The 1,092,446-nt window shown below is 42.4% G+C and overlaps 1 protein-coding gene and 1 long non-coding RNA gene across 5 annotated transcripts; both read right to left on the bottom strand.

Moving 5' to 3' along the window:
• Nucleotides 1–63,392: 63,392 nt before the first annotated feature.
• Nucleotides 63,393–80,558, bottom strand: LOC115462904. Of its 2 annotated transcripts, XR_003940967.1 has the most exons (3): nucleotides 80,277–80,558; nucleotides 67,682–67,771; nucleotides 63,393–63,789 (listed from the first exon to the last, which is right to left on the bottom strand). It is a non-coding gene; the product is annotated as an uncharacterized LOC115462904 (long non-coding RNA). The 2 variants fall into 2 exon arrangements; XR_003940968.1 differs by lacking the exon at nucleotides 67,682–67,771 and having other exon boundaries at nucleotides 80,277–80,544.
• Nucleotides 80,559–219,507: 138,949 nt separating this feature from the next.
• On the bottom strand, nucleotides 219,508–977,377 carry NEDD4L (NEDD4 like E3 ubiquitin protein ligase). 3 transcript variants are annotated; one of them, XM_030192990.1, is made up of 35 exons: nucleotides 976,558–977,377; nucleotides 753,140–753,213; nucleotides 644,277–644,358; nucleotides 626,237–626,275; nucleotides 602,233–602,286; nucleotides 459,659–459,709; nucleotides 437,126–437,187; nucleotides 436,897–436,999; nucleotides 430,677–430,840; nucleotides 415,697–415,826; nucleotides 410,637–410,810; nucleotides 408,681–408,743; nucleotides 405,925–405,984; nucleotides 398,716–398,775; nucleotides 397,228–397,287; nucleotides 358,534–358,605; nucleotides 350,042–350,101; nucleotides 343,098–343,229; nucleotides 340,092–340,208; nucleotides 335,085–335,282; nucleotides 325,649–325,726; nucleotides 315,240–315,294; nucleotides 301,545–301,603; nucleotides 299,143–299,208; nucleotides 298,486–298,715; nucleotides 294,903–295,024; nucleotides 288,378–288,448; nucleotides 275,738–275,833; nucleotides 257,572–257,645; nucleotides 253,104–253,164; nucleotides 246,179–246,238; nucleotides 244,179–244,286; nucleotides 236,385–236,481; nucleotides 226,576–226,648; nucleotides 219,508–225,698 (listed from the first exon to the last, which is right to left on the bottom strand). In XM_030192990.1, exons 1-35 carry the CDS (start codon nucleotides 976,600–976,602, stop codon nucleotides 225,596–225,598), a joined length of 3,153 nt encoding a protein of 1,050 aa, XP_030048850.1. In that variant the 5' UTR covers nucleotides 976,603–977,377; the 3' UTR covers nucleotides 219,508–225,595. The 3 variants fall into 3 exon arrangements, with proteins under 3 accessions (XP_030048850.1, XP_030048851.1, XP_030048849.1); XM_030192991.1 differs by lacking the exon at nucleotides 350,042–350,101 and having other exon boundaries at nucleotides 976,558–977,376; XM_030192989.1 differs by lacking the exons at nucleotides 405,925–405,984; nucleotides 602,233–602,286; nucleotides 626,237–626,275; ... (1 more) ...; nucleotides 753,140–753,213; nucleotides 976,558–977,377 and adding an exon at nucleotides 588,052–589,185 and having other exon boundaries at nucleotides 408,681–408,740.
• Between the last annotated feature and the right edge of the window lie 115,069 nt (nucleotides 977,378–1,092,446).

Genomic DNA, 1,092,446 nt, shown 5'->3' with positions numbered 1-1,092,446 from the left:
TTATGTGTCAACAAGGTCTCTACGATCAACCTTTCTATATAGATCAATTGTTCCAGCATTGACAGATGCCCATTGGCTTCAACATGTGCTAGGGCTTTTTGGGAGGTTGTACCCACGCATTGGAATCAGCTTCCTAATGATTTGCAGGATATTGGATCTTTATCTTGTTTTTAAAACCAATTGAAAACCTATTCTTTTTGTTTTAGCATTTGGGTATTCAGGCTCTTCGGGGGTTGGGCGAGACAGAGTTTAAGGCACCTGTAAGATAATGTGCAGTGTAATTCCACAATGTGTATATTCTTATGTTTGATGTTGTTTTATTGTGTTTTGATTGCTGGTGCAAATGTTATATTCTTGGTGTGAACGTATAGATCTATTCTATCATTTTATGGAGTTTTTGTTTTCCTTCTTCTTAGGTTTTAGCTTTGTAAACCACTGTAGTGGTGGTCTAGAAAACTTTTAATAAATGATGAATAATAAATGTATATAAATGTGAACCACAGCCATGCTCTGTCCAGATGTCACCTATCTATATGCCCATATATAGAATATGCGCTATGTAAGATATACACATATTTATGGAATAGTACATAGGAGGTCTTTTACTAAGCTGTGCGAATGTTTTTAGCTCTTGGTAGAAATCAGCTGGCAGTAAATGCCAAGATGCCCATTATATTCCCATGGGTGTCTTGGTGTTTACCGCCAGCTGATTTCTTCCATGAGCTAAAAGCCTTAATGTGGCTTAGTAAAAGACCCCCACAGGCATTTATTTGACATGTATGTGCGTAGATGCTATTCTTCAGAACATTTATGCATGTGACTGGCACATAAATGTTAAAACCAACTTTATAGAATTACCTCCCTTATGGCTAAGTCATATCCTAAAAGGAAATTACCAGCATAGTCATACTTGGTCAGGTGGTTCAAGGTTCAAATGTATTTGACATACCACATATTCTACTAAAGATCCTAGCAGTTATAAAGAAATCAAAATAAGGGAAGGAGCATTTCAACAAAACAAAAGACCAAAACAGATATATAAGGATTACAAAAGTATTTTGAATTGACTATGTCATAACCACACTCTGTAAGCCACATTGAGCCTGCAAATAGGTGGGATAATGTGGGATACAAATGCAATAAATAATATTTTATAAACATCTATCTAAACTAGTTCTAATAAAATGTAAAAAGAAAAAAAAAGAGTAAAACAATAAAACACAAATTAATAATTACTTGGAAAATAAAAGGATGGCACAAAGGAAGTAGCAAGACTGTACAACTAATCCATGAATCCCTCCCCTAGACCGAGTACAGAGTATTTTGTTTGCAGACAGTTCCGTTTGGGGAACCTGGGTCACCGGTAATTTATTACCCGTGGTAAATAACCTACAGTTCATTCAGAATAACTTCTACAATGCAGAGTTCTGGACATATCACAGAATCAGATGCATTTTTGCTATAAATTTAAGGAAATCAAATCAAAATGACCCATAATTTGAATGCAGCTGTATCAAACTCAGACTCACTACTAATGCGGCTTATAGGGTTCTGCATTTGCTGGCGCCTTAGAAGCTTTAGTGGACACAAAATCACTCATATGCTGATAGTCCTAAGTATGAATGCATGTACAATCTATCTGCATATGTTAAAAAAAGGTTAATACACATACAAAAAAATGATATTAAAACTAATGTTTGAAATGAATGAAAAAATGCCCCCAAATTGGAGAAAATTTCTGAAAAAACCAAAAATGAACCCAAAATTCTTTGGCCATGTCCAACTCTAATGGTGTAGAGTGCAATTCTTTAAGTGGGTGCATCCATTTAGGTATCCCAGTGCCACACAGTGAAAGCCTATTCTATAACAGAATCTTGGAACTCAGAATCCATTATAGAATATTAATTTATCCTGGAATCAACGTGCCTTATACTTATATACCTGCTGTTATGCCAGCCATAGACCTGGTATAATTGCTGCAATCCTGTGCAATTCTGGTTGCTGTATCTTAAAAAAAGATATTGCAGAATTCGAAAAGGTTCAAAGGTAATCAATAGAAATCAAACAAAATAAAACATGGAAAAGAAAATAAGATGATACATTTTTTATTGGACATAACTTAATGCATTTCTTGATGAGCTTTCGAAGGTTGCCCTTCTTCGTCAGATCGGAAATAAGCAAATGTGGTAGATGACAGTATATATAAGTGAAACATCCAAGCATTTCATTGACAGTCTAACAGGGTGGGAGTGGGTAGGAGGTATGCATGGGAACATCAAAGCATTTCAGAGATAGTCTAACAGGATGGGGGTGGATATGTGAGAGGAGGATGATAAACAGAGCAATACAACTTTATGGTTTATAATGGCCTAGAAAACCCAGATCTTTGTTAAGTCCTGTCTGTTGGGTGTCAAAATATTCAATCATTCTGACTTCAAAGAAGGACAACCAAAATGATTGAGGGGGAAGAATGCCTCTCATATGAAGAAAGGCTTAAGAGGTTAGGACTCTAGCTTGGAAAAGACACGGCTGAGGGGGGATATGATTGAGGTCTATAAAATACGTAATGGTGTAAAACGGGTAAATGTAAATTGATTTAAGTACAAAGACTAGGGGGCACTCAAGAAAGTTACATGGTACTATTTTAAAACAAACAGGAGGAAATATTTTTGTTCACTCAGCAAACAGTTAAGCTCTGGAACTCACTGCCAGAGGATGTGGAATCAACAGTTAATATACCTGGGTCGAAAAAAGGTTTGTACAAGTTCCTGGAGGAAAAGTCCATAGTCTGCTATTGAGATAGACTGTCAAGTGTTTGTGACCTGAATTGACCACTACTGAAAGCTAGATATTGGGCTAGATGGCCCTTTGGTCTGACACACTATGGCTATTCTTATGTTCTTATGTTCTAACTTACTGTACAGTATTCTGTAAGTTGCCTGTATAAGTGACAGCCCTGCCCATGCCCTCCCATGCTCCGCCCATTTGAACAATCCCCTTGCATTTACGTACTATACTACTTAAGCCTACCCTTACAAAACAGCACTCAGTCACTTTGCTGCCACTTACACACATAAGTGCTGGTTTTCTGTACATGTATGCATGCAAGTGGCATGTAACTCTAAGCACCTTTTAATAGAATTGTCTTTTCAATGACTGACACAGTTTGAATGCCACCAAACTAGCACCAGACCCTATACTAAATGTATTGTGCATGTCTATGATCAAGCAAAAGAAAAGCAATAGGGAAACCAGTTGGCTCATCCAAATATTATTATACATACAGATATTTTTAAAAAGGTGGTTTCCAAATGTGTACATGTCCAACCTTCTCTCAACAATTGTTCATTATCCCAACATTTTTCAGCATGCAACTGCCTCTATCAGAGGTAATTTTATCATAACAATAAAGTTGGACAACATATATACTGCTATCAGACATGTTTGTTACAAAACGTTTCATGATAGTTCTTTCAATTATCAATCAAGTAAAATTTGGAATTTAATACTACTTCAGATTCGAAGGTTAATTAATTATTTGATGTTTTGAAAAGCTCTGAAAGCTTATCTTTTTAATAAATATTTTGGGTTCGGTTAGTATGATTGTTGATTTTAACTAAGGGCCTCTTTTGTCAAGCCACACTAGCAGTTCCCACGTGGCAATGCCGATGCAGCCTATACAAAGTGAATGGGCTTTGTCGGCATTACCACACCAGGAGCTGCTAGTGCAGCTTGATAAAAGAGGCCCTAAGTCTTGTAACCCGCTTTGATTCCATGTTGATATAAGCAAGTTATAAATGCTGAGAATAGAATAGAATAAACTTCTAGAAATAAAAAGGAAACAACATCAATAGAAATGAGAAATAAAAGTAAGAAGACAATCAGGCTCACTTTCGAAAGAGATGGATGTCCTAAAAGTTACATAAATCAGCACTTGGACGTCCATCTCACAGAGACGTCCAAATCGGTATAATCAAAACCCGATTTTCGACGTCTTTCTCAGAAGTCCGCCGCAAAGACATCCAAATCTCAAGGGGGTGTATCGGAGGTGTGTTCGAGGCGGGACTTGGGTGTTCCTAAGACTTGGACGTCTTTGAGTCATAATAGAAAAAAGCAAAGACATCCAGGACTAAAACTTTGACGTTTTCACCCAGACCTGTTTTTATTATGAATAAGGCACAAAAAGGTGCCAAAAATGACCAGATGACCACTGGAGGGAATTGGGGGTTACCTCTCGTTACTCCCCAAGTGGTCAGTAACCTCATCCCACCCTCAAAAAACATGATTAAAAATATTACTTGCCAGCCTTAGATGTCATACTCAGCTCCATCACAGCGCATGCAGGTCCCTGGAGTAGTTTGGTAGTAGGTGCACTCCCTACCTGTTACATTTGTGGAGGAAATAGCAAGCCCTCCAAAACCCACCAGAAACCCTCTGTACCCACATATAGGTGCCCCCCTTCACCCGTAAGGGCTATGGCAGTGGTGTACAGTTGGGGGTAGTGGGTTTTGTGGGGCTCAACAGACAAGGTAAGGGAGCTGTGTAGCTGGGAGCAGTTTATGAAGTCCACTGCAGTGCCCCCTAGGGTGCCCGACTGCTGTCCTGGCATGTCAGGGGAACCAGTGTACTAAAAATGCTGGCTCCTCCCATGTCCAAATGGCTTGAATTTGGACATTTTAGACTTGGACGTCTTTGGTTTCGAAAACAGCTGAAAATCAAAGATGTCCACATCCAAGGACATCCAAATCTAAGGACGTCCAAGGTATTTTCGAACACAAAGATGGACGTCCATCTTTTTTTGTAAATGACCTTTTCCCCACCTTCGAATTTGGACGTTCTACAAAGATGTCCAAATTCCAACTTAGACAAATTCCCAGACATGTTCTCTCAGCTAAAAAATAAATATTTTTTATCATGTGGGTAGTGTGGGCACATTTGAAACTTCCTTCGGGACACCTCAGCGTACCTCACGGTAACCCTTTTAAGCTGCAGTAAGCAACTGTTAGTGCTTACCGCAGCTTAGTAAAAGGACCCTTAGGATTTCCATCTTGTTATGAGTGAATTGGAATAATGCACAAGGTAATGTCACAATTTTGTATTTCTCCATTTCTACTGATGTTGTGTATCTGATCTACTTGTTTGTCTTCTATATTTTTAACTGGGAGAAGGTACCATGCATTAATCTGAATGTTAATAAAAAATAGTGGGATGCCCCTTCTTGATGCAGCGTTTGTTTTTGGCTTGCCGCACATTAAAATTCTGCATTACAGAGTGTTAAGCCCAAAACTTAACACATTTTAGTAGAATGGTCCCATAGACTGAAAAATAGAATGTGAGCACATTGGGGGTCTTTTAGAAAGCGGCAGTAAGCCCAATGTGAGCTTGCCACTCGCCAATCTGGAACTACCACCGGGCTACCACAGCAGCCCGGCAGTAGTTCCCGCCCCCAGCGCACGCCACTTCCAGTGTTCATCTGGTGGTAATCGGGTAGTGCCGTGCGCTGCCCAATTGCTGCTAGATTAGTGTGAGAGCCCTTACCGCCACCTCAGTGGTTCAGTGGTAAGTGCTCCCTCCTGAAATGGCCACTTAGCAAGTGGTTCACGGCAATTTCTTAAAAAAAAAAAAAAAAAAACAGCCTTTTACCCACTGCAGTAAAAGGGGGCCTCAGCATGCGTCAAAACTACACACTGACGCCAGTGCAGGCCCGCTTTTACCACAGATTGATAAAAGAACCCCATTATTTTATTGATCCTGTTCAAAACAAACACAGAAAATAGTCTTCCCTAAACTTGTTGAGAAGTACACCTATTGTGCAATATTTCATGCACTTTGAGCTTTACTAAGGGTCCCTTTTAATAAGTGGTGCCAAAAAGACTCGCTGAGGCGTCCCATGGCAGTTTTCCGATCACTGCGTGCCAATCCCATGCTAAAAAATAGGTTTACCGCCACCTACTGACTAAGTGGTAAGGTCTCACGCGTTAACAGGGCGGTAATCGTCAGCTCACGTACAATGCCGATTACTGCCTGGTTAGTGCCATGCACCAGAAATTTTCCAGCGCGTGTAGTAGGTGCATGTAAAAAATGAAATTACTGCCCAGGACACGCTGTAGCAGGACAATAGTTCCAAATTGGCATACATTGGGTGTGTGTAGGTGCCTATGCGGCTTAGTAAAAGGACCCCAAAGTATTTTTTTTTTCAAATGAGAATATACTCCGTTCTTGTTGATGCACTGAGGAGCCCTTTTACTAAACGGTTGCTACGCATGGCCATTTCTTTTTGAGAAAAAAATACAGCCTTTCTCAGCGTACATCAAAAACATGCACTGACGCTAGTGTAGGCCCCTTTTACTGATGCTTAGTAAAATGACCCTTAATGTGTGTAGGAAATGTGTGTAGGAAAACCCTTAATGTGTGTAGGAAAACCTGCATTGAGTTTTAGCTGGAAGGAATCTGCCCAGGAGTGCATGATTCGGAGGCTTTGGTTGATCTTGTTGGTGATTTCATTTAGATCATGTTTGAACGGGATGTAGATTGTGACATTGTCTGCATATATGTACGGGTTAAGATTTTGATTAGCTAAGAGTTTGGCTAATGGTATCATCATTAGGTTGAAAAGAGTTGGTGAGAGGGGGGATCCTTCTGCTTAATATTGATTGTATCTAGATCCTGTCATGACGATGTCATAACAACACTCTGTAAGCCACATTGAGCCTGCAAATAGGTGGGAAAATGTGGGGTACAAATGCAATAAATAATAAATAATAATAATATAAGATACAAGGTACCATAGTGATGCTGATTGAAACACTTCATACTGTAGATTCCTCACAAAGATGATATTGTGTATACAGTAATGGCATAACTCCAATGTTGCCAGTGTCTATCTTGCATGACCTTTTCTGTGAAAACAGTCTCTGTTATACAAGGGAGATACAAAGGAATAATAAAACATTTGACTCAAACCATTAATACTGTATTTGCAATTCTATATTCACATCATTTATATAATTTATATTAGCCTGGTTTGCTATATGAAATCTGACTTTAATAAGATCATGTCTGTGTGTCTGCCCTCTCCTTTCCCACCACTGCCCCCTAAGCATATCTGCTTGTTTCACCCACACCCCCACTTTTATCCAATTTCATTCTAAATTGTGTCACAGTATACCACCTGGTGACCCCTGATTCACACATTTTATGTGCCCTTAACACCTCAGACGTTTTGAATCCTTTCTTATTTTTTATTTCCTCCTACAGGGAACATAAGAACATAAGAGTTGCCAGACTGGGGCAGAGCAAAGGTCCTTCAAGCCCAGTATCCTGTTTCTAACAGTGGCCAATCCAGGTCACAAGTACCTGGCAAGCTCCCAAAACAGTAGAACAGTTTTAATGACACTTATCCTAGAAATAAGCAGTGGATTTTCCAAAGTCCATCTTAATAACAGCGTAGTGATTTTTCTTTTAGGAAATTATCCAGACCTTTTATAACCCTGTGTAACCCAGGTCTCACATTCCCAACACAGCATCCTTGGGCACCAACTAGCTCTCAAGGTCGAGCACCCCTCAACATGGGCCACAAAAACATAACAATCTCTCAGTTACACACAGTTAAGACTGTCTTACTCGAGCTTGTACGTAAGCCGGGGCCAGACTTGCTCTGGTAGGCTGTAGGATGTTAAACTGACCTTACTGGGGTACTCTTTGATAGTTTGAGAGTAAATACTTCACTCTCACTTCAAAGAACTACTCTCCACTCCAAGGATTGTATTTTATGCAACAACAACATTATTGAACTTCTGCAATGGGCAGTTCAACACCTAGTCAATTTGTAATCCAACTTGATATCAGATGCAAACTATGAGTCCAGATCAAACTTAGGGATATGGTGTATCTTCTTAAATGCAATTTATATTCCTATAGTATGTACACATTTACAGCTCCTCCTGCCCATACCCATCTCTTCTGGGTGAAACAACCTACAGCAGCACTTGTACAGCAAGCAGATCTTCCTTTTGGACCAGACCTCCCTATCTGTCCACACTCTTCTCCATAGGAGTACCTCTCCGAGCTACTACCTTTGGCTCTGAACAGGCTCTTTCATGTTCCTGCTCCCAGGATGGGATCCCGTTTCCTACCTGGAGCAGTCCTCCACTTTACAGTTTCTTCTTTACTGACAGAAATCTCCTTCCTGGTCAGCCTTAGTTTTTTGAACCCATCCAGTACACTTTCTCTTCTCAAGGGTCCCAGCGGGGGGTAGAGGCAACCAAAGACATTGTGTAAACTCCAACACTAACATTTATTAACTCCTAACTCCTACCATTCTGTCATTCAACAACCAGAAACATTTCCCTCTGCAATTTACCCAGGATCCCACCTCCTCCTTGGGCTAGATCCTTTACCACCCACAGTCTCAGAACCCTCCCATAAGTAACTCTAGAGAGTTCTCTCATAATCTTTTAGTAATTCTCTTTATAATGGGGGATTACACATGCTAAGCTAACTGGTTTTACCACATTTTCTGGCAATGAATTCCAGAGTTTAATTACACGTTGAATGAAGAAATAGTTTCTCTGATTTGTTTTAAATTTACTACTTAGTAGATTCATTGTGTGCCTCCTAGTCCTAGTATTTTTGAAAAGAGTAAACAAGCAATTCACCTCTTGCATTCCACTTAATATTTTATAGACCTCTATCATATCTCCCCTCAGCCGTCTTTTCTAATTCTGCTATATCTATCTATATCTATAGCTATTTCTTATTTTTATTTCTCTACAGGGAGAATAAGCATGGCCCACATGGCCCACACTGCCCTTTGCTCTAGCAGTGCTGCTGCTCTACCGTCTTATCCCAGTCTCCAAACCCCCTCCCCCTGTCACCCAGCAGCAAACACCCCCCCCCCCCCTTTTACAAAGCTGTGATAGCAGCTGCCGTGCTGTAATGCCGACAGCCCATTCACAGAATGGGCTAAGTCGGCATTACCGCACTGGCAGTCACTTTGTAAAAGGGGCGGGGGGAGAAGTGTTTAAGTGCTGCATAAGAATATAATTGCCACACTGGATCAGACCAAAGGTCCATCTAGCCCAGCCAGTTCAGATCTGTTGAAATCTCAAGGAGGTCCAAACACAATAGGATGTTATCAAGCATTTTTAAAGCTGCTTCCAATTATTTGACATCAAGGATTTTTTTGAGATGTCTTTCTATTATGGTCATCAGCTGACTCTATTTATTGACTTTAGGCAAAATATTTGTAATGATACAATTATTATATTTTATAACAATTATTATGGTAATTGCTAACCATGTGGAAAGTATTGTACCAAAGAAGGGAGAGTTTTAGCCATCATGAAATACTCATATATCTCTGCTCATATATATGATTTCTGTTTAATGATCACTTCATGTAATAGTTGGGTAAAGTGCAGATTGTACTCTTGCCAAAGCTGTTACTTGTTAACAAAAGCATAATTTTCTGTTTGGATACAGAAAGTGAAAGTGCCTTGTTGCTTTGTAGCTTTTACTATATGAGACGTGGAAAAAGGAATAATATATTGTAGAGGAATATATTCGAGTTATTCCCCAAGTTTTCCATGTCATCACTGTGACCCCTGACGCAGGTGCTAGTCATCGAAACACGGCCCGTGTCGGGTCTTTTTGTCAAGGCTCATTCATTAAAGAACTGTGTTCCATTTTTAAAGGCCCATGGTGCTGTTTTTTTTGTTTAAACAAGAATCTGACCACTAGTGGATTTTAGAAAACCGCTGCTTATACACATAAAAGCCACAGCATCCACAATTTGAAAGGGAGCATCTTTCAACATCAGTACACATTTACTTTAAAAACTAAGGACATCAGCATTTATACCTAGTCCAAGGCAGGCCTAAGAGTCAGCTAACTGCTTGTTTAAATCGTGAGGTCAGGAATAGCCTAATGGGAGAGGGGACAGGAAAATAACTACAATACCTGAATGTGACTTGCATTCAGTTACTACTGAAAAGACATGAACTAAACCCAAACCTCCCCCCCCCCTCACAGTGTTTAAACCCACCTCAAAAATTCCCTAAAAAAGATAATTTTATTCAACTCTTCCTTGATTAGCTAATTCTGGACATCCAGGAGTCCTTTTACCAAGCTGCAGGAAAAAGGGCCCTGCGTTAGTAGCGGGGGTTGTTTTTCATGCGCACCAGGGCCCTTGTTACCGTAGCGGGTAAAAAAGCCCCCAGACAGACATGGCCATGCAGTAAGAGAACTCTTACTGAGTGGCCATGTGGCGGGGGGAGCCCTTACCGCCACCCATTGAGGTGGTGAAAGGGGCTCCTGCGCTAACCTGGCAGTAACCGGACATCACGCAGTGATACCCAGTTACCGCTGCACAAGCCATCTCCAGGGGTTTTTTTTTCTCTAGAAATGGCGCATGCTCAGGGCGGTTGTCCCCAAAGAGTGAGCAGTAAGCCCACGTTGGGCTTACCGCCGCTCTGTGAAAGGGCCCCTCGGTTTTGTAAAATCTGTCACGTGTCATTCAAATGTAAGTTGCAAAATCTGCACTTAGACAGACAAGACCCTAAGTGGTGCTGCTCCTTTTTAAACATGTTTATTTGTAAAATGGCTGTTGCCCTCAGACAAGCTGTGCAATGTGTACATACTCCTATACATCTTATACATTTTTCACAAAAGGCTCTACATCCAGCTAGGAAATTTTGAACATCCTTGTCCTCACCTAAACGTGGCTTAAATAACTAATATAATTCCATTGTGAAAGTGATAAAAATACTACTACTACTACTACTACTACTACTTAACATTTCTAGAGCGCTACTAGGGTTACGCAGCGCTGTACAAATTAACGAATAAGGACAGTCCCTGCTCAAAGGAGCTTACAATCTAAAGGACGAAATGTCAAGTTGGGGTAGTTGAGATTTCCTGAGAAGAGGTGTAGTGATTAGGTGTCGAAGGCGACATTGAAGAGGTGGGCTTTGAGCAATGATTTGAAGGTGGGTAGGGAGGGGGCCCGGCGTATGGGCTCAGGGAGTTTGTTCCAAGCATGGGGTGAGGCGAGGCAGAAAGGGCGAAGCCTAGAGTTGGCGGTGGTGGAGAAGGGTACTGAAAGGAGGGATTTGTCTTGAGAGCGGAGGTTACGGGTAGGGACGTAAGGGGAGATGAGGGTAGAGAGGTAAGGAGGGGCTGCAAATCAAGTGCATTTGTAGGTGAGTAGGAGAAGCTTGAACTGTATGTGGTATCTGATCGGAAGCCAGTGAAGTGACTTGAGGAGAGGGGTGATATGAGTGTATCGGTTAAGGCGGAAGATAAGACGTGCGGCAGAGTTCTGAATGGACTTCTGAATGGACTGAATGGACTGAATTCACTGTATAATATCCTTCCTAATCACTTCAGCACTTCATGTTACTGAAATTCATGGGTGTGCTGTCTCAAAAAAGAGGCTAGATGCAGTGTGTGATATATTTTGTGCCAGAGTGAAAAATATGTATAGGACATGCAAAAAAGCATATATTAGATAGACCGCTGAGATTGAGATTGAAACATCCAGGTTGGAATGTACCAAATTCCCCCCTGTGTTTTGTAAAATCTGTTTGTAAAATACATGTAAGGATGTATTTGCTAGCATGTACAATAGAAGCGGCTATTTTTAAAGTATACATGTGAAGAGTATCCTTGGGTGCTCCCAGCAGTAAGACATTGGCTGTTCCAGTGGAAAATGAGCAACTCGTAAATCGATCCATAGGACCCGAAGCAGGGGGAGCCAGTTGGGCAGCAGTAATCCCTCGACTGCTGCCTTTCCTCTTCTTCCCCCATTTCAGGTAAGCAAAAGCAGAAGGATAGTGGCTGCCATCTTGTTCCCCCTCCCCCACCCCCCACAAGCTCTAAGACTAATGTCAACTTGATGACATATTTGTGTTTTTCAGTAACATAATGAGGCAATTTTTCAGTGATCAGGGCATCTGGTAAGGGACAATCCCCTAGGGAACCTTGAGCATAGCACTCACATCTAAGATGCAGGTTATCATCACTCAGCTTCTTTGTTATCTAAAGTTAGATTATGTACTGATTATTTATAAATACTGTTTATTGTAACTGGGGGGGGGGGGGGTTAGATGTAAATATGTATACAAAACTGTTATGTGAGTTCAACCTCTGAAAGTGTTTCCTCTTAGGAAATTGGAAAAATAGTAGACCTACCCTAAGGAGCCCCCAACATTAAAATTTGCATTTTTTTCAAAGGTGGATGGTGCAGGAAACAGCCTTCAAACAGAAGTGGTAAATGCAAAAAGAAACAAAAACACAGTATCACAATTTTAAAAAGCATGGTTTAGTTTGAGAGACTCATTGATAAAGTCAGTGATTAAGTGAAGTCTGTGGTACTTTAGCAGAAATGAAAAATGAGCGGATTTGATGGACATGGTGACATTACCTACTCTCTCAATCTTTTTTTCTCTTTATTGCAATCCGAAAATAAGGCCTCAAAGAGAGTGGTACATTCAGTAACCACTCAAGAATTTCATCAGCATTCAGAGGTATCTCCTTTTAATGCTCCAGTCTAGACAAACGATTTCAGGTTCAATCCACTTTGTTAGATTATCTTTATTGCTTCTGGCATTCTCATTTTCTCTCAAGTGAGTACAACTCCTCTCGTGCACAAAATCTGCCTCAACGTTTATGCTTAGTAACTCGAAAATACAATAGTAAAAAAAAAAAAGGAAAGCAAAAACAGATACTGCATCTGGTTATTCCTAATACAAATTGCTGTTATTCTTGCAGGTGAAATTTTGTCAGTAGTTGATACTTTTATTAGACTTTCCTGCTCTTTTCTTTCATAAATAAATGGTTTACAGACATGGCAGAAGGGTTTTTTTTTAAATCAAAATTACATCAAAACATGCCACCGTCAATAATTTAAAATAATTTTCTAGGAGAAAGAAAATACAAAGAGGTCCTTTTCTCAGGCATGCTGAAAAATGGGCTGTGCTAGTGTAGGCGCATTTTGCCAAAAATGAAAGTGCAGCAAAATAAAAATTGGTTCACATTCATTTTGGGTCTTAGACCTTACAGCCACCCATTGACTTAGTGGTAAGGTCTCATGCGATATTCGTGTGGTAATCATCTACGCATGTAGAATGATGTTTACTGCCCGGTTTCCGCCGCATGCCATAAAATAAAAATTATTTTCCGACGCACGCAGCGGACATGCGTAAAAAATGAAATTACTGCCCAGGCCATGCGGTAGCCGGGTGGTAACTCCAAATTGACACGCATTGGGCATGCATAGGCACCTACGCGGCTTAGTAAAAGGGCCTCAAAGGCTTCTGTTTCTGCGAGGAGATGAATCTGGTGACCAAGAAGGAATGCGATGCAAAATTAAAGGAAGGTAATTGTGCACTAAAATCATCAACATTTCATATTGGGGACAGCAAAAAATTGTTTGCTTGGGGTGGCCAGAAAGCTTAGAGTTGGCCCTGGTTATTAATGCTGAGTTCTGGAGACCTTGCATCCAGAAGGATGTAGATAGAATAGTCCTATGTTCAATTTACTTATCCATTAATCCCATTAATATTGCGTTTACTACATATTGCTTACTCTTTTTACGACTTTGTAATTCTTTATACTGTTACTATGTAAGCCGTATTGAGCCTGCCATGTGTGGGAAAGCGTGGGGTACAAATGTAATAAATAATAATAATAATAATTAACAGTAATGATGGCACTCTGGGACTAGCCGTATTGTGAATGCCACTAAGTTGTGATGCATCGCAAGAGATCTTGGTTTGGATCCACTCTTCATCGGAGCCAGTCAGGCATAAGCACATCATGGAGGGGGTGCACTTGGGACCAGAGAGGGTACTGTGATGGCACCAGTCAGCCAAAGAGCAGTTTTAGCCTTCACTATCTACAGGAAAGGCATTCCACATACTTATCACTCTATCTAGGAGAATTATTTCTTGGTATTGGCTCCTTAGTCTTCTACCATCTCTCTATGACCCCTTGTTCTAGAAATGTCTTTCCCTTGACATAGGTTTTCTTCTTGTGCATTTATTAATACCTTTCAAGAATCTGCAGTCTCTCTTGTGTGTCCTCTGTCTCTCTTCTCCTCTAGGGTAAACACGTTTGCATTTCTAATTCTCTGGGTTGAGAATTAGAAATGGGGCTTCTGATGCAGACCCTGCACTCTCTTTTCTAGAGCTCCTGCATTCTATCTATATCCTTCTGGATGCAAGGTCTCCAGAACTGAGCATTAATAACCAGGGCCAACTCTAAGCTTTCTGGCCACCCCAAGCAAACAATTTTTTGCTGTCCCCAATATGAAATGTTTCTGTTTGTTTTGGGGTTTTTTTTTTATGTGATGTATTTGTTGAATTTTTTAAATATACATTAGAACCTTTTAACCACACACAGATCTAATGTATGCATGTTCATTCATTGGTTAACACACATTAAATTGATTTTTGTGCATTCAAATTTTTAAGATGCATTAACAAACCAAACACCTGCAAACGAATGCATATGCTTCATTTTACTAGCTATAGCTCACCTTATACAGCCTGACATTCCTCCAGCTCTAGGATACAGGAAAAGAGGGCAGAACAGAGACCCAGCTGCTATAGTAACGGAAGGAATTATGCTTAGCTGAGATCTGTCCATGCAAGAGAGTTAAGGGCAGAACAGAAGGAGAAAGTGGAAGGAATAGGTCAACAGGAGAGAGAAAAGATGCAGGAGACAGACACCACTATTTTATACCAGATAGTGGTGACCAGCAGCTTACAAAATACCAAGGCTTGATAGGTTTGCCAGCTGGTTCCAGATTTTCAGGACAAGATAATCCAACTCTGGTCTTACCCCATTGCCTTCATGGGTTTGTAGTCTTGCTTTTCTTTAATGAGGACATCAGAACTAACGGTCTATGCAGGCAATGGGGTAAAACCAGGATTGGATGAGTCTGCCCTGCAATTCAATGCCCAAATACATGCACACAGTCATCAAAATAAAGCCTATTGTAAGTACTGACAGTCAGCGGAATCCTGAAAGCAGCATATGTGATATTTTTATTAAAAAGCACTGGGCCCGATATTTAAAAGGGATTTAACAGGAAAGGAAGGCATCTACCCACTTAAATCTCACCGCGTACTCACTTAACCAGACAGTGCCTCTGAACATGTTCTCTGACTGCTGCCACACTGTTCGGTTAGTGCCATGGCGTCCTGGGTGCGGATTCAGGTTTTTCAGTCCATTAAGGAGTAAATTCTATAAATGGCACTGAAGTGTAGGCATCTGAGTAATGTGTGGTGAGCATGAATTCTATAATGGCACGGAACTGCTGTTATACTAAGTTCACAGTTTTGCATATAAATTTAGGCGCAAACGCTAATGCCATGTCAAAGGCTGGTGTAAATATTCATTGCTAGCTATGGGTAGTTAGGCACATAGGACTAGATTCTATATATAACGCTGAAAAAAAATTAGCTTAGTGCTATTCTAAATGACCCCTTAGTGAGCTGTGTGCGTAAATCCTAATTAGTGCCAATTAGTACCGATAATTGCGTGTTAGCAATCAATTATTGGCGTTGATTGGCTTGTTACTTAATTAAGTTCCACACACAAGCTGTGGTAAAAAGGGTCCTTCGCTAGCGGAGGGGGCCGGTGCTGAAGGTCCTTTTACCTCAGCGGATAAAAAGGCCAAAACAAGAAATGGTCTTGCAGTAAGATTTCGCTTAGCACACAGCCATGCGGGGGGGGGGGGGGGTACTTACCGTCACCCATTGAGGTAGCGGTGAGGGGTTCCCGTGAAAACCGAGTGGTAACTGGGTAGCACGCAGTGCTGCCCAATTACTGCTAGCACCAGAAATGCCACATGCTGGGGATGGAACTAGCGCCGGCACCCGCGTTGGACCGGTGGTAGCTCCAGATGGGCAATGTGGTAAGCCTGCATTGGGCTTTACCCTGTTGCATGCCTGAACTTGTAGATCATGGTAAACCCAGGACTGGATCAACCCTGTCCTGGAAATCTGGATCCAGTTGGCAACCTTATCCTAGCCTGCAATCCCCCACCCACAAAATGTTGATAATTAAACTTGACAATTATGACCTTCACAAAAAATCTCTATACTGATGGTTCTTTGAATTTGTGTATCAGTCAAGATCTCTTGTTTTGCTTTAACTGCTGATATTCTTTACTGCCCCCCAAAAGTTGCTGCACTATTATTATTATTATTATTATTATTATTTGTAGCATTTGCATCCCACATTTTCTCACCTATTTGCAGGCTAGGGGACCTTTTTACAAAAGCATGAGAGAGCTAATGCGTGGGTTGCTCACGCCTAATCAGCACTACCGCCGGGGTAGTATGTGAGCCTGGCGGTAATTCCGATTTTGTCATGCGCTGAATCACACAGTAGAAAATAATTTTCTACCGTGGGGGTATTTCCGGCGGTAACTGGCAGCACACCCATGTTGGCGCGTGCTGCATGTTTACTGCATGGGTACAGCATGAGCCCTTACTGCTATGTCAATGGGTGGCAGTAAGGGCTCAGGCCATAAATAGACGCGTGCTAGTTTTAAATTCAGTGCACGCCCATTTCCCAGCCCATTACAAAATAGCCTTTTTGCCAGCCATGGTAAAAAATGGCCCAGCACGTGACTAAAAGATGCATCCATACTACTGCAGACCACTTTTTATCGCAGTTTTGTGAAAGGACCCATGAAGAATAGCTAGTCTTATCTAATGGTAGGGCCAGACCTGTTACCGGTATCGAATATGTCTTTTTGGGCAAGGTTGCTGCAAAACAAAAGTGGGGTATGGGCAATCATCATAACACATTGAACAATGTGAGATTTTTGTATTATGTACAGTCGGGCTTTCAGCCACACTATATCACAGAAACAGTATTGGTAGCAGTAATGGATAACCTTCATGTACAGGCTATTCGGGGCTGAGATGCTTTAATTATACAATTAGATCTTGCTTTAGCCTTTGACATTGCAAACCACATATAATTGTAACCCTTGTAAGCTAAAGGCTTGGTTGTTTACAAAGGAGGCGGCTGAGGTCAGAGGCTGCAATGTGTCTGTCAATTCAGAATGTAACTGCAACACATTATGCTGAAATTAGATCTGCAGCCTTTTTGGAGGCTGGTCTACTTTTGTGAAGTGCTTTGCCAGGTCAGCTGTGTTTATGTACAGGCAATATGCAGTTTAAGAAGTTACTGAAAACTCACTTTTTTGTGGAAACATTTTGAAATGCACGAATACTCTCATTTGTTGAGAATGTGGAGTTAATAGTGGTCATGGTATATTTTTATGTGGACATGTTTGTGTTTTTATTGTACTATTTTTGTTGAATGTATTCTGTAATCCACCTAGGTTCTAGGTGGACTATAAATATGTAGCATACATAAATAATTTTATAGGGAGTTTACTGTTTTTTGGACTGCCAATTTGTTGTTTTCAGAGTTTTTATGTTTATATAAATCTCTTGTTCTTTTTAGTAAACTGTTCTACAGCCAAATGGACCAGACAACATATAAATACTTTTTTTTATCATTATTATTATTTCTTGCCTGGATTAGCCTTAGGCAGTTTACTTTACTAAAAATGAATTAATGGCTAGGTCAGGACCAATAATCAACAATCCACATACTCCTCGGGCCACTGGCACACAATAACTTAAAATTCTCACAGAAACCAAAAATAAGTTGACTTTAAAAAACAAACTACATGTGCAAAAAAATGTGTATCGTATAAATAAAAATTCAAATTGTGCTCAGTTTTTTTGGTGTTTTACTGTGACTCGAAGGCTCGAGATATGTAAAACCACCTATGCCACCATCATAGCACTCCCTACCTCCACACCGCTATGTAGTCGAAACAGCTAAAACAATCTGTGCATATAGCATTTCAAAAATAATGAATATAATAAACAGGTAACAACTTAGCTTGTGTTAATTGTAGCTGGTGTGTTGTTGTTCATTAGTCAGTGGGATGTTGCTATGCTGGAACTGTGCGAGCCTCCAGCTGGAGTGAAACTTTTTTTACTTCATAATCGTGAAAATAAATGTCCATTGTTCACTATTCATGGTTCTCGACATGGACCATGTTTCACCAAGGTATTGGCGTCTTCAGGTGAACTAATGGATTAGTAACCGTAGGGAGGAACCTCTCCTATCTGAGTTAAAGCTTGCAAGCTAGGGCAAAAGCTTCAAAGGAAATCGTTTATTTAAGTGGGAAGTTGGATGAAGAAGGAGAGCCTGTGATTTTCACAGAGTGTACCTGAATGGCCAAAGGAAACTGTTCCATGTACCATTTCCACTGTAATTCTTGGTGAGAAGCCCAAGATACAGTATCCTGACCAGAGAATTTGTGGAGAGAAGATTTTCCCACCAGCACTGATAACCCAGTGTTGCAACAAGATCTGGAGTCCAATTAGACCTGTTACTTGTTTCCGGTGCGGGCAACATGGACATAAAAGTTGGCATTGTAACACTTTTCTATTTCCGGGAGAAGTGAAAGGACAGAAGATAGAACAGGCATATTCACAAAATCCAAGGCTGCTGAATCAGGATCATCCTAAGAAGGTATGGCAAGAATTTGCAGAAACCTCATGGAGAAGTGAATGGAATCTTGAAGAGAATGAGGTGCAAAGATATTCTCAGGAATCAGAGTTGCAGAGCAGTTGCGCAAAATCATCTTCCTGTCAAGAATATTTGTTGTTGCAGTATCAGACTATCATAGAAACAAGTTCTGATAGTGTGAACAAGTGTGAAAAGCCTAACTGGGACATCTCTTCTGGGATGGAATCTATTGGACAACAGTGGGAATTAGTTTCAGGAAACCCACAAGAAATCCTGGGCCAAGGGTTGGAGTTGGCTAAAGAAATGGAGACTCTGATTCCGGCTGAGGAAACAGTTTTAGAGAATTTCTCTATGCCCAGTTTGAAGAGAAAATGCAAATATCGATGGTGTGGATCAGGCTGAAGAGTTGCAGGAAGTACTATATGTACCAGATGTGGAACAGAATGAGATTAATCCGGATTTCCAAAAAACAAAAGAAGCATGAAAGGTCAGACTGAAATGTGTTTTTAGAAGACTTCTAAAAGTTAGGTCATCTTCTGTAAACTTGATAGATTTAGGAAGAGAATTCCAAATTTCTTGGATACATCATCTATCCTTTTAAACCAATTTATTCATTTATTTGTTACATTTGTACCCCACATTTCCCCACCTATTTGCAGGCTCAATGTGGCTTACATAGTACCGGAGAGGTGTTTGTGGACTCCGGCGTAAACAAATACAAGGTTATGTTGTGGTAGGATAAGGTTCATGTGGCAGGACCACATAAAGGAAGACAAGAACGGAAGAGTTGTTTGATGACCATTACGAAGTGTAGTGTTGTAGAGTTCAGGCATTTATGTTGGGTGGGGAGGATATGCTTTTTTAAACAGGTGCGTTTTTAGTTTTTTCCTGAAGTGTAGGTGATCGTACGTAGTTTTCAAGGCTTTTGGTAGTGCATTCCACAGTTGTGTGCTGATGTAGGAAAAACTTGATGCGTAAGTTGAATTGTATTTTAGTCCTTTGCAGCTTGGGTAGTGCAGATTTAGGTATTTTCGTGTTGATGCGGATGTGTTTCTGGTTGGTAGGTCGATCAAGTCTGTCATGTATCCCGGTGCTTCGCCAATGTAGTTTACAATTAAAAAGATGGGGATAAAAACAAAAGGCCCGATATTCAAAAGGTTTTAAATGGCCAGGGGAGCCTCCTGACTGTTTAAATCACTTGTCCAGGGCAAACTGGGTATTCTGAGCAGCATTTAACTGGATAGTAATGTTAAAAATGCCCTGTTAGCACCTAAACTAAAAACAGCTATTTTGGAGGTGTTTCAGCAGCGGACTCAGCACTTAATCAGTTCAGATCACCACATAAAATGCAATGCTAGTTTTATGCATTTCTTCATAGCTGGTTAAGTGATCAGCAGTGTTTTCACCAGCTCCGTAACCCCAGAAATTCAATGCTGTCTGTCTGTCCTAATTAGATTGTAAGCTCTGTCGAGCAGGGATTGTCTCTTCATGTTCAAGTGTACAGCACTGCGTACATCTAGTAGCGCTTTAGAAATGATAAGTAGTAGTAGTAGTAGTATGTTCCTCTGAAGTAATTGAGGAGAAAATTGGCTTGTTTGCAGCTGTAAGTGAAGTAATTACAGGGGAGGTGAAAGAAGAGAAAGTGGATGTGATACAAATGACGAGTTCCAGTGGGAGAAAAGTATTGGAAGTTGAAGAAAGTGATATCAATTGTATGGCAGAGAATAAAATATGTGACGTGAAGTTTGAAAAAGGTGGTGAAGATGTAGCAGGGTCTGAAAAACTGGTAAAGTTGGTAAAAGTGCTGAATACTAAGGTACTAAGGAAGAAACTTCCTTGGAGCAAAGGGAAAAAACAAAACGGAAATGACTACAGGTCAAAAGCAAGGCCGGAAGTAATGTATGACCAGATAAGAGGAGTGAATGCATTTTCTCTGAAGGGAACTTCTATAAGAAGGATAATGAAGTTGCTGAGAAGAGAATTGGATTGTTGTGGTTGGAATTTTAAGAAAAGAAAGAAGGAATTAGCAGATGAAACAGAAGCCAGTTGCCAAAAACATATATCACAATTGGCTGAAAATGAGATGAAGATCTCAACTGAAAAAAATAAAAACGAGACTGACGTTCACTAAGGAAAATAAATAATTCATTCCGGATGGGTAGTGATTCATCTGGAGGTGTTTGATTTTCTTTTCTTTTCCTCGAGATGAATATAAAGAGAGTTGGGAAAACGGGATAAAGTAAAATTGGTGGCATGTTAAAAAAGAAATGTTGTTGTGCACAAAGTTGAATTGGGATGGCATGAAGTTGGTGGGGTGATAAAAAAAAAATGTTTACTGCATACATTTGTTTTACTTAGCTGGCGCGAATGTAACCCTAAGGGGTTAAAATAATCTTACCTGGGCTCCTCCAGAGGAAAAAAATAACTGTTCTAAAGTGACATCACTATGGGACACCAGCTGAGCAAGCTGAGTCCTGGTTGCCTTGGCAACAGCTTGCTGTTGGGTTGAGAGCAGTGTTGCCAGGTGGGCGGTTTTACCGCCCAATTGGGCGGTTTTCCGCGACCCGCCGCGGGAAATTTTTGCCCGCGGCGGGTTGCGGTTTTTTGGGCGGTTTTTTAGGCTTCCGGGCGGCTTTTTGGGCGGCTTTTTGATTTTTTTCGGCCGCGGGGGGCGGGGTTAGTGACGTTTTTGGGCGGGGTTAGTGATGTTTTGGGCGGGGCCGATGACGTGGGAGGCGGGGCCGATGACGTGGGAGGCGGGGCCGATGACGGGGAGGCGGGGCTGATGACGGGGAGGCGGGCCCGATGACGTGGGAGGCGGGGCTGATGACGGGGAGGCGGGCCCGATGACGTGGGAGGCGGGGCCGGTGATGGCGGGGGCGGGGCCGGTGACGCGGGGGTGGGGGTGTCAGGGGCGGGGTTTGTGTTTGGGCGGGTTTTGGGCTGGTTTCTGGCCCGGATTGGGCTGGAAAAAAAATTTCTACCTGGCAACCCTGGTTGAGAGTTGAGCAGGAGAAGCAGTTGAAGCAGAAGAGAGAGAGGTTGTGTGCTGCAGTGTGGCTGAGACTGACTGGCCCTGGTAGGAGTGTTTAAGTCACTAATTGACAGTAAGAGAAATTTGGAGTGAGCAAAAGGGGTTGTGGTGAGAGTGTGAGTTCCAGTTCTCTGAGGGTTTGGGGTTATTATTTTTGTTTGGATTAAGAATTAGTAATATTAAATTCTGCATGTCTGAGGGGTGACAGAATAAGAATAATTGGAGGGATTGAATGTAAATTGGTGGGGAATTAACTGTATAGACCTAAAACTGGTCTCAGGTGTATTTAAAGGTTACACCAGGGCTGCTGTGTCTGTGCATGGGAAAAGTAGTGGGGACTGTTATAGAATGTTATGGGAGCAGGAATGTAGAGAGTGAATGCTGCAGCAGAAAAAGTGTGAATGCGCTTCAGACCTGCTTCTGTGAGAACAGGGCCACTAAGAGGGGCATAATCGAACGCAAACGCCTATCTCTATGGGCGTTTATCCCTGAGAATGGGTCCGTGAAGGGGCGGGCCGAACCGTATTTTCGAAAAAATGGACGTTTTTGAGCTGGGTGTTTGTTTGTTTTTAGCGATAATGGAAACTAAAAACGCCCAGCTCAAAAACGTTCTAATCCGATCCATTTGGTCGTGGGAGGGGCCAGGATTCGTAGTACACTGGCCCCCCCTGATATGCCAGGACACCAACTGGGCACTCTAGGTCAGTGCGGTGGACTTCAGAAAAAGCTCCCACATGCATAGCTCCCTTACCACGGGTGCTGAGCTCCCAACCCCCCCCCCCAAAACCGACAACCCACAAATGTACAACACTACCATAGCTCTTAGGGGTGAAGGGGGCACCTACATGTGGGTACCGTGGGTTTTGGAGGCCTCCCATTTACCAGCACAAGTGTTACAGGTGGGGGGGATGGGCCTGGGGCCACCTGGCTGAAGTGCACTGCGGTACCCACTAAAAGTGCTCCAGGGACCTGCATACACACAGGCCTCTAGGACTTGTTGCTGCTGTATAACATTGGCACACCAGTTGACACCTGAAGACTAATCTCTCCGAAAACGTCCTTTATTGGAATAACCGCGTTTACTCACAGTTAACTGCAGCTCAGAGGTTGTGCCCCACTGGCAACGAGTCTCCCTGGTACTGAGATTAGCAGTAGGTCAGAGCTGGCAGAATGCTGTACAATGCCCTCTTTCAGCCACATTCAAGGTAAGAACTAAGTTCTGTAACGTGGCTAACACAGGAAAGGGAACTAAATCTGGCTTACAAAAATGGCCACAACAACTTGGACTACAACAGGAAACACAACAGGGCACACTCTGACCCAGTAGACAGGGGGAAAAGCACCATGGGAGAAGAGCCTACCAACTACCAACATTGTGAGACTGTAACACAAGCTAATGAAATCACAGAGCCCAATACCCTACACCCACCACAATGCAATGCTGATGTGACCCTTAACTGCACCCGAGAGCCACATCTGACCCAGGGAAAGGCTGTGACAGGATCAAACACATTCTGCTGTCATGGAGGTGGGTATGGCATTTGAGGCTGGCATACAGGCTGGAAAAAAAGTTTTTAAAGTGGGGTTTTTTTTGGTGGGAGGGGGTTAGTGACCACTGGGGGAGTCCGGGGAGGTTATCCCCGATTCCCTCCAGTGGTCATCTGGGCAGTTGGGGCACTTTTTTGGGACTTGTTCGTGAGAAAAAAGGGTCCAAAAAAAAGTGACCCAAAATCGCGGTCAAAATGCCTTTTTTTTTTCGATTATCAGCTAAAGACGCCCATCTCAGCCCCAGTCCTGCCTCCACCACGCCTCCGACACGCCCCATCAACTTTATTGGTTTCTGTGACGGAGTGCAGTTGAAAACGCCCAGAATCGGCTTTCGATTATACCGATTTGGGCTCCTTTGTGAGAAAAACGCATTTGGGTCGAAATATAGGCGTTTTTCTTTTTCGATTATAAGCTGGTTAGTGAGATTAGGATTTGCTAGCAAGGGTGCTTAATTGAATTTCATTTTGTTATTAGCAAATGGCCACTGTCTTGATAGAATAAAATTTAAAGTCACGCAAAGAAGGACATCAGCAAAAGGTTAGGGAGAGAGGGTATTGCCTCCCATTTATTTTATTAAGGGAAGGTTTAGGGAGAAGAAAAGCATCCTAAGGAGCTGGCGGTTCAAGAGGTTCTGGGCCCCCACGCAAGAAAGACTTACCTACACCGAGAAAGAGACTAAGTTCTTCACAGCTAAGTGACATCTGCCTCACCATTAAAGAGGAAAGAAAAAGAAGAAATACTTAGCTGATATTTAACTGATATGTTAATAGTCACAGTGTTTATTCTGGAAAAGGTTAAGAGTTGTTAATAGAAACAAAATTGCATTGAGAAATGGAAACATAGTAGCTTAAATGACTTTTACAATTTTAAGCATAGAGAACAAGTAGTGAAATACCATTTAGTGTATATGTTATAAATTATTGAAATGTTGGGTTAATAATTGTCCTAAATAATAAAAAAAAAAACCTTAAAATCAGCTCCATTTTTCTAGTTTTATTTGTATCTGCTCTCCCCTTCTGGGTAAGGTGTTCGTGGTACTCGGTCCCGACTACTTCAAACAAACAACCACAACACATTGGTACACCTAGCCAGTGGTGTAGGAAGGGGGGGGGGGCGGTCTGCCCCGGGTGCACGCGCGGGGGGGGGGGGGGTGTCAGCTCGCTGGTTCCCTGCTCTTTCTGCCCTGGAACAGATTACTTCCTGTTCCGGGGCAGAGAAAGCAGGGAAGCAGCAGAGCCGACGCAGCTCCCAGTGATGTGCACTGGGGGCGGATCGGCCGTCCCGCCTGCCCCCCGCTGAAAGGTAGGGTGCGTTTCGGGGGGGAGCGGTCCGGAGGGGGGGCGCCGTGCCCTGCACCCGGGGGGGGGGGTGCGCAGCGGCGACCCGCCCCGGGTGTCAGGCACCCTCGCTACGGCACTGCACCTAGCTTAACCCAGGAATGGGGACAATTGTTTCCCAGCAGATCCAACACAGTTACCTCTCGTACCATGCCCTGCATTCCACTAAGGACTAGATCTAACATAGCTTCCCCTCTTGTCAGTTCTTGGACCAGTTGCTCCAAAAAGCAGTCATTTATTGCATCTAAGAAGTTTACCTCCATAACACTATCTGATGTAGCATTTATCCAGTCAATATTGGGGTAATTGAAATCACTCATTATTATAATGTTGCCCAATTTGTCAGCTTTCCTAATTTCTGTTAACATTTCTTCATCTGTCTGTTTGTTCTGTCCTGACGGATGGTAGTACAGGCCTACCAGTATACTCTTTCCCTTCACACATAAGTAGAGAGGTGTGGTAGCCATGTTAGTCCACTCTTAAACGTTATCAATAGAAATCAAAGAAAATAAAACATGGAAAAGAAAATAAGATGATACCTTTTTTATTGGACATAACTTAATACATTTCTTGATTAGCTTTCGAAGGTTGCCCTTCTTCCTCAGATCGGAAATAAGCAAATGTGGTAGCTGATAGTTTATATAAGTGAAACATCCAAGCATTACAATGACAGTCTAGCAGGGTGGGGGGTGGGTAGGAGGTATGCATGGGGACATCAAAGCATTTCATTGATAGTCTAACAGGATGGGTGTGGATAGATGAGAGGAGGGTGATAAACAGAGAAATACAACTTCTATTTCTATTGCTATTCTATTGACTTCTATTTCTTCTGATTTCTATTGATAACCTTCACACATAGAATTTCTATCCACAAGGATTCCACGCTACTATCTGTTGCAGGTTGAATATTTATTTTGTTTGACTCAATTCCCTATTTAACATGTGGAGGGGCATAACTGAACGAAAATGTCTATCTCCATGGGCGTTTATCTGCGAGAACGGGTCTGTGAAGGGGCAGACCGAACCGTATTGTCAAAAAAAATAGACGTCCATGTTTTATTCGACAATTTGTGAGCTGGGCGTTTTTGTTTTTCAGTGATAATGGAAAATGAAAGCGCCCAGCTCAAAAACGAATAAATCCAAGGCATTTGTTCGTGGGAGGGGCCAGGAGTCGTAGTGCACTGGTCCCCCTCACATGCCAGGACACCAACCGGGCACCCTAGGGGGCACTTTTACAAAACAAAAAAAAAGGCAAAAGAGCTCCCAGGTGCATAGCACCCTTCCCTTGTGTGTTGAGCCCCCCAAATCCCCCTCAAACCCCACTGCCCACAAGTCTACACCATTACTATAGCCCTAAGGGGTGAAGGGGGGCACCTACATGTGGGTACAGTGGGTTTGGGGGGGTTGGACGACTAAGCATTAAGCAGCACAATTGTAACAGGTAGGGGGGATGGGCCTGGGTCCACCTGCCTGAAGTCCACTGCACCCCCTAACAACTGCTCCAGGGACCTGCATACTGCTGCCAGGGAGGTGGGTATGACATTTGAGGGTGAAAATAAAAAGTTGTGAAACATCATTTTTTGTGGTGGGAGGGGGTTAGTGACCACTGGGGGAGTCAGGGGAGGTCATCCCCGATTCCCTCCGATGGTCATCTGGTCATTTAGAGCACTTTTTTGGGACCTGTTCGTGTGAAAAAAGGGTCCAACAAAAGTGTCCTAAATGTTTGCTAAAAACGCCTTTATTTTTTCGATTATCGCCCTAACGCGTACATCTCTCCTCGGCTGATAACCACGCCCCAGTTCCACCTTCGCCACACCTCTGACACGCCCCCATCAACTTTGTCCGCATCTGCGACGGAGTGCAGTTGAAAACGTCCAAAATCGGCTTTCGATTATACCGATTTATTTGTTTTTGTGAGATAAACGTCTATCTCCCGATTTGGGTCAAAATCTAGGCGTTTTTCTCTTTCAATTATAAGGTGGATAGTGTACCCCCCCCCCTCCACTTTGATCCACTCTATCATTGCAATATAATTTGTTCCCTAATAACAATGTCCCATTGATTGTCCTCCTTCTACCAGGTCTCTGAGATGCCTAACATAACTACCTCTTCATTTAGTGCTATATGCTCCAACTCTCCCATCTTATTTTTTTAGGATTCTAGCATTTGTATATAGACACATCAAACTGTGTTTTTTCCTAGCATCTACAAGATGCTTTGAAGCTGACAGGGATAATTTGCATCCTTTACTCTGTTCTCCCCTTAGGTGCACGCACATGTAACCTTCACATTGTTGGATTGCCACAAACCACCATAGCACATTCAATAAGTAATTTATCTTTCCACCTGTGACTCATTCCTGACCCACTCCCCAGGTCATACAAACGTTTGTTATGTCACAATTTAAATTATACATATAGCATCAATCACCAGATGGTGTAGTTTTTGAGCATTCAGTAACAGTTCGCCAGCCCACTGCTGACAGATGGTAATGAGATTTTGGGTGGGCGACTCTGCCTCCTTCACTGATCCTCAGTGGCAGCAAACAATGCTTCCACAAGTACAACAATGCATAGGAGTATTCCCTACACATGTTCAAATAACACACACAGCACCAGCTTTTTAGAGCTCTGTAAGAATTAAATCATTTGACAGTTGCTGTTGCTAAGGCTTTTCTGATATTGACCCTGCCATCTTCCTGTTTATACCCAATAAATGACTGATTTCATCAACAGAATTTCAAAGGATCCCAAAATCACAAAAATGTTATTCTCATAGGTATCCAGTAATTCTTCAATAGACATATTAGATATATATTATATTTATTGCATTTGTATCCCACATTCCCCCACCTATTTGCAGGCTCAATGTGGCAATGATAACATTGTCATAACAGGATATCGGATACAGTTAGTGATGTGTAGCGAATTCAAACAACAAAATCATTTATCTTCTTCAATATGATGCTTTCACACTATATTGGTGACCTCAGCGGTGATCATCGCTAAAGTTTTGAATAGAGCAATGTACCCAGCACCCACCTCTTCATTGGTTCACCCGATAACTACTGTTAAATTATTTATACTTTATCAATTATTTTACTTATCTTTTTATATCAAACCCAGGGGTTCTGTTGTCCAACATGCATAGTTCACTCAGAAGCGCGCTGTCTCAAGGACAATCCCCTATAAAAAGAAAACAATGATTTTATCTCATACCATCACCTGAGAGCCCAACATTAACTAGTTCCCAAGCAATGACACATTTAAAGTTCTATTCAATCAGTTTCTTATCCCAAGTTTCCATTAGCGCCAGCTCTGCTATTACTCCTTGGGACCAACCCCCTTGCAAAGATGGCGGCGGTGTTCCTTCAGCTTGTTTAAATGCCCGCACTCCTTGTGTCGTAATAATCCCTCCCCTTGACTCATATAGGACAGATCTTACCTAAACTTCTACTTCCTCAAATCAGCGACGCTCATTCCAACTCGGTATTTAATCCATCAGGGGTGACCATCTGTAAAGTGTAAATATGCCATTGTTCTCTATAATTCAGTAACTTCTCAACTGAACCACCTTCTTTTCCTGGCCCAACGTGTTCTACTATTCTCCATTTAATATCCTCAACGGTATGCTGTTGCTGCAGCCAATGTTCCACCAAGGGTGCCTGGATATTTTGAGTAGTAATACGAGACTTATGCTCAGTAAGGCACACCTTAATGGGTTGTGCACTCCTCCCTACATACATTAATTGACAGGGGCATATTATGATATAAACTACATTACTAGTATCACAGGTAGTCACATCTCTAGTCTTCAAAAATCCTCCCCCTCCCTGGGACTGACCAAGTATAGCCTGTAATCGCTGATCTACACCACTGACAATGCCCGCACATGAGCTGTCTCCCCCTACTGTCATTGGATTGAGGGTCAAAAAATATTTTAGATCCTAACCGTTCCCCCAATGTTTTACCCCCTCGTATAAGATATCCTCGGAAACTCATAAAAACAAGGGTACAATTGAAGTATATGCCAATGCGTCTTTATAATCTGCACTACCTTCTGACTCACTTCGGTAAAAGGAAGAACACATGTTAAGCAGTCTGATTCCTCTAGCACACCTTCTTTTAATAACAGGGGGCATTGAGCATACCAGGCTCGTAAATATGCTTTTCTAATGGCCGATTTTGGATAGCCTCTTGCAGTAAACTGCTGTCTTAGTTCTTTTGCTTGAATTTTAAATTCCTGTAGAGAAGAGCAAACACGTCTCGCCCTTAAAAATTGGCTAACCGAGAGATTATATTTTAGATGGTAAGTGTGAAAGCTGCCAAATTGTAGAAGCTTATTACGGCTCATAGGCTTACGGTAAAGAGATGTAGATAAGCCGGTACCATCCTTATATATCCATAAGTCCAAAACTTCAATAGCAGTCTTATTTGCTGACATGGTGAATGATATATTGGCATCTATTGTATTAAGTCACCCAATAAATTCAGATAAAGATTGTTCTGAGTCAGCCCAGAGAAAAAATACATCACCCAGAAGCGCATCCACATGCGAAGAGCTCTAAATTTCTCTGAAGGATAGATCAACATAGATTCCATACGAGCAATATATAGAGTTGCTACTGATAGGGCTACCGTGGCCCCCATCGCCACACCCTGAGTCTGAAGATAGAACTTATCATCAAACCAGAAATAGTTATTAAGGATAACCAATTCTTCCATTTAGAAGATGAGATCAGATGATATCCACTGGGGATCCGGCAGTGCTTCCACTATTTCTCGAATGATCTCCAAGGCCCCTGTCTGCAGGATCCGTGTATATAGGGATACAATATCCAATGTAACCAACCAGGTATTTTCAGTCACATTTTCAATCAGTTCCATCTCCCTCAAAAAATGAGACGAATCCTTAATATAAGATGTCATTTCTAACATATGTTTCTTCAAGAACAGACCTATAAACTGAGGAGTAGCCTAGTGGTAAGTGCAGTGCAATGCAGTAAACTTTGATCCTGGGGAACTGAGTTCAATTCCCACTGCAGCTCCTTGTGACTCTGGGCATGTCACTTAACCCTCCATTGCCCCTGATACAAAATAAGTACTTGAACATATGTAAACCGCTTTGAATGTAGTTGCAAAAACTCCAGAAAGGCAGTATATCAAGTCCCATTTCCCTTTCCCTCCTTTCCTAATATTAATGATTTAGTGGAGACAATCGGCCGTCCAGGTGGATAATCCACCCGTTTGTGTATTTTCGGCAGGAAATAGATTTTTGGGGCCTGTGGATTCTCTTCCATCAAACATCTTCCTGTTTATGCCATCTGGGGGAACCTAGTAAAAGTAGGGGGATGGGTAGGGCTGCAATAAGAATATTTCAAATTATTTTGTATGTGTTTTACTATGCTGTATTGATGTATTTTATGTTATGGAGGGTTAAGTAACTGCTCAAGGTCACAAGCAAGAGCAGTGGGATTTAAACCAGGAACATTTGGACATCAAGCCAGTGCTCTAACCATTAGGCAAGTTACTCTTCCACTCCTAGCTGCGGTCTCATTCATTCCTAGAGAGTAGGTGGCAGATTCTGTGGGACAGAATGGCACTAGAAATCTACTGTAAAAGTAGAAACCAGCAAATTTAAAACCAAGGAACTGAAAAAGAGTTGGTAACCAGGAGAAAGTTTGGAAGTTGAGACGGTCTTTTACGAAGCGATGGGAAGCCCAACGTGGGCTTACTGCTCGCTAATGCAGAACTGCCGTGGGCTACCGCAGCAGCCCGGCGGTAGTTCCCACCCTAACATGTGCCACTTCCAGCACTACAAAAATATGTTTAATTCTGTAGCACCAGTATTTATCCAGCAGTAATCGAGCTGTGCCATGCGCTGCCCGGTTACCCCCAGGTTAGTGCAGGAGCCCTTACCGCCACCTCAATGGGTGGCAGTAAGTGCGCCCATCCCCACCCTGAAATGGCCAATAAGTGGTTCACTTGCCGCATGGCCATTTCTTAAAAAAAAAAGACAGTCTTTTACCCGCTGCAGTAAAAGGGGGCCTCTGTGAGTATTAAAAACATGTCTTTTACTGCAGCTTGGTAAAAGGACCCCTAAAACTGGTACTAGTACTTTCAGAATGAACTTCAGCAGAAGCAAATACGAAAATTCAAGGGGGATAGAATCTCAGTTTTCCCCATTAAAACACAGATAAAATTATTCCAATGACCCTGGTTTGCAGCTTCCAGATTAACTATTTTAATCAAGGCTGCAACTAAGTTGGGGTTTCAGTTTTAATAATTTGCAGACTCCAGGAATGTTTTCCTACTGGTCTGGTTGCAGGATCGAGAGGATAAACCCCTCTACATGCTGGCTGCTTCTATATCTAGTTGAAGCTACTGATCCACAAAACAGGTACTGTAGAGCACTTTTCATCTGGAGTGGTGAAAACCAAGGCCATTCAAGATAATGTTTTGGTTTTTTCCCCCTATGATGAGAGTTATTTCCATACATTAAAAATGAAACAGAGGAACAATGATTTTAAAGTGCAACTATTTATAGAGAACCAAACAATGAAGAGGGAGTCAACTTGCATATAATATAAATCAGTATATAACCCTAGGGCCCACCCTTTCAAACTTGAGACTGCTAATGCCCTGCAGGTTTCTGGAATTTAGCTTTGTGAGACTCAATTTTCCAGTACCTGGGATCAAGGTTCTGGGACTTGTACCTGGTAAAGTGTGCATGGTTGGTATCAAAAGAGACAGTAGCTCCCTAAGCTCTGTGACTAACCCCTTTGCACTCCAGAATTTACCAGAGAACAGACAGTGTTTAATAACAAACAAATTTACTGGCATATGCTTTAAATGTACTGTACAGTGTAGAACAGACAGGTATTTACAAGTTTATAAGCAATCGGGTTGATCACTAAGCAGACATTACATAAAGCATTCAGATTAATTCTAACATAAACAAACAGCAGCCTTGCTGCATTTGTTTTAGTTCAAACATTTTATTTATTTTATATAATTGACAAAGTAAAAAATAACATAATCTGGATTGTACATTATGAATCAGTATACATGGTTCACAGATATAACAAAGAACAATCCCCCAAATTACTACTATTACTACTATTTAGCATTTCTATAGTGCTACAAGGCGTACGCAGCGCTGCACAAACATAGAAGAAAGACAGTCCCTGCTCAAAGAGCTTACAATCTAATAAATTCTATAAAGGGCGCCTTAAGTTTATCCACGCTAATTAACAAGTTAATGAGCACTGATAACAGCACTTAACAAGCAATAATGAGCACTAATTAGAATTTATGCGCACAACTCGCTAAGTGTATTCTGTAACGAAGTGCACCAAACTTCTAACTCATGCAGGGAAAAAGGGGCATGGTTATGGGTGGGGAAATGGGCATTTTGTGGGCATTCTGAAATTTATTTGCATAGTTATAGAATATGGCCCAGTGCGCGTAAATCTACATGCCACATTTTCATTGGTGTAAATACATACATGTAGTTTTAGGCACTGAAATATCAACTAAGCATATTCTATAATCAGCGCCTGCTTAGTTGGCACTGATTTCAGCGACAATATTTTAGGCACCATATAAAGAATCTCCCCTGATATGTCCTTCCAATTGCTTATAATTTGTTGAATGGCAATTGATACTAAAATATGAAATAAAGTATCTTGGTATTTCAGGAAGTTTAAATGGGATTTAGAGATCTGAGAAAGATAACATCAAGTGAGGGTTTTATCTTAGTTGGAATGATACCGTTAATATAAGTCCAGATGTTCTTCCAGAAGGAAAAAAGTAGAGGAGTGTGGTAGATGTGTTAGTCCACTCTTATGGTTATCAATAGAAATCAAACAAAATAAAACATGGAAAAGAAAATAAGATGATACCTTTTTTAGAAGGAAAAAGAATTTCACATTCAAAAAACATATGAGAAAGGGTATCCTGTGCTTTACTACAGTGCCACAACAAGAATTATCCATACTCACACCAGCCTTCCACTACATTCATAGTGTCCACAGTGTGCAATGAGCCACAAAAAACAGTGCTTGCTGGAGACTGCTAAGCCACGATCAGATCAAGAGAGAGGTAAACAATTTTCTCAATGCTTTCTCTGTCAAAGCACAGCCCTTGAAAAAGCCTACAAGCGAAACGGATGGGGCCACCGTCGGGCAACAGATAAGTGCTCGACTTTACTTTATCTTTGTAAAGCTGCTTTGTAGCGCTTCATGAGAATCAGTGAAGGTTTTTATGAACTAAATAGATTTTGAAGTTAGCATTGATATTGTCAATATATTAAAAAAAACTTTTTTGTAAAAAAGAGCAAAATTGCTAAAATCTTTTTGGAAATAAATTTGGAAATAAATTAAAAGTTAAAATAATTCTTTCCAAGCAAGGTTTTTATGACCAGTGATGAACACCATGCCCCCAGTTAAAGTCGCCGAAAACTGAAAGTCAGCGGTCGGGCGTTTTGAGGTCTTTTCCTTGCTTTATAGAAATATTTTGTTAAAGTCAAACATCATATTTACATATAAATTTTATTGGATTCCTCTTTATATGTTTGGTGACAGTATATATGAGCAAAGCATTTCAGTGACAGTCTACCAGGATGGGGGTGGATAGGTGGATAGTTTCAACTGTAAATCATTTTCCCATAATTTGATTAAACCTTCTTTTGGTACTTTCCTATTACTGTAACTCCGTAATTTGTAGGTCATGGATACAGCTTTACCCATGTTTGTAACAGCATCACTCCAGATGTCCAACTTTGAAGTTTTGTTTAGATCTTTACAGTTTATGGAGCTTCTTAAAATAGAATGCAATAATTACATCCAATTAAAATATTGATTAGGTTGTAAGGAGAATTTCTGCTGTATTTCTCCAAACACGAGTAACTTGCCATCTTTAATTACTTGATTCAAAGACCAAATGCCAGAGTTCTGCCATACTAGCCAAGTGATTGTTTTATAGTAATTTTAAATTTGGGATTTGCCCATAAAGAGGTAGGATCTGATTGTCAATAGAAGATATAGGAAGGCTTATCTAGTTCCAGAGATAGTATGGCATTCAGTCAAAGCAGATTCAGTCAATGGACACTCGGTTCTACATCTATGCGGAAGACCGGCAGCTACTCATGCCCATTGAGCCTGACTGACTACCTGTTTAACAGCAATTCAAGAATGGGCTTAAAACAACAAACGTTGCCTGAACCCAAGTAAAGTCAAGCTTGATTCATTCTTTCTTACTTTCTGATATCTGTATCCCACAATTATCCCAAACAAGTTTGGGTTCAATGTGGCTCACATTAAAAGTAGAACATTTGATAACAAATCCAAGTTACAATATAGTTATAAAGACAGAAACTTCTATTGTTGTTATTACATTATATTCATATAAGTTTTGAATATTATGTAATAACAACAATAGAATACAAAAATCAACAGGAATATTACATCTTTGGGTCCCTAACACAAGGCAGCTCATATATGATGTCAAAATCTCTTTTAGGAACTTTCCTCTCCAAATTCTTACTGCAATTAGCCATGGCTCAGGAGTTACTTAATAGAAAGCTACATAATATACACATGTGTTACTACTACTAATCATTGCTATAGCGCTACTAGAGGTACTCAGTACTGTACACATTATATTGCATGCTTTGCTTGTAAGGTATGAGGAGGTTTTCCTTTTTTTCTCTTTTGTTCTGTATTCCTCTCTAAGGGGGTATTTCACTAAGGTGCACTAGTGTTTTTAGCTCATGCTAAAAATCATCTAGCATTAAACACTGAGACGTTCATAGAACTATAATGGGCCTCTCAGCATTTAGGAGGAGATTCTATATATGGCATCTAAAAAAAATCAGTGCTAAAATCAGTGCCGACTAAGCGTATTCTATTTAGGCAACGATTATAGAATACGCTTAGTTGATATTTCAGTGCCTAAATCTACGCGCATCTATTTACACCAACAAAAACTTGATATACATCCCTGCGCACGGATTTAGGAGCACTAGGCCATATTTTATAACTAGGCACCTAAATTTTAGAATGCCCACGAATCGCCCATTTGCACACCCATAGCCATGTCCCTTTTTGCCTGTGCGCATTAGAAGTTCGTGCAGATAATTACAGAATATGATTAGCGAGTTGTGCGCCTAAATTCTAATCAGTGTCAATTAGTGCTCATTATTGCTCGTTAAGCGCTGATATCAGCGCTCATTAGCTTGTTAAGCCAATTAAGTTACGCACGGTGTTATAGAAGCTGCACCGATTTTGGTGTCTAAATCTAAGCGCACTATATAGAATCCTAGGGCTAGCACCAGCTGATTTTTAAAGCAAGCTAAAAACACTAGTGCACCTTAGTAAAAGACCTCCTAAATTTCTGGGGTCCTTTGCTATTGGGGCTATGGGGCATAGATCTGGACTGTATAAATTCTTTCAATCTGATATTTCTTTTGAGAATGTTTTGTTTTCTTATACATTAATCACTCTGTTTTCTGTGAAAAGTTGTTGCTTAGAACTGTACTTTTAAAAGTTTGATAAATTAAACCATTTTTTTTTTAGGAAGGCAAACTTCCCTCAAATCACAAGGCAGCTAGACTCAATACTTACACTGATCCCCAAAATCCAAGCAATTTTCAAGAGCTGATTCTATAATTTGCAACAACAACTACACTGCCTCTCCTTACACTGAGAAAATAAGTCTTGGCACAGCAGTGCATGTCAAGATATTATCAAGACTGGATTACTGTAATGCAGTCTACGCTGGTCTGACTACAAAGAGTTTGCACCAGCTCCAATTGATTCAGAATGCTGAGGCATGACTAATAGAAGGTTGTAAGCAACGTGACCACATCACATCATACCGGCTACCAGTACAACACAGGGCTAAATTTAAAACTCTATATCAGATCTTTAAGGCCCTTAAAGGAAATGGCCCAGAGTACTTAAAGAACAGGATCTCCCTCTACACACCTCTAAGAGTTCAAGGTCCTCCCAAAGAGTATCCCTACCCCCTTCTCCAAAGGACATCACATGATGTGATACCTGCCAGCGAGACTTCCAGAGTGGCTCCAGCACGCTGGAATGCATAACCCTGAAAGGCTTCGCTTAACACAAGACTATCTCTACTTCAGGAAGCAGGTGAAAACCTGCTAGAGTCTATCTGTTAATGCTGTGGTACAAAGTTTTTAAAACTAAGTGGAAAAGACTATGGAGATTAGTTGATAAAATTTGCTTGTTATATTTTTATTTTGCCTATCACTAACCTACAATTCCTCCTTTAAACCCCAATCTTTAAGTTCCCAAAGCACAAAACAAAATAGCATTCACTGTCTCCTCCTCCCTCCCCCCTCCCCCACCCCCCAGTGCTTCCAGCAAAGCCTGTAGGAGCATAAAAAGCTCCTGTTAAGGATGGAAGAGAGACTTAAGATACTTGAAGAACTTTAGATACTTTCTTGATCATATCAATAGCAGAAAGCATAAAAGCCTTAGGATAGTTGATAAATCTTATATTCAAATGGCGATTAAAATTGTCAGTCACTCAACTTCTGATTAATCAAAAAGCTCTTGTTAATGAAGGAAGAGAGTCTTTAGATATTTGAAGAACTTTTACTAAATATTTTATGCTCTTATTAATAGTAGAAAGCATAGATGCATTAGGAAAGTTGATCAATCTTACTTCAAATGACAATTAAAATTATCAATGCTATAAATCACCAGCAGCTTGCACATAAAGGTCCACCCATCCTGTGAACCCACCCAAATTTGCATATGAAAAACCTTTACAAAATCACCTCCTTTGTCACAGAAGTTACAATGCAAACATTTGTATTAGAGGTGGAAAAAGCTATAAACTGGAGGTTAGTAAAAAAAAAAAAACAAAAACTCCTATCTATCCTGTGTTCCTCTAAGGCAGGCTTTGGAAGGCAGATGGTTTACCAGATTGACTATGCTGAGTGATTGCAGTTACAGGAACAGAATCAAAGCACTGTTAGCATTCTGCCAATACATACACTGTGAATCACCATCGTAAGATGTAGGCCAAGTTTCCAGAATAAATCGCTTCTTGACATTGTTTAGAAATGAATTGTTTGAAGTTTAGCTTCCACTGTGTAAACTGAATTATAATTTTATTATGTCTGCTATTATTTGATGTATTTCTTGTATTTTATATATTGTTTATGTTATAACTGTACGCCTGCTGAGAATATGTATATTTGTAAAATACAAGTGATTTTTAAATAAATAAAATAAAAGTCCTACATAGCCCATAGTAATCATTGTCCTTTCCAAGTTCCTGCCCAGCAGTATTCACCCTCCCAGTCACTGGTATGTAATAAATGGTAGGTGACAGACTGAAGCACTTGCCTTCTTTCACTCTTCCCAAGATCAGTTGAATGACCACCATACCTCCGCTGGCTAGCATCAAGATTTCTTAAATGTTCTACTCATATATGAAAGGGGTTATAAATGGTCTGTGTAGGTCTTTTGTCCCTTGATCCTTCCCTGGGCATGCCCTGTTCCCTATGGGAAGATAGAACTCCAGTCTCTTCCACTCCCTATGGCTTTCGTGATCTCTCTTCAGGGTCCAAAAGCCAAAATAAATAAATAAATAGACAACAATCCTTAGGCTACTCCCAATTAAATATGCCCCCCCCCCCCCCAAAAAAAAAAAAAATCAGGCTTCCTAGCCTGCCTGTTACCCTCCTATCTCCTGAAATCTATCTTCTTGTTTTGGGATGCACTATATCAGTGCATTTTTTCTTGCAAAAAAGGTCCCAGTACTCAAATGCTAGGCCACCCTTCAGGGGTGGGGTGATCAGTAAGGGATCCACCCCACAATAGCCAGGTCCCCTGCAACCAGTCACAGAATCTATGACAAGGCAGAATTGGTGTGTAGAGCCTGAGCTCTTTCATTAAAACTTGGGGTCCATGGGTCAATTTTAGCAGACAATGGAAAAGGTACCAATACTCAGTACCCCCCAAGTAACCCCTCAAAAAAGAGCCCTGCACTATATCCTCCTGCTATCAGGGTAATGAACAGCACATCAAAATTCCAGCTGGACAAAATGTACTTACCACCAATGTAGAGGGGCATATTCAAAAGGATGTCTAACTTCAAAAAACAAAAATGTCCAGCACATAACAACCAAAAACCCGCTCATCTTACAGCCACTTTCAAACTGGAAAGTGTTTGCTCTTTAGGGGGGGGGGGGGTGCTTTGATTGCCTGTAGGTCTTTGGTTGCCTGATTGTCCCATGTCACTGATCTGGAGGAGTAAGGAGAATCTCAAGTAGGAGAAATAAAAAAAAAACACTGACTGTGAAGAAGGAGTTTGGGTTCATCAAAGCAACAACTGGAGGAAGAAAAGTGAGGAGAGCAATGGGTGGCAAGTAGGTGAGTGTAGGATAGGAGCCAGGGAGTGCCCATCCCAGGATAAGGGTGAGTCAACGCAAAGGTCACCTTGGAAGGAGGTCAGGTTTGCAAAAGTGAGAGGAGCACAGTCATTGGGACTATTCTCTGGAGATAGGCATAGACAGGAGTCTGAGTGTAAATAGTCCTGCTGAAAAGACTCCATACATGAATACAAGCAGGGGCATAGCCAGACCTCGTGGTGTGAAGGGGCCAGAGCCTGAGGTGGGGGTCACATTTTGGTCTGCCGCCCTGCCACCACCTCGCCGCCCTGCCACTCCCCACCCACTGCTGCAGTAAATACCTTGACTGGCGGAGGTCCCCAACCCCCGCCAACTGAAGCCTTGTCCAGTGCCGGTCTGCGGTGCCACCGTGTTACCTGCCTTACTCTCTCTTCCCCCTCAGGCAACGCGGCAGCGCTAGAGACCGGTGCTGGGCAAGGCTCCAGCTGGCGGGGGTTGGGGTCCCCTGGCAGCAAAACCAGGGGCCCAGAGGATATTTTGGGGGCTCAGGCCCTTGTGGCCCCATGTAGCTACACCACTGAATACAAGGAAGGAGAATACAGGAGTTTCAATTTAGAAATACCAGAAGGATTGAAGTTTTTAAAAGACTTGCCTTAAATGTTGAAGAGTTGATCCTGGTTGATGTTCCTGAATGTTTCAAGAGTTGGAGAACAAACAGTTTGAGTTTGCATAACTGCTGACTCCCAAATGGTTTGTGGACTTGAGAGAATACAAAGGTTGTCCAAGCCTATTTTAACCTAACAGCCAGTTTCATCATCCCATAGTGTTATTTGGACTTGATTTTGAGTTTCCTGGGGGGGGGGGGGGGGGCACTGAGCGCCAAGAGTCAAGGGTCCGACAGAGACTGCCTTCGGGAGGCTCCTGCAGGGTTGGATCCCGAACCCAGAAGTGCCCAGCTACAGGGGCATTACATATGCATTGAATGGGTCATCACCACTGAATAAATCTGCTAATTCTATGTTGTGCCCTGTCAAAAACAGGAAAGACCAGGGACTTTGTAGATCTTGTCACGACTGTGGTCGTGATCCCTCTCTGACTCACCTTATTTCTGATGGTCAGCTGCTGTGCTGGCTACTGTCTGCATGGTTGTTTCTTTCCTGTGTGTTTCAAGCCTCACTTTGGGTTCTCTGTATTTCCTGCCTCTGTCCTGTAGGGTTTCTTTCCTGTGTATTTCAAGCCTCACTTTGGGTTCTGCGTATTTCCTGCCTCTGTCCTGTTTATAAGGAAGTGGTTCACTTTCATTCAGGGCCTTTGCAAAGCCAAAGGTCTCCAGGTTAGTCTGTGTGCAGTGAAGCACTTCTGCCTTGTTCATAGTCTGTGTGCCTGTGGGCACTTCTGCCTTGATTTCTTGTTGCTTTGTTCATAGCCTGTGTGCCTGTGGGCACTTCTGTCTTGATTCCTTGTTTAGGGTGCCTGTGTGCACTTCTGCTTCTGTTCTTCTCGGTCTGTTCGAGTGCTAGGTTCTGCCTTCTGCCATTGTTCTGTTGTTTGTCTGTGTGGGTCAGCTTTGAATCCTGCCTAGTCTGCCTTGCTTGTTCTAGTCCCCTGTACCTTAGCTTCAGCCCTAGTTCTGTTGTTTGTCTGTGTGGGTCAGCTTTATATCCTGCTTCTGCCTGCCCTGTTTGTCTTCAGCTCCAGTCCCTTCCCTGCCCTGTTTGCTTTCAGCTTCTGTTCCTGCCAAGCTTGTTTGAGTATCCTGAATCCTGCTTGAGTATCCTGAATCCTGTTTCTGCCAAGCTTGTTTGAAAATCCTGAATCCTGCTTGAGTATCCCGAATCCTGTTTCTGCCATGCTTGTTTGAAAATCCTGAATCCTGCTTGAGTATCCCGAATCCTGTTTCTGCCAAGCTTGTTTGAAACTCCTGAATCTTGCTTGAGTATCCTGAATCCTGTTCCTGCCAAGCTTGTTTTGAAAATCCTGAATCCTGCTTGAGTATCCTGAATCCTGTTTCTGCCAAGCTTGTTTGAAACTCCTGAATCTTGCTTGAGTATCCTGAATCCTGTTCCTGCCAAGCTTGTTTTGAAAATCCTGAATCCTGCTTGAGTATCCTGAATCCTGTTTCTGCCAAGCTTGTTTGAAAATCCTGAATCCTGCTTGACTATCCTGAATCCTGTTTCTGCCAAGCTTGTTTGAAAATCCTGAATCCTGCTTGAGTAGCCTGAATCCTGTTTCTACCAAGTTTGTTTGAAACTCCTGAATCCTGTTCCTGCCAAGCTTGTTTGAAAATCCTGAATCCTGCTTGAGTATCCTGAAACCTGTTCCTGCCAAGCTTGTTTGAAAATCCTGAATCCTGCTTGAGTAGCCTGAATCCTGTTTCTGCCAAGCTTGTTTGAAACTCCCGAATCTTGCTTGAGTATCCTGAATCCTGTTCCTGCCAAGCTTGTTTGAAAATCCTGAATCCTGCTTGAGTATCCTGAATGCAGTTCCAGCCAAGCGAAGTCCGTGCCAGCATTTGGTTCCAGTCCAGCCAAGCCAAGTCCGTTCCTGAATCCGATTCCAGCCAAGCCAAGTGCAACCTGAATCCTGTCCAGTCCTGCTTGGGGGGTTTTGCCTCTGCAGCCGCTTGACGACAATAGGCCAAGAGCTCACGTTGTTCCAGAATCCGTGCCTGTTTGTTTAAAGTCTGGGATCATGACAGATCTGTGGGATTTCCCTTTATAAAATAGAGAGTTTCATTTTTTTTCAGTCTATTTCAATTTATTCCTTCTAATATAAGAATTATTATTTCAGAGACTTTTATCAAATTCCTTTAATCCCATGTAGTCGGCTACGCACCTTATCATTAACTTGTGACAAGGACACAATGAGAGAAATAGTGCCCTCGAACCAAAAAGCTTTCAAATAAATTACATCCAAATAAAATGAGCTCCTGCCCCATGCATTTACATCTAAGTGGATACCTGAGGCAATGAGAGAAAATATGACAAGACTAAATTCATAATGGGTTAGATGTACAAAGCAATTTTCTGTATTCATAGCTGGATCAATTTTTAAAGAACCACTGAATAAGAAAGATACCTATATTATTGTAGCTGAAACCACCTAGGTTTTCAGTGAGAATTCCCCTAAATCTGGCAGGTCAAAATTTGAACAGCCAAATTTAGAACTATTTATAGGGCTGAGTTATCCACCAAAGCTTGGTCAAATAACTGTATTTAGGGGCCAATGCTAAAAAAAACCTAATGCTGGAACTGAAAGGGAGGGAGTTAGTGCCAGATTTGCGCGCATGTTATTGTGCACTGAGGGGCCTTTTACTAAGCCGCATAAGCGTCTACATGCGCCCAACATGCTTGCTGGGATTTAGCTTCTCTCTTCTCTCTCCATCAAGTGAAAGAATCTATCTGCAGCATGCTTCTCTGTGATCATTAGGCTAACACTGTATGCTTGCTGCATGAGCCTTTCAAACAGCTTTGAAACATCATCAAATTTTATCCAGTTTAAAAAGTATTTACAGCAGGGGCGTAGCCAGACACCCAATTTTGGGTGGGCATGGGCCCAAGATGGGTGGGCAGAAGAACTCTGCCCTGTCCCACAAGTGATTTGGTCTCTCCCTCTCTCGCCTGCATGCCATATGGTCTCTCAAACATCCCCCTCCCCCCATACCTTTTAAATAGCAAATTGTCACTGGCAGCAAGCAGCAAATAATACACACTGCTCATATTGGCTCCACAGCCTTCCCTCTAATGCAACTTCTTGTTTCCACATAGGCAGGAATACATCAGAGGGAAGGCTGGTATGCAGGAAGGACAGGAATTTTCGGCTGGTGGGGCTTGGGAATCCCTACCAAACACTTCATAGGTGTGCTGCTACTGGGTGGGCCTGAGCCCTAAGTAGGTGGGCCTGGGCCCACCCAGGCCCACCCTTGGCTACGCCACTGATTTACAGCATCTACTCTCTTGTTTGGTGTTGAAATCTCCTGGCTTCTCTTTATATAATGTGAGAGAGTTGAAAACAGATTACTGTCCAGTCTGCTGGGCAGAAACTCTTATTCAACAGTTCCAAACTGTAAGTCATTTCCTTTGATTTTGCATTAAAGAAGATTTTGGTTCAAGAGTTCTGAGTCTTCACAGTGTTGTTATATATTCTGGTTTAACTGACAGTCTAGCTTAGTGTTTGCTGACAGCACTTTTGCCAGGACTGTAACAGTAACAATTTGATAGGAAAATACAAAGGTCCAGTGAAAATGTGATGGAGTGAAAACTACAAAAAGTGCAAGTTGCAGAATATTACAAGCATTATACTGCCTCAGAGTTGTTTTGCCATAAGAATATTGTAAAATAGAAATTTGTGGGACTGGTACTGGTCATCTTTGCAAGCAGAAGCAGACAGCAAGCAGCTATTGTGCAAACCTGTGTAATTAAGTAGCTGACACTGAGCTTGCTGCACAAACCCCACCCACCATTGCTATAGTGATAAATCAAGTATCCATTTGGGCACAGACCTCAGACACACTCACTGGCAGCAGAGAGATTCAAGAAAGAAAAAAAGTATCACCATATAAAGGCTTCCTAGTTAATCTTCAGTCTCCAAGCAAAATTAACAATTTTGGATAGAGAGGATATTCTAAGGAAAAAAAAAAGATTTATTTTACCAGTGCAAGGCAGTGGCAGATTCTGTTTTTTCACAGGCTAAAGTAACTGAGCAAACTGAAGAAAATGTAGCACAAGCCTTCCGTGGTAATTAGAAAAGCTCTGAAAAATCCAAAAGAACTTACAAATTCACACAGAAAGACAGAGAAATTATTGAATCAGAAATGTTTTTCTTTTGAACAAGCTCTGGTTTAAGAGAAAAAAATGTTTCAAATAACAAAGAGTGATAAACCTGCCGAAAACCCTCATATAGAGCAATTGCGAGCTGGAGGGAGAGAGCGGCTGGTTAAAAAAAAAAAGGATGCTATGGATGGGAGGGGGGCTATAAAAAAAAGGGGATGCTGTGGGTGGGAAGGAGGTGGCTGCAAAAAAAAATCTGAAAATTTTGTGAGCAGAATTTTATTTTTTTTTGGCGCAGAATTAAGCAGTGGAGAAGGTGGAGTGAACTGTCACTGGCCCCTTTGGGTTGGTTCTTAAATCTAAACACAATTTGTCAAGGTCTGTTCTAGAACTAGTCACCCCCAAGTAACACTTCTACTTAACCAACTCTGCTAACTGTTTCAGCAAATGGTGCCCCTGTAAGCTGCATCTAAAGCAATAAAATATTCAAACCTTTCTCCGATGTCCATACAGAGAGGGCAAAGCACAGTTCTGTTTCCTCACCATGCAACCCAGTAACCGCTCCTCACTGAGGGGGGATCTCTCAGTCCAACAAGCATCAACAAGCTCCCTGCATAGGTGTCGCAGCTCAGGGCATTTGTTTAAATTTTGTTTTAATTTTTTTGCTTTTTAAAACCCATAGGTGAATCTTAAGGGTAGTTGGTTAGGTATAAATTGTGTTGTTTCTGACTTTACTTGTTTTGGCCTGCTTTGGCTTCTACTGATTTATACATCTGATGTCTAAAAGGGCCCTGTTTACTAAGCCGCACTGTAGGCATGCTAACTTTTTAGGGCGTGCTAAAAATTAGGGCACGCTAATGATAGAGACACCAAAAGGAATATAATAGGTATCTCTATCTTTAGCGCACACTAAATTTTAGCACACCTACAGCGCGGCTTAGTAAACAGGGCCCTAAGTTTTGGATGTACTCTATAGAAGTTGTTTACTTTTGCAGTGTGTGTATAGATACCTGTTCTGGTGTGCGCATGTGATAATATTTTAATAATTGCCTATACTTATGGCTATGATTTCTGAACATGCAGATCATTAAAAGACAGACTTTTAAATGCCTAGTTGGCCATATATGCTAATCTCAACTTTGTTAAATGTTTCAGACATATTCATCTACTTGCTCCCATCATATAACTGAATTCTATTGTTTTGTCTCACTGTATTTTCAGATGTAAGCCACATTGAACCAGAGTTTGCTTGGTATATAAATGTTTTAAAATTTTTCTTTATCCTCCACCTTTTAAGAAACTGCCTATCCAGTTGGGTGAAGCCTAACTCAAAATAACCTATTTCTTAGCTGGGCCCTAGTATTACCATATTGAAAATGCAACCATACTATGCCTCTGTGGTTATGCTCCACTAATAAGTTAAATGATTAACTGGCTCCTTATTCCGCTCCTCCATCCCAGTGGGTCATCCCCTAAATCCCCACTGCTCTTTCCATTCTTCTACTGGAACATTCCTGGTCTCCTGTCACCAATCCTCTGGTGTCTTTTTCTTCCAGGATCCTCTGATCTTTACTTCCCCTCCTTTTCGCAAGAAAGGCTTGTAAGCCTTGCCATGATTGCTATTGAGAATGATATATGTGCTCAGTTAGATATCAAAGATTTAATTACTAATTTCGTGAACATGAAAGCACGAAAAGCTAAGTGGTTGTAAACCCTCTATTTGTTCAGCAATCCCACAAAGATGCACTCCATCTTTCAGTTCCTATTTCCTTTGCATCTTGTGCTCCCTCTGCCTGCTGTTCTTCAACTTGTCATTCACCTTTTATGGTAATGGGCTGAAAAAGGGGGCAGGGTGGGAGAAGAGAGAAAGGAGATGCCATGGGAGGGGGGGCAGGGCGCCAACTGATAGTCTTCAGCCTGATAGGCATGGCCCTGCACCTGAGGTAGGAGAAGTAGGAGCTGCAGCGGGAGTAATCTTCTGGGGGCAGGAAAGAACCCCACTCTTTCCTGCCCTGCTGCCGCCGCCGCCGCTCTCTTGCTGGTGCTGTGCTTTTTCAAATGGCCATTGAGACAAAGTGGGTGGTGCCAAAGAGCCGAGCGCTGCACGCTGGGAAGGCAGCAGCAGCGCATGCGCATAGGCGCCGATGCAGCGACACGCCAACACGGTAAGGTTTTTTTTTTTTTTTTTAAATACTACTGGACAGCAGCGCCGCAGCGGCGCCCTTGAAGGCAGGCACCCCCCTGCGGTGCTTACCCCGCTTACCGGGTTGTCATGGCCCTGCCAGCAGACTCCCTCCAAGAGGTGTCTCATTCCACCATTGTCAATCGCAGCTAGGATAACTAGCCCCTTGTTCCTGAAGCTGTGGGAGTATGAAAAAGTCAAATTCCAGTTCTCAGGTAGAGCCTTAAAGGAGCAGAACCCCAGGGTCTCTAAATACTGTATGTTTTAAAACATACAAATAACAAAAGGGTTCAGCAAATCTCTTATATATTGTGACAAAAGCTGCTTTAGACTCACAGGATTTACCACCACCAGAGACCATTGCTGGATATGGCATACATCACTGAAAATCACATTGGATTATCTGTATGATTATTATTTATGCATACTTAGGCACTTTCCATTAGGAGGGTCAAGCACAGATGAAATAGTGATATCCAAGGCCAGAGCTTGTGATGCAATGAGCCCTTCAGAGCAATGAGCTAAAACAGTTCATTTCAAACAGTTCAGCTACAAGAGAAGGCAACATTTTTAAAGCTAATAATAAGTGACTTGATTTATGGTGGGCTTAAACTTCCAAGCAAATGGTCAGTCATGAGAGCAGTGAAGTGTAACAGGTTCAGGCAAACAGTTCATCTTCTCATTTGCACTGTAATTTTGACACATAGGAAAGTTCTATTTTAAGTGTTGCTGCCCCCAGTAGAAGTGCAGGTTCATCGTTTTTCCTTTGGCTGACAAATAGCTGTAGCTCTGAAATCTGAAGAACCATTTTCAAATCACATATGTAGAGAAAGATCTATTGCACATGCAGCTTAGCAGTTAATAATGTTCAGGAAAATATATCCGAAGATTCAAATCTTGCTTCTTCCAATGGGAAATGTGATTTGTGGTTGGAACTTTCTGAGCTCAAAGAGAGCTGCATACAAGTACAGTTGGTATTTCCCTGTCTCTGAAGGGTTCACAATCCTAGGGGGCCCTTTTACTAAAGCTTAGTGCATGCTTAATGCTAAGAAACCCACTGTTTATTATCTATGGGCTTCTTAACATTCAGTGCACATTCATTTCATTAGCACATGCTAAGCGTTAGCAAAAGAGCTCCTAAGTTTTGTACCTGAGGCAATAGAAGGTTAAATGAATTGCCCAAGGTTACAAGGAGTGTCTGTGAGAGAAGTAGACTTTGAACCCCAGCTTCAGGTAATAAAATGTGAAACTGTAACCTAAGTGCATACTTTGCAGTGTCCTAAATATTATTATTTACATTACACAGAGCAAGGCATTCTAGTGATATATATATGAAGCCCCATTTTGCATAGGAAATCTAGGTAGGAAGTGGGACATCCAAGTTGGGACATTCCCAATTCCCTGACTGCCTCATATTTAAAACCATTTAACCATCGAGGAATGGTTCCTGGCTGGTTAAATGACACTTAAACGTCTACCCAGCAATATTTATCAGGAGATAGCCAGTTATCTCCTGCTGAATATTGGCAGTTAGCACTTACTCCCAGATACTATATAGTGCACTTAGATTTAGGCACCGAAATCGGCATGGATTCTATAACACCATGGGTAACTTAATTGGCTTAACAAGCTAATGAGCGCCAATAACAGCACTTAACAAGCAATAATGAGCACTAATTGGCACTTAGAATTTAGGTGCACAACCTGCTAAGTGTATTCTGTAACGATGTGTGCTGAACTTCTAACACAAAAAGGCAAAAGGGGGGGTGGTTATAGGCAAGGAAATGGGTGTTTCATGGGCGTTCCAAAATTTAGGCGCCTAGTTATAGAATATGGCCCAGTGCGCCTAAATCTACGTGCTAAGATTTACGCCAGGTTTTCGTTGGCGTAAATGAATGTGTGCAGATGTCAGCATTGAAATATCGACTAAATCTAGGTGCCAATTATAGAATATACTTATTTTTTAGGCACCATAAATAGAATCTCTTGTTTAGCAGATAACCAGTTATATTGCACGATATAACCGGCTAAGCAACGATATTCAGCATCACTGGCTAAGTTTGGCAGCCAAATTAGGCCACTGTAATAAAAATGAATTTTAAAGATTGTTTTTCAACTCCGCCTTGACCGACCAGTGCACTTGGGGTCTGTATTTTTGAAAATGATTGTTTAACTTTGTGTAAAAATAAGTTGGAATGTAGAAGATAAAACACAGCTCTAATTAATTTGGTATGTGAAGGAAGAGGTGGAGCCTGTTTTTGAGTTCAGACTGGCCACCCGGACCGGGAAACATGTGACCACATTCCCACAGTATGCCTTGTTTACCTAAAACAGAGAAATTCTCAAGCATTCTGTAATTTTCCTTAGCTCTGTCAGTGAAATGGAGAAGCTCATCAATGGGTGGACGCACCGCATAGAACCATATTTCCTGGTCAAAGAAACTCCTGGCTTTCGCTGTGAACAGGGCCCCCCAGCTGATGATAAGAGCCTAGATGATGTAATGATCAGTGATGGACGTATGTATAGTAAAACTCCTAGCATTGCTTGAATGTAGGGACCAGTGATGTAATGATTGTTTATAGGTATTGTTTCTTTTCAGTTATATAACTAATCATTCTATATATCTTAATCATTGTGTATTTAGAACCTCTAATAAAAGTCTCATTTACCTAATACAAATCCAAAAGAATCCACAGTAATTACTGAGTGGTCTGTGTCAGTAAAGCAGGCTGTAAAACCATAGCAGGACAGCCACCAAAATAACTGGATTATCTTTGGCCGGTTTAAACTTAACCAGGCCATGCTGAATATTGGCTTGGCCTGTTAAATTTAAACTGGCCAAAAAACACCAGGATATTCAATGCCGGTCACCAGAAATGGCCCATCATTGAATACCCAGGCATAACGCTGACCAGTGGAGGCTGCCTAGCTATCTCCCATGGTCTGTATATCAGCCCTTGAGTATTTTACAGAAGAATCTGTTTAGCCTTTTGTTAAATACATATGAGGACAAATGCATGTTTATTTGCTGGCTTCTCTGGGTATCTGTAGTTTTATTAAATTCGGCACTTACATATGTACGTGCCAGCAAATTCCTGTATATGTTACAAGATCAGCACTCATGTGTAAAACCCCAAATGATGCAGCTCTTTTTTTTTTACTTTTTTTTTTTTGTAAAACAGCTATTGCCTCTGGATGTTTATTTGCTGGTACATCCAGAGGCAATAGCTATTTTACAAAAAAATGATCTTGTAACATACACAGGGATTTGCTGGCACGCACATATGTAAGTGCAGGGGTTTATTAAAACTACACATAACCAGAGAAGCCAATTATTGTACTTTTTCAGGTGGTGTTAAATACCACTGAGCTAAGCACTATTGCTCCCTCAGTTGCTGGTGGAGAGCCCAGGTCCAAATGAGCTGGTAGCTGACACTTAGTCACACCTTGAAACAGGTATAAAGGCTGATGAGAAAATTCTGTTAAAAATATACATGCATTTTTTATTGTAAAGTGGGAAACGTATATATTTTCTTGAATGACCCAAACTACGCCCTATTTAAGCTTTCCAATCCTTACTGCATGGCCATTTTTTTGGGAGGGGCCGGGGGGGGTTACCCGCTGAGGCAAAAAGTATCCTGGCCCTTGGGAAAAATGGCCCCCACTACTACCACAGGGCCATTTTTCCTGCAGCTTAGTAAAAGGACCCCTTAATTAGGTAATTAAATCTATCATATACTGTTGAAGCCTTGTTTGCATACCTGATAATATCACAATAACTTTTCTCAAATATTTATGAATATTTCAACAAAAATTAAAAGTTATACAGGCACTGAAGATGTGATGTCAGTTCTAGTAACATAGTAACATAGTAGATGACGGCAGAAAAAGACCTGCATGGTCCATCCAGTCTGCCCAACAAGATAAACTCATATGTGCTACTTTTTGTGTATACCTTACCTTGATTTGTATCTGTCATTTTCAGGGCACAGACCGTAGAAGTCTGCCCAGCACTAGCCCCGCCTCCCACCACCGATTCCACTACCCAATCTCGGCTAAGCTTCTGAGGATCCATTCCTTCTGAACAGGATTCCTTTATGTTTATCCCACGCATGTTTGAATTCAGTTACCGTTTTCATCTCCACCAACTCTCGCGGGAGGGCATTCCAAGCATCCACCACTCTCTCCGTGAAAAAATACTTCCTGACATTTTTCTTGAGTCTGCCCCCCTTCAATCTCATTTCATGTCCTCTAGTTCTACCACCTTCCCATCTCCGGAAAAGGTTCATTTGCGGATTAATATCTTTCAAATATTTGAACGTCTGTATCATATCACCCCTGTTTCTCCTTTCCTCCAGGGTATACATGTTCAGGTCAGCAAGTCTCTCCTCATACGTCTTGTAACGCAAATCCCATACCATTCTCGTAGCTTTTCTTTGCACCGCTTCAATTCTTTTTACATCCTTAGCAAGATACGGCCTCCAAAACTGAACACAATACTCCATTTGGGGCCTCACCAACGACTTGTACAGGGGCATCAACACCTCCTTTCTTCTGCTGGTCACACCTCTCTCTATACAGCCTAGCAACCTTCTAGCTACAGCCACCGCCTTGTCACACTGTTTCGTCGCCTTCAGATCCTCAGATACTATCACCCCAAGATCCCTCTCCCCGTCCGTACATATCAGACTCTCACCACCTAACACATACGTTTCTCGTGGATTTCTACTCCCTAAGTGCATCACTTTGCTTTTCTTCACATTGAATTTTAATTGCCAAACCTTAGACCATTCTTCTAGCTTCCTCAGATCCTTTTTCATGTTTTCCACTCCCTCCCAGGTGTCCACTCTGTTACAAATCTTAGTATCGTCCGCAAAAAGGCAAACTTTACCTTCTAACCCTTCGGCAATGTCACTCACAAATATATTGAACAGAATCGGCCCCAGCACCGATCCCTGAGGCACTCCACTACTCACCTTTCCCTCATCCGAGCGAACTCCATTAACCACCACCCTCTGCCATCTGTCCGTCAACCAGTTCTTAATCCAGTTCACCACTCCGGGTCCTATCTTTAACCCGTCCAGTTTATTTAAGAGCCTCCTGTGGGGAACCGTGTCAAAAGCTTTGCTGAAATCTAAGTAGATTACGTCTATAGCACATCCATGATTCAATTCTCCAGTCACCCAATCAAAGAATTCAATGAGATTCGTTTGGCACAATTTACCTGTGGTAAAACCATGTTGTCTCGGATCTTGCAACTTATTGGCTTCCAGGAAATTCACAATCCTTTCCTTCAGCATCACTTCCATTACTTTTCCAATAACCGAAGTGAGGCTTACCGGCCTGTAGTTTCCAGCTTCTTCCCTATCACCACTTTTGTGAAGAGGGACCACATCTGCCGTTCTCCAATCCCTCGGAACCTCTCCCATCGCCAAGGATTTATTAAGCAAATCTTTAAGAGGACCCGCCAGAACCTCTCTGAGCTCCCTCAATATCCTGCGGTGGATCCCGCCTGGTCCCATGGCTTTGTCCACCTTTAGATTTTCAAGTAGTTCATACACACTCTCTTCCGTGAACAGTGCTATATCCACTCCATTCTCAAATGCACTTTTGCCAGTCCATCGCGGTCCTTCTCCAGGATTTTCTTCTGTGAAAACAGAACAAAAATATCTATTTAGCAAATTTGCTTTTTCTTCATCATTATCTACATAGCAGTTCGCAGGATCTTTTAGTGTTAACAGTTTTCCTGGAGTCAAAGCATGAGTTCACTGTTAAAATGATATATCAGTCTTAACAGAGGTGGAGGAGAGGCCTAGTAGTTAAAGCAGCAGGCTGAAGATCAAGGAGGTCAAGATGTAAATGCTGCTTATATTTCTTGTGACATAACTAATCCAGCTGAATAAAACTCACCCTGAATGACCAATGAAAAGGTGTGATCTAAATTTAAATAAATATATAAATCCTGAGAAGTAGACACTGATCAGGGATGTCAAACCATTTGATTATTCCATATAATACACACGTCATTCCATAGTGTTTCAGTGTTCAAAGCACACTTCTGCCAATGACACTCCTTCCCCATAATTCTATAAATTTGCATCCTCAAATTTCCGACTAGCATGCAAATTTGTGCGTGCAAGTTATAGAACAAGATCAATTGTGTGTGTAACTTAATTCAAATATTGGGTTAACAGACAATTATTGGCTTTAATTGCTGCAAGCTGAAAATAGCTAAGCTGGTGTTAAGGAGACGGTGCTTGATACAATTCTAGGCGAAACATGATCATGTCAGATAGTTAGTCCCCTATCACAACTGCAGATAAGTACATATTTATACATTTTTTAAAGAAGCAATGAATGACAAATGATTTATAAATAAAGTTTAAAGAAGTTAATAATATTTTGAAAAGCTTATCTGATAGACCAATGAGGAGGTGAGTGTGTAATTCTCGCAGCTTAGAAAAAGTATAATAGCCAGCGAGGGTCACCTTTAAGGTCTACAGATTAAAATTGGATCTAAATAAGATCGTGGGAGAGTTACTTTAGGGTGTTTGATATCTGGACAAACCACAGTGGAATTATTAGCCAACATAAGAGGGGTTATAGAATACTAACACTTACATGCCTAATTGCTTACAGTTAGGTGCAAACATTTATAGCATAAGTGGACATGCCTAAGTTTAGGCACGTGAATGTGAACTTACTATATGCTACGTCTGCAATTATAGACTTTGTGCTTAGCGTGAATCATCCCTGCACCTAAATTCCAGTGACCTTTTGAGAATGTATCCTCTTGTGGCCTTAGGCAAGTCACTTTGGGCTAGATTCTATATATCGTGCCAAGATTTCCACGGAATTCAAAGTAAACGGAAGTCTCTATCCATCAGATCTGAATGTTGCTTCGACCACTCCATGGATTCTTTCGTGGTCCAAGGAGCTAGAACAGCTTCGATGAGCACTTGAGCTGGGGGTTGCCCTTTGACGGGGAGTCAGTTAACTGCCCATGAAAATGTCATACTGTCTCCGGAAGAAAGGAGTGCCCCAGTGCAGCTGCTACTGCCAGCATCCATGGAAGGTGACATTCAGGTGCATGAGCAGGAGCTGACACGGAGCCAAGAAGAAGCTGAGCTGCCTGCTATCGGAGCCTCGCAGGGAGATCTTCCGACTCCACTAGGAGACGTGCCCAAGAAAGCTGAGGTGTTAACTTCTGAGTCTCTGCCTGGAACTTTACGAATTACAGAGGATGGAATTGTGATAAGAGGTTTGGGTGGAGCTGGAATGGAGGTGACTACCTTGCTGCAGTCCCAGGTATTCAACTTAAAATCTATATGGGAAATGATTCTTGCTCTTCAAACAAGTTTGCAAACACAAGCAGGAAGCATGCAGAAGTATACTTTTAAATCTTATTGACTGGGCTCTGATTGGCCCAAGAGCTCATTTCCTTTAGAGTATACTGATTTTGCCTTCAGTCTTAGCCCAGGAGAAAAGAGAGACAGATCTCTTTGCTGATGCTCAGTGAATTATATGTCCTGATCTTCCCACATACTTTTCAGAAAGTTAGCAAATATATAGTTAGTGTTATAATTGATCCATAATTCAGTTACCCGTTATTGTTTGCTGATTGCACATTTTATTTGTTCATTGTTCAAGTGTGACAATAAACCTGTTTAGTTTGTTGACACTGCCTCTCTGGACTGATAAAGAATCCTGGTGGTTTGTGTGTTGGTTCTGTGAGTGATTTCGGGGAACTGTGGGACCAATGTATAGTGAATAAAAATACTGTAATGATATTGTGCTTAAATAGTCTTTCATTACTTGCTAGTTGGGAAAAAAGTAAACTTATCTTAAATCCTCATTAAAATACTTCGCTGGAATCAATATTCCAGAGTCAAACGCATTACTAGTGTAAAACAGTTTGTTTTATGAAAGCTAATGAAGATAAACAATGTGGGCACCTCCATGTAGGTGTCCTGATATTATGTGGCAAGATTCTATTCTATAACTGCATTTGGGCACCCAAATTCCATTATAGAATACTAGCATAACCTGTCATCTGCACACCGTATACATACACACCCAGCCACAGAACTAGTGCAACTGCTGGCACCTAAATGTGGGAGGTACATGTGTAAATTGCAATATTCTATAAGCTGTGCCTATACCTCTGCCATGCTTCACTCATATGAATGACCTCTTGCATTTAGGTGTTATGCCACTTAAGCACACCCTTAATCACTTTACACCACATACACACATAAGTATATACGTACCTGCAAATGGTTGTTGGATGCCCTTCCCTTTTAGAAAACAATTGAAAGCTGACCTTTTCCAGCAAGCTTTTCTCAGAACTCCTAGACCACAGTCTTGTTTATAACCCTGAGTGGAGATTTTATTAATCAGGCTTGTTAATTTATGGTCTGTAAGATGATTAATATATTGGGGAGGGGGGTTGTTTGTTTTTATTTATGCTGATTCTGTTATCCGCCTAGATTTGGAGATAGCATAGGTTATATAAAATTGTAAATAAATACCATTAAAAGATGCTGGCATTCTGTACATGTACGTAGGCAAGTGGCACATGAGTGGAGGAGTGGCCTAGTGGTTAGAGTGGTGGACTTTGGTCCTGGGGAACTGGGTTCGATTCCCACTGCAGGCACAGGCAGCTCCTTGTGACTCTGGGCAAGTCACTTAACCCTCCATTGCCCCAGGAACAAATAAGTACCTGTATATAATATGTAAGCCGCATTGAACCTGCTATGAGTGGGAAAGCGTGGGGTACAAATGTAAGAAAAATAAATAAAATAAAATAACTGAAGGCATCCAATTACAGAATTGCCTTTCACTTCTATAAATAGTAGTATACAGATTAGAAAAACAATTGTAATATAACACTATAAGAATCCCTGATATCAATATGAAGGAATAATAGTGAGGTATAAGAAAACTGCTTCTTCCAAAAGTAGCATGTAAGGCAAAGTACTACTTTAGTCACGATGAGATTACAGTAACCTTAAAGGGGGGGGGGGACCTTATATGAAATGGGATAATAAGGTTCCCTAGGTCAGGCTATTAGGGAATAGGGAACAAGTATGTGAGATGGGAGAGCATGAGAACAAGTAAATTGCTTAGGATCACATATGGGGATTTAGGTTTCAGGGTCCTCTTGGATAACCTTTAGTATCAAGGATCAAAATGAAACATTAACCAACAGCGCAATCATTCATGATAGTCCTGTAAGTTCATGGGCAGGAACCCAATTTCCTTGTCTTTCCAAAGTTCATCAGTCCACATTCATCGTTCCTGGGATATACTTGGAAAAACATGGATTAAAAGTGCATATCAACAACATACAGCTTTAATCTCGGACTTGGAAATAAGAGTATGAGAAGCGTCTGTAAGATTAGAGCTTTTGCTAGTTTCTTAGAAAATATGGGATGAAGTCTTAACTTCTTTCACATGGCAAAAGAATCCACTTTATGAGGGCAGTTCTACAACTTAGGTGCTAAATATGAGCGCATTATTTTATCTATTTATGTTATTTATTTATTAGGATTTATTTGCCACCTTTTTGCGGCAGGAATAAGTCAAACATAAGCAACAGCCAGTTACAGCAGTAAAAATATTCAAACAACGGTACATAGTACATTCCAACATGAACACAATACACAATAAAACATTTTAATAGATAGCATAGTTTCATATCTTCACTGAATGTGTAGTTCTTTTACATAATAACATAATCAGGGTCCTGTTTACTACGCAATATTATAGGTGCAGTAGCGTTTTTAATGCATGTTAACCATATACGCACGCTAACCATATATGTGCCTACAATATCCCTATAGGCGCCTACATGGTTAGCACATGCGCTAAGTGTAGGCTTGCTAAAAAACCACTAACGCACCTTAGTAAACAGGGCCCTAAATGTCAGCAGATAAAGACCTGCACGGTGCATCTAGTCTGCCCAACAAGGTGGCTAGAGTTATTCATTTTATTTATTTATTTTCCAAAATTTACACCCCGCCTATAACCTAAGCAGCTTATAAATAAAACATACATAACGTTCAATAAGAACAATCACATCAACGTACAAATTAAAAGCATAAAAAGAAAAAACGTAAGGGTTACAATAAAGCTTTCAATCTGCTAAAAAGCAAGCTTCCACACATCTACAAAAAAAAAAAGGTATATCTTCAAGATTTTCTTAAATTGTTGTATCTGGCACTCTGCACAGGTTCACTTCTTCATGATTAAACACTAGCATACTTACCCCCCCCCCCCCCCCTGTTTACTAAGCCACGCTAGCGGCTACCGTATGCTAATGCCAACACAGCCCATTTACTTTGAATGGGCTGTGTCGGCATTGCCACGCAGCTTAGTAAACAGGGAGGTTAATCTCTGTTTCTCCTTGCCAATTTTGGAGTACAGATTATAGAAGTCTGTCTGGCACTGGTCCTACTTCCCAATTACTGGAGTTGCCATCAAAGTCTACTCCAGCCTTGATCCTGATATATCATTGCCATTTACAGGACCCAGACCAGAGAAATCTGCCCAGCATTTGTCTTACTTCCCATTTGGACAGCCTATTCCTTAACATCCTAATCTAGTGGTTTCCAAACCTGGTCCTGGAGGCACCCCAGCCAGGTTTATAAGATATCTACAATGAATATTCATGAGAGAGATTTACATGCAGTGTGCGTGTCCTGAAAACCTGACTGGCTGGGGTGCCTCCAGGACCAGGTTTGGGACCATTGTCCTAATTCATTCTGCCTCCCTTTATATAAATATGGGAGAACATTGTCTTCCCCCTCTCCTGTTGTGTCCTGTTTGTATATTAGCTATCTAATCACATATTGTATAGTGGATTTTTATTGTCATGCTGTGCACCCCTCTTTCCTTTTGTTTATGCATGGCTATGCTCTTGTATTTCTTCTTTTTCCTTTTTTTTTTCAGTTAGTACAACTGGCAGCTTTAAGCAAGTTTTGTATACAACAGTCCAGGGGCAGAGGGAGCAGGGAACCAGCGGGGCCGGCACCCCCCGAGCGCGTGCACCCAAGGCAGACCGCCCCTCCCGCCCCCCCTTCCTACGCCACTGCCCAGAAGTCATCCTCAACATGCCTCAACCCTTCCCCCACATATCTTCCTCTTATCCTTCTCTGTACAATTGTACTATCTTTGTACTACTTTTACCCATACATTGTGTTATTTCTGTGATACTTTGTACCCATACCTTGTAAGCCGCACTGAACCTGCTATTGAGCGGGAAAGAGTGGGGTATAAATGCTATAAATAAATAAATAAATCCAGGGGTCTTTAGGGAATCTCCAGTATCTGCAATGTCCTAGGGCCTTTCTTTTTTTTTCAGAATAAAGATACCAAAATGTATACTTTGCTCCCATTAAAATACGTTTCTTTTGCTTTGAGTCTGCAGTGTTTGTAATCCAAACTTTTCTTTTGCTCTGGGGAAAGGTAAATAACTGTGCACGTATTAGAACATAAACTAGAAAGGAGAAAATGGGTTCTGTAATACCCTTCCAAAATTAAAACTTGTTGAAAGAAAATCAAGAATGCAGTTGGGTAGAGAGGGCATGTTTATTAGGCTAACAAATATTTTATGATGCAAGAACATTGCCTGAGGAAGAGACCTGAAAGTGCATATTGAAGTAGGAGAGATAAGAGAGACAGGAAAACCTCACTCATCCTCAAAACAGCAATGTTTTCATCCCTTTTTTACTAGCCTGTTGCCTTTGGGCAATACTCCCCCATTTGAACCATTACATAATTGTTCTTCCTGCTTCCCGTTTCCTCCAGTAGTAGTAGTAATAATAATAAACAGTAATTTTGTATATCATCACAGCCAGGAGTTCAGACAGTTTACAACATAACAAGGAACAATATTTAATTCCTTGTACACAAATGAAGAATTTCTTATTAACAGAATAAACAAACACTGCAGCATCAGTTAAGGTTCTGTGCATAAATAAAAACAAACAAATTAGCAAATATATCTACTGAATAACCAAGTTTTCAGTAAATTATAACATTTCATATAATTTTTCTCCAATCTTGTTTTTAAAGGTGAGGAATCCCATAGCCCTGGAATAACTTCCTAAGGGCAGATGGCAAATGCACAGACGTCTATGGCCCTGCTTCTCTGTCTGCTTGTACTAAAATGCTAATTTTTGCTCTTTACTCCTTACTTGTTTAGAGTCCAGTAATGGTCCCTTCATTCTCTTCCTGTGCTAACATGCCTGGTACAATGATGTGTTGCTATTTCAATGCTCATTTTTAATGCTGTTTACAATTCTTCTCTATGTCTTTGATGCATTGCTCCAGTCACAGCTTCCTTCACATGTTCATTTTCTTAAAGTCATCCCTTCTGAAATCTAGAATACTTGTTTAGCTTCTATCCTGATCCCCTACTCTCTCCCCCCACCCCGAATGCTGTGCTGTTCCCAGCAATATCTCCTGGTCACCCCCCCCCCCCCTATCCACCTATCCATGCAACTATACGACATTCCATTTTCTCTGTGACGGACCCTTCCCTCTGGAATGCACTCCCTCTCAATTTATGACAGCTTGACTCACTTCAGACTTATAAGACTCTGCTCAAAATGTACTTCTTCACTGGGACATTTCCCTAGGCTACCCAGGGCCACCGAGAGGGGGGTGGGAGGCAAAATTTGCCAGGCCAGCCTCCAAGGGGGGCCCGGCGCCGAGGTCTGTCTCTCTCCTGCTTCTGTTGGGACCTGGGTGATTGCGTTAACACGATAACCCAGTCCTGGCACACAGGAGCAGGAGAGAGACAGACTCTGATGCCAGGCCCCCCTTGAAGATCGGGGAGGAGCAGATGCACGGACAGAGGGGCGGGGGCGAGGGCGGTGGTGGTGGCTGCGTCCTGAGCAAGGGGAGCGGTGGTTGCATCTTGAGTTGGGGGGTGGTGGCTGCGTCCCGAGTAGGGGGGGGGGGCAGCAGCCGCAGTGGCCATCCCCGGGCCCAGCACTGTCTCTCGGTGGCCCTGAGGCTACCACTGGTTCTTCCTTGGCTGAGCGTGCAGGATACAGCTCTTACCTTCTTTCCCTCAGCTCTGCTTTCTTCCCTGCTTTCCTACCATACAATGTAGTTCCTCTCTCATGCCTTTCCCATCTCCCTCCTCTGTTTACTAATAGTGTGCTTTTTTTTTTTTTGCTGCTGCTGTTTATTTGATTGTGCACAACTGAGATGGTTGCCGATCTGCATTATATCAAGTTCTGAATAAACTTGAAACTTGATAGTTTATTTTTTTTACCCAGTATATATATTGTCCCTTATCACAACTTCAGCATAGTAGTGTGTCCGTTTGCAACACAGTAACAGACAGCAGATTAACAACCAGCATGGTCCAACTTAGTCTGCTCCTTTCACTCTGAGGCCCTTTTACTAAAGGGTTGCTGCGTGGCAACTTGGAAATACCGCCGACCCAAAGCAGCCACCAGCGGTAGTTCTGCCCCAAGTACTAACGGCATTAACCCAGCGGTAATTGGCGCTGCCTGCTTACCACCACCTGAATGGGTGACGGTAACTACTCCCCCCCCCCCCCCCCCCACACACATGTCTTTTTTAGGGGGGATTTTACCCGCTGCGATAAAAAGGGCCCCCACTGTTACCGCAGGGCCCTTTTTACAGCAGCTTGGTAAAAGGAACCCTCTGTGCAGAACATGCAGGTTAACTCCTCTATGCCTTTGTTTATGATTGCATCTGCCACTCTGTGTAAGTTATACCCCCCTTTTTATGTCATTTGTTTTGCTCTGATCCCATCCTCTTGCTACATAGGAATCCTCTACTTATCCCTGAGATTAGTAGCATGGAATCTGCTACTCTTTGGGTTTCTGCCAGGTATTTATGACCTGAATTGGCTGCTGTTGGAAACAGGATACTGGGCTAGATGTGCCATTGGTCTGACGCAGTATGGCTATTCTTATGTTTTCTGTATTTATCCCACACCTTTTTGAATTCTGTCACTGTGTTTATCCCAACCACCTCCACCAGGAGGGTGTTCCAGGTATCTACTACCATTTCAATGAAAACATATTTCCTGAAGTTACTTTGAAGCTTAACTCCTGTTGTCTATGTCACCTTGCCTTAACTAGTTTCTTGAAGATATTTCTTACAAAGATTCTAATATCCCCCATGTCTTCTTGGATTATCTAATAAACATGTTAAACTTGGATCCCATTTAACAGCTATCTTGTGAATGCCTTCTATCATAACTACATTTACCTTGAGTGATTGCAGCGTTCTGATTGTACCTACATAGATATTAGACCCCCCCCCCCCCCCCCCCAGGTCTCCTTCAAGACAACCCCTTACTTGGTTAGTGTTTCAATGACTTTTAAAAAAAATTATACCATTTAAAGCTACTGATATCTCTCACACGCACACATATAAATATCCTCTTTCACCGTGGTCAATGATCATGTTGGGTAGGCTATCACGTGCACTTCTACACAAGACTTTCCAGGCTGTTTCCCACCTCCACTTTGTGTTGTTTCCTATTTCTTCCTTCCTAGAAATTGCACCAGTACTCCCACTGTCACTTGGTAGTCCCCTTGCTTTCCCCAATTCAGTCTTTCATTCTAGTATTTCAAGTACTTTCCAAATTACTACTGCTTCAGTGCATCTACATGATAACATAGAATTTATTTATTTGTTACATTTGTATCCCACATTTTCCCACCTATTTGTAGGCTCAATGTGGCTTACATAGTTCCGGAGAGGTGATTGCCTACTCCGGTGAGAACGAATACATAGTGATGTTGTGATAAGATAGAGTTCATGTAGCACAGCCATATTAGGGAATCTTCTAACGGGAGAGTTGAGTTTTGTCCATTACGTACTCTCGTTATGTTGTGTTGCTGGGGTCAGTCATTTAAGTTGGATCAATGGGGTATGCCTTTTTGAACAGGTTAGTTTTTAGTGATTTCCAGAATAGGCGGTCAGTGGCCCAACTGTTTGGGGAAGCTAAAGGGGGCGGGGTTTAGCAAGGATGTGCTCCCGGCAGGGCAGCCACTTCCGCCCCTCATTCGTCTCCACTCCGAGGTCGCAATCTCCCTCCTTGCAGTCCCTATAATTAGCATCGCATCTCTATTCCTCTCACTCCCTCCAATGTGCTTTAGATTGCCCATCGCTACCGGTAGTGGCACACTAACCTTATTACAGCTTGCTTCGGGGCTTCTCAGCCTGACGGAACGACGTACCCCACCTCCTCTGACCAGCCTTCCTTATGATATGTCCAGCTCTAGCGGAAGGCTAATTATAGGGACTGCAGGGAGGGAGATTGCGACTGATAAACAGTGCATCGGGGGCGTGGGGCCGGGTGGATGAGAGAGAGAGATCAGCTGGGGAGGCTTAGCCTCCCCAAGCTTCTTATACCGGGAACCTATGATTTCCGGAACTTTAGGTAGTCGAATGTCGCTTTTAAGGCTTTTGGTAATGCATTCCACAGTTGTGTGCTTATGTAGGAAAAGCTGGAAGTGTAAGTTGTTTTGTATTTGAGTCCTTTGCAGCTTGGGTAATGGAGATTTAGATCGTGTTGATTCTGATGTGTTTCTAGTTGGTAAATCGATCAGGTCTGTCATGTATCCCAGGGCTTCACCATAGATAATTTTGTGAACCAGGGTACAGATTTTGAAGGCGATACATTCCTTGATTGGGAGCCAATGTAGTTTTTCACGAAGGGGTCTTGTGCTTTCAAATCGCGTTTTTCCAAATATCAGCCTAGCTGCCGTGTTTTGAGCGGTCTGGAGTTTCTTTAGGGTTTGTTCTTTGCATCCTGCATAGATTCTGTTGCAGTGGTCTACGTGGCTTAGTACCATTGATTGTATTAGGCTGCGGAATGTTTCCCTTGGGAAGAATTGTTTCAAGCGTTTGAGTTTCCACATTGAGTGGAACATTTTCTTTGTTGTGGATGCCACTTGGCTCTCAAGTGTTAGGTTGCAGTCTATTGTAATGCCTAGGATTTTCAAGCTGTCTGAGATAGGGAGGGTATGTTCTGGTGTGTTGATACTTGTAGGTTTGTCATCTTTATGTTGGGATGAAAGGATGAGACAATGAGTTTTTTCTTTATTGAGTTTTAGTTGAAATGCGTTTGCCCAAGAGTCCATGATGTTCAAGCTGAGCTTGATTTCATTAGTGATTTCTGTTAGTTTGGTATTGTACGGAATGTATATTATGACATCGTCTGCATATAGGGAAGGGTTAAGGCCTTGGTTGGAAAGGGACTTGGCTAGTGGGGTCATCATAAGATTGAAGAGTATTGGTGATAGCGGTGATCTTTGTGGTACTCCACAGTCTGCCTTCCACGGTGGTGATATGTTTGAGTTAGATTTTACTTGGTATGTTCTTGTGGTTAGGAAGCCTTTAATCCACTTAATTATGTTTCCACCAATCCCGAACTTGTCTAATAGTCTTATTAATATATTATGGTTTACCATGTCGAATGCACTAGACATATTGAATTGGAGGAGGAGAATGTTTTTGCCTGTTGCTATTTCCTGCTTGAATTTGGCTAAGAGAGTGATGAGGGGGCGGAAACCTGACTATGATTCATGTAGTATTGAGAATTTGTTTATGTAATTCATAAGTTTTTGGTTACCATGCTTTCTATCAGTTTGACTGCCAGCAGGATCGATGCTACTGATCGGTAGTTAGTGATTTCGTTTGTTTTCTTCTTGGTATCTTTTGGTATCAGGGTGAGTAGGATATTGCCTTTTTCTGTAGGAAAGAGTCCTTGCTGAAGCATGTAGTTTAGGTGGGATGTGAGGTCTGCTATGAAGCAGTTAGGGGCAGACTTCATTAGGTAACTAGGACAGGTATCTAGTTTGCAGTGAGTGTTGGATAATCTGCTTATCGCCTGGGTAACTTTTTTGACGGTAAGGAGGTCGAAGTTTGACCAGGTCCGGTCAGCCGGGTATTCTCCATTGGTGGGGTCTAGTTCATTGAGGAAGTTTTCGATGTCAGCGGTGTCCTGAGGTAGTGTGTTGCGTAGGTTTAGAATTTTTTCATTGAAATATTTATCCAGTTTGTCTGCATGTGGGATGTCTGTACTCGTTGTCGTAACTGAGTTGGTGTCTAGGAGTTTGAATCCTCTGTGCACCTCCCTATTTCCATGGCTTCATTATGGATAGAGAATGACATGGGGACAAAATTTGTCCCTCTCCCGTTCCCACAGGTTCTGACTCCGTCTCTGTCCCATTGCTGCAGGCCCTGTCTCTAACCCCATCCCGTCCCTGCAGGTTCTGTCCCCGTCCCATCCCAAGAGCTCTGTCCTCATCTGCAGAAGACTCGAACACTTATGATTTTATATTTAAATCTTTTTATTTAAGTGTAAAAAGGAACAATATGCGGTGCAACTATTGTTTATAAATCACAAATAGAAACAATAATAACAACGAGCAACTATAATAAGTTAACCACCACCACCTTCTAACCTTCCAACCCCAACAATAGCTGACTTCTACTACCCCAAGGAATCCTAATCCACCCTGTTAAAATGTCCAGGGGTACAAAATACAACTCGTTCTGTATGTCCTATGAAGCACTATTATGATTTTTTAAATCTGTGGATGAATTAGTCATCAACAATCTCAGGATTCAGTCTAGCTCTCCTGTCTTCCACAGCACTTGCTGCAATAGAAAATGTCTTCTCAGAAGATGGTAGCAGGAATGTACAAGATCCCCCGTGCACATTTTGCTAGTTGTGGTCAGCATGTTTGCTTGTTTTTCCAAAAAAAAATCAAAATAACATTGTCTGCTTCACTCAAACAGAAGCAACAGTCCAGTTTATTAACAGGTTTCAAATTATAAAATTTCACAGGGACAAAGTTTTTCCCTGTCCACACGGGCTCCGTCCCCATCCTCGCAGGATCTGTCCACGTCCCCATGGGCTCTGTCCCCATCCCTGTCCCCGTGGTTACCGCGGGTCTCTGTCCCCGTGTCATTCTCTAATTATGGATATCGCATTCCCTTCTTATTCTGTCTGTGGCTTTTGTCATCATCCCCTTAAGGTTTATAAGTTTCACTTTGCTAGTACTACTTTGAGTGTTCATTTTATTTTCTTCCAGAGTTGGTTGTTTATTTGGCTCGAGGAATATGTAGTGAGACTTCTTTACCTTGAATACATATAATGAAAGTACACTGAGCTTCCAAGCTACATTTATAAACATAAAATTGTATTATTTTTATTCTACAAAGTCACTAAATAACTGCTGGAAATTTTTCTAAGCCCCAAGTTTCACTGCGTCAAGGCCTAATTAACTGATAAACTCCTAGGAGATAGCTTTCAGATGGTAATATGCAGTACTGTGTTTAAGAGGGAAAAGTATTAGTTTTTATCATCTAGTACAATTAGAATTAACTACTGTTATTAACTGTCAACAGATAACTGTTACAGACTTTTCTCTATAGATTAAACATCATCCGTTGTTAAAAGGAGACCTGCAGGGCATGCGGGGGAATGAAATAATTGTCCAACATGCAGAATCTAATTACACCCACTGCGTTGGTGTAGAAAGAAATCAGTACACGGTATAAACACAATATTTATTCATACATTGAAGCCACATCCAAAAAGAGGCATTACAATTCAACCAGAAAACTACTGGTCTTAGAGATAGTAAACATGCATTAATGAAGGAAGGCTTCTGAACACACAGGGTCAGGGACACGTCACATGAACAAGTATTTTTTTTTTCCCAGTTGAGGAAGATATCTATTGCTTAATGCATTCTTTCGGAAGAGACGGATTGTCTAACAGTAGCTATTTAGTGTGATAATGGCGTTTGATAATTGGACACAAACACCATTGTCACACTCCACAGCTCTGGCAGTAAGGAAGACTGTGGTATAAACTGCATATAAATATTAAGCACAAATTATTGCTTCAGGATTAAGGCTGACAGCATCCTCCAGATATTTAACCTGTAATAAACAAAAGAGAGCAGAAAATAAGCAGTTAGCAAATACACTAGATAACATGGATACCAATATTTGGTGGCTAAAAGAGCCAATGTATTCATTGTCCATTGTGACACTGTTCCTCTGCACTCTGACATAAAAGCCTTTACATTGCTACATATCTGATAAGAAACATCAAAGGGACTGATTATGATGACAGGTAATTAATGGGTATGAAACAGAAAGTAGGCACATGAGGGATAATGGATAAGAGAATAAATCAATGCATGAGCTGATAGAGAATGTGGGGGAATTTTAATTTCTTTACAAGGAAAAAAAAATCATTTCTCTGCATTTTTTTAGAACTAGCAACAGATTTTCAGAATATCCTTAATGAATATGAATCAATATTACCAATAAATGTGCTCATCAAAACTTATTCTAAATCAACAAATATTTATGACTTTTGCTATTTTTTGTTGAATAATGCCACCTGTCCTGTTAGTTCCAAAGAAATTATTTTTAAAAAAAAAACTAATATCCAAAGAATAAAATGTGTTATTTTTTTATTTATTAGGATTTATTTATCACCTTCTTGAAGGAATTCACTCAAGGCGGTGAACAGTAAGAATAGATCAAACGTGAGCAATAGGCAATTACAACAGTAAAAATACTCAAATAACAATACAAAGTATGGCATAGTATACTACTTACAATGTCAACACAATATGTAATAGAGCATTATAATTGATAGTGAAGGGTAAAGCAAAGTTGGAACATATAGATAGGTAAGAGAGTAAGAAGAGTTAGAGAGATGGTTAAATATTATCTCAGGGGTCCTTTTACTAAGGTGCACTGAAAATGGCATGAGGTGGTGTAGACACATGTTTTGGGCGCGCGCAGAATTATTTTTTAGCGCACCTACAAGAAATGCCTTTTTTCCCCGAAAATGGACATGCAGCAAAATGAAAATTTCTGCACGTCTATTTTGGGTCTGAGACCTTGCCGCAAGCCATTGACCTAGTGGTAAGGTCTCACACGGTAACCGGACTTAATGGTCTACACGCGTCAAATTCCACTTGATGCGCGTAGCTGCCATGCATCAGAAAATCAAAAATATTTTTCAGACATGCGTAGCAGACGCGTGCCACATGGTAACTGGGCAGTAACTCCAATTTGGTGCACGTTGGGTGCACATAGGTGCCTATGCAGCTTAGTAAAAGGGCCCTTCAGGATAGGAGTGGGTAAACATGTCTTGCTGCAGTATGTGCAGCCCGAGTCACTCCTTGTGTGTGTGAGTGAGACTAACACGTTAGTTACTTCTTCCATTAAAGGCCTGGTTGAACAGCCAAGCTTTCACCTACTTCCTAAAGCAGAGATAGTCTTGTGTTAAGCCTAGCCTTTCAGGCAGTGCATTCCAGAGTGTGGGGGCTACTCCGGAGAAGGCTCGCTTGCGGGTATCATATTGTGTAATGTCTTTTGGAGAGGGTGTGGTTAGTGATAGTCATTGACAGGACCTTAGTGTCCTTGGCGGTGTGTGGAAGATCATCCTATTCTTCAGATACTCAGGGCCATTTCCTTTGAGGGCCTTGAAGATCAGACATAGATTTTCAAATTTAGCCCTGTTTTGTACTAGTAGCCAATGAAGGTTTTGCAAAAATGGTGTGATGTGGTTACGTCGCTTGCAACCTTCTATGAGTCTTGCTGCTGCATTCTGAATCAACTGGAGCTTGTGCAGGCCTTTTGTAGTCAGACCATTGTATAGTGCATTGCAGTAATCCAGTCTTGATATTATCATGGCATGCACAACTGGGAGAAGATTTCCTTTCTCAATGTAAGGAGAGAGGCAGCATAGCTGTCACAAATAGCAGGAGCAGCTCTTGAAGGTTGCTTGGATTTGGGGAGTCAGAGTAAGTGTTGAGTCTAACTGTATTCCAAGGTTCCTGTCTTGTAATTTCAGGGGGAGTTCATACTTCCCAAAAGGGATTTTGATGTCAAGTATGTAGCCACTTGTGAAGCTCGATTTTACTTGGGTTCAGGCAAAGTTTGTTGTGTTAAACCCATTCTTGAATACATACATACAATACATAATAGAACATTTTAATTGACAGTGAAGGGTATAAGCAAAGATGAGAATGGTGCTTTTAATTCCTAACTTGTCACCTGCTCGTAACCTTTATCTTGTCTTCCTCTCTTCAATAGTCCCTTTCCCCATATGTCCTATCTGTCTGTCCTACCCTTTCCCTTATTTGTCCTGTCTGTCTGTCTTGATTTAGATTGTAAGCTCTTTTGAGCAGGGACTGTCTTTTCTTCATGTTAAATTGTGAAGTGCTGCATATGACTGGTAGTGCTATAAAAATGATTTATAGTAGTAGTTCTTAGATTAAAATCATAGCACCCACAGCATCTATATTTCAAAAAAAGAAAAGATTTCACTTATCTTTTTTGCTAATGATAAATCATTTGCTGTGAGTACACTCGTTGTTCTTTGCATACACTTGTTCCAGAAAAAATATGTCACACCCTCATGAAAGCAGAAAACTCCTCGCTGGCTGGTCCGGATTCTATAAATACCTCAAGAGAAAATTCACTGTCCATCAAATCCATATGTGGTAAAAAAAAGCAGTCTCTGTCTATACAAAATCCTGATGTGACAATATCCAAGCAGAAGATTCATCAAAAACTGTTCACTAAATCTTGAAAAAGATTTTGAATCCTCTGGATGTCGCTTCCGCCACCAGAAGAATTCCAATCCAGCTCATGCGGGGAATACTCTTGTAAAATTATAACAACTATAAGCACTGTCGCACAATCTACAATATCACTTCCTGTGTCTCAGTCTCTCTCGGTCTTGACATAGGCCATGTTTCACGAAATGCTTCCTCAGGAGACCAAATGCTCTTTCCAAATGAGATGCCAAACTTCTCAGAATATGGCGCCTTCTCACTGAAAGACGCCAGAGCGCCAGATAAGTGAAATCTTTTTTTTTTTAATTAGTTACAGGTGCTGTTGGTGCTATAATTTTCATCTAAGAACCATCTTTTTTCCAGGTTTGGGATAATTGGAATGCACTGAGTACCATTCTAACACATTTAGAAAATTCACATTTTATTGTGATATTAGCTTTTTTAATAATTGTATTGGAACTTATAGGATAGTTGGCATTAATCAACAAAAAATAGTATAACAAATATGCATGAGAGATATTTGCATGCAATGGAAGTATCCATTGTATGCAAATCTGTATGAATATACATGCAAATCTGTATCATACATATTTGTAGAAGTATACAGCATGGCAGTGATCTCTACTGTCTCTACTTGTGTGAAATTTTGATTTGGAAAGCTCTTGCAGTTTCTACAAACCAGGACTGATTTTTCTACCTAATAGCAGCAGTAGGAGGAGACCCCAGTGGAGGGAAACTGAGAGACTAGAAATGCCATGTCCAGAAGAGAGGCCTTCTTTTTGGATTCTACTGTCTAGCCATTGCACTATTAAGCAAGAGGAGCATATGACTGACTAATGCAGCCAGTGATGGAAACAGGGATAGAACATGTCAAGTGGCTGCACTGATTCCCAGGTGCGTCTTAGACAGGGACCAGACCAGACACATTGCCTCCACAGGAGAAAATAAGAAATGGAGCAGTGGGAACCATCTAGCCAGAAGAAGTACCAGGACAGAGAACCCTAGTAATGAATCCCAGTAAGGACCAGTTACCAAGACTATGTACCTGGAGGTTCAAAGAGCCCAACTCCCATCTACCTCAATTCAGCCATCTCTGGATATCAGGTCCAGAGTGAGAAACACTGTACTGGACTTCTGTATAGAATCTGTTTCTATGGCAGAGGATTTGCAAGAGATATTACTATTACATCTAAAAGAGACTGTAAATGTGAAATATACCTTTTACTTACTTATTTGTGAGTGTAAATAGTTATTTGGAGAAGTGTCCCAAATTTTATTGACCTCTTCCAAGTGACGTAAATGTTGTTTGGAGTTTGCAGCTATGATATTGGATGAGAGGAGAGTGTGGAGTGAGTCCTAAAAAAAATATTCAGAGTAACCCACCCCTGATGCTCCTTGGGCAACCAGGATTTACATATTCATTAGGCATATCCTGAGTACCTGACCTTTGGCAGCCTTTGAGAACGTATAGTGAATATTACTTCTCTAACTCATTAGTTCAACAGAAATTACAGTCCAATAAAATACAGCAACCCTTGGATTCTATATATGGTCCCCAGATTTGGGCGTGTTGCCAAGATGTGCATTCATCTTAATTGACTAACAACCCGTTAACGAGCAATAGATGCTAACAACCAATTATTGACATTAACTGGCATCAAATGGAATTTGCACACACATCTGGCTGCATGCTATTCTATAACTGGTGCCCATTTAGCATAGCGTGCCAATCAAAAGGGGGCATAGGAGGAGCAAGGGTGTGTCAGTGGCATTCTGAAAAGCTACATGTGTTGTTACTGAATAATGGGTCAGCACACCCAACTTGGGTGTCATCCTTTACACCAGGTTTCAGCAGGCATAGGTCTGATACCCAAAGTTAGGTTGCGGAAATCGGCACTTAGCGAGATTCTATAAAAGGCATACACCCTTTACAGAATCACACTTAGCACTGATCTTTTTCAACACCCATTTTTGAACTTCATTTATCGAATCCGTCACTAAATTACCACATAAATAGCCTCTAAAATCCAATTGCACTGGAAGACTCATGCAGTCCTCAGTTTTCCACCTAACTTTACTGTTTATCCTGACTCTGTGCCTTCCCATAGGGCACTTTTTCTAGAATAATCTTTTTTGAAATGTGTCAAAAGGCATTGGTGTGTAAAGGTCTTCCACTGTTTTTCAATTATTCCTTTCACTGGATACAAAGAAATAGAGAAGAGCCATTTGAACCTCTGAAGGAGAGCCCACTTCTTTTAAATACAAAATATTGACAGTGTCTAAGTCCTCCCTTGTCAGCCCAGTCCTCAGGGCACAACAAACCTATCTGATTTTCAGGATATCCACAATGAATATGCACAAGGTAGTCTTGCATATCGAGGAAGCAGTGCATGCAAATCTATATTCATTATTATTCATTTTGGATATCTTGAGCCTGACCGAGGACTGGGTTGGATGCACTGGATTAAGATAAACCCCTCATTTCCCTCAACAAAGTCCTTAAACTAGACTTTTAAGTATTGGCACCTCTGATATTAAGCTGCCAAAGATATAAGAATAGAAACATACAAACTGCACTAGGATACATAACTGGCCAGATCTGGCTATAAATCTGTGCAGCTCAATAATTTCAACTAGATTGAACCCTTAAGGCTTTACACCATGTGTTTTGAGAATTATAGTCTTATTTGTAGTTGATGACAGAATCTCTTTGTTATCTTCCAAGAAGTGGCTTCACTGTGCAGTGATTGCCCAAATGATAAATGGCTACAAACTTTATGTCCCTGGCTCTGTGGTGCTATGGGATTTAATTCAGACTAAGGAATCTACTGCTAATATTTTGGTATGGTTCTCCAGTATGCTATAGTTGTATCCTGGGCATTGTTCGCATGGTTTCTTGATGCTCATTGTTCCTTTATTCAAATAATTGCTGAAATATTTCACCTCTCCTATTGACTGTTTACAAAATCTCATTAACCGTAATGAAAAATGTGTTATACTTTTAAATCAGAACCTTTCTTGTTTCAAAATTACAATTAGGGGAGCTGAATTTTCATCTGCACTTACCAGTCAAAACACAAACCATTGCTATCTAATGAAAATATGCAAACTTTATTTCTATATACATCTATCTATAATTAAAAAGAAATGCCATTTGTATTTCAAGTGATGAATTAATGGATGGCAAGCTTGGCAAGATTGGGAAATATCACTAGAAGTGCAGATAAACCCAGCTGTGTCCTTATAAATAACATTCACAGATGGGGAATCCAAGGATCAGGACCATATTTAGAGAATGTGGGTGCCAAGTTGGCACCAGACCAGTGGCGTAGCAGAAAAATTGAGATGAGCTCCCCTATAACACCATCCACTCCCAAGATAGTGGGGACCATGGGGGAGGGAAGGAGGATGCACATTTTCCAAAGCTGATATATTACAATAAATACATTCAGAAAAAATACTTTTTTCCCTACCTTTGCTGTCTGAGCATTTTGTTGGTCCTAGTGTCTCTCATCTGCTTTTCTATTTTTTTTTCTTAACTCTCTCCAGGGTCTCCTGTCCTTTTGACATTTCTTCCCTATGTCCACTATCTATCTTTCATGTGTATCTATCCATCCTGTCCAGTATCTCCCCTCTGTGTCCCTCTTCCTATGTTCCTTCCAGAGCTTGCATCTCTTTTGTGTCCTTGTCCCTCCTCATGGCCAGCTTCTCTTCTCTCTATTCCCTTCCTCCTGTGCCCCTTGAACTCTCTCCCATCTTCTGTAGTCTGGCATCTCTTTCTTTCTCTCTCCACTGTGCCAGCATTTTCCCCCTAGTCCAGTCTCTCTCAGTCTCTCTCTCTCTCTCTCTCTTTCATCTGTTTCCCCACAGTCCAGCATTTGCCTCTCTTCCCCCTCCCCTTATGCTCTCTCTCTCTCTCTCTCTCTCTCTCTCTCTCTCTCTCTCTCTCTCTCTCTCTCTCTCCCCCTTCCTTCCCTCAGATTATTCTGGGAGGGGTGGTGTCAGGGTGATCTTAATTGTTGGGCAGGTCAAAGGATCTAAAAGTCAATGGGGAGTGCAAGGCTGAAAGTTTGCTAGGGCACATAATACCCTTGAACTGGCAAGAACATTAACACAATAGCCCCCTGTTTACTAAGCCAAGCTAGCAGCTGCCATGCAGCAATTCCGATACAGCCCATTCAAAGTGAATGGGCTGTGTCAGCACTAGTGCGGCTTCGTAAAGAGAGAGGCAGATTTAACACTACTAAATGAATGCAAAACTCATTTATGTGCCATGGGTCATTTCACTTAATTAAAATTGGTGTTAAAAAAGAAAGGGAAGGAACCAATTTAAAAGCAGGTTTCTATTGTTCTTAAGGTCTCTCTCCCTCAAGCCTTTTCCTTGACCTTCACTTTTTTTAAATAACTATACAGGGTACAACTGGAAATGAATGAAAAGTAGTGTGCCACCTTGTGCATGCTGTCCTTCCATTTTCATTCTGTCTAGATCTTTTATTAAAATTAGTTGCTGCCTGGCAGTACATTTTAACTCTGTACTGCTGAAGTGCTTTGGAAAACTCTAGATATGAAAGGTTCCATGAAAAGTACTGTTGGAATCCATGACAAGCAGCATGTCAAAAATATACTTTTAAAAAGGGAGGACTCTCTGTTTTTAAGGGGGGGGAGTTACCAATCTAGTTTCCACAGCCTTTCAAAGATTATGGTTGGTTCAAAGCCCACTGGCAAAATGAATGGCGCTTTAATGGAGTCTGAGATGAGGAGGAAGTTTAGTTTAATAGGTTATTTTAGATATATGGTGTAACCTGTATTTTGCATATCTCTGTTTACACTGCAGATGATGCCTTCTTTTGTATACCGCATTGGACCTGCAGAGGAAATAGCCGTTAATAAATGCCAGATTAGAGACTCATGTCCTGAGGTGGAGGCTTTGGGAGGTGAGTTGTGGTAAGCCCTGATAAGCTAGGAGCAGCTGTATGAGGACAGAAAATATAATACTAGGGCCCAAAATGGCCAAACAAAAGTAGAAATAAAAATAATTTTATTTTTTTTTTCTTCAATGATTTCGAAGTGTCAATTTTGGAAATGTGAATGTGCTGCATCTCTGATATTCTTGTATCTTGCATAGTGGAAGAGGAAATGCATACCTGTTTCTATTTCTCCAGTCAGGGCCGGTCTTAGAAAGTGCGGGGCCCTATGCAGACCAATTTGGTGGGGCCCCATCCTAGCCCCGCCCCACCCTAGCTCCACCCCATTGATAAGATTATTCCATTTTTAGAAATTTTTTTTATTTATGAAATTTCAAATAAAGACAAATGAACCTAAACTTGTACAAAAAAACTGATTGAAATAATAAGCACAATGCTATCATGAAACCTCCCCTCCCCAGAAATTATTCAGTTCAAGTCCACTACAATTAGTAGTTCCAATTCTCATAACAAAGGAGAATAAAGGAAAAATATTAAGAAAAGATCCAGTACTTTCAAATTCCCCTATTACTCTGTAACCCATCAAACCAGAGAGGCAAGTAGCCACATCAATTACTAAAATAGTTTGAACTGATTGTACCTACTTTATATCAGATTTTGCTACTTCATGATTTCCATTCTCAGATTTTAGCTTAGTAATCTTTTCTTCCTGTGATTGCAGTCTAGCTTCCAAATGATTAATTCGAGGTGTCATATCATTAATTAGTGGAAGCAGTGTTTTAGCTAAATCTGCTATTGTCATCAAATTTTATCAGGAGAAATATCTGCAGATCTATGTGAAAATAACCCAGATACGTTAGAAACAGCCTCTTCCAAGCCAGAAGATCTTACTTGCTCAGCTTCTCCAGCAACTAATGTTGTTGAGCCAAATTCCTCTCAGGGAGGCAGACATTTCCAATCCTTGACCGTCCGCAAGCGTCGTTAGATGAGAGAGACACTTCTGATCTCCTGCCTGCATGGAATCCGATTTCGATTTGGCATAAGTGCACAACTGTTGGCATCAGCAACGATGGCTCACCTCACGTCCTCACCACCTCTGACCAAGCTCCAGCTTTTCCCGTTCAGTGACTCCCACCTTTGCGTCCGGAAACAGGAAATACATCAGAAGGCGAGACACTGAGCGGGAAGCTGGAGCCTGGAGATGAGCCGTCACGCTGCAACTGTCTGTCGTCGCCATCGGGGTCGGGGCCTTCGCTGCCTGGGCTGGCTCGCTGGCATCACTCAGTTAGTCGCCGGGGTCTGGGGACTCGGGAGCTGACAGTGGGCTCAGCGAGCCCAAGCCGGGGGTGGGCGCTGCACCGGTGGTGGCGGGAGTGGAGCGGCTGAGCCGCGGGAATGGGGATCATCTTAGGCAACTAAGGCGAGCAGTGGCAGAGGTCAGAGCAGAGGCACGAGCGAGGCAGAGTTGAGGCACGCTGCGCGGGGCCCTATGCGGCCGCCTCGGTCGCCTCTGCCTAAGACCAGCCCTGTTCCAGTGTTGCATGGCATGAAGAGTTTGACTTCTATTTCTGGTTCAGTTTTGTGTACATTTCTACTTTCAATGTCCACTCATTTATTCTATATTTGATGAGGGTCTGTGTGTGTTCTCTATGAAACTACAGTGTGTAGTTTTTATGTAGGGATCTCCTTTTCCAGTAAGAGGTATATTGGTATTCTAGGGCTTGGTATAATAATTGCAATCTTGTCTTTTCACAGGCTTTTTAGGAGTTGGGCTGCCTTGAGAGACAAACCTATTAATGGCCAAAGAGTAGATTCAGGCTGAAACCAGGAAAGCCTGGGTTCAAATCCCACTGATGATCCTTGAGATCTTAGACAAGTCATTTCACCCTCCAGTACCTCAGATACCAATGCAGGGCTCTGTTTATTACACTGCAGTGGTGGCCCTACCATTAGTCCACCTGAAGCAGGGGCCTCAGGCGGCACTCTTCTCAGGCGGCATCTGCCCCCTTCCATTCATTCCCCAACTCCCTTCCTCGAACTTACTATTTTGTTTGTTTTTTAAAAGGCGGTGGCGAAAGCAGCAGCAGCTATTCCCATTGGCTGCCCTGCCGCTGGTCCCAGCCCCCTTCTTTCTACTACAGCCCACCTCTGAGGAAACAGGAAGTTACTTCAGACAGGCGGGCCGCAGTAGAGAGAAGGAGCTGGGATTGGCGGCAGGGCGGCCTATGAAAATTGCTGCTGTCGACGACGCCTTTAAAAAAAAAACAAAAAAAAGGCAAGTTTGAGGAAAGGGGATTGGGGAAGGAACAGAAGGGCAGAGATATCAGATCATGGCAAGAGGCAGCATAGGAGGAGCAGCTCATTCCTCACCTCAGACGGTATATTGTCTTGGGCCACCCTGTTACACTGTATTAACAACTTAATTCAAGTTAAACACGTGAAAAGCAATTCTATTGAATAGTAATGCTTATGAGTGATCGCCGCCCATAATAATGGCAGTTATCTGTGTAAGCGCTAGGTGCTATTCAAGAAAGAGTGTGCAACTGTTGTGGGGCTGTACATGTGGGCAGAGCATGGGTGTGTTGTCAAGTGATGTGTGCAAGTTATAGAATACTATCTGTTGCGTGCATTGCATTGCGCACTAAGGCACACCCACTTTCCCCCTAATTCTATAAAAGACGCCAAAAATTAATTAGTGCCAATAATTGGCTTTTTAACAAGCAATTATTGGCATTAATTAAATTTAATTGGACTTTATGCGTGTAAATTTAGGTACCTAAATTTTATGCGTGATCTGAAAAAGGGGGCATGGAAATGGGGGGGGGGGGCAAGGGTAGAACGGGACATTCCTAGCATTTATACACCTTATTAAGTGATGAAAAAAATGGTATTCTATAAGCCATGCTTAAAGTTAGGCACGGTTTATAGAATACTGTTAAGCACAGGGTTCACACCTAAATCTAGGTGTGTCCATTTGCACCCATAAAAATGTGGTGCAAATGCCTGCACCTAAATCATGTTGCCCCAATTGCATGCATAACTTGAATCCATGCCCATGCTCTACTCTGAACCACCCATGACCCCCCCATTGTCGTGCCCCCTTTTCCGGAACGTGCACAGATCACATGCCTAAATTTACATGCATACATCTTAACTGATTTCAATTAGTGCCAATAATTTCTTGCTAAAAAATCAATTATTAGCGCTGCTTGACTTGTTTGGCAATTAAGTTGTGCACGCAAATCAGCTACGGGCGGTACTTTAGTCACCATTTATAGAATCAGGGGGTATGTGCCTAAAATTAAGGCAGGGGTCCTTTTACTAAGATGTGCCAAATAATGGCCTGCACTGGTGTAGACGCGTGTATTGGACGTGCGCAGGTCCATTTTTTAGCATGCCTGCAAAAAGGCCTTTTTTGGGGTCAAAAATGGATGGGCGGCAAAATAAAAATTGGCGTGCATCCATTTTGGGCCTGAGACTTTACCGCCACCCGTTGACCTAGCAGTAAAGTCTCACGCATTAACCGAGCTATAACGGTCTAAGTGCGTACAATGAAATTACCGCCCGGGCCACGTGGTAGCCGGGCGGTAGTTCAAAATTGACACGCATAGGACGCTCATGTGCGGCTCAGTAAAAGGGCCCCTCAAATCAGACACTCAACTTATTTCCACAATCACAGTTTCTAATGTGTCTTTTTAACCAGGCTGCAAGTTCTACAGAGCACGGACTGTCTCTTATGTGTACCTGCACAGTACTGGTATATAGCACAATAGAAATGAGAAGTCACGGTAGTTGTAGTTTTAAAAATATCCAGTATGAATACATATGAGCAGTTCATGCAGAATCTCTCTTGTGTGCTCATTCTGGATATCCTGAAACCCAGACCTGTTTGTCCAAAACAAGAGAGAGAAATATCACAAGGAGGCTGGGCTGCATTTAAAGGCAAATGGAAAGAATAAACCACGCAAAAGTACCAAAACTGCACGTATTTTGCATGATAATAACATTTTCTGTTTATGCCTAATTTAAAGCTTCCACAGAAAAATCACTCATTAAAATGAATATACTCTGAAATACTGTAAAAACAAAGTCTGCAAATGTTTGAGCTGGCACGGTTTTGAAATAGCAGATGTTTTCTGTAAGGCATTAATTTGATCCTAGACATAAGCTTACACAAAATGTGCCCATGCTGTAAGGTGCACAGAGAGAAAGCTTCCAGACTGTTACTTGCCTTTTAAATCTGGCCCACCACTACGTATAAGCATAGTAATCAAGTGGCCTAGTAGTTAGGGTGGTGGACTTTGGTCCTGAGGAACTGAGTTTGATTCCCAGCACAGGTAGCTCCTTGTGACTCTGGGCAAGTCACTTAACTCTCCATTGCCTGCCATGAGTGGGGAAAGTGTGGGGTACAAATGTAACAAAAAAAAAATTAATTAAGACGTATCATTTTTCCACTAACTTCTGCTATCATATCACAGGTCCCATTTTATGCAATGACACCTAGTTACTCATAACTGAAGTTAACAGTAAAACAACACATCTTAACGGACGTCCTTGTTGATAACTTCCCCCCCTTAGGCATTTCAGCAAATGCGTGTCCTGCCTGAAAAAAGGGCATTGAAACGAAACAGCTTCTAATTTACATTTTTTAATTTCCATATTAGCCAATGTCGCCCTGATAACCAGCAACCTGTACTACTAACCTTGCATACACTGTGATTCAAGTAGCTTGGATGTATACAGCTTGTTTGGTTTGAGCTATAAATGTCTGAGGTGCCATAACCTAAGTAGAACCCCCCCCCCCCCCCCCCCTTTCCCATCTTCATTCAGCTTTGGAAGCGCACATCCTTAGTTAAGATCACGGATCATGGTTCCCTTTGGAACCTGATACAAACGTGTCACACAGCCAGCATATATATATGCACAACTCCACTACGTAGGGGCCCCCTCCGATCCCTAATCCTATGAGTAGGCAAGGGATAGCTCTGGGTTCAAGCTTAGGAGGGAGGAGTGGCCTAATGGTTAGTGCAGCAGGCTTTGATCCTGGCAACCTGGGTTCAAGCTCCTTATCAGCTTGGGCAAGTCACTTAACCCTCCATTGTCCCAGGTACAAAACTTAGATTGTGAGCCCTCTAGGGACAGAGAAAGTACCTGCATATAATGTGTACAGTGCTGTGTACATCTAGTAGCACCCTAGAAATGATTAGTAATAGTAGTAGGTCTCCCTCACAGCAATATACTTCACTGGGCCATCATCTCCCAAAATCTCTCTGACTTCTTCCTGTCGGGGGCTTGTATGTCTGGTGTAAGACACAGACTACAGAAAAATACAGCTTTTGGAAAGTAGTTTTATAACAGGTAGCTAGGTCCATTTTATGAAGCTGCATCGGTGCCTTTGAGTCTTTACAAAATAGTATCACAAAACACACAAACGCAGCCAAAATGCGCCAGTGTATGTTTGCATCTGCCCAGGTGCAGGTATAAGTGTTCGTGGGTGTGAACTACATGTGTAAGTGCGCACCGTATACACTATCCCCCAAATTCTATAAAAGTCACTAAAAATTGCACGTGCAAATGTGGACATGCGCCCGATTTACATGCGCACTTTAACTGAATAATGAGCCAATTAGCACAGACAATTGGCTTCTTAACAAGCAAATATTGGTGCTAATTGCATTTAATTTAAATTTTACTTGCATGAATTTTATGTGCAGGTCCAAAAAGGGGGTAGGTCCTGGGCGTATCAGTGGTGTTCGCACAATTTATCCACGCTGTTATAGATTCACGGGGATCCGCACCTAATTTAGGCACAGGGATTTACACCAAGGTTTTGTGGGTGTAAATGGTTGTGGCTAAATGTAATTGCAGTTCCCGGCACTAAGCGCTGTTCTATAAATAGCACCTAACTGTAAGCACCGTTTATAGAATAACGCTAAGAACTTTTTTGGTGCCATTTATAGAATTTAGTCCTATGTGCCCTACTTTGTGACTCTGCCAACACGTTTCACCCAGGTTACACTATCAACCATGCCTTCATGCAGTTTGGGTAAAGGTACATGCCTTATTGTCATTTTTAGCAATCAATTATTGCAGCTAATTGGCATTATTAAATACTAGTAAAAAAAAGGCCCGTTTCTGACACAAATGAAACGGGCGCTAGCAAGGTTTTCCTTGGCTCCCCTGCAGCCACCCATGTCCAGCGACTCTCCTCTCTCCCGTGCCCCCCCTCCAGCCACCCATGTCCAGTGACCCCTTGCCCCCCCTGCAGCCACCCAGGTCCAGCGACCCTCCTCTCTCCCCTGCCTCCCTCCAGCCACCCATGTCCAGCAACCCTCCTCTCTCCCCTGCCCCCCTCCAGCCACCCATGTCCAGCGACCCTCCTCTCTCCCCTGCCGCCCCTCCAGCCACCCATGTCCAGCAACTCTCCAGCCACCCATGTCCAGTGACCCTCCTCTCTCCCCTGCCCCCCCTCCAGCCACCCATGTCCAGCGACCCTCCTCTGGACATGGATCAGCTGTAAAGCATGTTTTTTTCCCCGGGGTTCTGAAGTTGATGTCATAATGGCTACGGTGATGTCAGCCTGATTTACAGAGCCTCGCAGACCAACTCGGAATGAGCCACGGTCCCAGGCAAGTCAGAACGTTGGAGGTGAGAATTATTATATAGGATTTGCATGCACATCTTCCTGGATGCTGTTCTATAACCATATGCACCTACATTTCATATCGCTCAACTCAAAACTACTACTATTACTTATCATTTCTGTAGTGCTACTAGATATATGCAGTGCTGTACACATTATCTTGCTGGATTCAATATAGTGTGCCTAGCATTCCGAGCCAGGTGTATTCTATGACATGTGGAACTTAATTGTCTTAACAAGGTAATTAGCATTGATAACAGCACTTAACAAGCAATAATGAGCACTAATTGGCAAAAATTAGAATTTACACGCACAACTCGCTAAGGAATTCTGTAATGCTGTGTGCCTAACTTCTAATGCATATGTGCGAAAGAGGCATGGTTATGGGCAGTGAAATGGGCATTTGGTGGGCATTCCAAAATTTACATGTGTAGTTATAGAATATGGTCCTCTTGTGCCTAAATTTATGCACCAGGATTTACACCACGTTTTCGTTGGTGTAAATGGAGGCACATAGTTTTAGATGCTGGGATATCAACTAAGTGTATTCTATATACCACACCTAAATCTAGGTGCAGCTTATAGAATACGATTAGGTGGAAATGTTTCTCAAGTGTTTCGCTGCTTCTTCAGGGTCCCGGGCCAAAAATGGAACACACGCACAGCTCTCCAGCCCAAGCTGCACTGAAGAGTTGTGCGTGTGTCCCATTTTTGGCCCGGGACCTTGAAGAAGCAGCGAAATGCTGGCCATCGTCGGCTCAGAGCGGGAAGTGAAGGACCACACAGCTTAGAGCAGCAATCCATTGGCCACCACTTCAAAAAGATAAGTGTGATTGTGTATAATGGATATTGCTTAGTGATTTAGCAGTGATCTATGTCCACAACATCACTTACAATAACTTTTGACCATAGATACTAGAAGATGACCTAGATCTGTGGCACTATAAGGTTTTTTGGCCAATGATGATGAGAAGCCGTTAGGTCTGTTTAAGCTCCGTGAAGATTGTTTCTGATCTTGGAGCTCTTTGAGGCCATTTTCCTTTAAACATAGTCATTTTTCAATTAGTGGATTTTTCTGGAAATTTTTTGATTGTTTTGTGATTCCAATCCACCTTTATTTTTTAGTGAGAACATATATGCACATATATTACATTATTCAAAACATTTATATATGTAATCTATTTTATGAACTACCCCCTAAAGGTTTAGGTATGGAAACATGGAAAAAGCATTGAAAAATATACACAGGGTCTTCCATCAACCTAGCCCCATTCCTAAATTTAGAGGGACTTCTGACCATTATTATTCACAATGCACTGACATGTGTACAGTAGACAGCTGGTTAATGAGTCTTCAAGATGCCACTTATTAAGGGGCCCTTTTACTAAGGTGCGTAGGGACCTATCGCGTACAATGTGCATCGAATTAGAGCTACCGCATGCCCCGGGCAGTAATTCAAATTTTTACGTGCATCCGACATGATTGGCAGAAAATATTTTTTATTTTCTTCCATGTGGCGCTAACCAGGTGGTAATCAGCAGTGTAAGTGCGCTGACGTTTACTGACCGATTAACGCGTGAGACCTTACTGCTAAGTCAATGGGTGACAGTAAGGTCTCAGGCCCAAAATGGACACCCTCCAATTTTTATTTTGCCACACGTCCATTTTCTGCCCCAAAAAAGGCATTTTTTGCAGAAGTGCTGAAAAATGGTCCTTTGCGCATCCAATACATGCGCCTACGCCAGCGCAGGCCATTTTTCAGCGCACCTTAGTAAACGGTCCCCTAAATAATAATTAGGAAAACAAAGCGCACTTCAAACTAAAGCCGCTCGATAAGAAATTGACATTACAACAAAGTGTTATATAGAAACTGCCTCTCGTAATAGGGTATTTTTCATTGGTTTTATTTTAATAAACACACAAAAAAATCATTAATAAGGATTTACATAATGTTAATGCTTTTCTGGTTTGACATGTTCGCTTAATGTTTGGATTTGTCTGGTGATCACTTTTCATTCTTGATATACAGTTCCTACCTTCCTCCCTTGTATAAAAGGAAAAAAAATCCCTTAATTTATCTTACTAAAGATAGGGCTCAAAGCATGAGCAGTAAATGTGAAACACTGAGGTTATCCCCAGCATACCGTGGCACAGGAACGAGGTTCATTTTTTCATGCTATGTGCAAAGCTAATCCATGTGGAGATATTACCCCATGGACAGAGATGCAGCCACAAAAAAAAAACAAAAACACTTACCGTCAAAGCAATAGTCACCCGCTCTTTTCCTCACTATGAATATTCTTGTCAAGCTCCCTAAAGCACACTGGTGCTAAGATTTTTATATAAAAGCTTCCATTCGACAAACTTGCTACAGCAACAGGAGGATGTCCAGTGTCTCTGATTCGACACAATCTTCTTCCTCTCCCTTTATGGGATCCTGAGGTTTTAAGTAAACATGCTCTTCCTGATAAGTCACATTAAAATATTGATTTGTGGAGGTGAGTCTCCATCCAGCTAGCCAGGACCACCTCCATTCAAACAACATGCCAAATGTAAAGTGAATTCTGTGCTTCTTGAGCTGGAACTGACAGGGGGGGGAGTGAATTATTTCATGCCTTTGGATTTTAGATTTAAATAGACACCCCTTTCCTAATCCAAGCTCAAGGGAAGTTACAATCGGGTTCATATAGTAGTTTCCTCCCCAGCTAAGGACCCTGTTAAAAATGCATTTTCCCCACAGATACAAAATGGAAAAACTTCAGTACATAGGCCCCTAAGTTTTTACCTGAGGCCACGAATGGTTAATTGAGTTGTTCAAGGCCAAAATGAGTTGGTGGGACTCCCCACCGTGGGAGAAGTAGAACTTGAACCCTAACTTAACTGGTTCTTAGCCTGCTGCTGTAACCATTAAACCCCCTAATTCTGTAACCTCAGTGTCTAAATGTGAGCTCTATTTGCATGCTGGATTATAGGGGGAAAGGGAATGGGACTTATATACTGCCTTTCTGTGGTTTTTCCAACTACATTCAAAGCGGTTTACATATTACTTATTTGTACCTGGGACAATGGAGGGTTAGGTGACTTGCCCAGTCACAAGGAGCTGCAGTGGGAATCGAACCCAGTTCCCCAGGATCAGAGTCCGCTACACTAAACACTAGGCTACTCCTCCACTCCACTTGCATGTGTAAATGTCACATTGATGCAAGTTACACACAATCCCCCGGATTCTATATAACATGCCTAGAGATCTGCGCCAAAATCCAAGCGTATTCTATAACAACGCACATAACTTAATTGGCTTAACAAACCAATCAGCATTGTTAACAGCACTTAAGCAATAATGAGCACTAATTGGCAATAATTAGAATTTACATGCACAACTCACTAGGCGTGTTCTGTAATGCACTGCGCCTAACTTCTAATGTGTGCAGGCAAAAAGGGCATGGTTATGGGCGGGGAAATGGGCGTTATGTAGGCATTCTGAAAGTTACGTGCGTAGTTATAGAATATGACCCAGTGCACGCAGGGCCGCCGAGAGACTGGGCCGGGCCCAGGGCAAGGCCGCCCCCGGGGCCCCGCCCCTGCTGCCCCATCCCCCCTTAGGTCGCCGCCGCCGCCGCCACTCCCGTCCACCCCCCCCCCCCGAGATCTCCACAGCCACTGCTCCCCCCTCCACCCCCCCCAGGTCGCCGCCGCTCCCCCCCTCCATCCGCCACCGGGCTGGGCCCCCTGCATTGAAATTGCAGTCTTACCTCCGTGAAAGCAGTGCTGCAGGCAGCAGAACTCCTCCCTTCGGCCCTCCTTCCCTCCTTGTGTCCCGCCCTCATGGAAGTTACGTCAAATGAGGGCAGGACACAGGGAGGGAAGGAGGGCCGAAGGGAGGTGTTCTGCTTCCTGCAGCGCTGCTTTCACGGAGGTGAGACTACGAATTCAATGCAGGGGCAGACGGTCAACGACGGAGGGCGGGTGGGACTGCGGCACCGGGCCCCCTTGGAGGCCCAGGCCCAGGGAATTTTGTCCCCCCTGCCCCCCCTCTCGGCGGCTATGAGTGCACGTAAATCTATGTGCTGGGATTTATGCCATGTTTTTGTTGGTGTAAATGGATGTTCGGAGTTTTAGGTGCTGGGATATCAATTAAGCATATTCTATATAATGCACCTAAATCTAGGCACCGCTTATAGAATACGCTTAGTCAAAAACGTTTTCCATATGGATTTTTTAGGCACCATGTATAGAATCTCCCCCTATGTGCATGCACAGTGGTAGTCTGTAATGTAAGCAAAAAGCACGCAAGTCACACTCAAAAATCGGCACCAAAAAATCAGCATTAAGCACAATTCTGTAAAGGGTGTGCACCCTTTATAGAATCGCACTTAGCAATGATTCCTGTGACTAACATTTGGTGCCAGTCTTATGCCTGCTGAAACCTGGTGAAAATTCTGGCACCAGAGATATGCATGCTGAAGCAGTATTTGATAAGAATGCATGTAACTTTTAAGAATGCCCTTGAAATGCCCATGGCCCGCCCATGGCCACGTTCCCTTTTGAGTTACATGCTATTAAATTTAGGCTTCATGCCTTAAAGAATAATGCGCAGTCAGATGCACATGCAAATTTTAACAAGGGCCAATTAACATCAATAATTGGTTGTCTCATTTGCCAATTAATTTCCACGCATATCTCAGGAATGTGCACAAAGTTTTCCTGCGCTGTTCAAGTGGACCTCAAACGTTGTCGTGTCTGTTTGCTCAGATCTCTAGTGCTGGCGGCTTGTACTACACTTTATCCTTTTATCCTTTTTGCAAAAAAAACGGTCATTGCTTCACACAGATACTCTGACTCCTGAAGCAGGCAGAGCACTGCCGAAACACAGGACCATGCCGGGTCCATTGTATCTGGTCTTCTAAATAAACACATATCTTTTTGATCTACCTCTGGAGCCCTGTTTGGTTTGGTTGCCCTACGTCCCTTCATTGGTAAACAAATCTAGGCTTCCACAAAAAAGAGAAGACACTAGAAGTAAAGGCACCAATGAAGTTTTAATAAAAACCAACAAAGAAAGTCAACTCCATTAAATGATAGACAATATCAGTCCAATTGATAATACAAACAACCACCGAGGACCCAACACAGATCCATGTTTCGACACGAATGCCTGCTTCATGGGTCTCTGAATCCGAGCATTGTATTACTGGGCTGGTGCCTTCTAGATGTGAGTTTTAACTTGTTCTCACTGATTCAATTACTGGACTTGCGGCATGTGTGACTGGACTCTGTTACGCATGGGTTCCAGTTCAGTCTTTCAGCCCATATGAGAGTTTTACCTATTCCTTCTGTGTCCTGCTTTCTGGTCCTATTGTGCATGCTGGACCTTGGGACCTTTGTCCAGGGGCTCACTCCCAATCATAACAGTACATAAAGTTTTCTGTATAGCCAGATTAATTGGAGACATACAGAGGGGATGGAGGATTTGCATTTATGTGTACACCTTTGAAAATGTTCACATGATCATGCAAAATAGCACAGAAAATATTTGCACACCGAAGAGCAGGAGTAAATGTACACAAATAAATTCCCTGTGGTAATTTTCAAAACACATGTATATACATACTTTCATCCTGATAATTTGCCAGTACACACATAGGAAAAGTATGCAAATTGTATCTACCCAAATGCTCTGTTATAAGATTGCCTACCCTCTAAATACGTCTAGCCCCGTCTTTGGCTGTTTTCAAGTCCAAGCTAAAAGCCCACCTTTTTGACGCCGCTTTTGAGTCCTAACCACTGCTCACTTGCCTGTACCTTTTATCCCTTCCTCTTTAATTCCCCTTACCCCTTAGTTGTTCTGTCTGTTACCTGTCTTATTTAGATTGTGAGCTCTTTGAGCAGGGACTGTCTTTATGTGTATGGTGTACAGCGCTGCATATGCCTTGTAGCGCTATAGAATGTGTTAAGTAGTAGTAGTAGTAGTAAATTCATAGGGGCATGTCTAAATGCATAGCGTGCATGAAAATGCTTACTGCAAAATATATTAAAGCATTTTGCGGTAAGTAAAGCACTAACGCCCAGGTTTTGTATAGTGTGCCTAGAGATCCACTCCAAAATCCAGGTGGATTCTATAACAATGCACGTAACTTAATTGGCTTAACAAGCTAATTAGCATTGATAACAGCACTTAAGAAGCAATAATGAGCACTAATTGGTAATAATTATAATTTATATGCACAACACACTAAGCATATTCTGTAACATACTGCGTGCCTAACTTCTAACGCATGCAGTCAAAAAGAGGCGTGGTTATGGGCAGGGAAATGGGCATTTTGTGGATGTTCCAAAATTTACAGGCATTGTTATAGAATATAGCCCTCTGCTCCTAAATCTACGTACAAGGATTTATGCCATGTTTTCATTGGAGTAAACGACCGTGCACAATTTTAGGCGCTGGGGATATCAACTAAGCGTATTCTATATACTGCACCTAAATCTAGGCGCCGATTATAGAATACGCTGAGGTGGAAATGTTTCCTATGTGGATTTTTTTGATGCCATATATAGGATCCTTCTCCCCCAAGCATGTGATATTTATTTATTTAATTTTCTGGAGGCAGGGTGTCAGAACAGAGAATGGGCAAGGGCACGCTATCCAACTAGTGTGATCCGATTACTGCGCATCAACTGGTTAGCACGTCCATAACATGGGAGCTCCTAAGAGGCAGTAAGTGCTGCCCCATCAAATGTTTTCAGGTTATGCATGCTAATGCAAACGTTATTGCATGACCTAAAAGAGAAATATTGGAAATTGCCATATTTCCTGGGCGCACTAGAAATGGGTTTAGCATGCAGAAAAGTCCTTTTACTAGTGCCCTTTAGTAGACATACCCCATGGAACAAGTAAGGACTAGATGAGTCTTTCAGGCTGCAGTACTGACTAGGGCAAATGTTGTCCTATCAGTGTCCATCGGGTATTCATCAAATGTTGTGTAAGTTAGAAAACAATGTTTGCAGATTACAGGTGAATCTGAAGTTTTTGGTTACAATGTGAAACAAAACTCACATCAATGTTTGTTCAGGTTTCAGCAGGGTTTATTTTTTTTAGCCATGTCAGTATTTTTCTAGGTCAAAGTTTGTCAGGCTGATGGTGACCTGAGAGGAATTTCACATATAGTTCATCACACACAAAACTTCATGTATTTGTACAGTAACTTGCATTTGAAGTAGGAAAATGTGAAACTTGTTCCTGTCAATTTGAAACACATTGCATTTCCTGTCATTTGCTGTTATTCTCTTTCTGTAAGGGAGAAAACAATCAAACTTTAATCACACCATTTCCATATCTAAGGATGCAATAAGAGCCTTCTTCTATTTTATGCTGGTAGGAAAGATGCCTCCTAACTAATTCCAGCAGATTTTGTCTAAATGTAATATGTTGTTCTTTTCATAAATCAAATATTTTAGATCACTTTTTTTTTATGCTTCTCCACCAAAGTCAGTGTACAGAAAAGCCTTGCAAAGACAAGAACAGACAGCAACAAATAAAATTAAAGTGGCCAAAAAGAGTACGAAGTTCCTCCAATCACACTCCCCTGGATTCTGTATATGTCACCCAGCCTATATATGCGTCGTTGTCGGTGACTCAAGGATGGTGCTGCACACTGCAGAGCTTGGTAGAAGGGAGTTCTGGCTGCCTTTGGAGGAGGTCCTCAGTCAGCCATGCTTGCAGATCCCCACCATCTACAGCAAGGGTCAGAGCTGGTGATAGACATGCTGGGACCTAGGTCAGAAAATAAAAGAGGGGAGCCTCCCGATTCTTGTCTCCCTTCAATCTCTCCACCTGCCATTACTAATACACCAACAGACCCTCACCAAATATAGAACAAAGAATCACAAAAATTGAACTGGGAACCCCATGAAGTTAAATTTGGCATGTACTGCAACACTAGAGAAATAAAAATAGATTTGCATTTCCTCTACTACAAAACACAATACGAAGACATCTGCTATGCACATTTCCCAAAGCTAACATATTCCATTTAATACATTCAGAATAAAATGCTTTCTCTCTACCTTTGTTGTCTGGACATTTTACTTTTCCATCATGTTGGTTCCAGGTTCTCTTTTCTGCTTTCCTCTCTGTCTTCTGCTAATTCGCCTTCAAGTGGCTTCTGCCCATTTGTCTTTTCTCTTCTCTCCTGTCTTGTTCTGCTCTCTCACTACACCTACCTTTGACATATTAATTTCCTTTTTAGTTCTTTCCTCTCTTTTTTTTTTTACTGCTTCTCTGCTCACTCAAATTTCACCCGCTTTATCATCCTTTACCTTTTTACTTTTCAGCTACCTATCAAATTCCATCTTCTTCTCTCACCCATTAGCTGTCCCATTCCTCATCTCAATCCTTCCCTCAGCATTCCATTCCCTTTCATCTTTAATCAACTCTCCATTACCATACTTCTACACCCCACCCATAATCACTATCCCTCTCTGATTTGTTTCATTGTCACTCACCCCCCCCCCCCCCCCACCCCCGGCCTCTCCCAAATAGTTCCACCATTTGCAGCATCTTCCTCCCTCTAGCCTTCTAGCCCAGCACCTGCTTCCTCTTTCTCCCCTCCCCACTCTTGTAGCCTGATATCTCCCTGTCCCTTCCACTCCCCCCAGCATTTTCCTGCCCCCTCCCCTGTAGTCCAACATTTCTTCCTCTCTCTTCCCTCCCTCCAATTGTCTAGCATCTCTTCCTCTCTCCTTTCTGTCCCTGGATCCAACATCTCTCTTTCCCTTCCTCCTCCTGTGCATCTCTCCCTCTCACTCCTCCACCCCATGTCCAACTTCTCTTCCCTCCTCCCTCAATGTCCACATCTCTCTCTCTCTCCGTTCCTTGCATCCTGGGTCCATCATCTATCCCTTTCTTCGACCTCCTTCCCTATATAGCACCTCTGTCTCCCACTTCTATGCCCAACATCTCTCCCTCCCCCTTCATGTTCAACATCCTTCTCTCCTAACCTCCCTCACCAACATTTCTCCCTCTCTACCCATGCATCTCTCCCTCCCCCTCCATCTACATCCCCATAGCAAATATTTCTCCCTCTCTTGCCCCTATCCCTCCGTGTGCAGCATCTCTCCCTCCCACCCCTCCTCCAGTAATTCTCCCTCTCCCTTCAACCCATGCAGCAGCTCTCCATCCCACCCCTCCTCCAACAATTCACAACCCCAACCCATGTAACATTTCTCCCTTTCTCCCAACCCCCTGTGCAGCATCTCTCCCACCCCACCTCCAAAATTCTCCCTCTCCTTCCAACCCATGCAGCAGCTCTCCCTATTACCCCACCTTCAACAATTCTCTATCCCTCCCCAACCCATGTAGTATCTCTCCCTCCCATCGCATCCTATATCTAGAAATTTTCTCTTCCCCTACACCCCATGTAGCATCTCTCCCTCCCCCCCCTCCAAAAATTAACCTTCTCTATTCCCTCCACCATGTGCAGCACCTCTTTCCTTATCTCCTTCCCTCCACCCCATGCATTTCTTTGCCCATGTAATCATCACTCTGAATTTCACCTCTCTCCCTCTCCCTTCACAAACATTTCTCATATCAAGGGGTTGCCAGCAGTGGCAGCGATTCCCACATGCTTCCTGCAGCTAACTCGGAAACCTCCCCTCTGCCACATACTGCCCAGTGAAAAACAGGAAGTTGCTTTGAGTGCAGATGGTACACAGCAGAGGGGAGGTTTCTGGGTTAGCCAAGGGTAGCATGTGGGAATCGCTGCTGCTGCCAGCAACCATATGATGTGAGAAATATTTGTGAACGGAAAGAGAAGCAGGACCATTGGAGCCACCAGAGCCCAGCTTGCTCCCTCACATGTCGGTGCTGTCAAAGTTGCAGAGCTTTTGGGTGGACCTGCGCCCAAATTGGGGGGGCCCAGGCCCAGGCGTGGCTATGCTCCTGAGGGGGAGAAACTCAGGGTAAATAAAAGAGAAATGACTTGGAGAGATGGTGAAAAATCTGGATGGAATTACAGTAGATTAAAGAGGGATCAGCCCTAAAATGCCTCCATAGCATGTTTTGCCTTAGGCTTGCTTCTTTCAAGTGAATTAGACTCTGGGGTAGAGGAACGTGCTTGCTCAGAATCTGATGACTCTTCTGAGTCATACTGTGACTGTATGCTTTTGTGAGCATGGTATGAAACTTCACATATTCTACTGCTTGCTGGGTGGAATCTTTGGCAATGGTGTGGCTGAGCTGACTCTCCCTACCATCCTGCCTTCTGACTTCTTCAAGTGCTTTTACTTGGGCCTCAAGGACAGCTGCTTCTTTCTCTTACTGGAGCAACTTCAAGGTGATGTCTAATTCACCCTTCTTATATTCAGAGGTGGCAATAATGGTGGCAGCATTAGCCTCAGCAGTGGTAGCAGCAGCAGCATTGACCTTGGTGATTACAGCAGTAGCAACAGCATTGGAATTGGTGGTGGCAACAGTAGCAGTAGCCTCAGCCGCTGCTTTCTTTCCCTGCTTGTTGTTTACTATAAAGAACTTTTGATTTAGCAGCCACAGCATTCATTTGCAGTTTAACAGCAATAGAGCCCATAATGAACCTGCTGGGATGGCTTGTCCTGTGTGATTTTAGAGACCTGGAAACTCTAGAATTTCTAAAACTGAGTCTGGAGTTGTCTGAATGTTGAGATTGATTTCGCCTTGCAGGGGCAGTATGTGCCTCTGTGCCTTTCATTTCTACTTCAGTTTCATACATTTCTCTGGCTTTCATAGGCATATGTGTTTTTCTAGACCTTTCTAACCCCTTCTCACTGCCCTTACTGGTTTGTGCTGTACCCTCTGTGCCAGGCTGCTCAACTACTTAAGAATCTGCCATAGCCTTAAACTAGCCTTACACCTCCTGCCAACTGCTGACTAAATGCAAAACATGAGTCATGTCGGACAACATACCTCCAAGCTGACAAAGACAAGTGACTATATTATTTAAATAGTTTTCTGGTGTGGAATGAGCAAAACACTATATGAAAGTGATACATATAGTAGTCTATGAAAAGACCGATGATGATGCTAGTGCAAAAGACTTGATGGCATGAGTTTAGTCTATTGAGTGGCACAGCTGAGGTCTTTTTCAGTCCACAAATTCATTTGGCAAACATAATTTTTCATGTGAAGTCTTTTGTCAACTAAAAACTTTGTCAGAAGAATCCACCGAGTGACCAGGATTCTTCACTCCCCCTGAGATTTGTACTGTAGGATCCAAGATTTTTGACTGTACTGTTCTAGGCAACGCATAGAGTAGCTTCAACAGCCATCTTAAACCATCACCAAGTAGAAGCTTTACCAGTTGGCTCTCATTTCATAAGCAAATCTTCTTTATAAATACTCAGAATAAATAAAGAAAATCCAATTTATAGTTCAGTTGCTTAGAAGAAAATTGTTGCCTTCTGCAATAGAGTCTGCATCTAGTCACTCCAGAGGAAAGCAGTTGACCAGAACATCAGCCCAGCTGAGAGGAAAAGCTGTAACTCTGAAAGGAGAATAAAGGGGAGAAAAGGGTAAATAAAATGGGAATAACATGAGAAGATGGTGAAAACTCTTGATGGAATTACAGTACATTAAGGAGGGACAGCCCTAGAACAGCTGCTGATCACAAAGCATGCTAGCAAGACTGGGTTCTCTCACAGAGCCTGGAGGGGCAGAGAAGGAAGGCTGGCCCTAGGCTCAGAGCTACGATCTGCCTCTAGTGCTGTGCTCTCTGTTCATCTTCTTTCCTGCTCTCGCCTGGAGTCCACCCGACGGGCTTCATTCTCCTTTTACGGCCCATCTCTCTAGAATTTTCTTTCCCCCTGAACTTAGGGCTGAGATTTCCCATCCTCATTTTAAGATGGCCCTCAAGACCTTTTTGTTTCATGCAGCCTTTGGGGGTGGTTGATCCGGATCTCTGGGGCCAGATGGCCAGTGCATAAGGTGCTCTGCCTCTCTCCTTCCCTCTGCTTCTTCCCTCTCCCCTGGTTTCCTTCGCTTGCTTTCCTTTCCTGTGATTTGTTGGAGTTACTTTTCTGATTAAGTGTGTGGAATTAGTTGTAAACAGCTTTGGTTCCTGTTGTTGAAAGGTGGTATACTGTTATGGCACTTCAAAAATTTGACATGCCAACTTATGTTATGTCAATGTCTGGATATGTTGGCCTGTTTATGTGTGCCAGGCATCGTGCACAACTGATAGCATTCTATAAATTGTGTGTTTCACTTGATGACATACCCATGCTCCATCCACATGTATGCTCCCTGGCAGTTGTGCATTATGAGGGTAAATCTATATAGATCAACAAACGTTAGGTGCTGGGATGATGCTTGCTAAGTGCAAATTCTATAATGTCAGCTGTACATGCAATTTCCATTATAGACTACTAGCATGTCTGCATTTACACACCTATCTTTAGGCACAAGTACTTACACCAGCAGGCAGGTGTGTAAATAATAGTATTCTTTAACCCACATGCATAACTGCCTGACATGCCCCCAAACTGCCCATGCCAAGCTCCACACCTACCTTGAAGTTGAACGCTCTGAAATTTGAATGCACAACTTATAAAATAACGACTAAGGGCTTAACTATTAATTAGTGGCAATTAGTGCCTATTAAAGCCAATTACAGCCTATTACTGCTTGCTTACAGCAATTAGCAGCTCATTATTAAGTTACCCCTCTAAGTGAACTTTGCAGCAAACAGAGGGCTTAATTAAGCACCAACAAAGAAACAAAGAAAAAGACAGCAGATAAAGGTTATGAGGGTAAATATATACCTGGGCACCACAATTTAGGCACCACAAGACTACATGATAGAAGCTTATTTTATTAATGATGCCTAGGTTCAATTACAGAAAACTAGTGTATCAGAGTATCAGTGTGACTAACTTATAGGCATCGGCACTTACATCAGCCATACAGCTAAGCTAGCATAAATGCAGCCACTTAAATGCAACAGGGATGTATGTAACTTATATTTTTCTGTAAGTTTTGTACATAAGTGGGAGCCCCTCAAAGGATCTACCCATCCTTCGCCCATATATATGTCCTCTTACAAGTACACACTATGTACACGTACTATGTGTCATACAAGACACAATTTCCACTAGCTTTCCAATCACGCGTGGTGTACCATCAGGTTCAGCCCTCTCGGCAGTACTGTTTAACATATTTATGGCGTCCCTAGGTGATATTTTCCAAGATTTACACATATCACATAGAATATATGCAGATGATGTACAATTCATTATCCTTGTTAACAAACAGTACCAGGATCTATGTGTACAACTAAAGAATGTGTTTGACAAAATTGTTGAGTTGATGGGACAGGCCAAAATGTCATTAAATGTTGCAAAGACAGAAATAATGTATGTAGGTAAGACTATGGACTCGTCTCTACCAGCAATGTTTGAATATCAGGGTGAAAAAGTAATTATGAAGCCCTTTATCTATAGTTTGGGCGTTTTCCTAGATACCAATCTGACAATGCAAAAAAATATAGACCATGTGATTTCTGCCTCTTTCTTTCAACTTCACGTGTTGAGCAAGATGAAAGATATGGTAACACCACATGATTTTCGGACGATTACACAGAGCTTGATATAGACAAAGATTGATTATTGCAACTCCCTATTTCTGGGAATATCATCATCCCGAATACAAGCCCTGCAGGTCATCCAAAATGCAGCTGCACAATTGATCGCTGGAATCTCAAGGTTGGAACACATTACTCCAACATTTAAAAAATTACACTGACTTCCAGTGACATACAGAGTTCAATTCAAGACCCTTGTTTTGATTCATCAACTTATATTTGGGAGTATTCCAGCCTATTTTCGAAATACCTTGCATTCATACAAGCCAAAACGAGCACTAAGATTGGAGACGTCCCATCAACTCTATTTATCTTCTGCTAAATCATATAATTATGTAGAGACAAAACTGCGAGCCTTCTCTATCGCTGCCCCATCTTTGTGGAATGTCCTACCTGGATACCTGAGATCATGTAAAGACATTCATCAATTCAAGCAGCTGCTAAAAACGTATCTATATATCAAAACCTTTTTGACTACATAAAGACTGATCTGATTGACTCTTACAAGTGTGTATACATATACAGTGCAATCCACTCAAGTGCAAGGGTCTGGGACCAAAGAAATGCATGCACTTAACCAGAGCGTGCACTTAACCGTTGTGACTCAAAGAAGTTTGACATCTGATAAACATATGTACAGTACTGTTTATTATTATATGTACAGTATACAGTCTCAGTTAACTGACATTAGGCTTTACTTGAAGTAATCAGTTATAGTCCTCTGTACACTCTTGGGTCTGTGAGTTCCAGAGACTGTATCTGCCAGATGGTAAAAACTGTCATAGCACTGACATCCAGTGACCTCCAGATAGGCCCGCACGGTGTTGAGACTCTCCAGCGCTCTTGCAAAAGTGACAGGAGGAGGTTGTTGAATTTCATCAGCATATGCCTCACTGCTCATTTCTTCATCTGTTCCATCATCAGCCCTTGTTGCCTGCGTGTAGGCACATATCTCAACATCAGTGCTGTCTTCAGCTGTTTGTAGATCGTAATCAACAGCTATGTAGTGATGGAACTCTTCTTCAGTAACACCGGCTGGTATGTCAATAACCTCTTCATCTGACACGTTTGCAACAGCTGCATCCCCTTCCACATCCTTAACAAAGCTTGTCCACTTGTAGCAGTTCACAATGGTTGCCTGTGTAACATGATTCCAGGCATCTGCATATGTGGGAAATCTAACAGTGATAGGTTACGAGCCAGTTCAACAGCACGTTTATCGTGGTCATCCATATCGCTCATCAGACGACATAGCACAAGAGCCCGATAATGTTCTTTGAAATTGGCTATTATGCCCTGATCCATAGGTTGGATGACAAAGGTAGTGTTTGGTGGCAGGAAGACCACCTTGACATTAGACAGCCTGACATCATCCCTGTGTGCAGCACAATTATCACAAAGCAGCAAAATCTGACGCTTTTGTGCCCGCATTCTAGTGTCTAACTTCTTTAGCCACTGCTTCCAAATTTCCCCAGTCATCCATGAATTTGCGTTAGCCTCGTATGACACAGGAAGTCGCTTAACTTTCTTGAAGCAATGGGGCTGTTTGCTCTTTCCAATGACGAGGGGTTCCAACTTCTCACTCCCATCCATATTGCAGCAAAGGAGGATTGTCAGTCGGTCCTTCGATGTTTTACCTCCAGTAGTTTTGGCTTGTTTGAATGCAAGTGTTCCATCAGGAATCGCTCGCCAGTAGAGACCATTTTCGTCAGCACTGAAAATGTCACAAGGTGCAAACTCGTTCAAGATGGTAGGAAGAACTGAAACAACCCAACTTTCAACACCAAAGTCATCAGCGTCTTGTTTTTCACCATGCTGTTTCTTGAATTTTATGCTGTTCCTCTCCTTCCATCTTTCCAACCATCCAACAGTGGCTTTGAATTCAGTCAGTCCAAGACTTTCTGCTACCTGGTTAGCTTTCTCCATAAGCAGTGGACCACTGACAGGAAACTGTCTGCTCCTGACTCGAGTAAACCACTAAGGGAGAGCATCTTCTACCTCCTCAGCTTTTCCCGCCCGTTTTCGTTTCCGTTGTGGATTTGTATTGTTTTGCCAGTATTCCAGAAGCTGATCTTTCTGCTTCAAGACACGTGAAATTTGACTGGGATTGACACCGTATTCTTTAGCAATAGATGCTTGACTTTGTTTTCTAATTTTTTAAGAGCTTCTATTCGTTCAGCCAGTGTTAAAGTCTTACAGTTCTGCCACGACGACAACCCCGGTGTACTCTCTAACAACATTCTTTCGCTTATTCTGCCTATGGCAGTTAAAGAGGCAGTAAATTTGAAATCTCGTTGGTTTTCATGCGCCAATCGGCTTCCATATTCCATATGCGCGCTTATGCAAAGTCTTTCCTACAGAGGAGCGGTCTTGAACCATGCATATAAGCGAATCTTGCACTTATCAGTGGTGCGCTAAACCAGTTTGTCCCCATAGAAATTGATGGTGCCAAAAGCGGGACCAAAGTACGACATGCAGTTAAACAGAGCATGCTCTTATCCGATGTGCACTTAAATGGAGTGCACTGTATATGCTTATATACATCATTATTATACATATTTCTGAATGTTACATGTACTTAAATGTGAATGCGTAGTTCACAGAGCTGCACTTTATCCCCCGGATTCTATATATGGCATCCAAAATTGTGCACGCACATCAATTGAGTAATGAGCCTATTACTAGCAATAATTAGGCGCTAACAACCAATTATTGCAGTTAATTGGCTACGATTAGGATTTACATGCAAGAACTGTTCTATAAAGATGTACGCGTATACCTTTTAATGAACAACTGGAAAGAGGCTTGACCATGGGAGGGACATGAGCGGGGGATCACTCTTTCACTGAAGAGGTCACTAGACCACCAGTTAACTTAAAGGTAGGCCAAAAGAGGGCTTTTGTGTGGTCAGGAAGCCTGGGGGGGGGGGGCATAGAGTGATCGTGGGGGAGAGCTTTGTTTACAGCCCAAAAATGCACTGGCATTTTCAGCTGAAGCCCAAACCTGAATTTTGGGCCAGTTTTGGTGCATAATCTGAAACTGAAATTCAGTCAGCTTCTACCTGGGAGGTGCATGGGTGGTCAGGAGCATGCCTAGCTTTTGTGCACGCAGGTTATAGAATATTATCAGCTATGCGCTGAACTGACAGTAGTCCATTGACCTAGCATATGTGCTCGTGCCTAAAGCTAGATGAATAATGGGAGGCTTACAGTAGTATAATAGGAATTACGCAGGTAATTGCTAATATATAATTTGCACTTAGTTTGCATCAAGTTTCAAGTTTATTTTGCGTTTGATATACCACCCTGTGATGTACCATCTGAGCAGTTAATAATTTAAAATTAAAGAAAAGAACTACAATTAAATGCCAGGAAAGAACAGGCAGAAGCAAGGGAAGATAAGAGTTAGGGACAGAAGAATGCAAACAAATAGACTACTGGCAATTGATGCCCAACCTCAAGGAGGGTGGAAGGAGGGATTCTAGTTTTAACAGGAGGCAGATATCTTTATCAGGTGTAATGGGAAAAGTATCCCTGAATAGGAATGTTTTTAGGGCTGTTTTAAATAGAGTGTGGGATGACTCAGATCGTAAGGATTGAGGCAGGGAGTTCCAGAGAGTTGGAGCAGATATGCTAAATATATAGGAGAGGAGATCTGATGAAATTAGGATTACCATATGGCTCCAGAAAAAGGAGGACAGATTGACCCAGTCTGGGTTTTGCTTCCAGTGCTTTCAATGGAAACAAAACCTGGACTGGATCAATGTGTCCTCCTTTTTCTGGAGCCATATGGTAACCCTAGATGAAATGAGAGGATGGAATCACTAAGCGATTGTCCTGTGATGACTGAAGACTATTGGCAGGAATATAGGGAGTCAGGAGTCAGGAGCCATGAGAGATAGGATAGCTGTTTGGAATTATAAATCTTATGGGTAAGGACTAAAATTTTGTAAGTAACGCGGTGAGCGACTGACAACCAGCACTCCTGTTATAGAAATGGGGTCACATGATCATGTTTGCAAGAACTGGTAATAATCTTGACCATCATGTTCTGTACTAGCTGTAGACATCATATGTCTAATAGACGGGTGCAATGTAGAAGTGCATTGCAGTAATCTAACTTGCATGTGTGTATTTTTAAGTGCTTCTTGTGAAAAAAAAGGTGTATAACGGAATACAGCATGTGTAGCTTAAAAAAGCATCATTCCAGTGCCTAACATTAGGTGACCTGTAAGGAATGACCTGTTAGAATGAAGGATTATATGTATATTCAAGCAACAGAAATTCTGAAGCAGCCCAACTGGATAGGCCAATCCCAATACTTCAGTTTATTTTTTGATGCTGCGCCCATATTGCAAATACATTTAGTCATTTTAAAGTTAATATTTTCCAACCTTGGCATTATCTCTTTCAATAAAATACAAAATCCCTACTGACTTTAAACCAGAATGGCTCATGCTGATTTTTAAGTGCTTTTTCATAATTGTGTTAAAATTATGGAATAATTTGCATCTGAATCATGCCTGACAGTGATTTGAAACAAACACTTTAATGTAGAACAAAACTTATGCCTACTTTCTCCCAGCTAATTGAAAATGTCACCTCAATGTCAGGAGAACCTCTTGCAAACCATTTGCAGCCGCCCTGCTCTCATACTGACTGTGCCAGAGGAGAGGAGTCTTTTGTCACATCCAGAACATGAATATCAAAATTTTCAGCTAGATTAATAAATTCCTTTTTGGAAAAGGTAATGTGTACTATCTTTGCCTGTCAGGTTTTCTTAAAATTTGAATTTGAATAGAAGCAATCCATCAGTATAGTAAACTTATGAACATGCATAGTAATGTGGAATAACCATACCAAACATCTGGTGTTTCAGAAATAAAACTGTCTTGTTATCTTTGGTTGATAGCTGTATCTATAAACCACCTTCCCTCCCGCAGGCTCAAAAATTTACTTGTTCAGTCTCTCTGTAATTGCATAATTATTTGTCATTAGATATGGCTTTTGATTTTATTTAATACCAAATAAATAGGTCCCAGCTTTGCACTTCTTTCTTTTAAATCCAACACATCTATTTTCATTCTTTCCTATGCCTTCCTAAGTCAACCAAAAAGGAAGGAGGGGATGAGCCCCTCCAGTTCAGCAAAATTTCCCTTCTTTAAGTCAAAGGAAGATTTTGAATCAGTGTCCCATGCATCCCGCTATAACATTATCTTGGGTACAAATCCCCAAATCATCAAACTAGGACTTCTTCTATCGGGTGAATGAGATTTTAACTTCTAGATTAATCAACTTGAGGTAGATTCGTGAAAAGGTTGCTAAACGTTAGGTGCCGGGATATAGCATACTAAGCATGGATTGTATAATTGCAATTGCTGTTATAGAAAAAGAATAACAATAACAAAGCTTATAACCTGTTCGGGCCTTAAAGTTCAAAGTGATTAACAGAACAAGAAGCTGGTCAACTCCAGGAATTACAAAATCGTAGCAAATAATCAGAAATTATGAGGAACTTAAAACATACTTCCTAAATAACAATGTTTTAACATTTCATCACAGAACCAGAAGACCTGATTAATTAAACTCTGGAATTCGTTGCCAGAGAATATAGTAAAAGCGGTTAGCTTAGCTGGGGGTTTAAAAAAGGATTGGATGGCTTCCTAAAGGAAATGTCCATAGACCATTATTAAAATGGACTTGGGGAAAATCCACTGTTTATTTCTAAAATAAGCAGTATAAAATGTATTGTACTGTTTTGGGATCTTGCCAGGTACTTGTGACCTGGATTGGCCACTGTTGGAAACAGGATGCTGGGCTTGATGGACCTTCAGTCTATCCCAGTATGGCAATACTTAAATAGTTATGTACTTATGATTATAATCATAATGTACTTATGATTATAATTCTTGCTGACCTCCTTCCAGTCTGCTCTTTTACTTGCCAAACAGGACTATTACATCCAGTTGACAAATTCTCTTGGCTCAAACCCTCGACGTCTCTTTGCCACACTGAATTCTCTCCTCAAAGTGCCTTCACCTCCAACTCCCCCTTCACTTCCCCCCCCCCCCCCCCCCCCCCAGGCTCTGGCTCAGTACTTTCATGATAAGGTTCACAAGATTAAACTTGAATTCTGAACCAGGTCACCTCTACCTCTCCTTCCCTTAGTCCATTCTCTCAACCCTCAAACCCCTGCTTCCTTTTCTTCATTTTCTGAAATCACTGAAGAGGAAACTACACATCTTCTTTCCTCCTCGAAACTAACTACCTGTTCCTCTGATCCTATTCCCACCCGTCTACTTAACACTATCTCTCCTACTGTCATCCCTTTTATCTGTCATATCCTCAATCTTTCACTGTCCACTGCGACTGTTCCTGATGCCTTCAAACATGCCGTAGTCATACCACTCCTTAAAAAACCTTCATTGGACCCTACCTGTCCTTTCAACTATTACCCCATCTCCCTCCTCCCTTTCCTATCCAAGATACTTGAACGTGATGTTCACCGCCGTTGCCTTGACTTTCTTTCATCTCAAGCTATTCTTGATCCGCTTCAATCTGGCTTTCGCCCTCTTCATTCAACTGAAACAACGCTTGCTAAAGTCTCCAATGATCTGTTCCTGGCCAGATCCAAAGGTCTCTATTCTATCCTCATCCTTCTTGAGCTATCTGCTGCTTTTGACACTGTTGATCACAGCATACTTCTTGATACGCTGTCCTCACTTGGATTTCAGGGTTCTGTTCTTTCTTGGTTTTCTTCTTATCTATCCCAGCGTACCTTTAGTGTATACTCTAGTGGATCCTCCTCTACTTTAATCCCACTGTCAGCTGGTGTACCCCAGGGATCTGCTTTTAACTCATAACCCTTATTCACTTGTTCAGAACCCTTATTTTATCATCCTCATTATAATATTCCCTTATCTCTTGTTTGTCCTGTTTGTCCTAATTAGATTGTAAGCTCTGTCGAGCAGGGACTGTCTCTTCATGTTCAAGTGTACAGCGCTGCGTACATCTAGTAGCGTTATAGAAATGATAAGTTGTAGTAGTATAATTGAAATGTCTTCCCCAAGCTTTGTGGCCTGATAACCCAAAAGATACTGAAAAAGTTTCAGCCTTTTACTACCCTTTGGGGATGGAAAACTGAGGAAATTATCATTTCCTTTCCTGTATTTCTTTTTAGCCTCAACTACCTTAAAATGAGCATAGAAATAAGATGGAATCTGACCAAATAAAACTTTATATTTCAAAAATGACAATTTAAATAAAATCCTTATCTCAACAGGTAATCAAGTTACCATAATATAATAGGAGGAAAGACTATTCAACTTATTTCAAAGAAAAATAAATCAAACGAAGCACTGTGTTTTGAATAGTGTTTGAATAGTTTCAAATGGTTTGAATCCTTTTTGAAGGTGCTTCAAACAGCCTAAGTAAGCATTATTGCAGTAATATAGACCTGACAAGATAATAGACTACAGTAGTATCTTACCCCCCTGTTTACTAAGCCGCATAGCAATGCCGACATAGCCCATTCAAAATGAATGGGCTGTGTTGGCACTAGCGTACTGTAGCTGCTAGCGAGGCTTAGTAAACAGAGGGGTTAAACTGATCAACTTTAAAATATTTGCAGATCTGCCTAAATTTTCTAATAAGCAGAAAAGATTTCCTTGTTAAAAATGTTTTTGCTCTACCAGGGTTAGTCTGCAATCTAAATAGGACCCCATTATTTTAATAGAGGAAGAAAGCCCATAATCTTTCTGATTAATAGAAATCTTAGATGGCAGCACATAAGGGGAATTACTAAAGTATATAAACTTTGTTTTCTCTGTATTAAGCTTCAGTTAATGTTTAAGTATCCACTCCTCGATTAAAACTAAACTCTCTGAACCTTAAACAGTTCTGACTCCAAATTACTAATAGAAATTAAAATTGAAATGTCATCCACATAGATATGTTATAAAACCATTTTTCTCAAATTCAAACCCCAAGGAGTATAAAAACATCACCTGATCACATTCACACTTCTTCACCCCCCCCCCCCCCCTCCACCCCGTCCAACTTTAACCACCACCTCCAGGAACCTCCAGGCTATTGACCCCTCCACCTTATCATCTACTATCTCTAATCTCCTCCCCTCCATCATGTCCTCCGAAACTGTCGACAAAGCGGTCTCCGCCTACAATACCGCTCTCTCCTCTGCTTTGAACACCCTTGCGCCATCCATCTCCCGTCCCACAAAGCGCACCAATCCCCAGCCCTGGCTGACTCCTTGCATCCGTTACCTTCGCTCCTGCACCCGATCCGCTGAGCGCCTCTGGAGGAAATCTCGTACCCTTCCAGACTTCCTCCACTACAAATTCATGCTATCCTCCCTCCACTCCTCCCTATTCCGTGCAAAACAGGACTATTACACCCAATTGACCAATTCTCTCAGCTCCAACCCTCGTCGTCTCTTCACCACCCTTAACTCCCTCCTAAAAGTGCCCCCCGCTCCCACTCCCCCTTCTCTCTCTCCTCAATCACTGGCCGACTATTTCCGCGACAAAGTGCAAAAAATCAACCTTGAGTTCACGACCAAGCCACCACCTCCTCTTCACCCTTTAACCCTCTCCATCAACCAACCTACCCAGGTCTCTTTCTCCTCTTTTCCTGAGATCACCGAGGATGAAACTTCCCGCCTTCTTTCCTCCTCGAAATGCACCACCTGTTCCTCTGATCCCATCCCCACCAACCTACTCAACACCATCTCCCATACTGTCACCCCCGCCATCTGTCGCATCCTCAACCTCTCTTTCTCCACTGCAACTGTCCCTGACACCTTCAAGCACGCCGTTGTCACACCTCTCCTCAAAAAACCTTCACTTGACCCTACCTGCCCCTCCAACTACCGCCCCATCTCTCTTTTACCCTTCCTTTCCAAAATACTTGAGCGCGCTGTTCACAGCCGCTGCCTTGACTTTCTCGCCTCTCATGCCATCCTCGATCCACTTCAATCCGGCTTTCGCCCTCTGCACTCGACAGAAACAGCACTCTCTAAAGTTTGCAACGACCTGCTCCTGGCCAAATCCAGAGGTCACTACTCCATCCTCATCCTCCTCGATCTTTCCGCCGCATTTGACACTGTCAACCATGATTTACTTCTTGCCATGCTGTCCTCTTTTGGGTTCCAAGGCCCTGTCCTCTCCTGGTTCTCCTCTTATCTCTCCCACCGCACCTTCAGGGTACACTCCCATGGATCTTCCTCCACTCCCATCCCACTATCTGTTGGAGTTCCCCAGGGATCTGTCCTTGGACCCCTTCTCTTCTCAATCTACACCTCTTCCCTGGGCTCGCTGATCTCGTCTCATGGTTTTCAGTATCATCTTTATGCTGATGACACCCAGCTATACCTCTCCACACCTGACATCACCGTGGAGACCCAGGCCAAGGTATCGGCCTGTTTATCCGACATTGCGGCATGGATGTCCAACCGCCACCTGAAGCTGAACATGTCCAAGACCGAGCTCCTCGTCTTTCCTCCTAAACCCACTTCTCCTCTTCCTCCACTCTCTATCTCTGTTGATAACACCCTTATCCTCCCTGTCCCATCTGCCCGCAACCTCGGAGTCATTTTCGACTCCTCCCTCTCCTTCTCTGCGCATATCCAACAGACTGCCAAGACCTGTCGCTTCTTCCTCTTCAACATCAGCAAAATTCGCCCTTTCCTCTCTGAGCACACCACCAGAACTCTCGTCCACGCTCTCATTACCTCTCGCCTTGATTACTGCAACTTACTCCTCACCGGCCTCCCACTCAGCCATCTATCCCCCCTTCATTCAGTTCAGAACGCTGCTGCACGTCTTATATTCCGCCAAAACCGATATACTCATATCACCCCTCTCCTCAAATCACTTCACTGGCTTCCGATCAGTTATCGCATACAATTCAAGCTCCTCCTCCTTACCTACAAATGCACTCAGTCTGCGGCTCCTCACTACCTCTCCACCCTCATCTCCCCCTATGTTCCCGCCCGTAACCTCCGCTCACAGGACAAGGCCCTTCTCTCAGTACCCTTCTCCACCACTGCCAACTCCAGACTCCGCCCATTCTGCCTTGCCTCACCCCATGCCTGGAACAATCTTCCTTTACCCATACGCCATGCCCCCTCCCTACCCATCTTCAAATCTCTGCTTAAAACTCACCTCTTCAATGCTGCCTTCGGCGCCTAACCACTCGAGATATATAAAATACCCCAATCTATCCACCCTATCAGACTAACTGTTCACTCGTCCTCTAGATTGTTCACTTGTCTTTAGATTGTTTTCTTGTCTTTTAGATTGTAAGCTCTTTGAGCAGGGACTGTCCTTCTATGTTTAAATTGTACAGCGCTGCGTAACCCTAGTAGCGCTTTAGAAATGCTAGTTAGTAGTAGTAGTAGTAGTAGTAATTGAGGATAATGGGGATTCTTGGAATGCTCCACATGGATTTTCCCACCCATCAGAAAAATTAGCACACATCTTTATATGATCTTTTAGGGGGTCTTTTACAAAGGCATGCTAGCAGTTTTCATGCATACTAATGATTAGCATGTGCTAAATGCTAGAGGCACCCATAGAAATATATGGGTGTCTCTAACATTTAGTGCGTGCTTATTTTTAGCAAACGCTAAAAACTCTAGCAGGCCTATATAAAAGGACACCTTAGTTAGCAAACATTGAAACCAAGTGTACACTCTACCAGTAATTCCAACATCTGCTAGTGTCCACAACAAAATATCATGATCTACGAAGACAAAGGCACTTGAAAGGTTGAATTATAAAAGTAGTGCTTGTTTAACTTCATTGAATAAAAAACGGATATTGTTGATCAATGACTCCACAACTGTCTCAGTAATAAACATTGACCAAAACCCAGACTAAGAGAAATGTAGAATATTATGTAATTCTAAATAATCTTTCAATTGATTAGCTACTAGATCTCCCATTAATTTAGGGGTCCTTTTATAAAGCTGCAGCAAAAGGGGGCCATTTTTGATGAGTGCTAAGGCTCCCTTTTACCACAGAGGATAAAAAGCAGATCTTTCTTTTTTTTTTTTTTTTAAAGAAATGACCATGCGGCAACTTTTTTTTTTTTTAAGAGATGACCATGCGGCAAGTCTGAGCCAGGGCCAGCCCTCCCTCTCTGCCCCTACAGGCTGTGTGAGACAACACAGTCATGCTAGCATGCTTTGTGATCAGCAGCTTTTCTAGGGCTGTCCCTCCTTAATCTACTGTAATTCCATCAAGATTTTTCACCATCTCCCCATGTTATTCCCCTTTTATTTACCCTGAGTTTCTCTCCCTTATTCTCCTTTCAGAGGTACAGCTTTTGTTCTAGCCAACTGCTTTCCTCTGGAGTGGCTAGATGCAGACTCTATTGCAGAAGGCAACAATTCTCTTCTAAGCAATTTAACTGTAAATTGGATTTTTCTTTGTTTATTCTGAGTACTACAATAAAGAAGATTTTCTTAAAAATTGAGAGTCCACTGGTAAAGCTTTTACTTGGGGATGGGTTAAGGTGGCTGTTGAAGGTACTCTATACTTTGCCTAGAACAGTACAGTGGGAATAATCCTAAATTGAGCTGGGATTGAATCCAGTTCAAGTCTAATACCCTATGGAGTCAATTTCATAACAGAAGGTGGGCAGACATTCAAACAACATTAAGATCGTATGTAGCTTAAAAAAAAAAGTTAAATTGTTTTCCCAAGTAATTAGCTTGATTCGTTAAAAAGAAACCATCTGTTTGCTTCAAAAAAGGAGATATAACTTCCTCAGACCTATCAGGCAGATTATCAAAATGATCTAACGTTATCTCATCTCTATAATACTACACCAGCTGTGAGGCTGTCGGAGGTTTATTGGAGATCTGATCCTGTATTGACTGAATATAAAAAAATGAGTTCAGTATAGAAAACAAAACTTTCATATCTGGGACTGTAGCACCTATTCAATTTGTATAATCTATTCTTTTAGTCTTCAACAACCCTTTATAACAATGAAAAGCATTTCTCCAATTGGTCTTATTCCCAATTGATCTATTCTTCTGCCAAAATGGAAGCAAATCTGCAGAAAATTAGAAGCGTTCTAATTTTCTTCAGATTTGCTTCCATTTTAATAATTCACTATCAAGCCACTTATGATTTCTCCTTTCAATTCTATATAGAATTGAAAGGAGAAATCATAAGTGGCTTGATATATTTTATTTTTTAGATAAATGGAAGTATTACATTTATCTAAAAAAATAATGCACATCATCAATCCATTCCGAATTAAATTGTTCCCAAAATATATCAGCCTCTATCAATCCCCTACTCTCATAGTTACTTCTAGGCTTAAGCTGGGTTTTTTTTATTTATTTTATTTTTATTTTATTTGTTACATTTGTATCCAGTGGTGTGCTGGTAAATTTTTAACAACAGGCTCTCTCCCCGGTCCACCTCGGCGCCCCCCCCCCAAAAAAAAAAATTGCAGAGCTGGCTATACCCGGGGGGGGGGGGCAGCGGCCAACACATTACTCTCTCCAGGAAAAAAAAATTAAATGATCCCAGGTTCCAATCTAATTCATGTTTAATATGGGATAAAATGCCATAAATAAGTAAATAAACATAAACGTTTAACGTTCAGCACCTGGTTCTCAAAGTGGACATATTCCAAACACTATAATGAAAATAAAATTATTTTTTTTCTACCTTTGTTGTCTGGTGACTTTGTTTCTCTGATCATGCTGGTCCAGTATCTGATTCTGCTGCTCTCTATCTGTTCCCTTGACTCCGTTTCCAGGGCTTCCTTTCCATTTATTTCTTTTCTTTCCTCCTTTCTTCTTCATTTCTGGTCCTCCGCATACTTGACTGTACAGTGGATCCAGCTTCTGCCTATTTTCTCCATCCATGTGCAGTTTCTCTCCTCACTTCCTTTTTCCTCATCTAATCTCCTTCCTCTATCTTCCCTCCATGTCCAGCATGCCTTCGCGAAAAAAGGAAATGACGTCAGAATGAAGGCGGGACTAAGGCACGAACATCATCCGAATCAAGCAGGGGAAGCCTGGAGACGGCAGGCCAGCACACAGCAGGGCTTTAAATGGCGGCGCTTCGACGGAGGTAATTAAAAAAAGACGGAGGGGGGCGAAGGACATGGTTGTACATGCTTCGGAGTGGCAGGGGAGGTAAGCATGGCCAGTGATGGCGCCCTCCTGCCATGCTTACCTCCCGCAATGGAGCCGGCTCGCCCCCAACAACAACTGGCTCGCAAGAGCTGTCAAAATTTAACAAGCGGCTCTTGCGAGCCGATGCGAGCCGGCTCCAGCACACCACTGTTTGTATCCCACATTTTCCCACCTATTTGTAGGCTCAATGTGGCTTACATAGTACCAGAGAGGCGTCTGCAGACTCCGGTGTAAACAAATACAAAGTGATATTGAGATTCTGCACCTGGATCTTTGCCAAAAAGAGGAAGATGAGCTAATGGAATAACAATTTGGGAAGGGAGACACTGCAACAACAAGCATGGAGAAGGACAACTCTGTGTTTACTCCCACAGTATGCCCCGTGCAATGTACTGCAGACTAGAACACCCAGAATGCCAAGCACATCCTGCTGGGTCAGCAGGTATCCACAGTGATTTCTGCTGAGGAAGAAATCCATCCCGTCCAGGAGGGAAAAAGAGGGATGTGATTGTTATAGTATGTTACCCTCCCATCCCCCCACCACCACCCCCCATCACTTACATCAACAAAGAAAACTAATGCGGTAAAATAGGCATTTGCCAGCAAAAAGCTCCAAAAGCTGTTCCCTATCCCCTGTACTGCAGGAAAAGATTGATATCCATACTCCATACATAGCTTGCTACCCCACCCCCGCTCCCCAAGGGGCTCAGATTCTGCATATGCACAACCATGCATACCCCTTCAATCACAGTGATGCTCAGTTAGTGAATACAACAATGTATTTTGTGCCTAATTGATTCCAATTCAAATTGAATTGAAGTGGGAAATAATCTAACCATATGTTCCCTGACCAAACCCAGTCAGAAGTAGAAATATTATTAATAATTGATGTAATCAACCATTATATGGGGATTACTGAGTAGTGTCAGCTTTCCCTGGAGTCACTGGGGGAGAGAGCATGGGTTGTCCCTGGGTGGGAAGGAAGCCCAGCCCAAGGGGGTGGGTTTATTTATTTATTTATTAGGATTTATTTACCGCCTTTTTGAAGGAGTTCACTCAAGGCGGTGTACAGTAAGAATAGATCAAACATGAGCAATAGGCAATTACAGCAGTAAAAATATTTGAAAACAATACAAAGTATGGCATGGTATACTAGCAATGTCAACACAATACGTAATATAGAACATTATAATTGGTAGAGAAGGGTAAGGCAAAGTTGTAACATACAGATGGGTAAGAAAGTAGGAAGAATTGGAACTGGAATAAACTGCAGAAAGAAAGTGGGTTTGTTAGTTGATTGACAAGGGAGGTGGAGCTGGAAGTAATAAAGGCTCCTGCTTGGGGGGAAAAGTGGTATTTGGTTGCCTGTACCCTGCTGGGACCCTTGGTAGAGAGGGGGATCCCAAAGCATCTACGTAAACTCAGGCTTTATTGAGGAGTAGTTGCTGCCTCACTAAGTGGCAGCTGTGAAGGTGTCAGAGCTGAGGGTGGGTAAGATGAACCCAGCCCGAAGCAGGAACCTGAACAGAGGAAGCCTATTCAAGACCTTGGTGCATCTCCAGAAGTGCATCGCTGGAAGGACAGCCTAAAGGATCTGTGCCTGAGGGAAGTGGATTGTGATCAAGGAAAAACAGGAGCAGCCTTGGATTATTACCAGCCTCTGGGAAGGGTAAAGGACAGGAGTATCTGTAAATGTGTAAATACTGAAATTATTAAGAAGATCAAGTTTGGGAAAAGAGGCTTGAGGTTGTAATACATAACCTTAAATGGATAAGAGGAGTTCTACATGTTCAGATGGAGTTATAACATTATTTGCCTGTCATTTGTAGAAAGTTCAGTAACGTTGAGTTTGCATCAAAAGACACCATTGGAACGCTGTGGGATTTCTTTGAAGCGGAAGTGAGGTCGCTTGCTCACAAACTGGTGAGACACCATAAAGAAGCCCCACTTAATTCCGGATCATTTAACCCCACCCAAGCTCAAACTGGAAGGACTATCTTGAACAGAGAGAGTGAATGAGTGGGAAAGAGCGGGGTACAAATGTAGCAAAACAAAAAAAAAGTGAGCAAGAGTGAGGTGAAGGAAGAGTAATAGTATCCCTATGACTCAGATTGGATGTAGAAGGAACTGAGCTGAGCTGTATTGAAGGGCAGAAACAGGTTACCTTGATTTAGATTGAGACCACAAAAAAGAATCAATTGATGTCCCTACAAAATTAATAAGCAGCCTCTGTTGTAAAACATATAGGGACAGGCTTAGGAACCTCAACATGTATACGCTGGAAGAGAGGCGAGATAGAGGTGATATGATAGAGACATTTAAATACCTCAGTGGCATCAAAATATAGGAGGCGAGCCTTTTTCAAATGAAGGAAAACTCTGGAATGAGGGGGCACATGATAAAGTTAAGAGGAAACAAACTTAGGAGGAATCACCAAAAGGGTAGTAGATGCATGAAATGACCTCCCGGTGGAAGTTGTGGAGACAAGAACTGTGTCAGAAGTTAAGAAAGTGTGGGACAGGCATATGGGATCCCTTAGGAAAGGAAGAGATAATGGGTACTGAGGATAGGCAGACTGGATGGGCCATTTGGCCCTTATCTGCCGTTATGTTTCTATGTTTCTACGTGGGCACAGATGAGAGCCATGAAAAATCAGGACGTCTTGAACAGTTAGTGAAACAACAGAATATAAAGCTGAGATAGGTTTGTTCCTATCTGCTTTTGGAAATACTGGTGCTGTTATTTTCTTTAGTGTATGGACATATATTTATATTTTTGACAACTTTTTTCAGTCAACAGATATAGTGTTATTTTGTTTATACAGATTCCTAGTGAACTTTTTTTACAATCTTTGATGAAAAATGTAAAATATAAAATATATGTTTGGTATAAAAAAAAAGAAATAAAATTAAGGGAAACAAAAATTAGGAGTATTAATGATGTATAGAGCTTTTTAAGTGAGCCGAATCTTCGGCTAAACTCACTGAGATTAAGCGCAGCTGTGGTTACAAACTATACTGAAATCTCCTTTGTTCCCTTTTAAAACAAAGTATTTTTCAGTTTGTTGTCTGAATAATACATTCTGATATGATCATACAGTTCCCTAGGCATCTGAGATAGATAGATAGATAGATAGATAGATAGATAGATAGATAGATAGATAGATAGATAGATAGATAGATAGATAGATAGATAGATAGATAGATAGATAGATAGATAGACTGTGTTTTTTTGCATCTATTTTTTGTCTCTGTCCTGGGGGCTCTTACTTTTGTTAGTGATTTGTTTAGAGCAGCATATAGGACTGTACTTGCATAGGACCATTTTTTTTAGTAACTAGGACTTTTTGAGTTTTATTTTGACAGATTTTTATAATTACTGTATATTCTTTTGTTTTGTTTTGTATTTTTTAAATTATGTATGTTTTATTGTGCCCCTCTTTGGATAAAGGTGAGATACAAGTAATAACCGTATAAACCTAAAATAATGGTGGCTTGTGGCAGGGAGCAGGGAATAAGCTCTCGCCACTATTGAAAATTAATGAGCCATGGAAGAGAATAGCACCGCATTAGGAGATCTAAAAGGAAGATGGCAAAATCCAGGAGCACTTTCACATGATTTCGGCAGTTTTATGTTGGGGGGAGAGTGCTGGGGAAACCTTGTGGGACAGTTTTGATCAGGCTGGTGCTTCTCAGCAGGGCTCCTGTCCATGGGGCCTAAAAAGTTGTGAGTGGGGACATATGGGTCCTGGTGTGAATCAAGTTACTAAGAGAGTGGAGGAGTAGCCTATTGGTTAGAGCAGAAGTTCAAATCCCAGTGCAGCTCATTTTCAGAAGAGAAAACATCCAAAAAGTGGCATAAATCTGCATTTGGGCATTTTTGTTTCTCTCACAAAAATGTTCAAATTGGTATTTTGAAAACCAGTTTTTAGATGTTTTTCTATAAAGTCCATCAGAAGTGCATTCAAATTACAAGAGGGTGTGTGTCAGGGGCGTGTTAAGGGCGGGCTCTAATCATTCCTAACCCTTGGACATTTTTTTGTCTTAATGGAACAAAACAAAAACATCCAGGGCTATAAGTTGGACATTTTGGTGTAGAGCTATAAGCCAGAAAAAAGTGCCCTAATGACCACATGACCACTGCAGGAATAAAGGAATGACATCCTCCTTACTCCTTCAGTGGTCACTGACAACCCCCCCCCCCCCCCCCCAATCCCACAAAGATGTAAATGAAATAGTATATACCAGCCTCTATGAGAGCTTCAGATGTTATGGCCATTCCTATTATAACAACAAGCAGGTTCCTGGAATAGCCTAGTGGTGGGTGCAGTGCACTGCAGAGAAGGTGACCCAGGTCCATAATCCACTCTAATTATTACACTTGTGGTCGAAAGTGTCAGCCCACCAAAAAAACACCCAGAACCTACTATACGCACATATAAGTGACACCTGCAGTCATATATTGTAGTAGTGTATAATTGGGTACAGTAGGTTTTTTGGGGTTTTGAAGGGCTCACCATACAATATAAGGGGGTAATGATGAGATGTGTACCTAGAACCTTTTATTTGAAATCCACTGCAGTATCCCCTAGGGTGCCCCACTGCTCTGCTGGGATGCTTATGTGGCCAGTCTATGAGGAAAGCTGGCTCGTCCTACATCCCAATGGCTTGATTCTGTGCGTTTTTCACTTGGCCTTTTTTTGGGGGGGGGGAGGGGAAATGATCCAAAAAGACAGATGTACTAAGCACAAGAACATCTAGGAAATGGTCATTTTCAAAGAAAAAAGATAGATGTGTTTCTGGTTTGAAAACGGTCATTTTCACTACTTAGTTTTTGGACGTTTTCATAAAATGTCCAAAGTCAGATTTAGACACCATATCGAAAATGCTCCTTCTTGTCACTTAACCCGCCATTGCCCCAGGTATAAACATAGATTGTGAGAACTCCAGGGATAAGAAAATAGCTACTGTACCCAAATATAACTTTTCTTGAGCTACTAATGAAAAAAAGGTGTGAGCTAAATCCAAAAATCCCTTCCCTCACGGATTTTGTGTATTGTCTGTTTTAATTGTGTTATTATGACTTTAAGAATTGTACACTGCCTAGATGTGTTGCAACATGGAGTCCATAAATTTAATAAATTGAAAATGAAATTTAAATCATTACTAATCACCAAGGGGCCCTTTCACCAAACAGCGGCAAAAAGTGGCCTTAGTGCACCCTTATGTGGGTCTTTCCCACATACTAAGGCCATGTTTACTGCTGGGGTAAAATGGCTGAATTTTCTGTCTTTCATATTGATTAGCACGTGGCCATTAGTGCATGAGCCCCTACTGCCACCGCAGAACACGCTCACTAACCGCTCCCAGAACTAAAAAAATAAAATTTCTTTTTTTTTTAGCATGTGGATAGCGCACACACATCCCAAAATTACTATGGGATGCCTTAGCATGCCCCGTGGTAAGCCATTTGTTGCTGCTGTAAACACACGTTAGTGCCTACCGCAACTTTGTAAAAATGCCCCCTAGCTTGAACGTGAGGAGAAACAACCATTAGGCTGTTGCAGTTGAGAAGCAGTGTCTTGTGTGTTTATGAGGTGAATTTAACAGAAAAGGTACACAGAAGAACACTATGAGGCCCTTTTACTAAAGGGTTGGCACGGCAACAGGCTTGCTGCACGCCAATCTGGAACTACTGCAGGAGCCCGGCAGTAGTTCCCAACTCCAGCGTGCACCATTTCTGGTGCTACTAAAATATTTCTATTTTTGTAGCACCGGTGCCTACCTGGCAGAATTGCTGCCCAGTTACCGCACGGTTAGAGCAGGAGCCCTTACTGCCACCTCAATGGGTGGTGGTAAGTGCTCCTCCCCTGAAATGGCCACACAGCAAATGGTTCACTTATGGCATAGCCATTTCTTTTCCAGCACAAAAGACAGCTTTTTACCCCTTATGGTAAAAGAGGGCCTCAGCATGCATCAAAAACACGTGCTGACGCTAGTGCAGGCCCCATTTACCGCAGCATGGTAAAAGGACCCTATATTTGGTATACTTAAGGGAACTTTTAAAAAAACGTAGCACAGCTAAAATGTGGTGACTGTAGTCTTGAAGTGAACTGACATATATCTTGAAAGTAAGAAGAGTGAGAGATTTCCTAAATGTGAAGGGGGATGTACCTGAACGCACCAAGCTGTGCAGATTTAAGAGAAAAAGACAGATAGGGAGAGACAGTTTTAAAACCAACTTTGAAAACTGTGAGATATACCTTTCAAATGAAGTGACTTAAAAAAAAACTATGTTGTGGTTTAAATGACTGCTGCAGAGCACAAGGATGTGTGACATTACAAAATCTCTTTTCAAGCAATTATAAGCAGGCAAGCAATCTGTATCAGACACAGATGAAGCACTTAGGTCCTGAAATCTGGCACTACTTCAAGTCTTAAACTCTGTGTGAAATCTAATCCCAGCTATCATCCACACAATTGCAGAGTTCTAGGAATTTGGAGTTTTTCTAAAGCACTTTTGAGATTTTAAATCAGACGAACTTGTCAGAAAAGGGAGAGAGAGACGAAGATTGAGCACAGCATGCAATTTATAAAAAAATAAAACTACAAAAAAAAAAAATCTTTGCCTCTTGCTCTGTCACAAGGGTTGAATGAAGTCCTGGAAGACAAAGGAAACAAGAAAAATCTAAGTCATGAAAATAAGGGATTTTGTTCAGCCCTTTCCAGCTGTAGCTCAAGGCAAGTTGCATACAGGTGTAGCAGCTACTTTCCCGTGCCAGGACTGCTTATAATCTAAGGGGCCCTTTTACTGAGCTGTAGTAAAAAATAGCTAGTGCTATCCGCAGCACTGGGCTTTCCTGTATGCTGAAGCCACTTTTAGTGCTGTGGTAAAATAGCCCCATTTTCCCTATTAATGGCCATGTGCTAATTTCCCCATTAGAATGTGAGCACATACTGATACCTATTTTCTAGGTGGTAAGGACTTCCGCGCTAATCCTATGCTAATCGGTTATTGTGCGGCAATATAGCTGCACTAACCAATTAGCGCAGAATACACCTTCTCTCCACCCCCAAACATGGCCCCAGCGCTAAAAAATGAAATCTATTTTTTAGCGTGTTGGGAAGCATGCACCAATCCTGAAACTGCATGGGGCACCTGAGCACACACCAGCGGTAGTGGTTTTTAACCTGCGGTAAAGCATGCATTAGTGCTTACTGCAGCTTAGTAAAAGTGCCCCCTTAGGCAATGGAGGGTTAAGTGGTCCTTTTACTCAGGGCCACTGAGAGACAAAGCCAGGCCTGGGGCAAACAATCTTAAGGGCCCGCCACTGCTGCCCCCACCCCTGTGGTCTGTCATTTCTTTCCCTCTCCTCCTTGCCTGCTTTCTAGCATCTCTCTCCTTCCCTTCCTTTGCACACAGACTGGCATCTCTTTACCCTTTCCCCCCCACACACCCCGTGATCCAGCATCACTCTCATCCTTCCCTCCACCCCCTCGGCGGTCCTCCAGTGTTTGTGTGCTGCCGACAGCGTCAATAAGGAGAGCAAGCTGCCTCTGGCTGAACCCCGAAAGCGTTTCCTCTTCTGTGTCCCACCTCTGCGGACAAAGGAAATTGTGTCAGAGGAGGCAAGACACAGAAGAGGGAACACTTACAAGGTCAGCCAGAGGCAGCTTTCTCTCCTTGTTGACGCTCCTGGCAACCTGCAGAAACACTGGAGTACCGAAGGGAAGAACAAGAGCAATACCAGACCATAAGGGGCAGGAGGAAGATGTTGATAAAATGCCAGTCACACCTACCGAAACCGGGGTGGCAAGCTATTTGTTTGAGGTGGCACTTGCTACCCCGCGAGACTGCCACCGAAAGCCTCAGCAGCCATTTTGAAAATGCGGCAGTGGTGCCCGCAGCACAGAAGAGCAAATTGGAGACAGAGGAGCGGCAGAGGGCAGGAAAGAGTGGGATTCTTTCCTTCCCCCGCAGCCGCAGAGTCCACTACACCATCAGGGTGGCCTTCAAGGATCAAGGTAGGTCTTCTTGGGAGGGTTGTAATATGCCGGAGGGGGACGGGCTGTGGCGACGGCAGGCGGGCAGGGGGTTGGCACAATGGCGACATTACTACGGCAGCGGTGGGGGAGGGGGTTGGCACAGAATAAGTCATCACACAAGGACAAAATATAACAAAAACCAATGGACTGCATTATAGCCCATTTAGTTATGTTTAAGCAAATGAGAGATCTGTATGATAGAAAATATTTATTTTTATTATTTTGACTTCTAAAAACCACTAGTCCCTTAAACATGATCAAAACAGAATAATCTATTTGTAAAAAAAAAAAAACCCAGAATAATCTATTTGTGGCTGTGGCGACGGCAGGCGGGCAGGGGGTTGGCACAATGGCGACATTACTACGGCAGCGGTGGGGGAGGGGGTTGGCACAGAATAAGTCATCACACAAGGACAAAATATAACAAAAACCAATGGACTGCATTATAGCCCATTTAGTTATGTTTAAGCAAATGAGAGATCTGTATGATAGAAAATATTTATTTTTATTATTTTGACTTCTAAAAACCACTAGTCCCTTAAACATGATCAAAACAGAATAATCTATTTGTAAAAAAAAACAACCCAGAATAATCTATTTGTACAAAAGAGATGAGGTGAAGATGTGATTTCATGTGCTCCAATGAAAGGAGAGATTAATTTTACTTCCAATCTTTATAACACTAGGCTTTCCAAGGCAGATTACAACAGTTAAGATGAACCCATCAGTAAAGAGGATATCCTCACTGAAATTTGGCCATATATTACTGTATTGTATAAAACAGTGTAGAAAAAGGAGCACAAAATACAGCTACAATAATTTTGAAGCAGTTTTAGTGATATTCAATTTTATTTCATGATATTTATATCTACATATGGGAATCTTTCAAGTAAATTAAAGAGCTGTTGAGTAAAAAAAAAAAACTTTTCTTCTTCACTTTTTAAAGCACTGGGCTGAAAAAGAGGGCGGGGTGGGAGAAGGGGGAGGAAGAAGAGAGAAAGGAGATGCTGGACGGGGGGGGCCAACTGATAGTTTGCAGGGGGGTGCCAGAGACCCTAGCACTGGCCCTGACAATGGGCTTCACTAGCCATGTTCTCAGGGGCTAGCCATGGTCACCAGGGGCGTAGCCAGATCTCAGCAGGAGGGGGTCCAGAGCCCGAGGTGGGGGGGGGCACAGTTTAGCCCGCCTCCTCCAACCACTGTCTCCCTGCCACTTTTGACCCCCTGCCGCAGCCAACCCCCCGCCACTTTCGAACCCCCTCCCGCCATTGACCCTCCCCTGCCACTTTCGATCCCCACTCCCACTGCTGTCGACCCTACCCCGCCGCTGCCTGGTACCTTTGCGCTGGAGACCGGCACTGAAGAAGACTTTGGCTGGCGGGGGTTGGGGACTCCTGCCAGCAAAGGTACCAGGCAGCGGCGGGGGAGGGGCAACAGCTGCGGTGGTGGGAGGGGGGATCGAAAGTGGCGGGGGAGGGTCAGCGTCGGGGGGGTCAAAAGTAGAGGGGGCAATGGCTAAATCTGTGGGGGGGACATGCCCCTGTGGCCCCTCCTAGCTACGCCTCTGATGGTCACTAGGGTTGCCAACTGAATCCTGACTTGCCTGACAAGATTCATCTAGCCCTGGGCCTACCCCATTGCATGTAGGGACTTGTACTTCTGATTTCCCATTTGTATTCCCTAAGAAAAGCAAGGCTATAAGTCTCTACGTGCAATGGGGTCAGCTCAGGACTGGATCAACCCTGTCAGGCAACTCTGAATCCAGTTGGCAACCCTATCAGGGAAGCCACAGTCAAGGCACGTCCCCTCCAAGTACTGACCTCAATATCTGCCTGCAGCTGCCCACAGGTATACTTGATGGGGGTTCTCTGTACATACACTGGCTATCTGTGAGGTCCATAAACTGTATCCTAGACCTATATATCTGCTGCACCAGACCTCTCCCTCTCCCCTTCGTGTGTGCCTGTGCAGATTGTGAACTGCAGCAGCAATAATATAGACAGCACTCCTGCCTTCTCCAGCAGCCACATCACACAGACATAGATTGCAGGCAAACAGTAGCTGTAGAGACAGCCAGACAACCAAAAACATACCCACACTGTCACAGCTCTATTGTGCCTCCCGTCCCAAAGCACCTTTTTCTTGTCCTCTGGGCGGGTCCCACAGTGTTCAGGGACCCCATTGGGTAGTGTGGCCACCTCTGGCATCCTGCAGCGTGGTGCTTCTAGGTGTCAATCCTCCTAGGCATGCAGGAGTCCCTTCTGTTATAGGGCCAGTGGCGCGTACCCTGAGGACCACCTCCCCATGATGTCAGAGAGTTATTTCCCTGATAAGGGTGCCTGGGACACTGTTTCTTCACCTTCACAAGAGGTCTTCTGGTCTCCTCATTTGTGTTCCTCCTTGTTCCAATTCCTGCCTTGCCAAGCTCCAGTCTTGCCTTGTTTCTGAGTTCCTGCCAAGTTCCAGGTCTGCCTTGTCTCTGAGTTCCTGCTAAGCTCCAGTCCTGGCTTGTCTCCGAGTTCCTGCCAAGCTCCAGTTCTAGCCTTGTTTGCCTTGTCAGGTCTAGTCTTGTCTGCCTTGTCTAGTTTAAGTCCTGCCTCCTTGTCTTTTGCCAAGCCTTGCCTAGTACTTTGCCTAGTGCTGTGCCTAGCCCAAGTGACTCGCCTGCTGTAGTTGGACCCAGTTTGGTCCAAGGACTCACCTTTTCCTTGAACTGTGACACACACAAAGACACTTTTATACAAGAGGGTCAGGGAGAAAAAATGGACCAAGTAAAGTCGGCCAAATGTTCATCAGGGACGCCCTTCTTTTTTCCATTATCGGCCGAGGACGCCCATGTGTTAAGCATGCCCCAGTCCCGCCTTCGCTACACTTCCGACACGCCCCCGGGAACTTTGGTCATCCCCGCGAAGGAAAGCAGTTGAGGACATCCAAAATCAGCTTTCGATTATGCCGATTTGGGCGACCCTGAGAGAAGGACGCCCATCTTCCGATTTGTGTCAAAAGATGGGCGTCCTTCTCTTTCGAAAATAAGCCTGATAATAATAACTGGAGATTCATTGCCTTCTTACTAGATAACCTTGATTTTAACCCTATAATAGAAAAAGCAATTAATGAATATTTTCAATTCATTTCTCCCAAACACACAAATTAGATTACATTATGGGATTCCTTAAAGTCTATAGTAGAGGGAAACTTATCTCTTATACAGCCTCCTTGAATAAAAGAATTAATAAAGAAATTACCTCCTTTGAAAACTGTATAAAATCAATGGAAACACTACATCAATCTAACCCCTCTGATATGAACATTCTAAATCAGTTAAATAAAGTTAGGTTTCAATACAATTCAGAACTAAGTAAGAAAGCTAGTAACTCAATGCTCATGCAATCAGCACAATACTATTCAGAAAATAAAAAAGTGGGCACCTATTAGCTCACTATCAAAGCTAGAACAGAAAATAAAAATATATCAGCTATTCTTGACATTAATAATAAACAGCAGACGAACCCTGAGTGTTGATATTGTGTATCTGGATTTTCAAAAGGCGTTTGACAAAGTACCTCATAAAAGACTCCAGAGGAAATTGAAGAGTCATGGGATAGGAGGTTGTGTTCTATTGTGGATTAAAAACTGGTTAAAAGATAGAAAACAGAGAGTAGGGTTAAATGGTCAGTATTCTTAATGGAGAAGGGTAGATAGTGGGGTTCCCCAGGGGTCTGTGCTGGAATCGCTGCTTTTTAACATATTTATAAATGATCTAGAGATAGTAGATGACGGCAGATAAAGACCTGCACAGTCCATCCAGTCTGCCCAACAAGATAAACTCATATGTGTATCCTTACCTTGATTTGTACCTGCCTTTTTCAGGGCATAGACCGTACAAGTCTGCCCAGCAGTATTTCCCGCCTCCCAACCACCAGTCCCGCCTCCCATCACCGGCTCTGGCACAGACCGTATAAGTCTGCCCTCCTCTATCCTCACCTCCCAACCACCAACCCCTCTTCCCCCACCTGCTCCACCACCCAATTTCGGCTAAGCTGCTGAGGATCCAATCCTACTGCACAGGATTCCTTTATGCATATCCCACGCATGTTTGAATTCCGTTACCGTTTTCATCTCCACCACCTCCCGCGGGAGGGCATTCCAAGCGTCCACCACCCTCTTTGTGTAAAAATGGGAGTAACTAGTGAGATAATTAAATTTGCTGACGACACAAAGTTATTCAAAGTTGTTAAAACACAAGAGGATTGTGAAAAATTACAAGAGGACCTTACAAGACTGGGTGTCTAAATGGCAGATGACGTTTAATTGTGAGCAAGTGCAAAGTGATGCATGTGGGAAAGAGGAACCCAAACTATAGCTACATAATGCAAGGTTCCACGTTAGGAGTCACCAACCAAGAAAGGGATATAAGGCATCATTGTTGATGATATGTTGAAACCCTCTGCTCAGTGTGCTGCAGCGGCTAAGAAAGCAAACAGAATGTTAGGTATTATTAGGAAAGGAGTGGAAAATAAAAATGAGGACGCTATAATGCTTTTGTATTGATCCATGGTGCAACCGCACCTCAAATGTGTTCAATTCTGGTCACCGCATCTAAAAAAAGATATAGTGGAATTAGAAAAGGTACAGAGAAGGGCAACGAAAATGATAAAGGGGATGGGACGACTTCCCTATGAGGAAAGGCTGAAGCTGCTAGGGCTCTTCAGCTTGGAGAAAAGACTGCTGAGGGGAGATATGATAGAGGTCTATAAAATAATGAGTGGAGTTGAACGGGTAGACGTGAATTGTTTGTTTACTCTTTCCAAAAATACTAGGACTAGGGGGCACGCAATGAAGCTACAAAGTAGTAAATTTAAAATGATTCGGAGAAAATCTTTCTTCACTCAACGTGTAATTAAACTCTGGAATTCATTGCAAGAGAATGTGGTAAAAAGGTGATTAGCTTAGCAGGGTTTACAAAAGGTTTGGATGGCTTCCTAAAGGAAAAGTCCATAGACCATTATTAGAATGACTTGGGGAAAATCCGCTGCTTATTTCTGGGATAAGAAGCATAAAATGTATTGACCTTTTTTGGGATCTTGCCAGGTATTTATGACCTGGATTGGCCACTGCTGGAAACAGGATGCTGGGCTTGATGAACCTTTGATCTATCCCAGTGTGGCAATACTTACATACTTATGTACTTATATAATCCAAAATAGATGACAAACCTAAAGCCTCCTGTTTTCTTGAAGCCATAAACAACCACACTCTAGATCGTAATGATAACTTGCTATTATTCAAACCAATCACTGAAAGTGAAATTGAGCTCATTTTAAAGAATATGGCACAGAAAAAGGCCCCAGGGCCGGATGGACTTACAGTGGAGTTTTATTCTGCTTTCATATACAAATTATCCTGTTTTAAACTCTTCTCATAACTTATTGAGTCAGGTGATGTCCATGGGTCTGTCACCGAGGCCAATATAATAGAACATCCCAAACCTGGTAACGATACTCTGATGGTACAAAACTATAGACCCCGCTCATTGATCAATACAGATGCCAAACTATATGCCAAGTTTTTAGCTGAAAGACTTCAATATGTACTCCCCTAAGGGGTCCTTTTGCTAAGGTGTTCCGAAATATGGCCTGCACAGTTGTAGATGCATGTATTTGATGCGCACAGGTCCATTTTTCAGTGTGCCTGCCAAAAAGGCCTTTTTTGGCTGAAAATAGACATGCGGCAAAATGAAAATTGGTGCACATCCATTTTGGACCTGAGACCTTAATCGCTACCCATTCACTTAGTGGTAAGGTCTCACGCATTAACCGGGCGCTAATCGTCAGTGCCCGTACAATACCGATTATCACCCAGTTAGTGCCGCATGCCGGAAAATAAAATATATCTTCTGGCGTGTGTACTGGACGCGCATAACAATCTGTACTGACAACCAAAAATATAATTTAAAAAAATGAAATTATCACCCGGGTCATGTGGTAGCCAGGCGGTAGTTCTGAATAGACACACATTGGGCACACATAGGTGCCTACAAGGCTTAGTAAAAGGGCCCCTAAATTAATCGATCCAGACCAATCAGGTTTTATTCATTGGCACCATTTATAAGTACATAAGTATCGCCATGCTGGGACAGACCAAGGGTCCATCGAGACCAGCACCCTGTCACCGACAGCGGCCAAAAGAACAAGCAATTTGTCCCGTCCATCCTAGAAATACTGTATTCCCTCATCCATTCAATAACAATCTATGGCTTTTTCCTCCAGGAAACCGTCCAACCCTTTTTTGAAGTCCGCTAAGTTAACCGCCTTAACCACCTTTTCCGGCAGCGAATTCCAGAGTTTAACTACGCATTGAGTGAAGAAAAATTTCCTCCAATTCATTTTAAATTTATCACACAGCAGCTTCATCGCATGCCCCCTTGTCCTAGTATTTTTGGAAAGCGTAAACAGACGCTCCACATCGACCCGTTCCATTCCACTCATCTTATAGACCTCTATCATATCATGTCTATGATAATACTAGATTGTTTACCAATATAGTAGCGGCTAGTCTCTTGCACCAGCTATTGCAATAGGGTTAGATGCAGAAAAGGCGTTTGACTGTGTTGAATGGCTCTTTCTGTTCTTGGTGTTACAATGGTTTGTTTTTCAGAAGAAATTATCCATATGATTAAAGTTCTCTACTCCAAACCAACCACTAGATTACAGATAAATAGTATTATCTCTTCCCTATTTTATCCAACCAGAGGAACTCGACAGGGTTGCCCACTATCCCCTTTATTATTTAACTTGGCTCTAGAACTGCTATTATGTGCTATAAGGTCATCTCCCCAAATTGTGGGTATTACTGTAGGTAGTGTTGCAGCTGAAGTCTCGGCATACACTGATGATATTCTTTTATATACTTCCCCATCGTCAGTTCCCACTATTTTGGAAGTCATTAATGTCTGTTCAGCAATATCTAGCTATAAACTGAACACATCTAAAACAGAAATTCTACCCTCAGATTTAAATATGTATTAAAATAGAACCCTATTTCAATAAAATATTTAGGTATTCTATTTGGCACAACCATTGAGAATACCATTAAGCTTAATGCTGACCAACTTATCGAAAACACTACAGAATTAACTAAGTGGTCTCCTCTATGCCTGTCATGGTGGGGGAGACTAGACACGATAAGAATGATGATCGTTCCTAAAATAAATTGCTCACTGAGCATGCTCCTCATAACCCTTCCACCCAACATTTATAAAACTATAGAGCAAATATTAGTTAAATTTTTATGGTCCAACAAGTCAGCCCACATTGCTCTTAAGAAACTAAAAGCTGCTAGAGCTTATGGAGGTGTAATTTTCCCAGTTTTCAAGACTATCACTATGCTTTTATATTAAGAATATACCTTCTTTTCACATCCCCACAACTCATACTCCTATACTGATTTCGACGCAGTCCTGCTTTTCGGCTCGCAGTGCACCTGCTTCAGGAGTCTCAACTTCAATTGGACTTGTAAATCCCTTGTACTGTTTAAAAACTGAGACTCCTGAGGCAGGTGCTCTGCACGCCAAAACACAGGACTGCGTCAAGACTTCATATTACATTTTTATGGATTTTATAGATCTTTATGGACTGTATGTTTTGTTTTTTATGTGATTGTTAATAAATATCCCTTGGTTGGTACTTCTCTGGTCGTTCCCCCTTTTTATTCTGTTGTTTCTCCTTGTATAAGGAGAGAGCAAGTTTGTGCGCTCCTGGTTACAAGGGATTGAATAACCTAATAAAAAAATAGACTGATTGCTTTGGAAACTGCCACAAACAATAATGGTGGGATTTTACTTTAGCTAGAGATACTCACCTCCTGTGCATTTTCTATGTAATTAGTTTCCTCTGTGCCCTTGGGGAGGGGTAATTTTAAAAAGGATTGTACTCACAAAAAGTCCTTTGTGCGAATAAAGAGCCTTTCTAAAATTATCCCGTTGTTACACACATAAAAGTAGGTGTGATGATAAGAAGGCATATACTTTTACATGACCCATGTGTAGGTGTGTTCAGGGGTGGAGTTTGGACTGAATGCGGAAAGCTTATTTATAAACATACATGTATTTGTGCATATTTTATATGCTAACATTTATACATGTGCCCAATCAGACGTAAATGTCTATTGCTTCAATCTAGCCAGGATTTCTGCCATTTTGCCCCTAGGTGCCTTGTGACTGACTGACTTATTTATTTATTTATGCATTGTTTATTTATTTACAATGTCTTCTAACCCACCCCACCACCCAAAAGGATTATCAAAAGGGCCCTTTTACTAAGCTGCATTAAGCGCTTATTAAGCGCTAATGCACACCTAATTCAGCTAAAAATGGAGGATCGCATGACACGCTCAGGCGTCCTGTGGTAACTCTGAAATGTGTGCGTGCTGTGGGCTGTAAAATATTTTGAATCTTTTTTGAGAGGGATGTCATGAGTGGATAGTGGGCTTTCTTGACCTAATGCCACATGAGCCCTTACAGACTACATAATGGGTATCCATAAGTGCTCACAAGGTAATTTTTAAAAATGGTCACGCACTAATGGCAACACAGCACAGCACAGATAAGTGGCTGGTTCTCTTCCACATAAGAAAGTGTATTTGCCATTCTGAAGAAGTTTTTCTGATGTTTTCTTCAATTTTTTGTATCCTAATTGAAACAAGGTTACATTGATTTGGTAATTTTTGTCTATACAGTGTCTCCAAGCACGGTTTTTGAAGCAGTGGTTTTTTCCAGGTTTTTTTCCAGTTTTTACACTGTTGTTTTTCTCGGCTTAGGGGCAAGCCTGTGATGAGACGTCCAATAAGACAATTGAGACTTGCTTTATTTAATTATGTTCTTTATCTGTAGCAACGTAATCAGGTTCCAATGGGACTGTGGTAAACACTTTATTTATTTTTATTAGTATACTAGTGTTTTACCTTCCAAATATTTTTGAATTCTTAGTAAAAAAAAAAAAAACCATTTGCACATGGCCATTAATACAAAAATAGAAAATCAGTCATTTTATGTGCTCAGATCACTTTTTGCTGCAACTTAGTAAAAGGGCCCCAAAGTGTTTAACAAAAGACAATAAAACCATACAAATTCCAAAGCATTAAAACGTTTAAAATAAGACAGCGACCACTCTCCCAAAACTATATCACTGCACAAGAATCCAGAATTAAAATCCTACAGTAAAACAAGCCAGTAATGGGTGTCTACTGAGGCAACTTGTTGCAAAATAACCCTCTTGACATATCCAGAGAATGAGGCTCACGCTGACAGAGCATTGCACAAGATAAACCCCCTTAAAAATTTGTGCACACAGATTTAGACGCGTTCCTGAGTTGTGTGTGCAATTTAATAGAATGACGAGCCAATTAGTGCCAATAATTCACTTTTTAACAAGCAATTGTTGATCCGTGCCTAAAATTTACGTGCGGTCCAAAAAAGGAGCAAAGAAATGGGAAGGTCATGGGTGTTTTGGGGTGGAACGGGGGTGTGGTTTTTAGTTACACGTGTAATTACAGAATATGGGTGCCCTGCACGTAAATTAAGGTGCAGGCATTTGCACCACGTTTTCATTGGTACAAATGGCCGTACCTAAATTTATACGTGACTCTCTGTTTAAGCATTTATTCTGTAAACTGTAGTGAACTTTAGGCGTAGCTTATAGAATACCATTTAAGCAGGTACTTTTCGACAACCATTTTTTTAGGTGCCATATACAGAATCTAGCCCAAAATGCTCATTTATCAATAGGCTCCAGTATTGTTTTGTTTATGCAGGATGGATCAAAAAGCAGTAGCGAGACGCATACAGAATAATCAAGATAAGTTTGCCACCTTTAGCTTTGTATATCTGGTGCCCTTATTTCAACTGATTTGGGATTGGCTCCTAATTTAAGAGCTTTTTGCAGAAGACTAAATTGTGTGCACTTATACAGCTTTCTGGGAATCGATTTAGTAAAAAAGTATTATTGCACTAAAGGCCCTGTTTACTAAGGTGCGTTAGTGTTTTTAGCGCGCCTACACTTAGCGCATGCGCTAACCATGTAGGCGCCTATAGGGATATTGTAGGCACGTACATGGTTAACGCGCATTAAAAATGTTAACACGCCTATAACGCTGCTTAGTAAACAGGGCCTTAAGTTTTGTGTGCTTAAAAATCCCTATTTAACACAATGGTGTTGGAAAATATTGAGAGGCATTAAGCTGTATAGAGCATTTAAGTGAGCCAAAATTTGGCTCGGCTGTTGGAATCAGCCTATACTGAAAGTTTCTCATTCCTTCACGTTAATAATATATTTAGGACTTGTATTTCTTTCCCCAAGACAGCTGTTAAGTGATTTACAATATAAATAAAATATATACATATTTGTACTTGGGATTGATTTTTATTTTGGATCTTGGTTATATACAGAGAGTAGAAAGAAGATCTGAAATGTCTCAGAGTACAAAAGGCAGCATCAGTATGAATTTCTGAGGATACTCAGCACACCTTAGCACAAAACTGGTATCTCTGCTGAAGCATTTTCAGGTTTCTATTCAACAGTCAGCTTTTCAATTCATACCCAAGAACTGTTTAAAGTCAAACACAAGGTTTAACTCAGAATACAGATTCTTCTACTAGAAGAGAAGAATGCTTACCTGGAAATCATCTTGCTTTTCTTGAAAGAGCATGTTAAAAAATACAGAAGATTTAAGAAAAGAATTGTATCCATAAATGAGGTCTTAAATAAAAGAGCTTAATGCACTGAATGGTACTTATCTAATTAAGTTTGTTATACTTACTTATTGCTCTATTGTATTTTGTTCAGTCTGTCAAGAAAGAGAATAGAGAGTTGTCAGCATATTCATCTGCAGTTACTGCCGGAAAAACAAAAGGATGGAAAGTTTAATCAGGGAAAACTTGTCTTCATACTTGAGTGATCAATAAATTAGATGTAACCCCTGATGTACCAGTAGGTGTAAGCACTGCCATTTTAATAAATAGTTCTACGAAGGCAAGAATGACAAGGGGTTTTTCCACTCCCAACTACCCATAAGAGAACTACAGTATGCTTATGGGGGAGGGGGTCAGAGGTCAGAGTGCAGGGGAAATTTATGTAATGAGTGGGCCAGGGGAAGAGCTGAGGCTTCAAATGTTCTTAGTTCTATGATTGCTTTGTGGGGGGGGGGGGAGAGCTCCTAGGGGGATCTGGGAATTGCTGCCCTTGCTTGGGGGGGAGGGGCAAGGAAGTTCATTAATCCAACAGACTGTTAGGAATCATTGGCTCATAGTTAAGAGGGGGCTTTTTTTTTTCTTTTACCAGTTTGAACCCTTTATAAATATACAATGTTCCTGCCCATATAAAGTCTGCACTAGTACTGCGGGATTTCCTAAGCTGAGGTACTCAAGTATCACAAGTTAGTAAATACCTAGGAATTCCATAATACTTTCACTGGCACTGAAGTTGTGCTATTTTAGCTCATTTTAAGCATACAGACCCCTTAGTCTATAAGGTACCACCAGCCTCTGGAATTCTGCAATATTGTTGCTATCACACACTAACATGGCTACCCCTATGGAAATGTGTAATAAATATTGTAATTGTCTCCCCTACCAAACATAAAGAAAGATACACATTGAATGAGAAATAGGGACATTTAAGAACTGTGCGGTATGCCAATCCCATCTCTAGCTCATGTTCTTCAATATCACCAGAGAGACTTTGGGGTATAGTTATCGATGTGTTAAGACGTGTTATTTTACCACTAACTCATGCTATTTTAGGTCCTATTTTGGGGCCCTTTAACTAAGCTGCAGTAGGCCTACCACAGGTCTACTGTCCTGTCAAAGAGCACTACCGTTGGATGCACTGAGGCGTCCTGTGGTAGGGTTCTGCTTAGCACTAATCCCGTGCTAGAAAATATTTTTTATTTTCCAGCATGGGAGGCAAGTCTGGGGGCATGCCTGAGCTAATCGGGTGGTGCAGGCACATTACTGTGCGCTACCCAATTAGCGTAGGAGTAGCATGGGAGCTCACCACCACCCAAATAGATGGCAGTAAGGGATCTTGGCAGAAATGGCCACTCGCTATTGGGCCAAAAAACAAAACAAAAAATACCAGGGGCCTTCAAAAAAAGGGGTAACACCTTTAATCATATATTTTGTTGAAAACAATCCTTGAATGGACCCGACACGGTCTGTGTTTTGGCGCGAAGCGCCTGCATCAGGGGTCACAAAGCAGATAACGTGCAACTGTGTTGTAGAATTCTATACATTTGCTGGAAATGATGTGCTGCACCGCCGTGTTATCCCTTCGCACACGATTTAAACAGAGAAACTCTCATAAACGAACGGTGCAGCACATCATTTCCAGCAAATGTATAGAATTCTACAACACAGTTGCACGTTATCTGCTTTGTGACCCCTGACGCAGGTGCTTCACGCCGAAACACGGACCGTCTCGGGTCCATTCAAGGATTGTTTTCAACAAAATATATGATTAAAGGTGTTACCCCTTTTTTTGAAGGCCCCTGGTACTTTTTGTTTTGTTTTTTGGACCTTGGTTTGTACTTTGCTCCCTCTCTTTGCTATACTTCACTCGCTAATGGGGAAATTAGCATGTGACCATTTTTCAGCCACACTAGAAAGTGGCCGAAGCACGTGGCAAACCCACACACTACTCACAGCGCCAGCCACTTTCTAGCGTTCCTTAGTAAAGGATCCCTTTATGCAATGACACCTAGTTATAAATAACTGGGGTTAACAGTAAAATAACACATCTTAACAGTAACTAGTGATGATAATGTCCCCCTCCCTACCCCGTGTCATAATATTACAATGTAGTTCTATATATATATATATATATACTAGGAAAAAATGCCCGTTTCTGAGTGCAATGAAACGGGCGCTAGCAAGGGGCCCCCTCCCTCCGTCCCTCGGAGCTACTTGCGTTACTTGTTCGGGGTTCGCATTCGCCTCGTGTTTCGGCCCTCGAGTGTTATAGCTCCACCCTCGACATCATGACGTTTTGACGCGAGGGTGGTGCAGACACTCCAGGGCACACCAGATATCTCGGGCGCCTCAACGTCCGTGGAGGCTTCAGAACGTTGGGGTTGCCTTTTATATAGAGAGATATCATCACAACCTAGATCTCAGAATGTCTCACAAACAATAAAAAGATTGAAACTACAAAATAACAGGTCTTAAATTTTAGCTTCACATTAAATTGATAAATGTCATGTTCTATCTATCTAAATACTTTTAAAAAACAGATCTTCTCTAAACTATGACACTTCATATCATCTTGTTCTTGTCTGATCAAAATGAATAAGAGCCTTTAGCTGATATACCAAAGACAGGGCAGATACTGATTTTAGGCTACCAGCGTCAAAATGCCAAAATATTTTTTTCTTTCTTTTACATATCATTGCACAATGAATCAGAGTCTGCTGCTGATTCTTGGTTTTTACAGGGATGAAGAAAGTTTTCTGTTTGCTTGGTTTCATGTCCACCATTTGATATCGAAAATGAAGGCCATAACCGTTTCCCTTATGCTTCAAAGGATAACTAATCGGCAGGTCATCAACCTCTAACCTCATGTCCTTTAGCAAATGTGCAGTGGTTCTTAAACAAACTATTTAAACAGATGAAACCCTGTGCAGATTAACAAAAAAAGTTCAGAGATAGCATAAATGTGCTGTGTACTTTACCCTCCAGAGTAAGCAGATATGATTTTATCACAGCTTCCAGTTTTTATTTTAACCCCTTTCCTTACTTCCATATGTCTCAAATATCTCTTGCTAGTTTAGAAAAAGAAATCAAGGCTTCCATGAGATCTGATGGATTTTTAAAAGTGTTTCGTTGGTAGAGAGGCATGACAGCCATATTTAGTACAAGCTGCAGGCATGCTGGAAATAGGTGAAGCATCAGGCAAACAGTAAATTTGTGTGAAAAAAAAATCTTCAAATTAAGGGCCCTGTTTATTAAGCAGTGCTAAAGGCACATTAGCATTTTTAGCGCATGCTAATGATTAGCACATGCTAAATGCTAATTCGTCCACAGGAACATATGGGCGACTCAAGTTTAGCACGTGCTAATTTTAGCGTACGCTAAACACACTAGCATGGCTTAGTAAACAGGGCCCTAAGCATAAAGAGGCCCATTTACTAAAGCTTAACACATGCTAATGGACATTGGTTTTCTGAGCATCCTATTTTATACCTATGGGCCACATGGCACTTAGCGTACAATAATGTCTGTTATCGCAAACTAAGCTTTGGTAAAAGGTCTCCAATATGAATACAACAGTCCACTGATATATTCTTGTTAACATTCTGCCAAAAAAGCAAACAGGATGCTAGAAATTATTAGGAAAGGGATGTTAAATAAGACCAAGAATACTATAATGCCTTTGTATCACTCCATGGTGTGACCTCACCTTGAGTATTGTGTTCAGTTCTGGTCGCTGTATCAAATTAGAAAAAGGTTCAAAGAAGAGCGCCCAAAATGATAAAGGGGATGGAACTCCTTTCATATGAGGAAAGGCTAAAGAGTTTAGGGCTCTTCAGCTTGGAAAAGAGATGACTGAGGGGAGATATGGTTGAGGTCTACAAAATCTTGAGTGGTGTAGAATAATTAGAAATGAATTGATTTTTTTACTGTTTCAAAAAGTACAAAGACTAAGGAACACTCAATGAAGAAGCATGGAAATTCTTTGAAAACAAATAGGAAGAAATATTTTTTCACTCAAAGAATAGCTAAGCTCTGGAACTCACTGCCGGAGGATATAGTAACATCAGTTAGCATATCTGGGTTTAAAAAAGGTTTGGACAAGTTCCTGGAGGAAAAGTCCATAGTCTACTATTGAGATAGACATGAGGAAGCAACTGCTTGCATTGCTTGCCCTGGGATTGGTAGTACGTACTGTTGCTACTATTTGGGTTTCTGCCACATACTCGTGACTTGGATTGGCTACTGTTGGAAACAGGATATTGGGCTAGCTGGACCATTCGTCTGACTGGCTATTCTTATGTTCTTAGAAGTAGAAAATATATTTACAGTGAAGGAAAATTCCTAGTGAAGAGTTGTACGGGATACTTTGCAAGTTCTAATATCATTTCTGGTCCAGCTTAAGGAATACCCAATATCCGACATGAGTTTGTCAAACTACATAAACTCCCTTTCTTCTGATACCTGAAATGAAATTCTGTGCAGATGTTTAGGCAAGAATAGATGATCGCCTAGGGTGGCAATTTCCAGGGGGAAGGAGGCAGCAAAGTACACCTGCAGTCAACACAAAACAATAAATCCTAACAGCCACACAAAGCCAAGAACCTAATATGTACATATAGAGAGATAAAAATATAACTATACATACAAACACATAGACAGACAGAAACCCCCTATATTTAATATATTAAAGCATAATCTCCAAATATACATTTTTACAGAATTGTGGTATTGGGAAGATGATGATTGTTGTTGAGTTCAATTATCAGTCTTGGTTGGATGAAAGTTATTTCAGGTGGCGTGTAAAGCTGAAGTTTTGCCTAGGGCAATGGTTCTCAAACCCTTTTCTAGGTGACTGTTAGCTAGCTTGGATTTCAGGATATCCCTAATGAATATGTATGAGAAAGATTTGCATATAATGGATGTGCATCCAAACCTGCAACTTACCAGTTTTCTCCAGAACCTGCTTGCCCAGCTATTAGAAGATTACAAATATCCCAGGCTCTCTCACTCACCTACAACATAAACGTGTATGTGCTGGGTTTCAACCCATTGAAATTTTGGATTTTTTTTTCTAAAATAAATATTTATGCCGCCCACACTTGGTGCATGCATGTCCATTTCTCCTGTATTTTGGAACGACCTCTATGTCAGCAGATTCTGTTCTAAAATACTACTGATACTTGAGCCATCCTGACCTGGATGTCTCACTTCCAACTTCTACATGCTTTCTACAACGGGGCTGCAAAAGTAAAGCGTGAGTCATGGGCTGAGGATGGTCTCTTTGTGGTTTTATGGCTCAGATTGATAATCTATAGAATATAGGCAAATCCTGCTGTCTAACCCCAATGTAGACCCCATTTTTAGACATTTCTTTCCTAAGGTCTTACTTCAATTGTCTTCAAATACACTGAGGCATCAGCATGACGCTGTTACTTGGTTTCTGCGCTGGCCAGCACAATGAGCCTTCCCTTACCCTCCAAAATATTTACATCTGGAAAACTAGGAATGGCTTAAGTAGAAGGAGCTTTGAAACCTGTTTATCACTTTAATTTACTGTTCCTTGCAAAAACAAAATTAGACATAAACCCATCTAAACAAATTAGAGCCAGTTTTATCACTGCTCGCATTGTCAAAAATACACAGGTACATTTCACTATGAGGATTCTGATGGGCTTTGAAAGTGAAAGTAAGTGCAGGAAACCTGAGAAATGCACACACTTTGAAAATCAAAATGTTCTGAAACCTAAGTGCAAATTCTTCTCCAATCAGAGCAGATAGGAACATAAGAATAGCCATACTGGGTCAGACCTAATGGTCCATCTAGCCCAGTCTCCTGTTTCCAACAGTGGTCAATCCAGGTCACAAGTACCTGGCAGAAACCCAAATAGTGGCAGCATTCCAAGCTACCAATCACAGTGCAAGCAGTGACTTCCCTCATGTTTATCTTAATAGCAGACTATAGACTTTTCCTCCAAGAATTTGTCCAAACCTTTTTTAAACCCAGATACACTAACCGCTGTTACCACATCCTCTGGCAGCGAGTTCCAGAGCTTAGCTATTCTTTGAGTGAAAAAATATTTCCTTCTATTTGTTTTAAAAGTACCATGGAATTTAGTTGAGTGTCTCCTGGTGTTTGTATTTTTTGAAAGCGAGGAACACCTCTGCTTGCTGTCATAATGAGCATGCATTCATACATTCCATGTGTACTTTTACTTGAATGTATAAAAATCTATTTCTGTAAAAAAAGAGAAAGAAAAAAGCACCGTTTAATTGTTCATAGGAGGTTCAGTGTAACAGTGACATCCTGTTTTATACAGGGTTTGTTAATGATACTTGTTTTCATGCACTGTACCTTTAATTGAAAATACAAAAAAAAAAAGAAAGAAAGAAATCACACCTTTAATGTGCTTTTACTATACTCGTTTTAATTTATTGAGGAACTGTATGAGGAGAAATGTAATTATTAAATAACACCAGAATAATACTTCCCTTTCTCTTGGAAAAATACTAGGTTGTTGTGGCTACTAATGATGAAGCAATTGTTAATTACACAATTCTAGTCAGATATATAGTTTGCTTCTAATCTAGGAGCAGAGAGGTCTGCATGTGGCTGATACAGAAAAGTTCTAGGAAGGAAAAAGCAAGTCCATGCTAACAAAATCAGATGGGGAACAAGCCATAGAACTTTCAACATTGCATGTGGTTAGAGTGGAGGAAAAAAATATATATCTGTCTCTGTATCTATCTACACACCTATGTTTCTACCATGTGTGTCTCCTCTGTTGGGTACACATTTCTAGGTCAAATATTGATCAGACCTGTGTCTGTTAATTTTTAATCTCAGCTCCAGGTTCAAAGTTTGATCTTCTGTTTAAAATGTGACTTTGTTGCTGGGGAATGTCCTCTAGCTCATCAAATGATAGGAGATAAGAATTAAAGTTGTCCAAACCTTCAGATTAAAAAAATATACCTGTACATTGATTTTACATTTTCTGACATAGTTAATTTATGTTATCATCATATTAGCTCACCTTATTTATTCATCAAAGATGAAGACCCTCAGGGCCCTGTTTACTAAGGTGCGCTAGCGTTTTAAGCATGCGCTAACGCTAGAGACACCCATAGGAATATATGGGAGTCTCTGGCGTTAGTGCGCCTACAGCGCAGCTTAGTAAACAGGGACCTCAATTTACAAGCCCTATCCACATTTGAGACATGCATAAAACAGCTTCTAAGTCCCCATTTTGCAAAGTCAGGATATGTATGTCTTAAAGCCACGTGCATGCAAATAGCAAGGGGGCATGTGATAGAGGTTTAGGGGGAAATTCTATAAATCGTGCTCATAAACGGGCACCAGAAAAGATCGGCACCAAGCACAATTCTATAAAGGGCGCGTACTGTAAATGATTACAATACTATGAGCCTTATTCTCTTGTCAAAGAATTACAAATGAAATGCATCAAATATCTTTACATGATGAGACCTTGACCTCAGATAACTGTCTAAGCATATTTTTAAATCTCTGCCAATAAGTATGCAAATATTTTGGTATTATCTAAGAGTATAGTAGGTCAAGATAACCTACTCTCTTTCCAGCTTGAACAAAAGTATAATAATTATGGTTTTGATACATTCAGGCAAAACACCTTTAGTACAACGCCTCTGCTTCTGAGTCCCATTACGTTCTTATTTAATTACCAAATTCTTCTCAGTTTCTCTGACCTGGGTATCACTTCTTTTTCATTGTACTATACATTTTCTGTTTCCCTGGGTGTTCTCTTATTAACCATCTTCAAGAGAAGTTCGCTTTTCTTCCTATCCAGTCTATTGTGCCCCCTAAAAAATCTGGAGTAGGGTAGGGGGAAGGGTAAGGAAGGCAGGGGGCAAGTCAGCACCTGCAACATTTATGGAGCATCATTCCCCCACGCCCATCACATTTAAAAATCATAACAGCCCATTTTTTTATATCAAACATGTTGTGCTGTCTTTCTTGGACTTGTTTTAGATTTTTTTCAATGTGATGTCCAAGTTTTTTTTTTTTTTTAACTCCTATCTACAAACAACCGGAAATGCACAGCTTTAACGGATTGCCAAGAAAGATGATTTTCAATGTTTGAATATACACCCTAAAACTTTCCACAAATAAGATAGAGCACAAATTGACATAGATGTCATCAGAAAGCCATGTCCGCCAATGGAAAATAACCCTTGGAAAACATCTACATGTGGAAGTGGTCCCACGACGATAGGATGTCCCCTGTGTGACTGGAGGACATCCCTTTCCATGTGCAAAGCCAACATATATAATGCTGTACGTGGGAGGGCATCCATCGGTGTGGAGAATAGCAGCCCAGTGAGAGCCAAATTTCTCTCCAGAGGAGAGTCACCTCCTGGTGCTCCTGTGCCTCAGGTACAAGAAGGACTTATTTATATGCCACCACATACTGCCTCTTTTTAATGTGGCCAGGAGGCTCATCAGGAGGGCCCTGCCATGGTGAGTTTTCTGCAGTGCTGCTAGGACTTCAGCATCAGTCATGTGCAAGCACCATACCTTGCTAGGCTCACATGCAGTGACTTGGTGGGAAGGCCATAATGCCCCCTCTCCTGTCCCCATAGGCTATAAATGCTGAAAAGGCCAGAGCATGTCCCTCATGCCCATGGGTGTAGTTTGACTGTTTCATTTGGGAGGGCAAAGGATGGGGCGGGGCATATTAGCATCTTAATTTGCATATATATATATATATATATATATATATATATCTGCCCTGGATGGTGAAAGGATAGGACTTGGAGTTCAACCTACTCAGTTTTAAGTTAGCAATGTAAGACAGCAGGGCCTTCTATGCATAAAGAAATCATCCCCTTCCAGCTAGTTTCAGCTATCAGGTAAAACCAACATTATAACTGATAGCATCATTCAACAAATTCTTTCGTGTGGGACTCCAGAGTGAAGTCTGGATTATCAACAAGATAGAACATAATCTCAGCAAACCTCTGCACCTTCTATTCTGTATTACAAACTCCATATCCCCCCCTAAAATAGAGTGAAGTAGAGATGACAACAAGTCATACAAATGTATTCAAATTCTGATTTTGTAGATGATGCCTACACATCCATAGAGGCCTGCTGTCAGTCTACCTCTCTTCTCTCTCACACATCCTACTTGCCCTCAGCCAACACGCCTATGGAACAATTAAACTATTTAAAGATCCTTCAAGACGTAGTGTCTCATAATTTAGGCTCTAAAACCTTTTCTCATGTTTTGGTGCCACCTCAGTAAGGCCAACACACAATCTCTCCACTCTAAAACATTATACACAAACTTGTGCAAAAACACACTGAGAACCTTACCAAACTATAACAGCACTAATTCCAAGGACAGGACGAGCTACAACCTTATGCGTGAAAAGGCAGCACTGTAAATATTATACCGGGCTCCAATACACCAATACACTACCTAGTGAAAAAAACAAAAAGCAAAAAGGACTGCAAATACTACATGCTAGCAGAATACTGCACCTTGATCACACATGAAAAACAAATGACACAACAGATATGACAGAAGGAACTGGAATTGAAACTTAAATGCAAAATATCACAGATACACATTTCCAAAAGCTGACATATTCCAATTAATAAATTCTGAATAAAATACTTTTCCCTACCTTTGTTGTCTGAGCATTTAGTTATTCTATTCACTTTGGTCCCAGTGTCTTCTGTTTTATTTATTTATTACATTTGTACCCCGCGCTTTCCCACTCAAGGCAGGTTCAATGCGGCTTACATAGTAATTGGGATTACAAAATATTGGTGGAGAGAAATAAGTTGAGTATTAAAAGAATTTAGAATGAAGAAATGCAGGGATGAGGGGAGTAGGAGAAGTATGAGCAAGGGTAAGTGAGCAATTGGAGGGGTAGATGAGGCGGAGGGGGTGGGCAAGAGTGAAGGGAGTAGGAGAGGTGTGAGTAAGGGTAGGTGAATACTTCAGTATCTTCTTTCCATTTGATATTTTTTTTCTCTCACCATGTCCACCATCCTCCTGTGTCCTTATGTGTCCTGTCTACCACCAGTAGCCCTGTCCCTATCCTTCCTCCAGTTTCAGCATCTGCCCTTAAAATGTTCCGATCCAGCCCTTAAATTCAGCAGTTTCCCATCTATGTCTTTGTTTTGCCTTGGCCTGCATTTCCCTCTCTTTTTCCCTATCCCCTGCTGTGATCAGTATTGCCCCTCTGTGTCACTAACCCCCCCCCCCCCCCCCCCCCCGTCCAGTGGTGCCCCTTTGTGTTCTTATCCCTTTTCCTCCATATCTCACATCTCTTGTTTCCCTGTCACTCTCATCTCTCTTCCCTTCTTCCCCCACCCTTGGGCCTGGATGTCTCCCTCTTTCATCCCACTCCCCTTACTCTCCCCCACAGTTCAGTATGTCTCCCTCCTAAGTCTCCAGGGTCTTTCCCCCCCCCCTTTCTTTACCTAGTCAGTCAGCCAATCAGTCTTTCCCTTGCCCCCACCCTCCAAGGTCATCTAGCATCTATGTATCCCTCTCGGCCTCTCCCTCTCCCTCCAGCACCTTTTCCTGTCTGTCTCTCCCTCTCCCCTCCCATTCTAGCAGAAGAGCACTTAGTTCTCCCTCCCTTTCGCCTGCATTTTCTCTCTTTATCTCCTCCCCCCGTCATTCCAGAGTCTCTCCCTCCCTCCTACTCCCCGTGGTCCGATGGTGCTTGCTAAGCTGCCTCAATTGCTTCTGGCAGGGGCACTGCAGCCTTGAAAGATGCTGCCTGTGTGCCTCGATCTTCCCTGTGATGTGTTCTGCCTTCTCTGATTAAATTTCCTGTTCCGCGTGGGCAGGACATGTCACAAGGAAGATCGAGGCACCCAGGAAGCTCCTTTCAATCGCTCCGGTGCCTCTGCCGGTAGCAATTGAGATAGGTTAGCAAGCGCTGTCAAACTGCAGGGAGCTGGAGGGATAGCAGGAAAGTAGATGGAGGTCATTCTTGCCGTTGGGGAGGCAGGAAGGGGCGGCTATGACAACAGACAGCGGAGCCGCATCGTAGGTCATGCACTGCCACTGACGGTCCTCTCTCTGATGCACACACTTCACGCTAGAGGGGGTGGGACTAAGGCCGGCAGGCGGTGGCAGAGAGAGTCGGAGCCTTTCAGCCTTGCAAAGTGCATGAGTGCAAGGCTCCGCGGGTGAACTGGTGCACACTGCTTTTCCATGGGCAGGAATTTATCCCGATGATGCAGATAAGAGTAGCACACATTTGAGGGGGCAATGGCCACTTCACCCCCCCCAAACTACGCCCATGCTCATACCCATGCCCATATGCACCCTTCTCCTAGCATGCAAGCTAAAACAAAGGGCTGCACATCTGTGACATTCCCCCATGCCTACATACATATATGAATGGTGCCAGCACTCACTAATGTAGATCCTACAACCCTAGTCCCACCTGCCATACCTGACTGGCCATTAGCACCTCCCTGCCAAAGTGCATATGTCACCAAAAAAAGTAACCCCAATCCATCTACTATTGTGCTGGCCACCTAATGCCAGGCAGCACACTTCTGGCCATGCAGGGTTTGCAACCCCCCCCCCCCCCCCACACCAAGTCTCCAATCTGGTTGCCCTCAACTGTCACAGGCTAGCTGAGGAGCATAGCAAAGAATGCCTTATGGGAACCTGCTCTGTCAATCTACAAAGGGCCACTGCCTGAACCCTGTCTCCATCAACTTGTGTTTTGCAGGTGCTCTGGCATCCACCAGGACCTGTAGGTGCTCTGGCGCCAGTACTGGCAGATGAGAAGGGAGAACCCACCGCTAATCTGGTGCATGAAGAAGCACCTCAGAGTGAGGCATGAGTAGCAACAACAGAGCACCACCACAACAGCCATCTCCTGCAGCAATCCTCAATACATTGGTCCAGACATAGGCGCCCCGTATAAGAGGCTTGGGGAGGTTAAGCCTCCCCAGCCAGGTGGGGCGCAGGGGGAGCAGTTGCTCCCCCAAAGATCTTTAAAAGAGATGGCATCATGGCGCCTAAGCACCAAATGCTGACAGGCGGTCTCTGCCTCCCAGGCTCCCCCCCCCCCCCCGCTCTCACCCATCCGCGTTCTCCCTCCGACGCCACGCCGTGGATTCACATAGGCAGCCTTAATCTGCCTGCATCGGAGCCTCTCCCTCAAATGCGTCCCGCCTCCTCTAATACAACTTCCTGTGTTACGCAGAGGTGGAACGCGTCTGAGGGAGAGGCTCCGATGCAGGCAGATTAAGGCTGCCTATGTGAATCCACGGCGCGGCGTCGGAGGGAGAAGCCTCAGGCTTTAAAATTGAGCGGATGGGTAAGAGCGGGCGGAACGGAATAAACAGGACCCCCGGGGGGGGGGGGAGCGAAAGCTACAGACGGATGGATTGCACTTGTTGGTATCTTTGGAGGCTAGGGATTCTAGGCTTTTGCAGAGGAAGAGAACCACTTTTCTGGCGATTTGGGGTCCTTATCTACAAATGTTAAACCCCAGAGGACGTAGTGTACTACGTAATGAAGGATGAGCTTCCTATTCAATTCAGCTAAATTCTAGTTCCCTAAAGTTCCTGGGGGGGGGGGGGGGGTAGTTGGGTAAGGGATATATAGGTCTGCAATGTCAATACATTGCTAATTGTCAAGAATTTGGGGTGTGAGGTTAGCCGTCGAGCAAGATAGCATGCCATGAATAGTTTAAATACCATCAGTGGTGGGTGGATTTTATCTTAGTCTTGTAAGTTGATCACAATTTGCCGTTAATGTCTGTTTTTAGTTTTCCTTGGTATGACTTTAAAAAAGGGTACAGATTGATGTTCTTTGGAACTGGGGAAAGGGAAGAAAAGGTTGAATAATTGGAAAACGAATTTAGAAAATTGGATTGTTGTAGAATATAGTTTAACTGATGTGTATCTCATTGTGAATTTGTTTTATTTTGCTATGTCTTCAATAAAAATGTTGAAACATGAATTCCAAACAGAACGGCTTGCCCACATTGCTTTTGACTTGTAACCACTTGTACCTCTCACTTCTACCTACCCTCCTCTCCTTTTTCCTCTACACATTAATTGATTTGCTTACTTTATTATTTTTGTCTATTAGATTGTAAGCTCTTTGAGCAGGGACTGTCTTTCTTCTATGTTTGTGCAGTGCTGCATACGCTTTGTAGCACTATATAAATGCTAAATAGTAGTAGTAGTAGTAATAGCTGGCTGGGGGAGGGGAGAGGAGAGTCGCTGGTGGGCAGGGAGGGAAGGGGGAGAGGAGGGCTTCTGGACATGGGTGGATGGAGGGGAAAGCAGGGTTGCTGGACATAATGGATGGAGGGGAGGGCAGGGGTTGCTGGACATGGGTGGATGGAGGGGAGGGGAGAGGAGGGTTGCTGGACATTGGTGGATGGAGGGGGCAGGGGCGAGAATCGCTGGGTATGGATGGATGGAGGGAGGGGAGAGGAGAGTTGCTGGATAAGCGTGGATGGAGGGGAGAGGAGGGTTGCTGGACATGGGTGGATGGAGGGGGAGGGCAGGGGGAGAGGAGGGTTGCTGGACATGGATGGAGGGAAGGGGAGGGTTGCTGGGTGGATGGAGGGGGAGGGCAGGGGGAGAGGAGGGTTGCTGGATATGGATGGAGGGAAGGGGAGGGTTGCTGGGTGGATGGAGGGGAGGGCAGGGGAGAGAAGAGTTGCTGGACATGGGTGGGTGGATGGAGAGGAGGGTTGCTGGACATGAATGTAGGAGAGGGAAGGGAGAGAGAAGAAATGCTGGACATGGATGGAGGGGAGGGAGGAGTGAGGAAGCAGATGAGATGAGGGAAAAGGAAGAGAGTAGAAAAACTGCACAAGGATGAAGAAAATAGGCAGAAGCTGAATCCATTGGACAGTCAAGTCTGCGGAGGACCCAGCTTTTACTTACGGATGTAGGACAAGAAATGAAGAAGAAAGGCGGAAAGTAAAGAAATAAATGGAAAGGAAGCCCTGGAAATGGAGTTAAGAGGACAGATAGCAGCAGAATCGGATACTGGGCCAGCATGATCAGAAAAACAAAGTCACCAGACAACAAAGGTAGAAAAGATCATTTTATTTTCATTATAGTGTTTGGATTATGTCCACTTTGAGAATCAGGTGCACAACATTAAAAGTTTATATTTATTTACTTACTTATCCCACATTAAACATGAATTAGGGTGTTTTGTGGCTCTACATGAGAATTGTGATATTATGATCCCTTGTTTCATATTGTTGACAGTCTGCATTTTCCGTATGGGTGGTATATTGGTGTATTAGGTTCTGCCCAGTGTAATATTTATGGTACAGTAAGGTTCTGAGTGTGGTTTTGCACAAAGTTGTGCATAGTGTTTTGCAGCTGAGCGATTGTGGTTAGTATATACTTTGAGCAACCACTTTATTCTTTGACATATGATACATATCTAATATCTAAATTTAATAAAAGGTATTAATTGTGACTTTTATTTTTATTTATTTATTTTTTCTGTGTGTTATCAGACAATTATGGATTTAAGCTCCACCCATAGCCCCACCCCTAACCCCGCCCCCTTTAGCCTCCCCAAACAATTGGGCCACCGACCGCCTATGGGCCCAGAATCCCCATATACACAACACATTGTTGTAGGCAACCCCAAAACAATGAGATGACATGGCAAGGAAGGTGGTGGGGGGGGGGGGGGGGATGGTTGTGGAACAGCACCCTTCTGTGAGCAAAAACAAAGTGTCCATCATGCCACATACAGCCACCTAGCACATTGCAGCAGCAAAAAGAAACAGCAAGCATAAGGAGCTACAGTGGGAATCAAACCCTCATCCCCTGTATACAGAGCCCACAGCCTCAGCCACTACACTACACCTCACACACCTGACAAGAGAATGTCAAGGACACCAGCACAGTGGCTACACAAGGCACTCACAGCACAAGATGCCACCCACAAAGCAGGCCCTCAGGCCCCATATCCTATACAGAATGTACATGCCATTGTGAAGTCCAAAATAATGTATGTCACTCTGTGAAACATCCAACTACACCACATCTGGGACCATGAAACCTCCACCCTGAGAAATTGGTCCCCCTCTCAGGTCACCTTGGCATTCCAAAACACAAGCACATGAGTCATGGGATTGCGTGCTAGCACTGGCAGCAGTGAGGACCCCACATAATTACTGATTATCAAAGCATTATCCACCCCAAAAGAAACATATATCTCCTACCTCCTAGGCAGTACAGTGAATATGGTGCTCATTTTCAAAAGAGAAAAACATCTAAAAGTGACATAAAGCAGCATCTGGGTGTTTTTCTCTCAAAAACGTCCAAATCAATATTTTCAAAATCAATTTTTAGACGTTTTTCTATGAAGTCCGTCAGGAATGCATTCAAAACACAAGGGGGAGTGTCCGGGATGTTAAGGGTGTGATTTGGGCGTTCCTAAGACTTGGACATTTTACAGCCATAACGAAACAAAACAAAACCATCCAGTTCTAAAACGAAGATGTTTTGAGTTAGTCCTGTTTCTATAACGAATAAGGCACAAAAGGGTGCCCTAAATGACCAGATGACCACTTTAAAATCATGCTCCCGGATACATATCTCACTGTTGCTCCCTTATTTTGCCTGCTGAGCCCCCAAAACCCACTGTACCCACATATAGGTGTCCCCTTCACCCATAAGGGCTACTGTAGTGGTGTACAGCTGGGGGTAGTGGGTTTTGGGGGGTTCAGCAGACAAAATAAGGGAGCAACGGTGAGATATGTAACTGGGAGCATGTTTTTGAAGTCAACTGCAGTACCCTCTAGGGTGTCCCATTATCTTCTGCGATATCTGGGATACTAGTCTACTAAAAACGCTGGCTCCTCCTACATCCCAATGGCTTGATTTTGTGCATTTTGCACTTGGACATTTTTTTTTAATGGACCAAAAAACAAAACATCCAAATTGCAAAACCTTGTTCAAAACAGTATTTTTGAGAAAAAAAAAAGACATTTTCCTTTTTTGAAAATGGCCTTTTCTATTCAGAGTTTGGACGTTTTTTGCAAAATGTCCAAAGTCGGACTTAGACATCATATCGAAAATGCCTCTCCACATCATGGAGGGTTCTGCAGAGGTGGCTAGAAGACAAAGAAGGTAACACAGGGTCTCCTGTCACTTCCCAGTCAGCTGTGAATTTCATAGCCATAGAGAACCAACCACACACAGATCCATAGCAGTACCTGTAACCATGTCATCATCCCTGGAAGTACATAATTGTCATTCAACATCAGAGCAATGACGGATCACCCAGGTCCTCCAAAAGCCCCAAGCCTCATCCTGCATGCCTCTATGGATGTGAACCTCTCATGAGACAAATATGCATCACATCTCTGGCTCTCAGTTTCCTTGTTTTCTGAGCATGTGTGTGATTATGGTGATTAGAGCAGATTTGGCAAAAAAAATCCCATCTATCTGGCCATTTTGAGACGTCCATCTGTTTTGAAAATGAGCTCCATAGGGGTCATAAGAACATAAGTGTTGCCATACTGGGACAGTCCAAAGGTTCCTCAAGCCCAGCATCCTGTTTCCAACAGTAGCCAATTCAGATCACAAGTACCTGGAAGATCCCAAAAGAGTAAAATAGATTTTATGCTACTTATCCTAGAAATTAGCAGTGGACTTTGACAAATCCATCTTAATATTGGCTTATGGACTGTTCTTTTAGGAAACTGCCCAAATCTTTTTTAAACTGTGCCTTTTGCACATTCTCTGGCAATAACTTCCAGAGTTTAATTTAGTGCTTTTTTTGTAGGAAAAAGTTACCGGTACTCATATAGGGCAACCTTAGGGGCGGGGTCACTGTGGATCTGTCCTCACAGTAGCCACACCCACAGTAGCCACACCCCTTTTACCAGCCCATGGACCATATAACAAGGCATCACTGAAAATATTACCCCAGTATAGGAGATGAAAAATAACTTGTAATGTTTCTTATTATAAATAATTTCAGTTACAGCTCCAGTACTCCCAAAATGACACAAACCCAATCAGCACACAGACAAGGAATTAGGAGAACAGTCTTTTCAACCTGTGTTATCAAAATCTCAGAACCTGACAAAAATAATCCCTATTCAAATACTTGGCTTTGCAGTCACACATACAGAGCACAGATAGCACCTCTTCAAATACAGGCAAAAATTAACCTGAAATCCCAAGAAGCCAGACTCTGAGTGCAGAACAATACCAGTAAATCAGAAAGAAACACGTATTCTCCTGTGCAGTGCAAAATAAGACAGCAGATGTTAATTCTCAAATTGGACATATTCCAAACATTAAAATGAAAATAACATTATTTTTTCTTAGTTTTCTGGTGACTGTTTTTCTGATCATGTCGATCCTGGCCTCTGGTTCTGCTGCTCTACCTGGTCCCTTCACTCCATTTCCAGGGCCTCCTATCGATTGTTTTCTTTACTTTCCTCCTTTCTTCTTCACTTCCTGCCCTACGTCCATAAGTAAAAGCTGGGTGCTCCGCGGACTTGACTGGAAGAAATATAGAGTGGATCCAGCTTTTACCTATTTTCTCCTTCACATGCAGTTTTTCTCCTCTTTCCCTTTACCTCCTCCATCTATCCCCTCCTCTCCATCCATGTCCAGCATTTCTCCTCTCTCCCCCTACATCCATATCCAGTAATTCTCCTCTCTACCCTGCCCTCCCAACATCTATGTCCAGCAATTCTCCTCTCCCCTCCATCCATGCCCAGTGACTCTCCTCTCTCCCCTGCCCTCCCTTTCATCCATGTCCATCAATTCTCCTCTCTTCCCTCCCTTCCATCCATCCATGTCCAGCAATTCTCTTCTCTCTCCTGCCCTCCCCTCCACCCATGTTCAGCGATTCTTCTCTCCCCTGCCCGCCCCTCACATCTATATCCCCTGCCCTCCCCTCCCATCCATGTCCAGAGATTCTCCTCTCACCCTTGTCCTCCCTTCCCATCCATGTCCAGCTATTCTCCTCAAGCCTTCTTCCTTTTCCCATTGCCTGCTGCTGAGTCTGGCCCCGGCAGTAATCAGCCAGTACAAGACCTGACACCAGTGCTGAGGAGCCTTCACACTAACCTCTTGTTCTCACTCATACATTTGGGAAGGCCCTGTTAGTTCCACCCTCTCTAATAATCAAAAACAGCGAAGATGACACAATTGAACAAAAGGATGAAAAAAAAGGGGGGGAAAAGGCAAAAAAAATGAAGAACAACAAAAAATATATATATATAAAACGGGAAACGAGGAAATAAAGAAAAAGAAATGCAAAAATATGCAGAAAAGTGGAAAACAAAAACAAAAAATAAGGAAATAACAAAAATCAAAAATGAGAAAAAGACGACACAAGTAAGATAAAAAATGTGAATTTATTAAGGTGATATGACTCGACACAGCTGTGTTTCGGCCCAACCGGCCTGCGTCAGGAGTCTAAATAAAGCAAATTAAATTTAATGTAAAACATGTCAATTTTGTAATAATAAAAAACAAAGAAATAAATGTACTACAATCAATGGTCTATTGTTTTTTAGTTAGGTTTTAAAAAAAAGGAGGTATAGCTAAATATTATATAAAAAAAACAACAATAAATACGCAAATAGAATACATACTCTTAATAAACTGGTAGAGAATATCAATGACTCAATATTAATTTTATATGTAAATGAATCTCATGTTATTAGTAAAAAAAAATTTTATTTTTTTTTATTTTTTTAAAAAATTTTTCATATATTTAAATTAGTAGAACTACTACTGTGCTAAGCTTTCTATATACATATATAAACTGATGCAAATTATTCATTATTATGCAGTTAAAAATATTATATAGGATCTTAGTATACAGTGCATATACAGAAGAAGAAAATGTATTTAGTTTTTAATTTTAAAATTTACCTGTTACACCATATATGTATTCTCTGGCAATATGAGTTCTTGTAAGATATTCAATAAAATTCAATTCAATAACACTCTGCCTTTAAAAAGGCTGTGTGCGTGATTTAGCAACAATCTGTGTAATAAAAAGGAAGAAAATATGTAAACTATGAAGATAAATATTCTAAATCATATTGTGGGTCTATTTATTTCCTGTTAAAGATCATATGTCTCATATCGATTATGTGCTATTTTATAAATGGTTCTATCGATAGAGAGATGTTTGTGATGAAATCGGGAATCAATGTTTCTATGACTAAAGTCTGAAAAGACAAAATAGTATATCTATAGAGAATAGTCTAGTATACATCGCTTATATCATTTTTCAGCTAAGTGTATCTATCACAAATTTATCGGCAGGCAAAGATTGTGAATAGTGCAAATTCTTTCTATATTTACCTGCAAAGTATATATTATATGAAAGTTTCGTAAGGTCAAATCAATGGAATTATATTAGGTATAAAAATGAACTTCTTCAAAGCTTGTCTTTTTTTTTTTTTTTTAATATATATTTATCTGTATTTCTATAAATTTGTATGGTGTTTATGTGATATGTACTCTAAGTTTAGTTTTAGTTCCTTACCGTTATAGAGAATACTGGTGCGGAAAATGTATCTTAATCTCGTTGAACAAAGTACCGAAGCTACTAGCGTTCGCTGGCAATCAACTGCATTGGCGTTTGTATTTTGCTTTATAGAGATGTAAAAATTACTGGCCACGTCATTGTGCGCGTCATGTCCGCATTTTTTGAAATGACTATTCCCGCCAAGAGTAAACTGTAGCTAATACTCGTCACTTCCTATGTCTTAACACACTTAGATAATAATTTCTATTAATTCAATCAAGTTCACAAATAATTGCATATATGAAATATATGTATTCCCTTGTGTAGCCAAAATGAAACGAAAAAATGAATAATAAAGCAGTGTCATTAAAGCATTATATATTGTTTCTATTAAAACAAGGCTTGTGTTGTATAATGAATTTAGGTTATAAAATTGATAATTGGACAAAATAATTAGACTCACAATTGAAAATACAATAGTGATTTTGAAAATTAAACCTCGTTGCATTGATACCAATTGATCGCTAATTGTCTATGATTAAATGACTGATTTATTGAACAAACTAGAACGTTGAACAATAATATATGACTGTTTGAATGAAGAGAAAATTAACCGACTGGATCAAAAAAAATTGAATTGCATTATATATATTTAACTGGTCTAATGTTTGTATCTATTCTTTTTTAATATAATTCACAGAGATTTACCACAGTATGTCATGTAGAGATTCAATGTCGTCAAAGCTATTCGGTTAACAATGAAATGTTATTTAAATGCTTAATACGTGTATAAGGTTGATATAGATGCCAATTATTTTTAATCTCAGGAAATTAATATAAATACTGGATGCAAGATAACTACTCATTGAATTTGATTATGGAGAACTTATGTGATTTTCGAAAATTTTATCAAACAAAGATATGTGTGCAGATGTTATATATTATCAGACGTAGAGACTTCAAAATATTGCTAAAATGGTTATGTATTAATAATCATTTTGAAATCAAATTTATTTTTTAACACTATTAAAAATACTTTATGTTGTTCTTATAAAGACTTCAAATAATAATCATTTATAAATTAAAATTATAAAATTCTAATTAAATATTAGATATTGCAATTTTGTATTGATGTAAATAAAATTTGAAGAAAAAATTTTTTGAAGAAAAAACTGTAGAGAGCATATTATATTATAAACAAAACTGATGCAGAAGGTGAAATTATAAGAGGAAAATATATAATACTAAATGTTTGTGGACAGTGTATTTGTAATTCCTATTTAGGAAATAGTATCTTGAAGTAAATACATGTCTACATATGGCTACTCTAAAATAACAACAACCTAAAAAAAGGGGGACAAGGAAAACTGACAGTGTGTGATAATATGTGACAATGTATTAAAAATCACACAAAGGGAATTAAATCTAGTTCCATATTCAGACCATATGGTGAAACGGTATTGAGTGTATAAATGAGGCGTTGTTCTTCTTTCAATAAAATGTTGTCTATGTTACCACCTCTCCATTTCTTCTGAATATGTTTAATGATAAAAAAAATTTTAAATCATCTATTGTATGTTCTGCCTCATACCAGTGATTAACCAACGGAGCTGTCGTGATGTTCCTACTAATGCAGGACCTATGCTCTATAATCCTTGTTTTAATCATTCTTTTTGTTTTGCCTACATATAGACGTTCACATGGACACTGAATGACATATATTGCATGGGTAGTTGTACAGTTTGTTGAATGTTTCAATGAAAAAATCTTTTTAGTAACTGGGTGTGTGAAATTTTGTAAAGTAATACAATGTTTGCACACTGTACATTTCCCACATGGATAGTGTCCAAAGAATACTGTGTCACCAAGGATTTCTTCTGGAAGTGTTGAAGGGACTAAGTATTCTTTTAAATTTTTATTTCTTGCATATGCTATGGTAGGACGGGACTCTTGAAAACATGTATGGGTTTCTAAAATATGCCAATTCCTATGAATAATTTTTCTTATTTGATTTGAAATTGTTGAATATTTTAAAGTGCAAATTAATTCTGGAGTCTTCTTCTCCTTTTTGTGAATGAGTAATTGCTCTCTCTCTTGTATCCTAGCTTTATTTTTGCATTGTTCTACTACTTTGATAGGGTATCCTCTCTGGATAAAGCGTTGAGACATCTCTTGTGCATGAAACTCAAAATCTTCAAGGGTTGTGCAAAGTCTTCTTAGTCTTAAGAATTGTGAATAAGGCAGATTAGTTTTAAGACTTCGATTATGGAAACTTTGAAAGTGTAAGTAAGTATTGCGATCTGTCGGTTTTTTGAAAACTTGTGTAATTAGTCTATAAGGAGTTTTAATGATCTGAATGTCTAGATATGAGATTTGGCGCCTGTTATATTGTATCTTAAACTGTAAATGTTTATCTAGACCATTAATCCAATCAAAGAACTCTAGTAGTTGATTTTCTTCACCTTCCCATAGGATCAAAATGTCATCTATATACCGCTTGTAAAAAATTATCTGAGATGTGTAAGGATGATTAACTAGAAATTTGTTTTCAAAATCTGCTACATATAAGTTTGCAACATCTGGAGCCATAGCTGTGCCTCGTATCTGTTGGTAAATATTTTGTTGAAATTCAAAATAATTCTTGGTTAAGGCATATGTTGCAAAATCCATAATAAGGAAATTAGGTATTCTTCTTAAGATGGTTCTGTTCTGTAACGTTTTTTCTATAATTGCTAAACTCTCAAGTTGAGGTATGTTAGTATACAGTGCATCTATGTCAAGGGTTACTAATATAACGTTCGTTAGATCTTTATCAAAGTCTTCTAACATATTGAGAATATGTGTAGAATCTCTCACATATGATGTTATCTGAGGTACATATGGGCGCAAAAAGTAATCTACAAACTGTGATAGAGGTTCTAAAACAGAACCATTCCCTGAGACTATAGGTCGTCCTGGTGGATCTGACGTTGATTTATGGATCTTAGGTAAAATATAAAATGTGGGTATAACTGGGGCCGGAACTAAAAGAAAATCTTTTTCTTTGCTTGTAAGATAACCTGCGTCACATGCTAAAACAGTTATTTCTTCAATTTCTTTCTGTATTTGATGTGTAGGATCTTCATCTAATGAAATATAGTAATTCTTGTCAGTAATCTGTCTATTGACCTCTTGTATATATTTAGATCTATCCATGATCACTATGCCTCCTCCTTTATCTGCCGGTTTAATAACGATTTGTGTATTTCTGGACAAATCTTGTAGAGCAGAGTGTTCAGCTTGTGTCAAATTATAAAAACTTTTGTGATGATGATTTTTCTCTATCTTTTCTAACTCTTTCAAAGTACATTGATAGAATGTGCTGATAATAGGATCAGGAGGACCAGGAGGGAACCATCTTGTATTGCGTTTAAGGATAGAAGTGTCTGATGTAGCTGGAGAATCTCTGAAAAAATGTGTGATTTGTAATTTCCTAAAAAATCTAAAAAGATCTATTCTAGTCTGAAATGGATCATATTTGGACGTAGGCACAAATGAAAGACCTTTATGCAGAACATGTAGATGTGATTCTGACAATTGAAACTGTGATAAATTAAAAATAGGGATTTCTTCTTCACATCTGTTATGGCAATTATTTAAGTCCATTTGTAAGTGTTGTATGGTCTTCGCATTCTTCCTCGGCTTCTTCCTCTGCTTCTGTTGTATGTGTAAGGTTTGTTGTACTGATAATCTTGTGGATGATCGTAAGGTTGAGAGGGGAGTCTGTCTCTCTCTATATTTCTCTGGCGCTGATCTGGTAGAATCCGATCTAAAAAAGCTTCTGCTGTTTCTTCTCTATGGTTGACCATAGGGCTGCTTGGAGGTGAAGTAAACAAATCTCCAGAGTCACTACGGATACGTTTCCGGGAATGTGATGCTGTGGTGGGAACATGTAGATTGTTAATAGGTGGTCCTGTAGGTTCTCTTGGTCGGGATCTTGATTGAATTTGTTTCCTATTTTTATGAAAGTATACTTTCGATTTCGACCAGGGGTAAATGGATCCCTTCTTGTAGTCATTTGCATCTCTATGTAATTTATTGATTTTGACCTTTTTAATATCTTTTTTGAAGGTCTCAAGTCTCTGGTTAACACCTACAATGACGGTGTCAAATTTGCTATCTTCTCTTTTGAGGACATTAAGTTTTTCTTCGACCAATGGTCGCAGTACATCATTCTTCTTTTTAGATGTTTCAACTATTAAAATCATTAAATCTAGTGCGCATTTATTTAGAATAGCGCACCATTGATTTAAAAAGTCTTGGTCGTCTAGAAAAAGTCTTGGTTCTTTCATAATACGTAAGCCCCTGGGGATGTGTTGAATTCGTAAATACTGTAAAATAGTAAGGTAATGTAATTCATTCTGTATTATGTTTTTATTGAGTTGGATAGTTTCCATCCATTTCTCTTCTAAACTTAATGTGTTTAATACATCACCATCCTCTAAAAAATTCTTTTCTTGTAAAAGTCTCTGTAATCTTTCCTCATCAAAACTCAACACATTTCCCCATGGGTCAAAAGACATGGTCGTTCTTCAAAAAACAGTGTAGTAAATACAGAAGAAACCTGTCTTCGCAAACAACAACAATAATCAAAAACAGCGAAGATGACACAATTGAACAAAAGGATGAAAAAAAAGGGGGGGAAAAGGCAAAAAAAATGAAGAACAACAAAAAAAATATATATATAAAACGATAATCAAAAACAGCGAAGATGACACAATTGAACAAAAGGATGAAAAAAAAGGGGGGGAAAAGGCAAAAAAAAATGAAGAACAACAAAAAATATATATATATAAAAAGTTCCACCCTCTCTGACATGTATGTGTCAGAGGGTCGTTACCAACAAGGCCTTCACGAGCGGATAAGCTCAAAGGCTTAGTGCTGAAGTTTGTGCTGTTGCCGGGCCTTGTACTGAGTGATTACTGCTGAGGGCCTGGACTCTCATGCAGGCAGTGAGAGGAAATGAGATCAGCATGTAAAAAAATGTGCCATTATGCAGTACTGGCATGTACCGGCACAAAAAAAGCCCTGGTTTAATTACATTTTGAGTAAAAAATATTTTCTACGACTTGTTTTAAATTTACTACTTAGTAGCTTCATTGTTTACCCCCATAATCCTAGCATTTTTGGAAACAGTACCCTTTCCACTCTACTCAGTATTTTATAGACCTGTGTCATATGTCCCCTCAGCCATCTCCTCTCCAAGTTGAAGAGCCCTAGCTTCTTTAGTCTTTCCTCACAGGGAAATTGTCCCTTTCCCTTTCTCATTTTCATCACTCTTCTCTGTACCTTTTCTAATTCTGCTGTGGAAAAATTAACTAATTACCTGATAATTTTCTTTCTTTTAGTCCCAATGGATCAGTTCAGACTAATGGATTGCAACCATCCACCAGGAGAGGGAGATAGTGAACTCTAATGAGTTGTGCCTCATAAGCTCCTGTGATTAGCAACCAAGCCAGTATTCAATAACAAAGCAGTGAAAGAGAGTAACTTCAAGAGAAAAGACTCCAGCCTCTAGATAGAAAAAGAAATGTGAAATAAAAGGCAAAATGTGCACCTTAGAAATAACGGAACCAAAACAATACAAACACTCGAAATTACATAGAAACTGGAAAAACCGAAACCATCACAGAAGGACGGGCTCTGGAGTGATCCTTTGGAACTAAAGGAAAGAAAATTATCATGTAATTAACTAATTTTTCCTTCCATTACGTCCCAAGGATCAGTACAGACAAAGGAGAATCCCTAAAGAGGGGGAGGACTGTCATATCCCATGGCCCAGAAGGAAGCATTTGCTAGAGCAGACACATCCAAATGGTAATGCTTAACTAAGGAATGAGAAGAAGACCACATTGCTGATAGACAGATCTCTGCCAACGAAATTGCCCTAGACTCTGCCAAAGAAGTCGCCAAAGACCTGGTAGAATGAGCCTTGACGTGCTTGGGAGCAGATCTACCACTCAGAATGTAAGCCGAAGAAATAGCCTCCTTAAGCCATTGAGCCACTGTTGCTTTGGAGGCTGGCAAACACTTCCAGGGTCCCACAAAGAAGACAAAAAGATGATCAGACCATCTGAAAACATTGCTAGCATTAAGATAGCGCATAAGGACGTGCTTCACATCCAACAATCGCAGGGAAGCGTATTCTGCAGAATAGTCCTCCCTGGAAAAAGAAGGAAGCAACACAGTCTGATTGATATGAAAAGGAAATACAAGCTTTGGCAAAAAGGACAAAACTGTCCATATGGAAACTCCCGAGTCAGAAAAGTGGAGAATGGGATCCCTGCAAGAGAGAGCTTGAAGCTCTGAAACTCTCTGTGCCGACAAAATGGCAACTAGAAATACTGCCTTTAAAGTAAGATCTTTGATAGTTGCCGAACGAAGGGGTTCAACCAACTGAAGAGCCTTAAGAACCACTTGAAGACTCCACTAAGGACAAATATTGAGGAGAGGGGGACACAGATGAGTGATTCCCTTGAGGAGTCACTCATCCGTGTCTTGCCTCTATGACATGCCAATACTGCCACCTGAACCTTGAGCAAATTGAGAGCCAAGCCTTTTTTGAATCCCTCCTGAAGGAAGGATAACATTTAAGACAAGGAAGCACAAAATGGAGAAACACCGTTCTGTGCAGACCAGTTCTCAAAAGTTCTCCACACTCTAGCATAAGAAGAAGAAGTGGACCGCTTTTGGGCTTTCAGCAAGGTAGTAATAACATCATCCGCATAACCCTTCTTCCTCAATCGAGCTGTCTCAAGAGGCAGGCCGTAAGACCAAAGCAAGAGGGATCCTCCATAAGTACTGGACTTTGGTGCAATAAGCTCATCTGTGGAGGAAGAGTCAACAGAGAATAGCGATTTGAAGACAGATGAGGTCCACATACCAAGGACATCTGGGCAACATATCACCATTCTGGATCATTTAGAGGCAAACATCACAAATGCCATGGGTGTAAGACTTGCACAATTCAGTTAGGGGTGGGTGAACATAAAATTTGTCTTAAACACATGAGAAGAGAAGCTCCCTTAGTAGAACATTGCTTAATTTGAACACCAATTTACTTCTTTACAAACACGTATCATTTAACAAGTCAGAGAAAGAATGAGTAATCACTGTAGATGTCTGTTACAAAGAGAGTTATTTTGGATTTTTAAATTACAGACAAAGAACCAAATGGACTTAATGCCAAGACTGACTGAAAGAGTTTGCTGTGACAATAGTTATAACCTCAGTAAAATTAAAGAAGGAAGACGTAATGCCAAGATCAACTGAAAGGATTTGTCATAATAATAGCTACGACCGTTACAATAAAGTTGTTTTATTGCATTCAGTCTGTCGGAAGATGTCACTTCTGGATAAGATTAAAAGAAAGCGTTCCATGGCCATGTTTTGGGGTCCGGTGACGCTACAAGCTGATATTGCAACTACAAGCTGGCAAGTACTTATTTTAATCTGTATATTAAGGAACTAGTCTATCATGGTGTAAATCACATTTCATGAAGTTTACACTAGTTGATGACACTTTTTATGACTTTGTACCAGTTCATGACACTCGTTATATTATGTTATTTTGTAGAAGCACTGTTAGCACCTGGACACAGCCTGCTCAGTAAAACTGGCCACAGTCAGTGCAAGAGGAATTTGAGAGATGCATGATTACTTAAGTTTCATATTTCTGAAGATTTTATTGCATCACATAGTATGTAGGATCCATGAAAGTTTATTGATTTCACTGACGCTTTAACAAATTTATACTCTGGGGGATTTTTATGCCTATGGAGTAACTTTACCCTGGCAATCCTACCATAGTTTCTTCCGTTGCTCAGAAGTGGAGGAAGGGTTCTGAGACTTTTTCCCCCCCAAGAGTTTTTTTGTACTTCAGTGAATATATATATATAGACATATAACGTTCTGCGAGCTACAATATAAGAGAAAGAGTTTTGTAAAGAGTGTGTGTATATAATATCTCTTTCGTCCTCTATGAGCATTTGAATACCTTGGCCACTTTTGGAAACAGGATCTGGGCTAGATGGACCATTGGTCTGATCCAGTATGGTTATTCTTATATTCTTATTTTCTTATGACTGGCATGGAGCCCTGGTCCCACCTCCTCAAAAGGGGGAGAGGCAGGGACAACATGGAGAAGCCTTTGTGGTACACATAGCAGAGAGGCCAGGCCCCTCCAGCTATATGAGAGATAACACAGTTGAGACCAAGTGGAACCATATAAAGGCCCCACCAGTTGTGGCGGTTTTGTATCATCAGAGGTGCAAATGTAATTGAGGAAGAGTGGAAGGACAAAGAAAATGAGGGAAGATAAAGACCATACTGCCTATCCAATCTGCACATCTATACGAATTAATAAGCTCTACAATCCTTTCCTCTCCCTTACAGATCCTCTCTGTTCATCTTATACTTTCTTTGAATTCAGATACAGTTCTGGTCTCCACCCAAGGAGGCTATTCTATGCATCCACCTCCCTTTCTGTAAAACATTTTTCCTTAGATTACTTGAGTCTTCCCCCTTTCACCTTCATCCTATACCTCCTTGTCCCAGAGCTTCTTTCAATTAAAAGAGACTTGTCTCCTGTGCATTTATGCCCAGGAAAAGAGATGGCTAAGGGGAGATATGATAGGGGTAGGAGATTCCTACAATCTATTACAATATCAGTTTCTACAACCTCAGGTCTTTTTCATCTTCCTCTAGGATTCTTACAAATTGAACACTAAGAGGGCAATGTAAGGGAAGGGAATGGGACTTGATATACCTCCTTTCTGTGGTTTATGCAACTACATTCAAAGTGGTTTACGTGGAGGGGCATAATTGAATGGGGACGACCATCTCTAAGGGCGTCAATCTCTAAGGACGTTCCAGCGAAGGGGCGGGGAAACCTGTATTATCGAAACAAGATGGACGTCCATCTTTCATTTCGATAATACAGTCAGGAATGCCCAAATCTCAACATTTAGGTCGACCTTAGAGATGGTCGTCCCTGGTTTTCGGCCATAATGGAAACTAAGAACGCCCATCTGAAAAATGACCAAATCCAAGCCCTTTGGTGGTGGGAGGAGCCAGCATTCATAGTGCACTGGTCCTCCTCACATGCCAGGACACCAACCAGGCACCCTAGGGGGCATTGCAGTGGACTTCACAAATTGCTTCCAGGTACATAGCTCCCTTACATTGGGTGCTGAGCCCCCCAAACCCCCCTACAACCCACTCCCCACAACTGTACACCACTACTATAGCCCTTAGGGATGAAGGGGGGCACCTATATGTGGGTACAGTGGGTTTCTGGTGGGTTTTGGAGGGCTCACATTTACTACCACAAGTGTAACAGGTGGGGGGTGGGATTGGGTACGCCTGCCTGGAGTGCACTGCACCCACTAAAAACTGCTCCAGGGACCTGCATACTGCTGTGATGGAGCTGGGTATGACATTTGAGGCTGGCATAGAGGCTGGAAAAATGTTTTTTTAATTTTTTTAGGGTGGGAGGGGGTTAGTGACCACTGGGGGAGTAAGGGGAGGTCATCCCCGATTCCCTCTGGTTGGTCATCTGGTCAGGTCAGGCACCTTTTCGAGGCTTGGTCATGAAAAAAAAGGGACCAAGTCGACCAAATGCTCGTAAAGGACGCCCTTCTTTTTTCCATTATCGGCCGAGGACACCCATCTTTTAACCAAGCCCTGTCCCGCCTTTAGTACACTGCTGACATGTCCCGTGAACTTTGCTCATCCCCGCGATGGAAAGCAGTTGAGGATGCAAAAAATCAGCTTTCGATTATGCCAATTTGGGCAACCTCGGGAGAAGGACGCCCATCTCCTGATTTGTGTCTGAAGATGGGCTTCCTTCCCCTTTTGAAAATAAGCTAGATAGCATATACAGGCACTTATTTGTACCTGAGGCAATGGAGGGTTAAATGACTTGCCCAGAGTCACAAGGAACTGCAGTGGAAATCGAACCCAGTTCCCCAAAATCAAAGTCCAATGCACTAACTACTAGGCTACTCCTCCACTAACCTTTACACATGCAAATATTCAGAATACTAATTAGCACATACAAGTATACATGCTGGCTATGCGCCTATGCACTATTATGTCAATACATGGATATCTGCAATAGCATATATTTTACAGTTGGATATGTACATAGGGGTACTCCAAGCAAGGTGCACATTTGCACATGTAACTTATACAAGTTACGTTTGTATCACCAGCATTAAGGTATACACACTTATGCAAGATCTATGTGCTCACATATCTGGTATATGCTAACATTCAATAAAGGAGAGAAGTGCCTACTTTTCTTCCTGGGATATGTACTACACAGATACACTGTTATAGAATTACCTCCTAAATTTAATACCCAGGATCCCTACCATGTCTTATTACTATGTGTTCTAAAAATCCCCCAAATCACTGAAACTAGTAAAGTCATTGTCCAAAACATCTGGCTTCACTATATTCAGTCTCAAAATATATATCCCATATAGTTATATTATATCAAAAACCATTACCAAATTATCCAAAAACTTAAAGAAAGAAAATTTTTTGAAAATGTACTCATTTGTTCTCAGATGGACTGTCACGGGCTTGCTGGCCTTAAGCTATGTCCTCAGGCATCTGATCATCGCATAATTCATTTTTTAATAAATGTGCCAACGCTTACAAGGTGCTGGGTTTTTTTTAATTAAAATGAGAGGAATTTAGCTTGCTGAAGTGTAGAAATTTGTGTCCCAACACAGATCACATTTCAGAATTGCTGTTTCAAGGAACCCAACTAACATTTCATTTCAATTATGGACACTGTTCTTTGAAAATCTTTAAAATATTGTAAGAAACTTCAGTTCTAACAAATACACTAAAAAAAGGGATAGAAGGTGAGGACAACCTTATCACTTGAACCCTAACTGAAAAAGACACCTTGGTAAACCAGAAGACAGGACACCTACATTTAAACCTGCAGATGTTGCTCCTCTGGAAGTAGCGAATAATCTCACTAGTGAGATCTATATTTCTCCAATTATTTTGTGTTGCTTTCTCACTATTTTCAGTGCATATTGTATTTAAATCAAGGTCCCTCCATGCAAGTTACTCCAGTGCATTTTTGCTATCTGTTTTTTTGCAAATAAGAATCTTCTGAGTTGACAGTTCTGTTCTGCTGCCTACTTGTAAAATTGCAGCACACTGCAGTAACAAAGAGCTTTCTTCAGGACTGTCTTATATATACACAATGTATTGATAGCCAGATGGGCATTTTCACCAGATTAGACAATGAATTTTGAGAATGAGTGCTCCCATTCAATCTGCTACTGAATGGATATGAATACATCTTTTGCCTCTAAAAATATCTATCACACAAAAAAAGCTTTTGATCCAATCTTTCTTTAAAGATAAAACAGTCTCCTGTACACACTTTGCAAGATATGAATGATTTATGGCCACTTCCAGTTTCGTGATGGTTTTCTTGGCAGACTGTTAGTGGGGTGGTTTCCTATTGCCTTCCCCAGTTATTTTTACCCCTTGGCTAAGACTGGGTACTCATTTACCCACCAAAACTGGATGGATGGCTGAGTTGGCCAGAGCACATCTTTTAAAAAAATGTTAGGACCATCAGAAGGTAACACTATGAACTTCTGGAAAAATAATCCTAAAATGGATCAAATATTATGCTTCCTCATCGGTCTTTTTTTTTTTTATAAAACCATTTCAAAAAGTACCAGATGGGGCTAGATTCTATATGGCACCAAATAAATCAGAACTGAAAAGCACCATTCTATAAGCTGGTCTTAAAGTTAGGCATGGTTTATAGAATAGCTCTTATACGCAGGAATCACGCCTAACTTCAGGCGTGGCCATTTGCTCCAACTGAAATACACATTCATTTTAGGAATGCCCCCGTTCTGTCAATGATCCGCCCATTTCCATGCCTCCTTTTCAAATCGTGAGTAAATTTTAGGTGCAGGATACACATGTAAAGTTCAATTAAATGTAATTAGTGCCAACAATTGCTTGTTAAAAAGCCAATTATTGGTGCTAATTAGCTTGTTATTCAATTAAGTTGTTTGCACAAAATGGGCACACACAAGTTTTAGCAACTTTTATAGAATTAAGGGGATAATGTCCAATAGTATTATGTGAATTTAATCAAAACTTTTCTCCCATTTAGTCATTCATTCTGTCTCTTCAATTCTTCATAAGCGTTAATAGTAACAATAACTTATCTGTAACATTTCTCAGGGAACAGGTTCTAGTATGGATCCATGTTTCATTTTCTGCATCAAGGAAGATGGTTACCTGGAGGACAGAAATAATGTTCATAACGTTTAATTCTTAAAATAGTCAAATCTGATGTTCTGAAACAATACCTTAACTCATTCTTACATGATCTTCACTCCATAATATTAGAATCAAAATGGCACTGGCATTTTGCTGCTTATCAAATAATCAGCTGACTTGACAACTAAGACTTTCACAATGACATCATCCATTCAAGCTCTGCATTTAACTCATATAGTGGAAACAGTATTCAAAAAATAAATCTACTGTTGTTTTTCGGAATATAATCAATAATCTGTATTACTTCCCACCCACCCATCTAACACGGAGTCCAAAACTCTCTAGAATAAATTGTGAACTAAAGGTCATGAAACATATTGTTAGCTATCCATGATTTATGCTCAGTCAGTCTCACTCATACTGGTCTGGATGTTCTACCTATATAAACTAAAGAACATGATCAAACAATCAATAAATTACAGAAGTATCACAGGAAGTTAGTTCTCATGAATATATCTTCCTTTGGGTCTGATTATCTTTTCATACTAGACATTCCTAAGTTGTCTCACACCACTGACAATTACCACATTTCTAATGACATCCAGAAGTAGAGTTCTTTTCAGTACAGAGGCATTTATGAGTTAATATTTCTCCAACTGTTTTCACCCACTGGACGCTATAATTAGGGGCTCCGAGAATATCAAGGGCCTCTTCTACTAAACCGCACTAGTGATTCCTAGGAATCGCTAGCACGGTTTCGTAAGAGAGACCCCTAATGTAGTAATACATACCAATATTAGGAGCCAGTATACAGTAGAATAAGGAAAAATACATGTTAATCTGTCATTCAATGATTTGGTTCTCTAGCTCAACAATAGTTTCTTTCCACTGTGCATATTTAGCTCATAAATATGCCTTATGTAAAATTGAAACCGAATAACTTTTCTGCTGGAAATGCTCAAATAATTGTCTAGCCTAAATTCATCCATAGAAGAATATATCTTACATAATCTCAAAAATTGACTAATGAGAAGGCTAGTTCTCAATTTATAAAGATGAAAACTGTAAAACTGAAGATTATTATTATATTTCACTTCCTTTTTAAAAAGCATGATAAATAGCTTACTCTGAGCCTTCCAAAAATGTATGTCCAGATAATCGATCTTCATCTTGTGACATGTCTTAGTATATTGTAAAAAAGGATCCAATGAATTGGCCCACATCAAAAATCTATCAAACTCTTCAATGGTATTATTTCAAATAGTCATCAAAAAATCTCTTCCAGATCAGCATAGATAAATGTTTTTTTTTTTTTTTACTGGGTACAGATATTTCTTCTGTAATTGAGCTACTTATAACATGGCTACTGAAGGGGCTACTGAAGCACCCATGGCAACTCCATGATTTTGTAAATAAAAATTGATACTAAACCAAAAATAATTTTGCCTCTAGGGGATCTTTTACTAAGAGGCGGTAAGCCCAACACGGGCTTACCGCTCGCTAAACCAGAAGTACTGCCAGGCTACCTCAGCAGCCTGGTGATAGTTCCCACCCACAGCACTCGCCATTTCCATCGCTAAAAAAATATTTTTATTTTTCTAGCACCGGTGTTTACCCGACAGTAATTGGGCAGTGCCGTGAGCTACCCAGTTGCCACTAGGTTAGCTTGGGAGCCCTTATCGCCACCTCAATGGGTGTTGGTAATTGCTCCCCCCTGAAATGGTCATGCAACAAGTGCTTCATTTGCTGCATGACCATTTCTTTTTTTTTAAAAAAAACAGCTTTTCTTACTTGCTGAGGTAAAAGGGGGCCTCAGCGCACGTCAAAAACACTTTTTGGTACAGCTTAGTAAAAGGACCCCCCCTAGTGATTAATTGTATTGCTGCATCTTCAACAATGCAAGTTTATAACAACACAACATCCAATGTGACCAACCTAGTATCTGCAAATAGCAAATCGAACGCTCTAGAACCCATAGCACATAGACTGTATCCTCTAAATAAGAAATTACATTCAATGCAGCTGGTTTAAGAAGAACATGAGTTGGCTAGAGACCAACTACATGACAGAAATCCTAATGTGGGATTTGAACTCAAATCATGGATATCGTAGGCAAGCGACCTACCAATTGCACCATGAGGCCTCATATTCTTTCTTTAAACATCAATTAAGACTCATACAAAGAGTATTTTATCCCTCATTCTATGTTTATTACCCATTAGTGCCCGATGTTCCCATAATAAGCCATATGGGAACATTGGGCACTAATTTAATCACATTATCTCACATTATGAAATAGATCCTATAGACCTCTGTTTACTAAGGTGCGCTAGCATTTTTAGCATGTGCAAACCATGTAGACACCCTTAGGAATATTATGGGCATCTACACGGTTAGCACGGCTTAGTAAACAGGGCCCATAATGTTAATATTTAAGAAACCTAATATACTGCTTTTCAGGGGATACCAAGCAAAACAGTTTAAAATCCAAAATACAAGGAAAAAAGAAAGGAACATCATCACTGTTCCTTCTAAACTGAGCAGCAGTCCTCCAAGTGCATTGCTTCCAGTGGGGGTGGTGTTTTCAATCACTAGAGGCAGGTAGGTTTCCCTGTAGTCCTGCAGAGGTTGACTGTCCCTCACTCTTGAAAATGTGATAGTGAAACAGCTCCCCCCACTGGCAGGACGGTAGGTGGAGGACTCCTGCTCAGCTTAGAGGGAACAGAGACACCATCATTTCAGACAGGAAAGAAGATGAAACCCCAAGAAAAGGCAGAACAGGCACAGAACCCCATGGGTACAGGATAAAAGGTGGCCCACTGCCGCCCAAGTGCTCTTCAGGGAAAACAAAAATGTCTTAAGGGCAGACAAATTTGACAAGGGAAGGACATTCCAGAGAACAGGAGTGACAATAAAGAAGGCACCACAGCATGTGAAGCTGAACTGTGCCTTCAAAACGGGAGGAATAGCCAGGCGGTTTCGTGAATGTGCCACAACAAGTGTCCTAGATTATGCAGTGTGATTAACATTAACATTAGTAGATCAAATATAACTGTTAATAATTTATTTTGCCTGGCATGTGCAATTTTGACTAAAAATTTGCAGTCAAAGCAGTCAGTATGATGAAATGCACTTGTTACCACATAAGTGGTCACCAAAGATATATATTATATTATTAGTCTTGGGCTTGGGGATGCCGAGGCCCCACCAGCCAAATAAATACAGTGCCGCCTCACCCCTCCTCCTCTTGCTGATTCCTCCTGCTCTTACTATGCATGAGAAGTCCCGGCATGCTCAGACAGCATGAGGAGGAGGGAAGCGGTGGCATTGTGTTTATTTGGCTGGCCTTGGCATCCCTGCCAGCAAAGGTAAAGGAGTGCAGCAGTTCTGGAGGGGGCCCAAGCCCCCAATGCCCCCCCCCCCCCCCTTGGCTATGCCACTGATTCTTCACCATTATACAGCAATATATGTTTATGTATAAACAGAGGGTTGGTTTCATTCCCTAAGTTAAGATATAATTTGTTCATGAATAGACAGCAAAGCAGGGCCAGCATTAGGGGTGGGCAAACAGTGCATTACCCTGGCCCCCATGACACTGGGGGGGGGGGGTCTCAAACCTGCCTGAAGTTGAAAGAGGAACAATCTGCAAACATGCTTTGGGGCTCCCTTCCAAGCATCTGCCCTGGGCCCCATCATGTCTAGCACCAGTCCTGCAGCAGGGGAATTTGTTGTTTCTTCTTTTTTGCTCTAATTAAAGAATTAACATTGCATGCTATGGTGACTGCTGTAGCTCACAAATTAACAGCAAAAACATTGTAATGACTGTTACCTGTACTAGAAAAGGTTCATGTCCAAATCCTCCTCTCCACTGCCTTGTGGCATTACATTGATCATTTTATCCTTATGTGCTTGGTTTGCCCAACTGTGGTTGAGCAATAGTTTTAACAGGAGAAACCCTGTTATTTATCCTTTTAAATAGCTGCCATGGCAATTATTTATTTTACATGTGTTGATAATTGGGAAAGCCAGATAGAGACAAAGCCTTGATTGCAACTGAACCTAGAGGGGAGGAGAGGGCTAGCAAAGTGCAGGCAATATATTAAAGGGAAACAGCCAAACAATTACATCATATTAATCACATAAATAGCTACTCGATGCATGTTAAAAAAAAATACATTTAGAAGTCTTTTTACTGAAGTGTGGTAAAGTTTTGCAGTTACTGTACAGTAAGTGCTCATATTACTGACAGTAATTGCAAAAGCCTCTGAGGTAATTTCTGGGAACATTCCATGCAGTTATCACAAAGGAAAAATCCTTGTTAGCAGCAATAGCATGGGTGCACTTACCACCTTCTATTTAGGGGCAGGCTTGGCCTAACCATTAGCAGAACTAGGTGGTCACCTAGGGCAGCAGCTTCTGGGATGTGCCAAAGAGCAGTTGCTTTCAAAGCAAAACAGTAGATTTTAGCAATCGCACAAACTGAAAGAAACTACAGAAGGTGCTTTTAGCAGCAGGGAGGGTGGGCAGTATTCAATCAGCCCATTTGCACAGATTATTCTGGTAGGGGTGGGCCAAAGAGCCTATAGGTTAACTGGGGGGTAGAGGCACAAAGCAGAAGGTTTGCCTAGGGTATAGGTCGCCAACACGTGGTGCGCATACCCTAAGGGGTACATGGCACCTGGTGCCCAACCAATGCCTTTCCTTCCCTGCTGCCACTTGCTCACCCACTAGGTTTCTGCCTTCCTATATCTGCGGTGGCGACAGGAAATCGAAACTTCATCCTTCCTTCCCTCCCTACCGCCTACCCTTTCTTTCACCCACTGTTTCCTGGACTCCTCGCTGCAAACAAACCAAAAACAGGTGCGAGGCCATAGCCCTGTGTGTGCCAGTGGTTGCTCTTGCCGTTCTGCCCCTCCAAAACAGAAAGCTATATCTTAGGTGCAGGACTGGCAAGAGTCACCAGGAGTGTACACAAGGCTATGGCCCTGTAACTGTCAATGCTCTTTTACTGTTAATCCCAGTTATTAATAACTGGATCTCATTGTATAAAATGAGACCTGTGGTGAAATAGCATGAGCTATCGGAGGACAGTGATAGCCAGATTGAGGGAGGAAATTTTCAGCCAATTTACCCAAGAAAAGAGGACCAAATATCGCCCATGTATCAAGCCTCTTCTCATACATCGTTTGGCACAAACCCCATACTAATTTTGTCACTTTTCTCTGGCCCGCTTCAAGTCTTTTCATGTGCTTAGCTAGATATGACCTCCAAAACTGAACACAATACTCCAAGTGGGGCCTCATCAATGACTTGCACAAGAGCATTAACTCCTCCTTTCTTCTGCTGGTTATACCTCTCTTGATGCAGCCTACTATCCTACTGGCTACAGCCACCACCATGTCATATTGTTTTGTCACCTTGAAATCCTCAGACAGTAGCATCACTAGGTCTCTCCTGAACTGTGTTTCCTTTCTATTTTTCTGTTTTATTTTTATTAATTACCTTTAAAAGAGGACTAAAACAGCTACCACAACTAGGTGGCAGGAGGTGGGGATAGTGCTGGGTAGACTTATACGGTCTGTGCCAGAGCCGGTGGTGGGAGGCGGGACTGGTGGTTGGGAAGCGGGGATAGTGCTGGGCAGACTTATACGGTCTGTGCCAGAACCGGTGGTGGGAAGCGGGACTGATGGTTGAGAGGCGGGGATAGTGCTAGGCAGACTTACATGGTCTGTGCCCTGAAAAGGACAGGTACAAATCAAGGTAAGGTATACACAAAAAGTAGCACATATGAGTTTATCTTGTTGGGCAGACTGGATGGACCATATTATGGAAACAAGATGGGCGTCCATCTTTCGTTTTGATAGTACAGTCGGGGACGCCCAAATCGCGAAATTTAGGTCGACCTTAGAGATGGTCGTCCCCAATTTTCAGCCATAATGGAAACCGAGGACGCCCGTCTCAGAAATGACCAAATCCAAGCCCTTTGGTCATGGGAGGAGCAAGCATTCGTAGTGCACTGGTCCCCCTGACATGCCAAGACACCAACCAGGCACCCTAGGGGGCACTGGAGTGGACTTCAGAAAAAGCTCCCAGGTGCATATCTCCCTTACCTTGTATGCTGAGCCCCCCAAAAACCACTCCCCACAACTGTACACCTCTACCATAGCCCTTATGGGTAAAAGGTGGCACCTACATGTGGGTACAGTGAGTTTGTGGTGGGTTTTGAAGGGCTCACATTTACCACCACAAGTGTAACAGGTAGGGGGGGATGGCTTGAAGTGCACTGCACCCACTAAAACTGCTCCAGGGACCTGCATACTGCTGTCATGGAGCTGGGTATGATATTTGAGGCTTGCATAGAGGCTGGAAAAAATATTTTTAAAAAATTGTGAGGGTGGGAGGGGGGTTAGTGACCACTGGGGGAGTAAGAGGAGGTCATCCCTGATTCCCTTCGGTGGTCATCTGGTCATTTAGGGCACATTTTTGTGGCTTGGTCGTAAGAAAAAAAGGACCAGGTAAAGTCATCCAAGTGTTCGTCAGGGACGCCCTTCTTTTTTCCATTATTGGTCGAGGACGCCCCTGTGTGTTAGGCACGCCCAAGTCCCGCCTTTGCTATGCCTCCAACATGCCCCCGTGAACTTTGGTCGTCCCCGCGACAGAAAGCAGTTGAGGATGCCCAAAATCGGGTTTCGATTATGCCGATTTGGGTGGCCCTGTGAGAAGGACGCCCATCTTGCGATTTGTGTCGAAAGATGGGCTCCCTTCACTTTCGAAAATAAGCCTGCTGATGGACAAAATTCTAAAAATGGTGCCTAAAAAATTGGTGCCGAAAATATGCGCTCTTCTATAAACGACTTAAATTAGATGCCATTTATAGAATAGTGTTTAACGCTAGAAATGGCGACTACTTTTAAGCGTGGCCATTTACACCAATAAAACCCTGATGTAAATCCCCAGACCTAAATCCCCCAAATCCTATAACAATGTGCATAAATTAAAGGAACATCCCTGATCTGCCCATGACCCTCCCATAGCCGTGCCCCATTTTGGACCCGCACCTAAATTTAGGTGTGTAAAAATAATTAAAGCCAATTAGCACTAATAATTGCTTGTTAAAATTCCAATTATTGGTGCTAATTGGCTCATTATTTAATTAAATTGCACATCCAAATTGGGTGTGAGATCAAATTTGCATGCACAATTTAAAGTGCCATTTATAGGATCTGGGGGCATATACAGGTACTTTCTCTGTCCCTAATGGGCTCACAGTCTAAGGTATTTTCTGTACCTTGGGCAATGGAGTGTTAAGTGACTTGCCCAGGGTCACAAGGAGCTGCAGTGGGAATTGAACCCAGTTTCCCAGGATCTCAGCTCACTGCACTACTCCTCCTTCCTTTCTGATCTTTTTGGCCTTCAGATCAATGACAATTTGCATTATAAATCTTCATTTGCAGCCATATGAAGGTTGTCCCCATTTTATAACCTCCTGTTAAGGAGTATACCCTTAAGGACAGCATATGGATAGAGAAGGTCAGTCTACTCAACTATGCAAACCACCTGCAGAGCAGATGATTAACAGGCACAGCCAGACAATACTGCTGAGTCACCAAACTTATCTTTGCAGAAAAAGAGGAAATCAAGAGGTTGAGTCCTACTACAGAAGGACTTTTAAACTTTAGATAAGATAATTTTGGAAAAAGGCCTGTGCAGCAACTCACAACCAGAACTACAAATGCTGCCAATAACAATGCAGAACTTGAGGGCTTGAAAACTTCTGTTTATCCTACTCAGGGAAAGGGTTCAGGACCAGGTTAGGTCTCCTGAAGAGTCTGAGACAGAGCGCACCCAGTAGACATTTGTGCTCAGTGAGAGTTAGGTCTTTTGTTTTCTTTCTCCACTCGATGTTTCCTGGCTCAGAGGGAAGCATGAGAACCTAATACCTGAATTTATAGTGTTGCAGATGGCATTTGTGTTGGGGTGGTCTCCCAATGCTCTAGAGCAGTGGTTCCCAACCCAGTCCTCAGTCCACACTGTGAAGAATAAGGGGCTATCCTATCCTGGGTAGGCCACTAGGTGGTGCTGTTCCCATAGGAATGGGGGGAAATGCTTATACTTAGGATGAGTCACTAGAGGGAGCCAGTAGGGGAAGGTCCAGATGGAGGTCGCTAGGACCTGGGAGAGTCCTGGGTGGAAAACAGGTGAAGGTTGTTATGGGCTGGGTCCTGCCTGGAATTAGGGGGAAGAGCCTAAAGGGCTGTAGAAGCTAGGCACCCATTTTATAACTGCCTGAGGTTAAAAAGGAGAAGAGAAAGGAACTGGAGAACTGGCAACTGAGGAAAGAGGATTCCCTGAAGGTACTGGCTGGGCTCTAGAGAGACTGTTGTGCTAATCTGTTGTATATAGAACTGTGTAAGAAGACCAAGGAACTAGCAGCCAGGGGTTGGAGGACAGAAGGCTGTTAGCACTGAGCCCAGGTGTCTATGGGTGTGAGGCTCAGTGGGAAGATCTGTGAAAGAGTTTTAAGCTTGAAGTAATGTTTTAAAGCTGGAAGAAGTGTGCCCCAGGGGGCTTGAATAAAGAGGTACTTGGTGAATATGCTGTGTTGGACTTGAGTAATTTGCATCTAATCTGCATAATTCTTGCAAGATCACCCTGAGTGAAAAAAGGGCCCAGGATCTTGAGGTTGGAGTGTTCAGGATGCTGGGAAAAGCCCGGCTAAAGTCCTGCTCGGGAGGCAGAAGCCAGTGAGGCCTGCTGGAGAGCGGGAGGAGAAGCCTCATCTTCACAACACCCAACAAGTCAGGTTTTCAGTAATCCACAATAACTATGCATGAGATTGATTTGCATGCATTGCTTTCTTGGCATATAAATCAATCTCATGCATATTCATTGTGGATATCCTGAAACCCTGACTGTCTGTGTGTGCTCCAAAGTCTGAGTTGAGAACCCCTGCTCTAGAGAGATATGGTGGCCGAGCTGTGCTATGTCACACCCCCTTTCCCATTAAATTCATCATTACAATATTCATTTGCCAGTGGTTGTAGAAACAAAGCTCCGTTCTAATGGATGCAAGGCACTGAAATGGAGTAAAAATGGCAGATCTGAGTGAAAGCATACTTACATGCCCATTTATAGAATAGCACCCCTAAGAGTTTCTGCACAGATCAGCAAATAGGGTGTGGCCTTGGGAAGGCCATGGGTGGGCCTGGGATGTTCTCTTGAAATGCACACAGTGTTATAGAATTTGGGGTATCTGCGCCCATCTTGCGCACCTGAGATTTGCACCTGGTTTCAGTTGCTGTAACTCCTCACGCACAAAGTTGAGTGTGAATTCCTGGTGCTACGCACTATTTTATAAAGGGCACCAATCCCAGAATGCCATTCAGCATTGATTTTCTTTGGTGCTATATTTTGAGTGCCATTTATAAAATTTCCCCCTTAACCCTCCAGTACATCAGATACAAACTTAGGGGTCTTTTTACTAAGCGGCAGTAAGCAGTAATGCGTGCTTCCCACGTGCCAAAATGCACTACCACAAGGCACACTCAGGCATCCTGCAGTAGTTCTGGCATCTGCACACACTTCCTCGGAGCCAAAAAAAAATGTATTTTTTAGCACTAGGGGCGTGTTTGGTGGGTGGAGAGTAGGCATGCCCAGCACTAATCAATTAGCATAGATACATTGCTACGCGCCTACCAATTAGAGCATGGTTACCACTTCAGCCCTTAAATAGGTGTCAGTAAGGGCTCACGCATTAATGGCCACATGCTAATTGGGAAATTAGTGCATGGCCATTAATTGAGGAAATGAGAACTCAACCATTTTATAGCTGCTGCAAAGGTGGCCTCAGAGTATTGGGAAAACCTGCAACTATAAGGGCTATTGTAGTGGAGTATAGTTGGGCAGAGTTCGGTTTTGGTGGTTTTTATAGAGCTCATCATGCAATATAAGGGGGTAATGGTGAGATGTGTACCTGGGACCTTTTATGTGAAGTCCACTACAGCACCCCCCCCCCCCCCCCCCCCACTGCTATGCTAGGATGTTTGTGTGGTCAGTCTACTAAGACCGCTAGCCCCCATACATCCCAATGGCTTGATTTTGTGCATTTTTCCCTTGGATGATGCCCATAGGAATTGAATGGGCTTAGTCGCGTTTGCCACGCCAGAAATCACTACTGTGGCTCAGTAAAAAGAACCCTGTATTTCATCAATGTTATCAATTGCCAATTTAAAGCCAAAACTAATATCTTAGTCAGCCATCTCCATCATTTGCTCCTCTATTACCCGACATCTCTCAGCCAAGCACAGAGCTTCTTGGAGTTCAAATCAATGTCATTCATTCTAACCCTGCATTCAATCCAAATAGAAGACTGAATTCAATTGAAAAATCCATCTTTGCTCCTTAAAATGTAATCTATAATCATAGTTACCACTCTCCTACCCTTCTTTTATCTGATCTATAATCCTCCTTTGAATATCCTGCACATTTCTTATCTAACCAATGTTGCGCCAAATGCACTTGTATATTTCCTATGGCAATTCTTGATTTGTGTTCATTTAATCTTAACCTTATCTGTCTACTAGACCACCCTCTCTATATATGAAATTACATGGACATATGATAATATACACTATATTAGAACTAACGAAGCAAATGCCTTGTTAAAAAAAACTTTACCCTGTTTGAGGGTCGGTCCATGATGGCCCTGGTATAGTTCATAAACACCACTGGCAGTGACCACAAGATGTATGAGCATATATCTTCTCTTGAGAATCTTTCAACTCATATTGTAGCTAAATACTCCCCTATTGTCCTTCCTTTCCTAAAACCTATTGTATGGAAATCTTTAAAAATAAGGCTTAGTTGCATAATATGCCAATGTTGTTATATTGTGGAAACAAACCTATTACTTATCTCAAAGAATGTGCAATAAACAAACCAAAATATCTAGTTCTTTCGCTTATCAATAGCTCCCTTTGGGCAAACCTTGCTCTTAAATATATTCATTTAATAGTTCTATTAGGAGATCCATGATTCTTAAATCATTCACTAAGAATTTCTGATTGTCTTCTAAGTTCATCTATATCTGTACAAATTCTCCACAATCTAAGAAATTGACTTATTGGAAGATTATATTTCATATAATAAGGATGAAAACTTGCAAAATGTAATCAATTACATAGAAAACCAGTGGAGAGAAATAAAGTTGTAACTAACCTTCCCTGATTTTTAACCACCCACAGGTCCAAAACTTCAATCTTTACATGATGAAACATCACAAGAGACAAATGTGGATCCAGCATATTTAACAGATGTGTATAAAATCTTTTGTTCAAACTCATCCACATAGAGGGTGGCAACTGATGGGGCCGAAGTCGCCCCATCATCACTCCCTGTATTTGTTGATTTAAAAACTCCTTGACACCAAAAATACTTTCTTGTAACAACTAATTCCATTAGATCCAACAAAAGCTTGCTTTAGACTGTCCCAATCTGACATTATCTAAAACAGAAAATATAACTCTCTCAGTGCTCCATCTTGTGGGTTTCTTGTATACAGAGATGTCACATCTAATGTCACTAATAAAGCTGAATCTGTTATTTCTTCAATCATTGGACAAATTCATAGCAAAGGAGAAAAATCTCTTAAATATGATGCTACTTTTTAAACTTCAGCCTGCAAAAAAATAAAAAATCCACAAATTTTGACAAAGGTTCTAAAATGGAATTCCTTGTGGACACAATCGGACATCCTGGTGGATTTGTAAATCTTTATACAGGATGAGTTTCCATTAAAAGATTGGCTTCCTGCCCTGTCAGCAAAGCTGACTCAAGTAGAATTTTAATCTCTATTTTCAACTCACTCGTAGGATCATTCTCAAGTCTTCTATATGAAGTCTCATCAGCCAGCTGTTGAATAGCTTCTTGTTCATAAGCAACTCTTCTATGTATCACCGTGGCCCCACCTTTATCTGCTCTGAATATCATTGGATCCTTAGAGTATAACAGTTCTTTCAAAGACAAAAAAATCATTTTTGTTAGATTATATTTACTTCTCATATGTATAAAGCAATTCTCCAATTTTCAGATCCTTTAATACCAGCTAAAGTGGACATTAGTGGATTCATGGCACGTAGAGGGTACTATCTTGAGATAGGCTTACAAATAGAAATATCTGGATCGGGGAAGACAACATGGCATCCTGAAGAGAACGCTGTAAAGCGGCTCTCCACCCGATTTCCCTTAAACTCAAAATAATTACCTGAACTCATGCCGAAACAGAGGGGCAAGCAGCGAGTGATTCCCTCCACAGCTGCGAGATCTTTGGGTTCAATGGACTGCTTTACTATGCCTGGAGGAAGTTTGGGGTCAAGCTCCTTGCTGCTGGTAGGGGCGACAGGAGGCAGAGGCAGAGACCACCTTTAGCCTCGAAGAACAGAGGCCTCCAACAATGCCGGCGTGGGGACGGCAGCAGGGGCAGGAAACACCCAGTGTCTTTGACCTAGGAGTACTTCCTGCAGAGGGGTCATTTGCCATCCTAGAATCACCGAATATTGTGATTGGAGAGAAGATAATGGAGAAAGCCAGCGTTTTGGCAGACCCAACTGCAATAGGAGGGGAACAACCACTTGAAGGGTACTTATCTGAATTAACAGTGACTAGTAAGTCTTTTTTGCCTGTAAAACCTGCAATAATAACTCATGATTCAATGTGGGAGGCCCTTGAGGGGCTAGAAAATTCTTTTTCCCAGAAATTGCTTTTGGTGTCCCAAGCTACTAAACTATCTTTGGAAAAGATTGCAAACTTAGAAATAAGAACAAGTAATATTGAGAAACCTATATTGTCAAATAATGAAACTATAAAATCTTGTCAGCAGACACAATATAATTTGATAAAAGAAATTTTTTTTATTACATCAAAAGATTGAAAACTTGGAAAATCAACTAAGAGCAAAGACTCTTAGGTTGATTAATTTTCCTAAAATTTCATCGTTGGCTCCACTAATAATGTTTAAGAAATATATGTCAGAAATTTTTAAAATTCCTGTACAAGCCTATCCACCTGTGTCAAAAATGTACTATTTACCACCATATAAGAAGGAGAAACAAAAAGAAAGAGTGGACCAAAACGAACAAGGTGCAGAAGTTTCATTTGACATACTGAATTTAACACAAATAATTCAAGAAGATGAGAAGGGGACACCAGCTACACTAATTGTCTCTTTTGTTTTGGAACCTGACCGGGATTGGGTCCTTAAACAATTTTTTCATCATAGAGATGAACTCTTTATGAACAGAAAAATTAGAATATTTCCTGATATTGCTAGAGCAACACAAAAGAGACGTCAAGCATTTCTAAAGCTCCGTCCTAGGGTCCTATAGTTGGGAGGTTTATTTTGGTTAAATTTTCCATGCAAATGTGTGTTAAAAATTAATTCAGTCAAATATATTTTCTATGATACAAATCAATTGAGTACTTTTCTAGATTCCAATTTGGATGCCACTCCTAATCAACAACTGGCAGCTTTATCTACATCTACTCCGTAATGGGAAAGTCAGGCATATCACGTGTCTCTTCTATTACCTAAGCTAATTTAGTGAAAAATCATTTCATGAAATTGTACCTTGTCTCCTCTCCATAATTGTGGACTTGAAATGGATGAGATAGAAACCTATTACCTTATATTTGAATTGAATGAAAATGATGTTTAATCTGCTCCATTTTTGCATGTTAAGAGATTTCTTGTAACTATTATTAATACTTATAAATAAATAATAATAATAAAAGAAATATCTGGGTTAGGAGGATTTTCCATGAAATAAGAATTTCAATGTTAACTTCCATTAAAAAACTGAAAAAAATCTGTTCTCATCCAAAACGGATCATAAGCCTTAGTTGGTACATATCCTGATCCCAAATTTAAAACACTTTCTTGGGTACTTGATAGCCTAGTACCTGCAATATTAACCAATGCCGGTGTTGATTCATCTGAGTCTTGACATTTGGTCCTGACGTCCCAAAACCTTTACAATCCTCTCCCCCAACCTCTTATTGGTACTTGTTTATCTATGGAGGACCCTGAAGTTTGTTTCATAGATGACTCTCCCCCTGCATTTCTCCCTTCATCCGAATCTCCCGATGAGCTCTCAAAGGCTAACTTCTTTCACAAAGGATTTTTTTCTTTCTTTGTCCACACTTAAACTCTATCCAGTCGGTAGTCTCGCTCATCATGTCTAAATTTCTTAACTTTCAACTGACAAAGGGAATCATGAAATTGCAAAATGGATTGTCATAATTTACCTATCTGTTTATCATACTCTTCTTGATTAGGCCTTTGTTGCAAATCAATTTCCATTTCAGCAGTTTTCGCTTTTAAATCTATTTCAACTGAAGTCGTGGTTTCCACCATTAGATCTCTACTGCAGTGATTAAGAATAGCAATCCTTTTACCCAAAAAATATTTTATCCATTGTAAGCATCTGAGGTTCTTTAATAACTAGCCAACCTCTTGGTATCATCGATTTTTAAAGATATTGTACCAAAGTGCACTCAGCTCGAACCAATATTTTATGGATATTTTGTAACTTAGTCCAAGAGTTCTGTGGGGCTGCTCCTCCTATATCATCCATCAGACCAGGTCTCTGCAAAATTTGTTGTACCTGCTCCTCCAAATATCCAGTCATCCCTCTCACTGAGGGAAAATCAAGTAATAATGTTTTCGAACATCTTAAGCCAGCTCTATGTTTTAAAAATAGAAGTACACTTCCAATTATACCTGAATTTAATCCATAAAAGCATTTATAAATCATACAGACAATTTTAAAATGAACACAAGATTCTATTCTCAACCAATGTAATTCTTTAAAAAGAGGAGTAACCTCACTATAGTTACATTTTCTAAAAATCAGTCTGGCAGTAGTATTTGGTAGAAGCTGTAATCTCTTCTGTTGTTGCTTACTTATAGTGCAGTATAATGAATTACAATAATTCAAAAAAGGTAAGAGAAATGCCTGAGAAATAACCCTAGAACTTTCTGGATTTAATGATGCTCTAATTACCTTTAATTTGTGCAAACTAAAAAAGAACTTTTTTACAAAGTTATCAATATGATGTTCATAAAATAGCTTAGAATCCAATAATATCCCCAGTACTCTTTGTTTTTCATACATTATAAAAGTGAAATTTTTGTTTAAAAACGATAAGAATATATGTTCTTTGTGCGATACTAAGGTAAGCCATTGTTGAAGTAGCAAGGAAGTTGGTTATTTCGGTGGCTAAAGTAATGAGGAGGGGGGTATGGTTTTCAAAGAATAAACAATGGTAACTCTACGCTATGTCTGATCCAGTGGCATAGTTACTTGGGGCCAGGGGTCCTGGGCCCCCATAGATTTGGCCCTGCACCCCTGCCGACGACCCTCTCGACCCCCATCCCACCGCCAACCCTCCCCCACCTTCGCCATGGGCTACCTTTCCTGGCGGGGGTCCCCAATCCCCGCCAGCCAAGGAGGTCCTCTTCTTCCTCCGAAGACTTCGTTCTGTTTCTGAAGTCTTGTCAGACTCACAGAAACAGAACGAAGCCTTGCAGATCAGCTGATCTGCAAGACTACGTTCTGTTTCTGTGAGACTGACGTACAACGTGCAGGACGTCAGAAACAGAACAAAGCCTTAGGAGGAAGAAGAGGACCTCCTCGGCTGGCGGGGATTGGGGTCCCCCGCCAGCAAAGATAGCCCACGGCGACGGCGGGAGGGGGGTCGAGAGGGTCATCGGCAGGGGTCAGTAATGGCGGGGGGGTTCGGAAATGGTGGGGGGGTCAGCGGCACCGGGGGGGGCTAAAATGTGCCCCCTCACCTCGGGCTCTGGCCCCCCCTCCCGCCGAAGTCTAGCTACGCCCCTGGTCTGATCCACCGCAAAAAAGTCTGCAACTTCATTTAAAAAACACAATGATATCGGGCAAGCTGTTATTGGAAACAGGAGTGACATCGGCCAAGTGGGTGCACTCATATGACATGGCAATTGATGTTGCAGCAAAGAAACCTGGGAAGATTTCACATCATAAAAATGTGCTGTGCAGCAAGCCCACACCATAAAAACTAGAGTGCGCTACTTGTGTGTGTGTCTCGCTTCAACCTGAGAAATGGATGGTGGATTCTACCTGGCACTGCTGGACTCATCTGCCTGCAGCCTCGGAGTTATCTTCGACTCCTCCCTTTCCTTCTCCGCGCATATCCAGTAGATAGCCAAGATCTGTCTCTTCTTTCTCTATAACATCAGCAAAATTCGCCCTTTCCTCTCTGAGCACACCACCCGAGCTCTCGTCCACTCTCTCATTACCTCTCACCTTGACTATTGCAACCTACTCCTCACTGACCTCCCACTTAGCCATCTATCCCCCCCCTTCAATCCATTCAGAATTCTGCTGCACGTCTTATCTTCCGCCTGGACCGATATGCTCATATCACCCCTCTCCTCAAGTCACTTCACTGGCTTCCGATCAGGTACCACATACAGTTCAAGCTTCTCCTACTAACCTACAAATGCACTCAAGCTGCAGCCCCTCAATACCTCTCTACCCTTATCTCCCCGTACGCTCCTACCCGAAACCTCCGCTCACAGGACAAATCCCTCCTCTCTGTCCCCTTCTCCACCATCGCCAACTCCAGGCTCCACACTTTCTGCCTTGCCTTTCCCTATGCTTGGAACAAACTTCCTGAGCCCATATGCCAAGCCCCCTCCCTGCCCATCTTCAAATCCTTGCTCAAAGCCCATCTCTTCAATGCCACCTTCGGCACCTAACCATTTCACCTCTATCCAGGAAATCTGGACTGCCCCAATTTGACTGTCTGCACATGTTGTCCATTAGATTGTAAGTTGACTGCACATGTTGTCCATTAGATTGTAAGCTCCTTTGAGCAGTGACCGTCCTTCTTTGTTAAACTGTACAGCGCTGCGTAACCCTAGTAGCGCTTTAGAAATGTTAAGTAGAAGTAGTAAGATAAGGCAGGCTGACAAGCCAAGACGGGAACCAAGGTGACCTTTGCTCTCAACCCTCCCGGCCCTGCCCCTGTATGTTCCGTCCTCAGGTAGCCTTGCAAGACATGTCAGACAGGATAGTCGTGGATGAATACTGCCTGACCTGAATGCTATATATGAGCTGTATGAGGAGATCCGAACGGATATAGACCCATCCATGGCATGATTCCATGTAGTACCTGGCCTGGTGAAGCTGCTAATTATCCTAAAGCTCCTTTCCATAGGGACATTCCAGCATGTGCTAGGGGGTAACAACGGTGTGGACCAGTCTACTGTTTCAAGACATCTGACATAGGTAGAAGTAATCTTATCTAAATCCCTCATATTCTCTATCTCCTCCCCCCTTGCCTTCTCACTCCACAATGTTCCCCAACCCCTTTCCCTTTGCCCCCCTTTTCTATCCCATTTCCATCATTGTTCTATGCCTTTATATTTTTATGGTAGTAATAACCTCTTTGACCAGTCCCCGTGCAGTATATCAAGCATGTGAAATACCACTCATGCACAATCTATCACATAACGTCACATGTCATATCTGTCATATAGTAGTGCCACCTGAGGTGGACATCACCCCCCCTCCCACCGGAACAGAGGATCTGATGTTACCAGGGGAAATGTGGTGCGAGGGAAGCTGATCCAGGAGTACTTTGCCAGAATGGCACAGCCTGTGCACTTTGCTACCTCTTGTGCACAGTCTTTGGTTCAATGAGCATCTATTCAGGTCAAGGCCTGCCAGAAGGCTACAAATGCTGTTCTGATAGTTTTTGTATTAGTGGGAGGGGGTGTGAGGAGAGGGACAGAATACAATCATTTTGAATATATAAAGCTTTGTTGTGGCCTGGCAACGCTGTTCTATGCAAACATATTTCTAATACAATAATAGTTCTTCAAAAATCAAGCATTCTTTGTGAAATTTATTGGGGGGACAGGGAGGGGGTGAACAGGGAAAGAATACATTAATATAGAATAAATACATTTTTGTTGTGGCCTAGCAATGCTGTTCTTTGACATTGCTGACATTGCTGTCATTTGTCCTGTATGTCTGTCTGTCCTGATTTAGATTGTAAGCTCTTTTGAGCAGGGACTGTCTTTTCTTCATGTTCAATTGTGAAGCGCTGCGTACAACTGATAGCGCCGTAGAAATGATTTGTAGTAGTTTTGTAGTCTTTGCAAAATTATTTCAATTACAATTATAGTTCTCCTACAACTTTCTACTTTCCAAAACGTACTATCACAACAGTTGACCTCTAACCATAACGAGCAAATTATTTGTGGGGAAAACCTCAAGCAAACAGTAAATCTTCAACATGTCCCACAGGACTGTTTGATCGGGCTGTTACCCTGCACCAAGAAAGAAAGAAAGAAAGAAAGAAAGAAAGAAAGAAAGAACCATTAGGAGTTCATGTTGCAAAGCAGTGAATTGAACAGTATAGGGTGAGGGGGGCATTATTGAATATTGCGGGAGACACATAAGTAAATTACCCTACCTGCTGTACTACCCTGTTTCACACACAACAAACGCAACCATCCATTTCATCGATGGCCTTCTCCGACATGTCAGTACCCTTATTGCCAGCTGGGAGACAAGCCTTGAGGCATATTTTCAAAGCACTTTGGGAGGCTAAGTTCCATAGGTTTCTATGGAACTTTGGGAGGCTAAGTGCTTTGAAAATGAGCTTGAAGGCAGGAGTCTTTTTTTAATGTTAGGAGTATGGGACAGCCCCATGAGGAGGTGGAGTGAATAATTTTATGCATATTAAGTTGTAACAGAAGGAAGAAAAGGGGTCTGATCGCCACAGTGAGTGAACTTTAGAAATATGCAGAACAAGTAATCTTTGTCAGATGGAAGGTTGGCAGGGAGGTGCCCATAACCCTTAATGTTCTGGAACCCAGATCACTCTCTCTCCACCCCCCCCCCCCCCCCCCCCCCCCCGTAGCCGGGTAATAATTAACTGATGTTTATTTGAATATGGCAGTGGCTCCCAAACCTGGTTCTGGAGGCACCCAGGCACTCAGGTTTTCAGTATATCCACAACAAATATTTATGAGAGAGATTTGCATGCAGTTCCTCAGATAGACTTTATTATCTGAAGATAATCACTTTCTGTCCAGATAATTTATAAATGGATACCACTGAAAATTGAAGCACCTGTAACTGTATAAACATTCCTATCCTTTTACATGGCCCTGTATATTAGAACTGTTTCAGGAGTGTTCTGCTCCAGCCCTTCCATTCTAGGTAGCTTTCAGGAAAGAAGGGAGATGGTGAGCCTGAAACTGAGCAAGGAACAGTCCCTAACCCACTCCCTAATCCAGCCCCATTTTCCAGTACTCCTACCCCTGGTCTGCCCATCCCCTCCCTCAGCAAAACAGTTCCATTTTCTTCTTGTCAACAAATTAAGCCCAGGTAAAAATACACCTGAAATGGCAGCACACATGTATATTTGCAATATTATAAAAGTCCATTTCCCTGAGTAAAGTTTGTAATGGCTTTGTCAATTATCCTCCAAGTGTAAGCAGTTTATCTGCTTTATTGCCTTCATCATAAGACTGTTGCTTAATCCTCAAAGAGCACTTTTCATTTTTTGGTAATTATATCATTCAGTTTACTCTGTTATTCAGGATTAGAGTTTGTTATAATAATCTAAGCTATATCCCCTATTATCCTCTTCTAACCTCATTAATTCACTGAGTGACCCTTTTTCAAAGAAGTAGCCAGTGCAGTAAATTTAGCTCTGACAAAAGTATTACTGGTTCCATGGTATACTATTAGCTACCAATATGGTTTCATTTAAGGAACAATAATCCTTTAAAAGCTGGCTGCAATTGATCGTTCTAATATCTTAACTGTCCTTCATTTAAGCACTTGCACCATTGCAAAACATAATTGGGCCATCCAGGGAATTTAATAGAAACCGGGCCAAGTAACATCATCTATGTAGGCTGTCTGAAAGTTACACCGCACCCTAGCAGAGTAGAGAACCAAGTTATGAGGGGGTAAGTAAAAACTATAATAACTATAATCAAAGGCAACTAGGTTGACAAATCTTCATCCATCCACTAGGTTTACTTTATTCGGAAGAACTATCTGCACATTTATCACTCCCTGTTATTGCAAAGAGGTTAAATAAAAGAAGAAGTAGTCCTGGGAAACAGCACATAACAGCAGAAGAAAAGGCCACAATACATGACTCAACTATTACCTGCCATTCTGTCTGCACAGTGCCCAGGTCTACACATTTGGGTTATACTGTGTTCTTAAGTGTTTGAGTGTCTTAATTGTCCCTGTTTGCATGTGGCCTGCGATCTTTGATTCAACAGGGCAGGAATGAGCTTACGGTTATCCCTCCCCCCCCCCCAACACACACACTGGTGCCTAATAATATCCAGTTCCTGACTCAGGAGGATGCAGTCTTTCTCCCAGATGGTTACTCTAGAAACTGGGCATGCTAGCTAAGCTGTTCGTTCACAGAACCAGGTTCTGTTGAACACATGGGCTTGAACTGTCTTTGCAGGAGGCATCTTGCTGGAACCCTAGGAACATATCTCCATTTCACACTGAATTTCAACCAATCTAGCTTTCAAAAGAAAGTCTCAGTACAGTTCTATGAACACCAGCTCTGCAAGACTATCCTTAATTTTACTTCATTTTACAGTAAAAGTTCCTGTTTGTTCAGTTAATCTTGGGCCAATATTTAAAAAAGAAACTATGCATTTAACATCGAACAATGAATGCACAACTTCAGTATTCATTAAATTGTGAGCCCTCCTGGGACAGAGAAATATCCAGTGGTACCTGAGTATAACTCGCCTTGAGCTACTGCTGAAAAAGGTGTGAGCAAAATCTAAATAAATAATAATAATAATAATAATGTATTTTTAAAACCTGTACACCTATGGAGCCATTCTGTAAATTGGCAACTCAGCTTAGGCTTATTGTCAATTCTATAATGGCATCTCGACACCAAAATTCCATTTTGGAATACTAGTATATGTCGGCATTGGCGCACCTATGTTTAGATGCGCCTCCTTATGCCATGTGAATGGCAGGTGTGAGCTGGTGTGCCTAATAGTATTCTATAAATTATGCGCATAACTGGGAGCCACACCTATGGCCCGTCCATGCCTCATCCACGAGTATATTCCCCTTCTATTTAAGTGCTATGGCCACTGTCAATCAATTGTGCTTTTGACATGCCCAAATGGCACTTACCTCTAGGTGCCAGCTAATAGAATTGCTCTGTTTGTATCAAGCCAAATATTGGCTTCATAGGGTTTAGTGTTTCTGAATCAGAGTCTATGTGTGCTTATTTTTCTGCAGACTTTGCTCCAATTTTTAAAGCATTGAAACTGTCTTTGGGTACAAAGTACCTATGGACATTTGCGCTTTTTTTTTCCCTGCAAATACTTTTTCATGCAAAATAATGCTCATAGATCTGAAAATGCAATCTACATACTTTTTCTTCCTGTGACCAAAATACACTACTAAATTCACCTCCTCTTAAAAATGTTTACATTGCTTCATATTAAGAGAGGACAATTTTCAAGGCCAATTAATGCACATATCCCTGGATTCTTTATAGTGCGATCAAAGTTGTATTCTGTATTTGCGCGCACAACTTAATTAGTTAACAAGCCAATCAGCGCTAATTGCCACTTAACAAGCAAATTACACTAATTGGCATTAAGTAGAATTTACATGCAAAACTGTCTAAGCGTTTTCCGTACCGTGATGCACCTAAATTCTAAGTTGCATAATTGAAAAGGGGGATTAGTTAATTTGGCCATGGGTATGTCACGGATATTTCTAAAAACTATACACATTGTTATAGAATTTGCCTGATCTGCCCATAATTTAGGCATCGGCATTTAGAACCTAAATGTAGGTTGACAAAGCCTCCCGGGCCCTGGAAACTCCAGTAAAATGTTCACCTTCCAAGTGCGATCTAGAGATGGGAGTAACTATTGAGGTAATTAAATTTGCTGATGACACAAAGTTATTCAAAGTTGTTAAATCATAAGAGGATTGTGAAAAATTACAAGAGGACCTTACAAGATTGGGTATCCAAATGGCAGAAGACATTTAATGAAAGCAAGAGTAAAGTGATGGATGCATGTGGGAAACAGGAACCCAAACTATAGTTACATGATGCAAGGTTCCACATTAGGAGTCACCAACCTGGAAAGGGATCTAAGCTGATGATAAGTTGAAACCCTCTGGTCAGTGTGTGGTGGCAGCAGCGGCAGCTAAGAAAGCAAATAGAATGTTAGGTATTATTAGGAAAGGAATGAAAAACATAAATGAGGACATTATGCCTTTGTATTGCTCTCTGGTGCGACTGCACCTCGAATACGGTGTGCAATTCTGGTCACTGCAACTCAAAAAAGATATAGTGGAATTAGAAAAGGTACAGAGAAGGGTGACAAAAACGATAAAGGGGATGGGACTGTCTCTTGTTCCAACTACTGTAGCTGCTGTCAATGCTCTCTTCAGACTATCACCAATCTATCTTGTCATATACGGGACACAGACCGTAGAAGTCTACCTGGCAATGTCTTTACGTTCCAGCTCCAAGTTGCTGTCAAAGTCCTCCCCAGCCTATCCTAAACTGTCTTGCCATATATGGGACACAGACTGTAGAAGTCTGCCTGGCACTGGCCTTAGTTCTTTTTTGCTGGAGTCACCATCTATGCACCACTTAAAACATCTGCAGTCAACACACATGCAATCATTCAAGCTTTGTTTTTTTATATCATCCATTTCCCAATTACTCTGTGTTCATCCAATGCCTTTTAGAATTCTGTCACCATTTTTGTCTCTCCACCTCCCTTGGGAGGGAATTCCAGGCATCAACCACACTCTCTGTAAAAAAGAATTTCCTGATGTTACTTGTGAGGGTAAGACCCTTACATAGGTAACCATTACCAGAGCTGGTAACAACCTCAGCATTAATTGCTTCAAATCAAGCGTCAATACATCATAAACTGTGCCCTGATCCTTACCAAGTTTCTGTATTAACAGGGAGGGATTACTTAATAACTAATTACCTAATGCAGTCACCTGACAAACATTCTTGCACAGTCATGTACCCCAGGTCAGGCTAATCCAGCCACTTTGGTGCCTGGACATGAAATGAAGGCCACAGAATCCACATCACTAGATTGGTCAGAGCCCAGTTTCTGGAACTGCAACTTAGCTGATGCAAATTGGACATTCTAGTTCTTTCCCAAGTCAGAGAGTCCGGAACAAGGGGTAATGTTTATGTTAACTCCAGGACCACACGCTACAGCCAGAAATAGTATATAAGGAGAACTCCAGTCCAAAAATGGAGTCTGGTGACCTCATCAGCTCTTAGCTAATATTCTCATGTTTCCTAGCTCCTCTACTCTTCCTACACTACTGGGACTCTTCTGTACCTATAGACCCTTCAGAGCTCCTTCCTACCTCCTGCTGCATCACTCCAGGAGAAGCCATCATCAGTCTTGTACTGCTATTGGGTAATAAGTAGGTATCCCTTGATTCCGGGCCTAGGGCCTTTGCATGTGTTTGCTTTAAACCCTTTTTATGTGAAATCTATTTTATTGATGGCAATTAATAAAACCATCTACAGACAACAAAAGACATCACTTACAGAACTAACAGTCGTCTTAATTTCTATATTTCCCCCATCCCCCTTTAATCTACCCCGACCCCCGCCCCTAAACATCCTTTATCCTAACTTCCCATACTGTATGGGACATAGCACGTTACATCCTCCCGCCCAACCCCACCTCACCAACCCGATATATTCCACAAGCTAACAAGAAACAAAGGACAAAATAAAAGACCACCTTCCCATGGCTCAAAAGCAAAATGGAGAGTGCAATGAAATAAAAATAAAGATAAACAGCTTGGGAGAAATCATGTGGATGTAGATCTCTCCAAATGTCTACCACTTTCAATCTAGAGGAGAGGAAATTTACACCCTTAGCACCCCATCCCTTATCTTTAGGTTTAGGGGGTTTACAGTCAATCGACGAGTCTGCCAGTGTGTTGAGATCTTAAACTTAGTGCTGTCAGAGGAAATTAGGTGCACAAATACAGTCACTTGTAACTTAGCCATAGTGAGCTGTACCCAGAGAGAGGTAAAGGCTGATCTGTCCTTCTGTCAGCAGGAAGTACATGATACACGATTATTTTTAGAGCAAATCCAGAACAGCTGTAATAGTGTTAAAAACAACTGCCAGGAGATGTACCAAAAGTGGAAGAAGTAGAGGTAGTGTGGTTTGAGGCCTTAATGCAATTATATGGGCAGATGTCAATTTAACTTGCAGGACTAAGTAAAAGTGCTCCCCACACTGAAAGTCATCGCACTAGTCAGAATTCCTCTCTTACATTGCTAAAAGCAAGCTTGGCCTCATGTTGACCATCCTCAGAGTAAAATTAGGCTTGATAATGTAGCCTGGTTAACTAGGTTTTGAAATCTAAAAACATAGTTTTGTGAGGAAAGATACGTATGAGGCGCAGGGATTTTGGTTCCGTTTGGTTGTGATTTATTGGTAAAATTTTGGAAAAATGTAATTTTCCATTATTTTCTATGGGGTTTTTATCAAACAAAATGGAGATTGGAATCTTAGGTAAGAGTTCCATGACTGACAGGTGAAGAGAACCTAAGTTATTTAAATGTTGTGATTAGTTGTTGTGAACCAGGTGACCCAGCCGAGTGGGGGGGGTTTCCATAGTTACGCTCAAAGAGACGGTTCCTCAGAGGAACCCTGGCAGCTGAGGAGAGTGGAAGTGTGGAAGAGATGCTGAGTGATTAAAAGTTTAGAAGGGCCTGGTGTGATTGTGGGGTGAATAATTTTGATTGAGAGTTTGAATAATTAGATAGCATAAATGACTGAGTGAGAATAATTAGAGTGGTGGAGAGAAATATTTCAGTACATGTATTGTGTGAGTGAGGTGAAAGAAATCCATACATGTGTGAAGCTGTGACTGCACAACAGAGGCAGATGAACATGATTAGGAACTGGTGAATTGGTTTAGTGAGAATACAGGCTGTAATTGGTAAGACAAGGAAAGAGTGTGAAACGTCTGAAAGTAGTTACAGCGGCCTAGAAGAAGTGAGAGAACAAAGGGTCCTCATTAGTGATAGGGAAAGTGTCTCAGTTAGGATTTGAAAAGCTAGGGTAAATTTTTATATTTTATTTGATTAAAGCTAGTAGCCCACAGTATTTGTTTAAAATCTGATAATTCCCTTGGAGGTATCCTGGTCCCAGGAGAGATAGGGGTTTCCTTCCAATTATTTTGAATAAGGTCAGAGGAAGGTAAAGTTCCTGCTCTACAAAGGAAGACATCTGAGCTACGTTGCCACATCGCAGACTATGGGCCCCAAAGTCCAAGAAAGACCAAATAACCAGTCAAGAGAGTTTCAGCTAAGTGTTTTCCATCACAACACAAGACACAGATACAAGTAAAAAGAGACACATTAGCAATACTTACCAGTTTAGACTGGGAAGGTATAGACAGAGAGATACTGGTATCTGGAAACTAAGGGAATGAAATAACAGAAAAAGAATCAATTCTTATTTTGAAAGTGGGTTGAAAATTAAAGAATAGAGTTAAATTTTAAAGAGCTTTGAAAAGTTTAAAAGTTATACTTATCTGATGTAAAACACAGATCGGCATGTTCTTGTGAATTTGTATTAATTTGGGATGAAACTGAAAGTTAAAGGTTAAGAGGAAAAGTTTTAGATTATTTCTGGTCCAGTTTTTAGTGTAAAGTTAATATATTCCTTAAAATTTATTAATATATTTATTCCATTTAGTACATGCAATATTTCTAATTATTGTCTGTGCTTAAGAAAAATAAACTTACCTTAATCCTTTCCTGAACTTTCCTCATCCTTTAACCCAGTCTCCTTCCTTAGTTTCCTTATATTTTATGTGAGTCTGTTCTCCAGGAGAGAGCCCTATCTGAGGCAAGGTCACTGACTACAGAAAGCAAAATTAAGATCAGGTGTAGTTGGCTACTGGGGGCGGGGCTTACACTAGTTGCAGTATTTTGGGCAGTTTGTATCCTGTTTAGGACACCCTCCTTACATCCAGCATAGATGGAATTGCAGTAATCGAACTAAGTTAAAACCAAGGATTGAACCAGCAAAAAATAGGTAAATTGTCCTGTGGATGATAACTTCCATACTGCATTAGAGTGTTACGATCTGTCAGCTTTGAATAGACCTGACAAACCCATTTTTTCTCAGTGACTTCCAAAAAATTATCTCAGAGCTGTAAAGTATATCCAACTTTCTCAAAGGCTGCCATGTATAAAATTGCCTCTCAAAGGCTGCCACAGATGTCTCGTCCAGAAGGGAGGAGAGAGGGAGTATGATTGCTCTACAGAATACTACTGATTACATTGCTGAAATCACAAGGCAACTATTGGACCCTCTGCTTCCATTTTATTGTGGATGTGACATCTGAAGCAGTGATTCAAGGTTGGTTTTTTTTAACCTGGAAAGAATATGAATATCTGAATCCTAAACACCTGAAAATAGAGGTACATGCTTCATAAGATATTAGTTGTGGTAAACCAAATCGCAAGATATTGCTCCCAAAATAACCTCTGGTGGTAAAAAACTAAAACCTATCGCGAACCAGGGTATAATCAGGAGAGAGCAAATGAGAGAACCAATTGGAGAGAGACAAGCTTTTTTCAGCTGTTGAAAGATCACCTTTGAAGTTCCTGAAGAAGTGAAAACGAAACTCTGCAGTGTTGATAGCGGCTAATAATTACAAGCAGAAGATCACAAGGGATACTTTATAGCAGAGCGTGGGAACGCCTTATGAACATTAAAAAGCCCACAGAGAGGGCACGTCACTGCTTGGGAATAGGAGCAAGCAGCTTTGCTACATTGGAGACCATGAACAGCGGTCATTACAAGCAGTGAGGCGATATGGAGGCGGACCACTGACTCTTAAGCTAAGTACCTGCATTGTAGTAGTTACAACTTACTGTCTCATCAAATAGACATTGTATTGTCTCATTACATAGCGCTATGGATATATAGTACATCATAGTGATTGAGAACACATAACATTGACATTCGCACATCAGCCAGCCTTAATAAATGCTTAATTATAAATAATACCAAACAACATTTTCTTTTTGGAATAAAATTTGGCTGCAGCTTTATTTCCAAATAATCATAAATAACTCAATTCACTTAACAACCACTTAGTAACATGTCAATCAATATCTCGGTTAAATTCATATAGCGGTTTAATACTGTTAAGCCATTCGGTCACGAAACTGGCTCGGTTAAATTCATATAGCGGTTTAATACTGTTAAGCCATTCGGTCACGAAACTGGCTTACCTTCCCCAACTTACCCCCATCCCCCCATGTGACTTACGGTGCCGTCAAGCCACATCTCACTCATGGCGGTTCCGCCCCTGAGTTCTTTTCCATTTCATAACTTTCCCAATATTCATTTTAACCGCTTCTGGTGCCTGTAGCACCCTTCATCCAGGCACCCCCTTTTATTAAAAGCTGCTACCGATCCTCCCAAATACTACCCCCCACTCCCCCATGCCCCTCCTAAACTTCTCCAAAATTCAACCCCCAAAATCCCCATCTCCCACCAAAAACAGGGTGGGCCGGGACGGGTCCTTCAACTACCTTTCAACCACCCTCCCCCTCTCCTACCTAACTAACTATCCTTTTCAGCGCCAAATTCCTCCTATCCTGTCCTTTCCTTCCTAACCAATCCAATTCCTTTTCCTTCAACCAATCCCCTTTTCTTTCCCTTTGTTGCTGCCCTGCCAGCCTCCAATTAATTCACCCCACTACCCTCTCTTTTCCCTCCCCCCCACCCTTCATCAATCTAACTTGGCTGCTTCTGTCTCAGCCAATGTTATCACCCTCACTGATTAACAGTGAGGGTTTCCTAACATTGACATTCGCACATCAGCCAGCCTTAATAAATGCTTAATTATAAATAATACCAAACAACATTTTCTTTTTGGAATAAAATTTGGCTGCAGCTTTATTTCCAAATAATCATAAATAACTCAATTCACTTAACAACCACTTAGTAACATGTCAATCAATATCTCGGTTAAATTCATATAGCGGTTTAATACTGTTAAGCCATTCGGTCACGAAACTGGCTTACCTTCCCCAACTTACCCCCATCCCCCCATGTGACTTACGGTGCCGTCAAGCCACATCTCACTCATGGCGGTTCCGCCCCTGAGTTCTTTTCCATTTCATAACTTTCCCAATATTCATTTTAACCGCTTCTGGTGCCTGTAGCACCCTTCATCCAGGCCACAAGCGGTGACAGACTATATCTTGTCACCGCTCCCCACCAAACAAGCTGCAGCCAAATTCTTCACTAAACAATCCTCCAACAAATCTTGGATTGTACTTAAAAAGATATCAATCCCAATATCGGACAGATGAACTCCATCCGACCTATAAAGACCTGCACAATCCGAAGAAATCAACTCATGCCCTAAAACCAAACCCCCTATTCTCCCCATAAATTTAGACACTTCCCCATTCACCCTACGCCTCAAGCGCTCAATACCTTTTGGATTAATTGCCCCTTTCCACACTCTTCTTGGAATAATGTGTGACCACACAATTATAGCCTCTGGAAAATAACCCATCACCTCCAATAATTCTATTTTCATTAAATGGATTAAATCCACTCCTTTAACATGACATAGATCATTACCCCCCAAATGAATACATATCAAAACTGGTGACGAAAATCTCCGAGCTTGCAGTAAGGCCGGTAGAAGTTGCTTCCATGTCATTCCTCGAATGGCCAACCAACGGATTCGAATACCATATTCCACCAGTCCCAGGTTGGCTCCCCACTTGGATTCTCGAGCATGCTTGTGTGCCCAAAAGACAAATGAATGGCCACAAATCCACACACATATGTCCGGAGGCAATAAATCTGCAAAAGAAACTAAAACAATTTAATGTGACATATTCAATTCCTTTCCCGAATATATCCTTTATATCTGTTCGAACGCCATCTCCCCACACGCTGAATTAACTCTACTGAACCCCCTTCCTGGGCTGCATTTGAAGCCGCACCAATTCGAAAAGAATGTGTGCCATAATCCTTAGGCTCCAAACCCATCAACTTTAAGCCTTTTTTCAGCACCGCTGCAAATTGGTACCTAGTCAAAGGCATTCCGTTCTTATGCACCAACCACACTTCCCCACCAGCCGGCCTTACCTCATCATAAACCACTGCACATTGAACTGGACAAAATTCCAAACTCTTAACCGCACGCAGAGTAATCCACGTGCCTTTTCCCTCCTGATCAGTTTTTGATTTGCGCAAATATAAACGCAAAACCCCCTTTTCCACCATCACCTCCCCTCTCTTCAAACCTTCATCCTCCAGCGCTCGCTTCGAGGAAACTACCAATTCCCCAATCCTGCAAGCTGCAAAGAATGCCACCACAAAAGCCACCTGAAATAGCAGTGTCTCATAGGCCGTAAAACAAATCTTTGGTAACACCTGACACAACTGCACAACTTGTGCATAAAATAGAGGCCTTCTCACCTTTTCTATCCGTGATTTTCCTTGATCTCTAGAAAAACCACACAATAACTTACGAATCAAATAAGTGCCAGCTGGATCTGCCCAACCCATCAATTTTGACACAAATGCTATTGCAGCCATCATCTGGGACACCATCCCAAACGACCATTTTTTCTCCACTGCAAAAGCGATAAGTCGGACCACTCTCTCCTCACCAATCGGAAAGACCAAGTCCCAATCTTTATCTTCAAGAAAAGCTAAGAATCGCCGCCATCCAACTCCATAAGCCTTCCAAGTATTCTGAGCTAATGCTCTCATCAACAGCGCCTCACAATCTCCTGAAAATTGACCCACAAATCTTCGGATATCCTTGTAGGCTCCCAATCTGCTGATGGGGCCAAAGCTCTGAAACGATGAAACTGCAAACGAGACAAGGCATCAGCAATCTCATTACAAACTCCAGGCACATGTCTAGCTGTTAGCCATACATTTAACTGCAAACATTTTAGCACAATTAATCGCAACAGCTCTACTAACATTGGACACCGCGAATACTGTTTATTGATTGCCCAAACAACTGACATATTATCAGAATAAAATGCAATCCTCCTATTACACAACCTCCTTTCCCATAGGAACAAAGCCACCCAAATTGGAAATAATTCCAACAAAGCTATGTTCCTACACAAACCCATCTCTTTCCACCATTGAGGCCACTCCTCTGCACACCATGCACCTCCAAAATAAATACCAAAACCAATCTCTCCTGACGCATCGGTGAATAATTGCAAATCCACATTGGACACCAATACCTCCTGCCACACACAAATGCCATTAAACAGTGACAAAAATGTCCTCCAGACCTGCAAATCTGCTCGTACTGCCTCTGTTAAACGCACTCGAAAGTGCCTCCTCCGCAAACCTACCGTTAGCAATGCTAACCGTCTTGAAAAGACTCTTCCCATAGGGATCACCCGCGTTGCAAAATTAAAATGACCCAGCAACGACTGAATTTCTTTCAACGTCACCTTTTTCTTGGTGCACACTCTATCAATCTCCTGACGCAAAGCCTCAATCTTCACTCTAGGCAGTCTAGACTCCATCTTCACAGAATCTAACTCTATCCCCAAAAACACCAATGCTGTAACAGGTCCTTCACTTTTTTCCAAAGCCAAAGGAACACCTAACTCCATTGCCACAGTTCGAAACGCCGACATCAAAGCAGCACACTGTAACGAATTCTCTGGACCTCCAAACAGAAAATCGTCCAAATAATGCACTATAGAATCCCAACCACTAACTTGTTCAACTACCCAATGTAAAAATGTCGCAAATGCTTCAAAATAAGTACAAGAAATAGAACACCCCATCGGCATACATTTATCAAAATAAAATTTTCCTTCAAATTGGAATCCTAACAACCTAAATGCTGAAGGGTGCACCGGTAATAAACGGAATGCTGCCTCAATATCAGCTTTTCCCATTAATGCACCTTTTCCCAATTTCCTCAACAGATCCACAGCCTGCTCAAAACTTGCATATCCCACAGAACACAACTCTGGATCAATAAAACTATTCACACCACCACCTTCCGGGTACGACAAATTATGAATCAACCGATATGTACCCGGTTCTTTTTTCGGTATCACACCCAATGGAGATACAACTAAGTTTTCAATTGGTGGGTCAACAAACGGACCAGCTATCCGCCCAAGCCTCAATTCCTTCCTCAACTTCTTCCTAACCACCTCCTCATGCTGAATCACAGATACAGCATTCTTACACTTATGATCCAACACTGGTCCTTCAAATGGGATCGGAAAACCCTCTGCAAAACCGATCCACAACAAATACGCATCCCCACCACACGGATACCGACCCAACCAATTTTGTAAAGCAGATATGTTAATAGGAGAAGGGGCCTTGCCAGCCCAAACCGGGGCCACTTGAAGTTCCTCCACGCCCCGACCTTCCCCGACTGCCCAACCCTCCTCTTGGGCATTTAAATACCGGATGGAATCCTTGACAGACACTGCAACAGTGCCTGAATCTGCAAGCCGGCCTATTACATCGACCTGCATTAAATTGGAAACACACATTCCCGGGGGAACTTCCTTTTCCCACCAATCCACTTGTCCCCAAAGTTCCTCCTCCTCCCATCCAGACACCTCCTGTTCGACCCATGCCAACCCCCCCGGTATTTCCGATTGAGCCACTACCATACCCGGGCAATCCAGCAGAGGCTCCCACACGAAAGGGGGGGTTAACAGCAGGTGTAAAATTAGCAATCCACAAATCAACATCTCGGACACCCCAATTCTCAGATTTATCCTTTGCCAAACTCCGCCTAAACTGCTCATCATAATTCACCCAGGCCCAACCGCCATACATTTTATACGCTCTCAAAATTAAATCACAATAACTCCATAAGCCCGGGTAAAGAGCAGGTTTTTGAGCTCCCAAAACACTGGCAAGTACATGAAAGCTTAACATCCAATTCATAATTGTCTTTGGTACTCTCCCTCTTTTCTTCTTTCCATCCTCTTTACCCCCATCCTTCCCCGCACTACCCTCCCTATCTCGTGCTAACAGAGCAAATAAATCTATATATTTCCCTTTTAAAATTCTCTGCTTCCACTTTAACGTTATATAACAGTCTAAAGGTGCAATATTACATACTGTATGCCCCAGCCGGGAAGCCATAACTGTACCTACCATAGGATTATCCCCCATCCCCATGACCACATTCCCCCCAACCACTTCTCCTTCATCCGAAGAAGATGACCAAGACCCTGATGAATCCCAAGAATCTGAAGACTCCCAAACCTGCATCGGGTCTCCTTTCTCACCCCTCTTCCGCCTTTTTTCACTATCCAACCTCCTTACCACATGACACAAATTACGCAAAAATTTTTTATTCCTCAACCTCTTCCTCAAACCTTTTCCTGTCATCTCTTTACCACGACTACTCCGCTCTCTCGCCCCCTCCCGCACTTCTCTCCCCTCCCTCACCCTGTTACCTTCCATTACACCCATTCCCATCAACTCACCCGTTGCTCTCCCACAGGAAGGCCCCTCTAATGGATCTTCCACAGCAACATTCTGCACCGGAACATCAACTCGCCTCTGCATGCCACGTGCCATGTCACCAGTTGTAGCACCAACTTCCATCCTCTGACCCCTTTCCTGCTCCATGTGCCATCCCACCTGACACCCCATTTCAACACCATGTCCACTGCTCACACCCTCTGCCCCATACACAGAGCTCCCCATATCTACCACCCCCCTCCCTGTTGTCCCCCCTTCAGACGTACTCATACCATGTTTTTTCTTGGCACTCACTTTTCCCCCACCTTTCCCACTCTTCTTTGGCCCCATCTACACTGTTGTTTTTTTTTTTTTTTTAATAAATATAATTTCCCACGCCACTCACTCCCCAAACACCCCCAGTCAAAATCACCAACCAAACACCCTCTATAAGTAACTTAATATATCCCCTACTTCCTTTACACAACAACACAACCCACCACTACAACCATTCCTCTGATATCTCCCAAATCACTCCAAGTTTATACTGTTATAACACACTGTAAAAACACCTCAGTGACAGATCAAAAACTCTCCAGCCCCTCCGATATCACAGTCCCCACAAACCCAAACACTCCCACACTTGTCCTCACCCACCCTCTCTATAAAAAACCCGCCACCCCTCCGATATCAAATCCCCCAATTTCCCACCACTTAAACAAACCGCCAACCTAAAAAACTGCTCCTTCCAATTCTTCCGATATCCCCAGCACCTCCCCGAAACCGGAAGTGCCTCTCACCAACCCACAGCGCTCCTCCGCCTCCCCCCCTAACGGTAACACACTTCCAAGCCGCTTTCCCCCACACAAAATCACCGCCAAATTTCAATTACCCCCCCTTACTATTTTCCGTTTTCCTTCCCCCCTCACCTCCGCGAAACCGGAAGTGACGCGTAGTCGCCACTACACGCTCACGCAGCCGCTCCCCCCCACTTTTAAAACACACTTCTGCCCCCCGTTTCGCCGCCCCCACACACAAAAAAAAAAAAAAAAAAAAAAAACACCACCAACCCAATCTTTTCTACACACCTCCTCCCCAATTCCTCCGTTTACTTCACCTCAGCGAAAACCGGAAGTGGCATCGCAAATCACTCCTCTACTGCAACACCAAGCCCCTCACTTTCCCACCTCAGGTAAGAACCAATTTCTTCCAATTTTCTTTAAAAAACCTTCAAAATTCCTTCAACTACCTTTCAACCACCCTCCCCCTCTCCTACCTAACTAACTATCCTTTTCAGCGCCAAATTCCTCCTATCCTGTCCTTTCCTTCCTAACCAATCCAATTCCTTTTCCTTCAACCAATCCCCTTTTCTTTCCCTTTGTTGCTGCCCTGCCAGCCTCCAATTAATTCACCCCACTACCCTCTCTTTTCCCTCCCCCCCACCCTTCATCAATCTAACTTGGCTGCTTCTGTCTCAGCCAATGTTATCACCCTCACTGATTAACAGTGAGGGTTTCCTTATAGTGGCAAATTAAGTAAATGCAAAAATGATATTTTTTACAGAAGATAAGTAGCGCTTGTTTAGGTGCAAGACACCGGATAGAGTGAATGAGAGAACATATTCAAACATTTTAAGCATGGCATATTGTTTATTTTAGAGCACATGAGGGTTACGGCTCACAAGAAATAAAAATTGAGAAAACATAGTGGAGATATTCTATGATTGAGAAGCTTGTCCACCCTCTGGGGCATAAAACACTTTGTGTAGTCCTGTTTGGGTGACTTTACACTCTGAGATTTCTCCATTTTCTCATAAAAATAATTGCACAGCAGCTGATTGGATACTAGATTGTTTGTTCTCTAACTTCTCTCATTTGCTCTCTCCTGATTATACCCTGGTTTGCGATAGGTCATAAGATATTAGGCCATCCACTGAATAGGCCGTTTATTACTGGAGGAGACTGGGATTTAAGTAGATTAAAGTTTGAGAAAAAAAACAAATAAAAGAAGTGGAGTATAATATTCACTCAACCCCACTGAAAATAGCAGCAACCATAAACTACCAGAGCTTCAAAAATGGAAACATTAAAACTCAACAATCTGGTAACTCTGATGAGTCACATTATGTGTTATTATGAAGAGTTCGAAACAAGGGAGAACCTTGTCGAGGATGCTGGACCCTGTGCTTCAGTGATTGGACAGTGGATATTCTTTGGAGTTATTAGCTGAGCAGTTTTTGTAGCTACAGCATGGTGAATTTTCGTCCAAATCTAAGTGACTATCGGGCTCATTTTCGAAAGTGGACATCCATCTTTTGACATAAAACGGAAGATGGACATCCTTCTCACAGAGACGTTCAAATCGGTATAATCAAAACCCGATTTTGGACGTCTCCAACTGCAGTCCGTCGCAACAATGTCCCAATTTCAAGGGAGCGTGTCGGAGGCGTAGCGAAGGCAGGACTTGGGCGTGCCTAACACTTGATGTCTTTGACCCATAATCGAAAAAAACAAGGACGTCCCTGACGAACACTTGGTCATTTTCACCCGGACATGTTTTTATTACGAATAAGGCACAAAAAGGTGCCCGAAATGACCAGATGACCTCCCCTTACTCCCCCAGTGGTCACTAACCCCCTCCCACAGAGCCTTCTTACATCAGTGGACTGGTCAGAGCTGAGTTCCTGGAATTGCAACTTTGCTGATGGAAATTGGACATTCTAGTATTTTCCCATGTCAAAGAGTCTGTAACAAGGGGTGATGTGTATGATATAAGAAACAGCCCTGCAGTCCAAAATTGAGTCTGGTGGCCTTACCAGCTCCAAGCTAATATTATCATGTTCCCTAGCTCATAAAGCTCCACCCAACTCCTCTACTCCTCCTGCACTGCTGAGACTCTTCTGCACTGATGGACCCTTCAGAGCTCCTGCCTGCCTGCCTCCTGCTGCATCTCAGGAGAAGACATCATCATCAGGTTGTATAAACCAACTCTGTACTGCTATTGGGTAAAAAGCAGGTGGCCCCTAGATTCTGGGCCTAGGGCCTAAGCCTATGTTTGTTTTAAACCCTTTTTAATAAGGTTAGGTCATTTGTGTATAGCTCTTCTATTATTTCCTCATTTATTCTAATTTATGTACTGCTACAATAAATCTATTTCTATTTTTATAATATTTGAGCCTTGTGTCAACTACTTGTCTGTATAATGGGGGCTATGGACTTGGATCCATAAGGGAATATAAGATTGGTTTTCTTAACATCCCAGAGTGCTAATTATAGTTATAAAGTGTTCATGTTCCTAATTGTCCCGTCCCCTTTATGGAGACGGGGTGATCTGTTTTGCCTCCACATCCTCCTAAGTCTGCCACCTCGCAACCTCAATTAATGTTTCCTCAACTGTTAATTGTATCTATATTAATACCTTTCAAGTATTTAAATGTCTGTATCATATCTTCCATATTCCTCCTGTCCTCTAGGATATACATATTCAGGTCTTCCAATCTCTTTTCATGCTAGTTATGCCTCTCTCTATGCAACCTAGCATCCTTCTGCCTACAGCCACTGCCTTGACACATTGTTTCATCACCTTGAGATCCTCAGACACTATCACCCCAAGGTCCCTCTCCCTGTTATACATATCAGTCTCTCACCATCTAGCATATGCAGCTTCCTTGGATTTCTACTCCCCAAGTGCATCACTCTGCTCTTTTTTTCATTACATTTTAACTACCAAACTTTATTTATTTATTTGTTACATTTGTACCCCAGATTTTCCCACCTATTTGCAGGCTCAATGTGGCTTACATAGTACCGTCAAAGGCGTTCGCCAAGTAGGTTGATAACAAATACAATGCAAATACAAGGTTATATAGTGATCGAGTGAGGTAGTTGTGAAGGGTCGAAAGGAATGAAGATTGTGTGTTGTCCAGTACGATCATTGGTCATGCTGTGTTGCTTGGTGTAGGGGTTTACGTTGGATTGTTGAGGTAGGCCTTTTTGAAGAGGTTGGTTTTTAGTGATTTCCTGAAGTTCAGGTGGTCATGGATTGTTTTCACAGCTTTTGGGAGTCCATTCCATAGTTGTGCGCTTATGTAGGAGAAGCCGGATACATAAGTTGTTTTGTATTTTAGTCCTTTACAGTTTGGGTAATGTAGGTTTAGGTAGGATCATGATGATCTGATTCTGTTTCTTATTGATAGATCTATAAGGTCTATCATGTATCCTGGGACTACTCCATGTATAATTTTGTGGACCAGAGTGCAGATTTTGAAGATGATCCGTTCTTTGATTGGAAGCCAATGCAGCGTTTCTCGGAGGTGACACTTTCAAATTGGGTTTTACTATATATCAGCCTGGCTGCTGTGTTTTGGGCGGTCTGGAGTATTTTTGCGAGTTGTTCTTTATACATCCCGCATAGATTCCATTGCAATAATCTGCATGACTTAGGGCCATTGATTGTATTAGGTTTCGAAAAGTTTCCCTTTGGAAGAAAGGTTTTACTCTTTTGAGTTTCCACATTGAGTAGAACATTTTCTTTATTACAGAGTTTATTTGGCTCTCGAGAGTAAGGTTGCAGTAGAGTGTGACACCAAGTATTTTAGGCTGTCTGAGGTATGGAGGGTGTGTCCTGGGGTTTTTATGGTTGTGGGTTTGTACTTGTTATGTTGAGAGGAGAGGATGAGGCAGTGTGTGTGTTCAATGTTCAATTTCAGTTGGAATGAGTTTGCCCAGGAGTCCATGATGTTCAGGCCATCATTGATTTCATTGGTTATTTCTGTCAAGTTATTTCTGAAGGGAATGTAGATTGTAACATCATCTGCGTAGATGGACGGGTTGAGGCCTCGATTAGATAAGGACTTTGCCAGTGGGATCATCATCATGTTGAAGAGTATTGGTGATAGTGGTGATCCTTGAGGTACTCTGCAGGTTGCTTTCCACGGTGGTGATATGTTTGAGTTTGATTTTACTTGATATGTTCTGGTGGTTAGAAAACCTTTGAACCAGTTAAGTATATTTCCATCAATTCCGTAGTGGCCAAGGAGCCTTAGTAATATGTTGTGGTTTAGATCAGTCTTCTAAATTTTGCAGATAACGTTTCAGTGAAGTGAAGGAGTAGCCTAATGCAGTGGCCTGAGAACTAGGAGATTCAGGTTCAATTCCCACTGCAGCTCCTTGTAGCTCTGGGCAAGTCAATTAACCCTCCATTATCCCAAGTATAAAATAAGTATCTGTATATATAATATGTAAACAGCTTTGATTATAACTACAGAAATCCCCTTTCTCTTTCATGTTGTCCACACCCTCCAGGGTTTCTGCTGTGTTGCAAATCTTGGTATCATCTGCAAAAAGGCAAACTTTACTGTCTAACCTTTTGGTAACATCGCTTATAAGTATATTAAATAGAATTGACCCAACAGTAATCCTTGAGGTACTCTACTACTCATCTTTCCCTCTTCCAAGTGAATTTACATTAACCAACATCCACTGACATCTGTGTCAACCAGTTTCTAATCCAGTTCACCACTTTGAGTCATAACTTCAGCCTGTCAAGTTTATTCAAGAGCCTCCTATTAGGAACTGTGTCAAAGGTTATGTTGAAATCCAAGTAGATTACCATCTAGCATGTCCTCAATCCAAGTCTCAGTCGCCCAGTCAAAGAAATCAATCAGATTTTTTTGGCATGATTGAGCTTTGGTAAAACCTTGTCTTGAATCTTGTAAGCCACTGGATTCCAGGAAATTCACTATCCTTTCCTTCAGCAGAGCTTCCATTACTTTTCCAATGACCAAAGTGAGGTTTACCAGCCTGTGGTTTCCCACTTCTTCTCTGTCATCACTTTTGTGAAGACGGATCACATCCACTCTTCTCCAATCCTATGGAACCTCTCACATATCCAAAGATTTATTAAATGAATCATTAAGAGGACCTTCCAGAACCTCTCTGAGCTCCCTCAATATCCTGGGATGGGTCCCGTTTGGTTCCATGGCTTTGTCCACCTTCAGTTTTTCAAGTTGTTCATAATAGAAATCAAACAAAATAACACATGGAAAAGAAAATAAGATGATACCTTTTTTATTGGACATAACTTAATACATTTCTTGATTAGCTTTCGAAGGTTGCCCTTCTTCATCAGACGTCTGACGAAGAAGGGCAACCTTCGAAAGCTAATCAAGAAATGTATTAAGTTATGTCCAATAACAAGGTATCATCTTATTTTCTTTTCCATGTTTTATTTTGTTTGATTTCTATTGATAACCTTTAAGAGTGGACTAACACGGCTACCACACCTCTACTCAAGTTGTTCATAAATATTTTCTTCCATGAACAGTGGGATATCAACTCCATTCTCATATGTACCTTTGTCACCCAACCATGGTCGTTCTCCAATATGCTCTTCCATAAACACTGATGTATTTGTTTAACACATTTACTTTTTCCTCATCTCTCTCCATATAGTGGCTCACAGCATCTTTCAATCTTACAAAGTTCCATTTTTATCCTTCCTCTTTTCACTGATATACCTGAAGTCTTGTCATCCATCCTTATATTTCTTGTAATTTGTTGACCATATATCTCTCTTCACCTCCTTCAGTTTCATTTGCTATTCTTTTGTGTGTTCACCTTCTGTATTTCTTACTAAAATGAAAAACAGCCAATTTGAAAACCTGGTATGTCTTAGAAAAAAATATGTGCATTTGTAACCATGCTGAACAACATATGTTGATAATCCTGAGAAATTAATTTATGTTTTAATATCAATGATTGCTTAGCATGATCCTCTTGTAAAGAACAAAAATGCAAAAAATAGGTAAATTGTCCTGTGGATGATAACTTCCATACTGCATTAGAGTGTTACGATCTGTCAGCTTTGAATAGACCTGACGTGACAAACCCATTTTTTCTCAGTGACTTCCAAAACATTATCTCAGAGCTGTAAAGCATATCCAACTCTCTCAAAGGCTGCCATGTATAAAATTGCCTCTCAAAGGCTGCCACAGATGTCTCATCCAGAAGGGAGGAGAGAGGGAGTATGATTGCTCTACAGAATACTACTGATTACATTGCTGAAATCACAAGGCAACTATTGGACCCTCTGCTTCCATTTTATTGTGGATGTGACATCTGAAGCAGTGATTCAAGGTTTTCTTTTTAACCTGGAAAGAATATGAATATTTGAATCCTAAACATCTGAAAATAGAGGTACATGCTTGATAAGATATTAGACCAACCGCTGGATAGGGCAATTGTTTATTACTGGAGGAGACTGCGATTTAAGTAGATTAATGTTTGAGAAAAAAAAAACAAATAAAAGAAGTGGAGTATAGTATTCACTCAATCCCACTGAAAATAGCAGCAACCATAAAATACCAGTGCTTCAAAAATGGAAACATTAAAACAACAATCTGGTAACTCTGATGAGTCACATTATGTGTTATTATGAAGTGTTTGAAACAAGGGAGACCCTTGTCGAGGATGCTGGACCCTGAGCTACAGTGATTGGACAGTGGATATTCTTTGGAATTATTAGCCAAGCAATTTTTGTAGCTACAGCATGGTGAATTTTCGTCCAAATCTGAGTGACTATCGGGCTCATATTCGAAAGAGAAGGACGTCCATCTTTCGACATAAAATGGAAGATGGATGTCCTTCTCACAGAGACGTTCAAATCGGTATAATCGAAACCCGATTTTGGACGTCTCCAACTGCAGTCTGTCGCAACAACATCCAAATTTTAAGGGGGCGTGTCGGAGGCATAGCGAAGCTAGGACTGGGGCGTGCCTAACACTTGGATATCTTTGACCCATAATCGAAAAAAAACAAGGACGTCCCTGACGAACACTTGGAAGTTTTCACCCGGACGTGTTTTTATTACAAATAAGGCACAAAAATATGCCCAAAATGACCAGATGACCATCGGAGGAAATCAGGGATGACCTCCCTTTACTCCCCCAGTGGTCACTAACCCCCGCCCACCCTCAAAAAACATCTTTAAAAAAACTTCGTGCCAGCCTCAGATGTCATACTCAGGTCCATCACAGCGCATGAAGGTCCCTGGAGCAGTTTCAGTGGGTAGTGTAGTGCACTTCAGACAGGCAGACCCAGGTCCATACACCCCCCTACCTGTTACATTTGTGGAGGAAACAGTGAGCTCTCCAAAACCCACCACAAACCCACTGTACCCATATCTAGGTGCCCCCCTTCACCTGTAAGGGCTATGGTAGTGGTGTACAGTTGTGGGTAGTGGGTTTTGGTGGTGGGGGGTTTGGGGGGCTCAGCATACAAGGTAAGGGAGCTAATTCAGCAATAGCAATTGAGAAACAAAAACTCATTTAATATAATGCTGGTGGGGAGGATTAAGACTTGCTCACCCCCTTTTTAAGGGAAGGAAAGGGGAAGGGATTTGGGGTCTAGCCAGTGGTGTGCTGGAGCAGGCTCTCACAGGCTCGCAAGAGCCGGTTGTTAAGTTTTTAAGAATTTTGGGAGCCGGTTGTTAAAGTAGGGCCCTCCATGGCTACTTTAAGAACTGGCTCTCAAAATGTGGGCTTGGGCCCACAGCTGAATTCTCTTTTACTTTGCTGGTGGGGATGCTGAGCCCTGCCAGCCAAGTAAATAGACTGCTGCTGCTCCCCGCTCCTTGTTTCCAGCTCTGAGCAGCAGGCTGGGACTTCTCCAGCATGTGTGAGAAGTTTCAGCATGCTGCTCAGAGCAAGACATTGGGAGTGATGGCAGTCCATTTATTGGCTGCCAGCAAAGGTATGCCTAGTGTGCCCGCATGAAGGGAGGGAGGAGAGAGAGGCAAGTGTTGCTCCCCCCCCCCCCCCCCCGGCCACCCTTGGCCCTTCCAACTGCAGAGCTGGCTACATCTGAAGAAAGAGCCTGTTGTTAAAAATTTACCAGCACACCCCTGGTGAATTATCAGGTATTGTAGGGCATTCCGTGTTCCTGGGGGATTTACAGTCGATGTCTGTACCCTTCCCCCTACTTGACTGATGGGAGACTGGAGCATCTAACTCATCCCCATCAGGTTTGCTGCTCCCTGTCCTCTTGCATAGCTGCTTTTGTAGACCCATGATCCTTGGTTGTTTCAGATTGTACAGTGCATTTTTCCCATACTCATGGTGCAGTCCATTTATTTTATTTAGATTTTGCTCACACCTTTTTCAGTAGTAGCTCAAGGTGAGTTACAGTCAGGTACACTGGATAGTTCTCTGTCCCAGGAGGGCTCACAATCTAAGTTTATACCTGAGGCAATGGAGGGTTAAGTGACTTGCCCAAGATCATAAGAAGCAGCAGTGGGATTTGAACTGGCCACCTCTGGACTGCAAGACCGGTGCTCTAAACACTTGACCACTCCTCCACTCCAAATAATGGCAACACTCCATGCTACCAATCCGGGGCAAGCAGTGGCTTCCCCATGTCTGTCTCAATAGCAGACTATCCACTTTTTCCTCCAAGAAATTGTCCAATCCTTTTTTAAACCCAGATACTCTAACCGCTATTACTACATCCTTCATCAAGAGTTCCAGAGCTTAACTATTCACTGAGTGAAATAACATTCCTCCTACCCATTTTAAAAGTATTTCCATGTAACTTCCTTGAGTGTCCTCTAATCTGTGTACTTTTGGAATGAGTAAAAAATTGATTTACTTCTACTTGTTCTACACTACTCAGGATTTGTAGACCTCATAATCTAGGCGAGAGCCTTTATGCTAGCTCAGTAGCTGGTGTAAATGCTTGCACCTAACTACTGTCAGGCAGTAGCGTAGCCAGAGTTTAATTTTTAGATGGGCCTGGAGGTGGACTGGGTGGGCACAGGCCTCGCATTTCCTCTCCACCCGCTTACCCCCCCCCCCCCCCCCCCCCCGTGACAGCCCCCTGCACAAGGTCAGTTCTGGTCATTTTTACTGACCTGAAGCGCCATTCTCCCTCCAGCACCGGTGATTCCCTTGTCCAGCCTTCTGCCAGCACGTGCCGTCGGAGCCTCTTCTCAGGCGTGTCCCGCCTACTCTGCAACTTCCTGTTTTCCGCAAAGGTGGGATGCAGGAAGTTGCAGAGTATGCAGGACGTGCCTGAGAAGAGGCCCCGACGATGCGCGCTGGCAGAAGGTTGGCTATGGGAATCGCCGGTGCTGGAGGGAGAATGGCGCTTCAGGGCAGTAAAAGTGAGCAGACCACACAGACGGGGAGAGCGGGCAGAAGAGGCTGGGCGGGCCTGGAGCAAAAGTGGCTGGGCCTGGGCCCATCCAGGCCCACCCGTGGCTACGCCCCTGCTGTCAGGCATGTAACTGACAGTATTCTAACACTGTAGCACATAAATGCTAGGAACCTCCCACATCCAACACCCCCCTAGCAGTTGCACACTAATAAAATTACTCGCTAAGGTTATAGAATGCTAAATGCAGATATGTAATTGCAAATTAGTGCCAATTAAGCCCATTTATAACTAATTAGCACCAAAAAGGTTGTCAGATCCAAAATGTCACTGGTAGATCCCTTCGTCCATCCCATCAGCAGTCTCCCCATTCTGAGTTGATATCTGTACATAGACACACTTAGGGCTCTATTTACTAAGGTTCGCTAGCATTTTAGCGCATGCACAAAATTAGCTTGCACTGTGTAGGCACCCATAGGAATATTGTGGATGCCTACACAGCGCACGCTAATGGTTAGCACATGCTAAAAACTGTAACACACCTCTAGTGCAGTTTAGTAAAAAGGGCCCTTAATGTTCAAAATATTCGCATTAGGAGGCATCAAAACCTCCTCAAAATATTTTCCAAATACTTCTGCTGAAAGAAAAGCAATTTTAGGAAAACTAAAGAGCCTAAGAGTACCTAAGGCTATTAATTTTAAAAGTATTTTGAAAAGATTATATTTTATAATGTAGGCTGAGACTGGCCTTGATACTAGACACTCCCACTGCCTGCGCAGTATTTACCTATGGGCCTATCCCAACTAATTGCATTGCCCAAAATCTGCAGCTTAGAGCCAATATCCCAGAACTTTATTACCACCTCTTTGGTTAAAGCACACAGCTGAGAACTCATGCATTCAGTGTGTTTTTTCTAGCAAAAAAGGTGCTGGTACTCAAATGCTAAGCCACTCTTCAGAGGTGGGGTGATCGCTGATGGACCCACCCCACAATAGCCAGCCCCCCTGCAAGCAGTCACAGAATCTATGACAAGGCAGAATTGGTGTGTAGAGCCTGAGCTCTTTCAGGGGTCCATGGGTCAATTTTAGCAGACAATGGAAAAGGTGCCGGTACTCAGTACCCCCAAGTACCCCTTCAAAAAAAGCCCTGCATACATTGGGATAAATTCATGTTGACCATCCTGTACTGTTGCTTGCATTAATACCACCTGAGGCAAAGGAGGAGTGATTTGGTCAGTGGAAGCTTCAAGGGGGTTACTAGAGGATAGCCCTCAGTCTGGTGAAAAGTACCTGAGAGGAGCTAAATTTCCTCAATTGAAGAAAGAGATAACTGGTCTTCCCTTCTTTGTGATCACACCCTGTGGAATTATGTGTTTGTCTACTAGAATAGAAACAGTGGGAGAATTCCTTTTAGTTTCCTATTGCCCATATTATCCAAAAGAGGGGAAGTAACTCAAAGTCCCAAGCTCACTGGTCAACATCTTGCCAGCCACCAAAGAGGGGCTCCACTTTGGGCACACCTTTTCAGGCATGCACCTGTGGATCCGAACCATACCACAAACTTTTTCTATACTGAGGGAAACCTGCTGATGACATCAGCACCTTGCTTCCACTTGGCCCAGCACCTTACGACAGCTGTTCTGATTCTTCTCCCTCCACTATTTACAGACCACTAATCTCCACCTCTCACTCAAAGTTCAAATGCAAGTTTAACTATTTTTATTCAACTGAATGTGTGAAAGAACTAAAAAAAACTCAAATCAAAGCATTTTCCAAAGATTTCCAAAACTGAAGATTTGTTTTCTCTTCCTTAATGAACAGTGGTAATTTCCTAAGAGAAGATACAAGATCTGAGCCAGGAGTGGGCAGCACCATTCTCTCCAGCTGCAATGACAAAAAAAGCAAATTCAAAAGGTTCCATGTCCATGATAACCTGGAAGAAACTCAGATTGAATATGAAGCTGCTTAAGCTGAAAGTTTTAATAAACAAAAACTTTGAGGAAATCTGGAAACCCATATTAGGAAAGGGATGGTAAATAAGACAGAGAATGCTATAATGCCTATGTATCCTCCATGGTACAACCTCACCTTGAGTACTGCATTCAGTTCTGGTCACCGTATCTCAAAAAAGATATAGCAGAATTAGAAAAGGTTCAAAGAAGAGCGACCAAAATGATAAAGGGGATGGAACTCCTCTCATATGAGGAAAGGCTGAAGAGGTTAGGGCTCTTCAGTTTGGAAAAGAAATGGCTGTGGGGAGATATGATCGAGGTCTACAAAATCCTGAGTTGTGTAGAATGAGTAGAAGTGAATCAATTTTTTACTCTTTCAAAAAGTACAAATAGGGGACAGTCAATGAAGTTACATGGAAACACTTTTAAAACAAATAGGAGGAAATATTTTTTTACTCAGTTAATAGTTAAAGCTCTGGAACTCATTGCCTGAGAATGTAGTAACAGTAGTTAGCATATCTGGGTTTTAAAAAGGTTCGGACAAGTTCCTGGAGGAAAACTCCACAGTCTGCTATTAAGACAGACATGGGAAAGCCACTGCTTGCCCTGGGATTGGTAGCATGGAATGTTGCTGCTATTTGGGTTTCTGCCAGGTACTTGTGACCTGGATTGGCCACTGTTGGAAACAGGATACTGGGTTAGATGGACCATTGGTCTGACCCAGTTTGGCTATTTTTATGTTCTCAAGTACTACTATTCAATGCTTTTTATCATTGAATGGAGTATCAATCTAATAGTTACTGCAGTGGCCTGAGAACAGTGGTGTGCTGGAGCGGGCTCTCACGGGCTCGCGAGAGCCGTTTGTTAAGTTTTTAAGAATTTTGGGAGCCGGTTGTTAAAGTAGGCCTCCCCATGGCTACTTTAACAACTGACTGCCAAAATGTGGGCTTGGGCCCCCTCCTGAATTCTCTTTTACTTTGCTGGCAGTGATGCTGGCCCCACTAGCCAAGTAAATAGACTGCTGCTGCTGCTCCCTGCTCCTTGTTTCTGACTTTGAGCATCAGGCTGGGACTTTTCATGCAAGCGCAAGGAGGTTCCATCATGCTGCTCAGAGCCAGAAACAAGCAGCAGAGAATGGTGGCAGTCCATTTATTGGCTGGTGGGGCTCGGCAAAGGTATGCCTAGCGTGCCCGCACAAGGGAGGGGAGAGAGAGGCATGTATTCCCCCCACCCCCCAAATTTCAGGGCCGGTTATGCCCGGAGACAGAGCCCGTTGTTAAAATTTTACCAGCACACCCCTGCCTGAGAACCAAAGGAACTTGGTTCGATTCCCACTGCAACTCCTTGCGACTGTGAGCAAGTCACTTAACCCTCTATTGCCTTTTTATAAGGGCAGAAAAGCAGTATTTCAAGTCCCATCCCCTTTGCCTTTCCACCTTCGCCCATTGAGAGAAACGGCCATTTAACCCTACCCTCTGAAAATAAACTATGCTATACAATTAGTAGAATCGTCCCTGACAAAATCATGTAATGTTCACAAAATATTTTATATAAACATTGTTACATATTCAATAAAATATAAAATTGACTTTTTTGTTTTGTCACTGTCATTTCCAAACTCACAGCTGTAATGGTTCATTTAAGGTAAACTTTTTCACAAAGAATATTTGCAATGTGCTTTCTTTTTCAACTCTGCTCTGTAATTCCTTGGATCTCCCTTGTTCTTATTTTTTTTTTCAAAAGATAAACACTGTCTTTGCCATTTCCCAGTCCTCTGGGATGCCAGCCTTCCACGAGTTCTCATCTGTAATTGCTAATGGCTGTCTGGCAGCTTCTGCCAATTCTTTAAGTACTCTAGGATGGGTGCCATTGGGACCTGCTGGTTTGAAAATGTCAAAAGTACTTTTAAGCTTACCGTTTGCAATAACAGTGAATGAATTGCAATAAAATATCTTCACACTACTAGCTTTTCCTGTTTTTATTCCCAGAAAACAGACATGACATTAGTGTCTCTCTTAAAGGCCAACTGTGCCCTAATGGCCAATTGTACTTAGCCCAGTCATATAACAGGGAAGGGACTTTGATTTAGCTCACGCTTTAAGCAGTAGCTTAAGGCAAATTACATTCAGGTACAGTAGATTATTTCCCTATTAATTTGGAGACATACATTGCTTATGTTGTCCACAATGCAGAAACTCCACCTGGTTTTTAGACCTAAAATCATTTAAAACTCTATTACATGCACATATTGTGTCTCAGTCTGGAGTGGCCTAGTGGTTAATGCAGTGGACTTAGATCCTGGGGAACTGAGTTCGATTCCCACTGCAGCTCCTTGTGACTCTGGGCAAGTCATTTAACCCTCCATTGCCCCTAGTACAAAATAAGTACCTGAATATATGTAAACCGCTTTGAATGTAGTTGTATTTCCGATCTGACGAAGAAGGGCAACCTTCGAAAGCTAATCAAGAAATGTATTAAGTTATGTCCAATAAAAAAAGGTATCATCTTATTTTCTTTTCCATGTTTTATTTTGTTTGATTTCTATTGATAACCTTAAATGTAGTTGCAAAAACTTCAGAAAGGTGGTATATCAAGTCCCATTTCCCTTTCCCCCTTATAATGATCAGTGCGTTTGTCTCCTTAAAGTATCACGAACTTGCAGTCCAGAAACTGGCAGCAGGAATAGTGGCTTAACTGTCTTAAACATACTTCAGTAACTCTTCTTCTTTCTTTACACTGACTCCCAAATGGCTTTATGAGTGCAATTGAAGAGCCCGTCATTATGAGGCACTAACATTTATGTGCTGATTACATAAATATTTAGAATAATGGCATTTGTGCATGTATATGCACACGTAGGATTGTAACTGATAAAATTCCACCTAAGCACTGTTCCGCAAATGGTTTATGGGTTGTTTCATTTGATATACTGCTCTAACTTGAAGCAATAACAGAGCGGTATACAATAAAAGTTAAAAGGTACATATAGCACATAATTGTAAGGGGGACATGGGGTAGCCCCAAGGCAATCTGCCGCCTGAGGTGAGGGCTGAGATGCCGCACCATATCCCCGGCCATGGTCTGGCATCTCCCCCCTTCCTTCTTCAAGCCTACCTTTGTTTCCCAAAAGGTGATGGTGACAGCGATTTTCATAGGCTGCCCTGCAGCTGGCACCAGCCTCTTCTCTCTACTACAGCCCACCTCTGAGGAAACAGGAAGCTACATCAGAGAAGTGGGCCACACTAGAGAGAAGAGGCTGGTGCTGGTGGCAGGGCAGCCTATGGGAATCGCTGTCGATGGCGACTTTTAGCAAACAAAGGTATGCTCGGGGAAGGGGACTGAAGAAGGAAGGGAGAAGAAGTCAGATTGCAGCCAGTGTGGGGAGATATACCACTCCCTGAAGAGTGCTGCCTGAGGCTCCGGCCTCAGTGGCCTAATGATAGGGCCACCAATGGGTCATTCAGACTTTAGAGAATAGGCTCCTACTAGGCATCTTGTTATAGAACTGCCCACCACCTGTTTTACATTTTACAAGCTCATGGTCCCATCCTCATCTGAGCTGTGTAGCTAGAAGCAGTCTCTCTCTGTAGTCTGCCTTAACCCTTTACCTGCTGTATCTGTTGCGTGGTTCTTGTGAGCTCTGCTCCTCATCTCAGCTGTGTTGCTAGAAGCAGTATCTCTCTCTGTCTCTCTCTCTCTCTCTCTCTCTCTCTCTCTGTAGTCTTTCTTAACCCTTTACCTGCTGTATCTGTTTCTTGGTTCTTGTGAGCACTGCTCCTTGTCTGAGCTGTGTAGCTAGAAGCTGCCTCTCTTTGTAGCCTGCCCCAACCCTTTTCATGCTGTTTTCTTATACTGAGGACTGCCCCTTATCTAGCTGTGTTGCTCTTATTGTCTTTTATGTGGTTTCCCTTTTACTCTATTCTTGCTGTAGCTCTTCTTTGGATCCTGTGTAGGCTGCTCCTTCGTTTAGCTGTGTGGCACAGCTTGGGTTGCCTCTCTGCATGAGTTCCCTTATTCTGGTTATTATCTGTGTGTTTGGTCTGGTGATCTTTCGTTGGTGTCTGTGTGTGGACCAAGTGCCATTCCCTTCTGGGATTTCTTTCTGTTCTTGTTCCCTTCCCTTTTGCGGGTTTGGGTTGCAGTCCAGCCTTGCGGCCCTTATGCTTCAACTCTGTATGTGTGGGTTCCAGTTTGGCCTTGTGGTCCCTATGAATGGTCTATTTCCCTTTCTGGTGGTGCTTGCTGGTCTTCCTCAGTGTACTGGGCTTTGTAGCAAATTGTTTCTGTATAGAGCAAGCTTGGTCTGCCTTAGGCCTTGGCCTAGGTCTGTCCTAGGACTCAGCCTAGGCCCAAGGGCTCATGAACAGTGAGGCAATTCAACTAAGAGTTCAGTTTTAGTATTTTTTTTATTATATGTGACTGATTTTATTTTTATTTCTTAGTTATGACTGTGTACCATGTTGCAACTCACAACTTTGGAGGCCATTTTTAAGCTCCTGAAAGCAGTTTAGAAATCTTAGAAAACATAAGTGTTGCCATACTGGGACAGATCGAAGGTCCATCAACCCCAGTATACTCCTTTCCAACAGTGGCTAGCCCAGATCACAATATTCCAAACAGTAAAACAGATTTTATGCTGCTTATCCTAGAAAAAGCAGTGGATTTTCTCAAGTTCATCTTAATAAAGGCTTATGGTCTTTTCTTTTAGGAAATTATCCAAACTTTTTTAAACCCTGCTAAGCAAACTGCTTTTACCACATTCTGCCTATATAATTTTAGCTATAACCTATAAAGTTCTACCTTCAGGTATACTGCATTATTTCCCATCCCCCATCTCTCTTTTCCTATCAGCCACATGAAGGAATTTCTGACTGGTCACATGCTCTGATGGTGAAAATGTTGCTAAGGCAACTGGCAACTAAGATACGTGGTATATCCTGTTACAAAAGTAATTTACTGAGAAGAGGAATGGCAAGGACACCAATTGCAAGCTTCCAGCACATATGAAAGTCCCAATTACAAGTCTCCAGCATATATGCAGCACCTATGATTCGTCCAGGGTAGAGGAGGAGGTGGATGCTCACCACAGCCTATAAAACCATGCTACAGACAAAGGAACTCTGAAAAAAACTAGGCATGCTTGGAGAGAGAGTTTCAGATCCAGTGCATTTTTTCTAATGAAAAAGGCGCCAGTACTCAAACGCTAGACCATCCTTCAGGGGTGGGGTGATCAATGAGGGACACACCCCACAATAGCCAGGTCCTCTGCAATCAGTCACGGAATCTATAACAAGGCCTAATTTGTATGTGGAACAGGAGCTCTTTCATTTCATATAGTGTATACAGTCTTTCAAAATTTAATTTAAAACACCTACAGATGATACAAGACACAGCAGCTCGTATCAACTGGAGAGCGTCAAAATAAGATAGGATTACTCCACTATTATATCAATTGCACTGGCTACCAATGGAAGCAAGGTTAAAATTTAAAGTTTTAACACTAACACACAAAGCGTTTTATTCACTTAGTCCATCATATTTGTCTAACCTTATTATCCCCTATACCCCAACTCGGACACTTCGGTCGTTGATAGATAATAGACTTGTAATTCCTTCTCCATCTAAAGCTAGATGGGAATCAACGCGGACATCGGCATTTTTCTTTCTAGCTCTGTCTCTTGGAATTGTCTTCCTAAAGAACTTAGGCTTGAGGATTCTTATACTCATTTTCGTAAAATTTTAAAAACATATCTTTTTCGAGAGTCAGTTGAAACAAACATTTAAAATAGAAATAAAGGATAAACTGAGAAAAAAAAATTAATTTGCTTTGTATTTTTACTAATGTTTTTATTACTACAGTCTGTGAAACCTGCATGTGTATTGTCTTTTTGTAGTGCTTTCCTATCACAAATGGATTTCAGAGTATGTTTATCTACTGTTTTAATATTATTTTTATGTTATTTTATATTGTAAACCGTTCTGATTTACCTTTGTAATAAGTGACGGTCTGGGGGCGGAGCAAGATGGCGGCAGCAACATCGCACCGCGGGTGAGCCTTCGGTAGTGCTGTTTTAAACCAATTCCTCCGGGCTGATTTTTCTTGTTAAAGACTCTTACCTTACTGTTTCAACGATGCTGCATACCAAGAGGAAGGGGGTTTTGAGAACCGGAGGTACTAACTTCGACTCCAACACAGCCTACTATTGAAGGTTTCCTCACGAGAACCCCTGTTTTGACGCAGGGAAGCCCTGCTGAGCTCGTTGCCCAAGAAGAGGCTGAGTTCCAGGGGCAGGATGTTTCATTGTCCCCCCGGTGCCTTTACCACCACCGCAACCGGCTGAGGTCGATGATGGAGGTATAGCCCCAATCCGTGATGACAGGAGAGGAGAGCTACAACTGGGTCCCCACTTCGACGCTACAGCCGAGGCCTTTACAACAGCAAAGGCTGAGAGTATCAAGATGGCACAGAGACCAGAAAAATCTCAAGTCTCCTCGCTGGCGGTGACCCTTGAGGTGATATGGGAGACTCTACAGACGGTGATGACATCAACCAGCAAAATTGAACCGTTAGTGGGTAATGTAAAGGAATTAACTATTGCATTTACTTCTATGGAAAATGAAGTAACTGAAAAGATTAAAAATTTATCAATTGAAAACTCTAAATTGAAGGAAACCTCAGTTAAATTACTACAAGATAATATGTTGATACACAATAAGCTGGAATACTTTGAGAATTATAACAGGAGTTTAAATTTACGATTTTTGAATTTTCCACGGACTTCCATATATACCCCATTAGAAATTTTTTAAAGGTATTTGGTAGAAAATTTAAAATTTACCTTAGAAAATATACCTCCAGTGAATAAAATTTATTACCTGCCCACAAAGAAAGAAGTACAAAGGTTGGCGCAACCGGATTTAAATGTATCAGAATTACTGGAAACCTCGATGTCTGATATAACTGAGCAGCAAACTTTGTTAGTTTCATTCATATTTAAGCAAGATTTGGAATCTGTTAGGAAGATGGCCTTGAAGAACCTACAAACCCCATTTTATGGGGGGGAAATCTGGGTTTTTCCAGACATTACCAAACAAACTCAAATTAAGAGAAAGGACTTCTTAGCACTTCGCTCTGAAACTTTGTCTTGAGGAGCCTCATTTAATTTGAATTATCCTTGCAAATGCAACATAAAATATTTGGGGGTTAAATATGTTTTCTTTTCACCTGAACATTTAAAACAATTTATTTCTCAGAAAAAATTATTATAATGCCTGTTGAGTCTAAACTGTTATGTTTCGCCTTAAGATTAGGATGTTGGGAACTGTAATAATGTTTTTTGGGGGGTGGGATGGGGTTATAATCTGCTATTGCTTTATTTCAATCATGTCATATGTTGACTGAATCTCTTTCTCCTGAGTTTATAACGGCTCCTAGCCCCCTGTTTTAGGTGGTCTAATACAAGTTTGTAAAATTTTCTTGATTTGTCTTTGAGTAAAATATGTGATATTTCCTAACTGTTTTTCCTATTCAAGTAGTAAATGCTTGTAAAATGTGAAAATGATAAATAAAAGTAAAAAAAAAATGTAATAAGTGACGGTCTAGTAAATGAATAAATGATAAATATGAAGACCAGGGGTCAATTTTAGTAGACAATGGAAAAGGTACCGGTACTCAGTACCCCCAAGTACCCCCTCAAAAAAAGCCCTTTTCAGATCTGTCCAATGGCCTATGGTTTTTCCCGAAGGGGTTTGCTCTCCCCGCTTCGTAGAAACTAATTCTCTGTATCTAAGAATCTTTCTTTCATTCATTCATTCTTTCTTTCTTTCTCTGTGCTCTGTGACCTTTGTATGAGGAACAAACTCTCCTTCCTTCTTTTTCTCTTCTTTATATAGTCTAATTACATATAATTACCAGAGGTACTGATGTTAGATTTTGTAAGTTTTGTTATAACTTTGCAACTGATGTCTGTTGCTGTGCTGGTGGGTAATTAAAGACTTTTAATTCTCTCTAATTCCTGTACCATTGTTTCTATAATATTTTATAATATTTCATAAGTTGTTTAGAGAATAGCAAACCTTCTCTTGCAACAAATTCCAAAGTTTAATGGCACATTGAGTGAAAAAATATATTTTATCCTATTTGTTTTAAATCTGCTACTTAAGAGCTTCATTGTGTGCACCCTAGTCCTTGTATTTTTGGTAAGATTAAACAAGTGATTCATGTCTACTCATTCCACTCCACTCAGTATTTTATAGATCTCTATCATATCTCCCTTCAGCCGTCTCTTCTCCAAGCTGAAGAAGAGCCCTAGCCTTTTTAGTCTTTTCTCATAAGGAAATATTCCCATCCCCTTTATCATTTGTTACCCTTCTCTGTACCTTTTCTAATTCTCTCTCGTCGGCCCCCAGAGGATGCAATATGCTGTCTTTCACCAAGGATGTCTCTGCAGGGGCTTCTATCCAGAAAGGAAGGGTGTCCAATCATTAGTCTTGTAGCTAGTTGGGTGGTTGGTGGGCATCAAGTGCAGTTGTACCATGGAGTGATACAAAGGCATTATAATAATGTTACTATGAAAGCAGCATTGAGCCTGCTATGTGTGGGAAAGTGCGGGGTACAAATGTAATAAATAAATAAATAAATAATATTCTCATTTTTGTTTTCCATTCTTTTCCTAATAATTCCTAACATTCTATTTGCTTTCTTAGCAGCTGCTGTACACTGAGCAGAGGATTTCAATGTATCAATAACACCTAGATTCTTTTCCTGGGTGATGACTCCTAATGTGGAACCTTGCATCACATACATAGATACAGTGTGGGTTCCTCTTTCCTACATGCATCACTTTGCACTTGCTCACAATAAGGCCCACTTTTACAAAGCTGCACAACAATGCCAGCACAGCCCATTCAAAGTGAATGGGCTGTGTCAGCATTACCGCACCGACAGCCACTAGCATGGCTTTGTGAAAGGGGACCTAAATGTCTTCTGTCATTTGGATGCCCAATCTCACAGTATTAAAAGATCCTCTTGCAATTTTTCACAATCCTCTTGTGATTTAACAACTTTGTGTTGTTAACAAATTTAATTACCTCACTAGTTATTCTCATCTCTAGATCATTTATAAATATGTTAAAAAGCAGCGGTCACAGCACAGAGCCATGGGGAACCCCACTATGTACCTTTCTCCATTGAGAATAGTGACCATTTAACCATAATCTGTTTTCTTTTAACCAGTTCTTAATCGATAATAGGACACTACCTCTTAGCCCGTGACTTTCTAATTTCCTTAGGCGTCACTGTCAAATGCCTTTTAAAAAAATCCAGATTCAAAATATTGACTGGCTCACTTTTATTCACATGTTTTTTTCACCCCTTCAAAGAAATGTAGTACACTGGTGAGGCAAGATTTCCCTTAACTAAATCAATGTTGGCTTTGCCTCATTAATCCATGCCTTTGTATATGTTCAATACTTTTGTCCTTTATTATAGTCTCTACAATTTTTCCCACCACTGACATCAGGCTCATCAGTCTATAATTTCTTGGATTACTTCTGGTCCCTTTTTTAAAAATTGGTGTTACATTGGCCACCCTCCAATCCTCTGGTACCATGCTTGATTTAAAAGTTAAATTACATATTATTACCAATAGCTCTGCAGGTTCAGTTTTCTATTCTATCAGTATTTTGGAATGTATACTATCCAGTCCAGGTGATTTGCTACTCTTTAATATATTAAATTACCCCATTAAAGTGATGTTTCCTGTCACTATTAGCTATGCTTTATGCTAGTACTATGAAGCTTTAAAATAGGCCTTTTAAATGCTAGCCCATGGAAATGTAATGAGACTTTAAATTGTAAAAAGGTATTCTTTAAACTGCCTTTGCTAAGTAAACAGAGTAACTTAAAATAAAGTCACTGAGGTTACCTATTTAACTCTAAGTCTACTACCTTTCCCCAAGTTTAAAATCAATTTCCCAGCAAATACTTATCAATAAAGTTATCTCCCTCTCTGGAAGTCCTCTCACAGCAACTCTTCTGCACAGAGAAAATCTCAGCCCTGGCTGGCTTATGTGCTTGTGCTTCCTTGATGATTCAGACTTCAATCAGTGTGCCAGTAGGGCCATTTTGAACTTTTTTTCTTTAATCAGTCACAGTGGCTTGATTGACAGATAACTGAACACAGTGTTTATCTTACTTCCTAAAAGGAAAACGCTTACAAAAGGTTGTCTGTAAAGGTTACTTTCTCTATTAAATAATTTAAATTAAATATTCACAAGTATGACCCTACTTTGCTTTCTGTTTTTACTGATTGAGATATATAAACAAGAGCAAACACAAACAATGTATACAAATAATTTTCTAAAACACATCATCCTAATAACAGGACAGCAATATTTAGTGATGGAAAAAAGGTTTTAAAAAAACCCTGATCATATAGGAAAATAAAAAGTAAACATCTAAAAATTATTGCATTACATAGTATAGGATGTATTATATTTAGCAAGGCCCAATATCAAATATACTTAGGTTTCAAAAAGCAATGTATATAAGTCTTTGAGTAATGCTTACCTTGCCTCTATAAAAAAAGATCATAACCAGGAAAGAATACAACCTAGTAAAAGTTGTTACCATAAAAAGGTATGGTTTATTGTGTAAAATTTAACTGCCTTTTGTTAATTGAACAAGACAAGACCAGCACAATGCATGCCATTCAGCTCTATTTATTTTGGAAAGGAATATGAAATATCACAGACAGGGAATGGAACGCGCAGTTAAAAGTTATTTTGCAAATAAGGTTTCACCATGAATTATAGTTTTGAGGTAAGTGCAGACGTAAGAATGATTCAAATGCACTCATTGGTGTTTTGCTGAGCGGAAATACTCTATACTTTGTCTTTATCAAGACAGATCTTTGCAGGAGGTCTCTCTTTAATCATAAAACATTGCAGTATCAGAAGAGGCCAGGTATGAAACTTAACAAAACAATAGTGAACATGTAAAATATGGCGTCAGTATTCAGTCACTGTGGAGACTATTATTTTAAGCTCCTGCTATTTAGCTGGCCTACATGGATAACTTATCCAGATAGCATCAGAAAATTGCCACTGTCTAGATAGGGGTCAATATTGAACTGGCAGCAGTCAATGATTTTTTTCACCGCTGCCTTTATGCCTGGATAGTCAATGCTCAGCCATGACCAGGGACTGGCATTGAATATTCAGTTGTTGAGGGTGCCTGGTATTTAACCAGTTACATGCCAATATTCAGCCTTAATTGGTTAAGTTATTGACTCTATAAATGTTTTGCTCTGCCCTTACTCCACCCATTTCTTACATGCATAGCATGGGTCATTCATTCAGGTTTGCAATCTGATACTATCCATATAAGGACCAAAAATCCATGGATAGGCGAGTTGTGGTGCACTCACCAGCCATCATTGAACTCATAACTGGCTTTGAATATTGGGTGGTATGCATTCTACTGTAACAGAAATAATGGATTATCAACAGAAGGGATGCTGAGTGCCACATAGTTTAATAGCCCATCCTCCCAAGCATCAATATCTGGAGGAAACGTGAAGAGAATTGCACGCTGGGAGTATTCGCTTACGCTTCCATGTTTGGTTTTATAATTTGTTGTTCTTTGTATATGCTCTACTCAGCACGAGGATGAGGTGAGCAACTCTTTCTGAACACTTCTGTTGGCTCATTCACAAGAGGTGACATGGAGAAGTAATTTTGATATAACGTCTTAATCCAATTTTGAACATTTCACGGAAAATGTTCAAGAATCCAGTAGCGAACATGGCCATTTTTGAACCTAAAGAGTCTCTCTTTTTCAAAAATGGCCATTTGCTAGATGTTGTTGTGCTCAGTGTGTCTATCTTTTTGGACATTTTTGAAAAAAAAAACCACCCCAAAATCAAGCCATTGGGATGTAGGAGGAGCCAGCATTCTTTACCAGCCACACAGACATCCTAGCAGAGCTGTATAGCACCCTAGGGGGCACTGCAATGGACTTCCCATAAAAGGTCCCAGGTATACATCTCACTGTTACCCCCATATATTGTATGGTGAGCCCTCCAAACCCCACCAAAAACCTACTGTACCTAGCTGTGCACCACTACAATAGCCCTTATGTCTGCAAGTGTCATTCATATGTAGGTACAATAGGTTTTTGGTGGGTTTTGGAGGGTTCACACTTTCCACCACAAGTGTAACAGAGTGGGTTATATAGGCCTGGGTCCCCTTCTCTACCGTGCACTGCATCAACCACAAAGCTACTCCAGGGACTTGCTTGCTGCTCTAATATGCCTGGCCATGACATCTGAAGCTGTCATAGAGCCTGGTATGTACTGCTTCTTTTACATCTTTGGGGGATGGGAGGGGGTCAGTGAAGTAAGGGGTGGTTATGCCTTAATTCCTCCAGTGGTCATTTGTGGCACTTTTTTGTGACTTAGTCATTATTAAGACAGGTTTAGCCAATAACATCTAGGTTTTAGCCCTGGACGTTTTTACTTTATTCTATATTCATATCCTTCCTCTAACATGCCCCCTTGTGATTTAGACAAACTGTAGACAAACTGCAAAGAAAAAAGTCTTTAAAATGGGGACATGTTGGTAAAAAAAACCCATTCACATGCCACTTTGTGGAGGAGTAGTCTAGTGGTTAGTGCAACTGACTTTGATCCTGCGGAAGTGGGTTTAATTCTCACTGCAGCTCCTTGAGACACTGGGCAAGTCACTTAACCCTCCATTGCCCCAGGTACAAAATAAGTACCTGTATATAATATGTAAACTGCTTTGAATGTAGTTGCAAAAACCACAGAAAGGTGGTATATCAAATCCCATTCCCTTCCCTTTTTGGATATTTTTCTGTTTTGGAAATGAGTCAAGGAAAATAGGTCTAGCATCCCATTATAATCCAAGAAAGGTGTTTAAAGTTGTGATAGTTATGTTTTTTTAAATATTGTTTAATGAAGGCTAAACCAGTATCTGTGCAGAACTAGGCTGGAACCCTCAGCAAGTTGGGTAGTTTGAAGAGTGGTTGACCTCGATATTTATTTGAAAACAGCAGCATGTTATGTAGTTAAGAAAGGGTCAATAATGAAGACAGGCACATTGCCATTACCTTTGCTGTTGCTCAAAGTTTTTCTGTGACCATAAATTTAAATCAGTTCAAGATCAAGTTTAATGAAGGCTACTTTGTGAGAAATCATGCAAGGTGCTGGTGCTGTTCCTGTCACATAATTTTTACAGATGTTCTCATAGGATAGCAGAACAAGCAGACATACATGTAGGTGAAGTCATCTGATGGCACCCATATGGATAGCATTCCTGAAACTCCAAGGAAAAGCTTAGAAGATGTTTCGGTGCCTTCATAAAAATAAATTTTTTAAATGTCAAGCTCATTTGCCTCTGTGCAGGGCCCCCTTGGTCATACATAAGATTTGAGTAGAACTTCTTAAGGAAGAACTTCATGAAAAAGGAAGTCTTAATGAATCACAGCAGCCAAAGAGAGAGAGAGGAAATCTACAAGCTAGAGGCAGGTGTGGGAGAAAACTGAGATGTTCTGGACCCACCCTGGAGAGGAAGAATAGTGTAGAAATTGAATTAATTCTTTGATTCGGTCTTTACAGAAGAAGATATAAGAGATCTACCTGCACCAGAAATAGTTTTCAAGGGTGACGATGTGGAGGAACTGAAAGAAAGTGAACCTGGAAGACGTACTGAGCCAAATCAACAAGTTAAAGAGCGATAAATCACCTGGACCAGATGGTATACAACCCAAGGTACTGGAAGGCTCAAACATGAAATTGCTGATCTGCTGCTAGTGTGGCCATTGTTATGCTGATCTTTAAAAAGGGTTCTGGGGTGATCCGGGAAATTACAGACTGGTAAGCCTGACTTCAGTGCCAGGCAAAATAGTGGAAACTATTATAAAGAATAAAATTATGGAACACGTAGACAAACATGGTTTCATGGGACAGAGTCAGCATGGATTCAGCCTAGGGAAGTCTTGCCTCACCAATTTGACTCATTTCTTTGAAGGCGTGATCAGGGAGCACTTACTGAAATTACATGGAAATACTTTTAAAAACAAATAAGAGGAAATATTTTTTCACTCAAAGAATAGTTAAGCTCTGGAACTCATCGCCGGAGGATGTGGCAACAGCAGTTAGCATATCTGGGTTTAAAAAAGGTTTGGACAAGTTCCTGAAGGAAAAGTTCATAGTCTGTTATTGAGACGGACATGGGGAAGTCACTCCTTGCCCAGAGATATGGTAGCATGGAATGTTGTTACTAATTGGGCTTCTGCCAGCTACTTGTGACCTGGATTGGACATTATTAGAAGCAGGATACTGGGCTAGATGGACCATTGGTCTGACCCAGTATGGCTATTCTTATTTTTTTAAGAATGTCTGGCAGGAGAAAGGAACCTTGTAAGAAAGAGGGTTTTCCCCAAGTTCCACAGAAGAGGGCTCAAGATTAGATTCCCTTTAAGGGGGGAGGAACAAACTCTTTTTTAGGGTGTTACACTGAAAACAGAGAACAAAAAAGAAGCGAGATTGTGCACTTGTCATACTAAAATAGAAAGACAGACAGCTAGGAGGGGTAAAGAAATGACAGGGGTTTTTTGTTGTTGTTGACTGCTAAGGGCTATTTAGACTTTAGGCATCGGATGAAGACCTACCTTTGTCAGAAATTTGTGTGTCAGGGTTAGTGGATTGATTATGTCAGAGGGTGAATATTTTATATTGTATTTGTAATGATTATATTTGAATTGTGATCTGCATCCAACTGTTAGGTTTTGCGGAATATACAGTGGGGGAAATAAGTATTTGATCCCTTGCTGATTTTGTAAGTTTGCCCACTGACAAAGACATGAGCAGCCCATAATTGAAGGGTAGGTTATTGGTAACAGTGAGAGATAGCACATCACAAATTAAATCCGGAAAATCACATTGTGGAAAGTATATGAATTTATTTGCATTCTGCAGAGGGAAATAAGTATTTGATCCCCCACCAACCAGTAAGAGATCTGGCCCCTACAGACCAGGTAGATGCTCCAAATCAACTCGTTACCTGCATGACAGACAGCTGTCGGCAATGGTCACCTGTATGAAAGACACCTGTCCACAGACTCAGTGAATCAGTCAGACTCTAACCTCTACAAAATGGCCAAGAGCAAGGAGCTGTCTAAGGATGTCAGGGACAAGATCATACACCTGCACAAGGCTGGAATGGGCTACAAAACCATCAGTAAGACGCTGGGCGAGAAGGAGACAACTGTTGGTGCCATAGTAAGAAAATGGAAGAAGTACAAAATGACTGTCAATCGACAAAGATCTGGGGCTCCACGCAAAATCTCACCTCGTGGGGTATCCTTGATCATGAGGAAGGTTAGAAATCAGCCTACAACTACAAGGGGGGAACTTGTCAATGATCTCAAGGCAGCTGGGACCACTGTCACCACGAAAACCATTGGTAACACATTACGACATAACGGATTGCAATCCTGCAGTGCCCGCAAGGTCCCCCTGCTCCAGAAGGCACATGTGACGGCCCGTCTGAAGTTTGCCAGTGAACACCTGGATGATGCCGAGAGTGATTGGAAGAAGGTGCTGTGGTCAGATGAGACAAAAATTGAGCTCTTTGGCATGAACTCAACTCGCTGTGTTTGGAGGAAGAGAAATGCTGCCTATGACCCAAAGAACACCGTCCCCACTGTCAAGCATGGAGGTGGAAATGTTATGTTTTGGGGGTGTTTCTCTGCTAAGGGCTCAGGACTACTTCACCGCATCAATGGGAGAATGGATGGGGCCATGTACCGTACAATTCTGAGTGACAACCTCCTTCCCTCCGCCAGGGCCTTAAAAATGGGTCGTGGCTGGGTCTTCCAGCACGACAATGACCCAAAACATACAGCCAAGGCAACAAAGGAGTGGCTCAGGAAGAAGCACATTAGGGTCATGGAGTGGCCTAGCCAGTCACCAGACCTTAATCCCATTGAAAACTTATGGAGGGAGCTGAAGCTGCGAGTTGCCAAGCGACAGCCCAGAACTCTTAATGATTTAGAGATGATCTGCAAAGAGGAGTGGACCAAAATTCCTCCTGACATGTGTGCAAACCTCATCATCAACTACAGAAGACCTCTGACCGCTGTGCTTGCCAACAAGGGTTTTGCCACCAAGTATTAGGTCTTGTTTGCCAGAGGGATTAAATACTTATTTCCCTCTGCAGAATGCAAATAAATTCATATACTTTCCACAATGTGATTTTCCGGATTTAATTTGTGATGTGCTATCTCTCACTGTTACCAATAACCTACCCTTCAATTATGGGCTGCTCATGTCTTTGTCAGTGGGCAAACTTACAAAATCAGCAAGGGATCAAATACTTATTTCCCCCACTGTAAGAATAAACTGTTATGTTACAAGGAGCTGCAGAGGAGCCCATCTGCGCAGGGGAGACATGAGGCAGCAGGAGGTTGTGTGATCTTATTAAAGGAGGTGACCAAAACCAGCTAAGAAAGGGATGCTGAAGAACAGAGTTCAGAGAAAGATGCTGTGGAAGGAATGACCAGACGAGAGCCCCACTGTAGAGGTGAGTTGACCAGAACCCAGCTAAAAGTAAGTGCAATAGAGGTGAGAAAGTGAACCCAATGACAGAACAAAATGCTGGAGAGACATACACTGTGCGAAACGGTGACAAGAGCAGAGCCCAGCTAAAGAAATAACTTCAATCCAGCACAGAGCCAGAGGTGAAAGAGACAGTCTGTACAGCTGCAAGGAACCCGAGTGAACAAGTCTTGAAGATGCAGCTAGAACGAGTACCTAGCTCAGAGATGTACTCAGAGCAGCTGGACCTAAGAGAGACCAGGCTGGATGGCCAGTCTGAGTTCAGCCTGAGCAAAACTATGGATATCACTACCCTAGTGACTACTGGTGGGGAGAGATGATGTCGATATGGACTCAGAAGAGTGGTCCCCATCTAAGATATCTCGGGCTCTAGGGGCCCTCAAACAGGTTTTTTAATTTTTATTTTTTTGTAGTTACATCCTCTGGTGTCACCAATGCACTACATATAGAGCAAATACTCCTTTAGGAGAGTTTTCTTCTCATTTTATTTCATTAAGGTTCAAGAGGAAAGACACTCATGGAGAGTTGCAGTCCAGAAGCAAAACCACACGGCCTGTTCAACATTACCAACAATTTGGGCAGACTTTCTCTTGCATACACCATCTTTACTGACACTACAGAAATTTCTCCAGAGCTCTGAGTCAATCTTACAGATCTGCAATCTTAATACCCTTAATGAAGGGTAATTTAATGTTCAACTGTTAAAATTTTCCTTCTTGAAAAAAGATAAAGAGATTTTAGTACAAGGATCTTGATTTTGAAAGCATTACAACAAACTGTAAAATAGCAACTGAAAAGAAACGTATATGGTCTTACAGCTTGTTGCTGGAAACCCTCTTTAAGAAATCTATTTAAGAAATAAAAAAAGGAAAAACGGTTAGATTCACAGTAGTAACATTCTACAGGAAGGGTTATTAAATGCTACATATGCTGCATAGTTTATGAAACAAGCTAGGTTTAACTGTTGCTTAACTAAGGGAAATTACTTCATGGTTGAGTATTGTTTTTTCTGAAGCATGTTGCCAACTTATCTGATATCTTGCTACCTGATTTTGCATCAGAATACAATCCTTCAACTGTTTGGAAAGAGAAATACATTTCATTCTTCCTTTTGTGTGACTCTTGGCATGGGTTCGTAAATACCATCCAGCTCTGCGACCGACTGCAGAACTATTTTTTTTCTTCCCTAATATCCTTTTTCTCTCCAGGAGACACCCTATTTCAAATCTGCTCTAAAACTTATAACAGAAAGCTCAGCATGAAGAATGAAGGGTATTAAGTTCCATTGGGTAGGGGCAACCACAGAAAAACTGGTTGAACAGGTACAGTGTGAATGGCTCTGCAGGTGAGAAGGAATGATAAGATGTTGATTAGAAGATTGCACAGTGAATCAGTACATAAGAAAGAAGCGATTGGAACAGGAACTGTGGCATTCTTAGGCACACTTTTGGTATATATGAGCATGAGCACATATATGCCATTATTCTAATCATTTATGGGTGCAATCAGTGTGTACATGTTAGGACCTACTTTATACAGTTACCCCATAGTGGCCGAATACTGCTGCTTATATGGCTAAATTATACATCTCAGTTGTCCCACCACCACAATGCTCCCAATCCTGTCAACCTTTTGGATGGATAACTTGAGTCATGTTGGGGGGGGGGGGTGTCTTTTACTAAGGTACGCTAGCATTTTTACCACATGCTAAAAATAGGAGTGTGCTAAATGCTAGAAACGCCAATGTATTCCTATGGGCATCTCTAGCATTTAGTGCATTCCTATTTTTAGCACATGCTAAAAATGCTAGCGCACCTTAGTAAAAGACCACCAAAGAGTGCAGTTCTATAAAGGGCACTAAAAGTTGGTTTTATACAATAGGGAGGGGGGTCACTAGACCACCAGGGAGATTTTTGCTTGGGGAGGGCAGGAGGGAGTGGGTCAGGGGCCACCAGGGATTTTTTGAGTGTGGGGGCTGGGAGGAGAAGCAGGGTCCACTGTGGTTATTTTACCCTGCTTGGAGCATCGGCACTGAAAACCATGGCCTGATGCTCCCAGCAGGAGCTTAGAGGGACTGCAGTACAGATCCCCCCCAATGCAAGTCCCCAACCTCCGTAATCCCTCCCACCCACCCCCATACCTTCTCTGGCCTGGTGATCCCAGGGCAGCAGTGATCTCCAATCGCTCCTGCCCTCCTGGTGCCACCTGACAAAACAGTGTCCCCTAGTGATAGCTCCCACTATGGGGTTATGTTTCCTTATTCAAGAACATGACCTCCTACCAGTAGTAATGCAAGACTACTGCTAGGGGTGTAATTTTTGACAAGCAGCACTGGGAGGGCAGGAATGACTGGGGATTGCTCCTGCCATGGGACCACGGGGGAGGGGGGGGGGGGGACAGATCTTACATAGCTCTGTCTCCGGCCCGGGAGCATCATGCACAGCTGATGCTCTTGGGCTGCTGGAACAACGCTCCTTGTGAGGTGGATTGCAAGCAGTGTTACACTTTTACTACTGGATTCAGCAACTTGTGGTACTGAGATCCTGCAGGTTATTAAATCCAGCAATAATTCAAGGTGTGGTAAAAGGTGATTTTTAACGTCCCTTGATGAATTCCCCGTATATTAGAAAGCTAAGAATTGTGAGCAAAATAACTCAAAAGAATATCCGATAAAATATATTGCAGAGTAAGAAGCAGAAACAAAACAGTATTTCTTACTTCAGATTTCTTTTTCTTTTTTTTATTAAATAGTCATCAAGTTGCATCATTTAATTACAACAGTTTCATTATGTCACATTTATAGCTTTTTGCCATCAGGAAAGACGAGAATGTCTCTTCTCTTAGGAAAACAAATTAAAAATAGAACAAGGGAGTAGACCCTAAGAAATACATTCTCAGTTGTGTATCAAATCCAATTCTATTACAAACCTACTCAGATTTTTTTTTTAAACGAGCATTTTATATTTAAGCAGTCATGATCAATTTCAAGGTACAGTACAGTAACTGGGTATTTAGCACTGTATCGCCTACATTATATGTTCACAATAAAGCAAGGTTTTGCGACATATAGTTCATGAGGTGCTGTGAATTTTATTTGGAATGTTTAAATATTTTTTCATCTACAGAAATCGTCATCTTTGCATGCTTAATCTGCTTTAGGATGGGGTGGGGGTGGGGTTGCAGATTCAAGAATGCTCAGCATCATCGGAAGCAGCTTTCAGACAATAGATACTGTACCACTCTGCTACAGGCAAACCTTGTCAAAAGTACAGTGAGGACAGGCTTCTTACAGTACATGCACCCTCACCAAAATCAAAGTTACTATAAAACCCAGACAGCTGCTTAAGATAGGAATCTAAAATGAGCAGGATGAACAGCAGTTGAAAATGAAGCGATAAAAAAAATAGAAGACATGTCTAAAGAATGAGACAGGATACCAGAAGACTATGACAAAGAAAGCCTGTCTTCATGACTAACAATGCAAGAATCAAAGGGTAGTGTGGTTAATATTCTTGTCACAAATATTAATACTGTATTTTCCGTGCAACTGCAACATGCACCACTTGTGTAATATGGTTTTCCAAACAAGGTCTGCCAATATTTCATACAGCTCTGACCTTCTATAAAATGCTTCTAAATGATACTCAAACTTAGCATTTTTTGAATTTGCATGATGCACAATACTAATTTGTCTCTCTTATATCTAAATTCAAATCAATAACATCTGCTGCTCATATGGCATGTGCAAAAGTGAGTGGTCTTGGAAAGAAAGTGGTCCAATCCTTTAAAATATATAATGCAAGTCTTACCCCCTTCCTTATGTTTACGACACAGATTTCCTAAACCTCCAAAGGAAGGGCTACAAAGTGTGAGATGAGGCTTAATGCACTGACTGATCACTTATCAGTAAAAGTTGAAAACGTGAGAGGTAGCACAAGTACGTTTAATTTTTGGCTGGTGGGTCAGGGTAATGGAAGGGGGGTAGCAGTTTGCCCTGTACAGCAGCACCCTCTGCTGGCTATGTTAAAAAAAACACATTAGAAGGTTATACGCTATGGGCCAAGTATACCAAGCATTTTCCCCATAGACACAAGGGGAACATAACTTCAAGTAGTTCAGGCCTCATGTATCCTTCCACTGTTAAAGTTACACAACATGCTATCTGGAAGGACAAAGGTATACAAAGTACATAAAGATGCCAAAATATGGTTGTCAATATCAGCTCAACAGAATTTGGCCAAGAGGCCAGTGTACGCTTGTGTATGAACCACATGCACACAGACAGAAACCTGCATTTATGTGGGTTACAGTTACTTGCTTTAAAACACAACCATTAATGGTTACAGAAGCTATGATTACAAAAAATGATATGTAGAAAGACTATGCTTTCACAGTTAGGTACCAGAATCTGATTTTGTGACTAAATGTCCAATTAATATTCTACATGCCATTTTATTCATTAGGCATCGTCTAATCATATGAGATGTAATTATTTTTACCATGCACAACTCCTTCATGCATATACCAAATTGACAAACATATCCATACAGTGTGGTTTGCAATGGCACGGCAGCTGTAAAGCAAAGCCACTGACCCTGAATACTGTTATTTAAAAAGAAATAACACCATCGAGAATGCAAAACTGGGAATCTGAAAACTGTTAACAGTAAACATTTTACTACCCCAATGCCAAATATTTAGTCCTGCTTTCCATTTATCTTACCCTTCTGGCTGTATTTAATTTAGGGGTCCTAAGCCTACCTTAATGGGTGATGGTAAGTGCTCCCCGCCGCATGGCCACGCAATAAGGATTATCTTACCACGTGGCCATTTTTGATTTTGGGCATTTTACCCGCTCCGGTAAAAAAGGCCCCCACTGTTACCACAGGACCCCTTTTCCCCACAAAGGACCCCTTAACATTTTTACACAGGAGTTGAACATTTTCGGGACATGGTGTGCAACACCACAACTTAAAATCAGGGTAGAACAAGAAAGTGCAAAAGACTGAGCATGAGCTCAGCAGCAACAAGTCCAAGAAGATGGGTCAATACTGCTGCCACAATTTGCATATTGTTGATGCTGTAACGTGTTACAAACAAATGTCGATGATTTTCAAATTCCCATTTCTCAATCACTGAAAGTGTCTCTTTCATTAAGGAAAGGCACTGTAAGGAGTTGAGTTAGGACATCAAACCCTGTATTCATCAGTGAATGTAAAATAAAAGTGCAAAGCAAAAATAAAAATAGAGGTTAGTCATTATGTAACCTATACCGGAGTGAGAAGTATATCAAAAGCAGTAGATACTATCAAGAGGGTAGAAACTTCAGAAGACACAGAAGAAGCATGTGACTAAAAACAACACATGCATTCTTTATATGCACTTTTGAACAATATTTTTTACAAAAGTACTAAAAACCTTGGTCCAAGGTAGGCATTGTCTCCTTAACAGTCTATTAAGTTGAAATCCTTCCATACACGAGGCTCTCTCGTTTTGCCAGAATCTTCCGGCAATCCAAATGCAATATAAATTATTCATCCCAAAGGGTGATCATGTATACTTCAATGTATTAGAAAATGCACTGGTAAGTCTTATTTTAAATATTTTCAATATTGCTTTATAATATAAGCCTGTGTGTGTGTCTCAGACAGATGGGGGTGAAATTATTTGGTAATCTCAATTCTTATATAAAGTAGCATCCTAAAGAGAAAGCTAACACAATTTCTTAAGTTAAACACTAGTAAAACCAAAATGGATTTTATATTAGGCTTTTAACCATCTTCAATGTATGGAACAGTTTTACAGTTTTATATACAAAATATATGTAAAAAATAACTAACTGATAAACTAGTAGGAAGTCAAACTGATTGTAAGACACAGATGCACAAGATTTTTGGAGTTCTTGGAATACAAGAAGGTGATGAAGTAATCCTGACTGGAAACAAATGTTTCCAATTAAGGCCCTGTTGTGTTTTTAAAGAGACTTTTCATGTTTGAATATGGCAGAATTGTTCATGTGGGCTTTCCATATGTCAATTAAAAAAAAAAAAAAAGACTGATATGCAAATTCACAGCAAATTCTTGAGTACTTTCCCAGCCTCCAAAACTGGGAAATACCCAACAATCTATAACTATGTTGCCTTTCACAAGCCAGACTTACCATCATTTATTTTTGGAGATTAAAAAAAGGAATGTAAAATAATGCAGTTCACAAGACAGGGATTCATTGCTTTTCTGAAATTATTTCATACTCAGTAAGAAAGCGCAAATGTCCCCCAAGTCACCCAATTCCCCTTCCTCACAAAAACTCTGAAAGTGATAGCAGGGTTGACCAATGCCAGAATAAATGTGTGACTGAGTGAATTGCTGTTAGCATTAAAAGGAGAGCTGTCGATTACTTGTGCAGCAATCATGTGCATTGTGAAAGGCAATCAAATGAGGAAAAAACACTTTTCATTTTTCAAATGCTATGCTGCACCTTAATGTACAACCAAATGAAATGAGAATAACCATTTTGTTTATTAGCAGTGGCATTTAGTGTATCTTAATTTATCATAAAAATAGTTTATTTTCAATTTAACTCTTGTGTATTTACAGCCCAGAGGAAGCACTGAGAAATGCTAATTTTAAATATATGTACTAAAGAAAGTAAAAGGCCCCAGTTTACTAAGGCTTTTCTCCCATTCTGTATCTACAAGAAAAAGACTTTGATGAATACCATAATATTAAATCACCTATCTTATCCAACATGTTTTTCCCACTACAAGTTGTTTGAGCAATGAATGGTATTATAAAATAAAAGAAATGAAGAAAATATCTAGCCTTATTGTGATTCCTGCTTTATATCACACATATGGTTATGGGAAAAGGAGAAATAAGCGTTATTGTAAATGAATACCCCGCCCTGGTTAGAATTAATAGCGATGTGTGAATGTTTTCATGCTAAAATGAAACCAGGTAGGCTTCAGTTGCGAAAGTCAGAGGTTTCCTGTAAAAATCCATCTGAGTTTCCCTCTGGATCTTCGGGTGATCCCTGTTTCAGCTTTGGATTTTGATATATTTGTGATAGATTTCAACAGTAGTGGGATTCTCCCTTTAGAAGGCAGTTTAGTTTGACAAACCGGTTCAACCTCTTCAACCCTCTTCGGTTCATCAAAATTATTCACGAACCTCTTTTAAGGAAGTTTGGACATTCCTATAAATAAACACTGGTGAACCTTTTCAGAGCCACTATTTGTTACAATATTGATAGGAAGCACTAGAATTTGTGCCAGAATTAAAAAATAAATAGCACTTGACGTTAAAGGGTCATGCTTAAATCCTATTGATCTTCTCATGCATTCTCCCTGTGAATGGCAGCTATGGCCATCTTAAAAACCTAAAGGTCAAAAGGAGCAGGCAAAAAAAAAATCACAAAATTGTGTATAATCAAAGGCTTTGATACTAGTTAATGTACAACTTCCTTAAATATTCTAACTCCAGCTCATTGAAGCAAAACATTCCCTCAATATTTTAGCAATCACAAAACAGACAACTACACCTCAAGCATGCAATAGGTCATAGAGACAGCAAGTATAAATGTTTAACACATTTTTTGTGATTAAAAATACCACAAAAAGGGTGAGAAAACATGTTGGCAAGACTTAGTTCCAGCAGCAGCAGCCAAATGCACAAATGATAGTATCACAACAGAATGATGTGTGGTGAAAAGGAATATAGATGGATCCATGTCCTTAACTCTTTTTTTCCCCCCAGGTGTTATATATAAAGTGCCTTTAGATTTGGTGCAGTTAGAAGAGACACAGTTCAAGGATATTATCAGGAAATGTATACAAACAAGAGACAAAACACTTTGGGCTTCCACTGTATAAACTTCAGCAGGGTTAAGTATCACTGTTGTCATCTCTGTAAAGAGAAGGGTGCTAAAAGCTAGAATAATTTTACAGAGCTAATGCCAGGTAACCTATATTTTCATACCCCAAGAGATACCATAGCCTTCCTTTCTAAAGTACATTACAGTACATATAACTCTTACTGTGGAATAATGGTGGAAGTTTATCTATCGTGTTGCATTTGACCATGCTACGAATCTTTTCTTGCCTTGCAACAAAACTAATATATGAATTCATTACAAAAAAATAGTTCTATCAGTTCACAGTCTTCCCCTGTTTAGAAGTGAGAAATATTAAACACACTATACATAACATATTTGGGAGTTGCCGCAATAGATGCTCACGGGTATGTCCAAATGTTTGACCCATCCTGTAACATGTGAAGGGGGCGGGGATGAGAAACATGGCTCAAATGCAAATTTTATACTAAAAGTGCCACTGGCATTACGTCTGGTATGAAATTTAGACCAGAGAAAAGGTTTGCATTTCCAAGCATATGACATCTTTAATTGTAATGAAATAAAATCTAAAAAAAAAAAACTGTCTAAATCATTTAAAAAGTAAACACGAGTTGTAATACTATACCTGCAGAGTGATTAATTCTATTCATTCTCATTAGAAAGTATGCAAAATATTCATTAAGGGATTTGCCTACAGAGCACACCATAAACAGAATAAGTCCTCCTGAAATGTCAGCATATACGTCAACCAGCAGGCAATTTTATATGGAAATCTTAGAAATAACATCCACTGTTCAACCTTCTGAACTTGAGCAACTGCACTGCAGAAGAAAGAGTTTGTTCCATGAACCAGATCATAATGCACAACTGTCCTTTTACTGTCCCTGTTAATGTCCATTGCGTGGATTCAAAAGGGCAAGCAGAAACTTGCTCGTTAAGAAAAGCAGGGGTCCTCCATCTTTAATCCACACCTTCAAATCCTTGAGCATTTTCTACTGCCATGAGAAGTTTCTCTCTGAGTTCTTCAAAAGAGTCATATGGAGGCAAGTCAAGGCGATTAAAACTGAAATGAGAAACATAGGCAGGTGTGTTACGCTTTGAAGGAAAAATTAAGAAAATTACAGGGCCCTTCTACTAAAGTACATTAAGCACTTCACACACAGTTAATGTGTGGAAACAGGCTACCCACTGTTCCCTCTATGACAATGAATATGCATGAAATGGATTTGCACACCAAGGAGGCAGTGCATGCAAATATATCTCGTGCATATTCATGGTGAGTATCCTGAAAACCTGACTGGTTGGATGTTCCCTGAGGACTGGGTTGAGAAACACTGGTTTAGTGGATGGAATAGGTGCTGTCCCCCCCTCCACTCCTACCCTGTCTTTGTCCCACATTTCAAAATGACCTTCATGAACCCCACTGCAGTAGTCTTGTGGTGCTCTGCAGCCATACAACTGACAGTCATGACAGCGGCAGTACTGACTGGTGTAGTAGATGTCACAGCTGGTCACTGCTCTGTTCTTGTCATGCCTCTGAATCTCTCTATCCACATTAAGAGGATAGTATAAATTTTTTACCATGAGGGCTGGTTTTAAAGCACAGTAGCTGTTAACATGGACCTCACGCTAATGCTTACTGCGCAGTAAAACCCCCATTTAGCCTTATTAAAGGCTCCCTAAAAGCTGAAGCTGTCCAGCAAAAGAATCAAGATTTCTAGTTAACCTAACCAGGTGATGACATATGCAGTACTATCCTAAAGGAATAAAACAGCTGGCACTGGTTCATCTATTGTTTGTAACAAATTTTCACAAACCTATTAGTTGAAATCAGTCCATAGCGGTTAGGCTAATGCAGAATCATCTTATTCATTGTTATGCCATATTTACCTACTTCACTCTTCTTTGTATTAAAAAAAAAATAATAATTTATTACTTACCATGTGTGAGCTCTGGGCAACTTCTCTGGACTCCCCCACTGCTCTATTGTAAACAACTGAGGACCATTTGAACCTAGTGAACAAAATGATCTGTAGAGTCATTTGGACTATCTCAGACACACATAAATTGAAAAAGACAATAAAAAGTCCTAGAAAATAAGGACAGTTTCTTAAAACTACACATTTGTACACAGAGACCACGGGAGCTTTTGTCAGTGGATTTTTGAATCTTTCCAAAAGGGAAAGAACACTCATGCTAACCTGGCAAAAGTGACTAAAGAGATTTTCACCTACTTTTTTTTTCCAAGCAAAATTATTACCTCCTCTAAATTAACCTCACTTAGGGAATGCCTTCACCAATATGTTCCTAAATATATGCGTGTTCTTCCGCAACTCGTGTTCTTTTGTTTACATACAAGGTAGGCAACTTTTAGATAGCCCTTTTACTCATATAGTAGCCATTTTGTAAATGGTTTATGAAAATTGCCATCATCAACTATACTATTATTCATTAAAAAAAGTGGTCTACTTCAAAATGATATTTGATTGAATTAATTTCTCATTCTTTTATTTATAGATGTTATTGATTGCATCAATTGATGCTTGAATTACAGTTAACTTTTTTTGATAACTACGCATATTCATGGTTGTAGTAATTTCAACAGGCTTTTCTTCTAATGCATTTTAAATACCATAGAATGAATTTATAAGTTAGAGGATAATGTTCAAAGTCATTCCCGCGAATAAAGTAGAAAATGGCACAAGAAGCAGCTGCCTGTGTGAGTGGTCAGAAGCCCCATCAATTGCATCACATCTTTGGTCTTTTTCAAGCATGATAGATGAGAACAAGCACTCATCTGAGAGGGAGAGCAGAAGGGCAAGGAGTTTTCTGTTGGAGTAGTAACCTACCATGACCTAGAGACTTGCTCATGACCATTGAGCTGTCCAACCACTTTAGCCTACCGTTGATGCAATGTCAGATGTCCCACTTACTCCACATCACCCAGGGTTTCACACACACCCTAGACACAGCCAAGTGGTTCCCCAAAGAGGTGAACACAAGGAGACTGGCCCTTGTGGGAGCCCCTTGGTAACTTAAGTGTGTGATTTCATTTTATTCTTCTTATTTTGGTACAGGAAAATTGTTATGTGTTGGAAGGGGAAAATAGGGATGTCCAAAGGTAAACAAAATTTGGTTATTTTTGTTCCCCCCCCCCCCAAAATAAAAATATTTATTGATTTGTTTTTTTTGTTTTGTTTTGTTTCATTAGAAAATTCTCTAATGTGTGCTATACAGATTCTCCAAAAATTACTGCAAGAATGTTGTTGGGAAGATCATGAGTGTCTAGAGCAACACTGTTACTTCAAGATTTGCATTGGCTTCAAGTTACTAAAGTTAACGTGCAGTAATTTAGATAAAGTAACTGGTTAGCACAGGAACGTTCACTCTCCACCCATGACAGGCCCCTCAAATACTAAATTAACTTGTAATTAGCTCACACACATGTCAAAACTAACAAGGAATGCTTTAGCACGTCCCACATTAGGCTTTTTTTTCTGCTGCATTAAGGGGCTTCTTTTACAAAGCTGTGCTAGCGATTCCTGTGTGGAAATGAAAGAAATCCCATAGGAACTACTACTACTTATCATTTCTATAGCGCTACAAGGCATACGCAGCGCTGCACACCATACACAAAAAGACAGTCCCTGCTCAAAGAGCTTACAATCTAGATAAGACATGAGACAGACAGAACAATTAAGGGTAGGGGAATAAAGAGGTGAGGATAAAGGACAGGGCAAGTGAGCAGTGGTTAGGAGTCAAAAGCAGTGGTAAAGAGGTGGGCTTTAATTTTGGGCTTGAAAACGGCCAAAGAGGGGGCTAGACGTACAGGCTCAGGAAGTTTATTCCAGACGTGAAGTGCAGCAAGATAAAAGGAACGGAGTCTGGAATTAGCAGTAGAGGAGGAACTGAATGGACTTCCTCTCATTTGCCGCTCTTGGAATCAGAAGCATGGCTTTGTAAAAGAGGCCCTAAGGTAGTTATGTATATCATGTAAAAACGATATAAGGCAGCAGTATTTTATGATTACTGTGACTGGACAGACATGAAACTAGGGTCTGTCAGTTGGGGGTTGGTGTGGTGCTGGTTCTTCTTATCTTGAGATAGGAGTGCTTTACTTTTAAGCGCAATGTGGACTAAATTCTGAATATGGCACTGAAAAAAAGAAATGAGCACCAAGCACTATTCTCTAAATGGCGCTCCAAGTTGGGCGCCATTTAGAGAATGAAGTCTGGCGACAAGGTCCACACCCAAAAGGATTTACACCAGCTGAAATCTGGTGTAAATTCTTGTGCCTAAATTAGACGCATATCTGCCTAATTCTGTAACACTGACTTGCCCATGACTCTCCCGTGGCCTTGCCCACTTTTTGGATCAGTGCGTAAAAATCTACAGGTGCATCTTTATAAGAATAGCAAATACAAGATGCATGCATAAATTCGTTATTGACAATTAGCACTGATAATTATTAGTGCTCAATTACTGGTGCTAATTGGCTTGTTATGCAATTAACGTGAATACAAATTGGGCACATGCCCAAATTTGCACGCACAATTTTTAGGAAAATATATAGAATTAGAGGGCATATTTTGATCAAGGGTAAGTCACTATGGGGTCCTTTTAGTTTTCAACATTTTTATTGATGACAATCAGAGTTAGACATATTCCACATCTGGCCTTAATAACATGGCCACAACATAACATACTTAACAAAAGGCTAGTGCTTAAGTCTGTCATCAATTTTTTTCTTTTTCCCTTTTCATCCCCCCCCCCCCCCACACCCTCCCCCCTCCCCCCGCCCCTCCCTCTCATGCCCCAGGGCTTGGACTCTGATAGTCCTAGGGCACCCCCCCCTCCCCCCCTAGTGAAGCCATATATATATCGTTTGGACGCTCTCTGGGATTCCTTATATTATCCTCTTACCCTTTATTCAGAAGCAAGCTTCGCCCCTTAGAACTCAATGTCTGTAAATAGGGGCCCCAAATCTGTGTAAACCGTGCTAAGCTCTTCGGGGACCCCTTAGCCCCCCTGGCTTCCCAAGTAGCCAACAAATGTACTTGATTTCTCCAATGCCAGTAGGCTGGCACCTCCGGTACCGTCCAGTATTGTAAAATGCTTTTCTGGGCCACCAAGCACATTTTACGGCTCAGGATCCGAGCTGTCTTGGAGCACCTACCAAATGCCCCTTGCGTGTTCAGCACAAAGTGTTCCCAGGATCCTATCACAGGGGTCCCCAATATTTGAGTTAAGAATTTAGTAATCTCCCCCCAGAAAGCCTTCACTCCGGGGCATGCCCAGAAGGCATGATATAATGTGTGTGGGTAATGGCCGCACTTAACACATGTGGCCCCTTGCAGAAAATCTACATGAGCCAGTTGTTGACCCGACATATAGGCCCGTAGAACAACTCTATACCCACTTTCCCGGAGTCTCTCGTCCTGGGTGATGGCTGGGATTCCCTGCAATGTGAGCCCCACATTCCATCCCGTTAATGTTGTCCCCGATTCCTGTTCCCATTTTTGCTTGATTTCTGTAAAGTTTTTAGGGGGCTTGCGCCTAATCAAAGCTCTATAGAGCGCTGACACTGACAGTCCCGTGGCTTCCATTTCCCCGAAAAAATCTTGTAGTTTGCTTCCCAATCGTTGCCGTAGCAGGTCTGGATCTAATGCTGAAATGTAATGCTTAACTTGGACATACGCAAACCTAGCCCCCCAAGCCACCCCGATCCGAGACTGTAGTTCCTTGTACCCTATTAAATTCCCCTCTTCACTTAATAGGTGTTCAATCTTGGTTATTCCCATCCGCTCCCACTCCAAGAACGTTGGGTTATCTAGGCCTGGTAGGAAAGCTGGATTCCCCCTGAGAGTCAGCTGATCTGAAGTCGAGGGACTCCCCCCCACTGCCTGTGTTAGTCCCTTCCATGCCTCTCGAATGGACTGTAGCATCACACTTTTCCTCAGGCAAAGTGGGAGTTGCTTACGTGTAAGATGTAATAACGAAAAAAGTTCATATGGAGCAAAGAATTCCCTTTCCATTTTTATGGGGGTGTAAATGCAAGTTTGTGTGAACCAGTCCCCTAAGTGTCGGGCCAGGTAAGCCTGATTATATAAAGACAAATCCGGTATCCCCATACCACCCCGTCTCCATCCTCCTATCATGTATTTATATCGCAGTTTAGGTTTCTTCCCCGCCCAGCAGAATTTACTGAAAGACTTATGTATATTTTTCAAGTCTTTGCTTGTCAGTCGAATTGGTAATGTCTGTAACAGATACAGCCATTGTGGGAAGAGGACCATCTGTATCAGATTCACCCTTCCCCTCAGCGATAGGGGAAGAGGGCCCCACTGCTCCAGCTGTTTCTTAGTACCCTCCATAAAAGCCGTATAATTTATAACATGCAACTTCCTCAAGTCCAGGGTCAGCCTAATTCCCAGATATTTAAACGCTTCCTCCGCCCAACTCAAGGGAAAGTCTCCACCCATCTTGCGCTTCACTTCCGCGGATGATGCTAGTGCCTCTGATTTAGTTAGATTTAAACGTAGGCCTGCAAAATCACCATATTCCTTTATAATTTCCATTAAGGCCGCAAAAGAGGCCTGTGGATCTGTTAACAGTACCAGTAGATCATCCGCAAAAGCCGCTATTTTAAATTGAGACGACCCTACCTCTATCCCCTTTACCGATGGTATATCTATAATATCCCGAATCAATGGGTCTAGAGTCAGTACAAATAAAAGGGGGGACAGCGGACATCCTTGTCTCGTTCCCCTGAATATCGGAAAGGTTCTTGATTCCATCCCATTTACCAAAATCCTGGCCTGAGGGGAATGGTATAGGGCCCGTATCGCTGACATAAACCGCCCGGTAAAGCCATATGCCTCAAGTGTGGCAAACAGGAAATCCCAATGGACCCTGTCGAACGCCTTTTCAGCGTCGAAGCTTATAAGTAAGGACGGTGTCCCTTTCCTACCCCTTGTCTCCAATGCTGTTAAGATTTTCCTTAGGTTTTTTGCCACTGTTCGCCCCTCCACGAAACCCACCTGCGTCTCATGTACCAGCTCCGGCAACACCCTTGCCATACGGTTAGCCATGAGCTTAGCCAGTATTTTCGCCTCTACATTTAGCAGAGAGATTGGCCGGTACGATCCTGGTTGCTCTGGGTCTTTACCTGTTTTTGGCAGCACTACAATCTGCGCCAACGCCAAATGAGGCGGCAGTTCCTCCTTGTCGATTATTCTGTTAAAATACTGAGTCAGGGTTGGTATTATGTCCTCCCCCATCATCTTATAAAATTCTATCCGTAATCCGTCCGGACCGGGCGCTTTGAGTAATTGGCTCCTCGCTATTACCACCGCTACCTCTTCCTCCTGCACAGGACGATTTAACTCCTGCACATCTTGCTGTCTCAGGGAGGGCAAATTAAGATTGTTCAGATAATTAATCCCTTGGAGCCCCTGGTCCAAAGGGCGATCATACAGCTGCCTATAAAACCCAAGGAAAACCTCACAAATAGCCTCATCTGTCCGCACTTTCCCTCCTTGACCATCCTTTAACTGGAGCACCCTACCTCCCCCCCCTTTTGGGCGCGCCAATCTGGCCAATAAGCGACCTGTCTTATTTCCATACTTGTACAGCTGGTATTTATAATAGGTTAAGGATTTGGTGGCTCTTTGGTGTAACAGCTCATTGAGTGCCACTTGTAATTCCAGTAGTCGCATTCTATGCTCCCTCTTATGCGTTCGACCAAACAGTTGCCTGGCCCTACACATCTGGGTACTTAATCTCAGTATTTCCCTGTTCCGCGCTGAGCGCGCGTAATGTGTGTAGCTAATTACTTCCCCACGGAGCACCGCTTTCGCGGCATCCCAGAACAATACCGGACTATCCCTATGTTCCCTATTTGATGACTCATATGCTCGCCAGCACTCCCTAAGCTTCTCTCTCAACCCCACATCTCTATACATCTCCACTGGGAATCTCCACGAACCATGTCTATGAGCCCTGGGTCCCATCTCCCAGTCCATGCTCACCCAGGCATGATCTGAGATTGTATAAGGTCCAATTTCCGTTTTAGTTATTTTGCCAAATAAATCTTGTGAAGTTAGGATGTAATCGATTCGTGCCTGGGTGTCATGTGCACGGGAGAGGTGCGTATAGTCCCGTTCCATGGGGTGCAGAGTTCGCCAGATATCAATCAAATCTAATAGGTTCCCCAATCTTTTTAAGCCTTTGTTTGATGCCCCCAAGTCGCTGCGAGCCCCTTGAGAACAATCAAGCTGGGGGTCCCACACCGTATTAAAGTCTCCGCCCACTACTACCGGTACTCCTGGGTGATCCGCTAGGTGTCCCAGTACCTCTTGATAAAACTTCTTATCGTATTGGTTGGGGGCATAAATATTCCCGAGTAAGATTTTTTGACCCTTGCTCTCCATTTCCACCACTACATATCTCCCCCCCTGATCCACATATATGGGTTTGATCGCTGCTGCTACCCCCTTACGAATTAACACCGCCACCCCCCTTTTCTTCCCTTGGGCTGCCGCTGCCACGCATTCCCCCACCCACCACGTTTTTAATTTAGCATGTTCCGCCTGACTGAGATGGGTTTCTTGTAATAGAGCTATATCAACCTTATGCCTCTGTAAATGCTGTAAAATTTTTGTTCTTTTTATTGGGGAGTTAATGCCTCCCACATTCCATGTTACCAACTTTACCATATGTGTGATGTTTTGAGACACTCAAATATATCATCCCTATAACGAGACTCGAGCAGGCGTCCCAGCCTCCGCCCCCCCAAGCCCACGTTCGTCTTCCCAAATATAGTCCACTTGCCTCTTAGCCTTCTGCAGATTTGTTTGCCCCTTAAACGTCCGTCTTCATATCGTGTTAAATCTTGATAAACTCCACTATTCCCCGGACTCCCCTTCCCCCTCCCTCCCCCCCTCCCCCCACCCCCTTTCTGTACCCTACCCCCCAGTTCCCTTGCTCCCTGTGTGGGAACCATCACGTGTAGACGCCCCCTCCCCCCTTCCCATTTTCTCAGATTCCCCCATAGGCTCCTAACTTCCCCCTCCAATTTTATATCCCTATTCCTCATCACATCCCCCAACCGTAATCAGTTTTTATCCCTCTTATACAACAAAACATTGTCAACTGATCAACACTTAAACATTAATGCTTCCAAACCCATCTTTAACTCATTGTCCCCATTTCGTAGCTTACACTTCCCAAACCTATGCATTCAGGTCACTGTCCTCCATTTTGATTGTAGTTCCTGCCAGCACGTGTTCCACCCTCCATTCAGGTCTCCGCGCCTTCTTCTGCTTTATCCGCAAGCTCTGTTTCCAGTTGGGTCACAAAGTCCTTCGCCTCCTCAGCTGACCCAAATGACCTTGTTGTCCCCTTATATGTTACCCTCAGAGTAGCCGGATACGTTAAAGTAAACCGCACCTTCATGGCATACAGTTTAGTACACAGGCTTGAAAACGCTCTCCTCTTCCCTGAGACTCCAGCTGAATAGTCTTGAAAACACAGGACTTTTTTATTTTCATATGTTAGGGCACCCTCGGATCTTGAGGCCTGAAGGATATATTGCTTGTGTGCAAAGTTCAACACTTTCATTATAATCACTCGCGATCTGGAGCCCTCTGCCTGGCGGGGACCTATGCGATGTGCTCTCTCTATTCTGAGGGGGCCCATACTGGCAGGAAAATCAATTTTGTCTGTCAGCCATTGTTCCATCGTCTTTGCCAGATCTTTTCCCCCCAGGGCCTCTGGGATCCCCACCAAGCGCAAGTTATTTCTCCTGGATCGATTCTCCAGGTCTTCTACTTTTTGCTCCAGGTCCAACAGCCTTTTCTTGAGGCTTTTCTGCTCTCCCTCCACTTCCGTTACTCTGTCCTCCACCTGGCTGGTTCTGGTCTGAAATGCCACACATTCTCGGGTCAAGTCATCCATGTGCGCCTGCAGCCTCTCCAGTTTTGTATCTAGCGGTGTCAGCCGCCTCTCCAACATCTCCTCCAACACCGCGGTCATCTCCGAGGTTATCTCCGCGACCCACGCGGAGGCAACAGAAGAACCGGCGCTTTGCATCGGAGACGCCATCTTGGCTTCCGCCGGTTTATTTCTGAGCTTCTCTTTTTGCGCCGCTTTCGATGCCATTTCGTGGCTCCCGCTTCTCCCGCTTGACTGCACGGCGTTCCGCCCGTTGCCCGCTTTCAAATTATTGGTTTTGGGATTTTTATGTTCGGTTCGATGCGCATGGGGAGAGTTCAGGGGCCGGAGAGTTCTTTACATGCGACCTCTCTCCGGCATGGCGTCACGTGATCTCTATGGGGTCCTTTTAATTAAGCTACATTGTGCTAATAGGCGCCTAATGCAGCAAAAAAAAAAAAAAAAAAAAGACCAATGTGGGATGCATTAATGCATTCCATGTTAGTTTTGGGATGATCGTGCTAATTGCATGCTAATTATTCTTTTTTTCTTTTTTCTTCAAGGGGCATGTCAGGGGCACAGAGTGGGCATTCTGTATAATGCAGGAGCCCTTAACTGCCTGCAGAACAGGTGTCAATAAGTGCTCCTGTGATAATTTTTCAAAATGGCCGTGCTAATGGCAACACTAGTGCACGGCCATTAATGAAATAAATGGAAAATTGGAGTTTTACAGCTGAAATAAAAACAGCCTTGACTCGTGAGAATGACCTGTGTAAGGGTGTGTGTTAAGGGCATTTCTTACCGCAGCTTAGTAAAAAGGACCCCTTTGGGAGCTGAGGTTCAGGATTTTCCTGACATTCGAGAACTGGAATCATACTTTGCCTCAGCAAGTAGTTTCAAAATGATTTTATAAGTCTGTTTTTATTATTTTAATATTTCCTTGTGCTGCTTTCACAAATAAGTACATAAGTAATGCCACAATGGGAAAAGACCAAGGGTCCATCGAGCCCAGCATCCTGTCCATGACAGCGGCCAATCCAGGCCAAGGGCACCTGGCAAGCTTCCCAAACGTACAAACATTCTATACATGTTATTCCCGGAATTGTGGATTTTTCCCAAGTCCATTTAGTAGCGGTTTATGGACTTGTCCTTTAGGAAATCGTCTGACCCCTTTTTAAACTCTGCCAAGCTAACCGCCTTCACCACGTTCTCTGGCAACGAATTCCAGTTTAATTATGCATTGGGTGAAGAAACATTTTCTCCGATTTGTTTTAAATTTACTACACTGTAGTTTCATCGCATGCCCCTTAGTCCTAGTATTTTTGGAAAGTGTGAACAGATGTTTCACATCCACCTGTTCCACTCCACTCATTATTTTATATAACTCTATCATATCTATCTATCATGTTTAACCATTTTTGTTATACAATTTTATTGTATGCTAGGGAAGCATTCTATAAATTGGCAAATATATATGTGGAAACAAGTGTGACCTAATCCTGTTTGAATGCGCTTTTACCCACAGCAAGCAGCAGCATTCCTAAGGGAGAGGTTGGTCTTGTATTTATGTGCAATCTTATGGATTTTCAAGAAGTATGTGCACAATTTTTCCCGAAAAAAACAATAAAACAAAAACCGTGTGCACCACATAGCAGATATAAACTTGTGCATATAGTTTCTCTTGGCTAATTCTCAAAGTGAAAATACACTTATACTTTACTTTGAAAATCCAACCATGTCTGCACACAGGTAATTATAAAATTACCTCCTTAATATTTAGTTTAAGAGATATTTCTGCAATTTTCTTGTTGCTTACCATAAAGTTCAGCAAATCCATTCATAGGCACTCGTGATGTCCCAGTCACAAACTGCAGCAACCGAATACGTTTCTCAGCATCCATCAGTAACACAGCCTATGAATACATGGACAAGGTTCAATATGCAGTCTATACAATACTAGAGTGTGTTATCTGCTTATTTTCATGTTTAAAATACATTTTGATTTATAGTCTAATGTAAGGGATAAACCAGGTAAAAGATAATAAGAGCAATATATTACTTGCCATCCTGAAACCAGATCTTGTAATATTGCATCAAAGGGAAATATTTATCTATTAAACCATGGCTAGAAAGGCAGTATACAGCTCATAACCTGGTGCTCCTATTCCTGAAATAAATACTAGGCATACTGATTGCAACTAGAATATGCACAGAGAGATAGTAGTTTCAGATAAATCTTTGTAAATAACCCACATACATATGAGGATATTATAAAGAGATAGAAAACAACGCTTGAATATCATTCAAACCTGGAGACAATTTGAGAAACACAAAACCATGTCCTACAGCAACTTAATTTAAGTGATAGCATAAAAAGAGAGTAGGGTTTCCCTCACAATCAAGGGTTATCAAAACTTCAATTAACGGGGAGTTTGAACAAAAAAAACTAATGGGCCTTTTTACTAAGCTGTGCTAGGTGTTAAAATGTGCGTAATGCAGCTAAAAATGAAGTACCATAAGGACACACTTAAGTATTCTGTGGTAACTCTGAAACAGAACTTTTTTTTTTTGAGATGGCAAATCATAGGCGCTCCTGCACTAACCAATTAGTGCAGCTACATTACCATGTGCTAACTAATTAGCATAGGAATACCACGTGAGCCTGTACCACCTACAAAATGGGTGGCAGTAAGTGCTCACGGGGTAATTTTTAAAAATAGCCACTACGCACTAACAATAACATTAGCACATGGTCACTAACACAAAAAATTTAAAATTGTCCATTTTACAGCTGCATTTAAAATGGCCTTAACATGCGGCAAAAACTCACATAAGGACACACTAAGGCCACTTTTTGCTGCAGCTTAGTATAAGGACCCCTTAAAGTAATATCAGAGCCTTTAAGATGATGAGAAGGCCAATAAACAACTTTCTAAACATATTATCACTTAAAATATAAGCCATTTTGACTCCAAGAAACATGAAAATACTGAAAAAGTGTACAAACAAAAAATATTTCAGCCCCAATCACCCTAGGAAAGAGCTGAAGGCTCAAGACAAGTATAGGAAGGTCCCATTTTTCAAAGAAAAATTAATTCAAGGATATTAGTGAGAAGGTGGAAACTGAGAGGATGGATTAAAATAAAAAAACATGGGGTCAGAGAAAGCAGGCCCCAAATGTTTTAAATACGGGAATTTTTTATATGTTTTCTACCTAAAATAGCAAAAGACAAAGGAGGGAAGACAACAAAACTGGTTAGAACAAGGTGCAATATCCTGCAGGTGATAAGATTATATGGTCGAAGGCTGCGAAATACCTTAGCTAGAACAACTGGACAGACTAATAGGGTCAACTGGTCCTTACTGGGGTAGTTTTATAGGGAACAGCATTTTAAATGCTCAGGTAGACTCTAATTTGCAGTTATGTGCATAACTGCACTTGGCCCAGTTACACACACAAATTCAATTTCCTGTTTTCTATAATCATAGCACACAATTTCTTTAGCGCATAACTGCTAGGGGGCTATGGATATGGGAGGGGCATGGGTGGGTCAGGGGAGTGTTAAGGTTACAGAATTTTGACAGTTACACACTTAACTGACAGCAGTTAGGCACAAGCATTTATACCAGCCATTGAGCTAGTGTAAGTTGTAGGGGTAACAATCATGTCACAAGTGTTGGTGTATTACAGAGCTTGAGTACATCTAGAATGATGTCAAAAGACATTTCTGTGGTTTTTCAAGACATAACATAAAGGCACAGCCAATCACCTGTCACAATCTTATAAAACCATCTGAGACAGTACTGATAATGAAATGATATAAAAAGATATCGACTCAGCTCATCTGGTCTTATGTTTCCTGAAACATCCACAGCTACAACTTCCTTCTGACAATAGCTACTCTCATTTCATGAGCTGATAGACTCATCTGATATCTCATCAGCTTATTGACTAATCAGCATTGAAGCACCCCAAGCACTGTCCACAGTCATAAGAATAGCCACACTGGGCCAGACCAATGGTGCATCTAGCCAGCTTAAACCCATTGTCCTGCCCAGGGAGGAAGTGAGACAGGAAAGGTAGAGCAGAGGGTACAGGAAAGAGAAAGTATAAATGGTATGGCCAGACTGGGCAAGATGGACCATTGATCTGACCCAGTATGGATGTTTTTATGTTATGTCACCCTTGAAAACCACTTTTGGTACAGGTAGATCTGTTATATCTTATTCTCCAAGACCAAAGCAAAGAATGAAGAATTCATTCATTCTCTCTGCTATGGCCTTGTCCTTTCTGAGTGCCCCTTTTGCTGCTTCATGATCTAATGGTCCCATGGATTCCCTTACAGGCTTTCTTCTTCTGATGTACCTGAAAAAGGTGTTACTATGAGTTTTTATCTCCATGGCAAGTTTTTCTTCACATTCTCTTTTAGCCTTTTTTATCAATACTTTGCATCTGGCTTGACAGTGCTTATGTTGCTTCTTATTTTCTTCATTCAGATCCTTTTTCCATTCTTTGAAGGATGTTCTTTTGGCTTTAATAGCCTCTTTCACTTCACCTTTTAACCATGCTAGCTGTCAATTACTCTTCTTTCCGCCTTTGTTAACACATGAAATATATATCTGGTCTGGGCTTCAACAATGGTATTTTTAAACAATGTCCATCCATGCCTGATTTAAAGTCCCTGCTATTCCTGAGAGAAGAGGCTAGCTCCTTGATCCTGGTCATAAGCCAAGCTCTTTAGTCACTTTTGAGTAACAACAGGCAAATCTTATTTTTGTACCTCAGGGAGGTGTGTTTGTTCCAACAAATATCTGATTAGTGTCAATTCTAGCATTTTATAAAACTGACATTTTACTTTTATTCTGCAATATTCTAAACATTCATATGTAACTTCTATAATCTAATAATTTCTGTCTTCACCTAACTGCCATTATAGAATTCATTAGTAAAAAAGGCCCGTTTCTGACACTAATGAAATGGGCGCTAGCAAGGGTTTCCTCGGAATGTATGTGAGAGTGACTGTGTGTGAGAGAGAGAGTGTGTGCAAGTGCGTATGTGAGACACAGTGTGAGAGAAAGAGTGTGTTTCACACAGATACAGTGTGTGCGAGAGAGAGAGTGTGTGTGGACACAGACTCTCTGTGAGACTGAGTGTATGAGACCAAGAGAGTGTGTGAGTGACTGTGTGACACATAGAGAGTGAATGTGATACAGTGTGAGACACAGTGTGTGAGAGAGTGAAAAAGAGAAAGACATTGACTGTGAGAGAGAGTGTGTGAGAGAGAGAGAGTGTGTGTGTGACAGAGTGTGTGAGAGTGAAAGAGAAAGACATCGACTGTGAGAGAGTGTGTGAGAGACAGTGTGTGTGTGACAGAGATACCCCCTCTCTGGTGTCAGGCCCCCCCCTCCCTCTCTCTGGTGTCAGGCTCCCCTCTCTCTCTCTGGTGTCTGAGCATTACTGTGCAGGACGCTGAGCTCTGGCTGTGCTTCAAGGTACTGACCAATCCTATTTAATAGAATGCACCTCCAACATTCTGCAGACGAGAAACCTCGTATGGTTGGTCACTTCTGCTTGTGACGAACCCGGAAGTATGTGATGTCAATTCAGGAGATGGATACAGAAAGCAGGAATGCCTCAGCCATGCAGTCAGCTTCAGAATGTTGGAGGTACGTTTTATTATATAGGATACTTAGCACATAACTTTAGATGACATTTTGAGAATTAACTCGTTTTGTGTTATGCTGCTGCACCTAAGTACCCCTCCACCCCAGTGACTGGCACTCTTCAATAAAATCCCTCCCCACCAGCATCTCCAACAACCCCTTGGTTGGTACCTAGTGGCTAATGAGGGTGCCAAAGTTCAAAATGGAACCTCTGACCCTTAAGCTGTGAAATAACAGTTCAAATCCCTTATTTGGCAGCTTGAATTTTTGCAGAACTACCATATGACTATTGCTAGAGCTCAGAGATGCCATGCTGAATCTAAGTGTCAGTAGAGCAGCTGTGTCCAGGGATCATTCCTGTCCCCCCCCCCCCCCCCACCACCACCACTAGCCACTAGGGACCCTAGGTAAGAGCTGGAGAGTTCAAGGATGGGGAGGAGTTTTATTAGAGATGTTAAATTATATTGGGTTAGGGAGAGGTTTTACTGGAGATGTCCAGGAGGTTTTGAGAGGGTATGGAGTTCCATTTGGAGGAACAGATGTGCTTATTGTATCATTTTCAGGAAATAGTAAGCCCATCCGTGTTTTCTGTAGTAATAACAATGCATGGTAACTTTCTGTTCATGAACCACTATATGTTGCTTGTACTTATAACCTGCTAATTCTCCATCCATTTCCTGGTCTCTTCCAGATTATGAGCATGAAGGACAATTCTATAATCTGGAGCCCACATTTACGTGTCCCTTGTGCACATAATTTGTCTAGAAAATTGGCATTTAGGTTCATATGTGTTCACATACCTGCAAAAATGCCAGCAGGGTGACTAAGTATTATTCTTCAAATAATAGTGCAGTGGCCTGAGAACCAGGGGAACTGGGTTTGATTCACTTGATTCACACTGCAGCTCTTTGTGACTCTGGCAAGTCACTTAACTCTCTATTGCCCCAGATGCAAAATAAGTAACTGTATATATTATATAAACCATCTTGATTGTAACAACACAATGAAGGTATATCAAATCCCATCCCTTTCCTTTTCATAGCACATATTTGCAACGGGGTGTACACATGGCTCGGACTATTACTTATGTTTTATATCTGGTGCTTAAATGTTAGGCATGCCAATGCCGGATTATGCTAGTATTCTCTAATAGAACCTGGGTGCCTAGGTTCCATTGGGCTTCAATGTGTGGCCTCAAGACACCTAAATCAAGGCACAGTTATAGAATTGACTCCTTAGCATGTAAATTAGCACCCACTAAGTGTTGCAGCCATGCGCCAACTGATACTGCAGTTGTGCACTAACAGTTTCCGCATGCCAAAGTATGCACATTAGTAAACAGGTTTCTAAGATGAATTAGGAAAAAACACTTATCTATGGAAGAAAATCACAAACCCAAGTCCATAAAGGTTTTTTTGCATTTTTGTGTTTCCCAATCCAATCTTTAGAAAACATCACTGTACTTATTAAGGGTGTGCAGCCCAAAAATGTTGCTATGTCATTTAGAGAATTTTTTTTTTGGAGGGGGGAAGCATTTTTTTCATTATGGGAACAAAGTTGTTAAGTATGTGTGCACTTTCGGAGAAAGCATGGAATCTCCCCAAAGAGTGCACACTAGGCAGGCACCCAAAACTGATGTTTCAGATATCATGCATGGCACCATACCATTTATTTATCCTGTACTTCAGAACCAACGATCTAAAATTTTATGAAAATCAGACAATGTTTAGAGGATGCTCATGACACCTGTACTTCCTAGAAAACAGTACTGATAGCGGTCAGTCACTAGGTGTTTACAATCTACCATATGATGAGTTATAAGCAGCTGCCTTCACTGTTCAAAGTATTTGCAACTCAAATAGTTCCTAATAATGTTTATAGTAATAATATTTATTGATGGTGAATGAAATGTATTGGTTGGTTATTGTCACTGCCTGGTGTGTCTGGCATTTATCCAGTCTGCAATGACTTTTTTGCATCTGGAATCTTTTTCTGGTGTTCCGATACAACCGGAAGGAGAAACTGTTTTTGTCCCCTGCTTTTATTGAAGTCCTAGATTAGTTTAATGCTTCTCTCAGCTGTGTAATTGATGACTGAGACTTGCCACAATTCTAATCTGCTGCTGGGTCTTCATCTATTGCGATTCTTTTTTTAACTTCTGCCACCTAGCTTCTCAATTGCATTTTGCTCTATAGTTGTAGGAATCTAAACCATAGTCCACAATACAGATCATATTATTCTTTACTTGCCTACCTTATGTTGGTAGAAGAAAACTGAAAGGACTAATCGCAATGTCATTTTATTTAATAACTCTGAGGCTGCTATTATACTTAAAAACTATCCGGCTTAATAGAAATAATTGTTAAAGAAGAATTCAAAAAAATTACATTAAGGGTAAATGTTCAGGTTATGTCCAAATCCAAGTTTAACATTAGAACCTATGAAATTACAGCATCAAAGAATAACAAGGGCTAATACTGTATGTGAGTAAATAAGTAAATCTCACAATAGCCTTTTCTGCAACTGGAAGTTAAGAAAGCTATCATTATTTATAAGCATGAGACACAATGATAGCCATGGCTCTGATTTTTAACTAACTGTTGTAGATAGCTGAACTTCGATGACTTTGAGCGGCCTCTAAATATTGTCCAAATTTATTCAAACTTGACAGCAACAATTACTTCACCATGTATAACAAATCTAAGGCGTATCACATCAAGAAGTTGAAAATTTTCAATACATATACCCCAGATTCTATATATGCTGCCAAAATTTGGGTGTCGACAGAAGATGTGCACACAAATGAATTGGCTTATAAGCAAACTGCTATAAATTGATGTTACTCACTTAATGCAGTAATTGGAATTATTATAAATTTGCAAACGCACCTTCCTGGGCACTAATTCTATAACCACTCATGCCTAAATTCTCTAGCATGCAACTCAAAATGTGGTGCGGCAGGTGTGTTCCAATTTGTGTACAGATTTATAGAATAGCACCATTCCTACGCCCAAATACTGGGAGATGGGAATTGGTATTTACACTAGGTTTCAGCTGGTGTAAATACTGGGGCACAAATCTGGGTGTGGGAATGGGCACCCAAATTTAGGCACCGCTCACTGAATACAGTCCTTAGGACCCCTGCCCCCATGCAAATTCTTTCTAAAAATTTGTGCACACTTTTCCTCTTTGTAAATAGTGCACATACTTTGTGAAAAGTGAACACTATTAATGAAACATAAACCTCATGAAAATGGAAAACTATGAAAGAAGAGCAAAGAAATGGTTTTCTGTACAAAATGGATTATTTGCTGGAGGTCAATGGTTTAATTTCTAAATATAGCAGCATTTCCATAGATTGTTTTAAACTAATTAAAATAGTCTTAAGAAGACCTTTATGACCTAGTTTTTAAATTTAATTCCTAAGCGTGTTTCAATAATAAAGTATTCTCCCTTGTAACAAATGTATGTTATTATGAATAGGTTGGTTATAGTTATAATTTGCCAATCAAAACACTATATAAGAAATGTTTTGAGAGATACGAATATCTCTCTCTTTTTTTTTTAGTCATGCTAGCACAGTGGTTCCCAAATCAGTGCATGCAAATCTCTCTCATGAATATTCATTGTAGGTATCCTGAAAACCTGACTTGCTGGGGTGAGTCTGCAACTGGACATGTGGATCATAGATGAGAAGAGCCAACATGGCACTTTCTGTGGTCTTAACACTAATACCTTGCCCATGCACTACGTTCTATGTTACAGGCTTCATTTTATTTTCCAGACCAATCATCCATGCATCTTTTTGTATTAAGAAAACAGCTTTTCCTGGTAATGTAGGCATTAATGAAAAGTGGGGAGGTTACATGCATAACATAACATACACCATTGTGCTAGAGGTAAGCATGAATTAGTTCATTACTACTGACAGGGTGTTGCATATTACCTTCCAGTACCACTGGATGACAGGATGATTCGGACAATACCCATTTTTGTAGATCGTGTGTTGTCTCCAGTCATTGACATCAACATCTCCAAGGCCACACATCAGTAACTAACATTGTCATGAATAATATGTTAACATACAAACCAGCATGGAATACATACACTCTTCACATTAAAAAATAATGCAATTTTTTCATATAAGAAGAAACTATGAAGTCACAGTGGGCAAAAACCAAGGAACTTAACTGGCTACCTGTGATAAGCTCATAACAATAATATATAGCCAACATATGCAATGTCCAGTATATGCAATCTATTTGCTCATGTTATACATATAAGCATTTTTCAGCTTTACAACAAAGTTATGATTCGTTAGCCCATTGAATGTCTCAGTTCACTATATTGTTACTACTTGAGATTTACTGTCTGTCCTATATGCATTGCAGTTCCTTTCTTTTAAGTTTTTTTTTTTTAGCTATTGTAAACCACTATGATGGAATTTTCCCTTGGCGGTATATTACTTAAAAGAGAAACTTGAAACTACTTATATACTGCCAGAGTGGAGGAGTAGACTAATGGTTAATACAGTGGGTTTGATTCCCACGGCAGCTCCTTGTGATATAGAGCAAGTTACTTAGCCTTCTATTGTCCCAGGTATAAAAACTTAGATTGTGAGCCTTCTAGGGACAGAGTAAGTACCTGCATATGTGTACAGTGCTTCGTATGTCTAGTAGCACTATAGAAACGATTAGTAGTGGCAGTACTATACCATTTAGGTGGGTATTTATTAAGGTGCGGTAAAAGCTGGGCTTAGGTTAGTCGCCCCTGTGGTATATGAATAACACTACTTGTAATGAATCCCCAAGCCAAACTTATGACCCTAACCATCATAATCTATCTTCCCAATTCCCTCTACCCCAAAGATCACCCTGCCTAAACATCTCCCTTGCTCGTGAGACAATTGCTAGTGGTTGTCGGCAGCATTTTGAACCCAGCGCAAGGGTCAGAAGCACAAAGAGATCAATGCCTACGGGAGGGTGGATGAGGTGCTTTGGGGATGGGAGGAGTCTCCGGGGGGAAGGGCATCAGGAGAGGAGCCTTGTATTTGGGGGGGGGGGGGGGGGGAAGCATCAGGAGGGAGTTTTCAGGGCAGGGGTATGTGATAGGGGGGGGCCTTTAGGGGCAGGAGTGGCAGCTCCTTGCTAATAACAAGGCCCCTCTAAGAGGCTCCTGGGAAGACTGGACTACATTTACCTTCTGGTTTCTAAATTGAAAAGAAAATTTGCCAAGCCCTGGTTTAAAGACTACCACTGTGATGACTGCATTGAATTCGGAGGGGGATATAAAAATGGGACTAAAACCTTAGGTAGTTGTGAACCAAGCCCATCACCAATGCTGGCTAGTTCTGATTCAACTGAAAGCCCAAAAGACAGGAGGAAACTGCCAGGGGAAAAAAAAACATTTTAAAAAGTCTAAAAACAAAAATGCATTAGTTCCTTGAGCTCTGGTGACACAGGACTCGCCTCCCCCAGTAGCAGTATTTTACATCTCTGCCATATACCACAAACAAAAGTGGTAAGAGAAGATTGTAAGCTCTTTTGAGCAGGGACTGTCTCTTTGTATCAGGTGTTCAAGTGCTGCGTGCGTCTGGTAGCGCTATACAAATGCTAATAATAATAATAATTTGGTTTTGTGTTATAAATTCTAGCAAACCAGGAGGCCTATTTACTGAAAATTTTCTCCCAATTTGTAAATGTTGGAAAATACGTAATAAAATAGAAGCCCCAAGGTGTGAAGGAAAAAAAAACCTCATTTCAACGTTCTGTTTGAAAAACAATCTGCTTATAGCTATTCATAATAGACAGGTTGTGTTCCCTCAGCTAAACTAAAGCACGGTTGAAAAATTGGTACTTTCAAAGTTAGTGAGAAAATCACGTTTATACTAGAAGGAAAGAGGAGAGTACACAACTGGGTAACAAAATAATTTTAATATTGACAAACCTCCAGTTCATTTTCATCAAAAATTTTTATCAAATCAATAGGAATGAGTTCTGTAAATCCCTAAAAAAAAAAAAAATTCACATTTTAATTGTTACAGATTTAAAAGAACCACATTAAATTGGCAGTTGATATATTTAAGCTCCATGAAGAATTGTTCATCAGGACTAATAAAACCTGACTTCATGGTGAAAAGGCAAAGAAAATTAAGCATTCCAGGAAACAAATACAGCGCTTAATATATACACATTAAACTATATATTTTTTTGTCTAAAGTGCTTAGGTTTTGGGGCCCTTTTATTAAAGTGCGTTAGATGCTGCAGTTACCGTAGCCCAAAGCACAAAATTACTGTGTGGTAGCTGCTAAACTAAAAGGAGATTTTATAGCATTTTTACAAGTCCTGCATTTAAATGCCAAGTGGCGCATAAAACCAGCTCACAGTTAACATGGGAGCCCTTAGTGTCTTCTATTTAGGAGGCGGTAAGTGGGCCTGCACTAACCTACCCTGCACTACCCAACTGCAGAAACATAACTTACAAAACTATCTATGTGGTTGAGCTAAGTTACCTGGGTTCCAATTGGTGGAACTCAAAACCAAAGGCCACAAGAAGCATCACCAACTATCTCCAGTTCAGGAAAGAACTGAAAAAACTTACCTCTTTAAAAAAAGTTTTGCAATAAGTAAATAAGTCATCGTAGACCTTTTTGCTTCCTAATTGCAAGCCATTACTAATAGCAGATTCCTGTTAGTAGCTTCCTACTTGTAAATCATTACTGTAATTTCTAACATAAAGCAAACAAACAATCATTGCAAAGTTTCAACCAGAATGCAAACTGTAAGCCACTTTGAACCGAAACTTGGTTTTGAATAACAGAATGCATAAATAAATAAATATTTGAAATCATTTGACGCAGCCTCCAATTGTAAAAGACTAAATAAGAAAATCAGATGGCTCAATCTAAACATTTAAGGCAAATTTCAGAAACAAGTATTTAACTGTCTTCTGCAAATTTCCCCATGTGAGAAAGTGGCCGAGTCAGAGTAGCACTGAGGTTGTGCCACCAAACTATACATGGGGGAGCCCAATTTTAAACTTCTGCATATAACTTATCATGTGGTGTGTGTACCTGCAAACTCTGCAAATATTAAAGCACATGGCAGGAAAACTTCCAAAGGGAAACTTTGTAGGGTGTTCCACTTAGAGAATGAGTTTGAAGGCCTGTAGCTATGAAGCACCCTTTATTGATGATTTCACAACTGCACCGAGGTAGGAAAAAAAAAAGCCATGCACACAGATTTCATTTTGCAAACTAACAGGATTTTCAAAGAGAAAGCATCCCTTTCACCCCCGAATAAAGTGCAGGTGTTCTCCGAGGCCAGCAGGCTTTATATTCTCACAAGTGGGTGACGCCGACCTGTGTTGCCCGGTCCAGAATTTACCAAAGTCTAATGAGAGCTTTGTGGAGCGTGAGACACTCCACTGCGCATGCGCGAGTGCCTTCCTGCTCGCCGTGAGAACGCGGTCTCCTCAGTTTAATACTACAGCAAAAAATAAAGCAAAAAACTATGAAGGAGTCAACTCTAAGGGGAGGTGGAAGGGATTGTGAGAATATAAAGCCTCCTGTCCTCGGAGAACATCTTGTACAGGTAAATATCTGCGCTTTCTCCGAGGACAAACAGCCTTATAATTCTCACAAGTGGGGAATCCCTAGCATCCAGGCTCACCAAAAACAACATAGGTCAACTGGGCCTTGCAATGGCAAGGACATAACACAGATTAACCTGAAACTATATACAATCTGAATGAGAGAGCAGCCTGGAACAAAATAAAACGGACCTAGGACGGTGGAGTTGGATTCTAGACTCCAAATAAATTCTGCAATACTGTCTGCCTGAACCGAATGTTACATCAAGTATCCTGCTCTAGGCAGCAGTGTGATGTGAATGTGTGGACTGAAGACCACGTCACAGCCTTGCAAATTTCTTCAATGGAGGCTAACCTCAAGTGGGCTTCCATCACAACTATGGCTTTGACATGTCCCTCTAGCGCCAGCCCAGCCTTGGCACAAGTAAAGGAAATGCAATTTTTTATTTTATTTTTATTACATTTGTACTCCGCGCTTTTCCACTCATGGCAGGCTCAATGCAGTGGCAATGGAGGGTTAAGTGACTTGCCCAGAGTCACAAGGAGCTGCCTGTGCCGGGAATCGAACTCAGTTCCTCAGTTCCCCAGGACCAAAGTCCACCACCCTAACCACTAGGCCACTCCTTCAGCCACTTAGAAATGATGCATTTCTCGATGGTGACCCCAATCCTGTTGGGATCAAAAGGAACAAAAAGTTGGACAGACTGTCTTTGGGGCCTTGTCCGCTGTATTTAGTAGGCCAGTGCTCTCTTGCAATCCAAGGTGGGCAAGGTGGTTTCACCAGGATGGGAATGAGGTCAGGGAAAAATGTTGGCAAGACAGATGGAACTCCAGCACCACTTTTGGCAGGAACTTAGGGTGCGTGCGGAGGACTACTCTGTTCCAATGAAACTTAGTATAAGGTGCATCCACTACTAAGGCCTGAAGCTCACTGACTCTATGAGCTGAAGTAACAGCCACCAAGAAAATGATCTTCCAGGTCAAGTACTTCATATGGCAGGAATTCAGTGGCTTAAAAGGAGCTTTCATCAGCTGGGTGAGAACGACGTTGGGATCCCATGACACTGGTAAAGGTCTGACAGGGGGCTTTGAGAAAAGCAAACCTCTCATGAAGTGAACTAGAGGCTGTCCAGAGATGGGCTTACCTTCTACATGCTGATGATAAGTACTAATTGCACTAAGGTGAACCCTTATGGAGTTGGTCTTGAGACCAGACACTGATAAGTGTAGAAGGTATTCAAGCAGAGTCTGTGTACGGCAAGCAAGGGGATCTAGAGCCTTGCTCTCACACCAGATGGCAAACTTCCTCCATTTGAAAGAACAGCACCTCTTAGTGCACCCTAATAGCACCCTTTGAAAGACTCAATGAAGCGAATTCTAGGCTCTCAACATCCAATCTGTAAGAGCCAGAGACTGGAGTTTGGGATGAAGAAGGTATCCCTTGTTCTACGTGATGAGGGTCGGAAAACACTCCCCCACAGTTCTTTGGAGATTAACTCCAGAAGTAGAGGGAACCATATCTGCTGCAGTCAGCATGGCTTGATCAGAATCATGGTTCCATGGTCTTGCTTGAGTTTCAGCAAAGTCCTTCCCACTAGAGGTATGGGAAGCCCACATGAGTCCCCATTGCAAAGCAGCCATTTTTACTAAAGAGACTGCACGGGCAGGACCGTAGGAGGATCACTCAGGGGCGTAGCTACTATGGAGCCACGGGGGCCTGGGCCCCCGCAGATTTGGCTCTGGACCCTCCTGCTGACGACACTCTCAATCCCCCCTCCCGCCGCCAACCCGCCGTCTGCTACCTTTGCTGGCGGGGTACCCCAACCCCCACCAGCCGAAGTCTTCTTCCTTTGTTTGGTTTCTGAGTCTGACGTCCTGCACATACAACTTGCAGGATGTCAGACTCACAGAAACAGAACGAAGCCCTGCAGATTGCAAGGATTCGTTCTGTTTCTGCGAGTCTGACGTCCTGCATGTTGTACGTGCAGGACGTCAGACTCAGAAACCAAACGAAGGAAGACGACTTCGGCTGGTGGGGGTTGGGGTCCCCCCGCCAGCAAAGGTAAGTGACGGCAACAGCGGGCGGGGTGGGTCGAGAGGGTTGTCGGCGGGGGGGGGGGGGGGGGGGGGGTCAAAGTTGTTGGTGGTGGTGCTGGCGGTGGCGGGGGGTGTTGGCAATGCAGGGGGGTGGGGGGGGCTAATATTTGCCCCCTCACCTTGGGCTCTGGACCCCCCTCCCGCCGAAGTCTGGCTACGCCTCTGGGATCACTCCTGACCCATTTCACTACTGGACCACCAGAGCTGTAATGTAGGCCCTGGGAGGGGGCCTATGGTGGGTCCGCGAAGAGGAGGTGTTCTCTTTACAAGGAAAAAAAGGAGTGTTTCCAATATGGGAGGGCTGGGGGCAGAGCCAGCGAGAGTTCCCGGTTGGGTGGAAGGCTGGGTGCAGAGGAAGAGAGATAACAGTAGTGCTGGTTATCAGGTAGAGGCTCGAATATAAACAGAGACCCCCATTTTTGGGCCAGTTTTTTGGCCCAAAAATCTTGGGTTATGTTTCAGTATATATGGCAACTCTACAATGCAGGCACTAATATTCAAATACTTGCTACGCACAAACAAACCTACATGCCGAATATGCACCTAGGCACTATTCTATAATTAAATGCATACTTTGCAAGTGGGCATACAGATGGGTGGACTCTGAGTGGGGCACAGTTATGTGGGTAACTCTGGCTGGGGTAAGTGCCTGTGTCTAAGTGCATAGGCACGTTTAGACCAGATTATGTTAGTATATGTGTAAAAGCAAACCTCTCCCAGAATCTGCTCCAGGAAAGCCTTCACGTAGTCAAGGGAAATGTACACACAGAGGCTGTACACGCAACATGTTGGAACCGCAACTAACCTATTTCAAATTATTTGGCGCAGCATATATCCCTAAAATTGTAAAAGGATACATCACAAAATCAGATCGCTCCATTTAAATAGCTGGGAAATTTTCAGAAACAGCTAATTTCCCCTCTTTCTCTGTAGGGAAAACTGCACTTTCTCTGTAGGGAAAACTGCACATGCTGTCCACAGTACGCACACTTTTCCCTGTGTGGGAAAAGGTCCAGGCCAGGGTAGCACAGAGACTGTGCTACCAAAATACGTGTGGGTATATAACGGGAAAAGGTCCAGGCCAGGGTAGCACAGAGACTGTGCTACCAAAATACTTGTGGGTATATAACAGGCACTATTTTCCTTTAGAGAGTATATTTATTTATAGCATTTATATCCCACAATTTCCCACCCATGGGCAGGCTCAATGTGGCTTACAACACTCTGTAAGAACATACATCAAGTCAGCAAACAATCAATTTCATAGAAGTGTAAGAGAGAAAGGGTAAAAGCAAAGAAGGGAAAAAGAGAAAGAGTTGTGGTGATCAATATGAAGTTGTGACAGAGAGAGGTCAGAAGTTATGCTAATGGAATGCCCTCTAGGTGCCTATATACAGTCACACAGTTTTAAACTTATCCACTATAGATGCTGTTGCCTTACTAAAAACAGGTGGATTTTTGCAATACTTTAGGCTCCCTGTTAAGAAATTATCCCATTTGTGTCTGTAATCCTTCTATGCAAGGATATTACATTAGACGTAACATGTTTGAACTGGGCTAGTTCTGGATTAAATGGGAATTCATATTATGCAATTTCAATTATGAATCATCACTAATTGATAAGAAATCAGGGTTGTAAGAAAACAGAAACAGAAAGGATTTCAACTGCTTATGCCAATTTCTATGAAGAACTCTTAAAAACGGAGTAGTTAAATAATAAATGATTGCATTGTGTGTTGCCAAAATTTGGGGAAAGAAACAAACATTAAACAATTTTGCTGAACGCCGACTTGAAAATCTCAAGAACTTTGTCAAACACACACAAATGAACGAGCATTTCTTTTCTTGCTTTACAATGATTGTAAGCATAGTCTAACATCTGCAAAACGTTCCATGGAGCAGAACAGAACTGTCTCGAACCCCTCAACAAAGCTGAGACAAATAATTAGTTTCCAGCTTCTTTGTTGAGCTGTCTTTTACAATTCATGTAGATAAAGCAGAACAGACAGAAGCTGAAAGGTCGGACTTGCGGAGGAGGGATTCACAAAAGAGTGTGGTAAACTACTCTTATCAATACCAATATTAAAATACTGCCTCCCTCTCCAGCAATCCAAACACAACAGGCTTCCAGATGGTCAGGGAGAACACGGGTAGCAGATCCTGGATACCCCTTTTCTAGGAACAGTGGAGACAAATTACAGATTGCCATTGTCTCTAAGAGAGCTCACAGAAAGTGAAATTACTCCACTGAAAGTGATCTCTCATGCCAACAAAGAGAAACAAACCACAGTGCTAGAAGCATAGCCAGGTTTTGATGTCAGGAGAGCACACCTTTTGTAAAACAGGTGTCGGTACGAGGCTGAAGAACTGAGCTGTATAGGCGCTGTTTCATTCAAAATCTGTATGGGGGAGCAGCTGCTCCCCTTGCACCCCCCACCTAGCTATGCCTCTTATTTAACAAATGAGGAGTGCTCCCCATGAATTTGTTTAATTACCTAAAACAAAAGTACACCTGCAAGCCCTTTACAATTAATTTGTAATGCATCGATGGCATGCTATGACATGAGACCACACGCAGCTACAAGTAAGCTAAGCTGCAGTTACACAGTCCTGTGAGCCAACAGGTATTACATGCCTTCTGTAACATCAAGAGCATACCCAGATTTTTTTTTTTTTTACAGTGGGTTCTCACTGTCATCTTTTTTTTTTATACAAACTATTCTTTGTGCATGCACCAATGCCCATAATGATGAGTGACCCAGTGGTGTTCCTAGGGGGGCTGACACCCGGGGCGGATCGCCGATGCGCCCCGCCCCCTGGGTGCAGCGCCCCCCCGGGTGCATGCTGCTGGGAGGAGGGTGCCGCGCGCCTGCCGGCTCTTCGTTTTCATGCTCCCTCTGCCCCGGAACAGGAAGTACCCTGTTCCGGGGCAAAGGGAGCATAAAACGAAGAGCCGACAGGCGCGCGGCACCCCCCCAGTGGCGGGCACCTGGGGCGAACCGCCCCACCTTGGTACGCCACTGGAGTGACCCCCCCCCCCCCCAAACATAGAAAGATGTCTGTTGGGATGAAAGGGTGGTGATGGTGACTGAAGGTGAGAAGCTTTGGGAATGAGGTGGGCAAACACATGACAAGAACAGCTTTAAAAAAAATAAAATTCAAACTACAATTTAAAAAGGCTTACCTCTAAAAAGGCATTCATTTGTTTCTGAACCCGGTTTACAAATCTCCACTGGATGACTAAGCTTTAAAGAGAGAACACATTTTTATTTGCAGATACAGTGTATGCTGTGAGAGGACTACAGTCTTTTCAGCTTTTTATTTTGCTGCTTCGCTAACTTATCAAGCATGTCAGATGAGGTCTGGGGAGAATCGAGATGTATACACTTAACCATCAGCACCTTTTCAAACAATTCCCATCTCTTTGCAGGGTGCAGTGGGGATGCACACACACACACACTGCAAAAAATCAATTAGGAAGAATCTCTTGCATCTCATGCTTATGATTAAGTGTCATTAGGTCAGTCAACTTCATCAAGATATTGTTCTTCTGACATTAGACATTAATATTTAAAAAACACACAGTTCAAGTTGATTGCTACTTAGCTTTTTGTTACTAAAATTGACTGACTGATCATTGCGAAAGCATTTTTTCCAGGTATTGAAATAAGGGGACCATGATTTTTTTTCATAAATGATAAAGTATCATTCTGGATAAACAGTCATAATAAGAATCTTGTATGGGGTGACAGTAATAGAGAAGATTTATTGAAATGTTACCATTGATTTGCCTACTGTAATTCCTTGAGATTGTCCCAGTTTCTCTTGCTTGTTACCCACATAAAACCTAAATAGGTAATTACGGTCTACAAGAACTGAAATGTAATGTATTTAAATTCTACATTCAAATACTGTGGGAGGCCTATTATGCACAATTCAGATAGCATTTCTGCAGTGGGAACAAATCTATCACTGTTGCTACAGAAATGCATTTTTACAGATTCAGGCCTTCATTTAGGAAAATGTCTGTGGTGCCAGATTTTCGCAGAAGCTGAAAGCACCATCCCTCCCATATCTCTACTAGAGCATGTCAATGTAAGAAAAGATATCACATGTCCTGTGATCCAGTGTACATGCACCTATAAGTCCTGTGGCGGCTCCATCCATCATGCGTTTCCTTGGTAACAAGAAGCCTGTGTGGGAGGAGGGGGTAGGCATGGCTTAGGACTATGTATGTAAATGCACATTAGATAGTAGTCCTATGGTGCATGCTGCTTTTTTCAATCCCCCCCCCCCCCCTTTTTTTTAGGCTTTTGCTGCTGCTGTTCACTCGAAATGAAGATCTCCCATAATGAGCCAGGGGAGGATCTAGACAGGGCTGATGGTAATCTCCATGGTTAATGATTTTAGTGGGGAATGGTTGTCCCCAACACTACTACATACTCCCCCTGTTCCCCACTGTCCAAGAGCACAAATTTTTAAAATATGAAACTACTGTGATGTCACTGCTGGAATGTAATGCCTTAATTTTACAGTACTTACTTTAGAATTTAAAATGTATCTTAACCTATTTTATATTACGCACAGTTTATAAAATTAGTGCTCTTCCTTAAATCTGGGCAGTCTTCCTTTAAATATATGCAGCACAGAACTTGGAACTGGACGTTGTATTCTGCTTTCTCCTGTTTATTCTTCAGGCTCAACTGGAATCACCATGAGCAGTCATTCACAAATACCTGGTGATTTTTCTCCTAGTTTTAATAGACCCCACTTCCACTACTCTGAGTCTATGCATTGCAATAATGCCTTAAGTACAGGACCTATACCCCTGCCTCTTTCTGAAGAACTGTGAATACAGAGGTTGACTCTGCAGCATCCCCAGCGTCAGTCAACCAGGGTGTGAAAGACCAGATCTGGGAACTGAACCAGGGATCTCTTGCAGACACAGCCTCTGGGCCACAGAATTATTTTACTGAGCCAATAACTTACTGAATTGAAAGAAGTCCAGAAGAAAAATACCATAGTAATGCAGAATGTTCTACACAAGTCCTACTAAGACCCCCCCAAAATAAAATAGGAATCATAATATACAAATTTCAAAAGAAATCAGAGGGGAAGAAAAATATAATAGAAAATTTTGAATTGGGGTATAAATAATGCCAAAGAAGGGCCAGCCTGATGGCTATGCAGAGAATCTGGCTGTGATTCTTGAGTCAGATCTTCCATTCTCCAAGCCAGTCAGTACATAATCAAACACTGGTGACTGAATTTGAGGTCCAACCAGAGGAACAGCTGGGCATGGCTCATGTCTAATAATTGTCGCTAACATCGCTGGGCAAGATGATAAGATGAGCTGGGTCAGACCTTTGACCCAGTATGGCAATTCTTATGCCACCTTGATTTTCCTTCTGGCTGAAACTAAATGGAGCAGTGGGATCCCAGCCTGGGCTGCTGCTTCTCCTCTTCCCAGCACACCTTACTTAATTTTCTGTTCTACAAGAAGGGTGAACTCATAAGTGGTCCTCCTTCCTTCACAATATGAACAGTAATTCACACTGTCTCTAGCTCCAGTGAAATTTTTTTACCTGCTGTTTCATTCAGTTTGGGCAGGAGGAGAGAAGCATTGATGATAGAACATCTTCCCCCTCCTTCCAGAAAAAGGGGGCAGGGGTATGGGAATGGGTAGCTTCTTTGTCTTCTTTGAGATTACTGTTCTCAATTTTAGTGAAACCTTCTGTGGATCGTCATCAATGGATGTGATTTTTTTTCCATGGTACAGGAAAAAAGTATGCATCCATTGATGACAGAAATGCAAACAGTGTGAGCTGCCTAAGGGGAATCTCACACAATTTAGCCCTGTCATTTGGTCCTCAAATTTCACAGATTGTTAAAAACAGGTTTTTTTTTCTTTGTAAACTGAAGTAAATTTGTAATCTATGGGACTTTGATGCATTCTGTTCACTAATTTATGCCTTCCTTCATTCCAGATATGATTACTGTAATATCTATGCTGGGATTGCTAACCATAATCTTAAGAGATTGCAGTCCTTACAGAATATGACAGCACGTATATTGTGTGAGCATCTCGCTTTGACCATGCTTCACCTCTCCTCTGACAGCTTCACTAGTTACCTATTGACTTCAGGGTTAAATTTAAAATCCTAACCTTAACCCACAAAGTTCTGCACAGTGGTTTCCCTGCTTATCTTATTTCCTTGGTAATTCGTTATACTCCCTCTTGTACTTTACCTTCAATACAAGCCAGATGGGAATCCACTAGATCTAGTGCATTTTACTTTATTTCACCAGCATTATGGAATTCACTACCACATCATCTTTGGTTGGAAACATATGTATCTTTCTAGGCATTATTAAAAACTCAACTTTTTCAAAAAAACTTTTTTGCCATAAGGCTTGAGGTAGCTCTGAGCAGAAGAAGACCGAGGTTGATAAATGGTAGTTGTGAGAATTACTGATTTTATTTTTTGGTATAGGTTTCTTACTCTGTATATTTTCTTTGACTATATTTCTTGTATGACTGTTGTACAGTTTGAATGGCTTAGGTAGTTAGCTCTTTCCTATGTACAACTGGCGTTCTTTTCTGCCTCCTTGTTTTTATTGTAACCGCTTTAATTTAACTGCAACGAAGCGGTATAGCAAATTTAATAAACGATAAATGATCAGGACAAGTTCCTTTATGGTATCTAGAATTCTTCTGTTTGCTTTAATTGCTATCCATATTGTGAGGAAAGAGGACCACTTATGATTTCACCCTTCTTCGAGAAAATTATGCAAGGCTTAGTGGGAAGAGGATGAGCAGCAGCCCAGGCTGGGATACCACTGTTCCATTTAGGAGTCGACTGTCTTCCAACAGTGGCCAGTCAACTCCTATTTTAAGAATTCATATCAATCAAATAGAACATAAGAGTAGCCATACTAGGTCAGACCAATGGTCCATCTAGCCCAGTATCCTGTTTTCCAAAATGTGGCCAAGCCAGGTCACAAATACCTGATAGAAACCCAAATTGTGGCAACACTCCATACTAAAAATCCCAGGGAAAGCAGTTGTATCTCATGTCTGTCTCAAAAGCAGACTATGGACTTTTCCTCCAGGAATTTGTCCAAACCTGTTTTAAACCCAGATACGCTAACTACTGTTACCACTTCCTCCAGCAAAGAGTTCCAGAGCTTAACTATTCGTTGAGTGAATATTTCCTCTTTTTTGTTTGAAAAGTATTTCCATATAACTTCCTCGAGTGTCCCCTAGTCTTTGTACTTTTGGTACGAGTAAAAAATCAATTTACTTCTACTTGTTCTACACCACTCAGGATTTTGTAGACCTCAATTATATCTCCCCAAATCTGTCTCTTTTCCAAGCTGAAGCGCCCTAACCTCTTTAGCCTTTCCTCATACGAAAGGAGTTCCACCCCCTTTATCATTTTAATCGCTCTTCTTTGAACCTTTTCTAATTCCGCTATATCTTTTTTGAGATACAGTGACCAGAACTGAACGCAATACTAAGTACTATATTAACAAACTGCCACTTCATAGGCATGGTACCTCAGACCTGGCCTGGTAAAGTCACAAATATATAATGTATAATTCTATGTTAGAAATATATATTATGTAAGTTGCATAATAATAATACATACTCAATATATTCCCTTTTGTTTTCATTTGTGACCACCATTTCTGACCCATTTGGCTTCAAGTCAACTTGGTAAGTCTGTAGGGAGAAAATAAAGTGTTTTATTACTTCATACAATTTACTACTCAACAACTACAGGTCTTCAGGTTTCACTGAAAAAAATATCTACGTAGTAATGTATAATACATGAGGTCTGCATACACTTACAGACTTCAATAAAAACTGAGATATTTTTATCCTCCATCTCCAAACCAGTTTATGGCTGAATGTCATAAATGACATCACACACCCTAATGAGCAAAGGCACTGACTATTGATAGTTGAAGACTAAATTAAAATAGTTTATATTATCTTCTACTTTAAATAGATTGTCTAATATACCTGCTTTTCTTCTCTCTCTCTGAATTTCTCATTGAGTCTATAAATTTTCCTAAATATTTTCTATAAACTCTCCCACTGCAAGGACTCAGGGCTTACCATGCTGAGAACATTTGCTTTAGACTGGTTATCGCCAGTCTACAGCAAATTTTTCCATCATAATGGCATGTTCTTCAATGTCTGTAGCAAAACGACCAGACCTTAATGCAAAAATATCCACATAAACCTCAAATCACACTATACATGTATGCATACCAAATTTTCACAATTTCCAACATGCATGCAAGTTTTAAGGTCCACTCAGTTTGCTCACAAATAATAAAGTGAACAATTTCATTGTTAGCAGTAGTAGTAGCCCCTAGTTTCCAGTAATTCTGCAGATTGGAAAATTGGGTTCTTGCAGAATTATGGGAGACCAGGGAGCCAATTCAGGAGGAGGGCCAGGCTGAACATGCACCCATTACGTTATTTTAACTCATGCCTTTTCCGTAGTAGCTCAAGAGGAGTTACATTCAAGACAGTACATTATTTCCCTATCCCTGAGAAGCTTACAGTCTAAGAGAATACTTGACGTAATGGAGGCTTAAGTGACTTGCCCAAGGTCACAAGGAGTATCAGAGAAATTGAAACCCGACTTTCCAGGTTTTCTCCTCACAGGCTAATCCCGCACTCCATGCATCAAACTCCATGGATAAACTATGTCTCACTTTCTCCTCTCTACCGCCTTCTTGCTGTGCTTCACTTTGCCATGCTGATTCTCCTACTGACTAGTGGTGTAGCTAGGAATGACTGAGTTCTGGGTAGAAAAATTACGATGGGTCCCCTATAACACCATCCTCTCTCCCAAAGAAGTGGGGATAGGGGGATGGGGGGGGGGGGGGGGGGGGGGAAACTCTTTCAGAGTGCCAGTGAAAAAAGACCTGCAAAAAACAAACATTCCAGACCTACATAGAAAACCTATCATAGGAAAAGAAATAGAAAATGAAATGCAAGATACCTGAGCTGACATATTACAATAAATAAATTCAGAAAAAAATACATTTGTCTACATTTGTTGTCTAAGCATTGGTTTTGGTCTCAATGTCTCTTTTCTGCTCTTCCTTAACTCTCTTTCTAAAGTTTACTGTCGTTTTGACATTTCTTTTCTCTCTACATCCATCATGAATCTTCTCTCTGTGTCCTTTATCTGTGTCCATGTCCCTTATTCTCCTCATATGTCTGAGCACTGCCCCTTCGTGTCCCTGTGCTCCCTCTGTGCCTCTAGTCTCCCTTTTCCCATGCAGGCCCAAGATTTTTCCATCTCCCCATCTTCACCCCCCCCCCAGGTCCAGCAACTCTCTTCGCCCTCCTTTCCAAACTCATGGTGGGTGGTCAGCAGAGGCAACAATGAAAACGGATTGCCTTCACCCACCACAGCCTTTCTTCCATGTCCCGCCTCTTCCTAACTAACTTCCAGTGGAAGGAATGTGGCAGGGAAAAGGCCCTTGCAGAGCTGGCCAGAGACAGCCTGTTTTCACTGATACCTCTTCTGGCTGCCCACTGAAAAGTTGGAGGACAATGTGGGGGAGGGGGGAATTGCACTAGAGATTGATTCTGGACCCATGGGAGGAGGGGAGAAGGCACCTCGGTTCCACAGCAGGCAGCCCTATAATTGTATGCCCCTGTGATTATGCTGGGCTTGCTCAACTTTGTTTATGCCCCCTCCCTCTAGCATGGGTAAAAGTTGTGAGGAGGGAGGAAGAGGTTCTGTAAGGAAACTGTGACCTCCAGCTCAATACTCTTCTACTACTTTAAAGAATAAAGATAGCCTGAGAAAAACAGTTGTAAACAAACCTGCTTTCAGGAAAAGTCTTGGGAACCCAGACATGTGGGGAGGAAGTCCCTGAAAAGGAAAGGGCTTTAAAAAAACTCCTAGAACTTGGGAATAGGAGGGGGAGAAGGAGAGGCATTTTCAGAACTCAGTTCCTATACTATCTGGGGAACCTGTGGAAATGGAAATAGAAAACTGACATTTGAAAAGCTTGTGCAAAAGTGGGTAGTTAATCCAGCAGTTACCCTGTAAGTACAGTTTTTTTTTCTACTGGCAAATGTGTTGGGGGGCATAATGGAGGTCAGCCCTCTATTATGAGTGATTATGCATGGGTTCTGCTAGCTGTTTGAGCCCTAGGCTTGTGAGGGGGGCCAAACATAAGGCATGAAAGAGATATTTTTGGTGCTGGGTAGTTTTGTTACCACCATTACTTTTATTGAAATGAGACTGTTTGATAAGCAGAGAATGTGGGGACTCTCCTTTGTGCCTAAAGACTGAATCAAACTGTTCCTGGATAAACTTTGTTTTAAGGAGAAGAAAGAGGCACTTGACAAGCAGTAATAGGAAATGCTACAGAGGAGCTCATTTGCATATTGCTTCCATAGTCCTTGGTTGGATCTATTTTTCTTTTCTTTTGAGGGTAATACTAGGCAATTTAAACTGAAACCCTCTAGATTGCCAAAGGGGTGCAGGTAGCCACCAAGTTATGTGTTTATTTTTTTCAAGTTGTAATGCCTGTACTGTGTGCATCTATTTCACCATGAATTAAAGGGGAATCAAAAATACTGACCCTGAGAAGACGACACTATCTCATACTGTGGGTTCTCTACTTCCTGCCTGTTGTGGAGCGTTCTTTTTACCTGTGTAACATCCTGCTGGGGGGAGATGGTGAATACAAAAAAAAAAAAAAGGAAGGCAAGTCAAGGGAATAAATCTAAACAAAGAGACTGCATTTTCAAAGCTCTGAGTACATTCTACTGTCTGTGCCTACTGCCATACAGGTGCAAAGTATGGAGATACTTTTTCTTGTTTATGTGTGTCATCTGGATTTTCAAATGAGCTTGCAGTCAAGCTCCCAGTGGAATTTCAAAAAGCACACAATTTCAAGGTAGACTGAACAAAAGAGGAAACAGGAATAGAAAACTAAGATACAGAAACAATGTAAAAGATAAAAATGTGACTATATTAGTCAATGTCAAATTAATAACTGGAAAAGTACATAGATAGAGAATAAAGATATGCTTCAAATTATTGGGAATAATATTCAAATACTTGTCTGTATTGGTGCAAACAGTATATCTTAGACTAGCAAGTGTCCTGCACATGAAATTAATTTAAAATATTACTTTGAAATTAAAAATATTCTTAAATCCTTTTCTTAATAAACAATGTCAAAAACTTATTTAGATTTATTGCATTTTTGAAACCTAAATGCATGGGTAATCATTTTTATTTTGGTGGCCACTGAATAATGTTGCATCACTAGCTTCATGACATTGGATAGTTTTTTTCCCCACTCAAATTTAGTGACTGCTTTTAAAATCTAGCTTTCCCTCAATTGGGGAGGGGGAAGGTAAGTACCAGGAAGGATGGACATATAAGAGTGAAGTTGTGTGAGGGTAGAATCTTATAGTCAATAAATCTACTTGTTTTTTTCCTGCTTCCCCCCACCTTTACTAGATACCATGGAATCACTATGGAATCTCTGGTAAGAGTCTGTTGGGGGTGGGGGTGGGTGTGAGTTCTCCCAATGCTGTGAAAGGAAGCTGTTTCTAGCTACAGGGGCTATGGCAAATGCATAGTCAATAGCACAAATGCATCTGTATTATCAGCGATGCACTTACTGTGTGGTCAATTTATATCCCTCAACAGCTACTGCATTGGCTTTGCAGTTACCATGAATTAAGTTTTGCAACTCACCCATGGTATCTGCAAAAAATTACCAAACAGGTCCTTTTGAGACATTACTAAGGGACTTAACACAGACAACAAAAAGACAGCGAGGACCATCAAATAAAGAGGATGTGACCAAAGAGTCCAATCCAAATACATCATTTATTTATTTATTAGTTGCATTTGTATCCCACATTTTCCCACCTATTTGCGGGCTCAATGTGGCTTACATAGTACCGTGAGGCGATCGTCTTCCGGTATGACAAATACAGAGTGATATTATGGTATAATAAGGTGCATGTGTGACAGACACATAAGGAGGAAGCGTTATGTCCAGTTCAAGTATTAGTATCGTTGTGTTGCAGGATAAGGCATTTAAGTTGGATCATTACGGTATGCCTTTTTGAAGACGATAGTATTTAGTGATTTCCGGAAGTTTGGTAGGTCAGACGTTGTTTACTGAAAAGAAATGACCCTACAAGGCCATGTTTCGGTATGTGCTGCCTGTGTCAGGGGTCTATGATTTTGGACAATATGTTGATATATCAATGGGTGGTCACTGTAAATACAAAGCTTTGTAACCTTTGGGAAAAGCATACTATTGCTGCCGCTAACGACAGCTTTTCAATAAATGATGTATAAATGATTGGACTCTTTGGTTGCATCACCTCTTCAATGGATGGTCCTTGCCGTCTTTTTGCTGTTGATGCTTTCCACAGAGACCCTTCTCTTGTTTCCTTTTACACAGATAGATGACAAGGGCAGATATTTACATAGTAACATAGTAGATGACGGCAGAAAAAGACCTGCACGGTCCATCCAGTCTGCCCAACAAGATAACTCATATGTGCTACTTTTTGTGTATACCCTACTTTGATTTGTACCTGTGCTCTTCAGGGCACAGACCGTATAAGTCTGCCCAGCACTATCCCCGCCTCCCAAAAACCAGCCCCGCCTCCCACCACCGGCTCTGGCACAGACTGTATGTCTGCCCAGCACTATCCCCACCTCCCAACCACCAGCCCCGCCTCCCGATCTTGACTAAGCTCCTGAGGATCCATTCCTTCTGCACAGGATTCCTTTATGCTTATCCCACGCATGTTTGAATTCCGTTACCGTTTTCATCTCCACCACCTCCCGCGGGAGGGCATTCCAAGCATCCACCACTCTCTCCGTGAAAAAAATACTTCCTGACATTTTTCTTGAGTCTGCCCCCCTTCAATCTCATTTCATGTCCTCTTGTTCTACCGCCTTCCCATCTCCGGAAAAGGTTTGTTTGCGGATTAATACCTTTCAAATATTTGAATGTTTGTATCATATCACCCCTGTTTCTCCTTTCCTCCAGAGTATACATGTTTAGTTCAGCAAGTCTCTCCTCATATGTCTTGTAACGCAAATCCCATACCATTCTCGTAGCTTTTCTTTGCACTGCTTCAATTATTTTTACATGCTTAACAAGATACGGCCTCCAAAACTGAACACAATACTCTAGGTCGGGCCTCACCAACGACTTATAAAGGGGCATCAACACCCCCTTTCTTCTGCTGGTCACACCTCTCTCTATACAGCCTAACAACCTTCTAGCTACGGCCACCGCCTTGTCACACTGTTTCATCGCTTCAAATCCTCAGATACTATCACCCCAAGATTCCTCTCTCCGTCCGTATCTATCAGACTCTGCCCGCCTAGCACATACGTCTCCCGTGGATTTCTATTCCCTAAGTGCACCACTTTGCATTTCTTCGCATTGAATTTTAATTGCCAAACCTTAGTCCATTCTTCTAGCTTCCTCAGATCCTTTTTCATGTTTTCCACTCCCTCCCGGGTGTCCACTCTGTTACAGATCTTAGTATCATCCGCAAATAGGCAAACTTTACCTTCTAACTCTTCGGCAATGTCACTCACAAATATATTGAACAGAATCGGCCCCAGCACCGATCCCTGAGGCACTCCACTACTCACCTTTCTCTACTCCGAGCGAATTCCATTCACCACCACCCTCTGGCGTCTGTCTGTCAACCAGTTCCTAATCCAGTTCACCACTTCAGGTCCTATCTTCAGCCCATCCAGTTTATTTAAGAGCCTCCTGTGGGGAACCGTGTCAAAAGCTTTGCTGAAATCTAAGTAGATTACGTCCATAGCTCGTCCCTGATTCAATTCTCCTGTCACCCAATCAAAGAACTCAATGAGATTAGTTTGGCATGATTTCCCTTTGGTAAAACCATGTTGTCTCGGATCTTGCAACTTATTGGCTTCCAGGAAATTCACTATCCTTTCCTTCAGCATCGCTTCCATTACTTTTCCAATAACCGAAGTGAGGCTTACCGGCCTGTAGTTTTCAGCTTCTTTCCTATCACCACTTTTGTGAAGAGGGACCACCTCCGCCGTTCTCCAATCCCTCGGAACCTCTCCCGTCTGCAAGGATATATTAAACAAATCTTTAAGAGGACCCGCCAAAACCTCTCTGAGCTCCCTCAATATCCTGGGGTGGATCCCGTCCAGTCCCATGGCTTTGTCCACCTTTAGCTTTTCAAGTTGTTGATACACACTTTCTTCCGTGAACGGTGCTCTATCCACTTCATTCTCATTTGTACTATTTCCAGTCCATCGCGGTGCTTCTCCAGGATTTTCTTCCGAGAAAACAGAACAAAAGTATCTATTTAGCAAATTTGCTTTTTCTTCATCATTATCCACATAGCGGTTCGCAGTATCTTTTAGTCTCACAATTCCCTTTTTAGTCATTTTCCTTTCACTAATATATCTGAAGAAATTTTTGTCACCCCTTCTTACATTTCTAGCCATTTGTTCTTCCGCTTGCGCTTTTGCCAGTCGTATCTCTCTCTTGGCTTCTTTCAGTTTCATCCGGTATTCCTCCATGTGTTCCTTTTCTTGAGTTTTTCTGTATTTCTGGAACGCCAACTCTTTAGCCTTTATTTTCTCAACCACTTGCTTGGAGAACCATATCAGTTTCTTTTTTCTCTTGCTTTTATTTACTTTCCTTACATAAAGGTTCGTGGCCCTATTTATAGCTTCTTTCAGCCTGGACCACTGTCCTTCCACTTCTCGTACTTCCTCCCAGCCCATCATCTCCTTCCTCAGGTATTCCCCCATTTTACTAAAGTCAGCAAGCTTGAAATCCAGCACTTTGAGTTCTGAGTGGCCGCTCTCCACTTTAGCTGTTATATCAAACCAAACCGTTTGATGGTCACTGCTGCCCAAGTGGGCACCCACTAGGATATTTGACACGCTATCCCCATTTGAGAGCACCAGATCCAGTGTCGCTCCCTCCCTCGTGGGTTCCATCACCATTTGTCTTAGCTGGCTGCGATCAGTGTTTTGCTGACCGCTGCCAGCATTAAACCTGCAAATTCAATGTCGGGCCATGTCTGGGCACGGACACTGAATTTCCAGGTTTCCGGAGCCAGCTAGCACATAGCTAGTTAAATGCAATATTCAGCACTTAACCAGCTATGGGTTACCACATAAGAACAGGACTGACTTTTATGCTGGTAACCTGGCCTGTTAAATGCTGAATATTAGTACTTAACTGGCCAAGTGCCAACTCCGTCCCTGGAACGCCCTCATAATAGCCGGTTTTCAGTTCGGCCCTCACCAGTTATTTTTAGCAGCACTAAGGAGGAGATTCTATATATAGCACCTAAAAAAACCCCCAAATTGGCGCTGAAATCAGTGCCAACCAAGCGTATTCTATAATCGGAGCCTACATTTAGGCTTAGTTGATATCTCAACGCCTAAATCTACATGCATTCATTTATACCAATGAAAACATGGCATAAATCCCAGCACATAGATTTATGCACTCTGGGCCATAATCTATAACTACGTGCATAAATTTCAGAACGCCCACGAAATGCTCATTTCCCTGCCCATAATCACACCCCTTTTTGCTTGCACGTGTTAGAAGTTCGGCACATTTCCTTTACAGAATATGCTTAGTGAGCTGTGCGCCTAAATTTCAATTAGTGCTCATTATTGCTTATTAAGTGCTGCTATCATTGCTCATTAGCTTAAGCCAATTAATTTGCAAGCGTGGTTATATTTCTAGGCGCGCTATACAGAATCCAGGAGTAACCAGTTAAGTACTGCTAAAACTTTGTGGTTAGCCCTGATTGGGCAATATAACCAGTCAGGAGCTGTTTCTGGCCGGTTAAATCACTTTGAATATTGTCTTCAAAATGTAAAGCTTTACAAAAATCAAAGGAAATTTAGTTAGCATAAAAGAAGCTAGAACAGAAGAAAAGTAAACAAACAAGTAAATTAATCAGCACAGATGGTTTAAAAAGAACTGTGTAACATTTCAACACAATTGGGCAGAGGCAGAATAGGCTGAAAACAATGAGACAGCAAAATCGAGAAACAAAGATTTCAGCAAAAAGTACCTTGAAAAGCTCAAAAGATGCAAAGACAATTTAATTTTAAGCTAAACAATGCAGTAAATTTCAGTCTGTAACCATGTGCACTATACTTATGCCACAGCAAAAGCTAGACGACAAAAGATTAAGAAGAACATGAGAAGTAAATCAAGTTTTGGAAAAATCCTAATGATTGTACAGATTTAAAATTAGCAAACCAAGTAGGAACACTATCAAGACACAGCGAGATAGTACATTTGGCAAATTCAAATAGAAACACAGAAACATGACGGCAGATAAAGGTCAAATTGCCCATCCTCTGAAACCCCTAACTCTTCCTTTTCCTAAGCGATCCCACGTGCTTATCCCATGCCTTCTTAAATTCTGACACAGTGCTTGACTCCACAACCTCCACCGGGAGGCCATTCCACGCTTCCACCACCCTTTCTGTGAAATAATACTTTCTTAGATTACTCCTAAGCCTATTCCCTCTTAACATCATCGTATGCCCCCTCATTCCAGTTTTTCTTCAGTTGAAAAAGGCTTACTTCCTGTACATTAATGCCCTTGAGATATTTAAACGTCTCTATCATATCTCCTCTCTTCCTGCGTAAACATGTTGAGGTTCCTGTTGGTGTTCAAGACCGCTTACTAATTTTGTAGCCACCCTCTGGACAGACTCCATCCTGTTTACATCTTTCTGTAGGTGTGGTCTCCAGAACTGTACACAGTACTCTAAAATGGGGCCTCACTAGAGACTTATACAAGGGCACTATCACCTACTTTTTCGTGCTGGTCATCCTTCTTTTTATGCACCCAAGCATCCTTCTGGTTTTCACTGTCGCTTTTTCTACCTGTTTGGAAGCTTTAAGGTTATTAGACACAATCACCCCCAAGTCCCGCTCTTCATTCGTACACTGAAGCAGTTCACCCCCTATATTGAATTCTTGTGACCCAAGTGCAATCTACGACAGGTGGAATCACCATGAGGTTTGCATGATCGTGTTGCAAGACAAATGCACATGATCTTAACTGATCAGACTAGATGGCCTAACTGCTCTTTATTTGAATATGCTACTCTAGTCTTGTGCGTCATATTCTACAGGGGTATGCATTTAGTAATTTCTACTTGTGTTATTTAAAGGTACTAAAGAATGCCTCTTCTCTAAATGGACAGGTCTCTCTAGCTGTGCCATGAAAGCATTTTATAGTGTGAGAAATTGGAAGACAGTGTATCCAAATTGCAGATAAAATTTAACATGAAGGGCAAAATGATGCACATTGTGAAGAAAAACCCAAATTACAATTACGTGATGCTAGGTTCTACATTAGGAGTCACCACTGCTGAAAAGGGTTTAGGTGTCGTGGATAATATATTGAAATCTGTTCAGTGTGTGGTGACGGCTAGAAAAGCGAACAAGTGTACATGATAAAACACAGAATATCATAATCCCTCTATTCACATAACAGAACACCTCAGCTTCAATATTGTGTGCAATTCTGGTTGTCACATCTTAAAAAAGACATAATAGATTTAGAAAAGGTACAGAGAAAGATATGAGGAAAGTCTAAAGCGGCTAGGGCTCTTCTGCATGGATAAGAGATAGCTGAGGGGAGATATGACAGAGGTCTACAAAATCCTGAGTGGAATGGAACAGGTAAACAAAAATTGATTGTTTACTCTTTTTTAAAGTACAAAGAGTAGGGGCCACTCCATGAAGTTACAAACAGGAGAAAATATTTTTTCACTCAATGCATAGTTAAGCTGTAGAACTCAATTGCTGGAGCAAGTGGTAAAGGAGTTAATATAGCCATATTCAAATAAGGTTTTCACAAATTCCTGGAGTAAAAGTTCATAAACAGTTAAGACAGACCCATGGAAAGCCACTGCTTATCCCTATGGATAAGTAGCATTGAATCTTGTTACTTGTTGAGATTCTGCTTGGAATTGGCCACTGTTGGAAACTGGATCCTATGTCTTTATGCTTGCTTTTTGGTCAATGAAACTAAAGCAAACACTAGAGCCTGATTTTCTAAACGTTTCCCCACAGGAACAGAATGAAAATACACTAAAATTAATTGCACAGAAACATAGAAGATGAAATCAAATGAATACATTATGGCCACTCTCACCCACAAAATTACATAATTGGTAAGAAAGTATATACACAGTGAAATAATCTGAAGTGCCCAATAGCTAGATTGGGGGGGGGGGGGGGGGGGTGGCAACTTTAAACAACATTTACATGTATAAAACAGATGCATGGCTTACAATGCTTCTTATAACATTTCACAGGCTATAAACGTGTAATTTTTATGCACATATAGCCTGTATTTGCATACATTTGTCCAAATTGAGAAGGGATGACATTGGGGAGGGGTTGGTGTTTGCACGCATATTTTAAATAAAATACAAAAAGATGTAGATCACATATAGAGGGGCATTTTCGATAGCGCATCTATGTCAGAAATTTGGACATTTTACGTTAAACGTCCAAAATCCAAATTGCAAATTTTTAAAAAAGTTAAATGTCTTTTTTTTTTTAAAATACCATTTGTAACAAGGCTTTGTACTCTGTGCATTAATTTTTTTTAGCCATTTTCGACCCCACCCCCCTCCCCGCACAAGTGAAAAACGTAGAAACTCAAGCCATTAGGATGTAGAAGGGGCCAACATTTTTAGCAGCTTGGTTCCCCAGACATCCCAGGAGAGCAATGGGACACTCTAGGGGCTACTGCTGCGACTTCATATAAATGCTCCCAGGTAATCATCACACCATTGCTCCCTTATCTTGTCTGCCTAGCCCTCCAAAACCTACTACCCCCAACTGTACACCACTACAATAGACTTTATGGGTGAAGGGGTGGTGAGTTTAGGAGGGCTCTCAGTTTCAACCACAAGTGTAATAGGTAGGGGAAGATATGGGCCTGGGTCCATCTGTCTACAAAGCCCTGCACCCACCACTACACTGCTCCGGGGACCTACATGCTGCTTTAATGGACCTGACTATAACATCTGAGGCTGTCATAGAGGCTGGTGATTACTATTTTTATTCACATTTTTTGGAGGTAGGAAGGACCCAGTGACCACTGGGGGAGTAAGGGGGGTCCATTCCTGAATTCCTCCAGTAGGCATCTGGTCATTTCGGGCACCTTTTGTGGTCTTATTCATTAGAAAAACAGGTCTAGACCAAAACGTTGGTTTTTGCCCTAGACATTTTGGTTTTGTTCCATTATGGCAGTAAAACATCCAAGTGTTAAGCATGCCCTAAGCCTGCCTTTGAAACGCCCCCAACATGCCCCCCTTGTGATTTGGATGCATTCCAGATATGCAGACAAAATGCATAGGTAAACATCTGCAAAACAGGTTTTGAAAATACCAATTTGGATGTTTGAGAAGAAATGGTGCTTTATGACACTTTTTGGACGTTTTTCCCTTTCGCAAATGAGCCACATAGTAATCTTTAAATCTCAAACAGTCCTTTTAATATAAAATGCAGGACCCCCGACAAAGCTCAGAACTGGGCAAAACATCCCACACGATAGGTATTTTATATTAAAATGACTGTTTTAAAATTAAAAGATTACTTCCGTGTGATCTATATCTTTTTGCATTTTATAAAACATGCATGCAAACACTAACCCCTCCCCAACTTCATCCCTTCTCAATTTGGACAAATTTATGCACATACAGGCTATATGTGCATAAAGTTACATGTGTACAACCTGTGAAGGAGTGCAGAGTGATGTGCTTGGGGAGTAAAAATCACGTGGGATTGTTGGTGGGTGACCTTAGATTGGATATTTCAGCTGTGGGGTGCTGTGTAGAGCAAGAAATGTGACAGCCGCATATTTGCAGGTGGACTTTAAAAGGTATCTGTGTCCATTGTTCATGTTGCACTGTTGCAGTTCAGATATGCATATGACTCCTGAGGCAGTCACTTTGTGTCGAAATATGGTGCCATGTCAGGTATCATATGTTACTGTAAGTATAAGCAATAACGTGTTTTTGCCATTGATCATCATCCAGCGTCCTTGGGTTTTCTCAAGCCTTCTCCACCTTCCCACTGTCATTTGCCTACATAGGACTACACTGCAGAAATATTACACCAGCTTTCAGACACCACTTTTTATATACCTTTAGATCAGGATCTTGCAGAAGAGATTAAGAAACAAATTGAATTTGGGGTCCAGTTTGGTTTTGATTCTGGTTTTCTGACACAAAAGGAAAGAGATTATGTCTGTCCTTCCTAAGATTCACAAAACATAATTCAACCCCCTGGGCAGACCGATCGTTTCAGCAAAAGGTTCTCTACTGGAACCTTTATCTGTTTTCGTTGATGCATTTTTGAGGCCCTTCATCAGCCAAGTCCAATCATATGTGTGGGACTCCTCACATATCATCAATCTTCTTAACGATTTTGATGGTGATCTGGAAGATTTACTTTTGGTGACTTTGATATCGAGGCCCTGTGTACTAACATTCCCCAAGAACAAGCTTTAGAAATTCTGGTGGAAGTATTGAATGACAGACCCAGACCACATTGAGTACCCACAGCTTTCATTATCCAGCTAGCCACTTTGGCCTTGAAAGAAAACTTTTTTTTGTTTTCAAGATAAGTTTTACAAGCAGGTCAAAGGGACTGTGATGGGGGCCACTATAGCGCCAAATATTGCAATTTTGTATGTTGCTCATTTTGAATTTTTATTTTTCACTGAACATCCATTTTTAGATGACGTTCGTTTTTGGAAGAGATATATCAATGACATCTTGATGCTGTGGAGACACAGTGAAATCAGGTTACAAGAATTTCACACTTGGTTAAATTCATTGGATCTCAATCTCAAGTTCACCATGCATTATAACAACAAACAGATTTCTTTTTTGGATCTCCTGATTATTAAGGATAAATACGGTTTCAATACTACTATCTTCAGGAAACCCACAGATAAAAATCATTTTTGCACTTTATAGGTTCCCACAACAGAAATCTGAAGGAGAATCATCCTTTTTCACAGTTTCTTAGACCGCGAACATTAGAGTAGCCATACTGGATCAGACCAATGGTCCATCTAGCCCAGTATGCTGTTTCTAACCAAATCATGTCAACATCCCTTGCTACAAATCACAGGGAAAGCAGTTGCTTCCCCATGTCTAGCTCAATAGCAGACTATGGACTTTTCCTCCAGGAACTTGTCCACCCCTTTTTTAAACCCAGATACTAACTGTTCCTACATCCTCGGCAAAGAGTTCCAGAGCTTAACTATTCGTTGAGTGAAAAATATTGCTTCTTATTTGTTTTAAAAGTATTCCCAAGTAACTTCCTTGAGTGTTCCCCTAGTCTCTGTACTTTTGGAATGAGTAAAATATCGATTTAATTCTACTCGTTCTACACCACTCAGGATTTTGTAGACCTCAGTCATATCTTCCCTCATCCATCTCTCTTCTAAGCTGAAAAACCCTAACCTCTTTAGCCTTTCCTCATACTTAGAGGAGTTCCATCTCCTTTATAATTTTGGTCGCTGTTCTTTGAACCTTTTCTAATTCCGCTGTATCATTTTCGAGATATGGCAACCAGAACTGAATGCAATTCTCAAGGTGTAGTCGCACCAAAGAATGATACAAAGGCATTATAGTATTTTCAGTCTTACCATCTCTTCCCTAATAATTCCTTGGATCTTGTTTGCTTTTTTGGCCACCGCAGCACACTGAGCAGAACACTTCAGTGTATCATCTGCAATGACACCTAGATATTTTTCTTGAGTGCTGACCCCCAAGGTGGACCCTTGGGGTCATCTTCATCTTCGACTCCTCCCTCTCCTTCTCTGCACATATTCAGCAGACTGCTAAAACCTGTCGTTTCTTTCTCTATAATATCACCAAAATTCACCCTTTCCTTTCTGAGCACACTACCAGAACCCTCATCCACACTCTTATCACCTCTCGCTTAGACAATTGCAACTTGCTTCTCACAGGTCTCCCACTTAGCCATCTCTCTCCTCGTCAATCTGTTCAAAATTCTGTTGCACGACTAATATTCCGCCAGTGTCGTTATGCTCAAGTCATTTCACTGGCTTCCTATTCGTTTCCGCATACAGTTCAAACTCCTTCTATTGACCTATAAGTGCATTCACTCGGCAGCTCCTCAGTACCTCTCCACTCTCATCTCTTCCTACATTCCTCCCCGGGAACTCCATTCACTGGGTAAATCTCTCTTATCTGCACCCTTCTCCTCCACTGATAACTCCAGACTCCATTCCTTTTATCTTGCAGCACCATATGCCTGGAATAAACTTCCTGAGCCGGTACGTCAAGCTCCATCTCTGGCAATCTTCAAATCTAAGCTAAAAGCCCACCTTTTGATGCTGCTTTTAACTCCTAATCCTTAGTCACTTGTTCAGAACCCTTATTTTATCATCCTCACTTTAATATTCCCTTATATCTTGTTAGCCTTGTTTGTCTGTCCTAATTAGATTGTAAGCTGTGTCGAGCTGAGACTGTCTCTTAATGTTCAAGTGTACAGCGCTGCATATGTCTCGTAGCACTTTAGAAATGATAAGTAGTAGTAGTAGTAGCAGCATCACCTTGCATTTGCTGACATTAAATTTCATCTGCCATTTGGATGACCAGTTTTCCAACTTCCTAAGGTCTTCATGAAATATTTCACAGTCCGTTCTTGTTTTAACAACTTTGAATAGTTTTGTGCCATCTGCATTTAATCACCTCACTCGTCATTTCGATTTCCATATCATTTATAAATATGTTAAATAGGACAAGTCCCAGTACTGTTCCCTGTGGCACTCCACTGTTCACCCTCCTACATTGAGAGAAATGACCATTTAACCCTACCCTCTGTTTTCTGTCCAATAACCAATTCCTAATCTACACCAGAACATTGCCTCCTATCCCATGACACTTTCATTTTCTCAGGAGTCTCTCATGACGAACTTTCTACAAATCTAGATACACTACATCAATCGGCTCACCTTTATCCACATGTTTATTCATGCCTTCAAAGAAATGAAGCAAATTGGTGAGGCAAGACTTCCCTCGGCTGTGCCAATGCTGACTCTGTCCCATTAAATGTTTGTCTATGTGTTCCATAATTTTATTCTTCATAAAAAGTTTCCACTATTTTGCCCGGCACTGAAGTCAGGCTTACTGGTCTGTAATTTCCAGGATCACTCCTGGAACTCTTTTAAAAATCAGTGTCACATTGGCCACCCTCAATCTTCAGGTACTGCGGATAATTTTAATGACAGGTTACATATTACTAACAGCAGATCAAAAATTTCATGCGTAAGTTCTTTGAGTACCCTTGGATGTAGGCCATCCGGTCCAGGTGATTTACCACTCTTTAATATGTCCATCTTTCAGGTTCACCGATATTTCTTTCCATTCCTCTGCATCATCACCCTTGAAAAAGATTTCCGGTACAGGCAGATCTCTTACATCTTGTTCCGTAAAGACAGGTGCAAAGAATTTGTTCAGTTTCTCCGATATGGCTTTGTCCTCCCTGAGTGCCCCTTTTGCTCCATTATGATCTAACAGTCCCATGGATTCCATCGCAGGCTTTCTGCTTCTGATGTACCTAAAAAAGTTTTTACTGTGAGTTTTAGGCTCTGCGGCAATCTTCTCTTCATATTCCCTTTTAGCCTTCTTTATGAACGCTTTGCATCTGACTTGCCAGTGCTTATGTTGCTTCTTATTTTCTTCATTTGGGTCCCTTTTCCATTCTTTGAAGGACAATCTTTTGGCTATAATAGCTTCTTTCAATTCACCTTTTAACCTCAGTTATTTTGGTAGTAGATTACTGGAAGATTTGGTGGTAAGATGGGTGTAGGTGAGTTGAAGCCAGAAGCCAGAATGAGAATGGGAACATTTCATACTTATCTACTCAAGATGATGGAGAACTAGTCAGAAGACAACAAAATCTGATCTATATTAGGACTAATATCCTACATGCAGTCAAACTTGTACAGCCTATAGATATACTGTAAGCACAACACACTGAAGTCCACAGAGGCAAACCACAAGGAAACCTCCATGGCTGCTTGAACAATTGCTCCCTGTTCACTAACAGTTCCCCCTTTTTTTTACACAGTAACAAGCTGTCTTTTCTCCTCTCCACCTCTCCACATCCTTGTGGTTCTGATATATGACAATGTCTATAGGTTAATGATTTCATGCTTTCCATTTCCCCTCCATTTGTTGTCTTGTTTTATTGATTTTTGTTTTAAGCATTTGTTTTCTGTTGTGTTACCAGCATTATGAGTTTTGTAAATGCTAGGATGTTGTTCCTTTTGTTTTGAATGGCGATATATTAAATAATATAATAAACCAACACTGACACGGAGAGCTAGACAGAACAAACAATTTAGAACAGACACAGAAACATATGATGAAAGATCAATATCATCCACTTTGCCCATTCACACTTCTTACTCTGCACTATAATCCCTTCCTCTGCCTCAAAGATTCCCTTTGCATGACCCATGCTTTCTTAAATTCTGTCCTTATCTCTGTACCTCCATTGAGAGGCTGCACCATGTGTCCAAACCCATTCTATAAATATTTCCTAAGGTTACTCCTGAGTCTACCCTTTTAATCCTCATCTCATGATTTCCATTCCAAAGCCTCCTTTTGTAGAATGTTAAGACTTTCTATTAGTTTGTATTTTCACAAACTACTACCATACAAATCTACACATTGACGTAATATTATCGAGGCAGATGCACTAAAATGTGAATAGTTTCTGAGACAGGGGATTATGCAGAGAAAAAAAAAATGTGAATTACAGCCCAATATGCCCCAAAATGCTGGTGCTTTGGGCTTAGGCTTTGTCATATGGGGGCACGTGTGAAAATTTGCTAAATCACCACTTGCAAATAAAAAACATTTGAAGATAGTCCACTACAGAGGCCGAACAAATTTCAGTTTCAGCACCAAAACTGTCTCAAAAACCAGATTCGGCCATGCTTTGAAATTTATTCCTCCCCCAGACATGACCACTTTCTGCCCCCTCGACCGACCACAAGCACTGCTCTTCCACTATCCGTAGACCCTCCCTGGGCCTACCTTAGAAGCCCTAGTAGTATAGTAGCTTTGCTGGGGCAGAAACAATCCCCAGTTGCTCCTGCTCATACTGCCTTTGTAGTCAAAATGGCTGCTGCGACTTCCTGTCGCAGCCTAGGAAGACTGCCATGGAGCCAATACGGGCAGGTGTGATTGGGGATTACTCCCACCCATACTGGTTTTTGGTTTTGGTCACCCTATAGTCTGCTACGTGAAAAATCTTGGCAAAAGTCCGAGTTAACAAGCCTTTGTGATACTATATTATGCAAATTAGCGCATTAACTCAGAATTTGATGAAAATTAGCACATGAAGGTATCTTTGAAAGACAGATTTTGCAAATGAAGTACATGTCATTAAGATGCAGTTTTCATAAGGCCTTATTTGCATGTGTAGCATACCTTTGCTGAAACAGGTTCCAAGTAATTTCATGAGTTAATCCTTAAACTCCATTAGAAGTTAGTCAGACAAATGAATTTTTTTGCATTAACAACAACAAAAAGTAAAATGCTAATTTCAGGAAGTAGTAATTAGTTTTTTTGAAAAATGTCTACGCGGACTTTTCTCATGTACAAAAGAAAAAAATAATAAAACTACTGAGAAAAAGGAACATTCTTTTTATCCCATGTGTAAAGCACAAACCTGTCCAAAATTTTCTTCATCGATACAGAACATGAGATCCAGTTCTGTTGGGTCATTTTCCAGGATCCATTTTAAAGAATTGTAGTATTCGCTATCCTGCAACAGGAGCAGAGGCTCTAATAAAATGCTTATATCAATACAGTATGATGAAGATTGTACAGTCCAAATTAAAAACAAATAAAATCATTTCAATAATTTGTTATCCTTCTGTTACAAGGTCAGATTAAACCAACAATAACTAAAAGCTGGAAGTAATAGTAGTAAACGTAGCAATCAGAAAAATGCTTATGCATCATTATACATGTAAAAAGCCGATTTAACATGTATAATCATGATACATGTACACTAGAGGCTGACCAAATTTTAGTTTAGGCACACCGGCCCAAAATTGGTATTTGGCTGAAAATGCCTCTGCATTTTCGGCTGAAACCAATACCTTTGTGTTGTGTCCCTATAACTTGCACCCCCCCAAAGGGCAGCCTTCCCTCTCACATTCCCCAAACAGAAGTATCCCCCCCACCCAAGGCTCACCTACAAGACCTGGTAGTCTAGCTGGTACAAAAGGAATCCCTGGTCGCTGTTCCCAATGCTGTCTCCACTGTCAAAATGGCTGCCGTGACCTCAAGTGGCAGTCTCATAAGCCATTTTGACAGTGGAGACAGCATTGGCAACAGCGACCGTGAATTCCTTCTGTACTAACTAGGCCACTAGGACTTGTTAGACAGGTCTTGGGGGAGGGCCTATGTGTAGAGGTGAGGGGTCTTAGGGAAGGGCCACTTCTGTATGAGGGTCGGGACAGGTCGGGCCATGCCTTAGTGGCCAGTTTTGGTTTCAGCTCAAACTAGGTGACGAATTTCAGCCTCAGATTTGGTTTTGGCTGAAACCGAAAAAAAATATTTTTTGTGGCCCTCTAATGTACACAGATAGTTTCACCAAATTTAAAGGGGACATTTTGGGCATGCCTTTGGCATACCTTGAAAATATACACATATCCTATATTTGTACGACAATAGATACAAACTTCAAAAATATTCCCTGTTGGCATTTATACCTGTTCAGTGTCACATACAAATGCTAGGTAAATGCAGTTTGGAGGAGATGTGTTCAAAACCAAGTAAATTAGCAGAGAAAATTTCTGTGTGCTAAAGAATGGTTGTTAAAGTTGTGAATAGTTGTGGCATTCCCAGAGATAATTTGCAAAGCAAAAGTACATATATTCTTTTGTTTTGAAAAATCAGCAGAGAATTTATAGTACCTTTTAAGAGCAATTTCATAAAAAATTGTCTACATCATGCCTGCATGCAGCTTTTCTATAAAGAAGAGTATACGAGTACTTTTCTTTATAGAATACCAACTAACATATCAAGTGCACCTTGACAAATATACTCCCCCCCCCCCCAAAAAAAAAAAAAAAAAAAGAATAATTACCTGAAGAAATGGACATTTCCAAAATTAACCATCTGAGACACGGGTAAAAAGCGTGTATGTAGGGTCTACAGTAAGCAGAGATATTCTCAACAGTGGTGTTGAGACAGGGATTAGAAATACATGCTTACTTTTGCATTTCCAAAAGTATATACATTTTCTTCCTCCAAAAGATCTATGCACACCAAATAGTAAATGTAAATGGATGTACATAGATATTTTTCATTTGCTTTGAAGATCCCAGAGTCTGCATTGTGATATGAGCACTAAAGCGTGCTCATAGAGGAGTGGCCTAGTGGTTAGGGTGGTGGACTTTGGTCCTGGGGAACTGAGGAACTGAGTTCGATTCCCACTTCAGGCACAGGCAGCTCCTTGTGACTCTGGGCAAGTCACTTAACCCTCCATTGCCCCATGTAAGCCACATTGAGCCTGCCATGAGTGGGAAAGCGCGGGGTACAAATGTAACAAAAAAAAAAAAGATGCAATTTCATGATTGGGCACCTCCATGTAGGCACCACAGTGGGAGTCTATTGCATAACGGCATCTGGGTACCCAAATTCCATTACACAATACTAGCATAACCCAGGAACGGCACACCTTACATTTACGCATCCACAGTTACATCAGCCATAGAGCTGGGGTAACTGTGGTTGCATAACTGTGACAAAAGCGCACATAACTTACTGTATTTGATAAGGTATGTGCATTAGTGGGAGCCCTGCCCATGCTCTCTCCATGTGAACGCCCCTTGCAGTTATATACTATTCCCCGGATTGTATATAGAGTGACTTAAGTTGCGTGCGCAAATCCAGTCATATTCTGGATTTGCAAATGCAACTTAACAAGCAAATTGGCACCAATAATTGCCACTTAACAAGAAATTACACTAATTGGCATTAATTAGAATGTACACAAAGAACTAAGTGCATTCTATAACGTGACGTGCGTAAATTCAAAGTCACATAGTTGAAAGGGGGCATGGCCATGGGAATAGAATGGGCGGGTACTGTGCATTTCTAAAATCTATGCATGTTATAGAATACACCCGGTCCATGTGTAATTTAGGTGTTGGCATTTACACTAAGTTTTACTTGGCGTAACTGCCCACATCTAAATTTAGTCGTGCAGATGGGTGCTTGGCATATTCGATAAACCATTTGGAAATTTAGGCCTAGGCATATTTTGTTTCGATGCTGATTTTTTAGGTGTGATATATAAGCCCCCAAATTCTATAAATAGCCCAAAGTTAGAGTGAATTACACACGTAACTTAACTTGCTAATTAATGCTAAATTGGCATTTAATTGGTGATAAGTATTAATAACTGGCCTTAAAAAACACTCACTGACAATAATTTGCAGTTATGCGTGCAAATGAATTCTGAATTATCATAGTCTAGTCCTACCGAGTCCAAGACAAGCTTATTGGGAGGTAACACGAAAGAGCGCCTTCTGTTTTATGGCACTTTTCCTTTGGAACAGTCTTCCCTTGAACATTGTCTGAGCCTTTGTTAAAGGTTTCAGGTTAATTTAAAACTTACCTCTTTACTAAAGCATTTTCTTATTGTATTACTAGGGGATGGTAGGTGGCCGGTGCAGTTGATACTCAGTATTATGTCTGCTTTCTGGTATGTTCGTGTTTTTTCCTTTACAATTTTTGGCATTCCTTTTCTATTATGGTTTGGATTTTTCAAATATTGTACATCACTTCAATTTATGTGCTTAAAAAAGTGATTAATCAAATTTTAATAAACATAAACCGAGTGCTAACTTTTATAGCACAAAACTCCAAACAGGGATTTGGATGTGGGAGGCACGTGGGCGGGTCAGAGGTGTGCCAAGCAATTAGGCGCAATGTTATAAAATACTATCATTTATGTGCCTAACTGCCAGTACTTAGGCATGAGCCTTTGGCTGTCATAAATGCTGATGCCTAACATTAAGCGTGAAAATTCAAACTTACGTTAGCAATCTGTAACAGCAGTTTTGCGTAGAACTATCATTATAAAATTTGTCATTCTGGTGCCTGAATTTTACCACCATTTCCTGAATTCATCCTATCTCACTTATGCTCATCCTTACAGAATAGCGCTTATTCACGGTGCTGCCTCTTATACACGTATGTGTATGCTTAGCAAGAACGTACTGATATTCTGTACATTTACTTACTCGAGTGACGTATAAATGTAAGTGCCCTGTTACAGAACTGCGATTTATATGGTTAAACTTTTTCCTGCCGAAATCTTCCTATTTTTAATTAATTCACTTTTTCACAGTCATCAGGCTCAATTTTGAAATTCAGCAATCTGTCCAACTAATTCCAGATGTTGAAAATGATTTGCATACGTTTAAAAACGCATACGTAATTGTAAATATGCTTTCTCTATAATAAAATTAAAACAACAAAATGCAGAAGTATGCAGGTAGCTTAAAATTTATCTCCTATCCTGCCCATAGAACGAGGGCTGCCAGAAGCAAATTTTTGCTTTTGCGCCCCCATCTCTGGCCAGTCTTGTGGTATGACCTGCCTAGATGACAGGGCTTATCATGAGAAAGGCCCCACATTAGAAAGTACTTGTGTAGTCTATAGGCTGATCATTTTATTTTTTTCAGTTGTGCTGGTCCTGATCTCTCTACCACTCCTTCTTGTTGGTTTTCTCTTAAGTACTTTTCCAGGATCTCATTTCCGTTTTCTGCTTCTTTCTACTCCCTGTCTTCTTCCCTTCCTCCCTTTTGTTTCATCTATTTCCTCTATTTCTCTCATTTGCCTTTTTATGTACATGAAGACGGGGGGAGGGGGGGAAGGAAGATTTTATTCTTCCTTGGCCCCCCCCTCCAGTCTTCAGTCTCCCTTCTTCTCACCTTTTTATCTACTTAACGGTTTCCACTGCCCACCTCTACTTCCCAAGTTCTCCTATTCTCTATCTCTCTCTCTCATTCCTTCCCCAGCCTCCTATTCCCCTTCATCTTTTATCTACTTTCTAGTCCCCCAATTGCCACCCTTAGAACTTATTCCTTCCCCTCACCAGCTCATTCCTTCCCTGTCAGTGAACCCCACTCCCCCTTAAGTCCCTTTCTTATGTTTTCCCCCATCCAGACTCCCATTCTCCCCCTTTACATCCCCCATTTCTACCCTCTCACACTTTCTTCCAAGACCAGTCCCCTTCTTCTCTCACTCTTTTCGCAGCCTTCTGCCCTGTTCAAATGCCTCCCAATCCTTCCACATCCTTTAAAATGTCTACTCTCCTCATTTTTTGTACTCATTCTCACAGCCATATTCAAAACCTCACACAATCACCTAGTCTCCACTTATCTCCTTAATCCTCACCTTCCATCCCTCTCAATCCTTGAGTCTCCATTTACACTTCCAATACGCAGCCAATTCTACAGGCTGATGCTCAAAGCCTGGGCACTAAAGCCCACAACGTAAACCTCACATTGCAACAGCAGGGCAGAAAAACAGCTAACCAATGTGCAAAGCAAATGACATTCAAATTTTATGCGTGGATAATTCATGCTATTAAACCGAAAACAAGGGGAAGAACGAGCCTGATGCATGTCTGGTTAGCGCCCAAAGAGAAACTGGCCATTTTGATGGCGTTCCAGGGGTGGAGTCAACACTTGGCCAGTTAAGTGCCGATATTTAGCACTTAACCAGCCAAGATAACTGCATAAATAGGCTTGTGTAAAAGTCCGTCCTATCTTTATGCAGTTCACCATAGCCAGTTAAGTGCTGAATATCGCACTTAACCAGGCTATGTTTTTGCTTGCTCCATATACCTAGAAATTCAATGCTGGAGCCCAGAATTGGCTCCGAATTGAATGTCCGGGGATAACACTGGTGGCGGTTAGCAAAACACTGATTACCACTGGCTGAATATTGGGCCCTTAAACAGCAGAGAGAGGAAGATGATGGTAGATCAAGACAGACCTGTGAGAGCATAGTAAGCACACAGGCAAAACTGGATGGACAAAGTCATTCCTGTCTGCCAAGACTGCTCTTTAGTTTCTAAGTAGTGGCAACTTTGCAATGGCTTTTATATTCTATCCTCAATGTTGGGCAATCTGAGCACTTTTTCACTGTGGCTAAATGCATTAAACCAGTGGCGTACCAAGGGGGGGGGGGGGCGGTGGGGGCGGTCCGCCACGGGTGCACGCCACTGGGGGGGGGGGGGTGCCGTGCGCCTGTCGGCTCTTCGTTTTCATGCTCCCTTTGCCACGGAACAGGTTACTTCCTGTTCCGGGGCAGAAGGAGCATGAAAACGAGGAGCCGGCAGGTGCGCGGCACCCCCCCCCCCCCAGTGGCGTGCACCCGGGGGGGGGTGGTTCTTTGCTGGTGGGGGGGGGGGTGCCGCGCGCCTGCCGGCTCTTCGTTTTCATGCTCCCTCTGCCCCGGAACAGGAAGTAACCTGTTCCGGGGCAAAGGGAGCATGAAAACGAAGAGCTGACAGGCGCATGGCACCCCCCCCAGTGGCGTGCACCCGGGGCGGACCGCCCCCACCCCCTTGGTACGCCACTGGTTTAATGCATTTAGCCACAGTGAAAAAGTGCTCAGATTGCCCAACTTTGAGGATAGAATATAAAAGCCATTGCGGTGTGCACCTGGGGGGGGGGGGGTGGTTCTTTGCTGGTGGGGGGGGGGGGTATCGCGCTGTTCTGGGGGGCGCTGCACCCGGGGGGGGGGGCGGAACGCATCGGCGATCCGCCCCAGGTGTCAGCCCCCCTAGGAACGCCACTGCATTAAACAACTGGATATCTGTCATGCAACTTTGTGAATGCTACCACTGGATGGTTGTGATTTAGTGTGATCAGAAGCCTTTTCTATAAGCCCAGTTTAATGTCAGGGAAAATGCTTGACAATATGGGACGCAACCAATACGCCGTGGATGTAAAAGAACATAGGGGCTCCTTTTACTAACTACCAGTGGCCCAACGCAGCCTCTGGCAGTAGTTCCACCTTGAGTGTGCACCATTTTTGGGGCAATGAAAAATATTTTTGTAATTTTTACTATGACGCTAACCCGGCAGTACGGCACACTACCCGGTTACCACCGGCCTACTGTGGGAGCCTTTACCACCATTTCAACTGGTGGTGGTAAGTGCTCCCCGCCGCATGGCCACATGGTAAGAGTAATCTTATCACATGACCATTTTTTAGGAGTTTTTTTTACCCGCTGCGATAAAAAGGATCCCAGTGCATGGAAAAAATGGCCCCCATAGCTACCGCAGGGCCCTTTTTACCGCAGCATGTTAAAAGGACCCCATAATTTAAAAAAATAACAATATCCAAAATTGTACAAAAGGAGGGGCATAATCGAATAGGGCGCCCAAGTTTTCCTGGGGCCGCCCTCGCAGGACGGCTCCGTAAAGGGGAGATGGGCGTCCATCTTTCGTTTCAATAATATGGTCGGGGACGCCCAAATCTCAATATTTAGGTCGACCTTAGAGATGGTCGTCCCCGGTTTTCGGCAATAATGGAAACCGAGGACGCCCATCTCAAAAACGACCAAATCCAAGCCCTTTGGTTGTGGGAGGAGCCAGCATTCATAGTGCACTAGTCCCCCTGACATGCCAGGACACCAACCGGGCACCCTAGGGGGCACTGCAGTGGACTAACTGATGCACTAACTGAACGGAAAAAGCCCTTTCCTTACCGATCCCTTAGCGATTCAGAAAGGAACGGGCATACATGAAGGAAATCGCATGCAAATGAGCATTATGCGTGGCTGCTCTGCGCATGCCAAAGACGGCTTCAAACATGCAGACAAGCTGCATGTATAATAGCCGCCTACAACCTTAAAAAAAACACAAGTCCAGGTGAAAACGTCCAAGTACTCATCAGGGATGTCTTCTTTTTTTTTTTTTAGTATGGGTGGACGTCCAAGTGTTAGGCGCCGTCACAATGCCTGCGTCCCTGCGATAGGTAGTTGAGGACGTCCAAAATGTGGATGTTTCTGTGAGAAGGACGTCCATGCCTTTGCTATGTCTCTGACTCCCCCTTTATTTATTTATTTGAATTTTGGATCAAAGTAGCAGCAGTGGGATTTGAACCGGCCACCTTTGGATTGCAAGACCAGTGCTCTAACCACTATGCCACTTCTCCACTCCACTCCTTTGCAATTTGGCCATCCCTGTGGGGGGGCAGTTCAGGATGTCCAAAATGTTTGAAAGAAGGACATCCACGCCTTCGCTATGCCTCCGCTGACACACATACATACCTGCCCCCCCCCCCGGGACCTGCATACTGCGGCGATGGTCCTGAGTATGATATTTGAGGCTGGCAAAAAAAGTTTATAAAGTTATTTTTTTTAGGGTGGGAGGGGGTTAGTCACCACTGGGGGAGTCAGGGGAGGTCATCCCCGATTCCCTCTGGTGGTCATCTGGTCAGTTCGGGCACCTTTTTGAGGCTTGGTCGTAACAAAAAATGGACCAAGTTGGCCAAGTGCTCGTCAGGGATGCCCTTCTTTTTTCCATTATCGCTCGAGGACGCCCATCTGTTAGGCACGCCCCAGTCCCGCCCTCGCTACGCTTCTGACATGCCCCCCTGGAACTTTGGTTGTCCCCATGATGGGAAGCAGTTGGGGACGCGCAAAATCAGCTTTCAATTATGCCGATTTGGGCGACCTGAGAGGACGCCCATCTCCTGATTTGTGACGAAAGATGGGCGCCCTTCTCTTTCGAAAATAAGCCTGAAGATATAAACATTTGCTTTTGGACTGTAAAAACAAACAAATGAGAATCCTGAATGATTACAACAGTATGTACTAATTACCCATAGAGTGGATAGCTCTACTTCAATAATTATCAGCTGTGTGATGCCTTAGGCATTCAGCTTCAGCAGGCAATCAGCTACTGTACTGCCCTCTGTGCCATTAATGCAAACTCTTATCATTATAATTTGCTAGTAGATTTCCATCTTCCATTTATTCACAGACAAGGTGATCAGTAGCACTGCCTTACGCTGTGCTTCTGCTCTCTTCTGAAGAGACCATTTCTATGGACAGCTCTGTAGGTATTTTTGCAGATGTGGATCAAATGCTCACAGTAGGGATCAGAACAAGGACTCTATAAATCAACTGGGGGTAATTTTATAACAGATTCCCCTGTATGAAGGCCACGTGGCGAGGCATAATCGAACGGGGCGCCCAAGTTTTCCTGACAGCCATTTGGTCGTGGGAGGAGAAAGCATTCGTAGTGCACTGGTCCCCCTCACATGCCAGGACACCAACCGGGCACCCTAGGGGGCACTGCAGTGGACTTCAGAAAAAGCTCCCAGGTGCATAGCTCCCTTACCTTGTGTGCTGAGCCCCCCAAAACCCACTCCCCACAACTGTACACCACTACCATAGCCCTTAGGGATGAAAGGGGGCACCTACATGTGGGCACAGTGGGTTTGTGGTGGGTTTTGGAGGGCTCACATTTACCACCACAAGTTTAACAGGTGGGGGGGGGGGGGGGGCGGGATGGGCCTGGGTCCGCCTGCCTGAAGTGCACTGCAGTAGCCACTAAAACTGCTCCAGGGACCTGCATACTGCTGTCATGGATATGGGTATGATATTTGAGGCTTGCATACAGGCTGGAAAAAATATTTTAAAACATTTTTTTTAGGGTGGGAGTGGGATAGTGACCACTGGGTGAGTCCCGATTCCCTCCGGTGGTCATCTGGTCATTTAGGGCACATTTTTGTGGCTTGGTCATAAAAAAAAAAAAAGGACCAAGTAAAGTCGGCCAAGTGTTCGTCAGGGACGCCCTTCTTTTTTCCATTATCAGCCGAGGACGCCCATGTGTTAAGCATGCCCCAGTCCCGCCTTCGCTATGCTTCTGACACGCCCCCATAAACTTTGGTCGTCCCCGCGACAGAAAGCAGTTGAGGACGTCCAAAGCCAGCTTTCGATTATGCCGATTTGGGCGACCCTGGGAGAAGGAAGCCCATCTCCCGATTTGTGTTGAAAGATGGGCGCCCTTCTCTTTCGAAAATAAGCCTGTTGGCCACCTATTTTATAAGGCAGATAGACATCTATGCTGGTTTTTTTTTTTTAAATAAAATACTAGGAGCAAGCAAAGCAGCAGAAACGGTGTCTAGATTGAAGCTGTGGACATTTATGTTTGCTTGAGAGCAGATATAAATATCTGTGCTTAATTTATAAATTATCCCCCCAATATTCAGCCAGTGGCGGGCAGCGCTTTGACTGTCTGCTGCCGACGTTCAACCTGGATATTTAATGCTGGGCCATTCCTGGCGTTCAACACAAGTGCATGACCGGTTAAGCTGATATTCAGACTTAACCGGCCATGGCTTAGCGGGCAAAGATAGGCCTGCTTTATATGTGGCTTTATTGGGTGCTAAGCCATAGCCTGTTAAGTTCTGAATATTGAGATTTAACCACTCAAGCTCCTGGAACGCCTCCAACATCGCCGGCACTAATCGGGCATTTTCAGGGGTGATAACTGGTTAAATGCTGCTGAAAATAACCAGTTATCCACCGAGTCTCGAGTTAACTCGCAATGAATATTGGGCCCTGTGTGCAAATCTTGACCTCATCTGCACTCTGACCCTGAATACATCTACATGCAGGATGTATGCACTTCTTGGCACTGTGTGTACTGTTTAACATAATTCATGGGGAAATTTCAAAATGCCTATGGGGGAGATTCTATATATGGCACCAAAAAATATGCGCTGAAATCAGTGCTGACTAAGCATATTCTATAATCAGTGCCTAGATTTAGGTGCAGTATATAGAATATATTTAGTTCATATATCAGCGCCTAAATCTACACGCATCCATTTACACCAATGAAAAATTGGTATAAATCCCTGTGCATACATTTAGGCACACTGGGCCACATTCTATAACTACTATGCCCATTTCCCCACCCCTTATTGCCTGAGTTAGAAGTTTGGCGCACTTCGTTACAGAACACTTAGCGAGTTGCACCTAAATTCTAATCAGTGCCAATTAGTGCTCATTATTGCTTGTTAAGTGATGTTACCAGTGCTCATTAGCTTGATAAGCTTGTTAAGCTATGTGCATTGTTACAGAATCAGTGCCGATTTTTGCGCGGATCTCTAGGCGTGCTATATAGAATCCGGGGGTTAATGCACAAAGAATCATTTATAAAAGGGCCCACGCTTCACCTTCTCCTAATGTGGACCATTTAGCACATCTGGTTTTATTTATTTTTTTTGTTAAGATTATTATTCTTTTAATTCACCAGCCTGCGTTATCTCCTTTTCAAAGTTATTACTTTGATGTATCACAATTGAAAGGGTAATTAATCTTTTTTTTTTTTTAATAAAGTTTCTGAAACCACCCTTCATCAATTCATCAAGATAAACATACAAGTCTAGTCAAGAAGGTGCACACTTTGCCAGTAGGCATTAATGGAGGCATGGTCTTGGCAAAGCGGAGTTCACACATACACAGGTTGAATAAAAATATGTTAACCAAGCTGTAATCTTGCACACTTTTATGTAAGAATTTTCACATCAGCTATCAAGCAAATGTACGTGCTCATACCTGCATTAAAGGTGCAATTTCTGCCAGGAACACTAGTATTTTATAAAGAAACAAATGCCTATAGAAGGAAGTTATCAACATGGGCTACTGTTAACTTGGCTTAGTTTAGCACACGGTCCAATTTTATGCTGTGATAAAATAACCCACCTTGTGGTAAAATAGCTCGCCTTATCAATAGCCGTTGTTGATATTTTCCCCTCATCCCTCGGATTCTGTATAGATTACCAAACTTGGATGCAGATTCCAGATCTGCATAAAAACTAATTATGTGCTAACAATCAATTATTGGAGTTAACAAGCACTTAACTGGTCATTAATTAGGACTTAGAAGTGGATTTGCCCTACTCCCTATTCTATAACCCATGGGCATAAATTTCATACCACGCAACCCCAAAGGGGGTTTAGCCATGGGAGGAGACATGGCCAGGTCAGGAGTGATCCCAGAAATTAAGCACGATGTAATACAATACTGTGATTTGTGCACCTGCCAAAGTGCACAATTAGTACAGCCTTTGGCAAATGGACATGCCCAAAGTTGGGTGCAAAATGCACACAAAGCTAGTATTCTATATAGGATGCTCTGCGCAGAACACCCTTTACAGAATACTTGCTTAGCACAGATCATCCCTGCACCTAACTTTGGGTACCATTTATTCAAACTAGCCCTGTGTGTTTTTATAAAATAGCACCTCAGTACATGCCTACTTAGCCTCTTAACTTATGCATCCCGTTATAAAATTACCCTCTGCATGTACATTAGATAATACTTTTCACTATTCATCTGGGCTGGGATCAAGGGAGGCCCAAGACGTTCTGCTGCCTGAGGCAGAAAATGAGCTGCTGCCATGGCTCCTCCACCACCCTTCGCTTCCCTCCCAAACCCCCCTTCCCTGTCCGCAGTAGAGAGAAGGGTCTGGGACCGGTGGCAGGGCAGCCTAAGGGAGTTGCTGCTGCTGCTGCTGCCTTCTTTCGAAAAACAAGAAAAGAAAGATAATTTCAGGGAAAGAGATTGGGGAGGGAAGAATGAGGGGCAATGCCGCCTCACAAGAGTGGCCTCAGGCGGCCTAATGGTAGGGTCGCCACTGGCTGGGATTTGCAATGACATATAGATTATTATTTCTGAAATCCCCCAGCATCAATTCACTAAGGGGCCCTTTTAACAAACAGTGGTAAAAAGAGGCCTTAGCACCCTTAGGCCGGTCAATGCTGTATGCTTAGGCCATTTTTTTTAATGCTGGGGTAAAATGGCCAATTTTCCCATTAATGCGTGGCCATTAGTGTGTGAGCCCCTACTGCCACCTATTTTGTAGGTGTTAGGGACTCATGTGCTAAACCTGTGCGAATTGGTTAGCGCACGGAAATGCCCACGTGCTAATCGATTAGCACAGAATACATGCACTCTTAGCCCCAGCCCATTCTCAGCACTAAAAAATAAATTTTCTTTTTTAGCGCATGGGCACTGAGTGCATATTCCCAAATTACTGCGGGAGGCCTCAGCGCACTCTGTGGTAAGCCATTTTTTGTTGTAGTAAGCATGCATTAGTGCTTACCGCACCTTTGTAAAAGGGACCCTAAGATAGTTAAATTTTTATATATATGTTTATGTCCTTGAAACTTTCATAATGTAAGTGCCACCTTCAGACGTTCCCAACTGAAAAGACTTAAAATATCATTAACACGTAAAGTGAATACCTACCACTGACTCCATATCTTTTAGAGTTATTTGCTTCCCTAACATCATCTTGTAAAAGGGTCGGATGAAGAAACCTACAAAAAGAAGGGCAGAAGAAAAATTAGATTTTCTTGCAGCACAATTTTATCATGGGCAACATAGATTTCCAACTGGAAAAGGCTAAAGTAACCCTCTTCCATGAATGTCGTCTATAGCATGGGGTGGGAGAAGCAGTAGAACAGGCTCTGAGCCTTCAGTGTTTTAACTAACGATGATTGTCAAAACGTTTGGCAAAGAAGTTTAATCAGATCAGAAAGCGAGTCCTATTACTCTTGGATTTGAAGAGACAAAAACATCTTACGAAGCTGACAGGCAGAGAGATTATGATTAGCAATCACTCTTTTTGATGCCCTCTTCTAGACTCTTAGGCAGTTTTTTAAATTTATTTATGCATGAGGACTTCTTAAATGTTTCTGGGCACCATCTGTGGACATGAGGTGGAAAGAATAGCAGAACTGTGGATAAAATTGGAAAACCACAATCAGCTACTCGGGTTTAAAGCAACCTATGCCCTGTTGTTATTCAATGCACGATCAATTTGCAATAAAGCTTTAATTTTAACAGAGTTGCTTGAGGAATTGGATGTAGAGCTCGTATTAATAACAGAACCTTGGTTGGTAGATATGTTATTAAGTTTATGTCCGCAGGGATTTAAGATAATATACAGCCCTAGAACCCCCAAAAAGGGGGGAGGGTAGGAATTGTATAAAAAAGTTTTTTTAGATTTGAAATTAGTGGACTCTGTTGAAGTTCAGGGGTTGGAAGTAATGGTTTGTCAACTTAGGGATGATGAATTTGAAGATTCAGTTGGGATTATATTGGTGTATACGCCCCCAATTAGCGGATTGTATAGCTCAATTTTCTTTTCCTTTCTCTCATGTTCTTTTTGTTGGAGATTTCAACTTGCATTTAGAGGAAAGGATGGGAATTATCTGTACAAATTTTGGGGGCTTTTTGAATTCTTTACAATTCAAGTTTGATGTCACTACCCTTCACATGAAAATAGCCATACACTGGATTTAATTGCTTACCTAGGGCCCTATTTATTAAGCCACGCTGTAGCAGCACAAACTTTTTAGCACACGCTAATGCTAGAGACATCCATAGGTATCATTAGCATGCACTAATTTTTAGACTGCGCTACAAAGTTAGCATGCCTACAGCATGGCTTAGTAAACATGGTCCGTAGCTGCAGTTAATGAATGGCATTTCATGTCTAACATTAACTGGTCTAGGATTTTATGGTCGGGCCATTATTTGGCAATTTAGTTGCTTACTACAAATTTTAATTGGATAAGTTTTGGTCATCAATGGATCTGAATTTAACTGAATATTCTGGATCTTCTGTTAAATGAATCAAATGGTCAGGCCGATAGAGCTATAGATCAATTCCACGAAGAAAAGAACTATCCAAGGATTAAAAGATCACCTTGGTATACTGATTTGCTCAGAGATATGAAAAGATCTTGTAGAAAATTGGAAAGGGCATGGAGAAAATCAGCTGACCCACAATTAAAAAAGGATTGGTGTTCTATGATAAAATCTTACAAGATCACTGTTTCTGAAGCTAAAAAAGTGTTTCCTCAAAAATTAATGGTGAAGATAGAATGAATCGGAAGAAATTTAGAACTTACATCAATTCAGCAGTTACTCAACTATCTGAAGAGCTGTAGTCTTCACATGAAGGATTATCTAAACATTTTATTGGCAAAGTTGAAAATATTAGATCTCTTTTATTGATATCTGGCTTTGATTCTTCTAAGGGAATGGGTGAAACATATCATAATGGTATTGTTGTTATTGTAATCTGGTCCTCCTTCAGTAAGTCAGGCGAGCAAAGTGTATTTAAAGTTAAAAAAGCTGACTGAAAAATTCTGTTAGATCACTGTCCTTATTTATTAAAAAATATTCCGGGAGCGATGGTCAGTTGGCTCATTGAAGGTCATTTTCCATCAGAAATAGGGAATAATTTTTATTTTTGTTACATTTGTACCCCGCGCTTTCCCACTCATGGCAGGCTCAATGCGGCTATGACCCCTATTCCAAAACTGTCTGAGGTCACCACTTTTTGTCCTTAGGCTAGTATGCCATGGCTAGGCAAGTTAGTAGAATCTTTGGTAGCGTCTCCAATGATGTCTCATTACTTAGATCTGCACCAGTGTTTGAATAGCTCCCAATATGGTTTCCGTCCTTTCAGAATCATTACTTGTAACATCAGTAACAAAGGCCAAGAAACATTTAAATCATGTTCCTTCTTTCTTGTTACCGTTTGAAGTTTCTGGAACTTTTAAAACAGTGGATCATACTCTTAATCAATTGATTGAATGAGACAGATTTGTCCGGAGTTGTTTTTGTTTTGAATTGGTTTACAAGTTTCTTTAAGAACATACAGTAGTGTGTTAAGAAAAAAAGAATATTCTAAGAAAAGGAGTCCGGCTTATGGAGTCCCTCAAGGCTCGTCACTGTCACCCACATTGTTTAATATCTTTATGAGCTCGCTGTGGGACTTCTTAAAATCTACCTTACATTATGTCTCATCCTATGCTGATATATTTATTTTGGTTCCCTCAATGCTGTGGGCAGTGTTGCTGAGAGCTTGTAGATTGTATTGAAAAAACATAATTGTGGGCTTCACAAAATCTGCTAAAAATACTGCTAAAAACAAATTATTGCATTTTGGCACTTTGTCAACTTTTATTTCTACTAGTATTACTTTGACTATAAGGTTGAAAGTTTATACTGGATTCACAGCTTACTATGGAACATCAAATTAAGAACTTAAGCAAAAAGATGTTTTTCAAATTGTATCAGTTTAGGGTGATAAGATCATCTGTTTTCCAGAACAGTTTAGGCTACTTGTTCAGGCGATTGTTCTACCTCAACTTGATTAATGTAGTGCCTTATATACTGGCATTCACCAGGCTTTCCAAGTAAAATTGCAATTTTGGCAAAATTGTGCAGTTAGATTAATTTTTAATTGTAGGAAGTTCAATCACGTTACTCCACTGTTGAAAGATCTTCCCTGGTTGCCTGTCAGGGCCTGCATAGAATTTAAACTGGCATGTTTAATGTTTAAAATTTGTTATGGTAATTGTCCTTTAGATCATGTATCATCAGTAACCTATCCAACAATTTGTACATCCACCCATTCCAATTAATTACTAAATTTGGGCTTTCTGGCTGTTAAGATTAGTTTTAAGCGTTTTAATGATAGTTCTTTTAGCTATCTTGCAGTTAAATCATGGAATTCCATTCTTGTTTACATACACAATATAGATATATACTTGAAGTATCGTCAGACACTAAAACGTATTTGTTTGACAGATTTTTCTGATTGTTGTTTAATGTTCAGTTCTGATGTAACCCACTTTGACTCTTTTTTGGAAATAAGTGGGATATAAATACCAGGAATGGAATATTTTATCTATATTTGCAGGTTCCTTTTTCCTTTTCTAAAACAGAAACCATAGATTCTAAGACAGAAATCTATCTCCCCCCCCCCTTAAAAAAATTCAATGTGATAGCCAAGACCTTCAACGGAACAAAGTGGCAGACACCTCATCAACCTCCAGCATCCTGCCTCCATTCCCATCACAGTGGAGTAGCCACAGGTGGGCCTGAATGAGCCTGGGCCCACCCACTTTGGGCTCAGGCCCACTCAAAATTCTCATGCCCTTGTTAGAGGCTGATGGGGTGGCTGCAGGGGTCCTCTGGTGGCAAGAGCAGCTCCTTTTCCTACTTGATGCAGCTGGTGGCACTGTCTACATGCTGCCGTTAAGCTGGCCTACCCCTGCTGCACACACTATTTCAAGCATGCATAAAAACTGAGCATGCACAGGGTGCGGGGCACCGGCAGTGAATGGACAGTGCTGGCGGCTAAAGCACGGAGAGGGAGCTGTTCTTGCCATTGGAGAACCCCTGCAGCTGGTGGGGCTTTGGGATCCCCACCAGCTGTAGTGTTTTGAGTTGGGGGGATGTGAAGACCACATGTGCTCACCAAATTTGTCCAGTGGCACATCCAAAATTTGAGGTCTGGCTATGCCTCTTCCCCATCAAGCCGACCCCTATCCTCTCCCCCTTCAGGTTTTAATCTCTCCTTATAATTTTCACTGGGGACTTGATTGCGGTATCACTGTTTGAACACCTACTCTTGTTTTTTTTTCCAGTACCACACAACGCACAGTAACTGCATAGTGCTCTCAGTCTTGTGAGAACAGAATGGGATTTTGGACAGCATATAGCTCAAGCTCACTCAGAGCTTTCAGGGGTCCAAACTTAACACAGTAGATTACAGCAGATAAAGAACTGCATGATCTATCCAGTCTGCTCATCATGATAAACTCACAGCATATAGTAAGATGTGATATAACATATGCATACTTGATCTTGATCTGTCTTTGCCATTTTCAAGGCACAAATTGTAGTAGTCTTCCCTTCCCTATATGTGACTCTCAAAAATCCATATCATCTTCCAAAACCTTTTTCCAAATGTCTCCCCTTTCGAAAAACCATCAGTCCTCTTCCCAAACATGGATCCAGGTATTGCAGAATTCTCGACTTACTCCGGGGGATAGATGTTATAATAATGCATGCAATGAAGCTTCAGGCACCCAAATCTAATTTCAATGGTTATTGAGCTTGAATATATATATTTTTGAGGAAACGATAGAAATTTAATTATTACAGATATAACCAGATAAATTGTCTACAATTCTGAAGATGCCAAGTGGCATGTTTGTTCTCGACTGCCCCTCAGTCACTTTTGATGGAGTAAGATGAAGGAGGAGGACTTCTGGGCCAGGAAGCCCTGGCAGGTGGGCTCTGATGAGTAGGTGGAGCGTTGGGGCATGTGTCAGCCCTCTCCACTCCTTTACGCTGTCACTGGGAAAGAGGGGACTCAAACTTCCCCTGCCAAATGACCCTTTCATTTGGCACTGGACAACATGGGAAATTTCATGGCAGCGAGTGTTAATGCTTTTTTACTTTTTGGGGTTTCACTATTGAAGGAATATTTTAGTATACCCTTAGTAAAATATATTCAGTAGCAGGGTAAGAGGAGTTATTTATTTTAATATATTATTTATTCTTCATCATCTGCTTTTCACTTGGAAGATTATAAGCATGCTATTAAACAAAACAGAGAAAGTGTAAACAGTGTAGTTGTTAAACACAAAAAACAATGCACTCAATCAAAACACAAAATGGCATTATAGCTACTCTTTGTTAGAATGAGTTTAATTGTAGAGACCCCATTACCTCTGCTAATGTACTCTGATCTAGGTACATCACTATGAGACATCCAAAAAACAACAGACATTTAATCTAGACTCTGGTGTAAAATGTATAGACATGTTAACCGGTTGACCATGGGCAGAAGGGCTGCAATGAATGATGCCTCAGGTTTGTTTGTTGGTTTTTTTTTTTTTTTTTTTTAATTTGGAGATATGCAATTATACACAAAAGCAAGTCACCTGAAGTGATGACCATACATACCCTGAGTGAGCCTGAATATTTTTTTTAATCGGAGGAGATAAAAATGGCAGAAGATGAACCTATCCAGATAATTTACCACATACAGATGAAACAATCGACGATACAACTACCTTTCGCAAATTTCTGAAGACATATTTCTTCAGCAAGGCCTACAAAGAGAACCTACAGCCCCACTAACCCACTTCACCAACCCATTCAGTTATGAAAGCCCACCTTCTATAAATACCCTAATAAATCCCTTCCTTCTTCCTTCCCTTAACTAATCTCTACACAATACTAACTATACTTGATTCACTGGAATAACTATGTTATCAATACTATGTAAGCCACTTTGAGCCTGCAAATAGGTGGGATAAGGTGGGATACAAATGTAATAAATAAATAAACAAACAAACAATTTTGCTGAAATTTTGTGAACGGGGTCAAAAATGGTTCTTTTTTTTAAAGCAGTTTTTCACAGTTCTTTGGAAATAAACATAACTGAAAAGAAAAGTGAAGTATAGAATGGGATACAGTTGACGTAATTACATGAGATTATTTTCAAAAGTGAGGAGGTGGGAGGTTTCACAGGTTTGTGAGTTTGGAGGGGCAAGTACATGGCTATGGAAACAATTTTTATTATCTGTGATTTGTTTTGTTTTTGATCTGAGGTTTGTGATTTATTTTATTATTGTGTATGTAAATTTGTAATCTGCCAAGAACGCAAGACTGTGTGGAATAGAAATTCGAAATGAATGATGAATAACTAAATAAGGGTCCTATTTATTAAGGCACACTAGCGTTTTTAGCGCATACTAAAATTTAGTGTGCACTAATGCTAGAGACACCCATATATTCCTCTGGTTACGTGAAAGTGAGTTACAGAATAGCAAGCATCCAGACACATGCGCACTAAAAACAGGGCCCTAAATAATCTATCATTTATTTGGTTTTGTGTTATAAGAGTATACCTTCTGTATAAAGGCATTGCAAAGGTTAACAGTTTTAATAACTTACCATCCAATAATTTGCCATGAAAAACTGCTAGACCAGCAATCCTTCCAATGAACGTGAAATAGGAAAGGTGGTCTTCATTGCAAAGACCTGAATTGGGATTAATCTGCAAGGTATAGTTGTCCCTTTTTCCAAAAGAGAAAAAACAAATATGAATGAGCATCCGATATCAAGGAAAAGCCCTGTGCTGAAATTTTAAGGTGTCTTTACTTTCCAGCTGAAGAACATGGATCAGGCCCAAGGATGCCATGTTCTATCACAGACCATCTCGGAAAAGAGCGATGGGTTCTTGTTATCATCAGGGGAGTCAGCGGCCTGGGATCATCCAGCACTTATCATAGAAGTCAGAATGTGTCAGCATTATTGCTTGGCTGCTCTGATGCAGAATGGATGCTGCACTATATTGCCACTTTTCACAGTAAACCTGTATAGGATTTACTTGTGTATAAAAAGAAAATTGCTTTATTAGGTGGGCACTTGCACTCAGGCTGGAAAATAAACAAACCATTGATCCAGACACAGAAACTGTCCATTAACATTCACTTTAACGTCAACTTTTGCTTCCTTTTTTTTGCTGCAGTCTCTCTTCTCAGAATGTAAAACATCCTTCAAAACAAAACCAAGGGATTGACTTACTAAGTAAGACATGCAAAAAAATTGTGATGCTGCAATGCAATATATTATATATATTATATTGAATGGGGCAGTGTGTTAATGAAATGTTATCAAGGCAGTAGTACACTTTGGCAAGTCAGCCCCGTAATTTTGAATGCACTTGTGCAGAGTGGTAATAACGCAGAGATCTCATTTGCTCTTACAAGAATCTTCGCATGAAATGGAAAAAAAGATGAACAAAACTGAAGGATCAAATTTTCATCTTTAAAATAACAATGGAAAGTATTTTGACGGTAATCCAGAAAAGCAGTAACAGATCACAGCTACGATACGTCAGAACCATAATTATAGCTAGTTCTTAAGATAATACAGTCCAGTAACCAGTTCCAGGAAGTTTCCAAAGGACAACCCATAGTTTCCAAAGATGAGATTTCTCTCTCCTTCTCACTAATAATTTTCAAAAAGCAATTTACCTGGTAAAAGGGCTGTCAGAAAACTGCCCACCTTTAAACCTGGCTAAATGGAAGAACAGCATTCCATACGTTTTGTACAGAATTCAGAAAGAAAGAAACAAAACAAAACATGTGCACACTTCCTTTTCAAATGTATGTGTACTGTTCTGACCATCGCTCTTGGAATGTATTGGCAAAGTATTCCCCCTCTACCCCCAGAAAAAAGCACTCTGTGAGCACCCATGGATTGATAAAAGAGAGGACTTTAGATGGTCTGGCTGCATTTTAACAGTTGGAGACTAAACCACAAAAAATGGCGGAAGATGAACCAAAACAAACCAGAAACAAAGGGAGTAAGATCACCAGAAAAGTTTAATGGGACCCTACACGGTCCGTGTTTCGGCCAGCAGGCCTTCCTCAGGGGTCCTGAATCTGACGTTTACAGGTGTACTTCCAAGATATTCATGAAACAAAAAAACAAAATACCCTTGCAGGCTTCACACAGTATAACAGAAGGCTCATACACAAAGGTGAGAGCACACTCTAAGGGCCTTCCTTCTCCTCATCTGGGGTTTTGGTTCATCTTCCGCCATTTTTTGTGGTTTGTTCCGTTTTTACGGGAGATTTGGACCCCCTTTTTTTGTGTTTAACAGTTGGAGACTGGCACAGCAATGGGAGAATGAGACAGAAAAGGCTAGAGTCACTAAAGTGTGCTACCACATTAGTTTTTTTTATTTTATTGCAGGTCTACCTAGTTCCTTATAATGTGTGTTAAAGACATTAACGCTCACTAATGCTGTAGTGCATGTCAGTAACTCGAGCTGTTAGCACTGGTGTATACTGCCTTAAAAATGCCCTGGTTGTTATAAACTTTGATGTTAAAAGGTATTTGCTGCTATATCAGTCTGAGTTTTTGTTTTCAGTCTTGATACAGATTTTTTCGCTGCTGTTTCTACTATATTACATGTAAATCTGATTTTTTTTCATTTGCACTTCTACCTGGCAGTTTATTTCTAATTTCAGGCCTCGATGATCAATTCCCCACGATGTTCCAAAACAGCGTCTTAAAAATGGCACTGTAACAGCATGGGGAATTAACTCCCCAATGATCAACGCTAATAATATGCAAATTTAAGAGTATCATTAGTGTTGATTATCTGAGGAAAGTGAGGGAGGATTGTACCTGAACACATCCCGCACTTGTTTGACAAGTCCAGGTTGTCAAAATACCGGACCTGTCAAATACAGGAGATGGAGGTCTGTGGAACCCCTGGACCCCGCCCAACGCTGAGGCCCTAGTGGCCTACTGCTCCCCAAGCCCCCGCCCAAAACAAATCCCTGGTGGCCACTTGGCTATAAATCTAACCTCCCTACCTGCCCTGGTGGCCTATTGGGTCCTCCTCCTCCCCCCATATCTCTGTGATGGAGAAGGGAGTAGCACTCTCTCCTCTTCCAGGGCCACCTCCAAAATGGCGGCGCCCTGCCCAGTACATCCTGGTGGCCCAGTGGGCTACAAGTCCAACCCCTCACCTGCCCTGGTGGCCTAGCAGGCCCACCTAGCCCCGTACCTCTGTGATGGAGAAGAGAGTAGCAGACCCTCCTCTTCCAGGGCCACCTTCAAAATGGTAGTGCCCTGCCCAGCTTTTTGCTTATATGGTAGGGAGTCCCCGCCCAGCACATCCCAGGATATACTGGGCAGGGCACCACCATTTTGGATATGGCCCTTGAAGCAGAGGGAGTGCTACTCCCTCCTCCATCACAGAGGTATTGGGGGAGGAGGTGGGCCCAATAGACCACCAGGGCAGGTGTGGGGGGGGGGGGGGGGGGGGTTGGATTTGTAGTGCCAGACCTCTCTGATCATAGGTGAAGGTAAATGTAGGTGCTAGTCCGGCGCTAGTGGCCTCTAGTACCTGCATTTACCTTTGATCATCAGGGCATCAGAGACCAGGATTTTACATCATATCATTCCTCTTGATCTGACATCTCTATAATCACTCTCTTGTACTCAGGGCTTTTTTTGAGAGGGTACTTGGGGGTCCTGAGTACCGGCACCTTTTCCATTGTCTGCTAAAATTGACCCATGGAACCCAAGTTTTAATGAAAGAGCTCAGGCTCTACACACCAATTCTGCCTTGTCATAGGTTCTGTGACTGGTTGCAGGGGGCCTGGCTATTGTGGGGAGGGTCCCTCAGTGATTACCCCCACCCCTGAAGGGTGGCCTAGCATTTGAGTACTGGCACCTTTTTCACTAGAAAAAGTGCCTCCTTGTACTTCTATTATGAGGTGGCAAAAGGCACTTTTTTTTTAAACAGAATTAAGATGTTCAGAGAACAAAAGCAAAATACAAGAGAAAAAATGTACTTTTTAAAAAACTTATTAAAATGACATCAAGATTAATAAAGACTGAAGAAAATGTATCAAAGACGTTAAAAAGCCACCAAGGCCTGTGAGCACAAACTCACTCATGGCTTTATTTCAATCGCTCATGTCTTTATCTGTTAGATAAATGGAACACTCACGTTGCTGAATATTCAAACAAGCCGTAGTAAGGGTTGAACATTTCCTTGGATAGAAGGAAGAACCATTCCCTGGCCACACCCCCATAGTCAAGTCCTTTCTCCGACTCAAATTCAATCCACAGTCTGGCTTTCAGGACGTCTGGTTTCTTCACAGACATGATCCTCCTGTACGACTCCTCAAATATATTATTTCTGTGAAGCTTCATTTCAAATCGATTTGGTATATCAGCCTGGCAGGGGGGAAGGAAAAAAAAAAAGATTACACAATGTTTTAAATTTATTAAATGTTCCCTTCCACTAATAATATTGATGTCGATGAGAGCTCTGCAGCAGCAGGGCTTCTGGAGAGCCTGCAATAAATAGCAATTAGTGTTCCCAGTTCAATAATGCAAAAATTGCTCAAATTGCTTCCTTCCAGACCTTCTCTATGCCCGGGGCAATCACTCCATATGACTCCAAGTCTGGCAACTTCATTGCTCATTAGTCAGGTCAGGAGGTCAAGCAGCCCATGTTTCACAAAAAAACAAGATGTGAAGACTCAAACATGATCTTCAAAAGCAAGTGCATTTTCATTTTTGATTTACTTAAACCGCAAACCCACAGTCTTCGTACAGTCTCATCTGCAAATATGAGCGCTAGGCATATAAAATTACTCACAGGTTTCTTTAATTTCTTCCTAAAGTAGTCGTATTTCTGTTTAAATTCTCTTGAATAGGGAACAGCCTGAAAGAGAGAAGGCATGCAAATAAATATCTTAGAACTAACACAGAAACGCAGAACATATGGCTTATCTAGTCTGTCTAATACATATCAGCAATATCCGATATATTCCAGTATATCAGGCTGAAACACATGAACACAAGGAAGTCATTATTTGCAATTATTTTTGGTTTTCCACCATGATAAAATTACCACTTTATCATGATGACAGGCAACAGACTTAGAGGAAATATTTCTCTACTGTGAAGGTGGTAGACAACTGGAACAGTCTACCCATATTTGGTGGAACGAGAACACCAACAGAGTTCAAAAGTGCTTGGGGCAGATACAAAGGAGAAAGAAGGAAGATGATCAGACATCTAGAAGGATCTGTGGTGATGGAAGACAGAGGAACCTTGAAAAACTGGGTCAGCTTAGGATAGTACCAAGCTATAACTGCTCTCTGTGTGTCTTGTCCATTGGCGCTTCCCATCCTGCCTGCTTCTCAAACACTAGTGAGAGAGGGTAGGCTGGGGGCATTTTTTTGCAACCCTCCATATTTGCACCTTCTTTGGTCACAGCACATGCACAGGTTTGGTATGCCACTGGGTCAGCAAATTGATCTTTATCCCCTAACACCCACTATATTACAGCATATTGGATAACAATGTTGTAGAAATGTCTGCAGAGTGGAGTTCTGAAAGATGACTAGGCAAATTATATCATATTTCAGAATAAGAAAATCAATTAAAGAAGGAATTGCGAAACTTGGACTTTCATACATCGTCACTGTGTTTTTCTTAAAAATTCATTGTCCAAGAGACCCTCAAAAAAGATTTGAGAAGCCCCGACTTAGAGCCTTGTTTTGTCTTAGAGAACCTTGACCTGCTAGCCAGATTAGGTGGTATATCAAATATTTAATATTTATTTATTTATTAGGATTTATTTACCGCCTTTTTGAAGTTCACTCAAGGTGGTGTACAGTACGAATAAATCAAACATAAGCAACAATTACAGCAGTAAAAAATATTAAAATAACAGAACAAAGTATGGCATAGTATACTACTTACAAATGTCAACACAATACGTAATAAAACATTTTAATAGACAGTGTAGGGTATAAGCAAAGATGAAACATATAGATAGGTAAGAGAGTAAGAGGAGTTAGAAAATAAGGGGACTAATTTAAAGAAAGTTGCAATGAGATTAGAGAGGTGATTAAATAATATCTCAGCTAGGGTAGAAGTGGATAAACATGTTCTGCTACAGTATGTGATTACTGATATGTACTTGTTATTTGCATTTCTGGAGCAGGCTATGCTTTTGCAAACTTTGCTAACAGCTGATATAGAACAGAATAACTTTTGACATACGAGTACATAAGTACTGCCATACTGGGACCGACCGAAGGTCCATCAAGCCCAGCATCCTGTTTCCAACAGTGGACAAACCAGGTCACAAGTACCTGGCAAGATCCCAAAACAGTACAATACATTTCATGCTGCTTGTTATGACAGATAAGTCAGTAATAAACTATTATAATGCCATACATTTCTATTGTGGTCATCACATCTGCAATCAGTTCCTCACTATACATACTGTCACCAATTCTGGATGCAGCTATACACAGCCTCTGCCCATTTCACGCCCTCTAATACATATTTCCACATTAAAGACCAGATTCGGTAAACGCTACTCAAATGATTACTAAAAAAAATAATCGTTTACTTTAATTATATAATTTCTTAAAAATGTATATGTCTGATTTTTCTTGTTCAAGTTGTAAAGCTTGTAAAATTTATAAATTTATAAATAAAGAATTAAAAAAAAATAATAATAATTGTCACTAAGAAAGGGTGCAAGCCCTTTATAGAACTGCGCTGAGTAGCAATTCCTACGCCTAACTTTAGGCATCAGACTTGCCGAAAATTGGCGTGAATGCTGGTATGCTGAGGCCGTGTTCTATACATGCGCAAGTTTTCTGAACACCCGACGTGCCCATGGCTACATCCTCTTGAGTTACGTGAAAGTGAGTTACAGAATAGCAAGCATCCAGACACATGCGCAAATACTGAGTGCCAATTAACTTCAGTAATTGGTTGTTAGCACCCAATTACTGATAGTTAAGGGCTCATTACTCAATTAAATTGGAGCGCACAAATCTGGGCACCAGATACAGAACCCAGGGGTAAGTGTTTAACGTGGCAATTAGCGCACACTAACAGTTAATACCCAATAAAACCATGTTAAACAATTTTCATGAATTAGTAAAACCTTGCATTAAAAGTTTCATTAACATGGATTCTAAAGTGCTTTTAAAAGTTTTCAAATGATCAGAAATCAAAACCCTTACTACTTACTGGACCAGTGATAGCTGGGTTCTGCAGTCGAGGATCTTCCCACTGGGTAATTTTAGTATCTGTATTATAAAACATAACATTTTGTGGTTATATTTTATTTATGTCTCTGAAATTTCAAAATTAATATTTAAGGGTTAGAAAACAACCAGGCAAGCTTTCATCAAGGCGTCAAAACCCCAGCATGTCATTTAGTTACAAACAGCCATTCAAGAAAATGCAAACCAGCATCTGACCTGGAAGTGTTTTATTTCTTTTATCATATTATTGTGGAATAACTGGTCCTTACCTCGATAACCAAGCTATCAGTATTGACTGATCAAATTTTCATTTGATCAGTTTTCTAGAAACTGGAGAGATCCAAAAGCAATTCAACTTCCCTTGAATAATTTACAAATTTTCATTCAATCCTTTCTTGTTTTGTAATCACTTGCTATTGCAAATCTGGATGCTTTAAAACTGCTCAAACCTTTATGAACTTCCATGAAACATACTCAACAAGACAAACAGATAAATTGTATTTTGCAGCAAGCGCAGCATTTAGATGGTCATTAAATTTGCTTAGAGAAATATTGTTTTACTGCAAGTTTCATCCAGACTAAATAAATAGAGCCATTTAAGAAACTGCAAATAACTGGACAATTATTGGTTGGAGATTATTTTATTTATTTTTATTTTAGTTACATTTGTACCCCGCGCTTTCTCACTCATGGCAGGCTCAATGCGGCGGGCAATGGAGGGTTAAGTGACTTGCCCAGAGTCACAAGGAGCTGCCTGTGCCAGGAATCGAACTCAGTTCCTCAGTTCTCCAGGACCAAAGTCCACCACCCTAACCACTAAAATGTTCTTATTCCAGAATTAATTAGAATGTGCCTGAATCTAGTTTTAAGAGAGGACATGGCTACAGATAAACACTATGGGCCTGATATTCAAAACTATTTAACCACTGGCTGGTTATATAGAATTTTAGCATCTTACTGGTTATCTCACTGAATATCTGTGGTTAGCGGCTAGCCATTAACCGGCTATGGGGCACTGCATAAAGACAGGATTGACTTTTATGCAGTTACCCTGGCCAGTTAAGTGCAAAATATCAGCACCTGACTGGCCAAGTGCCGACTCCAGCCCTGGTACACCCCCAAAACAGCTGGTTTTGACATAGGTGCTAACTGGACATTTTCAGCAGTACTAACCGGTTAAGTGCCACTGAAAATGACCGGTTAGCTCCAAACATGCGATTTGACAAGCCAGGAGCCATTTCTGGGTTGTTAAATCATAGTAACATAGTAAATGACGACAGATAAAGACCTGTACGGCCCATCCAGTCTGCCCAACAAGATAAACTCATTTACATGGTGTGTGATACTTTATATGTATACCAGATTTGTCCTTGCCTTTCTCAGGGCACAGACCTTAGACGTCTACCCAGCACTGTTCTTGTACTAAGTTCTGAAGCTAACATTAAAGCCCCTTAAAATTTACACTCCAGCCCATCCCTATCTATTCAGTCACAATCAGGGCATAGACTGTAGAAGTCTGCCCAGCTCCCATTTTGTTTCCCAATTAACAGCGTTGCCACTCAATCTCCGCTAAGATTCCACGGAACCATTCCTTCTAAACAGGATTCCTTTGTGTTTATCTCACGCACTTTTGAATTCCATTAAGAAAGAAGTTATACTGGCTACCACTTAAAGAACGTACCACATTCAAGATTTGCACGATTGCTCATAAAATCATTTACGGAGATGCCCGACCTACATGCTAGACCTCATTGACCTACCACCAAGAAATGCTAAGAAATTATCCCGCACCTTTCTCAACCTAAACTTCCCCAGCTGCAAAGGTCTAAAATACAAATTAACTCACTCGACCAGCTTCTCCTATATGAGTATGCAGCTATGGAATTCACTCCCAATTCACCTGAGAAAGATCAACAAATTAACTAACTTCCGCAAAGCCTTGATGGCTTACCTCTTTAACAGAGCCTACCACGAGAACCCTTAACTAGCTATAATACAACACCTATCCAACTATAATACAACACCTTTCCAACTTTACTCAGAATGTACTTTCCTACAAAGGCTTGAACAAATCCTCTTGTCTTCTTTAACTTCTTTGTAACACCAATTGTATGATGTAACCTGACATGGCTATGCCATGACAGTTCTCTGTAAGCCACATTGAGCCTGCAAATAGGTGGGAAAATGTGGGATACAAGTGCAATAAATAAAAATAAATAAAAATTATCGTTTTCATCTCCACCACCTCCCACGGGAGGGCATTCCACATATCCACCACCCTCTCCGTGAAAACTACTTCCTGACATTAGTCCTGAGTCTGCCCCCCTGCAACCTCAATTCATGTCTTCTAGTTCTACCGCCTACCCATGTCCGAAAAAGGTTCATTTGCGGATTAGTACCTTTCAAATATTTGAACATCTGCATCATGTCACCCCTGTGTCTCCTTTCCTCCAAGGTATTTATTACATTTGTACCCTGCGCTTTCCCACAAACGGCAGGCTCAATGCGGCTTACATAGTAAAAAAAACATTACAAAGGATATGTAAGAAGAACATTATAAACTGTGATAAAACATAGTGGCAACAGTGCCCAATAATATATGAATTGGAATATGGGGAGGTAGACAAGGATAGGATAGGTAAAAGGGGAAGGAAATTGGGAGGGGACAAGGATAGGATAGGTAAAAGGGGAGGGAGATGGTATAAATGGATGGAGAAGAAAAGATTGGAGGTATAGTATAAGGAGAATGGAAAATAAGGTCAAAGGTATAATTGGTGTCAGAGTCAGTGTCATCGTCACAGCAGGAGTGGGGAGAAACTGGATGCATAGTAGGTTTTGTATTTGATACCTCTGCAGTTGGGAAGGTGTAAATTGAGATACGTTCGTGATGGCATTGATCTGTTTCTAATTGGAAGGTCTATCAAGTTGTTCATATAGCTAGAGGATTCTCCGGATATGATCTTATGGATCATTGTATGGACCTTGAAGTATATTCTCTCTTTGATGGGGAGCCAGTGAAGCTTCTCTCGAAGGGGTGATGCGTTCTCAAATCTTGACTTGCCAAAGGTAAGTCTGGCTGCTGTGTTCTGGGCAGTATGAAGACTTTTCAGGACTTGGGTCTTACAACCTAGGAAAACACTGTTGCAATAATCGACATGGGTAATCACTGTAGATTGAACCAGGTTCCAGAAAGTGTTCAAGGGAAGATATGATTTCACTCATTTCAGAATCTACATCCTATTAAACATTTTTACATGGTGAGCTTAGCGTGGTTATCGAAGGATAAGTGGCTATCTAGCGTAGCTCCAAGGATCTTTAGGCTGTTGGAAATGGAGAGAGTAACATCTGGAGTATTGAGAGTAGCCAGGATGAGTGGGGAGTATTGAGATGAAAGCACTAGGCATTGAATTTTTTCTTTATTAGGGTGAACATGCCAGTAGTGATTTTATCGGAAATTTCTGATAAATTTGATTTAAAGGGGATAAATATGGTAACGTCATCAGCATATATAAAGGGATTAACGCCATGTTTGGCTAATAACCTGGCCAAGGAGATCATCATGAGGTTGAAGAGTATCGGGGAAAGAGCAGATCCCTGTGGTACCCCGCATTCTGACGACCATGGGGATGATATATTTGTGGTTTCTTTAACTTGAAAGGATCTTGTGGTGATGAAGTTTTTTAACCAATTGATAATATTGCCGCCAATTCCAAGTTTGTCTAAAAGCTTAGTAAGAATGTTATGATCAACCATGTCAAAAGCGCTTGATAGATCAAATTGCAAAAGGAGGATGTTGTTTCCGGTTGCTATTTCCTGTTTGAATTTGGTTATTAAGGTAAGAAGGACCATTTCAGTACTGTGGGCAGAGCGGAAGCCCGACTGTGACTCATGAAGGATGGAAAATGTCTGAATATATTCATTGAGTTGCGAGGTCACTCTGTTCTCCATCAATTTAGTAATTAGAGGGATGGAGGCAGTTGGTAATGTCATTATACATGTTCAGGTCAGCAAGTCCCTCCTCGTACGGTTTGCAACGCAAATCCCATACCATTTTTGTAGCTTTTCTTTGCACCGCTTCCAGTCTTTTTACACCTTTAGCAAGATACGACCTCTAAAACTGAACACAATACTCTAAGTGGGGCCTCACCAACGACTTGTAGAGGGGCATCAACACCTCCTTTCTTCTCTTGGTTATGTCACTCTCTACGCAGCCTAGCATCCTTCTGGCCACGGCCATCGCCATGTCACATTGTTTCTTCACCTTTAGATCCTCAGACACCAACACCCCAAGTTCTCTCTCTCCTGAGTCGAGCTTATTAATCTCTTTAAAGCACTTTGAATACAGACCCAGAACTTTAAAAAAATTAATGCCTATGTATGTAAAGTAAGCTGTGCATACTAACAGGTGTAAATGCCTGCCTCTACTTTCTGTGAAGTAATTTTCAAAGGGAGGTATGTATATACTTGTACACAGGTTAGGTGACCTCAAAAGGGTCTGCCTGGTTGCCAACCTTAAGATCTTGTTAGTATAAAAGCAACCCAAACCTAATTGGTTAAAATTTGGCTATTCTACAGGGTGGTATTTACTCCATGGCCCTTAGTCACCTACTGTAAGTTGTTTATTTATTTGTGACATTTATATACCACATTATCCCAAACAAGTTTGAGTTCAATGTGGCTTACAATAAACAGTATAGGATACATAGAGGGGCATTTTCGACTGGGGGCGCCCATCTCCGAGGACGGCGCCGCGAAAGGGCGGGCCAACTGTATTTTCAAACGAGATGGGCATTCATCTTTCGTTTCGATAATACGGCTGGGGCCAGCCAAATGTCAGAGATGGCCGGGTTTGAGATGGCCGGCTTCGGTTTTCGCCGATAATGGAAATTGAGGCCGGCCATCTCAAACTCGGCCAAATCCAAGGCATTTTGTCATGGGAGGAGCCAGCATTTGTAGTGCACTGGTCCCCCTCACATGCCAGGACACCAACCGGGCACCCTAGGGGGCACTTCTATAAAAAAAAAAAAAAAAAAAAAAGCTCCCAGGTGCATAGCTCCCTCACCTTGGGTGCTGAGCCCCACAAACACCCCCAAAACCCAGTCCCCACAACTATACACCACTACCATAGCCCTAAGGGGTGAAGGGGGGCACCTACATGTGGGTACAGCGGGTTTTGGGTGGGTTTTGAAGGGCTCCCATTTTCCACCACAAGTGTAACAGGTGTGGGGGGGGGGGGGGGGCCTGGGTCCGCCTGCCTGAAGTCCACTGCACCCACTAAAACTGCTCCAGGGACCTGTATACTGCTGCGATGGACTTGAGTATGACATTTGAGGCTGGCAAAAGAAGTTTTTTAAGTTTCTATTTTGAGGGTGGGAGGGGGTTTAGTGACCACTGAGGGAGTCAGGGGAGGTCATCCCCGATTCCCTCTGTTGGTCATCTGGTCAGTTCAGGCACCTTTTCGTGACTTGGTCATAACAAAAAAAGGACCAAGTAAAGTTGTCCAAGTGCTCGTCAGGGACGCCCTTCTTTATTTGATTATGGGTCGAGGATGCCCATGTGTTAGGCATGCCCATGTCCCGCCTTTGCTATGCCCCCGGAACTTTGGTTGTCCCCGTGACGGAAAGCAGGTGGGGATGCCCAAAATCGGCTTTCGATTATGCTGATTTCACTGGCCTCGAGAGATAGCTGGCCATCTCCCGATTTGTGTCGGAAGATGGCCGGCCTTCTCTTTTGAAAATAAGCTGGATGATGCATAAGAAAGTAATTTGTTGTAAGAATCCAATTTTACAATATAATATCATAAACATACTGGGATAGTTATGGATGTTTAACATTTAGAAAATCTATTAGGAATGAGAAATTGTACATGAAGCAAAGAGAAAGTTAATGGTAAATAGAGTAATAACCAATTCAGGTAATAATTAATTGTTACTTAGCTGACTAGATCTCATGTACAACCATTTCAAGTATACGAGAATCATTTACAATTTTTGGGACCCTGTTTACTAAGCCACGTTATAGGCATGCGTTTTTAGCACACACTAATACTCAAGACACCCATATCCTAAATGCTAAAAATGCTAGTGCACCTTAGTAAACAGAACCCTTGGTGTTTTATTTCATTTCTTTCTTCTCTTACTATGGATTTAAACACTCCAGTAAAAGCCTGTCTTGGGCATGGTAAGAAAGGCTCCTACTGAAATACGTAGGAGCTGAAGCGCCTACAGAACCCTTGTCAAGCACTCCAATACACAAGGAACTGTGAAGCCATTATGCTAACAGGTCCAGATATTACCAGAAAGTGAAGGCAGAATCTCTCTTACCATTAGGACAGTTCTGCTCAATCTTTTTGTGGTTGCAACCCCATGTTCATAGTTACGACCCAATGTCCGTGGCCACAGTGACGCCCGCAACCTTGCTGAGGTGCATCAAAATGTTGTGCCTGCCGAGGTCGCGATCCGGAAAGCAGTGTGCACAAACCTCCAGTTTGGGAAGCACTTCAAGGGGTTGAGCATTATTTCTAACAGTGTGCATGGTTCAGAGGTGTAGTCCTGGGTCTTCAGCTTCTAGTGCTATGCTATGAACCAGTCCAACATTTTGTTGACCATTTTGTTCCCCATTAACAGGGCCCTCTAGGACTATTCAAGCAAATTCTCCATGCATTAGCCACTTAAAAAGTAGGTGCTTACACTTAATTTAACTCATAACTTCTAGCCTTCTTCTATCAAACAATTGGCTCAAAGCAGGATTATAGATAGCAACTCAAACAAAGTACAAAACATTTAAAATCATCTTACTAATATTTCGAACTAATCTATGAAAACAGTCACATCTTGAATTCCTTCCAAATGATGATGAGGGTAATTCTATTACAAGTGTGCCTATTCAGTAAAGGAAAGCAGATAGCTACCTTCCTTTATAGAACACCAGCACAACAGGCAAAAACATAAGCCGATGATATAGTCATGAGCACTTTTGCCTAGAGCCGCTCACCTTTATCCACGTTTGTTCACCCCTTCAAAGAAATGTAATAGATTGGTGAGGCAAGATTTCCCTTCACTAAATCCATGTATGCTTTGTCTCATTAATCAATGCTTTTGAATTTGCTTTGTAATTTTGTTCTTTATAATAGTCTCTACCATTTTGCCAGGCACCGTCGTCAGGCTCACCCGTCTACACTCCTAATCACTATCCTTTTCCCCTTTACACATGGAACTTCAATCCACAGGGATTCCAAGATGTGTTTTGTTTCCTTTACTTAACTTTGATTTGCAAGAAAGTCCACAAACCAACTGAAGGCTACCCCTGATATTCCTGCAGACGTATCAAGTTGAAGTAATTTCTCTCACAACAGCCTCAACTTTCCCAAAAACTGCTACTACCACTGATTCTATAGTGTAATTTGGCCTATGCCCTGACTATACTATAGCCAAAAAGTCAAAAGTATTCATAAAATGCTGTAACTGATTAGCAGCTATAGCTTCTGATATTTTCTATAATACAATAAGTTCACACTAGTCTGTAATTTGCAAAGTTTGATAATCAGGCTTATTTTCGAAAGAGAAGGACGCCCATCTTTCGACACAAATCGCAAGATGGGCATCCTTCTCACAGGGTTGCCCAAATCAGCATAATCGAAATCCGATTTTGGGTGTCCTCAACTGCTTTACGTCGCGGGGACGACCAAAGTTCATGGGGGCATGTCGGAGGCGTAGTGAAGGCGGGACTGGGGTGTGCTTAACACATGGGCGTCCTCGGATGATAATGGAAAAAAGAAGGGCGCCCTGACGAACACTTGGACGAATTTACTTGGTCCTTTTTTTTTTTACGACCAAGCCACAAAAATGTGCCCTAAATGACCAGATGACTACCGGAGGGAATTGGGGATGACCTCCCCTTACTCCTCCAGTGGTCACTAAACCCCTCCTACCCTAAAAAAAATTTTGTTTAAATATTTTTCCAGCCTCTATGCCAGCCTCAAATATCATACCTAGCTCCATGACAGCAGTATGCAGGTCCCTGGATCAGTTTTAGCGGGTACTGCAGTGCACTTCAGGCAGGCAGACCCAGGCCTATCCCCCCCCCCCCCCCCCACCTGTTAAACTTGTGGTGGTAAATGTGAGCCCTCCAAAACCCACCACAAACTCACTGTACCCACATGTAGGTGCCCCCCTTCATCCCTAAGGGCTACGGTAGTGGTGTACAGTTGTGGGGAGTTGGTTTGGGGGGGTTGGGGGGCTCAGCACACAAAGTAAGGGAGCTATGCACCTGGGAGCTTTTTCTTAAGTCCACTGCAGTGCCCCCTAGGGTGCCCAGTTGGTGTCCTGGCATGTGAGGGGGACCGGTGCACTACGAATGCTGGCTCCTTCCACAACCAAATGGCTTGGATTTGGTGGTTTCTGAGATGGGCATCCTCGGTTTCCATTATCGCTGAAAACCGGGGACGACCATCTCTAAGGTCGACCTAAATGTTGGGCATCCCTGACCGTATTATCGAAACGAAAGATGGTTGCCCATCTTGTTTCGATAATACGGGTTTCCCCACCCCATCGTGGGGAGGACGTCCTCAGGAAAACTTGGGCGCCCCTTTCGATTATGCCCCTCAATGTCTCCCATACTATCCCTTAGGGAAAGGCGTAATCAAAACATTTTTAAGGTCCCTGGGGTAAACACCCTGATCCAAGGCCATACTGAAAAGGACCATCAACTACTGAATCACATGTTCTAGCAATTATTTTAATAACCAAGTTAGACATAGGTCACGATCACAATTTCCATCAGCAAACATTAGAATGAACACATTCACATTCTCATACGTTACTGGGGCAAAGCTTAACCATGCATTATCAGCCTGGATTGAACTTTCCTAACCTTCTTCTCTTGCATAGACACAGGAGATTTGAGTCTTCTTTCTCCCTATCCAGACATGGTGACACTGCTTCCTTTCTGACACCTCCTTTCCATTATAATTTTCTGCCTGAGGGTCACAATTTTTGACTCAAAAAAGCTACCACAAATGGGGTCAAATCACCCCCCTCCCTTACACCATTGGCCTACTTAACAACCTTTTTGCCACCCTAAACAATTTTCTAGTATAGTTTTGCCCTGACAATCTGAAGAGAATATAAACTTTTTAATTGAACTACCATCTGCTTGTACAATTTCATTTGCAATTTCTATTCGCTTTCCCCACAATATCACCAGATGCTCTCAAGCTTGTTTCCAATTTCCTGTAATGCCTCTTGTTTTAAAACTATAGTTGTAAGCCATGGCTTTATCTTTGTTCATTCATCCATTTAAAAAAGAGGCTATAAAATCCAGTTCAGACCTTAACACTCACTGACTTCCACCGCACTAACCACTCCATTTTCTAATAATTCTGGAATTTTATCTATACTATTCATAAATAACTGTAAATCTATCTATCTTCAAGTAAAAAAAATTATTTCACAGTTTTATTTTATCCCACCCAGATGTAAGTACAGAATAAACTGTATTAAGAAATGATAATGCCAAATCTCAATGGAGAAGTCACACAACTGATAACCTTGACGAATGTATTCCTCCAAGAGGGTTCAAAGATAACATCTAAAAGTTGCCTCGCTTGATGTGTAGGTTTAGTGTTTACCAAATCATTCCCAAGCAATCAAAACTCCAAATAAAATTAAATGCTTGATCATCATCCAAATGAATCTAGAAATTCCTGATATGGAAATCAGAGACACATAACAGCATTCAAAAAAAATCATTTAACAGTGCCATAACTTCTCCTTGGGGCATGGCCAATCCACACTGATGACCCAGTACTATTAACATTCTATATACTCCTTTCAGTGTTATATATTTATAGAAAATGATTGGCAGATACTCTCTGTACATAATTGCTAACCCCTCCCTTCAATCTAAAATCTATTCTGTAATCTTCAGGACACTAATGATTCAGTATATGAACCTTCTTAGTAGCTACGTTTCAGTTATAAGCATATCTAATGCTTGACCCAATATCAGATCCATAATTAGTTCCGCTTTATTATCAACCAGTAATCAATTATGCTTTAGTGAATGATCTAAGCCACAATTAGTTGTTACATTTAGACCCTTAATTACTTCCAGATAGCTCAATGTCCTTTCAACCCTATACTGACACAAATTAATGCACTTAAAATAGGACAAATCATGATGAATTTCCCTCCCTTTACTTCATGACTAGAATAGATTCAGATTATGTCACTCCTCCAAATCAACTACCCAACAATCCCTATACGCTGCCCATTGTGTAAAGGTTAAACAACCATTGTCTTCAAGTTACTGGTGTAAAATTCACCATATTAGTACATTCCATTAAAAACTCCACCCTCACAAACAACAAAATATACTTTATTATTATTTTATTTTGATAGTTAAAATAATTTTTATCAAAATAAAAACAAATTATTAGTAATCTTTAAAAAAAAACACCAAAGAAGAGAGTCACTTAACTTGGGAGGGCAACTATACACCTATTCATATTTATAGAACACTAGTTCTAACCCTGCGAAAATGGCACCTACAATGTGGACACATATATTTATGACTCTTCTGGAGCTATGCAAATATGTGTGGATGATGTATGTGTTTAGATGCATATTTTATAACCTACAGGTATACTTTTGACTCCATCCACGTTCTATCAAAACAACTCCTCCAAACATACCTACTCCAAAGTCACACACAAGCATGCACCTACTTGCATTAGTTAGTACTTGCATGTGTGGGGTGCTTTTATGAGGTCTTTTATGCAAGCATAAAGGAAAATACATCCGAAAAAGGATTTATATACTATCCAAAAATGTTTGTACACTTTAAACTACAACCATGACTGTTGAAAAGCAATCTTCATTGAGGATATGTGACAGCTATCTATCTATACATACACGCATCTATACCTATACACACACACATCAGTTGTGTGTATATATGTGCATGCACTCACAGCCTTAAGTTTGTACACAAACACTTTTAAATGGAAAAATCTGAGACTGAATAACAGGGGCGTAGCCAGACAACAGATTTTGGGTGGGCCTAGGGAAGAAGTGGGTGGGCACCAATTGTTCTCCCCCTCCCCTCCCCACCACCCAAAAAAATATCTCAGCTGGTGGGAAAACGCTTCTTTTCACCTTGGCAGTCTGCAGCAGGCATGTACTGAAAACTGAACATGTGCAGGTGCCGGTATCATGGAGAGTAGCGTTTTCATTACCGTCTGGAGGAAGTCTTCAGCTGACCGAGCTTGTGATCCCACAGCTACCACTAAACATGTGCTACTGTTGGGTGGGCCTGAGCCCTAAGTGGGTGGGCCCCAGCCCACCCGTGGCTACGCCACTGTTGAATAAACATTTACAAAATAAAACATTCCACTGGAATCCAATTAGGGTTTCATCAGTGTACTATATCTAATCTATAATTAGAGCTAGAGGTCTCATTCAGCACAGCAGCCACAGAGGTCATCTCATTGTCTGGCTTGTTATATCTATATCTCTGTATTAATATCAGAGGGGCACAGTCTTTGTTCTCAAAGGATTTATATGCCTGTTTTTCTAGGCAATTAAGTTGTGCAAATCAACTTGGCTCTCAGACCAAACTTATGCAAAAACACTTGATGAATATTTGCTGTAAAAAAAAAAAAAACCCCAGAGCAAAAGGAAACTTACAATAAGTTCAAAAACAGAAATTATGAACTGACAGTATAAAATATGGCATAGACAACAATCTCCATAATACCACCAGAGCTCACTAAGAGGTATAAGAAGAGGTTTGCCCCTTTGGTGGTACTAAGTCAGCAATATCTTGCCTCCTTGCTGTGGGTTCTTCTAGTTTGGGTAGTGACAGCATCCTGAAAACAAGGCTTCCTGCAGTCATCAAGAATTATCCTCTGATATCTTTCAGGACTCCAGAATCCCTACCCTTTAAACTCATAGTCTGTGGTTTCTTTCAAATCATTTGTTATAAATATTTAAAAGATATTTGCATAAACTGATTAAGCATCCTAATTTGCATATTTAGCTTATCCTGAAGACTAGAGGCCAATCAAATTTTGGTTTCAGCATTGGAACTAGCCAAAATACAAGTTTGGCCAGGAACCAAAACTTTATGCTGGGTCCCCTTGCACTCCCTCCCTTCCTCCCCCTGCGTGCAGAATGAGACTCCTTCCCCTCCATCCTGTGCAAAGAACAAGCCTCTCCCTGGGTCTACTGTCCATCTCCTGCTGGTCTGGTGGGTAATTAGAGCAGGAGCAATCCCAGTTACTTCTACCATACTGGATCCAATAACCTCCAGTTGCAGTCTCATGAGACTGTCACTAGAGATCATGGCAGCCATTCTGGCAGCAGAATGGAATGGACAAGAGTGACTGGGGATTGCTCCTACCCCGACTACCCACTAGACCACCAGGGGATGTGAGATGGAAGCTCATTCCTTGCATGGAAGGGAGGGAGAGGACTCATTCCATGCAGGGACCGGGCTGGGCCAGGCCTAAGCAGCCAGATTCAGCTTCGGTCAAAACTTAGCAACAAATTTCAGTTAAAGATTCGGTTTTGGCCGAAATCAAACAAACTGGTTTTGGTCACCCTCTACTGAAGGCTTGGCCTACTTGTGGGCTCAAGGGTGAGAATTATGCGTCTCTGAAGAATTTATATTTATCTAGCTATGAAGCATGGATGCCTGTTACAACAACAAAGCCCCTTTTCATAAAAGATCTGAGAAACTCCAAGGAGGTGGGGCAGGGGTTAGACACACTTAAATGCTGATCTCACTTTATCCGTAAGAGAGCAACAAGAGAAATAGGGTCATTAAGAGGGTCATTTTAATATTTTGTATCTGTTATACTTGAAGACTAAATTTAAGAAACACACTTCCTGGCAGTACTACTGCTACAAAAAACAAGGACTCTAGAGTAATTCTAATTCCATAAAGTTCTGTTTCAGCATGAGTAGAAAGTGCTCAGAATTGTAAGTTTAACAGTGTATGCTCCCTGAGCAATGATACCTTGCGATCAATGCATACAAATAGTTCAATTAGTTATTTTTCTTCCAATGAAAACTCCCTAAAGAAAACAAAATACCAATCAAACATGTCATGTTACACACTTGGATAGGGAACAAGGCAAACCTACAAACAAATGCCACATGATTTTAGCAACAAAATAGGATATGTATTAATGTGTTTGGTGCATTTCAACATGCTACAGGCAGAAAATAAGATCAGAACTGTCATTTTACCCCAAGACCCACATCAACCAGCCCCCGGAATCAGACTGCCTATTCTTTCCACTCTGTCCATTTAAAAGCGGCCTTGTGGTTTACATCATTCAGATCTAGTCTTATTTTGATTAACAAGAGTGAGCTTTAATTCTTTCAGTGCAAGTCAGTTATTGGGTTCACAAAATGATCCAGATGATCCACAAAAACTCCACAGGAAAAATGTTAATGCTTCACAAGATCAAATATTAATACAGGGATAAAACTGGATGAGCAAACTTCTGGTGATTATACAATACCGTAAGGGGGAACTAAAGCTCTGGTAGCAGCGTCTTCACTTAACACTTGGCATCCTAAATAAGGAGTAAAATCATACTTTTGCTTAAATATTCAGATTCCTCATTTCTCCAGTTATCTCTTCACATATAAACTTGGTGCTTACTTACTGTGATCTATATAGAATGTCCGTCCATCCAAATGTATTCTTTCCTCCCAACCAGGCTGGCAAACAAAAGAGAAAATATAGCCAATGTCACACCTAATTTTGTTGAAAAGGGCTTGGGTGCGGGGGTGGGAATGGACAAACCACATTTCAACTGTTGCTTTTTCCACACTAAAACACTGTTGTGAAAAGAAGCAGTTCAGATGCCACTTGTGCCCCCTTCCCTAGAAAATTGAGGAAGAAGCCAATGGCACACACTGCTTCAAAGACAACCTGCCATCCATCCTCCATGCCGTTGCAGTTAAAAGGTGAAATGAACCTTGAGGAAGGCGGTAAGGAACTTGCTGACCTTAAAGGACCCTTTCATCTATAGAAATATGTTAGTGCCTTAAGTATGCAGCGTCCATCTGCAGAATGTGGTATATATGGTGAATTTGTGAACATCTGTAGGGATGGGAGTCCAAAAGTCTTAACACATAGACCCACACCTAACCAGGCTATATGTCTAGCATCTGACCTAAAAAAGTTACTCCTGGGGTATTCTGCCCAACTGCACACTGCAGAATTTGTACTGAATTCCCCACCTGCACAGAATTCCGCACTTGCTATGCAGAATTCTATGTAGGCTCAGGCACCAGTGGCTCACCTCCATTTCCCTTCTCCTTCTCTGCCCTAATTGCACAGGAAGAGGAGGTAGCATATGGTGCATACTGGGCCATGTCCTGCTCTTGTGTGTCATAGGCCCAACTGCTGACTTCAACCGTGTGGGCTGGAGTACAGTCATGTGGTTCAAATGAGCAGCTGGACATAGAATGGCAAAAGAGGAGGATGTAGTCTTATTTGCACTGTGTACCGCCTCTTCTTAAGGTAATATCAGTGCAGGGTGGGAAGACTAAACGTCCAGACTGGGTGAGAGCTTGGGGTGGGAGGGGGATGCCTAGTGATGTACTGTGTGGGTGGGGAGCATAACAAGCTTGGGAGTATGGGATGTTAGGTGAGGACACCTTTGGAGTGTGAGGATGGATATGAGTGAAGCTTTGGGGTGTGCCATGCAGGTGTGGGAGCACAGCAAACTTGATGGTATGCCATGGGTGGGGAGGGGGGCACAGAAAGTCTGATGATGCATCCTTGAGGGGAGGACAGAAAGATCAGGTGGCTTATGTGACTAACAAGGAAGGCAAGATGAGGGTTTGTGGTTACGGGCAGGGACAGAGAATGTGGGATGGTAGTATGTGCCGGGGGGGAGAAAGATGGAGAAGTGGGGGGAAACTTTGGGGACAGAGAAAATTAAGGGTATTACTAGGAGAAAATGGAATAGATGGGGGAGGGGGGCAAGGAAGGCTGCAGTGGCGTGGAGATAGAACCATGGGTGGAGAAAGACAGAGCTCAGAAGGTTGGAATCTGAGGATAGAAAAGGTGGGGGAGGGGGATTGAAGGCCTGGGGGAGGAGTCAGGCATTATAACAGGAAATCACTGTTGATAAAACCCAATAAAAAGAATAAGTTTCCAAAAAATATATAAAATATGCAGAATTTTACAATATAAGTGCTTTCCTCCCTCCATTGTATTACTACAGAACACAAAATATTAACACAGCAAGCATCTAGTTTTTCAGTATTACTAGCATGATTGCTTGAAAGTCACTATACTGACTTAAGTGACTGACCAATACAATAATTCTTTACAATAACTAGCAAGATTGAATTGCGAATGTGGGGGAAAATTCAACACATAACTGTTATCAACTGCGTATAGGAAAATATGTTTACAGCTGATATTCTGTGTTCCACACCAGTGACTTTCAACCTGATCCTCAAGGACCATCCCCAGGCAGTTGGGTTTTCAGAACAGCCACAATGAATATGAGGGGATCCATGTGCCTATAATGGAAGTTGTGTATACAAATAGGTCTATTTTCAATGTGGATACCCTGAAAACTAGACTGGTCAGTTGGTCTTTGAGGACCAGACTGAGAAGCACTGTTCCAGACCCTACATATCTGTACTAAAATCATAAGGCACTATATAGAAAGGAACTTATACATGTAGCAGCTATCATTAAACATGTTAAGTCCCATTTTCCATGAACTTTCAGTGGCACTAAAAAATTCCCTCTAATGCTCCAGCATCATAGTGCATTTTGCCTAACTCTACTCAAAGTGGTAATATTCAGACCCTACTGGGGAAATTCTATAAATGGCGGCTAAAGTTTGGCATTAATTCCGCACCTGAGTTCTGGCGCGGAAACGTGTTTTAATGGATGTAAGGTGCCAAAATGGGGCCAGAATGGCAAATCAGCACGGAAATACACTTGCATGCCCAGTTATAGGATAGCACCTAAGTGTATCGGCACACAAGTGCAAAAAGGGTGATCCCATGGGTGGGTCAAGGGTGTTCTGGAAAACTTGTGTGCAGTATTACAGAATACCATGGATGTGCGCCCAACTTGAGCGCCGGGATTTACACCTGGTTTCAGTTGAGTCCAGCTTTGGCCGTGGAATTCAGAGACTAACACTATTCTACAGAGAGCTCACATCCCGAAGCACCCTTTATAAAAGAGGGCCAAGTGCTGATTTTTTTTGGCGCTTATATTTGGGTGTCATTTACTGAATCTGACACTATCCATATTAAGTGATTTAATTCAGGCCAACAAAAAAGTTGATATAAATTAAATTGCTATGCATGAAACGTCTGAATATCACTGCTATACATATAGCTGCCAACAGCAAGATGTATAGTAAAGCTAAATATATGTATTTTTAAAATGTCACAGCTGGTGGGATGTGCGTGCACACCACCAGAATTGAATACTGAGCCCATATTATTTTGCAGTTAACTTTTTAGGTATTGCACAGTAGATGTAATTACTGAATTTCTATTAATTATAACTAAGGATCACATGTTGTTTTTGTCAAAACTATGCAGACACTGGTAACAATTATTAACAGCTATTATTCTTACAGATAAAGATAAGAGTGTCCCTGCTTGCTGGAGCTTACATTCTACTCGAAACACAGAGGCGGCTCTTAAAACCTACTTATTCAGGCAAGTATTTGAGTCTACTAGCAGAATCTTCCCTTGGTGTTCCCTCCCTATTTCCTCGGGCCTTTGCAGATCCGTGTTGGAGCATTGAGCCTGCTGGATCTGATCTTCCTCTATCCCCAAGCTACTCCTTTGTGGAGCATTGCAATTCTCCAGCCTCCATTTCTGCTTTCCTATCTAATTTATAGTACTTTTCTGTGTTTTCTCCTGTTATTAATACATTGCTGAAATCGGTAAGGTTAAAACTGGGAAAGGATTTAAGAATTAAAAATAATATTCAAAAGATGGGTGAGGGGGGGAGGGGGGGGAGAGCCTGATGCACTGTGAAAGGCAATGGAACGGTGATCTGCTTTTCTATCTATTTCACTTCTGTTTGCGGATTCTTGTCTATTATCCATCCTCTGTTGGAAAGCATGGAATTGGAAGCTGAAAATGGATGGGAATAGCACAGATAAAAGCTGCTTGCCTGATGAACAAAGGTCTCAAGGAGATGTGTACAGGAAGATATTTTGGGCTAAATTTAGTAAATGACGCTCAAAAATCAGCACAAAAAAGAAATTGGCGCTCAATTCTATTCTATAATGGGCACTCGCTGTAGAATATCATAGAGTGCCGATTTCACTGCCCAAATTTGAGTGCCAGGACATACGCCTGCTGAACCAAGATGTAATTCCCGGCACCCAATTTGGATGCACATCCTCGGTATTCTATAACACTGAGTGCAAGTTTTAGCCTAGGCACATCCTACAGCCACACCCCCTTTTGGGTTGCATACAGGGTATGATACATACCTGTAGCAGTTGTTCTCCGAGGACAGCAGGCTGATTGTTCTCACGACTGGGTTGACGTCCGCGGCAGCCCCCACCAACCGGAAGAAGCTTCGCGGGACGGTCGGCACGCAGGCCACGCCCACCGCGCATGCGCGGCCGCCTTCCCGCCCGTGCGCGGCCGCTCCCGCCAGTTGAATGACAAGCAATAAAATATGAAACACACAACTCCAAAGGGGAGGAGGGAGGGTAGGTGAGAACAATCAGCCTGCTGTCCTCGGAGAACAACTGCTACAGGTATGTATCATACCCTTTCTCCGAGGACAAGCAGGCTGCTTGTTCTCACGACTGGGGTATCCCTAGCTCTCAGGCTCACTCAAAACAATAACCCAGGTCAATTGAACCTCGCAACGGCGAGGGTACAACAAAAATTGACCTACGAAGAACAACTAACTGAGAGTGCAGCCTGACCAGAATAAATTCGGGTCCTGGAGGGTGGAGTTGGATTTACACCCCAAACAGATTCTGCAGCACCGACTGCCCGAACCAACTGTCGCGTCGGGTATCCTGCTGGAGGCAGTAATGAGATGTGAATGTGTGGACAGATGACCACGTCGCAGCCTTGCAAATCTCTTCAATAGTGGCTGACTTCAAGTGGGCCACTGACGCTGCCATGGCTCTAACACTATGAGCCGTGACATGACCCTCAAGAGCCAGCCCAGCCTGGGCGTAAGTGAAGGAAATGCAATCTGCTAGCCAATTGGAGATGGTGCGTTTCCCGACAGCGACCCCTAGCCTGTTAGGGTCGAAAGAAATAAACAATTGGGCGGACTGTCTGTGGGGCTGTGTCCGCTCCAAGTAGAAGGCCAATGCTCTCTTGCAGTCCAATGTGTGCAACTGACGTTCAGCAGGGCGGGTATGCGGCCTGGGGAAGAATGTTGGCAAGACAATTGACTGGTTAAGATGGAACTCCGACACCACCTTCGGCAGGGAACTTTGGGTGAGTGCGGAGCACTACTCTGTTGTGATGAAATTTAGTATATGGAGCATGAGCTACTAGGGCTTGAAGCTCACTGACCCTACGAGCTGAAGTAACTGCCACCAAGAAAATGACCTTCCAGGTCAAGTACTTCAGATGGCAGGTATTCAGTGGCTCAAAAGGAGGTTTCATCAGCTGGGTGAGGACGACGTTGAGATCCCATGACACTGTAGGAGGCTTGATAGGGGGCTTTGACAAAAGCAAGCCTCGCATGAATCGAACGACTAAAGGCTCTCCAGAGATGGCTTTACCTTCCACACGATAATGGTAAGCACTAATCGCACTAAGGTGATTCCTTACTGAGTTGGTCTTGAGGCCAGACTCTGATAAGTGCAGAAGGTATTCAAGCAGGTTCTGTGCAGGGCAAGAACGAGGTTCTAGGGCCTTGCTCTCACACCAAACGACAAACCTCCTCCACTTGAAAAAGTAACTCTTTTTAGTGGAATCCTTCCTAGAGGCAAGCAAGACCCGGGAGACACCCTCAGACAGACCCAACGCAGCGAAGTCTACGCCCTCAACATCCAGGCCGTGAGAGCCAGGGATTGAAGGTTGGGGTGCAGCAACGCTCCGTCGTTCTGCGAAATGAGAGTCGGAAAACACTCCAATCTCCACGGTTCTTCGGAGGACAACTCCAGAAGAAGAGGGAACCAGATCTGACGGGGCCAAAAGGGCGCTATCAGAATCATGGTGCCGCGGTCTTGCTTGAGCTTCAGTAAGGTCTTCCCCACCAAAGGTATGGGAGGATAAGCATACAGGAGGCCGGTCCCCCAATGAAGGAGAAAGGCATCTGACGCTAGCCTGCCGTGTGTCTGAAGTCTGGAACAGAACAGAGGCAGCTTGTGGTTGGTCTGAGAGGCGAAAAGATCCATCGAGGGGGTGCCCCACTCTCGGAAGATCTTGCGTACCACTCTGGAATGGAGCGACCACTCGTGCGGTTGCATGACTCTGCTCAGTCTGTCGGCCAGACTGTTGTTTACCGCCTGCCAGGTACGTGGCTTGGAGAAGCATGCCGAACCGACACGCCCAACGCCACATACCGACGGCTTCCTGACACAGGGGGCGAGATCCGGTGCCCCCCTGCTTGTTGACGTAATACATTGCAACCTGATTGTCTGTCCGAATTTGGATAATTTGGCAGGACAGCCGATCTCTGAAAGCCTTCAGTGCGTTCCAGATCGCTCGGAGCTCCAGGAGGTTGATCTGCAGATCCTTTTCCTGGAGGGACCACAGACCCTGGGTGTGAAGCCCATCGACATGGGCTCCCCACCCCAGGCGAGATGCATCCGTCGTCAGCACTTTCGTGGGCTGCGGAATTTGGAATGGACGTCCCAGGGTCAAATTGGTCCGTATGGTCCACCAGAGCAGTGAAGTGCGGCAACTGGTGGAGAGGCGGATGACATCCTCTAGATTCCCGGTGGCTTGGAACCACTGGGAAGCTAGGGTCCATTGAGCAGATCTCATGTGAAGACGAGCCATGGGAGTCACATGAACTGTGGAGGCCATATGACCCAGAAGTCTCAACATCTGCCGAGCTGTGATCTGCTGAGACGCTCTGGTCTGCGAAGCCAGGGCCAAGAGATTGGTGGCCCTCGCTTCGGGAAGGTAGGCCTGAGCCGTCTGAGAATTCAGCAGCGCTCCTATGAATTCCAGAGACTGAGTTGGCTGGAGATGGGACTTTGGGTAATTTATCACAAACCCCAGCAGCTCCAGAAGTTGAATAGTGCACTGCATGGACCGGAGGGCTCCGGCCTCCGAGGTGTTCTTGACCAGCCAATCGTCGAGATATGGAAACACGTGCACTCCCAGCTTGCGTAGGTAGGCCGCTACCACCACGGGGCACTTTGTAAACACTCGTGGGGCAGAGGCGAGCCCAAAGGGCAGCACACAATACTGAAAGTGCCGTGCGCCCAGGCGGAATCTGAGATACTGTCTGTGAGCTGGCAGTATCGGGATGTGAGTGTATGCGTCCTTTAAATCCAGGGAACATAGCCAATCGTTTTTCTGAATCATTGGCAGAAGGGTGCCCAAGGAAAGCATCCTGAACTTTTCTTTGACCAGGAATTTGTTCAGGCCTCTCAGGTCTAGGATGGGACGCATCCCCCCTGTTTTCTTTTCCACAAGGAAGTACCTGGAATAGAATCCCTGCCCTTCCTGCCCGGGTGGTACGGGCTCGACCGCATTGGCGCTGAGAAGGGCGGAGAGTTCCTCTGCAAGTACCTGCTTGTGATGGGAGCTGAAAGACTGAGCTCCCGGAGGACAATTTGGAGGCAGGGAGGCCAAATTCAGGGCGTATCCGTACCGCACTATTTGGAGAACCCACTGGTCGGAGGTTATGAGAGGCCACCTTTGGTGAAAGAATTTTAACCTCCCTCCGACCGGCAGGTCGTCCGGTACGGACACTTGTAGGGCGGCTATGTTCCCATGGATCCAGTCAAAAGCCCGTCCCCGGCTTTTGCTGTGGAGGCGCAGGGGGCTGCTTAGGCGCACGCTGTTGACGGGAACGAGCGCGCTGGGGCTGTCCCTGTGCCTGACGAGGCCTTCGGGCCGGCTGGTTGTACCTACGCTTCGCAAAAGAATAGGGTGCAGCCTGCCGAGCCCGGGAAAAACGTCCGCCCGCGGGGGCGGGTGCTGAAGGCTCCCGGTGGGAGAGCTTGTCGAGAGCGGTTTCCCGCTGATGCAGTTGGTCAACCATCTGCTCGACCTTCTCGCCAAAAATATTATCCCCCCGGCAAGGGACGTCGGCCAGTCTCTGCTGGGTGCGGTTGTCCAGGTCAGAGGCGCGCAGCCATGAGAGCCTGCGCATCACTATACCTTGGGCCGCAGCACGAGATGCCACGTCACAGGTGTCAAAAATCCCCCTGGACAGGAACTTTCTGCACGCCTTCAGCTGCCTGACCACCTCCTGATAAGGCCTGGACTGCTCCGGCGGGAGCTTATCGACCAGGTCCGCCAGCTGTTGCACATTGGTCCGCATGTGGATGCTCATATAGAGCAGGTAAGATTGGATGCGGGTCACGAGCATGGAGGATTGGTAGGCCTTCCTCCCAAATGAGTCCAGAGTGCGAGACTCCCGCCCCGGGGGCGCCAAGGCGGTATCCCTCGAACTCCGTGCCCTCTTGAGAGCAGAATCCACGACCGCTGAGTCATGGGGCAACTGGGGCCGCATGAGCTCTGGGTCAGAGTGGATCCTGTACTGGGACTCTGCTTTCTTGGGAATGGTGGGGTTAGTTAGTGGTCTCACCCAGTTCCGAAGCAGCGTCTCCTTCAGGATATTGTGCAGCGGTACCGTGGAGGACTCTCTAGGTGGTGATGGATAGTCGAGGACCTCGAGCATCTCGGCCCTCGGCTCTTCCACAGAGACCACGGGAAAGGGAATGCTTATAGACATATCCCGCACAAAGGAGGCAAAGGAGAGACTCTCAGGAGGTGAGAGCTTCCTCTCCGGTGACGGCGTGGGGTCCGAGGGAAGGCCCGTAGACTCCTCTGAGGAGAAATATCTCGGGTCCTCCTCTTCCCCCCACGAGTCCTCATCCTCGGTATCGGACATTAGCTCATGTAGCTGAGTCCGGTACCGGGCCCGGCTCGACGTCGAGGCGCCAAGGTCTCGGTGTCGTCGAGCGGTGGACTCCCGCGCCGGCGGGGACGGAGCTCCCTCCATCGACGTCGACGGGGACTCCACCTGCGTGGCGGTCGAGACCGGCACCGCAAGCGGCGGCGGTGTCGACAGCCCCGGCGCCGGGCTAGAGCTCGCCGGCGCCACAGTCATCGGCGCCGGGGGCGCCGGCACAGCCTGGCGCATCAGCCCTTCCAGGATCCCCGGAAGGATGGCTCTGAGGCACTCGTCCAGGCCCGCTGCCGGGAAAGGCGGTGGGGCCGGTAAGGGTGTCGGTGCCAGAAGCTGCTGGGGGCCAGGAGACGGCACCGAGGTGCCGGAACCCCGACGCGTCGGTACCTCCACCACCGACGGAGATCTCTCCTCTCTGCGATGACGCTTCGGCGTCGACTCCTCTTCAGGATGCACCGAGGGCTCCCGGTGACGGCGCTTCTTATCTTTTTTCCGGTGCACGTCACCGGCGCCGGAGGGCATGGAGGAGGAGGAGGTCGATCCCCCTCGGTCTCGAGGTACCGGGTCCGACAGGGTTCGGTCCCGTGGCTCACGAGTTGAGGGAGTGACCGGGGCCGACTGCCCACGCGGCCTCTCAACCCCACTCTCACCGGCGGACCGGCGGGCCAACGGGACCTGTTCTCCTGGGGTCGCTGCCATCGGTGCCGATGTCTCGGGCATCGATACCGGTACCGAAGAACCGGCCTTCGATACCGATGCCGTCGAGGTCAACGTCGAGGGGCCGGCGCAAGTTCCAAAAAGACGGTCCCGCAGAACTTGCCTCGCAACCTGAGTCCGTTTCCGGAGACCGAGACACAAAGCGCACGACTTGAGATTGTGCTCCGGCCCGAGGCACTGGAGGCACCAAGCGTGGGTGTCGGTCTGCGAGATCGGCCGGCCGCAGCGACCACACTTCTTAAATCCACTCGGGACCTTCGAGGACATCGACGGAAAAATCGCGTCGGCGAAGTCAAAGTCGGCAATGGTGGCTAAAATCACACCACGAAAAAATCAACCGACCGAGCGGCCACTAGGCCGCAACGTGGCGTCCCCGCTAGAAAGCGAGGGAAAAAGGGGAGCGCGTGCTCCACACGCGCAAAAAAAAATTTCTTCTTTTTTTTTTTTTTAAAACAATACAAACAAAAACAGAAGGAACCGAACGGTCCAAGCGACGATCCGCGTAAACGCGGTCGAAAATCCGGCGGCTGAACAGAGAGAGAGGCAAACGCACCACTCTCTCAGTCGCGGAAAAAAAGTAACTGGCGGGAGCGGCCGCGCACGGGCGGGAAGGCGGCCGCGCATGCGCGGTGGGCGTGGCCTGCGTGCCGACCGTCCCGCGAAGCTTCTTCCGGTTGGTGGGGGCTGCCGCGGACGTCAACCCAGTCGTGAGAACAAGCAGCCTGCTTGTCCTCGGAGAATATGGGATTTGGGCATACACTGTTACAGAATAGCACATAGCAAGATGTGCTCGCAAATTCAAATTGGTGTCAATTAGTGTCAATTAGCACCTGATTATTGGCACTAATTAGCGTGTTAGTCAATTTAGTTGGGTGCCCATCTTGGATCGGTGCCCAATTTTGGGCATTATATATAGAATCCAGGGGTTTGTGCTTGACCAGGAGAAACCTGAATTGTATATCAAAGTGGATGGGGAGCTAATATGGTGACTTGAGAAGCTGGTGTTACACAGTTGTCATGGCATGAAAAGCGTTGCACAGCTGAAATTTAAATAGACTTTAGTGGAGACAAATGATGCAGTGTGAAAACTAAAAGGAGCAGTTTGTAAAGGGGAGGTAATGGGAAAGAGGATAATGAATTTGCCAGTGTGTACTTATGGAAAGCCTTAAACAGGAAGAGTATTTGTGGAACACCATGAAGTTAAGATAAATAACTGTATTTGGTCCTTGCAGACGTGTCTGAACAATGTAACATAGCATATAAAAATATAATGCTGATGCTTACTGGAAGAGGACCCAAGTCATTAGGATTTAAGGTGGCTTTTGTTCTCAAGTGTACTGGAAATTTGAGCCGAGGATCTTCCTAAAATACAAATAGCCAAAAAAAAAAAAAAAGCATTAGTGGGTAAAAATATAGTTTAAAAATTCTAAACATAACATATGCTTCAAAAATCATATACACTAGCTTTTAGTGGTTATTTTCAGAAGCTCTACTCTTGTTTTTCAAGACTATAAACTGGCATTTAGACAGCCATATTGCATGAACGTCCAGATCCCAGTTTTATAAAGGCAGGATGTCTAACATTGCAGTACATACATATGGAGAGGGGGGCATGGCCTGGGCGGGAGTAGGGAGGGCCCAATACTACTACTACTACTACTTAACATTTCTAGAGCGCTACTAGGGTTACGCAGCGCTGTACAATTTAACAAAGAGAGACAGTCCCTGCTCAAAGAGCTTACAATCTAATAGACAAGTGAATGGTCGGTCCGATAGGGGCAGTCAAATTGGGGCAGTTTGGATTCACTGAACGGTAAGGGTTAGGTGCCGAACGCAGCATTGAAGAGGTGGGCTTTAAGCAAAGACTTGAAGACGGGCAGGGAGGGGGCTTGGCGTAAGGGTTCAGGATATAGATGTTCAACTATGATTACAGAAGGGGAAGGGACGTCCAAGTTTGAAAGATGGACGTCGTTATTTAGACCTGGTACTTGTCACATCCAGGTTACAGAAAGGTGCTCTGACTGATCAGCTCTCCACTAGAGGGATTAAGGAACAACACCTCCTTACTCCTTTCTGCTCCCCTGTATGTAAAACCAGCAGGAGAAAACAGGCTCCATGACATCTTCAGGGACTATAGACATTCTTAAGAGAATAGCTTTCAGATCTGAGATGGACGTCCGTGAACATCCACCATGAACATCTATTTTACAAACTAAAATGTCCGAATTATGAATGGGGAGAACAAGGGACATGGATGTCTGTGTAGATATTTTATAAGATAGACATCCCTATGCTGCCATACAGAAGTCCATGTCTCTTGTTCTCCCCGTTCATAATTCAGACATTTCAGTTTGTAAAATAGATGTTCATGCTGGACGCTAACGGACATCCATCTCACATGTATTTTAGAACAGGCTCTATCTATCCTCTTCTAAAATACCTAAGAGATAAATGTCCATTTGTGACATTCTGAATTGGACATCCTTTCTAAAATGTTCCTCTTTCTGTGTTTGGGGAAAATTAAAAAAAATAAATAAATAAGCAGACAGTGCTTCTTCATCCTCATATTTATTTATTTATTTTGGTGCATTTTTACCCAACATTTTCCCACAAGAGCAGGCACAACGTGGCTTACATTAATTCATGAGGATACAATACAATACGGATTGTGACAGGAGGGAATGGAACTTGGGATTACATGGGGTGACTGTATATATGTATAGGTGCCCATCTATCCATGAACCACAACATGGGACAGAAGGAGAAGCACATATGACTGTATTAACTATCATGGTGGGACCAAGGAGTATGTGAGTCACCAAGAATGTATCTAGAACATCCATGTATGTTTTTATTTTATTACAAAGATACACACACAGAAATCATTTTCTTTAAGAAAACAATCATGAGGATTGTCAAAAACAAGGAAGAAAAGTCAAACACAACAGGCAAATTACTCCTCACTCTATATCCCTAGACCACAAAGAGAGGACCCCCAAGATCTCAAACAGTTTGAGAAAAATGATTATAACAATCAAAAAGGCAATAAACCTAAAGAGAGAGGAATCTATAAAATAATTCTATTCTACAGGTAGACCTTCATCCTGTGTAACTAGGCTAAATCCTGTAGTAATATATCACAAAAGAGAAAGAGAGCAATACTACCACCATTTTGCCCATTAGATTTTGTCCATTAGATTGAAAGCTCCTTTGAGCAGGGACTGTTCTTCTTCGCTAAACTGTACAGCGCTGGGTAACCCTAGTAGCGCTTTAGAAATGTTAAGTAGTAGTAGTAGTAAGTAATCAAAAAAAGAAAAAAGCTCTCACAATAGCTGTGGCACAGAAAAAAGTACTTGAATCTATCCCACTAAAGATTCTGTGGAGTGTATCTGTTCTAATTTTGAAAATACAACAAGGGAAAAGCCTCAGAATTCCCCAACCTCCAGCCTATATATATATATATATATATATATATATATATATATATATATATATATATATATATATATATATATATATATATATATATATATATATATATATATAAGGCTTCACATTGAGAACCGTAGTGCTCTTCCAACATCGGAGGGGGTTCTCATCACAGACAGAAAAACCCTTGTGTCACCATGTACCTTTTTAAACTCAGGCTCAGAAAACAAACAGAACATGGAAGATAGCCATAAATACAATTTAATATGTTTATTTATTTTATTTGTTGCATTTGTATCCCACATTTTCCCACCTCTTTGCAGGCTCAATGTGGCTTACAATACATCATGAATAGTGGAAATACATGAGAAAGTATACATTTAGTATACAGAAGAATTTTGGATAACATGATAATGATAAAACATGATAGTATTTTAACAAGCAAACATAGTAAGAAATATTTAAGAAATATATAAGAATTATATAAGAAAATATACATTTAGTAATTGCAGAAGGATCTTGGGTAACATAATAGCGAAAAACATGATAATAGTTTGGCAAGCAAATATTGTAGAGGCAGTTCTGGATATGTGCACAGGAGTTCATATTTGTTGATCATTGTTGTATGCCTTGTTAAAGAGATGGGTCTTCAGTAGAATTCAGAAGTTAACTAGTTCATAGATCGTTTTTAAGTTGCGCGGCAGCGTATTCCAGAATTGTGTGCTCAGGTAGGAAAAGGTTGACGCATGCGTTAGCTTGTATTTCAGACCTTTACAATTTGGGAAGTGAAGATTAAGGAATGTACGGGATGATTTTTTAGCATTCCTGGGTGGTAGATCTACCAGGTCTGACAAGTAGGCTGGTGCGTCTCCGTGAATAATTTTGTGAACTAAGGTGCATATTTTGAACGTGATACGTTCTTTGAGTGGTAGCCAGTGCAGCTTTTCTCATAGGGGTTTAGTGCTTTCGTATTTTGTTTTACTGAATATGAGTCTAGCAGCAGTGTTCTGAGCTGTTTGAAGTTTCTTGATTATTTGCTCTTTGCAGCCAGCGTAGAGTGCATTGCAGTAATCAAGATGACTGAGTACCATTGATTGTACCAGGTTGTGGAAGACGGTTCTCGGGAAGAAAGGTCTTACTCTTTTTAATTTCCATTTTATTAATTCTATTTCTAGGTATTTATTTACTGGAAATTTAGAGACTAGCTATTAATTTGCATTAAGGGAATAATGCATTTTTCTGTCAAATAATGCATGTTAAATGGCAAAAATAATGCATTATTAGCTCTTAACTGCACGGTGTTCAAACACACTTTAAACAATAAGATGATGTCAAACATGCACATGCATACAAAGCAGGCCATTATTATACAAAATGAATAATACAGCTTGCCTTTGACCTTCACCAGTTGTATTATTCATGAAAAGATAATGCCAGCTTCGAGCTGGTGCCATCTTTCTTCTGCAGGAGCATCAGCTGTTAATGCATGGCCCGATTCTCCCAGGAAGCTCTTTAAAGGGGCTGATGTTGGGAGACTTGTAACCATTTATCTACATCCCAACCCCCCAATCAAATTGCTAACATGATCCAACTTTTCTCACCTTTCCCTCATCGTGCACCAGATGTTGACCTGCTGGCTAGTGTTTGGAAGGTGGGGAGGAGCTATCCTTGATTGTTTTTGCCCTCTCAGCACCCAGGTTCAAAATGGTGCTGAAACCCACTAGTGGTAGTCTCATGGTACTACCATTTGGCAGTTGGCAGCTTGATCCCTAGCGATAGTTTTGTGTGTTATCCCTATGCGGTCTTCGGTGCCATTTTGACTCAGGCACTGATGAGGCAGAAGAGAACAAAGTTCATTCCTGACCCTGCCCATTAGCTACCAGATACAAATCTTGAAAATAAAAATGTTAATTCATCCGGAAAAAAGCTTTTCACATTTAACAGGTTTTGGAAATAAGCTCTTCAATTTCTTTGTGATGCAGAATCCAGGATGCTACAGCAGGACTTATGTAGCTTACAAAAGGAAAGAAAAAACCCGTAACATAAACAAGGGCTGTTAAATGTAGCTGCCACTTGGACTATGCAGGCCTGTAACTGTTAATTGTAAATTAGCATATGGCTAACTGATACAGAGGACTAATTTTGTTGGGGGTGAAGGAGTGGTGATACAGCTGTACTAAAATTAGAAGTTTCTTCCTAGTAATGCAATCAGCACCAACACAGCACCTTTTGGTAAACAAAACATGTTATTTCAGACTGACTGTAATCAAAGGCAATTATACCGTGGGGGAGATGAGAATGAGACTCAAGTACTGGATTACTAAGCTTTCTCAAATGACTAAACTCGGGGCTAGCACAGGCAGGCATGATGACTCCACACACTAATCCATCCATATACACATTAGAAGCCTATTCCCAGTGTTACAAATTTTAAGGGAGATTAGAATGGACAATAACACTATTGCTAAAGCCAGTGTTAAGAGAAAGTGAGACTGATGGCTGGAAAATTCCACAAGCATCATACAGAATCTGCAATAATGATAGAAGGCTGCCAGACTACATGCCATAAATAGATCTCTCCGCACCCTTAAAATAGTCCCGATTGAAGATTTTGGGTCTGCTGTTCATTTGAATACTATAGAATCCTGAAATGAGGCCCATCAGTATTCCGAGAGTATATTAAGTCAGGGTTGGCTCAAGGGGTTGTGGTGCTCTAAGCCAGCTTTTGCTTTGCTGCCCCCTATCATGGGACCAATTGTGCAGTACGAACCATGTAGATATTATAAGGAATGGCCCCTGGCAGCAAGTGTTGGAGCTCCATGAGATCCCAGAGGCTTGTTCCATGGTCAAATGGAAATCGAAGGTGGGTGCTCTGGTGGAGCTCAGAGAGTCTGTTGCCATGGCTGAGATGATCAATGCCTTCTTGGTGCATGGTTTTGGTCTGGGTACCTTGGAGGTTTCTTCAGCTGGGGTGCTATTTGGCAGAGACACAGCCTGCCTCTCTCAAAGAGGTCGGCTTCTTGCTCACTGCCACTCCCCTCTAAGGTCAGATTCTGAAACAGGGGAGAGTGGAGACAGACGTACAGCTTCATAGAGCTGCTGGTGGTGTGATGGCTGCAGGAGTTCCTTGTGAATCATCTGCAGTGCCAGCTTCTAGAGGTTCTGTGCAAGCTGAATCACACGTTTGGAGACTGAAGGTTAGTCTGCTGGCTCAGCAGATACTGGGAATGCAGGAGGACTTTCCCCATGGAGCAAGATTAAGTACATAAGTATTGCTACTCTGGGACAGACCGAAGGTTCATCAAGCCCCCAGCATCCTGTTTCCAACAGTGGCCAATACAGGTCACAGGTCTTTAATTTGGAAGCTATTTGGGACATTACCTCTGGCCTTCCCAAGTACCCAGTTGTGGAAATTATCTTCACAATTGGAGCTAGTTGTTAGAGTTTGTAACAGGAATATAATACAGTTTTCTTCACAAGCAACCAGACATGTCAGTGGGCCATTATAGCTGCCACTTACTATATTATAGTGTACTATTATATTATAGTACAGTATTTATAGTTTACTATAAACATCAGCATTATATGCCCAATCAACCCTTCCAATCTGCCAAGTTATCCTGTCCACACAGCTGAGGAAACATTCCAGCTCACAGCCAGAGTGACCACATGCAAGACTACTCTTTATCTAAGACAGTCTATCTTACAGAACAGTGGGATCGATGCAGAAAGGCATGGGATAGAGCTGATGACTACACAGCTTCTACAGCAAACTTTCTGCAAACAATTGCCCAAGGGATGCACTGTTCAATGAGCATGCAAGTTACCACTGCAAAATGTCACACACTGACAGGTAGGGTAACATTTAAAAATAAGCAGCTGGCATATTTTCTGCAATGGCCTTGGTACTCCAGTCCCCTCCTCTGAACTAACGTCTCCAGTGGCACCCACCACATCCTGGCCCAACCCAATCCAAGCCCCTCCCAGAAGAACAGCCAGGTTTTTACATCAGGGGGAGCACATATTTTTTAAAACAGGCACCGGTGTGAGGCTGACGGGCCAATCCGCATAGGCGCCGTTTTATTCAAAAACAGTTTGGGGGAGCGGCCACTCCCCCTGCCCCTGTCACTTTTTGTGAAATTCCCTGGTGTCACGAAAGTACTGCTCCACTCCCCCAACCTGACCACCATGACGTTCTCTAGTGTCTAGTGGCACCCTCTAATCATTTGATCCCTCTCCCAGGCCCCCCCATACCTTGATGCCCACTCACTCCTGCTTCGGCATCATCATCTTTCAAAATGATGGAGCCGACATGGTGCATCCAGGGATTCATCGAGCAGAGTCAGTCTTATGAGGGAATTTTTCCTTATTGTGCAGACTTTCCCCACTTGATGTATCCAGGATGTACCGAGTGAGTTCAGGCACCGCCATTTTGAAAGACAGCAGCATCAAGAGAGGGTCGAGTGAACATTGCTCTTGCCTCTTTCAAGGTACAGGAGTTTGAGACGCCTGGGAAGGGACTGGGGTTGGGAGGTGCCACTATGCACCAGGAAGGGTTTTTTTTTTTGAGAGGGGTTGAGTTGCAGGGGGGAAGGGCGTCACTCAACACTAGGGCTTTTTTTAAAGTCAGGAAAGGGGAGGATTGGTCATGTCAGGGAGGGGTGCACTAGACATCAGGTCATTTTTATTGTCAGGGGCAGGGCAATCAGGTTGGGGAAGGAAGAGGGTGCCACTAGGCACCAGGGACCAAAGCAGGTAGCCATCAAGGGCAGGCTGATCAAGGAGAGGGAGGAAAGGGGGAATGCTAGATACCCACTCTTCTTAACCAACCCTTCTACGCTGCCCTGGACCTCACAAAAAATTTCACTTGTTGTGCATGTGTCAAAAGCTATGTTTTTTTTTCCTTTGCATTACAGTGGAATAGGTAATGGCCTCATTAATGCAGAATGTGGCCATGTTTACCCAAGTTTAACACCTATGCTCAACCAATAACCATGTGGATTGGCTCACGGTAGCTTTCTACAATGGCCTCTGTGTTATAGTTATCATGCTTAAAACGTGTCACTCTGTGCCCTCCTAAAGAGAACAGTAGAAATGAAACAACAAAAAACAGATGTTACTATACTGATCAAACTTATTAAACTGGTCTTCTCCTATAAAAATAAAGGAATCATCTTCTTTCAAATCCATGCTAGTTTGTGATACATTATCTACAAAATGTCCCACTTATCAAAACTCCTTTGTGCATTTTGACCTTTTTATTTTAAATAGTGCAGTCAGCTCTGGCTTTTAATCTCTCATTAAACAAAAGACCTTCCTCCAACAATCATAATGAAGATGCAAAATCAGTCAAGGATTTTTGATAACATCAATTTATATAATGCAAGCAGAATACCAGAGATGGAAGCTGAAGCATACCATTATTTTATCTGAATAGTACTTTTATCCAAAGCATTTCACAGGAAATTAAAACGACACATATGTACAATAAATGTGGCGTAGGATTACTAAATCTAAACGGATTCTTCCCACAGGGAGAACTTTGGCAGGTAAAACTATACAGTGAAGTCAGCAATAGATGAAACAACAGAGTGGAGCCAATCATGGAGGAAGCAATATTTACTGAAGGATCCAACAGAGCCCGTGTTTCAGTAAAAGCCTTTATCAGGGGGGTTATCAGATGAAATCCCAACAGTGTGTATTATCTCTTAAAAATCTTCACTCATCAATGAATAAATGAAGATACCAATGGTAAAAAATTAGAATGATGGTGGAGAGGAGAGAAAGGTCTGAGGGGTGGGAGGAGGAACGCAGGAAAAGATATTGGACCCACAGAGGAAACGGGGTGGGAAGGAGGAGAGGCAACACCTTGGAGGAAAATGTGTGATATATTGCACATATAGGGAAGGGAAGAGGGGAGGACAGGGTGCACATGAAGGGAATGAAAGAGGGGAGACTTGCTGCACATGAAGGGAATGAAAGAGGGGAGACTTGCTGCACATGAAGGGAAGGGAAAAGGGGAGACATGCTGCACATGAAGGGAAGGGAAGCGAAGAGGGAAGACAGGGTGCACAAGAAGGGATGGGAAGAGGGGAGACAGGCTGTACACATAAAGGGAAGAGAGAGGGAAAACAAGATAGATTTGAAAAGGAGGCAGAGAAATTGAAGAAAGATGAACATGCAGCAGGCTTTGGTCCTGGCAACCTGGGTTCAACTCCCACTGCAGCTCCATGTGACCTTGGGCAAGTCACTTAACCCTCCATTGCCCCAGGTAAAAAAACAAAACACAAAACTTAGACTGTGAGCCCTCTAGGGACAGAAAAAGAACCTGTGTACATCTAGTAGAGCTATAGCAATGATTAGTAGTAGTAATAGTATCTTACTAAGGATTAGTATGCTTTTTTTTGTGTGGCATAGGTATTTATTTATGTATTTATATACCGGCTAGACCTAAGCATTTTACAATTGCTTACAGGTATTGGCATTCCCAAATGGGCTCACAAGGGCTCTGTTTACTAAGGTGTGCTAAACATTAGACATACCTATATATTCCTATGGGTGTCTCTAGCATTAGAGCACGCTAATTTTTAGAGCATGCTAGAAACACTAATGCAGCTATAGCACAGCTTAGTAAACAAGGCCCTATGTATTTTATTTATTTTAAAATTTTATATACCACAGAATCCAAATGTTCTCAGCGGTTCACAAAATATACATACATAAAATCAAAACTTATTTCATCACACCACCATAACATTAATACTAACTAAAATATAATCATGAATAAACAACAAAATCCTGGCTTCAATCTCATTCCTCAACCTGATCTCCTCCAGCTTCTCAAATCATATTTTCATCAGACCCATATACTTGTATAAAGAGATAGGTCTTCAATTCTCTTTTGAACTGTTTAATCTGTTGTATTTTCCTAAGTCAAACTGTTCCATAAGGTAGGACCTACTACATAAAAAATAGCTGCTCTATATTCATTCAACCTTATAACTCAAACTAGTATAATGTACCTGGGGCAATGGAGGACAATCACATGGAGCTGTAGAGGGAATTGAACCCAGTTCCTCAGGATCTCAACCCACTGCTGACTGTTAGGCAGCAGCAGGAATAGAACCCAGTTCCCCAGGTCCACAACCCGCTAAACTAATCAAACCATCATCCTGGCCTAGTATTTTACCTTTATCCTGCAGGACCCAAAAAGTAGCGGCCTTTTTTTTCCTTTGGAAACACATTAACCACCACAAGCAGTGCTTTGATATTTGAATAAAAGTTAACTTACCCATGTGGTAGTTTTGCTATTATGATCAATAAAGAAGGGCCTGCCATTTGGAGCTATTCGCATCTCCCAGCCAGGCGGCAGGAAGCTCTGTGCCACTCTGTGTTGTGGTTTTGGGGAATTGTAAGGCGATGGTTGTGGTGACTGTGGATTTGATAAGGTGTCCTTCACCGCTCTGCGCACTGGGAAGTCTTTAGCACCCTGTGTTTTTAAACATAATGTAGACTCAACATTACTTCACAACAGCATCAACATCCACTTTTTATGAAAACCAGCTGATTTTTCAATGGTCACAAAATCCAAGTGAAATGCCTCAAAACTACCCTAAATTTAAGTAGTACTATGAGAGCTGGCTGTTTTTCATTACATCAATCTCAATGTAAAGGAGTGTGAACTGTATGAGGAATTGTATTATTTAACACCATATTTTTAAGAGCCCATCCAGAATACAATAATTTTCTATTATACTATGCCCTTGAAGCACTGGTGTGGAAAAACTGTATTTTAATGAGAAATGCATATTTTATGACAAATTTTCATATTTTATGCCATCATTATATAGGATTAAAAAAAAATCATACAGCTTCATACATTGTCAAATTAAACTTGTTTCCTCAAACTAGCTTTGCTTAAAATGAGCATACAGCACCTATGCAATTTCTTGAAATAAAGTTACATTTATTCTATGAGCAGGGCTTAATTTCTGGGGGAACGGCCTGAAATGTAGTTCTACCACTTCGTTTCAGACTCCAGAGCGGCAGGGGTGTTCTGCTCTAACACCTTCCTTCTAGACAGCCTGCAGAGAAGTGGAGAAGGTAGGATGAACCTGGGGTGGAGCAGAGAACAGTCATTCTGGTGCCTAATCTAGCTCCATCTTCTGCTATTGCTCCTGTCCCTCCCCTGGTTCCACAGTTCCACTTCCTTTTTGTCTATAAATTAAGCCCTATCAGTGACATTCCAGCATATCAGCGTTTCCCAAACTGTGTGCCGCAGTGATCTCTCTGGGGTGCTGCGGCAAATCCTGACCTCCCTCCAGCCCAATCCGCTACTGCACACAGCAGCGGCAGAAAAAAAAGCGCAGGACTGCACCTGTCTTCAAGCATGTGCTGTCAGTTCTGCCAGTCCTCTACCCCCAGAACCAGAAGTTGATGTCAGCGGGGGCAGAGGACCAACAGAGCCGACAGCACATGCCTGAAGGTTGCTGCAGCCCTACACTTATTTTTTTTTTTGTCACGGCCAATGGGGACAGGGAGTAGACGGCATTCAGGACTCAGAGGTGACTGCTAAGGAGGTTGGATGAAAACAGGAGATGGGATGAAATCAAAAAATTGAAGCCAATAGGTCAGTAGTCTCTGTTTCCATTCCCATTCAAAAAAAAAGCAAGCAAACCTAAGGGCCGCTGCATCCGAGCTGTCATTCTTTATTGTTGGTAGCATTTTTTATTTTATCTCACTTATATTTTTAAACATGCTGGCTTGTGCGGCATACAGATGTACAAATAGGAAGTATAATAATACTTCTTCCATAGGTAGAATAGTAATTTGTTATAAATCGTAATCAGTGTGTTACTTGGAGGGGCTGGTTATAGGGACACCCTAGCACTGATATATTTGTGCAGATAAAAAGGCGGAGACCTGTGTGACTGGGGGGGGGGGGGGGGGGGGGGGGGGGGGGGGCGGAGGTTGGGGGGTGCCGCAAAAAAGTTGCTTGGACACAAAGGGTGCCGTGAACTGAAAAGGTTTGGGAACCACTGCAGCGTATATTTTAGAAGCACTACTCAGGTTTTAGACATGCATACACCTGCATTTAAACACGTATATTGCATACACTTCATTTTAGAAAGCCAGAATTGCACACATCTAAAACGGAAAAACACGCATATAGTAAGGGTGTATGGTGTGGGCATGTTTTAGCAGGACTAGGGCAGGAAGAAAGATACACATGCCTTCCCCATCAGAGCAGGACTGCACGTTTATGTCCTCCAACATGAACATCAGGATTTACACCTGCCCCTGGGGGACATATAAGTTTTACAAGTTGTTTGTTTTGTGTAGCTGCTCACTGCAGGAGTAGGAGTGGCCGCACCTTTAATCATCCACTGTTTTTTGCCCTCTCTCTTCCCTCCCAAAAGCAACACTGGGTAAGGGATATCAGACTCTTGTGATGGCTTTGGAAAAACTACACTTGTGTTTCTAAAATGGTTGACACTGTTCTGGCACATACATATGTATGTTGGTATTTCAGAACATATATATATTTACTTGGTCTTGTTGACCCTGCTGATATTTTAGAGTTCATGGTTCTCAAATGGTTGCTCCCAATGCACATAACTTCTTCATTGGGCCCTATGTCAGCAGATCCTGATCTAAAATACTAGCAAAACTTGAGACGTCCCAACCTGGACATCTCAATTCCGATTTGTATATCTTTTCTAGAACGCATTTCTCCATCACATCTAAAACATGTAACGCACAGGGGCCCTTAATGTCCCTTACATCTGTCATTCTGTCTTGTAGCGCTATAGAAATGATAAGTAGTAGTAGTAGTGGTACCTACTCCAAAGCTAGTCAACAGGCAAGGACGTATTGCACTACTACTATTAATTATTTCTACAGCGCTACCAGACATATGCAGTGCTGTACACATTATATACAGGTACTTTTCTCTGTCTCTAGTGGAGTCACAATCTAAGTTTTTGTACCCGGGGCAATGGAGGGTTATATGACTTGCCCAGGGTCACAAGGAGCTGCAATGGGACATGAACCCAGTTTCCCAGGATCTCAGGCTACTGCACTAATGATTAGGCTACTTCACTCTCACTACATATATGGTCTAGAAAGCTTTCATGATCGAAAAACAGTTAAACACAACAGAAGCTTCTGAGAGGTCAGTGCTCCAGTCAAACATCTTTCTCCCAAAACATTTGCTGTAATTAAATTCTGCTATTTCCATCTCTAACATTGTTACAAAAACTGAGAAAATGTTAGCAATCACAGCTGTAATTTTATTGGGCTTGGATTGCTATAATGGTCTTTAAATTGAACAACCTTTCTTTGTTGATAAAATCTAAACCAAAGAATTCAAGGTTAGGAGTGTTTGTGGGGATGTATAAATGCATTTGTAGGGCTGAAGTGGAGGTAGTAGGGGGGGGGGGCAGCCTCAATTCATTTTCTTACCCAATTAATTTAGAAACCAGTTTCGAACTGCAAATTAAAGCTATGTGCAAAGGGGGGAGGGGAAGTTGTTTCATTTTGGTATTTTCCTGAGTTTTTTCTCTGTTCCTTACATTTATGTTAAGAATTTTTTTTCAACATGTGAGATGTGTTAACTTTAGGGCTGCACTTCAATTAAAATTTTTAATTATGATTAATCGCACAATTAAAGGTATTTAATTAATTTATTTTACGCTGCAGCTCCTTGTGACTCACTTACAAAGCTGCACTAGCAATTCCTATGTGGCAAATGCGACAAAGCCCATAGGAATTGAATTGACTTCATCTCATTTGCCACACTATAATCACTAGCGCAGCTTTCTAAAAGGAGCCCTTAACCCTTCATTGCCCCAGGTACAAAATAAGTACTTGTATATAATACGCAAATCGCTTTCATTGTAACCACAGAAAGGCAGTATATCAAATCCTACCCCCCTTCTTTTCCCTAAAGGGCTGATAAGCTCCCTCCTTCCCACCCCCCAGATCCAACATATCTCCCTCCCTCTCCTCTTCCCCTAGTTCCATTATTTCTCTTTATTTCCTGGGGTCCATTATCTCTCTCTTCTGCTGGTCCTGGGAGTGGCAATGTTGCACATATGCTGTCTGTGCCTACTCTGAAGCTTTCTCTCTGGCCTATCCCCACCTCCTCTGACATCACTTTCTGTTTCTGCCTGGGTGGGACAGGTCAGAGGGAAAGCTTTGGACCATGCAGCAGGAAACATATGTGCAACGCTGCCACTGGTGAGGATCAACAGAAGACCATCTTTAAGGTTGACTGGTGTGGGGGTGATGAATCGTAGATGGGGAAAAGATGTTGAATTGCACCAAGGACAAGAGTTGGGAGTGTAAGAGAGCACAAGAGATGATTAGAGGAGACAGGAGACAGTGCAATATGATTAATTTTTTAAAATCGTGATTAATGATTTAGGGCTAGGTTTACTAAGCAGCACTAGAGGAGCGTTAGCGTTTTCAACGTGCGTAAATAGTGTACGCGCGTTAAACGCTAATGCGCCCATAGAAATGCATAGGCACGTTAGCGTTTAACGCTCCTTAAATTTACAGGCGCGTTAAAAATGCTAACGCACCTTAGTAAACTTACCTCTTAATGCATTAATCGTAGAGTTAACTGCGATTAAAGTGCAGACCTAGTTCATTTGCAAGTTAATGCACATGAAATCAATTGTGAGCGTTCCACATTTTTTAACGCGCACTAATGAATGTACATCACTAGATCAGATCGGTGATAATCTCAATTATCAGTAATTTCATTTTAACTACTTTTTAAAACCAGATGTTCATAGTGTTTTTCTGGTTTTTTTTTTTGTTTTGCATTAAGTACAGTAATTGCCCATAATATCTAGTCTCACCATATTTTATTGGAAAAATGTTTTATACCTTTAAAACATATTTATGCCATGTCTCAAAGAACAGTATAGCAAGAGAATAGAAGAATAAGAAACAGTGTGTTCTTAAGTACTATATATGTCCAGACACAGACCACACAAACATAACTAAAGCATCCTGTGTGAAGGAAAGAAAGAGATGAACAGTAGTAAAACTGGCTGAGAAAGAAGACCTGGGTTTCAGCATAATATTACAAAAAAAATGGTATTAGTAAGTCTATAGAAGAGTGGTGGGAAAGAACATTTTTACAGAATGAGCCAAAAGGAAAAAAAAATTGAGAAGAATTATGAGAGTGCAAAAATCTGAAACAGAACTGAGAGTTAGAGAAGGCTAGTCAAGAAAAGAGAGGTCGGAAGGGCAGAAGAGATCCAGGTTAGTGAAGCCAAAGTCTCACCTCGAGTGGAGCTGATAAAGTTACTGTGGGAGAACTGAGACTGCGAGGCCGTCTGATCTGAGGCTCACTGAGGTGATTGCTACTGTTGGACGACCCCGCTGCACCATCTTCAGCATGCTATTTTGGAGGCAAAAATAAGTTAATTTGTGGTTCAGGAGTATGTGCACCCACACAGAGGTAGAACCACCACTTATTGTCACTAGGGTTGTTTAACATTAAATGAACAACTAAAGAACCTAAGCATCTGATGTCTGACAGAACTGACACTTCCATTTGAACTTCTAGTTAAAAAGTATGGCTAAAATAATGAAGAAAAAAAGACAATAAAATATCACTATTCATTATATTTAAACTCCCTTTTGAACTAACTACAAGACTTTGAAATAATTAATGGCGCTATACTATTCTTCTGTCCAAACAGCTACACACTGTTTAGTAAGGAATGTATCAGTAAAGCAGGAAGTCTCTGTGATAAGCATAAATTGGCCTGTGTTGGAACTAGGCTATCACACCAAGATTAACATTCTTATTCTTGAAATCTGACACTGGATATTTAAAATCTGCATGCTATACAAGAGCTTGGTTTACTCTACCCTCCTGAGGTTCTACCCTGACTCAGAGGAAACACTGGCCCCTAAGGATCCAGCATCATGACAACTAACCAACTGTACCTGCATTTGTTTCTAAGATCAAGTTCATAGTAGTAAGGCTGCAGGTGAAATGATGGAAGTGCTTTTGCAGCTTCTAAAGAATTCAGAATGGCTTTAATCAGGTTTCTACGTTACAAGAAATACATTGGAAAAAAGTGAGCCCCTAAAGATTTCACAATAGCAACCTCGAACCTGCACCGAATGAATTAAAATTTTATGTGCAGAAAATGACATCTATTTGCGTCACCGACGCCAAATTGCACAGGAATCCCTCATCCCATTTAAGAGATTTTTAATTTTTCATAAATCTCGGTTTCCGACATGACTTAATTACTTACTTCCTCGTGACATCATCCATGATGTTATTGCGCGTTGGTAAACAAAATGTTGTCAAAAGATGATCAAGTTTTAATTAAAATACTATGGGGCTGATATTCAGACTGTGAGAGTTAGCCAGGCTAACTCCCGTGGTCAGCGCTAAACTCGGGTGTTTGATGCCAAGCCGTTTCCGGTGACCGGCATTTAAAATCCGGTTTATTTTTGGCCAGTTTGAACATAACCGGCTAAGTTGTTATTCAGGCTTAGCCGCTAATGTTCAAACTGGAGTGGCCTAGTGGTTAGGGTGGTGGACTTTGGTCCTGGGGAACTGAGGAACTGAGTTTGATTCCCATTTCTAGAAAAAAAAATGTTGTTTGAAAGAGATATCACTTTGTGCACATAAAATTTTAATTAATTCAGTGCAGGTTTCAGATTGTTATTGCTAAATGTTTACAGGGCTCACTTTTTTCCGGTCGCAGTGTAGATTAATGTTGTTATGAACTCTTTCTGATCAATTTCTGTATCAAAATAAAACACAAAGGGGGTAATACTCAGTAGGCAGCTGTCGGTACTTTTTTTTTTTTAACATTGACTGTTGCTGCTGAAAATGTACCCATATATTCAATGCCTGGCTGTGTCTGGTAACAGCATAAGATATCTGGATATGGGCTGCTGGCTGGTACGTAACCACATAAGTCCTGATATTCAGCCCTTCACTAGATAAGTTAATCTGGACAAAGATAGGACTGTTATTTATGAGGTCCTATTTGACTAGTTAATTTAACTGGTTAAGAGCAGAATACTAGCATTTAACCAGTTAGGGGAAAAGTTATCAACATGGGGTCTGTCACGAAACACCTAGCCACCCGCCTGGGGTTACCCTGCAGTCACTTAGAGGGTATATCCTCACACAGCTCAGGTCTGCCTGCACCTGCCGCTTGTGCTCTACACTAGCACCCACCGACTGGGTCCTAACCGCCTCTGGGCAAGTCTCCCACTCTCAAATTATCCTAGTGGTTTCTAGGTTACTGGAGGCCACAATCCCATTGGTCCCAAAGTTCCCAGAAAGCACTCACAGACCCACATAGGATTCTTATCATTCCAGACAAGCAGAATCTACAAACTAATAGTGTTTATTGTCACACAACTTGGAACAGTGAAACAGAAAAAGTGCAATCAGCAAAACAATAACACGTAACTGAAATATGGATTAATTATAAAACACTATCTAAACATTTGTATACTATCTAAGTAGTGCCTGTGAAGATCAGGACATATAGCTACTCACAAGTTATCAAATATAACTTTTCACAGGGCCTCTGCAAAGAGATCCTACTCTCTTTTCTTTCTGGCTAAGACTGGAGCAAAAGCCAGTAGGCTCCTGGGTACTTCAAACTCCAGGCCAATCAGATCTCAGAACAAGAACATTTGAAAATAGCTGGCTACATCAATGTGTTAACTAAAGAAGGAAAGGTCAGTTCTCTGTAACAGCTTTAAGCATAAACATGTACCACCTGCTGGCCAAACTAGAGAAATACATTGCAGGAAAACATCAAAACAATTGTCACAGGCTTAAAACACACTGTTGTCACAGGCTACCATTGAGAAGGGTTACTTTACCACAAACATGCTATTTTAGCACAGATTCCATTTTATGCAAAGAGACCCAGTTACTAATAACATGGATTTCAACACTTAAATAACCTCTCTTAACTGTAGCCCATTTTGATTATTTGCCCCTAAGTGTCATCCCAGACTCCAAACTGCCCACATAATAGCCACTTTTGGCTTTACCAATTAGTGGGGATATTCAGCGACACTATCCAGGTCAGTGCTGCTGAGTGTTCCCTCAGGGCCCAGTCAGTGTGAGTTAACCAGATACAGCCTCTCTTAACAGGTTAACTCACTTTGATATCAATTCCAAACATTTTAACATATGCAAGTACATTGAAGTAATTTCTAGGGCATAATCGCCCCTCCCTCCGTCCAACTTAGTTTAATCTGTTAGACTATTGAGGCTGGACAGTCATCTCCATACCTGTATAATTGGTCGAGTCCAGGTTGTGCTTCGATTGTTATGATTGACATAGTAAGTACGTCCTTTGGCATCTTTTCTCTCCTCCCAGCCTGATGGTAAGCCTGGTGTGGTATGTACATAGGCCACTGATGGCTGTTTACGCAAGAAATCATCATCATTTTGTATTCTCTACCTACATCTTCTCTGAGAGTTTACAAAAAAGTAATGATCTTTAGAACACATACAATATGACTTATTTCTGTGGCTCACCAGCTGTTCCTATTAGGGATCCATTCAAGACAAAAGTACTTCATATGACTCATCACTATTAAAGCATCATAACAACATTTTTTTTAATGTGTGTCCACCAATTTTTTTTGTTGTGAATGTTGCACAAATAAAACTCCAATGTTCCAAATCATGAAACAGAGCTGTCAGATAATCCAGTTCCAAGATGATTTTAGGCCAGTCCTGGATTTTTAACATCCCGACATCACCTATAGTTCATAATTCTGCAGCAAATACTACCATATATTGAGATGGAAGTTCAAACCAGGCTAATAAATCTCCCTCCCGGACCTGAGTAAATTTTGGAAGCTTTGCAAGGGGTACATAGCCCTGATCCTCAAAGGCTGCCTAATGTTTGGCTTTCTAGGTAACCAAGCTCTGATTACATCTGGAAGCATGACTGATATTCATCGTACATATCTTGGAAGCCAGGCTGAGCACTTCTATGGTACATACCACCATTATGAATCTGACAATTTAAGTATCGGCACACTAAGGTGTGACTTTCTTTCTTCTTAGCTTAACCAGCAATGGAAAAAGAGGAGGGCTATTGTGATACTGTGAGCAAGGGTTGAGGATGGGTCTTCACAATAACACAGCCGGACAAGGCTGTAAACATAAAGTAAGCGCTTTATGAAACTTCATCTAAGGCCTGTTACTTCACAGGCCCAGGAACAAAGATAAAGTTTCTTGACGTCAAAGTCTTAACCAGGGCCATAGCTAACAGGGCCCAAAACAGTCTGTAGCACGTGACTACCATGCCCCAAAAACATTCTGTAAGTTTCTGCGCTCTCTCTCTCTCTGGGGTTCCAGGTCTGTCCCCTGACAAACCTCAGAACATGGCTTACAAATCTTCAAATCAACAGTTGGCTTACCTCAGCCATCTCATAGCAGTTAGACATACATTGTAAAGGCATATGCTGGGGCTTCAGTTCTCCATTCCCTGGGCCTCCTTAACCCCACTCTGGCCCTGCTTTTTATACTTCCTGGTTCCTGTCCTTTCGGCTCCATCCCTCCTGCCTCACTTCCTCCCTGGGTGGGACTAGTGGTTTTATGGTGGCTCAAAGAACCTGAGGGACTATCCTTAAGGGTGAGGAGCAGTGTTCTATAAACCCCCCTCACAGCAATACATCAAATTATTTTAAGGAACTGACTCAGGGTTGCAGGTGGTGAGACATCCTTGCCAACAGCAATGATGGTACTACAAATTACATTTCCTAATTGCTTTGATGGATCTCAAGTCTTTTATGATCAGCTTTTGAATCTGTCACTTAACAGGTTAAGAGCTACCAATTTATCTAGTTAAAATAAAATTTAACAAAGTCATGGACACAGACAAGATCTTTCTACAATTTAACTGGATGATGATAATAAGAATAAAGAAATTAATTGCTATGATATTGTATTATTACAGTATGGGCAGGGCTCCCTTTCATACTAAGCAAGCAACACAATTTGAGAAGTCATTAGTTTAGGGAATGGCAACTTGAAATATGGTATGAAAAACACAGGATGTGCCTTACTAGGTCAGAAGAAAAATCCATGAAGCCCATAATCCTGTCCCTGGCAATGGCCAATCTAAGTTACAACTTCCTGGCAGGATCCCACAAAGCAAATCCAATCATTATTGCTCACACCCAGAGTGGTGGCACTCGCAAGACTAAATCATTACTAAAGGCTTAAGAACTTTTCCTTTCAAAAACTTATCTAACCCTTTTTTAAAAACAACTGTGCTGCCTTGACTACATCTTCTGATAACAAAGTCTCCAGCTTAATTGTATGGTAAGTGAAAAAAATTGAGAAATATTTGAAATAAGCAGCAGTATTTCTTTCATACAGTGTTTCCCTTTGTCTTTATACCATTTGAAAGGGTAAATAACTGCTCATCCCACTCATGATTTCATAGCCATCAAGCATATTTCCTTTCAGTCCTCTCTTTTCCTAGTCCTAACTTTTTGTTGTAATGTTTGATGATAAGGAAACTGTTCTATCGCATTTATTATTTTAGTTGCCCTTGTCCAGTTTTGCTGTATCTTTTTTGAAATGGGGGAACCAGCACTGTACATAATTATTCACAGTGTGGTTGCACCATGGATTGACAGTGAAGTGTTGTGTTTTACTGCACTTTCATTTTCCATTCCTTTCTGAATGTTTCGCAACATCCTATTTGCATTTTTGACCATGACACCCTATGAGCTGAGAATTTCAATGTATGATCCACGATGATGCCAAGATTCTTTTCCTGGTTGGCGAGTCCTATGAGCACCAGGGGCGTAGCAAGACAATAGATTTTGGGTGGGCCTTGCCAAGAAGTGGGTGGGCACCAAATGTTCTCTACCCACCACCACCACAAAAAAAAATATCTCAGCTGGCAGGAAAATGTTTCTTTCCACTTTGGCAGTCTGCAGCAGGGATGCGCTGAAAACTGATCATGCGCAAGTGCCAGTATCGTGGAGGGTAGCATTTTCGTTATCATCAAGGGGAATTCTTCAGCTGGCGGAGTTTGGGATCCCCACCAGCTACCACTAAACGTGTGCTACTCTTGGGTGGGTCTGAGCCTTAAGTGGGTGGGCTCTGGCCAACCCAGGCCCACCTGTGGCTATGCCACTGATGAGCACATAAGGATCCACCAGTAGCTTCCATGTGGATGCAATTGTTGGGGAATCTCAACATTTTCTGCCACTGGGGTCAATGATTGGAAGCTCACTTAGGGCCCTGTTTACTAAGCCGCGTTGTAGGTAGGCTAACTTTTTAGTGCTCGCTAATGCTAAAGACACCCAAAGGAATATATGGGTGTCTCCAGCATTAGCGCGCTAATTTTTAGTGCACGCTAAGAAGTTAGCACACCTACAGCGTGGCTTAGTAAACAGGGCCCTTAATTTGATCTTCATAGGTAGCATATTAAATAAAAAGACAGCCATGTCAGTTAAGCAGGAAATATGCATAAAACCACATCACACATAAGAGTAAGAAGAACAAGTTAAATTCTATGGGAAACACTAAGAATATTCTGTGAAAGAAGAACAAAAAAACACACAAGTTACTTTGTTGGTAAAAGAAAACACAAAGCTGCTAAAGAAATTCATTCAGAGTTTACAGAAACAGTTTTTCCAAATGCAAGTCTCAAATTCAGTCAGCAATAGAAACAAGCAAGTAAAAAAAAAAGATATTTTTTAATTAATGGGAGGTAAAGCCTTAACCAAAGTGTATATCATTTTTTTATAAATATGTGAAAAATAAAATGAAAAATTGTGTGCTAGGAATAAGATCAGGACAAAACAGTGAGACATGCCAAGGACCAAAGCCAATGCAGAAACTTTTGACAAGAAATATGATTGCAAGATATGGATACCTTGTGAGGGTAATTCTATAAAGGGGTGTCTATATTTAGGTGCTTAAAATGTGACTACTTCTCTTTATCGAATACCAGCCTAACATGTCAAAAACATGCCTAAAATTAAAGTGTGGTCATTAACACCAGTCATACAGCTGGTGTAAAATATTACACCTATATCAAAAAGAACGTGTACATAGTTTTTATAATCTATGCACATAGATGTGCATCCCCCGTACAGCTACATTCAGACTCCAACAAGATGTACACCGACCTTAAAACTACACGCCTTTGCTGTAGAAAGCCATTTCATATAACGTGTAGTCAGAACGTTGGCATTCACACACCTATGTGTACACATATGCATGTATATGCTGGGATTCTGGTCATTTATGCAAGTTTTTGCCACCTTAATATTGGGGCCTTCCTTATAGAATTACCCTCTGTACGTCTGAGTCAGAAAAACCCTTTTTGCCTCAGTTGTGTCCACTTGTTCTTCAAGCTTCCAGCTCAATCAGATCTTCTCTATTAGGCCTACAGTGCCATGAGTATTCATTTGGAGATTTTCCTCTATTGCTATATTCTCCTTCCAACTCAGCTGAGCCATCATGTCAATGAGTCCTTGCCCAGAGCCACAAACTGTAACTTCCTCTGGAGCCTGGTTAACATGAAGAAGTCTTGCCACAAGATGTTAATGCTGAGAAATGGCTGGAACGCACCCCCCCCCCCAACCCCGTATCTGGACTTCATACCAAACCCAGGTCTTCTGCATAGTGTTTGACAGAACTGCTACTTGATCTTGCAAGCCTGCCCCAGATTTAAATACTTTTAAGTGAAAAATTTATATTTCACTCTTTAAATCTGTATTTCACTCTTTAATGCATATTTCACTCTTAATACTGTGTGCAATTCTTGTAACCGCATCTCAAAAAAGATATAGTGTAATTATAAAAGGTCCAGAGAAGGGCAACGAAAATGATAAAGGGGATGAGACGACTTCCCTATGAGGAAAGGCTGAAACGGCTTGGGCTCTTCAGCTTGGAGAAAAGACGGCTGAGGGCAGTGGCGTACCAAGGGGGGGGGGGGGGGGGCGATGGAGGCGGTCCACCCCGGGTGCATGCCGCTGGGGGGGTGCTGCGCGCCTGTCGGCTCTTCGTTTTCATGGTCCCTTTGCCCCGGAACAGTTCCTGTTCCGGGGCAGAGGGAGCATGAAAACGAAGAGCCGGCAGGCGCGCGGCACCCCCCCCCCCAGCGGCGTGCACCTGGGGGTGGTTCTTTTGCCGGGGGGGGTGTGTCACGCTGTTCCAGGGGCGGGCGCTGCACCCGGGGGGGGGGGGCGGGGCGCATCGGCGATCCACCCCGGGTGTCAGCCCCCCTAGGAACACCACTGGCTGAGGGTAGATATGATAGGTATACAAAATACTAAGTGGAGTGGAATGGGTAAACGTGAATCACTTGTTTACTCTTTTCAAAAATACTAGGACTAGGGGGCACACAATGAAGCAACAAAGTAGTAAACTTAAAACGAATCAGAGAAAACATTTCTTCACTCAATGTGTAATTGAACTCTGAACTTTTCCTTTAGGGAGCCGTCCAAACCTTTTTTTAAAACCCTGCTAAGCTAACTGCCGTTACCACATTCTCTAGCAATGAATTCCAGAGTTTAATTACACATTGAGTGAAGAAAAGTTTTCTCTGATTCATTTTAAATTTACTACTTTGTAGCTTCATCGCATGCCGCCTAGTCCTAGTATTTTTGGAAAGAGTAAACAAATGATTCACATCTACCCATTCCACTCCACTCATTATTTTATAGACCTCTATCATATCTCCCATCAGCTGTTTTTTCTCCAAGCTGATGAGTCCTAGCCGCTTCAGCCTTTCCTCATAGGGAAGTCGTCCCATCTCCTTTATCATTTTCGTCGCCCTTCTCTGTAGCTTTTCTAATTCCACTATATCTTTTTTGAGATGCGGTGACCAGAATTGAGCACAATATTCAAGGTGCGGTCGCACCATAGAGCGATACAAGGACATTATAAAGTCCTCATTTTTGTTTTCCATTCCTTTCCTAATAATACCTAACAGTCTATTTGCTTTCTTAGCTGCCGCCACACACTGAGCAAAGGGTTTCAACGTATAATCAACTATGATGAAACCCTCTGCTCAGGGTGGCAGATCTTCACATCAACCTGACAGTGTTTTTTTTTTGTTACATTTGTACCCCATGCTTTTCCCACTCATGGCAGGCTCAATGCAGCTTACAGGTACTTATTTGTACCTGGTCCCTTGATAATATTCAAACACAACTGAAATTCTCTTATAACCTTCTCTCGATCTGCTCCTTTGAATAACTTTCTCATGGTGTTCTTTTGGCAACTCCATGCTCAGCATGTTTACATCTATGTTGCAAATACACTTCATACTACTGAAACAGCTTAATTCTTAATTCAGGAGTATTTGACTTGGCTCAACTACTAGGATTAGACCCAGGTGGCATACATTTAACTTATGGGCCTTGTTAACGCAATTTTGGGTTTTATTTGATAAAAGGTGGGAAGACATGCAATCTTTTGTAGTTTTATGCTTAATTACTTTAATACCATACAATTGTTCTTTCAAGTTGACAGCGTAGATTCTATAGTATAGAACAGACTCCTACTTTAATGAATTTTGAAATGTATTTTTCAGATAGCATAGAAAATTGTGAAGACTTTTGCAAGGCACTGTTATCCACCTATTAAAAAGAACTTCACAGAGTGCAAATAATATTTTTCCAGAGGACTTTATTTCTGTATGGTAACGTCTGCTGCAGATTTACTGAAACAATTCTGGCCCAAACAATTAAAGGATGTAACATTAATGATCCGATGGCCCAGGGCTGTGCTGTACAATGCCATGCAGGAGATTTAGGTTAGATTCCTGAGCTTTGATTCTCTGTCAGGTCTGGGGATGTTCTGGAAGCAGCATTCACAGCCCACAGAAAGAGGAAGCCCAAGTCATTGTACAACAGTGACACATAGTGGCCAGGACTCAGGGGCACATACTAGAGAAAGCCATGCCCTTTGTTCCCTAGCTGAGTCAGATAGGGAGGTGGGAAAAAGGTTAAAAACAAAGAAAACCCCAGAAATTTGCAAATTAAGACGCACAATGCCATAGCCACATTCAGCCAAAAGCTCAAAGAAGTAGGAGGAAGAAAATTGCCAGTCAAAAATTAAGCACACACTTATTTCAACAGGATCATTTTAACCAAATCAACCAGGATGCACTTAAGCTGGAGAAAACCACTAACATTTTTAGATCACCCACATCTTTACTTCTGATAGCACGTGAGAAAGAATATTACCGTGGGTTCTTCACCACCTGTGACAGTTGAAGAACGAGGTCTCCTATGTGGGGCACTAGGCTGTTAAATGATAATTAATGTTACAATTAAATATACTTACAAATAAGGCAACACAGTCTTAACATCTTTACATCAAGTGACCAGACTGCAACTCAGTGGTCTGATTGCAAAACGACTGTGTTCTGTTAGTATCGCGGGAAGGGGCAGCATTAAGTCAAAGTTAGTGGAGGTAAAATCAAAACAGGTCACCACTGTCAATCAAGATGAGGATGGTAAAAAAAGAATATTTAAAACTTAACAAGTCAACTGTTCAAAGCATTTCTCAAAGTCGCTTAATAGGCAGCAAAAGAGAGGACCCAAAAGTACACAAACAAAAGCAACAAAAAAAGAAGCACAAATGGGCCTTCAAAACTGGAACAACATGGAAACACGGCCCATGTCAGGTCTATTGAATTAAAGGACTCTCTATTGTTCCAGTCTTGAAGGCACATTTGTGCTTCTTTTTTTTTGTTTGTTTGTTTGTTGTCAAAATTGCTTAAGTCAGATCTGTATTAAAATATGTGCAGTCAACAGGCACAGTGTTCCTGACCAACCTACTCTTTGTTAGTTGGCTTTCTAACTTTATCCTGGAACTGTTTGTTGAATAGTTTGCATTTTTAAGTTCATAGATCTCATGATGAGTAAAGAGCAGGTCCAGACAGGTGCGTGAAATGTGAAAGATACATGGTGAGAGATACTGTTTTCCAGAGTTAGGAATTTTGGTGACTCAGCCACACTCCAAGTCACGTTTGTGTGTGTGTCTAGGGCACAGTGACCTGCAGAGAACTTCATGCCTTTTCATTGAAGGACCATAAAATGATTGCTGCTGGAGGTCATTATGTCTTTCTGAAGGAGTCAACATATTCTAATATCAAACAGGTGGCAGCTTACTATTTGTTTTAGGATCCCCTCCCAACACTACAATTTCTTTTTCAGTAGTGTTGTCATGTTCATTTTTGCCTTCCTAAGAGACAACAGTTCAGTTCATTAATTTCAGTGTCTCATTCTCTTTCCAGACATATTTTGTTTTTGGATCTAATTAGAAATCTTTCTATAAATAACTGTTTTGCTGTCCTCCAGATAACATACAATCAAAGAACAGATCTCAATCAATGTTCAGAAACCATACATTATTAAAAATAATCTTTTGTAAAATTTAATTCAGAAATGATAAAACTTTATTAAAAAATAACCCAATGTGGCCACATTTTGCCTCCCAAAAGGCTGTGTCAGGAGATTTACTTTACAATGAAAGACATACATAAAATTAAAAATGACTATTACAAATCAGAAAAAATTCTCTCTCACATTTATATCACAAATTATACTAATTTGTGATATCAATATGAGAGAGAAAGTTTTATGATTTGTAACAGTCATTTTTAATTTTATGTTGTCTTTCAGTGACACAGCCTCTTGGGAGATGAAACATGGTCTCTTTGGGTTATTTTTAAGAAAGATTTATGCTTTATGAATTACATTTAAAAAAAAGGTTATTTTTAGTAAAGTTTTATGGCTTCTGAACATTGACTGAGATCCATTCTGTTCTTTGATTGCTGTGATCTACAGACCTCTATTGCCTCTCCTTTTCTGGATTAGACTCCAGATAACATATACATAAATGCATTCTGATAGATATGTGTACATTCACATAGACACACAGACACAAACTAGACACACACATACAAACTATATGAATACTATATATTTAGTGAGAGATACATATATACGCAAGACTTGGAGACAATTGACCATCAGTGATTATAAATTCCACATGAAGATTCTCCATACAAGAAGTCAGTTCACTTTAAACTACAGTTGGTTGAAGTAGCTTAGCCAGAAGAGAAAGCATCATTGGCAGGGCCAAGGGGGGGGGGGGGGGGGGGGGGGGGATAAAACTGCTCACACCTCCAAGGGGGGCTTGGCACCACAGTTCCCACCCACCCCCCTCTTGGCCCTGGAAATCATCACAACACCTCACCTGTCACCTCCGTGACTGAAAGCCCAGCAGCGACAGATCGGATTCGCCTCCCTTCAGGCCTTCCCTCCCTGTGTCCCACCCTCGTCTGATGTAACTTCTACGAGGACGGGACACAGGGAGGGAAGGCTCGAAGGGAGGTGAATCCAATCTGCCGTTGCTGTGCTCAGTCACAGAGCGAGGTGACAGGTGAGGCGCTGTGATGATTTCAATGCAGGGGGCCCGGCCCGGTGGCGGACGGAAGGGGGCAGGTGGGGACTGTGATGCGGCGGCGGCGACTTCGGGGGGAGAGGGCAGGTGCGGGGCCCCAGGGGTGGCCTTGTCCCAGGCCCGGCCCAGTTTCTCGACAGCCCTCATCATTGGTGATAGAGGGTGAGGCTTGTGCAAAATCGAAGTATGAAGAACTTTACAATTTTAAGTGGAATAGCCTCCTAAACCTGTGCCCTATTTTCAGGCAAACTCAGTTGCATAACATTTCAACTGAAAATTCTTCTTAATTTAGGAGCTTAAAAATTATGCTCAAAGTTATGCCTACCACTTATTTGCCTAGATTTATGAGAGTAATTTATGAGTCTAGTGCTGAAAATCAGTGCTAAGCTGCTAATTTCTTTTCCCTGCCCCAAATCCACCTCTGTTACCATCCACCTTTTATGCTCTTAAATTTAATTCTTCCTCTTTCATCCCCTTAAACATCTCCAGTTAGTCCAATCTACAGCTGATAAAATACTCCACAATACCAGTCGATTTGATCATGTAACCCCCCTTCTCCGATCTGAACACTGGTTACCTTTCTACAAGGCTAGTTCTCCACTTGCACCTGCCCGTCTCAACAAGCACCCGATTCCTTATGCAGCTCTGTTTTCTGTGCTCTGCTGACATTAACTTCTTGGTTCTTCCCTCCCCTAATCAATTTTGATTCGCCACCTCCTGCTACATAGGACCAAAACTGTGGAATGATCTCCTGCACATCAGGAACCAACCCTCCTATCCAGTCTTTAAACAAGCCCTCAAGACCCCCGTTTTCACTCTTAATTTTCCCCCTTCCCGTTGAGGACTGTATCTGCTACTCTGCTCCTTAACTGCCTATGGGGCTCATTTTCAAAGAACTTGGACTTACAAAGTTCCATAAGCTACTATGTAACTTTGTAAGTCTAAGCACTTAAAAAAAAATATATGTCTCTATGTGTCTGGAAATAAATAAAATAAATCCCACCGATATTCAGTCGCCAGCGGTGTTATTCCTGGATATTCAATGCCGGGCCCTGTCCAGACTTTGGTACTTAATATCTGTGGGGGTTTTTTAGCTAACACTTAGCCAGCTAGGCCAATATTCAGTCCTTGCCTGCATAGGCCAAACCACTTAAAGATAGGACTGCTATTTATGTGGCCAGAAGTGGTTTACTTATGCGGTGAGGGGCCAAATAATGGCGCTTAACCTGACCCCGCCTCTGGAACGCCCACAATTTAGCTGCTTTTCGGTTCAGCACTAACCAATCACTTTCTGCGAAAATAACTGGATAAGTGCCATTGAAAATGACTGAATAGCCACAAAGAACTGATTTAACTGGTCAGCAGCTGTTTTCAGCTGGTTAAATCATTTTGAATATCGGCCGGAATAAGTTTAGTGAACTATTGAGTAAAAATTTATGCACTCAGCCCTAGTAAATTTTTAAAGAGGTCAATTTATAAGCATAACTCTCAAAGTTAGGAGCATAAATCCTTTGAATATTGAGTTCTCAGTTTTATGTCCACTTCCTAATACATTTGATTATGTTAATGATTTACAATTAAAATATTCCACAGAAGAGAGCGAGAAAGCTGAAAAGCACCTGGCTAATGGCATGCCACCACACCTGTTCTACAGCCTAAGCCTGGAATTTCTAAATGTATCACTAAATGCAAATTATGCCACTTACAGGCTGCAGAGGAGAAGGGAAGGGGCAGTGCCATAGCGAGGGTGCCTGACACCCGGGGCGGGTCGCCGCTGCGCACCCCCCCCCCCGAAACGCACCCTTACCTTGCAGCGGAGGGCAGGCGGGAGGGCCGATCCGCCCTCAGTGCATGTCACTGGGAGCTGCGTCGGCTCTGCTGCTTCCCTGCTTTCTCTGCCCCGGAACAGGAAGTAACCTATTCCGGGGCAGAAAGAGCAGGGAACCAGCGAGCCGACACTCCCCCAGCGGCGTGCACCCGGGGCGGACCACCCCACCGCCCCCCTCTTCCTACGCCACTGAGCGGAGTATGCCTTTTTTTTTGTCAGGAACAATACCATTACTAGTTGGGTAGAAAGTATTCAGAACTTTAAAAACATTATAGAAGAATTAATGGAACATATGCTTTACTCATACTACCCCTCTCCTCAAGACCCTTCACTGGCTCCCTATCCGTTTTCACATCCTGTTCAAACTTCTTCTACTAACCTATAAATGTATTCACTCTGCTGCTCCCCAGTATCTCTCCACCCCTTCCCGTGCACTCCGCTCCATGGATAAATCCTTCTTATCTGTTCCCTTCTCCACTACTGCCAACTCCAGACTTCGCGCCTTCTGTCTCGCTGCACCCTACGCCTGGAATAAACTTCCTGAGCCCCTACGTCTTGCCCCATCCTTGGCCACCTTTAAATCTAGACTGAAAGCCCACCTCTTTAACATTGCTTTTGACTCGTAACCACTTGTAACCACTTGCCTCCACCTACCCTCCTCTCTTCCTTCCCGTTCACATTAATTGATTTGATTACTTTATTTATTTTTTGTCTATTAGATTGTAAGCTCTTTGAGCAGGGACTGTCTTTCTTCTATGTTTGTGCAGCGCTGCGTATGCCTTGTAGCGCTATAGAAATGCTAAATAGTAGTAGTAGTAGTAGTAGAAATAAACCAACTTCACAATACTAAATATGTCACACAAATCAAAACTGTGGCAAACATCTCAGCACTTCCAACTCTTTTCCAGAAAAGATGTTTACTAATATGGCTTACATTGCTACATGTTTAACAGGAGGCTTCATCCTCTGGATTTGGCTAGCAATCATACAGTTCTACATCCCTGGCACAAAGGTTCTGGGGCATTACTTCTTCCAGTATTATACAGTTTCTTCATCTCAACACCAAAAACTAAGAAGAAACTGTCCTCGACTCATGTCTCAGTCATTTCATTTAGTATTAGTCAAAACAACAGCCAGCACGAACTTTCTCTACAAAACCAAGATGTATGCTGAAAATGAACTGGCATCTTTTTTTAGTCATACCCTTTATAAACAGAAAGGTTCTTTACAAAAAATCCAGAGTACCTGAATGTAACTCACCTTGAGCTACTACTGAAAAAGGTGTGAGCAAAATCTAAATAAATAAATAATGTTCATTACTTGGCCTTAGAGACCATTCTTGTACAAATATGCTTCATACTTCAAGCAATAACACTAACAATTAAAAACAAACTTTATATAGTAATATATCATTACTACTACTACTACTATTTAGCATTTCTATAGCGCTACAAGGCATACGCAGCGCTGCACAAACACAGAAGAAAGACAGTCCCTGCTCAAAGAGCTTACAATCTAATAGACAAAAAATAAATAAAGTAAGCAAATCAAATCAATTAATGTGAACGGGAAGGAAGAGAGGAGGGTAGGTGGAGACGAGTGGTTACAAGTGGTTACGAGTCAAAAGCAATGTCCATCACAGCAGTATGCAAGTCCCTGGCGCAGTTTTAGTGGGTGCAGTGCACTTCCGACAGGCGGACCCAGGCCCATCCCCCCCTACCTGTTACACTTGTGGTGGTAAATGTGAGCCATCCAAAACCCACCAGAAACCCACTGTACCCACATCTAGGTGCCCCCATTCATCCATACGGGCTATGGTAGTGGTGTACAGTTGTGGGTAGTGGGGTTTTTGGGTGGGGGGTGCTCAGCACACATGGTAAGGGAGGTATGCACCTGGGAGCAATTTCTGAAGTCCACTAAAGTGCCCCCTAGGGTGCCCGGTTGCTGTCCTGGCATGTGAGGGGGACCAGTGCACTACAAATGCTGGCTCCTCCCAAAACCAAAAGGCTTGCATTTGGTCGTTTCTGAGATGGTCATCTTCTGTTTCCATTATTGCCAAAAATCGGGGACGACCATCTCTAAGGTCAACCTAAATTTCGCGATTTGGGCGTCCCCGACCATATTATCGAAATGAAAGATGGGTGTCCATCTTGTTTTGATAATACGGGTTTCACAACCCCTTCACGGGGACGTCCTGCGAGGACGTCCTCAGAAAAACTTGCGCGTCCCTTTCGATTATGCCCCTCCACGTTTCCCAATTATTGGGGTTTCCATCTAAGTACCACTAAATTTGTTTCCATTCTCTTTCCATACAGGATTGCTTTGTGTTTATCTCAAGCATTTTTGAATTCTGAAACCGTTTTAGGTATCTACCATCCTGTCTGTGAAAAGTACATCTTGACGTTAATCCTGAGTTGGCCCCCCTGCAACCTCAATTCATGTCCTCTAATTCTATCACTTTCCTGTATCTGGAAAAGGTTTGTTTGTTTATTAATATATTTAATGTCTGTATTATATCACCGCTATCTCTTATTTCTCCAGGGTACACATCTTCAGGTCATCTTCTCATATAACTTGAGGGGCAAACCCCATACCACTTTTTCTGAACCACTTCAAGTCTTTTTAACTTCTATAGTGAGATATGGCCTCCAAAACTGAATACACTACTCCAAGTGGGGCCTCACCAACAACTTTGTGAAGCTTCTTCTGTTTTAATCAGATTGTTTGTATTCTGTGGAGATAACTGTGGAGAACTGCTTCCATATCAAGAACCTCTAGAAAACTTTATCAGCACCGTTTGAATGTGCCATGATGCTACATGTCGAACACACAGAGGCAATATTTTAAAATAGGGCTATAAAAAAAAGTGGTGCTTACTTTTAATTCCAAAACAAGTTCTACATGAGTAAAATTATATTCGGACTAAAAAGAGTAAGACTAGGAATAGAGGAAATAAAGCCAAGAGCCAGACCTTTGGATATGCTAGACAGCCATGCTTCTGCTTTAACGAGTCCCTGAACAATAGGCTACAACTCTGCAATAATCACAACTGATCACACATTTATTAAGGGCTCGTACCTAACCAATGCCTTTCTGTTCTGCCTTGCCCTGTGAATGTCCCCTTGCATTTACACTCTATGCCACTTGTGTGCCCTTACAGAATATTGCTCAGTTGATTTGCTGCAATTAACACACATAACCGTACACCTATGAAAGTTCCAGTATTCTGGACATTCATGCATACAACACAAGTGTTGCAGAGATGCATGCACCCAGACAGTATAAAATTTGACAATATGCAGTTAATACAGACAGACTAAGTAAACATAAAAAGAACATAAAAAAGGGTCAAGGATTCTTCATTAAATTGCTGTTGCCAAGCAGCAGGAATGGCAGCGTGCTGACAAGTGAACAGAACCAAAAAGGAGAAAATTTACATAAATGAGACTTTTTTTCTGTCACAAAGTATTCCATGATTTTTCACTGTGCTTCGGAGTTGATCCAAGACAACATTTAAAATAGTGGCACTCGGCCAGATGGCTGGGACCCATGTATGGCTCTTTCGTGTCCTTAGTGCAACTCTTTAACATGGCTGAATCAATTCCCCCTCCCCCTCACTTCAAAGAAGAAAATAAAATAGAACCAACTTTTGAACTCTTGATGGCCAAGGTGAATGCTGGGATATGCCTGGGAAAGGCTCAGCAATACTGATTTTATAGTTTTACATAATGTTTATCAGCTATGATTAGGGGCCTCACATGTGCCTTCAGATGTATTCTTCCATGAAAATTTTTATTTTAATAAAAAATAAAATGTTAAGAATCTGTACTTATATTTGACAATTTCTACTTTTCTATTAGGAACATTTAGGGAAAAATATAACTAAACAAGTGGCTTTTGGAAAAGCAAGCAACATGATTAAAGAAAAAGTCAGTCAGCACTACTTTTCAGCTCCTGTACTGATACAGCACAAAATTTCATCTGGCATTAATCTGGAGAAGCAAAGTAGCCTAGAGCCCAGCAGTTCGTAAATTAAGGCTTTAAGACCAGGGATTCTCAACCCAGTCCTCCCGGAACCCCAAGCCAGTCTGGTTTTCAAGATATCCACAATAAATTTGCATGAGATACATTTGCGTGACCTGCCTCCATTGGAAGTAAGTGTATCTTATGCATTTTCATTGTTTCTCTGTTTCTATATTTTGTGGGTATCCTGAAAACCTGTCTGGCTTGGGGGTTCCCCAAGGACTGAGTTGAGACCCCCACCTAAATGTAACTTGCCTTGTGCTTGGGTTTGGAAGGGTGATTATTCAAATTCAAAATCCACCTTTAACCTAAATGGTGATTCCCAATAGCAATTGAAGGAAATGCCAGAGGAAAAAGTGACTCTTGGAACATGAGGTAAAGAAAAACGTATACAAATAAAAAAAGTTAGTTTACCAGTGATAAGTGAGAGTGCTCAGCAACACCATCTGTTACGCTGCAGGACCTTAATCTTGAAGGCGGTTCTCTCTGTTAAAATAAAACCAGTCCAGAAGTTACTTTATTTTACAGATGATCGGTCATTAACACAAATGATCCATCATTAACACAAAATTAGAGTTTAGCATAGTCTAAGATATTCATGAGAATAATTATTGTAGCAACTAAATCATGAAATGGGTGTCATCTCTGTAGAAACTTGTGCTTGCTATCTTCTTCATTTTCTTTATTTCTTCCACTGGAGCAAGAACACAATTGGTGAAAAAGGAGGCAACCTAGCAGATATTAATACCATTATCATCAAGGTCAAAACAAGAATATCCATTGGAAAAGATATGATTATTTAACCATTAAATGTTTGTGAGTGAGGGGCTGAAAAGGCAGCATCGTTTCCAAATAAAGTATAACCCAATTGTATAGTCTGGATATCTCCAAATGCCAGATGACCTCGGGAGTTCAATATTGTATAGTTCCCAACCACGTTTATAGAGGCAAATAAATTGTTTCCGTTTCTTATTTTGGATTGCTCTATACAAACTACATCTTATGTTTTTCATTTACACAACTAATACTCAAGTACAGGTACAGATCATCTAAAAACCAAGTGCATCTGACATCTTGTTCCTTTCTAAATTAAACCCTTTCCAAGATGGAAGATAAGCATACAGCTCAGACCTGGAAAGCATGGGTCCCTCAACACAACAGTTGCAACAAAATCAATTCAAAAGCAAAGTATCACAGCTTGTTTGTATGAAAAGGCACTCATAACCCATTTGAAACTGTGGGCCATGGTCTATAATTCATGGATATGAACTACTTCTTACTCAGTGTCCCTTTGTGTTGCAGTTTAACATTCAGACATGAATGAGTTTTAAAGTGGCCTGAGGAATAAATTTTCTAAAACAGGAAAGTAAGTTACAGAAGGGATCATATTAACTTGCCAAAATAACTTTACAATAAAGTTATGGCCTAACTAGATAAAAAAAAATATAGGGCTCAATACTTAGCGGTACTTACCAGAGTAAGAGCTCCTACATATAGGTAATACCTGGATTTTTGGTGGCATCTAAATAACACCACTGAATATCATCACTAATCACCTCAGCACTATCTGGATGGTATCAGTGAGAGGCAGAGTCAAGATAGTACAGTGCCATTACCCAGAAAACTATCCAGACAAGTTAGGACAGCTAAGAAAGATTAAAACCATTCTTTTCAAGATCAGTCTTTCGTACTTTAGTTCAGTCGTTAGTCTTAATCAGTGGTGTGCTGGTAAATTTTTAACAACAGGCTCGCTCCCCGGTCCAACTCTGCGCCCCCCGTCCACCTCTGCGCCCCCCCCCCCCCAATTGCCGGGGGGGGGGGGGGGGGTCATGCATTACTCTTTCCGGGAATTAATTTTTTTAATGCTTCCAGGTTCCAATCTAATTCAAGTTTAATGTGGGATAAAATACCATAAGTAAATAAATAGATAGAAACTCTGAACATTGAGAACCTGATTCCCATAACATGATGTCTGTTTTAGAAGCAGTTAGAGTACCTGGGTTTTAAAAAGATTTCGACAAATTCCTGAAGGAAAAGTCCATAAACTGCTAGTAAGCTGGACACTACTTATAACCAAAACAGAAACTGTGGTTCCACGGTAAACATTAAAGCCATTACTTATCCGTGGGGTTGGCAAGAAGGAATCTTGTTACTAGTTGGGATTCTTCTAGGTACTCGTGACCAGAATTGGCCCATGTTGGAGACAGGATACTGGACTAGATGGACTGTCTGCCCCAGTATGGCTTTTCTTATGTAAAGCAGAAAAAGAGCATTTCACCAGGAACTCACCATATAAAAAAACAAAAATTTTGATTTTGGTGTCTTCTCAGTAAACCATAAACCCTCTCCAGTTCCAAGGTTATTGAGAAGTACCTTTACTATAAAACCTACAAAAATTACCCAGGACCTATAGAGCTAATTTATTTTAGCATAACACCACTAATTAACAGAAGTAGCACAAAGACTCTACCTAGAAACGCTCAAAATAGTAAATATTGCAGTGGAACCTAGAACATCAATATGCCTATTGTGGAACTGAACAAGCTGAAATATTACGGATGCTTAAATAGCAACTCCATGCAGTACCTGGCCTCGGTCAAAAATATTGAACACAAATAGACCCTTTCCAAGTGCAGAATAAGTGACCACAACGTTTAAATATGGACATGTAGACAAAAATTAAACATAACCCCTAAGAAGCCACACTCTGCACACAGAGCAACACTAGAGAAATGCAAACAGCACCCTACATTCTATAAAATATTAAGAAATCAGTGTAAATTTCTTTTAACGCTGACATTTTCCATTCACTAAATTCAAAATAAAATTCTTTTCTACCTTTGCTGTCTGGTTGTTTTGTTTCTTTCTTATCATGTTTGTCAAAAAATACAAGCAGTGGGAATCAAGTATCAAAAAAACCTCCCCAAAAGTCAAAGTAGTACTAAAATACAATGAAGCAGTTTTAAACTTAAAATAAGTATAATGATAGTAGATTCAAAAAAACTAAAACAAACAAAAAAAAATCAAAATATCACATCATATCACAACATCAAAAAATGGTAAACGCCAGATTCAATCAGTACACCAAACCCTAATGAAACAAGTCCACTTAATAACGTTGAAAAACAAATCCTAGAAAAAGACTTATCTGTATTCCAGGAATCGAGTGCTAAATCTTCAGTATGGAGGACAAGTTTCCAAAATAGTGTCTAGGGTTTGCTGTAGTCAATTCACAGCTGGTCGGTCATGCATTAGAAGAGTGTCGTAAATCCATGCTCATAAAACACAGTCCACGAGAACTGGCAATCTGGCATTTCTCATCTCCACCGCAATCTAGCATTTTTTTCCCACCTCCACCTCCTCAATCCGGTTTCTCTCTCCCTTCCCTTCTGCTCACAGTCCGATGTCATTTTCCTTGCTTTTTCACTTCACTCCCTGCCCCCTCCTTCTGCTGTAGTTCTCAGATCTTCTACCAGCATTAACTCTCCTCTCAAGGCAGCCTCGCTCTTTGGCGGCCCCAAAAGCTTTCTCACTGCACAGTACAACTTCCTGTTCCCGCGTAGGTGGGATGCTGCAGAAAGCTTCCAGAGCAAGCAAGAGGGGAGGGCGAGGCTGCCGGAAGTTCGGAGGACTACAGTGGTGGCACAGTGCAAGGTGGAGAGGGAAGTGAAATAGACGACAAACCGCAGGGAGGAGAGAAGGGTGCAACTTGCAAGACACCAGACCGCACAGGATGTGAGGTGGGGGGATGCCAGATAATCATAGGCACGGACACTGCTGAGGGGCCTGAGCCAAGAATGGGGAGGGGGGGGGGGGCGTGACTTCGCCCCTGTCAGGGAGGAGGGAGAAAGGAGGAGAAAAAAAACAGGTGCTTGTGTGCTGGCTGCCTGACTCCAACAACCGGCTCGCAAAAACCAGTAAAATTTAACAATAGGCTCTTGCGAGCCGGTGCGAGCCGGCTCCAGCACACCTCTGGTCTTAATCAAATTTTACTATGCAGGTATTAAGTGGAGTCTCTTAAGAAAACTACAAACTGAACAAAACACAGCTGCCCGCCTTATACATAGATCGCTGTGTTACATTAAATCTTCTATTCTTACGGATCTACATTGGTTACCTATCAACAAAAGATTTTCTTTTAAGCTCTGTGTTCTTGTTCATCAGATCCTTTATGGTATCTTATCATCTTATATGACAGATCTCATATTAGGTTATCACCACAAAATGCCACCTCATCATCTAGAGAATATCTCATATCACATTTCCCAAGTTGTAAAAATGTAACCTACAAAACTATCCATAATGCTAATTTTTCTTACCAAAGTACCAAATTCTGGAACTCATTATCCAAGTATATCAGACACTCAGTCGATTATATGTTGTTCAGAAGTTTACTTAAAGACCATGTCTTTAGATCTGTATTCAGCTAATATGAAAAGAATTTTTTAAATAATTGTATTCTTCTATTAATGTTAATTGTCTTATAATGCTTCTTAATTTGTTATGTAAGCCACACTGAACCCAAGTTTTCTTAGGAAAATGTGGAGTAGAAATGTCATCATAAATAAATAAACTGTCATAGCTTACCTGGATAGTTTTCTGGGTATCGGTGCTGAATACAACAGTACCTGGATATCTGGGTATCAGTAAAAATTACAATTTTCATTTGAATCCAACACTGACTACAGTGTTATACATTATATATTACAAGTGAAGTATGGCTAGGAAACATGGAGGGGCATTTTCAAAATAACATCCAAGTTAGAATTGGGACATCCCACTCATAATGTCCCCAAAAAACCTGTTCATCTCACCGCCATTTTCGAACAGGAAAACTGTTGGGGTTTCCTATTCAAAAGTACATGAGAAAATCCAAAATGAACAGCCATTTTTCAAAATAAAACGTCCAAATTATGAACACCAAACAACCAGGGACAAGGATGTCTGTCTTGCAGCATTTGTACAAAAATGGCCACACAGACATCCCTGCAGAGCAGAAGGGCAGCCTTGTGGTCAATGCAGTGGACTTTAATCCAGCACAACCAGGTTCATATTCCACTGCAACTCTGTTATTTTAAATAGTGAGACAGGAAAATACCTATTGTACTTGACTGTGCTCCACCTCAATAACCCTCAGGCTTGCAGGTGTCTAATATTTATTTATTTATTCATTCATGACATTTATACCCCACATTAGTCCGAAATAGACTCAAGTTCAATGTGGCTTAAAAACAATAAAGTGAATAAAACATAATAATGTACACAATATAATACGACACCTAGATCCCTTTCTTGGTCTGTGACTCCTAACGTGGAACCTTGCATGACACAGCTATAATTCGGGTTCCTCTTTCCCACATGCATCACTTTGAACTTGCTCACATTAAATGTCATCTGTCATTTAAATGCCCAGTCTCCCAGTCTCGTAAGGTCCGCTTGTAATTTTTCACAATCCTCCCGCGATGTAACGACTTTGAATAACTTTGTGTCATCAGCAAATTTAATTACCTCACTAGTTACTCCCATCTCTAGATCATTTATAAATATGTTAAAAAGCAGTGGTCCCAGCACAGAGCCCTAGGGAACCCCACTAACTACCCTTATCCATTGAGAATGAATACTGACCATTTAATCCTACTCTCTGTTTTCTATCTTTTAACCAGTTTTTAATCCACAATAGAACACTACCTCCTATTCCAAGACTCTCCAATTTCCTCTGGAGTCTTTCATGAGGTACTTTGTCAAACGCTTTCTGAAAATCCAGATACACAATATTAACCGGCTCCCCTTTATCAGCATGTTTCTTCACCCCTTCAAATAAATGCAGTAGATTGATGAGGCAAGATTTGCCTTCACTAAATCCATGTTGACTTAGTCTCATTAATCCATGCTTTTGAATATGCTCTGTAATTTTGTTCTTAATAATAGTCTCTACCATTTTGCCCGGCACTGACGTTAGACTCACCGGTCTATAATTTCCCGGATCTCCTCTGGAACCTTTTTTTAAAAATCGGTGTTACATTGGCCACCCTCCAATCTTCCAGTACCACGCTCGATTTTAAGGATAACTTACATATTTCTAACAAGAGCTCCGCAAGCTCATTTTTCAGTTCTATCAGTACTCTGGGATGAATAACATTCGGTCCAGGAGATTTGCTACTCTTCAGTTTGTAGAACTGCCCCATTACATCCTCCAGGTTTACAGAGAATTCATTAAGTTTCTCCGACTCGTCAGCTTCGAATACCATTTCTGGCACTGGTATCTCACCCAACTCTTCCTTGGTGAAGACCGAAGCAAAGAATTCATTGAATCTCTCTGCTACGGCTTTGTATTCTGTGATCGCCCCTTTTACCCCTCGGTCATCTAGCAGTCCAACTGATTCTTTTGCCGGCTTCCTGCTTTTAATATACCTAAAAAAATTTTACTATGTGTTTTTGCCTCCAACGCAATCTTTTTTTCGAAGTCCCTCTTAGCTTTCCTTATCAGTGCTTTGCATTTGACTTGACATTCCTTATGCCATTTCTTATTATTTTCAGTCGGTTCCTTCTTCCATTTTCTGAAGTATTTTCTTTTAGCTCTAATAGCTTCCTTTACCTCACTATTTCACCACGCCGGCTGTCGTTTGGTCTTCCATCCTCCTTTTTTAATATGCAGAATATATTTGGCCTGGGCTTCCAGGATGGTGTTTTTGAACAGCAACCACGCCTGATGTAAATTTTTGACCCTCGCAGTCGCTCCTCTAAGTTTTCTTTTATTTATTTATTTATTTCATTTATACCCCGCCTTTTGCCACAGTTTTGCAGCCCCAAAGCGGCTTACAATGAACTAATAAAATAGATACAGTTCTTTCACCATTCTTCTCATTTTATCATAGTCTCCTTTTCTAAAGTTAAACGCTAACATATTTGATTTCCTATGTATACTTACTTCAAAGCTAATATCAAATCCGATCATATTATGATCAATGTTATCAAGCGGCCCCAGCACCATTACCTCCCGCACCAGATCATCCGCTCCACTAAAGACTAGGTCTAGAATTTTTCCTTCTCTCGTCGGTTCCTGTACCAGCTGCTCCATAAAGCTGTCCTTGATTTCATCAAGGAATTTTACCTCCCTAGTGTGTCCCGATATTACATTTACCCAGTCACCCATTATTATTGTGTTGCCCAATGGTTTGGAGGATCTGAGGAAGCATGGTTTACTAGACATAGGTCTTGTCTGATGTATCTGATTAATTTCTTTCACTAGGTGGCCAGATAGTTGGGATCAAGGAACAGCGCTGGATGTGGTTTACTTAGATTTGAGCACAGCCTTTGCTGATGACACGTGGAGGAGCATAATTGAACGTCGCCGGCCAAATAGATTGCTGGCGATCTATGTTGGCCAGAACCGTATTATCGAAAAAGATGGCCGGCCATCTTTTTTTTCGATAATACGGTTTAGCCCGGCCAAATGCCGTGGAGTTCGCTGGATTTGAGATGGCCGGGTTTGTTTTTCAGCGATAATGGAAAGTTATGTCGGCCATCTCAAACCCCGGCCAAATTCAAGGCATTTGGCCGTGGGAGGAGTCAGCATTTTTAGTGCACTGGCCCCCCTGACATGCCAGGACACCAACCAGCCACCCTAGGGGTCACTGCGGTGGACTTTAGAAAAGCTCCCACGTACATAGCTCCCTTACTTTGGGAGCTGAGCCCCCCAACCCCCCCCCCCCCCAAACCCACTACCCACAAATGCACTGCACCCACTAAAATTGCTCCAGGGACCTGCATACAGCCTCTAGGACTTATTGCTGCTGTATAACTTTGGCACACCAGTTCACACCTGAAGACTAATCTCTCTGAAAAAGTCCTTTCTTGAAATAACCACGTTTACTCACAGTTAACTGCAGATCAGATGTTGTGCCCCACTGGCAAAGAGTCCCCTGGTACTAAGATTAGCAGTAGGTCAGAGCTGGCACAATGGTGTACAATGCCCTCTTTCAAAACCATTCAAGGTAAGAACTACGTTCTCTAACGTGGGTAACACAGGAAAGGGAACTAAAACTGGCTCACAAAAATGGCCACTACCGCATGGACTACAACAGGAAACAAAACAGGGCACACTCTGACCCAGTTAGCAGGGGGGAAAAGCACCATGGGAGTAGAGCCCAGTACCCTACACCCACCACAATGCATTGCTAATGTGACTCTGCAGGGCACCTAACAGAAAAGGTGTCACACTCACCTGAGAGCCACATCACAACCAGGGAAAGGCTGTCGGAGGATACAACACATTCTGCTGTCATGGAGGTGGGTACGGCATTTGAGGCTGGCATACAGGCTGGCAAAAAAGGTTTTTATTTTTATTTTTTTTAGTTTGGAAGGGGATTGGTGACCACTGGGGGAGTATGGGGAGGTCATCCCCCATTCCCTCCAGTGGTTATCTGGTCAGTTGGGGCACCTTTTTGAGGCTTGGTCGTGAAAATAAACAGGACCAAGTAAAGTCGGTGAAATACTGCTTAAAGCCACTTTTTTTTCCCATTATCGGCGAAAGCCGGCCATCTGGTAGCCACGCCCATGCCCGCCCATGTCCTGCCTTCGCTAATCTACCGACACGCCCCCTTGAACTTTCGCCGGCGAAGCGACGGGAAAGCGGCGATGCTGTCAAAAATGCCGTTTTCAATTATACCGATTTCGCCGCTTTTAAGAAATCGCCGGCCATCTCCAGATTTGTGTCGGAAGATGGCCGGCGATCACTTTCGATTATAAGCTGGAAAGTTATTCAAAGTCGTTAACTCGCGACAGAATTGTGAAAAATTACAGAAGGACCTTACGAGACTGAGAGACTGGGCGGCTAAATGGCAGATGACGTTTAATGTGAGCAAGTGCAAGGTGATGCATGTGGGAAAAAAGAACCCGAATTATAGCTATGTCATGCAAGGTTCCACGTTAGGAGTTACGGACCAAGAAAGGGATTTGGGTGTCGTCGTCGATAATACACTGAAACCTTCTGCTCAGTGTGCTGCTGCGGCTAGGAAAGCGAATAGAATGTTGGGTATTATTAGGAAAGGTATGGAAAACAGGTGTGAGGATGTTATAATGCCATTGTATCGCTCCATGGTGCGACCGCACCTTGAGTATTGTGTTCAATTCCGGTCACCACATATCAAGAAAGATATAGTAGAATTGGAAAAGGTGCAGCGAAGGGTGACTAAAATGACAGCAGGGATGGGACGACTTCCCTATGAAGAAAGACTAAGGAGGCTAGGGCTTTTCAGCTTGAAGAAGAGACGGCTGAGGGGAGACATGATAGAGGTATATAAAATAATGAGTGGAGTGTAACAGGTGGATATGAAGCGTCTGTTCACGCTTTCCAAAAATACTAGGACTAGGGGGCATGCAATGAAACTACAGTGTAGTAAATTTAAAACAAATCAGAGAAAATGTTTCTTCACCCAACGCGTAATTAAACTCTGGAATTCGTTGCCGGAGAATGTGGTGGAGGAGGTTAGCTTAGCAGAGTTTAAAAAGGGGTTAGACGGTTTCCTAAAGGACAAGTCCATAAAGCACTACTAAATGGACTTGGGAAAAATCCACAATTCCAGGAATAACATGTACAGAATGTTTGTATGTTTAGGAAGCTTGCCAGGTGGACAGGATGCTGGGGTCGATGGACCCTTGGTCTTTTCCCAGTGTGGCATTACTTATGTACTTATGTACCTAGGCTACTTACAAAACTTACTGTCTTCAGTGAAGACCTTAAAGTGACTGACTAGGTTAGAAACTGGATGAGTGGGAAGTGAAAAATGGTAGTGGTAAACAGAGTTCACTCAGATGAAAAAGATGTTAACAGTGGAGTGCCACAGTGATTGATCCTTGGATCTGGTGTTTTTTTTTTTAATTATCCTTTATTAATCATTTAATAATTCACACAACAATGTGATTATGCAATTCACATTCAAATAACAAAAGAAATTCTTTACACAATGTAATATAAGGAAACAATAAACACTTTTTTTTTCCGTCCACAACTAAAGAAAAGCGATTCCAAGAAAAGGAAAAAAAAAGCAAAAAATATTAGATTATTATTACACACTTGCTACCTGTAAATTCAGACTCCAGCCTGATGTGTAGGAGGGCATGTAACAGTCACTTCAACTCTAGCATCTAGAAAGTCTTTAAGCTGTTTAGGGTCTACAAATTGAAATTGTTTGCCCTCAAGCAGAACAGTACATATACAAGGAAAACGTAAAACAAAATTAGCTTTCAAGGCTTCTACTCTGGGACGGAGTTCCAGAAAGGCCCTACGTCTCACTTGTGTCGGCCTAGAAAGATCAGGAAAAATGGATCTGGTGTTTTCAACATTTTTGTGAGCAATATTCTGGAAGGGCTGTCTGGAAAGATTTGCCTTTTTGCAGGCAATACCAAAATATAGCATGAAGAAGAATCTAGTGAACCCTGAAGAGTTGTCTAGAATTTGATATCTAAGATTTAATGCTAAAAAATGCAGGGTCACGCATGTGGGCTGTAAGGGAGCAGTACAGTTAGCGGATGAAGTACTTCTGTGCACAAAAGATGATCTTAAGGTGGCCAAAAAGGTAGAAAAGATGGCAGGAAAAAAAATGTGATAATGCCTCTGTATAGGTTTCTAGTGATACCCCATTTAGAATATTACACACAGACATAGAGACCACACCTTCAAAAGGATATTAAAAAAATGATGTAGTAAGTCCAGAGGGCAGCTACTACAATGCTCAGTGGTCTTTGTCAAAGCATATGGGGACAGACTTAAATATCTCAATATATAAACTTTGGAAGAAAGGTAGCAGAGGGGTGTTATGATAGAGACATTTAAATATTTCTGTAGCATCAATGCACAGGAGGCTAGTGAGTTTTTCAATTGAAAGGAAGCTTTGGAATGAATGGGCATGGGATGAAGGTGAAAAGGGAGAGTCCCAGAAATAATCTAAAGCAATACTGGGCATGGGATGAAGGTGAAGAGACCCAGAAATAATCTAAGGCAATAGGCGATTCAAGATGGCCGCGCCCTTGAGACGCTAGCAGGCTACACTCTAGCTCCCTGAAGGGAAAATCATTCAAACATGCCGAAAAGACGGGGCCGTCCTGCCTCCAAAGCCCCGCAACGGCAAGTCTTTACCTCTCAAGATATTCGAACGCTTCTTCAGGCAGCGTCTACTCAAACTATTTCGGCGATTCAAATGTCGGAAGGCAGCCCGCTGAGTAGCGCCGGTGCGAGTGGAGGCCTGGAAGCTTCTCCTGGGCTTGAGCTGACGCTCAGCCCCGACTCGAGGGAACCGCCCCCGCAACCTGCAGGGTATAGCACACCAACCGAGGCGTCTCTGGACTTGCTTTCCCGAAGTGGTGTAAGTCTACAGGGCCGGGAGGAAATAGATCCGGTTGGATGTGAACTGAGGTCTCGGACACAAACACCTATTCTATCGAAGGTGGAAGAAGCTGCTAGCTTGATATTGGAGAAAACTTCGGATAAAGAGGTACTACCCACACAATTTTCTTTTGAAATTAAAAAACCAGCGGAAGTAACGCTAGATTCGCTGTGGACCTTGATAGTTGGCCTAGGAAAATCTCTTGTCCCGCAAGTAAATAAATTGAATCAGGATTTTTTGGCTCTTGACCAAAAAACTAAAATTCTGGATACTAAAGTTGAAAAATTAGAGCAAACGGATAAAGATATGATCTTGGAAGTTAAAAAACTTCAAACTCAACAAGAGACTATGGTTAAAGACTTGATTTTCCTGTGAAAAAAAACAGAGTTACTGGAAAATTCAGTTAGAAGTAACAATCTTCGTTTATTAAATTTTCCAAGACAGTTGTCTAAATCCCCAAGGGAAATGTTAAAGAAGTATTTAATGGAAATACTTGAAGTAAAAGAAGAGATGATTCCACCTTTCTCTCGGATATACTACCTTCCAATATTAAATCAAGAAAACCAGAAACAAGATCTTAATATTCCAGCTATACTTGAGTCTTCCGAAAATGATCCTGTCATTCCTACACTATTGATAGTGACGGTAGCATTACCACCAGATAAGGCATGGTTAATGAAAATGTATTTTAGAAATAAAGACAAAGTGTTCTTAGGCCAAAAAATTCAGATATTTCCTGATGTCTCTCGCGAGACACAAAAAAAGCAAAGACAATTTCTTTTGATGAAGCCAGCAGTGTTACAGCTGGGAGCTATTTTCTTTCTTAGATTTCCTTGTAAATGTGTGGTAAAATACTAATCCCTTAAATATGTATTTTTTGAACCAACTCAGCTAACAGCCTTTTTAGTGTCTAGACAAAATAAGGAAAATTGAAAATGTCATCTTCCCTTGGATGTGGATAATTATGACACCGAATAGTGTAGCCTGTAAATTTCTCAAGTGAATGTTCCTAGAAAAGTATTCCTGTTAGAATAATTCCACTTTTCTTTTTCATTTTGAATCCCATATTGTGGACTTGAGTGGGGATTTCAATTTAAAATATTTTTTTCTTTTCCTTTTTCTGTTAATTATTTCCTAAAATTGTATATGATACGAAATGTACCACTTTTCAAACAAGTTGAATACTTGATTCTATGTATAAAATTGTTATAAATAAAAAAAAATAATAATAATAATCTAAGGCAATACTTTTTCACAGAAATAGAGTGGTGGATGCATGGAACATTCTACCAGTGGAGGAGACCTAGCCTGTATCTGAATTCAAGAAAGCATGGGAAAACACTTAGGATCTCTTAGGGAGAGGAAGAGATAGTGGATGGTATAGATGTGGGTATACAGACTTTATCTGCTGTCAATATCTATGTTTCTAATATATTCAACGTAGCAAAAGAGAGGGTCAGGAAGTACATAAGCAAAGACAACACAAAAAAGCACAAACAGGCCTTCAAGACAGGAGCAACCAAGAGATCTTTAATTCAAAGACCTCACACGGGCCGTGTTTCGACATACAACACCTGCATCGGGGGTGAACTGGAGTAAAATTACTCAAAATAGTCACAAATAGTACTTGTCTTCAAAAAGAAGAGTAAGGTTCCAGTCTGACGCTTGAGACCATGTTCGTTAGCGACTATTACCAGTATCTGCATAACTTCCGGGATCACTATGATCACTTGCAGATTACCCAGCACTGCAGGTGATCAGTCTGGTCAGGGGAGATATTCAGGAGCACTGCCTGGTAAAGTACTGCTAAATATCCCCTCCCAGCCCACTCAGTGTAGTTTAACCAGGCAGAAGTTTAGTTTATTGAAATTTGACACAACGCTAAGCCTAACTGGCAGATCTAGGCAGTTTACATAGGTCCAAAATCTTCAGAAAAATAGAAAGGAACTACAACAATATTTGATAGGAAAGGATAACAGGTATACAAAGAGTTAATCACACATGAAAAAGAGAAAGGAAGGGTGGGGGAGGATGTAGAGGTGGGAAAGACAAGATGAGAGAGCTATGGTATTTATTTATTGCATTTGTACCCCACATTTTCCCACCTATTTGCAGGCTCAATGTGGCTTACATAGTACTGTCAAAGGTGTTTGGATAACAAATACAAAGTCGTATAGTGATCGTATGAGGTATAAGTGGAGGTTCGGAATGGATGAAGATTGTGTGATGTCCTGTTCGATCATAGTCATGCTGTGTTGGTAGGTGAAGAGGGTTATGTGGGGTCGTTGGGGTAGGCCTTTTTGAAGAGGTTGGTTTTTAGTGATTTCCTGAAGTTCAAGAGGTCGTGGATTGTTTTCATAGCTTTTGGGAGCCCATTCCATAGCTGTGCGCTTATGTAGGCGAAGCTGGCTGCGTACGTTGTTTTGTATTTCAGTCCTTTGCAATTTGGGTAGTGTAGGTTTAGGTAGGATCTTGACGATCTGACTTTGTTTCTTATTGGTGAGTCTATAAGGTCTGTCATGTATCCGTACATGATTTTGTGAATTAAGGTGCAGATTTTGAAGATGATCCGTTCTTTGATTGGGAGCCAATGCAACTTTTCTCAGAGGGGTTTGGCACTTTCGAAGTGTGTTTTGCTGAATATAAGCCTGGCTGCTGTATTTTGGGCGGTCTGGAATTTTTTTTTATGAGTTGTTCTTTGCAGCCCGTGTAGATTCCATTGCAATAATCTGCACAGCTTAGGGCCATTGATAGTATTAGGTATCGAAAAGTTGCTCTTGGGAAGAAAGGTTTCAATCGTTTGAGCTTCCACATTGAATAGAACATTTTCTTTGTTACAGAGTTTACTTGGCTCTCGAGGGTAAGGTTGTGATAGAGTATGACACCGAATATTTTCAAACTGTCTGAGGTAGGGAGGGTATGTCCTGGAGTATTTATGGTTGTGGGTTTGCATTTGTTATGTGGAGAGGAGAGGATGAGGCAATGTGTTTTTTCGGTGTTCAGTTTCAGCTGGAATGAGTTTGCCCAGGAGTCCATAATGTTCAGACTATCGTTGATTTTGTTGGTTCTTTCTGTCAGATCATGTCTGAAGGGGATGTATATTGTAACATCATCTGCGTAAATGAATGGGTTAAGGCCTCGGTTGGATAAGGACTATGCCAGTGGAATCATCATCATGTTGAAGAGTATTGGTGATAATGGTGATCCTTGAGGTACTCCGCAGACTGCTTTCCACGGTGGTGATATGTTTGACTTTGATTTTACTTGATAAGTTCCGGTGGTTAGAAAGCCTTTGATCCAGTTAAGTACGTTTCCTTCAATCCCAAAGTGGCCTAGTATTCTTAGTAGTATGTTGTGGTTTACCATGTCGAATGCGCTTGAAATGTCGAACTGGAGGAGTATGCTTTTGCCTGTGGCAATCTGCTGCTTGAATTTGGCCAGGAGGGTGACTAGGACAGTTTCGGTGGAGGGATCGGAATCCTGATTGTGAATTATGTAGTATTGAGAACTTGTCCAGGTATTCTGTAAGCTGTTTAGTCATGAAGCTCTCCATCATTTTTACTACTAATGGGATAGACGCAAATGGGTGGTAATTGATGATATCGCTTGTGCTTTTCTTGGCGTCTTTTGGTGTTGGGGTGAGTAGGATGTTGCCATGTTCCTCAGGGAAGAGACCTTGTTGTAACATGAAGTTTAGATGGGATGTAAGGTCTGCTATGAAGCGGTCTGGGGCAGACTTGAGTAGATGACTGGGACACATATCCAGTTTACAGTGGGGCTTGGCGAACCTGAGAGTCGCTTGTGTAACTGATTCGGAGTTGAGGAAATTAAATGTTGTCCAAATGCGGTCAGCCGGGTATCCTTCGGAGGATGGGTCCAGATCATTGAAGAAGATTTCGATGTCGGTATTGTGATGAGGACGTGTGCTGCGTAGTTTTATTATTTTTTCGTTAAAGTAGTTAGCAAGTGTGTCTGCGGTTGAGATGTCTGTGTTGGTTGTGGTGATAGGGGTGGTGTCTAGTAACTTATTTACGAGTTGGAATAGTTTCTTCACATCTTTGTAGTCCAGTCCTAATTTGGTTTTGTAGTAGGACCTTTTAGTTTGTTTTATTGCGTATTTGTATTTTCTATGTATTTGTTTCCATGAGTTGAGTGTGTGCTCATCTTTTGTCTTTCTCCATACTCGTTCAAGTTTTCTAGATTGTGTTTTGAGCTTTTTTAGTTTGTCATTGAACCAAGGTATAGTGTTTTGTCTTATTGATATTTTTGTTTTCAAGGGTGCTATTTTGTTTAGTACGCTGTTGCATCTGCCATCCCAGTGGTTGAGATAAAGTATGGAATCAGTGCATGTTGTCCATCCGTTGTCGTATATTTGTTGCCACAATATTTGTGGATCGATTTGCCCTCTTGTAGTGTAAGTAGTATGTTCTGGTGTACTGTTTGAGCCCTTCTTCCGCCAGTTTAGAGTTAGGTTCAGTTTGTAATGGTCAGTCCAAGGTATTCCTGTCCATTTGATGTCTGTTATTAATAGATTATTGTCTGTAGGTAGTTTATGTGATAGGAGGTCCAATGTACGTCTTTTGATATGGGTAGTTTGCATGTGGGGCCATTTAAAATCCCAGGACTGTAGGAAGTCTTTACATTCAAGTGCGTTTGTGGAGTTGGGGTCTTCTAGGTGAAGGCTAAGGTCACCTAGTAGCAGTATGTTGTTGTTATTTACACAGTTGTTTGATATGACGTCCATGAAGGTAGGCTGACTTTCCTTCCAGTTGCCTGGTGGTGTGTAGAATAATATGCAATCCAGATGATCGGTTAGGGAGTTGTTATAGATTCTAAATGAGGCAATTTCTAGTTGCGGTGTTATGGAGGCAGCTGTGGTTTCAGTGGTGAATTTTTCTCGGTATATTAGTGCTATGCCTCCACCTCTCTTTTCCGATGTGGCTCGGTGGGTGATTTTGTAATATGGCGGGCACAATTCAAGGATTATGAGGTCGTTTTGGTTGTGAATCCATGTTTTATTGATAAAGATGAGATCAAGGTTTTCTGAGGTGATCCAATCTGATATTGTTGTTGATTTGTTGATTACGGATCTAGCATTGATGTAGCCTACCTGGATGTTTTGGTATGGGGCTTCTAGGTTTGGTGTTATGTGGATTTTTGTTAGTTGTCGTTCCTTGGGTGATGTGTATTTGTTGTGGTCTTTCCTCGCGTTTTGTTGGTGATGTCCATGTTTAGATAGTTTTCCTTTAGTGTGATGAGAGTCAGTTTGGTGGAGTGTGGAATGTTTGATCAGTCTTTGGTGATTTTGTAGGGTGGGTATGAAGTAATGTTCTATGAGTGGGATGGATAGTGCTAGGTGGATCAGTGAAAGGGAGTAGATTACCAGAAGTATTTTGATTGTGTTCATTTTGGTGTCAATTTAGGATATATAGGTTACTCACAGTCAGATGCTCGGGAGTGAAGTCCTGGACACCTATAAGTCAGGCTTACAGTGAGAGTGGGAGCTCAGCGAGTTCTGATGGGAATACAGGCTCACAGTGAGAGTTCAGCAGTTCTGATAGAAGTAGAGCCTCAGAAGCAAGCTGCCTATTGTGGGAGGTGCTTTCTGGTATCACCAACCGTCTGCCTGGTTTGAAATTATGTTGTGAAAGATGATGCCTGAGGAAAGCCTTTCCCAAGAGCAGGCTACAATAAAGGTTGGAGCTCAGCAGCTCTAATAAGAGTGTAGACTGCTATAACAGTAGGAGCTTAGCAGCTCTAATAAGAGTGTAGACTGCTATAACAGTAGGAGCTCAACAGTTCTAAAGTAAGTGCAGGCTCACAGTGAGAGTGGGAGCTCAGCAGTTCTGATGGGAATACAGGCTCACAGTGAAAGTGAGAGTTCAGCAGTTCTGATAGAAGTAGAGCCTCAGAAGCAAGCAGAAAGGGAAATGTGGGGTGGGGAAGGGAAGGGAATGGAGAAACAGCATCTAATCCAGAGCAGTTATACACTAGGCTAAGCCAAAGGACTGGGAGAAAGCCAGGCCTTTAGTCCTGCTTTAAAGTTCTAAAAGGACAGTTCTGTGCAAATGTGTAAAGGAAGTGAATTCCAATGAGAGGGTGCTGCAAAAAAGAATGCACAATGTCTAGTAGAATCGAACTGAGCAAACGTACGAGGCAGGTAAGACCAGACAACAGTCATTCAATGAGCGGAGAAGATGGACAGGAGAATATGGGGTAATGAGAGAAGAAAGATATTGTGGAAGGCCAAGCCCATGGGCCTTGAAGATGAGTGTCAGCAATTTTTAAATGAGGCACTGGTTTATGGGAAGCCAGTGATATTGTTGAAAATGGGGGAAAAGGGGGAGTCTCTCCTGCCCAGTTAATATGTTTTGAATATCTGGCCCTACATCTCCAAACACATACCTTCAACATGTATGTACACATCCTTAGACATCTCATATACACAATCCCACAAAGAACCAACACACTCTATTCTCCCTACAACATCTCGCAACACTAACTACATTCCCATTCTCCAAATCCATGTTAGGAAGCATTCCCCAAACCACGCTTCTACAGACTTTCTCTACTTGACAATAAAGCACAACACTGTTTTAACTAGATATACTTGCACTAAAATTCAACTCCATGAGAAAGCACCTATACAAAAGAGAATCATACAAAGACCCAGTTATTTATACCAGCCCTTCACCTGCTTGCATATAATGTGAGAAAACCTTTATTACTGTGGGCTCTTCATTACCCGTAACAGTTGAAGAATGAGCTCTCTTATCTGGGACATTTGGCTTTAAAAATGATAAGTAATGTTATCATTTATCTATAAAAGTGGCACAGATTCATTCATGCTATATTAAATAACTAGGGGGTCACCACCAATCTGTTATATCTGCATGTGAACACATTAATGGTAAAAGCAGAACACTATTGTATCAAATTTTAAGGCAATTATTCTTAAATTAGCACACTATAGAGATTGTAATTAGTTTATACAGTTGCCAGTTCTGTGGGAGCTTGAATATCTGCAGTATCAGATAGGTGCTTGATCTGCTTTTTCAATCTCTTGGACTCGTGGCAGCTGGAAGAATGGAGATATGACGTGGGAGAGCTTATCAGACAGCTGTCTTATGTTGAGCGTTACCTCCCCCACTACCCACACAAGCACCCACAATAGTACCCACAAAGCAGCTGCCAATATCTTTTATTGGAACAACAAAAAAGTTCCACTTTAACATTATTGCATTTAAACTTCCATCCACATCACAGGCTTCAAGGTAGGGGGGGTGAGGGGTAGTGGTAGGGAGCACTGGGAGCTGCATATCTGTGCTCAAACAACTTATCAACCCAGCAATGTCTAATACTTTAAGAAATTCAGAAACTTCCACATTCTCCGAGGACATGCAGGCCTTGAAATGTTCACATCTGGGCGACGTCATTTGACGGAACTCGGTGCGGATGCTAACTAGTAAGTGGAAAATTCTAGCAGCATCCCATCATGTATATGCTCGTGCCTTCTCACCCAATGCACGAGTGCAGATCATCCAGTCTTTGATTTTCCGCAGAGCTGAGAGGAAGTATTCTGTATTTATCTCCCTCATACTGCATTTTTGTCAAAGTCTTCTTTGTGCCCTCCCACGTGGGTTTTTTGGTTTATTTTTCAAGTTATTTTTTCTGCTTCTATTTTTGCCGTAACCCTTGTATTTTGTTACATTTTTCGGCTCTTAAAGTTTTCATTATTTTTCAGTGTGGCTATGCTATTAGGTCGCAGCCCCAACCTCAATTTGAACATTGTCCTTTTTTAACAGTTCAAGACTGAGGAGCTTAATTTAGCCCAGATACTTTTTTTTGATGTCACAGAAGACCCACAGTGGCTTCAAGAAGTGCATCAAGTGTACACACATGATTTCTGCTACAGATCCATACAATTGCCTAGTGGTTAGGGTACTGGACTTTGGTCCTGGGGAACTGAGTTCAATTCCCACTTCAGGCACAGGCAGCTCCTTGTGACTCTGGGCAAGTCACTTAACCCTCCATTGCCCCATGTAAGCTACATTGAGCCTGCCATGAGTGGGAAAGCACAGGGTACAAATGTAACAAAAAAAAATTGTGCTTCGGGTACCTTGGGCCAGATTATGACACCTCTGATTGTGATCGCTGTTTAAAAATGCAGGTGAGAACTCAGCAAGTGCTCACAGGGAGCATCTTTTCGGCTCCTCAAAGGCCGAACCATTGACTTTGGCACTGGCAGCATCGACCTCCATGGCTGCTTCGACTTCGGTGTCCACTGGGAGTGCACCGGCATCAAGTGGGTCTCTACCTGCCTCGATACCAGGTGCTGGTCAGCATCGGACCCGGCACCAAGGACCTATACAGATTCAGTGTCATCCTCATTGGCACTGGGGGACCGAGGCTCTACGCATTGGGGGAAGCTCAAGAAGCACAAACATCGATATTCCTCGACACACGGTACCTGGAGCACTGGAACATCAGTACCTCCAATACCTGAGAAGCACAGGTGCCGGGAGCAGCGCTCCCCCTCCTTGGAAGAGGTGCCAATGTGAAAGTCACCGGTTCGGCCCCATCTTCTTAGGCTGCCTCTGCCCATGCCCACCTTTGATGAGCGGTTCCGCAGCATGATCCGAGAGGAACTGGTGCAGTTGAGGCAGGGGCTCTTGCTTTTGCATTGAGGGTGCTTGCACCACTGGCTGAACTTCCCAAGGCCTCTCCGAGACTCCATTGGTGCCGGTGCCCAGATCTTCAACACCAGCACCTTGCCCAGGTGTCAGTGTTGATGTCCGGGCAGGCAGTACCTTCTTCGACATTGGGAGAGGAAGCTTCACCAGAGTCTGAGGGTAGGGCTGTACCTTGAGGTTCCTCAAAACATGGACATCATTCCACTAGGCCGAGGCCAGTACTGACTCATTCACCTGCACCTGAGTAAGGTGAAGAATCTGACTGGGACCAGGGCCGCCAAGAGACTAGGCCGGGCCTGGGGCAAGGCCGCCCAGCCTCTGCCCCCCCCTGCCGCCGCAGCCCCCTGTCACTGCAGTCCGCGGTCTCACCTGCCTGCCTACATGGCTCTGGGCCCCCTGCATTCAAAGCGGCAGTTACAGATCGCCTCCCTTCGGGCCTTCCCTCTCTGAGTCCTGCCCTCGTCTAATGTAACTTCCGGTTTCCGTGAGGGCGGGACACAGGGAGGGAAGGCCCGAAGGGAGGCGATCTGTAACTGCTGCTTCGAATGCAGGGGGCCCGGAGCCGAGGAGGCAGGCAGGTGAGACCGGAACTGCAGCGCCGGTGGCCTGACCCCGGTGCCGGGCCTCCCTTGGAGGCCCAGGCCTGGGGGAATTTTGTCCCCCCTGCCCCCACTTCTCGGCGGCCCTGACTGGGACCGCTCATGAGAGACAGATGAAGATACACATTACTTCTTGGAGGAGTCATATGGCATTCCATCTGATGCCTCTCCTCCTAAAGAGAGATAAAAATCTCCACCAGAGGAGCTCTCTCTCTTTCACCAGTTTTGTGAGGGAGATGGCAGTGGCCGTCCCATTTAAGTTGGAGACAGAGGAGGAGCCCAGGGCAGAAATGTCTGTTCTGGTCTCCCCCCAAAGGAAGGGGGTCACAGTACCATTGCACCCTATCCTTAAGGATACACTGTTGAAGAACTGGGAATCTCCCCTCACAGTTCAGGTTGCACCTAAGAAGGTTGATATGCAGTATCATATCCAGAAGGTTCCTGGATTCAAGAAGGCACAATTGCTGCACAGCTACATGGTGGTTGAATCCACTCTCAAATGTGCAAAGAGTTCTTGGCCTCATGCCTCGGTGGCCCCGGGGATGAAAGGCTAGGAGACTTTTTAGACTTCGATGCTCATTGCCTGCATCCAGTCCTACCAGCTCTACACAAGCCTTTTCTTGGTCTCTGGTGAGCAGTCCACTGACACTGGTGGACTTTCTCCCTTTGGTACAGGCTGCAGAGCTACGCCAGCTGGCAAACGAGCAGATGGAGTGTAGGCATTATTTATTTATTTGTTACATTTGTATCCCACATTTTCCCACATATTTGCAGGCTCAATGTGGCTTACATAATACCGTGAAGGCATTCGCCAAATCTGGTACGGGATAGGTACAAAATGTTGTATTGGGATAGGGAAGATATGTTGTATTGGGATAGGGAAGATAAGATTCAATCAAGTTGGGTTGAGGTAAAAGAGTTCATTAATGTCCAATACGATCTTTAATAGTGAAGAGTTGCAGGGTTGAGTCATTTAAGTTGTGTCATTCGGATATGCCCTTCCGAACAGGTGAGTCTTTAATGACTTTCTGAATTTTAGGTAATCAGAAGTTGTTTTCACTACTTGTGGCAATGCGTTCCACAGGCGCGTGCCTATGTAAGAGAAGTTGGACGCATGGGTTGTCTTGTATTTTAATCCTTTGCAATTTGGGTAATGGAGATTCAGGTAAGACCGTGATGAACTGGTACTATTTCTAACTGGGAGACTGATTAGGTCAATCATGTAATCTGGGACTACTCCATAGATAATCTTATGGACTAAGGTGCAGATTTTGAAAGAGATGCGTTCATTATCTGGCAAGGGGCACATATGATACTTTGATGTCGTGGTCAGACTCTCTGGAATGGGTGTGGGGATGTGCACAGACTCTCATGGCTGCATGTCTCTGATCTTGAACAAGCAGTTCAAGAGAGGTTGTTGGGCTGTGCCGTGCTGAGGGGACAACTTGTTTGTAGAGAAAGTGGAGGAAGTTGCTGATCTCATTAAGAAACATCAATACTATCCACACTCTCTCTCGGTGCACTCCATCTCAACGTGTAATTAAGTCTTCATTCAAGTGTAAATAACCTCTGGAATTTGTTGCCAGAGAATGTGGTAAAAGCAGTTAGGGTAGCGGGGTTTTTAAAAGTTTTGGATAGCTTCCTAAAAGAAAAGTCCATAAGCCATTATTAAGATGGACTTGGAGAAAATCCACTGCTTATTTCTAGGATAAGCAGCATAAAATGTATTGCACTGTTTTGGGCTCTTGCCAGGTACTTGTAACCTGGACTGGCCACTGTTGGAAACAGGATGCTGGGCTTGATGGACCTTTGGTCTGTCCCAGTATGACAATACTTATGTACACTTATCTGAATCTTCTTCAGCAAGAAGATTTTTGACTGGGTCTAGGAGGCATTCCTACTACTCTCAAAGGTGCAGGTTCCTGCCTCCTGCTCGTTCCACTCAGGCAACTCAGGACCAGCATCTCAGGCTTCGCCAGCCCATCCTCAGAAGTCCCAGCCAACTCCCTAGTCAAAGCAGGACATGTGCTTTTGAATGGCTCCAGCAGAGCATAGCCAAATGAAAAGTATACATCCTGGACGACTTTATGGTTGGAAGGAGGCTCATTTTTTACCAACACATATGGCCCCTTGTAACCTCCGACTGGTGGGTTCTTCAAATAGTCTTGCCTTGACTGAATTGGCGTCAGAGACCTCCAAATAGCCCACTAAGAGCATCTTTCAACAGCTCTCAGCACAAGCAGGTACTTGCAGAGAAAATCTCCACCTTCATACAGGCCGAGTGGTCGAACCCATACCACCAGGGGAAGAAGGGAATGGATTCTATTCCAGGTACTTCCTTGTAACCAAAAAAACAGGGGGATACCAGCCCATAGAAACAAAGAAACATTACAGCAGATAAAGGCCATATGGCCCATCCAGTCTGCCTATCCTCTGTAACCCCTAACTCTTCCTTTTCCTAAGCGATCCCACATGCTTCTCCCATGCCTTTTAAAATTCTGACATAGTCCTCAACTCAACAACCTCCACCGGGAGGCCATTCCATGCCTCCACCGCCCTTTCCGTGAAATAATACTTTCTTAGATTACTCCTTAGCCTATTCCCTCTAATCTTCATCGTATGCCCCCTCCTCGTTCCAGAGCTCTCCTTCAGTTGAAAAAGGCTCACTTCATAAATGCCCTTGAGATATTTAAACATCTCTATCATGTCTCCTCTCTTCCAGCGTATAAATGTTGAGGTTCATAAGCCTGTCCCTATATTTTTTGTGTTCAAGACCGCTTACTAATTTTGTAGCCGCCCTCTGGACTGACTCCATCCTGTTTATATCTTTTCAAAGGTGCGGTCTCCAGAACTGCACACAGTACTCTAAATGGTGTCTCACCAGAGACTTATACAATGGCATTATCACCTCCTTTTTCCTGCTGGTTATTCCTCTTTTTATGCACCCAAGCATCCTTCTGGCTTTGACCGCAGCTTTTTCTACCTGTTTGGAAGCTTTGAGGTCATCAGACACAATCATCCCCAAGTCCCGCTCTTCCTTCATACACTGAAGTACTTCATCCCCTATAATGTACCGTTCCCTCAAATTCTTGCGACCCAAATGCATAACCCTGCATTTTTGGGGATTAAATCTTAGTTGCCAAATATCGGTCTATTCCTCCAGCTTCGCTAGTTCCTTCTCCATTCTAGACCTAAGGGCCCTGAACAAGTTCCTAGTCAAAGAAATGCTTTCCCTGGGCACCCTTTCTTCGTCTAATGCAGGAAAATGTCTGGCTATGCTCTCTGGAAACGAAGGATGCCGATACCCACATCTTCCAAGTCAAAGGAAGTATATCTCAGATTTTGAGTGGGGAAATGCCACTACCAGTATCGAGTTCTGCCTTTTGGCCTGGTGTCTGCATCTAGAGTTTTCACCAAGTGTCTGGCTGTAGTCACAGCGTACCTACACAAACTGGGAGTGTATGCATTTCCCTACCTGGACGATTGGCTGGAAGGAGCCAAGGAGTCAATGGGGATGACTATTCAGGTACTGGAGCTACTGGGGTTTGTCATCAATTACCCCAAGCCCCACCTACAACCAGTTCATCAATTGGAGTACATAGGAGCTCTGCTAGATACAGTGCAGGCTCAGGCCTTTCTTCCTCAAGCGAGAGTAGATACCTTAGTAAATGCTTGCCTCACAAGTTCGCAGCAGCCAGCAGGTTTCACCTTGGCAAATGTTGAGACTAAAGGGCCACATGACCTCCACCATGCATGTCACTTCTATGGCACAGCTCCACTTGAGAGCGGCCCAGTGGACCTTAGCTTCCCAGAGGTCTCAAGCAACAAGGAACCTGTTGGATGTCAATAGAATTGGCACACACCCTATTCTTGTGGAGAATTCAGTCCAATTTAAGGACTTTCAATCCAAATTCCACCACCTTGGAAGGTGTTAACAATGGATGCATCCAACCTGAACTGGGGAGCTCATGTAGAAGGGCTTCATATTCAGAGCTGGTGGTAGACTAAGGAGGTTCAGTTCCACATTGATCTCCTTGAGCTTAGGGCTATTTGGAATGCTCTAAAGGCTTTCAGAGTTCTGTTTGTTGCTTACAAAGCCCCCCACCAAACCTCCCACTGTATGACGGGATCTCAACATAGTTCTCACCCAGCTGATGAAAGTTCCTTTTGAGCCTCTGAATTCCTGTCATCTGATGCTTTTGACCTGGAAAGTTGTATTTCTGGCCCTGGTATCTCACCCACTGTATACTAAATTTCATCACAACAGAGCAGTCCTCTGCATGCACCCTAAGTTCCTTCCTAAGGTAGTGTTGGAGTTCCATCTTAACCAGTTGTTCTGCCAACATTTTTCCCAAAACTTCATGCCCATCCTGGTGAAAGTGTACTGCATACTTTAGACTGCAAGCAAGTCTTAGCCTTCTATCTGGAATGGACTTAAGCCCATAGACAATCCACCCAGCTTTTCATTTGTTTTGACTCAAACAGGTTTGGGGGTGGCCATTGGCAAACACACACTTTCAAATTGGATAGCAGATTGCACCTCCTTTGCTTATGCTCAAGCTGGGCTGAATCTTGAATATCATCTCACGACTCATAATGTCACAGCCATGGCTGCATTTGTAGCCCAATTGAGATCAACCTCCATAGAGGAGATTTGAAAGGTTGCAACATTGTCTTCAGTCCACACATTCATTTTCCACTACTGTTTGGATCAGGATGCAACAGTCGGTCCAGACAGGCAGTTCTATAGAATCTGTTTGGTGTCTAGAACCCAACTCCACCCTCCTAGGCCCTGTTTTATTCTGTTCCAGAAGAGGAGTGAATTAATCAAATTTCTTCTTTCCTGTGATTAATTTAATAGCAGTGCTCTGCACTAACTGTAAGGTCTGATTTCTGCTGCTCTTGAACCCATATAAAGCGAGTTATAACAGTCAACTTTACTGATAACAAATGAGCAGATAAGGATATTTATTGAAGGATGAAGGAATGGCCAAATAGAACAAATTTGCCTTGATTTGTAATAGCAGTTCTTAACTGCAGAGATTGATGCTTAAAGCTTAAGGATTCATCTAAAATAACACCCAGGATTTTTGTACTTTGTTGCTGAGAAGGACGGAGCCCAAATAGATGGGCTGTTCTAAAATGGAAATTTGGAAATTTGTGAAGAGAACGCAACTTAATTTTTTTGGATTAAGTGTTAATTGACTGTCCCTGAACCAATCCAATATCTGCTTCAAATGTTGATTAATATTGGTAATAAGCTGAATGTCAGTAGGGTCTACGGTTTGAATTAGTTGAATATCATCCAAGTATACATAGGCGGTGAAGCCAAAGGATTGTGCAAGAGTTAAAAATGGTGCCATATACATATTAAACATTAGTGAAAGTTTAAGGTTGACTGAACTTTTAGTCTCAACATTTTGGGTCTCAATTATCCTAGCTTTCTTGCTTTCAGTGAGCCTTTTAGCTAGGGATTCCCAGATGTGAGAATATGAAGGCCTGCTTGTCATTGGAGAAAGCAAAGATACTTGTTTGTAGCTGCTGTTCGTTGTCATACCCTCCTACCTCCCCTAGGAGTTGAATTTAGTTGTAGACGTTTTGCTTTTTCACCTGACTAGAAGGCTTACGCTAGTGCGTCGGGCAGGAAGGCAATAGTGCATGCGCAGTGGGAAGCTGCTAGAGTTTTCCACATTCACTAGTCAGCATCCACACTGGGCTCCGTCGGATGAAGTCACCCAGTTGTGAGAATAATTGGCTTGCTGTCCTCAGTGAACACCAGCTACAAGTAAGTATCTTTGCTGTATCTTAAATCTGCTATTTTTATTATTCATGAGATCGAGTTACCGGAAACTTTTGTCAGGTGTGAAGTTTGGAAAGATCTGGAGATTGCATATAGTTTTAGTTCTGAAATTATTGCTTTTATTTTTTTTATATTTGCTGAGTAATTTTTGTAGATCCTAAAGATTAAGATTTGGCCAGATGCTAAAGATATGGCTTAATTTACACAAACACAATATTAAACACTCCATTGCCAACCAGGATGTCACCTCTGTGGGACAGCACTTTACAAAACCAGAACATTGCATCAATGATCTTATAGTAAGAACAATAAAAGGAAATTTTAAGACAATCCAGGAACGTAAGACGTTTGAAGCCAAAAAGATGATATATTTTGACACCCACCAAACAGGACTTAACAAAGATCTGGGCTTTCTATCCCACTATAAACCATAAAATTCTACTGCTCTGTCACTCTCTTATCTGCCATACATCTCTCTTCAACTCTCATCTGCCCAGCAATCCCTGCTTTTCACCTAGCCTACTCCTCCTCCCTTTCCCTGCGAGACTGTCATTGGAATGCCTCTGTTTCACTTTATATTCTGATATTTGTCAACATTTGCTTATTTCCGATTAGAAGGTTACCTTCGAAAGCTCCGTAAAAAAGAATTTTCTGGCATTACCCCTAAGTCTACCACCACGCAACCTCAATTCATGTCCTCTAGGTTTTACCATTTTCCCTTCTCCAGAAAATATCTGTTTCTATATTAATACCTTTCAAGTATTTAAACGTTTGTAAGAAATCTTCTCTGTCCCTCCTTTCCTCTAGGGTATAAATATTCAGGTCTTCCAGTCTCTTCTCACATGTCTTTTGGTGGAAGCCCCATATCATTTTTGTCACCTTGCTCTAGACCGCTTCAAGTCTTCTTACATCTTTAGCAAGATATGGCCTCCAAAACTGAACACAATACTCTAGGTGGGGCCTCACCAATGACTTGTATAGGGGCATCACCAGCAATTTGTACAGGGGCATCAACACCTCCTTTCTTCTGCTGGTTATACCTCTCTCTATACAGCCTAGCATCCTTCTGGCTATACTCACTGCCTTGTCATACTGTTTCAGATCTTCAGGTACTATCTTCAGATCTTCAGGTACTATCACCCCAAAGTCCCTCCACCTATCTGTGCATATCAGTATCTAATCGCCTAACACATACATGTCCCTTGGATTTCTACTCCCTAAGTGTATCACTCTGCACTTCTTTGCATTGAATTTTAATTGCCAAACATTAGACCATTCTTCCAACTTTAGCAGATGAGCATGTCTTGGGTTTTGAACTCACAACCTTCTGGTGATGGGCCATTAGATTTTCCTGTACTATCACAGTTACACATATCAGGGGTGTAGCCAGACCTTGGGGGGGGGGAGCACATTTTGGTCTGCCACCCACCCCCCCACACTGCCGCTGCGCTGCTGTACATATCTTAGCTGGCGGGGCTCATTAAAATGAGCGTGCTGGACCGTGAGGGGAAGAGAGAGCAGGGCAGGAAATGGGGCGGCACCGGAGACCTCCGGGGACCCTCACCAGCCAAACCAGGGGCCCAGAGCAAATTTGGGGGGGGGGGGCAGGCCCCTGTAGCTATGCCACTAACACATATGTCTCATTTCTGTTTCTATCAAATCTATGCAGGTTTTGTGCTGTTGCATTGATTTTCAATTTGTTATTGGAGCAAATACAGTTCGATAGTGCACTGTGCTTCATCCTGATATTCTGGATTTGCTCATTATTTTTGAATCTTGGATCCTTTGAGGTACCTGTCTACCAGTGACCTCTGCAGGCACTGATTTCATTTTTAACTCTATATATTGTTTCCAAAGAGAAGTTGTTTTTTTTTCTTTTCTTACAGCGTTGAATCCTTACTGTTAAGAGACTTTCAGTAATAATTTCCCCAGCCGTAATCAGCAGCTTAGCCACATTATCGTGGGGTTAGCGCGTCAACTCTTACCGCCTACTAAATAGGTGGCAAGGGCTTAGGCGGTAGATAGCTGCGCACTAATTTTAATATTAGCACAGACCATTCACTGCCCCATTTTTAAAAAGGCCTTTTTTTAAATGCAGGGTTTGTGGCATAAAAATAGCAATAAAGATATTTATTTTTAAGTTCAGGGATCCATATAACAGTACAAAGTTGTCTTTATATATATATATATATATAAAGTGGGGGGAAATAAGTATTTGATCCCTTGCTGATTTTGTAAGTTTGCCCACTGACAAAGACATGAGCAGCCCATAATTGAAGGGTAGGTTATGGTAACAGTGAGAGATAGCACCATCACAAATTAAAATCCGGAAATCACATTGTGGAAAGTATATGAATTTATTTGCATTCTGCAGAGGGAAATAAGTATTGATCCCCCACCAACCAGTAAGAGATCTGGCCCCTACAGACCAGGTAGATGCTCCAAATCAACTCGTACCTGCATGACAGACAGCTGTCGGCAATGGTCACCTGTATGAAAGACACCTGTCCACAGACTCAGTGAATCAGTCAGACTCTAACCTCTACAAAATGGCCAAGAGCAGAGCTGTCTAAGGATGTCAGGGACAAGATCATACACCTGCACAAGGCTGGAATGGGCTACAAAACCATCAGTAAGACGCTGGGCGAGAAGGAGACAACTGTTGGTGCCATAGTAAGAAAATGGAAGAAGTACAAAATGACTGTCAATCGACAAAGATCTGGGGCTCCACGCAAAATCTCACCTCGTGGGGTATCCTTGATCATGAGGAAGGTTAGAAATCAGCCTACAACTACAAGGGGGGAACTTGTCAATGATCTCAAGGCAGCTGGGACCACTGTCACCACGAAAAACCATTGGTAACACATTACGACATAATGGATTGCAATCCTGCAGTGCCCGCAAGGTCCCCCTGCTCCGGAAGGCACATGTGACGGCCCGTCTGAAGTTTGCCAGTGAACACCTGGATGATGCCGAGAGTGATTGGGAGAAGGTGCTGTGGTCAGATGAGACAAAAATTGAGCTCTTTGGCATGAACTCAACTCGCCGTGTTTGGAGGAAGAGAATGCTGCCTATGACCCAAAGAACACCGTCCCCACTGTCAGCATGGAGGTGGAAATGTTATGTTTTGGGGGGTGTTTCTCTGCTAAGGGCACAGGACTACTTCACCGCTCAATGGGAGAATGGATGGGGCCAATGTACCGTACAAGTCTGAGTGACAACCTCCTGCCCTCCGCCAGGGCCGTAAAAATGGGTCGTGGCTGGGTCTTCCAGCACGACAATGACCCAAAACATACAGCCAAGGCAACAAAGGAGTGGCTCAGGAAGAAGCACATTAGGGTCATGGAGTGGCCTAGCCAGTCACCAGACCTTAATCCCATTGAAAACTTATGGAGGAGCTGAAGCTGCGAGTTGCCAAGCGACAGCCCAGAACTCTTAATGATTAGAGATGATCTGCAAAGAGGAGTGGACCAAAATTCCTCCTGACATGTGTGCAAACCTCATCATCAACTACAGAAGAGTCTGACGCTGTGCTTGCCAACAAGGGTTTTGCCACCAAGTATTAGGTCTTGTTTGCCAGAGGGATTAAATACTTATTTCCCTCTGCAGAATGCAAATAAATTCATATACTTTCCACAATGTGATTTTCCGGATTTAATTTGTGATGTGCTATCTCTCACTGTTACCAATAACCTACCCTTCAATTATGGGCTGCTCATGTCTTTGTCAGTGGGCAAACTTACAAATCAGCAAGGGATCAATACTTATTTCCCCCACTGTATATATATATATATATATATAGTGTCTGCTACAGTGGTTCCCTGAACAATTTTACCTACTACCATCACTATCCTTAGTACTGCGGCTAACAGTGAGCACCTTTTTAACTTTTGTGATAGGTGACTAATATTAATTTTGTTTTTTTGCTTCTTTTCATACTTCAGTCATAGTGGCTGCCTTCCTAAGATTCTGTCTAGAAAGGTCAACGTGCGAAGTTACAGAGCAAGAGAAAAGTATGCGAGAGAGAAATGAATTCTGTTCAATTATCCTCTTCCCCTCTGCCAGCCACTGTGAGGCTGAAAGCATTTTCCATTTCTCTATTTGAGTAGCACAGTCACATTGTTGAATGAAGCTCAAGCACAAGAATGGAGTGAGTCACTGAGGCATGGCTTGGAACTAGGGAGTTGGGGGCAGAGGTTGGTTTGTTTAGCTCTCAGTCCAACTAAAATGGTATTTCACTGCCCCTGGTATAAGACTCTGCAAGGCAAGGTAGATTAACCACCTCTTTTCACTGAACACTTCACAGTGAGAATCCTGAAAGGTAACTTTAAAACCATACAAGAACGTAAGACCTTTGAAGTCAGAATGATTGAATATTTTAACACCCAACAGAAAGGACTTAACAAGGATCTGGGGTTCCTAGCCCATTCTAAACCATAAAGCTGTATGTCTCTGTAGATCACCCCACCCCTCACCTATCCACACCCATCCTGTTAGAATATCAATGATATGCTTTGATGTCCCCATGCATACCTCCTACCCACCCCCATCCTCCCACCCTGTCAGACTGTCATAGTAATGCTTGAATGTTTTCACTTATATACACTGTCAGCTAGCACATTTGCTTATTTCCGATCTGACGAAGAAGGGCAACCTTCGAAAGCTAATCAAGAAATGTATTAAGTTATGTCCAATAAAAAAGGTATCATCTTATTTTCTTTTCCATGTTTTATTTTGTTTGATTTCTATTGATACACTGAACACATGTAATGGAACTAAAACAAATCTGAATGGGATTGTCATTTCAATATGACTTGGGTGGAACTTGTGCCTAATCTAATTCCTGTGTACTTCTGCAGAGGCAAAAGGAGGATGCCTATGTGGAACTGAAAAGAAAAAAAGAGCCATACACAATAACATCAATAAATTAAATAATTTTCACCAAACACATCACACCTTCAAAGTATCTCTATTTTTCTGGAAGCAATACAGAAACAAAAAACTTGTGTGTGTCTCTGATAATGCCAGTTTGGTACTTGTTATGCTAAAAAAAAAAAAAAGCCAAATCTGGAGGTCAATGTACTGACATGTATTAACACTGCCTATTAATAAACATAACTACCTCATGTTAATGTTCCAAGTTATTGAGTTTTCTCTAATTGATATATGCCCCTGTTTGACTTTTGCATATTTCAATGTGTGTTATTTTTTATGACCTAACAGGTAAAGAATTGTTTTGTGATTATTAATTCTTATTAAATAATCAGCACAAATTTTGCATTAGTGCTATCCTGGTGAGCATGTGTTAAAAACCTGCATTGAACAATGTGGGTTTTTATTGCATTTTAATCTTTGCATTAATATACTTTTTCATATTGCCTCCTTGATGTGATTAAATATGGTGGACTCTACTGTCCAAAGAAAATATTTTGTCAGTGAAGTTAGAGCCTTGTGTCTCCACACCTAATTCTTCACCTCATAACTGTTCCTGTATTCAACAGCAGCTCACTTGAATGAGCTGAAAAGGTCAACCAAAAAATACATAAGTTTATAACCTACAGGACTAGCATCCAGAAATTACACACCCTTCATCAGGTCAAAAAGGACTAATATTCTGCCCTTCTATCAAACTAGATTACATTTAACTTTATGCTGATCTAGATGGTGTGCTTAGGAATTCTACCTAAAAATACATTTTCACAAGAAACAGAGTGGATAACAAATACAAAAAAGTAACTTAGACAACTATATAAAGAGTTTTGACACATAGGGTAAAATTTGGTGGTGGTGGGTACAGCAAGGATGCATCTCCAAATTACACATATAAGTTACATGTGATGTACCTGCTATTGACCTCTCATAAGTGGTTGTTCCTTAATTTAGGCTTGTTAATATGAGTTTATGTTACATTCTATAATGGAATCGAGGCACCCAGATGCCATTATAAAATAGGCACTCCCTGTGCTGCCCAAAACATTCTCTATGTATTCAAGACTATTATAACTCATACACTGTGTATGTGATGTTAACAGAAAGACTATCAGAAAAAATGTATATATGCCTTTGAAGCAATATGTCATGCTGTTACAGTAGCATTTCTTTCAATCATCAGTACTCAAGTCATGATAAAACCGATTATAAAACTTGTAATTTACTTTTTGCTGATGGTGTCTGTATTAATGACATATGATTCATTCTAAAAAAAATTATTTGAAGTTCAATGAAAAGCAAACACAAATAAAAGCATAAAATATATCAAATAATATTTTAGGTATCCCTAATCCCTACGTTACCTTACAAAAAACTAAACGGCTCACCAATACTAAGATGCAGACAGCAATTTAGCATCAAGATGGGTGCTCTCTCATCTTTTTGCATAGACAGCCGTATGTTGGATTCTCTCCCAGTTGATGAGAGGTCATGTGTGTGCACTCAGTGCAAAGAGCTCCATGCTCTCAGAGATCGAGTCCTCTGCTTGAAGCCAGAGTAGCACACATAGAAGAGTTAAGACAGAAAGAGAGGTATACAGTGAAGACCTACAGGGACACATAGAGAGGAACCACCTTCAGTCTGGCAACCTTTGCGTTCCTTTGGACAAGAGAGGTCACCTGACGAGAGGATCATCTTGATGGGACCAGAAGCAATCTTGTAGCCAGGGTCAGCTCTCCAAGGCCTTCAATGTCTCTCCAGAGGCTTCTGCCCAGGAGGGAAGGGTTAGAATGGCTGTTTTGGTTAGAGATTTGATCATTAGTCATGTAGATAGCTGGGGAGCTGGTGGTGTTAGGATCACTATGAGGCATATTTTCAAAGCACTTAGTCTTCCAAACTTCCATAGGTTTCTATGGAACTTTGGAAGGCTAAATGCTTTGAAAATATGCCTCTTGGTCACTAGCCTGCCTGGTGTTAAGGTGGTGGATTTCATGCATCATCAAGGTAAGATGATGGGGAGGATCCAGCTGTCTTTGTACATGTGGGTTCCAACAACATAGAAAATGTGAGAGGGAGTTTCTGGAAGCCAAATTTAGGCTCTTAGGTAGAATATTAAAATCCAGACACTCCAGGACAGTATTCTCAAAAAAGCTTGCTGTTATGCATAAGCAAGAGACAAAAAGAGCTCAAGAGTTTCAAATGCATAGATGAGATGATAGTGTAGTGAAGAGGGGTTTAGATTTGCTAGAACTGGTCTTCTGGGGATGGAGGAGCCTCTTCTGAAAAGATGGGCTCCATCTTAACTAGGGTGGAACCAGGCTGCTGGTGCTGTTTAAAAATGTCGTAGCACAGCTTTTAAACTAGGACCTGGGAAAAAGCCGACACTCACCCAGGAATGCACTTGTTTGAAGGGAGGTAATCTCTGAAGGACACTATCAACATAAGGAAGTTAGGGTATCCTGATAGAGAGGTTGCAACGAAGACAAAGCCAGCCAGGAGTGTTTAAGGGAGCGTAGACAGAGAATAAAGATTGCAAATTATCCCTGCCACTGCTAGCAGATTATAGATAAAACCATAAAAATACATTTGAAATGTCTGAACATGAATGCTAGAAGTCTAAAAAAATAAGATGGGAGAGTTAGAGTATATAGCACTAAATGAAGAGGTCGATCTAATAGCATTTGAAAAAGGTAACCAATAGGCAGTGGCAATCCTTGGTCAGCTGCCACCCGGGGCGGATCGACATTGTGCACCCGCTCCCCGGGTGCAGCAACATCCGTCCCCCCACCCCACGGGGTGCAGCACGACACCCCCCCGGCCGCATCAACACCCCCTCCCCCACGGCGCATTCTTACCTGCTGGGAGCAGCCGCATGGTTGTCTGTTCCACTAGTTCCCTGCTCCCTCTGCCCTGGAACAGGAAATAACCTGTTCTGGGGCAGAGAGAGCAAAAAACCAGTGGAGCCGACAGCCACGCGGCCGCTCTCTGCACCCCTCCAGCAACATGCACCTGGGTAGGATCGCCCCCACCGCCTCGCCCTCGGTACGCCACTGCCAATAGGACACTGATACCAAGGTACAAATTATATCACACAATGACAGGGTAGATAAAGCTGGCATTATATGTTAAAGATGAAATAGAGTCAAACAGAATACAAATTCTGCAGGAAACAGAATGCAACATGGAAACCTTGTGAATAGAAATGTATGTGTGAAGGGAATGAGAATAGTGATAGGGGTATACTACCATCCGCCTGGCCAAAATAAACAGATGGTAAAAGGTCAATAGAAATTAGGGATGCTAGAAAATTTGGCAACACTGTTAATAGTGGATTCCAGGTGATTTTAAATTACTTCAATATTGACTGGGGTAATTTCTATTAACATTTCATTACCTGGCTGTTTATTCTGGCCAGGTAGACAATTGTATAGTATTGGATAAATGTCACATCAGGAAATGCTACGGAGATAAGGATCCTAGATGAAACAAATGACTGCTTCAAGGAGCAGTCAGTACAGGAACCGACAAAAGCGGGGGCTTAGATCTAGTCCTTAGTGGAAGCATGACTTGTTGGGAGAGGTAATAGTGTTGGGTCAACTTGGTCATAGTAATCATAACATAATCACATTTGAGTTAACTGGAAATCTATTGCATTAGCATTAACTTTCAAAAGGGCTGTTATGATAAAATAAGGAAAATGGCTTTAAAAAGCTAAAAGGAGTATCAGCAAAGGTTAAGACTTTAAAACCAAGCTCAGACACTGAGCAGTCTTGGAAATCCAGATATGAAACAGAGCAGTTTTTAGTTTTTATCCAAAAGTTAAATATTTAGCCTTTGTGTCACATTATGGTGGAGGGGCTCTAACAATAAACAGAACAGCAGCACCCCAATTTACTTTTATGGATAGGGGTCGGAGGAAGAAATAATGGGCCAGGAAACAGAGAGAGAGAGAGAGAGAGAGAGAGATGGTGGACAATAGGATGGAGGGAGGGAAGAGAAAGGAAGAGAAGTTGGATGGCAAGGATTGGGGCAGAGGGAGAGATACTGGATGGGAGGGCACTTGCAAAGATAAACGGAGAGGTGGTATTCTCAGGCTGGTGGGGAGGGAAGAAGAGAAAGGGGAAGATGGTGGACCTGGTCGTGGTGGGAAGGGAGGGAGAGAAGTTGGAAGAGAAAGGGCGAGATGGTGGACACAGGGGGTGGTGGAGAGGGAGGGAAAGAAGTTAGGAAGAGAAAGGGAGAGATGATGGGCCTGGGGGTGGTGGGGAGGGAGAAAGAGATGGTGGATGGGAGGGCAGTCTGGAAGAAAGAGAAAAACATTAGATCTGGGGGTGAGAAGGAAGGAAGAAAGGAAGAGAGAAGGAGAAATGTTGGGTCTAGGGTGGAACGGAAGGAGAGATGAATGGGGGGGGGAGAGAGAAGAAGAATAGAAAAGAGAGGGAATAATGTTGGATCATGGTTGTGGGGGGAGGAGAGAGGAGGAGAGATGGACCCATGAGGGGGCAGGAGGGAAGAGAGTTGGAATAGGAAGATGCTAAGGGTGGAGGGAAAGAGACAGGGAGATGTGAGGCAGCGAGACGAGTGGAGAGAGGGAGAGGAGATTCTGGAAATGATGGAACCATGTGGGAGAAGTCAAAAGATGAGTGAGAGAAGACTAGTGAGTACAGACATAGAAACATGGTAATGAGGAGTAGATGAAAGGAGAAAGAAGGCTGGGAAAGGAGTGAGATGGGAAATGGAGAGACAGAGACTGAAAAGAGATGGAAAATTGATAGCCAAAAATTAAAAAGGAGAAGGGTGTGATAGAGAGTGAAATTTGAGTTGACAGAGGCAGAAAAAGGAAAATAAAGGGAGGAAATAGCTGAAAGGGAAAAATCAATATGTTAGAGACAGGTGTAGTGAGAGAATGGAGAGAAGAGAGGAGAAAATAAAAATTGACAGGAGACACTGGAAAAAGAATTAGCAGAAGACAGACAAGAAAGCAGAAAGAAAAGCCTGGGACCAAGATGATAGAAAAAGCAAAATGTCTAGTCAACAAAGGTAAAAAAAAAGGTTTTAATTTGAATTTATTAACTGGAATATGCCATGCTTTTTTTGTAGGAAAAAAGGTACCGGTACTCATTATGGGTAATCTTAGGGGCGGGGTCTATCTATGGTTCCGCCCCTATGGTACCCATACCCACATTAGCCACACCCCTTTCACCAGCCACTGTGCATATAAACAGGCAAGCAGAACAGAGATAGCCTCTCTTCAAATTCTTCAAAAATCAACCACAAATTCTAAGAAGCTAGACTCTGCATGCACTACAATACCAGGAAAACAAAAAAGAAACATGATTTCTCCTATAGAGTGAAAAATAAAACAGCAGATGTAATTTCTGAAATTGGACATGTTCTAAATACTAAAATGAAAATAAAATGATTTTTTTCTACCTTTGTTGTGTGGTGACTTTGATTTTCTGATCATGTTGGTCCCAGTCTATGATTCTGCTGCTCTCTCTGTTCTCTTAACTCCATTTCCAGGGCTTCCTGCCCATTTATTTTTACACTTTCCTCCTTTCTTCTTCATTTCTTGCTCTACATCCGTAAGTAAAAGCTGGGTCCTCCGCGGACTTGACTGGAGGAGGTATACAGTTGATCCAGCTTTTGCCTATTTTCTCCATCCATGTGCAGTTTTTCTCCTCTCTTCCCTTTCCCTCATCTCTATACATATGCATCTTCTTCTTTTCTCTTCCCTCCCCTCCATCCGTGTCCAGCATTTCTCCTCTCTCCCCTGCCCTCCCCTCCATCTATGTCCAGCAATTCTCCTCTCTTCCTTGCTCTCCTCTCCATCCATGTCCAGAACTTCTCTCTCCCCTGCCCTCCCCTCCATCCATTTCCTCTCTCCCCTGCCCTCCTCTCCATCCATGGCCAGAAATTCTCCTCTCCCCTGCCCTCACCTCCATCCATCCATGTCCAGCAATTGTCCTATCTCCCCTTGTCTCGACCCATATCCAGCAATTCTCCTCTCTCCTCTCTATCCATGTCCAGCAATTCTCCTCTCTCCCCTGCCCTCCCCTCCATGTCCAGTGATTCTCCTCTCTCCTCTGCCCACCCCTCCCCTTCATCCATGTCCAGCGATTCTCCTCTCTCCACACCTCCCCTTCACCCATATCCAGCGATTCTCCTCTCTCCCCTGCCCTCCCCCATGTCCAGCGATTCTCTTCTCTCCTCTGCTCACCCCTCCCCTTCATCCATGTCCAGCAATTCTCCTCTCCCCCTATCCTCCCCCTTTCATCCATGTCCAGCGATTCTCCTTTCTCTCCTACACTTCCCTTCCATCCATGCCCAGAGATTCTCCTTTCTCACCTGCCCTTTCCTCCCATCCATGCCGAGTGATTCTCCTCTCTCCATGCCCACCCCTCCCATCCTTGTCCAGCAATTCTCCTCTTCCCGTGTCCGCCCCCTCCCATCCATGCCGAGTGATTCTCCTCTCCCCCTGCCCTTCCTTCTTTTCCCTCTGCCTGCCTGCTTGAGAGTCCAGGCTGGTAGTAATCATCCAAACAGAAGGCCCTGTTAGAGTAAGAGGGGCGGTACCAACAGGGCCTGCCACAAGCAGATACGCTGGAACAAAGGCTGAGTGTGCTGGTGCTGGGCCACCTGTACTGAGTGATTGTGGGCCCGGGCTCTTGAGCAGGCAGTGAGAAAAGAAAACAGGGATAGTGAACAGGAGATTAAAAAAAAGGTGGACAGCAAATGGGAGATTAAAAAAAAGGTGCCAGTATGCCATACCAGTGCGTACCGTCACAAAAAAAGCATTCAGAATATGTTAGCTTTGGGATATGTGCACCACAGATGGTTTTTGTATTGTAATCTGTGGCGTAGTCAAATGGCTGATTGGAGGTGAGGGGGAGGGAGGAGCAAGCTTAAGCCCAAAATAAGTGGACACCATATTTTCTCCCCACCCAAATACAAAATATAAATACTTGAGTTTGTAGGGATCTCCAAGCCCTGCCAACTGAAGACCTTCTCCTCCGCTCTGGTAGCCCGACATCTCTAAGCTCTGCAGCTGGTGGCAGTATCCCTGATTTGCTACTGCTACCCACCATCACCACCACACATGTTCGTTTTTCATGCATGTGTGAAAGCTGAGCAGGTGTGTATGGGGGGGGGGAAGGGGGCGACAGAGGCAACTCTGAAATACTGCTGCTGGCTACAGAGCTTGGAGAGTTCTGGTCGCTGAACATGGGGAGGAGAAGGAGGTAGGTCATCAGCTGGTGAGGCTTATGGAGCCCCAACAACCACAGCAAGGGAGATGTTAATTTTGGGGGGGGGGGGCTTAAGCCCCCCTTCATGATTATGCCACTGATTGGGTTCAGTACAAAATGAAGTGTATTTCTATTTTTATTTCTCCAGTGCTGCAGTACTTGCCGAGTTTAACTTCTTGGGGTTCCTAGTTCTGTTTTGGTTTTCATATTTCTAATGTGTGATCCCTTGTTCTGTATTTGGTGAAGGTCGGTCTGTGTTTTCTGAATTAAGAAGTAACTTAAAGTTGCTTTATTTGTGGTAGTAATGGTGGGTGGGTGGGTGGGTGAGGAAATTGTGGGAGGGGGCAGGAAGGAGACAGGATTGGGGGGCTCCCTCCTTAATTTCTACCCTGGGCTTCAGAATGTCTAAAACAGACCCTGTCTTCACCTCTTTATAAACATCAGAAAGAACATTACCGTGGGTTCTTCAACACCTGTGACAGTCGATGATCGATTTCTCCTACCTGGGGTATTTGGCTGTTAATTAAATGTTACAAAACATTGTGCTTATTAAGGGAACAAGGCTTAATTCCTAGATCTTCAGTAATCTGATGCCACCACCACCATTTTGTTAGATTTGATTATAAACATATTAGTGTTGAGAAAAAGAATATAATTTTAAAGGAGTTACTGCAAAACCAGAACACCAATCATTGACAAATAAAGCTGGATACATATGCTAAAAATGCCAAATTCTAAAGAGAAAATACTTCATTCCACAGTGTTACATTGATTTCAAAACCACTCTTTAGAAGCATTTCAACTTATTGGCAAAATGTCCTAGCCCATTCTCCATGGCCAATTCACAACTTCTGACTGCTCATAGCAATTCTGTAGGAAGACATTTTTTCTTCCAAGTAATGCATAACATTTTACAAAATTAAGGAAACTGAGATGCTAAAATTGAGTTTGGAATGTCATGTCAAGATTGACAGACATATTAAGAAAAGGAGTTTCAGGCCCTTGATCAATAGTAAACACGTTTATAGTTCAGAAAATTGAATGATGCAAGCAATTGAAATGTGATGATCACTTATTAACTGTAATGGCTGGCTGAACATTTTGCTTTTTCTCAGAACCTCTCTGTGAAAGACTATTTACTCTTCAGAGAGGACAATAACTTCAAAATGCTGTTCCACACTGAATTATTCTATTTGAATTACATGGATATTTAAGGATAGTTTTAAATGGGATCTTAAAGATGTATTCCAGTAGCATCAATTAAAAGCAGCAGTATCAGGCAAATTGTTCAAAATGTCAACACGACTCTGGCTCCGCTTCTGCTTTGGTCTCCTTTCCATTTTGAAGTGCAAGCCTTATTTTTATAAGAATCCATTTCCCAGAGTTGACTCTCCAGTTACAGCAGGGGTAGGCAAGAGCACCAGGCAGGTCAGGTTTTCAGGATGTCCACAATGACTAAGCATGAGTTAGAGCTGTACGCACTGTTTCCTTGGTATGCAAACCTATCTCATGCATAGTCATTGTGGACATCCTGAATACCTGACCTGCCTGGTGATCTCAAGGACCTGAATTGCCCACCCCTGCTTCATAGCATGACATCTGCACATCATTTTGGTGACGATCCTCACAGTAGCACTCTACTTTACGTAGACGCACAATAACCTAGGAAGCTGCTAGAAAGCTAATAAAACTGACAAGCAGGAGCTTCCAGAACTTTAAATATTGATATTCTCTTAGGAGTGAAAAAATTTTAAGCACGGAAAAAAAGCTTGATCAATGACGTTGATTATCTACACATGAACTGAATTGCCCAAGAATATTTCCCTAGTACTGCTGCTTAACCAATTCAGTGATGGTGCAGAAGAGAATCTGTATCAAAGGTAATCTATGTCCCAGACAGACCCCTTCACCTCTTCGGACACAGTGAAAGAGACAGTACATTACCATTTGTTCTTCATCACTTATGACAGCTGAGGTACAAGGTCTGCTTTCTGATTCATTTGGCTGTTGAATGAAAATGGTGTGGTCAATCAAAATGGGCAGTTCAGTAAAACATAACTGTAAAGTATAACCCCCCCCCCCCCCTCCAAAAAAAAAAATATCTGGTCAAAGCAACCCACTCAGGATGGAAATGCAATGTCATCAGTATTTCTTAGGGGATCAAATTTCTTTAAGTATGTCACTTTCATCAAGGTAATAAGATAAATCACTACTTGATTAATTCTTGTAACAATATTTTTTCTCACACACAAAGAGTTTGGGCTTATCGCCACTTTGTAAAAGGGCCCCTAAGACTTAGTGGCCCTTTTACAAAGTGGCGCTAAGTCCAACGTGGGCTTTTTTTTCCCCAAGAAAATATCCATGCTTAGGTCCTTGCTTTTCTCAGGCCTCAAATTCCTAGTGTTTTAATCGTGTTCCAGTTATACAATGTATTGGCTTTTAATTAGAATATATTTAGTTTATTGTCTGTTTATTTCTGCATGTATTTGTTTATTGTTACTGTTTTTCAATAACCCTCTTAAAGCAATCTTGTATTAGACTGGCAGAATGAAAGAAATTTGAAATAAAAAAACAACGCTTAAAATCTATAATCATGAAGACCTGGAAATCAACTGGAAATGGTGAGATGTAATTTTATCAAAAAGGGTCAGAGGGAATAACTATCACTCCTCAATAAACAAACTTGAACATATTTTGGAAAAATTGTGACATATAAAGTGGTAAGAAACAAAAAAAGTTTTTAAATCTGGAAAAGGCCCACAATATCTTAACTGGAAAGAGTCAGATGGGAAGCATCATGGGCTATGTGATTTCCTATGGCGTTAAGCTATTCCAGATCTACAGCATATCATGTGTGTTAATCATTTGCTTTCTATACTGACCCAAAATTTGTTAAGTTAATAATTGAAGTTTTACTGTTTAATTTTAATCACTTTTATATAAGACTGTACAATAAAATCAAATTAAAGAAACAGTGACCCAAATTCTTAGCTGAATACCACAAAGGCACAGCGCTGAAGAACAAACAGAACTCCCATTCTCGATGCCCACTAAAGGGAGACCATGGTGTTTCGGTTCAGATGAACCTGCTTCCAGGGGATTTCTAGACTGGTCGCTAGGCAAATTGCAAACCACTACACACAGGTGGCAACAAGCAAAAAGACGCGAATGTCCAAAGATGTAATTTTATAGCAGGTTACCTGTATATTAACGCCACACAAATACCTATTTTATAAAGGAACATACACGTGTCTTTATAAAACACTAGCACAAATCCCGCAGAAAAATCCGCTAGACTGAAGCAGTAGACATTCACGCTTACTCAGGAGCAGATGCCAATGTTAGCAAATAAAGCACACATGTAAATCGTGACTCTGCCCAAATTCCAGCCCTGAACTGGACAGCGATATGATTAAAACTGTGAGGCAACCTGTCACCAAGATCATACAACAGTGGGAACAATGGACCAGCTGAAGAGAGTACTGCCTCTTTGAAGGAAGAATCCCAAGGGTGTGTTAATTTTTAGTTCCATTAATTTAAATGTTGTGGCTGGTGTTTAAGTTAAAAAATAAACAAAGCGGCTGCCACTTAACATTACGCTCAACGATTCTGCTCTGCATAGGCAGTACTGGGGGCGTCGTTTCATCAGGGCAGGGACAGAGTTGTGAAGTAGTACACCATGCTTGCACACATTTACATCTGCCCTGGGGGCCCTTTTACAAAGTGGTGGCAGGGATACTGCATGTGTAGTGAGCACCAAATCGACACTACAGCCTGGGTAGCACACCCACCCGGCAGTAATTTCGAAGCTTAGCGCATGCTGTTTCCCGCAGTAGAAAATATTTTTTTCTATTTTCTACTGTGGGGGCATTCCCGGTGCTAATTAGCAGCACGGCCACACTGGCGCATACTGCATGAGTAACGCGAGTGTAGCATGTGAGCCCTTACCACTAAGTCAATGGGTGGCGGTAAGGGTTCAGGCTGTAACTAGCCACGCACTACTTTTAATTCTAGCACACGGCCATTTACTGCCCCCATTTAAAAAGCCTTTTTTCTTAGCTGCGGTAAAAAAAAAATGGCCCAGCGCATGCCAAAAACACATGCCCACACTACTGCAGGCCACTTTTTACCGTGGCTTACTAAAAGGACCTCTTGGTGTACTGTTAGGGATTACTATAGGAGCCTATTTTATAAAGGCACATAGGTGCATCTTATCTTTGAAAGACAAGACACGTTGCAAAATTTTAAAGGCACCCTTTTATAAAATGATTCCCTTAGGCCAGAGGTGCTCAACTCAGTCCTCAGGACCTAGCCAGTCAGATTTTCAGGATACTTATTTATTTTTTTACATTTATATCCCACTTTAACCAAAGCGGGCTACAAGATTAACATACTTAATAATTCCATTAAAACTTACAAGAGACATAAGAAAATTCAGAAAGTCCAAATGTCAGTGACTAGGGCTTACCACTATCATTCTAAAAATCCTTTCACAAAATAATGAGTCTTTAAATATCTCAAACTGGTAAGCAGCAATTGAAAAAGCAGAGGCATGAGTCTTTGCATAACGATATGTTGTGGCAGACAGAACAACCAATTGCTGCATCACTTCCATGCGCAGCGATCGAGTTTGTTTGTAAGTATTCAGCACTGAAAGTCACACCACAAATGTTCAGAATTCACGTCTCCAGATGGCATAATATCCACATTCCCTTCATTAGCTCCCTGGTCCTCAATAATCAATTTTCCACTCGACCATTCAAAGCGAACAAACCAGAGTCCACACTCTGCACACAGCAGACAAGCAGCAGACAAACAGCAGTGGAGTAGACAAAAATGGCTGGAGAAGTTTTATCAGGTTATTCAATCTGACTTGACATGGACCGCGTTTTGGCGTCAGGGCTCGCATGAGGAGTCTACAATTACATAGAAATACAGTAAAATACAATAAAATACCGTATTTTTCGGACTATAAGACGCACCGGACCATAAGACGCACCTAGGTTTTAGAGGAGGGAAATAGGAAAAAAATCTTTCCTTTTTCCCTCCTCTAAAACCTAGGTGCTCCGGTGCGTCTTGTCCGAGTTCAGGATCGCCCTCCCCTACTCACGTCACGCGATGTTCTCTGGTGGTCTAGTGACGTCGGGGCAGGAAACAGCCCCCTCTTTCCTGCCCAGCGCGCTGCTCTCCGTCCTCCTGTATGTATGCTGCCTGACGGTCTCGGCGAGATTCAAAATGGCCGCCGAGACTTCAATTCTCGGCGGCCATTTTGAATCTCGCTGAGACCGTCAGGCAGCATACAGGAGGACGGAGAGCAGCGCGCTGGGCAGGAAAGAGGGGGCTCTTTCCTACCCCGACGTCACTAGACCACCAGGGAACATCGCGTGACGTAAGTAGGGGAGGGCGATCCCGAACTCGGGGGGAGAGCGATCCCGAAATCGGACCTCGCTACCTTCGGACTATAAGACGCACCCCCCATTTTCCTCCCAAATTTGGGGGGAAAAAAGTGCGTCTTATAGTCCGAAAAATACGGTACATCATATAACATATATAATATACAAATGTGAAATATACAATATTTAGATATTTTGAAGCATCTCTGCACTCCTGAATCATCTTTTTTTGGGTTTGGTTATGTTTTCTGTTTTCTTATTCTGTATTTCACATTTGTACATTTATGTGTTATATATGATGTATTTTTATGTATCTGTAAATCCTGACGCAGGCCCTGTCACCAAAACATAGTTTGTGTCGAGTCAGATTAAATGAACTGATAAAAGATCTCCTGCGATTTTTGTCTACTCTGCTGCTGTTTGTCTGATACGCAACCATTCACTATAATCCTGAGCAGATATAGCCTGATGCATATCGCTATCATGAGCATGAACCAAAAAGGGAACTATTTCAAACTATTTGCAATAATTCTTTTGGTCTATTTACTGCTGCTTTAATTTTTTCCTGATAGTACAAGTGCTGGCTATCATCACAAACAGACTTTATTCATGCAACTTCAACTTATAAGACTCATAAATCGTCAATGTCCTGCGACTTCCTCCAGACCCGCTTTGCTGTTCTTAATTCTCTTCTCAATTTCCTCAATGGAACAGTTCGCCACGGACAAAATTCTGAAGTCTTCCTTACAACAACAGTGTGTTGAGGAGCATATCTAAGGACTCCAATCAATGAATACGTCCAAGCATCAACTATAGTGTCTAAATCAGCAGAATCAGGGAAAACAAGTCTTGTTTCCCCCACTTTTTTCAAAATCTGCAATGTCAAACTGTGGTCTAACTAATAACTCCAAAGGCTTATCTGCTTGAAATTGCAATTCAAAAGTTAATCAAACAATGGTTGGACCACCCACCTCATGTATCAATGGCGTAGATAACGCGCGGAAGAAGTTTTCAGAAATAAAAGTTAAATCTAGGACATGACCTGCCTAATGTGTGCCTGTCTTTATAATTTATTTAAAACCACACATTTCTAGTACATCAAACCATATTTTTTTCCTGATACCCTGAAACATTAAAAATAAAGATCAAATGTCACACTAAAATCCACCAAAATGCAAAGTTTTTCTAAATCAACAGTCAAAGATGACAAGATATCAAAAAAAGGAGTGCAATCACTAAGTCACTTCCCTGGTGCACAAATAGCAATTTCCTTATTTGCTACAATTAACATCTCTGCAAACTCAGTGGACTCAGAATGGATCAATGTAAAGGCCAAATCTTTCTAAAAATAATTAAACAAACAAACACTTCTCCACCTCTCTTATATGACCTATATGCTCATTCCTAACAATAGCCAACAGGACAACATTGTCTAATACTCAATCAGATTTAAAAGCCAGGATTGTGTACGAAGTACATCATAATGTTCAAATACAAGTAAATCATAAATCAATACTGTTTTATCTTGTACCAACCTAGCATTTATTAATCCAATTTTCTATCTCACAAATATGCATGAGATGAATTTGCATATAATAGAGGTAAGGCATGCAAATCTCTCACATAGATATTCAATGCGGGTATCCTGAAAACCTGACTGGCTAGGTGTATCCTGAAGATGTGGTTGAGAACCTCTACCTTAGGCTGTAAGCTTTTTATGATCGGAACCCATTGTACTTGGATTGTACAGCTACATAATTGATTAATTTCAAGCCTATGATACCTAGGTCTGATTTTAGGATGGTGGTTCAAAGATTAGCCATGTCTGCATTGGACTATTTTAATAGTTCATATTTGGGTTTACCACAATTATTCTGTAAAGGCTTTACAGGTGATAAAACATACTGCAGTGCGATTCACTGCAGGTTGACAAAGGACTGATCATGTCACTTGTTCAAAGAAAGTTTTACATTGGCTCCCTGTGTGGTTTAGAGCACAATTTAAATTGTTGATGTTTATTCTGAAGACTGACTGGCATAGCTCCTGAATATTTTAAGCAAGCCCTATGGCTATATGATCTATCTTGCTTTCTGAGATCGGTGGGGGGTGCATCAACTAGAACTGCCTTTGTCAGCAAGGGGGTCATTATTCTGATACCAGTGACAGCATGATGTCCTTAACTGGACCTTTGGTATGGAACAAACTGCCCAGCAATTTATGCCTTTTGACATCAATACACAAATTTTAAAAAAAGATTGAAAACACACTTGTTTGTACAAGCTTATGTTTGATATGAAAACAGGATGAAGTTGGGATTCAGAATTATATGTTGTTGTATCTGTTTGTTTAAGTGAGCTGTACGTTCAATAAATAATTTGTTGTAAGGTACACTGGTGCTGAAAGACATAAAAAGTCATTCTAAACAAATAAATATATATAACTCATTTCTTAACACACTTTTGAAATTCAAAACAAATCCATTTAATAGAAAATAAAAACCTTAGATTTAGGGGTTGGGGGCACAGTCAGAATGTTAGGATTGATATCTTGAATTTTGTCTGATCAAAGAATAAATAGCTTTGAAAAACTTTAAATGTTATAGTATAGAACAACTGAACTATTAATATACTTTGGTCATTAAAACTGATGAAATAGTAGTTAAGAACACCTGGGTGGGCATTTGCTCCGACTATGGCTGCTCTGCCAAAGCATATCATTCCCCAGAAGGCGTATCACTTTCTAAGAAATACCTTTTCTAATAGATACTTCTTTTATTGCACAGCAATCAACAAACATTCCTATCAACTGAAAGTTACGGCTGAATCCCAGCCATCTCTTTTCATCAAGAAGGGTTAAAGCTGCAGTACTAGCTGAGGTCCTCAAATTTCAACCTGCTTCTTGGCTTTCTCTATCACCTCTTTTGTACTAAAATGTCAATTCCCATTAGATTTTACACTTTGTTTTCCAATAAAAAGTCATGCAGTGTTTCACTTGGTCTATTTACTTGGCAATATTTTACAAACTCTTCAAAGAACGTTCAACTTAGAGTCTATTGGGGCAATTCTATAACTTGGTGCCTCACGTTAGGTGCTTTTGATGCTGCGCGTTGAGTGCCAATTCGAACACGACATTTTGGCACCAAGATTCCGTCATAGAATAATAGCAGAAGTTGGCATCCATGCACCTACATTTAGGTGTCACCACTTACAGTATATCAGTCTATGGCTGGCATAAGCTAGCATAGCCAATTGCACCACACAGTGTGATTAACTTATATTATCCTGTAAGTTACATGCATAAGCTGGTGCCATACTCATGTCTTGCCCATGCTCTACCCACATATATGGAGATAGAGAATACACCTTATAGAAGAGTGCATAGTGGATTTGGTCATGTATAATAAACTAATTGGTGCAGTTATAGAACTGCCTTTCACGAGAGTTAGCATGATGCCTCCATGGGGGTTCAAAGATGAGCAAAGCCATCCCTTCAATTTATTGCCAGTGATGAGCTAATTTAGGAGGAAATTCTTAACAATGACGACAAATATCTCCCCCCCAAGAATTAAATATGAAGAAAAGCAAAAGAATTTCGATTGTAAAAGTTTTTGATTGTATCAAACCTCCAACTAAATCATCCAAAAATGTTTCTCTCAGTACTGCTTCTTTACAGCATCTTGATGAAAAACACAAGTGTGCTAAAAGTGTATTATTAGATCAACCCTCCACCTGTTTGTAGAGATCAAGAGGGAGAATATTACCGTAGATTGTTCACCACCTGTGACGGAAGAAGCACGAACTCTCCTATCAGGGACACTTGGCTGTCAAATGATAATTAACATTACTATTAAAGAAAATTATTCAAGGAGACAAAAAGTTTAATTTTCTTATCCTAAACAATTTTCTATTTTGTCAGAACTAACTGTGAACCAAGATATCTGCTAGATCACAACTGAAAGGCATTATAAAACCACAGACAAAGCTAGATTAACACTATATTGGTCTCTAGGCAAACTCGCATTTCTGGGTCCTCACCATGGTCCTTCATTCCACCTTTTCTTCATCCCCCCTACCCCAGCAGAGCCAAATTTGCCCACCATCCATATGGGGACCTCCATTCCCCCCTTGCTGTCCTTCTCTTGGGTATGGCTGCGGCAGCAGAATGTGAGAGATCAGAGGGACTAAAGAAGTGTAAGTTCACAGGCCTCATTTCCTACAAAGAACCCAGGAGTTGCAGGGACCATTATGCAGCCCGTGAGTACACTCTGTTTAATCCTTATACTCACACAACCTACAACCATAGTTGGGACCAGTTCCTACAGCTTTCCCTGGGCTACTTTGAGAGATGAGCTGAGGGAAGAGCTGGGGAGATAGTGAGAGACCTGGGGATTGTGTCTGTGCAAGTGGAGAGCAAGAAAGATTGGACTCAGGTAGTCAGTGATGAAAGAGAAGAGTCAAAGGACCTGAGAAAGGAGTGAAGGCATTAAGATACCAATACCTTTTATTTCTTATTATGAAAATTAACTTCCTTAACCTGAATACCTAATCCACTCTGTCTCCTCCACCTTAACTATGTATTTCTCTTTTCCGGAATTGGTGATCACCATTACAGAACAACGTAAGCCACATTGAGCCTGCAAATAGGTGGGAAAATGTGGGATACAAATACTACAAATAAATAAATATGGGAGTAGGGCATGTCTACTGCCAGAGAGGCAGATAGTTGGCAGAGTAGTGGTACCAATTTAAAAGGCTCTGGAACCAACTTGTCTCCCTAATTATCAATGTCTAAATGGTAACCCTACCCTGATCCAAAGGCTTTCATATTGGTCAAAAATGTAGGCAACTTGGCAAGTCTGTAGAACCCTTCTTGTCTAGACCTATGTGCATTAATCATATCCTGACCAAAGAATATCATGGGTGAACTCCCTCCCCTTGCAAAGGAAAGGACTTTTGAAAAACAGAAAGAAAATAAACTTTTTGGTTAAAGTGATAGCTCTCTGGCTGAGGTAAATTATAACTGACATGCTCTGGTGCTGTTCTTGCAGCAGGACTCTGAAAAAGTAACATTTTTATACATTCATTGACTATAACAGCACAATGGGCTACATATATAAATTGTTCAATGGCAGGAAAGGCAGACTACTGATCAATATTTATACACTTTGGGGATGACTATCTATTAAAGCTGGTAAATAATTATGGTCTCAGACTCTTCCCCCTCCTCCCCAGAGACACTTGCTACTGGCACTACTTCCATATCAGTTGTTCTGTTTTCTGTCTCCACCATTCAGCTTTCTATAAGTGAGCCATGTGGTGTGTAAACTACTTTACTAATCTATAAGACTGAGAGTAGTGCAGGAGAATGGACAGTGAGCAGCTCACACTTGTTGAGTCATGCGGTGTCAAAAGAAAACAGAACAGCTGTTCCAGAGGTGGCACTGCCAACAAACCGATGGAACAAATGTAAAAGGATTAAAAAAAACTGGAGGAGCGGCAACTTGAAGACTATGCAGTGGAAACAGGATGGTGGGAACTGAATGGTGATAGGGATTGGTACTAGTTGGGACAGAACTGGAGGAGTGTGCTGGGAAGAGAAGCTGGGGAGCAGGGGAGATGGATTCAGGGAAAGAGAAAACGTGTGTGTGTGGAGGGGTGGGTAGACTTTAGTTGTACAAATTACTCATAATTTGCCAGAGCAGCCAGGCCGACGATATCAGAAAGGAAACCCCTTGACACAGATGTCTCATTGGAGGAGGACCTCTACCCTCATGTACTGTCCACTTTGTCCAGCAGCAATCTTTGCACCGATGCTGACAATTTTTTTTGTCAATATGGCCTCTCTGCTAGAAAAATAGCAAAGAACATATACTAGGTTCTTCTTGCACCGAGCACTTAAAAAAAACCAGTTCAAATGTAAATCACAAAATGTCATCTGAGAAATAGTTTTTTTTTTCAGCTAAATGTAAAACCCTTAGACATTTTATTATGAGGTCAACAGTTTCATCTATAGGACCACAGTCACAAGCAAAGAAGTATTTAAGATCTTATTAGCAAGAGGCAGGATGTAATATGAAGAGAGTTCCCTGAAGGCATTATGTTGAGCATGAGGAAAGAAAAAATGCTTGCAACACTTGAGAAGGTAGACAGAAATGCACTGCCAGAAAAACTCAAGACTGTATCATTCCACTTTTATCATGATTCATTTGTACAAAGATATTTTACATATAATGAATGTATTATTTTGGCAAATTGAATTATGATTTAAAATGCAACAGTTTTTAACAAACAATTCCTTTGTTGTTGGCTACTCTGTGTTTGTCAATGTTATCCAAATGCTTCTATTGCCTGTAACCGATGACACATTTTAAAATAAAAAGTGGAAGAAAATCAGTACTGTTCTTTCAGAAGATGCACCAGAATAAGAGAAAGTATAGGAAAGCCCCCAAATGCCCAGCGAGCCAGGAGATTAATCCATCCATCCCGTTTGCAGAGCACATTTAAGAAAGGCTATTACCGTAGGCTCTTCACCGCCCGTGACAGTTGAAGAACGTGGTCTCCTGTCTGGGACAGGCAGCTGCTAAAGGATAATTAAAGTCACAGTTACATAAATAATATAAGGATGTCATGTTGTTTTACTTTCACTTCTTAGGCGATTTGGAATTCACAGGCTACTAAATCAGTTACCAAGAATTATTGTAACACAGAACACCAGTTATTTGAGAAGCAATTCAAGATGACCAATATTAGAGATATTTTAAAAACTGTGAATTCTAATCTTAGTAAATTGTTCACATATTTAACGCTTGCATTTTTTCATCTGAAGAGCATTTTGTCATGCTCAGTTTTCTTCACTGGTACTTTGAACAAAGTCTTTGGCTTAAACACTGAAGGAGAACTTGCAGTTTCTTCTCAAAATACTCATGGCCAAAGGGCTGTATAATTACAATTAATTTGAAAAATAATAAGACTGCAACAAGTTCCAGCCCCATGCCCTAACCCATCCTCTTAAAAAACAAAACAAAAAAACACAACATACTGCATATTTATAATCTCGGTTGTACTGCAAGAAAAGTTATGCTGGAAGGGGAAGGATAAAGATTTTGCATGTAGTAGTATAGCAGAAGGTTTAATCCTGAAGTTTTGACAACATTTATGCCATCAGTAGTACCAAGTAGTAGGACATTAATGCCCCATACTCTGCCTAAGAAGGCACCATTCTCGGTTCACAACTCAGACCCTGCATGGAGAACCTTGTATGAAAAGTGTATTTATTTTTTGTTTCTCAAAATAAAATCTTCACAATTAAAAAAAAAACATAGCTGAGAAGGAATTCAGCTGTACATCTGCATTCTGACGTAGGTAAATAAACTTATACAAGTCAGGTTACAGCTAGAGCAGTGAAGGTATTCAAGCTTGAATGGCCAATGGCTTGTGGACAACTGAGCAGAACATCCTGTCACTATGGGGCCCTTTTACTAAGCCGAAGCAGGGCTAACGCACAGCTAGCAGACACCAAATTGACACTACCGCTGGGATAGTGCTGTTTCCCACCGTAGGGGCGTTCCTGGCAGTTATCGCCAGCGTTGACAAATTGTACTGGCTGATTACTGCACGAGTAGCTCATGAGCCCTTACTGCCAAGTAAACAGGTAAATAGCCACATACTGCTTTTAATATTAGCACATGGCCATTTAGTGCCCCAGTTTAAAAAGGCCATTTTACCCACCATGGTAAAACATGGCCTACAGTGCGCCAATTTCACATGTCCAAACTAGCACAGGCCACTTTTTACCACAGCTTAGTAAAAGGGACCCTTAAGGGGTCTTTTACTATGCCGCGGTAGTGTTTTTAGCTCATGGTAGAAATCAGCTGGCGGTAAACGCCGAGATGCCCATTACATTCCTATGGGCGTCTCAGAATTTACCGCCAGCTGATTTTTACCGCGAGCTAAGAACGCTAGCATGGCTTTATAAAAGGCCCCCTAACTGCTATCCAATTACCGTGTGCTATTCTAAGTGAGCTCCTCACAACTAGAGTACCGACTCCTGCTTTAAACAGTACTGAAATCTCAGGTTGCAATTAGACCATTAAAAGCTAATCTTCTATTAATTTACTGTTGAATACAATATTCCCTTTCAAACTAGTGAGTATACACAGAGCATATCAAACTGTAATCAAAGAGGCAAACATCACATTATTTTCTGTTCAGGCCAAACATAACTATTCAGTATGGATATTTCACCATTTTGTCTTAAGAAAAACAAAAACAAAAGCCCTTTAGCATCAGTTCTTTAGTAAACCCCTAGACATATGAATGAAGGAATAACAGAAGGTATTTTGCTTCCTGTTAACTTTTACACAAAATTCATGTGTCTCACGGGCACTTCCCCAAGTCCATAATATTTTATACATCTGTGAATTCTGTGAAAGAACAACAATGGACAAGTTCAATAGTGATCATTTCTACTCACAATCAAAGAACTGAACTGTTCTCCATTGGAATCGGACGTGACCTGCAGTCTTCTGTTCAATTCCTCTGACAACTCCAGAGCGCTAGTTTGAGAGATGGGAGAAGGAGGGGGTGGAAGTGATGGACTCACTGAATCGCCACTTAGACTAATCTCCTCTGAAATGGTTTCCCATGGCTAAAGGAAAAACAAAGGAGAGAACACAAAGTCTTCACCTGAACACTCCACAGAACTTGGCTTTCTTTATATCAAGCCTGGCTTATAATCAATAGTAGAATGAGCATTTTCAGTTTTTCAACCTGTCGTCATTGAATTGTCTGATGCGACATGCCAAACATTCTACTAATTCAAACCAGCAAATCTACAGGATCTCATTTCCGGCACACTGACAACATTTGGCACTTTTCAAAAGTTCCATCTTTCTGATCACAATTAACATGGAAGATTTTATTTAAGGGGCAATATTCAGCCTGCAGAAGTCAGCATTTTTGTAAGTGCTCATAAGAACATAAGAATAGCCATACTGGGTCAAACTAATAGTCCATCTAGCTCAGTATCCTGCTTCCAACAGTGGCCAATCCAGGTCACAAGTACCTGGCAGAAACCCAAATAGTAGCCGGATTCCATGCTACCAATCCTGGGGCAAGCAGTGGCTTCCCCCATGTCTATCTCAGTAACAGACTATGGACTTTTCCTCCAGGAACTTGTCCAAACCTTTTTTAAACCCAGATACACTAATGCTGTTAAGGGAAGGGAAAGGGAAATGGGACTTGATATACTGCCTTTCTGAGGTTTTTGCAACTACATTCAAAGTGGTTTACATATATACAGGTACTTATTTTGTACCTGGGGCAATGGAGGGTTAAGTGACTTGCCCAGAGTCACAAGGAGCAGAAGTGGGAATCGAACTCAGTTCCCCAGGATCAAAGTCCACTGCACTAACCACTAGGCTACTCCTCCACTCCACATTCTCCGGCTATGAGTTCCAGAGATTAACTATTGAGTGAAAAAATATTTCCAACTATTTGTTTTAAAAGTATTTTCATGTAAATTCACTGAGTGTCCCCTGGTGTTTGTACTTTTTGAAAGAGTGAAAAATCAATTCACTTTTACATGTTCTACTCCACTCAGGATTTTGTAGACCTCAATCATATCCCCCTTCAGCTGTCTCTATTCCAAACTAAAGAGCCCTAACCTCTTTAGTCTTTCTTCATATGGGGAGTTTCATCCCTTCGTGTATTGCTCCCTGTTGTAGGCTGAACTGGGCTCCGCCAGTCAATGCCAGCACCTATCCATTTATTGGCACTAAATATACAGGTGTTTAGCGTTACCTACAAGTTGTCAGGTAAAACTGATATTCAATGCCATACCCGATAGCTAACTATGATAGTTAGTCCAACATGCCCAGTTAGTTATCTAGGCACCGGCATGGAATTCCTACCGTACTCGGTTAACTTCTGGGTGTGCTCTGCAACTAGCTGCCCCCGGACTTCCCTAGCACTAATAGTGCCATAGCATTCAACACTAATATTAATTGGATCAAGGAGGTTTTATGCCAGAAGACAGTATGAGCCTATCTGGCCCATTCTGTGGGGTGAAGCCAGTGGGCGGAGCTTGCAGCCATATTGTGTGACCACCCAAACATTCAAAGATGCTATTGAAAACAATAGCAAACTTGTGAGGTTTATGACTGCCTAGGTGTGTATGTGTTTGTTTGTTTTTTAAATTTGACAGCTTTTTATTTATTTGAAAGCTTCCCATATGTAATCCAAGGGCTTTTTTTTTTAATACCTCTGGGGGAGTTCCTGTGTGTGTGTGTGTGTGTGGGGGGGGGGGGGGGGGGGTGGTGGTGAGCCATGGTCCCACCATGGATATGGGCGCTCAGGAGCAGCAGCCTTGTTTTTGGAGCAGTGGGAGTTCCAACTCGGCCCCAAGGCTCAGGCAGAGCTGGGGCCTTTCTTAAAGCTGCCCCCTACAAAAATGAACACTCCCACAGCCCCAAGTCTGTCACTCCGAAGCGTGGGACTGTGGCTCACGCCCTAGGACCCCCCCCCCCCCCTCCCACAAGAGGTTAAGAAAAACCTCTCCAGTAACATATGTGAAGCATTCAAATAAATAAAAAAGCTGTTAAATTAAAAAAAAAAACAACTTACAAGTTTCCTATTGTTTTCATTAGTGTCTGCGAATATTTAGGGTCACACAATATGGCAGCTGCGTGGGAGGGGGGAAATGGCTTCAACCTTTTGATGTCATGCCATTTCCTCTCATAAAACCTCCTTGAACTGGATGGAGTCACTGAAGTGCCACAGAATTTTTTTAAAATGTTTATTATTGATCCTGAAACAGGAAGCATAAAACACACAACATGCCACACAACATCCAAATAATACCAATCTTAAGGTACAAACAAAACATATACAAAAGCCGTTACATAGTATCTTCCAAAAATACAACTGAAGTTTAACGGCTGGGGTAGCCAGTGTGATTTAACCTGCACAGATTTGGATATTAACCCCAAGTAATTTTAAAGAAGAGATCATTCCAATGAACACCCCGTTACAAACACATTTAGGGGCCTCTTATCAAGTCAGTGGCTCCAGGTGCAGTGATGCCGACAAAGCCCATTCACTTTGAATGGGCTCCGTTGGCTTTGCTGCATGGAAACCACTAGCGCAGCTTGATAAAAGAGGTCCTTAATAAGAGATTATTCTTATGGGGTATTTTATAAAGCTTTTTCCTTGCCTTGTCCCTCTTTAAAGCTGTGTGGGGTGGGGTAGATGGGTTGGGTGGGCACAGGAGGGGTGATTTCAGGGTTCTAAAACTGTTTCTCTACTATATTGGTTGGAATGTTTTTGCTTAATAAAAATGATTGAAACAAAGCTTTTTCCCGAGTATGCGTGCCTACTTTTATCTGAACTGTGTGTAGGTGTTCCTGAGGGAGTTGCAACACTTGTATATATTTCATAAAATACACAGGGTACAAGCACACATTTACAGCAACTTAAGAGCAGTGTAAACACTTTGACATTTGAACGCTATTTGAGCTGGTTCTGGCAGCCTATTTTATAAAAGCACATAGGCTTCTAAGTTGCCTTTATAAAATAGTATCTGTTTGGGCTTATCCCATATGCATCCTGTTATAAAATTAGGCCTTAAAGAACCAAGAATGCTAATATTTTAGCTCATCAGGGGATTAATAAGGCATAAAGGTGTTAAAGTTGATTTTGGGCTGTATCATTAAGAACAGGAAAAACCATTCTAAATCAAGCCAGGATCAACGTCCATCATGTCTAGAAACCTGTCCCTGACAGTAGCTTGTTTGGGTCACAAATACCCAGTTACCGGAAAGGCAGTATATCAAATCTCATTACCCTTACCTTTACTCTGATTCCAAAAAAGTACATTTACTTCTCATAGCTCATTTTCACGCATGAGGAATGGCGCTCTCAAATTTACCTGGATAATAACTTTTATGAACTTTTTCTCCAGGGACGAGTCCAAAAACTCTTTTTAATCCCTATTGGTTAATCTCCTCGACAACATTGAGTATTGGAGACACAGCTGAAGGAAAGGATAGTGAACTTTGTAAAATCCAATTGGTTGTAAGATCCAAAGGAAGATCATGCCAAACAAACTTGACTGATTTCTTCGACGTGGAGACCAGAGAACTGCATCGAGGATCTGCTCTGGATATATTCTATTTAGATTTCAGCAAAGCCTTTGATATAGTTCTTTAAAGTAGTATCATGAGTAGTGAAATTAGGACCCAAGGTGATAAACTGGATTAGAAACTGGTTGACTGACAGACAACAGAAGGTGGTGGTAAAAGAAGGGTGAGTAGTAGAGTGTCTCCAGGATCCCTCATGGAGTCAACTCTGTTTGGTATATTTGTAAGCAATTTTGTTGAAGGGTTAAAAGGAAAATTTTGCCTTTTTACAGGTGACACAGAGAAGTGATCTACAAATATTAAAAAATAGCCTAATGTTTCGCAGTTAAGATTTAATATGAACTACAGAGTGATGCACTTAGGGTATAAAAATCCTATGGAGATGTACGTGATATGGTATCAGAGGCTAACATGTTCATGGGCGGAGTTTGGGTGGAACACAGATGGAGTCGCAATTTAAATGCATATTATATAAATAGATATTTGTATATGCTTAGAAAGTACATACTAAGATTTCCACCTGCTCTTGAATTCTATAAATGGCACCTAAAAAATCCACGTGGAAATCCATCTGCTCTGCTCCACTCCCTCTCTAAACTTCATGCAACAACTAAATGAGTGCGCCAATAAAATTCGAATCTAGACCCAATAAGAAATTATCACCCTGGTATAATGCTGACCTTCAAAAGCTGAAACGTCAGTGCAGACAACAAGAGAGAATGTGGTGCAAACAAAAAATTACGAAAACTAGTCCAATTGGAAGAAACTTCTAAAGGCCTACAAGACCCACTGGATCTCCAGCCCCCCCCCCCCTGAACCTATGTCAAGGGGGGGGGGGTCAGGGGGACCAGAGGTCTGCCAGACCTACAGCCCCAGTTTCGGTTGGCTCAGATCTGTTAAACAAGTGCAGAGGAATCCTCCCGCACTTCTACCCCATGATCAGACAGAATTGCGTGCTTAAATTTACATGCAATTATCTCTGATCATAGGTCCGGTAAAGCCCCGCGCTGTTCCAGTGCTAATTATAGAGAACCGTTTGGAACAGCGCGGGGCTTTTGATCATCTGCCTATTAGTGCTTCTCTTTCTCTGCAACCTATCTTTGCTATGCCATGGTCCTAACCACCGGCAAGAGCTTTATCATCACTGGAACTGCAACTCTAAAGCTTTCTCCTCCCCCACCTAAGTAAATTACTATAGGAAAAATATAATATCAAATATTTACTATGTCAATGCAATATTACGTTAAGTTGCATAGTGGACTCATTTCACTTGCTATTTGGATCTATTCTTAAAACTACAGTAAATGCAGGTTCAAACAAAAATGGAAACAGGAGGCCAAGACAACATTTCTACTCAAAATTAACAAAAGTATTGGTAAAAAAAAACTTTACTCACCTCAGGAATATCACTGCTTTCTGTGTGTTCAGGTTCCAAGTCCTCACTAATGTGTCTTCTGGAGCGAAATACTCTGTGGGCTTCTTGCTGTATGTGCCTAATGTTACTGTCTGAATCGGACGCTACATCACTAGATCATTGAAATAAAAAAGTGAGAACAAAGAAAGAAACAAATTGTCACTGAAAACCAAATACATGTATTCATTCATTGTAAATTTTACTTATAGAACACAGAACAAGCTGCTACAATAGAAATTATTTGAAATTCAGTACAAATTAGAAGACCAAATTCCTCCTCCATCATCAAAGAGGGCATGGGAGAAGCAGAGGATCCTTAGTTTCAAAGAAGCGATGAGGTGGCAGGAACCTAACCTAGAATGTGTTTTATAATGCAGTGCTAAACAAATATTTTAATCTAACCTAGGCTTTTATAAACTGCTTATTCCAATAGGTCCGAAGTAGTATACAGCACAAGGATACCAGTACAATTCTGGGATTTCATATTTAATTATAAAATTAAATAGAACATTTTTACAACAAAAATCTATGAAAAAGTTTTTAACAATTTAAGAACTGAATTATAATGCCTTTCTTGAGTAATAACCAAAGGAAGATTGTTCGAAAGATAAGCTGCTTGAAATAAAAAAAGAATTATTTAATTGGTGTTTATAACAAATCTCCATAAGATATCATAAATTGAGTAAGTTACTATCTTGAGAATGAAAAGTATGACCAGATGTTGACCTATTTAATAAGCTTATCACATATTCAGATGTTTCACCTTGAAGAGCCTTAAACATTATACATGACATTTTATAAATCATATGCACTCTAATCGGAAGCTAATGAAGTTTGACCAAACAGGGGAGAAACCCTATCATACTTTTTATACCTGAAAATCAATCTTGCTGCTGTACTCTCTAATAGTTGATGCTTGCTTTGTAATTTATCAGAAGAGCCAACATATATGGAGTTACAGTAATCCAAGTGGAAGAGTAATAATTTAACCAAAACAAAGCAATCTTCATGAAAATATGAGCAAATCAATCGCAATGCTGACACTGTCAGAATGAATGATAAAATTGGTAAAATACCATTGTTGCTCAGCTGTTACTGGATTTATCAGGCACATACGATGTCAGTGCACATTGTCAGGCTAGAACAGTACTCCCAGAACTCAGAATTTAGTGCAAAGTAATAAACATGTTCAGCTCTTCTCACATGCAGCAGTCTCCTCTGTTTCTCAATTAGCTCTATAGCTCAAGAATTTGTTCAGCTCTTAGGGAGGTGGAAGAGGCTTATCAATCCGCTGTCTATAGAAAAACACCAGTTACAAGTGAGAAACAATGAGGCTGATCTTCCACAGGTTTATGTTCTAACCTTGAGAGATTTGCCTCTTGGAAAATTTACTAGAAAGGGGACGGTGTAAATCTTGCCTGGGTAAGGACAGGCTAAACTGCAGGAAACATGTGACAAAGTATCACCAAGCCTTAACAGCAGACAAAAGACTATTTTTCTCAATGTATTGAGCAGGCTGTCATTTCAACCAAGCACTTGTTAGTAAACAGCTTACTGCAACCTCCATTACTGAACCATTGCTCTGACTACAAAGAGTTTGCACCAGCTTTAACTTTGTCAGAATGCTGTAGTAAGACTGACAAAAGATTGTAAGCAAAAATTTAATTGGCTACCGTTATAAAAACAGGGTTAATTTAAAACTTTCTGTCTGATCTTCAAGGCTCTTGAAGAAAATTGGCCAGTGTACTTGAATAGATCTCCCTCTGCACACCTTCAAGGTCAATAAAATCTTCTGGACACTTTAAGAGGGCTCCCAGGATGGATAAATAACACCGGCTCCAAGCTGGTGTTATTTTCCATGAATAATACAGCTTCTGAAGTTAAATACAAACTACGTTATCTGATTTGCATAATGAGCTGTACTGTACACTTTGCATCTCATTATTATTTAGCTTTCAATGTAGTAAAAATAATGTTCATTAAGTTAAAATAATGCACAGTCTTGCCATTTAACATGCTTTTTCCGTAATACATGTTAGTAATTACCTCCACCCCCCCTTTAAGAGAGAAACAACTCACAGAAGAAATCTGTATATTTTTCAGACAGCCAAGCAAAGTTAAAATCTGAATGTGCGTAACCTATGTAACTTTGTAAATCTATGTGCTTTGAAAATGAGCCTCATGGTGTTCCACACAATTTTTATAGGAGAAGCGGCTTGGAAATGTAAGAATATAGTAACATAATTAACATAGTAAATGACGGCAGATAAAGACCTGTGCAGTCCATCCACTCTACCCAACAAGATAAACTCATTTTACATGGTATGTGCTACTTTATATGTATACCCGAGTTTGATTTGTTCTTGCCTTTCTCAGGCCACAGACCGTAGAAGTCTTCCCAGCTCCCGTTTTGTTTCCCCAATTACCAGCATCGCCAACCAATTTCTGCTAAGATTCCATGGAACATTCCTTCTAAACCGGATTCCTTTGTGTTTATCCCACACGTTTGAATTCCATTGCCGTTTTCATCTCCACCACCTCCCATGGAAGGGCATTCCACATATCCACCACCCTCTCCATGAAAAAATACTTCCCAACATTAGTCCTGAGTCTGCCCCCCTTCAACCCACTTATTTTAGAAGCATCCTCACATGTAAAGAACAGCTTTTACAGATGTATAAAGGCAAACACAAGTTAAAGCCATTTTAGAAAATGGGCTATATAGAAATGGTAAGGTTCTCCATGTTTACTTTGCCAGGAGGACTGTTAGGAGTGGAGAGAAACAGTATTTGGGTATGTATATGATACCTAATCTCATATAGACATTTGTAGTCCACTTTACCCAGGAAGAGCTCAAGGTGGATTTCAAAATAAATAGCAATGGAACAAAATACCACTGAATTACAAAAAAATCAAATAATCAAAATTAGAAAAGCAGAGAAAAATCAAATTAAAAACTAACAAAATACTTCAGACTTATGAATCACTCAAATATAAAGAAAACAGATAAGTCTTAACAGCCTTTTTAAAGATTAAGGAAGAAGGAATAATCCTGATTTCTTTGGGCAAACTGTTCTATAATTCTGGACCATTGCCACTTATGGTTCTATTCCTAGTTAGCATCTTATGACAAATTGATGTGGAAGGCAATCTTATCTCTTGAGCCAATCGTAAGGATCTGGGGGCAGAATAGAACAATACCTCTTGAGAGAGAGAGTCTGGCACTAAACCATATCAAATTTTAAAAACAAATATAAGTAGCTTAAAATATATCCCCAGAAGAACAGGCAACTAATGCGGGCAATCAGAATCAGTGTTACATGCAGGCTTATTTTCGAAAGAGAAGGACGCTCATCTTTTGACACAAATCGGGAGATGGGCGTCCTTCTCCCAGGGTCACCCAAATTGGCATAATTGAAAGCCGATTTTGGGCATCCCCAACTGCTTTCCGTCACGGGGACGACCAAAGTTCCCGGAGGCATAGCGAAGGTGGGACTTGGGCGTGCCTAACACATGGGCGTCCTCGACCCATAATGGGAAAAAAAGGGCGTCCCTGATGAGCACTTGGGCGACTTTACTTGGTCCTTTTTTTGTTACAACCAAGCCGTGAAAAGGTTCCCGACCTGACCAGATGACCACCGGAGGGAATCGGGGATGACCTCCCCTTATTCCCCCAGTGGTCACTAACCCCCTCCCACCCTCAAAAAAATGTTTAAAATACTTTTTCCCAGCCTCTATGCCAGCTTCAAATGTCAAATGTGGAAACTGAAACGATTAAAACCTTTCTTCCCGAGAGAAACTTTTCAAAACCTAATACAATCAATGGTCCTAAGCCATGCAGATTACTGCAACGGAATCTATGCAGGATGCAAAGAGCAACTCACAAAAAAACTCCAGACCACCCAAAACACAGCAGCCAGACTGATATTTGGTAAAACACGATTCGAAAGTGGTAAAACACGATTCGAAAGTGCTAAACCCCTCCATGCAAAGCTGCATTGGCTCCCAATCAAAGAATGGATCATCTTCAAAATCTGCACTCTGGTCCACAAAATAATCTACGCCGTAGTCCCAGGATACATGACAGATCTCATAGATCTACCTACCAGAAACAGAATCGGATCATCACAATCATACTAAATCTACATTACCCAAATTGTAAAAGACTTAAAAACAAAACAACTTACGCATCCTGTTTCTCCTACATAAGCGCACAACTATGGAATGGACTCCCAAAAGCCGTGAAAACAATCCATGACCACCTAAACTTCAGGAAATCACTAAAAACCAACCTCTTCAAAAAGGCTTACCCCACCGACCCACCGTAAATCCCCACACCCAGCAACACAGCATAACCAATGACTGTACTGGACAACATACAGTCTTCACTCCCTTGACCCTCATAGTGCCTGTTACACATCTACTTCATTCGACCACAATATAACCTTGTATTTGTTATCAATCGACTTGGTGAATGTCTTGACGGTACTATGTAAGCCACATTGAACCTGCAAATAGGTGGGAAAATGTGGGGTACAAATGTAACAAATAAATAAATACCCAGCTCCATGACAGCAGTATGCAGGTCCCTGGAGCAATTTTAGTGGGTGCAGTGCACTTCAGGCGGGCAGACACAGGCCCATCCCCCCCCCCACCTGTTACACTTGTGCTGGTAAATGTTTGCCCCCCTACACCCATAATGGGCTATGGTAATGGTGTACAGTTGTGGAGAGTGGGTTTTGGGGTTGTTTTGGGGGGCTCAGCACACATGGAAAGGGAGCTATGCACCTGGGAACAATTTATGAAGTCCAGTGCAGTGCCCAGTTGGTGTCCTGGCATGTTAGGGGGGCCAGTGCACTATGAATGCTGGCTCCTCCCACGACCAAAGGGCTTGCATTTGGTCGTTTCTGAGATGGGCGTCCTTAGTTTCCATTATCGCCGAAAATCAAAAACAACCAAGTCTAAGGACGACCTAAATGTTACGATTTGTGCGTCCCCGATCGTATTATCGAAACGAAAGATGGACGCCCATCTTGTTTCGATAATACGGGTTTCCTGGCCTTTCACCAGGACGTCCTGCGAGGACGTCGTCAGGAAAACTTGGGCGCCCCTTTCGATTATGCCCCTCATGGTCAGACAATCTGCCTCCCAATATCAACTTAGCTGCTGCATTTTGTACATATCAATATGGATTCCCTATCTTACAAGAGAAATCCAAATAAATAAAAACTAGACACACTGGAATTTACACCTCCCCCGGGCATATATTAAGTGTCTACTTTAAGGAACAGGTCCAGCCCTCAGGCATGAATCCCACTTCCTGGTCTCCGATGTCCTCCCACAAGGCATCCAATCCCCTTCATTACCCTCAACATATCCAAATATCCCAGGTGCCTCCCCCTCTGGAAAGATGACTTCCCACCTGAACCCCAGAAATGATGAGCTCCTCCTGCATCTGCTCCCCAATAGACTCCCCTCTTACTCGATCTCAATCCTCAGTTATCGGGGTCCCTGATGTTTAGTGAAAGCAGAAGTAATCCCTACTCCCTCCTGCTCTTACAGTTCGAGTTCAAAAATTGCCATCATAACCTTTAGTGATAATATTGCAGTATTATCACTACGGGCCAGGTTTCCAAATAAAGCCAGTATGCTGTTATCTGAAACCTGACCACTAACAGTAATACCACCAGATTACCACTAGGGGGTCACAGTGGCCATTTTTGAGCCAAGGGTGATAAAAGAAGGAGCAAGTGGGGCTCACATATATCTTGGGCCACTGTAAGGTTAGGAGTGGAGATTAGGGGGATGGGAATTGGGGGGGTGAGGGGTACTTCAACATACAGTCTTGACTATGTTTGGCTGAGTCTCTTGTAAAATACTGTGGGTTTGTCCATATCCTAGTCTGGACATCTGAATTTCTCTCACCACATCTTTTCTAAAAAGGGACTCTAAACATTGCTCTGTCTTATCTATCTGTATGTCTCAACTTTGCTTACACCCTATGCTGTCTATTAAAATGTTTTATTGTCTATTGTGTTGACTTAAGGATCCTTTTACTAAGGCATGCTAACGAATTTAGCATGCACTAAATATTAGTGTGTGTTAAGTGCCATGCAGCCCCCCTGGAATACAATGTGCAATGTGGCATTAAGTGTGCGCTAATCCTGTTAGGGCCTTAATAAAAGGACCCTTTAATGATGAACAGGTTCTGTAATTTTATTAGAAATATGAATGTACTTTTCCTATCAAATAAAGATTCCCAATATTATTTTTCAATATTTCCTATGGATTCATATGGAGTAAGATCATACAAATACTTTTGAGCAAGGCAGTATAGTATGCAGGTGTGTTGGGGTGTCATTCCACAAGGGCAGACATGAGCTTCAATGCAACTTACCCTCTGTGGCCAGGTTCCAGGAGCAGTATTTGCTCTGGCCAGTAGAGATAATGATCAGAAGGCCCTTTGTCAGTGACTACATCAGTGCAAGAGACCGCTGCTCCTACCCCTCTTAGTGACCACATCATTAGGTGATGACTTCCCTGCGCACTGTCTGAGATGCAGTGAAGGCAGGAGATGTCCCTACTACTGATATATGAAGCAACCTAGTCCACAGTTTGTTTGGTTTTTTTTTTTCCTTCTCTCCCTTAATTTGTGGTATCGTTTTGTGAGCATGCTCAATAGGTTATTATGTGGGGCTTTCCTTTTAAAACATGCTTAAAGGCCTGATGATGCAATGTACTAGCAGGAGTGCAAGCTCTGCATTTAATTTACAAATTGCCCCTTCAACGCTTAATTTTTGCAATATTTATATATGGTTTCTTTTATGTGTTTGACGCAGAATGGAAAGGCATATATTCTCCTTGGATGTATAAATGAAAAATACAAGAGATGCACCAGACCATCACAATTTTCTTTAAAGATACAATAAATGGCTACACAAAGCAGATAAGTACCATAGCAGCAGAAAAGTGGATTGATCTGAATGTAAGACTTCTTTGCTGTAGCAACTGACATCACTAAGGGAACTGCTGGATAATCTGATGCATTTCCAATTAGAAATCCCCACTAGGGATATAAATCAATGTTCTTACTGCTCATTAAAGAGTTCAGCATTTCATTTTCAAACATCTGAATCTGAAGGTGTGCTTATCATGCTCTGTAGACAAAACCGTGACTCGGGTGGCTAGAAGCGTAAGTTTAAAACACCTATTGAGAGACTGACTCATGAAGCACGACGGTAATTGCTATGCAGATCAATAAATGACAGCAATTCACCCATGAATCAACGTCACATTTGTTAAATTAGCTATGTGGCAAGCACTAAAACACATGCAAGCAATTTAGGATTTTCAAAGTCAGCTACAATCCAATTAGAATTTGAATCCAATTTCATTTTGTTTAATGGATATTTGCAGTGCATGGCTCAAGTTTTGTAACACACTGGACAGTTTTAACGTAAAAGTGGGATATACACTGCAAAATTGTAAAGCTAAAATAATAAGGTGGCATGTGAAGGAAAAGGTGGCTAAGTAGACATCAGCAAGGTAAGTTGGTTTATCCTATCATATGAATCATTCCATATTATTCTGAATAACTTGCTTCCAAGAAGGTTGTGAGAAAGAACAGCCTGGATGTGGTTGTTTGTATTTATTTAAATGCCAGAATTCTAAAAATAAGACTGGAGAATTAGAGTGTAAGGCACTACGGGAGTCTTTTACAAAGGCTCGCCAGCATTTTTAGCATGCGCTGAAAATTCACATGCGCTAAATATTAAGATGCCCATAGGAATATAATAGGCATCTTAGCGTTTAGCACACAGTAATTTTTAGGGCGCACTAAAAACACTAGCGTGCCTTTGTAAAAGGGACCCTAAATGAAGACAGACGTTGGGTCATTTCCATAACTGGGTGTTGCAATTTGGGTGCACCGATGCCATTTGCTGTGTATGTGGCTCTCCCAAGTCTACCAAGCGAAGGAATGGTCTTGACATCCAGAGGTGCCCAGTTCAAGTCCCACTGCTGCTCCTTGTGATCTTGGGCGCCCTCCATTGCCTCAGGTACAAACTTAGATTGTGAGCCCTCCAGGGACCTGAATGTAACTCACCTTGAGCTACTACTGAAAAAGGTGTGAGCAAAACCCAAATAAATAAATAAATAAAATAATTTTATAACTGCATCTGTGCGCCCAGATTCCATTATAGGTCACTAGTCGAAGTTGGCACTGGCACCCCTAAAATGTAGATTTGAACAGTTATACTACCAACAAGACCTCTATAAGGACCCTGTTTACTAAGCAGCGTTACAGGCACATTAACATTTTTAACGAGCGTTAACCATGTACGCGTGCTAACCATGTATTTGCCTACAATATCCCTACAGGTGCCTACACGATTAGCACGTGCACTGAGTGTAGGCACGCTAAAAGCACTAATGCACCTTAGTAAACAGGGCCCTAAGTCTTTAAACTTTTCACTGATAAATTCTGAAAATATTTCTCCACTCTTTATTAGTTAACATGACATTATATCAAACAAATTTGCATTAGATGGAGGAAAAAATCTCAGTGAAACAGTTGCCTATATGATGTCAAAGGCAAAACTGTGATCACTTTGTCTACGGGAGGCGTAACTGTTGGTACCTACATATGGCAGTTTAGCGCATACTTTACAGTGCTTTGAGGCCCTTTTACTAAAGACTAGTGCGTGCTAATGGACAATAGCGTGTGCTAAGTGCCATGTGGCCCATAGGTATAAAATAGGAAACGCAGCATTCGGCATGTCCTAATGTCTATTAGCTCATGCTAAGCTTTAGTAAAAGGGCCCCATGCTCCACCTACTTACACACTCCCAAATTCTGTATAGGTCTCCCAAAGTGGGTGTGCCCTTCTGGGCGCAGATCACAGATCCACACATATACTGATTGGTTTAATAGGTGGCAGTAATTAGGAGTTACGCACAGATATGACCTACAGCCTTATTTTATAACCCACGTGCCTAACTTATCTTGCGTGCAACTCTAAAGGGGGTGCAGCCAGGGGAGGAGCATAGGCAGGTCAGGGGTGTTTACAGGATTTGGGCATGCAGCAGGGGCATAGCCAGACTTCGGCGGAAGGGGGGGGCCAGAGCCCGAGATGAGGAGGCACATTTTAGCCCCCCCCCCCCCGCCAACTTTGACGACCCCTGCCAACGACCCTCTCGACCCTCCCCCCTCCCGCCATTGCCGTGGGCTACCTTTGCTGGCGGGGTCCCCAATCCCCGCCTGCCGAGGTCCTGTTCTTCTTCCAAAGGCTTCGTTCTGATGTCCTGCATGTCAGACTCACAGAAACAGAAGAAAGCCTTGCAGATCAGCTGATCTGCAAGGCTTTGTTCTGTTTCTGTGAGTCTGACGTCCTGCCAGAAACAGAACGAAGCCTTCGGAAGAAGAAGAGGACCTCCTTGGCTGGCGGGGATTCGGGAGCCCGCCAGCAAATGTAGCCCACAGCAACGGCGGGTTGGCGGCGGGAGGTGGGGATCGAGAGGGTCGTCGGCAGGGGGGGTACAGGGCCAAATCTACGGGGCCCAGGCCCCCCCGGCCCCATGTAGCTATGCCACTGGCATGCAGTCATAGAATACATGCATTTCCAAACCTCACAATAGTTGGATGTGAGCATCTACACCAGTCTTTGGCTGGTATAACTGCTTGCGCCCACAGTTAGGTGTGAAATTGTGCACTAAGAGGAAGATTCTATATAAGGAGCCTAAAAAAAAATCGGCATGGAAATCAAAACTGATTAAGTGTATTCTATAAGAAGTGACTAGATTTAGGTGCAGTTTACAGAATACACTTAGTTTATATCTCAGTGCCTAAAACTACACGCCTCCATTTACACCAACAAAAATGTGTAATAAATTGTGCTGCGTAGATTTAGGCATATTGGGCCATATTTTATAACTATGTGCATTAATTTCAGAATGCCCACGAAATGCCTATTTTCCCCGCCCACAACCACGCCTATTTTTGCCTGCATGCATTAGAAGTTAGGCGCACTGCATTACAGAATGCACTTAGCGAGTTGTGCGTGTAAATGCTAATTATTGACAATTAGTGCTCATTAATGCTTGTTAAGAGCTGTCAATGCTGATTAGCTTAAGCCATTTAAGTTATGCGTGTTATAGAATACACTTGGATTTTGACACAGATCTCTAGGCGCACTATATAGAATCTGGGGGTGAGCTAGTATTCTAAAAAGACAGCTCTACATGGAACTGCCTTTATAGAATTCGTGCTTAGCACCCATCGTTCCAGTGCCTAACTTTGAGCGACTTTTACTAAATTCTCCAAGCGACCGCTGCGCATAAGTTACAGAACAGTGCCTAGAACATACACGCATAATTGCTAGTAGCTTATAAATTAAATGTGCAATTAGGCATGCAAAAAAAGCCAATTCTGTAATAGAATCTAGGCGCTTAGGTTCTGTTATAGAAAACTATCATAACCAGCTATCAACCTGCCTAAATTTTAATGCAGGAGTACATGTATCTAAGTGCGACAGGAAGATGTGGGCACAGTATTCTGTAAGTTATGCGCTTAAGTGGGAGCCCTGCCTATGTGCCACTCCTGTGTATGCCCCCTTGCAAATCTGCAGCATCTAAATTAAGCACATATTTCCAGAATAGTGCTTAGATGCTATATTAACATTTTCCTGGAAAATGCATACATATGTACTTAGATGCTAGCAGTTTAAACATTTACACACATAACAGGTGTAAATGTGAATGCCTAGGTTAGAGGATTACTCTTAACAGGGGTAATGTTATGAAGTCATTTTCATGCTTATGTGGCTTCTTATAAAATGTACTTGCCATGACTTGTAGGTATGTCCAGGGATGGAGCTTTGGCAAAGTTTGCACATAAGTGTGTTGATTATAATAAAGTCAATCTGTGTGTGTTCTTTGAATAATCTAAGCAAGAGATGGTGATAATATATGCGCCTGCAAGGCAGGCACAATTTCTTCTGCATATACTATTATTTTATAAAGACACATAGATGCCTATGAGGCATATTTTCAAAGCACTTTGGGAGGCTAAGTTCCATAGGTTTCTATGGAACTTTGGGAGGCTAAGTGCTTTGAAAATGAGCTTGTATGTGTATTAATAAAATAGTACCCACGTAGGCACCTATTTACTCTCTTAAACCTGGCATCATAAAATGACCCTCAATGAGGGTGATTTTATTATACGGTGCCTAACTTAAAAGAACAGGAAGGTGGCTAATTTATAAAGACACATAAGTGCCAATGGAGCTGATTTTTGAAGCAGATAGATGTCTCAAAATGGCCAAAAGTAGTCCATTTGCCAAAAACATTTGTTACGATTTTCAAAAAGATACAATTTGGAAGTTTTCCATCGAGTTTGTCCAAATAGCAAAGGGGGGGGGGGGGGGGGGGCATGTTTTGGGCCGGGACTAGGGTGGGCCCAAAATTAGGACATTTTCCAACAATGATGAACAGAAAGACATGTTCAAGTCAAAAAAGAAGGATGTTTGTATTTAGACCTGTTTCAATCTCATCCAAGGAACAAAAAGGTACTCTGACTGGCCAGCTGACCACTGGAGGGATTAAGGCTTGACCCCTCCATAATCCCCCAGTTGACACTGACCCCTTCCACTCTCCTAAGAACAGAAACTGAAAGGGGATACCAGGTGCTATAACAGTATCAAGTATTATGGGCAACCAACAAAGCAGCAAGCAGCTCCCAGGAGGAGCAAGTGGTCAGAGCCATAGACTGTGAACAAGGGGATCCGGGTCTAAATCCCACTCTACCTAGCAATTTGTGATGGAAATTGTGAGCTCTCTAAATACCACAAACTACCTACTGTACCTACATGTAGGAGGTACCTACAGGCTTGAAGGCTATTGTAGTGGTGTACAGTGAGGTACACTAGGTTTTATTCTATTTCTGGAGGGCTCACGATACAAAATAGAGGAGTTATGATGTGAATTCTACCTAGGTGCCATTGTTTAAAGTCCACTGCACTGACCATTAGGCTGCACCTCTTATCTTCAGGGACGTCTGTGTGGCCATTTCTCTCAAAATGCCAGGTAGATGTTCTTTTGCCTGATTTTTAGGCATTTTTAAGATGGACATGTTGGTTTAGAAAATGCCTCTTCTTTTTAGATGTCTTCTGTGCAAAAATGACCATCTTCAAAACAGCGACCCAGACATTTTTCCGGTAAGAAAATGGCTCTAAGATAGACTTTTTTGGGATGTAACGAGCGAAACCTCCCAATTTGGACTTGGATGACTTATTGAAACCAGATTGTGAGGAATGCAAAAATACTGTACTTTTCCAAATAATCTGATAATTTCATAGCCACCAACCTCCCCATCAACTTGAGAAAAAGTGAGATGGAAATCACAGGTCGATAATTAGTAACTAACCCCCCCCCCTGTTTACTAAGCCGCCATTCACAATGAATGGGCTGTGTCAGCATTGCTGTGTTGCTTAGTAAACAGGGCGGTAAGTCAGTGGCTTTTTTTTTACAATCCTTCACATTTGGGGTAACAACAATTTCCCCCACTCCGCTGGAAAACTCCCCATTCACAATAGTGACTGTATCCAGAAAAATAATAAAGTTCTAAATTGCAAAGTACCTGGCTTTTTAACACATAAAGGGGACAAGTGCCTAAAACACAAAATGAAGTTACATATTTCTTATAAAGAAAACTAACATTAGACCATTCTAATGGAGCAAAATGTGACCAAATTCTGTTTACTAGGACAGGGAAGTACTTAAAAAAGAATTTTAACTGTAAACTCTACTGTCAAACTCATGTCTAACAGAAATAATCTTTGAACTAAAATAATCTGATAGTTGAGAAGCTGAGGGATGTTTATCCTGACTCACATTTGTACAATCACTGGTATCAGTAAGATCAGAGAGAACTTTAAAAGAACTTTATATCCATCTACTTTCCCCCAATTAATTTCAAGTAATATTCCTTTCTTTTAATTTTTAAAGCATATTTATATTCTTTATTGGCTGTCCTCAAAACTAATTGAGATTTAATCCAAATGCGTTCCAATTTTCTACACTTATGCTTCAATTCCACTAGTTCATTGTCGAACCATTTGTCAAATGGTATAAAGCTTTAAATTTCAGGATATGGTAGGGGTGTGATAGGAATATCGGCACATACCCAGACGTGGGGTATGGGGGTCAGTGAGGGGATGTTCAGTCTACTTAGCTACTGATAATAAATTGAAGGCTATAAGAGTCCAAGTCTCTAACTATTGACAGTTGTTTGGTTTGCCGTCTTTGGATTGAACAAATGGGTTGTGAGGAAGGTTCTTCATAATCGACTTGAGTTTTGTACTTGGAATGTTTCAATTGTTGTGCTTCTAGGATATTTATTGTTGTACCAAGCATTATTTGATTAAACGCAGACTTAATAATAAGGGGGAAGTGGGGGTTGGGACAAATTAAAAGGAAAATGGGCTGACGTAGTTCATGTTTTGCCATTGTATCTTATTTGTTGGTTGTATTTGCCCATTGCCAATAAAAATTGTTTAAAAATAATCTAAACTGGTCAAACTGAATATATTTTTGAATCCTGTTCAACTTTCTCAAACTCAAATGTGACACCACCATATTGATCTGTGGTTTCATGAACATACAAACATCAATCTTTCTCCCTCCTTTGCTCTGCTCTTCATTTTCCTCTGGTGATTTCTCACAAATTCCTCTCTCCTCTCCTTTTTATGCTCTCTCATCCTGTGCCCTCTCCTCTTATCCTTGTGTTCACACTAGCCTTTTCCCCTGTAATTATTTTCTACCCACCTTCTGATTATAACTCCTACCTTGCCTAGCTCACTCTCTCATCCTTCAACCCAATTATTCTCATCCATACTAGCATCTTGTTTATGCCCCCAATCCTCCTTGTTCACTACCTCCCTAGCTGATTCTCACCCTCCCTGATTCATCCAGGTCACGTCCTCGTTGAGCCTCCCTGCTCACCTTGTTCATTCCTTAGCTCCTTTGCTCACTTTGACTCTCAATCCCAAGTGTCCCACTCTCCCTTATATTCTTACCCCTACAGTCCCTTTTGCTCGTGTACCCTATCTCCCCGCCTTGGTTTATTCTTTAGCACTCCCTCTCCAACAGATCATTTTTCCTCAGACTTTAAGTTTTCCCACCCCCATCCCTTTCCCCACGACCTTGCAACCCACCCTCTTAGAGCAGGTGGAAAGCAGTTGCAACATTTTGTCCTATCCAATATTGTAGCTCCTCCCCTTACCCTTGTTATTCTTGTCAAGTCCTCTTGTTCGCTTTTTGTTCTCTTTTCTTTCTACTTTAGACTGATGCCGCTCTGAAGGTCCTCCCATAAAGAGGGGTAGTAAAACCTTAATAAATTAAGATCTGCAAATGCCTGCTTTCAGCTCCGCTGGTTCACTAAACTTTTACTCTGCAGAGGCCCTGTAAGTCTCCAGAGACCAGCCAGACCCATTTTGTGCAAAACATTTTAGCGAGTCAGTGGAGGAGGAAACGAGCAATCATATAGAAGTGCTGGCGCTACTTTCCTCCTACTGTGACAGGATGGTTAAAGAATCCAGGGAAGGGGAAAGAAGATATTTTAACTATACTACCAGCTACAGCTCTGGCTTCATGTAGCCCTAGAGGTCCATCAGGAAACCCCTGTTCTCTTTATGGTTCAATCTACTCCTGGCGCCAAGGTTTGAGGCACTGAAAAGAAGATTCAGGGCATGGGCCCCATCTGTCCACAGGTAACTATGCTTCCTGATCTTTAAGGTTTTCACTATAGTTTTAAAGGTCTCTTCTTACTTATTATGTATAAAATAAGCATGGTACCCTGATTTAACTTAGCAGACTGACTGGCTCAGTGTTAAAACGGGTGTAGTACTCCTCACATTTCATATGATTTCCAGATGGTAGCAGGCTCTGTAATTTTGATCAGTGCTTACACTAAACTTGGCCGATGCCACTGTGTTGTCCTGTTGTTATGGTTGACGTAATAAGTACGGCCCAGGTTGTCTACCTTCTCTTCCCATCCTGGTGGCATTGGTGGCGCTGGCAGCTCTTGCTGACGCTGAGAAGCAGAGTCATTTGCATCAACCACATCCCATACCTGTTTGAAAACAATTAACAAAAATGTATGCATAAATAAAAACATCTGGTTAGATTTTACTTCAAAAATATATAATGTACCAGAAGGAAGCCAAGGTATTCCAACGTTAGTAAGACATATAATTAAATGATCAAGACAGCTATTGTTTGAAAGTAATTTTACCCCTTACAAAAAAAAGAAACAATTGTATGTCCCCTTACTTCTCTTCACCCAAAAAGTAAAATGAGCAAGCAAATTTTAGATAGAAGATGTCAATGAACCGTTGTTGCTTTATATAATACTAGTAAAAAAGGCCCGTTTCAGACAAAAATGAAACGGGCGCTAACAAGGTTTCCCTCGGAGTGTGTATGTTTGAGAGAGAGTGTGTGTGTCAGAGAGAGAATGAGAGAGACAGACAGAGTGTTTGTGTGAGACAGAGAGTGTCTGTGTATGTGTATGACAAAGAGACAGAGTGTGATAGACAGAGAGTGTGTCAGAGAGAGTGTATGTGAGACACAGTGAGTGTGTGCCCCCCTTCTCGCAGGCCCCCCTCCCCACCCCCCCACCTCTCTGGTCTCAGGACCCCCTCCCCCACCTCCCTCTCCCCTGCCCCCCCTCCAGCCTTCCATGTCCAGCGACCCTTCCCTCCCCCCCGCACATCAAATCCCCTCGCCACCCACACCTGCCACTGGTAATGCTGTCCAGCCGCTGCTGCTTCTCCTGTTGAGCAGCAGCAGCCGCTACAAAAAGAAAAAAAGCAATAAATGTTTTTAAACATCAAACGTGGCACCGCAGACAGCCATCAGGCATTGGCTGTCGGCTCTGCAGCCGTTCCTCCTCTCGCCTCTCACGTCGCTGCGCTCCTCCGGGGGGGGTCTTATTCCAGGGGCAGTGACGTGGAGGCGAGAGGAGGAGCGGCTGCAGAGCTGACAGCCAATGCCTGATGGCTGTCTGCAGTGCCGCGCTTGACGTTTAAAAACATTTATGGCTTTTTTTCTTTTTGTAGCGGCCGCTGCTGCTCAACAGGAGAAGCAGCAGCGGCCGGACAGCGCTACCAGTGGCAGCTGCAGGTGGCGAGGGGGTTGATGTGCTTCGGGGGGGGGGGGGGGGTATTGATGTGCTTCGGGAGGGGAGGGGGGTGTTTGATGTGCCCGGGGAGGGGTGGGCTTGGGCGATGCACCGAGGGGGTGTTTGAGCGGCGCACTCATAGCTGATTCCCAGGCAGGAGGAGGAGTAGGGAAACACGCGGATCAAGTTGCTCTGCGTGTTTCCCTACTCCTTCCCCTGCCTAGGAATCAGCTGTGAGTGACGTCAGCCTGGCTACGGAGCCTAGCTCAGCAACTCCAGGAGCCACTGACACAGGCAGTCACTCATTAGAATGTTGGTGGTGAGAATTATTATATAGGATAATTATACTGGATTTTTTTAATACTATATACTTCATGCATAGCTATGGCTGATACTTACCTGTTACTCTTAAACTGTATTGTAATAACAGAAGACCCACTAGAAGACCTGGCCTAACCAAGGCTAGGGAGGACAAATGTACCACAGATTCTCCGGCACACAAGGCGGGCCAATAGCCCCTTGAGGCATCCTCCCGCCTAATATCTGAGATCAGTCCCCTCCCTCGGAAGACAGATGATCATGCTGCTTAAACAGATGACAAAAATAACACCGTTGTCACATAGACCAACAACCCTGGCACAGCCACGGCTCCGAGAAGCTGAAACTTGTAGTGCAGCAGACAAAACCACTCCGCTCCTGGACTTTGCACCACCGCTCCAGTTGACGCAGGATCCCTCAGGCCATAAGAGTGGCAGCAGAGAGAGTCTCATCCCCAGGCTGAATCCTGGAAGTCCCTCCTAGAGATTGCAATGAGGAGATGCCGTGACCGGCAGCAAATCCTTCTAAGGAACATGACTGAGGGACTGCACCAAGAGGAGAGATTGCCCCTAGGCTTGCCGTAACCCTGTAGTCAAGATAACCTGTAAATAGCGAAAGATAGGCTTGCCGTAACCCTGCAGTCAACATAACCTGTAAATAGCGAAAGACCTGCGGAAGATCAACAGAGTTCCCGGGATCCGAATGTAACTCCTTGACTTTTCAACTGTTGATCAAAAAGTCAATAGGTTCCCAGATACAAAGAAAATAAGAAACAAACAGCTGAATCCAAAGTGAGGAAACCACTGAAAAGCCAAACACCTCCTCCTAGGCAGGTATCAACTATTCAGAACGCATCAAGAAATCCTGTATCTCTCAGGAAAAGTGCAAACTGGTAGAAAACTTGGCTGATAGCATGAAGATCCAAAGGTTTCGCCTACTGCTCAATCTTCAGCCTGGGGGCCTCCACCTAGAATAGTTTTAGGGGAAGATAGTGAGGGTACTGATGAATAAGGTACTGCTACTGGAAGCAGAACAAGGAAAACAAAAACTGTTGCCCGAGAACCTGGTTTTACTACTGCTCTTTACAGGAATCAGTCAAACTGAATTTGTGAATGCAGCAGCAGAAGTACCAGAAGACAACAGAAGTCCCCCAACGCTGAAAGATGTGTGGTAAAAAAAAATAAAGTAAAAGGTCCTGATAGAAAGACCAACAGACAAGGGAAAAGTGACTTAATATTAGATAGGCCACCATCTGCAAATGGCCATCTTTATGAATCTCCTGGAAATGGAGAGGAAATGCTAATGGAGAAAATATTCATGGAGATGAACAGAATTATAAACTATGGTTCTGTCGAGATAATATATGAGCGGAAACCTTCAAATTCAGAATATATAGAACAGCAAAGGGAAGTGCAGAAATTCTCCAAAGCAGCGATGACAGAAGAAACTGTGATTCATCCCAAGTACCTGGTATTACAAACTCCTAACGATGAATGTTGTGCACTCTGGTGCTTTGAAAACAAAGTCTGAGTTTTTACAGATACAGAAAACAAGAGAAAATGAGCTGCCCCCACAGACCTCTGTGAATATATGTTTTCCTTCTACAAATACATCTGCCTCCCCTTGTTCCTTCTCACCCAGTACTCTCTTGCCCTTAATTGTCTTGTCTGTCTGTATTATTTTTAGATTGTAAGCTCTATTGAGCAGGGACTGTCTCTCTATGTCAGGTGTTCAGTGCTGCGTGCGTCTGGTAGCACTATACAAATGTTAATAATAATAATAATAAAAGATGTTATAGTACATAAAACAGTAGCGTCTCGAGACTCTCCACTGGACTACAGGGATTCTAACAACACATCAGATAATTCAATGTGAACCATATTATTGCTCTGTTATGAAGACAGAAATTAGAAAAAAAAAAGTTTAGAAGAAGAAAGTCCTTGAGACCAAGGGGCTCACTACATCTACCACCTGCTGGAGACTGAGAATAATGAGGTTTTAAGGGGCTGAGCATGGGTCTTATAGGCTTGCTCAAGAATCAGTGTTCTCAGTCTCCACCTGCTGGTAGGCGTGCATAACCCATCAGTCATTCTGGGCCGGTTCGAAGGGATGCTAAGGGAAAGCATTTCAATAAGAATTGAACACCAGAACAAGAAGCCCTATCAGTGGTATAATTTAGGATTACATCAAAGAATGAGTAAGGTTTCATGTTGATTGCTTCCCCTTTTCAATTTCTACAACTTATTAGTCTGATTGAGGGATGAGCTTAATTAAAGTTAAAAAAAAATATATATATATATATATACATACTTTTTTTTTTAATCTCCAAAATGTGTACACTGTAAACCAGTAACATACACTCACAAATAAGTAGTTCAGGTAGACTGACCTGCTGCTTTAACTGCTACGGCTGAATGCACCACAGGCTGAAATCTCAGTCCCACCAATAAGTTAACTGGACAAATCTCTCTTGTCGTCCTCCTCCTCCACTGCTAACTCCAGGCTTCGCTCCTTTTCTCTCGTGGCACCTTATGCCTGGAATAGACTTCCTGGACCTATACGTCTAGCTCCATCTCTACCTGTTTTCAAATCTATGCTGAAAACCCACCTTTTCACTACTGCTGTTGGCTCCTAGCCACAATTGCCCTCCCCTTGTCCCTTCCTCCCTTCTCACCCATTACTTCCCTTTCCTGTAACTGCCTTATCTGTCTGTATTATTTAGATTGTAAGCTCTTTTGGGTAGGGACTGTCTCTTTGTATCAGGTGTTCAGCGCTGCGTGCGTCTGGTAGCACTATACAAATGCTAATAATAATAATAACTATGAAAATGCAGGTCTGCCATAAAGAAACAGAGGCAAATACATCAAGAGTGCTAGACTGAAAAGGGATTACCCAGTGTGTATGGTAATAAGGAGCTGCCAAACAACAAAAGACAAATTGGAAAGACTTTACAAAAGCATTTATCTTACTGAGGTAAATCCAAAGGGATAACTTCCAATGGCAAAGTGGACAAAAATAAAGAGCTGTGCAAACTGGACATAATTGATTATAGGTGAGGGAGAATTCTTGTGAGTCAAAGCAAATGATTAAAGTGAATTTCTGTGGGTTCACGCCATGGCTTAGGCTCTTGTGCCATGGTGTGAGGAATCTAGTTTGAGATCCTCTGTTCATTAGGGCAGGGGTCCTCAAATCCAGTCCGAGGGCCACAACCCAGCCTGGTTTTCAGGATTTCCACAATGAATATGTATGAGATCTATTTGCATTCACTGCTTCCAATGGATTTGAGGACCCCTGCATGGTCTTGGTTTTTACTTGGTTGCAGGGCAGTCAAAGGGTTTGGTTTTCAGGATATCCCTATGTAATGGAGGTACTAGGCATGAAAACCTCCTTCATGCATGTTCATGAGAGATATCCTGAAAACCTTACTTTGTTTTATTAATTTATTTTTTTTTATCACCTTTTGAAGAAATTCACCAAAGGCTGTGTATTGCTAAAACAACCTGGGCATGGGCAATAAGCAATTACATAAGTAAAAACACTCAAACAAGAGTACACATGCTACTTCCAATGTCAACACAACACATATTAAAACATCTAAACAGCACATGGGGTAAGCAGAGGTGGAATATAGAGGATAGGTAAGATAGAGAAACAGGTGTTTAGACCGAAGATAAGCATGACTAAGGAAAAACTGCACACGGAGTCATAAAAGGTGATTGTGTTGTAATCAAGCCCTCTTGTACTTAAGTGCAGCTGATGTTACTCACACACACAAGGACTATCTTGAGGACTTGGAGCAAGCTGTTAGGGTCACTCAAAAAGGTGATGCTATGGATGTGGAATGCTTGGAGTCTGAGCAGGAAAGGAAGACAGTGGCCCCTACAATGGCCCCTGATGGCCAATGAGGGTACAAATCAGAAGCTCTGTGTCTCTAGTCAGAAAGGGGTCGCACAACCACCCAGTATGGAGGATGCGAGCTGGTCAAAGATAGAGAAATAAAATGGGAAAACAAAAAAAAAGAAAAGTCTTCACCATTCACCGCTATAACATTCTGTTAAACTAAGCTGAAAACAATTCTCCCTCTTGAACAACTCATTCTCACTCACGGCCTCCTTAATTAAGCTTTCTCCAACTCCTTAACAAAGAATGAATAAAAAGCTTTAGTAAATCATACTCTTAATTTAAAGCTAATGTAACTATCATCAGAGAAAAACCATAAAACAGCTTCCAAAGACACATATACAGAGCCCAGTCTAAATCTGGAAAAGAGGGTTTGTTCCGTTTCTTTTGTTTGTTTGTTTTTGGCAAGATGATGACTGAAACTGAACCATTTGCAGTAAAACAATTTGCCTTTTTAAATCTTTCTTTATTGAAGCATCAAGAGATTACAACTATGAACTCCTAAAAGTCACACCTATATGTAAACGTCCACTTCTCACATTTTCTCCACCCTAAAGATTACTACTATGTTATAACCACTATGCATGTATCTCTTGATGTTCACTCATGACTCGAAAGGCAAGCAAACATGGAAGGCATGCCCCCTAAAATGACCAAGGGGTAACTGGGACTTTACTGTACTCATCGACTCAGTATGGCAAAAATCTGTGTTTATCCAAAGCCCAAGTAAAATCTGTAGATAACGATTATTATTATTTCACTATTATTCAGTAGAAGTATTTATTCCTTACCTCACTTTCTTCTCTTTGTTCACCATTTTCTTCCTCTTGCCCTCCATTCTTTGGCATGTAGGCCATCTTCAATCGCAAGAAACCCTTTACCCGAGATTTATGGCTATAATTTGGAAGAAAAGTTTAGAGCAGAGTTAGAAAAGGCCATCTAACCATGATATGTTTTTCTAGAAGAGCATGAAAGACATATATTCAAAATAATTTTCAATAAGCATCATTTGTCACTCACCTTCTGGGTCTAAGTAAAAAATCTTTAAACGTGTATGGTCTTTCCATGGTTGGGTCTTCTGTCTGTTGACAGGAAAAATAAACAGGTTTTTTTTTCAAAATTAAGAAGGTAGGTGTCATTTACAAAAACTGATCCCTCAGCAGCAGGATCTGCTGCTCTCCGCTGTTCTATGAGGCTTATTTGTTTTTGCCAGTGCTTATTGTTGTTCTATACAGATCCCTCCCCCACATGTGTCATTTGTTAGTTTGTTAGCTTTTGTCTTTTTAACTTTCCAGTTTTATATTATTGTTGTACACCACCATGATGTTTGGTTTCAAATGGGGAAGGAGAGAGAGAAAGCGAGAAGAAGAAAAAAAAAAACAGAGAAAGAAAGAGAGAGTTAGACATCAAAAGCTCAAAGTATGAAGGAAATTTACATATTTAAATTTTTTTTAATCTCAGTTTACACCATTACATTAAAAAGATCTTATAACTGACAGTTACTATTTAGGTTCAAAGCGACTAACAATAAGAGCATCTTGGCAGTAACTAGGAATTATATCAAAAATAAAAATGATTATAAAATCAGCATAACAACAATTAAAAGACGCCGACTAATATGACATCAGATACCCTAAGATCATTACAGGCCCAAAACATATTTTCTAAACAAAAAAAATGTTCAATAGTTTTTTTTTAAGTAAATATAATCTGTAGTTTCCCTAATAGAGGAAGGAAGAGCATTCTAGATTAGTACCTGATAGGTTAAAGAATTGCCTAACAATGTATGAGATTTTATGGATTTCAGTGATGGAAATTCCAGTAGTTTCTCTCTCTTATTCCTTAAGGATAATCCTTACAACAGTTGGAAATGATCTGCCATATATGTAGGTAAATCTCCATATAAAAATTTATAGGCAAGAACACAAACTTTAAAAGGTAACTTTGCTTCTTATCAGTAGGGGAGTTATTGAATCATATTTATATGTAGAATAAACCAATCTGGCTGCTGAATTTTGAACCAACTGAAGTCGAGATTTCTGAGACTTGGTACAACCTAAGAAAATAAAGTCCAACTGTAAAAGGACTAAAGGGTCCTTTTACTAAGCAGTGGTAAAAAGGGCAAGTTTAGCAGAGGGGGTCTTTTTGCTGTATGCTGAGGCCCTTTTTACTATAGCGGGTACAAAGGCCGAAAAAAAGACATGGCCATGTGGTAAGATTACTCTTACTGCGTGGCCATGTATTTATTTATTTGTAGCACTTGTATCCCACATTTTCCCACCAACTCGCAGGCTCATTGTGGCTTGCATTTGCCGTAATGGCGGTTGCCATTTCCGGGTAATAGAATTACAAATGGTATTGCATTAAGGTGCATACATACATGGTAACATACATGGAACATGACATATATGGAACAGATCATGGTGTATATATATATATATATATATATATATATATATATATATATATACACCATGTGCATACATCCATGGTAAAGAAAAATAAATTATGGTATTGCATGAAGGTTGCCGAGAATAAATTGGATTGTAACATACATTAGGTCATCGATTATAGAGAGTTGGATTATAGAGATTGGATTGTAGCATACATTAGGTCATCGATTATAGAGAGTCCCTATTCAGTATAAGGTTGAAGTGGTAATGCGTGATCATGAATATCAAAGAGGTTAATCAGTCATGAAGTAAAAGATCAGTTATGTATAGATCGTGTGTAGCGTAGTGTGTAGTCTGCACTATTTGGAAATTAAATATGCTCGTGACGGACTATTGCTCTACTATTTTGATGTGAGTGGCGATCCTGAAAGCTATTGGTACCAGCATGGTTTCAGCAATAATGATACAGATGAGGAATACAATGAGTGATTTTATGAGGGTGCTTATGTCGTAGTAACAACAGGCATCTATTTCATACTTATTTTATAAATGCAACCTAAGCAAATATGTGCCTTTTCAAAATAAACACCCAGAGCCTGCCCTAACAGCATGCATATTCTCACACACAAATTTACACCTCCTCAGAAGATGTAAATATTGTATATTTTTGTGGGGGGTCATTTTGTCAAGCCTGTTCTGGGTGTATTTTCCCACATGGAAAAGGGTTTTTATAAACTTGCACAACTGTATATGCAACCTACTACTTATTCTAAGGATCCACTACCTTCTAAATGGTTAACTGAACCAGTGTTGAGACTTTTTTTTTACCTTATATTCTTCCAATGATTAATTACAGCCTTTGTATCAGAGTTGCACCCAGTAGTTGGAAATATGCCATCATCTGTCCTGTTCTTAACCAGCTTTCACTTGATGTCACAGTTTTGGCTAATTATAGGCCAATGTAAAATCTTCCATATAGTGCAAAAAAAGTAATTTTTCTTTGCAGTTTCTTTGACAAAGTTAATGCATTACACCCATGGCAATTTGGATTTAGGCCAGGGAATAGCATGGAAACTGTCCTGATGTAAATGTCCTTGATGCTGGTAGGATTGATATTTTAACTTCCTTAGACTTCACCGCTGCTTTTGATGCATTGATCATTATCTCGCCTTACCAATTTGGATATGAGCAATCAATTTCTAGATGGTTTTTTCTTTATTTCTGCTTAATAAATTATTTTCTGTGTTCATCAATTCAAATTGTTTGGCTTTCTTTCCCTCCTTTGCGGGATACCACAGGGGTCTACACTGGCCCCAGGTTTTTAAACATTTTTCTGAGCTCATTGGCAGAACTTATCAATAATTTGGGCTTCTGTTTCTACATGTAAGCTGATGATGTACAGCTTCTTGCTTTTGTTGATCACATGGTATTTGACTTAAGTCCTCTGAATAGCTGCCTCAAGGCGGTTACACACTGGTTAGCCTCCAAATGGCTTATATTAAACTTGGCAAAAAAAACCCAGATGTTATATGGGCCAAATACAGATTGCTTTGTCCCTCAACTACACCGAGGATTTCCATGTGTTCTGGTTGATTCCATTAAAAAGTCCAGATATTATTGATTACAAGCTGAATTTCATTGACTAGTTTAGTGGTGCAAAATTAATTTTTGCTCTTCAATGCCTGAACTCCATTGCATATCTTCTGGACTTTTCAGCCTTACACTCATTAATGTATGCTTTTGCAATCTAGATTACTACAGTGCTGTCTATAGCGGTGTTAGACCATCTGAATTGACTCCAATGCATCCAGAACACTGACATTAGATTTCTTCACAGGGCAACAAAATTCAGTCACGTACTTGCCCAAGCACACTGGCTTAGAGTTGTGTTTAGGGTTAGATTCAAAATTTGACTGTAGGTCCATAAGCATTCCATAGATTAGTGATTCCCAAACTTGGTCCTGGAGGCACCCCAGCCAGTCATGTTTTCAGGATATCCACAATGACGTATGAGGAGAGACTTGCTGACCTGAACATGTACACCCTGGAGGAACGGAGAAACAGGGGTGATATGATACAGACGTTTGGAGATAGGAAGGCGGTAGAACCAGAGGACATGAAATGAGATTGAAGAGGGGCAGACTCAAGAAAAATGTCAGGAAGTATTTTTCCACGGAGAGTGTTGGATACTTGGAATTCCCTCCTGCGGGAGGTGGTGGAGATGAAAACGGTAACGGAATTCAAACATGCGTGGGATAAACATAAAGGAATCCTGTTCAGAAGGAATGGATCCTCAGAAGCTTAGCAGAGATTGGGTGGCAGAGCCGGTGGTGGGAGGCGGGACTGGTGCTGGGCAGATTTCTACGGACTGTGCCCTGATAATGGCAGATATAAATCAAGGTAAGGTATACACAAAAAGTAGCACATATCAGTTTATCTTGTTGGGCAGACTGGATGGACCGTACAGGTCTTTTTCTGCCGTCATCTACTATGTTACTATGGCTGGGGTGCCTCCAGGACCAGGTTTGGGAACCACTGCCATAGAGGGTTTCCATTCCCTTCGCTTCAATATTTGTCCCATATAAGCGAGCTTGTTTACTGCACTCAAAATGAGAACTTCCTTACCTTTCCCACTGTAATTTGTGCATATTTAGATAACATAAGACATCTCACACACAAATTTACACCTCCTCTTAAGTTCTTAATGTAGTGTATACTTAACCACTGGCAAACAGAAATTTGATCATGTTACCTTGCTTCTAAAAGCGGAACATTGGCTACCCATACAACTCTTTTTTTATTTATAAAATTCTGAAACTGGTAGATAATATTTATCACTCAGGTCATCCTTAAGTACATAAGTACTGCCACAATGGGACAGACCAAAGGTCCATCAAGCCCAGCATCCCGTTTCCATTATGATTCCCTATTCTGACTCGCATGCACTTTGTTTTCTGCAACAGAATCGTCTTATTCTCCCCTCTTTCTGCCAGATTTTCCTTGACACTTTCCAGGATTCAACCTTTAGTGTCACTGCCCCTATGTGGTGGAACTCCCTCCCATCCCACCTAGAAATGATGTCTTCCCGTCAATAGTTTAAAATATCCCTTAAGATCTATTTTTTCACAAGGCTTTTGAGATACAGTGGCACCCCACTTGGAAAGGGAGGCAGGCAGTTGCCGGTGTGTTGAGTATGCCAAAGACACAGCAGAACACTTCTGTATGTTCTCTTATCCTTCTTCAGCAATACGTAATTTTTATTCTCCTCTATGGTTTACTAGTTCTTATCTGTATTATATGATTGTTCTTAATGTAAATCGCCCTGATGGCTCGTCTAAAAGGTGGTATATCAAATAAAAAAAACTTGAAAATTATGTCATTTGATGTTTTTCATATTAATGTTACCCACTAGTTTAATTTTAAACCATTTCGCTGGCAGTATTGTTGTTAAGTGCCGTTGAGTCATTGTCCATTCATGGCGAATCTGTAGATAGTTGTCCTGAACTGTGTTTGGTGTTCACTCAGGCAGATATTTGGTATCTGCTACACCATGAAATGGATAAATATGCTCTTAAAAAGTAGGTGCACAGAAGGAGTGAACTTACTGTTCTGCCATTTGTGAGTAGGCATACCCAGGAGCGTAGTCTGGGTAGAACAGAGACAGATTTCCACAATATACATGTATTTTATAAACTATGCAAATATAGGGCCAGATTCTATACAAGGCGCCTAAAAAATCCTCAAGGTGAACATTTCTACCTAAACGTATTCTACAAGTGGTGCCTAGATTTAGGTACAGTATATAGAATACGCTTAGTTAATATCCCAGCGCCTAAAACTATGAACCTCCATTTACACCAACGAAAAAGTGGAGTAAAATCCCTGCACATAAATTTACACGTACTGGGCCATATTCTATCACTATATGCGTGAATTTTGGAGCACCCATTTTCCCACAAATGTGCCCCTTTTGAATTGCAAGCATTAGAATTTAGGGGCAGTTCATTACAGAATAACCTTAGCGAGTTGTTCGTGTAAATTCTAATTACTACCAATTAGTGCTTATTATTGCTTAAGTGCTGTTATCAACACTGATTAGCTTGTTAAGCCAATTAAGTTACACACGCTGCTATAGAATATGCTTGGATTTCAGTGCAGATCTCTAGGCGCACTATATAGAATCCAGGGGATAATGTACAATATATGCACATATTTACAGCTTTTTCAGAGCATGTATAAATTTGTATATGTGCTATGAGGGCTGATTCTATCACGGAAAGTCAGGTAGGCCCTATGTTGCCTTTATTTTAAAAAAGGCTTGCAAAGGAACTCATTTATGTTTTCTCACATATGCATCTAATAATAAATTCACCCCCCATGCATGTACATTCTAAAGTACATGTGTACATTGCAACTCCACTCTGCTTTGTCCAAAGTATGGCTCCAAGAAATACCGATGCATGGTGTATGTATCATCCTTCTGGTATATGTACTTATATGCAAATACAGTGGGGGAAATAAGTATTTGATCCCTTGCTGATTTTGTAAGTTTGCCCACTGACAAAGACATGAGCAGCCCATAATTGAAGGGTAGGTTATTGGTAACAGTGAGAGATAGCACATCACAAATTAAATCCAGAAAATCACATTGTGGAAAGTATATGAATTTATTTGCATTCTGCAGAGGGAAATAAGTATTTAATCCCTCTGGCAAACAAGACCTAATACTTGGTGGCAAAACCCTTGTTGGCAAGCACAGCGGTCAGACGTCTTCTGTAGTTGATGATGAGGTTTGCACACATGTCAGGAGGAATTTTGGTCCACTCCTCTTTGCAGATCATCTCTAAATCATTAAGAGTTCTGGGCTGTCGCTTGGCAACTCGCAGCTTCAGCTCCCTCCATAAGTTTTCAATGGGATTAAGGTCTGGTGACTGGCTAGGCCACTCCATGACCCTAATGTGCTTCTTCCTGAGCCACTCCTTTGTTGCCTTGGCTGTATGTTTTGGGTCATTGTCGTGCTGGAAGACCCAGCCACGACCCATTTTTAAGGCCCTGGCGGAGGGAAGGAGGTTGTCACTCAGAATTGTACGGTACATGGCCCCATCCATTCTCCCATTGATGCGGTGAAGTAGTCCTGTGCCCTTAGCAGAGAAACACCCCCAAAACATAACATTTCCACCTCCATGCTTGACAGTGGGGACGGTGTTCTTTGGGTCATAGGCAGCATTTCTCTTCCTCCAAACACGGCGAGTTGAGTTCATGCCAAAGAGCTCAATTTTTGTCTCATCTGACCACAGCACCTTCTCCCAATCACTCTCGGCATCATCCAGGTGTTCACTGGCAAACTTCAGACGGGCCGTCACATGTGCCTTCCGGAGCAGGGGGACCTTGCGGGCACTGCAGGATTGCAATCCGTTATGTCGTAATGTGTTACCAATGGTTTTCGTGGTGACAGTGGTCCCAGCTGCCTTGAGATCATTGACAAGTTCCCCCCTTGTAGTTGTAGGCTGATTTCTAACCTTCCTCATGATCAAGGATACCCCACGAGGTGAGATTTTGCGTGGAGCCCCAGATCTTTGTCGATTGACAGTCATTTTGTACTTCTTCCATTTTCTTACTATGGCACCAACAGTTGTCTCCTTCTCGCCCAGCGTCTTACTGATGGTTTTGTAGCCCATTCCAGCCTTGTGCAGGTGTATGATCTTGTCCCTGACATCCTTAGACAGCTCCTTGCTCTTGGCCATTTTGTAGAGGTTAGAGTCTGACTGATTCACTGAGTCTGTGGACAGGTGTCTTTCATACAGGTGACCATTGCCGACAGCTGTCTGTCATGCAGGTAACGAGTTGATTTGGAGCATCTACCTGGTCTGTAGGGGCCAGATCTCTTACTGGTTGGTGGGGGATCAAATACTTATTTCCCTCTGCAGAATGCAAATAAATTCATATACTTTCCACAATGTGATTTTCCGGATTTAATTTGTGATGTGCTATCTCTCACTGTTACCAATAACCTACCCTTCAATTATGGGCTGCTCATGTCTTTGTCAGTGGGCAAACTTACAAAATCAGCAAGGGATCAAATACTTATTTCCCCCACTGTATATGGCTGCACAATTTTATTAACATCAGAAATAAATGGCTATAAAGACTTTATAATTATGTAAATACCATAATTATTCTAGGGCAAGATACTTAACCCTCCATTTCCTCAGGTACAAACGTAGGGGCCCTTTTACTAAGCGGAGTTAGATGCTAACATGTGCCTAACACAGCTTAAAATGGCACACTGCAGGATGAACTCAGGCATCCTATGGTAAGTGTCATTTTAGCACACACTAATCCACACACTAAAAATTGTCAATACTTTTTGGGAGGGGGCATGTTAGAGGTGTTCTTGCTCTAATCAGTTAGTGCAGCTCCATTACCGCGCTCTAACTGGTTAGTGCAGGACTACCATATGAGTCCTTACCACCTACAAAATGGGTGGCGATAAGTGCTCATGCAGTAATTTTTATTGATGACCACAACATTAGCACATGGCCATTAATACAAAAAAATGGAAAATCAGCCATTTTACGGCTACAGAACAAATGGATTTATTGTATGGGGAAAACCCTCACAAAAGCGCACTAAGGCCACTTTTTGCTGCACCTTAGTACAAAGACCCCTTAGATTATAAGACTTCTGTGAACAGGGAAATACTTAAAGTACCTGAATGTAATCCACATTGAGTTACAAGTGAAAAAGGACCGAGCTAAATCCAAAATCTCTTCACTTTTCCTTCCAGCTCTATGTAGTTCTTAGAGACCAGGGGACACTCAATGAAATTACATGGAAATACTTTTAAAACAAATGGAGAAAATATTTTTTCACTCAAAGAATAGTCACTGCTGGAGGATGTGGTAACAGCGGTTAGCCTATCTGGGGGTTTATATATGATTCCCAGAGGCACCAGCCAGAGGTGGTAGTGAGCAATGGAGGCTTTGGGCAATAGGAAGAATCAAGTATTGATGCTCGGAGAGTTTGAAGAGTGAGAACTGGGGGCTGTATATGGTAGAGTGTGCCATAGCACCCTGTGCAAGCACTAAAAAGAAAACACTTTCTATGGCAGTCCAGGTGAGATGGGCCAGGTTCCCAGTCCCCCACAGAACTGTAGTTGGTAAAAAGGTTTTAGAACACAGATCTACACTTAGGCCATTAAAAAGACCTACCAATTCAGTGCAAATGTTAAATATCCGTTATTTGATTTTAGTATACCAAAATAAGCGGTTCATACAAAGGAAAATGATATGACTTGTTCACAAAAATGAACTCCAATATTTATCTGTAAAAATGGTGAGTCTAACATTTTCCACCGAGTTTCTCTTTTGTTTTTTTGTTCTGGAATTAAATGAGATATACAATTCCTGGAAAAAATAAACTACCATAAAAAATGAAAATGAAGGTCATAGACTAGCATTACATGGAATCATGAGCATTTCTAGTTTATCTGAATGAAGAGTGGTTCTTACACTGACTAATATTACACTTCTATTTCCAAGTACACACTATTATAGGCTATAAATAAAGTAAGAGGATTTTGTTGCTGGTAGATCAGAACTGGAAGTGGAAAGTCCAGAGTCTGTTGCTGAGTGCACTTGTTTATGATTACAACATGTATTTAATTTATTTAAATTTGATATTTAGCTGTTCTCCCAGTAAAGCTAAAAACAGGTTACAGAAAAAAAACATACAAAATCAAATAAAACAAATACAATAAAAATCAAACATCCAAAAAGCGAACAGAAACAGATAATTAGAATTCTTACAATTTTCAGTTAAAACAGTAATGTTTTAACAGCTTTCCTGAACCCCAGCAGATTAATCAATACATCTACAAAAAGAAGGGATTTTATTCTAGGAGAAACAATAAAACAATATGCACAAGAAAGTGATCATTCAAAGTGCAATGATCTAGCTGGAGGAATATGAAAAATCTCTCACCTTGTGAACACAAGGGACGAATAGGTATACAAGTCGAAACCTTATTCAAAACATATCAAGGAGCAACCCCATGGAAAACCTTAAACGCAAGAACCAATAATTTAAAAAGGCAAGGGGTCCTGTTTACTAAGCCGTTCTACAGGCATGCTAGGGTTTTTACTGCACACTAACCATGTAGATGCCCATAATATTCCTATGGGTGTCTACACAGTTAGCATGTGCTAGTTTTTAGCATGTGCTAAAAACGCTAGCGCACCTTAGTAAACGGCCCCAGGTTTCTCAACAGGCAGTGATAAGAGTACCATGTATTGTTCCAAAACCATTACCCCCTTTATAGCCATGCGCTATGATGAAATACTGAAATGTTCCGTGAATAACTGCACTTAGATAAGAAGCATTACCGAAACTAGGAGTGGGTGAGAGGAGCAGCCACACAGGGAGCAAACAAAGCAAAATTTCAAGTGTAGGCCGACAGCAGATGAAAAACTAGGAAGCAACCGCTCCTCCCCTACTCAAAACTGTGAGATGAAGAAAGAAGTGTGCATAATGAGTGAAGATCAGCGTGGAGGGAGAAAAGTCAGCAACTCTCCGTCCCTTCCAAGTGCCCAGTTTCTTAAGATTAATAAATAAAACCTAGAAGCATATGTCTTGATATAACACCATATTTGTTTACCTTGGATGGAATGAATTTGAAACTCCAGCACTAACATGCCACGTTGCATCCTAACATCTATTGCCTTTAAGTGGCAGCAAACCCAACATTATTAACTAAGGGGAAGCAGCATCTGTTTATAGCCTTCATGATACACTAAGGCCTCCACGTCAGTACTCACTTAAATATAAATATTTGTCTGGGCTCAGGAAGTTACCTCTGTCACATGGCATAGATTTGGAGTCTTGCTTCATTAGTTAGTCTGATCACAGAATCCAAATGCCCCTGTGACATGGCAGCAGGCATTTTACCTGGCAGTCACTGTGCGCCTTATCACTATAAAATTTAAAGTGAATTTCTAGTGCTTAAATATGATTGTTTTGGCTCTTGCAGTGCTCTGTACGTATGTCAGGGCGTCCGCTACCGCTGGGATGGACTCTGCTAAACTGAACAAAGCAACTGGCTCATAATTTGGGGGGGATAGCGTGATCTCAACGCCAACACATTTTTTGTATAGATAAGTGCACTTTTAGACATCAAACATATAAAGGGCGAGTGACTGTACTCATTCGCAAATGCGCAGTAGAGACTTCCCTCTCTGCCCCGCCCCCGCTTCAATACGGGGGCGGGACAGAGAGGGAAGTCTCTACTGGCATGCTGCAGATGTCGGAACCTCTCCCCCTCCCCCGGAGTTGCCGCCGCCCCTCCACCCGGCCCGAGCAGCACTGTAAACTTACATCAGCACGCAGCAGCAGGCACATCAGCAAAGCTGCCGTCGGGCTTCCTTCTCTGCCTTTGTCCCGCCCTCGCCAACGTTACGTCACACGAGGGCGGGACACAGGCAGAGAAGGAAGCCCGCCCCGACGGCAGCTTTGCTGATGTGTCTGCTGCTGCGTGCTGATGTAAGTTTACAGTGCTGCTCGGGCCGGGTGGAGGGGCGGCTGCAGTGACTCTAGGGGGGGGGGGAGGGGGGCTAGGAAACCCCCCCATTCCAAAAGTAGCCCGTTTTCATGGGCTCAACGGCTAGTTTTTATATATTTTATCAAATGTCACTGAGGTTTGAAGCATATTATTTACAGTCTCATGATGTGCATATCTTGCAAGTGCAATGATTAAAATTGATGACTGAGTGCCAAGAGACCTTCAGGGGTCTTTTTTTTTTTTTTTACTAAGGTGTGCTAAAAAAAAAAAAGGGCTGCATTAGTGTAGGCGTGCGTTTTGGTTGCACACAAATCCATTTTTCAGCACGAATGTAAAAGCCTTTTAATTTTTGACAAAAATGGACGTGCGTCAAAATAAAAATTGGTGCGCATCCATTTTGGGTCTGAGACCTTACCGCTAGCCATTGACTAAGTGGTAAGGTCTCATGCGTTAATCGTGTGGTAATTGTATAAGCACGTAGAATGACAATTACCCCCCGGTTTCTGCAGCATACCAGAAAATAAAAATTATTATCTGCGGAAGCGCATCAAAAATGAAATTACTGCAAGGGCCGTGCGGTAGCTGGGCGGTAACTCCAAACTGACATGTGATGGGCGTGCGTAGGTGCCTATGCGGCTTAGTAAAAGGGCCTCTCAGTGACTCTATGACAGTTTCTCGATTCATTGATAAATGATTTTCTGCATATTATCTTTAGAGATGCACAAATTCCACAATTGGTATTGATTATAATATGTTTTTTGATTGATTAACTGATGGGATGAAGGCAGAAGTGTGGTACAGCGCAGTAGCTACAGAAGCCATTTTTTAAGCAGATCAGTCTAAAAACATAGTTGCCCAACAAATTTTATTTTTCATTTTACGTTAAAGAAAATGTCAAAACTGTGTCAACACATATTTTGAATGAACGAGTGTTGTGAAGGAATGTTGGAGGGCTTTCTATTTGTACTGTTTTTGAGGAGTAGAATTATGATGGAATTATGATAGTTAAAGTAAGTACTCAAGTCTGGTAATATCAAACTAAATCACCTAATGGGATGCTCTAACTTTACCATCATAGAGACAATTTATACAGTGATCCTGCACCACTGCATGTACCTGTAATAGAGATATTAACTTGACAATGCTTATATTCATAATAATAATCCTATGTCAATTCCATTCTAGCTTTTTTATATCAGTATCCAAGTGCATAGAACACAGCACAAGACACTGCAGTCAATTCATAAGCATCAGTTGACGATCTTAGGATCTTATGGCATTGTGTGGGGAGCTCATAATATGCAACATGGAGGGCCCTTTTACTAAGCCATGTGCCAATTTGGAACTACCACTCAGCTACCTCATGGCCCGGGTGATAATTTCATTTTTTACGTGGACCCACTATGCGCCCAAGAAACTTTCTGGTGCGTGGCACTAACCAGGCACATGTGCTGTTGATTACCACCTGGTTAACACACGAGACCTTACCGCTAAGTTAATGGATGGCAGTAAGGTCTTAGGCCCAAAAGGAACGCGCGCCAATTTTCATTTTGCCGCATGTCAATTTTTGGCCAACAAAAAGGGGCTTTTTAGTAGGCGCGCTAAAAAATGGACCTGTACACGTCCAATACATGCATCTACAACAGTGCAGGCCATTTTTTAGCGCACTTTAGTAAAAGGACCTCATAGTAATATAGTAGACAGCAGCAGATAAAAACCAGTATGGTCCATGCAGTCTGCCCAACAAGATAAACTCATTACATATGGTATGAAGTGATACATTATATGTATACCTGATCTTAATTTAGCCTTGCCTTTTTAGGGCATAGACCATAGAAAGGACTAGTCAGCCAATTCTTCAGTGGTTATGTAAACTGGTTTGTTACTTTCAGAATATAACTTTAGGAGACCTGTGTGATTTGGAACTGAATTACTACTCAGTTTTATGCAGCATATCAAGAATAAATAACCTAACCTAAACCACCATGCCAAACACTTGGATTATGGATTTTAGATTTGATTAACTTTCCAAGTCAGATTGAGATAGGTTACATACAGATAGAATATTTCCCTGTCCCAGAGTGTTAGCAGTCTAATAGCTTCATCTACAAACCTGCATTAGCACAATCCCTTTATTTTCAATGAGACCTATTTAGTAACAATGGGGTCCTTTTAATAAAGTGCAGTAGAATATCTGGGTTTAGCGCATTCTAATGCTGGGCTTTACTGTGTGCTAAACCCAGATTAAACATGGCAGTTTGCAGGCCCTTATTTTTATTTATTTAATATTTTTTCAGGTCATATGCTAATGTGACCATAAATTGTTACCTTTTTGTGTCTAGCATTCATTTCCATATTACATATTGTAATTACTCAATCCTCATTTATTTTGTTACTAGCTGTTAAGCCCATAAAAACGGGTGAGTATTGCAGCCCTCCTCTCTCCCCCGGCCTCACCCCATCCACCGATCCTCCCACCCCCCATATCCAGCAACCCTCCTCTCTGCCCTGCTCTCACCCCATGTTCAGCAACCATGCCCTCTCCCCCCTGCCCTCCCTCCATGTCCAGCTACTCTCCTCGCCGCCACTCCCTCCCCCCTCCATGCTGGGCCCCCTGCACTGACCTGACAGCGCCTCTCACCTCCGTGTGAAAGTGCTACAGGCAGCAGCAGATCGCTCTGCTGCTGCCTGCAGCACTTCCACACAGAGGTGAGAGGCGCTGTCAGGTCAGTGCAGGGGGCCCGATACGGAGGGGGGCGGGGGCGGGAGCGGCGGCGGGGATGGGGGGGGGTGGAGGTTGGTTCGCGCGATGTTCGTTTCCAAGCGGCGGCGTCCGACAGTTCGACTCCGTTTCCCTCTCTGTTCCGCCCTCTGACATCATGACGTCTTGACGTGAGGGCGGGACAGAGAGGGAAGTCTGTACTGTGCATTTGCAGGTGAGTCGGTCACTTGCCGTTTATATGTTTGATTACTACTTAATGAATAATATCCCGCATCACTTTTTGTACTCTTAATCACAATAATTGTTACCCACATTGAACCTGATCTATTGGGATAATGTGGGATACAAATTAAATAAATAAAATAAATAAATAAATAAATATCAGTGTGTAGTACCTGCAACATTGTGCTAAATGCTCCTTTGTTAACCCTGCTTTATCCAGTTAGTGTGTGCAAACCCTAATGTGCTGGCGGGACAATATGGGAACACCCACTCTCCGCCCATAATACTCCCCCTCCTATAAATACCTTCAAAAAATACGTAACACGTGGAATACTGTGTGTTAACAGGCAAAATACCACAAAACGTTTTAAGTGCGTTGGCACTCGCTAACTGCGCATTAGCCCCCTAATTCTATAAAAGTTGCCAAAAATTGTGCACGCAAATTTGGACGCACACCCAATTTGTGCACACAATTTAACTGAATGAGCCAATTACTGGTGCTAATTGCAATCAATTAATATTTATACACAAATTCAGGCACGTGATCGGTGCCTACATTTTATGCGCTCCCAGAAAAGAGGGTGCAAAAATGGAAAGGACAGGGGTGTTTTGGGGGTGGAGCATGGGTATGGATTCAATTTTTGAATGCAATTATAGAATAAGGAGATTCTGCGTGAAATTTAGGCAGGGGGCATTTGCTCCACAATTTTGTCACTGCAAATGGATGCACCTAAATTTACACACCCAAGACTTCTATAAACCAGGCATAGCTTATAGAATAGTGCTTAAGCAGGTTTTTTTTCTCATGCCGTTTTTTCAAGCTCGATTTATAGAATTCACTCCTAAGGGCTTAACTCTCTTTAGTAAAAGGGCCCTTATACACATCAACTTGTGCTAATGCATGTTAATAAATGGGACCTAAATTAATAAATGAGACCTAAATTAATATGTAAGTCAAAGGAGGTTGAAATGACTTGCCCAAGGTCATATGGACCATCAGCAAGATTTGAATCCCAGTGGCCCACTGTTTTAATCTCTAATCACCATTTAATAGAGTCAAGTTTCATGCGCAGAAATTTTTGTGAGGCTAATATTTATCTGTAGAATAAACCTGCTCAGATGTGTACTGGTACTTGCACAGTGAAGACGCCTTACTGCAGAACCTTTGTGCATGCATCCTGATTAGCATGCAGATTCTGTACACTTTGAATTTACATCTCATTTGTTTACTGCATCACTGAAGAATATTTCTGGTTAATCTCGCGGTAGAAGCTGTGCACTCAGTCATTTCTGAGCAGCTCTACTACATGGTTTCTGCATTGTCGTTTAAGTCCTGCATGCCACTAAGGACTAAATCTAAAATGACTCTCCCTCTTGTCGGTTTCTGAACAAGTCGCCTATAACTTATTTCATCTTGGAACTTTACCTCCCTAGCATTTCATGATCTGATATTTATCCAGTCAACACTGGGATAACTGAAATCACTCGTGGAGAGTTGCTAAATTTGATGGTTTACCTAATTTCTGCTGACATTTCGTTTATTCTGGCCAGATGTATGGTATTATGCCTGCAATAGTATTCTCTTTCCCTTCACAAATAGATTTTCTATCCATAATGATTCCGCATTGGGTGAATCAGATTGGAGGAAGGGGTGGTAAGAGTGTTCTGCAGGAAACAGCCTGCAATCATATATAATTTGTATCCTGGTATCAGTGTCCCACTGGGTGTCCTCCTTCCAACAGATTCCTGAGATGCTTGTTATCTCTCTCTCTTCCTTTACTGCTATACATTCTAACACTCCCATTTTATTTTTAAGACTTCTAGCATTTGTATACAGATATTTCAAACCATGTTTTTTGTTTTAATCTACAACCTGCTTAGTGGTCAACAGGAACTTACAATATTTACTCTTTTTGCTCTTCCCTTAACAGCATCTGGCTTACCTTTGATTTATTGCAACGTCTCTATCAGGATACCTTAACATCCCTGTTTTGATAGCATGCATCGAAGATTCCTTAGTCAAACCATGTGGCCCTGAGTGACCGTCGGCTTTCCCCCAAGGTTCTCGTTTAAAAGCTGCTATATCTACTTTCTGAAGGACAGTGCCAGCCATAGGTGGTCGGTGACTCAACTGTTTGGGGAGGCTAAAGTGGGTGGGGCTAGGGTCAGGGTATGGGACAGAATGGAGCAGAACAGAGCAAGTTAAAATCCATGCCGGGGGGGGGGGGGGGCAACACCTATGTCACCAGTCAAAGGATAGTGGAGCACTTTTGAACACTGCAAAGAAGGAATCCTTCACTGTGTGGCTCTGCTGCAGATGTATCAACTGTACCTTTGCAATATGCACACTGAATATACTCCAATAATTATATGCCAAAAAAATAAATACAATGAACCAAAATAATGCAACATATTAAACAGGACAATATTTGCAGTATTCTGGAAATATATACAAGTATTTAGCACAGATTTGTAAGTCCTTCAGAGACAGGAAAATACCTACTGCATCTTAATATAACTCTCACTGAGCTACAATTGGAAAAGGGCATGCACTAAATTCAAATCCAAAATCCAGTACCAGGCATACTGTGAAGTAATACAAAAACCCTACAAAATCACTGAGGGCCTATAAAACAATTCTACCATACTATAACATTAGCCTCCAGGAGTCACACAAGGTCCTTCCTAGAAAAATCAACACCGTAAACTGCAGTGGGCAGAAGATCATCAATATACCTATTGAAAATCTAAACAAACTGGATTAGTATAGATCAGTACTACACAGACACTCGATGCTAACAGAATACCGGGCCTTTTTCACACATGATCACAGGTAGACCCTCATCAAGTATAGAATAAGTAACCACAAACTAAAAATAGAAATAGGTAGACAAATATTAAACTGAACCCCAAGTCATCATACTCTGCAAACAATGCAAAACCAAAGAAATAGAACAGTGACATGTCCCTTTGTACCGTGCAAAATCTAGACAGCAGATGTAAATTTCAAAAACTGACAAATTTCAATTGCTACATTAAAAATTAGGCAGTCACAAAAGAGAGGGTAATACAGTATACACCACAGACCAAAAAAAAGCAGCACTGGGCCTTCAAGATAGAGATAATAGCCGCCCTTTATTCTGAAAAGGGTCTCTTTCAGAATAAAGGACGGCTATTATCTCTATCTTGAAGGCCCAGTGTTGCTTTTTTTGGTCTGTGCTACATTAAAAATTAGCAAATAAAACAAAACAAAAAAAAACAAGGTGATACCTTCTTATTGGACTAACTTGTAACATTTTTTGACTAGTTTTCAGAGGCCAAAAGCTCCTTCTTTAAGTCAGGACGAGCATACTTTTACAGCATTATACTGTCCTGAACTGGAGAATTAGGTTTTGGTCTCCGAAAGCTAGTTACAACAATGTACTTAGTCTAATATAAAGGTGTCACCTTATTTTTTTTCTTTTATCCACATTTATTAACTTTTAAAGTGGACTAACATGGCTGCCACATTACTTCATCCTAAATTAAAAATAAAATTATTTTTTCTACCTTTGCCGTCTGCCATTTAATTTTTCTAATTGTGTTGGTCCTGGTCTCTGGTCACTGCTTTCCTGTCTTTTCTAAACTCTCTTTCCACGGGTCTCCTGTCCATGTGTCATTTTTTTCTCTTCTGTCTTCTTCACCTCTTCCATAACAACTAACATCAACACTGGTCTGTTCCTTTCAGCTTTCTTCTATTTTTTGTTACCTCAGTTTTTCATCTCTTTTCCTCACTCTGGCCCTCCCATTCTCCTTTCTCTTATTCTCCAGTTTTTCACTAGCTCTTTCCTCTCTCCCATTGCCATCCAGCATCTCCTCCTTTTCCGTTTCTATCACCTGCCATCCAGCATCTTCTCTGTCTCTCTCTCTCTCCACCACCATTGCATCTCCTCTCTCTTTACCCCTGTCATCATGCATCTCCTCCCTTTCTGTTTCTACCAACTGAAATCCAGTATCTTCTATCTCGCCATCTATCTCTATCATCCAGCATCCCCTCTTATCTCTTTCTTCTCCCCGCCAGCTAGCATCTGCTCGTCTTTCTCCCCCCCTACCACCATAAGTTCTCTCTTCTCTTTCCCAAAACCCCACCATCCAGCATTGCCCCTTCTGTCTCCCCATGCAGTATTGCTTCTGCCTCTCTCACCTCCTCTCTGTCTCTCCCTGCAACCAGCATTTCCTCTATGTCTCTCCACATAGTCCATCCCGTCATCCAGCATTGCCTGTCTCTCTCATTCAACATGCAACAATGCCCATTGTCTCTCTCTCTCTCCTCTACTCCCCACACTACTCATCATTGCCCTTGCCTTTCTTCCCCACATCCAGCATTGCCCCTTTCTCTCTCACTCCTCCCTCCCTCCTATGCAGAATTTCCCCTAGCCACTGTCTCTGATACTCTCTAGCTCATAGTGTCTCTCCCCCCACACTTTTATTCAGTATTGCATCGTCACTTTGTTACTTTCTCTCTCTCCCATCCCCACCCATCCAGTTGTGCTTCTTTTCTTTCTCCCACCCCACCTATCTACCACCACCCTGCAGCACAGTTTACTTCTTCCCTCTTGTTGTACCTCGGCTGCCAGTCCCGTGCTAATAAGCAATGATAGAAGATCACAGGACCTGATTCTCTAAAGCGCCGCTAGTGCATCCTGTGACAGTCCCATCTCCGCTGATGTAAACTTCTAGGGCTGGCACAAGAAGCAGTAGCGGCACTCCAGAGAGCTGGGCCCTGCACTTTTCAATCATTGTTCATGAGCGCGGATTTGGTAGCAACAGTGCAATGGGAGGGAGCCAAACTCTGTTGCAGAACAGGGGTGGATGGGAGGGGAGTGGCAGTGGGTCCAGCAGGCAGGGAAGTTCACGCCTCCCCAAGCCTCTTATACGGGGTGCCTTTGGTGCCAGCAGACTGGTTCCATCCTGGTTAAGATGGAGCCTATCTTTTCAGCATAGGCTCCCCTTCACCTTAATATTGCCCAGTTCTTTTAAATCCCTCTTTCCTGCACCACTGTTTCATCCACACTCTAAGACTCCAGAGGTCTGCCTGTCTTCTGATTCAAGCGTGTAGAACAGGAAGCATTTCTAAGAATGCTACCCTGAAGGCTCTGGATTTCAACTAACTTTCTAAGAGCCTGAATTTGGCTTCCAGAACCTCCGTCCCACCCTTTCTAATGTCACTGGTATCCATATCTACCAAGACAGTCAGCTCTTCCCCACAGTGTCACTGTCTTAAAGCATATCTGGATGGTGTGTGAGGTCTGTCACATTCGCACCAGGCAAGCAAGTGACCAAGGGATTCTCATGTCCTCCAGCCACCCAGCTATCTACCTGACTAATAATAGAATCTCCCACTATAACAGTCACTCTAAACATTTCTTCCTGAAAGGAACCCCTGGAAACATATCATTGTGAGAAAATGTCACCTCCTGGAGGACAAGTGCTGGCTAAACGCCAAGATGACAGTACAGTCTATTCAAGCAGCACTGGCACAATGCTTTTTTAAATCTTACTTTCTCTGTTGCATTTCGCTTCTGAGGTGAAAATATTGCCAACTCCACATGCTTAACACTTTGGAATAATGCTCACTTTACCTAATCTTTCCAAAGTACAAATGTAGCAGACAGAGGTCCCGTTAAGAATCTGTCTGTATTTCCAAATCGGTAAAAATTTACTGATTCGGAAACACAGAGGGATTCACAAAGAGAATTGCAGGCAAATGAGCTACTAGTTGCTTTTGAGACCCAGCTCATTTGCATGCCATATGGGGGAAGCCAGTTGGGGAGATGAGCATGCGCAGAACAGTCAATCGCTATGCGTGGCTGCTCTGCGCATGCTACAGACAGCTCTCATAAATGCAGACAACATGCATGTATAAAAGCAGTAGACGTACCCTTTTTTTCTTCCAAGCACAAAAGCGCTTTTTTGGGGGGGATGGGCAGACCTGTGTTGGGGTTCCCTGCCTCGCTACTGGGAAAAAGTAGGAAAAGCCTCTCTGCTGCTCTCGGCTCTCATTTTCTGTGAGGAATCAGCATCAGGACTTGGTTCCACCCCCAGTGGTTCCTGCTGCTTCCTTCTATTGGCCGGCTGACATGCTAGAAAGCCCATCTCCCTGAAGATGGACTCTCATTGGCTGGCTGCTGTTCCAACTCCTCCTCCCTGCAGGGCTTCCCTGATTACATCACTCTAGAGCTGTGAACTGATTGGATCTGAACTTCCTAGTGTCCTCCTCCAATAGTGAGTGGGCGGAACATCCCAGGCTGACACTGTCCAACTGGTTTAGCCCCTCTCCGTTGTGCTTCTAGCATGGGGGTTTGCTGCTTCCCACAGACACTGTTTGATGGACCCATATCTTCCTTGCATTTTTGGTAAGTCACTATTACTTTTATGCTTTACATTTAGGTACTGCCCCCCCCCCCCCCCACCTCAATTTCTTGCCAGTAAAATGTCATTTGAAAAAGAAGCATGGCACAGCTTTCATACATGCAAAGAAGCTGCGTGTAAGCTGGTGTATTTTTTTTTTTGTGCTCCATCTTCCCTGCCTTGTTTCTCCCCTTCTCCTACTTCCGACAATGAAGAACGACACAGCTCCAGACCTCCCATTAAAATTTCCACGGTAAAGGTAGGGACTGCTTTTGTGCATGGGCAAACAGCTGTGCATCGCCTTGCATGCACATTATAATAGTAATTAGCTCATTATAATTCCATTTTCGTTAGCTGATACTGTGACAGGAAAATGGCTCGGAGAACTCTTGTGCCTGTCTCGTTTTACTACTTGCTCGCTAAACCAGCTAGAACTAGTTTAAAAACCATGTTGCTGGCTCTTTAGGTTTAGTGCATCTGGCGCAGAGTTCAGTAGAATCCCTGAGAGAAGAGATTCTCATTAACAGAAGGCTATGATCAAAAAGAAAAATGAGCCCTGTTTACTGTCAAAAGTGAAACGTGAGAAATAAAATGACTTTGCTTTAAATATAAAAGCTAAACAGGAAGAACCCAGGAACTAGGAAAAAGAGTGACACAAAATATTCAAGTCACAGTTCCCCTTCCTCCCTCCTTGTCAAACAGCTTGTGCAAATCTTTGATGTATGAGAAAATAAATTAAAACTATTAAAAGTTTTTGTCTCTAATCGAATAATAAATGAAAATATTGGCTCTCTCATGTTTCTAAGACAGACATGGGGGGGGGGGGGGGGGTTTGGGATAATAAAAAAACCCCCACAAACCTTCCTAACATTTCTACACCGTGTTTAAAAAACAAAACAAGCTACATAAACCTTGTTTTCTGCATAACTCTGTCAAACATGACCAATTTCAATAAAATTTGGGATATATCATCCTGAAGAAATGTGCAATAAGCCCACACTTACACCGTCTACCTCGTTTAAATTACGTCACTACACTACTTAGTTCTTCAACTGTCTCAATGTTTTCTTCAGTGTAAACTGAACAGGCTCTGCTACTTCTTAACTGGTGATCAGTTGAGGCCATTTCTCACAATTTCTTCAAAACATATTCTATGCATACTCTCTTCCAACCTCATTTCTGGAAACTCTTGCACCAGTCAATGAGAAAAAATACCTCTTTCCGTATACAAACTTTTAATAAGAATCTGATACTCTGACTGAAAACCATGGTAACTGTTTATGTTAAAATAAAATGGTGTTTGCGTGTATCATGACAATAATCACTAGGTGGTGGCAACGTCATTCAGGTGAGGTGGACGTTTTATTCAGAATGATCTATCCAAAATTTTATTGAAATTGGTTACGTTTCGATAGTTTTATATATATATATATATATATATATATAAACAAAAGGGCCCTTTTACTAAATGGTGGTTGGGCTACCGTAAGGGTAGCGCATGGCAAAATGGCACCACTGTGGGGTATGCCAAGGCGTCCCATGGTAGTTCTGTGATCAATTTGTGCAGACCCCCGCATGAGCCCTTACTGTCAACTAAATAGGTGGCAGTAATGGCTCAGGCGGCAATAGCCACGCACCAACTGTGAAATTAGCGGGGGCTGGGGAGTAGGCATGCCCTGCAGTAATCAGGCAGCTCAAGGCCATTGCCGTGTGCTGCCTGATTACCACAGGATTAGTGCATGAGCCCTTACTGTCAGCTAAATAGGTGGAGGTAAGGGCTCGGTAGAATGGCCATACGCCAATTGTGAAATCAGCGCATGGCTATTACTGACCCACATTACAATTCAGGCATTTTTCTGCTGCACTAGAAAGTTTCTGGAGCACGTGGCAAACCCACATGGGAATCGAAGCGCCGGCCACTTTCCAGTGCGGCTAGGAAAAAGGACCCCAAAGTGTATATAATGCCTATTATATAAAAGGCAACAAAGGCCCCAAGTAGCACACAGATTCACTAACACAAATTTATGTCTGATCCAAAGAAGGGGTAAAGTCATACATGCTCACCTATGCATGCACCCTCATATATTTTCTAAAATACACATGGCAATTTTAACTCTGTCCCACCTCTACCCACTCTTAGGAATGCTTATGCACAGTGTAGTTTAAGTACACACAATCTTGTCAGTGTACATATTCGTGTACACAATTTTCAGAAAATGCTTTATTAAATTAGCTCCCAAAAAATAAAAAGGTTTTTAAAAAATCTTTACCGGTAAATGATTGAGTGGCACGTCCACTTGACCCAGGAAGTCGTCTCTAGTCTGTAAAGAATGATGAAAAGCAACATTAATTTCTTAAGATGATTTGCTGAATTTATTTCAGTAGATTGTTCTTAGTAGGGGGGGAAATGAGAAATACTACACTATAAGGAGAAATCACAGTTATAGCTGCTGTCCCTGGCATCTACAGCAGCTCCAATAATATTTAGTTCCAACAGTTTCTTAAACAACTACACCCGACAGGCGCTTCACAATAATATCAGCTTCCGGAGAGCCCCTCTTTTATGACAGTGCTCTAGAAATAACATTTTCAGGTATCTAGTGGGTAAATGAGAATATGTTTTGGACTTTATAGTGGCAGTCACAGTATAATTGGGTGGTCTTACAGACTAGCGAGCTAACCCTCAATTATGCCGATTTGCGGCTTTTTGGACCCAATGCATCAAGACATCAATATTTACCTATGGATACTGGATTAAGCTAAAAGCCAATGAATTTCACAGATTTCTGCACGATTGAACAGGCTATCCCCACTGGCCACATGAACAAATGGGCCAACCACTTCAGGTGTGAAAAATGGGTTAGCCTGCTTGTCCATATGACCATCTGATTAATTATTTTCCCTTTTTTTTTTAATTTTGAAAAACTTTATACATAGGAAAATAATTACAACACTAACAGCCTACATACAGATCAGACTACATAAGACCACAAAGTAAGCTGCTGATCAACAAAAATATCAATTAAGGGCCATATATCAGTAGACTTATGCAAGATTCCACTTTTTTCAGGAATCACGCTCTCATGTTTATAAATCTAACAGACAAGATTCCACCACAGTCGTACATACATTTTCCCAATTATTAATGATGAATTTCAAAGTCAAAGTAAAAAGAATATTGAACAATTTAGCCCAACCTTTCCCCTGCACACACGAAGTGTGTGACAGTGGAGGAGTGGAACCAGTGGTTAGGGTGGTGGACTTTGGTCCTGGGGAACTGAGGAACTGAGTTCAATTCCCACTTCAGGCACAGGCAGCTCCTTGTGACTCTGGGCAAGTCACTTAACCCTCCATTGCCCCATGTAAGCTGCATTGAGCCTGCCATGAGTGGGAAAGCGCGGGGTACAAATGTAACAAAACAAATCACAATATCATATGTCAATGGAATATCCAGAATGAATATAATTTGTAAGCATTGCCAAACACGCTCCCAATATGATGTCAGGTTATTGCAATAGAATAGCATGCGTGAAAACGTTCCTTTCTCACAATTACAGGACCAACAATTAGAACTAGATAATTTATTACCACAGAAGCCTTTAATTGGAGTCCAAAAGGCTCTATGAGCCACACAAAAGCACCCCCCTGCAAGATATAACAGAAGCAGATCGAACAGCACAAGTCATAAAGACCCAAAAGTTATCCCATTGTTCCAAGTTAACTACTTCATTCCCATATCATCCTCCCAGCACTTTATAGTCCCCAAGCATCGCTTATTATTACCAAGCAGTTATATAAGAACATAGGACTAGACATACTTGTCCATCTGGTCCAGTGTCCTGCTTCCAACAGTTGCCAATTCAGGTCACAATACATGGCAGAAACCCCAAACAGTAGCAACATTCCATGCTACCAATCCCAGGACAAGCAGTGGCTTCCCCATGTCTATCTCAATAGCAGACTATGGACTTTTCCTCTAGGAATTTGTCCAACCCTTTTTAAAACCCAGATAGGGTAACCGCTGTTACCACATCCTTCGGCAATGAGTTCCAGAGCTGAGCTTATCTATTCATTGAATGAAAAAATATTTCCTCCTATTTGTTATAAAAATATTTCCATGTAATTTCATTGAGTGTTCCTTAATCTTTGTACTATTTGAAAGAGTAAAAAAATCAATTCACTTCTACTCGTTCTACACCACTCATGATTTTCTAGACCTCAGTCATATCTCCCCTCAGCCATCTCTTTTCCAAGTTGAAGAGCCCTAACCTCTTTAGCCTTTCCTCAAATGAGTTTCAAGAAGCACAAAGACCAGGGGACAGCCAATAAAGTTGCATGAAAATACTTTTAAAACAAATAGAAGGAAATATATTTCCACTCAACGAATAGTTAAGTTCTGGAACTCATTGCCAGAGGATGTGGTAATAGCAGTATCTGGGTTTAAAACAGTTTTTAGACAAGTTCCTGGAGGAAAAGTCCATAGTCTGTTACTGAGACAGACATGGGGAAGCCACTGCTTGCCCTGGGATTGGCAGCATGGAATGTTGCTACTATTTGGGTTTCTGCCAGGTACTTGTGACCTGGATTGGTCACTATTGGAAACAGGATACTGGTCTGACCCAGAATGGCTATTCTTTTGTAGGAGTGGGTTCTGAAGTGGAGAATCCTCTCTCCTCATTTGAGGATCAGTGCCATGGTTAGTTGACAGTCCGAGACAGACTCTGATCTATAGTATGTACCCAGAAGTAGGACTACATGTATTTTAAGGGAACTATTGATTTTTACTCTAACTCTTTAGTTACTGGTTCTTCTATATGCCCACATATGTTGTTCATATTTTAGGGAAGAACAATTTAATTCTAAGAGCAGGGGTGCACAAGTTCTACAATACTGAAAAATTACTATCCCTGCTGCTTATCATGGTCATACCTTACACTGCTTTCACCAAACAAGTACTTTATGTGAATTTGGATTCATTAATCGACTTTTCCAAATCCAAGCTCAAGGTAAGTCACATGAATGTATTTCTCAACTAGGTCAAACACCTTTCAGCAATGCTCCTGCAAAAGTCCCCATTTTACAGTGTACTTGCCCACATACTAATTTATATTTATGCTTGAACAGCGAGAAAATCCTTCGATGTAAACAGGTCGGAATTTCAGAAGATCTTTGACTTGAGTTATAAACAACGGGATGATTGGCTCTGTTAAGTGGAGAAGTTCTCTTGCATCCATTTTTGCACACATTCAGATTTTACAGGACCTTGTATAGCCAATACAATTTTAAATTTGTTAAACCTCATAATTTACCATCTCATGGGCTTAATAAATGAAAAAAAAATTGTTAATACATTTCTTCAGTACATAAGGAAGGGGATTTTCAAAAGTCAACTGTCCATCCCGTTTAGTGGGTAAAAGTGTTGCTATTCTACAATACATGCACTTTTCCTGTGACAGAGGCTGCAATAACACATGCAGTTTGGGATTTTCAGAACAATGCACTCTGTTTTATTTGGACAAAGTTCCTGCTGAAAATGGCAGAGCAAAGTGTCAGCAAGGTTCATTTTCCTGAGGCAATTTTCAATGTGAAAGTACATCTGTAGTTTTCAGTTTTAACTGGTACCGACACTGCAGGTAAGAAGTACACGTGGACTCTGCAGAAATGCAGGCAGTCTGAAAGTTGCCCTTGTAGTTTCAGTGGATTTCTCAAGTGAAAATAATCCTCAGGCAAATGGAAATCCTTCTCTAAAAATAGTGCACTTAAATCAGTCTATTGATCGGAATACTTTTGGACTCAGATTTTCTTGCAAGTCAGAATTCTGTAGCAAGGAATTCTGATAAATGGAATCTGGAGAGGAAGACAAATCCATCACTTTACCACAATACTTGCCAAAGGTCAAGGGGGCCCGGTCTTTCAAACCTCAATTCAGAGGTCCCAGCAGCAACAAGCCGCCTCCTGCTCGGGCAGTGGGAGATGCTTCAATAAAACATCTTCTGCTGCCGTGATCTTTCCTATTTTAAATGGAGCTCCTTTCTGTCCCTATTTTAACTTATTAGTGCTATTATTCACCTCTTTGACCTTTTATTAGCAAAAGAACAAAATTAAATTCCAAATAAACACAAAAAAAGAGATGTTAGATTTTGCAGCTCTTATCACAAGACTGGTCCTGCGGCAGTACGAGATGACATCTTAGTAACACATCTCCTGCTGCCGAAAGTGGGGTGGATGCTGAGCAGGAGTTCTTGGCTCCCCAACAGGCGTGCATGAGATAACCCATTGAATGTGGAAGGCTTGGTAGGTCCGAACTTGAGTTTGTTGGATTATTTGTAGTAAATAATTAGCAGATTTTAGTACACACAGCTTCAGCTTTAGAAATGTTAATTTCTTTCTTCATCTCTCTCTCATTCACCCCTGAATAATTCACTGCTGAGTCACTTTAAAGTTGAAGTAACAAAACATCTGTTTACTCACAGTTTGTAGTTAGATTATAATCAGACAGGCTTATATATACATATTACTATACATTTGTATTATCAGCTCCTTCCATGTGCTTAGATGGTAATGGATGCTCACACCACCATAGATCCTCTCAGGTTAGGAGAGATCATGAGCTCCATGTGCTCCATGTGCTGCATGTGCTGCATCTAACCCCCACAGGAAGTTGCATAGCTGTGTGACCTCTCTAAGTAATTCACATCAGAGGTCACAGAGTAATCACAGAGAAATAATAGGTGACAGGCAATGCATGTAAAATACAATTACATTCCAACAGAGTTGATATAGGAAGCCACAACCTGGAAAGCACTCACCCAGCAGCAGGCCCAACAGAGATTCAGCCCTGCTCATCAATCACATTAGCTTTCCAAGTAAAGCAGAAATGGGGAGGAAGTAGTTGGATGGAGACCTAAGCTGGTTCCCAATCCTGTGGAAAGGTATTTCTGCTCTTTCATGGAATGATTGATGAACCAACTCCAGCAGGCGAGGTGCAGGGGCTGGAAATGGCAGTAGTCTCGATTATCCAACATAAACAGAACCAGCCTGTCATCAGATAATACAGAAAACAATGTTTACTTAAAAAAAAAAAAAGTTTACTCATGTAACCCTGTAGGTTAGAATGTGTTTTAAAATAAAAAAATATCTGGTCAGCATGATCGGATCTGGGTGGTCTTGGTCAGGAGGCAGGACCGGAAGTGACACTGCACGGTGAAAAGTAGCAGGAAAGTCTGGTGGTCCAAGCCCGGGCAGGATCAGGACTGAAGAAGTTTGCAGTTGAGGGTTGTCGTAGGTGCTGAAATACCTCAGTAAACTGGCCCTTCTCCGTTCAGGCCCAACTCCTGATCTCCTCAGCGCATGCAGAACAGAAACCCCAAGCAGGCCCAACACAGCCGGCCCCTCACACTCCCAAAGCATACGTTCAGTCAGCCTGGACTCCTCAGTTGCCTCGTGTATGCAGCCCAACTCTGCTCATTCACCATGGTACTCCAGCATCCGGCCTGACCCAGACCATCCAGACCTGATCCTGTTGAACAGTTTTATTTATTAACATATTCTGTCCTACAGGATTACACTAACACTAATCAATAAAAGAAAAGAAAAAAAAGAAAAAAATTGTAAAGCTGGCAATTTTGAGCACAAATACAGAACAGTGATGTCACTGGAGGGGGAGAGGGGTGTTTCTGTTGGATATGCTGGATGGTCGGATTACCGAAGGCCGGATAATCGAGACTGTACTGTATTTGCCATTACAAAATAGTGAACTTGTAAAATCATTCTAATTAAGATCTCCAACTCTTTGCAGAATCTTACTGGTTACTGAGATGCACACTACTGCACACAGCAGACAAATTACATGCTTTAAAAGAAATAGTGTGAATCTGCATGTTCAAACAGAACTCCTGAAGATATATCATTCCCGCTTTTATAACCCTCAAGGCTTAAGTTTCATGATCAAGGGTCACTTGCAAGGACTTGAACTATACACCAGTGTTTTGTGCCAATAAATATCCCATTGTCTTTACTAAAAGACATTTCCAACAAAATAGATGCAACAGCTCAAATCCAGACACACCACTTTTCTGTTTATGCCGTAAACATGAAGGATAATTATCGAGTAGTTGTAATACGACAAGCCTGTTTATAGAAATAAAACTAATTAAAATCAGCCTCTGTGCCAACAGCTTGGTCAAGTTCAGCACAAGAATACAGTGGAAGCAGCTGACTTAAACAGGAATTCTGCAGAAGTCTGTTGGATGAGGTAGGTTTAGGAACATGACCGGCAAACAGTTCATTGGACCAGATAAGGCAGCCTATAAGTAAAACATATTGAATAAGGCTAGCAGTTAAAGGACTGGGGTTTGCTGTGGTGGGAAAGGTGTCCTCACAACAAAGCTTATTTATTACTAACTCTACCTCTGTATGTACAAAATACATGCGTTAATTTACAGGACATCACATAAAAAGTGATGGCATACAATCTTACCAGGACTAAATGATAATTCTTTATGGGCCCCTTTTACTAAGGGGTTATCGCCTGGCTACTGTGTGGCCTGGGCAGTAATTTCATTTTTTACGCGCATCCACTACGTGCGTCTGAATTCTGACACGCGGCATAAACGGGCAGTAATTGGCATTTGGCATGCGTAGACCATTACCGTCCGGTTACCGAATGAGACCTTATCGCTAAATTAATGGGTGGCACTAAGATCTCAGGCCCAAAATGGACGCGTACCAATTTTTATTTTGCTGCACGTCCATTTTCGGCAAAAGTTTGAAAAAGGCATTTTTTACAAGCGTGCTGGAAAATGGATCGGCGCCCGCCCAAAACACACACCTACACTAGCGCAGGCCATTTTTCAGCACGCCTTAGCAAAAGTTCCCCCTATGTCTCTAATCTAGAACACGTTAAAAATACATGACATTCTAGAGCCTCTTTACTAAGCAGTGGTAAAAGGGTGCATTACCAAGCTGTTTCCACTGTGCAAAAATTACCGTAGCATTTAGGGGTAGATACTCAGAGGTGTTTAAAGCAGGATGGAGAGGCTCCTGCCTACTTAAACTCAATCAGTGGACTGGGAGGGCTATCTGTACCCTCATCAAAAGAAATTGAATGATGTGATACCAGCCAGCGAGCCTTCTCAAGAGTCGCCCTCATGCTCTGGAATTTACTCCCAGAGAGGCTATGTATAATTCGAGACTATCTCTACTTCAGGAAGCAGGTGAAAGCCTGGCTCTCCTCCCAAGCCTTTAATATACAGAGTGACTGACTATATACCCATTCTGTGAACTTGCCAAGAACTTGCCTTGATTTTAGCTAACCATCAAATTATCCCAAATGACTCTACCATGCATCTTGCTCCCATCATATAGCTACTCTTGGTCCCTCAACTATATGGTAAAGCCATATTGTACAAAACCTTTAGAATCATATCTCTGTTAGTTGAATGTTCTAATGCATGCTTATTAAGTGTATCATTAGTATTATGCTAACACTGCATTATATCTCTGGTATTTGAAGTCCAGTGCTGTTAAATGTGTATACTTCTGATACTGTTTCATAGTAGTTCTATTTTTAGGTTTCAATTTACTGTTTTCAAGTTTACCTCATTTATTGTGTTTATGTTTATTCTTGGTTATCTTATTATTGTTATGCTGTTAACAACACTAAGTTTTATGGTAAACTATACCTGCAGTACACCAACTTGGGTGAATCTCTTCATAAAGGTGGTTAATAAATCCCAATAAATAAAATACTTAAAAAAATACTCAGTGATGATGATGATAAGTACTTATTGCCAGCTACTCTCCCTAAATTTAGGTCCAGGACATGTTAACAGCAGACATCAGATACCAGACAAAATCACTCTCTGTAAGTTAAGATCTAATGTATAATAACAATTCAGAAAACAAATGAAATTTCAGTTGTTTCCAAAAAAGACTATGCTCTAACATGCACTGGAAGCGCTTTCCAAAACTTCAGCATTTGAGATACTATAGACATAACTGGGCAGTGCTGCTGTATATCCTGACTGCCACGGTCCTATCTGGTTAGTGGTGCAGCAGCAGCCCATAGGCAAAGTCAGATTAAACTCAAAAGATACGTGGGCTTCGATGATATTCAGTGCTGAAGCTCACATACTAGCTGAACAGGTAAGACTGCACATGAAGCAGACTTATCTTTGCCCACTCAGGTATGCCTTGAAAAAGCACATGTCGTGGACAGCCCCACGCGAACCGGGTTTGGATTTAAAGTTCCCTGATACTACAGTCTAAGATAAGTACAGACATACAAGTTTTTCTATATTAAAAAAATGGACCGATGACGAGAAAGGTGGAAATTGCTAGTGCACCAACAATTAATGGCTAGAAATGTAATAGCCATAATAGTCCTCAAACTGGTAACTTCTAAAGGCAGGTAAAGCAGCATGAATTTTCCTTTGATGCAAAAAAACAAACAAACCCTCCAAACACCCAATTTCCATATTTCTGCATCTCTCTTAGAAATGTTTAGAGTGAAACCCAAATAGTAGTAAAATCACCACAGATCACCAATGAGCTGGCTCTACACTCCTTACTTTGAATTTATTGAAAAAAAGAAAATTAGGAAGTTAATTTTATAAACCATTTCTTGCAAGTAAAACATATTTAACATGTGGTAAATGGCCATTATAAAATTGCATGCACTGTGCATTGGTATTCCTGGGGTTGCCACAGACAGGGGAGAATTCATCTAGTAGTTTGGAATTTCTAGGAAAGTAGTCTGTGCTAGGGAGCACTTAAGCTGAGACAGGTAACTGCAGCACCATTAGTAATATTCCATCATAATTTAAAGTCATTTCAGAGGGAAGCACTTGGGTTGGGAATGTTACTGACAAAGGTCGCAAAGGAAAATAACCTCCTGGATGGATTAACCTCTAGACTAGAGTTTGTGCTATGTAGAGGCCAACAGCTGCAGCAATGGAGAAGCTGTAATTAGAGAAACCACTGCCTGTTTGGGAAATGAACTTTGTATTAAGTTATTAAGTTGAGCAAGGAGTAGCAAGTTTTGATTTTAATTTTTTTCCCCCAGTGAAAAGCATTTATACACTAAGGGGCTCATTTTTTAAAGAGAAAAACATCCAAAAAGTGTCAAAGCACCATTTGGACATATTTCTTCGCAAAATGTCCAAATCGGTATTTTTGAAACCTATTTTGCAGATGTTTATCTACACAGTTCGTCTGCAGTGCATCCAAATCACAAGGGGGCATGTCAGGGTAATTGTGGAGGCGGGATTAGGGTGTGCCTAACACTTAGACGTTTTGTAGTCATAATAGAACAAAACAAAAACGTCTAGGGTAAAAACTTCTTTTTGGTCTAAACCTGTTTTTAGAACTAATAAGGCATAAAAAGGTGCCTTAAATGACCAGATGTCCACTGGAGGGAATCAGGGATGACCATCCCTTATTTCCCAAGAGGTCAACGACCCCCTCCCATCTCCCAAAAATATGAATAAATTAGTACTTACAAGACTCTATGACAGCTTCAGATGTTATGGCCAGAACTATTACAACAGCAAGCAGGTCCCTAGAATAGTACAGTGGTCAGCACAGTGCACTAGGGTGCCCCATTGCTCTCCTGGGATGTCTGTGTAACCAGTCCACTAAAAATGCTGGCTCTTCCTACATCCCAAATGGTTTGATTTTCTACATTTTTCACTTGTACTTTTTTTTTTTTAATGGCCCAAAAAGATAAATGCAAAAAGCACAAAAAGATGTTACCTATGGTGTTTTCGGAGGAAAAAAAAGATAGACTTTTGCTTTTTTGAAAATGGCTACACTTCCTATTCAGATTTGGGACATTTAGCACAAAATGTCCAAAGTCCAACTTAGACGTCAAAGCTAGTGAGAACCTCAAAACACTTTTGAAACCTTTTTCTGTTTGTATCAGGCTGCCAAAAAATGCTTCGTTATTGTAGTTGAAGACAGAACCTTCTAGCCTCTGCTCCAGAAAACAGATGCCAATCAAATTTAACAGGAGGTACATTCAAAGATTCTGATCCAATAGGTTTTAGCTATAAGCTTTTGAAGGGAAGTATAAAACCAAAGAACAGGGTGTTCTGCCCCCAGCAGACTTATACTAGTTTTATAGTGTAGTCCTAAAATGAGTTTAATGGCTTTACTCTTACTCTCAGTTCTAAGGATTTCCACTGCTGCCATCACTCCATGCAAAGATATATGAGCAATGCAATTGTGTGTAATGTAGTTTCATATGTACCGCAGCCATCCCTGCTTGTTTGTATAAAGTTGTTACTGGTGGTCTATTCTCCTGCAAAGGCCTCCTCACTTTCTCAGCCAAGCTTGATTCCTTTGTTTATTTGCTGTTATTTCCTGATTATTTCTACTATCTTTGTCCTGATGGGTCAACTAACATATGACCTTTCTCTCCAACCGAGGACTGCCCTCTAGGGCCATCGCTGCTACCTGGTCTTAAGTTCTGTCCCTATTGGTCCTTCTCTCTCTCTCCCCTGGGCATGTGGATGCTCTTCTCAACCTCTCTGGCCCATGAGCTCAGACTTTCTCCATCTTGTCTCAGATAGCACATGTTCTTGTTCTCCTGAAGAGAACGCATGTTTTTACCTCGTTCATTCTTTATCACAGGATATTGCACAAATCAGCATCTCTGAACCACCTTAATTCACCTATCAGCTCTCTCATCTCTGTTATAAAACTTCTCTCTCTTCAAATTTCCATCTCTAGCCTCTGTTACAGCTCTCAGAAATACAAAGTCTCTTGACTTGGGGCAGTAACTTATGAGAATCTACTGAGTAAACTGGCTATATTTATTCAATAAAAGTAAATTTCAGAAAAAGATAGACTTCTGGTGTTTGCTGCTGTGCTGAGATTATACTGTCTGATAATTTTAGTACATATCTGGCTTAAGACAATATTACACTTTAAGAGACCAGAAACACAAGGGAGGAATCAAGTCTTCCATCTCCTAGAGGAACTCCAGTTAAGAAGGATGTAGAGGAGCAGTAAGAGTCACAAGAGCCTTAGTTCCCTGCTCAAGTGACTAAAGGAGAAGAGAGAGAAGTATTGAACTGTTCAGAAAGGTAGCATGATCAACAGCTGTCCCTCTGAGGCACAGATGTGCCCTAGGACATAAAGTCAGGTCATGGGGAGACTGAATTGTAAATCTTAGCGAAGAACAAAAACTGAATCTACTGACAACTGTAAATCTTTTAATTAGGGAAGGGACTGAAGGCTGAAAACAGTGAGTCCTAACTTCCTAGAAGTTTCAGGGGATAATTTAACCATCTAGAGGCTTATCCTTAACTTGATTAAAAGGCAAGCTTACAGCAGTCAAGGAACACCTATATCAGGTAAAGGAGAACTAACTATAAACACCATTGGGAGAAGAGAAAGAAACTGTCCCTGACCAACTAAGAGAGATACTAGAGAATTAATAATTCATCCCATTTAACCATTTCATCCAAGTGGAGAGGAAATGGATACAAAATATTTAAGACTTTGATACATCATTCTAAGGAGCAAGAAGTGGAGTTATAGCATACCTGTGGTTGCCAAACCTATGAAAGATGCTGAAGTTGGAAGTGATTGAACTTACCTCAAGGTTTTCAATGTTTCTTTAATGAAGTGTGTGAAGAAGGGGATAAGGGAACAGAGAGGGGGGTACCGGCGGAGGAGAAGATAAGGCCCAGAGGAGGGAACAACCCAGATTCTTAGCTCAGGGAGTTCCACATGCCAGGGGAAAGCATAGATAATTTTCCCCAGAGGGCTGGAGGCAGCCCTTGAGGAAGTCTTACAACAGAATCAAAGACTTCCTATCCCAGCAGCCCCCAGTGGAGCCCAAGGGAAAGGCAGGTAAAGGTGAAATCCAAGACACGGAGGGGAGGCCAGGAATGGAGGGGGAGCCTCTAAGCAGAGCTAATCAGGGGGAGGAGGATCAGCTGGGGAATGGGTGGGGCAAGGAGCCCATGGAATGGAAGGGGGAAGAAAAGGAGGAAGAAGTGAGGCAAGAGGAGCCAATGGAGATTGCAGCTCTGGCAAGATCCACAAGTAAAAGGTTCAGACAGCAGGTAACCACTTGGTGCGGGGTCTTGGTAAACAAGGGAAGGCAGTGGCTATCATGGAGGAGCCAGGGAGCGATGGGGTCAAGTGGGAGGAAACCAGGAGATAGAGCTGGCCAGAGAAAGGGAGGGAGGGGACCCCTGGGAGCTCTCTGCCTCTGAACTGCTGATGGGATTTCTAAACTGCTTGTTTGAACTGCCTGTTTGGAAGTGCTTGTTTTCTTTGAACTGCTTGTTTTTCTTTGTGGAACGTTTTTTGCTTTTGGGATTACTTATTTTGAATTGCATCATTGGGACTGCTGAGATTCATGTCCTGTTGGCTTATGAACTGCATTTTTGAAGCTGTGGAGATTCCTGAACTGCTTTGCTTTTGGAACTGCATTATTAAAAACTACTTTTTATAAACCGTTTGTTTTTGGGATTGCATTCTTGAAACCGCGGGGATAATTTCCCTGGCGGATATCTCGGGAGCTGTGCTGGAATAGTACTGCTGACGTACCTCAGGTCGGAGGGTACACCTGGAGGATTACAGGGAGTTGTACCTAAGTAGAATATCATATAGAAAACTTGGGCCGGAGGCCAGAGTTTTTCCTGAGAGGAGCAGAGGGATCCTTCACAAGTGTTATGATCATTGTGAACCAATCTACCCTAAGCCTATAGGACTTTGCCTTGTATTTTTTATGATTCTCATACTGTACATACTTGTTAAATACTAGAGTGCCCATTAAAGGGACTTTTGATCTTAAATCCAACATGGTCTCCAATGGTCCTTTTTGCCTAACGTTGTTCTATACCTAACTCTCTTGCTATTCACTAGTGTATGTGCTAACTAGAAGGGAAGCCCTAAAAGTCTGTGTGCTGTAAGTTAAAACTGGCCATAAAAATCAAACTTGATTGACCCACAGTCCCAAAGAACTAGATGTCTGCTACATGTTTCTAGTATTTTTGTCAAAAATCAGTCATCATCAGGTGTGCTGCAGAATTCATATTTTTGTTGGAATCTGATAGGCATTACATGAATGCTTCCGCTATGACCCTAGATCTGAACCAATATCACTAGCTCAATTCACACACATCACCTTTTAAAGCTCTACAGACTCAAGCTGAATTTGAAATACTGCTCTGAACATGAAAGACACTGTAAACTGTCTATTTCCTGAAGCCATCCAATCCAACAGTTCACAGCAGTTTAGAAAAAAATATATATGTAGCTACCTCTGCAGCAGATTGCTGGTTGATAATTTATGGGCTTTGCTGCTACATGCAAAGATATACATCGGTGCTATAAAACCTGTACTGATGGGGGGGGGGGGGGGGGGGGGGTCTGAGTTATAAGGTGGCAATGTTCACAATAACACTGAAATTAACTGAGCCAGGATTAGAACTTTGTTCTTAGTTGAATGCTTTATTACATGATATAAAGCTACACAGCCTGAAATGATTGGTCAGAGCTTAAAAATGAGCAGTAGAATCAATGTTTGCCTTGATGAGGCTTCTGTGTTAATGTTGGTAGGTTAACACAGTGTTTCCCCAGCATGAGTGTCATTTATCCTGATATGCTTGACTACTCACCTGAGAGCCACTTCGTTCCTCCTTAGGTAGTACATGGCAGTGGCATAGCCAAGGGTGGGCCTGGTTGGGCCCAGACCCACCCACCCACTTTGGGCTCAGGCCCACCCAGTACTAACACACTTATGATGTGACTGGAAGGGATTCCCAAACTCCACCAGCTGAAAACTCCCAACAACTGTCTCTCCTGCATACTTTGTAAATAGCAGATCTTCACCTGTAGCAAGCACTGGCCCCACAGCCTTCCCTCTGACGTATTCCCACCTATGTAGAAACAGGAAGTTGCATCACTGGGAAGGCTGTGGGGCCAACATGAGCAGTGTGTATTAATTGCTGCTCGCTGCCAGTGAAAATCTGCTATTTACAAGGTATGTGTGAGAGAGGGGATGGCTGAGAGACCATATGGCATGCAGGTGAGAGGAGAGATCAAAGCACCTGTGGGATGGGGGGGGGGGGTTCTTCTGCCCACCCATCTTGGGCCCAGGCCCATCCAAAATTGGGTGTCTGGCTATGCCCCTGGTACATGGAAATTAACATGAAGCATGCAAGGTATGTTCAGCTAGGTTCTGTTTTAAATGGCACAGGCACATACTATAAACAGCACTCCCAGTTCCCTAAGTCCTTCCATCCTCTCTTATTCCCAAGCTAAGAGATGAAGAAAGCAAGCACTTGATATCATGACTCACACCAAGTGCTACATGCACCACCTTTAGTTGCTCCCATGGTAACAGTGCCATCTCTCTGCACCACAGGGATTTCTACCAGCTCCTGCAACTTCCAGAGTGAGCTGGAGTCCAGGAGTAGGGAAGGTCATAACTCATAACTGAACAAACAGAATAATAACATAGTAAATGTCAGCAGATAAAGACCTGCACAGTCCATCTAGTCTGCCCAACAAGGTGGACAGAGTTGAATCTGACATTCTGCACAGGTTCCACTTCATGATTAAACTCTGGTATACTTAATCTCTGTCTCTCCACGCCAACTTTGGGGCACAGACCATAGAAGTTTGCCTGGCACCGATCCTATTTCCCAAATATTGGAGTTGTTGTTGAAGCCCACTCCAGCCTAGATCCTGATTTGTTTTTGCATTTACTTGACCCAGACTCTAGAAGCCTGCCTGACACTGGTCTTCCCAACCACTGAAGCTGCCGTCAAAGCTCAGTCCACTTATGAGATCATTTTTTTGTTTTAATTGAATTCCATTCTTTTTCTATATAGTGCTCCCCTGTGTTTATCCCACGCATTCTTGAATTCCATCACTGTTTCTGTCTTCACAACCTCCCGCAGGATGGCATTCCAGGCTCCACCACCCTTTCTGTGAAAAAATATTCCTGATTTTGCTCCTAAGTCTCCCGCTGTACAACCTCAACTCATGACCTCTAGTTCTACCTCTTCCTTGTGTCTGAAAAAGGGAGATGCCTAAGTGTGGTATGGGTAGGGAAGGAACAAGAATCCGCAAACCGTGAGAAACCAAAGGAACAAGAGCATCTCCTCAGATGGATGATGCGCACAGATTAAAGATACCTGAAAAAGGAGCATCAGCAGATGAGGAGAGGACATTTCATGACAGCAAGGCTATATGTAGCAGAAACACAATGAAGCCATGGATAATTCAGAAAAGCAACTTATACCTCATTCTCCACACCCAGTTAAAGCTTGCAGTGGTGGGAGAGTGAGCACCAGAGTCTTCTGCTCTGCCGCAGGTAGGTCAGTCAGTTTGAAAAGCCACAAAAAAATGTTGTTCCATTATGAAGTGTCCATGTGAGCTTCTGCCTGCTCTCTATTAAATGTGGAGGCGACCAACATGGCTTCCACTGCTGCCCGAAATTTTCATTTGGCCATCTATGTCCTCTGCCTCTGTACTGTTTTGTGGAGGCTGGTTTGCCACACAACCCTTATTTTTTTTTAAATTAATTTAGGCATCTTTTGGTCTTGAAATAATTATGAAACACTGGGCTAGCATTTTGCATCCCGTTATATAATCTTTGCTCTAACTACTTCAATTAACTGCATACACCATTATAGTACTGGCATTACTGCAGTGAAGTAACTTGGATAACACATCATAGAAATTCAAAAATAAATCCATAGTGTACTGATTCCTATAGGGAGCTTTAATCATTAATGTGCATAATTCAATCGATTGTAAGAAATGGTTGATTCAGTGTCATACACAGTATGAATGCACTTAACTCTCTAAGAATTTTGTATAAATTATTTTTACTTGTTAGCTCTATTCCATATTATGCAAATTAAGTTAAATTATGGAGCTTATCATTTCTAATCGCTTATTTTATATATTTCAAATATAGGAATATATTGTATCTACATATTAAGACCATAATATTATACTTTAGGTAGTAACAGGCAATAAATGGAAAGTTGACATACAGTGATGGAGGTTATGAAACATTTCTCACTCAAACACGAACTAGCCATAGCAGAGCTCCATAATAATAAAGAATATTATTTTAATAAAACTGGTTTAACATTCAACAATAGGATTAACATGTAGAATTTCAAGTATTTGCATACTACAGCAAATACAAAAGGCTATGGTCTAGGCAAAATGAGTGCAGGCGCTGTCAGAATGCAGGGACGGCTCTAGGTATTTTATTTTTGTTACATTTGTACCCCGCGCTTTCCCACTCATGGCAGGCTCAATGCGGCTTACATGGGGCAATGGAGGGTTAAGTGACTTGCCCAGAGTCACAAGGAGCTGCGTGAAGTGGGAATCGAACTCAGTTCCTCAGTTCCCCAGGACCAAAGTCCACCACCCTAACCACTAGGCCACTCCTCCGCTCCAGCAAATTAAGCACTTGCTTGAGGCAGGACAGTTCTGGGAGCAGAATCTGACAAGCAAGACTAGGGATATTTGTTCATCAGTGCATATTCTGATCGTTAACATGCCTTTGATTTATTGATTTTTGCAAGCACAAACATTTTAATTTAATACAAGTTAACATGTACACAATCAATTTGCGTGTACAAAAAAAAAAAAACAGCAAAGCACAGGTATGTGTAAAAAGTAACAAAAGAATTAATGGGGTGGAGGAACAACCAAAAAGTGTTTGCCTGGGGCAGCAACAATCCTAAACCTAGCTCTCAGAGAATGGATGGCAGAATGTGTGATATATATGAAAATATCTCAATCAGTCAATATGTTCACTTAGGGGGTCATTTAGGAGCATGCACACTTGCAAATGGCAGCATTTAAAAGTCTAGATTACATATACATGGAACAAGAAACTGTGGAAAGCTGATATTTGCGTGATCAGAATCCGAGATCACAGATTTCAAAGGGGTATGGGACAAGTATGTAGACATGTATTCCCCATTTTACATAGGGAATACAAATGGGCAAAAATTTTGGATATCAGCCTTTACACTTGTCCCAGGCTCAAGGTATGAACAACTGCCAGACTGAAGAGGCATGTGCAAATGCTGTCACTTCCCGTCCCCTCCTCAACAAAATGCACATCCCCCTCCCATCACATAAACCTTAACAGCGGCAAGATCCTTTTCTATCACACAACTCGGCCCAACACAATAACCACCGCCTCGAGATTTTACTCTCCCTGATCACTATACCCCCAATACTACCCCTGGTTCTTACTAGGGGTCCCTGGTGGTCTAGTGATAGCAAGTGTTTTCCCCAGTCATTTCTACTCTGTTCCAGCCCAAGTTCAAAATAGCACCTACTGCTCTCTAGGGGTAGTCTTGTGCTACTACCGCTAAGGGTTATGAATGACATTCTGAACCCAGGACCAAACAAAGCAGAAGTGACTGTGGATTGCTTTACTAAACCCCCAGAGACCAACGGTACAAAACAAGGTGGGATCTAGGACAAGGAGGGTTTGTGCAATGAAGGCAGATCTTGCTGCTTTGGTGGGGTTGTGGATGAGTGGTGTGGTATACCTGGTGAAGGAGGGAATCGGATGATTGAGGATGAGTGGACGTCAGAACAGCAAGTTTAAAAAGCAAGGAGGGCATTCTTTTACCTAATGTGCAGCTTTTTAAACTTGCCGCTCCCACTGAACATTCTGGCATATATACGTACACTCCTGCACATCATTATATTTTACAAATGGCTCTGCATTCACAGAGCCTTTTGTAAAATACTGGGGGATTTTGCATTTCCTGGCCTGAATATCGCAATTTCCTTTTCAAGGAACCTTGAAAGGGACCTTTTAAATCACAGCTCAAAGTGAGGGGGAAACCCATGGTATAAATTGCAGTCTTTTGTACTAAACATTTGTCTAGATCTGCATCAACACCAAATGCTGAATATTTCAAGTAACATGAGATAGAGATTCTGAGGTTTCCTCTATCTCATATTACATATATTCAATATTGAAACAGATATCGACAAACTTTTAGTCCAAAAAACTAATTTATTCCTCATTTTTCCCAATACACTGAGCTATGATTAAGTGTTAACAGCTTTGACAGTTTTTTTTAATGTGATGAAAATTGTGTAATATGAAATGCTAAAAATTAGAGAGAAAAAAAAAGCAAGCAACCATATCACCAGGTTATTTTGACAGGCTTAATAGCACAATACTAACTAGAAGTTTTCATGGAAATGCAGGTGATCAAATAGCTAGGTCTGTCTGCCAGACTTTGTACTCCTTGAATTGACTGGGTTGGCAGTGCTCAGGAAAATATCCAGAAAAGTAACAGGGACCCCCCCCCCCCCCCCCAAAGCAGAACCTGCTTCTCCACTCTAATCTAAACTGTAATTTTTTTTGCTGCGGACTTTGCCAACAAAGTAAAGGGAAAGGGAAATGGGACTTGATATACTGCCTTTCTGAGGTTTTTGCAACTACATTCAAAGTGGTTTACATATATTCAGGTACTTATTTTGTACCAGGGGCAATGGAGGGTTAAGTGACTTGCCCAGAGTCACAAGGAGCTGCAGTGGGAATCAAACTCAGTTCCCCAGGATCAAAGTCCACTGCACTAACCACTAGGCTACTCCTTAGGTCACTGCACTAACCACTAGGCTACTCCTTAGGTCTCCTAAGTGCAAAACCCCATTCCAAACTAGCAATTCCCTTTCCCCACCCTTGCCTCCCCCCTAGTCCAGTATCTTACCTTCCCCTCTTTATCCCTCCCTCCTATCCGTGGTTCAGTAGTTCCCCTTCTCCCCCTATCTCCACCCCCCCTAGATCTGGCATCTCATCTCATCTCCCCTTTCCCACCCTGGTCCCAAGTCCAGCATCTCCTCCCTGTGCTTCCCTAATGGCAGAGCTGACCCTGCCTCTGGATCCAAAGTTGAGCCCCTGCCCTGCCTGAAGCTAGAGCAAACATAGAAGGGCTTCCAAAGGTCAAATATCCACCATTAACCACAGGCAAACTGTACACATTTCACTCAATAAGTAGGAAAGAATTGAGTTTGGGACCAGTCAAAGTAGGAAGGGATAAGGTCCCTGCAGAGCTCTGAAAAAATTGCTTTCAGCACAGCATACATAGACTACATGGTTGTTCTCACCCAAGAAAAGACGTACTTTATAAAATACACCTAGGCGTTATTTTGTTTCAGCGCCAACTTATTAGACATCATATATAGAATCTAGTCTATTGGGGGGGAATTCTATACATTGTGCTTGATATTCAGCACCTTGAACCCATCAGTGCTAATTGCAATTCTATAATGGGAGCTATAAATAACCTAAATAACATAATACCTGTATATACTTCCTGGTCTGAAAGTATAAACACCCCTGTTGTAACAATGACAATGATATATCCATTCAGAGCATCCAGATCTACATTGGAGAATGCATGGCCTGAGTTTTGCTCTTCAAAGATTTCCTCAGCCTGCCCCCTTTTATCCTGTCCCTAACTCCTCCAAATCCACTGTTTACTTTTCCAAGGGCTAGCTGCAGGCCTGACAGTCATGCCTGCACCATGTCAATCAGCAGAAGGGATGTGAAAGAGAAACAAGAGTGAAATAGCCTCCCCTGCTAAACTAGATGCCTCACTGTATGCAAGTTATCATAAACTTCGGTTCTGTATAAAAGTAATTGATGAAGCAATAGATATTCTTTATAAAATCTCTCCCTACAGAATTTGCTACATGTGTGTCTTGGACAGTCACACTCCAAAAGTGTATCTGTGCTTCCCTTTTGAGACCAGTGAGAGGGGCATTTTCGATATAATGTTTAAATGCGGGGAAAAATGTCAGAAAACATGCAAAAAGCTAAGTCCATAATGAAAAAGGCAAATGTTTTCTGATATTCAAAAATACATACGAAAAATGTACAATAAAAGGAAATACTGTAAACGACAGACACAGATAACAATCTCTGCCAAACAGAAATATACTATGGAAAACATCTGCGGCAACAGCAGAGAGTTCCCTCCATGTGCAAAACGTGCAGATATACCTCTGCATGGTGGAAAAGTGCCCCTCAATCTGATGTCTCTCAGGAGAGAGCCCAATTTCTCTTTATAGGTGAGCTCCTGGTCCTCCTGTGCCTCAGGCATAGGAGAGAAATATTTAAAAGGCACCACCACCTGCCACCTCATAATGTCTCCATGAGGGCATGGAGATCCACCAGAGCAGCCTGGAAAGGTGAGTGTGAAGCAGGACCCCCCAGGATCATATCACCAGTCATGTACAAGCAACATACGTAGGCAGGGTCAGATACAGTGAGTTCTGAAGGAAGACCATCAGGCCCCCTCCCCTTTGCCCATGGCTCACATCCACAGAATAACCCAGAAAATGTCCCCCCAGCTCCCATCAGACCCCCTCCACTAACAATTTACATGCAGAAACAAGGAACTAAACATCTATGGACCCCCCTAACACCCCTCCCCAGCATGCTGCCCCATGCCTGCATACTGATGGGAACATTGGCAGCAGCTCACAAAACACACGCAGCCACCCAAAGGCAAACCTTTACCCCACTGCCCGTCCTCACCTCCAAGCAATAGTGCATATGCTCCACAGAAAGGGTACCATGCCATCCTCTGTCCCCATGGCCACCTCAGCTCTAACCTGTGCCTGTGTACTGCTTACCCACTTCCTCACCCCCCCCCCCCACCCCCCAAATCTGGCTATTGCCATCTGTCACAGGCTATGTGAAGAGAACTACACAAAATGACATTAAAAAAAAAATTCCCTACAGAAGTCCTATCACCTGAACCCTGTTCTCCATCAACTTGTATTTTACAGATGATTTGTTCTCCACAGGGACCTTGAGGTACTCAGGCGCTGGTACAGGCACATATGATAGAAAGACCCAGGCCTCATCTGGTGTATGAAGGAGCACCTATAACAGCTCTGTCCTGGATCAAGGCCTGAGTATGAACTACTCTCATTACAGTGTGCCCACTACCTCCATATCCACTAGAATGTGTTGCAGCCAACCCAAAACCTATAAGATGACATGAAAAGACCAGAGGAAAGGGATGTTGGATAGCACCCTCCTGTGACTAATAGAAAAGTGGACAGCATCTCACACACAGCTAACTAGAATATTGCAGCACTTATGAAAGGGGAAAAAACAGTAACCGTAAAGACCCACATGTCCCCTGCTTTGAGAGTCCACAGCCCTAACCCCTATGCCACACACGTATCTGACAAAGGAGTGTGCAAGGAGGTGCAAGGAGCACAGTACATTGAACACAGAGGGCTGAGAGAGCACATGTTGCCACCTAAATGGCTGGCCTTTCATGCCCTGAAGCCTATATTCATTGTATATACCATTGTGGGCCCAAAGTTAGGTATGCTGCCCTGTGAAACATCCCTCAAGTCCAAAGCTGGGGGGGTCCTATGTATACTATCCTTTTCTTAGTCCCCCAAGACCATGCTCATGAGTCATGGAGTGACATGCAGACACTGGCATCAGTGAGGCCTAAACCAGCTAGCATGATGATACCACAGATAGATGCCTCCAAACCTTCTTCCCACCTTGCAGCATGTAAAGGTCCTTTCTCATGGGGGTCCCAGAAGAGGTGACCAGAAGGATGGGAGGATAAAACAGGGTCTCCTGCCATCTCCCAGCCAGCTGTAGGCCACACAGGTATGGGGGCACACACACACACACACAGTGGCCCCATCCTGGCAACAGCACAGTGGCATACTACCTCCCACCTGGTGCCTGGTCACCCACGGCCCTCCAGCAGGTCCTGGACCCAAACCACTATGCCATTCCTCCAATAGCTAGAAACGAGGTGACAGAGAATGTCTGATGCCCTCCAAAGCCTGCAATAGCAGTTGAAGCTAGGGTGACCACTCCAGCACTTGACAGGTATCAGGTATATGGAAGCTGAAACCAGGTTCCACAGTGGAAGGGGGGGGGATGGGCCGGACAGATGGACACATGGCTCCAGTCTCCCTTTCCAGACCATGGCTGTAGGGCATCTGTGAGTGGGACCTTTCCTGAGATAAGACATTAGGCCAGATATAGCGCTATAGAAATGATATATAGTACTAGAATATCTTCTATTGCTGGCTTTGGAGGGCAGCAGACATTCTCCATCTGAGAGCACCCCGGCCATTCAGGTGGTCAGGAGATGCACAAGGAATCTGATCTGAACAGCCTTCACACAAAGAGCACCAGAACACAGCCCTCAGAACATAGTCCTCAGACAAACAGCAGCAGAACACAGCCCTCACTTACCCAGCAGCAGCAAACAGCCCTCGCTCTCCCAGTACCAGCACACAGCCCAGATTTTGTGTGCATAAAAATACATGCATTCTGTAATTTTACCTCCTGGGAGAACTGTGTGCTTTGGCTTAGCTGATGTTCACCTATCTGCTGGCAGAGTATACACACAGAAAAGATGAGGAGTAGGAAGAGGGAAGGAAGTAAATGCAGATGCATGCATTTCTTTCTCCCTCTTCCCCCCCCCCCCCCCCCCCCCACATTTTTGTCCATTACACTAGTTAAACAATAACAGAACAATGTTTTGAAATTTAACAGAACAAATGATGTGCATTATTTAACACAAAGTCTTTTGAAAGTGCAATTAAAAGTATCCACAATTAGGACCTGCTGTGCCAAGTCTTTCAAAATAGAAAAGCAGACAAAAAATATTGTGGGGGAGTTTAAGAACAGTGGATAACTGATGTACTGCACCACAAGATTCAGTTATGGTAAGAATGAATTAAAATGTTACGCAAAAATGCACATATTACATACATAGCATGCTCCCATTTTAGCTTTGGTTAAGTATGGGTGGGTGGGTGTGTGCGAGTTCCCAGGATCAGGGGAACTCAGTTACCCAGAGCACAGAAGACAGGTTTCACGTTAGATGTTAAACATTTTGCTAATTTTTAGCCACAACTGTTCAGCTAAAAATGAAGATTACCAGCTACGTTTTAGACAACAATCTTATGCATCAGGGACCAGATGAAAATTGCCCCCTTAGTGTCAGGGTTAAAAGATAGATTCTGGTCATCAAAAACTGACTGAGTCACTCCTGGTGCTACCCCTCAACCCATAGTCCTAATATTAAAACAAACAAAAAAAAAAAACCCTCTGTTATTCATTGCAGAGTTGCAGAAATTTCACTTTCAGTTCCATAGTAACATCTACAACAAATTTGGAGGGGGGGGGGGGGGGGGGGGGGAGTTGTCAAGCAACATTAGGGCAACAACCCATGTTATTATCCCCTTAACGTGCCTTAAAGAGTTCTGATGCTGGGTTTCTTGCCCTAATGCAGTGCTAAAATAAGTTATGCCATGGTACATAGTAATGAGATGCATAACATGCAAAGGCATGTATAGCGGCTCATTACAACCAGTGGCGATCCTTGGTCGGCTGACACCCGGGACGGATCGCCGGTGCGCACCCCCCTCCCCCACCGGGTGCAGCGGCGTCCGTCCCCCACGTGTGCAGCACGACAACCCCCCTGGCGCATCAACACCCCCCCCCCAGCACATCAACACTCCCCCCCCCCCCCCGGCGAATCACCCTAGCACCCCCACCCCCGGTACATTCTTACCTGCTGGGTGCAGCCGCACGGCTGTCGGTGCCAACAGCCGCGTGGCTGCTTTCTACACCCCTCCAGCGGCGTGCACCCACCGCCCTGCCCTCGGTACACCACTGCTTAGAACATACTAACGTCTGTTAGCACATGCTGAGCTTTAATAATAGGACCCCTATAAAATTTCTATAATGTGATTTGTGAAAACCAGGTGTACACCTTAAGTTGAATTGAGGCCCTAAAACAACAGTTAAACCACCCCAGACAAAGCTGGGGTTATTTTATTGTCCTGGGAGCATTGAACCTCAAAGTGCAGCCCAATGGTCACAGGCCAATTCTTAAAGGGAGTGAAGTGTTATCCCAGCACCCCCATCACATCCATAACCTCTATCTGTATAGCACTCACACACCCCTCCCCCGCCAACAGGGCGAGATTACCACTAGGGGTGCTATTTTGTATGAGGCACTGGCAAAGACTGGAGCAACTAGGGATCCCACAGACCCACTGGTCCCGAGGTACTTTGGCGGTTGGGGATGTCATCAGGAGGCAAGGTCTTTGATCAGGCGGATTCCTGATTGGGGTAGGGGCTTTGATCTGGGGTAGGGGTGTGGGTGGGGATGACACAAAAGCAGTATAGCCCCTTCTAAGATTTGGCCTGAGAGCACAGCCCATGCATTGCGGACCAGTGCTCCCAGTCTGATGGACTAATATTGTGTGTGAGGTGGCTTGCAAGCAGAGTTGGCCATTTAGCACAGGGAGTCAGCAATCTTTTACTGCACCTTAACCCCCCCACCCCCACTTTATCATTTTGTGATACAGTTTCTTCGCAACACACCTTACAACCTTCTAGTGGGGCAAGCTGATGACCTAGTTAGTGGTGTGCCTTTCTAAACAGAAAATTGGAACTAGATTCCTAACTCAGGCTCAGTTGTTGGAGCCTGGGGGATTATCACTGAAGCAGCATTCACAGATCCTGGCTGAGCAAGAAGGAACTTCACAGGAAAGTGGTGGCAGATATGTGAAACAGGTTATAAGAGGAAGAGGGCGAGACGGGAGAGGGAAAACAGTGCTGGAATTCAGAAGAGGGAAAGAGGATGCCTCATGAGACAGTTGTACTTTACCAGGTAGGTTTCTAATTGCTGGGCCATGTGTGTGCTGCAATGTAAATATTACAACAGGGAAGCTGCATCACTGCAGTCTAATACTTAACGGAGGTCAGAAATAGCACAATGGTAGTATGAACTTAGACAAACCTTCAGCATTACACCCCCCCCCCCCCCCCCCCCATTTAACTTTCAGGCTCCTAGTCTGCACCCCCACCCCCCCCCAAAAAAAAAAAAAAGATTTAGTTTTTTAAAATAATCAATCATCACACAAAATCCTATAAAAATGCAGTTAAAGTAGGTTCCATTTATCTACTGAGTTTTGTGTGGCTGTCAGGACTGGTGGTTGGGAGGCGGGGATAGGGCTGGGCAGACTTATACGGTCTGTGCCAGAGTCGGTGGTGGGAAGCGGGACTGGTGGTTGGGAGGTGGGGATAGTGCTGGACAGACTTGTACGGTCTGTGCCAGAGCCGGTGGTTGGGAGGCAGGGCTGGTGGTTGGGAGGTGAGGATCGTGCTGGGCAGACTTATACGGTCTGTGCCAGAGCCGGTGGTTGGGAGGAGGGGCTGGTGGTTGGGAGGCGGGGATAGTGCTGGGCAGACTTATACGGTCTGTGCCCTGAAGAGCACAGGTACAAATCAAAGTAGGGTATACACAAAAAGCAGCAAATATGAGTTATCTTGTTGGGCAGACTGGATGGACCGTGCAGGTCTTTTTCTGCCGTCATCTACTATGTTACTATGTTTTGCTTTGACCGCAACAGCTCTTTGCTGCCCCAGGCGACTACCTACACTTGCCTTAAGGTAGGGCGGCCCCAACTGAAGCATCTTTATACTTGTTTAGGAGCCACAGCTGGGGGGGGGGGGGGACTTGTGGAATCACCTGCAGGGTTATTTAAAACTTTATACAGATTATCAACAATTTAAGAAATTGTTGAAAACTTTTTATTTTGTAAAAGTATATTGATGGATGAAGATTAGTCTGTTTTAGCAGCTCGTTCTGGTATGTTTATGGTGCTTAAGCCCTGAGTTTATATGTCTGTTACTGTCTAATGGGTGTATTTTACACTGTGAATGTTTTTATTCTAACCTGCTTTGATTCTAAAGTGGGATATAAATCCATGAAATAAAATAAATAAATACATTTCTGAAACAAATATTTTTTATAGTAACTGTGTACATAAATGGAGGCTGCCTCTACATTCTTAAGCATTGAGCTGTTTCACATGATTGTTAATGCTAACTACATGGAGGTGTTAACAAGCACCACCAGCAGCTTTGTCTTCCACTTCCCTGGTGTCATTTCTGTCTGTAGCAGTCGGATGTTTGGAAAGGGTTTAAACTGTTACTGTGAAAGAAAACTCAATGTCATGATTTGCAGCTGCTCCCGTGGATGTCTAGAATAGATTGTGGGTGCTCATTTTGTGCAGTGCTGTACAGGAGGGATTAGCGGTCAGCCCCTTAATCCCCTCAGTGGGTTTGTTTTGTCTTCTCCCCTACCCCCCCCCCCCCCCCCCCCAAAAAAAAAAAAAAAAAGTGATACTGGTAATTGATATTGGGCTCTTTTGACAGCTTGGGGACACAGACATGTAGGTTTCTAAAGTGGAAAAAATACACGTGTATGTGCTGGCACACAGATGTGTATGTTGCCAAACCTCTATTGAGCTCATACACTAAACATTTGCATGTATTTTAGAAAGGACTCTACGTCAGCAGATCCATTCTGCAGTGCTAGCGGAATCTAAGATGGCCTGACCTGATGTTTCAATTCCAATATCTACTTTCTAGCTGAAATCTGCCTTAATATGTAGTTAACATTTTTAACTTCTGACTTATATTATGTTATAGGATACTTCCTTTGCTTCTGTAAATTTTGTATACCTGATTTATGGTAATTTATAACTTATGATAGAAACATAGAAACATGAAGGCAGATAAAGGCCATATGACCCATCCAGTCTGCCCATCCTCTGTAACCCCTACTTCTTCCTGGTCCTAAGCAATCCCACATTCTTATCCCATGCCTTTTTAAATTCTGGAACAATCCACTGGGAGGCCAATCCACGCCTCCACCACCCTTTCTGTGAAATAGTTCTTCTTTAGGTTACTCTTAAGCCTATTCCCTCTTAACTTTGTCATATGCCCCCTCGTTCCAGAGCTCTCCATTTGAAAAAGGCTCTCTTCCTGTACATAAATGCCCTTGAGATATTTAAACGTTTCTATCATGTCTCCTCTCTCCCAGCGTATACATATTGAGGTTCATAAGCCTGTCCCTATAATTTTTGCATTCAAGACCGCTTACTAATTTCATAGCCGCCCTCTGGCCCGACTCCATCCTGTTTATATCTTTCCGTAGGTGCAGTCTCCAGACCTAGCGAAGCTAGAGGAATGGACCGATATTTGGCAACGAAGGTTTAATTCCAAAAAATGCAGGGTCATGCACTTGGGTCGCAAAATTCTGAGGGAACAGTACAGTATAGGGGGTGAAGTGCTTCAGTGTACGAAGGAAGAGCAGGACTTGGGGGTGATTGATGACCTTAAAGCTTCCAAACAGGTAGGAAATGCGACGGTCAAAGCCAGAAGATGCTTGGGTGCATAAAGAGAGGCATGACCAGCAGGAAAAAAGAGGTGATACTGCCATTGTATAAGTCTCTAGTGAGGCCCCATTTGAATGATGAAGTCAGGTTCAATACAATTCTCTGTTGTTCATGTGAAAATTCTAAACCTTAGCTAAGAAGATATACTGTTGGGTCTCGGAGACTACGAAAGTAACTTTAAAATAGGGCACCTAAGTTAATAAGGCAGGAAGGCACCTAATTTGGGCCTATGCTTTATAAAATACTAACACAAATCAAGAAGCAACAGTACCTACATAACACTTGCTCAACAGCAGGTCTAAATGTTTGCTCTGTACACGGTCATTCTCTGTCCTCTCCTGGAGCGGCACCTAGTCATTCAGTTTCCAGGATTACCACAATCAATATTCATGAAATATATTTGCATACAATGAATTTCAAATGAATGCAAAATTACCTCAAGTACATTCACTGGGATAATTCTGGAAACCGACTAGCTAGGTTTGCCTCCAGAAAGCTGAGAAGCACTGGCATAGATTACATATGTATTTATGTAGGATTAGTGCACTTTATAATCAATGCATGCATTTTCGCAACTCCACCCATGCTCTGGCCAGGTTGTGTCGCACAGTAAATGTACAAACGTTCGTGTCAACGCGTGTAATTTTATATCTGACCTAATTTATAAACACTATTTTACATACACATATTGCCATATACGTGCTAAAATGATGTCATAAAATTAAATTACCCCTTGTGTCTTTCTTCCACTGGGTCCAAAAGAATATATTCTTCTACTGTCTCCTGCAATGAGCATGCAAAAACAACTTCTACAGACAAAAGAAAGCTTCACCTTTGTGACAACAGTTGCTACACTAAAGGCTAACATGGATTATGGAGTAGTAGTCTAATGGTTAGTGCAGCAGGCTGAGAACCTGGGGAAGCAAGCTCGATTCCCACTGCAGTTCTTTGTGACCCTGGGCAAGCCACTTAACCCTCTGCTGCTCCAGGTACAAAAACTTAAGGGCCCTTTTACCAAGCCGCATATAACGCCTATGTGCACCTAACACGCACCAATTAAAAGTTACTAGGCGGTAATTTCATTTTTGACGAATGTACAATATACGCATCAGAAAATATTTTTATTTTCTGGCGTGCGGGTGGTAATTGGTATTTGGACACGTGTTGACCATTACCATCCAGTTAACGCACCAGACCTTACTGCTAAGTCAATGGCTGGCAGTAAGGTCTCAGACCCAAAATGGATGCGCGTCAATTTTAATTTTGCCACACGTCCATTTTTGGCCCAAAATCCAAAAATGTATTTTTTTACAGGTGCGCTGAAAAATGATTCTGCATGCATCCAAAACATGCGCCTACATTACCGCAGGCCATTTTTCAGCGCACCTTAGTAAAAGGACCCCTTAGATTGTGAACCCACTAGGGACAGAGAAAGTACTCTTGTGTGTGATATGTAAACAATTTTCACTGTCGCAGATAGGCAGTATTATCAGATGCATGACCCTTACCCATAAAAAAATAAAACCAAAACAAATACAGGTATGTACTTAAGGCAAATTACTGTTCTGAAAAGTAAAAACCACACAGACTACTATAAGCAGGATGATGTAGAAGACATCAAGGTGATGTAAAAGAAGACTGTTGGGTTCAGCTCCAAACAAATATCTGCGAACCAGGCGCTCACTGCCGGGCGTTCCCAGCAAGCGTGGAGCTAAGTATAAGTTCACCTACATTGCTATAAAAGACTATTTCATAAATAAGAGGTTTTTCAGACTAAGGAGGATACTCGCCACCAGATTGACCTAAAGGAATTTCATTATTCCAGAGGTTACGCTGAGTGGCTCGGTTCATGGGTCTCAATAATCCGTTACTTGAACCGAGTATCTGAAGTCTTTTCCTCTACATATATAAATTAGCATACTAGTAGACAAGAGTGTTACTTGCTATCAGTGGACACCATATTCTTTAGCAATAGATGCTTGACTGTTTGTTTTCTAATTTTTTAAGAACCTCTATTCGTTCAGCCAGTGTTAAAGCCAGTTGCGCGATGACTCCAGTGTACACTCTAACAACTTTCTTTCTCTTCTTCTGCCTGTGGCAATTAACCAATGAGATTTCAAATTTGCCGCCCCTTTGTCACGCGCCAATCGGCTTCCATATCCCACGAGTTCGCTTATGCGGAGTCTTTCCTGCAGAGCAGCGGTCTTAAACCATGCATATAAGCGAATCTTGCACTTATCAGTGGTGCGCTAAACCGAAGTTTGTACCCATAGAAATTGATGGCGCCAAAAACGGGACCAAAGTACGGCATGCAGTTAAACAGAGCATGTGCATATCCGATGTGCACTTAAGTGGAGTGCACTGTATATAACTATATATATATATAACTATATATATAAGTTATATATATATATATTAAAGCAGAAAGATTATAATGGTAGACAAAACACAAGTAAAACAGAACACAAGAAAACATAGATCACACAATATTTAGCGCGCTGCAGATAGATGGAATGAATGGCTGGGCTAGGAAGAGTCTCTTACTATTGTCAAATACCTTAAGCTCAGATAAATACCCCTGCCATCACCATTGTGGGCAGCAAAAGTCATAAATAACAAACCTGCTGGGGCCTATACAATTAAGATGATGGAATGCTAGACAGGAACATCTGTCACTTTACACTTAGCAGTGGTAGCATGCCACATATTTCTGCACTGTGTAGAAAACGTATTTCTTTCTCCCTTCCTGTCAATTGACTGAGCCAATTCTAATTCAGTATTCAGTGCTAAACAGGGACTAGCTCACTGTCATAAAAGGAGAAAAAAAAAAAAAAGAGTGAGAGACTCCCCTCCCTCCCCTTTTATGGAGACTCTCAGGTACAGGGCACCCTGGGCCCAGGAAGACTCTTGGACCATAACCTAAACCTTTGAGACCCCAGATGGACCAATACTTAGCTGGTTGTAGAGATGTTCTCTACAGCCTCTTGTTCCTCCACTGTCATCTTGGAAGATGGTGGCAGACTGGCTGGTGTCAATCACAAATTGATGTCACTGAGAGCAGCTGAACCATCATTTCCATAGACTTCAGTGGAGAAAAAGGACAACACAGGATGTTTCCCCGGGCCCAGGTAAATATTATTGGTCTACATAGGTTTGGCAGTTTTCTGTTCGAGGACTTTGGTGTGCCTGGGACCTGTGGATTCCTAACTTGATGATCCTCTGCTGATAGTTTAACTTCATACTGGCTTAAGGTGAAGCCAAAGGGCATTTCAGACTTTACTTCACCTGCTATCTGGAAAGTTAAAAAAAATGTGCTAACCTTCAACCAGATAATCAGAAGCCCCGCTCTATTCCAAGCACTGCTCTAAAAATAGCGCCGGAACAGCGAAGGGTTATAATGCCCCTATGATCAGAGCTAATAAGCATGCAAATTTAGGCACGTTATTAGCTTTGATCACAGGGGAATGGTGCATGAGGATTGTGCCTCCCGCACTTGTTTGACAGGTCAAAGCTGACAAAAGCCCAGATCTGTCAAACGTTCCAAAGGGCTACCCCCACCTTCCCCAATGGGTATGGCCCTAGTGACCGCGACCCCCTCAAGCCCCGACACCCCCAGAAACCGACACGGAGTGCTAGAGGTCCGGTGGACCTCCAGCCCCCTCTAATACCCCCTCAACAAAAGAGCTGGAGGTTACTGGACCTCCACCCCACACCCTGGTGGGCTAGCGGCAACCATGATGTCCTCCCCTCTGAATCTGTGGTACCTTGAATGGAGGAGGAGGAAGGACACAATCCTAGTCCTTCCTCCTACGAGTGCCACCTCCAAAATGGTGGTGCCCAGCCCTGGCCAGTACATTCTGGGATGCACTGGGCAGGGCTTCATTCTATATAAAGGAGTTTATATGGAATGGAAGTCACAAGACCACTAGGGTGTGTCCTTCTGTTGGAGGAGAGGTGTTAGGGGGGCTTGGGGGAGTCATTGGGGGGCAGGGGGTCTATTGGACCCCCACAGTTGACAGTGACAGCCCGGGTATCCTGACACCCGGCTGCTGTCCTGCTTCCCCTCCTGCCCTCCAAGGCGTAGGCTTTTGAGCAGTAGAGTGCCGTTGGTCAGCACGCTCTACCCTTTAATCATGGGACGTAGGAACGAAAGAGCGCACCAGCATACATTAGTATGGTACTTGCTTTGATCTGCTGCGCGCACTTTCATTTTGGTGTTCTGGACGACTGATAATGAAGCACAGGTAAATGCGGGAACTAGTCCAGCGCTAATGGCCTCTAGCACAGCATTTACCTCTGATCATCTGCCTCCTTTAGTCTTTTTCATAGATAGCAATTTTATATACAACCCATTTAACATTCATTTTAAATGATTATTGCACTAAGATTAGTGCAGCTGTTTATCTCCCAAATTAGCAAAGATTTTTTTCTGTGCTTTGATCTTTGCTATACAGAGAAATTACCATTGTACATTAAAAAAAAAAATCTGTGCTACACCAGAATTAACTGCTATGCTGTGATTAGCTTAGTTTATAAGATCGTCCATAAAAGTGAAAACTACCCTCAGCAGCAGGCTGAAAGTTAAGGATATGTCACCACTAATCGCAGCAGGCCAACAACACTGTTGTAAGGTGTATTTCCTTGCTTTCTAAACAACCAGCAGAGAAGCAGAATGGTTTTACATGTAGCACAACATCAAAATCTACCTTCCCTGTACAAATGGGATGATCTGGCACTCAAAGGTTCAGCACCCATTTTTATCATTCCCACTTTTTTTTAATTACCTTATCCCTTACTTGCCTTGTTTGTCCTAGTTAGATTGTAAGCTCTTTCGAGCAGGGACTGTCTCTTTATGTCCAGTGTACAGTCCAGTAGCGCTATAGATGTGTGGGCTTGTCTGACAGACCACTCTACTGGATGTTCCTTGGATTTGGAGGGAAATATATAATGGAGTTTTGGGAGGGATCATTGTCCTCCTCCACATGAGGCTAGGAGGAAACCTCCTAGGAGGCTTCTCCCCCTAGATGAGAAAAATTGTGTGTATGTGTGTGTGTGTGGGGGAGGGGGGGTTGGGGGTCTAAGCCAGCTACAGCTTAACCAAAACCCCTAGAAGTAACAGGGATCAGCAGAAGACAGGAGTGATATGCTGAGTTCCAAATCCCGGTAGGGAAGGGAGGTGGAACTGGGGAGTGTGTCCAGGTGTGAGACCCAGAGTAGAGAAACAGGTAAGGCTTGAGACCTGGGTGGATCCTCCTTGCCTTGCCCAAGGAGGGCCTGATGTGGCTTGCACCGAGAGGTGAATGCATCCTAAAGTGGAGGAGAAAGGATCATTCCCTACAGTTGCGTGCTTAATTGCTTTGAGATGGAGAGCTGATCGGGCCCATAAAAGATCCCAGCTACCAAACTGTACTGAGAAGCAGCGTTGGAGAGGCACTAATGCTGCCACAAGAAGCAGTTCCCGAGGGATTTGTATCCAGTCATAGCAAGAAATCTGCTGCAGCAGGTATGCCAGAAGGACAGAGTGAGAACACCCCAAACTGTAAGAAACCTGGACATAGGAGCCAACTTTTCAAAATTACCCTCCCTGGACACAATCAAGGAGTCTTTTTTATTTTTGGAAAGAGTAAACAAGCAATTCACATCTACCTGTTCCATTCTACTCTGTATTTTATAGACCTCTATCATACCTCCCCCTCAGCCGTCTCTTCTCCGAGCTGAAGAGCCCCACCCTCGTTAGCCTTTCCTGATAGGGAAGTCATCTCATCCCCTTTATCATTTTCAACACCCTTCTCAGCATCTTTTCTAATTTTCTATCATTTTGTCCACCATAGACATCAGGCGCACTAATCTATAATTTCCCGGATCACCTCTAGAACCCTTTTTAAATATTGGTGTTACATTGGCCACCCTGCAATCTTCCGGTACCATAATAGATTTTAAATATAAATTACATATTACTAACAATAGCTCTACAAGTTAATTTTTCAATTCTATCAGTACTCTTGGATGTATACCATCCAGTCCAGGTGATTTGTTACTCTTATCAAATTCCCCCATTACATCTTTCAGGTTTACAGAGATTTGTTTCAGTTTCTTTGACTCATCAGCATTGAACATTATTTCTGGCACTGTTATCTTCCCCACTTCTTCTTTGGTGAGGACCAAAGCAAAGAATTCATTAACCCCTGTTTACTAAGCTACGCCAGTAGCTACCACACAGCAATACTGACGCAGCCCATTCAAAGTGAATGGGCTGTGTCTGCATTATCACACAGCAGCCACTAGCATTGCTTAGCAAACAGGCGGGGTTAGTCTCTCTACCATGTCCTTGTCTTCCCTGACTGCCTCTTTTAATTCTTGGTCATCAAGTGGTCCAACCGATTTTTACTGGCTTCTTGATTCTAACATACCTTAAAAAGATTTTATTATATGTTTTTGCCTCCAACACAATCCTCTTTCCAAAGTCTCTCTTTGCCTTCCTTATCAGTGCTTTGCATTTGACTTGCCATTCTTTATGTTGATTTCCATTGTCTTCAGCTGGATCCTTCTTCCATTTTCTGAAGGATTTTCTTTTAGCTCTAACAGCTTCCTTCACCTTGCATGTTAACCATGGCAGCTGTTGTCTGGCCTTCCAGACACCGCCCCCCCCCCCCCCCCCGGGTGCGGCAAGGCGCACCCCCCCCCGGAGCGCGTACTTACGAGGGAAAGCGGCGAGGGATGGGTGGGAGGGGTGAACCGCCCCCCGAGTGCATGTCGCTGGGAGCTGCGGCGGCTCCGCCGGTTCCCTGCTCTCTCTGCCCCGGAACAGGAAGTAACCTGTTCCAGGGCAGAGGGAGCAGGGAACCAGCGGAGCCAACACCCCCCCCCCCCCCAGCGGCGTGCACCCGGGGCGGACCGCCCCACCGCCCCCCCTTCCTACGCCACTGCATTTACTCTAGATATTATATCAAATCTGATCATGTTATGATCACTATTATTAAGTGGCCCTAGCACCTTTATCTCCTGCACTAGATCATGTGCTCCACTAAGGACTAGGTCTAGAATTGTTCCTCCTCTTGTTAGTTCCTGAACAAGATGCTCCATAAAGCAGTCCTTGATTTCATCATGGAATTTTACCTCCCTAGCCTGCCATGATGTTACATTTATCCAGTCAATATTGGGGTAATTAAAATTGCTATTATTTTGTTACCAAGTCTGTTAGCCTTCCTAATTTGTGCTAACATTTCTGCATCTGTCTGTTCATCCTGGCCAAGTGGACGGTAGTACATGCCTATCACTATCTTTTTCCCCTTTACACATGGAATTTCTATCCATAGGGTTTCCAAGATATGTTTTGTGTCCTGCAGAATTTTTAGTCTATTTGATTCCAGGCCTTCTTTAATGTATAGTACTACTCTTCCACCAATTTGGTCCACCCTAATCACTGTGATATAATCTGTAACCTGGTATAACAGTGTCCCATTGGCTATCTTCTTTCCACCAGCTCTCAGAGATGCCTATTATATCTAATCTTTTCATTTAGTGCAACATATTCTAACTCTCCCATCTTATTTCTTAAGCTTCTGGCATTTGCATACAGACATTTCAAACAATATTTGTTGTTCCTATTTACAACATTGACAATGATAACTTGCAATCTGTAAAATCTGCCTGCTTTTTAAAGACACCTGGTCTACCATGGTCTTCATTGCAACCTTGTGATCATTATGCCCTATCTTCCCTGTTTTGGTAATATCATTTTAAGATACCTTGATCTGAACCATGTGCTTTTGAGTGACTGTCAGCCTCCCCCCAGTTTCTAGTTTAAAAGCCGCTCTATCTCCTTTTTAAATGTTGATGTCAGCAGCCTGGTTCCACCCTGGTTAAATGTTTATATATAGTTTAATCTTCCTCTATAAAATGTATGCACCTTTTTTCATTTATATATCTATCTATCTATATAGATAGATATACAAATAACACACACCTTTCTTTCATGTTCTTTATGAATGTGTTCTGCATCTCAGCCAGCCTATGTAGCAGTTGCTATGGAAATGTGTTTTTGAGAATGGTAGATAAAATATGCAACACCCACATAATTAGAATAGCTTATTTTCACAATGTCCCTTTAAATGTTTCTCCTGAGATACATTCCACACTCAGTATGCAGCCAACTGTTTTTACTGTTGACTCCTGTTTATACTTTTCTATGCAGGAGATTTCACAAACTAAATGTTGACCATTTCCGAAGTTCACATATATTCATAATGGATATCTTGAAAACAAAACCAGCTGGTGGTCCTCAAGGACTCGGTTAAGAAAATCTCTGTTAAATTACAATGCAGACCCCATATAGGGCCTGATTCTATATGTGGCAACAACAAAAAAATTGGTACAGATGGAAAACGCATCTACGCATATTCTATAAAGTAAAGTTAGGCACCATTTATAGAATATAGTGGAGGAGTGGCCTAGTGGTTAGGGTGGTGGACTTTGGTCCTGGGAAACTGAGGAACTGAGTTTGATTCCCGGCACAGGCAGCTCCTTGTGACTCTGGGCAAGTCACTTAACCCTCCATTGCCTGCCGCATTGAGCCTGCCATGAATGGGAAAGCGCGGGGTACAAATGTAACAAAAATTTAAAAAAAATTAAAAAATACACGCATAGTGCCGTCCATGCGACTAAAGTTTAGGCGGAGCCACTTACACCAATAAAAAGCTGGTGTAAATGCCCACACCTAATTTTAGGCATCGAACAGGTTATTCTAAAACACTGTATGCAAATTTTAGGAATGCCCACCACCCACCCATGCTCCTCCCATGGCTATGCCCTTTGGAGATCCGTGTGGAAAAATTTACGCAACTACTTTATAGACTATGCTTAGCAAGTAGTGCACGTAAATTCTAATTAGTGGCAATTTTGCCGATAATTGTTTATTAACATACTACTACTACTATTTAACATTTCTAAAGCGCTACTTGGGTTACGCAGCGCTGTACAATTTAACATAGAAGGACAGCCCTGCTCAAAGAGCTTACAATCTAAAGGACATATGTACAGTCAGGCAAGTAGGGGTAGTCAAATTGGGGCAGTCTAGATTACCTGAAAGGTATAGAGGTTAGGTGCCGAAAGCAACATTGAAGAGGTGGGTTTTTGAAGGAGTGGAACGCCGGTACTACCTGAATACTACTGAGCAACAGGACAATCTCATGTTTTGTGCCTACTGATGGACTTTTACTTATGCACTCTACCTCTGCTTTTGGCTGTTTGGCCACACCTTATTACTGCACTGGACATTTGTGCCTTATCCAGTTATACTGTTTACTAATGAAAGAAGTTGCTGTTTACTAATGAAAACACAGAATGCAGGGCTATTAGACATATAGCTTGTAACAGTAGTTAGCAAGGCCTATACAAGACCAGCTTGCCTGTAGCAACGCCATCTGAATAGACGACCTTGGAGGGTGCTGACACCCCCCCCCTGCATTCCTGAGCCGAACCTTATCTCCTGTGCTAGAAAGGAGCATTGTGTGTGTGTGAAGAATAAGCTGCTAAGTTTCGTTTTTCTTGCCAGTATCATTTCAGTGTTATGACGTGTGTACGTACTGGGACTACAATTTTGTACTGTAAGAACTACAGATGTTTACTGCGCATGACAGGTATGACGTGTAAGGGGCCAAATGCGCAGGCCCAGTAGGGAAGTATAAATGTAAGCGTCAGATGATTTATGACACACAGTGTCCCGAGGCTACTCGGTGCTGTTCACTTGCTAGCAATAAAGTTGCCTTGTTTGGAACCAAAATTTGCCTTTCGTCTCCTGATTTCCCACCTGTTTCATTGGCGACCCAGATGGGACAGAAGTAGAAAGGGGAATCGGATTATATTCTTCCCCTCCCCCACTGCGGTCGGATCGGGTCATCGACCCCCACCTGAGAAGGTGGTGAGTGGCCACCGCTGATTTCAGCGTCCATCTCCCGGAGGAGGGCCGATCCACTCCGCCTGACTGTAGAGGGGGCTGTGTGGTTCCGACAAGGCACCTTTTTCCATTTCAGAGAGAAGCGTACGACGGCGCAGCCTGCGACCCCGGCGGACAGGCGAGTATACTCTACGTAGTGACCGGCCCAGTAAGGACCGAAGAAGAGGCGTGATCACCCTCTTTTAGCCAGTGACTAATACGGACTATTGGTATCCGACTAGGTCCCGAAACTCACTAGGCTCCGGCGACGAAACCGAGCGGCGAACGAACGGGGGGGTTTCTTGTGGCGTATGAAAGTGTGTGAGTGGGCTTGCAGTTCCAGGCCGGGCGACCGCGTCCTGGTCAGGCCGAGTGTTGACCCTTCTGTGTCTGGTGGAACGAGACCCCTTACTCCTCCACCTCCATCCTAGCCCAAGTGCCATCTCAGACCAAGTGGTACAGTGTCATTGATTTGAAGGACGCCTTCTTCTCCATCCCCCTTGCTGTCGACAGCCAAAAGTTGTTTGCCTTCACGTGGGAAGACTTGCAGACGGGAACCAAGCAGCAATATACATGGACCCGTCTTCCCCAGGGGTTCAAGAACTCGCCTACCCTCTTCGGCGACCAACTCGCCCAGGACCTGAAGACGTATCAGGACAAGTATGGGCCGGTCGTCCAATACGTGGATGACCTGTTGGTGGCCCGTGAAACGTACACGGACTGTGCAGAAGCCACCCTTTACCTCTTGAAGACCCTGGAAGCCCAGGGGTACCGGGCCAGTCGCAAGAAGGCACAGATATGCGAGATCGAAGTCGAGTATCGGGGGTTTCGCCTCCGAGAAGGAACCCGAAGGCTCGGTATCCCCCGAACCCAAGCCATCCGCAACCAACCCACTCCTGCAAATAAGAAGGAACTACGGGCACTCCTCGGAGCCGCTGGATATTGCCGCATTTGGATTATCAATTTTGCTGTCCTGACCCAAGACTTGTACGCCAAACTGAAAGGACCTGAACTCGAGGGCCAAGATCTCCGGTGGGAGAAAAGCGAACTGAGAGCCCTTCAGGACCTTAAGGATGCCCTTGCGGCTCCACCAGCGCTCGGACTGCCAGATGTGACTAAGCCGTTCCACTTGTTCATCGACGAAAAGAAGGGATTGGCACTTGGAGTCCTCACCCAACTGGTCGGTACCTGGCAACGCCCTGTAGCATACCTCTCCAAGAGCATGGACAACGTGGCACGAGGATGGCCGGGCTGCCTACGAAGCATTGCGGCTGCTTGTCTCCTGATACACGAGGCCAATAAACTCACATTCGGCCAAACACTTTTTGTGACCACACCCCACACCATCCGCGGCCTACTCGAGAGCCACGGACCCAGATGGATGACCAACTCCCGATTGGTCAAATACCAAGCCCTCCTGTGCGAGAATCCGGAGGTGCGGATCCTGGACACGACCAACCTCAATCCTGCCACCCTCCTTCCGGCCCCTGAACCACCACTCCACGACTGTGAAGAGGTAATGGCCACTGTGCACTCAAGCAGACCTGACCTGAAGGATCAACCCTGGCAAGGGGGCATCACCCTTTTTACCGATGGAAGCAGCCAGGTGATAGAGGGAATTCGAAGAGCTGGCTATGCGGTGGTATCTGAGGACCATGTGATCGAGGCTATGGCTCTGACACCCGGAACATCAGCCCAGAAAGCGGAGCTAATCGCCCTCACCAGAGCCCTCCTGTGGGCTGAAGGAAAAGTTGTCAACATTTACACCGACTCCAAATACGCTTTCCTCACCCTCCAGGTGCACGGAGCCTTGTACAAGGAGAGGGGATTTCTGACAGCTGAAGGGAAAGGACTTGCAAATGCCGCTGAGATCTGCCAATTACTCGAGTCGGTATGGAAGCCGAAGAAGGTGGCTGTGATGCACTGCAGGGCCCACACTGGAAGAACGGACCCTATCGCCCGGGGAAATCAGCGGGCAGACGACGCTGCAAAAAGGGCAAGTCAGCTCCCCTACTCCTCTCACCCTCCTGACCCCGTACTCGTCGTCCAGCTCCCTACGGAGACTCCTATTTACACCCCCCAAGAAACGGAATGGGCCCAACAAGAGGGTCTACAGTCACGCAACGGCTGGTGGATACTACAGGATGGGCGCATATGGATACCCGAAGCCTTGGCCTGGACGGTGGCCAAGGAGGCTCACGACCGCACACACCTGGGAAGGGACGCCCTGGGGCGCTTACTTGAGAAGACCTACTACATCAACAAACTATCCCTGTGGACCAAAAACGCTTCCAGCCGATGCGCGACTTGTGCCCGGAACAACCCTCGAACGGGGCCCGGCCCTATGCCAGGACATGTTCTCCGAGGCACCAGCCCTTTCCACGTGTGCCAGATTGACTTCACACACATGCCCCCGGCGCGCGGCTACAAAGCTATCCTCGTCGCCGTGTGTACCTACACCGGATGGATTGAAGCCCAGCCTACTAGAACGGAAATGGCTAAAGAAGTCACCTCCCTACTGCTTCATCAAATCCTACCCAGATACGGCCTCCCCAAGCAAATAAACTCTGACAACGGTCCCGCCTTCGCTAGCGAAGTAACACAACAGCTCAGTACCAGACTGGGCCTCGATTGGAAGTTGCATTGTGCCTGGAGACCCCAAAGCAGTGGAGTAGTGGAGAGGGCTAACCGATCCCTGAAGAACCAGCTAGCCAAGCTATGCCAAGAAGCAAAAGCCAAGTGGCCCGACCTGCTTCCACTGGCCTTGCTGCATCTTAGGTGTACCCCCAAGGCTACCGGCCTTACTCCCTACGAGATGATGTATGCTAGGCCACCACCACTACCCTCCTTTCCCGACTCCTTGCAGATACAGGGTGAGAGTTCCTTAGTGAAACAGATGAGAGCCTTACACCAGGTAGTGCAAGACATCCAGCAGTACACTGAAAGAGTAGCTCCCTTGGTCCTCACCAATCCTACGCACAGGTTTAGGGTGGGAGACGAGGTCTGGGTAAAAGAGTGGGATGAATCTGACTGCCTAAGGCCAAAATGGAAGGGGCCCTCCCTTGTTCTCCTAACGACCTCCACCGCTGTTAAAATTGCAGGAAGCCCAGTGTGGATACATTGGACCCGATTGAAGCCTGCTGCTCCCACTAGCAGCACCCTGAAGCGTTGGACTGCGCACCAACACCCTGACGCTCCATTACGGCTGACTCTAAGAAAGACGTGAACCACCAGATTCATGCCTGCCCAGCAACAGGAACTCAGTTTCTGGACCCACTGCGTTTTTGGCTCTCTCTTTATCGCAGCCTTCATCGTGGGCCTCATTATCTTCTTGCTGCAAAAGCTCGGATACCTCCCACCACATATATAATGCTGACCATCTTCCTTCTCCTGTGTGCAGCTCCGAGCTATTATCCTGCCACCCTGAGCCTGAATTGCACTGAATGTTTGCGCCTCGTGCGCCACCGTATAGAGGGAGGATATCACCTGGTCACTACCCTCATTCACCAGACGCAGCCCCCGGAAAGCGATTGCCAGTTTCTCCCGACTTGCGCCCTCATCACTCCGAATGGCCTCCAACAGTTCCACAGATGCCTCCAAGGAAATCTCACTATCTGCCACAGCCCTACCAAACCAAGATACTACAATATCACCCTCAGCGTAGGACTACCTGCGTATGTGGCCGGACCTCCGGGAGTCGAGGGAGATGGCCTTCTGTATTACATTAATTCTACTCGTATCCTTGTCGGAGGCATCCAAACTGTAGCAACCCTCACCTTCGACGTCTGTGCCGCCATGGACAAGCACCCTTGGTCTCGCAAGTGTGGTAGCCAGAGTTGGCGAGAGGCATACGTTAAGGACCACAAATATGTCTGCCCCTTCAGTCCAGACATGAGATGCTGCTCCCCGTGGGTGTGGCTCCCATGCGCCGGCGACACTCGAGCCTCGGGCTGGGACCGAGTATGTGCTTATACGGGAGGAGGATATGCCGGATGCGCCGGCCTGGGCGAATTTCGTCGAGGTTCTGGTAACTATGTGTCCCTAGACTGGCCCATCCGAGGACACGACATGCCCTGGAGAGGAACGTGGGGCCTCGGCATTGACGGCGGAGGAATGGATCCGTTGACATATATTACCATATATCAGAGTCTCGAAACGAAGCCTCCTACGCACTACCAGACTACTGTTGTCGGCTACCAAGACGTATTTGATGAAATTGCTCGTGCTGAGCAGACCGAGACTAAATTCCCCATTTCCCCAGAAGCCCGAAATATGTTCCTCAATTTGGCTGAAAACATCGCCCTCTCCCTCGGAATTGCCAACTGTTTCGTCTGTGGAGGCACCGACATGGGTGAACAATGGCCCTGGGAAGCGAGAGAGATCCGACAACACACATGGGATGCACTCAACACCACTAACATTACCTTTCCCCAACGGCCGAAGCCGTACGAATGGGCCCTGAGAACAAACATCATAGGTACCCTCTGCGCTAGTCGAGCACCATCGAAGCGTTACTCTGTACCAGTGGGAGACTCTGCTTGTACGGGGGTTCTTCAGTATAATGGCAGCCGGACGACCTGGTGGCAAACGGACAACCTGCCCGCCCCGGAGCCTATCTGGACAGAACCCACCTTAAACACGACATGGACATACGGAGGGAACGCCTCCCTCAAGTGGGTAGCCCCGGCGGGCTACTACTATATCTGCGGACGCAGGGCCTATGAACAACTCCCGACCCGCTGGTACGGTACCTGCCTCTTGGGCACGGTCCGACCTAGTTTTTTCCTTCTGCCCATACAAGTCGGCGAAACTCTGGGAATCCCCCTATACGTGGAAAAGGGGCCTGATAACCCTACCCGACGAAAACGGTCTTTCCCAATCATCAAGCCCAAAGTCCAGATTGGAGACTGGAAGGACAACGAGTGGCCGCCTGAACGTATCATTCACTACTATGGACCGGCCACATGGGCTGAAGATGGTACCTACGGGTACCGCACCCCTATCTACATGCTGAATCGCATTATTCGTCTACAGGCCGTACTCGAAATCCTCACTAACGATTCTGCCCTGGCCCTCAATATCCTAGCTCGACAGAACACTAAGCTCATTACCGCCGTCTACCAAAATCGCTTGGCTCTTGACTACCTCTTAGCCCAGGAGGGCGGGGTGTGTGGCAAGTTTAACCTCAGTAATTGCTGCTTACAGATTGATGACCAGAGCCATGTCATCAGGGAGATAACTGACCGGATGGTCAAACTAGCCCACGTCCCCGTCCAGACCTGGAACAGTGCGTGGGATTGGACTTCCTCCCTCACCAGCTGGCTCCCAACCTCCGGGAGCCTGCAGGGCCTCCTCGTCATGGGTGGCCTGTTCTTGCTGTCTTGCCTAATAATACCTTTGTCTCTCCCCTTAGTTTTCAGGTGTCTCCGCTCCACCATGGAAAGCATCGCTGACCGCCGTGCGGCTGCCCAACTTATGGCTCTCCAGATGTACTCCCCCATTCCCCAGTCTGATGAAGCTGACGATGAAGCACCTTGTGGCTGATGTGCACTTTGAACCCCCTGAGTCACTCAATGGGCCATCACCCTTGTGCCAGCAAAAGACCGGCTACAAAGGGGGGGGGATTCCACTAGGGGCCCTCCGTCTCAACCCCGGCGAAGCAACCAACGGCTGCGCAAGGGCTTAGGGCTCGCTTGTTGCCTCCCTCGCTAACTATCCTTGTCCTTTCTTTCCTTTTCAGGGTTCATGGAGGTGATACTCTCCACCAGAATGGATGTTCAAGTATCAAAAGGGGGGAATGAAGGAGTGGAACGCCGGTACTACCTGAATACTACTGAGCAACAGGACAATCTCATGTTTTGTGCCTACTGATGGACTTTTACTTATGCACTCTACCTCTGCTTTTGGCTGTTTGGCCACACCTTATTACTGCACTGGACATTTGTGCCTTATCCAGTTATACTGTTTACTAATGAAAGAAGTTGCTGTTTACTAATGAAAACACAGAATGCAGGGCTATTAGACATATAGCTTATAACAGTAGTTAGCAAGGCCTATACAAGACCAGCTTGCCTGTAGCAACGCCATCTGAATAGACGACCTTGGAGGGTGCTGACACCCCCCCCTGCATTCCTGAGCCGAACCTTATCTCCTGTGCTAGAAAGGAGCATTGTGTGTGTGTGAAGAATAAGCTGCTAAGTTTCGTTTTTCTTGCCAGTATCATTTCAGTGTTATGACGTGTGTACGTACTGGGACTACAATTTTGTACTGTAAGAACTACAGATGTTTACTGCGCATGACAGGTATGACGTGTAAGGGGCCAAATGCGCAGGCCCAGTAGGGAAGTATAAATGTAAGCGTCAGATGATTTATGACACACAGTGTCCCGAGGCTACTCGGTGCTGTTCACTTGCTAGCAATAAAGTTGCCTTGTTTGGAACCAAAATTTGCCTTTCGTCTCCTGATTTCCCACCTGTTTCATTTTGAGTAGGGATTTGAAGATGGGTAGGGAGGGGGCTTGGCGTATGGGCTCAGGAAGTTTATTCCAGGCATAGGGTGAGGCGAGGCAGAATGGGCGGAGCCTGGAGTTGGCAGTGGTGGAGAAGGGTACTGAGAGGAGGGATCTGTCCTGTGAGCAGAGGTTTCGGGCGGGAACGTAAGGGGAGATGAGGGTAGACAGGTAATGAGGGGCTGCAGATTGAGTGCATTTGTAGGTAAGAAGGAGAAGCTTGAACTGTATGCGGTACCTGATTGGAAGCCAGTGAAGTGACTTGAGGAGAGGGGTGATATGAGTATATCGGTTCAGTCGGAATATAAGACGTGCAGCAGAGTTCTGAATGGATTGAAGGGGGGATAGATGGTTGAGTGGGAGGCCAGTGAGGAGTAGGGTTGCAGTAGTCAAGGCGAGAGGTAATGAGAGCGTGGATGAGAGTTCGGGTGGTGTGCTCAGAGAGGAAAGGACGAATTTTGCTGATGTTAAAGAGGAAGAAGCGACAGGTCTTGGCTGTCTGCTGGATATGTGCGGAGAAGGAGAGGGAGGAGACGAAGATGACTCCGAGGTTGCGGGCGGATGAGACGGGGAGGATGAGGGTGTTATCAACTGAGATCGAGAGCGAAGGAAGAGAAGAAGTGGGTTTTGGTGGAAAGATGATAAGCTCGGTCTTGGCCATGTTCAGTTTCAGGTGGCGGTTGGACATCCATGCAGCAATGTCGGATAAGCAGGCCGATACCTTGGCCTGGGTCTCCGCGGTGATGTCTGGTGTGGAGAGATACAGCTGGGTGTCATCGGCATAAAGATGATATTAGAAACCATGAGAGGAGATCAGTGAGCCCAGGGAAGAGGTGTAGATTGAAAAAAGAAGGGGTCCAAGGACAGATCCCTGGGGAACTCCAACAGAGAGTGGGATGGGGTGGAGGAAGATCCATGGGAGTGTACTCTGAAGGTGCATCCTGGCTTGTTAACTAATTGAGTTGCATGTGCTAATCAGAATATGCACAGACTTGCGAATGTAACTCTAGTCGCACTATATAGAATTTGCAGGATAATGCGTTTCAATATAACCACAAGCTCACTTACAATATGTTCAAGGGTTTTATTTTGCAATTACATATTACACTGTAAACCCAATATAAAATGGATTCAATTATAATGTGGCCAAAAATCCTGGACACCCAATGTTCAGGATTACAGGAGGACCTTGCGAGACTGGGAGAATGGGCGTGCAAGTGGCAGATGAAGTTCAATGTTGACAAGTGCAAAGTGATGCATGTGGGTAAGAGGAACCCGAATTATAGCTACGTCTTGCAAGGTTCCGCGTTAGGAGTTACGGATCAAGAAAGGGATCTGGGTGTCGTCGTCGATGATACGCTGAAACCTTCTGCTCAGTGTGCTGCTGCGGCTAGGAAAGCGAATAGAATGTTGGGTGTTATTAAGAAGGGTATGGAGTCCAGGTGTGCGGATGTTATAATGCCGTTGTATCGCTCCATGGTGCGACCGCACCTGGAGTATTGTGTTCAGTACTGGTCTCCGTATCTCAAAAAAGATATAGTAGAATTGGAAAAGGTACAGCGAAGGGCGACGAAAATGATAGTGGGGATGGGACGACTTTCCTATGAAGAGAGGCTGAGAAGGCTAGGGCTTTTCAGCTTGGAGAAGAGACGGCTGAGGGGAGATATGATAGAAGTGTATAAAATAATGAGTGGAATGGATCGGGTGGATGTGAAGCGACTGTTCACGCTATCCAAAAATACTAGGACTAGAGGGCATGAGTTGAAGCTACAGTGTGGTAAATTTAAAACAAATCGGAGAAAATTTTTCTTCACCCAACGTGTAATTAGACTCTGGAATTCATTGCCGGAGAACGTGGTACGGGCGGTTAGCTTGACGGAGTTTAAAAAGGGGTTAGATAGATTCCTAAAGGACAAGTCCATAGACCGCTATTAAATGGACTGGAAAAATTCCTCATTTTTAGGTATAACTTGTCTGGAATGTTTTTACGTTTGGGGAGCGTGCCAGGTGCCCTTGACCTGGATTGGCCACTGTCGGTGACAGGATGCTGGGCTAGATGGACCTTTGGTCTTTCCCAGTATGGCACTACTTATGTACTTATGTACTTATGATATATGGGGTCTACACTGTATATTTAAATGAGTCAGTGTTGAAAGGAAAGTCTAGTTTTAGTTTCTTAGCCTTCACTCTCATCGCCGAGGAAACAGTCACCCAAGCGATTAACAAGTTCTCCAAGACCCACTGCAAATTGGATATCTGCCCCAGTTACCTAATAAAATCCGCTCCCCACCGTTTCATAGCAGACCTTACATCCCACTTAAATTACATGCTTCGTTATGGTCTCTTCCCTAAGGAAAACGGCAATATCCTACTCACCCCAATACCAAAAGACAACAAGAAAAAAAACAAACACCATTACCAACTACCGCTCAGTAGCATCTATCCCACTGGTAGTCAAACTGATGGAAAGCTTGGTAACCAAACAACTTACGGAATACTTAAACAAATTCTCAATATTACATGAATCACAATCAGGATTTCAAACCATGCACAGCACCGAAACAGTACTAATTACCCTACTAGCCAAATTCAAACAAGAAATTGCAACAGGCAAAAGCGTACTCCTCCTACAATTTGACATGTCTAGTGCGTTTGACATGGTAAACTACTACTACTACTACTTATTATTTCTATAGTGCTACAAGGCATACGCAGCACTGTACACCATACATAAAAAGACAGTCCCTGATCAAAGAGCTTACAATCTAGATAAACCATAAAATACTACTAAGCATCCTTGAATACTTCGGGATTGGTGGAAGCGTACTTAACTGGATCAAGGGCCTCCTAACCTCTAGAACATACCAAGTAAAAATCAAATTCGAACATATCATCACCATGGAAAGCAGACTGCGGAGTACCTCAAGGATCACCACTCTCACCAATTCTTTTCAACCTAATGATGACCCCACTAGCCAATTCATTATCCAATCTAGGCCGCAACCCTTTCATTTATGCAGACGATGTCACACTATACATCCCTTACAAACACGACATAACAGAAATCACCAATGAAATCAAACTCAGCTTGAACATCATGAACTCATGGGCGAATGCATTTCAACTTAAACTTAATGCAAAAAAAAAACCCACACTGTCTCATCCTCTCATCCCAATACAACACGAACAAACTCACCATTATAAACATCCCTGATTACACCCTCCCTATCTCAGAAAGCCTGAAAATTCTTGGAGTCACAATCGACTGAAACCTCACGCTAGAGAACCAAGCAAAACCTACAGCAAAGAAAACGTTCCACTCAATATGGAAACTCAAACATGTGAAACCTTTTTTCCCTGAGGGAAATATTCCACAACTTGGTACAATCCATTGTACTAACCAGCTTATTTTCAAAAGAGATCGCCGGCCATCTTCCGACACAAATCAGGAGATGGCCAGCGATCTCCTGAATCCCGCCAAATCGGTATAATCGAAAGCCAATTTTGGCCGGCTCCAACTGCTTTCCATCGCGGGGCTGGCAAAAGTTCAAGGGGGCGTGTCGGCACGGTAGCAAAGGCAGGATGGGAGCAGGACGGGGGCGTGCGTTGAGATGGCCGGCTTCGCCCAATAATGTAAAAAAGAAAGCCAGCCATAACGAGAATTTGGTCCACTTTATTTGGTCCCTTTTTTTTTCAGGTCCAAGTCCCAAAAAAGTGCCCGAACTGACCAGATGACCACCGGAGGGAATCGGGGATCACCTCCCCTGACTTCCCTAGTGGTCACTAACCCCCTCCCACCCTCAAAAATACAACTTTAAAAACTTTTTTTGCCAGCCTCTATGCCAGCCTCAAATGTCATACCCAGCTCCCTGACAGCAGTATACAGGTCCCTGGAGCAGTTGTGGTGGGTGCAGTGGACTTCAGGCAGGCGGACCCAGGCCCACCCCCCCCCCCCACCTGTTACACTTGTGGTGGAAAATGTGAGCCCTTCAAAACCCACCCGAAACCCACTGCACCCACATGTAGGTGCCCACTTCACCCCTTAGGGCTATGGTAGTGTTATAAAGTTGTGGGGAGTGGGTTTTAGGGGGGTTTGGGGGGGCTCAGCACCCAAGGTAAGGGAGCTATGCATCTGGGAGCAAAGTCCACTGCAGTGCCCCCAAGGGTGCCCGGTTGGTGCCCTGGCATGTCAGGGGGGCCAGTGCACTACAAATGCTGGCTCCTCCCACGACCAAAAGGCTTGCATTTTGCCGGGTTTGAGATGGCTGGGCCCGGTTTCCATTATGGCCAAAAACCAAACCCGGCCACCTCTAAACCCGGCCATCTCAACATTCGACCTAAATGTTGAGATTTAGTCGTCGCCAATCGTATTATCGAAAGAAAAGATGGCCGGCCATCTTTTTTGAAAATATGGTTGGCTACAACCATTTATGGAGCCGGCCCCGGAGATGGCCAGCGCCGTTCGATTATGCCCCTCTAAGTCACCTAGACTACTGCAATGGAATCTATGTGGGATGCAAAGAACAAATCATAAAGAAACTCCAAATTGCTCAAAACACAGCAGCCAGGCTTATAATTGGCAAAACGAGATTCGACAGTGCCAAACCCCTACGAGAAAAATTGCAGTGGCTCTCAAAGAACGCATTGCGTTCAAAATCTGCACCCTGGTTCACAAACTCATCTACGGCGAAGCCCCAGGATACATGACAGACCTCAGACCTACCAACCAGAAACACAACAAAATCACAAACTTACCAAAACCTCCACTACCCAAGTTGCAAAGGTCTCAAATACAAAACAACCTATGCATCCAGCTTCTCCTTTATAAGCACACAACTATGGAACACACTACCAAGTGCTGTGAAAACAATCTATGACCACTTAAACTTCAGGAAATCACTAAAAACTAACCTGTTCAAAAAGGCATACCCTAATGACATAACCTAAATGCCTGAACCCTGCAATACAACGAAGCCAAAACTATACTGGACATAACTAAACTCTTCCTCCTCATTACGATCCCCCAATGTGTTTGTCACACATGAATGTTGATGACAGCAGTAGAACAACTCTACCTAGCCAAACCGGAGTAATGAGGCTCATGAATATTTCAATAAACACATACATTTAACTTACATAAGTATTACCGTACTGGGAAAGACCAAAGGTCGATCGAGCCCAGCATCCTGTTTCCAATAGAGTCCAATCCAGGTCACAAATACCTGGCAAGATCCCCAAAATGTACAAAACATTTTATACTGCTTATCCCAGAAATAGTGGATTTTCCCCAGTCCATTTAATAACGGGTCTATGGACATTTCCTTTAGGAAGCCGCCCAAACCTTTTTTAAACTCCGCTAAGCTAACCACCTTTACCACATTCTCTGGCAACGAATTCCAGAGTTTAATTACACGTTGAGTGAAGAAATATTTTCTCCTATTCGTTTTAAATTTACTACATTGTAGCTTCATCGCATGCCCCTAGTCCTAGTATTTTTGGAAAGCGTGAACAGACGCTTCACATCTACCCGTTCAACTCCACTCATTATTTTATAGACCTCTATCATATCTCTCATCAGCCGCCTTTTCTCCAAGCTGAAGAGCCCTAGCCGCTTTAGCCTTCCCTCATAGGGAAGTCGACCCATCCCCTTTATCATTTTTGTAGCCCTTCTCTGCACCTTTTCTAATTCCACTATATCTTCAGCTAGAGTGGGAACTCTAAATATCAAGGGTTATGCATGGAGATATGCAAGGACTCTGTACTGTGCTTCACTAAAAGACCGATTTGAATATATTTATTCACCCACGTTCACGACTATCTTTTGGGGGCACTTGCTTCAAGGTCTTGAATTCTGGGTGAGTCAAGCAGCTGTTAGTGAGCTGCATGGTGACCTGTGCCTCAGGTGTGTCTGTACTGTTTTTCTTGCTTTTCATCAGGCTTAGTAGGTGAAATCTATCTATCTTTCTTCCATGTATGATTGTTTTTGTCATCAACTCTTTAAAAGCTACACAAATTTAAGCATTATGTAGAACAGGGTTTCTTAACTAAGTCCTTGGGATACATCCGATCAGTCAGGTTTTCTGAATATCCAGAATGCCCAAGAGATAGATGCGTATAATGAAGGCAGAGCATGCAAATCTCTCCAATGCATACTTGTTATGGTTATCATGAAAACCAGGTCACTGGGTTGAAAGCCATTGACCTAGAGTGATCATAGCAATTCAAGTCAACAAAAGTAAAATATTTTTCAAAATTTTAATTAAACAGTAATTCATAAATACATTTTGGGTTCAACACTATGATCTTTCATAAAGCAACGGACCACAAAACTCTGTTTCACCTTCAGAGTGTGTCATACAAAGTTATGTATAGAGAATCTCCCTGCCAGTCAGTTTTTAGGCACTTTTACCAATAGGTGAGAACACTGTCTATTGATGATCCATTTGTTTGTCGGTCTGCCTGTGTTTGCGCACATGTAGCTGGACTAAAAAGAGCACACAAGCAAGAGCTGAGAACCGTGAGTGTGGCAGGAAGCCTGGGCACCACTGCCTAAAAAACAGGAAGACTGGCAGCTGCTGCTCCCAACAAAAACCATTCTTTGTGGACTAAAGCTTGCTAAAAGGTGGGTCCAGGACCCGGGCCCGATGTTTGCAGCAGTGGCAGTGTATTAAGATGCAGAGGGCTGTTAGTTCACATTCTTCTATCAAGCTCTGCCCCCTCTAGACTTCTGTACTGGACGCAGAGCCTGGGAAAGGAATTTGGACTGATGACTCCACATGTTTTAACACTTTACAAATACTGTCACCATCGGGCTCTGCAATGACCCAACTTCAGTAAGTATGATCTATGGGGCACAGATGAGTGGGGAGATGATGGTAGTATTGTAGCCATTGGTGGAAAGGGAAAGGCAGTGCTGAGCCATATCATATGTGCAATTTCTAATGTGTTTCATTTAAAGACACTAAAGAGTTCAAAATTAAATCATAGGAAGCAAGTGAGAAATTGTAAGGAATCTCAGGCTGGGACAAGGGTAGCCAGTACAGCAGGAATCCCTAAGGCTCAGTCCTGGTGTAGGCTTGTCATAGACAGAAATGGAACTGAATAAGATGATTTTATTCATCATTATACCTTACAGAGGTCAGACCAAAATGAGGCAAGCAAATTCAGCAATGGGGGGGGGGGGGGGGGGGGGCAGGGGACTCAGACCCTGCTGCAGAGCACACATAGCAGAAAAAGATACACAATGAATTAGCAGGGGACAGGGCTAGAGGTGAGAAAAAGATACCCCAGCTAGCCTGGGCAGGCCTAAGCTGGCATATGACACAGTGTACAGTGAACTGGCTGGAATGTAGTCCCCAGGAGACAGAGCAGTGAAACCTGGAGGTTTTCTTGAGCCTGAAAACCAGCCCCTGCCTGACAGATTCTTAAACAGAAGCTTCTCTTTCTTTTATAAGTATAATGGCTTTAAGAGAACACTACATTCTGATCCATCATCACTTTTAAATCTGGAGAATAGGAAACATGATTGAATGTTTGGTTTGTACTTTACAATGTTTTCTTAGTATATCCTATGCCCAGATACCATGAACCAATTCGCTCTCTATATAAAATTTGATTTCTTTTTCCTTGAGTGTTTCAAATTTAAAGATTGGAATAGCCTCGCAGAACAAAATATCCTCAGAAACTATCAATGACTGTTGTCGACAGAAAGAAAATCTCCCACAAAAAATTAGTGCCTTGCTCAAAGGATCTGGTATTACACAACATTCCACGTTTCTCTCTTCTTTTATACAGAATGAGGAGGAGAAATTATGCTTGCCAGCCTATTCTACTTGAAAACCGTAGATGCAGATGCTGAGCAACTGAAGAAAGAAATGCAACATTCGAGTTTAATTAGACCACCTCTCTGTCACTCTCTTCTGTCTCATGCTGCTTCTTCAGAAGCATGTAGGTAAATACTACAAAAATGACAGTGATTAGTTTCACGCAGTATCGTAATTGAAACTTCAAGCTGAGTGGCCACAGCAATTACTGGAAGTAGAAACAGCCGCATTTTAACAACGATCCACCCTTGACAGAGCCGATGGAGCTGTTCTATCACTGCTGCCAATTAAAATGCCTCTCGCAACTTTTTCAGCAAAGTCATGTTCAGAAATGGCATCAAAGCAGGAAATGCCAGCTAAACCACATGCTGCATCTTTAAAAGAATGAATTGCGTTCAAAGTTTGCACCCTGGTCCACAAAATCGTTCACGGAGAAGCTCCGACCTATATGTCAGACCTCGTATGACTTGCCTACTAGGAATGCAAAAAGATCACCACAAACATTCCTCAATCTTCACTACCCCAGTTGCAAAGGACTGAAATATAAATCCACATACGCAGCCAGCTTCTCCTACGTATGCACGCAACTATGGAATGCATTACCGAAGGCCATAAAATCAATACATGACCTAACAATCTTCCGTAGACTACTGAAAACGAACCTGTTCAAGAAGGCCTACCATAATGTTCCATCTTATATACAAAATAAATAGACTTTACACGAACTAGACAAAACCGAACTCTTGTCACTGGACTGTTTAACCTCACTGCTATTAAAGAAAGCTACACAATACGCACTACCAATCTATTTCCTAAATTGAAGATGACATCTTTATAGTTGATGACCTAACTTATGCTACAACTCATTTTATCACTTAGAAACCTCGATGCTATGCCATATTGCATTCCTGTGTACCATGTATGTATACAACTAAATGTATTACCATTTGAAATTCTGTACCCGGAAAAGGCGATCGCCATCATGGCATAATGTAAGCCACATTGAGCCTGCAAATAGGTTGGAAAGTGTGGGGATACAAATACTACAAATAATAATAATAATAATTTAAATTTCACATCATAAATCTTTTCAGGTCTTAAAATACAGATGTTCAAAAAAAAAAAAATCCCTAGTCACAAAAAAACAAAACAAAATCACAAAAGTGTTTGTGTGAAAACATTCACTAAAACAATTGTCAATTGAGTGGAGGAGTGGCCAAGTGGTTAGAGCACCAGTCTTGTAATCCAGAGGAGGCCGGTTCAAATCCCACTGCTGCTCCTTGTGATCTTGGGCAAGTCACTTAACCCTCCATTGCCTCAGGTACAAACTTAGATTGTGAGCCCTCTATCCAGTGTACCTGACTGTAACTCACCTTGAAGTTACTACTGAATAAGGTGTGAGCAAAATCTAAATAAAAAAAAATAAAACATCCCAGCTACCAGCTTTCACAGCAAGAGAATAGAATCGCAAAGGGAAACATGAACTGTGAGAACAAAATCCTCTCATCCTTACCTTATACTAATTCTGAAGGTAGGTATACCTACCTCTGATTTGTGGACTGCCAAACCATACAAGGGAGATCAGCTTTAAACTTTACAAATGCATAAAACGCTACTCAATATTGCAAGAGGAAGCAGAACTGTAGCCAACTGGAATTTTAGATTTGTCTGTCTCTATGGATTATAGACATGAGTAGGAGGGGAGGAGGTTCAGAAGGGAGAAAAATAGATTGAGAGAAATAGCATTATTAATATTTATTTATTTGTTGCATTTGTATCCCACATTTTTCCACCTCTTTGCAGGCTCAATGTGGCTTACATAAAGCAGTAGTGGCGATTGCCATTTACGGAATGAGAAATACAAGGTATTATAAGGTTTAGGGTATAAACAGTAATAAGATAAAGTAAGTGTATAAACAGTACATAACAGGTGTAAGAAAGATCATTTAGTGACAAAGTAATTGACGTAAACAGTATAAAGAGTTCGATATTATCTTGTTCTGGTAGAGTTTTGAAGTCAGGTCATTTATGAAGGATCATTATGGTAAGTCTTTTTGAACAGGTTGGTTTTTAGTAGTTTCCGGAAGGCAATCAAGTCGTGCATTGTTTTTATGGTATTTGGAAGTGCATTCCATACTTGTGTGCTGATGTAGGCGAAGCTAGATGCATATATTGATTTATATTTAAGTCCTTTGCAACTGGGGTAATGGAGGTTCAAGAATGTACGTGATGATCTTTCTATATTCCTGGTTGGTCAGTCTATTAGGTCTGACATATATAGCGGGGCTTCGCCATAATTTTATGAACCAGGGTACAGACGTTGAACATAATTTGTTCTTTTAGTGGAAGCCAGTGGAGTTTTTCTCTAATGGGTTTGGCGCTTTCATATTTCGTCTTTCCAACTATGAGGCTGGCTGCAATGTTTTGGGCAGTTTGAAGTTTCTTAATGACTTGTACTTTACATCCAGCATAGATGGAAGGGCTTATGGCCAATAATCATGATAGGAAAGTTCAGGGTGTTGCAAGAAGTTAGTGAATATTATCCTTGATCAGAATGTAAAGTTACATTAGGGCTTTAGTTAATATATGCTCTGTTGTAAAACAAATGGTCTATATTAAAAGAGGTCTATGTGATTTTTGATATACCACCTTGCTGTGGTACAACCTAAGCAGTTTACATTTCGCATATAGGTACAGTAGGAAGTTTCACAAGATGAGCATTTATTATTCTAGTTTGGTCTAACAGACACATGTTAACTGATTAAGGGGGGTGGGGCTGCATAAGAATTCTGTGAGTCCTGCAGACTTCTGTTACCTTTATATGCCAAGAGCTGGCAAAACAAAGGATGGGGTTGCTTTTATTTTTAAGTATCAATATTTTTTTGTGGAACTTTCAGTGGACGGTCCACTTAGATGCAAGTGTTTGGACATAAAACTGAGTGACTTTAACAGATTAGGGACTCTGCTGTTTTACTGTTCACCAAGACTAGCTGTACGGGATGCTTTGATTGAATGAAGAGAAAGTGTGCCCCTTGTCTGGTCGACAACTCTGATAGAAACGGACAATTCTGGATAGAAGTTCAAATGACTGATATAGATATACAGTAGAAGTCCAGAAATCCAGACCTCCCAAAACTGTGATTTCCGGACCGCCTGAGAATCCTGACATGACCGTCTCCCTCCCTCTCATACATGGTCCAGCCCCACTCCCTCTGCACCCAGCCCGCAGCTCTCACTCACTTCCCCTGTGTAGAATACCTTTTTAAAAGTCTTCCACGATGCAGCACCAGTGGCAGTCTTTCTCACAGGCTGCCTCCCGGCCTGCACCAGGCATTTCCCTCTGACCCATCCCACCCTTCCGAAAACAGAAAGCTGCATCAGAAGGGGATGGGTGAGAGGGAAAGGCCAGATGCAGGCCAAAGGCAGTCTGTGAGTAAGGCTGCCACTGATGCTGCAGAAAGGAAGACTTCTGAAAAGATATTGTACAGCGGGGGAATGAGAGCAAGCTGCAAGGGCAGGGCAGGGAGGGGAAGGAGAGATGTTGGACTGGGATGGACAGGTGTAGCCATGGGGAAGTCTGAGTAGGGTTACCATATGTCCGGATTTACCCGGACATGTCCTCTTTTTGAGGACATGTCCGGGCGTCCGGACGGATTTGGCCAGCCTGCCCGTTTGTCCGGATTTCTGAACAAATGGGCTGGCTGGCAGGGGCGGGACTCCCCTCCCCTCCCTCCCCTTACTCTACTATCCCTGGTGGTCTAGAGGTACCTCTTCATCTTCAGGGCAGGAAAGAGCCCCCTCTTTCCTGCCCGGAGCGCTGCTGCTAGCTGCCCTGCATACTGAGTCCGGCTCTCGGTGTTTCAAAATGGTCACCGAGAGTTGAAGCAGCCTCGCGAGATTTCAACTCTCGGTGGCCATTTTGAAACGCCAAGAGCTGGACTCACACAGGATGCAGGGCAGCTGGCAGCAGCGCTCTGGGCAGGAAAGAAGGGGCTCTTTCTGCCCCGAAGAGGTACCTCTAGACCACCAGGGATAGTAGAGTAAAGGGAGGGGAGGTGACGGGGGGGAGTGGAGATGCCGGGGGAGGGAAGGTGATGGGGGGGAGGAGGGGTGACCGGGGGAGGGGAATATGCATCAGGGGTGAGGCGAGTGCGTGAAAGGGGCGGAGCAGGGGATGTGAAAGGGGCGGAGCAAGTGTCCTCTTTTTTTATGAGGACAAAAAATGGTAACCCTAGGCCTGAGCCCCTTTCTATGAGGAAGAGACGATGGATGGGGAAGAGGGACAGAGAGACTCTGGATGGAGAGGAGAGATACTGGCTGAGGAAGAGAGACACTGTACCCATTTTTTAAAATTTGAGCCTTTACAGTATGGTTTTCCCTGTTTTCTGTATTTGTTAATGAATAAATCAACAAACTTTGCCTGTTCATCTCTTTATTCTTCCTTAAATTTGAATTTTAGAAGTACTGCCTGAGACAGTGGCGTAGCCAGACAGCCAGTTTTGGGTGGGCCTGAGCCCAAAGTGGGCGGGCACATTTTCTCTGCTCCGCCCTCCCTCCACCACTATACCCACCATTTCTCCCTCCTCTCCACCCCTATGCCTACCATTTCTCCCCCTCCCCACCTATCCCCTCTGTATGCAGCATGTGTCCCTCCCCTCCACCTCATACACAGCCAAGACTTCTCCCTTCCTCACCCCTCCACCCCTTTGCTGCATCTCTCCCTTTTTCCCCGTGCATCTCCCTCACCCACCAACCAAGCCTCGTCTTTCCATCTTCCCTCCCCCATGTACAGCATCTTTCTTTCCATCTTCCCTTCCCCCTGTGCAGCTGCTGTGTCCCCCATCTTCCCTCCCCCATGCGACATCTTTCCCCCATCATCCCTCCCCCCCATGCAGCTGCAGCATCTCACCCTCCTTGCAGGCCCGCCCAGCAGCAGTGTTCCTGACGGCGATTCTACTCCCAGGCTCCACTCGCAGTGATTCCCACACGCTGCCTGCCAGCTGCCGCTCAACAATCTCCTTGCGCTACTAAGCGGTAACCCGGAAGTCTCTCCTGCAGAGGAGAGACTTCCGGGTTAGCGCTTAGTAGCGCAAGGAGATTGAGCGGCAGCCTGCACTGGCAGGCAGCGTGTGGGAATCGCTGCGACTGCGAGGAGCCTGCGACTGGAATCGCAGTCAGGAACTTTGCTGCTGGGCGGGCCTGACCCGAAATTGGGTGGGCCCAGGCCCACCCGGGCCCGCCTCTGGCCTGAGAATCCATAAAATCCAAAAATCTGGACTGACTATGCTGGAAAAGAATCTCCTACCTTTTCAGGAGCAGCTCAAAACTACGCTTTTCCTGTAAGACTGTTTAAAATTTATGGTGGTGAAGGAGGCCTCTGATGTTACCAAATAAATAATTTATTTATTTGGACTTAGTTCACACCTTTTTCAGTAGTAGCTGAACGAGTTACATTCAGGTATGCTAGACAATTTCTCTGTCTTTGGAGAGTTCGCAATCTAAGTTTGTACGTGAGGCAACAGAAGATTAAGTGACTTGCCCAAAATCACAAGGAGCAGCAGTGGGATTTGAACCAGGTTTCTCTGGTTGCCAGCACAGCACTCAGATCACTAGATTACTCCTCCACTCCAATTTATACGGTTAAGGTCTATTTTGAGTTAAGCATGTTATGATTGTATTAGGAAGATTATATTTGTGGATGTATACTGATATTGTATACCACCTTGAATAACGTTATAGCTAATCAGAAGGTTCATAAATCTTAAAACATGAAACATCTGGTAGGTGTATGATGTTATTGTATAATGTTATGGACAAAAAAGTGAGGACAGATCAGGGAGGATATCAGGAAGTCTTTAATGTCAACAGCTAAAAAAAAAAAAGGGGGACCAGACACGGCCGTGTTTCGGCACCAAAGCCTGCATCAGGGATCTAATAAATCTCTTATGTTGTTGCTGGTTGGCTAACCAAGAGTAATATAGCTGTTTGGCTTCCGTAAATCATAGAATTCTTGTGCTACAGTCCGGCGTGGTGGCAAATCAACGTCGATGACGTGCCAGACTGTAGCGCAACAATTCTATGATTTACGGAAGCCAAACAGCTATATTACTCGAGGTTAACCAACCAGCAACAACATAAGAGATTTATTAGACCCCTGATGCAGGCTTTTGTGCTGAAACACGGCCGTGTCGGGTCCCCCTTTTTTTTAGCTGTTGACATTAAAGACTTCCTGATATCCTCCCTAAACTGTCCTCACTTTTTTGTCCATTGCTTTTGTTGTATGTGAGGGATTTTCTCCTTTTTGTTTTTTCATTGTATAATGTTAGACAGGCAAAAAACACTAGTGGAGAAAAATATTGACACCTATGCTTGGCAGCAGTGTAGGCCAAATATTTAGAGCTTCTGCTTCATCTCCCAGATGGCATGCCCTGGATAATGGAACCACAGGTCACAGAAGGAAGAGATGTCAGTCTCTAGTCCATGCTACCACTCATTCTAATCTTGTCACTGGATTCTATATACAGCACCAAAATATCGGTGCCAAAATTTTGGTATAGACTCAAGATGGGCAGACAATTAAATTAGTTAATGAGCCATCAGGTATAATAGGCTTTATCAATAATTGCACTTAATTGGCACTAACTATGCATGCACATCTGCGTATGTTCTATTCTATAACCCACATGCCTAAATGCAATAGCGAGCAACTCAAAAGGGGGGAGTGGACGGGGCGAGACATGGGCAGGTCAGGGGCATGCAGTTTTATGGAATAAGGATCATTTACACACTGAAGCGCCATGAGTTGGGTGCCAGCATTTACATCAAGTTTTAGCTGGCGTAAATACAAGCACTCAACTTTAGGCCTGAGAACCAGCTCTAAGCACTATTCTATAGAGAGGGCTCAAAACAGCGCTCGGCGCTGATTTTTTCCAGCACCAATTTTTGAGCACCTTTTTTCGCATTCCCTCCACAGTGCTACTAAGTTCTCATTAGGAAGCACTGATCATACCAGAGTTACGATGATTCTGTCAAATCCTTGCATTTTTAAATGGCATAATGTTTAACAAAAAAAGACCTGAAATATAAATTCTTAAGATTTCTCTCTCCTACCCATGAGTACCCCCCAAAGGGTTTGAAAGAATATAAGGGGCATTTTCAATATGAGATCTAAATTCGATTTTGGATGTTTTGCTGAAACGTCCAAAAAGTCAGTAGCAAACACGGCCATTTTCAAACCAGAAAAACATTCAACTTTTTGTTTTGAAAATGACCATATAACTAAATGTTTTTGTGCTCTTTTTGGACCATTTTCGAAAAACAAAATGTCCAAGGGAAAACGCACAAAACAAACCACTGGGATGTAGGATGAGCAAGCATTCTTAATAGATGGCCACACAGATGTCCCAGGGCTTCCAGGTACACATCTTACCCTTACCCCCTTATATTGTATGGGGAGCCATACAAAACCCACCAAATACCTACTGTATGCCACTACAATAGCCATTATGGTTGCAGGTGTCACCTATATGTGGGTACAGTAGGTTTTTTGTTGATTTTGGAGGGCTCACACTTTCCACCACAAGTGTAGCAGCGTGGATTATGAGCCTGGGTCCTCTTCTCCATAGTACACTACACCAACCACTAGGCTACTTCAGGGACCTGCTTACTGCTCTAACAGGAATGACCATAACATCTGAAGCTGTCATAGGCTGGTATGTACTGTTTCTTTCACATCTTTGGGGGGTGGGAGAGGGTCAGTCACCACTGGGGAAGTAAGAGAGGGAGAGCCCATGCCTCAATCACTCCAGTGGTCATTTAGGGCACATTTTTGTGACTTGGTCATGATTGAAACAGGTCTAGACCAAACCGTCAAGCTTTTAGACCCAGGCGGTTTTGCTATGTTCCATTACGGCAAAAAAAAACGTCCAAGTTTTAGGAAAGCCCAAATCCCGCCCCAACATGCCCCTTGTCATTTGGACACACTGCATAGAAACCTGCTTAAAAATGGGCTTTGAAAATAGCGATTTGGACATTTTGGCAAAAAAAAAAGTCCATCTGCTGCTTTGTGACATTTTTGGACGTTTTTCTGTTTTGAAAATGAACCCCTATATCCTACATAATAATTTGCACCTCCAACGGTCCATGTCTGGCTGCCTGGGTTCGTAACATCTCCTGACGTCATCCAGCCTCCAGCGTTCCATTCCCCCTCACTGTCCCGCCCTCGCGTCAAGATGTAATGACATCAGAGGGCGGAACAGTGAGAGGGAAAGGAACATTGGAGGCAAGCTGACATCAGGAGGGATGTTACAAACAGAACGGAAGCCAGCGCCAGCCAGCCAGAGAACGTTCAGGTACAAATCGAAGGGAAGGGGAGGGAAGGGAAGGGGAGGGAAGGGAGGGCAGAGGAGAATTGATGGACATGGATGGGATGGGAGGACAGTAGAGGAGAGAATCGCAGGACACGGATGGGAGGGCAGGGAAGAGGAGAATCGCTGGACATGGAAGGGAGGGCAGGGGAGAAAGAAAAAAAAAAGCTTACATGACAGCCTTCCTAGGGCCCGTTTCATTGTTGAGGAAACGGGCATAATTCCACTAGTGTTATAATAATACTACAAATGCCTTTTCCTCGGTGATACTACCAAAAAAAAAGGGTGAGTTTTAAATAAGATATGCAAGTTAGACAATATCAGAAAAGTTCATGAACTTGTTAGGCAGATCTTGGAGTGCTCTGGATCAATAATAAGTTTTTTTTAACTGATCATAAAAATTTCACTTAAAAAGTACTGTACTTAATTTGGTTAAATACAAAACGTGATTTATGGGAGACAAACTGAAAGCTGCAAATATTAAATCAAAGTAGGCAGAGCATGTCTGGTAACCTAGCAATAAGATGGTGCACTGAACACAGGATGATACTAGCTTTGTGACTGAAGTCCTTAGCTCAGATTACATCAGAGCTGACATTACAGTGTATGAACAACATAGCAGGTCATGCATGACTACTACCCTTATACAGTCCATTAGCTACTGTAAGAACTGAATGGTTTTGAAGGAAATGTTGCTTAGCGAAAAGCAATCAATCAGCCTCTAATGGGCTGGATTAAAAAAAAAAGAGAAATTCTCCATAAATGAAGTACTGTTTCTGGGATATTGTTTAACAGAAAGCATTATTTAGCGCAATTGCCTTGGAGAAGTGTTTTCAAATCCTAGGTCTGCCACTGGCACTGTGACTTTAACGAAACTACTGTCTCCCTTTCTCTTGAGTTTAGATAGTGAGCTCTTCTGTTGTGAAATACCCTCTTTTATGGTATTACATACATGCTGAAATAATAATCCTTTTATTTCCTTACCACCTCAGGTCAATAATGTGGCAATACCCATGCAACAGCTCTTATTTCATTTGAAGAGTGACGGCCTGTTTGAAGGAGGATACGATTCTGAGAAAACCTGGACTGAGGCTAATGGCAGCAAGCAACAAGATACTACAAATCAGAAAACGGTCATTTTTGGGATACTGATGAAAAGGGCAGTGGGTGATTAATGTTAGAGCAGCATGCTGCAAACAAGAAAGGACTGCATTCAAGTCATGCTTCTCATATGCAAGTATCCTGGGACTTTTGGTGACTCACTTCTCATTCCACTGCCTCAAGTACAGACTTAAAAGAAAGCTGTAAGCCCTCTGGTGCTGGGGAAAATACCTCCTTTACCTGAACTGCAATTTGTCTTATGCTCAAGGTTTGGGAAGGCAAATAATTAAATCCAATATCCAATTCCAAGTATCAACATACTCACTTTGATGCCGCCTGCTCGCCGTTCTTCTGGATGCAATCCAAGAGGGTCTATCGGCCATCTGTACATAACTGAACAATGCTGGAAGGTGTCTGCTCCCATTCAAGCAGAATCTGTTCTGTAATTAATCTTCGTTACCATAATCATTCGGTACCATTTACATCCATCATGGGTAATGAAGTAGACAGTACTATGGAGTTTTCATATGCTTGCACACGCCTGATCTAAATACCTAACCAGAAGTTAGAAATGTCTAACATGAGGACAATGGATTAAGCTAAGGAATAAGAGACACGATTCTAAAGTGTCTAGGGAACAAGTGTCCAAAAATAGTTGCGGCTCAGTGTGAAAAGCGTAGCTGCATAATGCCATGACAACTAGATCTTCCCTAAAAACACAAAAAAAGCAACAATGTAAACCTAGCTTTCATTAAGTCTTTCAATTTCCACACATTTTTACCATTATTGAAAATAATGAAAAAGAATTCCCCGAGTACCATGCAGAGGTTTTTATACTAAATATTTGTTCTTTTAACATTATATTAAAATGTCATTCTGCAAGATAATAGATTTAGTATATACCGTGGGATAGGGTTAGAAAACCAGGACTGGAACATCATCTCATGGAGGCGTGGTTTAGTTGGTAACAGTGTTACTGTATGTTATAGGCAATAGGTAGGATATAAAATGTTAATTGATACCCAGTCAAGTATTTAGAATTTCTGATCTTGTATCAGAAATGTGTTATCACTGTGAGCTATTGTTATGATCAGCTCTCTTCTCTCTCTTGTTTCTGCACATAGTCTCAGAAGGGTCATCCTAGGACGTATCAATCCTCTCTTCAGGTTTTTCACCAACCACCCCACCATGCAGGTGGTGTCCACCTAGCTATAATAGAAGCCACTAGCAAGCAGTCTCTACAGACAAGATTTGAAATTCATATCCTGTTACATGAATGTGTAATTGTCTAATTTTTCGCTTTTTAGAAGGAAGTTAAAGACTTCCCTTTTTAACAAATTTGTTTGATAGGTCTCTCCAGGAGCACACTGTAAAATGCTCTGAACCCTGTGGTGTTAGCAGTATAGAAGTAGTGTGTTTGACAAGATGATGCCTCAAAGGACACGGTAACAGTGTGCTGCTGCGGCTAAGAAAGCAAATAGAATGTTAGGTATAATTAGGAAAGGAATGGAAAACAAAAATGAGGATGTTATAATGCCTTTGTATTGCTCCATGGTGCGACCGCACCTCGAATATTGTGTTCGATTCTGGTCACCGCATCTCAAAAATGATATAGTGGAATTAGAAAAGGTGCAGAGAAGGGCGATGAAAATGATAAAGGGGATGAGACGACTTCCCTATGAGGAAAGGCTAAAGCGGCTAGGGCTCTTCAGCTTGGAGAAAAGGCGGCTGAGGGGAGATATGATAGAGGTCTATAAAAATAATGAGTGGAGTTGAACGGGTAGATGTGAAGTGTCTGTTTACGCTTTCAAAAAATACTAGGACTAGGGGGCATGCGATGAAGCTACAATGTAGTAAATTTAAAACAAATCGGAAAAATTTTTTCTTCACTCAACGTGTAATTAAACTCTGGAATTCGTTGCCAGAGAATGTGGTAAAGGCAGTTAGCTTAGCGTAGTTTAAAAAAGGTTTGGACGGCTTCCTAAAGGAAAAATCCATAGACCGTTATTAAATGCACTTGGGGAAAAATCCACTATTTCTGGAATAAGCAGTATAAAACGTTTTGTACATTTTTGGGATCTTGTCAGGTATTTGTGACCTGGATTGGCCACTGTTGGAAACAGGATTCTAGGCTCGATGGACCTTTGGTCTTTCCCAGTATGGTAATACTTATGTACTTATGGCATTACATTCTGTAACTTAAGCAGGTAAGGATACATAGAAAGAGACAGGTGTGACCAACAGGGATTGAAATTGGAGAGATTCATGATTCAGGTTCAGTTTTACTTGATATACTGCTTGTATCGCGAGAGAAACTAAATGGTTTGCAAATGTTAAAACGGGATGGGGAAGGAGCCGTTCAGAAAAATAAACAGCAAAATAACTTCATACACAAGGAAAGATGGAAAGGCAAGGATAATGTATACAGGAGGGAAATACATGGAGGAAAAACACAAACAGGGTAATAATTTCTCTTACTCAATGTTCATAAGCAGATCCAGCTCGAATAACAGTGAGGGATATGAAGTTATGGAAATCGTTCATTTGAAGCATTTGGGAACATGTAGTCATAGAAGTTCTCTCACTTTAGGCACAACAAAATTTCTACTCAATTTTACCCTGGCAAATACTTTATCTTATAGATATCTCAATACAGACTAACCAAGGGTCTCCCTCGAAAAGTCCAGATTACTTTAAGGGCCTGATTTTATAACAAGATGCCTATGGTAACATAGGAAAGTAAGCGCCTTCATAAAACAGGCTCCCGGTACTAGCTCCAATAGTACACAAAAGCTGATGCACACATTTATACTTGCTCCCAAGTTGGTGTAGATGTGTGTGACTGTGTGTAATCTCTGCGTACATCTGTGCATTGTATAAAATAAGCAAGTCCATGCAACTATGCCCTCAGGAAGTCCTAAGCATAGATTGCATAACAGTAGATACACAAGTCTCATGAATGCACTGTGTATGTAGCTGAACAATTTTACAGAACACTTTTTATGTAGGAAACAGATTTTACAGGTGGAAAAAGCTTTCTAAAATTAACCCCCCTCCCCCACACGCACACACATAAAGACATAAGTGGTTCACAAAATAACTTTAAAATACACGTTTTAAAATAGCTTGCACTGCACACCACTCCTAATAGGTTAAAGTCTAAGATCACTTTTTCGGCCAGTCTTTTATATCAGGCGCCTGCCATTTGGAATTCAATCCCATTGAATATTAGAAGAATTCATAATTATGTTATTTTTAAGAAAGTTTTAGCTTGTTGGCCTTTTTTAGTTCTATGTTGTTGTTTTTATAACATTGTTCACTAGCAGAGTTTGCCTATTTCATTTTACTGTGATCTGCGCTGAGCTCTTAGGGTAGTTGTAGAATACAAGAACTAATGTAATGTAATGGTAATTAATTAAAGCACCATGATACCATCAAATAGTAACACAGTAGTTGACAGCATATAAAGTCCTTCCAGTCTGTCCAACAAGGTGGCCAGAGCAGTACTGGTTACATTCCTTCATGATCAACTACTGAATCACAACAGAGCAGACAACAATTTCTCACGATGCAGACCACATATAGGCAATTATATTTTATGCAATCCTGGAAGACTTGTTTTATCATTTTGGCTGCAGTATAATCACATTCATTGCCAATACTGGATTAATCAACAATTCAACAAGGTTGCTGACATTTTACTCACTATCAACCCTAAGATGTCTTCCCCTCCCCTCTGATATATGCTCACTGCATATGATATGAATGTGATATAAAACACACATACTTGATCCTGATCTGCCCTTGCCATTTTCAGGACACAAACTGCAGAAGTCTGCCCAGCACTGGACTTATTTCCTAACTACTGGACTTGATATAGAAGCCCTCTCTAACTCATCCAGATCTCGTTCTCCGTAACTGGGACACAAATCATAAAAGTCTGCCCATCACTGGCTTTATTTCCCAATTACTGAAGTTGCCATCTAAGCATCATTAAGTTTTGTTTTCATTCCATTTTGTGGGGGGAAATCTTGCCTGACCAATTTACTTCAATTCTTTGAAGGAGTAACCAAACATGTGGACAAAGGGGAGCCAGTTGATATTGCGTATCTGGATTTTCAAAAGGCGTTTGACAAGGTACCTCATGAAAGGCTACAGAGGAAATTGGAGGGTCATGGGATAGGAGGAAAAGTCCTATTGTGGATTAAAAATTGGTTGAAGGATAGGAAACAGAGAGTGGGGTTAAATGGGCAGTATTCACAATGGAGAAGGGTAGTTAGTGGGGTTCATCAGGGGTCTGTGCTAGGACCGCTGCTTTTTAATATATTTATAAATGATTTAGAGATGGGAGTAACTAGCGAGGTAATTAAATTTGCTGATGACACAAAGATATTTAAAGTTGTTAACTCGCGACAGGATTGTGAAAAATTACAGAAGGACCTTACGAGACTGGGAGACTGGGCGGCTAGATGGTAGATGACGTTTAATGTGAGCAAGTGCAAGGTGATGCATGTGGGAAAAAAGAACCCGAATTATAGCTACGTCATGCAAGGTTCCACATTAGGAGTTACAGACCAAGAAAGGGATCTGGGTGTCGTCGTCGATAATACACTGAAACCTTCTGCTCAGTGTGCTGCTGTGGCTAGGAAAGCGAATAGAATGTTGGGTATTATTAGGAAAGGTATGGAAAACAGGTGTGAGGATGTTATAATGCCGTTATATCGCTCCATGGTGCGACCGCAACTTGAGTATTGTCATGAAAAACTCCCTCAAACACAGAAAATCATTTGAATAAAATATGTTTTTCTGCATGAATTCAAAACCTACATCCGGGTGACATATATCCATGCCCTCTAAGCACTTGCAATTTATATCACAGAGCTTTCTGATTGAGCAATGGCTCCTTCATCAGCTGTAAAGAACCTTGAAGCTACAACTGACAGGAAACAAGAGTCTTCTTGCTGTACTTGAAACCAGTAACAGAGGTATAGAACAGGGGTTGGCAGTCTCAGTCCCCAAGGGCCACAATCCAGTTGGGTTTTCAAGATTTCCCCAATGATTATGAGTGATATCTATCTGCACACACAGCCTCCACTGTATGTCAACAGATCTCATGCCTATTCACTGGGGAAATCCTGAAAACCCGACTGGGTTGTGGCTTTCGATGACCAAGGTTGCCCACCCTGGTATAGAATGTAAACGTATTTCCTTTGCTGCAGATATATACTACTATAAATGTACTTTATATTTCCAAGGCAGTTTTTCAACTTTGATGAATTTTTAAGTTACTGAGGTAACAGGAAATAAATATTTCCCCTTTGGTTGCATGAGATATTATAGTAATGAAACATTATCAGTAAGAGTTAACAGGTTACTTACTGACACCTATTTTGTACATGGTAAGGGCTCATTCGCTAATTCTGTACTGATCGGTAAGTGCATGGTAATGTAGCAGAGCTAAATGATTACCGCAAAATCGCCCACTCTCTACCCCCCAGACACACCCCCCTCTGTGGGAATTGGGGGGGGGGGGTGGCAGATCAGGAACTTACAGCAGAACACCTGAGTACCCCCCGCGGTAAGCCATTTTAAGCTGCGGTAAGCACATGCTAGCACTTAATGTCGCTTAGGGAAAAAAAAGGACCCCAAAGCGCGTTGCAGTAGAGAGAGAGAACTCAATATCACTTCTTATGCTTTTTCCCTCTCTCTATAGAACTTAAATTAAATCACATTGCCTAGATACTCCTAAGATCAGCAATTGTTCCCAGTCCTTCCCGTAAATCATCCATAATACAAAGCAAATATTGTATTTCAACATCCACTGACTACAATTAACTTGTATATTTTCTTACCTGTGGAGCACTTGTCACAGTGGAAATCAATCTCACATTTTACAAATTATCAAGATTTTAATTAATTTTGCTCTCTCACATTCACACTTTATCTTAGCTGCCCACTGTGTTCTACTATATTACATCTTAAAATAGGACTGTGAATAATTTTGAGAAACTAAAATTAAGAGGAAATAAAACTGTATTACTAAATATCTCTTCTCTTCAAATAAAGTAAATTTGTATAAAAAGCCAAGGTATATGTCACCAAAGTTCAGTCACGACTGCAGAGCACTGGAAGGTGCTATATAAAGATATCTAGTAATAGTACATTATGGAGCTCATATTAGAATGGTTATGCAGCATTTGCATGTGTAAACAATGGGATTACATGGCAGTGGGCCTACTGCCCAGAATGCAGGGTAATATTTAGTCCACAGTGGTCAGTGTGTTTTGTTTTTAAATGTCACCTGCTGTGAGTTTCTTGTCAATGCGGGGCCATATCCAGATACTAGACTAAATATGTGGGTAACTGGCAGGCACCAGAAGTCAAAACTCAACATGGGTATCACCCTGGATAACAATCTGGACAAGGACAGGTATTCTGTAGTCCTAACTTATCCAGATAACTTCCACCTTTGCCTTGGATCTGCCCTCAACCAAATAGTACAGAGGTGGTCAGACATGATATCAAGCAGCAGCGTTACCTGGGAAATATCACTGAATGGGCTCAGTGGGCACAAGTTATCAGGGCAGCAGGTGCTGCTAGCTGGATTTCTAGTTTTCAATATTGACCCCAAAATTATCAGACCTTTGTAGCTCATGCTTATTTCATTCTAATATGGTGACTTTCTTCCCTCTTTCAACACTTTGTCCACATTTCCTTTTTTTAAAGACTCTTGTTACATAAGTACATAGGCACTGCCATACTGGGACAGACCGAAGGTCCATCAAGCCCAGTATCCAATCACAAGTACCTGGTAAGACACCAAAAGAGTAAAACAGATTAAGGGCTCCTTAATCTGGAGGAATAGAGTGGAGGAGTAGCCTAGTGGTTAGTGTAGTGGACTTTGATCCTGGGGAACTGAGTTCGATTTCCACTGCAGCTCCTTGTGACTCTGGGCAAGTCACTTAACCCTCCATTGCACCTGGTACAAAATAAGTACCTGAATATATGTAAACCGCTTTGAATGTAGTTGCAAAAATCTCAGAAAGGCGATATATAAAGTCCCATTTCCCTTTCCCTTTACTAAGTGGCGGTAAGCCCAACACGGGCTTACTGCTCGCTATAACAGAAGTACCGCCAGGCTACTACTACTACTACTACTATTTAGCATTTCTATAGCGCTACAAGGCGTACGCAGTGCTGCACAAACATAGAAGAAAGACAGTCCCTGCTCAAAGAGCTTACAATCTACTGCAGCAGCCTGGCGGTTCTTCCCACCTTTACCACCCCATCATTTCTGGCACTACAAAAATATTTATTTTTGTATAACTGGACTGTACCCAGTGGTAATTTTACCGCTGGGTTAGAGCGGGAGCCCTTATCGCCACCTCTTTGCTACTGCTTTCGACTCCTAACCATGACTCTCTTATTCAACACCCTCACTTATCACCCCTACCACTGCAATTTCCCCACCCCTAGCTGTCTGTTCATCTGTCCAATTTAGATTGTAAGCTCTGTTGAGCAGGGACTGTCTTTTCATGTTAATTTGTACAGCGCTGCGTAAGTCTAGTAGCGCTATAGAAATGTTTAATAGTAGTAGTAGTAGTAGGTGGTAAGGGCGCACCCCCAAAATGGCCACACAATAAGTGCTTTACTTGCCGCCCAGCCATTTGCTGCAGGAAAGCAAGACCTTCCCTTTTACCAGCTGCAGTACAAGGGGGCCTCAGAGAAGCCAGCGTTGGCCCCCTTTTGACACAGCTTGGTAAAAGGGGCCCTTAATGCTGCTTACCCTAGAAATAAAACAGTGGATTTTCGAAAGTCCATCTTAATAAAGGCTTACGGACTTTTCTTTAGGAAATTATCCAAACCTTTTTTAAACCCTGCTAAGCTACATTCTCTGACTACAAATTCCTGAGTTTAATTACACATCGAGTTAAGAAATATTTTCTCTGGTTTGTTTTAAATTTACAACTTTGTAGCATCATTGCGTGTCCCCCCTCCCCCAGTCCAAGTATATTTGGAAAGAGTAAACATGTGATTCACATCTACCCATTCCACTCCACTATTTTATAGACCTCTACCATATCTCCCCCTCAGCCGTCTCCAAGCAGAAAGACCTAGCCCCTTTAGCCTTTCCTCATAGGGAAGTCATCTCATTCCCTTGATCATTTTTGTCACTCTTTTCTGTACCTTTTCTAATTCTGCTATATCTTTTCTGAAATGCAGTGACCAGAACTACAGCCAGTCAGTACTCGAGCTGAGTTCGCACAATGGAGCAATACAAAGAAATCATAGATTCTCATTTTTGTTTTCCATTCCTTTCTTAAGAATTCCTAACATTCATGTGAACTTAACTGATATTTTGGAAAAGCTATATTACTAGTGACTTTTGCCTTTGATTTAGATAGGAATAATGTTTTGAAATTGCATTTCCGACACATGGTTGATAGTTTTTTGGGTTCAAAGATAAATATATTTCCTGACTTATCAGGGGAATCGCAGACTAGGAGGTGTGAGCTCTTGGCTTTTAAACCAAAGATCATTGCCCTAAGTGGGACCTTCCTAGTGCGATTCCCTTGAAAGTGTTCTATTTCTTTGAATTTTAATAATTATTTGTTGAACCTAAGAAATGATAAGATCTTGGATCTCCCAGTTGTGGACGATTATATAACATATATTGGTGGGAGAAAATGTTTTCTTTTTTTAATATCAATTTCTGTTTTCCCTTACATTTATGTAATAAATGTGAATGTAATTAAGTAAAATGATAAATAAATTAAAAAAAAAAAAAGAATTCCTAACATTCTATTTGCTTTCTTAGCTGCCACTGCACACTGAGAAGATTTCAACCTATCAACAATGACACCAAGATCTTTTCCTAGGCGGTGACTCCTAATGTGGAACCTTGCATCATATGGCTAAAGTTTTGGCTCCTCTCCCACATGCATCACTTTGTACTTGTTTACATTTTTTCCCTCTTGTTTTCTGGCAGTCTGATTGTTTTGTGTAAACCACTTACAGGCCAATCCCTGGCATACGCGGTATACAAAGCATTTTAAAATAAATAATCATCTGCCATTTGGTTGCCCAGTCTTGTAAGGTCCTCTTGTAATTTTACAACTTAAAACACAACTTGGAATAATTTTGACAGCAGCAAATTTAATTACATGACTACTTATTCCCATCTGTAGATGATTTATAAATATGTTAAAAAGCAGCGGTCCCAGCACAGACCCCTGCGAAACCCCACTGGATTGACTTGGCTGTGCTATTGTTTTGCACCAGGTTTCCGTTTTAATTACCCCTCTCTAGACCCTTGTCCACGGGGATGAAGAGAGGGTTCCAGAAGGCTCAACATAAGTCTCTTTAATATGACCTCTGCTTTCTGACTCCTAACATCTAAGAGCATCTTAGTGTACCTGCTCTCCCACATAATGTGCTAATGAGTAGGAGTTTACTTGCTTATGTGGATATTATAGAGGATAATTTATCTGCGTAGGTGTATTAGGAGAAATAAGTATGTAGCCAAGAAATAGATACAGACAAGGGAGGTAGGTGTTAAAATTGATTTTATTCTTACCTAATTGCAACTTCAATCAATCTGGCACGCTCATCAGTCAAAATCTTAGGTTAATCGACTGTAATTCTGCCCTCTGGGTAGAGTTGGGGAAATCTCCAAACGCCTCCCAAATTGGCACTTCTTATATACACTTTTTCACTCATTAGACCCAATGGGCGTACATATATTAATATGTGAATCATATTTTTCTAACAGTTAGCTTAACCGCAATGGCAAGCTAGATCGGAAGCCCAACTCTCCCCCTTCTTATAATTTCTCAATAACTGTCACATCCTGAGTTGTAAACAACTCTTCTAAAATGTAAGGACAAGTATCCATTTTATGAAAAGGACTCCATTTTAAATTCAATTACTTGACCTAACTCCTTACTATTCCAGCCATTTATTCCTTCACCTTGGCCTTTAGACTGTATTTGGATGTTACACCAGATCCTGATAAGGCTTGTCAGCTGGGCCCTGCTTCAGCAAGTAGTCAGCTGCAAAGCCATCACCAGATTTTCTGGCCTGTTCAGTGCTTCTTAGCAGCCTAGGCTCTATGGCTCTCCCCACCACTATTCCAGTGGAGGGGCCTCTAGCTGTAACATATATTAACATTTCCCTGTTTTTAATTTTGTTTGGCAAGTGGTATTTTGACCCCTGAAGTTGGTGGTCTAGCCGCTGTAACATGGACCATGTTGGGTCTAATTACTGGTGCTTTGAATAAAGGATTGTACACTTCATTCTGCTGGCTGGTGTGGTTTGTGGTATCCTCTACTTTTTGTTTTGTACTTTGGACTACAAGTAGAGGGTCCTACCTCTTTTTGTATTTGGGTGCCCACAGTTATCCAGGTCTATAGCTGATGTGTCTGTGAGCACCCTAGATGTAAGGGGCACCAATACCAAGTAATTAGGGGTGGGCAACAATTAAAAATTTGAATAATGATTAATCATGCGATCAAAACTTTTTATAATCACGGTATGCATTTTGGGCACATGCTTTTCCAATTTTATTTTTAACGTTGACCCAAACACCTTTTTGAATAGATGCTCAGTGTGGCTGATTATCCTTGACAACATGCTATTCAATTAGGGGGGTGGACAATAATGAAAAATTTTAATCAAAATTAATCGTGTTATTAAAAATTTTAATCATATGATTAGTCAAACCTCTGGGCTGGATGGCTTGATACTAGTAAATTCCCACTGCATGGAAACTTTTTAAACCTGCTGCACACACACACTTCATTCCCACAGAACATTGTTCCCCCTCCCTTCCATACAGGTACCTACCTTTCTCCTTTCCTGCTGCATCCTTCCCCTGTAATACAGCCAAGTGTCTCCCTTTCTGTTATTAAACCTGTTACCCCTGACACACAGACACCAGTTTCTCTTCTTTCCTTCTGCTTGTCTTGTCTGAAAAGAAGGTGAGCCCTTAGGTCCCGCAAGACCCCGAAGGACCTCAGAGGACAGCCGTGCAACCCCAAGTCTTCACCCGCGGTGACCGCCGTTCACCAAGGGTTGAGCCCCCAGCTGCAGGCGGTCAACGGGAATTCCGGAACCGCGGGGTTGACGAACTGACCCAGAACTGGAACCAGGGGTGAAGAGGGCAGGTGGAAAACAGAGGAGTCCGACACCGGCAACAGGTCAGGGCAGGCAGCTCGCAGCGTAGTCTGAAACAGGCAAAGGTCAAGGCAGGCGGCTAGCAGAGAAATCCAGGAACAGTCCAAAGGTAAAAACCAGGAAAGCTAGGAAACCAACTGAGAACTGGAACACACGAAGACTGGCCTCGGGCAACAGAATCTGAAGCAAAGTCTTATCTCAGGCCCGTTCCTTATATACTATCAGCATTCAACCGCCCAGCCCCAGCCGACATGGCCTGCCAATCAGAACCTGGTTACTGACAAACTCCTTCTGATTGGTTCCGTCCGACCTCCCAGGCGGGACTACAGCACCGGTCTCCCAATCTAACTCCTCAGAGGCGGAGCTTTGGGTTCCCGCGTCCGAAAGTGTAGGAGACGACGGCCATCGCGTCTCGGCGCCATTCTCCCTACTGGCGCAGGCAGAGACCCCATAGCCGGCGATCGAGAGCCCGGCAGCCGCAATCGCCGGCCCACGGCCTCGGCCCCGGACTGGGCGGCTATTGCCGCGGTGAGCCCCGGCTCTCCGCCGCGGCCTCGAGAAGGCCGGCCCTTGCTGCGATGGACACCGGTTCCTGCTTTCCGCAGAGGAGCAGCTGGAGGGAGCGACGGATGTGACACTGCTGACCCTACCTCCCAGCACATAGGTCCATCACTTCCCCCCCCCACACACACACACATTTATCTGGATTTTAATAGACTCTCCGGCAGTGATTCCCACATGCTACTTGAACTGACACCAATGCCTTCCCTCTGCGACGTTATGGCAAGGTGAAATAGGATAGGCAGGGGAGAGAAAGCAATGCTGGACAACAGACTAGAGTTAAAAATTTTCATCATGATTAAAAAATGTAATTGGAGTTAAAATTTTAAAACATTTACTGCATTAATAGTGCACTAAATGCCCACCCCTACAGGTTATGTTAGTGTTCTATAATGGAATCTGGGTACCAAGAAATCATTATAGAATAGGCTCTCACTGCATGCCATCTGGCCACCAATTTATAGAATTACTCCCATAATGATCTAAAATACAGCACCTAGATGTAAAATTGTCAGCACTAATCTTCCAACTAAATCCCAATATTTGCATGAAAAGACCGCAGCGACTTTAATGGCCCTATATTAGGCAAATTAAAAAGCCTCACAATAAGACCACCATCATTGGTCTAAAAAAAACCCATTAAGTGATATAACCATACTCTAAAATTTTTAATACATATTTTCACTTTCAATCTCATTTATAGTTTATTCGGTTCATGCAAAGCAAAGACACACTTATAAAAGAAAGCCTTATAAAAGATAAGTGCGCCTTTGCTTTGCACGAACTAAAATTATAAATTAATATTTGACATGGTAAATTTTGAGAGTGAAAGATCTTAGGGTTGGGTTGGCAGGATTGGGGGGGAGTGTATAGGGGTTCATTTCTTAAAATTAGAAAAACATGTTTGGAAGTACTATGGTTTGCACACTTGCTGCCTAGGGCAGAGGTGGACCTTTCTTTCTTTATCATATGGTTCTCTTGTTTATGTGCTACCTGGTAGTTTTGCTGTTTTTATTGGATGTTTGTGTTTATTCCTGCCTTTTGGTTTTCAATAAAGACTTCTTACAAATTTAAAACAAAATATTTTTTTGATCGAAAGTGAAAATATCAATATATATAAAAGGCGAGTGTCGTACTCACTCGCAAATGCGCAGTAGAGACCTTCTCTGCCCTGCCCCCGCGTCAATACGTGATGACGGGGACGGAACAGAGAGGGTCTGTACTGCTTATTTCTGAGGGAGGGACACCGCCGTCTAACGCTCCCCCCACCCAAGTCGCCGCCGCCACCCACCTTCTACCCGGTCGGGCCCTCGCTCCACTATTGAAACAGCGAGGGTCCGGGAACGCAGCACTGAGCTCTGCTGAGCTGCCGACATCGCCCTTCCTTCTTCTTCGCTGCCTCTGTCCCGCCCTCGACGACGTTACGTCACACGAGGGCGGGACAGGCAGAGAAGAAGAAGGAAGGCCGACGTCGGCAGCTCAGCAGAGCTCAGTGCTGCATTCCCGGACCCTCGCTGTTTTAATAGCGGAGCGAGGGCCTGGCCGGGTGGAAGGTGGGTGGTGACAGCTCGGGGGAGGGGGGCCTTTCAACCCCCCCTTCCTATAATAGCCCATTTTTACGGGCTCAAAGGCTGGTATATGAAATAATTTAGAGTGTGGTTATATCACTTACCCCCTTCCCCTGTTCAAAGTGAATGGGCTGTGTCAGCATTACAGCATCGACAGCTGCTAGCGTAGCTTTGTAAACAGGAGGGGGGTTTTAGACCAATGATGGTGGTCTTATTGTGAGGCTTTTTTAATGTGCCTATTATAGGGCCAGTAAAGCCACTGAGGTCTTTTCTCCCAAAGAAGATCATAAATTAATAATAGTGGTAGTATTGGGATTTAGTTGGAAGATTAATATTGAGCACATAAGTTCTAAATTCCTAGGTCCAACATAGCAATGACCTAATTCTCAGCACTTACACATATAATTGCTGGCACTTAGCACAGAAATGTCAGAGTGATGCTGCTTTTTTTCCTGCATAAGATCAGCCATTCTTGAACGTATTTCACAAATGGCTTCAGGATCACCTTTTGTAAAATAGTATGGGAAATGAATGTCTCAATCTGAACATTATCCACAGAGTCTCTATGCAAAAATGGGGCTTCACACTTTCCTCATGCACCTACTCTCTCTCTCACACAGCCTTCAATAGACACATGTACCACAGACTCAGTCTCACCTCGCTCCTGGTCACATTCTTAAGTTCTATCATAGACTTCATTACTTGAACATGGCTTTATTTAGAAATGCACACCATCCTTTCTTCCCTAGCAGCAAAAAAACATGCATGTCCTGTCGCAATCTTTCACTCACACCCAAGTAGCAGTTTTCTTGCTCATACATTTCAGTCCTTGCATCAAACCTTACACAGTTTTTTTCCTCACTATTCTTCCCAAGCTACTCTGAGTATAAGCATCTATTCAACATCAATTTCAATGTACTACAACCACTGAAGCATGTCTATCTTTTACCTGTATATCTGCTGCCAGAACTGACCATAGGGTTAGTATGTGTCTAACTTAAAAGCATCTTCTTTACTTCTCTTACAAGATACATAATGGGAACATTATTTAATGGAGCCCAAGTATTTATTTAAAGAAGCTGTAGTTTTCTGCATTTCAAGAAGTGTCTTTACATCACAATAGCAGGATAATACATAAGGCAGTCTGGCTGCAGCATGATTATCTCCATAGTTTCAGTGGCAAAGTGACCTATGGTGCTAAAAGGTTGACTTTCTGCCAGATGTCATTCCGACAAGCAAAACATAAATAAATCCATCAGCACACCCTCTCTCCGCATTCCATAATAAAGAAACACACTGTAAATATTTCACCAGTCTCACTCTATGTTAAGGGAGGCTCCATAAATTAGTCTCTGGCTGGATAGGCTAAAGACTGAAGACTAGGGCCACTTCTCCTATGAAAGCTCATGCAGGATTCACTGGAGAGACAAGCTCTTTCTGAATAGGGCTGCACCAATCCTTTATCTAAACGCCCAGATTTTCTAAAACCTTGGTAAGGAGGCCAGAACCAAGGAAGGTCCAACTTGAGTTCTTATTCTCTTGAAACATTTACCCACTCTGTCAGCAGCAATATGTTTCTGATGCATCATATTCAATGGTATCACCTTCTGATTCAGAAGTGTGGGTGTAGGCATCCCTTGGGAACACCAGTAATCTGAAAATGCCGATATCTCAATAAAGCCACTGCTGAGACTAAAGGCTGTCATAGAAACATAGAAAAATGAAGGCAGATAAAGACCATATGGCTTATCCAGTCTGCCCATCTATGTTATCTACTATCCAAAATGGCCGCCGAGACTTCAATTCTCGGTGGCCATTTTGAATCTCGCCGAGACCGTCAGGCAGCATACAGGAGGACAAAGAGCAGCGCGCTGGGCAGGAAAGAGGGGGCTCTTTCCTGCCCCGACGTCACTAGACCACCAGGGAACATCGCATGACGTGAGTAGGGGAGGGCGATCCTGAACTCGGACAAATTTTTTTCCTATTTCCCTCCTCTAAAACCTAGGTGCGTCTTATGGTCCGGTGCATCTTATAGTCCGAAAAATACGGTATATATTTTTGAAGGTGTGGTCTCCAGAATTGTACACAATATTCTAAATGATGTCTCACAAGAGACTTATACAGAGGCATTATCAACTCATTTTTCCTACTGGTCATTCCTCTCCCTATGCACCCAATCATTCGTCTAGCTTTCACTATCGCCTTTTCTACAGTCATTTTAGTCCTCTTTTCTGGATCTCAGAAGTAAAGCATCATGGGAGGTGGTATGGTATTTATCTATCGACAGGGCCAGCCCTACCACTAGGCAGACTAGGCATTCACCAAGGCTAGAAGAATTTGGGAGACAACATGGCACAAGAACAGCGAGAGAGCAGCTCTTAAATGACAAGCAGTACTACTACTATTACTTGTCATTTCTTAGTGACATTAAATGTATACAGCACTATACACTAAACATATGAGACAGTCCCTGCTCAACAGAGCTTACAATCTATCCACTAGGCAGACTAACAAGACAAATAGGGATGGAGAAATTAGATCTTACCTGCTAATTTGCTTTCCTTTAGTCCCTCCGGATCGGTCCAGGGATTGACTGATGGGTTATGCACCTCCTCCAGCAGGTGGAGACTGAGAACTTTGAATCTAGAGAGCCCATAAAAGCCCTGGCCACGTAGCCCTAGACTCAGTATACCAGTAAAAATGCAGGAAAAGAGGAAATAAAGCCAAGTGTACTCTTTTGTGCCACCAAGCATCCGAGCAGCCACGTAATGGGGAAAGTGAGACAGCAACACCCCGTGCTGCTAGAAACCTCTCTTGTTTTTCTTCAACATAAGTCCGCAAAGAACAAAGCAGCTTCAACCAAAAACTCAAACTGGAAAAACCCAAAATGAACATCCCTAACAATTTTCTATGTTATTTAGCAAGGAAAGGCTGGAGCCTGGACCGGTCCGGAGGGACTAAAGGAAAGCAAATTAGCAGGTAAGATCTAATTTCTCCTTCCTTAGCGTCCCTCCGGACCGGTCCAGGGATTGACCGATGGGAAGTAACAAAGCAGTGTTCTTAAGGGAGGGACCCCAGCAAACCAGCAGAGAGAACACTAGCTCCAAAAACAGCATCCTGGCGACACTACACATCCAACCTGTAATGCTTCGAAAATGAATGCAATGAAGACCACGTTGCCGCTTTACAAATCTACAAAGGGGGAACCAAGGAGCGTTCTGTCCATGAGGCCACCTGTCCTCTGAGTGGGCCTTGATTCCCGTCGGAACTTGTTTGCCTGATACAAGATAAGCCGACACTATCATCTCTTTCAGCCACCAAGACAAGGTTGGTTTAGACGCCGCTAAGCCTTTACGGGATCCTCCAATGAGAAGAGATGATCTGACCGCCTGAACTCCTGCATAGCCTTGAAATAGCGCTTCAAAACTCTCCCGACATCCAGAGTCCAAAGTCTGCATTGTTCCTCAGAACCAGAGGAGGAACGGAAAACTGGTAGGACGATAGATTGAGAAACACAAAAACGGGAAACAACCTTAGGAAGAAAAGAAGGAACTGGCCGCAGCACTACCCGTTCCCTCGAGAATTCCAAAATGGAGACTTACAGGACAGAGCCTGCAACTCTGAGACACGCCGGGCCAAGGTAATGGCAACTAAAAAGACCATCTTAAGCGTTAAGTCCTTCAGAGAGCAAGCAGATAAGGGCTCAAAAGGAGCTCTAGTAAGGACCGAGAGGACCATATTAAGGTCCCAAGCCGGAAAAAAGGATCGAGAAGGCGGACGCATAAGGTTTACCCCCTTCATAAAACGGGACACGTCCGGAAGACTAGCTAAGGATCTGCCCCAAATGCAACCCCGAAAGCAGGACAAGGCCGCAACCTGGACCTTAAAAGAAGCACGAGCTAAGCCCTTATCAAAACCATGTTGCAAAAATTCCAACTGTGGGAGAGAAGACCGTAATGGAGAAATGTTCCGATCCACACATCACGCCTCAAAGATACGCCAAGTCCTGATGTAACTCAGAGAAGTTGACTGACGATGAGAATGAAGCATGGTGGAAATGACCTTTGCAGAGTAGCCCCTCTTTATTAACCGTGCCTTTTCAAGAGCCAGGCCGTAAGACAAAACTGAGCCGGGTCTGGATGACAGATTGGGCCTTGAAAAGGAAGACTGGAATCGACCGGAAGCCGGAGGGGAGGAGCCACAAGACGCATGAGATCCGCATACCATGGTCTGTGAGGCCAATCCGAAGCCACCAGAATCATCGAGCCTCCGTGCTCCTCGATTCGCTGTATGAGGCGATCCAGCAGCGGCCACAGCGGAAACGCATAAAGAAGACCCGCCGGCCACAGCTGAATAAGCGCATCCACTCCGTCCGCTCGTGGGTTCTTTCTGCGACTGTAAAAACGAGGTACTTGGGCGTTCAGGTGAGTGGCTAAGAGATCCCTAACCAGCAACTCCCACTGACCTACTATTGCTCAAAACGCCTCCTGACCGAGAGCCCATTCCCCTGGATCTAGACTGTGACAACTTTGGAAATCCGCTTGCACATTTTCTGTCCCTGCTACATGAGACGCTGAAAGAGCTACCAGGTGAGCCTCCACCTAAGACAGGAGCTTTGACGCTTCCCGATGCAACAGCTGGCTCCTTGTGCCTCCCTGCCAATTGACATATGCCACTGCTGTCGCGTTGTCCAAAAGAATGCGAACTGACTTGCCCTGAATCAGGGCTGAAAAGGCCTCCAGTGCTAGGCGAACTGCCATGGTCTCCAATAGATTGATGGATAAGGACTTCTCCAGAGGAGACCACCGACCATGCGCAAACTGACCCAGGCAGTGAACCCCCAGCCTGTAAGACTGGCATCCGTCGTTATCAGTGTCCATTGAGGCGGATCCAGCGGCATGCCCTTGGTCAAGTTGGACAACCTTAGCCACCAAAACAGGCTGGTGCGCTGCTATGGACCCTAACACCTGTAGATAGTCTTAGGTACAGGGAACATGTCTGCTCAATAAGGTCTGAATTTGCGACTGCAGCTTGTGTATTCTGGTGCGAGGAAGGAAGACCCGACCCTCGGTAGTGCTGAACAGTACTTCCAAGTACTCAAGGGTCTGAGAGGGTACCAGATGGCTCTTGGCTGAGTTCACCACACATCCTAGATACTGCAGGAATTGAACCACCCGCTCTGTGACCTGTACGCTCTCTCCTGGTATGACTTCGCCCGAATTAACCAGTCGTCCAGATAAGGGTGCACTAAAATTCCTTCCTTTCTGAGAGCCGCCGCTACCAGTATCATGACTTTGGTGAACGTACATGGAGCCGTGGTAAGACCGAATGGACACGCTCAAAACTGACCGAGAGTGGCAAAGCGAAGGAAGCGCTGATGTGCCTGACGTATTGGAATGTGCAGGTAGGCCTCTGTCAAATCTAGAGCAGCTAAAAACTCTCCTGTACGCACAGCAACAATGATGGATCGAAGGGTTTCCATCCGAAAACTGGGGATTTTGAGGGCGCAATTTACCGCCTTGAGGTCTAAATCAGACGAAAGGAGCCCTCCTTCTTTGGGACCACAAATTAAATGGAATAGCGGCCCTGCCTGATTTCTGCATGAGGGACCGGACAAATGGCCTGGAGCTGAATTAGCCTGCGTAGAGTGTCCCATACCGCCCCCACTTTGATATGATAGCAGCAGGGACACTCCAGAAAAACGTTGGAGAGAGATCGAGAAAATTCTAAGGTGTACCCGTCTCGAATAACCTCCAAGACCCACTGATCTGAGGTAATCTGGGCCCACCTCTGATAAAACTGAGCTAGGCGAGCACCTACCGGAATCAGAGGAGCGGCCCTGACACCTTCACTGGACCGGATGAGCTGGGGTTTGGAAAGATGAGCTGGCATCTCTACCCCCTCTCCGAGACCCTCGATAGGACTGATTTCTTTGCCAGTAACGAGTCCGTTGAGTCTGAACACCTCTGCCTGACCAAAACCTGCAGAAATCTTGGCCCCGACAACGCCCTATAGCAAAGGATCATGGTGGACCCCCAGGGCAATCCTCCGGTAGGCGAGGAATTTTGGTATCAACCAGGCTATGGAGCAGCTTATCCAACTCATCTCAGAACAAGAGGGCACCTCTGAAAGGAAACTTACTTAACAGACTTAGACGCTGCATCTGCGAACTAACCCCTCAACCAGAGAGAACGGCGAGCCGCAACTCCTAGGGCCATGGATTTCGTAGAAGTCCTCAGTAAATCATACAGAGCATCCGCCAGAAAAGCTGAGCCCATCTCAATCTTAGCTACTTTGGCGTCTACAGAATTCAAATCATTAGCAGACCTGTCTAGAACTTTCTCTGCTCACCGGAAACAGGCTCTAGCCACCAATGAGCCACAAACTGCTGCTTGCACAGCCAGAGACGAGACATCAAATCTACTCTTTAAAAGGGCTTCAACCCTGCGGCCTTGATTGTCCCAAAGGGCTGTACCTTCATCCACAGGGACTGTATTGTGCTTTGTGACCGCCAACCCAACTGCATCCACTACCGTTACTTTGAGCAGTGATTTGTCCTCATCTGGAACTGGATACGGTCGAACCATAGACCTGGCCAGCCTAAAGGAAGAGTCTGGAGCGTCACATTGAGCCTGGATGATATCTCTAATGTCTTGATGCATAGGAAAGGTCTTACCCAGACGCCTAATGCCTTTAACCAGCATATCAACTTTATGTGACTCCATAGTCCCGGGCTGCTCTTCCTCAAAATGCAACGTGTTAGCTACCAATGAAATAAGCTCCTGCAGGTCGTCTTTGTGGAAGATATGGACAACCGAAGGATCTTCACCTGGAAAAGAAGGCTCTGCTGCTGATTCAAACTGCGGGTCCTCTAGCATGTCAATGTCTCCCATAGAAGGGATGTCCAGGTCCTGGTCTGAGCAGCAAGCGCTGGGACCACCAAAGCCGCCACTGACACCGGCGGGACAGAAGAAGGAGCCGCCGCCCCCGTATCCTCAATTGCTGTGCAAAATTTACATGTGCCGGAGGCTCCAACCCCCACGCTGGCAGACTACACACCAGCGCAGCTTTTCGCTCATGGCATGGCGTAGTCCCGCTGGTTTGAAAGCCAAGCAGGTAAGCCTCTGCCCGCCCGAGACAACAAGGGAGAGAGAGAGACCCCAAAATTACCGTGGTTCTATAGAGCTGCTCTGCCGTTCGCGTCTGGGCAGGTTTTTTTTTTCTCAGGTGCCTTCTCCCTAGGCTGAACTACTCTCTCGCCAGAGAGAGAGAGCCCTCCACAGCCCACCGAACGAGCGGTACCGCTGGCTGGGGGAAAATAGGAGGAAAGTTGAGGGAGGGACCCGGAGCCTCCGGGTATAGCACCTCAGGGGTGACTAGAGTGTGCTCTGCACTCAGTCCCACCAAGCCAAATTACTCTGGGCACAGAAGGGAAAGCCAACTAAAAATATCCTCTGCTATGTAATTTATCTTTTAACTGAAATCAAAAAGAGAAAATTTCCTGAAGAGACTAAAAGGGCTCTTACCTCCTTCCACCTGCTGGAGACTGAGAATACTGCGTCTAGGGCTATATGGCCAGGGCTTTTATGGGCTCTCTAGATTCAAAGTTTTCAGTCTCCACCTGCTGGAGGAGGTGCATAACACATCAGTCAATCCCTGGACCGGTCCGGAGGGATGCTAAGGAATAGGGAATTACTTATTGTGGGGATGATTTAAACAGACATGGCTACTAAACAGGAGAACAGGAGTTAGGAGTTAAAAGTAGCCCCCAAAAGGTGAGCTTTTAGTCTAGATTTGAATATTGACAGAGACGGAGCTTGACGTACCGACTCAAGAGGTCTATTCCAGGCATACAGTGCAGCAAGATAAAAGGAACGAAGTCTGGAGTTGGAAATGGAGGAGAAGGGTACAGATAAGGGAGACTAACCTGATGAATAGAGTTCCTGGGGAGGGGTATAGGGAGAGATAAGAGTGGAATGATACTGAGGAGCTGCAGAATGAACGCACTTATAAGTCATTAATAAGAGGAGTTTGAACTGTATGTGGAAACAGATAGCAAGCCAATGAAGTGACTTGAGGAGAGGGCTAATATGAGCTTAGCAACAGTAGTGTAAACAGGTGTAACTGCTGGGAAAGTAAAAAAAAAATTAACTATGTTAAGTTCTATTATTCAGAATTCTCTCATAATGGACATTAAGCTGGCCTCCTCTACTTACTAAAGCATCTTTCTGCTCTCTGAATTCTGGAGTGAAAGTAACGATTTTTAACAAGTGGCTAAATCTTCTTGCTGGAAGACTGAAGGGGTATTTTGAAGGATGAAAGTATGAGTATAAATTTATTGGCCACATTAATGCTGGCCATAGGCTATCCATAACAAAAATATTCTTATGTCACCACCAGCCTATCTCTAGCCCCTTAACCCTTAAGGTGGTTAAGGGGCTAGAGACAGGCTGAGTTAGACTACAGCTAGAGACCTGGAAGCAGAGTCAGCAGACAGGGAACAAGGCCAGAAAAGAAATTAGAAACTAACTGGGGCTGCTACCCTGTAACTGGACTCAGTGAGCAGTCCACAAAATTAATCAGAGACTAGAGGTACACCAGAACTACAGGGATGGAACTGGACTGGAGTCCAAAAGCTTGTAAGGGATAAGTCTAAAGCAGGGAGATTTGGTCATAAGGCCTCCAAACACAGGGGGCTCGAAAGCAAGTAGGCTGGTTAGCGTTCATATTACTGTAGACAAATTTACTACTTATCAGCAACCTCTTTTAATTAAGCCCAAGCCAATCCCCCGGTGGTTACAGATATGGAACCTGCACCCATCTGACATAGTCCTTCATTCTCTATGGCCTCTGTCTGCTCCGAGTCATTAGCTGGGTCTTAAGGTTGAACTCTAGTTTTGAACTCCAGACCTGAACCTTGTTCAAGTCCCCGTCTCAGTCCATGCATTTGAAACAAAACACATTTGTTAAGGAAGATCATGAAATGAACTTATGTGAAGTACTGAAAAGAACATAGGCTCTGCCTTTTCAAACTAGTCTCAATCCACTGCAAACCCACAAATATTTCATATGTTTGCAAGCTGTGCATTGCCATTAATGGCAAATTTTACAAATATGTAGGGTATGACAATTGTCAGAACTTCAGCAATATTCAGCACTCTAATGTATTATTATATAGCACTGATGCCTCAAAGATATATCCAAAATGTTCCTTAACATGATTTTTACTTTTCCTTTCATAACCTATTTTAAAAGGGGGGGGGGGGTGTTTATCTCTAATGCATTTTTCTCTTTTATCCAACTTAGATCTGCAGCTGAAATGGCTTTTCTCTGTGTCTTCTTAGTCTAACAGCTTTTCTCATTTTTCTTAGCTTAAAAGAATTCAGAGTTCATAATGAAAAATGAAGAAAGCAGTTATAAAATGGAATGGAGGCATTCCACTGCAGCAATATTTACAGCGGATCCTAAAACACAGCCATTATGGTTGGCCTGAAAACTAATGCCTATGTTTACTAAGCGGTGCTATGGGTGCGTTAGCATTTTTAACGCGCGTAAATGGCTAACACGCCCATAGAAATGTATAGGCGCGTAAGTGTTTAACGTGCCTTAAATTTACAAGCACGTTAAAAACGCTAATGCACCTTAGTAAACATACCCCTAAGGGTCTTGTTGGATAATTTATCTTGAAGCAGACAACCTTGCTCATATGTCATCTAATTTGATCAAATATGGGACACTCTTTCATTAATGTTAATACTTAAGAAAATGACGAGTCGTGATATAAATGGAAACAAAATCAGTTCAAGAAAATTTTGCAACTGGTAGTATCTAAAGCAAAGCCCCAGGACATCAAGCGGGTTTCTATCTGGGGGAGTTCTTCCTTCGAGAAGGCTCCAGCTCTGTTCTGGAGGAAGTTTGGCCTGCCTTGACAGAGGAAGAGTTGTAAGTTGTGAGAGGATAATAAGCAGTAGTTCTGAATTATTGTTCAGAGAAGGCAGGGAGAGTGGCACTTAGGGGAGGGCCAGTAGCCTTTTGGATCCAACCATAGCTGAAAAAAGGAAAACTAAGATCATGGTGAGATAAGGAGATGACAGAAACAGAAAAACAAAGCCAAAGCAGTAGGAGAAGAAAAACCAAGATCAGCAAGGAAGGAGAAAAGATGGCAGTTACTTACCACTTGCTGGTGCACAGTGGTAGCGGGTAGATACTACCACCAAGGCAAGCTGAATTAATGGATGAAATACTGCAAGCTAGACAAATCTGTCATAGTCTTGAACATTCTGTCCTTTGGGTAAATAGCACCAACACCCCACCTGTCAATTTTTTGAAATATCACATATACCAGAAAATGCTGAAGGACTCCCTCCCTCTTCAGGAGCATTACGAGCAAAGTCTCTGTGGGAAATGAATATTGTTTTGCTTGGACGTTTGGCCACTTATGCAGGGAGAGAAGAGACTATGGTTTTATTGATAAATTCTCTGTTTTAGTTTTACTCCAAAAAATATATATGTAGTTAATTACTAACTTGTTTAAAACCTTTTATAACAAATAGTCCTAGATTACTGTGACTCCTCCCTCCCCCCCCCCCCCCCCCCCCCCGAAAATGGACTCTGGCAAAAGTTTGGAGGAGGGAGGATTTTCTGGGGGGTCACTAAGGAGATAGAGATGATATTGCCCACATGGGCAGGACCAAGAATAGAAGGCCTTGCAAAGAGAAAATTCTGGTCTTTGGTAGCCCACTCCTGTCGACACCTATAGAATGGGGAGGAGGGGGGAGTCTTGGGTGCCAAAGCAGAACTTTGCAGTGTGTGGTGATCAGAAGCCCCTGTCAGAGGGCAGCGTGTGCCTGCACAGTGCACTCAACTTGGGAACAACAAAAAGGGCTTGGGGGACAATACACCCCAGGTAGAAGTGGGAGCTGCCGTGCCTCACTCCTGGCAGGACTTTCACTGCACATGTGAACCCCTGCTCCAGGATGGGTCACAGTAACTGAAAAGATTATGTGGAGATGATTGTGGACTGAGAGATTAATCCAGAGGTGATTGATATATTTAAGATAGAGCTGAACTGTGAGTTTGAATGCCCTGATATCATGTAGAGACTATGTTTAACGCTATGCTGACCATCTAAGAAAAACACCCTGTACAGACCAAGTTAACATATTATGAACTGTTTTTTTTTTTTCAAGTTACTGTTAGTAAAGCATGTTGAAGTTCAACACCGAGACTGCCAACTAATCTTGGAGTGAGTGCTCAGAGAGAGAGAGTACCCTCAACCTACTGGACTTATTCCAGCCCCGGCCTGTGCCCAGCTTGAGTGATCCAGCCAGTGGAAGCTGTGTGTGACCCCAGTCCCTGGTAAGGTGAGCGAAACCCTGAGGGAAGCTCAGCCAAAGGCGTGCACGGGGTTATATTATTTTTGAGGTTAACTGCCCTAAAAAAAAAAAAAAAGTGTGAGGATGTCACTTGATTGAAACATTTCTCCTGCTGTTTCTAGTCTGAAACAGGAAAATGCTCCAACTTTTGAGCTTCTTCCTGTATTGCAAAAAATGTGTACTCTTCCTGAAGAGTGCACACACGTGCACACAGAGCCATGTGTTCAATTCAGGAGCTTAGGGTTATCAACTGCCTGGATTTTTTTTAAGGATTCTAAATATTTGCACACTACCTGTCTCAAAGCCAGAAGGATGTATATCTGGACATTTTTCAGAACCTACCCCACTGCAGCTCACACTGCACCCCACTTTCAGTGCAGAGACTGTGGTAGGATCCAGCCAATGAGAAGGCTTCTAGTCACAGGAAGGAGGGGCTGAGCTCTATACAGGGTCTTTGGAGATAAAGCGGAACTAGAGAGTGTTTGAGGGAGGGGAGGGGAGAGATTGGTGAAAAGGAGTAGGACTGAAAAATAGGGGAAAGGGTCAGCTGGCAACAAATGCCAGAATTTTACATGATGGTGAGAGCATTGCCTGAATGAACACAAGAGCAACAAGACAGCACTAGAAAAGAGAGCTTGTGTACATTTCTGCCTTTTTAATGAGGGCAGTCTCATACAAATAAAGCTTACCTTTTAAAATCTAGGCTGGAATGGAGAAGTTCACTGGTACAAATTGGGCAAATTCATCTGAACCCTCTCCTTATACTGTCTCCATTCTGCTTTCTATAATCCTTTCAGAAGAATAATAAAAAAAAAAAAGCTAAATATTTTTTCACATTTTCCACTTGTGAAGCTTTTTTCACATGTAGGAGTGGCCTAGTGGTTAGGGTGGTGGACTCTGGTCCTGGAGGAACTGAGTTCGATTCCCACTTCAGGCACAGGCTCCTTGTGACTCTGGGCAAGTCACTTAACCCTCCATTGCCCCAGGTACAAATAAGTACCTAAGCCGCATTGAGCCTGCCATGAGTGGGAAAGCGCGGGGTGCAAAAAAAAATATGCATGTAAAACCGTAAATTTATATCATGGACACATTGCTCTTAAATCTCATTCTTTTGGGCAGTCCATCTTTGGAATCTCTGGTTTGTACCAGAGGCAACCCAGAGTGAAAATGACTTTCCCAGCTTCCCTGTTCTCAAGTCCAGTGCTGCCAGGTTTACCCAGCTCCAGGAGGGAGACTTTTTAGTCAGTTCTGTTTTTGAACTTATATACCAATTCAGTGTTTTATATGTAGTCCCTGATACCACCAACTGAAATCAGCACTTCAGGTCCCGTGGAGGGGCATAATCGAAAGGGGCGCCCAAGTTTTCCTGAGGGCGTCTTCGCAGGACATCCCGGCAAAGGAGCGGGGAAATCCCGTATTATCAAAACAAGATGGGTGGCCATCTTTCGTTTCGATAATACGGTCGAGGACGCCCAAATCTTAACATTTAAGTCATCCCTACAGATGGTCGTCCTTAGACTTGGTCGTTTCTGATTTTCGGCGATAATGGAAACTAAGGACGCCCCTCTCAGAAACGACCAAATGCAAGCCCTTTGGTCATGAGAGGAGCCAAAATTTGTAGTGCACTGGTCCCCCTCAAATGCCAGCACACCAACCGGGCGCCCTAGGGGGCACTGCAGTGGACTTCAGAAAAAGCTCCCAGCTACATAGCTCCCTTACCTTGTGTGCTGAGTCCCCCAAGACCCACTTTCCACAACTGTCCACCACTACCATAGCCCTAATGGGTGAAGGGGGGCACCTACATGTGGGTACAGTGGGTTTCTGGTGGGTTTTGAAGGTCTAACATTTACCACCACAAGTGTAACAGATAGGGGGGATGGGCCTGGGTCCGCCTGTCTGAAGTGCACTGCACCCACTAAAACTGCTCCAGGGACCTGCATACTGCTGTCATGGAGCTGTGTATGATATTTGAGGCTGGCATACAGGCTGGAAAAAAATATTTCTAACATTTTTTTGAGGGTGGGAGGGGGTTAGTGACTACTGGGGGCGTAAGGGGAGGTCATCCCCGATTCCCTTCAGTGGTCATCTGGTCAGTTCAAGCACCTTTTTGTAGCTTGGTCGTAAGAAAAAAAAGGACCAGGTAAAGTCGTCCAAGCGTTTGTCAGGAATGCCCTTTTTTTCCATTATGGGTCGAGGATGCCCATGTGTTAGGCACGCCCAAGTCCCGCCTTCGCTACATCTCCAACACACCCCCAAGGAACTTTGGTCATCCCCGCGACAGAAAGCAGTTGGGGACACCCAAAATCGGCTTTCCATTATACCGATTTGGGCACCCTGTGAGAAGGACGCTCATCTTGCGATTTGTATCAAAAGATGGGCGTCCTTATTTTTCGAAAATAAGCATGATAGTGTACCAGGGTAGGGTTGCAGACTGGCTCAGAATTTCTCTCCTGCAACTTGCTAGAAAATTTGAGAAGAATTCTAAAAGATCTACAGCCACTACTCCAGGACTGAATTAGTGAAAGAAATATTCCCAGATCCACCAGTGCTGGCCTTCCGACAGCCATCTAATTTGAAACAGAAATTAGTGAAAAGTAAACTCCCAATACAAGCTCAATAAGAAGAGAATGACAGACGTCCCTGCAATATGCCTAGCTGCACACTGTGCCAACACATCTCACAGGATCCTACAATCGCTTATGTGAGAAAAACATTCAGCATAAAGGGATCATTTACATGATCATCCTCAAATGTGGCATATATCATTCAATGCAAAAAGTGTGAAGAAGGGTGCTATATTGGAGAAACAAGTCAGATGCAAAAGATGAGGCTCAATTTACATAGATACAATATTAAACATTCCAGTGCCAACCAGGATGCCACCACCTCTGTGGAAAAGCAGTTAACAAAACCAGAACACTGCATCAATGATCTTGTTGTAAAAAATACTAAAAGAAAATTTTAAGACAATCCAGGAACATAAGACCTTTGAAGTCAAAATGATGAAACATTTTGACACCCACCAGACAGGACTCAACAAACATCTGGGATTCCTAGTCCATCTTTCCCTGACTCTCATCCATCCTGTTTCTCACCTAACCTATACCTCCATCTTCCTGTGAGAATGTCATTGGAATACTCACTTATATATTCTGATGTTTGTCAGCATTTGCTTATTTCTGATCTGAAGAAGGGTTACCTTAGAAAGCTAATCAAAAGTTAAATAAAAAGGTATCATCTTGTTTTCTTTTCTCTGTCTTGATTTATTTCTATTTATTATCTTTAAAAATGGACTAGCATGGCTACCACACCACCTCCTGCAAGTGGGTAACTTGGCAGCTCTCCAGCTGTAGCCATTAAGCTCCAGTCTAAAGGATTAGGATAAGAGAATGACACTTCCAAGGGAGTCAAAGGGAGTCAAAAATTCCTCACAAACACTGTTTATTCTAATAGTTACACCTTGAAGACAACACAGAATCGTGTTTTGTTGCTAAGCGCCTGGAGTCTATGTTAGGATGTGTAGTATGAAAAAAGTGCTAAGTACTGAACAACCTCTAGCAAGAATGTGCAACATTGTGGTCCTAACATTGAAAACATATTGCGCTCAAACTACTGATATCATACACGCCTTGAAACAGCCCACGGTAGTGAAACTTTGGTCACAGTCGGTGTGACTGACTATCTCTGCATGTTTGTCTTCACAAGCGGTTCAGAATTTTAAGGTAAGTGTTTTTTCTATAAACTTTTCCAGATCCAGGATTCCTATGATGTTTTTAGCAAGATTGGAATTGAGTTAAGGGTCTTTTATGCTGATGAAGAAAGTTGACCCATGGTGTTCCTCCTTACCTTATAAATACTAGAAATTGGGTGGAGGTTGGGGTTCAGAGGCTTTTTCCCTTTCTCATTATCATATTCTTGCACTTCACAGGAACATAGTATTATATCAAGTACTTTGTAGGGTATACCAAAAGAGGTTATTTTGTTTCAGACATTATTTAAAAAGACCATTTTGGAAACCAAAATAAAAAATATTCCGCCTATTAATAAAGGTTGAAAGAAGGCCAAACAGAAGCCGGCATGGTTTAACGATGAGGCAGAAACAGCAGAGAAATCCAAAACACCAGAAAATAGAAAACAAACCCCCAATGACTAAAATAAGGATGAACAACAAGCACTTGCAAATTAGAGATAAAAAAGTAAAAGGGCAGGTCATTAGAAAATAAGCTTGCTAGAAAACGTGGAGGGGCATTTTCGAACGGGGACAACCATCTCTAAGGGTGCCCATCTTCGAGGACGGCGCCGCGAAGAGGGGCCAACCGTATTTTCGAAACAAGATGGGCGTCCATCTTTCATTTCGATAATACAGTTGGGGGCGCCCAAATCTTGACCTAAATGCTGAGATCACCGGATTTAGAGATGGGCGCCCTCGGTCTTCCCCCATAATGGAAACCGATGGCGCCCATCTCAAAAACGAATAAATCCAAGGCATTTGGTCTTGGGAGGGGCCAGGATTCATAGGTCCCCCTCACATGCCAGGACACCAACAGGGCACCCTAGGGGGTAGTACAGTGGACTTCGCAAATTGCTCCCAGGTACATAGCTCCCTTACCTTGGGTGCTAAGCCCCCCAACCCCCCCCAAAACCCACTCCCCACTACTATACACCACTACCATAGCCCTAAGGGGTGAAGGGGGGCACCTAAACTTGGGTACAGTGGGTTTCGGGTGGGTTTTGTAGGGCTCCCATTTTCCACCACAAGTGGAACAGGTAGGGGGGTGGGCCTGGGTCCGCCTGCCTGAAGTGCACTGCACCCACTAAAACTGCTGTCATGGAGCTGGGTATGACATTTGAGGCTGGCAAAAAAAAGTTTTGAAAGTTGTTTTTTTTTTAGGATGGGAGGGGGTTAGTGACCTCTGGGGGAGTCAGAGGAGGTGATCCCCGATTCCCTCCGGTGGTCATCTGGTCAGTTTTGGCACTTTTTTGGGACTTGGACCTGAAAAAAAAGGGATCAAATAAAGTGGACCAAATTCTCGCCACGGATGCCCTTCTTTTTTCCATTATGGCCGAGGGCGCCCATCTCTTAACCACACCCCGGCACACCCCGTCCCGCTTTCACTACCGTTCCAACATGCCCCCGGGAACTTCGGCCGTCCCGGCGAAGGAAAGCAGTTGGGGACGCCCAAAATCGGCTTTCGATTATGCCGATTCTGGTGCCCCTGAGAGAAGGGCGCCCATCTCCCGAAATACGGGCGCCCTTCTCTTTCGAAAATGAGCTGGATAGTAACATAGTAGATGACGACAGAAAAAGACCTGCACGGTCCATCCAGTCTGCCCAACAAGATAAACTCATATGTGCTACTTTTTGTGTATACCTTACCTTGATTTGTATCCGCCATTTTCAGGGCACAGACCATAGAAGTCTGCCCAGCACTAGCCCTGCCTCCCACCACCGGCTCTGCCACCCAATCTCGGCTAAGCTTCTGAGGATCCATTCCTTCTGAACAGGATTCCTTTATGTTTATCCCACGCATTAAGCCTGACGTTGGTGCTGGGCAAAATGCTTAAAGTTATGCTACTAAAACAATATTACTGACCATACAGATACGCTGGAAGAGAGGCGGGAGAGAGGGGATATGATAGAGATGTTTAAATACCTCAGTGGGTTAATGTACAGGAAGTGAGCCTTTTTCAAATTGTGGACACCTCTGGAACGAGAGGGCATAAGATGAAGTTAAGAGGAAACTGGCTTAGGACGAATCTAAGGAAATACTCTTTCACGGAAAGGTTGGTGGATGCATGGAATGGTCTCCCGGTGGAGGTCATGGAGATGAAGACTGTGTCAGAGTTTAAGAAGGCGTGGGACAGACACGTGGGATCTGTTAGGAAAAGGAGTTAGTGGTTACTGAGGATTGGGAAGACTGGATGGGTCATATGGACCTTATCTGCCATCATATCTCTATGTTTCTAACTGGCTAAATGGGAATGAGTTGGAGTGGATGAGTAGCCTAATGGTTAGTGCAGCAGCCTGAGAACCAGGGCAACTGGGTTCAATTCCCACTGCAGCTCCATAGAAAAGCATTATATCAAATCCAATCCCCTTTCCCTTGGCATGGATTTAGAAAAGGTAAGTTTTGTCTTAACAATTTATTATATATCTTTTGAAAGTGATAGCAAACAGGTAATGGAGAGCCAATTGTTATAGGGTATCTAGATTTTCAGAAAGCGTTTGGCAAAGTCCCTCATGAGAGACTCTTTAGAAATCAAAGAGTCATGGACTAGAAGGCAATGTCCTTTTTCAGATTAAAAACTGGTAAAAAAGACAGGTAATAAAGAGTTGAACTAAACTGTCAGTTATTAGTAATGGCTTGCTCCAAGGGTCTATACTGGAAATTGGACTGTTTATCATCATCATCACAAATGATCTGGAAATAGGAGTGACTAGTGAGGACTGCAAGAATTTCCAGGAGTTCCTTGTGCGACATGGGTATCTACATGACAGATTACATTTAATGTGAACAAGTACAAGCAAATAGGGGAAAGTAATCCCAATTATAGGTACAAAATGATGGGTTCTGAGTTAGGAATCACCAATCAAGAAAAAGATCATGGAGTCATTGTGGATAATATGCTGAAATTATTAGCCCTGTATGCTACGCTAAAAAGACAAAAAAAAACCAACAGAATGTTAGGGATTATTTTAAAGGGATGAAGAACAAAATTGATAATATTATGCTTCTGCATAGGGTCCTGGAAAAATGACAGCTTCAGTGTTGTTTAGAGACCTTGTCGCCCCCACCCCCCTCATATCAGAAGGATATAGTGAAACTAAAAAGAGCAACTATTTTATTAATATACACATTTAAAAAAAAATGAATGACATGAACCCAGCAGCTTCCATATGAAAGTGTCAAAACTTCAAATGGAGATTTCACTACTTCCATATGTAGCTGCTTCATTTTGCAAACCTATATGTGTAAGTGCTGCCAAGTAGTTAAGTCTGCAATTTTAATTTGGTTTCGTTTGGAGGCAGAAATTTAAAAAAAAAAACATTAATCCATCGTGTAAAGCCCTGACCAAACCCCAAACTTTTTTTCTTTTTTGAAACTTAGAGGCCCTTTACTAAGCTGCATTAAGCAGCTAATGTAGGTTTTATTGCACAATAGACAGCAGGGACAGCCCAAGGCAATCTACCGCCTGAGGTGAGGATGAGATGGCGCCTCCAAGACACCTCCCCCACCCTACATTTTTCTCTCCCTCCCCCCTTCCCTTATACCTTCTTTTTTGGATTTCCAAAAGTTGTTGGCAACAATTCTCATACACTACTCTGCCGCTGGCACCGGCTTCTTCTCTACTGCGGCTCACCTCTCTGATGTAACTTGTTTCCTCAGAGGCGGGCTGCAGTACAGAAATGAAGCTGGTGCTGGCAGCAGGGCAGAGTATAGGAATTGCTGCCACCGCCAACTTTTGGAAAACAAAGGAAGGTAGACTCGGAAAAGGGGGTTGAGAAAGGAAGGGCAGAGAAGCCAGACCACGGCTGGGGTAGGGGGTGGAAAGGAGTGAGATGCCGCTCCATGAAGAGTGCCACTTGACGCCCCACCTCACTTGGCCTAATGGTAGGGCCGTCACTGATAAACAGTAGAACAGACCCACGCTCCTATCTCCTGACCTAAAGGAAGTCGTCATGGTTAGAAAAAAAAAAAAAACACATTAGCTGCCTAACATGCGAAAAGACAGGAGATGGGATCAACATGTGCAAGCAGAGGAGTGGTCTGCTGTGATGGCTAGCATACAGGTTAGTACTACACGGTAGGTGACATGACTTCTGAAAGCACAGCTAACCTTACCACCCCACTTGAAGAGGCGGTCGTTAATGCAGTTACATTACCAGCAGTCTGGTACCTCTATGTATGGTCACTGGTGGCATACTGGCATTACTTGACCCCCCCCCCCCCCCAAATCAAATTCTGAAAACCTCGATTCAAAACCCAGCTCCTGAAGTTGCCTGATCCAAACCCCCCTTTGGATCCATCAAGCCTGCCCCCTCAGGCTCTTACTCTCCCCAGGACTTAGTGATCCCTCTCTGCCTGAATCCAAAATGGTGCTGATGACACTTAGCAGTAGTCTTGCAGTGTACCCTTATGGGGCACTGCTCCGTATAATAACGCCTTATACGGAAAAATGCCCCCTAGCAGTAGTACTGCAAGACTATCATTTGGGGTCACCAGTGCCATTTTGAATTCAGGTGTCAATCTGAAAGGCAACGGGGGGGGGGGGGGGGGGGGACGACTGCTGTTGCCTGGAGCCACGACTCCACCGGTGCTGACCGCTGGGTAAGTCCCAGGAGTTCAGAGGTGGGGAGGGAAGGAGTCTTGAGGGGAGGGGTGGTGAGGTTTGTGTGATCAATTTGTGCTCGGGGGGGGGGGGGAATAAAGCTGGCAACGGGGCCTGGCTGCACTTCCTCAGCCAGCTGTCATTGTGACTGTGCTGAATATTACATGCCTGGGCCAATAGCACAGAGGGCCTGCAATATTGATCCATTCACTTGAACCCTGTGCAATAAATGCAGGACAGATGAAGGGGACGCCCCATGTATTTACTGCAAAGGCTTTGCACTTATCTCATATGCTAATCTTTGACTGCAAAGTCTACTGCAGTTTAGTACAAGGGCCCCTTCGTATGCCTGGTGTAAAGCCCAACATGGAGATTTTTCCCCATAAACATTACTGCCTTTGTAATATGGAAAATACATCTGTAGATTTCAGTACCATCCAAACCATATCCACAGTCCCTCTGAAATCTCTGCATGCTGCGGATCTCCACATGTAAACCTTCTGAAATTAGTGTTTACACATGTATACGTTTCTTTAAAAAAAATGGCCACCATGTTCTGTTGTTTACTAATGTCATGACTGTATTATGACAAGACTAGCACTTATTGTAGAACTTCAGGCTTCTAGATTTCTCCTAAGGTGGCTGGAACAAACAAAAATACAAAATCTTGGCTGTAAGTTTCCTGCGCAGTTATGGCTGATAAACATGATTCTTATGAACAGATACATTTGTAACTTCCTTTGGGCACGTAACTGGTCCTGCTCATCCCAAGAAGTTTTCATCCCAGAGTACTGTCTGACATTAAATAAATTTCAAACGTCTAATGTTAATATCACTATAAAAAAAAAATACCTCAATGATATCATTTATTGTATTTGCCAGTTAAAAATGGTTAAGGGCTGCAACTAAGATAGAAAGTGAAAAGAAAGAATGAGATCACACGTTCCAACATGTGTGCCATGCCACAAGCTCCTGAAAGGCCCCTTTGGAATGTTGCATTCCATGGCAAAGACATTTAAGTACCAGAGACCTACATTGACGCTGGTGATAACAGTGCATTACTAAAAGCAACTACACTACAACAGCACAGTTATGATGAACATGATTTCACTCATTACAGGTGTTAGGCTTTACCTCAAATTAAGCTCAATGACACAGCAGCACTTGTGGTTAAGTTCAGGTAATACGTATAACGTTTCATCTTGTAAATATGCAAAGAAAATTTCAGTGGGCTTATACTGGAAGTATGATATACATTTAAAAATGATTACACCAAGTCGGACTGCTCAAATAACTATTACTACTACTTATCATTTCTATAGCGCTACTAGACGTACACAGCACTGTATACTTGAACATGAAGAGACAGTCCCTGCTCGACAGAGCTTACAATCTAATTAAAAATCTAGCATACAACATGGTAATAAAGAAATGTTTGAATACTCTATTAACTTACAATATGGTCGGTAAGAGTGTCCTTTAAGAGCACCAACAAACATTTTATTGTATAGGGATGTATATAGTAACCTCCTTTATGTTAAATAGCTCTGGTCTCTGGAGAACACTGTAAGCAATTCACTTAGCTTAGACTAAGATTTCACGTCCAAGCAGAATTGAGTTCTCACCATTTTCTTTTTTTGCCATTACTTCATTTATATCCCGTTTCAAAGTTTATTTTACATTTACTGTACCTGCACTGAGTTCCAAATGGTTCTTAGCTTTAGTACTTTCTGCACTCGGACGATGAGTCCTCATTTTCATTCTCCTAAAACTCAGCTTAGAAATCTTCTTCTGTTTAACATTCAGATCACATGACACAGCTAATTGAATATAAAAACTTCTTTCACAATGCTTGGCTCACCGCCATTTTTCAATTTCAGGCTATTTCTGAAATGAAAGTGATCATGTCTCATGTGTAGTATTCCATAGCTTTATAATTTACACAATAGTCTTTTCTCTGAACTTTCCAAACTTTTTTTTTTAGATAAATGATGGATGTCAAATAATTTGTTTCTTTATCCCTTAAGTACATAAGTACTTAAGTATTGCCATACTGGGAAAGACTAAACGTCCATCGAGCCCAGCATCCTGTTCCCAACAGTGGCCAATCCAGGTCACAAATACCCGGCAAGGTCCCAAAAATGTACAAAACATTTTATACTGCTAATCCCAGAAATAGTGGATTTTCCCCAAGTCCATTTAATAATGGTCTATGGACTTTTTCTTTAGGTAGCTGTCCAAACCTTTTTTAAACTCCGCTAAGCTAACTGCCTTTACCACATTCTCTGGCAACGAGTTCCAGAGTTTAATTACATGTTGAGTGAAGAAAATTTTCTCTGATTTGTTTTAAATTTACTACATTGTAGCTTCATCGCAAGCTCCCTAGTCCTAGTATTTTTGGAAAGCGTGAACAGATGCTTCACATATACCCGTTCTACTCCACTCATTATTTTATAGACCTCTATATCATATCTCCCCCCTCAGCCGCCTTTTCTCCAAGCTGAAGAGCCCTAGCCGCTGTAGCCTTTCCTCCCATTCCAGAATTTACCTGTAAAGTACCAGCTTTGGTGGAAAGGGCAGTCTGAACAACATACTACTACTACTACTTATCATTTCTATAGCGCTACTAGATGTATGCAGCGCTGTACACTTGAACATGAAGAGACAGCCCCTGCTCGACGAAGCTTACAATCTAATTAGGACAGACAAACAGGACAAATAAGAGATAAGGGAATTACTAAGTTGGGGATGATAAAATAAGGGTAAGGTTCTGACATCCCACACATTCTATCTTCAGATGTCAACATCTTTGGTAGAATGTAAAGAGGATCTTTCAAGGCAATAAAATGATTTTGTAATGCAAGCAATGGTTTTAAGATAATCTACCCTGCTACTACCTCTACTACTACTAATCATTTCTATAACGCTACTAGATGTACGCAGTGCTGTACACATTATATGCAGGTACTTTCTCTGTCCCTAGAGGGCTCACAGTCTAATTTTTTTGTACCTGGGGCAATGGAGGCTTAAGTGACTTGCCCAAGGTCACAAGGAGCTGCAGTGGGAATGAAACCCAGGTTGCCAGGATCAAAGCCCACTGCACCCTGCCATTCTATACTGGCCCTGATCCTTCATCCTGTTTCTTTCTATACATCCTTTTCATTAACAATTATTCAGAATACTGAATACTTGAAATAATTCACATTAACCCATGCATATCGAAAGATGGTACTTATCAAGGATTTGTAATTGTGGAAGGATGCCGAAATGGACAGCGGCTGGGGGGGGGGGGGGGGTGACTGAACAGGGAGGTGGGCTTTCTTTTTGTATTAAGAAATAGATGTTAGGGTATTTGTGGTTAAAAAAAAAAAAAAAGCAATGGCCTGGTTAATTAGTAATGGGAGAAGTACAAAGAAAAGGATGATGTTGACAAATGCTGTTTTGGCACAAAATATAAATAAATATAAACCTTAGATCAGCCAAGAAGGCTCAACAAGACATCACTATGGGGTCCTTTTACTAAAGTGCGCCGAAAAATGGCCTGCACTGTTTTAAATGCGTGCATTGAATAAGCGCAGGTCCTTTTTTCAGAGCACCTGCACAAAAGGCCTTTCTTGGCCGAAAATGGACATACAGCGCAATAAAAATTAGTGCGCATCCATTTTGGGCCTGAGACCTTACTGCCACCCATTGATTTAGCAGTAAGATCTCGCATGTTAACCGAGCAGTAATCATCTGCGTGCGTACAATGCTGATTACTGCCTGGTTAGCACCGCATGCTGGAACATTTTTCAGCACGTGTAGTGGATGCGCATAACAAATGAAATTACTGCCCAGGCCACATGGTAGCCAGGTGGTAGTTCTGAATTGGCGCACGTAGGCACCTCCACGGCTTAGTAAAAGGACCCCTAAGATTTTTTAATACCTGCGCTGTTCACCTTTGATTAATCTCTTGTGCTGGTCATCATTTACATAGAACAAAAGAGATATGTATTTATTGACACAAGAAAGTTAAAGGGAAAGCCTTTAGATACTTTGAAAGTGACACATATACATACAAAAGACTGAAAAGTTATTGCGGAATAAAACACATTTGTAAGAAGTTATCTTGTGCAGACAAATAATGGTATTAGTCATTGAGGGGGTAAGCAAACATGTGGACAATGGGGAGCCGGTTGATATTGTATATCTGGATTTTCAGAAGGCGTTTGACAAAGTGCCGCACGAAAGACTCCTGAAGAAATTGCAGAGTCATGGAATCGGAGGTAGGGTATTATTATGGATTAAGAACTGGTTGAAAGATAGGAAGCAGAGAGTAGGATTGCGTGGCCAGTATTCTCAGTGGAGGAGGGTAGTTAGTGGGGTCCCGCAGGGGTCTGTGCTGGGTCCGTTGCTTTTTAATGTATTTATAAATGACCTAGAGATGGGAATAACTAGTGAGGTAATTAAATTCGCCGATGACACAAAATTATTCAGGGTCGTCAAGTCACAGGAGGACCTTGCGAGACTGGGAGAATGGGCGTGCAAGTGGCAGATGAAGTTCAATGTTGACAAGTGCAAAGTGATGCATGTGGGTAAGAGGAACCCGAATTATAGCTACGTCTTGCAAGGTTCCGCGTTAGGAGTTACGGATCAAGAAAGGGATCTGGGTGTCGTCGTCGATGATACGCTGAAACCTTCTGCTCAGTGTGCTGCTGCGGCTAGGAAAGCGAATAGAATGTTGGGTGTTATTAAGAAGGGTATGGAGTCCAGGTGTGCGGATGTTATAATGCCGTTGTATCGCTCCATGGTGCGACCGCACCTGGAGTATTGTGTTCAGTACTGGTCTCCGTATCTCAAAAAAGATATAGTAGAATTGGAAAAGGTACAGCGAAGGGCGACGAAAATGATAGTGGGGATGGGACGACTTTCCTATGAAGAGAGGCTGAGAAGGCTAGGGCTTTTCAGCTTGGAGAAGAGACGGCTGAGGGGAGATATGATAGAAGTGTATAAAATAATGAGTGGAATGGATCGGGTGGATGTGAAGCGACTGTTCACGCTATCCAAAAATACTAGGACTAGAGGGCATGAGTTGAAGCTACAGTGTGGTAAATTTAAAACGAATCGGAGAAAATTTTTCTTCACCCAACGTGTAATTAGACTCTGGAATTCATTGCCGGAGAACGTGGTACGGGCGGTTAGCTTGACGGAGTTTAAAAAGGGGTTAGATAGATTCCTAAAGGACAAGTCCATAGACCGCTATTAAATGGACTGGAAAAATTCCTCATTTTTAGGTATAACTTGTCTGGAATGTTTTTACGTTTGGGGAGCGTGCCAGGTGCCCTTGACCTGGATTGGCCACTGTCGGTGACAGGATGCTGGGCTAGATGGACCTTTGGTCTTTCCCAGTATGGCACTACTTATGTACTTATGTAGCTATCCAACAAAGATTAGGTGGCTAAGTACAGTAGAACAGGAATTGCAGCTCACTCTGTATAATAATATTGAAAATTTCCACATATAAGAGGTGCAGGTCCTAAGGGAATGATGTATATGGAGATGAAGGGATGTATGTTAAAAAAAAAAAGCAACCCAACCCTTTTCTGAACAGTGTTCATAAGCCCTCCTATTTCCTGCAACTTTTACTATTCCATTCATTTGATGAATCACTATGGGACCTGTTTACAAAGACACGCTAGCGTTTTTAGCATGCACTAAAAATTAGCACAACTGTGTAGATGCCCATAATATTCCTATGGGTGTCTACATGGTTATCGCGCTCTATTTTTATTTTATTTTTTTATTTTTATTACATTTGTACCCTGCGCTTTCCCACTCATGGCAGGCTCAATGCGGCAGGCAATGGAGGGTTAAGTGACTTGCCCAGAGTCACAAGGAGCTACCTGTGCCGGGAATCGAACTCAGTTCCTCAGTTCCCCAGGACCAAAGTCCACCACCCTAACCACTAGGCCACTCCTCCACTCCTAATTTTTAGTGTGTGATAAAAAAGCTAGCATGCCTTTGTAAACAGAGCACTATGGGTGGTAGCTGGATATTTTGTTAAAGCACAGACAATCAAAGATTATTAGTGCGGCACGGGTAGCAGAAAGGGGCGTGCCACTGGAGCCATAACCTGACCAACATTTTATCCCACATGACATCTACAACTAGAGAATTGGTAAGCTGAGGGAAGAGAATGGTTTCTCTGGCCTACCTAACGAAGAAATGCACTTGCTGCCCCTGCCTAGAGATTTAACTACATAAGAACGTTAAGTGTTGCCATATTAGGACAGACCAAAGGTCCATCAAGCCCAGTATCCTGTTTCCAACAGTGGCCAATCCAAGTCGCAAGTACCTGGCAAGATGCCAAATCAGTAAAACAGATTTTATGTTGCTTAACCAAAAAATAAGCAATGTATTTTCCCAAGTTCATCTTAGTAATGGCTTATGGACCTTTCTTTTAGAAAATTATCCAAACCTTTTTTAAACCTTGCTAAGCTACCACATTCTCTGGCAATGAATTCCAGAGTTTAATTACATGCTAAGTAAAGAAATATTTTCTCCTGTTTACTACTTAGCAGCTTCATTGTGTGCCCCCTAGTCCTAGTATTTTCGGAAACACTAAACAAGCAATTCACATCTACCCATTTTATAGACTTCTATCATATCTCCCCTCAGCCATCTCTTCTTGAAGCTGAAGAGCCACTTTATTTAGCCTTTCCTCATAGGGAAGTCATCCGATCCTCTTTATCATTTTTGTTGGCCTTCTCTGAACCTTTTCTATTTCCACTATATCTTTTTTAGATGCAGTGACCAGAATTGCACACCTTTTTGATGCTGCTTTTAACTTCTAACCCTTATTCACTTGTTCAGAACCCTTATTTTATCATCCTCACTTTAATATTCCCTGATCTCTTGTTTGTCCTGTCTGTCTGTCCTAATTAGATTGTAAGCTCTGTCGAGCAGGGACTGTCTCTTCATGTTCAAGTGTACAGCGCTGCGTACGTCTAGTAGCGCTATAGAAATGATAAGTAGTAGTAGTATTCGAGGTGTGGTCGCACCATGGAGCAATACAAAGGCATTAACATTCTCATTTTTGTTTTCCAGTCCTTTCCTAATAATTCCAAACAGTCTATATGCTTTCTTAGCCACCGCTACACAATGAGTAGAGGGTTTCAATGCATCATCAACGATGACACATAGATCTTTTTCCAGGATGGCGATTCCTAATGTGGAACCTTGCATCATGTAACTATAGTCTGGGTTCCTCTTTCTCACATACATCATTTTGCACTTGCTTACATTAAACATCATCTGCCATTTGGTTGCCCAGTCTCCCAGTCTTGTAAGGTCCTCTTCCAATTTTTCAAAATCCTCTTGCGATTTGACAGCTTTGAATGTGAAAAGCAAATTCAATTACCTTACTACTTAATCCCATCTCTAGATCATTTATAAATTGTTAAAAAAAATCAGCAGTCCCAGCACAGACTCCCTGGGAACCCCACTATCTACCCTTTTCCATTAAGAATACTGACCATTTAACCCTACTCACTGTTTTCTACCTTTTAATCAGTTTTTAATCTACAATAGGACATTACCTCCTATCCCATGACTTGCTAATTTCCTCAGGAGTTGCTCATGAGGTACTTTGTTAAATGCCTTTTGAAAATCAAGATACACAATGTTGACCAGCTCACCTTTATCCACATGTCTATTCACTCCTTCAAAGAAATGCAGTAGATTGGTGAGGTGAAGCAAGAATTCCCTTGACTAAATCAATGTTGTCTTTGTCTTATTAATCCATGCTTAAGTATATGCCTTTTAATTTTGTTCTTTATAATAGTCTCCACCATTTTGCCCGGCACCGACATCAGGCTCACCAGTTTATAATTTCCTGGATCACCTCTGGAACCCTTTTTAACATATACATAGTAACATAGTAAAAATTGCCTTATATTGGCCACCCTCCATCTTACAGTATACCTTGCTTGATTTTACCACCAATAGCTCTGCAAATTAGTTTTTCAATTCTATCAGTACTCTGGGATGTATACCATCTGGTCCAGGTGATTTGCTACTCTTCATTACATTACAACATATCTTATATTCCGCTGTTAGTCTTCCGGTTCTTTGCGGATTACAGAAAAAGAAGCTGGACATTATCCAGGAAGTTACGAAGGAGAGTATTATGGTCAGAAAACAAACATTATCCAGGAAGTTAAACTAAAAAGAGTTATAATCAGAGAGCCTAGGCTACCTAAACCCTTTATAAAATAATATAGAACTGCAAATTAACAACACTAAACCACAAAAGTAGCTTCTTAAAAGTATCATTCTTTAAAATTTAGAACTAATTTACTGAAAAAGTGTGTTTTAAGATAATTTCTATAATGCATATAATTTTCAGCCAATAATAACAAGTCAAGAAAAGCTTCATCTAATCTTGCATTTTGAAATGAAAGTAGATCAACCAACCTGCATCTTTTTATTTTTCAGTGAAGGATATGCAAATAGATTAGAATTCCAAATTAGTCTACATGGTACCTTGATAATAAAATGGTCAGATAATTATATTGGCGCAAATCCAAAAACAGTTTTGTAAATTAAACAGAGAAGTTTGAAGATAACTCTTACATATATTGGTAACCAATGGATCTTTCAGTAGTAAGAGGATAAACTATCCCCTTTCTTTAAGGAATAAATCAGACATAAAGCAGTGTTTTGTACAGTCTGAAACTTTTTAAATATTTGCTTAGAACAGCCCAGATACTTGTAAATGACGTTGCAATAATCTAAAATAATCAGAACAAGGGACTAGACTTATAAACGAAAATGTTCTTGATCAAAATATTTGCGAACCCATCAAAAATTGCGCATGACAAAAAAAGCCTTCTGGGTCAGAGTGTTCAGTTGTGTTTGTAATATTACTCTAGAATCCAGGAGCACACCTAGAACTCTAATACTCTAATAGTTGGAGAAAAAGTAGAAGCTACCTAATTACTACAAATTGCCCCATTACATCTTCCAGGTTTACAGAGATTTCTTACAGTTTCTCTGACTCATCAGCATTAAATACCATTTCTGGCACTGGTATATCTCCCACATCTTCCTCAGTGAAGACCGAAGCAAAGAATTCATTTAGGGCCCTGCTTACTAAGCAGCGTTAAGGGTGCGCTAATGATTAGCATGTGCTAAACGCCAAGTTTCCCATTGGAACATAAATGCAATTCTATCATTTAGCGCATACTAACAACGCTAGTGCGGCCGAATAAACAGGGCCCTTAATCTCTCCACAATGGCCTTGTCTTCCCTGAGTGCCCTTTTTAACCCTCAGACATGTAGCAGTTCAACTGATTCTTTTACCGGCTTCTTGATTCTAATGTACTTAGAAATCAGTTTTTACTGTATGTTTACACCTTTAACGCAACCTTCTAACTTGTTTTTCCTATTCCCACTCACTGTGGAACCTTCTGTAACTTTTGTCTTTAGTTACACCAGAAACTAGTGTACGGCTATTTATGGAAATCATTTTAAAAAATGACATTCAATACAAGTCACAAAAATAAACTGATATAAAAATGAACCCCTGTAGGGCAATCAACCAAATATCAGTAAGGCAGTCTAATACATCACTTACTACCCCCGTCTTGTTCCCAGAACTTGGCATAGCTGGAAATATGAGTTGCAGATCTGAGGATACTATAGCTCTGAATAATTTAAGCTTATCTACAAGACATACTAAGAACTCAAAATCTTTCATAAAGAGACCACTGTATATAACCTGAACTTAATTCATACTCAAGGTATAAAGTTAACCTATTTTCAGTTTCTAGAATGACTACAATGATATGTTCTCTTTCCCCATTACCTCACCATGATGGCTGGTTTCTGAATGCAGTGAGACTTGTGTTACATCACTGAAAGGTCAGTGGCGTCTGCAGTGGTGACAGCATGCCCCTTCCCAAGCACATATTTAAAGCAAGTATGCAGATTGAAGTGGAAAACTCTGGAGCTAAGAATTTCAATTATGTTTAACATTTTCATCTGAAGGGCCATTATGTACTCTTTCATTTAAACAAATGTATGATATAAATTCTAAAAATGATTGAAGTTAGAATAACATTTTTTTAAGCCACATATTTTATGTATGAAGACATGTCATGTGTTACAACATTCTAGAATCTTTCAAGCTGCCCTCATTTGTTTAGGAGTTAGAAAACTTGAACATGCAAAATTTGAATTCTCATCTTCATCACCCATATATAAGACAGTCCTAAGAATAAAGATATTTTAGAATTTGATTAGAACAGTTCAATTAGATATTTATGTTCACTATGCATAATGCATTCATTTGCACTGACATGTTGAACAGCTGTTTACTACATTAACGTTTCAATTTCAATGAAACCTAAAACAAATATAAACCATATGTAAAACTATTAAAACACTCCTGAATTTATATTTATGGTGTTAAAATATTACTACATGTGACACCATACTTTGCATCCAGAGGAGGAAATACATAAGATTTTCTCAGTGACTGTCTGTTAAAGAAATACCTGCCTCATATTACCAAAATTAATGAGTATTAGCATTGTAAAGACAGCCTGACTTAAAGATGGCTTAGCACCCTACAAAAATAGGCTGAAATGGAAGCTTAAAGGTAGAAGCACTCTAACAAAAATTATTTCTGACAGAAAAGATTATAGCATGTAACAGCTATATAGGTGGTAATTCACTAGGAACTTTTTAATGTCACAGATTGGACAAACTGCACAAAGGAGTTGCTGTAATTTTCCTCTAAAGCCAGTGACTATCCAAAGTTGATGTTAAAAGATCTGGGATTTAACTGAGTCAATTTGACTGGCAGACGCTTTGACCAACAGAACTGTTCTATTACCAGAAGCACAGATATCAGAGTTCACTGTATGCAGTGGATAAAATCCATGCCATATCCTAGGTCTGCATTTAATTTGTATCACAATTAAAAAGGCAACATAAAAAGTATCATAATTTCACTATCTTGGTATAGTACTCTCCCTGGTGAAGTAGCTCATTTTATTTTAGGAGAAAACTTCCTTCGGGATGCTATTCATTAGCTGCCAACAATATATTATCACAAGAGTGATAGATGGCTCACCTCTATGCTAGGGTTATCAAAACAATGATTCCTCAAGCATTTCCAGCCTTACAATCTGAGCCGATAAGCAAGCTAGGAATAGAACCTAGTCGCAAAAGACAAAAGACTGAAGCAACACTTTGTACATATATGCATAACAGCAGTTGCTATAAGACACAATTCAGTATTTTGCTTCTCACAGGTCTCCCACTGAACTCTCTCTCTCCCCCTCAATCTGTTCAAGATTCTGCTGCACGACTTATATTCCTACACTCCTCCTCGGGAACTCTGTTCACTGGGTAAATCTTTCTTAGCTGCACCCTTCTCCCTCCACTGCTAACTCCAGACTCCGTTCCTTTTATCTTGCTGCACCATATGCCTGGAATAGACGTCCTGAGCTGGTACATTAAGATCCAATCTCTGAGCGTATTCAAATCTAGGCTAAAAGCCCACTTTTTGATGCTGCTTTTAACTCCTAACTCTTACTTATCCAATTTTATCATTTCCAACTTAGGGGGTCTTTTACTAAAGCTTAGCTCGAGTTATCTGCAGCAGGACCCATTTTATTCCTATGGGTCCTGCTGCAGATAACTCGAGCTAAGCTTTAGTAAACAAAACCCCTTAGTAATTCCCTTATCCCTTATTTGTCCTGTTTATCTGCCCTGCTGTCCTTTTTCCGTTTTCTCCTTATTAACGTGACAGACATCTTTATAAAGTTTTTGTTGTTTATCACCTCCAAAAGACTATGTTTACTCCCTAATGACAGGCCAGCTGCACCTGAATTTGCCACATATTCTCTTTTGACAACAACTAGCATACCATGACAGGGGATAGATTCAGGAGTAATCTAAGGAAATAATTCTTTACAGAAAGGGTGGTGAATATGTAGAATGGCCTCCCGGTGGACGTGGGCAGATGAAGACTGTATCTGAACTCAAGAAAGCGTGAGATAAGCAAGTAGCATCTCTAAGGGAAAGGAAGGGATAGTAAGTATAGATTGGCAGACTTGATAGGCCATATGATCTTTATCTGCTGTCATTTTCTATCTTTCTATACTGATTTTTCAAACTGCTATACTGTCTTTCTTAACTGCTTTAGGGTTTTTTAGGGCCAGCTGTAACATGAACACTACAGGTAGGTATTGACATTCTGGGGTGGAGTGAAGGTTTGGGGGGTACAAAATTTCATGCAGGTAAATGTGAACAAATGTGTAGGGCTTGATGGAACAAATTAGGGGGCTATACATAGCAAACCACACCGGCAGGTTGCCATTTATTAGGGCCCCTTCATAAATCTGTGGGGTAATTTTTTAAGGGAAAGGAGACATGCTGGGAATATGGGGAGGGGGGTGGAATGTCTCCACTTTAATGCAACAATTTCTATCATGGAAGCACTTTACATTTCTGAAGGTGTATGCAAATTTCTACAATAAAAACCTGCACTAACACATCTTTTTGTAATGCTTATTAATTCATGGGGACTTCATTGGCCTCCATCCTTGTTCACTGCCCACAAGAATAATTCTGTACTACTAGTTTAACATGAAATGAAATAAAAAAAAAAAAAATCTACTCAGTGAAAAATAACAAATCTACTCAGTGAAAAATAACAGATCTCATGTATTTGAAAAAGTGGAAGAGCCTCAAAGAGCTCAAAATCTAACAAGATTTAAAGAGCTAGAAGAATCCAAAAGATCTCTTACCATTTCATCATTGGCAAAAACCTTCCCTAGGAATCTTTCAAACTTTTTTTCAAAAACAAGCTCTTTATGCTGCTTGTAAGTATTTTCTGGCAATTATATCCATATCTCTTTAGATTATTAGTGGATTGGTGGATTAGATTATTAGTGGCGTGGAAGAGTGGCCTAGTGGTTAGAGTGGTGGACTTTGGTCCTGGGGAACTGGGTTCGATTCCCACTGCAGGCACAGGCAGCTCCTTGTGACTCTGGGCAAGTCACTTAACCCTCCATTATCCCAGGTACAAATAAGTACCTGTATATAACATGTAAGCCGCATTGAGCCTGCCATGAGTGGGAAAGCACGAGGTACAAATGTAATTAAAAAAAAACCAAACAAACACTTACCTTTAAAGAGTCTGTGTCATGTCCAAGATCAAAGTCAAGCCAAGCCAAGCCAAGCCGTTACACTGCTGGCAGTCCACTCGCCCCCAGGCCAATGATGGCCAACATTTCACTAAACTTCTTCAGGGTCCCAGATGGCTGGAAGTCTTGGGGGGGGGGGGGAGTGATTTATTGATGCCAGACATGCATGTGGGGGGAGGAGGATTGATTGACTGATGCCTGACATGCCTGGGGAGGGGAAATATTGATTGATGCCTGACCTGCATTGGTGGAGGGGGGGGAATAGATTGATGCCTAACTCTAGGGAGAGGGGAGAGGGATGGCAGAACTGGGGGAGGGAGAGAGCGAGGGGGGGGGGAGAAAGACTACACAAGGAGGTGAGGGGAGGAAAAGGAGAGAGATTCTGTACACACGAGGGAAAGAGGAGGAAAAATGAGAAAGAGACCAGACCAAGGGCATAGCCAGATGGCCAATTTTGGGTGGGCCTGAGCCTAAGTTGGGTGGGCATGGAATTCATCCCCCCCCCCCCCCGGTTTGCTCCTCTTTCCACCCCTCCCTGCCCACAAACCCCAAATATTAAATACTTGAGCTGGCGGGGATCCCCAAACCCTGCCAGCTGAAGATTTCCTCCTCCTCCTCAAGCAGCCAGCACTCTTCCAAATGGCAGCCAGCAGCCAAATTGATGCTGCTGCTGGCAGGCTATGCATGCTCAGTGCTTTTGCATGTGCGAAAACTGAGCATGTGCAGAAGGGCCAGTCTCAGCCTCAGTTCAAGGCAAGTGCTGCTGGCTGACATTTGGAAGAGTGGGGACTGTCCAAGGACAGAAAATCTTTAGCTCGCAAGGTTTGGGGATCCCCACCAGCCACAGCAAGAGTGTCACAATTTTGGGTGGGCCTGAGTCCAAAGTGGGTGGGCCCTGGCCCACCTGTGGCTATGCCACTGGACCAGACCCAGGAGTAGGAGAAGAGAGAGGGAGGGATGGTGGTCCAGTAGATAGAGAGAAGGAAAGATGCAGGACCTGGGTTGGGGGTGGGTGGGAGAAGGGGAAGAGAGAGGGAATAAACTGGACAAGGTATGGGCCAGGGACACAGAGAAAAGATGCTGGGCATGGAGCATAGGGACTGGAACATAGAGGTAGGAATGAGTTGAATATGGGTTGCTGTTATGCTGATGGTTAATAATAAAGGATATTGTAAAATATGCTTATGTAAATTACTGTGAAGTCTGAAACTGTGATTAACAAAGATAATAAAGAAATAATATGTAATCCCCAAAGAAAGCAGAGAAGAGAGATATGGGCCTCTCGGCAGTATTGGAAAACAGAAGCAGCTTATCTACCAAGAAATGTTAGTAAGGGCTCTAGCAAGTGCAATCCAGGAGCAAAATTCCAACTCTGTACTATGTTGAGGAATTAAAGAATGGATATGGGGTACAAGAGAGACTGAGAACTAAAAAGGTAGTTTGTCGAAAACTAATCTGCCAAGGTGAAAAGACATCTACAGCATGAAGTACTGGTTTTTGGATTTTCAGACTGGGAACAATGTGCCTAAGCATTATTATTTACTAACCATCTATGGGAACACTCAAGGCTCACTAAAAAGAGCATGCGAGACTGAATTGACAGGTTCCTTAGGACTGCTAGAAGAGAATACTGATTGACTGATTAATCTGACATAGTACAAATTCATCCCATATCCCTATTAGCGGGTGCAGAGCATAGGGCTTGTTTAGCTTGGAACTAGAAAGGATATTCTGAGCTCCTGAGACAACAGTGCACAAGGATGGATCTAAGAAACTAAAAAAAGACAAAAGCTACCTTTGCAGTACATGGAAACCCTCCTATTACCTTACAGCAATAAAACAGTAATAGTCTGGTATCATTCTATCATATTAGAGCAGGGGTCCTCAACCCAGCCCTCGGGTCAGACACAGCCAGTCAGGTTTTCAAGATATCCTCAATGAATATGCATGAAAAATTTGCATATGCAAAACTCCCTCCTTGATAGACAAATCTGTCTAACGCATATTCATTGTGTGTATCCTGAAAACCTGACTGGCTGGCTATGTTCGGAGGACTGGGTCAAGAACAGGGCCGTGCCTAGGGTCTCTGGCGCCCCCCTGCAGACTATCAGTTGGTGCCCCCCCTGCAGACTATCAGTTGGCGGCGGCGGCGGCGCCCCCCCCCCCCCGTGAAAATGATCACCACTTGCCACACTGACAGGAATTGTCAGCAATATTCTTAGAAACAAACTGCTATACATTGCAAAATAAGATAGCAGATGTAAATTCTCAAAGTGGACATATTCCAAACACTAAAATGAAAATAAAATGATTTTTTTTCTACCTTTGTCTGGTGACTTTCTTTTTCTGATCATGCTGGCCCAGTATCTGATTCTGCTGCTATCTGTCCTCTTAACTCCGTTTCCAGGGCTTCCTTTCCATTTATTTCTTTCCTTTCCTCCTTTCTTCTTCATTTCTGGTCCTCAGCTTCTGCCTATTTTCTTCATCCATGTGCAGTTTTTCTCCTCTCTTCCTTTTCCCTCATTTCATCTCCTTCATCTCTCTTCCCTCCCCTCTATGTCCAGCAATTTCTCCTCTCTCCCTGAGCCCTGTCCTCCCATCCATGCCCATCCATGCTCCTCTGTCCCCTGCCCCCTCCATTCATCCCTATCCAGCAATTCCCCTCTCTCCCTGAGCCCTGCCCTGCAATCCATATTCATCCATGCCCATCTGTCCCCTGCCCCCTCCATTCATCCCTATCCAGCAATTCCCCTCTCTCCCTGAGCCCTGTCCTGCAATCCATATCCATCCATGCCCATCTGTCCCCTCCATTCATTCCTATCCAGCAATTCCCCTCTTTCCCTGAGCCCTGCCCTCCCAATTCATGCCCATCCATGCTCCTCTGTCCCCTGCCCCCTCCATTCATCCCTATCCAGCAATTCCCCTCTCTCCCTGAGCCCTGCCCTGCAATCCATATCCATCCATGCCCATCTGTCCCCCTCCATTCATCCCTATCCAGCAATTCCCCTCTCTCCCTGAGCCCTGCCCTCCCAATCCATGCCCATCCATGCTCCTCTGTCCCCTGCCCCCTCCATTCATCCCTTTCCAGCAATTCCCATCTCTCCCTGATCCCTGCCCTCCCATCCATGCTCCTCTGTGCCCTCCATTCATCCCTAATTCCCTATCCAGCAATTCCCCTCTCTCCCTGAGCCCTGCCCCTCCCATCCATGCTCCTCTGCCACCCTCCATTAATCCCTATCCAGCAATTCCCCTCTCTCCCTTCCATGACCCCCCTACCTCGCATCCATGCTCGTCTCTCCCCTGCCCTCCCGCTCCCATTGTTCAACTACTGCCCGCCTCTTCTCTCCCACCAACATCCCTTTTCTTGTTTTTTTCTTTTTAAATTTACCTCCGTGGCGGTCCAGCAGCGCAGCGTCAGTGAAGGAGGCGGCGCTCCCGACGTCTCTAACCTTCCCTTCGCTGTGTTCCGCCTTCTTCTGACGTCATTTCCTTGACGTCAGAAGAAGGCAGAACCCAGCGAAGGGAAGGCTCGAGACGTCGTGAGTGCCGCCTCCTTCACTGATGCTGCGCTGCTGGACCGCCACGGAGGTAAATTTAAAAAGAAAAAAAAGAAAAGGGATGTTGGGGGGGGGGGGAGAAGAGGGCGGGCAGTAGTTGAACAATGGGAGCGGGAGGGCGAGCGAAGTGAGCATGGTGCGGCGGCGCCCCCCAGAGGGAGGCGCCCCCCTGCCATGCTTACCTCGCTTACCGTGTTGGCACGGCCCTGGTCAAGAACCCCTGTATTAGTGTGTATGGATCCCGATCTGGGTGGACAGTGCCACAACTGCAGTGTCAGAAGTCAAGTAGGCAAACATTTCTGGACTGAATAGTTTAACACAGTATTTGAGGCACCTGGACTGCATGAAAAGGCGGCTCTCACTTGCTGTTCAATTATACCTAGCAAATTAAGCACAAGAAATAAATGGATGTGTGTACAGTGCAGTGTAGAAATAATTAGTACTAGTACATTGAGCCAGTTCATATATTAACTCATGGGAAGACATAGTATTAATTTTGATTATATTACAAATACTGCAAATCATTTAGACAGATAGTTTCAAGTTTACACTAGCATATCTATATCCAGAAGCAGGATAAAAAGGGGTACAGAAAAGCAAAAAAAAAAAAAAAAAGTCACAAAATGAAAATGAAAATGCACAAACTTCAACCATAAAATGCAGTAACTCTGGATTTGGAAAACATTTTGAAATGGTAACAGCTTTATTGTGTTGTCTTAAAAACAAATTTGGGAAAAAAAAGTTCACAATAAAAAGCCGGCTAACATTCACAGAATGCACTTTAAAATATACAAAGACAGTGTGTCAAAGTTGTACTAGAGAATAAAAGCAAAGCGACACAAAGTCACTACATCTCTTCTCAGGAAATCTCATCTACCCCAACTTGACATTTCGTCCTTTAGATTGTAAGCTCTTCTGAGCAGGGACCGTCCTTATTCGTTAATTTGTACAGCGCTGCGTAACCCTAGTAGCGCTCTAGAAATGTTAAGTAGTAGTAGTAAAGCGACACAAAGTTGGTTATTTTCAAAGCAGAAACTAGTTATTCAGTAGATACACCAGTAACCAAAACAGAGGCAGAATTTGATCAAGTTCAGAATGAACACAGAAGGGCCTGATACAGAAAAGAGGAAGGAATAACAGGAGATAGAGTAGATCCACGGAGACATAAGAGGCATGGCAACTAAGCAGAACGGAGGTAACAAAACGTACATATTTATTGACAATTACTATGTACCATATAACCATTCTAGGGCCATTCTTCTTACAACACTAAGACAGAGAAGGCCACATATGCAATATATAGCAAATTATCACTAGACCACTGCTTTAAACTGTATTTAGACTGGCTTTGCACATAAAACAGATTTATTACATTTGTACCCCGCGCTTTCCCACACATGGCAGGCTCAATGCGGCTTACATAGTAACAATATAAAGGATTACAAAGTCGTAAGAAGAATATATTTATTTTATTTATTTATTGCATTTGTATCCCACATTTTCCCACCTCTTTGCAGGCTCAATGTGGCTTACAATACATCATGAGTGATGGAAATATATTAGAAAATAGACATTTAGTGTTACAGAAAGATCTTGGGCAACAAGTTAATGATAAAACATAATATTTGAATAAACAAGCAGATATTGTTAGATAGTTCTGAATATATGTGGGGGGGGGGGGGGTTGTGTATATTCACATTGGTTGGTCTTTGTAGTATGCCTTGTTAAAGAGATGGGTCTTCAGTAGTTTACGAAAGTTCGTTAGTCCGTAGCTCATTTTTAAGTTGCGCGGCAATGTGTTCCATAACTGTGTGCTCAAGTAGGTAAACGCAAAGTTAATAGGGTTAACGGATAAGTAAATTGAGCATAGGAGGGATTGGGTGCAGAAGGAAATGAGCGTTTGGAGGTAGGCATAGGAAGATGGAGAGGAATGGATATGTGGTAGCAAAAAGGATAATGGGAAACATGGTCAATGTATAACAACTGTCAATAAGAATCATGTGGGCAAGCTTTGGTTAGGTTGAATCGTTAGGATAGGCTATCTTGAAGAGATGGGTTTTCAGTGCTTTTCTAAAGGGCAAAAGGCCGTTAATGGTACGGATAGGTCTTTGTAGAGCATTCCAAAGCTGGCTGCCTAAAAAGGAAAAATTGGATGTGTAGAAAATACCTTTGAAGTTGAGGAGGTGCAGATTAAGGTAAGTACGGGAAGACGTCAAACTGTTCCTGGTTGGGAGATCAATATTCATGTAGGTCCGTGTCATATCTTGTAAATCTTTGTGTGGACTTTAAAGTTAATTCTTTTTCTGATGGTGAGCCAGTGAAGCTTCTCTCAAAGAAGTGTTGCACTGTCGAACCTTGATTTACCAAAAATTAGTCTGGCTGCCGTGTTTTGGGAAGTCTGGAGCTTTTTCAATATTAGGGACTTACAACCTAAAAAAACACTGTTGCAGTAATCTGCGTGTGTGAGTAAAGTGGATTGTACTAGGTTCCGGAATTTAGCCAATTAGAGATGATTCTTTGTCCTTTTACTGATGTTATCCAAGTTGACTATTTACAATATTGTTTTGCCAGAGCAGGTCCACTGGATTTGTATTGCACTTTATAGACAAAAACGTCCCTGATTCTATAAACACTTTACAGGACACATGGGTTCACTCACCAATCCTCTGTTCTTCAGGCTGGATTTGGATGCTGTTAGAGGCAGCTGTGATCTATGGTGCCTGAAAGAATTACACTACAGCAATGGCTGATCTGGATGTACAGATGGGAGAGTTAAAGTAAAGATCTAGTTTGTTAGCTTCCTTAATTTCTGCTAACATTGCAACACCTGTCTGTTCTTTCTGGCCAGGTGGACGGTAGTATACTATCACTATCCTTTCCCCTTTAACACATGAATTATCATCTATGAGATTTCCTAGATGTATTTTATATTCTGCAGAATTTTAGTCTATTTGATTCAAGGACCTCTTTTAACATATAACTTTGTCCCTCCACCAATTTGATCCACCCTATCACTGATATAATTTGTACCCTGGTATGACAGTGTTCCATTGGTAACCCTGGTTATCTTACTTCCATCAGTTCTCAGAGATGCCTATTATGTCTATTATTTCATTGAGAGTAATATATTCTAATTTTCCCATCTTATTTTTTAGGCGTCTAGCATTTGTTTACAGACACCTCAAACAATGTTTTTTCTATTCCTATTAACAACTTGCTCAGCAGTTGACAGTGATAATTTGCAATCTTTCAAGTCTGTCTGCTCTATTTAAAGGCACTTGCCCTACTATGGCCCTTATTACAACCTCACTATCAGGATGCTCTAACTTCCCTGTTTTGGTGATATCCTTTCAAAGATACCTTGTTCTGAAAACATGTGCTTTTGAGCGTCTGTTATCTTTACCTCAGTTTCTAGTTTAAAAGCTGCTCTATATCCTTTTTAAATGTTGATGCCAGCAGCCTGGTTCCAACCTGGTTAAGGTAGAGCCTATCTTTCCAGGAATAGGCACCCCCCCCCCCCTTCCTCAGAATGTTGCTCAGTTCCTAGCAAATATATAACTCTCATCCTTGCACCATTGTCTCATCTACATATTGAGACACCAGAGCTCTGCCTGTCTTTTATCCTGCATGTGGAATGGGAATGATTATTGAAAGAAAGCTACCATGCAGGTTCTGAATTTCAGCTTTCTACCTACGGGCCTAAATTTGGCTTCCAGATCCTTCCTCCCATATTTTTATATGATGGTGATAGCCATAAATAATCAAGACAGCTAGCTCTTCCCCAACACTGTCAAAAATCTTACACGGTAATGTATGAGGTCCACCACCTTCACACCAGGCAGGCAAGTGACCAAGTAATCCCCATGTCCACCAGCCACCCAGCTATCTATATGTCTAATGATTGACCGTCCAACTACAACAGCCATCCTAACCCTTATTTCCTGTGCAGAAGACCTCAGAGACATATCCTAGAGGTGTTAGAGGATACTGTATGCCCTGAAGGGCAGGTCCTAGTTGCAGGATCACTTACTGCCTCTCCAAGTAGATGCTCTCCCTGCAGGTGATCTTTCTCATGGCATGACAGCACAGAGGTTGACTGACTGGAGGTAGGACTTCTCTACTATGTCTCTGTGGGCCTCCTCTATATACCTCTTTGTCCACCTCAGCTCCTCCAAGTCCAGAACTCTAGCCTCAAGGGATTAGACATGTTCCCTGAGAGCTAACAGCCCTGTGCACAGAGTATACACACAAATGACCTTTCACCAACTGGGAGATAATCAAACATGTGACATTCAGTGCAAAAGAATGGATAGCTCCAATCTCAATGCTAAACTGCTATCTGCATCTTACTACTGGTGAATTGCTAATGAAATAAGAGTGTGTAAATTGAAGTCCCCTAAGATTGCTAGTTTGCTATGCTAATATTTAGTTTGATTTTATTTTTATTAGACTACATTTTGATTAAAATGTTTAATCATGTGATTAAAGGCAGTGCATAGACAGCAGTCCACTGGTGGGGGGGGGGGGGGGAGAACAGGGATAGACTGGGACAGGCACACATTTCCTTCCTCCCCCATCCCCCACATTAGATAACATACCTTTTCCTTTGGGGAATGCCAAAGCCCCGTCAGACAAAGAAATCCACTACCAAAGTGGCCTCCTTCCTCAGGAGCAAGGAAGTCAGCAGGATTCCTCCAACCACTGATAGTGGCATTCCCTGAGCATGCTCCGAGGCATCCTGCAGACTTCCTCATTCCTGAAGCAGTACAAGGAGAAAGGGAGTGACTCAGGCAGTGGATTTCTTTGGTTGGCGGGGCTTCACCTACCCCACCAGCCATTGAACAGCTACTGCAGCTTTGGAGGGGGCTTCAGCCCATTCTCCCTCTCACATGTATACCCCGCCGTCACCCATTCTGTCCCTCTCTCATATGTGCTGCCGTGCTTTCACCCATTCTCGCTCTCTATGTGCCCCCCTGTTGTCGACCATTCTCTCTCTCTCTCATACATGCTCCCTACCATTACCCATTCTCTCTCTCATACATGCCCCCCATGCTGTCACCCATGCTGTCATTCTCTTTCTCTCGTATGTGCACCCCTCCTGCCCGTTCACACACATGGTCGGTCCGGCAACTCTCCCTCCCCTCCCGGACTGCCAGTGGTTCTCCCTTCCCTCCTGGTTTACTTTTTCTTTTAAAGTAAGTCTTCGCTCAGCAGTGGCAGCTGTATATTAAAACACTGCTTTGGCCTGCATGCAGCCTTTCCTTCTGACTCATCACGCCCCCTTCTGAAAACAGGAAGTTGTGTCAGGTGGGGTGGGTCAGAGGAAAAGGCCCAGCGTAGGCCAAGGCAATGCTTCAATATAAAATGGTAAACTAGGAGGGGAGGGGAGAGAGGTGCTGGTGGTCCAGGAGGGGAGGGAAAGGGAGGGAGCGATGCTGGCTGGACCAACTTGCGGGCAGGCAGGGAGGGCAGTTAATTATTAATCATGATTAATTTTTTTAATCACAATTAATAATTATGTTTATTACAACTCTCTTAATCGCTTTTTTTTGACAAGTAAATTAAAGTGAAGTACAATCATAATTAAAAGCAGACAAGAAAAGGAACGCCATTGGTTAAGAGAAAAGAACACAATCATATCAAGGACATTCATACCAAGACCTAACACTGTATCCTGAAATGCTAAGGGGCAACCTGCCTTTCCCAGTAAATCCTAAGTTGTCAGAATAAGACTTAATACAAAGGTGGGTTTTTAACAGACTTAAATTTCTTGAAAGATTGCTCACATTGAATTTCTAAAGCATATTTCAGCATATTCTCTATGACACCTAGATCTTTTTCATGGGTGCTGACTCCCAAGGTGGACCCTAACAACAGGTAACCATGATTTGGATTATTCTTCCCAATGTGCATCACTTTGCATTTGTCTTCATTAAATTTCATCTGCCATTTGGTTGCCTAGGCTTCTAATTTCCTAAGGCCTTCCAGCAATTTTTCACAGACTGCATGTGTTTTAACAACCTTGAATAGTTTTATGTCATCTGCAAATTTAATCACCTCACTTGTCCTTCTGATTTCCAGATCATTTATAAATATGTTAAATAGCACTGGTCCCAGTAAAGATCCCTGCAGAACTCCACTATTCAATCTCCTCCATTGAGAGAAATGACCATTTAACCCTACCCTCTGCTTTCTGTTCAATAACCAATTCCTAATCCACAACAGAACATTGCCTCCTATCCCATGACACTTTAAGTTTCTCAGGAGTCTCTCATGAGGAACTTTGTAATAAGTTTTCTGAAAATCTAGATACACTACATCAACCAGCTCACCTTTATCGACATATTTATTCATGCTAAATGCTGCGTGTTTTATATTTTATACCTATGGGCCATGTGGCACTTAGCACACACTAAGCTTTAGTAAAAGGGCTCCCTTAATTCTGAACCAAAAGAACTCACACTGAGTAAACAGGAGATAAAGGGAAGCCCTGATGTACTCCACAGATTACAACACCACAAAGAAGAGAAATCTTCACAGAATATACAAAAGACACAAAATTGGAGGGGCCAAAAAACGTCAGAGATAACGTATTTACCAGTTTGGTGAAGTCTATTTTTATGCCAATTTGCATTAAGAAACTTCCCATATATCATTTTATTTCTGAATTCTGTGTGTGTGGTACAGTCGTTGAGGCAACAATCCCTGATGCAGGCATTGTGCTGAAACATGGTTGTGTCAGATCAGTCATTAATAAAAGATTTGTATTTGAACCTCTGGTTACATCTCTGTTTTTGACCACCTTCAAATTTTTGTTTCTTTCATACCCCACAAATTGCTTGCCAGGAAAAGAAGGGGAAGAATCTCTTTTTAATATACACAAACTATGTACCAGGGACTCCATAAAGCAATCTAATACCAAGACTGAAATCTCCAATTCACTTAACCTAAGAGAAAATCATGGTCTAGCAATTCAAAAGCTGTTCTTAAATCTGAGCCAGAATTGCCTGCTTCCCACCCACAGGAATTATATTAATATCATGCATTAATATAGCTAGCAGTCTGTGTACTATGACATCTTTGAAATCCAAACTATATAGGATGTAAAAGATTATACCTGTCTAAATAACTAGTCAATTGCTTAGAAACAATCACTTCTGATTGTTTAGCCAGTATAGGTAGGTTGGCAATAAGGTCTGTAGGTTGACAGTAGTCTAAAATCTAAGGGACCAATATTCAAGGTGATTTAACTGGCCAGGGGCCTGTGCTTCTGTGGGGCTAACCATTGATATTCAGTGGGACAACCAGTTAGTCCCTGAATATCTGCACTAACCACTAAAGCTGTAGCCAGCTATTTTGTGGGCAGTCTGGGGGTGGAGTCAGCACTTATGAAGTTAAGTGCTGATATTCATCATTGAATTGTCTTTAACCAAATAAATCAGACCACATAAAACTCAGTCCTATCCAGGCATAAGGCTGGCGTCGGACAAAAAAAAAAACACTGACCACTGCCATCTGAATATTTTCCCCAAAGTGCTCACAGTAATTTGTGGAAAAGACAGAATTCAATACACTCCCAAGAAAAGAAGTCAACTAATGTACAATCACCATAGGTGAATTAATAAAAACAAAAGATAGACATGGATCTAAAATACAATAAAGGGCAACTTTGCTTAACAGGGATTGAACATATTTCATACCAATAGGTAAAAAAAATGTTCCCAAAGCGTATCAGCACGGACTTAAGGCACTTGAGTAGAGGAGAAAATTTGAGTCGGACAAAAGTCTTTCGCAATCTCGTTATGAATATATAATACCTTACCCCCCCCCCCCCCCCATGCTAATTCCAATTCTGAAGGAGAAATTATCATATTATCTCTAGGTACTTAGGAATTACGAGGTTTTCTAGTCAGTTGAAAAAGCATCCTCTGATTTACAGGGCGTAAGCCAATAATATTGAAATAACATTTCTTAGCACCTAACCAGGCAGTCTTGTATTTTTTAATTGTTACCTTCTGATCATTAATTAACAACCAAGTTATAAGATAACCACTACCTCCATTCTAAACAACTAGTAAATTTTAAATCAAGAAGCTGGTCTATATATCATGGATTAGAAGAGACATCATTCAACACAAAGATACAATTCAGTTAATAACATTATTAGCTGTATTCCAAACATTTACCATTTGTAATGGATCCTGACCAACAACTTGATCAAAATGTGGTTTAACCAAGTGCCAAAAAACTTCTTTGCCAATTTTATCTTTCATTAAGCACTGCATAACAAACCTTGGTTGGTAAATATTTAAAAATGACTAGACCATGGAAATGGAAGTGAACAATAACTGTTAAAATCCAGTGAAGCAATAACACAATCCAAATGATAACTTTTGAAGAGTATATCCTAAGTTTAAGAAATGTAAATTTACAGCATTTAACAGTCAGGAGACCCAAAACTTTAGGACCTGATTTATCATCCAAATGTATGTTAAGATCTCCAACTACTAATAAGCATGAACAATAAATAGAGTTACATCCCAGTTACCCAAAGGGTCTGTAAACTAAAACTAACTGTCTGGCCAGCTAGGGAGGCATCACCCAAATTGCATACCATTAACCTCTAATCTTGGTAGCATTAATGAACTCAATAAGGAGAAACTGAGAAAATCCTTACTGTCCTCCTGTTTTGCCCATTCTAGATTAGTACAATAGACTATCATGGAGAGTATCAATCATTCAAAACGGGACTCTCACCAGCCTTCAGCCTGGTCTCTAATCCAGCAATGTGACTAGTTGACACTGACATTCAATGTCTGATAAAAGTTCTGTACAGCAGTAGCCTAGTGGTTAGTTCAGCGGACTTTGATCCTGGGGAACAGGGTTCAGTTACCACTGCAGCTCCTTGTGACTCTGGGCAAGTTCACTTAATCCTCCATTGTCCCAGGTACAAATGAGTACCTGAATATACTATGTAAACCGTTTTGATTGTAACCACAGAAAGGCAGTATATCAAGTCCCATCCCCTTTCCTTTATTCACATTACACACAAAGCCTACAAATGAGAACCGATAACAGATAACCTCACCAATATCCCTCACCAACCCAATCAGTTATGAAAACCCACCCTCTATAACTACCCTAATCTCTCCCTTCCTTCTCTGTTCTTCCTCTACCTAAACTATGCACAATACTACTGTATCTAAGATCCTGGAATGACAATATTATATAACCATGTAAGCCACATAGAGCCTGCAAATAGGTGGGAAAATGTGGGATACAAATGCAATAAATAAATAAATAGTATGACACATCTTCTGTTATAAGTGCAAGTAATAAAACACACCCAAGAGAAGAGCATCTTTCAAAAAGGCAGTCATCACTGGACATCACAATCAGTCTGGACAAGCTGCAGAAAATCCAAAGTATAATTGTAAAATCTAAGAACATGAGAATTGCCTTATTCAATAAGACCAATGGTCCATCTTGCCCAGTATCCTGTTTCTAACAGTGACCAATATAGATTACAAGAACCTGGCAGAATCCCGAGTAGCAGCAAGATCCCATGCTATTTACCCCAAGGGACCAGTACTGGCTTCCCCAAGTCTATTTTAATAATCATTGTGTGCTTCACCTCCAGTAATTAGTCTAAACTGTTATTAAACAAAGCTTAATTCTGCTCTGAGTGAAAAAAAAGAAAAGAAAATTTCTCCAATTTGTTTTAAATGTGCGCTACTATGTAACTTCATGAAGCGTCTCCTCGTCTTTGTACTTTTTGAAAGAGTACAAAGAAGATGATTTCTGTTTACCCATTCTACTCCACTCAGGGTGTTGTGGACCTGTATCATATCACCCTCAGCCGTCTCTCCTCCAAGCCAAACAGCCCTAACCATTCGCATTTCCTCATATGGGAATCTTTCTGTTCCCTTAGGGGCCCTTTTACTAAAGGGTTGCCATATAGCAACCCGGAACTACCGCCAGCCCAACCTGGTGGTAGTTCCGCCCATTTCCGGGATGCCGCCGGGTTAGTGCAGGAGCCCTTACCAACACCTCAATGGGTGGCCTAAATTCTCTCCCTGAAATGGCTGCATGGCATTTCTTTTTTTGGCCTTTTTACTCACTACGGTAAAAGGGGCCCTGGCGCATGGCAAAAATGGCCACCACCGCTAATGTAGGGCCACTTTTACCGCAGCTTAGAAAAAGGGCCCCTTAATCATTTTAGTTATTTTGAAATATATTCAAAACAATGTCTAAAGCAGAGCTGCTGATCTGCTGAAATCCACTTCGGATTTCCCAAAGATCTTACCATAAGGTAATTTTATAAACCAGTTTCCAAGTGTAAAGTATGTTTTACAGACGGAAAATGGCTATTATAAAATAGTACACTGGTATGCACTATAAAAAAAGAAGATCCAAAATTATGCATTTTATGTGATCTGTGTATAGGGATTTCCAAAAGCAGTGTTTGGGCAGAGCCAGCGTGGCGTTGCACATCTATGCATGCATTGTATAAAATGTGTACAGAAGCATGAGGATAGTATTTATAAATGTCATTCTGGGGTTATGTGGTTAGTGCAGTGGTCTGAGAACCAGGGGAACAAGGTTCAATTCCCACTTCAGCTCCTTGTGATTCTAGTCAAGTCACTTAACCCTACATTGCCGCAGGTACAAAATAAGTACCTGAATATACGTAAACCACTTTGACTTTAACTATAGAAAGGCAGTATATCAAATCCTATTATAACATAAGAATAGCTATACTGGGTCAGACCTATGGTCCATCTAGCCCAGTGTCCTGCTTCCAACAGTGACCAATCCAGGTCACAAGTACCTGGCAGAAACCCAATATTCCATGCCACCAAATCCCAGGGCAAGCAGTGGCTTACCCATATCTGTCTTATAGCAGACTATGAACTTTTCCTCCAGGAACTTGTCCAAACCATTTTTTAAACCCACATATGCTAACTTCTGGCAATGAGTTACAGAACATAACCATCTGTTGACTGAAAAGATACTTCCTCCTTTCCCTTACACACAGTGATCTTCTGGTAAATTTTTAACAACAGGCTCTCTCCCCGGTCCACCTCGGCACCCCCCCCCCCCCCCCCCACAATTGCAGAGCTGGCTATAGCCAGGGGGGGCAATGCATTACTCTCTCCAGGAAAAAAAAATTAAATGATCCCAGGTTCCAATCTAATTCATGTTTAATATGGGATAAAATGCCATAAATAAGTAAATAAATATAAACTTTTTAACGTTCAGCACCTGATTCTCAAAGTGGACATATTCCAAACACTATAATGAAAATAAAATTATTTTTTTCTACCTTTGTTGTCTGGTGACTTTGTTTCTCTGATCATGCAGGTCCAGTATCTGATTCTGCTGCTCTCTATCTGTTCCCTTGACTCCGTTTCCAGGGCTTCCTTTCCATTTATTTCTTTTCTTTCTTCTTCATTTCTGGTCCTCCACAGACTTGACTGTACAGTGGATCCAGCTTCTACCTATTTTCTCCATCCATGTGCAGTTTCTCTCCTCACTTCCTTTTCCCTCATCTAATCTCCTTCCTCTATCTTCCCTCCATGTCCAGCATTTCTTCTCTCTCCCTTCCCTCCCCTCCATCCATGTCCAGAATTTCTCTTTCCTCCCGTCCATCCACGTCCTGAAACTCTCCTCTCTCCCCTGCCCCTCTCTATCCATCCATACCCAGCAATTCTCTCCCCTGCCCCCCTCTACCCATGCATGCCCAGCAATTCTCTCCCCTGCCCCCCCTCTACCCATGCATGCCCAGCAATTCTCTCCCCTGCTCCCCTCTACCCATCCATGCCCAGCGATTCTCCTCCCTCCCGCTCCCATCCATGTCCAACGATGTCCTTCGCCCCCACCCTCCCCTCCCGCTCCCATCCATCTTTTTGTATTACCTCCATCGAAGCGCCGCGTTATTTAAAGCCCTGCTGCCCGTCTCCAGCCTTCCCTGCTCCCTTCGTGATGATGTTCGTTCCCTCAGTCCCGCCTTCGCGGAAAAAGGAAATGATGTCAGAAGGCGGGACTAAAGTCACGAACTCATCAGAAGCAAGCAGGGAAGGCTGGAGGCGCCCTCCTGCCATGCTTACCTCCCGTAATGGAGCCGGCTCGCCCCCAAGAACAACCGGCTCACAAGAGCTGTCAAAATTTAACAAGCGGCTCTTGCAAGCCGGAGCGAGCCGGCTCCAGCACACCACTGCTTACACATATAAAAATAAGCGCAATGAATGTCTGCACCTACTTTAAGTGACCCGTGTGTACGTGTATTCGAGGGAGGAGCACGGGCGGAACTGAAAAGTCTACAGATTGTTTAGAATATGCACATACATTTATTTCTACTCTCTAGCATATTTAAATGGATGTGGGTACATTTAGCCACAACTGTGGTCTATTTTATAAGGCTATTTTTGTTTTATATAAAGACACATTGGCGCCTGTGTGTCCTTATACAATAGGTGCTATTTGGGCTTCCAGTCTAGGCAGATAGTTTAAAGTTACCCTCTGAGTACATGCATACATTAATACTCTCTTTGGAGCGGGTCTGTATTTGTGCAAGAGGATTTGTGCAGTACTAGGGGTCATTGGCACCCTGTTGTGAAATTACTCCAATGTGTACTTTTCTTTAAAACAGTGGAAGAGTAGCTTAATGGTTTGTACAACAGGCTGAAAACCAGTTCAAATCCCACTTGTGATCTTGGGCATGTCGCCTTTCCCTCTATTGCCTCAGATACAAACCTATAAGCCCTCTAGCAACAGGAAATTACCTGTCGGTTTGAGCTACTTCTGAAAAAGATGTGAGCTAAATACAAAATCCATTCCCTTCCTTATCAGATAGGTATAGAACACAAATTGTAACATTTAAATTTATTACATACTAGAAGACAACTGAAATCTACCTGAACTAGACAAAACCGACGTCTCCACAATAGACTGATTAACCTACGCTATCAAGTATGAACACTACGCATTATGCACTATCACTTTATTTTACATGCTAGAAATGAACTTACTGTAGTTGTTTAGTTAAAATACTTTATAACCTACTCTATCATTAAGAACTTCAATGTAATATCACTTTGTAATCTACTCTACTATTTATGCACTCTAATGCAATAACACTCTGTATTTCTTAATCCGGAAATGGCAATCGCCATTACGGCATAATGTAAGCCACATTGAGCCTACAAATAGGTGGGGAAATGTGGGATACAAATGCAACAAACAAATAAATTAATTAATACAGTAATATGTTGTGTTTTTTTTAATGATTTTGCAATAGGGTAATGGGTTTAAACCAAATGAGTTTTGTATAAATCAAACCAACTCAACTATAATACTTCTAAAATTCAGTTAAAGAATGACAAACTGATTTTCATGGAAGATTTTCCTCTCCTTGAGATGTGGGCTATATACCTTTACCTTATTAAGAGGCCCTTTTACTAAATGCTAAACGCTGCCCTGTTTACTAAAGTACGCTAGCGTATTTAGCATGTGCTAACGATAGAGACACCCATATATTCCTATGGGTGTCTCTAGTGTTAGTGCGTGCTAAAAATATTACCATGCCTATAGCGCAGCTTAGTAAACAGGGCCCTAAGAAGCCTATTGGTTTAAAATGGACTTCTTAGCATTAGTGCATGCTAAGGGTTAGTAAAAGGACCCCTATGGCTATTTTGGCTTTATTACATATGTATTTATTTACTTTTTTATTCTGGTGTATATAAACACTTTTCTGTTGGTTTTCCTCGAAATCTGTATTTTGAAGTCTCAATTTTAAAAAGTGGTAACAAAGCAGCTTTGATGTCAGAAGGTCAGTGTTATAATATAAAAACAAACTTCATGTGAGCTGTGCTAGTAACATTATAGAGTGCGTGCGAGATGTAATTCATACAGTCGCATAAGCGTTTCATAAGATTTTAAATCTTGTTTCTGAAATTTCAATATGAAATTTAACAAAAGTGGCAATTCACCAAGCCAGCTTATGTTCAAGTGTGACAATCATCACTATTCAGAATTAATATACTTATGAATGTTTTAATAAAGACACATTATTTCACTGAAACAAAATACCTTTGAGACCTCCCCCCTCCCAAACACTGAGTACTTAAACATATTTTTGTGCTACTTGATTGGTCTGTTTCATTTGACTTATTGTTTCAACCACAGCAACAAAATGTACTCTGCCTGGATAGAGCTTTTCTGTCTAAAGTAGAAGGGTATCTGAGAGGTCATTAACACTTGGTTTGCAGCAGGACTAGAGACGCCCAGATGCCTGCTTTCACTTAAGATAAATGAAGACTCTTGCAGTTGCTGCTGCAGTCTAGTTGGCCTGCCTAAAACCAACCTACATACAAAACCAGACCAGTCTGGAATATTTTGTTCAGCAAGCTAGCGTCTTTTAAGTGTTCAAATGTGTTCTATTTGAAATATAAAACCAAAATAGATCAGTTTCTCATTTCTATACTGTGACTGGATACAAGTGATGTACAATGGTAATAAGTATTTAGGTACAGATGTCCAAAGGATGGGATTGATAGGGTTGTATACTGAATCAGTTCAAGAAGTGCAAAGCTTGCTAAGATCACATGGCACAGTTTAATTGCATTTACTCTTAGTTGTTTACCGGGAGCCTTTTTTTTTTTTAATCTGTTTACTTATTTCAGTTTCTTAAACCACCTAACCAAGCAGATTACTGCAATGCACAGAATGCACCAAAATAATTATAAAATTAAAAATAAATGTAAATATATGTACATCACTTGATCACTGACCATACAAGGTATTGTAAAAGCCACATATAAATCTAACTGTATTCTCTATAAACCACCAGCAGAATACAATCTTTCATGCCATGTTATCTAAATAGCAGACTGACAAGACCTTTTTTCTAAAGCATAGAGAGCTCTTCTCAGCCAAAGTTTCCTAAGAAACAAAGTCCAGTGTCACGGTGACATGGCTCATTTCCAGGGGGTACTTGGGGGTACTGAGTACCGGCACCTTTTCCGTTGTCTGCTACAATTGACTCATGGACCCCAAGTTTTAATGAAAGAGCTTAGGCTCTACACACCAATTCTGCCTTGTCATAGATTCTGTGGCTGGTTGCAGGGGGCCTGGCTATTGTGGGGTGGGTTGCTCAGTGATCACCCCACCCCTGAAGGGCGGCCTAACATTTCAGTACTGGCACCTTTTTTGTTAGAAAAAAATGCACTGCTCATGTCACACTAAAGTTATGTCTAGTTTTTATAATGCATTATAAATGCTACTACTTCCAAAAACTACCTATTTAATTATTAAATTATGACACCTAAAAGCATACCCTAACGACCCAACTTAAAAGCCTGAACCCTGCAACACAACGAAACTAATATTCAAACTGGACTTAACTCTTCCCCCTTTCAATTCCCTAATGTGTCTGTCACACATGAACTTTACTATACCACAATATCACTCTGTATTTGACATACTGGAATTAGCGATCGCATTCACGGTACTATGTAAGCCACATTGAGCCTGCAAATAGGTGGGGAAATGGGGGATACAAATGCAACAAATAATAATAATAATACTTCAAAACTAGCAATGGATCTTAAATAAACGTGCTGGCAAGGAATCCAAGAAAACAGATTAGCATCCTAGGAGGAAAAAAGTTCTGATGACTGAAAATAAGTGTGCAATATCAAACTTCTATTGCCTCTTGTCTCTAGCTTGCAGCAACAACATCCATGCGTGCAATCTGCCAGCACCATATTCACATTGTAAACAACTGAGAAAAAACAAACAAACTTGCTAACAGCATTGCACAACTTTGTCTTTACTGCAAACAGCCCTGCTGTAAAGAGGTTCAAAAATTCAGATGCAGCTTTTTCTGACTCTTCCCAAGTGACCCTACAGTGCAGACCTGATTGAGTAGCAGGGTAGCACTTTCCATTTCTGGGTGAAAAGGATCAAATTTCTTCCCAGACCTCCTCTCCCATGGTCACTTAAACAATTTGTAGAAGCATGCTAAGAGCTGTCACCGCTTCTCCTCAGTCCTGGGGAGCAGGTTTCTTCTACCCATGCAGCTGTTTGCTGGGAAGGGGCCTGTGCACAGCAAAAGGGAACATGGAAAATCTACTATACCAAGAGAGAATTATACTGAAGCACCAGCAATCACTGGGTTTACAGTAATATTTGAAGGCAGCCTAGTAAAATAACCATCTTAGTATTTTCATGCAGTTCAGTGGCATATTCCCTCTATGCCCAGGTTTTTCATAAGTTTGCTAAGTAATGTTAAGAAAACAGAGGAAAATTGAATTAAATTATCTTTCTGCACTTCCATACATTGAGTAGCCTAGTGGCTAGAGCACTGGGTTTGATATCCAATGGTGCCTGATTCAAATCCCACTGCTGCTCCTTGTGACCTTGGGCAAGTCACTTAACCCTCCATTTCCTCAGGTACAAAATAAGACTGTGAGCCCTCCAGGGACAGGGCAGTAACTAGTGTGCTTGAATGAAACTCACTTCTGAAAAAGTTGTGAGCAAAATCCAAATAAATAAATACAATTAAATAAAAATAATGCAGGATTTGGTCTGAAATTTTGTGAGTGCTTCACTCACCTACTTTTTTTGAAGAACAGATTCAGAACTTTATTTACTTATTGGGATCTATTAACCACATTTATGAAGAGATTCACCCAAGGTGGCACAATGCAGGGCTCAAAATAAATGGAACTAAAATGAGAAAATACACACATGTAAAAGAATTATGTACTAAAGAGTCTCGAGTTTGTCAATACGGTAGTCTGTTTACATAAGGCATCGGAGATTAGTGTAGGCCTCTGCAGATTGTCTGAGAAGCAGGTGACTCCTGTGCATTTATGTTGAAAAGCCTTCTACCTCAACATGCAGAACAAAGGAAAAGAGAATCACTTTTTGAATAAATATTTCCTCAATCCTCATCTCTTTCTGGAAACGAAGAGAGTAGCAAAGTCATCTTATGGCTTTGCAGTAGTTACCAGCTGTCTTGCTGTTTTATATTTCACTGAGAAAGTGAGAAAAAGAAAACTCGCACACAAGCAATGAAGTCCAAAATCTGTTCTACTTGGTCTGTTTTTCCAGCTGGAGATAGAATATTTTCTATTCTTTATATAATACCATCTAATCTATTAACTCAAGTGGGCAGTGTTGAATTGCACTGCCATGCTATTCAAGCAGTAATGATTTCCCATAAAACTTCAGCCAGGACCCATCTGCACAAGTCTTTAACTTTACAGCCAACAACTTGTGGAAAAACAGACAAATTTGCTTTCACCAAGAACAGTATGGGTGCTGCCTGTACATGCTATGTTATGTATCAGATCATTTTTAATTTGAAAAAGACATGAACTTCCTTATGCTTTCAGAATAAGACAATCCAGATAAGCAATGATACTATTTTCCACAAGTGCTAAGTTAAAATAACATTTTCTTCCAGCTGAAAGAAATTAAAGACCTGGATAAATTCATCTGAAGGTAGTACATACATCCTTACTTTAACAGCATTATGATACCTTTTCTAGATAATAGTTATCAAATGCACTTAAGTAAAACTTTACTGTTGTTTTCTATTTTTTCCCCATTCCATGTACTTTGCAGGCTCACAATAGTGTCTAATCAGAAAGCCCTGGGTGAGGGGATTCTATTTCACAGTGTCTAAGTGGCTAACAGGTTTCAAAAAGAAGCAACACACGCCTACGTGAGGTCATCACTGAAAACAAATAAGCTCGCTGTCATGTTCCAGCGGTTGAAAATCATGGTGATCTCCAAGCACAGAAAATTCTAATCAATTCCTACAATCCTTTTGGGAAAAGCAGAATGGACATGCATCCATTCATGATTTTACTTACTATGGCCCTGGCTGTTGGGGAACCAATATTGCTAGGAATTTCCTGTCCACTAGTTTCACCTTGATCTTCCGTTCCATGAGTGACGAGAATTCTAAAATGCTGCTGCCCGGAATTTTGATCTTGTCGGATCTTTAAGGTGCAGCCATGCCCCTGAGGAGCCCTCTCTGCGGAATTGTTCTCTAATGTTTCCAGACCCTCTGCACCGTTACAATGACGTTCAGGATTGATCCCATTTATCACTGGACTGGGGCAACCAGAGTGCAGCTGGACTGGGTAAGAGGTACTCCTCTCTAGTCTGATGCGAGGGTATCTAACCAGTTGATTGCCTTTGGTTCCAGTAAAACCAAAATTGTAATTACTTCCAGGGCCTGAAGCATCCGAATGTGGTTGCAGCTGCAAAACAAAACACCTCTTCCCTTGATTTCCAGATGTGTCAGGCACATGCTGTAAAGACCAACGCCGTGGCTCTGCGGAACAAGTAGTTTCATGAGTACATGGTGAAGGCAATAGCCTGACCTGACGAATTTCTGCACTTGAAGGGCAGCGCTGAATTCTGGTGCCATCTCTGTTCATAACTGAACTAATGCTGCTGGTTTCCTCTTCCTCAGGAGCTGAAACAAATGTACCATTCTGGTCATCTGAAGGAAGCGTACAAACTGCTCCATTAACCTGCTGCTCTTCATCTTCAAGGGGCCTAGTTGGAGAGCTCCCGCCTTGCATACTGTTAGGAGATGAAGAACTGCTTCCAGGAGAAAAGGTACAACACTCCCTAAAATCAGGAAGTGGGAATGGAAGTGTCTCATCAGGAGACTCTAATGATCCACACTCACTGACGGATCCATTCACAGCTTTACGCTGAAGAGAGATCTGCATTGATGAACTTCTCGTTGGACGCAAATCAATGTTACTCAGTAGCTGAGGGATAAACATGGAAGTGCTCCTTTTTAAGGAGCCCTCCTCTTTCGCCCTGTCGCCATTAGCTCCATGTCGCGAAAAAGGATGGGGTCCGTTTCTCCTTGGCAAAGTGTGGAATGCCATGAAAAAGTCATTCTCCGTCTCTCTTTCCAGTATGTCTGCTTCTGGGGCTGTGTTGCTCCGGCCAGAGCCAAAATGAAACCGCAGCCGATGTGCCATGGTTTAACAAGAGAGGGAAGAAAGAGAGAGGGAGCGAGCAAGAACAATCCAAGCACTGCCAGAAGCTAAAAATCAAAGACATAAACTCAAAAAATAAGTGTCCCATCTGCCAAGCTGTTAGCACTGCAGCACTGATAGGGACAGATAGCAGAAATAGCCCAAGTGACAGGCAGCATTCCAGGCATGATTGGATAACAGCAATCAGTGCTCCTAAAAACCGTGACACAGGGTAGGGTGGCTACAGTCACATGACCTGGCTGTCTCTTTCTATACCCCCCCCCCTTTTTTTTTCCAGTGCAAGCTAGTAAATTCTTGGCTTTTTTTTTTTTTTTTTTTTGAACAGCAAGAGCCTGAAACAGCACCTTCACAGCTGCTCCTTTTCCATCAGAAAGGAGCAGCCCCAGTGGAGAGCTTTCACAGCTGACTGAAGCAGCAAACACACTTGGTGCTGCCATAAATCTAAGCTACATTATATTCATATGGCACTTCCCTACTCCCAGATAAAAAAAAAAAAATACAAGCGCGCACACACACACACACACACACACACACACACACACACACAAAAGTCTGCAACAAAGCTCGATGATTCACGTTAAAGGTTGAATGCAAACGCTAAGCAAAAGATCAACCCAGCAGTACTGACCTGTTTCACATTCAAGAGGTAGAATCACAACTCACAGGTACAGAGGAGTGAAGTTTCACAATATAAGGATCTAATGCACTTCACTAAAGCAGTGTCCAGCTCAATCTTCACTTTAAAAATATACAGACATACACAAATTAATACAAATCATTTTTTTAAAAGGGGTGGAAAAAGGCTCAGATAATGCAGGTCAATCCAGTGTTTCAGACGAGCCTGCTGCATCAATCACTGGCATAACAAACCGACCTCAAAATGAAAATTTATCTTTACTTCCACTTTTTTTCTCCAACTTTTAAAAAACAATTTTTTTTAAGTAAAAGAGAAAATGTGGAAGTAAAGATAAATTTTCATATCGGGGGGGGGGGGGCTGTTTTTTTTTTTTTATACCAAATACCGATGCAGCTGGCTCGTTTGAAACACTGGATTGACCTGCAATGTTTGAGGCCTTTTCTACCCCATTTGGGTTTTTTTTTTAAATGATTTGTATTCATTTATGTATATCTATATACAATTAAAGTGAAGGTTGAATTGGACACTGTTTTAGTGAAGTGCTTTAGATTTTCACATTCAAAAGGTGCCATCTATCTGCCAGCGTGTTCTTAAAGCAGGACACTGTTCTGCCAGATAAAATGTAAACTGTGGCTATATATGGACGAAGGCATTTTTCAGAACTACAAAGTCTCCTAAGCCATACAAATTAATTATTAAAAAAAAAACACACACCACATTTTACATGCTACAAACCAGTGCATCGGCTAATACTATCTATTGCCAAGTTGTAATAAAGAAACGTACACTGCTCACACAAAGCAAGAAGCCATTCAGTACAAGACTATTTAACTTTGAGGAGGGGGAAAAAAAACAAATAAAAATGAGCGAGACGTGCCTGTGGTTTTGTTCGGATTTGAACACCCTGAAGAAACTCTGCCCGATACTGGTAGCGTGCCAGTGAGAAAAGTCTGCATTATTACTAGAGTACAACTGCCAACACAAAGTGCTTGTGATGAGCCAAATTGGCTAGCAAAAGAGTACGAATATGCACGAGTTCAGAATCCAGAAAAGCCGCTGTTCTGCAATACTATCATGACAGAATCATAGGCAGCCTTCCTTGTAACACAATCATAAGTACATAAGTATTGCCACACTGGGGCAGACCAAAGGTCCATCAAGACCATCATCCTGTTTCCAACAGTGGCCAATCCAGGTCACAAATACCTGGCAAGATCCCAAAAGAATTAAATACATTTTATGCTGCTTATCCCAGAAATAAGCAGTGGATTTTCACCAGAAAACTGACTAGCTACAGGAGAACTGGAACTGGTTAGAACAATCAAATTACCTAGGACTGGCAAATCCCCTATAGTTTTATGTGGTCTATGAGCCAATTACAAGAAAAGCCAGGGCTTCTGCAAGTAGCGTATCAGCACTGTGGAGCACTGGTGCAGGCACAATCATTAGCTCATCTTTTGATAATGTACTGTTAAATGTAAACCGCTTAGAACCTGTCGGTAAAGCGGGTTATAAATGCCAAATTAAATTACATTTCTCTGTCACATACGTTTACACAGGTATCACATTTATTGTTAATGGCTTGCAAGGAAGAAGTCAGACGTTCTATGTATGTATAGTAAGTGTTCATAGCTTAATAGTTTAAAACACTTGCTATTCCACCCAAGTCACAGTGGTAAACAATAAGAAAAAAATTAAGTGCAGAAAAGAACGTCAATTAAAAATAAAATAGAAACTTTCAAACAGAATCCAATCAATGCAGCCAGTCTTCCATATTTGCAACTTAACGGTCTGTTGAAAACTCATTTTTTTCTAAATTTTTAGGACTGGATGATTTATTGTATCTGGGGTAGGCACCCTTTAAGTATTATGAGCCCAATATTCGGAAAATGCTGAGCTCCTAAATTGATGCTCCTAAGCTAGCCTCCTAAATTTGTGATCTATTTTGAGCCAAACTTAGGAGAACAACTTCTCAGCTGAAAATTCATCTTGATTTAGGAGCTTAAATGTTATGCACATAAATTTAGGCCTGCCATTTGTTTAAATATATGAGCCTTGTGCTGAAAATCACTGCTAAGCTCCTATCTTCTTTTCCCTACCCTAAATTAGAGAATGACATAGGCACGGGGACAAACTTCGTCCCTGGTGTAATTCTCTAAAGGCTTGACACAAGCCTTAAAACGGCTGTTCCAACTAGATGGAACAGCATTTATAAAATGCTAGTATCAATATGTAAAATCTTAGACAAATGACAACTAAATTCAATGATTAAAAAACGGCAGAAGCTGTTGAAGCACTGCTAAATGACATTGTTTGTGTTTTGTCTGCTGATCAGACTCCTACCATCTACACCATCCTTCCATTACTTGTCCAGCAGCTCAAGCATCTTACTATTACTGCAACAGATTCATCCATTGTTGCTGTCATCAACGAGCATTTCCAACACTTAACTGACCCTTATTTTCCTGTTCATCCACTACACAGTGTTGGTTCTCTTCTACACCCATGTCTGAAAGACAATCCAAAGCCAGGTCAAACAGAATGCTCGAGTCTATCAACATCAACAACTCAGGATCCTCCACAATCCACATTCCCAGCAAATGTCATGTCTATAGAAAAGCCCTCTTCCAAAATAATGAAAATGGATGATAGCAGTTTTATGAGCGACTTTTATGGAACAATGCCTCCTTTGAAGGCAATGCTTATTGAATTGGACAGTTATTTATGTTCGAGTGATGCAGATGACGGTGTTTTGATTTTTTGGAAAAACAATCAAAAGTGCTGGCCAAACTGACAAAACTTGCACAGGGGGATCCTGTGCATTCCTACTACCAGCACAACTTCTGAGAAGACATTTTCTATTTCAGGAAGGACTGTGGAATAGGAGAGCTAGACTGAATCCTGAGATTATTGTTGATTTATGATATTTTCATTTGTGGATGAATAATAGTGCTTCATAGAGCATGTTTCTCCTCTGCTGGGGCATACAAAGTGGGTTGTATTTTGTACCCATGGACATTTCAAAAGGGTGCATTAGGGTTCCTTGGGGTAGTAAAGGTCAGCTATTGTTGGGGTTGCAAGGGTAGAGGGTGGTGGTGGGGTATTACAGTTGTTGGTTATGCTTGTCTTCTATTTGTGATCTATAAACAGTTGTACAGAATATTGTTCCTTTTATACTTTAATATACAGATTTAAACATAAAATCATAAGCTTTTGAGGCTTGTGCAGATAAGGACAGAGCTGAGGGTGGATGGTGTGGGGATGGGGACAGAGCCAACAGGGACAAACTTTGTCCCGGTGTTATTCTCTACCTTAAATCTCCTCATTACCATCCACTTTTTATGCTTCTAAATTTAAGAGTTTAGTGAAATTTGGAGCAAATATTTATGTACTCAGCCCTAGTAAATTTTCAATGAGGCCAAACTCTCAAACAGAGAGGAACATAATCCTTTGAATTTGGGCCCTGTATCTCTGTATATCTATATTTACCACCCACATCATCCACAGTTCTGAATGAGTTACACGCATATACACACACATACAACTCTGTCTATATCTTCATAATGCAATGTTTAGGTATTTAAAATAAAGTTTCCTATTATAAGAATGAACTATGAAGCAACAGTGAAGAAAGGTCACCATAAAAGGAACCTCTAAATTGTAGTTCAGTGAAGCTGTTCTGCTATTCTGAAAAAAATATACTTTTACACAAGATAAAATATTTGAAAAACTGCAAAAAGTTACTGAACACATTTTTTTTCTGGACCCCCCCTGCTGTAAAAAAGTAAAGTCTGATTGCTAACCCGCAACTGATGTTCTCTCTGAAGACTGGTGGATAATGATTCATACACAAGGACACGTTGATACCTGTCTCATGCCAGCATGGAGGACTCTACCAGAGCAATCCGTGCAAAGCTAAACCTGATGGTGCTCATTTTATCTAGGATCTCATCGCCAGGGTCCCCAGCTTGCTGATTTTTCAATTCCCTATACACTTCTAGAGTTGAAGTGAAGTCCAGTGTCAATGGAAAAGAAATTTTGCTCATCTTCAGCATAGTGTGCTGCATCAAAGTTAATTGCATATGTAGCTTGTTAGCATGCATTGCTATGCTGAATACACCAAGATTAACACAGCAGTTCACTTTGGTTTAATGCTGATTTTCTTGTGCACCGAAATACTTGCAACACTGGGAGCAATCTAGCAAACATCAAACCAGTGCTAAATTGGAGATAAATTGCTGCCTTGAGATTACTGCAGGATTGTTACATTGGGATCTTAGAGTGGAGTAATACACTGTCATATACTAAACTTGTTTTACAGAATCTACTATAATAAAACTCACCCTCAACGTTCTGAAGACAACATTCTGAAGTCACTCAGTCAGTCACTGAAGCGTTCATGGATTCATGGTGGTGAAGCCTCAACACTGACCATGTCTCACTGCCCCACCCTCACATGATGGACCAATCAGAAAAACACCCTCAACATTCTGAAACACAAAGGACCATCACAACACCGTTCCCAGGCAACACTAGGCAACGTAAGACGGACCAATCAGAGGAAACTACGTGACAATAAGGGAGGAGCATTCCCCAGCAGAATGGCTCATTATCTGTGCAGCATGGAGAGCACAGAACCACCGCTGGAACGAGAGAAGAATATTCCTGCTGTGGGTATGTGCAAAAATTTACATTTACATTTCACCAACAGAAAGACCTCCCTCCACAAACCTCCTTGACAGACAAAACCACACACACACAATACAACAGAAACACACCCTCAAAGCCACACACCAATCCAACCCACTTTGCCAGGACAGCACAGCACATCCCCCAACCCCCAAGCAAAAAACAAAACAAAAAAAGAAACACATCAACAACCTGCACACACACCGCACCCTCACACACTCACACACACACACACAATAACTCTGTGACATATACACACACAAAAAAAACCACATGCTAGCGCCCGTTTCATTGGTTTTGGAAACGGGCCTTTTTTACTAGTCTCTATATAAAAGACTCCAAAAAGAAGGGTACTAATATTGCTAATGTTGCTAATATTTCAATGTCAGAAAACATTGGAATCTTTCCAAATTTGGTTAGATGAAAATTGAGCTAAATTTACTGCACACGTGTTCACAAATGGAAGTGGCCCCATTATATAACTGGTCATTAAATATTGACAAGAATGAATTTCCATGATTTAAAATTTCACATATTAGGGTTCAAAAACAGAGATTAATTGAACAAATGCAAAACTCAGCTGCAGCATAGCACACAAAAAGCGTTGCCCATTTCTGCACCATAAGCTGATGTTTAATATTTCTATTTAGTCATGCTGAAAAAGAATGCCAAGGATGGAACAAGAGACACTGTATGGTCTCGTGATTTCTCACTGAAACTCAAAAGTAGGGTTTTATTATCTGTGTCTAAATTACCAGAACACCACAACAAATTTATATTCTGAATTTAAAGTGAAAATTCAAGACTGGCATTTATTTATTGATAGGTGCTTATATCCTACATAATCCAGAATTACATCAGTTCAATGTGGCTAACAATGAACTTGCGTACTTATAGCAATAATTATAGCGTACGCCTTGTGGCGCTATAGAAATGCTAAATAGTAGTAGTAGTAGTAGTAAGTCAGCAGAAGGGTTAACAATATGTAATACCCCATGGAATGGGTATTACTAAAGTGATAGCTTTATACAGAACCCTGGGAGGAGGGAGGTCCCTGCTAGAGGGCTGGAGTGGTAGGATGTCTCTGGGTGGGAAGATGCCAGCCCAAGGGGAGTGGTTTTGAAATAGAATGCAGGAGACAAGAGTTGCCCTTGTAGTGAATGCCAAGGGGGAAGGAGTGACAAAGAGGATAAAGGATGGGAGTCATCTTTGGTTGCCTGATGGTCCTGTGCCAAGAGACCAGGAAGCAAAAATGGGAAATCCTAAGTGAGGAGTGTGATCACTGGCTGTAAAGGAAGGTTGCAGCTCCTGAAAGTGGTAACTAGGAGTTTGCGTGTGCTCCAGGTGAGCAGAGGAGAGACCCAGCCCAGAAGCAGAGGATTGGAGCCAGGGAGAACTCGGTCCCGAGACTAGGGTGGAAGTAGAGAAGGGTCTCCGCTAGAAGAGGGTCAGACCAGAGGAGGGTCAGAACCCACAGAGGTTTGAGTCTGTACAGAGAAAGAGGATCAGCAGCCAGGGGGAAGGACACTGCCCAAGGGATAGGAATGAACAGGTGAACTGTATATATGTACATATTCTCTATTGGAAACTTGCCCTTGTAAATAAACCTGAAGAGAGAAGTGGTAAAGGAGTTCCCCTGAGGAACAACAGAAGAATTGGAACAGAGTTTGTGTTTACCTGGAGTTGGATCACAAAAGACTACTTGATGTTGCTGCTGTTGCAAAGTTGGAAAATAAAAGTTTGAGTTCTTGAATAAACTGTGGATTACAGTGTGTCTTTGGGAACTGAGAGGCGAGAGATAACTGATCCTTGAGAATGTATGTGTCTAAGCTTGACTGCACATGTGCTGGAACTGAGTGAGGGGAGTGTGGCCCTGAATGTGACCGATGTGCTTTGTGGCCCAGTGCCAGAGCTAGCACACGGGTGAGACCCGGGTTACAAATATTAAATTTAACCTTAAAATATTACACTGCATTTGCATCAGTAATTTAAGATAGGAACTTGTTGAAAAGGAAGGCTTTCAGAAATTTGCAGAAGGTTAGGTACTTATGCTAACTGATCTATCTGTAGAAAGCTCCTGTTGCTATAAAATAAGATACATTAAAAACTTAAGTCCAGATGTAAGCCAATCCCAGAAACAGGTAATTATTTCAGCTGACTTCAGCATACTTTTAGACCCCAGACTGCTGCTGCTGTACTACAGTCAAGGTAACATCAAGCTAAGTGCAGTCCTAGCTGTAAGAATGCCAGAAAATTGGGGACCTGAGTCCTCCAAGGGGACAGGGACTGTCCCACACACCAGATCTCAAAAACCTTCCAAATCTGACATAAGCCAGGAACCTCCGAGAGCAGAGCAGCAGAGAAACCACTATTGGAGAAGAACCGTGCATCTCTAAGCACCACCTCTCAATGGCCAGACAGCAAGCCAGAAGGGATCTGGAGCTTCCATTTCTACCAAACCTTGCCAGAGAAGGTCTCAACCTCTAGACAACAGGAAATGATCGCCCTCCAACAGGCATATGAGGTCTGCATACTACTGCTTCTGATGCCAATCTGTAGCCACTAGCAAGACCAGATGAGGATGGTGCACAAACCTGTGTGAGCAACAGTCTATCAGAGGCCATGGAGGGAAGACATACAGATGTTCCTCTGATCCATGTCTGGACTAGGACATCTATCCCTTGAGATGCCAGCTCCTTTTCATGACTGAAGAAATACTCTGCTTTCGCACTGGCCCCTGAAGTCATCAGATCTAAAAACAGGGGTTCCAGAAGTCCAGAATGACCTGAAAGGCCTAATGCCCCAGCTCCCATTCTCTTGGAACCAGGAGAGAGCGACTGAGAAAGCCCACTTGCACATTGTCCTGCCCACAATATGGACCGCTGTGAAATCTTGCGGATGTCTTCTATCTCACCTACCAACAGAGGCATGCCACTTTCAAGGCTACTGTCTGGCTTCTAGTGCCTCCCTACTTGCTGACATAACTAACTGTGACAGGGTGTATGTCCCATCACAAGGAACCCCAGCACAAAATCTGTATAGATCAACCACCTGGGTTTAGAGTTAGGCCTGAGGCTCACCCCTACGGTTAGGGCAAAGACCAGGGACCCTTGTGTGGGCGGTAGTAGCTCACCAGGGTAAGCTACTTGAGCGGTGACGGGGGAGGAGGGGGAGACTAACTCTTCTGGGATTAGTCTGGAATTCCCTGAACACTAGAAGCGAGAATCAAGCATTCAGTAACTAATGTAGGATCTTCAGTTGCATAAGATTTGAATACAAAAGTTAGCCTGTAGACATCTCTTGCTTATGATTGTGGAAGGGAGGAAAGGACACTGGGGGGAGGGGGAATATTCCTTCCCACAGATCCTTGTGGGATCCAAAGGGGGTGGGTTGCTAGGTAGTCCCAACTCACCATGACCAGAAAGGGGGATTCAGTTCATGTCCCCAAGGCTGGTGAACCTGAGGAGATGGAGATGGTTCTCTCTCCTTTTGGAAGGCAAGAAGGTTTTTTTCCCTGTTGATGGACTCTGGGGAGAACTGTGGACTACATGCTGGTGAATTCTGGTGAAAAATCATGGACTACCTGTTGATAGACTCTGATGGAGGAGTTGTGGTTTCACCTTAACTTTTGAATTGTCACCTTTATTTTGGAGTTACTACATTTGTTTTGAATTATTACAAGGAGCACAGACTATTCAATGCTACTGGACGATCCTTCTGGGAACGGAGCTGACCTGGGAAAGAAAATTGATAAGGATACTCAGCCCACACCTTCATGAGGACAGCGGTGTGATAAGTATAATCAGTCCATACATTTGGGTGGGCAGTGGCATGATAAGGATGCTCAACCCACACCTTCAGGTGGGCGGTGGTATGACTGTCACCATAGAGGCATCTTCTGACATCACCCTGACCACCCTTCCCCAAAGGAGCAGCAGGAACTCTAACAGGGCCATGAGACCTGCCCGAGTCTCCAGGCAATTGATGGATCAGGCCACCTCCCGTTGGGCCCAGGTCCCCTGCATATGACCCAAAAATATGCTCTCAAGCCAAGGAGATGCACATCCATAGTGAGAAGCATCCACTGTAGGGTATCCAGAGGCACAACCCCCCCCCCCCCCTCAGTAAATGGACCGAGTTGTCCCACCAGGACAGACTAATTCTCGCCTAGGGCAAAAGAGGCAGAGAACAGTGGAAGATCTGTGAGACAAGGGACCACGAGATGACAGGGCTCGCTTTAGAGGCCACATGTGAGGCCTCATCCAAGGCACTACCTCCAGTGTCATAGCCATGGAACCCAGAAGCTACAAGTAGTCCCATGCCATGCAAACCAGAAGCTTGCACAATCTACATTTCTGCTTCAGAAGTTTCTCTGCCCAAACCTCTGAGAGGAACAACATCCCCCGGGCAGTGTCGAATCAGCCTTCTAAGTATTCCAGGGCCTGAGAAGGATCCAAAAGACACTTAGCTCAATTTATTTATTTATTTATTGCATTTGTATCCCGCATTATCCCACCCATTTGCAGGCTCAATGTGGCTTACATAGTTTTGTTATGACATTGTCATTCTAGAATATCAGATACAGTTAGTAGTGTGTAGAGATTAAGTAGGGAAGAAAGAGGAAGTGATTGGGCGGGTGATAGTAGAAGTGGATTTTCATAACTGGTTGGGTTGGGAAAGTGAATTAGTGAAGCTGTTGGGTCTCGTTGTAGGCCTTGTTGAAGAAGTGTGTCTTCAGAGATTTGCGAAAGTTATTTGTTTCGACAACTGATTTCAGGTCTGTGGGTAGAGCATTCCATATTTTCAAGCTCGTGTAGGAGAAGGTAGTGGCATGCATCAGCTTGTATTTTAGTCCTTTACAGCTGGGGAAGTTCAGATTGAGAAATTTGCGGTATGTTCTTGTGGCATTTCTGGGAGGTAGGTCCACTAGGTCCAGCATGTAGATCGGGGCATCACAAACCCAGTCAAGGGGTCTCCAGCTGAGAAATGACCTGAAGTGGCCAGACTGGCCCCTGTGACTGAATCTGCCCAGAACAGTCAGTCGTTCAGGTAAGGATGAACGCTGATCTCCTGGAGAAAAAGAGAAGCAACCACCACCATAACCTTGGAGATGGTGCAGGGGCCAGACCAAAGGGCAGGTCTGAAACTGGAAATAGCATCCAAGAACACAAAACTGAAGATAATGCTTCTGATGGGTTGCAATGGGAATGTGTAGATAGGCCTCCATGAAGACCAGAGACATCAAGAACTCGCCCAGCCAAACCTAAACGATTACCAACCTAAGGTTTCCATACAAAATGTTGCATCTAAAGGCAGGCACGTACTCTCTCTTTAAGGCACAGGAAGGGGCAGAAGCCTTTGTCCTTCTTTGGGACCACAAAGTAAATGGAATAACATCCTGTGTCCTTCGCAAGACACCAGTTCCATAGCTCCTAGCTCCAGGAGATGCTCAATAGAAAGGGTGAAACCCCACAGCATTTGCTCCAAGACACAAGGGGAAACCATGACGGCATCTGGTATAGGGTGGGCGAGATCCAAGGGCCTCCAAAACCCACAGGATCAAGATGATGTGGAGCCACTCAAAAAAAGGGAGACAACCCCCCCACTGGCAATATCAAGTGGCCCAGCTTGTCCTCATGGAACAGGATGAGCCTCTGCTGCTCTGCCTGTGGGAGAAGAAGAGCTAGCTCTCCTGGGGCCCTGAGACACGACCGAAAAGGCCACCCTGAACTGGAAGCCTGGGTCAGAGAACACTGGGCTGGCTAGGAACAGCTCGCTCCCCTGAAGCAATTTTTGGGAGCAGGGGAGCGCTCAGAACCCTTTTGTTTCAGTTCAAGGATACAAAACGGCCAAGCCTCCCCAACTTCTCCAGGTCCACTCCCAATAGCAAGTGCCCTTGAAAAGGAAGCTGACTGAGAAACTTCTTGAAGACTGTATTTGCAACCCAAATTCAGGGCCACAGGCAGCAATGGCCCTCCACACCCGAGCACATTGACTGAGAAGTTAGGTGGACCAATTCATAAAGAACATATGCCAAGGAGGCTGCTCCAAATTCTAGGCGTGAAGCCTCAGGGGAGTCCAGCAGCTGCTGCAGTGTATGGCACATTCCACATTTCCAAAGCCCCCACTGAAAAAGTTAAGCGCAACTGTTGCTCCACCCTCTTGTCAGAGATCCCAGAGGGCTGAGCCAGCGATAGCTTTATGTTTCAACAGTTTTACTGATGACAAATTAAATACATCTGATAGTCTGGGTATACAAAGCTTCAAAATGTCACAGCGTACCCAGTAAAGACAAAATGATATAGTCCGTCATCAAACATTTTAACATTTTTCACCCTCTCCCCTTCCCCAACCCCCCCCCCCCCCCCCCACCCAACCTATTAATTTTATATTTCAACAGGTCCATTGATGACACAGAAAAAAAAATGCACCCTGCAGGCTTTACCTCTCCCGCCGTGCCACCAACACACTCCAGAAATACAAAAAGGCAGTAGTATGAACTGATACAGAATCAGACAACCAATTGTCATAGAATTAGAAACAGTTATCAACCCCCCCCCCCCCACCCCACCAAATTATAGCTCAACTGAATTTGGGGGGAAACAGAGTACACGCATGGCAGCATCACAACCCCAAGCAGCAAAGCTCAAGAGACTGGGTTCCTTTCTAGTCTCTCAGGTCTTCCTAAACATAAAGAAGCCCCAAGGAGATTACCCTTATCCCTCCCCCCCCCCCCAGGACACCCCTACCGAACTCACTCTCACGGAGCTTCCTTACACAAACCCTTAAGAATGTAGTTTATTTAACAAAGCGCTACGTCCTAGTTGTGTTAACATTTGAAGATTAAGAGTCCCAAATAAGTAAAAATCTCTGTGTCTCCTTATGGAAAGAGGAGGCTTCTCAGGCCTCCCAAAGGGCCAAAGCATGCACCTGGTTCCTCCAGCCCCAAAGCGATGGGGCATCTTCAGAGACTCATACCTGCAGCACAAGGACACCAGTCTCAACTTCTGGAAAAACAAAAAAGGTACTTTCCCTTCCCTCCCAGGGTACCAGCATCCACCACCCCCAACAAACAGGTCTGAGGAACCAGAGGAACAGTTAGGTGCAAAGGGGAAGTCCTAAAAACCTGACTGGATTGTGGCCCTCGAGGACCAAGACTGGACAGAGCTGCTCCAAAGGCATCATAGGCATGGGCATCACCAGTTGTGGAGACACTATGTTGAAATCGACTGCTGTACAATAATCACATGCTTATCCATTGGACTATAGATCATAGGGGCTAGCCCCAAAGGGTACTTGCATTTCCCCTTCTCCTTTAGAGCTTTTAAAAATAGGCAAATCACAAAAAGAAACCGGTAGGAAATAAAAAGGAGTATAGGCTAATTAACCAAGGCACTGTACGCTAGCACTTTGCCGTGACAGCCATCTTTACTATTCCTATTTTCAGAACTCTTTTGGGGGGGGGGGGGGGGGGAGATTTGGTTTGCAGAATGTGATTGGACATAATAAAACAAATAATGGGCTGAATATCTCCAGATACTTGGCAATTTATCCATCTTGGGAATTTTGCAGAATTCATGCCACAATATATCATCAAAGAGATAAAACAAAAACACCCATACAAAGTAGAACAACAATACAACTGGAAAATGCTTTCACAGTATAAACAAACTATGAAAAAGGCAAACTGAAAGTTCACTCACCAGTCTATTTTCATCGAACACTTCAAACAGCAGCCTATGATTGGTTGGATCAACCTGCAAAGGAACATGAATATGGTAAATGCAAGGTAATCAATCCTATTAGGGATATTTTTCACATGAGCAATTCACTGTATCAACAACAGGATTTTAAAAAATATATATGATATGCACAGTATACTCAATTACAGTGGAGATTATGTTGACTACTGCAGCTCAGACACAATAAAATCACCAACAGCTAATGTCCTGTGACAACTAAAGGAGAAATTTCAGGTCTGCATACAAGTCCCTGAATCCTGCTTCAGTCAGTATGGTAAACTGAGCCATGGCATATACATTTACATAGCATCCCACATAGGAAAGCATTTCAGACTAGACAACAACTGAAAGCACTTTTACCCTGAGATTGCTGCTTCTATTCAGGCATGACGAGGGAGAAGGGCGGGTATGCAGAGGAGGCAATATTCACAGCCATACCGGGGGAGTTGGGAGAAGACATGGTGCCACCTAGTGGTCATACGCAGGGTACATGTGTACTGAGATTCGGGAAAGATCATCTGATTCTGGCCCACACACAGGGACTATCCCCCAAATTTGATAAACTTGAGTGTCAAACTTTATGTTTAGCTGATAATTGATGTTAACTAGCAATAACTAGCACTAGTGTTAATTGGTTCTAATTGGCAGAAATTAGCAGTTACATGCCCAACTGACCCTAGCCAGTATTCTATAGAATGCACACAAAATCCATAGCATGCTAATGCAATGGGGGAGTTCACCAGGGAGGGAAAGGGGCACAGGCAAGTCGGGGACATGCCCAGGTTTTGCGCACATGTTATAGAATACATGGAGTTACATGCCTAACTACTAAAGTTGAGCACAAGCACTTAAACCAGCCTTTGAGATGGCATAAGTGCTTGCGCCTAAAGTTAGGCACACCAATACAAACACGCTAGTATTCTACAGAAAAGGTATCAAAATTTTTTTAACATATAATGGTAGTTCCATGATCCTTAGCGCCCAAATGCTTGGCACCTAGCATTCGGTGACCTTTCTTGAATTTACCCCTATGGTGCAGATTCTGTAAGAACATGCATATCTTAACTGACTTAACAGGTTAATCAGTGTTGGTAACAGCTCTTCACAAGCAATAATGAGCACTAATTGGTACTGATTAGAATTTATGCACGCAACTTGCTAAGAGCATTCTGTAATGAAGTACACCAAACTTCTAATGCGCACAGGCAAAAAAGGGTGTGGATATGGGCAAGGAAATAGGCGTTTTGTAGGCATTCCGAAATTTACACATGTAGTTATAGAATATGGCCCAGTGCGCATAAATCTACGTGCCAGGATTTATGTTAAGAAGTCAGGCATACCTGGGAAGATTCAATCATCTTATTAATACTTTTCAAAATCATAAGATGATCCAGAGAATGGCAATGATGTTAAAAAAGCACTACTAGAAAAAAAAACGTACAGCACTGATCCCTGAGGCACTCCACTACACACCTTTCCTCCGAGTGAATTCCACTGACCACCACCCTTTGGTGTCTGTCACCAGTTTCTAATCCAATTCACCACTCTGGGTCCTAACTCCAGCCTTTCAAGTTTATTTAAGAGCCTTTTATGAGGAACCGTGTCAAAGACTTTGTTGAAATCCAAGTAGATTACATCTAGCGCATGTCGCCGATCCAGTTCTCTGGTTGCCCAGTCTAAGAACTCAATCAAATTCATTTGGCATGATTTACCATTGGTAAAACCATATTGCTTCAGATCTTGTAACTCATTGGATTCCAGGGAATTTAACATCCTTTCCTTCAGCAAAACTTCCATTACTTTCCCAACAACCGAAGTGAGGCTTACTGGCCTGTAGTTTCCCACTTCTTCTCTGTCGCCACTTTTGTGAAGAGGCACCACATCCGCTGTAATCCAATCCCGCGGAACCTCTCCCATCTCCAAGGATTTATTAAACAAATCTTTAAGAGGACCCATCAGAACCTAAGTTCCCTCAGTATCCTGGGATGGATCCCGTCCGGTCCCATGACTTTGTCCACCTTCAATTTTCAAAGTTGTTCATAAACACATTTTTCCGTAAATGATGCGATATCCACTCCATTCTCATATGTACCTTTTACCAGCTGATATGGCCCTTCTCCAGGATTTTCTTCTACTGTGTTCTGTTGACAGTGGAACACAGAATAGAATTGTTTAGCACATTCGCTTTTTCTTCATTGCTCTCCATATAACTGTCCACAGCATCTTTCCGTCTCACAAATCCATTTTTAGCCTTCCTCCTTTCATTAATATACCTGAAAAAATTCTTGTCTCCCTTCCTTGTATTTCTAGCTATCTGCTCTTCCGCCTCTGTTTTCGCCAGACGTATCTTCTTCTTGGCTTCTTTCAGTATTCTTCTGTTTCTCTTCTTGAGTTTTTCTGTATTTCATAAATTCCACCACTGGCTATCCTTGAATATTCAAGGGCTGGCTGGCTAAGTTTAGTGGGCAAATCTGACCACACAAATAACAGTCCTATCTTTGCCTGCTATTAACTTAACCAGCCAGCGCTGAATTACAGCTGGCCAAAAAAACCCAGATATTCAATGCCAGTCACTGAAAACAGCACAGCATTGAATATCCACAGTCAGAGCTGCCACTGGCAGCTAATTGTTCTCCTGCCGCCAGTTGAATATTAGGGGGTCACTTAACAGAAAAAGTTGAAGACTACAGTGGCTACCCAAGAGTAAGAAAAACTGGAAGATCATCCATGAAGAAATAAAGGATCCTTGATTAATATTTAAAGATCTGCAGGCCCCTTTCAATGAAGTTGATATGAGGGTTTATGGATCACCCATCATGAACAATCTGAATGGGAAAAGTTTTCATGGGATGATGGCTAGGAAGAAACCATTGTTTTCTAAAAAAAAAGCAATATTGCTGTCCCACTTCAGATTCAACATTTTGTTTGCCAAAAACCAAACACCCACCTGACTTAAGCATAGTGGTGGAGATATCATAGTGTTTAATTTGCTGGTAAAACTTTTTTTGGACAGTGTTGGTAACACTGAAGAAATATTGGTAAATTTAGGAGTTTGGTTGGATCATAAATTGGAATTTAAAAACCACATCTCTGCAATGGTTTGTGCATCTTTTGCAACTTACGACTTGTGAAAAAGTAGAGATCTTTGTTATATCATACATATCTACTGACTGAGATCCATGCTTTTGTGACATTGAAATTAGATTACCATAATCTCTTTATTGTGGTTTGCCTAAATATCAATTGAAGAGACCGCAGTAGATGCAAAATACAGTTGTTCATTTGTTACTTAACAAAAAAAAAATAAAGATCCGATCACGTTGCACCTCTTCTGAAAAAAAAAAAAAAAACTCATATACTGCTTACCTATTAAGGTTTCAGTGAATTTTAAGATTTTATGTTTAACTTTTTTGTCCCTTTTTTTCAGAAAGGCCCATTTGATTTAAAAAAGTTGCTGTTAACATCTAGGATGCTACGTCCTTCGCAGAAATGTCTACTTGAAATCTCAAACAGAATTAAACTGGTATCACTTTTTTCTCGTATTTATCATATATGGGTCCTAAACTATGGAATTAAAATGTTTGATGTCATGTTTATTGATTTTATTATTTGTTTTATGATTAAGTTTTGTTTATTATTAGTTTAACTTGTTACTTTGATTATATATAATGCATTTCTCTTTTAAGTGTCCTTTTACTAAACTGCGATAAGCACTAATGTGTGCTTACCACAGGTTAAAGAGTTTATTACAGGGTGCACCGAGGCATCCCATGGTAAGCTTCAAATGTACGCACGCACATTTATGTTTTGGCTAGGGGATGTGTCTGGGGGACAGAGTAGGCATTTCTGTGCTAATCAGTTAGCGCATCAGCATTGCCGCATGCTGATTAGTGCAAGATTATCATGCGAGTCCTTACTGCCTACAAAATAAACAGTGGTAAAGGCCCATGCATACATTTTTGTTAATGGCCGTGCACCAATGGCAACATTAGCACACTGCCACTAATTCAGAAAATGGAAATTCAAACCATTTTCCAGCTGCATTAGACATGGCCTTAGCGCATGGGAAAGATATGCATAAGATCGCGCTAAGGCCACTTTCTATCACAGCTTGGTAAAAGCAACCCTTAGAATGGCTGATGTTATGCTTAACTGATAATATTGATATTTGTTTTATGCTTATTTAATGTGATATTTTGAATATTTGTAATGTTCATTCTGTTTTCTTTCAAAATTGTAACTTGCCTCTATCTGTTTGGTGAAGCGTGTCTTCAAATAAAGTAAAGTTTCAAACTGAGAAAGTCAAAACAATAATCTAAACCTAGCGAAAGGTTGTGACAATATTGAATTAAGCTGATCATACAAGAAAACCCTCAAATGACACAGAGATGATGATTTTATATGGAAGAATGAGCCAACATTTTTCAAGGGTGAAGTGAAAGACTGATCAACAGTTACAAGACTCTTTAGTTGAAGATTTTGATGCTCCAGAAGGTGCAATACTATAACCAAAATCTACTCTTTCTTGTCTGAATTATTTACTCAATGGTGCTGTCTCACTCTCTTATCAGGTTTAGGTTAGGTTCTAATGTATAAATTGTATTAAAATATAGACCAACCTCGGGGGTTCATTTTTTGACTCATCAGTAATAATATAAGCAAACAAGACTGAGAAGGTATACTCAGAATACACAAAATTTCCTACCAGAAAAGCATTTTCGTTCTCTCATATTAACCCCAACCCACAAATAAGGCTTTTACCCATAAGCCCCCAGTGAATTCTCTTTCATCCCTGCAGCACCTCCTCATGCCCTCAAATCAGTCATTCCCCTGTGCCATCCAAAACCATCCCAACTGATTTCACAGCCACCCATTACCCACCAAGCTCTCTCTTTCTCTGATGCTTCTAATTTTTGTGATCACTTTTCATGCATTCCACTCCCTCCATCTCATTATCAATGTCCTTTCCCTATTCCAAATGATGCTGATTGAGACAGCAAAAGAAGGACAGCGGAACACTGAGCCACATTCTCCCACTCCACAACTGGGGTCCAATTTACATTTTGAATCATGTGTGTGTATGTATGTATATGTGCACATTTTTGGATATGCTCCAAGAACCAATATGGGGGAATGTGTGTTTTTATAAGGGTGAGGTGTATGTACTGCTGTGGTTCTCTCCTTGTTTCCTCCTCTTTTTTTATTTTAATTTGTATTTTCCTGGCTTCAGAAAAGGAAAAAAATGGATACCACTGTCATGTACATAGGATGCTCCCATAGAAAACCTATACAAAATTATTTAATTCTATATAAAAAACAATCTGGTGCTTGTCTCTTGCATTTTCTTCCCTTTTAATCCAGAGGTTTCAAAACTTGTCCTACCAGCTGGGTGTTCTAGATATCCACAATCAATATACATAAGCTAAAATTACAAACAATTGCTCCCTAATGTATGCAAGTATATTCCATGCATACAGTTATCCTGAATACCTGTGTGGCTGTGGGGTAAACAGATTTGAGAACCAACACTCTATACCAGACTGGTCTCTAAGATGACAATCAGTGTTGCATTAGGGGTGGACAAATTTCTTGCTACATATCTAAAGCAAAGATAGAAGCTTAAATTCTTCTTGACCCAGAGGAGGGAAAAAATCTCATTGGTCATTTTCAATGTTTTTATTATCCAAATTCAACACATTCAAATGAAGTTTCCACTACTACAACAAAAACCATCAGTTGATTTTCATAGCTATCCATCTCGACATCACACACATGTGAGAAATAGCCCAACTAGTAAAGGACAAAAAGGAATATTAGTTGACTTGGAATCGGTCTCACGAATATGCATGTCCAAAATGCTGTTAACTAAATACAAGCCTATTTTCTCACATTATAAAGCTGCTTGTCTATTTTATTTCATTTTTTTTTAAGTGAGGTACAAACCATTTGGCCTCATGATGTAGTTTGTCTATTGTTTATGGAAATGTTTTTTAAAAATGTGCTTTAATGATATATACAACCTTGAGCATATGTTGGATTAAATTAAAATCATTTTTAGCTATATTATGAAATCAGATTATCAATCAAAATGTCTTGGACAGAGTTAAAATTATGATTGGTTAAAAAGCAAGCCTGCAGCCATATGTCATTTTTAAATGAAGTCAATTCATGGTCTTCATCAAAACAGCCTTCTCTCTGAATGGACCGAGCAGAGGTCAAAAGACAACACTACAGACAAAAGTAAACAAATTTTATTTTATTTATTTTTACTGAGGGTTTAATTATCTGTTTGACCACGGTCCAAACAGCTTTGTGTCAGAAATAGGATATGACCATCTAGCATCTTTGGAATGGAGTGGAAGTGTAGCCTAGTGGTTAGTGCTACTACTACTACTACTACTATTTAGCATTTCTATAGCGCTACAAGGCATACGCAGCGCTGTACAAACATAGAAGAAAGACAGTCCCTGCTCAAAGAGCTTACAATCTAATAGACAAAAAATAAATAAAGTAAGCAAATCAAATCAATTAATGTGAACGGGAAGGAAGAGAGGAGGGGGTAGGTGGAGGCGAGTGGTTACAAGTGGTTACGAGTCAAAAGCAATGTCAAAGAGGTGGGTTTTCAGTCTAGATTTAAAGGTGGCCAAGGATGGGGCAAGACGTAGGGGCTCAGGAAGTTTATTCCAGGCGTAGGGTGCAGCGAGACAGAAGGCGCGAAGTCTGGAGTTGGCAGTAGTGGAGAAGGGAACAGATAAGAAGGATTTATCCATGGAGCGGAGTGCACGGGAAGGGGTGTAGGGAAGGACGAGTGTGGAGAGATACTGGGGAGCAGCAGAGTGAGTACATTTATAGGTTAGTAGAAGAAGTTTGAACAGGATGCGAAAACGGATAGGGAGCCAGTGAAGGGTCTTGAGGAGAGGGGTAGTATGAGTAAAGCGACCCTGGCGGAAGATGAGACGGGCAGCAGAGTTTTGAACTGACTGGAGAGGGGAGAGGTGACTAAGTGGGAGGCCAGCAAGAAGCAGATTGCAGTAGTCTAAACGAGAGGTGACAAGGGTGTGGATGAGGGTTTTGGTAGAGTGCTCGGAAAGAAAGGGGCGGATTTTACGGATGTTGTAAAGAAAGAAACGACAGGTCTTGGCGGTCTGCTGGATATGAGCAGAGAAGGAGAGAGAAGAGTCAAAGATGACCCCAAGGTTTCGAGCTGAGGAGACAGGGAGAATGAGAGAGCCATCAACAGAAATAGAAAATGGGGGGAGCGGGGAGGTGGGTTTGGGGGGGAAAATGAGAAGCTCGGTTTTGGTCATATTTAATTTCAGGTGGCGTTGAGACATCCAGGCAGCAATGTCAGACAAGCACGCTGAAACTTTGGTTTGGATGCAAGGTGAGATATCAGGGGTAGAAAGGTAGATTTGGGAGTCATCAGCATAGAGGTGGTAGGAAAAGCCATGGGATGAGATTAATGAACCAAGGGAAGAAGTGTAGATAGAAAAGAGGAGGGGACCAAGAACAGAACCCTGGGGTACGCCGACAGGCAGAGGGATAGAAGTAGAAGAGGATCCACCAGAGTGAACACTAAAGGTGCGGAGGGAGAGGTAGGAAGAGAACCAGGAAAGGACAGAGCCCTGGAATCCAAGTGAGGACAGGGTATCGAGAAGTATGCTGTGATCGACAGTGTCAAAAGCAGCGGAAAGATCAAGAAGAATGAGGATGGAATATTGACCTCTGGATTTAGCCAGTAATAGGTCATTGGAGACTTTAGTAAGCGCAGTTTCGGTTGAGTGGAGAGGGCGAAAACCAGATTGTAATGGGTCAAGAATAGCATGTGAGGAGAGAAAATCAAGGCAGCGGCGGTGAACAGCACGCTCAAGTAATTTGGAGAGAAAAGGAAGGAGGGAGATGGGTCGGTAATTAGAGGGACAAGTAGGGTCAAGTGAAGGCTTCTTAAGGAGAGGTGTGACCACAGCATGTTTAAAGGCAGCAGGGACAGTCGCAGTGGAAAGTGAGAGGTTGAGAATGTGACAGATAAAAGGAATAAGAGTAGGAGAGATGGCATTAAGAAGGTGGGTGGGAATGGGATCAGAGGAACAGGTGGTACATTTTGAGGAAGAAAGGAGAAGTGTAGTTTCCTCAATAGTAACTTCAGGAAAGGAGGAAAGGGAATGAGGGGAAGGAGAGAGAGGGGAACGGACTAGTGGAGGGAGAGCTGGTGAGGTAGAGAAAGCAAGGTTTATCTTTTGAACCTTGTTGTGAAAGAATTCAGCAAGGGTCTGAGGAGATAGTGAAGGGGGAGTTGGGGGAGGGGGCACCTTGAGGAGAGAGTTCAATGTGGTGAAGAGAAGTCGAGGATTAGAGCCAAGAGAGTTGGTCAGTTGGATATAATAATCCTGTTTGGCACGTAAAAGAGCAGATTGGAAGGAGGTCAGCATGAACTTAAAGTGTAAGAAATCAGCAAGGGCCCGAGATTTCCGCCAGAGGCGTTCGGCGGAGCGGGTACAGGAACGTAGGTAGCGGATATTAGAAGTCAGCCAAGGTTGGGGTTTTGTACGCCTTACAGGGCGGGTCATCAAAGGTGCAAGAGTGTCTAAGGCAGAGGATAGAGTATTGTTGTAAGAAGAAACAGCCTCGTTGACAGACGTGGATGGTGCCACAGTAGAGAGGAGGTTTGAAACATGGGAGGATAGAGATGAAGGGTCAATGTCGTGAAGATTCCTAGATAAATTAGATAGGATAGGACGGGACTGGGAGGGAGGAGATTTAAGTGTGAAAGTTATAAGATGGTGATCAGAGAGGGGAAGATCGGAGGCAAGGAAACTAGAGGGTGAACAGTTGGAGGAGAAGATGAGATCAAGACAGTGACCATTTTGATGAGTGGGGGAGGTGGAGCATAGTTGGAGATTAAAGTGGAGTGCAGTGGACTTTCATCCTGGGGAACTGGGTTTTATTCCCATTGCAGCTCCTTATGACTCTGGGCAAGTCATTTAACCCTCCACTGCCCCAGGTACAAATAAGTACCTGTTTATGCTATGTAAATCACTTTGAATGTAGTTGCAAAAACCACAGAATGGCGGTATATCAAGTCCCATTCCCTTTCCAGCAATCCTCCTCCTTCAGCACAATACACAGGTTCCCAAGTAACAAAAAATGGACCATTTTCCGTTCTTGGCTCGGACTTCACATCAGATCTTAACCAAAAGGCCAATAAGTGAGCAGGAAATTCCCACGAATGGGAAGTGACCACACCGGGCTATAATCTTTTTAGGAAGGATAGAGAGGGTCGAAGAGGTGGAGGAGTGGCTCTGTATGTGAGAGACAATATCAGAGCTGTTGAAATGCAGGGAACCTGGGGAAAAGAAGTAGCTTTATGGATCATCCAGGAAAGAGAAGATGGAACCTGTATCCACACAGGGGTTCTCTACAGACCTCCTACACAAACAGAGAAGTTAGAAAAGGATCTGATAGAAAATATTCAAAAGATTGGTAAGAAAGGGGAGGTGCTACTGTTGGGAGATTTCAATTTGTCTGACATGGATTTGAACGTCCCATCTGCAGAATCAGAAAGAAGTAGGGAGATTGTGGATGCCTGTTAAAGTGCCTTGCTGACCTGAACTTGTATACCTTGGAGGAAAGGAGAAACAGGGGTGACATGATACAGACGTTCAAATATTTTAAAGGTATTAATCCACAAATGAATCTTTTCCGGAGTTGGGAAGGCAGTAGAACTAGAAGACATGAATTGAGGTTGAAGGGGGGCAGACTCAGGAGTAATGTCAGGAAGTATTTATTCACAGAGAGAGTGGTGGATATATGGAATGCCCTCCCACGGGACGTGGTGGAGATGAAAACGGTAATGGAATTCAAACATGCATTTGATAACCTCAAAGGAATCCAGTTTAGAAGGGATGGATCCACGGAATCTTAGCGGAGATTAGGTGGCGACACAGGTAAATGGAAAGCAAAACCAGTGCTGGGCAAACTTCTACGGTCTACGCCATGATTGTGACTGAATAGATATGGATAGGCTGGAGTGTAAATTTTAAGGGGCTTCGACGTTAGCTTCAAAACTTAGTACAAGAAAAGTGCTGGGCAGACTTCTACGGTCTGTGCCCTGAGAATGGCATGGACAAATCAAACTCGGGTATAAATTATCACATACCATGCAAAATGAGTTTATTTTGTTGGGCAGCCTGGATGGACCATACAGGTCTTTATTTGTCATCATTTACTATGTTACTATCAGGCTTATTTTCGAAAGAGAAGGGCGCCCATCTTTCGACAAAAATTGGGAGATGGGTATCCTTCTCCCAGGGTCGCCCAAATCAGCATAATCGAAAGCCAATTTTGGGCATCCTCAACTGCTTTCCATCGCAGGGATGACCAAAGTTCACAGGGCGTGTCGGAAGCATCGAGAAGGCAGGACTGGGGCATGCCTAACACATGGGCGTTCGTGACCGATAATGGAAAAAAGAAGGGCGTCCCTGACGAGCACTTGGGCTACTTTACTTGGTCCATTTTTTCTTATGAACAAGCATCAAAAAGGTGCCCGAACTGACCAGATGACCAGAATGAGGGAATCGGGGATGACCTCTCCTTAATCCCCCAGTGGTCACTAATCCCCTTCCACCCTAAAAAAAAAAAAACTTTTAAAATATTTTTTGCCAGCCTCAAATGTCATATCTAGCTCCATGACAGCAGTATACAGGTACCTGGAGCAGTTTTAGTGGGTGCAGTGCACTTCAGGCAGCCGGACCCAGGCCCAACCCCCTACCTACTACACTTGTGGTGGTAAATATGAGCCCTTCAAAACCCACCAGAAACCCACTGTGCCCACATGTAGGTGCCCCCCTTCACCCCTTAGGGCTATGGTAGCGTCGTACACTTGTGGGTAGTGGATTTGGGGGGGTTGGGGGGCTCAGCACTCAAAGTAAGGGAGCTATGCACCTGGAACCTTTTTCTGAAGTCCACTGCAGTGCCCCCTGGCATGTCAGGGGGACCAGTGCACTACAAATGCTGGCTCCTCCCATGACCAAATGACTTGGATTTGGTTGTTTCTGAGATGGGTGTTCGGTTTCCATTATCGCCAAAAATCGGGGACGACCATCTCTAAGGTCAACCTAAATTTCGCGATTTGAGCGTCCCCGACTGTATTATCAAAACAAAAGATGGGCGCCCATCTTGTTTCGATACGGGTTTCCCGCCACTTCGCTGGGACGTCCTGCGAGGACATCCTCATGAAAACTTGGGCACCCCTTTCGATTATGCCCCTCCACAAAACAGATGAGACCTAAGAATTAATAAGGGATTCTTCTCTTTCCGAAACAAACGAATACCACATTCACAAAGTGCCATGAGAATTTGGGAGGATTAAAATTCCCTTGTTCAAGTGGTGATTTAAAGGTGCAGAATATGTACTAATTGTATTTTTCATAAGCCCCTGAAGAGTATAGCACAGCTCTACAAGAAATGTTGCTCTATTTTACCACTTACTAAAAATTATTTTGACTTGTAATTAAGCAGTTTGTTTGTTTTAGAACTATTAATTATAGCTTACGTTTCCCCAATTAGATTTCTCACAACTGTTTCTTTGTTTAATGTATGCTTCTGGACCAGTTTGTTTTGATGCTCTGTGTTTAGAATTAAAATTTCCTTCTCGCTTCACAGGAGTTTTGGAAGGAATCCAGACTACACCTAGTATCTACAGGAGAAATGCCTGCCATGCTGGTAATCAAAGTAAGTTAAGCACAGTTCAGTAAATCGATACCAGTGATCAAATGGCATTTCCTTTCCAATGGCAAAGCCTTACTCTTCATAACCTAATCAAATGTATAAGGACACCATTCATTCTGTTAAAACCTCATCACAACAAAAGCCCACAAAGAGCAGAAACTCTTCTTTCTTACTAATACAGTTTCTTTTAAACATTAGTGATGCTGCAGGATGGTCCAGGTTTAATTCCTTAATCAAATTCTGTACATCAGGCCAGTCAGAGCTATGGATGCCAGGGAGGCAGCAATAACAGCCTATGGATGTAGGGAGTCTCTCTCATTGCACAACAGCAACACCTACTGGACAGACTCTGTGTTAGCATGTGCTTACTTCCTGCAGAAGCCACATTCTGTGACAGAAAAATGGTGCAATAGCCGGGCAATGAGCATTATCGATTCAACTGAAGTGGAAGGCCAAAGAAAGAAATTTCCATACAAATATATATTTTGGTTTTAATACAATATTTCTGTTCTAACCACTTTCTAAAACATATTTATTATATTTCTCCTTTAAGAATAAAATATGAAATGTCACATCAATGCATGCAATCTGACAGAAACTCATGAACTATTACTGATTGGTTTGCAAATATCAAGTTATTCTACTGGAATGGAATAGGCCTGAACAAGTGGCTAGTGCCAAGGCAGTTCCCTAAGGATTCAGCATTACTCACAGTAAATAGGTTCAACCCCGTTTCTTACAAAAATATACTGTGCAGCATCCAAACAGTTCACACAGCAAACTATGGGAGTCTTTCCTAAGCCGCGGTAGCGTTTTTAGCATGTGCTAAATGCTAAAGAAACCCCCATAGGAATAGCGCAAATTTATTTTTTAGTGTGTGCCAAAACCTCTACTGTGGAATAGTAAAAGGCCCACTAAGAGATGAAACATATTCTTAATCTTGTTAGGAGAGAGACTAAATAGACTGGCAACACAAATATCTATACAACCTCACAAATTAGTCATCTAATTGTTAAAGGTTTGCTACTCATTATGCATAGATCTGGAAAACCTTGAAATGTAAAAACTGAAAAAAGGGGTAGCAGAATGGCGTGGGTAGCTATAGCAAATAGGTCCTTAACACCACCCCTGTTCTTTCTAAAAAGAAGAAACATGGAGATTAATAGATTTACATCTAAAGTACAAGAGACAGCACTAATAGGTGCACAGTAGTTTACAGTTTTAATTACTTATATTCCATTGTATCCCAATAAAGGTTCTCAGCAGATTATTATAAAAAAAAGAACTAGATCATTTATCTAGAAGTAACATAATACTCATTCAGTATAATTATCTAGCTAGACAAAACATATTTACAGAAAAGGAAGGTTTTAATAGCTTTCTTATAAGAATGGTAGTTGCTCAAGGGATCCTTTGCTAAAGGTTAGCTCGAGTTATCTGCAACAAGTCCCATTTTATTCCTATGGGCCCTGCTGCAGATAACTCGAGCTAATCTTAAAAGATCTCATCAGTGATTTAATATCTCCAGGTAAAATAGACCAAAAGTTAGCAGCCTAGTAGGAAAATAAAGTTTGAAATACCTGTTTTTGATGATATATCCCTGGGGGTAGGGAATAATAGTAACATAAAACTGCAGGTCTGATACTTTCAATTTGCTGTTGGCCTACACACAACAGGTAACATATATTGCAGAGCCATCCCATACAAGACCTTAAAAATCAAACAGCCAACCTTAAACAAGATTGGTGTCTCCACTGGGAGTAAATGTGGGGAAAGAAAAAATTGGAGTAATACGATCTGATAATTTCAAGGCATAAATTAAACAAACTGCGGTGTTCTGAGTTGTTTGAATTAGGATTGGGCAACTATTAAAATTTTTAATTGTGATTAATCACACTTTGCCGTGGCATGCATTTGGCCCATAATGTGTAAATCAAAACCATTCTCTGGTCTAAGAAGTTTAATATTTATTTACTACACACCACCTCCTATAAACAGGCATAAGTGGTGTACTGTATCCAAAAACTCTTTCCCTGAGGTCCTGGCACTTCTCTCCTCCCCCTCTCTTCCAGCACATCTCCAGAAATAGACTTTTGCAGGACACAGTTGTTGCTGGTGTTCCAAGATATTTTTTTGCAAAAGTTGACAAGGCAGGATAGTTGGATATCCTCTACTTCTACCAGTTCAAAATATCTTCTCCAGAAAAAGCTGGTTCCATTTCAGCATCAGCTCTCTCTCGATGATCTTCATCATCTGAATCCGGCAGCAAACTAGACACCTTTTCTTTAGGGGTGGTTCTTTCACTTCTTTTAGTTTCAACCTGAGTAACTGAAGACAGAAACTGCTTTACATCATTCCATGTGGCTTCTCTATCTTCACAATTTAGAAAGGTCAATTTCTTAAATCTTGGATCCAAGGCAGATGCAACTTTTAGCCAATCCAAGTTAAAGTTCTGCTTTCATGAATTCATATCAGCATAAAAATCTTCTTTGAAGATTATAATGTATATTGGATCATCTTAGGAATTTGTGTACTCACGCTGCAGATATGAAATTGTTGATAACGCGAGAGAGCACAAAACGTACTTCTCAGATCCAAGCCATTTTGTCGCTGTTTTGCATGGCTGCAGCATCCTTGACACTATCGATCTTCTCCCATTCAGCTGCTGACAAGGTAGCAAATGAGTGCTTTTGTTTGGACAGTACTGCTATGACTACATCCTTAAGTTTCTTAAGTCGCTGAAGCATATCGTAGGTGCTATTCCAATGTGTAGGCGCGTCTTATATCGAACTTTCCTCTGGCAGACCTTTCAATTTCTGCTGTTTATTTAACCGTGTTGTTAGCTGAGCTATGTTTGAAATGACCAATGATTTTTCTGCACTTTGCTAGCCTAACTTCCAAGTTGATTGCTTTAATTGCGGCATTTACAAAAGCTGACGTGAATGTGCCATACACAGAGCAAGCTGGTATGACAACGCAGTCGCAGCCTTGATCAGGTTTCAGGCATTGTCTGTTCCTTGTGATGATAGTTTGTATATCAGGTTCCAAACATCACCAAGATAATGTGTTGTTCGATATTTTCCGACATATGTCACTCACCGAAATTGCAATCGGGTTATCCTTGACATTGCCTAATAAACTGTCTGCTACAAATAACAACTTAATGGGAAAAGGTATACAGAGAGAACAAACCTCTCTAATACAGGAAAAACAACTTCCAATTCATGTTGCTTCAGCACTTTTAAATGGTTATAACCCATCCAATGTGTTATATCCTCACATCCATTTCACATTCAGTCAACATCCATACATTTGACCAAGCACTTCTTTCTCTCCCTACACTTCCCCCTCATTCAAACCCTCCCCCCAACCAGGCTGTACATGGATGGCCACAAAGTTAAAAACCATAAGCAGGCAATGAATATCAGCAATCCATATTAGGGATGAATATATTATGTAAATGTCTTTTTTGCATAATGAGGCCATAAATATAAGTAATGGCACCACTCAGGCATCTGTCACTTTCCATTCTCTCTCCTGATCTCAAAACTGACAACCTCTTATTTTCTGTTGTTGGGCTGTCTTCAAAGAGCCAGAAATGTAAAATGAGTTTTTTCAGTATGGTCAGGGCAAAGGAATCTGCAAGTGGTAGGGGTTATACCCTGATCCATCAAAGGTTGACAATATCCCAAAAGCAACACACTATAGTCCCAAGCCACCTCCTGTTGGATGGAAGATTGCAAGACCTGGGTCTATATTGTATCGAACATTCCAGAAATTGGGGCAATAAGGTGCCAGGATCTGACTTACATTTAACACATTGATCATCATCCCACAACTTCAATCGACTCACCTGTACTCTAGTGGTGTAAGCTCTGTGCAGTGTTTTAAACTGTATCTCTCGGAGTTCCACCATTTTGAGAAAGAAAAAGGTAGAAACAAATAAGGCAGGTAAAAGAGAGTCTGTAAAAATCTGTCCCAAATCCATCTGCCACCGCTCACAAAGTTTAGAAATACCCTGTCTATCTGCAGTATCCCGAACCATCTTGGTCCATATTGATAAACTATTGAGCAGGGGTGGGGGGTGGGGACAGAGGCAAATAGGACACCTAATTTTGTTGGTACACAGGCATTACCATAGTTATGAAATAAAGATTCATAATAATGACAAGCCTGAAAAAAATGCCCATTTGTGGGTGTGGGCAAAGTCCCATCGTTTCTGAAGTCAAACGAAGGGAAACTCTTCCTTGGTCCTCCCAAGGCTAAAAGTTGAAGCCCCCACCCCGGAGGCGTGTAATAAAACAGGATGCCCTCGGAGTACTTTGTAGTCTCTTTCTCCACCACCTCCAAGCTTGCTGGAAAGGTTTAATGAAAATGGTCCTCCCATGAAAGTCCCTCCCAAAAGGAAAGTCTCCATGTAAAAGATTTATCAGAGAATAGGGCCGACACCTAAAGCATGACAGCTTCAGGGGAAAAAGATTTCTGGACTCCCGTGACCATCCCATGAATCCAGTACAGCAATGCTGCCACAATATATATTTGAATATGCAGAAAATTTAGACCTCCTTGTGTCTAATCTAGAATTAATTTAGAATATCCAACGAGATGCCTTTCCCACCATATGAACTTGCGGAGTGTGGCCCTTAAGGCCAGCTCCTCCTTACGCTAAACCCAGATGGGTAGAGCTTGTAATGGGTATAGTAGTTTAGGGATCATTATCATTTTAACCAATGCTACCCTCCCATAAGAGATAATGGAATATCTATCCATTTCTGACAAAGATTTAATTTTAGCTATCCCATACACTATATTTCACTGGTACATTACCGACTCTGAGGGGTGAAAATAAATACCCAAATACTTCATGTTAGCCACAATGGACTTGATCAGTAGATTCTTATGTCATTCTTCCACCCCTTCCCCCTGTAATGGCATAAAATCCGACTCAGCACAATTGACCTTCAGTCCCAAGAAAGTACTAAACTGGTGGTCTAAATCTAGGAATCTAAGTAAATTCTCAGGAGCCCTATTCACATAAAGGAGCATATCATCTGCAAACATACTTAGACAGGTCTCCAAACCTCCTATATCTAGATCTTGCCTGATTCTGGTTGCTAGAGATTCTAGAGCTAAAATGAAAAGCAATGGGGAGAATGGACATCTCTGCCTCGTTCCCCTCCGTAAATGAAATGGGTGAGAACTTTCCATTCCTATCAATTTTGTGTGAGGTGCAGTGTATAGTACCCGTACCCATTGTACAAAGTTACCATTAAGGTCATATTTGTCCAATGCCCCAAATAAATGTGGCCATAGGACACTGTCAAAGGCCTTTTTGATACCTAAACTAGCAATAACCGCTTGGTTCTTTTGTCATCACGAAGGGTCATCATAACTTTGCATAGGTTCATAGACAAATATCACCCTAATACAAAACACACCTGCTCTTCATGTATAACTAGTGGAAGGTATTTGTTCAGTCTGCCTGAAAGCACTGCTGCCAGAATCTTGACATCTTGACCAAGTAACAATATATGGTGGTAACAGCCCGATAAATCTTTCCCTGGTTTCCGGAGAAGGATCACGTGTGCCAGATTTGATCTAGGAAGATGATGAAGTTGTAAAAGCCTATTACACATGGAACTCAAGGAAGGAATTACCAACTCGCTCAAATTTTTGTAATATTCCGGGCCCAAACCATCTGGGCCTGGGCCTGGTGCCTTACTCAATGATGTGGCCCCTTAGGACATACTCCTGCCATTGTTTCCTAAGATAAATGTGGAACACCGGGTCCTGATAAAGACAGGGAAAGAGCTTCCAAACCATATCAGCATCCTTATTCATAAAGTTTAGGCTGACAATCACTGGTGCATAATCTGACACAGTAGGTACATAAATACACATTTTTCAACATGGGGAAGCATACCCTGTGAAAATAGTAAATAATCTAACCAGGCATAAACACTGTGTGCATGGAAGTAATAAATGAAGTCAATTTCATCTGGATAATAAGTGTGCCACACGCCCACCGCGGCCAACTCCTGCATGATAAAATTTACACCTTTAATGATATGGTCCCTACCCCCTTCTTTCTGAGGTTTACAGTCCACCAAGAGGTTCATAGTGATGTTAAAATCCCTTCCAATCAATAATTTATACTCGGGGTAATTTGCCAACTGAGATACCAGAGTTGAAAACAAAATCTGTGATTGTAAACATTTGGCGCATGCACTGAGCATAGTAATAGCTTCTGTCCCCATAGCGCTAGCACTATCATATCTGCCATCTTTATCCCTCATTGTTTTATGTGCTTGGAAAGGTAATTGTTTGTGGATCAGGATGGAAGCTCCCCTTTGGTGGCCATTAAAGGCTGAAAAATACACTCGCCCACCCAGGATCATTTAAGTTTTTCATGTTCTTCAGGCATCAGGTGTGTTTCCCGCAAAAATGCTATGTCTGTCCCCATTTCCCGAAGCATGCTTAGAACTTTAGTTCTTTTTATCAGGGAATTAAAGCCATCTACATTCAAAGTAACTTAGGTAAGCTTAACCTTGGTCCCCTAACCAAAGGAAGAATACAATTATCCAGTAAAGTATGGAAATGAATATTACTACTACTACTACTAAACATTTCTAGAGCGCTACTAGGGTTACGCAGCGCTGTACAAATTAACGAATAAGGACGGTCCCTGCTCAGAAGAGCTTACAATCTAAAGGACGAAATGTCAAGTTGGGGTATATGAGATTTCCTGAGAAGAGATGTAGTGATTAGGTGCCGAAGGTGACATTGAAGAGGTGGGCTTTGAGCAATGATTTGAAGATGGGTAGGGAGGGGGCCCGGCGTATGGGCTCGGGGAGTTTGTTCCAAGCATGGGGAGAGGCGAGGCAGAAGGGGCGAAGCCTAGAGTTGGCAGTGGTGGAGAAGGGTACTGAAAGGAGGGATTTGTCTTGAGAGCAAAGGTTACGGGTATGGACGTAAGGGGAGATGAGGGTAGAGAGGTAAGGAGGGGCTGCAGATCGAGTGCATTTGTAGGTGAGTAGGAGAAGCTTGAACTGTATTCGGTATCTGATCGGAAGCCAGTGAATATTCCCAGAGAGGCTCCATAGCTAGGCTCCCCCAGGAAAAAAAATTAACCAGCACATGCCCTGTAACAAATGTTGCTTCCCCCTCAAAGGCCTCTGGATCAAAAATCCCTGTGACACATCCACTCATACTCCCACCAAACCATGCAACCGATACTAACCACATACTCCATGCACACCACTGAACTTTAGTTGCATCCTCAGTTATAACTCCCTTCCCCTTCTCCCCTCTCATTCCAATAACACTGAAACATTGCCCTCTCCCCTCCCCATTTCCCCTGGATAATCAACAGTCTTCCAAAAATTACTAATATGTGAGAACTTTCCTCCCTCAAGGTCAAGAAGGGTACAAAAAAGAAAACAAATTAAAGCATGAAGTATACTCCTTTTCACCTTTGAGCAAAAGTGGTCTGCAAGTTGAATATTCCCCATTCCTTGACACAGTAAAAACAATTGGGATAGTTAGGTCATACAGCAGAAGAAAAACGTAATAATTAAAAATACACACAGCCCTCTATAATAAAAAGCAATATTGTTGATCGCTATCATTTCTAGAAATGAAAGTGTGAAAGCACTCAACTCAAACGAGTATCTTAACAACAAATGCAGGATAGTTCAGTCCAACATTAATACCATTACCAGTCAAACTGTGGCCCAGCTTTCACTGATCTCTCTGAGTATAGCATCACCTGACTTTAAAGTTAATGTACAGGGAAGCAAAGCTGGCCTGTAATCACTCCTTATGGGCCCCACTGGGCAACTTCTGTCTGAAGGACTCCAACTCCTTTGAATCATCAAAAAATATCATTTTACCATGATGTTGGAATTTCACTTTTGCCAGATATTGCATGGAGAGGTTAAATCCCCTCTTATACAGTTCAGAGAAATAAGGCACTATTACTTTGCGCTTCGCTTCCCCGCTGCAGAGAAACCTTGGAAGAGCAAGCGCTTTGAATTCTCATAATGGTTCGGTTGGGTGACTTGATATTTTTGTAAGATGCTCTCCATCAACATGCGAAATAATACCGGCCTTGGGCAGGAATTCTCTTCCAAGCACCTACCCACACAGTGCGCTCACTCTATCTGGAACTTGGTCTGCCAAACCTGCAGTTCCAATGTAGTAGGAAGCCACTGCTCTAACCATTTTCGAAGGCCCCCTTCTTTGATGGATTCTAGGAGCCCCACAAGCCAGAGGTTGTTTTTTCGGCTTCAGTTCTCATGGTCCTCCATTCAGTCCTCCAGGGCCTTAGCTCTCTTATCCAAATCACGCAGTCGCATCTCTATTGACGCAGTTTGATCTTCCTATTGGACTATCAGTGCCTCCATCTGTTGAAAGCATTGATTGTATCAATACCATCCTTAATTTCCTGAATAGCTTGATAGATTTGTGACAATTTGTCATCCAAAACAGCCGTCAGATGTTTTTTTTGGTCTTGTACTGCGGATCCAGCCAGGGTGATTACTGGGTTTCCATTCACTGTCGCCATATTGTGTACTGGTGTGCAAGGTTTCACTCTGTATAGTTTTGTACTTTTTCTCAGCATACCCCGCCAGCAATACACCTCAAAATGATCTGTCAAGCAAGAGTTTCCTTTTGAACCAAGCAGCTTCTACTCAGAGATGCATCCCGACAGAGATTGAAGATGAGAAGGGAGCACAGAGCAGCTCTCTGGGGCATCTTGCTAGTGACTCTCCTCCCCCCCCCCCCCCCCCCCCCCCCGGAAGTTCAGTAAACTATAGTAATGGCTACATAAATAGCTTCTGCTAAATTTTTTAGTCTCTCAGCTTTCATGTTTTCAAAGATATCTGACGTTTTTCATTAAATTGTTCTTCTTGATGGACATTCATAGGTATCATCTGAGGTAGCTACCCTCAGTACGTCATGCAGTCTCGTATCAGTGACAACACTGTACGGCCTACAGTCCTTTGCAATTCAGCAGTCTAAAGCATCCGTAATTGCATTGTTTTGAGCTTTGCTGATTGGCTTCTTCTTGTTAATACAAGCAGATATTGTAGGCTGCAAAGGGGATGAAGACATACTCTACAAAAAGTGACACTAAGTCAGACTTAGCCTGCAGGCATACACCTCATAAGAGCAATTAAGATTACTATTAGGGGTTTTCAAGTTTTGCTGTTAAGGCATCATATATAATTCCTCTTCTTTGAATGTAGTGCAAAATCATCACTGCAGTTTGCATTGAGAGAGAGGTTTTTTATGCATTATAAAAATCTTTTATAACATGTCAATAAAGTCCATATATACTCCGATGCACCTTTATACAATTACCCAGAAAAAGAAGGTACACCCCAAAACAGGTGAACATATATGTATAAGAAAGAACAAGCGCATAGAGGCATACTTTGTAAAGTATGGGCCCAATACTTAAAAGACTGAATAAATGCCACTGACTGGGGCCAGTCACAGATTTTCAGCAGCATTATCTAGATAATGATGCTGAAAATCACTACACAGCTGTTGAAAAATGTCTGGATAGCAGTGATGTTCAACAATACTATCTAGATAACTTACCCGGACAACTCAGGACAGCAAAACAGCAGTCCCAAGTCATCCATGGGTCGATGAACAGAAGCAAACACAGGCGCTAGAAGAGCCTGTTAGCACCATACTAGCACCTGCGTTTGCTACCGCCCCATGATCAGAGCCCTCATGCGTGAAACAACATGCTTGCGGGCTCTGAATGCAACTAGCATGCAAATGCATGCAAAACAGGGCTCTTAGCGCAAGTAGCATGAAAATGCATGCTAAACCTATTCCCCACCAATGATCTGCAACCATGGACCTCCAAGCTCCTGTGTTGGACAGGTCTGGGCTTTTGATAGCCTAGACCTGTCAAACAAGTGCAGTAGGATTGTGCCTGAGTGCATGCGCAGGCACAATCCTCTTGCACTTTTATCCTATGATCACAGTGAATAGCGTGCTTAAATCTGCATGTTATTATCTCTGATCATAGGGGCAAGTAAAGCCCCAAGCTGTTCCAGCACTATTTTTAGAGCCCTGTTTGGAACAGCGCAGGGCTTTCAATCATCTGTCCACCAGGTAGTTAAATGGAAACTGGTGCTGAATATCACTGCTATCTAGATAACGGCATTAGATGGCAGAATACCCCAATAGCGGCTTCTGCTAAATATCTGTGCTTAAATATCACAGGGGCCCTTTCACTAAGCTGCATTAGGTGCTAACGTGTGCCCAACACAGTAGAAACAGACTAATGCAGGACTCGCTAAAGCGTTCTGTATTAGTCCTGCCATCACCGTGCACTTTATTTATTTTGGGGTGGAGGGGCCGTGTCAAGGGCAGTGAATTGACGCAGATGCATTAATCAGCTAGCACACTGATATTACCACCACATAACTGGCTAATGCATCCATAATACAGGAGGCCTTAAACGCCTCCTAAACAACGCATGGCCAAAAAAAGATACAATAGCACAAGGCTGAATTTTCAGCCATGCTAGAAATGGACTTGGCGCACAGGAAAACCCTGAATAAGGATGTGCTAAGCCCATTTCTTAGTGCAGCTTAGTAAAAGGGCTCCACAGTCAGATGGAGAAGCTCAAAGGTTACCATGCTTGTAGTGCTTCATTTAGACTGGTTTTAGCCAGTTTAAATGAAACATTATTGTGTGGCAAATGCACAGAGGCTTTTGGGTACCATGCACTGAATCAGTGACCGAAAGTCCCATGCTAATGAGATTGCTAGTATTAAAATTAGCTCATTAGCAATTCTGTGCAATGCACAGAGCAATGGCAAACAGAAAACCCCTGCTCTAATGACTAAAATCTACCGACAGCTCCAGATCTGTAGGTAGGTTTTAGTTGTTAGAGCAAGGCGACTTTTACAGTCCTCTCTGCCTAGGGTTTCTGCTGGAGCATGACAGCGAGGACACAAAGGCAGAAGGCTGCACTGCTGCTCCTGTTGGAGATGTCTCCAGTGACTGCTGGAGGGAAGGCAAGAGTTCTGGCTGCTTCTTTTTTGCATCTTCCTAAAGATCAGGCACCAACAATGGGTCTGGAAGAGAAGGCCGCTGATTCCCTGCATCTGCAGAGCAAAAAGTCTTATTCCTACTCTTTGGAAGGTGGGGGGGGCAGTGTTGTTTAATAGGAGACTGGGAGCATTGGGAGCATCCCCCCCCCTTTTCATTGCACATGAGCACAAGACTAATGCTTAACACTACCAGTGTTCATAGAATTTGCATTCTGTTAGTGTTGAGCATCAGTCGCTACCTGTTTCTTGTTTTGAGAGCCAGTATTTTCCAGCACTGTAGGGAACAGTGCTGAAGTTCTATGCATCTTCCCCTCAATGTTTACAAGAAACACCATCCACTGAGAGTTTAAATATTGATCTGTATATGTTCAACTACCAATCCCACCCCGCTCTACTTATTCTCCACCAGAAGAATGTCTACGTTACTGTGCGTTAAAGTAGACATTATACCCCGGATTCTATATATGGTGCCTAGATTTGCATGTCTAAATTTAGGCTTGCACCCAAGATGTGTGCGCAATTTGAGTAACATGCCCTTAATTATCAATATGTGGGGGCCAACAACCAGTTATTGAAGTTAATTAGCACTTATTAAAATTTGCATGCCCATCTGGCTGCACACTATTCTGTAAGGCAGTGTGCCTAACTCTACTAGTGTGTAACTCAAAAGGGGGCCTGGTCATGGGGGTGTTGGGGCATTCCAAAAAGTTATGCGTGTAGCTACAGAATACGGTCTCAGCATGCCTAACCTTGATGCCAGCATTTACACAAAGTTTCAGCAGGCATAAGTCTGGCACCCAAAGTTAGGTGCAGGAATCGGCACTAAGCGTGATGCCATAAGGGGACTGCGCCCTTCACAGAATCAGGCTTAACGCTGTTTTTTTCCAGCACCAAATATTTAGGACATTTATTGAATTCCTTCCTACGTATCTGCGTGTCTACTTTGCATATACTCCAGCAATTTTTTAAGAGCCTTTATGAGCAATAAAAAGCTGTTCTAGACACGCAATTACCTCAGATAAGTTTACCCCACTCTCATACCCTTTGCTAGCAATCTCTCCCCATCCCTGTAGCAAAAGAAAAACCTGAGTGCCAAACTACTGTGTGTTAGATATTAACAATTTGCTGTAAAAAAAAGGAAAAAAAATACTTACTCGAAAATAAAACTCTTCATTCCACTTTGGATTCAGTGTCTGCAAAAGAATGTTTAAAACAGCTGTTAAAACATTTCTAGAACTTTCTGTTATATTCCTAATTAGAATACGTCCATTTCCTGTTTATATTACACATCGCATTTATCAATCGCCAATACTACAAAGTTCAAGGCAGCTCACAATAAGAAACAGCTGAGCATTCTCAGGAATAAAACAATTGAGTACAGTATTCCAAACTGATTCTCACTTAATTCACACAAATTTCTGGAATAAAAAAAGCTTTTAAAGACTTTAAAAACGTTTTATAATCCGATATACAGTATATCTTCAAGTCAAAGGTACAGCATTCCAATTCCTCATAGCTAAAAATATAAAAGATGTAGAAAATAGCCTCTTATACCTAATCTTTATACTGCTAGGGTATTGCAGTATTAAGAAGTGTTTAGAAGAAGCATCACAATTTTACTGAAATCTATAAAGAATTTTCATAAACTATGCGACAACAGCAATAATCATAAATAGACTGTGATCAATTGATTGAAAATTTATCCACTCAGTGACCTCTGCATGTGCGAGAAAGTATTTATGAGTGTAAACCAAGAATAGATTTTAAGCTAAAAATAGAAATCTATTGCCAAAGTCATATCATCTGAAACCTCCACAGGAGAGCTGAAGAGTCTAGAACATTTCATTATAACATTATAGTTAAACAGAAATAGCAAACTGGTTCTGTTACTACAGAACTGACAAAAGATTTCTATACTTCTCTATTGATAATATAAAACATTTTTATAAATATAAAGTATTAATAAACCTGATGGCATATTTTAAGAACAAAACCACATACAAACTGCAAATCTTGAGCAGCTCATTGATTTAAACCTTTTATGCGGCAGTATGCTCACCAGAAACACAATATCCATGCTTTATGTATATCAAAGCTTCTTATTCCTAAACTGTACCTGTACACTCATTGGCTAAGGTCATATGGCTTCCCATAATTCCTTTTGCAAGTAATGTACGAAAGTACAAGCCTCTATTTCCCTGAACGTCTGACTGACAGATGGTAATTTTTACTGTGCTCTCATGTCCCTCTTAATGACTTTCATCCTTTCTCTAGCTTGAAAATAAGTATTTTAAATTGCAATTCAAAAGCCATGGTTACTAGAGTCACAAAAGTGACCTCAGGACAACAGTAATGAAAGTGCCCTGTATTCATCTATTCGAGTCCAGCTCTTGGTTGCTACCAAGTCCATGCTGCGGTCCAAGAGTTATGGACACAATCAGTGCTGTAGCAAGCTACAAGCAGTAGGTGCAGCTGTACTGGGCGCTAGGGAAACCATCTCATGTCGTCCCTTGCACTGACATCACTACAGTGGGTGGGGCAGGAGTGCACCTCATCACTTGGGGGCATGTCACACAGGGTGCATTTGGCACTTGCAACGCTCCTGGACACAGTCCATCCATTCATAAATGAAAACATTCTTATTTAACATAGTAACATAGTAGATGATGGCAGAAAAATACCTGCACGGTCCATCCAGTCTGCCCAAGAAGATAAATTCATATGTGCTACTTTTTTTATTTGTACTGTCCTCTTCAGTGCACAGACCGTATAAGTCTGGCCAGCCCTATCCCCGCCTCCCAACCACCAACCCCGCCTCCCAACCACCAGCTCTGGCACAGACCGTATAAGTCTGCCCAGCACTATCCCTGCCACCCACCACCGGCTCTGTAACTTTTATGCATTTTCTATGTATACCAGATACATGGAAATATGATCATCTATTTGAATATATTTAAGTAAAAAACCTGGAACAATTCAGATTTATTTCCCTCTCTCAATCTAAATACTATTCTTCATATGCAATACAGTATTTTGATAGCCCTTATAACCAAAAATAGTGACCAAAGTATAACAGTACTACCTGAAGCAAGCAGCTTTTGTAGTGGGGCATTGGCATGGAACAGAAGGTACTATGACAGGTAAAGTGACATCAAGAAAGCAAGAAAATAATTTAAACATTATATTGAACACAACATAATCAGAATGCATGGTAGCCATCATAAAGATTTACTAGTTTTTCATTCTTTGATGCTTTCATACTTCATATGAATTTTCTCACCTTGATGGGTTACTTTTTTCTTTTTATGTATGTTCAAAACAAGAAAACAGATATGTAAGAATAATTATGTCACTCAAAGAGAAGGAAAACCCTATATAATAATTCTCACCACCAACGTTCTAAAGTAGCTGCCTGTGTCCGTGGCTCCTGGAGTTGCTGAGCTAGGCTCCGTAGTAGGGGGAGGAGTAGGGAAACATGTGGAGCAAGTTGCTCTGTGTGTTTCCCTACTCCTCCCCCTGCCTGGGAATCAGCTGTGAGTGCGCCGCTCAAACACCCCCGCGGCGCATCACCCACGCCCCCCCACCCGGCACATCAAACACCCCTCCCCCCCCCCCCCCCGAAGCACATCAACCCCCTCTCCACCCACAGCTGCCACTGGTAACGCTGTCCAGCCACTGCTGCTTCTCCTGTTGAGCAGCAGCGGATGCTACAAAAAGAAAAAAAAACCATAAATGTTTTTAAACATCAAGCCCGGGACCGCAGACAGCCATCAGGCATTGGCTGTCGGCTCTGCAGCTGCTCCTCCTCTCACCTCCACGTCATTGCCCCTGGAGTAAGACCCCAGAGGAGCAAAGCGACGTCAGAGGCGAGAGGAGGAGCGGCTGCAGAGCCGACAGCCAATGCCTGATGGCTGTCTGCGGTGCCGCACTTGATGTTTAAAAACATTTATTGTTTTTTTTCTTTTTGTAGCAGCAGCGGCCGGACAGGGTTACCAGTGGCAGCTGCGGAGTGGCGAGGGGGTTTGATGCACGGGGGGGGGGGAGGGGAGGGTCGCTGGACATGGGTGGCAGGGGAGAGAGAGGTGGGGAGGGGGTCTTGAGACCAGAGAGGTGGGGTGGGGAGGGGGGCCCTGCGAGAGGGGGGGTGGGGGACTTGCGAGAGGGGGAGCACACACTCACTGTCTCTCACATACACTCTATCACACTCTCTCTCTCTGTCACACACACACTCTGTCTCTCACACACTCTCTCTCTCACACACAAACACTCTCTCTCTTTCTCATTCTCTCTCTGACACACACACTCCATCTCTCACACACACTCACTCTCTCTCTCTCTCTCTCTCAAACATACACACTCCGAGGAAAACCTTGCTAGCGCCAGTTTCATTTCTGTCAGAAACGGGCCTTTTTTACTAGTAAAAGAATAACTCACATCTGATTGTCCACAGGAACTCCCCCCCTCGAATATTACATAATAAGATCCCATGAAAGATGGAGATTATTACAGAAGAGGTGATTTTACAGTCATAAAAAAATATACTTATTACCCCTACCATTTTAAACATTTAGGTGGATATCTTAAGAAAAATTAAATGCCAAAGGTTAAAACTTCAAAGTTCACAAATTAACATCTACCACATTTCAATAATACCTGGGAGATTATGGATATATACCCACACAATGTTATCATCCCACCAGGAAGCAAAATAATTTGTTTATATATTGAAGTGTCATAAGTACAGGTCAGGTTAAAGGAAAAATTCCACAAAGGGTTAAAATCTCAGCACATTTTGAGAAGTTGGCGTCTCTTGTAAAGAGTAGGCTTAGATAAATCAGGAAGAAATCAGATTTTTTTTGACCCAAAAAGCTTCTCATGATCTCTTACATATTGCCTTAAAATTCAGTCATGACACCTTCAAAAGTATACCCATGAGAAAAGATGGCGAGAATAAAACAAAGAGATGTAGTTACTTTAAAGATGTCTACCAAGTAGTGGAAGTCAGCATTTTTCAGTGGAAATCATATTTTTCAAGACAAGGGTCAAAATATAAGGCTGTAAAGAGTAAGACTCACGACTAAATCAAGGAGTATTCTTGTCAATACAAAATATTATAAACATATAAAATAATGTCTTAATGGAGAAAAGTGTTAAAATAGTATCAGAATTCAAGCAAATATGGAAGTAGTACAGAGGACCTTTAACAGTAGGAAAGTAACATACCTAAGACACAAATAAAAGCATACAATACAGAACCTTTGTAAACTAAGAAATCTTTCAATAATCAAAACCTAGAAGAGTTGTATTCTTTAAAGAATGACAGAGTTTGAATACATCATGGAGTAGGAATTAAAATCCTTGCTCAAACATCAACTTCCACACTATGATGAAATAAAGATTCTTTCCCAAAGACAGAATGGTACAACACCTTTGATAACTTGGATAATCATCCACATAAATGGAATTAGGCGGTAAGAATATAGTTTTTCCTTGACCTGAAAGGTCAACCAATTCAGATATATCAGTTTGTACAATATGATTAATGTAATGGAATGTGTATTCAGGGTGCCTAAATATATTAAACTGCAAAATCCAGCGGAGATATCATCTCCCTTTCAGAGGTAAAACACTGCATAAGAGAAGAGAGAACTAGAAGAGCAGTAAAAAAAAAAAAAAAAAAAAAAACAACCCTATCCTACAAACATCCTAGCAATATATATAAAAAAAAATTGTTTGGCACATATGAAAGATTGTTTTGCACATATGAAAGCAGAAGCCAGCATACAATAAAGCTTAAAATGCTTATTTACATGATAGCCTAATCTGAAGGTCCAGAATGCATCAGGTCCCAAATTCAGACACGTCTACCCTATTCCAATACCCAAGTAGGAGGCAAGATGGCCTCTCTAATTCTCAAAGCCTCAAAATCTGATGTGAAAAATCATCACAAACTCTGTAGTCTTCATTGCAAACATTAACAAAATTTTCACACCAAACTATACTAGAACCAAAAGGGAGATGCAGCAGGAATACTAAATGCAGCTAGGACTACTTTATAATATGAAGAAAAGCAGAACAGGCTCCTGTGATAAGTCTAAGAGAAACTGAATAACACAGGAAACAAATAAGAGAACACAGCCTGACCTGTATACCCCAGCACGCCTAGCCTGATACAAATAGCACAAAAGACCGTGAATAAGAATGTCAATAATGGCTGGAAAATTCTTCAACAAGGATTGACAAATTGTAATGAAATTGAAGGGGGGCAGACTCAAGAAAAATGTCAGGAAGTATTTTTTCACGGAGAGGGTGGTGGATGCTTGGAATGCCCTCCCGCGGGAGGTGGTGGAGAGGAAAAGGATAACGGAATTCAAACATGCGTGGGATAAACATAAAGGAATCCTGCTCAGAAGGAAGGGATCCCAAGAAGCTTAGCCGGTGGTGGGAGGCAGGGCTGGTGGTTGGGAGGTGGGGATAGTGCTGGGCAGACTTATAGGGTCTGTGCCAGAGCCGGTGGTGGGAGGCGGGGCTGGTGGTTGGGAGGCGGGGATAGTGCTGGGCAGACTTATACGGTCTGTGCCCTGAAAAAGACAGGTACAAATCAAGGTAAGGTATACACAAAAAATGGCACATGTGAGTTTATCTTGTTGGGCAGACTGAGTGGACCGTGCACGTCTTTTTCTGCCGTCATCTACTATGTTACTATGTAACACTTTCTACTGTTTTAAAAACGAATGCAACAACTAGCTAAGCTTTTTATTAATTCATATAAACATGAAATCCTTGGTATCATGAGAAACAGTCCAATCAGGGACTTCATATCTAAAACAATGCTCATGTTGCTTACAGCAAACATCTACATCCAAGTTTTCGTCTGTTTGATTTAATAAGTTGAATGTGCCTATGGCTAAATTCAAACCTGTTCTTCTAACACAACTAACTCTCACCAGAATTTTCCTGATATTTACCTTCAATGCAGGTGAAACATGGTAGCAGGTAAGGTCTGAACTTGACCAAACTTAAGTTGCACTATATTTAGATGACAGACTGAACCATTACAACTACAACTGTCATCTCTCAAACAAACAGTTAAGCGCTGCGATCTACAGTCAATGATTAGCCACCAAACAATTTTGTATCTGCTACTCCTAATTCATCTGTTCTCTCTGCAGGAAGGATGAAGTATGGTCAGAACTAACAGTGTGAACTAAATAGGAAATACAATCTGCTCAGCTAGAGGGGCTAACATATTTCCTGTTTTGCTACTGCAGTTCATTGCCATAGTCAGTCTCCACATAAGGGAAATGTGACAGTTCAGCATAACCTCAACAGGCAGAGGAGAAAGCTGTGGAAATCCTATAGCTTGCAGGAGACCAGAAAATTAAACACAGAGAGAAAAAAAAAGTAGTGATGGAAAGACAGGGAGAGGAAAGAGAAAAGAAAGTGAGGAAGGGGGCAGACAGAATTAAAGTGTTCCAGGAAAAGTAAGAGAAGAAAAAAGGGAAAGGTGAGATCAGACATAGGGGAACTAAGACAAAAAAGGTGGTGACAAAAACTGAACAGGAAGCTGGACTAAAAATATGTCAGTTTGACAGGCACAAGAAAGATTCACAGCAAGCAGCAGAAACGAAGACCAAGAAAGAAGAATGTACTCTGTAAGTGCAACAGATTTATTTGTACCCCACATTTTCCCACCTATTTGCAGGCTCAATGTGGCTTACATAATACCATAAAGGCGTTCGCCCGTCGGTTGATAACAAATACAGGTTGTGTTGTGGTCGAATTAGGTAGGTGCGTGTCAGGCACCGTGATGGTCGAAGGGAATGAAGATTGTATATTGTTCAATACGATCATTGGTTGTGCTGTGTTGCTGGGTGTAGGGAATTACGTTGGATTGGTAGGATAGACCTTTTTGAAGAGGTTGGTTTTTAGTGATTTTCTGAAGTATAGGTAGTCCTGGATTATTTTTACAGGTTTGGGGAGTCCATTCCATAGTTGTGCGCTTACGTAGAAGCTGGATGCATAAGTTGTTTTGTATTTAAGTCCTTTGGGTAAAGTAAGTTTAAGTATGATCGTGATGATCTGATTCTGTTTCTGGCTGGTAGATTTATAAGGTCTGTCATGAATCCTGGGACTACACAGTAGATAATTTTGTGAAAGAAGGTACAGATTTTGAAGATGATCCGTTCTTTGATTGGGAGCCAGTGCAGCTTTTATTGGAGGGGTTTAGCACTTTCGAAGCGTGATTTACCAAATATCAGCCTGGCAGCTGTATTTTGGGTGGTCTGGAGCCTCTCAACAAGATTCCCCAGGTACAGAAGGGAACAATCCCTTTTTATTTTTCAAGTAAAGAAAGAGAGAGAGAATAATGGGCTCACCTCCTGCCTGCTGGAGACTGAGAAAATACTGAGGCTAGGTTCACATGGCCAGGGCTGTTATTGGCTCTTTAGAGTCAGAGGTTTCTCATTCTCCACCTGCTGGAAGGCATGCACAATCCATCAGTCCAATCCTGGGCCAGTCCGGAGGGACGCTAAGGAAATGTGATTTAAAACATTACTTGCCAGCCTCTATGCCAACCTCACATGCTATACTCAAGTCCATTAGAAAAGCATGCAGGCCCCTGGAACACAGTCTAGTGGTGGGTGCAGACAGGTGGACCCAGGCCCATACCTCTCCCTACCTTTTATACTAATGGAGGAAACTGTGAGCCCTCTAAAACTCACCAGAAACCCACTGTACCCACATATAGGTGCCCCTTTCACCTGTAAGGGCTATGGTAGTGGTGTACAGTTGGGGGTAGTGGGTTTTGGGTGGCACAGCAGACAAGATAAAGGAGCAATGGTGAGATGTGTACCTGGGTGCATTTTATGAAGTCCACTGCAGTGCCCCCTAGGGTGCCCTACTGCTTTCCTGGGATGTCCGGGGGACCAGTCTACTAAAAATGCTGGCTCCTCCTACATCAAAATGACTTGATTTTGTGCATTTTGCACTTGAACTTTTTTTTTTTGTTTGAAAATGGACCAAACAAGAAAATGTCCACATCACAAAACCTTGTTTAAAACAGTGTTTTTGAAAACAATAGATGGACGTTTTTCTTTTTTTTTAAAATGACCTTCTTTCCTATTCAGATTTTGGACGTTTTTGCAAAATGTCCAAAGTCAGACTTAGACATCATATCAAAAATGCCCCTCCACGTCCATCATAATAACAAAGTAAAAGAATGTGGTAATAATGTAACATAAAACTTGATGGGGGGTGTATTAAGTTAATGGAAGCAGTGCATTCATATCTATCATATTCATACACATTGTGAATATCCAGAAAACCTGACACAGGTTTGAGACCCACTGTAATAAATTATACCTTAAGTTCAACATAATTTACTCAAAAGACTCTGTGGCAGTCTATGCATACTATAAATTATCATCTGAAATTTTTGAAAGAAAAGCATGGATAAGAATGTATATTTTTAGCACTTTCAAATCATATTTTAAAAACAAATGTATATGCTGGTTCAATAAATTCATCTAGTGGGTCTAAAGTTAAAGAAAAAGTACAACATGGGCTTGGCATCAATTGTACTGAAAATGACTTTCATCCAAAAAGGGTGAAGTCATTTTCGAAAGGGTGAGGGATAAGTGTGAGGACCATGAAGGGAAAAAGGTGGAGGCAGAAGAAAAAAATTAATGAAATTACAGAATAAGCACAAGTGGATCCTTAGCTTGCAAAGAAGGGAAGACAGGGCCAGACAGAAATTGGATTCCCGACACTGAAACAGGAAGTAAATTCAGAAGACTGGATAAGCCTTACATGCCTCATATTCTCTGTTTCTGTGGGGCCAATTTTCTAAATAATTTATATGAAAACCAGTAGCTGGTATCTGTATTCATCATCTACCCACAGATTTCAAAATTTTATAAGCAGAGTACGGTGACAGCTACGTAACTGACCGGCCCCATACGATCCATAGAAAATGTGGTAGGGTCTGAATCAGAATGATGCTGGACTAAAAATTTAGAAATAACAAAAGAAGTACAACAGCAGCCAGTAGGCTCAACCACAGTAATTTAAATTAGTCAAGGTGTATATGGTCCTTATATTATAAGAGCTATTTGACTTTTGAATGTCTGAAAAATGAAATTTAGACAACCATGTTGCATGTATCCAGCTGCGGGGAGAGGGATTTGGACTTAGATTTAATTCTGTCCAGGTCCAAATCCAAGGCGAGTTACAGTAAAAGGTACTATATAGATTTCCCTGCTCAAGAAGATTATAAGACTTATAATCTGTGTTACACCTGAGGCAATTCAGGGTGACGAGACTTGTCTAATACTACCATAGAAACATGACGGCCGGCCAATAAGGGCAAAATGGTCCATCCAATCTGACCATCCTCAGCAATCACTATCCCCTCCTTTACCTAAGAGATCTCGCGTGCCTGTCCATGCTTTCTTAAATTCAGACACCACCTCCACCAGAAGGCTATTCCATGTGTTCACCACCCTTTCAGTGAAAAAGTATTTCCTTAGATTACTCCTGAGCTTATAACTCTTAACTTTATCCTATGCCCTCTCATTCCAAAGGTTTTCCTCCATTTGAAAAAGGCTCACCTCCTGTACATTAATGCCATGAGATATTTCCCTCTCCTGCCTTTTTTCCAGAGTATACATATTGAGGTCTATAAATCTGTCCTCCTACACTTTATCACAAAGACCACTGACCAATTTTGTAGCTGCCCTCTGGACTGACACCATCCTGTTTCTATCTTTTTGAAGGTGCGGTCTCCAGAATTGCATACAGTATTCTAAATAGGGCCTCATCAGAGACTTATACAAGGGCACTATCACCTCTTTTTTTCCTGCTGGCCATTCCTCTCCCTATGAACCCAAGTATCCTTCTGACTTTAACCAATGCCTTTCCTACGACCACCCACAAGTCCAATTCTTCTTTCACACAGAGAAGTACTTCACCCTCTGTACTATAACATTCCCTTGGATTTTTGCATCCTAAGTACAAATCTTGCCAATTTCTGGACCATTCTTCAAGCTTCACTAGATCCCTCATCATGCTAGCCACACCCTCCAGGGTATCTACCTTATCACAGAGTTTGGTATCATCTGCAAAGTGACAAAACTTACCAGACAGTCCTTCTGCAATATCACTCAAAAAGATGTTAAAAAAGAGCAAGTCCAATGACCGATCCCTTCTATTTAACCACTTTTTAACCCAGTCAGTCACTTTAGGGCCCATTCTGAGGGCAATCAGCTTACTTACCAGTTGCCTATGAGGAACTGTGTCAAATGCTTTGCTACAATCCAAGTACTTAATCAGGTCCCATCGATTTGTCTAGTTTTAGTTTAGCTAGCTCCTTATGAACAGAATCTTCTGAGAATCCTTGTCTACCACACATCCATTCCCATTAGCATTTGGTTTTTCATGGTCCAACCCCCAGTCTTTCTTCCTTGGACACAGACCAGAAATAATTGTTAAGTAGTTCAGCTTCTACATATTCCTCCCCATCACCCTTGAGCCTCAAAATGCCATTTTGGCATTTCTTCCTATCACTTACATATTTAAAAAAAATATCTTGTCTCTCAATTTTACAATAATGGCTCTCTTTTCTTCCATTTGCATTTTTGCTTTTCTGACAGTTTTTACAGGTATTTTTTGCCTGTCTTCCTCTTCCTGCAATATCTTGTAATTTATGAAGGCTAACCTTTTTCCCTTACATTTTCAGTTACATTTGAGAACCAAAACAGCCTTCTTTTCCTCTTTTATGTACTTTTCTAACAAAGGCTTTTAAAATACTGTAGCTCCTTTAAGTTTTGCCTACTATTGTTGTTCTTCCTTCAGCTGTTCCCCCATCTATAACCTCCAATCTTGAATAAGTCCTCTCTTCTTGTGACGTAATATTGAACCACAACATTCAGTGATCACTAGATGCCAAATGATCACCCACCACAACATCAGAAACACTCTCCCCGTTTGTAATCACCAGGTCTAAAACAGCTCCATCCCGCATGGGTTCTATTATCAACTGATGGAACTATTCTTCCTGTAGAAAATCCAGGATCCCCTTGGTTCGAGATGACCCCACAACAGGGACACCTCAATCAACAACCACCATATTAAAATCAACTATTAGTAGTAACTCCCCTTTCACAGCTATCTTGTGAATGTCTTCTCTGTCCAATTCTTCTGACTGTGAAGGAGGCCTGTATATCACACCAATATAAACACATTTTCCATTCCCTCTTTCCAGATAAGCCCACAGTGCTACTTCTTTACCCCATATGTCATGCAATTCTGTCATGCTATTATTATTCTTAACATATAATGCCACTCCTTCACCCTGTTTTCTTATCCTGTTTTTCCTGAGTAGATTATAGCCAGGTATTCCTATATACCAGTCGTGGTTCTTCGTGAACCATGTCTCCATGACTGCCACTAACTCCGAATCAGCTTCTACCATTACAGCCTCTAGACCTAGGAATTTGTTTTCCATACTATGAGCATTGGTATACAAAGCTTTCCAGATATTACCCTTTGTTTTCCCATTTCTATAAAGGTATTTGATGTTTTACATTCCTGAGGGTTATTAATGACTTTGGGGCTTTTCTCACCTATCCCAAGCAAATTTAGTTTAAAGCCCTTTTTGGTACATTAGCCAGTATGTTATAGAAGATATTTTGTCTCTTATTTGATAGATGGACTCCATCTCTTCTTAGTAGCTCTTGGAAAATCATCCCATGGTCTAGAAAACCGAAGCGCTAATGTTGGCACCATCCATGCAGTCACACATTCAGCTCCAGGATGTAAGCTTCTCTCATTTGGCCTTTACCTTCAACAGGATGATGTCATGGACTCAAGGAAGTTGAGCCCTTGGGCCACCGCCACAGACTGGCTAACAGCAGGCGATTCACTCGGGCTAAGCACTGCACTAGGGCAAAGGACTGGGCAGGGCTGAAGCAGGCAAGAGGTACGCAGGAATCAAGCAAGACTAGGCAGGCAGAAAACAGGCAAGGTGACCAGCTGCGAAGGCAATGATGGAATGTAGGACCTTTGTTTAAATAGTGCCAACACTGGAAGTGCATGCATTCCTCGTGGGCCTGGTGCTTCCTCCATCAGTCCCCAACACCAGGTGCTTAGGCATGCATGCATGCATGCACACACTCATGCACCCGGCTGAGATTGGAGAAGCTGCAGAGACAAGGAGTACCACCCTGGGTAGCGCCGTGAGACTCAACTAGAGGGCAAAGGTGTGTTGGGTAGTGGGACATAGTAATAGCTGTGACAGTACACCCTTCCCAAGGGCCCCCCTCTCCGGAAATATTGCACCCAGTTTTGGAGGGTTTGAGTCCAGCAATATGTAAATTGAGTAGAGGCAATCCAGAGGAGGGCTACCAAATCAGTTCTAAGTATTTATAGTTAGCCCTATGTGGCATGACTTGAAACCTTCTTTTAGAAGAAACAGAAATTTGCTTTCTTGCCAAGTTAGTTAAATATTTTTTTCCAACCCTCTTAGCCTCGTTTTCTAGCAGCAGCCAAGGAAACTGAGATTTTTTCTTACTTTTTGGTTATTTTCATTTGCATATTTTTCAGAGTTATATTTTGTCTTTTTTGCTTTTTCTTCTCCCTTTCACATCCTTCTTCTGGTACCTCTACCTCCTCCATCTCCATCCATCTCTTCTATGCAGCACAGCTATAGATGGTAGCCTCAAACTGATAGGGATCCAGACCCACTACATTTCCAACACCATTCAGCTCTATGAACCACATTTTAAATACCTGGGGAATTTTCCAACCCAATATAAATAAGAAGTAAGCAGTTAGTTCTGGAACAGAGGGTCATAAGCGGACTGAGAGGATGGGAGCTGATGCAAGATTAATGTAAAGAAACATTACAGTAAGACCTCATGACTATTCAGCCAAATTAACAAAACAGAGGAACATTTATTCTAGCAAATATTTGTTTTGCAAACATTCTGTATGCAAAACAAATACTGAAAAATGCTACCCAACTACCTATTGCATTATCAGCTAGACAATCAAATCTTAAGCCTTATGATGCTACCACTACGGATCAATTTAGGTCAATAAATTTTTTAGGGCATCTTACACAATTCCCAGGTAGATAATTTAGGGCTCCTTTTACAAAACTGTACTACGGATTAGCAGCATGCTAAATGCGAAGAAGCCTATTCTTTCCCAAGAGCTTCTTCACATTCAGTGCATGCTAATGATACAGCCCTTACCTAGTTTAATTTCTTATATACCACCTGCAAGCCTAAAAGCTATTGAAACAGTGTACATTCTCATACAGCAGGTACATTCCTATCCCTGGAAGGCTCACCATCTAAGCTTGTACCTGAGGCAATGTATACTTGCTCTGAGGCAGGAGCTAATATGGGCATGCACTTCTATGTGTATATTTTATAAAGTACTAGAAAACGTGCCTGGCATTGCACAGGAAATAGGATACTGCATCCAATCAGAGTTCCAGGCAAATGGAACACTGAGCACCCTCAAGAACCCTTGGGTACACATTTTGTGCTTGCTGACAACGTGCTGCTCAGAAGTTCATCGACAGCATCAAATGCCGCAATGTCACTGGTCAGATAAGTGGGCTGTTGCAAGTGGGAGACCAATGTTTTTTTCAACAAAAAGTAGTCACTGCCCTCCTGCTAGATAACAGGATGGTCCTTGCAAAGTTCTGTTACATTTGGTCACACCATGTTCAAATGAATGAACACCAAATAATGAAGCACTCAGTAACATTTAAGCTTCTGAAGAAAAAAAAAAACAGGTTTGCCAAAGTATTGAGTTTTTTCATCTGTAAACATACATGACAGATGACATGTAAAGCACTATGGGGTCCTTTTACTAAGCTGTAGCAAAAAGTGGCCTTTGTGCGCCCTTATGCGAATCTTCCCTGTGCTCGAAGGCCATTATTACCACAGCTATAATATGGCTGATTTTCTATTTTCTTTATCAATGGCCATGCACCAATAATGACATTAGTGCACGGCCACTTTTTTTTAAATTACCATGAGAGCACTTACCGCCACCTGTACTGTAGGTGCTAAGGGCTCGTGCAGTATTCCTGTGTTAACCAGTAAATGAGCAGTAACAAAGATGCACAAACTGGTTAGCACAAGAACGCCCGCTCTCAGTCCATGAAATACCCCCTCAAAAAAATTGAAATATCATTTAGCACGCAGTAAGTGCGCACACATTTTGGAATTACTGCAGGACATCAGAGTGTATCCCTTGGTATTCCATTTTTAGCTATATTAGACACACGTTAGCAAATAACACAGCTTAGTATAAGGGTCTCTATTGGCTTATATTCTAGTTTGGAATGACTATCTTGCTGGACTTTCTTTGCTTAATAGAGGAAATCATCCTTTAATATCCAAATGGTATGTCAATGTATGTATTTGATTCTAGGTGTCATTTTCTTTCGTATGTAACTGTGAAAGCTATAAAATGTTTGTGATGTAACCCTCTCAAATATATCTCAATGAAATATCTTAAAAGTGTTAAGAACATAAGAATAGCCATACTGGGTCAGACTAATGGTCCATCTAACCCAGTATCCTGCTTGTAACCGTGGCCAATCCATGTCACAAGTCGCTGACAGAATCCCAAATAGTAGCAAGAGTTCATGCTACTGATCCCAGGGCAGGCAGTGGTTTCCCCATGTCTGTCTCAATAGCAGAGCAGCAGAAGAAACACCCACAGGAGGTGAGAGAACAGTGCACCCTACCACTGTAGTGGAATCAATCAAGGAGTAGGGAAGATATGGCACTTCCAAGGACCATGAGGAAGATGCAAGGAATGGAAGTAGATAGTTTATTTGCAATCAACCAAAAAGGACTCGACACAGGAGCTGTGTTTCAGCGCCTAAGCAGCTGCCTCAGGAATTTCACCAATCTGGAGAGTAAGGGTGCAGCTGACAAAACTATGGGCCCTGTTTACTAAGCCACATTATAGGTGTATGCGCCTACATTATCCTATAGGCACCTACATGGGTAGCGCACATGCTAATTGTAGGCACATTAAAAATGCTAACGCGCCTTAGCAAACAGGGCCCTAAGTAAGTAGAAAAAAATCTTTAAATCGAAGAGAAAACCCTCAGCTAAAGACTATGGATTTTTCCTCCAGGAACTTGTCTAAACCTAGATATGCTAACCGCTTTGACCACATCCTCCGGAAGCAAGGTACAAAGCTTAACCCCCGGTCTTTGTACTTTTTAAAAAAGTGAAAAATCGATTCACTTTTATGCATTCTACACCACTAAGGTGTAGACCCTCAGCCGTCTCTTTTCTAAGCTTAAGAGCCCTAACCCTCTTAACCTTTCTTCATATGAGTGGAGTTCCACCGCCTTTATCATTTTGGTGGCTCTTCTTTGAACCTTTTCCAATTCTGCTATATCTTTTTTGAGATACAGCGACCAGAATATTAAGCTTTCTAATTCAAAGAGCATAAAAATACAGGCAAATGAAAAAAAAATTACATGTTGCAAATTAAAAACTATAAACAAGTTCTTGACACTCATGAACTTGTTCTTATAATGTTAGAAATGTCTGAATTTTACAGCTTATGTACTTGTTGGTTTTGCTTTGTAATTTCATTTCTGTCCACGTATGAGCACAGTTGTGTGAATACTATATACTATGCTCCTGTGCAGCATTTTCCCTGTTTTACAGCCAGGTAGTCTCAGTGGAATAATTACTGCTAAAACTACTACATAGTAATATACGTAGTAGATGACAGCTGATAAAGACCTGTATTGTCCACCACCCAGTCTGCCCAACAAAATACCTTATATGAGCTTATGATATGATACTACATATGCATACTTGACTCTTGCAATTTTTAGGGCACAGACTGTAAAAGTCTGCTCAGGACTGGCTTTGCTTCTCAATTACTGGTGTTGCCATCTGATCACCCCTAAGATTGTCTGGTCCCCTGGAGGTCTGGAAAGAGATCTATCAGAAATTAGGGCTTGGGAGGGGGTTAACAATGGAGGAGTTAATGGTTATAGTACTGGTCTTACAAGCCAGAGGTGGCCGGTTCAAATCCCACTGCTGCTCCTTGTGATCTTGGGCAAGTCACTTAACCCTCCATTGCCTCAGGTACAAACTTAGATTGTGAGCCCTCCTGGGACAGAGAAATATCCAGAGTACCTGAATGTAACTCATCTTCAGCTACTACTGAAAAAGGTGTGAGAAAAATCTAAATAAATAAATAAATATGCTGGAGAATAGTTACACATATTTTTTTACAGCTTGTTATTATACGCCTGCTAGGCATATAACCACCACCTGCTAGGCTGCATGAGATATAGGATAAAGAGGGAGGGGTTACTATTTGTTCATAGGGGTGTATGGAGGAGGGCACCTTTCTTCACATATTGTTGGGTGTGCTAAAATTTGGACATTTAAGAATGGGCTCTTCTGTATATTGGACAGCACAGTGGGCAAAAAGATCCCAAAGAGTATGGAGGTCTGTCTTTTAAAACCAGGCTGCTTAAGTAATGGGAGATGGGGAAGCTAGACTGGTTATGTTGATTATAACTGCAGCATAATTCGCAACAGCAGAAGAGTGGAAGCAGAAAGAGCCCCCAGATATTTTGAAGGTTTAGACTCGTATACACCATGCACTTCTGATGACCAAATTGACAGCACCACGGATGGGGAATATTGATAAATTTGAGAAAATAGGGAAACCATAACAAAAATGTTTGGAGACACAAGGAAGTCGTGCTAAAGAGATATTCAGGATTGGCCATTAGGGAAGGGGAAGGAGAACATGGGAAGGGAGTTGTTTGTGGGAGTAGACTATGGAGGGGGTGGGGCAGGTTAAGGAGGGGGTGAGGGAGCAGCTCTGTCGTCGTTATTGGGGGAAAAGATGTTAACAAATGTGGTATGTAAAGAAACCTCAAGTACCAAGCAGAATTTGGCTGTTTTATTTATTAAGAGACTTCACAAATAAAGAATTTTCAAAAAGAACATTTAAAAGCAACTTTGAAAAGGTGGGCTTTGAGCGTGGATTTGAATAGGGCCAGAGACAGAGCATGATGTATCAACTAATTAAGGGTCCTGTTTACTAAGCCACGCTAGTGTTTTTAGTGCTCGCTAAACACTAGAGTCGCCCATGTGTTCCTATGGGCAACTTAGCATTAGTGCATGCTCATCATTAATGTGCACCAGGCCTTTTTTTGAGGGGGTCCTTGGGGGTACTGAGTACCAGCACCTTTTCCATTGTCTGCTAAAATTGACCCACGGTCCCCAAGTTTTAATGAAAGAGCTCAGGCTCTAAATGCCAGTTCTGCCTTGTCATAGATTCTGTGGCTGGTTGAAGGGGGCCTGGCTATTGTGGAGTGGGTCCCTCAGTGATCACCCCACCCCTGAAGGGTGGGTGGCCTGGCAATTGAGTACCAGCACCTTTTTCGCTAGAAAAAATTCACTGGTGTGCACTAAAGAGGCAAACACGCCTTTAGCACTGCTTAGTAAACAGGGCCCTAAGTCTGGAGTTGATGGTGGCAGAGGAAGATACAGATATAGAGAGAAATAAGAGAAGAAAGGCAATAGGCTGCAGAATGAATACATTTGTAAGGTAGTAAAAGAAGTTTTCAACAGCAAGTGGAAATGAACAGAAGCCAATGAAATGATCTGAGATGAGGATTTCTGAGCATAGCAACATTGGCCAAAGACAAGTCATGCAGCAGACTTTTGAATGGACTGAAGGGGTGAGAGATGTTTTCTTGGGAAATCTCTATGGAGCAGGTTGCAGTAGTCTACGCAGGAGATATAAAGAATGCGGACATGGGATTTGGTAGCGTGTTCAGAAAGGAAGGAATGGATTTTGGTGACATTATAGAGAAAGAAACGACAGATATTAGAAAGGTATGTGGGATATGTGTGGAGCAAGAGGAGTCAAAACTGACCCAAGATCATGAGATGAGGAGACTGGGAGGAAGACAATGTTATTCAAAGAAGCACAGAATGGATGAGAGGTGGGTTAAGGGGGAAAGGTAAGAAGCTCAGTCTTGGCCATGTTCAGTTTCAGATTGCGGTGGGATATTCAGCAGCAATACCAAACAAGCAGGCTGAGACTTCAGCCTGGATTCCTGATATAATCACTTAATACAACACCAGACTAAACGTTACAAAGAAACAAACCTACCTTTTTAATAGTTTTTGTCTGCACCAAAGCCAGCTCTCTGTTTTCATCCGCCACATACAAAGACAGTTTCACATATGGGTCACTACAAAAAAAGAAAGAAAGAGAATTTGTACACCGATATGCTTCTTATCTGCTCCATAATTTGTAGAATAACTTTGCAAGCCTTTGCAAATTCTATTTAATACCAACAGCAGCTTCTGTACACAAATGGTAACATAGTAAATGATGGCAAATGAAGACCAGCGTGGTCCATCCAGTCTTCCTAGAAAAGTGGCCAGGGTTGTATCAGCCACTATGTGCAGATTACCTCCTTCACGTCCCCCTCCCCCCCCCCCCCCCCAACAATACTTAGGGTTATAACTGCTGCTTCATGCAGGTTACACCCATGCCTCTTATTAAAAAAAAAAAAAGAATACGTGTGAAAGTTAATTATGTTGTGCTTAAAGTGGAATTACACAATCAGTAGTAAAGGGTATATTTCTGTAATGTGCAGACATATCTTTGCCAGTTCAATTACAAATACTCCAAACAATAGCTGCCCTTCCCACATTCCAAATCACAGCCAGGATTTGTATCCAAATGGCTACGAGAGAGGAGAAACGGTGGGGTGAAAGCTAAGTCCAAGCAAAATATTTTCAGTTTTTAGCATTATTTCCATTTTTGCACAAGACACCGCAGTTCAGTCTTCGCTAATGAATGGCTTAGAGTTGCGGAATGAGGAAAATGCACCAAGAGATTGTGTAACATGATTAATATTTCACGCCCTGGCTTATCTTTCAGACTCAACTGCTTAACATTCTTCCAAAACGACAAACAGGACATGACAATTTTCTTGCACACACTGCAATGAAATCTTATGACTGAATGCAAATTTACTAAAGGCACAGCTGTGTGTTCTGGTTCAGTGTTGCATTTCATAACAGAGAGCTACATTACTTGCTTGAAGGTAAAAGCTGAACTCGGCAGTATTATTTTTAGTGCTTCTGTGTTGGGATTTTCAGCTACCCCTGGTGGTACTAGGCAGTAAGTGAATACAGAAAAAGAAAAACCCTTTGAAATAAAGCAGTCTGGATGTTTATTCAAGTGCAAAATAGTTTTCAGATCAAACCTACCCCCGAAGAAGAATTACCCTATTTACTAAAGCTTAGTGCGTGCTAAGGGGGTCTTTTACAAAGGCGCGGCAGTGTTCTTAGCATGTGCTAAACACTAGAGGCGCCCATAGGAATATATGGGCATCTCTAGCATTTAGCGCAGGCTAAAAACGTTAGCACATCTTTGTAAAAGGACCCCTAACACACTAAATGCATTCTAAATGCTAAGAAACCCATTTTATAGCTATGGGCTTCTTAGCAGCACAGATCTGCAGACAGAATGAATACTATTCATTTTATTTGAATTACTATTCATTTTATTTGAATCAATAAGTTAAAAATGACTAACTGCAACAAGAATTCATAGCTCTCATACTTTGCTAATTCAAAATGTGTACCATTCTTGGGCATTAAGATCTCTACCAGAGAAAGCAATAGGAGGTCCATTAAGAATATTACAGCGTTATATCATATGCCAGTGTATTAAATTTCTGAGGTGATGAGCAGAGTAAGAAATGGAATATTTATTTAAAATATTTATATTCTGCTCATTCCACAATACATGACAGATCACTATTATAAATGTATAAAATCACAATTCACAAATTACAATACAATAAGACAATAATATGAGAACTACTTTCCAATAAAATCATCGGAGCAATAAAATACATATTATCAAAAATGGGCAAAATCAAGAGAAAGCTTTATGAAACAGATATGTCTTAAGTTGTTTTATAAATGATGTAAGTGAATCTACTTTACTGAGATCCAATGGTAATGAGTTCCATAGTTTAAGGCCAACTACCTGAAGAGTGGATGACAGGAGACCAAGGAGGCTGATAGCCTTTGTAGAGTTTCAGTGTAGTAGGCAAGGTGAACGGAGCTTCATTTTTCAATACATAAAAAAGCACTACAATTATCAAAATGTGGAAGGACAAAAACTATCATTCAACAGGAAAATACCACTGCTTAGCAAAAGGCCCCTTAGATTGTGAGCCCACTAGGGACAAAGAAAGTACTTGCATATAATGTGTACAGTGCTGCATATATCAGGTAACACTATAGAAATAATAAGTAGCAGTACTGAAAAGTATGATCTTATATATACACACACACATATGTATATATATATACATATATATGTATATATATATATATATATATATATATACACACACACATATATATATATATATATATATATATATATATATATACACACACACACACTTCTACATATAAACTCACGCTCAAAAAGCTGCAGCTAAATTATTAATAAATTACCCTTTATGCACTAGGCATTTCAAGTACCAAAACAAAATTATTGTAGTAGCTAAGATAAATCAGAGACCGAGTCATATTTTGTTGATTTTTTTCCATTATAAGAAAAAAACCTGTGAAAACATATTTCTCGTTAGTGATGAATGTCTTTCAAGTGCCAGTCATCAGTAAAAAAAAATGTTCACTCTCTCTCCCCCTCCCCTTTTCTGACATTTACTTTTAAGCACAATTAGGGTAAAGTCAATACATAAGTTTATTCATGGCAAAGTACCCTCAGGGGGTCTTTCTCAGTTTTCTTTTTCCCTTTGTGTTAGAAGAATGTGTGCGTTTCTCTTCATATCATACCAGGAGCAGCATAAAGCAATATTGGATTGTATGATATAAGGATCAGCTGCTTGCATGACCTCTACTCTACAAAAGGGAACAGAGAAAGTAGGTAATTTTCAGCAAGCAGGAGGGAATATGGCCAAACAGCAGTGCCATCGAATCCCAAGACACATCAGAAAGAAGAGAGCTGTAGAAGAACACACACTGCAGCAAAAAGAAGGAAAGAAAAAGAAAAAAAAAAAAGTTCCCCTCTATAACTGGAAATGCAGGACAACTACCAAAAGATACCCCAAGGAGGGTTAAAAAAGAAATAGTTGGCTCTAAGGGGTTAAGACAGCAGGGGCAGCCAGTACAGTACCTCCTGCAGACAGCAAGGTCCAGGAACTGTCCTCCTCTATTGCCAAATCTCAGTTCTGCACATTGTTGCCTACTGTGACAATGCTTGGCATAACCTTCCTACATATTCACCATGACCCTATTCTCTCTTGTCAAATTCAAAACACGCCTCCTTTAGAAATTAAACCTACTTTTACCACATATGGCTTCAATTCTTAATTACTTTTTCAATACTAAACAGATGAATTTCATTCCAGGCAATGTCTGTTAACCCCCCAAAAATATATCTATATTAATAAATCCCACTTTGAACGTTCTGAAGCTCACTCCAAGGCAGAGAAGTACAAAAATCCTGTACTCTTTGTAGGCTAGGACCAGTCACCCTCACTCATAGACCCGCCCTCAGCCACGCCCCCATCTGTACATAAAACGCTACCTCAACATTCTGAAGACACCCTGCTGAAGCCATCTGCAAAATCCCTAAACAGTTCATGGTGGTGAAGCCATCCAACTCACCATGTCTCTCTGCCCCGCCCTCGAGGGCGGAACACAGAGAGTAAAGGGATCCATAAAGGCACCCCTACCAACTGGCAACCCCCTCCAACAAACAATGACCCAGGCAGGGGGAGTGTTTCCGTACTCCTCCCCCTGCCTAGGAATCGCTACAGACTGCTGGCAAACTTCCCTAACCAAACGACCACAAAAGCCACCCGCAACCCCCCCCCCCCCACACAAACACACACAAACGCACACACACAAACACAAACACACAGAAACACACACACACACAGAAACAAACACACACACACAGAAACACACAGAAACACACACACAAACAGCCTCGACGGTGCACTTCTAAGTGCCCCCCCCCCGCATCGCCACAACAACCCGTGCAACGGGGCATCAGAAAGCCCCTACCCCCTTCCCTCCTCGCCGCATCACCCAACCCCTCCCCCACCGCTTCACCAAGCCCCTCTCCCCCCCCCACATCGACCGCCTCGCCACCCGCGACCGCTACTACAAACTCTGTCCGGCGGCTGCTGCTGCTTCTATTCAGCAGCAGCAGCCTTACATAAAGAAAACAAAAAAAAAAACCTCCTAAAACGCAACTCCGTGGAGAACCATTTCACATTGGCTGACGTCTCTGTAGCCGCTCCTCCTCTCCCTTCAACGTCAGTGCCCCTGCCGGAAGACCCCGGAGAAACGCCGAGACGTCAGAGGGGAGAGAAGGAGCGCATGCTGAGACTTCAGCCAATGTGAGATGCTTCTCAACGGTGGTGCGTTTTAGGAGGATTTTTTTTTTGTTTTCTTTATGTACGGGCTGCTGCTGCTGAATAGCAGAAGCAGCAGCCGCTGGACACAGTTTGTGTTAGCGGTTGCGGGTGGCGAGGGGGTTGATGAGGGGGGAGGAGCTTGGTGATGTGCCACGGTGGGGGGGGGGGTCGGGAGATGCGCGAAGGGGGGGAACAAGGGGCTTTCTTTGGGTGCTGCGCCGGCTGGGGGGGAGGAGGGGTCTTGCTGGACATGGGTGGCTGGAAGGAAGCAGGGGGAGGGGAGGGGAGGGTCGCTGCACATGGGTGGCTGCAGGGGGGGCAGGGAACAGGGAGATGGGGATGGGGCTCCACACACCACATGGGTGCCTGCAAGGGTGACAGGGGATACAGGACGGACACTGCAGGACGGGCAGGGGGACAGAAGGGTTGGTGGTCATCAGGGGGGACAGGTGGGTCGATGGACATGGCTGGCCAAAGGGGGGGGAACAGGGAAAAAGGATAGAAGCGTCCTCAGACATGGGTGGCTGCACAGGAGAGGAGGGTCGCTGGACATGGGTAGCTGCAGGGGGGGCAGGGGAGAGAGGAGGGATGCTGCACATGCGTTTCCTGCAGGGGGACAGGAGGCATGCTGAGGGGGGGCCTGAGACCACATGGGTGGCTGCAGGGGGAGCAGGGGAGACAGGAAGGACACAGCAGGGGGAGAGGAGGGTTGATGGGCATGGGTGGCAGCAGGGGGATGCTGGACATGGGTGGCTGCAGGGGGAACACGGGGAGAGGAGGGTCGCTGCACATGCCTGGTTGCAAGGGGGCAGGGGAGAGGGAGGGGGTGAGGGGGTTCTTTCACACCATACACGCAATCACTCATTCTCTGTCTGTCACATACACTCTCACTCACACACTCACTGACTTTGTCCCTCTCTCTCACACAGTGTCACACAGAAACACAAACACTGTCTCTCACACACTCTCTCTCTCGCACAAGCACATACACTCTGTCTCTCTCTCTCTCACATTCTCTCTCTGACACACACGCTCCATCTGAAACATACACTCCAAGGAAAACCTTGCTAGCGCCCGTTTCATTTCTAACAGAAACGGGCCTTTTTTACTAGTATATCTATATTACAAAAAAAAAAAAAACCCACACATTCATAAGTACATAAGTAACGCCATACTGGGAAAAGACCAAGGGTCCATCGAGCCCAGCATCTTGTCTACGACAGCGGCCAATCCAGGCCAAGGGCACCTGGCAAGCTTCCCAAACGTACAAACATTCTATACATGTTATTCCTCGGATTTTGGATTTTTCCAAGTCCGTTTAGTAGCGGTTTATGGACTTGTCCTTTAGGATACCGTCCAACCCCTTTTTAAACTCTGCTAAGCTAACCGCCTTCACCACATTTTCCGGCAATGAATTCCAGAGTTTAATTACACGTTGGGTGAAGAAAAATTTTCTCCGATTTGTTTTAAATTTACTACACTGTAGTTTAATCACATGCCCCCTAGTCCTAGTATTTTTGGAAAGCGTGAACAGACGCTTCACATCCACCTGTTCCACTCCACTCATTATTTTATATACCTCTATCATGTCTCCCCTCAGCCGTCTCTTCTTCAAGCTGAATAGCCCTAGCCTCCTTAGTCTTTCTTCATAGGGAAGTCGTCCCATCCCCGCTATCATTTTAGTCGCCCTTCGCTGCACCTTTTCCAATTGTACGAGGGTGAGCCAGGCAGGGTCATCCCGAGGGCTGTATGGGCACTGTAGCTGCACAGCATGCATGGGAGATGGGGGGGGGGGGCAGGGACACAGAAATCTCCCCCTTCCATTGTCTCCCTTGCAGGGAAGTGGGTGGGGGGCATTAGGTAGCTCAATTCCAGCTCAGAACACTCCTTGGAGGGAGGAGAGGGGGCATTTGTGTCAAGAACAAATATATCATGGAGAAGGGAATAAAGAAGAAATAGGAGGACAATTATGTAAAGGTGTGCCTGTCTGGAGTCTATTCTGTAAAGGAATGTAGGTACCACCTTTCAGTTATAGAATACTTATGCAACAGGTAAAATGCATGCATATAACTTAGATGTAAAAACTTAAACCAGCCATAAAGCTAGTATAAATGCTCATACATAGATATAAAGTAATATAATGTGTTAATTGTATTCCATCAACTGCCAACAAAGATTCAGAGAGGATCACAAAACTGGAAAACAAACAAAAAAAAATAAATCAAAACAGATTACGGTAAGTATTCCCGAAAAAGGTAAATCTTCAAGGAATTCTAACAGGAATAGTAAGGCGGCAACAGTTCTCAATTCCTTAGGTAAAGAGCTGAAAGTTGAACAGCCTTATAACAAACTAAAATCTCCAAAAGGTTTTTCACAAATGCCCTACTGAAGGAAAAAAAAAAAAAAGATGACTCACTTGCTCTAGAAAACATGGAGGGGCATAATCGAACGGCCAAGTTTTCATGAGGGCGTCCTCGCAGGACGGCCCCCGCAAAGGGGCAGAGAAACCTGTATTATCGAAACAAGATGGGCATCCATCTTTTGTTTCAATAATACAGTCAGGGATGCCCAAATCTCCACATTTAGGCCGACCTTAGAGATGGTCGTCCCCGGTTTTTGGCGAAAATGGAACCCAAGGACGCCCATCTCAGAAATGACCAAATCCAAGCCCTTTGGTCATGGGAGGAGCCAGCATTCGTAGTGCACTGGTCCCCCTCACATGCCAGGACACCAACCAGGCACACTAGGGGGCACTGCAATGGACTTCAGAAATTGCTCCCAGATGCATAGCTCCTTTACCTTGGGTGCTGAGCCCCCAAAACTCCCCACAACTGTACACCACTACCATAGCCCTAAGGGGTGAAGGGGGCACCTACATGTGGGTACAGTGGGTTTCTGGTGGGTTTTGGAGGGTTCACATTTACCACCACAAGTGTAACAGGTAGGGGGGGGGATGGGCCTGGGTCCGCCTGCCTGAAGTGCACTGCACCCACTAAAACTGCTCCAGGGACCTGCATACTGCTGTCATGGAGCTGGGTATGACATTTGAGGCTAGCAAAAACTATTTAAAAAGTTTTTTTAGGGTGGGAGGGGTTTGGTGACCACTGGGGGAGTAAGGGGAGGTCATCCCCGATGCCCTCCGGTGGTCATCTGGTCAGTTCGGGCACCTTTTTGAGGCTTGGTCGTAAGAAACAATGGACCAAGTAAAGTCAGCCAATTGCTCGTCAGGGACTCCCTTCTTTTTCCCATTATTGGCCAAGGACGCTCATCTCTTAAGCACACCCCAGTCTGGCCTTCGCTACGATGACACGTCCCCGTGAACTCTGGTAGTCCCCGCGACGGAAAGCAGTTGAGGACGCCCAAAATCATCACTCTACATTCCTTTATTCTAGGGCTTCCTTTGAAAGAGACTCACCTCCCAAGGATTTATGCCTCAGAGGTATTTAAATGTCTATCATATCTCCTCTTTACTGCCTTTCTTCCAAAGTATACATAATGAGATCTAGAGGTCTTGTCACCATATGTTATTTACTGAACACTGTTAACCATTTTAGTGGCTGCTGTAACATGTTTTCAGGAAGCAGACTGCTAAGAAGGCAAGTTTCAAAAGATGATCAATAGTGAAAACTAATAAGGATGATGAAAACTAATGCACTTAAAGATTGTCCATATTTATCTCAATAATAATAGATTTACATATTGTATCACACTGTTAAAACATAAGGGGATGCACAGGATAGGGAAAGGGGATAGGATTTAATATACCGCCTTTACTACTACTACTAATCATTTCTATAGCGCTGCTAGACATACGCAGTGCTGAACAGATTATATGCAGGTACTTTTTCTCCCTAGAGGACTCACAATCTAAGTTTTTGTACCTGGGGCAATAGAAAGTTAAGTGACTTTCTGTGGATACAATCAAAGTGGTCTACATATTATATACAGGCAGTGGCGTAGCAAGGGGAGGGGCGGGAGGGGCGGTCCGCCCCGGGTGTCAGCTCAGGGGGGGTGCTCCCTGCCAGCTCCCCCCCTCGGCGAATCGACACCCCCCCCCCCCCGACCAGCTCCCACACCCTACCTTTAAAAAGAATATCGGAAGGCGAGGCGCAGCGCCTCGTGGCTGCCCTGCACGTAAAAGAAATGTGGACCATCGGGTCTTCCCTCGCTCTATCTGTCCCGCCCTCCGCTGATGCAACTTCCTATTTCTGCAAGGGTGGGACAGAGAGCGAGATAAGGCCCGACGGTCCACATTTCTTTTACGTGCAGGGCAGGCGCGAGGCGCTGCGCCTCCCAATATTCTTTTTAAAGGTAGGGTGCGGGTGCGAGAGCTGGTCGTCGGGGGGGTGTCATCATGCTGCACCCGGGGGGGGTGCAACGGCGAACTGCCCCACCCCGGGTGGCAGCCCCCCCTGCTACGCCACTGTATACAGGTACTTATTTTGTACCTGGGGCAATAGAAGATGAAGTGACTTTTGCCCACAGTCTCAAGGAGCTGCAATGGGAATATTGAACCCAGTTCCCCTGGTTCTCAATCCACTGTTCTAACCAACAGGCTACTTCTGGAACAAAGAAGTTTGCAATCTAATTTTAAGCATAGTAATTTAGGGGGATTTTACTCACATGTGTTTGGCAGGTATCATCCATTTTTCAAGCGAGGGCCAATGGAAACAGTTACCACACACTAAACAGTCACATGCTAATTGCTTTGTGTACTGTTAGGCAGCAACCGGCTGAGCTATGGATGAAGAATAAGTGTGAACAGCAGAAACAGCATGCAGTATTTTACCGCTTACTAACTGTTGAGTCTGCTGATAGCACAGAAGCCCTTAGAACCACCTCAAGAGGCAGCCTTAAGTAAAGCTATTCTATTGGCAGTGCCTAGTATGGCCATACCGCCTCCCCGCCCCCCCAGACAAAAATAATCTAACACCCATGATGACTTCACCCCCCTTCTGAACGGCAGCCCCAATCTTCCCATGACAGCCCTCTCCACCAATCAAAGTCTGCCCCCAAACACATATCCCCCCCCCCCACGCCTCCAAGACCACACCTTTAAAAAGATAGTGTCGGTCCTGAGGGTGGCTACTAAAATGGTCAGTGGTCTTCATTATAAAGCATATGGGGACAGACTTAAAGATCTCAATAAGTATTCCTTGGAAGAAAGGAAAGACAGAAGAGATATGATAGAGACATTTAAATATGCACGTGGAATAAATGCACAGGAGGCAAGTCTCTTTCAATTGAAAGGAAGCGCTGGAACAAGGGGGCATAGGATGTAGGTGAAAGAAGATAAACTCAGAAGTAACCTGAGGAAATACGTCTTAATGGAAAGGGTGCTGGATTCGCGGAATGGCCTCCTGGTGGCGTAGTGGAGATGAAAACAGTATCTGAATTAAGATAGCTTGGGACAAGTACATAGGATCTCTAAGGGAGTGACAGGGAGAGTAGATGGTACGAGACGGGATAGGCCATATGGTCTTTATCTGCCTACATTATTCTATGTTTTAAAGGGTATTATCCAACCCAGCCCCCATAATTCTACCACACATTTACTAAGGTATCCTTGGTGATACAGTGGCATTGCAAGAGTGATACCTCTCCATTCCTGTGCCACTGCAACCCTGGTTCAACATGGCAGCTATGTCTTGTACTACTACTTTGAGCATCAAGTTATTAAATAAGGCCTTATTTGGCATTGCTTCTGTTTCAGCCAGTACAACACCAAGGATATCCCATTAAGTGCTAGGGATCTGGATAATGCTCGCATGGGAGAGACTTATCACTGGGAGGGAGGGATGGATGGATGTCTGCATTGGGAGGATTGTCTGATGATCAGGTTTTCAAAATATATTTTTTAGCACTGGGGCCAGCGTTATGCATCTGCACTGCTAAAGCATTTAACTCAGACAAGTACCATAAGTTGGTGCCCAGTGCACTAAATGTAAGACATTTTTGGGTTCAAAGATAAATATATTTCCTGATATATCAAGGGAATCACAGACTAGGAGGTGTGAACTCTTGGCTTTTAAGCCAAGAATCATTGCCCTAGGTGGGACCTTCCTAGAGCGATTCCCTTGTAAGAGTTTTATTTCCTTATTACTTATTTGTTGAACCCAAGAAATTACAAGAGTTTGTGGAGTTAAAAGAACAGATGAAGAACCCTCTGCAGCAACTTCCTTTAGTTACCACTGTACCGGCTGCAATTACCGATTAACCTTCCTCCCTCAGAAAATATGAATTTGTAAGATTAACCACTTGGTGTTTTTCTTATTTTCTTTGAGTTTGTTTTCCTGATCTTGGATCCCCCAATTGTGGACAATTATATATACAGTGGGGGAAATAAGTATTTGATCCCTTGCTGATTTTGTAAGTTTGCCCACTGACAAAGACATGAGCAGCCCATAATTGAAGGGTAGGTTATTGGTAACAGTGAGAGATAGCACATCACAAATTAAATCCGGAAAATCACATTGTGGAAAGTATATGAATTTATTTGCATTCTGCAGAGGGAAATAAGTATTTAATCCCTCTGGCAAACAAGACCTAATACTTGGTGGCAAAACCCTTGTTGGCAAGCACAGCGGTCAGACGTCTTCTGTAGTTGATGATGAGGTTTGCACACATGTCAGGAGGAATTTTGGTCCACTCCTCTTTGCAGATCATCTCTAAATCATTAAGAGTTCTGGGCTGTCGCTTGGCAACTCGCAGCTTCAGCTCCCTCCATAAGTTTTCAATGGGATTAAGGTCTGGTGACTGGCTAGGCCACTCCATGACCCTAATGTGCTTCTTCCTGAGCCACTCCTTTGTTGCCTTGGCTGTATGTTTTGGGTCATTGTCGTGCTGGAAGACCCAGCCACGACCCATTTTTAAGGCCCTGGCGGAGGGAAGGAGGTTGTCACTCAGAATTGTACGGTACATGGCCCCATCCATTCTCCCATTGATGCGGTGAAGTAGTCCTGTGCCCTTAGCAGAGAAACACCCCCAAAACATAACATTTCCACCTCCATGCTTGACAGTGGGGACGGTGTTCTTTGGGTCATAGGCAGCATTTCTCTTCCTCCAAACACGGCGAGTTGAGTTCATGCCAAAGAGCTCAATTTTTGTCTCATCTGACCACAGCACCTTCTCCCAATCACTCTCGGCATCATCCAGGTGTTCACTGGCAAACTTCAGACGGGCCGTCACATGTGCCTTCCGGAGCAGGGGGACCTTGTGGGCACTGCAGGATTGCAATCCATTATGTCGTAATGTGTTACCAATGGTTTTCGTGGTGACAGTGGTCCCAGCTGCCTTGAGATCATTGACAAGTTCCCCCCTTGTAGTTGTAGGCTGATTTCTAACCTTCCTCATGATCAAGGATACCCCACGAGGTGAGATTTTGCATGGAGCCCCAGATCTTTGTCGATTGACAGTCATTTTGTACTTCTTCCATTTTCTTACTATGGCACCAACAGTTGTCTCCTTCTCGCCCAGCGTCTTACTGATGGTTTTGTAGCCCATTCCAGCCTTGTGCAGGTGTATGATCTTGTCCCTGACATCCTTAGACAGCTCCTTGCTCTTGGCCATTTTGTAGAGGTTAGAGTCTGACTGATTCACTGAGTCTGTGGACAGGTGTCTTTCATACAGGTGACCATTGCCGACAGCTGTCTGTCATGCAGGTAACGAGATGATTTGGAGCATCTACCTGGTCTGTAGGGGCCAGATCTCTTACTGGTTGGTGGGGGATCAAATACTTATTTCCCTCTGCAGAATGCAAATAAATTCATATACTTTCCACAATGTGATTTTCCGGATTTAATTTGTGATGTGCTATCTCTCACTGTTACCAATAACCTACCCTTCAATTATGGGCTGCTCATGTCTTTGTCAGTGGGCAAACTTACAAAATCAGCAAGGGATCAAATACTTATTTCCACCACTGTATTATTGAGAGAAAATGTTTTTTCTTTTTCCTTATATTAATTTCTGTTTTTCCTTACATTTACATGATAATTGTGAATGTAATTAAGTAAAATGATAAATAAAAAACAAAACAAAGTAAATATGTCCCTTACTCATGTTTATTGGCTGATTGGTACTGGAGAAACTCAAAACTAGGTTTTCAAGTTCCACAGAGATAGACTATCAAATGATATTTAAGATTCTCTCTACTACATTTTATTCAATGCTTAATTTTATTCTTTGAAACACAATTTGACAACAGTTTCTCTTACTGACAGGAGGGCAACATTTCATGAAAGCATACTCTCTTCTGGAGAAGATACTCAAATTTCTGTCAGGCGAGACTCCTATCTGCCGAGAGAAAGCCAAAGATGGAACAACCACCATTTCTAGCTCCTAGACAAATAAAGGATGAGATGTCCCATGAGCAAAGAGGAGTACAAGAAGATAAACAAAACTGAGACAAGAATGTTGAAGGTAGATGTTGGGACAAGATGAACACAAAAGAAAGGAAAATAAGGCATAAAATGGGAAAGAATAATAAGTTATAGCAGAGGTAAGAAAAAACAAACCTGTAAAAAAAAAAAAAAAAAACGCTAAGTCAAAACCAAGGGAAAGACAAAATTGAAAACACAAAATATATTTAGAAGATGATACAACAATAAAAGCAGAGATAGCAAAGAAACAAACAAAACCAGATACAGATTAATGTTGGAAAAATGTATGCTTCATAATATGCATTTATGTAGTAAATCTTGGCCATGTTAAGTACCTACTCAGTCCAGGATATTACAATTTAAATGTGCAGCCTCAATGCGTTATACTATTTAAAGGATCAACAAAAAAGGAATATTTCTTCTGTAGACACACATTTTTTCTAGAAAACTTGTACATATTAAATATACTAGCCATAGAAAATGTCATTTCTTTTTTAAATTATATTCTTCTATTTGGATTAGCAAACATGTAAATTATGAATACAACACAGCCAGGAAAACAAATTCTAACCACTAACCCACACTGGCAGTCCTAAAAACAAGTGTGAAGGAATTTGCAAGAAATAACACAATCCAGACCTGTATTAATCAGGAACAGGCTTAAAGAAGTCAGGACAGAGGGAGAGGGTTAAAAATTAGGCCCAGTGTTGAGCAAAGGGGTCCACACAGGAAGACTTTCATCCCCATCTTACATGCAGAATCTTATAGACTTGCCAACACATAATGCCAAAAACTCCTCCAGATACTTTCTAAGATTACACTTCCCTAAATGTAATAAAATCAAATATAAAACTATCCACAATGCTGGTTTTTCATACCAACCAAATGGAACTCTTTACCCAAGCAACCCCATCAAACTGAAGACTACCTCTCATTTTGAAAACTGTTGAAAACTAATCTGACAAGTTTGATCGCTAACAAAAGAAGTAGTTAACCTTCAAATTAAACCTGCTTAAAAAAAAATCAATAAATTATGTCTGTATTCACATTCAAGCTTCAAGTTTAATTAAGACTTTCAATCGTGCCTACGGGAAGAACCATCGAGGCGGCTTAAAATTTAAATTATAAAAGTGTGACAAAAAGACAAATATTTCTAAAGATAAAACCCGATACAAATAGGAGGAGGAATTCAAATAATAAAGAAGGGAAGGTTAAAACATCAGGTTTATTTGATTGTGTCTACAGCCACAGAAACCCAATACGAGAAGATTAAGGAGCAGAAAAAGCATCCTTAAAGAAAGGTTTTCAGTTCAGTTTTAAATGTTTGCAAAGACCGACATGTTATATGATCTGCACTTCATAAGTACATAAGTAATGCCACACTGGGAAAAGACCAAGGGTCCATCGAGCCCAGCATCCTGTCCACGACAGCGGCCAATCCAGGCCAAGGGCACCTGGCAAGCTTCCCAAACGTACAAACATTCTATACATGTTATTCCCGGAATTGTGGATTTTTCCCAAGTCCATTTAGTAGCGGTTTATGGACTTGTCCTTTAGGAAACCGTCTAACCCCCTTTTAAACTCTGCCAAGCTAACCGCCTTCACCACGTTCTCCGGCAACGAATTCCAGAGTTTAATTACGCGTTGGGTGAAGAAAACATTTCTCCGATTTGTTTTAAATTTACTACATTGTAGTTTCATCGCATGCCCCCTAGTCCTAGTATTTTTGGAAAGCGTGAACAGACGCTTCACATCCACCCGTTCCACTCCACTCATTATTTTATATACCTCTATCATGTCTCCCCTCAGCCGTCTCTTCTCCAAGCTGAAAAGCCCTAGCCTCCTTAGTCTTTCTTCATAGGGAAGTCGTCCCATCCCCGCTATCATTTTAGTCGCCCTTCGCTGCACCTTTTCCAATTCCACTATAACTTTCTTGAGATGTGGCGACCAGAATTGAACACAATACTCAAGGTGCGGTCGCACCATGGAGCGATATAACGGCATTATAGCATCCTCACACCTGTTTTCCATACCTTTCCTAATAATACCCAACATTCTATTCGCTTTCCGAGCCGTAGCAACACACTGAGCAGAAGGTTTCAGTGTATTATCAACGACGACACCCAGATCCCTTTCTTGGTCCGTAACTCCTAACATGGAACCTTGCATGACGTAGCTATAATTCGGGTTCTTTTTTCCCCACATGGATCACCTTGCTACCTGAATTTTGTTGTTACATTTCTAATTACCTGTTATATTTTATTTACTTATGCATTTGTACCCCACATTTCTCAATCAGGTAGCTGGTTCAATGTGGCTTACAGGTTACATAATGTATACGTTACAGTAGCCGTTAGAAGTTAGATTTATCATTGAATCGTGTGCTGTTAACGCTCTGGTATCATGGTGTGACAGTTGGTGATCAAGAATATTCTAAAGAAGTGGGCTTTCACGTGTTTTCAGAATGCTAAGTAATTTTCCATACTTTTGAGGGCTTTTGGTAGTGGTTCCATGTCATGGGGCAGATGTATGTGAAGTTGGTATGAAGATTTGTTATATGTAATCAGAACAAATTGTTGGTTCCATACTTGTTACTTTGTGAGTCAAATTGAACTTTAATTCTATTTGAGATAATGTGGGATATGTCATAACACATACCTATGGGAATGCACTAGGATTTTCCCCCTCATTCTATAACAGGCCACATACAGTTACGCTTCAATATGCACATTTAAGTTATAGGATACTGGCACATATGCATGTGACTGCTACAGTTACTCGTTTAAGTGCTAGCTGGGTGCTAAGCGGTAATCTAAAACTTTAGTGCAGAAATGCAAGGGGGGTGACACATGGGTAGGGCATGGAGGTGTCCAACAGTTAGACGTGTAACAAAAAATACTCTCAATTACATTCAAAACTGAAGCATTTAGGCATGTACATTTATGCTTGCTGACATAAACATGCCTGTTGGTACATAATTACTGACATTCTATAATAGTGCTCAGATGCTGCTATAGAATTTGCACTCAGTATCTTGGTGCTAAACCTTTGGAGTCCTTTATAGAATTGCCCTATTTTTGTGTGTAATCCTGAACCTTTTTCCTTTTAAAGCCTGCAAAGTTAAGCCAGGTGCTGAATGCATTTCAGCTCTTGAATACAGAGCTGTATGTGTTCAGAACCTAGAACCAGACATAGTTGTCACAATGTATTTCAACAGAGATTCCAGACCCCAGTCTCTCATTCAGCAGCAGGTAAGAAAGTAAATAGAATGTTAGGTATTAATAGGAAAGGAATGGAAAGCAAAAATAAAGGAGTTATTAATGCCTTTGTATTGCTCCATGGTGCACCTCACCTCAAATATTGTGTGCAATTCTGGTCACTGGGAGTGCCATCTCATCTCTCTTGCCATGTCTTCCTCCTTGATCATGTGACATTACAGAAGAAGCAAGCAGCTGCGCATCAGACCACTTCCTCCTCCTCTGCTGGCCTGGGCCTACTGCTTATTTGAACCACATGGGACTGAGTACAGCTACATAGTTCAACTAAGCAATTGGGCCCAGGCCAGCAGAGAAGGAGGAAGTGGTCTGATGCGCAGCTGCTTGCTTCTTCTGTAATGTCACATGATCAAGGAGGAAGACATGGCAAGATGGGTGGCAAGGAGCGAAAGAAGAGGTAGAGCAGGGGTGGGCAACCTTGATATTTGAGGGCCACAACCCAGTTGTGTTTCCAGGATTATCACAATGTGTGTGCATGAGATCTATTTGCATGCAATGGAGACAGTAAGGTAAGTGGTCAGGCCTTAAGATTGGGGAGATTGTGCACAAAAATAGAACAAATAAAGTATTCAGAATTGTTAAATATGCGCAGAATTCTTCATTTTGTTCTGAATTCCCTCAGGAGGAACAGGTAGGGTTCTCGCTGTTTGTTGCATAGCATTAGTGATTCTGTTGTACGACGTTTGTTACATGTTTGTTGAGATTAGATTTTCTTCAGGTTTTATATTCACAATATGCTTATTAATGGAGAGATTGTATGTTGCTATTAATCAGATGACAGGAAAATAAGAATATTTTTTATTTTTTTTGTGTTATAACTTCCATGAAGAAATGTCGTCGTAATTACGTTCTGCATCTATTTGGTGGTGGTGGTGGGAGGGGGAATTTAGACTTTTGTGGATGTTTATATTTAACTCTGAATTGCTACATATACCATGTCAGACTAAAGATCCATGAGGGTCATGTTTGCAGTGTGTCACATACGCATTGTCCCTCTGGTGTGTCCCAACTGAAAAAAGTTAACATCATTGCTCTGAGACTTCTTTGTGAGTACTTGTGCTCTTCATCCCAGGCCTTTCAGGTGTTCAGCTAGGTCCTCATCCCAGACCTTGTAAATGTTCAGGTAGGCCCTGGTGGCTTTCCCTGAAGCAGTAGTAAAATAATGTTCCTAGTGGTGTGCTTGATCTGATTCTTTTTAACATTTTTGTGAAAGTTATTATTTAAGTCTCTAATATCCCATTTAGAGTGCTGGGTACAATTCTGGAGACTGCACTTGCAAACAGTGGCTGAATACTAAAATGGTTAATGGCCTTTGTCATAAAGCATCTAGGAAAAGACTTAAAGATCTCAATATGTATACTTTTGTTCATTCTTTGGGGGGGGGGGGGGGGTCTGCTTTTTCTCTCTGGAAAGGGAGGTAAGAGTTTGCCTGATGTTCACTCCAGTGGAGGTCGTAATGGGAGGATTTTTTCCATAGAAGCATCTGTGGGATCTCCCCTCCTTTATCCCCTTTAAGCCATGGGGAGATAAATGAATGTAAGAGGCAAAATAAGCACTCTAATAACCTAATGCAGAATTTTGGTTTTATTTTGGATGCATTGAGAAAGACCCAGGAAGTTTACAAACTTTCCTCACATGGCTAAGGGTGGACAACTTCAGAGAAAGGGGACAGTTATATGGACCTGACTCAGTCATGTGTAAGGATATATATGTGTTACTGTTGGGATTTGCCAGAGTGCCTCACCTTTGCTTTGGAGCAGTTGAGCTGCAGGGTATAGCAAGACTCCTGTGTGAGGGATTTTTATTATTATTACTGTTTTGAGAAAGAGAGAGAGAAAGAAAAACTATCAACAGAAGTTTAACAGGGTTTATTTTGGAAACCTATAGACTGCAGTCAACCACCTGAGGCGAGAAACTGCTGCACTGCATTCCATCTAAACAACTTTTAGCCTGTCTGCTGACTGTTGCTGGAAGATAATTAGAAGGATTTGAGAGAAAACGGTCCCAGGCTGTCACAGGAAAAGCACTGGGAAAGGCATACTCTCTGGTCCTAACAGATATATAAAGGTGGCAAAGATAAAGAATTCTAAATTTTTGTTTTACCTCTTGGACTTTAATAACAACTGTTGCTACATACTTGAAAGACTGTCTTATAATCCAAGTTCACAGGACCTCAGATCTGAAGGGAGGTCTCCAACCTCAGCCATATCCCAGATCACACTGGCAGGACCTGTGCACACTTCCAACCAGCAGGGAGCAACATGGTCTCTCCTGGTTTGATGAAGATTGTCACTGTGAACACATGGGCTAAATGGAAAATCATTACTGTTGCTATTACTACTCATTTAACAGTGAGGGACGTTGGAAGAAAAATCTATACAACTGAGAATAAAAAGTATTTGAACTGTAGCCCCAGCCTAAATAATATCCCAGAGAGAGATTATGACATACTGGGGCTCATTTTCGAAAAAGAAAAGCATGCATTTGGACATTTTCTCACAAAAACGTACAAATCAGAGTTTTTGAAACCTATGTTTCGGACGTTTTTCTATGCTGCTGTTCTGCAGTGCATCCAAATCTCAAGTGGGTGTGTTTAGGGCAGGATTTGGACATTTTTCAGCCATAATGGAACAAAACAAAACTGTCCAGGACTAAAACTAAGATGTTTTGAGCTAGGCCTGTTTTTATAACGAATAAGGCACAAAATAAATGACCAGATGACCACTGAAGGGGATCTGGGGTGACCACCCAATAACACCCAGTGGTCACCGACCCCCTTATACCCACAAAAAATGTAAATAAAAATATGACTTACCAGCCTCTATGACAGCCTCAGATGTTAAAGTGAGGTCTATTAGAACAGTATGCAGGTCCCTGGAGTACTACAGTAGTTGGTGAAGTGCACTACAGAGTGGGGAACTCAGACCCCTATCTCCCTCTACCCTGCCAACACTTGTGGTGTGACCCCTCCCAAAGTCATCAAAACCCTGCTGTACCCACATACAGATGCCCCCTTCACCCATAAGGGCTATTGTAGTGGTGTACAGTGGAGGGTAGTGAGTTTTAGAGGGCTCTGGGGACAAGATAAAGGAGCAAAGGTGAGATGTGTACCTGGGAGCATTAAATGAACAGAAATGCCCTCTAGGGTGCCCCATTGCTCTCCTGGGATGTTAGGGGGACCAGTTTACTAAAAATGCTGGCTCCTCTCAATGGAATGAATCTCTACGTTTTGCACTTATTCGTTTTTGTTTTTCTGAAAATGGACCAAAAAACTGGTGGTTGGGAGGCGGGGATAATGCTGGGCAGACTTATACGGTCTGTGCCCTGAAGAGCACAGGTACAAATCAAAGTAGGGTATACACAAAAAGCAGCAAATATGAGTTATCTTGTTGGGCAGACTGGATGGACCGTGCAGGTCTTTTTCTGCTGTCATCTACTAAAGCACAAAACCTTGTTTGAAACAGTATTTTCAAAAAAAAAAAAAAAGAGAGACTTTTTCTTCAAAAATGATCTTTCCTATCCAGATTTTGGATATTTTGTGCAAAACATCCAAAGTCGGACTTAGTCATATCAAAAATGCCCCTCACTGTGCAATAATAATAGGAAATTCATGTTCTGCTTTTCAACTATTACACACATACCTATATATCCGTGACCCCCCCCCCCCCCCCCTCTTCAAAATACCCATAATTTTCAGCGTGGTCACTACGAGTAGGGAGCTGTTATTGACAGCCCTGTGGCAGAATCACTGTAGGGCCAGGCCATGGGGGCAGGGCCAGTGGGTTAATATAAATCATGAGTGGGGAAAGTTTTAGGTCTTTGATAGCCCACCCTCACCTGGACCCATAGCCCCAAGGAGGAAGCTCTGGGTGCTAAAACAGGAGAAAATTTGTCGCTGTGGTGTTGGAGTGTCTGCACAACACAGAGAGAACCTGCTGTAGAGTTCACAAATGCAGGAACGACTTAGGACGGCCTACAGGAAAGAGTCCTCAGGAGGGAAAAGTTGGAGCTGGTGAGCACAGCTTCTGGCAGCACCCACATTACTCAAGCAGATGGACCCCGATCCGGGATGGGATAGAGAACAAAAAAGTATCCTGTGAGTGGACTATGAGACAAGTAGGACTAGTGGAGCTCACTCACGTGCTGTCTTGGCTGCTCATCCTCAAGACTAAGCTACCAGTAACAGAAGGAAAATAGAGATTTGTGCTTCAAGGGAATGTAACATGGATGTTACCCCATTTCATCTTCCCAGAGTCAAATCGAAAGTGTGTCAAAAAGGGAACTGACAGTCTTGGAATAGTGTATGTGGTAATGATTGTCAACCGAGTTAAATCATGAGGAAAATCACTAAGCACCATGTTTGATAGCCAACTGAGAAAGATTTTGACAAAGAACTGAATTTTGATCCTAAATGTGCCCTGATAACACTGCGAGAAGTTTGCGCTGTGCTACCTGAAGAATCCCTGACTGTACAGTCCAAGTTGACTGAGGTATGAACTGGTTTTTTTTTCAAGTTGTTAATAAAGCTGGTTAAAGTTTTTACAACTGAACCTGCTATTTCTTGAAAAAAAAGTGAGCCCAGAGAAAGAGCACCCTCAGTCATAACACCACATACACAAGAAAGTAATACATACAATATGAATTCTACCTAATTTTGTTTTTGAAATTGCAATGTTTTATAAATTGAATTTAAGTATTTTGTTATATATGCAAAAGCATAAATATGTATGTTTTGATAATTTGCAGTTTCTTAATTGCTTTTCCTAATCCTGGCTCATAGTTTATTTAGATTTATCTTTATTAAAAGCTCAAACAATTTACAACATTATAGAACTCAAATACAACCCCATGAAATACCCCTACTTAATACAAACGCCTCCTAAACTAATAGAAAATTATCTTCTCCCAATCAACATTTTTTTCCTTTTCCATTTAGAAATGTTCTTGCTGACTTCTACAAAGTGTTTGTCTAGGCTTTGTACCTTCTTACTTATCTCATGAATGTAAAATAAAGAATAGCATTGGCAAAACAGGTATACTGTCTAATCTGCCAACATGAGCGCCAATGTATACAAAACAGAAAGTCCAAAAGTCCATGTTTTTCCTTAGTGAAGGATTCTGGGAGTTGTTATTTAACTACCTCAAGAAGAGAGGCCCAAGTAGAAAATTAACTTTTGGCTGCATTTACTGGCAAAAGCGAAAAGAAATCAAGATCTAGTTGCTTGCCTAGGTCAACAAGGTTTCTTTAAAACCAGTTCTTTGGTCTCAGAACCAAAGCACAGTTATGGCTCAGTGCCTTGACAGAGTAGGGACATACAAAAGGAATACAGTAACAACATTCAAATGCTTTCTCTGCTACTCTGGATTTTTTTCAAATGCTGTCAAAATGTCAGCGACAAAGGCCTTGCAGCTTAGTACCACAGCGTAATTTTCAAATAAAAAGAAGCATGCTTGAATTTCTTTCCATCAATCACCTCTAAGGCCTCTATTTACAAAAACACAAGTTAAGATTTGTAAATGCATGTTAACTTCAGAATCTTGGTGATAACTGCAGAGGGTGCTCCAGGCAAGGTGAAAGGTAGCCATGACGGCCACGACTGTGTGCCAACGACATAGCAGCTAACACAGAACGCACTTAACTACACTTGAGAAAGTACAGTTAACTGTTCCATATTATCAGTCAACTGATAGCAGTCAACAGGCACTAATCACACTCATGTTAACTGCAAAGTGATCTTCCCCATCCCTTGCCTGCCCTCTAGTGTGAAATTAATGCAACAATTACCATACGTACGCGTAATTCTATAAACTAGGCATTAACATTCTTGCACCAGTTGTGTGTGTAAATGTTCATAATGCTAGCATATTTAAGTACATAAGTAAATAAATATTGCAATACTGGGACAGACCGAAGGTCCATCAAACCAAGCATCCTGTTTCCAACAGTGGCCAATCCACGTCACAAGTACCTGGCAAGATCCCAAAACAGTACAATACATTTTATGCTGCTTATTTAAGCAGTGGATTTTCCCCAAGTCCATTTTAATAATGATCTATGGGAAGGGAAAGGGAAATGGGACTTGATATACCGCCTTTCTGTGGTATTTTGCAACTACATTCAAAGCGGTTTACATATATACAGGTACTTATTTTTTTACCTGGGGCAATGGACTTTCCCTTTAGGAAGCTATCCAAACCTTTTTTAAAACCCTGCTAAGCTAACCACTTTTACCACATTCTCTGGCAACGAATTCCAGAGTTTAATTACACATTGAGTAAATTTAAAACCAATCGGAGAAAATATTTCTTCACTCAACATGTAATTAAACTCTGGGATTTGGACGGTTTCTTAAAGGAAAAGTCCACAGACCATTATTAAAATGACTTGGGGAAAATCTACTGCTTATTTCTAGGATAAGCAGCATAAAATGTATTGAACTTTTTTTGGATCTTGCCAGGTATTTGTGACCTGGACTGGCCACTGTTGGAAACAGGACACTGGGCTTGATGGACCTTTGGTCTTTCCCAGTATGGCAATACTTTACTTATGTAACAGTAATATCCTCTTCCTCGAAACTAATTAGCATTGCTCTGCTTTAGACACTGCTAGACATTATATCATACATTCATGGCAAGAAAAGATAAGGATATTCCAGATATAGGCATAGAATACATGAAGAAAAGCTTCTCATATTTAGTCCTAGATATCTGCTTCCCTTACTTCAGTCTGCTGGATTAGTACCTTATTTTCTTCCATAACAATCAAATATTTTCTTTAGTAAACTCTTAATTTTGAAATCAGTGAGCATTTTTTCACTTACAGTGCATTCCAGTTGATTCGGTATCAAGACCTCAAAGAACATCTATGCTATCCTTAAGTAGTTGTGAAGAAATAATTTATTTATTTCATAAAACTTGATATACCACCTTTCACATAACATAAATATCAATAGCATTTTTCTTACAATCTTACACCTTTCAGGCAATTTACATACAACTAAATAATTCAAGGAAAACTACTCAAACCAACTGCTGGCTCCTTTTCACAAAAATTGAACCAAGCGTTTGTAAGTCATTATTGTGGTCTTGGGAAAACCACAAACTACCAGTTTTCACTAGTTCCTATTAAGATGAATAAATACCTTGCATCTGACCATCAAGCATATTTTTAACAAGTTAAGGAGGTTGATTTTTAGTATGTCACTTAGCAGCATGGCATATCCAGCTATTTAAGTAAATTTTCAATTACAGATTAACTAGTTGTCCTTATGCCTTAGCCAGGTGTTGCCATCCCATTCGCATTACCCATCAATGCCCTCTAAACCAACTTCTTTGTGAGCAACTGAACATAGCTACCTAGTGTGAAAAAAAAAGCTAATATTTAGGTGTTACGGAAGGAAGTAGAATTTCAGAAGTACAAGCCTGGTTAACCACTGGAAATTTAGGGCCCCTTTTACAAAGCAGCAGTAAGTCCAAAGTGGGCTTACCGCTCACTAAAAGGGAAATACCGCCGGGCTACTGCAGCAGCCCAGCAGTACTTCCCACCCCCAGCGTGTCATCACATCCAGCACTACAAAAACATATTTATTTTTGTAGTGCCGGTATGTACCCAGAGATAATCGGGCAGTGCCAAGTGCTGCCTGGTTATCATCAGGTTAGTGCAGGAGCCCTTACCTCCCCTCCCCCTCCAAAATGGTTGCGCAGCATGGCCATTTCTTTAAAAAAAAAAAGGAAATACCTTTTACCCGCTGCGGTAAAAGGGGGCCTTGGCGCACATTAAAAACACACACTGATACCAGCACAGATCCCTTTTGCCACAGTTTGGTAAAAGGAGCCCTTAGCTAGTTAGAACCTTTAGAAAATAGACCCCTGAATGGCAGTGCACTGTTTTAGAAAATCAGCACACAGCAAATGCATTATAACTGTAAAATGTATTTGAAGAATGGGAATGATAGCTTTTTTTATATTTCCATTTTTTAGTCCAACAGCAAAATACATATGCATATTAATGATCATTCATTCTACATTCTACGGTCTGTGGAAGAGAATTATTCACCAAAGGGCTGCAGTGGGAAAAAAAAGGCTGGGTAGAAACACAATACGACTCAGATTAAGCCTTTTCAAACAAGAAATCTAAATTGCTGCTCTTTTCATCTTTTTTCCTGCGATCCAAACTCAGTATGAACTGCTTCAAATCACTAAAGGAAACACACAGGCTGGAAAGCTGCAACGCTCCTACCAAGAGTAAAAGAATAGTTCTATTATTAGACTTACCTTTATTTTCCCAAATAGAGAGGATCAGAATCTCAGAACCATTATTTCACAAAAGTCATGAAATCTGTACATCTGGAAATGCTCTGAAAACGGACCGATTGACTGTGTCAGTGTACTTGTTCCTACGTCTTTATTTTGAAAAGCAGGCATGCACCTCCTGGATACTAGCAGAAACCTGACAAGTTTTAACGTAATCAGAAGGTATGCAATGAGCCAGCTAGTTAAAACCATGAGTCACAGAAACACAGCAGAACCCAAGAAGTTCCTGTTCATGGAAAAATTAAGCTCCACCTGCACTGTGTCTTTGTGGGGAAAGTACAGACAGCACACGTGTGTACAGTAAATGTACTCCGCACAGATTTGTATATGCAGGGTCACCATTAGCTTCCCTCATAGAGTCGAGTCTACTTGGAAGAGAAGATAATCAAAAGTAACAATACTTAGTGTTTCAAACCAAAAGATATTGTAAATGAATTGAAACCACAGTTCCAGAAAAATTTTGCAATATTTTCTGTATGTACATAGCCTTTCCAATTTTAGCCCCAGGCAGTTCGCAAAATGTTTTCAGGTACGATAAGTCCCTGACACAAAACAATGGGCACCTAAGCGTGCAGGTCAAGTATGTGCCTATTTCTATTTTACTTTTTTAAAAAGTGCATAGGCGTTTGTGTGTCCAGATTGGGACTGCAGACCGTTACACCTGCTCAGCAGCAGACATTAATGTTTGTGTCTTAAGTACCCTCATAGATATGTATTTTATAAAGTGCAACTCTGCCTGTGTCCCACCCAAAATCTGCCCTTGCCAGTCATCACACGTGTTTTTACACGTGGAACCCATGGGGTAATGTTATAAAAAGACCTCTAAGCACAAAATTACCCCCCCCCCCCCCCCCCCCCCGAGTGACTATCAAGATCACAAGGTCTATCGGGAGAAGCAAGATCTTAACCCCTAATTTCTAGGGTTCACAGCCCATTTTTCTAACCCGAGGTGGATAACCTTTATACATAAAGAGCCGCATGAATGTCATCCAGTCCCTAGCGGGCCACAACATTACATAATGTGAGAATAGGAAATGCAGAGAACTCCATAGACCTTCTATGATAAATAAGTAAAAATTTACCTAAGAATGAGGGAAACAAACTTCTAAAGTGGCTATTCTGAAAATGTTTGCGAAATATAGTATTTTAAATTGTCAAAACTTTGGTTAATAATATTTTCTGTGTGTACTTCCCCCATGGTCTCATGGGCCATATAAAATTCAATGGCAGGCCGCATTCAGCCCACAGACCGCAGGTTGGCCACCTCTGTTCTAATCACTCGGCCATACCTTCCACCAGTTTCTTAATGAACCTGAAAAATGCTAAATCCCCCAGAAAACATGAGTTTTTACGTTAAGCTTTTTTGTATTGAAACATTTTTAGAATAATGTGTTAATTATTATGTTATGTTTCATCCGTTTATCCACTTCCAATCCTACATGATATACTTAGGCACCTTTATTTGCAACAATTCTGAAATTACTATTCCACTAATATGATTGCCATGATATTCTTATGCACCTTATCTGTATCTATATTCTATTAATGTGAATGTCGTAACATCTTGTAAGCCACATTGAGCCTGCAAATGGGTGGGAAAATGTGGGATACAAGTGCAGCAAATAAATAAATTAATTAATTAAATTAAGACCACAAGTCCAAACGTTCTTGGCACGTGCAGACTGATGGCTTTGTTAAGGCCAAAACAAACAGAGAAAACTATAACCTGCAGAAAACATCAAGCAGTCCACAAGAAGCAGAAGGCACGTCTTCTAATGTTGGTAAAAGTTTTATTCCAATGAGCCTGGATCATATAATGCCCAACATGGCCAAATTTCACCTCCTAGAGGCTGCATCAGGAGCTTATACCAGTGTTTCCCCAAGTCCAGTCCTGGAGTACCCCTTGCCAGTCAGGTTTTCAGGATATCCACAATGAATATGCCTCCCTCTTAGCCATCTCTCTCCTCTTCAATCAATCCAAAACTCTGCTGTGCGAGTCATCTTCCGCCAAAGTCGCTATGCCCACATTAGCCCTCTCCTTAAATCACTTCACTGGCTCTCCATCCATTTCCGTATTCAATTCAAACTTCTTCTATTAATCTATACATGCATTCACTCTGCCGCTCCCCTATACCTCTCCACTCTTGTCTCTCCCTACGCCCCCCCCTCGAGTACTCCGTTCTGTACATAAATATCTCTTATCTGTCCCTTTCTCCTCTACTGCTAATTCAAGACTCCGTTCCTTTTAGCTTGCTGCACCTCACGCCTGGAATAGACTTCCCGAGCCTGTACGTCTAGCCCCGTCTTTAGCCGTTTTCAAGTCCAAACTCAAAACCCACCTCTTTACCTCTGCTTTTGATTCCTAACTCACTTGCCCTGTCCTTTATCCTCACCTTTTTTTCCCTTGCCCTTAATTGTTCTGTTTACCTGTCTTATCTAGATTGTAAGCTCTTTGAGCAGGGACTGTCTTTTATGTATGGTGTACAGCACTGTGCATGCCTTGTAACGCTATAGAAATGATAAGTAGTAGTAGTAGTAGTAGAACATGCATGAAGGAGATTTGCATATAATGGAGACAGTGTATGCAAATCTAAATTCAAGAATATTCATTGTGGATGTCCTGAAAACCTGACTGGAAAGGGGTACTCCAGGACTGGACTTGGGGAAACATTGGCTTAGACCATTAAGGTCCCACTGGGCACACACACTTAATAGGTGATTCTCCCAAACAGACAAAATAGATAAAACACAGCTAGCAGTCAAAGATCTGGTGCACACAGACTTGCCTTCTCAGTCAGCACCTAGCCTGTGGGGCAGGAATGTGCATTAGTTCTGCTTGTTTTATAAACGGCACTTATTTTATCATAGCAGCGCAGAACACACACAGAGGTTTCTAAGAAATTGATGCAAAATTTCCCAGACCTACATTCCCAAGCTTGTTCTGTCCTATCAAAGTGATTTTGATGGCAGTAAGTGTTGGATGGCGTGAGGCGACACATCTTGCTTACTAGATGTACACAGAATGAACTGAACGGTATAATTTCTTGTCTCTTGTAAGAGATGCTGAGTGAGCTCCAGTGAAGGTTAGCAGTCTGGTTAAAACTGGATACTGTCTGAAGCTGCCTCCAGGAATTCCAGAACAAAAAAAAAAAAAAGAACAGGACCTGAAGGGTAACATTTTGCTTCATTCTGTTATTGCGACGCTGTGTATCACGGTGCATAACCAAACACCTAAATGATTTATATAACCTGTGAGGCACGTCTTATTTCAGAATAGAAAGTTTAACGTACCCATCTAAGTGCGGCAAAAGATACTGTTCTGTGTAAACGTTTAGGCACCCTGACCCAACTCTATTTTGCAATGAAATTCCTCAGTGACCATTGCATGGTGCAAAGTTAAACACAGCTTTATTACATTTCAATAACTTACTATTTGAAGTTTCATTTTAGAGACTCATTTTTTTAAAGTGATTATAGCAGCTGCAAAAATCTGGACACCCTTTCAGGCATTACTTTATAACTTATTTTGGCAGAAACAGCTGCCAACCATTTCCTTAAATCAGCAAAGAGTCTTTCTGTTCTTGCACTTGGAATTTCACCCTGCTCTTCCTTGCGGAACTCTTAGCTCAGAAACATTCTTAAACAGAGGTCTGCATGGGAACGGGGTTTGCGGGGATCCCGCGGGTCCCCCCCCCCCCCAGTCAGCGTGAGTGCCACGGGGACGGAATGGTACATGAGGAATTCCTGTGGGGATCGAGGCCGCGGCCAAAAAATTGCGGCAGGCAAAAAAAGAGTTGCATGGGGGCAGAAATGCGACCCATCCCCGCTCGTCCCTGCCGGAATCAAACCTGTCCCCGCTCATCCCCGCCAGAATCTAAACCGTAAACCATATCTGCTGAGCGATTGTGAGATGTCGTCAAAAGATAGTGTGTCAAAGTTGGTCCATGATCGATCTGCTGGGTGTTCCCCAGGTGTTGGGTCAAGACATTCGAGGAGGTTTGTGTAGTTAGTTGTGTTGGTAGATATCATGAGGCGGAGCTTTATAATTTTTTCCTTAAAGCAATTCGCAAGATTGGTTGCAGATGGGGTGTCCATATTATTAGAAGTAACCGGTGTAGTATTTAGTAGTTTGTTTACGAGTAAGAAGAGTTTGTGTGTATCCCTGTAGTTTGGTTCTATTTTGGTTTTGTAATATGTTCTTTTGGTTTGTCTGATGGTGTATTTGTATTTTCTTTGTAGTTGTTTCCAGGCTTTGTGTGTGTGTTCGTCTTTTTTCTTGCACCATGCTCTTTCTAGTCTTCTAACTTGTGTTTTTAATTCTTTCAATTCTTCGTTAAACCATGGTATTGAGTTTTTTCTGTGTGTGGTTCTGGTTTGGAGCGGTGCAATGTTATCTAGTACGTTACTGCATCTGTCTTCCCATTGTTGGAGAAATTGGGGTGAATCTGTAGGTGATGTCCATTCGCCAGTGTAGAATTGTTGCTAGAATGTTAATGGGTCTATTTTGCCTCTCGTAGTATAGGTTTGTTGTTCTTGTTTTTGTTGTGTCTTTTTTTGTTCGCCAGCTAAGAGAGAGATTTGCTCTGTAGTGATCGGACCATGGCGTAGCTGTCCATTTTGTATCTATTAATATGAGATTTGGTTCTGATGAGAATTTGTGGGTGATGATGTTTAGTGTGTGTCCTTTGTTGTGGGTGGGTTGGATGTTTGGCTATTGGAGCTCCCATAATTGGAGGAAGTCCTTGCATTCGCGTATGTTGCTTAAGTCAGTATCTTCAAGGTGAAGGTTGATATCTCCTGCTATGAGAATGTTCTGGGTGGAGACGCAAGTGTTTGATATGAAATCCATAAAATGCATTTGGGAGTCATGCCAATTGCCTGGGGGTCTGTAAAACAGGATTAAGTTGAGGTGGTCATGTAGGGCTGGGTGGTTGATTCTGACTGAGGCTATTTCAAGTTGGGGAAGAATGGATTCTGCTGTTGTGATTGTGAATTGAGATTTGAAGATTATAGCTATTCCTCCTCCTCTTTCTCCGTCTCTTGTCCAGTGGGTAATTTTGTATCCTGGGGGACAAAGCTCTAAGATATGGGGTCTTTGGCGTCATGGATCCAGGCTTCGCTAATGAGTAGGAGATCAAGATGGTCAGCAGTGCATAATACATTGAAACCTCCTGCTCAGTGTGCGGCAGCGGACAAAAAGCAAACAAGATGCTAGAAATTATTAAGAAAAGGATGGTGAATAAGACCGAAAATACTTAAGGCCTCTGTATTGCTCCATGGTGCAACCACACATTGAATATTGCGCTCAGTTCTGGTCGCCATGTCTCAAAAAAGATATAGCGGAATTAGCAAAGGTTCAAAGAAGTGCCACCAAAATGATAAAGGGAATGAAACTCTTCTTGTATGAGGAAAAGCTGAAAAGGTTAGGGCTCTTCAGCTTAGAAAGGTTCCATGGATGAGGGGAGATATGATTGAGGTCTACAAAATCCTGAGTGGTGTAGAATGAGAAGTAAATTGATTTTTTTTATTCGTTCCTAAAGTACAAACACTAGGGGACACTCCAGGAAGTTACATGGAAATACTTTTAAAACAAATAGGAGGAATTATTTTTTCACTCAACGAATAGTTAAGCTCTGGAACTCTTTGCCGGAGGATGTGATAACAGCGGTTAGCGTATCTGGGTTTAAAAAAGGTTTGGACTAGTTCCTGGAGGAAAAGTCCACAGTCTGCTATTGAGACAGACATAGGGAAGCAACTGCTTGCCATGGGATTTGTAGCATGGAATGTTGCCATGATTTGGGTTTCTGACAGGTACTTGTGACCTGACTAGGCCACTGTTGAATACTGGGCTAGATGGATCATTGGTCTGCCCGTTTGGTACTCTTATGTTCTAAGTGTAGTTAGTGCTGGACAAGCAGATGTTTCTTTTCTTTTTTTCTGTTTGGCAAGTGCAGTGTTACAGTGCTGCCAGTACAGCAGGAAAAATCTGGCCTGGAGTGGGCACAGAGAAAAAAAATACGTTTGGAGCTTCAGAGCAAGCTACAGCCTGTGACCACTAAGCTAGTGGTACAGAAAGAAAACAGAAAGTTAAATGTGATTAGTAAGCTGGGGAGCTTACTTAGTCAAGCACAGAGTGTGCATCTGAGTGTAATCAAGCACAGAGTGTGCATCTGTCTGTAATTAGCAGAAAAGTGCAGCAGTGTGTGTGTTTGGGGCTATTGTACATGCCACACCTAACCGAGTTGGCAAAGTAAATGAGGGGGGGAGGGTTTAAAGGGTGAAAGCAAGTACCTTGAAAGCTGTTCCTTGTTGAAAATGCATTGAATGAGAGAATATGCTTAGCAAGCTGGAAGGCTTCCTAACCCTTTAGTGTCCAATGTTCCCATGATGGGAACATTGGACACTAAAGGGTTTTTACAGCACAGTGATTACAGCTGAGTATAGCTGTCAGAGAGCTGGTCAGAAGCAGGGAAAACATCCCTACAAAAGTAAAACAAAGAGATGCTCCTGGGGCTGGAGCAGCTAGGAGAAGCAGGTCCAGACTCTAGGAGTGGAGCTGGAGCTGGAGTTGAGAAGCTAGCTCTAGAAAACTGCAGAGCAAAGAAGTTGCAATCTGTGCACAGAAGAAAGTATTAATGGCTGAACTGCTGCCACAGAAGCTAAAGATGGGGCAGTTCAGGAAATTGATTTGCTGTGGAAATTAAGAGCCAGAGCTGCAGCTAGGTGTCCTGAAACAAGACCAACTCCTGAATAGACAAAACCAGAGGGAGTAAGAGACTCCAAGCTGAGGGCTGAAGATAAAAGCTGCTGCACTGTAAACTGCAACTGGAGCAGTTGGAAATCCAGGAGTAGAGTAATTGTTTCGAGCCAGCACTCCAGCAGAACCAGTGCGGGTGCCATAAAGATTGAAGTAGTAAGACTTCAGGATTTGTATTTGGGACCAAAACAGGCAGAAATCTGGTTAGCCCTGCAGTAATGCCCTGTAAATTCAGAGGATTACTGGCCCTGGGTGTGGGGCACTGCTCAGGAATATGGAAAAGCCAAAAAGAGGGCCATAAAACAGTCACAAGATGTGACTGACAGAAAGCCTAATGGGGTAGCCAAAAAAGCACCAGAAGGAAGGAAGACAACAGAGTCTCAAAGAGGGAGCAAGTTAAGTGCCCTGCCAGAAGTAAAAGGGCTTAAGGAGGTTAAGTGCCCTGACAAAGGCAGGAAGTCAAGAGCCAAACAAGTGGCTGGGCAGCAAGTGAAAGCAATGCCTGGGTAAAGGAGTCAATGCCTGGGCAAAAGAGTGAGTTGCAACCCAAGCTCAGAAGCCCCAAGAAGAAAGAGGGAACCTGTCAAGGACAGCAGGTAGAGGTTAAGTGCCGGTTTCATGTGCAGTCCAAGAGGTGGAAGGAAGTCAACCACTGTAGTCTAGAGGTGACTAAAGACCTGGATTGGTTGTCTGCAGGAGCAGGTAACCTATATGGAATCCTCCACTGAGACACTGCAGAAGCAGGCAGAAGCGCTACTTGCAGAAGTGGAAAAGGCAAAGAAGCTCACTGAATTTGTAAAGGAGGAAAAGTGGAAGGCCTTGGCTGAACTTAGCTAGTCACATGAGTGGTGCTGGCAGTTGGAGAGGAGTGTTCCAGCAGACCAAATTAAAGAAATGCAGAAAGGGCTGACCAAGAAGGTCAGGCTAATGGAAGCCAAGAATGGAGAGCTGATAGTGCAGCATCAAACAAGCGATCCAGGAGTTGAAGGACCAAGTTTGCCTGTTGACAGTCTGGACTGAAGGCTATCAGGCCAAAGCAGAGACTGCAGAGACTGAAATAGAGCAGCTGCAGCAAGAACTGGCAGCTTCAGGGACAGCAGTATAATCTCCAGCAGAGGAGCAGGAGGAGGTCTGAGTGCTGGAAGACAGGATTGTTGACCTACATGTTGAAGTACAAGAGATGTGCCTCCGGGAAGAGGAATACTGTAAAAGAGAGATAGCAGCCCAAGATGTATGCACCCAGCTGCGCGAAGAGAATGCACTGTTGTCCCAGCAGACAGTGTTACAGTGCCATGTCATCACTGAGTGTGTCATTCAGCAGGAGCACCAAGAAAAAGAATGAAAGAGTGCAGACACTGCAAGGGCAGTTGGATCAGGGACAAACCCAGCTGGCCCAGATGAAAGTCTCCAGGAAGATGACCTTGAGGAAGTTGGGGTACATGGAAACTGCACAGACAAGGGGGCAGTTGAAGAACCAACTAAAGGAAGTCAAAAGAAGACTGACCAAGAGGCAGCTGATGCAAAGTGTACATGTCCTGGCTCAAACCAGGGTGATGTCTCTCCAAGTGGAAGCCTTAAGGAGGCAATTGACAGAAGAATCAGACATTATGAAGGCATGGCAGATGCCCTGCAGATGGCCAGCTGAGAACTTGACAGAACTTGTGCGCAAAGTGCGCTGGAAACAAGAAATGAATGCCAGGGGGCACTAGTCCGCCAGGTCACTGAAGTGGTTCAGTAGCAAACCAAGAGTGCGCTGAGTGGTCAACAGAGATCAGAAGGGAAATATGTGAAAGAGAGTGGCTTGCCCCCAGTAAGAAGGAGGGGCAGTCCTGGGTCCCTGAGTTCTGGAGAACAGTTACTATGAATGCAGGTGTCCTAAGTGAGCTGCTGCAAGCCTATGAGGAAGCCACCATGAAGCAGTTGAGGAACATTATGGTGCTGTTTTTGGAGAGTGGGAACCCCAACAGTTTCAGATTGAAGTTTCAAACAGAGCCAGGACAAGAGGTGAAGCGTTTGGGGGCCTAGTGTAAAGAGGAGCCTTGAGCAGAGGCTTGGTTGCTGGAATATAAGCCACCACTTTAAGAGTGACTGAGAGGCCAGGAGAAAGATGGAAGGACAGCTGGAAGAGGTACAGATTGTTCACCCAGAGTTCACACTGCCTCAAGAGCGCTGTGGGTTGGAACCCCGAGAGCCAAAGATGATGTGGAGACTTGGCATATCAGGTCAGGAAGGGCATAACCTGACTGTGTAGCGCTTCTGCCTTGGTTCTTATTTGTTTGCCTGTGTACTAAGGTTAGCACTTCTGTCTTGATTTTTTGATTGTTGTCTGTGTGTCTGGTTAGCACTTCTGTTGTGTCCCTTGCTTGTTTGCTGGTATGCTGGTTTAGCTCTTCTGCCTTGCCTAGTGTTTTGCCTTGAGTTCTGCCTAGGTCCTTGTTTATACACTTGGGCTTACCTTTAGCCCTTGTGTGTCTGTGGGCTCCAGTTTGCTGCTTGTGTGTGTGTTCAGCCTTCTTGTATTTGCCTCTGCCTGTATGTGCCTTCTTTTTTGCCTTCTGCCTTTGTGCTTGGGTTCCAGTTTGGCCTTGCAGCCTGTAGGAGAGGGCTCTGGTGCACACGGGTTCCAGTTCGGCCTTGCCCGTTTGAGTGTCTTTCTTCTAGCTCTACTTGGCTCTGCTCCTGTGTACCCTGTTCCTGCCTAGTCAAGCTCTGCTCCTGTGTACTCTGTTCCTTTCTAGTCAAGCTCAGTTCCTGTGTACCCCGTTCCTGTCTAGCCAAGCGCTGTTTCTTAGTATTGCCTGTGTGCTTATTGCACGTCTGGACTGTTCCTGCCTTTGTGCTTATTGCACTACTGGTCTGTTCCTGCCTGTTTGCTTTTGCACTTCTGGTCTGTTCCTGCCTGTGTGCTTTTGCACTTCTGGTCTGTTCCAGTCCTGCTGTTCGTTGGCAGCGGCCCAAGAGCTCATGTTTCCCTGAATCCGTGACAGTGGACATCATTGCAGGGTAAAGAACCAATCATCAGCTAGATTTTAGTATGGACAAATTACCATCTCTTGCATCCTAGAGAAAACAATCATCTTGCCCCTATTCTTAAATAGATCTGTGACTCATCCACCATAACGTGACTCAACATGAGACCCGATCCTTGCCCCTTCCACTTAGACTGTACCACCAGCTCCCCAATCGGAAACAACCCTAAGAAATCCACACAAAATGCCACCCTAAATAACCCATCCCCAAATAGCAAACAAGTTACCTTGAGCAACTCATTTTTTTAACCAATACTTTAAAATGAACTCTCACAGTTTTCGTCCGCCAGTGAATTATATGAAGAATCAGCGTAGCCTGACCCTGATGTTTAAGGTCCAAAAAAATGTCACAGTATTTTGTACATACTTCAGCCAATTCAACTGGTATTTTTTCCTCCCTCCAAAGACTGATGTGCAGAGATTTACAATAGTCAAGGTGCCAGTTAACAAGGCATGTATCACTATTACTCAATAATGTTGCAAAATATATAAGCTCAGACAATGTGATTGTGCACTTTTATTAATTATATAATTACATGTCTGCAAGCTTAAGAAGGTATAAACACCCCAAACGTTTGCTGCTTAAATGCAAGTATCCAACCCTCCGCACCCCACCTCCATTCCTGCTATGTTAAGTCGAACAGCTGCCTGCTAGCAGAGAAAGAAGGCTTTTATTCCTATAAGAACTGCAGGTACTTTCCTTAAAGCAGAAGCTCAAAACTTTCCCCTTTGCGACGCATGCTTAGTACAGTAACTGCAGTAAGCAGAATGCTAACATGGGAATTTGCACACACCTACTTGACAGATAGAAAAACCACTGGGCAGGCACATCAGTGTTTATTTTAATCTACTCCTACATTGCCACGAATACATCAGTCACCACCGAATAAATTTGATTTAAGGATATAAAACCCAAGGATGGCAACCACACCCAGAGCATTACTGCTTCTTACATACCCTATGCCCTATATAGCCCTTTCAGTCAATTCTGTATTACTGACCCTAGTTATGTTATTCAATATGCTATTAACACTGCTATTGGCCTTGTAATCATCACATAAACCTCTTTATATATAAATATTAGAAACAGTAACATAATAAATAACAGCAGATAAAGACAAAAATGACCCAGTCTGCCAAGTAAGGTTACTCCCATATTTTCTGAGAAATGCTACGCAAATCACTTCACTGTTGAATTGCGACTCTGCAGGTTATTCATTATTTTATTACCATTCTATTGTCATTAAGGATTCTCTGTCTTTATTTCACGATATTTTGAATACTGTTACCAATTCTGTCCCAGTTGGACCTGTCGGACATCTACTGCCCCCTCTTTTTTTTTTTTTAAAGAAATATTTCCCCACAGAAGCTTTGTAGCATGATTCCTTATTCTACAGCTTCCTTTCTACTGGAAAAGCTTTCTTTCTTGTTAGCACCTTCCAAACATTTACATATCTCTAGTCCTCGTCCAGTCTCCACGTGATATCTCATTTCCTTTTCTAAGGTACATAGATTTAGATCCTCAAGTTTGATCTCATAATGTTTTTGGTGCAGACACCACACCATTCTGGTTGCCTCTCTGTGGACCACCTCTTAACATTTTTCAACCACTCTTGAGATTTATCCTTCAGAAGTGAATACAGTATTTCTAAGTATGACCTCACCAAGGACCTATACAGAGATATTACAGACACTTCTGCTGGCTATGCCTCTCTCCATGGTGCCTAGCATACCTCTGGTTTAACTACTGCCTTGTCACACTATTACCTAGAATCACTAGACACTACCACCAAAATGTCCCTCTCCTGGTTCATGCTCATCAACTCCACATTTCCCACTGGATACAGCTCCTACAGACTTGTGCCCCCAATTCTGGGCTCCACTCTTTTTGCTTTGAATGTTAACTCTCAAACAAACATTCTACTCCTCATCAAGCTTTTTTAGATCACTTCACAATCTGTCTACTCTCTCAGGCATGTCCCTGCAAACAAGCAAATTTTTCTTTTAAACCCCATCATGATATTGCTCATAAAAATGCAGAACAAAATCAGTCTCAGAATTAACTGTCAAATCATTCCACTAATCATATTCCTTTTCTCAAGGCGAATTCCATTCATCTAGCTTCCAAGACAGTCTACCATCATTGGATCTACTCCCAGGCTGCTCAGTTTATTAATGAACCTCCTATGCAAGTTAATATTAAACAATTATCTAAAATCCAAGTGAACCAAATCTGTCAATCTAATTCTCTAGCTACCTAAAAATAAATAAAAATCTGAGTTTTGTTTGACATGATATACCTCTGGTAAAGCAATGCCACCTTGGGATTTGGAAACCACTGGATTGTAGGCCATTCACTATCTCTTTCTTCAATGGTCTCCATAAAATTTCCCACCACTAAGGTAAGAACTAACTGGCCTATAGTTTGTAATCTACTGTCTGTTACCACCTTTATGAAGAGTAACTATGAGTCCTATGAAATCACTCTTCTCCAATGATTTACTGTCAGGTCCTTTAGTGGACCTGCCAGAAGCTCCACGAGTTCTCTTGGTATCTTAGGAGGTATCCCATTTGGCTCAAGAACTTTGTCCAGTTTCAGTGGTGTTAGTTCTACCATTTCTAGTAATAGTTTTCATGCAGAACTGTGGATGTTCTTTATGATGGGAGTTCCACATGTGCTTAGTATATCATTCAAGAAAGCTCTAAAAGTGTTGTTAACCTATCTATGGCACATGATCCATGATTTGACATTACCTACTTATGAGGGGTGTATATCCTCCTTACTATTGAAGAAATTTCAGAATTCCATCTTTAACATAGTAGATGATGGCAGACGTTGTCCATCTAAATCTGCCCAGTAGGGTGGTTAGGGTTGCAATGGCCACTCTGTGCAAGTTACTACCCCTGTCTTCTTATAAGTGCAAAAGTCATTTCACAGTTATTTACAGCTGCAATACTCAAAGTTTGATTTCCACTTTGAATTCAATCACCATTTTGCTCTACCATTTCCTCCATGACAGCATTTCAAGCACTTTTTCCTTGAAAAAAATATTTCCTGGCACTGCTCGTGAGTGTGCTCCTTGCAGCTTCCTATCTTGCCTAGTTCTACAGCTCCCCCCCCCCCCCCCCCCACCCTTGGAAAAGGTTTCTGCAGAGTTTACAATGTCTGTATCTTATCTTCCATAACCATCAGCTTGAGGAAAATCTGTCCTCAAAACATACCCAGCCAGTCAGGTTTTCAGGCGATGTACAATGCATATGCGTGAGATAAATATGCCTATAATGGAGGCAGTTTTCCTACTACATATATCTGTTGGTATAGATAGGATAATTTGGTTGCTTTTTTGGGCACCTCGACCCTTTTTATATTTTTACAAAATATAGTCTCCAAAACTAAACAGTACAGTATAGTCTCGATTATCCAATCTTCGCTAATCTAATCATCCGGCATAGCTGATAGATCCCCCCCTTCCAGTGATGTCATTGCATTGCCGTTAAGAAGTGTACAGGTTCTCTTCCTGTTTTCTGGCTTCACACACTACTAGTTAATGTTGATAAACAATACTGTATTTTAAATACAGATACCTTAAGCCTGTTCTTTATGCATAAAGTAAGTTTTCCATGCATTTTTAAGGGGTTAACATTGTTTTCCTTATTATCTAACTTTTCACTTATCTGTCAAAAGCTCAGTCCCATTTACATCAGATAATCGAATCTGTACTGTATTTCAAACTGAGGTCTTTCTAACTACTGAAGTAAAGGAGAGGAGTGGAGGAATAGCCAAATGGTTAGAGTAGGGAGTTGAGAACCAGAGAAGACCAGTTCAAATCCCACTGCAGTGCCTTTTGATCTTGGGCAACTCATTTGACCCTCCCTTACCTCAGGTACAAACTTAAGATTGTGAGCTCTCCAGGGACAGAAAATTACCTACTATACCTGAATATATACCACTTCGATAGCTTTCAGGCTTGCACGTTGTTTACAAGATTACATAAATCTGTAAAGGAGTATTTTCACCTCTTTTTTTTTCTACTGGTTATAACCCTCTATAAGCAACCTAGAATCCCACTAGCGGCCTTCTACTATCAGATTTCTGCACTCCAAATGCATCACTCTGCACTTCCTTACATTAAAGCTTAATAGCCGAGCATCTGACCAATCTTCTCTAATCTGTACTCCCTCCGAAGCATTCACTGTGCTACAGATCTTTGCATCATCATCTGGACAAAAAGCAAATCTTTCCTTCTAACCCCTCAGAAGCATCACTCGCAAATATGTTGAACAAAATCAGCCCTAAGGTAGATTGCTGAGGTGCTCCATTATTCATTATTCTCCTCTGAGTAAATTCCATTTACCAATTCCCTCCGTCATCTTGTCAACCAACCAATTTATTCTTTTATATCTGTATCAGATTTTAATCAATACAATGTGAGGTTCGCTTGATATTAAATTTAAAAATAAGAGTAACAGGAAAATTTGAATAATATTCCACATTCAAAAATACAAAGAAATCCACAAACGACCAAAGTCCCCAGGTAGAAGGATCTCAAGAAAGAAAAACCTGGGAGGGCTGGCAAAAGGAAAATTACAAGGAAAATTAATACCAAAGGAATTACACAAAAACCCTAAGGTAACATCTACAGAAAATTTCAAGCATTAATCTCATGGTCTATGTGCATCTGAACAGGCATATCATTGTAATGGCTCAAAGAAGACATATTGAACATTAGCCAGCTTAGCCATATATTTATAAGGAAACTGCAACAAGAAGGAAGTACCAATGACTAAAACCTCTTGGCGCATAGCAAAAAATGTTTACCTCTGCTCCTGAGAGGCCTTGACGAGGTCAGAAATATCCAAAACGTCAAGAAATTGAGCATGCCTTCTACTTGGAACAGTCTCAGAATAGGGCCTCTATCAGTCAGCCACACTATCATTATGGAACCTGCTCCCTGGAACAAAATATGATCCTTATCCATAGGGAAGTCAAAGGATACTGGCAGTGGGATCTATCAGACATTTCCCTTCTAGACTTCTTCAGTAACCTGGTAATCTCCAGGCTAGCCATAGCAATTGTCCCAACTGGAGATACAACTCCAGAATCCAACACATACTCTCTCTGCTGGGAAGTAGATTACTTTATTAATAGGTGGTAATGCCCCTCATGGATCTCCAGAGAGGTTCCATACTCCAGCTCTGTTCAAACATCCTTTAGCAACACTAGCACCCAGCACACTCAGCAGTGGGCTGCCATTCTTCCAGGGAACCAGATAACTCTCCCTCCTGTGAAGCTACAATTGCTTCCCCTTCTTGGTCAAATGCTGCAATTAGTGCTACATATCCTCCACCATCTCCTGGCTTCTGCATCTGATCCATCTGTCCGAGCTCAACATAGCATTCCATGTATAACCTGAAAAGACTTCTCTCCACTCTTGGAAGAGCAAACCCAATGCAACAGATCTCCAAAATGAGCAGGCATTAGATGCTGATGTGTGGAAGAAGAATGAAGTCCTCATGCAAACAACAGAGTAAAACAGTGAGGCAAAGTAAAGGCAATCCAATTGGAATACCGAGAAGTCTTTACTATTCAATTCATCATCCAGCATTTGTGGCACAAATAAAGACTCAATAGGCTGTGTTTCAGTGAACAATGCTTGTGCCAAGGTTCTCACAATTCTAAAAATAATAAGGTTTGGTGATAAACAATGGAGAAATGCCAAACTGAACTGTTGCTCACTAAAAAAATATAAATATCTTGAATGGTGAAAAAAGGTCTGCTGCGATTTCAGCATACTGTTGAAACAGTTTGGCTGTTCCCCATTGTTTATCACCAAACCTTGTTAGTGACACATTTTTAGAATTGTGTGACTCCTGATGCAGGCATTGTTCGCCAAAACACATCCAATGTCAAGTCTTTATCTGTGCCACGAATGCTGGTTGATAGAATATCAATAAGTCTTTAATATTCCATTCATTTGGATCACCTTTACTTTGCCTCACTGTTTTACCCTGTAGAAGTTAGATGCTTATTTATACTGGTTTTTCCAGGCAGCTACCTGAAGAGAGGACTTGGGAGAGACTTCCTAGAGCTTACTCTTGCATTTCAGCACACAGGCCAAACAGCAAACCATTGCCAAGTGAGAAGGAAAATAAAAAGACTAGCAAAACCAGAGCAATCAACCCAACTGCTTTTATGCTACCATCTTAGGTCCCTCCTCAGCGGGACATAAACCAATTTCTTTTTCTGACCCAGACTGCTCAGTTTCTCATCACCCTCCTAAACAGTATCAAAGGCTTTAGTGAAATACAAAAAGAACACAGTGAATATCCTCAATCTAGCTCTCTAGTCAGGCAAGCAAAGAAAAATCAATCAGATTCATTTGACACAATCTGCCTCTGGTATATCTAGCTGCCTCAGATACTCTCATGTCTGTGGCTTGCAGTAACTTTATAAAGCTGTGTGGGTCTATACGTGAATAAAAAGTAGGTGGCACAGGCATTCCCAGGAGCAGAGTGGGAATTAAGTTGTTTTGTATAAGATACATGTATACAAGCATTGAGAACATGTGTAAATTTACAACTTCTTTGAAGCAGATGTAAACAGGTGCATTAGGACTTGTGCACTGCTGGGTTGGTTCTGGGTGCCTTATTTTATAAAGGCAATAGATGTCTATGCTGTCTTTATAAAATACACTTGATCTAGGTGTCGTCGTTGATGATACATTGAAACTTTCTGCTCAGTGTGCAGCTGCGGCTAAGAAACCAAATAGAATGTTAGGTATCATTAGGAAAGGAATGGAAAACAAAAGTGAGGACGTTATAATTTTGTATCACTCCATGGTGCGACCGCACCTCGAATATTGTGTTCAATTCTGGTCACCGCATCTCAAAAAAGATATAGTGGAATTAGAAAAGGTGTAGAGAGAAGGGCGACAAAAATGATAAAGGGGATGGGACGGCTAAAGTGGCTAGGGCTCTTCAGCATGGAGAAAAGGCGGCTGAGGGGAGATATGATAGAGGTCTATAAAATAATGAGTGGAGTTGAACGGGTAGATGTGAAGCGTCTGTTTATGCTTTCCAAAAATACTAGGACTAGGGGGCATACAACGAAGCTACAAAGTAGTAAATTTAAAACGAATTGGAGAAGAAAGTTTTCTTCACTCAACGTATAACTAAACTCTGGAATTCGATGCTGGAGAATGTGGTAAAGGTGGTTAGCTTAGCAGAGTTTAAAAAAGGTTTGGACGGTTTCCTAAAGGAAAAGTCCACAGATCATTATTAAATTGAACTTGGGGAAAATCCACCATTTCTGGGATAAGCAGTATAAAATGTTTTGTACTTTTTTGGGATCTTGCCAGGTATATTGTGACCTGGATTGGCCACTGTTGGAAACAGGATGCTGAGCTTGATGGATCTTTGGTCTGTCCCAGTATGGCAATACTTATGTACTTATGTAACTAAGTGCCTTTCACATAAGTGTCCTGTTATAAAATTAGCCCCATAATGAATAGTCCCTATGTCTTGGATCCCATGATAAAATCAAGAGAAACACAAGACACGAGTTAGGATACCAAAAGTGTGCCCGACAAGAAGGAAGTATGTGGAAGGTAATCGCTGAATTAAAATCAACAAGTATTATAGTGAGACAGCAAATATTTAAAGAAAAACTTGGGTTAAGTACATTGTTGATCATTCTCTTAATTACTTTAAATAGGCACTTTAATTATTGTACAGTGCTGAGTACATCTAGTAGGGCAATCAAAATAAGTATTATAGCAAGCACTCCTCCCATCTTCTGTATGCCTGATGAAAACCAAGAGGCTACAATTGTGTGAACAGGTGCAGGGGGAAGGTTAACAGTCATGGTGATCATCCACTTATGTTATACTATCTTTGCCTACTAACGCTTGAAAAAAAAGATGAAATGCAGGCAAGATGGCACACATTGCTGTGATCGACAAGCACAAAAGTACTACTACTACTACTACTATTTAGCATTTCTATAGCGCTACAAGGCGTACGCAGCGCTGCACAAAAATAGAAGAAAGACAGTCCCTGCTCAAAGAGCTTACAATCTAAAGAGCAAAAGACCCTTGCGCAGGTCAATGCAAGCAGGCAAACACAGCGAAGGTAACACCAAAGATGATTTAGAAAAAATGTCCAACGGACTCAAAGAGTTCACATCAGAAGTTTTATTCAAAATATGCAATGGACTCGACACGAATCGTGTTTCAGCCATGAGGGCCTGCCTCAGGAGACCCTGTATAGTGCAAATGTTAAACTTCTCAGCGCTCTACAGCATCTGAAAGAAATAATCTAATTACTGACCAAGCCCAAAGAATGGCCAAGTATGGGTATGAACCATCTTAGTTTAGAGCTGCACCCAATGGTTGAAAAGCAGTGTAGCAGAAGGCTCTCAAATCCATTTCTGTGCATCATTTCATTACGAGCATGTAGAGATACAAGTAATTAGATGTGGCAGGAGGCATAACAGATTGTTAAGACGTATAATGAAACGAATAACAAAGTTAAGTCTGCACTTTGAGAAGTCACCTTAATTTCAGTCAAGTCAATAAACAAATCCTTGAATATGACAGATTAATAACCCTTATTATGGTAAGAGTAACATCATGCAAACTACAGTAAGGACCAGCAAAGGTTGATATCCATGTAGGTCAACACGTAGAAAGACTAACATTTCAGGGCAATTCTATAAACAGGCATCTAGAAAAACACACCACTTGTGCACATCACTGGTGGCAATACTTGGCACTGATACATGAATATGCACTAGGAACTATTCTGTAAGTGCCATAGCGCCTAACTGCAAGGGGAGGGAGCGTGCACATGGGCAGAGCATGGGCTTGTTGCCAAACAATGCGCACAACTTATAGAATGCTATGAATTGAACACGTTGATTGACAAATCCAGGCATGCCCATTTATACCAGCCACTGACCTGGCAAGAGTGATTGTGCCTAACTTTTAGTGTGCCGAAGCAGGTTTTTGCTATGATGACTTAGGTGCATCTAAGTGCCATTAGAGAATTGCCCCTAGTGTGTCCTGTTTTTAAAAAAAATCTGATTGCAACTCCAGTAAGAATTCCCTTACAGTTTTTTTTTTGTGTTACTAGGCAGCAACACCATTTAAAATAATTTCTGAAGCTAATACTTAAAATACCGATGACCATAACATAATATGTCCTTAATAAATTAAGACTGCCACCTTTTTGGAATATATACCTTTATCAGCCTTAGAGTTTCTGACTCAAAAGGACACACAAAAAAAAGGGGTGTGCATCCAAGGACTTCAGCTGGATGCTGTCTTGGTCTCACAAAGGATTATCATATTATCAACATGTATACGCTGGAAGAGAGGAGGGAGAGAGGAGACATGATAGAGACGTTTAAATATCTCAAGGGCATTTATGTACAGGAAGAGAGCCTTTTTCAAATGAAGGAGAGCTCTGGAATGAGGGGGCATATGACAAAGTTAAGAGGGAATAGGCTTAGGAGTAACCTAAGGAAGTATTATTTCACAGAAAGGGTGGTGGAGGCGTGGAATGGCCTCCCGGTGGAGGAGTCGAGGACTGTTCCAGAATTTAAAAAGGCACGAGATAAGCATGTGGGATCGCTTAGGAACAGGAAGAATTAGGGGTTACAGAGGATGGGTCATATGGCCTTTATCTGCCGTCATGTTTCTATGTTTCTATATTGGGGAATTAACTTGGCTACAGGCACACATTCCTAATTCCTATACATCTAGAGCAGTGGCGTAGCCAAGGGTGGGCTTGGGTGGGCCCAGGCCCACCCACTTTGGGCCCGGGCCCACCTAGTACCAGCATAGCTATAATGTGGCTGGCAGGAATCCCCAAGCCTCACCAGCCGAAAACTCCCAACAACTGTCCCTCCTGCATACCTTGTAAATAGCAGATCTTCGCCTGCAGTGAGCAGTGACTGATGCATACTGCTCGCACCCGCCCCAAAGCCTTCGCTCTGATGTATTCTTGCCTAGGCGGAAACAGGAAGTTGCATCAGAGGGAAGGGTATGGAGCCAACATCAGCTGCGTGTATTTGTTGCTGCCTGTTGCCGGTGAAAATCTGCTATTTAAAAGGTATGCAGGAGAGGGAGGATATTTGAGAGACCATATGGCATGCAGGTGAGAGGAGAGACCACATCATCTGTGGGATGAGGCAGGGTTCTTCTGCCCACCCATCTTGGGCCCAGGCCCACCCAAAATTGGGTGTCTGGCTACGCCCCTGATCTAGAGGCTGAGGACCACCATCAGGAGGAGGTCTTTACATGCTGCAAATCATTCAAAGCAATAAAAACAAAGCACAATTGTGTAATGAATACATAAAAACTTTTGTGAGCTGAAATATTTACTTCAGATCAACATGTAGATCATAACACTTGCAAAGTTACTTACTGGTAAGGAAAGAGTCAGAAGAAATCCTGTGACACAACTAATGACTTATTCACCAAATAACTGTCTGTATGGCCTTTAGGATCGTCATCCTCTTTCATCCCAATCTTACTATTCTTTCTCCATTCTCTTTTTTGGACAACTTTAGTTCTTGTCAAGAATATATTGTCAGGCAATGAACCTCAGAGGTGGCTGCAACCAAATTACTAAAAGGGTACAGGTGAGTAGCTGGTTGGAATGTTTGGAAAAACTGTTTTTACCGGACAAGACCGACCAGGGTCAAGAATGAATCTTAAAAGTCTAGTTCACTGTGACAGTATCATAAAATATCTATATATATAAAAGGCACCACTGAAGCCTCCAGCCGGAAGTTTGAAGCGCCAGAGATATCCGGTTTCCCCATGAGTGAAGGAAAACAGCACAGCACGAAATCCCAGGAAACAGTGAAGGACTCAGAGGGGGGAGGGGAGAGAGATGCCCTCACTCTCTCTGTAACACAAACACAGAACAGCAGGAAACAACACTGAAGGACTGGACTCGGAGGGGGGAAAGGGAGGGGGAGGGAGAGAGGGCAGAGGGCAGGGACACATACACTCCCACATGCACACTCTGAAGAAAACCTTGCTAGCCCCCGTTTCATTTGCATCAGAAACGGGGCTTTTTTACTAGTGATCTTAATAAATGAGCACCAACGTTCTAACATCTGTCACCCAAAAATGGAATTGCGGAGTACTGAAGCTCAGGAATATATGAGTCACCAAAACCACCCCTGCCATACACCCTCCTCTGTTGCATAAATATAAATTATTATTGAAACATGATACTGCATACAGAATGAAAATTAACCTATCCACATAGGGATGCATTAAAATAATTATAAAATTGTTTCAGAGTCTCTTCTTCAGTTCACATCATAAAAATATCAATATCATAAAAAGGTAGAGAGTCATTGATTTAATACACAACCTTTCTGTAGTACAATCAAACCAGTTTGCCTACGTATTATATGCAGGTACTTTCTCTGTCCTTAGCAGGCTCATAATGTTTGTACCTGAGAAAAGGAGGACTCAAGTGATAAAGAGATAAGCAGCCCCAAGCTGCACACTCAATACTGCTTGTTGATGGAAAAAGCACTGTTGTTCATTCTGTAATAGATGTTTTCCGTAGACAGCAGGATTCCTCAGGAACACTATCCCTTTGCCTCCCTGACAATTTCATTAATTCTTAAGCTATCTGAGGAGCTTGAGACACAGAGGAGTAGCCTAATAGTTAGTGCAGTGGTCTGAGAACCAAGGGTACTGGGTTCAATACCCATTGTAGCTCCTTGTGACTCTGGGCAAATCACTTCACCCTCCATTGCCCCAGGTGCAGCAGAATAAGTGCCTGTATATAATATATAAACCACTTTGATTGTACCCACAGAAAGGCAGTATATCAAATCCCATCTCCCTTACAAAAGGCCTCTAAGTCAGCAGTCTCTCCTTCTAGATGCTGCAGGCAGTAAAATCCTTGGACAAGAAGTATTCTGTTTTTAAAAGTGTATGTTTTTAAAACAGAACACCTGTTGCCCAAGGAGTTTACTGCCTGCAGCATCTAGACAAGAGAGAAAACAGTCACAATGCAGTAAAAACGTCTTTAAAAAGATCTACAGGACTTTCACAGGAGTGGCCTAGTGGTTAGAGTGGTGGACTTTGGTCCTGGGTTCAATTCCTACTGCAGGCACAGGCAGCTCCTTGTGACTCTGGGCAAGTCACTTAACCCTCCATTGCCCCCGGTACAAATAAGTACCTAAGCCGCATTGAGCCTGCCATGAGTGGGAAAGCACGGGGTACAAATAAAAAAAAAAAAGCACTAGATTTCAGAATCAGTCCAATGTTGTCTGAACATTTGAAGGCACAGGTTTTAACATAATCCACTTACAACTTTATTATTTGCAGAACAGAAATGCTTAAAACAACAATTTTCCCCCATTCAGAAATTAAAGACTTGAGCAAAAGGTGTGTGTGTGTGTGTGTGTACTGGATGTGCAGATGTTTATCATGCTCCTTCTCTACTTTGCCTAAAATATCAATCTGGTGCTTTAAGTTCTATGATTATGGGTGATAAAAGCTATCATTCTAAAAGCGGGTTTGCTGACACGTATAAGAATGACAGAGCACTGCAATACCAACAGCACAAGGTGGCATACGTAGATAAGTGGTGCTGACTGTCCCTATCCTATTACACAAATTTAGTACACCATTCATTCATCTTTCAGCCACTCCCAACTCATCCCTTTTTTTTTCTCACACTCTTGCAAGTGTACTTCATCAGGCCCTACTCAATACACATTCTCTGAGCTTCATCATTTGTTCTGGCTCACACTGATCATTCTATTCAAAACTCTTGAGAATTGCTATGAGAAGGACACCACAGTATAATTACCTGTTTAAGGCATATCTAAAAGAGAAATTCCTGAACATACACAAGTCTTTAAGATACATTCAGGTCTATGGTGGGAACTGAAGGGGGAACAGACTCATAAGCAACTTTATAACTCTCTCAACACATTCCAAAATTCAAAGTAAACTACTCCACTGGGGAAAAAGAAATTACTGCTTAGACACTCCACCTTACAAGAAAATAAACAAAATCCTCAAAGGTAACTTTAAAACCATACAAGAACGTAAGACCTTTGAAGTCACAAGCTAATCAGAAGTAAACTTCCTTCACAGACTGAAAAGGAACAGAAGGGCACACTTCCCTGTAATTTATCCAGTTGGAAACTATGCCAAAATATTTCACAGGACCCCAAAGTCATCCACAAAGGAAAGATATTCAACATAAAGGGATCTTTCACTTGCTCATCTTCCAATGTGGTATATATCATTCAGTGTAAAAAATGTAACCAAGGATGCTATATTGGAGAAACAGGCCAGATGCTTAAGACAAGATTCAATTTACATAGACATCATATGAACAATACTGGTGCCAGCAGGGTTCCCACGCCTGTTGGTCAACATTTTACAGGACCAGGACACTGTACCAGTGATTTCACAGTGAGAATCCTCAAAGGTAACTTTAAAACCATACAAGAATGTAAGACCTTTGAAGTCAGAATGATTGAATATTTTAACACCCAACAGAAAGGGCTTAACAAGGACCTGGGGTTCCTAGCCCATTATAAACCATAAAGCTGTATGTCTCTGTTGATCACCCTCCCCTCACCTATCCACACCCACCCTGTTAGAATATCAATGATATGCTTTGATGTCCCCATGCATACCTCCGACCCACCCCCATCCTCCCACCCTGTCAGACTGTCATAGTAATGCTTGAATGTTTTCACTTATATACACTGTCAGCTAGCACATTTGCTTATTTTCGATCTGAGGAAGAAGGGCGACCGTCGAAAACTAATCAAGAAATGTATTAAGTTATGTCCAATAAAAAAAGGTATCTTATTTTCTTTTCCATGTTTTATTTTGTTTGATTTCTATTGATAAGAAAATAAACAAAATGTCTACATATAGAATAAACTTATTGAAATATGCAGCCACATCCTGACTGACAGCTGCCATGCATACAACATAGTTCACTGTATGCAACCAAGTCATAGATTTGATGCCCTAAAAAAAGAACAAGTGGGGAACAATGCAGAGCACAGATCATGGAACTCTGTGTGTGTGTGTGCTTTACCTGTCTTGCTTTTGTGTGTGGCCACAGAGACGAGGGGTGGTTTAAATGGGGCACTACCCAAATATTCTATTGGTTTGCAAATAATACTAAAATGAAACCAAGTGTGATAATACATCAAAGCATTAGATGACACTGTCCAATTTCAAAGGATGAGTGTTACAGTTTTACCACAGGGTGTCACTGCACTACAGCAACAGGAATAGTTATCAGAACTCATAGCAATCAGCAGCAGACTTCTACTGTTAAGTTACTAGGAGCCAGATGCACTAACTCCACAGAAACAGCCCTTCCCTTACCGATCCCTTAGCGAATCGGTAAAAAAATGGGCATGCATAAAGGAAATCGAATGCAAATGAGCTGCTCGTTGTTAGCTCATTTGCACGTGATTTCCTTCCTAAGGAGGGGAAGCCAGTCGGCCACCCGAGCATGCACAGAGCAGCCAATTGTTATGCTGGCTGCTCTGCGAATGCCAAAGACAGCTTCATACACATCACTCTCAAAAAAAAAAAAGAAAAAAAAAAGGACGTCCCTGATGAGCACCTGGACGTTTTTTTTCTTCAGATTTTGTGATGGGCGTCCTTTTAGGATGTGTTTTTCTTACGTGCCCAAAATGACCACCGCTGGGGAGAATCGGAGATCGGGACCTGCGAGGACATCCAAATCAAAACTTTCGATTATGCCCCTCCAGGTCTCTCTCAGCCAATCACAGTGCGTTTAGCTGACACCAGGGCCTCCAGAGAGTGCGTGATCAACACAGAAAGCTCCTCCTTCCTAAAAAAATGAGCTATGGGGGGGGATCATCCAAGGAGTCACCTGGATCCGAGCAACCAACCAAAAGAGAAGGCCAACTTGAAGAAGTCTCAAACACCCAGAATCCAAATCCCAGTAAATAGACTAGTAAGTCCTTGGTCTCTTCACGGAAGGTACAACATTCCTCCTGAGACTGAGAAGGCCCACCAGCCAAAGACGACTCAACTGACTGGGTCCTCTTAAGCAAGAACACCTTATGTATAAGGAGGACAAATTCAAGTGAGAAAAAGCACCCCCCCCCCCCCCCCCCCCCCCGAAGGCAGTGCGGTACCGGAGAGAGCAGCAGCAGAAAAACTGCAGAGCAAGTCCAGACTCCAGGTCCGCAGCTGGACACGAAGGAGGAAAATGTACATAGCAATCCAAGATGGCCACCCCAGCCATGTCAGCTTGTCAAGTCAGGAGGGAAAACATGTGCAGTTCCAGATCCAGCCCAAAGTTGTGGCTCCCTCCCAGACCCGTCATCTGCTGCACTTCCCCTTCAGATCCTGAGTGCCAAAGTGGCAGAGGCACACATGCAGGACACTGCCCCGATAGCGTCTTGCATTTCGAGCAGCGCTTGACTGCTTCAGAAGGGCACAGGCAGAAGCAGGTACTCCCCTCCCCAATAGCCCCAGCAAAGAATCCTCTGGCAATGTCAGCTGAAGCTCCTTTTGGCAGACACAGTGTTGTGCTTTTTTTTTTTTTTTTAAATAGAGGAAGGAGACCAGCTGAGAACAGGGAGCAGATGGGGGGGGGGGGGGGGGGTAACTACCTGGAATCACCAGGTATTCCCAGGCAAAACCAAAGCCAGGGAGGCCCCCACACTCAACTGACACCATGGACCTCAGGTGCAGGGGATGCTCCAACAAACAGACAAGAACACCAAAATACAGATGTGGGAAGACATGTCTTTCATGTGCTGGAAACAGAGCATACTGAGTGGTTTCACTGTACATTGGCTCTTAGGGACGGTGAATTTCAGTGCCCTCTATCTCCACCTGCTGGCAGACGGGCTTAACCCACAAGTCCTGGATTGATTTGTGCTATGCTAAGGAAATGCAACTTTGCTGTGCTTTTCTCTACAGAATTTTTTTTATCATCAGCACTCTGAAGTGGAAGAGGGACTGGGGGAGGGAACTGCTGCCAGGTGGTAAACCAGGTCCACATACTGATACCAACAAGGCCTGACTGGGACTACTAGGATCACAACAGATAGCTGCTTAGCCACTCTCCAGAGGAAAACTGCACATGAAGGGTCAGTGTGGAAACACATATAGATACTCTTGTAGCCATGAAGGAACAAGCATGTTAATCCCAGATGAGTGAAACTCCTTTCTGAAACTAAAAAATAGGGGACATTTTAAATTCCACCCAATGCCATCAAGTTGCAGCACAGAAAGCCTGGAAAGCCAAGGGACTCTGCTCCCTTTACCCCCAGATCCAAAGTGTCCAAGCTAAGAAAGTCCTCTTGCATTTTGACTGTCCCCACAATGTGTACTACCAAAAGCATCTTCCAATCCCACTTCCACAATTCAGGTTTCCTTTTGACTGTTGATGTACAGTGATGTGAAAACGTTTTTGTCCCCTCCTTTTAATTTCTCCTATTATTGCATATAAGTCACACTGAATGGTTTCTGATCTTTAAACATAATAAAATAATATCTTTTTATTAGACTAACAATACATTTTTGACTAGCTTTCAAAGGCAGTACCTTCTTCGAGTCAGAAATTAGCAAAAAAATGACAAATATTTATTTGTTGCATTTGTATCCCACATTTTCCCACCTATGTGCAGGCTCAATGTGGCTTACATTGTGCCGGAGTGGCGATTGCCATTTCCAGATTGAGAAATAAAAAGTGATATTGCATTAGAGTTAATAAATGATAAGGTAAATTACAAAATAGTTTTCCATTAAAGTTCATAAATGAATAGATTATAGAGTAAGATAGTCAATCAAATATAGAAAGTTCATGTCCTGCATGAGGAGTGGTAGTGAGTAATGCATAACGTTCATTAGTGGCTGCGTAAATGAAGCAGTCAAGTGTAGAGAGTTCGTTTTTGTCTAGTTTTATATATCAGAATATATAAGTAAAGCATAAAAACATTCCAATGACAGTCTCAAGGGGAAACGTAGTGTTTGTGGGTATTTTTGGCAGGATGAAACAGGAAGAGATAGGTGATCAGAGGGTGAAAAAGCAGTATAATTTTATGGTTTATAATGTTATTAGAAACCCAAATCACTCATGTAAAAAGTTAACTGCCCCCTTAGTTACTACATCAACCACTGAGGGACTCTGAAGACCTTCACGAGTAACCTTAGCTCCTGCAGGGATAGGCAAAGCACCAAGATCTCTCACCATCCATTCCCCACATAAGAGGCTGTGGGTACAGCCTTGGATTGCTTTCCCAAGCGGTATCATCTCAAGTCCTTGGGACAAGCCTGCCATGCCCAGGCACCCAAGGATAGTCCTCTGTGATCCACTGAGGCCTGGGGTCTCCCAGGTCTCCACCAACCTTTCCAAATCCTCTCCAAACAGCAAGAGTCCCTGTTACAGGGAAGCTTGCTCAGATGTGCCTTGGAGGCTGGATTGACTACCTAGGAGAGACCACAGCTACAACCACGGATATCAATGCCTGTGAAGAAATGCAGATTAGGTCATATAACACATCCACTAGGAAGGCTATCTCTGGGGACTCCAGCAACTTTAGCCCCCATCTCAAAAGCGATTGGGCCACATAGTCCCCCCAACATAGAGGCCTGAGTTCCCACTGTAGAAGCCAAAAACATCTGTTTGAGCAGGTGATCCACATTTCAATCATGAGTACCCTTAAGGGACACCCCTCCCCCCTACTGGGATTGTGGTCTTCTTAATCACTACCATGACCAGGGCATCCGCTTTAGACAACCAGAAAAACCTGTCTAGGTCCTCCTGAGGTAGGATACAGAGCCTAACAACCTGGTGCCTCTCAGAATGTTTTCAGGAGCCTCCCACTCAGCCAAGACCATCTGCGGCAGCATCGAGACCTGTGAGGCCAAGGTGTAGGATTCAATCAACTAGTTCCTCTCTCAGGAACAATCATACCACTTGGGAGTCATCTTCATCTACTGGGAAGAGATCCCCCTTATCCAGTCTGCTTCACAATGGGAGTCCTCCAGCCTCTGTGAGTCCTCCAGGAAGAATAAGGGTGGGTAGAGGGCCTGAGCTGCCTCCAATCCCTTGCTTTGCTGCTTGATTTTTCCTAGAGGCCTGCATTGGAGCCCCAGAGCATTCCAATTCCCAGAGACTTTCCACTGTCACAGATGGAACCCCTCCACTCCAAGGAAATGGCCCTACACCGAAGCCTGCTGCATACAGTCTGGTATCGTTTTTTGAATGCTTTCATGATAAGGCATTGGCTGAGAGGGAGTGGGACCCATCCAAAGCCTCTGCCTCATGACCTCTCTGTTACTCCATCTAGTCCACTTTTGGGATGCCAAAGACAAAATGGTTGTGATTCCTGCCAGTGGGTAATGCCGCAGTAGACATCATGGAACCTTGTGGAAACACATCAACGCAAAAATCCTCAAAGCAGTTCCTGGCTTCACCCATGAACACACCCAGTACAGCCCCATCACATATGGGACAAAGGAAACCAGCAGTGTTGCTTTGCTGCCAGTTCCTGCAGACCTTGCATCTCCTTACCCCAAGCACCACCACTGCAGAAGGACCCACCCCCAAAGGACCTGATACTAGACTCATCCTTCAACCACTTTCTTCCCCACCATGCCTACCCACACAGAAGTCCTTCCCTGTCAGTTGTTTACCTCAGAGAGAAAAGCTCTTTTGTGTTTGTTTTAAACCACAGCTTTATTTTCCTAGCGGACAACCTGGGAAATAAACGCACTAGCAAAGCAGCTGTCTCTGGGTTTTTTGCTTTTTGAGTTTTTTTTTTCAAACTAAGAGGCCTGCAGTGCTGCACTGGGGGGGGGGGGGGAGGAAATTCACCCACATACATCACACTGGAAGGGTGTTCACAGGGCCCACTGTCAGACTGCCTCACCACGCACAGGTCCTTGGGCTAGGCTTTGGGGGTCTGGAAGGAATCACCTCCAAGCTCGACTGTAGGTAAGAAACCTAGGAACAGCCAGCCAAGTGACTCAACCTCAGCTGCCTCAGGCCATTGACAGTGGCCTGGAAAATTATGCCCAGGAACTAAACCTGCTACACCAGCCCAACCCATACCACCTGCTGAAGAAAGAAATACTGAAGGTTTCCAGACTGCAATAGCCCCTATACCAGTGGTATCAATGACAGTCTAGTTTCCTTACCTCCATCTGCTAGTAGGGGGACATAATCCATTCATCTGGACTGATCTAAAGGCGGTTAGCTTAGCGGAGTTTTAAAAAGGTTTAGACGGCTTCCTAAAGGAAAAGTCCATAGACCGTTATTAAATGGACTTGGGGAAAATCCACTATTTCTGGGATAAGCAGTATAAAATGTTTTGTACATTTTTGGGATCTTGCCGGGTATTTGTGACCTGGATTGGCCACTGTTGGAAACAGGATGCTGGGCTCGATGGATCTTTGGTCTTTCCCAGTATGGCAATACTTATGCACTTATGATAAAAGGAACAACTGTTTAGGAATCGGATAGGTATTGACTTTGCTAGTTTGCAAACTCTCAGCTAGCAAGAAAGAAGTATTAGATTTTAATGAAGTTTCCATTTTAGTTAAGTCACCAGCTAAGATAGGAGCTTATAATAATGTTGTCCAAACCATAGCCTGAATCACCTCCCAGTTTTTATAAGCATTAAAAATCCTTTAATCCATTTTACTAGTGAACAGAAAACAAATGTTATTATCTTATGTGGGAAAGGAGATGAGTCAAACACATGAATACACAAGAAGACAATGCTAAAAACTCATTTTTAACAAAGTCACAGATGAGACCATTGAAAGACAGGGTTGGAAAAGAATTCAAGAGGGCATCTGATTCATCCTCCTGCCTCCAGGCAGAATCCACTGAACTTAAATCATCCCAGAATGTATCACCTTGATCTCTATGAAATAGGTGGTGATCTAACAGAACCAGTTAGGCAGCATGAAGCCACCCAATATGGTCAAACAAGTATCACAAGTTGTGGTGGTGAAACAATCAACCATTCTTGGAAACATTAATGAACTGTTGGCATGTTAAGGGGCCATTGTTTTCCTATTACCGGAGGTTTTTGCAGTAAACAGGATTGCAATACCTGAAGATCCCTGCTCTTAGGAAGTGTATAGCCTGTAGAGCTAATTAATGGAACTAGACTTGCACAAACCTTATAATATGACTGGCAGTCTCTATCTAATGGATGTGAAATACTTTTGAGGACAGGAAAAAAATCCCAGTAAATTACTGAACAATGACTTTTACTGTAGCTGTCAACATTCCATAATGTTCTCTAAGCAAAATATCCATTAGTCTACGAAAAGCTCCTAACTTTTTATGTCAGTAACATCAGCATTGCCAGTGTAATAAAAGTACATTTTTGCCACACTGGTACCTCAGGGTTTTTAGAAAAAGCTTAAGAAAAGGTTTTGAGCTTTTTATTTCTATAAACAGGATGCTCACTACAAGTCTGTAATTCCATTTCATTAACTCACAGTTCCAGTTAAAAAGTAAAACAGCAACATTTTGTAAAAAAAATAAATAAAAGTAGAAAAAATACAGATAATGTCTGAGCTAAAGCAAAGAGTTACAACTGGCACCTAAGAGATATATTTCCATCAATGTGGAATTATTTTGTTTAGTTTCCTTCATTCCACATTGTTTCATTAAAAACAAAATAAAATGACAAGAAACAAATGAAAAATTAACAAAAACACAGTCAAATCTTCCCCACCACTAGAATTTAGAGGGAATAAATTCCCTGTTGTTCCAGCCATAACTCCACACGGCCTCCTGTCCATGAGTGGCTGCAGGGTATTCACAGGACAGGAACCATCCCCAGCTGCTCCTTTCCAACAGATAAAGATTTTCAAAATGGCAAAGATGCAATAAGATGCCAATCTTGGGCCATTCCACTGCATGACAAAAATTCAAATGGTATTGGACTCTGACCAGCCAGAATTATTTTGAATAACCACTAGTCATGGTAGGAATAACTGGTGATTGCTTGCGCCCCATAAGAATCCTAGGGGTACAGATGAGATTCAACAGTGGAGTGGAGGGGACCAGGTGTGGCTGGTGTTGATCATGGAAGGAGAGTGATATTTCTCAGTTTTTACCACCATTGTTCTTTCTCAATTACCATTTACTTGTTGGGGAGGGGAGGTTAGGGAATTCCAGAGTCTTTCAACTTGCAGCCATTTTGGATGGTAGCTCCACCAGCGTCTCCATTACACTGGTATTCTGTACAAAAAAGTCCACGTATCTAGAATAGGCTACAAGTAGGCATGTTGCCAACACCCCTTTAGAGAACTGATCTCTAAACAGCGTTGTAGATAGGACTGAGCCCTGTGGGATTCCTCTCAATATACCATTTTAAAGCTTCCTCTCCAACTCATATTTGTTGACCTTTGTCAGAAAAATAGGAGGAAAATCAATCTAATACAATTCCTCCAATTCCTAACATTGCCAGTCTTTGGTATTAATAGACTAGGAATAATTGTATCAAATGCAGAAGAGGCATCAATAAAGACAAATATAGACAAGAAAACGTTATTGAATCATTTTATCCAGGGTCTCCAGAGAATTTCTAGCTCTGAATCCATGTCGTCATAGGTTAGCATCTTGCTTATTTTTTAACTATCAAATTGCTGTCTTACTACTTGTTCAATTATTTTTTCCCCATCAGTGGTGAACTAGAGATCAGGTAATAATTAGAAAGATAATTTTGTGAAGAAATTTGGAGGTTCTTTTGTTTTGTTTTTCTTTTGAATACCATCCTAACTGATGACAGCTTTAAGGCCTCAGCATAATTTAACTTAGCGTATTGTTTCTAATAAATGTCTGGGCTATTATTAGAAACAACGGTTTTCTAAAATCTAGGGTGGGCTACTAATAGAGGCACCATTTTTTCCTCCACTCCTCCTCCCCATGATGACCACCATTGCTCTCCTTCACCCTGTCCCCATACCCCCCCCCCCCCCCCCCAGCATTGCTTTCCTCTACTCTCCCCCACCGCGATGACAGGATCTCTCTTACCTTTCCTCATAGTTAAGGTGCTGGGCACTGAGCATCTATGCATTCTCAAAGCCTTGAGTATCTACTCATACTCAAAGCCCCACACCAGCCCAGCACCATAACCATAAGAAAAGGTAAAAAGAGAGTTCCGGTCATCATGGGGGAAGTGGGGAGAAGAGCAATGCTGGTTACTGTGGATTCTAGGGGTGGGCTATTATTGGAGAAATCTAAATTTTACTTTGAAGACAAAATTTACAGGTTTTTTTGATGCTGAAACAGGGGGGTGGGCCATTATTAGAAACAATATGGTGTTCAGAAATTCTGTTACTATTAATATTTTCACTTAAGCATTAAGTTTATTTCATTTTATATACCACCTGGGGCAGTACCATAAGATGTTGGTATCTTGACCAAAAGAAAAATAACTTGCATTTCCTGCAATATCGTTATACTCATTTTTAAATTAACCAGGGAAAATATTTTCCACTCATTGTGAGTACTACTTATTGAAAATTTCTTTTTCCCTGACCTAACCTGGTAAATTTGTGGCCTCTGCAATAAATTTGTCAACAAACTTGGACTGAATCCAAGATGGTTGTTCGATACTGCAATATTGGTTAAACACATTCAAATGAGTATTCCTTAGAACCACTATTTATGTTTTCCTCTCTGCTCTACCCAATGTCCATTTTGGTGTTCACAATTGGTCTGTAAACCAAGGATCATTTATTTATTTACTAGCCGTTAAGCCCGTTAAAACGGGCGAGATTTGTGTTTTGCAAAATATAATAATTCTCACCTCCATCCATCCATGTCCTGCAAACCTACTCTCTCTCCCCTGCCCTCCCCCTATATCCAGCAACCCTCCTCTTTCCCTTGGCCTCCCCCCCCCCCCCGTCCACCAACCCTGTTCTCTCCCATGCCCTCCCCCCCATGTCCAGCAACCCTCCTCTCTCCCCTGCCCTCCCCCCCACCCTGCTCTCTCCCCTGCCCTCCCCCCATGTCCAGCAACCCTCCTCTCTGCACTGCTCTCTCCCCATGTCCAGAAACCCTCCTTTCTCCCCCCTGCCCTCCCCCCATATCCAGCTACCCTTCTTGCCGCCGCTCCCTCTCCCCTCCATGCCAGGCCCCCTTCATTGACATGAGAGTGCCTCTCACCTCCATGTGAAAGCTCTGCTGCTGCCTGCAGCGCTTCCACACGGAGGTGAGAGGCACTGTCATGTCAGTGCAGGGGGCCCGATACGGAGGGAGGCGGCGACGTCGGGGATGGGGGGGTGGAGGTTGGTTCGCTGGCGATATTGTTTCATCTCCAGGCTCCAGCGGCAGTGTCCGTTTCCCTCTCTGTTCCGCCCTATGACGTCATCACGTCTTGACGTGAGGGCAGGACAGAGAGGGAAGTCTCTACTGCGCATTTGCGGGTGAGTCGGTCACTTGTCATTTATATGTTTGATTTAGATTTCACGCACACCTTTTTCAGTAGTAGCTCAAGATGAGTTACATTCAGGTACACTGGGTATTTCTCTGTCCCTGGACGGCTCACAATCTAATTTTGTACCTGAGGAAATGGAGGGTTAAGTGACTTACCCAAGATCACAAGGAGCAGCAGTGGGATTTGAACTAGCCACCTCTGGATGTCAAGACTGATGTTCTAACCCAGCCATTCCCAACACAGTCCTTGGGGCACACCTAGTCCCATTGGGTTTTTAAGAATATCCACAATGAATATGCATGAGACCGATTGCATACACTGTCTCAACTGCATGCAAATCTAACTCATGAATATTCACTGTGGATATCCTGAAAACCCTATGGGACTAGGTGTGCCCCGAGGCCTGAGTTGGGAATGGCTGCACTAAACACTAGGCTACTCCTCCACTCCATTAACAAACAATACCAATACACTTTTCAATGACATCAACACTAGTATGCCACTGTAATTCTCCCTTCATCACTTCTTTTAGTTGCAGTCAGGTAACAACTTCATTTGATCTGCAAAATTGGAAGACCCTCTACACATCACAATCAGGAGAAGGTGTGATATAATTAAAACATTAAGGGTGCACGCAAGATCACTGCTATGGATTTTAATTTTGTGGTTTCTCTGCATTTATTTTTTTATTCTTTCACTGTGCCCTGATGCATTGTTTGATTAAGGAAGCACCTGAATGTGCCAGTAAGTTTTAAATGTATGCTTAGTAACTACAGAAAAACAAAATACATTAATCACTGTGAAGTCATCAGTGCATATGGTTCTCATGTATACCTGTATTTTTACACAAGTATAAATCAGATTCATGGAGAAAAAGGTGTGTCTTGTTTTAAAACAGGTCTGCTAGGTAAACTATTCCCAGAATAATGAAAGGCACACCAGGTTAAAAAAACATTCACATACATAGGTACCTGTGAATTACGACAATGATTTATGAGATCTGCTGGCACATGTGACTTTGATGCACCAGGCAAAATACATTTAGGATCCCCAAGCTCCCCTCAAGCATGCAATCACCCTCTCACCCACTACCAGTATTGACTTCACTCCTTCTGCCCACTCTTACCAGCCCCTTACCTAGAATACCTTGTTTGCGCTCTGATGACAGATTGGAGCATACAGAAGAGGATCTGATTACTATTAGGAACAGCAGCACCCCCAGAGAGTGCAGGAAACTGTGGAAGCGTTACCTCCTTCCTTCGTGGTTTCCCAGTTCCCAATAGCAATTAGGTTCTCTCTTGCCCAGCACAGCAAAAATGGTTAATAGGGTGCAAATTGAGACAACTGCATAGGAGAATGGATACAGAAGGAATGAATGAATGGAGGAAGCAGAAGATTCCATAAAGCAAAGAGCCAAAGCATGGGGACAAACCATTTTGCCACCCTACCCTTGGGAGTCAGCCACCTTAAGTTGTGTCCTGGGTTGCCTGTACTATAACTATGGAAGCTTTACATCTATTCTTTTCTGAAGTCTAACTGGCCCATGACTCAAGACCCTGGCTTGCTGAGGGATAGAGAAGTTCCTCTTAGGTTTAACCCTTCAACACTAAGAAGCCATTTGCCCACATAGCTACTAATTATCCCACCTATCTCTATGCGATCCTTATACTTCACCATAATAAAGCTTGATGTGCATTACAATAAAAAATATGACAAAGAATCAATCATCACTACATTACCTCCGTGAATACCCGAAAACACGAAACTCAACCTTACATAGGGAGAATAGTCATGCTACTACATAGTTAATCTCAGGAGTGGAGGAGTAGCCTAATGGTTAGTGCAGTGGGCTTTGATCCTGGTGAACTGGGTTCAATTCCCACTACAGCTCTTTGTGACCTTGGCATGTCACAATTTTCCTTTGCCTCAGGTACAAAAAAAAAAAAAAACAACTTTACATTGTGAGTCCACTAGGGACAGAGAAAGTACCTATATATAATGTGTACATTGCTGTGTATGTCTAGCATGATTAGAAATGATTAGTAGAAGTAGGTCACACAGCTAAGGTGGTCATTTTCATATTACGGGAATCAAATGTACAGCCCAGATCTGAAGTAAAGTTTCTATAAAGTTTCTGAAAGCCAGTCTACCGGTTAGCCAGTTCTTGAGATTGAGAAGGATATGTTCGACAGATTTAGCCTTTGAGATGGAAGCATCTAAATTATCAATGTTTTTTTAATAGAGACTACCCTAGATCTATAATTTTAAAAGCTTACTTGCGAGCAAAGTATTCCCAACGAGAATGGCTACTGCAATATAAACAAGTTCAGGAGGAGGATAAATTAACAATGGTCATTCCTTATTCTCCATTAAGTTCCACAATTAATCAGAGTATACATTCTAACTGGAAAATGTTGCAAATTCACGCCTGCTTTCAGGATCACCAAATTTGTGCACTGAGAAGATCTAAAACGATTTGCGACCCCGCTATATGAGCCACCATTAAGAGAGAAAAATGAGTCTCTGCCAACGGCAGATTAGGGCTGCCTCACGCGCTAATGGTGCACTCCTGGTGCCCCCCTGACAGTTCACGTAGGCAACCGCCATCGCACTGTCCGAGAGAACTCGAACTGGGCAACCACAGAGAAGAGACAGAAACTCCCGAAGGCCCAGACGAATCGCCCGCAACTCCAATCGGTTGATGGACCAAGACGCCTCTGTCGAGGTCCAAATGCCCTGGGTCGTCTGTTGGAGGCAATGAGCCCCCCCAACCAGACAGCAACGCATCCGTAGTCACGATCTTCCATTCCGGGGTTTGCAGAGGAATGCCCGACACCAGATTCTTTCAAATGAACCACAAGTGCATGGCACCCAAACCTCGTAAACCTCCAAGAGAGGAGACCAACGGCTCAGAAGGTGCCACTGCAGGGGGCGCATGTGAGCTCTGGCCCACTTTACGACATCCAAAGTGGAGGCCATGGAACCCAGAACTTGTACATAGTCCCAAGCCCGCGGGTTCAGAGTTTGGAACAGAGCTCGCAACTGACCCTGCAACTGCTGTGCTCGAGCTGAAGGAAGAGAAACTATCCCTGTTCGGGTATCGAAGCACACTCCCAAGTATTCCAGAGTCTGGGAGGGCGTAAGGCTGCGCTTTGGGAAATTGATCACCCAACCAAGCGATTGAAGCAATCCGACCACTCTATCGGTTGCCCATCGACTCTCCTCGAAAGAAGATGCCCGCACAAGCCAGTCATCTAGATAAGGGGAAAGGGAAAAGAAATGGGACTTGATATACCGCCTTTCTGAGTAACCCTCATAATGCAGAACGAGGAATCCCTTCTGCATCCCAACTTGCAATCCCTGGCCCTCAAAGGCCTGGATGCTGAGAATGTAGAGTTTCAGTCCTTGAACCTGCCTGAAGGTGTCTCCAAAATCTTGCTTGCTTCTTGGAAAGATTCTACTAAGAGATGTTATTCTTTTAAATGGAGAAGGTTTGCTATCTGGTGAGAGAGCAAGACTCCAGAACTTTCTTGTCCTACACAATAGAAATCAAACAAAATAAAACATGGAAAAGAAAATAAGATGATACCTTTTTTATTGGACATAACTTAATACATTTCTTGATTAGCTATCGAAGGTTGCCCTTCTTCCTCAGATCGGAAATAAGCAAATGTGCTAGCTGACAGTGTATATAAGTGAAAACATTCAAGCATTACTATGACAGTCTGACAGGGTGGGAGGAGGGGGGTGGGTAGGAAGTATGCATGGGGACATCAAAGCATATCATTGATATTCTAACAGGATGGGTGTGGATAGGTGAGGGGAGGGTGATCAACAGAGACATACAGCTTTATGGTTTATAATGGGCTAGGAATCCCATTGCCAGCCGTGACTTAGAGGCCATGTCTGCAGACCAATGTCGCAACCACAGCCAGCAACGCGTGATGACCGCTAGGGAAACCTCCTTTGCTGAAGCCCTCAAAAGATCATAAAGAAGATCCGCAAGGAAGGCTAAACCGGACTCTACGGTCGGCAAAACAGCCACGAGGTCCTCTGGAGAGGAGGCTTTCTGTACCCACAATAAGCATGCCCATACCGCATATGAGCCACAAACTGAAGCTTGCCGGGAAAGGGCCGCTACATGAAAGGAAAGCTTCAAGCAAGTCTCCAACTTGCTATCCTGAGGGTCCTTGAGTGCCGTGCCACCCTCCACAGGGAAAGTGGTTTTCTTAGTGGCTGCTGTGATTAATGAATCCACCGTAGGAACCTTCAGCAAGCCTAAGTCAGCAGCAGGCAGTGCGTAAAGATGCGACATAGCTCTAGCAACCTTAAGCCCACTGTCCGGTGTATCCCACTGCGCTGAAATAAGGATTTTCATGGCCTCATGCACATGAAAGGAACGAGGTGGGCATCTGGTGCCAGACATAATAGAGGTAGAGGACACAACCCACAAGTCTCCGGATTGATCTGTGGGACGCTATGGAATAGTGTGTATGTGCCAATGAATACTGCAAATAAAAACTAATCTGAGGGGTGTGTCAAAATGGCAGCATATACCTGGTAAGTGGTCTTAGTGACTGCTGTGATTAATGAATCAACCATAGGAACCTTCAGCAAGTCTGAGTCAGCAGCAGGCAGCTGAACACCCGCTGTGGGCTGACGGCGGCACAACTCACACTCCCCCGATGCTGCTCTCCAGCTCCCACACCGGGAGCAGCGCTTAGCTGCCTCAGAAGGCACCGACATGTTCCACAAACACCTGCCCCTCAAACAGACTCGGCAGCCTGTCTAGCTCCTCCGTATGATTAAACAAAAACAAAGTCACTTAAAGAGACGCTTACCTTTTTTTTTTTTTTTTTTTTTTTTTTAAACTCAGGAGAGAATGGCAACACCCGATCACGCCCACAGCCCCGGGCGATAGAGGAAAGGTAGGGGGAGACTGGGAGGGACCTGGCACCACCAGGTGTACACCAGAAGCTACAAACAGCCACTCAACCCCTGACTGTGCTAAACTAGGCCTAAAGGACACCAGTAGCCAGATCAAACCAGAGCTGCACAGAGATGTCCCTCCACCTGCTAGATAGAGAGAATAATGAGGTTTACTTGGATGCACATGTCACATATAGCAAACCTCGGAGGTTCTCTATCTCCACCTGCTGTTAGAGGGACACATCCCACAAGTCTCTGAATTGATCTGTGGGATGCTATGTATGTGCCAATGAATAGTGCAAATAAAAACTAATCTGAGGGGCGTGTCAAATGGCAGCATATACCTGGTAGCTGCTGTTGACTTATGTGTTTGAAGTATTTCCTTTCCTGCTATACTGCATACAAAGCTAAATGGGACCATCAAAGCTGTTTCCTCAACAGCAAAGACATCTTCCCCAATTCAGCAGTCTATTGAATGGTTCACAGCCAGAATTCCCATGTCAGAGACTGGTAGGGGTCCTGCTGAATCAACGGGCGGAGGAGAGCCCGACAATTTGAGATTCGATGTCACTCTGTCCCCACCAGCTCTCAACTATCCACCAGCTCACATGGATCAGCACAATTGTAGGGGCCTACTCAGGAAACGGAAGCTGAGGAAGGTATTTCTATTCAAGGATTTCAGCGCCAATTATTTTTAGGTGCCATATATAGAATCTTCCCCATAGGGGCAAATTTTCAGTGGTGGTTGGTGCATTTTTTCAAATTCTGACTGTGCATATTCAGTGCCACTATATGGATAGGCAGTTACACTGAATACATGCATTCGCTACTGACCACTAATACTACTATCTGTTTAGTTTAGGCTAGCTGAATGACAGGTATAAATTAAATGTATAAATTAACCATTGAGCAGCTGATATAACCACCTCAGATGATTTCAGGCAGTACGAGGGCAGGTTGCTGCCCTCGTACTGCCCCAACTCTGCCCCTTCATTATCCAGATGCTTTCAACCCAGTCCTCGAAACACAACCAGCCTGTTGGGATTTTCAAGATATTCTCTGAAAACCCTGACTAGCAGAGTGTGCCCTGAGGACTGGGTTGAAAACCCCTGCTTTATGCAGATGATTCAGCAGATTTTAATCTCAAAAAATCCAAATTAGTTAACTTATAAATGTACCACAAAACATGCAGTTTTACAGATAGACCTAACTGCCAGGTTAGTTCTATCATCCTAATGCGATCTATCATTACTAGTGATCCCAGTAAAGCATACCAGATAGATCCAACTATGTAAGGAGAAACCAACCAAAACCAGTCTTGCAGTTTCAGCAGAAAGAATCTGCAGCTGAAATTTGCTGCTCGATTTCAGCTAAAACAAAAGCTGAAACTGGCCCAGAATTAGCTTGACCCCTGAATGGAAGAACCCCCCCCCCCTCCACACTCCCTCCCCTCCCCAAAGAAAAGACACTCCCCTTCCAGACCCATGAGTAGGCTCTCCCCTGGGCCTACCCTATAATTTGTAGTGTAGTGGCTCCGGTGCACACCAGCTCCTTGGTCAAAATGGCTGATAGGACCTCCAGCAGCAGTCTCCTGACTTTGAGACTGTAGTCAGCAAGGGAAGGAGTGACTGACTGATCGTTCCCTGCTCATGCTGGCTCCAATCTCAAAATGCCTGCTGTGATCTCTAGCATCTGAATTTCCATTATGATTTTTTGTTACCTCAGAACATTTGACATGCCAAGACACAAACAACTGCTATACTAGCTGATGTAAAGTAATACATTTTTTCTTAATTTTTTTAGTCACACGACAAATCAACAATCATCCATATTCTCTTCTAAAAGAATACAGCCTGTGCATAGTGAAAATACAAGCAGAATATACTATTTCTATCCTGCAGGAAAACAAAAGATACTACAAATGTATCATCTACTGCACCCCTCTCCAAACTATCCAATGTTAGTTAAGTTTGTTCTTTCATGATTTCGCTCAGGCTTTCCACATTCCCGATTACCAACAAGAAAAAGGCTTTTCCAATAGGAGGCACAGCATTCTCAGGTACTTTTAATATCTCATGCAGAACCTAAAGATCATCAATAAAACTCTTTGAAAGTTCAAACAGTAGGTTCAAAACCCTACATCAATTTTTAAGATTTTCCAGTTTTTTGTTCTTTTCAGACTTCTAAAACTATACTGAAGAGTTACAGGTAGGAGGGGTGGTTTTTACTGATTATGTTTTTATACTTGCATTTTTATTAAGTTGTGCAATGCTTTGATTACATCTGTAGAAGCTTTTAAGTGGTATGGTGAAATTTATGCATATCTGTCAATTTCCCTTCCTTGAATCCTACTAGACTAGTCCAAACCTATGGGTTGTATCCTCCTACCAGCAGAAGAAGGTAAAGAAACTGAAGTCTTCCAGTGATATCACCAGTAGAAGGGCTGGTACAACCTGGAACTCTCCAGCACAACACTGCCAAAGCAGCACAATTTGAAATCCAAATCTCACCATTTGATACCCCTTAGAGAACCTACTCTGCAGAATGCTCTATTTACCCTATAGGGCACAGATTTTCAACACGTCACATGCATATGCCAAGGGATACACATCTCATCCACCGCATGTGGAGGACCTTCCTTGCCTCCCTCATACTGCTACCCCTCAGCCACTGCTGCTTCTACAGATATACAGCAGCAGCAAAACAAAGCAAATCAAGAAGCCATAGTCTTCCTGTGTACTGTTGGCTATGCAGGCCCCCTGCCCCAGAACAGAAGCTGACATTGTAAAGTGCTGAGGAATGGCAGAACCAACAACGTGTGCAAGAAGACTATGGCTGCGCAATTGCTGTATGTTGGTCTGCTGCTGGGAGAGAAAAAGGGAGAAACAGGGAAGACATTAGATGGGAGAGGGAATAAGACAGTTAGTGAAAGATTGGGAAATAAGAGGAAGGGGAATTGGAGAGCCAGAATGAGATAAAGAGATGGAATGCAGTAAATAGGGAAATTGAGGACCGGACAGTATGAATTAAATCTGGACAGAGGCAAAAACGTAGACTAAACAAAGCTAAAAGGAAGAAGAGAAAAATGATGAGAGTTACGAGGAGATGGAGAAAAGCAGAAACTAGAGCTCAGACCAACACAATTAAAAAAAAATAAAATAACCATACAACAAAGGCAGAAAAAGTAATTTTATTTTTTATTTCATGATTAGGATATGTCTATTTTTGGAATGTCAATTTCAAAACCTATGCTGATCAGAGCTCAGGAATACTTGGTTGAAATGTTTCAACTTATGGGGTGCTTGACTTGAAGTTGAAAAACACCACTATAGGCCACTAAAGAAAGTGCAGACAAAGCCCAGAGATAATTCCCAATGCTGTGCCCGGAACTAGTCTAGCAGGATTCACAAAAAGAAAACTAACAGATAAATACATCCATGTTGAATAATATTTATATCCTACCTATCCACAGATCTGGGCATCTATCCAGTTGGGTTTTCAAGCTTGTAATAACGTAAAGTTCTTATTTAAAGTTCTCTCTGATCTTACTGATACCAGGGATTGTACAAATATAAGTCAGGATAAACATCCCTCAGTTTTTCAACTAGCAGATTGTTTTAGCTCAAAGATTATTTCTGTTAGACATGAGTTTGACAACAGAGTTGACAACAGGGATTCTTTGATGAGTACTTCCCTATTAGTCCCAGCAGAAATAATTTGGTCACAATATGCTCCATTACAATGGCCTAGTGTTAGTTCTCTTTATAAGAAATATGTAACTTCATTTTGTGTTTTAGACACTTGTCCCCATTACAGTGTTAAAAAAAACACGTACTTTGCAATTTAGAACTTTTAATATTTTTCTGGCTGTAGTCATTATTGTCTATGGGGATTCTGGGGGAAATTGCTATTTCCCCAATTGTGAAAGACTGTAAAGAAGCCACTGACTTAGTTACTATCAACCAGTGACTTCCTTCCTGTTTTTTGTAGGGCTATACACTTAACACATTAATAACGCAATTAACGCATTAAAATTTTTAATGCGAGTTCAATGGTGTCTCTCCCCTACCGGCAAACAACAAACATCCAGCATTGCTTTACCTCCTCAGCACTCCAGCAGCCCACTCTCCTATGTGGCTCCTTGTTCCCTGCTCCTCACAGCTGCTGCACTGAAGACACGCTGCCACATCTCACCCGTCCCCAAGCCTCTCTTTATAACAGGAAGTTCTGTCAGAGGAGGTGGAGCTTCTTGTTACAGAGGCTTTGGGCCAAGTGAGAGCAGCGTGCTTTCAGCGCAGCGGCCATGAGGAGCGGGGGCTTTTCAGTTCCAATCTGCATTTCCTCCTCCTGCACCACACCACCCAAGTAGCCCAAAGCCTGGCTGTCAAAGCCAAACTTTAGCAACACTACTCTAGTACTCAGTCTGTCATGTTCCAACTCACTTCCAGCTATAAACTGCACACACACAACATTTAAGAAGAGGGACACAAGGTGGTGATACCAACATACAAAAAAACCAAATCTACCTGTAAGCCCTCTTTGTGATCACTTCAAAAAGTAGAAAGAAAAATCTTTTTTAAATGAATTATAAATAGGAATGGGTTTTTTTTCTTCTTTGTAGCAGGTTTTAAATAAGAGACCCTTCAAGTGCTTCTGTTTGTTGAAATTCACATTACTACAGTTTGAAGAACTTTTTTTTTTTTTTTTTAAAGCATTGGTAAAATGCTCCAAAATGATGGAAATAGGGAATTTTCAGGCTGTCTGAGATAGGGAAGGTGTAATCTGGGGTGTTGATAATTGTGGGGTTGTCCGCGCTATGTTGGGATGAGAGGATAAGACAGTGTGCTTTTAATTTGTTGAGTTTTACTTGAAATGCATTTGCCCAAGAGTCCATGATGTTCAAGCTGATCTTGATTTCGTTAGTGATTTCTGTCAGTTTAGATTTGTAAAGAATGTATATTGTGACATCGCCTGCATAGATGTAGGGGTTAAGGCCTTGGTTGCATAAGGACTTGGCTAGTGGGGTCATCATTAGGTTGAAGAGGATCGGTGATAGCGGTGATCCTTGTGGTACTCCGCAGTCTGCTTTCCATGGTGATGATATGCATTTGGTTTTACTTGGTATGTTCTTGTGGTTAGGAAACCCTTGATCCAGCTAAGTATGTTTTCACCAATCCCAAACTTATCAAGTACTCTTATTAATATATTGTGGTTTACCATGTCGAATGCACTAGACATTTCGAATTAGAGGAGGAGGATATTTTTGCCTATTGCTATTTCCTGCTTGAATTTGGCTAGGAGAGTAGTAGTAATGTTTCTGTGCTGTGGAGGGGGCAAAAACCTGACTGTGATTCATGTAATATTGAGAATTTGTTTATATATTCTGTAAGTTGTTTGGCTACCGTGCTTTCCATCAGTTTGACTGACAACGGGATGGATGCTACTGGACGGTAGTTAGTGATTTCATTTATTTTTTTCTTGGTGTCTTTTGGTATCGGGGTGAGTAGGATATTGCCATTTTCCTTTGGGAAGAGACCTTGCTGTAGCATGTAATTTAGGTGGGATGTGAGGTCTACTATGAAGGGGTCAGGGGCGGTTTTCATCAGGTAGTTGGGGCAGGTATCCAGTTTACAGTGAGTGTTGGAGAATCTGCTGATTGCCCGTCCAACTGTATCGATGATGAGGAGGGCAAAATTTAACCAGGTTCGGTAGCCGGGTATTCTCCAGTGGTTGGGTCCAACTCGTTAAAGAAGTTTTCGATGTCAGCGTTGTCCTGATGTAGCGTGCTGTATAGGTTTACAATTTTTTCATTGAAATACTTAGCAAGTTCATCTGCAAATGGGATGTCTGTATTCGATGTAGTGACCAGGTTGGTGTCTAGGAGTTTGTTCAAGAGTTGGTATAATTTCTTCGTGTCTTTGTAATCTGTCCCTATTTTAGTTTTATAGCATGATCTTTTGGTCTGTCTTATAGTGTGTTTGTACTTTCTTTGTGATTGTTTCCATGTGTTGAGTGTGTGTTCATCTTTTGTTTTTTTCCATGCGCGTTCGAGTTTTCTGGATTGTGCTTTTAGCTTTTTCAGTTCATCGTTGAACCATGGTATCGAGTTATGCTTACGTGAAGATCTTGTTCTTAAGGGTGCTATTTCATCTAGTATGCATTTACATCTTTTATCCCATTCCATGAGGTAGTGTATGGAGTCTGTTTGTGCTGTCCATTCATTGTTATATATCCGTTGCCAGAATGTTTTCGTGTGTACTTGACCTCTTGGTTCTGTATGATGTGTGCTTGTATTTGGTGTATTCCCTTCTTCCGCCAGTGTAGGGATAAGTTTAGTTTGTAGTGATCAGTCCAGGGTGTTTTTGTCCATTTAATATCTATTATTAAGTTCTGGTCTGTTGAAAATTTGTGTGAGATAAGATCAACTGTGTGCCCTTCGACGTGGGTTGCTTTCATTTGTGGCCATTTGAGATCCCATAATTGGAGGAAATCCTTACATTCTCGTGCGTTGATTGAGTTTGGGTCTTCTAAGTGAAGGTTGATGTCTCCTATTACTAGTACATTGGAATTGGTTACACATGTGTTTGAATTGAAGTCCATGAAGTTAGTCTGGCCTTCATTCCAATTACCTGGAGATCTGTAAAACAAGGACACAATTCAAATGATCGCAAAGGGTTTTGTTGTGGATTCTGATTGAGGCCATTTCAAGTTGAGGTGTCATGGACTCGGCAGTGGTTTTGGTGGTAAAGTGGGATCGATAGATTAGTGCCATGCCTCCGCCTCTCTTTTCCTTTCTGGTCCAGTGTGTGATTTTGTATCCTGGAGGGCATAGGTCTAAGATTATGGGGTCCTTTTGGTCATGGATCCAGGTTTCATTGATGAAGAGTAGGTCAAGGTCTTCTGCCATGATCCAGTCTCAGTCTGTTAGTATTGCTGTTTTCTTTACTGCGGATCTGGGGTTGATGTAGCCCACTTGGCTTGTTTGGAATGGGTCTTCTACGTTTGGTGTTGTGTGGATTTTTATTAGTTGTCGTTTCTTTGTTGAGGTGAGTTTGTTTGGACCCTTCTTTGCATTCTGTGGTGGTTGTCCGCATGTTGGTGGTCTTCCTTTGTTTAAGTTGTTGTCAGTTTGTTGAGGTGTGGTGTATCTGATCAATCGTTGATGATTGTATAGTATGCGTATAATGTTACTTTCTATAAAAGGGGTGGTTAGTGTTAAGTGGATCAAGAGTAGATTATTAGGAGTAGTTTGAAGGTATTCATTTTGGTTTCTTTTCACTGTGGGCTACTGATCGTTGCTTCCCTCTCTTTACTGACTTAGGAAGCTGTTGAGATCAGTACTGGATCAGGTTTCAGTGATAAGATAATGAGCAGAGGAGATGGGAGGGGGGAGAGTAGTTCTGAGTCACGGGGTCCTCCCTCAATCAGTCTCTTAGCAACTAATTGCTTCCCACCCTCCTTGCCCAGAGGATATTCAGGCTCAGATTTCTGGCTTTGATAAGATATTGAGCAGAGGAGATGGGAGGGGGAAGAGTAGCTCTGAGTCAGGGTCCTCCCTCAATCAGTCTCTTAGCAACTAATTGCTTCCCACCCTCCTTGCTCAGAGGATCTTCAGGGCTCAGATTTCTGGCTTTGGCTGGAGGATGAAGGGAGGGGAACTTCAGAGCACCTTCAAGGTAATTAGCACAGAGGTATGACAGATACAACACAAAGAACTCAGTTTGAAGATTCCGACTCACTCTGATATCCTGCTTCAAAGTTTCTGATCAATTCTGCAACAGTCACTTTAAACTAATTTCATTTTGTAATCCTTCTTATGCTTGCTTAAAAATGTATGCCAATACAAAACAGTTTTCCTCCTGAATTCTCTGGCTGTCTGATTACTGACAACTCAGAGGGGAGGAGTTGCTCTTGAGCAGGGAAAGGTGCTTGAAAGACAAAAGGAAGGTACTTGACTTGAATGCTCTTAGGAATGTGGTCAGTGCTGGCACAGTCTCTCAAAGATTTTGGTTTTAAAACTTCCACAAATCGTCTGTTTTTTCATAAGTTTAACTTTTCTGATAAATACACTTAAACAGTCCTAAACATTGCATTTCTTAGCTACAAGTTTGCTTGAATGTAGATCAGATAACAAAGTCTTCCATCAAATAGAGAAACAAATGTCTGCACTTACCACTTCTATGTAAAATTCTTGGAGACAGTGCATAGGTTTCCTTTAGTTTTAAGGAATCTAAAGATTCAGAGTTATAGAATTAGATTAAGTAGTTAAAATAAGCTTCTTAACTCACGGATTGCAGGTTTGAACTTTAGAGTTTCTGGTTCTGATATCCCTGGATGGTCCAATTACTACTACTACTACTACTATTTAGCATTTCTATAGCGCTACAAGGCGTATGCAGCGCTGCTTAAACATAGAAGAAAGACAGTCCCTGCTCAAAGAGCTTACAATCTAATAGACAAAAAATAAAGTAATGAAAACAAATCAATCAATGTGTACAGGAAGGAGGAGAGGAGGGTAGGTGGAGGCGAGTGGTTACAAGTGGTTACGAGTCAAAAGCAATGTTAAAGAGGTGGGCTTTCAGTCTAGATTTAAAGGTGGCCAAGGATGGGGCAAGACGTAGGGGCTCAGGAAGTTTATTCCAGGCGTAGGGTGCAGCGAGACAGAAGGCGTGAAGTCTGGAGTTGGCAGTAGTGGAGAAGGGAACAGATAAGAAGGATTTATCCATGGAGAGACGTGCACGGGAAGGGGTGTAGGGAAGGACGAGTGTGGAGAGATACTGGGGAGCAGCAGAGTGAGTACATTTATAGGTTAGTAGAAGAAGTTTGAACAGGATGCGAAAACGGATAGGGAGCCAGTGAAGGGTCTTGAGGAGAGGGGTAGTATGAGTAAAGCGACCCTGGCGGAAGACGAGACGGGCAGCAGAGTTTTGAACCAATTGGAGAGGGGAGAGGTGACTAAGTGGGAGGCCAGCAAGAAGCAGATTGCAGTAGTCTAAACGAGAGGTGACAAGGGTGTGGATGAGGGTTTTGGTGGAGTGCTTGGAAAGAAAGGGGCGGATTTTACGGATGTTGTAAAGAAAGAAACGACAGGTCTTGGCAATCTGCTGGATATGAGCAGAGAAGGAGAAAGAAGAGTCAAAGTTGACCCCAAGGTTTCGAGCTGAGGAGACAGGGAGAATGAGAGCGCCATCAACAGAAATAGAAAACGGGGGGAGCGGGGAGGTGGGTTTGGGGAGGGAAATGAGAAGCTCGGTTTTGGTCATATTTAATTTCAGGTGGCGTTGAGACATCCAGACAGCAATGTCAGACAAGCACGCTGAAACTTTGGTTTGGATGCAAGGTGAGATATCAGGGGTAGAAAGGTAGATTTGGGAGTCATCAGCATAGAGATGGTAGGAAAAGCCATGGGATGAGATTAATGAACCAAGGGAAGAAGTGTAGATAGAAAAGAGGAGGGGACCAAGAACAGAACCCTGAGGTACACCGACAGGCAGAGGGATAGAAGTAGAAGAGGATCCACCAGAATGAACACTAAAGGTGCGGAGGGAGAGGTAGGAAGAGAACCAGGAAAGGACAGAGCCCTGGAATCCAAGTGAGGACAGGGTATCGAGAAGTATGCTGTGATCGACAGTGTCAAAAGCAGTGGAAAATCAAGAAGAATGAGGATGGAATATTGACCTCTGGATTTAGCCAGTAATAGGTCATTGGAAACTTTAGTAAGCAAGGTTTCGGTTCAGTGGAGAGGGCGAAAACCAGATCGTAGTGGGTCAAGAATAGCATGTGTGGAGAGAAAATCAAGGCAGTGGCGGTGAACAGCACGCTCATGTAATTTGGAGAGAAAAGGAAGGAGGGAGATGGGTCGGTAATTAGAGGGACAATTGATGCAGGTTACTGCATGCTTTTCTTTATTGTCCCAAAGGAAGGATAGATGTAAATAGGGGATCCAGCTACAGTCTCAGTGCATGAGAAGAGTTAATTAGGGGAGATAAAATTTCCTCTCTCCAACTAAAAATAAATGAAAGAAGTTCTGAGTAAAATTGAAGACTGGTGCCTCAACACAGACTGAGCAGAAGTTAGCAAAAGTCTGGGGTGTAAATAAGCAGAAAATGTATTTATCTAATCTAAGTTGCAGAGCCCGATGTGAACCCAGCTATAACTTTTTGTGTACATCTTGCACTTTCCCCTGCAAATGAGATTCATCTTTTCTTTTCCAGGCCCATTTGCAGCTCATTCTTGACTTGTTAGTTCTGTCATGTCCTCCTTCCACTCAGCTTCACAAAATGAAGTCCAGTGTGCAGTTTACCCAGTTGCAAAATCTGCGACCATGGGGGTGAGGGGCAGATGGGAGAAAGAAGAAAAGGGGGAGAGATGCAGAGAGGGGGGGGTGTTAAAGGGACAGATCTTGGGCAAGTCACTTAACTTCCATTGCCACAAGTACAAAATTAGATTCTTAATGGGGATAGGGAAATACCTAGAGAAGTATTTTCAAAGCACTTAGACTTACAAAGTTATATAGTAGCCTATGGAACTTTGTAAGTCTAAGTAATTGGAAAATGAGCCCCCTAGTGTACCTGAATGTAGCTCACCTACAGTTACTACTGAGAAAGATGCCAGCTAAATCCAACTCCTTGTACTCATTTTGTACTCCTTACCTAAAAGCATCAAATGCACCAACAATTATTTGTCACTCCGAAGTCTGTTGAAAACTCACTTCTTCGGTCTAGCCTTTAAGGAAATACACACTCTTCTCAAATTTACTCCATCCCACCTCCCACTATTCCTATCTATCTTAGTTAATCTTGTCCCTTTACCTTCTTTCCTCCATATTTCAAATATCTAACTTAAATCACTAAGTACTTAATTACATCTGCTCCTAACTCAAGTTTCACTGGTCCAACATTATATGATGTGGTCATGAAATGCCTAGTTACCCTCCTGGAGCTACCCCATGGCCACTTAGAGGGTCTATCCCCAGCACAGCTCATGTCCACCTTCACCTGCCACTTGTACTCTTCACTAGCACCCTCTTCCCCTCAACTGGGTCCCAACTGCCTCTAGGTGAGTCTCCCACTCTCAAGATATTCCTCAGTGATTTCTAGGTTACTGGGGCCACGCTCCCAATAGTCCACAGTTCCTAGAAAGCACTCACACACCCAACACACAAAGCACCAGGATTTTTACGGCCCTGTTTATTATGCCACATTATAGGCGCGTTAGCATCTTTAACACATATTAGCCAATTATGTGCATTAATCGTGAACACGCTTACAATATCTCTATAGGTGCCTACACAGTTAGCGCATGTACTAATTGTAGGTGTGTTAAAAGCGCTAACACGCCTTAGTCAACAGGGCCTTTAGTCAGTCTAGACAAGCAGAGGAAATAAACTAAAATGTTTATCATTATAAAAATATTGAACAGTGAACCCATAAAAACAGATGGAACAACACAGCACATAACACTTAACTGAAAATGAATCAATTATAGAACTCTCTCAACATTTGTTCACTACCTGAATAGTGCCTGGAGAGTACAGGAATTATAGCTGTTCACAGGTTATCAAATATAACTTCACAGGGCCTCAAGCAGAGAGATCTTTCTCTCTTTTCTCCCAAACTGAGACTGGAGAAAAATCCAGAATTTCCTAGATGAATTTGAGCAACTGGGCCAATCAGAGCCCCCGGAGCAACAAGTTATAAAAAAAATAGCTGGCCACATCATTGCAGATTACCTCTTATCTGTGTTAGCTAAAGAGGGAAAAGTCATGTCTCATTAACAGCTTTAAACATGCACCATCTGCTGGCCAAACTAGACAAATGCACTTCAAGAAATAATCAATACAGTCTACAGGCTTAAAACCCACTGTTTTGTCACAGATGCATTTTACTTTCTATTAATATATTTGGGTCAGGGAAGAAGTAATAGTGTGATCAACAGGACTCTTCCAATAAGACTAGGGAGACGGAATAGGGAGTATATATTTTATTCCATTATACAAACTGACTTATCCACTCGAACACTTTTCTTTCATCAGCATTCTGCACTGTCGTTCCTACTGTCGGCGTTTTCAAACAGTTCAAAATTAGAGCCCCTGCTGGAAAGCTCTGGCACACTTAACCAACAGTCCTTTTTAAAGCCCCAGCTGGGAAAGCTGATGCATGCAACCAGCAGTCTTTGTGGACTTAACCTATGTTTTACATTATTTATTTATTTATTGCATTTGTATCCCACCTTATCCCACCTCTTTGCAGGCTCAAAGTGGCTTACAATACATCATGAGTAGTGGAAGAATGTTAGTAGATAAATATTTAGTATTACAGGATCTTGGTCAGCATGATGTTAATAAAACAAACTAAACAAAGTCATAGTATACAAGCAGATATTAAGAAACAGTTCTGAATATGGATGTGCGCGTTGTACATGTTTACATTTGTTGATCTTTGTGGTACGCTTTATTAAAGAGATGTGTCTTCAGTAGTATGCAGAAGTTCGTTCTTTCGTATATCGATTTCAAACTGCGCGGCAGTACATTCCATAACTGTGTGCTCAGGTAGGTAAAGTTTGACGCATGCATTGTTTTGTATTTCATTCCTTTACAACTGGGGAAGTGCAGATCAAGGAATGTACGGGATGATCTTTTGGCATTCCTAGGTGGTAGGTCTATCAGGTCTGACATGTAAGCTGGTGCATCACCATGGATAATTTTATGAACTAGAAGGCATATTTTGAACGTGATGCGTTCCTTAAGTGGGAGCCAGTGTAATTTTTCTCGTAGGGGCTTGGCGCTTTCAAACTTTGGTTTGCCAAATATGAGTCTGGCTGCAGTGTTCTGGGCTGTTTCTTGATTATTTGTTCTTTGCAGCCGGCATATAGTGCGTTGCAATAGTCTAAATGACTGAGCACCATTGATTGTACCAAGTGGTGGAAAACATTCCTTTGGAAGAAAGGTCTTATTCTTTTTAATTTCCACATTGAGTGGAACATCTTTTTGGTTGTGTTTTTTGCGTGGTTCTCTAGTGTTAGGTGTCGATCAATAGTGACTCCAAGAATTTTTAGGGTTTCTGAGATAGGAAGGTTTAGAGTTGGTGTGTTAATGGCGGTGAATTCTTTCTTGTTGTGTTGTGAGGTGAGTATTAGGCACTGGGTTTTGTCTGCATTAAGTTTTAGCCGAAAAGCGTCTGCCCAAGAGTGCATGATATTGAGACTTTGGTTGATGTCATTGGAAATTTCTTTTAGGTCTTGTTTGAATGGGATGTAGATCGTTATGTCATCTGCGTAAATGTATGGATTAAGGTTTTGATTTGATAGTAATTTGGCCAAGGGTATCATCATTAAGTTGAATAGAGTTGAAACACCTACTACTACATTTGGATACCATAAGAAAACAGACTCCTGAGACAGGCACTATTGCTGAAACACGGTACTGTGTCGAGTCAATTTGTATTATGGAATAAAGTATATACTCCCTACTCATTCTCCCTGGACTTCCTGGAAGAGTCCTGTTGATCACGCTACTACTTCTTCCCTGACCTTCCTTGTTCGTAGCGGATCTTGTTTCTCCACCTCAGTATTTGAACATGTTCATGATTTTCTGATTGTTATGTAAGCCACATTGAACCTGAGTTCTACTTGGGCTAATGCTGGATATAAATGTCATAAATAATAATAATATATTCAAGCCACTTTTTGGCACTTAATTGGCACACCTATGTGCAAGCTTCTAGAATTGCCTTTCATATGCCTGAAGAAACTGTGTGTGGGGTGGGGGGTTAAGAAAACTGGAATCAGTTATTGGTTGAATGTTTAGAATCAATAAAAACAATGTAAACAATAATACATGCTAAATTTATTTCAACTCTTTTATATTTGTCCGGGCAATTAAAATTTTTAATGACACAATCAATGTACAGTTCTAGTTTTTTTGTTCAGTAGAGGGGTTGGTGGCTATGCAATAAGATTATTTGGATAAGTACAGTATTTTGCAATTTAGCAAAAAAAACTAATAGGTTCCCTTTTTTGATAATATTTGACAAATCTTATCTGTTTGTAAAAAGGCACTGGTTTTACAACTCGATCTATCCAGTGCCTTTGATTTAGTGGACCATGCGATTTTATTACAAATTATGGAAAATATAGGTATTACAGGATCTATTCTAAAGTGGTTTCAGGGATTTTTCGAGCAGCGCTCTTATAAAGTTAAAATGGGAAATTGTTTTTTCAGAAAAATGACTAATTCATGTGGGGTCCCCTCAAGGTTCCCCATTATCACCATTACTTTTCAATATTTACCTATATTTGCTTGGCTCTGAATTAGAAAAGAAAGGTATTTCTAGTCGTATCTATGGTTCTAATTCCTATTCATTCAGTTGTGTCATCAGAAATTATGGTAATGCAGGAGGATATTTTTTTGTTATTGAAAATTGAAGGAGGATTCATAAATTAAAACTGAATACTAATAAAACAAAATTTTTACTTATTAACAATGCTTCGAGTAAGATTGTGGTGTGGTGGTCAAAATGTTACTTATCATTCAAAATCTGTTATAACTTTATAACTTTATTTGGATTCAAAATTTACATTATATACACAGGTCAATATATTAATCTGACAAGCTTTCTTTTTTTACCTTGCACAAACTTCACTGAATATGTAAATACTTTGAACAAGATCAACTTAATTTCATTATACAAGTATTGATACTAACCTTGTTGGATTACTGTAATGTTATTTATCTTGGATGTTTCAAGCAGTTGTTAACAAATTTACAGACTATTCAAAATGTGGCCTTACAACAGATTTACACTTTAAAAGATTTGATAGTATTTCTCCAATATATATGCAGGCCAGAATCTTATTCAAATGTCTGTGTTTGACTTATAAGATTGTACTTGGTCTATTTCCCTTATATTTTGCTAATTTTTCAACTTCAGTGAGAGACAGAAGAGCTTGCAATTTATTCAGTTATCCCTTTTTAAAGGGTAGAAAGAGACGCAAGTTATTGGAGAATCTCTTCCTTTCCAAATGGCAAGACTAGTTACAACTATTTTGAATTTTATGCTTTAGATTAAAGGCATTTTCCCCCAGATTCTATATAACGCGCGTAACTTAATTGGCTTAACAAGTTAATCAGTATTGATAACAGCTCTTATCAAGCAATAATGAGCACTGATTAGAATTTACACACACAACTTGCTAAATACATTTTTTGCACAAGCAAAAAATGGTGTGGTTATGGGTGGGAAAATGGGTGTTTCGTGGGCATTCCAAAATGTGCACGCATACAGAATATGGCCCAGTTTGCGTAAATCTATGCACCAGGATTTATGCCACATTTTCATTGGTATAAACGGATGCGTGTAGTTTTACAACTGGGGAAGTGTAAAACATCAATTAAGCATATTCTATCATCGGTGCCTAAATCTAGGCACTGATCATAGAATACTTTTAGTCAGCACCAATTTCAGCGATCATTTTTTTTAGGTGGCATATATATAATCTCCTCCTTTAGGCACATGATTAAGACATACCTGTTTAAGAAATGTGTACTAAATTCTATAGATTGACGATTATTGGTCATTTATTACCTTGTCATGGACTTTGTTAATTTTAAAGGGAATTTTATTTTTTGTCATAATGTAGTATTGTTAATCTCTGGTAATTTCCAGATTTATCTATTGTAGTCTAAAAAGAACTGAATGGTAGATAGCGAACTATAAGATATTGTGTTATGCTATGTAATATGCATTATATATATTTACATATACTGGGTCTACAATGTATGCTCATATATCGCATGTATATTTATTATGGATATCTTGCTAACAAGACTGGTTACATGTGTTTTATTTATATGCGGTATATCAAATACATTTGAACTTTAAGATTGGTTGGCTAACATGTGCCCTATAGAGCAGTGCATCCCAACCCAAACTATTACTTCTGCTGTCTTAAGACTGATGAGTAATATAACATGTATACAATAAACAATAGTACTAGTACTCTAATGATAGGGGAAGGAAGAGATGTTTCTCTCTATACCCTATGTTTTATACTTTACGAAAAACAAATTTACAGGCATACCAGAAATCTACAATGCTTGCTACTCAGACCAAGTCAAAACTCAACAAGAAAGGCCAATCCAGATTATTAATTCTTTGTATACAAACTTAAAATTCTATCTTATAAGACCTAACAAACACATGTGGCAGACATAGATCCCTACTACTACTATTATTTAGCATTTCTATAGCGCTACAAGGCGTACGCAGCGCTGCACAAACATAGAAGAAAGACAGTCCCTGCTCAAAGAGCTTACAATCTAATAGACAAAAAATAAAGTAAGCAAATCAAATCAATTAATGTGTGCAGGAAGGAGGAGAGGAGGGCAGGTGGAGGCGAGTGGTTACAAGTGGTTACGAGTCAAAAGCAATGTTAAAGAGGTGGGCTTTCATTCTAGATTTAAAGGTGGCCAAGGATGGGGCAAGACATAGGGGCTCAGGAAGTTTATTCCAGGCGTAGGGTGCAGCGAGACAGAAGGCGCGAAGTCTGGAGTTGGCAGTAGTGGAGAAGGAACAGATAAGAAGGATTTATCCATGGAGCGGAGTGCACGGGAAGGGGTGTAGGGAAGGACGAGTGTGAAGAGATACTGGGGAACTGCAAAGTGAATACATTTATAGGTTAGTAGAAGAAGTTTGAACAGGATGTGAAAATGGATAGGGAGCCAGTGAAGCGACTTGAGGAGAGGGGTAGTATGAGTAAAGCGACCCTGGCGGAAGACAAGACGGGCAGCAGAGTTTTGAACCAATTGGAGAGGGGAGAGGTGACTAAGTGGGAGGCCAGCAAGAAGCAGATTGCAGTAGTCTAAACGAGAGGTGACAAGGGTGTGGATGAGGGTTTTGGTAGAATGCTCAGAAAGAAAGGGGCGGATTTTACGGATGTTGTAAAGAAAGAAATGACAGGTCTTGGCGATCTGCTGGATATGAGCAGAGAAGGAGAGAGAAGAGTCAAAGATGACCCCAAGGTTTCAAGCTGAGGAGACAGGGAGAATGAGAGAGCCATCAACAGAAATAGAAAACATGGGGAGTGGGGAAGTGGGTTTGGGGGGAAAAATGAGAAACTCGGTTTTGATCATGTTTAATTTCAGATGGCGGTGAGACATCCAGACAGCAATGTCAGACAAGCACGCTGAAACTTTGGTTTGGATGCAAGGTGAGATATCAGGGGTAGAAAGGAATATTTGGGAGTCATCAGCATAGAGATGGTAGGAAAAGCCATGGGATGAGATTAATGAACCAAGGGAAGAAGTGTAGATAGAGAAGAGGAGGGGACCAAGAAAAGAACCCTGAGGTACGCCGACAGGCAGAGGGATAGATGTAGAAGAGGATCCACCAGAGTGAACACTGAAGGTGCGGAGGGAGAGGTAGGAAGAGAACCAGGAAAGGACAGAGCCCTGGAATCCAAGTGAGGACAGGGTATCGAGGAGTATGCTGTGATCGACAGTGTCAAAAGCAGCAGAGTGATTTAAGTGCTGTTAGGATTAAGAAGGGATAAATAAAGATAAGATAGATTGATTTAGCAGAGGGAGTGAAAATTAACCCTCCAGTTAAAACGGCAATGTCCTCAATCCCGTGGGTACAATGCAGTTCCAAAAATCAGAAAAACGATAATGCAAGCTATAATCAACTTGCAAGAAACGATTCCTTGATATGTACTGTGTTTATACATTTTTAAAAGAAAAGTGAGACAAAACACATGCTGCTGGCATCAGCATGTTCTCAGATTAGGATATTTATTTCACTAAAGAACAAAAGTTACATGAAATCAGTCAAAAATCTCTGTTACACAAAAATGTGAACAGATGTGGAAGCCACAGTAATGCTCTCAGAACAGACTGTACTGCACAGAATTTAAAGGTAATGTTGCTACCTAATGGCAGGGTTAAGCTGTTCTTCTAGAATAGCAGAACGGCTTTTTTCTCACCAGAGTTCAACTCTGGACATTATCTTAAGGTGTAAATGTCATCCTTACAAGAATTTTGTGAATTTTATCCTTTGTTTGTCTAACCGTAAGCAAAGGAATAATGTCAATGGAATGCCTCGCCTTGGATGGGCAGTGGTTTCTTGCTATATACTGTAAATGGTTATGCTAAGCCACAGTATTTTTAGAATATCAACTGAGGAAAAACAGAAACATTTTTGAAGTCAACAGGAATGTCCTTGTCATCCCCGGAACAAACTACAACCTGCACCACCACTAACAAAATGTCCTTCTTAAATTTTATGAAAGCATATTTAGCAGAGGTTTTCAAATACTTGAAATGAAGTGTGAGTAAGGGAGAAGCAAGCCTGTAATATCTACTCATGGGCTTTGTTAAAATAAAACTTCATACTGGATTATTGCAGTATTACTGTATTTTTTTTAATGAAGTAATAATATAGAAAAAGGAAAAAGTCAACTAAACCATCCAAAGAATCAGGAGAAAATTTAAGCCATACAGAAATCAAAATTGGGGCAACAGAGGAAGATGCTGTTTCTTGCATACAACTGACCAGAAATAGAATGTATGAGTGAACCTATCAATTCACCAATTTCATTGGGTTTCGGCAAAAGGCACCTTCAGAGCTCAAAAGGACAGTAGTTCCCTGTTCAAGTAAAACGATTTTAAAACAAACATGGTTTATTTGAACACATGTACTTATTAGAAAGCTGTTGAAAAAGTAAAGTTGCATAATAAACGTGTCTAGCTGTTCTCAGCTACACATATTCCCTAGTTAAAACAGGGGTCCTACTTAACTATTCATTTATACACCTTGCCTGTTTTGGGATTCTGCTGTTTATGATTTTGATCTTATATATAGTTCTATGGTCTGTTTTGGCCAAATATATATTCATAGTAGATGACGGCAGAAAAAGACCTGCACGGTCCATCCAGTCTGCCCAACAAGATAACTCATATTTGCTGCTTTTTGTGTATACCCTACTTTGATTTGTACCTGTGCTCTTCAGGGCACAGACCGTATAAGTCTGCCCAGCACCATCCCCGCCTCCCAACCACCAGCCCCACCTCCCAACCACCGGCTCTGGCACAGACCGTATAAGTCTGCCCAGCACTATCCTCACCTCCCAACCACCAGTCCTGCTTCCCACCACCGGCTCTGGCACAGACCGTATAGGTCTGCCCAGCCCTATCCCCGCCTCTCAACCACCAGCCCCGCCTCCTGATCTTGACTAAGCTCCTGAGGATCCATTCCTTCGGCACAGGATTCCTTTATGCTTATCCCACGCATGCTTATCCCACGCAGTTCTTAGATTCCTGTACTTTTATGAATACACTTCCTCCACCATGGTTCTTTGTATACCAATTATCAAAAAAATAAAAACAAAAAACCACAACAAGAGAGCAAAAGAGCCTAGTCTGAACTAAAAATAAGCAACTAATAATTTTAGAAACTTGTAACTGAAGCACCGACATTAAGGTTTTCTATTCATTCTCTTAATATTAGGGTCTGTAAATCAGTGCTCGATGTAACTTCATTCCCTGACCCCACCCATCTTTTAGGCCAAAAACAAGAACAGATTCCTATATTTAGGTTTTCAGAAAGGGATCATTTTTGTTCAAGATCTAGATGCCTAACATTTAGTCATGAACCTGAACTTTTGAATATTGGTCTCTTTGTATCTACCCCATTCATATTTCGATTTTGCCACAGTTCTCTGGTTCCTGTGATCTCCACTGAAAGTTTGTTCCAAGTGTCCATTACACTCCTAGTTTTTTTTATATTCCTGTGGAGTTTCCCTCCCTTCAACTTCATAATGGCCTCCTTGTCCTTGATCTTGGACCAAAGAACATGCTACATTCTGGTACTTCACTGAAGACCGTTAGATATTGGAATGTTAGAAGGGATACAATTCATTCTTCATCTTTAGCTCTCTTAGTTTAATTGTGTGTAGCTTATAAAGCACTGCATGCAATATTTTGGATTGTCTCTACCTTGGCAAAAGACTGACGACAGCATTGAGTGAATTTCTCAAAAAGAAAGAGTTCAGTCCGTAGTGAAGAGAACACCTTACTTATTCAGACTTACTTCAACCTGAACAGCAAGTACTCTCTGTGTTCCATCAGCCACAACAACAGTTTCTCTCTTCCCAGTTGGTATCAAAGTACTGAAGATCTGTCTGAACATGCTATGCCAGGTCTTTTTTGGTCTTCCTTGCATCCTTTTCCCATTGGTTGGTGTTCATTTCATTGCTATTTTAAGACACCAATGCTTAAGCAGACATTGAATATGTCCAGTCAGCAGGACCTTTCGTTCAGCTACAATATTTTGGAACCTTCATTAACCACTTCTCACTATGTCCTCACTGGTAATATGGTCATGATAGGTGACACCAAGAATTCTTCACAGGCACTGCTGATAGAATATATTCCGTTTTTGTACTATCTTTGTAGTAATTTTCCATGTTTCACTGAGATCACAATGGGCAGGACAATAGCTTTATACAGCATAATTTTCATCTAGTGTTGAATGCTGAAATACCAAAAGCCACCTTGCCAAATCTTTGACATCCTTCAAGATAGGTGAAGTTGTCTACATCTTCGACAAGATGGCTAATGGCTATTTGTGTATAGGTTTGACCACCACCAATACAGAAAATGGAACAATCATAGAAAACAGAAGCAACTGAATGTCAAAAAGAATAGGAATCTTCAAAAGACGTTTATGCTGTGGCCCCTGTTATTTCTCAAAGCCCTTAAGTAATTAAAGGTGTATAAATACAAAGAACATTTTAAATCTGTGAAGTAATTTCAGCTAAATATACAAGCAATACCTTTCAAAAATCTCTCTCTTATATTAATGAGTTATACAAGGCACAGCTCTGAATGAGTTGTGTATCAAAGTCAGATCTCAAAAGTTTGGAATCACATGGGAAACAGCAATACACTAAAGGATAACTAGATCCCTTATACTTTTATGAATCTTCGTGCAGTTTTGCAGTCAACTCAGTATGTACTTACTACTACTACTACTATTTAACATTTCTAAAGCGTTACTAGGGTTACACAGCGCTGTACAATTCAACATAGAAGGACAGTCCCTGCTCAAAGAGCTTACAATCTAAAGGACAAATGTACAGTTAGTCAAGTAGGAGTCATCAAATTGGGGCAGTCTAGATTTCCTGAAAGGTATAGAGGTTAGGTGCCGAAAGCAACATTGAAGAGGTGGGTTTTGAGTAAAGATTTGAAGATGGGTAGGGAGGGGGCTTGGCGTAGGGGCTTAGGAAGTTTATTCCAAGCCTGAAGTGAGGCGAGGCAGAATGGGCAGAGCCTGGAGTTGGCGGTGGTGGAGAAGGGTACTGAGAGGAGGGATTTGTCCTGTGAGCGGAGGTTTCGGGCGGGAATGTAAGGGGAGATGAGGGTAGAGAGGTAATGAGGGGCTGCATACTGAGTGCATTTGTAGGTAAGAAGGAGAAGCTTGAACTGAATGCGGTATCTGATCGGAAGCCAGTGAAGTGACCTAAGGAGAGGGGTGATATGAGTATATCGGTTCTGGCGGAATATAAGACGTGCAGCAGAGTTCTGAACGGATTGAAGAGGGGATAGCTGGTTAAGTGGGAGGCCAGTGAGGAGTAGGTTGCAGTAGTCAAGGCGAGAGGTAATGAGAGCGTGGATGAGAGTTCGGGTGGTGTGCTCAGAGAGGAAGGGGCGAATTTTGCTGATGTTAAAAAGGAAGCAGCGACAGGTCTTGGCTGTCTGCTGGATATGCGCAGAGAAGGAATGGAAGGAGTCGAAGATGACTCCGAGGTTGCGGGCGGATGAGTGTGTTATCAACTGAGATTGAGAGCCGAGGAAGAGGAGAAGTGGGTTTTGGTGGAAAGACGATAAGCCCGGTCTTGGCCATGTTCAGGTTCAGGTGGCGGTTGGACATCCAGGCAGCAATGTCGGATAAGCAGGCCGATACCTTGGCCTGGGTCTCCGCGGTGATTGGCGTGGAGAGATACAGCTGGGTGTCGTCAGCGTAAAGATGATACTAGAAACCATGGGATGAGATCAGTGAACCCAGGGAAGAGGTGTAAATTGAAAAAAGAAGGTGTCCAAGAACAGATCCCTGGGTAACTCCAACAGAAAGCGGGATGGGGGTGGAGGAGGATCCATGAGAGTGTACTCTGAAGGTACAGTGGGAGAGATAGGAGGTGAACCAGGAGAGAACAGAGCCCTGGAACCCAAATGAGGACAGTGTGGCAAGAAGTAAGTCATGATTGACAGTGTCAAAAGCGGCGGATAGATCGAGGAGGATGAGGATGGAGTAGTGGCCTCTGGATTTGGCAAGGAACAGGTCATTGCAGACTTTAGAGAGTGCTGTTTCTGTTGAGTGTAGAGGGCGAAAACCGGATTGAAGCGGATCGAGGATGGCCTGAGAGGAGAGAAAATCAAGGCAGCGGCTGTGAATGGCGCGCTCAAGTATTTTGGAGAGGAAGGGTAGGATGGAGATGGGGCGGTAGTTGGAGGGACAGGTAGGGTCAAGTGATGGTTTCTTGAGGAGAGGTGTGACTACGGCGTGCTTGAAGGTGTCAGGGACAATTGCAGTGGAGAGAGAGAGGTTGAGGATATGACAGATGGAGGGGTGATAGTATGAGAGATGATGTTAAGTAAGTTGGTGGGGATGGGATCAGAGGAACAGGTGGTGGATTTCGAGGAGGAAAGAAGGCGGGCGGTTTCCTCCTCGGTGATATCAGGGAAGGAGGAGAAAGAAGCCAGGGTTGGTTGGCTGAGGGAGAGGGTTGAAGGGTGAAGGGGAGGAGGTGGCTTGGTAGTGAACTCAAGGTTGATCTTTTGTACCTTGTCACGGAAGTAGTCAGCCAGTGATTGAGGAGAGAGTGAGGGGGGGTGGGAGCAGAGGGCACCTTGAGGAGAGAGTTAAGGGTGGCGAAGAGACGACGAGGGTTGGAGCTGAGAGAGTTGGTCAATTGGGTGTAGTAGTCCTGTTTGGCAAGGAATAGGGAGGACTGGAAGGAGGATAGCATGAATTTGTAATGAAGGAAATCTGAATAGGTGCGAGATTTCCTCCAGAGGCGTTCAGTAGATCAGGCACAGGAGCAAAGGTAACGGGTGCAAGGGGTCAACCAGGGCTGGGGATTAGTACACCTTGTGGGACGGGAGATGGATGGTGCGAGTGTGTCCAGAGCAGAGGAGAGAGTGGCATTGTAAGCGGAGACAGCCTTGTCGACAGACTCGGACATGATGGAAGGGAGGAAATTAGAAATACTAGAGGATAAGGTGGGAGGGTCAATAGCCTGGAGATTCTTGGAAGTAGTGGTTAATGTTGGGCGGGGCTGAGGGGGGGTGAAGAAGTGTGAAGGTGATCAGGTGATGATCAGAGAGAGGAAGAGCTGAGGCATGGAAATTGGAGGGTGAGTCGAAGAGGAGAGGACGAGGTCGAGACAATGGCCATTTCGGTGAGTAGGGGTGGTGGAGCACAGCTGGAGGTTGAAGGAGGATGTTAGAGTGAGGAACTGAGAAGCGTGAGAGTCGGATGGGTCATCAACTTCTGTAGAGCAGTGTTTCCCAAGTTGGTGCTGGAGTACTCCCTTGCCAGTCAGGTTTTCAGGATATCTACGAGATTGATTTGCATACACTGCCCCCATATTCATTGTGAATATCCTGAAATCCTGACTGGCAAGGGGGTACTCCAGAACCGATTTGGGAAAACAATGCTTTGGAGTAACTTTCCTACTCACTGCTGGGACTCTCTGCACTGCCATTACAAAGTCTCACTTCTCAGTGATGATCTACTGAAGACTAAGTGAGAGCTCGCAGCATGGGATGACCTGATGAAGTCCCAATGTACGAGACACTTAATTCCCCAGTTAAGATCATCATGCAATGAACCCTAATCTTATGCAGATCATTAGACTCTACAACCAACATCAATTTTTTTTTTGCACACATGACTCCTTCTGAACTCTGGGTTTACTATTTGGCATTTTGAAGAGCAAAGCCACCAGATCAAACTCAGTATCTTATATAATAATTTGAACCTCTGCACATCCGTCTGGCTGCCTGGGTTCGTAACAGTTCCTATTGGTCCGCCGTGGAGATGATGTCACAGGGCAGACCAATGGGAAGTGCGAGGGAAGGGAACCCAGCAGCAGGCACTGGACGTGAGTAAACAATCCCTCCCCCCCATCCTCCCTTTCGATTTGCAGGGCGCCCCCCTCTCCTTCAAGTTTCAGGACGCCCCCCTCCCTCCTTCCTTCCACTCCCCTCCGAGTTCCACGCCCCCCTCTCCCCCGAGTTCCACACCCCCACGCCTCCATCCTCAAAGTGGAAGCAAGACCTGTCCTCCGGCAGCCCCTCGCCTTCCTGCATGCAGGCTCTAATTTAAAAATTGTTATCTCGGGGTCCGGCATCAGCATTGAAGGCGAGCGGCGCTACAGATTGCCTTCCCATCTGTCTGACCTCTGCCTCTGGTCCCGCCCTCATTTCCTGTTTCCGGAAGGGCGGGACCAGAGGCAGAGGTCAAATAGATGGGAAGGCAGTCTGTAGCGCCACTCGCCTTCAATGCTGACGCCGGACCCCGAGGTAACAATTTTTAAATTTGAGCCGGCACGAAGGAAGGCGAGGGGCTGCCAGAGGACAGGTCCTGCTTCCACTTCGAGGGATGGAGGCGCAGGGGCGTGGAACTCGGAGGAGAGTGGAAGGCGGGAGGGGGGCATCCTGAAACGTGAAGGGGAGGGGGGCATCCAATTCGAGGGGGGCCTGGAACTCGGAGACGGAGGGAGGCTGGAACTCAGACGACAGAAAGAGACAGAGGGAGGGAGGGGGGCTGGAACTCAGATGACAGACAGGGAGAGAGGGGGGTAGAACTCGGACGACAGACAGGGAGAGGGGGAGGTAGGGAGGGGGGCATGGAAAATTGCTAGCGCCCGTTTCATTCCTCTACGAAATGGGCCTCTTTTACTAGTTGAAAATAAGTAGTAACTTCTATCAAAAGAGAACATGCTCAAAGAAATAGACAAGAGAGATAAAATACATTTCTTCTAATTGTGTACATAAAAGTGACTGAGGACACTTGCAAGGCAAGCAGCTGAGCGGTACACGCATTCATGCTCAGAAAATCTTCTTGGGTTTACTCAACTCTGCGAGACCTAATGCATCTTGGCCCTCTTGGATGACAGCAATTATAAATAGAGAAAACATGGGAGGGGGGGAAACCTGGATAATGCTAATAAGTTAGCCACAATCAACTATGATATAAACTCATCCTTAGGATTTGGTTGCTGTAGTTAGATGGTTATGTGCCATCTAACTTCTAACTTCTGCATTGCTGCCATGGCTCCAGAATTTTACAAACATCGTTTTATTTTATTTCCCCATTCCCTTTCTAGATTAAGTCAAGTTACAACACAAACTATAAAATAAAAGGCAACCAAATGGAATACTTAAAATAAAAAAGGACTAAAACTAAAAACTGTATTTAATATACATTAAAATCAGAATACAGAAAAACATCAACTATAAAAATACCATAAAAATAAGTCAGTGATTAGCAAGCAAAACACACAAGAGGCCTAACAAAAAACCTCAGGAAAGGTGAGCCCTTGGACCACAGCCAGAGCTGCGGCAGACATGAGGCAGGAACTGAGGCAAAACTGGAACAAGGGCAGACAGGACTAGACTGGACAAGGCAGACAAGACAAGGCAAGGCTAGGCACAACTAGACAGATAAGACAAGAACCAGATCCAGATGAGGCAAGGAGAAGAAGAGTAATGGGGCTAAAACGCCTGAAACAATTCTTCTCGGCAGAAACCTTCCGCAACATGATACAATCAATGGTACTAAGCCATGTAGACTACTGCAATGGAATTTATGCGGGATGCAAAGAGCAAACCTTAAAGAAACTCCAGACCGCTCAAAACACGGCAGCTAGGCTTATATTTGGAAAAACGCATTTTGAAAGCGCAAAACAGCTCCGTCAAAAACTGCACTGGCTCCCAATCAAAGAACGCATTGCTTTCAAAATCTGTACCCTGGTCCACAAAATCATCTATGGCGAAGCCCCAGGATACATGACAGATTTGATCGACTTACCAACCAGAAACACATCCAATTCAACACGAACATATCTAAACCTGCACTACCCAAGCTGCAAAGGACTGAAATACAAATCAACTTACGCATTCAGTTTTTCCTACATATGCACACAACTGTGGAACGCATTACCTAAAGCCTTGAAAACGACGTACAACCACCTAAACTTCTGGAAATCACTAAAAACTGACCTGTTTAAAAAGGCATACCCTACCGATCCAACTTAAATGACAGATCCCGGCAACACAACAAAACCAAATTATGTGACGGACATAACACAACTCTACTGTTGAACGACTCCCTAACGTGGCTGTGCCACATGAACGTTATCTTACCATAACATAACTTTGTATTTGTTCACACCGGAGTCTGCAAATGCCTCTCCGGTACTATGTAAGCCACATTGCGCCTGCAATTAGGTGGGAAAATGTGGGATACAAATGTAACAAATAAATAAACTTGAACCCAGGAAGAACAAAGCAATACACAGAATTAGGTTAAAACTGGGTCCAGACAAGGCAGAGCAAGAACTGGATACGGACACAACAAGGAGCAAAATAAGACAGGACAAGGGAAACAAGGCAGAGGAGCTAGAACAGGAACCCAGACAGTACAAGGCAAGACAGGAAAACAAGGCTAGAACTGGGTTCAGACAAGGCAAGAACTAGATCCGTGCAGGAGGAAGTGCAACACAAGACAAGGCAGACAAAACAGATAGGACAAGGCAGAACTGGAGCTTGGCAAGAAACTCAGACAAGGCAGGACTGGAGCTTTGGTGAGTAACTATTTTGCCTTTTATAAAATGAAATAAACTTTTTTTTGTACTTTTGGCTGCAAAGTGGGAAGTTCTAATTATCTTACTATTTATAATTTTGTGTGTTTTTGGTATCAACCAGACAGAAAAATAATTTACTTGCTCCTGCTGGGTGTGTAATAGTCTGCAACAGCACAGACTAAAATTAGATAACCTGCTTCTCTTTGTCTGAAATTTAAAGGATCTGGTCTTTGTGCCGTTCCGTTATTGAAGTATCTAAGAGAGCTAAACTAGAGATCTGTATTGATATTTGATCTGCTGTGACTTTCACATGCTTTATTAGTTTGAAGTTTGATATGTATTATGTGGTTCCTGCTATATGACAATGTCTGATGGACTTTTATTTATTTTACAGTTTTGTGTTAAAGCCCCTGACACAGCCCTTGAAAGATCAAAACATGGTCATGGTGGGCTGTTAGATGAAAATTGTATGTTGTTTTTACTTATCAGTGTTGAATAAATATTGTTTTACACTCTTCTTTTTGCTGCCATAAGGTTGTAGAACATTTTATATGTAAACTCCTCCTGTAGGAAGAATCAGAACTACATCCCACATTCTGTTGTATATAAATCCCTACTTGTTCAACTGTAAAACATACTGGACTAGAAAAATATTTGCATTTCAAATAAGTGTATGAAATTTCAGAAGATGTTTAATTGTGATTGATCTTTTGAAGGGATACATACACCGCTCTTAAAATGTGGCATATCCGCATAATCTTTTCTTTAAAATGTTTAGACTTTGGTGTGAGGTCATGCTTCCATGTCACATGAAGTCATCTGATTTAAACAAAAAAAAAACCCTATCTAAAGCAAAAAGCAATAGTCTGCAACAGCACAGACTAAAATTAGATAACCTGCTTCTCTATGTCTGAAATTTAAAGGATCTGGTCTTTGTGCCGTTCCGTTATTGAAGTATCTAAGAGAGCTAAACTAGAGATCTTGCTCAATATTATCTGAGCTGCTGCAAAGATCAGTTTTCTTCAGACACCTCTCTTACTCCATCTTTAAGGAAACCAGAATGGGTTACGAAAGATACCTCATTATAGAAAACATATCCCCTGGTCATGACCTAAGTAAGTCACATGACTCCCTTAGAAGAGACCAACAACAGGATGCCAATAATCTAGATAAATCCAGAAGCTGCTTCAGTGGGAAAAAATGCATTACTGAACACACAAGTTCAGGATTTTAACATCTCCCTTTGGGGATATTAGCATAAAACCTGGAATGATTAATAGCTTTCAGACATTAAGACTGCTCTAAGAACAAAAGAGGAGCAGGTGGTAGATGTTAGAAAAAAAATGGAGCGAGACAGTTTCTCTTCAAAGCTCTTTATAGAGCTGCACTGCTATCCAAAGGCAAGACAGAATCCTCATAAAAAGCAGCTGGAGGTTTTTTTTCATCTACTTCTGGTATACCAGCCCATTTGTTTTTGTCATTTTCCATCAACTGATAAAGATGTTTTTTTTTTTTTTAATAGGGCTGATATTCTGGAAGAATCTAAGAAGCAAAACCAAAATCAGCAAAGTGTTTATATTTAGGCAGTAGATCAAATGAAAAAAACAAAATACCCAATTCCCTTTCTCCGTGGACTGAGAGAGTTTTTTTTTTTTTAGTTTAAACTTTTTATTTTCACAAAGGTACCAAAAAATAAATACAAATTAAGAATAATTACACTGGCTCCCTATCAAGGACCGCATTACTTTCCAAATTTGCTCTCTGGTCCACAAGATAATCTAAGGTGAAGCCCCAGGATATATGATTGATTTAATAGATCTTCCAGCCAGAAACAGAATCAGTTCATCATGTACTTATCTGAATCTTCACTATCCAAACTGCATTGGACTCAGATACAAATCAACCTATGCATCCAATTTTTCTTACTTAAGTACGCAAATGTGGAATGCATTACCAAAGACTGTGAAAACGATACATGACCGTCAAAACTTCAAGTGAACTTTAAAGACCTGTTTTGCAAGGCCTACCCTATTGATTCTACTTAAATGCCTCAACTCTACAATGCATCTATACATACATTGCAATGGACATTTTATTTCTTATTTCCTTGTCCCTTATTGTACCCATTTACCCCTACCTTACCTGACCGTTTTTCTAACTGTATTTGTTTAATACCTACTGTACTTGGCGTTCACCACTATGGTATTTTGTAAGCCACATTGAGCCTGCTAATATGTGGGAAAATGTGGGATACAAATGTTACAAATAAATAAATAACATAATTTTAAAGAAAGCCCCAGGTCTAACAAATACAATTCATAGTCCCTTTTAACAAAGACCAAAATTCAATTCTTTGTATATATCAATCTACTGACAAAATCAATTAGAGCCCAGAACTTTCTAAACACTGAAAAGCTCCACAATCTTGTCAAGTAATAGCCATACCACTCAGTCTTTCTCGTTCAATTGCAACATTAGCACCTTCTAAGGATGAAGTCGGTATGGCTTCATATTTTGCACTAGCCACAATGAGCACAATGACACAAACACGGAGGTCAACATTACAAAGCATTATGCTGGTTTTAGTGGTGGTGGCTGTAGCACTGTTGGCCACATATGTGCTTTTTATTTCTTTATTTGTAACATTTGTATCCCACATTTTCCCACATATTAGCAGGCTCAATGTGGCTTACAAAATACCGTAAAGGCGAACACCAAGTCCAGTAGGGTAAACAAATATAGATTGAAATAGGGATCAGGTAAGGTTGGCGTATAAAGTACAATAAGGGTCAACGATAATAAGGAATATATGATGTCCAATACGATCTAAGGTTAAGTTGTGTTGCAGAGTTGAACCATTTAAGTAGGGTCAGTGGGATAGGCCTTGCAAAACAGGTAAGTCTTTAATGATCTCCTGAAGTTGAGATGGTCGTAAATCGTTTTCACAGTCTTTGGTAGTGCATTCCACATTTGTGTGCCTAAATAGGAGAAATTGGATGCATAGGTTGATTTATATCTGAGTCCTATGCAGCTCGGATAGTGGCCCTGTTTACTAAGCTGCGCTAAAGGCATGCTAGCGTTTTTAGTGCACTCTAACAGCTAAAGACACCCATAGGAAGATATGGGTGTCTCTAACATTTAGCGTGCACTAAAAATAAATAGCACACCTTAAACAGGGCCCTAAATCTTTTTATTAACCTGGAAATCATAATAACAAAATATACAATAGACCATTAGCAAGACCATAATACAAAAACAATATTCCAAACATACTTCAAAAACATGAAGAGGTCCTTTTACTAAGGTGCGTTAACAGATTTAGCATACGCTAATGATTAGAGCACGCTAAATTATAAGATGCCCATAGGAATATAATGGGCATCTTATTTGGTGCATGGTTAATCCAGTAGCGCATCTTAGTAAAAAAAAAAAAAAACTTCTAAGCATCTAAACCTCACCCAAAAACTTATAGAAACCCACAACTTCCAGGAGCACAATGAGTCGCTAGCAGTATAATACAGTAAATACATAGTCAATATCTACAGGAAGGTAGAAATCATTACTACAAATCAAAAATGTGGGAAATGAGCAGCTACGCACATACATAATTTTTAAAAACAAAAATCCTAAAGAGAAAAGGAGTTTGAGCGGATACTTTTTAAATATATAGCCATATTAGACTACCAAAATTATCTGTCATAAAGAGGTGGAATTTGCGACACTGATATTTAGCCATTAAACATATAAAATCCGACAGCTAAGCAGGCCTCACAAGCAGTAAGTATAACCTGGAAAACCTACACAGGATATTTCAACTTAGATGTGGACATTTAACTGCGCTTCCTGAACAGGTAACATCAGTGAAAATACATATGATTTGAAATCTTATCAGTTAGACATTTCAAATTATACATTCTCCATGCAGCCGACTATGGACTTCATAGTTTCAGAATCACTGAAGCTTTCAGTTTTAAGTAACTGTCTTTAAATTTTTAAAGGTGAACTTTAAATTAGCTTTTCTCCGGGACTTTATTTTAGGATCAAGTATAAAATAATGACTGAAAATAGTGGTATAGATGATATTGGGCTTTTTAAAAAATGAAATCGCTAAGTTATTAGATTGTAAGCTCTTTGAGCAGGGACTGTCTTTCTTCTATGTTTGTGCAGTGCTGCGTACGCCTTGTAGCGCTATAGAAATGCTAAATAGTAGTAGTAGTTCATGTTGCCCCATCTCTGCATCTATTTATTAGTAGTTACAGTTATACCTCTGCAAGATTCCGCCCCTCTCAAATCATGTCATTATGACTAATTTTAAAAACACAACACCCTTTCAAAGATGAGCAGTATTTTTGTTCCTTTATTCGAGTTTTTTAATAGGCAAAATTAATCTGATAGTGAAAGTGACTGAGAAAAACAAATGCTGAAAACTGGACAAAATACTGAAGGAGGAGGAAAAGCCCCCTCTTTCCTGCCCGGAGCACTGCCCTGCATCCTGTTCCCCTTGCAATGCAGAGTGCTGACGGTCCCGGCGCCGATTCAAAATGGCCACCGAGAGTTGAAGCGGCCTCGCAAGACTTCAACTCTCAGCAGCCATTTTGAATCGGCTCTTTCCTGCCCCTAAGCGGTCACTAGACCACCAGGGCAGTTGAATAAGTAAGGGGAGAGGAGACAAGGCTAGGACACTATTAGACCCGCCCGCCAGCCTGCCTGTTTGTCCGGAAATCCAGACAAATGGGCAGGCTGGCAAAACCCGCCCGGTTGCCCGGCCACATCCTCAAAAAGAGGAAATATCTGGGTAAAACCACACATATGGTAACCCTAGTTAATGGTATTTAACAAAGGGACACCTGTCATGGCATATATCTGTCTATATCTATATAAACAGATATATGTCATGACACTACTCAAAGTTCTGTTCAACTTACCACAGGGAAGGTTACAAAAGATTGAAGAACGATAGATAGTACCACTCTAAAAGGGTAGGAACAAAATGGTGGTGGAAAACTATACACTTTTCAGTCTGCCTCCAACAGTGGGCAAAGTAATGGAAATGCTACAAGGAGAAGACAATTCAGTACCTTGAAACAAGAGGCTTACAAGATCCTAAACAACATGGTTTCATAAAGGGAAGGTCTCGCAAAAAAAAAAAAAAAAAAAAAGCATAATTGGATTGTGTGATAAAGTAACCAAAACTAGAAGATACAGATGTTATCTACCTAGATTTCTACTACTACTGCTACTACTTATTTCTATAGTGTTACTAGATGATCGGAGAGCTGTACGCAAACATATAAGAGAATACCTATCGTCAGAGCTTACAATCTGTTTAAGACACAAAACAGCATGAACAAGAGATTAGGGAGTTCCTATATTATGGTAATGATTAAAACATAAGTATTAAATGGGCGAATAAGGGGTTAAGGATTTTAAAAAGCAGCCTCAAAAAGGTGTGCTTTTAACATGAATTTGAATAGGTTCACAGATGGAGCATGATGTACTAAGTCTATTCAAGGTGCATGGCACAGCAAGACAGGATTCTGGAGTTTGCAGTGGAGCAGGACGGAACAGATAACAGTGACTTACCTAATGAACACAGATCCTGAGGAGGGGTGTAGGGAGAGATAAGACAGGAGAAATAATAAGCAGCTACATAATGAATTCATTTGTAGGCCAGTAAGAAGTTTGAACTAAATAGGGAAATAGATTGGGAGCCAATGAAGTGACCTGATGGACTATGTAAGTGCACATATCTGTCATGCAGTAAAAGTTTTAACAGATTGAAGAGAAGAGGGATGGTTCAGCGGAAGATCTATGAAGAACAGGCTACAGTAGTCTTTGAGGTTGGTGCTGAGAGTACGGATAAGGGGTTTGGTAGTATGTTCACAAAAGAAGGAACACATTTTGTTGATGTTAAAGAAAGAAATGACAGGTTTTTGCAGTATGCTGGATATACGCACAGAATGATAGAGAAGTCAAAGGTGACCCCAAGATAGATAGGATGGCTTATCCACAGGAAAAAAAAAAAAAAGAGAATGGGGAAAAAGGAGAGAGGGTTTTAAGGGAAAAGATAATCAGCTCGGTCTTGGCCAATTGAAGATGGTGGTGTAACATCCAGGCAGCAATGTCAGACAGACAGGCTGAGAATTCAGCTTGGATTCCAGATGTAGTTTCAGGTATAGAGAGGTAGAGCTGGGAATCTTCAGTGTAAAGATGGTACTGAAACCCATAAGAGGCAATCAGAGCAACAAGGGAGCAAGTATAGAGAGAAAAGAGATTTCAAGACAGAGCCCTGAGGTACACCAACTGATAGTGGGATAGAAGTGGTGGAGGATCCACCCAGAATATATATAGCATAAAAATGTGATGGGAAAGATAATTATAAAATCAAAACAGAACAGAGCCCTGAAATCCAAGTGAGGAGAGCCTATCAAGGAGTAGATAGTGATCAACAGTATCAGAAGCAGCAGAGAGCTGAAGGAGAATAAAGACCAAAGAGGGGTAACAAACAGGAGATGGTGTCACATGGCAAGGCTAAAGCCGTAGCTGCCATCTTGATACACTCAAAACAAACTATTGGTCCACGCCAAGCAACACATAGGCATTCCTTTTTCTAATAAGCTTTTGCTATTGTTTTGGATGACTCAATATGGTAGGAAAGTCTACCTACTGGCTTCAGGCCAGATAATGGGTCAAGCATGGTCTCTGCCATCTCCTGTCAATTAAACATCCTTGATGAGGACTGAGTAAAGGCCCTTGGATCTGGCCAGAAACAGATAACTGGAGACTTTGGAAAGGGCTGTTTCTGTAGAATATATAGAGTGAAAGCCAGATTGGAGTGGATTAAGAATACCTTGAGACTAAGGAAAGTCAAAACCACGGTCATGAACACATTAAGTAGTTTGAATGTGAAAGGGAGAAGGGAGATAGGATTATAACTAGAAAGGCATACAGGGTCCCAGTGAAGATTTTTTTGAATGGTAGTGTAATCATAGCATATCTGAAGGTATCAGGAACAATTGCAGTGGAAAGTGATGGGTTGAGGATAGGACAGATGGAAAAGATGACAGTAGAGGAAATAAAGCTAAATAGATGGGTGGGAACGGCATCACAGGAACAAGTAATGAGTTTTGAGGAGAAGAAATGATGTTCAATTTCCTCTTCAGTGATTCTAGAAAAGGAAGAAAGGGTAGCAGGGGTTGAAGGAAGGTTGTGAGAAGGAAGTGGGAGAAGGGGAGATGGGAGGTTGAACTGGTAGAGAATTCAAGATTAACCTTGTGAACCTTATTATGGAAGTACTCAGCACAGTCTGGGTAGAAATTGAAGGGGGTAGGAGTGGGGACACTTTCAGGAGGAAGTTCAGTGATACAAAGGGATGGTGAGGGTTGGAGGCAAAAGAGTTTGTCAAATTAATCTAATACTTTCATTTGGCAAGTGAATGAGCTGACTGGAAGAAAGTAAGCCAATGTTTGAAGTCAGCATGGGTGCAGGATTTTACCCAAAGGAACTCAGCACAGCAGGCACAGGTAGATAGCAGATTTTGAAGGTCAGCTAATCTGGGGTTTAGTACACCTTACAGAAAGGGGAATGGGTAGAGCAAAGGAGAGAATAGTATTATAAGAAAAGAGCCTTACTGAAGGGGTCCTTTTATAAAGGCACGCTAGCGTTTTTAGTGTATGCATTAGATATGCGTGTGCTAAACGCTAGCGAAAAACATATTCCTATGGGCATCTCTAGCATTTAGCGCACGCTAAAAACACTAGAACGCCTTTGTAAAAGACCCCCTGAAAGACTTGGGTAACAGTGAATGAGAGGAGAAGTGAAACAGTGGTGGAGAATGTGCAAGGGTCAATAGCCATAAGTTTCCTAAAATGGATGTCACAATATTCACAAGTAGAGGAAATATACATTAACTAGTAAAAAAAAGGCCCGTTTCCGAAACAAATGAAACGGGCGCTAGCATGGTTTTTTTTTTTTTTTTTTGGGGGGGGGGGGGGGGGGGGGGGGGGGGGGGGGGGGGGGGGGGGGGTTGTGTTTTTTTCTGTTTTATATAAAGTCTGTCCATGGCAGTGTGTGTATGTTGTTGTGGGGGTTGTGGGCTTTGGTTGTCTGTATGGGTGTGAGTGAGAGTTGCTGATTGTCCATATTGTATGTTGTGTATTTGTTTGGGCTGGAGGGGGTGAGTCTGTGCGTGTCAGTGGGAGTCAGAAATGTAAATTAATCACGGCACTCAGGTGGTTTCGTTGCAGGCAGTTTTTGTTCTGATGAGAAGACGGAGGGATCCGTTGCAGGCAGGCAGTTGTTGAAATCAGAAGATGGAGATCTTCGGGGGGGGGGGGGGGGGGGGGGGCAGTGTCAGTGTAATTAGAGGGCAGGACATTTGGACATTTTTACCGATCACAGGAGAAGATGCGAGTTGGTTTGAGGCGTGGACCATATTTGACGTTATGTGCGGGGGCGGAGCTTAGGGCGGCTGAGTGCGGGTCAGTTTGTCCGATCACAGGAGAAGGTGCGAGCTGGCTGGAGCCGTGGACCATGGGGGAACCTGCCGGGGGAGGGGGGGCAGTGTCAGTGTAATTAGAGGGCATCCGTTGCAGGCAGGCAGTTGTTCAAATCTGAAGATGGAGTTCTTTGTTGGGGGGAGGGGCAGTGTCAGTGTAATTAGAGGGCAAGACATTTTTACCGATCACAGGAGAAGATGCGAGTTGGTTTGAGGAGTGGACCATATTTGACGTAATGTGTGGGGGCGGGGGGCGGGGCTTAGGGCGGCTGAGTGCGGGTCAGTTTGTCCAATCACAGGAGAAGGTGCGAGCTGGCTGGAGCTGTGGACCATGGGGGAACCTGCCTATCTGCATTGTGTGCTGGTGACGGTAAGCCGCTGCCTTCAATTCGATTGATCAGGCGATCTGTGCTTTTAAAGGAAATCTCACATTGAGGGAGTTTGCCCTGTAGGAGAAGAAGGATTTTAAGGGTAGCTGAGTTTTTTTTTTTGATTGGGAGTGTGAGAGTTGCATGAGGGGAGGGGAGGGGGGAGCAGTGACAGCGTGATTAGAGGGCGGGACAGTTTTACCGATCACAGGAGAAGATGAGTTGTTTGGAGGCATGCCGTAATGTGCGTGGTGCAGGGCTGCTGGCTGCTGAGTGCGGGACAGTTTTTCCGATCACAGGAGAAGATGCGAGTTGTCTGTAGCCGTGGACCATAGGGGAGCCTGCCGATTTGCATTGTGTGCTGGTGACGGTAAGCCCCCGCCTCCACCTCGCTGCGTTCTGTTTATGAACCCGCCGCACTTTGCTGCCTTCAATCTGATTGATCAGGCGTTCTGGGTTTTTTGTTTTGTTTGTGAGTGTGTGAGTTGCATGAGGGGGGGCAGTGACAGCGTAATGTGCATTTCTGTGGGTGTGTGTTAGTTTTAGGGAGGTTGATTGAGATGGAGGGGACATTGTGACAGTGGTTAGTTTTGTGTTGGAGGCTGTTTGACAGGTAAGCTGCAACTCTGTTTCTTGTGCTGTTTTTGCGACGTCGCATACGGTGAGCAGGAGGATGGGCTTCCAGCGATGTTCCTCGTCTCCGTGCTGCAGAGAAAGTGACCAGCTGTGCTGCTGATTGTCCTCCCTTGTTCTGATGCAGTTGTTAGTGATTGGTCCCTCATGCGTCTGAAGTGCACTTCCGTTGCCTGGCAACGGGTTGGCGGTCCCTTCTTTCATGCAGGTCGTTCTTATTGGTCAGTTTTGCGTCTTACGTCACGTTTCGTTGCATAGCAATGGGTGTGCGATTGTCAGTACTCCACCCTCAACGTCATCACATTCTGACGTGAGGGCAAGGCAGACACTCATGGGCAAAAGCAATCTACAGAGCTTCAACTTCCAGCTTCATTAGAACGTTGGAGGTGTGTTTTATATATAGAGATATAAAGCACAGAGAGAAAGAACATACAGGAGACATTGTCTGGGCATAGTAAAAGGAAAAAGTTGGAATTTTAGGAATGGAGACAAACATCTCCCTGAGAAAGGAAAGAGCTTGCAAAGCAGAAAATTATACTGTTATTGCATAAAATTCTTCTATCTGTAATGCAAATAAAATTTCATGTTATGAGTCCTGGTTTTCCAATTCTCACTGCAATGAGGTATTTTCATTTTCAACTAACAGAATATGATGTGATGGATTACAGAACACAGAAACAATCTCATGAAAACCTTCAGTCCCATAGATCAAGGTTTGTAGCATGAGCTGATTACCCACAAAGTCCTAGGGAACAATATTAGTTCTCACTGAACTGTAAACTTGGATTTAGGATATTATAAAAGAAAATCAAAATAAATCATACAACTGGGGACATTCCAGTAAAAAGATCCAAATACTGCAGAATGTACACTAAACAGAAGATAAAATGCTTGTTACATCTTCCCTTTAAAATACACACTTGTGGTACATTAGCAGTCAGTACACTGAACGTTTTGAGGCATATATTAGTGAGTTTAAAAAAATCTCAAAATGCGCCTCTTACGAGGAGCATATTTGGGCATTCACTGGCATTCAATTCCAGAAGTTTAGTTGAAAATAACAGATGCCTTCTTATTTTAGGGAGAGGTTTTCATTGATGAATTTTACTGCATTACTCTAGAACTCCCAATTTTTCTACACAGACATCACATATAGAGGGTGTCACAAAACGCCTAGCACCTGCCTGGGGTTACCCTGCGACCACCTGAAGGGTCTGCCCAGCCTTGCCTGCACTTGGGCTCATGCTCTATACTAGCACCCTCATCCCAACAACTAGGATCCCGCTTGCCTATGGGCTAGCCTCCCACTCTCAGGTTATTTCCCAGTGATTTCTAGGACACTAGGGCCACTCTCCAGGGGTTCCACAATTCCCAGAAACCACCCACAGACCCAAAAACATGAACTAGGAATCTTAGTATGTCCAGGACAGCAGTCAAACTAAATAAGATTTATTATCACAGAACTTGAACAGAAAAAGATGAAATCAGCAAGCAAGGGAAAATTAGGTTCTTACCCTGATAATTTTCTTTCCTTTAGTCATAGCAGATGCAGCCATTACAGATGGGTTGTGTCCATCAACCAGCAGAGGGAGATAGAGAGCACACTTTTTTCAGTGCCTCATACCAGCTTGCTCCACTGCCTCTCTTCAGTATTTGAAGCTTCCAAAGCAGTATGGCAAACCGCAATGGGAATAACATGAGCTTTCCTCACAGCGAATGATGGCCCTACAACAAAGGGCATTAACTCAGAATGGAGGGAAAGAAACATCCTCCCTGAGGGCATAAACCCATCCTCCACTGAGACATAACTGGAGGAAATAAACTCATCCTCCCGGAGGGAATAAACTCATCCTCCAAAACATGAAATTGGAGGGAATCCTGAAGATGGTTTTCCGACTTTCTCCCAAGGACGGAATCTGCAGGAAACACGAACAGAACCTGAAATAGACTTACAGCAGATAGCATCAGACAGGGAGGGATCATAGCTGCATCTGCTATGACTAAAGGAAAGAAAAGTATCACGGTAAGAACCTAATTTTCCCTTCCTTGTCATCAAGCAGATGCAGCCATTACAGATGGGATGTATCAAAGCAATCCCTAGATAGGGTGGGAACAAGCCACACCACGCGCCAGCACTTGCGCTCCAAAATGTGCGTCTCTCCTGGCAGCCACATCCAGCCTGTAATGTCGGGCAAAAGAGAGCTTAGAAGCCCATGTTGCTGCACTACAAATCTCTTGAAGAGAGAGTGCTCCAGTTTCAGCCCAAGAAGAGGAAATTCCTCTAGTGGAAAGCGCCTTAAAGGCATCAGGCGGAGGCCGGCCGGCAAGCAAATAAGCTGAAAAGATAGATTCTTTAAGCCAGCGGGCAATAGTGGCTTTAGGCGCTGGAGACCCTCTGCGAGGACCTGATAGCAAAACAGGATCAGAGGTTCTGAGTTAGTAACTCGCAGATACTGCAGCAGAGTCCTGCGCACGTCCAACAGGTGCAATTGCCCAAAAGATTCTGGAAACTCCTCCTCGACAAAGGAGGGCAAGAAAATAGGTTGGTTTAGGAGAAACGCTGAAACCATCTTAGGCAAGAAGGAAGGCACGGTCCGAACCATGACCCCGGACTCTAAAAACTGCAGAAAAGGGTCTCTACAGGACAGCGCCTGGAGCTCTGACACCCGTCTCGCCGAAGTAATGGCCACTAACAAGACGGCCTTCAGTGTCAAATCTTTCTCTGAAGCACGCCGAAGCGGTTCAAAGGGAGCACCCTGAAGAGCCTTCAGCACTAGCCCCAGGTTCCAAGCTGGACAAGGTGCACGCACGGGAGGACGGAGCCGAAGCACCCCTCTAAGAAACCGTGCCACATCCAGATGAGCAGCTAAAGACACGCTTTCAACCTTGCCACGCAGGGAGGCCAACGCTGCCACTTGCACCCGCAGGGAATTATAGGCCAAGCCTTTTTGTACACTATCCTGCAAAAAGTCCAGAATCGGCGAGACAGGAGCCCGCAGGGGTGTGATCTCTCTGGAAGCACACCAGACTTCAAACTGGCGCCAAATCCTGGCATAAGCCACGGAAGTGGAACGCTTGCGGGCTTGCAGGAGAGTGGTAATTACTTTATTGGAATAGCCTCTGCCTCTCAATTGCGCCCTCTCAATCGCCAGGCCATAAGACCAAATCGGCCAGCGTCCTCCTTAGTCACCGGACCCTGTGACAACAGGTTGGGAACCAGAGGTAACTGAAGGGGATCCTCTAGGAGTATCTGTCGGAGGTCCGCATACCAAGGCCTCCTGGGCCAATCCGGGGCGACGAGAACCACTTCTCCTGGATGCAGCCGAATCCGCAGGAGCACTTGCCCTATCAAGGGCCACGGAGGGAACACATACAGTAGGCCCGGAGGCCAGGGTTGAGCCAAGGCATCCAACCCCGCCGCGCGAGGATCTCTCCGTCTGCTGAAGAAGCACGGGACTTTGGCATTGGTGCTTGTCGCCATTAGATCGATCACGGGCTTGCCCCACTTGTCACATATCTGCAGAAACACTTCGTCTGCAAGTTCCCACTCCGCTGGATCGATCTGATGCCTGCTTAGATAATCGGCTTCCACGTTGCTCTGACCTGCAATGTGAGCTGCCGACAGAAACTGTAGATGCAGCTCGGCCCAGTGGCAAATTTGTTCGGCCTGCGCGGCTAGAGCTCTGCACTGAGTGCCGCCTTGTCGATTTATGTAGGCCACTGCTATCATGTTGTCCGACATCACTCTGACAGCCAATCCTTCCAGGGTCACTTGAAAGGCCAGAAGCGCCTGAAACACCGCTTTCAGCTCTAGGCGGTTGATGGACCACTCCGACTCCTCGGGTGTCCATACACCCTGGGCACCCCTTGCAATGTGCGCCCCAGCCTTTCAGACTGGCATGTGTCACTACTAGGCACCAATCGGGGAGCGCCAGTGGCATTCCTCGCCGCAGCATGCTGTCTGAGAGCCACTACTCCATGCTGAGTCGGGCCGCAGGGAGCCAAGAGAGTCTGCATTGGTAATCCTGAGATACTGGAGACCATCTTTGGAGTAGAGCATACTGTGGAGGTCTCAGGTGCGCTCTCGCCCAGGGCACCAGTTCCATAGTGGCCGTCATTGATCCAAGCAGCTGGACAATGTCCCAAGCTCGCGGGCATCCTCAAGAGCAGACGGACCTGATTCTGAAGCTTTGCACCGCCTTTGCTCGGGTAGGTACACATACCCCGAGGCTGTGTCGAACCTGGCCCCCAAATATTCTAGAGACTGCGAGGGGGTCAGGTGACTTTTGGCCAAATTGACGACCCAGCCCAGAGATTGAAGTACTGAGACCACTCTGGCTGTTACATGCTGACTCTCTGCAGCAGAGTTTGCTCGAAGGAGCCAGTTGTCCAGGTACAGGTGAACCCGAATACCCTCTCGCCTTAAAAAGGCAGCTACTACCACCATAACCTTCGAAAAGGTGCGGGGAGCTGTGGCGAGGCCAAAAGGCAAGGCCCGGAACTGGAAATGCTTTCCCATCACCGCAAACCTCAGAAACGTCTGGTGCGGGGGCCAAATTGGAATGTGCAAGTAAGCTTCTTTCAGGTCCAGAGACGTGAGAAACTCTCCTGGCTGTACCGCCGCAATGACGGAGCGCAGGGTTTCCATGTGAAAACGCCGCACTCTCAGGGACTTGTTTAATTCTTTTAAGTCCAGAATAGGGCGAAAAGACCCTCCTTTTCGCGGCACCACAAAGTAGATGGAGTAGCGGCCGCAGCCGTGTTCGGCGGGAGGTACCGGGGACACGGCCCCTATCTGAATCAGACCTTGTAAAGTCTCCTCTACCGCCACCCGTTTGGCAGCAGAACCGCATCGGGACTCCACAAGCACGTCGAATTCTATTCTGTAACCATCTCTGATCAGGTCCAAGACCCACTGATCTGAGGAAATGTTGGCCCACTCCTCTGCAAAGAGGGAAAGACGTCCTCCGATGACAGGACTCGAGGAGAGGGCCGGCGCACCATCATTGAGAGGGTCGCCCCTGAACTCCAGGCCTTGAGCCAGTGGCTGTGGAACGTTTGTCCGAGCAAAAGGAGTTCCTCTGCTGAAAACGGGCACGAGAAGTGAACCCAGCAGAACGCCCCGGGCGGTACCTTCGAGCTTCACGGAAGCGAGGTCTGTAAGAGGAGTGGACCGCCGCACCCTTAGAGGAAGGCCGAGGCCTATCTTCGGGCAAGCGCTGGGGTTTAGCCTCACCCAGGGCCTTCACAATTTTCTCCAACTCCTTACCAAACAGGAGAAGGCCTTGAAAGGGCAACTTCACCAACCTTTGCTTAGAGGCCATGTCCGCCGCCCAATGCCGTAGCCAAAGAAGACGGCGAGCCGCCACTGCTACTGCCATGTGTTTAGCCGAAACTCTGACAATATTGTAAAGGGCATCAGCAAGAAAGGACAAGGCAGACTCCATCCGCGGAGCCACATCTGAAAAGGGCTCCGCTCCATCACCGGGCTGTTCCACTGCCTGTTGCAACCAAGCCAGGCAGGTTCTAGCAGCATAACAACTGCATGCAGACGCCTGAATAGTGAGACCTGCAATTTCAAATGATCGTTTAAGTGCTGATTCCAGTCTACGGTCTTGAATATCCTTCAGGGCAAAACCTCCTTCAACAGGGAGGGTAGTTCTCTTTGTCACAGCTGTGACTAGAGCATCCACTTTAGGCATAGCAAAGCGAGCCATATGCTCCTCACTCAGAGGATATAATTGCCCCATAGCCCTGGAAACTTTCAAAGGTCCCTCAGGGTCAGCCCATTGAGCCGAAATAAGCTCTTGGATGGAGTCATGCAAAGGAAAGGCTCAAGCAGGCTTTTTGGTAATAGCCATCCTAGGATTCACAGAGGAGGCTGTGCCACTGGCAGGGTCCTCAATAGAGAGAGCCTGCAGGGCATCAGAAATAAGCGCTGGCAGCTCATCACTGTGGAAAATCCTCACCGCAGAGGGATCGTCCAGATCCTGAGTCACTTCTGCACCAGACTCTGGCTCCTCAGACCATGAAGGCCTGCCAGAGTCCTCCGAATCCTCGCAGCCCGACCACGGGGGGGGGGGGGGGGATGGAGGTGCAGCACTCTCTGAAGGGGAATGAGCCCTTCTGCGCTTCATATTCTGCCAATTATCAGGGAATAACGCCTCAGAGGGCATACCCAGGCTACAATCCACCGGGGGGGGGGGGGGGGGGGCATTAGAAGAGGCCCGTGCCGGGCTTTGTGGGAGAGCTCTTTTAAGCATGTATGCTTTATGCATTAATAAGACAAAATCAGGGGAGAAAAACTCACCCTGGGCACCCGGATCTCTGCCGGGGCTAGTAGCTCCCATATCAGCCTCACTCCGAGGCCTCCCCCCGGGCTCAGGACTCTCCGTCTCAGCGGAGGTCGCGCCTTGTGGTAAATTCAAAATGGCGCCCGCTGCCAGCTCAGAGCGCGAAGAATCGTCACTCGCCATGCTCAGGCTGGCTCTAACGTCTGTACAGCACGATTTACAGAGCCCCGCTGCTGATCTGCGCTTGCCACACTTGGAACAGCACTTTACTGTCTCTGCAGCCATCGCCGAAAACGGCGGTAAAATTCAAAATGGCGGTTCGCACCAAAATCGCCCCGATCGCGGGCCCACCCCGGAGGAGTCAGAAAACACTCTTACCTCACTGGATCGAGTATCACAGCTCCGGTCCCACAGAAAAAGGTAAGGAAAAACCTCTGTTCCTTTTTTTTTTAATGCTGTGAGGAAAGCAGAGGTAAATAGAACTCCGGAGGCTCAGGTGAGTGGGAAAGGGTGAACCTATGTGCCTGCATCCACTGTTGGTGGGGAAGGACAGGGAAAGCTAAGCAATGTGTCCACATCCACGGAGGTATGGGTAAGGCAGGGAAAGGGCGAACCTATGTGCCTTTAAAGTGAAGCTGCTATAGCCTCCAACACCCCTGCTAACAACTGGCAAAAGCACAGGAGCAACCTCCAGGCAGATTTTAGATGGAGCTCAAAGAAGCTGCAGCCACTCTGCTAGGGGAGATAGAGAATACTGAAGAGAGGCAGTGGAGCCAGGGTTGCCAGGTAGAATTTTTTTTTCCAGCCCAATCCGGGCCAGAAACCAGCCCAAAACCCGCCCAAACACAAACCCCGCCCCTGACACCCCCACCCCCGCGTCACCGGCCCCGCCCCCGCCGTCACCAGCCCCGCCTCCCATGTCATCGGGCCCGCCTCCCCGTCATCAGCCCCGCCTCCCACGTCATCGGGCCCGCCTCCCCGTCATCGGCCCCGCCTCCCCGTCATCGGCCCCGCCTCCCACGTCATCGGCCCCGCCTTCCACGTCATCGGCCCCGCCCAAAACGTCACTAACCCCGCCCAAAAACGTCACTAACCCCGCCCCCCGCGGCTGAAAAAAATCAAAAAGCCGCCCAAAAAGCCGCCCGGAAGCTTAAAAAACCGCCCAAAAAACCGCAACCCGCCGCGGGCAAAAATTTCCCGCGGCGGGTCGCGGAAAACCGCCCAATTGGGCGGTAAAACCGCCCACCTGGCAACACTGAGTGGAGCAAGCTGGTATGAGGCACTGAAAAAAGTGTGCTCTCTATCTCCCTCTGCTGGTTGATGGACACAACCCATCTGTAATGGCTGCATCTGCTTGATGACAAGGAATAACAAGTAACTGAATATGGATCGATTATAAAACCATCTAAACATTCATTTACTACCTGGGGAGTTTAGGAAATATAGCTGCTTACAGGTTATAACATATAACTGCTCACAGGGTCTCAGTAAAGAGATCTTTCTCTTTCTGCTCCCTGGCTGAGACTGGGAAAAATCCAGTACTGTCAGATTAGATTTGAAATCCAGAGCCAATCAGTGCCCAGGGCATCAATTTTGAAAGTAGCTGCCCAATGGTACTACAGATTGCCTTTCCATAAACTGAAACTGGAAGAGAGAAAGTCATTTTATGCAGCAGTTTAAAACTCAAAACAAGCGCCATCTGCAATTAAGAGAAATACACTTCATGAAATAATTAATATAGTTTCCAGGCTCAGAAACCCACTGTTTTGTCACGGAGAGAAATTCTATAAATGACTCACACAAAAAAACTGGCACCAGAAAAAAACTGGACCTAGGAAATATTCTATAAAGGGCGCTCCGAGTTGAGTGCTCTTTATAGAATAGCGCTTAGAGCCCATTATCGTGGATAGAGTTGAACGCTGGTATTTACACCAGCTGAAACCTGGTGTAAATGCCAGTGCTCAACTCATGGCATTGAGACACATAAATGACACTGCATACAAATTTTTGCTTTTAACACCCCCTTGGCTATGCCCCCTTTTGTGTTGTGCGCTATGGGATTTAGGCGCTCGGGTTATAGAATAGCATGCAAACAGATGTGCAGGTAAATCCTAATTAGTGTCAATTAATAGATCATTAACATCAATAATTGACTTAAGTATGAATGAATGGGCCTTAGCAAATTTAATTGCTTGAGCGTCTTGGATCGATGCTGAAATTTCAGTGCCATAATCCGGGGGATAATGTCCTCTCAAAGTGCTGATGCATTTGAGTACCTTCCTTACCAAGTAAATGAACAGTGCAGTAAGTAAAATTTAATACCAACTTGGAACCAATGAACTACACATCTGAAAAAGTGCGATAGTATAATTTACAATTTTGCCATGATTTGGATTCTGTTAGGTACTTGTGACCTGGCTTGGCCATTGTTGGAACAGGATACTGGGCTACACAGACCACTGTATCTGACCCAGTATGGCTACTCATATGTTCTTAAGTACAAAACACATGCACAATATCTGAATTATTCTCATAAAAAATTAAGGAAAACACCACATTAATCTAGGTCTTTCTATAATACTATCAGGCTTATTTTCGAAAGAGAAGGACGCCCATCTTTCGACACAAATCGCAAGATGGGCGTCCTTCTTACAGGGTCGCCCAAATCGTTATAATGGAAAGCTGATTTTGGGCATCCCCAACAGCTTTCCGTCGTGGGGATGACCAAAGTTCACGGGGGCGTGTCAGAGGTGTAGCGAAGGCGAGACTTCGGCGTGCCTAACACATGGGCATCCTTGACCCATAATGGAAAAAAAATGGCATCCCTGACGAAAACTTGGACGACTCTACTTGGTCCTTTTTTTCTTATGACTAAGCCACAAAAAAGTGCCCGAACTGACCAGATGACCACCGGAGGGAATCGGGGATGACCTCCCCTTACTCCCCCCAGTGGTCACTAACCTCTTCCCATCCTCAAAACATTTTTTAAAAATATTTTTTGCCAGCCTGTATGCCAGCCTCAAATATCATACCCAGCTCCATGACAGCAGTGTGCAGGTACCTGGAGCAGTTTTAGTGGGTGCAGTGCACTTCAGGCAGGCAGACCCAGGCCCATATCACCCCCCCCCCCCCACCTCTTACACTTGTGGTGGTAAATGTGAGCCCTTCAAAACCCACCAGAAACCCACTGTACCCACATCTAGGTGCCCCCCTTCACCTGTAAAGGCTATGGTAGTTGTGGGAAGTGTGTTTTGGGGGGCTCAGCACACAAGGTAAGGGAGCAATTTCTGAAGTCCACTGCAGTGCCTGGTTGGTGTCCTGGCATGTCAGGGGGATCAGTGCACTAGAAATGCTGGCTCCTCTCACGACCAAAGGGCTTGCATTTGGTCGTTTCTGAAATGGGAGTTTCCATTAACTCCGAAAATCAGAAATGACCAAGTCTAAGGACGACCATCTCTAGGGACAACCTAAATGTCAAGATTTGGGTGTCCCCGACCATATTATCGAAACGAAAGATGGATGCCCATCTTGTTTCGATAATACAGGTTTCCCCACCCCTTCTCTGGGACATCCTGTGAGGATGTCCTCAGGAAAACATGGGCGCCCCTTTCGATTATGCCCCTCTAAATGAATTCTCTGTCAACGAGATCATATTATGCAATGGTTTTCCTAAGTTAACATTTATGGGAATAATACTATAACTCATCATTTCTTGATCTCTTTACTGGAGGCACCACATACCTGGCTCCAAAAATATCTTTTTTCGCAAGATCAATGCCTGAAACCACCTTAACTCTGAGGACACGAGATTCTTCCTATAAAACAAGGAAAAAAAGAAGCGTTAAGGATTCCCTCTGAAGATGTGCTTCTTTGATTTCAAATGTAATGTAATTTCATTAACATACACTTCAGGCATAAATTCTGAGAAAACATGTTACAGTAAAACTTGGTAACAACAAAGTGTAACACCATCAAAAAGTGTGAAAAAACAAGTGCTGCTTAATTCAGTCTGAACTAAGGTTTTAAACAGAAAGATTGGTGAAAATATATTATGGTTTCTAGCTACATGTTTAACTGTCTACACAGTGAATTAACTATAACAGAATGACAACCAATCCACCACCATCACACTCTAATGATGGGATTCTCAACCCAGTCCTCGAGACACCAAGACAGTCTGGTTTTCAAGATATCCATAATGAATATGCATTAATAAATTTGTATGTACTACCTCCAGTGTATACATATCTCTCTCATGAATATCCATTGTGGGTATCCTGAAAACTTGATTGCCTAGGTATGTTCCAAGGTAACCCCCCCCCCCCCTCCCATTCTCAGGAACAGACTCTGTCCTACTTTTACATGACTATGATTTGAATATGTCACCAGTGCCTTAATAAAGTTACCTCAGACAGAGGTGCTTCATTAAAACACTACCCTTTAAAATACTTGAGAGGAAAAATGAGTAAATTACTGCCTCAAAGAGAAAAGATGTTATAACCAATATCAATATAAATATTTGTAAAGATCTTGGATCTTGGATATAGAATAATGCAAGATGACCTATGAGCGTTTTTAAATGACCAGTTTTTATTCTAATCAATTAGAAACTCGTTGAAATGCTAAGTAACTGTAGAATCTTGGTTAACATATGTGCACAGAACAACAAACCTAGTTAAAGCCAAATGTAAAGGTAAACCACCTTATAAATCTCAAATGTACTTTTCACAAATTCTCTCCCCCACAATCACACAGACTACAGTCACTCAGCCTCCTTCTTCACAACCCCACCAGTCTTCTCCCCAGAGATTCTAGAAAAATCCCCAGGTAACAGCTTCCTTCTGTAGCCAATCAGGTTTAAGCTATGTAAATCTCTTTGGAGACAGCTTACCAAACCTGAGCACAGCACGGCCCACCCCAAATGTTTTTTAAACATTCAAAATTACACTATAAAAATCCTTTGTTTTTGCTTTTTATTCATCTGCAACATCTTACAGCCATGCTTTAAGTAGATTTATGTGAAAACCTGCACTTTTAAACCTCTTTTAAACCCCCAGGAGATACTCACAATTTGAAACATTTTACATATAAAGTTCCATAAAATAAAGTTACAACACATCTCTGGCACCTCAGGACATCTAAATTATTTCATTTATAACAGTGCTGAAGAATTTTAAATACTTTAAATAACTATCATATAAATCAGGTGTCAGTGCCAGTCTCTTCTGGCACCCGTGAACATGCGCAAATTTTCGTGCTGTTTTTGGGTCTCCGAGCTGCTCTCTGCCCATCCCCTAAGCACTCTCTGGGGCTTTTCCACAAAACAAAAATGTCACTGTGCAAGTGTGACTGAAATCAGGGCACCACCAAACTGGCCATTCCCACTCATGTGTCCCCTCTATTAAATTTAATTTGGGCTCTAGGACCCTAAAAACTTTTAAATCTATTCCTCCTAGCTCCCAGGCTGAAAACGGGTTCCCTACACATGCACGAGTCCATGATATCACACACATGTGCAGATATGGCCAAGTTCCTCCCAAGCCGGGGCCTTTACTACCTGACTTCCCCAGCCTGAAACAAGCCTCCCATATGCTTGGAAAGAAATGGCAGCATCTGTGAATCACACAGGCCCCACCCACGACCAATGCAGATTTCAAAAACTCAAAGTTTACATTTAACATTTCTGTGTTGGCCTTTTACAAATATCCTAACCTACCAGGTACCACTGATGAACAGAAGCACAGATTATGGGAGACTGCCAATCTTACCTGCAAGTTAACCACCAAGGCAGTAATTCTCTACAGATCACCTAAAGGTAGGCGCTGGGATGACGCATGCCAAACATAAATTTTAATGGCAGTGTAAGTCTGCATTTATACTCTCCAAAGTTTGGACGCGAGCACTTACACTAGCTCAATGGCTGGCGTAAATGCTTGCCCCTAACTGTAGGCAGTTAGGCGCATAAATGCCATTATTCTATAATCTGTGCACTTAAATGCCTGACATATGCCTGACCCACCAATGTCCATACCAGGTGTATGAATCCTTGAAGTTGCATGTTCTGGAATTTGAGAGCGCAACTCACAGAATATCAAAGGCAGTTACATGCATAACTGCCAGTTAATAACAATTATAACCAATTGGTTAATGCCAATTAGCAGCTAATTAACTAAGTTATATATACAACTAACCTTACCTTATTCTATAAGTTTTGAGCACAAATTTGAGCTAGAATTAGGGTCATCATCCCTACCACCACCTCTATCTCATCCACCTTTACCTCCTAATCCTATTTTTCCCTCCATTGTCCATCCTTTATATTTCTCCTTGCAAACCATTCTCCATCCTCTAGCTACACTATCTCTGCTTCTCCTCCTTCAGTTGAGATCCCTCCATCTCCCCTTCAATCCTTTGCTCTCTTCCCTTCATCTTGGTTCCCTCAAAGCCAACTACTCTTCTCTTGTAGTCAGCCCCACATTCAGACAAGGGTCTCTCCACCTATGCTTAGATGGTACAGGCATTAATCCTATGTTTAGAAACATCATCTCCTGCTTTTCATATCTGAACACTGCCAACAAGTCACTATTCCAAATCATCTTCTTTCTAAACTGAATAAAACTCTCAACACATTCTACATCGTATTAGAACTCAGTTATGTTGGCCAGGACTGGAGGAGACACTGCCAATACCGGAGAGAATGTAAAATTTAAGGCCTGCTTACACCAGGTGTAGTGGGAGAATTAGTTTCTTTTTCTTTCCTACAATATATCTATTAATATATTCCAAAATTGGTGCTAGCCTTTTTATTAAACTACTAGGTTGCCGTATCATTCAGATTGTGGTCTTCTATAGCACATTGATCCTTCATCAATCCCCAGTTTTTACCTATGCATTTCAGTTTTCCTTCCTATGTGTTCACTGTTGCCTCCCAAAGTGCTTGTAACTTGCCATACTGTGCTATAAACCTTTTCTTTTGGGGGGGGGGGGGGTTATGTTATCTATGCAATCATCCAAACTTATCAAAGACAATTTTAAAATGGTCCCAAGAATGAACCATGCAGAAAAAACACACACTGAAGGCAAATTACTATGCAACACATACAACACTCATCATGCTCAGTGTAGGCCTTGAGAATCTGCATCCACTCAAGGCCCGATGGATCCTGGCCCCTCTGAACTCTATATTTCAGAAAGGGCAAGACCCTGTAGGCCTTGAGCATGCACAGAAGCTCAAGGACTCACACCAGGCACTAAGAATGTTGTGTTGGCAAGGTGACTGATATGCTGGACACCTCAGTGAGGAAGTAAGGAAGAAGATATGCTGGTCTATGGAAGGGAAGGTGAAAAACTAAATGTGAGGGGTAGGGGGATAGCCTTGAGCCACCCTGAGGCTGGGGGTTGGGGACAAACATTTTAAGGTGCATCTAGGAAGTCATATACCCTTGGGATAGCCCTGTTCATGCTATCTCTTAGCACTGTTAAATAAGAGCTTGAAAGCAAATTAACGGTTTACTTTATATACTAAAGTGAAAACAACTGGTCCATAATTAAATGTCTGGACCCTCATTCTAGGTATTTTGAAGATAAAACATCACATTTACTCTTATCTACTCTGCAGAGATACTCTCACTTAGAACCCACTTTCAAGCTACAGCAAAATTACATGCCCATCACAAAAATAATATAGCAGCTAAACCAAAATCCAAAAGTAATTATTTTGCAGTGTTAAGGTTTTCAAATAATTAACAAAGTGACATCAAAGGAGAAAGAAGATAAAGAAGACTAAATCTTCCTGTCATCCTTGATATCTTTGTAATACCAACTGTATCTTTTTAACCTGGAATGGTGATGCCATAACAGGTCTTTGTAAGCCACATTGAGCCTGCAAATAGGTGGGAAAATGTGGGATACAAGTGCAATAAATAAATAAACAAAGGGAAATGATGAATCTAGAGGTCTTGCACTGCAGCAGTGGAAAGGCTGGAGCTCCATGAACAGATGAAAGAAATATAAATACAAGCAGATGTTGGTGATGCAACCAAGAAGGCAGAAGAAAGGAGGAGAGAGTAAGACAAAAAAAAAAAAGGCAAGAAAGAAAGCAAAGCTTTATCCAACGCTATGCACACAGGAGCATCAGAAATTGTCACTTCTGCACAGATATGTCTTTACAAAATTGCTCCCTATACAACTAATCAGAGAGCTTTGCATTGTTTTTATTTTGTGCTATGGAAAATTTTAACCTGTCCAGTTTTTTAAAAAATGTGGAAAAAAGAATCATCAGGAGTGGCTGAAAATGATCTCTGATGTTCAAATATTTTTACTGACATACTGTAGCTAACAAAAGAAAAACAAGCCTCTCTCTTAGAGTAAAAGCCAAAGTTCAATTTATGTGTGTCAACATACCCATCAAAGCATTTAAAGGACTGAATGGGAAGCGGGCAGTATTAATTGCACCTTCAGGCTATCAGTCAGTGCTAGTTCTGCAACTCAGATAAGGATGACAGCCCTGGCTCTCACATACTGTACTGGCTTACAGTATGTTCTGTATAAATAAAGTAAGGTGTGGCCCTTCTCTACCACCATTTGAAATGTCTTCTACCATATTTTTCATTCCCTACATGCATTGGACACATGGTAACAGGCATGCAAACAAAATAATCTTAAAATGTTTTCTACAACACACGGTCCCAACACGTGGTAAGTGTACTTTACCAAGGGGGTACACGGCGCCCCCACAACACACACCAAGCCGGCATCTCTCCCTCAGGTCCAGCTATACAACTCTCTATTCGCCCCCTCCCAGGGAGGGGGGGGGGTCCAGCACATCACCCTCTCCATCCTCCTTCTCACAGTCCATCCTCACTTGCCTTGATTGTTGCAAGTGGCAGTGGCAGCGCCACCACCAGGCCACACCCCACCTCTGTGGAAACAGGAAGTTGCTTCAGGGGAGGCAGGGTGCGGCCTAGGAAAGCCCCAAGGCTGCATTGCTGCTGCCACATGCAACAATCAACGTAAGGAAAGACTGTCGGAAGGAAGACAGAAAGGGAAAGGTACTGTTGGACTCGGGTCGGAGAAGGGGGAGAGAGAGAGGGAAAGGTGCTGCTGGACTTGGCTTAGGTGAGGGAGGGAGGGAGAGGTGCTCCTGGATATGGAGGGAAGAGAAAGTGCTGCTTGACTCAATTTGGAGGGGGAGAGAGAAAGAGAGAGTGCGACTGGACTAGAGAGAGAGACCAGACTGTGGTGGGGGGCAGCAAAGAAAAGACAGCATAAAACTCTACTCCCAGGGTGGATGGGTGTGGGTGGAAGGGAAGAGAGAGAGGAGAGACAGAGAAGAGATGCTGATTATGGAGGGAGTATAGGGACAAGGGACACAGAGGGGCCAATGCTGGAAAAGGGGTGGAGCAGGGACACAGAGGGGCAAATATGGATACAGAGGGCAGATGCTGAATATGAGGGGAGGCCAGGGACAAGGGACACAGAGGGAAGATGATGGACAGGACAGATAGAGATGCAGATGGAAGATGGATAGAGAACATGGTGAGAAGAAATATCTAATAGGCAGGAGACCCTGTAAAGTCAGAAAATAAAAGCAGAAGAGACATACTGGGACTAAAGCAAATTAAAATAAAATGTTTAGACAAAAGGTGTCCCTATATATTTTATTCTGAATTTATTAATTGGGATGTCAGCTTTTGGAAGTGCACATTTCTGATATCTCTGATCAGTTTGGTAGATTTTGTTGTTGTTGTTGTAAAGATAGAGAGACTTTCAAGGTCTGAGGGTCAGGAGTAGGAACTTGATCCCCCTTTTAGAGGGGATAGTTTTTGGCCTGTTTTTGATAGAGTTGGTGAGAGAGATATGTGCTGTTTTGCAGACCTTGTGACCTACTCTGCCTTTGCAGTGTGTTTGCCTCCTGTGTGTATTACAGCAGATGGATAATTTATGTGGGCCGGTGCTGGTCCTGATTGGGAATGGTGTGCTGCGGGCAAGGAAGATGCCAGAGAGTTTGAAGCTGGCCACAGTGCACCCATTACTGAAATATGGATATTTGAGTCCTTAAAAATTATAGAGCGGTTTCACCGCTTCCTATATTTGCCACTTCCTATATTGGCAAAGATCATTCTGCATGAAAAAAAAAAAAGTTTTGACTCATCGCTAGACTTTTCTGCGATCTACAAGGATATTGTATTCATATCAATTTGAATTCAGAAAGGCCCACAGTACTGAGACGCTTTTGCTGTCTACTGTGGATGTCCTAAGATTGGGACTGGACTTTGGTGAATTTGGATATCTCGGCTGCTTTTGACACCTTGAATCATAATATTTTGTTGCACTAGCTGTGGGCTCTTGGGTTGCCAAGAGTGGTTTAGTTCATTTGTGAGGGATAGGACAGGTGATTATCATTTCATCTGCTAGACAGCTGTCAGCAGGGGTTTCACAAGGACTGTGTCTACCAGCTACATTGTTTAATATCTACATTGGGTCCCCTTTGCCATTGATTTCAGTCTTTGTTAGTTTATCATATTTATGATAATGATGTCCAGGGTTTTTTTCCTTTTTAGAACCGTGAAGGTGGCAGTAGCCCAATTAGATGAGGCTTTTGAGGCAGTGTCTAGCTGGTTGGGGGACAATAGATTGATGTTGAATGCAGGGGAAATGGAGATAATGGTGGTCTCAAGATTGGGTGTACTCAACTTTCCCAGTAAGGTGGTACTCGGTGACCAGGAAGATTTGATTGTGCAGCAGGGGAGTGTGCTTGATGCCAACCTATCTTTTAAACACAGGTGTGTGTGCGATGGTTAAACATTCATTTTTTAAACTGAAATTACTTAATAGGGTGAGGTCTTTTGTAGCAGAGGAGGATTTTCGGTTGGGTGTTGAGCAGTCTTGGCTACTGTAACACGTTGTAATGGGGCTTGCTGCAGGATGGATAGTCTCTACAGGTGATACAGAAAGCTGCTGATTGGATTTCAGTCCTCTAATATAAACATCTCCCCATTGTTGCCCAAGTTGCATTGGCTTCCTGTGGAGGCCAAGATTCAATTTATGATCCTTTTACTTATCCATCATGTGCTTTGGCGTTCTTCGGCTAGTTATCTAGCCAATGCTTTACAGATGTAATCAATCTGCATGAATGGCTTTGTGATGTGTTCCTAACGGTGCAAATACATCTTGAACAAATGAGGAAGGGCTTTTTCAGTGGCGGGTCCTGTGCTTTGTAAGCAATTGCTACTTTCTCTGAGGTAGATAACTAATATAGCAACTTTTAAGAAGCAGTTGGAGTACCAACTTTTCACCTGTTATTTGTAATAATTGTGAACAGGGCAGGATGAGTGATTGTGGTGTGGTGTACATAATGTTTTGTGGGTGGTTGAGGGAGGAGTGAAGGGTGTGTGGGGGGGGAGAGGATAGAGTTTATTCGGTATACGTATGGGTGCTATGTTTTATTGTGAAGGTAGAGCAATACTATTTCTCTAAGTAATGCCACACTGGGAAAAGACCAAGGGTCCATCGAGCCCAGCATCCTGTCCACGACAGCGGCCAATCCAGGCCAAGGGCATCTGGCAAGCTTCCCAAACGTACAAACATTCTATACATGTTATTCCTGGAATTGTGGATTTTTCCCAAGTCCATTTAGTAGCGGTTTATGGACTTGTCCTTTAGGAAACCGTCTAACCCCTTTTTAAACTCTGCCAAGCTAACCGCCTTCACCACATTCTCCGGCAACGAATTCCAGAGTTTAATTACACGTTGGGTGAAGAAACATTTTCTCCGATTTGTTTTAAATTTACTACACTGTAGTTTCATCGCATGCCCCCTAGTCCTAGTATTTTTGGAAAGCGTGAACAGATGCTTCACATCCACCTGTTCCACTCCACTCATTATTTTATATATCTCTATCATGACCCCCCTCAGCCGTCTCTTCTCCAAGCTGAAAAGCCTTAGCCTCCTTAGTCTTTCTTCATAGGGCAGTCGTCCCATCCCCGCTATCATTTTAGTCGCCCTTCGCTGCACCTTTTCCAATTCTGCTATATCTTTCTTGAGATGCGGTGACCAGAATTGGACACAATACTCAAGGTGCAGTCGCACCATGGAGCGATACAACGGCATTATAACATCCCCACACCTGTTTTCCATGCCTTTCCTAATAATACCCAACATTCTATTCACTTTCCTAGCCGCAGCAGCACACTGAGCAGAAGGTTTCAGCGTATTATCGACGACGACACCCAGATCCCTTTCTTGGTCCGTAACTCCTAACATGGAACCTTGCATGACGTAGCTATAATTCGGGTTCTTTTTTCCCACATGCATCACCTTGCACTTGCTCACATTAAACGTCATCTGCCATTTAGCCGCCCAGTCTCCCAGTCTCGTAAGGTCCTTCTGTAATTTTTCACAATCCTGTCATGAGTTAATGACTTTGAATAACTTTGTGTCATCAGCAAATTTAATTACCTCGCTAGTTACTCCCATCTCTAAATCATTTATAAATATATTAAAAAGCAGCGGTCCTAGCACAGACTCCTGAGGAACCCCACTAACTACCCTTCTCCATTGTGAATACTGCCCATTTAACCCCACTCTCTGTTTCCTATCCTTCAACCAGTTTTTAATCCACAATAGGACTTTTCCTCCTATCCCATGACCCTCCAATTTCCTCTGTAGCCTTTCATGCGGTACCTTGTCAAACGCCTTTTGAAAATCCAGATACACAATAGTATTGCTGTTCAAGCAGAGTCTGACTTCTTAAGATTTCCAGTTCTTTTATCTGGCTTCATATCTCTACTACTGATCTGTGGTCCCGTTTCATATTTGTTGAGCGTCTTCTATGCTTTGCATGTGTGACCAGAGTGCGGTGTACTGCCAGCATGTAGTTTCTGTGAGCGATCTTGTAGCAGTCCTATAACATAGGCAACCATGACACCCTGTCCCGGCCCCTTAGCACTCTAAACCCAAATTAATAAATGACAACACATGCACTTTATAATTAAGTGGGAACAACTTGGCCACAGCTTTATTAAAAGACATGACTGTATTTAACACCATCAAAAACGGGATACCCGAGCCAAACTATAAGCTCTTAAAAGCTACAAATAAAGCACCCAGTCCGCCACCATAAGCAATACTGACCAATGCACTATATGCTGTGCCCAGGATGCTCCTGCCACACAGCAAGGTGCATCCAACCCAGGTGCAGTGAATCCATCTACACCAAACCGCAACTTGATGTATTAGCACTCCTCCAAATCACTCAGGCGTGGGTATTCCCACCCTCCAAGGTGTGACATGAGTGGAATAAAAGAAATCATAAGTAAAGCAAGGGATGAGTGGGAGGGTAGGTTGCTCCCACCTGTGTCCTCAGGGACAAAGAGGGCGTGCCCAGTAACTATGTGGGCTTTAAGCCTATGGTTCCAATCCCTCCTTTTCCGGCAAGGAGCCCGGGTTGGCACAAAAGCTCTCTTCTAGCCACCAAGGCTCTACTGCAGCTGAACCTCCCCCCTTCGCCAGGGTGTGGGTGGACGGGTGCACTCCGGCCCTCCGCCTTATTATTTTGTTCTGTTTTCTCACTAGGTGGTACATTGGTGTTTTAGGGACCAGTGTAATATTTACAGTGCTGCCTTTTCACACAAGCTTGTTGCTGTTTGAGTCCTGGGAATTCGTGTTCTATGGTAAGGTTCCAACTGTGCTTTTGCACAAGTTTATGCACAGTGTTTTTGAAGTGGAATGATTGTATGTTTTGCAGTACCTGATATCTGTTAAGGTGCAGGAAGAGCCTGTTAATCTTGCAACTCCCAATCTCATGAGACAGCAAAATCAACAAGCTCTCAGGGTGAGGGAGGCAGACTGGCTGCGGGCAGGTGGGATGTGTGCGAGAGAGATAGAGAGTGATGGAATGAAGACTGGCTGCAGGCCTCTATGGAGGTATAGGCATCATCTACGAACACTTTTTTCAAGTTAGCTTTAATTAAGTTGCTGCCTCTGTCTACTCTTGGGCCTTCCTTCTGCCACACTGTAAAATGAAGGCCTGGGAAGAAATACAGTAATTTGGCAAAGGCAGAAAAGGGAATACCCACAGGTAACAAAAATGACTCTTACAGAACTTCTTCTTTTTGCTTCGGTGTATTTGTTATGGTATAAGCCAATCATCAGAATTAAATGTGTAGCATGATGTTGTGTTGGATCAGATACATATATATACACCAATATATTTGTGCAGCTTTTAAATAGAAAATAGTTTCATTTCAAGCCCCTCTCTCTCCATTCCTTTTTCTGGGAACTTCTGAGAGCAGGGATAGTTAATTACAAACACTTAACAAACACAAAAGAGCTTCCTCTGCCCTCCCACCTAACAAAGGCATGACTAAGGTGGGCACCTGAATATCCTATTGAAAACAAAGAACTCAGAGGAAGCATAAACAGGACATTTGCTTGTCAAAGGTATACCTGCCCCTCCCATCAGCTTTCAGACATGTGCAGAAAGGAAGGACTTGTAATGTGTATCTGCCCCAGAGACTGAGCAGGAATCCAGACAGCACGTCTCGTGATGTCATAAGACATGAGACCAGGACTCAGGGGTCGTGTGCAAACATGAGACCAGGACTCAGGGGTCGTGTGCAAAAAACCAGGAAGCCAGCAAAGATCCACATGGCATATCCTCCTGCAGCTTGCAAGGTATAAAAGGACAAGCTGTTTCCCAAGAGCAGATTCTCTTCAGCTGCAAGCAACTCAGATCCATTCACTGCAGAAGCCCTCCTGTCCTAACCATGTGCATATCAATCAGCTGGACCACAGCATGCTTGTAACAAGGACTTGTAAGTTAACCTACCTGCTACTTTGTTCTATTTTATGCACAGATTACCTGTAAAGATCTCTTAAAACCTACCTCTCGTGTGCAATTGTATATTAAATCAACCTTTTTGAAGCTAAATACGGTCTCTTTGTGTTCTGATACTTAATTTATTTAATTTATTGCAATTATCACCTTTGGTGATTGGTGGAGAAATTAATATCCTAAAACTTATAAATACAGCATCTGCTCTTAAATTATAAACAGTGGCGAGTTGCTCTAGAGCTATTTTCCCCAAAATAAATCATTTCTTGTAACATATTCACCTGAAACCAGCTTCTCTCATCTACTAATAGTTCTCAAAACTAAAATGAGAAACCGCTTGTATCGGGAAAGTGAACGGATTGTGAGAATCAGTACATTAAAACCAAGATTCAGAATGCCTATTTCATCCAAGAAAGCCAAAATGTCCCATTCAAACTGTGAAAGCAAACATGTGTGCCTATATTTCATCACATTATATGACAGTCCATAAGTGACGCCCAGAGTAAGGGTCGAGGGTGGGCCTTTGAAAGAACACAGCCAAAGGGATATAAATGAAAACAAGTGTTTATTTAATTGAATCCTGAGGCCTCTTACATCACAAGACCAGGAACAAAAGACAGAATGCCTCTGTATTTCAATAAACAGTCTAAAGAAGGCCTCAGGCTGGCAAGGCCTGAACACAGTCTGTGGCAGGTAGGGTGGTCCTACCCCAAACACAGTCTGCGAGTCTCACAGTTCTTCTCAGAGTATTAGGGTCTGGCTCCAGCCAAACCTCAGAGCAAGGCTTGTCAGTCTCAAACAAGAAGCAAAAGCAGCTTACCTCAGTCATGTCATAATAGGCGGTGACGACATACACTGGGGCTTCAGTTCCTTCTTCTTTCTGGGCCTCCTTAACCTCAGTCAGGCCCTGTCTTATATACTTCCTGGTCTAGGCTCCACCCCTCCTCCCAGCTCAATTCCTCCTGGGTGGAACTAGTGCTCTTAAGGTGGCTCTGTCCAAGGGACTGTTCTTAAGGGTGAGGGGCAGAGGTCTATAAACCCGCTCACACCATACTTAAGTGGCTGTGATTGCATTCCTTGTACATTCTGAGAACAGTTTCTACTTGTGTCATTACTGTGTGCTATTTATTTTTAGTTTTCATTTGGTATGTGCATAGAAAGGTGCCTTGGTTCACTGGGGCCTATTTATAAAAAATAAAATAAAAACCAAAAGTACTTCACAAATGTGCAGAACTTGACCATAGTGATCAATCAGATTTCTTGTTTCATTTTCCCAGAGAAAAGATTAAACTGGATTGGTCACTAAGAGCAACTTTTTTGGAGAACTTTATTTTCTCCTGTTTTTATAAATAGGTCCCATCTAAGTCTCATTGTTCATTTTTACTCAGTTTGTAAGAACACCACACCACCTGTCAAGAGCCTAGGCAGTTGTAGTGACCAGTATCTATTATGAATGTTGCCAAGTTAGTTAACTGTTTAATGATAAAATATCCATTTCAAAATAGCTGCTGGTCGGTGCTCAGGGGTACGCAGTTCAAGTCAAGTACCCACTATGTCGAACAAATTTGAAGAATTTGGGAAACACTGTTCTACAATGTTCATTCTTACATGCACTGGACGTATAACATGAAATATGAGCAGAATAAACCTCTAGCCCTGAAGTATTTTTCTTTTTTAATTTGTGCTAATATTCCGAATATCAGCAAGTTATTAATTCACCTTAATATTACAAAGACGACCCCACAAAATTTTAGAAGACTGATACACCAGTATATAGACTAGCAAAGATTAAATGCAAGCTAACGTTCTTTCTCTGAGCTGGACAATCTCAAACTTCTCCTGCAATAAATAAATCTCTGAGCAGCTATAAAAATTAATGGTAGCTTAATTACTACAAAAGAAACTTCTACACAGCACAAATTCTTGCACAACATAGAAAATGCACTGACAATATACAAAAGTCTGCAAGCAAATTATGGGCTCCTCTTACAAAGCCAAAGTAGTGATTCCCGTGCGGAAATGCAACAAAGCCCATAGGAACTGAATGGACTTCACCATATTTGCCGTGCCGGGAATCACTAGAGCGGCTTTGTAAAAGGAGCCCTATATTTGCTTAAATGTTTTTGAATCTGCTATTTCTCCACAAAACTCAAAATTATGCCATTAAAAAAAGAAAACCAAGGACATACGAAAGAGAATATGAAAATTAACTCCAGTTCTTCACCTACACCTACCAAAGTGAACGGGCTGTGTCGGCATTAGTGTGGCTTTGTAAATGGGGGGGGGGGGGGCTAGTTATTTTCCTTTTTATCTTTTTTTTTTTTTAATCTGGAAATTCAAGGTACTGAAATATTTTTCCTGTTGCAAGTCTATGAGAAAAAAAAAACACTTTGAGGCATATTTTCAAAGCACTTTGGGAGGCTAAGTTCCATAGGTTTCTATGGAACTTTGGGAGGCTAAGTGCTTTGAAAATAAGCCTCTTTGTATCTGGTATTTAGTTTCCATTATCTACCTTGCTTTTCAAACTGGTATGTGGAAACTTATTCAGACACATGAAGGCAGATGTTGTAAAGCACTTAACTGAAGTTTGCAAAATACCTAAAAGAAAAAAAAGCATGCACTTACCAGAAGTTCATAAAATAAACCTTGAACACAAGATGTACATTCAGAAACAAAGGCTGAATATATTCAAAAGAAAGAGGTACCTAGCCAGAAAACTTGAACATGCTGTCAGTAGTATGCGGAAGTCATAGCTGACTGAGGCAGTAAATTTCCATTCCAAGGTAACCAGGTAAATGGAGAGTAATTTTAATACTGTATCTCAAACAGGTTTGCCACATACAAGGTATGCATTCATTTGTAATACAGGCAGAGACATTTTTTTAAAATTGATTTCAGGGAAGATAGGAGTAAGCAACGTAAATTTCCACTGTACAGTGGTACCAGAAATCATGCTGAGTTATAAACCACAACCCATTCTTAGGACCACTATTCCAACACTCGTCTAAAAAAAAAAAAAAGTTCGCCATTTTACAACAAACATGTCTTCTGACTCAAAAAAAAAAAAAAAAGAAAGAAAGAAAAATCCCAAAAACTGTGTAACATTATAGCACTGTACAATCTCAAATTCAACTATAATTGAAAGAACTGCAGCCTCAAAGATATATTTAGTAAAAAATAAAATAAAAATCTGTGTCCATGGAGTCCTTTTTCTAAGCTGCGGTATAAAGTGGCCTTAGTGTGCCCTTATGCATGTTTTTTCCCGTGAGCTAAGACCATTTTTACTGCACCAGTAAAATGGTCAACTTTCCATTTTTCCTATTAATGGCCATGAGCAAATGTTAGAATATGAACTACACCAATAAACAAGGGAGAGATCCCTAAAAAATAGTCCAGATCTATATAAATATAAATAGTAGGGATACTCGTTTGGGGTCTGACTGAAAGATACTGTGGAGTATTATGAGAATACAAGGAGGAAAAAGTCTCAAGAAGCTTCCGGCTATATTAGGCAACGGGGGCAGGACTGCTTCATCATCGGCACAAAAAACCTTCTACTGTATTTCAACAACTCCTTGATAACACAGCCACAGAAATTTTTCTTTCTTCTTAATACTATTGCCTATTGCTATACTACTGCAATATTGCCAAATACAAGGAAATGAGCTTAGCTTGTACTTAGCTTGTATGGTGCTTCCTTCTCCAAAAATCCAGACCGTGACCAAGCTAAGCTCATTTCCTTGTATTTGTCAATATTGCAGTAGTAAAGCAATAAGCAAGAGTATGAAGAAGAAAGAAAAATTTCTGTGGCTGTGTTATCAAGGAGTTGTTGAAAAACAGTAGGAGGTTTTTTTGTGCCGATGATGAAGTAGTCCTGCCCCCGTTGCCTAATATAGCCGGGAGCTTCTTGAGGCTTTTTCTTCCATGTATTCTCACAATACTCCACAGAATCTTTCAGTCAGACCCCAAACGAGTATCACTACTATTTATATTTGCATGAGCTAATGTTGCCATTAGCATGAACCCATTAAAACAAATTACTGTGTTAGCACTTACCGACACCTATTTTGTAGGTGGTGAGGGTTTACGCGGTAATCCTGTGCTAATCAGTGTGCACACAGTAATGTAGCTGCTCTAAATGATCAGTTTAGAAACGTCCGCTCTCCTCCCCAGACACACCTCCTCTGCGATAAAAAATAATTTTTTTATGTGCGGGTAGCACATGCAGATCAGGAAATTACCACAGGACACCATTTTAAGCTGCAGTAAGCGAGTGCTAGAATTTATCATAGCTTCGTAAAAGGACCCCTTAGAGCAAGGGTGGGCAACCTCAGTCCTCAAGGGCCGCAACCCAGTCAGGTTCTCAGGATTTTCCCAATGAATATGCATGAAATCTATTTGCCTGCACTGCCTCCATTGTATGCAAATAGATCATGCATATTCATTGTGGAAATTCTGAAAACTCAAATGGGTTTCAGCCTTTGAGGACCAAGGGTGCCCACCCCTGTTCTAAGGGGTCTCTTTACTAAGCTGCGGCACAATGTGATCTTAGCACACCCTTATATGAGGCTTTCCTGTAACTAAGGTCTTTTTTTTACTGCAACAGTAATATGGCCATTTTTCCACTGTTCGTATTAATGGCCATTAGTGTGCGGTCATTAAAAATAAAAATTACTGACACCTAAACTAAAAATAGAGAAAATGATGGGGCTTGATGGGATACATCCGAGGATGACCAAAGAACTCAGGGAAGTTTTGGCGGCTCCATTGTCTGACCTCTTCAATGTTTCCTTACAGTCTGGAGTAGTCCCGGAGGACTAGAGAAGAGCAGATGTGGTCTCTCTGCACAAGACTGAAAGTAAGGAGGAGGTTGGGAGTTACAGACCTGTTAAGTCAGACCTCGGTGGTAAGTAAACTGATGGAAACGTTTCTAAAGCGGAGGATTGTGAGGTTTGTAGAATCAAATGGACTGCAGGACACGAGGCAGCACAGTTTCACTAGAGGCAGGTCTAGAGATGGGAGTAACTAGTGAGGTAATAAAATTTGCTGACAACACAAAGTTATTCAAAGTTGTTAAATCGCAAGAGGATTGTGAAAAATTACAAGAGGACCTTACGAGACTGGGCATCTAAATGGCAGATGAATTTTAATGTGAGCAAGTGCAAAGTGATGCATGCGGGAAAGAGGAACCTGAATTATAGCTGCGTCATGCAAGGTTCCACGTTAGGAGTCACGGACCAAGAAAGGGATCTAGGTGTCGTTGTTGATACGTTGAAACCTTCTGCTCAGTGTGCTGCGGCGGCTAAGAAAGCAAATAAAATTTTAGGTATTATTAGGAAAGGAATAGAAAACAAAAATGAGGACATGTATCTCTCCATGGTGCAACCACACCTCAAAATATTGTGTTCAATTCTGGTTGCCGTATCTCAAAAAAGATATAGTGGAATTAGGAAAGGTACAGAGAAGGGCAACGAAAATGATAAAGGGGATGGGACAACTTCCCTATGAGGAAAGGCTGAAGCGGCTAGGGCTCTTCAGCTTGGAGAAAAGACAGCTTTTCTAACTTTCTTTTTCGCTCTTTAGTTAAATCTTTAGTGCTCTTAACATCTGTTTACTCAGGCCTAAAATCTCTCATCAAAAAAACTTCAAACAGCTCAAAATACTGCGTCTCATCTCGTAAATAAAGCCCCTCAATTCACCAAGTCAGCGCCTCATTTAATCAAACTGCATTGGCTTCCTTTAAATGCAAGAGTTACCTTTATTTATTTTATTTATTTATTGCATTTGTATCCCACATTCCCCCACCTATTTGCAGGCTCAATGTGGCTTACATAGATTTGTTAACATTGTCATAGCAGGATATCAGATATATATAGCAATGTGTAGCGATCAAGGAAGGGAAGGGAAAGGAAGGAGGGTAGTGCTTAGGATTGTTGTATAAGGTGCTCTTTCATGTTTGAATGGGTTGGTGAGGTGACTTAGTGAGGTTATAGGTGTTCTTTGTAGGCCTTGTTAACGAAGAATGTTAAACTATGCATACATGTTTATCAAATTTTATTTGGTCTTTTACCTGACTATATGCAATACTTGTTAGAATTACCTTTACGTAATGCGAGAGACTATCTTCTCCACCATTTTCCGTGTTATAAAAAGTTTGTTATAGATCTATTCATGATGGAAGTTTCACATACCAATCTACTAGGAAATGGAATTCCCTACCAAAGTCACTCAGATAGGTTACTGACCACTTGAAATTTCGTAAATTGTTGAAAGCATTCTTATTTAGTGAATTCCTCGCCACTGTTGATGATCGCTATTCTTTTAATTTGTTAATTTTAAAAAGAGTCATCTTACTGCTTGGATGTTTTTACCTATTATTGTTTTACATTTTCATTATAGTTATTTTATTGTAATTTGGTTTAAAAATTTGATGAAAGCCACATTGAACCCGAACTTGTTTGAGATAATGTGCCATAAATAAAGATGCTGTAACTGATTAGCACAGGAATGCCTACTCTCCACCCACAGATACGCCCCCACAAACAAAAAAAAATTGAAGTTTTTTAGTGTAGGGTTGGCTCATACACATTTGTCGCTTACTGCAGGCACCTGAGCACATTCCTGTGGTATGTCATTTTAAGCTGCTTAAGGCAAACGTTAAAACTCAGGGCAGCTTAGTCAAAGGGCCTCTATATTCGTATACAGAAGCTGTGGGGTGAACGGCTGCTGAAGATTCAGCTTGCATGTGTGGTGGGAGGGAGGAGGCTTGGAATAAGGAGAGAGGGAAGGAGTAAGGAGAGAGGGAAGGAGTAAGGAGAGCTGAGAAGGAGGAGAGAGTTGGTGAAAAGGGGAAGCAGTGAGAGAGAGAGCAGGGCCTTATCATAGGAATTCTGAATAATGTAAAATTAATTTCTATTGTTTTTTTTCATTATTATTCAAAGACAGCAATTATATTGTGTTATATTGACAATTATCACATGCAGGATTACACAGAATTTTAACATACGATGAGCAGAATTTCTATTTTGTGCAGAATTCTCCCAAGAATAATAACCTGCACACTCTCCAATTAATGTCACTCTATGCCAAGAATCTGTGACAGAACAGAGGGAAACTGACAAGATGATCAACTCCACAGCCTTCTCCACTATGCAACTGGACTACTTCCACATTACTGTATATCTTTTCCAAAGAATGAAAGTGCGGTGTTTCGTTGCTACATAGACTAAACAAAGAGTCTGAGAAGCTCCCACTTTAATAGAGACAATAATACAATTCTAGATTTTCACTCATTTTACTCCTGGGGCAATTTTGCAGAAAGGTATTTCAGAACTGTGCATACTATATTTATCTACATAATACAATGGTCCCTGAATGGCAATTTAAACTGCAAAACAGAAGCTCTGATTCATAGATGTAACATTTTTTAAGTTTTTGGTGCAGATTTTCATCACCATAGCTGGGGTTTCAGGTCATCAGCAATTTTATTTCAGCAGTGCTATGAGCTGCAGGCAGTGCCAGTTTCCTGCAGCTGTCGATACTTTAGGCAACACAGCAGCGTTCATTGTTCAAACAAACATCAGCAGTTGAAAAAAAATGTCCATGCTGCCTTCAAATCCTCTTGGGCTGCACAAATTGCCAAATGAAAATCACTGAAATCCACAAGCCCTGAACACAGGCAAAAGATCATCTCCCCCTCCCCCCCCCCCCCCCCCCCCCCCCCCCCCCCCCCCCCCCCCCCACCCCCCCCCCCCCCCCCCCCCCCCCCCCCCCCCCCCCCCCCCCCCCCCCCCAACACACAAACACATCTCCTAAACCCTTATTACGCCCTACATATCTCCCCTGTCCACTGGTCACATTATCCCATCTCTCCCAACAAGCTTCTTCACCAACTCATCTCTATCACTCCACCCCCTCCCCTGCTCACCCCAATACTGTTGGTGCCACTGCCGGCACAATTTTCTTCTTGAACGACATGGCTCTCTCAAAACGCAACCCATGCGGTGCCCACAATCCTAGGCCGGTCTCAAAAGTTGTGCATAAATGAAACAAGACTGGTGCTGTCTTCTGGCACTGTGTGACACCAAATAAAGGGGCTCTTTTACTAAGTAATGGTAAAAGGTGGCCTTCACATGCCTTTTCGTGGGTTTTTCCCAGGCATTAAGAACATTTTTACTGCAGCCGTAAAATGGTCGATTTTCTATTTTTTGTATTAATGGCTTTATGCTCATGTTTACTCCTGAGTCAATATTTCTAAACATAACAGGTAAAGAATAAAAAAAGGAGCAATGGAGGAAAAACACCTCAGTTGACTGTGGTTTGTTACCTGTCAAAAATTAAATAGACCCCCATATCAGGGTATCACTATGTCCACCCCACAGTTCACAGTTTCTATCATCTCTCTAAGAAACCTCCATATACGGATGCAGTCTTTACGTTTTAATTTTTATTTATAGTCCAACTTTTGTAATCAAAAACATGCTCCTATAAGGAAATGATAAATATTAATCAGTTTTCACTTTGAAATGGAGAGTGTATCCTGTATAACATGGTATCTGATAAGTCCCACAAATGCTTTCTCATCCACAATATTAGGAAGCAAAACTTAGCTTTTGGCAGTCAGAGCGATCCTCGCCAGTTTATATAGAAAATCTGTAGGAACTTCATTGGGCTTGGGATGTAACTCTAAAGCTTTCTTGATGACTTAACGCTTGGTATTGCGGAATGGATGTATATAATGACTTACGGGGTTGTTTACTAAAGCTTAGCTCGAGTTATCTGCAGCAGGGCCCATAGGAATAAAATGGGCCTTGCTGCAGATAATTCGAGCTACGCTTTAGTAAATGGTGGGGTTAATGTCTAAAGTAACCCTCAAAAAGGTCTCATTATGTTGGTTATCTAATTCAAGTGAGGTATTCAAGATATAGGTATCTTTAAGAAAAGAAGGGATCTCTGCCACCAAGGATTTCAAAAAACAATCAATGAAAACAAAGGTTCCAACAGGGAACCCTTAGAAGAAAGGACTGGTCTACCAGATGGCTTCTTCAAATCTTTAAGGATCTTGGTAAGGCAGTGGTGTGCTGGATCGGGCTCTCACGGGCTCGCGAGAGCCGTTTGTTAAGTTTTTAAGAATTTTGAGAGCCGGTTGTTAAAGTAGGCCTCCCCATGGCTACTTTAACAACTGACTCCCAAAATGTGGGCTTGGGCACCCTCCTCTTTTACTTTGCTGGCAGTGATGTTGGCCCCACTAGCCAAGTAAATAGACCGCTGCTGCTCCCTGCTCCTTGTTTCTGACTCTGAGCATCAGGCTGGGACTTTTCATGCAAGCACAAGAAGGTTCCATCACGCTGCTCAGAGACAGAAACAAGCAGCAGAGAATGGAGCAAGTCCATTTATTGGCTGGTGGGGCTCGGCAAAGGTATGCCTAGCTTGCCCGCACAAGGGAGGGGAAAGGGAGGCATGTATTCCCACTCCCCACCCCCAAATTTCAGGGCCGGCTATGCCTGGAGAGAGAGCCCGTTGTTAAAAATTTACCAGCACACCCCTGTGGTAAGGGTATACAAAACAGGAATCATAGGATGTTTGGAATTCAGAAAATTAAATTCTTTCCTAGTCTTAACAAAGATCTGGGTCTTCTAGCCCATTATATACCATAAAATTCTACTGCTTTGTCACCCTCTTATCACCATGCATATCTTCCTGTCCCTCATCCACCCGGTACTCCCTGTCCCTCACCTAACCTACCCCACCCTCATCCTGTGAGACTGTCACTGGAAAGCTTTGATGTTTCACTTATATATACTGTTATTTATCAGCATTTGCTTATTTCTGATCTGATGAAGAAGGGTTGTCTTCGAAAGATAATCAAAAAAAATGTATTAAGTTAGTCCAATAAAAAAGGAATCATCTTTCTGTGTTTTATTTTCTATTGATCACCTTTCCTAGTCAAAAAACCATGTTCTAATCCTTCAGACATCAACTTCAAAAAGGGACCAAAGACAGTTTTATTGGCTCCACCTCTTGTTACTTTGGGGTTAATTCTTCACCACAGGGGGAAATCTGCAGAAACTCTGACGTGTACAGAATTTTGTCATAAGAACATAAGCACCGCCATACTGGGAAAAGACCAAGGGTCCATCAAGCCCAGCATCCTGTCTCTGACAATGGTCAATCCAGGCCTCAAGGACCCGGCAAAAACCCAAAAACAAAACAAAAATTTTAATTAATAATGTTCAATGGACTTTTCCTCCAGATATCTGTCCAAACCCCCTTTAAACTCAGCAATGCCAACTGCTGTCACTACATTTTCCGGCAGATGTATGATTTGTGTCAGAATAATCACCTACACTAAATGACTCTGGCATGGATACCTCATCTTCAGTAGAAACCAAAGGAAGAAACTCACCTAGGAGCCCTTGTAGTAAGCTGCATTAGGCGCAAATCCACACCTAACACAACAACAAGAAGCCTAACACAAGACATGCTAATGCATTCCATGTTAGTTTTGGGATGTGCTTGCGCTAACTGCGTGCTAAATATTTTTGGGGAATTTTTTATGGGCATGTCAGGGGCGGAGAGTGGGCATTCCTCCACTAATCAGTTATTGTATCTACATTACTGTGCACACTAACTAGTTAGTTCACGGATGACTCGAGTGCCCTTACCACCTACAAAATAGGTGGCAGTAAGTGATCCCACAGTAATTTTTTAAAAATGGCCGCTCACTAAAGCAACATTAGCGTATAGCCATTAGTGAAATAAATAGAAAATCGGGATTTGTATGGCTTCAAGTGGGAAAGATCCGCATATGGGCACACTAAGGCCAATTGCTTTATAAAAGGCCCCCTCAGTTTTTCCTGTATTACTACTACTACTACTTAACATTTCTAAAGCGCTACTAGGGTTACGCAGCGCTGTACAGTTTAACATGGAAGGACGGTCCCTGCTCGAAGAGCTTACAATCTAAAAAGACAAATGTACAGTTAATCATATAGGTCAGACAGATTGGGGCAACCTATATATTCGAAAGGTTAGGTTCCGAATGCAGCATTGAAGAGGTGAGCTTTAAGCAAGGATTTGAAGATGGGTAGGGAGGGGGCTTGGCGTAGGGATTCAGGAAAACTGTTCCAGGCATAGGGTGAAGCAAGGGAAAATGAGCGGAGCCTGGAGTTGGCAATGGTGGAGAAGGGTACTGAGAGGAGGGATTTGTCATGTGAGCGGAGGTTACGGGCAGGAACGTAGGGGGAGATGAGGGTAGAGAGGTAGGGTGGGGCAGCAGAGTGAGTGTATTTGTAAGTAAGGAGGAGAAGCTTGAATTGGATGCGGTATCTGATCGGAAGCCAGTGAAGCGACTTGAGGAGAGGGGTGATATGAGTATATCGGTTCTGGCGGAATATGAGGCGTGCGGCAGAGTTCTGAATGGATTGAAGGGGGGATAGATGGCTGAGTGGGAGGCCAGTGAGGAGCAAGTTGCAGTAGTCGAGACGAGAGGTGATGAGAGCGTGGACGAGAGTTCGGGTGGTGTGCTCAGAGAGGAAAGGGCGAATTTTGTTGATGTTGAAAAGGAAGAAGCGACAGGTTTTGGCAGTCTGCTGGATATGCGGAGAGAAGGAGAGGGAGGAGTCGAAGATGACCCCGAGGTTGCGGGCAGATGAGACGGGGAGGATGAGGGTGCCATCAACTGAGATAGAGAGTGGGGGAAGAGGAGAAGTGGGCTTAGGTGGAAAGACGAGGAGCTCAGTCTTGGACATGTTCAGCTTCAGGTGGCGGTTTGACATCCAGGCAGCAATGTCGGATAGGCAGGCCGATACCTTGGCCTGGGTCTCTGCGGTGATGTCTGGTGTGGAGAGATAGAGCTGGGTGTCATCAGCGTAAAGATGATACTGGAAGCCATGAGATGAGATCAGTGAGCCTAGGGAAGAGGTGTAGATAGAGAAGAGAAGGGGTCCAAGAACAGATCCCTGGGGAACTCCAACAGATAGTGGGATGGGAGTGGAGGAAGATCCATGAGAGTGCACTTTGAATGTGCGGTGGGAGAGATAGGAGGAGAACCAGGAGAGCACAGAGCCCTGGAACCCAAAAGAGGCCAGTGTGGCGAGAAGTAAAACTACTTCCTTGAATGATCTAACTGACTCCTTAGCAGGCTTCTTGAATTTGATGTATTTAAAAACATCTTGTACTATTAATTTTTGCTTCTTTGGCAAGGCTCTTATCAAATTCTCTTTCTACCTGTTTTACTCATATTATACATCACATTTTCCGGTATTCATTCTCTAATACATGCTTCATTTCTACAATACTTGATTTCTAATTTTTAATTGATACAATTTTGGCTTTAATAGCCTGGGTCACATGGAAATCACTTGGATGTGCACTTCCTGCTACCTTTTCATTCCCAAACCTGGGCAGGAGTGACTAGGGACAGCCCCAATAGGTGCTAGGGAGTGAAAACTGAGGGCGAGTGCTGTGGGGGGGGGGGATGAGGACAGGGAGGGAACAGTAATATTTTTTAAAGGGAAGAGACTTGGGGAAAACTTTTGGTAGATACATTTTCAGATGGGTTGGTGTGGGCAGAAGGGCAACCCCTTCATGACTACAGTACCAAGGTTTAGGATCATCAGTGAGATGAGACAATGAGGAAGTTCCACCACCCAAACAGTGGCGGACTTTAAGTTGCTCCCCAGGAGCATCAGTTTCACAAATTAGCGTACTGATGCTCCCACATGGAAAGGAAATTAACCACCATCTCTGGAAGGGGTGTTAACTTTCCTGAAACACAGCTTGTGACGTTTCCTGCAAGCTGGGCTATTCAATGTGCATAATGAGAGGTTTTGCACACATTTGCAATCTTTATAGCTCATTATTCCTTAATGTGTGTAGCATGTCATGGCAACCATTTTTTTCCCCTTGGGACTAGACAGCACAAGAGGAAGAGGGACTGCTCCTGTCCCAGACCATTACATTACCACTGATCACCTCCAGGAAGGTCTGCGGGGTGTTGTGGGGGGCCACAGGACTGCAGTGACATGAGCAAGACTTGGGTTCAGGAAAAGGCTTGTGCTATTGTTGGGATCTGTGATTGTTGTGGGAGCTGCAAGGTGATGATCAGCAAGAGGGTGCTGAGTTAAAACTGTACTTTGTACAATATGCCCCCCTAGGGCTCCTACACTACCCACTGCACCACAGCCACTGCAGAAGAGACAATGGATGGGGAGCAATTTTTGCACCCCCATCTCCTTTCTCCTCTGTGTGACCACACTGCCTGCACAACCGTGATGATCGGGGTTGTTGCAAAGAGAGCATCCCTTGTATTGTCATATAAAGGAGCACTATATGTGCAACAATCTTCTCTTATTACATCCTCATCAAGTTATTAGGAATTCATCACTGAGTTGAGTTTTAACTTATACTCATAAGGTGATGATGATGATTAAACACATTACTGAAAGTAATGGTAAATTTAAAACGAATCGGAGAAAATTTTTCTTCACCCAACGTGTAATTAGACTCTGGAATTCATTGCCGGAGAACGTGGTACGGGCGGTTAGCTTGACGGAGTTTAAAAAGGGGTTAGATAGATTCCTAAAGGACAAGTCCATAGACCGCTATTAAATGGACTTGGAAAAATTCCTAATTTTTAGGTATAACTTGTCTGGAATGTTTTTACGTTTGGGGAGCGTGCCAGGTGCTCTTGACCTGGATTGGCCACTGTCGGTGACAGGATGCTGGGCTAGATGGACCTTTGGTCTTTCCCAGTATGGCACTACTTATGTACTTATGTACTTATGTATTGGCCCATGCGGCACACACATACAGTACTTTCTTTTCCATCCCGTTTTGTATTTCAGAGTGGGCCATAATTTGCAAGGCCAACTAACATCACATCTTCAATGATTTTTTTTTTTAACAGCTTTGGCAGTACAAGGGAATTTTGGACATGGGTAGAACAATAATTTCTCTGTATGTAAATATTGCTATTGAGACTATCAAATATGCCATCTTACTCTGTCAGCAGAGTACAAGCTTTGACTGAACATGTCTAGTGTTAAGTAGTAAGTAATTTACCTTACAATCTGTCTGCTTCAACTTCTTTATATTAGTCAGAGCAAGTGAAAAATTAAAACTAGGGCTGTACCCAATATTCACATTCGATTTGATTCAGCCCCAAATACTGTCCCGAATACATTATTCGTATTCTGCTGAATAGTGATTTAAATTCAAATATGAATAACCTGGGGCTCTGTGTTAAATCCTACTGAAATAAACACGATCTCTGATTTCACATTGCTTCTTTTATTATTTGTTATGTTAAAGCTCAATGCCAATTATTCATATTTGTATTTGGCCGAATAGTAAAATATGCTATTCAGTAAAGCTCTAATTAAAACTCATATTTCTAAACATTTGATTCTTATTCTTCAGTCAAATATGGAAGTCCCTTTGATTTAACAGGAATACTTTTTATCTGATTTATAACTTGCTGTTTTGGAAGTGATCATTTTAACATGAGGCGGCAACATTTCCCAGGCACAAAGAGCAAAATAAAACATTTGTCCCTAATGGCTCGAACAAGACACGGAGTGGCAAGCAATTCTTTAGTACTAATTGATTTTTTTCTCAACTGGTCATACAGGTGGAGTTTTTTCTTGGCTTTTTGTAGCTTGAATCTATTGGCTGTTGTGACCAGGTCATTTGATTGGTCAGATTGGGGGCTATGTTTATAAGATGGCCCTTTGGGGTTTTCTTTTAACTATTCTTCTTGGTCAGCTCAACTGAGGTTACAATATTGAATGGTTTGATGCCATCCATTATTGTCTTAGCTTTTATAGACATTTACCAATATGTTAAAATATATATTTTTTAATTTCATGTGTTTTGAATTTATATATACATTCTATTTTTATGATATTCATTCAAAGACACTCTTGTTCTCCACAGTAGACTCTCCTGCTTATAATCGAACGAGAAAAACACCCAAGTTCCGACCTAAATCGGGAGATGGATGTTTATCTCACAAAAACGAATAACGCAGTATAATCGAAAGCCGAACTTGGACGTTTTCAACTGCACTCCATCGCGGAAGCGTACAAAGTTGACGGGGGCATGTCAGAGGCGTGGTGAAGGCGGGACTGGGGCATGGTTATCACCTGAACAGAGATGGGCGCCTTTCACCGATAATGGGAAAAAAGTATGCGTTTGTAGCTAGAATTTAGGGCACTTTTCCTGGACCCTGTTATTTCACGAATAAGGCCCCAAAAAGTGCCCTAAATGACCAGATTACCACCAGAGGGAATGGGGGATGACCTCCCCTGACTCCCCCAGTGGTCACTAACCCCCTCCCACCACAAAAAATGATGTTTCACAACTTTTTATTTTCACCCTCAAATGTCACACCCACCTCCCTGGCAGCAGTATGCAGGTCCCTGGAGCAGTTGTTAGGGGGTGCAGTGGACTTCAGGCAGGTGGACCCAGGCCCATCCCCCCTACCTGTTACAATTGTGCTGCTTAATACTTAGTCGTCCAAACCCCCCCCCCCAAACCCACTGTACCCACATGTAGGTGCCCCCCTTCACCCCTTAGGGCTATAGTAATGGTGTAGACTTGTGGGCAGTGGGTTTTGAGGGGGATTTGGGGGGCTCAACACACAAGGGAAGGGTGCTATGCACCTGGGAGCTCTTTTACCTTTTTTTTTTGTTTTTGTAAAAGTGCCCCCCCTAGAGTGCCCGGTTGGTGTCCTGGCATGTGAGGGGGACCAGTGCATTACGAATCCTGGCCCCTCCCAAGAAAAAATGCCTTGGATTTATTCGTTTTTGAGCTGGGCGCTTTCATTTTCCCATTATCGCTGAAAAACAAAAACGCCCAGCTCACAAATTGTTGAATAAAACATGGACGTCTATTTTTTTTGAAAATACGGTTCGGTCCGCCCCTTCACGGACCCGTTCTCGGAGATAAACGCCCATGGAGATAGACATTTTCGTTCGATTATGCCCCTCTCTGTGTCCCTGGAGAAGCCTGTCTAGTAAAACATTCCATGTTGGTGACATTGGGTTTTTCACATATCTTTTATAAATCACATTCAAATAAATCATTTAATTAATTTAAAAAAATTTTAATTTTTGTAAACATTTCCATGCTTTTCAAAGTAATAATGCTATATGGATTCTTTGTGCCATGATCAGACACAACTATTGGCACTGCAATGTGAAGAAGTATTCATCTTACGAGCACTGATGCATTTATTTTCTGGAATGGTTTATTTATATAAAAATGTATTCTTAAAAATATATTTAATTACTTTTTTTCATTTTTAATCCTGACCTCACAGTATTTTTCACTCAATACATGTAAACCATCTTGAGCAGGGAAATACCTTCTGTATGTAATTTGCCTTGGGCTTGGATTTGGAAGGATGAATAAAATCTGTCATCACCATAACAGCTGGATTCTGTTCTGGTGGAAGTAGCGCTCATCCTGTTTATATAGACATAACCTTCTCCAAAGGTTTCCCCTGTTCAGAATGATTCTTAAGACTTCTCCCATTCTCCCCCCCCCCCCCCCTTTCCACACACACACTAAAATTTCTTCATGCATTGAGACATTAACTGTCAGTCTATTTCTGGAGTCTATGCATAGAACAGAGAATATCTTGGAGGTTCTGGATTTTGGTTTCCATTCTAGCAGCTTAACCACATCTTCCTAAGTCATTAGAACCCACAGGATCCATGGCAGTCTGCTCCCCCCAACACTTTCTAAAATCTTTTCTAGGCATCATATGAGATCCTCATCTTCAAATCCTGGAGAAGGACCGCGATGGACTGGCAAAAGTTCATTTGAGAATGGAGTGGATATAGCACCGTTCACGGAAGAGAGTGTGTATGAACAACTTGAAAAACTAAAGGTGGACAAAGCCATGGGACCGGATGGGATCCACCCCAGGATATTGAGGGAGCTCAGAGAGATTCTGGCGGGTCCTCTTAAAGATTTGTTTAATAAATCCTTAGAAACGGGAGAGGTTCCGAGGGATTGGAGAACGGCGGAGGTGGTCCCTCTTCACAAAATAGTGGTGATAGGGAAAAAGCTGGAAACTACAGGCCGGTAAGCCTCACTTCAATTATTGGAAAAGTAATGGAAGTGATGCTGAAGGAAAGGATAGTGAATTTCCTGGAAGAAAATGAGTTGCAAGATCCAAGACAACATGGTTTTACCAAAGGGAAATCGTGCCAAACGAATCTCATTGAATTCTTTGATTGGGTGACCGGAGAATTGAACCGTGGCCATGCTATAGACATAATCTACTTAGATTTCAGCAAGGCTTTTGACACGGTTCCCCACAGGAGGCTCTTAAATAAACTGGATGGGCTGAAGATAGGACCCGAAGTGGTGAACTGGATTAGGAACTGGTTGACAGACAGGCGCCAGAGGGTGGTGGTGAATGGAGTTCGCTCGGAGGAGGGAAAGGTGAGTAGTGGAGTGCCTCAGGGATCGGTGCTGGGGCCAATTCTGTTAAATATATTTGTGAGTGACATTGCCGAAGGGTTAGAAGGTAAAGTTTGCCTATTTGCGAATGATACTAAGATTTGTAACACAGTGGACACCCGGGAGGGAGTGGAAAACATGAAAAAGGATCTGAAAAAGCTAGAAGAATGGTCTAAGGTTTGGCAATTAAAATTCAATGCGAAGAAATGCAAAGTGATGCACTTAGGGAGTAGAAATCCACGAGAGGCGTATGTGTTAGGCAGTGAGAGTCTGCTAGGAACAGATGGGGAGAGGGATCTTGGGGTGATAGTATCTGAGGATCTGAAGCTGATGAAACAGTGCGACAAGGCGGTGGCCGTAGCTAGAAGGTTGCTAGGCTGTATAGAGAGAGGTGTGACCAGCAGAAGAAAAGAGGTGTTGATGCCCCTGTATAAGTCGTTGGTGAGGCCCCACCTGGAGTATTGTGTTCAGTTTTGGAGGCCGTATCTTGCTAAGGATGTAAAAAGAATTGAAGCGGTGCAAAGAAAAGCTATGAGGATGGTATGGGATTTGTGTTACAAGACGTATGAGGAGAGACTTGCTGACCTGAACATGTATACCCTGGAGGAAAGGAGAAACAGGGGTGATATGATACAGATGTTCAAATATTTGAAAGGTATTAATCCGCAAACGAACCTTTTCTGGAGATGGGAAGGCGGTAGAACGAGAGGGCATGAAATGAGATTGAAGGGGGGCAGACTCAAGAAAAATGTCAGGAAGTATTTTTTCACGGAGAGGGTGGTGGATGCTTGGAATGCCCTCCCGCGGGAGGTGGTGGAGATGAAAACGGTAACGGAATTCAAACATGCGTGGGATAAACATAAAGGAATCCTGTTCAGAAGGAAGGGATCCTCAGGAGCTTAGCCTAGAATGGGTGGCAGAGCCGGTGGTTGGGAGGCGGGGCTAGTGCTGAGCAGACTTATACGGTCTGTGCCGGGGCTGGTGGGTGGGAGATGGGGATAGTGCTGGGCAGACTTATACGGTCTGTGCCAGAGCCGGTGGTGGGAGGCGGGGCTGGTGGTTGGGAGGTGGGGATAGTACTGGGCGGACCTCTACGGTATGTGCCCTGAAAAAGATAGGTACAAATCAAGGTAAGGTATACTCAAAAACTAGCACATATGAGTTTATCTTGTTGGGCAGACTGGATGGACCGTGCAGGTCTTTTTCTGCCGTTACCTACTATGTTACTTCCAGGAAGGCAAGTGTGATCCTCTCAGCCTTCAGCAGCCTAGCTATCTACATGTGTAATGACTATGGCTGACCTATCTCCGCCCTCCTGGGAACCTGCTCCTTGGAAACATCTCTAATGCTGGAGGGTAACAACTTCTAAGAGACAGGACCATGGAATTTTTCCTCCTCAAGGGGCAAAATTATATTAACCCCTATTCCAAGAAACCCCAAATTAGGGTTACGTGAAGTCTCTAATTACAGGCCTGTGACTTCCATACCATTATTTACTAGGATCATGGAGGATATAGTGAATACTCAACTACATTCATATTTGGAGAAATATGATTTACTGCATTATTCTCGGTCAGGATTCCGTAAACAGTTTAGTGCTGAAACTGTGATAAGTACATTATAGGAAGAGGGTAGATCTCTGTTGAGTCGCAGGCACAGGGGCAATCATATTACAATTTGACTTGTCCTGTGCCTACAACTTGGTAAACCAAGCTATACTGCCGTCTGTTCTCAGTTCTTTTGGAATAGGAGGAGGGGTTTTAGATTGGTTTAAAAGTTTTGTTAATGTTTTGTTCTTATAGCATCAAGTTCAATGACACCCAATCTATTTTTTGGAGTCAGATTCCACAGGGGTTCCCCTCTATCCCCATCACTGTTTAATGTAATGTTGAGTTCTCTGGGTTTTTGTTTAAATAACAATTATAAAATATTTTGTTATGCAGATGACATTACAATATTTCTATCGGTACTTCAGTCTGCTGATAGTGTTACAAAACAGATAAGACTGTGTAACTTAACTGGAATCTTGAATTACTTCTCATTGTTTAAAACTGAACACTGAAAAAACTAAATTTTTGACAAATCGGGCAAACTACAGATATATGGAACGACAACATATTGAAATTTAGTAACCCATGTTTTAAATTTGAACCTAATTTGAAGATCTTAGGGGTCTTGATATCAAATACACTGTCGCTTGAACCTCAAATAAATGCCTTCATCAAAGAAACTTCCATCTAATGAGAAAATTGCAGAAAATTAAAAACATATTAGAGCCCACTGCTTTCAAACTAGTGGTTCAAAGTCTAATATTAGGATAACTAGATTACTACTACTACTATTACTACTACTTAGCATTTCTATAGCACTACAAGGCATACGCAACGCTGCACAAACATAGAAGAAAGACAGTCCCTGCTCAAAGAGCTTACAATCTAATAGACAAAAAATAAAGTAAGCAAATCAAATCAATTATTGTGTACAGGAAGGAGGAGGGTAGGTGGAGGCAGGTGGTTACAAGTGGTTACGGGTCAAAAGCAATGTTAAAGAGGTGGGCTTTCAGTCTAGATTTAAAGGTAATGTTATCTATTTAGATTGTCCAAAATTTCTTTAGAAAAAAAAAAAAGCAGACAATTCAGCATATGGCAGCTAGTTTAATTTTCTCAGTACATTCTAATGAGAAAGTGACCCCTCTATTGGCAAAGTTACACTGGTTACCTGTAGAATACCATATCCATTTTAAGTTGTGTGTGACGATTTTCAGTATCTTACATGGAACTTTCCCATCTTATATGTTAGATCTAATCGGCCTCCCCAATAATACTAGGACAGGGGTCTCTAGAAACCCTCTTCTACTTTAATATCCAAGTGCTAAGAATATCTGATTAAAATTGCTATTTCCTTCCACTTTTGTCTTTTTGTCTGCTTTTGTTTGGAACTCTTTACTGACTCAGATAAGGACAGTGACTGGTTATTACTTATTCTGGAAAGTTTTAAAAACCTAGTTGTTCAAGAAACTTTGACATGATAATCAAGGTTTGTTTTGGGAGGAAGGGGGTTTAGGGTTATTGTAATTTATTGTAATCCTCCATGATTTCTCTTGGATCACTTGACTTGTAATCCTCATAGAATTTTGTGGTGGATGCAGACTAAGAATAAATGTAATGTGATATCCCAGATACAAGATGCTTCCTTCCATTCCAAATCAATTTCATTCCTGGAGAACTTGCTCCTTTGGTTGCACAGGGCCAGCCAAAATAGACAAGATTGCTCTGCTATGTCCCTTAAGGTCTTCATATAAAGCCTTTTGTTTCATCTCTTCCAAGTCTGGCACTCTAGCCTCGAGAGACTATCTCTCTATATAAAAGGCAACACCAACGTTCTATGAAGCCTCCAGCCGGAAGTATGAAGGGGGAGAGATATCCGGTTTCCCCATGAGTGTCTGCCCTGCCCTCTCTGTAACACAAACAGTCAGTGAAGGAAAACACAGCAAAGCAGTGGACTCAGAGGGGGGAGGGGAGAGAGGGCAGGGACACACACACTCCCACATGCACACAGAAGAAAACCTTGCTAGCCCCAGTTTCATTTGCATCAGAAACGGGGCTTTTTTTCTAGTATTACCATATTCTCTCTCTGCTGAGCTTTTCTACACTGGTTGCACACATACGACTTCACCAGCAAGAACATAATCAAACAGTGGCACGAAGTGCACATCTTTCTGGTGAAAGTGTTTCTCCAAGTTTATGATCCCTTACAGCAGATAGAAGGATATCCACAATAAATATTCATGAGAGAGATCTGCATATAGCTCCCCCACTGCATGCAAATCTCTCTCATGATGTATATTATGGATATCCTGAAAACCTGACTGGTTGGGGGGTTTCCCAGGACAGGTTTAGGAGTGACCGTTCTAAGGGAAAGAAAGGGATAGTAGATGGTATGAATGCACATACTTGCTATAAAAGTTAAGCAACCCGCTATAAAATTACCATCAAAGCTCTACTTGCTATTCTCCAGATTAGCATTGTTGTCATCTTTATTTTCAGTAACAGAAGACTGATATTTATGAGGGTGATAACCACTGCCACCCATAAAAGTTAAAGTCACTGCAGAAGATAAGGATTGCTTCACCGACATTAATGGTGACTTATGGAGTCTGTTAGCCTGCATTTGTTGAAACTTCTTAAATCAAATATAGAGTACAGACCTTGCATAAATCTAAATCCTTCCATTCACAAAGAAAGGTGATTTTGTTTCCTCTCCAAAATACGTCCTGTCAGGTTTCCTGGCTCACATTAATATCATAATACATTGTTATTTCAAGGAGAAAACTGCAAAGGCCATGTAAAGACAAACATGAGTACAAAAGGATCAATTAGATACTCATATCATTCTATCAGATTCATGGCATATGACATCAACAGATGATTCTTATCAATGGGAAAGTAAGTCAAATCAGAGATCAAAAAGGGTCTGTCACACTGCAGTAGGTACAGCTGAAGTTCTTAATCCATTTTTTAACTTCTTACCATCTATAAAGAAAGGTGTGAAACCCACTTTGGATGTAACAGGAATTATGTATTTTCATCCAACATCAAGCACACAGTCACAAAATGTTAAATACATTCCCCTCCCCTCCAACAGAAATCCAAAATCAAGTCCACCCCCAATCCCTAGCATCCTTTGCAAATCTCACCCCCATGCCTTAAGTGCCCTGGGTAAAAAATGGCAGCTCTGACACCTAGCATTAATCTCATGCTCCTTATTTGGCAGCTTGACTCTTAGCAGTAGTACCGCAAGACTACCACTAGGGGTCAGGGCAGCTATTTTGTACCCAGTTGAGGCACCAGAGAGGACTGGTAAGATCTGGAGAGGTAGTGCCAAGGGCACTTTGTTCTAGATATGGGTGGGTGTCAGGGTGGTGTAGTGCTGTAGATCTTTTATGATTTTTCTGTTTCTCCAGCTGTGGATTGTATGTCACCACAAGAGAGATTCTGGGGGTTTGTTTTGGGGTTTTTTTGTTCTTTGTACTGCAACAGATTTTCTCTGGGTGTTTTAATGGAAGAGGCAATCTTCTTGTAGATTTTGGGGTTGTAGCCTTTTTGGTTTGAAGGATTCAGTCAAGATTTTGAGGTGTTTGTCTCTTATTACTACTACTACTTATTTCTATAGCACTACTAGATGTACGCAACACTGTACACATTATCCCTCGGATTCTATATATGGTGACTAAAGTTGCACGTGCAAATCAGCATGCACATTGCTGATTTGCATGTGCAACTTAATTAATGAGCTAATCAGCACCAATAATTGGCTGCCAACAACCAATTTCTGGCATTAATTGGGAGTTCCACGTATGTCGTATTCTATAATGCTGTGCACTGAACATTTATAGCGTGTAATTTCAATGGGGCATAAACAGGGGTGTTTCAGGGGTGTTCCCAGAATTTACATGCATTGTTATAGAATAGACTTGATCGGCACCTAACTTTCAGCAAGCGTAATTCACAGCACCTTCAGATAGGCAGAACAACACTATTCTATAAAGGATGAGGATCCTGTATAGAATAGCGCTAGGCACTTACATTTTTCAGCACCACTTATAGAACCTAGTCCTACACACAAGTACTTTCTCTGTCCCTAGTGGGCTCACAATCTAAGGCGTTTTTTTTTATACCTGGGGCAATGTAGGGTTAAGTGACTTGCCAGGGTCACAAGGACCTGCAGTGGGAATCAAACTCACTTCCCTAGGATATTAGCTCACTGAACTCCTCCACTCTTGGGTCTTAGGTCATACAATGGTATCATGTGTGGCTTGGCTGTGTATAATGAACTTTTTCATATGTGAAGGAAAGAAGCTGGAGCTGTAGAGATAGCTACATCTGTCATTTGGTATCTTGTATATAGATATTGTATATAGCCATTGTTGATATAAACTGTGCTGTCTAGAAAGTTCTCTGAAGTAGTTAATTTTGAATCTGATTGAAGAATGATATGCACTGAAAGAACTATAAAATTGTTTAAAAATGTCATCAATATACTGGTAATATTTAAAGGGTTTAGTCTGCTATGTATTCAAAAATGACTGTTCAATTTCTGTCACAAAAAGGCTTGCATATTATGGTGCCATTCTGATGCTCATGGCAGTGCCCATGATTTGCTGATAGATATCATTACTGAAGCAGAAAGATTTGCGAGTTAGAATGAATTTGACTAATTTTGTAATGGTTTCTGCTGTATATTGGTGGTCCAAAATAAATGTGTTAGGAATTTAACACATACAGTGGTAGATAAATGGACAGGCTGAACTGAAGAAAGTGTGCGACAAGAAGAGTGGAACTCTAAGGGAGAGAAAGGGACTGAAAAGCTGAGTGGCCAATGAGAATGGACAATGGATGAACCGCATGGTCATTCTCCATCATGTTCTGCTTTCTGCATTGGATTAGTTAATATTTTTCCTTTCCAGTCAACTCTGCTGTTCGTTCTTTTTTGTATACTGTGTCTCTGCTTTTTAACTTCTCTACCTTGCTTGGTCCAGCTCCACCACAACAAAAGCAGGGAACAAAAATACTATGTACTCTGTATCTTTCCACCTATAGTGTTAATCTACTGAGAAACTAAAAAGACCAGAACTTTTCAGAAGAAAGAACTGGTAGTTACTGGGCAGTGTTGGTAGGTTACTCAATGTGCAAGTGAGACACCAGGAATGAATTAATTTTTACGATGTTTAGTAAGGAGAAATGACAGTCTCAGGAGGAAAAGGCAAGAGTGGGGGAGTGAGAAACAGGACGAGTTGGATGGTCCTATATCTTTGACCTGATTTCTTAGCTCTGTGCCACTGCTCTATCTGTATTCCAGACATGCTCATTAATGTTAAGGTTATAGCCTTTCAATCTCTTCAGTATTCCATTCCAGTTCACATCAACTTGAAATAGCGCCTTTTTTTTTTTTTTAACCTTTCACCCACCCCTATCAAAACAACTACAAAACTCAAAGTTTGCTAGACATAAGCACAGAAGGAAATGGTAAAGGTAAGGAAGGGAGGTGGATAGAGGTGGAGATGGCCTTTCATGAAATGCGGTAAACAGCGTGGGCAAAGAGATCCTTATCCATCTGCCTTCTACTACACCACTGTGATATCAAACTTGAAATGTGTGAAAAGAAAGAGAACATTGCTCAGGTACACGTGATGAACAAAACAAAAATAAAATCAACTTCATAGTGCAAGGTGGATAGGACTTAAAGAGAAGATGGGGCAAGTTTCCAACTACTTTAATTTCAGGTGTGGACATCAGTTTGCTTGTTCATTTTTTTAATCTAGTACTACTTTATTTTCCCCAGATAAAAGAATGATTTTTGTTACTGCAAATATCTTTATGAGAATTGTCCAACAGCTAAATATAAAACCAGTACTTGATTTTACAAATTTTACCCCTTGCTTATAGAGAGAAGCTATAAAGTGCATCCTAGGCACTTTCATAGAGTTATCAGATATTTCTGAGCCTTTCCAAAGTCTTCGCAGCAAAGCTGAACCAATACATCATCGTAACTAACTTTCAGAGATTTCATACCGAGATAAAATATAATAAAATGTCAGGTCCTCCCCTAGGCATTAGTGCTCATTCTTTATGCAAATTGTACTAATAACTAATTTATACTTGAAGCTAAGAATTTTATACTGTAATCACCCCTGCCATGAAAACACAGCTGCATCACCAGTTATTAATGTAGCTTGTGTGTAGCCACTGATGCCTTGTTCTATTACGCTACAAGTTAAAAAAAATGTTGTCTTGGAAATGCCCTTACATGTCAGTGCCCCGCTGAAGTGACTCACCGAGGAAATTAAAAGAAGTGGATCACTATATCCACACACTGGAAACTGTAGGACTGTAAAGGGCATTTGAACACCATCCTTCTGTTTTATCCTGAAGCCAACCCTACCCCACCCCCCTCTTAAAGTGGACACAATTAGAAAACAGGAAAGAAAGGGAAACGGGACTTGATATACCGCCTTTCTGAGGTTTTTGCAACTACATTCAAAGCGGTTTACATATATTCTACTTATTTTGTACCAGGGGCAATGGAGGGTTACGTGACTTGCCCAGAGTCACAAGGAGCTGCAGTGGGAATTGAACTCAGTTCCCCAGGATCAAAGTCCACTGCTACATTCCACTAGGCTACATTCAAACGTATGCAATACAAAGAACAAAAAAAAAAGCTGCTAAATTTTAAGAAAATTGGAGTCACGCAGCCAAAGGCTGCATTTGAATTCCTAAGGGTTGGAACACCTGTGCAGAGTACAGGCAGCTACAACTGCTGAGTGAGGCTGGGCACACATCTAAAAGATCTTTAAGCCTTTTCTGTCAAACAGCAAACATGGTGCCAGGGAACAGGTAGGAACTAGGAGTGAGTTATAATTCCTTTGTCACTGGACTCCACTGGAGATCATTTGGATTGCCATAAGAAAATTAGGAACATAAAGTTGGAACAGCTGGGAAAAAACCCACTAAGTAAGTCTTTTACTAGTGTGTATAAAGGTTTTGCACATAGCACGTGCTTTAAGTGCAAAGGCTGAGCGCTAATTGTGGGGGCATACCCAGCATGTCCTCTAGAATTAATGCATGGAACTATGCATTAGCGCACATAGAACTTGGTTACAATTAACACGGTTCCACTTAGCACTTCGTACTGAGGAGGTGCTCTGTGAAGCTGTGCTAACTGCACAAATGAAAGTTAGCATGCACTTAAATACAGTGTGCTCGCGGCATTATGCAGGCCACACTCATTCTCCACTCAGCACCTGACTACTTCCTGCCTAACGCAATATTCTGTTAACGTGAAAATTAGCACATGCAAAGCCTCATGCCACTGCAATGGCTGTAATGGAGGAGTAGCCTAATGGTTAGTGCAGTGGCCTCAGAACCAAGCAAATTTGGCTCAATTCCCATTGGAGCTCCTTGCGATCCTGAGCAAGTCACTTGCATAAGTAAATAAGTATCGCCACACTGGGATAGACCAAATGTCCATCAAGCCCAGCATCCTGTTTCCAACAGTGGCCAATCCAGGTCACAAATACCTGGCAAGATCCCAAAAATGTTCAACACATTTTATGCTGCGTATCCCAGAAATAAGCAGTGGATTTTCCCCAAGTCATTTTAATAATGGTCTATGGACTTTTCCTTTAGGAAACCATCCAACCCTTTTTGAAACCCTGCTAAGCTAACCACCTTTACAACATTCTCCGGCAACGAATTCCAGAGTTTAATTACACATTGAATGAAGAAACATTTTCTCTAATTTGTTTTAAATTTACTACTTTGTAGCTTCATCACATACTCCTTAGTCCTAGTATTTTTTGAAACAGTAAACAAACGATTCACGTCAACCCGTTCCACTCCACTCATTATTTTATAGACCTCTATCATATCTCCCCTCAGCCGCCTTTTCTCCAAGCTGAAGAGCCCTAGCCACTTCAGCCTTTCCTCATAGGGAAGTGTCCCATCCCCTTTATCATTTTCATCACCCTTCTCTGTACCTGATCTAATTCCATTATATCTTTTTTGAAATGCGGCGACCAGAATAGAACACAATATTCGAGGTGCGGTCACACCAAGGACTGATACAAAGGGATTATAATGTCCTCACTTTTGTTTTCCATTCCTTTCCTAATATTCCATTGCTTTCTTAGCCACCGCAGCACACTGAGCAGAGAGTTTCAATGTATCATCATCGACAACGCCTAGATCCCTTTCTTGGTCGGTGACTCCTAACTTGGAACCTTTTATTACCTACCTATAATTCATGTTTCTCTTTCCCACATGCATCACTTTGCACTTGCTCACATTAAATGTCATCTGCCATTCAGACGCCTAGTCTCCCAGTCTCGTAAGGTCTTCTTGTAATTTTTCACAATCCTCTTGCAATTTAACAACTTTGAATAACTTTGTGTCATCAGCAAATTTAAATACCTCACTAGTTACTCCCATCTCTAGATCATTTATAAATATGTTAAAAAGCAGCAGTCCCAGCACAGACCCCAGGGGAACCCCATTATCTACCCTTCTCCATTAAGAATACTGACCATTTAACCCTACTCTCTGTTTTCGGGTTTGTTAATCACCACCGAACTGCTGCTATCAAAAAGCAAGGCCCAAAGTCTCTAAGTGATTCATGTTTCTTCTTCTCAAGATACTTTCATCAATGACTTTCTCTCATTTCTGTCGGATTCAAGTCTCCATTAACATACTGACATTCCAATGCTACTTCCAATGCTTGGACTATTGTAATTCTCTTTTCCATGGCTTGCCCTAAACACAAATACATATGCTTGAGATTATTCAGACTACCACCATTAAATTGCTCCACAGAGCTATGAAATATGATGGGGTCTCACCACTGCTATTAAAAAAAAAAAAAACCATTGGCTCCTAGTTGCTTTCTGCATCCTGTTTAAGATTCTTTTACTTGCCCCTAAGGTTTTTCATACTGGTATTCCCCCTTTCCTGTATAATGTTCTCATCATCGTCAACAATTCTTTTTTTCAAGTTGTAGCTCCAGTTTTGTGGAGCAGACTACCTTTTATATCTGTTCAGATGCATCTTTTGCTAAAGTTAAAACCACACTCAAAACTTATTAACTCAAGCCTTCCCTGAGTGAATATCTGGAGGCAATGACGTTGTTGGCAGTGTAGCTCTATTATTTATTATTATTTATTGCATTTGTATCCCACATTTTCCCACCTATTTGCGGGCTCAGTGTGGCTTACAATACATTGTAAATGATGGCAATACAATTTGTTACAGTTCGATTATGGGTTACATTATGAAGAGTTATGGGGAGACAAGGTCAAAATATCATTAGGGGAATAGAGCAGTGGATGTAACAATGGGAAAATGATAGGGCGATAGAACAATAGCGAGAGAACATTCGGGTATAACAATTTTATCTGTGGGTAGAGTTTTAAGTGTGGTGAAAATACAGGGGAAGAGAATTCAGAAAAGAGTGTATTGATGCATTTCTATTAGTGTGTATGGACTTCATGTGTTTTGATCCTTGTGATAAGTTTTATCAAAGAGATGAGTCTTCAATAGTTTGCGGAAGTCGGTTAATTCGTAGATCGTTTTCAGGTTGCGTGGTAGTGTATTCCAGAATTGCATGCTCATATAAGAGAAGGTTGATGCATGCAGTACTTTGTATTTTATGTCTTTGCACTTAGGGAAGTGGAGATTGAGGAAAGTTCGGGATGATCTTTTTGCTGGCAGGATGATCTGGGTGGCAGGTCTATTAAATCAGACATGTATGCAGGGGCTTCGCCGTGAATGATTTTGTGAACTAAGGTGCATACTTTAAAAGTGATACATTCCTTGAGTGGGAGCCAGTGTAGTTTCTCACGTAAGGGTTTTGCACTTTCGTATTTTGGTTTTCCGAAGATGAGTCTGGCTGCTGTATTCTGGGCTGTTTGAAGTTTCCTCAGTATTTGCTCTTTACAGCCTGCGTATAGTGAGTTGCAGTAGTCCAGATGACTGAGTACGAGTGATTGCACTAGGCTGCGGAAGACAGATCTTGGAAAGAATGGTCTTATTCTTTTCAGTTTCCATATGGAGTAGAACATCTTTTTGGTTGTGTTGTTCGCGTGAGTCTCAAGTGTTAGGTGGCGGTCAATCGTGACTCCAAGGATTTTTAAAGTTTCTGAGATTGGCAGATTTAGTTTAGGTGTGTTAATAGCGATAAATTTCTCCATGTTGTATTGGGAGGTAAGTATGAGGCATTGAGTTTTTTCTGCGTTCAGTTTCAATCGAAATGCATCTACCCAGGTATTCATGATGTGTAGACTTTGGTTGATTTCGTTGGAGATTTCTTTAATGTCTTGTTTGAAAGGAATATATATCGTTACATCATCGGCGTATATGTATGGGTTAAGGTTATGGTTTGATAGAAGTTTTGCCAAGGGGATCATCATTAGGTTGAAAATAGTTGGTGAGAGGGGGGATCCTTGCAGTACTCCGTATTCAGGTGTCCATGCAGCAGACGTAGTTGAATTTGATGTGACCTGATATGAGTGTAAGGTTAGGAACCCCTTGAACCAGTTTAGGACATTGCCTCCGATGCCAAAATATTCAAGTATGTGTAATAGGATTCCGTGGTCAACCATATCAAAGGCACTTGACATGTCAAATTGTAAGAGGAGTATATTGGTGCCGGTTGCAATCATTTGTTTAAATTTGGTCATTAGGGTAATTAATACTGTTTCTGTGCTGTGATTTGACCGGAATCCTGATTGGGCATCATGCAGTATTGAGAACTTGTTGAGATAGTTTGTGAGTTGTTTGGTTACCATCCCTTCGGTTATTTTGGTTATTAGTGGTATAGATGCTACTGGTCTGTAGTTAGTTATTTCGCTTGCGTTTTTCTTTGTGTCTTTGGGTATTGGTGTGTGTAAAAGTTTTCCTTTTTCCTTTGGGAAAAGTCCGTTTTGTAGCATGAAGTTCATGTAGTTCGTTAGGTCTATTATGAATTGTTGAGGAGCTGATTTCATGAGGTTGTTTGGGCAGATATCTAGTTTGCATTGGGATTTGGCGAATCTTTTGAGTGTTTTAGAGATGAGGTCTTCTGATAGTAATTCGAATTCGGTCCAGATCCTGTCTGCTGGATGTATTCCGTCTTCTGGGTCTAGACAGTTTAGGAGTGTGGCGTATTCAATAGGGCTGACGGGTATTTTAAGTCGTAATTGTATAATTTTCTCCTTGAAGTATTTCGCGAGGTCGTCGACTCCTGGTGTGTCTTTGCTGTTGTTTGTAACTGGTGTGGTGTCTAGCAATTTATTTACAAGGTAGAAGAGTTTGTGTGTGTCTTTGTAGTTTGGTCCAATCATTGTTTTGTAGTGTCGTCTTTTAGTCTGTTTTATGGTATATTTGTATTTCCTCTGAAGTAATTTCCAGGCATTCAGTGTGTGTTCATCTTTCTTTTTGTTCCATGCGTGTTCTAGTTTTCTGACTTGTGTTTTGAGTTCTTTCAGTGGCAGCCTGCCTAATATAGGTACGGTACACCAGACCTCCAGCCCCCATGTCACTGGCTTGGGGTAGGCGGTTGGTTTTCCTGTGGGAGGGGCTCGGGGGCTAATGCAGGAGGGTGATTCCATTGGGGGAGATAGCGGGCCTGCTAGCATGCAAATGAATGCTGGACAGGGCTCATCATTCCTCCCCAATGTTCAGAGAACCCTAACACCAGCTCCGAGCTGGCGTAGGGTTTGCTATGGGCAGAACGCCAATTGGCACACTGCCTGCTAATCCTTGGGGAGGAATAATAAAATACCCATTTAGCATGCATTTGCATGCTACTTGCAGTCAGAGTTTGTGAGTGCATTGTTTCATGCACTCGGGGACTCTAAGCATGGGGTGGTAGCAAACGCAGGCGCTAATATGGAGCTAACAGCCTCTACCACCCGCGTTTGCTTCTGATCATCGACCTGTGAGGGCACAAGGGCAATACAGGACTATATTTTGGATTACTGGAAATAAGAAATGTCATTGTTCTGCATCCATAAAAACCAGGGCTGTACCGAATATTTGTATTCAATTCAGCCCCGAATACATTATTGTTTTGGGCAAATAGTGATTTAAATTTGAATACAAATAATCTGGGGCTCTACTGTGCTAAATTCTACTGAAATAAACACTTGATCTCTGATTTCACACTGCTTCTTTTATTATTTGTTATGTTAAAGCTTAAGCCCATTATTCATATTCGATCGAATAATATTTTTAATTATTTGTATTCAGCAGAATAGTAGAATATGCTATTCAGTACAGTTACTACTACTACTATTTAGCATTTCTATAGCGCTACAAGGCGTATGCAGCGCTGTACAAACATAGAAGAAAGACAGTCCCTGCTCAAAGAGCTTACAATCTAATAGACAAAAAAATAAAGTAAGCAAATCAAATCAATTAATGTGAACGGGAAGGAAGAGAGGGTAGGTGGAGGCCAGTGGTTACAAGTGGTTACGAGTCAAAAGCAATGTTAAAGAAGTGGGCTTTCAGTCTAGATTTAAAGGTGGCCAAGGATGGGGCAAGACGTAGGGGCTCAGGAAGTTTATTCCAGGCGTAGGGTACAGCAAGACAGAAGGCGCGAAGTCTGGAGTTGGCAGTAGTGGAGAAGGAACAGATAAGAAGGATTTATCCATGGAGCGGAGTGCACGGGAAGGGGTGTAGGGAAGGACGAGTGTGGAGAGATACTGGGGAGCAGCAGAGTGAGTACATTTATAGGTTAGTAGAAGAAGTTTGAACAGGATGCGAAAACGGATAGGGAGCCAGTGAAGGGTTTTGAGGAGAGGGGTAGTATGAGTAAAGCGACCCTGACGGAAGACAAGACGGGCAGCAGAGTTTTGAACCGACTGGAGAGGGGAGAGGTGACTAAGTGGGAGGCCAGCAAGAAGCAGATTGCAGTGGTCTAAACGAGAGGTGACAAGGGTGTGGATGAGGGTTTTGGTAGAGTGCTCGGAAAGAAAGGGGCGGATTTTACGGATGTTGTAAAGAAAGAAACGACAGGTCTTGGCAATCTGCTGGATATGAGCAGAGAAGGAGAGTCAAAGATGACCCCAAGGTTTCGAGCTGAGGAGACAGGGAGAATGAGAGAGCCATCAACAGAAATAGAAAACGGGGGGAGCGGGGAGGTGGGTTTGGGGGGGAAAATGAGAAGCTCGGTTTTGGTCATATTTAATTTCAGGTGGTGTTGAGACATCCAGAGAGCAATGTCAGACAAGCACGCTAACAGAAACATTTTGTTAACAATGCAAAAAACAGAAACTTCCTTTTCTCACTTCTCATGCACAAAAGTTTCACAGTTCTATATCTGCAGCACAACTTTTTCATACAAAATCCTATTACTATCTGAAAGGAGATTTCATCTCAGACTCGATGAACAGTTGTACAACATACGTAGTTCTATGCAATCATATTTTTCTCCATTAAAAATCCCTTACACACTCTGTAGCTAGAAGTAAACTGATTTGATTTAATTATCAACTACTCATTGTGAGACCTTCAAAGAAGTCACTTATTGCTGCATTGCAAACAGGAGATTATAAGTCAAGTTACTCATTAAGTTTTTTTTTTTTTTTTTTTTTACTAGTGGCACTCAAAATATTGGCATAGAATTCTGAGCCAGTCACTGGGTGGCACTGGGTGATTTACTAAATGTTTACTAATCAAACCAACTCATAATTTCAAGAACTCTGTATTCTGACCACATGGACTAGACCAGGGGAGTCCAACCTCAGCCCTCGCCAGGTCAGGTTTTCAGGATTTCCCCCATGAATATGCATGAGATTTAGTTGCATACAATGGAAGCAGTACATGTAAATAGATCTCATGAATATTCATGGAGGAAATCCTGAAAAGCAGACTTGATTGATGTCCTCGAGGACCATGGTTGGACAACCCTGGACTAGACAACTGGCTCTCAACACTGGCTTTCAAGGTTCCATAAAAGGGATGGTAGCTTTCAGGATGGCCACATTGAAGGTATTTGTGCACACATAGGCAGAACCAGAAATTTTCTAGGAATTCAGTTTTACGGGGTGATTAAAATTACCAAGCTGGTGCCAAAAAATGTTTCAGTACTACCACACCACATATTTTCCCTAGAAAGCACATATTTGTATGTTAGCTAGGAAGACTGGCAAAGTGGATTTCAGGTTTCTCCAGATGCCACGCTGCTTTCCAGAACACACATCCTACAGCACAAGAGGTCAAACAGACAAGAAAACTAATATACAATAACGAATGGTCAACACAAACAGACTCCATTTACTACCTCATAGAATGGGATAAAAGATACTAGACGAAATAGCACCCTTACGAACCAGAATCTCACACAAGCATAAATCGATACCGTGGTTCAACGAAGAATTGAAAAAGCTAAAAACACACACCAGGAAACTCGAACGAGCATAGAAAAAAAAACAAAAGATGAACATATACTTAACACCTGGAAACAAATACAAAGAAAATACAAATACGCAATAAGACAGACCAAAAGATCATTCTATAAAACTAAAATAGGGACAGATTACAAAGACACAAAGAAACTATACCAACTGGTGAACAAACTCCTAGACACCAACCCGGACACCACAACGAATACAGACATCCCATCTGCAGATGAACTTACTAAGTATTTCAACAAAGAAATTGTAAAACTACGCAACATACTACCTCAAGACACCACCGACATCGAAAACTTCCTTAATGGGCTAGACCCAACCACTAGAGAATACCCGGTTGACCGTACCTGGTTAAACTTCACCCTCCTTACCACCGAATCAGTTACCCAGGCGATCAGCAGGTTCTCCAACACACACTGTAAACTGGATATCTGTCCCAGCTACCTAATGAAATCCGCCCCTAACAGCTTCATAGAAGATCTCACATCCCACCTGAACTACATGCTTCAGCAAGGTCTCTTCCCTAAGGAAAATGGCAATATCTTATTCACCCCGATACCAAAAGATACCATGAAAAAAACAAATGAAATCACTAACTACAATCTACACCTCTTCCCTGGGCTCGCTGATCTCATCTCATGGTTTCCAATATCATCTTTATGCTGACGACACCCAGCTTTATCTCTCCACACCTGACATCACTGCAGAAACCCAGGCCAAAGTATCGGCCTGCTTAGCCGACAATGCTGCATGGATGTCCAACCGCCACCTGAAACTGAACATGGCCAAGACCGAACTCATTGTCTTTCCACCCAAACCACTTCTCCTCTCCCTCCACTCTCTATTTCAGTCGATAACACCCTCATCCTCCCCGTCTCATCTGCCTGCAACCTCGGAGTAATCTTCGACTCCTCCCTCTCCTTCTCTGCGCATATCCAGCAGACAGCCAAGACCTGTCGCTTCTTTCTCTATAACATCAGCAAAATTTGCCTTTTCGTCTCTGAGCACACCACCCGTACTCTCATCCACGCTCTCATTACCTCTCGTCTTGACTACTGCAACCTACTCCTGACTGGCCTCCCTCTTAACCATCTATCCCCCCTTCAATCCGTTCAGAACTCTGCTGCGCATCTTATCTTCTGCCTAGACCGATATGCGCATATCACCCCTCTCCTCAAGTCACTTCACTGGCTTCCGATCAGGTACCGCATACAATTCAAGCTTCTCTTATTAACCTACAAATGCACTCAACCTGCAGCCCCTCACTACCTCTCTAACCTCATCTCCCCTTACACTCCTATCCGTAACCTCCGCTCACAGGACAAATCCCTCCTCTCAGTACCCTTCTCCACCACCGCCAACTCCAGGCTCCGCCCTTTCTGCCTCGCCTCACCCTATGCTTGGAATAAACTCCCTGAGCCCATACGCCAAGCCCCCTCCCTGCCCATCTTCAAATCCTTGCTCAAAGCCCAACTCTTCAATGTCGCTTTCGGCACCTAACCATTCATATATTCAGGAAATCTAGACTGCCCCAATTTGATTGACTGCACTTTTTTGTCCTTTAGATTGTAAGCTCCTTCGAGCAGGGACTGTCCTCTGTGTTAAATTGTACAGCGCTGCGTAACCCTGGTAGCACTTTATACATGTTAAGTAGTAGTAGTGGTAGTAACTACCGTCCAGTAGCATCGATCCAGTTGGCAGTCAAACTGATGGAAAGCATGGTAACCAAACAACTTACAAATTACATAAACAAACATTCAATACTACATGAATCACAGTCAGGTTTTCGCCCCCTCCACAGTACTGAAACAGTACTAATCACTCTCCTAGCCAAATTCAAACAGGAAATAGCAACACACAAAAACATCCTCCTCCTCCAATCCAGTGCATTAGACATGGTAAAATCAAACTCAAGCATATCACCACCGTGGAAAGCAGGCTGTGGAATACCGCAAGTATCACCACTATCACCAATACTCTTCAATCTAATGATGACTCCACTAGCAAAATCCTTATCCAACCAAGGCCTCAACCCTTCCATATAGACAGGCGTCATAATATACATTCCGTACAATAGCAAACTGACAGAAATCACCAACGAAATCAAGCTCAGCTTGAACATCATGGACTCATGGGCAAACGCATTTCAACTAAAACTCAATAAAGAAAAAAAAAACTCATTGTCTCATCCTCTCATCCCAACAAAGCGCGGACAATCCCACAAGTATCAACACCTCAAGGCTACACCCTTCCTATATTAGACAGCCTGAAAATCCTTGGCATTACAGTAGACCGTAACTTAACACTAGAGAGCCAAGCGGCATCCACAACAAAGAAAATGTTCCACTCAACATGGAAACTCAAACGCCAGAAACAATTCTTCCCGAGGGAAACATTCCGCAACTTGATACAATCAATGGTGCTAAGCCACGTAGAATACGGCAATGGAATTTATGCAGGATCCAAAGAACAAACCTTAAAAAAACTCCAGACCGCTCAAAACACGGCAGCTAGGCTTATATTCGGAAAAACGCAACTGAAAGCGCAAAGCCCTACTGTGAAAAACTGCACTGGCACCCAATCAAAGAACGCATTGCCTTCAAAATCTGTACCCTGGTCTACAAGATTATCTACAGTGAAGCCCCGGGTACATGACAGACTTGATCGACTTACCAACTAGAAACACATCAGAATCACACGATCATATCTAAATCTGCACTACCCAAGCTGCAAAGGACTTAAATACAAATCAACTTATGCATCCAGCTTCTCCTACATAAAGCACACGACTATGGAACGCATTGCCAAAAGCCTTGAAATCGACGTACGACCACCTAAACTTCCAGAAATCACTAAAAACTAACCTGTTCAAAAAGGCATACCCCACCGATCCAAAATGCCTGATCCCTGCAACACAACAAAACTAAAGACGTAATGGACAAAACGCAACTCTTCTGGTGTACGTTTCCCTAATGTGGCTATGCCACATGAACTTCATCTTAACACATCACTTTGTATTTGTTCTCACCGGAATCTGCAAACGCCTCTCTGGTACTATGTAAGCCACATTGAGCCTACAAATAGGTGGGAAAATGTAGGATACAAATGTAACAAATAAATAAATGTTATTTCCCATGTCCCCCATATTGACAAACTCAAGATTTAAGAACTCAAGATTTAAGATACTTTTGTATCTCAATATTTCGGCTACCTTTGATTCATTAGATCACGGCCTCTTGTAAGATAGATTGGGATGGTTGGGGAAGGTCGGGGATATGAACGTAAGAACATAAGATTAGCCATACTGGGTCAGACCAATGGTCCATCTAGCCCAGTATCCTGTTTTCCAAACAGTGGCCAAGCCAGGTCACAAGTACCTAACAGGAACCCAAATTGTGTCAACACTCTAGACTACAAATCCCAGGGCAAGCAGTTGCTTCCCATGTCTGTCTCAATAGCAGACTATGGACTTTTCCTCCAGGAATTTGTTCAAACCTTTTTTAAACCCAGATACACTAACCACTGTTACCACCTCCTTCGGCAAAGAGTTCCAGAGCTTAACTATTAATTAAGTGAAAAAATATTTCCTCCTGTTTTAAAAGTATTTCCACGTAACTTTCTCAAGTGTCCCCTAGTCTTTGTACTTTTGGAAAAAGTAAAAAAAATCAATTTACTTCTACTCGTTCTACACCACTCAGGATTTTGTAGACCTCAATCATTACTCCCCTCATCCATGGGACTGTTCTATTGTGGTTTCATGCTAAAGAACAGATCCAAATCCAATATATAAAATGTTGCATTTATTTAAAAATGAAATTATCAAACACATCACTCCAATATAGTGTCACACTGGGGATTCAGATCTGAAGGATAAAATATATTAAATTTTAAAAAATAGCCTCAGTGTAACAGGGAGCCTGACTATTATGCTCCACTGTACAAAATAGCATCACAGGCTTCCACCACCTTCCGAAAAAAAACACAGAGAAAAACTCCCAGAATATTTCAAAAATTCTAAAGAAGTGGGAGAAAAGTCTGTGTTTAAAAAACGTTAGCCATTTTTTAGCACATTGTTTGCTATGGATAATTTGTAAAGCAGTTTTTATGCACTGCTATGTATTTCTCCTGATGAAGATTGCGAAACAGAAGGATTTCCTACTGTCGAGAAACAAGGAAACTGGACATTTTTTGCCAGAAGGATAATATAAATTGGACACTTTAATTTTGGAGAAACCCCACAGACTGTGAAAATCCTATGAGGCTGCACTTCTGCTATGACAATTTGGATGTTCTGAGCTAAGTAAAGTTTACTTTTTGTCAGAATTAGAAACCATTCATTAGTAAGGATGGAAGTTTAAGCAATTCAAGCAATGTTATAAGAGTTTTTGCTCTATTTTGAGTTTTCTTTACTTGCAGGAAGGCTTCTCTGTTTGAATGAGGATTTTAGTCTAGTGAGGGATTGCTAATTAGTGTCTATGTGGGTGATTTATATTCATAGTGAGATCTAGTGTTGTGGGTATTTGGATCTGTATTGTGTTAAATTGTGTTACCCTCCCTTCTGTTTTTTAAACACAGACTTTTCTCCCACTTCTTTAGAATTTTTGAAATATTCTGGGAGTTTTTCTCTGTGTTTTTTTTTCGGAAGGTGGTGGAAGCCTGTGATGTTATTTTGTACAGTGGAGCATAAAAGTCAGGCTCCCTGTTACACTGAGGCTATTTTTTAAAATTTAATATATTTTATCCTTCAGATCTGAATCCCCAGTGTGACACTATATTGGAGTGATGTGTTTGATAGTTTCTTTGTTATAACTACACACTCATGCAGGTTGTTTATTTGTGAGAATTTATTTAAAAATACCCGATGTGGTTCATGTTTCGCCCATGTATGGGCTGAATCAGGGGTCACAATATTAAAAATGACCAACAAAAAAAGAAATTTAAAAACATAAAAGGATTAGTCTACTGCTTCCAATGAGGCACTGCTCTCTAAATGCTGTTAGAGCAGAGACTAGTAACAAGCTCATTTGCAAAGCACTTAGCCTCTCAAAGTTCCACAGAAACCTATGGAACTTAGCATCCCAAAGTGCTTTGAAAATATGCCTCTATGGGTACTACTGCAGTTCTGAAGGAAAAAGCCTGTGCCGTTATGGGTTCAAGCTTCAATCTTCAATAAGCACTCTCCTTAATATTGAGCCACACCAACTGGTGATCACTAGATGCCAAAAGATCACCCACCATAACATTAAAAACACTCTCCCCAATTGTACCAGGTCCAGAATAATTCCATCCCATGTGGGTTCCATTACTAACTACTGGAACAATTCTTTCTGTAGAATTAATCCAAGATCCCCTTGCTTCAAGATGACCCCGCAGCAGGGATGCCACAATCAACACCCGGCATATTAAAATCACCTATTAGTAGTACATCCCCTTTCATAGCTATCTTGTGAATGTCTTCAACTAAATCTTTATCCATTTCTCCTGACTGTGAAAGAGGTCTGTATATCACAGCAATTTAAATACATTTTCCATTCCCTCTTTCCAGATTAATCCACAGTGCTTCTTCTTTACCCTACATATCCTGTAATTCTGTCACTTTTTAATATTATTATTAATATATAATGCCACTCATCCTTTTTTCCTACCTTGTCCTTCCTGAATAGATTATAGCCAGATATAACTATATCCCAGGCATGGTTCTCCGTGAATCACATCTCCGTGACCGCCACTAAATCCAAGTTGGCTTCTACCATTACAGCCTCTAGATCTAGTAATTTGAATCCCATACTATGGGCATTGGTATACAAAGCTCTCCAGATGGTACCCTCTTTTCCCATTTCTATAAAGGTATTTGATGTCTTACATTTCTGAGGGTTATTAATGACTTTGGGGCTTTTCTCACCCACCTGTGAATTTAGTTTAAAGCCCTCTTTAGTACATTAGCCAGTGTAATGGAAGACATTTCAGCCCTTCTTTGATAGATGGACATAATCTCTGCTTAGTAGCTCTTGGAAAATCATCCCAAGGCATAGGAAACCAAAATGTTCACTCTGGCACAATCCATGCAGCCACACATTCAGCTCCAAGATGTGAGCTTCCTCCATTTGGCCTCTACCCTCAACAGGAAGGATCAATGAGAACACAGCCTGTGCATCTAGCTGCTTCACCCTCTATCCCAGAGCCAAGTCTTCATGTTTGATACATTCAGTGGGATACCTAGCTGTATCATTTGTTCCAACAAAGATGAGTAACATAAGAAAATGGTCAGTAGGCTTGATAGGTCTTGGCAAAATTGCTGCTATATCTCGAATCTTGCCACCAGACAAATAGAACACCCCCTTTGATACATGTCTGGTCGGCAGATGGGCACTTCTGTACCCCTCAGAAGAGAATCTCCAACCACCACTACCTTTCACTACTTATTGGCCAATGATCCAGCAACTTTTGGATTTTTGAGCATTGCTTCCTCCTATTCTTGAGATATTTTCAGCTTTTCTACCTCCAGGGCTGCAAACCAGTTCTTCAGTTCAAGAAAAGATGGAGTTGGAGAATTGATTTTGCAGGATTTGGTGGTCTGTGAAGTATATGTAAAAATGTTGTGTGTTTATGTATTTAGATGGTTATAAATGCAGTCCTGACGCAGTCCTAGTGACAAAGCATGGCCATGTTGTTACCTCACCAGAACCCATAGTTTTAATTCTTTCATCTTTACTTAAGATTTTTAGTTCTGTTAATATAATAAGTTTTTATTGTAATATATATTATTTGTTATTTACTATTTATAACATTGCTTAGATTTGTTAAGATTGTGATAGCCACATGGGAGTCAATCCTCTCCATCTTCTGCTTTGTGATTCAGAGAACTAGCTTTGGTTTGCTTTATTCATGTCACTGTAGATCATGTGTTATTGAGGTTTTGCAAGCGTAAATAAATATTCCTTCTGGACGGTACCAAATATTTAATTTACCAACAGCAGCTGTTGCTCTTCAAGCTACTGTGCAAATGCAACTGTTTTGTATTGACAAATTGTATGTGCACCTTCAGGATGTCAGTGTGCATCAGATTTAAATAGGTATGGAGGTTAGCAGCAGAATTTATTACACCACAAAAACTGTGTAGGTAAATATCCATATGTTTCCTCTTCTGTTTTGAGGTGTACTGTAGAACTTAAGACTGCTATTTAGAAGTCAACATTATATCCTTCCTCTGTGGACATTACTACTACTACTACTACTATTTAGCATTTCTATAGCGCTACAAGGCATACGCAGCGCTGCACAAACATAGAAGAAAGACAGTCCCTGCTCAAAGAGCTTACAATCTAATAGACAAAAAATAAAAAATAAAAAAAATAAGTAAGCAAATCAAATCAATTAATGTGAACGGGAAGGAAGAGAGGAAGGTAGGTGGAGGCGAGTGGTTACAAGTGGTTACGAGTCAAAAGCAATGTTAAAGAGGTGGGCTTTCAGTCTAGATTTAAAAGTGGCCAAGGATGGGGCAAGACGTAGGGGCTCATTTGTCTTTCCACAAATGAATCAGGTGTGCACATATATAAAGCTTCCCGCTGTGAATAGGGTTTACCTAGAGCAGCTACCTCATACCTTTGCTGAGCCTCCAGCTGCCAAAAACTGCCATAGTTTGATTGCATGTACCATATCTTAAGACAGAGAGCAATCAGGTAACAGAAGAAGAAGCAAGGCCACAAACCTAACCAGAGGAACCCAGCACTGGTGAACAGTGAGGTCAGATAGGCTGAAGTTGAAGGCTGAGGTTGAAGACACGGGCTGGCAGTGAAGTCAGGAACAAGAACAGGATCAGGACTAAGCTGGAGGCAGGTATGCCAGGAGGCAATGAAATGGAGGCCAAGACAAGAAGCTGAAGCAACACATAGCAGCATGTTTAAAAGAGAGCCAATAATGCATAGGTTTAGAGATATTGCTCTAAGACAAAGAATGTCAACTCAGACCTTCGGGATACACCAAGTCAGTCTGGTATTCAAGATATCCACAATGACTATGTATAGATAAATTAGCATGTACTGCCTCCAGCGTAAGCAAATTCATCTCACTGTGGATATCCTAAAACCTGACTGGCTGGGTGTGCCCCAAGGATTGGGTTGAGAACCCCTTCTCTAAGGGAATTGAGACACGAAACCCAAGTAAGCTTCCCTGTCTCAGAGGGCAGGCAAGGCACGCATCACGCTGAAGGGTAGGGCTCGAGTCTTAAGGCATGACAGTAAATTATCTTCAGGCCCAGGTCTTATAATAGGAATGGGGTGCTCGTTACTGAAAGGCAGTTCGGTATGTGTTACACAAAAGGACATATCATCCTATGTACCTGAATTGAGCTCAGATTTGGAAAAGGCAAGCAATAAATCTAAAATCCAAATTCTAGAATGTCGAAGCACTTAATTTTTGGAGAAAATTCTTTTTAGTAAGAAGAATATTAACAAATCAGTCACAACCAGGATTTATTAAGGCTCCAAATTACGAATTTACTCCAAGAGGAGACAAGAAAATTATAACAGAAACTGTAACTACAGATAAGTCGAAATGACAATGGAAGTGACTTTAAGCACAAAATGAAGCCCTGAACCATTCCCTACTGTTTGAAAGTATTATCTCCTCTGCATACAGGTTGCACCTTGCCGAAAAAGTTTATTGGGTCATCCATAAAATAATTTTATACTTAAGTGGAAATATAGAATGTATAAGTTACCTGTGCTCACAAGAACCACACAACGCGTTTTAATGCACATCCCAATCTAATACCATAGGCAAGTCCTGAAACATTTTCCTCTATCTCAAAATTCAAGTTAATAAAAATACTCTACACTTCCCACTATTTGCAGACCTTGCCCTACAGGTGAAAAGGCTGAGTGTGCTGAAATAATCTGATATACACAGAACACAATATAGATCAATTATAATGAAATATTTTTTTTTATTATTTATTTATTCATTTACATATATCATTAAACAAGAATACATCCTTGTCAAGAAATAACTATGCTGTACATTCTTAAAGAAAAGAAAGAAATAATTATTTCAACACAACTACCTACAGCAAGTTAATTAAAGTCCACATTACAGAGATTCAAAATTTACGATAGGAAATAAAGGAAACATAATTTTAAGGAAAATCATATTAGATCGGTTACTCATTAAAGATACCCTTTATTAATTTCTAAACCTAGTATTATGATCTAATTATTCCCCTGTCCTTTTGCAACCAGGAAAGATGATAGCTGAGAAGGGTCATAGAATACATACTTATTAGACTCATACTTTATTAAACATTTGCAGGGGTACTTTAAAAAGAATGTTGCCCCTATCTGAAGTACAGCAGGTCTCATGAGTAAAAATCTCTGGCGGCGTTTTTGAGTTTCCTTAGTAACATCCGGGAAAAGTTGGACCTTCAAACCAAGAAATGTTTTATCTTTATTTTGGAAGAAAAGCCTCATCAACCAGTTTTTATCTGGTGATAAGGCTACAGTGGCAATTAAAGTAGAGGGGCTTACTAATTCAGTATCTGAGGATTCTAAATTCCTCGAGATATCTAGGACATTTATCTGAGATACTTGGTTTTTGGGGGGTAAATAATATGTTTGTGTAAATGGAGGAACCATTTCTTTAGAAACTCCTAGTATCTCTGTAATATACTTCCTAAGCATTTCTCTTGGTAAGACCCCCATACTTTTAGGAAAATTCAAAAAGCGGATATTATTATTCCTAGTTACATTCTCCAGAAATTCAGTTCGCCTTCTTAAAGTACACAAATCTTTTATCATGGTCTCTTGATGTAGCTGTACAATTTTTAAATCTTTCTCCATTTCTGTTTGTCGGGTAACCATAGTCTCTACCCTAGTTTCAGCTACTTGAACCCTTTGGTCAAGATTAACAATGTCCTGTGAAACTTGTTTTATTTGTGGACTTAATGATTTCCCAAGGTCCACAATCAATGTCCAAAGAGATTCCATTGTAATTTCAGTGGGTCTTTGAATAAAAGGAAATTGTACCTCTGCAACTTCTGTAGGTTGTTGCTTTCTATTTTCACTTCCAGCTTCCATCAAATCCTGGTAGCTAGATGTTATTTCTGACCCTCCGGAGGCGCCTTGCTCTCCTAGGCTTGCATTCTCCGCCTGATGACTCCCCTCCTCGGTCCGTTGGACTGCTTCACTCGTCGGTGGCGTCCCACAGGAAACCGGCGTTGACGTGCTCACTCCCGAGGGTTGCATGGGAGGTGGTCTAGCGTCGGGGCTGAGCGAAAGCTCCAACCCAGAAGTCTCCGGAGTGTTTCCCTCTCCACCCGATAGACTCAGCGGGTCCGCTCCCGACGTCCTCGGCATCTGGGCTCTTAGGAGGTGAGCGGTCATAGTAGATTGTTTTAATTGAGGATTTTGCCGTGGCGGGGCAGCTGAGGAGGACACGCGGCCCCTTCTCTTCGGCATCTTCTCCAAGAGCTGCTGAGCGTCCGATCTAATCAGCAGCCATTTTGAATCTCTATAATGAAATATTTTTAATAAAAAACAATGTTCTGGATCACTAAAAACACCCTTAAAACCGGAAACCTAATCCACCAACAGCCTTATTATTTATCCTAAAAATAGTCTACTGTCAAACAACTCTAACAAATATTATACCCTGAAGCTGTGGTCAATTTGGTGTCCTAAGTTTTGACTTGTATTCTTTGCATAAATTTTCTCTGCTGTCCTCACTTCATGCAGTTGTGGCATTCATTTTCCTCCCTTAGATTTAATTAAGTGTATTATCCCATTAGCATGCACCAATACTGCTAATACACACTGCATAAAATGGGATCTGTTTTAAATGCATAGTGGCATTTTTTTAGTAAATACAGCTGTAATCAGGAAACATTTCCATTTAATTTAATGGGGTAGCGGGGGGGGGGGGGGGGGGGAGAGTGGAGAGGGTGCATCCGCTCTATGAAGGGTGCTCGGGAATAATGCAAACCACAATAAAGCAAATGATTTGACAGGAAAAACAAGAATTGCTCAACATAGTAAAGCAATTATGGGAGAGGCAGTCCACAGAAATCTGGGATCTACAACTGACACAAAGTTTGGAATCCTCCAACGTAACATTACTGCTCACAGGAAATACAAAATACCATCATGAGAAGTACCTGGGATCATCTTCCGATTCCCATGGGCACTCCTCTTCGGTGTCGGAAAGCACCTCCCTAAGGGATGTCCCGAGACCAGGCTTGCCTCGATGCTGAGGAGCCACGTCCTCGAGAGTGGCGTCGAGAAGCCAGCTCCTGTATCAACTTCGGCAAAGCTTCCTCCACTGACATCGAAGGGGTTCCGGCCTGGGTGGCAGTCGACACTGGGGCCACAAGCAACGCCAGCGGCGGAGGCCGCACCATGGGCTGATGGCCAGACGGGGCCGCAGTGGGAGGTGTGGCAGACACAAACACCCTCAATACTGACGCACATCCCAAAAGCTCAGGGAGTAAGGCCTGGATGTGTTCATCAAGAGCAGCCATCGGGAAAGACTGTGGGGTCGGCTGAGGTGCAGGTTGCAGAATCGCAGGGGCCGAGGCCAGTGCGGGAGCAGGATCTCGGCAGCTTGAGGACACACGCATCGGTATCGCCTGAATAAAGGGGGAGCGGTCCTCCTGGCATCAACGTTTCTCGGGTGCTGAATCCCTCGGTGCCCAGGAGCTCCCGGCACCAAATGTCAATGGAGATCAATGACAGTGCTTCTTTGCCTTTGCCCGATACACATCACCCATGCTCTTCAGTGCCGACAAGGACGAAGTCAAATCCTCACGTTGCCTCGGGGTTGGGTCTGACGATGGACGGTCCCGGGGGGCCTACATAGCAAGAGGCCTCGAGACAGGTCGAGGCTCACTCGATATCTCACTGCTCCCAGTGCTTTGGGGTCTCAAAGAAGCCATTCGTACCGTGACTCCCGATGCCGGTGCAACAGTCGATGTCAACGCCTCTGACCTCTATGTCGAAGTTGAAGAACCGGACCAGGATCCAAATATTTTCTCACGTTGAGCCTCCCGGGAAACCTAGGTCCTTTTCTTCATATGAAAACAAAGGATAAAGTTGGCAGGGCTATAGTCAGGCCCAAGGCACTGAAGACACCAAGAATGGGTGTCCTTTCCCGAGATGGTCCGTTTGCACCGGGTACAACGCTTGAAGCCACTGGGAGTCTCAATGGACATGGAAGGAAAAATCACTTTGACCCAATTAAACGCGATGGTGCCTGAAAAAAACAGGAAAGGCACAAAAGAACAGACTCGACTGGGCAGACCTGAAAATGGCCAACGTCAAAAAAAAGAAAGGAAATTTAGACACGGGCAAAACTAAGAAATAAAGGCTTTTCTTTTTTTTTTTTTTTTTAATAAAACAAAAGAAAGCGGGTAGGAAAACCACCGAAAATAACTCAAAAATCACTCTAACCGGGCGTGTGAGGAGCAATCGGAAATACAGCCACTTCTCATATAGAAAAAACAAAATTAAGTCAGCGCATTCGAGCGGTGTGCAGGAAGGCACTTGTTGTTGCGATCTGAAGTGCGGCTCACGCTCCAAAAAGTTCTGGATTTTTCTCTGGCATATTTACCAAGTTGGGCGACGCGGGATGGCGGCTACCCACTTGTGAGTATAAGCAAGCCTGCTTGTCCTAGGAGAATATAAAATACCATCAACTAATTATCTGAAGACCATGATCATGATTCAGGGGCACACTCTGGTTACAAATTTCTAAATTTCTACTCCAGTGTATAACTGAAATCAGAACAAATCCTAATCAACTTATTGTGTGTTCAGTAACAAGCTCTTAGTCTATTCAATATTCTTATGTCTTTCTAAAGCACTAGCAACTACATTAGTTATACATAGGGTCTGATTTCTTGGATCTAAAAACAAAAGCACATTGTTCAATTTAGTTCAGAAATAGTTTAGCTGAACAATAACAGGGGCAATTTGGGTTAATATAATAGCTTTCAAGGTCGGGCTTCAAGGTCCCGGAAAGGTCTGGCTTTCAGCAAAACCAAAATGAGTTAGTTAACCTAGCTTTTATATTACATCCTAGGCTGAAAAATGATTGAATTTTAGGGATGTGCATTCATTAGCATGCCTTTAAAATTTAGTGACCACAAAATCAAATTAACATATGTTAACTGATCAATTAAAGTATGTAAACTCAACGTGTATATGTTTGTTTTAACATGGATGTGTGAAATAAAGGTTTGCCAATATGCCAAAATGAATCTGCTCTCCTTATTAATTTGTGTTTGTAAACCATTTTGATGGAATTCCCTAATGTGGTATTTCAAGTATAAATAAACTTAGAATCAAAAGCAAACGAAAACATTCTTCCCTGTGCACAACCCTATTAAACATTCGAAAGTTTTGTGAGAATCTTTAGCCTCCAGGCAAAGATCCTAAATGCTGATTCTTCAGCACCATAAGCATTAATATGATAATTTTTATTTTTATGCACAACTGGGTACAGTAAGTCCTTACCCAGTAGTGGAGAACACAGCAGGAGACCAAGTGACAGATTGTTTCAGCTCACTCTTTTCATTGTGATCACTGCAAACTGCTTTTTCATATGCAGAAATTCAGATCTTATCTCCTGTATAACTACATTATCATCTTTCAGATGATCTTTCATCTGGAGGATCTTATGCATCACTGCGGATAATCTCTATATATAAATGGCACCTCCAACGTTCTAAATTTGTAGTTGCAAGATCCCATGAGTGTCTGCCCCGCCCCCGCGTCACAACGTGATGACGTTGAGGGCGGAGCAATGACACTCAACAAATCGGATTGTCACTGGGTAATCTCTGTTTCCACTCCCCAATGCAGCCGCCATTCCCATACACTCAAAACCAAACAACATCAGTGCTGGACCCATCCCCCCGCCCACAGTCCCCCTCACCCACCCTCCCGCAGCCGCTCGCTCACCGTTCCACCGCCCTCCTTCTCCTCTCCGACTCCGGCCATGGTGCACGACGATTACTACACACGAGCAAGGAAGTCCATTGGTTAATCTCTGTTTCCACTCCCCAACACAGCCGTCATTCCCATACACTCAAAACCAAGCACACAGACTTTGGTGGGGTTTTTTTCTGTCGAGGAGCACACACACACACATTCACTCTCTCCCTCACACACAGTCACTCTCACATACAGTCTCTCAAACATACACACTCCAAGGAAAACCTTGCTAGCGCCCGTTTCATTTGTGTCAGAAACGGGCCTTTTTTACTAGTGTTTAATAAAACTTTCTATACCACCTACTCTAGGCAAAGCAGATCTAGGCGGTTTACAATATTAAAAGAAATACAGCAAACAAATTTAGAAAAGAACTCTATTATTGACAGGAAAGATACACATTCATCCAGAACATTACAGAATACAAAAAAATAAGTAAACAAAGAAAAAGAAAAATTTAATTTTAGGAGATGGACTGAGTCCCCAAATCTTCACATCCAAATGCTTGCAGAAAAAAAATGTGTGGAGGAGTAGCCTAATGGTTAGTGCAGCAGACTTTGATCCTGGGGAACTAGGATTGATTCCCACTGCAGCTCCTTGTGACTCTGGGCAAGTCACCTAATCCTCCTTTGCCCCAGGTACAAATTAGTACCTGTATATAATATGTAATCCGCTTTGAATGTAGTTGCACCACAAAAAGCTACAGTTTCTGACGTGGTAACATCATTTCCTGCATTGCATGGGGTAATGTTTGATAACGTTTGATGTTTTGTGGTGTGCCTAACAGTGATCTGAGGTTATGTAAGGTATGTGTAAGATATAGAATTTGTATTTTGTGTTTTGTATGAATGAAAAGAAATGTAATTGTATGCATTACCATTGTATAAGGTCTCCTGATGAAGTGATAAGGAAACACGGCCAGTGTTGGGACCCGAAACGGGACCGAGGATTAATATTCTGGAATCACCGGAACTTTTATCTGATGTCTGATATCCTACTCTTCATGAGAAGCTGTGAAATCTTTTCCAGATATTGGATTTGTGATCAATAAGTCAGCGGGTCCAGGACATGGCAAGGTTAAATTGAGGTTACAAGATATATTCTTGAAACGTATGATGGACGTTGACTGGTGTTTAAATGTCAACAGCTGTGATTCAAAGAAGGACAATAGCACTTTTGCGTTAGAAGAGACGGAATATTATTGACATCATTTAATTTGTAAAATGAAGTTGTGATTGTTATAATAAATACAATAATGCAGAATTTGTAATGAATGCATGTATGTATTATTAGTTAGGATCATTGAATGTTAAAAGTATATTATTCAAATTATATGGGTATATAACTCCCCATGAATAACAAAAGAAAGTTCATTCCAAAGTTCTGGGGCGACAAAATAGAAGGCTGTATGTCATGTTGATTCTAGATGAGCCAGCCTCGGAGACGGCAAACGGGGAATGATGTGACATAGTAGAAACGCTGGTGAACCGGTATGATAAGCCCTGTATGCTGTGCAAAGGATTTTAAATTGCAATTGATAAGGAATGGGTAGCCAGTGAAGTTTTTAAAAAGTAGACTGATATACAATATGTCTTTTTGAAGCCCGACAGAGAAAGCTAGCAGCAGTACTGTGTAATGATTAGAGACATTTCAGTTGTGATTTGGTGCAATCAATAAAGACAGAATTACAATAGTCTAATTGTGAAATGTAACCTCATCTACCCTTGTGGCAGCCATCTAATGGGGGAACAGCTAAGCCTAGTTGCTTTGTTCACCATGGAAAGGTTCTCAAGAAATGGAGAGCCTGTTTATCTACGGATTTCTCAGAGCTATCATTCCAGGTAAACATTTTGCAGCTGGTTCTCTAGTCCCCACCCCCAAATTATTTAAAATATGATCACAAAAGCAGTTCTCACTGGTATGGAATCCTAACAAGACAGTGACCTGTTGGGTCACACGCACATTATCCAGCCTAATATAACACCAACTCTTTTTGATCTCTCTATTCCCCCAGTCTCTTTTTTCCGGTATCTAGGTGTCTTGTTAGACTCCCAACTTTCTTTTCAAATGCAGATATCTGAAGTAGTAAAATTTGGTTTAGCTACATTACATACACTTTACTGTGACTTTCTAAATTTCTCATCTCTTCACACAGCTCTCCATGCTTTCCTGTTACATTATACACCACTTAGATCTTCTTGTCAGTATATGCGGTACAAAAAGTTTTAATAAAATATAAAGCACACCACACATCTAGTTCAATCTAAAAACGAGCAGATTTATTTATAAAATGTATTTTTCAATGTTTGTAGTAAAGCTGTGTAACAAGGAAAATATATACTACAGAATGAAAACAAAAATCTTAAAGTAGGCTGGAGTAAAGTACTTAGTAAACACCCACACTACACAGGGAGCCAAAACTGGGTTGAGCCCAGCAGACCATTTGGCCCCTTAGATGCTGCCTACCTTTCAGGACCAGGAGGAAGCTGGTGTACATCAGTCTGTGGGCTGGGTCAGTGCTGGCTCATTGCCTTCATGGCCCTTATTTTACTTCCTGCCTTGTTCCTAAATGTTTTAATTGTGATATTTGCAATCTGGCTTCTTATATCCCAGCTGGGGTCCACTGACACCACCACTACAAACAGCAACAAAACACTCCTGCAGGTCTGCTGTCCTTCTGCCAATGTTCTTCTGCCTCAGTTTCTTCTAAATATCAACGACGTGTCCTATAGGACAGGGATACTTATTCCACAACACAACTACTTTTCCTCTATAATTCTTAGGCAAAGAAGAGAGGGTATCAAGTACACCAACAGAACAAGAAGAAAACAAAAGCACAAATGGGCCTGCAGGAACAGGGCAAAGGAAGACTTCATTGTAAAGACCCGACACGGCCCGTGTTTTGGTGTCAAAGCGCTTGCATCAGGGGTCACAGAAAAACTGATGTTAAAAAACACACAGTATATATCATCAGTAGTGACAAGAAAATCCCGCCAAGATTCCAAAAGCTTCTTCAATAGTGACAAGAAAATCCCGCCAAAATGTTGAGATTTCAAAACACTTCTTCCATTAATAGACCATAGTTCTATGCACCAAAAGCGTAATTTAAAAGCTGCCTTACATACACTCTTGAATTTGTAAAAGCAACATGACTATTGTGGGTATATTTGCCAAAAATACTTAGAGAATGGTTTTCCACCAACTTGCCCCAGAGATCAAAATCACAGTGCAATCAGAATGCGTGAGCTGCATAACACTGCTCCTTGCTGCAGACTCTGGCCACATTTGCCAGCTCAGTATCCGTAGTGTTCGAAAACTGCATTTTGGCTCCACTGGCTCCTTTGCTCCATAGCTCTCATCAAAATCCTGCAGGTTTGAATAACTGTTGACAGTTAGGATCATCTGCAGGTTTGAATGACAGTTAGGCTTGTATTCACTTCTATCCTCAGTTTTTTCAATGTATGACTTTGGAGCCTGTAATTTAGCAGTGGTAATGATAGGTTGCCATGTGCTTTCTTGCAAAGTAGACAGTGGTCTGGAATTTGTTATAGTATTTTGACTGCCTGCAATTCATGAGATGGACAACTGCTTGCGCACAGAGTATAACGCAACGGTCAGCTCATTAGCAACTGCGTCAGAGATCCTGTGACATCAAAAGGAATATTCTACTTTGTTTTGTCTTCATTGGCAAATGTTTCACATTCTTAACTATCTTCTCAATCTGCCCATTTGACTGTATGTAATGTGGATTTTTGTATGTGCCAGAAAGTCATAAGTGTTTGCAAACCTTTCAAATTCTGGTAAACTATACTGAGAACCATTGTCTAAAGTGAAATCTTCAGGAATTCCATGGCGCACTAGGATTGCTTTAAGTTTATGATTGTTAATTACACTGGAGATCAAGGTATTTTTCAGTGCTTCTAGCTCAAAGTAATGGCTCTAAGAGTCCACAACCACAATACAATTACATTGTCAAAATACAATAAGATCTCTAATGCTACGTTTTGTCACAGTTGTGAATGGCAATGCTTATGGAATCACTAGTTCTTTAGAGATTAAAAACATGATGCTATGAACAGCTTAGACCCCAGAGCACCATCTCTTCAATTTCAGCATTTATTCCTGGCCAGTAAACCAAATCTCTGACTCTTTTTGCATTTCTTAACTCCCATGTGCCCCTGATGGATTTGTTTAGAGGGTCTTTTACAAAGGTAAACTAGCGTTTTTAGTGCGCTAAAAATTAGCATGCGTCAACCATGTAGACACCCATAATATTCCTATGGGGATCTATATGGTTAGCGCATTAAAAATACTAGCGCACCTTTGCAAAAGGGGCCCTTAATAGTTTCTTAATAGTTTAATAGAAACCAATTAGAAACACAATTGAATCAGCCAGAATGTACTTAACTCTTCACTTCCCAAGTTGTAAGAGCCTGAAGTATAAATCAACATACGCGTCAAGTTTCTTCTACATATACACAGAGCTCTGGAATACACTATCAAAACACCTGAAAACCACGAATAATCATCTAAAATTCCGGAAAAAACCTAAAGACTCGCCCAAAAAGACATACCCCACAAAACCAACAAATACCGAATGAACTATGACAATTTAACCAGGAAACAAACAGTACTCAACCCTGACACATGATCCCACCCTAGCATTCTGCTTGGGATGAACAACCCCAACCTATTTACCATACTTCTTTACTGTATTTATCACTGTAATGGTACCCCACACTGTATTTGTTCACAACGGAGTCTGTAACTACCTCTCCAGAACTATGTAAGCCACTTCGAGCCTACTAATAAGTGGGAAAAGGTGGGATACAAATGTAACAAATAAATAAATACAAATTCTCTCTCACAAACTGGAGTATCATAAGTCTTGAAATTGTGTTTAACTCCTCGCTCTTCCTGAAAATTCCAAAATTCTGCCTCATATGGTGGCATGAATGTCATGATTTTGGCCAACCATCGAGTATGACTGAGTAATGCTGATAGCTGGAAGTCTGTTTTAATTGAACCATTCATTTTCTTGTCCGAAATGGTCATCTGTGGTGTTCTGCTTGTATTTCACAAAAATGTTATATTTCTGAAGTCATAGCATCATTCTTTACAGCCTAGCTGTCAAAGTTCATGATGTTTCCAAAGGCTTATGATCCAATTCTACAGACACTTTTCATCCACAGAAAAGCATTCACAGCCAAAGACAATGGCATACGTTTCTTTTTCAAGTTGGAAATAATTGATTTCAGCATCCATCAGTGTTGCAGTTTGAAATATGATTGAATTATTTTCTTGTAGTAATACTGTTCCAAGACCTTGTTGAGTTGCGTCAACCTGAAAATTCACCTCTTTTCTCGTCATAATGTTAGTGTGCCATTATTTTAAATTAGTTTTTTCATCTCATCAAATGTTATCAACTTATTGTGCCTGTCTCCGAGTTCTACTTCAAATAGCTCTTAGAGATGACAAAGTGTCAGCAAGGTGTGGAATGAACCTTCCTAGATAATTGACCATACAAAAAATTGCTTCAAGTTACAATCTATTTTTGGTGGTCTCACAATAGAAATTGTTGCAATTTTTTTTCACATCTAGTTTGAGACCTTCTGCTGACAGTACAGGGGCAATTCCATTACATACAAAGTATTCACCAAGGAAGCACAAACACATAGCTAATTAGAGCTAAAAGAAAATCCTTCAGAAAAGGGAAGAAGGATATGACTGAAAATAACAGGAAACTGCAAGTCAAATGCAAAGCGCTGATAAGGAAGGCAAAAAGATTTTGAAAAGAAGATTGTGTTGGAGGCAAACACACATAGTACAAACCTTTTAGGTAAATTGGAAGCAAGAAGCCAGATGACGGAGGGTGAAAAGGGGCACTCAGGGAAGGCCAGGCTACAGTGGAGAGATTAAATGAATTTGTTGCTCGATTTCACCGAAGATGATGTGGGAGAGATACCAGTGCCACAAATGGTATTCAATGCTGATGAGTCAGAGAAACAAACAAATCTCTGTAAACCTGGAAGATGTAATGGAGCAAATTCACAAACTGAAGAGTAGCAAATCATCTAGACCAAATGGTATACATCCCAGAGTCCTGACAGAAATGAAAAATGAACTTGCAGAGCTATTGTTAGTAATATGTAATTTATCTTTAAAATCCAATATGGAACCAGAAGATTGGAGGGTGGCCAACCTAACAATCCAGAGTGATCTGGGAAATTATAGATTGGTAAGATTGATGTCGGTGCTGGCCAAATGGTAGAGAGTATTATAAAAAACAAAGTTACAGAGCACAAACAGAAGCATGGATTAATGAAACAAAGCCAAGGTGGATTTAGTCAAGGGAAATCTTGCCTCACCAATCTACTACATTTCTTTCAAAAGGCAATTGACAAAGTACCGCATCAAAACTTCCTGAGGAAATTAGAAAGTCATAGGATAGAAAGTAAGGTCCTATTATAGATTAAAATCTGTAGGGTTAAATGGTCAGTATTCCCAATGGAGAAGGGTGGATAATGGGGTTCCCCAGGGGTCTGTGGTGGGACCGCTGCTTTTTAACATATTTATAAATGATCTAAAAATAGGAATAACTAGCGAGATCATTAAATTTGCTGATGACACAAAGTTATTCAAAGTTGTTAAATTGAAAGAAAACATAAGAACTTAAGAATAGCCATATCAGATCAGACCAAAGGTCCATCTAACCCAATATCCTGTTTCCAACAGTGCAGAAACCCAAACAGTGGGCAAGCAGTAGCTTCTCCATGTGTGTCTCAATAGCAGACTATGCTGTCTCAACAGCAGACTATTTATTTATTTATTTTATTGCATTTGTATCCCACATTTTCCCACCTATTTGCGGGCTCAGTGTGGCTTACAATACATTGTGAAGGATGGAAATACAGTGTGCTACAGTACGATTATGGGTTACATTGAGAGGAGTTATGGGAAGACAAAGTCAAGTCAAAAATTGTTAGGGCGTGGAAACCATGTGATGTTACAATGGGGAAAAGATAAGGCGATAGAACAATTTCAAGAGAACATAGGGTATAACATTTTATCTGTGGGTGGAGTTTGAAGTGTGGTGGAAATACGGGGTAAGAGAAATTCAGAAGGGAGTGCATTTCTATTAGTATGTATGGACTTCGTGTGTTTTGATCCTTGCAATAAATTTTCTCAAAGAGATGAGTCTTCAATTGTTTGCAGAAGTCAGTTAATTCGTAGATCATTTTCAGGTTGCGTGGTAGTGTATTCCAGAACTGCGTGCTCATATAGGAGAAGGTTGATGCATGCAATACTTTGTATTTTATGCCTTTGCAGTTAGGGAAGTGGAGATTGAGGAAAGTTCGGGATGATCTTTTAGCGTTTCTGGGTGGCAAGTCTATTAAGTCAGACATGTATGCAGGGGCTTCACCGTGGATGATTTTGTGGACCAAGGTGCATACCTTAAAGGTGATACGTTCCTTGAGTGGGAGCCAGTGTAGTTTCTCACGCAAGGGTTTTGCGCTTTCGTATTTTGGTTTTCCGAAAATGAGTCTGGCTGCTGTATTCTGGGCTGTTTGAAGTTTCCTCAGTATTTGTTCTTTGCAGCCTGCGTATAGTGAGTTGCAGTAGTCCAGATGGCTGAGTATGAGTGATTGCACCAGGCTGCGGAATACAGAACTTGGAAAGAATGATCTTATTCTTTTCAGTTTCCACATTGAGTAGAACATCTTTTTGGTTGTGTTATTCGCGTGAGTCTCCAGTGTTAGGTGGCGGTCAATAGTGATTCCAAGGATTTTTAAAGTTTCAGAGATTGGCAGATTTAGTTTAGGTGTGTTGATAGCGGTAAATTTATTCGTGTTGTATTGGGAAGTAAGTACAAGGCATTGAGTTTTTTCTGCGTTCAGTTTTAGTCGGAATGCATCTGCCCAGGTATTCATGATGTATAGACTTTGGTTGATTTCGTTGGAGATTTCATTAATGTCTTGTTTGAAAGGAATATATATCATTACATCATCTGCATATATTGTAAGCCCGCAGGGGTGCTCTCTGGTGTGCAGAGGCGCTCTACTGGCTCCTGCCCATCCTCACCAGCCCTTGGCTTCAGGGAACCACTTTGAGACCAGACCTCTCTGTGTCTCCGTTGGCCTTTCTGCACACTTCCCTGGGGATACAATTACTGCCTGGGTCCAACCAACCCTCTGCTCTTCCCTTGACTTCAGCTTTCAGACAGTTGTATTCAACTGCCAAGGGTAGCAGGGATTCTCTGATGTCCTTGTCCTCAGGTGGTTATTTCAACATGGTCCCATCTGGTTCCAGAAAGATCTGGCCTAGAAGACTCTTCTCACTCCCCCCAGCTATCTCTCTGGAGCTCCCTCTACTGGCCAAAATGGGCATTTTCCCGGTTTTCAATGGGAAAGCGCCCTCTGGCGGCCTCCTCATGTAAGGGCAGACACTGTGTTTATCACAATATGTAAGGGTTAAGGTTGTGATTTGATAGAAGTTTTGCCAAGGGGATCATCATTAGGTTGAAGATAGTTGGCGAGAGGGGGGATCCCTGCGGTACTCCACAATCAGGTGTCCATGTGGTAGACGTAGTTGAATTTGATGTGACTTGGTATGAGCGCAAGGTTAGGAACCCCTTGAACCAGTTTAGGACATTGCCTCCAATGCCAAAATATTCAAGTATGTGTAATAGGATTCCGTGGTCAACCATATCAAAGGCACTTGACATGTCAAATTGTAAGAGGAGTATATTGGTGCCGGTAGCAATCATTTGTTTGATTTTGGTCATTAGGGTAATTAGTACTGTTTCTGTGCTGTGATTTGACCGGAATCCTGATTGGGCATCATGCAGTACTGAGAACTTGTTGAGATAATTTGTGAGTTGTTTGGTTACCATTCCTTCGGTTATTTTGGTTATTAGTGGTATAGATGCTACTGGTCTGTAGTTAGTTATTTCGCTTGCATTTTTCTTTGTGTCTTTGAGTATTGGGGTGAGTAGAATTTTTCCTTTTTCCTTTGGGAAAAGTCCGTTTTGTAGCATGAAATTCACGTGGTTCGTTAGGTCTGTTATGAATTGTTGAGGAGCTGCTTTCATGAGGTTGTTTGGGCAGATATCTAGTTTGCAATGGGATTTGGCGAATCTTTTGAGCGTTTTAGAGATGAGGTCCTCTGACAGTGATTCAAATTCAGTCCAGATCCTGTCTGCTGGGTGGATTCCATCTTCTGGGTCTAGACAGTTTAGGAGTTTGGCGTATTCAATAGGGCTGGTGGGAATTTTATTTCGTAATTGTATAGTTTTCTCCTTGAAGTGTTTCGCGAGGTCGTCGACCCCTGGTGTATCTTTGCTGTTGTTTGTAACTGGTGTGGTGTCTAGCAAATTATTTACAAGGTAGAAGAGTTTGTGTGTGTCATTGTAGTTTGGTCCAATCAATGTTTTGTAGTGTAGTCTTTTAGTCTGTTTTGTGGTATATTTGTATTTCCTCCGAAGTGATTTCCAGGCATTCATTGTGTGTTCATCTTTCTTTTTGTTCCATGCGCGTTCTAGTTTTCTGACTTGCGTTTTGAGTTTTTTCAGCTCTTCGGTGAACCATGGATTTGATTTTTTCCTACGCGATGGGCTTTTCCTCCGGGAAAAATTGCAAGAGGACCTTACAAGACTGAGAGAATGGGCATCTAAATGGCAGATGACATGTAATGTGAGCAAGTGCAAAGTGATGCATGTGGGAAGGAGGAACCCGAATTATAGCTATGTCATGCAAGGTTCCATTGTTAGGAGTCACAGACCAAGAAAGGGATCTAGGTGTCATCATTGATGATACATTGAAACTTCTGCTCAGTGAGCAATAGCGGCTAAGAAAGCAAAGAGAATGTTAGGAATTATTAGGAAAGGAATGGAAAAATGAGAATGTTATAATACCTTTGTATCATTCCATGGTGCAATTCTGCTTACCGCATCTAAAAAAAGATATAGCGGAATTAGAATACGTACCGAGAAGAGTGATGAAAATGACTAAGGGGATGGGACGAATTTACTGTGAGGAAAGTGGTTAGGGCTCTTCAACTTGGAGAAGAAATGGCTGAAGGGAGATCTGATAAATGTATATAAAATACTGAGTGGAGTGGAACAGGTAGATGCGAATTGCAAGATGGCCGCCAGGTAGGAAGCTCCGCGACGAGCTCCGTGGGTTCCTAGGAATAGGACTCACCCACGCCATCTTGTCCGTTCGATCCGAGAGAAGGAGGAAGGAGCTGCCATCAGAGGTGATCTGCGATGGCATCGTTGGTCTCCGGTGCGGGTGGACGGTCCGGGTCGACTGTGGCTGCCTGTCGCCTGCCTGCCGCGTGGCTGCGGCCTGCCCCCACTGTCGCCCGGCTGCTCAGGGCTCCCGCGGTCTCTCTGCCTCGGCCCGTGCAGTCCGGGGGAGCCCGGAGTGCTCGGGCTCCCTGCGCAGAGGGGTCGGGCGGGCTGTAGTCTGCCGCACTGGTCGACCGTGGTCCTGTGCACTGCCGTCGCACTCCCCAGCCGGAACGGCCTGGGCGCGTATTGCAGTTGCAGACCACGGGACCGAGACGCCTACAGTGGCTTTGCAGCGCCGACAGGAGAGTCCACCAGCCCCGGCCCGTTCCAGCCCGCCGATCCAGCGTCTGCAGTGGCTTCGGGGCAATCCAGCGTCCTGTCCGTCGGGCCGACCGGGGCAGGGACAGAGACCGTGGGAGACAGAGTCCATCGGCCCCACCCTGTCCCAGTCTGTAGGCCCAGCTCTTCCCTGCCTGCCTGCTCTGATCCATCTGCTCCATCTGCCTGCATGCTCTGATCCATCTGCTCCATCTTCCTGCTCCAGCTCGCTCCACTCTGCTGACCCAGCTTTTCCCTGCCTGCTCTGATCCATCTACCTGTTCCAGGCCATCTGCTGGATCCGGACCACCTGCTCAGCTTGCTCCAGGACACCTGACCCAGTTTCTCCCTACTTTTCCATCCAGTCCGCACGATCCAGCTACTTCCTGCTTGTTCAAGTCCGCCTGCTCCAGCCTCCCTGCTTATTACAGCCATCTGCTCCAGCTTGGTCCAGCCCGCCTGATCCAGCTCGTCCAGCTTGTTCCACTCCATCTGATCCAGCTTCTCCCTGTTCGTTCCAGTCCATCTGCACCAGCCTGTTCCAGTTCGTCGGATCCAGCTTCTTCCTGCTTGTTCCAGCCACCTGCTCCAGCTGTTCCAGCCCGCCTAATCCAGCTTGCTCCAGTCCGCCTGATCCAGCTTCTCCCTGCTCGTTCCAGCTGTTCCAGCCCGCCTAATCCAGCTTGCTCCAGCCCACCTGATCCAGCTCCTCCCTGCTCGTCCCAGTCCATCTGCACCAGCCTCCGTCGGATCCAGCTCTCCCTGCTCCAGCCTCCGTCGGATCCAGCTCTTCCTGCTTGTTCCAGCCACCTGCTCCTGCCGTTCCATCCCGCCTAATCCAGCTTGCTCCAGTCAGCCTGATCCAGCTCTCCAGCCATCTGCTCCTGCTGTTCCAGCCCGCCTAATCCTGCTTGCTCCAGTCAGCCTGATCCAGCTTCTCCAGCTTCCCCTTGCTCGTTCCAGTCCATCTGCACCAGCTTGCTCCAGCCCGCCTGATCCAGCTTCAAGTCCATCTGCACCAGCTTGCTCCACCTCACCTGATCCAGCTTCTCCTGCTCAATCCAGTCCATCTGCACCAGCTTGTTCCAGCCCGCCTGATCAGCTTCTCCCTGCCTGCTGCCTGCTCCAGCTGTTCCAATCCGTTTGATCCAACTTGTCCCAGCCCACCTGATCCAGCTTGTCCAACTTGCCTGCTCACTCACTCCCTACCTCTCTCACTACCTATGGCCCCCAATCACATTCTATTACTCGCCCTATCCCTCCCCAATCTCTTCCCCCTCCCTCCGCTATCTACCATACGAACTCACTACCCATCCCCCCCGTCCTGCTCACTACTGCATTACCCTACCTATCCCTATCCCCCACCACCTCACCAACCCTACTGTCCTCCTCCTCCTTCCTAGCTCTCAACCTCCAACACCTCCTTCCTGCCATGAACCCTTCCCCATTCCTCCTCAGCGCATCCCGCCTTCGGCGCCTTCGTCGCCCTACCTCCCCCACCCTTCTCCGCTCTCTCTTGCTCCTTCTCCTGCTATCCGCGGGAGACATCAATCCCAACCCAGGTCCACCACACATGTCCTCATCCTCGTCTCACCTATGCAAACGTTCCCGCGATATCTCCAATCTCATCTCCATTCCCCTCCTCCTCCCTTCCTCCCTCCCCTTCTCGTGTGCCCTGTGGAATGCCCACTCAATCTGCAACAAACTTACCTTCACCCATGATCTCTTCATCTCCCATTCCCTCCATCTGCTCGCCCTAACCAAAATCTGGCTCACCCCCGACAACTCTGCCTCAGTCGCAGCCCTTTGCCACGGAGGCTACCTTTTCTCCCATTCGCCCCGCACAGCTAGCCGCGGTGGCGGCGTTGGCCTACTACTTTCGCCCTCCTGCAGTTTTCAACCCCTCCTCCTACCACAGTCTCACTGCTTCTCATCCTTTGAAGTCCATTCCATCCGTCTATTCTACCCGCTGCCACTCCGAGTTGCAGTCATCTACCGCCCCCCTGATAAGTCCCTCCCTTCCTTCCTTACTGACTTCGATGCCTGGCTCTCCGTTTTTCTTGAGCCCTCATCCCCATCCCTCATTCTTGGTGACTTCAACATACACACTGATAACCCATCCGACTCATACGCTTCTCAATTCCTCACCCTAACCTCCTCCTTCAACCTCCAACTGAGCTCCACCACCCCTACTCACAAATCTGGTCACTGTCTTGATCTCGTCCTCTCTTCTACCTGCTCGCCCTCTAATCTCTGCGTCTCTGCTCTTCCCATTTCTGACCATCACCTGATCACATTCACACTTCACCACCCTCCCCCCTCAGTCCCGCCCAACACTAACCACTACCTCCAGGAATCTCCAGGCTGTTGACCCCCCCCCCCCCCCCACCTTATCCGCTAGTATCTCTGATCTCCTCCCGTCCATCACGTTCTCCGAGTCTGTCGACAAGGCTGTTTCCAATTACAATGCCACTCTCTCCTCCGCCCTAGACACCCTTGCACCGTCCGTTTCCCGTCCCACAAGGCGCACTAATCCCCAGACCTGGCTTAACCCTTGCACCCGTTACCTTCGCTCCTGCTCCCGATCGGCTGAACGCCAATGGAGGAAATCTCGCACCCATACTGACTTCATTCACTACAAATCCATGCTATCCTCCTTCCAGTCCTCCCTATTCCTCGCCAAACAGGACTACTACACTCATTTGACTAATTCCCTCAGCTCTAACCCTCGTCGTCTCTTTGCCACCCTCAACTCCCTCCTCAAAGTGCCCTCCGCTCCCACCCCCCCCTCACTCTCTCCTCAATCACTGGCTGACTACTTCCGCGACAAGGTCCAGAAGATCAACCTCGAATTCACCACTAAACCTTCTCTTCCTCTTCATCCTATCACCCACTCCCTCAACCAATCAACCCAGGCCTCCTTCTCCTCTTTTCCTGATATCACCGATGAGGAAACCGCCCATCTTCTCTACTCCTCGAAATGCACCACCTGTTCATCAGACCCCATCCCCACCAACTTACTTATCACCATCTCTCCTACTATCACCCCCCCCCATCTGTCATATCCTCAACCTCTCTCTCTCCACCGCAACTGTCCCTGACACCTTCAAGCATGCTGTTGTCACACCTCTCCTCAAAAAACCTTCACTTGACCCTACCTGTCCCTCCAACTACCGCCCCATCTCCCTCCTACCCTTCCTCTCCAAAATACTTGAACGCGCCGTTCACAGCCGTTGCATTGATTTTCTCGCCTCTCATGCCATCCTCGACCTGCTTCAATCTGGCTTTCGCCCACTTCACTCGACAGAAACGGCATTATCCAAAGTCTGTAATGACCTGTTCCTCGCCAAATCCAAAGGTCATTACTTCATCCTCATTCTCCTCGACCTATCCGCCGCTTTTGACACTGTCAATCACAACTTACTTCTTGACACACTGTCCTCTTTTGGGTTCCAGGGCTCTGTCCTCTCCTGGTTCTCCTCTTCTCTCTCCCATCGTACCTTCAGAGTACACTCTCATGGTTCTTCCTCCACCCCTACCCCGCTCTCTGTTGGAGTCCCTCAGGGTTCTGTCCTTGGACCCCTTCTTTTCTCTATCTACACCTCTTCCCTGGGCTCCCTGATCTCGTCTCATGGCTTCCAGTATCATCTTTATGCTGACGACACCCAGCTTTATCTCTCCACAACTGACATCACTGCGGAAATCCAGGCCAAAGTATCGGCCTGCTTATCCAACATTGCTGCCTGGATGTCCAACCACCACCTGAAACTGAACATGGCCAAGACCGAACTTCTTGTCTTCCCACCCAAACCCACTTCTCCTCTACCTCCACTCTCTATCTCGGTTGATAACACCCTCATCGTCCCTGTCTCATCTGCCCGCAACCTCGGTGTCATCTTCAACTCCTCCCTCTCCTTCTCTACGCATATCCAGCAGATAGCCAAGACCTGTCGCTTCTTACTTTATAACATTAGCAAAATCCGCCCTTTCCACTCTGAGCACACCACCCGAACTCTCATCCACTCTCTCGTTACCTCTCGCCTTGACCACTGCAACCCACTCCTCACTGGTCTCCCACTTAGCCACCTATCCCCCCTTCAGTCCGTTCAGAACTCTGCTGCACGTATTATCTTCCGCCTGAACCGATACACTCATATCACCCCTCTCCTCAACTCACTTCGGCTTCCGATCAGGTACCGCATTCAATTCAAGCTTCTGCTACTAACCTACAAATGCACTCGATCTGCAGCCCCTCCTTACCTCTCAACCCTCATCTCCCCTTACATTCCTACCCGTAACCTCCGCTCTCAAGACAAATCCCTCCTTTCAGTACCCTTCTCCACCACCGCCAACTCCAGGCTCCGCCCTTTTTGCCTCGCCTCACCCCACGAGTGGAACAAACTCCCCGAGCCCATACGCCAGGCCCCCTCCCTGCCCATCTTCAAATCTCTGCTTAAAGCCCACCTCTTCAATGTCGCCTTCGGCACCTAACCTCTACACCTCTACCCAGGAAATCTAGACTGCCCCAACTTGACATTTCGTTCTTTAGATTGTAAGCTCCTTTGAGCAGGGACCGTCCTTCTTTGTTTATTTTGTACAGCGCTGCGTAACCCTAGTAGTGCTCTAGAAATGTTAAGTAGTAGTAGTAGAATTGCTTGTTTACTCTTTCCAAAAATTCTAGGACTAGGGGGCACATAATGAAGCTACTTTGTAGTAAATTTAAAACAAATCAGAGAAGATATTTCTTCAGTCAATGTGTAATTAAAGTCTTGAATTCACTGCCAGCGAATGTAGTGAAAGCAATCTTAGAAGGGTTTTAAAAAAGGTTTGGATAATTTCCTAAAACAAAATCCATAAGTCATTATTAAGATGAACTTGGGAAAATCCACTAGAATAAGGATCAATGGAAAATCTGTTTTACTCTTTTGGGATCTTGCCAGGCACTGGTGACCTGGACTGGCCACTGTTGGAAACAGGATACTGGGCTTGATCAACCTTCAGTCCAACCCAGTATGGCGACGCATATGTTCTTATGATTATAATGACAACACATACGTGTATATATACAATACTCCACTTATATTCTGCAATTACCACTCAAGAAGTTCAATGCAGATTGCAAAACAATTGACAGGATTTAAAACTGGAAAAATACAGAAATATTTTGACCTTAAAATTATTCTTTAAAGTATTTGTTAAACAAATGGGTTTTTAATTTCCTTGTAAGAAAAAAAAAACTCATAATTTATCTGTTGGTAAAGAATTCCAAGTCATAGCTGCTTGGTAAGAATATAAGAGACTATGAAATTACTCATATCACATTTGGGACACAAAGGGGGAACGAGTTAAGAGTTAAACTTCCCGAGCCTGAATATTTGCAGAGGTTTCACAATGCTACCTTGCTATTCACAGTGGAGATAAACATTATTGTGTTACATCACTCCTCCTGTCTCAACCACCATATGCCACAGCATCTTCTTTCCAGGACAAGACATATGGAAATGGCAAACTTAGTACAGATGCTTGAGACACTGGGCTATAAGCAAGGAAAGGAGTAATAACTCCACACAAGCACAGAGCTAATAGCTCAGACAAAGCAAAGGTAAGGCTTCAGCAGAATTGAAGTAACGCCAAAGCAGGGGTTGTAGGAACAGGCGAGCTTAAGTAGATCAGACTGACATCAGCTCAGCCCCTGACAGACCAATCAGGAGCGGTTCCAAGCATTCCCCTGTCTAACTAGCAGAATTCTAACAGAATCATAACAGTTAATAATTTAGAAAGATATAATGTGGTGATCTCTGTTAGAAAGGGCCTACACAAATATAGTTATACCCTTACCCCTAAAGGGTTCCTTTCTACTAGGGCATAAGCTATATATTCTATCTTTGCAATTATGTTCAGTGAAAAAGCAATATATTTACAAATTTCTCACACCCAGCCACTGCCGAGTGCATTCTGGGATACACTGGGTGGGGCTATGCACCATAGAAGGAGGTTTTTTTTCCTTATATGGTACTTAGCCCTGCACAGTGCATCCCAGAATGCAGTGGGCAAGGGCTGGCTGGGCACTGCAATTTTGTTCCAGACAAGTCCAGAGGCAGGACAGGCTCTACTCAAGGAAATGAAAAGGAAATTATCAGGTAAAACCAAATTTCTTCTTCCTTTTCATCCTGATGAATTAAGTCCAGATTGACCAATGCAAGACTGCTCTGCCAAAGGCACTATCATATCAGGCCTACACATCAATTTAAAATGCTTCACAATCAAAACCAGACTCATTATAACACCGGCCCTGGAAATAACAGAAACTCTCAACAAAGAAAAATGTCAAAATAAAGCAGCTTATTTTAGAAGCAAAAATAAGAAACACTAATAAAGAAAACCTATTTAAAAACATTCAACACTTCAAAGGACATGATCATGGCAGCCATGAATAGCTGACTACAGCAGAAACTGTTTTGAAGTATTTGAAGCTTTAAACAGTTATAAGTCACTCTAACCTTAGACTAGCATATTAACAGATCTTCTTCCAAAATCATCTGAAAAAGGAAATGAGTTGTAAAACAAATACCTTAAGATAATTTTATAAACCATTTTTGCATGTAAATAGGATCTTATAAAATTAAGTCTAAAAGTACTTATTGTACAAGTGGGCAAATATGTACTTGTGGGTTTTTTTTTTGTTTGTTTCGTTAAGGTTTTGTTTGTGCATTTAAACCTTTTGTAAACATGTACAAACCTAGGGACACAACTTTTTCTACTTTGCTATTATTTACTCTTTTTTATGTTAAAGAAAGAGTTTTCATTTTTAAATTTCGGCTTCATAGTTTTTAAAGTTATATATTTTATTTGTTGTATGAACTATATTTAAAAAAAAATCATTCTTGATTTTCTTTTGATCTGCCTTTCTCTAATTGCTTACCTGTACTGCAGCCAAACAACCTGCTGGCATCATTTTGTCACTTAAACCATGGTATACATAAAGCAAAATGCAGTGCATTTTTGTCACCCTACTGGCCTGACAGAATGGTTGCCAAAATAAGATTTGCCATACTGAGTCAGACCAAATGTCTATCTAGTAGTGACGTAGGAAGGGGGGCGGTGGGGTGGTCCGCCCCGGGTGCACGCCGCTGGGGGGTGTCAGCTTGCTGGTTCCCTGCTCTTTCTGCCCCAGAACAGGTTACTTCCTGTTCCGGGGCAGAGAAAGCAGGGAAGTAGCAGAGCCGACACAGCTCCCAGTGACGTGCACTGGGGGCGGATCGGCCCTCCTGCCTGCCCTCCGCTGCAAGGGTGCGTCGTGCCCTGCACCCGGGGGGGGGGGGGGTGCACAGCGGCGACCCGCCCCGGGTGTCAGGCACCCTCGCTACGGCACTGCTATCTAGCCCAGCATCCTGTTTTCAATAGTGGCCAATCCAGGTCATAAATACTTAAGATCCCAAAAAGTAGCAAGATTCCATGCTATCTGCCCTGAAGGATAACCTGTGACTTTCCCCTGGCCTACCTTTCTTCAATAAGGTTACTTGCATTAGCAGTAACCCAAGGTCTGGCTGAACTTTTCTTCCAGGAATGTGTCCAAACCTTTTAAAACCCAGCTACACTAACTGCATTTACCACATCCTCCAAGAAGAAGTTCCAGTGTATCGAGCGAAAAAATATCTTCTCTGATTAGTTTTAAAATATACTACATAGTAATCCTATGGCACGTCTCCTAGACTCTTTACTTTTTGAAAAAGTAAGCAATCAATTCCAATTTACTTGTTCTACCCCACTCAGGATTTTATAGTCCTCTATACTTCCCCTCAGCTGTCTCTTCTCTGAAGAGCCTTAACTTCCATAACTTTCCTTACATGAGTCACTACTCTCCATATCTTTTCTAATTCCATTATGTCTTTCAGATGTGGTGACCAGAATTGCAAGCAAAACTCAAGGTGTGGTCACACCATGGAACAATACAGAGGCATTATGATATTTTTGTTTTATTCTCTATTCCTTTCCTAATAATTCCTAAATATTCTGTTTGCTTTTTTCGCCACCACTTAACATTAAACAGATGATTTCAACATGGTGTCCACAATAAAATTTAGATCCTTTTCCTCAGTGGTGACTCCTAATGGAGAACCTAGCATTGTGTAGCTGCAACTTGGGTTATTCTTCCCTATGTGCATTACTTCACACTTGTCCACATTAAATTTCATCTGTCATTTGGATGCCTAGTCTTCTAGTCTCCCAAGGTCCTCTTGCAACTAAAATGACTAAAAGTTGTTAAATTGCATGCAGAGTATGAGAAATTACAACTGGTGGTTGTTTCATCTACAAATTTGGGCCATTTGGGCCAGCTCTGATGATAAGTCATCACTTCACTCATCATCGGAGCTGGCCCAACTGTTATCAAGACTAGATGGTGCATAAGGGAGGGGGGTAAGCCAGTGGCGTAGCTACGTGGGGCCTGAGGGGGCCGGGGCCCCCGCAGATTCACCCCAGGACCCCCCTCCCAGCGAACCCGCCCCCGCCTACCTTTACTTTTGCTGGCGGGGGATCCCACTCCCCGCCAGCCGACATCTTCTCAGTCCTTCCTGCTCTTCAATGTGTTTGCTGACGTCCTGCACGTAATTGTACGTGCAGGACGTCAGACTCAGAGAACAGTTCTGTTCTCTGAGTCTGACGTCCTGCACGTACAACGTGCAGGACGTCAGCAAACACATTGAAGAGCAGGAAGGACTGAGAAGAAGACGTCGGCTGGCGGGGAGTGGGATCCCCCGCCAGCAAAAGTAAAGGTAGGCTGCAGCGGCGGCGGGTTCGTGGCGGGAGGGGGGGGCGGCAATGTCGGCGGTGGGGGGGGCAGCACCGGGGGGAGGGCTAAAATGTGCCCCCTCCCCCCGGGCTCTGGACCCCTCACCCACGGAAGGCTGGCTACGCCCCTGGGGTAAGCAACACACAAAATAAAACAATTGATGCTGAACCACACAAGCCCAATTGGTGGGGCTTTAATTTATATGATCCAAGCTGTGTCGAGTCTACAATAAAGTTTACTCCTTTATATACCATCTCAGTCTCTATGTCCTGAAGTCATTGGTCCACTTCCCACTTTGTTTTTTTGTAGCCCATTCCATATGACATATCATCGGTGCTTATCACCACTACCTACAGTTGAGCATGTTAGTGTGCAGCATCAGCAGAAAAGCTTAGATTGAAATCAACGTCTGTAGAGTCCTACACCAATTACCTTAAACCACCAGTGACGCCTGGACGTGTCACCGAGGCTTGTTGTTTTGCAGGGAGTTGAACTAATGCAGCAAGACTAATGCAGCAAGATGTTCTGTGTTGAAGCCAAAGAGGTTTCACAGCATTGCTTGGCTACAGCTCACTATTACACTGGGAAACAAAACAACAACTAAGACTCAAGGGGCCATGCTCTATTGTCATTTTGCCACTCACTCTGGGAATTACAGAAGAGGCACATACAGTATCCCAAGAGAATGTACATAACTTATGTAATTTTTGCAATCTGAAGGCTTACATATGACACATATGATATTCTGTCCCTTTCCAAACAAAAGACAAAATCTGTCACAAATCAACAGGTATCAGCAAAACTAAGAAACCTATTGTCCATGTACAAGTTGACAACATTACCTACAGTGTACTGGTACACTTTTCTCAAAAGGAACAAAATGTCTGCAGTTTTAAAGTATGTTCAACTAAGGAACATTTTGAAACTATACTAACAAGATTTAAAAAGCAATACACCAAAAAGCAGAAGAGACAGTTTATAGAGCATTTACTTTATCTGCTGAACACAAGATAACTAGTTTTATGTTAACCAGAAAAAGTATGAACTGACCTTCAAAAGGATGACTGACATAAACCCCTTAAAAATTTCCTTTCCAATAAACTGGCAGAGACAGCCCCTTATCATGAAGGATAAAGGAATCTGGATTTAGCTCACACCATTTCTCAGTATTTCAAGATGAGTTACACTCAGGAACTGTAATGAATTTTAGTGTTTCCTAGGCCCCTGGATTGGAAGACAATAAAGTGTCTTAACTACGGATGAGTGATAGGAGAAACCACCCAGGGTGCAATGCCTTTTGGAAGTGGAAACATTACTGAAATGCAAAGTGGGCCAGAAGTAGAAACGAAAATAGGGTTACCATATGGCTCCATAAAAAGGAGGACAGAATGAGCCAGTCTGGGTTTTATTTCCATTGCTTTCAATGGAAGCAAAACCTGGACTGGATTAATATGTCCTCCTATTTCTGGAGCCATATGGTAACCCTAAACGAAAAGAGTGCCACTGCCTTCCTACCACCCAAGTTGAAGGACAGGAGGGGATAATGCATAAAAAATGGACTGGAGATCAGAGAGTGCCAGTGGTTCCCTCCCCCCCCCCCCCCCCCCCGCCCCCCCTCAAAAAAAAACCTGGACTGCTGTGATGGATGTTAAAATTTGTTGCAAAATGAAAACATTTATTACATTTGTATCCCGCGCTTTCCACCCAAGGCAGGCTCAATGCGGCTTACACTGTAAAAGGAGTACAGAATATTGTTAAAGAGGTAGGTACTGTAGACTTGTAGACTAGTTTTCTGATTTCTGACATCCATACAGGCCAAAATTAAGGTAGCAATCATATGAACCTCAACATGTATACGCTGGAAGAGAGGAGGGAGAGAGGAGACATGGCAGAAACATTTAAATATCTCAAGGGCATTTATGTACAGGAAGAGAGCCTTTTTCAAATGAAGGAGAGCTCTGGAATGAGGGGGCATATGACAAAGATAAGAGGGAATAGGCTTAGGAGTAACCTAAAGGAAGTATTATTTCACAGAAAGGGTGGTGGAGGCGTGGAATGGTGGAGGTGGTGGAGTCGAGGACTGATCCAGAATTTAAAAAGGCATGGTATAAGCATGTGGGATCGATTAGGAACAGGAAGAATTAGGGGTTACAGAGGATGGGCAGACTGGATGGGTCATATGGCCTTTATCTGCCATCATGTTTCTATGGAAAATGCTCTTTGGTACAACAATCTGTGAGTACTTAGTCTTCCTGTTAACTGATTGATACCTCCTTTTGAAATGTTTAAGATGTATGTAGGCTTTAGGTTTTACAACTCTCCGACTCCTTCCTGGTCTTATCACAAGCTTGCTATCCTCCTGGAACAGTAAAGAAAACTGGTGGGACAGAGGATGCCTTGACATCTTTTCTTGTCCTGACTGGACTTATTTGATTGGCCTGTTGGTGTCTTCTCTGGAGGAGACCACTAATATGAATATAGCCTTTTTTTTTTGTTTAAAAATAGGCCTCTTCATGGTCATATGATTAAGTATTTACTGATTTCTTTATCATACAGGAAACCAGGAGAGAATTTCTTATATAAAGACCCAGAGCTTTGGCTTTGGGAATAATTTCTTTTCAAAATGTGGAAGGGCATTTTCAATATGTCTAAATCCGATTTTGGATGTTTTGCTAAAAAAGTTCAAACATCAAATGGTGAACATGGCAATTTTTGAACCTAAAAAAACATCTTATCGTTTTGTTTCGAAAATGGCCATTTCCTAGACCGGTGGGTCCCAAACTTTGTCCTGAAGGCACCCCAGCTGGTCAGGTTTTCAATACATCCACAATCAATATTCATGAGATAGATCTGCATGCAGTAGAGGCAGTGCATGCAAATCTCTCTCATGAATATTCATTGTGGGTATCTTGAAAACCTGACTGGCTGGGGTGCCTTAAAGACCAAGTTTGGGAACCACTGTCCTAGACTACTACTACTTATCATTTCTATAGCGCTACTAGACGTACACAGCGCTGTACACTTGAACATGAAGAGACAGTCCCTGCTCGACAGAGCTTACAATCTAATTAGGAGGACAGACAAACAGGACAAATAAAAGATATGGGAATATTAAGGTGAGGATGCATCTATCTTTTTGGATCATTTTTGAAACAAAAAAAAAAATGTCCAAGTGAAAAACGCAAAAAAAAGGAAAACCCAAGCCATTAGGATGTAGGAAAAGCCAGCACTCTTAGTAGACTGGCCACACAGACATCCCAGCAGAGCAGGGTACCCTTACCCCCCCCCCTTATATTGTACAGGGAGCCATCCAAAACCCACCAAAAACCTACCGTACCCAACTATACATCACTACAATAGCCCTTATTGGTCACAGGTGTCACCTATATATGGGTACAGTAGGTTTTGGGGGAGCTGACACTTAATATCACAAGTGTTAATAAAGTGGATTATGGGCCTGGGTTATGGGCACTGTACCAACCACTAGGTCACTCCAGAGACCTACTTGCTGCTCTAATAGGACTGGCCATAACATCTGTAGCTGTCAGAGGCTTGTATGTACTGTTTCATTCACATCTTTGGGGGATAGGAGGGTGTCACTGACCAGTGGGGAAGTAAGAGGGGATGTCATTCCTTTATTCCTCTAGTGGTCATCTGGTCATTTAGGACACCTTTTTGTGGCTTAGTCACTATTAAAATAAGTCTAGACCAAAACTTCCAACTTTTAGCTCTGGACGTTTTTGTTCCACCATGCAGAAAAACATCCAATCCGAATCCCGCCCTTAACACACCCTTGACATGTCCCCTTTTTGCAAGAAAAACTTCCATCTGCCAGTTTATGCCACTTTTTGGATGTTTTTCTCTTTCAAAAATGAGCCCCATAGTAACATCTATTAGTAATATCTAAGGAAATACATCCTTCAGCATCAAGGCAAGTTGTACATGCTTCTGCTACCATCTCAACAAAGAATATTTTGAGAGTAAGATTACCACCAATTCACTGGAGACACTGTATTCACTGTTTATTAAGAAGTGAGGGGAAGGTTGGGTTCTAAGAAGTTTTGTCCCATGATTACCATTTGGGGATAATTTTGCTGCCTCTGGGCTACTATAGCTAATTCAAAGACATCAATAACAAAGGAAGCACAGAAAGACACAAAAGACTTAGAGGCAGATGCACTAAACTTTAATGATCCTTTAACGAACCTTTAACAACCAATTTTTGAACCGTGGCATGCATTAAAGGACATTTTCCGACAAGGGTAGCAGCTAACGAAAACGGAATGCAGATGAGGGATTCCTGTAGAAATTGTATTGTAACAACAACAACAACCATTTCTAAAGCGCTACTAGGGTTACGCAGCGCTGTAACGAGATGCACTAACCTTTTCCGATTGACTTAACGCAGGAAAAACACCAGAAAATACGAGAGGTCTGTACCTCTCGTTGTGGCTGTGTGGACTCGCAAAGACTGTCATGTAAAAAAAAAAAAACCTAGCCAATCCAGAGCATGTTTGAGCCTTACCCAGCAAAAAAAACAGAAACACATGGCTCCCCGCTTCCCCCTGCATATAGAAAACAAAAATCAAAAAAAAGGCTCGGGAGGGGGCAAAGGCGCTCGCCAGCAGCGTCCTGTATGGACGGCCTTTCCCCCCCCCTCCGCCCGAGGTCGCCGCTGCTCCCCGCTTCCCCCTGTATAAAATAAAATAAAACTAAAAACAAAAATGAAAAAGAAAAGTTTAGCAGCCCCAGCCCCCCTCCCTTCCTGTGTCTCTCTCTTGCTTCTTTTGCCAATAGCTCTGCCTCCCGCCATCCTCCGCCCCGTGCCCCCCCCCCCAGAGGTCGCCGCTGCTCCCCGCTTCCCCCTGTATTACATAAAAATAAAAACAAAGATGAAGAGTTTTGCAGCCCCGGCCCCCCTCCCTTCCTGTGTCTGTCTCCTTTTTGCCATAGCTCCTCCTCCTGCCATCCTCCGCCCCGTGCCCCACCCCCTGAGGTCGTCACTGCCGCTCCCCCCTCCACCGGACCCCCCCCCCCTCAGGGGGGCCCAGCTCAGGGAAGACGAAGGAGAGAGACATCCTGAAGACTCACACTGATCAGACGGTCTTCTTGCCCGTGCAGCACCTTCATACAGAGGTGAGAGGCGCTGCACGGGCCTGGTAATGCGGAGGGGGGGTCCGGTGGAGGGGGGGAGCGGCAGCGACGACCTCAGGGGGCGGGGCTATGGGAGGAGTACAAACAGACACAGGAAGGGAGGGGGACCGGGGCTGCTAAACTTTTTAGTTTTGTTTTAATTTTTTATTTTATACGAGAAGCAGGGAGCAACGGCGACCTCGGGGGGGGGCAAGGGGGGTGCAAGGCCGTTCATACAGGGTGCTCCTGACGAGCGCCTTTGCCCCCTCCTGATCCTTTTTTTGATTTTTGTTTTCTATATGCAGGGGGAAGCAGGGAGCCACGTGTTTCTGTTTTTTTTTTTTTGGTGGTGTTTTGACGTTTGTGGCATGCGCAGAGCAGCCAGCAAAACGCTTGGCTGCTCTGCGCATGCTTTAGGGGATTACGGACAGGGATTACAATTCTTTGATACATTATACTTTTCAATACCGCACCGAGCATGTGCAACTTGTTTTTTTGGTGCATTCTTCGTTTTTTTTAAATCGTTAGGGACTTTAACGATTTAGGTTTTTTAACGTTTGGTTGATGCATCTGGCTCTTAATCTGAAGGAGTACCTACTCATCTGGAACATTAGGGCAGACATTTGATGAAAGCATAATGTCTGGTTTGCTTGCCCCGGAATTAGTAGAACGGAATGCTGCTACTAATTGGATTTCTGCCAGGTACTTATGACCTGGATTGGCCACTGCTGGAAGCAGGATATTGGGCTACATAGACCACTGGTGTGACCCAGTATAGCTATTTTTATGTTCTTATGTTCTCATTTCCCTAAACTTTTTTCGGAAGCACTAGTGACTACACAATGCATCACAGTACCCTTGGCAATATTGAACAAGAAGTACAAAAGGTGCTAGTCAGAGCAAAGGAAGATCAGTAAAACCAAGAAACTCTAAGGAATATCGTTCTTCAGCTATTGAGATTACTCCACCATTACTATGGGCATCTAACTCGTAGGGCACAGTAATGCAGCAGAAGGGTACTAGTACGGAGGCACAGGAAAATTTGATGGCTTTCCCACTCTTGGGGGGCCCAAAGCCTTTCTAGAAGGCAAAAAAATTTGCCCAGACAGAAGTTATCAGGAAGGACAGCAATTACCTGGCGTAAAATGTGCAATTAGAACAGAGCTGGCTAGAACACGAACATAGATGCCTTCAAGTGAGCCAAAGTAGGTGCAAACAGTATCTCCCACATAAAAGGTACACCTATTTTATAAATTATAGCACCAACTAGAGCACATGCATACTACTTAATGCCTAAACAGACATGTACACGCATGGTTTATAAGCATGTGCACACTTACGAGCACATACACAATGGCTGACGAGAATGAAGCATGTTCCTGGAAGGCATTTTTATAGTGGGGAGATTGCTGTCCTGATGAAGGAAATGATTAAAGGGCTCTTTTACAACACTGTGGTAGAGCAACTGTGGCGTTGGCGCATGCCAATCTGGCACTACCTCTGGCCTAAAACAGGAACCAGTGGTAGTGCTGCCTCACTATGTGTCATTTCTGGCGTGATGGGAATTTGTTTTTATTTTAGCATTGGGACTTACCCAGTGGTAACTGGACAGTGCCATAAGCAGCCCGGTTACAACTGGTTAGAGTGGGAGCCCTTACTGCCTCCTAAATATGAGGCAGTAAGGGATCCCCCAGGAAATGGCCGCATAGCAAGTATGTACTTACCACACAGCCATTTCCTTTTTTCTACCTTTTACCCACTGCTGTAAAAAGGGCCTCAGCACACAGCAAATCCACGTGCCAACACTACACAGGGACACTTCTACTGCAGCTTTGTAAAAGGGGACCTAAATGTTTTATGGTCCTTTACAAGACCCACCTCCACCAACATTAAAGCATAACACAAAGTATGACAGTCCTTTATACAAACCTGAATACCATGTTCTACAATAACTGTGCAAACAGATAAGTAGAGGATAACACACCGACTTCCACACGGGGAGTGTCCAAAAATAAATCTTTATTATGACCCTGTAGCAAAAGAGAGGGTCCAAAAGTACACAAGCAAAGATAAAACAAAAAAACACAAAAGGGCCTTCAAGGACCGGATCAAGAATCTTTAATAACATTTTAATTAAATAGACCAGACACTGGCTATGCTTCAGCATGCATGCACCTGTGTCAGGGGTCAAATGCAGTCAAATCTCTCAAAAAGGTCAAGGAAATGATTTATCCAAATGAAAATGTTGCAATACAATCAACAGTATATGCAGCCATGTTCTGAAACACCGCGACTGGGATCACCATAGTCAAAAGCAGATGCCTCAGCGCTAAAAACACCACTGTTCAAGATGTAATGAAAAACATTTAAAACAAGTTTTCATGCAACGTCTCTTGCTGACTATGCTTGATTAAGTCAACACAGAGCTATTTTTACTCCAGGCTTTTGGCATTGCTTTGCTGTTTTAAGTGTATTTGACCCCAAGGAAGGCGGGCACACCCATCGAAACACTGTATCAGGACTTTTGTTTCAGCCATAATAAAAGTTTATTTTTGGACCCCCCCACCCCACCCCTGTGGAAATCAGTGTGTTATCCTCTACTCTTCTGTTTGATTTGGATTCATGTAGAGGCCATTTCCAGTTTGTACAATAACTGTGACAATGAGGACCGCTAGAAGAAATGGAGACCCCCTTATAAAGAAAGCCAAGGCTAATATGAAGCCAAAGTCCAAGAGGGTCCTTCCATACTGTATCCCCAAAAAAGCGCCATATCCTGTAGACTCTGAAAAATGCCAATGTCTCCGGAGTCACTCAGTTGGATAGCTTCTGCTATGTAATAAGAATCTAAATACAGTTCCATTTTCTTACCCTAAGTGAGTCATGCTGTCAAGACTTGTTTTCTAGCCATCCTAGTCTAAGGAATTGAGATCTTGGTTTCAATCTGTGGAATCAAAATTGCCTAACAACTTTTACTCTAGCCCCATTTCCCCCCCCCCCCCCCCCCCCCCCCCCCACTCCCACAGCTGAATGTGACTGTCTCAAAGGAAAGTAAACAGACCTTTTGTCATTCTTCCAGCATAATCGATAGTGTGCAGATGAGATGTAGGAGTTAAATGGAATGAAAGTTTTATACCCAAGCCATAAGACAATATAGAAAGCTCCATAGTAAATTGCTAGGTGTCTTCACTATTAATGCCAGTACCTTTGAAGCTTCAGATCAAGCACAGAGTAATATTCTTAAGGAAGAGTACATTTTATCGATTAGGATCCAATGTATATTGAAACTAATGGTTGTCAGAGCATATCTTAAGATTCCTACTGTACAACAGGATGAACCATGCCAGTGTTTATTAGAAGACTAGTAAAAAAGCCCCGTTTCTGATGCAAATGAAACGGGGGCTAGCAAGGTTTTCTTCTGTGTGCATGTGGGAGTGTGTGTGTCCCTGCCCTCTGCCCTCTCTCCCTTCCCCGGTGCTGTCTGTCCCCTCTGCTCTCTGTCCCCTCCCCCCTCGGAGTCGAGTCCTTCAGTGTTAAGTTTCCTGCTGTGCTGTGTTTGTGTTACAGAGATAGTGAGGGCTTCTGCCCTCTCTTCTCCCCTCCCCCCTCTGCATCCTTCACTGTTACAGAGAGAGCGATTTGATTTCGTGCTTTGCTGTGTTTTCCTTCACTGTTTGTGTTACAGAGAGAGCGAGGGCGGGGCAGACACTCATGGGGAAACCGGATACCTCTCCCCCTTCACACTTCCGGCTGGAGGCTTCATTTAGAACGTTGGTGGTGCCTTTTATATAGAGAGATTAGGCCATCTGTACACCCTAGATCACATATAACACTGATGTTAGGGTCCAAGATATCTGACCATGTTATAAGTGAAACCTCATTTTCAGGTCTACAGCATCATAAAAGCACAAACACAACTCAGGGTCCAACTCTTAACCATATTATAAGCGATCTCGCATTATAGCAAGCTGCGTTCTATGGGGTCTACAGTGTAATTCTTGGCTTTGGAGCCACACTAAAATATATTTCCTATTATGCTCATAGCAAAAACAAGAACGACACAAAGTGTTATACAATGGAGGTCTTATTTACAGATTTGTCTTTCAGTCATAGGAAATTAACTTTAGCTGAAAAAAAAAAAAAGACTTTAGTGATAAATAAGCAAAAACGGCATTTTTCTCATGAGCAAACTTCTCAGTCAAAATTTCCTGTGAAAAGCATATCATTAAATATAATTCAGTCAAATACATTTTTTCTAAGTTCACAACACAGATCTTAGAGGAGAAAATGAGAATAAAGGAAGAACACATTGCACCTTTTTTTCTTCAAACCAGACAGACAATCTCTACAGACAAAAATCAATTGATGAGATTATGCATCAGGGAGAGTAGCAATGGTGTGAAGTTTCTAATTTTGTCTTTATCCAGGGAAATATTTTAAAGTAAACCAGCAATGTGACTTAGGAGTATAGATAAAAACCACCATAAACCTCTTCCTTCCCTCTCTGTTTCTCTACAGCTATTTAATCATGCATTGTTTCTGCTACAATTCCTTAAGAGACAAGAAGTTCAGGAGTCACCAAATGGTTGAAAACAGTAGGTTAAGAATCAGTGACGCTCAGTTCAAGATCATAGGGGCTGTCAGTGGGACATGGACAAGTCACTTAACCCTCCATTGCCTCTGGCTCAAAATTAGATTGTAAGCCCTCAAAGGACAGGGAAATACCTAATGTATCTGAATATAACTTGCCTTGAGCTACTACTGAAAAGGCTAATACCAAGGGTGTTAACATAATGCAATATGCGACAGACTTCCATAAAAGTAGACAAAGATGAAACTTTCAGTAGTAAAGTTAATTCAGTGACAATGCTAGGAAGTTGCAAGGAGGAAAGTACAAAGGAAACATTAAAAAAATCATTTTTCCTGAGAAGGTGGTGGATATTTAGAATAGACAGCCACTCAACAGTGCTAACCCAAAACAGAACAGAATTTAAATGTGTTTAGGGCAGAACTTGCAATGTCCACTGTGATAAGAGAGTGAAAAACTACCACCACCCTAGAAGAATTGAATGCAAAATGGGGGCCTTCATTGGAGATAGAGTCATTAAGACGCAGTAACATTTTCAAGGTAGCCTCAGTTTGGGGGATACACTTTTGCAATCACTAAAACGTAGATTTTATAAACTTTATAACATCACCAGCAGTAAAGTAGTATGAAATTTGTGAGGTCCTTTTCTTCTCAGATTTAGCTCAATTTTTTGCCAAATATAGTAGAATAGACAGTGGACTGACAGCCATTTATGTTTGCAACACCACTGTTGGTTTTATTTGTTCTAAAGGAACATTTACCATATCTTGGAGAATAAAATGAATAAAACATTCAATTCCTGGTTGAAAGTGCCAAATATCCTCATGGGTCTATGCTGGGATCGCTGCTGTTTTAACATAAATTATCTACAGATGGAAATAACTAGTGAGATAATTAAATTTACCGATAACACAAAGTTAATCAAAGTTGTTAATTGCAAGAGGATTGTGAAAAAATTACAAGAGAACCGTACGAGACTGGGAGATTGGGCATCCAAATGGCAGATGACTTTTAATGTGAGCAAGTGCAAAGTGATGCATGTGGACAAAAAGGAACTCAAACCATAGCTATGTGATGCAAGTTCCACATTAAGAGCCACTACCCAGGAAAAGAATCTAGGTGTCATCATTGATGATACGTTGAAACCCTCTGCTCAGTGTATAGCAGTGGCGAAGAAAGCAAATAGAATGCTAAGAATTATTAGGAAAGGAATGGAAAACAAATGAGAATGCTATAATGCCTTTGAATTGCTTCAAGGTGCAACCGCATCTTGAATATGGTGTGCAATTCTGGTCACAGCATCTCAAGAAAGACATAGCGGAATTACAGAGAAGGGTGATGAAAATGATAAAGGAGATGGGACAACTTCCTTTTGAGGAAAGGCTAAAGCGGCTAGGGCTCTTCAGCTTGGAGAAAAGACAGCTGAGGGGAGATATAACAGAGGTCTATAAAATATTGAGTGGAATGGGTAGATATGAAATGCTTGTTTACTATTTCAAAAAATACTAGGACTAGGGGGCATACAATGAAGCTACTAAATAGTAAATTTAAAACAAATCTGAGAAAATATTTCTTCACTCAACGTGTAATTAAACTCTGGAATTCACTTCCAGAGAATGTGGTAAAAGCAGTTAGCTTGGCAGGGTTTTAAAAACGGTTTGGATGAATTCCAAAAATTTAAGTCCATAAGCCATTATTAAGTTGGACTTGGGAAAATCCATTGCTTATTTTTAGGATAAGCAGCATAAAATCCATTTTACTGTTCTGGGATCTTACCAAATACTTGTGACCTGGATTGGCCACTGTTGAAAATAGGGTACTGGGCTTATTGGACCTTCGGTGTATCATAGTATGACAATGCTTATGTTCTTAAAATGTATACTATTAGCAATTTTAGCAACAGCTGCTTTTAGAATGTTAGATTTATAAAAGAATGACCAAAGAAATAGATAAGCTAATAAATATATCTGAGCTCTGCATAGAGAAGTTGGATTCTTAGAATTTTAGTTACAAATCAGCCCTTTTCCTTCCTTTTTTTTAATTTATTGAAATTTAAACTTTACATTCATCGAAAGAACATAGATTTGAATAAAAAATAACAATGGCAATTTATTACATAAATGAAACAAAATTTTCATCCTTAAGAATCCAACTAGCTCACATTTAGAGGAAAAAGTCACCTACAAAATAGGAAATCAGAACAAATCCAATTATACAAATCAGCACAATTCACAATATTATATACTCCTTTTAATCCACAGATTTACTTTCATTACCTTTAAGAAACTGTTCAATTTGCAAGGAATCCAAAAATATATATTCAGTACCCTTGAAATTAAGAAGACAAACAGGGGTATTTCAGAAAAAAAGAAGCACCTATTGCTAACACTCTAGACTTAGCTCCTTTCATCAGAGTTGAGTAACTCTAGTCACATCCGGAAATATATTACCTTGGCTCCACAGTAAATTAAATTCTTCTTTAAAAAAAAAAGTTTTTAGAACCAGAAATATATCTTCCTCTGGGTCAAAAGTCACCAAAAGGGTAGATCTAGATTTAATATATCCTGAGAATCTTCTAAAAAAGAAGATCAACCTCCATTGTGACTAATTGGTCAGCCTCTTGTTGAACATCAGAAACCATTATTTTCAAGGTAGATAGTAACAATGAATTGTATGAGCTGTTGAGAATCTCCTCGAGGTACTTCCTCAGGAGAAGCTCAGGTGACAACAGATAGATTCAAAGAAAATTCAGATAAAGAAGGTTTCTAGACCTATTGGCATTCTTCAGCATTTCTAATTTTAAATGCAGACTTAAAGAATCCTTAACTGCAGAAATAGAAGTAGCCTGTAGGGTAGAAATCTGAGTTTCTTCATTTATACAACGCTTATCCAAGGTTTGAATATTTAAATCTACATTAGTTAATTTCTCCACAGCTTCTTGCAAAAAGGCAACCCATTGGGTCAATACTGCTGTGAGCAATCTCTCCATCCAACAATTAAGATCCCATAAATCCTTCAAGAAAGTATCCTGCTTGACTCCTGTTTGCAGTGAAGTCTGGCCTACATCAATCATCTGAACAGGAGAAGATAACTTTGCATATAAAAGTGAGACTTCATCAATAGGCACAGATACGGCTGGAGTGGAGGCAACCTCTTGGGATGCCCCACCCAAAGAGGATATGAGCGGAAGAGGGGAAGTACGTTCATGAGAACTCAAAGAAGATCCAAGTGGAGATAAAGACTAACAGTACCTGATCTGACGGCATACCAGATACCACATGCTTGTCCATTTGGCCTGCCAATTTAGGTGTAGAGTTATTCAGTTTAATCTTACGCTTCCCCTTTTAGATCCACAGAAAAAACAGACAAAAATATCTGCTCATATTCCTCAGTTCTTCCAAGGTGTGTGCCCCTTAGGGAATGCTCCTTTGGCCACATACCACAATCAGCGCCAGCTCTTAATGCACAATCAGGACCCCAATGACATCAACAGGGGTCTACTGGTGCCAGATGGAATTGGCATTGATCGCTCCTTCTCAGGAGCCTCCTCTCTCCAGGAAGTTGAAAACACGGAAAGAAAGTGTCTCACACTCTGTGCGCCTCTGAGGTAGCTCTCTCCCAAGCCCTTTTCCTTTCAAGACTGCACACAGCCCTCAAATTCTTCAGGGTTATTCTGAGTCTCATCAGATTAGGTTTGCAATTATTCCATGGCCTGTTTTACCCTGTAAAATCCACGGTCTTGTTTCTGAACTCCCTAAGAGAAGAATGGCTACAACTGTACATGTGCAATGAGGTAAAATCAGAACTGGCTTAGACTCCCTCATGACATGGATTTAGCAATCCTTGATCAAAAGAATTAAAGCAGCTAATAAAGAACCCATGTTTTACTACTGCTAACTCTGCTTCTGGGTTGGCTTCAAAATTGTCCTTGATCCCCGTCAAAGCAACCACTAAATCCATCAACTCAAGCTTCCAATATCCAAGAAAAGCAAAGTCTTTCAAGAGAGTGAAAAATATAAAGTGCTGAAAGCCGCAAAATGACAGCAAAATCATGGCAAGTTATATGGGTACGTATAAATAACGCAATTCTATAGCAAAAATGCTTCTGAAATTATGGGTCACTGAGAATAAAATTGATGCTTAGAACTGTTGATTTGCTCTACTTCAAGATTTGCTATGTGCTACTGGGTCAGAATATACGACCCTCAAGTTGCAAATGGTGAAGAACAAGTGCATTCAAAAGCGAAGGGATCTCAGTTTAAACAGGAAATGCCTAAAATATATCTTTGACTGCACCTATGAATAAATCTATTACTGGGCTTTGACAATGTTTGCTTTTTAAGCAAAACAATGAAAGGTGTATCCTGATTGTGATTATTGCATCATGCGTAATACGAATTGCATTGTGTTATTCGTAACTCATGAATGATGCAACCATAACTCACCTTACATCACTCTGCTGAACAAATTGCTTATATTAGATCCAGAGATTTTATAGTGCCATGCTCTCTTAATTGTCAGTATTTGATTTTGCATAGGGATACATTCCTGTTTAGCCAAAATAAAGCCGTATACTTCTTTGAACAATGCAGACAACTTTTGCTATGTTTGTGGTGAAGTGACGTTTACATCACAAAAGAATAATGTAACCACTATGGATCAGAAAGTCTACCACCTTTATTTTGGCTTCAAAATTAGAGATCAGAATAAGAGCTGGGCCCCAAACATATGTTGCAATACTTGTATAACAAATCTTCACCAGTAGGTGAACAGGAGAATGAAATCTACAGCTTTTGCAGTAACAATGATTTGAGAGAGCCAACAGAGCATATCAGCAATTGTTACTTCTGCATGGTGCCTCCAGTTGGAAAATGGTTTGTCAAAGTAGAGAGCATGCATTATCCAAACATTCTATCACCTATACACCCAGTACCCATGGAGGATGACTGGTGGCTCTGGATGCAGCAGAAATTGCTCTCACTTAAGTCTGACAAGGAAGAGGGAGAGGATGAAACTTCTAGTCCTGAACCATCAATGTCATGTGATCCAGATTTCCTCTCATCCTTCTCATAACTCAAGCTGAACTCAATGACCTTGTCAGGGATTTAGAACTACCAAACAGTAAGGCAGAGCTGTTGGGCTCCAAATAACAGCAGTGGAATCTACTGACAGGTGATGTTAGGATTTCTATGTTCCATGACTGTCAAAAGAGATCTTGTCCCATTTTCCTAAATGGAAACTGAGAAAAATGTAGCCTGCAACAACATCGATAGTCTAATAGCTCTAATAGCAGCACCCTTACCATCATTCATGGAGAATATTCATTCATTCATGGAGAATATTCATTCATTCATTCATTCATTCATTCAAAGACAAGTCTTAAAGCTATTTTGCTGGAATGGAAATGTTTTGCTATCAATTTCAGTTGGTCATGTACTTCATATCGGAGGATGTGGTAACAGCAGTTAGCATATCTGGGTTTAAAAAAGGTTGGGACAAATTCCTGGAGGAAAAGTCCATAGTCTGCTATTGAGACAGACATGGGAAGCAACTGCTTGCCCTCGGATTTGTAGTATGGAGTGTTGCCAAGATTTGGGTTTCTGCCAGGTACATGTGACCTGGCTTGGCCACTGTTTGGAAAACAGGATACTGGGCTAGATGGACCATTAGTCTGACCCAGTATATGGCTACTCTTATGTTCATATGAAGGAAACTTATGACAACATAAAACAACTTTTGAAGTGCACAATCTATGAGCAGCATCAGTGGCAGCTTTGTGGAGACTTAAAAAAAGATGCTGCTCTCTTGCTTGATCTGCAAACTGGATATTCAAAGTACTGCTGTTTTTCTCTGTGAAGTGGACTGGATTTATTAACTTGATATACCACTATATACAATCATATCTAAGCGATTTACAACAAAATCATAAATATACACATCATACAAAGTATGTAATTTAAACAGAATAACTATTTCATCTAAAAATCTTTTTTAAAAAGTCTGCTAAAATACTGTGTTAAGATATTCAAAAGCCAACTAAAATATTGGGAATCTTCAAGGCTTTCTGAAAACCATAAGAGGAAAGATCATAAAAACAATGGCATCCATGAAATCCATAAAAATGGTCCAATATATGAAAAACCTTGCTTCCAATTTGATATCAACTTAATGTCCAAACCAGACGTTGCAGAAGTCTTTTCTGTGAAGAACGTAATTCGAATGAAGGAGAATACTTTGTTAGGTATTTTAGATAAATATTCAGGACATCCCAAAACCAAGACTTTAAAAACTATATATATATACAAAATACATATGTAGAAAAATGAAAAGAAATAAAATTTAAAAATGTATACAAGCCCACTTAATGGAGAACTAGAGGCAAAAAGCTAAAGAAAAGCAATTTAAATGAATTAGACAGCAGGCAAACAAAATCAAATACCCTGCAGAAATTAAGAGAAAATATCTAAACTATAAATCTAATACTTTGTTTTCTCTTTCTCAAACAATAAATTCTTCAAGTGAATTGGATCTAAACAGACATAAGAATTACTTCCCAATGTGACCAAATATTTACAAGGAAATTTGAGAAAAGAGGTCAACTGAATACACTGTGGTTTTCTGGGGTAGCTCAGGGTACATCCTTTTTTCCTGGATAAAATTAGGCACAGGAATCATAACCATGCAAAAAGAAGGCAGCCTCAGGACAGAGTTGAGTCAGGAAAAGCAATGCACATAGTTGAGAATTTAAGGGAGAAACATTCATCCTACCCTTTCACACACACCCTCTAAATTCTGTGCTTTCACAGGGCCCAAATCTGTTTGTAGTCTCTCCACCAATTTATGCACTGATCCTTGTTCCCCACCCCCCACTTGGCACTCCCCTTTATCCTTTTCACTGATTAGACTGGCAGGAAGAGGACAGCAGTGGATCTGGCCACTTCTCTGCTGCTGCAAAGTCCAAACTCCATAAATCAAATCAAAAGTAGCCTCCACTGCCAAGACACAAGATCTAAGCTGTAGGAAAGCCTTCTGTCAAAGTTGTGTAGTCTGGCTACATTGGGAAAACTAACATTTTGACCGAAGACCAACACATTCTTTACAGAAAAATAATTCAAAATAAGCATCCCCCCCACCCCGATTCTTAACAAGCTAATGAGCGCTGATAACAGCACTTAACAAGCAATAATGAGCACCAATTAACTGATCTGAATTTACCCACACAACTCGCTAAGCGTATTCTGTAACGAAGTGCACCAAACTTCCAACGTTCGCAGGCAAAAAGGGGCATGGTTATAGGTGGAGAAATAGACATATCATGGGTGTTCTATTCTATTGGAGTTTTCTATACTGCTAATTTTCCAGAGAGACTCTAAGCGGTTTACATAACAGAAAGAAGCTCCAATAATGACAGAAGAACAGATATCACAGCTATATAAACTTAATAAAACAAAAATGTATCTAAAAGAATAACTTCTAAAAATATTAATCAAATAGATAAGTCTTTGTTTCCTAAAAGAGGAAAAAGAAGAAACAAATCTGAAATACAGAGGGAGTTTATTCCATACTTTACATGTATAGTTATAGAATATGGCCCAGTGCGTGTAAATCTACATGCTGGGATTTACGCAATGTTTCCATTGGTGTAAATGGATGCACCTAGTTTTAGGTGCTGAGATAGCAACTAAACATATTTTATGTTTCAATATTTTTATTGATGACGTTAAAATGAGAAAAACACTAATTGTGCCAAAACTATAGTATTTCCAACCAAACTTAGCACATATCAAAACATTACAACTAATATGAACCCCCGCCATCCTATATAATTTTTCAATTAACCCCGCCAGCCCTCCCCTCCCACCCCTCCCCCATTTATATTTGAGGCCTGTATTATGTGTTCCAAGCCCAACGCATGACCAGAAAAAATCTCATTGTGAAGCAATATCTTTTTCAGTCACCACACCCCTCCCAACTCCCTACCGCCAATGTTATTAATACCCTTCCACTACCCTTACCCAACCCTCTGCCACACTATCAACTAAACGTATTTTAAAATCAGCGCCTAACTCTAAGTGCCGATTATGGAATACGATTATTCAGCACTGATTTCAGAGCTGATTTTTAAGGCACCATACATTGAATCTATCCCATTATGCTCTTCATTACAGAAAGACATCAACAGAGTTGCACTTTTAGAGATAGGTTTTTGTGAAGATTCTAATTAAGACAAATCCAAACTATCTGGAGATGCAATTAAATCACAGGCTCCTTCTTTATCACTAACCGTTTTCAATCCCAAGGGTAAATAATATAACTTAGAAACCATTGATTCTTCATAAGAGAGCTGCAGGATATCTTTCAGATACATTTTAAAGATCTCTATTGGTGCAATAAAATGAGTCACAGGAAAATTTAAAAATCATAGATTTTATGCTCTTACTGAATTTTCAAGTGCTTCTAAATGTAAATGAGTAGACCGACTATCCTTAATAATTGATGTAGCTGTGGCACTAAAAGTGCACATTTGAATCTCCACCTTTGCAAGGTGTGAACCTATATCATTAATGATAAACTCATGATCAGTCAATTTCATAGCTGTTTCCTCAGTAAATTTACGAAACTTGGAGAGATTACCTTGAAGGGTTTCTGAACTCTATGAAAAGATGACAAAACATATTTAAGAGAAACCTCCTGTAATGTACTAATATCAGGAGAAGCCACAGAAGAAACAGAATAAATGTCAATGGTATCTTAACAACTACTTTAATCCCAATACATGGAGGCTGTTGCTTTAAAGAAATACATCCTTCAGGTTTTTCTCCTTCCAGACCCCAAGTAGTAACTGCCTTAGATATGCTACCCATATCTGAAGAGAGAACAAGTTAAGGGAGTGGGGCAGGGTAGGGACCCCAGGGGATAAAGAGGCACCAGAAATAGAAGTACTCACAAGTCAGTGGAGGTAGGTCAGCCATGGCCTGCCAAAGATGAAAATCCATTTGTCCCTGTACTGTGCAAGCTGTGAAGACTCTCTTGGCGCCTTTTCACTTTCTCACAGAAAAGGGAAGTAGCCCACTCCTTGACCCTTCAGTTGCTCTGAAGGGGCTCCAAAGGGGTGGGACCTGCCCCTTGAAGAGTTATGCTAGCCCTTGCTCTCAGTAAAATACAGGCCAATAGCTCATAATAAGAGCTAGGCTTCTTAAAATCAAAATCATCTCTGATACAAAAGAGAGCTAGCTTGTAGAAATCAGAGATCACCTTTGACACAGTTACATTTTACTGTAGCAAATGCTAAAGTGCTCAGAGAGTTGACAGAGGGTGGAGGGAATCTACTCTGTAGATAATGAGGAGACTGGCACCTACACAAGACGTCATGAGCAAGAGTTACTATGGTTGTGTAGAGATAGTACTGGGTCAGCTGCACCCCGGGTGAGAACATCCAAAGGAGGGGGCTAGGGGAGAGTTTGGGGAACATGCAAAGTCATCTAATAAGATGCGCTCTGAGCATATCATGTTTATACTTAGAGCTTGATAGTATGTGAAGTCATTTTGATCAACTGATAAGGTCCAAGAACCCTGGTGACAAAGCTAGGGTCCATTGAAATGAATAGGGTGAAAATAGTATAAAAATGGGAGTCAGAAGGGTATTAGGACAGAAGGAAGGCTACAAGAGAAGGAGGGTGACAGACGTGTCGTGAACTGCTGTTCAGCCATACGAATACCTGATTTGCCTGTACTGCTATTGGTGAGATTATAATAAACTATCTTCTTATATTCCAGCGAGTCCTTCTGATTATGGAGTTCGTTAATTCATGGACTGTGTAAGAGCAGTCTGGGGGAGTATGAGATCAGAATAGGTGGTGGGAACACGCAAATTAATATACATTTTGGTAACCCCGAACGTGTGCCTTAAGCAGCCCACCTTTGCTGATGTACGCTGGGATATAATCTGTACCTATCTGCTGGGAAATTTCTTCCCACCACCTATTCTGATCTCATACTCCCCCAGACTGCTCTTACACAGTCCAATAGCAGTCCTGGTAAAGCATTGATCGCTATTTCAACCTCAGTGCTGAAGCCACAATTTCAATAACAGGATGTGATGGAGTGATTAAACACAGTTCCCCTTAAGTGCACTCCCTCTAAAGGTCACTTTAAAGAAAGCTAACAAGACTGTTGAGCCAGAAAGGCAGGCTCCAGCTAGAGGAAGTGTAAAACACAGAGCAAGAACCAAACAGGGAGGCCCAAAGCAGAGAGAGGTGGCTTCCAGGGTGTCTCTAGGACCCAAGGTCTGCAAACCAGAAAGCTGACTGAGGTAGGCAAAGGGTTTTCCTTGCATAACTGTGTAAATTTTAATTCTAAGGTTTGGCAGGATCCAGGCTTCTGTCAGTTTGATATTAACTTTAAACTGTTCCACCTGTGCAGTAGTGGTATGTTGAGGCCTGACAGGAGGAAGATTTCTTTTGTTTAGTTAAAGTTGGATTAGAAGCTGATCTATGCAACTATGGAGTTCTATACCTGAACAGAGTGAAAGGCTTGTGCTTTATATGTCATTATAGAATTTAATTTGTCTTTATATTGTGGTTTACCAGTATTTGTAAAGGCTCAGTGCCCTAAGCCCACTCATACTACAACATAAGGACAATGGCAGACTCCAGATCCTCCCCTCAGTAATTATCTCTCTCTAACATAAGGATGATGACATGGCAATGTTTTGTTTTTATTATACTGTAAATTTCACCTTTATCCAGGATAAAGGGCATCAAGCAGATTACAAGATAACACAAGTAATATTTATTCATTTCACTGTACTTGATATACCACTATGGACTTAAAAAGGCACAAAGTGGTTAACCATGCGTAAAAATAGTAAATAAAAGGCATGATGTAGTTAACAGAGCACAAAAACAAAGATACAGATAAAAACAGGAAACAAAATCCTAAAGTAGGAAGAAAGGGGAGTCAGGGGGCTAGGGGAAGGCCAGATGGGTTTTCAGGGTTTGTTGGTAGGCAGAAATAGAGGGCTGATTACGAACAGTGAGCAGCAGGTGGTTCGATAGTTTGGGACCTAAATAGCTAAAGGGTGTGTCATGGGTAATTGTGAGGCGGATCTGCGCAGGAGAGAGAAGAGTCAAAAGGTTATGATCTGCAGAGCAAAGAAAACAGAGGTGTGTATGGGATGAGAAGGTTGCGATGGTAGGGAGGGGCAGAGGGAGGCCTGGATTTGAACACAAAAGAGTAAGGATTTTAAACTGTATACGGGCAGACAAGGGAAGTAAGTGTTCAGAGCGAAGGTGAGGTGTGAAGTGATCAAATCTGTGTGCATTATAGAGGAGTTTGACAGCTGTAGATTGGACAAGTTGCAAGTGCTTAAGAGAGTGTCAAGGAAGCCCAGTAATCAAGGTTTGAAATGACTAATGCCAGGATAAGAGGGCAAAGTGAAGCAGTGGGTAGCAGAGGACGAGCTGAGTGGACACAATGGAGGGCAAAGAAAGAAGAACGGAAAACAGTACTGATATGATGTTTAAAGAAGAGGGCTAAGTCGAGGATCACACAAAGAATTTTAATGGAGTCTATAAAAAGGAATAGGAAAGCACTTCACGGGAACGATGGAAGAGAATGGATTAGCATTTTGTTTCATTCAGGAAACGGAGATTAGCTTTAAGCCACAGAGAAACTTGGGATAGGCAGGTGTTCAAATGAGCAATGGAAGTAAAGTCAGATACTTTACAAAAGATTTGAGTGTTGTCCATGTAACAGAAAGGGGTGTAACTCTGATCTTGAATATTGTGAGCAGTGGTGAGAGAAAATTGCCCAGTGGCATTGCTGCCATAAAATGGTTGCCTAGACTTCCCACAGCAGCCTCGTGAAACTATTGTGGGAAGGTCCCAGCAGCAATATTGAGATTGGCTCAGCAAGATGGCTGCTGGAACCTCTCGCGGTAGCCTCACGAGGCTGCCATGAGACATCTTAGCAGCCATTTTTAAGGAGCAATGGCACTGGACAAGAAAGAGTAGGGTTCTTTTCTGCCCCTGAAGAGACCACTAGACCACCATTGCTTGTTAAGTAGGCCCGAAAACAGCCTTCTGATGGTTGAGTGGCCAGAATGGGGTGGGGGGGAACGACTCATTTTCTTCAGGGGTTGAGGGGTGGTTGGTCGGACGTCTCAAGAGGGGCTGAAAGGTTTGATTTCAGCCAAAAATTCACTGTCATTTTCGGCTGAAACCCGAACCTTGATTTCAGTACTGAACCTGAAACCAAAACTGAAATTCAGTAAGTCTCTGCGTGAACTGTAATAAGAAATTTCTCAAACTACAGAAATACAAAATACAGCCATAAGGCTAATTTATTCGCTCAAACCATCTGAAAGAATTACCCCTTTTCTTATGAAATTATTTTGGCTGCCAGCAGAAGCAAGAATAATATTTAAAATATCTGTGACAATTTTGTTCATGCAGTAGAGTTTCAATTATCAGATGTAAACGGGACCGACCCATTGTTGGACAAGTGAAAAGTCAGATAGGAGGTTATAATGTAATGGGTTCCTGGGACCTTTTAAGTGAAGTTCACTGCAGTGCCCCCTAGGCTTCCCCACTGCACTACTGGGATGTTTGTGTGGCCAATCTAGAACAACTGCTGGCCCCCAGACATCCCAGTGGCTTGTTTTTGTGCATTTTTCCCTTGAACGTTTTTTATTCAGAAGTGGTCCTTAAAGAAAGGCTCACCGAGTCTAAAATAGGGCAATTTTCAAACCAAAAACATAAGACTTTCTGGTTCGAAAAAGATCACGTTTGGCACTGGAAGTCATATTGAAAATGTCCCTCATGATGTCAGCAAGAGAAAGTCCTCTAGGAGTAGGGTAGATAGGCTGTTCTAAGAAACCTCATAATGTCTTCCACATATATGAAGAAGTTCATCCCTATAGCATCTAAACTGAGACTCAATGCTGACATCAGAATGTTAAGCAAAACAGGAGAAATGTGTGAATCCTTTGGTACTCCACTTTCAATACTCTAATATTCAGATAATGAACTAGACATCCTGACCCTATTTGATCTTGCATGCAGAAACCCTTCAACCTAGGTTAACATTAGTCCACAAATACCAATTTCACTTAATGTTCCCAACAACATTGGGTACTTATTTCTGTCAGACGGCGTTCCCACTACTAACTGGAAGAACTAAATTGCAAAACTAACAACAAACAAGAGAACAACACGTTAACCAACATCAAAAAGATGCGCATGAATAACAATCATAAAGACAACAACTTCAAAAAAGATAGTATGCAAAGACAATTACAAACTGTTGAGTATACCAACACTAAAAATAATACATATGTTCCCATTCCTACAGGTCATATAAATGCAAGGTCAGCTGTTAATAAGTCACCTATAATCAGAGACAGGATTGAAACTGAAAACTAGGCTGTTTATAACCAAAACATGCCTGCACTTAAAGATGATCAATACTGCTTGACTTATGCCCACTGGGATATAAAATAATACACATGAACAGAAAAAAAGAAGAAGAAGTGGGGTTCCCTTAATATATAAATCCTTTTTCACAGTAGAACCTAATGCTGAATAAATATCTCCTGCAATAGAAATTATGGCATGCAAGATCAATGATACAACAGTAACTGGTCAACTATACTGCATAATTTTCTATCGTCCTCCAGGAAGTTGGTCCAATGCCCAAGATGACTTCATGGATTTTGTATCAAATAGTTGTACCAACTTCACTGACGTTCTACTACTGGGAGATATAAATCTGCACCTAAAAAAACCATGACACAAACACTACAAACACATCATGACAGAAACACAAATAAATTTCTTGAGCTAGTGAAACCTCAAAACAGCAGAAGCCACTTCAATGCATGCAAAAGGTCATCTATTAGATATACTAACATACAGGTTTCTCAGCCAATAATAACCTTATACCAGAAAACCATAATTGGGAAGAGGTAACGTGGTCAGATAACAGTAAACTCACATTCACACTTCAAATGGAAAGAGAACAATAAGAATAGGAAATCAAGGACATCACATACTGTCGTAACCAAAGGAAAGGTAGACAATCATAGCTTATGGATGACAGCACTGAATGATCAAAAAAGCCTCATCTAATAACATACATTTCATGAGAAATTGGGAAGAAATAATCAAAAACACACTGTACAAAATAGCACCACTTAAGCTGAAAACAAGGAGCAAAAAACAATCACGTCCCTGGTTCAACAATGAACTACTAGGAAACTGGAAAGAAAACAGTCCAAGAACAAATCTGACATGAATAAAACTATATGGAGGAAAGTGTTTAGAACATACAAACACAATACGAACACAATATAAAAAGAGCAAAGACAACATACTACACCACAATTGTGAGCCCAGGACAGATAAATACGAAACAAGTATATGAACTTATGAATAAGCAATTAAACACCAAAGCTGTACTAGCTTCAAATGAAACACCACCAAAAGCAAATTTTGAGCAAAAAATAAGATCAAATCTTGCTGTAACACAAATATCCCTCACAGATTTCTTACACGAATGTGAAATCAACAATGATCATATCAAGGCAGACAGAACAGGGCCCTCCTTTAAAATACCTACAACTAGCTCAGTTAAAGCACTACTGACAAGATATGCACATGCAAATTGTCTATTAGAGAGCTACCCTAATTACTTGATGAAAGATATAATGGAATTGGAAAAGGTGCAGCGAAAGGCGACTAAAATGATAGCGGGGATGGGACGACTTCCCTATGAAGAAAGACTAAGGAGGCTAGGGCTTTTCAGCTTGGAGAAGAGACGGCTGAGGGGAGACATGATAGAGGTATATAAAATAATGAGTGGAGTGGAACAGGTGGATGTGAAGCGTCTGTTCACGCTTTCCAAAAATACTAGGATTAGGGGGCATGCGATGAAACTACAATGTAGTAAATTTAAAACAAATCGGAGAAAATTTTTCTTCACCCAACATGTAATTAAGCTCTGGAATTCGTTGCCGGAGAACATGGTGAAGGCGGTTAGCTTGGCAGAGTTTAAAAGGGGGTTAGACGGTTTCCTAAAGGACAAGTCCATAAACCGCTACTAAATAGACTTGAGAAAAATCCACAATTCCGGGAATAACATGTATAGAATGTTTATACGTTTGGGAAGCTTGCCAGGTGCCCTTGGCCTGGATTGGCCGCTGTCGTGGACAGGATGCTGGGCTCGATGGACCCTTGGTCTTTTCCCAGCGTGGCATTACTTATGTACTTAATCCACCATGCTTTCGAATGGTCATTTCTCTTACGATATGGGTGGCATACTCACTCCAATCCCTAAAAATGATGCTAGTAAGATCTGCAAACTCACAAATTACAGGTCAGTGGTCTAAATACCACTACTGACCAAAACAATGGAGGTTCTAGTAGCACAACAATTAATGGAATAATTCACACATATCTCAGTCCTTCGTAGTTCTCAATCAGGTTTCAGACCACTCTATAGCTCTGAAACAGTCATAACAACCCTGAGAAAATTCAGAAGACTAATATGCCAAGGTCAGAAAATCCTAGTTACAATTTGACATGTCAAGCGTTTTCGATCTAGTAGACCACACAAAACTAATGATCCTGCTCGACAACACTGGAATTACTGATACAGTGGCAGCCTGGTTTAATGGTTTTCTAAGAACTAGATCCTATCTAGTAAAGATGTCAAATCAGTTTTCAGTATCTTTGATATCTGAATGTGGGGTGCCACAAGGTTCGCCAATATCACCCATACTATTCAGTGTGATGATGGCACTACTCGGCAAAAAGTTGGAAAAAATGGGATTCAACCCACTTATATATGCTGATGATGTCACTATTTATATACCATTTAACAACAATATCAGAGATATCACATAAGATTAAAACAGGCCTGGACCTTATGCAAAATTGGGCCACAATTTTCAAACTAAAGTAAATAGAAATAAAACCAAATTTCTGGTTCTAACTAACTCACACAATCCCACCTACTATCAAAACTTCACAAATCGACCAACAAACATACCCAATTGAAACACAACTGAAAATACTAGGGATTATTCTCAATAAACATTTGACTCTTGAAAACCAGGTTTCAGTCATCATCACAGAATGTTTCAAAATTCTATGGAAATTGAGGAGAATCAGAGACTATTTTCCCAGACAATCATTTTGACTTATAGTACAAATGCAGGGCTGGTGGTTGGGAGGTGGGGATAGTGCTGGGCAGACTTATACGATCTGTGCCAGAGCCGGTGGTGGGAGGCGGGGATAGTGCTGGGCAGACTTATACGGTCTGTGCCCTGAAAAAAGACAGGTACAAATCAAAGTAAGGTATACACAAAAAATGGCACATGTGAGTTTATCTTGTTGGGCAGACTGAGTGGACCGTGCAGGTCTTTTTCTGCCGTCATCTACTATGTTACTATGTATGTCCCTGTTATGGTATAAGTTAATTGTCAGAATTAAATATGTAGCAGAATTATTGATTTTACTGTATCAGGTATCAATATAAAAATGCAGCTTTAAAAGACTTATTGAAACTGCAACAGGGAAACTGATCTGAACTCCAAATCCCTCTTCCCCTTCCCTTTGGGAACACTTAACAGAGATAAAAAGGGCACTGCTCCAAAGAGATATAAAACTTCCTTCTCCTCCCACCTGAAGGACTGATAACAAAAGCATGACTAGGTGGGTACTTGAAGGCTCACCAAGACATCTGCAGAGATCAAAAGAAAACTGCAGTCAGAGGGTCTGGGAAGCTATTGACTCAGAATGAAAGAATAAACAGGAAGCCATAAACCACTTGCCACAGAGGATTCAGTGCTCCCCCCCCCCTCAGACAAGACTTCAGCGCATGTGAAGACAAAGGGCTGATGGCATGTGGCCATGTTTCTCTACAGACTATAATACCCAAGATTCTCTGCAAACTTCAACTCAGGGAACATTACAAAAAGACTGGGAGCAGCCCAGCTAGGTCTTTTTTCTTGGGATCTGCTGCTCTGGGGACCTACAGCTCTACCCTTCTCTCCTGTGACCATGTGCCATGTGCTCATCACTCAGCTTCTACAACAAAGGACAAGTTAATAATTCATATTTAAACCTGCTACCTTACTTTAAGCACAGATTCTCTGTAAGATCTCTTAAAAAGAACTACCTCTCGCTTGCAATATTATTTACATGATTTGTATTTTAAATAAACCCTTTTGAAGTTAAATGTATGGTCTTTATGTCCTGAATACATATCTCTTTAAAACTTGCACTGCAGGTTAATGCACAATAGTTCAATTGTAAATCTTATTACCATATAAGGTAATTGGTGGAGGATAGAATTAAAATATATAACATTTCCTACAGTACCTGCAGTAGAAATAAATTCTTTTTAAAGTTAAATGTGCACAGCCTTTGTGTGAGACCACATGGTCAGAGCGCAGGCTCTTAAAAGCTTAGAAATACAGCACATGCTCTGAGCAATTCCCCCCTTTGCTCTTAAATATCATATTAGGACTGTAACAATTTTGTAACATTTTAATGGATATTAAGAACTATAAATATTTCTTGTAACATAAATATTAGCGAGTGCTCTGGAGCAATATCCCCAATTATAAATTATTTCTTGTTACATCCCAACTAGACTATTGCAACACAGCATATGTAGGGTTCAAAGAAAACACTAAAATCGCTGCACACCATTCAAAACACAGCAGCAAGACTGATATTCAAAAAGTTAAAATTTGAAAAAGCTATTATACAACCCTAATAAATCATATGTCTTGTCACACGAAGTACAAACTTAATAATAAGCACTCTGACAGGAAAATATCTACTGTACCGGAATATAACTTGCCTTAAGTGTCCAGAAAAAAGGTGTGAACTAACTCCAAATCCACCCATCCCCCAAACTAGCTGACCAGCACTAGTTTCACTTGTCTATTAGATTGTAAGCTCTTTGAGCAGGGACTGTCTCTCTTTGTTAAATTGTACAGCGCTGCGTAACCCTAGTAGCGCTCTAGAAATGTTAAGTAGTAGTAGTAGTTCCCTGTAACCTTTAGGATTAAATTGTTCAAAATTGTAAAGATATAAAGATAAGTTGGACTGATGAGGAGAAGACAAGAACCTTTATCCCATACAAAATATTGATATGGTGATGGCTTTCTAAGTCGGGGTCTAACTCTGACGGTCTTAAAAGAAAAATGTCAAACAATTAGTTATACAGCAATTGTCTATGTTTTGAGTACTGATATACATTTGTAGGATTGTTGAAAAACATCTATTTTACGGGCATTGAGATTACTATATAGATAAAACACTCATATACAGCAAATGGTTAAAACTACAATTGGAGAAAACAGATTAAGAAATTTTAGAAACCTGCAAACCTGATGTTGCAACAACTGACCCACCCCAGTGAAACCATCTCCCAAAAGTTAACTTATGGTAATGCATTCTCGGGTGTGGTTTAAATTAAAATTCCTTGTAAGATACTCAAAGTCTCACAGAGGTGGGAAAGAAATGCTATTTGTCTGGCGATATCAAGTCCAGCGACGGGCATAGCATCAGTAATGCAACAATGGTGCACATGCACCACCAACATAGAAAAAAGCATCATAAATTCTTGTTTTTCAGCTATATGGTAGCAGAAAATCTTTCTGGTGCACACACAACTTAAGCAATTACCCTACACCCCCCGAGCTGATCACAGGCCAAAGCATGAACATCTAACACTTTCTCCTGTTGAGATCACACTCACCACACAGGTTGACACAGAATAAGCAACCACCTTAAGAAAGGTTGCGAAACAAACACTGCTGCTGGCTGGATGGGCCTGACACTTATAGGGTTGGGGGGGGGGCACAGCCGAAGCCCACATCTGGCTATAGTCCTAAAATAGAGCTGCAAGGACCCAGTTAATATAGAAACTAACAATACAGGGTTATCTAATGAGCAAAACCATAAAATGGAAGTAGAACTGCAAAGCTACTCCATCAGGCTCTTTATATTCAGTCTTTAGAGAGGAGGAGTAGAGCAGTGAGCTGAAAACTAGAATGTAACTAGTACTGAGAAAGGTGTGAGCTAAATACAAATTCTCTTTCCCTGTCAGTATGTAATTACATGATTCAAAATTGCTTTATGGAATTGATCTTTGCAGAAGAAAAGTCATTAGCAATAGAAAGTTAAACTGAAGTATTACAAAATGTTCGTTTTACACATGATCAGTGTCATTTAATTCATCACAGCTTATTAACTTTAAATAAGATAAGCACAGATGAGATAGAACAAGCAGGTTAGGTGGCAATCCCTTACTCTGCTATGCTCAGCATGTATTGTCACAAATTTATGCCACACAAAGAGCGAACAAAAACTCAGAATGTGATTCACACCACTTTATCAAAAAATGGGGGGGAAAGACCTCAGAAAGGAATGACCTGCTGCTGCAAGCCTATGGCAATTAGACAATCCTTGTCTCGTGCCTGTTTTCTATAATCATTGGTCAAAAAAGCCCCAACCAACCACAAAGGTTGGAAAAAATTGTTTGTGTCCTTTAATTATATTTTTGAATATTTTTTTTTGCCACCTGCATCAGTTAGAAAAGAAAAAAAGAATGATCACTGTGTAACCGGCGCAACTCACTGCGAAACATGCAAAATTCAATCAAAATAAATAAAGATTCAGCTTAACTTAACTGGCTGAGCTTGACATATGTGGTTCTCCCGAATGACAACCGAGACCCAACGGACCCGTTTCACCAAAAGGCTTATTCAGGGGGACACCGGGTTCTCAATTCGTGGATACTCTTTCAGGCTCAGCAGTGGCGCTTAACGCATGCTCCATCTGTTGGAGCTCAATTTGGGGAATCACATTCGGGGTTTTGAATCACAGTCTGAGTTTTTGCTCTCTCTTTGTGTGGTACCATTGAGGTTGATTCTGAGTGAGTTTTCCCCTTTTTTTCACATTACTGTGGTATACTTCCACATATTTATGCCCAAATAAAAGGAATGGAAAACAAATTGGGTCACTAGTTGACACAAAAAGGGTTTTTTGTTTTTAAACTATTATAAAGGTTTTGTTGGTATGGTGGATAAGTTACATAGTACTGCACAATACAAAGGCACGACAAACCTACGTGTAGTCTATTACATAAGTGCGGGAGGGGAGGATCAAAACAGCTGCATAGAGGAATAACTTTTATTTATTTATTTATTGCATTTGTATCCCACATTATCCCACCTATTTGCAGGCTCAATGTGGCTTACATAGCTTTGCTAACATAGACATTGCGGGTTCAATGTGACTTACATAGTTTTGTTAGTAAAGTCATTGCAGGGTGACAGATACATTTAATATTGTGCCGAGGTTAGGTAAGGGTAGAAGGAAGAAGAAAAGGGGTGATTAAGTAGTTATAGTAGGTGAGTTATCTTGGCTGAGTGGGTTGTCGGGCAGATTTGTGTGGCCGTTAGTTCTCACTGTATGCCTTGCTGAAGAGATATGTCTTTAGAGATCTGCGAAAAATAATTGTTTCGTTGATTGTTCTCAGGTCTGTAGGCAGTGATTTCCACAATTTCTAATAAATACTGAGCTCCCCAACCAATTCGACTAAATTACTCCATATTCTTCATAAAACTCATTTGTACATAAAATGAAAACCAGCATCAAATAGTGAAAAATAAAAGTCAAAACATGTGGCACCCAATACTTCTAGGGGAACTGAGCATAAAAATAATTTCAAAATTCTGTGCGAAAAATTTCAGATTTCAGTATTTTAAAATGCTGCACAATTCTATATGCTTTTGTCAAAATAAGAAAACAAACATTGCTTTTCCAGTGATTCCTACTTTTAAAAAAACAATATAAAAATTGCTGTTATCAAAAAATACAGAATTTGTAATATTTTTCTGCAGATTTCACCCAAGGACTACTTTGAGTATATCATAAGACCCAGTACCATGCCCAAGTTCTCTTGCTTCCTCTATCCTCCCACAGCCACCCCAGCTCTTCCCATCATCCTCAGTACTAACCTCTGATTTCTCTCCCACATACTGAATAGACCCCATAGTTTCTCCTTCCTCTCCAACACCCATATTCTATCCGTCCAATCTGAACCCCACCTACCTCTGACTGAGCCCCCGCCCCATTCTTAAGCTCACCTCCAGTTCTCTCTCCAGCTGTTCCTCAGTTTGTTATCTTTCCAATTCTCTCCTTCCAGAAGCTTCAATTCTACCTCCACTCCACCCCTAGCTCTTTCCTTGGCCACTATACTTCACTCTCTCCTCCCCTCGCCCCAGCCATCTTTTCTAGTTTCAAATCCTCATCAGCTTTCTTGAACTCCCTAGGCCTGAACCTTCCCTCTACAAGCTTGATCATCTCCCCTTCTCTTAACATTACACTCTTGAAGCCATCTCTTCTTCTGCACTGGCAGCATCTCTTCTTTCCCAAACACCAGCAACAACTCAACATCCTGCTTGCTGCACTGTTTTGAGGCTTCCTTTCCTCACAAGCTAACGGATCCAACTCTGACAACATAGCCCAAGGGACCTATTCAGCTTCTAATTTTCCAGTGGTTAGCTCTTTCAGGTTCTTTGTGCGGACAAAGGTTCATTCAGTTTCATTGAGGGAATTCTGAGCGAATTCTACATTGGGCAGTTGTGGTCAATTCCTCCAGGAGTAACCCACGCAGTATGTTGAAATCTGCTACAAACGTTGTGACAAGGCAAGCCCCAGAGATTCACCAGTGAAGCAGTTGAGCCCAGAACTACGGGTCCCAGAAGTCCTTGCAAGAATGAGTGAGGAGAATAGTCCTAAAAAGATGGAATGGATTTCCGGTCCCAGCAGGGGGAGCAATGGCTCAAGGCAGGGTGAGCCTGTTACTCCCTTCCCCACTAGAGGGCGAGGGAAGGATGAAGCTCAGTTTCCCTGGCTTCGCCATCAGTATATAATTCCCCCCAGCTGTGAGAAGGGGAGAGTAGATTTCCTGGAGGCTCTCAGTCACCAGGAGAGAGGGGAGACGAATGGAGAGAGAGATTCCATGGAGTATGTGGAGGAAGGAAGTAGCCTGCCACTAGAGCTGCCTAAGGGAGAGGTGCCAGCTACCATAGAGTGGGAGAATTCAAAGGTTGCCCTGCCCAGCACTTGAAGGCAGTGGAGAAGTCCACACCGGGCATGGTGCTGAGAGGTGGGAGAAACTGCCAACCCTGCTCCTTACAGGGTTCCCTCTGTGCTGTGAAAAGGCAGGTGGTGTGTGGTACTGGTTTAATGTGCAAAGACTGTCCATGAAGATTTGTTCTGAACTGTTGTGCTATATTGGAAGTGTGCTGAACTCTTACTAAACCCTTCTGAAGGAGGGGGAAGGGAAAGCTAATGCCCTAATAGAAGACCTGAGGCCTTGGGGAGCTGAGCGTTTGCGGAGGGATTTTGGGACCTGGACTGTACCTTTTTCTCTTTTGAAGACTATATTAAGAGGGCTGTACCTTTTGTTTTGAAGAATATATTATGATTTTTGGTATGAAATTGCCTTGATAATAAAATACTTTGGCCCTGAGTACCAGTATCAGCAGCATTCTGGCCTGGAACCCTGGGAGCCCCGCAGGCTTGCTGGCTCCACCCAAGAGGAGGCAGCGGACCCCCCCCCCCCCTTACAACATGCGGGGACCAAACTTAAAAAATTCAAAGCTTGGTGGGGGAGGGGAAGGGGATAGAGCAATGGAAAGAGGATACTGAAAACCATGAGGTACTCTGTGAAATAAATGTTACAGAGTACACTGAAAAAGGCTGTACGAGATGTTTGAAAAAATAAGATAGTAGCAAAAGAGAGGGTGCAAAATTATACAAAACAAGACAGCAAAGAAAGCACAAAAGAGCCCTCAAGACTGGAGGGCTCCATTGAGGGCTCTTTTGTGCTTTCTTGGCTGAAAAAATAAGATGCAACATGAGTAATGTAAAACAAGCAATATTAGTACTCACAGAGCACCAGAAGTCAAGTGAAAAAGCAATAAACGTAAGAAAACATTGGAGATTCTGAAAGTTGGTAGAACACATGATGAACAGACTGCAAATCACAGTTATATTCTGTAGTTACTCCATTGAAGTACACATCTCGACAGAATACAGCCTATGATATCTTTTGAGAAAATAAAGGGATAAAGTCCAAAGGGGATGGGACTTCATATATCGTCTTTCCGTGGTTACAACCAAAAACATATTATATACAGGTACTTATTTTGCACCTGGGGCAATGGAGGGTTAAGTGACTTGCCTAGACTTACAAAGAGCTGCAATGGGATTCAAACCCAGTTCCTATGATTTTCAGGCTGCTGCACTAAGGGCCGGATTTTATATATGGGGCCAAAAAAATGAGTGCTGGAAAAAAAAAACCCTGAGTTTAGTGCTATTCTATAATTCTTGCCTAAAGTGAGGTGCGCAGCTGTCCTGTGACTAAAATTTAGCCACAGCCATTTACACCAACTAAAGCCTGGTGTAAATACCCACATCTTATTTAGGCACAGATCAGGCATATTCTGTAACAGTGAGCGTAATTTTCAGAAAAGTCCACAACCCACCTATAGCCCACCTATGACCCTCCCATGACCACACCCCTTTTTATGATCCACGCATTAGAATTTATGTGTACCACTTTACAGAATACGCTTAGACAATTGCACATGTAAAATCTAATTAGTGCCAATTAATGCTGATAATTGGTTGTTAGTGGCAAATTACTGGCACTGATTAGCTTGTTAAACAAGTTGTGAGAGCAAATTGGCTATGTGTGCTGATTTGTGCATGAACTTTAGAATCTGGGCGTACATGAGCAAACCGGCAATTGTAGCAAAGAAATGAATATTGGAACTGTGAAAAATAAATACTACTCCAAAAGCACAGTAAATGAGAGCAGATAAAGGAGCATGGGCCATCTAGTCTCCCCAGTACAGTGGCTAGAAATAATAGTAGTAGAGAATAAAATATACACTGGAGAGGAAGTGATTGTGTGAAGAGGTCTTCCATATTTTTTTCTTTCCTTCCTCCCACCGTACTCTTATACCTGTTTTATATTTTTGCTTTGAACATATAAAATTTAATTGTGTTTTCAATATCTCGAAGTGATGGAAATTCATATGGGCAGATGGTCAACTGGATTGCATGATGGAAAGCAAAAAGAGCAGATCGTGTGAAAGGAAAAATATAATTTATTTCAAACGATATAACAATTTATGCAAATATATAAAAAATCAGCCCCACACAGGCCGTGTTTCGCCCAACTGGGCTGCTTCAGGGGCTATAAGAGAAACATATAAATTGTCTGTTATGATATTAAAATATAACATATATATATATATATCCATACACATACATGTATATGCACATACAACAAAGATATCGTATATATAGAGATGTATATACATAAATCTAAAATGATACATACCAGAACATGCTCTGTATAAAGACACTTAATTTTAGATTTATGTATATACATCTCTATATATACGATATCTTTGTTGTATGTGCATATACATGTATGTGTATGGATATATATATATATATGTTATATTTTAATATCATAACAGACAATTTATATGTTTCTCTTATAGCCCCTGAAGCAGCCCAGTTGGGCGAAACACGGCCTGTGTGGGGCTGATTTTTTATATATTTGCATAAATTGTTATATCGTTTGAAATAAATTATATTTTTCCTTTCACACGATCTGCTCTTTTTGCTTTCCATCTTGGAGTTTGCAGACCGTCTGCCTTTGTGCTCAACTGGATTGCATGTCTGGTTATACGAAAAATGATTAATATATTGTAAAATGTACCTGAATTTACTACAGAAGCTCAAAAATTAATAAAACAAATATTTCATGCGAAAAGGACAAGTGCTATAGGACACAAAAAGGGATACAATTTTATCTGCTTTTTCATTCAAACAGACAATATCCTCTTAATTACCCATACTGATCCTAGGCCAGTATACAGCAAAGTTTAAATACTGTTAAGTCTCATCTCAAGCAATGTCTTCTTGCTCTCAATACTGGTAAGATAGAAGCTTCCTGGATTACTGGTCGTCCAAGTTATTGTTTACTCTCAACCTGCCTCTCAGGAGTCCCAGTTCCACTATTCAACACTTTTTAAATATGTTGGAGTATATGTTGACTATCAACTTACTTTCCCCTCACAGGTCGACGACTTGTTTATTTAGTCTGCATCAAATCCACACTCCGAAGTTTCTTGGATGGCATGATACATGCATTAGTTAGCTCATGTTGGCACTATTTTAACTATTATATAAAGGTACTTATTTTGTACCTGGGCAATGGAGGGTTAAAGAGTCACAAGGAGTTGCAATGGGAATTTAACTGGGTTCCCCTAGTTCTCAGGCCACTGACCTAACCTCTAGGCTACTCCACCTCTAATTAACATCTGTCCATGGAAGGGGAGCTATTTCGGATCTAATCCTCAGTGGAATGCAGGGCATAGCACAAGAGGTAAGTGTGTAGGATCTACTAGGAAAGTTATGATAAAATATCAGCTGATATCTGGAGTAAAGTCAATAAAGAAATCTACTGTAGCAGCATCCAATCTTCAAAAGAGTGACTATGACAAAATGAGGGAAATGGTTAAAAAGGAGCAGAAAGGTTCGGCCGCAAAGGTTAGGATTCTAAATCAAGTGTAGACATTGTTTAAAAATACCATCCTGGAAGCACTGATCAGATGTATTCCACATATTAACAAAGGTGGAAAGAAGATAGGCAGAGCTCCAGAGTCTCAATGCGTGGATGAGGCGATAGTGCAGGGAGGAGAGTTTAGGATTTGTAAGAAACTGGGCAACATTCTGGGAAGGGGGAGCCTATTTTGGAATAATGGGCTCCACCCTACCCTGGGTGGGACCAGGCTGCAGGCATTGGCATTTAAAAAGGAAATAGAGCAGCTTTTTTTAAACAGGAACCTGGGGGAAAGCTGACATTTGTTCAAAAGCGCATGGTTTGGAACAAGGTATCTTTCAAATACTTCACCAAAACAGGGAAGATAGGGTATCCTGATAGTGAGGTTGCAATAGAGACCATAGTAGACCAGGTATCTTTAAATAAAAAGCAAACAAACGATTGCAAATTATCACTGTCAACTGCTAAGCAACATGTAAATAGCAATAACAAACAGTTTGAAATGTCTATGTATGAATGCCAGAAGCCTAAGAAATAAGATGAGCAAGTTAGAATATATTGCACTAAATGAAAAATTAGTAATAGGAATCTCTGAGACCTGGTAGAAGAAGGATAGCCAGTGGGACACTGTCATACCGGGGTGCAAATTATATCGTAGTGATAGGGTGGATCGAATTGGTGGAGGGGTAGCATTGTATATTAAGGAGGTAATTGAATCAAATAGATTGAAAATTCTGCAGGACAGAAAACACATCTTTGAAACCCGATGGATTGAAATTCTAAATGTAAAGAGGAAAATAGTAGCATAGTAGATGACGGCAGAGAAAGACCTTTACGGTCCATCCAGTCTGCCCAACAAGATAAACTCATATGTGCTACTTTATGTGTATACCTGACCTTGATTTGCCTTTGCCATTTTCAGGTCACAGACCGTAGAAGTCTGCCCAGCACTAGCCCTGCCTCCCAACAACTAGCCCCGACTCCCACCACCGGCTCCGCCACCCAATCTTGGCTAAGCTTCTGAGGATCCATTCCTTCTGAACAGGATTCCTTTATATTTATCCCACGCATTTTTGAATTCCTTTACCTTTTTCATCTCCACCACCTCCTGCGGGAGGGCATTCCAAATATTCACCACTCTCTCCGTGAAAAAAATACTTCCTGACATTTTTCTTGAGTCTGCCCCCCTTCAATCGCGTTTCATGTCCTCTAGTTCTATCGCCTTCCCATCTACGGAAAAGGTTCGTTTGCGGATTAATTCCTTTCAAATATTTGAACGACTGTATCATATCACCCCTGTTTCTCCTTTCCTCCAGGTTATACATGTTCAGGTCAGCAAGTCTCTCCTCATACGTCTTGTAACGCAAATCCCATACCATTTTTGTAGCTTTTCTTTGCACCGCTTCAATTCTTTTTACATCCTTAGCAAGATACGGCCTCCAAAACTGAACACAATACTCCAGGTGGGGCCTCACCCATGACTTATATAGGGGCACCAACACCTCCTTTCGTCTGCTGGTCACACCTCTCTCTATATAGCCTAGCAACCTTCAGATCCTCAGGTACTATCACCCCAAGATCCCTCTCCCCGTCCGTACATATCAGACTCTCACCGCCTAACACATACATCTCCCATGGATTTCTACTCCCTAAGTGCATCACTTTGCATTTCTTCGCATTGAATTTTAATTGCCAAACCTTAGTCCATTCTTCTAGCTTCTGCAGATCCTGTTTCATGTTTTCCACTCCCTCCCAGGTGTCCACTTCTGTTATAAATTGTAGTATCATCCGCAAAAAGGCAAACTTTACCTTCTAACCCTTCGGCAATGTCACTCACAAATATATTGAACAGAATCGGCCCCAGCACCGATCCCTGAGGCACTCCACTACTCACCTTTCCATCATCTGTGCGAATTCCATTAATCACCACCCTCTGGCGTCTGTCCGTCAACCAGTTCCTAATCCAGTTCACCACGTCGGGTCCTATCTTCAGCCTGTCAAGTTTATTCAAGAGCCTCCTGTGGGGAGCCGTGTCAAAAGCTTTGCTGAAATCTTAGTAGATTACTTCTATAGCACATCCATGATTCAATTCTCCGGTCACCCAAAGAATTCAATGAAATTCGTTTGGCACGATTTACCTTTGGTAAAACCACGTTGTCTTGGATCTTGCAACTTATTGGCTTCCAGAAAATTCACTATCCTTTCCTTCAGCATTGTTTCCATTATTTTTTCAATAACCGAAGTGAGGCTTACCGGCCTGTATTCCAGCTTCTTCCCTATCACCACTTTTGTGAAGAGGGACCACATCCGCTCTTCTCCAATCCCACGGAACCTCTCCCATCATCTCCAAGGATTTATTAAACAAATCTTTAAGAGGACCCGCCAGAACCTCTCTGAGCTCCCTCAATATCCTGGGGTGGATCCCATCCAGTCCCACGGCTTTGTTTTCAAATTGTTCATACACACTCTCTTCCGTAAATGGTGCTATATCCACTCCATTCTCATATGTACTTCTGCAAGCCAATCGTGGTCCTTCTCCAGGATTTTCTTCTGTGAAAACAGAACAAAAGTATCTATTTAGCAAATTTGCTTTTTCTTCATCATTATCTACATAGTGGTTTCGCAGCATCTTTCAGTCTCACAATTCCCTTTTTAGTCTTACTCCTTTCACTAATAAACCTGAAGAAATTTTTGTCCCCCCTCTTTACATTTCTAGCCACTTTTTCTTCCGCTTGCACTTTCGCCAGACGTATCTCTCTCTTGGTTTCTTTCAGTTTCATCCGGTATTTCTCTCCGTGTTCCTCTTCTTGAGTTTTTCTGAATTTCATGAACGCCAACTCTTTAGCCTTTATTTTCTCAACCACTTGCTTGGAGAACCATATCTGTTTCCTTTTTCTCTTGCTTTTATTTACTCTCCTTACATAAAGGTTTGTGGCCATATTTATAGCTTCTTTCAGCCTGGACCACTGTCTTTCCACTTCTCGTATGTCCTCTCAGCCCATCAGCTCCTTCCTCAGGTATTCCCCCATTTTACTAAAGTCAGCATGCTTGAAATCCAGGACTGAGTTTTGAGTGGCCGCCTTCCACTTCAGCTGTTATAGCAAACCAAACTGTTTGATGGTCATTGCTGCCCAGGTGGGCACCCCCACTCTGTCATTTGACACACTATCCCCATTTGTGAGCACCAGATCCAGCATCGCTCCCTCCCTCATGGGTTCCGTCACCATTTGTCTGAGCAGAGCACTTTGAAAAGCATCCACGATCTCTCTACTTCTTTCCGATTCCGCAGATGGAACCTTCCAATCTACATCTGGCAGATTGAAAACTCCCAGCAACAGCACCTCTCTCTTCTTTCCCACCTTTTGAATATCTGTGATCAGATCTATCTAGTTCCTCCAATTGTGTGGGAGGTCTGTAGACAACACCCACATGGACAAGGGTTATATCATCTCTTTTTAAGGTGATCAATATCGCTTCTTCCTTTCCTCAGGCCCCTGTCATTTCAGTCGCTGCGATATCATTTCTCACATACAGAGCTACTCCTCCACCTTTACGACCATCTTTATCCTTCCTAAATAGATTATAGCCTGGTACGTTTGCATCCCATTCACGGGAACCATTAAGCCCTGTCTCCATGATTGCAACAATGTCTAAGTCTGCCTCCAACATCAGGGCTTGAAGGTCATGAACTTCATCGCTTAGACTGCGAGCATTTGTGGTCATTGCTTTCCATCTACATTTCAGTGGAATTTTTATCTTCTGTTTAGTTTCTTGTTTAGTCTCACTTCCTGCAGCACTCTCACATATAATATCCAAAGCTGCTTTAATACACAAAAGCAAAACAAAAAAGCTGGAATCGGAGTCTGTTTATTTTTACCAACTCTTGACTACACCCAAAATTGCTTCCTTCTCAGCCCTGCTTAGTCCATTCCTTTTTTCCAATCCACAATCAAAAAAAAATTAAAATGGCAGCTTTATCTGGACGTAAGCCATGACCAGAGTTAATTTGGAAGCGATAAGTAATCTTCCCTTTTGAATAAGAAATGCTTGGCAAATAGGCTATATCACACTTTTTTCTCCACCTATATTTTAGTTTATCTTTGTGTCCAAGAAAAAACTGTACATTGATGTCTAAACAGTTTTTGGTTACTAAGTACAGTACATACTGATATTTGTATTCAAGAAAAATAATATAAAAACGTGTTGTTGCTACTATGTGCAATGCTAGAATGCAAGACGACACACTGAAGGAGAGAGGAATGGATTCATCCATATGGAGCCTGATCAATGTCTTTCCAACAGACAAGGAAGCCTATTGGAAAAGTTCAAAAAGATATCTATTTTATAAAAGGATAATGTAAGTGCCTATATTCCTTTATAAAATAAGCTTGTACAATGACTCTCAGTATCACAAAAATGCCCTCACATAAATTTGCAGGCACCAAAAGTATAAAAATGTATGTATACTCTATAAATATACCAGTTGTAGCCGGTGTTTGGTGTTGACAGCGGGACACAGCAGCGATTGGATTTAAGCTAAATGATATGTAGCTGTAACCACCGAGACTGATGATTATGACAGTTTAGATGAAAAAGCTGCAATAAGTGAATTGTAAAGAATTGAGTATAGTGGCATTCTGTGATCTACGTAATAGATGAACTTGCTTGTCATACAGACCCCGAGACACTAAGCGATTGTGGAGTTTTTTTGAGCCAGATGATGGTACGTTTTCGCATCCTGTTCAAACTTCTTCTACTAACCTATAAATGTACTCACTCTGCTGCTCCCCAGTATCTCTCCACACTCGTCCTTCCCTACACCCCTTCCCGTGCACTCCGCTCCATGGATAAATCCTTCTTATCTGTTCCCTTCTCCACTACTGCCAACTCCAGACTTCGCGCCTTCTGTCTCGCTGCACCCTACGCCTGGAATAAACTTCCTGAGCCCCTACGTCTTGCCCCATCCTTGGCCACCTTTAAATCTAGACTGAAAGCCCACCTCTTTAACATTGCTTTTGACTCGTAACCACTTGTAACCACTCGCCTCCACCTACCCTCCTCTCCTCCTTCCTGTACACATTGATTGATTTGTTTTCCTTACTTTATTTTTTGTCTATTAGATTGTAAGCTCTTTGAGCAGGGACTGTCTTTCTTCTATGTTTAAGCAGCACTGCATACGCCTTGTAGCGCTATAGAAATGTTAAATAGTAGTAGTAGTAGTAGTATTTTGTTTTGTTACATTTGTACCCTGCGCTTTCCCACTCATGGCAGGCTCAATGTGGCTTACATGGGGCAATGGAGGGTTAAGTGACTTGCCCAGAGTCACAAGGAGCTGCCTGTGCCTGAAGTGGGAATTGAACTCAGTTCCCCAGGACCAAAGTCCACCACCCTAACCACTAGGCCACTCCTCCACAACAGCAGTAGTAGTAGTACGCCAGGCCCACGCCTTATAGTCTGGAATTCTTGGGCTGGCTGGGTGGCGTTACTAAGGCTTTTTTCTCCACTATGAAGCATAGTAAATCGTTATATCGGGGGTGATAGCTTGTTCTCTTTTATATATATATATATATATATATATATATATATATACACACACACACACACACACGGTAGGTGTGAGGCTGTGGTTTGAGTTTCTACTCTATAAATATACCAAGCATGTTCATTTCATAAAATATAAATATATATACTGCAATTCTGCTCCTGCTCTGTTTAAATGCTACCACCCTTCCCCCCCCCCCCCCCCCCCCAGAATATATGTGCATGGTGTATACACAAGTAGATATATTTTGTTGGGGTATGTAGCCACGTCATTTTACGAGAGCCATTTTCCACTAGTAAAACAGCCTTTACACTCAGAAAATGCTTTATAAAATTGCTTCCAGAATGGAAAAACCATCAGCAAACTGAGCATTAGAGGCTGTAAAGGAAGCTACAGTCAATAGCTACTTACAGCAGTCAGGAAAAAGGGCCACAAATGAGAATTTGGGAGTCAGGTCAGTTTCGGGGCACAAAACACATTACCAATCTCACTATATGAAATGAATAAACTTCATTCTCCTTTTTCATCATACAAGGCTGCTCATGTGATATAAGTGCCTTATAGAAAGAGGAAGAGAAGGCATGCGGAACATATGCAGGTGATAGCATCAGCAAAAACTTCAGACAGACACTAAGAAGCCTGCTCACATTTCAAACACAAACCTGCCTCATTTGTAAACTCTCTGTCCAACACTTAGTAAGCCCAGATCTATAGGATTCGATGAGGGAAAATCCCAGCACTCTCACATATAATATTCAAAGCTGCTTTAGTACACAGAAGCAAAAAAAAATAAACCACATGCGCGCGCACACACACACTAATGGGTTAGCAAGCTGAGGTGTATGGGGAATTGCTGACAGGCGCAACCAGAATCCATCAATATGCCAACTAGACATTCTTAGTTCTCCATCTTTCATCAACCACCTTCCTGTCCATCTGGACAGAGAGCATCAACTGCTTTCCTGTACACATACCACGCAGTCTTTAACCCCTGCATTGCTTTTATGGCCTTGCAGCCACTACTCCCTACAAGAGTGGGCACAGGAAATTATTTACATTTTGTTTTGTTGTTTATTCAATTCCGGACAGCACTGAGCCTGCAAATAGGTGGGAAAATGTGGGATACAAATAAATAAATAAATAAATAAATAAATAAAATAAATCCTGCTGCAACACCAATTATCTGCATACAAGAAAATGGCACCAGCCTTAGGTTGTCTGCAGCCACTTTGAGCAGCAGCAGGACAGGAGCAACAGGGATTGGCTCTGCCCTCTGGAACATGATGATGGGGCAAATAAAGGATCTAAGGCCGAGGTTCTCAACCCAGTCCTCGAAACACACCCAGCCAGTCAGGTTTTTCAGGATATCCACAATGAATATGCGTGAGATATATTTACGAACAATATAGACAGTGCTGGCTAGGTGTGTTCTGAGAACTGGGTTGAGTACCTCTGCTCTAAGATACAGTGAGCTGACAGAGGGCCTGTGTAGGGGGGATGTGAAAAAGAGAACAGACAATGAAGAAAATGGCAACCAGCCAAAATAAGCAAAAAGAAAAAAAAAAAAAAAAACATTTCTTTTGCCTTTGCCAATGAAAAAAAGAAATGTTGTGCATATGCCCTATTTTGTCTGAAATGACAGACCCAACCATGGGAAAGGGAGCTGGCCCTATAAGCGTTGGTATATCCTTAACCTAGTGTCATGGTCTGAGCATCTTCTTTAACTCAATGTTATGTAATGAGTCTGTTCAGAGTGAAACCTATCCTTAAATCCAATCCTTAAGCCAGTTCTTTAATACAGTTGATTTGTTTTATCTTGTCAGTCATCGATGACTTACAGTTGCGTTGAGATGGACTAGGAATTCTGTGCATACAGTGTGAGTCTGTGATTAGCCCCTCTCCCAGAGAGAAGGACCTGTCAGTGGCTAGAAAATAATGAAATACTCCAGACAGCAATAACTTCTTCAGTCACTACTGGCCAGGTCCCTCCCCCTACTCCTCCTGTGGTCTCCCTGCAGGGCTCTGCACTGCTATGGATTGGTAGCCTGTCAACCTCTTCGAGGGAAGAGCGTTTTGAGGCTTTGGGAGAACTGCTAAAAGGGGGGGGGGGGGAGTTAAATTGTGTCTTTATGCTTGGGCAGACTAGATGGACCATTCAGGTCTTTATCTGCCGTCACTTACTATGCTATGTTACTGCACAGCAGCAGCAGGAAGAGCCACAACAGGTGAAAAATCACTATGGATTACTACAGTTACAGTTATTTTTCTTATATTCCGCTAGTTCCAGTTAAGTACATAAATACATTGCCATACTGGGAGAGACAAAGGTCCATCAAGCCCAGCATCCTTTTTCCAACAGTGGCCATACACTGTTGAAAGCAGATTACAGAAAGACACTAGAACACAAAGTGTCTAGGATGTAGCAGTTTCGAAGAAAATATAACAGAATTAACACACACTATTTCTTTTCCATAAATTGAGAAAACAATAAAGTCTTTAGGCCCTCCTTAAATGTATAATAAGATAATAAAAACTATAATTTTGTAGGCAAACATTTCCAAAACTTAGCAGCCTGGTACGCAAACAAGCATATAAAACGTTTCTTCCCAGATATGCCCTTAGGATTCAGAAAATCGAACAGCAGAAAATTACAAGTATTATATAGTTTTCTTCCTAACACATAATATACAATAGAAATTAGATATTTGGAACAAATCCTTGAGCAATATACCCTGCAACCTCTACTGTCATCCTTTAATAGAAGTTGCTCTGGCTAGCAGTAAACTTGCGTTCTGCAAGACATCTTTAACACATATCTGAGACAGCGCTCTGTATAAGAAGTACTGCAAACCTCATGTTTCACTGCTCTGTGCAGGGATGAAAGTCATTACGGATGGAATTAATCATGTTGTCTACACTGAAATGAACACATTGGAAGCTTCAGAATGACTGGTGGCACTCACGCTCCCCCCCCCCCTTCTTTTGCTAACAACTGCTGCTTATTATTATTACAGAAGAGCCTAGGATGACCTTCTCTTGTGCCATGGGAGGAAACAAACTTACTTGGCCCTTTCAAAGCTACTAATGTACCAACCAGATTCTCCCAAAAGCCAGAGTGTGCTACCAGTGCTTCTTTCTCTGCAACCTGGAACTATGGTGTCCTCTGTGGTTCAAAGCATGACATTCCAGCCTGTGGGCCATAAAGAATAAAAGGAAGTACCCAAGGAGCTACACTCTATGAATCAGAGAGGGTATGGAGTGAAGTAATGGATTGGAGGGCATGTAACAGTGTGTACTAAGTAAAGGAGAAGAGTTGAGGATATACCTGTCAGTAAGTGAGGGAGGTCAGAAGAAATGTAATAAGTACATGTGTACACACGAGAGCAAGGTGATCATGAGGGGATACCTAGAGAAGAGGGGCACTGATAAAGACATGAAGCTATGTATTGAGTAAGGTACTCTGCCGAGTTTCCCCTTGAAAATTAACTTGCAGGTCTACAGTCCCCCCTCAGGAATGACAGCAAAATACATCACCATTTTCCTATTTCACAAATTCATCCTTGGGTTTCCCATGCAAGATGTTACCAAATAATAAGCTTAGCTGAAAATTCGAGAGAGAGGACCCTGCAAGAGTACTGAAGGACAAAGCACCAACACAAAGCCAACCACTTACTGAAAAATAAATTCCAGTAATGATGCCTGCATAATAATAAAGGCGGATACAGCAAAATGTTAATTCCATCTCAAATTACTTAGAGTAGCTGCTCCGATTCATTGATTAATACACATTTTGGCCTCCATATGCTTATTCATCCTCAAGTACTTCCCAGACATCAAATAGAAAAAAAACAGAATCTAAATAGCTGGGAATTTGATGTTAAGTTTTTGTTTGGGGGGGGGGGGGATCTTTTAAGCCAGCATGGTAATTGTGTACTTGAGATTAAATTACAAAGTGACCTCATGTTGCATATTTTTCACTAACCATAGTATCTGTACAAATTTTTTTCCTGAATTTTGCCTCAACTTTTAGAGATGGGGGGCATAAACGTCGCCAACTAAAACAAACATGTTAAGAGGTGGATTTTATAAGGAGCATAAAAACTAGAATTGAGGTTGCAAAGCCTCAAGTTATACTAGTATTTTAGAACAAGATCTGCTGACCTAGAGTCTATTCTAAAATACATTACATAGAAACACTGAAAGATGTAGGCAGATCAAGACCACATAGCTTATACAGTCTGCCCACCCATGCCATCTACTCTCCCCATCACTCCTTTAGAGATCCTATGTATTTGTCTCAAGCTCTCTCCACCACTTCCACAAATTGACCACCCTTTCCGTGAAGAAGTATTTCCTCAGGTTACTCTTGAATTTATCCCCTTTCACCTTCATCCTACCCCCCCCCCCCCCTCATTCCAGAGCTTCCTTTCAACTGAAAGACCTGCCTCCTGTACATTTATGATGCATAAGTATTTAAACATAATGTAATATATGATTCACGTATCCCTTTAACTCTCACAAAACAGAAGTTCATTACACCGACCAATACCTAGTTTAGTGGGATTTTGGCAGGCTGATGACCACCATTGGAAATGTATTAATTCTGTTACATCAATATTGATTGTTGATGCATAGAAGACTCCTAAATATTAATTTGTAGAACAACATAACCAGCAACCTGCTATGCTCTCTTCGTTTATGACCATTTTTCTACTTTACATTTTCCAGTGAAGGTATGCATTTAAGTTTGTGTGGCTGTTCTACATATGTCCTTCCCTGCAGCATGAATATTTTCTGCTGGAACAGGCTGTAGTACAGGTAAAAGGCATCTTGCAAGTTCTACATTATTCAATGATACCATTAATCCACCTGACAACAGAAATATTAGAAGCTGTTCATATTTTCCCACCAACCTTTAAATAATTAATTAAAGCAGTTGCTCAGTCTTTCCTAAGAATTTTGCTTTTAAGTAGAATTTTGGTGCCCTTCTGACCTGAAGGAATGCTGTATCCTTTCCTCAGCATTCTTAGCTTTAGACAGTGTGGGAAAACTTGTTTCTCAGCTTATTTGTAGAGCTGAATTCACTTTAAAAAAAAAAACTTATAAAATTCCTATAACACAATCATGGCTCAGAAAAAAAAATGTTTGTTTGTTTTTTTGGCTCCCTTAGCTTGGGAATTGGGACAGTGATGCTTGATGTTTTACATTTATGCTGATGATCTACAAGTGCTGAGATTTGTAAAAAAAAAAAATAATAATAAAAAACAGAGGCCATGGAGACATTTCTGATAGTTGAGGAAAACTGTGGAAACATGACTATCACAAAAAAAACAAGCTTAACTTACTGCTATGTCTTTTTAAAAAACTATTTTCACACCTAAAATACACTGTTTTAGACTCATAAATAGGCTCATAAAATTAAGTCAGTCACCTCGAATACTGTGTTCAATTCTGGTCACTGCATCTCAAAAAAGATATAGTAGAATTAGAAAAGGTACAGAGAAGGGCGACAAAAATGATAAAGGGGATGGGACGACTTCCCTATGAGGAAAGGCTGAAGCTGCTAGGGCTCTTCAGCTTGGAGAAAAGATGAAGGGCTGAGGGAAGATATGATAGAGGTCCATAAAATAATTAGTGGAGTGGAACGGGAAGACGTGAATCGTTGTTTACTCTTTCGAAAAATACTAGAACTAGGGGGCATGCAATGAAGCTACAAACTAGTAAATGTAAAACGAATCGGAGAAATTTTTTCTTCACTCAATGTGTAATTAAACTCAAATTCGTTGCCAGAGAATGTGGTAAAGGCGGTTGGTTTAACAGGGTTTAAAAAGGTCTGGACAGCTTCCTAAAGGAAAAGCCCATAGACCATTATTAAACTGACTTGGGATAAGCAGCATAAAATGTATTGAACTTTTTTGGAATCTTGCCAGGTATTTGTGACCTGGATTGGCCACGGTTGGAAACAGGATGCTAGGCTTCATGGACCTTTGGTCTGTCCCAGTGTGGCAATACTTATGTACTTATCCACACTAAACAAGTATTCTGCAAAGGGCAATCTGCACGGAGCATCCTTTGCAGAATACTAGCTTAGCATGGATCTCATGCCTAACTTGGAGCATGAATACTTACACCTGCTGAAACGTGGTGTAAATGCTGGATCAGTTAGTGAAACAGCAACGGAATATAAAGTCAAGATAGTAACATAGTAACATAGTAGATGACGGCAGAAAAAGACCTGCATGGTCCATCCAGTCTGCCCAACAAGATAAACTCATATGTGTATACCTTACCTTGATTTGTACCTGCCTTTTTCAGGGCACAGACCGTACAAGTCTGCCCAGCAGTATTTCCCGCCTCCCAACCACCAGTCCCGCCTCCCATCACCGGCTCCGGCACAGACCGTATAAGTCTGCCCTCCACTATCCTCGCCTCCCAACCACCAACCTCTCTTCCCCCACGTGCTCCGCCAAGATATGTTCACTCCTTTCTGTTCTCGAATATACTTGTGCTTTTTGTGATCAGTGTATGGATATTATTTACACTTTTTTTTTTAACAACTGTTTTTTAGTCAACGGATTTATGTGACTTTGTTTATACAGATTCATTTTGAATTTTTCATCCATAAAATATACATTTGATATTAAAAAAGAAAATTATGGGATACAAACTTAGGAGTACCAATGATGTACAGAGTTTTTTTAAGTGCGCCATCGTTGGCTAAACTCACTGAAATTAAGCTCGGCTATGAAAACAGCCTATACTGAAATCTCCTTTGTTCCCTTTTAAAATTAGGTTTACAGAGTTGTGAAATTCCCTAGGCATCTGATATAACTTTTTATATTCTGGAATTGACTGCATTTGATTTTTGCTTATTTTTTTGTCTCTCCCTTTCGGGATTTTTGTTGTTGGTAGTGATCTGTTTCAGCATGCAATTAATGGCATTTGGGCGTGTAACTGACATTGTATAACATTGTGCCTAAATTCTGGAATGCCCCTGACCCGCATCTACCACTCCCATGGCCACATCCCCTTTTGAGGTATGCTATAAACTTAGGCATGCATGTTATAGAATAGAGCAAAGCAGATCTATACATAACTCCGATTGCCAATTAACAACAATTACTGATTGCCAATATCTCATTAACAAATTAGTTTGTGTGTGGATCTGGGATCCACATCCAACTTTGTACGCCCATCTTTGATCGACCTATATAAAATCAGGGGGATAATATACATGCCTTCATTCTCAACCCAGTCTGGTTTTCACAATAGGTCCCAAAAAACAAATAGGCAAGTGGTCAGCTAGTCCTAAAAGGTTAGTAGACCTTGAAGCAGATACAAAGCACGTGTATTGCCTCTGAAGCAGACCCTGGTGGGCGAAACATGGCCATGTCAGGCACTCTTATTAAAAATAATTATAGAATTATATATCATCGTGTCTGCTTCAACGTCTACTTATCCCTATGTTTTCATGATCTCACCTGCAGAAAGATGTGGACATGAAGCAACTCAGACATGAAGATCAAAGTTCCACTTGCAGGATTAACTCACTATTTCTGCAATGATGCAGATCCATTTGACAAAATTTTAATGTATTGCTGAATATTTCCTTTAGATGTTAGATGTTAAGTTATGCCTTTGATGTCCCTTGACTGGGTACAATGTCTTGACAACTCTCTTTTGTGAACCAGAGTCATCAGACATATAGTCCATTTTGATCTTTTCTAACTTGGACAGACAACCCTAGTTTTCAGCATCTGCTTTGCTGCTATTAAGAGTTATCAGATTCAGCTAATCTTGAACGTTCAGTGTGAATTCCTGACAAATGTGCAATAAATTACTTAATTAATGTAGATTTATAGTCTACCAATCTATGCCAAAAAAAGCTACCCTGGTTGAATTATCCTAATAATACAGTGGTGGAAATAAGTATTTGATCCCTTGCTGATTTTGTAAGTTTGCCCACTGACAAAGACATGAGCAGCCCATAATTGAAGGGTAGGTTATTGGTAACAGTGAGAGATAGCACATCACAAATTAAATCCGGAAAATCACATTGTGGAAAGTATATGAATTTATTTGCATTCTGCAGAGGGAAATAAGTATTTGATCCCCCACCAACCAGTAAGAGATCTGGCCCCTACAGACCAGGTAGATGCTCCAAATCAACTCGTTACCTGCATGACAGACAGCTGTCGGCAATGGTCACCTGTATGAAAGACACCTGTCCACAGACTCAGTGAATCAGTCAGACTCTAACCTCTACAAAATGGCCAAGAGCAAGGAGCTGTCTAAGGATGTCAGGGACAAGATCATACACACAAGGCTGGAATGGGCTACAAAACCATCAGTAAGACGCTGGGCGAGAAGGAGACAACTGTTGGTGCCATAGTAAGAAAATGGAAGAAGTACAAAATGACTGTCAATCAACAAAGATCTGGGGCTCCACGCAAAATCTCACCTCGTGGGGTATCCTTGATCATGAGGAAGGTTAGAAATCAGCCTACAACTACAAGGGGGGAACTTGTCAATGATCTCAAGGCAGCTGGGACCACTGTCACCACGAAAACCATTGGTAACACATTACGACATAACGGATTGCAATCCTGCAGTGCCCGCAAGGTCCCCCTGCTCCGGAAGGCACATGTGACGGCCCGTCTGAAGTTTGCCAGTGAACACCTGGATGATGCCGAGAGTGATTGGGAGAAGGTGCTGTGGTCAGATGAGACAAAAATTGAGCTCTTTGGCATGAACTCAACTCGCCGTGTTTGGAGGAAGAGAAATGCTGCCTATGACCCAAAGAACACCGTCCCCACTGTCAAGAATGGAGGTGGAAATGTTATGTTTTGGGGGTGTTTCTCTGCTAAGGGCACAGGACTACTTCACCGCATCAATGGGAGAATGGATGGGGCCATGTACCGTACAATTCTGAGTGACAACCTCCTTCCCTCCGCCAGGGCCTTAAAAATGGGTCGTGGCTGGGTCTTCCAGCACGACAATGACCCAAAACATACAGCCAAGGCAACAAAGGAGTGGCTCAGGAAGAAGCACATTAGGGTCATGGAGTGGCCTAGCCAGTCACCAGACCTTAATCCCATTGAAAACTTATGGAGGGAGCTGAAGCTGCGAGTTGCCAAGCGACAGCCCAGAACTCTTAATGATTTAGAGATGATCTGCAAAGAGGAGTGGACCAAAATTCCTCCTGACATGTGTGCAAACCTCATCATCAACTACAGAAGACGTCTGACCGCTGTGCTTGCCAACAAGGGTTTTGCCACCAAGTATTAGGTCTTGTTTGCCAGAGGGATTAAATACTTATTTCCCTCTGCAGAATGCAAATAAATTCATATACTTTCCACAATGTGATTTTCCGGATTTAATTTGTGATGTGCTATCTCTCACTGTTACCAATAACCTACCCTTCAATTATGGGCTGCTCATGTCTTTGTCAGTGGGCAAACTTACAAAATCAGCAAGGGATCAAATACTTATTTCCACCACTGTATATGGCATGGCTGAAACAAAGGAACCAGATAAAACATGTAGTGCTTTAAAACACATTAAAAACTGATAACAATCTTCAGTCATCAGTCTCCAATTTATTTAAATGCTCTATAAACAATAACACTAACTCTCTTGAAAAACAAAACACTAGCCTCCTCCCTTAAGATCATGGTAGGGCCTGTGGCTGAAAGGCCCTAGCTCATATCCACAACAACCTAACCCAAGGGAACCCCCACAAAAAAATCATCAACAGTACATAATGAACAAGCCAGGACATAAACCTCCAATAAATCTAAGATTAGACAGTGTTTCTTCACATATGGCTTAGAGCATCAAAATGCAAATCTTTGAACTTTACTCCAAATAACCACAGAGAGCCAGGTGGAGAGCTTGAAGATGGGCCAACACATGCTCATAACAGTAGTTAAATTCAAGAGACCTCTACTAACAAGTGTGGAGATTATATATCAACTCTATTTAAAAATATCTCAAACACTATATCTTAAAGTTTTCACAATTCATCAGTGGCATCTCTCTTCTATCTCCAGTATGTACTCATAACACAACACTATGTGATAAATGTGGATCTTCAGAATTTAATTGACAGCACACACCTTCTAGGAAACTTGTTCCAACGATTTTGGTGTTTGTTAATCATATCTTCATTGATCCAACATATTGAATTTTTCTTCTAATCATAACAATCTATTCTTTCAAAAAATTCCATCTTGCCCTTTTTCCTAAAAAAAACTTTTTTATTTCTTATTTTAAATTTTTTATAAATCAAATATGTAATGATCATAACACTTAGCTTTAAATGGCATTCAGCAGCGATTTTTCTCCCGAGTCAAACCCCCGCCAACATGGCCAGGTTTCGAAATTCGTCAGGGAAGAGGTTCACATCTGAGTACTTGCAAACGCATTTGATTCCCACAGATTTCCTCCTGAAGTTGGCACGGTTGGCATTGAAGGAGAATTATTTTCTGTTTAATGGCATACTGTATTTACAGAAGAGCGGGGTGGCGATGGGTGCTACCTTTGCCCCCTCAGTTGCCAACCTGTATATGGAGCAGTTTGAGGATGAGTGGTTGGAATCTTCTCCATTTTTAACTTTGATACACTGTTGGTGGAAATATATTGATGATATCTTTGTCCTGTGGAGGGGTACATCTGAAGCATTCTCACTGTTTGTAGGTTGGTTAAACAGTTGTAACAGCAACATCCAATTTACTAGTACTTTATCAAGTACTAATATTAGTTTTTTGGATGTAGAGGTAACAACAACCCCACAGGGCTTCTCCACCAAAGTACATCATAAAGAAACTGAAATACTTTTTTACATCAGAGCAGTTGTCATCCGCAGCATATGCGTGATAATTTACCCTTCTCCCAATTTCTAAGGATTAGAAGAATTTGCGGTGATGATTTAACATTCAAAACTCAGGCTAAAAATTTTAACGGCCAGATTGAAGGAGCGTGGCTACTCAAACAAGATTTTGAAAAGAGCTTATCGCAGAGCAAAATATAATACCAGAGATTTACTGTTATCTACCACTTCCCCTAGGGCAGCAATGGCGAACCTATGGCACGCGTGCCAGAGAGGGCACGCAGAGCCCTCTCCTTTGGCACGCACGCCATCGGTCCGCTCCGCCCACTCTCCCTCCCTCCGAGTACCAGGCCGCCCCGCCCTCACTCCCTCTTCCAAACCGCTGAAGCACCAGGCCGCCCGCCCGCCTGCCCTCCCTCCCAGCACTCGCCCTCCCTCCCTCCCAGCACCTCCCAGTACCAGCGCTCGCCTGCCTCCTCCGAAATTGAAAAGGCGTCAGCAGCTACAGCAAAACACGGCATGGTCTACGCTCGGCGCGCCTTTGCATCGCTTCTGTCTCTCAAGCTCTGGTCCCACCCATGGGAGGGTGGCCTGGTGCTGGGTGGGTAGGAGGGAGACCTGGTGCTGTGGGCTACTGGGTGCTGGGAGGGAGGGAGGCCTGTCTGGTGCTGGGAGGGAGGGTGGGCAGGCAGGAGGGAGAGGAGGGTGGCTGGACATGGGTGGCTGGACGGGAGAGGAGGGTGGCTGGACATGGATGGAGGGCAAGAAATGAAGAAGAAAAGAGGAAAGTAAAAAAAGAAATGGAAAGGAAGCCCTGGAAATGGAGTTAAGAGAGCAGCAGAATCAGAGACAACAAAGGTAGAAAAAATCATTTTATTTTCATTTTAGTGTTTGGAATATGTCCAATTTGAGAATTTACATCTGCTGTCTTATTTTGCACTGGGTATACTGGAGCTGTAACAGCTTACAGAATTGATTTATAATGGAAGAAAATCATGTTATTTTTTTCTCCTATACTAGTATAATATTTTCAATGATGTCTGTTTATATGCGCCATGGCTGGTGTAAGGGGTGTGGCTATCATAGGGGTGGAGTCATATGTGGTGACTCCACCCCTAATGAGTACCGGCACTTTGCGATAAATAATTAGATTTTGGGTTGCTGTTTGGGCACTAGGTCTCTGAAAGGTTCGCCATCACTGCCCTAGGGATAGAGATGAAGATACAATCACCATGGTTCTCAGCTATACAGAAGTGAATAAACACATAGCAAACATCCTCAGACACAGATGGGACATTTGCAGTCCTCTGCTTTTTTTTTTTTTTTTTTTTTTTTTTAACAGAAGAGACTTAGGATAGCCTTCTCAAGAGCGAATAATTTGAAATAAAGATTGAGCCCTGCAGATCTTAGAACAAGAAAACCTTTGAAGACAGTGTCTGGTCACTTTAAATGTGGCAGGTGCCAGAGCTGTAAGGTAATGCTGCAAACCAAAACTTTTTTTAATGCAGCAACACCACTTTTTTGCTCAAACATTTTTCTAATTGCTCCACAGACCATGTTGTCTATACTATCACTTGCCCCTGCAATAAAACTTATGTGGGTATGACGAGGTTGTTAAAGATTAGGCTATCAGAGCATAAGTCAAATATACGCAGATCTGTTTTGAAGGAGCCCTTGGTGGAACACTGCTTGACTTGTAAGCATGCATTTGAAGAGCTACGGTGTTGCACTATAGACAGAGTTGAACCACTTATCAGGGGTGGTAATCGCAAATTATTGCTCCAGAGAAAAGAAACTAGATGGATTTTCATCCTAAACACCATGGAGCCATATGGTTTAAACAGCTCCATAGAATGGAATGTGTTCTATTGACACAGTTTCTTTTGTGCAATACCTGTCAGCATTTTATTCTCTGTGTTATTATTGTCACCTTTTTTACTGGTCTGTCTAAGTGCTTTTATCTGACATTATATGTATGTGATGAAAAAAGTTTGGCATTGCATGTGAGCTTGGAACACCAGTTTGTTGCAACAGGCGGTTTGTGTCTACTACATATTTTTTCTGTTATGTTGATTAGCTGTCATTTTGTGGAAGTAGAGAGAGTAAGTAACTTCACAAGCATTTTTTGTTCTCTGCATGATATAGTACAGTTCAATTTGAATGGTTTACTATGAGGTTTTGGCAGCGCTGTTCATGATCACAGTTTCTCTGTTTTTCTCCTATTGATTTTTTTTTCTGATTCTTTTTGATTGGTTGATTACCATTATCATTTTAACAAGATGCAGCTGAGACAACTAACAACATTAGGGTCTTGGTTGTTTTACTAGTGGTTGTATAAAGGAAACAATGTGGGTGTCAGTTAAGATCAGTGCTGGTCTCCTGAGAAGTTCAGTTGGCTGAAAGTGCTATAGTTTTGGGTGGGTCTTCATCTTTGAGTTTTGTATTTTTGTATCAAGAAGTAATGGTGAATGTGAATTTGTAAATGGTTTGTCAGCATATTGTGAGTGATTAAATGGTTTGACTGTTCACAATTTGATACATATCTTTTTAATTTTAGATTTATACCCCTGTAACCATGTAAAAACTGTGGTTCCTGATGAAGCCATGTGGGTGAAATGATTTGGGCCCGTTTGAACAAATGAAAGTTAACAATTGGATTGTGGGGTTACCAAGCCAGCCTTGAAAAAGCTAAGTTTATTCATGCTAAGCTTGGAATGTTTAATTTTTCATTTTTTATTATATTTTTCAAATCATTAGTTTTGTTGTGAATAGTTTTGTTTGAAAACAGGTGGGATATTATATACCCTATGAATGAGACAAGATCACAGGCACAAAAAATCTCATGTAGATATCAGTGTCCTGGTGTTCAGACCTTGGCAAAGACCTTGGTTCCTGAGGGTATTTCCCACTAGTTAGCTATTGCTGTGCAATCTCTTTTCATACGACCCTTTGAGGTTGTGTTTGGCTGTTTTTCAGTTTTTCTGTATTAGATTACCTTAGCAGGATTAACAGTCCATACTGTCTATTGACTTAGTTATCTGATTCCAACCTCCAGTTGTTTCCAACTGTATGTTATCTGAATTTGTCTTGATGTTATTTCATATGGGGTTTTTTTCCAACACAGTAATACAGTAGATGACTCCTAACCCCCACTCGCCCGTTCAGAACCCTCATCTTATCATCCTCACTTCAACTGTCTCTTATCCCTTATATGTCCTGTCTGTCCTAACCCTTATCCCTTACCTGTCCTGTCTGTCCTAATTAGATTGTAAGCTCTGTCGAGCAGGGACTGTATCTCCATGTTCAAGTGTAAAGCTCTGCGTACGTCCAGTAGCAAGTAGTAGTAGTAGTATAAAGACCTGTATGGTCCAACCCGTTTGCCCAACAAGATTATTGCATAAGGTATGATGTGATACTTATATGCATACCCGATCTTGATTTGTCCTTGGCATTTTCAGGGCACAGACTGTAGAAGCCTGCCCAGTACTGTTCTTGTTTTAAAACTTTTGAACTTGTCATCAAAGCCCCTGAAAAGCTCCACTCCAACCCATCTAAATTTATTCACGATCAGGGCACAGACCACAGCAGTCTGCCCAGCACTGGCCTTGTTCTCCAACTTCTGAAACTGAATCTGTCCAATCACGTAATGCACAGACCACAGAAGTCTGCCCAGCACTGGTTTTGCTTCCCAATTACCGGTGTTGCTACCTAATCTCCACTAAGCCTCTTTGGATCCATTCCTTCTAAACAGGATTCATTTGTGTTTATCCCACGCATTTTTGAATTCCGTTACCGTTTTCATCTTCATCACGTCCTGTAGGAGGGCATTCCTGGTATCTAACAGCCTTCTCAGTGAGAAATACTTCCTGACATTATTCCTGAGTTGGCCCCCCTTCAACCTTAATTCATGTTCTCAAGTTCTACCACCTTTCCGTCTCTGGAAAAGGTTAGTTTGCGGATTAATACCTTTCAAATATCTGAATGTCTGTACCATATAACCCCCGTTTTTCCCTTCCTCCAGGGTAAAATATGTGTTCAGGTCATCGAGTATCTCCTCATACGTCTTGCTATGCAAACCCCACACCATTTTTGTCGCTTTTTTTTTAAACCGCTTCAACTTTTTAATCTACCTAGAACTAATAGTGACTGGTGAAACAGACGAAACCTAAAGTTATACCCCTGTGCCAGAATCTCTCTGTGTCTGCAGGTAGATATTTATTTGGATTCATTAACTGCCTTTATGAAGAAATTCACCCAAGGCAGGTGTACAGCAGGTGTAGCTCAATATAAACCTCAATTTTATTAATGGCATAGCAATAAAATGCGCAAATATAAGCATAAATACAGTCAATGAGAAACTTGAAGACAGGCAAATTGAATCCTAATAACTGAAACAACATAATACATTGTTAGAAAAATACACATTAAACCAGCACAGCAGAACATCTGTATAACCTAAATGTGATATATGTCAACAGGGTACAAATGATTCATTATAATAGGCAGCGTGGAGGAACATTCATATAATAAAAATAAGATGCTTACACAAATGTCAGCAGAACACAAATGAAACCCATTAACAGGCAAAATGTTAGAACATTCAAACAGTACAAGATATGATAAGCACAATGCCAACACAATACATATTCCACACCTTAACATGCATGCATTAGAGCATTCATATAAACACAGATATGATTAAATTTGCATATGACACAAAACTATTCAAAGTTGTCAAAACACATGCGGACTGTGAAAAATTGCTGGAAGACCTTAGGAAACTGGAAGTCTGGGCCATCCAAATGGCAGATGAAATTTAATATGGATAAATACAAAGTGATGCACATTGGAAAGAATAATACAAATCTCAGTTACTTGATGCTAGTGTCCACCTTAGGAGTCAGCACTCAAGAAAAAGATCTAGATGTCATTGTAGACAATACACTGAAATCTTCTGCCACGTGTGCAGTGGCAGCCAAAAAAGCAAACAGGATGCTAGGAATTATTAGAAAAGGTATGCAAAATAAGACCAAGAATATTATAATGCCTCCATATCACTTCATGGTGTGAGCTCACCTTGAGTACTGCATTCAGTTCTGGTCACCGTATCTCAAAAAAGATACAGTGGAATTAGAAAAGATTCAAAGAAGAGTGACCAAAATGATAACAGGGATGGAACTCCTCCCATATGAGGAAAGGCTGAAGAGTTAAGGCTCTTCAGCTTGGAAAAGGGATGGTTAAGGGGAGATATGATTGAGGTCTACAAAATCCTGAGTGGTGTAGAACAGGTAAAAATGAATAGATTTTTCACGGTTTCAAAAAAATACAAAGACCAGGGGACAGTCAAAGAAATTACAAGGAGATACTTTTAAAACAAATAGGATGAAATATTTTTCACTAAAAGAACAGTTAAGCACTGGAAAACTCACTGTGAGAGGATGTGGTAACAGCAGTTACGAGTATTTGGGTTTAAAAAAGGTTTGGACAAGTTCCTGGAAGAAAAGTCCATAGTCTGTTACAAAGATGGACATGGGGAAGCCACTGCTTGCCCTGGGAATAGTAACACGGAATGTTGGTACCAATTGGGTTTCTGCCAGGTACTTGCAACCTGGATTGGCCACTGTTGGAAGCGGGATACTGGGCTAGAAGGACTATTGGTCTGACCCAGTATGGCTATTTTTATATTCTTATGATGCTCATGTCATTGTGATACAATGAGACAAGCAATGATCTTCAATGTCACATTAATGGTAAACACTTATATATTTATATACAACCAAATTTCTTGAATTCAGATATGAATTTAATGGGCAATAACGTCATAATCATAGGTTTTTTCCTGCCTATGACGGTTATTGCCCATTAAATTCATACCCTGATTCAAGAACTTTGGTTGGGCTCTGAGGCTTTTTCCTCCTGTTTTATTCATTACATTTAAGTAGAAAAATGAATAAATATATTAGATTACCATTAATGTGACACTGAAGAGTGTTGGTGTTTTGTGTGTACACATTTCTCTTCTGTCCTTTGGTTTGGGGGAAAGGGGGTGGAATTTGATATACCACCTTTCTGTGGTTAAGTGTTTCACATATTATTTACAGATACTTATTTTGTACCCAGGGTAATAGAGGGTTAGATGACTTGCCCAGAGTCACAGGGAGCTGCAGTGGGCATCAAACCTAGTTCCCCTGGTTCTCAGGCCGCTGCACAAACTATTAGGCTACTCCTTCAGACCAGGAGAGTTTCAGAGACTGTAGTATTATGATACAATGAAACATTTTTAAAAAGTGGTCATGGGGACAAGTGCAGTTGAGATACAGATATACAGAGATGTAGAAAGATGGGTGGCTAAACTGAAGGCAAATTATATCTACAGATTAACAAGGTATGTGGAACCGGGCTTAGTTATAAGGTGTATGGTAGGCTAGCCCACATGCTGAGTGGATAGTCCGTTACCGTTTAAGAGGAGAAGAGCCAGGCTTTTACCTGCTTCTTGAAGTAGAGGTAGTCTTGATGAGTCAGATATTGCCCCTCTGGGGGATTAACAGCCAGATGCACTAACTCCACGGAAACAGCCCTTCCCTTACTGATCCCTTAGCAAATTGGTAAAAAACGGGCAAGCATGAAGGAAATCACATGCAAGTGAGCTGCTCGCTGTTAGCTCATCTGCACGCGATTTCCTTCCTAAGGAGGGGAAGCCACTCGGCCAACCGAGCATGCGCAGAGCAGCCAATTGTTATGCTGGCTGCTCTGCGCATTCCAAAGACGGCTTCATACACGTCACTCTCAAAAAAAAAAAAAAAAAAAAAAGGACGTCCCTGACGAACACTTCGACCTTTTTTTCTTCAGATTTTGTGATGGGCGTCCTTTTTGGACGTTTTTTTCTTACATGCCGACATGACCACCGTTGGAGAGAATCGGGGATCAGGACGTGCGAGGACGTCCAAATCAAAACTATTTGGACGTCCCTTTCGATTATGCCCCTCCAGGTCTCTCTCAGCCAATCACAGCACGTTTAGCTGTCACTAGTATCATAATACTACAGTGTCTGAAACTCAAGTGGTATGAAGGAGTAGCCTAATAGTTTGTGCACTCCTCACCCTGGGACGTGTGTATTTGAAATGAAATGAATTCAATCCAGCACTGTAACCACCTTCCTTTCTTCAAAAGTCATTCTACATAACCAATTGATCGTTTCACTTAAAAACATAGTACATGACGACAGAGAAAGACCTGCACGGTCCATCCAGTCTGCCCAACAAGATAAATTCATATGTGCTACTTTTTGTATATACCTGACCTTGATTTTCATCTGCCATTTTCAGGGCACAGACCGTAGAAGTCTACCCAGCACTAGCCCCGCCTCCCACCACCGGCTCTGCCACCCAATCTCCGCTAAGCTTCTGAGGATCCATTCCTTCTGAACAGGATTCCTTTATGTTTATTCCACGAATTTTTTAATTCCTTTACCGTTCTCATCTCCACCACCTCCCGCGGGAAGGCATTCCAAGTATCCACCACTCTCTCCGTGAAAAAATACTTCCTGACATTTTTCTTGAGTCTGCCCCCCTTCAATCTTATTTCATGTCCTCTAGTTCTACCGCCTTCCCATCTACGGAAAAGGTTCGTTTGCGGATTAATTCCTTTCAAATATTTGAACGTCTGTATCATATCACCCCTGTTTCTCCTTTCCTCCAGGGTATACATGTTCAGGTCAGCAAATCTCTCCTCATACGTCTTGCAATGCAAATCCAGTACCATTCTTATAGCTTTTCTTTGCACCGCTTCAATTCTTTTTACATCCTTAGCAAGATATGGCCTCCAAAACTGAACACAATATTCCAGGTGGGGCCTCACCAACGACTTACACAGGAACATTAAAACCTCTTTTCTTCTGCTGGTCACACCTCTCTCTATACAGTCTAGCAACCTTCTAGCTACGGCCACCGCCTTGTCACACTGTTTCGTCGCCTTCAGATCCTCAGATACTATCACCCCAAGATCCTTCTCCCCGTCCGTACATATCAGACTCTCACCGCCTAACACATACGTCTCCCGTGATTTCTACTCCCTAAGTGCATCACCTTGCATTTCTTCACATTGAATTTTAATTGCCAAACCTTCGACCATTTTTCTAGCTTCTGCAGATCCTTTTTCATGTTTTCCACTCCCTCCCGGGTGTCCACTCTGTTACAAATCTTAGTATCATCCACAAAAAGGCAAACTTTACCTTCTAACCCTTCGACAATGTCACTCACAAATACATTGAACAGAATTGCCCCAGCACCGATCCCTGAGGCACTCCACTACTCACCTTTCCCTTATCCGAGCGAATTCCATTAACCACCACCCTCTGGCGTCTGTCCGTCAACCAGTTCCTAATCCAGTTCACCACGTCGGATCCTATCTTCAGCCTGTCATGTTTATTCAAGAGTCTCCTATGGGGAACCGTGTCAAAAGCTTTGCTGAAATCTAAGTAAATTACATCTATAGCACGTCCATGATTCAATTCTCCGGTCACCCAGTCAAAGAATTCAATGAGATTCGTTTGGCACGATTGGTAATATGTACTGGCTTAATGAAACTCACCAGTGGTCTCCCTCTTCATTCAGACACCACCCAGTCTCCCTCCCCCAGGGTGCTCCATCCCCCACTTCACCCAACCAACCACTTGTTGGTCTAGCCCTTGTGAAGCCAGGGAGAATAAGGAACCCTACATTTTGAGCTCTTGGCATTCTGCCTTGTAGTCATCTGGTCTACATGGAATACACCTCTTCTGGTCCAACCTCACTCTGTAGCCACAAACCTTGTCTGGGCCAGGAGCCATCACAGGTGTTTGATCCATCCACCAGCCCATGTAGCCTAGTATCGTCTGGCAAAAGACAAACAGCCCCAAGCTCACTGGAGTCTTGTAGCAAGGTGTTCATGAAGTCTCACTAATTTTATTTCTTCTTTCCATTATCTGTATTAATTTGAAATTCAACTGCTGGTGGATTCAGCTCTGGTCTTTTCAGTAGTAGCTCAAGGCATATTATGTTCATATATATATAGTACGAATCTGCCTATCCCTAAAGGATTTATAGTCTAAGTTTGTTCCTGAGGCAATGGAGGATTAGGGCATCAGTGAGATTTGAAGCTTCCCTGGTTCCCTAAACATTGGGATACCCCCCCCCCCCCCCCCCCCAGAACAACAAGCGTGCATGTGTGTGTGTCTCTGTGTCTCTCTCTCTCTCTAATAATTATTTCTTTAAAGATTGAAGACTCATACTGACATAAAAGCTCTTTGTTAATACTGTGCCAGGTCTCATGAATGCATTAGATTTCTGCTAGGCAGTGCCTCACATTGAAAACAGGGGCACCCTTGATTGCTTAAAAGATCACCTTTCTTTTTCCCAGCTTTTGTTCCATCAATATGTGGCCTTATTAAGCCATTTTCTAATTGTTTGTATTGTTTTAACTTTTGGGAAAAAAGCATGCAACTCTTATTATAACCAATTTATTTACTAAAAAAAAAAATCTCCTCTTCTTGCTAATGTCCATACTTTAGTTGCTGATGCTTTACACTTAATACAATCACTGTCAGGGGTTATTATAATCTGGACAGTACAACCCATCTTACAGCGTGCTTCCTAGCCACATACAATTATAGTCTAAACAAGTCAGACTGAAAAGACATGCGCTTTAGAGTTAAAACCAGGGAAGAACTTATAGATAGGCCTAATCAACATAGGGGCGACAAACAGTGATATTTAAGAAATGAGTTCTGTAACATAGAAAATGATGGCAGATAAAGATCGCCATAGCCACCAAGGAATTCACTGCTGCTCCGAGTAGCTTATCTTTTCTTCCTCTACCTCACACCTTTCTGAAAAATACAGCATAAGCATCTGCCATTTCGAACTGCAACACTGTTCTGAAGCTACATAAAACTGCTAGGGGCATGGGTGGAACAGCGATTAGGTGGAGTTCACTTAGGAACAGGAATCAGATAAGGTAAATGGATTTGGCTGCAAGAAATCAGGGCTTTGTCTTACCAACAATTCAAAGCCAACTTCTGTTAAAGCCAGAGGCCAGACAGAGAGCAGGGACAGCAGTGGCCTTTAAAGCAGGCAAAATCCATCTCTCTCTCTCTCTGTCATTCACCCTTATCAAGTATCAACAGAGCAATGCCTTGATTCAACAGATTCCCAGTAAGATAGAAAATACTTAGAAAACTTGGTCACCAATCACAAAAGCATCTGTTACTACTGTTTGGTTTGTTGTGTTGCTTGCATTTTTCTCTTGTCTCATTCGGGGGAGGGGGAATGCTTCTTTTTTGCTTTACTTTGCTCTTTTTACCCATCTTTGCTTTCCCCCTCCCCTCCCATCCTTTCCTTTTTCTGTTTGTCTTCCCCTTTCTCTACTTGCCAACCTTTCATGCTGCATACTGTATTTCAAATACAGTACTCAGGATTTTTCCACAACTCCTTAAAATTGAAGAGCTTGTCTGCAGCCAATTAGGGCTGGGTTGTTATGAGTTCGTCTACTTAGTACTCCATTAAGAACAGTGCTTGTCAGTTCTTGTCAGCAGACTTAGCACCAACAGCTCCAGGCCTATAAAGAGAATACATGCAGAAAGGAAATGATCCATTCCAGTAACGGAAGCATTTTCAAATTACTACAGAAGAGTATAGTATGTTTTAAGACAAGAGGCAAGTCTCTTTCAATTAAAAGGAATATCTAGAATGTGGCATAGGATGAATGTGAAAGGGGACAGACTTGGGAGAAACCTAAAGAAATACATAAAAGCATTAGAAAAGCCATACTGGGTCAGACCAATGGTCCATCAAGCCTAGTATCCTGTTTGCAACAGCGGCCAATCCAGGTCACAAGTACTTGGCAGAAAACCAAATAGTAGCAATATCTCATGCTACCAATCTGAGGGCAAGCAGTGGCTTCTCCACATCAGTCTCAATAGCAGAAAATTGATTTTTCCTCCAGGAACCACTGTTATTAGATCCTCTGGCAAAGAGTTTCACAGCTTAACTATTCTTTGAGTGAAAAAATATTTTCTCCTATTTGTTTTTAAAGTATTTCTATGTAACTTCATCGAGTGTCCCCTAGTCTTTGTACTTTTTAAAAGAGTAAAATATCTATTCACTTCTACTTGTTCTACATCACTCTGGATATTGTAGACCTCAGATCATATGACCTCTCAGCCTTCTCTTTTCCAAGCTGAAGTGCCCTAATCTCTTTAACCTTTTCTCATATGAGAGGAGTTGCATCCCCGTTATCATTTTAGTCACTCTTCTAATTCCACTATATCTTTTTTGAGATATGGCGACCAGAAGTTAACGCAATACTCAAGGTGAGGTCACACCATGGAGTGATACAGAGGCATTACAATATTCTTCATCTTATTTACCATCCCTTTCCTAATAATTCCTAACATTGTTTTCTTTTTTAGCCACCACCACACACTAGACAGAAGATTTCAGCTTTTTATCTACACCACCACCTAGATCTTCATTCGTCCATTGATGTTGGATTAATATTGAAAATGCATAATGTTTTGTAATACCTTCTACACTTATTAGGAATAGGAAGCTTTCAAGTAGGTGGAGTTTTTGAGTCATTTTCCAGGGTACTAGCAGCTCCACACCCCATTGATTTTTTGATTTTTAAACAATGTACATGCCTGATTTAATGTCCTAACCTTTGAAACCAATCCTTTTAGCTTCTTTTTAACCATTTTCCTCATTTTATCATACTCACCCTTTCAAAAATTAAATGCAGCTACAGTAGATTTCCTTTGTGTCTTTATTCCAGATAGTAGATCAAACTTGATCATGCTCTGATCAATGTTTCCCAGTGGGCTAGATCTAAAACGACTCCCCCTCTTCTCGGTTCATGGACCAGTTGCTCCAAAAAACAGTCATTTATTACATCTAGAAATTTTCTCTCACTGGCACTCCTTGATGCAACATTTATCCAGTCAATACTGAGATAATTGAAATCACCCATTATTATACTGCTGCACCCGTTTTTTCAGCTTTCCTAATTTCTGTAAACATTTCTTTATCTGTCTGTTTGTTCATCCTGGCAGACAGTAGTACAGCCCTACAAGAATACTCCTTCCCTTTACACATGGAATTTCTATCCATAATGATTCCACGCTGTTCTGTTTCATGTAGAATGTTTGACTCAATTCCCTCTTTAATATATAGTGCACCACCCCTCCAATTTTATTCCCTCTATCATTGTGATATAATTTGTACCCTGTTAGCACAGTGTCCCATTGATTGTCCTCCTTCCATCAAATCTCTGAGATGTCCATTAAATCTACCTCATCATTTAGTGCTATATATTCTAACTCTCCCAACTTATTTTTTTAGGTTTCATGGAAAGGATGGTGAATACATTTAACAACTTCCTGGTGGAGCTGGAAGACCAAGACTGTATCTGAATTCAAGAAAGCTTGGGACAAGTATATAGGATCTCTAAGGGAGAGGACGGGATAGTAGAAGACACTGATGGAAAGACTCACAGGTATCTTGTATAAGAGGCTTTGGGAGGCTAAGCCTGCCCAACTCCAACTGTAACCTTTCCTAGTTCACCTCCCAGTGCCACGGATGCAAAATTCTGTCTCTTCCCATGTCTGCGGCAGTGCACTGACAAAAGCAATACGAAGACACACGGTACCAGTTTCCTGCGCACTGCCACTAGCTCTGACGGTCACACTCCCTTGAAGTAAACTTCCTGTGTCAAAGGGATGTGACCGGTAGAGCTAGTGGCAGCGCATGCAGAAAGCTGGTCCCACATGTCTTCACATTGCTTCTGCCATTGCTTATGAACTGTCCAACTGAGGAAGAAGGGAAAGATCAAAAGCAGATGAAGTTGGATTTGAAGGAAGAGCGAGAGAGAGAGAAAATCATGGGGTAATTCTGGATGGGGAGAAGAGAAAGAACAGGGTAATGCTCAATGGGGAGCATTACACAGAATTGGGTAATACGGATAGGGGAGAAGAGAGATAATAATGCCAGATGGGGAGAAGAAAGATGGGGTAATGATGGATGAGGGAGAAGAGACAAAGAGAGACATAGGCAATGTTGATTGGCAAGGGAAGAGAGATACAGAGAGGAGACACTGGATGGCAAGGGAGAGATGGAAGAGTAAATTAAAAACTGGGGAATAAAAATGGGAATGGGGGAGTGTGGGCGAGGGAAAAAATGTAGTAGATGCAGTGGAAAAAGGGAGATTGAATGAATGAAACCTGAATGGACAGAAAGGCAGAAAAATGGAAGAACGCTGACCGTCAAAAATAAGTATCAGAAATGGATGCAGCGGAGGAATGGACAGAAAGGCAGAAAAATGGAAGAACGCTGAAAGTAAAAAATGAGAATCAGAAATGGATGTAGTGGAGGAATGGACAGAAAGGCAAAAAAATGATAGAATGCTGAAAGTCAAAAACCAGCGTCAGAGATGGATGTAGTGGAGGAAGTCAAGAAGACAAGAGAGAAAAATAACACATGTACAGGACATCCTGGAAATAGATCTAAGAGAAGACAGGAAAGCAGTAACCAGAGACTGGAACCCACACGATTAGAAATTTTGGCCACCCAACAAAGGTACGGAAAAGAATTTTATTGTTTATTTAAGGTGAATTAGTGCTGAAGCACTGGTAGACCAGTTTACAGGTTAATAAAATAGAATAAAACAGAAAATAAGGCAAAACCTTTCAATGGACTAATTCAATACATTTCTGACTCGCTTTGGCCTCCAAAAGCTACATCCCACCCCATTCTAGCCCTGCCCACCTCACCCTAGTCCCCACCCCCAGCCCCACCTTCTTTAGCCTCCAAAACATCTTGAGTCACTGATTGCCAATGGCAGACTAGATAGGCCACATGGGAGTAGATATTCAGCCAGTGGCAATCAGTATTTTTTTTTTTGCCAGATTTATCCTCAGATATTCAATACCAGACCACTGAATATCTGGGAATATGCGGAGACCTTCCAAGTCTCCCACTTTCAGCAGGAAATTCCTGCTTTTGCTGGTCATTTCCCGCCAAGAAATCGGGATCTCCCACTAAATGGCCTCCCGTCCAGCAACAGCAGGAAGCACATTCATAAAGCACCATCTCCTGCTAACGCTGATCACAAGCCTCACAGCAGCAAGTGATGATGTTTTATGAAAGCGTTTCCTGCTGCCGCTGGATGGGGAGACCACTCCTGTCACCACTGAACACGAATCAGCTGTGCTGGGGCAGAGAAATGTGAATTATTGCGGGTGGAGTTGGGTGGAGCAAAGGGCAGGGAGGGGTGGAGCTGAGGTGAACTGGGGTGGACCCTAAATCTCCCGCTGAGTGGATTGGCCCCCTTGGCAGCTCTATATGCGGCTGGTTAAAACTTAAGCGGTTAAGAGAAATATTCAGCACTTAACCACATAAAGACCACATAAAAATAGGACTTTGTTTTATGAGGTCCTATATATGCTGTTACCTTATGCAGCTGAGCACTGAATATTGGCATTTAACCGCATAAGTGCCAACTCTGCCCCTGGACTGCCCACAATATAGCCAGTTTTGGCTTAGGAGCTAACCCCCAGATTCCATATATGGTGTGCCAAGTAGCACGCATTAAATTGTGCACGTGGCAATGTGTGTTGGCACACCTGACAATAGAACGTCAACCCATGGTTTTGTGCAATATCTATGCTCCAAACACTTATAACAAAACATTTTATAAAAAACTTCTACATCACCTAACAGGTCTAGAAGGAGTTCCCCTGCTGTTAGGGGGAGATTTCAATGAAGTAGGAGATCCCAACTTGGACAGGTCACATGGGGATAAAAAGAGGAGAGCGGGAGCAGAATCTAGAGGAATTGGGCTACTGAGTGGGGTCCTTGACCTGGTGGATGTGTGGAGAACCTTACACCCGTTGGAACGAGATTACACCCACCTGTCCCGGGCGAACGACACCATGTCGAGGATCGACTATATTTTTATCTCCCGTTCACTATTTACAAAAATTCGCAAGGCGGAAATAGGACCCATAAAAATATCAGACCATGCAATGGTAATGGTCTTATGGGAACCCACAGAGAGTAAGGCTAGCACATACCAATGGAAGTTCCCTACAAGGTTATATAAAGACAGAAAATTTCGGGAATTTATACTAGCCAAATATAGACAGTTTCAAGACACTAATCAGGAGCATAGGGCGGCCCCCATATTATACTGGGACACAGCAAAGGCAGTATTAAGGGGTGAGATTATTGCGTATACTAGCCACCAGAAAAAGATATGGGAAAAGGAATTGCAAAGGTTAGAAAAAGAAATCACCCGCTTGAGACGCGAGTATGGACGCCATCATGATATTCAGCTGAAAGTTAAGCTTTTAGAAATGCAGCAAACACTGAATGAAAGAATACACGATAAAACACAAAAAAATTATATGTATTATAGGTATCAATTATACAAATATGCAAATAAAAGTGGTAGGATGATGGCCAGGATGGCAAACCCAAGACAAGGAAATTATAAGATAAACGCGTTATATTCTTCAGAAGGGGTGTTAGAAAATAAAGATGATTGTATAAATCGTATCATGCAAAAATATTATCAGAGGCTTTATGCTTCACCTGACCCGCCCCCGATGGATAGTGAGATCTACCTAGCGGGACAGGAGCTCCCGCAGATGGACACACAAAGTCTGGCCATGCTAAATGCTCCCATGTCAACAGAGGAGGTATCATGGGCAATACAGCAAGCGCCACTAGGGAAGGCCCCAGGCCCTGATGGATATAGGGGAGAATTATATAAATTGATGAAGGAGGAAATAGTAGAACCCCTTACCGCAATGTTTAACATGATAGTGCAAGAGCAACGAATGCCCACGTCACTACGAACAGCACAGATTATAGTACTTCCAAAACCAGGAAAAGATGTACAAAAGCCTGAATCATACAGACCTATTTCGCTACTAAATTTTGAAGCAAAATTGTTTGCAAAAGTCCTGGCAAATCGCTTGTCCCGAATATTACCAGATGTTATAGAAGAATCACAGGTAGGGTTTGTACAGGGCAGAACTATTACTAAAAATGTAAGAAAGATATTGGTAACATTAGAGGAGGTATTTATAAAGGACACGCCCTCAATATTAGTAAGTTTCGATGCCGAAAAGGCGTTCGATAGGGTGGTCTGGGATTTTTTATTTGGCACACTAGATGCATATGGCATAAGAGGATTATTCCAGGACGCAATCAAAGCCTTATATTATCTTCCACAGGCCCAGGTATGGGTTAATGGAATATTATCCCCATCATTCTCTGTCCATAGGGGGACCAGGCAAGGATGCCCCCTGTCACCTTTACTGTTTGTGTTAACGCTAGATCCACTGCTTAGAGATATCCAACGCAACCCTGATGTGCAAGGAGTCAGGGTTGGCACAGAAATTTTTAAAATAGCTGCCTTCGCTGATGATTTGCTGGCTCATGTAATTTCTCCAGAGACTTCACTGAAGGCGCTATTAGAATGTATGGCAGAGTATGGGGATTTCTCTGGCTTTAAGCTAAACCTGGAGAAATCAGAAGTATTAAGTAGGAAAGAGGATCAATTGGGAGAGTGGCACAGACAGCTGCCATTGAGGAGGGCAGGGGAATCCTTTCGATATCTAGGGGTACGATTAACTATGGATACTACCATTCTGTACAGGATAAATATTGACAAGCTGCTACAAGATACCAAAAGGGTTCTGGAGAGATGGAATTACCTGCCTTTATCATTAATAGGCAGAATAAATCTCTTCAAAATGATCATATTCCCGAGATGGCTCTATATCTTGCAGGTGTTGCCAATACATATATTGAGTAAAGATTTAAGGAAATTAAATAGGATGTGTCGGCAATTTGTGTGGGGGGGAAAGAAGTCTAAACTACGATTTGAATACTTATACGATGGGTGGGCTCAGGGTGGATTGGGTTTCCCCTGTATTAGACGTTACAATCAGGCATGTCTTTTAAGACACATCAGGGATTGGATACTTAACACACATCAACACACGCCAACTAACTGGGAACGTGCATTCTTTGACCCGTGGCACTTGAATTTCCTTCTGCAGGCAAAAACAAAGAGTTTACCAACTACCTGCAGAAGAAGTATACTGTTGCAACCATTGCGACGTGCTTGGCAGTCTCTTATGCATAACTGGGGACAAGACCCTAATGTTAGTGACCAACTTCCAATACAGGGAAATAGGGACTTCCCCCCCGGATTGGAGAAAGGGGTAATGGCTAGATGGTCGGAAATGGGAATCACTCTATTTGAACACTTAATGAATGAAGAGGGGAATCTGCATAGTTTTCAGGACCTGCAGCAGAGACAGGTATTGGCCCAGAGGGATTATTATACATATAGACAATTGCATCATTACTGGCATAGTTTGGATCAGGCAGCCCTGGGCACAAAACTGGGTCAGAGGGTGCGGGAATTCCTGGAAGGGGACGCACATGGACAGGTATCAATATCGAGCCTACATAAAGCCCTGGTCCCACTTGGACCCCCCAGAACATATGAGAAGCTCAAAGACAAATGGAGCAAAGACTTGGGATATGAGCTGAAGGGAATAAATTTTGCAAAACTAATTGGAAGCATACCTGGGCAGATGGGGGGGGCAGAATTACAAGAGAGTCAATTCAGGGTTATTCACCGAGGCTATATAACACAATCTCAGGCTGTAAGGGCGGGATGGAGCTCTGATTCTCAATGCCTTAAATGCCACAGAGAGAAGAACACATTTTTGCATGCATTTTGGTGGTGTGATAAAATAAAAACATTCTGGAGAGCGATACAGGAGTACTTAGAACAACTATTGGGACAAAGGTTACACCCCTCTTGGAGAGGAGTACTTTTGAACAAAACTAATGCATATGGGATATCGGATAAAAATTTGGAGGTATTTTTATGTAAAGCATTTGCAGTGGGCAAAAAATGTATATTGAGACATTGGATGCAGGAAGAACCACCATCTGTATGGTTATGGAGGAATAAGCTACATGAGCTAATGTTGTGGGAGGCAAGAGAAGCATATGACAACTTGAAGAGAAGAAAGAAATTTCTTAACGTTTGGAATCATTATTTACAAAATATATCCCACAAAGCCAGAAGTGCTGTACTTAACAGGCTGGGGTCGATATAATGAAGCCAGAAGCCCACGTGTAAGCAATTAAGGACTGGGCAAGGTTTGACGAGAATGTTAGTAGGAATCATGAAGCTCAAACTCAGAGGTTGTTGCTTCTCATTTCTTGGAAGGGGGGGGGGAGGGGGGGGGGAGGGGGGAGGCAGTAAATGTTTTAAAAAAGTGATGGGATAGGCATGTTGTAAGTTATGTTGTTAATATAGAAATATTGGAAAGGATATAAAATGTAAACATTTCATATGCTTGAACTGGAGTATGTCCATCAATAAAAACCGTTTATATATAAACAAATCAATAATACACAGAGTAAAACAAGAGACATAATTATTGGAGATTAATATAAAAAGTTTATTGGTTATGCAATTGTCTGGTAATAGTACAGGACCACATTCATGAATACTTAAGAAGGAAAGGAAGGGGGGGAAGTTTGGGGGGGAATTGGATGATAGAAGTTTTAGGTTCATTAATATATGATGGAATTATTTGTTATTAGATTTATGCTGATGGATACAGAATTGTCTACCATGTGATCTCATCAATAATAATTGTTGAAATATTAAAAGTTAAATATAGAGTACAGTAAAAAGGGGGAGGGGATAAAAGTTATATATAAAAATTTGATGACTGTACGCAATGCTATATTCTTGAAATGTTACTTCGCTGAGTTCTGTAAAACTGCATTGATGCCGCCATGTTAAGGTGGATTTGTACTTTTTGACTTGTCATCAATAAAAACCGTTGAAACATAAATTGTGCACGTGGCCAATTTATGCTTGCTACTCAATTAGTTAACAAGCTTATTAGTACTGATAATTGGCCGATAGCGATCTATTATCAGCACTAATTGGCAACAATTGGAATTTAAACACATCTTTTTAGGCGTATTCTAAAAGAAGGCTGGCATAAATTCCAGCAAGTGTCATCAAAAAGGGGGTGCGCCAATGGGAGGAGTGTGGGCACATGGGCATATTGGGGCAATCAATCAAATCTACATGTGCGGTTACAGTATTTAGGGGTATATGCCTAGATTTAGGCACAAACACAAGAAAAGCAAACACTGGGCCTTGAGGATTGAGAAAAATGTTATCCTTTCATTCAGAAAATGACCTGACATGGCAGGCATTTGTACGCCAAAACACGGCCCGTCTCAGTGTCACGCTCGTCACACTGAGAGGTGAGCCCCTGTACTCGAGGGAAACCCCTCACCGGGCTGTCGGCCAAAATCCTGAGTCCTCCCTTGGTGCCAACCACCGTTCCCCAGGGGTTGAGCCCCTGAGTGCAAGTAGCCAACAGTGGAGAGAACAAAGTCCAGCACAGAGTCCACAGGGTAAGACCAGGCAGCGAGGAACGAAGATCCAGGGACAGGCAAAGGCCAAAACCAGGCAGCAGTCAATAGCAGGTTCAGGGACAGGCAAAGGTCAAAACCAGACAGCAATCAATAGCAGATCCAGGAACAAGCAGAGCAACTATCCAGCGAACTGAGTAGAAGCCGAAGCACCGAAGAACTGAGAACAGGGCCTTAAATAGTGTGAGAATTAGAGCTAAGCTTGCACAGCTGAATACAAGATGGCTGCCCCCATCGGAGACACCCTGCGCCCAAATATGGGCTTCCTTCCTGACGCTGCCCCACTCCAAGATGGCTGCCACCACCACAGCCGCCCCTATCAAAGATGGCCACCAGAACCTGGAAAAAGCCCCAAACAAAGATGGCCGTACAATCCCCCGGTGCCCTGCACTGCAGAGACAGAGAAAATGACAGTCAGGTCATTTTCTGAATAAAAGGATAACATTTTTCTCAATCCTGAAGGCCCAGTGTTTGCTTTTCTTGTGTTTCTGTTGATTTTTGTATGCCATTACCCTCTCTTTCGTGACCTTAGATTTAGGCACAGGCATTTATTCCAGCTTTTCACTGCTGTAAATGGCTGCACCTAGATCTAGGAATGCCCACCAGGCTTATGTGCTATTCTATAAACTGCATAGACACAGCTTATAGAACACCACTAGGCTCGTATATCAGTCACAACGAGATTTTAGTCACCATATATAGAATCTAATCCTAAATGAGCAGTGGCACTATCCGGTTAAGGGCCTCTTTTACTAAACCTTGGCTAGCGATTCCCGCACGGTAAATGCACCACAGCCCATTCAATTGGGCTGTGGCGCATTTACCATGCCGAGAATCGCTACAGTGGTTGAGTAAAAGAGGCCCTAAATATCTGGCAGTAAATCTGGTAAAGCTTCAGCAGTGTCTGATGCCTACCTGCATACGAGTGTATAAATGAGTATATACATATACACAATATGTATATGTATAGCAAAAATGGTCCTGGCTTTATCAATTACTTTTTATTAAAACATACAGGGTTCATTCATCAAGTTGATGGCAATGCTACTCATAATTTCCTCTCTGCCGGCTTTAGTAGTCTAGGCATGAATACATTTATCATCCAGTATGAAAATAAAGCAAAGGGTCAATTCTGCTGCAGGCACAAATTTGCATCCTTAGCGCTTGCTGTAACCAATGATAAATGAACCCCTAAATACCAAGCTGAAACTTTCTGACTTGCTCCCAAGCTCTCAAACTAGATTTCAGTAAGAAACAAAATAAATTAAGAGGCCCTTTCACAAAGCTGCAGTAAGTACTAACAGTGCTTACCTCAGCAAAAAATAGCATCCCACAGTAATTTTGCCATGTGAGCACGCTACCAACGCGCTAAAAAAATAAATTTTCTTTTTTGGCACAGGGGCATGTCTGGGGGTGAAGAATGGGTGTATTCTCTGCTAATCTGTTAGCGCAGATACAATGCCACAGGCTAACCAATTAGCACGTGCTTAGCGAATGAGCCCTTTACCACGTACATAATGGGTGTCTGTTTTAATGGCCATGCACTAATAGCATTAAAAGGGAAGTAGGGAGGAAGGTGTCTATTACAGCCAACAGGACAGCAGGCAATTTTGAAGCCTTGAAAGATATATTTCTTAGGAAAGATTAGAGCAAAGAATATGGTAAAATTTGTTCTTGCAGGATAATTTTCTTTCCTTTAGTGCAACAGATCAATCCAGAACAAATGGGACAGGTACATGGGAACGAGGGGATTTCTTAAGAAAAAGAGGAGTTAGTGGTTACTGAGGATGGGCAGACTGGATATATTTCTGTGTTTCTAAGTGGGTTATGCCTGTCTACCAGCGGGTGGAGATAGAGGACACGAAGTTGCACTGTGCCTTAAACCCTGATGCTTAGTGTCATCTCCCAGTATACTGATAAAAAGCAGTAAAAAAGAATCAAGGCAACCAGCAACTCTGACAGCACAGGTCTCCTTCCCCTGCATCCCCAAAAAAGCAGACGAACTCCAAGCAAGGACTTGAACTGCGAGGTTCACATCGAAATAGAGAATGCCAGGAAACCAACAAAACAATCCCAGGCCAGCTGAGATACCCAAGGGAGGGATCCCTGGATTGATCTGTTGCATTATTCAATAAGAACTAATTTTGCCTTCCTTAGCATGGCAACAGATCAATCCAGGCCAAGTGGGATGTACCAAAGAAGTCTACAAGTAGGGTGGGAGCCAGAAACCCCTGCAAGAAGGACCAAGGCCCCAAAGGAAGAAGTCCTCTGAGCAGTCACATTAAGGTTGTAGTGTCATGCAAAAGTATACACCACGGACTGAGTAGCAGACCTCCAAATTTCAACTAAAGGAAATGCCCAAGACTCAACAAAGGAAGCCGCCATCCCCCAAAAGGAATGAGCTTGGAACACTGCTGGAAGCTGCATCCTGGAAGAGACATACACTGAGGAAAATCGCCTTCTTCATCCAACAAGAGACTGTAGCCAGCAAGCAAAACGAGGACTGGCAAACAAACCAAATGATTCAAACCCCGAAAATCATTAGCACACTCGAGGTAATGCAACAGGGCCCACCCAACAGGCCCACCCAACATCCAGAAGACACAGCCGAGAATACCGATCCATAATCCTCCCTGCGAAAGGCAGGAAGCACAGCCTGACTGATGTGAAACAGAGAGACCACCTTAGAAAGAAATGTACAGTACAGATGGAAACCCCTCCCTTCCATAAAAACTAAGAAAGCGTCCCGGCACGAGTGCCTGAAGCTCCGACACTCGCCTGGCCGACGCAATACCCAGAAAAACGACAGATGCAGTAAAATACAAAACCCGAGTAGTAAATGCAGAGGGTGTGCCCAACACATGCACAGGGCCTGATCCCTTCTGCATTTCCTCCCTCCAATCCACTCCAATGTGCATAATCCCCCCCCCCGGGCAATTGCTCCTACTGCTAGGGTTCATAGGCGCCACGTTCAACTCCGGTGGCCAGTGAGACAGGAGATCACTCCCACCTTTTCACACTGGTCTATAAGGGAACCCTTGGGTGAAGCTCAGGGGTGGGGGGGTCAGGGTATCCTGTTGGAAGGGGGTTCTGCTTAGGAGAGTTGGGGGAATGTACCACCACCACAGCATTTATTTACTTTAACTGGGAGCAGTGAGCATGCTACCAGGCTGCCAGAAGCATGGCTGCACTTAATACCATCAAGCAACTTGTGGTGACCACACCCTGTCACCACCCATTTTTTTTTTAACGTGCAGAATAGTTTTAAAGCACAGTAGCCATTAGTGCTCTTCAGCTTGGAGGAAAGATGGCTGAGGGGAGATATGACCAAGGTCTATAAAATAATGAGTGCAGTGGAACGGGTAAAGGTGAATCACTTGTTTACTCTTTCCAAAAATACTAGGACTACAGGGCAAACAAGGAAGCTACAAAGTTGTAAATTTAAAACGAATAGGAGAAAATATTTCTCCACTCAACATGTAATTAAACTCTGGAAATTGTTGCCAGAGAATGTGGTAAAAGCAGTTAGCTTAGCGGGGTTTTGGGAATTTGCCAGGTACTTGTAACCTGGATTGGCCACTGTTGGAAACAGGATGCTGGGGTTGATGGACCTTTGGTCTATCCCAGTATGGCAACGCTTATGTTCCTATATCAGTCCCTTAGTGCAGTGCTTCTCAACCCAGTCCTAAGGGCACAGCCAACCAAACAGGTTTACAGGATATCCACAATAAACAGATTTTCATGCACTGGCTCCTTGGTATGCAAATCTATCTCATGCATACATGTTGTGGATATCCTGTAAACCTGACTGGCTGGGTGTATCCTGAGGACTGGGTTGAGAAGCACTGCACTAAGGGACTGATATAGGAACATAAGCGTTGCCGTACTGGGATAGACCAAAGGCACCGCTTTAAAATGTGTTAAATCAATTTAATGTGTTAACCTCTGAATTAATGCACATTTAAAACATTTTTGTGAAAAGAATTGTGAAAATCTGAAAAATGTGCGTGTTTTTTTTTTTTTTAATAGGGGAAAAAAGCCTAAAGGAACTAATTATTTTTTACCCTGTGCACATCTAGTAAGTACAATTATGAGACAGAATTAATGGAAAGTGAATCAGACTGTTGGCAGTGCCATTCTGAAAGAATTATTTCTAAAGTCTACTCCATTTCTTCTCACTCCAAATGAAAAACAGATTTGTTCTTGCAGGAACACTAACTGTGCCATGCCATGCCATCCTTTCTTCCCTTAGTTTCTCTGGTAATCTTTTGTCTTGGCTTTCCTCCCGTCTTTCGCCCTGAACATTCAAGGTTCTTGTTAAGTTCAAGTTCATTTGATACACTGCATATCAGTATAGTATCTCAGTAGTTTAAAATACATTTTCTCTTTCATGCACTCAGTCTCCTTGAGTATTTCCCTAGAATTTGCTCCTGGCATGTACTTTCACTAGGTCTCTCTCTTCCTTGGACTGGTCTTTTCATTCTTCAGATTATTTTTTCCTCTTTCTGGCCTCTTTGCACTAAATACCTCCCCTCTTTTCAGGGCCACTGCTAAGGTTTCTAGCATCCCCTGCAAACTATCAATTGGTGCCCCCTCCCTCTCCGGTCCAGGATCTCCTCTCTCTCCCATCTAGCCTCCCCAGGGGCAGTGGAACACCTTTTTTGTTTGGGGGGGGGGACCTAAGCTCCTCCCCCAGCTCCACCTCCAGTCCCCACAGATTTTACTTAATTCATATACCCTCTAATTCTATAAAGAGGGCACCTAAAGTTAGGTGCTATTTGTGCATACATTATAGATCAGGACTGGACTTGGGAAACGCTGAAGTATCCCTTGCCAGTCAGGTTTTCAGGATATCCACAATGAATATGCATGAAAGACTTGCATATAATGGAGGCAGTGAGCCATTTAGGCCCAAATGATTAGGCACAGTGGCGTAGCTACATGGGGCCATTGGGGCCTGGGCCCCCTCAAATTTCCTCTGGGCTCCTGGTTTTGCTGGCAGGGGTCCCCAACCCCCGCCAGCTGAAGTCTTGTCCAGCACCAAACTCCAGCATCATTGCTTTGCCTGCCCTTTCTTCCTCCTCACGTCCATCACGCTCCTTTTAGTGAAATTGAGCATGCTCAGTTTCACTAAAAGGAGCGTACAGGACGTGAGGGGGAAGAAAGAGCAAGGCAGGGAATGCGGCGGTGCTGGTGCCCGGCGCTGGAGAAGGCTTCAGCTGGCGGGGGTTGGGGACCCCCGCCAGCCAAGGTATTTGCTGCAGCAGTGGGTTGGGAGTAGCAGGGCAGTGGGGGAAGCAGTAAGGTGGCGGGGCAGCAGACCAAAATTGCCCCTCCAACCTCAGGCTCTGGCCCCCTACTATCACGAGGTCTAGCTACGCCCCTGGTTAGGCCATAGACCTAGTGTAACTGTTTCACGCTTACATTTAGGCAACCAATGCCAACTTGCGGTAACTTTCTATAACAGCATCTTGGCCCACAGATGCTGTTATAGCACTGGTGCTTAGCACATGACATCAGAGAGCCTCAGTTGTGGCACCCTGTTATAGAATTGCCCCCATACAATATAACCATTCATAAGGAACATTCCCAAATCAACCAATAAAACTCCCAGCAACAGGTTATAGCAAAATACAAAAACATTCTGTTCAAACTATGGTGTCACATCACTGAGAGCAACACAAACTCCCTCCACTACCAGACAGAAATAACACAAAACCTCGCAAATAGACTCTCAACCTGCACTAACCCTACCTATGAAAAGTCAGCTTTGCAAATATTCTAGAACAGCAGTGCACCTCTGGGAGGAAAAAGAATCTAACATTTCAAAAGAATCCTTCTCTATGGTTACAAAAACGGAAACACTGTTCATCACCTAGTAAAGAATAAATAAATAAACAAACTACAGATTAGAAACAACTACCTAGACAAAAATGAAACTGGAAAAAAAAAAAACAGACTGAACAGCAAAACACTAAAAAACAAAACAGAAAGACATTATACAGAATAAAATACAAAAAATTCACACGTTCAAAGCTCACATCTTATTTGCAAAACTGGAAGTAGTTAGTCTGGCTCAGAGAAGCACGCAGTGCCGTCGGTCAAAAACCTGTTGAGGTCAGGTAGAGCAGCAGGGAAAGAGATGCTCCCATCGTTCTGCACATGATTTTGACTTACAGAGCTGACTGTAGAAGAAGGAGCAGCTGGGGAAGGCTAAAGCTGGTGCTGCTGTGAGGCAAGGTTGGCACAACAGGTAAGCAGCAGCTCCCCCCCCCCCCCCCTTTGCTTACAATGCTAACCATGTTGCGCCGGCTCTGCTGGTTTTTCTTTTTTTTTTTTCACTCTGTCGTTACAAAAGGTTTTGGTATCCTTGATTACTCATCACCTTTCACTCTCCATATTGCTCACAGAAGCCCCTTCTATTGGAATTAAGCTTAATAATGCTAGAAGGTCAATTCCATTTAATCTGTTATTTAGAATAAGCACATACATCCCTTCCACTTCCCCTTGCCCCCAGGAAATTCCCTTTCCTCTGCAACTGGAAGTATGGCTACCCAGTGAGGACATTTTTCCCCCACTAGATGGGAAAAAGTATAAGTGCTATTATACAGTGCTTAATTTTATGAGCTCCGAGGTGTTCAGGTGGCCATTTATAGTGTGCAAATACATCTTTATCTGCATTAAACACCTAGAAAATTCCCATCTTACTATTTAGATAATCATTCTTATTGTATTTCATTTACAGTTAAAAGAAGCAGCTTTGGTAGGATAGTACTGATTTTCAGCCCACTATCCCAAATAATGCACTAAGGAAGCTTTTACTAAGCTGCATTAGCTGTTAACATGAGGTTTAACGTGCTGCAACAAATAACACAAGGAGGCATTAACTTGTTTTTCCGGTAAATACTCGTTAATGGAGTTTTTGGTTAAGAGGTGTTACTGGGCAAAACATGGGCGGGGAATAGTCATGCAGTGCTCCCTACAGTTAATGCACTGCAGTTACTGCATGCTGACTAATGTGCTAAGGCGGAGGCATGTACCATCTCCTAAATAGTACTACTACTACTTACTACTAAAGCACTACTAGACGTACGCAGCGCTGTACACTGGAACATGAAGAGACGGTCCCTGCTCGACAGAGCTTACAATCTAATTAGGACAGGCAAACAGGACAAACAAGAGATAAAGGAATATTAAAGTGAGGATGATAAAATAAGGGTTCTGAACAAGTGAATAAGGGTTAGGAGTTAAAAGCAGCATCAAAAAGGTGGGCTTTTAGCTTAGATTTGAAGACGGCCAGAGATGGAGCTTGACGTACCGGCTCAGGAAGTCTATTCCAGGCATATGGTGCAGCAAGATAAAAGGAACGGAGTCTGGAGTTAGCAGTGGAGGACAAGGGTGCAGATAAGAGAGATTTACCCAGTGAACGGGGAGGAATGTAGGGAGAGAGGAGAGTGGAGAGGTACTGAGGAGCTGCAGAGTGAATGCACTTATAGGTCAATAAGAGGAGTTTGAACTGTATGCGGAAATGGATAGGAAGCCAGTGAAGTGACATGAGGAGAGGGCTAATATGAGCATAACGACACTGGCGGAATATTAGTCGTGCAGCAGAATTTTGAACAGATTGAAGAGGAGAGAGATGGCTAAGTGGGAGACCTGTGAGAAGCAAGTTGCAATAGTCTAAGCGAGAGGTGATAAAAGTGTGGATGAGGGTTCTGGTAGTGTGCTCAAAAAGGAAAGGGTGAATTTTGCTGATATTATAGAGAAAGAAACGACAGGTTTTAGCAGTCTGCTGAATATGTGCAGAGAAGGAGAGGGAGGAGTCGAAGATGACCCCAAGGTTATGAGCTGATAAGACAGGAAGGATGAGAGTGTTATCCACAGAGATAGAGAATGGGGGAGGAGGAGAGGTTGGTTTAGGGGGAAAGATGAGAAGCTCAGTCTTAAATGCTTCTGAGGTAAGAGCATGCTGGTTCTACCTGTTACCGGCAACTGTAATGCATCACCAGAATTTGAAAGTGCTGGGAACGCCTCTTTTTACTACTGTGTTAGTTTTGGCCTTTCCACGTCTTAAAATCCTGTAGAAGAACCCTTAAGTTGTAATGTGCGTTATTAGTAATTCAGATGATTCTTCTAAAGAGCTTGCAATCTACGTGAATACTTGAGGCTAGTAACTTGCGAAAAGGTCACAAGGAGCAGAGACTGGAATTTGAACCCTGATTTCTCTCGTCTCAGTCCACTGCCGTGGCCACTAAAAGAGGGGTGTAAAACTGCAATACCAGACAGCATCAAACCAGTCTGGTTTTCAGGATACTCCTAATGAAGATGCATGAAATCTATTTGCATACAAGGGAGGCAGTCCTTGCAAATTAATCTCGGGAATTATGGATATCCTAAAAACCTGACTCCCCTGGTACTAGATTCTATGCAGACAAAATCAGTTAGTAAACGTATAAAAAAAATCTGCAAAAGTATAGTTTTTGCAGAATGACTGATAAGAGTGACCAAAACACAAACTCCGCCAAATTACATAGAGAAATTCACCATATCCTTTCCCTTTTCTTCAATTCTAACGAGTACCACAACTGCACGCATGCAAATGTACAAAACATTGCAAAATTCTGCTGCTCATCCTCTCTTCGAAGCAAACACCCACAGATGGTGATCTCTCCACAGGAGAACAGACAAGCGAACAAACAGTGGATCCAATAAAAGTCCTCTCACAATGAGTTTCTTCCTGAACAAGGTCTTCATTTAAAACTGCACAAATGACCCGACAGGAATGAGAAACATATCCAGTAGTCTCTGATGCAAAATGATGCCTTGTTGGTCAGATGACTACTGGGTATGTTTCTCATTCCTGTAACATATTATTATGTCCATCCTTTTGGTTGATAGTTCCGTTTTATTCCTTTTCAGTTGATTTCTTAATATATATTCTTTATTGGTCACCAACGTTTTACATATACTTGTTTCATTTTTATATTTGTCTCAAGGGTCATATGTTTATGTTTTTAAATTTTTTAAGTATATGATATGTTCATGTATTTCATTTTATTTTTTTTATTTTATAGACCCCTGACGCAGGCCTTCATGGCCGAAACACGTCACGTGTCGGGTCATTTGTGCAGTTTTAAATAAAGACCTTGTTCAGGAAGAAACTCATTGTAAGAGGGCTTTTATTGGATTCACTGTTTGTTCGCTCATCCTCTCTTCTCCATGATGTCAAACTCACCCCAGGATAGGGAGCACTAGTGTAAAAAAATATATATATTCCTGTCCTTGCTCCTCTCTAACATTCTGCTCATTTTCCCTCACTGGAAGTATGCTCCTCCTCACTTCCCTGCTGTTGCTTTTCTTGTTGCAATACACCCATCCTGGACACGCTGGGACTAGTATTCGATTCTGGACGCTCCTTAAGATTCATGTTTGCCAAAACTGCCTACCTGGTTTCTTTCATAAACTGAACTTTCTATTTCTTCGTTGCAGGACTAGTTGCTTTACCAACTGCTGTGTGCCATTACTGCTATGCTATTTTTGTAAGCTACTCTGATTAAGAGACACTACATAAACAAATGCAATAAAACAGTGCATGACGTACGTGCTTACTAAAATCCGAAAGACGTCATGCACTAGCCTTAGTTGCTTAAAAGGCTTCCCAAAGAAGAGGATCTAAAGAGAATTCCTATGTAGAAATTAGCAATTAATCATCCAAGCTTTCATCCAAACAAGAATAGCATAGTTTACATATCTGGGATAAGCAGCAAATGCCAGGCTAGAAAAGCACAGTTAAGTTTTTAGTGTACTACCTATTAGGGATGAAGAGATATTTATATTCTGTTATATTTAGAGGCCACCTTCCCTGAACAAACTTAATCCAAAGTGATTTACAATAAAATATATCACTAACACATCATCTCTATATATAAAAGGCACCACCAACGTTCTAAATGAAGCCTCCAGCCGGAAGTGTGAAGGGGGAGAGATATCCGGATTCCCCATGAGTGTCTGCCCCGCCCTCGCTCTCTCTGTAACACAACCAGTGAAGGAAAACACAGCAAAGCACGAAATCAAATCGCTCTCTCTGTAACAGTGAAGGACTCAGAGGGGGGAGGGGAGAGAGGGCAGAAGCCCTCACTGTCTCTGTAACACAAAAACAGCAGGAAACTTAACACTGAAGGACTCGACCCCGAGGGGGGAGGGGACAGAGAGGACAGACAGCATAGGGGAAGGGAGAGAGGGCAGAGGGCAGGGACACACACACTCCCACATGCACACAGAAGAAAACCTTGCTAGCCCCCCGTTTCATTTGCATCAGAAACGGGGCTTTTTTACTAGTAATGAATAATACAATAACTACTACTTCACTTAGAGGCACTTTCAGTAAGCTGTATTAGGCATTAACATGCATCTAATGAAGCTAAAAATGGAGTATCACAGGATGCGCTCAGGCGTCCTGTGTGCGCTAACCGCACGCTAAAATGTGTATCTTTTTTTTTTTAAGAGGGAAAGACATGGGTGGAGAGTGAGCATTCCTGCACTAACCAGTTAAAACATCTACATTACTGCATACTAACTGGTAAGCACATGGATACTTCCTTGTGGGATTCTGGTGTTCTCCACTTTTGTGGACTTGCGTTTTAGCACAGGGATACCACAGGCCTTTAATGCCTACAAAATAGGTAGCGGTACGTGCTCACATGGTAATTTTCTTTTTAAATTAAACCTTTTCCGGAGACGGGAAGGCAGTAGACCTAGAGGACATGAATTGAGGTTGAAGGGGGGAAGACTCAGGAGTAATGTCAGGAAGTATTTTTTCACGGAGAGTGTGGTGCATACGTGGAACGCACTCCCGAGGGAGGTGGTGGAGATGAAAATGGTAATGGAATTCAAACATGCTTGGGATAAACACAAAGGAATCCTGTTTAGAAGGAATAGATCCACAGAATCTTAGCGGAGATTGGGTGGCGACGCCAGTAATTGGGAAGCAAAACTGGTGCTGGGCAGACTTCTACGGTCTACACCCTGATTGTGACTGAATAGATATGGATGGGCCTTGAGTGTAAATTTTAAGGGGCTTCGACGTTAGCTTCAAAACTTTCAGTACAAGAACAGTACTGGGCAGACTTCTACAGTCTGTGCCCTGAGAATGGCAAGCACATATCAAACTCAGGTATAAAGTATCACATACCATGTAAAATGAGTTTATCTTGTTGGGCAGATTGGATGGACCGTACAGGTCTTTATCTGCCATCACTTACTATGAATATTAATAAGAAAAATAGAAAAATCGGCTATTTTATGGCTGCGGTAAAAATTGTTTTAGGGGCCCTTTTACTATAGAGTTGGCGTGTAGCAATGGTCTTTCCACGCGCCAAGCCGGAACTACCACATGCCTAACGCAGGCACTGGCAGTAGTTCCGCCCCCAGCGAATGCCATTTTCGGCACTATGGAGAAATCAGGTCTGATTTTCTAGTGCAGAGGTTACCCAGCGGTAATCGGGCAGTGCTGGGCGCTGCCCAGTTACCACCGGATTAGCACTGGAATCCTTATTGCCACCTCAATGGTTGGCGGTAAGTGCCCCACCCCACCCCCACCCAAAATAGCCATGCGGCAAGTGCGAACTTATCACACAGCCATTTCTTTTTTTTGACCTTTTCACCTGATGCGGTAAACGGGGTGCTGGTGCATGGCAAAAACAGCCGCTGCTGCTAGCGTAGGACCCCTTTTACCGCAGCTTAGTAAAGGGGCACCTTAGCGCACAGGAAATATTCACCTAAGGCTACACTGCAGACACTTTAAGCCGCAGCTTAGTAAAAGGACCTCTTAATGCACCGCTTGTTGACATCAATTGTCTTGTTTTAACGAAATGATTTTTTTAACTTGCTTTTTCAAACATATAGGTTTGACAAAGGCAATATACCATAGGTGCCACCCCCGTATTGAGCAAGTGCGCCTTCATTTTGTCCAGGGAAGGGTTAACATGTTGCGCATAGCACCCCTAACCATTTTGAAAGGTTGAAGCCTATGCAATATGCAACCTTAAAAATAGATCTGTAGAATATCACATGTAAAATATAAAACCAAAACAAACAAAATGCCTAAAACAAAGAAGATAATTAAAAATGACAAATATTAATCTTCAAACCTATTATGGTAGAAACGATGCATAAAGACATGATAGAAACATTAGTTTTCATTGTGGTTTTTATTGGACAGTGTTGTTTCTTCACATAAATCAATGTGCCCATAAAGGTTTCCTCCTAATACAAGGTGTTGTGAATTTTTCCATTGCTGCCTGTTACATTACAGAAATAAACATGGGATGCATTTTTCTTGATGCATCTAAACCTAATTACTAAACCTTCTGGGGTCTCTACTGCCAGAGTTATGGCCTTTTCTCTTTCATGTGGTTGTATGACTTTAAAAAAAAAATAATAATAAAAATCTATTCCCCATTCTATGAAATAATGAATGTTTATTTCTCTTGACATACTGTGTATCAAAAAAAATTGTGGTTTACAATATTTCAAATATTAGAGAAAATAAATAGATGAAAAGGACCCACGACTGCAGAGTGAGGAAGGAGTACATTAAAGTCATTCCTCAAGGGAGAGGCAAGAAGAGCGTACAACACCCAGAACAGCGTCAGCAAAGGCAACAGATGGCATGTACTGCTCACTCAACTTCCAAATGCTGAAGCAAACTAGAATATTTAAGGCCTGTTTTGAATTCTGAGATCTAGGGAAAAGGCATCCTAGAGGGAGTAATGCTATGAGAAGGGATTGCCAGAAGTCTGAATTATGAAGAGCAGGAGCACAATGAATCCACAAGTTGTAATGCCACAGTAAAAACATGTGAGGCGTTAGAGGAAGAAGTTTGAAACAAATCCGGTAAATGACTGAAAGCCAGTGTAAATGTTTCAGAACCAAACAGATATGATTAAATTCTTTGGCTATGATAGAGGTCTATAAAATACTGAGTAGAGTGGCATGGGTAGAGAATCGTTTATTATTTCTAAAAATACTAGGACTAGGGGACACGTAATGAAGCTACTAAGTAGTAAATTTAAAACAAACCAGAGAAAATATTTCTTCACGCAACATGTAAATAGTCTGGAATTCAATGTGGTAAAAGCAGTTAGCTTAGCCGGGTTTAAAAAAAGGTTTGGATAATTTCCTAGAAGAAAAGTCCATAAGCCATTATTAAGATGGGCTTGGGAAAACCCACTACCTATTTCTAGGATAAGCAGCATAAAATCTGTTTTACTGTTCTGGGATCTTGCCAGATACTTGTAACCTGGATTGGCCACTGCTGGAAACAGGATACTGGGCTTGATGGACCTTCAGTCTGTCCCAGTATAGCAATGCATGTGTTCTTATCATGTATTAATTGGAGACATCTGATCTGGGATAATTTAACGTCCAGAACAAGACCCCAAGTCTGGGCAGCATGACAACCGGTAAAACCTTTTATGTGCAGGACAGACATTCAGTTGTATTTCATATGTCAGAGCAGCACATATTTAAAACCAAGTAGAAAATATGGCTTGCATTTCCTAAATCTTATTACACATCAGATAAGGCCCCTATATAACACTGGTATAACATCCAAAAATAATGCAATACATTCTAGATAACCTTGGTTCAATCTACCATGAATCTATTTTTGAAAGGTTTTGACTTTTCCTCCCACAGATTTGTGTGCAGGACCTATGGATCCCCGAGTAATGTCTATGCTTCTTCTTTTGGAGAACATGTCAGAGACAATAAGAGTATTGAGCGTCCAATTTGCTAGACTGGCCACAATGGTACAGAACTGGAGGTTGACTAGGGAGGGACCACACTAAATATTCTGGTCAGTATCCTGAGAATGAGCTTCCCCCAATACAAAAACTTTATTATTTGCCATCTCCACTAGCTCAAGAAGCCAGGTCCACTAGCTCGAGAAGCCAGGTCGAAAGGCCAAGTGGGGGTGAATTTGTCTTTTGATAGTTTGGATATCTCAGCGCTTTTAGAGAGATCGCAAGATGAGGTGGACTTTCAGGCTACCTTGTTGGTCTCATTTGTATTTTTCCAAGATAAAGAGGCCTTGATAAGACTTTATCTGAGACAATCAGTTCCAGTTATCTTTGTGGGAGAAAAGATTAAGATATTTCCGGATGTCTCCAGATCGACACAGGAAAGAAGGAAGAAATTTCTGTCTATGAGACAGGAAGCTTTGACTTTGGGTGCTAAATTTCAGTTAAGGTTTCCCTGTAAATGTGTTCTTCAGATAGACAATACCACTTTTCAATTTTTTCACCCTTTACAACTTCGATCTTTTTTAAATGCAAGAGTCCCTAAAACTGACTTATAATGATCTTCTGGATTCGTAGAAAGTAATGATGCAGTTGAAATGATCTTTTGTGTGCTATTTTCTTTTTTTTTTCTCCTTCTGTTTCCTCTTCCTCCTCTCAGGAATGGTGATATCAGTCCCCCCCTTATTGTGGACTATAGCCTATAAATATTATTGTAGAAGACGGATTCTCCCTGAATATTTATTTCCTTGTTAAATTATGGCAGATTGCTTGACAAAGCTTGCTTTGGAGTTACGTAAAATGCTTAATAAATAAAAAAAAAAAATAAATAAAAGATTCTGGTCAGTAGTTCCAAGGTCAGAGTTTGAAGTGAGAAGAAGCCTGTCTCCTGCCACCATGTGAATGCAGAGGATGCAGAGGGCCAAGTAATAAAGTCCCTGTGATGATGCTACTGGAACTGTACTGAAGTAAGCTGTTCCTGAGGAATCTGGCAGTGAAGGGAAGGGAAAGGGACTTGATATACCGCCTTTCTGAGGTTTTTGCAACTACATTCAAAGCGGTTTGCATATATTCAGGTACTTATTTTGTACCAGGGGCAATGGAGGGTTAAGTGACTTGCCCAGAGTCACAAGGAGCTGCAGTGAGAATCGAACTCAGTTCCCCAGGATCAAAGTCCACTGAAGTCCACTGCACTAACCACTAGGCTACTCCTCCACTCACAGAGAACATCCACTGTAAGGGAATAAATCTTTCACTCTGGGTCTGTCTTTCAAGAGAAGAGAGGACCTGTTCTGCATTCCATGTGTGAACAAAGATTTTTGTAGATGTAGTGTCAAAAGCATGTTAGATGCCAATCCAGAGCTGCTAAGCAAATGGAAGGGTGAAAGAGAGATAAACCTGAAACCTATTTCATTAGATTAACCACTTAAATCTTTCAAAACAGAGTACAATGAACAATATAAAACAACAGACTCACATTGTCAAAAAAGAACTCTGATATCCCAACAGAAGAGTAAAGGTATTTCTTACCAATCATGCCTCCAGGCCCCGGCTTATAGTCCCAGCCAAATGAAATACATCAATCATGCAAGCAACAGTAAACAAGTCCACAGTCTGCTACTGAAATAGGCATGGGAGAAGCCAGTGTTGCCCTGGGACTGGTAGCATGGAATGTTGCTACTATTTGGGTTTCTGCCTGGTGTTTATGTCCTGGATTGGGCACTGTTGGAAGCAGGATATTGGGCTAGATGGACCATTGGTCTGAAACTGAAGCCAGTTTCAGAGTTCACAGCCCATCACGCTGAACACTGAATTTCGATAAGTGGTCAAGGAGACATGGAGAACAGATGAGACCAGCAATAAGCTCTGCTGAGCAGACTGAAGGGACCTAGGAAGAGTATATGGAACCAGAAACTGAGATAAGAACCACAGAAGAACCAACATGAAGGCTCTTGTGCACTAAAACCAATATCTTAAATAAGATACAAAAAGTAACCAGTAACCAATGTTCAGTTTGTAAGAAAGGGGTAACATGATCGTATTTTTTCTCCTCAAGAAGTAATTTCACTGCAGTATTCTGCACTAACTGGAGCCGCTTGAGTTCTCTTTGGCAAACACCCTTGAAGAAAGAATTACAATAGTCTAGATGGGTAAGTATTAACGCGTGCATAATAATAACTCAGACTCCTCTTTCCGATAAATGCTGAATTTAGCGAATCAGCTGCAACTTTAAAAAAATATTTGCATATTACTACAGAGATATGAGAGCGGAAAAACAAATTAGAATCAACAGTACATCCAGTATCTTGATTTGATTACTAACCAGAATCTGGGCACCACAGATGGACAGAGATACTTACAAAGCGTAGGTTCCTGCAGAAAAATACGTTTTCATTTTAAACATATTTAATTGCATCTTATTAACTTGCAGCCAGTGAGCAATTTGAGTAAGGTGAAAATTCAAAAGGGACAATGCCCAGGCATCACAATCAAGTAGCCAGGATATGAATACCATCTGTGGATATATAAGGAATCAGACCCAACACTGCCAGTGGTGCCATAAAAAAGTTAAATAGTGTAGGTGCAAGTAAAGATCCCTGGGGCAGTCCACTTGGGAAAGAAAAATCAGAAAAATATTCTGTACCCCACAGCACTTGGCACAATCTGTCACATAGGTAAGATTTAAACCATTCCTGTACTGTACCAGAAATCCCTATACTTACTGCCAGTTAAGAACCAAGTGATGATCCACTAGATGAAAGGCTGCTGAGAGATCCAAACATAAATGTAGGGCGACCTTACCCTCAAAAAGTACCGCTCAAATATTAATGGCCAAACCTACCAATACTGTTTCAGTGCTATGATGGGGATGAAACCCCATTTGGTTAGGATGAAGAACAGCATTCTGTTCAATAAAAGGAATTCAAGTGTTCTACCATCCATTCTGTCACCTTCAAAATAAAAGGAAGTTGTGCTGTAGGCTGGTAATTGGAAATAACAACCCTCCCCAACCACTGACTTCTTTTGACTGGGTGACCAAAGAACTGGATGAAGGGCATATGTTAGATGTAATCTACTTGGATTTCAGCAAAGCCTTTGAATACGGTCCCTCACAGAAGACTCATGAATAAGCTGAGAGGGCTGAACTTAGAACCCAAAGTGGTCAACTGGATTGGAAACTGGTTGACCGACTGGCAACAGAGGGTGGTGGTAAATGGAACCCACTCAAAGGAAAGGAAGGTGAGTAGTGCAGTGCCTCAGGGTTCAGTACTAGGGCCAATTCTGTTTAACATATTTGTGAGAGACATTGCTGAAGGGTTAGAAAGAAAAGTTTGCCTTTTTGTAGATGACAAGAAGATAGACAATAGAGTGAATACCCTAGAGGGAGTAGAAACCATGAGAACAGATCTCCAAACATTGGAAGAATGGTCAAGGGACTGTCAGTTAAAAGTTAATGGCAAGAAGTGCAGAGTGGTGCACTTGGGGTACAGAAATCCAAGAGATATGTACCAGATAGGAGAGGAGTGATCGGTAAGCTCGGCTCAGGAGAGGGACCTTGGGGTAATGGTGTCTGAAGATCTCAAGGTGACAAAACAGTATGACAAGGCAGCGGCCAGAAAGATGCTAGACTGTATTGAGAGGGGTATAACCAGCAGAAGAAAAGAGGTATTCATGCCCCTGTACAAGTTGTTGGCGAGGCCCCACTTGGAGTACTATGTTCAGTTTTAGAGGCCGTATCTTGCTCAGGATGTAAAAAGAGACTTGAAGCAGTTCAGAGAAAAACGACAAAAATGATATGGGGTTTGCGAAGCAAGACATACGAGGAGAGACTTGCTGACTTGAACATGTACACCCTGGAGGAAAGGAGAAACCAGAGTGATATGATACAGATGCTCAAATATTTGAAAGATATAAATCCGCAGACAAACATTTCTCAGAACTAGAGAACATGAACTGAGGTTGAAAGGGGACCAACTCAGGGATAATGTCAGGAACTATTTTTTTTTCACTGAGAGGTGGTAGGTACCTGGAGGTGGTGGAGATGCAAACAGTAACATAATTTAAAAAATGTGAGGGATAAACACAATGGAATCCTATTTGGAAGGAATGGATCTAAAGAAGCTTAGAGGAGATTAGATAGCAACACCGCTAATTGGGAAGCAAAGCCAGTGCTGGGCAAGACTTCTACGGTCTGTGCCCTGATCGTGGCTGAAAAAATTTGGATGGGCTGCAGTGGAGCTTTTCAGTGGCTTCACCAACTTCAGAAATTTAGAACAAAGACAGTGCTGCGAAAAATTTCTATGGTCTGTGCCTTGAAAATTACAAGGAAACAGCTACTTGATGTGCCTTCATTTCATCAGGTTTATTTAGAAAAATTCATGCAGATCATCTATTTTCTGCATCAAAGGTCTGAAATTATGGAATGCTTTTGCCCATTGAACTTTGTTCAATGCAAAATACAGACCAGTTTTTTTAAAAAAAGCACTGAAAACTCATTTATTTTCTTCAGGCTTTTGGTTCCTCTGATGTATGAATTATTTTAATACCATGTAAATTTTAATCTGCTGTATGTTTGAATTTTAGAGTAACATAGTGATTTTTGTATAGTTTGTTGTATAAAGAAATAGTTTGTATTGTTTTGTTCTTTTATATTTTGTTTGTGATTTGTTCCCCACTTAGAATTTTAAAGATATATAGCGGGTTATAAAGTTTTATTGTTATTAAGATCAGAAATACATATGAAGTATCACATCATACCATATGTATTGAGTTTATCTTGTTGGGCAGACTGGATGGACCGTACAGGTCTTTATCTGCTGTCATCTACTATGTTACTATAAGTAATATGAAGCTTAATTACCGCCATTTTCCAACTAGGGGGTACATACCCCTGCAATAAATTTAAATTATCTGAAAAATACAAGGAAGAAAATGAGTACTGCATAGTTTCACCATAGTAGAAAGAAAAGGATCATGGGTTTCTGTGGTTGCCCAAATAGCTTTTAAAGCCTGGGACACATCAGAGTGATGGACTGGGAAATACAGAGAGTGTGGAATCCAGGTAAGAATGTGAATCTCCTGTAGTGGAACTAGCGGAAGAAAATTGATGGAAAAGCAGAAGTGAATGATGATCGCTGGTCTAATGTTTGGCCTAAGGCCGAGACCGTATAAAAAAAAATGGTCAGCTAAGGCGGGCACTCACTGTAAGGGAAGAGATGAAGTCAAATCTTGCAAAATCGTATAAAGATCTGAGCAGTACCATCTTTTGATGGGAGTTAGGAGAGCACCGCCCATTTGGTGCTATGATTCAAAAACCGAAAAGGAGAAAGGTGCAGCGATTCAAGCACTTACAACACATATACGGGGTCCTTGAGGAATCAGGAGTCCGACGCCAGGTTTTGGGTCCAAAGGAAGGTGCACAGACACAAATCTGAAATCTTGATGCTATCTGCAGCATTCTGATTTTGTATCTGCAGCAAAGACTGATCTATTTAGTTATGATGAAGTTTTCAATAAAATGACTATTTTGGAAGAGTCTTTTTAACTACTTAATCTCATGCATTGATACCTGAGGGTAAATTCTTTCCACTGTAAAAAGAACCATTGCAGGGTTTACAAAAGTGAGCCAGGACTAAATCCAGAATATTAAGTGGTGCTTTGTGCTCCTCTGGCTAGAGGTCTAATGGAGGAGGGCTAGATCTGAAATTGAAAAGGTCCAATGTCCACACAAGTCGCTTAGATTCATCATTTCAAAGTTATGAAAACTTAGGAGAAAATAGTTAACTTTGTGCCCCATCTGCTCCAACTCTATCATCAGTGTTGTACAGGAAGTACAGGAAACATTATTTTACTTTTACTGAAGTAATTTCATCAATTTTTACTACTATTACTTAGTTATGCCTGATACTTGCAGTTAAAAGTAAAAGCAGATGCGAATTGTAAATGATGATCCCTCAAAGTATGCTGATCCTTGCAACTGGACTTTAGAAGCCAATGAACAAGGAGGTACAGGCAACATCTGCAGAAGATAATCTACTAGAGCAGTGATGGGCAACCTTTTGAGCTTGGTGTGTCAAAATTCACCCAAAAACCGAGCATAACTCGGGTGGTGTGTCACTTCGAGAAAAAAAACATAATTTCGCGATATTTATAGTTTAAATAACAAAAATGTATAATTGTAATATATAACTGTATTTAATAAACCAAAACCTAATTATTTAACTTACCTGCTTAGTGACTTCTTTGTTCATCTGTCAGTCGGTTTCTTTTGTTGGTCTTGATATTATTTAACTTGTGTGGGGTGCCGTGAACTAAGATAAGTGAGGGGGAGGGGGAATTCTTTAACTAATCTGCCTATTAGTGACTTTTTTGTTGCTGAATTTCATTGGCTAAATCTTCAATTGACGGTTGGTATTTTGTACACTTCAAGCCCAAGCAAGCGCTACTAACTTCATCTGTCAATCTGTTTCTTTTGTTGGTTTTGATATTATTTAACGCTGAGAATAAGGTTTCACAAAAGTACGTAGAGGGAAAAATTGTGAGTAAAGCCATTGCTATATTTTTCAGGGTGCTAAAAGTGTCTGGTAATCGGATCCAGGCACTCCAAATTTCCTGGTAACTCAGATATTCTCTTAATAATTGCATCTTTATTCTGCATATCATGAAATAGAACTGGTGCACATCTTAGGAGAGTTTCTTTAATAAATCCTCCCTCACTGAGTGCTTTTCCATGCTGAGCTATGGAGTGAGCAATGCTCAAACTTGCAGATGTTAAATTTGTAGAACCTTTTACAAATGTAAGGATGGAATTAGATTGGCTCTTATAAAAGTGTAGCTGCCAGGAAATGTATTCCTTCCTTTCATCCTCACTTTTTTTCAAGAGCTGGGAATGATTAGTTTCAAAATGTCTATTTATATTCCACGTTCTGCTTACTACCGTTTTAGTACATAGAACACAAAATGATCTGCCATTTTTTTCTATAATGCCATACATCTCGGTCCATGTCTCTTGAAAGGGTCGGCTACTGCTACTACCACTTCCTTTACTTAACCTTGTTTTTTTATTTTTTGGGTTCTCCATCAGGGGGGCAGTGACAGAAGATAGCCCTGTTAGCCCTGCAGGCAATTAGGGGTTAACTAGCCTAACTGACCACCTTATGTAAATTAAGATGGCTGCCGCTATTTCTAATGGCAGGAAATGGCACCCATAGCACATGCCCTCGCCTCTCCCAGCCTCCCCCTCACCTATCGCAGTAATGATGGTCAATTAGAAATCCACGACACCCCAGAACAGTAGATTGGATGATGGTTGCTGTGGTTATGTGGTTGCTGGTAATGGCGATCACAGGGCCCTCAGAGATGCGTCCCCCATGGCATTCCGCTGCTCTCTGCTCCGCCGGCCGGAAGTGAGGTCAAACGGCCGTGCAGGAGCCGGGGCAGAGGGAGCAGCAAGGAGGGAACGAGCGGAGGACTCAGAGGAAGCCAATAGGAGCGCACACGGGTAAACATGCACCGGGGGGGGTGTGATTTCACCTGGGGGGGGGGGAAGTAGCGCTGCACCTTGGTGGGAGCGCATTGGCGATACGCCCAGGTGTCAGCAAGGAACGCCGCTGCTTCTCTGTATGCGGCCACATGCGGCCGCGTGTCAGTACTGACACGCGTGTCATAGGTTCGCCATCAGGGTACTAGAGTACACAGATACAGCCAATCTTTCCATGCGAGCAGAAGCCTCTTCTCAACCCTGTAAAGACCGCAGAGTCAATCAAGATGACATTTTTCAAGCTTACAACATTCTTCTGCAGCCTGGTCATAGTTTGCATCCAGACAGTTAACGCATCTTGACAGTGTGTTGAAGTTCTGTATTTCTCTACAACCCTGAGTGTGGCTGAAGCCCAACTTGGTCTGTGATATATTCTGCAGCAGAAAGAAAAATAAATTAAACAAAAATAGAATTTTTTTTTTAAACTAGAAGTGTCAACCAGAAAATGTTAAACGACTAAAGAAGGGAGAAAAGTCTTTTAAACACGACAGCTTTGTTTTCATGTCTGTTCTGCAGAGCAGGAAAAAAAAAAAAAAAAAAGGAGGTGGGGACTGAAGAAATTGCTGCAAGAAGAAAAGGCCATATGTGTATGCTCAGTACTATGAACATAGTTCAGTACTCTGGGGAGAGCTGTTCCAATAATGTGTCAGATTATATCCTGCTTGTCAACATCAAATTCCCTTGAGGACAGGAAAATCTGAGAAAAAAAAATTACTAGGTTTCATTTATAAAAAGACCTCTGGACAGGTTGCCTATACAAGTTACATCTTATGAACTCCAGAAGGAAGCTGTGTTGGGCAAGACGCAAGTACTACAGCAAATATTAGCCGTGAATTCAGAGATGGTACAAGTGTATTCACTGCTAGGTGAACCTTCAGTCTCCCCCCCCCCCCCCCCCCCCCCGCCTCAAAAAAAAAAAATTGTTTTCAGGCCCTTTCTCCACCCTCCCATAGGTTTATATAATTAAACAACAATCCTGTAAAATCTGTAACTGGACATCCAGCAAAACCAAGTTTAGTATTTAAAATTATGCATTCATATGTGTGTATAATAATGTAAATATGCTATTTGAAAATTCTGCAGGTAAAAGAATTTGTTGATGGTTAAGTTTGTGAGACTGTCAGGATGTATTGTTTTGTTTTGACTGCTGCTGTTTGTTGCCACTCCTCAGAAGCCGCTACACCACAAGTGACCAACTAGTCTTGTCTAATGGTTAAGCCACCCCTGAGTAAATCCAAGAGACTTGAGATCATACTTCACATACCGTAGCTTATGAGTGAGGTTCATGTGCAAAACAAAACCGATTTGGAGACACTGCCCCCAAGAGTGAAATATTGAGCAGAATGTTCTAACATCCAGTTCCTCAAAACATGACGGAAATGTATTACTTCCTTTCTAAAATGTATCTGCTATGTGGGTCTTACACAACAGAAATAAAAAGCTGAAGCTTTCCACACCACAGGAAGTCAAAGAAATGGCTTCATGTGAAATTCATCCAACAATCCAAGTAACAATTCAATTCCAGGAGGCAAAACAGACTAAGTTCTCCACAGTAAATATAGTATAAATGATAGCATAAGACAACCAGCCTGTCCCATTTATTCTGTCCACATCAGTAAGGATACATCCCAGTTGCTGGTCACACCACCTGCAAGATTTCTCCTTATCCAGGACAGGTTCTTCCCCCCCCCCCCCCCCCCACAATCTTTCTTCTTTCACTCATCTTACTGTAGCTAAAATGGAAAGGAGAAGGGATGTGATATACTGCCTCTCTATGGTACAATCAAAGTGGTTTACATATTATATGTACCCCGGTATACACTGTCATACCGGGGTACAAATTATATCGTTGTGATATGGTAGATCGAATTGCTGGAGGGGTAGAACTGTATATTAAGGAGAGCCTTGAATCAAACAGATTGAAAATTCTGAAGGAAACAAAACACTTCTTGGAATCACTATGGACTGAAATTCCATGTGTAAAGGGGGAAAGGATAGTGATAAGAGTGTACTACCGTCCGCCTGGCCAGGATGAAAAGACGGATGCAGAAATGTTAAAGGAAATTAGAGACACAAACAAACTGGGCAGCACAATAATAATGGGTGATTTCAATTACCCCAATATTGACTGGGTAAATGTAACATCAGTGCACGCTAAGGAGGTAAAATTCCTTGATGAAATCAAGGACTGCTTTATGGAGCAGCTGCTACAGGAGCAGACGACAGAAGGAAAAATTCTAGACCTAGGCCTTAATGGAGCGCATGATCTTGTGCGGGAGGTAATGGTGTTGGGGCCGCTTGATAACAGTGATCATAATATGATCGGATTTGATATTAGCTTTGAAGTAAGTATACATAGGGAATCAAATACGTTAGCGTTTAACTTTTAAAAAGGAGACTGATAAAATGAGAAGAACAGTGTGGGGGGGGGGAACCTAGAGGAGCGGCTGTGAGGGTCAACAATTTAAATCAGGCGTGAATGATGGTCAAAAACACCATCCTGGAAGCCTAGGCCAAATATATTACACGTATTAAAAAAAGGAGGACGGAAGACCAAACGACAGCCGGCATGGTTAAAAAGTGAGGTGAAGGAAGCTATTAGAGCTAAAAGAAAATTCTACAGAAAATGGAAGAAGGAACCAACTGAAAGTAATAAGAAACAGCATAAGAAATGTCAAGTCAAATGCAAAGCGCTGATAAGGAAGGCTAAGAGGGACTTCGAAAAAAAGATTGCGCTGGAGGCAAAAACACAGTAAAAAAAAATTTAGGTGTATTAAAAGCAGGAAGCCAGCAAAAGAATCGGTTGGACCACTAGATGACCAAGGAGTAAAAGGGGCAATCAGGGAAGACAAAGCCGTAGCGAAGAGATTCGGTCTTCACCGAGGAAGATTTGGGTGGGATACCGGTGCCAGAAATGGTATTTGAGCCTGATGAGTCGGAGAAACTGAATGAGCTCTCTATAAACCTGGAACTGAATGAGTTCTCTATAAATCTGGAGGATGTAATGGGGCAGTTCTACAAACTGAAGAGTAGCAAATCTCCTGGACCGGATGGCATTCATCCCAGAGTACTAATAGAACTGAAAAATGAACTTGCGGAACTATTGTTAGCAATATGTGATTTATCCTTAAAATTGAGCGTGGTACCGGAAGATTGGAGGATGGCAAAACTAACACCGATTTTTAAAAAAGGTTCCAAGGGAGATCCGGGAAATTATAGACCAGTGAGTCTGATGTCGGTACCAGGCAAAATGGTAGAGACTATTATAAAGAACAAAATTAAAGAACATATTCAAAAGCATGGATTAATGAGACAAAGCCAACATGGATTAGTGATGGGAAATCTTGCCTCACCAATCTACTACATTTCTTTGAAGGGGTGAACAAACATGTGGATAAAGGTGAGCCAGTTGATATTGTGTGTCTGGATTTTCAGAAGGCGTTTGACAAAGTACCTCTTGAAAGACTCCAGAGGAAATTGGAGAATCATCGGATAGGAGGTAATGTTCTATTGTGGATTAAAAACTGGTTAAAAGATACAAAACAGAGAGTAGAGTTAAATGGTCAGCATTCTCAATGGAGAAGGGTAGTTAGTGGGGTTCCCCAGGCATCTGTGCTGGGACCGCTGCTTTTTAACATATTTATAGAAGACCTAGAGATGGGAGTAACTAGTGAGGTAATTAAATTTGCTGATGACACAAAGTTATTGAAAGTGGTTAAATCGCGGGAAGATTGTGAACAATTACAAGAGGACCTTAAGAGACTGGGAGACTGGGCATCTAAATGGCAGATGACGTTTAATGTGAGCAAGAGCAAAGTGATGCATGTGGGAAAGAGGAATCTGAATTATAGCTACGTCATGCAAGGTTCCACGTTAGGAGTCATGGAGCAAGAAAGGGATCTACGCGTCGTCGATGATACGTTGAAACCCTCTGCTCATTATACTGCGGCAGCTAAGAAAGCAAATAGAATGTTAGGTATTATTAGGAAAGGAATGGAAAACAAAAATGAGGATGTTATAATGCCTTTGTATCGCTCTATGGTGCAACTGCGCCTCAAATATTGTGTTCAATTCTGGTCACCGCATCTCAAAAAAGATATAGTGGAATTAGAAAAGGTGCAGAGAAGGGCGACAAAAACGGTAAAGGGGATGGAACGACTTCCCTATGAGGAAAGACTAAAGCGGCTAGGGCTCCTCAGCTTGGAGAAAAGAGGCGGCTGAGGGGGAGATATGATAGAGGTCTATAAAATAATGAGTGGAATTGAACTGGTAGATGTAAAGCATCTGTTTATGCTTTCCAAAGATACTAGGACTAGGGGGCATGTGATGAAGCTACAAACTAATAAATTTAAAACGAATCGGAGAAAATGTTTCTTTACTCAACGTGTAATTAAACTCTGGAATTCGTTGCCGGAGAATGTGGTAAAGGCGGTTAGCTTAGCAGAGTTTTAAAAAGGTTTGGACAGCTTCCTAAAGGAAAAGTCCATAGACCATTATTAGATTGGACTTGGGGAAAATTCACTACTTCTAGGAAAAGCAGTATAAAATGTTTAGTACTTTTGGGGGATCTTGCCAGGTATTTGTGACCTGGATTAACCACTGTTGGCAACAGGATGCTGGGCTTGATGGACCTTTGGTCTGTCCCAGTATGGCAATACTTATGTACTTATAAAAGTACTCTTTTTTTCTTGTCCATAGTAGGCTTGCAATCTAAGATTATGTTGTTGTTGTTTTGGTACCTCGCACAGTGGGGCAGATTGGTGACTTGTCCAGGGTCAGAAGGAGCTGAAGTGCGAATTGAACCCAATTCCCCTGGTTCTCAGGCTACTGCACAAACCATTAGGCTACTCCTCCACTTAAGATCCACACTTAGTTGCTTTCTGCACCCCTCCCCCCCCCACCACCAAATATTGGGCTTCCTAGGTCCCTTCTGTAACCTGCACAATGTGGATGTGAGGGGGAGGAATTTACAGACCAACATGGTCAAAGAGGAAAACCATAGTAGATGAAAAGGAAGTGGAAGGGAAAACTAGGGAAGAAAGGGAAGCTTGGATGTTAAATTGATTTGCTTTATTTACTTTAGTTGTAAATCAGTCTCACAATATGAAGTGACGGACAATAAAATAAATTGCAATCAATACCCAAAAAACCATAAGCACTTCTAATAGAATAGAAATCAATAACTATCTATGATTCAGTTTCCCACTTTATACCCTAAGAGAATCTATTTGAAACCTAGCCCAACTGAGGAGTAGGGGGAGGAAATTTGTGTCCTTGGGAGGCTACAAGAACGTAGGCCTCCCAGTATCTATATCGGTTCAAAACTCTGCTGCCCGTCTCGTCTTCTGCCAGAGTCGCTTTATTCATACTACCCCTCTCCTCAAGTCGCTTCACTGGCTCCATATCCGTTTTCGTATCCTGTTCAAACTTCTTCTACTAACCTATAAATGTACTCACTCTGCTGCTCCCCAGTATCTCTCCACACTCGTCCTTCCCTACACCCCTTCCCGTGCACTCCGCTCCATGGATAAATCCTTCTTATCTGTTCTCTTCTCCCCTACTGCCAACTCCAGACTTCGCGCCTTCTGTCTCGCTGCACCCTACGCCTGGAATAAACTTCCTGAGCCCCTACGTCTTGCCCCATCCTTGGCCACCTTTAAATCTAGACTGAAAGCCCACCTTTTTAACATTGCTTTTGACTCGTAACCACTTGTAACCACTCGCCTCCACCTACCCTCCTCTCCTCCTTCCTGTACACATTAATTGATTTGATTACTTTATTTTTTGTCTATTAGATTGTAAGCTCTTTGAGCAGGGACTGTCTTTCTTCTAAGTTTGTGCAGCGCTGCGTATGCCTTGTAGCGCTATAGAAATGCTAAATAGTAGTAGTAGTAGTAGTGTCATGCTGTAATTTAGGGATAGGGTTCTAGGGATTGCCCAAATTGTTGCAGTTAAAATTATTTCTAGAGTGTCTATATATGAACATATCATTCCTGTATTGCAAAATCTACATGAGTACAGTCTACCTCGACCTCTAAGATCTGCTGAAAAAATATTGTTAAGTGTTCCATCCTTAAGCAGATACTATATCAAAAATCTTCTATACTGAAGGAACAGTCTCCCTACTAAGCTGCAAAAGGTAGAGCGCCATCTTCAATTTAGGAAATTGCTTAAGGTTTTTTTTCCCTTAGGCATTCTGTTGATGATTGATGTTTATTTCTTAGTGTTGATTATTTTATTTACATTATAAGCTTATGTTTTTTTGTTGTATTATATGCATTTTGTTTTGGATTAATGATAGATATTATTATATGTACTGTTTTGCTTTTGATTGTATTATAAATAGTTTTCTTGTAAACTGCCTAGAATTTGGGATAGGGATAGAGCGGTCTAGAAGCTGTGTTCTAAATAAATACATACATACATATATACATACACAGATAATCTCTAACATCCTATATTCATGGTATAACAGTAACATAGTCTATGACAGAAGATAAAGACCTGAGCGGTCCATCCAGTCTGCCCAACAAGATATACTCATTATACATGGTATGTGATACTTTATATGTATACCAGAGTTTGATTTGTCTTTGCCATTTTCAGGGCACAGACCATAGAAGTCTGTCCAGCACTGTTCTTGTACTAAAATTTCTGAAGTTAACATTAAAGCCCCTTAAAATTTACACTCCAGCCCATCCATATTTATTCAGTCATAATCCGGGCACAGACTGTAAAAGTCTGCCAGCACTGGTTTTGCTTCCCAATTACATAAGTACAACCACACTGGGACAGACCAAAGGACCATCAAGCACAGTATCCTGTTTCCAACAGTGGCCAATCCAGGTCACAAATACCTGGCAAAATCCCAAAAAAGTTCAATACATTTTATGCTGCTTATCCCAGAAATAAGCAGTGGATTTTCCCCAAGTCAATTTAATTATAGTGAATGGACTTTTCCTTTAGGAAGCAGTCCAAACCTTTTTTTAAACCCCGCTAAGCTAATCGCTTTTACCACATTCTCTGGCAACGAATTCCAGAGTTTACATACACATTCAATGAAGAAAAATTTCTCCGATTTGTTTTAAATTTACTACTTTGTAGCTTCATCACATGCCCCCTAGTCCTAGTATTTTTTGGAAAGAGTAATCAAATGATTCAGGTCTACCTATTCCACTCCACTCATTATTTTATAGACCTCTATCATATCTCCCCTCAGCCATCTTTTCTCCAAGCTGAAGTGCTCTAGCCGCTTCAGCCTTTCCTTATAGGGAAGTCGTCCCATCCCCTTTATCATTTTCATCGCCCTTCTCTGTTGCCACCCAATCGCCGCTAAGATTCCATGGATCCTTTCCTTCTAAACAAGATTCCTTTGTGTTTATCCCATGTGTGTTTGAATTCCATTATCGTTTTCATCTCTTCCACCTCCTGCAGGAGGGCATTCCATGCATCCACCAACAGTTTCCTATTATACCAGACAACTATGTGGATAGCAGGGTCTCCGCATGCTGACTCGTCTGTCCAGTGTTAACTGTTACTGTTGTTGCCCCTTCAGCTGTGTCCCCTTGGTCAATTTGTCACAGTTTCTACTAAAGTTTCCGAAGTTTAGTCTTGCTGTTACACATTTTCCCCAATGCAGGGCCGGCAGAACGCGGTAAGCAGGGTATGTACGGTAGGGGGGTGCCAGAGACTGCCATGCTTACTCTTGCTTACCCTCCCCCCCCCCCCCCCCCCCCACTTCCACAGCAATGCCGCCATCCCCCTCCCACCTGTCCTGGTGGCATAGTGATCTCTGCAGCTGCAGGAAAGAATCCACTCTTTCCTGCCGCTACTCCATCTCCGGCACTCTCCACTTTTCTCTTCTGTACCGCGGACTGCCCTGCCATATTTTAAAAATGGCTGCCAAGACTGCCACCAAAGTTTCAGCAGTCATTTTGGAAAAACACAGTGGCGGCGCCCGCAGCACAAAGAAAAAAGCAGAGCATGCCAGAGACGGAGTAGCGGCAGTGGGCAGGAAAGAGTGGGATTATTTCCTGCCCCTGCAGAGACCAGTACATCACCAGGGCGGGCAGCAAGGTAGGACTCTAGTACGCTGAATGGGGATGGCAGCATTACTGGGACGGGGGACAAGTTTTGGCACAGTATAAGTCATCACAAGAACAAAATATAAGGAAACCAATGGACTCAATGGACTGAATTAGGGGCTTAAAGCCCATTTAGTTATGTCAAAACAAATGAGAGATCTGCATGAAAGAAAATTTTTATTATTATTATTATTTTGACTTATGAAAACCACTTTTCCCTGAAACATGCTCAAAACAGAATAATCCATTTCTACAGAGATGAGATGAAGATGTGATTCCATGTGCCCCAATGAAAGGAGAGTTTAATTCTACTTCCATTTAATTTCAATATATTCCATCATTTTTATAACACCAGGCAGATTCCCAAGGCAGACTACAACAACAGTTAAGATGAACCCATCAGTAAACAGAATATCCTCACTGAAATTTGGCCATCTATTACCATATTGTATAGAACAGTGTAGAAAAAGGAGAGACAAAATATAGCCTTTATTAGTGCTGTATCCACCAGCTACAATATTTTTTTAAGCAGTTCTACTGATATTCAATTTTATTTCATGATATTTATATCTATATATGGGAAAATTCAAATAAATTAAAAAGCTGTCAAGTAAAAAAAAAAATCTTTTGGTTCTTCACCTTTTAAGGTGGGAGAAGAAGGGAGGGAGAAAAGAAAAGGAGATGCTGGACCAGAGGGGGGGCACCAAATGATAGTTTGCAGGGGGATGCCAGAGACCCAAGCACCGGCTCTGCCCCAATAAAGGAGATTTCAAACCAAAAGTGCAAATCAATAAAACATCAGCATATATATCGCAATAAATTCATAAACCCAATCTAAAGAGCAATAGCAGAGAAGCTTCAGTGCAGCGAATTCCAAACGTATCCAACATGACTGCATTTTAATACTTGAAAATTCATAGGACTCTAGCTTAGGAAAATAGCAGGATCTCCAATCTGCCTCCACGCCCAAAAGAAGCCAGGGGGCACAACAGTAACAGTTAACAGAGATATATGTTGTTCCCCCCCCCCCCGGTATATATATATATATATATATATATATATATATATATATATATATATTAGCCGTTAAGCCCGTAAAAATGGGCGACATTTCCAGCAACCCTCCTCGCCGCCGCTTCCTCCCCCCTCCATTTCTGTGAGTCTGACGTCCTGCACGTTGTACGTGCATGCAGGACGTCAGAAACCAAACCCAAAAGAAGGAAGGAGACTTCGGCTGGCGGGGGTTGGGGGTCCCCTGCCAGCAAAGGGAGGTGAGGCGCGATGGCGGAGTGATGGGGGGGGGGTTCAAAGTAGTTGGAGCCAGCTGGTGGTGTCATCATCGGTCAGGCGGGCAGGTGGTGGTGTCGTTGTCGTCGTCTTCGGCGAGGGGGGGGGTTTAAAGTAGTTGGAGGTAGTGGTGGTGTTGGCGGCGGGCGGGGGGTGGTGGTGTCGTCGTCTTCAGTGTGGGGGGGGGCTCAGCGGCGCCGGGGAGGGGGGGCTAAAATGTGCCCCCTCACCTCGGCTCTGCCCCCCCCCCCTACCGTTGAAGTTCAGATACGCCCCTGGTGTTACCCTTCCTTGGCCAGCTTTCTAGGGGAGGCTGTTTACCTTTACTTGCTAGAGCTGCACCCAGGGGAAACATCCAGCTTCACTCAGATTGCAGTAGGGCCAGAAAGTATATCCTACTCTTAGGATTAACTGGTGGTATTTCAGCCACCTCTTCATTAAACAATCCCTATTGAGTGATGTGATGCTAATAGCCTTCTGAGATCATAATGCTTTGTCAGTTAAGGTTTGACTATTTCATCAAGGCTGAACCAGCCATTAGCACTTCAACATTACACAACTTGAGGAAAAGGGGCTTGCCTGGTCCTGGAGTTTTGGGTAGACTGACAAATGATAAGTGGATTTCTTTCCTTAGTGGGTCAGGTCTGAGGTAGGACGTGAGGAAGGTTTACCATGGGGTGCTCTGTCAAGAGTAAACTACACTAAGAGGCTCAGCGATTTTCAGTGGAAGCGCTCAACCTCAAAAGCCTAACTCTCCAAAATTCAGCTCAAGGAGAAGAGATGCATAGTCTACACCACTGAGGAGCTACAGTACTGGAGGGCTTACGTGAGGTTACAGATCCAGTTCTTGAGTAATATGGTCTATACACAGCGTCTCTTCTACCAGTTGAAAAGGAGAGCAGACAACAGATATTATGTTTTCTATACGTGAATGGTATTCTTTTAATGGATCTAGAAAAAAATCAGGGTGAGTGAGTATGTTATGTGCACTCAGCTGGGGCATACCCAGAGGGATTGTCCACAGGAAAAACTGAGTGGCGCTGGGCATCATAATGCAATTGCCCCTTCCTTCTGAGAAATTCCCTACTCTGCAGCTGAACTCCCCTCCAAACCTACCTTTGTTCTACTAGCTTATCCCAGAGCAATCAAGAGAATGCAACCCCCTCCTTCAGGCACCTCTTCCATTACTGCCAACATCCTGTGAGTCCTCTGCAGTTACCACCACCAAGACTGCAAGTGAAGTAAGCACCCCTTTCTTCCCAGTACCTCATGCTAACATGATTTTGTGAGAAGAGCTTCCCATATTCAGTATAAAGATTCAGTGCTAGAGAAGAGTAAAACAAGCTAGATTTTAACATTATATTTTTTTTACATCAGGACAATCTATCATTCAGCGTTTTGTACACCTACTGTGCCACCATTCAACACAGCGGTTTTACCACTGATTTTCGTGTAAAATATTTATCCTGCATCAGGAGTAAGATTAGCATGGGAAAATCTTGAGTAAACCGCTCTGCTGAAGGGCAACACAGCTTAGTGCATCGAGACCTACAGGTGGTCAAACATCGCCTTCAGAAATAGTCACTATGGCTATCCAGAAAATGATTCTGAAGGATCAGAATTACAGAAGACTGCCTCAATACATGCAGCAGCTGTGAACTGCCAGTGACCCTTGATCTTTTTCAGCCTGCCTTAGTAGCTTGTTAATTGTACTGAATGTTATGCGAAATAATTGCTTTGGACTATTAAATGAGTTGAAGTTTAACTTTTTACCTTTGAACTTTTTATTTGCATAGTTATTAAATGACATTTTAAAATCACAAAAGACAAATGGCACATGACTGCTTACACTAAACCCATGACATTTAACCCCTTCGATGAACATGAGTCTCCTGCACAAATAAAAATGATTGCTATATAGTGTTTTGCAAAACTATGTCCTAAAGCAGTGGTTCCCAATATTTTTAATTTGTAAGAGAGTTCACAAGTGGGGTGAACATGAATATATTATGCCTAGTTAAAATGGGTATAGATATTTTCAAAAATCCAGCTCAAGCTGTCCTCTGAAATAAAAAAAGGCAAGTGAGCACTCACTAACCAGTCACTTTATCCCTAAAGCTAGAAGAATGCTTGGGTGCACAGGGAGAAGAATGGACAGTAGGAGAAAGGAGGTGATGTCCCTGTATAAGACTCTGGTGAGACCTCATTTAGAATACTATGAACAATTCTGGAAACCACACCTTCAAAGAGTTCTAAACAGAATGGAGTTGGTCCAGAGGGTACCTACTAAAATGGTCAGTGGTCTTCATCATATAAACTGTATAAGAGAGACTTGGAGGGGCATTTTCGACCGGGGACGCCCATCTGTAAGGGCGCCCATCTCTGAGGACGGCGCCGCGAAGGGGCGGGACCGACCGTATTATCGAACGAGATGGGCGTCCATCTTTCGTTTCGATAATACGGTTGGGGGTGCCCAAATCTCAACATTTAGGTCAACATTAAGGATGGTCAACCTAAATGCTGAGATCGCCGGATTTAGAGATGGGCGCCCTCGGTTTTCGCCGATAATGGAAACCGATGGCGTCCATCTCAAAAGCGAACAAATCCAAGGCATTTGGTCGTGGGAGGGGCCAGGATTCGTAGTGCACTGGTCCCCCTCACATGCCAGGGCACCTACCGGGAACTCTAGGGGACACTACAGAGGACTTCGCAAATTGGTCCCAGGTGCATAGCTCCCTTACCTTGGGTGCTGAGCCCCCTAAAACCCACTCCCCACAACTGTACACCACTACCATAGCCCTAAGAGGTGAAGGGGGGCACCTACATGTGGGTACAGTGGGTTTCGGGTGGGTTTTGAAGGGCTTCCATTTTCCACCACAAGTGTAACAGGTAGGGGGGGATGGGCCTGAGTCTGCCTGCCTGAAGTCCACTGCACCCACTAAAATGCTCCAGGGACCTGTATACTGCTGCGATGGACCTGGGTATGACGTCTAGTGATGGTTTCACTTAGGCATCGCTGGAGTTGAGTACCCAACCACCTGCAGGAGCCGAACAAGACCCCTGAAGACGCTGAGTTCAATGAAACATGGTCATGTCGGGTCCAGGTTCCATGGTGTGTCAACTTCTTGTTATGAGATAAAGTCAGAAGGCAGAGCATTTTTTAGTAGTAGCAGACTGTATTACTAACCTGGAAGTGTTGAATCCCGTTTACGTGTGGAGACAATCATTTATTAAAAGCTGATGATTTAAAGCACATTCAACTTCACCAACTTTAAGAGAAAAGATTTATATATTTGGATGAACAAGCAACAGCCATGATAAGTATACAACAAGACCCTTGAAGATTGGTGAAGTTATAAAGGAATGGAAGTGATGATATAGACTTGGACTAGATTTTCATTGAGAAAAAGATCCATGTACTAGGACAAGTAATCAACGGTGGTATAAGCCCGTTGTGAATCACTAGTCCTTGTTTAGTAACAGTCAGATCTTAATTGTATTAGGTAGTAAATGATTGTAGTAAATGGTGTGTAAATGTTAAGTGTGGATGAGAGAGAATGATAGAGTATGGGTGTAAGTAGGAAATGTTAATGACTATGGGTTAAGATTTTTCTAAATAAAGATTAAAGAGTTTTTTGGCATTTTCAACGGTTGTTGTTATAAATATATTCATTGATATACGACCAATTATCGAGTATGAACCTTGATTAGCATAGTATGCATATTTATTGTGGATATCCTAAAAACCTGACTGGCATGGGGTTATACTCCAGGACCAACTTGGGAAGCCCTGGGGTAGACTATGCACCAGCCTATTAAAAATAGACAGAGAGTAAATGTTCTTTGTAGTTCTTTTCTAGCAGCAGTTTCTCTATTTCTGTGTTTCAAAAGAAGAGAGTATCAGTGCAGTATACACTGGAAGTGATCCACCAATATACCAACATCAACATACAGAGCGAGTCCTTAGAAAGCAACGTCAACTCCCAACAATAAATGATTTTGTCCAAGCACCAAAATAGAAACCAAATGAACTTGACCTTCCTGAGAACAGAAAGAACTTTATAAATGCATATTTGTTATCATAATTGCATTCTTACTTAAGATTCATTCCATACACTGCTGTATGTCACAAGTTAACAGTTATATATTAAGTAGCTAAGAAATAGTCTGATGAAGACTAGCTAGACTATAAAAGGTTCCAAGGCAGTACTACTGGGATTTAAAATAGCAGTAGTAATCAAAACAAAGATTCTATTCAAACCTTTCATGACATTACAACAATTGGACGGTTTCCTAAAGGACAAGTCCATAAACCACTGCTGAATGGACTTGGGAAAAATCCACAATTCCAGGAATAACATGTATAGAATGTTTGTATGTTTGGGAAGCTCGCCAGGTGCCCTTGGCCTGGATTGGCCGCTGTCGTGGACAGGATGCTGGGCTCGATGGACCCTTGGTCTTTTCCCAGTGTGGCATTACTTATGTACTTATTAAGAATGGACAAATCATCAATCTGGATGACAAATGCAGTCATTTCTGGCAAAAATAAAGACCCAAAACGCAGTAAACAAGACCAGAAAGAAGGTCTTAACTATAAGCATATCTGGATGATTCTGTGTTGAGTGTCAACCAAAATACATGACGATATTACCAAACGGACACATATTAATACAAACCCAAGTGGTGCTCTGGGCAAGAAGACTTCAGAATGGGAAGGTAGACAGAATGGAAGAATTGACCATATTGAACGCTACATGCTCTTTACAGTGATGTCAACCCAATTCTGGCTTACAGTCAGCTGTAGAGTGTAGTTCCAAGTTGCTGATTTCACTTTTAAGGCCATCGAACGAAATAATGTACCAATATTTGAGGAACTTGTTAAAGACAATACAAGCCTACTAGAGTTCTCAGGTTCTTAAACTAGCCTCCGCTGAAATGCACCATCTTTAAGCTACTTCAGTGAGTACCAGGCAGAAAGTGTTTCAATTGTTTGCAACAGTAGTCTGTAATTCTTTGCTTCTAAAATGAGGATTAGGCTTGAATCCATTTCTCTCTCTCTCTCTCTCTCCTTCAGGAGATACATCAAATCTTGGCTTTTTAATCAAGTATTTCAGTAAAATTAGACAGGTAGGAATGCTAGATTGTTTACCGCAACCGTGATCAGGGTAACTAGTGTTTATAGGGGCACAAAGCAGTGTGTTGTATTTAAATTGTCAAATTTGAATATTTTAAGCTACATTTGTTTTATTGTACTCCATAATGGACTATTAAATGTAAAGGCAGTTAATCCAATTTGAATGCTTAACACGTTCTTATTAGGAATACAATATGTAAAATATATTTGGAGAAACTAGAAATGTAGGCTAGGAATAACATTTAACAGGAGGAGGAAAGATGTTCATAAAAGCCAAGGATGTCCCAAATCTGATGTTGCAGATACGATTGGTGCTTAAAAAAAGGTACACAGAAAAGGAGATAGTAGACAATATACTGCAAAATATGTCAAAACAACTAGCAGTACGATGACTGTATATAGCTAAAAATATACTATTTGAGTAAAAGCATTAATGACTTGCAAAGTAAATGAAGGAAAGCACTGAACAAAATCTATTTATAACAAAACACTGGACAAGCTATTAATCATGTGGAACGGACCGAAATTAATGAACAGTCAAAAACTGCTCCATTACACGAGGTGCAAAATAATTTATTCTAATTGTCTACACAGAATTTAAACACTGCAACATCTGTTCAAAACAGGGAAAATAAATGATTACTAGCTGTCACCCAGTAAAAACATTCCCCATCGAGACTCACTCCAACTGTCATGATCATATTGGCTGTTCCCCTCTAACACATGGAGCTTTCTCTCAGTACACACAGACAACAAAGTTGTGTCAGCAAGCCAGCTCAGGGGCCAGGCAGGCCCATTTCTTCTCAGAGGGTTCATATGCACTGGCTCTAGCATCCACAGCTGGATAATCACCAAAGTGTTGGCCAGTAAAGAGCAATTTATCATTCTGCCTAGTTGTTCCAGTCTACACTATCTAAGTTATCTTCCAGCTATCAGCAACACAAACGTGATCACCTGCAAAACTGTCTTTCGTCATAGACTTGATAGTGAATGGATGCTACACAGGTGACTAGTAAATAAACTTAGCACCCTTGGCATGGGCCCAAAGGTGACTTATTGGATTAGAACTAGTTGGGAGGCAAGAGAGGGTAGTTACAATTTTAATTTTAACACAGGGCGACTAAAGTTTGATTCTTCTTACCCTCTGCCCTAATTTACTGAATTATATTGTAAACCTCTATCTGTGGTATAACAAATGAAGATGAAAGTGAAGGTGAAACATGAAACAGTAGTACATACAGTTTACGCTGATAAAAGGGGCATTACTAATGGTGCACGACAAGACCGGTTCTTTTCAAGAGGCTGTCAGAAAAGATGGGCCTTTTTATGGACAATACCAAAGTCTACAACAGCACACACACCTGAGAAGCATGGAAAACATGAGGAGGGATCTGACTAAGCTTCAGCGACGGTCTACAGTTTTGCAACTAAGATTTCATGCAGAAAAAAAAAATGTCCATGCTTTTGGGCTCAAATATCCAAGGAAGTGTTGGTTCAAGATAGAGGGTGAAATTTTTCTGAGCATGAAAAAAGAGCAAGGAACCTAGGGGTGATCATATCTAATGATCTCTAGATAGCCAAACAAGTAGAAAAGGAGATAGGAAAATTGAAAAAAGTGCTTGGGGAGAAGAGGAACAGTCAGCAGGAAAACAGAGGCATAAGTCTATGGTAAGACCTGAATTAGAGTACAGTGCAATTCTGTAGACCACACCTTCAAAAAGATATAAACTGGATAGAGTCAATCCAGAGAGTGGCTACTAAAATGGTTGACTGACTATCTTTATCATCAAGCATACAAGGGAAGACATAGATCTTGCATATCCTTGAGGTAGCTATAAAAGCTGATGCACATAAATCATTGTGCTTCCTTTAACACACTATAGGTGGAAACGAGGCAGAATTGGCACCTAAGTGATGTATTGTGCAATACATATATAGAGCTGTTAATGGCACATGCACACAAACGTGCCGTGAGCAGCTGTAAAAGTATGTGTCAGTTTCCAACGGGATAATTTGATAAAGGCACACAAACGTGCCGTGAGCAGCTGTAAAAGTATGTGTCAGTTTCCAACGGGATAATTTGATAAAGGCACACAAACGTGCCGTGAGCAGCTGTAAAAGTATGTGTCAGTTTCCAACGGGATAATTTGATAAAGGCACACAAACGTGCCGTGAGCAGCTGTAAAAGTATGTGTCAGTTTCCAACGGGATAATTTGATAAAGGCACACAAACGTGTATATTGTCTTTATAAAATAAGTGCAAAATATGCACCAATGTATCCTCATAGCCTAGACGCCCCGTTATAAAACTACCTCCCAAGCTGCAAAGTCCGAGGGCATGTGTTTTACCTGGTAATTTTGAATTTTAAGGCTACATTCAAGACATACTACCAAAATGGTTGACCAAATAGATAACTACAACATATGAGGGAGGGAGGAGAGTTGTAATCAACTATGTCTGCAACTCTTTTTCCAGCCCCTTTTCTGGCCTTAACTGACCCTGCCCCATTTGCATCTTGATATCTTCAACTCTTCCATCTTGTTAAGTATTTGGAGCTCCTTTCTAGTCTCTTGTTAGCCTGTAAACCACTATGATGTGCTTCCTGCGAAAGCAGGTATAGAAAATGTCCGAATTAATATAAAGCATCAGTTTTCAAAGTGAGATTACGCTTATGCTTTCTTTTTGAGAACTGGCAACATATAGCTGCATCTGCCTTTTTATATGGGTATTCTTTTCAACTAAAACATGGCTAATTTGGGAAACAAACTATGAAGGTTGTTGCAATTCACACTCTATTCTACCACCATTAATACCTTCTCTGCACACTCTAGAGGAATATACATACTTTTATAATCTTTAACTAGCTCTTTTCTGCTTGTAAAATTATAGAACAGAAAAAATATATAAAGTACACAGGAGCCTTGGAGGGATGCAGAAAGCATTTGCACATTGCTCCTGCTCGGGAAGAATCCAAAGAAGATACGAGGAAATGAAGAATACAAAAGGGATACCTGTAGGGAAGAAGGGTTAGCAATTGGGCCTATCTGCTCCAAATTACATTGTGGACCTATACTTGGAATGCACCATCGCTAGCATAATCCATGTATTAGCCGACCACTTGCTTACCACAATTTAGTAAATTCCCTCATACTTATCAGTACTATGGGTACTCAAGTACCCCCAGTACTGAGCAAACTCTTTCACTGCATCCAAAAGGGGTACCTTGAGTTGTTTAGCATCACCAATTATTTTGAAAAATTTAGTTATGAAACCTTTGGAACTTAATTGGCATTAAAATAGTGTTAACATGCTGTCTCAGTGTAGCTTTGTAAATAGGCCCCATGGTTAAAGGGAGAAAAATGTCCTCAAGTGTGCTACAAGCTGTGTTAAAAATTGATGTCATTCCCACTAAAATATTACAGCAATCTGATGCAGCTGTTACAATATTTAGAAAGACGGCTGGGAAATCTGAAAGGCATCATCATGGCTAGCTCAGTGGCGTACCAAGGGGGGGCGGTGGGGGTGGTCCGCCCCGGGTGCCAGTGGGGGGTGCTCTGCTCCCACCGCCTCCTTTAAACAAAAATCGGCGAAGCAGCGTCGCACGCAGCGCCTCGCCTGCCCTGCTTGTGAAAATAATCAAATCTCCTTCTCCTCGTCTTGACGTCGACTCGGGCCTTCCAATCAATCACTATGTCCCGCCCTCCTCTAAGGTAAATTCCGCGAGGGCGGGCGGGACATAGTGATTGATTGGAAGGCCCGAATCGACGTCAAGACGAGGAAAAGGAGATTTGATTTTTACAAGCAGGGCAGACGAGGCGCTGCCTGCGATGCTGCTTCGCCGATTCAGACAGTAGTGAGAACGGGACTGAGGTGGGGAAGGAGAGGGGCGAAAGGGAGAAGGGGACTGGGGTGGGGATCTCAGACAGGAGAAGGGAAGGGGAGGGGAATAGGGGACTGGAGTGGGGATCTCAGACGGGAGAAGGAAGGGGAGGGGAGAAGGGGACGGGTGGGGGTGTTCAGAGGGAAAAAGGGGAGGGGAGAAGGGGACGGGTGGGGGTGTTCAGAGGGAAAAAGGGGAGGGGAGAAGGGGACTGGGGTGGGGGTGTTCAGAGGGGAAAAGGGGAGGGGAGAAGGGGCCTGGGGTGGGGATCTCAGACAGGGGAGGGGGAGGGGAGAAGGGGACTGGGTTGGGGATCTCAGATGGGAGAAGGGGACGGGAGAAGGGAACTGGGGTGGGGGTGTTCAGAGGGGAGAAGAGGACTGGGGTGGGGGTCACAGACAGGAGAAGGGGAGGGGAGAAGGGGACTGGAACTGGGGGCTGAAAAAAGGGGCAGTTAGAGAGGGGACAGATCCTAGATGGAAGGGGGAGCGAGAGGGAGGGCAGATCCTGGATGGATGGGAGAGGGAGGGCAAATGGTGGATTGAAGGGGCAGAGAGAAAGGGCAGACAGTGGAGTGGATGGAAGGGAAAGGACAGACAGTGAATGGAAGGGGCAGAGATAGAGGGCAGATGTGGATGGAAGGTGCAGGGTGAGAGGGCAGACATTGGATGGAGGGGACAGCAGAGAGGGCTGACACTGGATGGCAGAGAACGAAGACAGATGCTGGATGAAAGGAAGATGGTGAAAAGAAGATGAGGAAAGCAGAAACCAGAGACAACAAACTGTAAATAAAATATATATTTTTGTTTTTTGCTTTAGGATAAAGTAGTATTGTAGCTGTGTTAATAAATGTTTATAATAGAACATGTAAACAAGGTAATCTTTTTATTGGACTAATTTTAATACATTTTGACTAACTTTCGGAGAACAAAACCCCCTTCCTCAGGTCAGGATAGGATACTGTAACAGCACTATACTGTACTGACCTGAGGACGGAGGTTTTGGCCTCTGAAAGCTAAATGTATTAGTCCAATAAAATGGTATTATTTTACTTTCTATATTTGTTTTATTTCTATTTGTTAATTTGTAAAGTGGTGATTGGTACTTGTTAGTTTTTTTCAAATTTACATCTGCTGTCTTTATATTTTGCACAGTACTAGGGGACAGTTTCTGTTTCTGTGGTGTTGCATTGTATGCAGAGTCTGGCATTGGGGGTTCAGTTTAATTTTTGTCTAAATAGAAAGTTTATGATTACTTATCCTATAGTGGATTAGGGTGTATCTGTGTTTGTGAAAAAGACATGGCTTTCAGTTGGCATTGACTGTGCAGGATCTACGATCTGTACTATTCTGTTTGGTTTCGTTTTACAATAGGTGAATTGATGTTCTAGTGCTCACTGTAGTGTTTAAGATGCTTTCCTTTTCCTTGTGTGACTCGTAGAAATGACTGCTTATGGTATGGTAGAATTGCTCTAAAGGTCCTGAGTGTTTTGTATTCTCGGCATGCCTAGTACTGGATTTTTTTTTTTTTTGGGGGGGGGGGGGGTTAAAAAATGACCGGCCCCGGGTGTCAACTACCCTAGGTACGCCACTGGGCTAGCTGACTAGAAAAGATCCGTGTTCATGCCAATATTGAAGAAAGGTGATTGGAAATTATCACACAAATCACTCTGATCCCACAGCCCAGCAAGACTCTACTCAAGGTAAGACAGTGAAGACTTGTAAAATTACTGGAATGAAAGCTCCCTGAAGTTAAAGGAGGATTCAGGAAAGAGTGAGAAACAAGAGACAATCACAGATGTGAGATGGAGTCTTCAAAATAGGAGCACCTGAAGGCTATCAACATGTGTTTCTTTGACTTTTGACTGCATAAATCATGAACACCTCACGCCCACATTAGGAGGCATGAACATACTAGAACAGTGGATAGTGTAGCGCTTACACAGATTAAAAAGCACCAGTTCCAAAGGCTCAAGGAGAAACAGAATGGTTTAAAATCAGAAAAGGTGTACAAGACAGCATACCTTTCACCATTCAAATCACAAAAGCAGGACTATATGAATAAAATAGGTGTAAAAATTGGTGGAAGAATCAACAACTTTTGTTAAGCAGCTGAAAGTAAAGATGATTTGAAACATCTGCTTATTAACATCAAAAAACACAGGCCCAAAATGGGCTTGCATCTTAATGTGAAAAAGACAAAGATCACAACAACAAAGATAAAAAAAGAAACAAAAATAGTAGACAACTTGTTTGGCTCAATAATGAAATTAGAAGCACCCAAGAAATCAGACGACGACTTGCCCTTGGCAAAATAACTATAGATGGCCTAGACAAGATCTTCCATTGCAGAGATATTTCTTTACATACAAAGATTTGACTTGTTCAAGGTATGGTATTTTCACTACCATTCAAAGAACGCAAAGTGGAAATAGTGAAAAAGCATGTCAAGAAGAAAATTAATGCCTCCTAATTATGGTGCAGGCAAAGAATACAGCATGGACTGCCCCAAAACAAATCACTCAGTATTGGAGATCAAACCTAAGCTTTCCTTGGAAGCTCAAATGATAACACTATGACTTTCATACTTTGGCAAGGTTGAAGGTCAGCGAAAAAGTGGAAGATTGGCAATGTAATGACTGATACAATAACAGCTATAAATGCCAATTGATCAATGATTAGCTATCTGACTCAACACCAAGAATAGTTCAGAGCAACTATCAGACTCACCATAAACTGACATTGATTCAAAAGCACTTAATAACTCTAAATGAGATCTCACCAGAGACTTATACAGAGGTATTATCACCTCCTTTTTCCTGTGGGCTATTCCTCTCCCTATGTACCCACGCACCCTTCTGGTTATTTGCCATTGCTTTCTCTGCTTGTTTGGCCACCTTAAGATCACCAGATATGATCACACTTATATCTCAATCTTCTTTCTTGCAGAAAAGTATTTCACCCCGCCCCCCCTCCCTCCCAATATGGTAGTGCTTTCTTGGGTTTCTACAGCCCAAATGCATGACCCTGCATTTTTTAGCATTACCTCTTAGATAAAAGTCATTAGTGACTGCCCCAACACTATCCCGCATAATGCTGTAGCAGAAAATGGGTGGCCCCCAGAGTTATCTAGACAGCAGTGAAATTCAATCTGCTATGGATAACTTCAGACAAAGAGCTTGCCTCCTAAATCTTCCACATAGCTTAGCTGATAGACTGAAATCGCCAATATATTAATAATGTTGTTGGTCTTCGCTATCTGGAAGTTCAGCACTAGCCACTGTCCAGATACTGGTGCCTAATATATAGATTTTTTTTTTAAACTGCAACACTGGCATTTAAAAATAAAACACTGGGTGTCTCAATACCAAGCAGTATGTGGTTTTGTTCCAAAAGAATGGAGGGCAACTGCTACTATATCTGTCCCAGAACATTTTTCAGTACAATAATAAAAGCAGTTCCCCAAAAACACAAACAAGAGAAGCAGAGTGACAACTGGTATTGACTTTCAAGTAGGAAGGTACTTATACTCTGTTTTCTATGTGATTTATAAGCCCAATGAACTCATCCAATTTGATATTTCCATCTTACAACACTATAGATATAAGGATCTGCATCTGTAATATTACTACAGCAACCGCCTTAGTTATCTGCTACTACTATACTTCATAAAGACTAATACCTGTATTTGTGGATGCTATACAATTAGAAACATTTTTGCAGGATAAAGCATTAGTTGGACAGGGAATGGCTACTTAATTAAAAAAAACATAAAAACATGAAGACAGATAAAGACCATATGGCCTTGCATTCTGCCCAACTATGCCATCTACTCTCCCCATCACTCTCTTAGATTTTCTATGTACTTGTCCCAAACTTTCTTAAATTCAGATAAAGTTTTCATCTCCACCACCTCCACTAGGAGGCTGTTCTACAAATTCAGCTCCCTTTCCATGAAGAAGTGTTTCCTCAGGTTACTCCCAAGTCTATCCCCTTTCACCTTCATCCTATGCCCTCTCGTTCCAGAGCTTCTTTTCAATTGAAAGAAGCTCGCCTCCTGTGCATTTATGCTGCGTAGGTATTTGAACGTCTCATCTCATCTCCCCCTCTGCCACATTCCTTCCACAGTATTGAGATCTTTAAGTCTGTTCCCATACGCTTTATGATTAATTAAGTGGGTGGGATAGTTAAATTGGGTTCTAATTCAGTTTAGCCCATGCTGAACCTTTTTTCTTCAAGTCTAAGTGATGACCTCAAGCTGTTCTCCATTGATGTGGGCTTTATATGGTTATAATTCTGGTTTACTTTGTTTTGATTTTGTTTCTTAAAGTATTTCTTATAATATTAAAAGGTTTATGCAAAAAAAAAAACCTAAAGGCTAATACTAAATATGCTCTTCAGTATAAACAGTAATTGAATATAAATATAGTTTGGATAATTAATTTTTCCTGAGTTTGCCAATACCCCAAACATCATCTGATTCTGTAGCATGCTTCAGCGATTCTACATTTCCTAATAGCTTCAATACTGAAAATGTCCTGTGTGTGCCGTTATACAACCGCTCCAATGTTTAGTAATCTGGAATCTCATCATGTCAAAAAGAAATCAAATGTTCAGGCTCACTCTAAGCAAAAGGTACTTACATAGTCACAATGTATGCCATTAGTAGAGTGGAGTTAAGGAATGAATTTTAGGCATCAAAGAATTTCCCTTTTAGCACTGAACTTAGGATGCTTTTCATAACCACACTGAGGAAGAATACAATAAAAAGAGAATAACTTACACATATTCACATGACAAATGCTAAAAGATGTAGACAGTCTTTGCTTAAAGCCCACCTCTTCAATGCTGCGTTCGGCACCTAACCCTTACCGTTCAGTGAATCCAGACTGCCCCAATTTGACTGCCCCTATCAAACCGACCGTTCACTTGTCTATTAGATTGTAAGCTCTTTGAGCAGGGACTGTCTCTCTTTGTTAAATTGTACAGCGCTGCGTAACCCTAGTAGCGCTCTAGAAATGTTAAGTAGTAGTAGTAGTAGATTCAGAATGCTTCTCAGCTGTTACAGCATCCTGGAGAAATCTGTATGCATGAAGTTTAATAGAAGTCGTGCTGTCATCAATCTATGCCTAAAGAAATATTACCAACTTGCATATCAGCACTTTTTTATTTTTATTTTTTTAATACAGTGCCTTATTATAAATAAGACTTTAAAAATTGCTGAACTTTTTTCTTGCTATGTACAGTCATGTACATACAAGTTAAAAGTAAACCTCGCTTTTCTACATTACTTTACCTGCCTGCCATTCTTAAAGCAAAAATCATGGTGCAGCATTATTTTCACAAGACAAACCTTGCTTTTTTTCTGTTGCTAAATAGCTGGTTTCCTCACAAGCATGTAAAGTCTTGTCTATCTCAGTGCTTCCCAACCCTATCATAGAGGCATGCCTAACTGAACTCATTTTCAGGACATCGGCAATAAGCATGCATGAGATTTATACCTGAAGACCAGTATATGCAAATCTCTCTCATGCATTTTCATTATGGCAATACTGAAAACCTAACTGGCTCCAGGGCTTATTTACCACACAGAAACAGGAAATACTAGGGGAGGAGGGGGAGGGGGGAAAGAGTGTAATGGAACAGGTTAAATGGTCATTTTTCTGAATTGAAAAAGGTGAATAGTGGAGTGCCGCAGGGATCTGTACTGGGACTGGTGCTATGTAACATAAATGATCTGGAAATCAGAACAAGTGAGATGATAAATTTGCAGGTGACACAAAATTATTCAAATTTGTCTAAACACATGCAGATTGTGAAAAAATTGCAGGAAGACCGGGCATCCAAACGGCAGATGAAATTTAATGTTGACAAATGCAAAGTGATGCACACTGGGAAGAATAATCCGAATCATATGCTAGGGTCCACCTTAGGAGTTGGCACCCAAGAAAAAGATCTAGGTGTCACTGTAGACAATACACTGAAATCTGCTGCTCAGTGTGACAGCAGCCAAAAAAGCAAACAGGATGCTTGGAATTATTAGGAAAGGGATGGTAAATAAGACCAGGAATATTACAATACCTCTGTATGGCTCCATGATGTGATCTCTCATCTTAAAAAAGATATAGTGGAATTAGAAAAGAGCAACCAAAATGATAAAGTGGAAGGAATGCCTCTCATACGTTATCCAAGTCTGTCAATGAGGCTGTCTCTTCCTATAATACTATTCTCTCCTCTGCTCTGGATACTCTTGCTTCTCCCATTCCCCGTTCTGTAAGGCATACCAAACCCCACCCTTGGCTGATCTCTAGAATCCGCTACCTACGTTCTTGTACCCGCTCTGCCGAATGCCTTTGGCTGAAATCCCATGCCCATGATGACAATACATTTCAAATTCTTGCTGACCTGCTTCCATGTCTGCTCATTTACTTGTCAAACAGGACTATTACATCCAGTTGACAAATTCTCTTGGCTCAAACCCTCAACATCTCTTTGTCATATTGAACTCTCTCCTCAAAGTGCCTTCACCTCCAAGCCCCCCCCCCCCCCCCCTTCACTTTCCCCCCAGACTCTCTGGCTGAGTTCTTTCATGATAAGGTTCACAAGATTTAACTTGAATTCTCAAACAAGTTACCTCCACCTCTCCTTCCCTTAAAGCATTTTCTCAACCCTCCAACCCCTACTTCCTTTTCTGAAATTACTGAAGAGGAAACTGCACATCTTCTTTCCTCCTCAAAACTAACTACCTGTTCCTCTGATCCTGTTCCCACCCATCTACTTAACACTACCTCTCCTACTGTCATCCCTTTTATCTGTCATATCCTCAATCTTTCACTTTCCACTGCGACTGTTCCTGATGCCTTCAAACATGTCGTAGTCACACCACTCTTTAAAAACCCTTCATTGGACCCTACCTGTCCTTCCAACTATCGCCCCAACTTCCTACTCCCTTTCCTATCCAAGATACTTGAACATGCTGTTCACTGCCGTTGTCTTGACTTTCTTTCATCTCAAGCTATACTTGATCCATTTCAATCTGGCTTTTGCCCTCTTCATTCAACTGAAACAGCGCTTGCTAAAGTCTCCAATGACCTTCCTGGCCAAAGCTATCTGCTGCTTTTGACACTGTTGATCACAGCCTACTCCTTGATATGCTGTCCTCACTTGGATTTCCGGGTTCTGTTCTTTCTTGGTTTTCTTCTTATCTCTCCCATCGTACTTTTAGTGTATACTCTGGTGGATCCTCCTCCACTTCTATTCCTCTGTCAGTTGGTGTACTTCAGGGATCTGTCCTGGGACCTCTTCTTTTCTCCATCTATACTTCTTCCCTTGGTACTCATCCCATGGTTTTCAATATCATCTTTACGCTGATGACTCCCAGATCTACCTCTCCACACCAGAAATCTGAGCAGGAATCCAGGCCAAAGTATCAGCCTGCCTGTCTGACATTGCTGCCTGGATATCACACCGCCATCTGAAACTAAACATGACCAAGGCTGAGCTTCTTATCTTTCCCCCAAAACCAACCTCTCCTCCTCCCCCCCCCTCCCCCCATTCTCTATTTCTGTGGATAACACTCTCATCCTCCCTATCGCCATCAGCTCATAACCTTGGGGTCATCTTCGACTCCTCCCTCTCCTTCTCTGCACATATTCAGCAGACTGTTAAAACCTGTTTCTTTCTCTATAATACCACCTATCACCAAAATTCGCCCTTTCCATTCTGAGCACACTACCAGAACCCTCATCCACACTCTTATCACCTCTCGCTTAGACTATTGCAACTCCAGCTTCTCACTGGTCTCCCATTTAACCATCTCTCTCCTCTTCAATCTGTTCAAAATTCTGATGCACGACTTTTATTCAGCCAGCGTCGCTATGCTCATATTCGCCCTCTACTCAATTCACTTCACTGCCTCCCTATCCGTTTCCGCATACAGTTCAAACTCCTTCTATTGACCTATACGTGCACTCACTCTGCAGCTCCTCAGTACCTCTCCACTCTCATCTCTCTCTACACGCCTCCCAGGGAACTCTGTTCACTGGGTAAATCTCTCTTATCTGCACCGTTCTCCTCCACTGCTAGCTCCAGACTCCGTTCCTTTTATCTTGCTGCACCATATGCCTGGAATAGACTTCCTGAGCCAGTATGTCAAGCTCCATCTCTGGCCATCTTCATATTTAGGCTAAAAGCCCACCTTTTTGGTGCTGCTTTTAACTCCTAACCCTTACTCAATTGTTCAGTACCCTTATTTTATCATCCTGACCTTAGTAATTCCCTTATCTCTTATTTGTCCTGTTTGTCCTAATTAGATTGTAAGCTCTGTCAAGCAGGGACTGTCTCTTCATGTTCAAGTGTACAGCGCTGCGTATGTCTAGTAGCGCTATAGAAATGATAAGTAGTAGTAGTAGAAAGGTTAAAGAGATTAGGGCTCTACAGCTTGGAAAACAGAGAGAGCTGAGGGGTGATATGATTGAGGTCTACAAAATCCTGAGTGGTGTAGAAGGGGTAAAAGTGAATTAATTTTTCACTCTTTCAAAAAAGACAAAGACCAGGGGACACTAAGTGAAATTACATGGAAATACTTTTAAAACAAATATGAGGAAATATTTTTTCACTCAAAGAACAGTTAAGCTCTGGAACTCGTTGCCGGATGATGTAGTAATAGCAGTCAGCGTATCTGGGGTTAAAAAAAAGTTTGGACAAGTTTCTGGAGAAAAAAGTCCATATTCCATTATTAAGATAGACATGGGGGAAGCCACTGCTTGCCCTGGGATTGGTAGCATGGAATGTTGCTACTATCTGGGTTTCTACCAGGTACTTTTGTTGGAAGCAAGATACTGGGCTAGAAGGATCACTGATCTGACTTAGTATAGCTATTCTTATGTTGTTATTTAACAGAACAGCTGAATTATCATTATGTAAATACTTCTACCCAGATTCTGATTTCTACATACCAAACTCAAAATGTTAGTTATGATTAAGTGTTCCCCACAAATACATAGCTATGTTCTACTCATTTTTAGGGTTTTGTTATAGGTTAATAACACCTTTAGGCCAAGGGCCCAACAGGTAATCACTATTAGAAAAGCCGCCATGCCATGGAGCATTAACAAAATGTTAGCCCTGCCATCAAATCTTTCCCTCCTAAACACCTGCACCACGTCCCAACCAGTTTTAAAACCTGTGGACTGGCAGAGTTAATCTTGTGATGCTGGCATTTGAGAGGGAACAGTATGCCACCTCAGACGGCTTCATGTGTGCAAACTACCAACCCCAGTGCTAGCTACTATTCAACCACCTGTCCTTCAACCCCATGCTGCACTCTCGGCAGTGATAAAATGCAGCTTTGGCACAAATTGTTTTTTTTTTAACCAAAAGTAAACTTTTTCAGCACTGTACACCCCTATGAAATATTTTAGTCTAAACATGAGCTGCTCACCTACAGAGATTAATTTTTAATGCACAAGAAAATATGAAGAAAAACTCTTTAGAGAGACTGGGTATTGTATGATAAAAAATAATTACAATGGCAGCCCATACTGTTCAGCTAGAACATTACTCCAATAGCCCAGTCTCCTACAACAATAAGATATCAATATCACTTATAGGAATGTTAAGATTACCATGAAGATGTAATATGTCTCTATTAAACTTCAGGGAATAAAGATGAGGATATAAACAAAAGTTGTGATGCTTTATGATGCTTGTATTTAGATAAGACTTGAAACTTACCTATAAAGCTCAAAGCTGTTTAAAACAACAAGGAGAACAAAGTTTACCCCGGATTCACCTTCAACTATTGCTTATAATAATGAATAGCTACACAAACTTACAAAAAAATACTCAAGTGCTTTATAAAGGCTGTATTACATTTTTTCATTCCACTTTCTCCTTATTTAACAGCAGTAACATGTGGCATCTATGACACACGAAGTCATTCTCACAGGTATGCCCAAAATACCCTTGAACTTAAATTGTCAGGGGTGTAGGAAACTACTTCCAACTCTGCTCTTTAATCAACTTCTAGGTATCCCAATGAAAGACACATCTGGGTTTACTCCTAAGGGTAACGTGTCCCCAAAGAGTTCATTCTGCACACTACTATACCGGGACATATTAGAGACAATCTCAATCTCTCAGATTTACTGCTAGTCTATCATTGCAGTGTGCCTACTGGCATTCATAGACATGGCAATTCTATAAAATGAGCACCAAGTAGTACATGCCACTTGCGTGCAACACTGATGCCAATAAATAGGTAGTGACACGCATATATTCCATAAGGTAGCGCCTAAGTGCTATAGCAAATACATGGGTGTAGCATCATTGATTGTTTGCACTAAGGCACGCCCACTTACACCAGCCACTGACCCATCTTAAGTGATCATGCCTAACTTTTTGGCATGCCAAAGCAGGTTTGTGCTAGTCCTATAACAGCTTAGATGCATCTAAGTACCATTAAACAATGGGTGCTAAATGCGCCCTTCAGGTGCCTACACATTGGCACCAAATTATAGAATTGTCCCCAAGTGCAATATATCAAGGTGCACTTGGAAATCTTTAATCAAGCCACTGGAACCCAAAACAATTGAGGTAAATTTCTGTATCTTACCACTACTATAGCAAATTGTATTGTATTTGAAGATATTCTCTCTCTCTCTCTCCATACATTTAATTTGTTTATTAAAAACAATTTTCTATTGTGCCTTCTGCAAGTCACAGCAAGTTGCAAAATGTAATCAAAATATACTTAAACAGCTAGAACAATCTGGGACACAAGACAGACAGGAATGAAAGGCAAGAAAGGAGTACAAATAGACCAGACTAGATAAAGAAAAGGTTATGACTCACTGTCCAGAGCCAATCATCAGCCACCATGAACAACAACCTGCTAATTAAAGGCCTATGTAAAGAGAAACATCTTAAATGCAGATGACTTAGTCCTTAGATGAAGTGGAAGAGAACTCCACAATGAGGGTTCACCGTAGGTGAAAGCAGTGAAGTGAGTAATCTTGAGATAAATAATGTGAGAATGGTAACTAAGCTGACCGACTGTGAATGAAGGTAGAGTACAAGAGAATAAAAGTGAAAAATTAATTACATACAATGGAACATCAGTATAAAAGGTTGGGTGTGTTAGCATCAAAATCATTCAATTAATTCTTAAGGAAAGTGGAAGCCACTGTCATTTAGCCAGGAGAGGGATTATACAGAATTCTATTGAATTCATGTTAAATACATTAGTACAAACCACCTCAGTAAAACCTAATAACAATTTGCGTTGATTTTCATAAGACACAATCGCAACTTTGCAAAAAAAAGTGTCTTCAAAAGAAATTTCAATTGGCAACAAAAACTGAATATAATCGGTGTACAACTTGTATTGCACTCCAAAACATTTCAATAATATGCATAATGGTATAAGAAAAAGATTAAAAAGCACTACAGACAGGAACCCTGTGGAACTCCATGGAACTCAGTCAACCATGCTACAAACTCAGATTTCTCTGATCCATTAAATACACAATATTTCCTACCAGATTAAAAAAAAGAACAAAACCAACATAATACAGTGCGAGCCAATCCAACGAACTGCAACCGGTTCAGTAAAATGTTATGATTGATAGTGTCAAAAGCTGCAGAAATATCCAAGGTAATCAATAAAAACTTTCTCCCTTTGTCAAAACCAGTCTTGACACCATCCAACAAAGAAATCGTTTCCATATCATGATCTTTTCTGACACCAAACTGTTGTTGATCCAAAATTCCCTGTTCTTGAAGATAATCATCTAATTGCTCAAACACAACTCTCTCAATCACTTTTGCAAAAAAAAGGGCAATAAACAAATAGGACATTAATTACCGATAATTGTATGATCTAATTTGGATTTTTTGATCAAAATGTTTGACTGCTACCACTTTCAAATCAGGTGATATAACTCCCCTCATTGAGGGGGTCTTTTACTAAAGCTTAGCTCGAGTTATCTTCAGTAGGGTCCACAGGAATAAAATGGACCCTGCTGAAGGTAACTTGAGCTAAGCTTTAGTAAAATACCTCCTCAAAGATGAATTAACCATTTGAGTATCAACGGACAAAAAAGGAACTTTCAAAGCTTTCACTACAGATGGATGAATACTATCTAGTCTGCAAAATGAATTGTTAATGGTTGTGAACATAATGGACTAGATACTATATTTGATGCTAAAAAAAATTGGCGTGTATGGAAAACACAGCTACATGTATTCTATAAACCATTCCTAAAGTTAAGCGCAGTTTACAGAATACACATAGTGCCATCCACGCAACTAAAATTTAGGCGCAGTCACTTACACCAATGAAAAACTAGTGTAAATGGCCATGCCTAACTTTAGGCATGGAACGGGTTATTCTATAACACTGCGTGTAAATTTTAGGAATGCTCACAACCTGCCCATGCTCCTCCCATTACCATGCCCCCTTCTGAGATGCATGCAGTAGAATTTAAGCGTGTAAATTCTAATTAGTGCCAATAATTGCTTGTTAACGTTAAATTATCGGCACAGATTGGCTTGTTAACCAATTGAGTTGCGTGCTAATCAGAATACACCCAGATCTGCACAAACTCCTCAAGTTGCACTATATAGAATGAGGGGGAATGTGGGGCCTGCTCCTGATGAGGCTCATGTCCTAAACCTTACATGTTGAAACCACCACCGGCTCCTGGCTACATCTTAAATAATGTACAGGTTTGTACCGCAATACCCTGCATATAGGAATGACCCTGTTATCTCAGTGCATTAACATCAAGGTTAGCTTATATTTCATCCTTGCTTTAATTGACAAATAATACAAGCTCCTGAAGGAGGTGGGTAACTCTATCCCTCTGTGACCTCATCAACAGTGTTCGAGCAGTAGCACTTTGAATAAAACTAATATTTCCTCAGATAAATAAGTAAGCTCACAAAAAAGGCATTACATTAATCCTTCATGCTTTACAAGGCTACCCTCACTCTTAAGAACAGATGAAGATGTTGCAGTTTAATGAATGACTTTTTCTACACTTCTGGAAGGGTGAGATTCTAGGTCAAAGGAACCATCCCAAAATATCATAGAGGTCTTTCACCATAACATTAATAACCAGAAGGTCTTACCCTCAGGATCTGTTTCATCCACAACTGGTTCAGCAGGCTGGCTATTAACCAGGAGAAGTTTCTCTCACCCAAACACACCTCAAAATGGAAGGTATCTTGGCCAAGTGAAAAAAGGATGCATATAATGTATCTACAGCTGAAAAAGAACTTTATTTTTATACAATAAGACCAAGTAAATATTAAACAAAGAGAGGCATCAGTGCCAAGCCCTGTGGGACTACCATCCAATGGATAGAACACAACCGACCCCGTTTACCCTTGCCAATGATCTGAAGAGAGGCCACTCACTAAAACCCAGCATCAAGATGAAATAATCAACCATGTCAAATGCAGCAAAGAGGTCAAGAAGCATCAGGACAGAGGATAGGATTAACCCCCATCCACAGAACACAAAACAATTTTCATAGAAACTAAACCCCTTCTAGTCCAACCCTGCCACCTAAAAATTACAACATTTTTTGTATAAACTACCCATTCTTAACGAGAAAGGAAAATTGGAAATTAGCCTGCAGTTCAGCAATTTAAAAAAAAACAGTTGGATTTTTTTTTTTAAATAGGGTCCACCCAGGATACTTTCAGCTGGCCAGGTAAACACCTCTCAAAGGGACCCTTTTACCAAATGGTGCCCTACAGTGGCATCAGCACAAGGGATTGCCGCGCATCAAGATCAAGTTTTATCTCCACTGGTAAAAAGACCTTTTCTTTAAAGACCCAGTAAATAGCCATGTGGTAATTTTAAGAATTGCCACACGGCCATTAACTGTCGAAGCCTTCACTGCCAGGCATACACTCTGGCGCTAGAAAATACAAATGTATTTTCTAGCACAGGAAATAGCACACAGGAGACAGGGAACTATCGCCGGGCTCCTGGGTGAGCCCAGCAGTAGAGCCAAATCACCATGTGCCAAACCGCTAAAACTCCTACCATCCTTTGATAAAGGGCCCCAAAGTGACACAACCCCTACCATCCTTTGGTAAAAGGGCCCCAAAGTGTCAATAACTATATTATCTACCCACAGAAGGCATTCTTCCTAAGATTCCTAACCAGAAATGTACAGCAGAGATGAAAAATGACCCTTTTCGCTCTAAGCTTCCACAGCACAACTAGTTGTTCAAAAGACATTAGACCAAACAGTTCCAAACCCAAGGAGGCTCCACTCCTAAATGTCTCACTAAATATTGACAAAACCACCTTTACCCCTATAGGGTCTTCAAGGTCCACCTTCTCCTTACTGACCACAACGTTAGCAAAAATAGAGGCAAAATAGATATGCTAGAGGCCCATAGGAACATAAGTGTTGCCATACTGGGACAGATCAAAGGTCCATCAAGCCCAGCATCCTGTTTCCAGCAGTGGCCAATCCAGATCACAAGTACCTGGCAAGATCCCAAAACAGTACAATACATTTTATGCTGCTTATCCTAGAAATAAGCAGTGGATTCTCCCCAAGTCCATCTTAATAATAATGGCTTATGGACTTTTCTTTTAGGAAGTTATCCAAAAACTTTTATAAACCCAAATTTGTGCCTTGCTAAAGATAAATTTTAAGGTTTCATTGGTTTCACTTTTTAATACACAACTCAGCAAGCATTCTGATTCACTCATCCCAGTACAGTTGGAGGGGCAATTATAGTATTAAAAGTTTTGTCTTTCTGTTCCAGGTCATTCTCAAGTCACATTCATTATCTGTATGTAGAGAATACTTCTGGCCAAAAATAGATTTCTCTCAATTCATTTCATTTTTAAACTTTAGCAGGACAGGAGGTGCCAGCATGTCCATTAGTAATACAAAGTGGTAACAAAAGAACACAGCCAGGAAGAGGCCAGCTCCTAGGAGAGAATAAACCCGAATATGGAAACGCAATATCGGAAACCCATGGGAAGCAGCAACATAGTGCAGTAGTAAAAACTAACCCCCGGCAATGAGGAGCAGCAGTATCTAAGACACATAACTTATTCCGTTCTGTGAACTAGTACTGCAAGCTAAGCCCTGTCTCTAACACCATCTCTGAACATCAACAGCATATAAGGGAATTTCAAAAAACAAAAAAAGTGCTACATTCTTTCATAAATATCATTCTTACCACCTTTTATCAAAATCATTTTGGTATTCCTACACAGTAAGAATTTCTTTACCAAAATACAGCTTATTCAACATTTGGCTTAACAGTTGTTAAAGAATGTTAAAATGAACCTATAAAATTATATCCAGAGAAAGCATGAGTTAATAGGAACTTGACAGCAGCTATACGTTTAGTAGAATTTGAAAAAAAAAAAACCAGAAGAAAACCAGCTCAACACCCAGTCTCCAGAAGGCATTAGATGAGAGCATTAGTCTACTGAAGACCGAATCTAGTAAAGTCACATCGCCTCTCTCAGGCATTAAATCAACAATCGTACTCGCATATCATTAACCCCCTAATTCTATAAATTTGGGCGCAAAAGTTTGGAACTAGTGTGCAAAATTGCATGCGCAAGTTATAGAATAGCATTTAAGTGGGTGCTAACTGGCTTTTAACTGCCAATAATGACCCTTAATTGGCATTAATTGGCACCAGTTTGCAGTTATGTACATAACTGCACTTAGGTGCTATTCTAGAAGTTTACTGCCAGAGTCTAGGTATCGCATCTAGAGATATGCGCCAAAATCCATAACAATGCGCATAGCTTCATTGGTTTTACAAGCTAATCAGTGTTGATAACAGCACTTAACAAGAAATAATGAGCACTAATTGGGAATAATTAGAATTTACACACACAACTCACTAAGAATATTCTGTAACAAACTGCACCTAAATTCCAATATGTGCAGTTCAAAAGGGGAACTGTTATGGGCGGGGAAATAGGCGTTCCCAAATTTATGCATGTAACCATAGAATACGACCCAGTGCGCGTAAATCTATGCATAGGGATTTACACTACATTTTCACTGCTGTAAATGCAGGTGCATAGTTTTAGGCGCTAGAATATCAACTAAGCATATTCTAAATACTGCGCCTAAATCTAGGCACCACTTATAGAATATGCTTAGGTAGAAATGTTTACTGCACAGATTTGTTAGGTGTCTTATATAGAATCTGGCCCTTAGCGCCTAAGTTCTATAGGGTATAATTACAAAGTGGGTGTTAATATGGGAGGGGCATGGGTAGGTCAGGAACTCATTAGGCACACACATGCAAATCTCTGTCTTGCATATTCATTATGTATATCCTGAAAGCCTGACCCACTGGGACCTTCTAGAACTGGGAGTGAAGACCAAGGATATAAATATCCGTTCCAAAGGATTCCCTTATCGATCTGGATAAGCAGGCATCAGACACTGTTTCTTCCTTTCCTACTCCAACATACTGTACAAAAAAATATCCACTTTAACTTATAACTTCAACATCTGCCCGACATTCAGGAGCTGAAGAGTTCCCCCTGTTAAAGGGGTGGGGGGAGGGGGGGAGTGTGAAGATGTCTAATTTGCATGTGAAAGAGACAGTATATAAGAGGAAGAACAGAGTATTGTCTAGAGAATGACACTGGGACAAAGTCTGTCCCAGTCCCTGATCTAGCCCTACGAGCTCTCTCCCCGTCCCCGCAAGCTCTGACTCCATCTGCTATTGGATTGCACCAATGATATGTACTGGGGACTAAGTGAAGACAGCAAGATATCCATGAGGAAGAGGAAGTGGGGTTTAGAGGAAGAAGCCATACTGAGGACAGCAAGGAAAGAATTTAGGAATGGACTACTTTAAGTAAATTTTGGAACTACTTTAAGCCAGCCTGAAAAAATGTATTTCTCCCAGACCACTCCTTTATGAGCAGTCACATCCCCTATCCCCAACTCTGCTTCTCTTGTACTTCAGACCCTACCACAGCCAGTACAACAGGGGAGCAACCTGTGCATTTGCATAGGGTGGAATTTTCTGAGACATTGCAGGTGGTCTGGCCCTGCCACCTGAAAAGGAGGAGGAAGAGCTGGAATGTAGAGATAGGGGGACTGGTGGGCCCTATATTGTAGTGGACAAGGGCGGACGCTGAAGGATGGCAGGTGCGTCCGCTTCACACTGTAAGTAGCAGCACTTTACTCTCACACCCCGGAGTACCGATCGGTCCACGGCTGACAAGCTGTGAAATGCCTCAGGTGATCCCATGCTCAGTGTCTGTTGGACAAAAAAACCCTCTCCCTTCTCTTCCTCCTCGCCACGGGTATTACATTTTCCTGCAGCAAATCAGTCACAGGCCAACTCCATGGCCTTCCTTCTGCCATGTCCTGCTCTCTCTACTGCAACTTCCAGTTTTGATGCTAAACATGAAGTTGCAGTAGGGAGGGTGGGATGCAGCAGAAGAAGGAGTTGGCCTGTGACTGTGCATCATTACCAGCTGCAGGAAAAAAAGCCCATGAGGAGGACAATGAGATACGAGTCCTGCAACTTACAATCAACTTTAAGCAACACAAATATTATCTGCATACCTGAAAATCTGGTAACTAGCTAATTCCAATTTCCTCCTAAGGGAAGCCAGCAATACATTAAATACTGGTGTTAGGGGATAACCCTGAGGCACTCTCAATGGCGGAGACCACTTCTGGGAGAAAACGCCTGCATCTTAAATTTATATGATCTACTTAATAGAAACACCCCCCCCCCCCCCCCACCACCAAAAAAAAAAAGCCAGCCCAGTATAGCTAAGCCTATTAAAATTATTTCTTTTTCTATGTTCCATTTTCATGTTCTCTATTTTTCTGCTTTAGCATATGCAATTCAGCCATATATCGACAATAAAAGAAGAACAAAGTCCATCGCACAATTAAGGGGAGAGGTGCATTGAAATTCAGTGTCGCTTTTCATGCATGCATTGGGCCAATTGTATTCTTAATTCTAAATTATTTAAAAAGCATCTTAAATCAACAACAGCAATAAAATTTTGTTTAGAAAGAATGGATCCACGGAATCTTAGTGGAGATTAGGTGAAGACGCATATCCCTGCTCAAGCTTTTCCGCAGGTCCCACTGGCATCCAGACCACCATACTGAGCCCGTGCCCAAGAGCAAACCTGATCCTGAGTATGAGGTGGATCGGATATTAGACTCCAAACGCCGTGGCAGACGGTTGTACTATCTCCTCACCTGGAAACATTTTGGTCTGGAGGACAAGTCCTGGGAGCCGGCGGACAATGTTCATGCTGATCCGGGAGTTCCATGCTCATCATCCCACGAAGCCCGGACCGAATTGGTGAGGGGGAGATTTTTCCGGAGGGGGTACTGTTGCATCCCTACCTTGTCCTCGGGCGGCGGTCATATTGGAAGGATCATCTGGGCAGCAACCATTTTGGGTAGAGCATCTTAGGGGCAGCCATCTTGGGAGGATCGTTTGTGGAGCAGCCATCTTCGGTAGCTCATCTAAGAGGCAGCCATCTTGAATGTCTTTTGGGCATGCCCTGAGATCTCTCGCCTCTCAGCTGAGACCAGGATCCTCTGATTGGCGACCTATTTAACAGCTGGCCTGAGACACCATCTTTGCTTCGGCTTCTATCTTGTTAGAGGTTTGGTGCTGGGGATCGAGCGTTCTTCTGCTGGTTTTCCTGTTGATGCTGACTTGGATTGAACCTGACCATTCTCTGCTTGCTGCCTGCCCTGACCTGTGGATTGAACCTGACCATTCTCTTCTTGCTGCCTGCCCGATCTGGGTTCCGGATCTGTGCTACTCCTGCCTGCCACGGCTGGTGGCCGTCCGACCCCGACCGTATCCGGAAATCCAGGGAACAGTGGTCGCTTCCCAGGTGAAGCTAGGGGTTGTCCGGCTGCCTGACCGAGTGCGGCACCTCTACTGCAGTGGCAACAACAGGGATGGGATGAAGTGTAAATTTTAAGGGGTTTCTACGTTAGCTTCAGAACTTAGTACAAGAACAGTGCTGGGCAGACTTCTACGGTCTGTGCCCTGAGAATGGCAATGACAAATCAAACTCGGGTATAAAGTATCACATACAATGTAAAATGAGTTTATCTTGTTGGGCAGACTGGATGGACCATACAGGTCTTTATCTGCCGTCATTTACTAGGTTACTACGTAATAATGTACATACTGAAAAAAAAGATGTTTAAAACCTGCTATCAGTTCTTTTCTTGTGGTGTCCTCTAGCCCAAGACCTCTTTAAAAGGCTACACAATTGTTCCCTACTAATTTGTTCTAAACTATTCATAGTTTCATAAATTTTAATATATTTTTTCCATTTATCGAACATTTACCCAGATTAATGTTCCAGTTCTATCATTCCCTTTCAGCTGTCTCTTCTCTTGGCGATCTGATATTCCCAGCAAGAGGAAGAGATCCAAGCTCCCGATAGAGTTAATTCTGTGCAGACTGCAAAAGCATCAACTATACCAGTGTTTCCCTGCCATTTAGTCAACAAATATCCTCAAAGATCAGAAACTTTTCAAATGTATCCCTAGCAAGAACGATGAGCCTGGTATGCCATACCTGGCTTAAAACTACATTTTGCACAATAGTTTTGAGAGAGGAAAAAGGTGGCCTGAGAGAGGGAAGATGGCATATGTCCTCCTCCAACCCAACAAGAATAGGGGGCTCAGTAATACAACATGCTACACACCCCTATAAGAACCAGTGCAGTGGAGTCAGTACACCAAATCTTAGACACTGATTCCTTAGCAACTTTAAGAGAAATTTGATTAGAGAAACATAGGATATTAAGCTTATTTTACAAAAAGCCTAATAAATGCAGAGCTTTTTGTAAAATACATGTGCTGCCATGGGAAATCCCAAACAGTCCATAAAATACGTGATCAGAAAAGATCGTATCACTTGGTAGCTTTTACCTGTAAGCGCTGGTGGATGTTTGGAATGCCCTCCCGCGGGAGGTGGTGGAGATGAAAACGGTAACGGAATTCAAACATGCGTGGGATAAACATAAAGGAATCCTGTTCAGAAGGAATGGATCCCCAGGAGCTTAGCCGAGATTGGGTGGCAGAGCCAGTAGTGGGAGGTGGGGATAGTGCTGGGCAGACTTATATGGTCTGTGCCAGAGCCGGTGGTGGGAGGCGGGGTTGGTGGTTGGGGGGGCGGGGATAGTGCTGGGCAGACATACGGTCTGTGCCCTGAAAAAGACAGGTACAAATCAAGGTAAGGTATACACAAAAAGTGGCACATATGAGTTTATCTTGTTGGGCAGACTGGATGGACCGTGCAGGTCTTTTTCTGCTGTCATCTACTATGTTACTATGTATGTTTCTTATGTACAAATTAGGACTACTGGACCATAAAGTATATTTATCTGAAATCTGAACAAAGTACCTAAACGAAAAAAAATGCTGAAAATATACCATACATTATTACGCATTTAATATTTTTGATATATTTTCTGAAGATAAAGTCTTCAAAGATGATCACCTCAACCTTCGTAGATGCCCTGAAATCTAGAGACCGCACCTATGAAAAGATATAAACAGGATGGAGTTGGTCCAGAGGGTGGCTACAAAACTGGTCAATGGTCTCTGTCAAAAAGCATATGGGGACAGACTTAAGGCTCTCAATATGTATATATTGGAAGAAAGGCGGGAGAGAGAGGATATGATAGAGACGTTTAAATAGCTCCGTGGCATTAATGTATAGGAGGTGAGCCTCTTTCAAATGAAGGAAAACACTGGAATGAGAGAGAATAGGATGAAGTTAAGAGGCTATAGGCTCAGGAGTAATCTAAGGAAATATTTTTTCATGGAAAGGGTGGTGGACAGGTGGAAAAGCATTTTCGTTGTTTAAGATTGCTTGATATCCAACGGCGGAAACTTTTTAAATAGGAAAGCTTTTAAAGATTTACTGAAGCATAGATAGTTATGTATCGTATTTTTTTCGGAAGCGAGTTCGTGAGTGTAGATTTATATCTTATTTTCTTGCAGCTGCGGAAGTGAAGAATGAGAGAGATTTATAATATATGGTAAATGTATTATTTTATACTTATATTTATTTTCCTGGATCTAAGGTACAGTAATTATAAGTTATATATTGAAATTGTTACAGATGTCCTGGTGGTTACTGCTTTTGCCACCAACCCAAGTTAGTGTTGAGAAGATTTATTTATTTATTTAGCATTAATCTCATCCCATGGCTTTTCCTACAATCTCTATGCTGATGACTCCCAAATCTACCTTTCTACCCCTGATATCTCACCTTGCATCCATTCCAAAGTTTCAGCGTGCTTGTCTGACATTGCTGTCTGGATGTCTCAACGCCACCTGAAATTAAATATGACCAAAACCGAGCTTCTCATTTTCCCCCCCAAACCCACCTCCCCGCTCCCCCCGTTTTCTATTTCTGTTGATGGCTCTCTCATTCTCCCTGTCTCCTCAGCTCAAAACCTTGGGGTCATCTTTGACTCTTCTCTCTCCTTCTCTGCTCATATCCAGCAGATTGCCAAGACCTGTCGTTTCTTTCTTTCTTTACAACATCCGTAAAATCCGCCCCTTTCTTTCCAAAACCCTCATCCACACCCTTGTAACCTCTCGTTTAGACTACTGCAATCTGCTTTTTGCTGGCCTCCCACTTAGTCACCTCTCCTCTCTCCAGTCGGTTCAAAACTCTGCTGCCCGTCTCATCTTCCGCCAGGGTCGCCTTACTCATACTACCCCTCTCCTCAAGACCCTTCACTGGCTCCCTATCCGTTTTTGCATCCTGTTCAAACTTCTTCTACTAACCTATAAATGTACTCACTCTGCTGCTCCCCAGTATCTCTCCACACTCGTCCTTCCCTACACCCCTTCCCGTGCACTCCGCTCCATGGATAAATCCTTCTTATCTGTTCCCTTCTCCACTACTGCCAACTCCAGACTTCGCGCCTTCTGTCTCGCTGCACCCTACGCCTGGAATAAACTTCCTGAGCCTCTACGTCTTGCCCCATCCTTGGCCACCTTTAAATCTAGACTGAAAGCCCACCTCTTTAACATTGCTTTTGACTCGTAACCACTCGCCTCCACCTACCCTCCTCTCTTCCTTCCTGTCCACATTAATTGATTTGATTACTTTATTTTTTGTCTATTAGATTGTAAGCTCTTTGAGCAGGGACTGTCTTTCTTCTATGTTTGTGCAGCGCTGCGTATGCCTTGTAGCGCTATAGAAATGCTAAATAGTAGTAGTAGTAGTAGTAATTTTGATATACCACTGAGGCCTTCACATAGACATATAGTGGTTAAGTACAATTTTCTGTACAGGTACTAGTATTGCCCCTAATGGGCTCACAATCTATATAGTATATGTTGTACCTGGGGCAGTGGAGGGCTAAGTGACTTACCCAGGGTCACCTAGAGCTGCAGAGGGAATTGAACCAGATTCCCTAGGATTTCAACCCACTGCTGCCAGATAGCCAAATGGCCCATCCAGTCTACCCATCCACAGCAATCACTATGTCCTCCTTTCCCTAAGAGTCTCATTTGGCTGTCCCATGCTTTCTTAAATTAAGACACAGTCCTTTCTCCACCACCTCCACCAGGAGGTTATACCTACAGTACTACACTTTTGTATAAGCTTATACACCTCTGTACCTGCAATTTCTAAACCCTGTACAACGTAATGCTCTAATTCTATATTAACATATGTAAAGCCACATTGAACTTATATTCCACATTAGCCAAAATAGCTATGTGCCAATAAATAAATAAATAACTGTTTTAAGTACTTACTTTGAAGCAGAGTCAGTACATTTTTACTAACAGCAACTCCGAATCCACAGTTCTGACAACACCCACTAACACTGGTTTCCCCCTACTATTTCAGTTTTGCAACTATCCCCAGCATCTTCAGCTCTTCCCTCTCTCCCTATCCCCCCTTTTGCCCCTCACCCAGCACTCTCTCCCTATTCATCTGCCCAGCAGCTTCCCCCTTCCATTCTTTTCCCTCATTCTCCTCCTGTCTGCCATCCCTTCTACTTCTCCCCGACTCCATTATCTTCTTATCCCTAGCCCAACCCTCCCCCATCAATCTTCTTTCTCACTTCCTACACTATTCACAGCAACTTCTCTCCTCAATTTGTTTTTCACCCTCCTCATCACCAACCCTTCTCTTCCTCCTGCCCACCATTCCCCACCCAGCACCAGTGTTCCTTGCTTGTCTCTCCCTTTCTTCTATAATAAAATGTCCAATAGCTTTCCATTTTCCCTCATGCTATCTTTCCCCTTGCCATCACCCCATTCTCCCCTCTTGCCCCCACTCCGTCTCGCCATACCCTCAACCCAGCACTAGTATCTCCTGACCATGCCCTCCCAGCTGCTGCTTGACCTCAGGAAGAAAAAAAAAAAGTATCCTATCTGCATCCTGTTTTCACCTCTGACTCAGAGGTTCCTAAGCATACAAGGCAGGAGAGGAATCACTGGCAGGGTTCTCCCAGGCCAGCCTGGACAACAAGTCCAAGCTGTGGTGAGAAATGCCAGTAAATATCCTTTTCTCATGCTTCATGTACCCCCCAGGGTACACAGACCATGAGCTGAGAAACCCCATAGTGCTCTGACCAAAGAGACACTTCAGTACAGACTGTCTTCTGCACAGAATTATTGCTAAGTGCTATGGTACTCGCCAACTACAAATGGGGGTGGGTGGGAAAAGAGTTCTATAAACAGCACCCAAAGTTGGGTCCATACACAAAAACTGTGCTCAATGCTATTCTATAACAGTGCTCCAAGTTGGGCGCTGTTTATACAATACCACAGTGGTTCCCAAACCTGGTCCTGGAGGCATCCCATCCAGTCAGGTTTTCAGGATATCCACAATGAATATTCATGAGAGCTACTGAAATAACATATACCACCGGGACCAACACCCAACTTTCAGGCGCAAGCATTTACACCAACTGAAAGCTGGCATACATCCTGGTGCGTAAATTAGGCACAGATTCCCCCCAAATTCCATAATACTGCGCAGATCTTTAATGAATGCCCCGACCCACCCATGCCCCTCCCATAACCACACCTCCTTTTCAATTGCACACTAAAGAATTTTCACCTGCATCTTTGTACAATAGTACTTAGCCAGATGAATGTGTAAAAACAAATTTTTGCCAACTCCAATAACTGGTTGTTTGGGCCCAATTACTGCTAATTGGTTCATTAACCAATTAAACTGCCTGCACAATTAAGGCATATGCCCATATTTGTGCACCGCATATAGAATCTGGCCCAAAATGTCATAAGCTCCTAATCAGGAACGGAAACAACCCTCACGAATAACTGACATATTCAACGTTAAAGGTATGAAAATACTTTCAACAAGATATCCTGAAAACAGATGGGAATATTTTTTTTCATTATTCTCAGTCACCACATAATTACAGATTGGTTTATAGATTATCTGTTGTTTATAAAACCTATCTGCTAGGTTTGCCCAAGAGACATGTGATAATGTTGCCTAGGTAACCCTGTTTCTTGATAAAGTTATCTTGCTACTTAAATCAAAGAACCTGGCAGCCTTTTTATTTTTTTTTTTTTAACTTTGTAACTCATTCAAATGGTGTCTCACATTGTAAACTGCCTATCAAGTATGTTTTTCTGATCATAGCCTGTGGGCTGTGTTTTTAGATTTACAGCAGGATATCATCATATTCTAAGCATTTCTTTTATTCTGTGGCTTCCTCTATATAATCCTGAACAGAGGTGTGCCGGAGCAGCAAGAGAGGCATTTAAACCAGATTTATTAAGCAAGACTAAGGAATTCTCTCTATACAGTAGAGCTGGAAGGATTACAGTATTTACAACTCCCATGAGATCCACTATGCATCTCAAGCTGTTCCTACAGTGCCATGTAAAATGTCTATTTTTGCAGCAGATAACAAAGGAGTAATATGATCGTATTTATCTCGATTACATTGACTGCCATTAGAAGCAAGAGTTCAATTTAAGGCGGCAGCTTTGACCTATTTAGCTCTGTATGGATCTACCCCTGCTTATTTAGGTGCACATCTTGTTTTTTTTCAAATGCTTTTATTTCAAGGTCTACTAGGAATCAATTCTTACTTAAAATTCCCTTTGTTTCATAATGTGAAGCTAACGAGGATTTTCAATCCACTTTTTCTGATCCCTTATTAGTCCTGTTTGTCTTTCCTAATTAGACTGTAAGCTCTGTCGAGCAGGGACTGTCTCTTCATGTTCAGTGTACAGCTCTGCGTACGTACGTCTAGTAGTGCTATAGAAATGACAAGTAGTAGTAGATATCAAGCTGCACAAATTTAGAATGGTCTTCCTTCTTCTCTTCTAAGAATGTGTGGTTATCTTCAGTTCAGGAAAGCTCTTATGACATTTCTTTTTAACAAAATTTTATTACACTGTTAACTGTGCTGTTGAAATAGTTGGGGGGGGGGGTTGGCTTTGGTTTTTTTTTGTAAAACATTGTAATTCCTGAAGTTTGTTTAGTCTTGGTCTGTTGTTACCTGCACCAAATTTTGTTGTGTTTTGCGGGATATAAGACTGTAGTAAATTTAATAAAAACAAACATAGAAGGGACCTCTCGACCTTCCGTGGGAGACCTATGCATTGAATAAACACCCTTCTAAATGTACCAACAACAGATGAGGAAAAACCCCTTAAATTTATCTATTTATCCATCATATCCTTGGATTTGTATTTTGGATTTGGTTCATCGCCTTTCTAAGCCCAAGCTCAAGGCGACAAATTGTAAACACTGTTGGGCAAGGAAATATCTACTGTACCTGAAATTTAACTTTTGTACCTGACGCAATGGAGGATTAAATCAAGTTGCCCAAGATCACAAGGCCTGTCAGCAAGAGAAACAGGATTTCAAACTTGGTTTTCCTGGTTCTCAGCTATAACCAGCAGGCCACTACTCTTGGAGAACACATGTCCATGAAGGGCAAACAAAGTCAACTGTTGAACAAAAATGGCATTCCAGACACAATGGAATGGACATTCCACATAGAGTAGAAAAAGGGTGTGCCATGTGAAGGGTGGGAGAGATAGAAGAGGAGGTAGATGTGTGTGCCTAGGGAGAGGAAGAATTACAGGTGGGGGTACTGCATGCGGCTGAAGACTCGGGGGGGTAAAATTAAGGGCCTTGCTAGGAATTAGAGGGAGAGAGAAGTGCAGTTGGAATGAGAGATGAACTGAGAAGTTTGGAGCCTTTCTGAGCATACTACCAAAACTCTTATCGACACACTTATCACCTCCCGCTTAGACTATTGCAACTTGCTTCTCACAGGTCTCCGCTAAGACATCTCTCTCCCCTTCAATCTGTTCAAAAATTTTGCTACACGACTTATATTCTGCTAGTGTCACTTCATTGGCTCCCTATCCATTTTCATATACAGTTCAAACTCCTCTTACTGACTTACACATGCATTCACTCTGCAGCTCCTCAGTACCTCTCCACTCTTATCTCTCCCTACACTCATCCCCGTGAACATCGTTCATTGAATAAATCTCTCTTACCTGTACCCTTCTCCTTCGTGCCAACTCCAGGCTCCGTTCCTTTTATCTTGCTGCACCATAAGTCTGGAATAGACTTCCTGAGTCAGTAGTCAAGCTCCATCCCTGGCCATCAAATCTAAACTAAAAGACCACCTCAATCTACCATTGGGAAAAAAAAACCCTCTCCTCCAAATGTATTCAGCCAAAATTATTTTCATGTTTAATGTATTTTATATATAAAAGTAATGGTAAATTAAAACAAAAACGCAATGAAAATAATTTTTGGCTGAATACTTTTGGAGGAGAGGGGGGATTTTGCCAATGGTAGATTGAGGTCTAGTGGGAACAGCCCCGTGAGAGCTTTTACAGAGCACGAAAGAAGCATTCCACAGACCGGTCCGCTAGGATACTGTATTACCACGAACCTCTGAGGCTTTTTCCCTTTCTTTCCATATGAACTGTTTGCTTTTATGTGATTATCCACTCAAAGCTGCTGATATTTTTCTGGTATACCAATCTGTATGATGATTTTTTTAAGATGGCCAGACTTTTTTGTATTGTTGTTGACATCTTTGAAATGCTATTTTTTGGAAATGTTTGATGTATGTCTGTGTTTTAACTGATTGTGTAAATTACGTTATCCACATAAGAATATTTTGATATGCGGGCTATAAGGCTTCTACAATAAACAGTTTTTAGAATAAATACTTCCCATCAATAAAATTTATCCTCCTGTCAAACTGTCATTGTTTTTTTTACTTGGCCTTCTGGCTGCCTTCAGGTCAAGTTGGACTTTGCAGTCCGCCTACGTATACTGTGCCTCTCTTTACTCTACATTTCAGTTGGGGAGGTGAATGAAACTTGTAATCAAACCCTGCTCTCCTACTGTTTCTGTATATGAATTTGGGTCAATCCATTTTGCTCCTTTTACTTACATCTCTAGGTTAAAAAATGACAAATATCCCTTCTCCCCTACTTTGGAGTAGTCATACAAAGAAGAACCCTAAGGCTAGTTAGGCTTTCGACTCCAAATACTGCTTTACTGTAAACCGGAAAGTACACAGAGATCCTGTTCAAGGCAAAGGTGTTAGATCAAAGTAAATGGGCTTTGTTACTGATAGTATCTGACTATATTAAAATTCAAACATTCCACAAGCTTGATGCCAGCATCACCATGTACATCTGGTACACGGACTGCTCTCCCACACAGAAGTGTAACAAAAGACTTAATTTTTCTGTTTTTAATGGACACTCCAGTGTAAGCAATGGCAAAAGGACATATTTACTGGCCAGTACCAACAAAACAAAATACTTGAATTGCTTCACCGCTATCGGGCAGAGTTAGAGCAGAGGGTAAGCAGTAAGCGTCCTTTTACTAAGCTGCAGTAAGCGCTAAGATGTGCATACTGCAGGTTAAAAAGCAGGGGGCGTGCACTCAAGCATCCCGCGGCAGTTTTGGGATCACTGTGCACTAACCATGCACTAAAAAAGTTTTTTTTTTTTAGCACGGGGGTGGGGGGTGGAGAGTAGGCAGGTTGTGTGCTAATTGATTAGCACAGTTACATCACCATATGCTAACCGATTAGTCGGTAAGTGCTCACGTGCTAATGGGGAAACTAGCGTGTGGCAGTTAACAGGAATAATGGAAAATGGGGCTATTTTACCACCTGCGCTAAAAGTGACCTCAGCATTCCACGCTAGGGAAAACGTTGGCCACTTTTTAAAGCTGCTTAGTAAAAGGGCCCCTATATGGATAATGGCGATATCTAGCTGCTACCCACATAGTTAAACGGTTGACTTTAGGCCTGCAAATCCCGACTGCTTCCCCTGTGGAGTACACTGTCATCACAGAAATGGGGTGGAGAGGGCACAATGTCAAGAGATCAGTCACCACATACAAGGGTAAGATGCTCCAAAAAACTTTTATTAGGACCCAACACGGTCCGTGTTTTGGCTATATCAGCCTTCCTCAGGGGTCAATCGATTGGGATTCAGCTGAATCCCAATCAATTGACCCCTGAGGAAGGCTGATATAGCCGAAACACAGACCATGTTGGGTCCTAATAAAAGTTTTTTGGAGCATCTTACCCTTGTATGTGGTGACTGATCTCTTGACATTGGGCCCTCTCCACCCCATTTCTGTTGTGTTCGATTGCTGTGGAGAGTGTGAACCCCACTTTATCTCTCTGTGTGTGGTACACTGTCATCAGCCAATTGCCATAGGCCCATGTGAGAACATGGGAGGTACCTGCTCCAGCCAGCACATAACTCAATCTCTGCAAATTCAGAAGACACAGGCTACAGAGCCTGAGCTGTCCAGACATAAAAGTAGAAAATAATGTTTTAGTTTTGGTTGAACAACTTGACTATGCCACCTTTAAGAATCTGAAAGTGTAGCATCTTTGATATCTTTGTATGCTGACACAGTACAGACAGAAATGCATTTGTTTTTGTTTCTCCAGTGCTGCACTGTAGACAGAGTCCAGTTTCTGGGGGTGCACAGCTCAGTTTCTGCCTGAACACATACGGCTGTATTTACTAAATGCTACTCAAAAATCTGCAACTGGAAAAAAAAAAATCAGCGCTTAGCACTAGTCTATAAAGATCACTCCAGTTTGTAATTCCTGGCACCCGATTTGGGAACGCATCCCCGGTGTTCTATAACATTGCATGCAAGTTTTCAGAACGCCTCTCACCCACCCATGCCCCCCTTTTGGGTTGCATGCTATGGGATTTGGGTACCCAGTGTTATAGAATAGCATGTGATCAATTATTGCCATTAATCAGCACATTAACCAATTAAGTTGTGCACGCATCTCAAGATCACGCACAAATTTGGATGACCTTTATGGAATCCAGGGATCCATATGTAGTCATTGTTCCATATTTAAGGCTCAAACTATATTTTGCGCATGTGACCAAGGTGAGGTGTTTTGTGGGCATGCCATTTTTGTGTAGGGATTTGTAGCACCCTGGCTTGTTCTCTTTTCTCAGCATGGGGCATGTTGTAAGGCAGTGCTTAACAAATCGTTTTGTGACTGTGACCCCATTATTGTGGTCAAATAAAATTATGCAACCCCCCCCCCCCAAAAAAAAAAAAAAACAAAAGTGCAGAATGATTCACCTATGCAGAGCCCGCCAAGTTCATGACCCCAAATGTGAGTTTAGAACCCATTTGGGGCCCAGTTTGGGAAGCTCTGTTCTCAGGACTACTCTAACATTTACAATAGTACCATTTTACAGGACTCTTGACAGGTTGCAGGGAGCGTGGCTATATTGTAGGGGTGGATCTCTCAGTGGTCACCCCACCCCTTAAGGAGAGCTTTGTATAAAAAAAAAACAAAAACCCACTGTCCACATCAGATTAAAAAGGAGTAGGTAGACCATATTGGAACAGTGTGTATATGATAATATGCCTGCTTTTTCATTGTTGTGAATGGGTATCATTCTATCAAAATCCAGTCCTTGGACATTATTTCCAACTATGTATATTTTCTTAAGATCCAGTTAGTTAAAAGCTGAAAAAATATTTGTAAATAACATTTTTAAATAAAAAGTGCAAAGCTTTGTAGGATGTCAGTAATAAAACAATGCTGCAAAACACTCAACATAGAGGGAGGAAAGATTTTTAATCTGCCAAAGAAAACTGCAAGTAAAGAAAAGTCAATTATTTGCCTGCATGTGCACATTCTCAGTGGCAAGATCACACTTTATAGTACTTTTATTTCCATGATGGAACACTGAGTGATACTCAGTTTTATTCTGCAACCTGCAGACCACATAGAAGTGGGTTTGGGTTTATGAGAAATAAATTGAGTGCAATTAGTCTTGACAATCAGCTATTCAACAGCTGTGGAGAGGTATTAATTGGATGCGAAGAAGCACAGTTTAGCAGGACTTGAGAATACAATGAAAGAAAAGACTACATACATACATACATACACTACCATAGGCAGATGAGCCAATGTATTCACAGGTCTAGCCATATTCTACATATTAAGCAGTCCTGGCACAAACGCTCTTCTGCCTCACTGCTCCACTAATTTACAAAGTGCCAATTAAGATGGGCAGTGCATGACGGTTCCACCATATTGCACAAGCAAGCAACTTCCAGCATAAATGGAAGTTCTAAGCAAGAGGCTGTGTAGACACGAGGAAATATTTCTTCACAGAAAGGGTGGGAAATAAGTGGAATAGTCTTTCACCTAGTGTAAAATTAGAGTTTCCAAGAATTGTGGATCCTCAGCTACAGTGAAGTAATGGTAAAGGTGAACTCTAAGGGGCCCTTTTACTAAGCCGCATAGGCGCCTACACGCGCCTCAAATTGGAGTTACCACCCGGTTACCGCGTGGCCCTCCGGTAATTTCAATTTTGGCCCGCATCTGCTACGCGCACCTGAAAAATATTTTTTTATTTTCTGGCGAGCGTCAAGCGGCATTTGACACGCGTAGACCATTACCGCCCAGTTACCGTATGAGACCTTACCGCTAGGTCAATGGCGTGTGGTAAGGCCTCAGACCCAAAATGGACGCGTGGCAATTTTCATTTTGCCGCACATCCATTTTCGGTAAAAAAAATTTTTAAAGGCAATTTTTTGTAGGTGCACAGAAAAATAATTCTGCTTTTGCCCAAAACACACGTCTGCACTACCGCAGGCCATTTTTCAGTGCACCTTAGTAAAAGGACCCCTAACACGTGTACAGTAGTCAAGTAAGTGAAAACAGGCAGACCAGAGAGGCCTTATAGTCTTTATATATATTATCATTTTCTAAGTTTTTACGATATCTTAAGGGTCACTGTTAAAAACAAACTCTCCCTCTTAGATGTTCAGGAGGGCAAAAGCAACCACCATCTAACTAATACATAGAGCTACACACTTCTTGTCCCATAAAGGAAACAACATTACTCAATGGTGTGTTTATTCATTTCCATATTTTTATGGACATGTACCTTATATACTGAACCTACTAAAGGTCATAAATTGGAGTATGCCAAACTTGGGTCAAAACAGCAAATGGGGGTCACAACCAGGTGGGCTCTCCATAGATGCATTGTTCTTCTGCACATCCTATGGTCACACAATTTTCTTTCCACCAAGATTATGGCGTCACGGCCACAAAAATATTGAAAAGCACTGCCATACGTATTAAAAGGTTTCCCCCTAGATTGTATCTATGGCAAAAATGCTTAGTTCACCTGGCCCTAAAGTGACGAGATTTCAGCAGCATTCATCACTCAGGAATATAAAAGCCCAAAGCTTGTGTATGTGTTCATTACTTTATTCTCAATTAATGCCTATAAATCTTTATGAGGGAACCAAGCAAGGAAGTGAGTGCCTGTCAGTCCACTGTTGTAACATCGCCAATGCATTTTACCGTCTCATATTCCTACAAATCAACTGGTGTTCCTTACAAAAGGCATACGCTGTTGAATTGTGTCTTGTGATATTACTGGAAGAAGGAATCGGTAAGGGATTGAATGAAAAATCACAAGTATGATTAAGCTGACACTGTTGTTGGCCCATACAAAAAAAGAGAAATCATGATGTACTGTGGTGTATTTCTTCTGTTAATTTTTTAAAACTAAAATGCAAAATGGCATGTATTTCTTGAGACAGAGAGTACTGAGGGCCCTCACTGTGCCATCTCTGTGTAACAGATTCTTCCAGTTAATAACTGGTTTTAAACAGAGCAGTCAGGCATAGCAACCTTTTTCTCTGCAGAGTTAAACCTTAACCCCAAGGGGAGAGGGGGAGAAGCAGACTTACGTCTCTCCACCTTCTTTACACTGCTGAATTGTAAGGCACTGTCACAGCATTCTCCCCTGAAATCTGTGCCAGCCAGGTAGGCAATAATAAAAGCTACTTGGTGTGCCCATTCAAAAAGGTCCTGGGAAGAATGCTGCATCACACAATAAATTCAAGAGTAGCCTTTGTGGGTCTGCACATCACACCTAGGCATCACAACCCCTCACTACAACCTTCCAAACGGTGGCTATCGCAGAGATAGGTGCAGCCCAAATAGAGCATGCCCTTTGCACAGAGAAAGTAAAAGCAGGAAAATAAAATCAAGTCTCCATGTACATGAATAAACACTTTAAAAGACCAGCAGCTAAGGTTGTATGGAACTATGAACGTGCATTTTCCAATAAAGGCAACTAAAATCCTACTAGCAAAAGACTGCAATGAGCTTGGTCATAAAAATGGCAACTGACCTATGACAAGCAACTTCCATTTCCACACAGAAAGCGAGAGAAACAAAGGTCAAGGGTCATCTGGTCCAGAAAAATTGGAATCAAAAGTGCTTATGCACCTTAGGAGACCTGAAAATGGCAGTAAGCCATGTATTATGCAGCAGCGTAGCTAGGTGGGACCATGGGGGCCTGGCCCCCCCCCAATTTGCTCCTGGTTGGCTAGCAGGGGTGCCTAACCACCGCCAGATGAAGACTTTGTCCAGCACTGGTCTGCGGTGGCGCTGCCACATTGCCTACAAGGCCGTGCCAACACGGTAAGCGGGGTAAGCACCGCAGGGGGGCACCTGCCTTCAAGGGCGCCGCACCGTCGAGTTGTATTTTTTTTTTAAACCTTACTTCTCCATTCCATCCCCAATTCCCCAGCGCTTTAAATTTACCTCGCTCCGCCTCGGACGTCTGCGCAGCGTCAGTGAAAGCGCTGCCTGTCTGACGTCTCTCCACCAGCCTTCCCTTCGCTCGTTCGTTCCCTCTGTGTCCCGCCTTCTTCTGACATCATTTCCTTGAGGGCGGGACACAGAGGGAACGAACGAGCGAAGGGAAGGCTGGTGGAGAGACGTCAGACAGGCAGCGCTTTCACTGACGTTGCGCAGACGTCGGAGGCGGAGCGAGGTAAATTTAAAGCACCAGGGAATCAGGGATGGAGTGGAAGAGGCTCAGGCTGACTGAGAAGTATGCTCAGAGCCTCCTTTGCAGGCCAAGCCCAGCCATTTCATCCATCGCGCCCCAGACGGCAGCTTGGGGGAGCAGTGCTCGGCTCTTTGGCACCGCCCAGCTCTTCCACGCGCCTTGGAGCCAGGCAGGTCCGGGGGGCGCGCGCCAACTGATAGTCTGCAGGGGGGCACCAGAGACCCTAGGCATGGCCCTGATTGCCTGCCCTGCTCTCTCACTAAAAGGAGCGTGCCGGACGTGAGGGGAAGACAAAACAGGGCAGGCAATGCGGTGGCGCCGGACACCAGCGCTGGATGAAGTCTTCAGCTGGTGGGGGTTGGGAACCCCCGCCAGCCAAGGTATTTGCGGCAGCAGTGCTTTAGCACCCCCACCAGCCGAGATGTTACAGTGGCGGAGGAGGGCGGTGAAGTAGCGGGCCAGCGACCACCTTGGGCTCTGGCCCCCTCCCACCTCAAGGTCTGGCTACGCCCCTTTGAGCACCACAAATAAGCCCGAGTGGCAGGTAATTGAGGCAAAACCAGCTTTCCATGGACCCTGACTCCTGACGGGCTGCTAGAGCTGATAGGCGCAATTTTAGGACTTGTTATTTGGAGAAAGCTGCTAGAAAAAGTTAACTGGATGCAGCCCCGGAGGCTGTCAATCGCCATTAACAGACCAACAAATGACACACACTCCAACACCTATAAACCACAATCAGCCACATCTATAATTGCTTTTTATTCTTTCAGCAGACTGACTGATATTACACCCAACTCAAACTCCTTTAAGTTGTACAACGTTGAAAATATAGAAAAAAATTTTTAAAAAATATCAACAAACTACCCTGGAAGATCCACATTTCACACTGTCATTGAGTCTGAAAGACAATCAGTACCTCTGTCAAATCAGTCTTTCCTTTCGGTTTTAAGCACATTTTTTGAACTGGGGCTGCCGCCGCCAGAATTGTCATTTAAAATTAGCTCATACCTTGCATGCTCAGGCCGCCCCCGGTTTACTCCGGTGCTCTGCATACATTTTTAAGGAAAGCCAAATAAAACAGTGTACAGTACTCACCTCATCTTCGGAAAGTCCATAAATCGGTTCTACGATGGTCGCCATGGAAATGAAATAAAATGTTAAAAACACACAGTTCCACAAACGTAAAAAATCAACCAAAAATATAGTGCACACGGGACTCTGAAGATTATTATCCCCTGGCTAATGTGCAGTTGAAGAGAGGAAAAAAAAAAAAACAATGGCTGGGCAAGCGAGTCCTCCAAGATCCTGCAGGCAATGTCTCTCTAAAATAGGAGTCGCACCAGGAGGTTTAACGTGTTAATTCCCCCGGTGCTGCAAAGCTTCTTCCTATACAGCAAAGAGCAGCTCCCTCCCACCGTCCCTCTTCCGTATGCGCGTGTGTGTATCAGTGCTGGGCTTGCCCTCTTTATGTATCTCAATCAGCACCAAGCTTGCTCTGTGTGGGTGTCCAAAGCACTTCTAGGTTCATTGTGTGCAGGTTTCAATGTGTCTCTCTGTGCATGTCTCACGGCTGCTCTCGAAGTAGATGTCTCACAGCTGAGCTTGCTCTCTTGTCAGTCTCCTTTCAGATCCATATGTGCCTGTTCCTTCAGTGCACAGTTTGCTCTCTGCTTGTTTCTCAGGAGTGGCTCTCACAGTGCTGCTGAGCGTTCCCGGTGCTTTTGTCTCAGGGGCACTCCCTTCCCTCTGGGTCTTATCAGGTTCTCTCCTTCTCCCTTTTTACAGATAAGGTGCTGGGGCCCCCGCTCTCAGGCAAAGCTGCCCCAGGCAGTAACAGACTCGTCTGCCAGCAGCGCCTAGCCTTGCACTGTCCCACCCCCTGATTAGGGGATCTACTAGGGCTGCAAGGGAGGGGTGGGGAGCGCAACCCCACCAAGCCAATAACTGAGAGGGAGAGCAGGAGGCGGAAGCCGTGAGGTTCGGTTGAGTTTCTTGGCAGCCGGCAAGAAAAAAAAAAAAGTGACGGAGGAAGGAAAGCAATGGGGTGGAGTACAGAATGGAAAGGGAGGGGCGGAGGAGGCAGCGTGCATATGCACCTACGTAGACTTTCAAGGGAAATTCGCTTTACCGAGGGTTCCCCGCTCCCCTCCCCCTCAATAATGACCTTGATTTGCAAGCAGGTAATTGTAAATTAAAAGGAAATGCATTTTACATGGTTACCCCCCCCCCCCCCCCTCAAAGGCTCAGCTCGGCTCAGTTTTCTAACGCCGTATGCTTTGAGTAGATTGTGTTATGTCAGAGAGTGATCTTAGAGATCAGGGCTGTGTGTGAATGTCTTTTGTTTCTGTAAATAAAGACTTTTCAATTCCACGCCACTGTTGCAGTTTGTAGGATGCTTTTCTCTTTCAGCCAGGTTAAGAGCGCCCCCTCCCGGCGCTAGCGCGAAATTAGCTTCTTTGTTAAACTGAGTCCAATATACAGAGTTTACAAAGGGGACGTCGTTAGAGTAGTCACAAATTGGCTCCGTTTAAAGTCATGCCATCCCCCCCCCCCCCCCCCCGCAAGGAAAGTACACGTTTTACTCTGCAGATGTATGGAATCTCTACAACCCCCGCGCCATCTTCACAGTGAAGTAACAGCTATCTTAGACTTCCGTGGCCATGCACAGATAACGCAAGTGGAGGTTTTGAATATGCGTCCACCCACCCCGCTGACTCAGTCTCTGCCCACGATAGAATCTGTCTGTTGCCACCTGACCGTTGCTAGGGAAGTCAAGTGAAGCCCCATAGAAAAAAACCTTGTAGCTTGAGATGCCTCACTTGGGATCCATCAAGAACATCTATCAAGCCCAGCTACCCGTTATTCTTCTAGCTCCCCTTGCAGCAGCATCCTTTGCTTTTTTTTTTTTTTTTCCTTCTGTCCTGTTTGAAAATCTTTTCTACTGGTGGCCCTTTCATTTCATTGAATATAGGATTTATAGTCTGCTTTCCAAAGATCAAATCCCTATCATATCCTGATTACAGCAAGGTAAATAAAATACAAACAAAATAAAAATCTAAGGGGCCCCTTTATTAACATGTACCTAACTCAGGAAAAATGGCCTAAGGCAGGGTACACTAACGCATTCTGTGTTAGTTTTGCCATCAGCACATCTAAGCCTGCGGTATTTATTTTTTCTTAATTTTTTGGGGCAAGATCTGTGTCACTGACATTACTGCCACGATAACTGGTTAGCACATCCATAATGCCAGAGCCTGTAGTGCTTACTAAGTAGGAGGCGATAAGTGTTCCTATGTTGTTGGGGGGGGGGGGGGTTTAGTGGCCACATGTTTGTTTATTGATTGATTGATTTGGATTTAATTATTTATTAGGATTTATACTAACATTAGCGCAAAAATTGCCCAAACAACAATGAAGTGTTCCACAAAGTTTAGTGAGACCAAAAATCAAAAATTGTGGAAACCTTACACATCCAATTAACAATTTAATCAAGTGACAACAAAAACTGTTCTTCAAACAGGAAACACTTTTTTCAGTAACTTTTTTTTTTATATTTAAGGAACTTTTTTATTGGTTTAAAAAGGAGGGGGAAAGAAGCCTCAGCAAAGGTAATTGCCATCAGCTGGACATAACCCACTTGATTTTTCAAAAGCAATGGCTCCTTCTGACTAAGACCAATCACCTGCTAAAAAAAAACCTCCAAAATACTTTCAGTTCAATTTTGCTTATTTAATTCAATAACAAGTATTTCTTTAACTTGCCATATACTGTTATATAGTATGTATGAGAGACGCATTTAACTTCAGCTTCCAATCGTCAGCCTCCCAACGGGGACCCATTTCACCCAGACAGGCTTCCTCAGGGGATGCTGCTTTTTTTTACACTGTGTGAGAAAAATATAAATGTTAAAGATGTCTTTAACATTTTATATTTTTCTCACACAGTGTGTCTTTAACATTTTATGTTTTTCTCAAACAGTGTTAAAAAAACATGGTATGGCAAAACAGAGACTTCATTGCATAACCAGTTTTAACACATGGCTCCAAGCCTGGTGCAAGCAAGAAGGTTTTAGATATCTAGGCGGATAGGGCAATAGATGAAACATAAAGGCTATACTGCAATGATGAACTATATCTGTGGCATGAAAAAGGTTCCTCAGTGAAAAATTCAGTCAATGTATGGACAGGCATTTAAACTAAAGGAAGGGGGTGGCAGGTGGGGAAAAGGCAAGTTTAGGATGTGTCCTCCAGCAAAAGCATAATGATAGTGAGAAAATAACAAGAGATGATCTCAGTACACTTAGCAGTATCAAAAGGGAAGAGCAGACTAGAATATAAACTTTACTCAGTGCAGGTAAAAAAAAATCTAAAAATTGGCCGAAGGCTATGCACACAAATGCTTACAATCTTGGCTATAAAAGTCCTGATCTTGAAGCCCTAATGGAGGAAATACTAGGACTAGGGGACACAGAATGAAGTTACAAAGTTGTAAATTTTAAACGGATTGGAGAAAAATTTTATTCACTCAGCATGTAATTAAATTCTGCAATTCATTGCCAGAGAATGTGATAACGACGGTTAGCTTAGCGGGGTTTAAAAAAGGGTTAGATGGCTTCCTAAAAGAAAAGTCCATTGACCATTATTAAAATGGACTTGGGGGGAAACCCACTGCTTATTTCTGGGATAAGCAGCATAAAATGTATTGTACTTTTTTGGGATCTTGCCAAGTATTCGTGACCTGGATTGGCCACTGTTGGAAACAGGATGCTGGGCTTGATGGACCTTTGGTCTGTCCCAGTATGACAATACTTATGTACTAAATGTACTTGGACATTGTGGCCATTCCAGAGTCATTCTGATGAGTCAAATGAGATATCAATGAACTTGGCTATTCAGGAGGAATAGAGATTTTTTTTTTATTACATTTGTACCACCAAAAATGGGGAGGAGTAGCTCTCTATGTAAGCAAGATTAAAGCAGCTGAAATACCGGGGATGCAGGGAAGAGAGGAAGCCCTGTGGATTGTGGTGGAAGGAGGAGATGGCGCATTCATCCACGCCACTGTAGTTTGCAGACCTCTCACTGAAACGGAGAAACTGAACAGAAATCTGATCTGTGATATTTCAAAGGTGGGAATGGAAGGAAAGCTGATGATACTGAGTGACTTTAATCTACTAGCTGTGGATTGGAAATCTGGAAAATAGTAGAAAGATAATGGAAGCCCTACAAGGGGCTTTGATCAGACAAATGATGATGGAACCCACCAAGGGAGCATTGATGCTGGATTTAGTATTCATGAATGGGGAAAATTGTTTCTAATGTCCAGGTGGATGTCCATCAGGTTGGTAGTGATCACTGCACAGTGTGGTTTGATATAAAAACTAAGGTGGAGGGAGGAGGAGAGGAGTCTGGAGTGAGCCATGACACCTAAGGGCTTCCCTGCTGTGCGCCCTCAAGTTTTCCCCGGGTGTATCTTCCAGTCCTGCTGATGTCATCAGGGCAGGACCCATATCAGGGACTAAAGCCCGCAGTTCCCAGAGTTTGTTGCAAGAGGAGAGGAGAGAGTCTGGAGTGAGCCATGAAACCTGAGGGCTTCCCTGCTGTGCCTGCAAGTTTTCCCCTGGATCTATCTTTCAGTCCTGCTGACATCCTGCTGACTAAACCCTGCAGCTCCCTGTGGCATGGCTCGGGGCGTGGCCAAAGGGGAGTGCCCTAAGGGGCACTTCAGGCTCCTTGTGAGCCCCAGTGAAGCCTTGGGATAGCCTGGAAATTTTGTTCGTGGAGCCGCTGCCTTCCCTCTTCTTGGCGGTTCTGTTTTCCTCTTTGTTTTGGATTAATACGGGTGCTACTTCTCCTCCTATTATTACTTATATGGACTCAGATGCTTTGCTAAGTTCAGGGGAGAGGCAGTCTCCTCAACCACACATTCCTTACCATCTAACCCCAACTGGAGGTTTGTCCCAATAAGGTATTTTTTCTCTGGTGGGAGAGATTTGGCATTGTAACAGTCTGAGCCGTGGCCACCTTCATTTGGTTTTTCTTTGAAACCAGTTGAATTTCCTAAAGAAGCCTCAACAGAAGACATTGAAGCTTCACAAATAAATGTATATGATGTGTGGAAAGTGGTTAAGAGGACTGAGACAAAGTTACAAGGTCCTGTACAGCAACTCTGTGGGTTTTGTTTCTCAGCAAGTTCTCTCAAAGATGAACTATTTGGACACTAAGATTCAACAATTAGATCATTCTTTTAAGAAATCTGAATCTCAGATTGGGGTATTACATCAAACAGGAACCTCTGGGATTAAAGATAGCTTGTACTTACATAGACAGAAAGATTAGACGATCAGCTTAGGGCTACCAACTTGAGATTCCGAACTTTCCTGTTTGTCCTTTATTGTCTGCAGAGATATTGCTTAGGAAATATTTCAAAGAAGGTTTACTTTTGCCTAATGCTGATACTGTTGTTGTTACAAATTATTATTATTTACCCAGGAAAGTACTGAGGAAGGCCCCAAGATGAGTTGGCACCAGATACATTATCCAGTAGCGATAATGAAATGGATAATTTAACTGCTTTTTTAGAAACTTCCCAGGATTATATATCCTTGTGGTCCACTCTCCTGGTGTCTTTTTCTTTGGAACTGGACAAGGCTACAATTATGCGGCATTACTTTAGAAAGAAAGATTTCCTGTATTGTGGAGGGAAAATACAGATACTTCCAGAGGTCTCTAAGGCAACTCAATTCAGACGCAAGCAATTTTTTCAGTTAAAAACTATGGCCTTAGCTTTAGGGGCTACCTTTTTTTTTTTAAAGTTCCCTCCAAATGTTTGATTACTTTATCTGATGTTAAATTTGTCTTCTTGACCCCTTCTCTTCTCAATCTACATTTCTTCCCTGGGCTCCCTCATCTCATCTAATGGCTTCCAGTATCATCTCTATGCGGACGACACCCAGCTGTATCTCTCCACACCAGACATCACCACGGAGACCCAGGCAAAGGTATCGGCCTGCTTAACCGACAATGCTACATGGATGTCCAACCGCCACCTGAAACTGAACATGTCCAAGACTGAGCTCATCGTCTTTCCACCAAAACCCACTTCTCTTCCTCCAATTTCTATCTCAGTTGATAACACCCTCATCCTCCCCGTCTCATCTGCCTGCAACCTCGGAGTCATCTTCGACTCCTCCCTCTCCTTCTCGGCACACATCCAGCAGATAGCCAAGACCTGTCGCTTCTTCCTCTTCAACATCAGCAAAATTCGCCCTTTCATCTCTGAACACACCACCCGAACTCTCGTCCACGCTCTCATTACCTCTCGCCTTGACTACTGCAACTTACTCCTCACCGGACTCCCACTTAGCCATCTATCCCCCCTTCAATCTGTTCAGAACTCTGCTGCACGTCTTATATTCCGCCAGAACCGATATACTCATATCACCCCTCTTCTCAGGTCACTTCACTGGCTTCCAATCCGATACCGCATTCAGTTCAAGCTTCTCCTTCTTACCTACAAATGTACTCAATCTGCTGCCCCTCACTACCTCTCTACCCTCATCTCCCCTTATGTTCCCACCCGAAACCTCCGTTCACAGGACAAATCCCTCCTCTCCACCACTGCCAACTCCAGGCTCTGCCCATTCTGCCTCGCCTCACCCTATGCCTGGAACAACCTTCCTGAGCCCTTACGTCAAGCCCCCTCCCTGCCCATCTTCAAGTCTCTGCTTAAAGCCCACCTCTTCAATGCTGCGTTCGGCACCTAACTCTTACCTTCAGGATTTCCAGACTGCCCCAATTTGACTGCCCCTATCGAATTGACTACTCACTTGTCCTTTAGATTGTAAGCTCTCTGAGCAGGGCCTGTCCTTTTATGTTAAATTGTACAGCGCTGCATAACCCTAGTAGCGCTTTAGAAATGTTAAGTAGTAGTAGTAGTAAGTTAAATAATACCATCATGAATGGTGTGAAGTAATATTGCCTTAAGTGTAGTCCAGGTATGTTGTGACGAGTTGTCCTAATTTCCTTATTGTTTATTTTCTTATTTAATTGTTCTTTTCCTTTTCCCGTGAATGAAACAGTGCTTGGTTGTACTTGTTTGATATTATAAGTACTTAAAAGCTAAGATGGCATCCAGACACACCAAATCAAAGTTCTGGATTGTGGTAAAATTGAGGCGTATATGAAGAGAAACTGGCAGTCTGGGAGGACATAAGGGAAGAGGAAAAACAGTGGGCTAAGGTGAAAGATGACTATGAAAAGGATCTTTATGTAAGGAAAGTAAATAAAAGTAAGAAGAAAAGAAAACAATATGGTTCACCAATGAAGTGGGTGCAAAAATCAAGACAAAAAGGTAGCATTCACAAAGTGCATAAGATCACAAATGTAGGAACAGAAATGGCAATCCTATATAATAATTCTCACCTCCAACGTTCTGAGGCTGCCTGGAACCGTGGATTCCGCAGGATATGGTCTGCTTCATGGAGTAGATCAAACTGACGTCAGCAGCAGCAGCAAACAGCAACACAGGAAGGGGGAGGAGTAGCAGCCAGGGGGAGGAGTAGTTTCCCTACTCCTCCCCCTGCCTAGGAATCGCTCCAGACTGGCTGCCAACCTCCAAGTTCTGAACCACCCGCGCACACTAACCGCCCTCGAAAAACCGCTGCCGCCCTCCTGCTTGGAACTGCAACAGCCGCAGCAACGGATCGCATCCTGCACCCCTCCCCCGCCCCGCTCATTGGCCTCCACCTGCCCCAGGAAGATAATATGCAAATCTATGCGCAGGGCTCGCCGGGAGAAGTGAAGTGGCATTGCTGGGTGACATCACTGTCCCTTCCCACTTCCCGAACTAGAATTACAGGTGAGGAAAATTCGCCGGCACAATTTACTGTGCACCCCTCCCCCTTCTGCTTATTGGCTTCCACCCCTACACAAAGATAAATATGCAAATCTACGTTCAGGATTCGCTGGGAGGAGCGAGGCTGTGTCTGTACGGCAATGTACGCCCCCCCTCCCCCGCCAAACCTCCCGAACTAGGGCGGTGAGACGGCAAGCGACCGGCTGCGGTGACTGTCAAATGTGGAGGAGGCGGGTGAGGGCTCAGGGCGGGGGTCAGGGTCCACTGGCGACTCGGAAGACGGGGGGAGGGAACGACCAGCGGGTCCGACTACAGCACATCCGTCATCCCCATTCACTCACAACAAAGCAAGGAAACCTATGAGATGCTGCAGGACGTTTCATAGACAGGAGAGGAAGACAGCACAGCAAGTCTACTGTAAGCAAGGAAGCCCATTGGTAAATCTCTGTTTCCACTCCCCTACGCAGCCGTCATTGCCATACACTCAAAAATAAGCAAACCTAGGAGCTCCTGCTGCACATTGTCGTTTTTACATTGCTGATACACAGTGCCTTAAAACGTCAAGGACAAAAGGAGAGGGGAGACAGACAGACCCTGCAACTGGGAGGGAAGGGGAGGAGGGGGGAGGGATGGGAAGGGAGGGGGCGGGGGGAAAGAGGAAGAACCCTGCAACTGGGAAAAAGGGAGGGAGGGAGGGAGGGAGGGGGGACCCTGCAACTGGGAAAAAAGGAGGGAGGGGGACCCCCCAGCAACTGGGAGGCAGGGGGGGGGGACCCTGCAACTGGAAGACGGACCGGGGGGGGATGATGACCCTGGAACTGGGAGGGAGGGGGGACCCTGGCACATACTCTCATTCTTACACACACACTCGCATCCAGTCTCACTCTCTGTCACACACACACACTTGCACATTCACTCTCTCTCACACACACTCACTCAAACATACACACTCCAAGGAAAACCTTGCTAGCGCCCGTTTCCTTTAAAACAGAAACGGGCCTTTTTTACTAGTATTATATAAAGCTGAAAGAGTCAAAGACAGAAATCAGGATGGCAAAAGCACAAATAGAATTAGAAATGTAAAGTGAAGTGACAAGATTTTTTTCAGGTATAATGGGGGACAGGAGGAAGGCCAGAGATGGACTAATGAGAGCTGAGGGCCAATGTGTGGAAAGTGATGAAGGAAACACAGAAACACTCAATGTAAGCGCCCCTTTGCCTAGGCGCTTCTAGGTCCCGAGTCCGAGTGGGCTGGAGCCCCCATGAAGGGCAGACTCCATCAGACCCTTACTCACTCACTTTGTATGCAGTGCCTCCACCTGGAGAAAGAAGTATTAGCGGGTGGGATTTCCCTCTTCTCCCTCAGGAACTTCAGCATAAGTCCAAATGCTGCTATGGGAGATAAGGCTGGCTGTTAAACTAGTCAGGTTTAATTTAAATCTATTTATTGTTATTATACATTTTACACAGGCATATCACTTGCAAAAGAAAAATTCCACCATTGCAATTAGTTTTTAAGATATTATCCATACACAAATTAAACAATTCTATAGTTTCATATAAGTCCACTACCAGAGTCCAATAGTCCTATATTGGAGATAAGAAAATAGGAAATAACCTTTACATCAAATTGAGTTACAGACAAGTTTCTATTCGTTTTTTTCTTAAATAGGAGCTCTTCTAGCTGTTATAAAGGAGGACAGTTGGTCAGGATCAAAATATACATATTTCACTGACTGGTAGGAAATCAAACATTTACATGGGTATTTAAGATATAATGTTGCTCCCATTTGGAGTACCTCCTGCTTCATTTGCAAAAATGTTTGTCATCACCTTTGCGTTTCCCTCGCTAGGTCTGGAAAAACACAAGTTTGCAAACCACGAAAAGTTTTATCTTTCTTCTGAAAAAATTTTTTTTAAATCCAGATCTTGTCAACAAAGTAGTAGCTGTTATTTGCTCTGTATCTGACATTTCAATAAATTAGTCAGGTTTAAAAGACATTTGACCATTCCGTAGTCAGCAGCTTAAAACTCAAAATAGTTTATTCTTCAACTTGAAACCACAGGAACATTCCAACTGCATCAACTGTCCACTTGGTGCAATCTTTAAATAAGTTGTTCTTCTGACATTCTCGAGAGGAACCTTGGTATTCTCCTCCCTTAGGATATATTTTACAAGGCACTCTTAAACAGGATTATTTTCACTTTGTACAGCTCCAATCTGTGCCTATCCCCAAGGATAGTGTTCCAAAGGTTGTTCTCCTCTCTATGTTTCAGGTTCAGTACCTCCTGGTCTAACCTCCACCCAGGGTGACCTTTACAGCAGCTCATCCTGACTATGAGATGGGCGCTCGCTCCCTGGCTCCAATCCTGTGCTTCTGGACTGGGTATCTCCACTGCCCACCCAGAGCAGTCACTGTTTTTCTTAGCAGCAACTCTCCTTTTCTTTAGCCAATGGATTCACTTCTTTTCAATGGGATCCCCCTTCTCCTTCTTTGTGTCACTTTGTAGGGTCTTGCAGGCAACCAAAGACCCACAGCAACTCACAAAACAACAAAAACCCAAAAGAAAGAAAAGACCCTTCTACAGGGCAAAGTGAATTGCCAGATGGCAAAAATTTTTCCAGCCCTAAAGTAACCCAAATATAGTCTAATATTAATGTTATCTGTCCACTGTACTCCAACCCCGCTCGTGAGCCCTTGAGCCCAGACCGCCCTCTCCTCCTCCAACAGTAAGGAAGTCAAGGGGAGCCCAGGGTAGACTGAACCACAGTAGCAAGAGCCCGCCTTCAGTGTACTCACCAAGGACACCAGCTTCGAGGAGAGGAACAGGCTTCCTCACAGGTAGAGGACACAGGAACCAGCCGGCGGCAACCGGTACTCCCCACGGAACAGCAGGCACAGAAAAACTGGGGCAGCTAACCGTCTTCACCTGCACTTAGCTAACATTCAGTAAGAGTTGAGCCCTTACCTGCAGTCAGCCGGCAGGGCTTAGGGACTCCCGAACCAGTAGCAGCACTAGGAGAAGCTGAACCCCACTGAGAATCAGATCTGGGCAGGCAGTACCCAGAACTAAACCAAGAAATACAAGCCAGAGGCAAGCCACTGGCTACAGCACACAAACACACTCAGAACCAGAGACCAAAGGGTTAACACACACTAGCTACAGGAAAGGGGAGGGGCCACAGCAGGGAAGGGAAGAGAAAATACCCAGGAAGACAAACTCTGCTCTGAAACCCAAAACTACACTCAGCTGCTCCCTCCCGGGGAAAACAACCAGAGAAGGGAAATGAAGAGGAACTAAACCCAGCACAGACACACAGCAAGGGAACACAGAACAAAGAGAGAAAGGGCAACACAGAATACCCCTCCTCCACAGCACAAGCTCTCAAACACAGATATCTAACAGGCTAAAGGCAAGCACAAAGCTCAAACGCCAAAGCACCGTACCCTGGGCTAGCAGGTAACAAATAGACCCTGGATACTGACGTCAGCACTGCAAACGTCAGCTACACCTCGAGCTGACCAATGGCAGGTAAGTCCCTCCCAGCTACTCTAGCAGAGACATTCCCACTCCTCCCCAGCCTGCTAGCAGAAACATAACAATTAATTAATAAGCTTGATATGAATATTAACAAGGTCGATGTGAATATTGATATTGTGATCCTCATACTCAGCAGCAGCAAAATCAGCATAACCAGCATAATCAGCAGCATAATCATCATAATTATAATCTGCAGCATCAGCAGCATCATAAATCATAATCACCATAATAATCAGCAGCATAATGATAATCAGCATAATCAATCAGCAGCAGCATAATCATAATCGGCATAATCATAATCAGCAGCATAATGGGAGTCCCTATAACTAGCCTCTCCAAATGGCACAATGATTTACAATTTAGAAACAATTACTACTCTGATGAAACCAATACTTCCTCTGTGTACATTCATATGCTGTACAGGCCGGCATGTGTGAAAATATTTGCGAGATCAAATAAAAATGCTACCAACAATAACAATGTGGATAGAGCAGCTGGGTGAATAGGGAAGATGGTGGCTGCGTTCAGGAAAGAGAGAATAACCTTAGCATGAATACTGCCCGTCTCGAGTTGTCTCCTTGTACTTCTTAGTTGTAGGTACTTCTTGGTTGTGAAAAATACAATCTCACTTGTAAATTACGAAAATCTGAGCCAAATCAATACGTGTGTGAAAAGAGTTATGTCGCGTGGTGGGTACAAATGACAGTCCACGTTCCAAAACTTGTAATTGTGTAGGCGTTAGTTGCTTGTGAGAAATGTTAATTACGTTTGATTGCAGAGATAGCTGGATCTGGTTATTGGTCCTAACCCTCCTAAAAAAGCGGTTTCAGGTAAAGATATAATTGAAGCAGCAGAAACCAGGGATCAGCACCTGAACAATAAGGCTGAGCACTCTGCTTCAGACCAGCCCTGTTCACTAACATTTCATATGTTTTAGCTCTCTCACATACTTTTCCACTCTTCTCTCCTACCCTACCATTGCTTTTTGATCTCCCATCCCCTCCACCTCATCCTACACATCTTTCCTGATTCATATAACGCCTTCTTTCCTATTCATACCCCTGTAAGGAATATAGCCCTAGCAGTATTTTATTGTGCATCCCAGAATTTCGCCCATCCAAGCCTGTAGTACAGGCTTGTTTCATCAAATGGATTCTCTGTGACAAAATAACGGTTACATTACATTGCATTAGACATGGACAGAGTGACATTGCTTTCCTGAAACAAGAACAAGTTTAATGTCTTATCTAAAATCCCTCCTTGAAGAATGAAGAAATCTTTGGAGAAAGAGTATTGTTTATGCTGTTCCAAAACACTAGGAGCCTTGCACCCTATTTCTGGATATCTGAAGAAGACATGGAGAGCATCCATATGATTGGGTCATTATCAATAACAATCACTTTCAACCCATCACCATCCACTCCTCCACCATGATCTGAAGGACTTGACTGATAAAAGACTATATATGACCATGCAGGGACCTAGCCTGACCATTCCTATGACCATTTCCAGCTACCACTGCCTGCTGCAAGATTTGCTTCCTTTTTATCAGCTACCATCCTGCCACCATCAGAGGAAAAGACTGCACTGCCATCTACAGTTCATATGATTAAGTTACGATATATGATTCACATCTAGGTATAGATAGTTTGGTACATTGCCAGATAGTGAACCGTGTGTGTTAAATCAGGTGTCCAGTGTTTATTTTCATTAGCCATCAGTATTAGTATTAGGAATCATAGGGTTTTTTTTTCTAAAATCTTTATTGCTACTTGCTCTACTAAATAAACCAGAGCAAGTGGTGGAAGGCAGGGCTGGTGGTTGGGAGGCAGGGATAGTGCTGGGCAGACTTATACGGTCTGTGCCAGAGCCGGTGGTGGGAGACGGGACTGGTGGTTGGGAGGCGGGGATAGTGCTGGGCAGACTTATACGGTCTGTGCCAGAGCCGGTGGTGGGAGGCAGGGATAGTGCTGGGCAGACTTATACGGTCTGTGCCAGAGTCGGTGGCGGGAGGCGGGGCTGGTGGTTGGGAGGCGGGGATATTGCTGGGCAGACTTATACGGTCTGTGTCAGAGCCGGTGGTTGGGAGGCGGGGATAGTGCTGGGCAGACTTATACGGTCTGTGCCAGAGCCGGTTGTGGGAGGCGTATTGAATTATGAAGTAATTCAATACGGTATGATGGGACAAAGAATTGACTTGTAGAATGCAAGAAATTTTCAATAGAGGACTTTGAATACGATACTTTAAAATATATGGACATTTTATGAGAACAATGTGTAGTAAGTAGTAGATAATATGTTTTGTATTGTGTTTAGTATTAAAACAGCAGATTTCATATGATAGTGGAGAAATGTGATACTTAATTAAGATAAATATTGCAAACATATATTTGAATACAACTTTATTACATTATCTCACTTCTTACAGATCCTGCTCTTGCTTGGGCCTCGACCCGATATTGAACAATTTGATGGAATTCTTCAGCCAGTTCCAACGAATTTTTGAAGAACCAGGGAAGACCTCCTCCACAGCCTCAGAATTGCTGAATTTATGGCAAGGGTCACATACACTGGGTGACTGTGCCATCCGGTTTCTGACCCTGGCTTCAGAATTGGAATGGAACAATGAGAGCTTGGTCACCGTGTTCTGGCAGGGTCTATCCTCCCAGATCAAGGATTAACTAGCAGGGCGAGACCTCCCAATGACCCTTGTTGACCTCATCTTACTGTGCATTTGAGTGGATATCTGCTTCCTTGAGTGGGCACAAGAGCATCAGGCTTTTTCATCTGGCTCCCAATTTCCAGTACAAATCCTCTCCATCTCCTTCGAAGCCCTCGGCATCGGCTGAGAGCAGGGAGCCTATGCAGGTTGATCGACTGGGCCTCTCGGATCAGGAGAAGCAGTGTAGAAGGACCCAGGATCTGTGCCTGTACTGTGGGGAGAAAGGCCATTATGCCTGCCAGTGTCCCAAGAAACCGAGAAACCAGCCTAGTTCTGGCCAGGGAAGCAGGACTGGGTTCTTCCATATGAATTCCCCACACACAATTGCTGGTCCCTGCCACCATAGAATTGGACCCAGAATTTTCCACTGAGACATTCATCGACTCCGGGGCTAGAGGTAGCTTAATTGATGAGGCTTTGGTCCATCACTACCATATTCCCACCCAGGAGCTACCACAGCCCATCTCTGTTTCTTTCAGATATGGAAACATCCAAGGGATCATCAAGGCGAAAACGGTTCCCCTCTGCTTGAGGATCAGGGTTCTTCATAGAGAAGCAATAGCTCTGTATGTCCTCCAGGTGGCAGTAAACCCCAAAATATCATGCCTCCCTTGTCTGCAGAAACACAATTCCCGTATTGACTGGGAACTGGATGAATTCTAAGCCTGGGTAAACCCTGCCTACATAACTGTTTGAGCTCTGTGGATCCTGCCATTCTGATGACCATCAGTAAGTTGGAGACCAGGGAGGACCTTCCCCAGGCCTACCAAGAATATGTTGGCGTATTCTCCAAACAACAGGCTGAGACTCAATCACCACACCAAGACTATTACTGTCCCATTGACCTGCTACCTGGAAAGATGCCCCCGAGAGGTAGAGTCTATCTTTCTTTCACCCTGACACTGAAGCGAAGTCAGCATACATTAAAGATAATTTGCAGAGAGCATACATCTGCCCGTCCACGTCTCCAGCCGGAGCGGGGTTTTTCTTTGTAGGCAAGAAAGGCGAGGGGAGGGGGACCTACCTCCATGCATCAACTACAGGATCCTGAATGCTATTACCATAAAGAACATGTACCTCCTTCCACTCATTTCAGAGCTATTCGACCGGCTCCAAGGGGCCTATATATTCACCAATTGGATCTACGAGGAGCCTATAACTTAATCCATATCTGGGAAGGCGATGAATGAAAGACAGTGTTCAACACCAGAGATGGGCATTATAAATATCTAATTATGCCATTTGGGCTTGACAATGACATATTCTGAGACTTACTATACAAATATGTTCTTGTATACCTTGATGAAATTCTGATCTTCTCTCACTCACTGGAACAGCACAGGCAGCATGTCAAGATGGTACTGCAATGCCTACATCAGAATTAGCTGTATGCCAAGTTGGAAAAATGTGTTTGAGTGCACTGAACTATTCTTCCTAGGGTATATCATCTCTGACCAGGGACTACGGATAGATCGTGCCATGCTCTCTGCGATCCATGACTGGCCTTGGCCCCACAGGTGCCGAGCATGTCAGAGACTCCTGGGATTTGCCAATTATTATCGACAGTTCATTCAGAATTCTCCTCCATCATGGCACCTCTGAAGATTCTTATCCGGAAGGAGGCTAACCCTCGAGACTGGCCTACGGAGGGTGTGGCAGCATTTGACTGCCTGAAGCAGGCTTTAATGACTGCCCCAATTATTTATCCTGGAAGGTATTTCTTCATTGAGATAGATGCGTCCCCACTAGGAGCTGGTGCCATACTATCCCAGGCGGATGCTAGCGAAAAAACTGGAGGAGTGACACCACTTACTCGAGGGAGCCAAATATCTGTTCACTGTACTGACAGATTATAAAAACCTGTTGTATCTCCAGCAAGCACACCGACTTAATCCACAAGAAGCCCAGTGGTCCCTGTTCATCTCCTGCTTCAATTTTCAAATGCTCTTTCAGCCTGCAGAGAAGAATGCCAAAGCGGATGCGCTGACTCGATCTATGGAAACCACCAAAGAGACATCTGTCCTCTAGCATATCATACACTCTGCCTGAATTTTGACTGCTACCACTGGGCTGGTTCTGCCCATCAAAACCATAGTACCCAAATGACTCCAGGAAGTCGTACTCAAGTTAGGAGCATGACTCTAAAATCGTGGGACACCCTGGAGTTCGAGAAACCACCGAACCGATATCCTGCTCATATTGGTGGCCCAGCCTGAGGAAGGATGTAAAAGAATTTGTTAAGTCTGTCCAGTTTGTACATGCCATAAACCTTCCTGTACCCATCCTTGGGGTCTTCTTCAACCACTAAGTCAATAGACAGTATGGACTGTTAATCCTGCTAAGGTAATACAAAAAAACTGAAAAACAGCCAAACACAATCTCAAAGGGTCATATGAAAAGAGATTGCACAACAATAGCTAACTAGTGGGAAATACCCTCAGAAACCAAGGTCTTTGCCAAGGTCTGAACCAGTGGCGTTCCTAGGGGGGGGGCGGTGGGTGCGGTCCACCCCGGGTGCACGCCGCCGGGGGGTGCCGCGCGCGCCTGTCCTCCGTTGTTCCATGCTTCTTCTCTGCCCCGGAACAGGAAGTAACCTGTTCTGGGGCAGAGAAGAAGCATGGAACAATGGAGGACAGGCACGCGCGGCACCCCCCTGGCGGCGTGCACCCGGTTGACTTTTAAGCATGCATTTGAAGAGCTACGGTGTTGCACTATAGACAGAGTTGAACCACTTATCAGGGGTGGTAATCGCAAATTATTGCTCCAGAGAAAAGAAACTAGATGGATTTTCATCCTAAACACCATGGAGCCATATGGTTTAAACAGCTCCATAGAATGGAATGTGTTCTATTGACACAGTTTCTTTTGTGCAATACCTGTCAGCATTTTATTCTCTGTGTTATTATTGTCACCATTTTTACTGGTCTGTCTAAGTGCTTTTATCTGACATTATATGCATGTGATGAAAAAAGTTTGGCATTGCATGTGATCTTGGAACACCAGTTTGTTGCAACAGGCATTAATTTGTGTCTACTACATATTTTTTCTGTTATGTTGATTAGCTGTCATTTTGTGAAAGTAGAGAGAGTAAGTAACTTCACAAGCATTTTTTGTTCTCTGCATGATATAGTACAGTTCAATTTGAATGGTTTACTATGAGGTTTTGGCAGCACTGTTCTTGATCACAGTTTCTCTGCTTTTTTTGGTTTTTCTCTGATTGATTTTTTTCTGATTCTTTTTGATTGGTTGATTACCATTATCATTTTAACAAGATGCAGCTGAGACAACTAACAACATTAGGGTCTTGGTTGTTTTACTAGTGGTTGTATAAAGGAAACAATATGGGTGTTAGTTAAGATCAGTGCTGGTCTCCTGAGAAATTTAGTTGGCTTAAAGTAAGTGCTATAGTTTTGGGTGGGTCTTTGTGTTTTGTATTTTTGTATCAAGAAGTAATAGTGAATGTGAATTTGTAAATGGTTTGTCAGCATATTGCGAGTGATTAAATGGTTTGACTCTTCACAATTTGATACATATCTTCATTGGCGTAGACTGTGGGGGGCAAGGGGGGCATTGCCCCCCCAAATGACGACGACTGGAACGGCAACTTTTTACCTGAAGTCACAGCGACGAATGGGCAGGCAGCGCTGCGGTAGTAAAAGCAACAAGGAGGCAAGTTCGACTCTGCCCTTCACTTCCCTGCCCTCTGCGTCCCGCCTTCCTCTGATGTCATTTCCTTTCGGGCGGGATGCTGAGAGGGCAGGGAAGTGAAGGGCAGAGTCAAACCTGCCTCCTTGTTGCCTTTACTACCGCAGCGCTGCCTGCCCGTTCGTCGCTGCGACTTCGGGAGTGGAATGGAAGTGTGATCCAGCCTATCTCGTCCACTGTAAGTAAGGGAGTTTCCACTCCCCCGCGCAGCCGTCGCTGTTCACTTAACACAGCAAGCAAACCTGTGAGCTGCTGCATCCACGTTGTCGTTTTACAGATGCTGCTAAGGGGGAGAGAGGGGGGAGACGCTGGATAGAAGGGGGAAGGGGATGGACAGAAACAGGATGGGCAGGGGAGAGAGGAGAATTGCTGGACAACAGGGATTGATGGAGGGGACAGGGGAGAGAGGAAATTTGCTGGAGGTGGATGGAGGAGAGGGCAGGGGAGAATGGAGAGTTGCTGGACGGAGCGGAGGGCAGGGGAAGGAGGAGAATTACTGGACATGGTTAGATGGAGGGAAAAGGGGAGAGAGGAAATTTGCTGGAGATGCATGGATGGAGGAGAGGGCAGGGGAGAATGAAAAGTTGCTGGATGGAGCGGCGGGCAGGAGAAGGAGGAGAATTGCTGGACATGGATAGATGGAGGGAAAAAGGGAGAGAGGAAATTTGCTGGAGATGGATGGATGGAGGAGAGGGCAGGGGAGAATGGAGAGTTGCTGGACAGAGCGGAGGGCAGGGGAAGGAGGAGAATTGCTGGACATGGATGGATGGAGGGGAAAGGGGAGAGAGGAGAAATGCTGGACATGGATGGAGGGAAAGGAAGACAGAGGAAGTAGATGCACATGGATGGATGGAGGGGAGGGAAGTGAGGAGAAATGATGGATATGGATGGAGAGGAAACTGATGCATTTAAGGGCTGGATCGGAACACTTTGAGGGCAGATACTGAAACTGGAGGAAGGATAGGGACAGGGCTACAGATGGTAGACTGGACGCATAAGGACACAGGAGGATGGTGGACATGGTGAGTGAAAAAATATCAAATGGAAAGAAGACACTGGGACCAAAGCGAATAGAAAAACGAAATGATCAGACAACAAAGGTAGAAAAAAGTATTTTATTCAGAATTTATTAATTGGAATATGTCAGCTTTTGGAAATGTGCATCTGTGGTATGGGAAAAGGGGTGGGGAAATACTACTGGAGAGGAAGAGGGAGTGCTGGGTAAGGAGGAAAGAAGGAAGGAAGGGAGTAAGAGCTGGCTTTTTTGGGAATAACCATAATGTATATGTATGAGATATCTCATACATAGTCATTATGGTTATTCACCAAAAAAAGCCAGCTCTTGCTCCCTTCCTTCCTTCCTCCATATTAGCATAATTTGCATATACATATATGCAAATGAATATGCTAATATGCCCCGCCCTTTCCCTTGCCCCCCCCCCCAAATGAAACAGTCAAACTACGCCTATGCATATCTTTTTAATTTTAGATTTATACCTCTGTAACCATGTAAAAACTGTGGTTCCTGAAGAAGCCACGTGGGTGAAACGATTTGGGCCCCGTTGAACAAATGAAAATTAACAGTTGGATTGTGGGGTTACCAAGCCAGCCTTGAAAAAGCTAAGTTTATTCATGCTAAGCTTGGAATGTTAATTTTTCATTTTTGATTATGTTTTTCAAATCATTAGTTTTGTTGTGAATAGTTTTGTTTGAAAACAGGTGGGATATTATACCCTATGAATGAGACAAGATCACAGGCACAAAAAAATCTCATGTAGATATCAGTGTCCTCGTGTTCAGACCTTGGCAAAGACCTTGGTTTCTGAGGGTATTTCCCACTAGTTAGCTATTGCTGTGCAATCTCTTTTTATATGACCCTTTGAGATTGTGTTTGGCTGTTTTTCAGTTTTTTGTATTAGATCTTCTTCAACCACTCCCAGCACCCAAGAACCCTTGCACACATCTCACAATGGATTTCATCACTGATCTCCTGCTCTATGACGGTTTCTCCACCATTTGAGTGGTGGTGGACGCTTCTCAAAGATGGCTCACTTTGTGCCTCTCTAGCCTGGCCACCATCAGTCCCTACTTTAGCCCAGAACTTCCTGAAAGAAATCTTCTGCCTTCATGCCTTCAAGGGCTGGCCGAGTCCATTGTTTCAGATCAAGGGGTGCAGTTTACCTCCAGATTTAGCAGAGACTCTCCAGGATGTAAAGATGAATATTAACCAAGGATGGAAAACTTTTGAAATGTAAAAAGGTATTCTAGGACACTGATTCTATATGAAGTAGTCATTACATTATCATCTTGCTTTTAAATGTGTACATCCAAAAAAAATCTATGAACTGTGCATGATATTCCATAGTAAGTTGTAAATGGGGAGTGAGAGAATTCAACCACCCATGAAACTGAACAAGTTTAAACAGGTGTCATTTTGGAAGTGATTCCTTGATGACATTTTGTTTATTTGGAAATTACTGTAGAATCTTTTGTTCAGTTTCATGGGTGGTTAAATTCTCTCATTCCCCATTTACAATTTACTATGGAATATCATGCACAGTTCATTGATTTTTTTGGATGTACACATCTATAAGCAAGATGATAAGGGAATGATTACTTTATATAGAAAATCAGTGGCCCAGAATACCTTTTTACATTTCAAAAGTTTTCATCCTTATAATCTTAGAATAGTTTGCCTGTATCCTAGTTTTTGCGTTTGAGACAGATTTGTTCTACTGAACTTGAGTTTATCAAACATGCAAAAGATCTATGGGAAGATTTTTGGCATGTGGTTACCCTGTATCATTCATTAAGAGGGCCTATTTATGTGCCAAATATGCAAATAAAGAAATGCTGTTGCAGTATCAATCTTCAAATGATCAGAATGTGTTGGTTGCCGCATTTCCATATATGAAGAATATTAATCAGGTAGTGGGCCTTTTGTTTAAACATTGGGACAGTGTTAATTTTACATTAATGTTTTAGTGATTTCCCTATTATAACATACAAACAGGGTAAGACAATAAGTGAAATGTTATCATATAAGCGAATGGATTATCTGGGAGTTAATGCTGTTTTGGAAGGTCATAAAAAATGTCATCACTGTGCCAATGGCGTGACCAATCGTTGGTTGGTGAAATTTGGTCTCACCCTGTCACGGGCCAAGTTATACACGCCAGACACAATATTGATTGTAATTCTGATAACGTCATTTACTTAATTCAGTGCCCTTGTTCATTGGTATATATTGGACGTTCTTGTCGTCCTATTAAAAATAGTTTGAATGAACATAAATCAAGGATAAAAAATAATGTGTTGATGGCCCCTTTGATGGTGCATTGGCAGCAGAAACAACAGTGAGTGTTGTTTCTGCTGATATAAAATGGAGATATAAAATGGAGAGTCATTGATAAGATTACCATGGGATGGGAGGGTGGTGATTCTAATCAGTTGTTAAATTGTAAAGAACAGCGATGGATTTTCACATTACAAACTGTGTATCCCAATGGGTTCAATTTAGAGTTTGTTTATGGGTTCATGTTGAAGTTGCTAGTACTGAGGCCTCACCGACAACTCTACCAGTTGGCGCTGACCCCAATGAAGAATATGAGGTACAAGGCATTCTTGACTCCTGAAAGGTACGAGAGAGCTTGCAATACCTCATCACCTGGCTATGGGCAGCACCGTACTGATGTTCTGATTGGTAGATACATGTGGGTTGTCTTTTTTTTAATAGTGTCACTCACGTCTGATGCCATCTTGAAAAAAAATGTGATCATGAAAGGAAAACATGTTGTGAGTTGTTATGCTTGATGTAAGAATATTGTTGTCTAGGTAAGAAATGTTTAAGTGTTTATTGATGTGATATTGTGTGTTATATTATAGGGCCAGCCCTGAAGCAGAGATAAAGCATGATCAATGTCGGTGGTCTACACGATTGTATTTAAATGTTTATACAGATGAAGATATCAAAGTATTTTCAAGTAGCATTGGGATGTTTATATTATTGTCTTCATTTCCCCTGCTTGAGATTCACTTCTTTTTGGTTTAATTGGATTCACTTTACACAATGACTGGTCCCGGCTGTTACCCTAGGCAGAGTTCTCCTATAACAATCACATAAGCAAATCTACAGGATGGTGTTTGGCCAACATCCTCGAATGCCTATGCCAGAGCCCCTTACACTGGAGGTTTCTGCAATCGAAGAGACAATCAAATCCCTCCCTCAGATTTGGGAAGCAACATGAAAACTCTTAATTCAGGCTGCCCAGAGGCAAAAGCGACAGGCTGACAGAAGAAGACATCAGGCTCCCAGTTTGCATACTGGAGACATAGTCTGGCTTTCCAGGCAGAATCTATACCTCAAAACCCCTTCTGTCCACTTTGCTCCCCAGTTCATTGGGCCATACCTGGTTATCAGTCAGGTGGGCTTAGTTACTTACCAGCTGAAGCTGCCTGCCAACTTATGGGTTCATGTTGAAGTTGCTAGTACTGAGGCCCCACCGACAACTGTACCAGTTGACGCCAACCCCGATGAAGAATATGAGGTACAAAGCATTCTTGACTCCTGAAAGGTACGAGAGAGCTTGCAATACCTCATCACCTGGAAGGGCTATGGTCCAGAGGAGAATTCTTGGGAGCCAGCAGACCAGGTCCATGCCCCAGCCCTTCTCCTCTGATTCCACTGAAGCTTTCCATGGAAGCCTGGACCTACTGTGGGGGGAATGGGAGCTTTGAGGGGGAGGTACTATCATGGTCGTTGCCATGCCCTGGCCCCTTTACCTGCACATTAGTGGGGACTGCGAGTGAAGTGCGTGGCCATTCCGGACCCAGGTTCCCTTGCTCTCAAGTCTCATAATGGCTCTAGTGTGCTGGGTCCTCCACATTGTGGATGCCTTCTAAGCGGCCAGTTCCCTAGGTGTACACACGTGCCCCCATGCGCCTTTTCTAGGAGCTGGCTGCTCCTGGTGCCCGATTATGACATCAGTACTTTTGACTACTTAAGGTGGGTCATGGGCATTCCCAATATTTTAGTGCATGTTTTATAGAACACAGCAGCATTTAGATGCATCCATTTACACCAGCCATAGACATGACATAAATTGTGAGCCTAGCGGGCTCATTTCCAAAGCATTTAGACTTACAAAGTTCCATTGGTTATTATGGAACTTTGTAAGTCTAAGTGCTTTGAAAATACGCCCCTATAAATGTCAACTTACGCTAGTATTCTCTAAAAGATTAGGTGCACTAATGTGCCATTATAGAATACGAGCTGAGCACCTTAATTTTCAAAGCCTAAGTTTGAGCACCCTTTATTGAACATAACATAAGAACATAAGAACAGCTATACTGAGTCAGACCAATGGTCCATCTAGCCCAGTATCCTGTTTCCAACAGTGCCCAAGCCAGGTCACAAGTACCTAGCAGAAACCCAATTAATAGCACCATTCCATGCTACCAATCCCAGGGCAAGCAGTGGCTTCCCCATATCCATCTCAGTTACAGACTATGGACTTTTCCTCCAGGAAATTGTTCAAACCTTTTTTAAACCTAGATATGCTAACCGCCATTACCACATCCTCCCGCAATGAGTTCCAGAGCTTAACTATTCTTTGAGTGAAAAAATATTTCCTCCTATTTGTCTTAAAAGTATTTTCATGCAATGTCATTGAGTGTCCCCTAGTCTTCGTACTTTTTGAATGATTCACCTCCACCCGCTCCACACCACTCAAGATTTTGTAGAGCTCAATCATATCACCCCTCACCAAGCTGAAGAGCCCTAACCTCTTTAGCCTTTCTTCATATGAGAGTAGTTCCATCCCCTTTATAATTTTGGTTGCTCTTTTTTGAACCTTTTCTAATTCTGCTATATCTTTTTTGAGATACGCCAACCAGAATTGAACACAACACTCAAGGTGAGGTCGCACCATGGAACGACACAGAGGCATTAAAATATTTTTGGTCTTATTTTGCATCCCGCTCCTAAAAATTCCTAGCATCCTGTTTGCTTTTTTGGCTGCCGCAGCACACTAGACAGAAGATTTCAGCGTATTGTCTACAATGACACCTAGGTATTTTTCTTGAGTGCTGACCCCAAAGTTCATAAAAACAAAGTAAAGTGGTGACAAAAAGTATCATATATGCTCAAAGTATTTACAGATCTTGGTCTCCTCTTAGGTGTGCTCTCTTTCCTCTTTTCTCCTGAAACTCTTCACTAGTGGATGAGTTTTGAACCTTCTCTGCTCCATTGTAAGTGCCTTCTCACTCAGGCTATTTAGCAGCCAAATCGTCTCTTTTTGTATACTGTTAGATATGGTTAATCTCCAGTCGCTCACACTCCTCAGTCTTTCAAGGCTTAGAATAGTTCTTTGTTGCATGTTCAACCAGTCTGGATTAGGGAAACAGGAAGCACCCAGGACTTGTGTCCCACCTCCTGTTTTACAAGCTTTCAGCATGTACAGCACTCACACTGCTTTTGGGTTCCAATCCTTTCCCTCGATTTGGATGTGAAACTTGTTGGAGCTTTACTTTGGAGGAAAGGCGGGAGTAGGCAGAAAAGATAGAGATATTTGAATACCTACGTGGTATAAATGCAAAGGAGACAAGTCTCTTTCAGTTGAAAGGAAGCTCTGGAACAGGGGGGGTATAGGATGAAGGTGAAAGGGGAGAGACTTGGAAGTAATCTGAAGAATCTGGGCAAGTCACTTAACCCTCCATTGCCCCATGTAAGCCGCATTGAGCCTGCCATGAGTGGGAAAGCGCGGGGTACAAATGTAACAAAAAAAAAAGGCTTCTTCATAGAAAGGGTAGTGAATTCATGGAACGTCCTCCCAGTGGCAGTGGTGGAGACAAAAACAGTATCTGAACTCAAGAGAGCTTGAGAAAAATACATAGGATCTCTAAAGGGTCCTTTTACTAAGCCGCGGTAGCATTTCTAGCTTGCGGTAGAAATCAGCTGGTAGTAAATGCTGAGATGCCCATAGGAATACAATAGATGTCTCAGTATTTACTGCCAGCTGATTTCTATCTTGAGCTAAAAATGCTACAGCTGCTTAGTAAAAGACCCCCTAAGGGAGTGACAGGGAGAGTGGATTGCATGGATGGGCCGACTGGATAAGCCAGATGATCTTTATCTGCCTACATTTTTCTCTGTTTCTATATTTCTGTCTTTTGTACATCACTTTGAGGACAGGATGAGATCTCCCTAATGATCCTTCCTTTTTCTTCTTGAAGGCATCTTAAGGGGAATTCTATAACAGGGCACTTACATTTGCATGCCACTTGCGCATGTAAATATACAGAATACTATTACTTTTTCAGGTAAGTGTACACTTATGTATGTAAGTGGTAGCAAAGCAGCTAAGCACTGTTCTATAAGGGCATATGTAAGTGTCATACAGGGGCATAATCGAACAGCGCCGGCCAAATCGATGGCCAGCCATCTTCGGGGCCGGCACTGTAAGCGGGAAGAGCCAAGCGGGGTTTAGAGAAGGATCGCCGGGTTTATATGAGATGGCCAGCTTCGTTTTTCAGCCATAATGGAAACCAGGCCCGGCCATCTCAAACCCGGCGAAATGCAAGGCATTTGGCTGTGGGAGGAGCCAGCATTTGTAGTGCACTGGCCCCCCTCACATGCCAGGACACCAACCGGGCACCCTATGGGGCACTTAAAATTTTTTTTTTTTAAACCAAAAATAGCTTCCAGATGCATAGCACCCTTACCTTGTGTGCTGAGCCCCCCAAATCCCCCCCAAAACCCACTCGCCACAACTCTACACCATTATCATAGCCCTAAGGGGTGAAGGGGAGCACCTACATGTGGGTACAGTGGGTTTTAGGTTTTTTTGGAGGGCTCTACATTAACCACCACAAGTGGAACAGGTAGGGGGGGATGGGCCTGGGTCCACCTGCCTGAAGTACACTGCACCCACTAAAAACTGCTCCAGGGACCTGCATATTGCTGTCAAGGAGCTGGGTATGATATTACAGGCTGGCAAAAACGATTTTTTGGTGGGGGGGGGTGCGAGGGGGTTGGTGACCACCAGGGGAGTAAGGGGAGATGATCCCCACTTCCCTCCGGTGGTCATCTGGTCAGTTGGGGCACTTTTTCCAAACTTGGTCCTAAAAATAAATGGACCAAGTCCAGCTGGCGAAATGCTAGTTCGAGCCGGCCTCTTTTTTTCCATTATAAGGCGAAGCCAGCCATCTCGTACCCCCGCCCCGCCCCCCATCCTGCCTTCACTACCCTACCAACACACCCCCTTGAAGGTTGGCCGGCGCCGCGACGAAACAGCAGTTTAAGCCGGCCAAAATCGGCTTTCGATTTGTGTCAGAAGATCGCCGGCGATCCCTTTCAAAAATAAGCCTGATAGTGTGCAAATGCAAGGGAGCGTTAACATGGGTGGAGCATGGGATGATGTGAGTGGGGCTTCCACTTATGTGCACAACTTACTGAAAGCTGTAAGTTATGTGCACCCTTGCCCCATTTACAGGACTGCAGTTATGCCAGGTCTATGGTTGGTGTAACTGTGGGCATGTAAATGTAAGGTGTGCTGATGCCAAATTAGAAAAGTTTCAAAGAAGAGCTACCAAAATGATAATGGGGATGGAACTTTCATATGAGGAAAGGCAAAAGAGGTTAAGGTTGTTCAACTTGGGAAAGAGACGGATGAGAGGAGATATGATTGATGTCTATAAAATCATGAGTGGTGTAGAATGAGTAGTAGTGAATTGATTTTGTACTCTTTCAAAACGTACAAAGACTAGGGGACACTCAATGAAATTACATGAAAATAATTTTAAAATGAATAGGAAGAAATATTTTTTCACTCAAAGATTAGAATTCGTTGCCAGAGGATGTAGTAACAGTGGTTAGCGTCTCTGGGTTTAAAAAAAGTTTGGACAAGTTCCTGGAGGAAAAGTCCATAGTCTGCTATTGAGACAGACATGGGGAAGCCACTGCTTGCCTTGGGATTGCTAGTATGGCTGACCCAGTATGGCTATTCTTATGTTCTACAACAGAATTTGGGCACCCATATGCCATTATAGAATGGGCTGTCACTGCATAGTATTGGGGCACCTACAAGGAGGTGCCTATTTATAGAATTGCCCCCTTTGTGCCTTGGGTTTAGTTGATTTTAATACTATGAACCCCTCTCCAACTCCTGAAAACCAGCCCTGCTCTTGCCCTTTCTCTTCTTCTTCTCTACCTCTCCTCCGTAGATTCTTGGCTAGAGGAACATCATCCTGATGGGTCCCAGAGGGGGAACCCACCACTCTTCCAACTGCATGATTACTTGATGGGAAGGAAAGGAAGAAGCCCTGGCCAACACCCTCCTTCCTTTCAATTCCTGAGGACCTACTGCTATTGCGCTACTTTCCCAGCATATACCACCCCTTCATTAGAGTGACTGGTACTACTCTGGAGCACGGACCCCCCCTGTAGCTGCCTAGGAAGGCATATTGTACCCACAGGTAAAGAAAGTATGAGTGAAGAAAAGGCCATCAGCACAGCTGGAAGATGAACCAGACAATCTCGTCTGAAAAAAAATAAAATAAAATTGTAGGGAATGTAAAAGATGAAGTTCTGAGCATAGCTGAAGGGCTGAAACTAGCAATGATAAACAGATTTGGAGTGTATGCACATTCAAAGTAGATTGTTTTTCATTCAACAAGTATGAGAAGAGAGGAATTCCATTCAAGGGTGGATTCCTCCAGAGAGAAAAAGCTTGCATACTTGGTATTTTCCACTGTAGGAAATTGTGGGGTTTTGCATGCTGTTATATAGCACTCCACACACTTAACATTTATTACCTTTCAGAGTAGATCTCATTTGAAAAATTGATTGTACACATCACTGTCACCGTGAAAGACTGGCACTTTGGGAACAATAGCATGAGTAAACATAGTATATTGGAGCTATATAAACAGTTGTCATTCCCAAAGGTTTAAACGTATACATCGAATGGAAAGCATTTCTTTAATTGCATTGCTTATTGGATTGGAGGAGACGTCTTTGACGTCAGACGCTGAGTATTTAAGCAATTTGTTTGAAAAAGAAGCCGTCCGCCATTTTCTGTACCAGGGTGACACGGAGGCTATGGGACATGTCAACTACTTGGATATGTTTATTATAAGAGATTTCCCCTGAAGCAGCTATATTTTAGCGAAACAGGGTTCCCCTGTCGGGACTTTATGGAATTTAAGAGAACAACTGTTGTAAGGCTGGACATTATAAAAATTCATGGAGATATCGTCATCTAAGATAAGTACTTTTTCCAAGTCATTGTTTGATGAAAACTGAGTCTCCATACAAGTGTTTGTATGGGCACAATGGCAGTGTTTTTGTGAAGTTGATATAGTGGAGTTTTTTTTGAAGACGCATGATTGAAGTGGTTCCCTCATTATACAAAAGGTGTGTCCTTTAAGAACGAGAAACTTCCGATTTTTCTGAGGTCTTTTTTTCTCCACTTTTTTCATCATTGCCTGCCATAGTTGCCCACAAACACGTTGTGTATAGGGTAGAATTGTGGGATAATTTTTGATAATATATTCTACTTATTCCGTGAACTTGCAGCTATATAAACCTCCAATACAAATAAAAAAAATTCTATTGTTAATAAGAGGCCCTTTTACTAAGTGGCAGTAAGCCCACCGCGGGCTTACCATGTGCCAATCTGGTGCTACCACCAACCCAACACAGGAGCCAGTGGCAGTTCCACCCCCTGTGTGCGGCATTTCTGGTGCTAGGGGGCATACCCGGCGGTAATCGGACTGTGCTGTGTGTTACCTGGTTAGCAGTGGGTTAGTGCGGGATCCCTTACCACCACTTCAATGGGTGGTGGCAAGTGGTCCCCCCTGCATGACCATGCATAATAGCAATCTTACCACATGGCCATGTGTTTTTTCAGCCTTTTTTTACCCACTGCGGTAAAAATGGCCCCCACCACTAGCGCAGGGCCCTTTATACTGCAGCTTAGTAAAAGGACTCATAACCAAACATGGTGTCACAGATTTCTACCAAGAAAAAAGGAAAAAAACAAAAATCCTCAGAAACCCAAACTTTTTTTGATGTTGAAGCTTCAACATGTCAGGGAACATCCTCAATTATAGGCTTCTGGCCAATCCCCAAAATGCTTTTTTTTTGTTTTTTGTTTTTTCAAAAGGTAGAATCCAAAGAAAACATGAGAAAATTCATAAGATTATGGGGTTGATATTCAAAATGATTTAACTGGCCAGAAATGGTCGCTGACCAGTTAGATCTCTTGTTTGGGGGCTTTAAAAAAATCATGCAGGTCCTGGTCGATATTCATTGCCAGGACCCATATAGCTAACCCGGCCGAGTTAGGACAGCTCTTGAGGGCTTTAGTAGATAATACCAAGTGGACCAGTTGAGAGTAATTTTGGAAAACTACTACTACTACTTATAATTTCTAAAGCGATACTAGACGTACGCAGCGCTGGGAAGTGGACAAATAATGAGAATAAGCAATAAGTGGATCTGGAACCGACTGCTTGGGGGGGGGGTGTTGGGGGGGGGGCGCTGTTGTGGATAACTGAAGCAATGCAGAAACAAGTAGTTATCCAATTCATTTACTAAATTAAGTTTAGGCATTTAGGAGGCAATTCTATAAGTGGGCACCACAATTTAGGAGCCTACTTTTTGTGGGCAGTGAGTCTATTCTATTAGAAACACTTATGTAAGTCGGCATTGGTACGCCATAATCTAAGTGCATGCATTTCTGATTGGCCTATGGCGACATAAACACGGGCACCTATATGCACCATTTAGGCACATTAATTACAGTATTCTGTAAACTAAGTTTGTAAATGTTGGTCCTGCCTGTTCCCCACTCATGCCCCTCTATTTTGAATGCCCTCTTGCATTTACATGCTAAGTCATGTGCACACATAGATTATAGAATAGTGCTTGATGGCAGTGCTCTCATATAAATTTTAAATGTGCAAATGGCACTTACATTTAGATGACCTATTCAGAATGAAAAGGATAGTGGGGAATTGGGAAGAAACTCCTTAAAGAATGAGTAAGACAGCCCCTTACCAGTCCCCCCAGGAGGAACTGGGACTCAGTTTTAAAAATGTGCTCAAAAAGTAATAGTACCCTTCGGAGAGTTTTTCTTTGATCATTTTGCAATTTGAGGAGCTGCAAGCTCAGTTTGATCTATAGGAAAAAGAATACTTTACTTACAAATAAAATACCTTTTGGCCCCTTTTGAAGGAACAAAAATGGAGGTGACCCCCAATAGAATTGGCATTAATGATAGGAATAAAAAATATATAACAGAGAAAAGAAGAGATTATTAATTGTCACCATTCAAGGAAAGTGAACCCTTGAACTGTAGCAAGGTTAGCTCCACCTGTGTGGTGCAAGCGCAGCACGTCCACACTGATGGCTGCTGACACACTCGCTTGACAAAGTCCAGTACAGGCAGGCAGGAATGCTGGAGCAAGGCTGGACAGAAACAGGCTGGTTGGAATGCTGGAACAAGGCAAGGCAGGAACATTGGAACAAGGCAATGCACACTCAGGTCCAGTGGCGTAGTCTGACAGGCAATTGTGGGTGGGCCTGAGCCCAAAGTGGGTGGGCACAACATTTTCTCTGCCACATCCTACCCCCACTTCAAAATATAAATACGCTTTTTCTGGTAGCAGCAACGTTCCTAAGCTGCTGATGCCAGCACCCCACGCATATTTAGGTGTCAGTGGCTCAAGGATGTTGTCACCGACTGCAGAGCTTGGTAGAAGTAAATTCTGGCCATCTTTGGAAGAGGTCCTCAGCTGGAGATGCTTAGGAATCCCCACCAGTTGTACAGCAAGGGTCAGGACCAGTCTTAGCCATGCTAGGGTCCAGGTCAGAAAATAAAGGAGGGCCCCCCTCCCTGAACCCCTCTCCTCTCTGCCTCTCCTCCGATTTCTCCACCTGCCATTACTATCACACCAACAGACCCTCACCAAATACAGAACAAGGGATCACAAATTAGAAATAAAAATATTTAGAAAAAAATTGAACTGGGAACCCCAAGAAGTTAAACTTAGCATGTACTGCAAATCTGGAGAAATAAAAACAGAAATGTATTTCCTTTTCTACTTAACACAATATAAAGATATTTACTATGCAAAGCTAATATATTCCATTCAAAGCATTCAAAATACAATTCTTATTCCTACCTTTGTGGTCTGGACAATTTATCTTTCCATCATGTTTGTTCTGGTTTCTCTTTTCTGCTTTCCTGTCTGTCGTCTGCTATGTTGCCTTCGAGTGGCTGCTGTCCATTTGTCTTTTCTCCTCTCTCCTGTCTATTCCCTCACTACACCTTCCTTTTTAGCTCTTTCCTCTCTTTTTATTTATTTTCTGCTCTCTGTCAACTCAAATTTCATCCTCTCTCATGCTTCTCTTCCTTTCTACTTTTCAGCCACCTATCAAATTTCCATCTTCTTCTCTCACCCACTAGCTCTTCCATTACACATCTTATTCTTTCCCCAGCTCTCCATACCCTTTCATCTTTAATCAACTCCCTATTACGATATTTCTACCCTCTGTAATCACTATCCTTTCATTTCCTTGCCAGTCCCCTCCTGACCTCGTCACATGGTTCCACCATTCCCAGCATCTTCCTCCCTTCACCCTTCTAGCCCAGCATCTGCTCCCTTTTTCTCCCCTTCCCACTCTCATAGCCTGACATGTCCCTGTCCTTTCTTCCCTTCTACTCTCTCCCCCATTTCTCCTTCTCTATTCCCTCACTCCTGTTGTCCAGCATCTCGCCATCACTCTCTTCTGTTTGTGGAGCCATCTCCCTCTTTCTCCTCTCTCCACCTCCTGCGTATCTCTCCCTCTCTCTCTCTCATCCACCCCCATGTTCAACATCTTTCCCTCTCTCCCATTGGCCAACATCTCTCTCTCCCTCCCTTGTGTCCCGGGTCTAAAATCTCTCTTCCCCTCCCCCAAGCATCATTCTCTCCCTTCCTCCCACTATCATGCCCAACACTTCTTCCTCTCTTCCCCCATACACCATCTCTCTCCCCATTCCATTCCTATGTCCAACATTTCTCCCTCTTTCACCCCTCTCCATGAAGCATCTCTCCCTCCCCTCCACCCGCACATGCAAGATTTCTCCCTTTCTTGCCCCTCTCCACCCCATGTCCAACAATTCTCCCTCTATTATCCACCCTGTGCACTCTCTCTCCTTCCCTTCCCGCCCCACCCCACCCAAACTCTCCCTCTTTCTTCAATGGGTCCGTGGCAACAATTCCCACATGCAGCCCGCTGCTAACCCAGAAGCCTCCCCTCTGCCACATCCTGCCCAGGCAGAAACAGGAAGTTGTGATAGAGGTGGGCGAGTCACATCAGAGGGGAGGGTTCCAGGTTAGCAACAGGCAATGTGTGGGAATTCCTGCCACTGCTGCTGCCAGGGACCAATTGAAGCAAGAACCACACTTCTTAAGGGAGGGAGATGCAGGACTGCAAGAGCCCAGTCTGCTCCCCCCCCCCCCCCCCATGCCAGTGCTGTCAAGGGTGCACAACTATTGGGTGGCCTGAGCCCAAACTGAGTGTACCCAGACCCCTTAAGGGGGCAAAGTACTCAGAACTATTTTCTCTGTCTCCTTCCGCTGGTGGATGGACATAACCCAATAGTCTGGACTGGTCTAGTATGATTAAAGGAAAGAAAATTATCATGTAAGAACATAATTTTTCCTTTCCTGGTAAAAGACACTGTTTACAGATCTAGGGATGAGAAGCTTAATCTCATTTGTATTACATCACACAAATATTAGTAAATGAGAAACTACTTTAGGAGTATAAGATATTTTTGAGCAGTTATGTAGACATATAACATTTATTTTATTTCCATGAATCTTGTCATGCAAATTAAGATTTTAATGAGATTATATGTAACCCCCAAAAGGATAAATAAATAAGATCCCAATAGTCTCATTTGCTGTTGATGAAAATGTGGGCTGGTAGGCAACATAGAACATCAGAGGTGGCTTTGCCCTAAATTTAGTGACCAGATTAGAAAACAAGTGGAAGGCAACAGAGTGGTAAATGGAGTTCACTCTGAGGATAGGGGTGCTACCAAATGTATGCCACAGGGGTTGTTCCTTTGATTCTTTTTAATGTTTTGTGGACGCCTGTCAAAGTGCCTTGCTCAGACAAATGGTGACAGAACCCACTAGAGAAGGGTTGACGCTGGATCTAGTAAATGGAGGAAATGTTTATAATGTCTTTGTGGGTGCCCACCTAGGTAATAATGATCATCGCATGATATGGTTTGATATAAGGGTAAAGGCAGAATCCAGACGTACAAAACTCAAAGTACAGGATTTCAGATGTACTGATTTTGGTAAAATGGGGGAATACCTGAAGAAGGAACTGATGGCATGGGTAGGCGTAGGTGAAGTGGAAAATCAGTGGTCCAAGCTGAAAGCTTGGGTAGGCGTAGATGAAGTGGAAAATCAGTGGTCCAAGCTGAAAGCTGCTATAAATATAGCAACTGATCTTTACACAAGATTAGTTGCCATATTTATATGTAGACAATAACAAGAGAAACAGGAATCAGTTGCTATATTTATATTTTTTTAAAAACAAGAGAAACATGAAGCCTATATGGTTCTCCAAACAAGTGTCTGAAGAAATAAGGGCAAAAGAGGCTTTGTTCAAGAAATACAGAAGAACGCAATAAGAGGATCACAGAAAAGATTATCGGGTTAAGCTCAAAGAAGCAAAGAGAGAAATATGGATAGCGAAAGTGCAGGCAGAAGAAAAAATGGCTAAAGATGTTAATAGAGGTGACGAGACCTTTTTCAGATATGTTGGGGAAAGGAGAAAAGATAGGAATGGAATTGCAAGTCTAAAAGATACTGAAATGGCTATGTGGAGAATGATGAGGATAAAGCGAACATTCTAAACAATTGCTTCTGTTCGGTGTTCACAGAAGAAAATCCTGCAGGAGGACTGCGGTTAGCTGAAGGAATATCTGGGAATGGAGTGGATATTGCATTGTTTTCAAAGGAAAGCGCTTATAAATAGCTTGAGAATCTGAAGTTGGACAAAGCTATGGGGCCGGATGGGATACATCTCAGGATACTTAATAGATTTTTAGAGATGGGAGAGGTTCAGCGAGATTGAAGATAAGTGGATGTGGTTCCTCTTCACAAAAGCAGAGAAAGAGAAAAATTGGGGAAACTACAGGGCAGTAAGTCTCACGTCGGTGGTAGGAAAAATAATGGAGTCACTGCCGAAAGAAAGGTGGGCTGCTGGAAGAGTGTACCTCCCTCCTCCAACAAAGGTACGGGAGGCGGGAAAGTGGTTTGGGGGGGGGGTTGATTTGCGGCTCTCTGGGCCACCAGGGCTTCTTTTGGGAGGGATGTGAGGGGTGTTAGGGGGGCTGAAGACCCACCGTATCTGCCGGACCTCAAGTCCCCAATGTTGCTGGCTAGGGGTGGGGGTTCAGTAGGGGCACAGGGCCATGCTGTTTGGGGGTCTGGTGACCCACCGGATCTCCAGCCCCCTTGAACTTGTGTCAGGGGGGTGGGAGGGGATTGGAGATCTGCCAGACCTCCAGCCTCTGTGTCATTGGCTGTAGGTCGGGGTTCTGCTTCTGCAGGGAGGATTGTATTGGGGGGAATGGGGGGCCTGCTAGCATGCAAATGCATGCTGGACAGGGCTCACAATTCCTCCCCAATGGTCTGCAAACCCTAATGCCAGCTCTGAGCTGGAGTAGGGTTTGCCGCGGACAGCACGCCAATGTTTGGCATACTGCTCGCTGATCATTGGGGACGAATATTTTTAGCATGCAATTGCATACTACTTGTGCTAAGAGCCCTGTTTAGCATGCATTTGCATGCTAGTTGCATTCAGAGACTGCGAGCGCATTGTTTCACATGCTCATGGGCTCTGATCATGGGGCAGTAGCAAATGTAGTAACTAGTATGGCGTTAATAGCCTCTAGCACCCGCTTTTGCTTCTGATCATCTGCCCATAGGTTTCTTAACAAAAATAACTTAAACTAATGGGATGCACCTTAGTCAGGCCCCAAAAGACTTCTCACAAATGCATCAGCTATCCACATGCCAGCCATTTTAGACCTGGTTTTCTCTTTCTTCTCCTTTCACTGGTTAGACCTAGTCAGGGCTTCTTTTGAGGGGGTACTTGGGGGTAATGAGTACCGGCACCTTTTCCATTGTCTGCTAAAATTGACCCATGGTCCCTAAGTTTTAATGAAAGAGCTCAGGCTCTACACACCAATTCTACCTTGTCATAGATTCTGTGACTGGTTGCAGAGGGCCTGGCTATTGTGGGGTGGATTCCTCAGTGAACACCCCACCCCTGAAGGGTGGCCAGGCATTTGAGTTCCGGCTCCTTTTTTGCTAGAAAAAACGCACTGGACCTACTGTACAAACTGTAGGAAACTTTCTCTATTTCAGCAGATGATGCACAAATGTTCCACTTTAGGATCAAACAGGGTCTTTTATGGTCCCTGCAAAATCACCAAAAAGGAAAGATCCACTTGGATAAATGCATATAAACCCATCCTCTATCGTATCACTCTAAAAGATTTGGAGCAAAGGCTCCCGAATTTGTCATCCACTATAACAGAGGAAATTAGAGCCTTGTTACACTAATATTTAAGTAAATAGAATCTGGGAAAGTAATACTAATGTTCAATCTTTGAAAGGGCAACTTAGAGAAAATTGCATTACAAAACCAGCACTTTTTATACTTTGTAGTCAATTAGGTGGCTGTGAAATTGCAGACAGCTAAAAAGCATGCTTTTCTATCATCACTAATTACACTTTGCCTGAAACAACATCTTCTGTGACACTCATTGAGTATTGCGTCAGCCTTTAAATTGCTTCAAAGTTTCATCAGTCTGCTTTGTGGTTTCAGTGCAAAAATGTTCTTGGGAGTAATTTTATAAGATTATGTGGGGTATATGCACGTAACAGGTAGAGTTACACCCATAGAAGAAGGGACATGCCCAACTACGAAAACGTTTGTGTATAACTAATATGCATAAAAGGGGGCATGTTTAGGGCTTGTTGAAGGTCACAGACTTGAAATAGTTCACTTCTCTAAGGGGCCCATTTACAAAGCTGTGGTAAAAAGTGGCCTGCAGTAGTGTGGGTGCTTTTTTTAGGTGCGCACTGGGTCATTTTTTTTTTACTGTGGCTGGGGAAAAGGTGATTATTTAATGGGCAAGGAAATGGGCCTGTGCTAATATTAAAACTAGCGTGTGCCTATTTATGGCCTGAGCCCTTACCACCACCCATTGACTTAGCAGCAATGGCTCATGTGCTACCCATGTGGTAACCATGCAGCGCGCGCCAACATGAGCGCACTGCCAGTTACCACCAGTTACTACAGTGGGATTTGGCATGCTCCAAAATCATAATTTCCGCCAGGAGCACATGATACCTCAGCAGTAGTGCCGATTGGCCACGCACTACCCATAAGTTAGCCCTCCTATGCCTTTGTAAAAGGGCTCCTGAATTATCAATCTTGATTTCAAATGCAGTGTCCCTTGGCTATATACAGGGTTCAAATTCCAGAGATTTCAGTATTCACATCTCCTGATGATAAGTGCCCCTCATTTTGCTATACATTTCACCAGAGGATCTGACTCTCTGGCTGACACAAGCCGAAGAAAGGAGTTCAAACTGGCGCCTGAGTGTAAACAAGACACCACATCTCAAGAACCAATAAGAAAATGGTTGGCATTTAAAGAACACCAAAGGGAATCCTACAAAACATGGAAAGTAACGGAACATGGTGGAAAATACCAGACAAACGAGTGATTGGTCCAAGTATAGCAGCTCTTTATTGTGGAAACTTGTAGCAAGGATTTGACATGATTTATGTTTTAGCAAAACTGCCTTCCTCAGGAGTCCATACACTCAAAACAATAATAATAAACACAACAGTATGACCATAAAATATACAGTGGGGGAAATAAGTATTTGATCCCTTGCTGATTTTGTAAGTTTGCCCACTGACAAAGACATGAGCAGCCCATAATTGAAGGGTAGGTTATTGGTAACAGTGAGAGATAGCACATCACAAATTAAATCCGGAAAATCACATTGTGGAAAGTATATGAATTTATTTGCATTCTGCAGAGGGAAATAAGTATTTGATCCCCCACCAACCAGTAAGAGATCTGGCCCCTACAGACCAGGTAGATGCTCCAAATCAACTCGTTACCTGCATGACAGACAGCTGTCGGCAATGGTCACCTGTATGAAAGACACCTGTCCACAGACTCAGTGAATCAGTCAGACTCTAACCTCTACAAAATGGCCAAGAGCAAGGAGCTGTCTAAGGATGTCAGGGACAAGATCATACACCTGCACAAGGCTGGAATGGGCTACAAAACCATCAGTAAGACGCTGGGCGAGAAGGAGACAACTGTTGGTGCCATAGTAAGAAAATGGAAGAAGTACAAAATGACTGTCAATCGACAAAGATCTGGGGCTCCACGCAAAATCTCACCTCGTGGGGTATCCTTGATCATGAGGAAGGTTAGAAATCAGCCTACAACTACAAGGGGGGAACTTGTCAATGATCTCAAGGCAGCTGGGACCACTGTCACCACGAAAACCATTGGTAACACATTACGACATAACGGATTGCAATCCTGCAGTGCCCGCAAGGTCCCCCTGCTCCGGAAGGCACATGTGACGGCCCGTCTGAAGTTTGCCAGTGAACACCTGGATGATGCCGAGAGTGATTGGGAGAAGGTGCTGTGGTCAGATGAGACAAAAATTGAGCTCTTTGGCATGAACTCAACTCGCCGTGTTTGGAGGAAGAGAAATGCTGCCTATGACCCAAAGAACACCGTCCCCACTGTCAAGCATGGAGGTGGAAATGTTATGTTTTGGGGGTGTTTCTCTGCTAAGGGCACAGGACTACTTCACCGCATCAATGGGAGAATGGATGGGGCCATGTACCGTACAATTCTGAGTGACAACCTCCTTCCCTCCGCCAGGGCCTTAAAAATGGGTCGTGGCTGGGTCTTCCAGCACGACAATGACCCAAAACATACAGCCAAGGCAACAAAGGAGTGGCTCAGGAAGAAGCACATTAGGGTCATGGAGTGGCCTAGCCAGTCACCAGACCTTAATCCCATTGAAAACTTATGGAGGGAGCTGAAGCTGCGAGTTGCCAAGCGACAGCCCAGAACTCTTAATGATTTAGAGATGATCTGCAAAGATGAGTGGACCAAAATTCCTCCTGACATGTGTGCAAACCTCATCATCAACTACAGAAGACGTCTGACCGCTGTGCTTGCCAACAAGGGTTTTGCCACCAAGTATTAGGTCTTGTTTGCCAGAGGGATCAAATACTTATTTCCCTCTGCAGAATGCAAATAAATTCATATACTTTCCACAATGTGATTTTCCGGATTTAATTTGTGATGTGCTATCTCTCACTGTTACCAATAACCTACCCTTCAATTATGGGCTGCTCATGTCTTTGTCAGTGGGCAAACTTACAAAATCAGCAAGGGATCAAATACTTATTTCCCCCACTGTATATCAAAGCAACATACAACAAATAATAAAACCCATTGACAAAAAAGGCATTTAAAAATAGGCTAAAAACAAATTAATTACCAATACAATACTATTTATTTATTTATCAGATTTATATTCCGCACCATCCAAAGTTCCATGCAGGTTACAGAAAAACATACACAATAATTAAACAATACCATGGGCTATGTATCGATGGAGAGCTGTGTCAGATAACAAATGGAGAGCTGTGTCAGACAGGAAAATCTATAAAAGAAAAAGATAAAATCATACACTGTATTTGAGGAATCTGGGAATAATATAATAAATGAACAAGTGAATCAAAGCTGGATCCACAAAAACACTAAAAGTGCTGCTAGATATGGTTATATATAAGACAATCTTAATTTATCACATACAGGAATTTACTAAGACTTACAAATGAATTATTTACACAGTGCTCTTCTAATGTTAAACATCTTCAAAGATGCCTGAAAGCACCATAGAGACAATGTGTAATGGAATTCCAATATTTCATTTAGCCAGTGGCGATCCTGGGGGGGCTGGCACCCGGGGCGGATCGCCGATGCGCCCCGCCCCCTGGGTGCAGCGCCCCCCCTCCCCAATGCAGTGTGGACCCCCCCGGCGAAAGGACACCCCCGCGAAGGAACCCCCCCCCCCGCCGGGTGCACGCCGGGCGGACCGCACCCACCACCCCCCCCCCCCCTAGGAACGCCACTGCATTTAGCATAGCATAGCATAGTAAATGACAGCAGATAAAGACCTGAACGGTACATTCAGTCTGCCCAACAAGATAAAAATTCATTTTACATGGTATGTGATACGTTATATGTATACCCGAGTTTGATTTGCCCCTGCTTTTCTCAGGGCACAGACCATAAAAGTCTGCCCAGCACTGTTCCTGTACTAAAAGCTAACGTCGAAGCCCCTTAAAATTTACACTCCAGCCCATCCATATCTATTCAGCCACAATCAGGGTGCAGGCTGTAGAAGTCCACCCAGCACCAGTTTTACTCTCCAGCTACCAGCGTTGCCACCCAGTTTCCGCTAAGATTCCGTAGATCCATTCCTTCTAAACAGGATTCCTTTGTGTTTATCCCACACGTTTGAATTCCATTACCGTTTTCATCTCCACCACCTCCCGTGGGAGGGCATTCCATGTATCTACCACCCTTTCCATGAAAAATACTTCCTGACATTACTCCTGACTCTGCCCCCGTTCAACCTCAATTCATGTCCTCTAGTTCTACTGCCTTCCCATCTCCGAAAAAGGTTCGTTTGCGGATTAATACCTTTCAAATATTTGAACGTCTGTATCATGTCACCCCTGTTTCTCCTTTCCTCCAAGGTATACATGTTCAAGTCAGCAAGTCTCTCCTTGTACGGTTTGCAATGCAAATCCCATACCATTTTTGTAGCTTTTCTTTGCACTGCTTCCAGTCTTTTTACATCTTTAGCAAGATACGCCTCCAAAACTGAACACAATACTCCAAGTGGGGCCTCACCAACGACTTGTAGAGGGGCATCAACACCTCCTTTCTTCTGCTGGTTATACCTCTCTCTATACAGCCTAGCATCCTTCTTGCCATGGCCATCACCTTGTCACATTGTTTCTTCACCCTTTTAGATCCTCGGACACCAACACCACAAGGTCTATCTCTTGAGTCGAGCTTACTAATCTCTCCCTTCCATTTGTCAACTAAGATAAGAATAATAGGAAAGCTAGCAATAAAAATGAATGTTTATGCTTACATAATGCCTTGTAGAATAAAAACAACATGCAACATCACAGTGAAATGATCAACCATTATCGTATCACTGTGTCATGTCTGTGGCCGTGCCCCCTCTCAGACTCACCTTATTTCCTGTGGTCAGCTTCTGAGCTGGCTTCTGTCTGTTCTTTGTGAGTTAATTCTGTCTCTGTCTCTGTGTGCTGGCTGCATTAGATTGTCTGTGTGCTGTCACCCGTTCCAGATTTCAATCCGGTCTGGATCTTCCAGACTGCCAGACCTGCTTGTTTTGTTTGAACCTGCACAGCACCCTTAGTTGCCTGGTGATTGTTGCAGTAAGTCTCAGCTGCTGCTGGGCTTATTAGCCATTTTGAAACCTTTCTGCTTTGCCTTTGCCTTGCGTCTAAGGCCCTGGTATGTTAGTGCTTTTGCACTTCAGCCCGAGTTTGTTTCCTTGCTCTAGTTCTTGCCTGAAGTCTTGCCTGTTCTAGTTAGTCTATGTTTAGTTTAGGGTATTGCTTGTTTACTGTATTGCTTGTTTCCCAGTCTTGTGTCTTGTTTGTATGTCTTTGCCTAGTTCTGGGTTTATCTGTGTTTGTTCCCTGCTTCAGTGGCTGCTTGCAGCTTTCAGTTCAGTCTCCTGTCTAGCTGTGTTGGTTCCCTGTTTCAGTGGCTGCTCGCAGCTTTCAGTCCTGTCCTTTAGCCTATCCTTTCCCTGCCTTGCTGTCCCTGTTTATTCCTTTTCCCTCTGACCCTCAGTCCCTGTGCTGCCTAGCTGATATCTAGTCCCAGCCCTGTCCAGTAAGTCCTGCCGGCCACCTGAAGCCAGGAGCTCAACTTCTGGTGAAAAGCGGCCAGGTGCAGGTGAAGCCTAACTGTTTGTCAGAGATCTGCCCTGTCTCTAGTGTGGGGTGGTTTTGCCTGCCACTGCCTCTCCTCGGCAGTGGCCCAAGGACTCACAACCCAGTTTCTGGCTTTGAAAACATGACACACTGAATCTAAAATCTCAAAAGTACAAGTCTTATACATATCCAACAGAACCATAAGTAGCCTATGGCTGTGACCTTGTAAATGCCCATATGGCACACCCAAACATGCAGAGTAGTAGTATCTCATACAAGATAATGAAATATAAGTCATTTACTTATGGTAGAATATTAAATATACACTACAGTAAGCTAAATCCAAGAAGTGGACTCACCAAACAAATGGTGCCAAAACTTCACAAATTGTTGGTGACGTCATCCAAAAAGGGGTAAAGAAATACTCAAGCATAAAAGTAAAGTCTGCAAATGTCGCAATGCATGTGTCAGTATGATGAGATGGAAACTTATTGTAGTAATTGTAAAGAGCTTTTTATTAGTGAGGTTCAAAGTTTAACATAAAAGACCATAGGTTCCGCAACACACGTCCATCTCTGCAAACCAAAGTGGGGTCTAATGATGACTATAACCAGTACAAAAAACTAGGAAAAATAAAAGACTGAGGTAGAGTAAATAGACTGATTTATCACAAAAAGAACACAAGGGCCACAAGATCTTACATAATATATATTATCTTATCAAGCGAAGTTCCATCGACATAAAAATGTAAAATGAACATGATCATGTCTAAATGTTTATATTGCTAAACTATACTTAAAAAAAGAGAGACCAATTCTACCTTTGCATAAAATACATACAAAACCCAGGTCTAGAGGAGCAAAGCTAAACCTCTACTTACCAATGCACATTTGGCATTCAATACAATAACAAGAAAAAATCAGACTAGTGACGCCAAACCTTTATAGCCAGAGTTAATCAAATCTAAATGATGTTATACCTTGACAGCTTTAGATATCAAAGAAAAGGCTCCAAGACAAGAAATAGTAAATGATAGCTGCAAGTGCCCCAGTTCAAATATACAAGTACTGATTCAAAGAGCTTGTCAATGACTATGAATTAAAATTAACAAAACATTATTAGTGACTGCCGTTCCCCAGAGGTTGAGCCCCTAGGTACGGGTGGCCTGCAGGACTTCAGGATACTCACAACGGACACACAGTACAGGAACAGGCTTGATGGAAACTGGGATAGGGTTCAGGGTTCTCACACAGGACACAAGGTACAAGAACAAACCTCACAATGCTATTATGACACCTCCTCTTGTCTCTTACATATCTGAAAAAGGTCTTATCCCCCAATTTTACTGTATTAGCTATCTTTTCCTCCATTTGCCGCTTCGCTTTCCTGATAGCTTTTCCAGCTTCTTTTCGCTTACTCAGGTATTCTCTCCTGTCTTCATCTTTCTGAGTCATCTTATAACGTGTGAAGGCTAACCTCCTTTCCCTTATCTTTTCAGCTACTACATTCTACCAGAGCGGCCTTCTTTTCCTCTTACTTTTATGTAATTTTCTAACATCTTTTTGATCACTCGTTCATGCAAGCTAGAATATAGTTATGGAAATTTTTTAGTGGTACAAATTTTTGGTGGTGGCATTTGGTATCAGAAACCGTTCTTTGCAGAACTCAGTAAAATTCTGCTGGACGATATTTAAAACAATTTAACCAGCCAGAAACAGCTGCTAACCAATTAAATTGATTGTTTGGGGCTATCTACTCATTTCAATGGCACTTAATCAGCTATTGCCACTGAAAATTAGCTGTTAGCTCCTAAGTAAAAGCTGGATATTTTGTGGGTATCTGGGGGCAGAGTTGGCACTTGGCTGGTTAAGTGCGGATAATCAGCACTTAACCGGCCAGGGTAACCGTATAAATGAGACTGCATAAAACACAGTCCTATTTTTATGCGGCAACTCATGGCCAGTTAATTTCTGAATATTGACTTAAGTGGTCAAGTGTTGGCCAGTGCCTCATAAACTGGATATTCAGTGTCGAAGCCTGGACATGGCCAACATTGAATAGCTGAGAATAACACTGGTAGCGGTCAGCAAAATGCTCACCGCTACAGGCTGAATATTTACTCCCAAGTCTCTCAGCTGTACAGAAGGGACCAGGATATATAGTCATTGGCTGTTGCTTAAATTAGATGGACAACAGTAAATAGCATTTGTTTTTTTAAGGAAATGGCTGTGCAGTAAGTACAAAGTTACCACGCAGTCATTTCCTGGGGGAGCCCTTACCGCCTCCTATTTAGAAGGCAATAAGGGCTCCAATGCTAATCTGGCGCTGCCTGATTACTGCTGGGTAAGCCCCCAGCGGTAAAAATTAAAAATATTTCCTGTCACACCAAAGAAATGGCACGCAGTGGGCTGGTGGAAGTGCCGGATTGGCATGCCCCAATGCTGCGCTAGCTCTACCACTTGTAAAAGAGCCCCTAAGTTTTGTACTCCTGCTGTCTGAAGTGACTGTCTAGCTTGTAAAATGGTTGGGTCAGCCCTGACCTGAGTGAGCAGAATTATGCCTGAAGAGCTGACCAGAAGATTTTGTACTGAATAGCTTGCTTTATTGTCCAGATATATTCCCTTCCCCTTTTTTATCATTTTGTTTTCATCTGAGGGAGATGGACATGTTTCATATTTACCTATAAATATAAAGGAAAATAAGCTAGTATAGAATATAGATATACATATAGAGAGAGGAAATGTATAACAGGGTGCCTAAACAAAATGTAACAATGTCACTTTTGTGGCCGTGACCCCTCTTTTGACTCACCTGTTCTGCTGGTTAGCTCATGAGCTGGCTTCTTTTCTGCATGGTTGTGTTTGTCCTGTGTGTTCCAAGCCTCATTTTGGTGTTCAGTGTGTATTTCCTGTTTCTGTCCTGTAGGGTTTCCTCTTTCTCTGTGTTTCAAGCCTCATTTTTGGTTCTGTGTATTTCCTGTCTCTGTCCTGTTATAAGGAAGTGGTTCACTTTCATTCAGGGCCTTTGCAACGCCAAAGGTCCCCAGGTTAGTCTGTGTGCTTGTGAGCACTTCTGCCCAGATCCTTGTGGCCTTGTTCCTGTCTGTGTGTCTGTGGGCATTTCTGTGTCTTGTCTTCTTAATTGTGGTGCCTGTGTGCATGTCTGCCTTTAGCCTTAGTTCTGTTGCTTGTCTGTTTGTTTGCTTTGTGTCCAGCCTAGTCTGCCTTGCTTGCTCTAGTCCCTTCTACCTTAGCTTTAGCCTTTGTTCTGTTGTTTGTCTGTGGGGGTTAGCTTTGTGTCCTGCTTGTCTCAGCCTTGCAAGCCCTCAGCTTTGGTTCTGTCCCTGCTTGTCTGTCTTTACCGTGGTAGTCTTTAGCTCCAGTCCCCTTCCTGCTTGCCTCAGCCTTGCAAGCCTTCAGCTTTGGTTCTGTCCCTGCTTGTCTGTCTTTACCCTGTTTGTCCTTAGCTTCAGCCCTACCCTGCTTGTGTCTGCCTTGTCTGAGTATCCTGAATCCACTCCAGTCAAGCCAAGCTTGTTCCAGTATCCAGTTCCAGTGAAGCCAAGCCCAGTCTGTTCCAGTATTTGGTTCCACTCCAGTCAAGCCAAGCTTGTTCCAGTATCCGGTTCCAGTGAAGCCAAGCCAAGTACTTCGCAAGTTTATCTGCAGATGGAATGTCTGTATTCATAGTAGTGACCAAGTTGGTGCCTAGGAGTTTGTTCATGAGTTGGTATAATTTCTTCATGTCTTTGTAATCTGTCCCTATTTTGATTTTATAGTATGATGTTTTGGCCTGTCTTATTGCGTATTTGTATTTTCTTTGTATTTGTTTCCATGTGTTGAGTGTATGTTCATCTTTTGTTTTATTCCATGCTCGTTTGAGTTTCCTGGTTTGTGTTTTTAACTTTTTCAGTTCATCGTTGAACCATGGTGTCGAGTTATGCTTGCATGGGGTTCTTATTCGTAATGGCGCAATTTCATCTAGTATGCTTTTGCATCTTTTGTCCCATTCTATGAGGTAGTATATGGAGTCTGCTTGTGCTGCCCATTCGTTATTGTATATTAGTTGCCAGAATGTTTTCATGTCTACTTGACCTCTTGTGCTGTAGGATGTGTGTTCTAGTATTCGCTGTATACCCTTCTTCCGCCAATGTAGGAATAAGTTTAGTTTGTAGTGGTCGGTCCAGGGTGTCTCTGTCCATTTCATATTTGTTATTGTTAGGTTCTGGTCTGTTGAAAGTTTGTGTGAGATGAGATCAAATGTGTGTCCTTTGACATAGGTTGCTTGCATTTGTGGCCATTTGAGATCGCATAAATGGAAAAATTCCTTACATTCTCGTGCGTTGATAGAGTTTGGGTCCTCTAAGTGAAGGTTGATGTCTCCTAGTACTAGTGTATTGGAGTTGGTTACACATGTGTTTGAAATGAAGTCCATGAAGTTGGTCTGGCCTTCGTTCCAATTACCTGGAGGTCTGTAAAACAAGACACAATTCACATGATCGCGTAGGGTTTTATTGTGGATTCTGATTGAGGCAATTTCAAGTTGAGGTGTTATGGACTCAGCAGTGGTTTTTGTGGTAAAGTGGGACCAATAGATTAGTGCTATGCCTCCGCCTCTCTTGTCTTTTCTGGTCCAGTGTGTGATTTTGTATCCTGGAGAGCACAGGTCTAGGATTATAGGGTCCTTTTGGTCATGGATCCAAGTTTCAGTGAGGAAGAGTAGGTCAAGGTTTTCTGACATGATCCAGTCAGTTAGTATTGCTGTTTTATTTACAGCGGATTTGGCTTTGACGTAGCCCACTTGGATTGTTTGGAATGGGTCTTCTGTATTTGGCGTTAAGTGGACTTTTGTTAGTTGTTGTTTCTTTGTTGAGGTGAGTTTGTTTGGGCCCTTCTTTCCCTTCTGTTGTGGTTGTTCGCATGTAAGTGTTCTTCCTTTGTTTACATTCCTTACAAACCCAAACTGACAGAAATCACCAAAGAAATCAAGCTCGGCCTGAACATCAAGGATTCATAGGCAAATGCATTTCAACTAAAACTCAATAAAGAAAAAACTCATTGTCTCATCCTCTCATCCCAACACAGCGCGGACATCCCCACAAGTATCAACACCCCAGATCACACCCTTCCTATCTCAGACAGCTTGAAAATCCTCAGCGTTACAATGGACCGTAACTTAACACTAGAGAGCCAAGTGGCATCCACAACAAAGAAAATGTTCCATCAATGTGGAAACTCAAACGCGTGAAGCAATTCTTCCCGAGGGAAACATTTCGCAACCTGATACAATCAATAGTACTAAGTCACTTAGATTACTGCAATGGAATTTATGTGGGATGTAAAGTACAAACCTTAAAGAAACTTCAGACCGCTCAAAACACTGCAGCTAGGCTTATATTTGGTAAAACGCAATTTGAAAGCGTAAAACCCCTCCGCGAAAAACTACACTGGCTCCCAATCAAAGAATGCATCGCCTTCAAAACCTGCACCCTGGTTCACAAAATCATCTACAGAGAAGCCCCGAGTTACATGACAGACTTGATCAACTCACCAATTAGAAATACATCCGAATCAACACGATCTTATCTAAATCTGCACTACCCAAGCTGCAAAGGACTTAAATAAAAAACAACTTACACATCTAGTTTTTCCTACATAAGCACACAACTGTGGAACGCATTACCAAAAGCCTTGAAAACGATGTACGGCCACCTAAAATTCCAGAAATCACTAAAAGCCAACCTCTTTAAAAAGGCATACCCTGGCGGCCTGAAGGTGTGGAGAGTTTGTTCAGAAACGCTGCTACTTAGATTCCTGAAATAATGCCTCACACTAAACGAAAAGGGGTGATAAGAAGCCAATTGCCGCTGGCTAGAACATCTTCCCCCTCACAGCAAACGCTGGATAACTTTCTACATCAATTACCGTTTGATACCGGATTGGTGAGTCCGTTGAAGAGCCTGGGTGAAGGAGCACCCGGGTCCTCTGGACTAGAGATATCGCTCACACCACCGGAGCTGAATCCTCCTCCTTGCCCGGCCGGAGCAGTGGATGATGGGAGTGCGACTGACGCGGAAGGCGCTGGGGCCACGCTACCTGTCGGCGAGTTGTCTGCTGTGGAGGCTGGGGTGGCCGGGAGGCCCGAGAGAGAGCTCAGGAGGAGGCAACCCTAATGGCTGTTTGGAGAGCAGTTCAGGATTTGACTGTGGCTGTTAAAAATTCTACAATTGAAATCCACCGAATAGTGAGTAAGATTGAGAAAGTAGATGCCTCATTGGAGCAGGTAAAAATGGATTGCGCAAGCCAAGTGAATCAGTTCAATACAGAAATGAAAGAAATTAAGGTTTCAGTAGGAGCCTTGATTGAAGAAAAGGTTAAGATACAACGAAAGATTGAACAAACGGAAAACCATACTAGAAGATTGAATCTAAGACTATTAAATTTTCCACGTTCTCCATTATTGAATCCAATTGACCTATTTAAAAATTACTTGCATGAAATATTACAGATTCCTGTTACTAGTATTCCTCCGTGCAATAAGGTTTTTTATATACTTGTTAAGAATCAAGATTTTAAAGGTCAAAAGGAAACAGAACAAAATATAACTGACTTTCTAGAAAATTCTACTTGTGAGATTAAAGACCGAGGAACTCTGATAGTTCAATTTGTTTTTGAACAGGATTTGAACCATGTACTGAATTTATACTTTAAAAATATTTCTAAATTATTTCATGGGCAAAAAGTTTGGGTATACCCGGATGTTTCTAGGTCTACTCAAGAAAGAAGAAAGTTGTTTTTGAGCTTGCGCAATGAGTTAAAAAATTTGGGAGCTACATTTATGTTGGCATACCCCTGTAAATGTAAGATCACATATTTGGGGAATAAGTACATTTTCCTAGAACCATCGCAGCTACAGCTGTTCTTAGACCAGAAAAAATTAAGCAGTCCATTGGAGAAATAATAACTTTCAGTTATAAATAATATACGGTTATCAGGTTAAGCCGAGTTTTGTTGTAGTAGATGCTTATAAATTCTCCTTTGTTACCTATCGCCCCCCTCAACCAATGTTGTGGTCTAAGGAAGAGAGAATATTTAATTGCTGTATTAATTCCTGTAACAATGTGGCTCTGTGTTTCTGTACAAGAAAAAATTTTTGTTTTTGCTTGTTATAAAAAATTCAATAAACAAATTAAAAATAAAAATAAAAAGGCATACCCTACCGATCCAACTTAAATGCCCAGTCTCTGCAACACAACCAAAGTAAAGCACGTAATGGACACAATACAACTCTTCCGTTCTCCGATTCCCTAATGTGGCTGTGCCACATGAACTTGATCTTACCACAACATCACCTTGTATTTGTTCACACCGGAGCCTGCAAAGGCCTCTCCGGTACTATGTAAGCCACATTGAGCCTACAAATAGGTGGGAAAATGTGGGATACAAATGTAACAAATAAATAAATTAATTCTTTGCTTTGGTCTTTACAGAAGAAGATGTAAGAGATCTACCTGTACCGGAAATGGTTTTCAGGGGTGACTATGTGGAGGAACTAAAAGAAATCTCAGTGAACTTGGTAGATGTACTGAGCCAAATTGACTAGGGAGGTCTTGCCTCACCAATTTGCTTCATTTCTTCGAAGGCGTGAATAAATATGTCGAAATAGGTGAGACGGTTCATGTAGTGTATCTAGATTTTCGGAAAGCATTTGACAAAGTACATCATGAGAGACTCCTGAGAAAATTAAGGAGTCATGTGTTAGTAGGCAATGCCCTTCTGTGGATTAAGAATTGGTTATTGGATAGAAAACAGAGTGTAGGGTTAAACGGCCATTTTTCTCAATGGAGGAGGGTGAATAGTGCTGCAGGGATCTGTACTGGGATCAGTGCTAATTAACATATTTATAAATAATCTAGAACTGAAATGACAAGTGAGGTGATTAAATTTGTAGATGACACAAAACTATTCAAAATTGTTGAAACACATGCAGATTGTGAAAAATTACAGGAAAGCCTTAAGAAACTGGAAGACTGGGCATCTAAATGGCAGATTAAATTTAAAATAGACAAATGCAAAGTGATGCAAATTGGGAAGAATAATCCGAATCATAGTTATCTGATGCTAGAGTCCACTTTAGGAGTCAGCACTCAAGAAAAAGACCTAGGTGTTATTGTAGACAATATGCTAAATCCTTCTGCTCAGTGTGCGGTGGTGGCCAAAAAAAGCAAACAGGATGCTAGGAACTATTAGGAAAGGGATGCAAAATAAGACAAAAAATATTATAATGCCTCTGTATCACTCCATGGTACGACCTCACCTTGAGTACAGTGCTCAATTCTGGTCGCCGTATCTCAAAAAAGATATAGCGGAATTAGAAAAGGTTCAAAGAAGAGTGAACAAAATGATAGAGGGGATGGAACTGCTCCCGTATGAGGAAAGGCCCTAATCCTGCCTTTGAAATGCATAGTTAGACGTCTGCAAAACAGATTTCAAAAACACCAATTTGGATGTTTTGAGAATAAATCCGCCCAACTGGTGCTTTATGACACTTTTTGTATGCTTTTCTCTTTCAAAAATGAGCCCCATGGTGTTTGATTATACATTCTAAGGAAGGTCCTATGTGGTGTGAAAAGGCGCATTTATGTATTGCTCATGAACTGTATGAACCTTCACTGAAACCCTTCCTAACACACAACAAATTTAAATTATATTAAATATTCATTAGTTCAGTCTTGTCCCCACGTTCATTTTATAGGGTGGGTTATATTGTATGATTAATCCTGCCCTGGACAGAGTGACTGTTGGGAATGATGAGGGGGATTTATAAAAGATAGAAACAGAGAAAAATGTAGGCAGATAAAAACCATATGGCCTATTCAGTCTGCCCATCCATGCCATCTACTCTCCTTATCACTCCCTTAGATATTCTATGTACTTGTCCCAACCTCTTGAATTCAGAAACTGTTTGTCTCTACCACATCCACTGGGAGGCTGTTCCACGAATTGACCACCCTTCCTGTGAAGAAGTATTTCCTCAGGTTACTTCTGAGTCTATCTATCTCCTTCCACCTTCATTCTATGCCCCTTCATTCCAGAGCTTCCTTTCAATTGAAAGAGCAGCAGTGGGTAATGTAACCAATGCAGGATGGAGCTATCCTAGACCTGGCGCTCACAAATGGGGAGAATATTTCTGATGTTACGGTGGGAGATCATTTGGCATCTAGCGATCACTGAATGCTGTGGTTCAATATTAAGACAAAGGAGGAGAGGGCTTATTCAAGATTGAAGGTCCTAGATTTCAAAAAAATCTAACCTTGCTGAGATGAGGAAATTTCTCAGGAAAGAGTTGAAGGAAGTAGAACTGCAGTGGGTGAAACTGTTAGAAAATTACATAAAAGTAAGAGGAAAAGATGGCCGCTCTGGTTCTCAAACGTAGTAGCTGAAAAGGTAAGTGAAAGGTTAGCCTTCATAAATTACAAGATGACTCAGAAAGAGAAGAAGAGGCAAAAATAATTGAAAAAGCTAACAGAAGCTGGAGGAGTGGCCTAGTGGTTAGGGTGGTGGACTTTGGTCCTGGGGAACTGAGGAACTGAGTTCGATTCCCACTTCAGGCACAGGCAGCTCCTTGTGATTCTGGGCAAGTCACTTAACCCTCCATTGCCCCATGTAAGCCGCATTGAGCCTGCCATGAGTGGGAAAGCGCGGGATACAAATGTAACAACAAAAAATAAGTTGTCAGGAATGTGAAGAGGCAAACAGAAGAAAAGATAGCTGATACAGTAAAATTGGGGGACAAGACATTTTTCAGATATATAAGTGACAGGAGGATGTGCCATAATAGCATTGTGAGGCTCAAAACTGAGGGGGAGGAATATGTAGAACTGATAAGGATAAAGCTGAACTGCTTAAAAATTATTTCTGTTCTGTATTCATGGATGAAAGACCAGGGGTAGGACTACAGAAAACAAATGGAGATGGAGATGGATGTATGATAGACCGGGTCTGATTCTCAGAAGCCTGTGTTCATGGGATACATCCGAGGGTGTTCAAGGAACTCAGGGCCAGATACACTAAACAATCGTTAGAGCCCTTCCCTTACCGATTCCCTTAGCGAATCGGTAAGGAACGGGCATGCATTAAGGAAAGGGAATGCAAATGAGCTGCTCATTGTAGCTCACTTACATTCTCTATTCCATCGTTAAACAGTCGGCCAATCGGCCGGTCGAGCATGCGCAGAGCAGCCAAGCGTTATGCTGGCTGCTCTGCGCATGCCAAATATGCCTCCCTGTGCCCCCTGAAGACGCCGTGCTGCTCACCCCCTCCGATGCAGCTCGACAGAGGACAGTGCAGTTGAGGACGCCCATCCAAAAAAACCCGTCCATTTTGGCCATCATTTCCCCCCTGCAATAATAAAAACGTGTTTTTTGGCAGTGCTTCACTCAGCTGAGACCTGGAAGTCCCTGAACCAATCACAACGCGTTTAGCCGAGCTAAACGCGCTGTGATTGGCTCAGAGACTTCCAGGTGTCTCAGCTGAGTGAAGCACTGCCAAAAAAGATGTTTTTATTATTGTGGGGGGGGGGGGTGATGAGCAGGGAAACCTCTTCTTCTTCAGGGTTCAGCAGCAGGGTTAAAGACTGCAGGGGGGAAGAATGATGGTTTTTTTTTAAGCGTAGCATTTTTTTGTTCCCCGATTTTTTTTTTTTACTTTGGGCCAAGTTTTATCCCGCGCAGCCCCAACGAGAGGTACAGACCTCTCGTTAGATTTTCCAGCGTTAAGGCAATCGAAAAAGGTTAGTGCATCTCATTATAATAGGGTTTCTACACAATTTGCTCATCTGCATTCCACTTTCGTTAGTTGCTACCGTCCTCGGAAAAAAGTCTTTAGTGCATGCGACCCTCAGAAAGGTTCTGGTGGCTTTGCTGTCTGACATCTTCAATGCTTCCTTAGAGTCTGGAATGATAAAAGAAATACGATAAATTCTTAATACAGATGTTCTGGGTTAGTGATAAGCAATATATTGGTGGCAGGGGAGAGGGAGAGCTTGGTATCTCACCCTTTAATGACAAACAATGAATTGAAGATCTTGGTTTGTGATTTGAACATCATTTTTGTTTTTAATTTGATTTACTGATTAGGAGACCTGCTGGACTTATTTAAAACAGATACAGAACATGCACAAGGCAACAGATTGAAACACCAGTCATCTTTACTCTTTCCCTGCCAGGTTTTGGCCATTCTGAAATGAATTGATGACCTGTAGATAATGATTCATAAACCTCCCTGGTAACAATTCATGATTCATTCTGTTTTGTTTGTTTTTTCTTTTTTCTGGCGATCCCACCCAGTGATTCACACTTAATGAGTGAAGGTGGTTCTAGTTAATATTGAGTGAAATACTTAATCACTTCAAAGAGTAATTAAAGAAGTCCAGGGTAACTGAAAGAAATGTTAGCTTAGCTTTTGTTGTTCAACACACAGACTTGCTGGTAACTGACACCTGAAACATCTTAGTCTTCTGTGTTTGTTTGTGCACACATATCTGCACACACCCAGCCTTTTGGTTCCTCACATAAATCTGGTTCAGCATAGCCAAAATCCAAAGCCATATTATGAGATCATAAGAAAATTCTGTAACACAGCGTAAACATGTGACCTTGGGGGCCTCCTAAGTTGGAGTCAAGGTCACAAAATGGATAGATGCAGGCAGTCCATACACCAAACCTCTGGGTCCATGTTGGGAATCAGGAAAGACTCTCTGTAAAAGCTTCACCTCTGTGGTTTCTTCTCTCACACGTCTAATTTTCCAGCAGTCATACAAAGCAGAGTTACTCCAGTTTAAAAAAAAAATCAAAACAAAACAATAGTTCAGTCTTAAAATCTCTTCAAACGAAAAACAAGTTTCTGATCAGGCAAAGAAGATTTTTTTTTAATCTAAACTGACTCAGGTTAGACACAGGAAAATAAACCTCTGATCCATTGACTTTTTAGATTGTACTCTCTGTGGTTGACTCTAAGCCTTCACACATACACAGGGTCACAGGGTGAGAAGGTATTTCATTCTCTCAAGAGATCCCTGTAGTTTCTTTGAGCTTGTGGCCTCTTTTTCAGCGCTTTTCTTTTTTGTGCTCTGAACATCCTTGATGGCTGTTCAACTCTCCTCAGAGATCTGCTGAAGGACAAGATTCCAATTCCATCTCCAAACAGTAAAACTTCTCAGGCCCTTGAGACCAACTATCCAATCCCATCCCTACACAAGGGGTTTTATCCTCACACTTTTACAGGCCCCTCCCCTTTGGACCATATCCTCAGAATATTCTTCTCCCACTGTCAATCACTGAAAGTAGAACCTGTTAAACTTCGAGTCCTTTCTAGTAAAAAGGTCCTAATACAGGACACACTAAAGCATCCAGTACTAGTTTTGCCATCTGTGCATGCTAAGTGCCTAGTACTTATTTTTAGGGTTGTTTTTTGTTGGGGGGGGGGCACATCAGGGGCAGCAAATGGGAGTGGATGTACTAGCGCACTGACATTACCGCCATACTAACTGGTTAACATGTCCATAACATGGGAGCCCTTAGCACTAGGGGCGTAGCCAGTATGGGGCCACGGGGGCCTGGGCCCCTGTAGATTTGCCCCTGGACCCCCTGCTGATGACCCGACGACCCCTCTCCCGCCGCCGCCTACCTTTGCTGGCAGGGGACCCCAACCCCTGCCAGCCGAGCCGAGGTCCTCGTCTTCCCAATCCTGCGCAAGGCTTCGTTCTAGTCTGACGCCCTGCACGTTGTAAGTTGTACGTGCAGGACGTCAGACTAGAACGAAGCCTTGCACAGGATTGGGAAGAAGAGGGCCTCGGCTCAGCTGGCGGGGGTTGGGGTTCCCCGCCAGCAAAGGTAGGCGGCAGCGGGAGGGGGGGTTGTTGGGTCATCGGCGGGGGGGATCAAAGTTGGTTTGGGGGGTTAGCAATGGCAGTGGGGGTTCAGCAATGGCGGTGGGGGGGTTGGCGGCACCGGGGGGGGCTAAAATGTGCCCCCTCACCTCGGGCTCTGGATCCCCCTCCTGCCGAAGTCTGGCTAAGCCCCTGCTTAGCACCTCCAAAATAGGACGAGGTAAATGCTCCCACATTAATTTTTGTAAATGGCCATGCGCTAAATCTAGCATTAGTGTACAGCCAGAAATGCAACAAATAGAAATATGTCTTTTTTGACGGATGCTAGAAATGGGCTTAGCACATGGGAAAGGCCCACATAAGTACATTCTAAGCCCATTTACTAGCGCATTCTAGTTAAAGGGCCCTTATATGTATTAAATACGAACATATGTTTTTAAAACTTAAATGAATGTGAATAATTTACTTCCCTGAACAAGTTATATCCCCACAATAATCAAAAAAGAGGAATGGAAAACAAGAATCTACATCAAATCCAAAAATCCCCACTAAAAATACAATTGCAGGGCAAGCAATCAAGACATATCAATTACTGTTCATCTAATATAGAAATTTTGAGGCTTTTTCCTCCTTTAATTGATCCTATAGCAAGCAAACACAAATCGGTATGTTTTGATTGCTTGCCCTGCAATTGCCATAATACCAAACCACACAGAAATTTTAAATTGCAAATATTTTTTGCAATTCCTGCTCCTTCTACAATTGTTTTCATGCGAGTAGCTCCTGTTGATGCTTCGTCTTCTATGACTGCAGTTATGGCATATTCCACTTTCCCAATCTAGTTGCAAAGAGCCTTTACCGACTTCTCACGAATTTCCCATTGTGTTGTACTCAGTGGCTTCAATGTAAAATGTGATGTTCCCAGTTGTTGTTTTAAAACTTGCCATCGATAGGTGGAGGCACTGAAAAAATGTAATCCCCTGATAAACTGAGTTTGGAAATTTCCTGAGAGGATTACTAGACTGGTTTAGGACTCTCCAAATTCATGGGGGGAGGGAGAACAGCCCAGCCCAGATGAAGGATTAGTGGACAGTAATTGAGACCTCGATGCTCAGAAGCAAATGTGGGGGCTAGAGGGCATTAGTGCCAAACTAGTGCCTGCATTTGCTAGCGCAGAATGCTCAGAGCCGGCGAGCGGTGTGAACCAATGAGCTCCCAGGCTCTGAGCTCAGTGAGCATGCAAATGCATGCTGATGAAGTTTTTCTGTATTGCTCCCCGATGCTTAGCAGACAGGGCACCATACAAAGACACTCTTGCAGCTGAAAACCCTACATCAGATTGGAGCTGACGTTAGGGTGTCAGGAGAAGCTCAGTGTGCTCTCGGGCTATGACATATGTGATCTGTGTCCCATGGTTTGCTTTAGCTGACACTGGAGAATAGGATTCTCCCTACATGTATATAGCCCTTCAGAACCTCTTTGAATAAATCCTGGGGTCTGATAATAGCAATCAAACAAAAGCAATTGAACAGCTGTGGTATGAACCATAGTTAAGTATTCAGCACTTCTTTCTCAAAAGGCAGCAATTTTGCAGTGCATGTTATTTCAGACATCTGGAAAATAAAGTCTGAAAAAATAGAGATTTCAATTTTAAGTGCTTGGTAGAGTTTCTGAAGACCCTGAACTAAAACGCATACCTGCAGACTATTTTTTGGGCACCCTAAACTCATTCTGTAGTAAATTTAAAACAAATCGGAGAAAAGTTTTCTTCACTCAATGTGTAATTAAACTCTGGAATTCGTTGCCAGAGAATGTGGTAAAGGCGGTTAGCTTAGCGGAGTTTAAAAAACGTTTGCACGGTTTCCTAAAGGAAAAGTCCATAGACCATTATTAAATGGACTTGGGGAAAATCCACTATTTCTGGGATAAGCAGTATAAAATGTTTTGTACTTTTTTGGGATCTTGCCAGGTATTTGTGACCTGGAATGCCAACTGTTGGAAACAGGGGCTTGATGGACCTTTGGTCTTTCCCAGTATGGCAATACTTTTGTACTTATGTTTGCTGCTATACTGGGACAGAATCATATAAAATCACATACCTATTTCCTTGAGCTTCTGAGAAAACCCTGTATTTCAAGGCAAAAGGCACAAAGCAAGAGTCAAGACCCAGGCAAATTTTGGAGCTGGCACATCTTTTTCCTCCTTCCCATCTCCCCCTCTGGCACAACTCTTGAGCGCATACATCAGCCACTTTTCTCCCGCCAAACTCCCAAATGCTTAGTGTTATGAACATGCCTAAATTTGCATCTCATTAGCTTTGAGCATTAGGGAGTTCCTTCGCTGTGCTGATCTGGCAGTATTTTTCTGGCGCCGTTCAGAACAGAGCCGGAGTTTTGAGCATCTGCATCTGAGAATAGGCGTTATAGTTGGGTTGGAATTGGAAGGTGATAAAAGTGATGGGATTAGTTAGCACATGGTCTTTGGTTGCCTTCACCCTCCCAAGACCCATAAGGAAAGGTAGTATCCTGGTCAGGCCCAATATCCTAAGGCTGAATAAACAGGACGTTTTTGCCAATAAAAGCATTAACTGTGAGGAGTGCTCCGGGTGGGTAGAAAGGATTAACCCCCAATCCAGGAGTGGAGCAGGAAGAGCCTGTTCGGTGTTCATGGAAGTGCCCCTCTAGTGGGAAACAACAGACAGGGAGGTCTGATCTTGAGTGGGTCTGGTGGCTGGATAAAAGCCCAGCGGGACAGCTTGCCATGGAAGTGCGGGAAGCCACAGCCTTAGATTGTTCTAACAGAAAAGGTGGGTATTTGAGGACGGGTGGAATCTGTAAATATATAAATACCCTAGGATTTATAAAGAGACTACTAAATTAAGAGTTGGAACTGTGTACCAAAAGTCTTGGATTGGCACAAGAATCTGTTTCAGCAAAGTGAACTGTTTGATATAAAAGGAAACTGTTTTGTGACAAGAAAAGTTTGAAGTTTGGATATCAGCCTGTTGCAGCATTCCAGTAAAGTTATTGCATTTTGTTGTACAACCTGGAATGGAGAGTTTCTTTGGAGTATGAGTGAAGTTATTTTACTCCCATACTGATAAAGTAAAAAAATATATATAAGTAAAAGTGTGACTTACAACCCTACAGCCTACCAGGATCAAGCCTAGACCCAGCCTGTGCCCAGCTCAGTGAAATAAAACTTTTGTTTGTGGTCCTGTTGTGGGTACTGACCCAAGAGCTAGCTGGTGCCCGGAACTTTGTGGTGAGACCAAGGTTACATACCTATGCAGCATAAATGCACAGGACGTGAGTATGGAAGCTCTGGAATGAGGGGGCATAGGATGAAGGGGAAAAGGGACAGACTCAGAAGTAACCTGAGGAAATACTACTTCATGGAAGGACATGGGCATAGACATGGGGGAAGCCACTTCTTGCCCTGGGATTGGCAGCATGGAATATTGCTACTAATTGGGTTTCTGCCAGGTACTTGTGACATGGATTGGCCACCGTTAGAAGCAAGATACTAGGCTAGATGGACCATTGGTCTGACCCAGTATGGCTATTCTTATGTTCTTATGGGCAGTAAATTCTTGGAACAGCCTCCCAGTGGAAGTGGTGGAAACAAAAACAGTTTCTGAATTCAAGAGAGCATGGGACAAGTACATAGGATCTCTAAGGGAGTGATAGAGTGAATGGCATAGATGGACAGACTAGCAGACTGGATAGGCCATATGATCTTTATCTGCCTACATTTTTCTCTGTTTCAATGATCTGGGAAGACAGGGTAAGCCAGATAGGGCTGGGGTTGTGAGAGTGCTCTGTGGATGTGTGCCGCAAAGGAAGGGGATCAGAAACCTGTCTAAATTTCTGCCTTCTGTTCCTTGTGCAGAATTCTACAAAGTGGCACAGAATTGACCTCAGGAGTAACAAATGAATAGGCAGCACTACAAATATTACACTAAGCCTTAAAATACCAACACCAACTTAAGGAATAACAGAACATATATAAATTCAGCATTAACACTTTTTTTTGTACCTTTGTTGTTTTATTTTTCCATCATGTTGGTCAATTTCTCTTTTCTGCGTTTCTCTCCATCTTCTGCAAATTGTTTCCTATGACCTTTCTCACGGTGTACCGAGGGTGGGGCAGTAGTGGTGGTCCGCCCTTGGTTGCATGCTGCGGGGGGGGGGGGGGGGGAGCAAGGATCAGTCGTATGGCTGTCAGCTCCACCAGTTCCCTGCTCCCTCTGACATTACTTCCTGTTCCAGGGCAGAGGGAGAAGGGAACTGGTGGAGCCGACAGCTGCGCAGCTGCACTCAGCACCCCAGGAGGTAAGAGCAATGCACCCGGGGGGGGGGGGGGGGAGAAAGAGTGTTTTGAGGTCATGCACCAGAGGTGGGGGAACGCTGCATCTGGGGGGATGCACAACGGCGATCCACCCCTGGTGGCAGCCGACAAAGGAACACCACTGCCTTCTCTTATTCTGTTCCCTCACTATACCTGTCTCTAACATGCCGATCTTTCCCTTAAAGCTTTCTCCTCCCTTCCTTTCAGCCTGTGCACTCAGTTTTTGAGTTGCTACTATCCTATCCTTTTTAATACTTTTGGCTGTTAAGTTTCTATCTCTAGAGAAAGTTTCTGTTTTAAAACTATGGGGGGAAAGGTTGTACACTATGGAAACTAGTTAATAATGCTTGCTTCTCTTATTATTTTTTTTATTTTATTTCTAAGACTGCTTTGCCTTCTAAAGTCTATCTGTTAATACTGTGGCAGAAATTTCAAGTTTTAAAACCATGGGGAAAACAGTATGGAGACTAGTTAATAAAGTTTGCTTTTTTTTTTTAAATTCTATGTTAATCAATAAACTACAATTCCTCTTTTAAACCCAATCTTTAAGTTACCAAGCACAGAGCAAATTAAATAAGGCATGGATCTCCCTTATTCAGTAAAACTGTGTGCAAATTCCAGAAAAGCCCTGATCCACCCATGCCCTTCCCATGGCTGCACCCCCTTTTTGGATCAATCCTGGTGCCTAAAGATGTGCACGCAAGTTTTAATTAATGCCAATTAGCACTGTTAATTGATTATTAATGCCCAATTAGCACTAATTGGCTCATTTATCAATTAAATTGCATGCAAAAATTGGCTGTGTGCCCATATTTGCACTTGCAATTTTGAGCGCTTAGGTTGTTAATGCATGGTGCACAAGGAATAACACCTTAAACCGAATGCATCAGAAAACAGGCAACCAATGTAATTTAATAAGCAAAGGGGAAACATGGTCTGAAAAGGTTGCTGGTACTATTTTGCATCTCTCTTAATGCTGTTGACTGTTCACACCACACTTCAGCAGCTATTTTCTCTGATGCTGATTACCTGCAAGTTTAATTAAATTTAGATGGGAAAACCCCAATGATAACAGTTCAAAATAGGATGCATTGCTTCCTCTGTTGACTTTAATGAAACAAAATGAACTGAATGAAATGGATGACCTGAAAACAAAATAAAAGAGAAAACTGATCCAGTTCAGACTAAATCTTCTTACATTCACATGACTGTTTACAGTTGATCCCAGGCTCTCTGACAGCAACAGACAACAACGGAACAAGCTGGAAGTTCAACTGGTCTGTGCAGAGGGATACTCCTCCTGCTCCTGGAGTACAGTGATGGGATCAGGGATACAAGAGTTAAATTCTGAAAAAGAGAGCCTCCGTTTAACTGTAATGCACAGGCTTATATATGATACAGGTGAGTAGCTGCATTTTCAAGACAGAATAGAATGTGAGGCCAGTAGAAATCTCTGCCCCTGTATGTGTATAAGATGGGCTACTCATCAGGGCCAGTCCTAGGGTCTCTGGCGCCCCCTGCAGACGCTGAGTTGGCGCCCGCGCGCCCCCCCCCTCTGGCACCTGCGCGCCCCCGCCCCCCGGCATCTCCTTTCTCTCTTCTCCCACCCTGCCCCTGTCCAGCGATTCTCCTTCGCCCGAATCGCCCCATCCCCCGCCGCCCTTGGTGCTTTAAATCTTTAATTTACCTCCGTTCCAGCAGCCGCGTCATTTGAAAGCCTTGCCCCGTCTCTAGCCTTCCCTCCCTTCGTGAGTTTGTTCTGCAGTCCCGCCCTCGAGGAAATGATGTCAGAAGGCGGGACTGCGGAACGAACTCACGAAGGGAGGGAAGGCTAGAGACGGGGCAAGGCTTTCAAATGATGCGGCTGCTGGAACGGAGGTAAATTAAAGATTTAAAGCACCAAGGGCGGCATGGTATGGTGGTGCAGCACCGCAGCGGCGCCCTTGAAGGCAGGCGCCCCCTGTGGCGCTTACCGGGTTTGACCGGCCCTGCTACTCATGTTCATTTGAACCTCTCCCAAGTCTTCTTCTGCATTCCAGGGCTGCTGAAAGACAGATCTGGGAACTGGGCATGGGCATGGCCACCGCCCCCCCCCCCCCCCCCCAATCAGGTTGACAACTCAGTAGGTGAACATTTCTGTAACCAAGATTACTTCTTTTAATGATCTGATAAGCAGGGTACTTAAAAGGAACTTGAGGAGTATATAAGAATGCAAAACATTTGAAGTATAGATGATGAAACACTGAAAGAAATACTAAAGTAAAGACTTTGACTTTCTCACACTATTAGGTATATGCCCTTTGACTTGTAAATTTCACAGTCTCTGCCACGTTTACCAACCCCTCTGACTCCCTTTCCCTTTACTGAGCTGTAATCTAAGATCCAGCTGAATGTGCTATTTGAAACTAAATCAACGTATTGCTTCAACACTGATCTCATGACAGGAGCATAACTCTTGAAAGGTAGTCATCGTTTTAAGCCAGTCCAAAAAATTGTCACCCATAAAAACATTACATATACTTTTATGACTGCGTTGTACACTGAGCTACAAGTATCAATGTGCTATGTAACTCCCAGTTTGAAGCCCACCATTGTGTACATACAGTTAGAATATTTTTTCTCTATTACTTTGAACCTTGTCCAGATTAAATTTTGATTGCCATTTAGATGCCCAGTTTCTCACTCTCCCAAAGTTCTCCAAACAGTCTGCTTGGAAATTACTTGAATAATTTTCTGCCACATGCAAATTTGATTGTCCCACTCATTGCTCCCTTTTCTAGGTCATTAATGAAGATGTTAAATAGCACTTGTCCCTCTAGGAAATGACCATTTGTCCCACTCTGTTTTCTATCCTTTCATTATCAGTATCCAGCCTCCCATTCTATGGCTTTTTAACTTCTCTCATGAGGAATTATCAAATGCCTTCTGAACAAATCAGAAGCACTATAACAAACAGTTCATCCTGTATCAACATGTGTAATTAACATCTTCAAATACTTCAATTAGGTTAGTAGGCATGACCATTTATGCTAAATACATTCTGGCTTTTTCCACATTAAGTCATATTCAGCCATATTGTCTACTTTCATCATCAAAATAGCTTCTACCATTTTACCTGGCACCAATGTCAGGGCTGCTGGTTTATAGTGTCCTAGGTCACCACTGAAGTCCTTTTTGAAGAATTGGGATTATATTGGCTACCCCTCCAGTCCTCAGGTAGATTTCAAATATTAACAAGTCTGCAGTTTCATGTTTAATTTCCTTAAGAACTTTGGGATTAATACCATCTGGTTCCAGTGATTTTTCAGTTTGATCTTTTGACTTAAATTCTGGAATATATTTGTTCGATTTAAAATGCCATTTTGGAAGTCCAGTCTCCCTACACAAGTAGTTATTCAACTTAAAGGAGTAGTTACAAGGGTTTTTTTTTTCTGCTTTTCTCATTCTACTATAATCTCCTCTTTTAAAGTGTCACAACTGTCAGGAATGGTGAGCCCTTGGACCAAAGCCGGAGCTTTGGCAGACAAATCACCGGGGCTGGCACAGGCAGGAATCAGAACAGACTGGACTAAGATAAACTAACAGACTCAACAAGACAGGACAGAGGTAACTAAACACAATGGACAAAACAAGGACCGGATCCAGATGAGGCAAGGAAAAGAAGGCAAAGAGCCAGAACTGGAACCCAGACAGGACAAAGCAAGACTTGGAACTGGATAAAAACTGGGACTGGGACCCAGAAATGCAAGACAAGGCAAAACACGGAAGTAGATTAAAACTGGGTCCAGAAAAGGGCAAGACAAGGACAAGGCAAGGAGTGGATCCAGACAGGACTAGACTGAAAGAGACAAGACAAAGCACAACTAGACAGGCAAGACAGGGTAGGAGCTAGGCAACAGAATAACAGAAGCAAGACAATAAACAAGGCAGGAACAGGGTTCAGGATTCTCGAACAGGCTTGGCTGGAACAGGGTTCAGGATTCTCAAACAGGCTTGGCTGGAACAGGATTCAGGATTCTCAAACAGGCTTGGCTGGAACCGTATTCTAGAATGGGCTTGGCTGGAACCGGAGTCTGAAATGGACTTTGCTTGACTGGAACTGGAGTCTGAAAGGGACTTGGCTTGACAGAGAGCAGGGACAGAACTAGCTCAAACACATAGCAGGGGCAGAACCTGGCAGAAACAGAGCTCAAGAGCCAGGAAGCAAACATAGCAGGCAAAGGATGAAGCAGACTAAGGGAAGACAAACAAAGAAGAAAAATGTGCTTACCAGCATCCACAGCTGGATGGGAAAGGCCAGACAGATTGAGAGGCAGCAGACACACCTGCATAACAGTGAAGTAATTAGGGACAATGCTGGCTTCTACAGACTCTCAGAATTAACAGACAAGAACTACACACACAGGAAACAGAACAGGTAAAACAGAAAACAGGAACAGAGCTTGGCTAAACATAGAAATTGGCTTAAACACTGAGATTAACTATAGCAAGCGTCAAAAGCAGGGCTAGACTAAAAGCAGAAGCCAAGGGAAGTCAAACAGATACAGACACCAAGGGCAGGGTGTGGCTCTAGAACCAGGCCTTCAGGATCAAGGTTCAAAAGCAAACTCACAGAAACAAAACAAAGCATTGAAACACAAGACTCAGGGAAACACAGAACAGACCTTCAGGAGTAAAACACTCAGGAACAAAGCCAAGCATGGATCTAAACAGGTAACACAAGATTAAGAGACCTCTTGCAAAGGCCTAACATGATAGTTCCCAGGTGCTTATAAAAGGCTTGCTGATGATGTCACAAGTAGGAAATGAAGCAGAAGCAGGGAGACCAAAGCGAGGCTTGGCTTACAGGAAGAACAACAATAGGGAAAAAGGCAGACTGGAGAGGTCACAGAGCTAGATACAGAGAAACAGTAGGTCTGAACATAAGGGCATGGCCACAACCGTGACATAAAGTAAATGCCACAGCAATAGTTTTTTTGTTTACTATTACCCCTCCAGTGATTATATCAAAACTGTTTGTACTATGATCATTATTGCTAAAATAAGAAAAGCTTTGTTTCTTTTTCTAGGCTTTGATTTCTCTGCATGACACAAGTTGTTCCCTGCTGTTATCCAATTTGAAATCTAGAAGACAAGCCTCATAATCTCTTGGTTAAAAGGTGAAGTGACAGAGGCTATTCCAGCCAAAAGAACATCCTTCAAAGAAAGGGAAAAAAAGACCTGAATGAAGAAAATAAGAAGCAATATAAGCACTGGCAAGTTAGATGGAAAGTATTGATAAAGTAGGCTAAAAGAAAATATGAAGAGAAACTTGCCTCATAGTCCAAAACTCACAGTAACAACTTTTTCAGGTACATCAGAAGCAGAAAGCTTGTGGAAAAAATCTGAGGGACCATTAGATTATGAAGGAGCAAAATAGGCATTCAGGGAGGACAAAGCCATAGTGGAGAGACCTGAATGAATTCTTTGCGTCTATCTCTACAGAAGAAGATGTAAGAGATCTACCTGTACCTCAAGGATGATGAAGTGGAGGAACTGAAAGAAATCTCGGTGAGCCAGGAAGATGTACTGAGCCAAATGGACAAACTAAAGAGTAGTAAATCACCTGGACCGAATGGTATTCGCCCTAGGGTACTGAAAGAACTCAAACATAAAACTGCTGATTTGTTGTTAGTGATCTGTAACCTGTCTTTAAAATCATCTGTAGTACCTGAAGATTATAGGGTGGCCAATGTAACGCAGATTTTTAGAAAGGGTTCCAGGGGAGATTTGGGACATTATAGACCAGTAAGCCTGTTGTCAGTACCAGGCACAATAGTGGAAACTATTATAAAGCATAAAATTATGGAACACATAGATAAACATGGTTTAATGGGACAGAATCAGCATGGATTCAGCCAAGAGAAGTCTTGCCTCACTGATTTGCTTAATTTTTTTGAAGGCATAAATAAACATGTTGACAAAGGTCAGCTGGTTGTTGTAGTGTATCTAGATTTTCAGAAAGCTTTTGACAAAATTCCTCATGAGAACATTAAAGAATCATAGGAAAGGAGGCAATGTTCTGATGTGGATTAGGAATCGGTTATTGGACAGAAAACAGAGGGTAGAGTTAAATGGCCATTTTTCTCAATGGAGAAGTGTGAATAGTGGAGTGCCACAAGGATCTGTACTATTTAACATATTTATAAATGATCTAGAAATCGGAATGACAATTGAGGTGATTAAGTTTGCAGATGACGCAAAACTATTCAAAGTTGTTAAAACACATGCAGATTGTGAAAAATTGCAGGGAGACCTTAAGAAATTGGAAGACTGGGCATCCAAATGCAAGATGAAATTTAATGTGGACAAATGCAAAGTGATGCACATTGGGAAGAATAATCTGAATCATAGTTACCTGTTGCTAGGGGTCCACCTTGGGAGTCAGCACCCAAGAAAAAGATCTAGGTGTCATTGTAGACTTTACACTGAAATTTTCTGCCTAGTGTGCAGCGGCAGCCAAAAAAGCAAACAGGATGCTAGGAATTATTAAACCAAGAATAACATAATGCCTCTGTATTATTTCATGGTGTGACCTCACCTTGAGTATTGTGTTCAATTCTGGTCACTGTATCTCAAAAAGGGTTCAAAGAAGAGCAACCAAAATGATAAAGGGGATGGAACCCCTCTCATATGAGGAAAGGCTAAAGAGGTTAGGGTTCTTTAGCTTGGAAAAGAGATGTCTGAGGGGAGATATGATTGAGGTCTACAAAATCCTCAGTGTTGTACAACAGGTAAAAGTGAACTGATTTTTTACTCTTTCAAAAAGAACAAAGACTAGGGAACATTCAATGAAGTTACATGGAAATTCTTTTGAAACAAATAGAAGGAAATATTTTTTCACTGAGGGGCCCTTTTACTAAGGCACGTAGGCACCTACGTGTGTCCAATGCGTGTCAGTTTGGAACTACCACCCGGTTACCGTGATCCCCGGGCAATAATTCCATTTTTTATGCGTATCCAATACGCACGGCAGAAAATATTTTTATTTTCTACTGCTTGGCGCTAACTGGGCGGTAATCAGCAGTGTACACGTGTCAATGACTACCACTCACTAATGCGTGAGACCATACCGCTAAGTCAATGGGTGGCGGTAAGGTCTTAGGCCCGAAATGGATACGCGCCAATTTTTATTTTGCCACACGTCCATTTTCAGCCACAAAAGGGCCTTTTTTTGCAGGTGTGCTGAAAAATGGACCTGCGCGCGTCCAATACACATGTCTACACCAGCGCAGGCCATTTTTCAGCGCACCTTAGTAAAAGGATCCCTGAATGAATAGTTAAGCATATGTGGGTTTAAAAAAGGTTTGGACAAGTTCCTGGAGGAAAAGTTCAGACATGGGGAAGCTACCAACCTGGAATTTAGCATGGAATGTTGCTACTATTTGAGTTTCTTCCAGGTACTTGTGACCTGGATTGGCCACTACTGGAAACAGGATACTGGGCTAAATGGACCATTGGTCTGATCCAATATGGCTATTCATATGTTCTTATGTAAAATTACAAGACTCAAAATAAATACCACAGCTGCTGAAAGATCAGAATGACTGAGATAATTTACATTTTTCCTGCAGGCTAACAAATGTCAAAACAGCCCATCACCCACGGTTTTTGTTTTCTAGCAAAAAGGTGCCAGTACTCACATACAGGGCCATCTTAAAGGAGTAGGGTTACTATTGGAAGGATCCAATCTTAGAATAACCATACCTCATTCAACTGGCCACAGGGTCTATGAAAAAGCAACAGTATAGATCAGTGATGGGCAACTTTTTGAGCTTGGTGTGTCAAAATTCGCCAAAAAACCGAGCATAACTCGGGTGGTGTGTCACTTCAAGAAAAAAACCATAATTTCGCGATATTTATAGTTTAAATAACAAAAATGTATAATTGTAATATATAACTGTATTTAATAAACCAAAACCTAATTATTTAACTTACCTGCTTAGTGACTTCTTTGTTCATCTGTCAGTCGGTTTCTTTTGTTGGTCTTGATATTATTTAACTTGTGTGGGGTGCTGTGAACTAAGATAAGTGAGGGGGAGGGGGAATTCTTTAACTAATCTGCCTATTAGTGACTTTTTTGTTGCTGAATTTCATTGGCTAAATCTTCAATTGAAGGTTGATATTTTGTACACTTCAAGCCCAAGCAAGCGCTACTAACTTCATCTGTCAATCTGTTTCTTTTGTTGGTTTTGATATTATTTAACGCTGAGAATAAGGTTTCACAAAAGTACGTAGAGGGAAAAATTGTGAGTAAAGCCATTGCTATATTTTTCAGGGTGCTAAAAGTGTCTGGTAATCGGTTCCAGGCACTCCAAATTTCCTGTTCGTAGTGGCACTCCTCTTGATTCTCCAAGCGGCACCTTTCCAGATTCTCAAGCTTTGACCTCAAGTCAACAAACACCTGAGCCCAGATGCTGTCTTGAAATTCTACAAGTTGCATCTCCAAATCATCAATTTGCATCCATTGGAAACCATTTAATTCCAAACTACTGTAGACGACTACATCAGGATACTTAATTATTTTCATGGTCTGTTCTAGGTTTCTAAATTGATTAAATCAATCACTGAACTGGTCAAGTAACGGTTCTAAAACATGCTGGTACTTTATTTAATTTTGTATAGCTGCACTGGCCTTCTCAAAATACTTTGTTACTCGAGGAAAATACTTATAAGTTTTAGTTTCTACATCTCGCTTGAAAATGTTAAGTTTACTTTCAAAAGCTTTTATGTATCCAAACATAACGTCAATACTTTTGCCAAAACCTTGTAACTTTAAGTTCAGTTCATTAATATGAACAGAGGGATCTGTAAAAAACATTAGGGTGTTGACCCACTTATCATCATTGAGCTGAGGAAAGTTTCCCAGATCCTTATCCTCAAGAAATACCTTAATTTCTTCAAAGCACTCCACAAAGCGCTCAAGAACTTTGCCTTGGCTCAGTAGTTTCATCAAGAGAGATCGAAAAATATTTACAATTACTTATGTCTCTCTTTAATTGATGTTGTACGTTTGTGTTCAGTCTCATTATTCGGTCTTTTATGATATTTTTACTGAGTGGTAACTCAGATATTCTCTTAATAATTGCATCTTTATTCTGCATATCGTGAAATAGAACTGGTGCACATCTTAGGAGAGTTTCTTTAATAAATTCTCCCTCACTGAGTGTTTTTCCATGCTGAGCTATGGAGTGAGCAATGCTCAAACTTGCAGATGTTAAATTTGTAGAACCTTTTACAAATTTAAGGATGGAATTAGATTGGCTCTTATAAAAGTGTAGCTGCCTGGAAATGTATTCCTTCCTTTCATCCTCACTTTTTTTCAAGAGCTGGGAATGATTAGTTTCAAAATGTCTATTTATATTCCACGTTCTGCTTACTACCGTTTCAGTACATAGAACGCAAAATGATCTGCCATTTTTTTCTATAATGCCATACATCTCGGTCCATGTCTCTTGAAAGGGTCGGCTACTGCTACTACCACTTCCTTTACTTAACCTTGGTTTTTTATTTTTTGGGTTCTCCATCAGGGGGGCAGTGACAGAAGATAGAATTATAGATAGCCTGTTAGCCCTGCAGGCAATTAGGGGTTAACTAGCCTAACTGACCACCTTATGTAAATTAAGATGGCTGCTGCTATTTCTAATGGCGGGAAACGGCACCCATAGCACATGCCCTCGCCTCTCCCAGCCTCCCCCTCACCTATCGCAGTAATGATGGTCAATTAGAAATCCACGACACCCCAGAACAGTAGATTGGATGATGGTTGCTGTGGTTATGTGGTTGCTGGTAATGGCGATCACAGGGCCCTCAGAGATGCGTCCCCCACGGCATTCCGCTGCTCTCTGCTCCGCCGGCCGGAAGTGAGGTCAAACGGCCGTGCAGGAGCCAGGGCAGAGGGAGCAGCAGGGAGGGAACGAGCGGAGGACTCGGAGGGAGCCAATAGGAGCGCACAAGGGTAAACATGCACCGAGGGGGGGGGTGATTTCGCCGGGAGGGGAGGTCGCGCTGCACCTTGGGGGGGGGACGCATCGGCGATCCGCCTGGGTGTCAGCAAGGAACGCCGCTGCTTCTCTGTATGCGGCCACATGCGACCGCATGTCATCGAAAATGGCTACGCGTGTCAGTACTGACACGCGTGTCATAGGTTCGCCATCAGGGGTATAGATAATACACCGGGGCTTAGAACATACCTCTTACAGAGGGGAAAAAAAAAGCTGGACTGCTACAAATCCCTATATAGAAACTACATTCTTGCAAAATACCTTACCTTGGTCACATATGCAGATCTTGAATACAGCCTCACTAAACACATTACAGAATAAATTACCATAAATTAGAAATAGAAATGTGCAGAGAAAATCTGAACTGGATACCTGAAAAGCTGGACTCTTCTGGCACAACAATATTGGAGAACTAGAAACAGAAATGTGTTTTTTCCTGGATTGTGCAAAATGCAGAGATATCAGGGGTGCTGTGCATTCAGATGCCCACAGATGGTATATTCAAATCACTATTAAAAAAATCTACCTTTAGATCCTATTTGCAATTTGCATGTATAAATACTGGCACTAACAAGTGAACCCCCTCCTGACTCCCCACCTCTAGGCCCCCCAAAAATCTCTGGTGTTCCACTGGACCCCTCTCATGCCCCCTCCCTGCGTAACTAATTCATGGTCAACCTGACCCCCCCTCTCCTTCCCGTACCTCTGGTCAGCATTGGAGGCAGGAGGGAAGTGGGGGGTCAGGTCGGCCATGGAGCAGTTATGTTGGAGGGGGGCATGAAAGAAGATCCACAAGACCACCAGGGATTTATTGGGGCCTGGGGGGGTCAGAAGGGGGTCCACTAGACCACCAAGGATTTTCAGGAGGGCAGGGGGGTCATGGAGTAGTTACACAGGGGGGCAGTAGGGGGTCCACTGGCCCACCAGGGATTTTCAGGATGTGTTTGGAGGGGAAGGACGGGGGTCACTAGACCATCACAGAGGTTTTTTTTGTTATGTAGAGAGGGGCTTGAGAGCGGTGGACCCCTTCTCGTGCCCCCCCCCCCCATGCAGCTCAAAAAACTCCATGGTGGTCACTGTCAAATGCATTTGACAGCACTGTCAATTGCATTTCACAGCTTCGCTATTTGCGACTTGTTAACTCCTCACACAGCCGCCGGTTGTAATGGGGCCCTTTGTGCATTGGGCTCTTAATCCACTCACTCAACACAACTCTTATCAGTCAATAAAGCAGTTGACACATGGTTTTAAAGTAAGAACCATGAAGGGTTTCCTGCAACTTGGAGTTTAAATAACTGTGATAATTCTTCAAAGGAACTATTTACACCACTTTTGCCAGTTAGGCAGATATGGCTTGCATGGATTTGGAGTTCTGCTTTTCTTAGGGATACCTGAACTAAAAGCCATGCAGGAAACCAAGACGGTAGTAAGCTGTCCTAGAAATCTGCAACCAGTTGACAACGTTAGCAGTTGATGTGCTGCAGCTTTACCATTAGTCTGCATAAAACTTAGGGGCCCTTGTACTAAGGCACGGTAGGCCTACCGAATGGTAAAGGGCACTACTGCAGGATATACTGAGGCACCCTGTGGTAGTTTGCCCAGTAGCACACACTACTCCCACAGTAAAAAATATATTTTTTAATTTTTTGTCATGGGAGGCTTTTCTGGGAGCAGAGAATAGGCATGACTGAGCTAATCGGGTAGCATGGATACATTACCATGCACTACCTGATTAACGCAGGAGTAGCACGGAAGCTCATACCATCTCCTAAATAGGTGACAGTAAGAGCTCCTGGTGGTAATTGCCACACACTAATGGGAAAATTAGCACATGGCCATTAAAAAAAACCTGACCGTGGCCATTTTGCAGCTACGCAAGAAAGTTGTCAGAGTGTGCGGCAAACCCACACGTTAATCGCAGTGCCAGCCACTTGCTTGTGTGGCTTGATAAAAGAACCCCCTTTGTTCTGCATTTTCTTGTTTTAGCCATTTTGGCCATTACAGCTTCTTTTATAATGACTATGCTCAGAGTGTTTCTGTTTGATTTCTCTATAAAACAACATTAACAGGTTTCCTGTTACATTACTGTTGAAATAAGAAAAAAATGACTAATGTTATTTAAAAATATGAGAAAATAATATTAATATATTTTAGCAGCATTGTGAATCTGCACTTGGCAGTGAAAATGAACTATCATGAGTATTAGAACAGCAAATTATAGTCACTTAGAAGTATTTCCTGGAGTAATGTGCCCTCTACTGACAAAATGGAAAAGTGAAAAGTTGTCAGATTATTTTTCATCAATTCAAAAATGTTAGTGTACTTGCTACGTCATGTAATAATTATATTAAAAGGATGGTTGTAGGATATTTTAATAGATGCTGTAAACTGTTTTGACAGTTATACTACAAGTGATCAATAAGTCAATACTGGTGCTACTAATTTTTTATTTTTTCACATTTTACAAATTAGAACATTATAAATTGCCAGAAAATAGATCCATCAGGCATAAAAAAAAAACCCACATTGGACACACATTCCACTTTTTTTTTTTCGCAAAAAGGCACCTAAAAGTCTGGAACTGAGAGACATATCATGAATATGCGGTAGGAAAACCGTGCTTATAAAATGCAACATTTCATTTTGTTCTAATGTGGCAAATATACCTTCACAGAACTGAGTAGTGTATGAGTTCATTCCTGTTGCAATGCCCTACTGGTGGAGATGGGCATGCTCCAGTGCTGGTATTGACCCTCAACAAATATGAAACAAGGCCCACACATTTGTAATAGAGATATGAAAACAAAAAATCTGAACTGGAAACCTCAAAAAGTCAGGTGATGCATGTACAGCAATACTTGAGAAACAGAAACTGAAATGTAACATATCAGAGAAAGCACATTTGCCAAAATGGACATATTCCAATTAATAAATTCAGAATAAAAATAGTTTTTTTTTTAAACTCTGAGCATTTTATTTTTCCATTTGCTTTGGTCTCTGTGTCTCTTTCTGCTAGTCTCTTGTCAGGGTCTCCAGTCCATTTCACATTTCATCTCTGTCCGTGTTCACCATCCATCTTCTCTCTATGCCCCTAATGCATCTTGTCCAGCATCTCCCCTCTGCTAGTGCAGAATAGAATACAGTTTAAAGTTCTTTATTATGTGTGTCAAGCTATTTAAAGATCTGCACCAAAGTACTTGAAATATAGTTGTGTTGTGTGTTTCATCCTGTTAGGAGTTTGAGGTCTGAGATGACAATGCATTTGTCATCTACTACTACTACTACTTATCATTTCTATAGCGCTACTAGATGTACGCAGCGCTGTACACTTGAACATGAAGAGACAGTCCCTGCTTGACAGAGCTTACAATCTAATTAGGACAGACAAACAGGGCAAATAAGAGATAAGGGGATTACTAAGGTGGGGATGATAAAATAAGGGTACTGAAAATAAGCGTCATCTGATGTGGTGTCTCACATAAGATACTGTGAGACTATATTTGCTGCTTTTTCTGTGGCTAGGGTGCAGCTATGGAATGTTTTAAAAGGCCAACTGAGATTGTGTCAAGACCAGTGGCGTAGCTACGTGGGGCCTTCCTGCTCTTCAATTTGTTTGCTGACGTCCTGCACGTAATTGTACGTGCAGGTCGTCAGACTCAGAGAACAGTTCTGTTCTCTGAGCCTGACGTCCTGCACGTACAACGTGCAGGACGTCAGCAAACAAATTGAAGAGCAGGAAGCGACTAAGAAGAAGACGTCGGCTGGCGGGGAGTGGGATCCCCCGCCAGCAAAAGTAAAGGTAGGCTGCAGCGGCGGCGGGTTCGCGGCGGGAGGGGGGGCAGCAATGTCAGCGGTGGGGGGGCGGCGCTGGGGGGAGGGCTAAAATGTGCCCCCTCCCCCTGGGCTCTGGACCCCTCTCCTACGGAAGGCTGGCTACGCCCCTGGTCAAGACTCCAAGTCTTGATATCTTGGAGTATAACCTTTGGCACACCTGAAGTCTCTATTATTTTTCTGAAGTTTCTTTATTGAATAAATCACAGATAATTTACTCACAGTCAGATGTTCAGAAGTATTGCTCCAGGGCACAAAGACTCCGTAATCCTAAGAGCTATTTCAGTGCTTGGAGGTGGAGATCTGAAGAGAGGTAGCTTTATTGCAGAGGTGAGAAATAGTTAAGCAGATAGAAGTGGTTCAAAACTGGGTGACAGGAGAGTGTGATATCTCATTAGGGAGGAGATATTTTCAAGGTAAAAAACCAAGTTCGTTCCAAGGAGTTTAAGCAGGACAGTGCTGTCTGAAGCAAGATGGCAAATGCCTGATGTCGAAAGGGACAAGAAGGTCAAGAAGCCTCACACAGGCCCAGGGAGGAGGAGGTAAGGACCAATAGGGACAAAGCCTACCACCGGGTGGCAAGGGAGGTGCTAGAGGATGGCCCTCGATTGGAAGGAAAGGTCATACCTGGCTGACCTCTCAGGACAGAGATAGTAAGAATGACCAGGGAATGATAGCAGGTAGACAAAGGAGGCAAGCTTGGCTGAGAGAGAAAGAAGGCCTGGACAGCCTCACAACCAGTGGTAACTGTTCTTATACAGACAGACAAGTGTGGTTGCATTGCCTGTGAACTACATTACACACAATGCCTTGCTCACGTATCTTTGCAGTGAGAACTGCAGCCATGATAGTCCTTAGAAAAATGAGAATAACAATAAAGGCATTAAACACATTTTAGGATCACATTATAAACTAGTGCAAGGCTGTCAGAGGACAGAACAGATTGTGCTCTGAAATTTTACAGTTTAAGCTTTTATTAAATACTTCTTTCTTTCTGGAAGCATTTATGTAAAGATGGCTGTTACAGTAGTACGGTTCTGATGCAAGTCATGGATATGAGACATTAATGGTAGTATATGCTTTCCATGTATTTTATTGATTTTATTGATGATGCTGTATGTATTTTACTTTGGTTTTTTTTGTTGGTTTTTTTGTAAATCGCTTTGATTTAAATGTGTAAAATAAATAAATATGTCTGTGTCTCTATCCTCCCCCAATGTTCACCATCTGCCCTCTCAGTGTCCCTATCCCTCCCTCTTTGCCCCTCTATATTCCTGTCCTATTCCCCCCATGCCTACCATCTTTTCTCTGTGTCTCTGTTCCATCCCATTTCTAGTTTATCCATTCTCTATTCCCTTTCTCACACCACACTCCCCCCCCCCCAACATAGGCCGGCATCCCTCCTTCTCTATTCCCTGCCTTCCTCTCCCCCAGTTTGTCATCTCTCCCTCTCTCTTCCCTGATTCCCTGGTCCCATCTGTCTCTCTTCCTCCCTCTACTCCCCCCTCCTTGAGTCCAGCAGCTCCTCCCCTTTGTTTTCTATCCCCACTCTGGTCCAGTATCTCTCCCATACTGTCACACTCCCTCTCCCCCAGTTTGGCATCTCTCTCTCCCCCTCCCTTCCTGCAGGTCTGGCATTTCTTCCTCTGCCCCCCCCCCTCATTGGCCTGAGTCTTCCCCCTCTCTCTCCTTCCATATGTCTAGTTTCTTCCCTTCCCCTCCATTTGTGGCATCTCTCCCTCATCTGCCATCTCTCTCTCCCCTCTCCTCTCATGTCTAGCACCCATCTCTCTCCTGCTTCTACTCACAGTAATTCAAACACAGTAAAGCTGCTGGCAACCAGGAAGACACATTGCTGCTACAGGCTTCAGAGCCTTCTCTTTGCTGTTGTCCCACCCACAGGAATTTACAAAATTGTGAGCAGTACAAAATTATTAAGGCTGCCATTGCCACCGACACTACCCCCCCCCCCCCCCCCCCACGCAAGCTCAGTTTTTGCACATGTGCAAAACTGAGGAAGCGAGGGGGGGGGGAGGACACAGTGCAGTGGTGGCCCATATATAGTGCTGCTGGCTGCAGCGAGTAAAGGAGTGCTCTGACTGCCTGCTATAGAAATACAGAATTGGTCCAGCTGCCGGAGGAAGCCCTCTTAATTTAATAACAGTATTTCTATCCCGCTTGACCACCATGTTCCAAGCAGATAACAACACAAAAATTTCACCAAATCATATAACACATAAAACTCAGTCAAAATCAGAAAATATAAACATGATCATGAAAAAGTACAGGTGGGTCAACAATTAAAAGAGGTAACATTATTGGATTAATAAAGTTTTTACAGCTTATTGAAAACTCATATAATGTGTAATATTTCTGACTTCAGATGGTAAAGTGTTCCAAACTTCATAACCTTTGCTAAATAATGTACTCTTTTTCAGTGCTCTTCTTGTAGGAAAAAAGGTACCAGTACTCATTATGGGCAAGGGGGGGGGGGAGGGTCACCATCTATGGCTCCACCCCTTTGGTAGCCACACCTACTGTAGCCACTCCCCTTATACCAGCCATGGCACATATAAACAGGTATCATTGAAAATACTATACAAGTATAGGAGAAAAATAATAACATGATTTTTTTTCATTATAAATAATTTCTGTAAGCTGTTACAGCTCCAGTATACCCAGTGCAGAACAAGACAGAAGATGTAAATTCTCAAATTGGACATATTCCAAACACTAAAATGAAAATAAAATTATTTTTCTACGTTTGTTGTCTGGTGATTGTTTTTCTGATCATGTTGGTCCCAGTCTCTGTTTCTGCTGTTCCCTAAACTCAGCTTCCAGGGCTTTCTTTCCATTTATTTCTTTACTTTCCTCCTTTCTTCTTAATTTCTTGTCCTACACTCATAGGTAAAATCTGGGTCCTTCGCAGAATTGACTGGAGGAGGTATAGAATGGATCCAGCTTTTGCCTATTTTCTCCATCCATATGCAGTTTTTCTCCTCTTTTCCCTTTCCCTCATCTCCGTCAGTATGCATCTCCTTCCTATTCTTCCCTCCCCTCCATCCATATACATCACCTTCCTCTCTCTTTCCTCTCATCCATGTCCAGCATTTCTCCTCTCCTCCTCCTATGTCCAGCATTTCTCCTCTCCCCTCCCCTCCATCCATGTTCTTCTCACTTCCTCTCTCTTCCCTCCCCTCCATCCATGTGCATCTACTTCCTCTGTCTTCCCTCCCCTCTATCCATGTCCAGAATTTCTCCTCTCTCCCCTAAATCCATGTGTATCTCCTCCTCTGTCTTCCCTCCCCTCCATTCATGTCCAGCATTTCTCCTCTCCCCTGTCCACTCCATGTGCATCTACTTCCTCTGTCTTCCCTCTCCTCCATCCATGTCCAGCATATCTCCTCTCTTCCTTGCCCTCCATCCGTGTGCATCTCCTTCCTGTCTTTCCTTCCCTCCATCATTTCTCCTCTCTTCCCTGCCCTCCAATCCATGTCCAGCATTTCTCCTTTCTCCCCTCCCTTCCATCCATTTGCATCTCATTCCTGTCTTCCCTCTCCTCCATCCATGCCCAGCATTTCTCCTGCCCTCCCCTCCCCTCCATCCATCCATGTCCAGAAACACTCCTCTCTCCCCTGCCCTCCCCTCCCATCCATGTCCAGCGATTCTCCTCTGCCCTCCCATCCCATCAATGTCCAGTGATTCTCCTCTGTCCTCCCATCCCATCCCATCAATGTCTAGCAATTCTCTTTTGCTCCAACCTTCTCTCCCATCCATGTCCAGCGATTCTCCTCTCTCCCCTGCCCTCCCCTCCCCCTCCCCTCTATGTCCAGTAATTCTCCTTTGCCCCTATCCTTCCCTCCCATCCATGTCCAGTGATTCTCCTCTCCCCTGCCCTCCCCTCCATGTCCAGCAATTCTCCTCTGCCCTCCCCTAACCATCCATGTCCAACGATTCTCCTTTGCCCCTATCCTTCCCTCCCATCCATGTCCAGCGATTCTCCTCTGCCCTCCCCTCCATGTTCAGCAATTCTCCTTATCCCCCTATCCTCCCCTCCCATGCATGTCCAGTGACTCGCCCCAGCCTCCACCTGCCCAGAGTTTGTTCTAACCCCAGCCCCACCTGCCCATCCCTCAGCTCCACGACTTTCCGTTTGTGTCAGGGGCATAGCCAGACCTCACTGGGAGGGGGGGCCACAGCCCGAGTGGGGGGCACTGTTTAGCCACCCCCTGCCATCACCCCCCCAGCCACCGCAGCTGCCACATTGGACCCCCCTCCCACCACCAACCCCCTCCCCCACCGTTGCCCCCCCAGCCACCGCAGCCACATTGGACCCCCCTCCCACCACCAACCCTCCCCCACCACCACATCAGATACCTCGTTTGCTGCAGCCGAAGAGAGTCTTCTTTAGTTCAGCGCCGGAGCAGCGCCTTCGTTCAAGGAAGTTCCTGCTGTGATCAGCTGTTTCTGATGCCTTACGTCCTGCATGTAAGGCATCAGAAACAGCTTATCACAGCAGGAACTTCCTTGAACGAAGGAAGGCGCTACTCAGGTGCCTGCCTGCTGCTTTCACTGCCGCTTTGCCGCTGTGACTTGAGGTAAATTAAAAGACTTCAACACAGGGTGGCACGAACGGAAAGTCGGGGAGCTGAGGGTGGAAGGTGAGCCAGCCCTGAGAAAAAAGGTGCCAGTACACCGTACCAGTGCGTACTGGCACAAAAAAAGCACTGCTCTTTTTAGTACCGAGTAATCAGCAGAGTAATCAGCAGCTCAAGTCTATATTGAGTTGTGGGCTCTGGGGGAGAGTGGGAGGTGAGAGAAAATTGTGTGCCCATCTACCTGTGAGTTCATGTCACTACCTCAAAATCACTTCTGTCAAAGGGTTGGTAACAACATTGTTACTGACGAAGAAACTGCTGAGCTATTGCTGACCCTGCACTAATTGTTCTAGTCCCCAGCATCAGACCCCACAATGAGGCAGTGCAGCGCTACAACAGGACACACTGTTAAACCAGGACCATCATCAAATGTATCTTTGGACTGCTCAAGGCATGATTCAGGTGCAAAGACAGATCTGGAGGAAGTTATTCTACAAACATGAAAAGATTTGCCAGTTATTCATGGAGGAGCAAACACAGCAGGCTGGCAGGGGGCCCTGCCAGAAGAAGCCCGCCCCCCTGCCTGCAGCTAGGACAGAAACATGATCTGACAACCCCCTGGGGCGAGGTGGGTGTGTTGTTGCTAATCCACACAGAAGGAGGGAGGATTCTGACTCAGAGCTACTCTTACCCCTCCTATCTCCTATGTTCACTAACCTAAGTTTGAAACTTCATTCAGTAATGATTACAGCAGACTTCTCACTAAGTCACTGAATAGAGAGAGCCACTGCAATTGATTTCCAGCAAGTCCTAGCACAGCTTCACACCAAGTAGCCTTTTATACTTTCAGCCTCCCTGTATACAAGAGCTGACCCCTCACTTAATACAGACTAATAAGCAAGTACAGAATGGCAGATCTCAACATCACACAGACTGTAACAGATAAAGTATTCCCTGCACCAGATACACAGGAGCAGCTAGAGGACAAGGCAGATTCAGTAGATAGCCACCCCCACGAGTAAAAGAACTCGCAAATTAATCCAGAAATTCCTGGAAAGTTATCAAGCAGCACAAGAGAAGTATTCACAGAAGCTAAGCAGGCTCTGGGGAGAAGTTGAAGAAAACATACTTAGTGCTTCAAAGGCAGGGGCAGACAAGGGCTCTTGTCTGCCATCAATAGAGACCAGCTATGCACGTTATGAGCAAAAGTCAGCATAGTATTGCCAGTTCTTAGATCAGACAAATACTGAGCAGAGGTTTGTACAAAAAGAACTCCAAGAGACCACAGATCAAAAGCGTAAAGCGGAAGTGGCTGAGGCTGTAAAGAAGTTAGAGACTGTAATTGTAGATCCACAAGACAGTATCTCCCTATGCTCTCACTCATCTAAGCATACGTCCAAACGCTCAAGATCCTCCAGATCAAGTGCAACAAACCACTCCAGCCAATCAGCAGCAAGCTCGGCAGCCCTGCAGGCACGGGCTATGGCAGAAATGGCCAAGCCCACCGTCGCCACAGTGAGAAAGAAACCGCCCTGAAGTTACAAAGGGCTAAGTTGGAAGTTGAAGCAGCACGTGCAAAAGCTGAAATGGAAGCTCAGGCAGCACGTAGAGAAACTGAAGCACCATGTGCAAAAGCTGACATGGAAGCTGAGGCAGCGTGAAGAGAAGCTGAGGCAGCACGTCGAAAGGCTGAGTCGGACATCATGATAGAAGTGCTCCAGCAAGACAAAGAAATTGCCGAGCTTTGAAGCAAAGGCTAATGTCTTTGAAGATATTTTGGGGCAGAATCATGGAAACAAACAACTTAGTTACTTTGTCTCTGAAGACCCTGCCCTAAGAACCAATGATTATGTGTTGACACACTCTCCACAATTTACCAGGGCATTGAAACAGTTGGATTCAGGGGAGTCCTCAGATGTTGAGGAGTCAAAACCATCTTTATCGGTGGGAATACCACCTGAGGAAAAAAAAGCTCAAGGTACAACATGGCATGATAGCCAGCTTTCCTCCCACCAACTTACATGCTCTTACACGCTCTGACGCACTATCTACAGCTCATGTCCTGACAGTGGTTAGCGAAGCAGACGCCTCACTGCAGCCACAAGCTGCAGAGTCACATGGTAACTGGAGGCAAGGAGAATTTGAGTCACCATCTCCCAGAGGAACACCAGCTATTCACTCTTCATGCAAGCAAGAACCAGCAGGGTGGTCGTATTCCACGTCTATCCCCTTAGAAGACAAGGCCAGCCAGCCCGCAGTGGCTTCAACTGCTCAACCTGAAACCTCAACAAAAGACGAGCTAGTACGGTATCTAGCGCGCAAGGACCTGGGGAGCTCAGGGCTTACTCAGTTCAACAGCCGACCTGAGCGTTACAAGGCATGGAAATCAGACTTCAAGAACGCCATCAAGGGCATGAGGCTTACTCCCAAACAAGAGATGAACATGATGCTACACTGGCTGGGGAAAGAAACAGCCATACGAGTAGAGGAGTTGAAGCATTCATATTTGAATGACCCTTCAAAGGGGTTAAAAGAGATGTGGGAAAGACTTGAAGAGTACTACGGCAACCCAGAAGCCAAAGAAAATTTACTGTTCCAACAGGCTGGATAGATTCCCAACGATATGAGGCAAAGACAACTACAAGCTGAAGAGCTGGGAAACCTCCTTCACGAGCCGGAAACAGTGAAGGCCGAGAACAGTTTTCCAAACCTCAGCCAGTTGGACACACCTCAGGGCACCAAGAGCATCTTAGTAAAACTACCACACGACATAAGAGAGAAGTGGTCAGTAGTTGGCACTCAATACAAGCAAGAAAATCAAGGGAAATATCCTCCTTTTAACATCTTCACAAGGTTCATTAGAGACATAGCTAAAAGAAGAAATGATCCTTGGTTCATGGTTGAGCCACCTGAATCAAGCCAGTTCCTGGAAGGGAAACCAGCTATACTGTACAAAAAAACCTATATCTGTACATAAGACAGAAATGTCAACCTCAATGTCTACACTGACTGATTCTTCTTCCACCGCAGAGAATGTAGGGGAACCCAAAGAACAGTGCCATATACACAGAGCACCCCACCATTTCAGAAAGTGCCGAGGGTTCATAGGGAAACCTTTGAGAGAGCGTAAAGAACTGCTAAAAAGGTATAGATTCTGTTACAGGTGCTGTTCTTCCTCAGACCATCTCGCCAAAGACTGCAGAGTACCTGTCCAGTGCACAGAGTGTGGTAGGGACCAACACGTCTATGCCCTACACCCAGAAAGGGCAAAGATGCGTCCCAACCCCAATATGAATCGTGGCGGGGAGAAGGAAAAGGAAAGGACACCGACACTCCAAGTCACTCCGAAATGCACAAAAGTGTGTGGGAAACGCCGTGAAGGTAGATCCTGCACCAAGATATGCCTAGCCAAAGTGTATCCTGGAGGGCGGCCTGAGAAGGCAATCAAAATGTACATCATCATAGACGAGCAGAGCAACTGGTCCCTTGCAAGGTCAGAGTTTTACGACCTGTTTGAGATCCAGCAAGACTGCTCCTCATATAGCATCAAAACTTGTGCTGGAGTTGCACAAATGTTGGGGAGAGTAGCAAGCGGCTTTGTGATAGAAGCAATGGATGGAAGCACCAAGTCATGATTACCTGTAATAATTGAATGTGACTAGACTTTAAAAAATTACCTTATGGAAATTCTTCAAATTGAAGAAGATAATATACTTCCTTTTACCCAAATATTTTACATTCCCTCTGGGACCATAAGGCAGCAACAACAACAACAAGAGAATCAACCTCTAGATGTGTCTGCATTACTAGAGACCTCCGATACCGACCAAGCACTGCCAGCCACTTTGGTGGCGACAGTAACTTTACTACCCGATAAAATCTGGATTCTGAGATTATTTTATAAAAATCGTGATAAAGTATTTAAGGGATTAAAAATTAATATTTTCCCAGATGTGTCAAGAGAAACACAGCTACGCCGACGGAAATTTTTGCAGAAGAAACAAGAAGTGATTAACATGGGAGCTACTTTTTTTCTAAAATTTCCGTGCAAGTGTTTAGTTACCTACCAACAAGAAAAATTTATCTTTTTTGACCCATCCCAATTGGAGTTGTTTATTACAGCAAGAAAGACTGATGGAACAGTAGTTCCAACTAGTGAAAGCGTTTGAAATAGAATTAAAGCGTCTTAAATGAGTCCGACCCACCATTTGTTAGAGATTTTCCTTGTTAAGCTTCACATATTGTACATTTTGAACTCTCTGTTAGTGGACTTTTGATTGAAACAAGAAATTATTTTGTAAAATGTTTTGCTTTTGAAGTATTTTTCTTCCTTGATCAATCTTTCCTGTTACAAGATTGGTACGCTTGTACAATTAAAATTGAATAAATAAATAAAATAAAATAAAAAAATAATTGAATGTGACCAGATTCCAGATGATAAGGATGAGATTCCTACACCAGAGGTTGCTTGGAATCACCCCCATCTGAGGCCCATAGCCAATCAACCTTCAACTTTGGATCCAGTTCTGAGATCTTACTCTTGCTGTGCTGAGACGCACCAGAACTCCTGGAGATCCATGAATCGTGCAAGGGTCCACGTGGTGCTCCTTATGCGCAGCGTTTCGACCTGGGTGGGACAATTGTGGGCAAAGTCTGCCTCAACCAATCGAGAAAGGCAAATGTCAACGTGCTCTTCACTAATGTCTTAGAAAACAGGCGCACTTCACTGTTTGAATCATGTAACAACCACCTAACTACCAAAGAGGCTCCTGTTTACAAAGAGCGGAGCGTTGTCTCAACACTTTATAAAACCATCTCCGCAGCAGATTTAGGAGAACATCTAGGAAGCTCAGTGTTCCAGACCACCAAAGATGATGACAAACCTGCTTTCTCCATAGAAGATAAAGAATTCTTGAACATTATGAACAAAGAGCTCAGAAAAGATGAGTCAAACAGCTGGGTAGCACCCCTCACATTCTGTAAGCCCAGGTTTTGACTCCCAAACAACAGACATTATGGTCTCTCCCAACTTGTCTCGTTGAGGAAAACCTTGAGGCGGAAACCAGAGATGAGGCAGCATTTCATAACTTTCATGCAGACCATGCTCATCAACAGTCATGCAGAGCTGGCCCCACCATTGAAAGACAACGAAGAGTGCTGGTATCTACCTATCTTTGGGGTATACCACCCTCAGAAACCACACGCATGTACGCACACGGATGCACTACCACTGGCACTTGCTCCAGAAAAATACGCTAGCGGAGACGCTCCATTTCAGCCACAGAGTCTGAGCCTTCACACAGGGTGGGGGCAAAAGAGACACGAGCAAGAACACTCATCGCAGAGTCTGAGCCTTCACACAGGGTGGGGGCAAAAGAGACTGAAGCAGTAGCTCTCAAGCAGGATATCGGCTGAACTCCCTTGGCCTAAACCAGAGGGAACTGGACAGCCACACTCATCAGGCTTCAGAGGAGCACAAGCCAACCAACCAGCAGTGATGTCAGCTACTCAACTTGAAGCCACAGCAAGAGATGAGCCAGCAGAGTATCTGGCCAGCAAAGACCTGGGGAGCGCAGAGCTTACCCAGTCCAATGAACGCCCTGAGCACCACAGGGTGTGGAAATCCAATTCCAAGGATGCCATAGCGAGTATGAAGCTTACTCCTAAGCAAGAGATGTATACGATGCCACATGGGCTGGGAAAGGAAACAGCCGCATGTGTAGAAGAATTGAACTCAGAGAAGATTAATGATTCATCCATCGGAAAGTACCTCTGCACATGGATATTCAACCCTCCCCATGCTTCACATATGGGAGGAGTTTGGGAGTGCATGATTGGGCTCGCTCGCCGCATCCTTGATTGTATGCTATCAGAAAAAGGGGCAAACCGCCTCACCCATGAGCTTTTGACTACTTTCCTGGCAGAGGTGCCTGCCATTATCAATGCAAGACCTCTAATTCCAGTGTCCTCCGATCCAGAGTCGCCTTTGATCCTGACTCCAGCCACACTCCTAACACAAAAGATAGGTGTACCACCAAATCTGCCTGGAAACTTTGATGAGAAAGATCTATGTAGACGGCAATGGAGACAAGTCCAAAATCTTGCCAACACCTTCTGGAGCCGCTGGAGGCGAGAGTACCTCCCGACCCTACAGATCCACAGTAAATGGCAGACCAGTAAGACCCAACATCCATGAAGGCGTCATTGTCTTACTCAAGGACAACCAAACTCAACACAACGATTGGCCACTGGCATTAGTCACCAAAACCATCCCCAGTGAAGATGGAAGAGTCAGAAAGGTGGAAGTCAGAACTGTGAAACAAGAAACAGGAAAGACTTTCTGCAGACCCATCACTGAAATCGTGCTCCTCATACCGCATGAAGAGGCATGAGCACAGCTAGTCATCATCTACCCAGGAAGACCAGAGACTCAAAGACTTTCTCTCTCTCTCTTTTGTGTTTAGTGTTGTTGTTGTTTGTCTCTCGTTTCAGGTCCTGTATGCTAAAGATGACCCTACAGCTGGCGGATAACCTGAATGCAAAGAATGGACTTTACATGTTATTAATTTTGATGAAGTGTAGTAATAGTAATAGTGGTATCTAGCTATACCAGGCGGGGAGTGTTCTGTCCTCTGACAGCCTTTCCCTGATTGTAATGTGGCTCTGGGGTGAGTGTGACACTTTTTCTGTCATTCTCACTGCAGAGTCACATGAGTGTTGCAGTGTGGGGAGTGTAGTTATCAGGCAATGTGACTTCACTAGCCTGTCTGTATAGAGCTGTTAAATGATTGGTTATGCTGTTGCTAGTTGGCAGGCTCTGTTCCCATTGGTGGTTTTCCCCCTACTCACTGGGTCAGAGTGTGCCCTTTTCTGTTCCCTTTAGTCTGAGGTAGGCTCCATTTGTTAGACAGTACAGAACCCTTTCCTGCGTTACCCTCTGTTATAGTAGTTTTTACCTTGAATATATCTTGCTGAAAAAGATATTGTACACCGTTCAACCAGCTCTGAGCTAATGTTGTTCTCAGTACCACGGAGACTCTTTGCCATTGGGGCAGAACCTCTGATCTACAGTTGACTGTGAGTAAACATTGTGTTATTCAAATAAAGGACTTTCAAAGAGATAGAGTTTTCAGGTGTGAAATGGTGTACCGAGGTTATACGTCAGGATATAAGACTTAGAAGGTACAAGTCTTAGAGGCCTGAACATAAATAAAATTATCTCTGTAAACAAAGAAATACAAATATGCATAGCTCTTTATAAATATTATTCAAACTTCCCCTATTGTAGAGAACAAGACAACCAACTCTAAAAATAAATATGCACCCACAGCCTCTCCCTTTTTTAGAATGCGATTGCTATGCTTGTCATGCTTCATTTCAAACTTCGGTATGTACCCTAGAGAACAGGCTCCAGTTCCTATGTATATTTAGCACCAGACCATACAAAAGTGCAATAAACACAGAAGGTTAACTGCCTGCCTGTACACTTTTGAACAGGTACAGGTTTAAGAAAAGAAAAATAATTCTACAGGAAATAACTGGGCAAATAAAACCTATTATAAAATATAAGACTCTTACCTTGAAAAGCAAGTGCAAATTCTATTGTGCTGTCTACAAATGATTCCGTTTCCTTCCACAGTTCTGCTTGGTCCTAGGATTTGGCTCTTAGTGTTTCTGTTGTAACCTCCATGGATCTGCGAGTGTGAAGAGCTCATGCTCTTACCTTCCCTTCAGAGGCTATGTAGGGTAGGAGAGGATCATCTCCAAGGCCCTATGACTGCAGATACTCTGACAAATGGGGTTGCTCAGCTCTCTTTCCAAAAGAAAACATTATCATCAAATCTTGGCTGAATAGCACGTAAAGACTTCACAGGTGATAAAAAGCAAAAAATAAAAACTATTCACATCATCAGGCAGGAATTTAATACATTTTGGAAACCTTCTAGGTTTCTCCTCTAAAGTTGTAGTCTCTTCATTCTTCTGGCTTACCCAAGATATAACCCTGCTCAGGCAGATGGACAGGAGTTCTTCGGACTCAAAGTCTCTCCTGTCAGGCTCTCAGACCCTCCAGGTAACCATGGAGATAAGGTCCCAAACAGCATGGATTCCCTAATCCACTCACTTGTTTCTTCCAACCTCAATGAATCTGTTAGGCCCCCTTTTACTAAGGCATGCTCACGTTTTTAGCACGCACTAAAACTGTAGGCGTGCTAAATGTTAGAGATGCCAATGCATTCCTATGGGCGTCTCTAACGTTTAGCACACCTACAATTTTAGCGTGCACTAAAAATGTGAGCGTGCCTAAGTAAAAGGGGGCCTTAGGTTGCTGTGTATACAAAACCTAAACACCTCAGATCACTGGCTCATGGAATCATCTGGGGCACTGGGAAAAAAAAGGGAAATAAATCTGGATATCTTTACCTTTTCTTTTCCATTGGCTTTCAGAACCCTCTCCTGTAAATTCAGGTACTCTCCTTACCAGGAAACATTTCACAGTGTAAAACCCTTCCAAGTCCCTCGGACTTCCTATTTTAAATCCATTTGGAAAGATATATTTGGGGTGAACTGACATAGTATCCTTGACATTACAGGTACCTTAGGAAAGCAGCTCACTGTAACCTAGATAGGATAATGAGCTATGATGAGCTGGACATATGAATCACACAGAATAGGGGGCCGTGTGATGGGAATACTAGCAAGGACCAATGATGGAATGCTAAAGTGCCTAAGTTTTCCCAACCGCCTGATATATCATCAATGCAGGACATGTGGGACATGATTGAGCATTTTCCATTCGGGTCCATTATTTGAATTCATTATAAATAAAGTTTGTTCTGTCAATCTCGGTACTGTGCATAAAATAAATTTAACAAAAGGAATATCAAACCTCCCACTAGGGGAATTCCTACTGAATATATAACCCTCTACTACATCAGGAGTCCATTCCTATCATCATTTCCATTATCACGGAGGGGGGTGGGAACCAATGTAAAAAAAAAACCTCCCATTGAGAGAAAAAAAACCCCATTGATTAAAAAAAAAAAAACAACCAACCCTTGATTTTAAACTAGCACAAGCTACCAGAGTGAATGTGCTATATCAGATAACCCCCAGTTCAAATCAAATTTGTAAAAATCAGCAGGCATGCCCACAAAAGAGAAATTATACTTAGCTGGCAAAAAACACACTACCACAACCGCCCCCGCTGCTCTCTTCATATTATAAATGATGTACTGCACTGCCAATCCACCGAGCTTCCTCTCCTGTCTTCAGCAACAGCACCTTGTTTCGTAATCTTCTGCTGCTTCAGGAAGATGCCTTTCCATAGCACCTTTTTTCTCAAATCTCAAAGCTAAGATAGCTGTGGAAACCGAAAGAATGCCAAGCTGAACAATCTGGACCCCAATAAAATTTAAAGGGATACTCTCTTCAATATAATGCATTCCACTTGTCTATTAAGTCCATTAGGTTCCGTTGTATTCACCCTATAGATCATCCCCTCACAAATTTTTGGCGTCAGAGAAGCTTTGATATATAGGAGCTGATCTGGTGCTAAAAGTTTGTGAGGGGATGGTCCTTGAAACAGCCCTGGGGGCAAAGCATGATCTTGTCGGACGATTTAACCCCCATCTGACTTAATTTCTGCTCATAAATATAAGTTATAAGATATCTGTAATTTAAAGTTTTGGCCTTTTTGGCATCATTGATGAAGACATTATTTAAGAGCAAGCTTTGGAATGAAGAGATTATTCACTACAAATTTATGTTTCAATCATTTTTATTAAGTGAACATAATCAGCTGTAACATTTCACATTACATAAGCAAGTTCCATAACAGCAATTGACATATCTTCACATTTTGTATTTTTATTGATATTAGTATTTCCCCCCCTAAACTACTCCCCCTCCCCTCCCTGTTCCCTACCCCCCTTCCCTCCCCAAAGCCTCCCCCCCCCCTTTTTCCCTTATATATCCAATAACAAGCAGAGGTTACAGGAGCAGCAGCAACGGGGATTATAGGTTCAATATCTGGCTCCGGACCATTGGGGTCAAGGTTTCCCAAAAGGGTGCCCATCTGCATTCAAATTGTTGTCTTCTTATCCGTGGCTGGTTCCGCATTGCCAGATGTTCTGTACGTAAAAGTATAAGCATTTGAGTTCGCCAATATTGCAGTGATGGTGGTTTGTTCCCCAGCCACTCCTGCAGGATTGCTTTTTTCGCTACTACTGTAGCTCTTTTTACAAAGTCTGTGAATCCCTTCGGCGTTGGCTTGCTTAGCCTTGGGTGTCCAAAAAGCAACTTTGGATCATATGTCCATCTTCGGGACCAGAGTTCTGTCACTTGTTGTAGTATACTTTTCCAAAACCAAACCACTCTTGGGCATGTCCAAAACATGTGAGCCAATGTAGCCCCTTCTTGATCGCATTTCCCACATGCTCCATCCGGTGATGCTCCCATATGGAAAGCTCTTCTAGGCGCCACATATATCCTTAGTGCGAATTTATATTGTATTTCCCAGTGCTCTGCCAGTTTTGTGGTCTGCCAGAGCGACCGCACATGGTCCTTAAACATAGTCTCACTTATCTGGCTTCCCAGATCTTGGCTCCATTTTGCCGCGTAGCCCCTGTAATCCAATTCTGGCATTGTATCTCGGATGTGGCGATGATGGTAGGCCATGGGCACTTTCAATTGCTCCCCCAGCGACATAGCAGCAGCCAGTTCTTCCCTCACGTCCTCGGTGAGGTCTGTCCAAGTCAGACTGGACACATAGTGCCTCAGCTGGTAATAATGGAAATAGTCCGCTGAATTTATTTTGTACTGAGCTCTCAGTTCTGGAAACGTTCTGATACGCCCTTCGTCTGTGAGCACATGATATAGGTATTCTATCCCCTTTTCCTTCCATCTGTTGAATACAGTATAACTTGTCCCAGGCTCGAACCCCGGGTTGCCACAAATCGACAGGTAGGGGGTAGTTTTAGGCGAAAAGCCATGCATGCGGCAGATCCATTTCCACACCGCTTTCATCGTAGGCAAAATATGTGACTTCTGTAGGACTGCTGGGGGATGTTGCTTGCTACCATGCAGAAATCCTGTAAAGTTGTCTGGGCCAAACAAGCCTAATTCCATAGTGGTAGCAGAGTATTCACTTGTCTTTCGAAACCAGTCATTTAGGTGCCTGATTCACTACAAATTTATTATAAATTGGCTATTGAACCCTTTGAGAACCGATGATGAGGTGGGTGCAGTAAATCCTTGCATTAAAACATTCTCTATATTTAAAAGTGCACTGCTGAGGTTTTCGGGACTTCGGTAAATTGTAAGTGGGATAGGTTTGGGAGTTGTGCTTATTAGATGTATCATAGGTATTATGCTAACATTGTACAATATCTCTGGTATTTGAATTCCACTGCTGTTAAATGTGTATATTTTTGATACTGTTTCACGGTAGTTCTATTATTAGGTTTCAATTTACTGTTTTCAAGTTTACCTCATTTATTGTATTTATGTTTATTCTTGGTTATTTTACTGTTGTTATGCTGTTAACAAAATTGTAAGTTTTATGTTAAAAAGTGTACCTGCTGTACACCGCCTTGGGTGAATCTCTTCATAAAGGCGGTTAATAAATCACAATAAATAAATAAATAAAATATGGTGGTGTATCCATCCAACTCCAGGAGATCCGTGACTATGTCTATGGCAATGTGGAACCATGGTGTTTTGGGTACAGGAAGTGGTTGGAGGAGACCCCATGGACGCAGATGGGACAGGATGCCACGAAGTCATGTAAGTCTTTATTCAGCTCAGGCCACAGTAAGCTCTAGAGATGAGTTCTAATGTTCCACGCACTCCTGGATGACCCACAATCTTGGACTTATGCCCCCATTTGAATACTGAGCCTCAGAGCCGCTTAGACACCACCATCTTGTCAGGTGGGACAAGCACAGAGACAGCTGTTTGGATCTTGGCTGGGTCCAGGATGGCCTGAAGAAAAGGGTTCTCCTCAGTAGTCTCCAGAGAGTGAGAGAGGGTGTCCACCCATAGATTCTTTTAAGCTAGGTGGAAAACTACCCGGAAGTCAAACCGGGAAAAGAACAAGGACTATTGGGCCTGGAAAGGGTTAAATCTTCTAGCCTCCTGAAGATACAAGAGGTTCTTATGGTCAGTTGTCACGATGAATGGGTGTGACTCCCTTGAGGAGATGATGCCATTCTTCGAGTGCCATCTTAATGGCCAAGAGTTCCCGATCTCCAATAGTGTAATTGGTCTTGGCTGATGAAAACTTCTTAGAGAAGAAAGCATAGGGGAACAACTTGCCATTGACAGCTGACTGAGACAGGATGGTGCCAGCCCCAATGGAAGATGCATCGTCCTCCATGAAAAAAGGCCTCTCCAGATTCAGGTGATGAAGAAATGGAACTATCATGAAGGCCTGTTTCAGAAGGCCAAAGGCCACTATAGCTTCTTCTGGACAGTCCCAGGTATTGGCCTCTTTCCCGGTCAGGGCAGTCAGAGGAATGGCAATGGAGAAATAGTTCTGGATAAACTGGCGGTAGTAGTTAGCAAACCCCAGGAATTGTTGCACTGCTCGCTGTCCCTGAGAGCGAGGCCAGTCATGGATAGCAGACAGCTTCACTGAGTCCATCTTCAGGCCCTGGTATATGATATGATGTAACCCAAGAAAGGCAATTCACTCCACTTGAAGATAATTTCTCTAGTTTGGCATATAATTGATTCTCATGTAGGCACTGCAGGAGCTTTTTAACTTGTTCCCAGTGCTGGACCAGCATCTTAGAGAATATCAGGATGTTGTCTAAGTACACCAGGACACAACTTAGTAGCAGGTCACAGAAGACATTGTTGACAAATTTTGAAAGACAGCTGGAGCATTTGAGAGACTGAATGGCATCACTAGATATTTGTAGTGGCCGTCCCTGGTGTTGAACCCGGTTTTCCACTCATCACCTTCATGGATACGAATCAGGATATAAGCTCCGCAGAGATCGAGCTTTGTAAAGATACGGGCCCCTTGTAAGCAGTTGAACAACTCGGTTATCAGGGGAAGCAGGTACTTGTTATCGACTGTGATGGCATTCAATCAACAGTAGTCAATACAAGGTTAAAAGGAGCCATCCTTCGTTCCCACAAAGAAAAATCCTGCTCCGCCGGGACAGATGGAGGGGCAGATGAATCCCATCTATAAATGGTCCGTAATGTGGGACAACATAGCCTGTGTCTCTGGAACGACAGTAGGTAAACCCGTCCCCTAGGTGGCATCTTGTCAGGCAAGAGCTCGATGGGACAACTGTAAGCCCGATGCAGGGGGATGGTCTCGGCCCATTTTTTGTAGAACACATCAGCATAGGACCTATAAGCCTATGGTAACCCCATCAGGCTTTCCATTTCAGAGATGGCAATAGGAATGGCAGGAGCTAGAGTGTCAAGACAGCAGAGTTGACAGGACAGACCCCATGCTGCAAGCTCCCCATTGTTCCAATCTTTTTCTGGATTATGTTGTTAAAGACAGAGGAATCCTAAGATAATGGGGTTGACAGCAGTCTGGAAGATGTACAGGGCAATAGCCTCAGTGTAGAGGACCCTGAGTCTCAGGTACACTGACACTTAATGTGCCCGTGAATATTCCTAAACACCGAGGAGACATAAATGGTCCTAGGGAGTTCTTGGGTAGGAATGTTGTAGTGCTGGATGAAGGCCTCATCGATAAAGTTCTCGCCTACCCCAGAGTCAATGATGACCAATGTAGCAGCTGACACTTGATCCTATTCTAATGACTCAGGGAGAAACAGTTGTTTGTGGGGAATCTGAGCAACAGAGCCTAGCACTGTCTCCCCTGCCAGGGATAGGCTTGAAAGTTTTCCACCTTTTTGGGGCATTTGAGAGCATAGTGGTAATGGTAATGGCAAATCAGTTTTCTATCTTGCTAGTACCTTGCAGTTCTAAGCGGGTTTCAATTTTTTAAGAAGCCAGTTTCAGTGGGAAGAAGGGAGATAATACATAAAAGAAAAGTGCCCCTTTCCCCTGCAATACAAACACAAATTCTGGGTTTGGCGTCGCTGTTTCTCCTAGTCAGAGAGAGAGAAGATTGGCTGAAGAGGGAGTCTTTGTAAGCGGACAAAGAGCCTGCTGAAAGCTGGAAGGATTGCTGCTCTTGCACCTGTTCTCGAAACCGGATGTCTACTCGAGTACACAGGTGGATCAGGTCATCCAGCATCATTGGAAGGTCTCATTCAGCCAATTCATCTTAACCTGCGGTGCCAGCCCTTGCAAGAATACATTATTCCACTCCAGCTCTGAGGCCAGGGTCCAGAACTGGATAACACAGTTGCCCAAAGTTTGCAACACTGTCGTAGTTGAAGCAGTTCTTCAGCTACGGAGGAGGTCTTCCCTGATTTAGATTGTTTAGCACCAGATCATTCTGTTCCCAGATTGGAGATGCCCATGCCAGGGTTTGGCCAGAGAGAAGCGCCACTCGGACTCTGTCAGAAATGAAGTCGCATGCCCGAAGCTCAAGATGATTTGATATTGGTTGAGAAATCCCCTGCAGGTCTGTGGGCCCCCATCATACCAGAGAAGAGGGGCTAGTCAGATCCCCGAGGCTGCCAGCCTGAGGCACCTCAGGCCTCTGGAGGTGGTCCATGCACAAGGATAATTCCTGGACCACAACAGAGAGCTGCTGGAGTCGGAGAGCCAGCTGATGAAGTAACTGCAAGGCCAGTGGCTCACCTGACCTCATGGCCTTTGTAATCTGTTATGACTGAGGGTGAATGAGCCCTTGGACTGTTGCCGGGCCGGTGGGTATCAGAAAGGCCCCGGTTGATGGTAGATGGTAGGCGAGTCTCTGCAAGAAGGGTGAAGATGGTGGGTGGCCCTGAAAAGGACCCTTTGGGGCAGGCCCGGCAGAACCAGGACCTGAAGTGGCTCTGAGAACAGTAGGCCTGAAAGAACCAGGACCTGGAGTGGTTCTGAGAAGAGCCCTTGGGGGCAGGTCCAGCAGAACCAGAACCTGGAGTGGCTCTGAGATAAACAGGAATGAAACACTGGACTAGTAAATAGATACAGAAGCAAGACAGGACTGGAGACTAGACACTTAGGCAAGGCTGGACTAGAGACAAGATGCTGAGGCAGGACTAGACGGGAGGTAGGATTCAGAAGCTGGACTGGATTGGAGACAAGACACTGAAGCAGGGCTGGACTGGATTGGAGACAAGACACTGAGGCAGGGCTGGACTGGAGACAAGACGCTGAGGCAAGGCTGGATGAGAGGCAGACTAGGCAGAGCTCAAGGCTGGGCCACATGGCCACACAAACACACAACAGAACAAACAGGCAATAACCAAGACAGAAGTACTAACATTAGCATACAGGCAAGCTGAAGAACTAAGGCAGACGCGCTAACCCTATCACACAGACACACAGAATAACTAAAGCAGTACACACAGGCACACTAACTAGGAAACAGGACAGAAGTGCTAAACAAGCATACTGACTAGGAAACAGGGCAGAAGTGCTATACAATCACACCGACAAACCTGGAGACCTTTGGCTTTGCGAAGGTCCTGAATGAATGTCCTCACCTTCCTTATGAGGGCCTTCATCCAGCAGACTTCCATAACCTGACCTTGAGACCATAGGCCCCCCTAACAACGGAGATGTCCTAAACCCCATATCTAGGGTCCGGTTCTTCAGGTGTGGTACAAGTCGGACTTTGGACGTTTTGCACTAAATGTCCAAAATCTGATTAGGAAATATAGCCATTTTTGAAACAGCAAAACATCTTTCCTTTTTTTTTTTTTTTTTAATGGCCACAATGTGCTCTAAAATCAAGCCATTAGGATGTAGGAGGAGCCAGAATTCTTAGTTGACTGGTCACACAGACATCCCAGGAGAATAATAGGGCACCCTAGGGGCACTGCTGTGGACTTCATATAAAACTGCCAGGTACACATCTCACCATTACCCCCTTACCTTGTCTACTGAGCCCTCCAAAACACAACCAAAACCCACCGACCTCAACTGTACACCACTACAATAGCCCTTATGAGTGAAGGAGTCACCTATATGTGGGTACAGTTGGTTTTTGGTGAATGTTGGATGGCTAAAAGTTTCCACCACAAGTGTGACAGATAGAATGAGATATGGGCCTGGGTCCTTCTCTCTACAGTACACTGCACCGACCACTACACTACTCCAGTGACCCAGGGCTGGAACAAGGGACTGTGGCAGCCTGAGACAACTTTTGGTTTGGCACCCTCCCATTGGCATGCCCCAAGCCATACTAGCCCCCCCCCCCCCCCCCACCTACCTTTAAAGGCAGTTTTCTCCTCCTGAATACCGACAGAATTTAACCTAACACTACCCTCATCAGTCCATGTGTCTTCCCTCTGCCACACCTCTGTTATATCAAAGGAGGGGCTAGGGCGTAGAAGGAAGATGCCGGGGCTGATGTGGATAGCATTTGGTGAAATGAGGTCTGTGTTTGGGAGGGGAAACCTGTCTTTAAAGGTAGATGGGGGAAGGTGGCCTGAAACAAAGAGAGGAAGGGGGCTGCCAGCTCTTCTTTTTTTCCCGCACATGCAACACTGCCAGGTAAGCTCTGGGCAAGTTTAACCTGTAGGGCCAGTGACATCACAGGCTCAGGCATTTGGCACCTTTTATCTCCAGCACCATGGGCCAGAGTCTCACCTGGTCCATAGGTTAAGCTGGCCCTGCAGGGACCTGCTTGGGGCTCTGGCCATAACATTTGAAGCTGTCATACAGGCTGGTAAGTATTATTTTTATTCACATCTTTGGCTGGTGGGAGAGGGTCAGTGACTACTGGGGGAGTGTCACAAAATGCCTAGAACCTGCCTGGGGTTAACCCTGTGGCCACCTGGAGGGTCTGACCCCAGCACTTCTCAGGCCCGCCTGCACCTGGAAACATGCTCTATGCTAGCACCCTCCTCCCACTGACTGGGTCCCGCTTGCCTCTGGGCTAGTCTCCCACTCTCAGGTTATTCCTCTGTGATTTCTAGGACACTAGGACCACATTCCAGGGGTCCCACAGCTCCCAGAAAACACCCACAGACCCAAAAACATAAACCAGGATTCTTAGTCAGTAAAAACAGCAGACTTTATGCTGATGACACCCAGCTGTATCTCTCCACACCAGACATCACCGCGGAGACCCAGACCAAAGTATCAGCCTGCTTATCCGACATTGCTGCATGGATGTCCAACCGCCACCTGAAACTGAACATGGCCAAGACCGAGCTTATCATCTTTCCACCAAAACCCACTTCTCCTATTCCTCCTCTCTCGATCTCAGTTGATAACACCCTCATCCTCCTCGTCTCATCCGCCCGCAACCTCGGAGTCATCTTCGACTCCTCCCTCTTCTCTGCGCATATCCAGCAGACAGCAAAGACCTGTCGCTTCTTCCTGTTTAACATCAGCAAAATTCGCCCTTTCCTCTCTGAGCACACCACCCGAACTCTCATCCACGCTCTCATTACCTCTCGCCTTGACTACTGCAACCTACTCCTCACTGGCCTCCCACTTAACCATCTATCCCCCCTTCAATCCGTTCAGAACTCTGCTGCACGTCTTATATTCCGCCTGAACCGATATACTCATATCACCCCTCTCCTCAGGTCACTTCACTGGCTTCCGATCAGATACCGCATACAGTTCAAGCTTCTCCTTCTCACCTACAAATGCACTCAGTCTGCAGCCCCTCATTACCTCTCTACCCTCATCTCCCCTTACATTCCTGCCCGAAACCTCCGCTCACAGGACAAATCCCTCCTCTCAGTACCCTTCTCCACCACCGCCAACTCCAGGCTCCACCCATTCTGCCTCGCCTCACCCTATGCTTGGAATAAACTTCCTGAGCCCTTACGCCAAGCCCCCTCCCTACCCATCTTCAAATCCTTGCTCAAAGCCCACCTCTTCAATGTTGCCTTCGGCACCTAACCTTTATACCTTTCAGGAAAGCTAGACTGCCCCAATTTGACTGCCCCTACTTGACTGACTGTACATTTGTCCTTTAGATTGTAAGCTCTTTGAGCAGGGACTGTCCTTTTATGTTAAATTGTACAGCGCTGCGTAACCCTAGTAGCGCTTTAGAAATGTTAAGTAGTAGTAGTAGTCAATAAACTAAAAAAAAGGTTATTGTCACAGAACTTGAACAGTGAACAGAAAAAAAGTGAACTCAGCAAACAATAACAGGATCAATTATAAAACTATCTAAATATTTGTTTACTACCTGGATAGTACCCTGGGGAGTTCAGGAACTGCAGCTGCTCACAGGGCCTCAGTAAAGAGATCTGTTTCATTACAGGGGTCATCCTTGATTCCCTCCAGTGGTCATCTGGTCACTTAGGGCACCCTTTTGTTCCTCATTCGTTCTAAAAACGGGTCTAGAACAAAGTGTTGTAGGCTTAGACATTTTCATTTTGTTCTATTATGGCTATAAAATATCCACCCTAATCCTACCCCTGTAATGCCCACGACATGCCCCTTTGTGATTGTGATTTGGATGCCCTGCAGACAAATTGCATAGATAAACATCTGCAAAATAGATTTTGAATATACAAATTTAGACATTTTGAGAAGAAATTTGTCCAAATGCTGCTTTATGGCACTGTTTGGACATGTTTCTCTTTAGAAAATGAGCCCCGTATGTAACTTTGTAAGTCTATATGATTTAAAAATGAGCCTCTAGAAATATATATGTATATCACAACTCGCAGAATTGCATCAAGGCATGCAGTAGAAGCTACACATATGGTCACTGGTGTATGGCTCTACTGTGTGGCTTTCTGCATTGACCTATTAGATTGTACACCCTCCAGGGTCACAGAAATACCTAGTATACCTGAATATAACTTACCTTGAGCTACTACTGAAAAAGATGTGAGCTAAATTCAAATATATAAATATTACCAATTCTGTTTTCTCAGTACCATAATTGCCCTTGATAAAGCATTTCTCATGAGGACATTTGGGGATAATTCTGTAAACGGTGAAGTGTGCACCCACTTTGGCATATTTTAATCATTTATGAGTGAGTGTGTTAACACACACATATATATGATCCCTTACAAAATACCAACTACATACAATAGTATGCCACATGACATCTTGGCTAGTCAGACCTGGATATTCAATGCACAGGGTTAGAGTTTAGGCACAGCATACAAGTCCATATACAGATTGCAATATTCTACAATTTATGAATATATGTGTGGCAAATATTGGCATGGACATTTACACCTATCCTAGAGTTGGTGAAAAGGTCTATGCCTGTCACTTACATTAGTATTTTATATTTAAAAAAAAACTAGGCACCTTACCTTCTTCCACTGTTATCCTAGGCACCTTGTTATAAAATTATCCACTCAAAGACTGAACAGTGATGTTAATAGATAAATATATTCAGAAAAAAATTAAACTGATGTACAATTGATAAGCATCTTGATATTTTGTGAAGCTATTTATTCAGCTAAATGAAGTAATTTTAAAAAGACACTCATATGGCTGAGTAGGGTTATACTGTGAAGGTAGACATTTCTTGACAAGCCGGTTTTACTGGCTGATAGATGATTTTAGAGCCCTCAGTTGTGGTTAAATTTCAGATTCTGAGCACACCCTTCCATTTCAAAACTCTATATTTACATTTTGATGAGTACATTTTTGATTACCTTATATATTTACTTTAGTTTTTTCCTGTACACAGAACTCTAATTTGTGTAATATATTTTACATCCTTTTGCTCTGTACCCTTTTATCACATTGCAAGTGACAAATTTTATTAACCATACAGATCACAAATAAAAATTGGACATACCGCCACAATAAAGAATCACACATTTACTGTATTACAAAGTATACAAAACCAAACAATAAGCCAGAATTGCAATAAGTAGCATAAACTTACAATGAAATACAAAAGAACTCAAATTTTTTCACAGATAATGTCTCTAACCTTCGGCACCTAACCACTACACATCTATTCAGGAAATCTTGACTGCTCCAACTTGACATTTCGTCCTTTAGATTGTAAGCTCCTTTGAGCAGTGACTGTCCTTCTTTGTTAAACTGTACAGCGCTGCGTAACCCTAGTAGCGCTCTAGAAATGTTAAGTAGTAGTAGTAGTAGTAAAGTGTTGTACGTGTTGCTGCTAGATATTGGCTCTCTCTTTTCTTTTCCAGAAGCATTGGTGTTCCCCAATTCCAGGGCTCAGTAAGCACTTACCCCAAAGTGCTTCCTGCAAGATCCGGCTACCCAGAGCACCCAGGTGATCTTCCTCTCATAAAAGCACATTACCTTAGCAGCACTGCATGCCACAGGTGTGCGCTGAAGGAGCAGAACATGCTCCTATATGCATCTTCGCCAAGGTATCTAAATTATTTATTTGGATTTTGCTCACACCTTTTTCAGTAGTAGCTCAAGGTGAGTTACATTCAGGTATACTGGGTATTTCTCTGTCCCTTGTTCCTGAGGCAATGTTGGGTTAAGTGACTTGCCCAAGATCACAAGGAATAACAGTGGGATTTGAACTGGCCACCAAGTTCTCAGTATGGTTTCCTATTTTGCAGCTTCTTATCCAAACTTATGTGTATTGGACTTTAATATTTACTATGACTAGCCCACTAGTAGGAAGGATAGAGAAAACTCTTGGATGAAGTCCCCTAGGTTTCTTGCAGCATGTTTCCACATCAGCTTACCAGGCTGATGTCACATGTTGGATCTGGTCTTCACACTAGGCTTTGACATAGTCTTCCCTCCAGGAGTAGTCTCTCAACTACTGTCTTGGACAGATCAATTTCTCCCAACTATTAAACTAAATTTAAACATAGCACAGTCACATGTCCTCATTACCTCCAAACCATTTAGGAACCTTAAGGCTCTTGATAAGGAAAGTTTTGCTGTACTCTTCCAAACTGCTCTCTCTATACATCTTTCATATTTCCTTCCTTCATTTTCTCCAGAATCATCCCTTACTGCATCAAGAATTTGGTTCCTCTTGATAGCCTTGCTGCTCTTTGGACAAACTCACATATTTATTCATGCGTTTTAAAAAATATAGCAGATTGGAGAAGCAAGACTTCCCTTGGCTATCTCCATGTTAACTCTGTCCCATTAAACCACGTTTGTCCTTTATAATAGTCTCTACCATTTTACCCAGCACTGACATCAGGTTCACTGGTCTGTAGTTTCCAAGATCAGCCCTAGATCCCTTTTTAAAAACTGGTGTTAATTTGGGAAAAAAAAAAATTTTTTGTACCCCGTGCTTTCCCACTCATGGCAGGCTCAATGCGGCTTACATATTATATACAGGTACTTATTTGTACCTGGGGCAATGGAGGGTTAAGTGACTTGCCCAGAGTCACAAGGAGCTGCCTGTGCCTGAAGTGGGAATCAAACTCAGTTCCTCAGGACCAGAGTCCACCACCCTAACCACTAGGCCACTCTTTTATTTCTATGAAGGAGCAATGTCAGGAAATACTTTTTCATAGAAAGAGTGGTAAATAACACACCCATTATAGTATTAACATTAAAAGCTTGCTTAATAGCAAACAATAACCACCACTTGGTAACTGTATTGAAAAACTGCATTTGTAAGTTTACTTTTCTGTGCCTTAAGACAGAATGCAACCGTTGCTTTGGTGAATTGCAAAGGTGGTTAACGTGTACATGGTGAAAGGTTAACTTCACTGTATATGAATCCTCCATTTTTAGACAGCTGTTCTCAGCTAGGCCTACAGCTCCCCATTACGTATGTCTGACTGAGTTGCCCAGTTATCTACTGCCTTGAGTGAATTCCTTCAAAAAGTTGGTAAATAAATCCTAATAATAAATAAAAAAAATAAATCTAGTTCTGGAAAGCAAAGTAATCATAAAGTATTTAGCAGTAGTTAATTATCAACATAAGAAAACTTTATCTGCAATTACTACTGGAAGATGGCCACACACTCCGAGTTCTCTGCTCACCTCCAGCATTCCTTCTTGAATAATCTAAGGTTAGAGTGCACGTTTTTAGATTATTCTCATCTACCATGTGTCTTGGCACTCTCTATTCGTTGTGCCACTGTGAAGCATCTCCCTTTTTGCACCAGGATTAATATCTGTGGAGGCCTGTGCAATCTTCTCAATGTGGTGCCCGCGGATGGCTAGACACCACCCTGGTGAAAAGTGCACTGCTGTCGCAGACAACGATGGAAAACACAGGGCTCCTATACCATCACCACGGCTTGTGTGTATCTCTAGCAGATAAAGTTGAGTGCTCCCTAGCATGAGCTCACCGTGGCCTGATTGCAGCTGTACAACCATCTGCTGAAGAACGGCAATTTGGAAGGGTCAATGGTTAATCGGAGCTGAAGCCACCATTGCTCCCTCTCTCATGTACTGTCCTAGTATGCTGTGAGTATCCATGAAGCTGCCCATCTATAGTGCTTTTGTATTTTTTAAATATTATTATTATTATTTGTATAGCGCTACCAGACGCACGCAGCACTGAACACCTGATACAAAGAGACAGTCCCTGCTCAAAAGAGCTTACAATCTAAATAATACAGACAGACAAGACAGTTACAGGTGAGGGGAGTAATGGGACCTAAAAAGCAGTAGTGAAAAGGTGGGTTTTCAGCATAGATTTGAAAACAGGTAGAGATGGAGCTAGACGTATAGGTCCAGGAAGTCTATTCCAGGCATAAGATGCCGCGAGAGAAAAGGAGCGAAGCCTGGAGTTAGCAATGGAGGAGAAGGGGGACGACAAGAGAAATTTGTCCAGTGAGCGGAGTTCACGGGGAGGAATGTAGGGAGAGATGAGAGTGGAGAGGTAATGGGGGGCTGCAGTGTGGATGCATTTAAAGGTCAGTACGAGAAGTTTAAACTGTATGTGGAAGCGGACAGGGAGCCAGTGAAGTGACTTGAGTGGGCTAGTGTGGGTATAATGGTTCTGGTGGAAAATAAGTCGTGCCGCAGAATTTTGAACAGATTGGAGAGGAGAGAGATGGCTGAGCGGAAGACCAGTGAGAAGTAAATTGCAATAGTCCAAGCGAGAGGTGACAAGGGTGTGGATAAGGGTTCTGGCACCATATTCAGAAAGGAAGGGGTGAATTTTGCTAATATTGTAGATAAAGAAATGACAGGTTTTGGCGATCTGTTGAATATGTGCAGAGATGGAGAGAGAGGAATCAAAGATGACTCCAAGGTTTCGAGCCGAGGAGACAGGGAGGATGTGAGAGCCATTAACAGAGATAGAGAAAGGGGAAAGACCTGCCGATTTTAAATAATGCTGACAGAGGCGGCGTCTATGGTTCACACCGCTTTCACCATGTGACAGCTTGGGAGCCCTCTGGGCTGTGCTATGCACTTCGTGCTCCAATGTAAACACATCTATAGCATAACATGCTTATTTTGTTTCAGCTGGTAGTGAACAATTTGCTGGAGTGAGCTAATTCATATCTGAACTACCCCTTTGCAGTGATCATTTTTGTAACCTTTTCAGAACTCATCTCCGTTTTACCTTATTGGCGCAAACCCCATTCCGCATCTGAGACTTTAATTTTTTTTTCTCTCTTTCGGGTTTAACATAGATAAAGAAACCATCATCTAATATTATTAGGCATGTAGATAGCTGGATGGCTGGTGGACATGAGGATCGCCTATTGCCTAGTCACTTGCCTGCCTGGTGCGAAGGTGGTGGACCTCATACATCACCTAGATAGGATTTTAGATAGTGCTGGGGGGGGGGGGGGGGAGCTGACTGTCTTGGTATATGTGGGTACCAGTGACATAGGAAAATGAGGGAGAGAGGTTCTGGAAGTCAAATTTAGGCTCTTAGGTAGAAAGACAAATCTAGAACCTCTAGGGTAGCATTTTCTGAAGTGCTACCCATTCCACGCGCAGGGCCCAAGAGACAGGCAGAGCTCCGGAGTCTTAATGTGTGGATGAGGCGATGGTGTAGGGAGGAGGGTTTTAGATTTGTAAGGAACTGGGCAACATTCTGGGGAAGGGGGAGCCTATTCTGGAAGGATGAGCTCCACCTTAACCAGGGTGGGACCAGGTTGCTGGCATCGGCATTTAAAAAGGAGATAGAGCAGCTTTTAAACTAGAATCTGGGGGAAGGCCGATAGTCATTCAAAAACGCATGTTACAATCCAAATGGTTTACATATTATATACAGGTACTTATTTGTACCTGAGGCAATGCAGATTTAAGTGATTTGCCCAGAGTCATAAGGAGCTGCAGCGGGAAAATAAGTAAATAAATAACCAAATACACTTCAATTTTTTTATCGTGATTAATGGCTAATCATAATTGAAATGCAGCCCTAATTATTTCATGTTTCACCTCATCAAAAGCTTGAGGCAAATTACAATAAAAACCATATGCAATATAAGAAAAAAAATCTCACTACTTTTTCAAACCAAGGTAGATCCATTCAATTCTTCCCATTAAAACAGCCGAAACCGAAGATACTTCCTGTGAGCTGGAAGTATTGAGATGTGAGTGTAAGCATCCTATAAGTCCAGACAGCATAGCCAATCGTTTTCCTGAATCATGGGAAGAAGGGTGCCTAGGGAAGCCATCCTGAACTTTTCTCGGACTAGGAATTTGTTCAGGGCCCTTAGATCTAGGATGGGACACATCCCCACTGTTTTCTTTTGTACAAAGAAGTACCTGGAGTAGAATCCTAGCCCTTCTTCCCCTGGTGGAACGGGTTCGACCGCATGGGCCTTTAGAAGGGCGGAGAGTTCCTCTGCAAGTATCTGCTTGTGCTGGGAGCTGTAAGAATGAGCTCCCGGTGGGCAATTTGGAGGTTTGGATTCCAGATTGAGGGTGTATCCTAACTGGATTATTTGAAGAACCCACCGGTCAGAGGTTACAAGAGGCCACCTTTGGTGAAAAAATATTAACCTCCCTCCAACCGGCAAGTCGTCCGGCACACACACTTTTACTGAGGCTATGCTTAACTGCAGCCAGTCAAAAGCCTGTCTCTTGCTTTTGCTGGGGAACAGCAGGGGCCTTAGGCGCACGCTGTTGACGAGAACGAGTGCACTGGGACTGAGCCTGGGTAGGCTGTCGAGAAGCCGGAGTGTACCTACGCCTAGCATAGGAATAGGGAGCACTCCTCTTCTCCCAAAAATACCTCCTAGATGAGGAGGTTGCAGCAGATGGCGCCCGGCGGGAGAGAGAGAATCCATAGCATTATTATGCTTCTTGATCTGGTCAACAAGATCCTCTACTTTCTCACCAAAAAGATTGTCCCCCCCGGCAAGGAACATCCGCCATCCACTGCTAGACTGAATGATCCAGGTCAGAGACATGCAGCCATGAGGGTCTGCGCATCACTATACCTTGAGCAACGATTCTGGATACTACATCAAAAGAGTCATAAGCGCCCCTGACCAAGAATTTACGACGCGCCTTCTGTGCCTGACCACCTGGCGAAAAGGCTCGGCCTGCTCCGGAGGGAGGGCATTGACCAAGCTAGACAGCTACCTCACCGAGTTCCACAAGTGTACGCTTGTGAAGAGCTGGTAGGCCTGGATATGGGCAGTGAGCATAGCGGCCTGCTACGTTTTCCTCCCAAAAGAATCCAAGGTCCTAGTTTCTCTGCCTGGGGGCACGGAGGCATAGTCCCTAGTACTCTTGGCTCTTTTGAGGGCGGAGTCCACCACCATGGAATTGTGGGGTACCCAGGTTCACCGTGGATCCGATACTGGGAATCAGCTTTCTTCGGGATCATGGGGCCAGACAGAGGGAACGACCAGTTCTGCATAAGGACTTCCTTCAGTACCTTATGTAGAGGAGCCGTCACAGCCTCCTTCGGTGGAGAAGGATAGTCCAGGACCTTGAGCATCTCAGCCCTGGGCTCATCCTCAACCTCCATAGGGAATGGAACAGTCTTAGCCTTTTCCTGGACAAAAGATGTAAAGGAAAGACTCTCAGGAGTAGACAGTCTCCTTTCAGGTGGAGAGGAAGTTTCAGAGGGAATCCCATACGACTCATCGAAAGAAAAGTATCTGGGATTGCCCTCCGACTCCCACGATCACTCTTCAGTATCGGATAACACCTCTCTTAGGGAACTCCAAGACTGAGCCTGCCTCGACGCCAAGGATTGACGTCCTCGATGGTGATGTCGAGAGACTGATGCCCGCATGGACTGCGGCATAGTTTCCTCCACCAACGTCGAACAGGAGTTGACCTGGGTGGCAGCCAACACCGGTGCAGCAAGCGGCACAGAGGACGGGGACCTCACTGCAGGCGAAGGGCCAGATGCCGCTGTAGCAGATGGTATGGAAGGTGCAAGTACCCTTGACACTGAAGCAGACTGGTGCAGCAGTCCTTCCAGAAGCTCTGGAAGCAGGGCCCAGATGCACTTGTCAAGAGCCGCCATCGGAGAAGGCTGCGGGGTCGGTGATTCAGTCGGTTGCAGAATCTGCTGAGGCTCTGCTGAGCTCAGGAGGTACTGGGCTGCTAAGAGACTGGTGCATTGGTACCTCCTGTACAGAGGGGGCACGATCTGCTCGGTGTTGACGCTTCCGGGTGCCGAATCCCTCGACGCCCTGGAGCTCCCGGCACCGTGTGTAGAAGGAGATCAATGAGTGTGCTTCTTCGCCTTCGCTCGATGCCCGTCATTGAGACTCCTCGGTACCGACGAGGATGAGGTGGAATCCTCATGTCTCCTCAGGGTCGGGTCCGACAATGGTCGGACCTGGGGGGCCTGCATAGCAGGAGGCCTCGAGGCAGGTAGAGACCCACTCGATGCCTCACTGCTCCCAGCACGACTTGGTCTCTCAGCAGCCATTACCTATGCTCCTGATGTCAGTGCTATTGCAAAATGCCGATTCCCAGGCCGACGCAGAAGTTGACCCACATGTGAGAATAGGAAGCCTGCTTGTCCTCGGAGAATGCAGCAGTTTACTAATATGAAGTTCTTCTTTCTAAGAGTACAAAACCAGTTTACACTCATAAGCACTTCACTGGCTACTGAATCCCTGCTTAACTAAGCCGACTGTGGTACTAAACTTAGACAAAAGTTCTAGAACCAGCAAGGAGAAAAAAATTGCACCAAGCTCCAGTCCTTTCAGAATGTGGAGTTGGATAAAACAATTAGTCTTGGGATGCGTGAAAGCAGAAACATTAAAAAAAAAAAACAACAACCATTCTTAAAGGGTGTTTGATTTATCATTCTCTTATGGTGTACAGAACAGGCCAGTCTACAATATAGCTGGGCAATTAGAATCTTCCATGATACTGCAGGAACTACACAGGAAAGGTGGTATCCCCTAGGCTTGGTGTACATTACAGTGCATGTCTAGTAACACTATAGAAATGGTAAACCAGTAGTAGTACTACTTCCTCTAAAGACTTACAGCAAGTTAGAAAAAGAGACCCCTAAAGGGCTGACCACTGTCTCAGGAGGTTCCCACAGGTTTTTTTTCATAGGGGCTTTTCACGCAGTAGAGTTCCATAACAACAAATAATACCCATCCACACCAACTAGTAAACTCTATAGCCCCTTCTTCTCCCTCAGCTGTCCTCGTCTCTACTTCCCCTACTGGGAGGAGGTTCACGCTTTCATCACCCATCCAAAGTAGAGGAGTGTGGTAGCCGTGTTAGTCCACTCTTAAGGTTATCAATAGAAATCAAACAAAATAAAACATGGAAAAGAAAATAAGATGATACCTTTTTTATTGGACATAACTTAATACATTTCTTGATTAGCAACCTTCGAAAGCTAATCAAGAAATGAATTAAGTTATGTCCAATAAAAAAGATATCATCTTATTTTCTTTTCCATGTTTTACTTTGATTTCTATTGATCACCCATCCAGAAAGAAATAGATTTTGATTACTACTGAGTCTATCCCTACTCTCAGCCCGTGACCCCCCTCAATCCAGAGCTTCCTTTCAACTTAAAAAGGCCCACTTCCTATGCATTTACATTTTGGAAGTATTTGAATGTATCTATCATATCTCCCTTATCCCACCTTTCTTTCCAAATCATACACATATTTAGTGCTTTAAATCTGTTGCTATATGTTTTATGACAAAGACCATTAACCATTTTAATAGCTGCTCTCTGAACCTTCTCTATCCAGTTTAGCTCCTTTTGAAGGTGCAATCTCCAGAACTGTACACAATACCTCAAATAAAGTGTCATTAGAGACTTATTCAGAGGCACTATTGCTTCCTTTTAACTGCTGGCTATTCCTTTCTCTAAGTACCCAAGCATCTTTCTGGTTTTTGTGTAGCTTTATCTATCTGATTAACCTCCTGATCGCTGGATAAGTTCACTCTCAGATCCTGCTCTTCTTTTGTCCACAGAAGAACTTCACCACCTATACTGTATTTTCCCTAGATTTTATTTTCTGCCCAAATGCATGAGCGTTTTTTTTTTTTTTGCTTTGTTTCTGCATTAAAGTGTGGCTACCACACTCGAGACCATTCCTCAAGCTTCACTAGATTCCTCTTTATGTTTTCCGCACTTTCCACGTTATCTACAAGGGTGCAGATTTTGCACCATTCATAAAAAGGCAAACTTTCCCTATAGCCCTTCTACTATAATGATCACAAAAATGTTGGAAAGAATCACACTAAGGCCCAATCGTTGCACCATTATACTTGTGGAATGGTTTTTTGTTTGGGGAACCCAAGTTCTGCCCCCAGCTCCACTTCCAAATTCCCATAAGGATTTACATTTAGTCAAATTTTATGTAAATCATATACTCCCTCAATCTATAACATGGCACCTAAATTTAAGAGCCTCTTATGCTCTTAAATTTATAGACTACTAGAACTTTAAGTGGGTGAATTAATAGTTACAGACATAAATGCAAGCAGAGCGCTCAGCCATATTCTATAAGGTATACACACAACTGCCTTACTGCATAACTGCAAGGAGGGGGGCATATAAGCATGTGGGGGCTGGAGAAATGCCAGACCCACATGAGGGGGAGGATGGTGCTGAGCTGGGGGGAAGGGAAGCAGAGATAAGAGAGAGAGAGAGAGAGAGAGAGAGAGAGAGAGACCCAAAGCAAAGGGGAAGGGAGAGATGCTGGACCTTGGGGGGGGGGGGGGGGGGGGGGGAAGAATATAGTGAAAGACTGGACCAATGGAAGGAGGGAGGGAAAAAGATGTAAGAAGGGGGAGGTGTCAGGGGTGCAGGATGTAGGTGGAATGGAAGAAGGAGGAGAAGCTGAATATGGGGAGGGACAGGGACACAGAGGGAATCCTGAATATGGAGGGAGGATAGGAACAGGGACACAGAGGGAAAATACTGGACTGATAGGGATAGAGGAAAGACAGGTAGTGGATAGAGAAAGAAGAAATGTCAAAAAGGACACGAGACCCTGAAAAGAGAGTTAAGGAAAAAATACTGAGAAAAGCAGACAAGAGACACTGGGACCAAAGTAATGATCAGAAAACAGAGATAAATAAATTGAGAAAAAAATTCTATTGTAATATGTTAGCTTTGGGAAATGTTATCTTGCATTTCAGTTACTATTTCTATTATTATGACAGGTTTTATATAGTACATACAGTAGGTCTGGAATGTGTGCTTTTAATAGGATTTCATCACTGGAGCTTTGAAGGGATTTCACCTCCCCCCCCCCCCCCCCCAAAAAAAAAAAAAATCACTACCACCTTGAGAGAGAGGGTGTTATAGGGAACACATCTTCATTTTTCTGCCCAGGACCAATTAAGTCCTACCTATGCCATTGGGGTTGGGCATGGGTGGGGCTTTGACTTATGTGCATAGCTTACAGAAAAATGTAAATTTTATGCTAAGGTCCCTCATATAAGCACTAACATTTATGCCAGCTATAGACCTGGCTTAGGTGGCGCATAAATGTAGGCACTTTGACGGCAACTTATACTAGTATTCTATAAAGGAAAGTACATGCCATTGTAGGATAGATACAATACCAACTTACTTTTGGCAAATTACTTTGGCACCCACTAATAGAACTGCCCTCCTAAAATACTGTAGAGTTATCCATTCACATGGGACATTCCCAAATTAACCAATAAAACTCCCAGCAAAGGGTACAAAGCATAAATAGTCCCTAAATGTCATTCCCCCTTATTCAGGTGCATAAAAAAGTGCTGCCATTCCTCCCTTAAAGATACAGGGTTGCAAAGTTTAAAAAACAAAAAAAACAAAAACAAACCTCTCCTCCCACAAAAGGAGCAGGAAGGTGAGGGTTCTACAAATGGACTAGGTAACTCACAAATACTGAGAGCACCTTGTATATTTGTAAAACATAATTCTCTCGTAGATTCTGGCACAAGATCAGAATAAGACTATTTCCACTTCAGAGCCTTATATTTAGAGAAATTTTTGAATATCCTTTCAGGTGGCATAGATACAGATTCTTACAAAAGGGATAGATTTCATACAGGAGGTACTCATAGGCAATGGGAGGAAAGGCTTCCACCCCCCAAACCAAAATTATTGGAAGTGGGAGGAATTCTCTCTTTCCCAGGTCCTTATCTTTCACTCTAACATCACAGCCCTTCTGCACCCATAGTCTTCCTGTCTCTATGACAACTTGGTGAGGCATAGGATGCTGCAGGCCCTGACAGCCCACAAGAGCATGCAGGCCTCATATGGAATTTCTATTCACAAACATTTATTAACTGCGATATATGGCACATCGACCAGGGAACCTGCGTGGGTCACAACGATGCACCCTTACACAAGGTAGTGACATGGTAGTAGGCTTGGAATTAGACATAGACAGCAGTGGTGGCATTTGGGGCAAATGAAAATTGCCTAACTCCATGCCTGACCTAGGCTACAAGGAGACCTTATAAGTGCAAAGCATTTTTGTATTGTTGGACACAGTCTGATCTTACCTCACCTGGATTATTGTATTTGAGGCTGCCGTTCTCTGTACTTCAAGCTTTAAAGGTGGATCAAAATGCAGCCTCATGAATATCTGGGTTGTCTAGGTTTGACCATATTTCTCTGTTAATGCTAAGTTACACTGTTCACAAGTTCTAAAAGAAAAATCTTATACTTGATACACCATACTTTACAGATCACTAGAACATAAATAAAAATATAGTATTTGCTGTTATGCTGAAGAGATAGCAGCAGAACAACAACTTCTGAAAGGATGTTGATGCACAAAGCCCCACCAAATATTGCAAATGGCAATGCTGAATCTATTTAGTTATTAGGATTTATTAACCACATTTAAAGGTAACAAATAGAAATAAATCAAAACACAGAAAAGAAAATAAGATGATACCTTTTATTAGACTAACTTAACTTTGGTTAGCTTTCGAAGGGAACCCTTCTTCTTCAGAATGAAAATAAGCAAATGTTGACAAATGTCAAAATATATAAGTGAAGCACAAAAGCATTCCAATGACAGTCTCACAGGAAGAGGGAGGGTAGGTAGGTAGGTGAGAAACAGGGAGAACTGGGTGGATGAGAGTCAGGGACAGATGGATGGCAGATAAGAAGGTGACAAAGCAGTAGAATTTTATGGTTTAAAACCTTTAGAAAAAGATTCACCCAAGGTGGTGTACAGCATTTACAGTTTAACATCAAACTTACAATTTGTTAACAGCATAACAAAAAAAAATGACCAAATATAAACATAAATACAATGAGGTAAACTTGAAAACTGCAGTTTGAAACCTAATAGGACTACCATGAATCCGTATAAAAATAACCACAATTAACAGCACTGAAATTCAAATAACAGAGATATAATATGATGTCAGCCTAATACTATTGAAATACCTAGTAAGCATGCATTAGAACATTCAAATTACATAGGCCTGATGCAAATGCTTTTCTACAATACAGCTTACCATGTACCCGAGGGGTAAGTGCAGATATATAGATGGGGACAAGATGGGTGGTACAGAGGCAGTTGGGATAAATAGATGGGTGGCTAAACTCAAGGAAGTTCTTTGTACAGTTAAATAAGATATAAGGAACTGGTCTAAGTTACAGTGTGTCTATCAAGCTAGTCCAGGTGTATAGTCAGTCACCCTATGTATTAAAGGCTTGGGAGAACAGCCAGGATTTCACCTGCTTCCTGAAGTAGACTAGTCTTGAGTTAGATGTAGCCCCTCTGGCAGTCTCTCCTGACAAGGCTCACTGGCAGGCATCACATCCTACAATTTATTTTGATGAAGGTACAGATAGTGATGCTCTTTGAGAACAGCATCAAGATCTCAAAGGTGTGGAAAGGGCTAACTTATTCTTTAAGTGCTCTGGCCCATTTTGTCTGAGGACTGTGAAAATCAAATATAGAGTTTTAAATTTAGCCCTGTAAGGCACCTTTAACCAGCGTAGTTTTTGCAGGAAAGGTGTGATGTAGTCACAATGCTTGAAGCCTTCTATCAGTCATTCTGTTCAGCATTCTGGATTTGTTAGAGCTGATGTAGAGGAGTGTGGTAGCCGTGTTAGTCTACTCTTAAGGTTATCAATAGAAATCAAACAAAATAAAACATGGAAAAGAAAATAAGATGATACCTTTTTTATTGGACATAACTTAATGCATTTCTTGATTAGCTTTCGAAGGTTGCCCTTCTTCGTCAGATCAGAAATAAGCAAATGTGCTAGCTGACAGTGTATATAAGTGAAAACATTCAAGCATTACTATGACAGTCTGACAGGGTGGGAGGATGGGGGTGGGTCGGAGGTATGCATGGGGACATCAAAGCATATCATTGATATTCTAACAGGATGGGTGTGGTTAGGTGAGGGGTGGGGTGATCAACAGAGACATACAGCTTTATGGTTTATAATGGGCTAGGAACCCCAGATCCTTGTTAAGTCCTTTCTGTTGGGTGTTAAAATATTCAATCATTCTGACTTCAAAGGTCTTACGTTCTTGTATGGTTTTAAAGTTACCTTTCAGGATTCTCACTGTGAAGTCACCGGTACAGTGTCCTGGTTCTGTAAAATGCTGACCAACAGGTGTGGGAACCCTACTGGCACCAGTATTGTTCATGTGATGTCTATGTAAATTGAATCTTGTCTTAAGCATCTGGCCTGTTTCTCTAATATAGCATCCTTCGTTACATTTTTTACACTGAATGATATATACCACATTGGAAGATGAGCAAGTGAAAGATCCCTTTATGTTGAATATCTTTCCTTTGTGGATGACTTTGGGATCCTGTGAAATATTTTGGCATAGTTTGCAACTGGATAAATTACAGGGAAGTGTGCCCTTCTGTTCCTTTTCAGTCTGTGATGGAAGTTTACTTCTGATTAGCTTGTGTTTTAAGTTGGGTGGCTGTCGGAAGGCCAGTACTGGTGGGGATGGGAATATCTGTGTATAAAGTTTATCCACCCCTGCCTTTCTATTCTTCCTTAACACCTAGGATGTATACCAAAAGAAACCATTGCATTGTGCAATTTTAAATGGTGCCAGTCTATCCAAATCTACCTTGTAAGCAAAGTGATATCTATGTACTCCTATCAATATAACTTCTAAAAAAAAAAAAAAGCCCTGCCCATCTTAGGAAAATCCCTGAAAGGTACCCCGTCCAGGTCGCACTTTTAGAACAGGAAACCAGAACCCAGCCTAAAAACAGGGGAAGGGATTGGTGGAACAAAGGAGCCCCTCGCAGATACCTCGAAATGGACCCCCAGGCCTGCAGAGACAGGAAAAGGGCCCGCACCCAAACCCAAGGAAGGCAGGACCAGAAAAGCCTCTGACGAAGAAGGCAGCCTGCCTTCTGCAAGCTTCCCTGCACCCACAGCTGGACAGGAGGAACTGGAAGGATCCCCCTGAGCTAGCTGGAAAATCAAACAGACCCTTACCAGCCTCACCAATCCCCGAACAGGAGATGCCACCATAGTGCCAGCACACCGAACAGCACTGAACACCCACTTAGACCCACGGTCTCTCTTAGGCTTAAAACCGGGCACACAAAATCCCAAGCCAACAACAGAAGCCACAGGCCCGCCCAAACCACGCACAGCCTTCAGAGATGATTTTTTTGGCCTTATGTGCTCTGCCCCGCCCTACCAAGGGAGAGACTGGCTAACAGAAAAAGAGGTCCCAATAGAATCATCCACAGGGGGCATGGAGACCAACCCCAATGCCACAGACTCACCAGTTCCAGAGACAGAAATATCTAGTAGAAAAGTGGAGGAGGAAGAAACATCTGCCAGCACTGTCAAGAGGCTCAGGTTCAGACTGCAGACCTGAACTGACTGTCATTGCTCTCCATCTTCGAATGCACAGGGTTTCAAACTGGCAACTCCTAAATCAAAGTAACATAGTAGATGACGGCAGAGAAAGACCTGTACGGTCCATCCAGTCTGCCCACAAGGTAAACTCATATGTGCTACTTTATGTGTATACCTGACCTTGATTTATATCTGCCATTTTCAGGGCAAAAACCGTAGAAGTATGCCCAGCACTAGCCCCGCCTCCCACCACCGGCTCTGCCACCCAATCTCCGCTAAGCTTCTGAGGATCCATTCCTTCTGAACAGGATTCCTTTATGTTTATGGAGTGGAGGAGTAGCCTAGTGGTTAGTGCAGTGGACTTTGATCCTGGGGAACTGAGTTCAATTCCCACTGCAGTTCCTTGTGACTCTGGACAAGTCACTTAACCCTCCATTGCTCCTGGTATAAAATAAGTACCTGAATATATGTAAACTGCTTTCAATGTAGTTGCAAAAACCTCAGAAAGGTGGTATATCAAGTCCCATTTCCCTTATCCCACGCATTTTTGAATTCCGTTACTGTTTTCATCTCCACCACCTCCTGCGGGAGGGCATTCCAAGTATCCACCACTCTTTCCGTGAAAAAATACTTCCTGACATTTTTCTTGAGTCTGCCCCCCCCCCCCCTTCAATCTCATTTCATGTCCTCTAGTTCTACCACCTTACCATCTACGGAAAAGATTTGTTTGCGGATTAATACCTTTCAAATATTTGAACATCTGTATTATATCACCCCTGTTTCTCCTTTCCTCCACGGTATACATGTTCAGGTCATAAAGTCTCTCCTCATACGTCTTGTAACGCAAATCCCATACCATTTTTGAAGCTTTTCTTTGCACCGCGTCAATTCTTTTTACATCCTTAGCAAGATACTGTTATAGAGTCACATCCAGGATAGTTGGGTTAAGGCAGTTGAAATACAAGTCCCAGAAGGCATTGCAGGCAAGGAGCCAGGGGGTGAGATGAAGAACCCGGACTGGACTCCTAGCTGCAATAGGGGAAGACATGGGTGTAAGCTGGCAGGATGTGTAGAGTGGCTGCCAACAGGGGGAAAGAGAGATAGGAAACCCTGGGTGCAGGAGCTCCTCATTAGTCTAATGCTTAACTCAGCTGGTATGGGTGTGGGGGAAGCTAGTGGAAGGAGAATGATTGGTTGTGAGAGCAGAAGCCAGGGATTGATTAGGCAGGTGGGAAGGAGTCCCAGAGGAGTTCAGTTCAGGAGGAGAGAAGAAGTGAGAGAGAAGCAGTTGCAGGGAAAATCCCTTGGGTGTGAGAAGTCCCTAAAGTATTGAAACCTCCTGAAAGTAAAGGCTGCTTTGTGATTTAACTGGGATGATGAACTGATTGTCTTGGGAATTGAACTACTGTTCAGTGGCGTACCAAGGGGGGGGGGCGGTGGGGGCGGTCTGCCCCGGGTGCACGCCGCTGGGGGGGGGGGGGGTCGTGCGCCTGTCTGCTACGTTCATTCTATGCTCCCTCTGCCCCGGAACAGGTTACTTCCTGTTCCGGGGCAGAGGAAGCATGGAAACGAATGAAGTGGACAGATGCACGGCACCCCCCCCCCAGCGGTACGCACCCGGGGGGGGGGGTCGCGCTGCACCCGGGGGGGCGGGGCGCATCGGCGATCCGCCCCGGGTGTCAGCCCCCCTAGGAACACCACTGCTACTGTTTATTGTGCACTGGATAAAGAGCCCAGACTGAAGCTGACTGTGAGCCTGTATTGAATCCTGGTAGGTGCTGATAGCCTACTGCTTAAAGGGGACTATTTGCCACACACTTTCAGGTGGCTTACATGTGCTTAAGATTGAAGGCGAATGCTGCTGTTGGAACTGGGTATCAGGTCTACTAGAAACCTGCATGGAATAAAAGCCTTAAAATTGACGTTGCTGGTGGACATTTGTTTTCTTGACTGTACCAGAAGCCTGTGGCTGAAGGAGATTGTTCTATCCTTGGCTGCACCTAGAGGTACCTGGTTACAATACGGCCTCCAAAACTAAACACAATACTCCAGGTGGGGCCTCACCAACGACTTATACAGGGGCATCAACACTTCCTTTCTTCTGCTGGACACACCTCTCTCTATACAGCCTAGCAACCTTCTAGCTACGGCCACCGCCTTGTCATACTGTTTCGTTGCCTTCAGATCCTCAGATACTATCACCCTGAGATCCCTCGCCCCATCTGTACATATCAGACTCTCACCACCTAACACATACGTCTCCCGTGGATTTCTACTCCCTAAGTGCATCACTTTGCATTTCTTCGCATTGAATTTTAATTGCCAAACCTCAGACCATTCTTCTAGCTTCTGCAGATACTTTTTCATGTTTTCCACTCCCACCTGGGTGTCCACTCTGTTACAAATCTTAGTATCTGCAAAAAGGCAAACCTTACCTTCTAACCCTTTGACAATGTCACTCACAAATATATATTGAACAGAATCGGCCCCAGAACCGATCCCTGAGGCACTCCACTACTCACCTTTCCCTCATCCGAGCGAATTCCATTAATCACCACCCTCTGGCGCCTGTCCGTCAACCAGTTCCTAATCCAGTTCACCACGTCGGGTCCTATCTTCAGCCTGTCAAGTTTATTCAAGAGCCTCCTGTGGAGAACCATGTCAAAAGCTTTGCTGAAATCTAAGTAGATTACGTCTATAGCATGTCCATGATTCAATTCTCCGGTCACCCAGTCAAATAATTCAATGAGATTCGTTTGGCACGATTTACCTTTGGTAAAACTATGTTGTCTCGAATCTTGCAACTTATTGGCTTCCAGGAAATTCATTATCCTTTCCTTCAGCGGCGCTTCCATTACTTTTCCAATAACCGAAGTGAGGCTTACCGGCCTGTAGTTTCCAGCTTCTTCCCTATCACCACTTTTGTGAAGAGGGACCACATCTGCTGTTCTCCAATCCCACGGAACCTCTCCCGTCTCCAAGGATTTATTAAACAAATCTTTAAGAGGACCCGCCAGAACCTCTCTGAGCTCCCTCAATATCCTGGGGTGGATCCCGTCCGGTTCCATGGCTTTGTCCACCTTTAGATTTTCAAGTTGTTCATACACACTCTTTTCCGTGAACGGTGCTATATCCACTCCATTCTCATATGTACTTTTGCCAGTCAATCACGGTCCTTCTCCAGGATTTTCTTCTCTGAAAACAGAACAAAAGTATCTATTTAACAAATTTGCTTTTTCCTCATCATTATCTACATAGCGTTTCTTAGCATCTTTCAGTCTCACAATTCCCTTTTTAGTCTTCCTCCTTTCACTAATATACCTGAAGAAATTTTTGTCACCCCGCCTTACATTTCTAGCCATTTGTTCTTCCGCTTGCGCTTTCGCCAGACGTATCTCTCTCTTGGCTTCTTTCAGTTTCATCCGGTATTCCTCTCAGTGTTCCTCTTCTTGAGTTTTTCTGTATTTCAGGAACAACAACTCTTTAGCCTTTATTTTCTCAGCCACTTGCTTGGAGAACCATACCGGTTTCCTTTTTCTCTTGCTTTTATTTACTCTCCTTACATAAAGGTTTGTGGCCCTATTTATAACTTTTTTCAGCATGGACCACTGTCCTTCCACTTCTCGTACGTCCTCCCAACCCATCAGCTCCTTCCTCAGTTATTCTCCCATTTTACTAAAGTCAGCATGCTTGAAATCCAGGACTTTGAGTTTTGAGTGGCCACCCTCCACTTCAGCTGTCATATGAAACCAAACTGTTTGATGGTCACTGCTGCCCAGGTGGGCACCCACTCAGACATTTGACACACTATCCCCATTTGTGCGTGGGTTCCGTCACCATTTGTCTGAGCAGAGCACTTTGAAAAGCATTCAGGATCTCTCTACTTCTTTCCGATTCCACAGATGCAACCTTCCAATCTACATCCGGCAGATTGAAATCTCCCAGCAACAGCACCTCTCTCTTCTTTCCCAACTTTTGACTATCTGCAATCAGATCTTTATCTAGTTCCTCCAACTGTGTCAGAGGTCTGTAGACAACACCCAGGTGGACAGAGGTTCTATCATCTTTTTTTAAGGTGATCCATATCACTTCTTCCTTTCCCCAGGTCCCTGTCATTTCAGTCGCTGCGATATCATTTCTCACATACACAGCTACTCCTCCACCTTTACGACCATCTCTATCATTCCTAAATAGATTATAGGCTGGTATCCCATTCCACACTTGCACTCACAAAGCAGGAATCAAGCCAGCACAACCTCCAAAACACAGTTCTTACAGTCTGCTCTTACTCTCCAGCTCTTAACCACTACACCATGCGCAAACCACTACAACCTGCTCCTACTTCTCCCCACAATCACAACACAGCTCCACGCCACCAAGGCAATGTTCGCAACTAGAGAATGACACGGGGATGGGGACGCGCATTAACTGCAGGGATGGGGACAGAGAATCATAACAGTGCTTCATAGGGCATATTTCTCCCCTCTAGGGCATAGAGAACGGGTTGTATTTTGTACCCATGGACATTTTAACAGGGTGGATTAGGGTTCCTTAGAGTAGTAGAAATCAGCTATTGTTGGGGTTGGAAGGGTAGAGGGTGGTGGGTGAGGAGGGTTATTATAGCTGCTCACTGTTATTATTGTTTTCTATTTATACACAATAGTTGCACAGCATATTCCTTTTTATACTTTAATAAAAATATTTAAATATAAAATCATAATTGTTCGAGGCTTCTGCAGATGAGGACAGAGTCCATGGGGATGGAGCGGGGACAGGGACAGAACCTGCGGGGATAGAGACAGAACCTGCGGGGACGAGGCAGGGACGGGGACAAACTTTGTCACCATGTCATTCTCTATTCACAAATGGACAGCAAATCAGCTCATGCAGGATTCAAAAAGTCCCCGCACGAGCTTCAATTCACCAGCCGTGAATGTTCGCTGCACCCCCTGCATCCAGGCCCCCAACTCCTCCAGCATCCTGTGCACACTTTAGGAAATGGTGCCATGACTGTGCATCCCTGGACCTGTTAGCGCAGTTACTTCCAGCTGTCAGGACAAGTCAGACAGCCTCTTTTTTTTTTTAAGCCATTTTTCTTCATAACTAATATAGCAAAAAAAAAAGTGTTTTCTATTTG

Source organism: Microcaecilia unicolor, chromosome 2, assembly GCF_901765095.1.
Source record: "Microcaecilia unicolor chromosome 2, aMicUni1.1, whole genome shotgun sequence".
NCBI classification, from domain to species: domain Eukaryota; kingdom Metazoa; phylum Chordata; class Amphibia; order Gymnophiona; family Siphonopidae; genus Microcaecilia; species Microcaecilia unicolor.
This window is presented reverse-complemented; position numbering and strand designations above follow the sequence as displayed.

What these genes read in the sequence shown, in the direction of transcription:
- NEDD4L (XM_030192989.1), bottom strand. Translation starts at nt 589,185, where the DNA reads ATGGCACATCGGCTGCGGTTTCATTTTGGCTCTGGCCGGAGCAACACA. An exon ending in CAGGTGTTGAAGAACCCACG is followed by an intron (nt 358,606 to 397,227) that starts GTAATGTTCTTT and finishes TTATTTTAACAG; the next exon opens with AGAGAACCGCCTTCAAGATT. An exon ending in TCATGGCAAATTATTGGATG is followed by an intron (nt 288,449 to 294,902) that starts GTAAGTTATTAA and finishes TTCTTTTTGTAG; the next exon opens with GTTTCTTCATCCGACCCTTT.